At 43.3% G+C, this 1,051,740-nt stretch overlaps 5 protein-coding genes and 1 pseudogene across 42 annotated transcripts; 3 read left to right on the forward strand and 3 right to left on the reverse strand.

Annotated features, from left to right (window-relative positions):
* Nucleotides 1–82,744: 82,744 nt before the first annotated feature.
* On the reverse strand, nucleotides 82,745–102,082 carry Dapl1 (death associated protein like 1). The gene is made up of 4 exons (XM_075984411.1): nucleotides 101,954–102,082; nucleotides 92,623–92,710; nucleotides 89,597–89,657; nucleotides 82,745–83,030 (listed from the first exon to the last, which is right to left on the reverse strand). Exons 1-4 carry the CDS (start codon nucleotides 102,009–102,011, stop codon nucleotides 82,917–82,919), a joined length of 321 nt encoding a protein of 106 aa, XP_075840526.1. The 5' UTR covers nucleotides 102,012–102,082; the 3' UTR covers nucleotides 82,745–82,916.
* Nucleotides 102,083–215,566: 113,484 nt separating this feature from the next.
* On the reverse strand, nucleotides 215,567–425,206 carry Pkp4 (plakophilin 4). 34 transcript variants are annotated; one of them, XM_075985156.1, is made up of 23 exons: nucleotides 425,067–425,206; nucleotides 360,453–360,589; nucleotides 360,238–360,334; nucleotides 307,099–307,211; nucleotides 284,346–284,380; nucleotides 267,545–267,676; nucleotides 267,251–267,438; nucleotides 264,191–264,740; nucleotides 260,667–260,855; nucleotides 258,997–259,216; nucleotides 250,645–250,777; nucleotides 249,264–249,477; nucleotides 234,800–234,983; nucleotides 232,769–232,886; nucleotides 231,550–231,741; nucleotides 231,213–231,386; nucleotides 228,561–228,711; nucleotides 225,752–225,947; nucleotides 222,444–222,528; nucleotides 222,205–222,322; nucleotides 219,784–219,912; nucleotides 218,066–218,139; nucleotides 215,567–216,556 (listed from the first exon to the last, which is right to left on the reverse strand). In XM_075985156.1, exons 7-23 carry the CDS (start codon nucleotides 267,404–267,406, stop codon nucleotides 216,311–216,313), a joined length of 3,129 nt encoding a protein of 1,042 aa, XP_075841271.1. In that variant the 5' UTR covers nucleotides 267,407–267,438; nucleotides 267,545–267,676; nucleotides 284,346–284,380; nucleotides 307,099–307,211; nucleotides 360,238–360,334; nucleotides 360,453–360,589; nucleotides 425,067–425,206; the 3' UTR covers nucleotides 215,567–216,310. The 34 variants fall into 34 exon arrangements, with proteins under 34 accessions (XP_075841271.1, XP_075841242.1, XP_075841241.1 ...); XM_075985127.1 differs by lacking the exon at nucleotides 360,238–360,334 and adding an exon at nucleotides 256,791–256,838 and having other exon boundaries at nucleotides 215,567–216,559; nucleotides 267,551–267,676; nucleotides 425,067–425,196; XM_075985126.1 differs by lacking the exon at nucleotides 360,238–360,334 and adding an exon at nucleotides 256,791–256,838 and having other exon boundaries at nucleotides 215,567–216,559; nucleotides 258,997–259,213; nucleotides 425,067–425,196.
* Nucleotides 425,207–425,511: 305 nt separating this feature from the next.
* On the forward strand, nucleotides 425,512–675,733 carry Ccdc148 (coiled-coil domain containing 148). Of its 5 annotated transcripts, XM_075985162.1 has the most exons (15): nucleotides 425,705–425,841; nucleotides 506,803–506,924; nucleotides 513,220–513,323; nucleotides 519,461–519,543; nucleotides 519,780–519,928; nucleotides 520,935–521,030; nucleotides 521,109–521,290; nucleotides 538,332–538,470; nucleotides 540,407–540,613; nucleotides 586,621–586,761; nucleotides 613,871–613,989; nucleotides 657,727–657,844; nucleotides 659,916–660,056; nucleotides 664,014–664,163; nucleotides 674,947–675,733. In XM_075985162.1, exons 2-14 carry the CDS (start codon nucleotides 506,820–506,822, stop codon nucleotides 664,158–664,160), a joined length of 1,731 nt encoding a protein of 576 aa, XP_075841277.1. In that variant the 5' UTR covers nucleotides 425,705–425,841; nucleotides 506,803–506,819; the 3' UTR covers nucleotides 664,161–664,163; nucleotides 674,947–675,733. The 5 variants fall into 5 exon arrangements, with proteins under 5 accessions (XP_075841280.1, XP_075841275.1, XP_075841277.1 ...); XM_075985160.1 differs by lacking the exon at nucleotides 674,947–675,733 and having other exon boundaries at nucleotides 425,540–425,841; nucleotides 664,014–666,232; XM_075985164.1 differs by lacking the exons at nucleotides 513,220–513,323; nucleotides 674,947–675,733 and having other exon boundaries at nucleotides 664,014–666,232.
* Nucleotides 425,516–491,405, forward strand: LOC142857248 (gem-associated protein 8 pseudogene; annotated as a pseudogene).
* An 8,817-nt stretch (nucleotides 675,734–684,550) lies between the features above and the next one.
* Upp2 (uridine phosphorylase 2) lies at nucleotides 684,551–720,980 on the reverse strand. Its single transcript, XM_075985167.1, has 7 exons — nucleotides 720,729–720,980; nucleotides 713,384–713,501; nucleotides 705,046–705,204; nucleotides 701,985–702,099; nucleotides 697,681–697,890; nucleotides 695,512–695,658; nucleotides 684,551–685,913 (listed from the first exon to the last, which is right to left on the reverse strand). The coding sequence occupies exons 1-7, from the start codon at nucleotides 720,788–720,790 to the stop codon at nucleotides 685,762–685,764; spliced, it is 963 nt and encodes a 320-aa protein (XP_075841282.1). The 5' UTR covers nucleotides 720,791–720,980; the 3' UTR covers nucleotides 684,551–685,761.
* A 144,912-nt stretch (nucleotides 720,981–865,892) lies between these two features.
* Acvr1 (activin A receptor type 1) lies at nucleotides 865,893–984,569 on the forward strand. The gene is made up of 10 exons (XM_075985168.1): nucleotides 865,893–866,029; nucleotides 935,279–935,352; nucleotides 955,127–955,390; nucleotides 957,255–957,466; nucleotides 960,836–960,935; nucleotides 966,096–966,242; nucleotides 970,565–970,840; nucleotides 975,037–975,234; nucleotides 982,485–982,615; nucleotides 983,327–984,569. Exons 2-10 carry the CDS (start codon nucleotides 935,286–935,288, stop codon nucleotides 983,459–983,461), a joined length of 1,530 nt encoding a protein of 509 aa, XP_075841283.1. The 5' UTR covers nucleotides 865,893–866,029; nucleotides 935,279–935,285; the 3' UTR covers nucleotides 983,462–984,569.
* The last annotated feature ends 67,171 nt before the right edge of the window (nucleotides 984,570–1,051,740 follow it).

A 1,051,740-nucleotide genomic window follows, 5' to 3' on the forward strand; every position in this document is an offset into this window, starting at 1 on the left:
GCTCTCTCTTTCCTACCCGAAATCTTTGGCAAGGTGACTTTTTCCCCCTGCATCCTGAGGTGAATTATGATATTCTGGAAGGTAAGTGTCTTTACTGAAGAAGCATTTATCAGGGTAGGGCATGAATATGAGCTAAGTGACAAAGTATTAGAGACAAACACCAAACTCTCCAAGTCTTTGGAGAGAGGTGTAGCAGGCTTTCTTTTGGACCACACTACCCAGCTCCCAAATCATGATACAACACGGAGACTTATAATTAGTTATGAATGCTCGACCTTATCTTATGCTTGCCCCATTAGCTCTTACGGCTTAATTTAACCTGTTTCTTTTTTTCTATGTTTTGCCTCAGGGCTTTTTATCTTTCTTTCATTCTGTATGTCCTACTCCTTGGCTGGCTGGCAGCTGCCTGGCTGGCTCCATGCACCTCCCTCTCTTTCTCATTCTCTTCTCTTTCCAGCCTAGAATCCTTCTCCTACTTAGTCTCACAGCCTGTCAGCCCCACCTATCCCTCCTCTACCTAGCTATTGGCCATTAAGCTTTTTATTAGACCTATCAGGAGCTTTAGGCAGGCAAAGCAACACATTTTTTTTAAACAAGTTGTTGAACAAATGCAGCCTAAACAAATGTAGCCCACCTTTGCATAGAAAGTAAATCTGCAACATAAACAAATGTAGCACACCTTTACATAGTCTGTAGCATAAACAAATGTAACACACCTCTACATAGTTAAAGTAATAGTCTGCATCATAAACAAATATAACACACCTCTACATAGTTAGTCTGCATCATAAACAAATGTAACACACCTCTACATAGTTAAATAGTCTGCAGATAAACAAATGTAGCACACCTCTACATAGTTAAATAGTCTGCAGATAAACAAATGTAGCACACCTCTACATAGTTAAATAATCTGCAGATAAACAAATGTAGCACACCTCTACATAGTTAAATAGTCTGCAGATAAACAAATGTAACACACCTCTACATAGTTAAATAGTCTGCAGATAAACAAATGTAACACACCTCTACATAGTTAAATAGTCTGCAGATAAACAAATGTAGCACACCTCTACATAGTTAAATAGTCTGCAGATAAACAAATGTAACACACCTCTACATAGTTAAATAGTCTGCAGATAAACAAATGTAGCACACCTCTACATAGTTAAATAATCTGCAGATAAACAAATGTAGCACACCTCTACATAGTTAAATAATCTGCAGATAAACAAATGTAACACACCTCTACATAGTTAAATAATCTGCAGATAAACAAATGTAGCACACCTCTACATAGTTAAATAATCTGCAGATAAACAAATGTAACACACCTCTACATAGTTAAATAGTCTGCAGATAAACAAATGTAGCACACCTCTACATAGTTAAATAGTCTGCAGATAAACAAATGTAACACACCTCTACATAGTTAAAGTAATAGTCTGCATCATAAACAAATGTAGCACACCTTTACATAGTTAGTCTGTAGCATAAACAAATGTAACACACCTCTACATAGTTAAATAGTTTGCAGATAAACAAATGTAACACACCTCTACATAGTTAAATAGTTTGCAGATAAACAAATGTAACACACCTCTACATAGTTAAATAGTCTGCAGATAAACAAATGTAGCACACCTCTACATAGTTAAATAGTCTGCAGATAAACAAATGTAACACACCTCTACATAGTTAAAGTAATAGTCTGCATCATAAACAAATGTAGCACACCTTTACATAGTTAAATAGTCTGCAGATAAACAAATGTAACACACCTCTACATAGTTAAATAGTCTGCAGATAAACAAATGTAACACACCTCTACATAGTTAAATAATCTGCAGATAAACAAATGTAACACACCTCTACATAGTTAAATAGTCTGCAGATAAACAAATGTAGCACACCTCTACATAGTTAAATAGTCTGCATCATAAACAAATGTAGCACACCTCTACATAGTTAAATAGTCTGCAGATAAACAAATGTAACACACCTCTACATAGTTAAAGTAATAGTCTGCATCATAAACAAATGTAACACACCTCTACCTAGTTAGTCTGCAGATGAACAAATGTAACACACCTCTACCTAGTTAGTCTGCAGATGAACAAATGTAGCACACCTTTACATCGAAAGTAAGTCTGCAACATAAACAAACATAACACACCTTTACGTAATTAAAGTAATAGTCCCCAACAGATGGGTTTGTGTTTGCTTCTATGGAAAGGCTCTGTATGGTAGGAGGTTGTGACTAAAAAAGAAAGATCTTTCACTCCAAGGCTTTCCCTGCAATGATGGAACTAAAGGACATTTTATAAATGAAAGCACCTACTGCTTAGAGTAAGCTTGCTTCTAGTAACATGTTGCTTCAGTGCCGCCCATTACCGTTTTCCAACCTCTGCAATATTTTGAATGACAATTATTTTTAACTATTTTGAAATGTAGTAGATAATAAATGGTGACAAGTATTACAGTTATGAAGAAATGTTTAACTTTATGCACCTTAATAAAAATGACTGCTTATTGCTTGATATACCAGTCTCCCAAGACAACCTGAGAAAACTCAGTTCTACTGAGCTTAACTAGTAACAGAATAGTGCTAGTTCACTTAAGTGGCAATGCTATAAGTAGGGCAAGCTTAAAAAGATAATCCATGGAGCTGAAGAGATAACTCAGTGGTTGAGAGCTCCAACTACTCTTCCAGAGAACCCGGGTTCAACTCCCAGCACCAACATGGCAACTCACAACTGTAGCTCCAGTTCCTGGGGACTCATACAGATATACATGTGTGCAAAAAAAGAAGAAGAAGAAAAGAAAATAAAGGAAGGAAGAAAACACCCATGCACATAAAATAAAAATAAATCAATTTAAAAAGACAAACAAGATGATCCTGCAATTCAGCAAGGTCATCTAGATCCATCTGATAAAGGTCATCTTTTATCCTCTGTAACTATGTATTACATTAACTTTGTCCTTCATTCTGACACCGGTTTACTTGTGAATTTGACGGTACTGCCAGTATAACCAGAATAGGGAAACACCACATCTGTCCCCAAATCTAAGCTCTGAAATCACTTCACCCGGACAATCTGTCATCCCTGTCTAATTCTAAGGCAGTAACGGTGTAGGACAAAGTGGGGGTATGTGTGGAGCGTGTTGGTTGCCCTGGTTCAGTCCTAGCCTATTCCTGGTGTGTAGGGTTTAGTTAATTGGCAAGTTGGCTACAGCAGAAAAAGGAAAATTCTTCAAGAAATAGCTGATTAGATAGAGTAAACCAACAAACATCTATAGTTGGGAAAAGTGGGTTACAGATAGTAGTTTTTCAAACTATAGAGGAAATTAAGAAGCCTTAGACAGGTGGGGAATGGTAGCAAATGCCTTTAATCCCAGTACTTAGGAGGCAGAGGCAGGAGGATCTCTGTGAATCTGAGGCCAGCCTGGTCTACATAATGAGTTCCAGGACAGTCAGGGCTGTATGGACGGATCCTATCTAAAAACAGCCAACTAACCAAACATACAAGCAAAACTTTGACAGGCTTTTTAGAAGGGTTTTATTTATTTTCATGTTATGTATACAGTGTTTTGACTGCACATATGTCTGTGCACCATGGGCATGCTTTAGCAGAGAAGAATAGGGTGTTGGATCCTCGGGAACTGGAGTTACACATGATTGTGTGCCACCACCAGAGTGCCAGAAACTGAACCCCAGTCTTTGGGAAGAGCATCCAGTGCTCTCAGTCACTGAACAATCTCTCCAGTCCCAACAATTATTTTTTTAAACCACAATTCTCAAAAAAAAAAAAAACAGGTTGGTAATCACGTGTATAAGAGGAAATAAGAGAAAGGAAAAAAGAAAGGATAACAGGTAGATGTAAAATAAAAAGGGACCAAAGGGATCAACAAGGATAATTGTCAGGCTCTTGGCTCAATAAGAAGTCAATGGAATTCTGTTGTTTGTTTTTCTCTGAACATGAATGGCTCAGAGGTCAAACTAAAACATTTTTTGAGCCATCAGCAAACAGAACAGAGTAGAACAGAACAACTGATAATAAACTCCTTTATTATCAGAAGGTGAGCAGGAAGTCAGGCATGTGGTACATGCTTACAATCTCAGCACTCAAGAGGCAGAAGCCTGAGGATTGCGAGTTTGAGAATAGCCTTGCTTGTCTATGTAGTGAGTTCTAGGCCAGCCAGGGTGCCACGGTGAGAATCTCTTAAAACAAACAAACAAACAAAAACAGGAGATGAAGAAATAAAGGGATGAAGGAAGGAAGGAAAGAAAGAAGGACAGCGTATCAGGCTAAGATTTCCAAAGAGAAAGCATTCGATATGGAAAACCACATTGTTACATCAGCTGAAATCAGACGGTGAAAGGGAGCTGCCCTTGACATTAGTAACGGAAGAGAGCCAGGAAGCAGGTGGCCAGGAAGCAGGAGGCAGGCTGGGAAGGAGGAGGAAATACTACAGTAGCATAGAACAGCACTTCTCTCTTGTCTCTGGGCATGCCTAAAAGGACGCTGGGAATACCAGAGAGAGGGTATCCAGGAATGACGTCACTTCTGGAGACACTGCCAAAAGGAAGGGAAGTGTGGCATCCCTCCTTCCCTTTCTAATTTTCTGTTGGCACTTTCTACTGACGGCCCTCAATGCCGAGCCTGCCAGAAGTGAGTCCTGGGGGATATGGTTCGCAGGCCGCAAGCACCAGCATTATGAAGTAGCATACAGTCGGTAGGGAGCTAAGAGACGGATAAATAACCGGCACAGCTGTGTGAGGCGAGGCTGGGCCCCGACACATCCGGCCATCCTGAAAAGCGAGTCTATTTCTCCGGTGCTGTTGACACCACGTCCAAACAAACCAACGGTAAGAAGTCAGTAACTTTATAATATTGACACAGACGTAGCCCTTTCGAGAACATAATCCTTAAAAAAATAACCCGGAGGCAAAAGAGAAAGCATTTAAACAACAAAAATGCTGGAAGTGACATCGTTCATAACAACAAAGCCATGAAAGCAACCCACATGCCCCACAAACTAGAGACGGTGACGCAGACCATGGCAGATCAATGTAACAGAATCCAGCTGAAAGAAAAACCCCCAACACATGTTTCCAATAAGTCTGAAAATGTCCACATAAAATAAGGTTAAGTGAAGAGGGTGGGAGCCAAGACTGTTTGTCTGCGACACTAATTACACCTGTGTGAAATGTACCACTGTATATTAAGAGAGAGTTGGGGCGACGGAGTGATGTCACCAGCTGGGAGTGTCATGTTGCTTGGGTTTTTCTTCTGGAAAGTTGCTTAACTTCTTAATTAGAAGAGAAAAGTAAATGAGTTTTTAATTTTATTCTTGATGCCAAAACAACTGAAAATTGCGTGTTTCCTATTAAGCCGCTTTGAAGAGAGAAAGAAAACACGTGTGCGCAAGCACACACACACACACACACACACACACACACACACACACACACACACACACACACTGTCAACCTGGCTGCCCATTCCTGCATAGCACTTCTTACCACTCTGGCGTTAATCACTGCCATGGCCTCAGGCCAGTGTCCCATTGGTCTAGAGATTTTCCTTTACAACCTGAGAACCATGGCAGGCTCCCAGCGCCTCTGCTTCCCTGCCCTGAGCCAAGCCTTTCTTCTTGCCGCTCTACTTCATGTATTTTACTACAGGCCGGGGAGCTGTTAAAGTCAACCAGAACAGTGAATGAAGATAACAGGGTGACCACAGACTCCCCTGCCTGGTGATATTTGCTCACTGCTTCAGCACCTGTTGGCTCTCTTCAGGAGCCTCCAGTGCCTCCTACCCTATCTGCAACACACCCTGAGGAGGCCGGGAGGGACTTACCTGCTGCCCACCCCTGCCCCAGCTAAGACGATTCCCAGATCTTTGATGTGCCCAGCTTCCTGGACTCATGAACTCTGCCTCACTGGCAAGCTAATCCAGATGCATGTCACAGCTGCCTAAGAGCGACTGGAGTGTGTGGTTACAGCAGGGAAGGAATGACCGCATAACCGCCTCCCATGGGGGCCGGCTGGCAGATTGCCCAAGAGACCTTGGCCATACCTTGGGCTGGCTCTCTGTGGAATGGATTAGGCAGCCAGAGGCTTAAAGGAACACGGTCTCCAAACCTGACCCGCTTTCTGTCTTTGACTTTTGAGACTATTGTCCAAAGGGGGTCCAACTTCCAATTCCAATTTCACAACCTAGCACTTATGTGGCCTTGACCTAGGTAAGCCCTTGGCACCTCCGTTTTTAAAACACACAATGGGAAGATAGCAGTAAATACTTGCCAGTTTTATAGCCAAAAAAAAAAAAAAGAGAGAGAGAAAATAAATCCAAGAGTAGGTGCTTAAAATCCCCTGGAAGACATTGCTTGCTCTCTACCTGGCCTACCCTTCCTTATCAGTACAGAAATAGCATTTTGCTTTTGTTTGCAGTGGTCAAAGGACCAGCTCAAAACTACTGCCCCCTAATGCCTAACAACAGCAAAAAGCTTTGATCCCAGCACTCAGGAGGCAGAGGCTCGGAGGAGTTCTCTGAGTTCAGGGCCACAAGGGCTACAAAATAAAATCTTATCTCAAAACAAACAAACAAAAACCCAAAAGCAGCACCAGCAGTAGCAACAACAACAACAGTCCTCCTTCTTGTCCCCTTGGCTTCCTTTCCACAGCCAGGGGCTTACAGGGCAGCAGTAGACACTAGCAGAAGGGGACACTTAGCCAGCATGTATCTTGCCCCTTGTTCTCCTTCACAGTTAACTGACAACCTCCAGACATCTGTTAGCTTTTAAGGCCGGGTCTCTAACTGTAGCCCAAGGGTGGCCTAGAACTCTCCACTTTGCCTCACCCTCCTAGGTCCTGAGATGACAGGCGTGGCTACCACAGGCTCACAGGCTTCTTTCTTTGTCACCCTAAGCTCCGGTTCTGTCACTCACAACCAAATGCAGTCCTGATCCGAATACTTAGCATGTCCCTGCAGTAAGAACACCTGGAAAAGATGCCCTTTTATTTTTTCAGAAAGTCCCGTGACTTCATGATGTACTGACATCATACGTCGCTACAGCAAGCAAAGAAGAGGTTCCTAGTCACTGTTCTGAAATTTAGTTATGGTAAAGTCTGCAAAAAGTTCCTGAGAACTGGGACTGGTTAATTCTCTTTGTTCTCAGACATGGGTTGTAAACATTTATTGAAAAGGAACTGGGCAAAAGCCATGAGTGGTGGCACTTACTGTAACCCTATCACTTGGGAGTCGGAGATGGTAGGGTGAAGAGTTCAAGGCTACCCTCAGCTACGTAGTGAGTTCAAAACCAGCCTTGAGATTCCATCACAAGCCCCTACTTCTATCTGCCCCCCCCCACAAACACACACAAGGAAGAAAATAGAGCTGATATTACAAGGGGGAAGGGAATAAGACACTTAAACATTTTAGCTAACGTGATCTTTATTTCACAAATGAAACTTTATTTGCAGGAAAGCAATGATCATTTCCAAAAGATGCTTTCTTACTTTATCTACAAACATACTGAACTAGTTTCTCTGGTATTCAGGAACATTTTAATACATTAAAAAGTAAGCCTGGTTGTGGAAATGGGGAGGGGGAGAATATGTCCTCACTTTTCCCAAGAGAAAACCAAAATACAATCAACCAATACATACATACATACATACATACATACATACATACATACATACATACGTGCAAAAAATCGGAGGTTTCTCTCTGCTTTCCCGAGGGTTAGTCTATGACCCCAGAAGCAGTCCCTCACCAGAGAAGCATCGTCTAGCTTCAGTGGGGAAATGTGACTTCTCCATCAGACCCCAGTGAGGGCCTTACCAGACACCCTACAGCTGCTAATTGTTTCTCACTCTTTACACTTGGCTTTTCAGCAGGAAGACACAAAAAGGCGGTAGTCATGCGGACGGAGGAACAGCACCTGCGTCGCAGCGGTTGGAGATGACATTGTTTCCTGTTCATTCCATGGGTGCCTCGATGGGCAGGTGGCACACATGCCTCATGGTAACTACCAAACCCAAGCCAAGGGAGTCGTCTCCATCTGGAGTGTTGACTGTCCTCAGGACCAAGGGGAAACGGGGTCTTAAGGGCTTTGGCACTTTAAGTATATGTTGCTTCTGTTGTTTTCATATTTAGCGGTACCCAACTGCATGGTGCCAGCAACCACAACTGAGCCATGAAGTGAAATCCTCCCCCTTGGCCGAAGAGGGGCGCCAGAGAGAGTAGGTGAGTGACCCTAATGACGATCATGAGCCATAGTAGGCTCTAGTATCCATATTCCCTCACTCACTCATCCAATTCTAGCACCGTTTACTTTCATTTCCCAGGTGAGGAGACCAAACAATTTGAAAGGAATTCTCTCTAATATGAACATTGTTTTCAATTTCTTCAGATTTCCTAAATACTTACGTTTCCCCATGATTCCCCTGGTTGCCTAGTGTAATTTGTTCAATCTTCCACAGCCTCAAAACCTTGGGAGTCAAGGAATGGGAAGTGGAGACAGGGCTTATTAAATAAGAAATCCAAGCGCGCCGCGCGCGCGCGCGCGCGCGCGCACACACACACACACACACACACACACACACACACACACGTTTGTAATCCCTGCATATGGGAAGGAGAGGAGAGAGAGACAGGAGGGTCCTGAGGTCAAGGCAAGCCTCAAACTACAGAGTTCCAGGCCATCCTGGGTTATGCAAGACCCTGTATCACAAGAAAAATAAATAAATTCTTCTCTTCTTAGGGCCAAAGGGGCCCCTCTTTCGTGGCCTCATTAGTACAATGAAGCGATCAAATAAACTACCCTGGCCGAGCATCCAAAACTAATCACAAGAACAGAAGGAAAAAAAAATGACTAAGGCAGGATTTGGGAGAAAGGGCAACTAGAGGTGCCAAGTGGGTCAGGCAGACAGTGCCATGAGTTTGAGAGGCAACATTGTTCTATTTCTGTCCCTCAAAAGCCTTCGAGGGATCACTTTCGAAGTCTCCCATTATCCAGGAGGGCGGCCAGTTGCGTGAAAGAGCTCTCTTGGCTGCGATGCGATTTTCACCTTCCATCCCTAAGCAGGGTTGGCAGTTTTGAGGGGTTCAAGTGGGGTGTGTGTGTTTGTAACTATGGGCTCTGAGCATGGAGATTCTGAAGGAACTAGTGTTTTGAAGTGAAATGTGCACTGAAGCACCAGAGACTGGCTCGCTTTAGAAGACTCTGGCAGAGCATGGTTGAGAATCGCTGGCCTGCTCCTGTCAGGGATGCAGTTTAAGAACGACCCCTTAAGTTTATAAAATGGGCCTGGGGAATTGGGAGAGAGAGAGAGAGAGAGAGAGAGAGAGAGAGGGAGGGAGGGAGGGAGGGAGGGAGGGAGGGAGGGAGGGAGGGAGGGAGGGAGGGAGGGGGAGGGGGAGGGGGAGAGGGAGAGAGAGAGAGAGACAGAGAGAGAGAGAGAGAGCAGATGGCGCGTCTAGCTTTTTAAAAGCTGCCTAGCGCATGCGCACAGGGGGTTGGCGTGACTACGTCATACGCAGATGACACAGATGGCGGGCTCATGCATGCGTGCAAGGGTTTAGCTAAATCACAGTGGAAGTAACTACGCATGTGTGCAAGGGCTCAGCTGAGTCATAGTGGATGTAACCATGCATGTGCGCGTGTGGGTCACAGGGTTGGGGGCTTTAACATTCAGGCACTTCTGCCCAAAGGCTTGTCTACAAGTGCGTGGCTCTAGAACCCAGAAGTATCTATCAGCCTTATGAGGCTGAAATCATTACACCACATACACATGTCAGAGCATCTACATGCCAGTAACATTATATTTGACTGTATCAATCGATGCTCACCTCCAATTAAGTCTGATATAGCAATATCTGTGTGAGCTATAAACTATTATTTTTCCACTGCTTCTCAATTATTTCTTTTATAATACTTTGTGTGCGTGTGTGTGCAAACATGTGCATGAATTGAACCGAAAGCCTCAAGCATGCTAGACATGCATTCTTCCCCTGAACATGCATACTACCTTCAGAGTCTCTGAATACTGAAAAGAGCGTATTAAATGAGTTCAGGTATTTGTTTATATACGTTTGTATTCCTATAGATTTTTAAAAAAGATTTATTTATTATGTATACAGGATTCTGTCTGTATGTATGCCTATAGGCCAGAAGAAGGTACCAGGTCTCATAAACGGTTGTGAGCCACCATATGGTTGCTGGGAATTGAACTCAGGACCTCTGGAAGAACAGCTAGTGCTCTTAACCTCTGGGCCACCTCTCTAGCCCTTCCTATAGATTTTTAAAGACGAAAATCACTGTTGAAGATGATTACCAAAGACTCCGATAATGCACTTAAAAGAACCACTTGTACACAGAAGCCAAAACTCAGTTTTAAGAGGAATGTCCTAGAGTTGAGGGTCAGCCCCTTCTTTTAACAACTAAAATTTAAGTCACCTGAATAAATAGAAGAAGAAAGGGGCGATCTGAACCCTGCAACCTTGGGTACTGAACAGAAGAAACTGCCTGGCGGTGGTGGCGTACACCTTTAATCCCAGCACTCGGGAGGCAGAGGCAGGCGAATCTCTGTGAGTTCGAGACCAGCCTAGTCTACAAGAGCTAGTTCCAGGACAGGCTCCAAATCCACAGAGAAACCCTGTCTCGAGAAAACAAAAACAAAAACAAAAGAAGAAACTGAACAAGTAATTCCAGTTGACCCTTTTTGTTCTCTTGCTTTTGCGTCTCTGGGAAGGTTAAAGTGACTGTCCATTCTAAACACGCGTCCGTTTATTTACATTAGCAGCTTTTTCTATAGGAGACTTAAGTGCGTATTTGAAACATTCCAGCAGAGAAACAACAAGAAAGACATCAAAGGGCCAATCAATCCATGCAAGCACGGCGCTGTCCCAACCAGTTTATTCCAGATTTATCTCACCCCATTTGCCCCCTATAATCTAAATGGGACCATGAAGCAGACCACAGCTGAACGCCTGGTTTTCGCAGCCAAAACAGAGTAGGTCTTGGCTGGTTTTTGGGAAAACTCTAGTGCCTTTTTTATGATAGCAGAGGGGAGCGGGGAGAATGGTATTGGGAGAACTGTTGGACTAACAGGTTGTATAAGTATCAAATAGGCGTCGGGTTCCTGTCTGACTGCCATTAAGTCTGAATACTGCGAATGAGTTCACTACTTGGGTGGTTAGCTAGAATGCCCGTGACTGGAATGGCTTCCAGCACCCCAGCTTGGGCCGGTGATGTAATTCAAGGAGAACAATTACTTCAACTTTTCAGACAGCTGGTCTCTGTCTAGATTCCTTTGTCTTAGCCTAATATTCTGTCTTTAACGATTTCTCCCTGATCCCCACCCCCACCATGCTCCTTCCTCCCTTGATGGTATCATTACATACAGAAAATTGCAGATGTTTCATTTATATACCAGACAAGATTAATATTTACTTTAAACACAATCTGGCTGGTGCATAAAACCCATCTAACAGTGCACACAATACTCACAGAAGTCTGGGGGCTTTTAGCCTTAGTAAGAGCTAAAGAATGTTTTGAAGTGGGGGCGGGGAAAATGATGGGAATTTTTGTTTCAGGATGCAGACATCGGTCCCCTGGTACCATGAGTTCAGCAGGAATTAAATGTAACTGGGAGTAAGGGAAGTCATTAAGCTAATGGTATTTTTCTAGGAAATCTTTACGATACACCCTATTTGTTGGGTTTGCCCAAGGAGTACAGAGGAGAGAAAACAATTGGTTAAATAGAAGAAAGGATGCGAGGGAGGACAAATACCAAAGTCCCAAGGAAGGCTACGGAAGCCGTGAGGAAGACGTTTCAATTAGCCTTGTGACTAGTGCCATTACCGCCGAGCAGAAACACAAGTTGAATGACTGATTCTCTAAAGGGGAAAAACAGCCAAGAGGGGTTCTTCGTCCTTTGTGAATAAACACAAACGTTTGTGCAGCAGAGAGAAATGCCCTTCTGTGGTTTCCCCCTCTGGAGTCAGGGCTGACTGAGTAATATCCAGCAAGGAAAACATAATAGTGATTGATGACGGGCAATATATCACATTTTATTTCGGTAGAAACAGACATAGAATTTTGGCTTATTTCTCTACATAAGCAGTCTCCACACTAGTGGCTTTTTTTCTCCTCCCTCACTCCCTCCACTCCTCTTTCCCTTCCTCTCGCTCCGTTGTGCTTTATTTTATCCTTTTGAGACTGAATTTCACTGTGCAACCAAGGCTGGGCTTGTGGCCTCCGGCCTCTACCTCTGAATACTGGGGTTACAGGCATGCACTCCCACACCTGGCTCAAGAGGGCCTCACAAATTTTTAAGAACTGTATGTTGTTCCTCGGGGTTCAGCAAATGATCAACTGATACTTTTTCTTAAAGTTTGCCTATCTATCTTGCAAAGATTAATTATCAGCATGTGTATGTGTGTGTGGTGTGTGTGTGCACACGTTTGAATGTGTGTGAGTACATGTTTGGAGAGGCCAGAGGTTGATGGCCAGTATCTTCCTCTATTGTTTTCTCTTCCTAAACTCGAAGTGTGCAGACTTGGTTGGTATAGCTAGTCTAGATCGCTGGGATTCCTGTCTCAATGCCTCCAGAAGATAGGGACTCCAGACTGACCACCATGTCCAGGTTTTTATGGATGAAAATGACATAAACTTTGTGCTCTCATGCTTTCACTGGAAATATTCTACCCTCTGAGCCGTCTCCCCTGACCCTGTCTTTTAACCTAACTGCTTGTTTGTTTTTGTTTGTTTGTTTGTGTTTTACAAGACAGGGCTTCTCAGTGCAGCCCTGAATGTCCTGGAGAATGTCCTCTATAGAGCAGGCTGGCCTCCAATACAGAGAGATCTGCCTGTCTCTGCCTCTCAAGTGCTGGGATTAAAGGCATATGTCACCTTTTTTTTTTAATTTAAAAATTACAAATGCTGGGCTGGGAACATAGCTCAGTGGTAGAGTATTTGTTCAGCATATGTGAGGCCTTGGGTTTGATCCCCAGCATGCTCATGTTCCTGTACACACACACATAGACACACACACACACACACACACACACACACACACACACACACACACTTTAAAAATAAAATATTCTTTCGCTATCTTTCTCCCATTTATATTGATTTTAGATATCTATTATTTTTTTAATATTTATTTATTATGTATACAATATTCTGTCTGTGTGTATGCCTGCAGGCCAGCAGAGGGCACCAGATCTTATTATAGATGGTTGTGAGCCACCATGTGGTTGCTGGGAATTGAACTCAGGATCTTTGGAAGAGCAGGCAATGCTCTTAACCTCTGAGCCATCTCTCCAGCCCCCAAGATATCTATTATTGTATTTAAATATTAACCCCAAAATTTAGTGGCTGAAACCCATGCGTTTCCCATGGTTGCTATGGATTTCTTGGTGGTTCTTGATGGTATCTCACAGGTGGCAGTCACCTACAGTCACTACATCTTGAAAAGTGTGGTAGTTTAAACTTAATCGGATCCCATAACTTCACAGGGAGTGGCGCTGTTGGGAGGTATGGCTTTTTTGGCAGCCACTACTCTTCTCTAGCACCACATCTGCCTGCTCTTGCCATGCTCCCCTATCATGATGATAATGGACTGAACGACTGAAACTGAAAGTGAGCCTCCCCAGTTAAATGTTTTCTTTACAAGAGTTGCCATGGTCACTGTGTCTCTTCCTAGCAATAGTAACTCTAACTAAGACACCAGGGATGGGAGACCCACTGCTGAAATGACCTATATGTCTAGTAAGTGATTGCCATTGTTGACAAGGGGACATGGAAGCTGACTCCCCTAGAGGAAGTGACCCAAAGACAGAACCAGGAGGAAGCCAACAATCTAACCACCTTACCCTGGGAGTCATGCTCACACTCTCTGTACAGACCTCTCAAGTGAGAGGAACATTAGGCCACACCCAAAGGAGTCCTGAAGTCCTTGTGGACATATTTTTAAGTTATCACTGGCTGGGACTCAATGGGAGAGTAAGCATTTAACTTTGTTGGGGCCTTGCGTTTCAACCCAGTGCCCTAAACTCCAAGAACTCTATGGCAGAATTCTTGTCCACCACACACAAGGGCTTGTGACGGTTTTCACAAGCAGGGGCTGTTTCTTCTTCTTTTTCTTCTCCTCCTCCTCCTCCTCCTCCTCCTCATTCTCCTCCTCCTCCTCCTCCTCCTCCTCCTCCTCCTCCTCCTCCTCAACCTACGAGAGAAATGAAGGCAGACCTCTTCATGAGCCATCCGGGCCTGTGTGCATCAATCTTGTTCTACAGAATCAGAGCCATGTGACGGGCTCCAACGTGAAGGTTGCCAGCAAGGGAAGTAGCAGGGACCCTGCTGGTCTCCTGGCACTCTGTATGCAGCAAGGGGTAGGAGAGCGATGATGAAGCTGAGAAGGAACAGATGGGCTTTACAAAAAAATTTCAGATGTTCTCTAAAGTTAACATTTTTTATTCTGAAGATGATTTTTTCTTTTTAAAAAGTACATTTGATTATAAAATATTAGCACATAGACATTTAAAAATATGTAACTTAATGAGTTAGTTATAAAGCCACTATCTATGTAGTTAGTACTACAGTCAATAAGGAAAAAAATGGCTGTCTTTCTGGGGAATCTCTACCTGGGTCCCTTTTTGATCAGAAACATCATTCATTCCAATGGTAGCCACTGCTTGACCTTGTTATTTTAGCATTTCTCATCTGAAATATACATCCTAAACTACTATACTCCTGCTTGTTTTAAGACTCTCTACAAATGGGAGCACCCAATACAAATATACATTAGCTTATCTGAGAGGCTGCTGCTATTGCTGCTGCTGCTGCTGGACATTGGGTTTGTTTTCAGTTCAAGGCCATCATTAGCATTCTTGCACATGATTTTTACACATGGTGTGTGTGTGTACATTTTTAGGGTACAGGATTGGAGATGTTGGGTATCAGAATCTGAAAGTTGTCTAGAGAGTGTTTTCCAAGTGGATTCCACATATACATTGCCATGAGAAATCAAGGGGATTTCCTGCTTTATATCTAAGACAAGATATTTTGGCTGGGTATGGTAGTATGAATGTATAGTCCCAGCTACTGGGAAAGATAAGGCAGGAGGATTCCTTGGGTCAAGAATTTGAGGCCAGCCTGGGAAAACAGTGAGATTCCATCTCTTAAGAATAAATGAGACAGACAGTGGTGGCACATTAAACCTAGCCTGCAGGAGGCAGAAGCAGATGGAACTTGGAGCTCAAGACCAGCCTGGTCTGTAGATTGAGTTCCAGGACAGCCAGAACTACACAGAGAAAACCCTGACTCAATACATAAACAAATAAAAAGTGGAGTCTTCATTCTAAGATTAAAATGCTTTTATCTGAAAAAGGCACTTTAAAAACAAACTGGAAAAATCTGGGCATGACGGCACATATCTGTAATCCCAGGTGAGAGACAGAAGTAGCAGGATTTGCCCTAAGTTTATGGCCAGCCTGAGCTACATAGCAAGACTGTGTCTTAAATGATGGAAAGGAGAAGAGGGGAGGAGGCAGTGAGGGTGGGAGGGAGGGACAAACTGTTCTTTTTGTATGTTGTCATATGGCAAAATAATATCTGGTTGTTCCATTTAGAAACTTCTGATTTTCCCCTGAAGTGTCCCTGACCACAACATCTCAATGCTGAAAATTGCCATCCACAGAATATGCTGTGGATTGACCCTTCTCTTCTGTTTTTATGTAAAGACAAAATATAGTGTCTGGAAGAGCTGGTCTCTAATCCAGGCTAGCCCAGAAGGAATCAATCTCCCTCCTTCCCTCCCTCCCTTTCTCCTCTTTTCTCTTTTTCCTCTTCTTTCACCAGGGTCTGTTGGCCTCAGACTTCACCAGGCTGGCCTCAGACTTGCTATATAGCTGGATTCTTCCCCAACCCGATTCTTCCTCCCGGCATTAGAGGTATAGGAATGTAGGTAACAGAGTCCAGCAGCAGAATCCTGCTGGCCCATAGCATTACAGGAATGTGCTACCACATCTGGCTCTGAACCCCGTCCTGGCATTTGTGTATTTGTATAGAGTTTTCCTTTATTGGATAAAGCTGGGGTTGTGACTTACAGTAGTGTCAATATCTGAATTCTAACACTAGGTCATAAAGATACTCCTGAATCAGTATTGCTCTTTTGACCCAGTCCCTCTGAGGAAAGTAGGCTACTATGCTCACAGATCCTAACGAACATCCTACCCGGAAAAGAAAGTAGTAAGCAGGCCACATTGGGTACCAAATCTTTGTCTCAGTTAAATATTTGGAAGCCTTCAGTTCTCCAGTCTTTGAGATTTCCAGCTAAGAAACCCCGGAAATCACAGAGACAAGCTACCCCCCTTTCACCCCATTCCTGACTCATGGAAACCAGAGTGCATGTTTATATTGTTTTAAGTCACTGCGTTTGGGGGTGGCTTGTTATACAAGGGTTGACAATCAAAACAACACAATGCTCACCTAGAAAACCTTCCTCCCTGGATATCTGAATGGTGGAATAGCACTGTATAGTAAAGCCCGGGTAGATCCATTCTGGGGCTCATGTTTTCTGAACTGGAGTAGGACTCCAGACCTAACTACAGGCTAGGAAGACGTGGAAGCAATAGACGAACACAGATAAGTAGATACCATAGAATCGTAATCAACGAAACCTAGACTGGAGGAGGCGCTAAAGCTCAAACGGCCCAGTTTCTCCAACTGATTAACTGAAGGGGAAAAGCTAAGAGGGGGACCTATATAGAGACACTTATGAGGTACAATAGAGCCGCCTTTCCCCCAGGTATTGCGCACCCTCTCCTGTGGGCCAGTCCCTTCCCCGCCTCTGCTTCTGCCATGAGGTTTGCTTTGAGCTGTAAGATGAGAGCCGGTGTGAGGGTAGCTGCTTCCAAGCAGAAACTTTCCAAGTCTTTGTGTGCTTCAACCGCTCCTCGCGTCCATCTGCCAGGACTGGGTCCTCCGAAATAGGGAGCGATTCTTTAAGTGGTGGCCAAGCGTGAAGAGGATGCGGAGGTGACTCACCGTGGAAATTCACGTGAGCAGGAAGTCAACCCAGGCTGTTGGAGGCCTGGTTTCACTGTTTTCTGCCACCACAGCATAACACAATGTACCCTGAGGCACACAAGTGATGCTGCAAATTCGACACGTGACCCTGACTAGGCTCCCGGCTTAGGGGACAATTGGAGGAACTGGATATTAGGTCGTGTCCTAGCGTGCTTCTCTGCTGCTGTGGATAAAACGCTGACCAAGAGGAGGAAAGGGTTTATTTTAGCTTATAGGCTATAGTCCATCATCTAGGGAAGCCGGGGCCGAAACGTGAGGCAGGAACTGAAGCAGAGACCGTGGAAGGAAGGCTGCTCACTGGCTTGCTTCCCTTGGCTTGCTCAACTACCTTTCTTATACAGCCCAGGCCCACCTGCCTAGGGATGGCACCACCCACGGTAGGCTGGGCTCTCCTCATCAATTAGAAATTAAGAAAATACCTCACAGACATGCGACCAGGTCAATCTGATGGCAGCAAGTCTTGAGTTGAGGTTCCCATTCCTCAGGTGCGTCAAGCTGACAGATAAAGCCAACTCTAACTGACGGTGATTGAAATCGCTCTTGGTTTTTAGGCATGTTTTGTACATTTAATTTGACTTTTTTCATATGTGTGGTTCTAGGAACTGAACCTGGGGCCTTGGTGCATGCTAGGCAAGCACTCTGCTATTAACTCAAATTTCAAGTTTTGTTTGTTTGTTTTTAATATATTGATAATGTTGCAGGAACCATAACGTTTTTATAGTTTGAATACATGCTGCAGGGAGGAGGGGACTAGGTGGGAACACAGATGAAAGAAGACTGTCTACGAAGTGTCCGCTGTAGAGCTGGGTGGTGGGTATGCGCCTGTTTATCAATCTTCTGCCTTAGCTGATATGTGGATGCTTTCATAATAAGTTACAAAATGGTTGGCTTGGACTAAGACTTGCTCTTTGATTTTCAAAGGGAACAAAGAAAATACGAGAGTTTGGGGATGGAACTGTACCAGTTAGCGAGTGTGAGGAACCAAAAGAGGTTTCCGGCTCAAGGTTCAGAAAACTGATTACTTCCTGTGAGAAGGACGCTTCCACAGGAGCATCAGAGCAGGTCAGCTCAGTCACGGAGGTGGAGGGGACTGGGAGGTGCTGGCGCCACCCCAAGTGGCTATAGGACAAAAACAAGTTTCCTATTGATGCTTATTGGTTAAAGCCCCTACTGTACTCTCTATGTATAAGGCATTGCATTGATATTGAAATTGAGACCTTGCTGTAGCCCAGCATCGCATATCAGATATCCTGAATATTTATATTATAATTCGTAACAGTAGCAAAATTACAGTCATAATGTAGTAATGAGATAGTTTTATGGTGGGGGGTCACTGTGTTAAGAGGTTGCAGCGTTAGGACGATTGTGAACCACTTCTCTAGCCCCTCCGGCTTGAGCATGAGCTTGCGGTGATGCTGGGAACGTGAACAGTGCGTCCTCTTGAATGAATGACAGTAGATTGTTCTCCGCTGTTCCCCTCTGCCGCTGCAAAGTGCTCGGATCCGTTCCTAACGAAGCTCCTGCACATGCTAAGAACAGAGTTTCCCATAAGGGGAGCAGGCAACGTGGCAGAGCCCAAGTTATCCTGTTAGAACCAACTCCCAAAGGGCGACAGACAGCGGACTGAGCGAGTGCATCACAGCCTGGGCTAACAGGAGGAAGCAGCAGAGCCCAAGCAGACGCCACATCCAGGGTTTGCGCGCCAGGGTGTACTGGGAACCACATCGGCAGGCACTGACAGGAAGGAAGTTATTTGGTTATCAGCTCAGGTCAGAACCCTGCTCTCCTGGTCTAGAGGATTCCAGTAGAGAAACCATTTCTCCTAGTCCATCCTCCAAACTAGGGCGTCCCTCTGGGAAAAAGAAGAAAGATGGCATCCAAGAGTAGGTATGTGCCCCACACGCAGCGTAAGGGGAATGGAGGCGGCAGAGCGTGCTGACTCTTCTAACGTTGATATTTTGTTTTTATAATTGAAGTTTAAAACTGGCTGTAATAACCCAGGTTAGTGGCACAAACCCTTTTCTCCCCAGGAACAGGGAGGTAGAATCAGGAGGGTCTTCAGTTTCAGACCATTCTGAGCTAAATAGCAAGGTGTTCCCTCAAAATGAAATAAAGAACTAGCTAAAATAAAAACCAAGAGAACTCAGCAAGGTAGGACTTTCACAGGAAGAAGGGAACAGGAAATTTCATGGTTATACCATCCCAATACTTGCTATTCCTTAATAATCACAAGATGTCTTTTTTTTTTTCCCTTAATGGCACAAGAAAAAGTAAAGGCAAAATTCTCTGGTTCACACTTTCAACGACACATCGTGTAGTTCAAACTAGACACAGGCTCCCTTTAACAAATGCCCTCCTTCCTCTGTCCCCTCCCTCCTGCCCCCCTCCTCCTGCTGACTTAACTAGAGCCAAACCAATGCACCATCAAGGACACTAAAAATAAATATCTATATTTTCTTCTGATATTGTGCCTGCTGTGACCCACTTTTAGTTGATTTCAAAAGCAAAGGACTGAGGTGTGTCCTCAATAAACAGGCCTGTGATCTCAGTTTTCGTGTTGGCGACACGGGTTTGCTACCCCAAAACCAGAGATGTGTGTTCTAGAACCAGCAAAAAAGGAGACAGTGGCTCCTGTCACTGCCTTGATATTTCAATTCTGAAATTCCATTTGTTTCATCAAAAATCTACTCCTGGGAGGCCGACTTCCTGCAGATACCCCTGACATTCACGGGCTCTAGTCATGCCTGAGTCACACGTGGAATTACTTCCAACACACCCACACGTCGGGAAGCACATTTTTTTTTTCAGTGATTATAAAATTGAGAGCTGTGAAGGCTCCTTGCAAACAGCGTTTATCAGCTGATGTTTTAATTATTCATGCTTAATGAAGTCCCTATAAGTCTCTTTAAAAAAAACTAGCATCAAGGACTGGAGATGTAACTCAGTTGGGAAATGCTGTATGCGTGAGGCGTGGTGGTGTCTGTCTGTATTTCCCGCACTCGATACATCAAGGTCATCCTCTGTTTCTGAATTATTTTTAGCGTTCCATTTAGCTTAGCGCTTTGGAGGGTTAGAATCCATGATGGTGTGGCTAAGGCCTGGTGGCAGGAAAATTGAAAGCTCACCTCCGATTCCGCAAGGATGAGGCAGAGTCCACATTGGGAATGGCAGAGGTATCGCGAAACCTCAAGCCTGCCCCCAGTGGCACACCTCCTTTATCAAGACCTGGTCTCCTATTCCTTCCCAAACATCTTCACCTACTGGAGGCCAAGTGCTCAGACATATGAGCCTGTGGGGGCCGTTCTCATTCAAGCTACTACAGTTACACACAGGGTTTGTGGCTAACTTGGGCTAATGAGGTCCCCGTTTCAACAACGTCAACAGAAAAGCTACCATCTAAAAATATTTTTAAAAAAATATGAGGTTGTGACTGAAGAGTTTCACCAACATCAAGAAATCATTATCGCAATTTAAATATCTCATCTTGAGCAGTAAAATATATATGCATCTGCTTGGAAAGTCAGTTTTGATATTCACCCCAGGAATTCGTAATTAACATCTGAAGTGTTCTAACGGGAATATACACACTAGGGAGCGGTTAGCATTTCATCTCTCTAATGGGAACCTTGAACCCAGAATCTACGGCTGTTCCTGCTCCTTTAGCTATTCCTGTCTGAGTGTAATTGGAGAATTTACAATTTAGCAGAAGGGGCTTTGGCTGAGGCTGTTTACTGACATGCTTGGTGCTGAGGTCTGTTTACTGAATAGGCTTCTCCAGGAGCCGAGTCACTGGGGAGAGCCCAGGATCACACTCTAGGGTTCAGTGTTTGCTTGGTCCCTTACATGCCTCTCTGTGCAGGAGGCAGCTCCCTGATCTGCTGGGTCCTGTTTTAGGATACCATGGTGTCTAGGTTGAGTGAATATTTCATGTGCTGCTACCTGGGACCATGGTGACGTCCTGTCTGGGCTGCTGCCTAGGGCCATGTCTGGCTCTATGGCCTTGCAGCATCCAGGGTCTGAGCTGATGTCCATAGCCCCCGTTACCACCGAGGGTTGTACCAATGCCCAGGGTCTGACCAACCACCTGAGACCATGTCGCTGTCCAAGGGCTATGCTACTGCTGGGCAGTACTGATCTGGGTGGCCTGTGATGCTATTAGGGTCATGGTGATATCTGGGTCTGAACTGCTGCCAAGGGCCATGTTTGGGTCCATGGTCATGCTATAGCTGGGGTAGGTGTTAATGTCTATGACTTGTATAATCAAAGGGGGTCTTAGAAACCATGTATGTTGAAATCAGCCTGCTCTAAACTGGACTGGACATTGCAACAGGAGAGTTGCATGGCCCCGAAAGACTCAGGAACAATGGTCCCATCCCTCACCATGGGTGTAAGGGAGCTGGCCCTGATGGCATGGGCCTAGGACAAATGGTTCCACACCTTGTCTGAGGAGGGTGGTCCCAGAGGCCCAGACTGACCAGTTCAGCTACCATCCAGACTCATATCCTGGACTTTGAGTTGGCCCACCCTAACATCTGACCCATCTATGACCTGCTAGAGCGCATGAAGGGACAGCCGTGTGATCTCCATGACATGGGGCGACAGCAGGATATCAGAGAGTTGTTTAGGTGAGGGTCCAGTGATTATAGTGTGCCAGAGGCCTTGAACCGGACAGTGACTAATATAAAATGTCCTTCTTTGTCTCTTTTGATTGATTTTAGTTTGAAGTCTATTTTGTTAGATATTAGGATAGCTACACCTGCTTGTTACTTAGGTCCATTTGATTGGTATATTTTTTCTAACCCTTTACTCTGAGGCAATATCTGTCTTTGAGGTTGAGGTGTGTTTCTTGTATACAGTAGAAGGATGAATTCTGTTTTTGTATTCAATCTGTTAGCCCGTGTCTTTCTATAGGTAAGTTGAGTCCATTTACATTAAAGGATATTAATGACCAGTAATTGCTATCTCCTGTTAATTTAGTTTTCATTGTTGGTGATGTCAATTTGTGTGTTTTTCCTTTCTTTGGAATTTGCTGCTGTGAGATCATCAATTGCCTGTGTTTTTATTGATGTAGCCAATTCACATGCATTCGCATGCAGGCACTTTCCCACATGCATGTGTGAACATACACGTGAACACACACATACACACAGAGAAAAAAAGGATACCAGAAAGTATACTAAAATAACCTTGATTATGGCTGGGTGACAGTGGTGCATGCCTTTAATCTTAGTATTTGGTAGGCAGAGGCAGACCTCTGTGAGCTCGAGTCCAGCCTGATCTGCAGAATGAGTTTCAGGACAATCAGGGCTGTTACACAGGGAAACCCTGTCTCAAAAAACCAAACCAAACCAAACCAAACCAAACAAAACAAAACAAACTAACGAAAAAAAAAAAACCCAAGTCTTTGATTGCGTACATCATGTGGCATTGTGGGTGATGGTTGGTTTAAGCAAATACTTTGGAGTATAGATATCTTACTCTATAATTTAAAAGTAATTTTCAAAAGTTCTAAATAACTGGGATAATGTTGCAAAGACGTCAAGTTGCATAAGAACCAAGAAGGGATCATTGACTTTGGCAAGTGGAAAGCTATTGGAGAGGAATGGAGTAGAAGCCAAATTACCGTGGTTGGAGTCAGGGGATTAGAAGGAAGTAGAAAGAACAAGTACAGATCAAGTAGTTTGGCAGATAAGGCAAAATTTAAAACAATTGTTATTATTATTATTGATTAAGAAGTAATAGTCACTCATATAAAAACTGGGAATAGTAAAATAGAGGCTGGAGGAATAGCTCAGTGGTTAAGAGCATTTGCTGCTCTTGCAGAGGACCTGAGTTCAGTTCCCAGCACCCTCATCCATCTGTAATTCCATTTCTCAGGTATTCAACACCCTCTTCTGGTCTCTGTGGGTACCAGGCATACTCGTGGTGCCCATACATACATACAAGCTAAACACTCATGCACATAAAATAAAACAAATCCATCTAAAAATTTTTGAAAACAAAAATAGTAGAATAAGAAGCACTCATAATCGTACCAAAGGCAGGCTATGCTGTTTGGTGTGTTTATTGAGTGACTATTCCCCATGAATGCTTTGAGGGCACATGTTCAGGTCAGGATCATTCTCGTTCTTCTCAGCCATGGAAACTGAGGCTCGGAAAGACAAAGCGAGTCTCCTCGGCACCGAAACAGAGCACCATGGAGGGCTGATCTCCATAGCACGTTGCAGTTTCCTGAAATTTGACTCTCATTTCCTAGCTAGTCCTTCTACCCCATAGCAGAAGTGACCAACTAAGGACTTGTCTTGTGCCCTGTCATGTTCTGAACAGGTTTCAGCCATTCTACCTACATACTTTCAGTATTCCTTAGCCCTGGCTGTGCGAAAGCAGACCTGAGCCTCATCCATCTTGCCACTCCTGGATCCAAACAGAATTTGCCACATACTTGGAATGAAGAGCGTTATTACAAAAGAAAAGGTAACAGGCAAGGCTTAGTTAGGTACAGTGCTCATGCAATTTTCACCCCCTCCCCTGCCTTTTTGTGTTTCTAGAAAGGGGTAGGATGTTCTTTGCCCAGATTGTCACCATGTAAGAAGAACACAGGGAGACAGATGTCCCATTTAGGGCTAAGCATTCTGCAGCTTCTACTGCATAAAGAGGCTTCAGTGAGGGCTGAGGGATGTGCTAATCTAATGTGCCAATCTGTGTATCATGCCAAGGCATGAGGAATCAGTTTAATACTATGTCCACTTAGGGGGACGTCAGCAGTCGGTTCTCCCCTAGTGTGTGGGACCTGTCTAGCCAGTTTCTACATCACCCCCACCAATCAAAGCTCAGACATCATTATGGAAGAGATGCCAGAAAGACTGTAAGTGTCCAAGGCTTCAGATGACAATAAAGAAACTGTTTTCTGGACACAGCAAGGCAGTTGCTGTGACAACATGCACAAGCTAAAGCCAGCAAAAATCCCACCTGGAGAGGGTCATGGCTATGACATCCCACCCCTAGCTGAGGGCCTATTGGCAATTGAGAGCTACCGGGAGACAGAGAAACAGTTCTAAGGGGTAGCTCCTTGTAGGTCAGCCATACTCCAATGGATGTCCACACAGCCCAGAGCAAACAGAGAGCACAAACTTGTACTTAGTGGACTAATATATATTATATACATTATATTATATACACATATATAGAGTGGGTGGTAGGAAAGGGTAGTGGGTCTAGGAGGAATTGGGGAAGGGATGAATATGATCAAAATACATTGTACAAAATTCTCAAAGAACTTTAAAACAGGAAAGAATCCACAAGAGAGCTGACTTTGAAACATTGGCGGAGAGATGATGAACAGCTCATTTTAGGACTGGCTGAAGGCAGCAGCAACTGATCGTTACCAACTCCAGACTCGAGAGCAGAGTGAGGAAGGGAAAAGAGCCAGGCAAGCAGCGTGTGTTCCCAAGGATGAATCTATACCCCGACCCTGCCGAGCCGTTCAAAGTTTGTCGAATTGATAAATACCAGAAGTGCACCAACCTCACTGCAGGGACAAAATGGTGCACGGAAGACCTACACATTGTTTGTCAGAAATTTACCTGGGGTCATGCATACAATTTTCAATGTGGCCACATTAAAGAAAGGAAAAGAAGTGAAAGTAATTTGAATCACACATTCATCGTGTGTGTGTGTGCTCACATGTGTGCATGGCGTGGGTACGCATGTGCAGAGCAGGCACATGTATGTAGGAGTCAGAAGACCACTTCGGGCACCAGTCTTCGGGTGTCTCTCACCTGTTTTTGAGACACGATCTCTCGCTGACCTGGAATTTGTCATGTCGGCCAGACTGCTAGTGTGAGAGCTTCCAGGCATCTGCCCGCCTCTGTCCTGTCAGTGTGGATTTGCAGGCACGTGCGCCATATCCAGCTGTTTTGTTTTGGTTTCTGAGACAGGGTTTCTCTGTGCAGCCCCGGCTGTCCTGATCTCACTCTGTAGTCCAGGCTCTGGCCTCGAACCCAGAGATCCACCTGCCTCTGCTGCTCAAGCGCTGGGATTAATGGAGGGAGCCACCATTACCCGGCTTTGTATGAGGGTCTGGTGACCTGATTGGGGTCCTCATGCCTTTCAGGCCAGAGCTTTACTTCCTGAACTCTCTCCTTTCCTCATAATACATTCGATGTAATCAATAGATCCCACATACCACTGCAGCGTGTCATCAACAGAAATTACAGTTAGCATACTTTATTTCATTGTATTATTTATTTATCTTTTCATGTGGTTTACCTAAATACATGCCTGTCTGGGGGTGTCTGATCCCCTGGAACTGGAATTACAGACAGCTGCCATGTGGGTGCTGGGAATTGAACCCAGGTCCTCTGGAAGAGCAGTCAGTGCTCTTAACCACTGAGCCATCTCTTCCACCCCTCTTATTTTCTTTTTTGAGTCAGGGTCCTGTTAGGTATACCAGGCTGGCCTCTAACTTAAGGTCCCCTGCGTCTGCAGGCCAAAGTGCTGGGATTTGCCAGCAGGTGCCACTATGCCAGGCTAAACTTTACAGTCTTTTGCATCAGGTCGAAAAAGCTGAATGCATTTCATAGTCATGGAATATCTCAGTTTAGGCCAAGTCGTCATTCTGTGTGTGTGTGTGTGTGTGTGTGTGTGTGTGTGTGTGTGAGAGAGAGAGAGAGAGAGAGAGAGAGAGAGAGAGAGAGAGAGAGAGAGAGAGAGAAAGTATGTGTGTTAGGAGGTTGTATTAGACAGTGCAGGTCCTGATAGAATAGTCTCTGGAATTCTTAGCCCATAACTTAAACCTAATCACTGTATCTGTCTGCTGTCCTTCTCTTTGTCTGTCTATTTATCTATCTATCTAGCAGCACGTGGTACCACAACTGGTACATTTCCACACACTGTAAACCCCTAGGAATGTTGGCATCACCTTAAGGGATGACGAACTTGAAAACTTGATCTGATTACAATGAAGTAGCCACACTTAGTATAAAGCCGCTTGGGCTCAAAACAGAAGTTAGTTTCTCTGTAGGACGACGGAGGTGTGTGCATTTTGTGTGCTGAGGTTCAAGTGCACTGCAAAAATCACCACGGGCTATGTGATTATAAGCCCTGTAGCCCGGACTGCTTGGGGTTTTGTTCGTTGCCCTCCCCCGCCCCCATGACTGTCAGAAAGTGACTTAACGAAGAACTGTGGCTTTTCAAAAATTCAGTGTCAGGCTAGGGGTGTAGCTCAGTAGCAGATGGATGTCGAGTACATGAAAGGTCCTAGGTTCAAGTTGTAGCACAAAAGAAAAATACATAAATAAATACTTTTTAATGATTTTAAAAAAAAAAAGGAGTTAAAGGTGACTTTCTTCTACCCAAAGACACTCAGTGGGCAAGCAGCCAAGCACAGAATATTGACACACTGTATTGTTGGATCGTAAAGTTGTATTCTGATTGGTTCTTAGATGGCTGTTCATTTGTATGGTATTACGGACAAATAATCTCACCTCTTAGCAATGAAAATAAAAAAAAAATGTAAGGAGTAAAATACCATGCTATTTATAGGCGAATGTTCCTAACAGCATTCTTTATATAGTAGTCAATTATCGATCAACAGATGAGGGGATAAATAAAATATGGTCTATCCAAAGAATAAGTTACAGTCCAATCACGACAGGGAATGATGTAGTGATTTATGGCCCAGCCCGGCTAAGCCCAGAAAAAGTTACGCTGCACGAGCGAAGCTACTCAGATCATACTCTCCAAGAACAATGGGAGATTTTGTTTAGATCCGATGTCCCGAATAGTAAATCTAAGATACAGTCTGAAGATTAGTCGTTCTCTGGGAGAGGCGGCATGTGGGGGTGAAGAGCCGGAGGGTTTAAGTTTTCTTTTAAAGGCGGTGAGAACACGGTAAGATTCATGGTGCTGGTGCTGGCGCATATCCATGACAGCAAAACGCGGTATGGTTTTTCAGTTTACACGTCAGCTACACTATTCTAAAAAGTTAAAAAGAGGAAAGAGTTACAGTTTTGTGTAGAAAACCTAAGTAAACAACAAACAAACCCACAACAAAAAACGAGCCACAACAAAAACCTCAGGAATTTATATGGGAAACTTAACCATGGTTAGGCTTGAGTACTGGCTGTGTGCGGGTCCGCTATACTAATTCCTTCTTCGTAGATTTAAAATTTTTTAAAATAAAAATGCAGAACTATTTCCAGGACCTGGTACGATATTTAAGGAGCTTGGACGTTGCCCCTCTATTACAAAAGCCAGCCAGGCATGATAGCACACACCTTTAATCAGCACTTGCAAGGCAGAGGCAGGAGGATTTTTGTGAGTTGAAGGCCAGCCTGGTCTACATAGTGAGTTCCAGGACACTCAGAACTACACGTTGGCATCCTGTCAACAAAAGGGAGTGGGGAGAGGGGCAGGACCAGTTAAAGGCTAGACCGAAGAAGAAAACAAAAAGGAAAACAAACACACAAAAACATCTTATACAGATTTGGCCTCACATGCTTGCAATACTAGCGTTTGGGAGATAGAGGCAAGAAAGCAGAAGTCCATGGCCAGCCTGGGCTACATAAAACTGTCAAGAAAAAGAAAGCATGGATGGAGAGAAGGAAGGAAGAAATGAAGGAAGGAAGGAAGGAAGGAAGGAAGGAAGGAAGGAAGGAAGGAAGGGAGGAAGGAAGGGAGGAAATAAAGGGGAAAATGAAATACTTCACTTACAATGAGCATTTGCCTCTATTTTGATGAAAGAGGATGACTCTACACCTTGGTGGACATGTCATCACCACCATCTGTCTGTCACAGACTAATAAATAAGTTATTCTTGAAAATAGAAAAGATGTCATATTACAAGAAGTGAACTGCCTGTTTATCCCTGCTGCCTGGCTAGCTTAGCCTCCGAAATAACCACATAGAAACTGCATTCATTAAAACACTGCTTGGCCCATTAGCTCTAGTTTCTATTGTCTAATTCTTACGTCTTAATTTAACCCATTTCTATTCATCTGTGTATCATCACGTGACTGTGGCTTACCGGCAAGATTCTAACCGGCGTCCGTCTCAGGCGGGAGGATCCATGGCTTCTCCCACTCTGCCCTTCTTCCCAGCATTCCGTTCTGTCTTCTCTGCCTATCTAAGTTCTGCCTTATCAGGCCCAAAGCAGTTTCTTTATTCATTAGCCAATGAAAGCAACACACGAACAGAAGAACCTCCAACACCAGTGTTACCTTGTAAATCTTTTGGGGTGAACTGGGACTGTAAGAGCACAGGGACGTATTAAAATCATATCTGGGCGATGGTGGCACACGCCTTTAATCCCAGCACTCGGTAGGCAGAGGCAGGCGGATCTCTGTGAGTTCGAGACTAGCCTGGTCTACAGAGCTAGTTCCAGGACAGACTCCAAAGCCACAAAGAAACCCTATCTTGAAAAACCAAAATAAATAAATAAATAAAATCATATCCAGAAAACCAAGCCCAGCAACTCCTCAGACACACCAGACTGAGGAAAGGTCACACTCTCATCCAAGCCCTATAGAGAAGAAGACTAAGATGGTAATAGTAATGGTTCCACCACCCTGGCATTTGATCATGGACAGGTGGAGGTCTCCTATGCTCAGAATACTCCCAGTGTCAGAGACCATTTCCTGTTGCCTGCAAGATGTAGGACTCTCAGCCAGTTCTCCAGCATCATGTCTGCCTGCATGCTGCCATGATGATAATGGACTGAACCTCTGAAACTGTAAGCACCCCCCCCCAGCTACATCTTTTTCTTTATAAGAGTTGACCATGGTCATGGTGTCCATCACAGTAATAGAAACCCTAACTAAGACACAGGTGTAACACTGTGGTTATGTTGATAACTGGGAAGGGTGTGTGTGTCAGAGGGGTTGTGTGGAGACACTTCCTGCTTGATTTTGCTGTACCCTAAAGTCATTCTGGAAAATAGAGTATTAATCATTTTAAGGAGGGTGATTGTTACAACGTGACACCTTAAGTATTAATTTCAGAAAGCATATATCTTTGCTGTTACTACTTACAAATTAAATATAGGAATAAAAATGATTAATTTTCTGTCCTTGGAGAGGGCTAGGAGATAGTTCTATAGCTATTGATAGTCTTTCTGAATGGCATTCCCATGATAAATGCAGAGTGGACCTCTGGAAGCGTTTGATAGCAATGATCGTTCATCTTTCCAGGCCACCATATAGGTGAAGAGACCAGAATCACCAAGAAATACAGAGAGGGAGTGGGAGAAATGGCTCAGCAATTAAGAGGGCTTGTTTTTGCAGAAGATCTAGTTCGGTTCCCAGCACCCATAAGTTCACAACCATCTGTAACTTCAGTTCAGGGGATCTGTTATTGTCTTCTAACTTCCATAGCCAAGTGGTGTATATGTATACATGCAGGCAGAACATTCATCACATTAAAAGAAATCTTTTACAGAGAATAGAGGTTGGAATCCCAGATATATTCGCTGCTTTTCTGTTGCTGACAGAAACCCCATGCTCAAGGCAATTGATAGAAGAGGGAGTTAAATGGGCTTACAGTTCCAGAGGGTTGGTATCCAAAATGGCGGAGACAGCGTGGCCACAGGTAGCAGGCATGGCCGCTGGACCTAGAAGCTGAGAGAGTTCACATTTTGAGCATCAAGCAGAAAGGAGAGAGAGAGAATTAGAAATGGTGTGTGGCTTGCAGCCTCCAAGTCAACCCCCTAGTGACATATTTCCTCCAGTAAGGCCACGCCTCCTAAACCTACCTAAACAGCGCCATCAACTGGCGAGTATTTAAACATCTGAGCCTATATGGGACATTCCCATTTACATCCCCACATCAGAAAGAAGGGCTTTTACAAATATTTACCTCATAGAGGCTTTGTCAACACTTCAACCCTAAAGCACTGCAAAAAAAAGAGAAATATTTCCAATCCTTTATAAAAAATACATTTGAAAATATTTGCCAATATTAACACAATACATTAATTCAGCTCACACAGTTATAAAAAAATAGATGTACAGTGCTTACTATGCTAATGTTCTTTTCTATTAATTGACTCATCAAATCCTCATTATGATCTCCACTTTACAGCTGAGATCATTTAAATTTGGTGTGTGTGGGGTGCACCACTCTAGGGTGGAACCAAGGGTCTAGAGTCCTGCTCTCAATCAGACTGTAAGGAACCGCCCCTTCCCAGGGACCAGTACCTTCCAGAACACAGTATTTCCAGGAGATTTTCTTCTGTCAGCTCAGCCACTTTTCATTTTCTTCTGGTCAGTGTGGTGTGGTATTTCTTTCTGCCTTTGCTTCTAATATATATGTATCTTTATTTATATTTTATATAAATTATATAAATTTATATAGAGAGTAGGTTGGGGTTTTTTTTGTTTGTTTGTTTGAGACAACGTGGGTCTTGCTTTTGGATCAATCCTCACGATGTCTGCCCTTTAATTAGTATATACAGACAACTGATATTTAAGTTGGCAGTTGACTTACAAGCATTAATATCTATCATATTTGTTTACTGTTTGTTTCTCTTTTGAATTTGTTCCTGGCTTTGCTGTTCACTTTTATTTTTGTAGGTTGAAATAGCGTTTCCTACTCTTCCATCTCTGTTTTCTGCCAGCAGTTTTGAGAACTGCTATAGACGATTTTTCTTTTTCAGTCACGTGGCTCCTTCTGAGGCATAAACTGTGAAGTCCCCAGGCGCCTTGCAGAGAGGCACAGCCTGCTACATTGCCACCTGTAAGTCCACACAGCCACAAACAAGGGGCCTCTGATTTACTAGGCTTTCCCTGCTGGTCCTCAGAGCCGTTAATCTTCTGCCCCGGGGCAGAGCTTGACAGCTCCCAAAGGTCCTGTGAAGTACTCTTTTCAAAGGAAAATTCTCAATCAAGTAAATTTGAAACAGACTTGGTCCCAGTCCAGGTACAGACTCCTTGGCTTCCCCCCACTTCCAGGCAGCAGTTGGCTACACTTCACTTCCTGGGATTTTTTTTTTTTTGAGTCTTCTGGTACAGACATAGTTCGCCTTCAATAAAACAGTGGTTGACACGCCTCACTCTTCCTGCAGTATGCCTGGGCCAGGGCACAGTCATTCTGTCTCCAGGGGTGTGCAGATTTCAGCTCAGGCTATATGAAGTCCCCAGGATGGGTGACATATGAGATAGACCCATCTATCTGTTATTTGATGACTTTTATCTTTAACCACTTAGAAGTCTGTTTTCCATTCGCCTTTTATTTCTTCACTTGAAGATTTATTGTGACCCCTATATTTTAACTTAACATCTCCCTAGATATTCATATTGTTTCTTGGCTTAGTGTCTGTGTTCCTCACCTTTGCTGGTGCTCGGTGGTACCTAGTGGTGGTAAGGAACAGGAGAGGCTTCTCTTTTGTAATCCTGTGGAGTCGGGTGGGTACTGTCAGAGCTGAGGGGATGTGGTACATTTCTACCATCTCTGCCACATTTATCAACAGCTTCATTAGAATCTACTGCTGGCATACCCTCCCCCGAGGCTGCTGAGTCCGTTTTCCCAGTGAGTGCCCTGGTACGGAAATTGTTAATGCTGTTTCCTCCCGACACCATAGGGTTGTACTTCCTTGCTCTTTTACAAGTGTCACTGTGTGGTTTGCTGAGTCCTATGGAACATGTGAAGTGCCATATGCCCTTTCTAGGTGAAAGCTTCAAAGCCTGATGATCCCTCAGGCTCATGTCCCATCCCAGAGGTTGCTATGGTGATAATTGGAATGTAATTGTTCCTAATAATCCCATTATTATTAGGAGACGTGGCCTTTCTGGAGTATGTACCTGGCCTTGTTGGAAGAAGTGTGTCACTGTGGGGGCAGGCTTTGAGGTCTTCTATGCTCAAGATACCACCCAGTGCCATAGACTACTTCCTGTTGCCTGCATGGTGTAGGACTCTCAACTACTTCTCTCTTACCATGTCTGCCCTCATGCCAACATGTTCCACCATGATGATAATGGGTTGAACCTCTGAAATGTAGGTGGGCTACCTGGTTAAATGCTTTCCTTTATAAGAGTTGTTGTGGCCATGACTGCAGAAGGAAATACTGAGGCAGAATCTCCATGGCTGGGGGGCTGGGGTTGAGTGGCCATGACCAAGAGAGCTCCCTTGAGACCTGCAACGAATAGTGAAGGACTGATTTGTTGATTTGTTTGTTGGTTGGTTTTTTTTGAGACAAGGTCTCCCTGTGTAACAGCTTTGGCTGTCCTGGAACTCACTTTGTAGACCAGGCTGGCCTCAGACTCACAGGGATCCACCTGCCTCTGCCTCCTGAGTGCTGGGATTAAAGGTATGCGCCACCCCTGCCAGGCAAGAGCTGACTTTCTCTTGTGTATGTGCGAGTGTGTGCAAATGCACATGAGTGTGAACAGTGTGTGTATGTGGGGTGGCGGCGTGGAAGTCAGAGGACAACTTTGGGCAGTTCCTTCTCTCTTTTCTCTGAGATTGAACTCGGGTTGTCACACTTATGAGGCAAGTACCTTACTCACTGAGCCATCCTGTTGGTTCAAAAATTAAGTTTCTCTGTGTTCATCCCCGAGGTCTTTGTTCCTGTTCAGCCCTTCTTATCAGACAGAATTCAGAGCAGTTATAAATAATCCAGGCAGGCAGTGACTATTTGTCACCAGTACAAAAGCTGAAATCCATCTTTGATCCAATGGGGCGATCTCAGAGGCACCATCAGGTTACTTTTTTTATTATGTAGCAAATGTGTGGGGAGGACCCACTGCACATGAGGTACTGAAGTAAGGATTATGGGTAGTCTGCTATCCCAGCTGAGGCAGAAGGAGCGGCTGCTCTAGGCTAGCCTGAGCTACATTCAAGACCCTCAGAAAAACAAAACAAAACAAAACAAAAGGAAAACAACAACAACAACAGCAAAAGCCAAGCACCGAATAGCACTACTAGTATTTGATTATTAGGGCTATTTCTTAAAATTAGACACTAAAATTGCAGGTAATTGAAGACACCCCAAAGGACCGAAGATGCTGAGGGGAGCGGATAATTTCTTCCGTTACAAGCTCAAACTGCCTCTGAGCCTCTCCCAGCTATAAAGTGACTAAAGGATACTATTCCCCAAATAAGCGAACTCACGACTCTCCTGTGAATGTGAAACAAACAGATGTCAAAGACTTTCTGTCATTCAATATCGAGTGCGGAAGCTAGAAATACACTCTCCACTGGGTTCAGAGAACCCAAAAGAATCGCAGTTTGACGTGGAGTAAAAGAATGTTGAAACGAATTTGCAAACGGACACAAAACTGTTTTTGTTTTCATCCGCGGTACTAGGCTGCGGAGGGGTAGGGATGGTTAAAGGAAACGGACCCAACTGCAGCTCCACCCCCGAGTCGATGGGTGAACAACAGACGAGAGTCGTTTTGGAGTGCTCTCAGTACAGCAAATGGAAGACTTGGGATTTACAAATCACAGAATTATAAAACAGCCTACAATGAGTGAAAGACGAGATTCAGATATGGCAAATCCATGTTATAGACAATGCTGTCTTCCCCTGGAGATGTCCAGTAGGGATCTCTGTTACCTTGTCATGAGCATACCATGTCAGAAATGTAAATAATAGCCTGGTAGTGGCACACGCCTTTATCCCAGTACTCAGGGGGCAGAGGCAGGCAGATCTCTGAGCTTGAGGACAGCCTGTTCTATGGAGATCCAAGATAGGATTACACAGAGGAACACTGAGGTGGGGGTGGGGGCAGGGACCTAGACAAATAGGTTTGTTCTTTCTACAATATCAGAATTCAGTGACTAACAACAAGTTCACAAGATACAGCAGTTTACTTGATAGCAGTTTGCCAAGTAGGCCCAATTTCTTTGATAGTAAGGCAAGCAGAAATTGTTTCATCTTAATCTTAGCTACTAATATTAACTCAGATTACATATTACATACCACACAGTACATATATCTGTTTATCATCCATCCATCTCTCTCTCTCTCTCTCTCTCTCTCTCTCTCTCTCTCTCTCTCTCTCTCTCACACACACACACACACACACGTCTTTAAAGAGCTAAAATGCCTCAGTAGAGTTCCCAGAGTTTCCAGGAGGCCTGAGAGGCAGAAGCCGGAAGCTGATAGGAACTCAGCTCTTTTCAGTGTGCTCATATAACTAGCCCTGCTAGAGGTCTGTTGGAAGCTCTGGAGCCAGACCGCTGGGTCCAAGGTTCAAGCCTGCCCCAAAGCCAAACTGAACTGAAGACATGCAGGACCCTGGAGGCTGTAGAGGCAAAGGGCAAGACCAGGTTCTGATAGACAAATGAGAAGATGGATGGATGGCAATTCACATAGGTCATATGCTCCTCTTTATGGGGTCACGTGAAGACATTGGCCCCTTTCCTCAGTCTGGAATATTCAATAAGTTCTCCAGCCTGGTTTTCCTGATTTGATTTTAATTACATTTACATTTGTGTGTGTGTATGTGCACTTATGTGTGTGTATATATGTGTGTGTGTCTTTGTGTATATACATTTGTGAATATATGTGTGTCTGTGTATAAATGTATGTATGTGGTGTGTGTGTGTGTGTGTATGCGTGTGTGATGGTCAGAAGGTATTTTGCAGAAATCAATTCTTTTCTTCTACCAGATGGGTTTTGGAGATCAGTTCAGGCCATTAGTCTTGGCAGCAAGTGCTTTTCCTGTTGACCCATCTTGTCAGCCACTGATATGATTTTTAATATATCCATTCGCTTCTACAGTCCCAATTTATTTTGACAAGCTCACAGAGTGGCGCCCTTTCTATTTTTAGTAATATGTTATTTTTCACTTTGTGCCCTGCAAGCGGTCCCAGACAGATGGTGTTGTTTATATGTTCGCTAAGGTGCAAAGTCATTCTCCGACCCCGAGATGGAGTCACATGTTGCTTGTGAAATGGAATCTTGTAGTGCAAGGCATAGTCTTTAAAGCGGCTTTATACAATATGGAGTCCCTTAGAGCAGGGCACAGATGATTTCAACAACCTATTCTAGGGCGGGAGAGATGGCTCAGTGGGTAGAAGGTTTGCCGCATTAGCCTTTGGCTTGGGTTTGGATCCCCAGAGTCTATGTAGAAACCACAGGAGCAAAGGGAGCGCCGACACTCAAGGTTGTCTGTCCTCTGACCACCACACACATGCCATGGCATAAGTGCCCACACATGTGAACATGTGCATGTGCACAGAGATAAATATATATACTTAATAGAACAGTTTCTAAAACTCTCCTTATAGAATTGTCAATGAGATCTCACTCTTCTATATCCCTCCTCCTTGTGAGCTGTCTGGAGGATTCAGATGCAACACAAAGCATCAAGGAGACAGGTAGCGTTTATTTAGGGTAAAGTGTAGCACTCTCAGGGGCTGACAATGAGTCAGGGCCAAAGAGACCTTTCTGCTAACCTTCACGTTAGTCAGGGTTTATCCTACTTCCTCTCTGCCTCTCTGCAACCCCCCTCCCCCGTCTCTCTTTTGTTTTTTTTCAGATAGGGTCTCTCTGTGTACTCCTGTATGTTCTAGAACTCGCTCTGTAGATCAGGCTGGCCTCAAACTCAGGGACCCCCCCTCCCCCGTTGTTGCCTATCTTTGCTGGGATTAGAGGTGTAACTCATTCTCTCTCTCTCTCTCTCTCTCTCTCTCTCTCTCTCTCTCTCTCTCTCTCTCTCTCATATTAACAGGGTTTTGTGTAGCTTAGGCTGGCCCCAAACTTGCCGTGTAGCCAAAGCTGAAGCTGAAATCCTTCTGCCTTCGTCTCTGACATGCTGAGTCCATGGGCTCACACCATTACACCTGGTTCATGTCATACCAGGAATTGAACCCAGGGTTTTGTACAAGTCAAACATCTACTCTACTGGATAATTTTAGTTCCATGTCCAGGATTTATCCTATTTCTGAAGTCTCTTTAAGGATTTGAAATTTCTTCAAGGGGTGTGTTTCTGCCCAGGTGATCGACAGGCCCATTCAGACTAACTCTCACAGGACAGGAAATGGTCTGTCTGGTATATCTCTCTTCTTTACTGGGAAGCCTCAGGCTAGATAGCCATCTCGTGAGGTTCAGATAGTTATCTATTAATGACCTTTAGAGCTACTAGAATGTCCTGTCCTCACCAAGGATCTGAGCTAAAATCAAATCCCACTCTTTCAATTCTGGTTTTACAAGATGTTACTTATGAGGTAAGGGTCTATCAATGACCTTCAAACCTGCTAACACCTCACTAGCAAGCTGGCAAAAACAACCCCATAAATAAGCAGCCGTAGATGTAAATAAGTAGAGGTATTGTCTCGGTGCTGGGTGATGCGCAGTGAGGTCTTTGCTACTAGATCTGTCACCACTAGGTCAACTATGTTATTTCCAGTAAAAAGCAGACTTACCCAATGAGAGCGGACTGAGAAGCCAATGATAATGACACCGGATTTTGATTCTACTGCATGCACTGACTTTTTGGGAGCCTAGTCCGTTTGGATGCACACCTTCCTAGACCTGGATGGAGGGGGGGCCTTGGACTTCTCACAGAGCAGGGCACCCTGACTTCTCTTAGGACTGGAGAGCGAGGGGGAGGAGGGTGGGGAGAGGGGGAGGGAAATGGGAGGATGGGAGGAGGTGGAAATTTTTAATAAATAAATTTAAGAAAAGAAATAAAAAAAGAAAAAAAAAGCAGACTTACCTTCCAATATTCCAATACTAAATGAAAGTCTGACTTATTCAAAATCTTCCAATACTTTAAATAATATTTAATATAGCAAAATTTTATCAATATGAAAATGACAGTAGATTGACACTGTACTTACATGCAGCCCCATGAATTATAAGGCATGTATTGAACCATGGCACCACAACCACAATCTGGATACAGAACGGTTCTCTCACCCGAACTCCCTTCCAGAACTTCGGCTTTGCACTCACGGCCCGTTCCCACATTTACCAACCAAAGCATCTGACTTTCATGAATGATCGTGGAGCTGTTAAAAATGTTTTTAAGTAATAGATTCACAGAGAGACTTGGAAATGATACAGAGCTCTCCCAGCACTCACTCCACACCAGGCACCGCAGGGAAGCCAGGATGGCAACACTGGTACAAGCCATAGCCCTCACTTAGAGGTCACACGTTCAGCAGGCCCTCACTGCCCTGAGTGCGCAGTTCTGCCCGGCTCTGTCACGGTTAGATTCCGTCCCCCATCTTGATCTAGAGACAGAATGGTCTTGCTAACAGACTCCTTACTCTGTCCCTTTATGGTCACATCTTGCAGAGGTTGACATTTGAAAACCTTTCTCAGTGTGTTCTCAGTCTCTTTAAAACAGAAATTATGCTCAAGCCAGGCAGATGTGGTGCGTGCCTTTAGTCCCAGCACTTGGAAGGAAGAAGCAGGAGGACCTCTAGGAGTTCAAGGCCAGCCTTGTTTACAGAGCGAGTTCCAGGCCAGTCAAAGATATTACACAGAGAAATGCTATTTCAAAAAAATCAAAAAACTAACCAAACAAACAAACAATTAACCAACCAACCAAACAAACAATTGCTCTTATTTTTTATTTATGTGTGCATGTGCAGGCTTATCAGAGAACAGCCTTTGGGGGTTGGTTCTTCTTACCACGTAGGCCCAAGGGATCACACTGAGGTCATTAGGCTTGGCAGCAAGTACCTTTACCCACTGAGCTATCGCACCAGCCCCAAAGCTTTCTCTTTAAGTTTTTAAAAGGTGTGTGTGTGTGTGTGTGTGTGTGTGTGTGTGTGGTCTGTGTATATAGTCATGTGAGTACCACTGCACTTGTGTGGTGTCAGAGGTCAGGAGACAACTTTGTGGAGTCATTTCATGAGTTCTGGGACGAAGCGCAAGTTGTCATGCTTCTGTCGCAAGCACTTTGCCCACCGCACCATCTCAGCCGCCCAGGCTCCTCCGCTCCTCTTCTTCCTCTGTCTCCCCCCCTCTTCCTCCCTCTTCTTTTATTATTGTATGTGCACGGGTATTATATGGGTATTATGGCCTCATGTATGTCTGTGCACCACATTAATGCCTGGTGCTGAAGGAAGCCAGAAGAGGGCATCAGATCTCCTGGGACTGGAGTTATGGATGGTTACAAGTCACTCTGTGGGTTCTGGGAACAGAACTTAGGTCCTCTGAAAGAGCAGCCTCAGCTCTTAACTGATGAACTGCCTCTCCAGGCTCTAGCCTCTTTTTTTCTAATGAAAATATCTTAATATAATTGTGTGTGTGTACTCAACGAGTCTGTCTCTCTCTCTCTGTCTCTCTCTCTCTGTCTCTCGCTGTCTCTCTCTCTCTGTCTCTCTCTCTGTCTCTCTCTCTCTCTGTGTGTGTCTGTGTGTGTGTGTGTGCACGCTCATGCACATGCATTTGGATCCAGAAGGAAACACTGGGTATGATCCTCAATCGCTCTCTACTTTATTACTTTATTGACTTGAGTTAGGTCTGGCTGAACTGGAAGCTTACAATTTTTGCTAGGCTGGCTGGTCAAGCTCCCAGGATTCACTTGTCTCTACCACTCAATGCTGGGGTTCCAAACATGTGCACCAAAATCTGGCTTTTTATATGGGTGCTGGGGATTTGAACTCAGATCCTTATATTTGCAATGAAAGTGTTCTTAGCCAGTGAACAATTTCCCCAGCCCTCTAATTACATTTTTTGATATTACAATATTAATTAATTATGTTGCTAGGGATTGAACCTAAGGGCTCACACTTAGTTAATGCATGTTTTGCCACTGAGCTGTACCCAAGTCTCTCTCTCTCTCTCTCTCTCTCTCTCTTTCTCTCTCTCTCTCTCTCTCTCTCTCTCTCTCTCTCTCTCTCTCTCTTTCTCTCTCTCTCTCTCTCTCTCTCTCTCTATATATATATATATATATATATATATATATATATATATAGTTTTTTTGAGGCAGGCTTTCTCTGTGTCGCTCTGTCTGTCTTGGAACTCAGTTCTGTAGACCCAGCTGGCCTTAAACTCACCAAGATTCACCTGCCTCTGTCTCTCAAGTGCTGGGTTTAAAGGCATACTCCACCATTTGCCAGCTCATATTTTTACTGATATGATTATATATAAAAAATTCAACAAAAGAACATTTCATTATGTGCTGTTTTGTTATCATTATTTATTCCATTGTATGAAAATGACTCTACCACATGTGAGGGATTTATGAAAACTTCTGCATCACTGGTGTTAAATGTGCTACCTGGCTCAGGAGATATTTGGGCATCTCCAGACACCAGGAAGGAAATAGTAGCCTGGCTCTTAAAATGAGTTCAAACTCTCTTACAGCTGCCAAGCATTTAACCAATTATCTTTCTTATTCAGCGCTTTTTCAAAAATCATACTTCTTTCCTTTTTTTAAAAGAAATGATTTATTTGTTTAATGGGCACTGGTGTTTTATGTGTATATACTCTGTGTTAGGGTGTCAGAGTCCCTGGAGCTGGAGTTACAGACAGTTGTGAGCCGCCATGTGAATGCTGGGTAATTGAACCCGTGTTCTCTGGAAGAGCAGCCAGAGCTCTTAACTACTGAGGTAAGGATAGCTGTAGACATGTTGTCTCCAATTCGTGTCTACTTGTTTATAAATTGAAATAAATTTTATTCTTAAAGTAGATTGCTGCCTTGCACCTTCCAGGATGCTGTTTAGCTGCGTTGATTTGCGAGGACCACGTCTTACCACTATACCCACGTCTTCTTTGTACATTGTTTCTCTTCGGCTGATATTTATTATAAACATGGGGATGCTTCCCAGCCCATGCTTGAGTTATTCCTCCAGCATTCTTTGGTCAGTTTAGCTCCTGAGCATCATGGGACTTTTCCTCTAAATTCAGTTGCAGAGAGAGATTCCCCATCGGCTTCCGACCGGGTGCGTGCGGTGTGTGCAGAAGCTAAGTACTCATTGGTGGCAGCCAGGAGCCTTCTTCTCTTCTAACTTTTCTTTCTATCCCTTTCAATGTGCAGTCTCTTTTTCTACAGACTTAGAATTATAAGTCAAGGTAGGGACTTAACCAACTCATTACCGAGACTAAATACACCCATCATTGGTGGTTCTAGGTGGCTTGCCCTGAGGTCTATAGGCTTGGCTACAAATGACAAAGTCGGGCTCTGACATAAACTTCTACCAATGCCATATTTCCTGCAGGCAGGCGCTCTTACAGGTACTCAACCCTCAGTACCCAGTGACTATTTTCTACCTTACAGGTAATCTCAAGGCACATCACCATTCCTTGTCTTTTTTTCTTTTCTTTCTTTCTTTCTTCCTTCCTTCCTTCCTTCCTTCCTTCCTTCCTTCCTTCCTTCCTTTCTTTCTTTCTTTCTTTCTTTCTTTCTTTCTTTCTTTCTTTCTTTCTTTCTTTCTTTCCTGTTGTTATTGTTTTGGTTTTTTGAGACAGGTTTTCTCTGTGTAGCCTTGGCTGTTCTGGAACTCGCTCTGTAGACCAGCCTGGCCCGGAACTCAGAGAGATCCACCTGCTTCCCGAGTGCTGGAATTACAGGCGTGTGTACGTCTTTGAACCCTGCCCCACATTGGAAATGGTCCCATCATTAAATTCTCCTCAGTGTCTCATTTGGAAGTGCCATCTGTTGCTCTTCAGTTCTCTAACAGACACAGAGTGGGTCTGACTACTGGAGAGTAGTACAGCATGTTTTCTAAAAATATAAATTGTAAAGTGAACTATAGAGCTATCAAGTTATATAGTCTATAGCTGTGTGTTTATGCAACTTCAAGGATGCTTCAGTTTAGTTTGTAAATTAGATCACTCCTAATATCTCTGGCTGGGAGGCCTTAGTAATGGTTCCACTCACTCACTCACTAGTAGGCGTCACTTTACAATGAAGATCTCTCTAGCTTCCTTCCTTCCTTCCTTCCTTCCTTCCTTCCTTCCTTCCTTCCTTCCTTCCTTCCTTCCTTCCCCCCTCTCTTTCTTTCTTTCTTTCTTCCTTTCTTTCTTTCTTTCTTTCTTTCTTTCTTTCTTTCTTTCCTTTCTTCTTTTCTTTCAAACAGAGTCTTGCTATGTAGCTGTCTGGCCTGGAAATTGCTATGTTAACCAGGCTAGCCTTGCATTTATGACAACCTTCTAGACTCTGCCTCCCTACTGCTGAGATTAACATACCCAGTTTTTTCTTTTCTTTTTTATTTTACTTTTGTTCGCATTTCTATTTTGCCTGGAGGTATATGTGAGGATGTCAGAGATCGTGGATTTACAGATAGTTGTTAGCTGCCGTGTGAGTGCTGGGACTTGAACCTGAGTCCTCTGAGAGACCAGTTAGTGCTTTTAACTACTGATCCATCCTGCACCCAGTTTTTTGTTTGTTTGTTTGTTTTATTTGAGACAGGGTTTCTCTGTAGCTTTGGTGCCTGTCCTGGAAATAGCTCTTGTAGACCAGACTGGCCTCCAACTCCCAGAGATCTGCCTGCCTCTGCCTCACGAGTGCTGGAGTTAAAGACGTGTGCAGCCACTGCCCGACTACACCCAGTTTTACAATTAAGATTTCTATGCATTTAACATCCTCTTCTTATTCTCTTCTTTGAATATATGTAATTGCTTGATATTTGTGGCATCCTAGTCACTTAATTTATTGACCTTTCAAAATGATGTACAAGCCTATATATACACATGTATATTTATTTATTTATAAATTTTCTTTTCTTGCCCTGGGACCTTATATTAATATCACTAATATCACAATATAACTCAACCCAAATTTAAAAATCTCACAGTCTTTAAACATTTCAACACATTAAATGTCCAAGTTTTCTTTAAAAATCCCAAAACTATTGACTGTGGGCTGCTGTAAAATCCAAATTAAGTTACCTATGTTCTTATTATAAGAGCGAAGAACCAGGGCACCTTTATAATGAGGTCAAAGCAAAACCAAAATCCAAGAGTTGTACATAACTCAGTGTCCAACATTTGGGACTCAGTCATGATCTCCTGACTCCAAAAGGTTGTGCAGCTCCTACCTCTCTGGTTCTGACACCCCAAACACACATAGATTTTGTCATCGACTCAGTCAGTCCCAGCCTGCCCTTGCTACTATAGCTGGTGAACATCCCATTGTCCTGGAATCTCCGTTATGCTCTGAATCTCCACTGAAATTGAGGCTCTCTCAGTCTCTCTTCAGGGCGATGCTGATCTTGCTACAGAGTGCCAAGCCTCAGCTGCTCTCCATGACCCCTTCATGCCTTCCAAACAAGTACCATGTGGGAGACTCTCACACATTATTTGCCAAGTTCTGTTGCCAGTTTGGTGTGCAGTCTTGACATCCCCCCGCCCCCAACCACCAGATATAGTGTCTATGTGCTGACTTTGAGGAAAACCTTCCCAGAAGATTTTCCCTCAATGACGCTGGCTGGCCTCTTATTAATTGCAGCTGGTTTTTCAGCTCCAGCTAATGAGCTTCCATTATTCCAGTAAAGAAAGGCTTCCCAGAGCCTTAATTCAAATATATCGTGTGAATGACATTGATGGAGTTTTTAAGGAACTCTCAGACTTCCTTCTGAAACTTCACAAGCCAGGCCTCATTCTCTTGAGTTCTTTTCTTCCAGGCTCCCACAGACACAGCTTGTTAAACTCTGAGAACTCGGTATCACTTGCAGCTCAAGGTTCCAAAATCTTACCCCAAAACAACATAGTTAAGCCCCATCACACTCGGACTTTGGGAGGTTGTAAGTCTGATGCTGGATGCTAGAATTGCCAGATCTTAGTAAAGGCCACTTCCAGGGTGCTAACTGGAAGTGCCAATTCCCCTTCTTAGGAACAAGGAGAAGGGGCAAGCCAGCTCCTTGGAGCCTTTTCAAGAGAGCGCTAATTCCATTAGCCAGGCTCTACCCTCACGTCCTAATTATCTCTCAGGGCTCCACTTCTAGAATTTTGGGGCACATAGCTTCAGTACATGAATTTGTGGGAGATACGAACATCCATGCTATTGAAATGTCTGACAACCAGAGAAAAGCTGTGCCAAATGGCACACACTTGCTCTACAGAGAGTCAGCACTATTCAGGGAAAAGCAAGCAACCTTGTTAGAAGTCTCATCCCTCTCCAAAGAATCTGTCTCTGGGGCTTTTTATTGTTGTTGGCGTCATTTGTTTGCTATTATAAGCTTCATAACATTATTCGAGCATTCAAACCATGCCTGGGCAGCCTTTGATTGCTCCAGATATTTTTACAACTAAGAGGAATCATGTATGGGATGATTTAAAGTGCATTCCTGGGGAGGATTTTCTTAATTTCTCCTTAATAAGGTTGGGCCTAATGAAATGTCTGGAAAAAAATTTTACTTACTATTATTGTGTTGTGTGCACGATGTGTTTATATGTGCACATGTGATATAGCATGCATGTGGCTGTCAGAGGTTAGTTTTGCAGAGTTGGTTGTCTCTTTCCATCTTTACGTGAGTTCCAGGGATTGACCTTGGGCTGTCCGGTTTACTCGGCAAACACTTCACCCACTAGGCCACATCATCAGCCCTGATGCTAAGAAATCTAATCTAAAGAACTATCTTGATGCGAAACTACCTAATTGTTGTCATTATATCTTTATTCAATTCAAATCACTAGGAACAGTCAGGAAATATACTTTTTATATTCCTTAGAAATCATACCAATGAAAGCAAAATATTCTTATAAATATAATAGGTTCTTTTGAAATGATTGATAAGAAAGATTCTATAGAATCAGGTAATTCTGTAATTTTATTGTACTAATTTCCATGGATTTTCATCATATTCTCTTTTTTGATAACCATCAAAAGAAATGGCCATGTATTAATACTTTAACAATGAATGAATCATCAGACATATCCTTTGGAGATATTTAAATGTCATATCATTTCCTCTATCTAATCAGAGATGAAGTATTAATATCCAGTGATACACATATATTTCTTCAAATTATCTTTCTGTAATCAGTAGTCTTAAAATAAACGTGGTTATACATCAACAAACTGAAGGATTATAGCACAGTGGTTGTCTGGGAAATGGAATTGGGGATTTTTTTTCTAAAGCCTGTATGTATTTTTATTTGGTTTTGTTTGGATTTTTGAGACAAAGTCTTACTGTGTAGATCAGGTTGGCCTGAAGCTTGTGTCCTGCATAGGCTTCTAAGTGCTAGGATTACAGACATGTATGAAGTGAAGTATGCAAATGTTGGAAGGAGCCGCTTGTTCATCCCGGCCGCCCAGAACCGAAATAACCACACAGAAACTACATTAATTAAAACACCCCTTGGTCCATTAGCTCTAGCTTCTTATTAGCTAACTTTTACACCTTAATTTAATCTGTATATCACCAAGAGGTCCTGGCCTACCAGCAAAGTTTCAGCATGTCTGTCTCTGGCAGTGGATCCATGGCGTCCCTGACTGCACCCTTCTTTCTCCCAGTATTCAATCCAGTCCTCCCCGCCTACCTAAGTTCTGTCCTATCAACAGGCCAAGGTAGTTTCTTTATTCATTAATGGTAATCAAAGCACACAGAGGGGACTCCCATATCATGCAACTTGTTGACTATTGAAAAAATAAGTTGAATCCTTAGCCATCAGAGAAATATAAGTCAAAACAACTCTGAGCTTTGCTCTTACACCTGTAAGAATGACCAAGATCAAAGACACTGATGACAACTGGAGAGGTTGTGGGGGGAAAAGGAACACTCCTGCATTGTTGGTGGGAGTGTAAGCTGGTACAGTCCCTTTGGATATCAGTGTGGCAATTTCTCAGAAAATTAGGAAACAACCTTCCTCAAGAGCCAGCAATACCACTTTTGGGTGTATTTCCAAAGGATGCTCAATCGTGCCACAAGGACATGTGCTCAGGTGTGTTCATAGCAGCATCGTTTGTTGTAGCCAGAACCTGGAAACAACCTAAATGCCCCTTGATCAAAGAATGGATGAGGAAAATGTGATACATTTACACAATGGAGTACTACACAGTAGAAAAAAATAATGACATCTTGAAATTTGTAGGCAAATGGATGGAGCTAGAAAACATCATTTTGAGTGAGGTAACCCAGATCCAGAAAGACAGTTATCATATATACTCATTCATAAGTGGATTTTAAGCATAAAGCAATGAAAACCAGCCTACAAATCACAATTCCAGAGAACCTAGATTACAATGAGGACCCTAAGAGAGACATACATGGATCTAATCTACACGGGAAATAGAAAAAGACAAGATCTCCTGAGTAAATTGGGAGCATGGAGACCTCAGAAGAGGATTGAAGAGGAGGGGAGAGGCAAGGAGGGGAGCAGAGAAAAATGTAGAGCTCAATAAAATCAATAAAAAAAAAGAATGCTCAGAGAACAAACACACAAACAAAAGAAACAAAATACACCCTAGTTACTGATGAAATAGCAGTGCATCCAACACAAAGTCACAACCACACATAGGAATACCCAGTTATTTAGAAAACCATGGAAGAATATCTTCAAGTGTTGAGGAAAATAACTGTTATGCAGAATCTGTTACCTTTAGAGCTGCTCATGATAATGCATTGATAAAATGGTATATATTTAAATAAAGACAAAAGCTTACAAGTTCCCAGAAGCAACAAACTGAGGAAGAAAAGAACAGAGAAAGATGTGGGGATACAGGGCATTGACAAGCACGGTACAGACTGATGATCCCAGACTAGAACAAGTAGAAGAAGTACTGCCAGCTGTGAAGGGAAATGCAGCGGTAAGGAATTTGGATGTAAGAATTACTTGCATAATCAAGAATGCCCTTAAGAAATAGAAACATACTCATCGTGAAATTGTTAAATCAGCTAATAAACAAGTGGGTTAACTCTTGTAGCTCTCCATTTCAAAGTTTCCCAAAAAAGGAAAAAAGGAGTTGAGGGGCTGGAGAGATGGTGCATCGGTTAAGAGCACGTGGAGCTCTTGCAATGGACCTGGGTTCAGGTCACAGCACCCACATGATGCCTCACAACCATTGGCAAGTCCATTTCAAAGGGATCCAAAACCGTCTTCTGCCTTTTACAGGAACCAGGCATGTACTGGTTCACAGGCATTCATGCAGGCGAAACACTCATACACATAAAATAGAACAAATCTAAATTTAAAAATAAATACAGTGTTGTCTTGTTCTTGAGTTGTCCTACTATCTGAAATAGAAGTTCTAAATAAAATTTACATGAATGTAGTTGAACAGCTGAAGTGATTGAAAAGGCCATTTCCTCATGGGGGGAATATATATATATATATATATATATATATATATATATATATATATATATATATATTTGTATGTGTATTGAAGCCCTAGTGTGTTCTGAATGACATCCTTGAATTTTGTATTGTTTTCTCAGTTTCGTATGGCTCTAGTGAAGGGGTGAGCGGTAGTGTATTGAACTAGTCCTTTTTTCCCCTATAGTTTGGACTCAAATCCAATCATGTGTGCTTTTTTTTTTGATAAACTTATTTTTCTTTTATGTATGCTGGTGCCCTGATGAAGAGGACATCAACCCCCCCCTCCCCCGAAAACTAGAGTTTGGGATGGTTGTGAGCCACCAAGTGGGTGCTTGAAAATAAACCCAGGTCTTCTGCAAGAGTCGTTAGTGCTCTTAACCACTGAGCCGTCTCTCAGCCCGCAGATTTCTGTGTCTTCAGATATGGTCCTCTTGCATATGCAATCCTCCTCTGCTCATCTCAGTGCTACCAGAGGAGCCTAAGTCCCATTCGTGAAAGCAGAAACTCGGTGTTCAGGAAAGAGAATAGGGCTGGGATGGGAAACTCTAACCAGGTCTTCATAATTCAGGCCCTACTTGCCAAGGAAGACACACAAAGGAACTGGGACCTTCTGCTCCGCTCTCCGCAAGTCTCCGCTGATGGTGGCATTCTTTGAGGGGAGGATTGTTTTTATTTTGTTCTGTTTTTGAGACAGGGTCTCACTATGTAGCCCTGGCTGTCCTAAAACTCACTATGTAGACCAGGCTGGCCTCGAACTCATAGAGATCCACTTGTCTTTGCCTCCTGAGTGCTGGGATTAAAGGCATGCAACACCAGACCCTTCGATGGTGGCAGTCTCAGCCCCTCTCTCGGCCTTCCTATTCTCCCTCCATTTATTTTACAGCAGATGTCTCTTGCTTATATCCGTGCCTTTGCTTCTGATCTTTATCTACAGGGAGATTTTGTGATCTGCATCTCAGTCTCGCTAACAGTTTATGGAGTTCGCTCTTCCTAAATTCCTCTTTTGATCATCGCTCACCCTCCGCTAATTTGCTCAAGCAAAGAGCAAGCTCCCAGGAGGAGATTAGCAAGAAGGATACATTTGGCTCTATCAAATGAAGTGTTTCTGAACTTGATCGCTCACTTCTCACTCAAGGGGACGTTTAGGATGGAGCAGTAACTCCTTTGATATTTGATATTTAACAATCTCATTCTTTTTTTTTGGTTTCCTTAGTCTCAAAGAGCTAGGCTGACTTTAAACACTAATTTAAAAAAAAAATCAAAAAACTTTTCAAATGCTCAAGCATAGGAAGTTAAAACTGAAAGACAACCTACAGCTTGCCCACTGACCACTCCTTAATTTAGCCTCCATCTTACCTTTGGTGTTTTGAGACCTTTTCGTTTCAACTTTTTAACTCTGTCCACAGGCCTGGGGGGGTCTCGGTGGTGAGGCAGCTGCCTCCCAGGGGTAAGGACATGGCTTTGATCCCCAGGACCAGAATAAATAAAAATAAAAACCAACGTACTCGCTCCCTTTGGTAACTGGTGGGTTGGTTGTGTGTAGGGAAAGGTGCTTGCGAAAGCGAGCTCAGAGCTCTTCAGGGCACACGACCCTGGTTCACATCTGCTGGTTCCCGGCTCCAGCCTAGCTCATATTCCGCCTCCCTGTCAGCAGGGTCTGCTGTATTTTCCCCTCCACATTGTTTATTTAAGGAACCATCAGGAGGAATACCCATAAGCCCGAGATGTAAACTCCGCATGACTGCTTCGTTTGACTTAATGAAGACATGTCTTCGGAGTCACCTCTTCCCTCAGGCCTCACCTCTGCTCCCGAGAGAACGTCAGACCCTGAAATTTATGGGAATTCTGACCTGTAGGGCCAGGAAGTGCATGGGACTAGAGAAGGTGGATCCGAGGGGGCCTGGGCCCCAGTGCGGGTCGGGAGGGACATACCTGCAGCTCTGGTTTCCACAGTGCTGTTTTTGAACTGCAGAGATGGGTTAGTCTGGAAACGAACTTAGCACATGAATGTCCTTTATTCAAATGACTAATTTTCTTCCATAACATTTAACTGAATTAAAAAATAAAACCCAACACAATCAGACGAAAATTGTAGCTGCAAGCTGCATACATTCAGTCAGACAAATGTTACAGGAGATGATGTCTTTGGGGAGGAAATTTACTGCAACTTATTATTATTATTATTATTTCAAAAGATCAAGCTCACCATCCCGGCTAAGCCACAAGGCAGAAGGCTGAAAGGGGCCTTACAGTAAAGCTCTGAATTTAAAAATATTTTTAAATGGTCTCATTGAGCGAATTTTTCAGATGAGAGTCACCCTTGAATGAATGAGTGAATGCACGCTGTATCAAATTATTCAGAGACAAAGAAGAGAAGCCATTTTTATCAGAACAAAGGCCGTCTGCTTTGTTTGGGAGGCACAGCGTTCTTACAGCCTTTTTGGAAATGTCGCATTTTAAGTCAATGGGAGTTGTGTTCCGAGAAGAGGGGGATGTGAGACCCCATTAGACTCAGGAGGATGCTCGGTTTTTGCCTCTGAATACTTTCCACAGTGCACGAAAATTCCTGTTTTGGGGTGGGTAGGTGGGGAGGTCTCTTTAATGTCTAAACTGTTTTCAGGTTTTACAAAGTCCTTCAGTCTCCACGTTTAAAGGGCAGACACGACCACACTGGAACACCAGCCAGCCAGTTACAGAAGTTCTGACTTTTTAGACAAGCCTTTTGAACCCTTAACATGGTGAAAACAGAATCCTTGGCCTGCTTGGGTACTTGGCTTCTGGAAGTCACCCAGGGCTTACCATTTTCCCTGGATCCCGAATGGGGAAAATCAGTGTGTGTGTGTAGGTCAGATGGGACGGAACTCCATAGGGAACTCAAACCCTTGCCAAGAAGGGACCCGACTGAGCGGCAGCTAAAGCAGTATGGCCCCCCTTTGACTGCCTACATCCCTTAAAATATCAGTAAGCTCACAAGATCAATTTGCTTTGCTGAAAACAATATTGGCTGTTTTTATGCCTCAAAGAGACTACAGACTCAACAGTTCAACCCCATCCAACTCTTCCGACAGATCTGAGACATGAAACAATCGGGCATTTTCATATGAGCCAGTCATGACCTTTTAAAAGACAATTCCCCGCTAGAGAAACAGAGGAAGTAAGCCCGCATGGAACCACCCTTGCTTAAGGACAGAGGAGAGCCCTGCGGCAGAGAGCAGCCGAGGGAGGAGCAGTCCAGAAACCCACGAGGAATGGTGCAGCCCTCAGCCTCTCAGAGAAACTTGAACGGTTTGAAGGCTTCAACAGAAAGATCCACTTCCCCAAAGAGAACAAGTTTGTTAGGCGCACAAGTCATTGCTGGCAAAGATAAAACTCTCCGCACCCTTTCCATTTTGGTACTCAATCAAAGTGTAACTTCAGAGCATAGGAAGCCCCGGACTGTGGCCAGCCCAGAAGTCAGAAGTAGACAATATATTTCATGTTACTATTCTCAATCTGCCTTTAAGGTTAGCAACAGTGTAAATATACTTCCTCATTTTTATTTTTGGTCACAAACCTAATAATGATAATAATAATACGATTTGTTATTGTAAAAAGAATATTAAGAATAATGCACACAGATTAAATTACATTTCACTATGTGCCAGGCACTGTGCGAAGTGCATGAACATTCATGATTCAAGCAGTTGTTGCTCCAGAATTGATCAAGTTAGCTCTGTTTTAAAGATGGAAAAACTGAGTCCCAGGAGTTCCCCAAATTACCAAGCTGTTTATTTTGGAGAAGGCAGTATTTGGACCTGGCAGTGTAACCTCTAGTGTGTTCAGCTTTCCCTAGAGTGAACTCAGAGCATGCTCGCTGTCTTTATTAAGTAGTGGAAGAGAATGTACAGATACACAGAGGGGTCAGGACTGGAGAGATTGCTCGCTGGAGAGAGAGGAGAGAAAGAAGAGAGAGGAGAGAGAGAGAGATTGATTAAAGACTGCAGTGTGGTTACAGTGCTGTTAAGGGTAGATGAAGCTTAAGCCCAGGCAGACATACTGATCCTAGACTCATAGCGCTTAATGTCTAAGGCTGTCCATCATAAAGAACACATTTCTCAGTCTTGAGGAAAAATTTTTCATTTTCATTTTGAGCTTTAAAAACACGAGGCCTGAAATGTTTTGCTAAATTCTTCATTATACTCAAGCTGACTGCTTACCACCTTAAGACCCCCTCAGATTCACTGCTTCAGGGGGATCCTTGGGCTTTTGGTTGGTCTGTACTGCCCTCTAGTGGTAGGAAACTGCTCAAAGTGCTATTTAACGGCAGAAAAGCATCTTCTTGAGGAGATTGCTTTTAAACCTACAGGGTAATAGTGTGTGTGATTGCATTTGTGCTTTTAGTAACATTTGGCTAAGAAAAACACACAAGGATTAAAAGCTACTTGGATTTAGTATTTTTTATATGAATATATTTTATTCCCATTCATCTCCATAGTATGCACATATATAGAAACCAAGGTGTTGTTTGTCTATGCACACATGCATGTGTGTATTGTCTGCTTATCTGTAGAACAGTGTGTGTGGGTGCATTGCTGGATACTGAAGCTCATACTTGAGGTTTTCCCTTCAAAATTCCTTGACTAGGTCAACAAAAACCCATGTTAGACCAGTCATAGCCCAAACACTAAGCTTCAGCATTGTTGTCTGAAGAGTGCGTGATAGAATTGTGGAGGACATGATCCACCCTGCAAAACCAGAGCATCGGGAGATGACTCTCAAGAGGGATGCTGGTCCAGTGCTGCCAGAAGAAATAAATGGAGCCACATTTGAGTTCTTGGGTCATTTCCCCTCAGCCAGAGACTCGTTGTAAAGGAAAGAGCCATTTTATCTGATTTTTGCAAAAGACAATCTTGGGACTTTTTTTTTTTTTTTTTTTTTAAGACAGGGTTTCTCTGTGTAGCTTTGGAGCCTGTCTTGGAACTGTCTCTTGTAGATCAGGCTTGGCCTTGAACTCACAGAGATCCATCCCTCTGCCTCCCGAGTGCTGGGATTAAAGGTGTGAGCCACCACCGCCTGACAATCTTGGGACATTTTAAGGAAATGCAGAAAGAATTTATGGTGAACTTCCCTGAGCAGACTCTTGAGGTAGCAATGTGGTAGTGTTATGACCTCAGCCTCCTTGTGAAGTGAGACTCCGTGTATCTATCAATCTCATCTTGACGCTTAACTTTCCTTGACTATTTGAATGTATGTTGTTTCATTGCAAAGCTTTGCTTCAAACTGGCTTAAAATAGGCTTTTCTTGGTGTGAATAAAACAATGATGCTGCCTGCTTACCATCTGAACGTTGATTTTGGACAATTCTGTGTTTTTTTAAAGGAATGAGACATATATTTTATTTATTCTACATTTATCTACTATGAAGATGAATAATATATTTAGTATATATTATATTAAATAATATATTTAATGTATAACTAGTTACACACAGTAAAACCTTCTACATATCACTTGTAGTGCCTTTTTAATTGATTATTTTTAGCAATATGTTTTTTTTAATTAATTAATTTATTTATTATGTATACAGTGTTCTGCCTGCATGTATGCTTGCAGGCCAGAAGTGGGCGCCAAATCTCATTGTAGATGGTTGTGAGCCACCATGTGGTTGCTGGGAATTGAACTCAGGACCTTTGGAAGAGCAGGCAATGCTCCTAACCTCTGAGCCATCTCTCCAGCCCTAGCAATATGTTTTTAATTGACATAGAATTACATTTCCCCCTTTCCAGCTCCTCCTACATATTGTTCCTCCAACTCCTCTAGAGTTGATAGCCTTTTTTCTTTTATTATTACTGTTAGGTGTGTGTATACAGATATGAATAAATACAACCTGTTAGGTCTGTTTTTGTTGATGGTGGACATATGGTTTCAGGACTGACCGCTCTTCATTGGACAACCAATAAGGGGACACAACCCTGGGTGAGGATAATTCTCCTCCTAGTCGTCATTGGTTGCCTGTAGTTTTTTGTTTGTTTGTTTGTTTTTGTCTAGGAGGTGAGCCATGGTGAAATTTCCTCCCTTCTGTGTTAATATGCCCATTGGTTTTACCAGTTTTCCTGTCTTGATTATGCAGCCATAAAGACTGTGTCACTGCTGACTTCCTGGAGTCCTGGATCTTACAACCTCCTTTCCACTCTCTCTTCCATGGCGTTTCTCGTAGATGTAGGAAGAGTGATGGAGATGTGTCCACTGGGCGTGGGCTCCCTGCAATTTGGTGTCCAGTTGTGTGTTTCTGTGATGGTCTCCATTTGTTGTAAGGAAAGGCTTCTTTGATGATGGATGGTAGCTACCCTTGTGTCTGAGGATTTGGATCTCAGACAAGAGAGAACATAAGGCATTTGTCTTTTGGGTCTGGGTTAAATGTTTCTGGAACTTAAATGAAAATACAGGAGAACAAAACTTTTGGGGCTTGTTAAAAGCAGGCACAGGAAGTCATTCTCTGTATGTAAAACAAAACAAAACTCAACAAAGTAAACAGGAATTAGATAGCTGAAGTTGAGCTCTCTGTTGCCATGGAGAATGCTGCTTCCCCAGTGTCAGACCCGACGTGTATGTTCCTCAAAGGCACTTGTTAAAGCTCTACTATTTAACAGTGGTTGGATCGGAAGGAATTAGGTTCAGATGAGGTCATGTGGTTGGAGCCACCACCCTGTGGTTAGCGCCTTAAAAGAGTGCCCGACCTCAGGAAGGCCACTTGAGGTCACAGTGAGAATGCAGTCAGCTGCAGGGCAGGAAGAAATCCCTTAGCAGGGACGAGTCACGGGCACCTTGTATCGAACTTGCTCTTCTCTAGAGCACTGAGAGGAGTCTGTGATTCAAGCCGCCCAGTCCAAAGGATTTGGTCACAACGTCTCTAGCCGACAGAGACACACTGATGGAGATAAATTGAGTGCCTATTATTTGGATACATTTTTTTTTTTGATTTTTCAAGACAGGGTTTCTCCGTAGCTTTTTGGTTCCTGTCCTGGAACTAGCTCTTGTAGACCAGGCTGGCCTTGAACTCACAGAGATCCGCCCGCCTCTGCCTCCCGAGTGCTGGGATTAAAGGCGTGCACCACCAACGCCTGGCTTGGATACATTTTTTATATTCAACTTCACCTTCCTATTGAAGCATTTTTTGAAAAGGTAAAGTCATGTTAAGACAGATGACAGGAAGCTGCGTGACAATATCAGCTCCCAACACATCCAAAATCTGATGCAAAACAATCCCTGAGTTCCTCTTCACTTGTCATTGGTAGGTTTGAAAAATAATTTGAATTGCATGAATTCATTCTGGTTATTCTACAGAGGGCTTCTAGAAAATAAACAGAATATATCCTCCAAACGAACAAACAAAAACCGAGACCTGACAGGATGGCTCAGGAGGTAAAGGCTGCAAACCCGAGTTTGAGCCTTAGGACCCATTTGGTAAAAGGAGAGAAATGACTTTTGCAAATTGTCCTCTGACCTCCACACACACACCCATTTCCCTTCCCTACAACAAACAAACAAATACTTCTTTTTTTTTAAAGGATGAGAGCAGTGCGGCCATGTGACCCTGACCTCAAACCCACAAAAGCAAGTAAGATTCATGCTGTCTCTTCACAGCAATAGAAGCCCTAACTAAGGCATATCCATATGGTGTTATTCATAATATCTGAATGCGAGAAACATCCTAAGAATCCACTGGTATATAAACAAATAAGTGAATATATGAATAACTTCATTGCCGTCTGCCAAGTCTATAATGACCCTAGAGTGAAGGATGGCCGTGGAGTTGAGTGATGTGTTTCAGTCACGGTATCTCTGACTCCCCAACAGAGACCAACACAAAACTACAGGCCCCAGCCTCTAGCTCTGCTAGTAGTCTAGAAGGCAATGGCCCAGAAAAATATGACACAGAGAGTTTGGATTACACAGGTCTTAGCACCAGGGGAGGCATCAAAGCTAACACACACAGGCTCCACACACGGGCTTCCCACACGGGCTCCACACATGAGCTCCACACACGGGCTCCACACACGGGCTCCACACACGGGCTTCCCACACGGGCTTCCCACACGGGCTCCACACACAGGCTCCACACACGGGCTCCCCACACGGGCTCCACACACAGACTCCACACACGGTCTCCACACACGGTCTCCACACACGGTCTCCACACACGGTCTCCACACACGGTCTCCACACACAGACTCCACACACGGGCTCCACACACAGACTCCACACACGGTCTCCACACACGGGCTCCACACACGGGCTCCACACACGGGCTCCACACACGGGTTCCGCTGCACCCAGCTGGCAACTCCGAAGGGAGCTTTGAGTCCGAAGTGATGGGAGCCCTGTGTCAGGAAGGACAGGCGAACTGGCAGGCTGTGGCCACAGAGAAACAGGTTGTCACGTGGGCCTCTCCTCAGAAGTAAGTTTCCTATTGGTTGGGAACGCCCACGTTTCTAATTACTTCTAGAATCACTTAGAGACAACTAGAAGTACAGAGCATCTGGGTCGGCACTGGGTTCCAGCCCCTCAGGTGTCACATTAGACAACAGCAGGGAAAAGTTGCCGGAAGCCACACGCAGTCACGTGCTACTTGGTGCAAGTCTCTGATCTCCTGAGCTTGTGCGGACCGTCGGAGAGGGTCCTCAAAGAGGGAAAGGGCATCTGAACCGGAAGGCAGAGGATTCCAGAGGCAAGAGGGCCCGTATCCCAGTTAATGTCATTTCTCCTTTCCCACAAGCTCTGTGACTCAGGAAAGGCAGGGGGAGAAGCGCCAGAGTACCGAGATCTTATTAAAGTTTAATAAGAAACCAGAGCTATTGTAGAAGATTTGGCTTTTCACTCGTTAATCCACGAAACAGAATGTGCTTGAGGATCGTCTATCAGATGAGGAAAGAGACACAGAGCCTATGACTTTTATAGTGAAGCAGGCACTGTACTAGACTTACGAATGCAGTGCGGAGGGGACCTTGAGCAGGTGACAGTATCTTCCTACAAAGGACTTGGGGAAATCTTCCTAGAGGGAAGGTCGCTAGAGCAGGTCTTGAAGGGTGAATAAGAGCTTGGCAGGAAGGAAGAATGGGAGGAAAAGTCTGAAATTCTGGGTGCCCAAGGAAGAGAGAGGGGGTGATTTTAAGAGTGATGAGGACATGTGTCTGGTATTCTCTGGGAGGTGACCTAGGGCAGGCTAAAGAGCTGGCGTTGCATCCTGTGGTGAGTGCAGCCACCACGGGCTGTAAGCCTTCTGTGTTGAGGGGGATAAGCCTCACGGAGGGCAAGCAGCAGTTGGAGGGAGGGAGGTGGGGACACCAGGGAGGTAGGCGGCTGTTGCAATCCCCAGGCTGTGCCAGGACAAGCCGGCAGGGGGTGGGGATGCTCAGCCTCACCCCCTGCACCCCATCTGTTCCTTCCCTCACAGGGGTGCCTCCTCCTCCAAGCCTGTGGCAGAACTTGTGCTGTGATATTTACAGCCACGGCCAAGGCTCAGAAAGGCCTATGGTGTGTGTGTGTCACCAATGTCCCGCCTGACTGTGGGTCCGAGTGCGATGTGTGTATGACTCTCTGAAAGAGTTCTTCACTCTAGCAGGAAGGAGGCAGGCAAGGAAAGTCGCTTTACTGCTTCCAGGGAACCAGCTGCCTCTAATCCAGAGAAAAGCTGAACAGCTGATACAGGACAAAGAAAAGCAGGTAGGAAGGATAGGTAGGGGCTGGAGAGACGGCTCAGCAGTTAAGAGCAAGTACTGCTCTTCCTGAGTTTGGTTCCCAGGACCTATGTCATGTGACCCACAAGAGCCTATAACTCAAGCTTCAGGGGACCAGAAGCCTCTGGCATCCATGGGCACCTGCTCTTGTGTGTAGGTACACACACACACACACACACGCACACACACACACACACAATCTTAAAAAAGAGAGGGAATTAGTAGATACTTTTTGGGGCATGCTTTGTTCAGGGTCATGGAGCACATGGTCAAAGGTTAAAAGAGTAGGCAGAAATACTTCCAGGCATGCTCAGTTTGCATCCTGAAGTTCTAACTGGGCATAAATAAAAAGGATACTCTAAAGTTGCCTTAATATAGGAATTTGCCCCCCACCCAGGTGCCTACCTCTATAACAGCCCATGATGATAAGCATATCAGAGTGAGGCGCAGCCGAGTCTGACCCTTTCTAGGCCCAGCAAAGGACTTGCGGCTGGAGAACAGCCCTGGCTCCTGGCTCTTGGCTTTGGGCTAATGGACCAGTGACTTAAGCAGTGGAGGAATGAGGAGAGATCTTTCTTTTAGGCGCCCATCTAGGCATAATGCTGGGCTCCCTCAATGATCGCTAAATGGTATCAAACTCAAGTAGCCAACGCACTAGCCCCTGCACTCCTGTTTCTCATTACTTGTGGTATTTATTATTCCAAAAATATTATCCATTTGTTTACATATTTAGATGCCAATCAATTTTTTAAATATAAAGAGTTCTATAGGGCTTATATATTTTGTTTTCATCTTTTGAAGTCTCAGGGTATTATACAAATTTTATTGACTCTGTGTGTGTGTGTGTGTGTGTGTGTGTGTTGGGGCTTGTATGTGGACACCCTTTAGAAGTTGGCTCTTCCATTTGTCGAGGCCAGGTCTCCCATGGTTCTGCTGCACCGTGTTCTCCAGGCTAGCTGGCCTATGAGCTTCTGGCCAGTTCTGTCCTTCATGGTGGGGAAGTCGTGATGAGAAGAGCTTGAGGCGGCTGGTCACCTTGCATCTGCACACGCAGTGGATGATGCTGAAGCTTTACAGTCCCCTCCCTTTCAACCCTGCACCCCAGCCCACAGAATGGTGCCACCTGTATTTGGGGTCGGACTTCCCATGTCCGTTGACCAGTGGAGAAACTCCCTCGCACACTTGCCCAGAGATTTGTCCCCTAGGTGGTTCTGATTCTAGATCTTGTCAAGTTGACGATATTAGCCATCCCAATAGCTTTTGGTTTTCTAAGCTGAGCATTATTTGGTGCTTTTAAAAAAGTTTTCTCACATGCTCTATAACTTTTAGAAGTTGGCAAAGCAGATGGCTCCTAGGCAAAGGTGCCCAATGGCCAAGCCTGACAGCTGAGTGCTATCCTGGTCCCATATGACAGAAAGTGAGAGCCGACTTTAGCAGGTCATTCTCTGACCTCCAAGTGTGCACTGTGCCCCATGTACCCCTTTTCACATAAACACACACACCTGGTAAATGAAAAAACAACAACTAAAAATACCCGAAGTTAGGTATAATTTATAACTTATAATGTATAGCTTATGATGGGCAAAGGTTTATTTGGACTCATGGTTTTGAGGTTGGGAAATGCAAGATATTGTGACCATATCGGCCGCATGCCACCTCACCTCCTAGGAAAGAAATGGAAGAATTAATGGCTTTGTGCCCGCAGGGGGACTTGTACTGGAGAGCACGGGGAGGGGGGGGAGGATCAGGATCAGGCCTGCATTGTCACGCCCACTTTTCTGGCCACTACCCTGGATCCTAAGAGCAAGCACTCTTGTGAGGGCCCATCATGGTGACCTATGTCTGTGTTCCCAGCCCTGAAGGGATTGATAGAGGAGGGTCACAGTTTCAATGCCAGCCTTGGATACATAGTGAAGACACTGTCTCAGGAAACGAAAATAACCAGTCAACCAAATAGAGACTCTTATTAGATTGCATTCATCTGTTAGAAGGGTGGAGACCCTGTGGCCGAAGTCACCACTTAGAGGGCCCACTTCTTTTCAATGCCACTAAATCGAGAATCAAAGTTCCACATGAGGTTTTTTTTTCTTTTTAACTTTCTTCTTATTTATTTTTCTATGTCTTTTACATCATGCACATTGATTCTATCTACCTCCCTGTCCCTTTGAATCCATCCTCTGATCTTGCACACCCCCCCCCAAAAAAAAAAAAAAATTTAAGAGAAAAGTGAAAAGAAAAAAAAAAGAAGGAAAAATAAAAAAATCTCACCCTGGAAACTGTGGTATGACAGAGAGTCACACAATATATCCTTTGCCCATATAGCCTTCCTTGAAGTGTTCATTGCACAGTCTGGCTTGAGGCCTCTGGTTTCGGCTGCATCACTGATACTGGTCCTTCCATGGGGTTCCTCTTGGGCATCCTGTTGTTGCCCTGTGTCACGGATGTCTTTTTGCAGCCTTGGGTCTGCAGGACGTGCCCCCCCCCCGCCCCGTTACGTGCGCAGGCAGGTTATAGATGGGATTGATATTGGGCTGGGCCAACTCAAAGTCCTCGTTCTGCCCCTGAGTAGCTGCAGAGTGGCTCAGCCCTCCAGTTCTCCTTTGTCTCCACCACCAGGGGGAGCTCTCCGCCATTGCCCTGGCTAGTTCATCCTGCACAGCAAGGAGCAAGGGGTGGGACCGGTTCCCCTGCTTTCACCCGGACTTACACCTATACCTTCAAGGCCAGCTCTCACGTGCCCAAGTGAGGTGCAGGGGCCGCTCTCCCAAGTGCTGCTGCTAGTGAGGGGCAGGAACAGCTCTCTTGCTCTTATGACCTCAGTGCCAGCCCAACTGCCACAGGTGGAGAAGGGGCGGGGTGGGGGGAGGGCAGATATCTTCCATACCACCGTGTGGTAGATGAGGTGCTCAGCCAGATCTCCCATGTTCACGTTCTTGGACGGTTCACGGCCCCCCCACCAAAAAAAGAGGCATAATATGACACAGTAGATTACTGTAATGCTATGTCTAGATTAGAGGAATAATAATAATAATAAATTAAATATAATGTAATTTATATTATATAATAGTTATTATAATAAATATTCGATAATTATATAATGAAATATAATAATTATTATTCCAAGTTTCTTATGCTTATATAAGTCATTTAATCTTCATCTCAATTCTATGAGGAAGACTTATCCCTATTTTACAAGTGATTAAATTGAGAAGCTCATTGTGTCACAAAAGCAAGAAAATAAAAATTATATACGGCATCCCACTGTTTCTTGGGAATTACAAACAAAATGAAACAATTGCCAGTCTATTATAACCTGTGCAAGACCTTCCATAATGGCTTTGGGATTGACGAAGAGGTACGAGGATTCAAACAAAGTGTGTGAGATGCGACCTTAAGAGCTCACAAACTCGTTGCTGGGAGCTAAGAAGCAGAGTTTTTGGGCCCGGTGTGGGCTAATGTTGGGATAAAGCAGAAGTAAGTTCATTACTTACTGCAGAAAAATTCTTGCCCTTGGAAGAACGTGAGCCGACTGAGCATTTTGTCAATAACTACACCACCTTGTTTATCAAGCGTCCCTAGACCCCCAAGTCACTGAACCCACGAACACAGATCTCATTGCCTCCTCATTTCAACCAGCTCCTCGTCTTGCAAAGCCTACCTGAACTGTGGTGGAGCATGTTGAGACCATGCCTTCTTCTAGCTTTGCTTCATCAACGAAATTTTCTTTTGGTCTTCGGGGAGTTAACTGTGATGTTAAGTATATATTGAACTGTAGTCTTGACAGTCAAGTGCTGGGGAAGCACTGTATGTACACGGGATCCATTCCTGCTGTAGACAGGATTTACAGAGGGACAAGGGCCAGGCAAGAGTGCTGTTTCCCTGCGGCAGAGTCATGGATGACTACAATGACTTCAAGTACTCAGACACCCACACAGTCCCACAGGTTCCTGATTCTACCATGTTATCATGAAGTGTATCACGAACCCCCGTCATTCTGGTCAAACGAACAAAACAGAAAAATTTTACTGATGAAGACAACTCTTCACGTAAGAAAGTAGACCAGAGGCTTTTGACCTTGTTGGGTTTGGGAGAACAGAAATTTGGTACCTACAGAGACTATGCCTTTGGAAAGTGCTAGCTAACTCACATTCAACTTCATGTCCTCCAGGGATCAGAGAAGGAAGGAACATCGAGATGGCAACCAAGAGTAAAGATAGAAAGAGCAGGGGAAAGAGTTGGCAAGCGGAGAGGGAATCTGAGTCACGAGGGTGCAGTCATTAGACCAGGAGCAGCAGATGTTCAGTTCTCATGGGCACCATGAAATGCTGGAGTCGGAGAGCAACTGATGTGTTCTGCACTGCCAGGAAACCTGTTCCAGTTCTCCTTGAGGCCAGTGACTCACTGTGAGGTGAGGATGACGATGATGATAATGTAAAAATATAAAGCGTGTAATTTCATGTTGATGTGCATCGCGACATAAAACTCTGTCTACATGTTGTTCCTAAAGTGCTGGGCTCAAACCCAGAGCCTTGGGCATGCTAGGCAGTTACTGTTCCAATGAAGTATACTCTCTGTCCTGTATGATATGTTCTATGAATTTTGAAGAGCATGTCTAGCCATATAAGACATGAGAAGTCATTTTCAACACCCTGGAAAATTATGCTACATTCCTTGCCAAATTAATGTGCTTATTCTTACCTTTGTATACAATGTCCTTTTGAATCCGGCTGCTTTTGTTCAGTATGATGGTTATTTTTTTTTTTACTGTTGCTGTTCCATTGTAGGGATGATTTCGATTTGTCTTTCATCTACTGATGGCTATTTGGCTTATTTATTTAGAGCTTTTAAGATTAAGGCTATTAAAGTCCATTATCAGTAGTGTAGCAGAAACCAGAGGGCTTGAGCCAGTCACTCACGGCCATGAACACTTGCAAGAGAAGATGAACGGACTAAAGCGTAAACTGTGACTCAACGGGCCACACTACAGCTTCCATGACAAGATTCTTTTTTGTTTTTATTATTATTATTTTAAATTTGGTTTTGATCGGGTTGGGGGAGGTTGCAAGGGCAGAAGGCGGTTGCGAGGAGACGGGGAGATACGTGGGATAAGAATGCATGACGTGAAATCCTGAGCCACGAGGCGTCTGGAAGCTTCAGGCACAGCACAGGGTGGGTCAGATTTCCTTGTGGAAAGGTATTCAGACATGAAGCTTGACCCAGCCTTTTGTTTTTCTGTTTGAGTCAGAGTTTTACTAAATAGCTCTGACTGCCTTGGAACTCATTATGTTGACTAGGCTGGACTTGAACTCACAGAGAACCACCTGCCTCAGCTGGGATATCCAGCCTCCTATCATTTTCTTAAATCCACCCTCTTGCTTTCTCGTAGGAATCTCTGAGCTGTGCTCGCCGTCCTTTCCCACCCTGTTCCGGGGTCCGGGCATTATCCCTACTAAGAATTCACACTCCTTGTGCTTAAGAACGTCCCACGTCCAGAAAAACAGTGTCTGAACTTGCGCTCTATGGTCCTGTGCCGTACTCAGTGATCTGAAAAGCCCAATAGTGGTGTTTTAGGGTTTCTCTTGCTGAGAAGAGACACCAGGACCACGACAACTCTCATAAGGAAAACATTTAATTAAGGGGGCTTGCTTGCAGTTTCCGAGGTTCAGTCCGTTATCATCATGGCAGGGAGCAAGGCAGCGTGCAGGCAGACAGGGCGCTGTAGTGAGACTTCTCCATCTTGTAGGCAACGGGGAATGGACGGACACACTGGGCAGTATCCTGAGATTGTGAAACCTCAGAGCCTGCTCCCACAGAGACACACTTCCTCCAACAAGGCCATACTCACTCCGACAAAGCCACCCCTCCTAATAATGCCACTCCCTATGAGATTATGGGATTATGGGGGCCAATCACATTCCACTTCCACAAGTGGGAATACTTGAATGTGCAGAAGGGCAACAAAGAATGTTTCCATGGCTACCCTGGTACAAGAGCTATTGAAGTTGAGGATGCAAAGGGCATAGGGAAGCCTGAGTCTGTGGGGGTGGGGGTGGGGGGCGGGGCATAAATGCATGCAACAAAAGGAGGGAACTGAGTTTCCCTAAAACTCAAGGGAGAACTTATAGGTTAGAAGGCCCTGGGCAGCAGGATAGCTGCAAGAGCCCTGGGCTGAGGAACTTGTTTAATGTGTAACTGGCAAAGGGAAGGTTCTGGAAGTGTTGTGGGGACAGTGCCAGCATAGAACCTGACACTGCCAGCCTTTCTGTGGGGTTTCTGTGCTCTGGGCTCCTAAGGAGTGATGTATAGACGCTAGGAGACATGTTTGTCTCACTTGACATGACTTGATGTTTATCTTGGCTCAATCAGTCCCGAAGCACTAACTTTACAAATGCCTTGCGCTGTTTTTCCTTCAAATCCTTATTCCTTTCACTCATCCTTAAATCCCAATGTTGGGAACCATAAGCGTCTACTCTTTTTGGCCATCTGGCATTATAATTCAATAAAATAGACGGGTAAAAATACTCCTAAATCTTTTTTCCCCCACCCTGGCACAGAGTGAATCGTGAGGATTTTATGCTTAACTGATCAAACTCTAGTTCAGGAGAGAAAGCTAAATGGGTGCTACAGAAAAAAAAAAAGTGCATGCATCTGAGAGACACTTAGCTGCTGTGTGACTTTAGAAGGGCCACTGCCTCTTTCTGAGCCTGTTCAACTGGGATGCTAAGGCATCCACAGTAGTGATCAAACTTCCAACTGGACTCTGAAACTGTTGAAATCATAACATCAACCTATCAGCACCTATCAGCAAGAGATATGGAGAGCATCTCTATCTCTCTCTCTCTCTCTCTCTCTCTCTCTCTCTCTCTCTCTCTCTCTCTCTCTCTCTCGTATTCTGGAATTAGGTCTCATGTAGCCCAGACTGGTCTTGAACTCACTGGGTAGCTGGGATGACCTTGAATTTATCCTCTTGCCTCCAGCTTCCCAGTACTGTGAGGTACCGTTTGATTTCCCCTCCTCCTGCCCCCGTCCTCTCCAGTTTTCATCAGCTCAGACAATCAAGCTGGGAGTGAGGTCATGGAGAAATAGACAGTTCCCTTTCCCCCCACGAATCTCCTTGGGAGCAGCTCTAACTCTTAGAGTTTACGGTTTTACCTAGGACCTAGCATTTTAATACCTGAACAAGTGCTTGCTTATGACCTAAGAAACAATTTCTCCCCCAGGACCTGAGTACACAGATAAGCATAGTCCTGCCGGAGGTTTCCGGCAATGCCACCTCCCTAGGGGTCATTAGGAAATGTGTGGGAGTGTGTTTTCATTGTCACAATGGTTGGTGGGGAGGATGCGGCAAGCCGTTAGAGAGCGAAGCCCTGGGATGCTAAGCATCCTAGCATTCCCAGCATTGTCCTGCCTGAGATTTGAGCCGCCCCACCCCTACGAAGCTGCGCCCTCAGAGGCCTGGCCTTGGAAAGGATGATGGCGGACCAAAGTGAACGCATGTTTTGATTGTGTTCTATTTGTGCTTATCCACAGTGTCCACGACACAGGTTGGGATCCCTGGGCTGACCTATGAACTCATTCTGCTGCTCAGTTTTTCAGGCTGTGGGGACGAGACAGAGGCAGAGGCAGAAGCTGTGAAAGACAGTCAAGGGGCTCAGACGCCTGGAGTCCTGAAAGACCTGGCCAGGCTTAAGCCTGCTGGTAATGACTGAACTCTAGGACTGGCTTAGGGCCTAGGTATTGCTATGGTCGACTGAACTGCCTCTGTTTCTAGTCTTGGAGGTCTCTGAATGAGCTAGCTCCCATACCAAGGTAGCTATCTATGTGACTAATTTAAGATACTGGAATAGAGTGGTACCTGACGGTGCAGGTGGGCCAAGGACATCCACGGCGACCCTTATTACAGGGAGTGGAGAGCCTGGGGGCCAGAAAAGGACATTCAAGGGCAGAAGAAGAAATGGGAGAGGTGTGTTTTAAAGGTGTACATGACTTCTGGAAACTGGAAAATAACCAAGACCCCTCACCAAGGGAACTGGTCTGCCAACATTTTAGCTTTAGTTTCTGAGATCATTTGGGGGCTTCTGATCTCCAGCGGCTGTGTGTGTGTGTGTGTGTGCGCACACACACACACACACACACGCATCTGCGTGCGTATGTGTGTGTTTGTATGTGTGTGTGTTAACCCACTATGTTTGACATAATCTGCCATAGCAGCACTAGGAAAATACTAGAGGCACAGTCCTGGTTTGAAGTGTATCGGAAGTCTTCCTCCTCAGAAGCCCTAGAGGGTCTCAGTGTTACCTGAGGAATCTCCAAGGCCCTAGAGGGTCTCAGTGTTACCTGAGGAATCTCCAAGGCCCTAGAGGGTCTCAGTGTTACCTGAGGAATCTCCAAGGCCCTAGAGGGTCTCAGTGTGTTACCTGAGGAATCTCCAAGGCCCTAGAGGGTCTCAGTGTGTTACCTGAGGAATCTCCAAGGCCCTAGAGGGTCTCAATGTTACCTGAGGAATCTCCAAGGCCCTAGAGGGTCTCAGTGTTACCTGAGGAATCTCCAAGCCACAGCAGAGCAATTTTGAAGTTTCCAAGGAGACAGTGAAGTAGGCTTGGCAAAATTCCTTCCTCAGCTCTCACCAATCTGCAGCCATAGCCCAGGACTTCGTGACAGAAATGTATGTTGTGGAGGACAAGACTCCAAAGGAGCGGGAAAGGATTCCGGCACCATCCACGATTCTCACACACAATATGGCTTCTCTGAGCGCATGGAGAATTAAGTGCCTCTTCTGTTACATCAGCTGCAGGCTTTCAAGGGTTTCATTCACCTTAAAGTCCTAAATGATCCAATGCCACCTCAGATCTTGCAGAAACCGTGACTAGCAAAGTTAAAAACCAGAGACAATGAAACGGATGCCACTGAGGAACACCACCTCCTTCACTGAGGCAGACGGGGGCATCTACACGGCGGGAACTCCGATGGCCATTTTCAACACTGCCCAAGGCGCTCTGCCACAGGCAGCGCCGCCTTGCCTTCTTCCCTCAGAACGTACATAAATATTTAGCTGCAAAGCTAAGACTAGAATAAAGCCAGATCTTCAGTTCATTTGGAAGGAAAATTTCATAGCAGATGCTTAGCTCATTAAAGAGAAAAACCAGTGGAGCTGGTTGTAAAACTGAAGATTAGCTTGGAGTCAACATGAATTCTCTCTGAGCCTGGTCCTCCCCCCACCACGCCCGCCCCAGCCCCCGTAGGAAAAACAGCAATCACTCAGAATTAGATATATGGAGCAGTGAGAACAGCTCCCTGAAAAGGTCTGTTTTCCCTCAGGAATACTGAGTTTGGCACATGGAAAATGAAAGCAAGATTTAAAAACAACCATTCCTGGCTTCATGTGCTCTGGAAAGCTAAAAGAGACGTTTGAGTTGAAGAAAAGCCTTGTCTGCAGCCTCATTCGGGATGTCAGGGGAAAATGGCCAGTGTGGGCTCGCCAGCAGCTCGCGTCTACCTTCCGCTAGCTGAGAACACAACCTTCCATACATGACTCGCCTCCTTTTGTCAGATGAACGACGCGAAAGAAGTCTATAGCGTGTTCAACAGGAAAGGGCACCGTCCGTGCAGCCCCTGCTTTGGCTGCAGCACGCGTGGAGAGAAACAGCTAACGTGTGATTCCCAGCACACTTTGCAAAGCTTCCCTATATTAAAAAGCATAAACTTGGAGCTCAATATAACATGACTATCAGGCTACATTATGAAGTCTAGCCTTGAGTATGAGACAGTCAGTGGACTGAATAAGTAACAGGGCGTGCCTGGTGCTGAACGCTTGGTTCTGTGGCTTTCACATTCAGCTTCGGTGTCTGACCGACTAGTCCTCACTTCATCCCGCGACCCACTGTGTTCTGTGTGAACTCTGCAACAATCTTGTGTCCTTCTTTTTCCATCCAGCCGCCCATCTCTATAACACAAGGCCACGGCACAGAGCCCATCTCTAGGAATCTCCGGCTCTGTGACAGATCTCTGGTCCCAGAGGGTGCCCGTCCCAGCCCTGATGCCTCCATTCCTTTACATATTGCAGTAGTCTCTGTTTCTTGGGTTATTCTCCGCACTGAAGTTCTGTGCCCCTGTCTCTAGGGGAAAAGGAGTAAGGCCACTCTCTGTGGTTTGTGGTGTCTGCTGAGTGTTTTTAAAAGAGAGGGCAGGGAGCTAGAAGAGGGAGAATGTGATATGCTTTAATTTATTTTATTTTTGAGTGCCCAACATATTCTATACCCCACGTATGGCTTTGGATTGTCCTTTGGGTATCTGGAATCTTCCCAGTTTCCCCTCTCATTTCAGACAGGGTCTCACGTATTCTAGGCTGGCGTGAACTTGCGTTGTGACCAAGGATAACGTGCACTTCTGAATCTCCTGCTTCCACTTCTTACGTGTTAGGATTATAGGCATGTGCCATCACATTCGGTTCCCACGGGGCTGGGGACTGAACCCCAGCCTTGGCCTTGTTCCCGAGGGACAAGCACTCCCTGAAGCTCTGTCACCAGCCCTGGAACTGTTCTTTCACAGGATGCTCATTGTCCCTGCACTCTTCGCCCGCCCCCACCCCCACCCCTACCCTGCCCCTCCAGCCCCTGCAAAGCCCAGCGCTGCTTTAGCTGTGCTCTAGATTTATTGGTCTCAGAATCGCCTGAAGTACTTGTGCGCCTGAAGTACTTGTGCTCACTGTTTGGTCCAGTGCAGTGGGGCCCAAGCCTTTCTCAGACCCCTTCAGCCCCACAGGCTTATCTGAGGCCTTTGGTGAGATCACAGAAGCCTTGGTCACATGGTCACTGCTCCTCCCCCCCACCCCCCACCCCATTTTGGCTCTTGGAATTTTAGGCCTGTTTTCTCCGCTCATTTCTTTTTCTTCTATGCCTGTGGGAAATTCTGGAACCCTCAAGGTCTCTCTCAGACTCTGAGAAGCCCCTGAGGGAAGAGGCTGGCCCAGGCCTGCTCTCTGTAGAGACTGACCCATTGGGGTTGGTATTTGAATACACCTTCTGGCGGGGCCAACGAGGAGCTTTGGTCTGGTTTTCGCTATTCTCTGATTGGCCACCCTTTCTCTCCCAGCTTTCCCCTTCCGAGGCACAGTTCAGACTTTCCTCCGGGGAACACTGCTGTGCCTCACAGAATCCCTGTTCCCGCAGCCTCCGATTGAGCTAGGTACTGTACTAGACATTGTGAGAACTCCACAGACCTTTACCTCTTAAGAACCTAAATGCTTACTGTTGGAAGCCTGGGTTTCCAAACCTCGCTTCTGCCTGGTGCTTTTTTAGAACCCCATTTTATACATCACATCTGGTCAGGGACTTTCTTCCTGGTTTTGAACTGTATCTCTTGTTTTCCCATGGAACAAGCTGCAGTGAGTTAAAAGATGCTGGGAAGGGGGAGGAAGAGCTGGAGGTGGTGACACTCCTTACTCTAGCGCTCAGGAGGTGAGGAAGGAGGGCCGCAAGTTCTAGGACAGCCTGAGCTACACGGGAGACCCTGTCAACAACAACAGCAACGAAAGAACAACAAAACAAAGCCCTGTGGTTACAGAGTAGTTCTAGAAAAATAAGCGTGTGCCACCTCTCACGTCCCTCATCAGCCGCCTCTGCCACAGGCTGACAGGGGTCATTTGGTTTGGCTGTAAGCGAAACAGCATTCAACTGGTTACCAATGCTTTTAACGAGAAGGTTTATTTAAAAACCTTCTTAAAGCTTGGCACTGGGCCATGACAATCACCAGGATCATAACGAGTAATTCTCTACCCGGTTTGCTGGTGCCCCCTGCTGGTCGTTCTACACATAGCCGCTTGGCTCTGTGATGCCTCCGGAAGAATTGTGTCCTTCCGTTTACAAGGTACCCTAGACTTTTGCACCTTCTTGATGTCCCTACCCTCGATGACACCAGTTCGTTTCTCTCTCAGCAGATAATCAGTCTCACTGAGAAACGTGTGGCCCTGGTTCCTGAATGTTCCATTGACTCTCCAGACTTCACACTTGTATCTATATGTACAATTCTTGCCTTCTCAGGGAATGGGATGACCTCCAGCTTTTAGTCAAAGGAACCTCTTCAGCTGCATTATTTAAAAACCCTTTATAAAATATAATTGCAGAAATGACATCACTTCAAACCATTTAACAAAAGCTAAAAATAAGTCCCTTCCTCTGCAAACCCACAACGATACCACTGTCCCAAAGCTAACACGATTAAATTACTGATAAATATTTCATAGATAAATTCCTTGTCTGTTTCCACAAGGGGGACCTACTAAACAGATTTTTGTGCACAAAATTTTATTGTGTTTTTCTAAAATTAAGATTGTACCGGGTGGTGGTGGTGGTGCATGCCTCTAACCCAGCACTCTGGAGGCAGAGGCAGGCAGATCTCCGTGAGTTCAAGGCCAGCCTGGTGTACAGAGTGAGTTCCAGGACAGCCAGGGCTGTTACACAGAGAAAGCCTGTCTTGAAAAATCACAAGAAAGAGGAGATTGCATGCTACATGCTATTGTATGTGACAAGTCTTTCTTTGTCCCACCAGCCAGCTCCCAAATCATGACATTGAGACTTATTATTAATTATGAATGCTCAGCTGATAGCTTAGGCTTTTTAAAACGAGCTCTTATATCTTAAATTGACCAATTTCCATTAATTTACATGCTGCCACTTGGCACATGGCTTGTCACCTCATGTCCTGCACATCCTGCTTCCTCTGTGCCTGGCTGGCGACTCTGCCCTTCTTCTTCCTAGTGTTCACTCTGCCCTGAAAATCCTGCCTAGCTATTGACCATTCAGATTTCTATTAAACCCGATCATAGTAACACGTATTCACAGCATTTAAAGGATTATTTCATAACATTTCCCCTCTTTTGTCTCAATAAAAAGAAAAGGTTTTAAGCCTAACATTGTAAAACTATATGCAATAAGAACAATTATCAGATATTATCTAAATAGAAAGGAAAAATATCAACTTTAACAAATGAAACTATATACAATATGAATAACTGTCAAATAAGAATTACATTTACAATGTCCAGTCCATTTGTATTTGGCAAATTTAGAAAAAATACTCCATTATCTATCCTCTCTTGATGAATATAAATTTGTATCAACATACAAAAACTTCTTATATAAGAGTAGAAACATATATGCAGTATAATAAATATAACTTTATTTGTATCAATATACAAAAATCTATACCAACATAAAATATTTGAGATTACTGGTTGTTTAAAAGTAGACTCAACAATTGTGTAATTTTTCTTTTTCTACTGAATGGTGGCTGGGTGCTTTTTGTATTAGTACATTCTTTTTACTGTAATTCAAGTTTAATTTGTTTATTAAAACCTTTAAAATATCACTAAGTAGCATATTCTTACTAGAAGTAACTTATTAAGTCACGCAGAAGAGAAACGTGGAAATTCTTGCTGTTTCCCAGGTGCCCTCCTCACACCCTTTCCAACTTTCGAGATCAACTCTCATGGCCTTGCAGCCCAGGCCTGAATTCTCAACAATCCAGCCTCAGTGTCCCACACAGCCAGGATTGCAACTGAGTGTCACCATACCTGACTGTGAACTTTTTAAAAAATAAGGTCTATAGAAGTAAAATTCTTATTAGTTGCACTCACCCTTGGTAGCGTACAGTTTGTGAATTTGTAAAATTCATGTAGCTTCATGACCACCCTCACAATTCAGAGATGGGCTGTTTCCGTCACTCCCCCAAACTTTCTTTTTTGTGACTCCTTCTGGTTCTCCCTACCTGGATGGTGGCCCTGGCAACCATTTATCTGCTTGCTGTCGTATAGATTTTTTTTTGTTATTGTTGTTCTTTCCTCTCTAGTGAGTCCCTGACTATCCTGGTCTAGATTTTATAGGTCACTGGAGGTGTGCCCTTGAAGTGGCCATTGAGACCCCCGCCCTTCCTCTTTTGCTGTTTGCTTTTCTGTGGGTCAGGAGATGAGTAGTTTCCTAGATCACATACACCCTGTCATATGAATTGTTCCGCCACAGGCCCTAAGGCAACAGATCTCAGTGATCACGGGCCAAGCCCTCTGAAACCATGAGCCAAAGTGCACCTGGCCTCTTCACAACTTCATTTGCTCAGATATTTTGTCTCAGTGAAGGAAAGGACACATTAGTAGAATTTTGCAGTGTGGAACCTTTGGAGTGTGGCTTCTCTTAACACAGTGCACCTGAGATCTGTTCACGCTGGTGACTTACCAAATTCTTGTCTTACCTAGCACACAGACAGTTTTTATTCCCCTGAGACTGGCTGCTTAGCTATTTCATTTGCAAACTTAAATATCATAAACTTACTTTCACGTAGATTCTTCCATCTAGATCTAATTCTTTTTCATAAACAATGACCCGATTTTTCATGACGCTTTTCTCTCCGTGGCTCTTCAGTCCGTGACCAGCTTCCTACCATTCTAGGGGAGTAGAAATGAATGGACAAGTGAGACAGGGGCCTCTGATGCATCATGAGTGTGATGAGATAGATTCTTAGAAGAACTTCTGGATCAGATGGTACACCAGACACTGTGACAGGTACTTCCAAACTGCTCTCGGAGAGGGCACATGTTTACCCTCCACCAACCTGTGCCTTTTTCTGCATAGCCTTACCCCATCCGATGCCAATCTTCCTAATTCCCATCGGTCTTGCCACCAGAATGATATGCTCTCCTAAAATTATGCATTAGCCACCTGCCTTTTGTCTTCTGTGACTGTCAGTTTTAGCTTTTGCCCATTAAGCTCTTCCTTACGAACAGGGATTGGAAGGAGTTCATGCATTAGGTAGCCAGAAACACTTTTCCCTTCCTCTCTTGTGTGCAGACTCTTAGAGGCTTCATGTTTTCTTTATGTGTTATGTTTGGAGACCTTTTTACTTCAAACTCCTCCTTTCATTTTTTTTCAAAGACAGGGTTTTTCTGGATAGTTCTGGCTTTCCTGGAACTTACTATGTAGACCAGACTGGATTTGAACTCAGAGATCCACCTGCCTCTGTCTCCCACGTGCTGGGATTAAAGGTGTGCAGTGCCTTGTCCTGATATTTTTATTTTTGGATGCAGGGTTTCAGAATATAGTCCTGGCAGACCTGGAATTTGTGTATATACTAGACTGGCCTCAAACTCACAGTGACCTTCCTGCCTAGGCTCTACTAGACCCAAGGTTGTGATGTTGCCTTCTGTGATAGACGGGAACTTTCAGATGTGACTACATTAAGGACTTTGGATTAGAATAAGCCCAGGATTATCAGCATGGACTCAAAATATTTATAAGGCAGAGGGACACTTGACTACAAAGGAAGAAAGCAACGTGAAGTTGGGATAAGAAACTACACGGCTGGCTGGCTTTGAAGATGGAAGAGGAGCCAGGGGAGGTGGGATGCAGGTGACCTCTAGAAGGAGTAAAACAAAAAGAGAATTCTCCCCAGTGGCCTCCAGAAGGGGCTAGTCCTGCTGATTCCCCAACTGTAGCTCAGTGAGACTGATTTTAGACATCTGATCCGGAGCTATAAGAGAATAAATCTGAGCACGCTAAGCTTGGAGTCATTTGTCCTTGCGGCAGCAGGACGTGACCACCGTGCTCACATGTCCATCCTCCAGACAAGACCTGTCCTCTGCTCGTTCTTGGGTCCAGTGAGACCGGAACAGAGCTCAGGACCATCTCCCTCATCCTTGCTCACTTCTGTGCTTTATGGAACCACCATCTCATGCGTCTCAAGTGAGAACCAGGCTGTTCCTGACCTCCACTGGTCCACAGCCAATAGTCATGAGGTCCTGGGTGCTGACTGCCCAATGCCTCCTCCAACAGGCCTCACTGTCCCTGTCACCCCTACGGCTCTCCTCTTACCGATTTATCCTTTCATCAAGTTCGCCACATCCAAGCCTATACGAACCTCCTAGAAGGCAGGGCAGACCAAGATCCTTCCTGCAGCCACTGTTCAGAGGAAATCCAAGCTCCAAGGCAGGTTATACAATGCAATCCACATTGAAAGATGTATTTGTCTGAGCATCTGGAGGCCAGAATCAATGCCTGCGAAAGCTCAGGCATTGCACAAGGCCTTCCGAGAGTCTGCGGATGGAACTAGATTGTATTACAGACAGCATAGACGTGTTTCCTTTGGCCATAATATTTTTGACATTTAGAAACCTTTCTTTTGTAAATGTAATCTCCTCTGGCAGTCCTAGGCTGTCGCCAAGAATAAGGATGAACAGAAACCCCAGTCAAATATTGTATAGAATTTTAAGAAAAAAAATTAATGGAAATGTTCATAAAAACCACGTTCAACTCATCTTCTCCATGTGTTTTTGTGAAAAGCATTTGAAGTTTAATGCTTCCTTGATGTTCAAAACGAATCAGAATATTTTTTAAAGCTGTTTGGACATTTCGAACTTGATCTTTGGCAATCTTAGAAGGTGACTTTTCTAATCGTTAGTGTAAGGACAATGTGTAGTTTATTTAATTCACAGCTAAGTCACAAAAGAAGCCACCTGTGTGCTCATCTCTGTAGGCGACAGTCAGGGACAGCATCCTAGAGTAGCCTCAGAACAATGAACGTCACGGCTGCAACATGGTTCTTTTGTACGACCAAGCCATGCGGAGCTCTGTGTACAGCATGCTTGGTTTCTGAAGGAAAGGAAGAGCGACATAGACTCACACTTGTAGAACGGTTCCTGGGAAAATAAATCAGAAATGAGTGAATACGGATGCTGGTGGCATGCGAGAATGACCAGAGGAGATGGGATGGAGAGGGAGGGGCAGTTCCTTGTCACTTGTAATAGCTGGGATTTTGAATCATGTAGCATCAGTTTGAGGTGACAATGGAAATCAGTCCTGGTGAGGTGGCTCAGCTGGAAAAGGCGCTTGCTGCCAAGCCTGGCAACCTGACCTTGATTCCCTAACACTCACATTTGGAGGAGAAAACCAAGCCTCAAAGTTGTTCTCTGCCAGGCGGCAGAGACAGGCAGATCTCTGAGTTTGAGGCCAGCCTGGTCTATAGTGAGAATTCCAGAACATTCCAGGGCTTTGTCACACAGAGAAAACCTGTCTCAGAAAAGAAAAATGACCTCTGACATCCACACATATCCACACACATGCACATGAGCATGCACACACACACACGCACACACACACACACACAATTAATGAAATGTTGGTCATTTGAAAAATAAGATAATAGAAGGTGTGGCCAGTGACAATCCTCATGTGTTACATTACTGTTAAAGAAGCACCAGTGGATTCTGGGTTTCTGGCCTAGGGAGCCTTCTAAACAACTGATTTAGATTTCAACTTAAAAAAAAACATAAAAATAAAATCGCAAAGAACTGTGTGCCCTTCGCAGACTCACCTGCTGGCATTTGTCTTGTCTGAGGTTACCCTATCTCTGCCTCCCTTTCTGTCTAGAACCAGTTGCGTCTCTGGCCCATCTGAGATCTTGCTCGCCTAAGTCTAAATGTTGATCACCTTTTGTATCGGTTGTTGGGACAAAAGACCTAATAAAAAGTCACTTTGAGGGTGAGGGGTTTTATCTTGGCATACAGTTGTGTGTGTGTGTGTGTGTGTGTGTGTGTGTGTGGGGTGGATGGATAGAGCTCCTCACGGCTGGGAGTCATTTGACTGGACCTCAGGCAACTGATCAAGAATCGGAGAAAGAGTGTAGAGGTTTGGTTCACTGTCTCTTCTTTATTCAGTCTGGGAACCCGGGCCATGGAACGATGTGGCTCAGGCAGGGTGACGTCTAGACAGTCCCTTAGATACACTTCGTGGCTTGTCTCTTCTAGAGGCTGTCAGCACAGTAACTCCTAAAGATGTAGCTATTGGACAGTTATCAACTTCAAAAGTTTATGGCTACCCAGTGAGGGCAAGGAAGCAAATGTTTGTTTGTTTGTTTCTTTTCTTTTCTTTCTTCCTTTCTTTCCCTCCCTCCCTCCCTCCCTCCCTCCCTCCCTCCCTCCCTCCCTTCCTTCCTCTTCTCCTCCTCCTCCTCCTCTTCCTCCTCCTCCTTCCTCTTCTTCTTTCGAGACAGGATTTCTCTTTCTAACAGTCCTAGCTGTTTTGGAATTCACTTTGTAGACCCGGCTGGACTTGAACTCACAGAGATCCACCTGCTCTTCTTCCCAAGTGCTGGGATTAAAGGTGTGCGCCACCACCACCCAGCAGAAATGAACATTTCTAAACCAAAGACCCTTCGAAACATCTATAATTACAAAATGGGTGCGGAGCATCTCCTGTCACAGGTGAGGGGATCAATGAGGTGTCACCATGGCACTTACTAAAGTCGTCAAATGGGTCCGTTCATTTCTAGTAGGTGGTTTTCTTTTTCTCGCCTTTGCTCCAAAGCAAGCCATTCATCTCCAAAGTTCTACATGGAAAAGTCACCCATTCATTCATATCATAGTTCTGCAGCGGAACTGAGAGAAGATTCTTCAATTACACTTTGTTTAAAAGTAATTAAAAAAAATAAACGGTGCATTATTCCAAGGGCGTTTGTTTCCTTCCACTGGCTGCCGTGGTCACTGGGGTCAGGGTCAGGACCCTGGTTTTTCCCACTGTAGCTGAGCTTGAGAAAGAGGAGACATGCGCAGCTGGATAGTGGCGGAAGCTGTTAAGTTGGAGGAGCGGGGGACCTTTCCTTCTGCGGCTGCATCAAAGACCCCGAGCTCAGACACAGTTGCTCTGACTCCTGGAGACAGGGCTGTGTTGTCTAGTGTTTACAACACAATTTCAGAAGCATTCCACAGATGCTTCAGTGCCAGATGCCATTTGGCTAAATGAAAGGAAAAAACGGCTCTGCCATTAACGGATTCTGTTCCACAGTCCCGTGGAGACTTGGGTGGTGGGCGGGGTGACGTAAATCAGCCAGACTGGACTTGTGGCCTGGTTTGGGCTTTCCCCTCTGATTCTGTTTCTGCCCGCTCCCTGTCCTCGTCTGCTGTTCTCCTCAGAACACACCTGACCTTGGCCGCACTGGTGGGGGATGTGCTTTGTCCTCAATCGTCAGTTAGTTGTGAATAGGGATTACAATTTTGAACTAATTTGATACTTGGGTGAAAATCATGATGTTTACTTGTTCAACTTTCTTTTGATTTTTTTTAAAAGACACTGAAGATTAAACTCTGGGCCTTAAAGTATCTGAGGCAAGAACTCTGAAACCAAGCCATATCCCTAACTTTTAAGAACATTAATTTTGAGGCAGAATCTCACTAAGTACCCAGGTTACACTTGACCTTTAGGTCTCCCAAGTAACTGGAATTATAGGCAAACCCTGTTTGGCAACAAACCCAGGGTGTTACATCTGCACTGCGGCCCCTCTCTAATTAAACAAAACATTTATTTGTATATGAGTACTAATAGTTTGCCTGAATGCAAGCAAACACACGACATCATGCAGTGCCTGTAGCGGCCAGAAGAGGGAGCCACATCCCTGGAAGTGGAGTTAGAGACGGTTGTGAGGCACCAGGTGGGTGCTGGGAGTTGACCTCGGCATCTTCCTCTCAAAACAAACAAAACCAAAACCAAAACCAAATAATTTTAGGGCTGAGGAGACGATTGAGTGGGTGAAAAAGCCTGTTGCCAAGCCCGAAAGCGTGAGCATGATCCTTGAAACCAAAGGAAGGAGAGCACCTGCTCCTGAAAGTGGTCCTCTGACTTCCGTGTGTGCTGGAACATGTTCACCCTCCTCCCCCCTACACAAGTAAATGAATAAATAAATGTAACTTTTTTTTTTAAAAAGAATATAATATAATTTTAGTGTTTCCACAGACTTGTATATCTGCACATCCTATCAATTTGAGAGTATCCTGGCCTTCCCCAAAGACATCCCTTGCTGTTTGGGTTAAAAAATAGTACCGACGACCTCCGCTCAGGACTACTCGCTTGCTTCCAGCTTCTGTGGATCTGCTTGTTGGGGACGTTTGGTTTGGATGCGATGCATGGCTCCTTGTGACTGGCATCCTTTGGGCAACAGGGTCATTAGTGTACAGCACACGTCAGTTCTTCCGTTTTGTTTTTTGTTTGTTCATTTGGCGCTGGAATCCTACGTGGGCTCTGTGTTTACTAAACAGGTATATCCTATATCTCAAACTCTTCATTTGCTTTCGTTGTCAAATAACATTCCCCTGTACGGAGAGACTACGGTTTGTTTACATACTTATTTCTTGATGGACACATGAGCTGTTTCCAATTTGGGGTTATTAGGAATAGCACTTGTCATTTGTTGTTGTTTTTTTTAAATATTATATGTAATGTTACCATGACTGTCTTGGTGAAAACGTAATTTAGAAAAGTAATGGAAAGATTTCCAGTTACAGAACATAAATAAAAGCCCACCGGTGTGGGTGTATTAAGCCTTAGGTCCTTCGAATAATCCTTCAGCATTTGTAAAATGGGGGCTGGGAGATGTTAGCGAGAGATCAGACAGAGTGGGCAGTCTCTGACTCACAGCAATTTTCCAACACGCCTTAGCTGTCTGTCATTGTGTATCCTCCAAATGACAGAGAGAGAGAGAGAGAGAGAGAGAGAGAGAGAGAGAGAGAGAGAGAGAGAGAGAGAGAGATAAAGGGGGTGGGTGGGAAAAGTTTTTTGGTGTAGTGGGCAACAGTTAAAGTGGAGATTGGTTGGAGTGTGAGAATAAGTGACGGTTGGCAGCTCAGCCCTAAATGGGGCACCTCCATCAAGTCCTCCAGGGCTCAGGGCAAGAAGGCGTGGAAAGAAGAGCCAGGTGGGGAGGAATGCCGTGAAGTACTGTTTGCAGACGTGCCATGGTCATTGCACTCACAAGCTCACAGCCGCTGTGGTTATCTGCACAAGGCAGGGCCCATCACCATTAGATGGGGCGTAGGAGGGGCTCCTGAGGCCACGCCTCCTTTGGCAGTTAATGTTCGCTAGGAGAGGGAGGTGTGGATGCTGTAGGTCTCCTGCACATGCAGCCAGCATGAATCTGATTCAGTAGGTTAAAAATAAGATATGAAGGCAGGAAGGGGGAAGTTTCGGGGGAGCCTGGGGAGTGGGACAGGTGAGTAGGGGAAGATATGGATATGTCTACATGTTTGAAATTATCAATCGATCAATAAATAATACTCTTTGAAAAGGGCAGTGTGGGGCTCTCTTCACTTCACCAGGTCCACACGTCTCTCCAGGACACCGTGCCTTCCTTTTAGTGCCTGCATTCAGCCACACACTCCACCTGCAGACCCGGGAGAACCTCCCTGCTTTGAAAGTCAGCTGGATCAGAACTGCCTGACCAGTCCACAGCCGAGCTCAGCACTCGGCTCCCTGGTTCTCGATGCATTCAGCTAAACCCTCCATTATCTCTATGGACGCCTTCTTATTCTGCCTGCTGGGTCCGTGCAGCCATCTCCTGGGCCTCAGCTGCCGGAGGCGATGGTTTTGGTCTTGAGTGACCTTTCTCTGCTCTCATCTCCCCCATCCGGTTTGAATCCGTTCTTTGATTTTGCAATTTCTGCCCCCGGGTCCTCACCTCTGTCTTCTTTCTCCTCACTTTCGCTTGGATGCATTTGCAGCAATATCTGTTTCATTCTTGAAAGCCTCTGGGTCTGTTCCTTTGGAAAGCTCCCTCTTTATGACACTGAAAATGTTTCATTATTCTGCCGTCTTTAAAGGGGAGAAGGACTCCCTTTCTCCACTTCTTTTCTCAGTTTTCTATGCTTTAAGGAATTCATTTCAACCCCTGCTCTTGCGTGAATTGAAGGGACACAATCTTTTCTTTTACATCTCCTCTCTTAAATGCTTCCTTTTGTTGTTATTTTGTCTTTGACTTTTTGAGCAAGTCTTGCCCTGTAGCACAGGCTGGCTTTGAATTTGCTCCTCCTCCAGCCTCCTGAGACGGGTGCCTGACTACACCTGTCTTTTCTGGCTATTCTATCCTTGAGACTAACTGACAGACCCTTCTGAAAGAAGAAAAGCACAGGAATTAAGTGCTAAGAGCTAAGAATTGCTGAAGAAATTCTATTGATAATAAATAACATAGATAAGGTGCAGGCTAATGTGGGTCGTTTCCTGACTCGCACAAGGTTATGATGTCTCATGTCTCATGTCTCACTTCCCAAGTCTTGAGAAATTTGCTCACGGGGAAGATGCGTTGAGTCTTTTCTCTTCAGTGTCTGATAATTTCAGCAATGGCATATCGTACCCAGTGGGCTTGATAGCTCCAGGGCCAATTTGTACCTGAGGTCCAGTGTCATGCTGGCTTACTGGATGGGTGTCCAGGTCACCCCAAATTATGCTGCGATAATGTCTGATTGTTTGTCAAGCCCTCGTGGATAACACTGCCGTCTGCCGCTATACCTGGCCGTCTGATGCTACACACTTTACTGCAGAGGCCGCCTTTTGCCCGCCACCTCCAGTCTTCTCCCCAGCCCATGCCTTTGGCTGTACACAGGCAAGGAATTCTGTTCAGATCTCTCCTTTATCTTTCCAGTGTCCCTTTGAGGGCTCACCTCAATGCATTCATCTCTTTTCCCTCTCCTGGTCCCTTTCATAATCTTTCAACTCCCACCCTGCTCTTTTTAAACAAAAGCCTGAACTTACATGGCTCTTGCCCTGGGGGGGGGGGCGGATTTGGTTACCCCCATCCCATCCGTCTTTTTGCTCAAAGATTTCTCTCTTCAAATTCAGCTCTGTTTCTTGTCAAAATTACACCAGAGCCTGTCTATTCAGAGATTCTCAGCTTCCTCTTTAGACTTTGTTCTTATGGGGTGGAAGAGGCTGCTATAGACGTAGGACTAAGGCATTCCCAGAGAAACGGCCCCCACCTAACCTCAGAGACACGCTTGGCCTTCCAGGGACTTTGTTTCCTTTCAGGCCTTTGATATTTCTTTGAGTGTTCTCTGCCTTTTCTCTGACTGCTTAGGTCCTCTCACTTCACTTATTATAAAGAAGTTTTCACCCTTCAGCCAGTCTATCCTATTTGAATGCAGCGCTGGCAGTCGATGTCAAACTTGTTGGGGTTGGGAAGCTGTTTTGGGGTATTCAAGAAAAAGCTGAATGACCGGTTTGACTGAAGTCAGCAAGAGGAGAAGGAAAAGGAAAGGAAGGTGGGTGGGGGGGGAATGGGACACAGCCAGCATGAAAAGGTGGGGGTTCAGATCAAGATGGCGGACGGGGACAGGAAGCAACGAATGAATTTATCAGAAATCAGAGGCTACTATGATAGTGGAACTACCAGGAATTCCCAGCCATCTTGAGGATATTTTGAGCTTCCACTGCAGATGGGATGGGGGGGGACATGGGGTGGATTTAAGGTAATCTAATCTAGGCAGAGGGGAATGGTGACCCCAGCTGACACTATATGCACCTTATGCACCAATTGCAAGGCCGGTTTGCGGGTCCTTCTGAAGAATGCCGCTCATACAGAAAGCCTTGCAGCTGTCTGTGGAGTAAAGACAGTTTTGTCTGTCATTCATCTATTTACTTTGGGTTTTGCTCCAGCCTAGGTTTTTGAGCAGCCCCGGAGATGGTTCTTTATACATTGTCCTCAGCAAGGATCCATGTTCTCCGGTGCTTTCTTTCCATCCCTCTAGCTAACCCACTGCAGCCTTTTGTTTAATTCTCTCGCTCCTTCTGTTTGAGAGCCATCTTCTAATGTGTGCTTTCCCCTTTGCAGCTCTGGTTCCATGGGCTCAGCTCCGTGTCTTTTGTTTGTTTTGGCTCTTGTAACTAGTGTGGTAATGACAATCTCCATTTTACGGTAAAAGATTCCTGGTGGCTTAGCAAAAATGCTGTCTTTTGTTCCACAGTATTGGTGAAGAGTCTGTTTAAGCAAAGGGGAAGAGACAAAGAAATGGGGAGAGAGTGAGAGAGGAAGAAAGAAAGGAGGAGGCATCCATCTTTTAGGAAGAATGCACTGAAACATTTCTAGAGGAAATTATGTATTTGAACCATGCTCCAAAATAACCCAGGAAAAGAGGGAGAGGCAGGGAAGGACCTAGGTGTCATGGCTAAACAGTATTGGTCACATTGCAAAGTTCTGTAACAAACACATGAAGGTTCAATAGCTATATTGACCCCAAGTTTTGAGGATGTTTGACATTTTGTTACCAAAGGTGTAACTTTGTGTGTGTGTGTGTGTGTGTGTGTGTGTAACATTTCAGGACAAGGGTCATTGGTTCCCACAGTCACCTCAGGTTTCTTGACTGTATGTGACCCTCAGATGATTTCTCAGTTCTTGCTTCCTATTGACTGACTGTCATGCCTTTGTCACTGCTGCCAGGGACAGTCTTCCTCATCTTTGGAGCACAGTACCTAGCATTTTTATCGACTTGAAATGAGCTGAAGGAAATTTTCAGCCCAGGGATGCGCCTTCCCCATTGGCACAACTCTTTCTGGAACTGTGACAGCAGGAGCTCCTGAGTGGCGTCCCGGCACATCTGTGCAGGGTTTTCCTCCCTGAGTGTGAGAGAAGTCCCCGTGGCTTTCTGCACACATGGCCATATCACTATGGAATTTTCTCATCGATCTGGTTCTTTTCTTCTGACAATTCCAGTTTCCTTTCAGATCTAAAGGTAACACTGGACTTGCTGCTTCGAGTGACTTGTAGTTAATAACTCAGGTATGGATGTAAATTAGGACCTTCATTGTATAGTGTGCCTTTGAGCATCTTCTATCTCAGTACATCCTTCATCCCTTCTTCTCACATCCGTTGGGACACTAGACTCATCTCATCCCACCTTTGTCATTTCTCCCTTCAAACCCAAATCCTTGACATCCCCTGAACCCTTAATGTTGGGAGCCATCCCTTGTTTGAGTTGGGGTCCCTGCAGGTAGCATACAGGGAAGTGAACTGCATGAAGGGATAAGAATGAAAACCTGGCACTGATTGACTTGGTCAACCTGGATGAGACTGTGGGGAGTCTAATAAGCAATTTATTCCCAATGTATTGAAGTCCAGGATAAATTGGAAAAAAGTTTCCTACTGTAATATAATCCTTATTGCACAAGGAAGCATGATTACATTGAACCTCAACTCAGGGTGCATGCCATTTTTTCCAAGAAGATGGGTTCTAGAGATACCAACCTGTACTACCATAAAGGCCAAAGATAGCCATACAGATAGCATAGAGGTCATTTGGACTATTAGCCACCTTCGGTCCTGGTTGCTGGAGCTTGTGGGAGCCTCTGGCTATAAGGGTCATTTGAATTACTAACTACCTCTAGTCTTGGTTGTAAGAACTTGATATGACCTAGACCAACAGGCTGTTAATCTCTCCTAATTCTCAACTTTTTGGGTGGAAGAACAGGTTTTTCATCTTTTCCTTTGGAAAGACAATTCTGTGAGCTTAACATTTCTGGTTTTCCTGGAGATCTGTGGGCTCAAGGCCTTCCATGGTTTGCACACAACAGTTATTTGTCTCTTACTATTTTCATTCTGGCAGCTTCTACCTTCCTCTCACTACCTTAATATAGCTTTTATGAATCTTAGGGGTCACTTTGACTTCGAGGTTTCAACTGGGGAGACATGTATAATTGCATCCGTTTGACAAGGGTCACAGAGGGTAAGTGGTTTATTTAAGGTTTCAGAATCAGTGAGAGACAGAAGTAGAACCCTGCCTCCAAAATCTTAGAATTTTCTGACAATAGCTCAGAGTACTGGGACCTGGGTTAAGCCTAGGTGGAGTGGTTAGGATTATTTTTTGGACTCATGCTGATATTGACTGAAACCTTGATATTCTCTTCAACAAATTTTCTTATTTCTGAAAAAAATCCTAACAATCCGGAGGAGGAAGTAGCTGATCTGTCCCATCACCCCACCAGAGTTTACCAGGTGCGTTAGGCTTCCCAGATAAGACTCAATAGTAGGGCACATAGTAGCAGGGCATTATGGGTTGGATTGGGACCCTGGGAGGGGGTGTCAAATGTCCCTTTCACAGGAGTCACATCTGAGATATTCTGCATATTAGATATTTCTATTACAATTCATAGTAATATCAAAACTACAGTTATGACATAACAACAAAAGTAATTTTATGGTTGGAGGTCACCACAACATGAGGAACGGTATTAAATGTTCATAGCATTAGGAAGGTTGAGAATCACTGCCCTCGGGGAGGCTAACTGGAAAGATGATAGGTGATGGTGGGCAAAGTGTGGATCTCCTTCCCTGAGTAGAGAGAAGAGTTGATTGTTGGAGAGTAAGATCAACAAAAGGTGCAGAATGTGGGACAGTGAGTGATAGCCACTGCTGTGAAGCAGGAATGTGACTGTCCCCTACTGTCACCAAAGAATAAGAAGGAGCTAGCCGTGTGGTGGAGTGGTGGGGAAGCTGGAGCAGGCTTAGTTATGACAGCCCTTACTTTGCGCCATGCCTCTAAAGGGGCCCAGACCATGTCTCACAATCTCCTCAGGTTAGAGCATCCACCTTCTGGGAGTTTATCAACGACTTTCTACCAAAATAATCTTTGAGGGAAAATATGCTTGCAATCAATTTACCTTCCATCTTTGATTCCTCGGCAAAAGGAACTGTGTAATCAATTTAATAATTTTTGTCTCTCCTCACCAAACCTCCAAAACAAACTGTGTATTTGTGTAAGAAACTGAGACGAACATTTCAGCATAAGTGAAAATGTCACCATCCTAAGACAAACAAACTGAAAGATGTATTCCTTTGTCTGCATAGAATTTTAGTTTCTGCAAAGCTCAGTGTGCTCTCCCCCCACCCCCACCTTTGTCTGCAGGGAGAACTGAGCCTGTGTGTAATAACTCTGAGTCAGTATTCAGGAGGAGCCCAGGAATGTATTGGATTTATAATTTTGGGAACTTTATTATCCAAAGTAAAAAGGGAAGATACAAAAGTTGTTTTATTTACCAAGCAAGGGCAGCAGGCCTACAGGAAGTGTTGGTCATTTCTGTTGAGCTGTCAGATAATGGGAAGGTTGACCAGATGGCTGAATTTTTACATCCTGGCCTGTCATTTTCGAGGCTGCTGGATAATGTAGGCCCGCTTCAGCAGAGTGGCCTTCTCCAGGGCAGGTGTGGGCTTTTGATGCGCTGTGTGAACTGCTGCTGGAAATTTATGGTTGAGCTAAGGATGAGAAGGGAAGAAGAAATAGCACATTGGATCCATTGGGTTATACAATATTATAGTAAAAAAAGTCAATACAGTTGGTCAAGTCACAGTTTTCTTTGCTTTGTCAAGACCTTCCTTCCTTGGCACTTCCAGTCCTCAGCCCACAGGAGTATACATGCTATACTGTTGTCTCCTTCATTAGCATGTCTTTAACTTTTATCACAGGACATATGACATGTATAAGTCAAAGTCTTGAACTCATGGCCCTCTGGCCTCAGCCTTTGAAGGGCTGGGATCAGAAGCGTGCACCATCATACCAGGCTGTATATCTGTTTTTGTGGTCCCATCTTGAAAAGCAGAAGTGGCGACCCCCCATCTGTGGCAGCAGGTGATTCGAGCACTAGTTTATGTAATACAGAGCGTTACATTCTAAGAAGGATGTGGCGACCTTAAGGAGAAGTTCTGAGGATGGAACAATTATTTATTTAGTTATCAAACTATGAGGAGAAAGACCCTCTGAAAGAAGTTAGAAAACATTTTTCAGTAAAGAGTGGCCCTTCCACCTGGTTCAAATTACACAGCCTGGTGAAGGAACACTGAGGAGCATCTTACTAGTTTTTAGGTGAAAACGATTCTCATTCGTCAGCTGTGAGGAAGTGCATTCAGACGAACACAGACTGTGTGACTTTCTGACAGTCAGAGAAATTTCCCATCGACCAAAGATCCCCTGGGATTTATACTCAGCGCAGATTAAGACGGGGAGGGTTTCAGAGCTGCTGAGTGATTTGCACATTATTCCTAGGAAGAGTTTGGACTCAGTGACCTTTGTGTCTCTTCAGTTTTGGGTTTCCAAGCTCATCAATATTGTCCCAAAGTACCTCAAGCAAGACACGGCTGTTAGCCAGCCAGGAAGTGGGGCCTTGGCTTGCTAGGCACTTAATATATCACTATTGAATTTGTCCTTGTTTTGACACTCAAGCTAAATAAAGGGGGAGATAGACTGTTAGGACTCTAAGTAGCACATTGTTTGATGGGAGTCTTCAAAACTAGGGAGAGCGTGTACCTCCCATATCTTCTCAAGTACTCCTAGCCGAGCTATTGCAAAGGGCATTGACTTTCATGTGAAATTTGACTCTGAGAAGTCTTTTTTTGATCATTAAACGCACACGTGAACACACATGCATGCACACGCACACACATACACACACAAAATAAGATTGTGAACACAAGCGTGCATGTGTACGCACACACACACAGAGAATAGGATCATGGGAAATTCTTAGTGCTTTACTTACAAGTATTTTTCTACTTTGTCTTTTACAATGAGCAGATACAGTATATACTAATTAACCCCAAGGATGGACCCCTGCTGACTTTCCAGCAGAAGGGATCAAAATAATTTAATATCAGCTATAAATGTTGCTTTAAAGTTTGAAAACGAATGGGGGACTTATTTATTTTTTAAGTCAGAGCAATTATCATTAGTGTATATGTGTTTTGCAGTATGGTAAGGGAGAGTATTGTGTTTTCTTTTTCTTTTGACATTAGAGCCTAAAAGAAATTTGGGGGGGTCACTAACTTCAGTGGTTTGTTTCCAGAGTGGGGGTTTTTAGCTTCATTTAAAACAGATGGGTTATTTCAGGTTGACTTTAAATCACAGTAAAAAAAAAAAGTCACAGGCAGGAAGGACAACCTGGCAAGTTAGCGAAGGTCAAATGTGAGGTAAAGGGAGGAGGAAAACAAAGGGAGCCTCTACTAGAACTGCGGTCTGGGTGATCAGTCGGGATGAGAAGGGTCAAGACAGGAAGTTGGGACAGGAAGGAGAATGCCACAGTTGCCATTGTCCTTTAGGTAGGAGAGGCAATGGGCGGGGCTAGGAAACCAGAAGAGGGGGACAGCGCCAGAGCCCCTTGTCTCTCTGCTAAGCATGGATTTGTTAGCGGACCTGTCCTGGATCACCTTCAATAACTCAAGGGCTTCATTTCTGGGGGTTGTTTTAAAAATCATGGTAACATAGGATATAAAATTGATCATTTTACCTATTTCTAAAAGTATTTTGCAGTTCAGTAACATTAAATATGTTCATATTGCTGTATCATCCCTACTGCTACTCAACTAAATCTTGATCTCCCAACCGACACATGGTACCCCTGAAACAACACTCTTTGTCTTAGTTCACCAAAAGCGGCTTAGGGAGGAAAGGGTTTATTTCATCATCTGCCTCTAGCTTAGTCAGTCACTGAAGGAAGTCAAAACAGGAACCCAAGCAGGGCAGGAACCGGGAAGCAGGAGCTGATGCAGAGGCGTCAGAGGGGATGTTTTTACTGGCTTATTCCCTATGAATTGCTCAACCTGCTATATTATAGCACCCAGGACAACCAGGCCAGACATGGCTCTGTCCACAGTGAGCTGGGCCCTCCTGCATTAATCATCAATCAAGAAAACACATCACAGACCTATCTGGAAGGCGAGTCGGTTTTCTTTAGGGATGTCATATCTGGTAGGTCAGCCATGCTCTAAGGGATGGTTCTACACTCAAGAGCATCTGGGCAGCACAAATTAGACTTGATGGGTTTAAAAACAAAGACAGAAAATTGGGTAGGTTCTGAGAGGGGCTGGGGAAGATGGGTGGACACAATTCAAATGCACTGTATGAAATCCTCAAAGAATGAACATAATAGTTTAAAAAAGTGTTAAACTAAAAGTGTGTACATGTGTGTGGAGGTCAGCATCAGAGTTTCATGGCAACTTTTAATACTACAATGGCAGTATAGTTAAGTTCTCTTTGACATATCCCTGTCCCAGTCAGCAGGAACATTCTGATGGAGAAGTGTCGTGGTTGCGACAGAGAGTCTTAAACTCTCTTCCAGCCTGATGTGCTGGGGCACACCTGTAATCCCAGCATTTGGGGCGGTGGTGTCAGGAGGACCAGGAGTCTGAGGCTAGCCAGGGCTACAGGAAACCAGGGTCTTTGCTGTGGATTATTTGTCTTTGAAGGTACAGAGATTAGATTATCAAAACAGAACTGGAAACAAATAGAAGTCAGTTTCTAGAATATGGTCTACAACCATCTATATTTTTGTTTAGCATCTTATCTTGGGAAAGTTCTAGAGTTTTAATCAATGGTTATTATTGTAAAGAGATAGTGTTAGTAGAATAAAACTTGCTTCTTGTCTGAGCCACTAAGGTAACAGCACCTAACAGAACACAAGAGGAAGAATTCAAGGTTGAGGTGTGTGTGTGTGTGTGTGTGCGTGTGTGTGCGTGCGTGTGTGTGTGTGTGTGTGTGCGTGCGTGTATTCTGCCTCCTGGCTTCATTACAGGGGTGACACTGAGCATGAAAACAGGAGAGAGATTCCTCTGTTGAGAATTTTCCTTCCTTGTAGGCACCTGTGAGTTCAAAACCCCTATTTTTAGTTTCAGGGAAGACAGCCAGCATAAGAGGTCTGCTCAAAGCGTGTCTGCCTGGAAGTCTGAAGTAAACCCGAGAGGGAAGGAGACCCATGGCAGGTTCTGCTTCTGAGGCTGAAGTGTGGTGGTCTGAGCCGATGCCAGCTCGTCCATCCATCTTCCCCGGCTGTTAATTTTCGACTCCAGGGTTGGCGCTTACATTTCCACAGCCTATTAAGCAAAGCACTCAAAGCGATACACACACTCCACATCAGTGACATTCAAGGGCACTCCGAGGGAGATGTTAATCTGTGGAAGGAGAGGATCCCTTCTAATTTCACAGATGCCTTTGATAGCTTTCCTTCCTAAGACCCCATTTCACAGGCAGCTGGGCAACTTTGGCCAGTGGATGACCCAATGCCTGGTGATTTGGAAAATGTCACTGAAGTTTAATCAGACACCAATGTCACACACCTCTACAAAACATAAACATTGTTAATGTTTAATCAGATACCTTTGTGTGCTGAGAACACAACTCAAAAATGTGTCTCCCCGTCTCCCCCCCCCCCCGTCTTAAAAAGAAAAGTTAAGAAACCATAAATCTTTGAGGAACGTTATGACATCTTGAAAGTCAACTTGCCTTTGAAAGTGACTGGTAGAAGTTAGCCACGGCCAGGTCTCCCAGATGCTAGCACAGAAAGCATCTGGGTCACACAACGCCTTTTCTACAGTGACATCAGGCAATGTGTGCGGCCACTGCACAGTGGGAATATTCTGTGTTGGGGTGGCGAGGTGGGTGGGGAGAGCTGATGGGAGAGGCAGAGAAGCAGCAACAGCAGGGTGGGTGAGAGAAACCAGTCTACGTGGAAAATCAGTGGGAGGAGAATGTTCAGGCTGCTCTTCACCTAGATTAATCCAGTTCCATCTCTCTGGGGGTGTTTCCAATCTCCCAAGTCTTAGCCGGGCGATGGTGGCGCACTCCTTTAATCCCAGCACTCGGGAGGCAGAGGCAGGCGGATCTGGTCTACAGAGCTAGTTCCAGGACAGGCTCCAAAGCCACAGAGAAACCCTGTCTCAAAAAACCAAAAAAAAAAAAAATCTCCCAAGTCTTAAACAGTATCATTGGTAGTCAAATGACTGAATGGTTGGTGAAGCCTTATAGGAAGTAGTCGTGTTAGACTATTACAAAATCAAGGTCAGGAACATCGTGGGCTCTTGGGACTCAACTTAACTAGCCGAAAGTGAGAAAGAATGTTAGTTAGCAAATACAAAAACTATGCTCCTTAATTATACTACCGCATTTCTTCTGACCAATAGTTAGGTCTTCATGATAATGTATAGTATGGGGAAGGAACCACTTTAACACAAGAGGAAAACATCAAAAATATATAAATCTCTTTTTTATTTTTGGATTGGGACAGGGTCTATCTATGTAGTCCTAACTGTCCTGGAACTGGCTATGTAGACCAGACTGGCCTTGAACTCATGGAGATCCATCTGCCTCTGCCTCCCAAGTGTTAGGAATAAAAGTTTTGTGACACCATATCCTACAGATGAATTTTTATTCTTATGAGCCCTGTGTATATACAAGTGCAATGGAAGACAAAAAAGGTAGTTGCCTCAAAAAGGGATGGGTGGATTCCAATAGAGAATACCTGGTACCCTCTTTTGGTCTCTGTGTGCACACATAAGACCACATAGACACACAGACACAGTCACACAGACAGACAGATACACATCACAGAGAAGGGGGGGCATGACTCTTTCTAGAGCTGAGTTGCTGCTCCTCAGATCCCGATTTTGGCAACACAATACTTCAAAGTATGGTCCCTTGGCACACTGAAACCACACACTGAGAAAGCCTAGTAGGCGGCAGGTGCAGGAGGGGCTCCCACTGAAGCCCTCTTTCTACCCAAAGACCAGACCCTCCAGGACATTCTCTCTCTACTGCTGTGAATCTCTGTCCCAGATATCTGAGAGCCAAGAAACAGATGCAGACCTCAGGAAGGGAGGCAAGAGCTGACCCACACACAGAGCGCAGAGCAGACTTGGTAGCAGGCTATCGGCTATTCTTCTAGCCATTCAGTCCCCTAAAAGTGATTCATATTCTGTATCACTCACGTTTTCCATGTCCTTTCCCTTTATGCTGCAAGGGTGTATGCTCCTACTCTGTGCTGGGCTCTTGGACATTCACTTTTCTGTTTAGCTCCTGGGCATGCAATAAACTTCTAGGCCGTTCCCTGCTGATCTGTCTACTGGTTTATTTCAGAATAATTGCTGATTCTCAGTAGTGTGGGAGAGAAGTTGGAAATACCCTTACAACTTCAAGTCCTTGCTAAACAGAGGCAACACCATCCTGTTTGTTCAGTCAGTGGGTGAGCAGAAGAAAGAGGGTGGCCCTCTTTATCACCCTTAGGATCCATGCACTTGCTTTGTGAAAATAGAACAAGGGAGCATAAAGTTTACCTACAGAGTTTGGTAGGGATAGGGATGGGGAGTAAAGATGGGGGGGGGACAAGCATGGATGGACAGACAGATGGATGAAGGATGGGTGAATGGGGTTGGGGATGCGACCAACTGCAGAATCCCAAACCCCAAATTGCTGTTTGCTCAATATGACTTTTTTGCACTATTTGAGCTACTTGGGATAAATTCAAGCTCTAGAAGGAAAAATAGTAGTGGTTTTACCCTCTTTAAACGTGTTTTACTAGACAAACCCAGCTGGTGTCTGGCTGCCTTCAGCCCTTAAACTCTCAGCCCTCCACTACCCACCATGGCCACAAATCAAATATTTCCTATGGAGATGCTGAGGTACAGAAGAAGGGTCCCGGCATACCACGCTGCCTTTTGTAAAAAACAAGCCGGTCCCTGAGAAATATCTGGGAGGACAAATGAAAAGTTCTACAGACTCAGCATCATGACGCTCACTTCATCATTCCCTACCTTGTTTTGAAGTGATTTATTAATAGACACTTCAGGGATTGGGGAGAATCTCTAAATGAAACAGTTCTTCTCATTTAAACTATTTTATGTGTCTCTAACTGAGAACAGATCGATTTCTTCCACAAGGACATCAAACTCAGGGGCTGGAAAAATCTCAGTTGGTCGTCTGCCGGCTCACAGGAGCCACCTGATCCACTGGGCAAACACAGAGTCAGAGTTTTATGTGAGTCGCTGCACGGATGGCTCACCTTGTCCAGTGTGTCGTTCAGAGCATCCAGCATCTGGATTTTGGCAGCGTTTGGGACGGCACTGTGAAGATGAAAAGGGTCTTTAAATAAGAGCCAAAGCTTGGGGCTGGGGATGTAGCTCAGTGGTTGGTTGAGTGTGGACCTGGTTTATACAGACCCTAGATTCAATCCCCAGCACCACTCCCACAAAGTGACTTATTTGGGGTGGGGAGATGTTACAGTCAGTAAAGTGCTTGATAGACCTGCGTTTGATCTATAAAACCCACAGGGAAGAAACAAGAAAAGCCAGGTATGGAGGTGTCATGCCAGCACTGGGGAGGTAAAGAAAGGGGCTTGCTGGCCAGCCAGCCCTGATTATTTGGTGGCCCAGGCCAGTGAGACAGCCTGTTATTAAAAAAGGCAAATTGTTTCTGAGGAACAATACTGGAACTGTCATCTGCTCTCTGTGTATGCATACACACACACACACAAATTATAAACACACACACACACACACACATACATAAACACACACACAAATTATAAACACACACACACACAAATTATAAACATGCATACACAAACACACACACACAAACACACACAAATTATACACACACATACACAGACACACACATACACAAACACATACCCAAGTTTTGTGTTTTTTCAAAATACCGCTGCTGAAGAGGTTAAATGATTCCTGCAGGTTTATACTGTGCTCAGCAACACCTAGAGAACAACATTCTGTCTCCATGTCCATCTGTGCCCCACCACGCTTTGTAAACCAAGTTCTTATTATACCTGATTTTTAGCTTTGCACTGGCATATCCTATGCACACATAAAATGCACATACTATAAGCCTATAGTTCATGGATTCATGAACTAAAACACTTGTCAAATCAGTGACCTTTGGGAATAACCAGTTCCCTGCAAAGACCACCAGTTCTGTCTTTGGATTTCGTACAATAAGCCATGATAGCATGTGTTCTCTTGTGTCTACCTTCTTTCTCTCTGGTCAAGCTATGTTATAGGAAGGTTTCATTCAGGCCCAAGTCCACAGTGCAGTGTCTTACACAAATTCTGTGCTTGGTGAATTTATTTTCTGGATTGTTTGTGTTGGTTGCTAGAAGCTATTAGGGATCTAGACCAATGATTATGAGAGAAGTCTCTCCTGTGTTTAAAAAACTGTTCTGTAGCTGGGTGGTGGTGGCACCTGCCTTTATTCCCAGTGCTCAGGAGGCACAGGCAGGCATATCTCTGCTCTATAGAGAGAGTTTCAGGAAAGCCAGAGCTACACAGAGAAACCCTGCCTCAAAACATAAAAAGCATACAAACAAAAATAAGTAAAAACTGTTCTGTAAGAAGTGGTTGTCAGGAAAGTAGACCTGGAGGATTCTATGCTCAGTGGGGGTTGGGGGGGGGAGTCACAATGAAGGGGAATCTATGGACCTGTCATGGGTTCTCAGACATGGTATAAGACTTGTTACTAGTGGAAATCTACCAGTAGTTCATTCTTTCTTTCGTGTGTGAAATCCTTTATAAAAATCCCTGCCGCATACTGGGAAAAAAACTTTGAAGAGTAATTTAAAAATAACTTTACTTGGGGGCTGGGAAGATGGTTCAGTGGAGAACGATTGAGACGGACACCTGATGGAAACTTTGGGTCTCCACATGTGTGAGTATGCCATGCACATAAACACTACACACACGCACATACACACACACACACACACAAACACAAACACACACACAGAAACACGACCAATAATTTGATATGAAAAGGACAAAGAAATTACGTCTGTTTCTCTCCACATTTTCTCTGTGAGACTTAAGCAGGTTTTTTGAGCATCCCTTAAACAATTCCTTTTGAATCCCTCATAGAGCTCCATGGAAACCAAACTCCAAAAGCATCATTCCTCATTGGGCTACTTGGAGGAATCGGGTCAGTGTGTTCATTTCTTTTTGCAATACACTCATAGTCCTTAAGCAAGTCTTCAGTCCACGTGTGTATAGGATACACCAGCTCTGACCTCTAACTTTATAATGTCAAGGTCATGGTAGAAGAAGGAGGGAGAAAAACAACCCCAGTGTTGGTATGCTTTCAAGCTTGGCCATGGTTACAATTTCAGTCATTGTGACAAACACCATGGCCATAAGCAACGTGGGGAGGAAAGGGTTAGTTTCCTCTTACATTTCCAGGTAACAGTCCATCACTGAGGGAACTCTGGACTGCCTCAGTGGTTAAGAGCACTGACTGCTTTTCCGGAGGTCCTGAGTTCAATTCCCAGCCACCATACGGTGGCTCACAACCATCTATAATGGGATCTGATGCCCTGATGCCCTCTTCTGGTGTGCAGGGATACATGCAGATGGAGAAACTTATACCAAAAACAAATAAACATAAATAAATAAAATAATTAAAAAAAAAAGAAACTCAAGCAGGGCAGGAACCTGGAGACAGGTACTGAAGCAGAGGCCATGGAGGGATGCTGCGAACTGGCTAGCTTCTCTTAGGGAGCTGGGCCATCCCGTATCAGTCACGAAGGAAGAGAATGTCCCACAGGCTCGCTTACAGGCCTATCTGGTGGGGGCATCTTCTCTACTGCGCTTTCCTCTTCCCAAGTGACTGTGTCATTTGTGTTGTGCCTGTGTCAAGTTGACATAAAACTAGCCAGCGCGCAGTGACTGTTTTCTTAAATAAGCGAACGGAAATTTCAAAATTTTAAGAGGGAGTTATTCTTTATTCATATCATAGAGCATGCTATGAGAAAGGCCAGAGGAGGTGCAGTATTTTAAAGAAAATAAGATGAATGGATGATCTTTGGGGTCGGATGGGTTTAGGACCACTTTAGGAGGCAGCTGGGTGGCTGCAGAGAGGAGAATGGGTAGGGTGTAATGGGGAAACGCTCCAGTTGGTATCCCAGAACCAATACTCATCGTGATTCTCGCCTCTACCCATGCCTGGCTGCCTCCCCTGAAATTCTTAGGGGCCTTGGTTTGTCCCCGAATAACTTCTGGGAGCAGAACTATAAGCGATCCCTACCTTGTTTTCTCCAGTCCTGTTTTTCTGGTGTGTCTTTCCAAAACGCCCATCTCTTGTTTCTTGGAAATCCGCATCCCTCCAGCTTTCACTGGAACAATAAGCAGGCGTGCACGTGAGAACAGCTTTGTTTTTCAGACAGGACTCCCATCTAACATGAGTTTCCAGATTGACATAGAAAAAACACTTTTATCTAAACAACAGAATTAAAGAAAAAGAAAATCTAAGGAAACCAGGGCAGGGAGCAGGGAAGGCCTGGGGTTAGCTTTATTCTGCTCAGAGAGGTGGAAACGAGGTTGAAAAGGCAGAAGGTCACGCCTTAGGAAGAATAACAACACACTCCCTTAGGCATTTAGCTGAAAAACAGGGTTTTTTTTTTTTTGTTCCTTGTTATCAAACCAATTACATTCTTCAAGATAGCAACCCATAATTACAATGTGACCCCTCTGTTTTCCCACAAGATTAAAGCTTTTTGCATGGCTTGCACTTTTGTTTTTTCAACGGAAGCTTTCAAATGTCAGATTCGGAGAGATGAGCCAAATTTCAGGGTGTTCACAGACATTTAACTCAAACGAAGGGCTCTGAATTCCAGGGGATAGCCACCTTCATCTCAGACCCCAAACCTCCATGTTGGCTAAGCTCTGAGGTTCTAATGAGTAATTAAATTGTATTAATAGTCACGCCATTCAAGAGTTCAATTAGTGTTAATTAGGCTACAGACGACCTAAAAGCAATTCAAGTGTTTAACAGTGTCAGCTGAAATCAGCGTTGGAGAAGGAACAGCCCGCTTCAGATTGCAAGTCACAACAAATACTTCCCTCCTTTCTCAGAAACATCACACATCTAAAATCTGACATGCTCAAATGAAAAGTGGCTAACGGGGACGTTGATTTGTTTGAACCTGATAAATTCTCTTCATGGAAACTCCACTTGGGCAATTCTCTAAAACTAATTCCAGTGTGGAAAATAAAGAAGACCTGTGTCTCAAGCTGACTTTATCACTCTTCTTATGCATATTAATATTGAAGTGCAGAAGGTGCACAGATCAGGACACATGAAAAGATTTGTGACTCCCTGCCACCATCTCTTTCCAGCCTGCAGACCATCTCCCTGGACACTGCTAAATTCCAAGTTCCGAGTTCCTAGTTTTCACCAACAGATGTTATTAGACACATTCTTTGTTTTAAATGGTAGAATAAGATACTAACTGTTCTATTATCTGATTTACCCCCTCCCTTCCCCCTGCCTTAACCACACATTTTATAGGATGTTCCGCATTTCTCTGTCTTTAGTCTACATATCTCCATCCTTCTTCTTCTCCTCCTCTTCTCCTTTCCCTTCTTCTCCCCGCCCCCAAGACAGGGTTTCTCTGTGTAGCTCTGGCGGTCCCTGGAACTCGCTCTGTAGACCAGGCTGGCCCCGAACTCACAGAGATCCTCCTGCCTCTGCCTTCAGAGTGCTGGATTAAAGGCGTGCACCACCACCGCTCAGTGTGTCTTTCTTCTTAATATCTGTTTTGCAATTCTATATGAAAACCTTCTGTGTTGACTTGGCCACTTTGCCAATGCTAAGTGTCTCGCTCGTTTCATAGACAGAGCTGCGGTGAGTATCCTTTTTATACATAGTGTCGTACAAGCACACGGCTATCTGTGCGTTGTATTTCTAGAAGTGACTTTGCTTCGTGTATTTGGAATTCTCTCAAATCTGGCTGAACTGGCCCTCACAGAGGTTACACTAGTTGACAGTTTCACCAGCTGCCATGGTAGCAATTGTTTCTCCAGGCAATGAGCTAGACAAGGTTGTGTCTTGTCTAATAACTAATAAGCTAAATATTAGAACTGTAACGGGCACAGAGAAGCTGTCTTGGGTCCTGTAAGTAAGTAACTGGAAGCAGGATGGAAGCCCAGCATCCCAGCTTTCATTTTGTGCTGTTGCCTTCATTTGGGTCACCTGCTTTATGCCTAGGTCTTAGAAAGTGGGAGGAGTCAGATGGCTTGGTTGGGGAAAGAAAATGGCTTCACATGATCCTTCCTGACTCTCCTTGTATTTAAACCTTACGCTTGGACCGGGACTAGAGACACGGATCCGCACTAAGAGTGCTTGTGATCTTGGGGAGAACTGGTTGGGTCCCAGCAGCCACACTAGCTCAGTCACCTGGGTCGCTCATAGCCTTTTCTGGACTCACACATACATACATTAATATAAAAAATAATAAAAAATAATAAATACTAAGCCTCAGGCTCATGCCAGGGCCTAGAAGATGAAGTTGGGGTCCCTGGATCTTTGTCTGTTCCTTTTCCCGAAGCACATGGATCAAACCTCTTCTCTGCTTTTGATCACTGCTCATGTCTTTAACTGGCATTTTGGGGACAATGGCCAAACTTAGCTACTTGGGGCTGCCAGGCTTTTGTCCCCAAACTCCAGGTTACAGTATCTCGTTGCTTTAATTTGCATTTCCTTTTTGTTATTACAGCTTAAGCCTGTTTTAGAAGGGTGTTTGTGTTTTCTTTTCTGTGACTTTTGTCCAGCCCCTCCCCCCCACTAGATTACTAGTCTCTCATCTCTTTCTTACTGAATTTTAGGAGCAGTTTGTGAAATGCAAAGTGATTAATTGTACCAGTTACTGCTTTTTTCCACATTGATAATGTCTGCCCATTGCAAACCTTTATTGTTCTTATGATGTAAGCTTGTCAGTCTCATGTGGTTTCATAAGGAAATGGGATTTTTGCTGACCATTCTCTGCTGTCTTCTAGACATTCAGTGGCTTCATCTTGTGAGGCCAGGCTCCAGCTACACCCATATATCCTTGGTCTTTTAATGATACAGTTGATGCAAGTCATAAGGAAGAGGCAATTTTGTCTTGCTTTGTTTTGAGGCTGTTGAGACTGGATTTTGCTATGAACCCAGGACTCCCTGTGTAGCCCAAGCTGCCCTCAGACTCCAAGTTCTCATGCCTCTACCACCCATGGGCAGTAGTTACGGGCACACAACAACACGTGGTTTGATGTAAGATTGTTTTAGTTGATCCAAATATTGAAAATTAATCTTTTCCTTGTCACTTTGAAATTCACCTTTACTGTACACTGAGACATATATGTATACACACACACACACACATATATATATATATATATATATATATATATATATATATATAAACATTATTATCTCTGGTAGGTTTCTATTGCTGTGAAGGGACACCATGACCATGGCAACTCTTATAAATAAAACATTTTATTGGGATGGCTCTCTGTAGCAAGCCTTTTCGTTGGGACCTCCAATAACATGGAGACTTGTTATTAATTACAAAAGCTCACCCTTAGCTTAGGCTTATCCTGCTAGCTCTTATAACTTAAGTTAACCCATTTATATTAATCTATATTCTTCCACGTGGCGTTACCTTTCTTCCATCTTGTACCTCCTGTTTCTTCTCCATATCTTGCTGGCTAATCTTCCTTTCTTCTTCCCAGAGTTCTCTCTCTTCCCAGAAGTCCTACCTCTACTCTCTTGCCTAACTATTAGCCGTTCAGGATTTTCTTATCCCAATCACAGCAATACCTCTTTATATCATACAGTGTACAAATATCCCACAATAGCTTGCTTACAGTTTCAGAGGTTCCGTCCATTATCATCATGACAGGGAGCATGGCGGTGTGCATGCAGGCAAGGTGTTGAAGCTGGGAGTCCTACATCTTGCAGGCAACAGGAAGTGAACTGACTGTCACACTGAGGGAAGCTTGAGCAAGAGACCTCAAAGCTGCCCCAATGGTGATATACTTTCTACAACAAGGCCATACCTCCTAAAAGTGTCATTCTCTTTGGGGACCATTTTTTTTCAAACCACCACATATACATATATATGGGAGTATATAAGAGTGTGTCAAAACATGTACATCTATGTGTATTTCTGAACTTTCTGTTCAATTAATTTGTACAGATACCCCGATATTTGTAGTTAAAGTATAGTATACTATAATACTTGACAGTTCATCTTGTGACATTTTATTTAAAGAATTTTACTATCCATTGTTACTTTAAAAATTTGTCAATTCCCTACACATTCTTTTTTTTTTTTGTATTTCTACAAATTTTTTGAGACAGGGTTTCTCTGTGACTTTGGAGCCTATCCTGGAGCTAGCTCTTGTAGACCAGGCTGACCTTGAACTCACAGAGATCCACCTGCCTCTGCCTCCCAAGTGCTGGAATTAAAGACATGCACCACCACTGCTCAGCTAATTTCCTATAAATTCTTGTTGATATATTTTGATTATTTATAATTGATAAGATTTTTCTTTTGAGATACAGTATTACTGTGTTTTCCAGGGTTGCTTTGAACTTGTGGCTTTCCTACATTAACCTCCTGAGAACTGAGATTATACCACCTCACTTGGGTAAATTTATGGATATTGTTAAAGAGGAAAATTCACATCATTATACTCCTGGTGGCTCTGTATTTGAGAATACGTGTGGTTTTCTGTTGTTTACCTCTTCTGAGCCCCTTGGAAATTTGTGCAGATTAATTTTGTAGGCTTATGCTTAGGTTCCCCTTTAGTAAGCATTTTATCTTTGTTGATATTGCTATTGTAAATCAGGTCTACTCTTCATGCCCAAACTACAAACTTGAACCTAAAAGTTTAGCTGAATATCAGTAAGTTTATTGTAATTAATTTTATACTTAAGTTGTAGCAAATTCTATTATTGCTTATTATAACTTTCTATAGGTTTTCTAGGTGAAAAATATAATTTACAAAGAATAATATGTCTCCTTTAGGAAAAATGTGGTTATTGTGGACTTTTTTTTTTTTTTTTTGGATTTTCGAGACAGGGTTTCTCCGTAGCTCTTTGGTTCCTGTCCTGGAACTAGCTCTTGTAGTCCAGGCTGGCCTCGAATGATTGTGGACATTTTTGTCTTTCTGATTTTTAAAGCTTGTGTTTCCTTATTAAATGTAATACATTCTTTGTGTGGCCTTCTATTCCTACATATCTATTCCTATAATACACACATTATGAATTTTCATCACATTTAGGGACTATCCTTCTATTTTAATTCCATATTATTCTATTATTTGAAGAGATATTAGATTTCAACAATTTTTTAAAACATTTATGGATATGATCATATGAGTTTTTTTCCTTAATGTGGTTAATTAGATCTTTGTTTTCGGCAATGTTTAGTTCATTTAGAAGGACTCTGAGAGTCTCCTAAGGAGAGCAATAAGAGAGAGAGAGAGAAAAGGGGGGTCACAGGGAGGGAGCTGTGCAATCCAGTAAGACCACTAGATGCAGGTCAGGGTCACCAAAGTTCTGCAGGGCCAGGTGTCCTAATCTGTTGCTAAAAGAATGTCCATCACTTGCCTCACCTTGGAAAGGGCGTACACACTTAACAGGGAACCAAACACCAAGGGATACTTTAGAAACCCACACTGCAGGAGTTCTTCATTCTTAAGACTAAAGCAAAGACATTTAGGGAGGACGATTTCATTTGGCAAGACAGAAGATATCCCAGTTCTGTGGGTGGATGCCCTGGTTTATAGAATAAGGCTCTCACAAACTTGGGGTGAGTGAACTAGTTGGAACCAGTTTATGGGAGGGTCATCTTCAAAGCTCTGCTGGGAACACTGGTCTCACAGGATCTAGATAAACTGCCACTATAGCCTACGACAATCACCCTGGCCTGTTTTCTTGACCCCGCGTATGATTGGAAGGTCTTTCTAAGGAGCCACTGTGTATAAATCAGCCCTTTCAATCTTAATGCGCCCGCCTTCAGCTTCATATGTGGACTGTATTTTCTCTAGAATATTTGTGTAAAACCCAACTGCAATTAGACACAGTAAAATGCGAATAGGTTTACTATCTTAATGGACCATAAATACAAATTTGAATATAAATACATAAGATTGTCAGTACTTTGGGCGAGTAAAATGAACTAGAATCTACAGAAGTATAAAGTAATGTTTTTTTGGGGTTGTTTTGCTAGAAAACCTTTGTTGGTGCAGGACTGAAACTTTCCCTTCTTGTCTTGGGTTAGAGCTGACTTCTTGTGGTAGAGTTTGTGGTTTGTAGTTTTTCAAAGGTCGATCTTATAGTCTCAAATTATGCAGTTTCTAGTTAAGGTTTTTTCCCAGTGTTTGGCAGTGAATAGACAAGCCCCAAACCAGCCTGTAAGAGAAACTGGCCCCTTTCCTTCCCTAGACCGTGCGGAATGTGTTAAAGGAGGCAAGAAAATGTAAAGTTTGCCCACACTCTGCTTTAAGGCTGAAAACTTACTTGAAGATCTCAGGAAGAGGCCAATGCTTATAGGCTTCTCAGTGGATAGTCAGGGTTGACTTGTCAGCGAATTTTGGTGGCCAATCAAGACCCCTGACAAATTCTCAAGAGAAGGGGCTTTTTTGGAGCAAGAAAATTTCATCACAAAGCCAGTTCCCTTCCAGTCTCAGGGATGTGTGGTGTTAGCAGGGTCTCTTGGCCTCTCTGACTTTCAGTGTGCTCCTTTGTGTGGCTTCTCTGCAGAGCGGCATTTATCTGGAGCGCGGCTGCCATGTCTAGGAGTTTCTATGTTATGCAGGTGGAAGATTGACTTTGAGCGACTGGCGGCTGCCCTTGCAGTCACCAGCCCCCCTCTCCGCGATGTTTTGGGCAGTGGATCTCATGCACTTCTCTTTCAAACCCCCAGATCTGTTCAACCCTATTCTTCACGACTTTACCAGCTGGACTGAGAAAAACCAAGCCTTCATTTTGTTTAGTTTTCATGTCTTTTTAAAATTAATTTTTTTGGGGGAGGGAATAGAATCTCACTATGTAGATTCCCAGCTGACCAGGAATTTTCTTTGTAGTCCAGGCTGTCATGGAATACACAAAGATCTGCCTGCCTCTGCCTCCTGAGTGCTGGAACTAAAGGCATGAACCTGGCCTAATTTTATTGTTTTAATAGAATATCTTTCATGTATTCTTTGATGCACGCACGCACACTGACCTATGCCACCCCCCCACCCCGCCCTCCGTTTTGCTTGTTTTAAAAGACACTGGTCCTTAGGCACTTACGGTAACCTCTGGGATTCTTCATGATAACCTTTCCTCACAACCTTTCCTGTTTTCTTCACAAGCCAGAAAATGCTTCTGGCAGTTCACAGCTGAACCACAGAACACTTCTGATTTTTTTTGACTTAAGTCAATTTAAAACGTGCAGGACTGGAGATGAACTGAGGAGCGACCGTTTGTCTTCCTATTCATCACGCATTTGGCATCCCTGGACCGTCTTCTGCTCACAACACTTTGGTTATTGCCTTTCACGCAATGGGGTTATTATAAAACTGAGATAAAGGTAAACCAAAACAGCGGGAAATTCAGTTATGCTTCCTAGAGCCCAGGCCACTTCATGACGGACATTGTCTTGTTCCAGGGCATAAATGCGAAACCAAGGCTAACCGTAGTGTGATATGTTACATTAACACACGTAAAGAAGTGCCCAGCACACGTGCATGGGGTTGGAGAGTGTTGGCTAGCTGATTTCCGAGTGGCCCCATTCATAGCTATGCTGGCAATCGCTAGTGTCTTTCCCCAGTGCAATTGTTTTCTGTCCGGAGTCCCGCAGCAGCCGCCAGCGAGGATCCCACCTCTGAAAGCCTTGGAGTCCAGAAGCATCATTCTGCATTTTCCTGACCACAGTGGGTCTTGCAAGGCCTGCGTTTTAAAGGGGTCAACATTCAAGTGTCACATCCCTTACTTATGCTCACTGTCCCTTCTCATCACACATTAGCTTTACCAGATTGCTGTTATTTATCCTCCCTTTCCCTAGGTAAAAAATCCGAGACTCCGAGATGCAAATTACAAGTGAAGCTCAAACCCTACTCTGTCCGATTCTGACTGCCATGCCTTCCTTACCTTCCCACCTCATGACATTAGCTTGCTGCTGTCAGACATCTGTATTTTGCTTCCAAATATCGGGTGAAAATTTAATAGAATTCTTGGCATCTTACGAGTTTTGCTCCATAAATAACAACTTGCAATACTGCAGACTGGCTCAGACTTAAAAAAAAAATATATGGGGAACCAGCTGAAGGGTGACGCTCCTTTGTTCTCTTGAGCTCAGTGGGGATGCAGGTCGGCCTGCCTCTCCGTTCCAATTATCCAGAACCTCTTATCTGCAGTGTCACAGTTGATAATAATTCATTGTCATGCCGGAGGCATTGTGACATGCTTGATGGAGTCATGGTGCGCTATGTACACAGAGTAATTAGCAACCATTAGTGACGGGGACAGGCAGTTCCTGGTGGTGGTGTTCAAACTTGCACTTTTGAAATTGACTTAAGCCAAAGGAACCACGTGTTTAAGTTTAACTTTGTGCATAAATGTACTGTAGCAAATCAGATTTTTTTTTTAGTTGGATCATTATCTGAAGGCCTGGGTTGGAGGCGGCATGAAGGGAGTGGCGTATTTTCTTTGCCTTGTTGCAATATACGAGTCCCCCTAACGACTGGATACACAGCCCCCCCCCCATTCGTTCGCATCAATACCTTCACATTTTTAATGTTAAAAATTGCTAAGCACAAGTACAAGGGTAGCATGTCAGTAGACTGAAAAGGAGATTGGACATGGTGCCTAGGAGACGTCAGAAAAGTCTAGTCTACTGGGCTGCCTTCCAGAATGCGCTGGGTCTCCATCAGATCCCCCAGCCTCTGCACAGCCTGTGCCTGTCATGCTGGCCTGAGGCTCAGAGGCCTCAGCCTCCTCTGAGAGGTACCAAAGCATTATAAAAACAACAGGATCTGTAGATGGAGACAGGCCAGCACAAAGCAGCCAAGTTTTTGAGATGTCAGGAGACAAGGACAGCAGTTGGAAGAACGTAAAGCTGACTAAAAATAGGCCCGTGCATGCTAGCCAAACTATGTAAACATATACGTAGTTACAGGAGAACCAGGGTCCACAGAGTCGATGCGAAGAGCATGCATTGAACAACGGGAGATACTCTAGATGTCAGAGCCCCTCCAGTCCCTGCGTGCTTATTAAAAGGTGCTGATAGCTTTGCCCAACCCCAAAGACTCCAGAAGCAGGAAAGGGGCACTGTTCTCTGCACGGGGTTAGTATGACATCCTAACCACGGGTATCTTACAAAAGCGGCGTGAGCGGTGGAATACTGAGTAGGGTATTATCCCCACGAGGGTGACTCTCGCAAGTGAGGGTATGTCCCAGCTCATCTACAGCCAGAGAGGAGCTCAGGCTGCTGAGACAGTTGTGGACTGCCAACCTTGGCTCCGCTGAGCTGCTTCTGGGAGGATGAAAGGGGGTGAAGATAGCCCCTGCAGCTGCCGGAGCCACGTGGGTGCGGGGGACCTACCTGCAGGAGCGTGCCGCCCTTTCAGCGGGGACAGCGGGACTTGCACGTCGTTTGCCATAGCGCCTGTGTGCCAGTGCCTTGTTGGTGCTCTGGAGGCTGAGTACCAGTTGTGGTTGCTTCACCTCACCTCACTAGGGCTTTATAACTGCAGGGGGTGGGGCCCCTTGAGGGTAATGTTGAGCAACAACTGGGCTTGTCACTCAGCTGCCCTGGACTGAATCTCCTTGGCAGGTCTTCTCCTCTTTGATCTGCAGGACAGAGGAAGTAACGAGGAGAAAGTAGAGAAGATGCGGTAACATCAACAGTTCTCTCCAGTAAGTGTGAGGCTCTTTGTCACACATACAGGCGTGACACAGCAGACAAGACAAGAGTCTTTGCTTCAAGACACTGGTTGTCTTTCCAAGAGACAATCGAGACAATCGCAAGTGAGCACTATGTCTTTTGGAGGCCTTCCTAGTGGTGAGAGTTCATACTAAGAAAATAACTGCACAGAAGAGGCTTCTGTGCAAGTATATTGGTCATGCATTTCTTTTCTTTCTTATTTTGTTTTGCTTTGAAGGGAATTAATATAAATATCCCCCAAACAGAGGCTTACCTAAACTAAGATGTGGCTAAGAGAATGCTATGTAGTGCATATTCCAAATCCTGCTTCAAGTAATATTTAGCGATGGAAAAAAGATTAGTGATTATACAATAAAATAGTAGTCTATAAACGGATAGATGCAATGTATATATTAATACTTATTGATGTATCTCCAGGGTCAACATTTGCAGATGACGCTCAGATAAACTGTTCTTCAACCCCAAACTGCTTTTCGGTCAGGTGCGATGGCACAAGCCTTTAATCACAGCACTTGGTAAGCAGAGGCAGATGGATCTCTGTGAGTTCAAGGTCAGCCTGCTCTACAGAGTGAGTTCTACATCCAGGACTACACAGAGACTCTCAAAAACAAAAATGAAACAGGCAAGCAAGAACTCAGAAGAAATTGAAGAAAACCATGAAAAGGGAGAAAATATTTATAGAATACAATTTGTATGAAGTATCACTATCTAGACTATATAAGACTATGTAAGCCACTATGTAAAGAATCTTTACAACACAATCCACAGTGTAGAGGTTCACAACAAGCCCCTGAGAAGATGGTCAATATCTTTAATAGTTAGGGAAATGCAAACTGGAGTTCTGTTGAAATATCTCTGCCTATGTACTAGAATGCCACAACGGCAGAAAAAAAATAAATTATTGGTGAAAATGCTGGAGCAAAAGGAGCTCCTTCCATGATGTTATGAGAATATAAGAGAAGCAAAAGTGTTTTAAGCCAATTCGACATACTTAGCATATATCGTGGGGACAATAATCCAATTGCTGGGAATTCTCCTAAGAGAAATAAAAACTTTTGTATACATAGAAACCTGTGTATAGATGTCTATAACAGTTCTACCCAGAATTGACAAAAGTTAAAAACAACCCCAAAGCCCATTAGCTAATTAACTGTGGAGTGGACAAACAAGTTGTGCTACATGCTCATAGCAGAATACAACTCAGTCACAGAAAAAGCACAGCACAGAGGGACACAAAATCATTATTCTAAATGAAATACGCCAGACTTAAAAAAAAAATCAAAGTATAAAACAAGTGGCTTGCCGTATAATTTCACATATAACACAAGCTAGAGGTGATGACGCATACCTAGAATCCTAACACTGAGGAGGTCGAGACAAGAAGATTGTATGGGGCCAGCCAGAGAAATGTAATAGGACCCTGTCTCAAATAAGTATCAAAAGGGCTGGGACGATAGCTCAGTCGTTAAGAAGGCTGCCTTATAGAGGATTGGAGTTCTGTTCCCAGAACAGCTCCAAGCGATCTCATGTCTTATTCTGGTCTCTTTGGAAACCCACATGCCTGTACACTCTCTCACACACTTAAATTAAAAAAAAAATAACAGAAGGGCTCAGTGTAAGAACACTCACATAGCATGTAGGTAGACCTACTGAATCCCCAGCATGAGGGAGAGGAAAGGGAGCAGGTGAAAAGGACAGCAACAGTAATCTAACCAGTGGCGACTGTAGAGGAGAGGAGAGAGGTCCAACTATGAAGGAATGGGAAGGGACTTTTGGAGGCGGTGGATCTATTCCGTTTCTTGCTATAGGGTGGTTACATGAATAACAGGCATACCATCTATAAAAGTGGTGAATATTACTGTATGTGAAAATACATCTCAATGAATAATATGAATATCTGCTTACTAAACAAATTGATGGATGCGTACTGTAAAATGTTGAGGGGTTGTTTATAAGTAGTATATCACCTGTTGGTTTTTTTTTTTTAAAAAAAAACCTTCTTGAGTTTATTTTTATTAACTGTGTGTTCAGGTGCTTACACACAGGTGTGTGTGTGTGTGTTGTGGGCATAAAATTATTGAAACACCATGTGCAGACTTGATCCTGCCCTCAAGTGCTTGTGATACACAATGAACTTCATGTTTAGACTTGGGCCTCATCTTGAAGAGATCTCATGTGTGGATTCCAAGACTTAAAAAAGCCCGAGCTGGACACTTTGGTTCCGAGCATCTCTGATAAAGGCTGCTCAGCCTGTAATGGGCAATACGACCATTTGCTTTGCTCTTTACCCCTAAAGAGAAAATAAACTACGAGTTTATAGCAGGACTATAAAAGTGACCTATAAAAGGGTGTCACCCGGGAAGAGACACACCACCTGCTTAACCGTAGGAGGGAAGGAGGATGCGGTCACTGGGCTTTGCCTTCCAGGTGGTCTTTTCCTACTCCCTTACCTGCTGGAGCAGTAGGAGTCGAGAGTCCATTCTGATCACCTTGGTGTGTAGTTAGCCCAGAGGTGGAGAGCTCGCAACGCCTGTTTTAAGTTGGTCATCAGAAGCCTAGGTCTGTTTTGCGGACCATGAATTAACTGGAGTCAGCGTTATTGGCTTTTGAAAATGCTACTAGGACCTCTATAAGGATGAAAGTCTTTCCAAAGAAGAGCAACATGTTATTACCTCTGGAGTGGGCTTATAAACCTCTCTTTAAAGGAGGCATCGGTGTGAGCGACTCCAGTGGGGGAGTGGTCCTGCCAGGACTCAAGCCTTTGGAATTGTGCTTAGTAATGTTAAAAGCCTAGTAAAGTAGATTCTCACGACCCGGAGGACAGACAGCCTCTGACCCCCAAATGAAAGGCCTATATAACATTAATGACATTAATCAGCCTCCACTTTCATGAGGCACTCTCTTCTCTTCATCTGTGTGCGTGGTGGTGTGATTACATGCCTCATCCGCTTTTACTTTTTGGCAGCGTGCCTCTCATTTTCGTATTTTGCTCTCTCCTCCCTAATGTTCGTTACATGGTGTAATCGAACGCCAAGTTCTGAATGTATGAACAATCTATGTCAGAGACCGTAGGCAAGCAGTACTACACCCGACAGGGTGGTGACTCACTGCCGGGGTAAAGGGAAGCCTTCTGCAGATCCTCCCTCCCGTGAGTAAAGTTCCAGGGCTCCCAGCCTGAACCTATCTGTGTTTAGATGTCTCTCCTTCTCCTAACACTAGGATTTCCCTTCCTCCCAGACATATTTTTTCTTAAAAAAAAATAATGAATTGGAAATGTAGGTTGACTGTGGTTATTATTTATTTGTGTGTGTGCAAGGAGTAGTACACGCGAGTGTGCACGGCACAGTGTGTGTGTGTGCAGAGATCACAGGACTGCCTATGGGAGTCAGTTCCTTCCTTCCTGTGGAAGGACGCTTAAAAGAAATCGCACACTAGCTCAGAATTGAGAAATGGATGGTTATTTATTTAGGGGTAGACTCACTAATCAGAAGCCTCCGCTTGAACGGAGAACAGAAACCAAATCCAGCAACCGGAAAGAATGCAGATGCATGTTCTACATCGGCTTACATAGTATAAGAGGCCACGCCCCAGTGTGCGGGGAACCACTGGCTGTGCAGAAGGAGAGGTAAAAGCCACAGTCACATGGCAACACGTAGATGAAAAGGAATGGTTAATTTAAGTTATAAGAGCTAGTGAGACAAGGCTAAACTGTAGGCCTTAGCTATAGGACAAGCTTTCATAATTAATAAGTCTCCATGTCATTTTTGTGAGCTGGTGGCCCAAAGAGAAAGCCTGCTACGAGTCAGCCAACCTTTTAAGGAAACAGTGAAGAGTATATATGTTTTTTTGCCTTGAAGCCTTGGGTCCAACAGACATCTTTAGTTAGAAGATAATGATTATTTGTAGAAATTCATCATAGAGTTGAGTGGTGGTGGTACACAACATTTATTTATTTATTTATTTTGGTTTTTTGAGACAGGGTTTCTCTGTGGCTTTGGAGCCTGTCCTGGAACTAGCTCTGTAGCCCAGGCTGGTCTCGAACTCACAGAGATCCGCCTGCCTCTGCCTCCCGAGTGCTGGGATTAAAGGCGTGCGCCACCATCGCCCGGCCCGGCACACAACATTTAATCCCAGGACTCAGGAGGCAGAGGCAGGTGAGTTTGCTGCCAATGTGTTCCACAGAGCAAGCTCCAGGTCAGCCAGGGCTACATAGAGAAACCCTGTCTTGGAAAAAACAAAACAACAAAATTGTCATAGAAAATATATGAAAACATTACTATCTTCAGTCGCCTCATGTTTTCCATGTCCCTGAAGACAAAATATCCTTATTCCACTTCGTAGTCAAGGAAAAACAAAGCCGGGTGGCAGAGACACAGTTGAAAGCTTGGGATTTGTTTTTTACTGGCCCAGTCTTCATCATTGCGCAAGCATTTGAGACATCCATCAAGAGTCTGAGAAGTATTACTGGGAACTCTGTGTAGTGCACCCAAACAAGACAGCCAAGGAAGGGCACACACAGAGTAGTGGATGGTAAGATTGACATGTCCAAGGGACACATGCCTCTCCCGTGATCTGGAAAGGCTAAGCCAGGAGGTGGCGGCTCATGACTTTAATTCCAGCACTCAGGAGGCAGAGGCAGGCGGATCTCTGTGAGTTCAGGGCTAGCCTGGTCTACAAGAGCTAGTTCCAGGACAGGCTCCAAAGCTACAGAGAAACCTTGTCTCGAGAAACTGAAAAGAAAGAAAGAAAAAAGAAAGAATAAAAGAAAGGTTCAGATAGTAAAGACTGTGAAAGGAGTTGAATGGCACAGATTGGGAGGAGGGAAGAGGGACAAGAGAGGAGTCAGGAGATGGAGGAGTTGGGGGAGAGGGTGAGGGGAGGGAGAGCTTGAAAGGTCAATGTTGGATTTTGTTGTGGCCTCCTTATCTGCTCCACTGGTGGCTTCCCCCGAATTCTTGGAGAGGCAGCCTGCCCTCTCTGTTAAAGGAAACTCTCCAGCTGGAAGTGAGTAAGTCTGTGTAGAAATTTGGGCTTTGTTTCTAGACTTTCTCTACTGTTTCTTCTTTGTGCATGCTTTGGGTGGTGGGCTGCAGGGAGCGATTTTATGGGGAAATCATCCTCCTGGTCCTTGGTTAAGGAGACTGTGACGGTTTTCTTGATTACAGAAAGTCCAGTGTGGACTGCTGAGCCTGGATCCTCGCTTACGATTGGATCACTTTCTCCCGTTGGGCAAGCAAACATAGGAACACTCTCTCACTGTTTTCTATACTTCTGTCTATTTCTTTATTAGCAAATCTCCAATTAAGCCTCCAGCAAATTAGTCATCCAACTGAGCATCTCCAAGATTTTTACATCCTTACTTATTGAACAGTGTCTTAACTATTGTTCTGTTGTTGTGACAAGACACCATATCCCAAGGCAACTCTTACAAAAGAAAGCATTTAAATGGGGATTTGCTTACTGTTGTAGAGGGTTGGTCCATGATCATCATGGCAGGAAGAAGAAGGCATGGTGCTGGGTCAGTAACGGAGAGGTTTGCATCCTGATCTACAGGCAGTAGGCAGAGAGGGGGTACAGGTTTGCATCCTGATCTACAGGCAGTAGGCAGAGAGGGGGTACAGGTTTGCATCCTGATCTACAGGCAGTAGGCAGAGAGGGGGTACAGGTTTGCATCCTGATCTACAGGCAGTAGGCAGAGAGGGGGTACAGGTTTGCATCCTGATCTACAGGCAGTAGGCAGAGAGGGGGTACAGGTTTGCATCCTGATCTACAGGCAGTAGGCAGAGAGGGGGTACAGGTTTGCATCCTGATCTACAGGCAGTAGGCAGAGAGGGGGTACAGGTTTGCATCCTGATCTACAGGCAGTAGGCAGAGAGGGGGTACAGGTTTGCATCCTGATCTACAGGCAGTAGGCAGAGAGGGGGTACAGGTTTGCATCCTGATCTACAGGCAGTAGGCAGAGAGGGGGTACAGGTTTGCATCCTGATCTACAGGCAGTAGGCAGAGAGGGGGTACAGGTTTGCATCCTGATCTACAGGCAGTAGGCAGAGAGGGGGTACAGGTTTGCATCCTGATCTACAGGCAGTAGGCAGAGAGGGGATACAGGTTTGCATCCTGATCTACAGGCAGTAGGCAGAGAGGGGGTACAGGTTTGCATCCTGATCTACAGGCAGTAGGCAGAGAGGGGGTACAGGTTTGCATCCTGATCTACAGGCAGTAGGCAGAGAGGGGGTACAGGTTTGCATCCTGATCTACAGGCAGTAGGCAGAGAGGGGGTACAGGTTTGCATCCTGATCTACAGGCAGTAGGCAGAGAGGGGGTACAGGTTTGCATCCTGATCTACAGGCAGTAGGCAGAGAGGAGGCACAGGGCGTGGGCTTTTGAAGCCTCAAAGCCCACCACCAGTAACACGCCTCCTCTATTGAGGCTTCACTTCCTCCAACAAGGCCACACATCCTAATCGCTCTCAAAGACTTCCACTAACTGGCAATTAAGCATTGAAATCCATAAGAAGCCTTTGGAGGGCATTCTCATTCAAACCACTACAAGCAGGTAAGGCATTTGTATAATTTAAAACTCAGAGCATAAAATGGGGTTCACAGTGAATACCCCAGGCGTCCTTACATTTATTTTTGTGTGTCTAACTTCTTTCTGTTGTCAGAGTATCCTGAAGATAGCTCTCAGCAGACAACAGCTTCTCTGCCTGGGTAACTCCCCAGCCTTCTGTTTCATGGATAGAAGAAAATTCCCCAGTGTCTTTTTGTTGAAGATTTGTCTGTAGCATTTTATATTCCAAAAACTGTTGCCGTGAAGAATTCCTTATAAGCACAAATTAGACATTGCATATCATCTACAAGAAAAATTCCTAGGAGTAGATTTTTGGATCTAGACATGTGTGTGATCCCATCAACATTGCTGAGTTGCCCTCTATAGCACAGAAACCAGTGAGTATCTTTTCCCTCAGTGCTTTGTCTGCGTGCCGCCTTTGTTCTCGGTAAAGCTAAATGAAAAATAAACAATTTAAATTTATTTCCAAGTTGGATTTCTCTTTGTATGAGTGAGCTTTTATATCTTTAAATTTTTTCTTTTTATTGTTTGAGAGTTTCATATATGCATATAATGTGGGTTTTCATTTGTTTTATTTATTTATTTTATAGCCCCTTCTGGTCTAAAATTCACTATGGAAACCAGGTTGGCCTCAAGCTCACAGAAACTCACCTTCTTTTGCTTCCTGAGTGCTGGATGAAAGGCCACCATGCTTGGTCCATATAGTGGGTTTTGATCAAATCCACCCTTCCATCCCTCCCTTCCAGTTCCTTTCCTACCCTCTTCCCTCCTCCTGCCACTTTCCCCTCCCAACTTCATGGATTTTGTTTTTAAACCCGCTGAGCCCACTTAGCGCTGTCTGTAGAGATGTGTGTAGGGCCATCTACTGGAGTAGGGGGAGCCTCTCTGAAATCACATGGCTAAAGCAAACCCATTTTCTGCCGGCAGCTGTCAGTTGCCAGGACCTTCTCGGCTAGGGGTGGGTTTCTCTTTTTCTTTTCTTTTTTCTTTTTTTTTTTGTCTTCCCTCTTTCCAAAACATCCTAATATCCACAACTGTCATCCTGCCTGGCTCTCAAACTCCTCATATTTTTTTCTTCTGTCCTTGGTTGCAAAGATCCATGCATTTATATACTTTCAATAATGATAATTGCCATTATTTTTAAAGTCTTACTACATCGTTATAAAAAAATGAGCCATCCTTAAATAATGTTTTTGAAATTTATTTTTAGATGTTTGTGTGTGTGTGGCTATGGCATGTAAGTGCAGTGCCTATGTAGGCCAGAGGCATCAGCTCCCCAGGCAGCCAGAGCCAAAGGGGTCTGTGAGATCCTTGACCTGGATGTTCAGAACCAAACTTGCTCTTAACAACTGAGCTATCCCCTGCGTCCCTAGAAGCCCTTGTTTAACATCACTGAATATTCAGCCAGTATTTGGATTTGTCTGATTGTTCATAAATTTTTGGTTATAAATGGCTTGTTCACACCAGAAACCAAACAGTTGTATACAATACATTTCTTTGATGAATCCGTTTATTCTTATTGCTGTTGATTTATTTGTTTGTTTTGAGACAGAGTTTCTCTGTATAGCCCTGGCTGTCATTCTGGAACTCGGTCTGTAGACCAGGTTGGTCTTGTACTTAGAGATCCCCCGGCCCCCCATCTCTGCCTCCCGAGTGCTGGGATTAAAGGCATGTGCAACCACTGTTGGCTTATTTATTCTTGTTTTGGGGGTGCTCCAGATTGCACTCTGGGGCTCCTAAATGCAACAGTTGCTCAGTTAATAACCTCAGCCGCTGCTGTTAAGTCACAGTGAACTATGTTTGGCCCTTCACTTTATTTTTTAGAAAATATTTTTGCTGTTACTCATTGAAGGTCCCGGATATTTAGTCCAGTAACTGCCACATTCAGATCTTGGTGAGTTAGTGGCATTTGTTTGAGTATATTTTCCTGTTCTATTTCATGCAAACTGGTAGTTAGATCTAGAGGCTGGATAGGTTTCATGTTTGTTTTTTTTCTCTCTCTCTTTGTTCTTTTGTTCACTTTCTGTTGAATCTCATTAAGAGGCCCATGACGCCTGGTTGTCTTCGTGTGCTGATCTGTCTTTGCAGTTGACATACTGTTTTGAAGGAACGATACTAGCTATGGAAAATGATATTTGTCTCAGAAAACAAAGCGCCAAAGAGGAAAACCATAGCTTTGCTTTGGGGAGGAGAGCCCAAGCACCGGAAGAGCCGACTTTTGTGTTTAACCCAGTGGAAGATTCACAGGACGAAGACGCTCTTCTCCTTTGAGTTCCTTTGTCTCCTGAATCTTGCTGTTAGGTGTCTTGAGTAGTTTGCTGGCTCACGATGACAAAACATGTTCAGGTTTCAGGCATTTCCCTCCCCACCTGGCTTTTCCTTCCCCTTGGAATAAGTAAAGGTTTTTCGCATCTTATGTATCACGTTTTAAAGTGTTCCTGCTGCCGCTTTGAGTCAGTGAGAGTTTCGGGGTGTGGACAGCAGCCCCTAGGAGGCTGTGGCTGTGCTCTTGGTGGATTTGCGGTTTCCTAAAGACTGCGGCTCTCTGTGCTTTCGCGTCTTTGTTTCTCTCCCGTCCATTCTCTCTCTAGCCGCTGATCAAGTCCCCGGTTCCCACGTGCCATCAGTCCGTGGGGTGGCCCCACACAGCCAGGTGTGACGCTTTGAGAGCTGGATGAGCTCACGGGTCTCGGGGTCAGAATCAGCCCGTACACCTTCCAGAAGCGCTCGCTTGAAGGGAATCAGGTTTGTTTCGTGTAACTTTACAGAGATGTTTCTTCTCAGACAAGTTGGCCAAGTGGCTTCTCAATGGAAAATTGCCTTCCCTACGCCGCCGTAGAGTTTCTGCAATTGCTTGACCATTTCAGCGAAACGAATACAACTGAGCAGATGTCTTGGGTAAGAGATCATTTCCTACTTTTCAAATAAAGGAGAGGCACAGCTATGAATAACTTTATCTGGTAAATGGTGTTTAAAATTCCATCAATCCTGAGTTAATCCCATCCCCGTCTCTGTCCTCCTGGTGATCTCTAAAGATAATATGGCAAAATCACAGAATTCCTTTCTTGGAAAGTTTCCACAAAGGGCCCTCTCTGGGCCTCCCTCCCTTTCCTGTGGGTATAAAAGAAACTGCAACGGTTTGTTATGGACTGTGAGCCCATTCTCGCGTGGGCTGGGAAGTGGTCGGGCTTAGAGAGGAAGCGACATGCCCTGTTCTCTCTTGTAGATTGTTCTGTGGGTGCGTGTGGTTCTGGCTACACGAATGAACGATATGTCTTCATTGTTCGGAAAAGAACTGAATGTGTAAAGATTCAGACTGCTTTGATTTCAGTAGCGCTGTGTGGAGAACTTAGAAGAAAATATTCACTTCCTCAAACTGTGTGTCAGCAGCATTGGTTGGAGGCTTTAAACAATGCTATAAAACATATTTTAAAAAATTATTTTGCGACAGGGTTTTACAATATACACTAAATATCCGTGGTTGGCCTAAAACTTGAGATCTTCCTGAGCGCTGGAATTGCAGACATGTCGCTAAGAATTAAGTATTAGTAAGCAATTAATTAATATTAAGTGTGTGTATGTGTATTTGCTTGCATGCATGTCTATGCACTCGTGCATGCCTGGTGCCCGTGGAGGTCAGAAAAGGAAACCGGAGTTACAGACGTGTGCTATCAGGTGCATGATGGGGAGTCGAAGCTGGGTCTTCTGGGAAAACAGCCCAGTGGTCTTAACCATGGAGCCATCTCTGCCACCTCCCAGCTTTAAGTTTTTATAACCCATTATTAATAGAACTACTGAAGTCTACCACCCAAGAATCTGATTTCCGGGAGAAAAAAAAAGCGCTTTCAAACATAGATAATGATCAAAGATTGCCTTCTTTCTTGTACGGTCACAACTGCCAGCTGAACAGAGATGAGTAAACAGTCTTTTTACTCAGCGCTCTATGTTTTGCAACGAAAGCTACCTCAGGGTTACCATGTGGAAGAATCCAGGTGGCAGAGAGAGACTGGCAACCTTTCCCCATCTGGGCTTCATAGGACAAACGCAGCTTGCACGGGCTAGTTTGCAAAGGAAGACTGGAAGCCTTGAGCATCTAACAAATGCAACACGCATAAGGAAAGTGGGAGCTATCCAAGCTTGGGAGCGCAGGGTGCTCTATACATGCCCTACCAGGTCCAGCTGCTGGGAGCTTAGTGCATTCAGGGTTCTTCCTTAGCTCACTCGTTCTTGGGAGTGTTTGCCTGGCTTTATAGGATGTCCTTATTTCTAACCATCTTTCCCTGGCACAATCCTTTGTCCTGAGACCACTCATTCTTTGGAGTGTTTGTCTGGTTTTATAAGATGTCCTTATATGTTTCCCTGGTGCAATCCTTTGTCCTGAGACACAGGAGCCTGGATGTGGGTGCCTTGTGAACTCAGATTCCACAGCTTGAAGAAACTCATTAATTTGTTCCTGTTTTTCCTTTTGCCTGATACCAGAAGTTTAAGTTATCCCTGACACTCTGGGCTATTTTCTCTGCTCTTCAGACTTTGGGAGGCAGGCTTACCTAAGTTATGTTAAAGACATAGGTGGGAATAATTATACTTTTAATGAGATACTATTTTCTACCCAGAATTCCTGCCTCTTTGCGAGGTCCCAACAATTGCTGTGAGGTTTGGTTGGGTTGGTCACCTTGCCTTCCTGACTCACAAAGGTGTGTATTCTCTTCTGTTCTTTCATCTTCTGGATGCTGCTGGAGCCTCAGTGTGCCTTTTCCTGGTCTTTAGGTTTCCTCAGGGCTCCCCTCCCTTCCTCATGGCTGCTTGTCCACCACGTGGCTGACCACTGTGCTGGCTTCCCGTCTTCCTCCTCCGGGCAGCTGCTGAGATTCACAGCTTGTCAGACCTGGGATTCTTTTTCTTTTAAACGCTAATAAAATTGTCCTCTCGTTTCCATTTGAGTTCATTCTTAAATTCTTCTATTAATGAGACTAAGAACCCCAAGAAGGGACTTTGATTTCCCTGGTATCATGGGCAGAAATCAGAAGCCACGGGTTTTCAGATGTATGACAATCATGAAGAGTTTCAGCTCTGCTCTGTCAGCCCCTCAATGGACTTAGCGCCAGCTAGCCTGCCACGTCAGCATGTCTGTTTCTGTCTTCCAGGACTGGGACTCATGGGAGCAGGATGTTTTCTATTCAGAGCACATGGCACGTGGTTGGCCCAAAATCAATGTATGTCATTGACAGCGCCGAGAATTCCAGGATAGACAGTCATGGGAAGCATCCCAGTCTTAGCTGTGTGGGAGAGGCAGCAGTCAGCAGGACAGCCAGCTGCACCCACTTCTGAAATCCCCTTGAGCAAGGGAGGGTGACCCATGCTGGCCACTGACCAATGGTGACCGGTTGTGGCTGACAATCATTTTAAGGGTTCATTGCCATCAGAATGTATTCCAAGGAAATAGAAATGCTGAGAAAATGAATATTGGGCTTGCAAGCCATGGAAAAGGTTGGCTATATGGTAGTAAGCAAAGAAGGAAAATGTCAGAAACTGGGCAGGAGAAAAGGGAGTCGGAAGAAGCATCAGCAACTAAGAACGCTTTATAGGATGTGGAGATTGGGAGGAGCACAGAATGGGGAGGAGAGGCGAGCCGCTTTCAAGGGCAAACTGCCCAGAACGGTGGGCCCTCTGGAAATCACGGCTTCCTGCACTTCGGAGCCAGTGGGAAATTTTCAAAAGGCGGCCATGGCCTGTGTGGTGCAATGCCTGTACCCTTTCAGTTTAAACTGGAAATGTCAATAACCCTTGTGTATCTGTGCTTCCAAGGCAGGGGAACGTCATGCTTTGAGTCAGGCAGTAGAAAACAGAGCCTCCAAGCCTCAAAAGAACATTTCTTCTAAAAGAAAATAGCCTGCTGAAAACCAGGTTTTATTAAATTCTCTTGTGTGATCCAAATGCCTTCTGGTTTTTCTCCTCGCATGCCAGGTTCTGACTCATTTGGAGAGAAAAACAGCGCCACGCTAAGCATCTTTCCCGCTGTTTGCTATTCCACAGAGTCCCCGTTTTGAAAGATTTTGTCAGATCAACTCCACTGGAGACCAAGCCTTTTATTTCCACGTTTCTTGATCAAATATGTAAAGCCAAGCTTGCATGGGATGTCCTGACTTCTGATAGAATTCCATCCAGCAGCTTGCATGGGGATGTCCTGACTTCTGATAGAATTCCATCCAGCAGCTTGCATGGGAGTGTCCTGACTTCTGATAGAATTCCATCCAGCAGCTTGCATGGGATGCCCTGACTTCTGATAGAATTCCATCCAGCACCTTGCATGGGGGATGTCCTGACTTCTGATAGAATTCCATCCAGCACCTTGCATGGGGGATGTCCTGACTTCTGATAGAATTCCATCCAGCAGCTTGCATGGGGGTGTCCTGACTTCTGATAGAATTCCGTCCAGCAGCTTGCATGGGGGTGTCCTGACTTCTGATAGAATTCCGTCCAGCAGCTTGCATGGGGGTGTCCTGACTTCTGATAGAATTCCATCCAGCAGCTTGCATGGGGGTGTCCTGACTTCTGATAGAATTCCGTCCAGCAGCTTGCATGGGGGTGTCCTGACTTCTGATAGAATTCCGTCCAGCAGCTTGCATGGGGGTGTCCTGACTTCTGATAGAATTCCATCCAGCAGCTTGCATGGGTATGGGGATGCCCTGACTTCTGATAGAATTCCATCAGCAGCTTGCATGAGGATGTCCTGACTTCTGATAGAATTCCATCCAGCAGCTTGCATGAGGATGTCCTGACTTCTGATAGAATTCCATCCAGCAGCTTGCATGAGGATGTCCTGACTTCTGATAGAATTCCATCAGCAGCGTGCATGGGGTGTCCTGACTTCTGATAGAATTCCATCAGCAGCTTGCATGGGGGTGTCCTGACTTCTGATAGAATTCCATCCAGCAGCTTGGAGTCTGAGGTAATCTGGGGGCCACCCCAGGTCGCAATCTTTTGCTAAAACTGAGTTTGATCATGTTTAGGTAGGACATTTGTGCTGTTGCTTGTCAAAGGCCACTGTCTCCTGTGGAGTTCTTTCTACTTCCTGCACTGAGATGAAGGGCTCCTAAGGGCATCCACTGGAGGAGAGAGTTTGTATTTCCACTAGTCTTCTGAAAAGGCCCCTGGGTCGCTTCTCACATCAGTCTGGTAGCTTCAGGATGGGAGGCGGGGTCACAAGAGCATCTCCGTGTGGCTTCTGTCAGAGTGTTCAGGTCCAAAGGGCATCTCACCCACCAAACATCTCTCAAAGGGTCAACTGTGACGATCATGTTTTCATACTTTGTTCTGACTCCTAAACAGTTATTTGGGCCATGATGTTCTTAAAGGCAACTTTCACTCAGTCCGTATAGAATCTCATATACACACACCTTCTGTCTCCAAGTTGCTCTTTTCTTTCTTCAGTTCATCATCCTTTTGGTCTTTAGAGAGCAACAGATAAAAAGAACTAGTTCCACCCAAAAGGAAATGAAAAATTTTAAAAACATGCTGTAATATCCGCCCCTGCTGGCACCTTGTGTTAAACAGAAAAAAGGAAAACGAAATTTGATCTGAATACTACAGGGGGGAAAAAAAGACTTTAAAAATCTGCCTAAAATAATCATACCCATTTGATTCTGTGGTCAACAACTGTGCAAAATTTGTGAAAAATAGGGTTTCTATGCAACAATCTTAGCTACTTTCTTTTTAAATGATGGAGCATGTTTTTTTTAAAAAATAAACATAGTATTAAAATTCATACCCTAGGTTTGCTTTTGGAATTTTGCCTGGATTAAAAAATGAGGCAGAAGGGCCAGGACTCTCATTCAGGGTTAAAGTACTTGCTTAGCATGTACAGAGCTCCAGTTTCAAGCCACACACCACACACACATGCATGCACACACACATACACACATACCACATATACAACACACATATCACACACACACAAACACACACACCACACACACACATACACACACCCACACACACACCACACATTACCATTTTGCTGTACCTTCAACTCAAATAGAAATCAAATCCCAGGTAGTAACAAGGCTAAAGGAGAATGATAGGACATTTAGGAGTCAATTAGCCCAACCCATTCTTTATTTTATAGTACTATCCTGCTAAACTTGCAAACTTTTATTTCATAATGACAGATGATACGGACAGTATTCTACATTAAACCTATGACTAAAAGTTCAAAGTTCGAATGAAAAGAAAAAGACCTTCCTCAAAAAATAACCAACAAAAATGGAAGCCTTCTTTATCCGACTCAGATGTCATAAATCCCATGCATAATTTAAAAGGTGGGTAGTAAGTGTGATTACGAAGCTGAATAATTTTGAATTGCACACTGTCTTCATCACTGACTAACTGGCGGAAATGTTGGGAGTAAACTCTCCATGAGGCCCCCCCATTCTGTCCTTGTCACAACTGTGTCTGTTCAAGTGTGCTTGCAGAGTAGACAGTCTTAGGTAGGGCATCTTGTTTCATAGCAGCGGGAAGATTTCTTTGTGAGTCAAGACATTACAGATAATATCTCCCGCGCCTGTGAGATGGCTCACTAAGTAAGAGAACTTTCCACCAAGACTGATGACTTGAGTCCAGTTCCTGGAACTTAAGCCGGAAGGAGAGAACCAACTCCAAAAGTTGTCATCTGACATCCAAGTACACACACACATACACACACACTCACACAAACAACAACAACAGGGACAAGAACAAGTACTGCAGTAAATGAATGAATGGATAGATTAACAAATAAATTTTTAGGGTCCTCTTTGGGGCAAAAACTGGTTGTGCTTACTTGCAAGACTTTATAAAGTTGGGGTCCCCTAATGTCAGATGTCTAAACTGTGAGCCAGGCCTGCTGTGTGAGCATCATCCTCTAGAGTTGCTCCCTGGTCCCTTTGTGAGATGCACACAAGGGATTAACTGCTGTAGGATGCTGTAGGATGCTGAGGCCTTTCAGGGTTCCAACTGAAATGGTCCTGAGCGCACTGGTTGGCTGGGCACCCTAACTAGGAAACTGACTTGTGGGTGGCGTTCACATTGGCTGCTGTGCATCTTCATCTCGGAGTCAACCTCATGTCTTTTGCAGGCGTGTATGAAGCCACAGGTGGTTACTCTCAGCATGCTATGGTAAGACCTCGGACCCCTCACAGTTCTGTCGGAGAGCAGTGTGGGAGACATTTTCATTCCTTGAACCATAAAGCACAAAGAATATCCACCCTTCAGAGTCTGGGAACAGAAAGAAATGGTGACTGTGAACCCAAATGCCTGATCCTGCTCTCTACATCTCTCTGGAAGCTGCTACCCTGTCCCTGTATTTTTTATTAGACAGAGTTGTTCTGATCCCATTGTCTCACTGGTTCAGTTAGGTTGTGTGTGTGTGTGTGTGTGTGTGTGTGTGGTTTGTGCAATCCCTTTCATGTCTACATGGCAGAGAATTAACAGATAAAAAAATGTTCAATTAAGCATTTCTATTATTTTCATTACCAAGGTCAGACTTGTCCCCTAGCTGATTTTGGTTAGTATTTAAAATATTCCCCAGCTGAATGATTTGGTGATCCAACACAGTCCTGGTGTGATTTGTAAAGCACTTTTTATCTACTAAAACAATACTACAAGGTATTTACCATCCTCCATAGGTTTTATTGACCTTGGTTTTCTCCTTAAGATTCCTGAGAAATAATAAAAGTCCCAGGTAAAACCCTTCAGAGACTCTTGGCATGTAGCGATGAGACCTATTTCCTATGTACCGCAGAGGAGAAGATAAATGTTGCATGCCCATCAGATCTCTACTGTGGTCAAAAGCGATGCTGAAAAATAGCATTTCTCGTCTTTCTCTGCATTGCCGGTGATTTTGTAGGTGGTGTTGTTAGAGGGTGTGGTGTATTTATAATCCTCCCTTCGAATAGTAAGAGTCGATTTTCTCTAAAAGACAAAGAAGACCATGTTGGCTTGACGTGGAGGATTTGGAATGATAAACAGCTGGGCAGTGCTGAGCATGCAGAGGCCTGGGTAATATTCACCTTCTGTGTGACAGAGGAATGTGACATCTTTCATGGGTTTTAGGAAAAGCCCATTTCAACTGAATGTGGTTATGAGAAGATTTGAAGCTGTCTAGGAAAATGGACCCACTTGGGACTCTGTGGTTATAGCTCAGTTAGCCAGTTATTTATGCATGGGGAGTCAAGAATGACAAGCAGAAATATGCCCAGAGCCTCTGCTTCTCCGCAAATGTGATAGGGGTGGGCAGAGCCCCTGCATGATTCTCTTTCTGTTCTGAAACCTATTTCCATTTCATTTGTGGGCTCAGTTCATTTCTTCTTCCACAAACATAAGACTCAATGTATTCACTCTTAGGCCATCTGACGATTCTTTCTTGGCCAGCAATGGCCTGGGTAGTTCACGTCAAGCATGGGGTTTATGGTTTGGTTTATCCAGGGGAACTAGAAAACATTCAGTAATGTTGCCCAAAGGGGCCAATTAAACATTTGTGTTACACAATATGTAGCAATACCATGTCCCTGTATCCCTCTGCCTTGCGTTGGAGATCCTCCAGTGGCCTCCAACATTCTGTTGGTTTCTGTACATAGTAAAGAAACTATCCCCATCAATGGAATGGCCAGTAACACTTCTGCAGTTTTTTCTGATTAATGTATATGAAAGTTTTGCCTGTGTGTATGTCTATGAATCACATGTCTGTCCAGATCCTATGGAAGTCGGAAGAAGGAATCAGATGCCCTGGAACTGGAGTTAAAGACAGTTGTGAGCTGCCATGTGGGTGCTAGACACTGAACCTGAGTCTTCTGACGGAGTAGCCAGTTCTCTTCACCCTGGAACTCTCTCTCTAGCCTGCAGCTTTTTAGTTTTCTGCCTATTGCTTATTTTTGCACAGTAAAGTTAATATAGCATTAATATATCTTAATGTTTGAAGAACTATGTTTCTGCTTTCCTTTAGTGCCATTGCCATCTTTTTCATCTCTTACTGGCTCACTCCCATTGGCTCTAAACATGGTTTTCTTAACTCTGATCCTTATCTTTAGACCCTGTCCTTTTCATTCTGCAAAGGTTTTATGGTGTTACTGTTGTGTCTTCTTAATGCTCTCTTCAAAGGCTTCAAGCCTGCAGACCCCAACTCCCATCAATTCTTTCCATCAGTTCTTTTTGTATCTTCCCTTTTTCTATTTTTAAAGATTTATTTAGACAGTGTTCTGCCTGTATATATCCCTACAGGCTAGAATAGAGTACCAGATCTCATTACGGATGGTTGTGAGCCACCCTGTGGTTGATGGGAATTGAACTCAGGACTTCTGAAAGATCATCCTGTGCTCTTAACCACTGAGCCATCTCTCCAGCCCCATCCATCAGTTCTTTTTGTATCCTTCACCTTCCTCCAATGTGGACTTCACAACTCTGAGGGCCTAAGCCCTTCCCTACGCCACCTTTTGCCTCAGCTCACAGTTTCTACAGCCACAGCAGACTACTCTGGACCAATGGCGACCTTTGTTGAATCCTGACCCTCTGGCCAAGGTAGTGCCTGGAGGTATTGCCTTCCGCTGGACCCTAGTGTTACTTGCCATATTATTTTTTCTGAAGCTTCCCTAAGAAAGTGTCACACACTGGATGGCTTATACAATAGAAATCTGTTGTCTCCTGAGGCTAGAAGTGTGAACCCAGCCTGCCAGTAGAGCTGAGATGGGGAGAGAGAATGGTTTGCTCCAAGTGCTCTCCTAGCTTCTGGGGACATCAAGAGTTCTTGGCTAAGCTGGGCGGTGGTGGCGCATACCTTTAATCCCAGCACTCGGGAGGCAGAGGCCGGTGGATCTCCGTGAGTTCGAGGCCAGCCTGGTCTACAAGAGCTAGTTCCAGGACAGGAACCAAAAGCTATGGAGAAACCCTGTTTCGAAAAAAAAAAAAAAAGAGAGAGTTCTTGGCTTGCAGTTGGCCATCTCCTGCATGCCCTTGTATCATCCACTTTCTCTGTGCATCTCCCTCTGTGTCCAAATTCTCCATTGTTTGAGGATACAGGCAGAGAGGGTTGGAGTTCATCTTAATTTTCTCATCATTCATGTTCCCATTTTCAAATTAGGTCACATCCGTAGGTGCTGGCAACACAATGCAAATCCATAATAGTCCTGTGGCCTTCAATCTTCACACTCATCTGCCAGAGAAGAACCAGAAAATCTCATCAGGAGACTGATCTTGGCCTGGAGAGATGGCTCAGTCGTTAAGAGCACTGACTGATCTTTGCAGAGGACCCAGGTTCTGTTTCCTGCAACCACAGGGTGACCCATAACTGTTTATAATTGTTTCCAGGGTCTCCAATAGTCTCATCTGGCCTCTATGGGTACCAATGATACATGTGGTTGTTGCAGGTATACCCAGATAGGGGCAAACTGTCATGGTCTGGTGGCACCCCCACCTTAAATTATTTCTCTGGACAGGTGTAGAGGCGCGGGAATAAAGACACAACTCACATGGCTTTATCGGGAGGGAGATTCTCCGTGATCCCTCATGAAGTCCTGAGTTCACATCCTGAGAAATTTCTCTCGTTTATTCTCCAAACAGCCTTTATACCAAAACATAAACCGAGGGGGAAATACATTAGCATTCTGTTTCCTAGGTAACCAGGTGAATGGCTCTAGTCACACCCACATCTACCTATGTCTGCTCTGTCGCGTCTTTCTGGTCTGTATGCTGGCTTAGTCACGTAGGCTTGAATTAGCGTCTCTATTCAGGCATCCTCCAAATTACAGAGGAGGAGCAGAACAATGTCCTGACCCTTTGTTAGGTTAGCGACAGCCTGTCTGGAAGGATATGTGACCACTTCAGGTACGAGCTATGGCCTGAGAGCCTGGCTGTCACAGCATGCAGAAATATGGGCCTACAGCAAACACTCGTATACATAAAATAAAAATGACTCTTAGGAAGAAAGAAAGGAAGGTGGGAAGGAAAAAGGAAAGAAGAGAGAGAGGGAGAAAGAGAGAAAGAGAAATCTGATTGGAGGTTCATCATGGGATGAGCCTGTGGTTGGCTGAGGATGGAAGAGGCACCATAGCAAGCCATATGCCTTGGATTGCCTTTTTCCCAATAAGGAAATGTTTTTCCTGAGACCTTGGCAAAATAATGCCCCCACCGTCACTCTCTCCTTTCCCTCTTTCTGAGTTACACCGAAGTGCTTGCCATGCCAACTGTGTCCTGTGAGGTCAACGTCTGATTTATTCAAGGGCATTAGGTGTATTGGACAGAGATCTTTTTTCCCAGTGCAGGCGTTTTTGTATTTGTGTTCATGAATAAGCTGCAGCTTGTTTGGTTTGTAAAATGTGTTCAGCTTCTGTTGTATTAGACATATTTCTATGATCAGTTCAAAGGTCATTTTCTGTAAAATTTCAAGGCTAAGAGGAAATAAATATAGCAAACGAATACCATGTATCAAATGCACAGCTGCCTTGAGAAGTAATTCTGGCTTCCCGCCTCCGGACCCCAGGAGCACTTCAAAGACACAAATGTGACAATCTGGGAGGACCAGTTATCACTATTCTCACCTGCATCCCATTGTAGGATGAAAATTAAGATCTGAATTTGTTAATCATTTGCAAGAGGGTAAATACATTTCACCTACGGCTTGTAATGAAAATGGAAAATCCCATCTATGCCAGTGAGAGCCTGTTCTCCCCATGGCATTCTTGAGTGCTGAGGCATTTGAATCATTACATTCACTGGACAGCCGGAGCCCGGGCCGAGCTTTCTAATTCTGGGATCTGGCAAACATGAACAGCATCTCAGTTTTTTAGTCAGGATGGGGATGCCAGCCTCAGCAAGACCAGCCCTACCAGCATCTGCCACTCCATTTAGTGCTGACTCTGCTCGGTCTATCCGTGGGTTTATTTGCCAAACCAATAGGGCAAATCTGAATGGAGCTGGAAACCATGCCCGTAGCCTCGCCAGAGGGCTCAGCACTGAGATAACGACCCCCTGATTTATCAAGGTTCGTGGCCAATGTGCAAATAGAAGGTTGTGACTATTCTTCAAACTTGCCCAGTGCAGATCATAAAGAAATGACAGTATATCAGTGTCTCCTGTGGGAACAGATTTAGGAGTAGATTAACGACTTTTGTCAGTGTGTCCTGCTTTTCTAATCAAGTCTGAGCACGTCTCTTTAGTATTTTTAAGCTTGGAGGCCTTTCACATTCCATTTTCCTTATTTATCTGTAGTGATGGCTTATGAGCACAGTGTAGAGATCTGTGCTCATTAGCTGAAATGTTCACTCAAATATGGTATTTCCAGATGGTTAACCCGGGGACCCAGACGTCCCAGTGTGGTCAGAGGTTTAGACAAACGGAGGAGAAGTCAATGTCCAGGACATGTGATGAATGACCCAGGGAAGAGGTAACCCATGAACCTCGCTTTGTAGCTGACCTGTAACAAGAAGCAGGGGATGTGGTGAGTGCTCCCCCACCCCCAGGACAGCAGAAGTCCCTGAGAAAGGCTGTGGTGTAGGGCCTGAAGTGTTGGCAGATGGGAGAGGGAGACAACATAAGACTCAAGGACACAGCTAAGCTTCTGTCTCCAGACCATGTCTGCACCATGATTTTGGCACCGTCATAGACTTCTCGTCTCTGAACAGGCTTTTCAGACTGCCTGACAATTTTGGATGTACACCTCCTAAGCTTTAAGTAAATTTCCCCCTCTCTAAAAGTTGCTCATGGGGCTGCAGAGATGGCTCAGAGGTTAAGAGCACTGGCTGCTCTTCCAGAGGTCCTGAGTTCAAATCCCAATCAATTAATCAGTCATGAGATCTGGTGTCCTCTTCTGGCCTGCAGGGATACATGCAGGCAGAACACTGTATATGTAATAAATCTTTTTTTAAAGAGTTGGTCAGGGTTGTTTTCTATTCCTCCCAGGTAAATACCAGACTGATTTGGACATTCTGATACCAAAACAAAAACTTGAACCCAGCCAGCTGGTGCAGAACCCACGCTCTTAAGCCCTGTAGGTGCTACCTGTCCTGGGAGCCATCATTATGCTGGCCAACAGACTGTAGGTACCCAGCTGAAGTGTCATAGAGATTATTGCACCAGACACAACATTTTTTTGAGAAATAGAAAGTTTTTTTCCCTTATAATTAAGTTACCTTTGTGGGTAAAGCAAAATAAATAAATAAATAAAACCTTTTTCCCTACTGACGAAATTGTACCTTTTTCCTTATGTTGTCAAAGTTAATGGGATCATCTGAAAATTTGTGTTTTGAGTCATAGATCTGATAGACTCACTTCATTTATATCAATTTCTTTTATACAATGTTAATTTTTTTTAAGTTCACTTGGTTGGGCTTAGGATTGTCTAGATACCTCACACTCTATATTTATCAAGGTGTCTCTGCACTAGATTAAGCATTTATATCAGTAGCCTCAGTGAAGAGCTACCCTTTCTAACTAACATCATTGCCCAATCATTTGGGAAATAGAATAGACCAGAAGGGTAGAAAAAAAGGGCAAATAGGCTTTCTCTTCTTGAGTTGACACACCCCTTTTCCTGCCTGGGACACTGGAACTCCTGGGTCTTCAGTCTTCAGACTTACACTGATGTGGCCCCTCCTCAAAGCCCGTGTAGGTTCTCAGGTCTGCCTTCTTATACTGAATTTCACCAGCAGCTTTCCTGGTTCTCCAGTCTGCAGATGGAGGACTGTGGGGTAATGATGTAAGCCAATGGCCAAAATGCATCTCTTAAATACATACAGGACTGTCGGTGCTGCTTCTCTGAGAATCCTCAGTAGTATATCAAGATAATCAAGATAAGTTGGCATTGTTTATTCTTTTAAATGGCTCTTTAATTTTTTTTTTTGCTAGCAAATATTATTGCCCCATTTAAGAAGCAGACTTCCCTAGAAGGATGCTGCCTGCCTGTCTTCAAATGCAAATCCAGAACTGTGTTATGTTCTTCTCACCAGGAACAATAAGCTGAAGAAAACCATAAAGCTATCAGGAAAATAGTAAATAAAAGGAAATTTTCTCTTGTGAAAAAGTTGGTCATGGGGCTGGAGAGATGACTCAGAGGTTAAGAGCACTGGGTGCTCTTCCATAGGTCCTGAGTTCAATTCCCAGCAACTACTTGGTGGTTCTTTTTAAGAACTCATTTCTTGTCCATTTTATGAGTCCATTTGATGGACTCATTCTTTCCGATGAGTTTATGAGTTGGCAAATTGAAATGAATTGGTAATTGAGGAGATGCCCAAGATTGGTGGGGTTGAGGGAATCCATACCTCAGAACTAAAGGGACACTTATTCTCTTCACTTCTGGTAGAGCTTCCCTTGAGAAGTGCATTGCATTTGCTGAAACAAATGCATAGAGCAAGCTTAAGCAACCTCAGGGTGAAGCCATGAGGGACAATGCTAGGCCACAAGATAGCTCAGATGCTCTCTTGGAATGGGGAGTATGGAGGGAGAATGAAGAGGAAGTACACAGAAAATCCATCATATGATAACACCATTGGAGCCAAAGCTAGACTAGGCCTTTAGAAAAAGAGAAAACCAGAAGACCTCTCCTTGAAAGCCATGAACACTTTGTAAAGACCAGACAATTACCTAGAGGGGAGTGAAGGGTCTCTGCTCTGTCTTTAGGTTGACAAGGGTAAAAGTGTAGCTTATACATACAGGTGAAGGACTGATTGACTAGTGTATGTCTTCTGTGCTAAAAAAAAAAATCTGCTTGTTTTAAATCTGAGCAGAGAATCAGGAGAGGTAGGTATAAGAGAAGGGCTGCTTGTTGGTTCCTGGCTGCCCTGCTAGCTTAGACCCAAAATAATCACACAGAAACTGTATTAATTAAAATCACTGCTTAGCCCATTAATTTTAGCTTCTTATTGGCTAACTCTTATATTAATTTAACCCATTTCTATTAATCTGTATATCACCATGTGGCTGTGGCTTACCGGGTAAAGTTTCCAGTGTCTGTCCCCATGGGTTCTCTGTCGACTCTGCCCTTCTTTCTCCCAGCATTCAGTTTAGTTTTCCCCGCCTAGCTAAGTTCTGCCCTGTTATAGGTCAAAGCAGTTTCTTTATTCATTAACCAATAAAAGCAACACATAGACAGAAGGACCACCCACACCAGGTAGGGAGGAATGTCAGTGGGAGACTCCAACTCTAAGAGAGTTGACATGAATGAAAAGATGTCTTTAACTGTCAACTTGACCCAACATATGAATTATTTGAGAGGAGAGGCTCAGATGAGTCTCCTATCAAACTGACTTGTAGGCACATGTATAGGGGATTATCTTTATTGTGAAAATGTATAGATGGGTCCTAATCCCGCTGTGGGTGGTGTGATTCTCTGGTCCAGCAGTCCTATAAGGAAGCCAGCTGAGCATGAGCCTGTGCAAGCCAGCAAGCACTATTCAATGGTTTCTGCTGACCTTCTTTGGCTGTGAATGAGTTCCCTGGATAGAGGAAATGCTGCTTGGAATAGCAAGCAGGCCTACCTTCGAGCTCCTGCTTGAGTTCCTGGCCTGACTTCCCTCAGTGATGGTCTTTGGCCTAGAAGTGTAGGCCAGATGAGCAACCCTTTTATCCCCTAAGTAGCGTTTGGCTAGAGTGTTTTATTGCAACAGCAGAAAGGAAGCTAGGGCAGGGGGGAACATGGAGGAAGAGGGAAGGTTAGAGTTCCTGTTAGATCTGAGCATGGAACCATGTCATCAAAAGTCTAGCTCAGTACAGACACAAAGTGACAAAGTATGGCCAGGAAAGGGACATGTCCGGGTGGCTGTCCTCATCAGCCAGACTTTTGTGTTGCTGCTCAGTCACTTAAAGGGGAAGGATTTATTTTGGTTCCCTGCAGCTGGAGGTTTTTCTCCTACCTGCCAGTTCCTGAATAACCACTTGGAGGCTTAATATTAATTATAAAAGTTTGGCTGATGGATCAGGCTTATTACTAGCTGGCTCTTTAACCCATTTCTATTAATCTGTGTATCTCCACTGGGGCCCATGCCTTACCGGTAATGCTCTGGCAGCTGTTAGCATCTCCCTGACTCCACCTTCTTTCTCCCCGTATCTCTGCTTGGATTTCCTGCCTAGCTATATTCTGCCCTAACATAGACCAAAGCAGCTTCTTTATTAGCCAATGATAATAAAACATTTATACCATACAGAGGGGAATCCCACATTAGTTCCCAGTTTTTGAGTGTTCATTCTACCACGGCTGGCTCTGTTATTTCTGGGTCTGTAGTATGGTGACTGTCATAAGCTGTAGTGTCATGTGACAGAAGCTACTTATGTCTGGTAGACAAGAAGCAGAAGGTGAGTCAGGAAGGACCCAGGAACAAGATAGTTCCAAGGATCCACATCCAACCACCTACTTACTTACTCAAGCATCTCTCTCTCTGACTTCCTGTTTGGCACATCTTTACAATGACAGGGGCTGCAGGAGGTTCTTACCAGAGCTGAGTGGATTTAGGCACCTCACCTACATCCTTGCACTTCTGAAATGGAACTAAGTAGACTCTTCATAGTAAAAACTTCAGCTTCCTCAGGTATTTCATTAAAGTAACACAAACCTGGTCAGTACAGGGAAGCTCTTTGGCCATTGGCAAATGAGACCACTGCCAGTTTTTGTTGGTAACGAACGGTTGTGTACGGAGGCAAGGCTAGTGCACATGAGGTGTGCAGCTTTTCACGGAGCTACATTTTCCTTCTAGCTTTGGTTCATAACTGCTGAAGTGTGGCTTTTATTGTTATCGTCCAAGATCGAATTCTGTCTTACATTGCCACATCTCAAGAAGCTTGGTGAAAGGTAGGAAAAAAAATGAAGGGCACACTTATCAGTTCTCTCTCAGAGAACCATTTGGAAACTTCCATGCAATCAATCGTTCTTCTTATACACCAATGGCCAGAACTTAGTTACCTGTTTATGTCTAGCTGCAAGGGATACTGGGAATTGTAGTCATTACTCATGGCTGTCTCCGCCTGAGATAAGCTGATGGCACTCTCAAAGGGCAAACGCTTATTCGAAGCAACTGAACTTTTTGCCTCCACAAATGTATGTGGTTTGCTCACTTTCACATATCAAATGAGGACAGCCAGGATTAGAGAGAACTCAGTTTCCCTGGGTTCCTGGTTGCCAGCTGGTAGTTTTATTACAGCTTTTCATCTTGTCCACTGCATAGTGCATGCACCTCTATGACAAGCGGAAGCCTCCCGGGTGAGTTAATGGGTTTTCTTAAAGCGTCATTTTCCTTTCTCTGTGTGAGCCATTCCGATGATCTATACGGTACTGTGTGTGTGGCCTCTCGCCATACTTAATACCGCATAGCAGAACATTCTCAAATCACAAGAGATGAGATATTTGGAGCTCAGGCTGTCCCCTGGGTGACTAAGAAAGCACAGAGAAAGTGAGGAAGCAAACAGGAGGATGTCACAAGACAACAGGAGATGTGAGACCTGACAGACACTGAGATGGGACCCGTGGGGATGCTATGGAACCAGGGGAGATATGTCGGTGATAAAGGGAGTTTTTCTGTTCCTGGGGATTTCTCATGTAATCTATTTTCCAAAGGTGAAAAAATATTTATGATTAGTATGCGGTTGTTATAGATAGCTTGAGAATAAAGATGGGAGTTTATCATTTAAATGGGGCTTAATAACCATGGATTCTGTCCCCAAGTGCATTCTTGTGAACCAGTAAGCAAAACTGAGACATCAATATTTGTAGAAAAACAATGCCCACCCTGCTTGACGCTGCCTTTGAAATCTAAAAAGGAACGTTTTCTTTTTTCATTTTCACTTTTTGTTTGTTTTTGTGGAGGACAGAGTTTCAATGTGTAGCCAGACTAACCTTGAACTTGGGGTCAGTTCTTCTGCCTCGGCTTCCTGAGTGGTAGAATTATAGATGTGTACCATATACTGAGGTTTAAAAAGGACAATAGAAAACTAAGAATCTCTCAGTCCTTTTATAGAGCCGGGACCTCTCATTCCCCATCACCATGGAGGACATGTGGAGAATCTTTCCCTACAGGGCTGTCTCTGTGCTGAGAATTGCTACCTCTCCGTATGCCTTTCATCACATAGAGGCACAGAGTCAGCTCCTGACTGGAAAGAATTCTCTCTGGCTGAATAAAAGCTCCCGGACTCACCCCGCCCCCCATAAGGGTGTCAACCTTAATCAGGCATGGGGAATTACTAGGAGTATCATGGAGGACAACTGTGCGAGAAGCTAGGGAATTAAGAGTGTGAAAGGAGGAACTGGGGAATTGGAGGAATGTTGTCAGCCTGACTCCATGGTGGGCTGTTTGGACATCATAGTGGGTCTGAGAAGGTAGACAGATCCCACCAGAGTAGGACTGCATAGGGATGCTGTCGGGAGACATTGTTCTCTACGATTGTTGCTCCTGAAGGTTGGTGGCCAAGCTTCCCAGTGTGGGCCATAGGACGCTATTGGTTAGTGGTTTTGGCAGCTGCGCAACAATGCAGGAAGCAGGAAGCATAAGCTGGGCAGACGCCATTCTCTCTCTCTGTCACTTTCGAGAACAATGACTGCTCCTTTGCTTCCACCTTCCAACTTCTGCATGAATTCCTCTTTTGGCCAAATCTATTTCAGAACCATAAGTGGGTTCTGGCAAATGCTTTTCCAACTGAGGTAGTTTGACACAGTACACCTTCCCAGAGTGAAATAGCAAAGGGGGTGGGGATCAAAGCTTGTACACTTAAAAAAATGTGGGGAGCCAAGGAAACCCTGAGTAAATGTGTGTCTTTGACATGAGCATGACCATGTCAAGAACCCCAAGGCCTAACACCCATGGGAGTGGCAGAAACTTCTGATCTCAGTGTAAATGTTGACAGTGTATGTAGAAACTATCAACTTGGAGGAGCTTTCTCCTCCAAGATGTTTCTGCCTAAGACTGCTCCCCTACCAACTTCCTATTTAGAATAGCTAAGCCTGCCTCCATATTCAGCTGTATATAGTAAACCTGCCTCTTTATTCAGAATTATATAATAAGCCTACCTCCTTGTTCAGATGTATAAAGTGCAAATGCCTAGTTCCTGGGTTGCTGCTGCAGTTGGTGCCTTCTGTCAGAGGGAACATAGACCTCCAGATCCTAGCTTTTCTGTACCTGTACCTGTGTGCCTATCTTTCTTCAGCCCCCCTCCCCCATCTTTCTCTCTCTCTCTCTCTCTCTAGTTTTGTCAGTCCCTGAAGCCATGCAGAGTGGCTTCAGAAATGCCTAATGGCAACTGGCCCCCGGTTCACCTAGTTCCCATATTCGCAAGAACAAAATCAAGAAATCCATTGAAAAATTGCCGTGTGTGAAACATCAGATGATTGGGGTTGAGGATTTATCTCACTGGTAGAGCACTTGCCTAGCAAGCACTAAGCCCTTGGTTCTGCCCTCAGCTCTGAAAAACAAACAAACAAACAAAACAAAAGACATCAGATGGTAGTTTTCACTTTACAAGCGTGGAGTAGCTGTATACATTTGCCTTCCCATTCCCATTAAAGGACGAAGAGGGCTGGCCAGGCCAAAAGCATTTGTCTGGCATGTACAAATCCCTGGGTTCAATTCCAACATCATGAAAATAAAACAAAGTAAATCCCATTACAGGTACCATTTTGATTTTTAGTTGCTACAGGGGAGCCATGCAGGAAGGTTAGTTGAAGTGCTGAATGCTTCCCTGGATTTGACAGAGTATCCAACAGTGGCTACAATCTGGGGATTGTGCAACATCCTACACCATTGGCCATTTACAAAGATGATTTATCCCAGGACTACTCGCACTGATGGTTTTACACTTGGTACTTATTAATGCTCCTTACAGATTATTTCCCTTAGCTTCATTAAACTTTAATCTCAGCATCTTCCCGGAACAATAAAATGGGACTAATTTTATGCTAAAAAAGGTCAGTGAATTAGATGGATTTGAAGACTGGAGTACTGTCCTGGTCTATTTAGAACATTCTAGAGGGACTGTAGATCTCAATTGTGAATGTCTTTAAAATAAAAACGAAATGAAAACAGGGATTCATGTACCCCAGCCTGGCATGACTTTAAGCGTCTGATACTCCTGCCTCCTCCTTCTGATACTTACTTTAAGCTTTCGATACTCCTGCCTCCACCTCCTAAATAGTACTATTACAGGTGTGAAATAATGCCTGCTCTATGCAGCCCTGGGGAATGGACTTAGAACTTCAGGCATTTTAGGCATTCTATCAAGGAGCCATATCATTAGCCCTGTTGACAATTTTGAAACAGTAGGTTGAGAGCCACCAAGATGCCTCTTTGATCTTTACTTTAGGGGCATTCAGATAACTCTGGAGAGCACAGGAAAGACTTAGCCATGGCACTGTGCACCCTCCCAGGTTTTGACTAAGCTGGGAGCCACTGGGAGACAGGTTCTTGTCCACAGGGTCCCACCAACTATTCCTGGGGCTGGCTCAGGGCTGAAACAAGAGGTTAAGGACTCCCATTGTCTGCTCCCTGTCTTTCCACTCTCTTTAGACACTCCTTCCCTCGGTGTTAGGTGTTCTCATTAATCTTTGGTTACCCAAGGTCACTTACTGATGTTTGTTCCTTGATCATCCAATGCTTTGTGCCTCAGACTTTCCATAGCCATTTTCTCTGCTCTTTTCCATTGTCCCTTCAAGGTCCTTTCTTCAGCTAATGGAGCAGCATTGCTAATAGGCTCAAAAACACCCAGTCAGCAAGAGTCTCTGTAATAATGATGGCAATGGGGTGTGTCTGCTTTCCCAGATTGGTCTGCTGGCTCCAAAGTGGGCCTTCTGAGAGAAAGATAATTTAGGCAGTCCTTTGGCTGTTTCCACTGGCCACCTACTCTGCCTGCATGTGGGCTAAACCACAAACACAAATGTCTGGCTAATTATTAATGTGATTGATGGTTACCTATTGCTCAAACTCAAAGGTCACAAGTGTTTCCCATTTACGACTCCTTAATAAATGCCTGTTCGCTGAAGCAATCTTTACAGTGCCTTTGCTCTGTGATTTTTAACATGTCACTTGCAGAGACAGGTGGGCATCAGTATTTCAGCAAGCACAGTTTCAGTAGAGAAGAAGCAGAGCTGTGGAGGAAGAGTTATAATCATGGAGAACAAGACCAGGTCCAGAACAGACGAGCAGAATGCACAGAAAAGGCATCTGAGGCTGTAGGCCAGGAACATCAGCATGCCTGAGTTTAAGGCAAGGTTTGGAAAACGTGGGGAATAGTTACTTGGGTCTGTCACAGGAAAAGATAGAGAAGACCTAATGGTAGGCAATGTCAAAACAAATCAAACGATGGAAACCAACCCAGCCAGTGCCTGGAGGGGTTCGAGGCATCTTGGGAGCACACCTTTCTGGAGTGTCTGGGATTGCTCATGTTTCCTTCACAGGTCCCCTAGCATTTCAGGGCTACAGGGTTCAGGTCTTATCTCTAGGAAACACAAGACATAATGGGCCTCTTCGTATTGAACAGATACATGGTACATTCTTTACTAAAATATCCAGGCAAGACAAGGACTGATTTTGGTGACTGAGTCAGCCCAGGGTTCCATGTATAGTGGGAACTGATAAATAGCACCTGGGTTTTTGGTTACTTGATTTGACCATATAGTACAACAGAGCAAGAAGCAGACTTAGAGAGGGTCATAGTTTAGTTGACTAGTCTGTTTGAACAGCATCTGCTGTTCTCTTTTGACCTCCAGGAGCACCCCAAACACACAAACACACACACAAACACACACACACACACACAAATAAACCTTATAGATTTTAAAATGTGGTTGGTGAACTCTAAACCACCAAAGGTATAGTGCACATGTCATCTGTATAACTAGGTAGATACTCTATTTTTTAATTTACTAATTATCCCTATCTTGTCTCTCCTACCCCTACATCTCTGCTTTTGTAAACTTGACCCATCTATGTACCTCGTGTAGAATCTTGGAGGTTTTATCTTCTGGTGACTAACTTTATGTCACTAAATAATGTTTCTAAGGTTCATGCATTGCTATAGCATGTACCAGAATTTCCTTCCCTTTCAAATATGAGGAATATTCCTATTGTATGCATGCATGTGCACCCTCCCCCCATGCACATGCATTTCATCTACCCATTTGTTCTGAAAACTTGAGCCAAAGGACCCTTGTGTGTACTGCTGTTTGGCCACGGTGCGTGACACCTCTGTGACCTCTGCGTGGGAACGGCCTGTTCCTTGTTTTTCCTTCTCTGACGTACACATCTGGAATGGTATTGCTGTGTCGTTTCCATATCATCTCTCCCGCTGCAGCGGCATTCTACATTCTGACTGGAAATGCACAAAAATGCCTGATTCTCCTCAATAATAGTTCCTTATGATGAGTCTTCACATGTGGCTCAAGTACGCATTGCTCTTGACTTACCTGGCAATGATCAATGAGCTCGCTTTTAGAAAACTTTTTTCTTTGTTGTTTTGGGATGTGTGTGTGTGTGTGTGTGTGTGTGTGTGTGTGTGGAGGTCAAAGGGCAACATCCTGGGGTCAGTTCTTTCCTTCTACCATGAGGAATCCAGGGATTGAGCTCAAGCTGTCAACCTTGGTAGCAATGCCTTTACTGGCTGAGCCATCTTGCTTGCCACTGCCCTCTAAAGAAAAGTTGCTTGTGTGTTTGTTTTTATCAGCTTGACCCAAAATTAGACACATCTGGTTTAAGAGAGAATCTCCATTGAGGAATTGCCTACATCAGATTGGTCCGAAGGCAAGTATGTGGGGGCATTTTCTTGTTTGACAAATTGATGTGGGAGGACTCAGCTTGTTGTGGGCAGTGCCATCACTGGGTAAATGTTTCTGAACTTTATCAGAAAAAAAAAATGCAGGCTGAGAGAGCCATGAGAGCAAGTCAATAAGCATCACTCTTCCTGCCTCCAGGTTCCTGCTCAAGTTCCTGCCCTGCCTTCCCTTCATGCTTGACTGCAAACTCTTAAGAGGAAACAAACGCTTCTTCCCAAACAGCTTTCTGTCCTGGTCTTTCTCACAGCTATAGAAAGCCAATGAAGACAGGTGGGATCTCACTCTGTGACTCAGGCTGGTCTGGAACTCACTATATAGCCCAGGCACATTGCCCCAAAGTCATAGCAATTCCCCTGCTTCAGCTTCCCAAATGCTGGGACACGAGCTACCCTGTCTGGTTAGTAGTCCCACTTTAGACAGCATAGACACCTTATAAAGACTTTTGTAGCTTTGCCTTTGATTGCAGATGATTTGGATTGTGACATCTGAGGGTAGCTTGGTTGGTCCTGATTTTGGTTGTCTGTGCCTTGTTTTGTTGGAGGGTCTTATGGATCAGCCTAATCCTTATCAGTCTCTCTTGCCGGAAGGAGGTGATTGTAGGCAGAGCTGCTGGCCATGTGATATCGCTGGATATGTAAGAACCAACTACTTTTCAAGCTTCCTCTCACTGACTGCTGAAAAAATAGTATCAGACAAGTAGGGTAGAATGCATCGTTTCCAAACTGGTTTTTATATCTTTTAAAATTTTTCTAAATGTTTTTGATTAAATTTACTAAATGAGAATCCATTACTCTCACTTTTATGGACTCTTGTTGAGTCTGGTTATTTCGATTCTTCAGGGGTCCTTCTACCCTTCCTGAGGAAACACTCAGGAAGTAACTTTTACTGATGATGGTCCTGCTCAGGCTGGAGGGAGGCCTCCTCCTCCACTGAGAATCCATCTCACTGGGAGAAAGAAACCAGTCAGAACATGCCTCCACCTCCCTTCAAAGCTTTAGACTTGATCACTGGCCTGCTTATTAATTTGACGGGAGCTTAGATTGGGTGATAAACTCGGGTTAGACTAGGCAAACAGTGCCAAATCCCTCATGTACCCTTGATGAGTAACTCAGGGCTGGCCTTGTTTCACAAGTGTCTTTGGAACTAGTGACGCTCCTATTTACCATGGCCATGACTCCTTTCTCCTACACACATTCTCCGGACAGGTTCCTACCTGATGGTGTGGCCAGAAAGAGATGTCAGGGAGGGACTTCGGAGCAGGTGCTGCCTTCTTGTTCAGTCACTCCTAGGGAACATGTCCTGACTTGGTGCATAGTCATCTACTTACAACCACAGTGCTTGACAGTGAGGTGCCCAGACCTTGGAATTCTGTTAAGTGAGCCTTTTTTCTCCAATTGATGAAAATGTTTGATGCTCCATTGAAAATTATTGCTCCCTGTTTTGGAAAGAAAAAGAAAAATCCATCCTTGTCTCAATGCCCAGCATGATATACACATACATACACATATATGTACTTTAAGGAAAAATAAAAACCCAGATAGGTGATATGATGCATACAGACATTGTATGTGCTTTTATCACTTATAATGTCATAGAAAATATCTATATAAATTCTATTCTTTTTTTGAGATAGGAACAAAAGGACTAAAAACCATGAAGGCAATCCAAACTAGGTTTGTTCTCAAGAAGGCTGAGACGGAGAACTGGTCTGGGAGAGGCCATATGACTAAGGAAGGGCGGGGTAAAGGTTGAGTAGGAGAACATTGGCTGGCCTAGAACTCACTGCGTAGGTCAGTTTCACTTCAACCTCACGACACTTCTGCTGCCTTAGCCTCTCGAGTGCAAGGACAACAGGCAGGAACCCTGTTGACGGGTGTGTGCTCAGATGAAGTTCTGTACCTCAGCTGAACCCCAGCACCCAGTCGAGAATCTAGTGTTCACTGACCGTGGGCCATGACTCCCTAGCCATGCTCTTTGTTCCTATGTATGCCCACTGCAGAGTCTCTGGCACCTCACCTGGTGCCTGTAGAGGTACAGGCCCGGCTTCAGGCAAGGGATTGCAGGAAAATGAAAAGTCCCGAAGGTCCCTGGCTCAGTGAGCAGTATGGTTTTAGCAGAAGTGCTATGACTGTCAACTGCTTGGGCAACTGTGGGCGCTGTTTCTCTTGAGGATGGTCCAACATCAGCTTCCTGACAGAATACCCAACAGCTTCCCATTGTTTGTGGCCCAGATCTACTGGGGACCACATTGCTGGAAGCTTTCTTCTTCTATTCTCACCTGTAAGATGCAGGTATTTTGTCTCTTTTATTTTGGGATCTTTGTTATCCTAAGTAACAGCTCTAAAGGACCTCTGTGCTCTCTCTCTCCCTCTCTCTGACACATTCCTCTGTAGAATGGTCTTTGAATAATTTCTGGCATTTGCAGAGGTTAATTCTCCTGACTCATTCCCTCTCTTCTGAACAACATCCTGTGATAGTGACTTCTAGACCTTTCCATGGCTCACCCTGACCTCTCCTGAGCTTCTGTCTGGTTAAGCCATTTTCCTTCTCCAAAGTCCATCCCAGATCTCCTGACTCCTCACAGGGCAAATGTGAGGCTATTGTCTTTACCTGACAATATAGATCTATTCTTTCACTATTTGATTGAATGAATAATAGTGGGAAGAGTGGTGAGGTACCAAGGACAGCCAGGAGTGGGCTATGTGTCCACTCCTGATAGAGCTCCATGATTGACAAGCCCATGTATCAGTTGTCCACTTAAAGTGCATGTTCCTGTGTTAGGATAATGGCTCCTTACATGTGTCATGGGATCATCTTTTTATTCAGCTTCCTAATTTCTTATCTCTCACCATCATCTCCACCATGAAGTTCATAGGTATCCATCTTATTGGATCAAGAGCAGAACAGAGTTATAAAACAACTGATATCCTAAGACCGTACTTCCTAAATGGTAGTGGGAAGGGTGGTTTTGCTTTTCGTTTTGGACTATGAAAGGGACACATTCTGTCCACACCCTCCAGCGCATCAGCACTGAAGAAGTGAGCTACAGTACAATGGAATCTCAGGAGTTAGGAGTGCAAGAACGATTGTGCTGGGAACACAAAGGATTAGCCCAGGAGAAATGAGGCACACCAGGAGACAGGCATTTCACCCTGTCAGTAACTGGCCCACAGCTTCATCTCCATATGCATATTTTCTGTGATGTCAGGGCCAGGTGGAGACAGATGGAGATTTTTTTCTCTCCCTTGTTTTGGCCAAATGACAAACTGCTTTTTTCAGTTCTTGTGTATTTTATGTTGTTTTCTCTTCACATAAGCAAGTGGTTGGACCCACAGCTAACTTTTATGGTAGAGATTCCTGTAATACTAGTGTATGAACTATCAAATATGAGGCTTTTCTATCAAATAGTATAAAACTTGTGTTCAGCACAACAAATTAAGTTTACACAAAGGCCCACTGCTCTAGTCTAGGAATCTGATGGCTTGGTGTGGTGATTCCTGTCTCTCTCTGTAATGGTCTGTCCTGTCCCTTTAAGAGACAAGCCTCACCCACTTCCTTCCATTTTCAGCTCTTTCTTTTCTGTCTCTCAAAGAGGTAGTTTCTCCTCTCCTCTCCCCCTTTCTGATTCTCTTTTTCTCTCTCTCTCTCTGCCTCTCTCTCCCCGTCTCCCTTCTCCCTCCCTCTCCTCTTTCCCTTTCCCTTCCATAACTCACTAAATAAATGTCCAACCTTACTCTGCATGGCATGCCTATATGTCTGTCTCTGTCTCTCACCTGCCTCAGCTCCTCATGGGACCTGGCTATTCCATTAAGGTCTCTCACCCCTCACGTGGCTCCCTACCTGGGACCCGCTGCCCCTCATGGCCTACTGTCCGCTGCCATTCAGGGACAGGCACTGTTTTATTTTTACCATTATACTCTCCTCCTTCGTTTGCTGGGTGTCAATTCTTACTAGCCAATTGAATAAGATTGTGAGGTAAGACCCTAGCAAATGTGGAGAAGACACAGCCATCACTTGAGTTAGAATAAAAACAAATGCACTTCCTATCTCAGTGTATGTGTTAGCTCTCCCTGAGCACACCTTCTTGGTCATGAGTAAAGTTAGCCACATCCCGACACTTCACTTGAAATGCTATCCTCTTTCTTTTGAATCCCTAACTTCTTTCTAACACTAGGAGGACCCAGAGCAGCCAAGCAGGACACAGCTGGACCCCGAACCCAGCTCTCTGCCCAGAAGGACCGACGATGCACTCTGGTGGATTCTGCTGTGATTTCACTCTCTGGTGAACATTAAGGACATTTAGTGTCTCTATTTTGGCGATTAGTAGCTGTTTGGCCATTTCTATTTAGCTTCAGGGTTATATTTTAAATAGCTTTCCTTCTATTTTGAGAAGAAAACTTTTTGTAAAGGGTTCTCTACGCTCACCCTACAGCCTCAGCTCTGCTCTGGGGAAGCCAACACCAGCAAAGGACTGGTGCCAATGTAGCCTCTCTGTCTTATGTTTTATACCTAGGGAGCAGTATAGGCTGCAGGGGCAGAAGGGACATCGAAAAACATTGCAGCATACAAGATCCCATTTAGACTGACTATGGGATGAATTGTGTTTCTTCAAATTCACACCTTAGAGCCTGGTGCTTACCACATGCTGTATTTGGAGATAAGGTGGTGAGGGTGGAGCCCCACCCAATATGACTGGTGCCTTTAGAAGAAAAGGGAGAGATGACATGAATATACTCAAGGCCATGTGAGAACAGTAAGAAGGCAGAGTTTGCAAGCCAGGGAGAGAGGCCTCAGGAGAAACCATACGCATTGACGCAACTTGGATCCTGTCCTTCCAGCCTCCAATACCATGAAAAAATAAATTTCTCTTGTATTCAGTCTTCCTCATCTGCAACAGCAACCCAGCAGAAAATAAAAGCCCTAAATAGCTAGATTCCATTGCCTTTTGTGTGAGTCTGCTCTCAAATGTTAATTCACTCAATCAACGTGTGCTGGCCTGAAATGACTCCCATACAAAGAAAGCATAGTCCTTGGCGTAGACTGGCAGTGGAGACAGACCAGTAAAAGACCAGGGCAATGGGGCTGGGGCTGAGAGAGGAGAGAGCCTGGAGTGCCTGTTAAATGTTGAGCCCTGGAGCTCTGTCCTGCTGGGAGGTCAAGTGCAATAACGGAATGAGTAATGATGAGACTGGAAGGTCACTGGAGCCAGATGGCAGGATTCGGAGGCCAAGTCAAAAGTTATGGGTTTTAGATGGTGTGGTGAAACTTGCATCATACAAAGGGTTTATTAGTTGAAAGTGGCAAAGGATTAAAGCAGAGACAGGGGCTCCAGATGGTGTATAGACAGAGAATAGAGATCCAGATGGGGGTATAGACATAAGGATCAAGGAGGGGCTATAGACAAAGAATAAGGGTCCAGAGGGGGTAGGGGTGGAGAGTAAGGTTCCAGAGGAGCCATAGATAGAGATTTAGGATCCAGGGGGGCTATAGATGAAATGTATGGATCTAGAGGGGCTATGCATGGAAAGTAAGGATCTGGGGGATACAGATGGAGCATAAGGATCCAGGACGGGTATAGACAGAGATTTAAGGATCCAGGCGGGGTATAGCTATAGAGTAAGATATTAGGATAGCTACACCAGCTTGCTTCTAAGATTCATTTGATTGGAAAATCTTTTCCTAACCCTTTACTCTGAGGTAATGTCTGTCTTTGAAGTTGAGGTTTGTTTCTTGTGTGCAGCTGAGTGATGGATCCTATTTTCACATGCATTCTGCTTGCCTGTGTCTTTTTATTGGTGAATTGAGTCCATTGATATTGAGGGATATTAGTGACCAATGATTGTTAATTCCTGTTATTTTGTTGTTGTTTGTAGTGTGTGTGTGTGTGTGTGTGTGTGTGTGTGTTCCCTTCTTTGACTTTTTCTAATGTTTGATTTTTGCCTTTTTTGTGGATGTAGTTAACTTTCTTAGATTGGAGTTTTCCTTCTAGTACCTTCTGTAGGGCTGCATTTGTGAATAGATATTAAATTTGACTTTGTCATGAAATATCTTGCTTTCTCCATCTACGGTGATTGACAGTTTTACAGGGTATAGATGTCTGTGTAGTTTTTTTTGTTGTTGTTTGTTTTGTTTTTTACTCCTTGGGGGCCTACCACCCAGCTCCCAAATAAATACATAGAGATGTATCCTTACTTATGAATGTCCGGCCTTAGCTTGGCTTGTTTCTATCCAGCTTTTCTAACTTAAATTATCCTGTTTCCCTTCTATGTTTTGTCTCTGGGCTTTTTACCTTTCTTTATTCTATATATCGTTCTTTTCTTCTTACTCCGTGGCTGAATGTGTGGCTGGGTGGCTTGCTCCCTGGCATCCTCCTCCCTTCCTCTTCTTTTTCCTTGCTCTTCTTTTGAGCCTAGATTTCTCCTCCTACTTATTCTCTCTGCCTGGCAAACCCCTCCTATCTCTCTCCTGCCTAGCTATTGATCATTCATCTCTTTATTAGACCAATCAGGTGTTCTAGACAGGCAAAGTAACACAGCTTTAAAGAGTTAAACAAATGTAACATAACAGAATGTAACACATTTTTGCATCATTAAACAAATATTCCACAGCATAAATGAATGTAACACATCTTAAACTAATATTCCACAAGTCTACGCTGGCATCCTTGGTCTCTTAGAGTCTGTAAGACATTGGTTGAGGTCCTTCTTAGAGTCTTCACTGAAAAGTCGGGTGTGATTCTAATGGGTCTGCCTTTATATGTTACTTGTCTTTTCCCCCTTGCTGCTTTTTAATATTCTTTCTTTGTTCTGTATGTTTAGTGTGCTGATTATTATGTGGCATGGGATTATAGTTTCTGACTGAATCTACTTGGTGTTCTATAACCTTCTTGTACCTTTATAGGCAGGTCGTTTTTTAGGGAAAATTTTCTTCTATGATTTTGTTAAATATGTTCTCTGGGTTTTGGGGATGAGCTTCTTCTATTATTTTTAGGTTTGGTCTTTTCATAGTGTCCTAGATATCTTGGATTATTTGTGTGAGGAATTTTTTAGAGTTAGCATTTTCTTTGACTGATGAACCTATTTCCTCTACTGTGTCTTTGATGAAGATTTTCTCTTCCCTCTCTTAAATTCTGTTGACAATGCATCTGTAGTTCTTGTTCACTTGTCCAGATATTCCATTTCCAGGATTGCCTCTGTGTTTGTTTTCTTTATTGCTTCTATTTCCATTTCCAAGTCTCGAACAGTTTCTTTCACCTGGTTGTTTTTTCTTGGCTTTCTTGTCATACTTCTAGGGATTTATTGATTTCATCTAATTTTTGATTTGTCTTTTCTTCAATTTCTTTAAGGGATTTCTTCATTTCCTCTTTATGGACCTCCATTATCTTTTCAAGTCTTTTTCAAGATTGTTTTCTTGTATTCCATCTACTTTGGACTGTTCAGGTCTTACTGTCATTGGATAGCTGGGCTCTGGTGATGACATATTGCCCTTTCTGTTAGTGATTGTCTTCTTACACTGGTGTTTAGGCATCTGGATTTGAGGTGATTATAAGTCAAGGCATATATTCCTGTGTTTGTCTTTGTTAGATGGGCATTTTGTTTCTTGGTTTCTCTTTCCTCTCTGGTCTTCTGGCCTAATTGGCCAAGGGTTCTGTGACTAGCCAGTCTTCAGGTCTGGTAGGGTGTCTCCTCTGGGGTTTTGGGGACTTGGGGTTCCTAGATCCAGTTTGGCCTCTGGTAAAGCTGAAATTTTCTTCTGAAGTTGTAGACCAGGATATGGGGCCCAGGGGAGGAAGATGAAGTCTGATGTTGTTGAGTAGTTTTCAAGGAATGTTAGCAGGTGGTGGGTGGTGTCTTAACTGGGGTCCCTTGGAGCACCCTGGCCTCAGGTAAATCTGCCCGGAGCTGTGGGCCCTAGTGTGGAGCGCAGGGGCAGGGGTGCAGTGCAGAGACTCCTATTTTATTCAGTGTAAATGCTTGGAATTGCCTTTCACAGAATATACACTTAGTGAAAATAAATCCACCATTTATTTGCCAATTTTGGCAAAAAAACAAAACAAAAAACAAACAAACAAAACCATTTGCTGTTTTTGTTAGCAAGGCAGACAAGTATGACAAATAACAGCAACCTTGGACTCCACTTGTTTTGGGTTGCACACACATCCTTCTGAGAATGCTCTTGGCAGTCCCAGACACTTGTAAGTACAGCACACACATACTTCTCCCTGAACAACTCGTCTAACAACATGTTAGCACCTGGGACCCCCATTTGCAGCCAAGGGTCACATGCGTCAAACGTCTGAAATACACCACTCCCCATAGAAGCCTCTCATAATGCCCTATTTCTATTCAAACATGTCCTAGAACATGTCCTGAAACTGAGAGGGGTGGCCCGAGTGCCTGTGCAGCAAGGCAAACTGTCTGCCAAGTGAACCTCTAGGTTGAATATCCTGTTTACCGCCCTGTGCCTCTGCACAATTGAACATGCACAGGATTGCAATCGCGCTTGTTACGGGAAAGGACGGGCACAGGAAGCAGAGCCTTGTATAACTCAGTCCTGTCGATCAAAACAGAACCGCCCAAGTTATGCCACTTAGAAACCTAGCTCCGCCTTCTTTCAAGCCACATTAAAAGATCCCCAAACAATCATCAGGGCCCTCGAGTCCCCTCACTCAGGCTTTTAATCCCAGCACTCAGGAGGCAGAGGCTGGCGGATCTATGAATTCAAGGCCAATATGGGCTACAGAGTGAGTCCTAGAACACCAAGGTTACACAGTGAAACCCTGTCTTGAAAATTCAATAATAATAATAATTCATATAACGCAAGTTCACCATTGTAAGGTGAAGAATTCCGTGCCCTTCCACACACACAGTGCTACAAGGCTGTCACCTCTCCCTAGTTCCCAAGCGCTTCCTCGTCCCCAAATAAAACTCATGCTCACTAAGCAGCCAGTTCCTGTCCAACACTGCTTGCCTCTGGAAGTCACCAGTCTATATGGTATCTGTATAATTTGCATATTCTATTTGATATATATATATATATATATATATATATATATATATATATATATGAGATGATACGATGATGCCTTTGCCTCCATCATCTTTCACTTAGCATGATATTTTCTAGGTTCGCCCAAGCACTATCTATAGATCAGAACTATAGTTCTTTTCCAGGCTGAGTAATATTCCATGGAATGCATATCTTATAATTTGTTTATCTCGTCCTCTGGTGCTGAGCGTTTGCGCTGTTTTTACCTCATGGCTCGTGCAAACAGTTCTGTGAACCTACGTCATCTAGGGCATGTTTTTCTGAGCACCCGTTTTCCCTCCTTTTGGGTTCTCTGTCCACTTCCTGCTCTAACCGTTGGCCACTCCAAGCTGGGTTGTTTCCAGAGCAGGTGTAGAACCAGCCCTGACTAGCATAGGTGGCTGTTGTGAGAATTAACTAGGAGGGTGCAATGGCTCCCCCTTGTGGTGAGCAGCAGCAAACCTGCACGTTTCTATCTTCCCTGGTAGTGCTGCCAACGTGACAATTTGTTGACTTTATAGAAATGAGCCAAAGACAAATAAGATACCAGGCGGGTAGGCATACAAGATCATTGGACAAAAGAAGTGGTTTAAACCTACATCTTTCTTTTATTGAAGAAACAAAGCAAATGACGCCAAATTTTCTTCTCTGTTTTATGCTGGGAGAAAAAAAACTATGGATGATGAAAACAGCATTTGGTATTAATGGAATGGTTCACCATATAAAAAAATACAGGACTTCCGCGTAAATGGCGTCTTTGGTGTGCCATATCCTAGAGTGTGGCCACGTGTGTCCCGCAAAACTGTGTCCCTTCTCTTCTGTTGTCTCTTTCTGTAAAGAGCACACGGCTCTTTCCTCCTATCTGCCAATGTCCCACAATAGATGCCAGGAAGTTTCCTGGTCCAGCATAGTGACGATAAATAAACCTTCACCTTGCTCTCAGTGTGCGCGTGTCTCAGACTGCGCATGCTCTGAAGCTGTAGCTCTGCAATACTCCAGAAGAAAGGAACCTACCTCGTTGGCAGGAACCACAACGCTTGTTCCCGGGCACGAAGGAAGAGAGTAGGGAGGATCTGCACTGCGCTCGTTATTTGGGCTTTGTTTGGTCAGATGGGTCCCATCCTCAGACAAAGAGCTAAGTGGCTCTCAGAAGTGTCGGCAGTTTTAGGGTTCTCCTTCTGGCACTAGCTGAAAGGTTGGAGAAGAGCGTTTGACAACAGTTTCTCTCAAGTTATTTCACCACAGAGGAGAGAGGAGAGTCAGATGCTGTCTGCGGTGAAGGACCAGGGTTCGAGGCCCCGGTAGGCTTCAGGATGTTCCTCTGGGCTCTGTCCACCAAACCCCCAAGAAACGTTAGGAGCGCATTCCCTTAAGAATTAGACCAGTCTCTGAACCCCAAATGCCTCACTTTAGAGTTGGCATGGACCATCACCACGGTTTCCTGCTGTTTTGTGTTGTGTGAATGTCAGCATTCGGGCTGGGGTTACTATGAAGTCTGACTGTGGGTTCAGTCAGGCGCCAGAGAGGGAACTAGGCCTTGTATGCACTGTACGAGCAATCCTTCTCCTCTAAGCTGTGCCCGGAGCCCCTAAGCATTGATTTTAACCTCACTTATGTCCATAGCTCCGGCAGAAATCTGGTTAAAGTTGGTCTGACTCAGTTAATGGCCAGGCCCCCTTCTACCACTTCTATGAGTCCCCAGGCTTCTCTCTTTGCCCGCCTACATCACCCCTAGGAAGTATTTCAGTTCAGGCCTGCCTCCTTGTATGATCTAGACTGTCTTCAGTCCCGCATCAATCCTGGAGCCCATCTCCTCACTAGTCCTGAATCATCCCATCAGCTGCCGCCGCCGCCCCAGAATTCACAGTGTAGACTAACCCGGTGGTGGCTTGCAAGTGGAGGACAGGACGCGCAGCCCTCCTCCATTTGCCTTTCGTGCATTTTCCTTCATCCTCGTCCATTTAGCAGGAAGCAACAAAAGACAAAGCTTCGTTCAGTTTCAAACCTTTCCCGCCTTCCCTTCCACGGAGGAGTTTTCCCCGCTCAGTACCCTGGCTTTGGAACGCCGTTCTAGTGCTGGGAGGCTCAGTTCAGGACGACCTCAAGAGGACCCGCTAGGGTTTGTGAAAATCTCAGAAGTCTATTTTTACACTCACGGCCTATATTCGGGTTTCAACCAACAGTGGCTTCCCACCGTAACGATTTATTAAGCGCCCTCTTTTGGTCACACATTCTGTCTGCAGGTTCCTGTTTTCTGGTTGGAACTTCCTGCGAATGACCACTAGAGGGCACATGATTTCCAGTTTACAAGGTACTTTCCACAGCCAGTTTCTGGGGCTTTGCTAATACAAGGACCAGTTTTTCGTTTGTTTGTTTGTTTGTTTCCCTCCTCAGAAGCAGAGCGAAATTCCCTAGGGGCAGCTAAGACATTTTCTACACTCAGATATTCTCAGCAGTCTGTGAAGTGCTAGCCGCGAGCAGCAGACATTCTGGCCCATAGAGAAAGAATCGTGCTCTCTCTGTGTTCCTACCCAGGGCAAGAGAAAAGAACTGAAGAAAGCTACACCCTCGAGTCGTGTTCTTTCTAGGTTTACTAAAGCGCATATGCGCGTAGCTTGCGTCTATCTATTCAGCCCTCACAGTAAGACGGTAATGCTTCCCGGTGTCTGCCACTATGCGCAGGCTTCCAGCCAACATAGGAAGCTAAAATGGGCAGCTGGCAATATCTTTAAGTCAGCGTGGACGGGAGCCAAGGCAAACTTGGTGAGAAATGAGCGGGACAGGAAGACCAAGTGGCATGGAAATATCTCTTGGGTTAAAGTTCCTTAGAGCGCTGTGGGGCTCCGAGATTAGAGCTTGGGTAGTGCGGGTGTTGTATCCCGGTCAGAAAACACGGACAGCTACAGCATTGAGGAATTAAACTGACTAGATAAAAGTAAACACGGATCCAGAGTGAAGATTGGTCAGCACAGGTACGGATTAGGATGCTGAATAATAGAAATGGGTTGATTTAAGTTGTAAGAGCTAGATAATAATAAACCTGAGCTAATAGGTCAAACAGTTTGGAATTAATCTTAAGCCTCAGAGTGGTTATTCAGGGACTGGTGGGTAGAAGAGAAACCTTCAACAGCAAACTCCTTTTCACAGATTCCTTACGACATTTTTTTCTCACACCCTACTTATGACTACAGTTTCACATCTGCCCCTCCTCCTCATGATCTACCAGTGGAAAAGGACACATCCCTCCAACACGAGCTGAATGTTCTTAGCAATCCTGGCCCAGCTGTAGGGGTGTGTGTGACACTCACGGACGCCCGAGTACTGCTCTATAGAATGGATGACAGTGTGCACCGAGCGAGCCTCATCTGCTGAGATCACGGTTCTGCCTCATGGTAGCTGATGGAAGTAAACATGGTCTAGCTAATAGGAAGTCTCAAGGGGGTTGATCACCCAATACAAAAAAAAAAGGAAAAGTTTCCTTCATACGCAGACCATTCCCAGGTTAACGTCAATTTTCCTCCTTAGGTGTCAGGATAGACTTAGGCTTTTAAATTAGGAAGTTGGTTGAATCCTCAGCCCTAGCCAGCCTGAGAGCCCCCAGGCCTTGCCCTTTCTCAGGGTGCAATCTGATGGCTGTGGACTCCTCACAAGGTAACCGGGCTGCTGGTAGTTATCTAGGGGACAGCCAAGCTCGCTGTCTGGCATGGTCAAAGAACTGGACATCCAGGAAAAACAGAGGACCAAGCAGCAGAGAAAGGGAAAGTAACAATTTCATCCCTTAAGGAAGGGTGCAGCCTAAGGCCGGAAGTCCACTCAGTGGATGCTGGCTTATGTAGTATTTTATCAGCCTGGGGATCTTACCGTAACCCCTCTTGGTCTTGTTTAGATATCTACCCTATAGCGTTCTGCTGTTTCTCCTTCTGATGCCTTCTGGGTACAAGAAGCTGCCCTCTCTGGGAGTCCATTTTTTAAAATTTCATTGTCCACGTCTGTCTCTAACTCCCCTTCAGCAGATTCACCACAGCGACACAGCTGTCATCTACATTTGGTTCTGGGGGACATGGGCCCTGCATCTGGGGGAGGTAAGAGGGGCCCAGCTAGGATGATCAACTATTTCAGTTTGCCTGGTTTCTGTGTGGAAAGCTTCTTGTCTGAGGAGATCCCAAAGTCCTCTAGGAAAGTCAGCCTAGCCTGTCCCCTCCATCCTTGGGCAAATGGACTCTATGTAAAATTCAGGCTGCCCTGTGCCCTGGGCACTTGCTAATGGAAAGTTCCATCACACGCATGTTCCTTGCTTTCCTCGTCTGTAAAATGAGGGTAATGAGAGGAACTGTCTCACGTAATCACTTTAATGATTCATATGCTCTCACACTTTCCAAACTCTAACTAGCTGCAGTAATCTAACTTCTGGAGCCAGCATTGCTTGCTAGGTGATAGGTGTGATGATAGAAGCCCCCTGCTACACAGAAGAACACCACTAGCAGACATTTTCAGTGGGGAGGTGGGACCTATACTTCATGTTAAATACAACACAGATACAGATAATTGCATGAAACGAACATGAAGTCTTAAGAATTACTAATTAAAGGGGCCTGGAAAGATGGTTCTGCAGTTAAGAGCACCAACTGCTTTGTCTTCCCGAGGACCTGGAATCAATTCCAAGCACTCACATGGCTGCTCACCACCATCTGTAACTCCAACCCCAGAGGATCTGATGCCCTCTTCTGGCCTCCTTGGGTACTGCACACACATGGTTCACAGACACACAGACAAAGCACCCACATACATAAAAAATGTACGCGTTGCTAAAGTTGTAGCAAATACCTGTAGTAGCTGAGAGAACTCTGTCTGCCACCAGAGAACTCCTTCATTGCCCAACTCCACCCTTCTTCTTCCCAACAGGTATTCTAGTGTTTGAGTTTAGAGATGATCTATTTTATTGCTTTCTTCATACTGTGAGAAGTATTGTGGCAATGGCCCATCACCACGCTCTGAACCTCGTCTCGAAAACAGAGGGTTCCACATCTCCTGTCATTTCCTGCAACGCAGGGGGAAAGAGAACACGGAGAAACAAAATTTCGTAAGGAGAGGGCACATGTAGGGGATTTCCAGACAGTGCTGTCCCTGCCGTGACTATGCACCCCGTAGCTGGAAGGGGTGCCCTGAGCTCCACATACATTGCTTCGAGAAATCGACAATAGCCACAGGCCATTAGGATCCCATCTGCTTCTCATGAAACAGGAAATGCATTACTGCTGAGGCAGGGGTCTAATGTCCCCTGCGGCTCTCCAGCTCACACCTTGTAGCTTGAAGATGGGACTCAACGCACCTTTTCTTTTCCTAGCCGAGCGATGCTTTTTACACCAAACCATGGCTCTGCCCAAATACCTGTTGTGAGAGACATTCCTTAATACCTTGGGAATGCTGCCACAAAGAACACCAAGTCCTGGGCTGTGGTTGTGGTGGCTTGAGATCCAGAAAGGGAGGGGCCAAGGGAGTGTAGAAAAGGTCACTGGGGCTTTGGACTTGAGTCAGGCAGGCAGAGAGAACATGCATCCCCAGGGAATGGGCTGTGGAAAGGAATTGGGCTTCCAGGAGGAAATTATACACGGATAAGACAGGAGTTTGCAAGTCAAATCCAAGGAACACAATTTAAAATAAGCATGGTGTGTGTTAGCACTGACTTCATCTGCAGAGAACAGGAAGCCACAAGTGGCTTAGATGTCATGAAGGGTAAAGTTACTTCTGGAGTAATGGTCTAAGGGATGATGTAATGGTTTGAGGGATGGCATGCTCATTCATAGGCCTGAGGAGCCTGGACTTCTACCTTTCTGCCTTGATAATTCTTATCAGTGAAGTAGCATTTTCAAGGACTCTTCATGGTCTAAGATGGCACCTGACGCTCGGGGCACTGTCTCCAAGCTTCAGGCAGGCCATAAGAAGGCCAATGGGGGTATGTCTTGGGCCAAGTACTCTTTTAACTAGCCTTCCCAGAAGACACAGTTTACAGCTTCTACCTCACCGAATGGGTCTAGCTGAAAGCCAGCCAGAGAAATACTGTCTTCGCTTGCTGGAATAAAACTGGTTCCTTGAGAGGAGTATTCAGAGAGCATGAACAGGAAGTAGGGTCAGGCAACGGGCATTCCTTTCCATCTGAGTTGAGGCAGTGATGCCTCATGAAGACCGAGTGTGTAGAGTGTCCACAACAGCATTTAGGAGCAGCCATCTGCTTGCCATGATTTCCATGACAGAGCAGGAAGCCTTTCTAAGCAGCTGCGCCTTCATCTGTGAAATGAGGAAAGCGCTAGAAGCTGCTGGGGTCTCAGGAGAGTCCCCCCGCAGTATTGTGTACAGGGAAAGCAGCCCAACACCGCAGCTTTGGCTGTAACTCTAACTCAAGGGCCCAGGAAAGCAAATTTTGATGTATAATAAAAATTAAGGCCCACTTAATATGTCCGCCACCCAAACAATGCGATGGAGTGGTTTCCAAACCTGTATTGATGGCGTCTTATATGTGTGAGGTCTCCAGAAAGATGGCCTGAAGGGTCCCTGCACTTTCTTTCTTTTTGTTTTGTCTGCTCTTAGTTTTGTTTTTGAGACAGGGTCTCTCTGTGTAGTCCTGACTGTCCTGGAACTTGCATTGTATTCCAGGTTGGCCTTGAATTCCAAGATTTGCCTGTCTCTGCCTCCTGAGTGTTAGGATTAATGGCAGTGTGTGCCACCAGCTCCCAGGGGGTCCCTGCATGTTCATGTGAAGGTTCTGACTAGTTTGGGAGATTCCTGGGAAGTGGGAGGAGTGCATTGTGAGCTCTCCCCAGACTCCTTGCTGCCGACTTGGGGAGGGTGGAAGGACAGAAGTTGCGTGTCCCTGTAGAGTACACCACCCAGGAAGTGCTGCTTTCAGACCTTTCCTAAATACTCCAGACACACACCCCACTCTGCTGGGGGTCTGGGGGCGGTCCAGTAGGAAGGTCCCTGTGACCAGAGCAACCAGCAGAGTAAAGGTCTGGGAGGGGCAAGAAGGGAGTTAACGTCTACAAGACTAAGTAACCAGTGCTAGTTCAAACATCAAGATTCTGACTTAGAGTAATTTATTTGGGTCATACTTAAGCACAGCACAATTTGGAGAAAAATTTCTGGTGCTATTGCACAATAAAGCTACTACATTGGAGCTCTTTATAAAGTACACGCGATGCCTCCCATAAAGATCGGTTCTGTAGGTTGACAGGCTTATGATAAGGGTCTGGGGGAGGATCTAGTGTGGTCTCAGCCACACAGATGACTTGCAGGTCACCAGGCTGTTAACCACATTCGCTCCCCGCCTTATGGGTAGAAAACAGCTTGTACAGCTCTCTCTCGGAAGAGACTACCCCGTGTGTTTAAGATTCCTGGTTCCCCGGTGCTTATCCGTGAGCACAAGAACCTCTGTGTCTCCCACATCTCACCCCTTCTTTTTTTTTTTTTAAGAGAAAATGTGGCTGTAATAGAGACTAAGGTTGCATGCAAGGCCTGCATGGCTAGTCTAACTAATACAGGCAAGCGTAATGGAATTATAAGATTAGCTAACAGCAGACTAACAAAAGGGAAAAGCCATCTTAACCATGATTGATGGCCATTCAAAGGGTTCCTTAAGATATTCTATCTCTTTATGCAGATCACTAATTTTAAAAAATGGTTTATTTTATTTTTATTTTATGCGCATATTTTACCTGTGGATATGGAGTCCAGTCCCGGGAACTGGAGTTACAGATGGTTGTAAGCCACTATGTGGGTGCTGAGGATTGAACTGGAACCTTTGGAAGAGCATTCAGGGCTTTGAACCACTGAGTTATTTCTCCAGCCCTGTAGATGAATTGACCATTGATAGCATGAGAGTTTTAGGAACAGACAGCCCCTTAGAGAACCTTCCTCCAGCTCACACCCGGGGCTGGGACCACATGTTAATGAGCCCTGGCCCTCAGAGCCTCCGAGGCCTCCAGCCTCAACCCTCCATGGTCAGATCCCTTTCTTACCAACCTCTGTCATCTCTCACGGGGTCTTAGTTACCTTTTTATTGGGATGACCTAAGAAAAGCAGCTTAAAGGAGCAGAGCTTTATTGGGGTTTAGGATTTTGGATGGTTCAGTCTGTTGTGGGAGGAGGGGAAGAAATTCAGCTACGTGGAGTCAGGTCAGGGGCAGAGAGTGAGACAGGAAGTCTCCAGTGATAATGTACCAGCTAGGGCCTGTCCCCAGCTAGGCCTCAGCTCCACAATCTCCCACCAGATGGAGACCAAACACTGGAAATAGGAGCTTTGGGAACATCTCATAGTGTATAACCACAGTGACAGCCTTCTTTAATCTCTTTAAAGCTGGACCAGGAAATGCCAGCTAAGGTCCAAACAATGGACTCTTCTGCCTGGAACCTTCTTTCCAGGACACTGAAGAATCCATCTCCAGAATCACACCCAGCCAGAGAGTGTGGCCGGAGAGGGGCACCGGCATGGTGAAGTCGGTTATGTTTCTTCTTTCCCGTTGTTTACAGAGAGTGTGGAAAGGGCCGCCAGGCCTATAATGCTGAGGTAAATTGGCCACAACTAAACTTACTTGGCTAAGGCAGACACCAAAGGACAACAAATTTAATTTCATTTGTGTGCGATATCTGGAATAGGCAAATTCAGAGAGACAGAAAGTTGAATAGGGGTCCCCAGCCACTGACAAGGGTGAAGCAAGGAACATGGAGCTGGTGTTTTATGGGTAGAGTTTTTTGTTTGGATTGAGTGAAATATCTGGGAATAGGTAGCCACGATGGTGACAGAGCATTGAGACACACTGAATTCCTTGAAACTGCACATCAAAAGATGGCCAAAATGTCACATTTTATATTGCATTTACTTTACCCCTGCAAAGCAGACTTCGGAACATGTTCACCACTGGGTTTAGTGTTGACTTTCCTGAAACAGTGCCAACTGCTGGAGTTGTGTAGGAAAGGCATGGTCTTGGAAGGGTGGCTCATATCAAGTCCTGGGCGCTTAAGACCCATATAGGAAAATCACAGCTGGAAGAGCTGCTCAACTGTGGATGGACTCCTCCTGCCTGGACAGCTCCAGGTGTGTGGGGGAGGGAAAGGATAGGGGGAGGGGGGCACTGGCACTGGGAAGTCCCACGTCACCATCTCATCAGTCTTGAGAAGCTTCCTCACTGAGAAAGCATTACAAAATGTGGACTGGGGAGATGGCTCAGAGGTTGAGAGCACTGGCTGTTCTTCCAGAGGTCCTGAGTTCAATTCTCAGCAACCACATGGTGGCTCACAACCACCTGTAATGAAATCTGTTACCTTCTTCTGGCCTGCAGGGATACATGCAGGCAGTACACCATATACATAATAAATAAATGAATCTTAAAAGAAGAAAAGAAAATGCCTTTTTCTTTGGTTCAGCTGGGACACACTGAGAAGGCCTGGGGGTGTAGGCTCCCCCACATCCAGAGTGCTTAAAGGAGCATGTGGGATCTCAACATCCCAAATTTGGAAAGACAGAAACAAAACCAAACCAAGCTTACTGGAGTTCAGTCTTCTGCTGGAGAACAGCCGGGTTGACCATAGAAGGAGTTACAGACTCAGGCCTCTAGGGGGTGCACAGACTGTGATAAATACTCATCTGGAAAGGGAGCCTCAAGGCTCCGTTCAGATGCAAGAACTTTATAAAATGCTGTTCCCCCCCTTCCCCGCCCTGCTCCCGCCGAGTGACACCCCTAAGCCTTTTCTGGATCTCTTCAAAGATGGCAGCTTTGATCATCTTGAAGACAGTGTCGGAGGAAGAAAGTCAAGCTAGCCGAGGATGCCACGGAGCCATGGGCTGTGGCCTTCTACCAGGAGAGAGGCCAGGGCTGCCCAAAAGCTCCCAGAAAGGACATCACCCAAGCTATAGTAACTCAAAGATAAAGGCCTCTGAACACTAGCTGAGCATCATGGGAGAAAGTACATTTGAGTCTTGAGTTCTGGAAGCAGCTGGTTTCGGTCAGAGCCCACAGAAGTGGATCTGGTCCACCTTGACTAAAGGTCAGAGAGTTCAGGCCTATTCTCGCCCTTCAAAGTAATTGACAAAAGGTTTGACTTAAAGTGTGGCTACGGACAGGATGTCTTAACTCAGGATATAGTTACTTGATGTTTCAGGAACTGAAGAGGTAATTACTGTTACCTGTTATCTGTTCTTTGTATCACGGTAAAGCGGTCTTCTGCCTTCTTCCCTCCTTTAGGACTGAGGTCTAGAAAGCATATGGAAAATAAATGCAGGCGGATTCAGTATTCACAGGGTTGCGCTCCTGACTTTGTTCTGTGTCTCTGTGTATTTCTTTTCTCTGCCTAACATTTCTGATCTACATTCCCCTACCCTGGAACATTTGAACCCATCATGGCTGGACCCCAACAGGTTTCCTTTCCTGTTTCAGACATGTACGGCCTCAGTGAGAGCCACAAGAAAGCAGAGGACAGGAAAGAGCTATGGCTCACAAGGCAGGATCATTGTCACACATACAGTGACACCCACACCTGCAGACCCAGGCAGGGGCAGCCTCCATGGTGGTGGTCTAGATGGTGCTGTAAGCCGCTGCTCCGAGAATAGAGACAGTCGGACCCATGCTCGGTCTGTATTCGTGTTGAGCCCACGTTTCTCCACGACAGCACGCTGATGCCTGGGCGCTCAGTTCTCCTTTGCACAAGGGTGCTGTTCAGCAATCTGTGCAAACAGGACGAGCTGGTTGGGTTGGTCAGACACAAGGTCCTCCAAGGACGCGTGTTTGATGCAAGGCCTGGTGAGGTAAAAGCAGTGGAAACTACTGCCTCAGGGTTCGAGAAGATAAACTGTACAGGAGGAAGAGTCCAGGAGAGTCATCCCTAACTTTTTGGTGCTATTTAAATTAAAATTAAAATAATTAAAATCAACAATTTTACTTCTAAATCTTATTTGTCACATTTCAAGAACTTAATAGTGCCCTCCCTGGGGGTGGCTACCATGTGGGCAGTACAATAGTCACTATCAATACAGCACATTCTGTTGGACAGCATCATGGCATTGTGGTCGCTATGGATGAGATGGAGGTCCACTTAGGAAGCTGATAACTGACTAATAATGAATTAATAGGAGATAAGACTTCCCCGAGAGTTATTGGTGCTCATCTAATTCCTACCCTAGAGTTCAAAGGCCTTGTGAGGATGTTCATACCTGAACTATTCTGGGGTGGTGGGGGGTATGGGGGCAGAATTTACAGAAACTTAGAAGTGCCCTCTCTAAACTGTGGCCCTCAAATGTGTGGGGGTTCATTTCTGTATTCCTTGCTCCTCATGTGTGGTAGTGTCCCCTGTCTTCTGCCTCTGAGGGCCTCTCTATTACTGGGATTTACTGCGTGGCTGTGGCCGAGGCAGGGCTAAGGGTTTCCCATACTTTGTTTGCTTCTTCTGTGAGGCGAGGGCTCGAGACTTGCTGCCTACCTAAGCAGCAGAATCATTTTCTCTCCCCACACTATTCCTGCTTCTTTCCAGCCCTGGGCATTCCAGGAGAAGATTCTCCTCCTACCTCTGGGGGTGGGCCTAAGTAGTCCAGAATGAATCCTTTGCCATGGTAGGCTGAGCTCAGGGCCAATTATCGTGTGATGTGTTTCATGTCACAGCAAGTTACTGAAGGGACCACATAAACCAGGTCTGTAGCACAGGCCTTAAATTCTAACAGAATAGAGGCTGAGGCTGTAGCTCAGTGGTACAAGACTTGTAGAGCTTGTGCGAGGCCTTGGGTTAATACCTAATACAGAAAAGAAAAGAAAAACATTTGGGCCACAGGAAACAAAAGGAAGGTACCAAGTATTAGACTTCTAAGGCAACATAAAGAGAGAGAAGGCAGAAGGAGACAGGATCAGGAAGACTGGTCTTCAACAGATAGGGCTGTGTTTATTAGCATACACACTGAGGAGCATTAAGATACGGTCTTCCAGAGGGGAGCAAAAACCAGTGTGACCCTTTACAGGGGCAGGGTGAGCGGCTTGGGAATGAGGAAATTGTTGAGTCATAGATCTACCAACAGTCTATCCTGCAGTCTTGCCTTCCTGGACAGGACAGACTTATCCTTTCTGGAATGGTCAGTACAGCTGAGCAAGGTCATCTGCAGTCTGGTGGGATCCTCTTTTGTAAGAGAGGCACTGTTTCACCAAGGGCCTTGAGGGGGAAAGTCCACCTCCTCTTGACAGACTGCCTGCAGGGGGCCTTCTTCCTCCTGACCTTCTTAGGTGTGGATCCAAGTCTTGGAGTGCGCAGCCACCCAGCCCATGATGAGGCCTAGAGCCAAGATTCTTCCCGAGAAGGGAGCAGGAAGGTCAGGCTGGGCTGCCTGTCTTCTGCGCCCGGTGCCCCAGGCTAGTTAACCCCTGATTGCTTCAGCATTGAGCCTGCTAGGCTTTTGTGACCCTCACATAATTTTCTCCTGCAGATAGCAAACTTGGGCTGAGAGAACACTGGGAACTTGCTCACAGGCAGCCACCAAGCCAGGAAGAGGCAGAGCCAGACCCTCACATAGGTGCTTTCGGTTCCAAACACATACAGGCTTTGCTTGCCATGAGGCTTGCAAGAACTCTGCCTGCATTCCAAAGGATCTGGGGATGTTGTTCTCAAACATGAGAACAAAACCCAAGAGAAATACCTCTGCAGCAGTGAAAACAGTATTTTACCTTGGATATTCCTTGAGAATGTCTGGACAGAATGGCTTTCAGAGGCCTTTGCAAACCACTGGCAGAGTTTAATATATATATATCTTTGGCAGCTACCTTCAGTGGGCCTCTCTCTTTCTTGATTTTTCTTAGGGCTGTTAGGAAAGTCTTCTGGGATTTTTGTCTTTCTTTCTTCTTCTTTTTTTTTTTTTTAAGAGAATGGGTCTGAAAATTCTAGAAAGAACTGATGCATCCACCAAGAGGGTTAAATTAAATAGTTTGGCTCCACCCAAGAATTCAGCAAACTGACCCCTGCAGCTAAACCTCACCTTTGTTTATTCCTTGCAAGGAGCTTGCTGGTGAATGAACTTGTCATTGATGGCAGGAAGCTGTGGACATTGCCCAAGAGAAGAAGGATCTCAGTTGTTCTGGATTCAGTTCACACTCCCGGGAAGGGGTAGCTGTAATCCTGTTCTCTTTGTTTCATGGCTCCAACCCCCAACAGTACACTTGACCTTACCAGTTAATGAAGGTCACCTTTCCAGCAAATATCACGTTATATATTCGAGGCTCTGATCAACTAAGAGCTTTCCTAGCAGAAAGGTCACAGCAGAGAAGCGTCATCCTTCCTGATCCCCGGGCTGTTGCACTAGAGGAGAAATCCTGGGAGGAAGGGCTCACAAGGAAAAGCCCTTTGGAGTCTATGGGATTGTCATCCTGTAACTTGAGGTTTCTTGACCGCCTGCAAGTTACCGAATAAACACTCAGAGGCTTATATTAATTGTAAAAGTTTGGCATGCCCATATCATTTCTCCTTTTCTGTCTAATCAAAAAGGAAGGTTTTAACTTTAACATAGTAAAAGTACATATAATAAAATGGTTATCAAACAAGGATTACAGTTACAATATTTAGTCTATTTGTATTTGGCTAAAATTAAAGAAAATAGTCTATCATCTATCCTATCTTTGTGAGTCTAAAGTTTTATATCTAATTTATCTCTTATCATAACTAAGGAAAACTTTAATTATAACTATCTAGTCTTCAACTCCATCAAAGAAGGATCTATTACCTAAGAAAACAGGAAGTGTATTGTAAGCAACTTCCAAAATTCTAGAAATGGCAGAGATCTTTAGCTGCCTGGACAGTCACCCAAAGTTCTTCTGTAATGTTGGGACATCCATCTTCAACCTATAGGCCTAGAATGTCTGGCAGATTTCTCAGTAAAGCAGGAAATCTGAAGGACTATCCTGACTATTTTGGCAAAATTTGTCAGTCACTTTCTTCTGTGTCCTTCATAATGTCTGGCAGACTCTTCCATGAAACAGAAACTCTGTAGGACTGTCCCACCTTGTTTTGGCAAGTTCAACGGTCATTTTCCTATATGTCCTGTGTGTTCAGTTTATACAGTACACAGTCAAGTAGTACAGCCAAGAACAGTTCCTCATCCAAATGGCTAGCCTTGCCACATTGAAAGCAAACTCTATGAGGAGCTTCTTTGATGTCTATTATCCTCTTGAAGTAACTGGTACTGCTAGGAGCAGATGCCTTTCACAGTCTAGAAAAGTCTAAGTTCTTAAAATGTTATAAATGCCATATTCTGTAGGTTTTTGAAGTGTTTGAAGATTACCTACCTATCTGAAATATATCTCTGCACATCTAGAAAACATAACCAACATGTTTGACTATTATAATTATATAAGTTTGACTATTATAGATGACTATTAATTTGTATTTTTAGCTATACATTACATTTTTAAATGAGTTTCATTAAACATAATACCTTAAACAAGAGTAGAAGTATATATATTATATATAATAACAAAATTGACCTTAAATTTATATCAATAAAGCAAATCCATATCAATGTAAAGTATTTTGCAATTAACAGCTGTTTATTGGATTAAAGTAGATTCAATAATCTGCTTATTTATCATTTCTATACCATATCACCTTTTTTTCTTTGGAAAGAGATTGACTATGACCATTAACATATAAACAATCTATAAATTAAAACTAACATTTATAAACAATATTTTGGGAATTTGGGCATAGTTTTTTTGTACTACTTCCTGCTGATTGGAGGTGCTAGTAATCTTATGGGGATCCTGAGAAAATTTAGAATTATGGTTACACCTTGACTATAGTAGTCTGTGAGGCTGAATCGTCTCAGTCAGTTGACTTGAAGCTGTTTTGGATGTTGAATCACCTGGGCCATTGTTCCCATGAGACCTCTCAGGGGGGTCTTGCTTGATCAAATCACATATTAGCCTGGAAGGAATTCATAGCTTTCATCTTCTGTGGAAAGAAAAGCAGAACCTCTTCTCCAAAACAACATATCCCTAGACCCCAATTTTGAAGTCAACATATCTTCACGCCCTTTTCTTGCTGTTACTCTTTTGATGTAGCTGTTAAGATTTTGGTGTAGCTGTTGCACTTTTAGCATCAACTTGGCCACTCCACCTCCTATGTGCGCTATTCGGCCCACAGGCTGCTATGAACAGACACACGGGGAGAGAGAGTTGAGGCCCTTCTTGTACAGTGAGAGTCTGCTTAGGATTACACACAGATGGTGTCGGTTCTGGTCCTATCAGGCAGCTCTTCTCCTCTTCTTTGGCCTAAATACAAGGCTTTGGAGGTCAACTGCTACTCAACTACTCAGTCCCTTGGCTGAGGGAGAGGTAAGGAAAGCCAAGAAGCTTAGCCCTAAGGACCACTCCAGGGGGCATGGGTAAGAGCAGAAGCTGGCTGGCCCATGTGCTCCTTGGAGCTGGGACTGTTTTTTTTACCTGCTTCCAGGAGGGTGCTTTTGGGAAGCAGAAGCTAAAGTTCTCCCAGCTTTCAGGCTTGTAAGACTAGCATTGCCCTCCTTCTTTGTTTTATTGGTCGTATTTCCTACCTGGCAAATTCTTGTGGTTCTTGTAGGTCACTCAATCACATAGTCACGATATTAATTCCCAGTTCCCGGACCACTTCTACTGTGACCCTCTTACTTAGCAGATGGACCCTCATTACCACTTGCCTCCCACTGGAAATTGTCCAGTGGCGCTGGGCACTGACCTTTCAGAATCACAAGCTCACCTGGTGCCCTGTCTTCATGGTCAAGCTATGGAATATTCTGGAAGCTGACCACAGAACTTACATCTCAGCTCCTCTTACCACGTGATCTCAGACAAGTCCCTCCACTTCTCTGTACTGCAGTTATATATAAGGCAGACAAATTTTAATATCCCTCCGATAGCCATAATTAGTACTAATAAACTAATAGCCTGCCACATTCTATAAAGTGTTAGCTATGGACGGTAGGCAGCATTGTGTGTACTATGCGTTTCCTGTACCACAAACAACTTCCCAGAGAGTGATTGTTCCTGTGTTCTTTGCTAGCTGACTCAAGGGAAAATGATTGGGAAGCTTGTATCCTATGACAACAAGACTAATTCCCGAGGACCTACCCTGCCCCTGACATCACCAGCATGGGCAGTGGCATTCCTATAGTAGGGCAGAGTTTCTTGGTCTCAAGGTGGTTGCCATTTACCCATTAGCATGGAGGCCTGCGCAGGAGCAGATACAGAGAACTGCATATGTGTTGAATGCCACTGCAGCCTGGCCCACTTCCTGGGCCATGAGTTGCCTTGTTTCCCTTCTCATGAGAACTTGGCTGTCCTGGAAATAAGCACTAATAGATTTCTTGGTTTCAGTGAAGGAGAGAACACATATTGAGGATTGTTGTAAGAGAGAGGCCTGCTTGTTTGTCCCGGCCGCCTGGCTAGCTAAGCCCTGAAATAACCACACAGAAATTGTATTAATTAAAACATGGCTTGGCCCATTGGCTTTAGCCTCTTATTGGCTAACTCTCACATCTTGATTTAACCCACTTTTATTAATCTGTATATTGCCACGTGGCAGTGGCTTACCAGGAAAGATTCAGCGTGTGTGACTCTGGTGGCTCCATGGCAGCTCTCTCTCTCTCTCTCTGACTCTGCTTTCTTCCTCACAGAATTCAGTTTTGTCTTCTCCACCTACCTAAGTTCTGCCCTATCAGGCCAAAGCAGTTTTCTTTATTCATTAACCAATACAAACAACACAGAGAGGGGATTCCCACATCAGAGGATGAGTGCTAGCCACTCACTCTAGTAGGTTCTACAGCATAGGTCATCTGACCTTTAGTCGAGACCAGCTGGTGAACTGTTGTCTACCTTGTGAACCAAAATCATCTCCCATATCTGTAGAGCTTCTCATATCTGTAGAGCTCTCCTCTGTTTAAAGGCTTCAGGGCCTGGGATAGGGGGCCTGTTGTGACAGGAAGTCCAGTTCCCTTCCTTGAGGATGCCCCACCCCTTGCTTGAAGATCATTACTTAGAGGAATTATCTGAGTCTTCCAGGTCTGGAGCCAGAGGATTGGTTAGTATAAATCTAATGGGGACATCCAACGTTTTCCTCTGGCATGTTCTACCCAGAGTATTGTCTGAGAACGTCCTGGAAAAGTCAATGCTTGGATCAGATGAAAACTCTCATCTTTTTTTTTTCTCCAAAGAATACGTGTTCAGTAAACTTACAAAAAAATGCCCAATGTCATTAATCATCAGAGAACTGAAAATTAAAACCACAGGATGACACAGTGACTTGTACCTGCAATCTCAGCTCTTGGGAGGTTGAGGCAGGAGGATAGTGGGTTTAAGATCCCACCTCAAAATGAAAAGTCAAACCCAGGAAAACCCAAACACCTACAAACCAAATTTTACAATGAGATACTATACTTCACATAAAGTAGGGTTGCTATAGTCCATAAGCCAGACAGTAAACACAGGCTGGTAAAAAGTGGAAAAATTGGAATCATTGTGCTGTATTGGCATAAATGTAAACTGTGCATTCATTTTGGAAAATAGTTGTGAGTTTTGCAAACACAATTTTGTGGAAGAGAACCACTATGTGAGCTATCAGCTCCATTCCTGGAATTATATGCATGTGAAAATGTTCCTAGACAGAAGCTTCTTGCAAATGCAAATACTAGGAAGGAGTATTATTGACAATAGACACATAGAAACTATCCAAATGCCTATCAGCTGAAAGATGGGTAAGGTAAATCTTATGGCTGTCCCATACACTGGCATGTTTCTTCGGCTATAAAAAGGAGTAAAGTCCTAACACAGGCCACTTACGTGGATCATCTTGAAGCCTGGACTAAATGAGACACTCACAAAACAACACAAAACAAATAAGAATCAAAAACCACTGTGAAGATGCATTTGGCAGAATCCAGGATTTTTTGAATTCAGGAGGACAATTGACTTGGAGAACTCTGATCTTGTTCTTCCTGGCTGAATTCATACTCCATGCTAGGTAGTTACTCTGACTCCATTCTGCAGGGCCATCTAGGGGATCATCATGTGTCCAGGTTGAGGAGGCACACAGGTCGTCAGCCCAGATCAGGAAAGGTCCCAATGGACTGTTGAACCCAGCTGCATGAGTGAGCAGATTTGGCTTGTAGAGTTCCCAGCACCCTCTAAGGCTTAGAGCTCGGTGGGGCAGCCTGGACTCTGTTCAGCCTCCCCTGCAACCCCAAAACACAGTTCTCTGGACACAGTTTGACACCTCTGAACGTAAGTGAGAAAACGTAACAGACTCGTTCTTGAGAGTGGTCATGGGGGCAGCTGTTGGGAGCTGTGAACCCCCAGATCCTGAATTTCTTGTAAACAACTTGTTTTCCTCTGCTCTGAGACAGCTTGCAGCTGCTCTGAGCACGAGACCCTCAGGAGTTCCTGATGGCATGGGAGTGGTTTCTGGTGCGTTTGGCTGGGGCGTGCCCATCAGTTAAGGATCCCTATATGAGCGGCTCTTTTACACAATGAAGAAGGCAGTCCTGTTTCAAGGATGACCCGGGTCTCTGTATGTCTTTGTGTGTTGAAAAATCTCTAGCCCCTTGCCCAGTTCACTATATGGTAGCGCATAGAGCACAGAAGGGCGTGGTGCACTACAGGCAGCCAGCAGAGAGATCTCAGAAAGATGCAAAAAAGACCTGGAAACAGACTACCACTCCCATACGGTGAGTATAGCCCTAAGAAAGAGTTCAAGCCAGGCATAGTAGCTGCGGCAGACACCTTTAATCCTGGCACAGGCAGAGGCAGGTGAATCTCTTTGAGTTCAAGGCCAGCTTGGTCTACAGAGTGAGTTCTAGAACAGCCAAGGCTACATAGTGAGTCCTGTCTTGAAAAACCAAACAAAAGGAAAAAGAAAGGAACCGCAAAGTGAAACAAAGAGATAAACAAACAAAACTGAAAGAGTTGGTTCATCATGCCAGGGAGGCAGTGAGGCCTGAAACTGAAAACTAACCCTGCACAGTCCTGTTCAGTGGACCTCATGACCTCACAGGTGGAGGAGCCTGGGGGACAGGGCTAGATCTTTGCCACTCTTCCCATCACAGGGAGCTCCATCACCTCAGACCCTGCCAATGGCTGGGGAGAACCATACATCTGCTGAGCACTGCATTGCTTCTGCAGACAGACTGCAGAAGGCTGTGTTGTGATTCATGGGCTCTGACAGTCACGTCAGCTGAGGAAGCTGGGCTCCTGTCAGGTCCTCAGGCTGAGGAACATCTGCTGCTGCCTTGGTGAGCTTGTCTCGTCTCGACTTGCTCTGAAAAGGCTTGTAATAGTTATTTGCAAAAACAGGAGCGCTTTGGAAAAAGTGGTGTACACGCAGAACCGACACAAACAGCAGGTGCCCTGCCTTCAAGCTAATCCAGCCCCTTCCCGCCCAGGTACTACAGCGAGGCTGTGGCCTGGCCCCGAGGCCATTTGAGGCAGTCGGCAGGGAAGTACGAGTGCAGCCTTAGACTCACTCACACGACCTTAAGAGGGCCTCTGCTATGACCCTCTGTGCCATCTGTGCTGTCCCCCAGCCTTGCGTTGTCCTCTGGGGAGCAGAGCAGAGCAAGGCCACTTTTGTGCTGTGTCAGGATTGACTAGCTAACGGTTATTGCCAGAGGTAGCGGTGATGGATGCTGTTGGACCAAGGAAGTTTCCACCACTTCTACCATTTGTAGATTCCTGCATTTTGTCTTTTGGGGGCAATATGTTCAGCGTCATTAGTTTTTGGGGGGTTGAGGTTGTGTCTCCAATTTATTTCCCTTCCTCCAAGGCCAAGAGTTACTGTAAAGATACAGATGATGTGGTCCAACTCTGACTTATTTACAGATAAGAATCCTGAAGCTTAAACTATGGTACAGGTTTGTATAAAGTCCCCCAGCTAGCTAGAGCTGGAGCCAGGGGGTGTCTGCGCTAATTCACGTGCTGGTTTTATCCGTAGGAGGAAGGCTCGCTACCAGGCCTGCAAGCACAGGCAGAAAAAATGTGAGCGAGTCTAATTCATGGGCACTGCCTCCGTATAACCACTACCCAGTGAGCAGTGGCTCTCCCCGACACAGAGAAACCCATCAGCTGTCCCTGGGTGCCTCCACCAGCATGTCTTCAGCAACACGGATGAGAGGCAAGCGTTCAGACCATGGAAGGCAGCCCCTTGGGGGAATCACCATGGAGAGCTTTCGTGCTGGTATTTTTAATGAACTGTTTAAAGCAGAGACTTGTGGCTCCTGGTGGGACAGTTCCCTGCTCCTCGTCCAGAGGGGCCAGTGTGCATCACTGAGGCCAAGATATGCCTGTGAGGTAAGTAGGACAGTGGGGCCCAATGCAGTGTAGCAGTATACAAAGCAAGCTGGCTGTGGGGCTGAGCCGCTGATCTGTAATCTATAATGCAAGCTGACCGCAGTGTTGAACTGCAATCGTCTGCAGTCTACACGGCAAGTTGGGCAGTGGGGGCCAAGCTGCAGTTCTGCCATCTATAAAGCAAGCTGGTAGCTTGGCAGGGGCACAACCAGTCAGGGTGGAACAACATGGAGGAGACTTTCTGAAGCCTTCCTCTAGCTGTTTAGTGCATGCTATGTGACCTGTCTCTGTGTGACTGAGGGAGCCCAGGGCTGCTTGCTCCTTGACCCGGAGGTCAGCATGGTTCCCGATACCAAAGAATGACAGGGCCAGTGTGTCTGTGCCTGTGTCCCAGGGTCGTCTCCTGGGTGACTCTGGGTACCTGGTATCATGACAGGAAGGGCTGAACATTCTATGGGTCCCATCAAGAACACCGCAGTGGATGGCTCTTTTCTATCTCTGTGTTTGGTTTTAATTACTGTTTAACAAAAATAACCCAGCCTGTCTGGAATCAGTAACCGGTGAGGTCAGGCGTAGCCCTCACAGAGACCTGTGGGAATGGAGAGTGGATTTAATCAGGAAAATGGCCTGGCTGGTCTCTCCAAGGAGGGCCCAAATGATGCCTTGGATGGCTTTCATTCCTTGCTAAGACACCCATCTTCATTTCTGTGGTGAGCTGGCATTCGGTGCGGGGCTGCTGTTTCTCAGTGTCTGCGGTGCCAGGGGACAGTGGCAGAGGCATAAATATGCAGTAACAAGCTCTATAAGCACACAGGGGAACTCGAGAGAACTTGGGAGATGCTACAGGTGAATGGAGCTGTGCCTTCCTGCAAGGACTGAGAACAGAGGAAGCTGAGGAGGGAGGGAAAGGGACCACACGCCCCACATCTTTCTGGAATGAGCCAAGACTCCCTTCCGTTTAGGCGAGCAGAGGCTGCGCGTCCAAAGCAGAGGCGCGGCCTGCCGGCTAGAGGAGTGTGATAAGAAGGGGGCGTGGGTGGGCAAAGGAAGCTGAACTTTGACTGGAGGGGAGATGCTGAGTAATGGTGCTGGGTCCTGACTGGGTGCCCGGTTCCAGCTACGATAGAGGAAAGATCGGGTCCAGCTCAAGTGTCCACACACTGTCCCTTCAGCAGGACCCAGAGTCGCCCTGCTGATCCACACAGGCGGTGGACTTCCCAATAATGGCGTCCATGGCAGCTGGCAGCAAGGAGCATGTTCGACAATGAGCAGGAAAGCAGTGTGGGGAAGTCCCCTGGAGTTTTGGGGAAGGTTCCACCCCTGCCCTGAGTCTTCCCTTTTGTCTTTCCACCCACCCCAGACAGTGCAGCTAACTGCTTCACCTGTCCAGCCAGAGGCCACTTGACTCCTGGGTCTCCTCCCATCCTCCGTGCCTCGACCCCCAGCACCATGAGGACTCTGTAGCCACTAAAGGCAGCTTCAACTCGTTCCTTTCTGTGTGTTCCTGTGTCTGCAGCTTTCCGTTGTCTTTCCTTCTTGGCTAGGTGAAGAACACATTCAGGCGAAGGGCTGGCTTTTCTCTGTCTCTGTTCCCATCTGTGTTCTCTTCCTAGTGAGTACTGTTTGAAGCAACACAGCTCCTGCTCCTGATCCCTTGCATCATGGGGGAGGCTGGCCACCTTCCTCCTTGTGCAGACTGCACACACCTGCAAAGGTCAGAGGGAATGTGCTAGCCACGCCATACCCAACATCTCCCCCGAAGTCTCCATCTTCCAGGACATGTGTATCCACACGTATACATGTGTTGGCCAAGTTTTGCCCACCTTCAAAAACAAATCACCTCTAACGTGTGCTTCCATCTCCGAGGGACCCGTGGTCACCACAGTGAGGTCTCAACCCAGAAGGTGTGTAGCCTTGTCTAGAGGACAGAGCTGCCATGTCTAACTGCATCCCAGGAACAAGCACACAGGTGTCTCTCTGCAAGGACAGCCATTGCTATCGTTGTGGGCCCATGTGTGGGCCACATGTGCGACACAAAGATGCCAATTGTCTTTCTCCGCTAATCGTTCATATTAGAGAGATACCTTGGGGCCCTCCCCCTCACAGATCAATTTAATTACAGGCCCGAATGCCCGCTTGGGTTGGGGCACCCACTGGGAGCCTCGGATTTCAATAAAGTCCAAACCGCTTTGAAATCTAAACGCTGCCAGCCTTCAATTATCCACGCCGAGGAAAGGGAGCATGGATAATCCCAAGCAGAGGATGATTAAAAATCATCTCTCCTGGCTTTTGGAAAAAACTATATGCTATTTGCAACAGAGCAGCAAAATTTCCTCTCCAGTGGTGTTTTGCTGCGATTAATAATGCAGTGAGCTTGCGTTCCTCCTCATGCGCCCGCTGATGGCAGAGCGACTTGGGTAGAAGGGGCTCTTCAGAAGCACGTTGAATGGAGGGAGGTGACAGGGCGGGACCTGAAGCACTCATGGGAAACCAAGTTCTTGTGTCTCTCCCTCTTCTGAATGCAGGGACTGAAGATCCCCTGGGGCAGCACCCAGCACCTCTGTCTGGTTAACTGCTCTAGCTGAAGCCTGATCCGTTTGCCTCAGACATTGGTTCCCACACCAGGACTACTGTGCCTGTGGCACACAGCGGCTATAGGAATGTCTCCATCCCTTGGCTCGTGTGTCCCACCTGCCTAAAACACACTTTACCCTCGCGTCCTGTGTGAGCGTCATCTGTTCTTTAAATGACCTGTTTCCTGCTTTCTTTACTAACCACGCCCGTGGGAGCAGTTGTCTTCTTCCCTCTGACTGCCCAGGGTACTCTCTGACTTAGATGGAGTATGAGCTTCACAGCTGGGTGGGGAGGAGGAGACATATCAGACCTTTTACCACGTCTGCTCCATGGCAGATGCCCTTCTACATGCAGATCTACACTCAGGAAGATGTAAAGATGCTGAGAAACACACCAGGGTTGTGACTATCTCTGCTATAACTCCCAAGGCTTATTTTAACCTTGGCTTGCTTCTTTGTGTGTGAGACAGGGTTTCAAAAAGAGAGGGTTTGTGCAGTCCTGCCTTGTTCTAGAATTCACTCTGTAGACCATGTGCAGGTACGCAAGCAGAGATCAGAGAACAGCCTTGGCAGGCCTCTGCTTCTCCCTTGAGACAGGGTCTCTCATTCCCTGCATCATCTGCTGGGTTCGCTAGCCCACAGATCTCGGAAGATTGTCCCGTCGCAGCGACACATCTTGTTACAGGAGCGTTGGGAGCACAGATGCGCATCATGACTGCAGAGTAAGCCAATAGATTATGTGCCTTGCTGGTGGGGCCTGGCTTGAGTTTCACTGCCACTTAAGTGATTTCAAAAGATGACATCATGATTTGGCATTGCAATGAAAATTGCTTTAAAAATAGGCAAGCCTGGAAACAGCGGAAATTTGATATCAGCAAAACAAACACCTATTAAGGAATAGCCACCCCAAGATTTTCTTGCACAGAAGCGAGCAGTTGGATCAACTGTGCTATAGCTTTATGGCCTAGGTTGGGTCCTGAGCTCAGTGGAGTTGACCTCACCTGGGAGCTTGTGGGTTTCAGCCCCCCCAGGTGGATGATCTCTACAAACATGAACTCTGAAAATCTTCGTCTTGTAGGACTTAAGGAGCAGTAATATCCCGGGTGGCGGTGGCTGGGTTAGGTTTTGTTAGCAAGAGTATTGTCTGTGCCGAACTAGGACAGAAGCTTACAAGACGAAATATCAGCATCGGAAGAAAATAGGGGTGCTAATAAGAAAGGATGACACCGTCTTCCTTGAGAACCCAGGGGGCCCCATAGTGTGAGAAACGCGAGTGGTGAGGCTGAAGAGAAGCAGGAACGAAAGCCTGAAGATGCTCGACAGGACACCTTCACCGTCCATCCCACTTGCTTTCCTTCTCAAAACCAGGTAAGAAGGATGCGTAGTAACAGGCATGCTTAAATAAATCTAAAAGGAAAAATGTCCGAGACATCACAGTTTAATTAAAAACATGGCCCACCCTTGTCCTCAATGAGGTGACTGTATCTTATAAAGCATTTTAGAGCTCACAAAACATGAGATCCTGACGCTTCTCTAAATTATCCTTTGCCCAAGAGCTTACATTCTAGTGACTGATGTCTGCATTCTGATGACTGTTTGCTTCATCCAGATATTCTACATGAAAGTCAGTTTTGAAGCCAGGCGGTGGTGGCACACGTCTTTAATCTGAGGTAGGTGGATCTCTGTGAGTTCCAGGCCAGCCTAGTCTACAGAGTTAAGTTCCAGGATTGCCAGGGCCACATGGAGAAACCCTGTCTCCGAAACAAAACAAAACAAAAATAAAGATAAAAATGCAACGAAATAACAACAAAATAAATTTAAAGCTTTTGAGTCTACTTTTGAAAGATTTTTGTTAGGCCTGCCTATTCTATGTCGTTCACCTACCAAGAGAAGAACAGCTTGTTCCAGGTACCTTAGAGTTTGTTACCAACCGATACCCTGAACCATTGTCTGTCACAGATACCCTGAACCATTGTCTGTCACAAGTTATACACAAACTAGCACCTTGGGAGAAAATATGGGGAGGTTAAATAAGAAGACAAATATCAGATCAAAGGTGGGAGTGAGAGGCCTGGAGAGATGGCTCAGCAATTAAAAGCACTGGCTGCTCTTCCAGAGGTCTTGGGTTCAATTGCCAGCATCCACATGGCAGCTCACAATTGTCTGTAACTCCAGTTCCAGGGGATCTGATCCACTGTTGGTCCCTGCATCGATGCACATAAAATAAAGTTAAGTAAAAAAGGAAAGATGGGAGCGAGACTGGGAGATTTTGGTGTGGTTTTTGGTTTTTATTTTGTTCTGTTTTTGAGACAGGGTCTCTCTGTGTATACCTGGCTGGCATGGAGCTCACTGTTTAGCCCGAGCTGGCCTTTGAATTCACACAGAGCTGCCTGCCTCTGCCTCTGGTGTATCTAGATTAAAGGAATGAGCCACTGGGTCCATCTTAGACTGACATTTTGCTGTAGTTCGTGTTGTACTGGGGAGCAAACCCAGGATTTAATTCATGCTAGTCAAGCGCACTGCACTGACCCATATCCCTCGTCTCCAGACTGTCTTTAATAGCTGTGCACCCCTTTTGCTATGGCAACCAGAAAACAAGTCAAAGCCCTTAGTAGCTGTTGCCCTGTTTGTTGTTTTGGTTTTTTCTTTCTTTCTTTCTTTTTTTTTTTTTTTTGGTTCTTCCTCAATTGGCCACAATTGACTTATCTGAGAAGAGGAACCTCAGTGGAGAAAACGCCTCCATCAGATTGCTTGTAGGAAAGTCTGTAGGGCATTTTCTTGATTAATAATTGGTGTGGGAGGGTCTGGCTCATTGGAGGTGATGCCACCCCTGGGCAGGTGGTCGTGGACTGTATAAACTGAGTGAGCCAGGAGGAGCAAGCCAGTGAGCAGCCTTCTTCCAGGACCTCTCGTTCAGTCTTTCTAACAAAATTTCCTCCGTGTCCCTGTCCTGACTTTTTCCCCTGATGTCCTTGCATGAAGGTCTCTAATCTGTGAGGTGAGGCAAACCCTTTCCTCCCCAAGTTGCTTTTTGGTCATGGTGGTTAACACAGCAACAGGAAGCAAACGGAGACGAAGAAAGTAACAAAGACAGCTATTATCAAACAAGGAGTCTAGTCTCATTTTCACAGATGAAAGAGGTGAAGCAGGGTAGAGGAGACCCCCTCCCCCCAGAGAAACAAGGAGAATTGGGGTACAGAGTCACAGGAACATTGCCCACGTCCCTGTAAGGGCTTCCCTGCTGCAGTGGAATCTGCAGGCTGGGGTGGAAAAGCATGGGCATCTCCACTTTGAAAACCATTGTCGTCAGCCAAGGGTAACCTGTCTCTACACCAGTCCTCAGGTGAGTTAGCCATGGTGCTGCCTGTTGCCCAATAATGCCCAAGGATGGGCGCCACTGGCCTTTACTACCTGTTTGCTACCTGCTCTTTGCTATGGAGAAGCTTCCAGCACCCCAGGCTTTCTTTCTATGCAAATTCCCATGTCTTGCTGTTTTCTTAGAATGCGTAATTTCCTTTTGAGTTCAGCTTTCTTCACACTTTTGCTGTGTGACTGCCCCCATGCCCAGCCCTGGGGATGTCATCTCACTCCTGACCCTTGGCCATACTTCCTGATCCTGCTGAGAGAACCCCAAGACTCTCACTCTTCCCTATGTGAACTCAGAATGCTGGCCCCAGAGGTCAGCCCTCTTCCATCTCATCTTACTAAATGGTTTTCTATCTTTGTTCTTTGTTCATAAGGGAATCTCACCTGGGGCAATGCATGAAAAGCCCTCCGGGACTCCGGCTACATATACATTCTGCCAATTGAATCAGAAAGTCTGAAATGGGTTTCAAAGCCAGTAGATCTCCAACTTTCCAAGTGAGTCTAATATTCAAATCAATGTGTAGGGCAGTAAATCCTGTTACTTGCCTCCTTTGACTTCTTTAGCGAGGTTCTTCACCTTAAAAGCTTTTCGGTCACTCTTACATATATATACACAGCCACTTTCCAAAAGCAGCTTATCCTTTTTTTTTTTTTTTTTTGAGACAGAGTTTTTCAGTGTAGTCTTGGCTGTCCCAGAGCTCGCTTTGTAGACCAGGCTGGCCTCAAATTCACAGAGATCTGCCTGCCTCTGCCTCCCGTGTGCTGGGATTAAAGGAGTGTGCCACCACCACCTGGCAACAGCTTCTGCTTTATGGAAAAAGAAAGAAAGCCAATACTTAGCATCCAGTCTCTAGTCTTCCAATACAGACGAGCAAAGAGATGCTGCAGCCCACTGGTGATCTTCCCAGGAGGTGTGGACCAGCACTGATGAGGTGCCCAGCATCTCCCCCTCCTGTGTCTCTGGTGCCCGAGTGTGTACCTTCTTGTACATTCCTTTTTAAAAGCCTCTTTTCACAGCTGAGCATCTCAACTGAACTTCAACCCCTCGCCATTCCTTCTCCACCCAGACGTCTGTATTTCTGCTAAGTCGATCTTTCTTGAGCCTTTCAGCCTGACATTCTGCTGTCAATTGTGAAGCCTCCTCTTATCCTATGGCCAATTCCATTCTGAAGCATTGGACATGACCCTTGTGGAGTCCCCAATGGCTCTACCATCTGGCTGCCCAACTGTTCAAATCAGATGTAGCTGAGGTCACCGTAGGTTCCTTGAACACTCATACCTCATGTCTATCAGGGTATGTCCATTGTGTTTCACACCTTTTTAAAATTCGCATTTCACTTTGCATCCACAGTGTTGCTTCTCTCTGGGCTACAATTGTTGGCTTCAATTGCTACGGTCTCTTGGTGCCCATCTCAGTGAGGCCAGAGAGTCATTCTCGCTGTCTGCAAAGTCCACAATCCTTACCACGGGATCCAAACCTTACCTGATTAGTGCCTACTCTGTACCCATCCTCCCCCCTCACACACACACACACACCGCTGCCCTCCATCCTAATCCACAGCCTTTGAAAATACAGGTGTAAAACACACATCGTTTCTTCTTCTGGTAGGTGCCTACTCGCGGTGTGTCTCTCACACAGCTCCCCAGAGAAGTCTTCCCTGATGCCCGAGAGCTGGATTAGAGGCCTTTTGTGTTCCCCCAAAATCCTCTTCTACAAAGTACTTCTTAAAATGTGTCACACTGCTCCCTCTGGCTGCCTTGGATTCAGATGTGGACCTGGGGGCGGGGCACGTCTGTCCCACTCATTGTCATGCCCTGGCAGCCAGCAAAAAATACTGAAAACCTGAGTGGCCGAGTCCTGCCATCTTTTCAGTGTGCTCTGGACTGTGCCATACACGGCTGGGTGTCTGGGACCCAGAGATGAGGATTTTCTTTTCTACCAGTCTTGACTTCTCAGCCCTTTCTATTTCTTGTCTCCCCTCTTCCTGGCTTTGCAGCCGTCAATTAGCTAAGTTGAATTTTGAATGAGCTTTGTTTTCTTTTTCTCGGTGGAAACTTCTTATCTCTTCATTAATAATGGATACTATTGTAACCCAAGGCATTGTAGCTTTTTCAAGTAGAATCATGTTAATAAGTATCTGATGTTAGCTTGCTAGGCACTAGCAAGGTCTCCAACACTTCAGTATTAACTTAAAGAATAAGGGTTGGTAAAAACAACAAGGATGCATGCCTTGCGGTCTTTATTTCTAGGCGTTTGTTTCTTTCATCAAAATGTGACCCTTTGTTCCCTCCAATTTAGCTGAAGGTAACCATTTGGGAATGAACCAAGTTTTACAGTCTTAAGTACACACAATTTGGGGGCCTTTAGGAAAAATAATAAGCATTGCTACTTACAGGCTTGGAAAATAACTTTTGCAAGCTTCCTGCCTGAAAAATCAAACTGCATCAGAGAAATCAGCTGTCCATCTTCTACCTTAACCTTTGTAATTAGGGAAACTGAGGGTCAGAGTATGGATCTCCTTGAGGACTGTCAACTGGCCTCTCCTCCTCCTGTGGCTCGCTGTGGAGCTCGATGGATGAAGACACCAGTGACAGTCACCTAGGCCATACAGCAGAGGTAAGAATAGAGGCTCAGAGAAAGCAATGGGGTACAGAGATGATTCAATGGCTAAGAGCACTTACTGCTCTTGCAGAAGATTCAGGTTCTAGTCCTGGCACCCACATGGAGACCCCCAGAACACCTAACTCTAACTGCAGATGATCTTATCCCCTCTTCTGGCTCCTGGGGCCTCCTGCATGTAGCTGATGAACTTAAACTCAAGCAGGCACACATGCATACATAAAATTTAAAAATCTTTAAAATGAAATAAAGAAATGTGTTTGATTTCACAAAAATCTTTAAAAAAGATTGTTTTAAAAAATAAAACCTGCCTCTGTTTGACTGTACGAAGAGCCCTGAATGAAAATGGGAGAAGCAGATCTTACACCACCTAACAACTGTAAAAACAGACCTGTTTAGGACTCTGAAGCCGGCTAGTCTTCAGTCAGACAACACATCTCCGCTTTGTTAACCGAGCAAAGACTCCAGAATGGTCTAGTGATGTTGACAATGCAGATAACTATCCAGGCCTTTGGCTAGTTTTTTTTTTTTTTGAAACAGGGTCTCACTATTATGTAGCTCTGGCTGTTTTGAAACTCATTGTGTAGACCAGGCTGGCCTTGAACTCACAGAGATCCACCTGCCTCTGCTTTCTGAGTGCCGGGATAAAGGTGTCTCCACCACCATGCCTGGCTCTCCAGTTTCATAAAGTGGAAAATAGAGAGAGGGAGGGGAGAAAGGGCAGTGCAGGGGTAAATACAGTCAGTGTATTATATGACCGTATGTCGTCGTGAAGCTCATTCTATAGATAGTGTATTATATGACCATATGTCATCGTGAAGCTCATTCTATAGTGTATTATATGACCGTACATTATTATGAAGCTCATTCTATAGATAGTGTATTATATGACCATTGTCATCGTAAAGCTCATTCTATAGATAGTGTGTTATATGACCATACGTCGTCGTGAAGCTCATTCTATAGATAGTGTATTATATGACCATTGTCATCATGAAGCTCATTCTATAGATAGTGTATTATATGACCATTGTCATCCTGAAGCTCATTCTATAGATATTGTATTATATGACCATTGTCATCGTAAAGCTCATTCTATAGTGTATTATATGACCATACGTCATCGTGAAGCTCATTCTATAGATAGTGTATTATATGACCATTGTCATCATGAAGCTCATGCTATAGATAGTGTATTATATGACCATTGTCATCGTGAAGCTCATTCTATAGTGTATTATATGACCGTATGTCATCGTAAAGCTCATTCTATAGATAGTGTATTATATGACCATACGTCATCGTGAAGCTCATTCTATAGATAGTGTATTATATGACCATTGTCATCGTAAAGCTCATTCTATAGATAGTGTGTTATATGACCATACGTCGTCGTGAAACTCATTCTATAGATAGTGTATTATATGACCATTGTCATCATGAAGCTCATTCTATAGATAGTGTATTATATGACCGTATGTCGTCGTGAAGCTCATTCTATAGACAGTGTATTATATGACCGTATGTCGTCGTGAAGCTCATTCTATAGACAGTATATTATATGACCGTACGTCATCGCGAAGCTCATCCTTTTGGGCAGTTAAGATGCCCTAGGCAAAATGGGAGGAAAGCAGGCTGGCAAACACATGGCAGCACATCATTTAACAATGGCGAGGGACCCAGTCCCCTGGAATGCTGGGACAGAGGGCTGCTTCTGAGCCCCTCCCTGCCTGAAAGGCAGATTCAGTGGCAACCCAGGCCTTAAGCCCAGGTGCCCTCTCTACCACACCTCTTTGGGGATATATCTTGGCTCATCTATACCTACTGCTGACTTTCTCAGACAACTTTGAGTTGTCTCCTGACTCTCTCCCCTAGACCATGTCTCCCCTGATCAGCTCTGAGAAATCCCCTTATCCAGGGCAGAGGGGAGCTCGTCCCTCAAGCAGAGTCCTGCTAAGACTTTGAGGTTTGCACCTTGCATGGAGCTTGTCATCCATAAACTCCAGTTTCCGCTGCGTGCCTTGGGGAACAGAGGTGTTAGTGCCACGGCTTCCTGGAATAAAAAGCCAAGGTTTGACCTTATAGTCTTGCAGGGTCTTTGCATCTCCACCCTCTGCAGATACTATGGAATGTTTTAATCAAAATAAAGGAAGGTGGGCGGGTTCTCCAGCAGCTAAGGCAGGGGAATAGTAAGCCAGCCTAGGCTATAGAGCAAGACTCAGTCACAAAATAAAACCCAAAGAAACAGAAATCAAATAGAACTACTACCCCAGCGCCACATAAAAAAAAATAGTCAAAGACAGCAACAAAAAAAAATGTAGAAAGATCATCTGCTTGGTAGGAATGCCTAGTCGTTCTGTTGCTGATGTCAAGATAAGCAGGTCTAGGCTGAGCAGGGCGTGCTGCTATGCCCCCAGCACTCGCCGTTCTAAAGGATGAACCCTGAGCTATGTCAAGTTATGATAGAGAGGGTGCGGTATTACGAGCTGGAAGTGATACTGGGTCCATGTTCACTGAATGCTAAAACTGGGCCGGGCTTGTGGGCACAAGAAAGCTCTTGGGAAGGAAGCAGCAGGGAGCCTGGATCTGCACCACCTTCTCTGAGGACCAGGGGGAGAAGCAGAAGCAGGGCTGGACTGTGAGGGCAGGTGAGGGCTGGTAGGCTGGCCCCTAGAGGAGCAGGGTTCTAAGGCATGCTGCTGATAGCCTTGGGCAAACTTATAGGGTTTTGTGGGTTTCGTTTTTTTCTTAAGTTCTAGCTCCTCCCATATGCTGTGAGGGTAGGGGTGGCACACAGCGCCCTCTATCGAGAGGGTCCACTGTAGCCAGGCGATGCCTCCTCTTCCACTGCTCCCTTCCCTCATTGACCCACTGCCAGGCCTTGGGCGCCGGAGCTCACAATGGTCTCCCTGTGGATACGGCAAGCTTGTGACCTCCAGAGTCAATGTTAGTCAGGCGATTGTCACACCAGTCCCGTTTTATAAAGCTCTTTAAACAACTTGTACAATGGCAGGCCTGTCCCTCAGTTGGCTTCACGGCTTTGAAAGGCACTCTTGTTCAAGAGGAGCCCCCAAGAAGGCCCGGGGCACAGAGAGGGTCACCCCTGCTTTATGCAGTCTGGCTGCTAGCCCGCACTGACAGCCCACACTAATGTGAGGCCGACTTCCAACAGCGCAGTCCTCCAATCCTATCCAGAATCAAGTTGAGAGTGAGGCAGTGGTGTCACGGGGAGGAGGGCAATTAGACCGGGTCTCCCTGACTTCTCATTTGCTGGAGGCCGAGAGTGAGTCTCTGGGGACGAAAAAGGCAAGGATTAAAAGGGTCCCAGTTGTTACCCCTTCAAGATTTCCTTGGCAGAGAAACCTTGTCCTAACCAGGCCAGCTCAGCAGGCAGCAGACCTCAGCAGAGATGCATCCCTTGTCCCGCTTGCCCCCTCCCTACAGAGCAGGGGAGGAGGATCCTGGTAGGGTAGGCCCAGCCCAGGTACTGGGCAGGGCTGGAAAGTTTGACATTTGTTATCAACTGCAGGCAGCACTACATTGATCTCCACATTTAAGCCCACACAGCGGACACCACTGACAGTTGTACTTCAGAGTGTGGGCAGGAGGTACAGGGAGGTGATGTCCGAGGCCACATGGCCAGCAAGGGACAGGTGGTGGCTAGGTCTGCCCAGATTCACTTGGAGTTTTTCACTTTCACAGGGCTCTAGGACCTTCTTAGAATAAAGTGAGTACTCATCCTGGCTCTCTGTCATTCAGACCTGGGTCCTGTTGCGGGCAAAGTGGTCAGAGTAGGAATATAGACCTCTTCCTCCTCCTTCTTTTCCTTCTCCCTCTCCCCTCTCTCTTCTCCCCTCTCCCTCTCCTCTTCCTGTCAGAGTAGGAATATAGACTCTTCTTCTTCTTCTTCTTCTTCTTCTTCTTCTTCTTCTTCTTCTTCTTCTTCTTCTTCTTCTTCTTCTTCTCCTCCTCCTCCTCCTCTTCTTCCTCCTCCTCCTCTTCTTTCTCTTTTTCCTCTTCCTCGTCCTTCTCCTCCTCTTCCTCCTCCTTCTCCTTCTCTTCCTCCACTTCCTTCTCCTCTTCCTCCATTTCATCCTCCTCCTCCTTCTCCTTCTTCCTCAGAGCATGGCATGGGACCCTGGTGTGCCTGCATTCCTGTCTGTTCAGTTGTGATCTGGGAGATTGAGAAAATGACCTCAGTATCCTGGCTGCATGTCAGCCACCCTGACAAACGGTTCAATCTTAAGCCTAACGCTTCTGTGGGTTGGCAGTGTCTTGACACCAGGAAGCTGAAGAGAGGAACACTCACCCAGGCATGATGGCAGTCATCCCCCTGTGTTGCCCACCCCACCCTCAAATCCTAGTGTGTGATTTTTCTCTAGTTCTCTTCTCATTTCCCATAATGGCTTCACTCTCTGAGAATATCCTAACAGATGGTGTGTATTATGGTCCCAGAGCATAGACACTGGAGCCTGTAGCTACTACCTTGTAAGATGAAAAGGTTTCTGCAGGTACGATTAGATTCAGGGTCTTAAGATGGAGACGCTGTCCTGGATTGTCTGGTGGGGCACACGTGTCCTGATGCGAGGAGAAGCTGCACACGGAGTGGAGCAGATGGGCTGAGAATGAGGCATGGGCTGGACAGCAGCGGACACAAGCCAAGAATACTAGCAGCCACCAGAACTTGAAGAGTCGAGAACAGACACTTCCCAGAGCCTATAGACAGAGCAGAGGCTGTGACCCCTTGATTGCAGCAGCAGTCCTGGTGGTCAACATCTAACTCACAACTGGGAGAGAAGAAATTTCTGGGGTTGGTATAAAGACAGCGTGTAAGAGCAGGCATGCCTTAGTGAAGGTTTCTTCTGCTGTGATAAAACACCATGACCCAAAGTGACCTGGGGAGGAAAGGTCTTATTTTTTCTTACAATTCTCAGGTCATAGGACATCACAAGGGAAGTCAGGGCAGGACCTCAAAGCAGAAACCTAGAGGTAGGATTTGAAAGAGAGGCCATGGGGGAATGCTGCTTACTGGCTTGCTCTTCATGGCTTGTTCAGCATGCTTTCTTAAAACACTCAGGACTAGCTGCCCAGCACCTCAACAATACAAGTAAATAAACAAATCCAATAGGCTTGCCCTCAGGTCATTCTGGTAGGTTCATTTTCTCAATTAAAGTTCCTTCTTCCCAAAGGATTCTTAGCTTCTGTCAAGTTGACATAAAACTAGCTAACACAATGTACACAGACTTCGTGATATTAATAATTTTTGTGGAGTTTGGTGGCACTGAGTGCAAGCTGTTGCTGCTATTCATCTCTAGACTTTTCTCAGCATCCCTAAACTAAGCTCTGTCTACACTAAAGAAGAATTCCACCTTTTCCTCCTCTAGCTCTGTCAAACTCTGTGCTACTTTCTGTTTTAACTCTGGCTACTCCAGGTACCTTATAGAACTGGAATAATTCAGTCTCTGTTCTTCTGTGTCTAAGTTATTTAATTTATTATGATGATGATGTCCACAAGTTTTGCTCATGCCATAACATACATCAAAATTCCCTTCCTTTTAAAGGTTTAATTGTCTAGAAATATCACATTTTATTTATCTGCTCATCTCTTGATGGATATCTGGCTTGCATGCACCTTTTTGGCCAACGTAAACAATGCAGCAAATTTGTGGGAATTTGTTCCAGAAACTGTAGAAACTAATAGTAGTAACCTGACTCGAGGCCTTCCTGAACTCATCACCAGAGGTCATGTAGGAGAGTGGCTTTGGCAGGGCGTGGGCGGCTGACCCTACCTGGGCAGTGGGAGGGGGTGGGGAGTAGCAGTCTATAAAAACATAGAATTCCGAAATTTTACATAGGTTTTAAGAATCAGGTTGTGTCTGGCAGTGGTAGCACATACCTTTAATCCCAGCACTTGGGAGGTAGAGGCAGGCGGATCTCTGTGAGTTCAAAGCCAGCCTGGTCTACAAACAAAGTAAGGTCCAGGACAGCTAGCTAGGGCTGTTACACAGAGAAATCCAGTCTCGGAAAAACAAACAAAAAAACAAAAACAAAAAAGAAAGAAAGAAAAAAAGAAAAGAAAAGAAAGTAATCAGATTGTTTCGTGAGAGGGCAGAGAAGCTGTGTTTTTTGAGAGGTGTAGTTTTCTAATACATTAGAGCATACAGAAAGAGCGAGCATTCCCATGTGGATTGTCTTTGGTGATTTGGATGTGGTACCTAACCTGAAAGAATGAAGATAAGCAATTGCCAGAACTTTCTTTTGTATTTTTTTTCCTTTTCTTTTTGGTTTTCCAAGACATGGTTTCTCTATAGCTTTGGAGCCTGTCCTGGAACTAGCTCTTGTAGACCAGGGCCTGGCCTGGCCTCAAACTCACAGATATCGGCCTGCCTCTGCCTCCCTAGTGCTGGGATTAAAGGTGTGCGCCACTACCGCCAGGCTCCAGCAGAGTGGACAGATGACTGGGGTTGAATAGATTGTTTTCTGTTGGTCCAGAAGGAAGAATAGCACTTCTGCTGGGGAAACAAAATGACACCCCAGCCCACCCCCCCCCAATGGTAAGGTCCCCAGGCTTGAGATGGATTCATGATAAGCAATAATGAAAAGACAGTTAAATTGCTTGGGGAGGTGAGGTTTTGTTGGATCAAGCAGAGGGAAGAGCTGAGGAGTCAGAAGACGGGAACAAGAGTCGATGTGGTCTCTTGAGCGAAGCTCCGTGGCTTTGCTGTGAGGCACAGGGTGCGGTACGTGGAAGATGGGGAAGGAGAAAGCCCCCCACCCCCACCCCGGGGGAAGCAGAGGCGCCCACAGGCATACGTCTGCTCCTTACGCTGCACTTGGTCCTTTCTCTGCAAGCCCTGCAGCCAGATCTCTCACTTTTGGCTCCTGAACAAAGGACTATGAAGGAACGTTCCATAGGACATCTTGAGAGAAGGGAGTGGAAGGCATTGTGGGAGTTAGGGCTGTGAGGAGCAGGAAACGAGGGAACCCCCTGAACCCAGAACCCCAGCAGCCACTGGAATGGGATTTTGCTCAGGGCCAAGGCTGTTTTATTTGGTACTGAGGGAAAGGAAGGATACAGACTCCGTGGAAGAATATTATACATGGAGTGGGCTTGTATATCCGGAAGAATGTGTCCGTGAAGGACACCAAGCATGCAGCCACGTGACTTTGGAGCTCTTTTTCTAGACTCGCTAGTCCCACCCATATATGTCCCTGAACTGGGTTGTCTGAGATTACTGCAGGAACATCCTTGATGACAGTCTACCTGATAGAAGGTGTGTGTGTGTGTGTGTGTGTGTGTGCACGCACGTGCGCGCACACACACACACACACACACACACACAAGCACATGCACATGTGTAGAAGAGAAGGTTCTCAAATTATTGAGAGATTGATAAAATGTATTCTGGAGGTGACAATAAAAAACAGACTTTTCGATATTTTTCCTACTTTCTCCTTGGCCCAATGCTCAAGAATATGGAACTTAAATAATTGTTTTAAGTCAAATCAATTTGAGGAGGGAGAGTCGGAGGTTTATAGACTCCCCTGGTTGGCACCGGGTTGCTGATTAATGGTCCCGAAGTCTGTAATTATCCTGCCGTCGGGAGGCCGAGCATCCTCAATAAATCCAGGCTCCTCTGCCTTCCCCAGGCTCCAGAGGGGAGTTTCTTGATTTATTCCCCAATTGGCACATAGTCTCTTTACTGTACCTTAGGGAATGCTCAACTACTTAATGGCTTGAGAGGTCAATGTTCATATTGCTTCTGTTGAGCAACCTAGAATGTCAATACCCTCGCCTATGACTGCAAGAACAGGGGCTGGGCTTTTTTTTCTTCTTGCCTTTGCTCTTCCTTTCTCTTTCCCTAACTAACTAGTTCCATTAGAAACCTGGCTGTGGTAGATCAAAGCCAGCCTACCAGCCCTCCTTTCCCGGGTCTTTGCCCTGGTCTTAGCACATGGTCTTCCCTGGGAATATGGGGTCTGCATGCGTCTCTCTATGGCTGGAATTTGAGCCAGCCTTGCTATTGCTTCTGAGAGGATAGCGATGGTGTGCTAGTTTCAAGGCTGGTCTCCAAGAGGCTTTTTTATTCTTCCACTCTGTACAGGGGCCCTGCCAGGCTTGGGTTCCAATGAATCAGACCAGACTTGGCTAATGAGAGGCATGTGGCCTCTCCCTCTTTAACCGTCCCTCATGTCTAGAAGCAGAGCCTATAAGCCCTGAGCTCAGCATAGCCCAGAAGAACCACCCAGCAGAGCTTGGCTTAAACAATTGAATTGCTGATTGAATCGTGTATTAAATAAATTACTGTCTCCAGTTTGGTTTTCAGTGCAGTATTATTAGGGAAATAGAGAAACGGACAAACTGTGCTGGGTAAGGCATAGTTCTGGTCCATAAGGAACTCGCTGTCTGTCAAGGTGAACAGCCTGGCTAACCCATCCTTCTAATGGGAAGTAACGAGGAGACCGTCTCATTGACCATCACCTGCGTCCCTGTTATGCTGATGGGCGTTTCTATATCCCCTCACTCAAACTTCGCTGCAAGTCCATAAAGCTGGCACTAGTATCACCCACGTTATAGATGAGGGTGCTAACGATGCTGCCTCCAACTAGACCCTGGCTTCTGCCAGTCCTGCTGCCCCTCTATAACTCATAACATAATTGAAGAATTAGAGGGAGGGGCACCCATCCTTCAGGGGTAGCAGGGAAAGCCTTCCTAGGGCGTGGCCAATGGGAGAGACCAGGAGCCGGAGTTCACAGGACACTGAGTCACTACAGAACAGTTCTTGTGCTCAGGAACTGGAAGATACACGGTAGTGATGGACTAGACTAACCAGGGCTCACTTTGGGATGCAGGCCAAAGGAGGCAGAGCATAACTGGGGGTGGACAGGGGTGCATGGGACAGAGCAGATTTTATTTACTTTGTACAGCCAGAAACATTCCTCTGACGCAGAGTGTTTAATGCCAGACCGATGGAGAATTTCTGAATGCAATAGATTAAAAAGTAAAACACACTCTCTTAATGGGAAATCGCTTTCTTTTTCCTGTTGCTTTTTTGTAATGTTCTTCTAATGTGTTTGGTTGTTTAACTTTTATATTGCATTGATACGTTGGCCTGTGTATACTCACATGTCTCTGTGCCCCTGTGTGTGTGTGCGCGTGCGCGCGCACGCACGTGTGTGCAGAGGACCTCTTACAGAGTCTGTTGTCTTTTTCCACCGTGAGGGTGTAAAAGGTCAAACTGAGTCACCCGGCTTGTCTAGCTTTCTTCTGAGGACTCAGCTGGGTGAAGGGGGACCACACTGTGATACCTTCAATCTCAGGTGGCTCTTTCCCCATCTCCACCAGCCAGAATCCCCTCTCTCTGAAAATGTCCTACATCTGCAGGACTCGGTTTAATCCCTGAGGGAGCAGCCAGGGCTGCTATGTTTTTGTTCCTCACTGTAAGGGAGGTTAGAAGCAATAAAATCAGTGGGTGGGGGGCACAGAAGCGTGTCTGGGCACTGCGGTGTCTCTTCGAGTTAATTCACAGGCGCACAGACACCACTGCTGTCCCAGTTCTGTGCATGAGCAAGCAGACGGGAGGGGGCAGCTGCAGTCAAGGCCTCCCTCACAGCTGGGAAAGAGTGGAGTGTGGGTTTGAATTGGATCATGACCTTAAACTCTGCTCTAATAATCTGGGACTTAAACCAGGGGTCTCAGTGACCTAGGGGCAGGGGAAAGGGAGGAAGAATAGCTGGTATGTTGTTCAGGGTCCTTCACCCTGTACTGTTGACACTTCCGTAATTGTTTGGAGAGAACACAGAGCAGAGACGGTACTGCCAGCTGTGACATTCCAGTTCCTTCCTCTTGGCTCCACCCAAGGACAGGCCTGTTGCTTGGCTGTGCTCTGCCTGAAGTTTCTCAAGTCGGTCACCCCTCTTTTGGCTCTCCCAGGCTGTTTCAGGTGCCGGGGGGCTCTTACGCTGGTCCTGGACGACTACAGAGACTGACGTTTCCTGGGCCTGCAGGTCTGGACATGTTATGTGTTTTCCTGAGGTTCTTCCCAATCAAATCTGCACTGTGTCCACATCTGATCCCTCAAGCCCCTCCGGTCAAAGTGTAAAAATGAACCCAAGCTGGAGAGTGAACAACTGGCCCTGGTTTGCTCTTTCAGGTTGTGGCTGGCTGTTTCAGCTATCGTAGCAGGCAGGCCTGGAGACCGGGCCTGTGTTTCAGACCGTGAAGCCTCAGTGCCCTTGCTGTCAAGCGTTGTGAAAGCAGAACAGCTTGTTGCAGGGCCACATCGATTTCATTTCCCTGCAAAGCCGAGCAGGCAGACCAGGGTTGGCAACCACACATTCCGCCGCTGTTGCTCACCCCCTCTCTCTAGGAAGAACAGTTCACTCCTCTGACCATCTAGGGAAAAGGGGGGCAGATCAATAGCATCCTTCAGACAATCTCTCTGGGACAAATGCTTCATTTTTACACTGTCATCCTGAGCCTCATTTCTGTGGTGACCTTTTGCCCCCATGCTGAACTGTCCTCCAAACAAGAATGAGTGGCCATTTCCTCCTCCGACGGCTGAAGTGCGCAGCAGACACAGCTCTATTGTGTAGTTCTGGGGGTGGGGGCATGTTGCTCTTTTCTCCCCAGTAAATCCACTTGCAGTAGTCCCCGCTATTTCCTCTCTTGACTTGCACAGTGGCTGAAGAGGAAACGAGGACCAGGGAGTCATTTTGATCCTCATCCTGTATTTAGGGCTCTAGCTTCCTTTCACCTCCCTGGAGGTCTTGTTCTGGAAAACAGCAGTTGTTTTCCAAGGGACAAAGGCTTCTGGGAAGCAGGAAGACTACCCCAGCAGAGCCCTGTGTGGAGAAGTGGGCAGTGAGTGATCTGCTAGAAGTTGGCCCTAAAGGTCAGGCTACTCACACTCCTGGCAAGACCACCTGGCGCAGGAAGTGGCTCAGGCAATGTTCCAAGCCTGTTGGGACAGTCTGGTTCTTCTAAGAATGCTACTTTTGTTGGACCATGTCATTTGCAAAATGGAGACAGTAGTACTTTCCCCTTTTATCTTGTAGGGTCATATTATAGATGTGTGTGTGTGTGTGTGTGTGTGTGTGTGTGTGTGTGTGTGTGTGTGTGTATTTAAAATAAAGGTTCAGAAATTACTAGAATGCAAAGAATTCTGTTTCTCTCAGCCATCAAGACAAAATGTCCACCCACCACTTCCCAAGATGCAGCGAGATACCAGTCCCCTCCCTTACAGAGGCTGAGTCCTGAACTAGCTCTCTGAATTATGGAATATCATATTTCTAAAGTGGCTACCATGATAGGTCATCATTAGAAGGCCTGGAGAAGAAGCTTCTGTTTGGTTTAATTTGGGAAACACTGGATGAAGAAGCTGGGCACATTCTTGACTCGAAGCATCTGCTATGAGGATTTCGTGGAGTATGTCAGGGTGAGGATTGAAGTCAGCCTTTCTGGGCACTGGAGAGATGACTCTTCTCTGAGCCTCTGCGGCTCTTGCAGACACCTGAGTTTGGGTCCCAGCACCCATATCAGATGGTTCCGAACTGACTGTAACTCCAGCTCCAGGGGATCCAATGCCTTCTGGGTTTTGTGGGTACCTACACTTATGCGTGCACACAGACACATATCTACACATTATTTAAAAATAAAGATAAATGAATAAATTTTAGCAAGGTGTGGTGGCGCATACCTTTAATCCTTGAACTAGGGAGGCAGAAGCAGGCGAATCTTTATGAGTTCCAGGCCTGCATAGTGAGTTTCAGGCCAGCCAGGGCAACACAGTGAGATCCTATCTTTTTTTTTTCTTTCAAATGTAGCTTTTCTGAAATATTTTTGGTCACAGAGGGATATCTTTTAATGGCGTAACTACTAAGATATTTCAGAACAGTGGAAAATGCTGATGTTTATTTTTGTGCTTCTGGCTATACAAAATATCTATAGTCTTTATTGATTTTGACTTAACAAGATTATACTATTTTTTATCAGCCTCATTGTACCCTGTCTCGAAGGGGAAAAAAAGAATTTCTCAGTTGAAAACCATTGTCTTAGATTTCTACTTCAGGGAAGATGAAATATATGATGTTTTCTCCTGTTTATCCCCGTAAATGCAATTTAAACCCATGGACATTTGATCTGTTATGTAGCTACTTTCTCTGAATTGAAACATCCCCTCCTAGAAGGAGGAAGATGTTCAGGGAAGCACTGAACTTAGGATGCTCAGGAAGCTCAGAAAGTTACAAGATTCATGAGACCCTATGGTGCGGTTGTGCAAGCAATCGGTGGAGAGAGGAGACTCTTCAGAGGAGCTGCCTGCAAGCTGAACTGGAAGTTCCAGAGATGCCATGGTTAGGAGTCACAAAACGTGATAGGATGGGTTTTTCAGTGAAGGAGCTGCCCAGGAGTTTGTCTCCTATAAGTGACACCTCTCCCATGCTTTATCATTTAACCCCAATAATCTTACTGGTTTACCAAATAGACCCGGATGGAATACTTTCCTTGGCCCACTGAACCCCATTTGGGATGAATAGACATCTTTCTTTCCACATCTCCTTAGGGAAAGCCACACAGTTATCAAATGTATATGTAAGAGGGTTTGGACAGTAGAGAGAAGAGAAACTGAGTAAGGACCAGACTTGAGGAGTGACAGAGGGGTGGGCTCTCTGGATTGTGCCTGCGCCTCACATGTTCTAGACTGACGGACACAGTAAAGAGCACAAGCCAAATAGTCTCCGTAGAGGCTTCCTCACTGCAACCACAGGCCTGAGAAAGGGAATCCTCACAGACCAGGGCTTTTGTACCCTTGTCAGCAAAGGTCAGTCCAAGAGTCCAGACCTGCGATCTCCCAATTCCTGAAAGGAACCGAGTGTCTCCACAGAGTAGAGCCAGAGAGGGCCACACGGGGAGGGAGAGTGTTTGCTCTTGATGTCTGGCAAAGGGGATGCCTTCGCTCCACAGTGTGACTGGAAATTGCACAGGAAGTCTGGACTCTGACCCAACCCAAGAGGGATAATGTGTCCTCTGACCCTTTGCCTGGTGGACAGTCAGGACTTTTGTTCTCTTCCAGTGCTAATGAGAAGAATAAAGGGAAAATTAAAGATACTCTGGGAGAAAGGGGAATTGACAGTTGATTGAAGGCAGATGCCGTCCAAAAACATGGCTAGAGAAATCTTTGCACACAGATAGGATCTCATCTTTTAAAAAAAGAAATTCTGGGATATTAAAGAAGAAAGAATATGGTTGAGAAAAGGTAGCTAATTGCAACAGGCTTTGTCTTTCTTTATAGTTTTCTAAACTATGGTGTTTGAAGTATAAACCACAACTGTTTAATATGATTCTAAATGTATATGGAAGGAACAGCTGAGGCAATAATATCTTATAAGAGGTAGTTGTTAAGAAACGTTAAGGGGTATGATAGTTTTAAACTTTATGCACACTGTTAAAATGACACCAATAGCCACAATAAATCGTGCATATGTAATGCAATGCCTACAATAACTGTTACAATGCTATACCAAGAGATAGATTTACTGAAAGTGACATAAAAATCCCAGTGGAATTCTACAACATGTTCAAAGAATCTACAAGGAGGTGGGGGAAAACTGAGGGCCAATGAGATGGCTCAGCAGGTAGAGGCACTTGCCACCAGGCCTGATGATCCATGTTTGTCCCTGAAGCCCACACAGAAGGAGAGAATCCATCCCTGCAAATTGTCCTCTGATCCCCACACATGTGTGATGGAATGGGCACCCCCCCCAATGAATGAATAAATAAAGTGAAGGAACTTTTAAATAAAAACATTGAAATGATGAGAGCAAAAAGAAAAGAAGAAATAAAATGGCAGACTGAATTCTAGCACAGTAGTACCCGTAAGTGATATAAAATATCGATTTAAAGGACAGAGGTTGGGTGAGTGCATGAGTAACCTTTCTGCTGCTGCGGTGAAACACATGACAAAAGACGGTTTATCTTGGCATATGGTTGCAGAGGTCTAGAGTCCACCAAGGCAGCCATGGTGGCAGGAGCGGAAAGCCCAAAAGTGCACATAGTTAAAAGCATGCAGCAAACAGAGAGAACAATCTAGAAGCAGGAAGAGAATATATAGTCTCAAGCCCCACCCAGTGATTTACTTCCTCCAGCAAGGCTGCATCCCCTAAACCTTGCCAAAAAGCTCTACCAGTTGAAACCAAACGTCCAAATATCTCTCCCTAGAGGGGCATTTCATACTCAAATCATTGCAGTCGGTGAATAAAAGATATCAACTATATCCTGCCTTTAAAACTTCTTTAAATATCAGGATAAAGGCAATTTAAATAAATTTTGCCTTTATTTATTAAATCAAAATGATGGAAATTGGAAATTGTTAAAACACACACCAGGAAATAGATTTGGCAAAGATGTAGATAAGAAGTTGGAACTCTGCACGCTGATGGTGTTGATGTAAATGGTAACAGTAATGTAGGAGGCCTGCAGATTAGCATCCAGTTACCACAAACAGGCACTTTTCCTCTGGGGATACACACAAAGAAACAAGAGCAGGAACTTGAAGAGATCCTTATGCCCCCATGGTCCTAGAAGCTTTATTCCGGATACAAAAAGATAGGTGCAACCTATCTTCAGTCCCCATGTGTTCATCAGTGGATGGAGGGGTAAACAGAATCTGTCTCTCTCTCTGTCTCTCTCTCTCTCTCTCTCTCTCTCTCTCTCTCTCTCACACACACACACACACACACACACACACACACACACACACACACACACACAGGGTGGGGTGGTCAACTGTAGGAAGAAATTCTGCCCTGCTACTTACATACAGATGGGACTTAAGGTTCGAATGCTAAGTGAAACTTGCCAGTTACTGAAGGGCAGGTTCTATAAGCTTTTACTTACCCGAGGTGCCTATGATAGCGAGACTCCTAGAAACAGAAAGTAAAGCTGTGGTTGCTAGGGGCTGTGGAGAGAAGCAAAGGGCAGCTGTTCTTTAATGGGGTCAGAGTTTCATTTGGAAATGTGAAGGTTCTCTCAGAGGCAGTTCGTGGTGATGGTTAGACAGCAGTGTGATCCAAGTGGCCAACAAGGGAGCAAAGAGAAAGTGTGTATTACCTGAACACGAGCAAAGGGAAACTAGAGTGGGTCTATTGATAGGAAACAATGCAGATGCCAGAGAAAATAAAATACCAGAGAAACATAAGGACACTATCATGCGGCCAGTTTCCCAATACAACGTAATCCTAATTGTGCATGTACCAAACAACAGAGGCACACAGGCGATGAAACCATCGCTGATTGAATAGAAGTAGAAAAGTCCACAGTTACAGGTGGAGACAACAACACCCTTCTCTCCATAATTTGTTTAAATATTTAGAGAGCAGGCATGAGGGAGAGGGAGGAGGGAAAGGGAGAGGGAGAGGGAGAGAGGAGCTAACAATGGTGTGGGCTTTTGAGACCCCATAACCCCCTTCCAGTGACACACCTCCTTCAACCGGTCACACCTCCTCGTTCTTACCAAACAGTTCCACCAACTGGAGACAAGAATGGGGCCGCTCTTATGTAAACCACCACGAATAGATAAAAAGCAATGCTGACAGGGGGGTTAGAACACTAAACACACAGATCAGAAACAGAGAGAAGTGAGCTGGTGAGATGGCTCAGTGGGCCACTGCACCTAACGAGCCTAGCAACTCCAGTTCAGTCCCTCAAACCCATAGAAAGGCTGAAGGAAAGAACAGACTTCATGTGTGTGGCATAGGACGTGTCCCTCCACAATCATTTATTTTAAAAATAAATAAGTCTTCAATTAATGGTCTCAGCTGTTGTGGAGACACCTCAAGAAACTAGATAAGGAAGACAAACCAACCAACAGAGACCCAAGGAAAACAGAAAGAAGGAAATAATCAAGTAATATCTGAAACTCATGAAATTGAAACACAAAAAATGATCCAGAAAAATTGTTGAAACAAAGAACTGGGTTTTTTTTAAGAGCAATAAAATTGACATTTTAAAAGCAAAGTGTAGAACAGCAGTTGAGATGATGCAGTGGTTAATAGCACTGACTGTTCTTCCACAGCCATCTTGTTTGGGTCTCAGCACCCACACAGGGGCACACCAACACCAGTTCCACAAGATCCAGTGTCCTCTTCTGCTTTCCGTGTGCCTCAGCATGAACACGGTACACATACACACACACACAGGTAAACACTCATACACATAAAGTTAAAAATATATCTTTAAAAATTAAAACAAGGAAAAACACAAGCTCAGTAATTTTGAAAAAGGCAATTACTTGGACCCCAAAAGTGTCAGAAAGTTAATAAAGGGTTACATGACCAACTCTATGTGTTTGACAGCATAGGCAAAACAAACCACTTCTTTAAAAAAAAATCAAATCCACCATCATCCACTTATCAGGGTGTTTATAGTCTAAATAGCTCCGTATTATTGAGGGCTTCGAATTTATAGTCAGAGCCCTCCACAAAAGACATCTCCAGGCCCAGATGGTTTTGCTGGAAAAGTCTATCAAACATTTAAGGACTTATTAACACCAATTCTATACACTGTCTCTGCTAGAAAGCAAAGGGGACGAGAAGTCTGAGCAACTCATTTTCTGAAGTGGGCATTACTTTGGTACCGTGCTGTAAGGAGACACACACCAGCTAATAGAAAAAGACCCTGGAGATGCTGTAGAGACGTGAGGTGTCTCCTGGACTGCTGATGTGTGTCTCCTTACAGCATGGTACCAAAGTAGTTTCATAGCTTAAAGATATGCAAACACAGAGCTGGAGAGATGACTCAGAGGTTGGGAGCGTTGGCAGCTCTTCCAGAGGACCCGGGTTTAATTCCCAGCACACCCGTAACAGCTCACAACTGTCTGTAATTCAAGTTTCAGTGGTTCCAACTCCTTCACACAGACACACATAGAAATAAAAATGAATTACGGTAAAGATATGTTAACATATAACTACCATCCAAGCCAGCAATTACACCTGTGTTTAACCCAAGGGGATGACAGTGTACATCCATCCCAACAATGGTGACACATACATTCATAGCTCACCCTCCAAATTATGGTCTCAATGCACAATGCACAGATAATTAAAATGTGGTATGTCTAGATCATTCGGCAACAAAAAGAATGATTGATAAAAATAGCAACCTAGATTATCTCCAGACAATTAGGATGAGTGGGGAAAAGCAAGCCCCAGAAGCTGTATACTCAGGGACCCATTTATAAGAAATGATACGATTATAGAAATAAATGATATGCTAATGGATGGTTAGAATTAAAGGGTGTGAGGTTGATACAGAATGGACATCTTCAAAGAGCAGGTTGAGGGCACCCCCTGTTCAAGATACAAATTGTATCAATGTCCTGGAGATGAGACTGTAGTACAGTTTCATTGTATTTTGTCATTGGGGAAGCTGGGTAAAGGATACATGAGGTTTCTGTATCATTTTCTGTAGCTACATTTAGGTCAACAATTATTTCAATATAAAAAAATCTATCAAAGAAATCTATTCTGAGTTGGCCATTATATCATTTCTACATGTATGAAAAACACCACCCCATAAATATGTACAACCATATGTATCTATTGAAAATAAAACAAAACTAAAAATTATCCCACGTGGTTATTCAAAGAGCAGATTAAATTAAAATTCTCCATCTGCTTGCCATGATTGGCACTCACTTGGGGCTAGTGATTGTCGCCAAGGCAACCAGCAGTGAGACGCTGGGCCTCCTAGATGGCTCAGTAGAAGGGGCAGAGCATAGAGCAATGGTCTTGAAGTTGAGAACCTGGGTGTGAGTCTCAGTTCCTTAGTTACTATTAATAGTTTGCAGTCATGCTGTTGACACTGGTCAAGAGGAGATAACCACATCCTCCAAGATACTGGGAATCGCAGGGGACAGTTCCAACACAAATATCACTGGTCATTAGTCTGGGAGGTACATATTCAGGCAGATTCCAGACTCTGGCATTGCTTGGACAGTGTGTCTTCAGGAACCTCTGCAGCATAAAGTTGAAACAGAAATTTAATGCAATGACTAAGTTCTATCCTGCCATGGATAAGAAGTGTGTTTCTCTAAATGACCCAGGGAGCTTTTTGGCTAGGAGATCTCAGGAAACAGTGAAAATTTGGGTGTCTCAGAAACCAGATTTCCTTCAGAAGAGGCAAATAAAGGGCAGTGTGTTTGTGTGTGTGTATATATATATATATATATATGTGTGTGTGTGTGTGTGTGTGTGTGTGTGTGTTGCTTTTTTGAGATGGGGTCTTGCTATGTACGCCAGGGTAGCCTTGAACTCACTATATAATCCAAGTAAGCCTCACGTTCACAGAAATCCTTCTGCTTCAGCCTTCCAAGAGCTGGGATAGAGGCATGCATTGCATACCAAGCTCTATTTTTATTTTCAGTGTTCAGAACTGAACTTAGGGGCTCTCACGTTTGGTAATTGCTCTACCACTGACACATATCCCTGTCCTTTGAATCGTTTTTGAAAGCCAACTTTACCTGATTGACTGAGAAAATTAAGACACACCAATTTAATGAAATATGAAAGGTGTTCCAGAAGACTTAATGTTTATAAAAGTGCCATTAATTTAATGAGTGAGAACTGCAGATTTTCAAAGAGTAAATTAATAAGCTTCATATTTTTGGAGCAGTCTTAGTTTTATAGGGCATTGAACAGATGTACAAAGCATTGGTGTGCCCTCCTCCTCTGCTGCCACTGTTATGACATCCTTCATTACTGTCCACTGATGAATGCCAACAATATGTCTCTATCAACTCAACTAAAGCCCATGGCTCATATCAGGGCTGCTTCATGCTATTCCATGGGTTACTACCACTGTATCCTGTCCCACAGACACAACTGCAGCAGTGTGCAGAATACCTTTGCTCTCCAAATCCCTGCAAGTTTTCAACTCATTTGGATAAGTTTCTGGGTGTGTGATCGCTGGATTTCTGGGGAAGGATATTTACGTTTTGTAAGAAACTGCCAAACCCTCTTCCAGTCAGCCAGTATCTGGATAGAAGAAACCTGTGCTGAGGAACAAGAGGGTGAGGCGTGAGGCAGTCCAAATCCTAAAGTTAGTCTTGACCTTCGGCTGAGCCAGTGGCTCTGGCGTGACCTTCCTGAGTACTTCTCAGTAACCTGCTTCCCCGCACTCTTCGGTGGGACAGAACATGAGGAAAGGCCACCTGCAGTAGACATCTCCTTTCTCCCCGTGGAGCTGGAACAGCCTATTTTCCTTTCTCCCACCAGGCTAGCCTCTAGGAAAGTCTGTTTTCTTGAAGGTGTGTCTTGCTAAAGGCACGCTCCTGGGTGTTTCAGAAACAGCTCCGTGCAGGGAACATGAGGGAATTTTGTCAGACCTTCATCTTAAGATCCTGTCTACACTCCTAGAGACAAGCCCCCCAAAGCAAGGAGGTCTAGGAGTCTAGGGCCCCCTGGGGTTTGTAATTTCAGCTTTGTCTACCTTTGGGCTACAACAATCTGAGACCACAGCTAACATTTTTACTATAGAGAGGCTCCCTGTTCAACTTCTCTCGAGTTTTACTGTCAATTGTGATACCCGGATCTGCTGCTCACCCCTTCCGGATGAGAAACTGCTCATTGGTCCTCTCATTTCTGGGGCAGATATGAGAAGGGCTGTTCCTTCTGTGTCTTTGACTTCTCATTAGTTAGGATGGGGTAGCCGAGTCAGGGCTTGTCAAGTGGCAAAGCCATCGGAGGTCCAAAGCGCTGTTGTGATGGCTGTTGACCTGCTGTTTCTTCAGTTTTCTGTTTCACAGGCCACATGACAAACAAGCTACTTGACTTTTCTTCTGGACAGGAGATCTGAACAGAAAACCTCATGGGGGGGGTCTCTTGGAGGGAGGTGGGCGGATTGCCGAAGCCAGCAGCCACTAGGCTTCTCTTACTTTGCCCAGGAAACCTGCTGCCAGCCTGCTTTTCAGGGGGGACAGACTTGGGGACAGGCCCCTGTCCCTTGCAAACTCTTTCACTGTCAAGGAAGATATTTGCCATGAGCCTCAAAACAAAACAATCGTGAAAGGGAAGCAAATGAGCAGCCTGTGCCTTCTTGGGGAAAACATGCCTAGGGATGTTTTGACATGCTTAATCCTCCAGAGTTGCCGTGGCTCTTGGAAAGTACTTTCATTTCGTTTCCTTAAGAACACAGACTTGGAGAAAATTTAATTTAGACAAAGACTATCTAGGTGGTAACTCTGGATACACTGTGCTCAGGAACAACACAGACGGAGGCTGGGGATGGGGGCTGGGCTGCATACCCGGCTGACTCCCTGGCCGGTGCTGTCAAACCTTTTAAGTCAAGATTTCATGTTCTGTAAATGAGGGAGAATAACAGCCACCTCCTTGGGCAACAATGTATAAATTGACAAGAATCAAGAAACCCAGGGCATGGAAGAGGATTAATTAATGCTGCTAGCATCTGGTGTCTTTGCTTTCTCTGGGGCTGTTTTCTAACATGGAGATCCAAGAGAGACGAGGGAAAGAGGAAGAAGGAGCTACCAAGTGTAGCTTCCTTTCTCCTTCACAGGCTCAGTTTTCTACTGCTCTCTGACGCCCCGCCCCCTCCCCACGCTGAGCTGCAAAACCATCCTATGATGCCCACCAATCAAGAATGAGAGTAGTTACAGTAGGTATGCCTGGTCCCTGCTCTGTGGTGTTTGGCCACCAGCTAGAAGGCTTGAGGGTCAAAGGTGAAATTTACTGAAGGTTTCTTCACGGACACATCTTGGTCTTTGGGCTGACATGGCTTGAATGAAGGGTGAGAGGTTTGTGGTCATTTCCGCCACTCCACTCTCTCAGTGGTCCTTCCCTGGTCTCTCTCTATTATGATGAACTCAAGATGGTTGGGCTCCTCGTACCATGTTCCTGTGAGCACTGCAGAAGACTGTTTCTTTTATTCTTCTGACAGCTGTCATCCCAACTCACCGAGGTCCAAGGGAAGGAAACATTGGGTCTACTTTTCAATTGGAGGTGTCTATGAGCCATGCTTGCAATGAAAACTACCACTGAAGTCATCAGGGAGGCAGGAGGATGGCAACCATGAAGAAAACAAAACACCACCACCAAAAATCCTGCCTCAGGCACCAGGGACTCCTGGCAGCCCCTGGTGTTCCTCTTAGCTTTGTTTGTCTTTGCTCTGTATGAGGAGAAAGGTTCTGTATAGGAGGACCATGGGAGGGGAAGCTTCCGGAACCTAAACTCTGCAACAGAGAGCTGGAAGGGACAGCTTTTCCTTTGTTGCTTTTGCCTCTCTGCAGAGCTGCTTGGGTATTTCAGAGTTAAGAGTAGATGGACGCTATGTTTGGTATTCCAAAACATCTACAGCCACCACTCCCAGCCAAAAGACCATTCCTTCCTAGGGTGTGGTGGGCCGAAAGTTCACACTCAACTTCAGAGGAGACCTTTTCCTTTCCTTTCCTTTCTTTTTCTTTTCTTTTCTTTTCCTTTTTCCACTTTCCTTTCTTTCCCTTCCCTTCCCTTCCATTCCCTTCCCTTCCCTCTTTCTGTATATAAAGTTTTTATCAATGAAATTAGTGAGAGAAATTAAATTATCCCTGATTTGTAATTGTTCGAAATCTGGAAATGGATTTTCACAGGACCAGGTGAAAACACAGAAGGCTGTGTGAAATCAGCAGGGTAGGGGTAGGGGCACTTGCCTAACCTGTGGCAGACCCTAAGGTCCGTCCCGCACACTGTGAAAAGGACAGAGGCAGATACTGATTTTTAGTGTCATAAGCCAAGGAAAGGCTAGAGGCACTAAAAGCTGTGAGAGGCAGGAAAGGGACCTCTCCTACATCCTGAGCAGGACAGTGGCCCAGTGGCACTGCTGGGCTCTGTGGCTATGAGAAATAGATTCCTGCCTCAAATTACCAGACAGTTATGACAACCCTAGGGCTGGGCATGCTGAAAAACTTTCTGACCAAACCTTCAGGTCCACAGAAGCTTTACAGGGAAGATGGTCCCCTTGGCCAGGTCCCCATTGCTATTTGAGGCCGGCTAATTTTTTGTTCCTGCTGGCCTGGCAGGTGGGATGCTCAGCAATACCCCTGGCCTCTTCTCTCTAGATGCCAGTGCCCTGCCACCCCAGGTGTCACCCTAAGACACTGTCTAGCTTTGTCAGATGTCCCCTAGGGAGGCAAAACAGCTCCCTGGCAGAGAGAGAGAGAGAGAGTCGCTGCAGAAGACAGGCAAGCTGTGACCATGGAGACAACATGAAGAACCGAAAACAGAAAAACAATTACGTGTTTGTCTTCTGGGTTGCTGGCAGGCTGGCGGATACAGTAATCATTGACATGACAGTTTGTTGGTTGGCCGGTCTTCTGCAGATTGATCCCTCCCCTGTCCTGGACACATTCTGTAGCTGTGTCCAGAAGGACTGCAGGGCTGGTTCAGAGGAAGAGTGGGCAATCAGGAGAGAATAGCAAGCAGGTTGCAGAAGCCAGAGACCTTTGGTTGTGGCACCTACTGGGGTTGGGCTGGGGAGGGGTGAACTTTACTCTGCAGGGACCATTAGCCTAGTGCAAGCACAGGTTTGGAAGGCACTGGTGCAGTGAGCGTCTCTCATGAGCAGAACTTGTGACTTGGTTGTCCATCCACATTTCATGAGAGGAGAGACGGATACCTCACTTGTCTTACTTTGGGTCTCTGCCTACTCACTCAGAAATCCCATGCGCATCTTCCATCTTCCTGCTTCCTCTGGGCAGCATCCTGGATAGTTTCTTCAGGAAATCTACTCACTTGAGTAACTTTTCCTTCAATTGGCTTAGATACCACAACAACATCAACCTTTATATCTAAGAAATCTATTTGGATATTTTACAAGCATGCCTGCTCATTTTTCAAGGGGCTTACTCTGTAACATGTTAAATATTTCTTCGGCGCTTTACTTGACAGTGACGTTGGACGACGTTTGTGTGTTGTTTCCCCGGGCAGTCTTGCTGACTCTGCTCTCAGCAGCTAATTTCCTGTGTCTTAGGTAACTTGATCATGGGAGTCATCTCTTTGAGAATACTTTAAATCTTGAATTAGAGGTGAGTTTTCCTGAACTTATGTTTGCGCTTGCCCTTTGATCCAGATGGCCAACTCCCTGGTGTCATCTCAGTTTTATCTAGAATTTATTTAGTTAATGAGCTTTTTTTGAATGAAGTCATATTCCTTATATAAATATCAACTAGTGTTATCTAAGAAAAAATTACTTATCCAGACCTTAGTTTTTATATAAATTCATCAAATTGTAAATGAGGTCATATATTTAGAAATTATTGCTACTTAATTGATTACTGAAAGCAATAGAGTGTGAAAACTCTTCCATCTACATCATATATAATCAGTAGTTATTCATTCATTGTTCATAATATCACTTCAAAATTGTATTTTAAATTAATGCACACAACATAAAAATCATATGCATGTTAATGGGGTACCATGTGCTATTTTGATGTATGTATAAATAATGTTTAAATTAGGTTAAACATGTTTATCCCTCAAACATTTATCATTCCTTTATGGTGAGAGTTTTCAAGATCCTTCTAGTGGGTTTTTTTTTATTTTGAAAAATTTCATTAGAGTTTAAAAAATAACCACAGACCATGCAACTATAAATCCAGGCAGCTGCCCAGAGGAGGAATGTACAAGAAGAGAGAAGGCCAGGCTTTTTAAAGAGACCTGGGGCAGAATGGGGGGCAGGGAAGAGCGAGAAAGCCCAGAATATCTAGAAAGCAAGGTTTGGTTAGGAAAACTTGCACTGTATGTATTACTCCAGCCACATGATTGTAGCTCCTTAAGCAACCGTCACTCTAGTGTGCTTTAATGCACAGCGTATTGTTGCTATCCATACTCACCGACTTCCAGCGCACACGGGAACTTCTTATTCCCATCTACCTGTAATGTGGGACTCACTAGTCAACCTCTTCCGGCCCATCCACTCCCTATACCACCAGCCTTTAATAGCCACCATGGTACCTTCAACATCTATGAGATGGAACCATTTTTTCTCTTTTTAGATTCCACCTGAGTGAGATCGTATGGTTCTTGTCTTTCCATGCCTTGCGTGTTTCACTTAACGTAATGATCTGGAGTTCCCTCTATGTTCTAGTGAATGATGGGACTTTATTCTTTTAAATATTCCATTGTACAATCACCCATCTTCATCCACCCATCAGTTGATGGACACTTGTTTCTGCTCCTTGGCTATTGTGACTGGCACTGCAATGAACATTGGACTATAAGTGTCTATAACATACCAATTTCATTCCCTTCAGATACGCAGATTGTTAAATCATACAGTAGTTCAATTTTTAGTTTCCCGAGGAGCTTTCATATTTTTTTCTATAACAGTTGCATTAATTTACACTTGCTCCAACAACGTGCAAGAGTTCCCCTTTCTCCACACCTTCCAGTGCTTATCATCTTTGTACATAGGCATCCTCACTGGGGCAATAGCCTATTGTGGTTTTGATCAGTATTTCCCCAATGGTTCCATAAATGTAGTAAATGTGGTACATCTTCTCTTACAGAATGTCTGTCTAGATTTACTGGCCATTCAAAAAGCTGGATTATTTATTTTTATGCTATGAGATTTTGGAGTTCCTTATATGGTCCAGAAATATGCATCACACATATTTTCTTCCATCGGTAGACTGCCACCTACTCTGATAATTGCTTCTTTTATTATACAAAAGCATTTTAGTGTGATGTGTTCATGTTTTCATTTCTTGTGCTTTGGAAGTCTTGTTCAAAGAATCCTCGACCATTCCAGTTTCTCAAAGCATCCCCATGTTTTTCTCCTACTAACTTAATAGTTCTTTTTTTTAAAGATATAATTGCAATCAACTTTATTTAAAATAGTGAAACTGAAATTATGTCCCCTAAATCAGGAATGAGACAATGGTACACACCCTTTCTATTACTCTGTAATAGTTCTTAAATGTAAGTCTTTAAGTTCAACTTTGAGTTGAATTTTTGTAACTCTCTAGAGTTCAGTTTTATTCCTCTTCCTACGGACAGTTAGCTTTCCCAGCGGTATTTATCTGTTGGAAAGATTGTCTTTTGTCAATGAATGTTCTTAGTGCCCTTGTTGGCCATGGATATGTGGATTTACTTGTAGATTTTTTATTCCATTTAATTGGTTGAATCTATTTTTATGTTGATATTAGTCAGTCTTGTTACAATTTGTAGGTATGTTCTGAAGTCAGCTACTATAATGCTTCTTGCAATGATCTTTTTTATTCAAGATTTATTTGTTTATTTTCTATTTATTTGTGTATGAGTGGTCCCATATAAATTTTAGAGTTGTTTTTCTCTAATTCTGTGAAAAATTCCATTGGTATTTTAGTATGAATTGCTTTAAATATGTACATCTCTTTGGATAGTGTGGTCATCTGGACAATCTTGACAAAAACATCCATGAACACAGGTCATCTTTCTTCTGTTTTATGTTCAACTTCTTTCATAAATGTTTTATAATTTTCATGATAGAGAGCTTTTACCATATCTGTTAAATTTAGTCCTAAGTTTTTTTCTTTGCAGCTGTGGTAAGGGAGATTGCTTTCTTGGTTTGTGTTTCTGATAGTTTATTGACACAGAAATGTTACTGATTTTGTATGTTGATTTAGGTCCTGAAACTTTGCTGGATTCCAGGAAGAGGCAAGCCGTGGAACATATGCAGGGGTCAGCAGACTTCTTGTGGAAGTCAGTTCTCGCCTTCTACCACATGGTGTCAGGGATGCAACTCAAGCTGTCAAGCTCGGTGGCAAGTGTCCTTGTCCCCGAGTCACCTCAGCAGCCCCTAAACTAACCTGAAAACCTGCATTCTGCATCGACACCAGCAGAGAACAGGTGTTCCTCTACACCCTCATCAGCATTTGATGTCATCAGTGTGGTCTGGGCCACTCTAACCACTGTGTGGTTGTATCTCTCTGTTGTTTTAATTTGAAATTCCCAAGCATATAATATCTTCTTTTCATACATTTACCACTATCTCTGTATTTTTTTTCTGGTGAGGTATATGGAGATTTTGCCCATTTTAAAAGCATTTAAATTATTGTCGAGTTTTAAGAATTCTTTTTGGATAACTCTTCTTAATCAACTGCATTCTTGAAAGATATTTCACCAAGTCTGTGACCGGGCCTCTGTTCTCTTGATACTATATTTTGAAGAATACAAATTTTTAAGTTCAGGTTCACTCAGGGAATGCATTAGCTTTGCAAATTCTCCAGTCACTCATTGTACAGGGGATGAAAGTGAGACTCAGGTGGGCCATATCCTGTGCCCAGGCCACCCTGTTAGACATTGCCTGAGTCAAGTTCTATCTTCTATCCACTTAATTCCAAAAATCAAACCATGTCTTCTCCATGGGAGAGTGATCCTCCCTGTTCCAGAAGATATGGTAATTATCTCTCCAGCCTTCTTTGCTCCATCCTTTAGCTTCATCACACTAAAAGCAACTCCACACACTTCAGCCTCACAAACACAGGGTCTTGCAGAGGGACCGGAGATCTGGCTTGAACTATGGTATGAAGCAGGGTCCTTGGGGTTCTTTTTCTCTTATTTTGGCCCAAGGGAAGACATTTTCTTGCCCTGTCTGTGTTTCACCTTAGGTCTCTCCACCTATGCTCCGTTCTCCTCAGTGGGTCTCTGGGAACTGGCCCAGGGCAAGGGTCTCTGCATGGGGGAGCTGGTAGCATATGGCTTTTACGCTCAGGTCTGTTGTGTTTCTTTCCCTGTGTTCAGATTCCCCTTTGTGTCTAGGTTTCAAATCTCCATGGGGCAAAGATGAAAGACTGCTTCATCTTCTCCTATGCGTGAAGAGGAACAAAAGATGAATCTTCTTGACTCTCTCAGATCATGGAGCCATGGGAACCCTGCAGGAGAACAGAGCATGGATTATAGATAAAGCTTAAATCCATTTTTGCAGGAATTAGGTGGCTTACAAATGAAAGCAATATCTGTGTTTGGACAATGACTATCTTGGGGCCCTATGGCTTTAATGAAATTCTATAGATCAAAAATCTTTAAAAATTCTCCGAGGCCAGAATGTACCAGCTAACCTCTGCCCTGCTGGATCCCAGGAACCACAGCTGGGGGCTGATGGGTAGGCTGAGCTCACAAGAGGGGCAGCCCCATCTTGGGGGAGTTTATTAGTCTCAGGAATGGGGGGACATCGTTGCCTCGACTTCTCTCATGTATGTACAAAGAAGGAAGGAAGTGGACCAGTTATCCAAAGCACCAGTTCTTGAAGGGTAAGCACAGATCCCCGACGCGCAGACACCCTTTCAGAGAGTTCCCAAAGTCAAAACTATTACCGTCTTGCCATTTTTCTTTTGGACTTCATTCTCTCGTGAGCACATCCTGGTGTTGTGTGGCATCTCCATGACCTGCAATGCCACAGTAGACAGCAGAAATTGGAGAGAGAACCTAGTCAGACATGAATGAGATATATACAACGAAAGCAAATAAAACCTTCTTACTAAATTTCAAATCACACTTTTTTTTTTTTTCGTAAAATGGGTAATTTCCACTGGTGATTTATGTTCTGGCTTTAGTTTTGTAGATGAATTTTTTAAGTTTTAGAGTTTTAACTTGTCTTTCTTTCTCTCATACTTGCTTTGTTGAGACTCAAACCCGGTGCCTTGCATATGCTAGGCAGCCAGTCTCCTAGCGAGCCAAGCTGCCAGTCCCAGAGTCTTTATGTCTAATATCACAAATATAAATACAGAACGCACTCATCTGCAAACGTTCTCTGGGGTACCATGGGAGCTACCTCGTGTATGGCACACTCATGTCGTTAGTGTCCCTGGGCTACGTTAGGAATCCACACTTGACTGCTACAGAATAAATAAATGCGTCCAGATTTCTAGTGAGACTATTTAAAATTTCAAATCTAGTCTAAGAAGGTATATTTTAATTAAATGCACACACTCATAAGCGAAAAAGCTCTCACTTATGAGTCGGGGGAAATCACTTTTATGTGTTCATATTTCAGAAATACTGTATTTCTGGATCTGTTATTTCCTGGATGTCTTCTTAAAGCCTTTAGTGTGAACTTTAAGGCATTGTGAATCTCTGTAGGAAACACACCACATGGCACTTTCTGGACTTATTTACTCATTACCTTCTCTTGGGGGTGTTGGCTAGACTCAAGGGTGTAAGGAGCTCCCTTCAGGAAAATGCTGAGCTCGGCAGAAGAATGAGCTGGCCTCCTGAGGCACTGGCTACCGATTAGGATACAGAACTATATAGAGAAGTCTTGGTAGTTACTTTTCTAATGTTGCGACAAAATGTGACCAAAGCAATTGATAGAAGAAAGCGTTTAGTTTGGAGTTCATGGCTCTAGAGGGTTAGAGCATCCATGACCAGCATGGTATCAGGCAGGGCAGACAGACATGATGCTGGAGCAGTAGCTGAGAGCTTATATATGATCCAAAAGCATGAGGCACACAGACACAGAGAGAGAGAGAGAGAGAGAGAGAGAGAGAGAGAGAGAGAGAGAGAGGGAGGGAGGGAGGGAGGGAGGGAGGGAGGGAGAGAGAGAGAGAGAGAGAGAGAGAGAGAGAGAGAGAGAGAGAACGAGAGAGCTAACTGGGAATATCATAGGCTTTTGAAACCCTAAAGCCCACCCCCAGTCAATCACCTCCTCCAACAAGGCCACACCTCCTCCTAATCCTTTCTAAATAGTTCAACCAACTATGGACAAAGTATTAAGATATATGAACCTATGGAAGTCATTCTCCTTTAAACCATCACAGCAAGGGGCCAATAGGGCTGGCTGTTCCATGTTCTACCACAATGATAAACTAAACCTCTGAAAACTGAAAGCCACCCAAGCTAAATGTTTTCCTTTATAAGAGTTGTTATGGTCATGGTGTCTCTTCACAGCAACGGAACCCCTAACTAAGACAGACTGGACAAGTGTTCAAAGCTTAGCCAGCTGCTGTGAGAACTTGGCAGATTAGAGGGTAGTGCTGAGGGCGGTAGAGATGGTGGCGGCCTTGCTTGTGAAACTTCAGAGGGAAGCGAAGACGCTAGAGGGGCCACTGGGTATTTCTAACTAAGAATCCGTGGTTCTGGTCAGCTGGGGCTGGAGAATCAGCTATAATTGACAAGATACCAGAACCACTGATGGAAAAGTGGTCCTTCCTGGGACAACGGATGCTGGCCAGCTGGAGCTGAGAAATTAGCAACAATTAAGGAGAGACCAGCATCCACGAGGTGACACCTGGTAAGGGTTTCTTCAGGGTCGGCCCACAGAGGCTGTGTGCCAGCAGCTGCCAAGGTTATACCTCATGCTGGCAGCTGAACTTAGTGTTCTAAGTCAGCCAGGTGGTACTGTTTTGAAGGCACGAGGGCCAGAGAGCAGTTGGGTCTTGGCGCTGTGTGGCAGGGATGAAGTCCCTGAAGAGTTCCCAGGAAAGGTTGTTCGTGAAGCGTAACCCAGTTGCTGCAGAAGACCCCAGATTTTGGAGACGCCTGTACCAAGGGGGCGACCAGCAGGGACACGGCAGCAGAGGAGTAGACCCAGCCTGAGCCTAGAAGGTAGTCTGTGTGGGTTGCAGAGGGTGGAGCCAAAGAATCAACCTAGGACCTTTGGAGGAGCGCATAAACGTGAGTGAAATTGTTCTTTGCACCATTGCAGTTCTGTGTCCTGTGATTCCATTGGGACTGGGCCCTGGTTCTTCTGTCTGGGAATAAGAAAACGTTGAACCTATTCTGGTTTCACAGGAGCCCACAGATGAGAGACATAGAGCTTTTAAAGAGATTTTGAGTATTTTAAAGAAACTTTGAACTTTTAAGAGTCTGAATTTTTAAAGTGTGTGGGATGTTTAAAGAGTTGAACTGTTTGACCCTGTGATGTTGATAAGAAGGTGTGATTTTTGGGATGAACAAGAAAGGAAAGGTTACAGCTTAACAGCGGTGTATTTGTGTGTTCAATTGAGGAGGGCGCAGTTGTGCTGGGTAGTTTTATGTCAAATTGACCCAAGCTAGAATCATCTGGGAGGAAGGACTCTCAATTAAGAAAATGTCGCCAGCAGGGTGGTGGTGGCAAACGCCTTTAATCCCAGCACTAGGGAGGCAGAGGCAGGCGGATCTCTGTGAGATTGAGGCCAGTCTGGTCTACAAGAACTAGTTCTAGGACAGGCTCCAAAAACTACCCAGAAACCCTGTCTCGAAAATCAAAAAAAAAAAAAAAAAAAAAAAAAGCCGCCGTAAGATCAGCAAACCTGTAGGGTATTTTCTTAATTAGTCAGTAATGGGAGGACCCAGGCTATTGTGGGTGGCTTCATCCCTGGAAGGGTGTTCTGGGTTCTATAAAAAAGCAAGCCAAGCAAGTCATGAGAGCAAGCCAGTAAGCAGACCCCTCCATGGCCTCTGCATCAGCTTCTGCCTCCGGATTCCTGCCCAGTTTGACTTCCTGCCTTGGCTTTTCTTAGTGGCCTGGGATTCAGGGCATGTAAGTCAAACCCTTCTCTTTCCAAGTTGCTTTTGGTCATGGTGTTTCATCTTGGCACTAATAACCTACTTCTAATAATAATAACCTAGATGATGGGGTCAGCTCAGACTCGTGCTGTGGGCTTGATTGTCTCAGAGTCCATTTGGGGTTGGGGAGATAAAAGTGGGAAATTCACTTGCAGTCTCAGGCTCCAGGGTGAGCTCTCTGGAAGCTTTGGCCTGTGTGTCTCTTGGGTCTAGAGTGTTGTAGGAGACAGGGTTGAAGTGACTCTTTCTCACTTGGGTTTTTGAGGACTGCGACTCTCTCGTTGGTCAGGATGGACACACCCACAGGCTTTAAATTCTTCAATTCTTTGACCCAGGTTAGCAAGGTGGGCTTTTTCCTTAGTGTGTGCTAGCTCCAAGGCACTGGAGACGAACCTCCCCTTCTTTCCCACTCCAGGGGAGGAGAAGCCTGCTTTCCCTCTAGACATCCAGTTTGGTCTGTGTACACTAAAGAGGCAGGTTACAGGTTTGAGTGTGCTGACCTTTCTGAAGAGTTGGGTACAGCTCTATTCTCATCATAAGGGGGTGGGAGTGCAGAGGGGTCACGTGTTGGAAGATACGATGGCTTTCTCCGTTGTGAGGTGGCTTGTGGCTGATAGCTTAAATCAGAGCCAAAAACAGGCTTCTGCAGAAACCAGGGTGAGCTGAGCTCACACGACCAAGATGCCCAGTCTTCTGGAAGTTCTGAAGGACTTGAAGAACCCCCTTTGAGAGATGGGTGTCAAGTGCTCTGAGCTTCACCGGGCTGACTGAGCCCTCGAACTTTCCTTACCTTGTCAGCTCGCCTTTTCTATACTGGAAAGTCCCCACAGTTTCGTGCTGAGGGATGCTCCATTGTTGCTGTGGTTTTTTTTTTTTTTTTTTTTTTTTTTTTTTGCGGGGGTGGGTTGTGGCCAACCTGGAGGAAGTATATTCCTGAGTGTGGCTTTAACTGTTATACCTGTCCCTGGTCCCCTGTCTCACCTTCACCTTCTGGAAGTATTCAAGACTGTGAACTAATGTTGTAATATTGGGGGAAAACAAATGGGAAAAGGGGGGAGGGGAGAGGGGAGAATGGCCTCTGGGGACAAAAGTAGCAAGAGAGAACACACACACACACACACACACACACACACAGAGGGACAAATGGGAGGTGGGCAGGGCCCCTTTAAAAGGAAATATAGCGAATGTGCGCAGGTGGTGCTCTTAGTGGCTACAGCTGAGGACGTAACCTGTCAGGACCCCATGGTCAGGCCGGTGCAGATGCCTGAACGCTAACACCCTCTGCTTTCTGGCCACAATGAGGTGAAAGACTTCCTCTGCCACGTGCATCTCACTCCCACAGCGTTTTTCCCAAGTGTATGGGGGCCAAGGACCATGGGCTGGGCCATGTGAAACCACGAGATGAAAGAAACCCTCCCTCCTTAGGCTGTTGTTGAAGACATTGTTTACACAACCAGACGCCTGTCTAGTTAGTACTCCCCCATTGCCTTGGAAAAGCGGCGAGGAGTAAAAAATGTCTATGAGGAAGATAAGAGAAAGTTTCTGCGTTTTCCAGAATGTCTGTAATGTCTGAATTCCTATTTGGTAAAGGATTTGTTGCTAGGGATGATCTTTTCCCGTAACAGCTAGGCAGGGTCGCCACTCTTCTCCCAGGTGAGGCTGATAGCCCCATTCCTGAGCTGATCTCTCTAGCCGCCTGCCTGGGTCAGCTGTCCCAGTGAGCTGCTTCTGGAGGCTGAAGAGGGGACAGTGAAATTGGACAGGGTAGAGGAAGGTCTCTCTTTTAGAAGTCTTATGCTGCAGTTCTGGCTCACCCAGGTCGCTTGCTGATTTTCTTTTTACTTAACTGTTGACCTGAGACAACAGTGTTTTTCTAGTTAGCTTTACTAAGGCAATGTTCAAACCAGTTTGCATTCTTGAAGCCTCATTGGGTTGGGAAGCTATAGGAGACACCTGTCTGATAGGAAGGATACCAAAGGTTTAGGTTGGCATTAACTTGGTGACACTCCTTGGCTTTCCCAGGGAAAAGCTAACCAGGCAGCACGTCCAGGCTTCAGAGCTCAGGTAGTGTGACCCTGAACCACCGATTACACTTCTGAGGTTAACTTTCTCTTCTCTGTAAGCATGCTGGGATTTCTGTGAGTGGGGTAATGTGGTTTGAGCCTGTGATGCAGACCTTGACACCCAAGAGCCTAGGAAATGCCCAGCGAGTGGGTGTTACTATTTTTACCGGGCAAGATTGGATGTCTGCCATTTCTTTCATCTTCACCCTCAAGTAATAGCAGGAGCCCAGTGTAGCTCCTCCCTGCCTCTCACTCTGTCCTCTCCTTGAACCCAGTTCCCCGGGTTCCTCCTTAGTGCAGACCCTGCCAGGGTCACAGATTTCCTCGTGCCTTTGCTCTAAATAGAGCCAAAGTTTAGTTCAAGTTCCCCTGTGTTCTCTGGGTCTGTCTTTGACAGCTCACCCCAGACTTGGCAGTAGATCAAGGTTTGCACAGTCTTGGGGCAAACCCCAGCTCTCCACAATGTCTAGACTATTGTAGGAAGATGTGTCAGAAGCAGAGTTGAAGTGGCTTTCCTGGGTGGCTGAGGACACAGGAGCACACGGCCAAAGTCCTTAGGGAGTTACTCGTGAGGTTAGGCACTGGCCACACATGATACGCCAGTATGTTTTATTTTGAGACAAGATCTATGTAGCCCTGGTTGTACATGGAACTCTACATGTAGATCAAGCTGGCCTCAAACGCACAGAAATCCATCTGTCTTTGCCTCCTAAGTGCTGGGTGTGCCACCACGCCCAGCTCCACCATCATTTTGTTTGGTTTAAGCTGTAGAATCCTTGCTAGCATGACCTTTTCTGGGCACAGGATATGGGAGATTCTGCATGATGCAATAGATGAGGATCCAGGACCTTAACACTTGTAAGATTCCCCATGGTCAGAGGCTGTATGCCGCCATGAAGTGAGGTTCCAAGTATGGATCTCTGATGGTCACTCATTTCCCCCCATTAACCTTTAAGCTATGAATTGCCTGAGGGTCTTGCCTAAACTTGAGATTTTTACAATCCAGTTTGTTGTCTTTCATGTGTAGGAGAGATGGGTACAAGGCCTTCTGCTTACCCAGGGAATTAATACAGCATAGGCTGTTGACGTCCCATTCGTAGGAATAGAATAATGACAGTATAGAAGCCACCTCATTGCACCATCAGTAATCTTGGGCAGAGACTAAGAATACGTCTTCCATCCATCTCTATTTCTCTCACTAACAGAACCCTTACTTGAGCAGAACTGGCAAGGAACCCAGGCAAAACACTTTCCTGTTTCCCTTGTAGGTGAGGTGTCCAGGGAGATACATGGGTAGGGACTCCAGGGAAGTTACTGACTCGCCTAGCAAACTTTTCTTTCTCAATATTTTCTACTTGACACAGAATGTTTGTGTGTTGGAGTTCCAGAAGCCAGAAGGGAAGTCAATGAGGGTGAGGGTATGCTGGGATAGCAGGCAGAACTCTGGTCTATGCATACTTTGTTGGGACCACCATATTAACTTTAGAAGGCCTGGCTTTGGTCACCTCTGAATACAGTGAAGAAGAGATACAAACAAAACACTTTACAACTTGTTTTAGAACCAATCACGATTGCTGGGACTTTGTTCTTACCAGTCAAACATAGTTCTTCGGTTGTGTGATTTTTCTACTACTGTGGCAGACCTGTGATGAATCAAGTTGAAAGGAAGAAAGAGGGCCTGGATGGCTCCAGAGGACTCATGTTTGGGTCTTAGCACTCAAGTCTGTCAGCTCAAAACTGCCCATGACTTTAGCTGCAGGGTATCTCTAATGCCCTCTTGTGGCCTCTTCTGGCACATGCACACACAGAGATACACACAAATACAAAATAAACATTCCTTTCTTGGAAAAGATTTATTTTGGTTTATAATTTCAAAAATTTCTGTCCATGGTCAGTTGGCTTTGTTGTGTAGTTTCTTTTGGGCAGGTGGCAGCACAGAGCATCTTGGGTGAGGGTGTGGTATTGCTAACTGTTGACCTCATAGTGAATGAGGAGCAGAGAGACAGGGGCTCTGGGCTCTCAACGTCCCCAGGCCCTCTACAAAACTTTTACCACTTCATGGGACCACAGGCTGGTGATCAGCCCCTCTTCCTTATAGGACTTTTGGGGAGTGTTGAAGGGTTAAAACAGAGAATTCTATCTCTGACCTCCAAAAATGCATGCCTGTCTTACAATGTAACAGACATTTATTCCACCTTTGAAAGTCCCCAAAGTCTTAACTGTTTCAGTATTCTTGAAAAGCCCAAGAATGAATTCTCTCCTGAGACTCAAGGCTAATGAGCCACGAGGACCTGCAAGACATATGAGTACCACACTCAGTATACAAAGGCGCAGGGTGGATCTCGATTTCCAAGCAGAAGGACTAGGGCAATAGAAGGAAAGAGTAGACCAATGCAGGACCAAAACCCAGCAGGTCAAACATTAGATCCTGAAACTGTCTAGTGTCTGGGGCACAGAAAGCCATGATGTGAGCACCAAATGGTTCTCACAGGCCTGTCCACACAGCCCTCCTAGCCAAAGCCTTTATGGCCTGTTTCTTGGGCCCCTTTTCCTGGCCGAGGCTTCCTTGGTCAGATGGTCCACATTTCTGGTATCTTGGACTTCCGGAGGACTCCCAACACAGCTGCTTTCACTTCAGGTTCAGACATTTTGCTTTTTGGGGGCAGGCGGCAGCTCTGAGCCTGGGACACGTTGCTCAGCCTCCAGGTCCTTTCTTTGAAATCTGGCAAGTCTCTTTTACCCATAGCTCTTGTATTCTGTGAGCCTGTGAGATCAACATGGCTCGCACACCGCCCAAGTCTGCTGCTGAGTGAGCTCCAGTGGCTCCACAGAGATTTGATGACTGAACAGGGGGAAAATAACCCCAGGGAAACTGTATCCAGGTAGTTCCGTGCTGCAGGATGCTGCAGGGTTTTCTTTCAAGCTAATTCCTGCGATACCCTTAGGCTTCTGCCCTGTTCTCTAAATGCAAAGTGTCTTAACCTCTTTCTCTTTTCACATCACATTCCTCCCTGCTTCCATTTCCTCCTAGGTTGCTCACCCCCAAATTCCTGGTCTTTTATCTTTAATTATTAATGATTATTCATATAAGCAAATAAGTATGTCACTAAGTTGCCGTGTTGGGGTAGCGCTGCTTGTATGTATATGTCTTTGTGGCTGGCTAATTCATATTCGACAAGCGCAGGCTCATCCCCGAGGAAGACTCATTCTCCCTCTCTCAACAGTCTTTAATGAAGAGCCTGTAGCTCTCCGTCTAGGGGCAGAGCCCCGTGAGATCCCCCCCCCACCTCGCATTGGCTGGATCTTTTCCCATTATCTCAGACTTTAGGCCCATCAGGATCCAATGCTCCCCCTTAGCCCGCAGAAACCTGAGCACACCTGAGCACCATCTTTCTCAATCCTGGAAAGGGAGTGACAGCTCACTGGGATTGGACTGGGACAGCCTCAGCCGCCGAAGACTCCTAAAAAGAGACCCTTGAGAACCTGCTGCCTCCCTGAAGTCTTTCTTATTAGATTAGCGCTGAGTGGATGCGGCAGCCTAGCAAGGCACTGGGAGCCAAACACATTTCCGTTTCACTGCCAGCAAGCAAAGGCACATTTCGGGGGTGTTGCCTTCTGGGGAGTAAAGAGTTACAAGAGATTTGCGAAGAGACAATTGGCTATTTCCCGTCTGGTTTCAGAATTATCCCTTTGACCCTGCGTAAGCTGTGATTAATTTTCTTTTCTGAGCGGGTGCCTTGGTCAGCCCTGGAATGGGCTTTCCCTCTCTGAACAGAGAGCAAAGTAGCGCCTCATGTCATTAAGTCTTTATCAGAATTCCCCCAACTGTTAGATGGGTTGGGTGGGAGTTTAATAATGAAAAAGCTAGTTATGGCTCATGCAAATGATTATGACAGTAGAGAATGTCTTCCAGTGATTTCAAGTTAGAATTAGGCAGCGGCAATCGGCACAGTCACTTAGGGGATGCGCCAGCTGCTTCTGGAGAAGCTGCTGACAGAAAAACAAGGGAAAGACTCTAAAGCAGACACAATTCAAGTCATCATTTGCTTGCTAAAAATGTCCTTTCTGTGTCTGCAGCCTTTGAGGAGGGTCCCGAAGTGGGGGCATTCACAGTGACAGCCAATCAGATCAAGCTATCGCGGGAATGAACAGTATACTGTGGTCACGGGGTAAACCAAGATGGAGGTAAAACCAAGAGCTAGAGGGAGATGAAGTGGACCAGACTCTGTTGAGCTGTGTTCTCCGGGCTGAGGTCCAGTTCAGCTCTGGGCATGGATTAGCAAAGAGCCACTCAAAAGCTCTGTCCGTTGGAGCTGCTCGGAAACCCCCAAGCTCCTCCACCCTCCACGTTCTCTCAATTCCCTTCCAGGTTGGCACACCCATTAGCAGTTAGTTTGCTTCCTCCTCAGCAAGGGTCTCCTTGACCTGAAGCGAGGCTCTGGCTTGGTTTCCAAGTCTGCCCTGAGGGCCCATGACGTCACTGATCTGTTTGATACCTCTCTGGAACTTGGCTGAAAGGGCTCTGCTTCCACACTCCTTCCCTGTAGTTGGGGGGAACTCTGAGGCAGCCAGGGTGTTTGTTTATCCATCTCTTTGGATGATTAGGTAAAAGGGCTACATGCTTCTCTCTCTTGGCAATGCTTTAAGCACAAGTAAGTCTGAGCCGTCTTAAATTATTTTCTTGTCAACACACATATAAATCTGCACAACCGCAGCTCGTCCTAAAGCTGCGCACACGGCGCTTAACACGTTCACATTTCTCAGAATTCTTTTTAAGTGTTCCTTAGAAAGTGGCTTAAAACAAAACAAAACAAACAAACAAACAAAAAAACAGGCTAGTGTATATAACTACAAAGGGATTTTTTTTCTAGAACCTTCCGCATGAGAAACTAAGTGGCAATTTTGTAAAGGTTTGTAATCAATTGCATTTTTTTGAAGCAGTTTTTTTAAAAAATAATTTTTATTGAGCTCTACATTTTTTCTGCTCTCCTCCCTGCCTCTCCCCTCCCCTCCCCTCCTACCCTCTCCCAAGGTACCCAAGCTCCCAATTTACTCAGGAGATCTTGTCTTTTTCGACTTCCCATGTAGAATAGATCCATGTATGTCTCTCTTAGGGTCCTCCTTGTTGTCTCGATTCTCTGGGATTGTAATTTGTAGGCTGGTTTTCTTTGCTTTTAAAAACCACTTATGCCGGGCGGTGGTGGCACACGCCTTTAATCCCTAAATATAGCCCCAGTAGAACAGACACTGAGAGAAGCAATTAATAAATGGGACCTCCTGAAACTGATACTCTTCTGTAAAGCAAAGGACATGGTCAACAAGACAAAATGGCAGCCTACAAAGTGGGAAAAGGTCTTCACTAACCCCACATCAGAAACAGGGCTGATCTCCAAAATATACAAAGAATTCAAGAAATTGGACATCAAAAGAACAAATAATTCAATAAAGAAAATGGGTTACAGACCTAAACAGAACTATCAACAGAGGAATCAAAAATAGCTGAAAGATACTTAAGGAAATGCTCAACATCCTTAGCCATCAAAGAAATGCAAATCAAAACAAGTCAGATTCTATCTTACACCTTTAAGAATGGCCAAGATCAAAAACACTGATGACAACTTATGCTGGAGAGGTTGTGGGGAAAAGGGAGCACTCCTGCATTGCTGGTGGGAGTGCAAGTTGGTACAGCCCCTTTGGATATCAATGTGGCGATTTTTCAAAAAATTAGGAAACAACCTTTTTCAAGACCCAGCAATACCACTTTTAGGTATATATCCAAAGGATGCTCAACTGTGCCACAAAGACATGTGATCAATTGCATTTCTCTTAACTCAGAAGAGACAAATAATTATAACTTTAGTGCTAGGTCATTAAACTATGTCTCGGGCTATGCTATTTCTTTATGGACTATTGTTAATGTGTTGAGGTAGCTTTGTTAGCATATACTAATTATACATAACAGGTTTCACAATATTTTATACATGTACACACTTTTGATCATATTCACCCAACTCTTCTCTCCTGTCCCTTCCACTTCTGCAGATCCTTTTCCCAACTCCTCTCTCTTTTCCTTTGAAGGTTTTGGAGGTAATTATTGATATAATTTGACACAGTGAAATGCGGATCTGATGTGTCTAGTTTGAAGTCTTGCTGCATGTATGCACTTGTGCAATTGCCATTCCAATCAAGACAGAGGACATTTCCACCCATCCCAAATAGCTTTTGCCCATACCTACCTCTGTGGTCCCTGTTACCTTCAGGGAGTTTTTCCCTGTTCTTACATGGGAATCCTTCAGCATGTATCCTCTGCCAGTCTCCTCTCTTGAACAACATGGTTTTTTTGGTATTTGTCCAGGTAATATTTGTGGCTCATTGTTTATTGTTGACTAATATTTTATGACACAAATATATGTCACAGTTTTTCCTATTCTTGGATAACATTTTTGTTGTTTACCCATTCTGCTGGTGTATAGTTGTGTTGCCTCCAGTTTTTGGCTATTAGGAATGTTACTATAAACAGTGCTACTCAGAATCCTTGAATAAATGAGTAGTAATGGCCAAGTTTTCAAATGTTTTTTTCTCTGTGATCCAGCTTGATCATGGAAACAAAGCCCCAATCTGAAGGCCTGGCAGGAGTGTTGATTTAAGGGTGTTACCGAGGCCTCATGATGCTAGAGTCACATGGCGACAGATGTTGTTTTAATGGGGCCTTTGTTAATAGACACAGCTCACAGAGTGAGTTCCCAGTCTAGCAGGAGCCAGCATTCATAGTGGAGTGATCAGGATTGAAACCTCTCACAGAGAGGCTCATGTGACGTCATGGTGGACAAGATAGAGTTGGGTACATTTTTATTTTTTTTTTAAATTTTAAAAAATTGTTTTTATCGGGCCACACATTTCTTTGCTTCCCTCCCTTCTTTCCCCTCCCGTGACCCCCACACTCCCAATTTACTCAGAACTTGTCTTTTTCTACTTCCTATGTAGATCCATGTGTGTCTCTCTTAGGATCCTCTTTGTTGTCTAGGTTCTCTGGGATTGTGGATTGCAGGTTGGTTTTTATTTGCTTTATGTCTAAAAGTCACTTAATGAGTGAGTATATTTGTCTTTCTGGGTCTGGGCTACCCCACTCAATAGATCTATCCATTTACCTGCAAATTTCAAAATGTCATTATTTTTTTTTATCACTGTAGTACTCCATTGTGTAAATGTATGACATTTTCTTTATCCATTCTTCGGTCAAGGGGTTAGGTTGTTTCCAGGTTCTGGCTATGATAAATAATGCTGCTATGAACATAGTTGCACACATGTCCTTGTGGTATGACTGAGCATTTTGGGGATCACCAACAGCAGTATTACTGGTAGATTGCTTCCTAATTTTCTGAGAAATCGCTATACTGATTTCCAAAGTAGTTGTACCAGTTTGCATCCCCACCAGCAATGCAGGAGTGTTCCCTTTACCCCACATCCTCTCCAGCATAAGTTGTCATCAGTGTTTTTGATCTTGGCCATTCTTACAGGGGTAAGATGGAATCTCAGAGTTGTTTTGATTTGCATTTCCCTGATAGCTAAGGATGCTGAGCATTTATTTCCTTAAGTGTCTTTTAGCCCTTTCAGATTTGTCTGTTGAGAGTTCTGTTTAGGTCTGTACCCCATTTTTTTTTATTGAATTATTCTTTTGATGGCAAGTTTGACTTCTTTGTATATTTTGGAGATCAGTCGTTTGTCTGATATGGGGTTGGTGAGGATCTTTTCTCAATCTGTAGATAGCCATTTTGTCTTGTTGACAATGTCCTTTGCTTTATAGAAGCTTCTCAGTTTCAGGAGGTTCCATTTATTAATTGTTTCAGTGTCTGTGCTACTGGGGTCCAGTGTGGTTGGTTTTATGTGAGGTCTTTGATCCATTTGCTCTTGAGTTTTGTGCATGGCAACAGATATGGATCTATTGCATTCTCCTACATATTGATATCCAGTTATGCCAGCACCATTTGTTGAAGATGCGTTCTAGCTAGAACAACAGGACAACAAAAGGTCAAGGGGATACAAATTGGAAAAGAAGTCAAACTCTATTTGCTGATGATGTGATAGTTTACATATGTGACTCTAAATTCTTCTAGGGAATTCCTACATCTATCTCATAAACACCTTCATAGTATAGCAGGATATAAGACTAACTTAAAAAATCAGTACCACTCCTTTATACAGATGATAAACAATAGCCACAAATAACATAAAATATCTCAGAGTAACTCTAACCAAACAAGTGGTAGACTTGTTTGAGGAGATCTTTAAAACTTTGAAGAAAGAAATTGAAGAAGACACCAGAAAATGGAAAGATCTTCCATGCTCTTAGGTAGGCAAAATTAACATAGTAAAAATGGCAATCTACAGATGGGCATTTTGATGCAATGCCCATCAAAAACCCGGAAAAATTCTTCACAGACCTTGAAAGAACGGTACTCAACTTCATATGGAAAAGCAAAAAGTGCAGGATAGCCAAAATAAAAGAACAATAAAAGAACTTCTGGAGGCGTCACAATCCCTGACTTCAAACTCTACTATAGGTAATGACTTCATATTCTTCTATCATAATGAAAACAGCCTGGCATTGGCATAAAAACAGACAGGAGGACCAATGGAATCAAATCAAAGACCCAGATATCAATTCACACACCTACAAACACCTAATTTTTGACAAAGAAGCTAAAAATATAAAATAGGAAAAAGAATTTTAATAGCTGTTCATTTAAAATATTTAAATGTTTATGTTTGTGTCTGTGTGTAACCATGTGTGCCCTGGCATGCACGTGGCAGACAGAAATCCTGCTCTTCTACTTCCACGTGGGACTGAACTCAGGCTGTCAACTTGCCCAGGAAGCACTTTATGTGCTCAACTATCTTGCATGCCTAACATTCTCAATTTATGATTACTTTTATCTTACAGATAATTGTAGACTTGAGACTGCTCGTTCATTTCCCAGCTGCCCAGACCCAAAAAACCACACAGAAACTATTAATTATAACACTGCTTGGTCAATAGCTTAGGCATATTCCTGGCTCTTCCATCTTAAATGAACCCATTTCTATTAATCTGTGTATTGTCATGAGGCTGTGGCTTACTGGGAAGGTTCCGGGTCTTCCTTTTGCAGTTACATGGCATCTCCCTGACTCTGTCTACTCTCTCTCTGTTTGGATTTCCTGCCTGGCTTTATCTACTAAGCCACTGGCCGAAATAGCTTCTTTAATAAACAATGGTAATAAAACATATTTATAGCATATAGAGGCGAACCCCACATCAGATAGTAAGTTTCCTTTGATAAATTTAAGGTAGTGATGAACAATGTCTAATAGATAGTATGTAGTTGAAATTCAAATGCCTGAATTTGCCACCAGCATTTAGTTTAGGCCAGAGGGCTACCTCTGCCTTGATCACTTACTGGCTGTGACCTGTAGTAATTTACTCGTTTGTTTCAGAGCTTAGAAGGTGGAGTATACATTGACTGTGAGGGTGAACTGATCATGTTTCTGTAACCATCAGCACTTAGTACTCAAAAACTTAGTATTTCAGCATAAGAATCAGCAATCAAGTGGACAAATGCTGACCGGGGTTAATGATGGGGGTGCTATGTGGTCATGACTTCTAATACTTAGGAAATCACGGTCTTCAAAGGATGTATCTTAAACAGACATAGGCTCTTTGCTCTAGGGAGCTAGAGATGGCTCAGCAGTAAAATGTACTTGTTCTTGCAAAGGACCTGGATTCTGTTCCAGCATCCACATACTGTTTCCCAGCCACCCGTAACTAGTTCCAAGGTATTTAATGCCTTTGCCTCACCACTGTGGGTATTAGGCACATATGTGGCACACATGCATGCACGCAGGACACACACACACACACACACGCTCCAACAGAAAGAAAAGTCTCATGGCTTTTCAAGGTTAAGTGTTCTGTGACAATACTCCACTCTCCTACGCAAACTCCATATTCTGCCACCAAAGTCTAAATGCTTTGGCTGTAGAACTGGATGATATCCAGGAAACGAGTGGTCTGCACCGCACACTAACCCAGGGAGCTCTTTAGTAGGAAGGACTGAGGCTTGGTCCATATCATGTGTCCTGTTGGTCACCATCAGCTGGAACCTCACCTAGAAGCTGCTCAGATGCCTGGAAGGTGGAGTCAGGTGCATAAGCCTTGGCTGAGCTTTCTGACCTTGGCTCTGTTCGGAGCTTATTCTCAGCTGACCCAGGCTCTTCAGAACCACACACCGCTTGCTGTGGGGTGATGCTATTTGGTCCTGTCAGGATCGCAGCAACAACTCAACAGTTCTAGCAGGTCATGTTTCTTTTCGCCACTGGGTGGGGCGAGCCTATCTTTATGATCCATGATGCGAGTCTCTGCCTGCAATTTCTTTTCTCCAGTCACAATGACTTGTTCAAAGGCCTCAGACCTTTTGCCCAGTCCTCACCATGGCCCTTTTCTGGCTACACTGGGTGGCACTGGAGGGAGGCCCAAATGAGTTCCCAACTATGATTTGCATTAGCTGCAGTAAGGCAGTAAGTGCCAAAACAGTCACTATAAGAAATGGTTCCTGGAGCTCTGGAGGCTCCAGGTTTCCTGACTCTTAGCAATCAGCCTTCACCTAAACCTAGGGATCAAGGAAGCAGGTTCTGGAATGTGAGATCAAATAGGTGTGAAGTCCAGTGGTCTGTGTCAGTCCCTCAGGAGCATCCAGTGACCTCTGTCATATGGAAGGCTGCTTCCTCTGTCCAAACAGGGCACACGTGACAGAGAGCATGACCCGGTCAGATATCTTAGGTGTCCTCTGGAAAGCTGAAAGCTCAGAAAGGCTTGAGGTTTGAAGACGTCACCTATTTTCTTGCCTCTACTTGGATCTGTTTTACTTTGAATCCTAACCCCAGGCTGCTTTTTCATCCAGGAAAGCACTGTTTCTTGGGTCTCTTTCTATAGTCACAATGCTGCATGGTAGCACTGGGACATGCCTACTGTGTCTGTGGGGACTCCCCAAGGCCATATGTAATCCAGCAAGTACTCAGCACAATATTTAGGATCAGTGCCGGCTTCTAACACACTGATGCCAAGCAAGCAAATGCCCGCTTGTCCGTAGGTGATGACTTAGTTCCAAAAAGTCATGCTGTGGGTGGAAGTGGTCCTCACCACGGCAGTATGGCCAGGATGCCAGATGTAATTTCCCTTAGGCGGAAAGAGATGCTAAATACATCTAGTAGGCTGAAAGAAAGCAAAACCTGCTTAAAACTAGAGGCTATCAAATGAAAACAAAACAAAAAACTCTGAGAAGTACATATACTCAGGCAAGTAAGGGAGTAGCCACATCCTCAATGCCCAGTGTGGCCAGCCCATCTCGCAAAGGATTTGCTCAATCTGCGTTTTCCCTATCACACCCAGAAAAAGGGGACCAGCGCACACCTTCCAGGATGAAGTTTCCACATTTATTATTCTTCCATGTGCATAGAAAATGGCAGTGACCTGTCTGTGAAAGAGGCGGGATGAGCATGGCGCTGCTGTCACACTCAACTAGGGGCTTCCAGGGCTCACTACCCACTGAACACAGGATGGCAGAGTTGGCTGTCAACCGCTAATCGTTCCTTGGGTTTCCCGTTTGTGTTTTAGGCTGTCAGTTCTTCAACTCTCTTTTCAAACGACACACTGCGTTACAAATGATGGCACTTAACCAATGTGGCATTTCCATATTTACACCAACAGAAGAAATTTTTACAAGACATAATAGCATACAATCTTGACATTTAGTTATAGCAATAAAACATGAAGAGCATCCATTTTATTATTTTTTTTTCTGTACAAACTATCTGAACATAACTTTATTCACATTAAAAAAATCATCTGTAATTTGATTTGACCTACACATACCCCATCTTACTTCACCCGTGTCTCAAACCGCTCACCACATCACCCACACCGTCACCACGAGGATCTACCGGGAATTAGACCTAACACCTACACAGAGCTTAGAAAGTCCCCTCCCAAGGGTTTCCTCACTTCCCTGAAAATTCCTCAAAAAAGAAAATCAACACTCCTCACTCTTTCCTTACATTCCACTTCCGCATTTCATCACCAGATCAGCAAGGCAGACTCTTCACCTCAGTCCAAGCAAAGTTACAAAGAAAGAGTTCCCCGACGGGCGTCTTCAATGCTACACCCAGGAGTCGGGGGACCCTGGGTACTGTTCGGCTCTGTAAGAAGGTCGTTTAGTGGAATAAAAGTCTACGTAATTTGTGGTTGATTTCAGTCCATACTGTGTTGAGTAATCAGTAGAAGCTGGAAAGTGAACTCGGTCATCAAAATAAGGGTCTTCATAGCTACGCGGAGACTGCAGGTACAATCTGTATGCATCCAAGGGCTTCCTGGTGGCGTCATCTTGATAGTACAGCTGCTGGTGCTGCTGGCAGAATGGAAAGGCAAGTAAGAAAAACACACGCTTAAAGAACACTGACGAGGGCTTCCCGCTTCGCATTTTCAAGTATTTTGTGGGTTAAGGGGAGATGCTGTTTCAGGTGCACACCGTGTTTGCTCACAGGAGGGAGGATTTTTAAATCATGTTTATACACAAGCTGGCTTTGTTTGCTCAAGCCCGGTCTGAGGCCCCAGAAGAGGTTAGGCCCTCAGTGGGAGGAGGCATGGGATGTGGAGGAGCCTGTCAGATGCGGACCCAAAGAGGAGGCAGGCGGCTTTTGCACAGAAAAGTTAAGCATATCATGGGCACACTTGAGGGGTGGGATTTGGTTTGAGATACTCAGATAACTGTAGTTAAAGGATTGTATTTTGAAACATTTACTCCATTGATTAAGATTTGAACCCACCACTCAGTTTTAAAAGACATAAGGTAGTTTGATGAACTCATTAGTGGATGAACAGTCGCAAGGCAGGAAGATAACAATCTGCAGAGACATGGTGGCAAATACGATTCTGGAGGCAAGCGGTGCCACCGAGGTCCTCTGAAGAGCACGTGTGGACAGGGCACCTGGTCCCCATTTCCTTCTGTGCTCACCATGCCCACAAATTGTCATAGCTCTTACGTCTGTCTGTCTTCATATTGCCCAAATCCCCCCAATTTAGTACAATTTAAGAATTTACCATATAGGTATTGGCATCTGTCTTATAACCTCATGGTATTTCAGAGTTAAAAAAATATACTTAGCTAAGTATCTCCTCTTTTGAAGGCAGAACTAGATTTCTCTAAAAGAAACAGCAGAGGCTGGGTGTGGTCTTGCATGCCTGTCACCCTGACTGCTCAGGAGACTGAAAAGGGAGGGTTGATTTAGCTCAAAGATTTGAGCTCAGCCGAAACAGCATCAAGACAATCACAAAACAAAACCACCAAAAACTAGCGCATAAGCTACTCATATTTTTTCCTATTTACTTAAAAAAGATCATGGTGTAGATAGAGGTCTTAGAGGTCTTATTTGGAAGAACACAATGCAGGTCTGGCTGGGAAACCCTGGTTTTGGGGTTGAAAGGAGTGCATGTGGCAGGAACAGTCCTTGCGGGTGGCTCGAGAAGGCCCCACCCCGGAAGCAGAGTCTGGGGGCTCTAAACACAACCCTCTCAGGAATGGGCTGCAGACTCAATTTTTAAACCACAAAGCTCAGAGGGTGAGGTGTCCAGAGTGAACAAAGAGGGCGTGAGGTGTGCTCACCAACTTTGCCTCCTCCAAGGATGGAAGAGGCTTTATAGGTCAATGGAGGGGGGAGGGGTAAAGAGAGGGAAATTGCTGGACCAAGAGCAGGCATTGGAGGTTCCCCATCAGAGGCCTGCAGTCTCAGAAGCTCTGATGGAAACAATTTATCTAAACCCTGCTCAGATCTGAGGAGCAAAGTTCCTCAGGTGGCCCCCTTACTGTGGTGTGACTGCTAAGCAGCCTTCTGTACAAATGACATTGTGGATTCACCTGTAGCCGTCGATTTTGTTCTCTTGCTGGTGACGAATAGGAACTGATGTAAATTGGTGAAGGTTTGCTGGAGCCTGTGAGAAAAGAGTTTATTAAATTAAAACTATTGCTTAGTATACCAGTCCACCAGGTTGGACTCCTGCCTTCCCAAGTGCCAGCCTAGGCAGAAGGGCAGCAGCCCAGGCTCCCTGGATATGGACAGCATATCCCGAGCCTGGGAGGCTAGCAACAAAAACAGGCCATGTGTGTTTGTGTGGAAGCAAGAAGCATGAGAATGCAGGGCCCATCCAGAGAGGGGCTGTTTCAAGCCCTGCTCAGTCTTGGGGGCTTCTGTGATAGGCTTGGAGCAGTAGCGTGGCTCCGTGTGCTGAACAACATCACTCTGCCAGGGCCTTGAGCCACAGTGTGAATCAGAGAATGCAACATCAGAATGCACCTCGTGCCTTCAGAGCAGCTGCGAGTCAGACCCTGGCTTCTGGAAAGGGCAGACACAGGTGTGCTCAAAGCAGGGAGCTACAGAGAGGCACAGTCCCGGGTCTGCCATGGTTAAGTATGTAGTAAACGGAGAAGCACTCGGGGATTCGGCAGGTGTCTCCAAGAGCCCAGCGCTGACTCCTGATGACATCACTAGCTGCCTTTCTACTACTGCTAAACCTAGCAAAGGTTTTAATTTTTTAATAGGGAAAATAAAGCATATTCCAAGCAAATTAAGTTTATTGAAGCAAGCAAGGATAAAGGGAGCACGCTCAGGAGGCAGACTTTGCGATGAAGCAGGCTGCTGCAGACCCGCGCTGCCTGCGCTTCAGCTCCTATGTGTGCTCCCTTCCACGCAGAGCCTGGTATTTGAGATGCAGCATCTGCAATTTTCTGAGCTATTAATTGCCATGGTAACTATACTTGATTAGTAAATAGTTCTGTGGAATCACAATTTCAAAGACAACAGCAAACGCAGACTCCTCCCCCAGCAGTAGTTAAGCTGCCGTCAGCTTTCATTTCTTTGTTTTTAATAAATAGGTATTTTTCCCTCCCTTCCTCTTTGTTTTTTATTTTGAGGAAAAAGTACTTTTTGTTTTGCAGTAGCTCATGACTTGTTCTGGAGTAGTTTTAACTTGCTAAATTTTTGAGAATGGACCAATTACCTTTGGGTTGGCAACTTTAAAATATTTTTATATACATTTTTTCTGAACCGGACATAAAACTATTAATACTATAATATTATTTCATTCTTAAAAAATAACCATACTTGAGAAAAAATAACCACACTTGAGGAAAATCATAAGTTAGTCTGTAATTCACTCAAACTCTATCCCATGGAGATGTAAACGGGCTCAACTGCTGTTAATCAGTGTGAGTTTAGGAACTGGCCAGTCTGGAGGGTCTACACTGGGCCCGTGATTCTGATGCGTACATAAGGGACTCGTGCTGGAGCAGGAGGGGACAGGAGCACGGGAATGGCACCTGGGGCAGCCAGAGTGACCACTGGATTCAGCCCTCTCTTATTGGTGGTCATCATATCACTGTATCAGTTTGACTAGTTTAAAATAAGCAGAAAAAGCAACAACCCCGAAAGCAGCAGGGAAGGGACAGACGGGGACATGGTTTGCTGCTGGGGGACCGTGTCATATGAGCACGGGCTAGTTAGTTCCCAGGACACGGGCTGAGCGCCCAGAAATGCGGTCCCTCCAGGTATTGCATCACACACCCAACTAGCATCTTACCAGGGTACAGGCCTTTATGAGTGGCATCCCCTTGGCTATTGTAATACTGCATAGGTGGCTGGGTCCTATCGTATTCAGAGCGAGGCTCTCTGATCCCTAACAGTGCTGGTGAGGAGGAGGTGCTGCCAACTGAAGGGAGAGGCAAAGGAAGGAGAGGGGGAAAAGAGAGAGAGAAGTCAGATTGTCAGCTCCAGAAAACAAAGTGCTTATTAGCAATGCTACAGTCAAATCAGCTCTTAGAGGGTGGAGAGCAGCCAGACCCCAGGACCATGAACATACCCTATGTCCCCATACCCCCAAGGGTGACATCTGGGCCCACCCCCCCCCCCAGCTGCAGCAAGAGGGTGGCAGGCAGAGGTGACTCAGAGACTTGACCCAACCTTGGGGACTGAGTGTAGTAACGTAAGAGCCAATCACAGCTCAGCTGCTTACAAACCCCTCTCAGCACTTCTGTATAGATATTTGGTATCATATATGTATTTTATACGGCATGCTGTGATTTTTGATCATTTAAACAATATCTGTATGTGTCTAAAAGAGCCTAGTGCACAACATTTATAGTTCTCTTTATGGTAGTCTAATGTGAGGAGATCACGTGACTCCTAGGCCACATATCTGATAATGACTAGCCATTTACCAAAAGGGTCCCCTTTGGGATGTTTTCTTTCTTTTTTTGGGGGGGGGGAGAGGAGAGCCAGGAAGAAAGAAAGAAACAGGTCAACAGGTCACATGAGTTCCCCCTCCCCCTCTTCCTCTCAATAATGGTGTGGTTTGTAAGAAAGCTAATTACGAATAAGTGGCCACATCTTTATCTGGTTCACTGGAAAGTGACGGTCCTTCAGTCTTGGCCCCAGTGTCTTGGTGGAGCCAAGCCTGCCGAGGGCCCTGCAGGACAGGTCGTTTGTGTGCTGTCACCTCACTGACTCTGAGCTGCCTGCCTCGACAGGGTGAGCACAGGTAGCCAGGGCTCTGTGCTATGTCACTTTCGGGAAGAAGGCAGGGCAGGAGAGACCAGCTCCCCTGTGGGGTGACACTACCAAAGCAGGGGATGTGCTCATAAGCGGATCCCTCACCAGGGCTGGAGGAGGATCAGCCCTTAGACAGCTGAGAGACAGTCCCACCTAGGGACTGGGGTGGGGCCACCAACACGTCTGCTTGTATGTTTGAGAGGTTCATGTAGCAAATCCATTGCAAAGTAGCTGTGTGTTAATCTGTTTGAGATGACTCTGTGCCTGCTCGTAAGCCCCTTGTCTGGTAGCCACCCCTACTAGCTTCCCTGACAATCCCTATTCCCAAGTCCTCGGACACACTGAATATTTTTAATGAAAGAACAGTATAAAGGCTTCTCTATCAGGGGTATCCAAAACAAGCAAAGTTCTTGTTGAATAAAACAGCTTATAATTTTAAAGCAAGACATATCCACCACACAGAGTAGGTGTAGATAACGTTTAAAACAAAAAACCCAAACACCAAACTAAACAAGAAACTCCCAGCACAACCGTAGCCATTCAATCATGTGGCTGGAGCCCCTGGCGAGATATCAGTCTTTTTGTCCACATTCGTTCCCATGAGCAATAGGACCGTCAGAGGCGGCGCAGCGGACAACAGACAGTATGTGTGGTTTAAAGCCGAATCAAAGTAAGAAGCATCTCTTTTCCTGTTTCGTCCAGGCAAGAATTAAATTCATGGGGCCTGGTTTGACTTTGCAATCACAAGGTTTCTTTACATGTAACTTAGTAACATTCTTTCCACTAAGCCAACGGGTGGGAGGCACAGTTGCTAAGACCTCAGCTTAAAGTCCAGGAACTTTCTAGAAAGCCACAGTGTGAGGAGGGGTGGTGGTGGTACGTGAGTCTGCAAAGGAGGGGACTGGGAAGTGCCACAGCAAAGCTAAAAAGGCCTAGGTTCAAGGAGCCTGTTCCTGAGAGGTTTCACCAAGAAAACAGAGAACCCCCCCCCCAAAACTCCGTGCACAGTAACAGCAGCAGCAGCAGCAGCAACAACAAGGAGACTTCAAATTATGCAGAGTTGGCAGATCACAATGACATTCCTGGTCAGCCAGTGCTCTTAAATTACCCTCCACCTCCCAGGGCGCTACATCAGGTTATGGGTCCAGATGGTCAAATGCAGATACCAGGGTCCTGCCCCTGCCCCAAACCAGTGACATCTGTTTTGTGAAGCAGCACCCAGGCATCCGGGTGTGGAGACAGGCCCTGTTTTTTTTTTTTTTTTTTTTTTTTTTAATGCACTGCAGCGGATGTAAGCTGTATTATCTTTTAGATGGAAGAAAGCGGGCTCTCAGCAGTGCAACTGTCAAAGCAGGCTCTTAGGTTGATGGGCAGTGCTGAAGGGGACAGGCTGCATCAGCTCCCGCTCGGCTCCCGCCCCCAACAATGTTCTGCCACACAAATGCCCACTGACCTGACTGAATGATGGGCGACATCTGTTGGTTGGTGGTGGACAGAGACGGGTGTGATTTGAATCGGTCTCGCTCTAGCGTGGACACAGGTGTAATAAAATGGTTCTGATTCCACCCATCCTGGAGTTAAAAGGGAGAAAGCAACGTCTCAGAAGGAATACAGCACTTCATCACAGTAAGTGATGGAGCACGTGCGCTGTGAGGAATGCTGATGGAGGCACAACTCCCCTTGGATGTTTACCTTTTTGTAAATGCTCCGGAGGTCCCGATACTGCCACAATGTATTTAAGACCTGGGCTGCCGCCTTCACCACTTTCAGAGAGGATCTAGGGAGAGATGGAGATTTAATGAACACGGCTACTCCCTGAGAAGCTCAGGCGGCAAAACAGCGGGGCAGGATGGATATGTGCAGGAAGCGGAATCCCGAGAAAGGCAACGGTGCCTTCTCACCTTTGCAGCACAGGGGGATCCCCTGAAAGCTGTTACCCACACCTCCAATTTCTCCCCTCCCATCTCCTCTTAAACTTGTGGCTTCCACATTATTGTTGTATCCAATGATCAGGCCTCAACCTCATCCTGAGTAAGAAGGGGCCTCTGACTCTTGCCTACTTTCCATAATCTCCTTCCACTTGGCTGCGAGTGACCACATGCTTGTTTCTGGAGACTTATGTTCTGGTTACTCCTTTCCCTGACACTGTCAATCTTTACTTCTAAACAAGTCATTTAGATGCTGCAGACTCCCAAGTGTACTCTTCCAGCTGGAGCGTAGGTCCGGCCCCCAGCCTGCATCTCTCCCGCTGACCACGCCCACACTGGATGTCTAGTAGTTATCCCCAATCACCTGAAGACAAGAGCAAATTCGTGGTGGTTTCTGGCAGACTTCCCTGCCTTGCTATGACCTCTGTGGATAAAACCTTGGGAGTCATTCACAATACTCCCCTCTTTTTCCCATTCACATATCCACCAGTAAATCCTATCGAGCTCTTTCAACCCCATCAGAAATGCTGCTGCTCCCTCGTCTTTAGTCCCCCCCCCCCCCCCCCCCCGCGTGTGTGAATGAGGTCATGCTGATCTTTCTACAAGGGGAACAGACCATATCCTGCCTCTGCTTGCTGCTCTCCAACAGCTTTGGTTTCACTCAGAGATGGAGACGGCTGACCTACAAGGTCCTGTTGCTCTTTGACTCTCCCCTTTCCTCCTCTGTCATACCAGCTCTGTCTCAGCCACACTGGGTTCTGCTGCTCTTCCCCAGCCCCAGCACTGTTCTCTTGCCAAACCCTCTGCTTCCATGCTTCTGCCCCAGAGAGCTGCACTGCCAGACCCTCCTTCTCCAGGTCTGCTCCCTACTGTTTCCACGAGGCCTTCCCAGGTCACCGTTTCCTGACATGCTGTCACCTTCCCTGACTCTGTCGTTTGTCCCTGTAGGCAGCATTACTGAGCTCTGATGCTGTTATTCATGGGGCACCTCATCTGCCTTGGCCCTGGAATGCTGCTTGTGATCTGCTCACTGCTGTGAGCCTGGCACTGAGAACAGCGCCTGGATATGCAAGAAGGCAATAAACATGGGGGAAGAACCGCGAGAGAAGAGAGATGCAGGGAACCAACCACAACTTGATCTGGTTCAAGACTTTCTTCTTCCTTTTCCTTTTTTTAAAAAAAGTACTTATTTTTATTAATGTGTATGAGTACCTTGTATGTATGCATGTGTACCATGTACACGCTTGGTGTCCTCAGAGCACAGAAGAGGGTACTGGACACCAAACCCAGGACCTCTGCAAGAGCAGTGAGTGTTCTTAACCAGGCCATATTTCCAGCTTTGCCTGGTTCAAGATGTTCTGAATCTTTGGCTTTGAATAAGAGATTAGATTACACACATATTTATGTGTATATTGTACACATGCACAAATACAATTCATGCACGCCTTGTCACTGGCTCAGCATTTCTACAAGGCAAACTTTTAAGAATATGTAATGTGATCATATGACCGTGTGTGTGTGTGTGTGTGTGTGTGTGTGTGTGTGTGTGTGTGTGTGTGTGTGTGTGTGTGGAGACGGCAGCGGGAGCCAGTGGAATGGGATCTTAACTGCCTGAAATGCTTCATTTTCTTAAAAGGAAAGGCAGGGTGTGGTGGCTTACTTTTGTAATCCTTAAACTCAGAAGACTAAGAGGAGGATTGCTATGAATTTGAGGCCAGCCTAGACTACATAGAGAGTTTAAGGTCAGCCTGGGCTACAGAGTAGAGCTTTATTTGAAAAGAAAAAAATAATTAAAACAGATCCTATGCATTTGTTAGTAATGAAATGCAAAAAGTGCGAGAAATAAGGAGGCTGAAAGGCAATACTGTTTATGCGGAGAGATGTGGCTTCTAGCAGGGAAGCTATGGTTTCCTCTATTTTAAGAAGAATTCCTTCAGCGGTATCAGCTGTAATGTAAACCCCAGCACTGCCTTCCATCTAGCTAATTAACAAAGCGTCCCCACGCACCACCGCACCGTGCGTTACCAGGGCCAAGCTTTGTTCTTGTTGTTAAGGATACAACAGTAGATAAAAGGACAAAGTCTCAGCCTCTGCGGGAGTGAGGATGCAAGAGGAAGATTCAAATAACACACGAGAGGAGTCAGTGCCAGAGAGAGAACGCGGAGGGGAACGGGGTGGAAAGGGAGGGGCGCAGAGAGGTTGCTGACCTACTGTTTGGAGAAGGTACTGGAATTCCCACTTCCATTTGCTGATCTGACACTAAGACAGATTTAGTCACAGCTACAGCCTGTGACAAGAAGCCTCTATTTTGCTACTGATTCGTTCTGCCCACTTGTGCGGCTTCATCTGTTACTGTCATCCAAAAGCAGAGGGAGAGATGTGACTGAGCCCAGAGCACACTCATGCAGAGTGGCAGTTTTCATGCTTCCTGGGCACTCGGCAGCAGCATCGATCTCCAAAGCGAGGATTTAAAAAGACATTCTTGCAGAATGGGACTCAGGCTTGGCAGAGCACAAGGTGAAAACGGAACAGTGCCCCTGACTGTCCCCTTCTCCTGGGAGTTGACATAAGTGTCAGCACCCTGGTGGACTGGCTTTAGAGATGGCCACAGCCCGGGGTCTGCAACTCCCCGAAGTTCCTATGTACGAGTTCTAGCTCTCAATATAACAGGGTTGGAGAGGCAGCCTTGGGAAGGACCACTCGGAAGAAGGCCTTGCACGTGAGAATAAATAGGTCACTCTCTGTAAACTAGAAAGGGGCTTGCACCAGATATTAAATATTAGTGCCTTGATCCTTGATTTCACAGTTGCCAGAATTATGGGAAATAAAATTCTATTGGTCATAAGCTGCCTAGCCACAGCACTCTGTTACAGCAATGTGAGCGGACTAAGAGAGGGAGTGAGGTATACCACAATAGAGGGAACTCCCTCCACCGAGACAGGCCGCTGCTGAGCTAGTCAGCACGTGAGAAACACAGAAAGAAATCCTCATGTTAGACACGCATGCCTCACAAAGGCCCTCACCCCAAGACAGTCCAAGGACTGAGGTACCACAGAGGCACCACACACTTGCCTGTCTCCTCTGCCTTTGGTTATGTTCACGAGCTTCTCTATCCCTCCCGAGTCAGCCAGCGCTTTGGCGTTCTCCATGTTTTTGCTGGTGACCTCGTGGAGAGCACAGCAGATCGCTGCCACGGTCTCATCGGACAGTATGCTGGGGCCGTTGCCGCCGGGAAGCCGGTTGACCAGGTCTCGCATGGCGTATTTCCCTGCAGGGTGCAAAAGACCAGGGTCAACTTTTCACAGGCGCCAGCTTTCTGTTACTGTGGCTGAAAATCCCCATAATGGGAAGGTTTTAAGAAACAAACTTCAAAAGAGACGTGAACAGGGAAAAAAGTTGGAAGCCCACAGTGAAGAAGAGATGCACAGATGTGACATGACGTGACTCTGAGGGGGCATTTACTGTCACGTCACTTGAGCAAATGACCGCTTTAGGAAACATTACTGTCACTTGCTGGGAAGAACATAAATCAGTGCTCAGGAGTCCACTGGATGCTGGGCCACATTCTACAGTAATGACTGTAATGAAATATTAGGACATTTTATTCTTGGTTCCAGTGTATCAAAATACTTCAATTACTGCTCAATGCTTTTAGAAAAAAACTTTGAATCTGGGCCAACTAAGGTTGCCAAAAATACTTTGCATTAAATCTTTCTGGGTGAGTCTAGCAAGTTAGCTGAGGGCAGCCACCCACTTTTTAACAAAGCCGAGGTTACATCGGCTGACCTGGCACCGGCAGTTAACCATAGACCAGTGTCTTTAAAAGACGCATTATCTCCTCCAGGTACCAAGCAATAATAATGAAGCACGTGACAAGATGGGGCTGAGGGAGTGCGTCTCAGCCAGGGAAGCAATTTATAAACACCCAAACAGATTATCTCCAGCTTTTTCAATTTCAATTACTAACTGACAAAGTGGGATAAATGCACTACAAACAAAAGTAATTAACTAAGGCGAAAGTAAATATTTTCTTAGGTCCTCGCCATGAAAACGGGCTTTCATCAAGGGGCTGATTCTCTGCAGTGTGGAGGCAGCAGGCGGGTCCTGACTGCATGCGTGTCATGTCCTGCACATCACAGGCAACGCTCGGAACAGCAGAAGTGGTTATGAGTGGGGAGACAGCAGCGACTCTGGAAGACCGGAAGACAAACGCGGGTCTGGAGGATGGTGATGGTGACTTCTGGATACTCACAAATGGCCGGATGTGTGATGACATGTGACTAGCCACGTTGTCTTAGCAGTGGAAACACAGAGTACATGTCTTCTCATAAGAAATTCAGAGAGTATAGATGTAACTTCTAAGTCTAGTTCGGGAGGCTCTGAAGGAAGCATGGGAATTGGGCAGGGCTGGGCCATCGAGAGGCTCAGTGAGACTTCCTCCCTGCAGGGCTGATCTGCCTCAAAGAAAGGAAACATTGGCCTGGACATTAATAATTTAAAACGGCATTTCGGCCAGGCCAGGCAAGAAGGGCTTCACCTGCAGGTCACTGTGTTCCATTCAGTTTTTGGTTGCACTTTTTTTTGTAGGACTAGGCTCGAACCTAGGGCCTTGTGCACGCTGTGCAGTAGTCTACCAGGAAGCTGTACTGCAGCCCTCTTGTTACGTTGAGATGGGTCTCACCACTGCAGATTGACCTGAACCTACTCTGTAGGCCATGCTGGCTTTGAACTCATCACCTTTCTGCTCCAGCTGCCCAAGTAGTTGTGATTACTAGCTGTGATCATGGCCTGGTGGAGCAAGCCAGTATCTTTTTTTTCCAAGACAGGGTTTCTCTGTGTTGTCCTGGCTGTCCTAGGACTTGATAGGGAGACCCAGGCTGGCCTTGAATTTGGAGATCTGCCTGCCTCTGCCTCAAAATGCTGGGATTAAATAAAGGCCTACACCACCACTGCCTGGTAATCACAGATATAATATTATTCTCATTCTCTCTGTTTCTCCAACCCTGCCTCCCTCTATCATAGCATGTGTATTTTAAAATAAATTGGGTCTAAGTTCACAAAATCCATAAAAAAAAAATCCATCCTCCCCATGTTTGAGTGGATGGAGGGTACTGTCCTTACTTCCTCTAACAGTGACAATCCAGACATCACCAATTTCCGTCCAGACACCAACAGACAGAGGTAACTCCTAGTACCCCCCAGAAGCAGGAACTGAGTAGCAAGTGGCAGGGTTCACAGGATATTCTGGGCTATGAGGTCAATGAGATGAAGGTTCAGGCCCATGGAGCTGCCTTTTCTGTCACCCCTCAAACTGTTTGGGATAGGGCAGTGCTTAGAGATCAGCAAGCTGCCTGGTGTGCAAAGCTGATGGAATCTCAACTTGGCTCTCTAGATGTGCGGCTGTGCTCTCAGACCCAAGAGCAAAAGCCTCCTAAAATATCGTGTCCTGGTGGCCTAGTCCTTCTGTCCCTTCCATCCTGACGCTGCTGTGGGATGGCATGACAGTGGCTTGTCTCTGGGTGAGCATTCAGAGTGGGGAGGGAAAGCTACACAGTATTCACACGGCTTCTTATTAGAAGATGACAGTGTTGGGGAATCCGCAGATATCAGCACAAATACTGGGAAAGGAAATTAAAATTTTTCTTGTTCTTGCTGCTCGGGATATAACTTCTCTTAGGGAATAATGACACCAAATTCATCAAGCAGTGCTGTTATGTCACCTTCTCAGATCGATGTTTAATGACTGAGCCTCTCGTTGAAAAGGGGTAGCGGAAGAGCAGGGGCTCCAGACACGCCAGGGACAGAGCAGCAGGCTCAGGTGGAGTTTTGTAACTGCCCCCCGTTCCTTCCTTTGCAGTGTCCCCTGTCACCAGTCACGTACCTATGAGCTCCTTGTTTCGAACATCCAGTGCCATGTTCCTCAAGGCGGTGGCCACAGAAGACACAACTCTGTCATTATCCATCCTCAGAAGCTCGACAAGGATGGGGAGCCCTTTCTCTTTCCGGACAGCTGCCCGGATGTATGCTGCAAACTGGTGGGCAGAAAAAGGCATTAGTGACGCAAACGTGGCGATCCAGTCTCATGCGCTACTTTAATCTGCAAAGATAAATGAATATATGTTTTCTCTCCACTAGAGATTAAAACAGTGGGTGAGAGACGGGCTGGGATGGCTGATTTAAAGAAAGCCCTCAAACCTAAAGATCTCAAACCACCATCTGTCAGACTTCTGTGCAAGACAGAGAACGCAGGATTATTTTCACACTCAGATATAGAAACACGATTAAGGAAGGAGCCCATTTTCTTTGAGTTGGCCCCACGCCAGGTCCAGAGGCTAGAAGTAGGCTGGCAGAGCCAGCCCCTCAGCATCCGTTAGAAGGGAGCCTGGCTCCATTGAGATGATTTTTTTAGTACATGCTGCAACAATATTGGGAGTTTGGTAACCAGTCGAAAAGATTGCTAGAAAAATTCCTGTACTCGGAAGAAAGGGAATTCTCCACAGACACCAGGCACTGTAATTCATACCCACAGCCAAGGCAGATTTGGGTGCAAAGGCATTCTCCCTCAACATTAACAGCTACCTCTGTGCACACTGTGAACTGGAAAGCAGTACTAAGCTACTAAAGAAACAACAGCAAAGTAACGTTACAAAATAGGCCAGGACAATCCCAAGAAGTTGCTCAAGTAATAGCTAATATTTTCCTACTGAGGACAGAGCACGAAGACAGATCCATTGGCTCTTTGCGATTACTGTCAAGGTTAGAATACATGATTGACCGCCCAGTTTCTTGAATTCTAACAGAGCAGATTATCTTAATAATATGTGTAGCAGGAAAAGATGCCTTTCAAAGATTCAATTAGCAGTCATTGTTTAAATGATAGCTTTATTTTCCAAGTCAAATGAAATCTACAGGGAGGAGATAGGTTCGAGGTTTGAACTGCAGACAGCACTGGGGCAGTGTGATCAGCATCCTGAGACTGCAGGCACCAGAGCCTCCCGTTTCCATTGGAGACTGCCCAGCCCAGTACAGCCCAGAGAGCCTTTTCCCAGAGAGTGGTACATATTGTATATGTAGCCATGGCTACCTTGTGGGTCATATATATATGACATATATAAGAAATATAGTTCTTAAATTTTAATTATGTGCATGTGAGTGTGAGCGCCCAAAGAGGCTGGAAGAGGGCAGCAGCCTCCCTGGAGTTGCAGGCAGCTAGCTGTGAGCCGCCTGATATGGTGCCGGGAATCAGGCTCCTGTCCTCAACAAGCCTTCTTAACTGCGCGGCCCTCTCTAGCCAAAGGTCTGAGATTTTGAGTGACTACTTTTGATATTAAAAACCACTTAAATACAAAGTTTGTATCTTAAATTGGCTTGTCATGTGACTTTTACTTACTCAATAATCCCAGAAATTCTACAAAACTCAATCACATGTGTTTTAATTATAATTTTAGTCATGAAGTGATTCTTTGGCTATGCAGCAAAAACCTCTTCGCCAGGAGCCGCCCTTAGTCTTTGTGCTTTGTCCTTTTGCTCAGTGCTCCCCACCACAGTGCTCTCCTCCCACAGACAAAGATGCTGAGGTGCGGGCTTCTCCACCTCAGCTCTTGGGAACCGGGGTTCTGAGAATTCAGTCAGCCCCTAGCACTAAGTTATTAGCACCTCAGCAAACAAACAACCACACAGGCATCGCTAACACCAGACCACACGAAAGAGCAACATATCCAGTCCCGTACTAACAGTTCGGTCATGGAGAACAGGGTCCCAAAAAGCCTCATTTTAGGTGGGGTGGAACAAGGAGTCAGAACAAGCATTATAATCACCCTGTCACCATGCACACAAGGACAGCCTGGGAAGACGAGAGGTGATATCAAAAGTTCTCAGACATGGTGGTAACAACAGGAAACGGTTTCCACGTCCACAAGGAACCCCAGCTCTACTCTTCCCTGTCCCCCCGCCCCCCGTAAAGCCACAAAAGCGACCCAACAGTGTCTGGTTCATCTTGTTTTTGTCACTTTGTCTGCTTAAAAGTTCAGTGCTCCCTCCCCTGAAGCGCAGCTTCCAGGTCTGGATGTGACAGCCAGCTCCGAGGCCACCACTCCTTGTCCTGTCTGCTTTGCCTTAGAGCAGCTTGCAATCTGAACCCACAATGTCCTTCCCTCAAAGAAGACCTTTCTCCTGCTATCCCTCTAATCTCTCGGTTACCTCCTCCCCACCCCATCCTCAGACCCTGTGGGCTGTCTGCTCACCCTGCAGGAAGCCTTCAGCTCCACTCTCCCCTGCTCCTCCCTTGCTCCCCGCCAGGCCACACAGCATGGATCCTGGGGACACTACTCTGTTGCTCAGGGTGTCAGATTCTCAGGGAAGGGGCTCTATCATATTCCTCTTAGGATGCCTGGAGGGACTCCTCGTCTCCTCCCCACACCCTCTTAACCCCCTTTTATGGACACACCCTATAATCAAGTGTGTCCCTTCCACCACCATGGCCAGTCTGACCACAGGGACAGAAAGAAATGTGGACAAGGAGGAAACATCCCACCTTCCAGTTGCCAGCAGAGAGGTTCTGGAGAGATCCGGCAGAGCCTTCCAAGGTGGCCGGGTTGGAACTTTCTGCCAACAGAGTCAGGTAGGGTTTCACCACCGACGGGTGCCACAGCATCTCCACCCCTTTGGGGGACTTGGACAGTCCAGGGATAGGCCCGACTCCATCCCACTGAAAGACAAGCGGCACACACTAAGTGAAAAGGGAGCGAACGACATCTGACTGCGGACAATATTCATCTTGCTGGACTCAGTTAGGCAGCAACAATCTTTGCTGCCAATGATGTACTCCTCATTCTCCAAAAGATAAAACTGTACAGAAATAAAATGCTAACTTGATCCTCCTGTGGAGTTCTCTTTTTCTTCTTTTTCTTCTTCCCCCAGCAGCTTGGTTCCGAGTCTTTGCTGGGAGACTCTTTTCCTAGTAAGTCATCCAGTTCGTTCAGTCCAAGCAGCCGGGCCTGCGGGACTTCCAGCTCCAGCCGATATGACAGGTTCCTCAGGGTACACACACAGTTCTCCACTGTCTGAAAGCCAACACAGTGTGTAATTAAAAACATCACCCCAGACACTCTGGCACTCCACACACCAACGGGGAATAAGTGCAGAATAAAGGGAAGTCCTGCTATATGTACGCGGACGTGACACAATCTAAGACAGGCAAGCACTTTTGTGGGCCCAGGTGCAGCTGTAAACCGAAGCTCGGGCTGTGCTGACTTAGATGCATCGTGCCTGTTCAGTGCCACACGGCCCTCCTGATGCTGCGGCCACACCCTGGCCCTGAGCAGATCCTCAGCAGGACAGCAGTGCCCCCCCTTCCCTGTCTGGGAACCGGTCCTGTCACCAGGCCTGATTTCTGCTACCCCCTCAGCTTCTTATCTCCCATCTCTGAGGAATGTACTAATTTCTTTCTGTGGACATTTTGCCATCTGCATCTGGGTTTTTGTACTTTAGGTATTAATAAGGGGCCACTCAGGTGTCTAAAGTCAAGGTTAAAGTTGGCCCGCCTGGGAAGTTCTCCTTCCCAACTTGCTGTTTCTCTCAATTTCACCTGCAGGTCTTCTGGTTCAAAGAGGCTCAAATAAAAACTGGGGTGTTACCCTGCCCCACCCACACCCATTCTCCCCGAGGCGATGGCTCATTCTCCTCTTGTCTCTCAGACCCAATCAAGCACACCTCAGAACTCCTGCCATTCTAGCTTTGTCTGCCTGTCTTCCACAGGCCCTGGGGCAGAACTTACTAGGGTGTCACAGAGGAAACAGGAGGGCACAGAAGATCTGGGGTGGGCTGAGTTGTGTCTGTGTCTAGGAACAGGAAATGTGGCATGGAAGAGAGTGCAGGGCTGGCACCTGGAAACCAGAGAAATCCTGGACCCGTGGGAGGTCCTTTACCAAGGTCACCATGTTTCCATGGTTCCAGGCCTGCTAAGTGGCCACTCGTCCTGTGATCCGGAGAGTGGTTCCATGCTCTAATATTTCAGAGGCTGGATTGACTGCAAGCAACTGAATTCAACCGTCACCCGCCACTTGGGCGTGTAGGCGGCTCAGAACTGACCTTGCTGTCGTAATCCGAGGTGTTGACACACGTGTGGATCACATACAACAGCGAGTCCACCAGCCCTTCACAGGACCGCATGTGCTTGCGCGCTTCTTCCCCGGCAGAGCTGAGGTTCCTGCATGCGTGGAGACACGTGGGAACTGCTGAGATCAACGACTCACCCAAGCCTAACCTGAAGAACCCTACCCGAAAATGGCGGCCAGAGAGCAGCCACTGCACAGTGACTAGAGATACTTCGGAGCCTGAACTTGGATATCCGAAGCATTTCGACATTGGCCAGAATGTCATACCCACAGACGGAGAACCCCAATATTCGCCGAAGTCGTTATTTAGTGGCTAGCTTCATCAGCCTCATCACAGGAAGTGGAAGAAATAGAAACAACTGTCTCAGGATTGTGATGAGGAAGAAATGAACTGTACATTAAAGCAAATGGAAAAGTGGCTACCGCATAGAAGGCAGGATAGCGGCCATAATGGTTTGGGGTCTGTTTTTCCTTTTATGTTAGCTATTAGTTATATATTCACATCTGATTATGTTAATGAGCCACATGAGATAAAACCTTAAACCATCAACAAACAAACTCAAACAGCCCCAACTTTTAATCCCTTCAATTCCTTTTGGAATTGAACCCAAACAAACAAAAAGCCTCAAAATTATTTTGGGTCTCATTTATTTGAGGTCTTGTTTTTGTTTTCTTTGCCTTCACTCAAAAATGGATAGCAGATTATAAGTCTCTCTTTCTGTTCCGTTTACAAGGGTTCTAAGATCATTAATACTGATGTCAGGTATACTGGTTTACACAAGTGGCATTTACCGAGGACTACAGCAGGCCAGATACAAGTCAAGGTGGTACCCTGATCTGGGTACTCACTGCCTAATGATCTGGGTACTCACAGCTGGAGAGGCTGTGGGGGTGGTGGTGCCACACTTCCCTGAATCTAGGGATGCTGTTTCCGGCTGACCACAGGCTACATGACCCACCCAGGAACAACCACAAGAGTTCCTCCTGTCACAGTGCAGAAGGCTTGGAAACAGAAGCACAGGCCCTTCTCCCTATGGCTCAAACTGCCCCAGAGGTGTTCAGATGTCTTAGTTTATCTTTTCAGGGCTGGGACTTGAACTCAGGGCCCTGTGCACAACAGTACCATCTTCTCTCTTCTGCAGCTGAACACTACAGCTCACAGTGAAACTGGGAAGCTGGGCTCTGCAGGTCCCCTTGCCATTCTACCAAGGCTTCTGTTTCATGTGCCTAAGTAACACAAGGCTGGGGACCAGCATCAAACGTGAGCGGGTAAGCAAACAAGGAACTGATCCGCAAACGGAAAAAGAAACACAGATTTTTATGTTATAGGTAAGGATTAATGGGACAGCATTGGGCCAACTTATTTATAAACTAAAAAGTGATAGTTGTTTAAGTCACACAACTCTTTTTTTTAAAAAAAATATTTATTTATTTATTATGGATACAATATTCTGTTTGCAGATATGCCTGCGAGAAGAGGACACCAGACCTCATTACAGATGGTTGTGAGCCACCATGTGGTTACTGGGAATCGAACTCGGGTCCTTTGGAAGAGCATGCGATGCTCTTAACCGCTGAGCCATCTCTCCAGCCCCCTCTCTTCACTTCTCTTTAAAGAAGTGAAGTTACTTTTAAAAGTAACAAAACAAACCAGAACTTCAGCGACCATAATTGAACTGAAACAAAAACCAGGCTGCAGGTCCGCAATAAGTCTGTGATAGTCAGAGAAGAGGCTACTACAGTAGAAAATGCTAGAATTGCCACTGTGCTGTCAGGCTAAATGGGCCTTTCTAAATAATTCACGGAAGAGTCATACGCGAGACTGTTGCCTTGGGGCCACCAGCCTGTGCTCACAATGTTTCCTCATGCCGTGACAAAGTCCACACTTCGCTATGAAGAAGAACCATCACCTTGGGGAATGTTAGCCAGATAGCGCCTTCTACAGTCAACTGACGCAAGCCACACATTCGTTAACCGCGTAATTAATTGGGAAGAAAGTACTTACCTCAGGCAACCTGTCGTGTTCCGCAGAACCAGCGAGGTCTGAAACTTGATTTTATGATCATCATCAAAGGAAGAGTTATTCCACCCAGAGTGTGGAACGATCACAGTGTTCGTTAAGGTTGAGAGAGCATCTCGAATGATTGTCATCTTTACAGCATCGCATGACGATAAATTCCAAAGAACTCCTACAGGGAGAAACTGCAAGTGAGACTCGCCCGAGATTCTGAGTTTCAGAACAGAAGCGATCACGCGAGCTCTAACCGATACAAACCTCTCCAACTGGCCTGGGCTGGACCTGTGGTAAGTGCGGCACACACACATACCGGCTTCAATGATGTATATCAGCCTCAAGGCTCACTTTCAAGGTTTAGAGCCCCAATCATCTATTGGGGAGACAACTGTGGGGCGGGGCAAGGGCATAACCCAAGTATAGGGGTCCTAAACACAACATGGTCCTGATTTTCAGAAAGCTTGCTTTTCTTGCATTGTCCCTTAGACTCAATGGATAATATGACAAGCCTCTAGAATTTATGACTTAGACAAAATTTCTTTCTTTCAAAAGATTGGCATGGTTCTCTTCATGAAGCCTCCTTTCCAGTACTTTTTAAAAATTTTCATTTCATCGGCAAGAAGGCCAGCTTCAACAGAGTCCCTGGAGTACAGTGTAGTAGAGCACCGTACAGCAGCCAGCAGCGTGGACGGCCACTGGATTTACTTTGTTCTCCTTCTCTTTATGGGGCTTTATTGCCGTGCATTTGAGAAGTCTAAGTTACTGCCATTCCTCTTCTGACATAGGAGAAAGCAATAACTGAAGAGCGTTAACTTACTGCCGTAACTCCTGATTCATACAGAAACGGGAAGGAACCTGAGCAGTCTGTCATCTACTCTGATAGCATCTGCACATCAACACGCTTTCTTAAGTGAGGAGGAAGGAGGTAGAGAGGTGGCTTTTCTGCCCAAAAGTCTCTCAGGGCCCCACACTCCTGATGAGCTTGTGACAAGCTTCTCCAATGGCTTCACCCAAAGATCAGCACTGGGCACTTGTGGGCCAGTGGAGGGAAGGGCTGACAATGTCTGCCTCTGTCTATGGGTCTGAACAGAACGGGTCGAGCCAGAACTGGGCCAGACAAGACTGAAGGCTGAGCCGGACTGAGCAGCCTTCTCTGGATATAAAGTACAGGGGGAGGATAGAGAGCACAGAGTAGGTTTGTCTCTGTGGGAGGAGGGGAGAAAGCCAAGGACGGGGGACGAGAGACTCAAGGGCTGCCTTCGCCACCACCCTGTGCTGTAGAGACACGGTCAGTAATGGAGACTCATGCTGTGCGTACTGGGCTCTGCCACGGTGCCTGTTCCTCGCCTCTCCTCTTGCACTTGGCTTTGATTTCTAGACCTCATTAATTTGGTTTCTCAGTCCCCTTCCCCAAGGACTTCTACCCTTGGTCTTTCCCATCTCATTCTGAGCACAGCCTCTCAAGAGGGTTTTTGGTATAAAAGGGAGATTTTGACAGCTAAGAATCTAGAAGATAAAGACCTTGTTTTGTTTCTGAAAGCTGATTCTTCTCACTTTATGTGACCTTTGTTTACATAACTGTATGAAGGCGTAGAGACTAAAGTCCCACTGAGAAGTCTGCCCGATGTTCACGGGTGCTCAGGAATAGAACTTCACCTCCACTGTTCAGGGTTACTTCTCTATGGAACGTTTTGGGGTAGTGGTTGGGTTCTCGGAGTTTGGCCAGATTGTTTATTTGGGAAAGAACTGACTCCAAACATGGCCATACTTATCTTTGCTCCACAGTGGCCTTGACTGTCAATCTCTTTTTCCCATGTAAAAGACAGTAGCTGAACATTTTCTTAGAGAGAAACATTGGAAGACAATGATAGACAAGACCTGGAAGCGAATTCTTGGTTGGTCTGTGTTGACCAAAGTACAAGAGAAAAGGAGGGAGACGAAGAGCGGCTTGAGGCAGAGCAGGGTGGGGCAAGGCTTCAACAGTCCCCGCTAATGCAGCGATCACACTGCTGCTGGTGGCGACTACCCAGGAGCCAGCTACGGTGGCAGGCAGCACACAGCTCCCTGGCCATGGATGGGGAAAATGGCATTACCCAGAAACCACCCCCGCTGACAACTCTGGAGCACGTGATTCCTAACATGACTGCTGCAATTTGCTTTCTGTCAAAGCCTTTCAGGTTCCTTACTTCACAAAATACAACTCCTGGGTCAGCTTTGTTTCCCAATAAGCTGCTCCCGTCTTCCCAGAATAAATGCAGTCTAGTCACGTTAACCACAGGGCAAGGTTTATACAAAGCAACACCCATCATATCAGAGGCTGTAGGTATAAAATCAGAAGACAGTGTGCCCCTCACTGTCCATGGGGTGGAGGTGGTGATTCTAGGTCCCCTCTGTAGTTACCAAAGGCGGACAGAAGCCCAGGTTCCTTGCCAGAAAGTGGCATTTGTAGTGCTGTATAGCATCTATGCTCACTGTCATGTAAATGCTGCATCTCTCAGCCACACGCCCAAGGCAATGTAAACTCTATGTAAATATTTGATATACTACAATGTTTATTTGAATTTTTGCTCTTGTATTATTGTTTCGTCGGTATTGCTCTGCTGCTGGTTGGCCCTGTGGATGCGCCTTACAGACAGGAGGCTATCTCTTTACTTCTGCATGAAACTAAACAGCTGCTCCAGAACCGTCAGGTGAAATCACAGCCGAAAGAAGGGGGGTTCGGGATGAGAAATTACCTCATGCTGGTTCCAAATTCCCTTGTTTTTGTTCCGTCTGCCTTCATTCCTAGCTACTCCTAAGCTTTACTTCTGGCAAGAGGGTATTTTCTATATTTGAAGAGTCTCCTGATTTTTTTTTTTTTTATTGTATTGAACTAGAATTTTCCTTCTTCTCCCCAAGGATACAGACTTGTTACTCGACAGTTTGTCAGCCATCAGCTTGGGACCGACATCAGAGAACTGTCTTCAAATGAATAAGTACAAACCATCATCACCTGGTTTATGGTGGCTTACTTCTCCATGTGCTTAGAGCTAAGATGCCCCCAACAAATTAACTTTCCCACCTGACCACTTTATAGACGTGCAACTCTAAATGTGGCTTTTCTGAAAGATGAACACTTATGTAATGAGGCACGTGTGGGCAGCTATCTAACTACGAGTTTCCTTTCATGTTTGGTTACACATGTGCAGGCTAGTCGGAACCTGCACACACTTGCTGATGGATTCATCGTAGGTCTTGCACTTGTGTATAAATTCCCCTTTTATTTTTTGCCTATCAGGCTTAGAGATGGGTTGTGACATTTCCTGGAACAACATCAAGAGCGCCTTTAAGGTCCATCACTGCAGAGACAGAGTCCGGACAGCGGCCAGACCTTCGGCAGCATCTGCTGGTGGACAGAAGCTGTTTGTCCCATGGACACCACCCTGTGCCACCACCCCGCGTCAGAAGAGTTGTACCACTGCACCGGAATTCCCTTCCCTTAGACTGTGCAGCAGAAAGGAACAGGACTGCCAAAATAGCGAAGGTCAAGTTGTTTAAAGACATGCACCCTCTGGGAGATGAGCCTTTTTTTTTCTCCTCCCCCAGATAGGGTTTCTCTGTGTAGCAGCCCTTAGCTGTCCTGGAACTAGCTCTGTGTAGACCAGGCTGGCCTCGAACTCACAGAGATCCGCCTGCCTCTGCCTCCTGAGTGCCCTAAAGGCAGGCGACATCACTGCCTGGGTGATCATGTTATCTTTTGATCAACTGGAGTGACTTACTGGTTATAAAATCGATCTACCAGTGAAATTCATTCAGGCTTTCATTTCTGTAACCAAAAAAATTGGTTCCATTTATTCATAGCTTGAAAAAGGAGATTCTGGTTTTGCCAAGAATGAAGTACTGAAACGACCCACACGGCGGCAGCTTTTTGTCCCATGCTACACATCATGACTTATATCACCCTCTAACTCTGTCCTTTACAACTCACACTGAGCCCACTTGCTGGACCAAACTAACCACTTCCAAGGCTGACGTATATCTTAAGGCAAAGTACCATTCAAAACAACTAGTTCTGGTCAACAAAACTTGACAATACTATTCAACGAGACACAACGCCTCAGATATGGCCTTTATGAATTTGGTTCTTCTACTCAAAGTAAAAAGCACCATTTTTCAAATTGGCTAATAATCCCGGGGTACACTCCGCTTTGATAGAGTAGTAATAAAACCATGTTCTCTGCAGTTTCTCTAGGGATCCAGGACAACTGGGAGAGTCTTCCAACGGCTCTAAGTGAAGAGGGGAAAACAGCAGCTCCCGGAGGCAGAGAGACCGGTGAGAGACAGAGAGCTGTGAACCCGGTACTCTCTATCAGCACGGGAGCGGGCCTCCAGCTCTGACGTCCCAGGACAAAATTCCCTCCAAAATTACAGAGTGGCACATTCCATCACCTCCTTGTTCCCAAAGAAAAAGTGAAAAGTAAGCTGTAGCTTGGTTTAGGAAGCTGGAAGTTTTATATATTTGAAGGCAATTAGCTTCATTCTGAGGGCTGAGAATATACTCACATAAATGAATCTAGAAAGTATTAGGAATTTCCGCAGAAAAAGTAGAGATAATCACGAGTAACCAATAAGCAAAATGAAACGCTGCCGTGGGAGATGAAAGTTTGTTTTCCTCTCAAAGAGCGAATGAAGTAATTAAAACACCATTTCACATCAATCCCACGCTGCAGAACTTTGAAGGCGCTTGTGTTTAAAGCTGGCTGTATAACTAATGCCCAACTGATAGTTTTATTATTCACATTAGAAGCTGATTTTGCTGATTAATTAAAATAATAACAACTACTTGAAAGTACAATTTTCAAAGAACATTAAAAGCCAAGTAACATTTGAAAGAGCGCTTTCACAGGCAGCCTATATACAACAGCCACAAACTCAATTCTCTCTCTGATGGAAGGGATCATTTTAAGCCATTTATGTCTATACTGCATTCAGCTTATGCTCCTTCCAAATTATCAAAAATCAAGCACCTGCAGACACTGCCAAAGGAAAAGGCCTAAGAATGCCAGGGCTCTTTACGGACCACTTGCTGGATCTTGTTCCTTCTCCCAAGTCTGTTAAATCTCTGCCTCTGTCTGTTTTGTTTGTTTCTACAGTGCTGGAAATTGAACTTACAGGGTCATACATGCTAGGTGAGTGTTCTACCTCTGAGCCACAGTCCCAGCCCTGACAGTTCTTGGCATCCTTTGCTTCAGCGCCTTTCTCAAGAAGCCCACAAGGTAAAGTGAACTACCCCAGCCTCCCAGATGAGGGTGAAGATGACTGACCTTTCTATCTTGGGGCAGAGACAATATCTTGCCAAGTCAGCCAATGTGCCTATGGTGGTTGAATAGGAATGGCCACCATAGGCTCATAGATTTGAATGCTTGGTTACCACGAATAGGAAGTGTGGCCTGGTTGGAGCAAGTGTGTAATTGCAGGTGGGCTTTAAGGTTTCAAATGCTCAAGCTAGGTCCAATGTCTCTCTCCTTTCCTGCTGTGTGCCAATCTGGATGTAGAACTTTCAGCTACCTCTCCAGCACCAAGTCTGCCTGCATGCTACCATGCTTCCCACCATGACAATAATGGACTAAATCCTTGAACTGTAAGTCAGTCCCAGTTAAATGTTTTTTTTTTCCTAAGAACTGCCATGGTCATGGTGTCTCTTCACAGCAATAGAAACCCTAATGATGACAGTGACTTTGCTCCTGCTGCCTGGGGCAGCAACAATGCCAAGTATACATCATGCCCTCATTTCGACAAGTGGCATCCATGAGCTTATGGGAACATGATGCTGCATGTACACCCATTCTGCTGGCGGAAACAGTACAAATACAGTAAGTAGTCCAGGGGCTTCCGCCTGTGTGCAGGGTGTGCTGCATTGTGTACAGTTGTAGAATATTTTAAGACGTATTATCATGGAACACTGATTCAATGATGCAAAGATGTGTTGTATTCTTTTATGTTGCATTTGTTTAACTTTGTGAAACTGTGTTACTAGGCAGAAGAAAGGATCGGTAAAACTAGCAGGCAGAGAGAATAAACAGAAGGAGAAATCTGGGAAGAGAGATGAAAAAGCAAGAAAAGAAGGGGTCAGACACAGAATAAGATAAAAAGAAAGAGCATACAGAAACAGAGAAAGGTGAAAACCCAGAGGCAAAAGGTAGACAGGATAGTTAAGCTGAAAAGAAACAAGCCAAGTTAAGGCAGGGCATTCATAAGAGTAAGACTCTTGAGATTTATTTGGGAGCTGGGTGGCGGGCCCCCTAAAGAGGAAACTAGACCGTAAAAGGCTAATCAATCCAATTATAAAATGGGGCACTGAGCTGAACAGAGAATTCTCAACAGAAGAACTTCAAATGGCCAAAAGACACTTAAGGTCATGCTCAACTTCCCTAGCGATCAGGGAAATGCAAATCAAGACAACTTTAAGATACCATCTTACACCTGTCAGAATGGCTAAAATAAAAAACACCAATGATAGCCTTTGCTGGAGAGGTTGTGGAGAAAGGGGGACACTCACCCATTGCTGGTGGGAATGCAAACTTGTGCAACCACTCTGGAAAGCAGTGTTTCGGTTTCTCAGGAAATTCGGAATCAACCTACCCCTGGATCCAGCAATACCACTCTTGGGAATATACCCAAGAGAGGCCCTATCATACAACAAAAGTATATGTTCAACTATGTTCATGGCAGCATTGTTTGTAATAGCCAGAACCTGGAAACAACCTAGATGCCCTTCAACGGAAGAATGGATGAAGAAAGTATGGAATATATACATATTAGAGTATTACTCAGCAGTAAAAAACAAGGACTTCTTGAATTTTGCATACAAATGGATGGAAATAGAAAACACTATCCTGAGTGAGGTAAGCCAGACCCAAAAAGAGGAACATGGGATGTACTCACTCATATTTGGTTTCTAGCCATAAAAAAAGGACAATGAGTTTATAATGTATGATCCTAGAGAAGCTAAGTAAGAAGGTGAACCCAAAGACAAACACATAGTCATCCTCATGAATATTAACCTTCATCAGGTGATGAAAGGAGACAGAGACAGAGGAGCACGAGACAGAAATCTCAAGGTTCAAATCAGGAGCAGAAGGAGACAGAGCACGAGCAAGGACCTCAGGACCGCGAGGGGTGCACCCACACACTGAGACAATGGGGATGTTCTATCGGGAACTCACCAAGGCCAGCTGGCCTGGGTCTGAAAAAGCATGGGATAAATCCGGACTAGCTGAACATAGAGGACAATGAGGAATACTGAGAACTCAGGAACAATAGCAGTGGGTTTTTGATCCTACTGCACGTACTGGCTTTGTGGGAGCCTAGGCAGTTTGGATGCTCACCTTATGAGACCTGGATAGAGGTGGGCGGTCCTTGGGCTTCCCATAGGTCAGGGAACCCTGATTGCTCTTCGAGCAGATGAGGGAGGGTGACTTGATCGGGGGAGGGGGAGGGAAATGGGAGGTGGTTGAGGGGAGGAGGCAGAAATCCTTAATAAATAAATAAAAAAATAAATAAAAATAAAAAAAAGAAAAAAAAAGAAAAGTGAAAAAAAAAGAGTAAGAGTGAGAAAATACCAACTACAGTGTATGCTCACATGTTGATGGTAACTGGGAAGGAAGGGGTCTCTAATCTAAGACCACAGCCTGCTCCCAGAGTGCACTCTCTACTGGCTGACGTACTCAGACCTGGGAAAGCCTCACCTCCTCTTCCCTGTGACTGCGCTCCTTAAGGTCTCTCCCCACTTACTCCAATGGGGCTCTTAATGAACCTCTGTGGCTTTTGGTTGGGAAAAATAGTAGTAACAAGATGCTCCCGGGAGCACACTCAGCCATAATCTGCTCACCTGCCACTGCCTGCCAGTCTTAAATCTACAATCATAAATCCCTTCCACCTTTTACATTTAACCATCTTCATCCACTCAACCACCATACAGACTGAGTAACTAATATAAAAATCCAAAATCTAAAATGCTTTAAAATCTGATTTCAGCTTTAGGACGCTAAGGTAAAGTTCATGTACATATTTTAAAATTCTAGGAAATTCTTTAATTTGAAGCCCTTCTGACCTCTAGAAATTCCAAGGACGGGATATTCAGCTTCTATAGACCTGTGCTGTCTAGTAGGGTAGATACAAGAGGCTAAGTAAGCACTTGAATTGTGGTTAGTCCAGAATGATTTATATAAAACGCCAGAAGATGATGAAGACTTGGTATAGAATCAATGCAAAATAGCTCAGAATTGATACTGACTTTCATACTCATTAAATCAAAATTGATATATTCTGACTACTGGATCAAATGAAATACATTATTAAAATTAACTCCACTGTCTGGTTTTGTCCTTAAGATGGCCACTGTTGGGTGCTGGTTGGTCCCTGGTTGAGCTGTATGCTCTCAGGAGACCTATGACCGTGTTGGAAGAGCAATGAGCACAGCTTGGACATGTCATCAACCACACACTCCACGTGTCTCCTCACAAACCCACAAAGCACTGGCACCATTTGTCACCAGGGAAGCGAGTATTTCATGAAGGTGATACGCCTGGAGCCCCGGGGCCATGACGAAAGCTGTCCACCTGGTTCCAGATCCCAATCTCACACAATACCGAGTTGTCTTAACCCTGGATGGTTTTAAGTTATGGGAGCCCCTGTCTGGCAGGACTGGAGGTCACAGCACTGAGCTGCAGTATGAAAGGTAGGAGTCAGAAAAAAAAAGGGGGGAGCCCTTGCGAGACCGCAACAATCACGAGCACGAGTTGGAGGTTTGAGGCCAGGAATAGCCCAGAAGGTGGGCTGAGTGAACTGGGACTGACAGGTGGGAGGTCTGAATTGTTGACCCTGGGGTTACTCCAGTGCCAGGTGCGCAGGCCCCATGTCATGTGACAGTAGCTTCTGGGTGAGAGAGTGAGGACCCAAAGACTGAGGAAGGGGATGAGATAAAGACCAGCAAGAACCACCCGTGAGAACTGGGGGCTTGCTGGAAACTGTTGGAGGTACCAAAGATGAGCCGGCAGCTTGCGTATGTGTAAAAATACAGTGCTGTTGACAGAATAAGGAGGTCAAAGGGGTCGTGAGGAGAGCATACTGCTATTGAAATGTCTGCCACTTACAGCTTCAGACTAATCGCTCAAGCTTTCTACCAGGACCACTGTGCCATCAGCGAATTATAAAAATGAAATGAAACTGGAATAATGGGAAAACAATTATTATGAGAGGGACAAAAGTACTGTCTTCAATTATAGAAAAATGCCTTTCTGCGGAAAAATTCTGAGTTAAAAAGATCATGGTGGCATACAGTCATTTCTAGGGTTCTGAAGGTGCGACACCTATGGGGAGGGCCCAGTGGCCCTGGAGCAGGCTGCACAGGGCTGCTCTTGGCCTAAGGGCATGGACTATGACGTCTTTCTCCTGATAGGCCTTCTGGGTGGGTGCCTTTCTTTTGGCTTCACTGGCTTTGTCATGGCTCTGCCTGGCTTACCTCAGAGCTCCCTGGAATCTCCCTTACATTTAGATGCATTGTCTGTCAGGTTTGGGAGAGGGCTTCTTGGGGTGTGGTTTTCATGGTGCAAGGGTTCTTGAGTCTGAGGGAAGAAAGCTTCCCAGAAGACAGCTGTGGAGGATGGAACACAGGACTAGTTGCAGCAGCTGCCCAGGGAGGGCCCCGCCTCTGTGCTCAATCTGAAGGGACTTGTTTCCCACGGTCATGAGCAGGCTAGCTCTTCGCTGTCTAGAAAACCTAGGTGCTGCCATGTGATGTGCTTCTATGATTTTCTGATCGTAAGGGCTGGTCTACCAACACCTAGGGATCCCCTCACAGGATTGCACTTGTGTCTCAGCATGTTCTCCACTGAGGTAATTTTTCCACTTTGTGCGTGTTTTGAAAGGATTAATGACACCACATGGTTATGTAGTTCAGTGTTCCCGGGAATGGCATTTCTTCAGGAAATAAGCTTACAATCCAGGAATTCTGAGAATTGCCCACGAGGGACATAAAGCCGGCTCCTTCTGTTGGAAGCTGGTACAAGGGAACAGGCTGCATAAGGGAAACGAGGGAGGTTCTGAGAGGCAGAGCTGGCAGAGCATGCAGAGGCCCCCACCTCCCACCCTTGTTCTGCTGGCGACAGCTTCAGATTCTGACACAGAACTTGGTCATTTACACGAGCAAGGAGATTTATCCTTAGAGCCACTTCAGGCCTATATTCTACACCTGACCTGTGTGAGCAGGGACGTGGTCTCATCTCTACATGCACTAATTCCTCCATCTAGCAGTCTGGGGCCAGCAGGAGCTTTGAGACAAGTGACTGAAGCTGCCAGCTACAGGGAGGGCATCAGACCAAGCCAGAGCTTTTGGAAGACTGAGGGGTGTGATATGGAGTCTCCTCAGGTGTGGTCAACCTTCTTCGTATTTATAAGCTGTCTAGGCTATTGAGGGAGCGCACCATCACAGGCCTGTCTTTTGCTGGGCAATTCTACTCAGATCAATGTTGGCCAACCAAGTTCTCCAAGTGAGTTTAGTTTTCCGCTTGACTGCCTCATTTTGCCCAGCACTCAGGAGTCTACATTCACATATGAGGACCGTGCACAAGAGTGCATCGGACTCAGAATGTCACTCTTGACAGAACACTAAAGTGACACTGCAGCAAGTTGAAATGTGAGGATGATGTTGGGTCAACAGCTTGACATGACTGCATTGGTGGGGTTCACGTAGAGCTCCCTATAATGCTCCGTGAAAGTCAAGTAGTTGGGATAGTGAGAGCTTCTTTTGTTGATACCCAGAAAGAAGAAAAGAACTTGGAAAACAGGCATCTGCATGCCCAGAGTTGCTTCTGTTGAGCATTTCTCAGTGGCCTGCACTGGGGGAGAGAGAACTTTAGCCTGTGCTAGGAACTCGACCTCCCTGTGCCCGAGTTTCTCATCTGTGATGCAGGGTGGGTAGGTGCGCCTCTGTGGAACAGAGATCTCTCCAGGGCATTTTTCTATTCTAAGTTCTTCATGAACTATGAGCTGGCCCATCTACAATGAACTATTTTGGGAACTATTGCCAAGTAAACTCCCCCCCTTTTTAAAGTTTCTCATTACAATTTTTTTTTATGGCTTGAAATGAGACAGAGGGAGGGCGGTCAGAGACTGGTGATGAATGATTTTGTTATTATTATTTTAAGTAGACCAGGTGGTAAGGATTCTTACTAATTTGGGCTGGGAAGTGGGAAGGGCTGTTGCTAGATTTCTGAAAATAACACACAGCTCCTAATAGCACAAGTGGTCCAGAAAAGCAAGGCAGAAAGTAACGGACTGCCTCCTGTCTAGATCATATAACAAATGGCTGTATGAAAGGCATATTAGTGAGGTCAGGGAAACAAGAATAGAACTCTTCATCCTGCAACAGTGTGGTTCTTTATACTATGAAGGACTACCTCTTGCCAGAACCTACTGTTTGCTAAATCTTTGTTCACCTGGTTTTCCTTAATACAAAATATTCTTTAAAACAATTAACTTATCAGTTACTACATTTAAAACAAATGCAAGACATCTTTTTCAGAATAGTTAAAATGTCTTCACTCGCACTGTAAAAATTGCCAAACTGAAACAAGGAGGATGAAGGAAGGGGGAGGGGAGACTTTAGACTTAATAAATAAGGATCCAATGATAAGGGAGGACGATGTGGATCACGTTCTGCACGGAGTCTGCAATGCATAGCTCGGATTTCAACTCTCAAAACCATCCATGTGCAACTAGGCATATGAGTGAATAATCACTTGCTAAATTAGAGAGAGGGCACGGAGAAGCTATATGAATTCAATCTATAACACTGAAGGACAAAGGCTACCTTTTGGTACTTAGTAGGGAGGAATAACAATGCGCCAGCACCGGGACATCTAGTTCATTACAAAGCAGGCCTCCAGATTCTTCAGCTTCTACAGTGTAAGACAGGATGCTTTCAGAATGCCCAACCAGCATAAACGCGTATTTCCTAGCTCAGAAATACAATTCAGTAACCCTGAACAGAAGGACTGATCGTGTTACAGTTGTGGCCCAGAAGACACTGATGTGGACTCTGCATGGTTTTTGTGCTGAAGCACAGCAACAGGGAAGGGAGTCCACTCAACACACCCTGCACACAGCAGGAAGTACCTATAAAGCCCAGTATATTCCATGATAGAAAATGTTCAACACGGTGAAGAAAACACAAGAGTCATGGTACATGTTAGAGAACCATTTTCATTAGCCAAGACAGTCACACTGTCTTGGGAAAATAATCTTGGCAAAAAGGTTTGGGTTGTTTTCCCTTAAAATGCAAATGTGGCAAAAAAATACATGCCCTGGGAAGTTACTACACTTAAAGCAAATGCAAGACATCTTCTTCAGAACAGTTAAAATTTCTTCATTTGGATAGTAAAAATTGCCAAAATGAAACAAAGAGGATGGGGGAGGGGCAACACTTTAGACTTAATAACTAGGTTGAGTTCCTGAATATTGTGAATAACAGAAGACCTATTTTCAAGTGAATAATTTCTTCAAACTATTAGCAGTTTGAATTCAACCGTTTATTGGTCTTCAACATTTTATGATTCTAAGCTGATTTAATTCTCACTGATGAACTCCGAGTCCACACCTGCACAAGCCACACATGAAGCCTGGAGAGTCACTGTCTTTGTGGATGGCACTGGCTGGATACTAGAAATCAGACAGCTAATGCTGTCTTCAGGGAGGGTTTGAGAACACTGGGGCTGTGTTTTTCGGAGTCAGGGTAGTTCAGACAAAAGACTCCTGATCAGGCGTCCAGGAGGCTGGGTGCAGGGCAGAACTGGTCGTTAGGGCTATTCTTACGAGCTCCCAGGTTTGTGTCCCTTGCCTTCTCAATGTGCTGTTGCTTTGGGGGCAAGCTTGATGCTCAAGCTTGTGTCCGGAAGTTATATAAGTTTACTGTCCTGGCCAATGCAAACATACAGTGGGGTTGAGTGTAGAAAAGGTACAGAGATGTCTTGCTTGGGTGACCAATCAGGCAAGAGGAATCTGAGACCCCTTTCAACACCCCCCTCCCCCGTGATTCTGCACTTTAAAGAACTGGTAAATATTTGACTTGGAGAAGTGTTAATGAAAGAAGGATTTAAGGATCTCCTGAGGCTTCCTGCTAGAAGACACACCACAGTTCACTCTCCTTCATTTCTTCTGTATGACATCAGGTAAGTCTGGTACTACCAAATGTTATGACCAAGAAATGAACAACTAACTTTACTTTCTCCCTAGGTCTTGGCCTTGTACACATATTGTACACATATCAACCCCTCGTTCCCCCCCACTCATGCGCGAGCGCGCGCGCGCACACACACACACATACACACGTGCACAAGCAAGCAAATCTTTTGGATCCATAGTAGGAGTTGGTAGTTTCATATTAACCAGACAGTGTTTGCACAGAAATCAAGCTGAGAGAAATAGCCTTTGGGAACGGGAAATAAGTTTCCAGGTCCTCTCCATATGAGAGCTGAATGATATGTTTTCATATCGATCATTCCCTTTCCAATATTTTGAACGATCCATTTCAAAAGCAACCATTCCATTACAATTATTACTGGCTAAGGTATATGGCTATAAAGTGAATCTTGATTTCCTCTACCACCTACATATGGCTGTAAAAAATGTTTCTTAAAAGTCAAAAAAGTTTCTGGCAGAGGGTTCTAGGAGAAATATCAGAAGGCGTTTATAGTTTTATATTGGAAGGTTCCATGAGGATACAGCTGACTGAAACACACACTCACATTCCTCTCTCAAGGCCAGGGCCTTTTAAACAAACAGAAAAGTCCAATGTTCACAGGAGTGACGAAAGGGGGCAGGTATCCAAGTGTGCACTTGGGTCAATGTGCCCCAGGCAAAAGGCATGGTTCCTTCTGAAGGGCAGACTGTCTCTACTGCAAATCAACTTGACTTACTTTTAAATAATAAAAAACAGAAAAAGGAGATCCCTGAACTTTCATGTACTTCTCTTCCTGGTTAGCCCTAAGTTTTATAAATTTGAGGTCTGCTCAGGAAAGACAATATAACAATTTAATACAAGGAAAAGCTTAGCAATGAAAGTCCAGCAAGGCCTTATTTCTTCTATGAGAAATTCTGAGAGAAGAACAGAAAAGAAGCCACACATTAGGGATGTCAGGTCCATGCCATGAAACATCCAGTTAGCTAAACAAGGGAACCAGGCGCGAATGTCTACGTACTGATACGCACATTACTGCTACCGAGAGAACACCGCCAAGTCTTCTGGGTGCGAGGCCTCCCTCATTCACAGCTGTGAGCAGCAGCTAGCCCCACCCCGCTGCCCAGGGCATCATCTATCACAACACTGTTCCCATTGGCTTCTCAGTGCCACTAGGCAAGGGCACTGTCTGGAATGTTTCCAGCATTCCCTCTAGACAAGGTCACATTCTCTACCCACCTGTAACAAGCTCCCTTACTTCTGCATCAATAGATTTTCTCAACAGCCGCAGCAAGGCAGGGATCCCACCCACATTCTTCATTGCTATTTTATTTTCATCTGTAGACTTGCCAAACACAAGGTTTCGGAGGGCACCACAAGCGTTCTTTTGAACTTCCAAAACTCTGTGGTCCAACAGGTCGACCAGATGCTTGATTCCCCCTAGCTTGTACACCTGGAATGAAAAAAAAAATCAGGGACGAGGACTGAGAGGGAACACAATAAACGGACAGCAGCGAAAGTCTGTTATGCTGAGGCCATGGGAAACACCGGCTGCAAACTCGAAGACTACTAAGATGGCACTCCTTTCCTGTGCACAGGGCTTAACGAGAAGGGAGATCTGGGGGGCTGGCATTGTCTGCACACAACACACACAAATGCAGCAGACTCTCAGAGGCAGCACGGGAAGGGATTTCTAGACCTGGTTCTCCAGGCTGCTCTCCTTAGATTCTTTCCCACTTGGGAGTCCTTTAGTATTTGACTTGCATGCTGCTAGGCTTTATTCATGTCCACCTTTAGATCTGTAACCGTTGTGTTGTTTTACATATTGAGCAGAAAATAAATGTCACTGCAGGAAGATAAGGCCCCAAATCTTAAAAAAAATCTACATGCTACAAAACACTAACCAATAACCAGCAATACAATGTTTCCATAGACACCAAAATACCTGTATTGACCAGAACCTCGTGAGATATATTATCTCTCTAGTTCAGTGAATGCAGTGATTTTTCTCAATCTATTTTTTGAATATATTTCTGGAGCTTAGATGACAGTGATTTTTTGCTTCATGTTTTATAACTACGTTCACCGAATGGATGAACTTGGACAAGGCTGATAGCACCCTAGGCAGGATACTCATCCCAGGTTTTCCTGAGAGGCAGTGAAATGCAGTCAAGAAGTGAAAGAGTATTGGGTACTTTTTTAGCAGTTTTCGTGATGCTAAGGATTGAACTTAGGGCCTTGCTAGCACATCCTGTGTCACCACCAACACCCTCATGCCCTGGTCATTTTGGAATTAGTTTTACTTTTTAAAAACGTTGTTATTACTTTACATGTATGGGTATTTTGCCTGCATGCTGGTATGTGCATCATGTGTGTGCAGTACCCATAAAAGCCAGAAGAGGGCATTGGGTCCTCACTAACGGGTAGTACAGATGGCTGCGAGCTGCCATGTGGGTGTTTAGAAACAAACCTGGGTCCTGTGGATGAGCAGCCAGTGCTCTTACCTGCTGAGTCATCTTTCCAGGCCCCCAAGTCCCCAGTGATTTTTAAATAGAAAGTAAGCAGCTGCTAAGCAGAAGTCACAGTGTGCCCACATCTGGGCGGGCTCTGGGTCCAGTACCTCCATCTTCACTTTGTTGTCACCGAAGCACAGGTGCTGCAGGTAGGCTGCGGCGTTTGCCTGCACAGACGGGAACTGGTGTTGCAGCATGTGAATGACCTCTGGCAGCTCAGGGTCACGCCAGGCAAACTCCCTACATGGAAGAGATACGGCTTCAGAAAGGAAGCTCCAAGAGGAACCATACATTTCTGATAGAAGGGAAAAGTCAGGCAGAGGCAGAAATCAGAAGTTATAAAAATCCTAACTTATTTACTTGGAAATGATTTCTCCCGATCATGTATACAGAGACCCAAATGCTTAAGATCCCCCCCAAAATCATGGCACGCAGACACAGAGAGTCAGGGAACAAAGGGAATTCTCAGTATGGACAGCATTTCCATCCCAGTGTTTCTCCTCCGGATTTTAATTTTATGCCTTTCTCCCCATCTAAGAACGCAGCAGATGGAACACACAGGTAAACAAATGCAATCTAGCTAAGTGAGATGCCACGCCCATGGAAAGGAAGGCCTGATGCCTGATGGGAAAGGACAGAGCTGTTACGAGCTGCTAATCACAGATAAAGTGGAGAAATCACAGTGATTGTTGAGAAACTTAAATATGCATAGCTGCTCTTGATTGTGAGACAGAAACACAGAGGAGTTCAAAAAAGAAAAAAGGAACTTGTCAGGAATGGTCTGTCTACGGGAAAGCATTCCGGACACCCTTTGGCTTATATATTTTCCAGAAACTGCACTATTGTTACGTAGTCCTTAGTATGTCAAGAGTCAGCAACAGAAGTTCTGTGTCTCTGTGTCGTACTCTATCCCAGGTGCGACCTGTCTCTTCCCCCCAGTGCCACATGATGTGTCCATATGAGGCCAGGTTGCTGCTCACACAGTGATCAGCAGAGCAATACCTGCGTATCTCCACAGTGAAATACAGGTTTGTTTTTGTTATTGTTCTATAATAGTACAATGACCATACACTTACACTTACTACAGATTCCTTTATACTTTGTTTTCAGGTAGCATCTCACTATCAAAATTTTCTGATATCACCGGATGGCCTATTGTTTAGAATCTTTGCAACATGTCTATTTTATAAGGAAGGCAGCTTTTTTTTTTTTTTTTTGGTAGAAAATGGTTCACAGAACAAGAGCTATGTAGACTCGCACTAAAGGGTACCAAAAACTTCGATGAAAATAATGAACTCGGGCTGGAGAGATGGCTCAGTGGTTAAGAGCACCAGCTGCTCTTGCGGAGACCTGGGTTCAATTCTCAGCACCCACATGGCAGCTCACAACTGCCTGTAACTCCAGTTCCAGGGGATCTGATGCCCTTACATAGACATACATGCAGGTATAACATGATACACATAAATTTAAAAAGTTCTCATAAACAAGAAAATAATAAATTCACACCAAATAAGTTAATAAAAATTACGTTTCACACTAATAACCAATTGAGACTTCTACTGGTGAGTTGGTTTGTTTGTACACAGATGCTGATACATATCATTTGCGGTAGCCAATCTGGAGGTATCCCAGCTGTCCACCAAAGGAGCCTAAACTGTGATGCAGTTGTGTAATAGAATAATACTTGCCAGTGAAAGGGAGGTCGCTGGCATATTCAGTGTGTGTCGGCTACCCCCATACATGATACAAGATGCCACTGAAATGAACAAGCAAAGCGAATTGGTGCCAACAGGGACCTGAGTAGTAACTGTCCACAGAGCAGGGGCAGGCTGGCAATTAACGGGGAATTATTAGAAGAAACTTTCTAGAACAGTGGGAATATTTTAAACCATTTTCTTCCTTTTTGAGACAGGGTCTTAATATCTAGCTCAGGCTGGCTTTAAACTCAAGGTAAGTCCTTCTGGCTCAGCTTCCCTACTGCTAGTTTATGATCCCAGAGTATCACTTGGATTGGGAAGCCTCCAGATAGTAATTTTTCAGTATTCTTCAAACAGCCATTATATACCCCCCCCACACACATGCGCACACACCACCCATGCAAATGAACTTTTGGTGCATTCCTGTTAAATTATAGGAATCACCATGACTGCTCACTAATGCAGGGCCCCGTGTGCCAGCACACGGCTGCCCTTTACAGCAAAGGCACCAGATAGCATTTGCCCAGTTTACCTGCATCTAGCCACATTGTTTTGCCTTTATTGCTCCCAAGGCAAGTACTACTAAATAGCCCGGGATACAGACAAGGAATTGGGGTTAGTTGGTAGAGGTTAGTGAAACCAAGTCTGTGTGTTCTTCCCTACAGGGAAGTGCAGCGTGGCCACATTTACATGGGAGACAACAACAGTGTAAGAATGTGCTAGAATCAGAAAGGACTGGTGTTAAGTCCAGCTACACAGTCACTCAAAACAGATGCCCGTAACTTAGGTCTCTCCCTCATCACCCACCCGATCTGCCAGTGGGCTCAGCTATCCATCCTTTCTCTCTTTCCTAAACCATCTCAAGACTCTAGACTTTCTCTCTGCTTCAAATATGGCCTTTTCCAGATTCAGCCTTTGTCTGGCAGCCAGGAGAGATGAAAATTCTCCAGAACTCACACAGTGCTGGGTAGCTATGCCTGTCTGCTTGCATTCTAGCCTCAAAAGGTGGAGATGGGATTTCCACAGCATACATACCAGACTTGCATACACATGGGTACGCATACATGTGGGTATGCACACCACATACATACAGACATGCATACAAGTGAGTACACACACCACATAGTACAGATATGCATACACATGGATACACACATCCCATACATAGACATGCATACACATGGGTACACACACCATATGCAGACATGCATACACATGGGTTCACACACTACATAATACAGACATGCATACACATGGATACACACATCCCATAACAGACATGCATACACATGGGTACACACACATTCATAGACATGCATACACATGGGTCCACACACCACATTCATAGACATGCATACACATGGGTTTGCACACTACATACATACAGACATGCATACACATGGGTACGCACACCACATTCATAGACATGCATACACATGGGTACACACACCATATATAGACATGCATACACATGGGTTTGCACACTACATACATACAGACATGCATACACATGGGTACACACACCACATTCATAGACATGCATACACATGGGTACACACACCACATTCATAGACATGCATACACATGGGTTTGCACACTACATACATACAGACATGCATACACATGGGTACACACACCACATTCATAGACATGCATACACATGGGTCCACACACCACATTCATAGACATGCATACACATGGGTCCACACACCATATATAGACATGCATACACATGGGTACACACACCACATTCATAGACATGCATACACATGGGTTTGCACACTACATACATACAGACATGCATACACATGGGTTTGCACACTACATACATACAGACATGCATACACATGGGTACACACACCATATACAGACATGCATACACATGGGTTTGCACACCACATACATATATGCATACACATGGGTACACACACCATATACAGACATGCATACACATGGGTACACACACCATATACAGACATGCATACACATGGGTCCACACACCATATATAGACATGCATACACATGGGTACACACACCATATATAGACATGCATACACATGGGTCCACACACCACATTCATAGACATGCATACACATGGGTACACACACCACATACATACAGACATGCATACACATGGGTACACACACCACATTCATAGACATGCATACACATGGGTACACACACCACTTTCATAGACATGCATACACATGGGTACACACACCATATATAGACATGCATACACATGGGTCCACACACCATATATAGACATGCATACACATGGGTCCACACACCATATATAGACATGCATACACATGGGTACACACACCATATATAGACATGCATACACATGGGTACACACACCATATACAGACATGCATACACATGGGTACACACACCATATACAGACATGCATACACATGGGTACACACACCACATTCATAGACATGCATACACATGGGTTTGCACACCACATACATACAGACACGTGTGCACGTGGGTATGCACATTACATACATACAGAAAAAAAATCAAAAGATTTGGAGTTATCTTGCTTTGACCAAACCCTTAGGGTCTCCAATCACTGCTCTTTTGGAAATCAGCTGATTATCTGGAGTGCAGTTCCCTCATCTGTAAAGTAAGAAGAATAAAACTGTTCTCTGCCTGCTTATGAGAATGGCTCTAATGGCTAAGCCTGGTGGTGTATAGTCATTAACATTCACCTATGAAAAACGAGGTTTCCCAAGGAGGGACATTTTCTGTAATAAGTCTCTTAACTGTGTTAACTAATGCCGATTAACCATGTAAAGTCTACTGTGTAAGGCTGTGTTGTAGCTGGTAGAGTGGCAGGAATGTGGTCTAACCCTTTCTGATAACTCATATTTATTGCAAACATATTTTTTTCCTCTACAATGACGGTTAAGATTTCCTGACATACCTGGGTGCTAGGAGGACCAGCCCGCAGAAGAGTAGCTAGCAATAGTTGGCATCAACATCACCCTTGGTCTAAGCTCAGCAGAATTTACCCTGGGAAAACCGCTACCAGTTTCCACGCTAACTGGATGCCGTCACTGCAAGGATTTGCTTAATTACAGCCTATGCTAGACTTTTCTTCATAGCTATGGATCTGCATTTTGATGCTCCAAAAGCTACTACAAAACCGAGGTAAATGTGTGAGGGAAATGTTTACAGGCCCTGGATAGGTAACATAAGAATGAAATCTTTGAGAGGAGGCAGCTACCCAAGGACTCCACATCTACCTGGCTTTCTCTTTAGGGGCATTTTCTGTACCATAATGCAAAAGACGGAAACTAAGAGAGTATAGGATAGATTTCCCACACTGGGTTAGGAGTAGGGGTGAGGACTGGAGGCAGAGGTGGACTGGATTTGGTTGGTTCTAAATAAGTTAGAAGGTACAGACAAGGTACTAGTGAGCTGAGGGCTGTACAAGTGAGGGGACTCAGGCAGGACTGGTCGATGCGGCGACTATTGTATAGCAGAGTTGAACACACAGTGGGTAATACTGGAGTCCAGACTTGTTGGGAGTACAAATATGAGCACCCCAGAATTTAAGTCATAAGACCACAGAGGCCATGTCTGAGCATCTAGGACCATGTCACAGAATAAGGTTGACATTCTAGTGCTAAAACACATCTAAAATCGACTTTTTAAACGGCAAAATCAGGGCTGGCAGTGTCAAAAGCTCCCGCCGGTAACTTAGTTATCTGCAGCAGGAGATCATCTAATCCAGGGTTCCTTGTTCACAAAGGCCCGCAGAGAATCAAAAAACCAGCGCAGACGATGGGACAAGAGCAGCAGTGGAAACGGAGGCAGAGGCAGCCCTAATCCTGGACTTTTCAGAGAAGGAGAAACAATTCCAGTTGTGTTCATAGACAGGAAGGGAGGGAGGGAGGGAGGAAGGGAGGGAGGGAGGGAGGGAGGAAGGAAGGAAAGAAAAGCTGGGCGTGGTGGTGGAGCCCTGTAACCCCAGTGGGCACAGGACTCTGCCGAGACCCTGTCACAAAAGCCAGACAGCACCAAACGCACACACAGACAATAATACAATGAGTGAGTGGATAGGGACTCTTACCAGAGACATGGAAACTACAGAAAAAGAACTGGGTTGATTTAAAAAAAAAAGTAATTTCAAGCATTTGAAATTTAAAATTAAAACAACGATCAATGCCTAGGCCAAACAGATATGAAACCATGTAAAAAGCAGACTGTGTTTGATGGCAGTCCCCTTAGAAGCTATGTGACTGACGGACTGTACCACTTCTCATGATCACGTGACTTTAATACATCTACCTAGAATCCCAGAAGAAGAAGAGGGATATCAGTGCAGAAAATTTAAAGAAATAAAAGCAGATTTTTTTTCTAATTTTGGCAAAACCAATTTACATTCAAAGAATTTCAGTGAACCCCAATCACGTCAAATGCAGAGACCCACGCTTCGGCTCATCACAGTGAAATGCTGAAAGCGGAAGAGCTCAACAAAGGAAGCTGAGAGGAAGCACATTACATAATGAGAAAAATACAAATCATTTCTTATTTCTCACCAAAAAATAACAGATGTCTGAAGACAATGAATAACACCTTTTAAAGTACTGAAAGAAAAAAAAAACACACTTGTAAAACTTGAATTTTATATGTAGCAAAAATACCCTGAAAGTGAGACAAAACCACTGAAGATAAACTGAGGCTAAAGAACTCAAGCCAAACTCTTCAGCTGATGAAAGAGAGACAAACGGAGGCCGGGGTCTACGGGAAGATTGTTAGCGCTGAGGGTGATTATTTTAAAATAATTTGCTTTTATTTCTCTTCATTTCTTTCAAAGCAACCATTTTCCAAAACTATAGCACTGTATACTATGGGTGTTCAAATGCATATGACAGTGACATCAAGGTCAGGGGGTAGAGAAAGGGCCAGATGCCAAGCAGAGGCCTGCCTGAAGAAGCGTGCCTTTGCCACCTTCCACGAGAGATGTTCTCACGCTGGTCTGTGTAGGAAAAAAACATTGGTACAACTAATAACTTTCATTTCCAAGCTAAGATCCTTTATATTTTAAAGTCATGGTTGGGCCTGGTGGTGTGTACCTGTAATCCTGGACAAGACTGTTCTTCTGAGGTAGGCTTTTGCTATGTAGGTCAAGAGCAAAAAAAACCCCACCAAAATCATACAAAACAAAACCTAAAAACCCAAATCCTTACAGATTTCCTTTTGACAGTAACTTGCAGCCTCACAGAGTTCATCAGGCTAATTGCGTAGTAAGAGCAGGAGAGTTGGAGGTGAAGTTTTACAACCGAGGAACAGCGGTTGCTGTCAGCCTCTGGTTCTCACTGAATGTTCATCCTCCGTTCATCTGGATTCCAGGGCCAGCTACAGTAAACGTACCTGCTGCTGTAGGATGGCCGCCTGCTCATAGTGAGCGGCACGGCACTACCAGCGAAGTCGCACATAATCAAAGCTCGCTGCCATAGTTTATGCATTAGACTGTGAGATTACCATAGCATGAATAGCGAGAGTGCATTACCACATAGGAAATTCTTGTTCACAGTCAATCAATTCATATTAGAGGTCAAGGCTGGAGTCTCGAGGGCTGCATCTTCAACTTGGAACTCTAACCACACTTCGCTGCTCTTATAGGCTGCTACTATTATCTTGCAGGTCCAATTAGGATATCAAATTCCCTTGAATTTAGAATACCTTTGGGAAATTTTGTATGTGTTGGGGACCAGAGAATTTTATCATTCTGAAAATTTTAGAAAACGAAATAATATAAGAAAATTTCTGACAGTTCTATCGTTCTTTTTGGAAAAGTGGCAAACTAGAACTATAGAACAAAATGTATACCTAAGCCCAAAAGAATTTTAGGCATAAAAGCAAACTCATGAAGTGGCTTCAATAGATCAGTGGCTTCTCATCCATCTAAAGCACCTTTACTTATTCTATTTAGTGACCAGACCCTCACTAATTTTAGTTCATCATCATCAGAATAAGCTGGTAGTTGTTAAATTCAAATAGATAATTATAACAACTTCCCAGCGAAACAATTGTGGGCGAAGAGTGAATGAAATCTTGCTAATAATATCCAGCTTAAAATAATACCAAAGTTGCTTAAAACTCCGTAATGATTCCAAAATTCCTTCAGAAATGAAAATTCTTTCGTTTTGAAACATACTTTCTGAATGTTTTGAATGGCTTTCACTAAAGAAGAAGCCAATGTTTCAGACTCAATCAAGTGCCAAGGGGCTCATATTTACCTTGGAAAGTATCATGTATGTGGCCAAACACAATACATGCTGTTATCTGTCAAATGTATTTTGCTTGTGAGATGAGAATTTCTATGCTACCGTCTCCCAAATGTCACAGAGCTTTGTAAAGGACCTGTAAAAACCTCCACCTAGCACTGACTAATACAACTGGAAATGTATACGTCTTTTCTAATTTAGAATATATGAATCTTCTAAATCAGGCAGGCAAAGTGGGGGGGGTGATCTGACAGCCGTTTGTCAGGCCTGAGGAAAGGACATATACGACGAATGCCGCACCGAATCCCATAGACCCGAGTCTTCTCTAAACTATAACCAAAGTATGGACAGAAGCGACCCAGCTTTAAAACATGAGGTCAGCATCAATGACCACACAGGTGACGTCACAGAGATAAGGAGTTTCTGATATTCCCGGATCCAATAGGTTAAACAGACAGAACAGCGGGAGCAGTTATCGAGCTATGGAGTGGCCTGAGAGCCCTCCGGTACTTGCCTGGGGTCCTTCTGGATGCTGTCTATGGACGGGGATCTTGTGGCACCATCGTCGGCTGGCCCTGCATGCTGCAGCCTGTTGTAAGTGCACTCTTGGGCTCGGTACTGTATTGGCCTGTAGGGGTCCGCGTAGGTAGCTGCTGTGTTCAGGGCGTAATTGTTTCTTTGGTATGTAAGGGTGCTTCGTTGGCTGGATGTCCTTTGGAGATTTCCAACACCTACTACGAAGTCGGCATTTTGAAGGATTAGCATGTTCTCACACAGGGCTGCACTTTTCAAACATACGATGGTTTTTACTTTTAAAACGATTAAACACTTGGCAATTACATCAACTATTTATTTTTAGGCTTCATAAACCTAGCTTACTGCTACTAAAAGAAGTACCTAGAAAAGAAGCAGTGAAGCTATGAGATTGCTTATAGGCGTGGCTATATTAAGATTTAAGAACTTAAAACTCCAGTAAAAGTACATGAAATTCATCTCAGAAATGAATGATATCGTGTCATAATTTTAATTTACTGATTAAGAACAAGGTTTTTACTGAAATTTATAAATAAGCTATCAAGTTTTTAAACAACCTACTTTACTTCTTTACCTATGGATCTTGGTAATACTAGAAAAAAATCTATGTCACAAAAAAGGTCGATTTTAATTCCACGGCTACTCCCAGCAACTCTTATTCGATGTTAGGGGCACTGCGACTGTCTGCTGCACTGAACACTTCTACCCCAATGATCAAAGTTGCTGTCTCTCCCATTGCAGCACTTGACAGTCTTTCTGCAATTGGAAAGGTTGTTCATCTTTTCTCAGTCTGCTTAAAGAAATCCGTGCTTATAGAACGCAAGAACAAATGACCATTTCTTCATTAACATCTATCATAAGGAAAATTCTTCGGTCGGCCAAACGTTACATTTCTAGGGAAGAAGAATCTTTTTTTGCTAGTGATCTGGGAGACATCTCCCTCAGGTGCACCTGTGAATTATGTCTCTGTAGGATTTGGGGTTTTTGGATACGAGAAACTGCTGCCTTTGAGACTTCTCCAAAGCATCCCTATGGCACCTTCTGGGAATATATACCATAAAGGCTATAGTTTCCTGTTTAGCAAAACCTGGGGTGTAAGAAACGGTAAGAACTGAGGTGCAAGGATGTGAGGCTCAATGCCCTGTTTTATACACATCTCTCACAGTGGGCATCGATCTGTCACCACATAGATAGGAGTGAGTATTCAGAGGAAACCCCACACTAAAAAAAGGAGTGGAGCAAAATCAACTTCACCCCCAGGCCCGCTAGATCAGCCATCTCGCTACTATCTGGATCATTTTAACACCTGGCTCAGGCAACAAAAATCACAACAAAGGAAGTCAGCAAACGGTTGCCTTTCTCTACCTGCTATGCGTCTATCACGGGGAGTCATATTTACAGCTTTCCACACAGATCCCTAATTAACAGTGCAATCACTACCTTCATTGATTAGATTACACCATGGTAAGAACACATCACCCCTAACTGCGCTGATGAACTTCTGGCTTACTGTTCATCGATGGCTGTCACAGCCGCTCATCTGACGACTAAATGGACAACATGATTTTCCTTCTAATGGAGAACCCAACCTCAGCAAAACCCCCTCCTACTGGGCCAGGGAAACCCGGAAGGCAGCGGAACGGGGCCTACCTGAGCCTGTGCGGTACAGTGCTGTCTGCGATCCTTGGAGTTCCACAGTTCCGTGGTTTGGGCTGCGGTACACGGGGCTGTAGTAGGTCCGCCCTTCATAGATGGGAGTGATGTGCAAGTCAGGAGACACAGCTGAACGGAGCTCTTGCCCGAGCTGACTGTGCTGGCTGGCATAGGAACTCCGCAAGCCTAGAGGAAGGAACACGGCACCATAGAAACGGAGAAAATCACGGTGAGATTGGAATCAAGTGCCAACCAACAGAACAAGTGCTAGGTCTGCAGGTGGTTCTCAACCTTCCTAACGCTGTGACCTTTAACACAGTTCCTCCGGTGTGCTGATCCCGCACCAGAAACTTACTTTGTTACTATTCACAGCTGTAACTTGGTTGTGATTTGTACTGTAAATATCTGATATGTGATCCCTAAAAGACCCTCAGGTTGAGAGCTTCTGTTCTACATGGAGGAGGCCTGGTGTGAAAGGCTCTCTGGGCACTGTGTGTTCTTATTTTTTTTTTTAAATCTTTCTTAGTAGCAAGAGAAAAATTAATGTCCTAATCAAAATTCATGAAGTTTGATTTGCTAGAATCACTCTCCAACTATGGGTTACTTTATGACAGTGACCAAATAGAGAATGTCCCCTTCTGCCATGATTACCATTTAAAGATCATAGCATCAGGCGCCGCATAAATGACGTTTTAGTCAGTGATGGACTGTCCATCAGTGACACATGGTGACATCAGGAGCTTGGTTTGTGTACGTATACTCTATGTTTGTACAGAACAACACAGACTGCCACATCTCCTGTGGGGTCCTGCATGAAGGGAGCCAGAGCTGTACTCACAGCGGTGGGGCCTCTCTTCTGCTGCCCGCAGACACGCTCCGTCTCACTAGCAGGCAGCCTACTGTGCCTCACACCTCTGCCTCCCAACACCCGAGACACTATTTACACCATATGCTTACAGGTAAAGGCTGATGCGTAATAGACCTATTAGTTCATATGTGGTTTTTATGGGAGAATACTGGAAAGTTAACGGCTTTGAAAAGTGAAATATGGTTTCACTATTTGTGGTTACTATGCTTTCCTTTCTTAAAAAGCAAGACAAAATAAAACCCAAACTTTTTCTAACAGGAACTCAGATGGCACTCTCATTTACCATCTTTCTAAAGGAAAACGCACAAGTACTATTTAACATTAGATGATTTAAAATATTTTGATCTAGATTGCAATGATGGGGCTCATGATAGAAGGGGGTTTCAAACATATATATTTTTTTTTTACACTGGTCACAAGTTTGTGACTTCAATATTAGTAAGTAAAACTTGTTACTTCATCAGGAATATTAACTAAGATTACCTTCCAATTAGAAGCAGAAGAAAGCATATATTTGCTTTGAAAATGACCAAAGATAACACAGTAATTCATCCTAAAAAGGATCATTCCCACCTCATTAGGTCAGGTAGTCAAATCACAACTGAGAGCAAGCGGAGTGGGCCGTTGAGATGGCTCAGTGGGTAAAGGCAATGCAGGTTGTGGGACTCAAGCCCTGCTAGGTGCACGGTGTAAGGAGAGAACTGGCACCGACCACTGTTCTCTGGCCTCTACACACGTCACAGTGAACACACACACACACACACACACACACACACACACACACACACACAAACACACCCCACTTTCCTTCAGCTGGGAATTCTTCATGGCTCTTTTACACAAACACAGAGGAGCACAAGTCCTCAGAGCCGCTTATCTGCTGGGGCTTTGGGAGTGCTGGGGTCTTAGGGAGGGGGTGCTTCCTAACTGCTTCCGACAGGACATGGCTGCAAGCTTGTCAGCAATCTTCAGAAAACACTTAAGTCAACCGTACCCCTCTGGTGGCAGGATGATCAAACGGGTCATTTCACAATTAGAAATTTCTGAGATCAAATTCAGCTTCACCAGAAATGTTTCATAGCATTTGCTACATTAGAAAAAACCTTACTAAGGCTGAACATTTTCTAGAGGCCACAAGATAAACTACATTAATTTTATCCACAAAAAACATTAAAAATTTTAATAAAAAGTCCCAAAAGCAAAGTAGCAAGGAATACAATGGAGAAACGATGTAACTTATCTCGTGTAAAAACTTCTCATACATTATAAAAGTTACAGAAGGCCCGAGCCTGAGTTTTTATGATAAAATTGATCATAAACATAAACTCTTAACCTTAGTCATAATGCAGTAATGGTGCCAGTTGTAGCGTCTTAGCCACCAGCTTGGTCCATCTGAGGTGACAGTATAGTAGCCTGGCAAACTCTAATTACAGGTCAGAAAGTACAAACGCATGAAGCTTTCCTGGAGGCCAACGTGACAGTCTCTCTCTCAGGGAAAAAGTACGCATATACTTTGATAGAGGAATTCAGCTTTGACAACTAGATCCTACAGGTAACACTGTACCTGTTTATATGAAACCATGTGTCTCTGGCAGCTAAAAATGACAGACAAGTGTGGGTTACCATGGAGGAAGTAAATAAACCATATCACATACATAAAAGGAGTGCTGTGCACCTCGCAGCCACCGAGATGAAGGCACAGAAGACACACATGATGGACTGTCTTCTGTGCAGCACACGCTTCTCTAGGCCACACACATGCAGACTGAGCCGGCACACATGACTTAGTGTGGGCAGGGGAGGACCTAGAGACTTCTGCTCTTTATCTCAACTTTTCCTGCATGGCTCTGCATTCTACCATTCTGTATATATCTTGTTTTTAAAGACTCTCCCTGGCCAGTGCAGAGGATCAGCCCCGGCAGTGACCCGGCTAAGCAAGCACTCTGCCACCGCCCGACATCCTCAGTCCTACACATATAGAAAGGATAAAATCATGACAGAATATAGAACATCTTTAAAGAAAACCCCCTAAAGGAGACAGATATAATGCCAGGAACCTGGTGTCTTTCTAATTTAATCCAAATGGCATTTGACAGAAATTCATAAGGGCTTTGTACGTTTCCCATCAGGGTGCCCAAATCGGAACAGTAGGGTATGAAGTTCATATTCTAGTGCATACAACTATAACATTCCTCATGAAAAATTCAGACAGGTATTCTGATCCCACATTTTAACGTATCACTATAACATGAGGGTGCATGCAGGTAAGCCTAGATGTTCAACCAGCCCTTCTTTAGAATATAATATTAACAAAGAGCTTAGGGAATCTAACCAATTCTTTTAAAATTCAGTGAGTGAACACACACACACACACACACACACACACACACACACACACACACACTCACTCACTCACTCACTCACTCTATATACCATAATATTTTGAGGAGAAAAATTAGATGCCTTACAAAAGAGTCCTGCATATATATTATATAATTTCACATATAAAAGAACTAAAGCTTGAAAAATAGATTAACCTTAGGTTTATAATAACTTTTCAGATAAAACTATCAGTCTTTCCCCAGTGATCCTCACGTCTGTGTGAGCAGAGGGCTCACCCTGGGCTGTGAACAGCGCTGCCGCACATCCTCACCTGTCAGGCTGTCTGGCCGCGGTGGAACCATCCTCTCATAAATGTCATACTGCTGCTGTCCGAATTGGTCCATGTCATGAACAGTCCTTTGCAATGAAGGTCCCAGATGCTGTGGTACGGCGGTCATCCCCGAGCGTTTGGGGGACGATGATCCCACTTGGCCTTGGGATGGGGAAGCTACTCGAGTCTGGGCATCCGTCAGGGTCAGTGGGGACCCCACCCTGGTGGTGGTCTGGTATTGAGGGGCTGGTCCGTTAGGATTGGAGGTCTGTCGGGAGGTGACAGACCCAACCCGGCGCACAGCTGTTGGGGAGGCGGGTCTCTGTGAGTACGGAGAGGCGGCCCGCTGAGCAGGGAGCGTGGTGGAGGAGTAAGCACTGGGGTTCAGAGGTCGGGAGTCGGTCACTGACGGAGAGCCAAATCCACTACCCAGAGAAGTTCTCAGTGACCCCCTTGAAGGAGACACGCCTGTGCTGGTGACATAAGAAGGAGACTGTGCTCTAGATGGAACTGAACTAACTCTTCGCATGGCCCGATTGGCTACTGATGGCTGATGAGAGGGGGAGAAAAGAGAACGGGTTTATCCAGGGGTTTGCGCCCATTATTATTACAGAAATAAAAACGCACACAGCTCACATAGAAAGTGACCCACGATCTCAGGCATCTGAGCTTCTCTGCTTCGAGCTTTAGAGCAAGATCTTAGCTTTTGCTTCTGCTTTTTTTTGGTGATGCAATTTGAATACTAAAACCAGTCAGGAGAAGAAACCTGAAGACATTTAATAGCTCATTTTTGGTCTTTACATTTTTCACTTGTTGCCTCTGTGCTTTCCAACACATGACATGCTTTAACTCCAAGGGCTACAAGTGATTTGTGAACAAGAAGGGTCCTGGGGCCATGTGCTTGTATCATTCCCTGCAAGTCGGACTGTGGCCAAGGCAATGCATTTTGTAGAAAACAAAAAATATGTTTATTTCATCTGTCAGCCTAAATGTAGCTGCGGAGTATTTATGGACAGCTGGTCTTTATGGGTTAGCGCTGTTAACTTGTGGGACATATTTTATGCAGGGTCTACTACATGAATGTTTGGATAGCACCTGGGTCCAGCTCTCTCCTGATAATTTAGTTCAAGGAAGAGCCTGGCCAGACAGGCGTCCTAGCCAAATCCTAAGATCTGCTTTCTTTTGGCCTTGTCTGATATATGAGCCCTTAGCTTTAGTTTAGCTGGTGGATTTAAAGAAATGCCAGTGAGATACCCGAGAACCTGTCCCAGTAGAAGGAATGTTCTACGCCTTTGTTGGCTTTCTTGGTCTTAGCCAGCTGGAAAAGACCAGAAAGGAAAATGAACATTTCTGCCACGGAACAGTCTGCTAGGAATCTGTAGACGTCTGTGTATGATGGGTATCAGGTGCCACTCTCGATGCAGTACAGCAATGAAGAAATGGCACTGGAGGGGTGGCTGAGGGGTACAGCCATGGGGCAAAGGCAGGCAGGTGGAGGGAAGGAAACAGGCCTTAGGGCTCTGGGTGAAAGGCCCTCCTCGGGTACTCTTGGAAGGCAGCTACCATCCACCTCACCCACTTGTAGTTGTGATGGTAAGGAAAGAACCTGGGATGTTATGAGGGTTTTCTGCAGTCTCCCCGGTCACAAGGGAGCTGGCTGCTCAAACACCTCAGGCAGGTTCAACGTCAACCCTTAAGGGACAGTGGTGGTGGTGCTAAGGGGATGGGGGGGAGGGAAGAATATGGTAACTAAACAAGGCAATAATGGAACAGGGCTTAAAAAGTTAGTGTAGAGTTGGAGAGGTCGCGTGCTCGCCTGGGGACTGACAGTATCAGCAACAGGCTGACAAAGGGAATCACACTCACTTAGATGGCTAGATAAGCTGTCCTGACCACATGCAAATTAGGTCCCCGTGCCTACTGGTAATACAATATAGCATTAGGGACAACATCAACTTAACACGAGCTTTTACTTTTTAAAAACAATATGATCATGACTAAGAATAAAGCTGTAACTAAGGTAATTAGACAAAAGATTAGAGAGAAGCTGGTGTGGAGATCCACCAAACGCAGGTGAACACCCAGAGGTGTCCATGTAGTGTGCCTCAAACCTCACCACACACCTCCACCAGCCAAGTGCATGCACGGGTAATATGCAGGCTGGGAACACAGCCTCAAGTAGGGGCTACAAGGGTAAGTGCTTCCTTTAAGCCTAAAAGCCGCAGACTTGACTTTTCCTAAACTGTTGAGCAAAACTGTGCACAACTGCATCCCCACGCTTTGCTGTAGCACTGGGAAGCTGGCCCTCTGTGGTGTGTTCTATGGTGTTCCCTGAGGAACAGTAGCCACCCAACTTTTCTGACAGCGACTAAAGGATTTCTACGGTACTTGGACAGAGGGCTAGCCTCACTGGCTACTAGGGCTATCAGTCCTTACATAGTCGGGTGGGATGATGTGAATTAAGTAGCAACAAGGAAGCAAGGGAGTGTTCAGAACCATGAATGCAATATTGTATTTCTGCCTATCAAATGAGTCCCAACTTGAGCAGATATGCCTCTACACAATGTCTCTCTAAGCATGGGGATCCAGAAGAGGAAATACCCTTCCAGTGAGCAATTTTAGTGAAGATGAACACAGTTGCTTATTATAGACTCCATCCCATCTCGTGGAGGTGGAGAATGGTTTTCTGTCCTCTGAGACTTCCTACAGCACATTTTAGCGCTAGTACTGCTAGGGATTAGGAGCCCTCAGGAACTATGCCAGTCCATGCCATCCTGACTTTCCCTCTGGACTGCTCACATCTGGACTTCTCCTTGTTTTGAGAAGAATTACTCTACTGCATCTAGGAACTTATAAAGATTGATTAGTAAGAGTAAATTAAGTCAGACAAATAGAGTTTCAGACTTCATGCTTAAAATATTTTCAATACCACAACTCAAACGGTGTGCAGTGATCTGAGTGCAGCGTTCATTCTTTCAATCACACACACACACTGGCTTTGCTCTTCGTAGGCAACGCCTGTAACAGAACTCAGAGGGGATTGCTAGACGTCTGACTTACTTGAACCAGAGCTTGCCCTTCAGCTCGCGAATTCCTCACCACATGGTTGCTTGTTGGTCCCGTGAATGAATGCTGTCTACTGTCTGCCTTGTTCACGGTTTGGTTGTTGTGGAAACTCCCTGCTTCCTGGTAGCCACTGTCAGAATAAGAATTCATTTGTGTTGAACTTCTTGAGTTTCCCAACGATCCTGCAAGAATGAAAGTGAGAGTATCTTTAGTATCCACGTCTGAGGCTCACTTTCAAACTGAAATTAATGAAAGAAAATCTAGTGTTTAAAGTAGAACACAACAGACCCTCACTTTCATGGAGAGACGTCTGTTCTGGTGAGTACAGTGTCCCTTGCTCCTGCTCTGTCCTGATGAGATAGTTGTTGGGATGGACAGTGTCAGAAACTCTAGTTTTGCTTACACCAGTATTTGGCACATCTGTAAGAAAATAAGTTTACAGCTGAATTTAATGACATTGCAGAAGAACTTGTTAAAAGGCATAGATATTTGTCAATAGCATCCTATAAGCCAGAGGTTACTAGAAGGCTCTGCTCACCTTAATAAGCACAGTTATTTTAACTTCACCGGTGTGAATGTGCTCTCCACACTCAGTCTATTATTGTACATTGTTCAGTTTCATAAATGTTCTTTATTCTGGTTACAAGACCCGAGTTAACCTATGTATTTCATTACTTCAAAATCTGAAAAGTACGTCTTTGGAAAACCCATCTCTCATAACTTCCTCCAAATACATTCAGAGGAAAACTAAGAATGATGGCCAAATATTTCAGGGGTCAGGGGGAAGGGTATAGATTAACAACTGGTTAAAACAAAACCCAAGAGTGCTCATGATGGACTAGTGACGAAACTCAGGAGGTAAGATGGGCTGGCTTACGTTACAGTTCGTGCTGCTTACTAAGAAGTCTACAAAGAATGGAGTCACACCAACAGAGGCACTAACACCTAACCAATATGTTTCGTTTTCCCTCCAGTTTTCCCCAGAGGAACACACAGAAGTCTAACCTGATGGCTGTCTCTTCTAGCCAGTCTGTCGCTCCCATAGTTTGTTTTGTTTTCTATAGTGCCATTTGCTACCTTGAACTTAAATGACAATTACCATCGCCTAAACCAAGTCATCGGCTTCTCTATTCCCGCCAGCTTTTTATGCTGTACTTAGGGACTAGGTCATGCTGACCTTTGCACACCACTCAGATGCCCTCTTTTCTCTCAGACATAAAACACACATTGCTTCATGTTTGGGTTATCACCATTTGATCTCCCATTTTTCAGATTTAACCTTCATGGCACTAACACACATGCTCAGAAATGCTGCTCACTTTCAAACATTTTGGCTAATTCTGAGTCACATTCTGAGCTCAAAATACAACTCTAAGGAATTCAATGTCTTCACTAGGATTTCTCCCTTCTTTCCTAGGGATCTATTATAGTCTATACTGTAGGAATACTCCTACCGTCTCTGTCTATTAAAATATGTAAGTTCAAGGAGCAGATTTTTGTCTCATTTGTGCTCTTGTCTCCCCAGTGCCTCGGGTTGTCCCTTGTACTCAGTGGTTGCTCAGTGAACAAACCTGCGTAGCGATAGCAGCTTCGCTTTACTGGATAATTTATGTTCTCAATAAGGTTGATCTACGCAGAGCAAAGCAAATTTTAGGTAACACTAGTTGAGCTGGTCTAGATTGCATACGAGGTGCAAGAGCGAACTGCAGACCCTAGTACATTCTGAGCTTTTAACTTGACATCAGAGTCTGTGTCCTGGCCTATGGGAAGAGATGGTGACATTCCTCACAGGGGCTCCTAACAGCCTGAACTCTGATCCATCATTTGACAGTACATTTCTAGGTGCCAGAACTCTGTGACAGCTCTCAATTCTCTGGAGCTGGGATTTTAATGGAAGATGTCAGTAGTGTGTGGCTTCTCTGATAGATGGTAGAGTACCATCTGAGTCACTGCCGGGTAGTTAACATTGAAGCAACCTGCTCCATTTGTAAATCTACTCGGAGTTTCTAGAGTTCTGCGTATGTTATATAGCATCCTGAAGGAGCCTGTTAAGACTTCGTTAGCACACAGACAGTATGCTACGCTCCAAGAGTCACAGGGAACCATAACAACCACAGGAGCCACAAGGGGCGTCCACTCAGGCAGAGAGCACTGGGCAGGCAAAGGGAGGAAGCAACAAAGCTGCCAGAGAGACCATCACAGTCCCAGGCCTCACACTACACCACACACACACACACACACACACCCTAGAAACACGTGCCAATCTTTAAATGAGACTTTAAGCACCTACCCCCTCTAGTGTGTGTATGCATGTGTATATTAGTGTGTTACAAAGACTGAACCCAGGGCCCCACAGATGCTAGTCAAGTGCTTTACCACTGGGCTGTATCCTCAGCACTGGCTTTAGTTAAAGCCTAGAATGCCAGGACACCAAGAATTTGGGTTTGAAATACCAAGTGGTATGCAATGTCTTAGCAAAATATAAACATTTTTACAGAAACCCAAAACACTCAAGGTCTGTACATGGATATAGAGATCCAAACCTACAACTACACAGAGCAATTACCTAGAAATGAGAGAGGCACACCTTAATTTTTTGTACTTGGGCTACTCTGTCTTTTTAATGAAGTATTATCTCAGAAACCATGAAACAAGTAGTTAAATCTTTCTTCAAGAGAAACATACAGGGCTGAGACAGAGTTCAGTGGGCAAGCAAATTGCCCAGCACGCACAGAGTCATAGGTTCAGTTCCCAGTACTGAGGAGAGAAAAAAAAATTGGAATCAATCGTGGACTGGGGAAAACAGTCAGTTGGTAAAGTGTTTGCTTTGCAAGCTTTAGAGCCAGCTGAATCCCCTAAGTCACATAAAATGCCAGAACAGCGACATGGACTTGTAATTGCAGCACTGGGGAGGTAGAGACAGGAAGGTCCCTGCGGCTCCCCAGCCTGACAGTTTATTCATTGGTGAGTATCAGGCCAATGAAAGACTGCCTCGAAGGAGGCGTAGTTCCTGAGGATGATATCCAAGGCTGTGTCCTGACTTACACACACACACACACACACACACACACACACACACACACACACACACACACACACACATCTGCACATGTACTGGCCCACACAAATACTCATATATACCCATACACATATTAAAACTAAAACCTAACCAAATAAAGAAAAAGTACAAATGAATATAGTGATTCTACACTGGTCATACTAAACACACACACACACACACACACACACACACACACACACACACACACACACACACACACACACAAAACCTAACAGAATTAGTATCTTTAAAAGTAGAAAAGCAAAACAAACAATATTGCCCTGAAAGCATCATTAGCTATGTGTCCTTGAAGTCTCATCACCTGACTGCTTCTTCTACCCGCGGCTCCTAGGGCAGTGCACTGAAGGACAGAAGAGCGCAGTGCCCTAGCCGAGCACGGACAGTGAAGGGTACCAGCAAGATAACTGGAGTACTCCAGTGCCCACTGCCATGTCAGCACCGTCGGAACAGGAGAGCTAACTGACAGTGTAGATAGGAAAGGGGTTTCGTACTCCATCTCTAAGCAAATATGCCAGGTGGAGTTGTGACAACTTGATAAAAAGATCTATTTAATGTGAACTATCAATCAACCAACCTTTATACTACATATAAGCTCCTCAGTCACTTCCCTCTTCCTGTGCCGCCCATCAGTGAGTAGCCGTTAAGACAAAAAGGTGCTGAAATGCCTTCTGATTCATTACAACAAAGTCAAATGGTGTTCAAAAATAGTTTTGCCATTATTCGCTGTGTTTCTTTGAACATTTATTAATTTACAAATGCATGTACCGGCAGCCACAATGCACCAGATAATCAGAACACCAATTTTCTAACTAATTGGCACAGTTGTCCTGATTACAGAATGGTGAAGGCTGTATCTATCAATTATGTATCACTTATGCAATCTTACTTATGTGGAATGGAAGAAGGTACTCTACTGATTCGGAGGACCCAGAGGCATACAGTGCAGGGTGAACCATCTCATGATTAGTCCTGTAATCTAGAATGACGTAGCTGGAGTGCTGTGACTTGATCAGGACAAGATATCAAAACATTTCAAAGAGGAACAACATGTGAACGCTACTTTTAACTGCATCCTGAACAGCAAATCACTCAAACAACAGCACAAACATGTCTTCATGGGTATTTCCAAACATCGGCTAACATCTTCCAAGAAAGTGTGTAATCTAAAAATAGAGCCCAAACATTCTTTAAGGTACAATGAAATCTCCTTCTGCGCCTAAGAATGGGAGATTACTAGAATCATGGTCCTTGCTGCCTGTTACATTTTATCTGAATGCTCTATTTTTTATAAAGATGGTTAATTAAAAAAAATAAAGTTTCATGTATGAAAAATACTAGAAGGTTAAGGATAATAAGAAAAAACTGACCTGGTATTTACCTCAGAAAGATCCTATTCAAAGATGGGCTACAACATGGATTATTTTATCTTTTCTGCAATATACACCCCCAAATATATACCACTCACTGAACATCTGCTTAGACAAAGTCTTCACTCGAGAGTCTGGAGTCATTAAAATGGCGCTGCTTTGTTAAGCCCCAGGTCATGCTGTTAGACTGTATGAGGCAAGGGAGGTCTGTGCTGTGCAAATCACCATGGAAACAGGAACCTAGAGCTCAGGGGAGATGGTTGGCATATACAACACTGTAACTGGTCTTTCATAGTCCAGCATGCTGGAACTTTGCACTGGGTTCTCCTTGCTGTTCTCCCCATCTTCCAAGTTGCTATGGGGCTTTGGAGATGGCGTTTTCTAACATCTCCTTCCAACTCGGGCCTGTGAACTGAGGGTCACAGCTTGAGCCTTCCTGATGGCTCTCACTCCTGAACTGACCTCAGGGTCTACCTTCTCCAAGTGCAGAAATGTCTCTGAGGCCTCCAGTGCTCAGAAATAAAGTTCCAGGACAAGTTCTGAAAGAGGACCTAGGCCTGGTACCAAAATGATGTCTCCTAGTTGGTAGTTTGTGGTATGGAAGATGCATCCCTAGGGCAGACAACCAGGCACAGAGGGAAGGGGATCACCAGGAAATGTGTTTGGACTCAATGTTCAAGACAGGGTGATAGAAACACGGACAACAGACATGTTCCTGGTGCATGGCAAGGAGGCAGGCTGGTATTTTAAGAATATTAATGACACATATGAGTTTGCTGACTTAACTGGAAGTTACTGTGTACGTATAATACCCTTTCAAGGCTGGATTTTTAATGGAAGTACAGAATTAAGAGAAAGACTTGAAGCCCACGTTTCTTGAAATTATTTCTAGTCTGGTTTTCTTGACTATGTCTAAGTGCTAATGAATATTTATATCATCTTTTAAATATTCATGATAACTCTGAAATTTTGCTCATCCAGAAAATGCTACATGAAAAGTTCTGAGGACGAGAAAACCATTGATGAAGTAGCTTTTAATTCACTGCAAACTGCTTGACCTGAAGTCCACTCTAAAAGCTTGCCTGTCTGTATCTCACTCCGTGGCTGCAGCAAACTTTTGGTATGCCCACTGATACAATGATGATCGATGCTTTGATATCTAAATGACAAACCTGAAAAGCACTTCTACGCAAGACCAAGAAGATGCCTCGCCATAGATACTTCAAACTCCCGAGTTTTAGCCTGGAACATGAAACCATTCAAGCAATTTTGGGAGGGGAAGGAATAGGGGTTTCCATACATAACCATGGCAAAACGAGTGCTTATTAGCTATTTTTAGTCTGTGCAGAAATTAAAACACAGGTGTTTTACCTGACAGAACACATGGTTTGTAACTATACAAGGAAAGCCAGCTAAAGCAAGAAGAAATATGAAGTGGGCAATGGATGGACCAGATAAGTTTAACAGCTAGGTACTGAAATGGTCATGGGCCTTGGATCTGTTTTGGGAAAGTTGAAGAAAAAAAAATCAAGAAGCTAGGTATGGCAGTGCAGGAGGATCACAAGTTTGAGTCCAGGTGGCTACAAAACCAGATCATTTCCACACAAAGCTTAAGGGTGTTGTGGTGATGTAAAAAGATATTAACCTATGGGGAGATACAGCCAAGCACTTGAAGTCACTCTCAAATAATTTCTCATGGACAGATTTTATTTCTTTCGGGAAAAAATGCTATCAAATATAGAAAGGAGGCTGGTGAGAAGTCTCAGTCATGATGACGGCTGGCTGCTCTTGCTGACGACCCTAGCTTGGTTGCTGGTACCCATGTCTGGAGGCTATTATCTGCAAATCCAGCTGCCGGGGATCTGATTCCCCTTTCTGTTTTCTGTGGGTAACTGCATTCATGTACGTACACACATGGTTAAACAAAAAGTCTTAAAATAAAGAAATGGGAACATTCCAAATCAGAAAATACAAAGATGCTACAGATTTCTTTTGAAAACAGTAAAACCAGGCAGGCAGGCAAGACAGTGTACTTAGGATGGAGGCAAGGTCAATGCTGGGTCATCCTAGCTACACAGGGAACTCCATGCCAGCTTAGGCTAGCTGCAGCCTTCTGTCTACAAATCGTTCATCTCTAAATACTTTCATGTCCCTTTATAAAACCAGAATATTATCCAACCGTAGTTACTTTAATGTCACATAGTGACTCCACACGCAGATTTTCCCAGTGTCTTGAAAGTGTTTCTGTTTAGCTGTCTTATACTAGTCAGTTTGAGAGAAGCCTCTGTTTTATTACGACAACCGCTATGTAAGCCCTTTACTATAGAAAGGGGTGACCCCTGCTAATTTTCATGTCTTCTCCTTCAAGGGAACCACAGCAACAGATTTGCTCCATAGCATGAAGATTATGGGCGCCTTGTTCCAAACCCAAATTTTGAATTTAATTGTGTGTGCTGAAGCCTGTGCACCAGCTTAGAAGCTCTGCAGGTGATGTGATCCACAGAGAAGTTCGGAATATCAGGGGTGAGGGCTGGAACCCTAACTATTCCAATGATGGTAAAGAAGGTGGCTTTCTGTTTGGATAGTGGCTATGTCTGATCCTTTTGAGCCATATATGAATCCAGAAGGAAGCAGAACTGGCTGGATGCACTACAATAATTCAGTCCAAGGTCACGATGCTTTGCAGTGTCTCTAAGAACCCATCAAATAACAATGTCAGCGTATGCTGCATTCTCTCTGGAATGCTACAACTTACCACTGTTTAATAATGAGTTTTTAAAATGATTTTATTCTGTTTAGTGTGGCTATAAACTTAATGATAATATATCTATAACAAATGACTTTTTGAAATCTTATTTAAAAACTTAATGAAAATTTAAATGTGCATCAAGATTTCCATTCTTGGACTCTGGTAATACTGAGCACACGGAACTCTAATTTGGCTTCCACAGTGGTCGAGATCATTGAGCATTTTAATAGGCAAACTGCAATGTCCAAGTGCAGATAGGTGCTCCTGCCCTGCCAGCCCCAGTTCTAGAAGTCTCTGACAGAAATGCCCAGATATGCTAAGGAGATCCTCACCTGTTTGTCCACGTGAGAAACTGAGGAGAAATGAAGACATCACTCTAAAAAGACAAAAGCACCTTTATAGCCTTACACAGAAGCACAAGACTTTTACCAGGCTGAGGAGGAGGAGGGAAAGGAGGAGGAGGAGGAAGAGGAGGAGGAGGAGGAGGAGGATGAAGTCACAGGACAACAGAGTGTGTGGTAATTTGTGTGAGGCAAACTAAACTCGCGTCCACGCTTATGTTCAGACACAGCGCAGAGGGAGTATCTGGCGTAAAACACCAGTGCAGTCCTCCCCGTGTGGGGTGACAGAGGACGTGTGGCCGCAGGACGGCAATGTGTAGGAGTGAAGCAAAGCTTTTCTTTACGACAGGGGTTTCCAGAATTTTAAGTTCTACCAAATGGAAAGCATATTTTAGCTTTGCAACAGCTCCTTCTGTGTCTGTGGCTAGGTCAGGCCCACATACAGAAAGGAGGCTTGAAACTTGGACTCTCGGTTTTACAAGGAACTCATGCTCCTGGCATTTAGAAGAGAAATAGGAAGGCAAATGAATGTTAAATGTTGTCATTTGTATGTTGATAGCCATGATAAATCATGACACCCGAGATCTTCAATAATACAGTAGTCATTTTCCACACGAGTGCTGATCTAATAGTCTATCTGTCACTGCGTACGATATAACGCCTCTTCCTACAGTATCCCTTCATGGCTTCGCCACATTCCTATCGAGGCATAACCTGCTCCCATTTAAGCTCGGGTCTTATCTCATGATGAACGGAAGAATTTTTGTGTTGCAAATTACTTGTTCCAGATGGAGAAAAGACAGAAAGAAAAATCGTCTCAGTCTATTCTCTCATTTGTCTTCAGGATTCATGTCTTGGGGGTTACACCCACGCTGGTGGCAGAACTTGTACCTGGACATTTTAGAAACAAAAGATCTCTCTATATACAAATAAAATGTAGAGCCTACCTTTATAGTATTAAACTTGGCAGAATACATTAACTTCTAATGTCACATGAGGCTGAAATTGGTGGACAACATTACGAACCATGACATTTTAATACACAATAAATATAGTAAATAAATACAGAATTGTGAAAGTAAATAAGTGCTTTAAAATTTCTATTTTATTGCAATCCTTTCCTGTCCCTTCTACATTTATTATCAAATATCAAAAGTCCTTACTACATAGCACTATGGTTTTCTCTCTACTCATCTGAATCACCTGGGCAGGTGTAATGTCCCGTGGGTCAACTACAAGTTTCCCCTATTTCCTTATCTTGTGGCCCTCACTGATTTTTTTTTTTTTTTGAGAAACCCTAATCTTTTTGGTCTCTTAAATTTCTTACTTCTGAGCTGGGTGGTCGTGGCGCATGCCTTTAATCCCAGTACTCGGGAGGCAGAGATAAGTGGATCTCTGAGTTCGAGGCCAGCCTGGTCTACAAGAGCTAGTTCCATGACAGGCTCCAAAGCTACAGAGAAAGCCCATCTCGAAAAGCAAAAAACAAAACAAAACAAAACAAAATCTTACTTCTGAGTGCCAATGACCTATCACTTACTTAATATTATTTAAGTCTTTAAATACTTCTTCTTAGGAACCATGGCAGTGTTAAAAACAATGGGCTTGGCTAGGCCTGGTGGTTCAAGGCCTCTTGAGGCTACACAGTGAGTTTTCTGAGCCCTTATCTCACAAGAGAAGTAAAGGGGGCTGAGAATGTAGGCCATGGCATGTGGTAGAGGGCTCGTCTAGCACGCAGAAGATCCTACCTTCAGTGCCCAGTATCAAAGGAAAAAAAGGAAATCCCTTTGCCCCCAAACAAGGACAGTAAAACAATGGATTTTATGGACTGTGTGGCAGGTGCAAAGGGCCAATGACTTTCAGCTCTGCAAGGTGGGTGCTTTGGGTCTAATCCAGTTTTCTGAGCTGACACTCTCCATCCCCTAACTTCTCACACAGAACTTCTCAAACTGGCAACTTCCCAGATTATAGCAAGTTTTTTCCCCCCACCTTGGAACAGAAAAGCTGTGAAATTGTGATTTGTAGCAATTTACATGTCACAAGCTATGGCCAGAGCACGTAAGCAACAAGCGGTCAGCAGTGACACCAGGACTAAGCTTGTCGTCTTGGCTTCTAAGTTCCCTTCTGACGGCCAGATGCCGTTAACAGTTGTACATAGAATTGATGTGTATTTCCCCCTATTAAAAAAAAAAAAGCCGGCTGGAGAGATGGCTCAGCGGTTAAGAGCATTGTCTGCTCTTCCAAAGGTCCTGAGTTCAATTCCCGGCAACCACATGGTGGCTCACAATCATCTGTAATAAGGTCTGGTGCCCTCTTCTGGCCTGCAGGAATACATGTAGACAAAATATTGTATGCATAATAAATGAATAAATAAATAAATAGAAAGAAAGAAAGAACAGTCATGTTTCTTAATTGCTAGTAATCTTAAAAAAAACCCAGCTACACTGAAATATTTTTTTTTTCAAGAAAGATTCCACACTGTGCAGCCACTGTGAGAGTCTATGTGTCTGAGCTGACATTCCCCCTCCCTTTGGTCCTTTATTATTTTAGTATCTGTTTTTGAGTATTCTAATATTATTTTCTATTCCATGACATATTATCTTAAATGTTACCTCAAGGTTTCAAGGATTATAAACTACTGCACAAATACATAAAGTGTGAAGAGACACAAGGATAAACGATGGAAAATGACACACCCATCAAACAGAGACAGAGCGGAAGGCAGCATGGGCTGAGTTCCTCTGACTTCTTAGAGCAGAGCACGGGTTACTAAGAAAAATACAAAGCAGAGACAAAACTGCAAACTCTTCTCACGAAAGACAAAAAGTGCACTGATGTTTCGTAAAGTGGAAATATGACCTTGGTGGTGTGGAAAATGCAGGGTAACGAAGAGGGCACGGGCCAGGAGCTGAGGAAGCCCAGTGCTTCTGAGCATCATCACCACTTTGTAGAAAGTGGTACAGACCCACAGGATGCAAGGATTTGATAAATGCCATCTCACCCTCATACTTTGGGAAGTGTTTCTTTCTAAAAAGCCTTCCACTCTTAGTGCGGGGTAAATAACACCCACCATCTACCAACCATCAAGGAAAACCAGGGTTTCCTGAGCTGAATTATAAAGAAACGGAAGTCTTTCTTCTTAGTGCATCCCAAGCTCTTCCTCAGATGCTACAGTACGTTGTTTCAGCTTTGGCATTTCAGCAGAAGGTAGCATCCTCAAGAGCTGCTCCAGACATCAACGCTGTGCAGTGCTAACAATTCACCTTCTTCCTGGAAGGCTTTTAAGGGAATGAACTTTTCAAATCAAATCTGCAAAACTATAAAGCGGGAGAAAAAGGCAGAAAAACTGTCTGCAAGTAAATGCAAAATATAAAGAAGACGAGAACAGAAAAGGACCTTCAGCGACATTCCTTCTGTGTACTCCTTTCTCACACAGGGAGCCGAGGAAAAGAATGGGTGCCTTTGTCGAGAGCAAGCCCTGCTCATTCTGGGCAAGATTTTCACAGTCCATTCTGTCTGTGCTTCTACATATACAGAATTAATACAATAAGGCTTACAACAGGAAAGAGAATATCAAAACTGTCATTTTATTCCAATTATTAATCTATACTTGAACTTGTAAAGGGCATCTAATTATCTACTAGAAAAAGAAGCACAAAAGGAATCAGAGTTTACTTTTATTCATAAAATCAATTTCCAATTTTCCTGCTCTTGTAGCTATAGCTTACTGTCATGGCCACAGCTCAGATGCTGTCAGCACGGCTAAAGCAGGCACATATCAGAAAACCATGATTATTGCAGTGAGGCCAGGAGGACACACACACACACGGACGGACACACACACACACACACACACACACACACACACACACACACACACACAGCCATTTATGGCTGTTAAATTTGAAAGGGAAACCCACCCTGAAAAAACAATAAATAAATGAAAAGAAGGCCTGGGCTAGAGTAAAATTTGGGCTGTGGTCCTCTAAGAAAAATAAGGGACCAGCTCATCTGGGGTGTGCAGAGGGACCCAGCTGTGATGGGGGCAGCGGAACTGTTGCTGCTGGATCTTCACGCTGCTGCTGTACTGACGGCTGGGCGGGGGTGGGAGCATGTGGGCAGCAGGCAATTGTTATGTATTTACTTTAAATATATTTATTGCTTATGCATGCACATATTTCACATTCTTATATATTTCACATATAAGATATATAAGATGACTGGACAGCCTACTGGGGTGATGAACAGTTATAAAGGAAAACATACACATGCACACACACACACACACACACACACACACACACACACCTGTGAAAACTTCTTGAAAAACTTGAAGAAAAATGTCAAGCACATTAGTAGATATTTACTTGCCTATGACACAAATCCTGAAGATGGTGATCTAAATGTGGGGATGAGGGAAGAAGGGTCCAGGAGGCCCTAGACAGTGCATCTCCACCGTGTGTCTTCATCTGTCTGGGCTGTGCACCACACACATAGGAACACCCAACACCTGTGTGGTGTTGGTAGCTAACACTCTAGCTGCCTGCTCTCGCTAGCTCAGGAAGCTAGGCAGCAGCAGCTGGCTGAGAGAGAATAGCAGAGGGGACAGGTGCCACCCCATCTCAACTTCACACAGCGTTTCTGCCACAGAGTGCATCTTCCTGGTTCCAACAAATACTGAACAACTCCCACCCAACCCCTGTGCCAACTCCAAGACTCTGACAAAGCCCAGCACCCACTACCTCACCCTGGGAATGGTGGCAGACTTTCAGCAGCATCGGTCTCTAGGGTGCTCCATTATTCAGCGGAATCTCTCAGCTCTTCCAACCTTACTTTCATAACTACAGGTTCTCTACAGCAAATTCTCTATATGAACTAGCTGGCATGGGTTCTGTTTTCCCAGCTAAAGTCTAATGCAGAGATATAGCTCTTACTGCAGGTCCATAAAGAATTCTTACCCATCAAATATTAACCCTCTAACAGGAAAGAAGGGTACTGATTCTTAGGAAAATTTATGTTTTCCAGATACAAAAGACAATAGGAAGAAAACGTAAGAGGCTCAACTTCATAGACCTGGAGGGAGGAAAACTGGATACAATCTTATGGGAAGGCAACTTGGTTATATACACTAAAGATGTCAATAGTATACATCTTACATACTTTTCTTCCTAAAACCTCGGAGATACATTTTTATAAACAGTTATATTATCACACTTACTTATAGTAAACATCAGAGCACATTGTAACGCCCAATCACACAGACATATACAGCTATGGAACATATTTATAGCTCTCCTTTCTAGCATCCCCCCGCCAGTTATGGCAGTCATAGTCCCTGCTGTAATTCTCTAGTAAACCCGAAGCCTTCTGCTTTGAGTGCTGGCAATTGTGTGCTACACCTGTTCAAGGCTCTCAAGAAATTCTCATTGTGCAATACTAAATTGAATTCATAGAAGAATTTCAGATTCAATAATAGATAATTAGCATTGGGGGAGGCGGAGACCAGCCTGCTGTACATAGAGAATTCCAGGCTAACCAGGGATATACAGTGAGACCCTGTCTTAAAAAACAAACAAACTACATATCAATATCCTCAAATTTGCTTAAAAAGGCAACTATGTACAACATATAGAGATTAATTATAAGTAATTACTTTATATTTTCCTATATATAAAAACATCTTCCCATGGGTATGTGTACAGCACATTTAGAATTGAGAAGGAATTTTTTTTTTTAATAATAAAAAGACAGGAAGGGAGCTACTTGATGTGGGATGTCCTTCTGTATATGTGTTGCTTTTATTGGTTAGTGAATAAAGAAGCTGCTTGGACCAATGATAGAGCAGAATAGAGTTAGGCAGGAAAACTAAACTGCATGCTGGGAGGAAGACGACAGAGTCATTGAGACACCATGTAGCTGCTGCAGGAGACAGATGTGCTGGAACTTTGCTGGTAAGCCACAAGCTTCATGGTAAAATATAAAATAATGGAAACGGGTTAATTTAAGATGTAAGAGGTAGTCAATAAGAAGCGAGAGCTAATAGGCCAAGCAGTGATTTAATTAATACAGTTTCTGTGCAGTTATTTCAAGTCTCGGTGGCTGGGACCGAGTGAGCAGCCTCCGATAACAGCTACTAAGACTGAAGTACAAGCTTTGCCATTCAACACGGCTTGAAGAACAAAAAAAACCAGAAACTAACCCAAGGCAAAATGATGATGGCCATCACTGAAGTGCAAATAAAAACAAATCAGGAGATGCTCTGCCATACCCATTAAGATAACTGTGGTAAAAGAAGATGTGGGAGGGTGTGTGGATAGCCCTATATGCTATTGGTAGGAATGTTACAAAGGTCCAGGCACACTGGAAACCATTCTGTTAATTGTTTAAAAGATTCAACCCTGAGTTACCAGCTGACTGAGCAATGTTGTTCTTCATTACCCACTTAGGTAAAAACACACATCTAGAACCTTTCATAAGTATTCATAGTAATAGCCAAAAGGAGAAACAAATGCCTATTGATTCATGACTGGATAAGCAAAATGCTCTCCAATAACACAGTAGAGGGTTATTTATCAATGTAAAGGAATTGAGTATCAACACAGATGGTAAACTTTGAAAATATGATGCTAAGTGAAAAAAGTCCGTAATTACGGACCATGTTGCATTAACCCATTAACTGAAATGTCTGGAATAGGCAGATTCATAAGGAAAGGGAATGGTCGCAGCTTAAGATGAGTAGTTTGGGGTAGAAAATGAAGCTGATGAATAAAAAGTATGTGGCATCTTTACAGGTGATGAAAACGCTCTGAAATTAACTGTGGTGATGGGTGCTTAACCCCGAATAAACCAAAAACACTGAAACGTGCGGTCTAAATGTGTACACTGTAGGACATGTGAATTGTATCTCAAGGAAGGTATTATATTCAGAATACAGAAAGAGCTGTGAAGGAAACAATCTGATCACAGTCACATCATATATGTTAAATTTGCAATAAAGAAAATCCCATAAATACTGGGCATATTGAATCTGAACAGGAAGGGCTGGGCTATGACTCAGTGAGTTCTAGGACAGCCTGGCATGCACAGAAAGTCTCTGCCTTAAAAATAAAAAAAGAAGAGGAGGAGAGACAGAGGGCAGCAGCAGCGGTGGCTGGCAAGGACAAGACTGGCAATGTCTTGTTAGGTTATCAGGAGTGTCTAACCTTTAACCTTTGACATTGGCATATGACATCGTCATCTACCACATTCATGATCAAGAGCATGTAACTGAGTTTAGAGAGAGAGAAACAAATGAGCGCACAATTTCAAAAAATTTTAAGTAAATTTCCAATTTTCATGACCATTCTGGAGTGCATGGGATCACAGCCTGCCTGTTGGACGTGGCTCACATGTCCTACATGTAAGGATTCAAGAGCACTGAGGAACGTAGTTAAGAGAAAAAAATGGGCTCTTCAGAGTTTTAAAAAATTACAACATTTTGTACTCTTTTTGTAAGTATGCATTTTTGTTTCTGAATTAATACAGTTGCTCTTCTTACACAGAGGGGTATCTTTGCTAAGGACTGGGCATTTTCTAGGTCCTGGTTCTGAGACAAAAAAACTTTCCAAGGGCCCCAAGTTTAGTTGTGAAGCTAATGTATATGCCCTCAAACCTAGCTGACATTTATTATCCATTCATGCATGCATGTATTCATTTGCTCAGGTGAGCAGGACAGTCAGGCTCCTGCCCTTTGTGCAGGAGCCTGACATACTGTGACAAGGTCTGGAAAGAACACAGGTTCCAGCTCATGTCCTGGGGCTCCCCAGGCTTCAGATCATCTCTTGATTACCTCCCAGGAACAGGGAGCAGGGCTGTTCTCTGGGCTCCAGCTTTGTGGCCACTCAGATGGTTCCGTCCATTGAGTCCACAGCACTCTGGCTACGTGTCTAAACCGTCTGATGGCATCTGTGTGTACAGGAGCTATCTGCTCAATAGGAGTGCCTCCACTCTGGACTGGGGTTTATGTTCACAATTATTCCATTCCAAATTACTCACTGTTCTCCTTTACCCTTTTAGTCATCAAATCCAGCGCGCCCAATACCATAGTCCAAAGTGTCCCAAAGACTGGCTCTCCACCCTGACTTGCCCAGTGTTTCAGTGAAGCCCACCCTCCTACCCCATACAAGACTTCAAAGCTATCACTGTCTTTTGTCTGCACAAAGTCAGTCTCCAAATCCTTAGCAGTTCATGTATCCCACACCAAATTAGGCAGTAACTTTCCAGCTGGTCTTTTGTTGCTACATTTTCTTCCCTCCAGTCCATAACTACGTAGTTTCTTCCATGGATATTTAAATGTGATTCTTCTTTAGGGATATTCAGGGTCTCTTCCTAACTAGTGAGAGACTCCCTTCTGGTCCAGTTCATCCTCTCCCTTTCCAAACTAGTTTCAAATATTCCCACACAACACTGTACTGCATGTTCTGTCTGCTGCGAAGGCCTCCTCTGCTGTCTGGTGGAGGTGAAGACCAGGTGGGCTTTGGGTTCATCTTCACATAGCTCCTGGAGAAGTGGCCTATCTATGTCATAAAGCACCCCACCCCCTTATTCTAAGCTAGCCACATGTTTCCTTGTGGAGTATCTTTCCCTTTAGTAACATGCTATATTGAGATCTTGCAGATTAGTTTTCCCATTATCTTTGATGTATCAACAGTTTGACAAACACTGTAGATTAGCAGTGTGAAGAATGACATTGGGATTCTGAGACAGCGTGCACATAAACTCAGATACTGGGCATCTGGTGCTCTGAGTTTTCTTCAAGACCAGCTCTTGCTCACCCCATATGCCCTGGCTGTGTGTGTGTGGGGGGGGGCAGGTGTGCTGCGCTCCTACTGTCTGCTAAGCAGGGAGCACAGCATCCAGCACTTGGCATAGGTACTTGAGTACCACATACTTACTGAGTGAAGACCGAGTACCACCCTTGTGACAGTGGCAGGTACTCTTTGTAATGTGATTGATTCATCCTTCGTGTGGCGAGTTTAGGGAAGAGATACACAAACTATATTAAAGCCTACTGGACTACCTTAGGAGTAGCAGATATTTTAAGCTGAGTAGATAAAATGAACATTTCAAGTAACTCTAAGCATGAACAAAGAAAAATTCAATGGAGATGAGTATTTATCCCTTTTACAATAACCTTCCTGCTGTCCCCTTGGTTTCCTTGTGATGAAAAGCTCTAGACACACAGTTGACAGTAGGCAATTGCTGTGCAATGCTGTAACTTTCACTTATGCTCACGGACGAAAGAGAGCAGGACCACTACAGCCGAGCCAAACTCAGCCTCAGTACCGCCAAAAGCTCTGCTTGGCTTACTCCACCAAGAGCTAGGAAGTTAAAGAACAAGCGAGGCAGGAGTGGGGGATTTAGCTCAGTGGTAGAGCATTTGCCTGGCATGCACAAGGCCCTGGGTTTAGTTCTAGTACAGGGTTTACGGGGTGGGTGCGAGCTAAGTAACTTTTTTGTGTGTATCTAAAAACACAAAAACACTTTTTATATAATAACAATGGAGAAAACATACCTGTTGATCTCCAAGGAAATGACTTCTCAGTTGAGCTAGGGAAAAAGAAAAAAATTGTCAATAAAATTTAACTTCGGGCTTATTTTGCACACCAACACTCTATTTGTTATATCTAATTATGTAAACATATAAGAAAATCTCAAGTAAAATTCAAAATTACATTTCTAATTTTTTTTAACTGTAGCTAACTATATCAATTTGGGACATACTTTGTTTCTCCTTAAAACCCGAGGTTCAGAACAACTGACATATGACAGAGCTGGCATTTGTGACGCTCTGAAGCCACGTGTGCAGCACATCCATTAAAAAGCCCCGAAGGTCACTAATATGCTGTAAGGAAGCTGTGAGACTCCAGCAGAGATGCAAGCTAACAGGGGCATACTTAGAACGAAGACATTCTTAAGACCAGTACATTAACAAAAGGAAGACTTACAAGCCAGGACAGTATTTGAGCTATATAATTTCCTTAGCTTATGGCTGTGGTTCTCAACCTGTGGGTCACAACCCCTTTGGGGATTTTCCAAGAGATCACCTAAGGCCATCGGTGAACACAGATATTTACCTTACTAATCATAACAGCAGCAAAATTACAATTATGAAGTCGAATAAAAATAATTTTTGGTTGGGGGTCACCACTACACGAGGAACTGTATTAAAAAGTTACAGCATTAGGGAAGTTGAGAACCACTGGCTTATACTATATGTATTAAAAAAACTATATTCATGTGAAAACCTATTTGATTTGCGTGCCTCCTTGTCCTTCTCTGCCATGCATCAATCAGCACAGCACATTATGGCATTAGAGGGCAGTGGTGGAACACAGACTAGGTGACCAAGCATTTGTCAATGTAAATTAAAGCACTTAAGATATGCATCTTCATCTTGAATACATAATCTATCTTACGCAAGCACAATACTTTGTCACGGGGACATCAGGACTTTTATATTACAGATAAAACACATTGGCTACTAGAAATACTAAGATCAAACTTAAGATGTTCTGATCCCAAAGCCAGTGCTCCTAAACAGTGACACAGACAGACAGAACACACATAGAGACACACACACACACACACACACGGGGGGGGGGGGGAGGGTGGGGGTCGGGAGAGAGAGAGAAAAGTCTTGAAAAGATAAAAAGTGAAGTAATTCCTTTGGGGTAAGAACATAGATTTTTTTTCTTTATTTCTTTCAGTATTTGTGCTTTTCCTTGTTTTGAAAGTGGGAAAGAAACCCCAAACACTTTTCAGGAGTATTTAATAATTTATAAAAAAGATTTGTAACTCTAGGCATAAAAAAACAAACCCTTCATAGAAGGATGCGGACTCACGAAAGGCCCAGGGCTGCCTGCTGCAGTTCCGCTTTCCTGTCTAACTCCCTGACATCTTCCCCAGGAATCTTTGCTGGATGAAAGTGTGTGTGATTTGCCTTTGTCCAGCATAGGCACAGCAGTTCACACCGCGGACCTGGGCGCGGTTTCAAGCAGGGTAACCGCTCCCGTGAATGGAGGCAATCAAGGGGTCGAAGCTCCAGGAGCCTTGCTCCAGCTAATGTGCCCTTATCCCATTTCAAAAGGGACATTTGAGGAAGGAGGTGGGGAAAGAGGAAGCAAATCTTAGTAAGGGCATTTGTCTTGATCCTGGTAGGTCACCACACTGTCCTTGAGCTCAGAAAGTGGTTGCCTTCTGACAACAGAGAGCAGTTTCTTTGTATTTTTGTTATTTAACTTTATTACCAAAATTAGTTTTCCAGACACTGGACTGGTAATGCCTCACTTGTGTAACTGCCCAAACCATCACCTTTTATACCAGCATGCATTGGACACATGCTGCCAAACAAACTGCCATGCAGGACGGCTTAAGAGAGCTCGTGTATCCTGGGACCACCACAAAAGGTTATCTAGCTCTGAGATTTAAGTTGCATAACTTTAATGAGATGCTTTATAATGTTTCCCATCTTTACAATTATTAACCTTATCATGTCCCTCTGGGCTCCTGTTCAGAGCAGCAGAGGCCGTGGCTGTCTGAACCCTCTCTGTGCCATGGCTGGCACACAGAGGACATTACACAGTGCCTCTTCATGAAAGGTGAAAAGGCCCAAGCAGCCCGCTGCCCTGGGTGCTGAGGTAAATACCGACAGAGAGCTCTAACTTCGCTCAAGCAGTCTAACGTATTCCAACCTTTGTCCTGAGGAGGCACCAGCAACTTTTTGGTGGGGCTGGATGGACACAAAAGTCAGGCAAAGAGCATTTGGCTGCTGAAAAGGCCTTAGGTCCCCTAAATACAGCGTGGTATCCCCCAAGCCAATGGCAAGCTGCAGCTAAAATTACCTTCCTATTTCAGTTTAAAGTAATAAAACAACTCATTAGGAAAATAAGCTAATAATGAACATTAAAAATAAGCCAAACTGCCAGAGTGTATCTGGAAGACCACATATTACCCGATTACCTTGACAATGCTGTGTAGGAACTGTGTATATGGTCCTCATAACCTGAAAATGTTCAGTTTAACTGAGTCTCAAAGTGTTCGCTCTCTGTAACTCAAGGAATGAAGAATGAATCCATGGACTCTGAAAAGCTGTTTAATTCGACTCACTCTGTTTTAGAGCCGGTGGAGGCAGATCCATGTTAGAGACACCAGAGGCAGCTTCAGCCAAGAAGGAAAGGCCTGCTTCCTTCTTCTTCTCCTCTCTCCCCACCATCTATTCCTAGAAACACTTCCCAACCAATGCTGGCTGTCTACCATGTGTCTGCAGGCACTGTGCCCATAAGACTCCGCCCTGGCTCCCTTTCACGTCCCTTCTGAAGATGCCAGGCAGCTTGTGTTCCAGGAGCTTCCACTGGAATGTGAAAGACATTTAAAACACAAGGACTGAGTCATCAACAAGAGTTTTATGTCAATAGGATGATATCGTCACAATTTTGAATAACGTGATCATCAACCATTTACGGTGGGCTATTCACATGTTTAGAACTGTCCAGGTCAAGAGATGAACAACGAATAAGAAACTTAATGCCTATTGAACGGCCGAAGCTTTTTATTTTAAATAAAATACTAGTCTTTTTTTTTTTAAATCTTAGGCAGACACAATGTATTTTTGTGCTACATAGAATATGTAGCAAATCACTATAAAATTCTATACATATGGAATTAGTTTTTATTCACTGATAAAAATGGCCAGTTAGAGCTGAGTATTATGTTTGAAAATCCTCCCGAATTTGGTCTTTTGTCAGCAGTTAGGAAACTTGACTGCTCGTCCTTTGCCCATGCCCGAGGACAGTCTAGTGAGTGGGCTGTAGGAAGTCATGTGAGAAGAGAGTGGTGGTGACCCGAGCGCTTGCCATGAACACAGCGCCATTGCAGTGAGCACTGTTCCTGGCCACGGTTCAAGGTCTGGTTCATGTGCCTTCCTAGAGAGACTAAGAGTGATGTCTAATCACCTCTTTCTGCTTATGCCAACCAGGGAGGAGGGTTGCTGGCTATGTTAAGACTAACAAACACTGGCAGTCCTGTGAGTTACAGTATTTCCAAACACACTTTGTGATAAACATGTTACAATTCTTTCCTCGAAGAGAGTCTGCTCTAGCTGGGACCATGGGGCACTCAACCTGGAAAGCAGGGGTTATTTCACTGCCTAGGGGCACGTGAGTCCTCTTCATTCATACGAATGTCAGAGAAGCAGACTTGTGGCCTCACCTTCCTGCCAGGGTCAAAGGTTGGGTCTCTATCCTTTCATCCCAGTTTGGCTGGAACATTCTCTCCACCTTCAAATCAGCCTTCACGGTTTGGATTTCTTACCCTTTCAGGCTCTTTCCTGCTGTTGCTACTTAGGTTTACTGAGTGACAATAAATGGGTGTCATTCTCCCACTGCTAACGCACAAACAGACCACAGAAGACAAAATGCAAACTTCTGAGGGTGGTACAGAAGGTCCTAGCAACCTGGCTCCCTTCGTTTGCCCTTTCCCACACAAACCTACATTCCAGGAACTTGGAAGTACTTGAACTCGCCTCATATGCCAAGCTGTTTCACACTTTGAATGCTATTTTGGGGGAAGAATGTGCAGAACAGTCTAAAAATTCTTTCAAGAGTTGTTCAAATGCCAGAGCTGCCATGCAGGTACCGCAGAACTATGTATGTATGCACTATACACCGGAAACTGAACATGCTGATGAATTTTAACTTTACTTTGTGTCTCTTGCTATAAAAGCAAGAACATTCTTAGAAAATGCTCCACCTCTCTGACCCAATGTGAGCTTGCCTACTTGAACACTACTGCGTAAGCACTGGGGAGGCCACAGGGAGAAGAGTGGAGCCACGTAGAACCTCCGCCATGACACTTCCCTCATCCCTTCTCAGGTTGGCATCTGCCACTCAGATGCAAAGAACTTCAACAATGGCTAACAAAACTACCCACAGTTGCCAGCAAATTAAATTTCACTCAGTGAACTACTCCAGACAGTGTCTTATCTGTCCCACTGTCTAGACTGCCACTCCCTATGGTCTCTTCCCTGATGGTTTCCATCACCACACAGCAGTGCTTCTCGGGGGGAGCAACTGTGCCTCGCCTCTAACCAGCATGGAGGACACTGAAATGCTTGCCAATCTGAAGACTTTTGGTTGTTTGGTGTTAAAGGTAAATTTTAATGGTTTTCCCTTTTTTTTTTTACAAAGGAGGCAGATTACTCACTATGATGCAGTAGATTTCTTGAATGTTCTTGACTTTTTGCTGAGAATACCACTTTTAAAATATGACACCCGTAGAAAAGGAAAACCTCCGACTTCAAAGCATTTGTCCCACTGTCAGGTGAAATTTCCCTGTCTCTGGACTCCCATCAGCCATGTCACAGGCTCACTATACTAATCCTTGGCATGTAAGAAGTAGGGAGGGCCTCCCTAAGGCTACAAACCTCTGATGTTCCAAAAGCCTAGTACCATCTACAAATAAGTAAACAAACGTCCAGGTCAGCTAGTTTTGTCTTTCCTGTGCTTGCGAAACAGGGGCCTCATCTGTTGCTTTTAGGTGGACTGGCTAGGAAATGCGGTCTCCACATTAGATTCATTCTCCGTCTGAGGGTCAGACAAAATCAAACAATAAATCTTGACTGTTCTCCAAACAAGCAGATAGCTCCCCATCCTTAAATCAGGCTATTTAAGTTTTTTTTTAAAAATCCAATAAATAAAATAGATGATGAAGGACTGTGCCATGCCCACTTGTAGAACAAGGAAGCTCTTGTAAGACAAACTGACACCATCACTCCCCAGGGAGCGCTGACGACCCTGCTTTAAAAACTTCATTAGCCAAGGCAGAAGGAATTTTTAGCAACAGTCTGAAAGCAATTCTTGGCATTTGACTAAACTTTTGGGAACATCTTCCAAAGTTGCTTGTTGTGCATCATCAGCCTCAACAGACAGAGACTTCCTCCTCTTCTCATGCCTCATTGCGAGTGTAGGCTTCTATCTGGAGCCATGCAGCCTGCCTTCAATTCCCTGTTAGCTAAGACACCAAGAACCATGCTTCCTGGGCTTTCATGCAATTAGTCAGTCCCCCTCTTCTAGAGGCAATTCCCAACATCTCAGTAAGGAGAGAAAGCAAAAACATGACAACAGGCCATAATTCAAGATTAGTCATCTTGTATGTTGTAAATTTGTCCTGGAGAATGGTACATATTCATAATCTATGAGACAAAACAAATGAGACAGGGCAAAGGGTGTCTTCATAATTATTTATGTGATCCGAGTGTGATGTTGTGTTCAGTAGAGACCGCACTACAGATTAAGAATAATGCCCTTCACATAGCAACTCCTGACCGGACTCTTGAGCTATCTGCACTCGCCAACAGGCATTTGCTTTGGTCCCCCTCCACTCGAAACCCAGTCACAAGTGTGAACCACAGCGGGGCAATAATGTTGCAGGAGAGGGGTAGACCAGACAGACACTTAGGAAAGCAGCAAGGCCTGCAGTCTGACTCGGGTATTTCCCTTTCAGCTGCACTTGACCTGAGACACCTACCTGTTCACGCTCTCAGACTGTGCTCACACACTTTCAATATTTAAAGCATCACAAAGGCAGGGGCAGCAAAGCGCTAGGAAAGTACAGTCCTGGTTTGTTTCTCTGGCCAGTGGCTTCGTAAATGCTGCGATCGTCCACTGTTCCATTTTTATCCATGTGTTTTCCTACTTCCCAGTCTTCCATTCTGCATGCTACAAATTCTAAGGTAGTTTTAGATCCCTTTATAATGGCTGTCTAAAATACGTTCCAGAAAAAGGTTAAGATATTAATAAATAATATTGTGACCAGTCTCTCAAAGAGAAAATGACTTTTTGATGCTGAGTGCAAACATTCGAGGTGGAGAAAACACACGGAGCAACAGAGGCGGAGACATTTTAGACGATGTTAAGTATTCTTTGACAGAAGCATTTTGTGTGAGTGCTTTGAATCTATGAATAAAAGATTTAGACGACCATATGGGAAGCGAAGATCAAAGAGGATGTGTTACTAGACAAAAATGAGACAAACAGTTCCCTGTGGCATCCCCATGAATTACACAGGAAGTAAGACTTCTGTTGAGGCCCACCCCACAACAGGTGTTCTGATTAGTTAAATCCAGAGAAGGGTTTTCTAACGTCCCGGCCAGCATTTGAAAACCTGAAGCAAATGGCAGGAAAACAGTAAGATGGCTAAGACAAGGCCAGACTTTCCTGCAATGGCTTCAGTCAGGGAGCAAGATCCTATTCAAAGGTGCAGGAATCGAGGCAAAGATTCAGCATAGGAACTGACAGGTGGACAGGAATTATCTGTGTTTATAGCCTGATAAATGCTGTTAATCCCCACTTCTTATCGACTCAAACTCTCTAAAGATGCAGACACAGAAAGGGGAAATCTAAGCTCAAAATAAAAATGATAAGTGTTCACATAAGAATGTCCTCTTTTTTTAGTGTCAAGACAATCTCAGCCTTGCCAGTTTAAATGAGGGTGGCAATGGTAAGAAGCAGGGAAAGGTTTTTGTTTTGTTTCAAAAAAAAAAAAGAAAAAGAAAAAAGGAAAACTTTCCTACACCTCTAACTCCAGTGTGTGGACACATCTAACTCTAGAGCGTGGTGGTGGTGCACACCTCTAACTCTAGAGCGTGGTGGTGGTGCACACCTCTAACTCTAGAGCGTGGTGGTGCACACCTCTAACTCTAGAGCGTGGTGGTGCACACCTCTAACTCTAGAGCGTGGTGGTGCACACCTCTAACTCTAGAGCGTGGTGGTGCACACCTCTAACTCTAGAGCGTGGTGGTGCACACCTCTAACTCTAGAGCGTGGTGGTGCACACCTCTAACTCTAGAGCGTGGTGGTGCACACCTCTAACTCTAGAGCGTGGTGGTGCACACCTCTAACTCTAGAGCGTGGCGGTGCACACCTCTAACTCTAGAGCGTGGCGGTGCACACCTCTAACTCTAGAGCGTGGCGGTGCACACCTCTAACTCTAGAGCGTGGCGGTGCACACCTCTAACTCTAGAGCGTGGCGGTGCACACCTCTAACTCTAGAGCGTGGCGGTGCACACCTCTAACTCTAGAGCGTGGCGGTGCACACCTCTAACTCTAGAGCGTGGCGGTGCACACCTCTAACTCTAGAGCATGGCGGTGCACACCTCTCACAGTGTGGTGGTGGTGCACACCTCTAACTCCAGCGTGTGGTGGTGCACACCTCTAACTCCAGTGCTTGGAAGGCTGCAGTGTATCTGCCATGCAATATGCATCTAAAACACAATTTTTGCCTGATTAGCCAGACCAATAATTTATTTTTAGATTTTGTGAAGAGCGAAGGTTCTTTAACTTGAAGAGAAATTTTGCTCCAGTTACAAAAATAAAGAAGAGCATAGCACACTTCTTAAATTTTTGCTGTGCTCCCATTTCTCGCTGTAATCACGTTCTCAGCTCTTGATTTATAGACCAGGGCCGTAAGAAGCTATTTTTGTGCTGAGGGAGAAATGAATTCACATGTGGGAGGAGGACAGATCTGGCATCATCAATAACTGTCTGGGGGAGAGAACAGAGCCTGGAGACAGTCAATATCCAGTCACTGCTGCTCTAGATAGCAACATCTAAAACCCAGATGAGCAGCTTTGAAATGTTAAAGCCCCTGCTACATCCCACGGTCTCAAATCCACCCGGCCGCTTTCTCCTCTTTACTCACCACTGCTTCCCATATAAATGCATAGGATTTCCAGCTACCAAATGGGGTGGGGGCAAGGGTGGGAGACAAGAGAACAGATCAGAAGGTTCTCTCAAGAGACAATCTGCAGACACCCCTTCAGGTGAGCAGGCCCTTCCAAAGCATGGGATGCTTTACACCTCTAGCGTGACTCCATAAAGCAAGAGCAGTTCACAGTGTGACAGAGAAGAGAACTGACTGGCTTAATCTTTCCTTAATCATGGCCACCATATGCCAACATGATCCATAGGGAAGGCTTAGAGCAGATATGGAATAAACTATGAATTGTAATTTATAAAATTTAAAATCAGGGCAGGTAAGATCGTCAGGTAAAGGCACTTGCTGTCGAGTCTGATGACCTGAGTTTGATCCCTAGGACCTGTGTCGTGGAGAGAACTGCCTTCCATAAGTTGTCCTCTGACGTCTACGTCTATGCGATGGAATGTGCACATGCCCTCAAACAAATGCATGTGGTAAAAACTGAATTTAAGTCAGGTGGTGGTGGCGGTGCATGCCTTTAATCCCAGCATTCAGGAGGCAGATGCTGGCAGATCTCTGAGTAAGGGCAGGCTGATCTATAGAGGGAGTTCTAGGACATTCAGGGCTACACAGTAAAACACTGTCTTGAACATCATCCCCTCCACACACACAAAAAAAAAAGGAGGAGGAGGAGGAGGGAGAGGAGGAGGAGGAAGAAGAAGAAGAAGAAGAAGAAGAAGAAGAAGAAGAAGAAGAAGAAGAAGAAGAAGAAGAAGAAGAAGGAGAAGAAGGAGAAGAAGGAGGAGAAGGAGGAGAAGGAGGAGAAGGAGGAGAAGGAGGAGAAGGAGGAGAAGGAGGAGAAGGAGGAGAAGGAGGAGAAGGAGGAGAAGGAGGAGAAGGAGGAGAAGGAGGAGAAGGAGGAGAAGGAGGAGAAGGAGGAGAGGAAGGAGAGGAAGGAGAGGAAGGAGAGGAAGGAGAGGAAGGAGAGGAAGGAGAGGAAGGAGAGGAAGGAGAGGAAGGAGAGAAAGGAGAGGAAGGAGAGGAAGGAGAGGAAGGAGAGGAAGGAGAGGAAGGAGAGGGAGAGGAAGAAGAGGAAGAAGAGGAAGAAGAGGAAGAGGAATTATTTTAAAATCAGGGCTAATAAGCAGTCTCTCTTTAAATTTTCAGAAGAATTTAAATTCCAACTCTGAAATTTTAAGAGTTATAGGAAATTGAAATTTCTAGTAAATATAACTATGCTAATTTTATAAAAATGCAGTAAATTAGAACATGGGCGATATGAAAAGAAGAATAGGGAAGGATATTTGAGGAAAACAAGAAGGATAAGAGGCTAATGTGGAGAAAGGGGTGGAAGAATGATTAACAATACAGAGGTTTGAAAAAGCTGTATGAAACCTACTACTTTATAAACTACACACATGTGCACATGGGTAAAAGACATTAATTGGAGTTACCCTACATGGGGGATAATGTTTCAGAAGACAGGGGCTACCACATAAAAAGTCAGTTCCAGGGCTATCTTTGTTCGAGATTAGTGTGCGCTAGAGAGCCCACAACAATACGGGCTATGCTGCTGCTCAGGTTTCCCAGCAGAACTTGACTGAAAGGTCCTGTTGCTAAGAACACAAGTTTGGTCACAAGGCATGGAGAAATCAAGCTGGTAATGATCTGGAAGCTTCTTCTATGTTGACTAGCTTTCATAGCACCAGAGGGTGCCATTCAGGTTGCTGGAGGGGACTGGCTGTGGGATGTCATTAACAGCCATAGCCAGCTGTGAACCTATAATAATGACACATGGCAAGATACACCCACGGGTACAATAGGGACAGGAATGCTACAGGGCAGCCAACAACTTTCTGATAGAATTTAGGGCCAGTTCCACAGGAGGAAACAAATGTCTTGCACTGTAAATCTGGGCAAGACTGGGGAGCTCACAGGCCCCAGGTGTGAAGGTACTATTATTATTTTGTTAAATGGTCCTGTACCAAACTGTCTTCTAAACTCGTATCTCTATACCCACGGGTTAGGGTAGCCCTCAGACCTCAGCAGAAAAGTTTCTCTGTGCAATGAATGGTGGCTAATGAAGAAACACAACTGGTCAACCTGCAGAGAGAAGACATCCGTGGGGTGCTTAGCCGCAAATGAGATTTCCGTATCACAACCTCCCCTCAAGTCCCAGGGACCAGCAGAGGGGACAGAAACACTGTGAGAGTCAGAGGCCAAGGAGGACCACGGCAAAAATGGTACCTTTTGTCCATGACAGGCCTGGTACACTTGTGAACTCTCAGCAGCTGTGGTTGCCCGCAAAGAAGCAAGCCTGTCAACACTGCGGCATGGATGGCAGTGAGACTTGTGAGTCCCCAGCCCTGGCTGAGGAGCTATGGACGGCGGGTGCTCTCTGGGCAGGGGAGAGTCAATTTTCTTTAAGGTGTGGCTCCTGGTAAGCAACTGGTTGCTTGTTTCTAAAGTTCTTGTCCTGTTTAAAATTATTTCTCTCGATTTGTAGAATTCCCAACGGCCTGCATCCAATCAGCTCATCAGCTCAGCACCATTTACCATGCGCTCCTGTCTCTGGTATTTTCCAGACTGGTACTTACATGTAGATGCTGGAGCAATTTTTGGCAAGCAGACACCATGATGGCTGTTCTGTACTTTAAAATACCATCAACTCCAGACTTTTAGCAGTCTCCCCTCGACATCAGTATATGATTGAGATGTGACCCTAGTAATCTCACACTGATGTCACCAACAAACGTGCCACCTCTCAGCTGAGAGCTTCAGCAGACAACGATGAGCAGTAAGTCCTTATTATTCAAGGCTGAGAAGAATCACAAACAGTTTTAACAAGTAGACTTGTTCTGAATGTACCCTCTTTTCAATAATAATAATAATAATAATATGCACTTGCATTTACATTTAGAAGACATACAGTGTGAGACCGTTTCATATCCTCTTCAAAAAAACCCCTCTGATTCAGAAGTATTATATTCAGAAAGCAAATGCCCTCTACATTCTGTACCTCTTGGATACCAGTTCTGGTATCATGGTGGGAAAATTAACTTGAATTTGCTGCAGTACCAACAGCATCATTACTGATAAAACAACTAAAGTTGGGATCAACAAATAATTGATCTAAGCTATAGTAACGATCATAGAATCCTAAATTACTAGACATTGCTTGCTTTTTGATTTAAAAAAAAATGGCTGGAAGGTATACACACATACACCACCCTGAAAAAGAGATAGTTTTGATGGAATTACAAGCCACCTACCCATGCAAACTAAATGTTGTACCAAGGCTTTTGGTAGATGTTAAAATGTGCAACTGTTCAATATAAGATTTTTTTTAGCTATGAAAATCTGCAGCCTAGGGCTTTTCTCCCTTCAATTTTAGAGCATTTTTCTCCCTGTTTAATTGTAGAAGAATACAAGCCCAGGATAGAAAAATCTATGCAGAACCAGATTAGATTGATTTCTTAGTAAGTGGATTGTGAAGCCCTGCGGAGGGCAGCTATAGGAACAGTCCAGACATTCCAGAGCTGGCAGATGAATCAGGTTTTTCGTTTCCCCGGGCAGACATGCCATGTTCATCTTTACAGCAGGCTGGCAACTGCTGAAGATGTGCTAATGGATGGCGCTCACTTTCCGGGAGATAATCACACTTTTAATTTTCCTTTCCAAATATCACTGCATTAGAGCAATGCTGAGCAGTTCTCTGAAGGGCTGAGGAAACGTCTTGACACACACATCACTCTGCTCTGATTGCTAAGTTTAACAGCAACCATCTTTTAGCTCATGAAGAGCGAAGTGATTCAATGAAGGTATGCTAACATTTTCTCCCTAAAAACAATCGGCGGCACAGGCCATGTTAGTTAAAGTGCTGTTTTCCAAGGTTGTCTTCCCGAATGTCTGAGCTGGTACTGACACAGCTTCCTGTACCACGGCTGTGATTAACTAGCGGAAGCAACAGTGGCCACTGCAGGTTCAGAACAGCAAGCACAGTGATGAAGGCCAGGGGTTCAATGGCTTTCCTCCTCCATCAAGCGCAGTTACATAATACTCAAGTAGGAAGAGAAGGTGGGGAGGCCTAAGTCTTCCCTAACTACTTATTGGTACCTCTGTGGAAAACACTACTGCTATGGGGAAATGACATCTTAATGTTAGTCAGGTGTACAATAATAATTAAAACCAGATCAAACTCTACTGGGCAATAATAAGATGAGTCCAAATATCTCTTAATGCAACTGTCAATGCCCTAAGAACAGCTCTATGGCTAATCTCTTCTCTACCATACTACTATAAACAAACACCTTATACACCCAGGGATGTAACAAGTAAGGATAGAGCCCGGGTAGCCAGTGTAATCTGTTGAATACAGAACTTCATAAAGTACATAGAGGCTGCAGCCATGGTAAGCATGCAGTATTTGCATACTGTTATACAGTGATTGCCCCACTACAGTAGAAATTTCCACTAATTTCTATGTCAAAAGTAAAAACAAGCTTTTTCCAAGAAGTACCTGATGTCCTATAGTCTCTATTTTGTAGTCTGCTTGAACATACTTTAAATATACATATGTGTATGTATGTATATATGTATGTATACATATATTTAAAAACCTAATGATTATGAGGAAATGCTAATAATGTAATTCTCAGTTTGGTTCAATAACTCATTAATGTTAAATAATTTAGGATTAGTAATTACAGAATATAAATTATGAAAATTGCAGAAAATGAAATAATGTTATCTTAATTAAAACAGTTCTTAAATCAGATAATAGCATGGTACATATATTTTACATGCATGGGTTTCTGAATTTTTAACAGGTATTTTCCTCTTCATTAATTAGAAAAATTAATACAGTTGGGCTGCTTCCATATTTAATCAAACATACCAGATCAGTATTAGAATAATTTGAAAATTTGATGCTAACTATAAACAATCTGTGTTTGTGGTTCCTCCCAGCTATATCACCCAGTTAACATTTTTAAATGCTCAGTGTCAGAGACGGTGAATTCATTTTAGAATAGCTATGCACTCTGATTAAAATGCTTTGCTGCATAATGTTCTAGATTCATAACAGACTCTATTTCACATGAAAAATATTTGGCTAACAATTCCAATAGTACTTGGTTGTGTTTCTAGTTAAAAGGGTGTCTAGGAATATTGTCTGCAGACTCTTGGGCTTGTGCCCTACGAGTCTCCATGATCTAAGCTGAAATCAAATGTGAGCAACAGCCATCACTTAGATACCTATGTCCTAGATAAAATTTGCTTGTGGCTTGAGTGGCAATGAGAAGCACCAATTAAAAATGCCTCAGTGGTGCTGAGCCAACTGCCCCAGAAAACCGGTTCTGAAGAGCTGAGAGCAGCCGGAACAGCCAGAGTCATCCTCCACCCTTCCGACGGGGAACTCTCCACTGCTTATAACGGGTTCTGCCATAAAAATTCAGCGTTACTAAACTTTCTCTTAAGTGGGTCTACATGATAAATATTCACTGTGGAAATCCCAAAGAGTGCTTCTGAATTACATTCAAATATTAAAGAGTTTGTTCTTCATTTAGTCTGAATTATAAATGAAGTCTGGGAGCTTTGACCTTTGACTGCTAAGGTAGGCGGCAGACAGCAGATCTAACAGGACATAAGGAAATGTGATCTAGTAAGTCTAACCAGCACCGAAACTGCCAGACCTACTACGCACAGAGGAGGACTGCAGTGATAGAAAACAGAAGTCCAACAACCCCAGAAAGCAGGAGGATGGACAGAGAGGCCCAAAGGAATCTCGCTTGGACTCGCCAGTGCCCTAACCCGAGAAGAGCTGAAGCAAACACCCTGGGTGTTCCCCTAAAAGTCAAAGGCAGCACTCTTCACAGTGGCCAATAATGAATGGCAAGGAAGATATGGCTTGTCTATATAAATGCAATATTATTTGGAAATAAAAAGGTAAGCAATATACAAGATCGATGAACATGAAGTGCAAGATATCAGATATAAAGGACCGAATGTAATGCAGGACACGGACACACACACACAGACACACACACACAGAGACACACACACACACAGACACACACACACAGACACACACACACAGAGACACACACACACACAGACACACACAGACACACACACACACAGACACACACACACACACACACACACACACACACACACACACACACACATCCAGAATGGAGCCACAGCGACAGGAACTAGCTCCCAGCATTGAGAGAGGGGACGAGTGGGGCAGTGGCACTAATAGGTGAACATCTTTATGAATGTACTAAACCCCACTGATCTCTGTACTTTGAAAGTACGAATCTGAAGGTTATATGGAATTATCTCATTAAAACAATCATCTAAAAACAATAATAAAAATCCCCCAAGTTTCGAAGGCACTAAATGTCAAATATCATCCCGAAGTGGTAAATGTCAAGGAACAGACAATCTTTTCAAAGACTCTTCATTTCAAAGAAGGCATTATTTGAGGCAGTTTATTTTACAATGATTTAAAAAATATTCATGGAAAAAGATCTGAACCATGAAGAAACCTTTACTGCTACTGTCAGCCCCAAACACTTTCAGAATCTTTAGTGGTATCCACAGAAGCCTGATGGGCACCCAGATGACCCTATAAAATGCAAAGCCGTGACACTTTTCCAGGGTCTTCAGTGGCAGCGGGGAATCAACTCTTTTCATTAAAAGCTAACAGTTCTCTTACTTAGTGGCAATAAGACTGTCAAGGCCGCACAGCCTTTTTGAAACCATCAAGAGTTCTACTTGACTGGGGTTTTAAAATAAGATGAGAGCGGGGCGGTGGTGGCACACGCCTTTAATCCCAGCAGGCAGAGGCAGGAGGATCTCTGTGAGTTCGAGGCCAGCCTGGTCTACAAGAGCTAGTTCCAGGACAGGAACCAAAAGCTACGGAGAAACCCTGTCTCGAAAATCCAAAAAAAAAAAAAAAAAAAAAAAAAAAAAAAGATGAGAGCGAGAATCTTGGGGCGAATGTGATGGTAGCAATGTCAGCGGGGCCACCCACACCCCCTTTTCCTTTATGCAGCTATAAGGACGGGTTTTTGCAATCGGCAAGCTTTAAGGTAGCAGCAGCTGCCGGTAGACAACATTGTGCTTCCCTTTAAGGTAAGTGCATTTGAACATCACATGGGTAAATAAAAATACAGTCTGCAACTTTAGCCTCTTTTTTTTTACTTCAATGCAGATGGAAATTGAGTACTTTTATCTTCATAAATATTGTGATTCATAAGATAAAGTTTGGGAAATAGATCTATAGCTTGCAAAGAAACACATTTTACCAATTACAACTCATCTAGAAGTAACTGAGAAACAAAGACCAGCAGTTAAGGAGAGTTTCTGGGCAACAGAGAATAAATCTCATGTCTGTCACCAGGAACAGCTTTCAAATCCTGCACTAAAACTTAGTCTCAAGGATTGTAAGGCATTTTCAATTACTGACTTCTATCCTAACTCTGTTTCCTATTCCTGCGGTGACCCAACGAGATGAGCAACTAGTGTAATTTCCTTGTTGAATGAGATGTGGATCCAGGCATTCCTTGTACACCTGAAGGCTGCTTCCTTCAGCTGGTAGGGAGGATTTCCCCTGGCCGCCCTTCGCTCACTGCGCCCCTGCCTTTGGAAGGCTGCTTCCTTCAGCTGGTAGGGAGGATTTCCCCTGGCCTCCCTTCGCTCACTGTGCCCCTGCCTTTGGAAGGCTGCAGGAATCTCGACCCACTGCCAAATGAGCACCCTCGGGCTCCAAGCTATTGCTTCCCTGGGGTTTCTTGGACAATTAGGGGCTGTTAAAAGTTGTTCAACTAATAAGCCTGGCATATCAGAGTGCAAGATGAAGAATAAGAAGAAAAGTTACTCTTGGGAAATACTTTCATTTAAGAAAAAGTTGAAGAGAGAAATGCAGCAAGGTTTTAAAAGCAGCTGGAACATTTTGGGGAGGCTGATGAAAATACTCTCGGTGGATTGAGGAGGTGGCCATACAATTCTATGCCAATTGTGTCAGCTAGAAATCATAAAACTGTACTACAAAGGGGTGGATTGGCTGCAATTTATACTTCAATACATCTGACTTTAAAATACGGTAGTTATCTCGGAGTGGCAAGATTATAGATTTTTCTCTTTTTTGTCCTTTGCATTTTATAAATTGTCTAAGGTGATCATTATTTAACTCCAGTCAATAAAATCCAGACTGAGAATATGGTCTTGGTTACCAAATTCCTTCTACCCCCTTTCCACGCTCTCGGGAACAAAAGAGGGCAGGTTCCAGGGTGAAGAATTGGGCAGAGTCCAGATGGCAGCGTCCTGTGGTGGCTACCAAGTATTTCTACTGTTTCATTTCCCCGTCAAACCTAAACGTAACTACCGTGAGCAGAATCCTCCACTGATGCTGTTGTAGGGAGAAATGGACCAAATCCCATCTTCATCAAAACCTGCACGTTTTACAGGATGCATTGCTCTGTGGGGCTCCTGTGCGCTGTGAGGCTCTCTCATGGCATGCAGTGCTGTGCCTACTGCAGCGCTGCCTGGGAGCTGTTTCTGTCACGAATGTACATATAACACACCTGTGCAGTGAACTGCAACACAGGACACCGCACATCTCAGCATCTCTCACCAGCCATGACTCTCAAAAACTATGCTGACAGAAGCAGTCATGGCAGGCTGCCTGCTTAGCGGACCGGAGAGCAATTCATCTATCTACACGTGCTAAATATCACCCTGAGCCAAGCTAGATGTCAGAATTGGCCCCCAGGGGAATTACTTTTAGCAAAGGTGCCATTTCATCCATCTAGATTCCATTTAGCAATGAGAAATGGCCCTATATGAACTTGTTTGTGCAGTCTGTTGGCGGAGACCACTGAGGGTCAAACAGTGCTCTCCTGGTGTGACTACACAGGAGAAACCACCGAAGTCTTGGTACCCAGGATGGGAGGATCCTCCTGAGCAGCCTGGTTCATTTCCCTCTTATACACTGACACTGTGACATTCATTAGCGAGGTTTGCTTCCATCTAGCGCACACTTACATCAGGACTGCTTCTGTCTCCAGCATGGCTGCTAGGATGCTCGGGGCAAAACTGGCTCTCAACCTCAGCAAGGCAATGCTTGCTACATATACATTTTTTGTTATTGTTCTATTTTAGTCTTGGCTCCATCCTATCTCTCTAAATTTTACCTCCACTTTCCCCTAATCCTCACACTTTATTTTTAGTTTTTATATGTTCAAAGATGTTTCAAGTGCATTTAGATGAGATGAAATATTAACTAGACCAGCTACGGTGTTCTCAGAATGAGCACCTTCACCCACTTTAAGGGCCTTTCAAGACTGAAGTGAGATGTTTAGTATCATCCATCCCCTTTGCATACTGACACCACTGAGTCCACAGCAGGAGCCTTATAAGTCTATCAGTACCATAGTTTATATATGCTGGAATGCCAGAACATAAGACAAATGGAAAATCATATAAAATCATCTTTTCGCTGCTTTGCTTGGAACACTTCTTCTGGGGTGATTAACAGAAAATCTAAGCAATCTCACTGAGATTGTCTTAAAGTTCTGAATGGGGCACACAGCAGATGAGGCTCAAGTGCAGGGGAACTGAACTGTTCCCTGCTGAAACAGTGTCCCTTGGAAGGACCTCATCGCGCTACCTCCCTTTTATTCAGAGTGAGGACAGAAATGGCAAAAACTATGTGCGACTGAAAAGCCAATAAAATATGCTTTTATTTTCTTTTGCTGCATATTTAGAAGACAAAACGTTACACAGTCTCACAGAGTTCCTTATCTTCACTAACAAATCAAAACCTTAAGGAAGAAAACTGGTTATAAAATGCCTGTTTTTCTTATTAAACTCATTTCACACATAAAAAAAATGGAGGAAAAAAAAAATCCCAAAGGAAGCTTCCTGGTTCTGAGCAGGGGTTCTACTAGTGTCCTCTGAGTCAATCAGGAGGCTGACTGCAGAGGGGTCTGAGTCTCAGAGCCAACTTCTAGTTTTATCTTTATACGCTGATTCCAAAGTGGACAGCAAGGGGCCAGAAGGCTCGCAGGGGTAGAGCGTCTCTCACACGAGACAACAGAACACCACTATTCCCTGTCCTAACATCCTCTGAATGGCTCCCGACTGACGTGCAGCGATGCTGCCCTCAGAGCTGAGTAGTCGTGTCTACCGCATTTGTGGATCTTCTGGAAAATACCCTCAAGTTCTGCCAAGGATACCAAGTGAGGAACATGCAGAGCATCGTCTGGTGAACCCCAAAGCTGCTGTTCCTCAGGAAGGTCCACTATTCATTTAATGAGCACTGGGGTGGGAGACGGGCAGCTAAGCCACTGGCACACAATGGTTGGGCCTCAGCACCACAATGAGCTAACAGAGGCACACACAAACAGCTATGAGTCCATTGGAGGGAAATGACTTGCCCCCAGGAACGTGGGAAAGACTGTGGAAAGGAGAGCATTTAGCTGGGGCATCAGGAACACAAGGAGATCGGACCTGAGATGAGACTTGAGTGGGGGCGTGGAATGAATGAAGAACCTCGACCTAGGTGTAACGCTAAAGACTGCAAAGCACATCTGCTTGGCTGCCTGGTTCCTTCTCATGTGTCTTGCATCTACCACCTACAGATGGCCAAACGATGTTCCCCACAACTGAGGGGCGACATTGCCTGCGTGAACAGATGAAGCCCCAGCAATGTGGTGGCTTTTGACATGAGACAGTAAGAAGCAAACATGAAACACACACAAAATAGAAAATAATTGACAGTAATTATACTGTTACCACAGTATTTATGTTAGATTTTAAAGCAAATCTATTTAATCATATCATTCAACTATATAGCCTTAATTAATATCTTAAAAATTAAAGTTTATAAGCCATGCATATAGCAAATACACCCTCACTCAACAGATGTTAATATTTGGTCACGTTTGATCCAGATGGCTCTGTTAAATACAATTTTACAGATTTGGCCAAAGCTTAGTAATTGGTAACTTCTTCCTTCCTTTGAAAAGGTATCGCTATCTTAGATTGGGGTTGTTCCAAAATATTGTTTATGATCTTTTATCACGGGTTCACTTATGAACAATTTCAAGTGTGAATAACTGGCATGGGAAAAGACTCCATGAACAGAACACTGATAAAATAGGCACGAAGATCAACAGTTAATAAATGGGACTCCATGAAACGGAAAAGCTTCTGCACAGCCAAGGACAGGTCATTTGGACAAAGTGGCGGCCTACAGAATGGGAGGATTTTTACCAGCTACACGTCCAACAGAGGACTAATAGCCAAAAGAAATAAATAAGTAAAAAAAAAAAAACCTACATATAAAGGAAACATATAAGCCAATTTAAAATGGGGTACAGTTCTAAACAGAGAATTCTTAAAAGAGGAAACTCAAAGTGCAGAGAAAACACTTTTAAAATGTTCAACATCTTTAATCATCAGGGAAATGCAAATCCCAATTACTTTGAGATTTTATCCACATCAGAAGGGTTAAAATCATTAAAACAAATGACAACTCAGGCACACGAGGTTGTGGAGCAAGGGGAACACTCCTCCCCCATTACTGGAGGGAGTGCAAACTTCGTACAGCCACTATGGAAATCAGTGTGGCGGTTTCTCAGAAAGATGGGAACTGATCTACCTCAAGATCCAGCTATACCACTCTTGAGCATATACCCAAAGGACTCTACATCATGCTATAGAGACACTTGCTCAAACATGGTCATTCCTGCTCTATTCATAACAGCCAGAAATTAGAAACAGCCTAGATGTTCATCAACAGATAAACGGATAAATAAAAGGTGGTACATTTTGCACAATGGACTATTACCCCACCACTAAAAACTAATGCAGGTAAATAGATGGAACCAGAAAAAAATCATCTTGACTGAGATAACTCAGATCCAGAAAGACAAATATGGTATGTATTCCCTTAAATGTGAACATTAGCAGTTAAGTCATTGATAAGCAAGCTACAATAGAGATAGGTAAAGAGAAAGGAACTGGGGGTGGTGGCAGGGGACAGAAGGGAGATGGCTCTCTCTAGGAAGGGGAAATAAAATAGATATCTAAGAATAGACAAGGAGGGGAGACTGGAATAAGAGAATCAAACAGGGAGCAGGGGTCGGGGTGGGGAAGGACACCTGAAACTAAGGTCCATTTGTGGGATTGTATGGATACCTAATACATTGGCTTCTGGTTTGAGGAGCTGGGAACTGGACCCTGTTTTTCTGCCTACTGATTTCTTATTCATTGTCAAGTTTTCTTCCCCCAACGAAAAATTTTAATGCAAACTTTTACTGAATCAGAATGCAGTGTAGCATGTAAAACTGCCCCTCACCCCCGTCAACGTCCCCATTGTTGAGTCTGTGCTATTTTTGTGTGCTGGACTCATTATGGCTCCTCCGCTCTGGTGAAGGAGATAGTACACGTGGATATGTCTGTGAAAGGGTACACACTGGAAAATCCCATTCTTTTGCGGGGGGGGGGGTGGTGGTGGTGGTGGTGGTGGTGTTATGCTTTACAAAATCTGACTGTGAGCTCATTTTTAGAGGTGAGGGTTCCAAAGACGGGAATTCCTGAATAATGGGGACAGTTTCACTGGACTTCAAATCCACAAATAGCAAGAGTATGGTACGTGTTTTGTGTGTAGCCCTTTAAGACACAACTTAATGAGATAATCAAATTCAAATGCACCAACTTGTACATAGCTAAGTCTTCATTCCTTAGCCCCTGCATGGACATTAAACACGACCCCAGGGCTTATCTGGGGGTCTGGTGACGCTCCAGCTTCTGCAAAGGCAGCTCAAAGCTTGGTGGCTTTTCCCCTCATTTTCTCTAGATATAAACTTTTATTATTAATATGGATTTTTTTTTTAAGTTTAGCAGGATAAATCTGACTTTTTCTGAGTCAGCTATTGCGAGTGCCAGACATCCTGCCCAACCCATACTGGATTATTTTCTTACTACTATAAAGATTTTTCTATTCATCTTGCCCATCCTTTTTGAAAACACTCATAGCATCATATTCCTGAATCTGTAGATTTCTCTTTTTAATGCTAAAACTATTGATAGCTTTAAGAAAAAACTATTGATTAGAATTAAAGATAATTTTTGCTTTTATAATGTCCCCTCCTTTGGTAAATTATTTCATTGGTTACCATAAGGCATAATTTAGAATATATAATATTGTAATATATGGTAGCATATGTTATATATTATATTTATAATAGTACACCTTGCTTATGTGTAAGTTTTCTTAGTATAAAAGACTACATAGGTAACAAGATGGCTCAGTGGGTAAAGGCACCTGTCACCAAGCCTAATGACCTCACTTTGACTCCTGGCTGGGACAAACACGGAAGAGGGAGAGAACCAATGCCTGCAGTCTGTTCTGACCTCCACATGTACACCACAGCATGAGCACTCACACATACACACACTCACATACACCAAATAAATAAACATGTTTTTAAATGGAAAAAAGGAAAAGACTTCCCAGATATAAAAAAATAGGTTCATCTGTGTTTACACCCTTCAATAGTCCTACCGACTTTATTTGTATGCTTGATGGCTTAAACACCCCAGCGCACACCGGTCAAGGCTGAGGCTGAAGCATTCAAGTAAACCAAGTCTGAGAGATTAAAAACCATACCAACTACCAACTAGAAAAGAGAGGCTACAGGCAGCATCTTAGTCAGGAAGATGATGTCTCCAATGAGTAACAGCAGAAACCGGGAGAATAATTCAAAATTAATAACCAAAATTAGTTAGATATGACTGATGGGATTTGGGGCTGTAGGGTTACAGGTCACATACGCTTAAAATTGTGACTGTTAACAAATAATGATCCTTCTAGTGATCCTTAACTTTTAAGAAACAGATCTACAGATAAGCAGGGATTAATGCATTGAATATATGGTAGTAATTTACCCAATAGCGATCTTTTTAAAGAGTAGAAGAGGCTATTTAAATAGAAAAAAATTGTGATTAAATATTATTTTCAGTTAAATGCTGTTTGTAATTACTGTATTCGACCTTAAAAATGTGATCATTTTGTACTTACCACATCGAACACTTTGGATTATTTGAGTGTAATTGTTCTATAAAGCGGTTTCACAGATTTTAGAAAAACTGAAAGCCTTTCTAAAGGCCAACTAGTCCATTCCACTTAGAGATATGTATTAGCTTTAAGAGTCCGTGCCATGTTGCTGAAGCACCGGCCAACTCTACCAAACAGCTAGCCACTAACTGTGACCTGTCCATCAATGGCACGCATGCAAGATGTCACGTTTCTCAAGGCAGCAGCCCTCCTTTGCTGCAAGAGCTTACCAGAGCTGTATCAGACACTTCAGCACAGGACGGAAGGACAATCAATACTGTCCGCGGCTTCGTACAAGGAAAATGAACAGGCATTTCTGGTGTCTGATTCGGAATGGAGGTGAACAGGAACAGCATTCTACAGGATGGGCCGCTGCAGCCCTGCTAACCGACCGAGACATGTAATTTGGGGCATAAAGATAGAGCCATTGGCCCTGTACCTGGTGCTGGCGATGCTTGGCGATTCTGCTCCAAGCCTACATCTTTCTAGCTGACTGGCAACAATCTGCCTTTCCACTTCCAGTTCTCGGGTGAGTCGCTGGAACTGAAGCTCCTGTGAGTCAAGGAGATAAAAGGTAGATAAGGCGACCAAGTTTGCTGCTCAGGAAGACAAGGATTCATGTTTGTCACAGGAAACACAGGAACATACTCATCACATAAAGCTACAGCGAGGCGTGTGCCACTCGGGTCCTGAAGGCTACGAGCAATTACTGTACACACGTGGGTCTCTTGCTTGCTTAGGAGCCCTCTGTTTTCAATTCTAGTAAGGTTTTAAACAGTACTCTTCAGAGTGTAACATTAAACAGAGGGTGTGCAGACCCTTATCTGATGTTTACATGTGAACACAGCAAACATCTGGAGCTTCTCCTCAGTGGCTAATTTTTATATCTCCCCTGCTATATGGCATATCAGGACCACACTAAAACCACACAGAGATCTCCATGATGGGAATCACGGTACCATGCTTGATACAGTCACTGCACTATGGAGATACACGGACGCCACAGTGAGTGTCTGGCTGTATATTCTATAGTATATTCTAGAATATAGACAAAAGAGTTTGCTCTATTCACAATTTATCTATGTTGCTACCCTGCAGGACACAAATAAAAAGAACATGCTGGACTGTGGACTCTGAACTTGTCCTGAGAAATGGGAAAGATGTCTAGAGAAATATTCTTTATGCTGTATCAGAAAAGCAAACCAATTTTATGATTAGGTGGTTATACTTAATTTATGCTTCTCTTTGTTAGCTTGACTGGACTTGATAAACAGAGAGCACATCATGCTATCAAGCACCAAAAGATCAAAGCAGACACATTACTTACTAAAACTTCAAGTTAGAACTGACATCTGCAAAAATACACCAAGGTCTCGTGCACCATGGTATCTTCCCACACATCTATCTAAATGCAAGTACTTTAATTTGACAATGACTTAGAGCTCGACATAGCAGGCGCGTGAACACTAAAGAAATAGTTATGACTGTGTTAATATTTGTTTGTCAGAACATTTACTTCTCTGCAGCGACTACTTGACAGCATTGGTTTTGTAAATTCCATGGACTATTCTTAAAATAGTTACATGTGTTTTTATTTTTTAGCTTTTATTATAAAATCTTGAATATAAAAAAAAACACAAACCAAAATTAGCCATATCTGAAGTCTATATACAACTCATGAGCTTCCTTCCACACAGTTGGAAGAGGAATTTAGAACGGAAGCTGGAGTTTCTCATTCACATTTTTTACTCAGTACTGAATATATTTATGCACCTATCCACCACAAAAAATTACAGAATTAGAGCTAGAAAAACAACTGCATTTAATATTCTTTCATGAATTGTATCTATTACCTGCTTTCAGTTCTTCCACATCCATCCCCATGGTTAACTTTTTCTATTTTCTCTATTCATGTGTATATCTGTACCCACATGTACATGCATTTATATATACACAGATTCTTGTCTAGATTCTGCACGAGAGAGAACATGACAGATTTTTCTTTCTCCAATTGTGTGACCTTTCTTAATTTTATACATTCTAAGTTCATTCATTTTCCTGCAAAATTTTAATTTAATTTTTCTTTATAGTAGTCATAGATGTGTATATATATATATATATAATCTAAGTTGTCCAATTCTTTGTTATCGTGAATAAAACATCAGTGAACAGGGCACAAATATCTCTATGGTGGAGTAGGGAATTTTCTGGGTAGATGCTCAGCTGGGACACATCGTATTTCTATTTTTAGATTTTGTGTGTGTGTGTGAAATCTCCAAATTGATTTCCACAATGGCTGTATTAATTTGCAACGTTGGATAAGGGTTCCTTCTCTCCACATCCTTTCCAAGATTTGCTGTCAGATTTATTAATGATAGTCATTTTGATGGGAGTGTGGTGGAAACTTAAAACAGTCTTAATCTGTATTTCCCCAGTGGCTGGGGATATTTAATACTGTGGCTATTTGTGGTTTTTTTTTTTTTTTGCCATTTGTGTTTTTAAAAACTGTCTATTCAGTTTATTTGTCCAACTGTTGATTGGTCATTTCATTTACTTATTTTTTACCATTTAGTTTTTATAATTCTTTATAGATTCTGAATATCAGTCTCTTGTCTGCAGTGTAGCTGGTGAAGGCTTTCCCCCACTCTGTGGGCTGCCTGTTAGCTATGCTCACTGAACTACCTTCAAAATTAAGGTATGTGTGTGTGTGTGTGTGTGTGTGTGTGTGTGTGTGTGTGTGTGTGCGTGTATGTGTGCATATGCACAAGAGCACATATGGGATGGAGGAGGAGACAGTCTCACTATCTCTTTAGGTAGCCTGGCCTGGCCTGGCTTGGCCTATCACTCTGAGATTCTACTCCTGTCTCAGCTTCCCAAGTGCTGGGATTAAATGCAATTGCCATTATAACCAGTTAAAATTAAGCACTAAAAAAACATATCTAACCAAAGATGTGAAAGACCTCCTCAAATGACAGAAGATACTAAACAATATATATATATTCCATGTTTCTAGGTAGGGAAAATTAATATTATGAAAATGTCTATGCTATAAAAATTAATTTATAGAATTAACACAATACCATTTAAAATTTCCATGTCATATTTCAAAGGTTCAGGAAAAATAATAAAAGAATTTATATAGAACCACAAACGATCACAAACAGCCAAAGCAATCCTAAGGAATGAGAATAATACTGGCGATATCACAATATACTCCCTCAAATTATACTATAGAGAGCTACAATGATGAAAACAGCCTGGTATTGGCATAAAGTAAATGGATAGGGCAATGGAATAGAACAGAAGAACAGGAAATAAAACAGCAAAACTATGTACATATAATTTTTGACAACGGAGTAAAAAATATACTTTGGGAAGGAGGGGGATGGCCTATCTAACAAACGGTGCTAGCAAAACTGGCTTTCTCCCTACAGAAGAATGAAGTTAGATTCTTATCTTTGTCACCTGTACAACAATCAGTCCAAAAGGGATTAAAGATCCAAATTTAAACCTGAAACAAAGAAACTTGCCAAGAACGTTTTAAACAGAACACCCACAGCTCAGGAACCAAGCCCAAGTATCAACAGATGGGCCTGAGGAAAATAATAGTTTCTGCGCAGAAAAGGAACCAGTCTTAGAATAGTTTTAGAGAAGCGATCCTCAACTGCTCATCACTTTCTGGTCCTGAGATCCTTTCCCAGTGAACTCGGAGGCGCAGGCTCGCTGGATAAGGCTTGGATGAACAGCAGCTGGCAAACAGTGCTGCAATAATGACTGCGATGGGGGGGGGGGGCAGAGAAGACCAGACAGGACATGCCAGGCTGCTCTGTATCAACTTAAGGTAAGTTAAGGAGAGCATCATGCTCACCTTGCAATGTTTTAGAGTGAGTGAGTGTGTGTGTGTGTGTGTGTGATCTATTCTTTTATCCATTTTGCTCAGCTGTTTATTAGATATGTCTCTCTCCACAACACTGGCCATTTGTATCAAGTTAGTCCAGGAAGGCACTCCCAGGTCCCCAAGTTTCTGTTGACATTGCTCATACCCTGCTCTCAGTGACAAATAGGGACTGGGGCTGCCATGCTTTTCCACTTAGGGCCATCCAAGTTACTCCATTGGAGCAAGACTTCAAGTAAGAACACAGCCATGAAAAAATAAGTTCCTTTTATAGAAAAAAAAAACCTATCATGGTAGATCTTTAAATTGTGTTTGTGGCATCTCCTCTGACCTCTGAAACCACCTTTCAAAAGACTGTAGAGCAAATCTCTCATTGGAGTTAGGGACAAGACACAGTTTCTCATATTTCTTACTCATAGCCAGAGCAAGTAACTTTGCCCTGGCCTAAGACACACTCCAGCCAGCCAGCGACTCACGTGTTCACCTCACACTGGCTCCAGGAAAAGGGAGTCTCCTCTCTTCCCTCACCTCGGCCTACTGGCATCACTTCCTAAATCAGGCCTCAAGGTCAAGTTCCCCACACAGACACCGCCCCCCCCAATGCACATTCTGTGTGTCACCAGGAGCACTGAGGCACCTCAGAAACAGCCATAGGCGTGGAGTGGTTGGGAGGCCTAGGAATCCGTGCCGGAACTCCCTGGAGTCAATATAACACCCTAAAGGGTAGAACAAAGTCTGTATTGTACCTCTATCAGGCAGGCCCAGAGTCCACACAATTGAACATTACCCACTTATTTTTCAAAATCACTCTGCTTATGGGTCCACACTTCTCACTAGCAGGACATCATCACAGTGCCAAAGGCAGAGGACCAGAAAGCTGGAAAGCAAGACTAGGCAACTGTTATCTCGTGGACATTTTCAGATAAAATATATGTTCGTTTTGTTTAAGATAAATATTTCTACAGAATACAAGCCAATCACCTTATGTAACTGGGACCCAGAAGAACAAGCGGGTTTTAAGAATTTGATAATTCTGTCCCTATTGCGTACTTTGACTGATGAGGAAGGTAGCATTATGTAGTCATACAAAAACACATCCAATGATTTCTAAAATAAAACTCATTAAGATAATTAAGCAGAGATATCATTTGTATATGTTATCCTCTAAACATAAAAATGTGACTGGTCCTTAATCAGTATTCAGGACTGGGCATCTAAATTAAGGGGAAGGAGTAGTAAGGAGATAAAAATGTAAAGAATCTGCAGAGATAACATGTGACTATCTTAAAAGTCCAGCCAATAAAGCCGCAGCCTTACCAAGAAAATGAAGGTACCAATAATATGCTCTAAGAGATAATCTGTACATGCATTACAAGGCTCTTCATCTTAACTTCATTGCAGTCATAAATGCATCAATAAAGACCGAGGGAACATCAGGGCAACAGAAATCACGCTGCATTTCATGATGACAGTGGACAGGTCTGCCCAGTCCAGGGAGAAGGGTTCACGGCCCTAGCTCGCTTACTACCAAGACCCCAAGAACCCCTTGTCATGGGCACACTCTTTGGCCACGCCTCCTAAAGAGTCCTGGAAAGGCTGGGTCCAGAGATGCTTCTTCCTTCTGGGCATGGCTAAGGCTCTGTCTTCTGCACTGAGGTTTCTACCCTTCCTGCCTGTTCCTGCTGCTCCTTCCTTCTGTACAGGCACTCAGCTGTGATGAATCTCTGCACACAAAACACCCCATGGGCCCCACCTTGGCCTGCCTCATGTTGGCTCCTTTTTCAGTGACAGAAGTTCCTTTCACCCAGTTTCTGAATATTGTGAGATACTTCGGTTACATAGGAAAAGTGCAGATAAGAAAGCAATCAACTTCTGTGAAAGTGAGGAACAGGGCAGGTAAAGCAAGCCCCACTGCTTTGCTAGGACCTGCTTTTGCTGCCTTAAGAGCCTGTAGATTGGTATCTTATGTTAAAGTACAATCATAGCCCTAGGTTTTCTTCTCCTGGCTTCCACTCTTCTCTCTTCTGGATCTGATGTAAGTTATTCTCATGAATATTTATGTTACCGAGTCTACATATTTATATTTATGTAAATAGCATGCTGTACACATCCTTTGCAGGTTAATTTTAATATAGTAAGATTCTGAGCTATCAGTATCAGTATGGGCAGTTCTTGCTCATTAATTTTCAGTGATCAATAATACCCCACTTTATGATAACACCACATGTATTTATGTTCTCATCATGATGGACCTAGTTGTTCCTAATCGCTTATGCAATTATAAGCATTCTGTAAAACAAACATTCTTGATTAAACCTTGTGCATACGAGCCAGGCTTCTTCAGAGCGGATACTGAAGGGTTATTTCTACTTAAAGGGATATACATCGTCAATTTTATTTTCTTTCTTAAAAAAAAACAATCTTATCACAGAAGATTCTTTTTATTCTTTATTTTTATGTTATGTGCATTGCTATTTTGTTTGCATGCATGTCTGTGTCAGGGTGTTGGATCCCCTGGAACTGGAGTTAGCGACAGCTGTGAGATGCCACGTGGGTGCTGGGAATTGAACCTGGGTCCTTTGGAAGAGCAGACAGTGCTCTTCACTGCTGAGCTTCTCTCCAGCCCCCAATTTTATCTCCTAATGGCTGTTGGATTATTTTTCAAAGCAGCTGAACTTCCACCTCAGCTGGCAATCGGTGAGGTCCCCCCACCCCCCGGCACTCACTGCATTGGATCTGGTCTCCCTCCCTCCTTTTTGGGAGTCTACCTGGCTTATACTTTGGTTTGTTAGTTCCTCAATCACCAACATTTACTTTTTGGGTGTACTGGCTATTTAAGGTTTTAGAATTTCACAAACATCAAACTCTCAGGGGGAAAAGAACTCTCCTTTGCTAGCACAGTCCCACTTGTCTTCTATGGGAAACACCGCCCTGTGGTAAAGCTGGAATTCTATGGGGCTTTCTCACTGGACCAGGATTCTTCGCTCTGAGCAGCCCTCATATGCAGGCCACAGGCAGCAACAAACTCATGGCTTCAGGTGTCCGTCCATCATGGTGGGGAGGAGTAAGGCCCAATGGCAGGCAGAAAGCAGAGGAAAGGGACAGAGAGGAGTCAGGGCAGAGACACCAGCAAGGACACCAGTGACCTTATTTCCTGCTGTTAGGTTCCACCTGGAGCTTCCAGAACCTCTCAAAACAGCAGCACCAGCAGGGGCACCAAGCCCTCAGTGTAGGAACATGGGGACATCTTATATTCAGGCCACAGCACCCAGCCCTCTGCAGGGAGAACGTCAGTCTGACTGTGGGGCTCAGCGTCTGTGACCCACCTTCTTGTCTAGTTCAGCTCAACAGTGCAGTGTAAAGGCTTCATTCCGCCTATTTGTTCTGTTCAGGTGGAATACTGATCCACATATTCAGTCTATAGTTAAGGTTTTCTCTTTTATTTTTCTGAGCCATAGCCATGAAGAATTCCTTAGTATTAAATCATCAGTGCCTTGTTTAGGCTTTAGTTCATACACTGGGTTTGTCCCAAAGAAAATATTTTCTATTTTTGAGATTTCTAGTCTCCTTTCGCCCTTAAACGTATCCATCTGTTGTGCAAGTTCATGTAGCTTAAAATCTCTCTCCTCCTGTCTCCCTTCCTCCTTAGGTTTTCCTCTTTGCTTCAACTCCCAGGCTTTAGTTCTCTTCCTCCTGAAAATGATTTCCGTGTTTCTTTGAAACAGCAGCACCAGGAATTCTGTGCATTTGTGTCTGAGGCTACCATGCCTTGCTCTGGCTTCCAGAAGCATCCAGGATTAGATGCCTCCACTCCTACCTCCTTTGATAAGCAGAAATAGCTGCACTCGGCTCTTAGCTTCAAAGGCTGGTGTTGGTCCTAAAATTGGGCCACACTTCACCTCCTGGGGTGCCCACTCTCTCACCCTCATTAAATCCTCTCTGATGGCCATAGTGCCACATGCCCTGACCCTTTCCAACTGTGCCCCGTGGAGGTCCCACTCTGCTTTACAAACCTCCTTTACACGCCGTTCCTTTCTTACCCAGAATATTCGCCACCTCTGGGTTACTAAGAATACCCACCAGCTTTAACGGCAATGTAGTTCTTCCCTAAAAATACTTCTTTTCCTACAACTCTCTCTGGTACAGACTACGCACTCCTCCACACCCGACACTGAGGTGCCTTCCAGAAGGGAGGGTGTTCTCTTGGCTCTCACGGGCTCTACTTATTAGCATAGAGTGTTCATAGTATTCCTCACCACCAGCATGTTATATAATCGTCCAGTCATCAGACCTGGAAACCATACAGTGTCTTACACTCTCTTCTTTTCCCTTCTGGTGCAGGCCAGGAATTTGCCACGTGTGTGTCAAGGTTCATTGTGCTTCGAGGCAAAAGCCGTGCGGCCTCACCTGCTCATCGGCATCGCCGGTGTGTGCTCGCTTCCTGGCTGCCTGCTTCATCACCGCAGGAGAAGCTATCGCGGTTTCTATGGCAGTGGTGCTGCCAGTGAAGAAAGAGCAGCAGGCCCTTCTGTGCAACCCGTGAAGCCTTCACGACGTCGGTTTCTATCTGCAGTCACTGCCGTGCTCTTCCAGGCTTAGTGGAGAGAGTGGCCCCCGCTGTCCAATGCTTCCCTCTCCTGCCCCCCCTCTAAGATCTTGCTCCTCTGTGTTAATATTTCCTCTCATTTAATACTGAGGTTGTTCTCATCTGAAGACACTGCACCGTGACCCCAGGCTTGTCAATCTATTTCCTTCTCCTGTGACCTATACTAGCCTTTCACTAATGATGCTTTACACTGTCTCCTTTTAACAATACAATACCATCCAGGGCACTAAAGTCATTAACACCCTGGGTCCTAATTAGGTTTCTTAGATTCAAGGCACCAAGGCAAGATAGATACGCACCATTCTGATGGTATATTACATGAAGACACCCTATCTTTCATATATTCAAAAGATGTGTGAATTGAAGTCATTATTGTTTTAGATGTTGAGGTAGGCATAGTTTTTTTTTGTTTTTTTCTTTTTTTTTTTAATTTATTTATTTATTAAAGATTTCTGTCTCTTCCCCGCCACCGCCTCCATTTCCCTCCCCCTCCCCCAATTAAGTCTCCCCCCAGCCCGAAAAGCAATCAGGGTTCCCTGTCCTGTGGGAAGTCCAAGGAACCCCCACCTCCATCCAGGTCTAGTAAGTTGAGCATCCAAACTGCCTAGGCTCCCACAAAGCCAGTGCGTGCAGTAGGATCAGAAACCCATTGCCATTGTTCTTGAGTTCTCAGTAGTCCTCATTGTCAGCTATGTTCAGAGAGTCCGGTTTTATCCCAGGCTTTTCCAGACCCAGGCCAGCTGGCCTTGGTGAGTTCCCGATAGAACATCCCCATTGTCTCAGTGTGTGGGTGCACCCCTCGCGGTCCTGAGTTCCTTGCTCGTGCTCTCTCTCCTTCTGCTCCTGATTTGGACCTTGAGATTTCAGTCCTGTGCTCCAATTTGGGTCTCTGTCTCTGTCTCCTTTCATCGCTTGCTGAAGGTTAATATTCAGGAGGATGCCTATATGTTTTTCTTTGGGTTCTCCTTATTTAGCTTCTCTAGGATCACTAATTATAAGCTCAATGTCCTGATCCTGTGATACTTCTCACCAGCAGGCAGACAAGCCCTGGGTGGACCTCAGGTACTGCCCCACCAAAAACCACTAAGAAATTCTGCAAAATCTAAATATTATTTTCTAATCTAAGTGGCACTAAACCAAAACAACCATATTTACAAAGGGTCCTTGGATTTCTCAGCCTCAAGATCTCAGCTAGTACCACAGAGGTGTTCAGTGTCCGGATGATCTATCACAATTTAATGTCTCTGTAGCAGTCTCCCAATCAATGCAGAATTACAGAAACATAATTACAGTAGGAACATAAGACCCATCTCCCTTGTACTAACTAGTTCCCTCTGAATACCAACAACAATAGTAATAGAAAGACATGAAAAACTAAAACTGTCTTACTCAAACGAAAAGCATCAGTTTTCCCAAGGATATTATTAATAGATATTCCCCTGGGAGTGAGGTGTGGGCACCTACATGAAGCAATTCATGGTTTCCAATACTTGTAACTCAAGGCTCCTCCTTATTTGTTCCACACTCCTGTGAACGCCTACCCTTCTTTTCTTATCCCACTGTACAGTCCTGGCCATGACGTCTGTCCAATTCACCAGTTCAAGAGTGAATTGAACATTTCATTCATCATTTTATGTTGTATGTAAAATAGATTGCAAAGTTTCTGAAATTTATTTATTTATAAATATTTTATATAAAAGCTACAATGACATCTTATAGACAATCCTTTTTAAAGTCCTTAAAGCATTTGAAACACATCTCTTAAAAAGGCAGCAAAGACAACTGGACAAGACAATTTGTATAAAACTATGTTCTGCTTTTATCTGAAGTCACAGAGAAACACGAACAGAGGTGGGCTGGACCTTAGTTACGCAACACTTCATCGACTCTTGACAAATCAGCTGTTAGGGCTCTCACCGAGATAAGGTTTTGTGAACTTAATATTGAACACATAGTTTCAGAGGTATTATACATTGTCTCCAATTTCAGAGGCCCTGTTCATTGTCCCGTCTTCTGCCTACTGCAATTATCTTTCTTTAACCATCCAGTTCCCTCATCTCTCAAGCCAGCTCTGTATCCTTTGTAAATAAGCTTTGAAAAGTGGTTTAGCAGCCTAGGGGGCTTGTCAAGTGCTGAAGTAGCAATGCCTTCTCATCTTCATTTGGTTTTCCTCCCAAAAAGGCACATATGTCTTTTATAGGAAGTGTGTATATGCAAAACAATCAGTGATTCTTCTTAAGTCTTTCACTATTTGAGGTTTTCCCAGCATGGTTAAAATTCTTTACATCTGTAGAGTTCTGCTGTCAAACACCGAGGCGACATGACATGAGGACAGTGAGAACCTGGGGTCGGTGCTACCCAACAAACGGTAATGCTATCTTCCGACAATACGGCAGTGATTTGGTAGACCAGACATTTAAAGCATGATTTCTTTACAATGTAGTACCTTTGCTATTGAGCTATTTCTTTGAATTTCATATTAAGTAATTATGAACAACAGCAAATATCAACAGTAACTTCGACTGACATTCCCCTACGTACGTATTTTAAAACTACTAAGACGCATGGTGCACCAGGCGTGGCGCACACCTTTAATTCTGGCACCTGGGATGCAGAGGCAGGAGGATCACTGTGAATCTGAGGTCAGCCAGAGTTACATGGTGAGACCCTGTCTCCAAAAGCAAATGCACACACAAAGACAAAAGATACGTGCATGATGCATGTCTGCTAATGTAAGACGGTTATCTGGGAGTGAACTGACTGGATGGTCGAGGGTCATCATTTGTTGAAATGGAAAACTACATAGAAAAAATGCCCGATCTCTCATTTTCTCTACAGAGAGTATTTACTGTATACACAGCCAAAAATATAAAAATAGTACAAGAGTCTAAATTTCACCTTCCTTTATGAAATCCAAAAAATAGTATCACAAAATACGAGGCTAGATTTAAAAAATTTGGTTAGCGATGAAAACTTAGTAGGAAAGAAGAATACGATCTGTCTTAGGTGTGTTTCCTTATAGCCACGCTAGAGCTGCTTTTGTGGGTGTTCCTCCTGCTCCAGTAAAATGTGCAGGTCAGTTCTGCTCTAGCCTTAAAGACCTTTGTAGAGGCTCGTTATCTGGTTCAAGCGATTAAAGAGGTGTTCCGTTTTGTTTTGGCTCAATCTCGTAAATGTTTCATTTTATGCATGTAACTTCATTAAGAGTATTATTCACTTCTAAACTTTTACAAGTTACCTTGGCTTCTTCAGGACTGTGATTAAGAAAGACCAATGATCTGCCCAGAGCTATAATGACATAGTTAACCTTCAAGGACCATTGGACCGACAGGAGAGCCAGGCCATATCTGGTGACGTCTTTAGTCCAGGTGCCCATTTCAGCCTTTTTCCTAAACACGCGTTCTCCTCTGACACTCACTCCTCACTGCTGGTTAGCTACATAAAAAAAGCCATTTTAACTTAACCTTTCACGGCCCTTAGAGAACATCTGTTTGTTCCTTATTTATCTAATAAAGTAGTTTGGGCAGCGGCTAAGGATTATACTCATGGCAGAACATTCCCTAACCCTGAGTTTGACTCACTGTAATCCTCGCCCACAAATAAACATTTCTTTTTTAAATTTGTGTTAAGGTCTACATGGCTAGCAATGTGGAGGGGGGTGGGGGAAGGACAGAAAAACTTCCTAGAAGTGGCAAATTTGACAAGATGCTGTCTATGTTAATTTTTCAGATAAAACTACTTGTCTGAATCTCTAAATTAGCATACTGGATACTTTTTTCATCTTGTATATAATATATGATCACTTGTGAAGACATTTATTTGCTTATGTTTGGCACAGCTATAATCTGCAGTCATGAGTACATTTCCTGTTACCACAACATTAAAAATAATGCTGGATGCTACGGAATGAGTGCTGACTGTAGGCCAGGCATTCTGCACATATAATTCTTAATTCTATAATTCTTACTCATGTGTGCAGGCCACATCACAGGTCAAGGTCAGAGGACACGGAGGGTTGGTTCTCTACCTTTACCTTGCTGAGGTCTTTCTTGCTATTTCTGGCACGCTGCATACTTCAGACCAGTTGGCTTTACAAGCTTCTGGCAGAGGCCCTGTCTCCATGTCCCATCTCAGCCCAGGAATACTGGGATTATGAACACATGTACCTCATGTGGATTGGTATGCTTCAGTTCCGAGGACCGAACTTATGGCATCAGCTGAGCCATCTCTCTGGCCCTCATGCCTTTTTTTTTTTTTTGAAGTTCTTAAAAAACACAAGCTAGCTTTGATAGCTTTGAGAGCTTTGAGTGGAGCAGCTGTGGGGCAGCAGCGGCATGCTAAACAACCTGCTGAAGGTGACTGGATTATGTTGTGAGGAGGTGGAGCGGGAGCTCTACAGCCTTGCTCTTTCCGTTACAGAAAGCTGAATATTTGAGCTTCTTTTTCTGCTCTATATGGTTATATTTAGAACTGTAATTAACTTTATTACTTCAAAACCTTCTGCACAAATCAAATAAAGTCCTAGAACTTAATAAGAAGTAAAGTGCCAGATGCCAAGTATACACGGGAACTTCCTGACGCCAAGGCAGCTGCACAGTGGGAAAAGACTGGGAGCAGAGCTGCCTCAGTGCCTCGGTCTACACACACATGCATGAGCATGGCAAGTGGTGGGAAACATCCACAAAAAGATGATCTGGAACATTTTTATAAACTTCTTAAAATAAGAAACCTCAAGACTGCAAGAAAAACAGCTCCCCTACATCTAGTAGAAAATACAAAGAGCCAAAGAAAGACTAGAGATGCAGGGAGCACTCTAGTTAGTGGGGAGCACTCAGTCAGCACAGCAGGTGTGACATGGGCTCCACATTCAGTACCACAAAAGAAGCTCAAGGAAGAGAGACAGGGGCAGAGAGGGAGATAAGGGCAGTGAGCAAGAGTAGACCGGGGAGCAGGTACAGCAGGCAGGTAATCTAAAATAAAATGTTAATATTAATTAAAATACTGGGGAAACTGATTGAATTCATTAGCAAGAAAAAATAAAATAACAACTTGATAGCATTTTTCACGTCACTGGCAAACATTTTAACATGTGGTGCCATCCAGGGAGCTAGGGACCAGCACAAGCAGATAGTGAGGTTTGCTATAAATCTTTGGGAAATCAATCTGATGGTAACTATTAATAGTAACAAAAGATACACATTTCTCGTGACTCTACAACTGCACTTTTCAATATCTGGTCTGTGCAGAAACAATACATACAACACCATCTCCAGCATCGCTGGCAATAATGTCCACACCAACCCACAAAGCACCATTTGAACTACAGCATCTCAGCTGGTGGCACACTATATAATCATTAGCAGAGTGAATTTAATAGCTATTTCTGACCTCAGAAGGACCATGACATGTGATTTTTAAGAGCCAAATGAAAAGCTAAAACACAACAAATAAAAGAGCCTGAAACTGGAGCTCCCACTGGTTTGTTGGAGCATGGAGGCCATGTTAGAGGGGCTGCGCAGATCAGCATGGTTCCTAGCTCAGGAGGGCGGGACTGAGAATGGGGGAAGGCAACATTCAGATTTTCATACTGCTGCATTGACTTCACACATTATGGAGAGCATTCGGCTCCTTTAAATTAAAATCTTATTCATAAAAATAAAAGTAACAAAGTGAACAAGCTAAAGAAATGAAGTCATGATATTTGCATTCACTAGAACAGACCAGGAAACAGTATTCTAAAACAACTACCTTCGATTTTTCAGAGCCCAATGGGGATTCCCACAACACTCTAATGGCGTGTTTTCACAACTAACAACATTTGATACCAGAACATGTTAAAATGGTAAGGTCATGGAGAGAGGTACTGCAGACAGATGTGACAAGATGGGAACATCAATGAGTCAACTCAACATCTAAAAATACACCTCACCATCAGCTCATCAGTTCTGCTGAAGCTCTTACATACTTCAAAAAGTACACAAAACCACAGTCACATAAAACTGGAAATAACCTAATAGCCACCAACAGAGATTGGTAAAATGCACTGATTAAATTAAAACAATGGAACTTCTAAAAAGTTTACATATGCTTAATCATAAAAACATTTTTCTTCATGTACATGTAAGAAACTTAAGTTTGGGGGAATTTTTTAGTATTTAAAAAGACGAACTGGCTTTCGGTTACGGTGATTTTACATCATAGTTCTTTGTTCAAAAGATCGGATCCAAAATGGTGGATAACAAGCAGGCGCAGTCTGTTAGAATCTCCAGGAAATAAACCAGGGAAAAGCCAGATAATAGTGATCAGGACAGGTAACTGGCATCTGAAAAACTAGTCTAACAGAGTAATAGTTAATTTTTAAAAACAGAACAAGAAAAAAGCAGAGTCCGTCCTACAGGGATTGGCAAAGTTGGGGATGCCCTGTTCCCAGTAAGGGAATGACTGGAGCCAAGGGTAAGATGGAGAGCCTCAAAAACTGAACTTCAGAGTACCAGACAGGCTTAGAGAGGGAGGGAGGAAGGAGGAGAGGTAGGGAGGGCGAGCAGGCAGGAGAGAGCTCTAAGTTGTCACTCTGAGGAAAAGACCTTTGACATTGGAGGGGAACATTTTAAGAGAAAAACTCCTGGCTGAGCGATTTGATGGTACCAGATCTTCCACGATCCACATCTGGTTCACTTTACAAAGGACCACCCAAAGCACTTGAAATCCCAACCCCCAGAGAGACTGCTTGAACACGTGGCAGTCTCTACAACAGACCAGACTCCTGATGGGAGTGGCATCTGTGACTTGAACTTGTACAGTCCTGCCGAGGGGTGCAGTGGTTGTAAGTGAGACAGAGGAGGGACAGGCAGAAATCCAAGGTACAACCAGCAGGAAGAGACCACATTCCCACACTGTCTCCATTCAGCCCACACTGACAGGCAGCAGGCCAGCTCGGTCCTATTCTATATAGGATTATACTCCCAGTCTGTCTCCCCCACACCCACTCTTCTCCTCCACTGTTTGTGGATTTCTGGGTCTCAGCCTCCCTCTTTCCCTCACTTCTCTCATCCCACCGTCAGCTAACGACGCCTCATCTTGTCCCGTGTCTCTTTTGTTTCCACTGTTGATTTACTTTTTCTTTCTGACCTTTTCTATATTTTTCTACCTTCTCTAATCCTAATCAGTCCCCTCCACTGTTCTTTCTACTCATACAGAAGCTAATCTCTTAGTAAATACTACACTATCGTGCCCCCACACTTCCAAACATGATCAGAGTTTAAGGGGAGACTGACTCTTACTATACATTTATATGGGCCTAATCTCTATAGTTACTGCATTGGAGGCACAATCCTAAATTCAGAGGACTAACAGGAAGTGAGTCCAGTGCCCAGAACATTAGTCTAAGAGAGAAGAACCAATTCAATTCCACTATAACCTACTTCTTATTGAATACTACAAACATTCTCAATGAAAGAATGAAAGTGATTAAAAAACAACAAACCTAGGCTGTGTGGTGGTTGACACACACCTTTAATCCCAGCACTCTGGAGGCAGAGACAGCCTGATCTACAGAGCGAGTTCCAGGACAGTCAGGACTACATAGAGATACTCTGTCTCAAACAAAACAAAACAAAAAATACAATGAATTAGATGAAATCCCAGACAATTTGAAAGAACAAGCACATTCACAGAAACAAAGAAGGACACAAATAAACTCATGAATGTGCTCCCAAGAGAACAGCTCGATGAAATAGTGACTACACCACAGGAATGTGGAAGTCAAAAAGGAAACAGAACACTTGAAATAATGGAAATCAAAATTTCAATAAACCAAACACAGAGTTCCATGGAAACACTCATCGATAAACTGGATCACAAGGAGGACAGAATATTGCGGCTTGAACATACAGACAGTAGAGAAATTTGAACACCCAGACATGATAAAGATAAAAGTTAACAAGTAGAAAAGGACACTTGGGTCCTTGGAATACAAGAAAACACGAAATTCATGAATCATGGGTGAAGGAGAACTTCACACCAAAACATAGAAAACAGTTTCAATAGACCCAGAACAGAAAATATTTAAGATTAGGGAAGCAAGACACCCATTTAACTCCAGGAGACATTTAGAACACCTACCAAACATGCCCAGAAGAACTTTCCCAAGTAATACTGTGGTCAAAACACTGGATACACAGAGCAAAGAAAGTATAATGAAATCCGTAAGACAGAAATGCCAAATAAGACATAGGGCCAGGCCTGTAAGAAAAACTGCATATTTCTCAATGACTGGTTTAAATTTATCCATGCATGTGTTGAGCAAATATATGGAAATGTGAATGCAGGGGGCACAGATCAGAAGATGGTGTCAGATACCCTGGAGGTAGAGTCACAGGCATTCATGTCCTCAGGTAACTGGAATATTACAACACACCCAATGAAGAAAACAAGGGCAATTAAAAAAAAATTACACCTAAACGTTCATGAACATATCCCAACAAAAACACAAGAAACATAAAACATCAAATTTAAGTCTCTGGTTAAGAACACAAGTACTCTTAACCACTGAGCTACCTCTCCAGCTACTTAACAGCTACTTTAAACGGATTTCAGGCTCTGAAAGACAAATGCCACATAGAACTACTTATCCAGCAAAACTAAGCCATAAGTATAAAAGGAAAAACATTCCATGATAAAAACAAGTTAAAAAAAATTCACAACAACTAAACCAGCTTCACTGAGGAGACCAAAGGAAGCCTCTGGATGGAAGGGATAGAGAAATATAACTGTGAGCCTATGGAACCGAACCACACCCAGAAGCCAGTTAAGAATAGGAAAATATTGAACATGATTTCCCTCCCCCAACAAAACCCCAAACCAAACTAAACCAACCAACCCACCAAACAAACAAACAAATCAACAATGATAGGAAGCAATAGCACGTTCAATAACTCTGAGTATTAGTCAAAAGACACCAGCTAGCAGACTGGCTAAGGGGACGGGATCTGTTTGCCGTTCACTGTCAATGATAGACTCTGTCTTACAGTGGAAGGGTGGGAAAAGATCTTCCGAACAAATGGATATAAGAAAGAAAGAGGCATCACTGTTCTGTGTCTGTCAAAACAGGCTCTAATCCAAAATTAGAAGTGGCAAAGGTGTAGTTCATGCTATCTAACCACAGTGCAATTAAACAAGCTACCAACAGCAAGAGAAACTATGGAAAAACACACAAACTCATGGGGATTGACCAATATGACTGAACGATAAAAAGAAGAGCAAAGAGATCAAGATGGAAAAAAAATAAATTCTAGCATCAAATGAAAAAGAAAGCATGACATATCAAAACCTGTGTTATACAATGAAGTCAATCCTAAGAGGGAAATGTATAGTTTGTAAATGTGCATATTAGAAAATTAGAAAAATCTCAAATATGTAAGACTTGAAGGTCTTGGAAAAAACAAAGCCTACACAAACATCAATTCCAAATGGATCAAAGATTTTAATGCAAGTCCTGAAACTGAATCTGCTTTAAGTAAAAAGTAGGGAAAATATTTAAAGACACAGGAAAAGATTTAAGATTGAATTTCTTTTTAATAATGCCTATCTATTAACAATGGCAATGGGTTTTTGATCCTACTGCACGTACTGGCTTTGTGGGAGCCTAGGCAGTTTGGATGTTCACCTTACTAGACCTGGATGGAGGTGGGTGGTCCTTGGACTTCCCACAGGGCAGGGAACCCTGATTGCTTTTCGGGCTGATGAGGGACGGGGACTTGATTGGGGGAGGAGGAGGGATGTGGGAGGCGGTGGCAGGGAGGAGGCAGAAATCTTTAATAAATAAATAAAAAAGAAACTTCAAAAAAAATAATGCCTATCTAGCCTATCTATCTCTATGTATGTATGTTTCTATCTATCTATCTATCTATCTATCTATCTATCTATCTATCTATCTATCTATCTATCTAGTTTCCAGTTATGGTATGGGTATGTGCCCACAAGTACAGGTACTCATAAAGACTAGAGTCTTCAGACCCTCTGGAGGTTGAACTATAGTTGTGAGACACGTGATGAGATGCTTGGAACTGAACTTGGGTCTTCTTCAAGAAGACTATGTATTCTTAACCACTGTGTCATCTCTTCAACCCCCAAAAACTTAAGGACTCCAATTGCTCAGAGAATAATGCCAACAATTGCCAAGAGGATCTTATGAAACAATTTGTTTCTTTTTAGCAAAGGAAAACAATCAAAGGAAGAGATAATCTACAAGACAGGAGGAACTCTGCCAGCTATAAACCTGATGGAAGAGTAACGCCTAGACTGCTTAAGAATTTAAAAATCTGAATGAGAACCCAACCATTAAGATTTCAGAAAGTGGAATGGAAATGGCCAGTAAGTATATGAAAAGATGTTCAACCTTAGCAGACCTCAGAGACATGCAAACTAACAATGCATCCAAGATTCCATCCCACCCAGAATTAGTTACTGAGAAAACAAATATCAAATGTCAATGTTCGTGAGAACCCAAGAAAAGAAAACAGTGTATACTCTGTTGGGGATATGGATGAGTTCAGCCACTATGGAAATCAGTATGGGGGTTCACAAACAAGCAACAAACACCATATGACCCCAGCTCTGCAGATCGGAGTTTACTGCAGCATGATTCATGATAGCTAAGTGATGGAACCAAGTCCTGAATCCAAGAACAGAAGAAATGAGTGAAAGTAATCAAAGTGCAGTATGGAAGTCCTATAGGATATCTTCTCATCCATCAAGATCAGAGTCCTGTCATTTGCAGGAAAATGGGCACAACTAGAAATATCAAATTGAGCTAATTAAGTCAGCCTCAAGGAGACAAATATCATGTTTTCTCTCATATCAGTCCTAGATTTTATACAGGTACATTAAATCATGCACTCATAAAGACATGAAACTGTCAAGGGGGAGCAAAGAGGACTAATAGTGAGAAAAAGGAGAGTGGAGGAGAAAGGGGTGCATTTGTTCAGTGTGCAATATATATGAGAATGTCTTACCATGTCAGCATCATGTATCACGAATAATATATACAACAAAAATTAGATTTATAAATAAATAGACCAACAGTTATTTGCACCATAAAAACAAAAGTGGCCCCACTTTTTACTTCCTTAATTTTTTTCACTTTGTTTTTTATGTATTAAGTTTTGACTGCTTAAAGAGTGTCTAAAGAATCAAGTTTCATAAAGGGCACTAAATATATAATAGTAATAAACACCTTATCTTGGATCTAATTTAATAACAGATTCCACTTTATAGGTTTCTCCGTTAGATAATTTAATAAAGACAATTTTTATAAAGATGCTGGTTGGCTCACTGTCCAGGTAACACTAACAGTCCAATAGTGGCATTTGGACTTTGGTAGTAACCAACGGTTCCCTAATTAAACTTAAGATATGCTCAACAAAGAGGAATCATGACTGATGTCAGAAAGCCAGCCAATTACTCAGGCTGCAGAAGTCATGGGTTTTGTAGGAGTACCTACGACCACCACTTCATTAAACCAATATAATTCCAATTACATTCTAAACATTTATACATGGATAAGTGTGGTCCTCACCCCTTTCTTTGCAATAGACAGAGATCATTAAAGAAAATCACAATCAAAATACAGAGTTGTGGAGCCAACTGATAACATCTACAACAGTCACACCTAAAGCTGGGAGACCACCGTGGAAGAGGAGACAGAGTGTAAGAGTCGCAGGAACAGGGAGTTTGCTGTGAGCGTACATCTAGTAGCTAAATAAAATCTCAGCAACATGGCTGCCTAAACATACCTGGAGAAGGGCAACAACAGGAGACATGCCAAGGTGGAAAAGTTCAGAAGGCCACCACCCTACAGAAGAGCTACAGGCAGCTAGGGAAGACTGAGAACGGGAGAGTCTTCTCTAGAGAAGGGAGCACCAACTAGTTACCTAGTACCAAATGATCAGCCCTGAAGACATATGTACAAATAACATCACACAGACTGACCAGGATGTAGTCATGTATTTGGTAACATTATCTATACCTGTGTGTGTGTGTGTGTGTGTGTGTAAAAATAAAGAAAAAACAGATCATGAACTTGAAACAGAGCAAGAGGTAGAAAGTACAGCAGAGACCTTAGAGGGAGGAAAGGGAATAGGGAAATTGTACAATTATAATCTCAAAAATCAAAGTTATTTTATCAATGGGTACATGGATTGCTTCTACATATTTTTAAAAACCTAAGCTCAATACAAAATTTAAATCAAAACAGCAAATGTATTCTCAGATTCCATTTCTGCTTCTTTCTCTCCCAGACTGCTATTTAAATCAAACCACTATTAACTTTCATAAAATCTAGTAATGAAAAGTCTCACCCACCAGGATTAAGCCCATGATATTGATATGGCTTTCATCTAGCCATCTCTTGTTTACAGTTAAGTGCCTTTTATGAGCCGGCAGTACAGTGAGCAGAGGAGGAGATGCAGAAAAAGCCATGGGAGCGCACAGGTGTTCTGACCTTCATTGCGAGAGCACAGTGCAGCAATGCACCCCAAGAAGCCCAGCTGGTGCCCCCAGAAGCAAAGTGGTCTAGGTTGGCAGGGGTCTTAAATTGAGAAAATGATTTAAGACTGTCAAACGAGAAAGCGGAAAGGTTAAAATATAGTGCAATTTTCAGGTGCCAAGTAAAATCAGTTTCCTGGGAAGTCAGATTAAAAAAGATGCAGGTGACGACGAGATTCCAGGGCTTGGCATCAATTTCCTGGCTGGTACAGGGCAAAGGGCAAATGCCTCACTGGGGTGGAACATTTAAAGACACACTGGACTTCCAATCACAGAGCCTAGCCCTAATATCCCAGGGTAAAAAGTGGCACACATTTTGTACAAAAGATAGACAGTCCATAGCTTATTCATTCTGCACCATAGGATAGGTCTCTGTTAGGCAGTCATCATTGTCCTGAGAGTGAGAAAGCAGAGGGTCACACGACTGTGATCCTGCTACAAATGTTCTTTTGATTATTTTCAACCCTAGGAAAAATGAATAGAACATCCTAGCTTGTGGACTGTAAAATAAGGAATGAAGTCAAATTTGGTCTGTGGTCACAGTTTGCCAGTTCCAGGTTTTGAGTTTGAGCCTATTTATTATGTGGACCCATACAAATAGAGGTGAATTAGAATTAAGAATAGAAGGGAACAACGTGGTTGGGATTGTCAGTTACTAATGGTGCAATAGTGGGCAAGTCACTTTAACATTTACCAACCTGGGTTGGGTCATCTTTAAAATGGGCACAGAACACACAGAGTAGCTGGTGTAAAGCCTACTGCAGAGTCAATACTGAAGATACTCTTAAAGAGTTAAGTCAAAAACATTTTTTTTTCTTTTGTGGTATTACATATAGAACCTGGACTCTTAATTTTTCTCATTGCATTTCCTTGTTTATTAGAGAGTTATGTGAACGCATGAATGCAGCTGGAGAGTGGGAGAGTAACTGGCAAGAATTGCTTGTCTCTCTCTATCATATGGTCCTAGGGATTGAACTCGGGTCAGCTGAACTTGGAAATAAGCACCCTTTATCAGATGAACCACCTCGCCAATCCAGAATCCAGGCAAACACTCCATCATGGTGCTACATCCCCAGTCTATCAATTAATTGTTTAAGTGTCTCCATTAAGAGGAATTTAGGGATAGATGCCAAGTCCTAAGCAGAGAAGACAATGAGGTGACTTGTACTATAGACAGATGTCTTGCTTCCACCTTCACTTGGCTCGGCACTGCACAGTTATTAGACCGCTCACTTAATAACTTACTTTTCACCTTCTGATTATTTTCTGCTTCCCATGGCCCTACTTGGTCATTTTTTTTGTTCTTTCCTCTTAGTACTCATCTAAGGAGGATCCAATTTATTCACGAAATCACAAGAAGAAAGCAATGTCTGAAGCACCACTCAAGACAAGTGACTGAGACACGAGTGGCTGCTGCTCGCCTCCCTAACAACACTCTACTGCCTAGTGATTAAACTACAAAACAAGCCATCTACGTGAAACTAGGTGTCCTCGTGACTCCCTCCCCCCCCCACGTTCAAACTACAGCGTCTCTATCTAGTTGGTCTGCATCTATCACATCATAGGCCAGGGACAGAGATTAAATTTTGAAGTTTTTTTTTTTATTGTCCAGGAAACCCAGAGTCTTTATTTACTTTTTTCCACTATTTTATTCTACTAAGAAATTCTTTGACTACTTTATAAAATGTTGGAACAACTTTGTTTCCTTTTGCTTTGTGAAATTACTCTAGGCAACAGTTTCCATGCGGGCAAGTTCTATCACCTATGAATGAATAGGAAAAAGGCTGTTGACTTTCTTAACTCTCCTCCTTCCCAGAAGCAGGAGAGACCCAAAAGTAGAAGTCAGCCTTGAACCACGAGCTCACTGTGACCCTCACAGAGTGGTTCTTGAAGGTCTGAACAGAGGCCACCAGCAAGCTGGTTGGGGCCTTCCTCAGTAGTACAGATAAGACCTAATTAAGAGCCATTTCAAGAAGTGAGTCTGAAAACCCAGTCCTCTGACTATCAAGGTCTTATCCACTCCCCATTTCTGCCATGTATGTGCCCTACAGCTTCACTAAATGCACTGTCCAGTTTCCAAAACTCCGCATGTTAGTGCTGTTAACCAGTGGGCAGTATGTACCTTACCGCCCTGCATCTCTCAGTGTGAATCTCTCCTTGACATTCTCTTTCCTATGGGGTCATGGGAGCACGTCCCTCCTCCCTGGCATTTTTCTCTAGATATGCTGTTTCTCCTTTGGGATCATGTCTCTTCTCCACTCCTTACAGACAGTGGTGTTTCTAGCAGTCAGTTCGTGCTACGATTTCTCCACAGGGGATTGTGTCAAGAGTAACAGCACCAGCTGCCATTTCCAGAGCATATACTGCATGTCACCTTATTCCAAACCTTTAACTTTCACCTAGGAAGGCAGTGGCTTCTCGGTAACTGCATGTGAAGAATGGTTGTATTTATCTTTAAGAGACAGCGGCTCTGGGATTAAGTCACTTATCTCTGGCATACACCATTCAGGGGACTGTGCTTCCTAAGATTCATCTCTGCACCTAGGTTCTTCATGCTTCTGCTGCTCTGTGGCTTCGGGCAATCACTGCAAGGGTGGAAGCCTCTCAGGGACGACTTAGGTCAAGCTCTTCCAGTGCACATTTGCACGTTCAGCTATCTAGCAGGATTCTAGGACAGCCTACACCGGTGGTTCTCAACCTGTGGGTCGAGAACCTTTCGGGGTCACATACCAGATATCCTACATATCAGATGTTTACATTGTGATTGTGTAACATCCTACATCAGATGTTATTGTGATTCATAACAGTAGCAAAGAAATTAATTTTTTGGTTGGGGTCACCACAACATAAGGAACTGTATTAAAGGGTCGCAGCATTAGGAAGATGAGAACCACTGGCCTACACAATCTCAAGCAAATGCCTCTAGAATTTAACTTATGTAATCAGCTACCTCCACCACACCTCAGAAACTCATCACTCCCCACACAGGCTAAAGACCAACTAACTCTTAGCGCACACTGTTTTCGCATATAAGCCCAAATTCACACTTGCATACACATCGGTGATTTATCTTCTAAAATAAGCAAATATAATAAAATTGAAACAAAGCAATTTTACAACAATGTTATTTAAGACATTAACTATCAAATGATAAATAAAAATATGTAATTAGGCAACTCGGGGCATTTTCTCAGACAAGGGCACAAACTTGGTCTAAACAAATATATAGCTCGGTACATGTTTACTAGATTTAAGAAGAGCAACATTATCTCTAGGCAGACAATTCCCGTTGTAGAAACCTGGCAGGCACACGCCTGTGGACGGTACACAGAACAACCTGGACGGTTTCAGGTTCATTACGCCGCTCTTTCATGGAACTAAAACCATGTCTTCACTACATCTCAGATAGTTTCACTTACAGAACTGAGCTAACACAATCCCAGGCTGCTACTTACTAGGAGCTACATTTTGTACCAATGCTCTCTCCTCTGCTTGTCATGTGTGGTGACAGCCAATGCCCGATGAGTGACTTCTATGTGATAAATCCTTATTAGGTTCCTACAACTCCCCCAGGAGGATGCATTAGTACTCCCATCCTAGAGATACAGACCATGTGTTTCTAAGGTTGTACATCCAAGAGAAGGCAGAACAGGAAAATAGAGCCAACGACGTATAATTTCAGGTTTCGTCTACATTTTTTTTACATCGTGTGTTTGTGTGTAAGCATGTGTGTGAGGGTCAGAAAACAACTTGTGGGAGTTGGTTCTCACCTTCTATCTATGTGGGGTCCAGGGAGCAAACCCACGTCATCAGGCTTGGTGGTAGCTGCCCTTCCCCACTAAGCCATCTTGCCAGCCCCTCCAGAGCTCCTTACGGCTGTCAGTCTTGCACCACAACAGGCAGAGCATAATAATAAAGCTGATTAAGTTGGAGAGGAAGATAACAATTCCTCAGAACAGCAGTTCTCAACCTGTGGGTCACAACCCCTTTGGGACTGAATGACCCTTTTACAGGGGTCACCTAAGACCATCAGAAAACACAGATATTTACATTATGAATCTTAACAGCAGCAAAATTACAGTTATGACATAGCAAAGAAAGTAATTTTATGGTTGGGAGTCACCACACCATGAGGAACTGTATTAAAGTGTCTTCACATCAGGGAAGTTGAGAACCACTGGCTTAGAAAATAATACAAGCCAAAGCCATCCACTCAAAGTCTCACCTTTGGCCCATTTTGCTCTGTTGTGATTGTCCTCTTTAATTTCATAACTGTGGTTCATATCAAAATACAACGGTGCTGAAAAAACACCACCCAGGTTCCTACTCTCCGGGGATGCAGGTGTGGACAAAGAGAATCCAGCTAGCCAACGTGAGGAAACTGTCGCCTCTGGAGTTCCCATTAGGTTAACAGTGCCTTTTAAGACACCTAGCTCAGTCTATGGTGAGGCAGTAATGCTGGCGCTGGCTCTGTAGACGCCTGGGATCACAAGCAAGACTTCATCAGAGCAAGCAAAATAGGAAGAGACTCATAGCTTTATTTATCTGGATTTCTCCATTCTAAAAATTCTCTGTGTTCTGTTTTTAAGCTCATTATTGTCAATGGATGTGATTGAGAAAGAAGCCAAACAAGTCTCAGGTGAGACTGCACCATAGCAACAGGCCTGCCCCGAGTTCTTTGGGGAGCAGGATTTCACAGAAGTATGTGATTGCCTATTCACACTCTTGATTACAACACACCGAGCCATTAAACTAAATTGCGAGCCATTAGTATATTACAGGAACTTTGAAAAATAAACTACCCTGTGCGAAGGTATTTTTCACACATACGTTCACACTGAGACGTGTTTAATTGTTTGTGGGCCTATTTCTCTTTTATTCCGAAAGCAAGGGAACCATCTAAGCTCTTTCAGAACTTGACAGTGTCACAGTGCACTAATGTGATAAGTCTGGCAATGCCCTTTGTCGCTGGTAAATAGCAAATCTTCCTCCAGCTCCCACTTGGGGACAAAAAATAAATGGAATTCTTCTTAGAATTTGATCAGTGGTTGAAATGTATATTGATTTAGGCCAACAGTGTCAGCACAACAGAAACTCGATTTCGTTTCATTGTTCGTGGGCCATGTCTACTGACTTGGTGAAGCCGGAACCGAGAACAAGCACTAGCCAGGAAAAGGGGCTCTCGCAGCGGGTGGACAACACTGTCAGCTTCCGCACAAGCTAATCACGGTCAGAGGCGGGGGCTGGGTAGGTAGGGATACAGATAGCAAAGATTGACCTCATCATAACAGTCATAAGCCAAGCCAAGGCAGAGGTAAGTTAGTGTGAACTCTTGTTACTACCCTTCTTCGCTTGCTCAGTGTTTTCCACATTTGTGAGGTAGACAGAGTAAAACATTTTGGAAACATTTAGATCAAAAGACAAAAACTCATTTATGTGACATACTGTTTATGCAACCAATTTTCAGTTAATTATACTAATAAACACAACCAATGGTGTGCGTCTAATCCAAATGACTTACATTTGGATTTGTAACGCAGGCTGTGGCATTTCGGCGGCGCTCTGCCTTCCTAATTACACTCTTCTTTGATCGTGAAGTCCGTTTACATTTCTTTACTAATCTATAAACAGCGCATGAAAGGTGGGGTTTCTCAAACCTCCTGGGCAGGAGGACAGTTTGTTCAGTTAAAAATCTGGCTCCTGAGAAAAAAAGAACAGAAGCAGCAGTAGGCGGACAATCACAAATTCTAATCACTTTACGGGCACTTCATGTTTACACAAGATTGGCACGGCTTACTTGTATGGGGTAATTTTAGCTGATACAGGAGTTGGCCTTAGAAACTTAGGAAGCCCAGTATCACTTCACTGAATAAAAGTGTGCTTGTGTTTAATTAACTGAATATGGCTTTTAAAAAGGGACAGTCTCAGAATCTACTTATCCCATTACAATATCCTGAACTGTACAGTGTACACTAGAGAAGAGCAAATTGCCATGATTAGGGAAGCACGCAGAGCTGCAGGGACAATGTGACACACTGGTGTGGGTTCTGCAGTCAACCAATGTTTTAATATTCTGTGGGTGCTCTGATTTTTTCTCTGGGGATACCTGCAAACCAGGTGAGCTTAGTGTACTGAGAATATCATTGGATGTATCTTGGATATATCCAAGGTATAGAGAAAGTGGAGATACTGGCGGGAAAGATTCTTTTAGTGAAGATGAAAACTTAGTTTTGGATAGGCACTAAGAGATCAAATATACTAACAAGATTATGATCTGAAAATACAAATACAATGTTAAAGAAGTTGCTGGCATAGAAAGCCGAGGTGAGCTACATAGGCATAGCTGGCGGAGAAAGTCTAGGGAGACTGTTCAGTGACACGGAGGTGAAATGGCCAAGGCAGACATGAGCTTAGTCTTCAGTACCGGAAGTCTGGAGAGCGGCAGGCAGAGCTGAGGAGGAGAGTGACATTCTGGAGAAGCCAGGACTCGGGCTGGGTAAGCTGGTGTCAAAACTGGGAAGTAAAAAACGCTGACTCTATATCCTGAACCTGAGAGACCCACAGGTTACAAGAATCACCATGTGTTTCCCTGAAAAGAGCCAAAGGGAAGATGAGGGGTCATCCTGAGGGACAGCGGCAGATTGCTATCAAAGGCCAGGAATGGGGATGGGGAAAGAACAACTGACCAAGGACAGAGAGTTCCAGAGGACATAGGGCTGGAGAGGGTGATGTAGACGGTGGTCAGACTACACAAAGGAACTGCCTGAGGGATGAGGGTGGTGACTAACGTGCTAACTGGACAGGTGTGGAAGTCTTGTGGCTGGAATCCACTCCCTGGGAGATGGGAGAAATTTACATCTTACAGCCTCTAAAAGCTTGTAGCTTGTCAAGAAGCAGCAAGTGTGCACAGCCAAGCACAGCTGTCCAGTAGGCTTCAAGGGAAGGACACGCCCAGCTTCAGCGTCACCTGTTCCAGCTGTGTCTGACCTGTTATTAGGGGGATTTTACTCAGCATGTGACAGCTGGAGGTGAGCAGGTTTTGGAGCCAGGGTCCAGAGTTACTGCGCCCAATGACATTCTCCAGAGATCACCAAATAAATGACAACCAGCAGGAAGTGAAAAATCAAAGCAGGTAGAAATAGGGGTGCACATCCAAAGACAAGACAGAGAAAGGGCACAAGCCATGCCTGGCCCGAGTTCAATCAGAGGATGAGAGCCCGGTTTCCTTTATGGGGCAGAGAGGTAGACTGTTCTACCCACCACAATCTACTCTGTATGCTCCAAGGATTCATATATCCATCCTAAGTGCAAAACAGTGTGGCCAAACCCAACATCCAGAGAAGTTTCAAGACAATACAGCATTAGCTGTATAATCCAAATCTCATCTTCGCAAAGAACAAGTAAGACCCGTCTCTTCTGATAACATGAGGTCTCTGTCAACTGTTAACATTATTCTGTGAGCAAGTAATATTCTATTGAGAAAGTCCCCGCCTGTGACTATCTCTTTAAGAGTTTTCCTTTTCCTCTATTAGGGTATGAATTTCTGATCTTACATGAAAGTCTTTGATACATTAAAAATTGATTTCTGTTTAGGGTGCGACCTAAACAGATCATTCTCCTCCATGTGGGAAGCCAGTAAATCTGCTGTGTCTCTGTCAGGAAAGGAGAAGAGAAACTCTAAAGATGATGATCAAGAGAGGCTAAGAAAATGGAGGGAGGGAGGACTTAGTGGAAAACAGTCAGCACCACATATGCACAAAAGCTTGAAAAAAAAAACCAAAAAATTCTAAAATACAAGACAAAACAAAAATCTCCAGTGTAAATTAAATATGGACAATGACCCCTGGTTAAGACCTAGGCTTAGGTAAATTCCTCTCCATCTGGTGAGCTATAAATTCAAAGCAAATTATCTTCTTCCAAAAGATAATGCTGGGACAGGCACGGGGCAGCAGTGATGGGGCTCTCATTCTGCAGGTAGACCACAGAAAAAGGAAAGGTCTCACTCGTCCCAGGTACAGAACTCTGACCTCCGGGTTTTACCCTAGAGTCACCATCTCCGTCCTCACACTCGCACAGGGTACTCTTTTGTGAGCTCATCCTCTGCTGGTGGACTGTGGATGCGCCATGGCATCTTACACTTCATCTTCTCTGCTCTTCTCCATTCATGGTGGGAGTGTCGGTGATGATAAACCATTCTCAGCAACCCTGTGCGGTGCCAGCAATTGCTGCTGTTGAAGGAGCCAGTCCTTCGCAGAGCTTTCCTGGATCACGTGACCTCTGGTTGCTGCTGAGATGGCTGAAGAATTTGTTTGCAGTTTGCCTCCAGCCATCCTAAAGAAATCAGGCTTTCTCCCTGAAGCATGCTTTCCCCACATGGGATAAAATTTTAGTGCCATTTGCAAACTGATAGGCTGAGGATTCCCCAAATCAACTTATAGTGTATTTTGCTTTAATTTTCCCCATAAATGTTTTTGTTTTGTTTTGTTGTTACTTAAGAGAACCATGAAGAAGCCAGGCCACACTTTGCTTGGAATTCAGTAAATACTGGTCCATCTATTATATGCTTTCCATAGAACTGTGGAAAACATTCAGCTAATTTGATACTATGACATACAAAAAGATGGGCTTTTATTGCTTCAGTTTTCAGTTACATATTCTCAAAAGTGAGCCTTAACAGAGCCATTTTTAATCTCCACATCTTCATAAATACTAGTTTAAAGCAATCTCAGCTTTTGTTAGCATGGCTCTTAAACTTCTTTGTGCCTATACCCATTATCCAGTTCCAAAGTGAATTACACCTCTTTAGACGTCTGTTACAGGAACATGACATCTCCTAGGCCCGACGACTAGAAATTAGTCCCATTGGGCCAGAACCAAAATTTCAGCTCTGCTTACATTTACACAGAGACTTCAGGGGAAAACATTTCTTCATCCCTGATAGGTTCTTGGGGTACTAATCTCTTGTAGCTTCTGACCATATCACCCCAATCTCCATCTCCATCTTCACAATTGCCTTCTCCCACTGTGTGACAGATGCCCCTAATCTAGGCCATTATATGGATACTTGTGGTGGCATTTAGTACTCACTGGGCCAATCCAAAATAATCTCCCTATATCAAGGTCCTTAAGTTAATTACAACCAAAAAGATATCTCTGATAATATTTACTGGCCCCAGGCATTGAGATGCCTATATAGTTGAATAAGATCCTTATTTACCTTACCAAAACCATACTGCAGAGGTATAGTATAATAATTACTAACAGTTTATCATGCCTATAAACAAATATTGACACAGCTTTCTCAAAGTGACCATTTGATATTTAATATCGCAATAAAATGCTGCAAAATTACTTTGTTTTCGTGTTAATGTGACACATTCACTCCTGAGTTTTCCATTTGCAAATAATTATAACTGCACACATGATTTTGAAATGAGGCCGATAGTACATGAAGTACAGTAAGCGCTAGTGAGTTAGAAAATGCAAGTAAGTGCCGATATTGCAATCGACTTCTGCAACAAGTAAATACATAGGAAGTTACACTAAGTCTTATAAAGCTATTCTTACCTTTCTTCCTTGGGGTAAGGAAGAGCAGGGTGACCCAGTTTCTCAAGGAGAGCACTGGCAGAGATGGTTTCAGTAGAGTAGGGGCAGCTAAGATCCTGGAAGTAAGTTCAGCTTCCCTAAGAAGGGATGTGCCTTGAATAGTTTTTGCTAAGCTGACCCAGGGACCACAACCCTAATAAGGCAAGTTCTTTTCTATTTTCTCCAAGAGAGCAAAACAGCACTGCATTGCATAAACCAGTATGCTAAACTCGTACTTAATAGTGAAAATGAAAACAAAGTAACTATTTGCAAAATCATAGCCTAAGAATGATAATTCACACTTCCTCGTTTGAATATAGCAAGGCTACCTAGTCTGGCTTGTTTAGCACACAGGTAAAAAAGAACAGGTGTAGGCTGTCGGAGATGGCCCTGGGAAACACTCTATTTCCTTCGAGTTCATGCTTTTCCCAGAAGGGCTCATTTTGCAAGTCTGAACCACCAAACAAGCATCAAATACTTAAAAGTGTCCAGTCTTGCATGAACTCAGCCAGCTAGCGGATGCCTAAGTGACGAAGTTGGCTTTGAATAGTTTCTTATGGCACATGTTTACAGCAGCTTCTCTGCTGGGTCTAAAGAGAGGATTAACTGCAAGAGACTGCCAGGTTGGAAAGAGTCCTATAAATACAAGACTCCAAATGGCCGCCCTGTGTTTACTGCGGTCCATTAGGGCCAGAGGCTATTCCACCAGCGTACCTGCTTGCCTTGGAGGGCAAGTCCTAGTGCATACTATGTTTGCCTAAGGACTCACAGTCAATACTAAAAAATGTCTGTGCAGAACCTCCTCTCAAATGCTAGAAATTTCTATATCTTTTGGGGAGTGGAGGAACATTGTTGGCAATAGAACCCAGTACTGTACCCACCAGTCAAGTGTTCTATCAACGAGTTACATTCCCAGCTCAAGACAGTCATATCTGTATCTGACAGCAAGTGGTCACATGGCTGGGTTCATGTATATCAAAGCTTGTAGAACTACACACTTTAATGTATGTCAATCAAAGAACATGTACCCCGAATTCTCCATGCTTTCTTTCCATTAAGACATACCATTTCCTCCTGCTGGTACTGCTCTAACTGTAACAGTGTGATTGCATACTCAAACTGTCCACTGTATTTGCAGTAACATTTTTCTATATTAATATACTAAAAGTTGTCATTGACAGAATAGACTTATTTCCTTATATACATGCTTCAGCAGGAGTGCTTGTCTGCCTAGTACTTTCTGCCAGGTTAAGCAGTATCTTTTGCAACAGTGATACCATTATGAAGTAATATGTTACTGTCACGAGGTTGTACATTTTAATATCATTGTGTATGAACTTAAAGTTTGCATAGTCTAGTGGTTCTGTTCTGTAAGTTAACAAACTGTAGTGTAAATAAATGAAACTTTATTACAATAAATTTCTAAATATCTTATCTTTGTGAGTGTGTATGCCTCTCTATAAAAAAACAAAAATCCAAACAAACAAAACAAAATAAAACTAATCAAGACATTAGTTTCATTTTCCTTTAAAAAAAATTCTATGTGCCTTTTATTTTGTTTTCCTACCTTATTGCACTGGCTACGATATCAAAAAGGATCCCTTCAGCATTAAGTATAATGTCTGTTGTAGGCTTCTCCTAACAGACTTCATCCTAATTTGCTAATACATGAGGATGAATGGGTCTTGAATTTATAAAACACAAGTTTCTTCATCTCCTGAAGTAATCACATATATTTTCTCCTATTGATATGGTGAGTTTACACTGCTTTTTTTTCAACTGTTAATCCAACTGTCTATTCTTGTGAGTGCCACACTTGACCTTGAAGACTCAAACTTGGTCATAAGTCATCAACCCCTTTTTAAAAGTATTGAATGTGAGAAGTTTTGTCTTGTTAGGTCTCACTGATTTTGATTTAAAGTAATGTTACAGAGTTAGAGAAACGGCTCTGGGCTTAAGAGCACTTGTTGCTTTCTCTTCTAGAGGACCAGAGTTTGGCTCCCAGCTCCCACACCAGGCAGTTCACAACTACTTAACTCCTGCTCCAGGAGACCCAGCATCCTTTCCTGGCTTCCCTGGGTACCTGCACATATATACACATAAATAACAATAAATCTCTTAAAAAAATATGTCATGTTACAGTTACTTTGCATGTTAAGATAGAGTTCAGTTTCTCCTTTCCTTTGTTAGGCAGGTTCTTCTTGTCCAAATACTGCCTCCCCCCCAAAAAAATCAGTCTCATTTTAAAAGTGGTTCTTTGGCAACATTACTGAAACACATTATGTTTTGTTACAATTCTTACTTAATACTTATCATTTAAGAATGAGCTCAAAGGTCAAACCAGAAAGGTAACTTCAAAGGCCATTTATTGAATATCATATAAGCGCTGTGGACCTTGTGAGTGAGGGCCGCTGTCTGCTGAGAACCAAATGTATCTTTTAAAATCAGTGTTGGGCAATACAGGGACAATTAAAGAATCAAGCTACCTGGCTCATGCTTGCTTGAGGCTTTGTCAATCTAGTTTATGCCAGACATTTTTCCTCCCGAGCACCAATCCTCAGCCATTCTGTGAAACTGCAGGTGAAATCTTTCTCTGTCTCTGTGGGTCTAAAGCACACCCCTGGTTTCACCGATAACCTGCGCCCTCCTGGGTGCTGCCCAGCTCACTCTGCTATATTTACCACCTCTCCTCCCCTGCACTGCACCACTTCAAAGGTAATTTTTAGCTCACGAATCTAACACCTCACTTGGGCTGCCTACTGTGGTGATGCTATGTCATTTCTTGGCTCCTGCCCTAAACTGATACTTTCCCCAACCCAGACTGAGAAGGACTGCCAATCAAATTGCCTGTGACGACTTTGTGAAGAAAGATCATACAAAGCATGCAGTTTGGGGTTGATTGGTAGAGCCTACCCCTTTGCTATGGAGACATCATCATGTGAGCATGCTCTCTTACACACATCCCAGAGGAGTTACACAAGACAGTGTTCACATCTTGCAAAAAGAATGCTGCACAATCTGAAGATATGGTATATCTGATCCAAAGAAGAGCGTGACAAAATAAATGGGGAAAGCGGCTCATATGGCTGGGGAATCTAAAAATTATTACTATTTGGCATTTATCTTATTCTTATTTATGCCGTTCAAATATATTATAAGTCAGGTATGGTGGTAGCTACTCAAGAAACTGAGGCAGGAGGGTCACTGACACCTAGTTAAAGGTCATCTTCAATGGGTACTGCAGCTACTCTCTGTCTCACAGAGCAAAATATTTAAAAAAGGAAAAGTACATTATATTGAACCCTCTACTTAAAATTCAACTCAAAACACAGAAGAGTGGCACAATTTAGAATAATCTGACAGTCTACTACACAGAGTTTGATAGTTGGTATCCAAATGCTGACATCTACTTCCAGATATAAACTACCGAAGAAACGCAATTTAAACTGAATTTAATTTTTTTCTAGATTCAAATCAGCAAAATCAAGCCAATGTCAGTATCTACCTCTGCTAAAAATATGATTCAAATTTTGCAGCCCTGTCAAAAATACTGCATATAAAGTTTCTTTGACTGATTATGATAAATTGAACACATAGAGTAAAAAATGAGCTGTGGGAATTAAATGAAGAAAGAAATCATAATTTTTGGCATTTATGTAGGGATTTTGCCTTCATAGACTTTTCATAAACATTAAACTAATTAAATTATGCAATGCACTTGTGGAATCTCATCATGAGCTCATAACTAGGAAGAAGTATGGCATCAGGCTTGAGTAGAACACAGTCCTACGGGGTATATTTGCATATATATGTATTTATGTGAATGATTATAATTATTATATGACTAGAAAATGTGAGTTTAAATAAGTATACAGATTATGAACCAAATGCAGGAATGATGAGGAAAATCTGAGCTTCTGCACTTGCTTAGACCCCATAATTGTACACTCTGTTATACAAAACAGCATTAGGCTAGGGAGGTTTTATTAGAACTCGGGAATACTTGGCAAAGGTGCATGCCTTCCAGCAGTTCATAACATAACACAACATATTAAAATTAAATATTCACATATTAAAATTAAAAAGCTCTTCTCTTTCTCCACTCTCAGATACAGCAACAGAAGACAGCTCTGTTGATGGAAGTGTATGAGGAGCATGGGGACACAGAGAAAACAGCTCTTGGGACTTAGGGAACAGGGAGACCTAGCTGTCTGGCAAGGAAGATGCATTCCCAACAGGGGGTGGAGTGAGTCGGGGGTAGGCGGGTGGTGGTTGCAATTTCTCAAGCTTTAAAGTTGACTGAAGTAATGCTCAACTGGCTAGTGTTGGTATGGTGTAGGAGGTCCTTCCGTATTTGTGTTTCTTTCATTGGTTAATCAATAAAGAAACTGCTTGGCCTGATAGGGCAGAAACTTAGATAAGTGGAGAAGACAGAACTGTATTCTGGGAGGAAGAAAGCAGCAGTTAGAGCCAAGACGCCATGGTTCTCCTGCCCAAGATGGATACTGGTTAGACTCATGCCAGTAAGCCACAGTCAAGTGGCAATACACATTAATGGAGATGGATTAAACTAATATGTGAGACTAGAAATAATGATGGGCCAGGCAGTAATTTAATACGGTTAATACAGTAATAATACAGTTTCTGTGTGATTATTTCGGGAGTAAGCTAGGGGGCAGCCGGGACCAAAAGCAGGCCCTCTTTCCTGTAACATTGGTACCTCCAAAGTTAACGTGGAAGACATGGGTCAGACCTGCCCACTTTCATACTCTGGGCTTAAGGTGAGGGATGACTCTGGGTGCTCAGTGGTAATGTGCACTCATGAGTAAAGGACAGAACCAGATCCCAGTCCCATGCCTGAGTGGCCTTTGAGAGTAAAGGCTCCTGGTGGGACACTGGAGTTTCATTTACTCAACTCCAGTTCCCATCGAGGCGACCTCACTGCTGTGGCCCCCCATTTTCACCCACAGGTCAAGAGGGCTGGATACATGCAGCTTTTGACCCCCTAAAGTTTCTGCAGGCGATGAACGCAAATCCACAAACAGACAGTTCTGCAGGTGGCAGAAGAGTTGAAGCAGAGGCAGGGAACCTTCTGCGTGTGCCTCCTTGGCCACAAGATCTGGCTTCTAACAGTGTGTTGGATTCGTACACCTTCACCACACAGTGCCCAAAGAGATTATTCTCATCATTTCTTCTTGTTGCTTGCCTAACAGCAGGACGAAGAAATGTATCATGACATTTGAAGGTAGCTTGCAGGGGTGAAAAGGAGATACTTAAGTGAAAGTAACAGAGATGTCTAATTTGAAAGGTTGAGGTCTAAATTACTCTGATCCTTATTTATTATACGTCAAATGAAAATAACCATATTCTCATTTTCGCGGGTTATAATAACGTAGCAATGCTTTGGGTAACAATTTTTACAAAATTATTTCTTGATTTCTAAGTGCTTTACTTCTCAAGAGCCTCCACATGCCCCCTACTATTTAATCTTCCTTTTTCTTGCTCTGCCCCCCCCACCTCCCATAGTCTTGGCTCCACTGGACTTTGCTCTGTAGACCAGGTAAATAAATACTCTTACCTGCCTTGTTGGACTGGCTTACAGACTCTATATAGCCAGGAGTGGTCTGCTCTGATGAAGCAGTGACCACAGCCAAGAAGACAACTCTATGACTGGTGAGTTGGAGGACAGTACCAGATCCTAATTCTTTATGAGTCCCGTAGTCCCCTACAGCTACTTAACCCATTTAAATCTCAGTTCTCTCATATTCACAAGTGCAACAGCCATAATACCTAAGTTGCAGGATGATGAGGAATTACCAATATACAACTTCAACATTAGGGCGGTAATGCCTGTTAGCATTGACCCGTTAACTTCTCGGGACTGTTAAAAATAATGCTTTAAAAACATGGCTGCCTTGAGTCTGCTCAGGCAAAGCAAGGTGCTTGCTTTGCTTGCTGCTGAACCTGACAACCTGAGGTGGATCCCCCAACCTATATGGCAGAAGAAGACAGCAGACTCCCAAGTAAGTCATGGTAAGACCTCTACATGGCAAATGAACTTGTATGCACTAACACACACACACACACACACACACACACACACACACACACACACACACAATCCTGCAAACCACAGGCATTTTCAGCTGTGGTAGTAAGGTAAAGTGAGGCTCTGAAGAGCGCAGGCGGCATTTGCTTTAACATGCTTCAAAGAGCTGGAGCTACCAACAGTGCTGCACGCGTGTGTACGTGTGTACACACGATGACTACAGTGGATGCATAAGTGTGACGTGCGACTGCTGGACTATTTGGAGGGAGCTAACTGAATCAATTCTTCAAGTTAGTTATAGTTTTGCTCATACAGAGTAAAACCGGGCGATTTTTAAATTCAAAAACTCATATAGGATTTAGTCAACAAGTATTTCAAACTCTTTAAATGTACCAGGTGCTCTGCGGGGTACTAAGAAAATGCTGGAGAAGATAGGTGAGTTTTTGGCGAGAAGATCAAAATGTTCCAGGTTCAGAAACCTTTTGTCTACCTGGAAGAGGAAAGTTTCAGTTTTAATTTTACTTTGAAATTTGCTCACTTCCAGTTACAAACTGCAGAGGAAATACTTTTCAGGCAATGGGGAAAATTGTGCTCAGCAGGCTTACAAATGCAACTTGAGATTCTGAGTCGTTTAGAGTGAAAACTAATAGCTGTAACAAAAATAAATTGAAATTGAAAACCCCGGATTAGAATAATAATTTCCCCAAACACAGGAAGAAGAAAAAAAAACAAAACATTTAGGATCTCACCGCAACATGAATGACTTGGTATATTTAATAATTTCCACTACTATTTTACAAGGTTGTGAGAAAATACAAAGACTCAGTTTATGACATTTAATCAGTATTTATAAGATGCAGGAAATCAGTATTTTAGATCTTAAAGATAAACTTGTATATAAAAAATACTTTAGAAATGTATTGGAAACACGGGGAACAGATTACGTTGTATCCTCTGCGGTACTTTCTTACTATATATGTATGAAATAAGCAAAACTGTTCCAAGAAAATAAGAACGAGAGTAATACTTCTGATTTTGGTTCTTTATGGTCCGGTAATGCAACACCAGCCCAGTCTAAATCAGAAGGTAGAGATGGCAGCCCCAACAGGATCAGGTATCACGGCTTTCTCAACTTTCTGTGGCCAAAGCTACTGGCTGGCGTTGGCTATTTCTGCTGGGCCCACTGCTGCTCACTGGAGTCGCAATTCCCAGTTTAGGAGCAGCCAGGACCACGTTTCACTCACGTGAAAAAGAAGCCTCTTCTAGCCATGCTCTTCCAGAGAATGATGTGTGTTGCCCACCAGGTGAACTGCAGGTGAACCAGGAACTGGAAGCAGCCTGGCCCTCCAGGATGGCAATGACAGCAAAGCCCTCCAAACTCGCTGCTCCCGGGACTGTTTTCATGACTGATGAATTTCCATACCAGCATGTCTCTCTGTTAATGGATGCAAAGCCTGACAGTTTTCTGACAGGAAGCACTGTTAGCGCCTGGCTGGCTCACTCCTATTCCAAACTCAGAACCACCTAAGTGAAACTCTGGTCGATACAGCAGACTTGACAGGCCTTCCGGACCAGGTCCTCCTGCACCACGTTTTTGCTCTGAGGTTGTCTACTACAGGCTGCTTGTGGGGCTGAAGGAGACAGGTTTGGGGCTCATGTAGCCATCCTGGAACTGAGCACTTGGCCATGACTGGGGTCTAATCAGAACTGGAAGTTTAGGAATCAACAAACACCAGCTGAGTATATTTTATGACGCAGATCCTATTTCAGGAAGAAATGCCTGTGTTGTGTACAGGATAGTTAGTTTTGTCAACATGACACAGGCTCAAGTCAGAGGAGGGAATCTCGATGAAGAAAATGCCTCCATATGATCAGGTTGTGGGCAAACCTACTGGGCATTTTCTTAATTAGTGATTGGTGGGGAAGGGCCTAGCCCATGTGGGTGGTGCCATTCCTGGGTTGGTAGTGCTGGGCTTGATAAGAAAGCAGGATGAGCAAGCAAGCCAGCTGGTAAGCAGTTCCCCTTCATGAACCTGCTATCAGTTCCTTCCTCCAGTTTCCTGCCCTGCTTGAGTTCCTGTAGTGATTTGGAAGAGCCAAACTTCCTTCCCCACTTGCTCAGGGCATGGTGCTTCAATACAGTAATAACAACCCTATCTAGGACATGCTGGGTTTGTGATTTATGTGGTGGGGATGCAACTTAGTAAGACTCAAAAACCAAATTAAAAAAAAAATGTAAAGTCGAGCAGTGGTGACACACACCTTTAATCCCAGCACTCAAGAGGCAGAGACAGAAGGATCTCTGTGAGTTCAGGGCCAGCCTGATCTACAAGAGCTAATTCCAGGACAGGCTCCAAAACTACAAAGAAACCCTGTCTCGAGAAACAAAAAAAAAAAAAGTAAAAAGCTATAATGTCAACACTCAGAAAAAATAGGCCAGAGATTACTGTGATGATCAGTTTGCTATTGATTTTATTTCTAATGTCTTTCCTTCTTCTAAGACAAGGTCTTGCCATGTAACTTAGGATGGCCTAGAACTTGTGACCCTCCTGCTTTAGCCTTGCAAGTGCTGGCATTATAAGTCTACTCCTACCACTAGCTATAAAGACTTTTCCTTTTTCCACTGGCATTTAAGAGATGCCACACAATTAGGAGCTTTCTGGACACATGTTGTGAGCACTTCTGGGCTTATATTAAAATTGAAAAATGTTCAAACCTCAAGAAATCATTCCTCTTTGTCAACTTACGTAAGCAAGTGAACACATTGTTTTTAGCAAAGTGTGCCAAGATGTTTAACAGCTCGAGGTAGATTATTAACTATTTGAGTGGGTTTAGTTAATGGGCCATCCAAGCCGCCCAACCTGTGATCCGAACCTGCCCCATGCCTGGCATGGCTCACAGTCATTAAACAATTAATGGCTTCTCAAAAGAACCTGCAGAATGCTAGATGCATTTCAGGTGAGGGGTTCCAGGCTGGACAAAGGAAGCAGAGGCCATCTTAACTCGGAGACAAAATTGGGAGACTGGGAGGAAAGATCATTCACAGATGGAGATGGAGACAAATGTAATGTCTAATAAGAAATAACCATCAGCAAAGTAAACACTCCATACCGGGGCGGAGGTGGCTTCATTCGGTTCTAGCGGTTTCAGAGACCTGAGCTCCAGCTTTATCACAACACTTCAGTGCGACAGCCCTGTCCTGAACGATGACCTGACGCCCTAGCAAATAGGCAGGAGCACTTGCCTAGCATTTCAAGAACGGGCTGTGAGTGAGGAGCCCACAAACTGGGTAACACTACTGCTGGTTTCACAGAAAGGATTCAGGCTAGGAGAGGCAGGGGGGCTTACACACTAGCAGGAAGAGGCCTGCAGGAGTCCACATTAGGCTTTAGGTCTATTTGAAACCAACGTCTGCATTCTCTCCACTTTATCAAGATGCCCTTAAATTTGCTCCTAAATTCTCTAGGAAAGGACAGTGAAAGCTGTACTATGGTACAGAGGTGCTCATGGCTTCCTCAAGCCTCTGGGGTGGTGGGCAATGGGAAAATTTTGGCTCCCCAAAAACACGAGAATTTTCAGCTCAAGCAGAAGCTGTTTTCTTGGCTCAGGTCTTGGTAGCCTCTCTCTGAATGAGTCTTAGGTAGTCACCTGACATTAATTATTCTAGGCTGTCAGGGTGCTTGCCTTTCCAACATGCCAATTCTAAGCTGGAAGGTGCATCAAGACTAAGCGTGGCGGCAGACAAAGCTTTCTCGGGATGCGGAGAAGCTTTATAGGAAGCTCATTTGGGCACGCAGGGCACTAGCTGACAGTAACAGAACAGTAAACAAGACTTTGCATCTTGCAGTGTTTATGCCCAACATATTCCGTTATTGTGCACTTCAACTCTTCCTGGCTTAAAAGAATCCATAGCTAGACCTTTTGCAGATAGAGCTGCATGAAAAGTAGCTCCATATATTTTGCATAATGCTAGCAATAAAATAAGATAATCCTAATTACGACATTTGCCTTCTTCTGGGTAGAAATATATCAAAAGGGAAGATTTTGAATCTACCAATATGAGCTCTGCCAGTACTAATAAACCAGCCTGAGTGATCTCACTTGGCCTGGAGTACATCCAGGTTACAGAAGGCAAGAACAGATTAAGGGCATGCGTGATCACAGCCCTGACAAACTCTCGCCTGCTTTGTAAAAGCACTAGTATTTCTTCAGGCGTAGATGTGACTCATGCCATATTTTCAATGAATTATGGCTAGAAGCTGGAAAATATAATTCTGTCAGTACCAATACCTCCTCCCTCCAAAAGAAAGTTGTGACATCATTTCAAAATATATTATAGAGTATGAAGAGGTTGCTGTGTAGAATGGGCCAAGGCCTGTACAAGCTGGAGCCCATGTAGTGTGGTCCTAGCCAAGCTCAGGAGACTGCCATTTTACTTAGAAGGGATCCATGAATTTTATTTTGGCCTTTTTGAGACAGGGTCTCTGTAACCTACAAAGAACTCAAATTTGTGGCAGTCTTTCTGCTTCAGTTCCCCTAGTATCAGAATTACAGGCAAGAGCAACCAGAGACAGCAAAAGATTCTTATTTGAATAAGTCTCTTCTGATGCTAACCTCATATAAATTGGTGTCTTCGATAACAAGGGAAAATAAAGTATCAAGAATAAGGGATCAGAAGAGATGTGTTGAAGTAATTTGTTTTCTTAACGTTGGTTATCTCCCTTCGTCCTTATTTTCTAGGGGTAAAAAACATCTTCCTTGCTTCCTTGCCTCTTCTAGGTGGCAAAAAATGTAATAAGTATTTTTAATGTTCATGTTTGGATTTTGTTTTAACCTACTTTCCACGCAAGCACTCAATAAATACTAAAGTTCAGCCACTATGCCAATCTGTAAAATATGGTAGAATTTATAGCTTGAAGTAAAGCATTATCAAAAGTGAGGTTTTATACACTGTACTGTACCTTCCTTCCATAACGATACCTGTGTGCCTCCCTCCAAGACAAGGAGAGGATAAATCCGAGGGTGCTGTTAATGGAACTGAATATTTCCTATAAAAATTTTGAAAGAGTTGAATCTGAAGAACTAGTTTACAGTTCATACCCCACAGGTCTTGAGCCACCTTGAGGACACTTGGTCCACCTAGCATGTGACTGAACCTCTGCACGTCCATGTCTGAATCCCTTCCTGTTGGCCAGGTCAGCAGGCCTTGTCAGAGTCTCTCTCAATCTGGATCCAGACCTTTCTTAAACTGCCCAGGACAACAGCATGAACATGTTATTTCGACTACCTTAATACACCTGGCCATGCTCCCTTTAAAGACAGGGTCTGGTGTAGCCAGGTCGACACCAAACACCATATATAGGCAAGGGTGACCTAAACTTCTGATCCTTCTGCATCTATTCCCAGGGTGTTGGGATTATAAGCATGAACCCCACCTGGTTTATGTACACACCGTGCTCGCCTGCCATCACAGCTACACATGCTCTGCTTTATAGGCAAGACAATCCACCGTCATAACCACAATTCATCCAACAAGATTCCAGGGCTTGTGATCTTACAAATTCATCTTTCTTTCTCTGTCAACCTGAGCCTATGGCATCTTGCAATTGTAATTTTAATGATGTACTTTATTCCTTATGAGTCATCTTAATTTGTACCTTTAGAATTTATTAAAAGCAAATGCTTTTTGTAGTAAGTGTAGAAAGCACAGGGAGAAAGCATCTTATGTGTGTTCTTGTGCTTTATTATACGTTCACGTAGAAGCTATATACATATGAATATGAATATGTACTTCAGTAGTAAAACTGATCATTAATTAAATGTTTCATTTATATTTTCTTTTTATTGATTGTTTTTATTGATTTAATTGAGCTATATATTTTTCTCTGCTCCCCTTCACTTCTTCTCCCCTCCCCTCTTACCCTCTCACATGGTCCCCATGCTCCCAATTCACTTAGGAGATCTGGTCTATTTCCACTTCCCATGTAGGTCTCACTTAGGGTCCTCATTGTTGTCTAGGTTCTCTGGGATTGTGAACTGTAGGGTTTTTTTTATGTTTTGTTTTTGCTTTATGTCTAGAAGACACTTATGAGTGAGTACATGTGATAATTGTCTTTCTGGCTCTAGGTTACCTCACTAAATATGATGTTTTCTAGATCCATCCATTTGCCTGCAAATTTCAAGATGCCATTATTTTTCTGCTGTGTAGTACTCCTTTGTGTAAATGTACCACATTTTCCTTATCCATTCTTCAATCGAAGTGCATTTAGGTTGTTTCTAGGTTCTGGCTATGGCAATCAATGCTGCTATGAACATAGCTGAGCACATGTCCTTGTGGTATGATTGGGTATCCTTTAAATATATACCCAAAAGTGGTATTGCTGGGTCTTGAGGAAGGTTGTTTCCTAATATTCTGAGAAATCACCATACTGATATCCAAAGGAGCTGTACCAGTTTGTACTCCCACCAGCAATGCAGGAGTGTTTCCTTTATCCCACCTACTCTCCAGCATGAGTTGTCATCAGTGTTTTTGATCTTGGCCATTCTTACAGGTATCAGATGGAATCTCAGAGTTGTTTTGATTTGCATTTCTCTGATGGCTAGGATGTTGAGCATTTCCTTAAGTGTCTTTCAACTATTTTTGACTCCTCTCTTGAGAGTTCTCTGTTTAGGTCTGCATTCCATTTTGTTTACTGGATTATTTGTTCTTTTGATAATCAATTTCTTGAATTCTTTGTATATTTTAGAATCAGCCCTGTTTCTGATGTGGGGTTAGTTAAGATCTTTTCCCATTCTGTAGGCTGCCATTTTTTCTTGTTGACTGTGTGTGTCCTTTGCTTTATAGAAGTGTCTCAGCTTCAGGAGGTCCCATTTATTAATTGTTTCTCTCAGTGTTTGTGCTGCTGGGGTTATATTTAGGAAGTGGTCTCCTGTGCCAATCCATTCAAGTGTACTTCCCACTTTCTCTTCTATGAGGTTCAGTGTGGTTGGCTTTATGTTGAGGCCTTTGATCCATCTGACATTTTTTCATATGTTGAATCATTCCTGCATCTCTGGGATGAAGCCGACTTCGTCATGGTGGATGATTTTTCTTATGTGTTCTTGGTTTGCCAGTATTTTATGAGCATTTTGCATGGATGTTCATGAGTGAGATTGGTTTGTAATTCTCATTCTTAGTAATGTCTTCCTGTGGTTTGGGTATCAGGGTAATTGTAGCCTCATAAAAAAAAGAGTTTGGTAATGTTCCTTCTGTTTCTATTGTGTGGAACAATTTGAGGAGAATTTTTCTCCCAGAGCATTTAAAATTCATTATAATGTATTGCCAGGCACATGTATGTAATACAATGAAATTAATACAATTCCACCTGTACTAAACAATCATATCATTAATTTTTAGGCATCATAAATGCCATTGTAACTAACATCTTTATGCTAATATTCAATACTTTCCATGAACTATGAGATAACAGACATAACCATTTTTAAGGCCTTGACTGCGGATCACTAGTGTTCTCCAATGTTGGTGTGCTGACTCATACCCATGGAATTGCCCTCACTGCCCTGCTCTTTGCCTGCACTGTTACCAGCACGATGGGAAGATACAGTCTCAGAACTGACCAGTATCCCTGTGGTGACTATATTATTTCATGTGCAAGTTCTCACGAAGCTCTGTTTCCATTCATTCCCTTTCTGTGACGTCCTCGCTGTCTATCACATGCTTTCTGTTCCCACATTTCCGGAATATGTCCTCAGACACATCATTGCCAATGAGTCAATGTCCCTCCCCACCCATCCTTCTGTCTCACCAAATCCTCTGTGAAACTCTGTTGATTCTTTCGCTGCATCTGTGGAGCATGACTTCCTGAAAACCCATCACAGGTTCCCTACTAACGCTGTGGGTTTCTCTGAGTTACTGAGCTTTCCTGAGCATCACTTTCTTTCTTTGTGTTGAAATAGTGGTATAATAACAGTTATCTGTCTAATTAGGTGTTTTTAGCAACATGCAACAGAAAACAGCCTGGCTAATTTAAGGATAAATATAAAAGGACACTGGATAGCTTAGGACTATGTGATTACCAACTAAATTTAGAAACATGGGCAATGCACGGAAAAATGTAATTCAGTGACTCTGAAAACACAGATTTTTCACTATATTAACTCAACAGGGAAGTTGAACGAGGTGGCACACACCTCTAATCCCAACACTCAGGTAGCAGAGGCAGGCAGATCTCTGTGTGTTCAAAGTCAGCCTGGTCTACATAACGAGTTCCAGGGCAAGCAAGGATTACAATCCTCCTGTACATAGCACATCCTTAGATTGAACCGTGACTCCAGAGGCCATTTATTCTTATATTATACTGACGTTATTTAAAACTTTTATTTTTTTTTTTTCATTTGGCACTGGCAGTAGTAACCGTAGTTCTAATAATAGCACTGGCGGCAGCAGGCAGAGAAGAAACAGCCAAGTGTTTAGAAAGCAGGAGGCCAGTGAAGCCATGCAGGGCTCTGTTCTCGCCACAGCAGAGCTGCCCCGGATGATCTACTGAACCTGGTTTTCCATTCTGTTCTAGCAGTCACCTTGCAGTAGAAATCACCTCGTGCTCTTCTGACAGGAAATGCATTTGTGGAGTTTACCCTTCTTTGTTCTCCCCTTACCCAACAAGTGTCCAGAGGCTTTTATAAGGGGAAAGTAAAAGGTTTATCAAGTATTAAGAACTTGTTTTCATAAGAAATATTCAAAATGATAAATAGTGTCACACCACACAATGCATTTTAGGTATAAGCCCTGGTGGCCCAGTCTGTACTCTGTAGATCACTGCTTGTATACTTCCCCCCAGCGCCACGGTGGCCCAGTCTGTACCCCGCAGATCACTGCTTGTATACTTCCCCCCAGCCTTCAAGGAGTCTGTCAGTCAGCTTAGAATGGAGACATTGGTGATTGGCGGAAACACTTTTCCACAGTAAGAATTGACGTCCCTGTTATTCTTTACAAACTGAAATATGAGACAGAAATCAAGATCCCGCAGTTAAAGAGCTTATGCTATATATATTTTAGAGAACAGTGTTCTTCTTATTAAAAAGCACGTAAACAAAAATGGTACAGGGCACTGGGAAACAGCTCCAACTCTAAAGCAGGAGCCATGAGGTAGCCACAGTCCGGAATGAAAAATGAAGGCAAGTCTGATTTAATTCAGACCTTGTGGGGTGGGGGAAAAGGACTTAATTTTTATTTTAAAAGAAGGCAACAAAAAAAAAAAAAAGAATTGAAAAAAAAAAAAAAAAACCCTGTCTCGAAAAACCAAAAAAAAAAAAAAAAAAAAGAAGGCAATATATGGTATATTTAAGAAGATGAAAACTCGTCAGAGAGACTCATGAAGGAAGTGGATTCCAGAGAGAAGACAGTCCGGACGAGTGCCTCCTGAGGGGCTTGCTCACCAGAAGGCTAGAGGCAGAGGCCAGGAGCCCTGGTCGTGAAGGAATGGCTTTAGGGAGATCAGCAGATGAGGCACAGCGCTGCTCCAGTAGATGGTCACTTACAGCGAACCCTTTGCTGATGGCACGCTGCTTATGGAAAACTCAACAAATGAGACCAGGCCTTAAGTTGGTTACTGGGAGCAGGACGGGGACAGGAATGTGTCAGGGGGTAGAATGATTGAAATACATTTTTTTTATACATATATGAAAATAATATAATGAAACACATTATTATAATAATTAATATTCTAATAAAACATTTTAAAATTACTAGCTTAATAGTCTAAATATTGAAATGACTTGCACTATATTATTAAAGGAAAACTTATCTTTCAAGAGCCGAAATATTTCAGCACCAATACACTATCCTACTTATAAATGCTATTGTACATCTCAAGTATGACTACTGAAGTCTGATCATTAGAAAAAAAACTGTGTAATGTGCATTTGTCTTCAAGTTTCAATGAGTCATTTCAATTTGTTTACAAGCTCTTTCTGTTCTATGTAACTCCTAAGCCCTGACAGTTTGATGAATAAATTAAAAGATTCTACAAGTTAAGATAGATTTATTTTTAAACTGTTTGAAAAGCCTTTATGTTTTAAATGTTTTTTTCCCTAGGAATGCCTGAAACAAAATAATTACAACCTAAATTACTTTGCTAAGGTACAAACAGATCTAATCACTCTGGAAAACAATATACCCACAAAACACACACAAATGAAGTAAGGCCATATGGACTCATCTCTGCAAAGCAGCAAAGATGGCAATCTAGAAAGCAGAGCCAGGAGCATGCTGACAGGCACCTAGAGGAAACTCACACTCTGCCACAGCTAGGAGGCAGCTTTGGGGCCCTCCCTGAAGGAAAAGTGTGTTTCTGGGATATTTTCTCAGGAGTGATGGGGGAGACAACACACCCGCCACACAGAATGGAACTCAGCGCAGAAGGAGGCAGCCGTCCATCCAGTTCACGGCTGCAGCCGTCAATCTCTTCACATTCAGTGGCATAAAGTGTTCCCGTGCAGGGGGAAAACCATCCCACGGATTAATTGACTCTGAGAGGGACTTGTAAACTGGGATCAAGCTGAAAAGGAAACTATAATTTGAAGCAGGAAAATTCAGGGTTGGCTTTAAATGTTAAAAATGGAAAAGTATTCTATGACTTTCGAATGTAAATGAAAAGTGCTGCTGGAAAATTTAAAGTTAAAATACGTAAAGCAGTAAATATACAAATAACTGGCATGGTGTGTGTGTGTGTGTGTGTGTGTGTGTGGTATGTTGGACACAAGAGGAACCTAAGTGGAAATGATCAGATCTATCGTCCAGTTAATTCCTGTGTCAATATCTCCCCAATAAAGTATATACTACTATTTGTGCCTGCACATTCCTCTGAAAGGAACGTATGGAACAGGCCACCTTACAGGCCTCCTTCCCAGCATCCCTGTTTCCTCGATGAAGAGCTTGCTCCCGGTAGGCTCGTGATAAATATTTTTAATTAGTCAGAACCAAAGCTTAGCTAAGAGGGTGCATGCGTATTTTTTTTTAGTTCACCTACAAGGATGCATATTTCGACATCTCTGCATGTTGTCTATGTGACCCTGCTCCATGTGAACAGCTGGATGGAGTTTGTCTACACAAACCTCTACGGGTAAAGGGCACTGTCCCCAGACCCTAGCGTCAGCATACCTAAAAGATGCTTTCAGCTCAAACAGAACGAACACTCAGTTATTCTGAAGTATAAAACTCAGATCAGGTAGACCTGAGAATGTCACTAGGGTCCAGCTGATCACTCATTCACAGGACACCAGAAAATGGATGTGCATGCTTGTTACGAGTTAACTCACAGACACTGTTCTCTCCTGTGAGTTATGGTTCATCTCACCCACGCAAGTCTCATCCATGGCGCACACAAAATGCCAAGCTTCCATTGTTGACATGCAACTTCAGACGGATCTCTACAGAATCAAGTGTGAGTGCTCAGAATTCTTGAAGATAAGCCAAATAATGTCACAAGAGCTCTATTATTTAACCTCATTTTTAACCTTATTTCTATAATAAGAAAGAAAAGCTGTGCAATTTGATCTCACTCATAACACACGTGCCACACTAAGAGAAGATCAGCCTTATCTTGTGCTTCATGACACAGCTCAGACATGGGAAAGGGTAAGTTACAATCAGTACAACTGGTTGGATGATTTAGTGATCATCAGAAGAAATAAGCACGTTTCTAATAGGGAAAGTAAAGAAGCTGGGATTGCACTTACAGCACCGAGCTTTCAGCTAAACCGTAAAAGATGCTTGTTTACAGCTCAATGAGAAAGTTTTCTGCATGAGGCTTCAATGTGTCAAAGAAGGCTATTCCGTGTAAATCAACCAGGCTGCATAAAAGGGGGCTGCAGAGACAGGTGCAGAGCAGTGCAGTTGTTTCAGTTGCAGAGGAATAAAGTAAATAATTGCACTGGAGTATGTTGAGTTCTGGGCTCTCTGCCATACAGGAAGGGCGCGCTATTACTAAAGCTAGGATCACCATGTAAAAATGAAGTAATATCAATAGGACACGGTTGGGCTCCAAATTCCCTAGTTTTATCTTTAATTTTTAAGACTCCCTGGCTCTCGTTTCACTCTTTGATATTTGACTACCACTTAAATAAATATGGGCATAATGAAGGTCTACTTATAATTTCCACAAAAAGCCAGAAGACGTTATCTTGAAAGACAGCATCTTCCTTGAGAGTCCCAAAAATGTGCAACACAGTAATCCACACTCATTGAAAATAACCCAAGTAGTGCACAGGGCACCTCATCTATGAGCACGCCAGAGCAAAGCTGCACACAGCACTCGGGCGTGCTTCACCACAACTACCCTTTGTAGCCTACTTTATGCCATCTGGATTCATCTCAGTCTTAAATCTCGAGTCTAAGTTTCTTAAATCACTATCAAAAAAACTAAAGACGGTGGTTTATGGGAAGGCAAAAGAAAAAAGCGTCCCTGAGGTAAGTTCAAATAGACTTCATTCTTCATACCATTTACAACAGAAGATAAATGCATCTACTGAGAACACACACACACACACAGAGAAAGAGAGAGAGAGAGAGAGAGAGAGAGAGAGAGAGAGAGAGAGAGAGAGAGAGAGAGAGAGAAATCTTGCATCCATATAGAACTGTGAAATTTGCTAATCCAACTTATAACTGGTCCTAACAGTTTTTATTTTAAGAATATTTCTAAAACCAAGAAATAGTAGCTTATCTGTTATAAAAATACAGTGTATTCTGCCAATCAATTGATAACACTCCGCACATAACCTGTTGCTCACTGCCTCCCTATACTTCTGAAGAAGGTGATATCAGTGCTGCAGGGAGAGGACCAATGAGCAAACACTGCCTAAACAAACTCTACAGTCAAAGCATGATGTGTACTTCAAGGCGGACTCCATCATTTTGGTCTTTGGTGTTCACAGGATGCAGGCCCATTGAGGGCACCACGTTTGGACATATTTCTTCCTCTAATGACTAGACAGGGTAGTAAGTTAGCTACTCAGCAGTACCAAGTTTGCCAGAGACCTAAACACCATCAGGATATAAACATCGCTATCAAGATACAGGACAGTCCTTGCCTGTGAAGTCATCTTGGACTTTTGGGTTCTTATTGAGAGACGAGTTAAACAGCAGAACTTGCCAAAGGATGATCCAGATTATAGCCAACTGGCGCTTGTGGCTGAATTGGCATTTTTAGTAACTTCAAATTCAAGTACAAGGAGCTTACTCCTCTTATTTCTAGGAACTAACTTATTTTTCATAGAGCAGAATCCCCAAATAAATATCACAACCCATCCATTTACGATCCATACATAATTGTCTACAAATTTGGGTATGTAGGAAATGAAAACTGTAATATCTGTGTCAATGTCAGCAGATAGTAAACAAAACTTTATAGTCAACTATGCAGATGGATTTGATACCTAGATCAGCATGGGTGCGGGACAATTAAAGGGTCTTACGAACAGGAATGGACAGCTGGGAGAGATGTGGGACTCTTGCTTACCATGTTTCTCTGAATTTGACTACAGGCTCATGGCTTTCACAAAACAGCAAGTTGGTAATGAGGCTATCCAACAGTACTCAACTCCTCTTTGGACAATCATTTATTGCAAGACTGATATAGTAGGGGGTACTGGGAAGAGGAACTTGTAACACACATATAAAACACCACTCTGTCCTTAGGGAGCCAATTATGGAAGCCCAGAGCAGCACAGAATAGTCACGGCCGTGCTGTAAAGCATAGGGATCAGGAGAGATGTGATTTCAGGCCTGCAGAACACGTCTCCATAAAGGAGCTAGCCTTTGATCCGAAGCGGGTTCTTCCCATCTGCCAGAGGGAGGACTTTTCCTGGACCTTGCTGACATCTATGTTGAAAAGCTATCATTTCATAAAAGGAGAATATAAATTCCAACCTGTGCTCGGGAGCAGCCACATGGCACCTGTTGCCAGAGGACCCTAGAAAGCACAGCCACGAGAGAGAGTTGTTTTTATGACACCTGGAAGCCAACTCCAGACCTGGAACAGACCGGTGGCTGTGGAGGCCACTATGGGCTGTTTGCCCATTTCCTGCCCTGCCATGTCCTATGAATCGCCCAAGAGGAGGAGGACATTTTTAGAGGCTTATGATTTACTTCACTGAAGAAGAATCCAGCCGTTTCCCCTCAAAATTTAGGTGAGTGGGAAAGGTTCTCATTTTACAACTCCTTCATCAACTGCCTCGACAGCATCAAGTGCTTGAGGTTGTAATAAGTCAGCAAGTTAATATTTTATTTTTACATGACCATCTCTCATAATTTATACAGAAAACTGTTTCCAATTGTGAGGCTGCCATGGAGAGAACGTGAACGCTCGAGGCCATCTGTCAAATGAGACACTAGCAGAGCATCAGTACCGTCCAGTGCTGAGACAGGGCTTTACTCTGCTGGTAGCAATGTCCAAAAGAAGGCTCACAGACTCCCCGAATAAACCAAAAGCAAACCCAGCAGCCCTCCTTGAAGCACTTTATATGTAGAGGGTGTAGGAGTGGGGGTATCTGCCCTTCCTAGGTGCCAAGTACTGCACTATACATTTTACATGTGTGAATTCTGTCACTCACTGTCAATATACCCATTCTATAAATGAGAACACCGAGGTGTAGAGAGACAGAACAAAAACAAAAACAAAACCACAATCTTAAGATGATACAGCAAGCAGAGAAGCCGAGAGAGAAGGTGGAGCCATCTATCCAACTGCACTGAAAGTGTACTTCCTGTGCCCCAGCATGAGGGCCTTACAGAGATGGAGCCGCCATCCATCCAGGCCCATCCCCGGGGAACAGCAGAACTGACCTGATCATCCACAGCTAGGATCAGGGGAAGGCAACAAGGCTTTCTAAGTAATTATACAACCCATCTAAGAATACTGGTCTTTGACATATGACATTATCAGCAGCGATCATTTCACCGGTCTATAACATGTAGGCTTACAGAGAACTCTGACTAGCAGTTCAACACTTAACTTAGAATCAGAAGGCAATCAGCATTATCTATTCCTGTGCTCGATCGCATTGGGTAGACGACAGGAAATGGCATGTTTTATGGTAGTACCAAGAAGCTTTTACTCAAGTATATGTTGCCTACTTCTAGAAAATCTTATGGAAGATATAGTTAGCTATTTAAAACCAGACATGTTTCTTATACATGAGACAGATGGGGTTCTCGGAGGGAAATGATTGAACTCCTAAGTGCTGAGTGCTGACAGTTTTGAAAAGAAACTATGTATGGAAACACAAATGTGTATTAATGAACTCAAACTCCTCAGGACATGAAAAGAAACAAAGATAGTAGAGAGTGTCTTTCAAATAACTAAGTTATCTGGATGACAGATGATGGTTCTTCCAATACACAGCACTCTTTGCTACCTGGAGAAATTGGAATCCAACTTGCAATATCACACAAAACAATTCATTCCGATACAATGTATCACCAAAAGATACCATTTTAAAGTCATCTGAGGCCAGCACAGAATTCCCTAGATGAGAAAGATCACAGCAGCTTCCCCTATGATCTTCAACACACAGCTCTCTAGTTTCCAGGCAAAAGTCAGTGTCCCTGTCGCCACGTTTTGTGCACGTGGTTTCCAGTTTGCAGTGAGTTCTGGGCATTTTGATCAATTTCCCATGGGTTTCCTCAGAAGAGTGCACATGCCCCTCACCTTGCTGCTCTTGAGGTCAGACCGACAGCCACTGAGGGCTACAGCAAAAGCCACTTCTCCTCACTGAAGTCCAGAGTAAATAAAAACATTCTGATGATACTATTCTCTTATCTTTAATTTTTTGACAGCAATGGGGATTAAATCTAGGGTATCATGCATGGAAAACAAGCACCTGGGCTGGAGAGATGGTTTAGAGGTTAAGAGCAGCTCATCCAGAGGACTGGGGTTCAATTCCCAGCACCCAGATGCAGCTCACAACTGTCTATAACTCCAAGATCTGACATCCTCACACAGAAATATATGTAGGCATAATACCAATGTACATAAAATAAAAATAAATTATAAAATCCCAGATGAAACAAAACAACCGAACTCTGGTGCTGGTCCTTTAAACTCCGACTCTGTTGTGTTCTAAACTCATTCTGACGGTCTTACTGGGATGATTTCTAAAACTTTCTTTAAAACAAAGCTCTAATGCCAGGTATGGAACAATCCCACGCAGAGTTCCTACTTCGGGCAATGGTGAAGTAAGGGAGGCTAATGTCCCCTCATCCTTTGCCATCGTCAGTCTTGTGTGCTACAAACCTGAGTTTGGAAAACATTAGAACATTCAGTGCTTCTCTTGATATAAAAACACCCAGTATTTTAATTGTTAGATTTAAAAAGAAAAAAGAACCAATATATTATTTGAGCAGAATAACCTTCACGGAGGGCACACGAATTCTTTTGTAGGCAGGTAGGAACTATTCCTAGAGGACGGATACATCTGCATGTACCTTATTAAGCCTTTAAATCTTAAAAATTAAATCTGAGAGCCCCAGTTTCTCTAAGTAGTACAGACAAAGGCCTAACTTAGAAGGTCACTTGGGTTGAAAGGACAAAGTATTAGTGCCTTAAAAACCAACATAAACACGAGATGGGAGCAACTACGCACATGTGACAAACTTTAGAACATGAGCTCACAAGATGAACTACTGGGGTTCAGACAAACAAACAAACACAACTTGTAACCCCCACCCCCAACCACAGAGACGATCCTAGCTCCTAGGTTAAAATGCTCAGAGAATCTAGACAGCACAGGCCAGGGTCCTGATGGACAGTCAGCATTGTGAGAGACGCTGCACACAGCTCTGCGCGCATGCACACACTCTGCAATGGGGGACACAGACACCGATCACCATCAAAGTTGTCCTTACTTGCAGACGCACAAGTATCCTGCATGTTCCGATGCTGACTGGCAGCTGGAGCAGCTCTACATGCCAATCATCCCAATGTACTCAGGGATGTAAACACCTTATAATTAGAAAACGTGAAGGCATCAAGGACGTTAGACAAATTGAAAACACATCCAAAGATTAATTTTTAAAGGCATTGAAGAAATGTCATTGCAAATTTCAACGAAAGGGTGTACCTGCTCCTTCACGGAAGCTAGAATAGTGGTGGCTGTGGTCTCGGGTTCCATGCCTGGGCCAGTGGAGACAGCTTCCTGGTGGGTCTGTGGGTGCCCCTCCTCCACCAGTGAGGCCTGTTCAGGGGCGGGCATTCCTCCTGCAATCAAGCAGGCAAAGGGTTAACACTGCTTCCTGAGTGCCTCAGGGGACTGGGATTTGCTGATGAGCCCCACTGTAGTTGGTTCCTAGGAATCACAGTGGACTTCCACAGAATGATGACAACTCTAATAACAAAAGAATAAACACCTGATAATATTTAAACATCATCATATAAAGTGACATTAAAAGGGCTGGAGGAGGGCTCATTTAAATGACTCAGTCTTCTAGGAAGTATGTACACAAAAGACATCTACAAACATGAATTGACAGAAAACTACTTTATCGATTGCAGAAACTTAGACAACAGACTCAAAAAGAATTTGAAACTCAAGAAAAGCTTGAAAGCTAACAAAGAAAATTCTATGGTATTGAAAACAAACTCTGTGCCTTAACAACTTATGAGGAGGACACCCCAGGGCAGCTCTCATGACCTGGTTTTCTTTAAGGAATCTTACCCCTCAAAGAGGGCAAGGCCTTGGGAGTTGTCAGAGCCCAAGGCCCCTGACAGGAACTGCAATGCCTCTCCTAAGACAAGTCTCCCGTGTTTACCAGAAGACTTAACTTATATAGACATTCTACAAATTAAAAAAAAAAAAAGCAGGAAAGGATGCCATTTAGATTTACAAATGCGTTAGTAACTTATTTATATGTCTCCTTGAAAAACCACACACGTTATCATGTGGTAACAAGACTAATGCTTCATAGAATTAACCCCTGTTGGATAAATGAATACACAAATGTCACCTTTTTGATGTCTCCCACTTCTTATCATTAGGCAAATCCCACCAAATCCTAGACTCCCAAAAGACCATCTTCAATAGATATGCTACTCCACTTAATACAGAGGTAGCTAACATCATAAATATTTCTGTCAACGCTCTTCATAGTTCATTCTAAATATCGCTCTGCATTTTTATTTCAAATTAACCTCTATGGTGTTCGTATCTATCCTTTGAATCTATCCTTTGATCTGGGAATTTCCCCCATTCCCTTAGCTTCCAATACCAGCTGTTCTTTTCCAAATAATACTCTAAGGAAAAGGGAAGACTCAATGACCTGGGCACTCAACTGACTCCACTCCATCCTGGCCTCTGAGTTTCTGCTGATGGGTGTCTCATTCTCGACATCCTTTAGACACAGGTAAGTGAACAGGGGGTCCGATGGGTGCATGTGTGCATACTGCCAGTGAAACCACACTCCTGAGGCTTTCTTGTGCCTGCCCTAGCAGGTGAGCCCTTGGTTTCATGGTACATGAGCATCATGTTGACCCTGACCTACAAGATGATCCTCTCCCCTGGGACTGGTAGGAGGGGCTTCCTCCTTGGATTAAAGGAGTCTCAGATCAAAACCCAGGAGCACTGAGGCAAAGCACAGTTCCTCAAGCCCTGCATGCTTCAGTAATAAAAAGTGAACGTGCTAATTTCTATACAACACAAGTAAATGATTTTTTATGGCACTCTTTATTTTTTATAATAATGTGTTCATTAAGATGCAAAGCACATTCAAAATACTAGCTGGACAGAATTCTATTTTTACCAAGTCCTTATCAAAAATAACATCACCAACTCTATTGAGGAAAAAATTACCACACAGTCAGTCTAGGGTAGCAGTCAAGGCCGTTGAGTGGGGGGAAAATCACACACCTTAAAATTAACAGATGGTTGTGAAACATAAGAATGTTACTATGCAACAATGAAACAAACAATGTCCAAACCCAAGAAATTTAAATGTCAAGAGTATAATATGAAACAGCCAACATGTCGGGATGAAAAGTTCAAAAAAAAAAATCGGCAAGTAAAGAGTAGAAAAAAAAACAAAGTATTTATTCTGTTATAGCCAGGACACACTGAGTTTAAAGAAAGATACCGAATTGTGTTACTGTGTCTCTGGGATTGTACTGTACTCTGTTTTATGGTGTTTATAAGGGCCCAGCTTACTGAAATGCGATGAGCAGCATCTTCAGAGCACAGCTAAGCTCACTCCCATGCTATGCAGGGGGAAGGGATCGGAGGTGGGAGGCAGCATGGCTCATCATCTCACTGATGCAGCGATGAATCAGAGAAGGCAAAGTCTAACAAGAGACAAACGATGACACAACACTGAAGGCGACAGAGGTTCAAAGAGCATGCTCATGAGGGAACACTACAGCGCTGGAAGGGCTTTCCTGGCGAGGCTGCTTTCTTCTGAGCCTTCAATAACCAGGATGCAGGTAAATGATCATGAACAGCTACCGAGTGGACAATGGAGACACTGGCCTCTCTGTAACAATCCTCAAGTATCATAATCCACAAGGAACCTCACAGTTAGGACGACTTCTTGTTTTTCTTATCATTCTTATAATCACAGAGCCATTAATGAGTTGGAAATAAAGCTCAGTGAAACTCAAGATAAAAGCTGACTCCTGCTTTGGCCAAATCCAGAGATGAATATTTATGACAAGTAGGGTCAAAGAATGGTAACAATTCTTTCCACTGGTAAGGGAAAAAACAAAAGAAACAAAGCAGGGCCAGGTGGTGGTGTCGGTGCACGCCTGTAATCTCAGTACTCAGAGAGGCAGAGGCAGGTAGATCTCTGAATTTGAGGCCAGCCTGGTCTACAGAGGAAGTTCAGGAACAGGCTCCTAAACTACACGGAGAAACCCTGTCTCACAAAAAACAAAAACAGTGACCATTCATAGCCAAGAGTCAGTGAGACCGTAAGCTGTGTGTCTCAGCGCTGCAACCTGCCAAGTCTGAGTGACCTAAGACTGCAGACCCGAGAACACTCACTCATTTTCGGGGCTGTCCAAAGAACCATGGAAGCTGTTTCAGGAAAATGGAAGAAAAAAATGCCATGCGACATTTTTAGAAAAGAGAAGGTAGATTTCTCACGTTACAGATGAGAGGGGTGGCGGGGAGGCTGAGTGTTCTCCAAGAGTGATTTGTGAGAACTAAGAGGTGTGTCAAGGAAGTCACATTAAGCTTGTCTAACTTCCTTCCTTGGCAGTGTAACCATGGCAATGCAGTGTGCTAAATTCTAGTGAGGCATGCACAATGCTGTGCCATCATGGTCCCCTATGATACAATAATTAACAGAAATGGGGCTGAAATAAGGGTAACTGATGATTTGAACTATAAATACCTGAATGAAACACATCAGTCTATAGAAGACTCTAACGCAAAGTCAAAGTTGTGAACTTGACCCAATCCTAACCAAAACCTTCACCAATGACATACATAATATGCAGAGCATGTTTAAAATCTCCAGTAACTAAGATGAATACTGAGTTTACCAAATAACAAAACTAAAACAAGCAAGAAAAGTACAATTCTGTTGCACTGATGAGTTCCTGCTAATTAGATAAAAACAGCAGGATAAATAAGGTCCTGTACGAAAGTCAGCTCAGCAACACACTGCACAGAAGGGTAGACACTAAGTTCAAGAGGGCTGTGAGAACCAAAAAGCTAAGGTCAGCTACATTGATGAGGAATTTAGGAAGATTGGAGGGGGATCTAGTGGGTAATATGACCACCCCCCAACCCCTGGCTTCAGGCTTCTTGGGACATATCCACTTCCAGTTATAGATAATGGCACATTCACAGGCATGAAGGGTGAATCCATGCAGTAAATGGGGAGTGGAGCACAAAAGATTCTGCCGCTACTTCCAAGCATCGGAAGTGATGGGATGAACGGTACTGGTCTTAGTCCTTATGAACTCAAGACTTCACAGAAGAGACACAACAGACTCTCAATGGAACGAGGGGGAAAAGAAGGCTGACCCAAAGCTGAGGCCTGTGCGGACAAGCAGATCTCTGACCCTGTGAAGGACTGCTATGGACAAACACGCTCTTTATGTGAACAATCCTGAGAGACAGGCTAAAACCAGCTCTGTAACAAAAGTGTGTTATCCTATATTCTATTTTTACACATGGAATCAAGTTCCAATAATGGCTCTATTGCTGTCCATTAATGTTTGAAGACACGGGGGAAACTCAGGAAGCTCTTTCCTTTTAGAACTGTGGTTCAATAACTGTCCCTGAAGGTGGGCACTTCCCCATCCTGAGAGGCCTGCAGCCTAAATATGAGTAACTGAGCAGGGTTGCTAGTTGGAGATGTTGTGGTAAAGCAGGAAACGGAAGCTGACACTAGAAAGGCTTCCACATTCCCTGTAGTTAGGAAGCCGCCCATGAGTCTTTAGACACTGTCAGCTACGCCACACTGTCCCTTCTGAGAGAGGCTGGAGATCAGGAAGCTCGCTTGTGCGGAGGGAATAACACCGTGCACCCAGTGCTCTCTCTGCCTCTGCCCTCAAGTTCGGGATTACAGGTGTGCACTTCCATGTGGGGCTTGCAGGTTACACTGTTGGACTCCACTCTTGGGCGACCTACTACATTCTCCGTTTTTTGGAATCAGCTGAGTAATTATGGGTTTTCAGGGTAGGATTTAGCAAAGGCATAGAAGCTTTACGTGGCAATTACTGGGTCAGTATTACGTGTGTTCAGGGCTGTTTGCCCACACTGTCCAACTGGCTAGTGGGCATTTCTTTGTGCTTGAACTGGCGAGTCTTATAAACTCTAGTGTGATGGGGCAAAGCTTTCTTTTTAGTTTATAAATAAAATATAAGGCAATTTATGACCCGGTACACATAATTCATCACAGATGATACTATTACACATAATCATCTCTGCTAAATTTATAAGATGGGACATCAACTCAATACTAGATGTTTCATCTTTATTCTCTTCTAATTGCCTTCCTGATAACTCTTAGGCAAAATATCCTACTATACTTTTTTCTACCAAACTAGTAAAAAGTTGAACTCTGTTTTTTTCAACTTTGAGATGATAGTGTGGAATATAAAATATATTTTCTGACTTCATTTAGAACACTCAGGAAAACATGTTGACAAGAACCACAATACATTTATGTGAAAGTTCTTAAGATAAAATAGTGATATTTAAGACTAAATTAAAAGAATTTAAGTAAAAAATATCCATGTAAACATTAAAATCTGATTCAAATATATAAAGATACTAATGACACAGGACAATGAAAATGTTTAAGCACAAGAATGAAAAATGTTTATACTAAAAATAGGAAAAATTATTAATACTATGTGTAAGATCAGTTTCTCTTTGTTTATGATGATGCTGGGATAATATTGCAGAAGCAAGCACAGCCCTAGGACACTGAGGTGAGCATCTGCAGGACCATATGAACTCTATGCTAGAATATAAAGTAATACTTAACTACCCAGTTCCAGTTTTTAAATATTCTATTCTGGAAATAGAAGAAGTACCAAAACCTCCAGTGTTTTAGAAGGATTAATTAGAGGTAGATAAATGCTAACTCACAAACACACAGTTCATCCAAAAATATGTACTTATTGGCAATAAACTATACAGCACCGAGCTATATGCCAAGTCATACAGTAATCCTAGAGAATAATCTATACACGCTCAAGTGTTTTGATTTAGGGATTTAATAAGGAGATTGCTGCAAGGCATTTAAGCAAAAGATTTCAATAAGGTCTTACAAAGAAATATTAGGTGACTTGATAATGAAATATTCAATTCTATTAGTAACTAGAAAATGCAACTTAAGCTGGGTGGTGGTGGTGGCACACGCCTTTAATCCCAGCACTCAGGAGGCAGAGGCAGGTGGATCTCTGTGAGTTCGAGGCCAGCCTGGTCTACAAGAGCTAGTTCCAGGACAGGCTCCAAAGCTATAGAGAAACTGCGTCTTAAAAAATAAAAAAAGAAAAAGAAAAGAAAAGAAAAAAAAGGAAAGAAAAGAAAATACAACTTAATAAATAATGCAACATGCTATTAACACACAACTATTGCAAGAACAAAACACTTGACTTCCAAGTTTAGCAAAAATGGCAGAAGGCAACTACCATGAGCTGTTGGTTGTTAAGCATGTAAGTGGGCTTAGCATTCTGAAATACATGTAAGCATTATCTAATAGAGCCGCCTATACAGACACCTATACTTCAGTAATCCCATTCTCAATTAGGTAGAGACTCTCTTGTCCCTGAGAACTTGGACAGATATTCTAGTAATTTTAAAAAGCCATAAATTGCCAATAGCCGTAGTGACCAGTGTCAGTAGAATAAATACATCATAGTATACTAATGTGATATATTTCATTGCATCCCATAAATAAACTATGTCTCTATAAAACAAAAATTTCCTCCCAATTATAATGCTCAAAGAAAGCAAACTTGCGAAAGAATACAGAGTGGAAATCCAGTTCGGCAAAGTTTAAAACAAGTAAAATAAAATCAATTATTAGAGAACATAGTTACATGCATTCATAAGTAGCAAAAAAAAAAGACCATTAATAATATGAGAGCAGCAGCGGTCTCTCTGTGCAGGGAGGGAGTGAAATCTCATGTGGGTCTGTGCTCTGCACTGGTGGCCTCACCGGAGAACTAATTATACAGGACACACTGGATTCTAGCTATTCTTTTAATTGTATGTTTTTTTTTTCAATTCACTCTTCTGCGGCCTTTAAAAAATTAAATGAAAAAGGTTAAAGACTAAGGGATTAGGGCTGGGGAGAAGACTCAGCAGTTAAAAGTACTTGCTGTGTAAATAAGAAGACTAGAGTTCAGATACCCAAAAGCCATGTAAATGCCAGGAGAGCATGAGTGTCCACTGGAAACTCAGACCTGGGCAGGTACAGACGTGGAAGGCAGACAGAGGTGTTCTGGAATAACAAAGCTGGCCAGTTAGCCAGACTAGCTGAACTGGCAGCGAGCTCTGGATTTACTGAGAGATCTTGCCTCAAAGTATAAGGTAGAAGAATGGCCAGCGAAGATTTCTGATACCAACTTCAGGCTTCAAACATGCACGTGTAAACACGTTTTTACCCACATACATGCAAACACACACACACACAAACACACACACACACACACACACACACACACACACACACACAAAGTAAAAAGACTAACAGGACAGAGTTTATGATGCTAGACAGGACCCAGAAATAGAAACACTGAATAGTTGCAAATTTATGAGCAACATAGTGACACTTCCCTGATTAATAGCTACGTTATCTATTTTTAACTATTTTAATTAATAAAAAAGAGGCCTAAGTCTCAAACGTCTTGCCCCCACATCCCCCGCAATATTCAATAATGGGTACTTTCTGAAAGTGAAGACAGTTAAAGTGGCCATTGACACTGTGCGGTGTGTGGGTTGCCTGGTGCCGAGCAGTGCCGGCCAGGCCTGCGGCACAGGACAATACTGCACAACTGCTCATAACAAGCAGGAATGTAACCTCGATAAACACGGATTACACAGCTATTTTCCACTCTTCTCCAAAACACCTTACCTCTCATGAAGAACAAAGAAGAGAAGAAAGGACATTCCCTTTTGGAAGGTACTCCAGGGCCCAGGGGTTTTGTTATAAGGACTTGAGGTATTTGTGATCTACAGATGTCATTCTGAGGGGAAAAGTGAGGAAAGGGAGCTGTAACAATTAAGAATGGCAGCTAGAATTTAACGTATACAAGGACAGGATGAGGTAATCACAGATCAAGAGTGCAGTTGGAACTCTAAAGGTGGCCGGAGCACACAAAACCCTCTTCTCTAGCTCACGGCTCCATCAGATACCAAAGAGGCATTTTCTCTTTTTTAAGATTAAAAAAAATGTAGTCAGTCTAGAAATTTCAAAAATGTCCTCAGTGTGCCAAAATGTCAGAAAGACAACAGGTTCAGACCCATGTTAAAGCAACCAGAGGAAATCCTGCCATAACAGAGGCAGGCTGGGCCTCTGGGGGAGCTGTGAGGACTTAGAGCGTGGCAAACAGTGTCTCTAGCAGTAGAGCTTGGAGGACCAGGACGAGGGTGGACAGCTACTGCAGGAGGTGCCCAGGCAGCTTCCGTACACAAATACAGACAGGAAGCCTAGACCGCTGCCCAGGAAGCGCGATGTCCCTAAACAAAGACAGTAAAGGGCAGGTGGCACCAACACGCACAGCGGTCACACTGAGAAGTGTGTGCAGGGAGAGAGAAGCCAGAGGTGTTGAAGGAAATAAAGTTAGAGGTTAAAAGGAAGTAAATCTGGCTGGCGGGAAGAAGGGCAAAGTAATATCTGAGAGGCTTTCAGGATGAGATCACAAAGTTCCTGGATTCTGTAGATAAAGACCCAAAATGTTATTTCAGGGGCAAGAAAAAGGAAGAAAAAAAAAAAGGAATGAGAATCAGTTTGGTAATGAACTTGTTCTCAATTACAGAAAATACAGCAAAGGCTTAAATATTACCAGGTATCACGAAGGCAACAAGGGCTTTCTTTTGGTTGATTTTTGTGTTTATGTAGGGTCTCATGATATAATGTAGGCTGGCCTCAAACTCATCAAGTTTGTTCAAAGGTGACGATGAACTTGAAATCCTCCTCCCTTGGCTTCCTCAGGACTGAGATTACAGATGTGCACCACCACACTCGGCTAAGCAAAGGCACTTTAGCAAACACCAAAACGCAGAAAGTTAGAATAATCTTAAAGGAAGTTCTGCCAACAAATCGCAAATATGATGGAGGAAAATTTAAAACAAAAGAAAACTAAATCTCAGGAGACGCGACTTCTCTGTGGTACCAGCATGAGAGGTGTGATAAGGTGACAAAAGTAAAGTGTGCCAATGCCCTTTCTTAACTTGGGGAAAGACGGAGACTTGGACGAGCCTCTAAGGAGAGGCAGCCCTGGACCCACCCTTTGCATCAGGAACTTGTTAGATGAACTGTTGGGATAATCTTTCTACATACTGTGTGAAGATGTGTCTCTGTTTAACCTCACCAGCCTAAGGCACCTTCTGATTGGCTTCATAGAGCGCTGAACAGCCAATAGCTAGGCAGGAAGAGTATAAACAGGATTTCGGGCAGAGAAAGGAGCTCTGGGAAAGATTCTAGGTTCACCAGCCAGTTGAGGAGGAAGTCGTATGGTACTGTGGAGAGGGGATGAGCCACATGGCACAACACAGATGAACACAAACAGGTAATTTAGGTTTTAAAAGCTTGTTGGGCACAAACCTAAGCTAAGGCCAAGATTTCATAATTTATAAGAAGTCTCTGTCATTATGGCAGTCCAGGAGCCTCTAGGAGAGACGGCCCTGACCCACCCTTTACATCAGGTGCTCGTCCATGACGTGCTTGGACCACAAGCACAAATGTGACCTTACCGAAATATCAGAGACTACCACTGAGGTCTACCAGTTGCTTCTTTAGGAACCATTTGGTCATGTTTCTGTGGGGAGCTCAGAAGTGTGGAGAGAGCCATCCCAGTCATCCCAGCCAAGAAGGCAAACATCCCTTCTCAGGCCATCATGGCCTGACCAATTCTATGCCTGACTGCAGTGACCCGCTGAGCCCAGCTAGGCGAGACCTGCAGAGCAACCTCCTCAACAACTTGGAAAGCTGAGAAAGAAAGAGTTGCTGATTAAGCCACTGTCACATACTGAGTAAGGGTGACAAGCTGATACACCCACCAGGACCACAGAGAAGTAAAATACAATTTACATATTTTAAATATCGTAAGATTAAAAAATAGCATGTTATGTGATTTTTTTCTGAAAAGATCTCATTTCTGATCTACTTTACATATGACGCTTTAGCATAGGTATTATTTAAAATATAAAGATTCTGACCATCAATCTATTTGGAATTTAAAAGGCAACACAAGACAAGTTAGTAAATCACTACATTAAATGCAGCTCCCAGAACAGAGGAACTTGGTGCACGCAAGGGCCTGCAGGTACCAATGCGGCCCAGGTGAGAAACGGCCCACCTATGTTTTTAAATTTTAAGCTTTATCACTTAAAAATTTGCCTTAGGTCTAGATTTCCTCATCTCCGTAGACCGTGGCTTCATGTGACTCACAATTAGAGGCATCGTAAGTCACAACAAACTCCATCTGCTCAAAGGTTTGTGCTCTTCAGCCATTTTTCATTTCTAATGACAGTGTTGAAGACTGAGGTGTAATGACATCACTAGCAGGACACATATGGAGACTCAGAAATATGGTGACTGATACCTGAATTACTAAAGGCAATTAAAAAGAAAGACTGTTTAATTGAGGGCTTGAGCACTTAATAATATTTATACAGGCGTATGGAATGTAAAAGTGTGTGCGATGCGGTGGCAGCTTCCATCTTCCTTAGTGGCTGTCTTCCTAACAGATGACCTTGGCTCTTCTTCCCTCATGGACTACCTGAGTGTCTTTGCAGTGTGCTGCCTGAGACTCCAGATAGCCTGCCCTGGACTTCAATTTGTTACAGATTAATTCATTTGTAATTTAAAATTCTCCAAGCATGAATGGTTTCTTGCTTCTCAGAATTAAGCTGCTACGGTCAGCAAACCTGGGCAGTACTGTGGGCATCTCCACACTCTGCTATCCCTGTGATGACGGGAAAGCCCCTGCACTGGCAGTCCTTGGAGCATGGGAGAAGCGCACAATTGCTCGGACTGTTGCAGAAGCTTCGTGTGTGTAAGAGACCTGGTGTTTGGTGTCCGGAAAGTCTCAGAGTCACTAGTGTGTGGGACAATGAAGACCCTGAAAAATCGCATGCACACACACACATACACACTTGGGGCTAAGCTAGGAACTTGCACATTCAAGGCACATGATCTACTACCAAAACCAACCCCAAGCCCTCCACCTGGATTTGCCATAGACCCCCACTTTCTCTTGAGGATCGTTCTGTTACCATTCCGAGCCAGAGGAACACATGCTGGGAAATCCTTCCACATGACCAGCAGAAGCAGCAATGAGTTCCTGTCATTAGGAAGAAACAATGCTCTATCCTTCACAACTGACATCTGACGCCAACGCATCAGCGTGGGCAGCATACTAAAATAAAAACAGGAATTAAGTACTGTGCTTGTTAGTTCTTATGTCGGCTTGACACACACTAGGGTCATCTGGGAAGAAGAAACCTTAATTGAGGAAATGCTTCATCCAATTGACTGTACCGAGTCTGTGGAGGTGTTTTCTTGATTGAAGATGATTTGGGAGGGCTTAGGTTACTGTGGGTGGTGCTACCCCTGGTTACAGGTCCTAGAGTGTGAAGAAAGCAGGCTGAGCAAACCATGAGGAGCAAGCCAGTGAGCAGCTTTTCTCCAAGGCCTCTGCTTCAGTTCCTGCCTCCACATTCCTGCTTGGAGTTCCTGCCCTGACTTCCTTTGATGATGGGTTGTGACCTGAGAGCTCAAAGCTGAAATAAACCTTTCCTCACCAAGTTGCTTTTGGTCATGGTCTTTATCTCAGCAATAGGAAGCAAACTAAGATGGTGTTTGACAACGCTGTGTTTAACAATATAAGGATGTGTTGCATCTGTTTCACCTTGCCTGCCTAAGACACCTGATTGGTCTAATAAAAAACTGAATAACCAATAGCTAGGCAGGAAAAGGAAAAGCAGAGCTGCCAGGCAGAGAATAAAGCTATACTTTTTAAATGAATAAATTTAAATGATAAAGGTCCCTGCCGACAGAATTAAGTGTACATTTATGTTTTGTCTATAAGATGGGTCCTAAGCTTTTGAAAGCTTGACTAGTAACCATAGGAACGAATGATTTTCTAGAAAAAGAACCCGGTCTGAACCAGGCTGTTTCACATTTTTAATTATTTTTTTCACACACATTTATGTGGAATTAGGCTAGGTAGTATACAACAGACATTATTAGTATGTGGTTGAGCAGATCAATTCCTCATCTGGAACACACTGCAGCCTGCTTAACCCCATCCAGTGTAAGGCACCTCAGTAAATGCACAGGTCAAGAGGAAAGCTGACAGCTGTGAGCTGGAAAATCATCAAACATTAATTACACATATGTTTAATGTCTCTTTTAATACTGATTTAAGCAATATGCTTTTAATAATTTACAGCCTTTAAAGTAGCTCTTGGGAGTAAAAGAGAAAACTATTAAAAAAGAAACAAAGAAAAATGTACTATACTCTAAGAGCAACAATGCCTTTGCTCTCGGCCCTGCCATCAGCTGAATTAGGGGACAGTCTCTGCCGCTGCATGCTTAATGCCAGTTTTCAAAGAGCCTAGCACATCCTCACATTTAACATCACCAAGCAGCTTTCTGAAGAAAGTTCAAGAAAATAGCGGTCTTTTAGACAGAACTTCCATGACTTTGATGTTTACAGGCAGAGCAAGCAAAAGATTCAATAGCTATTACTTCCCAGGGACTCGCTGGGTTCCTGAGGGCAGGGGCTGCTGTTCTGGGAGCTGTCATTGCATTCTCAGAGAGAAGATGGGGAGAAGGAACCTGACAATATCGTGGTCTTTCCTTCTGAGGCCTGTAGGTGTGGTTTTGAGTATGGGGGGGGGCAGGGAGCTGCTGTTTTGCAGGCTTTCTGAGACTGGGCAGGGTTTCGGGGGGACTGTGAGGTGGAGCTCCACCTGAACACATGTCACTCCTAGGTCTTAGAACTGTGACTGACGACAGCTTCGGCACTGTGGTTTCAGGGAGGCCCTGTTGCTCCTTCGAGTTGTTCTAGGGAGAGCGTCAGGTTGAGCATGGTCCACTCCAGCTCAGACACTGACAGCACCGCCATAAAACCATGAGGACAAGAAGGTTGGCTCCGCGCCCAACATCCTATTCGTCACACTAGAGCTCAGCAGTGTTAGAAACAGCTACATACATCCTCAGAATGAACAGTCACAGTGGGCAGATAAAGTGCTTAGGCACACCGCTTGACAGGAGCTATCTGTGCATCCAGACAGCAGAGGCCTGAGAACATTCTACAGGCCAACACCTGTCTGATGATGGCTGCGATCATGTATTACAGTGTTACCACAATTGCACTAAAGAAACTCCATCCTTTCTCAATTCACTGGCTTGAATCATCTTTTTGCAGAATGTTATTATCTTAATTTCAGAATATCACTCAAGTCTATTTTTTAACTTTTGCTTTAAAAAAATAACACACTTAAGTTTTATTAAAAAGTACAATTTCAAAACTAAGAACCAGAATAACAGGTTTCTGTTTGTTTGGTTTTCCAGACAGGGTTTCTCTGTGTAGCCCTGACTGTCCTGAAACTCACTCTGTAGACCAGGTTGGCACTGAACTCAGAGAGATACCCCTGCCTCTGCCTCCAGAGTCCTGGGATGAAAGGCATGCCCCACTAGGCCTGGCTAGATTCCCATATGTTTTATATGATGAAAAGAGACTACCTCGTACATTTTCCCTAGTTTGTACATTTTAATTGATTGCTTGTCCTCGTCAAAATACAGTTATTTTTAGGTCTCATCTGTAAAATGTGCATGTAATAGGATAGAGGCACATTGTCTAAAAACCTGTACCGAGAACCAGAAACACCTCCACACAATGTGCAGTGCAACATTCTTCAAAAACTAAAGTTATAACTTGGACCATTCTCCCCCCCCCCTTTTTTGTTGTTGTTTTGTTTTGTATTTGTTTTTTGAGACGGGCTTTTCTCTGTAGCTTTGGAGCCTGTCCTGGAACTAGCTCTTGTAGGACAGGCTGACCTCGAACTCCCAGAGATCCACCTGCCTCTGCCTCCCGAGTGCTGGGATTAAATGCCTGCGCCACTCCCGCCCAGCTTTATTCCTGGTTTTCATACAACTGATATTTTAGCTACTGTATGACTATACATGATTTCATGGAGTTGTTTTTCTTAAACTTTCAAGTGAGATGGATATATTTGTGGAAATGCTTCTGAGAAAACAAGACTGAAAACAACGTTTTGATTTAGAAGTATTTTCCCAACTTGCTCTCTTCTGCCCCTCCCTCCTCTCTCATATACACCCTATTCCCACTGGCCAGAAGGAGTTCAATCAGGTGACTGCATGAATGTACATTTCTTCTAAAGGGCTTAATGCTGTTTCGAAGTTCTAGTAAATTATAGCATTCAAATAAAATTGTGAATGCTAAGTTAATGAAAAACGCTCTTCCGATCAACAAGATACAGTATGCAGTGAAAACAAGGGTCCTGGGAGGAAAGCACCAGGCCTCCTGCTCACAGGGGCTCAGCGGACGGCCACAGGGCCTGCCTACCTTAGCATGCGAACCCTGCCAATCTCTAGGATACCTGCACCTGGCTCTGGCCCACAGAGGCCCTTCTCCACCACTCTGTGATCTTTTCTATAACAGCAATCGAGCTGAAGTTTGAAGAACGAAGAAACGGTGTGGGAAGGCTGGACATGAAGCTCTTTGGGAGCTTACATACAAGCTTACCAAGTCCAAGGTCCTGGATTGGATCTTGGCATGTTGAAAAGACCCAGGACAAGAGGAGGGAAAAAAGGTGGAGACAGAGCAAGGAAGCATGGGTGTTTAGTAAAGAAATCACCAGAATAATCAAAGACATAAATGAGGTAATAATTCGGAAAGAATCTCTCTGCATCTTCTGGTCTCCGAGGCAGAGTGCTCATGCTCAGATCCCTCTCAGCATGGCCGCTTTGTGCAGGTCTGGTCTGTCCTCGTAGCCTTCCACACTCCAGCTCCCACCCACGCTCTGGCTGTCATTTTAAAGTCCATACACAGGAGTAAATCCAAACTGACTGTACCTGCACTGCTAAGCCATTTCTGTTTTTCTCTACACATCTTTATAAGCCAATCCTACTGAAGAAGTCATCTTCCATGGCCTTTGGTTTTGTGTTGGATGCCTTGGCTCTTGGCCAACCAGCACGGCTCGCCTTTAAGCACCACACGATTCATCGTCACCCATTTGCTTCATCTCCTCAGACTTGGGCTTGAGAGCAGGACCCCTGTCTTGTGCCTGTGTCTGACACTTGTGCCGAGCCATGGAATGGGATGGCTGCTGACAGAGCAGGCTTCCTATCTGAAGGACTAAAACAGACACTGGCGCTACACTGTCAGTCAGGAGAAAATGTTTAATACACTGGGCTGCTCAGAGTCAGACACGCGGAACCACCTTGAAGAAGTCTTTTGTTCATTACCTGGCACTGAGAATATCAGAAAGAATCACATTTCACCTTTGATTATTCTAGTTGAGCAACCCGTCTCCTTTTAGTTTCTTACAGGAAGAATTCAGAGAAATAACCACAAGTCAAGGAAGCTGCATTCCATTACAAGGACATAATGCAGCCCATGGCGCAATAGGACCACACCAGTCTTGCTTCATTCTTGCCTGTGCCGTCAAATGCTTGACTAGGACTCTCATCAATCCAAGCTGTCCTTCTAGCAATGATGCAAAATGAGCTCTAATCAGAGTCTCAAGTGTACCTCAGTGTCCTCAGACATCCCTGACCAGGATGAGTAGGAAAATCAAAGGCCTGCTTTACGTCATATTTTAAAGACTTCATTTGCTACCACCAATAAAGATACACAGGTACCCTGATATAGTGACGAGAGGAAAAGCAGCAGTTGGTTATCCTGAGAACATGGTAAAGTACTCCAAAGACTTAATTATATTTACATCTCATAATTTTGCTACTTTTAAATTTTTGCTTAATACTTGACTTACTGTATGCAAAGAAACTTTTAGTCTAGTACAATTAACTTATTACAAACTCACAATTTGTCATTGCAAATTCTAAATTAATGTGATATAACCAGAACTCAAAAAACACGTTTTAGATGACTGTCCAAGCTACCTCAGAATCTCTCCACAATTAAGGTAATACAAGTGTGTGTGTTTGTGTACACACAAGTGTGATGCTCAACCAGCCTCGTAGGTTTACAGACTGTCTAAAGTTCCTTCTATCTTCAGACATGTGTGTGCGCTCACAACTCAGAAGAATTACAGCAACATACAGAACTTGATCATCAGATACCATAATAAATACAATCGGTGAAAACAGAGCAATCCGGCACCTTGATGGGGCAGAAAAAGAAACCGAAAGGCAATCTGGTCACTTTATAGCCCAACAATTTTCTCTCCTGTCTGAGTCACTCCACTACTGGGAGCAGCTGGATCTCTCAGCATCAGTTTCCTACCTTCCTGTTCCTTAAAGCTGTTGCAATTCCACGCTAGAAATGTCCTCAGGAACTAGGAATTGCTTCCAACTTTCCCTCACTGGCATCTTCATCTCCATTTTTAATATTTACAGAAATGGTTTCAGGTTTCAGGGCTAAAATGCTCTTTGGGTGGGGAAAACTGGACATACCCCTTAGGAAAGACAATGGCCACCCTGGGGCAGAGTCATACAAAGGTCAGGTAGAGCAAGCCCACAGCAGGGGTGGGGCTAAGGATCCTTCAGTCAAGACAGGAGCTTACCCAGGGAAAAGCAGGCTCACACACATTGTATACACCCAGTAACCAAAGTTTGGAGAGCTTTTATTCATACTGCATACTACATTCAAGAAAGTTCTATAGACCCCAACACCCCAAACACTACTACCTTACTACAGAGTACCTTTCTGCTTTTCCCATGGTGGTGACAGAAACACTTCATGCCAATCACAAATGAACTGGGAAACATGCCTCACCACAGGGAACCAAATCTGTGCCTCTGTGACGGTTACTCCAGCAATAATCTTTCAAAATGAGGAAGTGGGGGTGGCTGGGAAAGTGTCAAATCAAACACCTCAGAGTTAGGTGGAGTGCGCTCATGTGGCCATGATGGACTCCTGGTTTTGCGGTACCCAGGTGATCTTCACCACGGTTTTAACTATGGCTAGCAGCTACCATGTGCAGCTACTGAAACTGCATCTTAAAAGAGCTACCCCACTCCCATTTCAGATCTCAACACTGGTCAAGTCCCATAGAGAAACACTGAGAAACAGTTACATCTAGTTGTGGAACTTGAATTTTTATTTCTTGATTTCGTGTGTGAAACCAATCATTCATGGGTCAATACACTGCCCCACTGAAGAATATGCAGAGAAGATAATTTAACAAAATGCAAAATGCGAAAGTGATGGCATCTGACTTTGGTTTTCAAAGTAAAAGAAACAGCAAAGGGGTTTCAGAAGCGGACAGGTTTGATGCCAACCAAGGAAATTACCTCCCTCTCCCCAGGCTTTGGATAGCCCCTCACTGCTATTCTGCAGTAGAGGTGCAAATCAGCAAGGGTGTGCCCTCCAATGAAATTTAACTGTAAAGGTTAACTGTACAACAGAGCTTTCAGGGAACACCTACAAAGTTCTGTTTTGACCACTTCTGATGCCCCTTACCTAGGGAAAACAAACAAACAAACAAACATTTTAACCAGCAGTCACCTGGTTTATCTACCCTAAGAACAGCAAAGTGAAACTTCTTGGCCAAATTTTATGGAAACACATTAGCTAGAGGGAAAAGTTCTACCCTGAAGTCCTTCCATACTCCCTCAGGATGCCAGACGACTCCAAATATACAGAGTATTATTATTGAGTTAAAGAACAGGCATATGGATAAAACTTGAAAAATTATTCAAATCTAAAAACAAATAAAAGACAAAACAAAAACTCAGGCAGTAAACACTCCATCACCAAGGAAGGCCAGGTACTAAACACGAGAGGAATTAAGAAGCCTGGGTGTCAGGCATTCATGGAAAACGGCTGTGGCTAGATAACATAATAACAGAGTAACCGCTGCAAAGAACTGTAGAAATGGGAAATTCCAGAAGAATATCCAAGAGGGTAACGTCCCCTAGTCCTTATTTTCTGAATACCTGCTGAGACAAAAACTGACATAAATGTACAATGGAGTCAAACCAGAATAAGCCTTGTCAGGGCAGCTGCCCAAAGCAGTCAAGGACATTCAGGATCAAGGTTACACTGTAGAGGAAGGCAGCAGAGACTCAGAGTTGGGGGCTGATCAAGACTCCGCAGTTGCTCTACCTGCACCCAAGACAGAGTTCTTCAACTGCAATGGGCAACCAAAATAATAGGATTCAAAAGGAAATTCAAGTCTGCCCCCATCTAACTTACAGCTCTTTATTCTTCTAAGCAGTCTTTTCAAGATCCACACTTCATAGTGTAGCTCAGAGGGAAAAAAGTTCGGGCTGAAGCTGGAGCTCCTGCACATTTTCTTTCAGGATGAGGAGCCGATCTCTGGAGAGGCAGCAACAGAGACCAAGTCAGGCCTCCTCCACACTCCCACTTCCTCTGACTGCTTCTGCTCTTTTTGCTCCACGCCCTGCTGGGCCCCACCCCAGCTGTGTCCCTGACTTTAGAAGAGAGGCGCACCACCTGAGGGACCTCCTTAAGCCCCCTCCCTCCCCCACTCAACCGGCCACACAGGTCACCTGTCCTTCCTCTAGTATTAACTGTTTAGAGAGGAGGCTGTTCGTGGGTTTATCAAAAACAACAGCAATTTCAGGCAACATGGTATGGGACAAAACCTGGCTCAGGACTCAGGTTCAGGGTCCTGATTGCTCTTGTCTCAAAGTTAGGTATTTTTTTTTAAGGGCTGTCTCATTTTCCTAGGAAGTCTGCATTGGGAGCTTAGTGGACCAGGACACTTTGATGATCGCTTCTCATTAGACTAAGAATCTGACTCTAGAGCCCCAAGAGTTCATTTCATGAAAGTCATGAAAGAACATGAAAGACATGAACAGAGTGTCCTCCAATAGACTCAGACTCAGGGTGCCCACAGCTGCACCCAATTCCCATAACCTGCCTGTTTAGAACACCTTTCTTACAGGGCATTGGGCAAGACAGAAAGTTACCTAATCCAGTCTTGCAATGTCTGGGTCAAGCAAGCAGGAGCAACCTAAAACCACGTAGTAAACTAAACCCATGACATGCTGGTCGGTACCAAGAAAGGAACAGAGCTTCCCTCTTCTTAAAAATACAAACTCTTGTCTCCATTTTCTCTGTGAAGGCATCTTTGTGAAGACCGACATAAAGTAGTAATGTGGTGATCTACAGTAACTCTTGTCTGCTATAATCAGTAGACCAACTGTTAAGCAAAGAGATCACTGAAATGATGAGGTGAGAAATGGAGTGTTCCCAGTGATTTATTCAATGAACCCTTCTTTTCCTCCCTCCCTCCTTCTCTCTTTCAAGACAGGGTCTCACTGGGCAGCTCTGCCAAACTGGCCCCAGGCTCACAGAGATCCTCCTGCCTCTGCCCCCAGAGTGATAGGACTTAAGATATACACACTACCATACCCAGCAACTTTTGATATTATAAATGTTTTCCACTGAGCTGAAATAGCTGGGAAAGTAAGATTTCAAAGCTATGTGAGTGTGCTGGCTAGTTTTATATCAATTTGTCACAATTTGTCACCAGCTAGAGACATACGTGGGAAGAGGGAATCTTAATTGAGAAAATGCCTCCATATGATCGGCATGTAGGCAAGTCTGTGGTGCATTTTCTTGGTCAGCAGGTGATGTGGAAGGGCCCACTCACTAGGGTGGTGGTGTCCCAGGGCAGGTGGTCCTGGGTGTTTTAGGAACACAGACTGAGCAACCCCAGAGAAGTAAGCCAGCTAGCAGTGATCCTCTTCAGTTTACGCCCTCAGGTTCCTGCCCTGAGTTCTCCCAGGGCAGGGCGGTGAGGTGTAACTGTGAGCTGAGAGAAATTCCTTCTTTCCCTTGAACTTTTGTTCAAGGTGTTTTCATACAACAATAGAACTCCAAATAAGACTTACTGCGGGAAATTTGTCTGCATTGATACTCGAGACTGCCAATAAAGTTAAACCTTGAATCAAAGGACAGAGTCAATGTTCATAGCTGGCCAGAATTTGCCATAGAGATGTTGAAGGATCAGAGTGTCAAATAGAGATTCACAGGAAGTAGCAGGGAAGGATTTCGAGATCTGAGGGCTTTTCAGTCTGAGAAACATGGAGAATAGGATTAGCTGATAGTTTCTCAGCTACTTTTTTAATTTATCAGGTTTTTATCCCAATTTCTGACTCCAGGTTTTATTAATAATAGAATAACTTAAGATAAAATACATTGGCTATTTTGGAATTGTAAAAGATAGTTGGAAATTCTTGTGAATGTGTAAACAGAGAGTGGAAACAATACCTATTCCTGATAACCCAGTAAAGGTTCGCACATCTATGACCCCAGTATCCAGGGCAGGGATGGAGGCAACAACCAGGAAGATTCCCAGGACTGGTCAGCTACCTAGTCAATCTGCCAGGCTCCGTGAGAAACCACAGCAGAAAGCACGGGAGGAAGGGAGACAAAGAGGGACAAGGATAGAGTCTGACTGAGAAGTGTTTGCAAGGCCAGCTTGAGTAAATGCACCCTCGTCATCTCAAAAGGGACTTTAAGTTACTACTCCTGGGTCTAATAAGTAATTAAGTGCTACTAGCAAGTAAGTCTGGCAAAAGCTTAATTCGGTTTTAATTTCTCTCCAGTTCTTGCTGGGAGAAGGGTTAAACCATCTAAGATGGTAAGAACATAGAAATGGCGACAATCGTTAGGGAGCCACATTTAACTCACTGAACAACAACTGATTATCAGGCACTGAGCTATATATACCTTTTAGGAGCCTGTTTATAATTGCTTCCTAATTCTGATGCCAAATCCAATGACAAGAGTGACTGGGGATGTTCATTCGCTCTGTCAAGTTATCAAAGTAGTCAATGTGTGTCTGGGTATTTACCAGGATACCAGTCATTTTGTGAACGCCATAGATTTTAAACAGAGGGAAAACGACACTTAGGAAACAGCAAGAAAGAATGTGGGCTTAAAAGGCAACTTATAACAGGGTGAATATCAGAATCTATGGAAAGCCTTCCCTGTGGTCTTGTAGATCTCAAACTCTCCATTTCTGAAAAGCACACGAATTCAAAGTAAGTGACTCTCATAGCATGTCCTGCAGTATCAGGAACAGCCCAGGTCCGCTGCAGCAGAAACTCCAAGTCCAGGGCCAACTATTTAAAACCCATACAGATGAATCTAACAGACACTAATGGCTCTTCTGACATACAAGTCATAAGGTAATATACTAAAGCCCCATCATAACTGTAAATATGAAAATACAGTGTGGATTTAGATTTACAAAAGTTTTAACAAAAACATCAAAGTTCATTTCTCCTTAACTACAGAAATAATTCTGCACTTCGACATCCCCAAACTGGGACATAACAGTTTATTTATCTTGTGGTAATAATAGTTCTAGGAAAATAAGAAAGATAACCTAAATATTCTAATTAAAATTGAAATGTCCAAAAATTTGGTATAAAATTTCAATGTAATTGGAGTGGTCTTAAATTTTTAAAGTCCCATTTGGAAATTATAAGTAGATGCCAAATTAATAAAAATAAGACTTGGGGCTAGGGAGATGGCTCAGTCAGTAAAGCCCTTGCCTTGAAAGTGTGAGCACCTACAATCAGATCCCCAAGACACATGTAAAAAGCCAGGAGTCTGAGACAGCCGTGTGGACAGCAGGGACAGATAGACCCCTGGAAGACATGACAGCTATGATGGCCTATGTTGTAAAGTTCCAGAACAATGAGAGGACAGATTGTCTCAAACAAAAAGGTAGAAGGTCCCTAGGAATTGACACCCCTGGTTGTTCTTGGGTCTCTACACTCACATGAACCACGCACAAGTGTATATACCCATGCATGCAAACACACACAGGAAATACGACTCAACAAAATACAAACTTAAGTATATTTAATTATAATTTCAGTTTTTACCAAATGTATTCTTTGCCTTATGGGATTATGCGTTGATTCACCCATCACCCAAAGTTCTTCCAGGGGAATTAAAGCATTTCTTAAGTCCTTTGAGCTTTGAATCCCCAGAGAGGGAAAAAATTCAAGGTAAAAGAAGAAACAAGGGAATCTTCCCAGCTGAGGAGTTACCACCCAGACTCCAACATCGAACAACATGAAGACAAAGCATTTCACAATTCCTTCTTCTGTGTCTTTTACACGAGGTGACATGCATTTAGAAAATACCAGAAGCAGAGAGAGTGCAGTTAACTTGATACTGCTTACATCATCTGACACATGTCACTTCCAGGAGCGCTTCCAAGTCTGCACATGTGCTGTGGCTCAAACTTTTAATTAGGCTGAAGAATTCCTGCAGGCAGAGGCTCTAGTTAGATTTATGTAAAGCAGATGTGGCTAGCAAAGCTAAGCAAGTTATAGGATAGGCCCACAGATTGCGGCACTCCCCAGCAAGAGTTCCCACAGCATTCTTAAGTATATAAATAGCAGATCACAGAGCAGAAAGTCTCGAGGATTGGTGCCAAAAGTTTATTTTAAAACAGGGTGCTTACTCGTCTATGCTTTTGGGAATGCCTACTTTTATTCCTTCAAAACACACCTCTAGTACGCTGTGGAGTTTGAACTAAATATAAGCAGGCATTTACTTCTCTGTGTTGCGTGGAATATTAGTTTAACTATGTAAAGATGTGTTGCATTTGTTTACCTTGCTTGCCTAAGGTACCTGATTGGTCTAATAAAAAGCTAAAAGGTCAACAGCTCGTCAGGTGGTATAGGCAGGACTTGCAGGCAGGGGGAGTAAGTGGAGGAGGAATCTAGGTTCAAGAGAGACAGAGGGAAAGAAAAAGGAAGAAATTAAAAGAGATCCAGGGAGACAACAGGGCCAGTCAGACATGGAGGAAGCAGGAAAGTAGTGCATACAGAATCAAAGAAAGGTTAATTTAAAAAAAAAAAAAAAAAAAAAAAAAACCTCGAGGCAAAAGTTAGATGAAAAGGAACAGGTTAAATTGAGCTAGAGGGACAAGCCTAAGCTAAGGCCAATCACTCATAATTAATAATAAGTATCCGTGTCTTTATTTAGGAGCCGGTTGGCAGCCCAAAGAAAACCCCAACTACACCACTATTAACATATGAGCTGGCACAACTCTGAGAAACACCTTGTACATCCATCTGGGTATCTTCCTGAAGGATGGAGCTGTGTGTTTTACAGGAGACTACTTGGGCTGTATGACTGGAATGGACCGGGAGGTAGAGGGGATCCCATAAAGAGTGGGACCCGGGGAGGAAGAGGGGTCATCAGAAGGAGGGGCTTGAAGGAGAATCTGTAACTGAATCTGAACAGTCAAGGGATTTAACAGACTATTCAAATGACGGTTTCTAGACCAGGCACTACTGTGGGAACGAGGGCTCTACCTTATATCCGGGAGCGTACTGAGATGTTCTCCCCTCTAGTAATAGGAAGATAGACTCTAAAAGTCCAAGACTTAGAGCTAGCTGTTAATGAAACTGGCTTACCCACTGGATCCAGTACCTTATTTCTAGAACACTAGCAAGGTCCTTGCTTCGTTGTAACATCAGCCAAGCCCAGGTAAAACAGTGTCTAAAAGACGGTTGCTAATTTGTACTCATTCAGTGCTTCAAGTGTCATAATCTTAGCATTTTAAATCCAAGTGGATGACCTGCTAAATGCAGCAAGCCAAATTTTACTTTATTATATGTAGTTAAGTGCTTCCACCCCTCAAAAAACCTTCAAATAAGAATGTAATGGAGGAGATTTGATGATGCAGACACTGCCCAATGCCAGCACATAAGACCCCCTAAAGAAAGACACACTGAAGAAAGTCCCTGGGCTATTGCAAATGACCCTGCATCTTTAACAATACCAGGTAGTGAAAAGTAATATGTCTTGGACAAGAAAGCCTTCCCTAGGCAAACGTCAGCATGATGTCACTGTCTGCTGAGAGAATATAAAAGCCAATAAGGTTCCAGCGAGGCGGCTCAGCAGCTAAAAGCACTTCCTCCACGAGCCAGACCTGAGTTCAAGTTCCAGAGCCTACAGTAGGAGAGAACCAACTTGTGAACATTGTCCTCCGACCCCTACAGGTACACTGACATCATGTCTATGTGACACAATAGCAAATGGAACCAAGTTTAGAAACTGTTTCAGAATAGGCACGAGTTACATTAAAGTAACAGCCATGCATTTCTAGAACATAAAGCTATACAATTTTGTCCTGCTCATGGAAGTGTTTAAATTTCCCTCTTCAACAAAACAACATCAGATGGCAACAAAGGAGTATGGAAGCCCTGGGGCACAGCCAGCTCGCAGGCCCTGCAGCAATGCTTGGGGCTCAGGCTCCATGGGCTGCACTTGTGCCAGAGACGGTTGTCAGCAGGGGGATGAGCAGCTGCTTCAGGAGAACAAGCAGGAGGCTGCGGAGATGCTAAAGCACCACTCTGAGTAATGCGGCATCTGGGGAATGCTGAGAAACAGAAGCACACAAACCAACTTGGCATGGGGCTATTAGAAATGAAATGGTTCATTTAAGTGACGTCAGTGGGTGCCCAGAGGAGGACAGGAAGGCAGCGCTACAGGGCAACAACCAGTGTTGGGCTTTTTTATTGTTTTATTATGTGAAGGTTCTTGCTGGTAATATTGGTCTTTGGTAATATATATCAGAAATCCAACAGGCCACTGGGACTACAGCCCAGGGAGTAGCCCCGCGAGCCCAGCAAACAGGGAAGGCTGCCGAAAAGATAGCAGTGTTCGTGGAGAGCTGCTGAGCTGGAGTTCTCCTTAGGGTGTTTCCAAGGGGTCTGTTGTCCTAGCCCAGCCTCGAATCCATCTGTGTTCAGGTTTAGAAGCCATTAGAAATATTCCCAGGTTGCTGAGGTCTCAAATAAAGCAACTGCCCTGCAAAATGACTCCCAGCATCATCAGCAGAAACCAAGCAAGATGGTTGGGCATGAAGACTTGGGTCTGTCATAACTCCCTGGACCCGGGGACTAGACGTTCCTAACAGTCCAGCTGCCATGGAGGCTCCTTCTCCCTTGCCCACCTGCCCTCCCAGAATCCGTTCCCATGTTCAAGACCCACAGTTCTGGGTCAAACATGTAGGAGAGCTGTCACCGACTTGTTTAATGTCATAGATCTGACTTGGACAAACGGAGGCCATTACCAATCCTTACTTAGCAGGCTTCCATTTTCCTGGGCACTGGCGTTAAGTTAAATAAGCACTGCATTTTCTGTTGCCCAGGGAAACCAAATATCTGTAAACACAGACAGCTTCTGTGCCTTTTCTTTACAGAACTTGGGTTTTTAACGAGGATGGGTTTTCTTTATTTGTTGCTATTATGCATGTTTACCAAAGAACAAAAACATATTTTAAGGCCACAATAAAAATTCTGCATGCTTAATAATAATCCTGACTGGTATAATTCAACAAGGCTGTCATTGCTGCAGTTCTCTGGATAATTGTTCTCTACAGAAACAAGCACACTGACGAAGGCCTTCATATTCGCTACTGTCAGGAGGGTGTGCTGCACTGCGGTTAGGACGTCCCCGCTTCCGCAGCACAAGAGAAACGATGCCAGTGCTGGAAACAGGCAATTAGAAAACAAACACGCGAGATTAGCCAGCCCTGATCATTTGCGAATGCAAATGCACTATATTACCTTACGTACTGTCCGTGAGAGTGCCATCAACTTACTTACTGCACAAGATGACTCTTGCCCGCTTTCCGTTCAGTTAACACACTACCTACAACACCTCAGAATTTCTGGGAGATTACCATCTTACCTTCTGATCTACGCCGCTGCCCATGGTTAACGCGGTGAGAGATTGGGAAATCGCGTCTAGAGGATGGGATGTCTCACTCTTTCGCCCCTCTTCCTAAACCCACTGTAGTTAGCAACGCTCCCACATCCTTTTATACAAGGAGTCTGAAGCTAATTTATGAGCAAGGGCTGCTTTTGCTTGATCCAAGTATTGCCAGTATCTTTTTCTTTCTAGAAATAATTGACCTCACTTTGACTGAGTAGCCGCAGAGTAAATACAACACTATGATTTAGTACACACTGTCACAAAGTCAAGCGGTTCAAACCATAGAAAGGGTCAGTGGTGCTGTTCTCGGCCAACCACACCAACACGAATGTCTGTCCACACCAGGAGACTCAGGCCCAACTATCCTTCAGGGCTGGCAGAACGCTGACCTCAGTTATTCTAACTCACGAAGGTACACACATTACATGTTTTCTCCCCAAACTCGGCAGTTTCTCTCTAGTCAGAGACAGAACTGGGCCGGTAAGGAACTACCCTCTACTAATGAGCAGGGAGACCTGGCAAGGTGGGTCCCAGGTACTGGGCAACACAGCGGGCTGAGCTGCAGGCCTTATTCTGGGTTGAGTGGGGGAGTCCTCTGGGACACTCGGCATTGGGATTGACAGATGAGTACTTGGGCAATGGTGTTCCTATACTTGAAGGGTCATTGCAAAATGGGCCAGTTTTTCTCTCTAAAAATGCCAGTACTCTGGGGGCTAATATGAGAGGATTGAGAATTCAAGGCCACTATGGGCAATGCTACAAGTTCAAGGCCAGCCTGGGCTAGTACTGAGATATTCTCCCCTAACACAAAACCAAACCAACAAGAAGGCCAAATGGATTGAGTAGTTGTCAGCATTTAAAATTGAGTTTCATCAATTCCCAGTCGATAACCACTTGCAGTGAAAACTTCTGTCCAAAGGAGTCCCGCTGGGGAAAGAAACTACTTTTAAGAATAGGCTGCTTGCCCAGCAGTAGATGGCGGACAGAAAACCAAGTCATGAGCATCTCTGGAGGGTCCTTGTCTCACGCATCAAATTAGTGCTTTTCCTTTTTCTATATTCTTAAATTTTCTTACTATTTTTCATTTTTATTCTTCTCTTCTTGTTATTATAATTTTTTATTTTTTTCTTTAGGTCCTTCTCATATTCCTTATGGCTTCCACTTTAGTGTTTCCACAGGACTCCTGAGTATGCAATGAGTGGGTTCCTGTTTCTTGTGCCTTCTCTTGGGTTCTTTTCCTTCTGTTTGTTTTGTCCAGTTTCAATCTGTTAGTTTTGTTTTATCTTATCATATCATATCATTTTATTTTATTGTTATCTTTTAGAAGCCTGTTCTGTTTTCTAAGGAGAGACAGGAATGGATTCGGATGGGAGTTGAGGGATGGAGGAACTGGGACGATTAGAGGGATGTAAAACCATAATCAGAAAATACTATGTGAGGAGAAACACTATTTTCAATAAAAGTGGAAGAATGGACTTTCATGAGCTGGACATGGTGCCCTAAGTCTTTAACCCCATCACTGTAGAGGTGATATGAGACCCTATCCCAAACTAAACTAACAAAGCTCTGCAAGCTTTCCCCTTAACCACCAAGATGTGGAATCCCCTTCTGTACATGAGCTGCTTTTATTGGTTCATGAATAAAGCTGCTTTGGCCTATGGCAGTGCAGAATATAGCCAGACTGGAAGAGATATATATATAGAGAGAGTAGGTGGGGTTAAGAAGATGCCATGTAGCTACCAAAGGAGGATACCAGAGCCTTACCAAAAGCCACAGCATCATAGCGACACACAGATTAATGGAAATGGGTTATTATAAGATGTAAGAGTTAGCTAAGAGTACACCTAAGCTAGTGGTCGAGCTGTGTAATTAATATAGCTTCTGTGTGATTATTCGGGTCTGGGTGGCAGGTAATGAACAAAGCAGTCTCCGCTAACAAAATGGCATCCAACAGCGGTAAGGTTCTGGCATCCTTCTCCTTCAGTAGTTACATGGCATCTCCTTGACTCTACCTATTCTCTCTCTATACATTTCTTCAAGCCTGGAATATTCTGCCCTGCCACAGGCCAAAGCAGCTTTATGCATTAATCGATAAAAGCAACACATATCCAGAAGGGCTTCCCACATCACCACCACAGCAAACTACTCAATGGCAGGGAACCTGGAGGGGTGCTGAGGCCCCTCCTAGAGGCGCCACAATAAGGCTCCTTGACTGGACTGCCCTGTACCACATGCTTCGGACCTGCTGGGGTTACAGAGCACTGGGAGGCTACTCCAGTACCACAGGCTATGTTAGGGCGCTCCCTTCTCTGTGCTCACACCACCACAGTGTGCCATGCAGCACACAGCTGCGCCTGGCACTAACTACTTCAGCAACACAAGCATTTCTCCCTCTAGTCCCAGCAGAATCCACTGTTTCAGATGACGGCATGGAGCAGGAGTGTGTACTGGGAATGTGTACCAGGAGTATGTACTAGCAAAGCACAGAGTCAAGGGGCCTGAGCAGCAAAGCTTCTCTGCCTCCTAACCTGCCTCAGTTTAACAGTGCAGCATCCCCAGAAGCATCCTCTTGATGGCTACCAAGCCACCATCAGCACGGTAAAACTAGATTTCTACTAAGGTAACGCTAAAAAGAAAAATGGTAACCAACCAACCAACCAACAAACAAAATCATATTTAACAATGGTTACCCTTTTCAGATGACCATGTAAACCAACAACATCATAAAATGTTAAGTGTTACTAGACAAACTCATGTGACTTTTATACTTAGATATAGTTGTGCTTATTTTAAGTCACTGTAAAATCCTAATTTAAATTCATATTCATCTAAAAACATATGAAAGGCCACTCAAGCTAAAGTCCCTGGCCCCGTCCTCACTAAAAGCCATCCCCCATTCATCTTTTATGCCTTATGCTCATATTCTTTCCTCATACTTTCTACCATATTCCAAATTAAATATATAATATCGAGCTCTCCCCTCCCTTATGTTTCATTGGCTTGTCTTTTTTGGTTGAGCGTTCAGTGAATAAGCACTGCTGACCTGGTATTTTGTCACATGGTAACCATATTCTGTGTGAGATGCTGGCTTCCACCTTTATCCCTGGAAGATTAATGCTCCAACGGCAACATCAGCAACTGTTGATTGAATGTTTCCTACGAATCCACAGCACTAAGCACTGTGCCGCTTTTATTACTTAATACTCAAGGCAAACTCAGTTACACATTATCTTTACTGCACAGTTGAGAACACAGAGTCAGAAAGGTAAATAACCAGCTTAAGGTCACACAGGTAGGAAGTGACTAAGCCAGGGCTGACGCCTGGTGCCCAAAGCCCTAACAAACCGTCCCCATCACATCACCCCACCCCAGTCAGCTTCCAGAAAGAAAAAGAGACCTTAAAACAAACAGAGGGAAAAGGGTTTTAAGAGAGCTTAACTCCTCAAATCAGTATTTATTTTCTCTGTGGGACTTAGGATTTCTCTGCACTGGGCAAGAAAAAGCAAAGAAACTAAAGAGGAAAGGGAAAGGGGAGTTGTACGTGTAAACTAGGCAAAAGAACAAGGGCAGAGCAAGGCCCTTCAGAAACACAGGGATACAAATGAGGCCTCCAGGACAGAGACACACTGTGGTCATCTAAAAAGTCACTGACTGAGCCAAGGTTTGGGGTGCTTGTGACCCCAGTGGACACTGCCATAGGAGCAAGTTTGCAGCCAGGCTTCTCCACAGTGAGTAACAAGCAGTCAGAGCTATACAGCAAGAAAAGAATAGCTAAAACTGTAATTTAAAATTGTATAGTGTTTTAGAGTCGAAGATGTAGCTAAGTGATAGAACACAGACTTAGCACACACCAGGTTTGGTCCCTAAGGTCCTCTGGCCAACATAAAGAAAATAAAAAATTGTAACTGTACTTAGGCTAACACCACTGACTTGGTGAAGCAGAGATGCCTACACACACACACACACACCCTCTCTTTCAAGTGCAGGATGGGACATGCCTAGAAGCCTGTTGGAACTGTACAGACTAGCAGAGACAATCTTGTCTGCTTGTATTTCCTTATAGTACACTGGAAGGGAGGAGCCAAAGGAGAGTGTGTCTTCCTCCAGGTTTTTGGTGCTTTCTGTCAACTTTCTCTAGGAGTTAAGTAACCTTCCAAGTTATCACCATACTCACCCGAGAGTCCCTGACTCTTTGTACTCTCTATCAGTCTGTGACAAATGGCACTTCGCTTCAGCTTTTTTCTTTGACTACTACTAAGGCAGAACATTTAAAGTGGCCATTTATTTTACCCCACTGGACATTTTCAAAACCCCACAGCTAAATAATGCCCGTTCTTTATGGATCTGAAAAGAAAACTAGGCTCAAAATATTTAATATATCTGTCCAAACTTATTTAGCAAACAAACAGCAAAACGATTTATCTCTTTGTTTTCCACGGTATTGTTTATTTACAAATCAAAATAGCTAGTAAGTTAATTTTACTTATAATGAAAATATTTAATACCTTGAAATATCTTTGTAGTTGGTTTAGAAAAAGTGCTATTAAAAATCTAGATAAGAAATTAAATAATGAAAGTGATTTATTACCATATTAAAGTGTTTTTAATACCTTTCATTGCCTAGTTCATACATTCTGCCCCAAAACAAACCATCCTACTGTTATTAATCATTGCTTCAGACACATGGACTCTATATTTTGCTCATCTATTTTTACATAATTGAGACATTTTAAATTACTTTTTCATACTATTACAAACAACTATCGTTTATGGAACATTTGGGCCCAGTTCACGCGTCCACTAGATGTCAGGTAAGACTGTACAAGGGTCACGTCTGTTAGCGTAAGTCAGTCTTTCCAGTTCTATGCAGTTGCCCCGAGGTGAACTGGCTTTCATAATGCACGTAACGAAGTGAATGCCCTCTCGTCCTCAAGTGCTGAGGACAGGAAAATCTCGAGTGGTGTGACAGATGAACATCTCAACTGAAGGAAGCACAGTGAGGAACACGCTGAGTGCAAACAGCCTTTCCCTCTTCATCAGTGAATCACTTAAAATCCCGAACTTTTAAAAAGAAAATGATTCAACTTCTATAATAGCAAGAGTTTGCCTATGTCCTGCTAAGTCTGAAAATGTCAGCTGTTTAAGTGAGTTTGTACCCTAGATTCTGTGCCTTTCTTCCCCAACGACCAAGAACCTAGAAAACAGTCAATAATCCCATTGGAGAATGAAGGATTTTCTTGGCCAGAGTTTTCACTGTTTTGATAAACTCCATGACCAAAAGCAAACTGAGGGTTTATTTCATCTTACACGTCCATGGAACAGTCCATCACTAAAGGAAGTCGGCACAGGAACTCAAGCAGAGCAGAAACCTGAAGGCCGGAGCTTACACAGAGTCCATGAAAGAGTGCGGCTTACTGGCTTGTTCAGCCTGCTTTCCTTAAACATCCCAGGCCCACCAGCCCAGGACCGTGCAGTGGGCGGGAATCAAATCAAGGAAATGCCCTACAGATTTGCCTACAAACAACCTGATAGAGAGTTCTTTTCTCAATAAGGTTCAGGCCTTTTCTCAATTGAGGTTCCTCTTCCCGGATAACTCTAGTTTGTGTCAACAAACAAACAACAACCACAACAAACAGGGCAAAGACGGAGGGAAGGGATCTGTCTGGAGTAGGGCATTCAGACAAGAGAAAATAAAAGCAACAGACCTTGCTGAGGAGCCAGCACTCCTGAAATGTCAAAGGAACAGTTTGCAGATGATAATCAAAAGGCTGGCCAAGGTTCACCACGGCAACCTCCAGCAACCTCCCAGCACTGGCTAGACATCTGGAGGGACCAGATGTCCAGAGACCTTCTCAACCCAAATCTACTCACAGCTTTGTATCCTAACATGCAGGAAAATGTCAGAGACCATTAATTGTCGACCAAAAGTTACATCAGAACAATGGTTCTGTGCAGCAGGCCCAGAGAGTCACTGTGACAGGCTAGAGGGAAAGCAGAGGGCCACCCTTAAGGCACACGTCAAAAGAAAGCATAGTAGACCTTACTGAATGGCTGGAAACAGGTTCTATTGGCTAAAGGAGGGTACAGGAAGAGTTGGCCATGGAACACAGAAAAATGAAGAAAATGTGAAAAATATTTCCATTAGGGGGAAAAGCACTTGCACTAAAAATCAATTAATTAATCAATTAAAAATTAAAAGACTGTCTGGCTTATTGTTCTATGTAATATTGTCAAAACAATATAGAAAGAAAGCAATGCTTAAGAATTATGATGTATCATTATTAGGGAACCAGCAGGAAATGCGGTATAAGGCAGAAATTTCCACCTTGTACCACAAAGGGATTAAATGATTTAAATTTGATGCTTCAGCAAATGGCATAGCCATGTGATTAGGGAATAAAGAGAAGAGTAATGGAAAATTCAATTGTATAACACTTGATCAAAAAAGAATGAAGCGAGGCCTTAAAAGAACAGTTAAACTTTAGTATTGTATGCCTTTCAGTAGTATTTTAATTACACCTATTCATTAAAATTTAAGCTTAGTAATAGAAGTAATAGCCAATATAAAAGAGGAACAGTTCTGAAAATGTGTATTATGCATAGGGAGGAAATCAAAGCCATGTGTAAAGGCCATACCTATGCAGCGGATCCCATTTTCATCAAGAAACAAAACAAATGCTATTTTTAAGTAGTGAAATTGCAGGGACTCCATCTTTCTCATTATTCCACATTTTCTACTGTCAGCACATGCAACATTTTTATAAGCAGAAAAAACTGTACCCTATGAAAGTCAGCAGAAGAAAGGGCTCAGCTAGAAACACAGTTAAGAGGAGTAGGAAAAATGAAAGGAAACGGGAACCTAGTGTCCTGGCGGGCAAAGGACAAACTCACCAGGGAGGGGGTGTCTGAGGCCTTGCTCAGAGAAGAACTAAGGGGTCTTCAGAAGCTCTTGGGCAGGTGGGAGGTGCAGGGCTGAGCCCGGAGAAGGACACTTCCCAGGGGAGGGACCAGGGGCCAGGACAATTCTAGGAAGGTGACGGTAGACTACTGATGTTAAAATCTGTGGGAGAGAAGATGTCTAAGAAACCAACAGAGAAAAAATAATTAAGGATAAAGATGAGTTTCCAGTTGTGTTTTTATTGTGGTTAATTTTTAAGGATAGCTTGAAGTGAGCTATTGTTTGGAAGAAAATGTGAAAGCTTTGTAATTCAGAATTCTCCATTTAATACTCATGCGGTTCTGGTTTGTAGGACTTCTGAAACAATGGCTATGTGCTTCCGGTATAATTCCAATAGAAGCACTTACATTACTAAAAGGAAGATCCCTTTGAAGGATGGCAAAAGGTTTCGAAATTATGTCACAATGTTTGTTTTTCTGTTCAAGGATGCTTTTTGGAAAATAACTATTCAGTATACAAAAGACGCATAAAAGTAAGTATGGATTGGAACAGGCTCCTGAGTAACAGAACAGCCAGCACAAGACGGAAATCGGCGGGCTTGCTGGCCTCATTCTGGACAACGGAGCCACAGCAGACACTGCAGTAATATGATACGGACTCTAAGTGGCAGAGAGCTAAATTGTTAAGAGGAAAAACTACGAAGTAAAGTGGGGATGAGAGGTGGAGTGTGTCTAACATGTACAAGGCCGGGGGATGTAGCCTCCAGCACTGCAAAATCAAAAGAAAGAAAAGGAAAAGAAAATCCAGAAAAGCACCTTAGAGACCCAGGGGGAGAGAAGAATATGATTAAAACCTATTTGTTTGGTGAGAAGTGTCACCCCAGCCCCCTGGTACCCCTATACCCAGAGAGTCTGGAATGTTTGGGTTAAGGCTTCACCCCAGCCCTGGCATCCATATATCCAAGGAGTCTGGAATCTTTGAGTGGAAAGTTCCACCTCAAGGCCCCTCCCCTGGGAGTTGCCGCAGTCCAGACCCCACCTCTGAGAAAGCCTGCCAAATGGTAAACCCTCCCCAGAGAGGGTCAAGACCACTCCCACAGGCTATTTAAACTGCCCTCCAGAGAATGAACATGTGGTCTTTCCAGTCTTCCTTTCCCTTCTCCATGGTTTTCCTGGTCTTCCTTCTCATCTGCATCCCTGGGGGGCGGCCACCCAGGAGTGCTGGCATCCATTAAACCTGGGTGTTTTTTTTTTTAATTCAGTTTGATTTGGATTATTGCGTTGGTGGAGAGTTTGTTGGGCTGTAAAAACTTTTCACTATTAGCCACCTCCAAGGGAAAGAGTGGAAAGAAAAAAGAAAAATTTTTGAAAGCACATATGAATAAGTTTTCTGTAGATAAAGAAGTAAAACGCCTTACATTAGGACAAATACTCAGAACACACAGACTTCTCTAAAGTCAACATAAGACCTATGGAATCTATCAGAAAAGTAAAGAAAAACCATGAACAAAAATATACAGAAGAGGATAATGATAACAAGCAGATGAAGAGAAGTGGGACTACATTAACAATCAAGGCAACATAAAAAGAAAATGAAACCATTATACTTGGCAGATTGGTCAAAACATCCCAAGTGTTGTTGGAAGGGTACAGGAGCACACAGACACACTACCACTCCAGGGAGCCCAGGAAGTGCTCACGTGAATTAAAGTATGCAAACTCTTTGATCCAGCACTGTTCCAATGAAACTGTCACACGGGTACCAAGAGTTCAAGCAGCCTTCTTAGCAGTGACTGGATGTGGGAGCAAACTCAACATCCATGACAGAAGTGGTAGAAAGAAAAAATTGTATGCACACCTATCTGAGAAACTGAACTGTGGTCACAAACAGCAAGTTAATTAGACACAAAAGCCGGGGTGAATTTCGGAAATAAACTGGTGAGTGGAGAACATTTACTGAACGAGAACATCTATGTGATAATTTACATGCCATGAAATACCTAGCATGCAAGAGTACACACGACTTCAGAAACGAAGAGATTACTAGTTATTCTAAAAGTGCCCTTAATGCATACCGTCTGAGAGTAGACACTACAAAGAACACAGTAGCCATCAGAGCAAGCACCCACAAAGCTACAGCTGATGCAGAGAGCGAGGATAAAAGGCAGTAGAGGCGACACCTGAAGAGGACAGAGCTGTGAAGTCGCACTTCCTAAAGGAGCAGGGAGAACCAGACACGGAGACAGACTGAAGCTCGCGGCCCCTCAGGAAGGATCCAGATGCTGGAAACCATTCTCCACATGTCACTTCTTTACCCCAACTTGCTATCCCCCATTCCTAAACGTCCATTATCTGAAAAGTCAGCAGTTTTCACCGCTTAAAGTCCAAAACGCTTTTTAAAAATAGCGTTTAAAGTAGAAACTGCTAGAGACTTCCAGAAAGTATGAGCGAGACATACCACCTTCACTTACGTATCCTTTAACTCACAAAAGTCCAGAAGTGCGATTTTTCTTACGGCTATTACAGTTGCTTCCCCCGCAAATCTCAGTTTTGTGTCCCTCCTGTCACGGCCTCATGGGAAACACAGAGGGACACCTAAAACACCCACGCTTCGGTGTGATCACATTTGTGCCCACTGATCTGCTGGCACAGGAACTATTTATAAGATAAATTTACACGTTTTGGCTACAAACACCCCAATTTCACCCTTCAGAAAACCCTAGGTAGATGCCATCTGTTATCCAAAGATCTGTACACCTTAAAATTGGATGACAATTTTCAGTAATTGCCACTGTTTGATCTAGCATTTCTAATTCCTTTTAAAAGGACATTGCGAGAATAAGGCTTACCGACGACTGAGGGTTGAATACGACTGTCCACACTGGTAAGAGTGGAGACGGGAGAGGAGTGAGCAGCAGGGCTGTGCCCAGGGTTACTATGGAGCCTATTAGAAAGTCACATAAGAGTCCAAGCTCCCTCTACCCTATGATCTTCCTACTATCTTACTTAAGTTTCAGAGGCTATCTTTGTGTTTTAAACATGCACATCTTTATTGTGTTTGACAAACACAGCTTCTAAATTTATTTACACAGATCCCCAATGGCAGGGAAAAGCGGGAAACCACACCACCAATCAAATGGGGCCTGCGTTCAGCAAATGAGTACCATTCAGCATGTGATATTCTGACCGTGAAAAGACAAGTAATCTTTGGACAGTATGCGAAGGCATCGGCAAAATCCGACCCGTCTGCATGGAGCTAGGCAGCTGCAGGGGGCAGAAGAGTTTCGGGAACACCTCCTATCAGCAGCCTGTGTGCGCTATCACACTGCAAGAGCCGCACAGCAGAGGCTTTCCGGTATCATGTCAACCCCGCAGGACGCACAAGATCCATGCAGCACACTTGCTTGCCTCCAGCAGGAGATTTGAAAGGAGTTATTGACAGGTTCTAGTTTCAGAAATCTCTTAATTGGTAGGGACATACATTCAAAATGGTGAAGAAGAAAAACCCAAAACTTCTTAAGCAGAAAAAAACAAAACTCTAGGAGGTTATCAGTAACAGTATCTTTTAAAAGGCAGCCCAGGTGTGCTGACACCTAGAGAAATAGTATCAGAATGCTTTAAATATTACATGAATCATATTATATCGACAACAAGTGGTTTCTGGGAAAGGGGATATGTCTAGTATGTGGATGGTTTTAGTTTCTGTTTTTAAATAAAACTTTCTTATCAAAATGCAAAGTAGTAGGTGTTCGTTCGTTTCCCAGATGCCCAGACCTGAATAATCACATAGAAACTATATTAATTACCACACTATTTGGCCAATGAATCAGGCATATTGCTAGCTAGCTCATACATCTTAAATTAACCCATGTCTATTAATCTTCTTAATGCTACTAGGCTGTGGCCTATCACAGCTGGCATGTTACTCCTTCAACAACTACATGGCACCTCCCTAACTCTACCTACTCTCGATAGATAGATAGATAGATAGATAGATAGATAGATAGATAGATAGATAGATAGATAGGTAGGTAGGTAGATAGATCGATCAATCTTCCAATCTGGTTATATGCTACCCTGCCATAGGCCAAAGCGGCTTCATTCATTAGCCAATAAAAGCAACACTTATACAGAAGAACATCCCACATCAAACAGGTGCCTTCAAGTAGTGAATAGAAAAAGTTATGTCAAAATCTTCAACATCAACTCCATTCATGGTAGACATAAGAAAACAATGTCTTAAAAGGACGGAAGTCCTTTCACAGGTCAGAAATGAAGACAAGCCTTTCTCCAAAGCCTCACTGCCTGGCTCAACCATTCACATTTGTTTCCATGAGTGCCCTGGACAGCTCCTTTTTGAGCCAGAGTGACCTTCATCCTTTCCTTGGCTGACTGCAGGGAGGGAGTCTAAGATCCTGCATTAGAAAACCATCAATAGCCATTGCTGGCATTGATTAGCACTGATATATCTCAAAGGCTGGAAATACTGTGACTTCAAGTGGTACAGAATCCCACTAAGGACATTCTAACCATCACAACTGAACATTGGGGGATAGGCGTAGCTCATGGAAGAAGGCCAGAGGCCCTGGATTCTGATCCTTGCTAACAAGCATCCCCAACTCCCACCAGAGTGAATAATAAATGCATCAAGTAATGATCAAGGAAAGGGACTTCAAAAGCATCCCAGGAGGTGGGACCCCTGTGAGTGTCTTAGAAGCTGCCTATGGTACTCTGGGCAAAAGGACACTGGAATATGACCAAGACAATATGTGATGGTAAAGTAGGGGGATATTTATGATATAATAAAATGGGAAGGGCACATGAGATACACACAAACATGCACATGAATGCACACACGCAGTTAATATAGGGAGACAGCATTCCTAGAAAAGCTGAAGTAAATAGATAAGAACAAATAAAGAACAGTATGTGGAAAGAATGATGGTGTGGTGGTTTGAACATGAATGGCCCACGTAGGGTCATATATTTTAAATGCTTGGTTCCCCGTTGGCATAATTATTTGGGAAGGATTAGGAGGTGTGGCCTTCTTGGAGGAGATATGTCACTGGGGATGGGTTTGAGATTTTAAAAGCCCATGCCAGGCCCAGTGTTTGCCTGTCTGTCTCTCTCAGATAATCTAAACCAGCTGGTGGTGGCCCATGCCTTTAATCCCAGCACTCAGGAAGCAGAGGCAGGCAGATCTCTGAGTTTGAGGCCAGCCTGGTCTACAGAGCAACTCCCAGGACAGCCAGAGCTACAGAGAAACCTTTTTTGGGGGGAGGGGGGAGAAAATTCTAATAGAAAGATGTCTTAGAGGGATGAAGGAGAGGGTGTTAGGAGCACAACAGGCTCAACAAATCTTTGTTCAACTGTCATATCCTAAAACCCATCCCCCATCACTTTTATAGTTTCTCATGAAAACTATAAACTTAATTTTAGCAAATGGATCACACAATGCTTAGAAATAAGCAATCAAGTAACAATAACAAATTCCTAGGTACAGAGAACCCAAATTTACATGTAATAATTTCATCACCGTATTTATTCCACAAAGAATTTCTCTTACAAGACAAAGAAACCTAGCAAGTCACCAATTTCCAGTCTTCAGTTCATTGGATACCAAGTGAGTCGTGATTCCTCTGTGCACCAGGAGAACAAAACAACCTCATGCAGAACTTGGAGTGGCCTGCAGAAAGCAGGAACAGCGTTTGCAGAGACGTTCTGGATGTTTGCTTTTCAATACAAGTCTACCTCAGCTTCACTTCAACGACTATGTAAACATTATGTCTAACAAACGCAAACTTTAAATTCACAGGCACTCTGTACACAGGGCGCCTCCCTAGCTTAGAGCAATGGCGATGGAGCAGGCTTTCTCACAGAAGAAAATTAACATTTGGGTTCTGAATCAGTTTTCGTGCTAGCTGCAAGTCACCATCTTTCATGTATAAAACACTATGATTATAATTTTAACTTCTTCCAAAAGCTACAGTGAAGGCAACCCGTGGATGAAGAAATACACAGGTCAAACAGCTGTGCTTTCAAAAATAAAGCCTTGTGTTCACTCAAAACACTGAATTCAGGGTCTTACGAATCTGCTAGGTCACATGTAATTGTTTCTGTCCTGCAGCCTACAAGGCTGGTGTGAAAATCACTATTGCAGGTAGAATCCTAATATGACAAACCCTACATTCTGGCCACTTACTCCTACCCTCTCTCACATTCGTGTATCGTGGCTTCACATATTTCGTAAGGATTACCTGGCTAAGATTGGGCAGGAGAGTCTGAAGCTATATGGGAAATACTTTGTGTTGAAAATGTTTCTGGAAGACAGAAAGAACAGAAAGAAAGGGCTCCCCACCGCACAGCTATTTATTCAGCCCAAGACGACTAACAATGGAGTCACGTGGTTTTCTATTTGCAAGCCAACTAGGTGGACCTCATGCTCATACTGATCAATATCCCAAGCACAGTGGAATTATATTATTCTATGCTTCACAACAATGGCCTACTGCCAGTGGCACACATTAGCCGAGCTTTCAAGTAGCTTTCTAGACCGCTTTCCATATTCGGTTGCCATGGCACCGTCTCTAGTTTATCATGCTGTATTTATCCACTCTCTGCCTCACAGTTTAGTCAGGGAGAGCTGGATCCGAAACACGGGTCAATCTGTTCCGAACACCTCCTCTCCTTTCTGTCAGTCACTTGACCTTCCTCAGCTTAACGAACCTAAAGTCTGCTCCGAAATCTGGCTGATAACTGCAGAGTTTAAGGGTTTCACGAGCCTTCAATGCTCCGTTCATTAGTCTTTAGCATCCACTGAACCTCAGAATCCCTCTGTCATTAATTAGCCTTCAAAAAAAAATCACATTTGATTTGATACAGTGGGAAACAGTCAGCCTGGTGAAGTTTCTGTACTTTACTGTAATTTATTACTGTAATAATAATTTCACAGGAAAAGTTCTACTTTGCATAACAAAATTAATATTGTCTTGGTACTTTATATAATTTAATAAAATGTTCTCATTATCTACATACATTCAAATACAAAAAACTTTTTAATTATAATCATAAAAGCAGGAAGTTAAAAATTGGATTATAAAGGTGGCTTCAAAATAATTTTACTGTGACTGCAAATTATATGTTAGATAATTCCATTCTTATCAGATTTAATTTCTGCAATTCTTTCATTTGAACTCTATTATCCCACTATTATGGGCTAAAAAGACTTAAATAATAATAATAATAAAATATTCATCCTGGTCAAAACCAGGGTATATATTTCTTCTTATAAAAAATACTTTGCTACTAAAAGAGCATTGGATCAATTAAAACAACTCATAATATAATTTTAATTAAGTTACATATGCCAATGTACCTTATATTACTGACATTAAGAATGAATGTCACTAAACCTAAGTAACAGCTACTCTTAATTTTGTTTCTGATTAAAATAAATCTCTAGTTATGAAAGTTTTTCTGATAGCAAAACCCAAAATATACATGTAAATTTCAGTACTGTTTCACCTTTTTAAGTTAACAATAAGGGAAATGTTTAAGTAGATTGCCTACAAAACATGTCTTGAGCCAATTGTGGTGGTACAGGCCTGTAACCCTGGCACTGGGTCCAAGAAGGTGGGAGATGGCACAAACACAGGAAAATCACAGTCTGGTACACATGAAAAATTCTAAGCCAACCAGAGCTACATAGCAAAGACATCTCAAAGATGGACTAACATGGGGCTGGAGAGATGGTTCAGCAGTTAAGAGTACTGGCTGTCTTCCAGGGGACACAGGTTCAATGCCCAGCACCCACATGGCAGCTCCTAACTGTCTGTACCTCCAGTTCCAGGTCATCCAGCAGCCTCACAGACACACACGCAGGCAAAACAAAGCTCTAAGATAAAATAAAAATAAATTATTCTAAAATGCGAACCTAGGAATGGACTATACCCACTCATTTTCATGAACTGATTTAAAAGACAGACACTGGCCACCTAGACATGTCAGATGCTTGTCACTAAGCTCTAAAAAATGCAACAGCAGTTTCTCCATGCAACTTAATTTTATAAGGAGACAGGCTTTAAATAATTCTATAAACAATTGAAATTATGAACACTGGTATTATGTACTACAGGGGAAGCCTGTCTGGTGTAGGCAGTGGAGGGCGGAGAGCACGCGCACTATAGGGTAAGCAGATGGGACTGAAATCCAGGGCTGTCACTTCCTTGCTATGCATCCCTGGGTGACTTACTTCTGCAGGTCTATGCTGGGATCTGTAAAACAAGAGTAATAACAACTGGGTCACAGGACTGCTGTAGTGAACTAACTCAACATAAAACATGTAGGGCAGTGCCTACTACCAAGGAAGCATTCACTAAACAGTGGCTACATTTTAAGAGAAACTGGAATTCAAGCCAGGCTGCCATTTTGGAGCCTCTGCTTATAGAGAAAAGTATCTCACATGGGTGGTAAAAGGCATGGTCAGCAGCCAGGAGTCACTTAAACTTTTTTTTTTCTTTTCTTTTCTTTTTAAAGATCTAGCATTTCGAGAGCGGTGAGGTGCACGAAAGCCCGGCAGAGAATGCTGGACTTGTCTTACATTCGCGAGGGCCACCAGGAGATATTCATTGATACAAGCTCGTTCTTCTGACAAGCACTTGTGTAGGTCAGCTGGTACCCTGCCGACTGACAATTTCAGTATTTCCAGAACCAGGCTTCTCCTGTTTACCACATGAACACACGTCTAAAAGGCAGGTTCACGACTACATAAAGCTCTCTTTTTTAAAATTTACTTTTGAGAGATTTGATTTATTTATGTGTGGTTTGTGTTGTGTCTATGAATGTGGGTGCCCAGCAAGGCCAGGAATGGGCCTCAGGAAGCAGAACTGTTCACATGCAACTGAGTCACCCAGCATGGGCGCTGAGAACTGAATTTGGTGCTCTGAATGATCCGAATATGCTTGTCACAGCTGAGCCCATAGCGTCAGTCCCAAGCTCTCTATTTCAATTTAAATATTTGAATGTGACTGCTGGATATCCTAAATTGTACAGATAAATTAAGTGACAGGCCACAGTTAACAACTCCATACACTTTACTAATGTTACTCTAAGTAGGATATAGTAAAAACTAATATTAACATTTTCAAATCTGACACCAGAGTGATCAGCTAATCTGGCACTATCACAATACTATATATGGGGGAACAAAGGTCATTTGCATAACCAGTTTGTTGTCTTATATGTGCTATATGGAAGTTAATTCTCTACCTATATCATACTCATATAGTGTTCTTCAGTCCTAAAAAAGTCTTTCTCCAAAAGTAATCCTGGTGACAATATTTGAAATAAGCTAGCTAAAATTAAGCAAAGAATTTGAATAGACCTCTTCTAAAGAAGATAAACAAGTGTCCAAAGAGCACACGAGAAGATATTCAAGTCTCTAGTCACTAGGGAAACAAGAATGGAAGCAGCATAGAGCTATCACTTAGCGCCCATTAGCAAAGCTATAATTAAAGACAGCTAATTAAGTGTTGTGAGAAGCGAGAGGACCCCAACTCTGTTGCTGTTAAAGGAAAACTGTGCAATGGCTTGGAAACAATTTGGGAGTTCCTCCAAGTTCAAGGTGCCATATGAGTCAACTATTCCTCTGGCTCTATGTCCCAAAAAACTGAATACATTTTTCACGGAAAAACATAAACAAATGTTCATGATGCCATTCCCCATGACAGTCCCAAACCAGAAACACACAAACACACAAGCTGATGAGTGTGAGGCACAGCTATGCGATGGTGAAAGGAAAGGAAATGTGGATTTGCTACAATACACGTGAATCTTGAAAAAGCTGCTGAAACAGCCAGGCATAACCAGCCAAGGCAGGGCACACCTTTAGTGCCAGCACCCAGAAGGCAGAGGCAGCCTGGGCTATGGTGAATTCCAGGACAGCCTTGGCTACACAGGAAAACTGTCTCAACAAGAAACAAAATAAATAATTTTAAAAAACAAAAAGAAGCCAGATTCAAAAGGTGATATTCTCTGTGACCGTGCATACAAAATGTCTAAAACAAGCAAACCCACACAGCAAGTACGTGGGCAGGAGCCAGGGGCCTGAGAGGAAAATGGAAGTCCGCTGAGTGAGTGCATTCTGGAATTACATAGGGATGGTGGTCGGACAGCTTTGTGACCACACTGAAACCACTCAACTACACTTCAAAAGGGCAAATTTGGGGGTAAATGAGTGTATCTTGACTGTACGCAGCAATTTCTCACGAAATTTATTGTTCTGAAATGTTTATCAACTTCCTGTTTATATAATTTATTGCTAAATATCTTGAAGTCGGGATTATCCCTCAAAAGAAACTGGCCATTTCAGAAAAACTGGTTTCTCTGTGAATGGATTATATATATAAACAACAGTCCTGAGTTAATTATTACTAGAAACAGCATGCAAGAGCCATGTGACACATGCGCTGGCTCCTGCCCAGACAGAGGCAGGCATGCGCAGAGCAGACTACGCTGTCCTCTGTGAAGCAGCATCGGTGATGTAAGCTTACATTTCTCATGGGGAAGTGACAAGAAGGAGTGGGGAAAGGAATAAGGGAAGAAAGGACACTGAGGTATAAAACTTAAATACAGCCCAAAGAGGAATCATGAGTACTTTAGGAAAACACTCCCATATCAAGATTGCAAAAAAATCTGTTTGTCTGGGTTGTATAGAAATTTAGAGACTTTGTTTGTTTTTCACCATGTGATGTCTCTCTGCACAGCCCTGGCTGTCCTGGAGCTCTCACTGCAGACCTGTCTGGCCTCGAATTCAGAGATCCACCTGCCACTGCCTCCCTAGTGCTGGGATTAAAGGCGTGCGCCAGCACCACCAAGAAACATTCAGAGACTTTTTAAAACACATCACCAAAGACAACGTGGAATAGGCCTGGGGAGGTGGATCAGAGGGCAAGCATGAATAAGAACCTGATATTGGATTCTCAGCACCAACAAAAAGGCTAAGCTAGTGTCTGCAATCCCAAGGCAAGGAAGAGGAGGGCAGAGCCAAGCAGATCCCTGAGGATCACAACCAGACAGTCTAGCTAATTGGCGAGCTGCAGGCTAAGAAGAGCCTGTCCCAGAAAGCAAGGCAAAAAGGTTTGCTCAACCATGGGAGTTCAGATCCTGAGGCCTAAAATGGACAGCTCACAAACCCTGCAACTCCAGCTCTCAGAAACTGATGTCCTTTTCTGGCCTTTAGAGAGGTACACAGATGTTTGCACGCGCACACACACAAATTCACAAGTGCATGCGTACACTCAGACACACACAATCTTCTTTTTAAAAAAAGAGTAATAACTGATAGAGACACTGACATGTAGCCCTGACCACACACATGAACATGCATACACATATATACCACACACAAGTTCTGCAGAATACAGTGCCGTGTGGGAGGTACGCTAATGAAAGTTTTTTTCACATAATACAATTGTTTCAGATACACTCTTTTACAAATTGATAAAGACATGCATCTCACTTGAGGTAAGGAAATGACAATCTGGTTATACAAGCTTAATAGGAATATATCAAGGGAAAAAATGAAAATTTAAAAGCATGCTCCACTATGAAAGCTAATATTTAATATTTAAATTGAAAGACAGTTAAAAAAAAGACAGAGAATGTGTTGCTTAAGTAATTCCTACTAATGGAACAATAAAAATAGTGGAAACTTCCTGGAGAATGAGGGCTGGGCAGCCCAACCTTGGAAAGGAATGGGAGCAAGTCCCTGCTGTGGACTGTGGGGGGGCTGATGAGTGGGCCGTGACCACAGCAAGTGTCTTCTGGATCTAAATCTAAAAGTGTTTCTACAAAAGCCCATGTGCAGCGCAGCCAGAACAGAACGAACACGATAAGCCCAACTTCAGAAATCCTAGGCAACTATGCAAAAATCTTAAAATATGACAAATATTGTCACGGGCATTCACTTATTGCTGTACTTTCCCAAATTTGAAATAAAAATCTCAAACATTAATGTCTAACAATTTTACAAACCCTCAAATTCAAACATGGTTTTGGCATCCCAACAAAATGTCTATGCAATCTACATTTGGGCATACTGGTGTAGGTGAACTTGGTGAAAACTAGGCGACCCTAAAAAGATTATTTAGAAAACTATTGAAGAGAAAAAAAAAGAGCAAGCCACTGTCAAAGCTGGATGCTGGGCAGCAAGAGGTGGGCGGCAGTGGGTGGCCTGCTGATGGCCCATTTGTCTTGAGTTAGTACAGCGCCAAGGCCAGCACTGCTTTGGCATGCTAATGGCTTCTAGCACAGGGAATTTCAAGACCTGGCACACTGCTGGCAGAGGCCAGTGTCCATTAAGTTCTGAGAGTCAAAGCCACAGCATGCCACCTGCTTCTGAATGTTTCACAACACTGTAACTCGCCAGAGGGAAGAGGCCAGACACCAGCTTAAAGTGATTACTTTTAAGATTCGGAAATTGATTTTTCTCAGTGATTGCCTAATTTAAAAAAACAAGATGGTATCGTCTAGAAGAAATAATTTCTACTGTACAACTTCTCATCTTGTAACTAACATGAAGTTAGTTTTATGCTTCATACCACGCCCTTAAAAATAAAAAAAAATAAATCTGAAAAGTATGTTCTCCAAAGTTCCCAGTCTATTTTAGGAGAAGACCGTTTCCAGCTTGAACTGGGAATTTCTCTTTAAAACACAGGAGCTGAGTAGAACAGACTTAGTCTCTCTTAGTTACATGTATGGGTAACAGTCCACTCACTCCCCAGCTTACCCCACTGGAGTCAGTGTCCACAGCTGAGCAGGTGTGTGGCTTTCCTTTAGGGACTCCTGACATTTTTATTTGTTTGTTTAGGGTGTGTCATGGCACCTGTGTGGACAACAGGGGATAACCTACAAGAGTTGTTTTTCTCCTTCTACCGCTGGGTCCTGGGGATCAAACTCAGGTAGTCAGACTTAGTGGCAGGCACCTTTACCGACTCAACCATCTTGCCAGGCCCCTAACTTAGCAATTTTAAAATGTTAACTGTTCCTAGGAAATTGTGTAGCATGAATTCTAATTGATCTTAATAAATAAAACCCAGAGTCAGATATTAGGGGGTAAAAGCTGAGAGATCAGAGAAACAGTGCAGCCAGGCATCACAGAGACCTTTTACCTCTAGCAAATCCTCAGACCAAAGGCGCGATCCTGCCCTTTGACTGTCTCCTTCCACCTCCTGTTCCTCTCTCCACCCAGACTTATCACCCTTGTCTTCGCCTCCCTAGTGCTGGGATTAAGGAAAGGCCTGGGACCCAAGTGCTAGGATGACCTCTGTGTGAGCTCTGTTTCTCTTTTAGACAGATTCAATCTCATGTAGCCCAGGGTGGCCTTAAATTAGCAGAGATCCCTGTCTCTGTCTCCCCAGTGCTGGGATTAAAGGTGTGTGCCACCACTTCTGGCCTCTAGTGGCTTAGCTCTGCACCCTGATTTTTAGGCAAGTTGTATTTGTTAAAACACAAACAAAACATCACTATAAAATTGGAACTCTGTCTAATCCTAGCTAGATAACAAAATTTCAGGGACTCTACCTAAGCCTGTGATCCCATTCTTGTGCTCTGCGGCTGACCACCTGAGAATCAGGCCGTAATTCAGTTTGGAGCTGGAGGAGCTGGTATTTCTGCTACAACGAAATATTTATTCTCCTCTTTTGGATGAACTTTTTCCTTATTTGCAAAAGTCACCCCTCTAATTGGGCTAGCCTAGGTAGTCTCCAGTGTTTGGGAGAGGAACACGAGGGTAAGATGAATTCCTACACAGATTAGCTGACGGACAACATCTGTTGCCTGGGAAGCACTGCTAAACATTCATTCTGGACCCAGTTTGAGGATGCTTCCATTGGCCTTGAAACAACAGGGACTACGCTATTTATCACTGTCAGAAAACTTTCCTCCTTGACCCAGGCATTGAAGAACACATATCATAAATTCATTCTATATATTTGAGTGCATAGAATGCATTAGCTCCCATGTGTCTTACTCATCTGGCAAAGGGATATGGTTCAGACTTAAGAGCTAGGGAAAGGTGGCCATCATCAGTACTACTTCAGAGGTACCTAACCAACTAGAGCACTTTCGGGGTTTTTTGGCAGTGCAATTACTGATCACAGATCTTACTTTACTTGGATATAATGATGAGCAGACAACACCAAGTACTTTCTTGTCTGAATTTGTTCCTACTCATTAACAAGTTCAGGATAGGGAATCTAGAAAGGGAAGACTTTGCAGTGAACAAATTAGAGCAAAACAGTGATACAGTGCTTGACAACTATACAGTTCTGGACAGTGTGAATTCATATATAAAATATGTATATATTGTAGCGGCGTAAAATGAATGCAGACAGATTGTAAAAACTATATACAGCTTTAATGTAGAAATAGACTTACAGTACCACAGTTCCCGCGGAGAACAGGAAGCAGAAGGGGCAGCTGGGCGCATGCCCGGCAGATTTATAGGTAAGCATTAGCCTGAGGCAAACATGCCCCCAATGGGCTGGACTTGGACTTATCCCTACAATATATAGTATATATAATATAAGCAATCCGATACGCACACTCTAGGAAGGTGTGGCTGGCCGGCTAGAGGGAGCTCATTGTCCTCGCAAGGTAAACAGCTCTGCATTCCACAGGACCACTGTGTCTCGAACTGTGGCGGCAGAGCTGGACTGCATTTTCACATTCAAATAGGCAGGGCGGCACAGCCAAACCCTTTTCCTTCTCCAAGTGCAACTTTTGGATTTAAGACACCACCCTTGAAGCAGCAAACTGCTTGGACCTCATTGAGAGAAGACAAAGTCTCCACAGCTGCCTTCCACTTATCCGTCCGTCCCACCCCCTCAGCAATTTCTCCTATGCAACTCCTAGGTCCTCTGATAGTCTCCCCAGTTTAGCTCCACATGTTTGCTTGCTGACCTATCAATGCACACTAGACAGATGCTGTATTCAGGCTAGCTCCTTAAATGAACCCAGGTTAGGGTATTTCGTAAATATACAAGGCCACAACAAGACTCAGTCTCAAACAAACAACAATAACAACAAAAGAGAAAAAAATTAAGTTCAAAACAGAGAGTCTTTGGGTGACATAGGAAGAACTTCTGAGTCTAGGACAAATCACTTGATTCCTATTACAATGAACATTTCAGTTACCAGGCTACTACTGTCTACTGTTCGGATAACAGTACATTTTAAATATGAAAATACTTTGTGTTGGCTGTGGTGGTACACACATCTAATACCCACACTCAGGAGACATAGGCAGCTGGATTTCTGTGAGCTAGAAGTCAGCCAGACTATGAAAAGACCCTATCGTGAAGGAAGGAAGAAAGGAGGGATGAAAGGAAGAAGAGGGAGGGAGGGAGAAAGGAAGGAATTGCTACTCCATTTTAATAATGGTTGTAATGTCAATTATTGGTTATATCTGGATTCCATCAAATTCGTGGATTGAGTTTATGGGGATTTTGTTTTTCAGTAATTAAAAAATTTAAAAATTCAAAAGGAATTCACATAGCTAAACCTTAAAATTAAGCATAAAAATTAATCAATAAAATGAGAGATGCAGTTCTAGAAAGACGACTCCGTTGCTAAGAATACTTTTTGCTTTTTTAGAAGACTCAAGTTTCATTCACAGAACCCACATCAGGCAGATCACAACCACCGATAACTCCTACACCCTCTGCTGGGCTCTATGGGCACCCTCACACTTGTGACACATCACACACACAAATAAAAATAAACTTTACATACATAAATTCAATAAAGTAAAATGGCAGTTGGGCTGTGGAGACACACACCTTTAATCCCAGCACCTGGGAGCCAGAGGCAGGTGGATCTCTGTGAGTTCCAGGCCAGCCTGGTCTACAGAGCGAGTTCCAGGACAACTAGGGCTATAAAGAGAAACCCTGTCTCGGAAAACAATAAATGAGTAAATAATAAAATTAATGAGTGAGTGAGTGAGTGAGTGAGTGAGTGAGTGAGTGAGTGAGTGAGTGAATGAAATGGCGGAAAGCACTGTCGAGAAGATCAATACATCCTTTATAACCTGAATTTCTGGTCTATTAACACGGTAACTGGCTAGGGATGCAGGTCACAGCTTAAGAACCACTATTTTTCAACTTGAAGACTCAAAGCTGCTTGAAGAAGTAGATGGCACAATGGTGTGAGTAGCCCAGACTACAAAGGTGAACAACGTGACTGCCATTGTTTCTTGCACTCAGCCTGAAGTTAAGTCTACCATGTGGCTCCTCCATGGTAGGACCTCAGGCAAGGTCATCACCAGAGGCCTCGGCCAAAAAAGCACTCAGTTCCTGCCAAGGATGCCCATGTGCACAGACACACAGACCAGGCCGCCTGAGAAAGGGATGCTGAGGCATCAGAGCTGTATTTGTGCCAAGCATTTGGATGAGTACTACTGACAGAAACATAAATAAGTCAGTTTGTAACTTTTTAAGGCTAGATTTAGTGAGAAGACAGCACATACACAGTATCCAAACAAACAAACTCCAATAGGAGGCCGGGGATTCAAATGCAAAGACAAGCTTCTTCAAAGAGCTATTAAAAGGTACGTAATGTAAAGGGAGCTGGGGAAATGGGCAAAAACCAGTACTGTTGTAGCAGAGTTTGATTTCTAATGCCCAAGCTAGGCAGCTGACAGGGGCCTCCAGCTCCTGCAGGACCCAATACGCCGGCCCCCCAGGGGCAGCTCGGATGCACACTGCCCATCCTCACCCCCAACTAAAAACAAACCTTTTTTAAAGAGGTCTGCATCAGTTCTTCTAGCAGAAAGAAAGATGGGTGCAGCAGGGTAGTACTCATTTGTAACCCTGTTCTTCAGAGGCTAAGAGAGGAGAACCTCAAATTTGAGAAGGGGCTAGACTGCACAGCAAGACTCTCCCCCAAAACAACAAAAACAGTTGGTGGAGGGGAAGAGAGGAGTTGGTGGAGAGGGAAGAGAGGAGTTGGTGGAGGGGGAAGAGAGGAGTTGGTGGAGGGGAAGAGAGAAGTTGGTGGAGGGGAAGAGAGGAGTTGGTGGAGAGGGAAGAGAGGAGTTGGTGGAGGGGAAGAGAGGAGTTGGTGGAGGGGGAAGAGAGGAGTTGGTGGAGGGGAAGAGAGGAGTTGGTGGAGAGGGAAGAGAGGAGTTGGTGGAGGGGAAGAGAGGAGTTGGTGGAGGGGGAAGAGAGGAGTTGGTGGAACGCCCCACATTTTCTATCTGCGTTTCTAAGCCATCCATTTTAAGAGCAATTTATCTAAGCAGTTACAAAAACAACCTCAAGACTCTGCTCCACCCTCCCGCTAGGTCCTCCAAGAACACTCACTACCAGGCCTGAAAAAAAAAATCTCACAGAACCTTGAAGGTCAAGGAGAACTAGGGCCAAGACAAGGCTTTGGTGGAGAGAGTGTTAAAAGAGAGAAGTCCTGCTTCTGGAGAGGGTAGAGGGGTCAGGGAAGAGGCTGGGTCACGAGTCACGTGCACTTCTTTCTGAATGTTACATCAGTGTGGATGCTTAGGCATGCAAATTTACTTCTTGCTTAAAATCAGGGGAAAACCCTACATGAATAGATCCCTGGATTAAAGTTAATATCAGACTTGATTTTTATAGTCAAGAACAATTAAATTGTCTGCTCGTGTTTTCTGGATCGTGAGAGCTATTCACATTGAAATGTCTAACATTTTGTTCATTGTTTAAAAAAAAGCCTTCAAGTGCTGACATGAAGTTATGTGCTTTATTTCAACGTGTGCACAGCACTGCAGCCACACACTGGTGCATACGAAGGAGACGTGCTGTAAACGAGGCTGCTCTCCTCTTCTGCTCCATCTGACAGAGCAGCAGCATCCGCCCGAAATATCAATGAATGCCTGTGTGTGTGTTCTTATTCACAGCTACAGGCTGGGACAATGACTTCCCTCCATTAACTGTCACTTACTGAACTAAGTATTATTTCAAAGAGAAAAACTAGTCACTGCAAAGTAATCCCTGTTTTAGAGACTCCATTAAACTTAACAAAGGCATGAAACACTTTCTGATTACTGAAAAATTAAACACGCCTAAATTATTCCGTCTCATTCTACAGGTAGCCAACATCTTAAAGATCGCTAAGGAAATGCTCCCGAGGAGGTGAGCTGCAAACACACTCTTCCTCAGCTCTTTCCCTGCTTCAGTACGAGACCGGAAGTTAAAATGAACCAAAACAGGTAGAGTAGGCCATTTTCTTTAGGCTGATCCTCTCAGTCCTGATCACTTTATAACCCAACTGAGACAGAGGGTCCTGCACACTCTCACCCCACACCTCCGGTGGGAAAGGACACCATCTCACCTTTTGCAACCATACAAAATAAGACACGGGCAACAGAGGAAAACTACTGTCACATTTTCCATGTTAGAAGCTTAAATTTTAAAATCCAAGTATTTGAGGCAACTCATACTGTATTTTACCCTTTGCCATGAACCTAGTTTATGGAAATTTTCAAACCAGATTAGAGAGAAAAACCAAGAGGAGGCGAAGTTCTGCCTTCCCTGTGGCTGTGATGCAGGGTGGCCCTCTGCATACTAAATGAACGTTGTGGGGCACCTTGCTCTTGTATAATGGTTTCCATGTGTGCTGACGAGTGTTTCAGCTTGATTTCAAAAGCAAAGCTGCAAATTAGAGGCAGGACAATAATTTCCTCCTCCTTTTGTCCCCAGAATCTTGTGTAATCTTTAACCAAAGCTCTTTGAAGTTAAGGTCTCTGCCATTTCTGTTCCTGCAGGTCTCAGCAGACCTGTGCTGGGGTGGGAAGCAAAAAATTGGAAACCTCAAGGTCTGATGCATATAAATGGCTGGACAGAGTCCTCGGGGTCAGTAAGAGCATCTGCTCTTACAGAGGACCCAGGTTCTAGTCCCAGTGCCCGCATGGCAGCTCTCAACTATCTATGACTTCAGCTCCAGAAGATCTGACACCGTCACAGGGACATAAAAGTAGGTAAAACACTAATGCACAAAATAATACATAAACTATATCAAAAAGCTTGATAGCAATGAAAACAAGTGTAACATCTCACATCCTTGTATATGCATAATCCATTCCTCAATTTGCTACTTGATTTAGGGTAAGAATATGTGTATTTGGCCTCTGCACACAAGTTCAGGAACAGAAACTTCTAGAATTCTTTTTGATTTTTCTGCTGTCTCCCATCCTGGTCCCTCAGTTACAGCAGAAGGCTTCTAAGTCCCTTAGGACCTCCAGAATAAGTGTCTGTGATAGCGTGTCCTGGAACTGCAAGGCTCTGTCACCTTGCTTAGTCTACAAAGCAGCTACACTTTTATTTACTTGTAAATGACCCCAGTTCCTCTCTATGCCACTTCCACTAGAACATTCTGCAATGTGGCTTCCAATCTGGCTAGTATGAGTTCAGGACCACATTTTCAATTTAAATAGCTCATAAGGCCAGAGGCACCATATGGAACAGCACAAGCTGGGAGCTTCAAACACACACACTTTTTCCTCTGTTAAAATTAAAATTTATTTCAATAAGTAAATGTGTTTGTTCTACGGTTTATAGCTTTAACTCTTTGATATGAGAAAGTACAGTATAAAAATAAAAGGTAACTTGGAGAAGCAAACCCTGCTCATGTTTGTACTGTCTGTTGTGGGGTCTTCAAAACACCTCAGCATACACCAGAGACTCATTTCTAATTGTCTGTTGTGGGGTCTTCAAAACACCTCAGCATACACCAGAGACTCATTTCTAATTGTCTGTTGTGGGGTCTTCAAAACACCTCAGCATACACCAGAGAATGGCACCTCATGAGCCCTCAGCAAATGCCAGGGATGAAGATGAGTCCATGCTTTTGAGTCCATCTCAATTAGGTGCTAACCTTGCCCTCCAAACAACACTATTTCTCCAGCCACTTCAACGCGAAATGAATCACTTAGGATAACGTGAAAGACAAGAACTACGTCTCCGCCAAAAACACATTCTATTTGAAGCAAACAGCCAAAGAAGGGCTAACCAATAGAAACCAAAGTCCAATATAACAACAAAACTTATCATGGGAGAATTATAATTAAAAGCCTGGGAAGAAGTAAAAAAAAAAAAATTGCTAGACCAGAGTGATGGTTCTGTGGGTAGAGGTGTTTGCGCAAGCCTGATGACCCGAGTTCCATCCTTAGGCCAAACAGAAGGGGTGGGATTGGAATGAGGAAATGGTGGTGGATTGAGGCGTTCTGCACACGTGGGGGAAGATGGGAAACAGTAAGTAGAAAGGAAGGATCATGAACGGTGGCTCACAACTTTAATCTCAGCACTAGCGAAGCAGAGGCAGGTGGATCGCTGTGAGTTCCAGATCAGCCTAGTCTACATAGTGAGTTCCAGGTCAATCAGGGCTACTGACCCTGTCTCAAAAAAACAAGATTAGATTTTGACAATGAAGGGCCTTAAATGGTGTTCTAAAAATCTGAATATGATCATTTAGGATAATCAATGAAGAGATACTGGAGCCAGAGGAAAGAGCAGTCTCTTAGGGTGTAAACAAAGTATTTAATTATTCCCTCACTCGCAGCAAGCATCTGGTGCTTACTATCTGTCAGGAACACTGCTAGGTGAGAGAATTACAATGATGCCTGTGACATAGCCCCAACCCGGCCGGGCTAACAGAGTAGCCAGGAAACAGTAAAGAAAATAAGGACAACACATCGTGACAAATGCGCATAGCAGAGCCGGGCACGCGGTGTTGACAAGGACAGAAGAGAGGCTTACATCTGGAGCAGGGTAGAAGGAAAGGCCAGGGAAGGTTTCATGTCCGCAGGATCGTTGATGGGGGAGGGAAGAAAGGTTACACTGAACAAATGTAGGAAAAGGAACTTTTTTTTAAAGCAGAGCATCAAAGAAACATCTCATATAGCTATAATTTAGGATTCCTTAAGGAGTCAATGTATACATTCTCACATCTTATTTCAGAAGGTTGAAATATTAATAATGAACATGTTTAAATGAACAGAAGCAATATGGAACAAAGAATGAAACCAGCTAAGTAATATGTATGGTGTTACTTTAAATTATGAAATCAACATGCTTGACATCAAGGTAGAAAAGATATTTTTAAAAACTAATTAGATTAACGTAATGACCATGAAAACTTTATTTAGGCCAGAAATGCTTTCAGCATTTTCCTCTAACAGAAAATGTACATAATAACCCGTAAAACAATGGGGGGGGGGGCAATAGAAACAATGCTTTAGAAAATGTTTCAGGAAAAGGGAAAGAGCCCCACCCAGCTTTAAAAGCTTGACAAGGGAGGTCATTACAAACACACAGGAGGGAGGATACCATCTTCATTTTACATCATACTGGTCAGGCCTATTAGCCTGGTGCATGAAAATGTTTTCATTTTATTTGTGTGTGTGTGCTTGTGTGTGTGTGTGTGTACACGTTTCTGTGTGTACGTGGGTCTGTACATTTGTGCGAGTGTGCGGTTCCAGTGTCATTCTCCAGTCACTTTCCCCATTGTTTCTGAGTCAGGGTCTCTGAGTGGCCTGGAGCTCAGAGAAGGCCGAGAGCTCCCTTGTAGGCAGATTCCCAGGATCTAATCCAGGTTTTCAGGATGATGGGGCCACCAACTTACCCATGGGGTCCTCCCTGCCCTCTCTTTTTTGTAAGACTATTATGCATCATCATATATAACCCGATTGTGAAAGGTGATAGGCATTAAGGGGGCTGCCCAGATGTGGGTATTCCTACAGGAGGTAACGGGAGGAGCTGTGTGTGGTGGAAACGTTCGGGGTCTTGGCTGGGTCTATGTCACACCGGACTACAGTTACCTATGCTAGACACAGAGGGAACCTGGGTAAAAGCTTTATCAGATTTTTCTGTATTATTTTTCATAAATACGTGTAAATTCATAATCATCTCACAACTGAAATTTCAATTAAGAGTTGAGAAGATGGTTCAGTGAGTTTGAATGCCCGGAACCCAACGGAGAAACAAAACGAAAAACATGCTGCAGCAGGAGCCTCTGTAATCGCAGTGTGCCTCCGGGAAGACAGGAAGCGGGCACAGCAGTTCCCAGAAGCTCACAGGTCTGGCATGCTCAGCGAAAAAAATAACTAAGGGACCTCCTCTCAAACAAGGTGGAAGATGAGGACCAGCCAAAACCTGGGGGTGCCATCTGACCTACACACACACACGAAAAAAAAATTGCACTTAATTAAGTATACTTAAGCTGGGTGGTGACGCATGACTGTTACCAGCACTGCAGAGGGGAAGGCAGGAGAATAGCAAGTTCAAGATTGCCCCAGGCTATGCATCAAGACCTTGTACTAACAGTAACATGAGGAAGACATGTTGGACAGTAGTGATCCATGCCTTTAATCCCAGCACTCAGGAGTGAGGGGCAGGCAGATCTCTGAGTTCTAGGCCAGTCTGGTCTACAGAGTGAGTTCCAGGACAGCCAGGGCTACACAGAGAAGCCCTGTCTCTGGAGGGTTTCTCCAGAAGAAAAGTATTCAAACTTTATTACATTAAATATCCGAGGAAAAGACCATAGATGCAAAAGAATGTTTCTAATGACACTATTAAAGGTTTGGTTTGGCTTACTTTACAGGGCCAAAACAAGATACGTAGATTCTCATTTGGTTTGCATAATTTTAGTGCCAATGATATACTTAGGATTTAATAACATTTTCCTTCTAAAAACTCTAGACTTTATATGTCCTTTTGTCTTTAATCCTAAACATACAAAAAGTACTACAGGTTGAGAATTCCTTATCCAAAGATTTGAAATTAAATTCTCCAAACTGAATCCTTTCAGTATGATGTTGGTACCCAAAGTTCTAAGTTTAGAAAGCTGGGGAGAAGGTACAACCATTAAGAGAACATGCTGCTCATGTAGAGTCTTGGCTTTGTTTCCCAGCACCCACACTGGGTGGGTCACAGCCACTGGTACCTCCCATCCAGGGGATCCAACTCCCACTTCTGGACTCAAAAAGCACCTGCACACACTCAATACACATACACACACCCAGGCACACATATACAAACAAATGCATAAATCTTCTTCTTAAGTTCTAAGTTTCAAGATACATTGCACATACGTGTGAGACTGTCAAAGAATAAATTTCTAAATATTCCTAATAATTTTGTAGATTTTGGAACAATTTTTAGTTTGTATTTTCAGGTGGGGTGTTTAACTAGTAAAGTCTATTCAAACATTACAAATGAAAAGAACAGCTCCAAAATCTAAACGTTTCTGGTCCCAAGCATTCAGTTAAGGCATATAACCTATACTAAGTCACATGAGACAAGCTATCAAGTTTGCTCAGTATCAAATTTCTAAAACCTGACCAAGCTGGTCCTGGCACCTGACAGCTGCCTACTGATAGTTTCAGAAAAAACTTTATATCTCCATAGTTATAATCCAAACAATTAGGGTTACATGAAGATGAATCAATCTGTTTTAAATTTTCTAATTAATTCTGTTACCAGGGAAATTGACAAATGAATTCCTTATCTAGTAAATGGCTAAAAAAGAAATTTTTTAAAATAGAAAAAAAAAATGAAAGTCTTCACTGAAGCATCATACACTATAAACACCGATCTCAGTTTACCAAAGCAACCTAAAAGAAGGAATTGTTGAAAAGCATAGGCAAATGTTTCATAACTCATTCCTTCATTCTTTATCCTATGGGGTTCAAGATTAGTCACAGGAAGACCTGAATCCCTGCTGCTGAATTGGTTAGGGGGGAAGAACCATTTGCCCATGAACTGACATATAGTCACTGGATGCCACAATAGGTGATTTACAGATTTAATTAATCTGTTGAAAACTGTTTTTTAAATTCTGAAGACCATTTTGAAAAGCTGATACTTGACAATGGGTGATAGATTACAGACTGACATATTTTTATCTGCAAAGAACTAAGGTGGACATTTAACAGCAAAGTTATTTTTCATCAACCTCAAATTAACAGCTGTCCAGGCAACGTTTCTGATTCCTTATTGTTGTATTAAAATTGTCCCTTGCTGCTTATTCAATAGATGACAATAACTAGAAATTTTCCCTCCGTGCTTGAGTCTAAGAGTCAAGGTAGGGTTCAATGGGACTGTTCATTCTAACAGACGGCTTGTGAGATTCTAAATCATTCTTTTGTTTATTTGTAGCAATGGAAGAGACTATTATTAATAGTAAGTTCAGACTTAGAAAGATTTATAAATTGCACGCAAGATGAAAGAAGCCACAAAACACACTACTGGGGTATTCTTTTCAGAAAATAAGAACCTACTAAATGGCAAGTCTCAAGTCATCAGTCACTCTGCCACAGTTACGGCATTTTCACTACGGTTAATTATTTACAGTAGCAATGAGTAAATTGTTCCCAGAGATGTAATCAGATTCATGACGGCAACTTGTTCTGATGTCACTACCTTACTGCTGGAAGCCTTTTACAAATAAAGCCAATGACAGTAGACAGCACATCTAACTCCTTAGATTTGAATAATCTATCAACTAATAAACATGCAATTGAGAAGAAATAAAAGCTAAATTGTAGTCACTTTACAGCTCATCCTAACACCGATCAAACAATTTCACAGGTCTATTTGGAAACCAGACGGGTGGGTTGTTGTTAGTCTTTGGTCCACATGTCTTACCTTCCCTAACCAGGTTATGAAACTTGAGAAGGATTCCTAAAAGACAGATGCCACATAGCCCACGCCAACACATGTCTGAACCATGACTTGTCTGCATGCTCCTTGCTAAGACCCCTGGTTGCATGCAGGGTTAAAAGTTACTGCTAACTCACCTTTGTCTCCTGTATGGCCAAGGGAATCCGAAAACAAAGTTCTCTTCATTGCAAAGTTTAATTATTCTTAACTGTCATTTTGTATTTATGTTTTCTGTAAAGGTACACACACCAAATGGCCTGTCCAAGTGTTAACTTTGGTATGACACTAAGAAGTCTAACATAGTAGTGCATCTGTGTTAGTCATTTGCCCTTTGAAAACAAGACATTAAGGAAAATGGCCAACTTCGGAGCTCTTAAGCTAATATTTGAAAAATGTATACACATCAGTTCTTTAGCCACCACCTCCAGCCCACCACACCCTTATGAAAGAGAGCAGGACATGGGACGCGTTCTCTCCATTAAATTCATTGTCTTCTCTTCTTACTGAAGAACACAAAACTAAGTTGGGTCGTCCAGTTGAAATCCACCTTAATTTCTGAATGATGATAAGCAGACTATATGGTAAGGATTAAGAGTTGGGTTTAAAGAGTCTACATTGTATGAAATATGGACCAGGAAGTCCCTATGAACATGAAGGAGTCACAGAAAATATCTTTTCAGAGGAACAATTGTATGCCCTATCTGTTGAATTTCCTTGAGGCTAATCAAATCATCCAAGCAAATAGTAAGAGGCACTTCCTCATGCCAGCAAGATTAGTTCACTTGAGCTACTATCCTTTGTTCCCCTACGCTTCTATTTCATGTCTGGAAAATTCAGTTGAAGCTCCAATGCGCAATGGGGCCTGGTGGTTAACAAATGGGCCCTAAGGGTAGAGCTGTGGCAAACGGTGTGCAGTGCTGTGCAGTGCACAGCATCCCTAGAGCTGGCTGCTCAGCTCCTGCTGGCTGCCGCCTTGCTGAGCCTCCATGTCCCCCTTCATTCCACACCTCAGGGCTGCCACCCCACACCCGCAATCCTCTGCACACCTGCGTCTCCGGGCGCTGAGCATTTCAGGCCTACAACTTAAATGTTGTCCCTTTATGCCAACGGGTAAATTGTAATAAGGTAAATTCTTAAGAAGACAGCACATTCTTGCTGAGGAAAGAAATCTAACAGAAAGAAAATGCTCAATGCTCTAAGATCTGTGAACGTAAGTAGTAGAAGTACTCAGAGACCATAGTGCAATTCCTACGTTTCATGAGTAAGAAAACTAATGCCCAGGGGAGTTAGTGGTTAGTTCAAGAGACATACTTGCCCCGTGGCAGAGACACAGCTAGAACTAGGGCCTCTTGATATCTTTACAAACCACCGTCTGTTGGCTTGCTTAAACTATCTTTCAAATGTTTAGAGCAGTTTATTTCTCCCTCAATCTACTCTATGTCCATAGTCATTTGGCAGTAGTAGCTCTGAAGGCCAGTCAGTCACTTGGCCTACATACAGTAGATGCTACAGAGGGTCTTAGAAAGCAACACCATAAGAAGAAAGGTAATGATGTATTTAAGTGTTGAGTCAGGTCTTGTACAGACTTGGCATGTGCTAACATATTTAATCCTCAGAGTCACCATAAGGTGGGTACTCAGAGCACTCCATTTTACAGATGACCATAATTAGACCAAAAGATGAACCACGGTGCCAGAACCGAATGACCGCTGGCTGTTGATGATGACACATCCCTTGGGGGTACTCCTAGGAGCCTCACTCACTAGCAAGTCCTACAGTTAATCTTTAACTGAGCTGTGAGTTCTGGGTGAGAACTTGCAAACATTTATGATCTAACTTCTCTCCTCAATCCTCTAAATACTATTGAAAAACAAAAATCAAAAGCAAGCAAACAAACAAATGTGGGAAAGAAAAAAAAAAACAACTCCACTAAAGCTAGGGCCAGCAATCAGGGAGAGGAGATGGCCTAGCAGGTAAAGCCACCTGCTAGCTGACCACATGCAATGCCCAAACTTACATAGTAGAACATGAAAAGCAAGATGTCCCTTGACCTCCACACAGGTGCCCTGGCACAATTATGTACCCTAATATCCCTACATACACACACAATTTGTCATTAACATGAAGGAAATTCTAATATTTTGCTGGCAGGCATAGTGGTCACGCCTTTAATCTCAGCACTGGGGGGGTGGGGGTGGGGCAGAGGCAGGCAGATGTCTATGAGTTTGACGCCATTCTTGTCTGCAGAGTGAGTCTAGAGAGAACATTCTGGTCTACAGAGTACAACAGCCAGAACTGCATAGTAAGACTGTAAGAGGGTGGAGCCAGGCAGAGCAGGTGGGTGGCTCATGCCTATAATCTCATTAACCTGATGACAGGAGGATTGCCCTGAGCTTGAGACCAGCCTAAGCTATACAGTGAGTTCCAGGCTAGCCTAGGCTTCAGGATAAGATCCCAACTCAGAAAAACAAAAACAAATCCCATAATGGAACCTCAACTTTTCTGTTGTTATGACTTGGGACATGAAGGAGAACGAGATGATCTATAGGCATACTTAGGAAACTTGAAGTTTGGATCATTGGTATCCAAGGAGGCTATCCCAATGAGTTTGTCAAAGTGGTAAAGTTTAGTACCAGATCATCTCATTCTGCCTCCCAATTTACATCTCTTGAGTTTGGAATATAAAAGAGGATTGAATATGTTAGCACCTGTGAAGTCTGTACAACAACTGGTCAGATGTCCAGGTCCCATCCATCTAGGATTTCAAAGTTTGTTACGTGTACTGTTGAATTTCTATGAAAAATTGCATTCCAAGTTCCAAGAGCAGGATCCAAAGGCCTCCACTGTACTCGGATGGCCCCCGTTCAACTACAAGCACACTTTTACACAGTGGCATTTTATGACACAATATGCGCAACTCTATCCAGACGCTAAGCACCACATCTACACTCTAGGTAAATGGCCTTGGTCCCCTTAACAGGGCTTCCTCTCCTCCAACCAGACAAATGTGATGGTGCTGATAGCGAAGGATCACAATCACCGAATTCATGTGTCATACAGAGACTAACTGTGCTGGCTAGTCTTACGTCAGCTCGACACACAAACTAGAGTGCTCTGCAGGGAGGAAACCTCAGCTGAGAAAATGCCTCCATACTATGTGCCTGAAAGATAGTTTCTTAATTGGTGACTGGTGGTCGGGCAGGGCTGCCCACTGTGGGTGGTGTGATCTCTGGGTTGGTGGTCCAGGGTTCTGTAAGAAAGGAGGCTGAGCAAGCACCCGTCCATGGCCTCTGCATCAGCTCCTACCTCCAGGTTCCTGCCCTATTTGACTTCCTTCAGTCATGACCAGCATTGTGGAACCTTTCCTTCCCGACTTGCTTGTTGGTCATGGTGTTTTGTCGCAGCAATAGAAACCATACTAAGACACTAGCAGGAGAAATCGCTCACACTGTGGCTGTCATGGAAAGACTTACTGGCTTCTCTGCTCTCCCTCTATGTACTCTATTGGCAGCTCTAAGCTGGGGGGGGGGCTATCTACAACATCTATCATCTATCCAACCAGGCACTATTCGGCACCCTAAAAATGCCTAGGAGTTCTGAGACTTCCACATTTTACATATTTTATACCATTAAAACTTTCTAATTCAACCCCTATTGACAATTTACCATTGGCCGTGAATCATTATGAGTCATATTATAACTATGTTATCAAGGCTATGAATAATAAAATGACAAGCAATGTGACCAACATTTATGAGCAAATCAGGTAACAGGAAATCTAAGCCATGACAGGAAAAAAGGCAATTTAGCCAACAAATACGTGAAGCAGTTCTATATATAACTGAGGCGTACCTTCTTGTCACACACCCCCTATTTAGTCACTGTAACATACCCCCCAAAGACTGAGAGAATTCCACTGAATTATTAAGTGGCAATGTGAGAAGAACTTCGGTGCTGTGAGCCCATCACAATCATAGCTGTAGGTCTTGGCATCCTCAGGCCTGATCCCCTTACTGGGATTCTCACTCCTAGCATGAAGATGGCTGGCTAGCTGATGGCTGCCACATCATTCTTTGCACCCACGTGAAGCTTGATATCCACGGCCCTTACAGTTTTACCTTTCTCTGGCACGACCATCTGTGGTTAAGGTTTGGCCATGAAACAGTTACTTAATTCTCCAAATGCATCTTATCCACTGGTGTTCCGTTTCAGAGCCATCTTCCCCTTCAACGCGGAAAGGTACTAGAGCTAATTTGCCATATGGAAGAAGGAGTCATCCCAGAAAGCTGAGGGCAACTCTCCAAAGGGGCGTACAACTCCATGGATGTTTATGTTCTAGAACAACCCTACGACAAACTCTACTTTTCATCAATTGAAAGAGAAAGCTGTTTTCCACTTAAGCAAGGAGCTATTTCTCAAAGTAAATTAAAAACATCAGAATATAGGCCATTCTCAAAATAATCTTGATTTTGAAAGGAGTCAGGTAAGGGTCACAATTTGCCAGGCGGCTGGCATCATGCCGGATATGAAAATCTATTTAAACAGATCTCTGGATAACACCGCGGGGGGGGGGGGGCACCTTTCTGTTTAAAAGATGACAAAAACTAGATTTTTAAAAATCAACGTAAGTAGTTTAAATTTCTTAAATTTATTTTGCCAATTTCTACAGAGAAGAAATAAAATTGCAGTTATGATTTAATGCAGACTTAATCTGAAATCTCAAGGTTATACAATTGCTCGGGTTTTTATTAGATTGAAATGGGTAGCGGATTCTTTAAACTTATATTATGTCAGATCCATTCACGGGATTATCTTGCTTTATGCAGCCTGTAAATGCAGCAACAATGCGTGTGACTTTCTCTCTGGCTCAGCAGCAGCTGCTCCTTCTTTCAGGCTTGCCAACATTTCCCTGCTACTCTACCTCCTTCCAAAAACATTAGCGGTAAGAATCAGCACTATACTTAATCCCTCTCATTCCAGAGTCTTCCATGCAGCATTCACATGCCAAATGCAGCACCTTCTTATATAATAGAAGGTAAAGGCTTTGGCCAGAACAGTTTGATATTCCCAAGGATTATAGATTATGAGCCTCTTCTTAAGCCTTCCTAACAAACAGGATACATTTCCAATTGAAAGCCTGCTTTTACCTGAAGCAGGTGAAACTTAACTGCCCAATCAATCATGCTCATATACACTCTGCATACTTGAACAAAATTTTTCATTTCTGATGCATCAGAGAAACTAAATTCTCTTTTACGTTTTGGGGAGCAGGGGCCTCACACACGCCAGGTAAATGGCAACCACTGAGCTGCAGAACCTACTTCCTCCTCCTCCTGCTTTAACTTTCCAATCTTGAAGTCCAATTAAACGAGCAAGAGTTAAGCTGTTATAATGTATTGTTACATAATAAAAGTTTCCTGTAGGCATTTACAAACACTTCCCAAAATCCTCCCTATTGTTACTGTAGGCGAATTAACCCTCGAAATTAGAAGGTTCACTGATTACAGGCATACCTGAAAAACAATGTAACAACTAGAAGACACAACCTTTCATTTCATCTCCCTTGGGTCTTAACTAAAATGACCGCAGACTTTTCAATGCCCTTGATGCATGCAAAGTAGGGGTCGGAAGACTGGAGACTAGCTGAAAAACTGACTTCTTCTTTTACTGAATGCCGAGGGTTTTATAGTACCTGCAACCTTCAAAGCAAACAGCCTGGAATGAAAAGTACACAAGGCAAGCTTAGAAGCAGTTCCTCCAGGCATTGTTCTTGCTTTCACGTTGCCATTTTCCAAAACCGTTTCTCAGGTATCAGAAAAGATACTTCCACGCAATACACTCCATCTAAAAAGAGGCGAATTCTACTTTCTCAAAAGCAAAAACTGAATCCCGGTTCTGGGAGAGCATATGTCACATTTGTGCCTTTCTGTATTAACTGACCAAAACATGGATAGTAGCCATTATTAATTTTATACATATTTACCAATCTTTAAAAGTTGAAGGACTGTGCTTTTTATTCAGTGAAACTCGGTGACAGAGAGAGAAATGGCCCTTTCCACTAATAAATTACATCTTGAAATATACATGGCTGTGATGTCTCCGGGTTACTTGCAGTGGTAACTTACACGCCCCGAATTCACTGTACCAGACAGTTCTATCTGTCCCATCACTGGCCAAACACTGCTGCTCTGTTTCTATTCATTATGTATTATACGAGGCCTAAACACAGCCCAGTATGACGAGGGGAAATATTCCAACCCTTATGACAGCAGTGATGCATTCAAGATTTCTCGCAGTACAGCCCGGACCTGGAGCACCAAAAGGCGTTTTCTGATACACCTAAAATATGTTAGCTGCAAGCTTGTCACTCAAGAACGTTCGGCCCTCTGTCTCTGCAGGTACTCAGAAAACCCTAGTTTTAAAAAAAAAAAAATGTTCTATCCAAACCTTGCAAAACCAAACTTGTCAAGAGCCTTGTGCAACGATCAATAACCTTGGCTACACTGACACCCAAATTCATGGTCCTGGGGACCAATGCAGCAAAATCCCAGAACCATAGGCTAGAGCCCCAAGAAACTACCAGGCTTCCCTCTCTGCCACCCTCTGCCGCAGGGAGAGAAGCGGAGGCAGGAGAGTGAACGAAGCTCACCAGCTCTGAAGATGCTCCGTGACCTCTGGCTGCGCGGGGAAAGCAGGGCCGGCAAGGCGCTAGTGCGACCGTGGCCCGTGCGGACTCTGTCCCTGGCGCATTCCTTGCATTCCAGCACAATCTGTCGCCAGCCTACGAGCTGGCAGCGCGCGTCGCCGTTGGACACACACACAGACACACACACACACACACCTGCCTATCGCGGCGCCCGGAGCAACCGCGGCGCCTCTGCTGCCTGCGCTCGCGGGGTGTCGCACTCAGCCACCACACCGACAGATTCCGGCCCCGCCGCTGGTCCCCTCGTTTCCCAAGGAGCAGGAGGGGACAGGGACCCCCGATCCTCCGATGGGTGCAGCGCCCGCTCCAACTCCTGGCACCGCGAAGAGGCAGGGCGGTGCGGGAGGGCGGCCCGTAGCCTTGGAGCTGGGGCGCCCGCGAGGGAGGAGCGTGCGGTTTGCTGCCGCGAGCTGGGAACCCTGGACCCGCCGGGCGGTCTCCACAAGCACCAGTGCGGCTTCAAGGGCCGGGGCGACACGCGGGGCGGGCGTGGGAGGCAGCGATAAGCGGTTGCTTCTGGGGAACGAAGGACAGACCGACAGACTACCGGCCCCCGGCGCGAGCGATGGCGCGCGGGAGCCGCGGGGCTCAAGTTCGGGAAGCGGTGGCACGGTGCCGGAGGAGAAGCGGCCGTGTAGACCGTGCGGGGCAAAGTTGTGAGCCGCCGGGGGGGAGGGGAGAGGCGGGCGGGATGCTGGAGCACGCGGCGGGGACGGAGCGACCGCGGAGCCGCGGGGGGCGCCCGGCCATCGCCAGGTCCCGGCTCGGCGCGCTCAGGGCAGCTCGCGCCCCGGAGCCCCGCGCCCGCCCGCCAGCGCCGCACACTTACTTTCCAGCTCAGACGGAGGTCATCGTCGCTCCGGGAAGCAGGGACGTCCGCACCGAAGGGTCGCCGCTGCAGCACCGGAGCAAACTGGTCGAAGTGCGGCAACAGCGCCGCTGCCCGCCCCTCCCTCCCCACCCGCCCCCTCCCCCGGAGAGGCTCTCCCACCACCCCGGTGGCGGCGGCAGCTCGCCTCTACCCCGTGCCCATAGTGCCGCCGCCGCGGCCAGCGTCCACGCGCACTCAGCCCCGGAGCCACTCAGACTGCTCGGAGGCCGCCGCCCCGCCGCCAGCCCGCCCGCCCGGCCAGTCCCGGCACCCGGGAACGTCAGCACGCCGCCGTCCCCAGGCAGGCTGCGCGCCCGCCCCATTGGGCGGAAGGAGAGGGCCGGCCCTCCCCATTGGCCCGGCCCTCATATTGAACAAGCCAATGGGAGCTGCGGTTTCAGGTAGCCATGGATACCGATGCTGTTAAGAGCGAGAGGGCCAGGAGAAGGTGGGGAGTGAAGATGAAGGTGTCTGTGGCCTCCGGCGCGGGAGGGGGTGGGGGGAAGGAGTATTAGGGGATTCCCGAGCTAGGGCTCTGAAATCGGGCGGGTCTTGCTTTTGACTATTGCCAAGACTGTGCATGGTAGGGCTTGTCCCTGGCGTCAGAGGCAGAAACAACTGAGCCCCTGGACTTCTGCTTTACATTGAGAGCTCAGGAGGGGCGTTTCATTTTTCCTGCATCTGGGGAGCCTGCAAGGCTATGCCCTTTGACCTTTGACATCTGTGCGGCCCGGTGAGTTCCACTCCATTCCTTAAACCTCGGCTTCTTCCTGACGTCACAGGGTCACTTGAATTCTTCCAACCACTCCCCTTCCCCTGAGCCGGCTATTTCCTTAGATATTTGGTTCTTTAAGCTTATAACCCCTCCCGGGGAAACAGGATTTCTTGTGGGTGGTATTTTGGTAAGGACACTGGATGGGATTGTGCCAAAGGATCAACCCACAATAGAATGAGTTCTATGCTTCCCAAAGCAGCAAGTCACTACTAACTCTCCTCTCTCCTCCCTCTTGTCCTGTATGCTTTCTGCACTGAGCTTGGCAGGTGCACACTCTGTCCAGCATTTCACGGGCTGGAGCAGTGCCTGAATCAGTCCTGATGATTTTGCAAAAGAAATGAAGAAATAGATTACAAATGATGGATTTTTGCTTTCTGACGGTTTTCCAGATTGTTTCTAAATCTAATAAATGATGAATTGGGACATGGACTCGGTACTCACCCAAAATCTTGACCTTTAGTAACGAGTGCTCTACTTTCACTTAAATCGTTTTGTGCTAGTTTTCTTTGTGCTAATTATTTTTGATGAGTGATGTTCATAATTAGATACTGCCCATTAATCTGGAGCTTTTAGACATACTACTTTAAAATATATTTTTAAAAGCTCACTCTAGCATACAGCCACTGATATATTCATCTTCCATTTTTTGGTGACTTTTTATTTTCATAATATCGTCTTTAGATTAAAAAAATCATATTTATGCTACTTTTCCTCAAAATAAGGGACCCTACTAATTTTTTCATTATATTGTGTGGGAAAAGCTGATAAGAATTTTGTGCAAGCTGTATGTATTAAACTTGCATTCTGAATTTTAATTAGATGGTATGTTTTGCTGTTGGTTTTTGTCTTATAAAATATATCCTAAGGAAAGTTAACATGGCACCTTGCTTAGGGAAAAATCCCCTTGGCACTTATTGTAAACTGGAATCTAGTTGACTGGGGAGCAAAATGGGGAAACATGTGACTATATCACTTAAATATTTTAGAATTAGAGTTTAGGCTGCAAGCCATAAAGTTGGAGATATCTCATGACTTGTCATTAGAAAACTTAGCTGCTTTTGAGTTTTTCTTGGTTTTGTTATTGTTTGTTTGTATGTGTGCTTGTTCGTAGGAGAACAGAAAAAGGCAAAATTTGAAGGTTGATAAATAGGACATTTGAAATGTATAGTCAAGATCTCAATAATTTATTTTTAAAATTTAATTAATTTAGAATGAATGGAAGATTTTCCTAATCAAGGATGAAAATGAGTGTCTCACTTTTTCCTTTGTAGAAAAAAAAATGAAAAAGGACCAATTTTATTTCAGCTCTAAAAATCATTTTCTTTTATATTCTTCTCAAAACAAATATCTAATAAGTACTTTCATATTGTTTTATGTGTGTGATTTATATTTCATTTCCATTGTCAGTAATTAAAATGTTGCTGAAACCCAGCAGGAATAATGGATGTCCCTAAATCAGCTGTCATTCAACATTATTTTTGTTCTTGTTATATTTAGTGGAAAAAAACTTTTGTGAACTTTTATTGCTAAGCATTGCTGGTTAAAGCTAAGAAAACACTTTGTTCCACCAAAAGTTGATGCTACTTAGAACCTGCTTGGCTCCTACATTCCTTTCAGCATCGGAACTGTGATAACCTAGGACCCTCTCATACTCCATACTCAGCACAGCACAGCACAGCACAGCAATCTTACCAACAAGGATTTTCTCTGTCTGTTAACTACTAAACACACAGCACTCTTTTACCAACAAGATGTTTCTCTGTCGGTTACACTTTCTCAGACTGTTTTTTTTTTTTTTTTTTTTTACCCTCTCCTCCCAAGTTTCTCCCTTAGCCTCCCAAATATCTGGCCTTTTATGGAACCATTCTTGCTCATCCTCCCTCTTTATCTGCTGGCCTTTCCTTTCACCAAGAAGCAGTACCAACGGGACAGCTCCACTTTTTCATCCCAGATGCTTTGACCCTTGAAGATGGGTCTTTCTCTCCACAAAATTGCAGCTGGTTTTGCTGACTAAGTTCTCACATGTACCAGTGTCTTTTGGACTGGGAGGGGCATTCATGCCTGTAAGGGCAGCACGTGGGTGCTAGAGATGGGAGGATCAGAAGTTCATCCTCATCCTTGGGTACGTAGCAAGTTTCAGGCCAGCCTTGACTATGTGAGACCCTGTCTCAAAACAAACAAACAAAAGCACAACTTTGCCTAAAACTTGGCAGCATTTGTAATCACTTGTGTGTGGGGGGGTCTTTCTTATATAAACAGGTTTTTTAAAGTTTATATTTTTATGTGAATACATTTATTCACTAGAAGACTGTCATATTCAGAGTCTTACATTTAAAATATATTTAAATTGAGGCAATAAGAGCTGACATAAACACGAGGCCATGAGAGCTAATGACAACTGACCAATGTTACCTCATCAATAAGCAAGAAATCGCCGGGCAGTGGTGGTGCACTCCTTTAATCCCAGCACTCGGGAGGCAGAGGCAGGCGGATCTCTGTGAGTTCGAGGCCAGCCTGATCTACAGAGCTAGTTCCAGGACAGGCTCCAAAGCCACAGAGAAACCCTGTCTCAAAAAAATCAAAAATAAATAAATAAATAAATAAATAAATAAATAAATAAATAAATAAATAAGCAATAAATCATGGCTATCCCCGACATGCTGCTTAAGGGCTTAATTCTTTTTTAAAATATTTTTCTGTTTAAAACAATTTTTAAATTTAAATAGTCTCGATTATATTCTCCCCTTCCCCCAAGTCATTCCAGATCCACTCTCCCTCCCTACCCACCCCAACGTTAATTTCTTTCTTGAAAAATCAATACTACAAACCCTCCCTCCCAAACCAAAATGAAAATACCCCCCAAAACAAAACAAATAAGCAAAAGCCCCCACCAAATTGTAACCAAATAAAAGCATACAAAAATACTGTAGACTCTATTATATGTTGATCAACAACTCCTGGGCATGAGCTCTGCCCTGGAGTGGTTGATATACCCAGTGCCACTTCATTGAGAAAAACTGATTTTCCTGCTCCCAGCAGATATAAATGACAGTTCAGCTGTTATTTTTACTCTAGTGGCTAGATATTCATTCATTCATTCATTCTTTAAAATACAACAAAATAAAATATAAGATAAAAACTTTCACATTGAAGCTGGGCAAGACAAACCAACAGAGAAGGAAAAGAGTCCAAGAGAACCAGAGACCCCCTCGTTTGAACACTCAGGAATCCCATAGTTGGAGCTTCCTGTAAGGATGTGTGAGGACCTACCCTACCTTGCATGTAATCTGTACCATTTCTGGCACTGGGCCCTGCGTCAGATGAAAAGGGGAGACAAGCATCCGTGTATTCTCTGTGCCTTGACTGCAGTCATGCCAGCTGTCCAGAGCAGCTGCTGGAACTTCCCTGGATTGGGGGCTGTAACCTGAAACTGTGAGCCAGAATAACCCCCTTTCTTCTCAGTTGCTTTGTCAGGTAGGAAAGAAGCTGAGACACTCCAATTCCAGGCTCTCCGAGAGGAGGGAACCTTTGTCAGGCAGCCTGAGGAGCCATAGAAATGCAAATGGCCCACCTGAGCCCAGAGAACTGTCCCCAAGTCTGGCTGCTTGGTAGTCATGATAGAAAAGGAGGGGCAAGAGGCTCTACTTAGGCTGATGTGGACAAGGTTTAAAATGAATGTAGAACTTGGGTGACTTTACCCCAGAAGTAAACAGCAGAACCCCAAGGAACTCTCCAGCACCAGGGCAGAGAGTGGACCAGAACCTCATAAAGGCCAGGACACTGCAGTGCTCTACAGTGTTTACTGTATTCATATTTGCTCATGATAGTTAGGGGGACAATTTCCTTTTGAAATATACCATAGAAAGGAAGAAATAGAAGATGCCTCTGTCTGATATCTCTACAGAAGGGAGAAGTGGTGAAAACAGAGGCTCTGAGAATGCACCAGCTCTGGTAGATCTTCTTATTGAAGAAGAATGTTTAAACAAGCAGGCAGGCGGTGAGCAGAAAAGAACAGCAGCACTGAGCCCGGGGACCATGGCCAGGGCTCAAAACTAACTCAGGTGGTTTCAGGATTAGGTCGTGCCACACCTTCAGCCACATTTCCTGAAATACGTAAATCCTTCACCACCCGAAAGACCCAACTGAGTTTCCTGACCTTGTCCCGATCCATCAACCTCAGGCTGCCTGCTGCCTGTGCACGTCACTGTGGCACTTGACATTTGACCCCCTGGTGTACCTGCTTCCCTGTGAACATTCTCCCCTAGAGGATACGTTCCCTAGTGCGGCCAAGACTATCTATCCCTCCCCTGGAGCCCCTGAAGTATGCCCCGCAGTAGGAGTGCATTAATCATTATAGTCCTTCCAGGAAGCTGATTTCCAACTATGACAAACAGGAATCAGTAATGTTGAGAGGTAATTAGAACAAGATGAAATTAAATATTCAATGTGGAAAATGAGAATCTGTGCAGGGTAGAGATTTCTCCTCTGTAGCCTTGACAGACAGCAAGGCTGTGGAACCATGAAAACATGGTTGGAAGCATGCACGAAAAGAAGTGGATTCGTGTGACTTCTTCACAACTCAGGCTGTGTATTGGGGAAAGCGGTTGGAACTCAACTTTGCCGAGATGTTTAAATAAGAATGACTTAATTTTTGCCTTCATGTGAAGCTCCAAAGTTGTGCTGTCTCTCAAAACAAGATAAGATCGTTAGAATTTAATAATTTCACAAAATCAGAAAGCCATCAAACATTTGGTACATGTACCAGACATCTGTTATGTGTGACTTCCTAGACCTAACTCCGCAGACTTTTGGAGGAGTCTGTGTGACTCATGATCCTTTGTTCCCTCCCAGAAACAACCTTATGGGGACCTAATTTAATGTAGCCCAGTCACTGGCTGTTCATCCGTGACTAAAATGACATCAGCCAGAGTCTTCCAGTGGTGCAGAACTTAGAGAGCAAGCAAGCTCCCTTGGTCCTGATGTTGCCTCAGCTGCTGCTGAAGACCCCAGTTTGTTGTCTCAAAATACCACTTAGGGGTGGGAGAGCTAGCTTGGTGATTAAGAGCACCCGCTGCTCTCTCGCAGAGGACCTGGATTCAATTCCCAGCACCCATGTCTAACAGTGAACAACAAACAGTAACTCTAGCTCCAAGGGATCAGACCCCTCTAGTATCTGCAAGCACCAGGACCCACATGCACATTCTAACCCTGCCCATGATACACACACACACTCACACACACACACACACACACACACACACACACACACACACACACACACACACTCACACACACACACACACACACACAAATAAAAATAAAATACATTTTTGTGTTTTGTTTTTTGAGACAGTTTTTCTGGATAACAGCCCTGGTTCTCCTGAAACTTGATTTGTAGACCAGGCTAGTCTTGAACTCACAGAGATCGGCCTGCTTCTGCCTCTGTAGTGCTAGGATTAAAGACATGTGCCACCATGCCCAACTTCAATTCTTTTTTTTTTTTTAATAAGCATCTTGAACATGAGCCTTCTGGTTCTGTGTGCAATGATGAGGAAACAGCTAAGCAGAGGCACCTGCAGACTAAGATGCTCTTTTCCCCTTAGAGATCTTCATGTAGGCAGCTAAACAGAAATGAGCACGCCAGGCTTCTGAGATGGCTCGCTCGCCAGTCAGGGTACCTCCTGCCAAGTCTGATGGCCTGAGCTCAATCCCTGGAACTTACAGTGGAAGGAGAGACCCAGCTCCTGGACGGTATCTTCTGACCTCTGCACGTGTGCCATGACACACAATGATAATAAGTGGGATACATACTTTTAAATACTCAAAGAAAAACATGGGAAACAAGGATCTATATCTAGCAAAACTGTCCTTTAAAACTGACTCTCACAGTCTTCATAGATGGACCTATGCTGAGATTGCACTAAACAACCAGAGAGCAACAAACTTTGTGTGACACTCAGAGCAAGAAAGGACAATCAGACAAGGGCCGGGTGCTGAAGTTTGGATCTGGTTGAGGTCTTTTCCCTAGAGGGACGCTGTTGCCAGGTGGTTGTAGAGTTGTGGGATTCCAGTCTGCTAACTCTCTTAGATTGCCGGCCTCCTTCTGTGCTGCCTACCATGACATTGACACGGGACCCAAGGCAATGGATTCAGACCTTTGTGGGCTAAAAACATGGGACAAAAAAACCTTCTCTTTAGAAGCGATGGTGTTAAATATTCATTGCAGCAACTGAAAGCTGGTTAACATATAGCTCTTCACCTGGTGCCATCCTGGGACATCAGATGATCGTCTACCAGGAAGTGATTACAGATGATTACTAAATATGAATTTGCTGCTACAAAAGGGTCTTTGGAGTTTTTCCTAAAGTAAATCATCAGAAAATAAGACCCATTATATCCTTAAGCTTAGGGCTCTCGCTCTCCCTGTTTCATCCTGATCGGAGGCTGAGAAGGGAAGAATCAGTCACTTGTAAGAGTTCCCTCCACGCTACCCTCTAACATGAGACCTTGCTCTTACATCCTCTCCCTGGGCCCCCATCCCCTCCTCACACTTACTCTTGTGACTCCACCCTCACAGGGCCACTGTGGGGCTTGTTACAACTCTGCACACCCGTGGATGGGGAGAGTGTGTGACAGCCCATGCTAGAACACTATTCCACCATAAACCAGGAGCCAGGCACTGCCTGCTTTTCTATCGTTGGGTAAATTTTTTAAATAAAGTGTGTATGTTAATGTGTGTGTGGGGGGAAACAAATGCAGAAAAGTCAGTGATAAGAATAAAACATTGATTGACAATAAAATGCTCAGTAAATTAACAGTAGAAGGGAGCTCCCTTCATCCATATCATAAGGAACTCACCGCCAATGCTGTGTTTATGATGAAAGACTAGCTTCAGTCCCCTAAAACTGAGAAGAGAGTCTATGGCCATGCACAGAATGTGCACCTCATCTTGAAAACAAAGAGAAAAAGACTTAGTAACCGAATTGGGGAAGGAACAAGGACATACACAGGCACCCATACTGCTCAGCACCCTGCTGCATAATCTAGTCAATGTGATGCCGAGGGAATAACAAAATCTGGAGGCATACAGATTGGAGAGGGAAAGGAACTAAAGCTACCTGCCTTTGTCCACATCTGCATGATCCCACCTACAGAAGATCTGAAATAATACACATGTGTGCCCTAGGACTAACTGATGAACTTAATAAAGTCACAGAGTATAGTCATTCTATAAAACCACATGCTTGGGACTAGCAATCTGAAAGGCAACAAAAAGTCCACTCACGGCCTCATTATTCACAACAATAAAAGTGCAATTTTTATGCACACATTGTTAAGTAAAGCATAATTCCTTTGATCTATAGATTCAATATGATCCCTGTCAACATTCCAGCAGGCACCGTTGTAGCAATTGATCATCTTCAAATGGAAACGCAGAGAAGCAGGACTACCAAAACCAATTTCTGTGGAAAGAACAAAGAGTAATTACAATATTAAATTGTAAATCTTACTTATAAAGCTGCAACAATAAATGCAACATTGGCATGCTAGCCCTGTAGATCAATGAGAAAGCAGGTCCAGAGATTAGCCCATACACTGTGGTCAGTTCCTTTCAATAAAGATGCCGAAGCAGATCAATGGGGGAGCGTCTCTTCAAGAAATGCTTTTGGGATGATGATATTGAACGTCCACGCGCTCAGCAATGCACTCGAGTGCTTAGCTCACACTGTACAGAGAAGAGCTTCTGCAGTATCCACCGCACACCTCCGTGTGAGAGCTGGAGCTTGGAAGACTCCTGACAGGAGGTCACAAAAATCTTTGTGACCTCGCTTTTGGCAACGCTTTCCTAGTTATGTCTCCAAAATCACCAGCTATGAGAAAAGAAATTAGTAAGTTAGCTTTTATCAAAATGACATCACTTTCCCTTCAGAAGACAGCAACAGACCAGTAAGCACATGCAAAGGCAAATGCAGGATTGCGGGAGGGGTGAATGCATCAAACACAAGCCAAGCAACTCAACTGAAAACTGGGGAGGAAGGGGCTGGAAAGAGGGCTTAGTGGTGACGTGCACTGACTGCACCTGTGGAGGACTGGTTTGCCTTCCAGCACCAGTATCAGGTAGGTATCTGTGACTCCGGCCCCGGGGGAAATGACATATTTGGCTCTGAGGGCACAGGTACCAGGACACACTGCAGAGACAAACATGCATGCGCACACACACACAAAATAATCATTTTGAGTAGGATATTCTAAACATATCGCTAGTCCAGTATTCAGGTGGTCAGTAAGCACCAGTCATCAGGAAACTCATAATTAAAACGACAATGGAATACTAGAAATAGTTATAAACTTCTGATTGGAAAATGAAATGGCATAATTATTTTGAAAAACAATGTGATGATTTCTTAGAAGCATAAACATAAGTGTATCATATGGCCTTTCAATCCTCCTTCAGGAAAATGCATGTTCTATAGACTTGTACATGAAAAATAATAGTAGAAGCCGGGCAATGGTGGCGCACGCCTTTAATCCCAGCACTCAGGAGGCAGAGGCAGGCAGATCTCTGTGAGTTCGAGACCAGCCTGGTCTACAGAGCTAGTTCCAGGACAGGGTCCAGAGCCAGAGAAACCCTGTCTCGGAAAAAAAAATAATAATAGTAGAAATTACTGTTGTGAAAACCTGGACATTACCCAGGATCCCTCAACTGCTTACTGGCATAGTAGAATAATTCTGCTGTAAAAAGTATGAGCTAGATACATGGTAGGTGGGTAAACCCCTAAAACATGTTAAGAGAAAACAAAGCCATGTACCAAGGACATGTGTGGTATGATGTCAGTTATATAAAACTTCCACAAAGTTTAAAATATATCATCAGTGGTTCCCCTTGGCCTGGTCTGGAGGGACCGAGCAGGAGTGTTGTGAGTAAAGGTTTTCTAGGGAGAGAAAGATCCTTCACCTGGAGAGCAGTGATGTCTTAGAAAATATTTTCTTAAAAATAACTATATAGTAATAATGGATACATTTTTGTTGAATAAAATTATGCCTCAATGAAGCTATTTTAGATAAAACCTTTTTAATAATGACAAACACATCTTTTAAACTCTCATATATGAACACAGTAAATCGGGAAATAATTTTGTCATTATTGAAAAGCCTCCAAATGACATTTCATGGGATTTAGGCCTCATTTATTAAACATTAAAAAATACCAAAAAAAAACTGATTCACATCAAGAAATCCAGGAATTTACTAGAGAAAAATATTAAACTACAACTATTGCATAATTGGTGACTAGAATTCAAATTTGGGCAACTTAATTGGGACTCTGAAGCCGATATTGTAACTTTCTCATATCTGTTTCTGTTTTAGCTGTTTATATGCATGAAAGCAAGTATGGGGAGAAAAGCTGACATTGGCTTGAGAACCCTGCTATTACCTGATGTCTTACCAAGATTTACAAGACAATGAGCAGTCTCCCTAAGTTTACGTGAATTATCAACATTATTATACTTATCAATATGTTTTCCTACGTGTATATTTTTCTATATTTGTATTTTACAGTTTACATAATATTACGATGACATTAGATTTCAAGAATTTAGAGTAAGTACATTATTGTGTTTAATAATGGACTGTGTGCTGGGGCATGCTTGGTGTTCTAGCTTGCTTCTTGTTGCTGTGATAGAGCACTGACCAGAATCACCTTGGTGAGGCAGGAGTTTATTTTGCCCTAAAAGTTACAGTTTATTATCAGGAGAAGCCAAGGTAAGAACTCAAGGTACTGGGCTTGAAACAGAAACCACGAAAGAGAGCTGCTCACTGGCTTGCCCCTTCTGGCTTGCTCAACTCCCTTTCTCATAAGCCCGGGCCCACCTGCCTAGGGATGCCACTGCCCACAGCAACCTGTGCCCTCCCTACATTCATTACCAATTAAAGAAAGTGCCTCACGGACACAGACTCAAGTCGATCCATTTTTCCTTTTGAGGTTCCCTCTTCCTAGGTGACTGTGGGTTGTATCACGTTGACAGCTGAGGTTATCTAGGACATTTAAACACCTCAGCGTTACTGGAATATCTGTAGATAAACTTGCATTTTTCTGGTTTTTTTTTTCCTTTTTTTGATTTTTCTCTTTTGTCAGTCCCAGGAACTTGAAATAAGTTTCTGGTAAACTATACTCTGATTTTATTCTTTTGCTTTCTGTCTGTCTTGATAAATGCTCAGGTCTCATGACACACACCCCCACAGAGTCTCAGGTAAATCTCCAACACAACCAACACTCACCATTACAGTGAGTGTTCCCATCTGAGGACAGGCAAGGTGTCTGCGCTGATACTGGGGAAAGTGATCAGCTTTGGGCACATCTTCATGTTGTAAATGTGAGACAGAAACAGAAACACACACACACACACACTGTAAAGCAAGCCGGAATATGTCTGCACAGAAGAGAGATGACAAAGGGAAATGCTGACCCCACACAAAATTAATTCATTTATGGCCAAATAGAAATCCTGACTTTAGGAATTCTCCTGGTAGCCCTGGCATTTCCCCTTCCTGTAAGTGGCCTGATGTGACCTGTGAAGATGGTTGCTACTTTCTTGACCCAGAAAATCCTACAAAGTCATGAAAATCAAGAGTTTCAAATCTTCATGTTTACCTTGAGAACGCACAAGACCCTGCCCGGGCTATCAAGGGTACCATATCAGAAGAGCCAAAAGTATCTAAAAGATATCTAAAAGTATCTAAAAGGAGAAATGTTTGAGGTTGTGGCGGTACAATGGTGGATCTGGTAGGTGCACCCAGGCCTGCAGTGAGACTAGACATAGGGCTGGTGGCCAGAAAGAGTGCTGAATTTTCGCTGCATGTGCTTCAAAATGTAGAGAATAATGCGGAGCTTGAGGGTTTAGACATAGATTCTCTAGTCATTGAACATATCTGGGTAAACAAAAAACCTAAGATAAGTCAACGAATTTATAGAGCACAGGACAGAATTAACCTATACCCGAGGTCCCCATATAGACCATACTGTGCTACATTGAGATGATCCCCACTGGACGGGAACAAATTGTTCAGAAGCTGGAAGAGGAGGATGCACAGAAGGAAATGATATCCCAGAAAAAACCGGAAGAAGCAAAACTTATGGCATGGGAATAGATTCAGCATAAAATAAGTGCAGATAAAAATAAATAAATAAATTCCTGGTTTTGAGATCCTGTTTTCAGTGACTTAGTGTGTGGCTTTGGAAAAGTCACCTACCATTTCCCCGCTGTTACCTGTCCATGGAATGAGCCTCTCTAAACCTCCCCGCTTCTCCTAAGCATTAGCCACTGACTTTACAACGGTGTATAGCTTCCAAACTTTAACACGAGGACGCTACTGTATTTGAGGGGTAAGGCTCCCGTCCCTGCTCGACACCAGTCGTTCCCTCTTCCTTCCATTGGTTTGCAGTATGCCTGATCGTAGCTCAGCTTTCCTGCGGAATATCACAATGGCCTAGTCAGCTTGCTCAGCGTCTCCTGAATTTCACTCTGAATTAAGGAGGATCGGCCTGGTCACAGTCTTATTGTTGGAATGTACCATGATTGTCTTGGTCACATATGCTTCCATTGGCTACTCTAATATTATTTAATTGCTTGGTTTTTAAAATTACACAACTTCAGGACTAGGAGGAACATTAAAGATTATAAATGAATATTAGAACTACCCAAATAGCATGTATTAGAACTGTCCAAGTAACATGTCTCTTTGCCCAATATTTTCAAACTCCCTGATGGAAGAAATAAATATTAGTGATGTTCCTATTTGCTGCATGTTTATAGATATTCAATTAAGCTTTCTGAGACTAGAATAATATAAAATCTGAACTTTCTTTAAGAATTAAATTACTAGAGATAGCCCATCCCTGTTACCCCAGCACTGTGGGGCAGTGGAGCAAGTGGCAGGTTTGAGGCCAGCCTAGGCTACATAGATAGATTCTATCTCAAAAAAAAAGAAGAAGAAGAAGAAGAAAAGATGAATAACTTCATTGTAAGACAAATATGCAAAGATTCTAAAACTCTCCTTTGTGTATATCTAAATGACTGTGCCTGCTTCTACACAGTACTAGTTGGCTCTGGAGAAGAGGCTAAATTGTTACCTTTTATATTTGGTCTTCAGTGTGGGTACACCATGAGTATTTTTGTGTTCTAGAAATTGAGTCGTAACTTAGAGAGTACTTGTGTACTTAAAGATGCTAAAATGTGTTTTCCGTAGCTGGTGAAGAGCGCAGAACTCCAAGCTTGGCAGTCTGGCTAGGTCCTGCCAGGCTCTCCTCTCTTTTGGGATTTTAGACAGAGCATTTAATCTTTCTGACCCTGTATTTACTGATCTTTAAATGGATTGGTCTAAAACCATTTCTGGGCCCAGGTTAATTAGTGTGTAAAGTGGAATACTGTGTGACCTTCCTCTAAATGTGCGGTTTCTGCTTTAGCAAGCACACTGATCATGTTACCGTAGTCCTTGAGTCTATTTTCACCGTCTCTGTTTTCCATTTTCTGCATAAGCTATCTTTGTTTAGGCTCCTTCCTTTACTCTCTTTCTTTGTTCAAGATATGCCTTATACTTTTGCCTGCGTCTTGCTTTCTTTTCTGTAACTCTGTGACCTTCCCCTAACAGGAGTGTGTTCACTTAAACAAATCAGGGGCTGCACAGATGGCTTGATGTTAAGAGGTCCTCGGCTCTTTCAGAGGACCCTAATTTTCTTCCAGGCACCCATGTCAGGCGACCCACAACTGTCTAGAGCTCCAGCTCCAAGGGATTTGATACCCTCTCCTGGCCACTGTGTGCAGGTGCACACATGTGATACACACACACACACACACACACACACACAAACAATAAAAATAAAATTTTGTGTGGTCCCCTGTTGCGGGAGGTCCTTCCGCTCCTCCAGCCTATAGCAGCTGAGATACCAGCCCATTGGGGCGTGGTCTCTCTCCTTTTAAAAAAGCGGCTACTTCCCTTCTCGCCCCTTTTCGCTTCCTGCTCCGTTTCCAGCGACTAGATTCCTGATTGCGCAGAGGGCTGTTGTCTGGGACGGTTATCTGTAAGTTTTTTCCCCTTTAAATAAATATAACCCTATTAATCATAATTCTAAACTGGTGTGGCATTGTTTGCGACTTACACCTTCAGTCCCCCCCTAGACAAAGCACTGCAGGCCACTAATGACTGCCAAGAGAGGGAGAAATAGCCTTCTCCAGGGATGAGTCCCTAACTGGTTATCCAAGACAAGGTAGTGAGCACTAAAACCATATAAACACAAACAGCAGCAACAACACATACTCAGCAGGTTGTATTTGTATATTTGTACATGTATATATGTGTATATATAATGTATATAACAACAATAAACAATTATCAATTTGAGAGTGGATGGGGGCAAGGTAGGAATTGGAGGAAGGGGACCTGAGAGAGGAAGGGAGAAAGCATTGAAACTCAATTTTAATTAAAAATGTACAAAATTTTTAAAAGGCTAGATAATAACAAATCTTTAGAAAAACAAAACTATACTAAAATTGGTGAGCAAAGTTCCCAGCGCTGTGGAAGCTGAGGCAAGAGACACCTAGATTTAAGTTTGGGGCCAATCCGTACATAGTCACTGTGTCATGGTGAGTTTGGGGACAGCCTTTGCTACACAGAGAGACCTGTTCTCAAAAAACAGACAAAAATAACAGCAACAACAACAAAAAACAGCTAGAAGTTGATGGAGGGAAAGTGCCCTGCCAGTGCCCTGTTGAGGAGCCACCAACTGAGAAGCCCGTTCCTCCCAGGTGGGCAGAGGCTGACTGTGTGGACTGTGGAGCCGGCAGCCTGGGTTGGCCTCTGCCGTGGTCCTTTCAGACGTTGTGTCCACTCGGATCTGCTTCCTCGCCTGCAAAGTGGAAGCAAGAGCATCATCCAGTGAGGCTTCTGCAGACCCTCACAGGACAGGGGTGGTTTTGGTGCCGGTGAAGGTGGAGCTGGAGCGAGGGAGTGGCTTCGGGCAGAGGGTGGTGTGCTAGTTCTGGGTCCTCTGAAACAGCACCCTGAGCCCCACCATCTGCTGTTTCTCATCGTGTTCTTACCCTGGGCTGTACATATTGCGACAAACTCTGAAGAAGGACATTAGCATATTTGTGGGTGATGCTCTTTTCATTTAATTTGAAGCTACCTAGTGCAAACTTTTTTCCCGAATCACTTTTTGTTTTGTTTTGTTTTCTACCCTGCTTCTCAACCGGCATGCCATAATTATTATGCTCTAAGATATTAAAGGTGGAAAAGGGGCCCCGGAACAGTCCTTTTATCTATCATTTTATCTATCATTCCATTTGAAAAGCAGCACACACAAAACTTGTTCTTAGCAAATGTTAATTGATGAAAACATTTCCGTACTAACATCCGAGGAACGCAATATGTTCTCGGCTCTTTCAAAGCACAGAAAAATCTAGCCACTCACAAGAAAGCTAGTTATTTATTGCTGCACGACGTCTGAAAATCTTTGTTTTTACACCAAGGCTCTTTCATTCTCTATCAAAGCAAGTTTTGAAAGATGCTGCCCCTACCCCCAACACACACTGCTTTTTTTTTTCATAAGGGAAAGCCAGCTGAATTATTTAGTAAGGTTCTAGATGAGCACAAAGATTACTTTCCACTTCAATATTTAAATCCATGAAGGTTTTAAGGGCAGTATTTGCACAGTTCTGAAGAATGAGTAAAACAAGTCACACCCAAAAGTGAAGCACAGAAAAAGATTGTCACTGGTATACTAAGTTCTTTAGGGTTTATGGAATTATAATGTTGCGCAGACCTGCAACATGGAAGATAATTCTGGGTGAATCAATGAATAGTTTGTTTTTGTCAGACTCTCTCAGATGGAAAAGAAATTAACCCCTACTGCTAAAGGGTCAGTTAGTACAGAGACTTTATCAGATTTTAAATATTCTCTTAGAACTGTAAAAATAAACCCCACATTTCAATAAATGTAGAAATTAAAATTACCAGACTCTAAGATGTCACACTGCAAAGAATTGTCTTTTAAAAAAACTAGATCTTCATGTTTTTATTCAAATATAAATGTAAGGGGGAGATATAATGCATAATAATAGTAAAAACAAGACTTAGCAGAGGCAACCTTCTGTAATGTATTGCTCAACCAATTAATTAGAGAAATGTCTCTATATTTTATTTATGTATTTACTTTTGCTATTTATCCCTGGCTGCCCTTGAGTTCTCTCTGTAGACCAGGTTGGCGTGCAAGTCAGTGATCCTCCTGCCTCTGCCTCCAGAGTGCTGGGATTACAGGCGTGTGCCATTATGCTCTGGCAAGTATCATTTAGATGCCTGAGAAGTATCATTTATTTTAAAAGTTTTGACGTGCTGCTCAGTTAAGAAATGCTATTGCAGCCTGTCCTGAGACTAAGAGGTTCCTTTCACAATGACTGCCATTTAGAGTTTTCATCTTCACATTGGTGCGCTGGCAGCTCTAGAAATCAAAACCCCGTTCCCAAAGCCCCAGAGGAGCCCTGCGGTCTCCCTGACTGTGATCTGCTCCCTGCTCCCTGGGGCTATACGAGAACCTCAAGATTTTGTTTTGGAGGAAAGGAGGGTAGAAAATTAAAGAGTCATAGAAATAGACATTAGACATGTTTGGAAATTCCAGTATTTTGTTAATTAATAAAACCCAGTATTTGTGCAATTAACATACACAAATGTAAAATTATTTTGCTTGGGTTCTCTATGATGTCAGTGAACTCTATTCACACAGTCTAGATGGGCAGTTCTCGTCAGACGTGTTGTACTTCTGAGATTCTTTATTCCTCTAAAGGGTGATAGAACTGACTAACGTAATTATCTGGGCCTGACCTGAAATGTCCTCTTTGAACTTCTAAATAATTGAGTAATACAGAAAGGATATTAGGCTAGTCAAATTTTCTATTCTTCCAGAGTCCCTTTCTGTAATTTGGTTTTTTGTTTTTTTTTTGAATTTTTGAGACAGGGTTTCTCCGTAGCTTTTTGGTGCCTGTCCTGGAACTAGCTCTTGTAGACCAGGCTGGCCTCGAACTCACAGAGATCCGCCTGCCTCTGCCTCCCGAGTGCTGGGATTAAAGGCGTGCGCCACCACCGCCCGGCCCCTTTCTGTAATTTGTTGTCTAGGCATTTATACATTCCATTCATATTGCCGAATTTCTTGACATGGGTTGTTTATATTAGGTATATATATATTATATATAGTTTACCTTGAGTTATTTTGCATTTTCAGATAATATTTGTGTTTACACTTAAAGTGATGTTTTTAGATAGTTCATGGTTTGCCTTGCTTATGCTTGGTCTGACAGTTGCTACCTTTTGTTTTGTTAATGTAGTTTAACCTTAATGCATAGATGTCAATATTGTTGCAGTTAACCCTATATCTTATTTTTTTAAAGCTTACAACACCTATTTATTCTTTGTCTTTGCCTTTGATTTCTTTTGAATTGAACACCTCTATTCTGCTTTAGCTCTACTTTAAGAGATTCATAATTATACTCTTGGTGGCTCCTCTATAATTTGTAGTTTAATTCATCTCTGTCTACAACAATATTTGCCATACCTAATCTTTTTCTACATATGATGTATCAATATATAATTTTCTTTGTAATATTTTTTTCCTCTTGAATAACCTTTGAAAACCATTTTCTATGGTACAGGTCTTTTGTAACAAATCATGTTTGTCTTCTTAACATTTTATTATTTTTTCATTACTTGTGTGTTCCTATGGATATGTGTGTGTGAGTTCTGATGCTCAAGGAAGCTAGAGGCTGCCTGTGCTCCTGGAGGTGGAACTGCAGGTGGCTATAAAGCTGTCTGACTGGGCACTGGGAAGAGAATTTGGATCTTTTGCAAGAGTGGCACACTCCTAACTCCTGAGCCTCTCCAGTTCTTTGGTAGTAGTTCTTTTGGTACAGTTTACATATTTTTTGCTTTCACTACTTTTTTTTTAAATCTTCCATCTAATGAAATTCCCATTTATCAGACTGTGGTTTTCTTTATCTCTTAAAAACTTCAATGATTCTTTATCCTTCTTTCCTTATTGTGTTTATATTTTTAAACCTTGAAAAATGCAGCCCTCATTACATCTGTTTTCAAGTCCTCTAGTACTAATCTTAATGCTTTTTCTATTTTCTGATTTTTTTATCCAGTATATTGGTCAATATTTTTTGAGTCTTGGTGTTTTGAATACTTTTTAATTCATTAAAGACATCCAGAATGTTGCATTTCTTGAATGTCTAAATATTTGTTGTTGATGATTTTTTTGTTTGTTTGTTTTTGAGACAGGGTTTTGTTTTGTGTGTGTATCTCTGGCTGTCCTGGAACTCACTCTGTAGACCAGGCTGGCCACAAACTCACAGAGATCCACCTGCTTCTGCCTTCCAAGTGCTGGAATTAAAGGCATGTACCACAACCACCGAGCAAGAAAATTCTGCCTAATTTGATAGCTGAAGTTTTTCTTTTTATGAAGATTTTATTTAATTTTATTTTATGTGCAATAGTGTTTTGTCTGCATTCATGCCTGTATGATGGTGTTGGATCCCCTGGAACTGTAATTACAGACGGTTGTGAGCTGCCATGTGGGTGCTGGGAATTGAACGTAGGTCCTCTGGAAGAGCAGCCAGTGCTCTTAACCACTGAACCATCTCTCCAGCCTCTTATTTTTTTAAATTTTTTCCATGTATGTCTATATACTATGTATATGCCTGTTTTCCATGGTGATCAGAGGAGGGTGTTGGAGCCCCTGTTACAGATGATTGTGGGCAGCTTTGTGGGAGCTGGGAACTGAATCCTGGTCCTCTGGAAGACTAGTCAGCCCTATTAATTGCTGAGCCATCTCTCCAGTCTCTTCCACATTCTTTCTAACTAATGTTGGGCCTGGCTTTCATCAGTGTTAAAACTTACGGGTAAAATTGTGGTTTGCTTTTAAGATTTAATAGGATTTGCTGCCTGAGTAGTCTTTATTTCACTGAACTTTAGCGTTTGGGGTGATGCATAAACTTATAGGGTCCTCTGCTGATTGGGTGTAGTAAATAACAAAAACTTGTCATGCTGACCAGTAAGAAATCAAATATTTCCCATCCTCGTATAAGCTTAAATAACTCAAATAACATCCTTGTAAAACTCAAATAACTGCTCACCCCAGGGGAACATGTCTTTATGCACACAACTCCAGTATCCATCCACAAGGGCTCAAAAAGAACCATATGTAGTGGATACGATTGAAGTATATGTGCTTATGCCAATGCCATAATGAAGGAAAGGCAGAAGAAAAAAGTAGGAGTAGGAGAAAGTAGTAGACGGGACAGAAGGGAGAGGAGGAAGGAAGTCTACAGGGCCGAGTCCTAGAGCTGATAGTCTCTCTGCCTTGCTCCCCACCATTTAAAAGTTTGCTTCACGGCTTCTGTCCTTAATTCTCTCCACTGCTCATCTCGGCCGTCTTGAGTCTACGAGGACTTGAAAACTTGCTCCGTGTTGCAGGGTCTAGACCATCTCTCTGCGGAAATCAGCGCTATGGTCGCATGAGCCGCATGGCAGCGTGAGTCTCACCCAGCTTGTTTCTTCCTCTTCCGTGATCAGACACGTTCTCTCAGGTCACCAGCGTGTGAGAACAGGGTGAGAGTGTCTGTGCTTGTGTGTGAACTCCCCCATACACGCACACACACAGAACTCTCGCCATTCACAGTAAAAGACTTAGGTTGGTCCTTAATAATCCATTGTGTCTGAAATCAGAACCCTGGCTTAAATTCTCCATAGTGTCTGCATTGCCTTTATCTGTCAGAAAGTTGCTTGAGCAGTTCACAGTTTTGTGTGAACACATGTGTGTGTAAGACACTCTTGCTTCCTTCCTTCCTTTTGAAAAGATTCTCCTATTCTACTGTGATATTTCTTTTTTTTCTTTTTTGGTTTTTTGAGACAGGGTTTCTCTGTAGTTTTGTAGCCTATCCTGGCACTAGCTCTTGTAGACCAGGCTGGCCTCGAACTCACAGAGATCCCTCTGCCTCTGCCTCCCCAGTGCTGGGATTAAAGGCGTGTGCCACCACCGCCCGGCCCTACTGTGATATTTCTAGATATCATACTAGTACAATCTCTTTTGCCATTTCTTTCGCAAATCCTGTTTAGCTCATTTTTTTTAACCTGGGAATTATATCTTTGAATTTTTCAAGGCTTAGCTGTAAGCTGTAAGTCCAATTTCTTTTTATTTCATCGTCCCTCCTGAGAAACGCTACCTATAACGTTAATAGCAGCAAGGGTCAGCAAACCTCTGTCCTCTTCTGTCTCAGCACACGTCTCTAAGGAGACTCAAAAGCAAGGTAATGAAATAACGGAGGAACCTTCTCTGCTTCCCTGACACCTGCTTCCAAAATCTGTCCTCCTCTAGGGCTTTGTTTCAAGACAATTAGCTGTTGGTGTCTTGTCCTTACATGATTTGTTCCTGGGACCCTGACTTGAGCTGACAGAATGAAGAAATGATAAACACACAGAAAAGCCAGAGTCTAGGCTCTCAGACGGAGAAGCTGCAGCACTCAGAAGCTCAGCGTGTTTATCAAATACCACTGTATAGGAAGGCAGGGTTATTGTACACAGCTGGACAAGGAGGTGGGGTTATTACACGCACCTAAACAAGGAGGCGGGGTTATTACATACAGATAAGCAGGGAGGTGGAGTTATTACATACAGATAAAGAAGGAGGTGGGGTTATTACACATAGATAAGCAAGGAGGTGGGGTTATTACATACACATAAACAAGGAGGCAGGTTATTACATACACACAAACAATGAGGCAGTGTTATTACATACACATAAACAAGGAAGCAGAGTTATTGTAAAGAGCTGAACCAGGACCCCAGTTTAGCTAATGTAAATTGGAGCAATCTCTCTAGGGAGTGGACTTTAGGCTGTCCACATCTGAAGGGAGAAAGCGGTAGATATTTTCTGTAGATACTGTCAACATCCCAAGGAAGGCTTTGCCAACCCTCTGAGCCTTATCCAAAGCAGCTTTGTCAATCCCATAGCTCTTGACAATATGCTGCCCCCATCAGCAATGCAGATTCATTCAGGACTTCACTGGCTCCTTCCACTCCCCCTCCCCTTTATGTTGTTCATGATAGACCCTCACATTTAGTCTAGGGGAGTTCATTGCAACGCTGGATACCGGTGAATACCAGAATGTAAGGATGACAAGAAGATCCCAGCAACTCTTGTACCCAACAGAAACCCAGGAGAATGGGTAGCAAGTTCAAGAGATTAATGTCTCAAGAAGGTTGTTTATGCAGCATTAACAAGAGAAAGGAGTCTGAACATAAGCCTTCTTCTTTTCTAGGATTGGCCTCACCCATGTGATTGTTATTGTGGTCCAAATATCCAGAGGGTGGGTCCCAACTCATTTCCCCAATTGTCCCATCCAAATCCCAGGGCTGTAACCCACCCAGAATAATTAAACAGAGCCCACTGGGGACTCCAGGAAGTTAGAGAAATGCATCTCACTCCCAAATCAACAAAATAAAACAACACAAAAATAAAAGTGGAGAGACTTTATAGACAAGTTTGGAAGGACGTGACCAAACAGCCTGGTGAAAATCTTAGGCCAGGAGGCATCTCCTCCAGCTAGTCCTACCAGTATGGATACAATTACCAAACACATCAGAAAAACAGCTATTGGATTGTTTGCATTGGGGTCTTAAAAACCAAACCAAAACAACCAAACAAACACAGGTAACATTTAAGGTCGCCAAGATTTTTCTCCCCTTTGGCTGTGTGCCTCCTCCACCCAAACGATAGCTCGTGGCCATTTTCTTGCCCTAGTGCACCAAAGCCGCTGTGGTACCCCTATCTTCATTGCTTCTGGGTTCACAGGCCCGGGCTTTGGTCATACAGGCTAGCAGCGCAGGCTGCTGGATAGGGTCACCTGGTCCAGTCTGGCACACACAGCCAGCCAAGCAGGCAGGCCGGCAGCCTACCCCGTGCTTCACTGCTACGCAGCCCCCAGCTGTGTGCTGCTTGTTTTCTGCCAAATGCAACACAAAAGCAGGTAAACGGAAGCAAAAATGACAGCACGCTTAGGGTCCATCGCCATGTATTTCCCCTTGATGCTTTCTTCCTTCCTTCCTTCTTTTTTTTTTTTTAAAGTAGTCAAATTCATTGTTCCACTCCCTGGAAAGCAAGGGCATCCCTCCCTAACATAAGCCAAGAACTGCCCTAGTGGTGATGTCTCCGCTCATTTTTGTGGTTTTCCATGATCTCCCCAAAGCGCCTCTGTTTGTCCCACATTTTACAGCCGGCACTTAGAACTTCACCCCTCCTTTGTGCCTTCACTTTTATCCGTATAGTCGTTTGTTTGTTTCTCTCAGGAGCTTCTCTCACCTGAGAACTGGGAGTCCCCCCCGTAGTCAGGTACTCTGCGTTGGCTCCTTTTTGAGTGCCACATCCTGCATGTCTTTAGGTACTGACGTATTGGAACTTCGAGGGAATGAGAAAGGACAGACTCATGGACATACATACCGACAAGCTGAGATCCGGTGGTCTGGGCTCTCTCGGGGAGCCACAGCACCCCAGAAACTCAGTATGTTTATTATAGACAGCTGAGGTGGGCACCAGGACTATTACATGGAGGCAGGGTTATTTCATACAGCTGAACAAGGAGACAGGTTTGGCTAATCCAGGTAGGTGCAGCATCTTCAGGCTGTCCAGATATGGGGAAGAGAGTGATGGTGATATTTTTTGCACATACTGTCCACATATTTGCACTTGGAACCAAGGAAGGCTTTGGCATTCCTCTGAGCCTTACCTGGGGAGAACTTTGTCTCACCTAAGGGGCTGAGGCATTGGTCCTCGATATGGCCACACCTCTGTCAACAGCACACAATCACTCAGGACTCCACCGACTCCCTACATGTTAGCTGTCTGCTTGTACTGCTTGGGGATATCTGGGATAGTTTATTCCTCCTGCTCTGTGCTGTCTTGAGGTAGTACGTCCTGTAGTTTTTCCTCTTTAAAGTCTGTGACTCTCTCCATTTCTCTTCATGTCACTAAAATGTAACCTCACACTATCCCTTCTGATAGTACCCAGATATGTTCTTTGCAAAGTGAAGGTCTGAACATGCTACTTTCTTCCTTATATCTACATGACGGAGTCTCTAGATTTTAGGATAGACGCTAATCCTAAGGCCCAAATGACTCTGTGAGTTTGACCCCTCTTGCTCTTCTGTGGCCAGAGTATCCCCGGCCCTTCTGTTAGCCCTGCTAAAGCTTTTCAGTTCAGTTTCAAATGCCTGTTTCTGCTTGCACGTGAATCTCTGAAAATGTGATTTTGCTAGCATGAAATGTCATTTTTATCTTCAAATCATGCACACCATTTCCAAAATTTTAACTTATTTCACTTCAAGAAACCTCTTTCTCTTTTTAAATACATCATTGTATGTGACTGTGTAAAATTGTTAATGTTACTTTGTGTAGGTGGAATTTCTCTGTGTCCTGGCAGCTGCTCCCATATAACCACACTGAGATTTATTATTAATTATAAATGTTCAGCCAATAGCTCAGACTTGTTACTAACAAGCACCTACATTTTAAGTTAACCTTTAGATCCAAATTGTGAAGTCAAGATACCAATATATATGTTGCTTTAGCTTAGCAACCCATACAATGAAATGTCTCTCTGTACTTACCCTCCTTCTGAAGTCTTTGATGGAGATGGAAGAATAGATATTTATAATTATAGTTTTCCTTAGTTATGATAAAAGATAAAGTAGATAGAAATATTGTAACTGTAATTCTTGTTTGATACTTGTTTTGTTATATGTAATTTTACTATGTTAAAGTTAAAAACCTTCCTTTTTTATTTGAACAGAAAAGAGGAAATGGTGTGGAAAGTTGTAGTAATAGGAACGGCGGCGGGGCTGCATTCCCAAAACCCCAGCCGTCTGCCCGGCTAGCCTATGCCCCAAATAATTACACGGACACTGTATTCTTTTAAACACTGCTCTGGCCCATTTCTAATCATCTGTGTAGCGCCCCTAGGTGCGCTTACCGGGAAGATTCTAGCCTAAGTCCATCCTGGGTCGGAGCTGGGGCATGGTGTGCGTCTTCCCTGGAGCAGGTAGCATGGCGTCTCTCCTGAGGCGTCTGCTCCGGAGAGCAGAGCTGTGGAGTCTGACCTCACTTCCTCTTCCTCCCGGCATTCTGTTCTGTTTACTCCACCCACCTAAGGGTGGGCCTATCCAATGGGCCTAGCAGTTTCTTTATTGCTTAGAGCCAATGAAATCAACAGATTGATATATGACACTCCCCCATCAGAAAGTCCTTCTGTATATGTGTTGCTTTTATTGGTTAATAAAGAAGCTTCTTTCAGCCAATGGCTTAACAAAATATAGCCAGGCTGGGCGAGATATATATAGAAAGAGAGTAGGCAGAGTCAGTGAGATGCCATGGAGTCGTCAGAGGGGAAAGACACAAGTTGCCAGCTGGAACCTTGCTGATAGGCCACGAATCTGGCCTATAAAATACAGGTAAAATATAAAATAATATGGTTTAAGTCTAGATGTAAGAGATAGCTAGCAGTATGCATAAGCTATTGGCCAAACAGTATTGCAAAAAATATAGTTTCTGTGTGATTATTTCGGGAGTCGGGGCGGCCCGGAAATGAACAAGTGGCCTCCACCTGCACTCCTCCTCCTTCCTCCCAACATTTTCTTAGTCTGGTTCTTCTGCCTAAACCTATCCTTCCTAGCTATAGTCTAGGTCAGCTTCTTTATTAAACCAACCACAGTGACATAGATTCATACTGTAAAGGAGTATTCCACAACTTTGTTCCAAGTAAAACTCTGGTGGTGGTGCACGCCTTTAATCCCAGCACTAGGGTGGCACAGGCAGGCGGATCTCTGTGAGTTCGAGGCCAGCCTGGTCTACAAGAGCTAGTGCCAGGACAGGAACCAAAAAGCTACGGAGAAACCCTGTCTCGAAAAATCAAAAAAAAAAAATTAGACTTTTAGCATGAGGTATTATTAATATACTGGCAATATTTTTGAATGCACAAATAAATAAAATATTCAATGATTACCCCTAAAAACATAATCATGAGTGTAATAGATTCAAATGAAAATATTTGACGACTTTATTAACGACCTAATGTGCATAATCATTTCATATGTTCTGAATGACAGCTTTTATGCTTTCATTGTGAGAGAAAATTACTGTTTATTTTGAAAAACATGAGTAAAATATTAACCTTATGGTTTCTGTTTATAATTTGTGTCTTATGTGAAAAAAGACTACTTTTAAAATATTTCAGCTTTAAACCATATACATCTGCATTTTCACAAGGATAAAAATAGAAACCAGTGTCTAATAAGGAAAAGAGTTTGTATAGGTAGCTGTAACAGCCATCCCCCTTTATGGGCACACTCCTGATCTATCTTGATGTAATTTTATTGGCTAGCTCTTCTGTGTCACGTGTCCCCAGTGCTGTGCTCGGTGCTTAAAGTGTCACCAAGATGCCAGACGATATCCAGGCATCACCAGCTCCATTCTGCAAATGTGGAAGTCTGAGACTATAATTCTCTGAAAATATTAAAATAACTGAAATCAAGTCAATTATAATTTCTTATTATATTGTGATAAAAAGTAGATATTAATAATAAGAAAACTTTGTAAACTATATAACTTCATGAAAACTGAACAATATGCTCTGAGTAAATAGTATAAAAGTGAAAAGATTATGAAAAAAATTTAAATTTTCTCAAAATCGATGAAAATGTCTGGGCAAGGGTGGTGTATGCCTTTAGATCCAGCACTTAAGAGGCAGCCTGGTTCTCTGAAACAGGCAGATCTCTCAGTTTAAGGCCAGCCTGATCTAAAGAGTGAGTTCCAGGACATCAGGGCTACAACGCTGTCTCAAAAAACATTAAAAAATATAATAATGAGCCAAGTGGTGGTGGTGCATGCCTTTAATCCCAGCACTTGTGAGGAGGTACAGGCAGGCAGACCTCTGGGAATTCAAGGCCAACCTGGTCTACAGAGTGAAGTAGTGACTTCAGAGTTACTAGGAAACCCTGTCTTAAAAAAAAAATCACAAAAGTATATGCATATAGATATAGATATTAGTGAAAATGAAAATATACCCAAACCTCTGTGGCAAGCCAAAAAAAGCATCAGGAGAGATGCATACAGCAACTAACATGAACACCACTAGAGCAGAATATCAAATATGAACTGTCATCTACCTCAGGCAACTGGAAAAGCAATAGAAACAAAACCCAGAATAATAGGAGAGAAAATAAAGATTAGAGCACAAATAGAGACTTTAAAAAGCATAAACAAGTAATTAAAGTGAAGAGCCTGATTTTTCTAAAAATATACAATTGACAAATCTTTAGCTAAACTAGCAACAAAAATAAGTGACTTCAAAAAAATGAGAGACAGAAATGGAGTCAGTACAGCTGGCACTATAGAAATTCAAAAGATTATAAAGGATTATTATAAACTGTATACCCGAAATTTGAGAACATAAAATAAACAAAAATTTGACACATTACCCTTTAGCAAGATTGAATTCTTGAAGATACAGACTCTGACCAATAGTGAAGAGTGAGACAGAAGCAGCAATCAAGAGGCCCTCACTAAACAAAAGCCTACTCACAATACATTGTATACATGTACAAAAGTTCTAAATAAACAAGTCAGTGCCTAAGATGGCTCTATTACTGAGTTATACCGGAGATTCCCAAACAGTTTAGACTGATTCACAGGAGGGAATTTTTTTTTGGAATTTATTCTAAAAAGCCAGTATTAGGCTGACACAAAAATGCATTACACACACACACACACACACACACACACACACACACGGAAACTACAGATGAATGATGTGACAGATGAACCTAGATGCAAAAATGCTAGCAAATGGAGCCGGAGAGATGGCTTGGTGGTAAGGAATGCTTGCTAATCTTGCAAAGGACTCAAGATTGGTTCCTGCAATGCACTCGGCAACTGTAACTCCTGTTCCACGGATTCAACACCATCTTCTGGCTCCTGCAGGCACCATGCTTTCATGTGGCATGCATTCATACATGTAGGCAAAACACCCAAATACATAAAGCTACATAAAATCTTTTTTAAAAAAAATACTAGCAACTTGAATCTAACAGCACCTTGGAAAGAGCAGTATAGCAGTTTCAGGTGAGAGTCAAGCCAGCAATGCAAGGATGGTTCAATGTGTAGCGTCAATAACCATGACACGTTGCTCCTAAAGAATGTTTCTAAGGCAGGGAGTAAAGCAAAGATGCCAGGTGCCCACTCACCCCTACAGTCAGTGTAGCCCTCAAAGCCCAAGCTGGAGCCATCAGGAAAAAGGAAGATAGCAACCAAAGTTTCTCAACTTGTAAAGGAGGCATTCAACTCACTAGTTTGCTGATGACATGATCGTATGTAGAGAAAATCCAAAAGCTGCTCCCCAGACCTCTTGGAATGATAGTGAACTTAGTAAAGTGACAAAAAAGAAGGTGATAGAAAAATCTGCAGCTTTCATATTTACTATCCAGTAACAAATTTTCCAGAAGAAAATCACCAACGTAATCCTATTTACAATAACTACCAAACTATAAAAAATATTACCTCGGAATGAATTGAATCAGTTTTAGAAGTCTCTGCAGTGAAAACACAGGGCATTTGTCCTAAGAGCACAAATGATATGTCCCATGTTCGTGGGTTAGAATAAATATCATTAAAATAGCCAGATCACTCAAGGTGATATATCTCCATCAAAATACTGAAGGAAAAAATAAGCTTGGCTGGGTGGTGGTGGCACATACCTTTAATCAGGATGCCGAAGCAGGAAAATCTCTGAGTTTGAGGTCAGCCTGGTCTACACAGAGAGAGTTTCAGAACAGCCAGGGCTACATATAAAATCCCTATCTCAAAAAACAAAACAAACAAGAAAAAACAAAACCAAAAGAACAACAAAAACAAGCCTAGAATTTGTTCTAATACTAAGTAGTCAAAGCAGTCGTGAAACAGCACAACAAACAAGGCAGGAGCATCGCGCTACCGACTTTAAAGAGTGATTCATGCTGTGGTCATGTAAATTGTGTGCCACTGGCAGAAAACCAGCCTCATAGACTAGAGAAATGGCGCCCCAGAGCCCAGAAGTGACTCCACCTGACTGGTCTTTTGCAAAGGTGCCCAGAACACACACTGCCGGGGGGATGGCAGCTGAGGAATGTGCTGGGGAAACTGGGTATCTGCATGTAGACGGCTGAAAGCACAAACCCATTCTGCTCATGTGAAAATATCAAAATGGACAACATCTTTAATATAAAACCCAAAACTGGGCCGGGTGATGGTGGCGCACGCCTTTAATCCCAGCACTTGGGAGGCAGAGGCAGGCGGATCTCTGTGAGTTCGAGACCAGCCTGGTCTACAAGAGCAGTTCCAGGACAGGCTCCAAAGCCACAGAGAAACCCTGTCTCAAAAAGCCAAAAGAAAAGAAAAAAAAAAACCCAAGACTGGAGCCCCTGGAGGAAGCGATGAGGATTTTGTAGGCAAGGCAGAAGAAGCACAGCCAACAAAGGCGAAGCAGACAACTGAGACACCGTCATCTAAAAGCTTGCACCCCAAAGGAAAGAACACCTTGGACAGGCACCTGCCAAGGAGGCAGGGCATTTGCAGGCTGCACTGTGGCTGAAGAACCGATTGATGATGTGGTGACTATACACGGTAGACTCTGCAAGAGCTCAGATAACTAGGAAAAATCAACAGCAGTAACAGCAGCAAAAACCAACCAAATAACCACTTGAAAAACAGGCAGTAGACCTAAACAGACAAATCTTCAAAGCAGACACAGTAGGTCTGCGGTAATGTTCAACATTACTAATCATGGAAGCCCAAGTCAAAACCACAATGAGACATCACCTCATGCAGTTCAAATGACTGTTCTCCAGACCAAAGATAAGTGCTGCTGCAAATGCAAGGAACAGGCAACTATTAACACTTCGGGCAGAAATATAAAATTAGTGTAGCCATTATGGAAAATGGCTTGGAGGAGCTTGGAGAAGTCTCTCACAAAATTAAAAATACATGTACTACATCATCCAGCAGGCTCACTAGTGCATATGTGGCCAAACAGAAATGAAATCAGCAAGGTCAAAGAGGCTCCTATAACTGACACATTGACTCCGGCATTATTCACTATTGCCAAGGGCACACAAGCAAGTGTCCATCAACTGATGAACGGCCGGAAAATGTGTTATATGTGCACGGCAGAATACTATGCAGCTAGGAAAAGGATAAAGTGCTATCATTTATGACAATAAGGATGGAAGTAGGAGTTGTTCAATAAGTACAGAAAGAAACCAGCACATGACCTCCATATGTGAATGTTAGACATGATGTTTTCACAGATGTCACAAGTGGAATAGCAGTTACCAGGTGAAGAGTTGGAGGGAGAAAGAAATAGTGCAAGGCTTGTTAGTGGGCATGATGTTACAGAAAGGAAAAATAATGGTTTTGTGTTATATAAGATGTTATGAAAATGTTTATTTTTAAAGGAGAATTATGTGTGCATGTTTTCATTAGAAAAAATAAGTGCTTGAGAATAAAATATACACAGAGGTATTTGAACATTAAATGATGTATACATGTACCAGATTTAACATGGTTCTCTATAAATATATGAAATGTTCTTCTGTCAAGTAATAAAGAAAGGGAGCCAGGGAGATGGCTCAAATGTCCTGTAGACATGAGAACCAGAATTTAGTTTTCACAACACGTGTTTAAAAAAAGACAAATTCAAGAAAGGGGCCTACTTGTAATCCCCATAGTGCGGAGGCAGAGGCAGGCAGAACGTTGAGGTCTGTTTGCCAGTCTAGCCAAATGGGCGAGTTTTATGCCACTGAGATACTTGTCTCACTGAATCAAGGTGGGGGCTGCTGAGGAATCGCATGGTTGGCCCCTGACCTTCACGCACATGCGCACACATACACACAAATTAGAAAGTGGGATGCAGGCACGCCATGGAACTATTAAGAGAGGTGCCATCTTGACGCTTGGCAGGGACACTGATAGAACTGGAGATCATTGGGTAAGATGAAGTAGGGTCATTTCAGAGAGACAGAACCCCATTTCACACTCAGAACATCAAGTTTAAATTCTAAGTATCTTGGATCATGGAACTAGAAAGGGGACAATGAGAAGTAAGGAGATCTTGATGGAGGTGGGAAGAAGAGGGTGATGGATTTGATGCAAAAGGACAATAGAAAGGGGCAGAAATGGGGGAAGAAAGGGGACCAGCTGCAGGGGGTGCAGTGGGCAGAAGAGAGCTGTAGGGCAGGAACTCAGCAGGGACAGGAAGCTAAGGCAGGAACTGACGAGGAAATGATGAAGAAATGTTGCCTGCCTACTGGTTTGCCCTCTCACTCAGCCTTCCTTCACAGAGGACCCAGGACCAGCAGCCCAAGGGTGGCTCCCACTACAGTGAGCTGTACTCTCTCCTGTATCAGCCAGAAAATCACAAAAATGCCCCTGTGGGGGCATTTTCTTAATTAAGTGCCCTTCTTCACAGATGACCCTAGCTTGGATCAAGTTGACACAAATCTAGCCAGCACAGTATGCTAACCTAAAATACACAATCAAAAGGAAATGTTGAGAGCTATAGCAATCAAGTAACTTGTCAGGATCTAGAAGATCTCAAAGGCTGTTTGCTTTCTGTTCCTCTCCACGAGCAAATTCCTCGTTTGATCCTCGAAAAGTGAACGTTGCCTGTACATTTGTCCTTCCTTTGCACTGTGTGACATCACACGCACTTCAGTGTTTTAGAACATCTGCAGCTGTAGCCAGCATGCAGCATCAAATTCAAGCATTGTAAGAAGCAGTCTCTTCAACGTCTATGACCCATGCTTAATATAGCCTTCCATAGTAATTAAATTTTCATAAAGCTGCCTGATGACTTTATTATTAGTTCTTTGGAAATCAATAGAATTATTTTGATTCTTGCTTATTTCCAAATATTAAAACCTAAGCAGTTTAGCCTGTTAGCTCAATTAGAACATGGTCTTGGTATCGACCACCATGCGATTCCAAGGACTGCTTGAAGAAAATCCCTGACAAAAGCCCTATCTGATACTTCCCCTCACATTTGAGTAGCTTCTCCAGTTGTATAAATTAACAAAAAAGAAGAGTTTTTGTGGTGCATCTATAATCCCTCCAGAATGAAGGAAAAATGTATTGTGTCTGTAAGCTCAGGCACTCACATAGAGGTCAGAGGATGACCTCGGGGTGGTTAGAGTTTGAGAACAAGGCCTGTTATATTTTGGCTGTTTAAACCAGGCTTGCTGACCCACCAGCTTCTGCTGCCCTTGCCACCTTCCATATCCTTATAGGAACACTGGCATTTCAGACACACAGTACCTCGCTCAGCTCTATGTGGATCCTAAAAGCCAAACTCAGGTCCTTTTGCTTCTGTGGCAACTGTTTTACTCACTGACCCCTTCCTCCATGGGTTCCCCTGCTCTGGGACAATGGTTTTACCCTGTAAAGATTTGTTTATTTGTACTTGTTTAATAAAATACTGATTGGGGGGCTGGAGAGATGGCTCAGAGGTTAAGAGCATTGTCTGCTCTTCTAAAGGTCCTGAGTTCAATTCCCAGCAACCACATGGTGGCTCACAACCATCTGTAATGAGATCTGGTGCCCTCTTCTGGCCTGCAAACATACACACAGACAGAACATTGTATACATAATAAATACATTTAAAAAAAAAAAAATACTGATTGGCCAGTAGCCAGGCAGGAAGTATATGTGGTGTGACCAGACAGGAAGTAGAGGTAGGGCAATGAGAACAGGAGAATTCTGGGAAGAGGAAAGCTCAGTTTACAGTCATTGCCCAGACATAGAGGAAGCAAGATGAGAAGGCCTCGCTAATAAATGGTACCAAGCCACACAACTAACACAGACAAGAATTACGGGCTGATATAAGTTATAGGAGTTAATAAGAAAAGCCTGAGCTACTAGGCCAACCAGTTCATAATTAACATAGACCTCTGTATGTTTCTTTGGGATTGTATGGCTGTGGGACAGGGTGGGACAGAAACCTCATGTCAACAGTACGCTTTGATTTTCTAATAATTAACAATGTTGTTTCCTCACACCCCCCCCCCTTTAGCGTGCTTGTTTACATTCGTTCAGTTGTTTGTTAGCAAGCGTTAAATACTTCCTACATGCAAGTCTTTATCGAAGATATAATGACGAAACAAGACAGGATATCATATAACTTCTTTATTGTAGTGGGGAAAAAAACAAAACAAAATTCCCAAACCAATAGAATACTGAGAAACGCAGTAAAAGTGTAAGATTTTTTGACCAATAAGCAGTTTGGAGACAGATAATACTATTATTTCTTTAGACAGTGTTGTCACATAAGGTCTTTAGGTGAAAGTGACATTGGACCAAGACTTTGTGAGAGTCCCCAGCCTTTTGAAAACTGCTCTCCGGGCACCTGCACCAGTCATAGGGACAGAAATGAATGCAGGAGCTTCCTGGGAAGAATGAAGACATAGAATAAGTGGGGCAAGGGGCAGAAGCCAGACACTGAAAATTTCAGATAAATTGAATGTCACCATCACTTTTTTTGAAATGCCATTGCTGACATTACAGTTGTCTTAGAGTTAATTGTAGCTCCCTGATGCTATTTGGTCTCAGAGAAAAACCATGTGTTATAAAATTGTAGAACCAAGAGATTCCTTGGAAATTACTCAGCCCAACCCTTTCATTTGAGAGACAAAATGAGAATTTGAGCCAAGAATGATGGTTAGGTGGCCTATAGGAGGTTTCTCAGGAGGGCAGGACAGCTAGGGTTTGAGCTTGGCCTTTAATATTACAGCATCCAGTACTCTTCCTTAGAAAACTAGTTGTTTGTTTGCTTGTTTGTTTTTTTGTTTTCTTTTTTGTTTTGTTTTGTTTTTTTTTTTTTTTTGAGGCAGAGTTTCTCTGAGTAACAATGCTGGCTGCTCTGGAGCTTGCTTTGTAGACCAGGCTGGCCTCAAACTCACAGAGATCCACCTGCCTCTGCCTCTGGGATTAAAGGCGTACAACCACGACCACCCAGCTAGAAAACCAGTTCTTAAGAAACCATTTCCATTTTTTTTAAAAGTCACGGTATTTGTATGGCATGCCTGATTCCCATTTGATTGTAAAAAAAACTAAATAACTGTAATTTACCCAATATTTAAGTAGAACTAACTGTTTCTGATTTGGAGTACATGTGGCCTTTCATTTTGTTTTAATTTTTATCTACTTGTCTTTTTCCCCCTGTGGTGCTGGGAATCAAACACAAGATAGTGCAAATGATGAATATAAACAAGTTAAGAATAAATTGTGGATTGTGGAGGGCAGGAAGGCTGAAGCCTGGGTCATCCACACTGTAGAATCCATCAAAGGCCGAGCTCTTCTAACATGCTTGAAAAATAGTGGACAAGTTCTATCAGCATGGCTCAGATTTGAGAAGATATTATAAGTTCTTTTTCTCCTTGTTCATGTTTCCATGATGAAATATTTTAGATGTTATTTCTAATTCATTGGCATTTCTTTTTCCAAAACAAGTTGGGGCTTTAACTGTGAAGAGAAGGAATGGTTTGTTTCACATCGTGATATTATTGTTGCTGCTCTTATTACACAACACTCTGGAAGTTTCCAAGCTTCTACAGAACCTGACCTGTATCACCGCATCACTTCAGTGCGGGTCATACTGCCTCTGCCCCTTAACAGTCTTGTTTTCCTCAGCCTGCTTTTCCACAATTCTTTTGATATTTCCTACCTGTTTGTTTTACCTTTTTTTCTTTTACTAAGAATATTGTGAGCATTTTGAACGAAACATCTACTGTAGCTGTTTCAAAGAACAGTGCTACAGTGATGAGTCTCAACCTAACCCAAATCTGGACAGCAGTCTGTTCACGTAAATCTAGTGTTTCTGGAACCTTGCTCTTTGGACCACATATCATCTGCAGTTGCTTTGTTTTGAGACATGGTCTCATGGTGTTAGTACTGACTGGCCTGAAGCTTGCTATGTAGGTCCGGCTGGCCTAGAACTCACAGAAATACACTTGCCTCTGTCTCCCTAGTCTTGGGATTAAAGACAGGTGCCCTACCTGTAGCTACTTTCATGCTATACAACAGAGTCAAGTAACAACAAAGACTGAATGATCAGGAAAGAATAAGATATTTATTATCAATCCCTTTCCAGGAAAAGTTTGCAAATACCTGACTTTATTTACACACACACACACACACACACACACACTCGCGCGTATTTACATGCATACACAAGAGGAAAGAAATATCTGGAGCAGGATAGCAACTTGAGGGAGACCTGTCTCAACTGTCCCCCCATGCTCACCCCAAACCTAGAGCCAAACTTATAGTATATACTGGACAAATATTTGTAGAATTAAGCTGATTGTGGTTTTATCTTTCATTAATTTAAAGAATAAAAATAACAAATATTAAGAAGAGATTTCTTCCCAGTACATTTTCACTCAAGGAGACTGTCTGGGCTGGTCACGTTAATGGGTTGTCCAACTATCTCAATCTCCTTGGGGTGATTCGTATCACATTAGAAGAGCATCCTTCTTATGCAAAAGCAATTAGCTTAATAGGACAATATGTTGGACCCCCTTAGCTGCCTGTTTAATGCTTTTGCTTTTTATGGGAAGGTCCCTTTAACAATTTCTTGACACTTTAGGCAAGATATCTCATTAAATTCCCCGTCTCAAATCCATTTTCCACAAAAATGTTCAGTAAATGTATTCTAGTACTTGGCTTGGAAAGATTATTTGTGCAATATAATCTTGGAATCTGACGTCTGAAATACCATAGTTCTTTTATTGCTATAAAAGTGAAGCTGATTTAGGAATCATAGTTCATCAGTTATTTTTATTGCTCAAAATTTTGTAAAGAATTTAGGCACATTGACAGTCCTGTTAAAATTAAGGCAGGTATTTCTCTTTTCTGAGGAATTATTTTTGTTATTATTTTATTGCGTGTTTGTCTGTGGCTGTGCACATATGTTTGCAGTTTTCTGTGAAGGCCGGAGGCATTGGATCACCCTAGACCTGGAGTTACACGCAGCTGTGAACCACTTAGTGTAGGTCCTGGAGATAGAACCCAGGTTCTCAGCCAAAGCCGTATGTGCCCTTACCTGCTGAGATTTCTCCAGCCGCAGGTATTTCTAATCCTTTCTTTTCCTTTTTCCTTTCCTTTCCTTTCCTTTCCTTTCCTTTCCTTTCCTTTCCTTTCCTTTCCTTTCCTTTCCTTTCCTTTCCTTTCCTTTCCTGTCCTTCCTCTTTACCATCTTTCTTTCTTTCTTTCTCTTTCTCTTTCTTTCTTTCTTTTTTTTTTTTTTTCGTTTAATTCCCTGTGCAGCATAGGCTGATCTCAAATGTACTGTGTAGTCCAGGCTGGCCTTGGATTCACAATCTTCTTACCATTGCCACTCAAGTACTAAGAATATAGGTGTGCACCACCATGCCCAGTCCCATGTTTTCCAAAAACCAAAACCAAAACCAACAAACAAACAAACAAAAAACTTTTATCGCATTTTTAAATTTAGTTTGTGTCGGGGTGGGGTGGGGTGGGATGGGGGAGGGCTTGTGGAGGTCACGTGACACCCTGCAGGAGTCAGTGCTTCTCTCTGGGGCAGGAATTGAACTTGTTGCCAGATTCGGTACCTGGTCATTTTACCTGCTGAGGCATTTCTCTGTTCTTCCCTTTCTTTCTCATGTTTGTGTGTTCATCAAGGGCATGAACGAATAAAGCTTTGAAAATCACAAGAAGTAACTTCTGTTAGTAAGAATACTCTGAGACACTTCTTTAAAAAAAATTTCTAAACTTTTCAGTTCGAAATCCTGATTGTGTAACTTTGGGGTGCCGCACTGGAATCTTTCTATTTAAAAATAACATCTCTAAGTGCTCACTACTCTCACTGGATCATCCTGTAGGCAAGCACACATCAAATTGCCACACAGTAACATGTAAGTATTTAAGGTAATGATGACCGGTAAATAAAAAACAAAATGCCAACATGTCAAGTGGTTTATAGCATAAGAAAAACGTTTCAGCTCTGGGGAGACAAAGGCTTTGTTGGCTAGCTAGACTATAGTGAGCTCCAGGCTCAATGAGAGACCCCATCTCAGAAAAAAATAAAGCGAAAAGTGACTAAGGAGGGAATCTGATATCAGTCTCTGGCTTCAACATGCATGCGCATCACATGTACACATCCATATGCCACATGCAAGACATCAGAATGGTGTGAAATAATTGCTTTCAAGAAGCTTAAAAACTTTTAAGGGAACACAGACAACCCCCAAAAGTCATAAAAACAATAAAGGAACAAAGAGAACTTGCCAAGAGATAGAAGTCATAAAGAATCAACTTACTGAGCTAAAGAATGCAATGAGTGAAAAAATAAATGTCGATGGAGATTCAGCAGGGCAGAAGGGGAAATCAAGGACATAAAGACAGGTCAATAAAAATCATCTGGTCAGATGAAAATAAAAAAAAGAATCAAAGGTTTGAGGATTTATCAAGTACTTTGAAATGAATCAGTGTGATGTGTTGTCAACTTGACAGACTTTAGGATCCCTTGGTAGATGGGCCTCTGGACATGCCGGTTGGAGATTGCCTTGACTGAGCCCGTGTATGGCACTGTTCCCTGCAGGGATCTTGGACTGAGTGGAGAAAGGGAGCTGAGCAGTACTTCCTGATTGGAGATGTCATGTGACCAGATGCTTCAGGCTCCCGTTGGAACCTCCCAACCAGCAAGGACTTTCTCCTTGAATTCTAAGCCAGAATAAAGCTGTTTGAGTTGCTTTCGTCAGGGAATTTCATGACAATGGCATAAAAAGGAACTGATATACAGAACAGTAAGTGAGTTGTGAGCCTCACACCAGGGGAAGAGAGACAGAGCACGTCCAAAACAAACAAACGAAACAAAACCTATTTAAGCCAGTGCTTGAAAGCTCCCCCAGTCCAGGAGAAATAAAAAGGCTGGTCATAAAGAGGTTGCACAGAGACTTACTATACTTTACTTAAAATTCAGGCAATTGTTGTTTTTTTTTTTTTTTTGAGGGAAAAAAGCAAAGTAAGTCACACTTTTAGGAAAGTTTATGAGACCACCGATGGATTGTCTCAGCAGAAGCCTTGCAATTAGTATTCGTATGGTAAATGGATAAAATCCTAAAGATGCAAGAATAACATCAACAAAAGCATGTTAGAACTGACAGAAAGTCAGTGGCAGTACAGAGAACTCACTCAGTGATGGGGCTATCCACAAGCAATGCATGAGTGAGAAGAAAACGAAGAAAGCCACCCCACTTACAATAGCAACAAAATGATAAAATGCTTAGGAACAGGCAGCTGAAGATACAGAAGACTCGTGCCCATCCCTACAAAACACTGAAGATGCTAAAGGTCCCTGGAAAATGAGAAAGACAGTGTGGATTTTGGGGCTAGAAGAACAATGTCTGCTATCCACACTTCTAACAGGAATTCGTATATTCAGTACAATATATATCAAAGTCTCTGACCTCTTAACTAACAGAATTAGAAAATTTCTAAACTCCATGCAAAAAGTATAGAATTTCCCACAGAGTCAAAGAAATTGAACAGGAACAAAGAAAATTAGAGATATTATAGTTTTTGATTTCAAAATATTTTCCCAATCTATAGTACCCATAGCAATATAGTGCTAAAGCTTAAACAGAGAGAGACTGGTAAAACTGGGTAGAAAGCCCAGACATAAATTCATGTATCAGTGGTTGGACCTGAGGAGGAAAGAATACACTGAATAGAGGAAATTATAATCTTTTCAGGAAACCATCCTGGGTAAACTGGATACTCATTCATACAGGAATAACTCTGGATCCTTATCCCACACTTCATACAGAACTCAGCATGGGCTAGAGTAAAGTCTTGAATGTAAGGCCTGAAATCGACTCCTGGAAGAACAGAAGTTTCTTGATGTCGTTCCGGGGAATGAATTGTTGGATATGTCACCAAACAGCAGAGGAAACCATTAGCACAATTTATAAAAGTCAAGCATTCTTTATGTCTGATAACAAGACATATGTGTGGAAGGGTATGGCCCAAGAGCCAACAAGGAACTCAGTTTGGCAGTGTGCAAAGGGCCCGATACCATTTCTGTGGAGAAGACGCACCAATAGCTGCCAGGTATTGGCAAAGTGCTCAACATGACTTATCAACAGAAAACTGAGAACCAAAGACACAAGGAAAATCATCTGTGATAGATTGGCTAAAAGAGTGTCTGACTATCTAAAAAGCCAAGAGAGTAGTGTTGGTCGTGATGTGAAAAACAGAAACCCATGCACTGCTGCCACAAATGTAAATTCTAAAACTGTTAGAGAAAATTAAAAACGAAACTGCCCTATGACCCAGCAATCATGTGGCCTTGTTTACAATAGCGACCTAATCTAATGCATGTGAGCAATTGTGTTTCAATAAGTGGACGAAACAAAGGAAATGTGCTATTTCCTATATGGCAATATTCCCATCCTTAAGGAAGAAAGAAGTTCTGTCATTTGTTGACACACAGAGGAGCCTGAGGACCACACAGTAACCAAGGCAGTAGCCAGGCACAGAAAGATTCTAGAGAGCATGCTTCTGTGTGGATCTGAAATAGAAGAAGTCATGGACTCAGAGTCTGGCGGTTCGGATAGAGGACAAAACAGAGAGATGTTGGTCGAAGGGTACCAAGCTTCAGTTATTTGTGATAGGTAACTCTGGAGGGCTAATGTACAGTGTGACGAGACTTAGCAATGCTGCATAGCATGTTTGAAGCCTGCATATATACATACATATATATAAAGATATATACATATATATTTTTATTTTGATCATCATAAAAATGGAAACAAAAATGCCTCAGCTCACATCATAGTATGTGAGGCATGCACATATTAATTAATTTGGTTGTGGTTATTTTGTGTTCTATACAAATTAAACATTCCATTGTGCATTTTTAATATTTGCAGAATTTGTCAGTTGTACTTCGGCAAGCTCTAAAAATACTCGCATATCTTCTGAGCAGCGTAGCAAGTGGTCTGAATGGGGCCTGAGTCTTTTCTTGAGCCTGTAATGTATGTGCTCTTACCAACAAGCCAGTTACTTGATGTGACGGTTTTTGTTTTTTGATATTTTAGGCGACATTTCCTTTTCTGTGTCTTAGGTTTATTTGGGTCAGAGATTCCCTCTGAGAAGTTGATGAAATCTGTGTAATCTCTCCCCAGGAAAAGTAACTCAAAAAATCGTTGCATATAATTACGAGGCCCTGCAAACCTCGACATATGACGATGGACTCCAGCCATGGACTAGTTTAAGATCTATTCTTCAGCTATGGCCTACTTAATTTTTAATATTGTTCTATATGTAGGCATCTTAACTTACTCTAACTTTTTCTATCAGATACTCTGCTGCCCAGAACTTAGTGACTTGCTCACTGTCCTGACTCTGTATCTCTTTCCAATGAACTGGGTCATATATTGCCAGTTTATTTAATATGTTCATTAAAAAAAATCTCATGTATTTTGACTCAACTCTTGTTTTAAGGGATGATGTTGATAGATTTTTTTTAAAAGACAATTTGTTTGTGGAACATCTGAGGGGCAGAGATTCCTTGGGCAGGTTGTCCCCCCACCAGACACATATTGTAAGAAAGAAGTCCCCTGGGGGACGACGGCCAAGTGATTAGAAACCAGCAGCGACAAACTGAGGACAGACTGGAGTCAAGTGGGCGAGTTCAGAGAAAGCTGGTGGCATTGCTGCCATCCGTCCTTCCTTCCCTTGTTTTAGAAATGAAAATTCGAGGAGGGATGTGAACAGCTTGGGTGGCAGATGGTGGCAGAGAGAGCCAGTCCAACCCGAATTTGAGGACTGTATCAAAATCCTGGGCAGAGAGAATCTTGTTTTCTTCAAGGTCTTAGATGAGGTCAGAGGAGGAGAAAGAGATAGAAATATTAAGAGGCCTGGAGAGGGAGGAAAAAGTTATAGAGAGAAAGGGAGAAGGGGAGGGAAGGGGAAAGGGAGGGAGGGAAGCGGGCGGCTCAGGAGATGCTTTTACTAATCAGGCAAATAGACACTTGATTACCGCCGGCGATGTGGTCTGTCTACCTGGGCCTTCTCTCAACAGTGTGAACCTGTGTTTTCGTTTGTTTGTTTTGCTTTGTTCTGGGTTTTGTTGTTATTGTTTTTTGTTTGTTTATGGTTCTTAGAGAGGTTATCACTGGAATTTGGGCTAGCCCATAACTCACTACGTACACCAGGCTGGCCTCAGTTTTACTACCATCCTCCTGCCTCTGTCTCCTAAGTGCTGGGTTTACTGGCGTGTGCCATCATGTCTGCCTAGAGTGACTTCCTAATTGTCCAGTTACCAGTTAACTTTTTATGGATTAGTGTGCAGGGGTGGGGCTGTGTGTCTTATCCTGCCTCAATCTCATTCTCCCCAACACGGTACCTTTGTTGGCATTCGAATCAGATAGGACATGCCCATGCCACAGCATGTGGCCAAGTAAGGTGGCACAGTTGGCCTTTGAGCACATACTTCTGTCTCCCACCATCCCTGTGTTAGTCCCGGCTGTAGCTGGACAATTTTCCCACAGAGGCCGCTGTGTTAAAGGTTTGTCTCCTAGCGATGTGGTTTTGGAGGTACTTTTAATAGGCAGGGTGTAGGGATAAGTCCCGCCCCTTAGGGGGCGTGTTCACCTCGGGCTAATGTTTGCTTATAAATTTGGCGAGCGTGCTCGCAGCAGCACTTACTTCTGCTTTCCTGATCTCCGCGGGAACGGTGGTTCTGTAAGTCTATTTCTCCATTAAAATATATTATATATTTTTACAATCTGCATTTGTTTACGCCGTTACAGCAGGGCCTCATGGAGGTCTTTAGGGTGTTTTCAGTATGACCTTAAAGGGGATTGTGGGAAAGTGGTCTTGCTTTGTCTTCCTCCTGGCTCTTCTGTGAATCGCTTGTTCTACCATGAGGCCCCCAGCAATCTTGGGTTTTTGTCTAGGATTCAGTTAGCCAAGGAAATGTGAGTCTGGATAGGGAGCTTCTGGAGCAGGTACTTTTGGGAAATACACAGGTGGAGCGCTCAAGGATGCTGGTCCATGAGGCCACATCACATTGGATCACCCTGCCAGTCATTCAGGAAGTTTATATTTGGGCACACTGCTTGCACAGTCAATGCTAGTTTCTCTTTCTTTACCCCCAAAGTTGTAAAAATAGCTGCCAAAATCACATTATGCACATAATTCACAGTTTTATTTCATAGCTGAAAATTCATTTATGAATCCTAGCCTTAAAGTAGCCCAAATCTACATTAAACACTATATATAACCAATATACTTATCCATTAATGCGATTAATGTAAACAATTAATTTTGATGGTTTCTACTATAACCAAATATCAAATACATAAATGAAGTAAATCATTAGCTTTGGAGGAATTTACAAGCCATGATTCAGATTTTAAGTTTTTTAAGACTTACAAAACTAAATAATCAACCCTTTAATATGTTTTATTCACTTAGTTAAGCAGAAAGTATTTCACAAATATTTTTGATATTTCCACCTTTTGCTCTATTTGCTTTGGGAAGTTCAGTGAGAATGTGGGCAAGTGGGCCTTGCGGACTTGATATGAGCTGTGGAGTGTTTCCCCTTAAATGGCAGTAGACTGTCTTCAGGTCTGACCCGCTCCTCCGTTGACACAGACGGGACATTTGCTATTGTAATGAATGAATTTCACAGCTGTGAAAAGTATGGAAGTACGCACTTTCCTCTCTGTTTGAATTCTATTGTTTATAGGTTCAGAGCAGTGTGGAGGATTCTTCATTTTTCTAAAAAATAGACAGTTTAAAAATTCTTTAATTTTTTAAAAGATTTGTTTATGTTATTTTATGTGTATGGGTGCTTTGCCTGCCTGCGTGCGCAGCACAGGGTGCCTGAACCCCTGAAAGGCCAGAAGGGGTGTCGTTTCCCTGGAAACTGGAGTTACAGCTGCTTATGAGCCACCATGAGGGTGCTGGGAACTGAACTGGGGGTCCTCTGAAAGGGCAACAGGTGCTCTTAACCACTGAGCCATCTCTTCCGCTCCAAAATTCTTTAATTTTAAACTATATACTATGATGTGATACAAACAAACTTCATGCTCACACTGTCCTTGTTCCTTTCAGACCCAGGAATCGTGTTTAGCCGGGCCCTCTTTATCCTTTCATTATCTGTTAATGACAATAAAACAAATATGTATTTTTTATTTCTCTTCCTTCCTTTACAGGACAGGCAAAGTTTAAAGATTTCCCCCCAGAGTCCTCTTCTTATTTTGACTTATTTTTCAGTTGGTAATTCTTTGCACAGAGAATTTATTAAATTATCTACACAGATACAAGACCTTCTTAAAGTTGTTGAAATTAATAATATGGTTTTTCATTTAAATTTATGTTTAACTGATACATAAAAGCAGCAACATCACTTATTAATGGGTGCCATCTGCTGCTTCAGTGTATCTAAATATTGTATGATGTTTACGCATCAAGATAAACATATCTATCTCCTCAAGCATTTATTACTTCTATGTGGTGAAACCCTTTCTTCTGGCTTTTGAAATACACATCTTGCTTGCAGCAGTACCGTAGAATTTATTTTCTGGAAACAGAGTCACAGTATGTGTCCCAGGCTGGCCTGCAACTCACCATCCTTCTCCCTTAGCCTCTGAGTGCTGGGGTTGCATGTGCCACCATGGCTACACACCAGAGCTTCTGAGTCCAACCCAACCCAACTCTTCTCCCTTCCCCACTTCTCCACCTGAGTGTAATGAGTGTTCTACTCCCAACTTCTATGAATTTAAAAAAAATATTTATTTATTTATTTATTTATTATGTATACAATATTCTGTCTGTGTGTATGCCTGAAAGCCAGAAGAGGGCACCAGACCTCATTACAGATGGTTGTGAGCCACCATGTGGTTGCTAGGAATTGAACTCAGGACCTTTGGAAGAGCAGGGAATGCTCTTAACCACTGAGCCGTCTCTCCAGCCCCCTATGAAATTTTTTTGAGGCAGAATCCCACTATGTAGTCCTGATTGGCTTGGCATTCCCTATGCTGGACTGGGACCCCGAGATCTGCCTGCCTCTGCTTCCCAACTGCTGAGGTTAAAGGTGTGTGCCACACCCGGCCCTTGAATTAGTTTTTATTTTTTTATTTTTCGAGACAGGGTTTCTCCGTAGCTTTTTGGTTCCTATCCTGGAACTAGCTCTTGTAGACCAGGCTGGCCTCGAACTCACAGAGATCCACCTGCTTCTGCCTCCCAAGTGCTGGGATTAAAGGCGTGCACCACCACCGTCCGGGGAATTAGCTTTTTATATTCCATGTGTGAGTGAACTCATGTGCTACTTATTTTCTTCCTGTGCCTGGCTTATTTCACTTGACACGATGAATTCCAGTTCTGTCTATTGTTGAGAATGGCATTCATTACATTTCATGGCTGAAAAGGATTTTAATTTGTGTATATAGCACAGCAACTTGTTTTAAAGTTACCATCTCCAGATAACAATCTTACAAGATCTCAGAATGACTGACTTGTTTTCTGAAACACAATGCTTGGTACAGGACATCTCTTGAGGTGACCAGAATATTCTGGAGTGTTATTCGCATTGCTGTATCTACCTGGTTTGATATGGTTCCTCCCTGTGCCGTGTTCCCAATTTTCAAATTAATTTCTCACATAAAATCACACTAGGAAGCTGTGAACTGACCTAAGAAATAGTTAAAAATGACTTATTAATACAGATTTGAAAACTTGTCTTTCCAAAGTCTTACGGGGTGTTGCAAAAGCCTGAGCTGTTTGAATTTACTGTGCTAAATCAAGGCTGATGCTAATGCCTGCCTCTAGTATGGTCATATGATTAGCTGGCTATGAAGCTGTGAGTTTTTGAGCTCCTTGAGCCCTTTCTGCCCCTCACTGCTCATATTTATCTCTGGTGATTATGAGGCTCTCTCCTATCCCTGCCACTAATTGCTTTGAGATCCACCTCAAAAGCACCCAAGATTATATGGTAGAAATGCAGTTAGTCTTGAATGGGGGTTTGCAGTGATGATAATGATAGTCTTACCAGGCTGGGCTTGTGGTCTGCACCATGCACTGTGCTGCGCTCCATGTAGATGTGGTTTATCTATTGTTTATGTCTAGCATAACTTCTTCAGAGGCAGTCAGCGTTCTGATACCACATTGTAAAAGGCAACAGAAACTCAGAGAAGGTGTTCTTCCAAAGCCACGCAACTACTAACTAGGGAGCTTGAATTTAAGCTTTTAGGACCCACCCAATGACTACTCTACATTTTCTGTGTCATGGGGAGCAATATGCAGCATTGATGCCCAAGCTTTGTTGACAACATCCTGGGGAATCTGGACCACTGAGTTTCTTTGGATTAATTTTTTTTTCAGTTTATTCATCTACTAAATACATTATTTTGTTTCTTAAACACTAAGATAAAACAATGGTGTGTGTTGACATGAGACTATGTTGAATAATTTTGGCAGTGTTACTTTACAATGGCTTTTTAAAAGTTAGCGTTAAATGTCCATTTTAATTGTTGATCTTGGTGGGTGCATTAGAGACACTGGTTTACTGCTTCACTCTGGAAAAGCTGCTTTCTGTCAGGTTTGTGAACAGCTTTGCTGTTTAGTTCACACAGAGGTCAGTAGTTCTAAAAATACACTTTTAATAGGTCATGCAATAGATGTTTTGTATGTGTTGTAGGGACTTGCCCTCAGTGGTTAAGATGAGCGGTTTTGTGCCCTCTTTGTGAGTGTGTGTGTGTGTGTGTGTGTGTGTGTGTGAGAGAGAGAGAGAGAGAGAGAGAGAGAGAGAGAGAGAGAGAGAGAGAGAGAGAGAGAGTCTGCATTGTCTGTGTGGGGAGGCGTATCTTGTTTGAAAGCCTGAGGCTTATAATCTTACAAATTAAACTCTTACATCCCTGTTTCGTAAAATGTCTATTATATATCATTGAATTTGACAGATGTTTTGGCTGTGCAACTTCAAAACATGGGCTTTGGGACAGAATTAAAAGAAAAAAAGGAGATCTGTGGCCATTTTGTTTGATTAAAAAAACACTGAGGCCATTGATTCCATTCAGGCTGGCGGCCTTTCCAGGTGACTTCAGCTCCTGTGTCAGCAAACCTAGTGCAGCGTCTCGCCTGCCCTGGGAGACTGCGTCTCTGCTCTGGGTCCCCTCTTAGCATGATGAAGTGTTAAGATCTGTTCATTTCAAAACAGACCATTTAAAAATGAAAAAGCCACATCGTTCAGCTCCCTGGACCGGGAGCCTTGGCGACCGGGTCTCTTCTCAGCTGTAGAAAATCTCCTAAAGCAAAATCACATGACCCACAAGAAAAGCTATTACTTCAGTTTGAGGTGGTTTATTCTGCTCCTTAGTACTGAAAACAGGGCATTAACTGGAAGAAGCTTGGCAGAGCTGTTTAGTCAAAAGTCCAAGTTCTAAATCCTGGCAGAGAACGTTCTTCTATAACTTTTTAAAGCCTGCTTTTGACTATAAACCTTCATTTTTACCAACAGAATTGAGATTAATACATCCACCGAGAGAAAGAAGGTATTTTAGATGAAGTTGTTAAAAATCCTTATGGTCATGTTACCTCATCATTACCCTCAATTGCAGCCACATGGAATTCGGGGTAAAAGTGGAACTGGGGGTGCCCTGACTATAGTTGGGACTTGGTGGCCTCATGACTAACATGGGAAACTGACCTGTTTCAGCTATGCTGGTCTGGGTATTCAAAAATTATTTTTCTAAATTGTGTGAGTCTGTGTAGGGGTATGCAGATGAGGCAAATGCCCATGGAAGCCAGAGGCATCAGATCTCGAGAGCTGGAGTTACAGGCAGCTATGCTCTGCCCAGTATGGACACAAGGAAACAAACTTGGGTCCTCTTCAAGAGCAGTATGTGCTCTTAAATACCGAGCCATCCCTCCAGTCCCAGGGCCACGGTTTGACGTACCCGTTCCGCGACTTTTTTTGTTAGGTTCAACCAAGGCACCAAAATCAAACAATGACAAAAGAGAACCTTCCTTAACTGAACAAGGAGAATTATACAACAAATCCCCAGCAAGGCTGCAAACTCCACCACGAGCAGAATGCAGTTTCTGGATGAGTTACAGTGACCAGTGACCCAGCCTCTATTTATAAAGAATTAAGCTCTAGCAATTTTGATCACTTAATAAGTTTTATACCTTTTCGCAACTGACATAATCTTCTCAATTGTCTTTTTATATGACACTAGCCTTGGATCAAGTGATAACTAAGAGGTTCTTTGTAAAAGACAGATGTTAGTTGCATCCGGGGCACTAGGTACACTGGGTAGGGCCACAAATGGTCGCATCTCGCTCACTCCTGGCTCATCCCTTGCTTTCAGCCTTTGCCTTGGTTCTCTAGCTGGACCTGGGCTGCCCTGTGCTGGCTATAGCTCACACTCCTTGTCTGTACCTCTTTCCTTGCCTTTCCTACCTACCCTCCCAGAGAAAATAGTCCCGCTTTTGCTTGGTCAGTTCCCCCTTGTAGTTACGTCTCTTCCACTCTGAAGTGTTCTCATTTCAAGCCTCTAGATGCTAGCCTCCCTGTCCCATTTCTTCTGCTGCTCGCTTGATCACAACAATTTCTTGCCGGGATGTGGAGACCTGTTTTTGCCCTTTTCACCTGGCCTCGGGTGTGGATCTGCTTTGGTCCTGGTCTTGTTGTCACTGACAATGGGAGCCTTCTTGCTCCATTCTGGAGAGCACTTCCTCTGCACCCGTTGCCAGCGGGAGGTGGAACCTTGCCCATTTTTGAAAGGCTCCGTGCTACAAGTGAACTTCAAGTTCCAGTTAGAGAAAGCAGAAACAAGACAGTCATGTTTTTACCCTTCTAAGCTAGTGATGATGATGATAATAATAATAATAAGCATTAATAGTGGAAGTAACTTCAGTACTGGCAATATCAGCAACAATACCCATAGAACTGTTCATTGCCCTGGTAGTTAAAAATTATTGCCACTTTTTGCAACCATGCAAGGTGATTTTTTTAAATACACACTGTATTATTTAAACCTTCAGACATCTCTATGAGATTACCAAGTTGTTATTTCTTAAGGTGACTTGATAAAACTGAGGCTGAAGCCATGAAGACACCCAACCACGAGAGACTCCACACTGGATGCCAGGAGTGCAGGGTTTCCCACTCTGCCGCTGCACATTATACAATACACTGATTAGCTTGTAGGGATGAGGCCTCTGACTTGAATGCCCCCAGCAGCCAGGGGAGAAGTGGAAGCCAGTGGGCAGGCAGTGCTGGCAAGACACCAGCCTGTGATGCTGGGAGCCTTCTTCTCAGGATGCCAACGGGGGGGGGTGGTATTGCAGAAAGAACACCTGTCCTGTCTAAAAAGGACCACTGCTGGCCAGCATCCAATCTTGTCAGGAAATAAAGTGTTTTGTTGTTGTTTGTTTTTTCGAACATAGATTTAAAAAGATGGAGCTTCAGATTTTATAGTTCTTTATTTCCTAATTATTAAACATTGACATTTAATGCAAATCCTTTAGAAGCCTAAACAAAACACTGTAATTATGTCTGGGGACTGAGTTTGGTTTGGCTCGTTAGCTGCTTGAAGTTAGGTCTTGCGGTGTTTTACTGTTTCAGTGAGTAGTAACATAGGTTGAGAGATGCCTTCTTTCCTACTCACCAGCAGTTGGACCATTCTGAGCCGCTCCATGACTTATTGCTTAGGCAAAGACTCTGGGCAAAGCCCATTTGATTATATATTGCTTAGAAACTAAAAGAAGTAACAGCAAAAACATTGCCTCTAAGTACCTCCTGTGTACCGTGCACCTTACAGGTACCTCTTTAGCTTAATCCCCTTAGCATCTGGTTAAACATGGAAGGGAAAGTGTTCTGAGTGGAGAACGGCAGCAAAGACTTGCCCAAGACACCTCCTCTGGTGTTGGGCAGCTCAGGCTTCATGTCCAGAGGTACATGGCTCTGAAGACTTCATCCGGGCATGGGGTAGGCTCCCTGTGCTCAGGGTGAGTTTTCGGTTTCAGTGGAGACGATTCCTCTAATCAAAATGATGTCTGTACACTACCAGAAATGCTTCTCTTTTACACGATCACCCTGCCTGAAATTCTAGCCTTGAGGGATTCCTTTGTGCTAGCAGTAAGGCTCCCGGGGAGGCTCCACTGCAAGCAGTCTTCATTCAGGAGTGGACGTGGTTGTTCAATCACCTCCTTCCAGAATCCATCTGAAAGCATGAGGACTTTTCTGGACAGTGGGAGACAGATCCTTCTGGGAATCGTGAATCATGGCTCAGCCATGGTGGCTGATAGGTGGAACACAGGCGTGCCCAAGCAGGTCTCTGTCTGCTGTTGGAGCAGGGAGCAGGCATGGAGCCTCTTAAAATGCTTTGCTTTTGAAGTTTTTATCCTATGGTAACTAATTTTGAAGGGAAGAACAAATGGCAGAGTTTTGTTGTTACAGTAGGAAAAGGGAGCGAGTTCTAGTCATCAGAATGTGACAGAAACAAGGTGGCCATGTTTACAGAGTGGAAATCCGTATGAGATGAGACACTTGCGAGAGAGCGGGATGGCTGCCTGACTCTCCAAGACACCCTGTGGGAACCTCAGGTCTTTCACATCTTTCTAAAATGATGAGGAATACGGGGTTTCTTGTGTTGTTGTCTTCTGCCAAGGAGAGGGAGAGGCTAGAAGGACTAGGTGATTCTTGGCAATGATTGTCGGACCTGGATGAAGCCTCGGTACTTGACTGCATTTTATTACACAGTTTTGGCCCCAAACATCCCCTGAATGTTTACTGTGCCAAGTCTGATAAAAATTTTCTCCTGCCTGTGTACAAAATGACTTTTGGCTCCCATACTTTTGGAGATTCCAGGGAGCTCAATTTTCCTCTCCTTTTATTTCACTTTGGAAATGCAGGATGAACAAGTTTGTTCTTTTGTTGCGGTTCAGATGCAACTTGGCATCATTAACTCAACCTTCCATTACTGAGGCCGTACCATTATCCACACAAGACCCTCATCAGATGTTACCTAGCTGCTGGAGCCACATGCTTAGATTTCCCAGCCACTAGAACCTGAGTTCAGTAAACCTCGATTCTTGATGAAGGACTCTGTCTGTGATATTCAGTTACGGCGGCAGAAAGACAAACCAAGTTATTGTACAGTTACTCCGTTCGTCTAAGCCACAGCCAGGCACTGGGGAAGGTTTGGACAGGTGAATTGCTCGATTCTTTGTGATGTACTTGGAGATAAGAACCATTTATTTAGTTACCAAGCAAGCGGGTAGAGAGCAGTGTCTTTTAACGTGACCTGTCCCTCAGTGACGCCTCTTTAAAACCCTGTCCACTTCTGTGATCTGCTTTCTCATCATTTCATTCGTTTATCGTTGGCTGTGCCTTTCATGAATTGAAGCCATCTGTGTTCTTGGTATCAACACATTTCTGTCAAGCCTCTTTTTATCCATTTTCTTCTGTTTTTATCTAAGGCTGCCCACTTGACCCCCCTGGCCTGCAGTCACGTGGGATTGCTGCGCTATTCTAAACACCATCACGTGGTTGTGCTTCCTGGATCTGAGTGTTCTTTTCCCCAGATCTTCCCTCCCCAGACTGGGCAATTCAAGACTCACCTTACAAGGCACCTGCCTCTTCCGTTTCCAGCTTGGCCTTCGACCAAATGCAAAATTAGGCTGTTGACCCGGGGACACCAATGGCACATTGTGTATCTCTTGAGAGTCATGACCCCTGGCTCATGTTCTTCCTTGTGGAACAATCCAGGCACTGTTAGCTCTTCTGTTTATCTCAGATCCGCAGCGGTCTAAATCCGTTTCTCTACTCTTTAGTGAGTGAGTCATCCTGGCGCTCTCCTCATAGTTTCCCTATCCTTCAGACTTCCTTCGGCACAATTGCTCACACGCAGCAGTTTACGAAACATTGTAGCTACCTTTATCTGCTTTTAAGAGGATTTACAGGTGGTGTTAACTTATTTAGAAACTGAAACTACCTCCACCAGGTGGAGAGGTGCCCGGAGTGCATCTGAACAAAGACTCCCTGGATCTTAACTAAGGCCTGTGATGTGCCAGGAGAGCTAAGGAAAGGTGGGGACAAGTTCCTGTTCTTGCCCGCGGCTTCATTACCACCTTGCGGTGTGTGGCTGTGTGTAACCACACGCAGGGAACTGCCATAAGACCCCTCTGAAGACAAACTACAGTAACAACTACAGTGATGTTGTATGAGAGATTTAAAATTACCAAATGCATTGGAAATGTAGATTATACTGACTGCTGCTCCCTCAGAACAGTGTTTTAAGAGTTAAAACGCTCTGAGATAGCAGTGAAAATAATACAGAAGTAGTTTGTGGACATTGTGATGTAATACGCCAACGCTTGTCTTGTTGAGGCTATGTAATATGATGCTGGGTAGCCCTGGCAGGAAGCGAGAGATCCCGAGTCGGCTGCAGGGGACATGGGGCCTGTGCTTCATTCAGCACCAGCACAAGGACTGGGCCAGGTCATCCTCGGATTGGATGAGTGAGGAAACCAGTGGACAGCCACAGGAGGAAGGGGGATGCAGACCCCTGCTGGAGTGACCTCACACTATGGGTGAGAAACCAGTACCAGAGCCAGTGAGTCAGCCGCAGGAAGTGGAGTTTTGGCTGCAATGGCAGACAAATGATGGCCCTGCTTCGTCAATGTGTGTGATGTAATCACTTGAGTCTTGTGGGGAAAGAATGCGAAACCATCCTTCGTTTCTTTTCCCCCCGAAACTGCATCCTGATCTTCTAATCCTCATCCAGGTCTCATGGGCTTCATACCTCTAGTTTTGTCTCTGTTGCCTGGAAACCTTACCTGGGCCCTATAGTACCTGACAACAGCTTTATTGACATGCATGCCCTGTAAGGCCATATTGAATGTAGTTAACATAGCATCTTTTGAGTTCATGCCATGACAACTGCATCAAGAAATTTCACTATTAACCCATTGTTGTGGCGCACGCCTTTAATCCCAGCACTGGGGAGGCAGAGGCAGGTGGAGCTCTGTGAGTTCGAGGACAGCCCTGTTTACATAGTGAGTTTCAGGATAGCTGGGGCTTTAAACCTCACAAAAAAATTCATGCTCAATCTTAGTTATCTTATTTAATGATCTTTGGAAGTTCTAGGTTCCTAGTAGAGGGAATCTTGGCTCATTAAGTGCTGAAATGAGCAATGTGGGGTAACAATGAACTTTCATAAATAAACAATAAATAAACAAAGAACTCACTCTGTTTTTCCAGAGCGAACCCATTTAGGTAAATAGTGCTGTAGAATAAAGCCTCATTACTTCAGTGGTGAATGTTTAATTCATCTATGTCATTGTGATTAAATGTTCTCTAGGATTTTATAGTAGTTAAAACTGACCTAATATATTTTAAGACTAAGAATATAGACATTTTACAAATAATATTGATCTTTTAATTAAAGTTCATGATAAACAGACTATTCTTTTTAAACACAAACATTTTTATTATATTTGTTAGCGAAGAGCAGAACAGTCATCAGTAACAAGGGAGAAGCTGCCATTCATGCCCCCTGAAGGCAGGGGATGTGACCCTTGTGTCCCCTTCAGCAGCTCACGGAGCACCAGCAGGTAATAAGAAGCCAATAAATCGTCGGCAAGTGACACCAGTCACATTTTACACTGCTGCTTGCCCAGAAAAGAAGTCTTGAATAATGGCCATTACCTGAGCAATAGCTTTCAGTTTGTGATGTGGGAAACCTCAGTGCTATACGGAGATGCTGAAGGGTTCTGCAAACAGTAAATTGCTTTCTGCCACATCTTTCCCATTGCCTGGGTGTGTTTGTAAGGACTCCTAGTTACAGCGCAGTCTAGGTTGGGCAAAATAAAAATGCATTGATTGAAGACTACCAAGTAGGTAGGGAAGATGAGAAGGAGAAAAGGAAGGGCAAGGAGGAAGGGGGAGGAAGAGGAAGAGGAGAAACAGCAGCAGCCACTGCTGCCACTGTCACCAAAGAAAGGGCAGGATCCTAGGTCTCAGCATATGGTACCTCCCCCTAAGGTCCCCAACCCCATCTGGGAGAGCGACTGTATGTTCACAGGAGGTCAGTGTTGGGGGGATGCGTGCTTATGAAGCTGTGAAGGGTTAGCTCTTAGAATAGATCCCTGTGGACTAGCTTCAAGTTTTCTTGGTTCTTGACTATAAAATCTTTTATTTATGGTAGTTTCACTGTTAAAGGGATCTGAAACCTGTTTTACTTCATGACTTTGCAGCCCACCGCTCTCCTGACCCCACAGAGTTTTCCCCATCTGGCCCTCCTCAGCGCCATTGCCTCTATTCCGAACTTGGGCTCCCTGCCCAGCTTTCCCCTATTAACTCTCCCCCGAGGCTCAGTTGGCTCTGAGATTTCCTGGTCAGTGTGTTTGACAGACCTTTGGGGCCTCTATGTGAGTTTCAATGAATACTCCCTGCTGATAGAATCCCCTTTCAACTTTGTGTCTGGGAGAAACTGCTTTATACAAGTAAGTTTCAAGGCCATTAAGTCAGAGACATTTTAAAATCTACTTTTAAAAGGCTTTCATTTAAGGACAAGCAGCAGTTGCTTGATGTCTCTTGTCCTCCAAGCAGTATGTGACTATGGTAGATGTTCTTAAATTAACTTCTTTCATAGAGCAAACACCTTCAATCATCAGATACCTTGGATGTTCTCGGATACAAGAGCTAAAAAGTGATGTTGAGCAGCAAGAGCACTCAGGAGTGTTGAAGCATGGAATGTTGGGTATGGTTCTTCCTTCCTTTCTTCCCTTCTCTTTGTGCAGTCAGTTAAGGCTTCTAGACCCCCAGCTGCAAAAGTGACCCCAGTCAGGCCAGACAGTAACATTGTGTTTCTGTGACCACAAGAGGTGCTATCTCAATGCTCCTGATTCCAGCTTCAGTACTAAATAAGAACACAAGAGAAATGTTCCAGAGATAGTATTTGTATTATGCACCCAACACACACATTGAGATAGTCTTTTTCTTTTCTTTCTTTTCTTTTTTATTTTTAGTTATAAACTGATCGGCTTATTAGCTCAGGCTTCTTATTAACTAATTCTTATAACTTATATTAGCCCATAATTCTTGTCTATGTTTGCTTTGTGGCTTGGTACCTTTTTCAGCATGGCAATCACATCTTACTTGTTCTGTGTCTGGACCACGACTCCAGAATACAGAATCCTCTTCCCAGGATTCTTCTGTTCTCATTGCCCCACCTCTACTTCCTACCTGGTCACCCTGCCTATACTTCCTGCCTGGTTACTGGCCAATCAGCATTTTATTAAAACAAGTACAGGAAACAAATGTTTACAGGGTAAAACCATTGTCTCACAGCACTTTCACCCCCTCCTTTTCTTAAAGATCAAGAACTCTGAATCTAATCTCCTTTGTTTAGCTTTTCTCCTGACCATTATCCATAAAAATTTGTAACCAACATTGTAAACAAAGGAAAATATTTATAGTCCAGTTTTTGGGAATGTGGTTGTAAATTTTCAGGCTACTTCCTGCTGAATAGGGGACCTAAAGAAAATTTAGAATTATGATCAACTCATGACTGGAGTATCCTGTGAGGCTTGATCATCTCAGCCAGCAGTCTTGAATCTGTTCTGAATGTAGCACTCAGACATCTGAGCCAACTGCTCCTATCAGAGATTTCTCAGGGGGTCTTCCTTGATCAAACCTTATTTTTCTTAGCCCAGAATAAATCTATAGCCTCTCATTTTCTGTGGAAACAAAAGCAAAACCTCTTCTCCAAAGTAACATATCTTTTGACTTCAATTTTAAAGTCAAGGCATTTACAAAATGTTTGTGTTTTATTAATCCAGCAGCATTTATATTCAAATGTCTTTTAGCAGCTTTTGCTCCTTCCTCAGCTGTCAAGCAATTCAAAGACAATATAATACTATACAGTATCCAGACTCTCTGTGTATTTCCCATTTTACATAGCTTTATTTTAAACTCTATTTCTTTTATTTATTTATTTTTTTGGTTTTTTGAGACAGTTTCTCTGTGTGTCTTTGTCCTGGAATTCACTCTGTAGACCAGGTTGTTTTTGAACTCACAGAGATCAGCCTGCCTCTGCCTCTCAAGTGTTGGGATTAAAGGTGTGTGCCACTACACCTTGAATTCACAGAGGTCTGCCTGACTCTGTCAAGACAGTCTTTGTTTTATTTTAGGCTTCCCTAAACTCCTGTGCTCAGATAATTCCTCTGCTGTAAATAGCATCCTGAGGCATCTTGAACAATCAGGACTATAAGGACAATCACTTGCAACAAGGTTGAGAGTATAATTTGAATCTTGAGAAAATTATTACAAATAAAGCCAGAGGTCAGGACAAATTCTAGTCAGACATCAGTGGAAATATGGGGACAGGCTGTGGCCTTTGTTGTTGTTCTTCAAGACAGGTTTTCTGTATAGCCCTGGCTATCCTGGAACTTGCTCTATAGACCAAGCTGGTCCAGAATTCATAAAGAACTTTTTGCCTCTGTCTCCCAAGTGCTGGAATTAAAGGAATGGGCCATTACTGCCTGGCCAGGCCTATGTGTGGTCTTAATGAGAGTTCTTCACATAGATCTATGGTAAGATTATTTTAAAATGAAGAAAAATTAAGTTTAGTTTTTTAAAGACATGGATAAGTGCTTTTGAAAGAGTTATGGTTTGACTTTGTTTATATGGAAAGGGCATAGGTTGGAGATTAAAGTTTATTTGAGATCAGATAAATTAACTTTACTAAAGTCTTCTTATGCCCTACAGTATATTAGTAGGATTTTCTATTATCATGTCTTTTAAAATATTCTAGGTCTCTCTTCTTTTAAATATTGAAAGTTTTGGCAGAAATAAAACTCATTAAAGAGCTATTTATTCTTTATGTTTCTTCAGGTTGTAGAGGGGATAAAAAACACAATGCATTTTTTTTTTCACATAGTAGAGACCAATATATCCTAGGAGACTTTCATGTTTACCCTATGAGAATTTAAATATATATTTAGTTTGAAGACATGTGAGAAATATCATAGAAATAATCTTATAAAGTTTTGTTTGCATTTTTAATTACCTGGATTATGTACATCTGAGTGTGAGCACACAAATAAATCTGGCCGTCTCTTTAGACCCTTGAAATACTTGACTCCACATCTAGAATTTTCATGCCAATTTTTATACCTATGAATTGTGGTATCATTAGCAACCAGTGATTCCCTAAGTGGTATGTCTACATTTTACCAATCAGTGGACTGTAGTTCAGGATGTAATTCTAATGCAATCTTTCACTGAAAGTTACTTTTGGTCATGGTGTTTTATGATAGCAATTGAAACCAAATTAATATACTAACTTTGTTTCCTGCTTGGGCTGAATAATGGCAGAATTGGAGAAGCAATATTGTTTATGATAACAGTAACTCTGAGTGTACATGGTACCCAGATCTCATTTTCTAAATCTATTCCCTAAAGAACCCAAACATCTGGGAAAATTATTCAGTTCAAGACCATGACCAGAAAAGCCCAAGATGAGTCTGGAAAGTTACATTGTTCCAAGAAGCAAGGAAGCAATCAAGGAAGATATCAAGTAATCATGAGTGCCCAGAACCATCTATATATTTTCATATTGCTGATATAGTTGTGATTCAAATTAACTATCCAACTTTGATTATGACTAGCAAGAACTACAACAAGAATGTAGAAGATTGTTGAGATAGAGATGGGTGAAAAGTAAAGGTGCTTGAAGGTAGAGACCAACTGAATTTTACTGTGACAATGGGGTCAACTATGTGGAAGGAGGAGGAGCATGTGTGTGGCAATCCAGAGAAAGAAATGGACAATTTAGTATCTTGAGGGATTGTGTTACTTTTCTGTTGCTATGGTAGAACATCATGATTAAAGGTCACTTAAGGGAGAAAAAGTTGATTTTGGCTTATTGTTCCAGAGGGGGAAGGGTCCATGGTGGTGGGAAGCCTGCAAGCAGGTAGCATGGCAGCACAAGTAGGAAGCTGAGAAAGCACATCTATAACATTTAGCATGAAGCAGAAAGAGAAGTGAGGCTGTGAAATCTCAAAGCCTGTCCCTCGTGATCTACGCTTCCTTCAGCGAGGACAAACCTCCTAAACATCTCTAAACAGCACCACCACCTGGAGATCACGTCTTCAAACGTATGACCCTGTGGAGGACATTCTCAGCTAAACCACATTTCACTCCCTGCCTCCCAGAGATCCATGGCCATCTCTCAATGCAAAATGGATTTAGTCCAATTTCAAATGTTCTCATAACCTTTCTCAATCTCAACACTGTTTAAAGTCCTAAGTCTTCCGAGACTCAAGACAATCTCTTAAAGTGAGCCCTGTAAAATCAAAAACAAAGTACATATTCCCAACATACAATGGCACAGAATATATCTTTCCATTCCCCAGATGGGAATAAGGGCATAGCGAGGACCTATTGGGTCAAAGTAAGACTGAAATCCGCTAGGGCAAATCTCAAATCCTGTAGTTCCTTGTCTGATGTTGAAGGGCTTCCATGGCTCCATCCCTCCCTCCCTCCCCACTTTGCTGCCTGCCACATATTTCTCTATCTCTTTTAGGGCTGCCTTCAATCCCTTTATGCAGCGCTTCTTGGCAGATGTCTCACAGCTCTGGCATCTCCAACATCTTGGGGTCTCCTGTGCAACTCTGCTTTTACTTTGATAGTGTCGTACAATTGCCTCCAGGGCTTCCTGCCTTCATTCACAAACTCCTGTGACACACATGGCCTGGTGCCAGTGACTTCCTGAAAGAGCCAAGGAAGAGTCCATGACCCTTCACTCTTGCATCCTTTGTGTCTCTAAAATTCAGCCCCTTTAATTGCATTTATAACAGTCTTTTTATTTGGTGCTTTCTAGGACCAGAAACCTCCTGAGGTGTTCTTTCCCAAGGTGGAAGTTTAGCTGCGTGAGGTCTTGTCCTGAAGGCACTCTTTTCATTGTTTAATTACATAGCAAGAGGTGTCTCCTTAACTACATCAATTTCTGAGACAATTACAGCCTTACTTTCTACATGAGCCTTGGCTACAACCTTAAGCTTTCTAGTGTTCTTTTCCTATCCAAATGATACGTTTTGTGTTTCTTTCTGTGCCCCTTGCTCTTTCATTTTCATTGTTGACCTGTATAAAGGAAATCAGTTATGATCACGCTACAGACTTAATGCTATACTATCTTGAAATTTTGTCTTCCAGAGAAATTAGTCTATTTGTTTTCTTTTAGCTTCAGGCAAGTTCTAAAGGACAAGGACTGAAGGTAGCCAGATTCTTTAATACGGTCGCATAGGAATGACTTCTAGCCCATCACTCTCAGCACTACTGTTTTCTAGATTCCTATTTTAAAAGGCAATGCTCAAAAGCCCTGTTTATGGCATTCAACTGTCTTTAGCCCAAAGCTACAGAGTTTTCCCACATTGTCGGTGGACCATGTTGGGTGCCATCTGTTGGACACCATGGTCTACAAATCAACATGCTCAGGTTCTTCATTGCCTGCTCCCAGGCACCAACTTCTCTCTTACTTTTATGTTGCTGGAATAAAACACCATGACCAAGACAACTTAAGGAGAAGAGGGTTTATTTTAACCCACAGTTCTGGAGGGTGAGAGTCCATCACGGTGTGATAGGTGGGCATGGTAGCAAGCAGCGGGCATGAGAAAGAAGCTGTAAGATCACATCTTCAATCACGAGCCCAAAGCAGAGAGAACAAACAGGACGTGGAGCGAGACTGAAATCTACAAGCCCACCTCCGTTTATGAGCTTCCTCCAGCAAGGCCGCACTCCTAAATCGTGCTAAACAATGCTACTATCTGGGGAGCAGGTGATCAGATAAAGGAGCCCAGGAGGGGCATGTTTCAATCACACAACCACAGGAACAGGGCATTAGCATTTGTTAAGAATTGTGGCAGAAGTAGCCTGAGATAGAAGAAAACAAGCTTGGGTACCAGGATCTATGAAGAAATAGAGTTTCAAGCATCTCTTTGTGGGTTGTAGGGGTCGTGAGAAAATTCCTAAACCTGATCTTCTGCATGGTTAATTTGCCTTCATGATATAAGTGGTGACAAACCTGAAGATGATCAAGAAGCATTTGTGTTTCTCATGGATTTCTCTCTTTCATCCTTTTTTCGTTCTTTCTTCAATAAAACAAATATACTAGGTACAAAAAAAATCACCGATGTGATGACAAAAGTGAAGGTAGTAAAAACCTATTTTTGGCTGGTGAGTTGGCTCAGTGAGTAAAGCATTTGCCAGCAAGCCTGATGACCCAAGTTCAAGGCCTGGAACCCAGAGGGTAAAAGGAGAGAACCAGCTCTCACAGGTTATCCTCTCAGTATTATATGTGTTCTGTGACATACATGCTCCACCCCATGTACATACAAATTAAATAAATGAAACAAAACCCCAAACTGATGGAGGAAGGTCATTGGCTAATAAAGGAACTGCCTTGGCCCATGTTATTGGTTAGGACATAGGTAGGTGGAGTAAACAGAACAGAATGCCGGGAGGAAGAGGAAGTGAGCTCAGACTCGACAGCTCTCCTCTCGGGAGCAGACGCCTCAGCAGAGACGCCATGCCCCGATCCCGGGCAGATACATGCAATGAAGCTCTGACCTAGAATCTTCCCGGTAAGACTGGTGCTCACAGATTATTAGAGATGGGTTGATTGGGATATCAGAATTAGCCAGTAAGGGCTAGAGCTAAGGGCCAAGCAGTGATTAAAAGAATACAGTGTCTGTGTAATTATTTCGGGGCATAAGCTAGCCGAGCAGGCGGCTGGGGTGTTGGGGACGCAGCCCCGCCGCCCATATTACTACACCAAACATTAAGTTTAACCATTTCTAAGTGTGAATATATAAATGAGTTGTTTAAGGCCCCCCCCCCCCCCGCCCAAGTGTTAGTTTTCTCACCTAATAAGTGGGTCTAATTGTAGCTGTCATATGGTGTGATATGCACTCTTAATGGACCCTTGAGGTTCTCTTCTGCTTCTGCCTACTCCACCACAGTGTATATATTTTATGCCACATGAACACTTCTATTGTAGTTAAAGACAGACAAAAGCAACCCTCTGAGATCTTGGCTGAGCATACTTTCACCAGTTTTGTGTAAATGGGACAATAGATTTAGAGTGCAGAGCCAGCCGTTAGTCCCTCAGGGTCTTTGGAAGATGCTGCAGTCAGGAGGGAAGGAGACAATGCAAGGCCTTCCTTTCCACGATGCCCTTGTTTGGCAGATGGGCAGTGCCAGGCAGGTGGTGATGGGTCATGCTCCTTTTCTCTTCAAGTGACCCGATCTTGCCAAAGGACACTTGGCACTCCAGGAAGGATGCGGTACTCTCTAAAGAAATGCCAGAAGGCTTGTTTGACCTGTAGAAGCGTGAAGAGGTAAAAATTCTCTTCAGGTACCATAGATGCTTGACTAAGGTGTTGCCCCAAAAGAGATAAAGAAGGTTATTATTCAGTGAGCATTTGGCCAGACTGACAGGACAGACAGACAGACAGACCGATTCAGAAACCCCTCACCTCACTTGCAGCACGAGTCTGTCTCTCTCATTAGATGTTTTCAGGCTTTGTACTTTTATGAATTTTTTTCAGGTTTCTGGATAGTCTATTGAATACTTATGCCATACTATTGAATCAATCCCTAAAAGGAAGTTATTAGTTTAAAAGGTGTTTATTAGCCAGATGTAGTGGCTCACTACTGCCGTCCCAACACTTGGGAGGCTAAGACAGGAGGATAGCTGAGAGTTTCGGGCCAACTCAAACTAAAAATGAGAAAAAGGGTATTTATTATACTTTGCACTAGAGTTAATATCCTGGTTCTTTTGTGTGTACCTCTGATCATAACATTAGTATGATTTCCTAGAAATGGAAGCATTGGACTTTCATTATACAACACCCAGCTAACTTCCAGAGGGTTCCACCAATGTGTATTTTTCTGTCTGGTGTTACCTGAGTGTCATTTCACCTATTTTTGTCATTACCATGATATAGCTATTTAAAACATTTGAGTTTTCATATAATAAACAATAATATTAACTAATGTATTTATGTTTACAATGCCAGACACTGTTCTAGCTAGCACTTTCTGTATATGAAAGAGGCAGAATTTTAAGAGGACCTCCCACAGAAAACCTACCCCCAGTACACACCCCATGTAACTCTCGGGAGTGTGACTATGTCACACTTTGTCCTGTGGTACTGCTATCTTATGTTACCAAAGAGACCTTGGAGATGCAATTAAGGTTTTTGATAGTTGGCAATTAAGATAAAATGGTTCTGACTTATCACAAGAACAGTTTCCTTGTTCCTGAGTTGGTCCTGGCTTATAATAAGCAAGTACATGAGAGTGTCCATCTTAACACCTCAGGTAATTGCAGCTGATGTGGGCGTGGATAGTTTTGCACGTAGGTCTTTGCTCAAGAGCAGTCTGGTTGCAACTTTGGTTTCAGCCGAACCATGTTCCAAGTGAAGAGCTCAGCTGAGCAATGCCAGGCTTTAGAACTGCAACACCATGAGCTAAGACAGGGACACTGATTTTTACAAACCCTGGGGGACAGAAACCAGGTACAAGGAGATTCAGTGACCAAATCGGAGGTAATTTGAGCATCAAAATAAATATAGTAGTGCATCAGGCCCCCAGACCTTAGTAGGCCTCCAGATCTTAGCACAGTTGACACCATGATAGAAGTATCAACTCACCACGGACAGTACCACCTGCCAAACAAACAAAGAAAAGATTTAATCTATCTAAGTCCATAGTTCTGGAAAAGTCTCTAAATACTAACCTTGATTTTTGACTATGTAGTTCTGCTTCTAGCTAACTGTGCTTGCTTTGAAGTACGTCAACCCAGGGTATGGTTTCTGCAATTAAAAGCTCACCCTCAGAAAGGTTTGGGTGTACACTTGGATCCCAAACATCCAATGTAGTTAGCCGCTGGCTAGTTAGTAAAGACTTTCTATTGGCTTAACCCCATATCCAAGTAGGCCGTTCTGGTGGAACCCCAGTAGCTGATGATAACCTATCGGATAGAGTAAATCTGGGTAAACAAATACATAAATTATGTATCCAGTGGGTAAACCTTATTCATTTCAAACTTAGCTCTCACAAAGCACTAATTGCGGGCGAAAAGAGCAACTGTGCGGTGGGATCTTTGACAGAGACTGCTTTAATTAAATGTTGGAAGTGACACTAGGGGCAAGTGTGGACCAGACTGCAGGATGAAGAGCACAGCCTCTTGTCCTGACCTACTGTGCATCTAATCACCAGGAAACACCAGACGAACCCAGCCTAAAGGACAACCCACTGGGAAAACTGGCATGTAGTCTACAATGTGTCGCAATCACCAGTGTCAAAGGCAGGCGGCACAGCAAGACTGACTGGAGGAAGTTAAAGGGACACAGCAACTACACGCAGGGCTTGCTCCTGAGCGGGGGCTCTTGCTGTGAAGGGCATTGCTGGAACAATTGGCAAAACTCAAGTGCCCGTGGACGATGAGTTGATAGCAATGTTATCAATGTTAGATCTTGCCAAGGGCCGTCTAGTGGCTGCATGGGAGATGGTTTTGTTTGTAGGATGATTCTCTCAAGAGTGTAGGAGTGGTGGGTAATAAGGGCAGCAACTTCCATGAGATCGAAGTCTCCCTCAGAAAATAGACTTCGCTGATGGTTTCAAAATATAGAAGTTAGTTTAAAATAAAACCTTTTTAAAAGAATGTGTTATAGAGCAAAAATCTATTGTATTTGCATTGATTTTTTTGGTGGCATTTTCATGTGTAGCTTTGTAGTCATTTACATAGTATGTATATATATATTTACACATGCATAGTAATATGCATGTGGTATTTGGGTTCTCTAGAGGAACAGAACTTACAGAATGAATGTTTATTAGATTGCCTTTACAGGCTGTTTTTCAGCTATTCCAAGAATTGCTGTCTACCAATGGAAGGTTCAAGAATCCAGTAATTGTTCAGTCCATCAGGCTGATTTTCTCAGCTGATTTTTAGTGTACACTGGAATCCCAGAGAAGCAGGCTCTTATGCCAGTGAAAGAATGGATATGTGATTGAGAGCAAGCAGCCAAAAAACAAAACAAAACAAAAAAAACCCCAAAAAACCCAGCTTCCTTGTAGACCGGGTTGGCCTTGAACCGATAGAGAGCTGCCTGCCTTTGACTCCCAAGTGCTGGGATTAAAGGCATATGCCACCACCAGGTGGCCCTAGGATGATTTAATTGAGAAAAAATTCCTCACAGGTATATCCAGACCCTTGAGTTTTAGTTAATTCCAGATGTAGTCAACTTAGTCAAGAATAGCCAACACAAGTCTACCGTTTGTCAACTTGACACACAATCATATCTCCTTATGTCATGCTTAATTTTTAAATGGAAACAATATCCAGGTCATAATTACACCTAACATGATGTATTTATCTCATGTACAATCACAAACATATTATATATTTAATGAGGTCACAGTTATGCTAAACATGATATAACTATCCCTCATACAACCACAAATGCACGATAAATTTTAGAATAGGTAGCAATGTCCCTGGATGGTTATTCTTTTAGTATCTCAAACTTAAATATGATAGTCAATGATATTCTCTTAATTGATGTTATATTACATGATAAAGAAATCAAGGAAAGACAACACAAATGTCTGTACGAAAACATTCTTAATTTATGGTTGGCTCTATTGAATCACATGACTAAAATTAAATCAACCATGAATCATGATGTTAGAGCCAACATGAACTCTATAGTTGACTAGGCCTGGTGTTAGTTATTTCTGTTCTGTGGTGGCATCAGGGCTTGTTGTAATCAGATGAAGGGGGAAAGAAGACCTGCCAGGAACACAGAAAATACCGAGGAAGTCACTATAGGTGTTCTGATTTTTCACCTAGGCAGCATTTGGGTAGTGATTTTTGCTCATTAAAATCTTTAACAATTGTCCCTTGAAAACTTCCTAAAAGTAGAATTATTAGCCATGGTGATAACTTACTGAAAACTATGTTACAGGGTTGTTATTTTGAAGCATGTGTGCGTTCAATAATTTCTCTCTCTCTTCCCCGTCACTCTCTTATAAGCGACAGAGACAGCCAAGAAGCGGCAGATCCAAGGACATACTGCAGTCACAAAATGCATCTTGGTGGTGGGAGGGTTTTGATGAGTATCCCCTCTGGCCAGTTAAGGAAGGGAACCTGGCGGCTCTCTTTCACTGGGAGCAGCTGGGCCAGTTTTCTGACATAGGCTGGCAGCCCCTGTCTCTGAGCCCAGTGGAGCTTGGTAAGGCTTGTGCTTCTGCTTGGCCTTCACCCTCCCAGTGGGTGCTTTCAGTTTGAAACTCCCCCAAGAGGCTGTACAGATGCCTCAGTGTGAGCAGCAGGTGCTGGCCTGGGATCTGCATCTCACTCTTTCCAAGGCTCTTAGGAGGGCAGAATGAATCAGAAGACATGTTTTCAAGTATGACGTGGATAACACCACTATATCCTTTAATAGGCCAATAGCAGAAGGTGTGACCCTGATGTGGGTTTCCCCTCTCTATGCTGTGAATATTATTGGTTAATAAAGGAACTGCTTTGGGTCTATAGCAGAGCTGTAGGGGAACAGAGCTAGCTGGGGAGGGGGGGAACTGAACACAGTGCTGGGAGAGAGAAGTTAGAGAGAAGCCATGTAGCCCTGCCAGAGTCTGACAGAATTTTACCCAGTAAGTTACTGCCACGTGGCAATACACAGATTAATGGAGATGGGTTAAATTAATATGTAAGAGTTAGCCAAAAAGAAGCTAGAGCTAATAGACCAAGGAGTGATTTAAATAATATGGTTTCTGGGTGCTTATTTTGGGGCTGAGTGGCTGGGAACCAACAAGTTGCTCTCTGTTTACTACATGACCCAGATTAAAAGAAGATCTTTCCGACCTCCCTACACCCGCTCCACCGAAAATTGGGCCCGTGGTTGTCCACCGCCTGACATCTGCAAGCTGCATGCCCATGAGTGCTCACTTGGAATTTGCAATCAGCGATAGCAGCAATGACTTCAAAATGGAGAACTAATGAATCTTGGTATTCTCACCCAGTATATGCAAGATATTGGCAACATTATCATCATGCAATGGTTTGGATGCGAACCCACCAGAATGTCTACAGGAAGTCCAGGAATTCCTGTCTCGCTTCCCCGTGGTTCTACCCTCAAGGAGTTCTTCCCCGGAACTCTGTTGATTACGAGGCTGGGCATCCTTGGAACTATCAAGGTCAACACGTGGTCTGGCAGGAGCCTCCTTACAGTGTTTCCCATCTCCAAAGCTCTGGGCAGCCTCTATATGATAGCAGTAGAATCCAGGCAACCACAAGAGAAGATGAAGCCCCATATGAAGAGGAAGCAATGGAGTCGGATTCAGATAATGAAATAGAATGTGACCTGAGCAATATGGAAATCACGGAGGAGCTCCGCCAGTACTTTGCAGAGACTGAGAGGCACAGAGAAGAGCGGCGGCGACAGCAGCAACTAGAAGCCGAGCGCCTGGACGACTATGTAAATGCCGACCATGGGCTGTACTACAACCACCAAAGGTCCACAGAGCCTCCCTTAGAGAAGCCTGGGGAGCGGCGTCAAGCCGAGATGAAGCGCTTGTATGGGGACAGTGCTCCCAAGATCCTGGCCATGGAGGCTGCTGTGCAGATGAGCTTTGACAAGTGCTGTGACAAAAAGCAGCCAAAATACTGGCCTGTCATTCCTCTGAAGTTCTGAGTCGTGGGCACAGGGACCTTGGGGAAAGCATCCTGAACACAGTTCCCCGCCTCCCTCCTCTGGATGTCTTCTCTTCATTTCTCCTGGACATTTTTCAGAGAAAGAGGCCTGTATACCAACACAGTGGATACGATCTGTCAGCCACTTAGAATTCTGTCAGCAGGAGGTACACTGTTGCCAACACAAGAAATGTTCCCTTTACATAAAGTGATAATCGTATATATTATACTTATTATACTGGCTCTTGATTAACTCCCTAATAGAGTTCAGTTCATGGACATTTTTGCCTAGAGATACAATGGTTTGCATTTGTAATTTCCTTCTTTAAGCCTTCCTGGTTGTCACAAAAGCCTTAAGCCACATGTCATTCTTTTTTTTTTTTTGAGATTAGTTCTCATATAACCCAAGTTAGCCTCAAACTCTTAAATCCTCCTCCTTCTGCATCCCAACTGCTAGCTTACAGAGGTGCACCCCATTGTGGGCTCTAATCCACATGTTCTCACTGACTGTAACCCCTTGGATCCCTCTGAAAATGATACAAGAGTACAGTAAGGAAAATGCCACTTGTTATTCAGCGAGGTGTCAGCCTACATGCTCTCTAAAAGGCCTGAGAGCAATGCTCTGGGCTTGGCAGGCCATGTCCTCTGTCTCCTAACTGCCTAACCCTGACTTTACAGCGTCAAAACAGCCATGGATACTGAGTAAACAAATGGACTTGACTGTGTTCCAATAAAACTTTATTTGTAAAATACAAAAAAAAAAGATCTTTCCACCTCAAAAGATCTGGATTAAAGGTATACCTTCCTACTTTAAAAGTGGGTTGCTGGAGCACACCTTTAATTCTAGTTCTTGGGAGTCAGGGACAGGTGGGTCCATAAAATCAAGGCCAGTCTGGTCTACAGAGCAAGTTAAGGACAGTCAGTGCTACACAGAGAAACTCTGCCTCAAAACATGGATGTGTGTTTGTGTCCCACTTTGAATGAGTTATGTAAGAAAAGTGTGTGTGTGTGTGTGTGTGTGTGTGTGTGTACGTACATCTGTGCTGGTGCCTGTGTTTGTATGCATTCACCTGTGTGTGCACATCTGGAGACCAGAGATCTACATGAGGTGTCCTGCATCTCTCCACCATCATTTTTTGGGACAGGGTATTTCAGTGAAATGTTTATCACTGTTTGGGCTAGGATGTCTAGCCAGAAAAGCTCCCAGGGGATCCACCTGTCTGATTCCTCCAGCCCTGTGGTTACAAGCATACACTGCCATGGCCGGCTTCTACATAGACCCAGGGCCCTCATACCCTTGTCCTTGCTTGTTAAGCACTTTATGTCTCCCCCCGCCTAGATATTTTTATACACTTTTATTAAGCAAGAATATTCTTATTTTGTACTTTGCTTTAGAATGTTGTATTTATGCATAAGCTATATGTCATCCTTTAAACTTGCTATAATATTAACATGTTATGGTGTCTTTTTGAGTATGAAACATGCTGTGCCATTAGAGTGTGAAGATTTGGTTTTAAAAGTCACTGAGCACCTTTCAGCAAGTTTGTTGATTCTGTCATGTTATTATATCAAATAAACCTCAGATGGCAGCTGTGAGTGAGATCTGGTGGCAGTTAATTTAATCCTGTTCTTGGAAGAAGAGTTGTGTGTGCCGTTTACACACCTTGTGTCTTCTCACATTTCCCTTTGGACAGGACCAGGAGTATCATTTTCTAAATCCAAATAGTATTTGGGATGCTAAGATTGATTGATTTTTATTCCTCGCTCTTCCTCAAATCCCCAGTCACTAACGATTCAAGTGAACCTGTGACTGCCTCACCTTGTTCCACCGCTGCCGATAATGAGTCCATCGCACACCCTCACTGCTTTTGGTTTGGGGTGGTGAGCCTGCAGAGCTGATGGCCGGTGAGGGTGTGTTCTTCACTTTGAGAGGCATCCCATAGTGATGCTAACAGAAATCACATCTCTTTGGTCTCCCCTCTTGGGAGGCTAATTTCAATGAAGAGAAAGGAGTCTTTGCCACTTCCTATAAGGTCCCTCCAACTAACGTAATCCCTTTTGAGCTGATGTCAGCATTCAGACCATGGCATCGAGGTCATCTTTAAGGGACTATTGAGTTTGCTTGCTTGTGTTTTATGATGATGATGTGTACACATTTCCACTGAATATATGTAGGACTAGAATGGCAAGGCAAAAATAGCTGAACAATTTTCCTGGAGAAAATACACGGATTTACGCCCCTACTAGCCACGTAAGTGTTCTGTTCTTCTGCTCTTCCTCTGTCACCCAGCATTTTGTGTTCTGTTTTAGCTTCCATAGCATGCTGATGGTGCTATCATATTGTAACTTAAATTGGATTTCCTTAACGAGTGAAGAAAATGTCTTTTAGTATGAGAAGGTGTCTTTTTGTTGTGAACTGTCTGTTCAGGTTTTCTGCTCCGTTTTTTTTTTTAATGGCTTGTCAGCTTTTATCTTATTAATTTATATGTGCTTTTGAAATATGTTTCTGGACCCACACATTTATGAGGAAAATGCTTGGACAGCAAATGCATTTCCATAATGTTTATGTTGCCAGTTGCCTTTTCATCTCCTTACAGAAGTTCTTACTTTAATATTGCCCAGCTTCTTACCTTTCCACTTTGGATTAGCATTTGGTAAAGAAATCTCTTGAACTCCAGTGTCCTGGAATTTCTTTTTTGGGCGGGGGGGGGGGGGGAGAAACTTCATCTCATGTTTCTCAGGCTGGCCTCAAATTCACTGAAGATGGCCTTGAATTTTGAATTTCTGGTCCTCCTGCCTCCCCCAGTGCTGGAATAATTAATACCATACCTAATTTTATGTGTGCCAAGGATTGAATGTAGGGCTTTATACATGCTAGGCAAATGCTCAACCAACTGAGTTAGATCCCTGGCCTTTTGCAAGCCTGGGTGTTCCCTTCCCACACACACCTTTCTCTGTGTACACAGTCCTGACCTTGAATTCCCCATCCCTCTCTCCCAAGTTCAGAGTAATGCACTACATGCTGATCTTTGATATTTTGATTGGGCATGTTGTAGTTAATCATTCTAATTTATCTTTTATTGATTACTACTAACAAGTGGTAGTTAGTATTTCTTATTATTGACTATTATAGTTTTATTTATTTATTTTTTATTTAAGGTAGGGTCTCACTATATAGGCAGCCATTTCTGGCCTCAAACTCAGAGACCCAGCTGCATTTGCCTCCTGAGTGCTGAGATTAAAGGTGTGTGTCAACCATTCCTGGCTTGAATCCAAGTATTTTGATAGCACATTCATTTCTCTTTTGGATTTATTTTTATCTTACATGTATGAATGTTTTGGCTGCATGTATGTCCAAACTCCACATAAATGACTGGTACCCTTGAAGACAGTAAAAAGTGCATCAGATCACCCGACTGGAGCTACAGATCACTGTAAGCTGACTTGTGTGTACTGTGTACCGAACTCAGGACCCTCTGCAAGAGCAGCAAGTGCACTTACTCACTGAGAAGTTTCTCCAGCTCTTGACGGTACATTTAAATCCAAGAAGGAACTCCTATGTAGCCAACTCCTCACTATCCTTGACATGTATGATCACTAACCCGCGTTACCCTCATTCCTAATCCACAGGCAAAATCTAGAAGATAGAAACCTATTATTTCTTTCCTATTTCTTTTTTTTTTTTTTTTTTTGGTTTTTCGAGACAGGGTTTCTCTGTGGCTTTGGAGCCTGTCCTGGAACTAGCTCTGTAGACCAGGCTGGTCTCGAACTCACAGAGATCCGCCTGACTCTGCCTCCTGAGTGCTGGGATTAAAGGCGTGCACCACCACCGCCCGGCTTAAAAACTAATTTTTTTTCACAAAAAAATTTAAAAATCATTGTTTGGGTGACACAATGTGATTCCCTCACAAAAGGTTGTGAAGTCAGAGAGAGTTGAAGCGTTGCCACTTCCATTAGGACTAGGTTGAAACTACCAGGGGAAAGGGGTGGAGCCAGGCCTTCCCTAACTTCCTAACGTCTCTCAGTACACCTCTTACCGCCACAGTCTCTCCCAGGTACAGTGCTACACTGCCCACATCAACCAGTAAGTAACGATCCGACTGGGTACATGGAGTGTGTCTGTGTGTCTTCCTGAAGATGAGTAGCTCAGGAGACTATTATAGCTTCGGAGTTACCCCACTCTGCCTCCTCTCAGCAGCAAATTTGCATTTAGAGGAGACAGGAGACTTTTTTTTTAATGACTTAAACTTGAGGTGTCTAGAAAAAGGAAACAGGAAATAAATGATTTTCTTTTTGTTCTTTCTTTGCTTTCCTGTCACCTTTTCTCTATTTCCTTCTAAATGTCATCTTAACACCTCTAATTGTGAAAATTTTACTTTTCTTTTTGCCTTTACTTATTAGCACAGAAATCTTTTCAAATCTCACCTGGCAATAGCACCGCGAATAAACATTGCCTCCCTATTATAACTATTCCATTCCCTCAAGATACGTTAGCCCCTACATCTCACGGCGCTGTCACGGAGCAGTTTCGTAGTCTTTGTTGCTTAATAGACCGCTATTTTTTATTGAAATTAAAAAACTTTCATATAATATTTACAAGAAAATTGCTTCCTGTATAATTGATCCTTTGTGGAAAAGCTATTCATTCCAGGGCATTACAAACCCACAGACACATTCTCTTGCCTCACATCTTTTTTGTATTGCTTTTTTAGCAGTTTAATTAAATCGTGGAGTACTTTTCCTTTCTTCTCCCAGTACCACCCACACACCCTTCTACGCACTTCCCTCCACCTATGTTGGAGCTGAGCGTTCTACTCTAATAGAGCTTTTCAATGGAGGATTTTGCTAGACGGAAATCTCCTGTGATACTTTTGGGGAAACAATGACAGTGATGTTTTCTAAGACATCCGTCTATATGGTCGTGTAATTCTCTAGAACAGTTTCTAGACTGTTTTTTTTTTAGATTTTATTTATTTATTATGTATACAACATTCTGCCTCTGCCCACATGCCAGAGGAGGGCGCCAGATGTCAGTACAGATGGTTGTGAGCCACCATGTGGTTGCTGGGAATTGAACTCAGGACCTCTGGAAAAGCAGCCCGTGCTCTTAACCTCTGAGCCATCTCTCCAGCCCTCTAGACTGTTTTAAATGAGGGGCCCCTCTTTTCTGTGAGCGTGCTTTGTATTATTCCAGCATTTTTGCAGTTGAGAATTTTGTGTGGTTGGAAATTACAGAACCTGACCGCAGTAACGTGGGGATTTATTTTCCTCATAATACCATGTCCAGAGGGAACGGTGCAGAGTAAGAACAGCAGAAAGAATCTTGATGCCAACCGTCCGGCTTCCTCTCGGCTTCCTTCTCTGTGATGCTTGTGTGTATCTTTCATGCAAGCAGACCCTCTATGACTGTTTCTCCATATCTGGCTTTACCCTTCCATTTCTGGCAGGAAGAATGGAAGGTCAGGGAAGTGTGTGTGTCAGGGTGGGAATGGGCTGCAAGAGAAACCAAATCTGGCCCATGATTTCTTACATCTCATTGCTTAAATCTCATTGGCTGGAACCAATTGCATGAACACCGACAGCCTCTAAAGCACACTATTCCAGCCTTGCCCGGAAACGGGGTCTATTAGGAAGGAAGATGCAAATGGAGAGTGGATGTTAGCACACTACCGTCTCTGCCAGTTTCAAGCTTCAGATGGTAAATTTTCTCAGCAGTAATAGGGAAAAGCACATCAAAATGCCATTAATTATCGAACTTCATAACCTTGCTGGTGGCCTTGGCATGTGCACTTTTCTTTTAATGAACAAGCTTGTAATCAAGAGAAAGAGCAACGCATTTGTGACAACTCATCACAGGAAAAAGGACAGGGCTTTTAATCATTTGGTTAAAGAAGGTGCCTGAAACCATTCCTCTTCAAGTCACATCAAATCTGTATAAAATTGTATAAAATTCAAAGTAAAGTTAACTAGAAATCACAGGCTGACTGTCACATCATTATTGCAACTTAATAGGGCCATGATGCCCTAGGAAAGGGCTGGGAAAATGGTTCAGTGTTTATGAACACTGGTTGTTCTTCCAGAGGACCCAGGTTCAATTCCCATCACCCACATGGTGGTTTATAACAATCTGCAATTACAGTTCCAGGTGATCTGATGCTCTCTTCTGGCTTCCACAGGCATTACAAATAAACTCATGATACAGAGACATACACAGGCAAAACACCCATGCACATCAAATACATGATGCTCCAGGAAGTGATCTGGGGGTTTGGGGGCTCTGACAAGTAGGATCCTCATGGAGTGATTAGGAGTGGACAGGCCTGGTTTAAATGAAATATTTAAGGAAGGAGTCTCAACAGGTACCTGGATGCAATCTTTCCTCCTTAATCTAGTATATTGTAGATGTTCCGTGAACATTGGAGTAAATGCATCAATAAGAGAAGCCATGGCGACATATTGACAAGGTGTCACCATAGAACAGGGAGGGGAAAATCATCTGTCTGAACTTAGAAAGTCCCTAGTGGTGTGCTTGAGATGAAGCTAAGAAGTACAGACTAGAGAAGTAGCTTAGGATCGGGCATTCCAAAGACCAGTGATAGTGTGTGTGCAAAGCTAAGGGGGGGGGGGGGCACAAAAGAATTCTCAGCTTCCTCTTGTGGAGAATAAAATTCCTAAAGAGATAGTGGCTTCAATAACACTATTGCCATTGCACTCTGCCGGTCAGACCTCAAAAATGGGTTTCAGTGACCAACATCAGGTTACCAGCAAGCATCTGAAATCTCCAGAGGAGAGGGACTCTGTTTCCTACCCCATTTGCAGCTTCTAGTTTACCTGCATTGGTCTCATCCGTCCGTCCTCAAGACACTACGTGTGCCATCACTCTTGTTTCTGACCTATGCTTCTATCACTGTGTCTCCTTCTCTGACCATGGCGCACTGCCTCCCTCTTGTGAAGACCCTGTGATTACACCAGGCACCTGGACAGTCCCGCATCCTCACTGCTCTCTGCTCCCCCTCATTTCCCTTTGCCATGTGAGGGCTAGGTCCTATGTGGGCATCTCTTGGGGTACCATCATCCTTCCATAGCATTGTGTGCTTGGGGATCTTCAAAGGTTTAGGATAAAGGATAACCAAGGGTCTAGATTCTTGTCACGTATGGTGAATTTGCACTCCATCCTGGAAAGCAATAAGAACCCACTTGGTGTGATGGATTTCTGGTCTGTTCGGATTTTTGAGACATTACTCATTCTCAAAGCAGTTGTGCGATGGGACCTGCTGCTGAGAGATGAAAGGCTATTGCAGAGATCTGTCATGGAGGCTAGAGCAGGAGGTCACGTGACACCCATACTGCCAGAGACACGTGGTGAAAGGACTCAAGAAGGAACAGGTGAAATTCTCAGAGCAGGTCCTGGTGCTTTGGAAAGTCAGTGTCCAAACGGCACCAGACAGTTGACAGAGTGTCAAACGTGAAGATACCCAACTGTCACATCGAGGAAGGAGGAGAGGCGAGAAGTCTCCATCAGCAGCAGGATCACAGGCAGCTCCTTTTCCCACCAGCCCCATGTTCAAGGGCAAAACGGGGAAGAATTTTTTTTTTGTTGTTTTTTTTGTTTTTGTTTTTCGAGACAGGGTTTCCGCCTGCCTCTGCCTCCCAAGTGCTGGGATTAAAGGTGTGTGCCACCACCGCCCGGCGGGGAAGAAATTTTTATTTTTGTTTTAGCTTGAAATGGTCTTATATAGCTCAGGCTGGCCTTGAATGTATCATCCTCACGCCTCAGCTTCAGGAGTGCTGGGATGACACTCACCACCATTGTCACATGAAACTGTATTTCTCAGAAACAGTGACTTACTTTCCTCAAGCTGATTTACGAGCACTGAGTCCTATTAGTGGTTTCTCATCAGAATATCTAAGGCTATCAGGGCAAGCTGTGTAAATTGGTCCATTCTGCTCTCCCATCTTATAACGTAGAACATAGTACCTAAGATAGGTGTATACTCCTAGGCTATAAGAATTATTGCAGTAACTGTGGGAGTTATAAAGGGAGGAAAGGGCCCAAGGGATGCTGTTTGGGTGGCTCTCACTTTTTTCCCTGTGGAATTCTAGAGATTTGCAGAGACTGGCCCCTCTTGGCTCTTTCCCTGGGTTAACTGCCCTCTCTACCCAACTCTGTTCTCCAACCTGGAAAAGCACAGGGATAGGTAGGCTTGCGTTTGAATCATTTTTAAAGCAAGGTTGATTTAGTCTCTCTGAACTATTGCCGACATAAAAGTAGAGACCTTTCCAAAAGGTTGAGTATGTGTGGAATTTGCTTCCTAAGCCAATGTTTATGAATTATGAGAGGGGCAGAGATTTTATAGCTTTCCTGTCTGATTATTGATTTTGTTTTGCAGTGAAAGGGCAGAATTACTTTTTTCTAGAAAAATTTCTTTCTTGGACCAACAGGATGGCACTCATTCACCTGTGAGCTGATGACCTGAGTTCAGTTTCTGGTACCCACCTGGTAGAAGAACACTGTGGCTCTTGTACATTGTTCTCTGACCTCCACGTGTGTCAGCTAACAGCATGCACAACTCATGCCCACCTACCCCACATACCAAATAAGCAAATTAGTGCTTATGAATGAAATTATTCCCTCAGATGCTCATTTTCAGCATATTAATGAATATGCATATTCTATGGCCATTAAGGTCCATGTAGATTTATGTACAGGAGTAAAGTAACAAAATGACAAGGAAAGATGACCAAGTTATATTATTAAATAAAAACAAATTTATTCAACAGTGCATATGCCACTATTTATTACATTTGTATACAGATTACATGAGTACTTGTATGTGTACACAAACAGTTTGAAAATAATCTCTAAGGCTAAATGAAACCAGCCTTCTGTGTACCAGGGCCAAATAGAGCCAGACAATTTTTTTGTAGTTGTTTTTCAAGACAGGGTTTCTCTGTGTAGCTCTGACTGCCCTGGAACTCACTCTGTAGACCAGGCTGACCTCAAATTCACAGCGATCTGCCTGTGTCTGCCTCTTGAACGCTGGGATTAAAGGCCTGTGCTACCACTGCCTGGCTGCCAGAAAATTTTTAAAAATAAATTTTCTATGCAATTTTACGTTATTGTAAGTAGTACCTTTAAAGTTAAAAATTTTAAGATGTTTATTTGTTGTTACAGAACATTAAAACTGACCTTGAGAATTTTTGTTTTGTTTTTTGAGACAGGGTTTTTCTGTATAGCTTTGGTGCCTGTCCTGAAACTAGCTCTTGTAGACCAGGCTTGTCTTGAATTCACAGAGGTCTGCCTGCTTCTGCCTCCTGAGTGCTGGGATTTAAAAGGTGAGCACCACCAACATCTGACGGAGAAGTTTTTAATTGTAAGATTTGCAAACTGTGTTTTTAGTATGTCCTGTCTTCTAGTAGAAAAGATTGTAATAAATAGCTCAATTTTCTTTCAGTGTGGCTAGTTATACTCTTATGTATTTATTTCATGTCTAAAAGATCCTTGATATCAGGAAATTTGGCTTCTTTTATAACTGCTAAAATACTAGAAACTTGTGATAGAATTTTCCCTATGATTAACTACTAGCAGTTGTTGTGGAACAATCTTTTTGTACACTGTGAAGATGTGTCTCTCATTGGTTTAATAAAGAGCTAAATGGCCAATAGCCAAACATTAAGAGGTTAGGTGGGACTTGTGGACCAGCTTGATAAAACAAAGGCAGAGTAGCCAGATGTGGGGAGAAGCAAGTTGAAAAAAAGGTATCAAGCCACATGGTAATACACAAGTTAAAAATATAGGTTAATTTAAGTTGTAAGAGCTAGTTAGTAACAAGCATAAGCTATGGGCCAAACATTTATAATGAATAATAAGTCTGTGTTGTTATTTGGGAGTTGGCTGGCAGGACAGAATATTCTGCCTTTGAGCAGCTTAGCTTTTTCATTTGTGTGTATGTGATGTATTTATTTTGTGATAAAAATTTAGAAGTTGTGCTTAAGCAATAACAAAGTCAAAATTAACTGCTACAGTCCAGTCCAGATATTGTCACTCTTATGTATCTAGCTTGCAGAGTCCTTTCTGTTCAAGTTTCCTGTTATTTACTACAGTGTATTTTGTGATCTTTTAAAAGGACAAATCCTAGAGCTAGCAGTGGTGGCGCACACCTTTGATCCCAGCTCTCAGGAGGCAGAGGCAGGTGGATCTCTGAGTTCGAGGCCAGCCTGGTCTACAAGAGCTAGTTCTAGAACCGGCTTCAAAGAAACAGAGAAACCTTGTCTCGAAAAACCAAAATAAAATAAAATAAAATAAAAATAAAAGAACAAATCCCATAATTTCCTTAAGCAGTTTATTTTGTTTTTTCTTTTGAGTGATCGAGTGAGTACTTCCCCATTGTGCTTGGTATTTGTTATGTAAGGGAGCAGTCTGATCGTGATCAGTTCTAATCATTTCTCATTTTGGCTCCATTAGTTTTTCCAGGGCAAAAACTTTATCTTATGCAAACTAGAATGCACAGTGTTTCATAATGAAGCAAACACACACCCATTCTGCTGAGATTTTAAAAGGGGATTTTGGATATTAGAAAAAAAACCTACCACTCAAGGTAGATTCTAGCAATAATATTTGAACTGACATTTAAAACATTGTGAGAGCTGTCATATGAAACATTATAATTTGATATTACATCAAAGCTATTGCATGTTGAGATCCACACAATAGTTGTATGGATATGTAGATTAATCAGTTGTCCATGAGGATAAGTTTCCTAAGATAGCAAGGATTTTACCAAATACCCTAAGATTACCAATTTTTAATATAGCTGTAGATTCTCTAATTTTGAAGTCTAAATATAACTTTCTTCTGCAGTATAGTAAAAGTTTTTCCATCCAGAAAACAGGTCAAATCAACTTTTAATGTTGTGTGTGTGTGGGGGGGGGTAACCTACTTCATTTTATAAATTGTAACCTGCTACTTATTTTTCTCATCTTTAGGGAAGGCCCGACTTTTCACCTACCCAGTAGAGACCCAGTTAAGCCCGTGTGCATTTGTTAATTTCCCTTTTTTTTAGCTTGCTTTCTTTTTTTTATTCTTTGTGTCTTTCACATCATGCATCTCGCTTCCATTTATTTCCCATTCTTTCGTATCCACCCTCTGCCCTTGCAACCTTCCCCCCATAAAATATAATAATAAGCCGGGCGGTGGTGGAGCACGCCTTTAATACTAGCACTCGGGAGGCAGAGGCAGGTGGATCTCTGTGAGTTCGAGACCAGCCTGGTCTACAGAGCTAGTTCCAGGACAGGCTCCAAAGCCACAGAGAAACCCTGTCTCGAAAAACCAAAAAAAAAGTAAATAAATAAATAAATAAAATAAAATAATAAAATTTAAGGGAAAGAAAAAAACAGGAAAAAATCTCATCATGGAAGCTGCAGTGTGCCACAGTGAGTCATGCAGTAAACCCTTTGATCCATATAGCTTTATGTGCAAGTGTTCATTGCAAAGAGTGGTTGGTCTGGTTTGAGACCTCTGGTTTCTGCTACACTATTGATACTGGGCCCTTACTGGAACTCCTCTTAGGTATCCTGTTGTTGCCCTGTGTAATGGAAATCCTGCAGCTTTGGGGTCTGCAGGACCAGCCCCTTCATGTGCTCTGCCAGATCACAGATGGGGTGGATGTTGGGGTGGGCCAACTCATAACCTTGGGCCTGAGTAGTTACAGGGTTAGTCAGCCAGCCAGCCAGCTCTCCCCAGTCCTCACCACCAGGGTGAGCTCTCCAGCATTGCCCCTGCTAGTTCACCCTAGGCAGTAAGCAGCAAGGGCCAGGGCCAGTTCTGCTTTCAATGCTTTGTTTCCTCCACCTATACCATCAGGGTCAGCTCTATTGTGCTGCCCAGGCAAGGTGCAGGGACCTTTCTCCTGAGTGCTGCAGCTGGTGATGGACAGAGACAGCCCCCCCCCACTCTATGATCTCAGGGCCAGCTCTCCTACCTGCCCTGGGCAGCAAGGGGTGGGGATGGAGGCGAGCGCAGTAGGGGGGAGGGCATCTGAAGGTCCTGAGTTAATTTGTCTCTTCAGATTCTCTGCCAGATCTGTAAAACAGAACATATTAAAATGTTCTTTTCAAACCTCTTGCCACTGAAAAATTATCATAATATTGTGTATAAAAGTATTCATCCTATACTCTAAGAAGTTTTTCCTAAATGCATTAATTTTAAATGTTTTCAGTTATTAAGTCTGTCTTGAAAGCTTCTCGTCTTGACAGCATTCAAGCCCTTTCTTAGCTGTCATGTAGTGTAAGCATGGAGTACTTTCTAAAACCAAGCATTCCCAAATGATTTAATGTGGGAGACCCTGCTCAGGCAGCAGTTACTCACTGAAGCATTTAGCTACAGGCAACCGCTTTGGGTATCAAGTGGCCTGGGTGCCACGCCCTTGTTTGGGAGTCTGAAAGTGTTGCTTTAAGTGTCGCTTGACAATCCTTTATCTGAAGGGCATGGGGACTGCGCATTTTGCTCTTCTGAGATCAAGGTCCAAATCAGGAGCAGAAGGAGAGAGAGCACGAGCAAGGAACTCAGGACCACGAGGGGTGCACCCACACACTGAGACAATGGGGATGTTCTATAAGGAACTCACCAAGGCCAGCTAACCTGGGTCTGAAAAAGCATGGGATAAAACTGGACTTGCTGAACATAGTGGACAATGAGGACTGCTGAGAAGTCAAGAACAATGGCACTGGGTTTTGATCCTACTGCACGTACTGGCTTTGTGGGAGCCTAGGCTGTTTGGATGTTCACCTTACTAGACCTGGAAGGAGGTGGGAGGTCCTTGGACTTCCCACAGGGCAGGGAACCCTGACTGCTCTTAGGGCTGATGAGAGAGGGGGAGTTGGTTGGGGGAGGGGAAGGGAAATGGGAGGAGGTGGTGGGGAGGAGACAGAAATCTTAAATAAACAAACAAACAAACAAACAAATAAATAAATAAATAGAACTGCATTATAGTAAATAGTTCCGTATTATAGAAAACCATGATGGAGTCAGGGCAGCCCGTTACAGTGAAATATGCCGCAAGCCTTGCACAATGGATGGATGTTCACAGTGAGTAGAGCAAATTCGTTTAATTTAGGCTTGCCACCTAGCAGTTTCATCTCAGGCTGGGTTGGCTCACCATACTGATAATGAATTAAGCATTATTTCCAGAAAATTTTATTACGTGAAGAAGCTGTGCTAGTCACTGGCTCTTAGATCTTTCTTGTTCTCCTGTATCACAGGTATCCCAAATGCTAAAAGGAGAAACTGGACCAAATTAATTGTTTATAAAATTTTCAAATTCTAAATCTGAATGTTTGCTCAGTTCTTTGAAATAAACGCTACAAGTGAATTCATTTTTTGTAATGCCCAAATATAAGCATTCCTCAGAAGTGTACAATAGTATTGAAGAACAAGTAGTAATTATGTCAAAAGATTCAAGTATGTATGAGTTCTGTATGGGTTGGGCCAAGCCAGATATCAAGATCATGAAGACAAATTGTTTTTTACTTGCAACATTAATTTCTAGAGGTCATTCTAGGGTGAGATTTTTATATTAAAAATACAGAGTGGGTAAGATAAGGACACTTGCTGTCAAGCTTGATGACCCAAGTTTGATTCTTGGAACCTGTTGGAGGAAGGAAAGAAGAAATTCTACAAGCTATTCTCTGATTTCCACATGTTTATAAAGGCACACACATGCTCACTAATACACACACACAAACATACACATAGATGCGAAGAAGATAAATAAATATAAAATTAATAAAACCATGTGTAGGTGGTAAGGAATGCTGTGTAGTTTGCATTTTTTCCTGTGGCAAACCAGGGGACCAGATTATACAAAACCAGGTACTCATAAATAAAGGTGGCTGAAAGGGAAATTTTTATCACAAAAACAAATACATCACATACACACACATGAAAAAGCTAAGCTGCTCATAGGCAGAATATTCTGTCCCGCCAGACAACTCCCAAATAACAGAGACTTATTCATTATAAATGCTTGGCCCATAGCTTATGCATATTCCTAAACTAGCTCTTACAACTTAATCTATAAATCTATAAATTGTGCTTAAGATTCTGAAGCTTTGAATCTAAGAAAAAGAAATTCCAAATTTAAAGGGGCCGAGCTGTCTATTGAGGAAAAATTAATCTATGAACCAAAGGAATACTGGAAGATCCTAGATAAAGACTTAAGACAGGGAAGTTAGTTGGAAGAATGTGGTGGGAAGAAAAACAGAGGGAGAGGTGTCACTCAAGCAGGAGGTGACTTGATTCTCACCATGACGGTGGAAATGAGTGGATAGGATGCGGATTTTGGAAGAAGCTTATTGGATAAGATGCGAGTGTGAGCAGAGAGCAGCCTTAGGGCGGAGTGCCAGTGTCATTAAACCTTAGAACACAATGTTTGTGACCCAGACCCAGGGGAAATTACACACTAGAGTTTCTAACCTTATTCACAAAGCTAGTGGGCGATTTACGCATGATACGCCGGCAGGGTTTTCAGAGTCACGGACCTTTGCTACTTTCTCTCTCCTTTAAGATTCATGTTATTGCAAATGCCATTAGAGGTGACCACTTTCCCCTACTGTGTATGGAACAACTTATGAAATGAGGGCGCTATAACTCAACCCCATTTAATTAGCCTGTCTGCCGTGGAGGTGCGTTTTCTCGGAGTGATGCCTGCTCACTTCAGTGCTACTGCAGATGGGGGCTCAGGAAACAGGTTCTGAGGCAGGTTTGGGGGTGCCATGTGTTTATCAGGACCCACACCTGTGAAAGCAAGGCGGAGGAGCCAGGATGGCCCAAGAGAAAGCTAAGGCAACAGGAAGCTATGAAGTACATTTTCCACATGAGAGCATCATGCGTCGGGCCAAGCCGGCTCAATAACCTCTGTTGCTTAGTCAGTGGTCAGGGGCTATCTGTCCCCAGGAGGCTCTGCTTTTGGATGAAGCTGATTTCTGCAGCCAAGTCCAACCCTGAGGGAGGTGACAGTGGAGGCTGCCTGTTGACCGAGTTTCGTCAGCAGCAAAGTCACTCCACAGTGAGAGCGAAGAGTTCATTCTTCAACTGATGTGTCTGTTTCTTTCCAAAAATTCAAGACATCCAGCCCCCCACTAATCAAGTATTCATCAGTAGACGCAATGGCATCAAGGAAGATTAGGAGAGAGAACAAGATTAGGAGGTGACCAAGAACAAGAATGGCACAGAAGAAGACCTAGGAAGCAGGGTTAGCCGGGAAAGCGTTTGCCACACAAGTAAGGGGACCCAGTTAGGTCATTAGTTCTACATAAAACCTTGGTCTGGCGGTGTGTGCTTGATCTCAGCCCTGCGAGGGCAGAGAAATGGATCAGTGGGTGCCAGCGTCCCATGGGAGAGAGGCTGGCTCTTGGGAAATGACATCAGATTTGACCTCTCGCCACTGCTGTGCACATACATATGTGTGCATCTCTCGTGTGCACATACATATGTGTGCATCTCTCGTGTGCACCCTCACCAGGTGCACACAATATGGATGAGCAGCACAGAAAAACATACCCTTGAATAGAGTTATGACAGCCACTCCCAGTTATCACTTTTGAAAATAATTAAGACAACACATCTTTAAAAATATTAGAAAATCAGTCTGTGAAATTTAAGCGGTCTCTTGTTGCTTGGCAGATACAGAAAGCACGGATAAAAAAGACTGGTTGTCCGTGATGATTCAGAGAAATGACAGCTCAGGTGTTTTTCCCCTCCTTCCATCTGTCCTTTTTGATTTATAGCATATTATGCAGTTTTAAAATGATACAAACTTAGAATGCTGATTCTAAAATTTTAATAAGGAAAACTGGTTTTGCTTACGCCTAATGACCGGCCAGTTCTCTTGCATGGGGTCTGTTTTAGCCACACCTGTGGCCAGGACACCGTTGCCTTCTTCTGAGATGTTTTTCCTGACAGCATTTGGGATTCTCTTATAGCAGATACTAGTTATTCGTATCGATGCAAATGTGCATTTTTATTAGAATTTTTTGGGTTATTGTGATTTATGACTTGGCCTTCATGGACCTCTTCTTGTAATTTATCAAGAAGGTTAATCTGCTCAATTAGGATATTATATGCCTTCAGATGGAGAGTACACAAATATTTTACATAGTTAGAATTTTATTTGAACTATTATATTTAGTGTTAATTGTAGAGATATTTAATTTGTATTTTAATAAATAAAGCTTGCCTGAAGGTCAGAAAAGCAAAACAGCCCCACTGGTCAGCCTTACAGACCAGGCAGTGACACACACCTTTAATCCCATTAGACACACTAGTTTGCCACAGAAACCGGACAATAGTGGTGCCCTCTTTTAATCCCTGCCTTAGAGAGGAATATAAAATGGGAGGAGACAGCTCTCAGATACATTCAGTCTCATTCTGAGATTCTTGGAGGCAGGCTCACCATTTCAGACTGACGTAGAGGTAAGAGCCAGTGGCTGGCTGTTTTGCTTTTCTGATCTTTGCCTCAGGCAAGATTTATTAAAATAAATACAGATGAAATATCACTACAATGAATTGAAAAGTTTCTCAAATTTAACTTTGAATTAGAAATTCATTGGTGCTTCAATATCTACTTATGTAGTTTGATGAATAGAGATACAACGCTTAAAATATTTACTGTTGATGACGAACATATTTTTAAAAGTGTCTGGAATTCAAGTACATTGAGTAGAATCATAATTTCTAGCACTGGCAAGGTTCTATCTAGCTCACAGAATTGTCTTACGCCCCATTGGAAGCGACGTCCTACAATGACCGCAGCTGCCGTGTTCTAAGAGGTTGTATACAACAGACAACTAAGTACATCGTGGCTGCTGTAACCATCTTTTATTTGCTTTTGAAATTGAAAATACCATTTAACCTCAATATTTTTCCCCTAACTAAATTTTGAGCTTGAATAATGTGACACCATTTCTCTGTCATTCTCTGTGTTTTACATAAACCAGATAACCTGGCATTCCATATGAAGAACGGGATGAGAAACTTCAGGTATAAGCCAGCAGACTACCAACAGTTACACGCCTTAACCCAAGCCACCAAGTTAGCGTCTGCTTCTGCAGAGAAGAAGGTTAGAGGCTTTTTTTTTAAAGTTTGATAAACTGAATTTCTAGGAGGGATGATAATATTTATGGTGGAAATAGAAAACAGGCGACTCTCCAAGTCATTTTTAGAACCCCAACTATTAATAGTGTCTCCCCAGTTCTGCCTAGTTTATGTTTAACTGACCTTGAGACCTCAAATCCAATGTTGTTTCCTTTAAAAAAAAAACCTTTTTAGAATCAGGTCTAGTTACTATAGAATGGAGGCATGTGTTATTGTAGTTAGTATTTAATATAATTTTATTCCCAAGCTTATCTGACAGACTACCTCTTTATCCCAAACAGTGCCTTCTAAAAGGTAAGAGATTACACTCTGTTAGTCACGTGTCTGCAAGTTAAGTAGGAGACACAGCCTGAACTTTGTGGTCTGCAGTGATTAAATAGAGGAAATACTACAATCAATTGAGAATTAGTGAAGTGTGAATTGTGTCTTTAATTGTGCTATGTCGGAATCCATGTGTCAGAATCCTCTACCCCATAGGGTGAATTCCTATGATTGTGCCAAAATTAATGAATATTTTTACTGTGTTGAGATCTACACCAAGTTTCTTTCTGAAGTAAAATTACTACAACATATCCTCTACATCTTTGTCAACGTTAGAATATATAAATATTTATTAATAATTTTATCCATCCACTCACCTACTCATACACTTGAGATGCATCACAAGAGACATTTGGGTTGTATGTTGATTAGCTGAGTGTTAGCTTCGGTATTTGGCCAAGGCTAATTTCCCTTTAATCATCGCTCCCAATCAGAAGCCACACTTAAGCCTTTAGTTATTAAAAGCTTTACATTTTTATCACTAAGTACAAGACGAGACGCTGTTCTTCAGGGTCAGCTTTTAGACATCATCTCAGGCCCTGGATGTGCCTCTCAGCTGCCCTACTAAACAGCATCACTGATGTTTTCGTTCATAGTAGACTGTAAATCCCCAAAGAAGTGTTTTGGTTACATGTTTTTCTAGAAATAATGGAACCTAGGATTTGTACTCTGGTAGATTTCTTTAATTACTGAAAATGGCCCAGTCTGTAGTGGTCGTTATATTAAGGTTTTGATTCCATTTTTAATCCCCACAGATCCATGCGAGGAAGTGTCTTTTGAGAGCAACTGTGTCTAGTCTGTTGTTTTGCATTTCGGTCAGTGAGAATGAATGTGTTTTGAGAACTGTTAAGTAACTTTCTGATAGTTTGATTTTTCTTCATATAATTTACATTTTTATTACATCTGGATCAAGGAAGATGTGTTAGGAATGTATTGTACATGAATTTTGGAGCTGTTTTCTTCTCATTCAACTTAGAGAATTTACATTGACATTTTAGTTTACTTTTTAAGATGCAAATAATTACTAAATAGTGTTTCCTTAGAAGACTCAGGGCTTAAATAGGATTAAAGAGCTGGGAATTATATAAGGCTCTTAAAATCTATTTTAGCATTATTGATGTTTATCTGCCAAACAGTCTGTACTAACTAGAATTACCAATGTGATCTCTGTTAGTCACGCTCTTATTATTACTTACATTTTAATAAAATATGTACAGGCTTAAGGAGTAATGTCAGAGATAGCAGTTCACTCTGAATATTAGTATTAATCATGTCCAATTTCCTGTTCATTTCACTACTGTATTGTTCACTGTTTACAGATGAGATTAACAGTCTGAACAGCCATTGTTAATGGTCACAGCACTTTAGCAATATCAAGTACACCCAGAATGGTAGGATGTTGGCGTGGAGACCCATAAGGAAAAGTAGCACTTCAAGCTAGATCTGGACCCCTCAACCACTCGCTAGGATGTCGTTACTGACCTAGGGGTGTGGGGTAATGTGATGCTGTTGCTGTTCTATATAATCCCTGTGCCACTGACCATGGTCAGCTTCTAATGCCCGGTGAGACCCCGAGGTAAATAATCGAGCTGCCCAAGGACCGACCGGTCTCTAATCTGAAGCTGCATAGTGGACCCGGGCTGGAAACTGAGGCCAGTTTGTGGTACACCATGTCTCCATTTGTAACTTATTAAGTTTAAAAGCAATCTTCATAATTATTTTGATTTGACTTTGCTTTGGATGGGTATGTCTTCTTGTTTAATTCAAATATCCATCCATTAAGTCTTTCTAACCTTATAGAGAACTGCACACATGACCACAATTAGTCTGAATCGTGTGCTGAGTCACTGTGTGACATCACCCAGCTTCAGACGGGAGGAGCTTTGGCCCCAGTTTTCTTTATGAGGCTACCACACCTTCCCCCATGCTAAGCTGCTCTGAAGCAAATCATTGATATCATAATATTTCATGTAGAAACATGGAGTATGTTACTCGGAAACATTAGAACTTAGAAGCCCTGTCATGCCACTACCATGCATGAAAGTGTTAGCTTCTCAATAATTTTATCTAGTTAGTATTATTAAATTTCCTTGGGGGCCTCAGAAGATTATTTCAAAATTTTCCTCAAATGGGCATCTGAATACAACCCAGATATGGTGATTCATTCTTGTTATTTCGCTTCACTTGGTTTCCTCCATTCCCTTGTAGGTTTATAACTTGTAAGTCCTAAAGAAGCTGCATGATATTGGTCTTATAGTTCCTCATAGTTAGAGTTATGCCGACTGCATCATAGTGTGTCACGAAACACGTTTTTCTCTTTGCATTTCCTGCGCTTTGTTATAGTTATAGTTGTATATAGTTATATATAGTTCTACCTAGAGAGCTGCTCAGATTCAGGCTCAGCTCACATAGGAAAGCACATTCACTGATAGGATATTTTGTCCCCCAGTCTTCACTGTAAACACACACACACAGTGAATAATCGAGGACCCTTTTGCCAAGATGGTTTCCAGAGCTATTTCTATAAATGATGCTGCTAGGTCAAAGTTAATCAGTTATGAAAACATCTTATATATAGCCACATGCCCTTCTGCGGGGCTTGTCTCATTTTCTATGCCCATGAGAATTTAAAAGGCTCATGGACTGCTTTGTTCAATACCCGCATCACCGCCAGCCTGACTGATGAGGAACTGCATCCTAGGGCGGTTTTTCCCTTGGTGTGGCATGGACACTTTTTCATTGCTAGAGCTCACATCACATCCTAGTCAATTTTGTCAAATGTCTCCACACATTCCCTGCAGCTTCAGCTCTACACTGCTTGAGGTTGTTTAGTTCTCAACTGGGACTCTCTGACCTATAGTCTTGTAGTATTTCAGAAGGCTTAGTTGGCGGTCTCGTGTCTTAGATAATCATAATAAATCAGACACAGTGGGGTTTTATGATCTTTTACTAAATTCATTACTCTTGATTTTTTTTCCCCTCAAAGTATTTTAAATGCATTCTGCATTAGTTATCACCCACCTTAAAGATGATTTTACCTGGCTTATTGCCCGGTAAAATGAATTAGAATCATGGAACAATCTCAGCTGATGAAGATACAACTCTAAATCTTTGGGTTCTTTTAAAGCCTTTGTTTTTCTTCATTTGTGGCCTGAGGATAAAAGTGGAGTCAATGTTTGAATTTCCAAAAGAACAAAACAAAAATCCAAAAATTAAGATGTTGTACAAAAGTACTGGAAGTATCTAGTGAAAACCGGTAACCTGATTTTTGACTTTTATAATCTATTTAATTGGTCTTTCCCTGGGCCCAAAGGCAACAACATTGATTTTTTTTCCTTAAGCTGTAAAAAATATGTTCACATCTTCCACCAATATGTTTTAATTTTTTGTACAGCATGGACCAAATATGTCAAAAGAATCTAATTTTAAAGTTCTGTCTGTTACAAGAAATTTTAGAGGCTGTAGATGCTTAAAAATTTGAAATAAGATTTAGACATTCTTAACTCAAGTGCTAGCATATCAGAACATAGAAATACCCCATTCTTGCAGTTTTTCCAATAGGTAGAAATTGAATTTTTTTTAACCAGTATCTCCTACCAAATTTAAAAAAAACTTTATAGTGATAACATTCTTAAGAACTTCTATGGGAAAGGTTTGACTTCATCCTCTGGATTAATTTGTTTGCTCATGTCCCTAATTTTGAATCAGAAACCGGAACAGCGCAAAGATAAACTCAAGGTTAAAGTAATCAGTGAACAGCAGCTGGAAATAGCATGCATTATGACGATCCCTTTTTGGAACTTGTCTCCTCAAGTTTTTATATCTTCATTCTTGCTATTTTACAGCTATTAAAGTACTGAAATAGTGTAGTAGCAGTAAAATTATGAACTACGTATATTTGTCAAGTTTTGGATTTGTACTTTCTGTTTTAAAGGTTTATTTGTTTCATTTTGTAATTGTGTGCATGTGTGTATCTGTGTGGGTTTATGTCCATGAGGGCAGAAGGGGTTGTCAGATCCTCTGGAGCTGGAGTTAGAGGAGGTTGTGAGGCACCTTGTGGGTGCCGAGACTCGAACCTGAGTCCTCTGCAAGAGCAGCACCAATGCTCTCAACCCCTCAGCCATCTCTCCAGGTTTGATTTGTATATACATACGTATCTAAAAGTGTTAACACGAAACACAAAGTTCAGAGTCCACATGGCTATTAACAGAGTCTAACCAAGTATCAGACACTGCTAGGGGGATTGGAGTCAAGCAACATTCAGTGTTGGACCATGGTCACACAGATGGTAGAGCTATAGCGCTAAGAAGCAGGGGACTGTGAGGCAACATAGGGTTGAACTATGTCACTACCACCCTCAGGTCAGAGGAATGAAACAAAGGCGTGGGGTGGAACCACATTCCCCGGGAGGAAACCTCTGAGCTATTTGGAACCATGTCCAGGGAAAACTGGGTGCACTGGAGAACCTTCTGAAAAAGAGAGGGGTGGGCAATGCTTTAGGAGGGGGATTATGATGTGTCGGCCTTGTCTTGTCTCCTTCCCTCCAAACTTCTGTAGCAGACATTTTCCGTCATTTAAACCCATCTAGAAGCCAGCCAAGAAAGAGGCTGCTTTATGCCTGGGCACAGATCAGGGAGATGGCAACAGACCCAAACCTGACAGAAGTTGGCTGCAAAGTCCCTGAAGCACTCGTGTGTGGCATGCTAAAAGGCTTGGGGAATACTACATTTCGTTAAAAATTTAAGTTTCCCTCTTCCGTAAGTTTTCAGTATTTGTTAAGTACCTTTCAATAACTATTTGCCTAAGTCTGAAAAGTTTATTTATAAAGCCAAGAAGTTGAATGATTGCAGCTCCGTTTTCCAGTCCCTGTTCTTGATTACTGACGCTGGGACTAAAGCCAGGTCCCCTAACAATGGATTTAATGAACTTTTCCCATCTTGTGATGAGGGCTCAGATTAAATCCAACCCAACACCAAGGGCCTATGGACTGGTATTTTCAAACTTTACTATTTCTTTGAACCTAATCCTCTGACCTTTGGCATCCTTGTGTATAAAAATGAGAATGATGCTCTCTAAATATCTTGTAGGAAACATGTGTCCAAAATGGGGACAAATTTGTGGACTCTTCTGAAGTCTTCCTTGGGAATGAAGTGGGGGTGTTGCTTATTTAGTGAAAACCAGAATGCCACTGCTGGGGAGAAGGCTTGGCAGTTAAGACCACTCGCTGCTATTCCAAGGGACCCGGGTTTGGTTTCCAGGATCCAAACGGTGGCTAACAATTATGAGTAACTCCAGTTCTCAGGGATCTGACACCCGCTTCTGGCCTTCGTGCATGCATGTGATGCATAGACATGGATGCAGGCAAAACATCCATACACATAAAGTAACAGTAAATAAAGATTATTTTTTTAAAAACAAGCAAACAAGTAAATAAAACAAATGAAAAAGCCAACAACTTCACCTTTTTGCATGCCTGAAACAGGGTTCTCAAACTGGCCAATATCCCAGGCCATGTCGTCTTTCTTTGCATTGATTCTTTGTTTCTTGAGACAGCTTCAGACTGTTTCATTAAGGCTGGCCTTGAATTCATGATTCTCCTGCCTCTATGGCCCAAGTGCTGGGATTATTGGCATGTATCACTGGTGTACAACTCTCTTCTCCCTGATATTTATTCAGTACTTATTTTAGGGGGATTGCATGTTAGAAGATGTACCAGTGATGTTGGAAAAACAGGAGCCTTTCTTCTGTGGAAATACATTTCAAACATACAGACTTTTTCGAAATTCTCTGAGAAGTTCATGCATATATTTTGAGTATCTTCTTCACCACTTTGCTCCTCCCCTGCATTCTCCCCCAGGTCTGGGGGAAATTTTGTTTTGTTTTGTTTTTTGTTTTCAAGTTTGAACATTGCTACTCTTTGGTTCGTCCTCTAAATGTAGATCAGAAAAGCCATGGAGACTTCAAAGGCGGCTAAAGAGCAGATGTTGGTCAAACAACACAAGCAGGTGTGGTGGCAGGAACAGGAGCGGCTGCAGGGAACCAGGTGAGCCTGCCCCCCCCCCCCAGGTCAGTGGGGATGTGTGGGAACTCCTGAGTGTCCCTGATGGAGGAAGGTCATTGGCTAATAAAGGAACTGCCCTGGCCCATTTTATTGGTTAGGACATAGGTAGGTGGAGTAAACAGAACAGAACGCTGGGAGGAAGAGGAAGTGAGGTCAGACTCGACAGCTCTCCTCTCCGGAGCAGACGCCTCAGAGAGAGACGCCATGCCCTGCTCCTGGGCAGACACAGGCGATGAAGCTCCGACCTAGAATCTTCCCGGTAAGACCGGTGTTCACAGATTATTAGAGATGGGTTGATCGGTATATCAGAATTAGCCAGTAAGGGCTAAAGCTAAATGGACAAGCAGTGATTAAATGAATACAGTGTCCCTGTAATTATTTCGGGTAAAGCTAGCCGTGCGGGCAGTGGGGTGCTGGGGACGCAGCCCCGCCGCCCATATTACTACATGTCCCCTTGACTGATTTACATCTGTAATGGTCCATGTTAGCTAAACCACACAATCAAAATTTTGAGTCGTTGGAATTAAAGCCACGTTTTCTTAGCTTATTCTGGAAGGCAGGGAATGTGTTGATAGGCTGTTGCTCTCTGATGGGGTAAAGGACATTCATCTGTAATGGCCACTCTCTCCCTCTTCTGCACTCCCCCATTGTTGTATTACGAGCGGCGGGGCTGTGTCCCTGGCACCCGGCCGCCCACATGGCTAGCTCTAGCTTATGCCCCGAAATAATTACACAGAAACTGTATTCTTTTAAACACTGCTTGGCCCATTTCTATCTAGCCTCTTCTAGGCTAACTCTCGCACCTGGACTAGCCCATTTCTTATAATCTGTGTAGCCCATGAGCTGGCTTACCAGGAATGATCTTAACCTGCTTCTGCCTGGAGTGGGAGAATCATGGCGACTCTCTGACTCAGCTTCTTTCTCCCAGTCTTCTGTTCTGTTTACTCCTCCCACCTATGTTTTAACCTATGAGGGCCAAGCAGTTTCTTTATTGCTTAACCAATGAAATCAACAGATTGATATATGGCACTCCCACATCACCCCATCTCAGGCTTGGCTGTGTGTAGACACACATCAGATGCTCACGTTTGGTTACACACTCTTCCCTCTAAAGCAGAGGCACCTTGGGGGCAAACGTCACAGCCATCCTTTCATGGTGGGCACACAGAAGAGGATTAATAAATGCTCTCAATACAAAGGAGCTGAAGAGTTGGCAATACAAATGGAGGCTGCTCCGTGACTCACTCAGTTTTAATTTGAGCCCTGTTACTATTTATAGCGGTCAAAGATGAATTAAGACAAAATAATAATTTGATATTTGACCTTAATTATAAGCTCTGCAAATTTTTTCCAAAAGCAATGATCAAAAGATATCTCCATTTCAGGCTTACCCATTTGCTCTGACATTGTAGTATTTATAAACCATGCTTTAAAAAACATCATTACACATACTCATTCTTAGGAAGATTTCACTGTGATCTTAGTCTATGTCAGGTTTCTGAGTTTCATTTCCTTTTCTTTCTTTGGGCTTGTGTACTTTCATGACAATGTGAACATTGTACTCTGTGCAGTGATCCCTATACAAGAGGTGCAAGGGTCACAACTGACAAGGGGTTTAGATTATGATTCAACTTAACCCAGGAAAATAAAATGCTATGAACTGCACAATATACTTCAGCTATAAAAACCAAATCAGATACACCGAAACCCTTCAAATGTCACCTCTAATAGAGAAAAAAAATATTCAAGGCCACTACAAAACCATTTTGAAAACTTGCATCATTGAAATACAATAAAGAAAGCCATGCATTAACTTGAATCGTGGTGGTCACCTATGTAAGCACACACAATGGAGGGACCGGGAAGGGTTTCCTTTTCTTCCCATTTGGTAAATCTTGGCCATTCTGGATCCTGCCTAATGTGTGGACCGAGTTGATCCTGAGCCAGATAGATGGATCATGTGCATTGCATCATGGAAACTCGTTCTGTTGGCTGAGCTAGAAGGACAGATGTTGGAGGCAAGGAGCTCTCTCCAGTGAGGATGACCCCACTGTCTGCAAACTTAGAAGGACTAAACCCTGAACACAAATAAGTATGCTAATGTAATTTTCTGTGTTCTTCTAGAATGTAAGGTAATTCTCATACGCATTCAATGAAATGAAAAACTAAAAGCAATAGGAAATGTCTCTAATGGTAGGGACATGTCTAGATGTATGGGCAATGTAAGGACCTTGAACAAATTAGGAGTTTAAATGCTGCACTGTCTAACCTCAGAATATCTGCCTGACATGATGGATTGCACCTGTAATCTCAGCACTCAGGATGCCGAGGCAGGAGGATTGCCACAACTTCAAGGCCAGTCTTGGCTAAATAGCAAGTTCCAGGCTAATCTGGGCTGTAAAATGAGAGCCTGTCTCAATTTTTTTAAAAAATAAACACACACACACACACACAAATCTGTACTTTCTTAATAAGGAAAAGATTCTTATGTTTTACCCAAAGACCCCATTTGAAGACCTTAGACCTGCAGAAGATAAGGGGTACAATGGTAGTTAACCTTTCCTTGATAACTGCGTAGGTACCAGACAAGAAGTTAATAGCTGCTGTGCTTAACCTCCGTCTGGAAAACAGCCATACCAAGTAGGTCTCATTGCTGCTCCCCTGCTGCCGCTGCTCAACCTTCTGACCGGGTTTAGAGGGCTAATGTGTCTGTAAAAGGTAAACAAAGTAGCGTGTGGGAAGAGGGGACTGAAACATTGGGGTTTGCTTCCCGTGTTCCATCATCTGAGAGCTGCCAAGCTTCTCTTTTCCCCAGAAGGTTCCATTTGCATCAAATGAGAGTTCTCCAGCCTTGCTAGGAACACCAAGGGAAGCTGGCTGGGAGATAGCTGGTAAAGAGCTTGGGAGGGAGGCACAAGGACCCGAGTTCCATCTCTGGTACCCACATGATAAAAAGCCTGGCATGTGTTCCAATGAGGTGGGGCCAGGGGATCTGTAGAGCCAGCTGGACAGCAAGCAAGTTCAGCTGAGCTGGCCAGCTCCGGGTTGAATGAGATACCCTATCTCAGAAAGTAAGGTGGAGGTTGGAGAGTTGGCTCGTCTGTTCAGAGCACTGTTGCACTTGTTGGGGACCCAGGTGAGAATCCCAGCACCCACAGAGAATCTGGCAACTGTCTAACTCCAGGCCCGGGAGATCTGAAGCCCTCTTCTTATCTTCAACGGCACCAGACATGAAATGTGGTGCACATCATACATTCGAACAAGGTGCATGTACATATGTGTAAGCAGAACACACAAACACATAAAATAATAAAATAAATACATCTTTAAAAATGAAAAACTCTAGAGCGGAGAGTGATTGAAGATGCCAAATGTCAACCTCTGAGTTTTGACCTCTACTGTGCACATGTATGCACACACAGAGGCATAAGTTAGGACCTTAAAAATCTGCTTGGAGGACTAGATAACACTTCCAAATATCAAATTTTGTAATATTTAAAGTTGTAAATTTCTATTTGAAATTTAGCAGGCTTACTCCAGTCCTCTTCCCTGTGGACTGTGTTACACGTTCTCAGAAGCACACGTTGCTGTTTCCATCCGTGACACAGTGAGCTTTGGCACGACCATTGGTGGATAGTGTATTGCTGTCTGCAAAGCCACCGTCTGTAGAGGTCAGCCTGATGAAGGCTACATCCAAGTCTCGTACGGACCTCATTCTTGCCTGAGAGTTCAACGTTCTGGGTGGAGACTTGGCTTTCTCAGATCACCAAAGTGGCAGTACAGGGGCTCCCGTTGCTTTCTCAGTCCCACGCCCCAATAGAAGACGTGGTTGTGTGAGCACTTCCTTTGTGCATAAACAACTCTGCTCTAAAGGGAATTCTGGTTTGTCTTTGTGATAATGCACCCACCCTACCCCACCTCCAACCTCAAAAGAAAAATGGTGGTGGCACACACCTTTAATCCCAGCATGCAGGAGTCAGAGGGAGATGGATCTCTGAGTTTGAGGCCAGCCTGGTCTAGAGCGTGAGTTCCAGGACAGCCATAGTTACACAGAGAAACCCTGTCTTTGATAAACAAGAGAGAAAGAGAGAGAGAGAGAGAGAGAGAGAGAGAGAGAGAGAGAGAGAGAGAGAATTTTCATCCTATGATTTTAATTCTCATCCTGTGATGGGAGATGAAGTCTACTGTGTAAAAAGCTTTCACTTCTGACAACAACCAGAAGCTATGTTAATCTGTAACCATCCCAGCACTAAGAAATTCAGTAGATAGATTAAATTTTTTCTCCAATTACACAATACAATAAAAATCATGTTTGAAGCCAGGTGGTGGTGGTGCCTTTAATTTCAGTACTCGAGGCAGAGGCAGAGGCAGTTGGGTCTCTGAGTTCAAGGCCAGCCTGGCCTACAGAGTGGATTCCAGGCCAACCAAGATACTAAGTGAGACCCTGTTACAATAATAAAGAGAAAAGAGAGCAAACGCAGCCACCGTGCGTGTAAGGGTTGCAGGTATGTAAAGGCTGGAGAACAGCTCCATTGGAGAGTGCCTGGCTAACACGCACAAGCAGCTGAGTTTGATCCCCAGAAACCAGGTTTAAAGAGAAAGTTGTGACCCCAGCATGGCAGAGGTGAGGGTGGATAGGTCCCCGGTCACGGGCCAGCCGGTCTAAGTCACTGAGTGACCTCCAAGCCAGTGAGAGGCAGTCTCCAAATAGTAGACAATGACTAAGATACCAAGGTTGACCTCTGACCTCTCTGCACGTACACTCTTAACATGTGAACATAAGTACACCTCTTCTCTCCACCATTTCTGGAGAAAACTGCCTGCTAGGAAACAGAAGTATCATTTATAGTAGCCTCTCACCTCTATTCACAGATAGGAATTAGCTTAACAATGATGGTCTAGCCGGAATTCTAATTGGTCTTAGTAATAAAAACCTGGAGTCAAAGAATTAAGGTAAATGCTGAAAGAGCAGAGAAGTAAAGGAGCCAGTCAATAGAGAGACTTCTTACCTCTACCGAATCCCCAAACCAAGGATCCTGTCTCTATGAATTCTCAGGCTAATAAGCCTGAGATCCTGTCTCTATCCGCCTTATATTCTTGTTTCCACCTCTATAGTGCTGGGATTAAAGGTGTGTGCCTCCCAAGTACTGGGATCAAAGGTACGAGATCCCAAGTGCTGGGATTAAAGGTATGTGCCATCCCTGTCTGGCTTCTCTGGTTAACTAGTGGCTAAGTTCTCCATGATGATCTCCAGGCCAGCTTTATTAGTTAGATCACAAACAAAACACCACCACATGATGGCACATATACACGTGCATACTATCCAATATTACAACATGAATTAACCATTTGGGAATAGTGTAAACTATCAGTGATAAGCAAAAAAACCTCACAGAACTATAACATGAATTGTTAAATATGCCGTTATTCCAATTATATAAAATACAGGTAGTTAAAGAATAGAAGCCTGTTTGTGAAAATAAAAATAATAATCATATTAAAGTATTAAAATTGCTACTATTTTCTCATGCCATTTTAATATTAAAGTATCCATTAACAACAGATCTGATTTAGTTACATAAATAAGGGGTACAGAAGTGTGTTGAATGCCCACCTGGAGGTGCATATAGTTTTACTCTAGAAATGACTGTATCTTTAAATAAGTAGTAAAAGATTATCAAGATTTATTGATCATTACTGGATAAAAACAAAATATTCTCTTGTTCCTATTTGCCTGCCTCAGACTCCCATCAGCTCTGACCTTTAGGGAGCCTCCTCGCAGGTCCAGGCTGGCCACTCTCCCTCTCTCCAGCCGCTGTTGCTACTTCTCACCCCCTCCATCTGTAACCGCTCCCTTGGGAGTCTCTCTGTGCTGAATCCTGAGCAGGTGGGGTGGCTTCCCGGTGTCCTCAGATGCTTAGTGTAACATGCTGCCAAGACCTGCAGGGGCCACTGCCGGTGCTCACCCTGTTGTTTCTGCCCATGTTAGGAACATGGCTTGAGCGTATGAGAAGATGACCAGAACCCAATTCGGTGGACTTTTCCTACCCTGCTTGCATTTAAGCCTATATGTGTGATTAGGACTGTAAAGAAATTGATTGAGATCATATCTGTTTCAGGTGTAAATTGGAGTCTGAAATTAAATCTTGTCTCAATGAAGAGAGCATTGGAAATGAATGCTTTTGTGAGCTTATGAATTTTGGTGAGTTTTTTTTTTCTTTGAACCTACTTATAAAGGGGAATCTTGTTTGGAACTATGGGAGTTGGTCACTCAACTTCATGTTCTTTTAGTAGCAACACCTGTTTGATTTTCTAAACAAATATGAAAAGTCAATAAACTAACAATCTGTTAAGAAAGTAGTAATGCTACTACTATGTTAAGATAGTAGTAATGTTAAGATAGTAGTAATCTTCTTGATTCAATTTCTCTTCACACAGAGAAAGAGCTGGAAGAACAATGGTGCACATATCTTAAAGCAGTGATCCACCCTATTCATCAGCTGAGAACACACCTGAAGAGACAGCGCCAAACTTCCCAGCATGCACCCTGCCATACTGGGTCTAATTCAGCAATGGTTCTGGAAGAGGTCAGTATGTTGCCTTTTAAAAACACACAATGTAATATTTCATTTTTTGTCCCAAATAGAACAGTTGAAGCAGACACCAGCCTTGTGTGTTCAAGTAGAGGGCTCCTCAACTTCTTAAACATGTGCTTGGATATGGCCAGGCACCCATATTTTAACTCATCCTCCTGCCTTCATCCTTGCCCCTCCTCCCAGGGCGCTTTGAGACTCTGCCCCGGTACAGAGAGATCAACTTGTCTGACTACTGAAATTTCCCATGGGCTCTTCCCAGTCCTTACAGCCACATACAACCCCCTCCACTGAATCTCCTTCCTTCTTCAATCACATCTCCTGCCCCACACTGTCCCATTCCACATGAGCTGGGTAGCGCAGAGGCTGCCTTTGTTCTGTGCCTTTCATATAGCAAGCCTACTCCTGTCTCAGAGCCCGTAGGTGAGCTGTTTCCTCTGTCAAGCTGTGGCACCTTCTGCCCTTTAGTACTCCACAGTCCCTAACCAGCCATAGCTGGGTTCTCACTGCTTTCCTCCTCTGCAGGCCTTTTTGTGTGCCTTTGTTTACAAGTGCATTGTGCCAAAAGTAGGGTCTGAACCTTGATCTCTCTACTTGTCAGCTCCGCTATAATGTTATCCTGCTTTTACAGGTAATCAAAAGCTTTAACTACACCTAGACTAGTAGCTCTGCCTGGTACTGTGGACTAGTAGCAAGGAAGCTGGAGAGTGAAGGTGTGGTTGAAGCCTCACCATCAGTGAACTCAAATGTAGAACAGGGTGACTGTCAGTACTAGGTGGCGAGCCCAGTTTTGGTGATGGGTGTGGGATCCTCACCGAGCCTTGCTTGTTTGAAGAGCCTTGGCTGCCTGGCAGCTCTTTTCTTCACCGATCTTCAAAAGGGTTTTCCCTCCCTCATTTTCACCCCCTCCTGGCTTCTGAAACTGTGTCTTTCTATGAAACTAACCTTGAGTGCATTGCAGTAATTCACACACTTCCTGTCCACATGCCACATCCTCTAGGTTGACTTTGTCAGGAAACAATCCAAGGCTGTCTTTGAAAACCTTAACCAGGAGCAACAGAAACTAGAAAAAGACCTTTCGGCCTGGAGTGTGAAGGTAAGTGCGACGCAATGCGTGATTGACTCTTTCAACCCACCTTTTATTTTTGTTAAATACAATAATAATCCCTTGCAGTTACTAGATTACCCTTCGGAAGAAAAGGCTAACCTGCTCAGCGAACACCCTACGGAGCTAGAAACTTTGGAGTGCCCGTACCCCGATCTGAAATCGTCAGTCCTTAATGAGTTCTGGAACTTGACAGAGAAATATCAAAAGAAACTTGAAGTCTTTGATCTGCAATTAGAAGACATACACAGGTGATCAAACATGGCTCCTTGACTCCTGAATACTGAATTTGAATTTGTGTTCAGGGTCACTATGCTTCTGATTTACTGTCTTCTAGTTATATGTGATTGCAATATAACCAATATAATTTTGACCTAGTTTGTTGAATAAAAAAACCCTGGGTGTTGCAAGGTTAGTTTAGTTTGTTCCTGGACGCTTAGGCTAGCTTAGCCCTGAAATAATCACACAGAAACTGTATTAATTAAAGTCACTGCTTGGCCCATTCGCTCTAGCTTCTTATTGGTTAACTCAATGCTTTTACTATAAATGATATTGTGTGTTTTATTTGATGAATATCTATTAAAAAATCTTTAACCGACAGGGCTCTCTGTTGAGTTCCTTGGAAAGGGTTCATGAAGGAGCTTCTAGTCTAGAAGGTAGCCCTTGCCTCTTAGAAGACTGGCAGTATCAGGGAAGAAATGAGCACCCTTGTCCTAATCAAATAGGACTGCCCTGCAGCTGCTAATTGCAGGAAAGAGGAATAGTGAAGTCAGGTGAGTTTTCAGAGAGGTTTCTTGGAGGATTATAGAGAACTGGAATCTAGAGGTGGTTTGTAGCAGCCGTCCGCTGCTCTGCACACAAGGACACATGAATATGTGCTAAGAAGTATGGCAGATGACATATTACTAACTGAACTTCTGATTTATCAGGATCTCATGTTATTTTAACATGACTGCTTTCCTATTTGCTTCTAGTTGTTGGGTCTTGGGAGAATGCTCATGGTCTGTGTTTGTGCACATCTGTGGGGGTGTGCGCATACTTTATTATTTATGGTTCAATTTAGTTTTTGGTTTTTTTTTTGAGTCAGAGTTTCATTGTGTAGCTCTGGCTGTCCTAGAACTCACAGAGATCTGCCTGCCTCTGTCTCCTGAGTACTGGGATGAAAAGCTTCTGCTCCCATGCCTGGGTGAGCATGCGCATACTTCGTAAGGACTATTTGTTCATATCATCACCTTCAGCGAGTTGACCTGGGTTTCTTGTTGTTTGCAACTAAAAACTTTCCTAATTTGATACAATTATTACCCAAATTATACACTTTATATTAGGGCCACAATTCTTCCCATCCCTCCTTAATTCTTTGCTTTCAAAATTTTATTTAATTTTTATTTGGTAATTTATCTCTATCCAGATGCTTGTAGTAAATTATTCAGTCACAAAATGAATCTCCTTCATCACAATATTTCTGTATCTCGAGAACACGTCACACATATATACTTATATATGCACACACTTTTAGTAGTTATTTGTTGCAGCAATGAAAAACAGAAAAAAAACTTAAAAGGACTGGCTAATTTTGTAGAAAAGCTAGTTTTGTAGGAAAATGTACATTTACAAAATTGGGCAATATCCAAGCGTTATAGTGACTGTAGAGATGAGGAAAGCAATACGTAGTCCATCTTGAGCGAGGCAGGGGAGGGGCTTCAACACGGGTACTCAGTTTTGCCTTTGCACGTCTGAAGCAACGCACAGACCTCGAGAGCATTCGTTGGTTCTGGAGAGGGAGACTGCAGGTGAGAGCGATTACAGGTAAACACTCGGCTAAAACAAGTAATTTTTTAAGACGAAAGGTTAAAAATAGGCAACAAAAAGAAAAAAATATTGGCAACATGTGAGATGAAAGATTAAAATACCTACTATATAAAGAAACTTTGCTGGTTATTATTCAATTAATTTGCAAAGTAGAACAAAGTAGTGCAAAGAGATGAAGAAGAAAATCATTCCTTTTTCCTGCAAACGCTTATTTAGTGTCTACAAGCATAAGTCAGACAAAACTCTCAATACTTTTCTTAGTGTTCCATTGAAGAGACACCATGACCACAACAACTCTTATGAAGGGAAACATTTAACTGGGGCAGGTTACAGTTTCAGAGGTTTTAATCTATTATGGTCAAGGGCGAGAAGCGTGGCAGCAGGCAGGCAGACATGGTTGCTGGGGTAGTAGCTGATGTGGAGAAACTAATTAGTCTGTTACTTTATCTGGATCTGCGTGCAGCAGGAAGAGAGAGAACCCAAAGTTTCCCTTTCAGTGATACACTTCCTCCCCCAATGCCACACCCACTCCAACAAAGCCACACCTCCTAATCCCTGTCAAGTGGCAGTACTCCCCAATGACTAAGCCTATGGGAGCCATTCCCATTCAGACACCCACTTGTGATCAAGTCAGCAGCATAGAGGTGTGGACATGGTTGATGAGGCAGTCATGTCCCACAGTATTAGAAGCTGTGAGGGCTACAGAGTCATAGGTTAGAGTCAGAATGTGCTGGGATTTCAGAAGGTAGACTGCAGTTCTGGAATAAGAAAAACCTGGTGCTGTGTCTTGGTTGGACGGTGACATTGGTGTGAAATCATGAAGTGAGTTGAAAGAGCTGGTCATGTAGACATTGGCATAAGAATATGGTAGCCCATGTTCAATGAGTATGTCCTACAAAGGTTCAGTGTCCAGGACAGAATCAGCAGAATCGTTGGATGAGGTTCAAGAGGTAAGAGTGAATGGGAAACTATTATTTGGGTCAAGTGTGTATGTGTGTGTGTTTATGTGTGTGTGTATATGTGTGCGTTTGTTTATGTGTGTTGCTGGGAGTTGAACCCAAGGCCTCATGCATGTTCAGCCAGTAATATAGCACTGAGCTCTATCCTCACTCAAGAAGGATATATTTAGAAATGTTTTACAACCTCATCTTTTATTGTGAATGACCTTGAAGCTCCTAGAGCAGTGGTTCTCAATCTTCCTAATGCTGCAACCCTTTAATAGAGTTCCTTATGTTGTGGTGACCGCCCCAGCCATAAAATTATTTTTTGTTGTTACTTCATAACTGCAATTTTGCTACTGTTATGGAAATAATATAAATATCTGAAATGCAGGATATATAATGTGTGACCCCGTGAAAGGGTCATTCAACCTACAAAGGGATTGCAACCAGCAAGCTGAGAACCACTGTCTTAGATGCTGTGAAGCAGAAGAGAGCAGTGAGAAGACCTGGTTCTTGTTGCAGCAAAATCACTTCGGCAGTTGCTGTACTTAAGGAGCCCAGGAAATGCAGCTGGAGCAGCTGGAGTTCCCTGCTGCACATGGCTTCTTTGAATTGGGCAGTTAAGAGGATGAGGATGGGCCGACTGTAAGTGGGTGGTTTTGTCTGGGAGGGGTGGGGCTTGAGCATTCTGAGTTTGGGGTATCCGTATTAATATTTTGGGCTTTGTGAGTTAAGAGTCCAGGAAGAAGATCTGGGCTGGAGTTTTATACATTGTAAATCAGCAACTTGAGGTTGGATATGATCACCAAAGCAACAAAAAGAAGCTCCCCCTTCTTCTGATACATGTGAGCAGGACAGTGTCAGAGAAAACAGAAGAGGGAGAAGTAACAAAAGACAGATATATAGATGGATGGGTGGAAGGATGGAGGAATGGATGGATAGATAGATGGATGGAGACAGAGAGCGCGGGAAGGCAGATGAAGAGAAAGCAGCCTGTACTATCTGCGGGGAGGTGATGACCCACTGAATACATGCTGTATGCGTCAATCAACGACTGATAGCTGTTTGGCTCTAAAAGAATTGTTGGTACCATTTACATTGAAGAAGAGGAAGTAACTGGCTGGTTGGAGTGAGTTTGAGTGAGTAGGAGGGGATGGATAGAAAAAAATGAATATGAACAACTTGAAATTTTTTTTCTGCCAAGGAGAACAGAGTCTTTCTTTGCTGTGCTTTCCACTCGCTCATGTTTTAATTTCATTTAAAGTGGGAGCGATAGCAAGGGATAAAGTTTAGGGGAGGCAGAAGGTAGGAGAGAGGAGACACAGAGGAGAGGGAGAGGGAGAGGGAGAGGGAGAGGGAGAGGGAGAGGGAGAGGGAGAGGGAGAGGGAGAGGGAGAGGGAGAGGGAGAGGGAGAGGGAGAGGGAGAGGGAGAGAGAGAGAGAGAGAGAGAGAGAGAGAGAGAGAGAGAGAGAAGCAGCTCTGCACAGGGGATTCATGTACCATAGTAACATAGTGTGGGCAGGAATGGCAGGGCATGTGGTTAGATGCCAGGTGCTGAGATGTCACAGTGATCATTCTAAACACAAATGAGTCAGAAACTCACGAGCCTCTCTACTTATCTAAGAAATGGAAAACAAACTCAAATATTTACCTTGTAAGAATGGTCAGGCATAGCACAATTTTACCCAGGGTTAAAAATAGGATAAGGGAAATGGCTATTTATATATGATTCGTGTATAAGATTTTTCAAAGCCACAACAGCACAGAAATCTTTATATGGGTCCAGGAACATGATTCAGGCAGCAAAGTGACCTCCACACAAGCATGAGGACCTGAGTTCAGATCCCAGAACCGCATAAGAAGGCAAATGTGGCGTCACATCTGAAATCCTAGCACTGAGGAGATAGAGACTGGAGGAGCCCAGAGCCCCCTGGCCGGCTAGTCTACAACAACTGGTGGGTCCCATGTTCAGTAAGAGACCTGTCTCACAGTATAAGGCAAAGAGTGGTAGATATCCAACATCAACTCTGGCCTCCATGTGTATACACTCACACACACACATACATACATACACACACGCATGCATGCACACACACACACAAATGCACACACACTCAATATAAAGAGAATAATATTTGTCTCATAAATATTGAAAGATAAAATCATTAAAGTAAAATAAATATTTGACTTCAAGTATGTTCAATATTAATTTTTCTCTTCCTACTGGTAGCAGGGTCTTTAAGACTACCCTAGTTGGTTAGTGTTTTTTTCAACTTGACACAAACGAACGTCATCTGGGGAAAGGAACCTTAAATTGAGGGATTTCTACCATCGCGTTGGCCTATGGGCATGTCTTTGAGACATTTTCTTGATTAATGATGGATGTGTGGGTGGGGGGCCACTGTGGGTAGTGCTCCCCTCAGCAGGCGATTCTGTGTGATTTGAGAAAGCAGGCTGAGCAAGCTCTAGAGAGCAGCACTCCTCCATGGCCCCCGCATCTGCTCCTGCCTCCAGGTTCTTTGTCTTCCCTTTATGATAGACTATAAATTTGAAATAAATGTTTTCTTCCCCAAGTTGCTTTTGGCATAGTGTTTCCCATGGCAATAGAAAGCAAACCAAGACACTACCTAAACAGCTAACCATTAGGCAGCAGTAACATCTGGTCCGCTGAGTCCATACAGCACAGTACCACGCTGGTTCTAAGCCATAGGGATTTTTAATGACACAAATAGCTGTAATATGTGTTATGTAAGAAAAAGCAGGTCACAAAGTAGGTTATATAACATAAATTCTCCGGGTATTTCTTAAAGTATGACATTTACATCTATACAACCACAGGAAAAAGACCAGAAGCCCAGTCATTCAAATAAACAATAACTACAGTCACCCCGGGTAGTGAAATTATAAACATTTTGACATAATTGGTTCTTACTTTTAAAAGACAAATTACGGTCTTAAAATTTTAAGTTTAAGGTTCACTAGATAGTTGATATTTAACGAGTACCTATTGCATGATATGACAAGCACCCATGACATGCATTCTGAGTTTATCTCATTTTAATAGCTGTGTTTTGTCAGGTGAGGCGCCCGTTTGCAAGCCCGGCACTCAGGAGGCAGAAACAGGACTGAGTGTGTGAGACTTGCCTGGACTACACAGCCAGGCCCCGTCTCGAGCCCTGGAGGAATCAAAGGAACAAACAAGAGAGCTGTTTTACACATTAAGTAACTGCAATTCAGAGGAAGGATGGCTGTTTCCCTAGTCTCGAGCCCTTCGTAATTCAGTGGATGAGGTCCTTTCTATCCATCTAAATAAGAAAGCTATTCACACATGCCAGGAAGCTGGTCAACCAGCTTGTGTCCTAGATCAGTGCTGTTTAATGGGAATACGTGAGCCACATAGGTAATTAAAAATTTTTAACCAGTTGTATTAAAAAGTTAAAAAGGGTGACCCTTTCAAATATTGTAACTAATATTTCCAAAATATTATAATTACAATATACAATACTTTAGTATTAATAATGAGCATTAGACACATTCTTTTTTCATAAAGTTTTTGAAACATGCTTATACTACAGAGCATGTTAGCATGCTAACACATGTCCAGCCTCACACGTGCCTGGTGGCTAGCATCTTAAATAGCACGGCTTTAAAGAATGGCCTCATTTACTGCAGCACACTGTAAAAGCAATCTGAGTACAACAGAGCCTCGCCCTTCGTTTGTCATGCAGGCAAAGCACTTCGGAGTCTGCTTAGGCTGTGTGCCATTAAGAACTCGAAGTCGAGTTTAATTGCTTGTTTTAGATTCTAAAGAGATTGTGGCTTTAATTTCCTCACGTTTAGATGAATTAATCATATGGATGAGACATAATTGTGCGATGGTCCATTTAGCTGTGTCAGATCCAAAGTCAATATGTAGACTACTATAGCAAGATAACAAGTAATTTATAATTTATTATTGATAGGTATATTAAATTTTATACTGTTGGCTCATAATTAATATTCTGAGATCTGAATCCGAGTGCTGTTTAACAGCGGGGCCTCACAAACATGGCCAATGCTCTAGTATCATGTTTTTCAACTTAATTATTTCCATTTATCGTTTTTGTTGGTTCCATTCAAGACAGTGCTTTAGCACTCCAAGAAAATTTCAGTTTGTGTATTTGTCTCTGAATTCAGAAATAATTACATTACAGAAAATTTTAATGGTGTGGGAGGACCTTTTGTCTATGCGTTGCTTTTATTGGTTAATGAATAAACTGCTTTGAGACTATGGCAAAGACAGAACTGAACTAGGTGGGAAAACCTAGGCTGTATGCTGGGAGAGAGAAGAGGGGACTTAGGGAGAAGCCATGGAGCCACCGGAGATGCTAGAAATTTTATCCAGTAAGCCACAGCCACATGGCATTATACAGACTAATAAAAATGGGTTAAATTAATATCAGAGTTAGCCAATAAGAAGCCAGAGCGAACGGGCAAAGCAGTGATTTAAATAATACAGTTTCTGTGTGATTATTTCTGGTCTAAGCTAGCTGGGCAGTGGGGAACCAAAAAGTGGCCTTCTCCAACATTTTAAAGTAGAGACAAAAGTGAAGAAGACAAATGACATTAATCTAAACTCCAGAGAGATCTTAGAGTAAAATTTTTGTGTATTGTTCATGAAAAGGAAAGTTATGCACATAGCTATTGCTTCCCTATTTAATCCCCCTCTTGCTGTTCTTTTGTTCGATGTTGTTAGACTTTCTCCTGCATTTTAAGTCATCTACTAGATATCCTTTTATGAGCAGTTTTTCCTTAGATGCACACTAGTATGTGATTATATTATACAACTTCAGCCAATTTCCCATTTTGGAGTAGTAGTTACTCTACATTTCAATGTTTGTTTAGAAACTTTCGAAAGGAATTGGTTTGTCACCGTGTTTTTAATAGTTCTGTGATTATTCTGCTTAGATGGCTTCTGGAAGCAGACATTCTGAGTCAAAGGGTGTTAAGAATATTGTTATACTTCCTTCCCCCAAATCAGCCTATGTTAGGTTCTCCTTTTCTTTAGTTTTTGTTTATTTCTGTTCTTCAGGTTTTGAGACAGAGTCTCATGTAGTCCAGGCTGGCCTCAAGCTCCTGAACCATCCCTCCAAAGCCCTGGAATTCAGCCTTGTGCCACCACACCCAGCACAAACTGTAGCAAATTTTACAATTTGGTTCATCTGTAAAAAGTCTCACTATTCGGTTCATCTTCTAGACTTAGTGATGAGGCCTTGGATATTGTTATCCTGAGAGAATATCACCAGGGTCCTGCTCATGGGTTTTCTTTGTGTCCCTATGTTTACCATTGGTGTATCTCTGTCGGTGTCCTTACCTTTCCCCTTGCATCAATGCAAATCGTATACTCTAGGATGAACTAGGAAAGGCCAGCATCAGAAGACAACATGGCCTAAGATGCTTGTGCGTGTGTCTGTTGCCTGATGAAGACAAGAGAGCTTCATGGACTCACTGATGAATAAGGCCACAAAGCTTCCACACGCATGCAGAGTGCCTAGGTCAGTCCCATGCAGGCTCCCTGGTTGTCAGTTCAGCTGGGTCTGTCTCTAACTCTTTTGCCGACTTTTGGGTCCCTTATTCCTCATACTTGGTTGCCTAAAACTAGTCCAGCCTTAAAACAAGGTGGGGGAGGGTACTTAGTCTTACTACAATTTGGTGTGCCATGTTTTGTTACTATCCATGGGAGGCCTGCTGTTTTCTGAATTGAAATGGGGTAGGGAGGAGTGGATGGGGGGGGGGAACTCAGGAGAGGTGGGGTGAGATCAGAGGAAAGGAGGAATGGGAAACTTTGATTAAGATGTAAAATAAATAATTATTATAAGAAAAACCTTCTAACTATATAAAAAGCAAAACAAACAGAAAATTGCAGCGTGACCACCGGTGGGTATTTTATCCTGAAAATGTGCTCTCAGAGCTGTGGGGAAGGTCCAGTGCCTGAGCATGGTCAGCGTCAAGTTCTGCATGTGGACCTGTGCTGGCTGCATGCCAAGAGTAAGAAAGGGAGCTCTGAGAGAGCCCTGGGATGCTTTGCTCTCTCCAGGGGTTCGAGTAGTCCCATTGGTTAGCTGACCCAGGCAGCCAGCGTTGGCCATTGCACTCCCACTCCCCTTGGGCCTTCCCAGGGGAAATTCCTTTCCACTGTAGCCGATATTTGTGGCTGGTGAGGGATGGGTAGGCACTGCAGACAATTTTCTTTTTGTCACATCGCTTTAGTAGCATTTTTACAAAAGAAAATTTTCGTCCAAATTCTAGTTTATAGCTCAGTGTTATTTCATTCCAGGAACCACGTTTGGCAGTTATTCAACCTGCTTTGTGTTTGTCATAAGAATAAAATACATTTCAAATTACTTTGCCTATGGCAGAATGCATCCAATCAAGACAAATCATGAATCTCATTTTAAAAGCTTAAACGTTAACATTTTTTATTTATATGCACACATGTGATATGTGTGTGTGTTGTATGTGAATTCACTCATGCATGTGATGCCTGTGGAGGCCTGAATACGGCCTCAGATCCCCCAGAGCTGGAGATATAGGCAGTTGTGAACCACTTGAGAGGAGCGCTGAAAACTGAGTCCTTCGGAGAGCTGCAAAATCTCCTAACTGCGGAGCTGTCTCTCTAGCCCCAGGGCCGTCCAATAGGCCACAAAGTTCTCCTGGAGTCTGCTTTGTTTAATTTTATTTATTTGCACGTTAGAAATTGTAAAATGTCAAAGCATCATTCGTTATGTGCCGGTGGCCATGTCAGAGGAGCAGCAGGTGGCAGTTGAAGTTCAGGTGACAGCCCACCGGGAGGAAAAATCACTGGCGGGTGAATCTTGGCTAGACAAGGCCCGGAGACCAGACTCTAGAATGTCCTTTGCTTCTGCTGTGCTGCCATCTTTCTCTTGTATCTGACATGGTGTGAATGGGTACAGGGAGATTCCCCACTGCCTGTAATGCAGTGTGTTTATTTCATGAAAACATCCCCTTGTATTGGGTGTATTTTTACCTGTGGATTATCATGAAGATGATTTCTTAAACTGTACTGTCTAATCAATAATAATGTTAGATTAAATAGAGTTTTGATGGTAAAAAATAAAACAAGGACGTATCACACAGCTAGAACGCGTGAGTTTCTATTGAGGAGCCATATACACTGTGGCTTAGGTTCATGATTAAGAAAAACAATTGAGTCCCAGTAGCCCAGCTATCTTAAATTCTATTAATCTCAATGCCGGGAGATGCGTTCACAGTTTTCAGAATGCATCATACTTGAAACAAAGCTTCGAAAATCACTTTAAGGTAGACTAAGGTGTTTTGTCAAATAGCTTTGAGGTGAAAACCCCAAGAAGGCAATGTAAAGTCTTAGGAAGGCACATAGCTGTATGAGGAGCTCATCAAGGTCAGGGAGCAAGAACAAAGCCCGATCATCATTAGCAGGCGTGCCTTGCTAGGATTGGTTGATGACAAAAAGCGATGATTAATTCTGCACACCTGTTTCTGCCCTCAGTCTCCTGCCGTAAGAGACTACTGATGAGTGGGTGTGTCTGCATCCTAAGGATTTAAAAAGTAGAGTTGACTGTTGCTTTTTTAAATATATATATAAAAGTTTAGATTTGTGATTCTCTGAAGATTTCTTATAAGATTACCTTTTGAGACAAGTAATAAAGTGATTGGTCCTTTCTTTGTAACAGCAAAATGCAGCCTGGCCGTAAAAGACTACCTTGTTTGCTTACACTCTGTTAATCTGTAACAAGTCGCCTGGGTATGAATGTACATGGGTTTTGGGGGACAATTTGATTTTTGCCTGTAATATGTAAAATATTTAATCATGTGAGGGAAACTGTGCTGTTTGATCAGGGCTTGAACACTCACGCAGCTTTCTCTTGGCTTTTAAAGTTTCTGTGGAGAGCATGCCCTGAGCTTTTATGAAGTTCTCTCATGACTTTTCATGCTTTTCTTGCTGCTTTTAGGATCCTCTCTTGGTATGTACTTAAAAATGCATGGGTGTCTGTTTGTATGCGAATGCACATGTGTGTGCACATTTGTGTGTGCTCTTGATGATGACCTCAGTGTCATCCTTAGGAACGCTGTCCACTTCTTTGGAGATAGACTCTTTCAATGGTGTTGAGTTTCCGGTTAAACTAGACTGGTTGGCCATTGAACTCCTGGAATTCTCTGTCGCCGCCTGCCTCCATCTCTTGCTGGGATCATAGGTGAGCGTTACCATGTCTGGCTTTTCATGTGGTGCTGGAGTCAAGTTCAGATTGTCATGTTTGTGCGGCAGCCACTTCTCTGAGCCAGCCATCTCTCCAGCCTGGCCTTGTACTTCTGACAGTCTGTCCAGAATATATTCGTAGAGTGCGACTCAGTCAAATCAAGTAGGGACCTTCTGAGCTTCCTGGATCTGTATGTTTACCTGTTGTAAGTTTCAGAAATCTTTGGCAGTATTTTGGTGAGTAGATTCTCTGCTTTTCCCTGTATTCTTCTGGAATACCCATAATGCAAAGGTTTGCTCACTTAATGGTGTCAGATACATCTCAAAGGCCCCTTTCATTCTTTGTAATTTGTATTGCTTTTCTCTTAAAGACGTGTCTGGATTATTTCAAAATATCTGTTTTTAATCTCAAAAACATTTTGTTCTGCTTGATGAATTCTGCGACTGAGGATCAACTATATTTTAATTATATTTATTGAATCCTTAGCTCTAAGATTTCTAATTGATTCTATTTTGTATTTATTTGAATTAAAAATAAATATTGAATTTATATTGTGTATTGCACATTGTTTTGAAGTACATATACATTGTGGAGTCATTTAATAGGTTCCTTAACAAACATTACCTCATACAGTCACTCATTCCTTTATTTTTGTAACTAGTGTATTGAAGTGTGGATTTCATTGTGGTATTTTATTTCCTGACGGGTTCTTTCTTAGGCTAAGTCTTTGCTGAATGTCATATTCACATGACACATTACTTTTGTAGTTTGTTGAATTGTCTATATTTTGAGTTCGTTTTTAGGCAATTCTTTCATGTCTGTATCTAGGGGAGTCATTGTGTTCCTTTGAGATATCCCATGTGTCACTTTGCTGTGTCATATTTTTGTGACCCTACATTAACCTTTGTGCATCTGACCAGTTGCTTCTATCATTTGAACAAGACAACTTTTTGGGGCAAGACTATCTCCTGATGATGTTTCCCTGGGGGTGTTGATTGGACAGTCTGTATTGGCTTTGGTTTGAGAATTGGGCACTTTAGTATAGGGTCTGTGTAACTTCTTCAGCTCTTGCCAATATTGGTGATATCTGCAGGTCTCTCAGTGTCTAAGGTTGCGGGATTTGGGATTATTATCAGCAGCTGGAATATTCCAGTCTCTTTGTTAGTATGGGTTTATTGCCTACATCAAATGCCGTGAGTTTGAAGTGACTATTAGTTTCTTCAGGTTGCTGGGATGTTGTTTTCTTAGAGGGCCCATGTGTGTTGCTTCATGCCTGGTACTGATTCAAGATGTTGTCCAGTAGCTGAAGCCTTCACTATGATTAGCAGAAGCAGCTTAGTGAATAGCAAGTCAACATAGGCTTTTTGGAATGACTCAAATGCATGAAATTTAGTAGAATTCATCTTAGTTTGCTTTTATACACAGTAATAATGCTCTTATACACTGTAAATATTTGTCACTCATATTGGTTTAATAAATTTAATAAATATGGGTTGATTGGTCAGCAGTGAGGCAGGAAGTATAAGTGGGACAACCAGACTATGACAAATCTGGGAAGAGGAAAAACAGAAGCAGTCACCAGCCAGACAGAGGAAGCAAGATGAGAATTGCCTTACTGTAAAAAAGTACCAAGCCACATGGCTAGACACAGACCAGAATTATGGCTGAATTTAAGTCCTAAAAGCTAGTTAATAATAAGCCCGAGTGATAGTCCGAACAGTTTGTGATTAATCTAAGCCTCTGTGTGTCTATTTGGGACTGAATAGCTGCGGGCCTGGGCGGGCCTGGGTGGGGCAGAGACATGCAGCTATATTAGTTCTTTGTTTTATGAATGACTTGATTTGCTTCACCTTTTAGAAAATCTTAATGAAGTGGTATGCATGGACCTCAGTGTTTGGGGGAGGAGGCGAGTGAGTGGGACTGAGTGCCACATGTCTCGGTCTCTGCACACTGAAATCCTGTCATGTTAGAAGTGCTTGGTAAACAAGCAAACTGAGAAGTCTGGATGAGCTCTAAGGAGAACAAAAGTTACAAAACACCTTTAATTATAAAATTTGGATAAACCAATAAAGTAGCTAGCAAACTTTTCTTTTCGGTCTGAGGTATGTTTTAATTAATTTATGTGTTTTTACATGTGTGGGTGTTTGCCTGCATTTATACCTATGCACCATATTCTTGCCTGATGCTCACAGAGGCTGGAAGAGCACATCCTATCCCCTGGGATTGGGGATACAAATGGCTGTGAGCTGCCATGTGGTTCCGGGAATTGAACCTGGGTCTTAATGCTCTTAACTCCTGAGTCAGTCTCTTGAGCACCTGTCTGAGATATTTCTAGTTGCAAAGACTTAGGATACTTTTAGTGTTTTCTTTAGGAAACTTTAAAACTTAAAGCAATTTTCTATTTCAGAAAGTAGATAAGGGATTTTTAAAAAATTTACCATGTAGCTTAGTGTGTTTTGTTGCCTTAATCCCCAGGGAACTGGTTAACTTGAACTAGAACTTTGTAAGTTAAAAACTAACTGTCTTGGTTATTTTCTGCACTTGATTTGTAGTAAGAAAAAAAAATCAAGGTTTGATTATGAGAGATAAATGTTCAAGTTTTCGTTTAGAAGCACCCGTATGTCAAATATAATTTTAGAGTCTAAAAGGCATGTTTCTAAGAAATGGCTGCTCTGTTGCTCTGAGGAAACTGCTTTGATAACACTCACTCTTCTGGATTTTACTGTGCCAGGGCTCTCTCTGTCTCTGTCTCTTATCTCTCTGCACATGCATGTAGGTCTGTATGCAGTGGTGATTCTCCTTACCTCACAAACAGCAATCTAATGGATATGTGTAGTTGTTCTGTTATTATTGCCCATGTGAATATTTGCCTTAAGATTTAGGCCTGATCCTCTAGAAACCACTATAACTATTCTAGAAATGATAATATTATGATATTTTACATGCCATTTCCTTTCAGCATGTTTTTTTAATTTTACTTTTTATGCACTAGAAAAATGACTTGCAACTTGTGTAATTTTAGTAAATAGAACAAGACAGCTGAGACGTGGAGCTTCTCAAATCAAAGGGAAGGTCAAAATGGATGTCATTGCTGTACAGTGCTTACTTAGCTTGAAACATCTGGCTTAAATGTTTTATAGTCATCTCAAACACTTAAATGTTTTTAAATGTCATTAAAATAGCAACTAATTAATATACTCACACAATTTACAAAAGTAAACCAAATGCCACAGATTCTTCTGTTGCCTTTGTATTTATTTATGGCAGTGTGCACTGCTGAATGTGTGCTTGCATTTGAACGTCTGCTGTTCACACATTGTGGACAGCTACAATCTTGCGCCACTATTTGGTAGGCAAAACCATCAAAGTAATTAGTTTAAATCTACTTGTATATTTATCAAGCCATTCAAGCCGTTTTTGAAAATTATGGGTAAGGTTGCTTGTGGATTATGTTAGGCTGAGTTCTGCAGAAACAAAACCAAGACAGGCTCCTAAGAACACCAGAGTTATTCGAGGATGCGCTAAGATATAGATTGTGAGGAAGAGGGAAGAATGCCTAGGTGGGTGGGCATCTCGGTGGAGGCTGACGCTGATGACAATTGGGCTAGACTGGCATTGGCCCCTTTAGAGGGAATTTACCTGGCTAACCTGGTTGACCTATGTCTATAGTCAGCTGCTATTAGTGGTTGACCTTGGAAACGGCATGGGAGGGGAGTCTCAGAATGTGGTGTTTCTGCTCTGGCCCAGGAAGTTTTCCCACAGAAGAGAAAGGTCTCTAGATGTCACCAGCCAAGACTCACAGTATCTTGGTGATGGAGACCCCTCCCCCTAAGAAACAGCCACTGTTGTATGGCTGGATAGTAGTTTAAAAGGACAGACTCTTACTGGATGAGGGTTCTGTCCCTTTCCCCTCTGGAGAAAACCCACGTACACACAAATCAGATAAGGATGGAAATTCAGCTGTGCTCAAGGCCCTTTGATTTTAGAAATAATTTAAAACATTAACAAGGACGTGGACTTTAGTTCCAGTCTTCTATCATTTGTGGGATGGTACTGAAGAGTTTCTCCTGCTAACCACTGTTAAAATGATGCACATTCCTGTGAGAATGGTCCTTGAGAGGGGGACCGGAGGCATTGTCCTTGACAACCCGAGGGCACTTTAAATGCCAAGTGCACTCAGGGAAGCTTTGCTCCTGGGTTAATTTTCCTACTTGAGATGTTTTATTTGCAGAAGCCTTTGGCTGTCTGCACATGCAGAACCAATCCAGTTGGAACCAAAACACTCATGTATTCATGAATGAATACATTTGATACCTTTCCCGAATTAGATCATTATGACACACTGAACAGTTTCCTTTGGATGGACCATCTCCCACCCTCTCTTTTCTTCCCTGGATGTAGTAGGTATGGAGAATTTTCTCTTTTAAAATAGTTTTTCTCTTGCTCCTTATCAGTGGACTGAAGAAACTAGACCTTGAGTGAGGATGGTGGAATTCCCATTAGTTACTCTCACCTAAAGATGTCTTATTTGCTTACAATGTCAAATGTTTCTAAGAGGCAGAAAGATATCAGGAAAAAAATTGAATTGCATAATTTAAGTTGTAAGATCATTGATAACAGTAGAAATAAACAATGGTAATCTGTCTTGGATCAAAGAAATATTCATTACTATTAATAGTTCCTCTGATTGCATCTGTATTTGATTATTCTAATTTACTTAACAGGAGTAATAATATGCAAATAAAATCAGAATATAAAGAGGCATTAATTCAGTTTAGAGTTCAAACTGACAGTGCAACTTTTTCACTTTGCACCAGACTTTGTCAATGCTTCATGTAGATCATGAATCATCCCAGCGCCTAAAAGGAGTGGGAAGTTGGGGGGTTGCTGGGGAGATGGCTCAGTGTTTAAAAGCACTTCTGGAGGACCCAGGTTCAATCCCCAGCACCCACATGGTATCTTGCAATTGTCTGTAACTCCAGTTCTGCGGGAGTTATACCTTCCTACTAATACACATAAAATAATGTTAAATAAATTATATATGTAAAAAGTGGTGGGAAAGGACTAGGCATGTTGGAATGGAGTGGACTCATGACTAGGGCATGTGCAGGGTCTTGTTTACAAGTGATTTCTTGGTAAAGGTCTGTCCACCAAGCTGCATGATTTTGATTTCAACCCCTGAAAGCCAAATGATAAGAGAGTCACAAAATAATCCCACACCAGTTCAGAATTATGAATAATAAAGGGTTATTTATTTAAGGGAAACTTACAGATCCCAGTCCTAGATAACCATCCTCTGTGCAAACAGGAACAGAGTCTAGCAGCTGGAAGTAGGAGCCAGAAGCAAGAGAGTCAGCACACACTTTACAGCTGCATTTACAGTATAAGCGACCATGCCCAAGTGGGCTGGTGTCTTAAACGCTATTGGCTGAAGGAGAGGAATGTGCTCCCACAGCAGAGAACCGACTCCGGTTAGAGGTTCTACAACTTCTTGGGCACCCGTGTACACACACACACACAATGCATGCAATGAAATCAACAAAAATCAAGTTATTATTTAGTCACCAGAAACGCAGCACCACTGTTCTTCCCACCACCAGTCTGTGGCGTTATCCACACAGCAGGAGGTAAAGAGAATAAAGTAAAAGATTATTTGACTTGCGTCAGAGTGCAGACCTCAAATAAATGCCAATCTGTCTTTATTTCCCTTTATGTAAAATGTTCATCTACTTACATTTGTGCTTTTCTCCAGTGGAGAAATGGGGACTTTGTTGAATAAGAAAAATGTCTTTTTAGTCTTTATTCCCTAATAACTATTTTCCAGTGTTTATCTACTTTGTTCACTGGTGACGGTTTCTAAAATATTGCTAAAGGCAGAAAAGATTGCTTTGAAAAATAAATTAAAATAAAGAAGTAGAATACTGCTAAAGGCAAACTAGAACAAATATTAAGAGAATATTGTGTCTCACCAACATCTTCAAGTTGTGCTTGGAACACTGGCAAGATCAAACCAACAACTGAATAAATCCACTGTAGGTGGGCTTAGTACTTCTCTGGAAAGTGATCAGTGGTTAGCACTGAGGAAAAATGCCTCAGTTGGGCATGTCGGTGCATTCCCATGGTCCTTCTTTCCGGGCTTAGATGGGTAGGGGTGGGGTGACATTGGGGTTCTCTTGAGACCAGCCTGAACAACATAGTAAGATACTATCTTCAAAGAAAGCCTCTTCCTCTGTGATTATTATTAGAAGTCCCTTAAACTCCATGATTGCTCATGTCTGTGTTGTGACGTTTTTATTGCTTCCAGAAACTTCCAGCTAAGTGAAGAAGAGCAGTGGATTTACCAGGCTGTCTTAGATCAGTACCCTGGAAATCTCCTTGGCAGAAGGACTCTGTACTTGGACATGTTACAAAGATACTTTCCTCACAAACCTAGGCATCTTTTGGTGAGTGCATATCCCGATGATGAATATGTATATCCTACATGCATGTGAATTGCGGAGTTCAGTGGTCCCTAGTTAGTAAGACAAATTTATGTTTTGGTGGTTTGAAAGAAAACCTCCAAAGGGAGTGTCACTATTAGGAGGTGTGGCCTTGCTGGAAGAAGTGTGTCATTGAGGGGGCAGGCTTTGAGGTCTCCATCTCAAGCTTCCTTAGTGTGTCAGTCAGTCAACTTCCTGTTCCCTGCAAGACACAGCATCCTCAGCTCTAGCACTGTGTCTGCCGGTACACACACTGCCATGCTCCCCCCCCCCCCCCCCACTTCCTGATCATAATGGATTGAACCTCTGGAACTGTAAGTGAGCCACCCTCATGAAATGCTTTCTTTATGCATTGCCATGGTCATGGTGTCTCTTTACAGCAGAGAAAACACTAAATGAGACGCTAGTGCTCTGAGAAGTCTTTATTCCCTCACTATAGAAGATACTGTTACAGCTTGCAAAGCCAGACTGGGGCTGCAGCAGGGCCACACACCCGGACATGGGCCTTGGCAGCAGCCTAGGCCTGGGCATCTCCATGGCCTCCAGTGGCAAGCAGGCCAGGCCATCCACCTTAGTCCGTTCCTCATGTCCTTTACCTCTTCAGATCTGCCTCTCCCCACAGGAAATGAACGATTCTCTCTCTCTCTCTCTCTCTCTCTCTCTCTCTCTCTCTCTCTCTCTCTCTCTCTCTCCCTCACCCCACCATACATTTGCTCACTACAATAGTGCTGTTCTGTGGTGGAGCAGGCACAGGCATTTTCTCCTCACCACCCTGGGCAGACCGCCCCAGGCCAGGCTTGTGGGCCTCCTTCCCTTGATGGTGCTGGGTCAGGTCCCCATGTAGTAAATATTTAATTTTGGTCTTTAAGTAACTCATTAAAAAGTTCTTAATTGATCAAATTAGCGGTTTCTTTTTATTCCCTGAGTTCTGTTTGCCTCTGCAGCTAGCCATCAAGCGTAACTCTAGATTTTCATATTACTATTGACGCGATAAAGATTTTTACATTTACTTTCTACGTTGGATTGATCACCATATATTTCTGCACGGCATGTGCTTCCTTTCCTTAATGCTTGACAGATGTTGAGTGTATTTTTAGCTTTATAGAACGAAGCTAAGAAGTGTGCAGACTGTGTGCTGTATCTGGTTAAAGTCAGACCATGGCCTGCTCCATCCTGATCCTAATTCTGCCCGAAGCATCACTTTATGTGGGGCATATCTTATTTTTGCTTTTCTTCCTAAACCCTCGCCACTCAGGGATCAAATAACTGATTCGACTCAGAGGTGTGGGACACACTAGGAAAGTGAAAGGTCCCTTCCAGCAGCGACTCTTGTTTTCCGAATCCCCTGCAGCGATTTCAGACCCGCGGGACTCCCCCGTCTCTGCGCCTCCCCGGGAAGAAGTGCCCGCAGCCCCCATGAGAAGCCGTGTCCCTCATGGGGGTGAGGGGAGGCCGGAAGGTGTCCTCACCAGAACTACTTTTAAGCATCCTCACAGCTGATCACTTTAGTGACGAAAGGCAAAACTGTGACTTTCTACGATTATCGTGGCACTAAAAAGTGTTTTATCAAAGTATGCTGTTTAAGGGAAACATAATGTAATCATTTAAAATACCAAAATTGATTTAAAGTGGAATATTTAAAATTGCATACGGGAGACAGATTGCTCTCTGTTGAAACATTGCCATTTAGAATTAAGAGTCAGTGGTATCATTAGTTGCCAGTTAGGCACAGTCTCTGAAGACTGGAGCTCGTGTCTTGTTCCTGGTTATGGTGAGGATGTTTGTCCTTACTTGTTCAAACCCCTTGATTATAATGAAGTTTATCCATTTCCTAATGGTGACATAAAATCCAGGCTTGTTTCAGAATGCTAAGAGTCACCGCCGTCTGTTACCTTTGTAGGTAGAACATGAGAAATATTGTGACCAGTATCACTTTGCTGGAGAGCAGAGAAGAATCCTGATAGACAGTTGGACCAAAAGCAGGAAAGACTTCATACAGAAAGCTCTGCTGACCCTCCTCGAGGCCTGTGCAGCCCATGAGATGGAGAGCACGCTGGCCAAAGACAGGAAACGGCAGCAGGAGCTGTGTGCTGATCTGAAGGCCAAGGTAAGGAATCGCAGTGGGTGCTTTGATGCCAGGGTGGACACTAAGAATCTACCAATGCCAGGTGGTGGTGGTGCACGTCGTTAATCCCAGCAGTCAGGAGGCAGAGGCAGACAGAGTTCAAGGCCAGCCTGGTCTACTGAGTTCGAGGACAGCCAGAGCTACACAGAAACCCTGTCTCCATAACCAAAACAACAAACAAAGAAGTCTATATCTGTTCAAATACTTGAAGCTCACTCTCTGGAAAGCCCATCTTGATGAAAACTGTTGGTTTGAACTGTAAGATATTGCAATTCATTCAGGTAAAAAATGGCCGGCGTTCAGCACTTCTATAAAGCTCAACCTAAAGTTCCCGTAACAGGATGTCAATATTGGAATGTTGATGGTGACATCTAACATTCGCCAGAGGTGCTGCCAGGTGTGGCTAGATGGACCTGCCCGACACTGAGCCAGACCCCGTTCACATGGAAGAGCTGAAATGGCCAAGAAGATTCACATGGAACATGCAGTGGCCGTGTGTAGCCCTCAGCAAAGTGTAAGGGTGTAGCTGGGGCTTTGTTCCTCCTCTGAGCCAGTGAGGGGGCTTCAGTGTGCTCTGCGAACTTTGGTGGGAGGGATGGAGTGTGTCTGCTGCACACAGGCAGATGCAGAGATGCTGTCTCCGCGTGAGAACTAAAGGCAGGGGTTGCCACTCTGCTGGAGTAGTGCACGTTCCTCCGCAGTCACAGGGGCCACTGAACAAGTTGTGTTCACATGCAACAAGATACAGGCATCTTAGTTTACACTGCTAAGTAATATAGGGGGACACAGCAAGAAGTTTTATTCTCTTAATGGAAAAGCCTGGCAAGTATTATGGTATAGTTCTAATATCTAAAAACAAATGCCTGTTTGAAAAAAAAATGAGAGGAAACATGCTGGCTTGACATGTCTTAAGAAGTAGGGAGATTTCCTTTTCATGAGTTTGGAACTTAGAAAAGTAGAAGTTGCCTCTTCTAGGTTGATCTCCCTCAGGCTACAGAGCTGGCACGTGTTTCTCACTCTTGGAGACAAATAGGGAAAACACAGGGTCAGGGGCTGGACAAGTCCTTGCGCTGCTCGACTGCCTCTGTCCACACTGTGAGCATTGCCATTCACCCTTGATCTGTGCCGTGAGCCATGCTATGCCACTCTGGGGTAACTATGTGCAGCCAAGCTCTAAAGTGAGCTATGGAGTGAAGTTCACGTATTCTACTCCATGGAAACGTCGAGCATGATAGAGTGCATATAAAATGAATTTTTGTGCCTCGGAGGCTTGCTCATGGCTTACCCCCTTTCTCTGGCTTTATCTTTATGGATGTGTTGTCTACTCCAGGGGTTTGATACACAGCAAACCGTTGAGGACACAGCCTTTATGCTCCTTATGCTCATCGTATTTTGTTTGAACCTTGTTTCATGCTGGACTCATTTGTTCTTTTTAGTGTTGTGTAGTATTCTATTTTATACATACAGTTTATATGGCTTTCTGATTTTTTTGCTATTCTGAACACAATCAGACATGCCTTCCTGAACAGACATGCTTATTTCTGTTGCGTCTGGGGAAGCAGAGTGGGTAAATCACAAGGTTTGAGTGGCGGTAGCTTGAGTGAACAATGCTTAGATAGTTCCCCAAAAAGGCTATACAGATTTTCAGCCGACATCCTTCGCGTCCCATTTTCACTACCCTTGCCTCAGCCAGAGTTCAGGCTGGTCACTGAGGGCCTACAGCTTCCACATGCATTTAAAGTAAAGACCAAGAACCTTGATGCTCGCTGTCCAACCGCTGAACCTTCCAGTCAAATCTTAGCTGCTCCTTTCTTAGGTCCCCTGAATTTCTGTTCCTCGTTGTGTGTTTTATACGTATTCTCCATGTGCGTTCTGTTTTTTATTTTCTCCCAGTCCACTGCTTGTCTCTTTACCCTTTTGGCAATGTCCTTGGGATGAGCAAAACTGTTAATGGTGTTTTGTCTCTGCAATTCGTTCCTTTTTATCCCCGTTGCAGGTGCCTCTGTCCAGTCGTGTTAGTACCTTCATGATGGCTGTGACTTTGTTTATTGTGTGATAGGGAGCTTTAGACTTTCCTGTGACTCTCTGGCCTCTCACTCTGCCCCTTCCCCTGCACTAAGGTTGTCACTGGACACTGTGCCTCAAGGGAAGAGGTGCTCTCCCTTCCTCTTCATCCACAGTCCCTGAGGACATTTTCCCTCATGACAAACTGCTTGGTGCCTTTAAGTGGTTCTCTTGGAATACTTTCCTGCCATGCTCAGAAGAGGATCTTTTCCTTCTTTCCAACTCCAGGGGGTCTGTTTGTCTGCTCTGTGTGCTTGCTGCCCTTCCGCACGTATCTGTAATATGCTCCTCCCATTTTCAGTTCCTCCCACATTTACCTGCACTGCCATTAGAGACTCCCTTTCCTTGGAGACCCTGACCACTATATCTCTTTTTTCCAAGCACTCTGAGATCGGCGCAGCAGAGTCAGAGAGGGCACAAATTCCCCAGTGTCTGTTGCTTCTGCCAGCGCTAGCCTTTCATGCTCTACTAAATCATCAAAATGTGAAAATTATTAAAATTTATCAGTCCATTACAGAGGCCTAGCTGCTGTCTTCCTGCACACCTATGCACAGTGGCCTCATCGGCAGGTGCTGCGCTGTAGGTGAGCCACCTCGCGGATCACCCGTGCCCTTAGAGGCCTCCGTCCTAACTCAATTATGGCCCTGTGGTCTCTGCTGATGGGTTTGTGAAAAATTCTGATGAAGGTGAATCAGCTTTTGAATTTTTTTGCTGTGCAAGTAGGAGTGACATTCGTTTCAACTTTTTATACCCAAATGGAAGCTGGAAGATCTTAATAAAATCCCGCTCATCACTGTTTTAGGTGCCCTAGTTAGAGGGTTGGCCAGTTGTAAGAGGTCATTATCAAGGGTATCCTACCCAGGCAGGAGTTTTGTGCCTACCTGGATCCTCAACAAAGGTGTATATGCAACCCCCAAACGAAGGTAGCATGACAAGAAGTGGCAATCTGATAGGTTAGTCAGATGAAAATGTGCAGGACCTAGTAGGGGCACTTTTCTAGGGACGGTCCAGCTAGCAATCAAGGCGATGGTCTTGCTAGGGCAGCAAGAGTCAGCATTAGCCACCAGCAGGGTTTAGTTATACCCTGTCAGTGACATCAGAGGACCGTGCTTGACTCCCCTTGTCAGGCCTTCCCTCTTCCTTTGCTTTTCTGTGGGACCTGGAGGGCAAAGGTTCCAGGAAACAGAGAAGTCATTTTAGGATCACAGAGGAAAGGACTCTGATCTACTGGACCTGGATTCTGATGTCTGAGAGTGTGTTTTATAATTTATAGCCCCTATTCTGCTGAATTCAGATCTGGGGGCTCTATATGACTTATAGACCCCAGTTTGTGACAAAGTGCTGCTTTATTTCCCATACATCATACTGTCTGGTGTGTCCTCAGCACACTGAGGTCCCCCTGATCTCCATAGAGTCTTTCTGACAATCTGCTCAGTCCCAAACTTCAGCTGACATGTGAGGTGAGCTGCAGTGCCTGGCTGAATGGGAGACAGCCCAAGCATAGTCTCTCAGGAGAGATGTGATCACAAAAGGGCTACCAGGGTTTGGATTTGAGTGTGTCACCCAAGGTTTGTGTGCTGGGAGGTGGGCATGGTGGAAGGTAGTTAGGTCATGGGAACACTACCTGGGCAGACAGATCACGGGAACACTACCTGGGTAGGCAGTTATGCGGCGAGCCCTGACCAGCAGGGAATAACACCACGACTCGAGGATCCTTCTTCAATCACAGTTTATTGAAGCGCTGCTTGGTTGAGGGAGAGCTGAAGGTGAGGGGCCCCAACCACGGCAGGAGGTGTGCTTATATGCAGGGTGTAGGCGTGTCTAGCTGGCCTACTACACAAGGCTATACAGGATTGGACGGCTGGTGTTGCTAGGCAGATTAGCAGGCAAAAGAATGCAAAACAGCACAGAAGCGCTGATGTGAAAAACAACTTAGGGCATCGCCCTGAGTGGAAGCCGGCGCCATCTTGTAATGGCGGACGGTTGTCACAGTTCCCCCTTTTTGTTTTTATAAAAAGAAACAAAAAGGACTTACTCCCGTTCTGGTCTCCGCCTCATGATGCGTGGACTGATCAAAGGAGGCCTTAGCCAGCCAACACTCCTTCTCCAGTGCAATGGGTGCAAACCCCTGAAGGTGCAAAGGCAGTGTAAGACTGACAGAGCAATAGCATGGTCCCTCTGGGTGCAATGGCGTTAACGCCCCCAGGTGCAAGGGCACCACACTATGCATCCTTAAGTACCGCTATCCAAGCTTGAGGGGAACTGCCTGCATCCAGCGCTGCTAGTGCCTTAGCAATTGCCATCTTTTCCACCTGTCGCCTTCGAGAGATCCGGCACAGCAAAAACAACGCCAGAACAACGCCTGCAGCAAGCAGAACACCAAACATGCCAATTCCCACCCACTCTTTGAAGTAGGAAATAGTCTGTAGCAACCAATCAGTGTATCCTTCCAGGGTAATCATCTCGGCTCGAGTTTGATTAAGGTCAAGGATGTTTAGGATAAGATTTCTCTGCAAACTTTTAGGCTGTCTAGACCAATTTTTTGTAAGCAATTGTCCTAATGCTTTTGACTCATTAGCTTTAGCTAAATATGGTGTAACACATACTGTGGGAGTCTTATCCACGCAACTCATACTGATAACATTAAACAAAGTATACAGATTATTTTTTAGCAAATCTACTCGCTTATTCAAAAGCAAAACGCCAGAGGCCAGATGTTTGTTAATTGTTACCTGTACCGTTAAAGCAGAGGACGTTCGTTGAACCACCTCGTTAATAGTTAGAACAGTTTGAACTTGGTTGGCCATAGCAATACCAGCTGTAACAGCAGCTGCTGCAGAAGCTACAATTGCAGTCACTATTGCTGCAGTAATACCAAAATCACGCTTCTCTCTTAGCAAGGTTACGAGAGGAAACTTATTAGGATCAGCAACTACTGGCACAGGCACAAAAATAGGAATTCTCATTATTAAGGCCTTCTGGGATCCTCCATCCCAACATCAGAATGCTGTATGTCATTAGAACATTTATCATTCTCGCCGTGAGTCTTTGGCGCGTCTTTTATCTTTCTTGTGAGTCTTTCTGACACCCAGATGGGATCCGGACGTTCCTGCGGGAAAACACAAATAGCTCCCCTGGATCTCATTATAACTGGATCCGGTCCATACCATTTGTTATCAAGCACATCACGCCACATCACTTGTTGCTGTTCAATAGAGGCCACAAAAGAATGACGGTCAGTGGCCGTCCTATTGTCTGCATCTCTAATTAAAAAATTTAAAGTAAATAAGGCATACATCCATTTGCCAGAGGGCAAGAGGTTTAAGACCTCTGGGATTAACCCCCACATGGGGGGGGTGCAGAAACTGAACACATCCAGTGCATTGCGCAACAATTGCATGCGCTTGTTCACGTGAAATTGAAAATTTTAAGCGCAGGGTGTTAGCAGGAACATGATAAAGACGATGAAACTCTGATGCCTGAGAAACAGAATCATTTAAACATAGAAATGTAAGGCGTGTCGCCTTATCAACTAAGTCATTCATTACAGCCATAGGTCCAGGCAACAAGGAATGTGCTCTTATGTGGCCAATATAGAAGGAATAATTACGTTGCAAAATAACATTTCTAATCTGATTTAATATAGGAGCTGCCAAGCTATGCATTTGAACAATCGCAGCTGTTTCCAAATAAGCTACGGCATTAACTACATAATGCGAATCAGAAAAAATATTTATAGCACAGTTCGAAAAATCCTTGAAAACTTGTAGAACCACTAAACATTCCACCACTTGAGGTGTATCAGGTGCAAATTGGAATACTTGTGAATATTCATTAGCCAATTTTAATTGTATCTGTTGTTGAATATCTCTGTCCCATAGATTAATAGGAATCTGAACTACAAATGGTTAAAAGGTACCCTTCTGTTCTGGAGTCTGCCAATGTAGTGTTTTTGCACTAATTTCAGGCGTCTCTTGGTAACCCAGGCCCTGTAAAGATTGAGATGCCTCCTGGAGAGGCCAATACTTTGGCCATTCCTCCCGGCGCATAACACTCCTATCCGCACCTGTGTCAACAAGGCCTGAGAACTCTTTTCCTTCAATCTTCAAGGTTAGCATTGGCCTATTGCCCAGGTCCAAGGACAAACAGGCCAAGTCAACACCCGTTGAGCCAAAGCCTTGAAGTCCTCGTTGTTTAGACTTAGCTGAAAAGTTCCCATGCATGGAAGGGACCATCAACAATTGTGCAATGCGATCTCCAGGGGCAATCGATATGATTCCAAAAGGAGAGTGACACATGACCTTGATTACCCCTTGATAGTCTGGATCTATCACTCCCGGCAAGATTATCAAACCTCTCATAGTATTAGAAGATCTCCCTAAAACTATTCCTACGGTGTTATTTTGAAGGGGTCCTGTGTCCCGTAGAAAGACATGCTTTAGCTATTTCCATCCATTCTGATGGAGTCATGGCCTGAGCAGTTAATCTCTTCAGCAACGTTAATGTATAATTTGCTGAATGGCCATATGTTTGGGCTGCTTGCACCAAATCTTTAAGCTGTTTATAGGAGATTGGTTCATGCCATCTATTATTTGTCTGAGGGTCTTCGAATACAGGGAAAGCAGAGGCCAGTCTTGACCAAGTAGATCCCCGAATGAAATGACATCCGGATCTCGATTCCTCATATGATGGCGGTTTCCGCCGTCATATTAGATATCATATTAGATATCATATTAGATATCACATTAGATATATATGATATTATATTAATATGATACACATCATGATATATATGATACTATATCAATACAATAATATATATCAATATAATAATATGATACATATTATGATATATATGATACTATATTAATATGATATATACTATGATATATCTATCATATTAGACATCATATTAGAGCAAACTCATCTAATAGTGGGTAGAGCGGTGCACTCGGTTCTACCCTGGGTGTGTCGACATCTCTTTTCTCTTTGGACATGTCCTTTTGTGTTTGTTTTCCTCCTTTTTTCTTTTTCCTTTGTTCCCCTTTTTCCTCATCATCCTTGCTGTCCGTCCCTGAGAGACTGTCCTGATATGCCGTTAATGCCCTTCGGCCTGCCTTGAGTGCTTCCACATTCTGATCATCCTTCAAACAAGACCGCATCAGCTTCCAAAATGGAAAAGTTCCTGCTTTGAGTGTACCTTCTTCTCTAGCTCTCACAAGGTCTTTCCCTAGCTTGTCCCAACTGGGGACGTTTAAGTCTCCTGAGACCAGAAACCACGGAGCCGTGCGATCAATGTCCTGTAGGACTTTTTTAAGAGTACCTTCATTGATCTTTAAGTCTCTCTGGCGTAAAATGGCTTGAGCTGAGTGTACAAAAGCCTCACAATGTGAACTGTGCTTGTTACCCATGACACTTAATTATCTACACAAGATTTATTCACAAGCACGCGCTGCCGTTTTATCTACAGCGGACTTATCTTCGCTTTAAGCACAGCAACAAAGGCACTCCCGCCCAGGCATATGGCAACGAAGCTAAAAACAACACATCATAACAAAAATCACCATCAGAAGAAACAGCACAGCAAAGATAATAGGGTTGATTCCTGCAATCAACATACCTGGGGACTTACCGATATCGTCCGCTTCCCGTGTGAAGTTCTGAATCCTCTTTGACCCCTCACCGTGATGCCGCCACAGAGGGTCCCGGGGTTCGGCACCAGCTGCGGCGAGCCCTGACCAGCAGGGAATAACACCACGACTCGAGGATCCTTCTTCAATCACAGTTTATTGAAGCGCTGCTTGGTTGAGGGAGAGCTGAAGGTGAGGGGCCCCAACCACGGCAGGAGGTGTGCTTATATGCAGGGTGTAGGCGTGTCTAGCTGGCCTACTACACAAGGCTATACAGGATTGGACGGCTGGTGTTGCTAGGCAGATTAGCAGGCAAAAGAATGCAAAACAGCACAGAAGCGCTGATGTGAAAAACAACTTAGGGCATCGCCCTGAGTGGAAGCCGGCGCCATCTTGTAATGGCGGACGGTTGTCACACAGTTAAATCACAGGAACACTACCTGGGCAGGTAGTGGCTGGTGCTCTTCCCAGTGCCCATTGGCTCTCGTGAGAATGCGCTATTTTAAAGCAAGGTATGCGCCCTCTTGCATGCAGTCAGCTCTTTCTGCTTCCCCATCATGATGTGAAGCCACTGGATATCCTTAGGATACCAGCACCATACTATGTGGACCCTCTAGGCATCAGCCTTGCGAGACAAACGAAATTCTTTAGGAGTTATTCAACTTCAAATGTTCTGTTATAGCAACAGAAAACAGACAAGGGTGAACGAATGCACCCTCCAGTGGGTAAGTGGAATCGAAAAGGGGAGACATATGAACCCAAAGTTGTGGTGAAGTAGATTTTATTGTCCTGCAGATAGAGTGTTGCCATCAGAATTTGCATTCCTAATGGGGGGCCAGGACTCAGTAAATAGCTGGGATGAAGATATATTATAAAAGGAAAGAGATAAATCTGTACACTGTGCAGTAATTTACAATGTTCAATTATCCTTACAATTTTTGACATGGAAGAAGCCGTGAGATTTATTTCTTCGGCATCCGTTTATAGCTGAAAGCAGAGTCCTGAGAGATGAAGGCACTGCCTAGGGTTCATACTCGTTCATTCAGCTAGAAATCCAACACTATCTATCTCGGCCCCACACAGGTTTGCATATAAAGAACACCACAGAATAATGGAAGGTATTTATTATCCCCATGGCCCCAGGTGTGCTATGTATTAGACCCACAGAACGCGGGAAAAATATTTCTTCACTGTATCATAAATTTGACCTTTCAAAAACTAATACACTAGCTATAATAAACATTAATTAAACATTTAGCCATAATTTTGTTCTCAGGCTTAGAATTTAAAAGGTCTTTGGGGGAGTGAGTTAGATGATTTATGTCTTAAGAAAAGCACTAGAGAAAATTTTGGAATGCTGAATGCCTGTTCTTCGTCTTTTCGGTGGTCTGTCAGTAATGGCTGCTATTGCGAAGTAGAGCTGGTTAGGCCTCTCAGGATGAGACAAAGAGAAATGTGTGCTCATCTCTCTCGTAATCCCACAAACCCTGCAGTCTTTGCCCTGTGTCCAGCTCAGACCATCCTGTTGGTTCTACAGGCAATTCTTCCTATCTTCACAGTTCAACCGAGGAGGCTTTCCCTAAGATGTCTAGGTCTAGCCAGTGACTTTCTTTGCTTCCATGCCTAGTGACCATGTATGGCTGCGGAGAAGACAACCTCTAGATTCTCATGACCCCTGGGAAATGTGCCCTTTTTCTGCCCATTCCTTTTGTGACTATTATAATGTCCACCTGCTCACAATAATGGGCAAACTTTTTGGTAGGTTTCCAGGCCTTCAGTCAACCGGATGAGACTCCCTTCCTCGCTTCCTTTCTCATCACCCTCCACTCTGCACTTTGCACGTGAGAAAGACCAAGTCACTGGACTTCACTCTCTTGCCTCGTGCTCCTGCCTTCAACACTGTTTTCTCTCCCAGCCCTGCACTGTTGCCTGCTGCTGTTGGATTTGCTGGCGTGTTTCTCCGGTCTCCCTTTACCTGGACTTCGAGACTTAGCTCAAATGTTCACTGCAGGAAGACTTCAATTGAGTCAGTAATTAGACTTAATACATTCTTTGTTTTCTCTGGGCCCTGGTACCCTACCTCTCTGGCTTGTCAGTAGTCGTGATGACAGCACACTGAAAACTCCATGTTAGCAACACACTGGCAAGCAGCATCCCGTTTTCTTCCTCTTGGTACCTCCTTTCCCAATACATTTTCCAATTTTTGGCCTATGATAGATCTTCAGTAAATTCTGCTGAAGGGAAGTATATAAGCTGCAGTCATTTTTCTCCCTTCTCTATACCTCCTGGCATAGTGATGTTTCTATTACCTTCTTTCTGCTTTATTTATGAGGAAGCTTGCTGTAGAGGCGAGTATATCATGCGCAAAGTCATTAGGAAGCAAAGTATAGGACTTAATTATCAACACTGTATATGTTAAGATGTTAGATGTAGTTTCAAAAATAAAACGCGGCTGCCTATAAAGCTAGGGTGAATGTCAGGCAGGAATAAAATTACCCGGGTCGTGGTTCTCTTCCTCCCGTCTCATTTTTGTGTCCCTGTTCCCATTTCTAGTTGGTTGTATGACTTGGATATGAAATCCTAATAGTGATGGAGATGAGATAGTGTGAGTTAGACAATGGAGTTTTAAATAAGCAGCATCTGAGCTCACTCCCCATGATAGGGGCCCCTCATTGCATCAGTTCTATCAACTTCCTCTTGCTTCAATTTCCTCTTTATTTTTTTTTTAAACTTTTTTTCATTATACATATGAATCCAAGTTCCCACTCCCTTCTCCTCCTCCCATTTTCTCCACTTACCCCCCCCCCCCCCATTCCACAGAGAGGGTAAGCCACATTGCTTTGGGGAAGATCCAAGGCCCTCCCTACTATATCTAGGTGCTTCAGCCTCCTCTTCTTGGAGAATATCCTTGGAATTGGGTTCCACCAATCTGATATGAAATACTAAAATCCAGATAGAGTCTTTTCGGAGAGTAATTTCAGGGTAATGAATAACTTGGATGGGCTTGACTCTCATTGAAACTATATAGTTAAATTTGTATTTTTTTTGTATGTATTTGACAACCAATGCTTAGTTGTAAAATGATATTCACTCTTAGTTTCTTCATGAAACTATTTTCAATATGGAATGCAGAGGGATATCACATAAGTGGAGAAGACAGCGTTGATAGGAGAATGTGGGCTGCAAAGGGAGGTGGATTTAAGGTGGAGAGGATTTTAGGGGTAAAGACCCTCCAAAATGTGTATAGAGACAATCCTTAGGCCTGTTTCCGTTCTGTAATCTCTGAATGTATGGGGGAATGCCAAAAGACCAACAAAGAATAGATACCAAATAACTGGGAACCAAATGGGAATCCAAGAGGTCAGAGAAAGGCTCGGAACTGAAATTCTAGCTCAGCACAAGTAGGAGACCAGGAAGCAGAGACCTTTAGCCAGAACCAGGGCTAGGCTGCCATTTTCAAAGCCACCTTCCTTCATGACTTACTTTTTCCAGAAAGAACCCACCTTCTAACAGTGTTATAACCTCCTAAACAGGATCATTGATTGGGGACCAAGCATTCGAACATATGAGCTTGCAGAGACATTCACATTCAAACTGTAGCACAGCACATGCAGGAACAGATTCTGCAGACAAAAAGACCCTACCTTCAGGTTACCTTGGAGTCAGAAGTGGTCTCCCAGGCTTAACTGCCAGCCACTTGCCTACTTGACCATATACAAAGGATGTGTCCATCACACAGTAGCCTTAGTGCCCATGTATTTTATTTACTTTTATTTAAATTTCTTCTGTTGTCCCAGGAAATACTTGCTGAGTAGTAGAAGATATAGAAGTTACATCTTATATGTTAGTTATTCATACGTAATATACCTCCTTGGTTAGAGCAGTGGGAAAAGATGATAACTGGAGAAGTTAAATGTTCAGTGTACCACATGAATTAAAGATCCAACTTCAGACGTTTACTTATTGATGCCTTGGCACAGCTGACTGTGCCATGCACCATCAGCATAATCGGGGTTGGCATGGCGTTCTTCCTCATAGGCCCTACAGTGGGGAGGCATTTGTAGAAAAGTTCCTGTGGGGAATATGTAGGTGTAACATTGAGCGAGGCAAGGGAGCCCCTAGGAACCGTAGGATCAATGCCAGAAGGTCTTTCTTCGGTCACAGCAGCAGATAGCTTTTTTTACATGCAGCTAGTTTGTACTGTTGGTGAGTCTTGGCAGGTAGCTAATTAAAATTCTACAGGGTTTGAATACTTGCTGAACCTACATACTGTTTCCAAGTAAAATATTACAAAGTAGTCCAACTCTTAAAATGCCTTGGTTCTAAAGGCTGATTTGTCTGCCTTGGGTCTAGTTTATAAAGTTTAAAAGAGGCTGTACCTTTTAATGTTCTTTATGATGAGAGCCTTATATCTCAATGGCAAGTCATAACAATATCTCACAAGATGTTTTGCAAATGAAGGTACTTAGTCTGGGATATAGATGTTTGTATCTTACTGTGACTGTGTGCAATAAAAAAATAAGCCAGCTGTAATGTCGAGTTCTGGAGAATTAAAGAGGGGAAGTCCCAACTGGGAGATGCAAAGTAAGGGTTTTAAAAATACCTGTGAAAAACAGAGACATGGCAACTTAAAGAGAATCATAAATGTGTCTGATGGAACAGCATAGGAAATCCAGAAATCCATACATTATAGCCCAGTTGGTTTTCAACCAAGATATAGTCAATTAATCCAAAGTGGACAATTGTCGTAGACCACTGACTGTCCACCTTACGCACAAATACCCTCAAGTCAGGCCTCATGCCCTTTACAAAACATGATCCAAGGATCACAGACCTACATGTAAAGATAGCATAAGGGAAAGTTTTACAATCTTGAGTTGGAAAAAGATGCCTTAGACATGACACCAGATGTATTATCTCTAAAAGAAAAACAATGATTAGATATCTTCAAAATGATCAAAAGACACAAGCAAGGCAATAAAAGACAGGTTAATCAACAAAATATATTTGTATATTTAATTTCTAATGAAAGAATCAGATACATTTATAAAGAAGTCTCAAATAATAAGAAAAAATTTATTTTGAATGTATCTGTGTGAGTTCTGTTTGTGCAGTGTGAATGCATGTTTGCGTGCATAGTGGTATACAAGTGTGCATGCACAGGTGTTTGTAGGCATGTAGAGGTCTGAGGCTGATTCAGGGAATCTTCCTTAATTGGTCTCCATAAGATTTGCTGAGGCAGGTTCTCATTGAACCCAAGGCTCACTTAAAAGATGAGTCTGGCTAGCCAGCTTGCTTTGGCTGTTCCCCATCCTGATCCATAGGGTACTCAGTAAATACTGCCACTAACTTGTACCAGGGAGGGATTTTGTTATACCATGTATGTTCACATCTCCTACATCTTTGATGTTCACAACTAAGCAAATTTCATCATGAAATGGGTTGATAGCATTAACTTAGCTGAACAGTTGTGCATGAGACGGTTCCCACCGTTTTCATAATGCCAGGGCTCTGTGTTATAACGCACACACGCACACACATGTTTTCTGCCATTAGGAACTCAGAAGACAGATCTGCCTTTCACTCTGGCGTCGTCCTACTGGCGAGTCATCAGGTGCTGAGTGAAGGGATAATTGTGCAGAAAGAGTCAAGTCCTGACTCCTTGTTTTTACCCTGGAGAGCATGGAAGAGCTTTCATCAAAAGCATCGTGAAATAGTATTGATGGTTTGCAAATGTGCAGGCTAGGATTATCTTTTAATGTACTGTTTATTTTCATAGAATTCCCTGGGCAACAGAAAAGAAAATAAGTCCATCATTTATTAGAAAAAAATCTGTTTCTATTTCAGTGACGTTCAAATATATTCCACCTAGTAGAGCTTCCGGCACTCTGAGCAGTGTCCTCTCTTGGTGTTGGCTATCAGACTGGTTGTAGCCCAAATGATTCCAGTTAGATTAGTTTCCTATGGACTCCAAGAAAAAGCCCATTTTGAAAACATCTAAAAATAATCATTCGAGTCTTTCCTGTATGTATGGTCTTGTAACCGTTTGGCTGTAGTGGCCTGATGCAAATTCTCCTTCTGTGAGAAAGGCAGACAGAATAGGAAAGGAGTAAAGTTAAACGACCACAGCAACACAACCCTGAGAAAATGATCTGTCAGTGCCTGAGGCGTTTGTAATAAAGAGAATCAACTTTCCGGGCATGAAAGAACCACACGAGACAGTTAAAATGATTCTTCTGGGCTCTTTGCCTAGTTCGTTACTTTGACAAGAATGGGATTTGTAAAATGTATGTATTGAATGCCTGAGTATTTGAAAGCGGCTAAGTTGCTTATGACTAATAATATACTTTCTGATTTTTACAAAATCATGTTTCTTTGACACTATGTAAGTCATTCATTTCCTCATTCAAAAACAGGCCTTTGTACACCACCCCGCCCCATGTGTCAGGCACTGTTATAGGGTCAAGGCATTAAGAGATGAGTAGAACATCCTTAGGGAGCTCAGCTTCCTGTAGAAGAGACAAGAGACGTAGAAACAGTCATCTTGGAGGGGGATAAATCCTGTGAGAGATTCTAGGAGAAAGGAAGGAGTCTATAGGAGGAGTGGGTTGTAGTGGTCAACATGGAGGAGGCCACTAATTAAACAACAGCCAAAGAATGACATCCGCTCCCATGTAGGCATGGGATGACATCCTAGACACTGAGAACTAATAGTCATTTTTTTCATAAACGGTGTGCCGGAGTACAAAACCAGTTCGATATTCCTTCTTAATTTATCGGTCAGCGAGTAAGGCAAGACAAGCTAATGAGGTACTAGATCTTGCAGAGTCTTGTGAACATCATCAAAGAGAGCATTCTATTGTAGATACGTGATGGAAGCCATTAGGTTCTGGCCGAGGAGGGACATGCTTTAAGATCACTGATAACTGGGGTTGGTGAGAAAAAGGATGAGTTTGATGAAAAGGGGTCTAAGGATAGCTGAGCCTCCATTGCTACAGTCTAAGAGGGATGGTGGACATTTGAACTACAGTGATAACAGAAGAAGGGGCAGAGGGTATTTAGGAAGTGAAATGTACAGGACTGTGTGAGGAAGGAGAAAGACAGGGGGCCATGCTTTTGTTGTTGTTATTGCGTGGATGGAAAGGGAAGGAGGATGGGTAAACTTGTTCATTCAGGGGATGCACTTAGTGAGTGCTGGTCTCATGCTAACACTCGATGAAGTACATGGGAAAGAATCACAAATTCCAAACTTCGTGGGTCTTACCTTCTGGAAGTCTGGGTGACATACAATATCTGTGCCTAAGAGAGGTGCGTGCTAAGCGCAAGAGGGAGAAATGCTAAGCAAAGAAGAGCACACTAGAGCTGGAAGGGGAAGATCTTAGTAATTCACAGACTGGGAAACCTCTTTGAGGAGGTGACAGCTGGGCAATCTTGGAGAAAGGTAAGAAGAAAACACTTAGGGGAAATGCTGCCCACGCAGAAGGAACTGCGAGAGGAAAGGTCTCGCCTGTTGTGTTTAGGAAGTATGTAGGTATCCTTCTTCTGTATGGCTGGTGCTTTTATATTTTGTGCGAGAAATCCTTTCTTGCCTTTCAGTCTGAGTGCCCATGTTCCTTTTGATCTTCCAGAAGTTTTGCTGCTTTCCCTTTGATACTCAGGCCTATGATCTACTTGGGATGCTTTCTTAGTGCACGAAAGAGAGGCCCAATTCTACTGTTTCTCGCAAGGATGGCCAGTTGTCCTAGCAGCTTATTCAGTACTTTCCCACTGCCCTGCAGTTCCATCTGCACCGAACGGGAACCGACTATAAATGTGCGGATCTATTTCCAGCCCCTCCATTCTGTTTCATTTGTCTGTCTGCGACCATGGGCCAGTGCTATCTCCTGTCTTAATTCACATAGCTTTATAATTAGCCTTGAATTATTGTAGAGCAAATCATCCTGCCTGGTTAGTCTCACACTAATTCCTACATCTTTGCATGATAGCCTATCAGTTCTTTTTTAACTTTATTTTTATTCTGAAGGGTTTTATTATTGGAATTTCAAGCATGTATTTTGATTACATCACTTCTCTCCACTCCTTTTTGATCTACTCTCATCCCCCCACACCCAGTGTTGTGTCTTCATCTTTGTTGCAAACCCCCGTCAAGTCCAATTTGTGCTGATCATTCCCTCTTGGACATGTGGTTCTTTACTGGAACAGGGTTGACTTGTCAGGGGCCACACGTTACAGAAAACTGACTCTCTCCCTCACAGCAGCTATTAATCATCAGTACAGCCTCAGCTAGGGATGGAGTTTCAGGCTCACCTCCACCCTCCATGTTGGGGTTTTGTCTGGCTTGAGTGTGAGCAAGTCTTGTGTACGCTGTCATAGCTGCAGAGTTCATATGTGTAACTTTGCTCTGCTGTGTCTAGAAGATAGTCTCCTGGTGGCCACCCACTACCTCTGACTCTTAAAGTCTTTCCATTTCCTCTTCCATGATGGATCCCTGACCCTTGGCAGAAGGGTGCAATGTTAACTCATTTGGGGCTGAACATTCCCCAATCTCCTATGTCCTGTACCTTGACTAGCTGCAGGCCTGTTAATCACCATCTACAGAAAAAGGAAGCTTCTCTGATGAGGGTTGAGAGAGAACCAATCTATGGATATAATAAGTCATTTATAATATAGCATTTATTTATCAGAATAGCAGTGTGTTCTCATCTATGGCCCATGACATGTGTAGACACAGGTTGTTGGTCCCAATATGATGCCAGGTATGGGTTTCATTGTACAGAGCAGGACTTAAATTCCATCAGAAAGTGGTTGATAACTCCTTTAACATTTGTACGAGCTATCAGTTCTGTTTTGTTTTTTGGCTTTTATGTTTTTTGAGTCCCTGCAGTAACTGCCACTCTGATCAAAACTGACACTTATACTAACCGATTGCTATAAACATAAGCATTTAGAAGGCAGTTTAATGGGCATATTATGTCCATTTCACTAAAGCATAGTAATTGCTTGCCCTCCGGAGTCTGGGACTTTTCCTGCCATGGCTTTTGACCAGGTTTATAGTACTAAGTATGAGTCACCTCCTGTGGAACAGGTCTCAAATTAGAAACTGGTTATCTCTTGTGTTGGTTTGAATGAGAGTACCTCCCCTAGGCTCATATATTTCAATGTTTGGTTGCCAGTTGGTGGACTGTATAGGGAAAATTAGGAAGTGTGGTCTTGTTGGAGGAAGTGTGCCTCTGGAGGTAGGCTTTGAGGTTCCAAAAGTCTATGCCAAGCCCAGGCTTGCTGTCTCTTTCTCTGCCTCTGGCTTGTGGATCAGAATGTAAGCACTCAGCTATTGCTCTCCAGTGCTATGCCTGCCTGTCTGCCATGATGATCATAAACTAACCCTAGGAAACTAAACAAGTCCCCCATTAGATGCTTTCTTTTATAAGTTGTCTTGGTTATTGTGGTGGTTTGAATAGGTATGGCCCCCATAGACTTATCTGTTTTTGAATGCTTGGCCTATAGGGAGTGGTGCTGTCAGAAGGTGTGACCTAGTTGGAAAAGCTATGGCCTTGATGATGGAAGTGTGTCACTGTGGGGGCAGGCTTGGAAGTCTCATATGCTCAAAGCCATGCCCAGTGTGGGACACAGTTCCCTTCTTGTTGCCTGTGGATCAAGACGTAGAACTCTCAGCTCCTTCTCCAACACTGTGTTGTCTGCCTGCATATGTTGCCATGCTTCTTGCCATGATGATAATTGACTAACCCTCTGAAGGTATAAGCCAGTCCCAATGAAATGTTTTCCTTTATTAGAGTTGCCATTGGTCATGGTGCCTCTTTAGAACAATGGAAATCCTAACTAAGACAGAAGTTACTACCAGGGACTAGGTTATTGTGGTAATAGTCCTGGACAATGTTTTTGGAGGAATACAGACTTTGAGACTAAGTATTAGAAAAACAGTTGAATGCTTTAAGTGCAGATTAATGAACCATCCTAATAGGAACATGGGAGACAGTGGTGCTGAGGGTGATTTGAACTTTGGGGGCCAGGGTCAAGAGGTTTCAGAGAAAAATGTTAGTATGTGGCCTAGAGATGGGTCTTGTGATATTTTGTTGAAGAATGAGGCTGCTTTTTGCCCTTTTCAGAAGAGCCTTCCAGAGGCCATAGAAAAGAGGTTTGGATTAATTCTGTTGGCAGAGGAAATCTCAAAACAGCCTGGTACTGACTCTGTCATGTGGTTATTAGTGTTAACTCTAATGAAGATTTATAAGGAAAAGGAGCAAGCTGAGAAAGGAAAAACAAAATGTACAATTTGAGGAGAAAGTATCAGGAAGAGAATTGAAACTAAGTCCTGTGTTCAAGGAGATAAACAGATTAAGAAATAGAATAAAGGGAGTGGTGACATCAGGGCAAGATCCCACCCAGTTAAGTTTCTACTTTGTTAAAAGGAACCCAAGAGAAGCTTAGAGAACCAGGTGTGGTCGTGTATGCCTTTAATCCCAGTACTCCAGAGGCAGAGGCTGGGGGGTCTGAGTTTGAGGCCAGCCTGCTCTACAGATCCAGTTGCAATACATCCAAGCTTAGACAGTGAAGTAAACACCATTGAAAACATCAAGTTGGTGAAGACATAATTGAGTCAGGGGAGTATTTTCCAGCACCAGTAAGCAACAGAATTTGGCAGTTTTGGCCATGTGGTTCTGGCTTTAGTGTCGAGGATAGAAGAGAGGGCTTATCGAATCTTCCTCTGTGACTAAGGAAAGCTGCAGAGGCCAGGCATGTGTCAGGGGTGTCCTTGAATGGAGGCCTAGAGAGGCCATTGTGTGAAGCCGTGAAGTTGAAGCCTGAATTGCCTTGAAGAAAAAAGATGTTACAGATGCCAGAGCTGTGGGATACCTGCCAAGTAAAGTTGCTAACAGGGAGTGGAACCAGTTCAAGAAAAAGAAGTGTGTTGCAGACAACAAAGCTAGACGGAGTTGGAGATCTGAAGAACATTTTTACATCAGACATGGAGATACAGAGTTTGGAATTTCCTTGGCTGCTATTCTGTCTTGCTTTGGTCCAGTGAGTTTCCTCACTATGCTCTCTTCCCTACCTTTTGGAATGGTTACCTTTTGGAATGGTTATGTACATCCTGTGTTCCAAGTATGTGATCTGCTTTTTGATTTTGTTTTTATAGGGGATTACAGTTAAGAGATTGCATGAATCTCAGAAGAGACTTTGAGCTTTGGACTTTTCAACATTGTTGAAACTGTTTGACTATGGGGACTTTTGAAATTGAACTAAATACATTTTGCATTATGTTGTGGTTACAAGCCTATGGGGGCCAGGAAGTGAAACACAGTGGTTTGAATATGTATGGTCCCCATAGACTCATATGTTTGAATGCTTGCCCATAGGAAGTGGCACTGTTAGAAGGTGTGTCTTTGTTGGAGAAGCTATAATCTTGTTGGAGGAGGTGTGCCACTGTGGGGCAATCTTTGAGGTCTCATATGCTCAAACTATATCTAGTGTGGAACACAGTTCACTTCCTGTGGATCAAGATGTAGAGCTTTTAGCTCCTTCTCCAGCACCATGTCTGCCTGCAAGTTGTCATGCTTCTCATGAGGATAATGGGGTAAACCTCTAAAACTAAGCTGTCCCCAATTAAATGCTTTTTCTTTGTAAGAGGTGCCATTGGTCCTGTTTTTTTCACAGCAATAGAAATCCTAATTTAGACAGTCATGGTGCCTCTTCACAGCAATACAAAAGCACATAAGACAGCTTTTAACAACCTTGCTACTATTGCACCAGTGGCTACAGCTTCCACGCTAGGTCAGTGGTGTCCACAGTGCAGTAAGCCCGTTGATGACCTTTCTCCCCAGCAGTCACAGAGCAGCACCTTCTGGTACTATGAAAGCTAGCCCCAGGGAAGGAGTTTCCAAGTTAATAAATTAATTTATCTATGTCCTCCCACCAAAATATGACATATTCAACAATAAGGCCTTATCTTCTAGTTTTGATGGACCACCAAGAGCAGTGGCAATATCCTGTATTGTTTTGCTGACTTAAGAGACCTTCCCTTGGCTAATAAACTCATAGGAATTAGCTCACCGCTGGCAATGAGATTTTCATTTAATAACTCGTGTCTGCTGAGAGCAGCTTTATCTATTCACACAGAGTACCGTGGTTAAAGCTCTTGAACCTTGTTATTAACGTGTATTCATTGAGCAAAGTGATGAGTTTCATAATGGCATTTTCATACTCCTTGTGTGCCTTTTCTCTCACAAGTTTGAATTGTTTCCTTAAAATTTCAAGTTCAATTTGTATCTCTATGATCATAGTGTATATTTTTGCTTTATAGACTGTTTCTGGTAATTTTCACAGATAACTTTTCGTCCTTACTGATTCTGTCTTTTAGTGTGTATTTCTATGCAGCCCAATGCTCTGGGTATTTTATAGTTACTGAATTAAATGCTCCTGGAAATAATCTGATACCAGATGATGGCATCCTCTTCCCGGGAACATGCTCCTTCTTTCATATGCATGAAAGCATTAAGAGCCCAGGCCCAAAGCTTTAGAATAACTTTTTTCCTCTCAAGGCGGGTATCATGGTGTTGCCCAGACTCAGCTTTCAGTGGCTAAGATTTCTGAATCACTGAAATTATTCAAAGTCCCAGCCCAGAGGTCATTTTTCTCAGATGTCTACCCTTTTTTTGAACCTGGGCTCTGCACCTTGATCTAAGCTTGCTGAGCTGTAGCTGCTTTTAACAAAAGTCCTTCTGTGGTAAAAACCAGGTTCTACTGGAAGAGCTATTCAAAACTTGATCCTACCCAGTCTTCCTGAGGGATGCTCCTCCTGCCCCTGTCAGAGGGTGGCTCTACCTGTGCTCTCTGCTCAGCTTATGACAAAAAAAAAAGCCAGAGCTTTGAGAAGCCGTCAAACCCCAATTCCATTTGTCACATATAACTAATACCTTGTTAGTGGCTAGTATTGCTAATTAAAAAAAAATCTGACTTTTTTTTAGCCATTCAGAAGAACGTTCATCAGTCATTATTGATTCCATTTTCAAATAAATTGAGTTATATTTTAAGAAAGAAAATCACTGCTACCTGCAGACTGTCTATGGATTGAGTCAGAAAGGGATGGATATCTTAGTGATTGAGGCTGGAGCTATTTGAGCGGTGGATAGCCCGTTGATTCTGGTTAAGATTGACTTAGCTCCAGTTACCTGTAAGTTTGTTCACATGGAACAAGTTACCCAACCCCCTAAGCCTCGGTTGCTTTGGAATAAAATAGAGAAGCCTTATTCTACTGTGCTGTATTAAATGAGGCCATGTGTGTTAACCACATGGTAGGTAGCATCCTTGGCATTTAGCAAACACCTTGTAGCATTTAGTGATTATTTTCTCTATTTGAAAACCACTGGGGAAAATGTCAGTAGTAGGCAGTGGGTGACGATTTGGCAGGTTACCATGACCAAAATGAAGTTCAATACCTTTGTGTCTTTTGACCAAAGCAAGAACTGCAAATGACATTTCTTCTCCTCCTCCTCTCCCTCCTTTTTAAAGTTTATTATTTTTATATGCTTTGGCATTTTGCCTGAATGCATGTCTGTGTGAGGGAGTTGGGTCCCCTGGAACAGAGTTACAGACAATTGTGAGCCACCATTGTGGGTGCTGGGAATTGAACCCGGATCCTCTGGAAGAGTAGTCAGTGCTCTTAACTGAGCCATCTCTCCAGCTCCCCCCCTTTTTTGTTTTTGTTTTGAGACAGTTTCTTTGTGTAGCCTTGGTGTCCTCAAACTTGCTCTGTTGACCAGGCTGTTTTCGAACTCCCAGAGATCCACCTGCCTCTGCTTCCTGAATGCTGGGATTAAAGGTATGCACCACCACTGCCCAGCTGTAAATAGCATTTCAATACACCTTCTTAACATTAGGAGGAAGATCATGTTTTCTCCTCTTTCCAAAGAGCCAAGACAGAAGTATAATGTTTGGTTAAATAACCAGTTAGAAGTGTAATGTTACATCCATTTGAAAGGATGATCGTATTTAGGGTGGTCAAGGACACTATAAAGGCAAAAAGATTTGAAAAGTAGTTCTGGAGTACAGGAAGACATATAGCCTTCTCCATTGAATGGGTGCAGGAAGGAAAGTCCATGTGGACATCCACCCCAGCAAGATGGACCTCAAAAAAAAAGTCCTGGAGAAGACAGTCCAGTCTTGGTAAGCAGGAAAGAAGGGAAATATGAGAAAGAAACCATTGAGAAGAAGCTGGAGTAGAGAGATCTCAATCTGTCATGTACATCTCTCATTGAAGGCCACTTAACATTACTTTAAAAATCAGTAGTGTATTTAGTGCAACTACTATTCTCCCCGACTATGGTAAAACATTAGCCTAACTTGTGGGGACTTTTATGAAATGGCCAAGGCTGCTGTGAACAGTCACCCAGCTTGTGCTCAGCCCAACTCCCACATGCCTATGGACTCACCTGAGCTGTGCTGTGTGTTCATCCGTCTTGAGGAACTATGTGCAGCGACCCTGGAAATATTCTTCAATGGTGGCATAGTTAATACATTTTCAATATTGATTTGCAAGTCCTAATTGGTTTTAAAGCTATAACTAGTCTTAATTTTGTTTCATAAGAGAATCTCTTGAATAATGGTTTCTGCCATGGTATTAACCGTGTTGATGTGAATAGATCGCAACATCCCAAGGCCTCTACTTCTTCATTTGTCAAAGAAGAGAGTTGGACTAAATTATCTCCGTCTCATAAGTTCTGTGATTTGCTTGTAAAATGCAATTTTAGTATCTCTCTAGTAGATTTGCATGTGTGACTGAGTTTCTGGTGTTAGCCGGGCAGTTTCAATTTTATTTATAGACTAGTAGTTAGCATGAAGCATTATACTTTTTTCCATCTGCCATATTAACAAGGCATACATACTCTCTAACAAATATGACCTTTAAATAATGGTGCTCAGTATGACCTTACTGACGCTGTCCCTGCCTGTCTCAGAGCTGTGGTTATCTGTGTATAAATGACCACATTAGATGCCTTCTTAGTTCCCAGCATTTCAGATGCCTGAAAAGAAAGCCATTATCAGTGATAGTGGAAATGTCTCTGTGGATATCTGAATGGAGTCTCAGCTCACATAACATAACCTGCGTGCCCAATGCTAAAGTTACCCACCAGCGAAATGAAGCAGCTTCGAATGCAAACCCAGTAAGCTCGTGCTCCCTCCTCCTGACCTGGTCAGCTTCTTAAGAAGCTTCAAGGCAAATAATCACTTTGCAAATACATACTAGTGTTTTAAGACAATTGTTTAAATAAATTAGTTTTAATTTGGGGAGAGGAGAAGTGAGGGAACAAGGGAAGAAGAAAGAGCAAATGGCAAACAAGGGAAGCTCGTGACAGTTCTTGTCTTTTCGAGTGAGCAGAGGCTCAGACCATGGACTCCTTGACTACCAACAGGTGCTGCTGCAGGTGCACACAGGGATGCTGTCCAGAGCTTCCACTGCGAGGAAGCCCTCATTACAATGCATTAGTATTTGAGAGTCACCACGACGGCTTATACTTTACTGAGGCAATAAAAGTTTCTCTGGGGATTTTCCTTCCAATTTAAAATTTCCCTATCAAGAACCTCTTTACAAATATATTGAATAAATATAACCGACTGCGACCCTGACTTCCAGCTGTCAGAGATCTCCAAAGAATATACTTTGATTATAAAATGAGATTGACAGGGACTGGAGAATAAAGAGAACGCCAACAAGCCACCGAACTGTTAAGTCCCTTTGTTCTCCCAAATGTCCTACTGTGTAGCCACAGAAAAGCGTTACTAACAAAGCCTTCCTTTTACTATTTTTGAGAAAGGAAAAACCTAATTGCTCCCTAGAAGCAAATGGCATAGTAGCCACTTGTGCGCACAGGTATTCTGGATGCAAACCTATTGTAGATCCATATCTCAACAATGCAGCAATCAGTTGTGTTAACGTCCTTGACTTTGAAAAAAATACAGTAACATTGTATTTCTCTGTCATTGATGCTGTTGTATGAGAGGGGACCAATTATTATCGGTGAGGAACAGAAAGGTCATTGAGTCACAGAAAACTGGCCAGTCAAATGCTGGCGCTCACTGGCATTTTCCTTAGGACTGGCAGTCATTTTGCAGATTCTAGACAGTGACATCTCGTGTGTACAGGGTTGTTTGTGGGGAGGTGGGAATAAAAGAAACTACTGCCTAGAGAAAAATGAGCAAAGAAGTGTTTATTTCCTTTCCTCTTTTTCCCCCTTTAGCACCTGCCATGGTAAAATGAGCTGGCCTTGCTCATTCTCAGCTGCACTCAGATTTGTGGCTAGCCTTTCTGCTAACTTTTGTAGTATATGTAAATCTATCCGGCTCTGACCTAGTCCTCTTGGACCCCTCTCTCATCATGGCTTTTCGGATTTTCCACAACCCACTCCTTTTCTAGTCTACATTCACTTGTGTAACTCCCTTGCACTCCAGTCACCTTCTCCCATGGTGGTTCCCAACACCAGGATATTGTGATCCAATATCCATAATTCAAAACAGCTACCAGAATAAGCAACCTGAGACCCCTCCTCTGACCCTTTTGCTTCCCTGCCCAAGAGTTTGCTAAATGACTTCACATAACCTTGGCAATTCTTGGTGTCAATTCTTTCAGAATCCGTGTCCTTGGATTTGTAACAAATACTCCATAAAACTTTATCTACAGCCTCGAAATGAAAACTACAGAAAACATATGCAATTTCAATATTAATGTCACGTAAAAAACTAACGCCAAGGATAAAATTATGTATTTGATTGTGCAAGGTGTTTGGATGTGACACCATCAGAAAATATGCTCGCACCTACGTGTGGAGTGACAGTGGCTGTGATGGCTACGGGTATAGAAGGACTTAGGTGTCTGTTCACAATTCAAACCATCGAGTAGTATCACTGTTAGTGACATACTTTTGTAAAATGGAAAATACTAGGGACGTGATCTGTAACACTCTTTCTAAACTTTAATGTAAACATGAATCACTTGGAAATGTCTTTAAAGTGCAGATTCTAGGGTGGAACTTGAAAGTATGCATTTCCTTCAAGCTCAAAGGTGATGCGTAGGTCCATAGGAACTTGAAAGTATGCATTTCCTTCAAGCTCAAAGGTGATGCGTGTGTCAAATTATCAGACCCCTAAACTAGAGAGGCATTATATTGCATCCAGAGACAATGGGATCTCTACTGACAAACAGTAAAATCTTGAAGTTCATGAAATACTTATGACCTGGAGTTACCTGTAAGTGAAGTAACTTCCCTCCTGGAACATTGCCGTGGATGTGGCAGCCTTAGTAGCCTGGGAGCCCAGAACAGGGGCCAGGAAACTGCCAGCTAGCATCTTCTCTGAGGAGATAGTGTCTGAGGGTTTGACTCCTCTTCACGGGACTGATAAGGGAGTACAATGTTCTCCAGAAGATGCAAGCTAGCAGGGACCATCCTGCTAAGCCTAAAACAGAGCCTACAACCCCGTGCTGCTCACCTCTCAAGGCATCCCGGTGCCTCAGATGGTAGAGGTAACGCTAGAGGAACAACGCCATGACTGTCTTTCAGTCAAGAAGTTGAGTGTGTATGACTTGTGTTTGTAAGGACCCCAGACCCGGAGTGGCTCAGAAACCAGAAGGGAAGTCAGTTCAGGGCTGTCTAGCTGTTCTAGGTGTGATGGCTTCATGAGGGAAGGACACGGCGTTCAGAGAGTTCAATGGAGAGCTGCTGCAGGTGTAGCTGATGAGAACAGCGATGACAGATACTCCCAGGTCTGCAGGGGGTGGGGTAAAGACCTGTTATACACGTATTTGTTACTATATCCTCCATGAAGCCCCAGAAAGACTTTGACATCCCTCTATGGTGAAAGTGAGTGACTGTGGAAGAGGATGCATTGGTACACGATGCTGATGTGACTTCATGTGTAGTCACAGGTTGAAGAAGCCCGAGACATTGGGTGTGAACTGGCGCCTACCGTAAAACACTCCCCCCCCACTGCTGTCCCCTAGCTATGGCACCTGCCATCACCATAGAGAACACATATCACTCTTCTTCACCTTTATCCTGACAGCATTTACAACTCTTATGAACAATTTCCTTCTGATCCTTGCCGGGCGCACACCTACAACCATACTTCGTGGTACAGAAAACAATTCTTCCTTGACCTGTTTTTATAGTGGGTTATTTGCTTCTTACATTTTTCACCCCCTTCTGAGGTCATAATTTCACATTAGAAGAGAAAAGCGAATTCACCTTTTAGGCCACTAAGGCTTTGAATCTTTAATTGACAATTACTGCGTACATTTATGGGATATTATGAGCTGGTGTGGTGTATATGGACATTGTAGGGCGATTAAATTAATTTGAAGAAACAACTGTTTTCAGATACTTACTACAAGCCTTTAGTTTTAAAGATGCCTTTTAAGGCTAAAGAGATAGATACATTATGAATTTCATGCCGTCCTATAGAGTGGGAGAGGCATGAGTTCGGACACAGTGGAGTCTAGCCCAGTTCTCCTTCAACGTCCACTGAATGTTCCAGAAACGAGGTAACTCCCACATCAGGCTTTCTCTCAGCTGCTGTGGCCTCTGCACTAAGCCTCTATATATCAACCCTGTGTCTGCAGCAGTGGGATCTGCAACTTTGGAGTCCTGGTCTACCCCGCCTTTGCAGAAAGACTGGCCCCTGTGATGGACAGCTAAGCTCATAGAGTTCCCTAGCAATGGCAAAGATAAGAATCAGCAAGGCATTGGCAGTCGCTGTGTACGCTTTCTTACTTGCTTCCATTCAGATCCTTTTTCTGTTTCTCCAAGAACCATCCTTCACCTTCCATGAACCAGCGACGCAGAGAGGGAAGTCTGTCCCTCTGTCAAGGAGACCAGCTTGCACACAGCGCCTGGTTTTCAGTCCCCGTCCCCGTCCCCAGGACTTTCTCTGCCTGTCGCTGAGATTGACTCAAGATGATTATCCTATCTGAAATTAACTTAGAGCCTTTTGACTTTTCTCCAGAAATTCCTGCTATCAGTAGGAAACCATCTTTGCATCCTGTCTTTAAACCTGCCCAGCTCCTTTCATCTCATCTCAGGGATGACATGTAATTGGCCCCGATGTTAGCCAGCCAAGCATCAGGCCTGTGCTTTCACTGGAGGAGGAAGAGGAGGACAAAGAAAGAGCAGTAAGGATAACTCTAGGTTCTGGAAAGAGGCCCAGGGGAGGCAAGATGCCTAAGATTTCCATGCTGAAGTGGCAAGGGAAATGAAGAGACCAGGAGAGGGATTTACTTCTGTGACAAAAGCAGCACATTTGGTTTTAAAAGTTATTATTTAAATGATAGATCGACCCCTAAATAAAAATATGAAACATTTTCCTCTCATTGGATTTCGGTATAATAAAAATGGATATATTTCCAGCTACTCAGATAATGGTGAATTATTATCTGAGAGACTCAGAGACTACAAATAAAACTCTCAGTGTAGCTAAAAATTGGCTTCATTAATCCCATTAGGTAGTGAAAGTGAAGGTGATATTGATTAAATTGAAACAATGAGTGGGCCTATTTCATGCAGGCAGTGGTGCTTAATCATTTTAAACATTAAGGATATTTGTATAATTTTCTCTTCTGTATTTTCTTGACCTCACATTCAGCCCAGATTGTTCCTTTCGCTCAGGAGTGTTTTGCCAGCTCTTACCTGTGATGCCTCTTAGCTGTCCCTATGATAGGGTACACATAGGTAGCTTCTGTCTGCTCATCAGTTTCCAGAATAGGACAAATGCCCCCTCCCAAAGTGCCTGTGCAGATAATCAATCCATATGTAGCAGAAGATAATATGTGCCCAAGAGTTGAATTGGAAACTTGGAAAACGCATCATCTCCAGTAGGCCCGCTGTTTTTTTGTTTTGTTTTGTTTTGTCAGGGTTCTCTAGAGAAGCAGCACTTATAGAATAAATCTCTATCATGTAGATATATGCATATATATGCATGTATATGGGATTTATTAGAATGACTTACAGGATGTGGTCCAGCTAATCCACTAATGGCTGTCTACCAAGGAAAAGTCCAAGAATCCATGGTGTGGGAGGGTCCTTCTGTTTATGTGTTGCTTTTATTGGTTAATGAATAAAGAAACTGCCTTGGCCTGTTGATAGGGCAGAACTTAGGTAGGCAGGGAAAACTGGACTGAATGCTGAGAGAAAGAATGTGGAGAGGGAGATGCCATGGAGCTGCCACCAGAGACAGAAGCTGGGAATTTTACCCAGTAAGCCACAGTCATGTGGTGATATACAAATTAATAGAAATGGGTTAAATTAAGGTGTAAGAGTTAGCCAATAAGAAACTAGAGCTAATAGACAAAGCAGTGATTTAATTAATACAGTTTCTGTGATTATTTCGGGTCTAAGCTAGCCAGATGGCTGAGAACAAGTGGCCTCCTCCAACAAATCCAGCAGTCATTCAGTCTATAAGGCTACACACTCAGCCGATCTTCAGTATGAGCCAGTGTTGAAGTGGGCTCTACAGCCAGTGAAGGAATGCCTTGCCAGCAAGACTGAGAGCATATAAAGAGAAAGAGCTTCTTCCATCATTTATATGTCTTTTATAGAGTCTGCCAGAAGAAGGTGTGGCTCAGATGAAAGGCAGATCTTTCCCATCTCAGAAGATCTGGATTAAAGGTGTATCTTCCACCTCACAGATCTGAATTACAAGAGGGGATTCCCACTTCAAATGATTTAATTAAGAAAAAAAAAATCCCTCAGAGGTATTCCTGGTCACTTGGATTGTAGTTATTTCCAGATGTAATCAAGTCAGCACCCAAGAACAGCCAACACACCCACTTTCTTGTGCTTCCTAAGAAAAGCGACACCATGTGGCACACCAGAAATGGGCTCCGCTTTTAAAGTGGCAACAACCCAAACTACTGCAGATCACTCTGAGTGGCTTTGGGGTAGATTCTCATCTGCACCATCTGGTCACAGCTTTAGTGACTGGCGTGACCAGGATTCTTGGGAACAGGCTTGCTGTTTTCCAATCCCCTCCCCACAGAGTGACAAGGTCACTGTTGTTCAGATCCTCTCACCAGGCTTGCTGTGAATCCTTGAGAACACAGCACTTCCTCCCGTTAGAGCTGACTCCCAGGCAAATTCACCTCAGTCTTGTACAAATTCAACAAGGCTGCGTTATAAAGTGTCAAAGCGAAATAAGGCAGTGGCAGACACACAAATCGCTTTCATCCTGACCTTTAAGTTGATCTTACTGCTTTTGCCAAATCCAAAATATTTTAGTCGCATGTCTTCTTGTGGCTCCAACAAAAGAGACAATGCTACCATATTTTTTAATCCCACAATTTAGCTTTACTCAAGATATGGCTAAAAATAATAATCACCCAAAGAGGGGGCAATGGGTCCTTTTGTCCCTTAGAGAATTAGCATAGGCTCTATGCTCTGGTAGTCACTTTCCCTTAAAACTAAAGTGCTTCCAAAGGCAACTTCTGAGTATTTCCTAAAACATAGTCCAGTGAAGGGCTCGCATGCAGGTAATTGAATTTGGCAAATGGTCTCAAGGAAGGAAAACAGGGTTTTGAAAGTCAGGAGAAAAGGCCATGTCCTGGATGTGTTATCCTGCTGGTCTTTTTTGGGGAACAACACTGAGCCTGCTGTGAGGAGCCCCAGAGAGCATGCTCCAAAGTTGTTCTTCCAAAGGACGAGTGAGAAGTGGCGTACACACCAGCTCCCATCCAACATTAGTCATGGGCTGTACCCCTCCCTGCTATTGCTAAAGGTATGCATCTTTTAGAATGCACAGGCCCCTGGGGGCCAGGGGCCAGGAAACCCAAAAGCAGATGGTGAGAGGTATAGGTGTCAGGTGAGATTGAGCTGTGGCTGGGGCATGCCTGTGAGCAGTTGGTTACCACAACACCTGCAGCCAGAAGTTTGGTCAAGGCCAAAAGGTGAACGAAAAGGTGTTCAAGGTGAGCAAAAGTCAAAGTCACCATTCGATGCCAACTTTTTTACCAAAATGTAATGAGATGGTCTAGCTCCTATACAATCTCAGGTCTGAGCTGCTGGACCAGTCTTCTCCAACAGGCAGTGCTAGAATCTTTCAGCAATGGCTCATCTTGCATAGCTGAAACTCAGTACCACAGAACAGCAATCTTCCACAATGCTTAGTAGCTATCATATCTTTCAATCTCTCATGAGAATTTTCCGGAAGCACACTATACCTTGAGGGGTTGACATTAACGCCTTGACTAATCATGAGGACTGAAAGGCAACTTTTGGATTGGCTGTATGTGTTTCACATGAAGGCTTCATTTTCCTGGATATGAAGGAACTTTCCTGAACAAGAAAGCTTAGTCTGAATCCGGAGCATCAAGCAGGAAGTGCAGCAATGCAGTTAACACACTTCGTTACGTACGCAGTGGACTGCAGGTCCAAGACTCCCGGCTTAGGCATACACTGAGCTGACTCAGTGCCTTAGACATCTGCACAGTTAACAGCCCCCGAGTGATGTGCTGTTGAAGAGTCTCATTTGATTATCGCTCAGCCAGCGGATCTAGTCAGCAGTTCTGAGATTTTTTTCCCCCCTTCGGTTTTTGTTGTAAACTTGAAATTTTTTTCTGTTTCTTGAATTCCTAAGAAATGTATTATAATACTACTCCATAAATCATAAGTCCAATTAGAAGGTGCTTTAGAAAATCTTTAACGTAATTGGAAAATGTATTATTTAGGAAAATGTATTACTCTGGCAGTTGCCAATGAAAACTCATTAATTAAAAAAAAAAAAGACGACATGAGGGAAGTGCTGGTGAGGACGCAGAGGGGAGGGGGCCCTGTGAGCTGCTGGGGCTGTGAACGGCCCTGATGACGATAATACCAATAATACGGAGGTTCCTTAGAGAATTAAAACTAGAGCTACCATCCCATCCAGGAACCCCTCGACTTGTTTTCCCAAGGAAATGAAATCAGCACTATGCAAGATATCAGCATTCCCATGTTCATTTTGGCATTTGTAAAAGAGCCCCGATAGAGTGATAATGCCAGTGTCACCGAGAGGCGAGTGTGTGTGTGTGTGTACGCGTGCACGCGTGAAATGTACTCCAAACACAATAAAACATTCAGCCAAGAAAAGAAAGCAATCGTGCCATCTATGACAACGGGGGTGAACCTTGTGGGCATTGTACTTAGTAAATTAAGTCAGATTAAGTCAGAGGATTTCCAACGCTATGCTGACATGGCTTGGAAGTAGGACCGAGTGCAGACGAGGAAGCAGAAGGTAGCAATGTGGTTAGGAGATGGAGGAGGGATGGTTTGGCTCAAGGTAAACCTTTCAGCTGCAGCATGAAGAAATTCAGACTTTACAGCATGGTGACCATAGTTAGTAAAATGGAGTTGTGTGCTTGGAATTGGCTTAAATGTTCTCTCCACAAAACCAGACCAAACCAGGGAACCACAGTGTAACTAACTTAATTGTTAATGACCTTTCACGCAACCTTTGGCTGTCAAGTAATCACAGTGTGGGGTTGAAGAGATGGCTCGGAGGGGAAGAGCATTCTTGTAGGAGACCCAGGTTCGGGTCTCAGCACCACATGACTGCTCACAGTCAACTGGACTTTGCTTTCAGGGAGTCCAGTGCCTTTTTTGGACCTCTTTAGACAGCAGGAACCCATATGGTGCACATACATACAGGCAAAACACTCATATGCATAAAATACACAAATTTAAAATTTAAAAAAACAAGCACAATGCATACCTTAATTTACTAATTAGTATGTAATTAGTATAATTATGCTAATTATAAATGCATAACTTATTTACTAATTATATGCCAATAAAACTAGAAAAAGAAAGGTATCTAACACCATGTGAGGGGAACATAAAAATATCTGACATGGTTCACACACGGTAGAAAAGAAAATTTAATCTTTTATTTAATATATTTGAGATATGGTTTCTCTCTATAGCCTTGGAACTCACTGTGTAGAACAGGCTGGCTTGGAACTCCCGGCTCCACCTGCTTCTGCCTCCCTAATTCTGTGATTAAAGGCGTGTGCTATCATGCCCGACTTTTAAAAAGCCGAGGAAACTAAAGCCTCAGTAAGATGTCACTGTACTTGCTAAGGGTGAGTTAATAATTTTGACTAATTTTCGGGAATGGCACTAAGGGCAAAATGGATGGTATACAGGGAAAGATATGCTCGAGTTGAGCCTGGTGAAATAAATAATAACTATGTGAATTTTACAAGGGACGGGCAGGTGTGGCAGGTCCTTACCAACCCAGGAGAGCTGCTAACAGTGGCGTGTCATGTGTGAAGAGCTGCATGCAGTTTGGCACGAGGAAAATCCAGGCTGCATGCAGTGGAAAGAAAAATGCTCACTGATGGATAACGAAGGATCTGGTATTTCTTGCAGAGTCTGGGCTCCATCTAATAAAGGACAGGTTGAAACTTGATAGCCTGAACACCAGAGTGGGTTTTTTTTTTTTAAATATTTGGCTATTAAGAATGCGAAGAGTTAAAATTTGGCAAGTTCTACATAGAAATTAAACTGCTAAAATACTAGAATATCTGATTTCGATCACTTGATGTCTATCTTTGCTCTCACATGGCAACATCTGGCCAGGGTCAAAGGCACCCAGGTGCTTTTAGGTGGGGCATGGTTGATGTGCATCCCATCCTAGCCACTACTTACTATGTAGTGCCTAGTTTCCTTCCTTTCCATCGCTGCACATGAACCTGTGCAAAGGCTGGGGACAGGACAATAATCTCATAGTGATCTTATTTTTCCACTATGGAAGGATACAACATAAAATTGAAGAGGGGCAGGCCTGTTGGGAAGCAATCAGATGATGAACGTTTTCTTGAATGCTCTGCTTCTAGGTACAGGATTGGGGGCTGGATGTAAAAGGTACTAGGAGGGGGACCATCTAGGGTTGCTCTTGACTTGGCCAACTGGGTGACTTAGGTGATCAGGTTCTGAGGGAGGTACTGTGGTTCTTTTCTGAGTTTGTGGTTTTTAGATCTCCGCTAGAGACTCTCAGTTAGTTGGATACATGAAATTAAACCGAGGACTGGGAACTTTGAGCTCATTTGTGGTACTGGAGAGCCTGTGTGCTGAGTGATAAGGAATGGAGAAAAAGAGGGTGCCCTGGAGATGCCAGAGGGTGCAGGGTGCAGGGAGAATGTGGGCCTAGCTATCTAGTGGAGTTGCACAGTTGGTGTAAGCGCTGACATGTTTGATTATTAGTTAGAATCATTTTCATGCGACTTTGGCAGACTACCCTCTACTTTATAAACAAATGGCAATACTATCCAGAATTGACACGCCTGACTATGCGACCTGTGAGATTGGAATAGAGAATCACATGCATGGAAAAGCTAGAGGACCACACGTCACTAAACTCTTTGGAAAATACGAAGTTATTGTCAATGTTTCTCTAGCTGAGAATAATCATGAGTAAGCAGACGCCTGCAGTCAGGGCAGCCTTGAAAGACAAAATTCAAATTTCTAAATCTCAACCTAAGTGGCAATTAGAGTCCCACCATCATGCTTTATGTGTTCAGTTTAATACGGTTTTATGGATTAGGACAAAGTAGTCTCCTTGGCTGAACAGTATGGAATTTTCTGTGTGGGCTCATATCTATTCCTCTGAGAAGCATAAGCAGAGTACTGGGGAAGTTGGAAGAGTGCTTAAATGAGCTTCAGCGGAGTTGTCATTAACAAGGAAAATTGTCTAAATCGCGCACATAAAATGAATGGATTCCACATTGTTTAGTGTTTATCTCCTCGGAACATTCATTTTAGAGGTTTGCTATGACTTTATGGGGAAGAATAAGATTCCCCATTTCTATGGATGTATTGTAATACCACCGTAGGCTCCTGCTCCTTCTTAATGTCTTCTCGGACGGAATTCAATCCAGGGGGAGTTTCACTTCTCACGCATGCTCAGGTAATAGATGTGTTACACCCCCCCCCCCTTAGCATTTTTGGTGATAATCTGAGGGAGGCTTCTATGCACAATTATTGGCCCTGAATTTTGTGTTTTATTCTTCATCTTCCTCTCTTTTCTACCCTTCCTCCCTATACTCCCCCCCCCCCCTTTTTGGAAGATACTGCCTTTTCCCCCATTGTACTCCGGCTGTGCTTTCTAGAAAAAGGCATTCAGACAGTACACATATATCTAGTTTGAAATGTTTTTTACTGAGTAAGACAAGTTAAAGGGGCCCTGCTGATGATAATGGAAGTTACTTTCATGATTTTCCCTAGCTAATCTTCCTGTGCTCTGTTTGACTTCTCCGCTTGGCCTCCTGCACAGGTGAGCTGTAATGAGCTTGTCAAGCAAAGCGTTTGCAAGTCCTGCTTTGATCCTGAGATCATCTTTTGTTGATTCTGTGCTCTGGCTAGGAAGACGTGGGCTGAAAGAAAAAGAATATTCCTGCCGAAGGTGTTCTGTTAGGGTCTTTATAAGGGAGGGCGTCCATAAACTGTAATCATTCTCCCGCACTCTGTAATTGCTTTAATTTCCGTTCTCGCCTGTGTTCTCCATTTCACAGCTCCAAGATGGTCTTGCTCCCTAAAAATTAGTCCTTCTGTGTTTAACTGACCTATGAGAACTTCTCTTAGGTCCTGCTTATTCTCATAATAACTGTAGTGGAAACCCAGACTGTTGAGGTGTATGTTTATGTCAACATAGACCTGTGAACTAAAAATCGTTTACTAATGCTGAATCACTCGGTATGCTATGGATCGCCCCCCACCCCCACCCCAGGCATTCCAGTCCTCTAGTTACAAGAAAGGATTTTTAGACAGCATCTCTTCAACAGCTCATTTCTCTTGTATTCGTTAACTGAATGCCTTGGTTAGGGCAATGTCCTAGGTATTTAATTTGTACTTCATTTGTAACTATAACCAAAGTAGAAACCTCAGGGCCAAAGAGTCAAAGGGAGGTTATGTTTTCTAGGGTTGGGTTGCTCTGTCTTGTAGCCATAATGCCGGAATTAAATTTAGGGCTGGGCAGAAGATGGATCTTACTTTTCTTAAAGGATATCTTTAAGATGACATGGGTGTTTAAGAGTAAGTTTTACTGAGGTTCATTTTTCAGATTTAGCATGATGGTTGTGGTGGTTTGGATTTGTCATCCTTGAAACAAGCCAGGGGCTCCAGGGAAGAGGGGGATCGTCGTTTGAAAATGCCGCCATCAGATTGCGCATAGGCAAACATGTGAGGGCATTTTCATGATCAGCGGTTAATGTAGGAGGGGCTGAAGTCCCCTGCGACCAGAGCCGCACTTGGAAAGGTGGTTTTAGAGGGTTAGAAGAAAGCAACTGAACACGACGAGGCGAGCAAGGTCGGCAGCAGCGCTCCTCTGTGGTTTTGCCATCCCTTTCCACCTTGGCCATCCACAGTGATGGACTACTACCTGGAAGTGTAGGCCGATATCTTTCCTCTCCAAGTTGCTTTTGGTCATGGTCTTTGCCACAGCAATAGAAAACTACATAAATACTGTCTCCAGAATACAGGGAATGTATAATACGATGGTGACGTATGCATATGACGTCACTCATGAACAAACTTTTTATAAGAGATAATGAATTAACTCCTTATGTTTAAAGTCCTAACATTTGTTTGTTAGGAATTGTGATAATTTCTCAGGGAAATAGAAGAGGGAACAAATGGGTGTCTCCTGTCCACCAAGGATATGACTTTAACATGTATATAAGCATGAATGCAGATATGATACCAAGCGCAGATGGAAGGTGTAGAACCCTTAAAGAAGGCCTATTTGAAGATTTCAGGTCATTGGTCATACTCTAGGTAGAATGTGGTGTTCTTATTCCATTTGCATTCTGGTGGCCCCAAGATGAGCTGCTTGCTTGAACCATGTACTCCCCCCCCTCCATGACCTATGGCTTAACACATAGGAGCAAGGGGATCCAGTGAACATGGACTGAGACCTCTGAGACTGAGCAAAACAGTGTTTCTTCTTTCTAGGCTCATATGAATGACTTTGTTATAGTAACAGAGCTGATAAATAGGATCTTCAGTCAGAGTTTATAGAACATAAAGCAGAGTTAATGTGGGAACTATTGAACCAGGGAAGAGAGGGCGTGGAAAGGAATAAGATATGACCAAGTGTGTATAGTTTGAAGATATTTTCTCTGGCCTCAGTAAGGAGGGAGCAGGAAGAATGGATTCAGGGACGTTCTCAAACGGTGAGGCTGGTGACTGCTGAGATGATCAGGGAGCTCGGTCGGTGAGGCCAACAGATTGGTGTATTTTTAACTCCTGCATTTTGGTCTCATGCAAACGGATGGTACTGGTAAGTGTGCATTGCTATTACTCCACTTTAGATTGGCTAAACACTGAGCTCCAGGGGGACCCTTGAGTAAGTCAAAGGCACAAGTCAAACTCTACTTTCTGACTTCAAATCCATTTCTCCAATCAGCGCTGTGCTTCAGAACTGACGTCAGAAGGGCTGTGCTCAATGCTGTCGGCATGATAGCTTTTTCTTTAGACCGTGAAGCTATGGCACCTTAGCCTTGGGAAGCATTAGAGTTCCTAGGGTTTCCATCCAAGCTCAAATTTTGACCATGACCCATGGTGAGAAGAATATTGCACCACAAAATGAACACATACAACAGAAACAATTTTCTTAGAAATACTACCACTGCATTACTTGAGGCGTGCTGTTTTCTTCCGTTCCCACTTACACAAAAAGTGCCTTTTCACAACATTGATTTTATAATACAAATTATAAGTTGTTTGAAAAAACTGAACTAGTGCTTTTAAACTTTAGAAGACCTGGAAAGTGATTTTTTTAAAACTATGTTTTCTCTTTTTCTAAGTTGAAAATAAAATTCATACCATATATTCTGATCATCTCCTCCCAGATCCTTCTCATCCCCTACCCATACAACTCCACATCTTGTTCTCTTTAGAAAGCAAACAGGCAAATAAAATGAGAAAATAAACCAGAATAAAAGAAAAACAGACAGAACAGACATGAGAAATACACACAACCCATAAAAACACAATACACAATCAGTATAGACCAGAAAGGTTAAAAAAATGCCCAAAGCATTATGAGATACCAAAATACCCATCCCAAAATACCATTCAGTTTGTTTTGTGTCGGCCACTGATGTCTGGGCATTGGGCCTGTATATATCCAGTGAGACTCCATTAGAGAATACTAATTTTTCCTTTGTGAAACACTTGACATTTGGAAATAGCTCCTGGGCTAGGGATGGAGGTTCATGTCCAGTTCTTCTCACAGAGTTGTGACTCCCCTGCCTTGGCTCTGTACTGGCCTTGTGCATGCTGCCACAGTCTGAGTTAATATGTGCATCAGTCCTGTTGGGTCCAGAAGACACTGCTTCCTTGGTATCCTCCATCTTCTCTGGCCTTTTACGATCTTTCTGCCTCCTCTTCTGAATAGTTGCCTGAGCTGTGACAGGAGGGGTTTGATGATGACATCCCATTTAAGACTGGGTGTTCCATGGTCTCTCACTCTCTGCATTGTCCATTTGTGGGTCTGTTAGTTCTCACATCCTGCAGGAGAAAGCTTCTCTGATGATGGCCGAGCAAGACTATGATCTGTGAGTGCAGAAGAATGTGGTCAGGAATCATGTTATTGCTATGTGATGTTAGGAGTCATGTTGTTGCTATGTTAGGAGTCATGTTGTTGCTATGTTAGGAGTTATGTTGTTGCTATGTTCCTACAGCAGAACAGTTTATATTTGTTTTTCCCCTAGGTCTCAGGTTCATATCTGCCTTAGCAGTGCCATGCATGGATTCCATCTCACTGAGTAGACCTTAATTCCAAGCAAAGAGATTGGTTACTCCCACGACTTTTGTACCAGTATTGCGCCAGTGTATCAGGCAACCAAGTCACCATTATAGATCGAAGGGGTTGTAGCTGGGTTGATATTTCTCTTCTGGGGGCAAAGTACCTTCCGGTACCAAGAACACTAGTCAATAGGGATGAAGGCTCTAATTAGGCACCAATATGAGTTGTCCCTGTTCAATGAGATAAGCAGGCGTTGTCTTCTGCAACAGGGACTTAACAGTTTGTGGAGAGCACCAAATTGCCTTGATAATCACCTGAGTTGTTTAGAAGTTTCCATGAGCCTCCTTGGCCAACAACTCAGATACAACTCATTTCTGGAGGTCTCACTTGGTGGCAAAACATGTCGTTAGGGCTTTGTCTCTTTCGTTATTTGGTGATTCTATTTGTTTTTACCCCCCCCCCCCCCACACACACACGTTTCGTGTGTGTGAAGAAGCTTCTTTTGTAGAAAGTTTTCACCTGATGTCTCAAATGGCTCTTGGTGTTATCTGTACTCCCTGTATTCTCTTTCTTATTCTCCTCTTTCCTCCCCCCCCTCCATTCAACACTTCCATCCCAGTGCACCTCCTCCTGGTACCGTCTGTACCTGTGGATTCTGTTTCTCCTTGCTTGGGAGATTTTTCACTCATCCCTAGTCCCTTCCTCTATGCCTAGCCTCTGGCTATACAGATTGTAGAATGCCTATCAAAGCTTAAAAGCTAGTGTTCATATCGGAAAGTGATTTTCTAAGACTTAGTGATCCATAGGCAATTGAGTTCCTGGTTCTAAATCACTGCATTAGACAGCTTGGCTTTTCAGTTCCATATATAAAATTGCCTGGTAGGTTTGTAAATTTTGTCCTTTACAAACAGACAAGGAGTCCAGCTGTTGATTATTTTCTGCTTATTGAAATTTAGTTTGTTTCTCTTTATAAAAGCCTTGTTTTATACTAAGGTAAGGCCATCCAGGGTACAATTACATTTTGTTTGGAAAGTAATGGATATAGAACAGTCCCGATAATAAAGAGCACACAATCTCAGAGTCTGAAAAAGACTAATAAAAGCCCAGGAAAATGGAAAGCACTTATCAAAGAGGGGTGATAAAAATGCACTTATGAAGTTACCCAAGAACCCAAAGGATAATTGTGAAGCAAAGAGGAAAAGGCAAGTGGAGAATAGAAAGCCTTAATAACATCCGCACAATCATAGGGGCTATTTCTTGAGTGACGCTGAACAGAAATGGGGCACATAAGATAGAAAAGCCTAGGTCTGTAGTCCTGAAAAACGATGGAACATTCGGCAGAAATTTAAATGGAGCTCCCAAACTGTTAAAAAAGTTTTAATAAAATGAAAATTCGAAATCTATTCAGCCAAACTGAATTTGGAAACTTCCAGGACTATGGAGGGAGAAGAGAAAGGATTTCCTTGTTTTTACACATGGACCCTAACCTTTGAAGGAATATGAAATGGCTGTTGGAAGTCTTGACAAAGTTTCTGGGTATTCTTTCAATCAAGTAAGCACTGGTGAACTCCAGGAAGCATAGACATAGACAGGGCTTGGAAAACCCTAGGGTCCCGCCACAGAGCATCAGAGAACGGAAGCATGAGGTATGGAAGGTTCTCCTCCTGTAGCCAATCCTGGGGCAGATACATGCAGCATGTCATCATCTGAGCAGATCAAGAACATGGTCAACAGGGCAACACTAAGTTTACTGAACACTTGCCAACTCCCCCCATGCCATGTTAAATTCAGGGCAACTTAACACAAATTTACACCAGCTCTTTAGAAATTGGGAGCCCATTCGAAGATTTGATCTATGTTGTATAGAAAGGTGACAAGATGCCAAGGACATAGAAAAATCATCTGCTCTAGAGATGTTGACTTAGAGCCGCCTTCCAGGAGAAAATGAGTCCAAACTTTGACTTAAGTGGGGCAAGGAAGAAGTAGGCAGATGAAGGGTGAAGGGCAGGCTTGAGAATTTTAGGATTATATTACATCATAGAATGCCCTAAAAAGCATAGTATAGGCCAAGCATAATATAAGCCCTGGTCAATGTAGTTTTTAAATGTTATATTATTGTCAGTTATTGTCCTGGTCAGACAGGACTTTTATTTCTTTTTATTTTCAGAGTTATTCTCTCTGAAAATAACTACAGCTTTCTTATGCTTCCATAAGTGGGGCTGAGGTAACATGAATGTTTAATTATCTGTAGTTGTTTAAAAGGCCTATAAAATACTGATGTTTCTCATTGCTATTCATTGTGCTTGCAAATTAAACTGCAGAGTCTGTTCATATGTTGTGAACTTTCTATATAAGTGAACGGTGAAATCGAATCAGAAGAGCAGAAACTATTGAAGTCTTTCCTTTAATATAGGAGAATGTTGAGAAGCATTTGTTCAGAATAGGAATATTGCTGGTTAGTTGCAGAGGAGACAGAAATGTCTGTGTTCAGTATTTGTTTTCTTTATCCAGTGTTGACAGAGCAGATGTGTTTTCTGAAGCCCAGAGCTTTGATGTAAAAAGGTGTTAACACTGTTACCTTGACGCTAATTCCAGTGATTGCCTTTGAAGTACTCAGGGCTTGATTTTTTTAAAAATTTGTCATTGCATTTTCCCTCTGAGAATGTGTGTACATATTAACTTCACTTTAACCATCCCTTTTACTTTATGGCAAGAGCAAGGAGTACACGCTCAGCATGCTTGTTAAGTCCTAAAGTTATTTGTAGCAGATGAACACACTCTTGGTGTTATTTGTCCTCTCTTGGGCTAATGCCTCATTCAGAGATGGCACACTTGGCAGGAATATTAAAGCATTAACTACAGACCTGGAAAAAGGTCCTATGGTTAATAATGCGAATAGTACTTTTCTTAAAACGTGCACCTGGCTACCAGGAGGCAGTGCTCTTTCATGGTTATTACTGCCACACAGTTATGCTTGCTTGCTCTGTTTAGAGCCATGTAATTAGCAGAGCCTTTAAAGTGAAATTGCCAAAATGTTCTTCCGAGCTTTTCTTCCTCTCACGCAGCATCATTCAGAAGGCTTCTGTGCTCTTAGCCTATTGTGCGGCTATTGATTCCCTTGCCCACCTGCCAGCTTTCTTATTATTAGCCCGCTCAGAAAAATCTAGCAACGGGTTGTGTTTCTCTCCACGTCCAAATCTCTTTCTGAGGATCCACTGGGTAAGATCCCTGCCCCCCACCACAAAGGTACCCTTTCCCACTGCTCTCTCTCCCATTGTGTGATTTGATAAGACCCGTTTGACGGAACCCACTGTTAGGGAGCCTGATTCTCATTATCAAGATCACACAAGTTTGGCCTTCTATAATCATGTCTTTGGGTACAATTATAATCACCAACAATGTCATGAATTACTGGCTTCGGGTAACCACCAGAGGCCCCTGACTGTTGCAGCGATTCCAGTGGAGGGAAAGCAGCTTGGGTTCTGAAGGCTCATGTCTTACTCTGGGTTCCCTGGCCCCGTTTTTTCTTCTTTCTCTTGCTTATGTTACCTGACATATAATGTGATTATTGAACTTGCCTGTAGTTTCACAATTTTGTGGTACAGTCTCTATCTGCAGCTTTCAAAAAAAAAAACATCCTTTATCTTTTCTCAAGAGTGGAAGAGGGATTCTTTGCCTAAGTTGCCATTTCAGGCATTTTAAGTACAAATTGTTGGGCAAACTGTTTAATTACATAGAAGGTTATTATTAGGCACCTATCATGCACAAGTGCTCTGCTTGACAGTATAAGGAGGAGGCAAATGTATGAAATATGTTCTAAGTGGAAACAAGATGCTCAGCCTATTAGTGAGTAGTGATGGCATGGTGTATGAAGTAAGAGACAGCGGTGCATGTGCTGGAGAGTGTTTGAAAGCTGTGAGCCATGCTTTGGGCCCCAGATGAGTGATAAACCATCTTAACAGAGGGAAATCAAGGACATTCCAAGTAGGAGTGTTTGTACCTTTCACTCCTTGAACTTAAAGATAAGAATGAGTTGGGGACTTTAGAGATGGCTCAGTGGTTAAGAGCAACGGCTACTCTTCTTCTAAAGGACCTGCGTTCAATTCCCAGGACTTACATGGCTTCTTATAATTGTAGCTCCAGCTTCAGGAGATCTAATACTGTTCTGGCTGCTGTAGGCACCAGGCATGTGCATGGTACACAGACATACAGGCAAGAGACTCATACAGATTAAATAAAATAATTCTTGAAATTATTTGAAGAATTGGTGTTAACATACCATTGGCAAGAGTACCAGTAAGGATGGCTGTTAAAGGCAGAGCCAAGAAAGAAGCTCTCTTAGGGAGTACATACAAGCAAGAGTAATGTGGGGTTGTGAGCGAGAAAGTCAACTTAATCAATTGACATTACCCTTGTGAACTTTCCAGTCTTGTTCAACACACTTAGCCAAATGATTGAGTTAGACAATTACAACCAATCTCAATGGTTCTGAAATTGATTTCTCATAAAGGAAATCTCATCTAAGCAGTAAGTAAATACATGTATAAATCATCAAACTATATATGTAAATATAAAGTCATCGTGTTATATATATCGATTGTTGTGAAATGCAAAGAAACATTTTATTGTTGGGCTTACACAATGAAAATAACCCATACTCCGGAGAGACTTGTGGCCCCACTGACAGAAGCAGGTGTTTGATAGACATGTACCCTGGGCTTGGTATGAAGCTTTGACAGCACCACAGGTCCCAACTTTAACTTTGGAAGTCTGGATGCTAGAAGCACTAGCAAATAGGAGTCTAAGAATTTAGAGATGGATTGCAGGCAGAAAAAGCTGCTAATGAAGATTTTGCAGTCAGTCTCCCCAAGGCAAGACTTCACAGAACAGGATTAAATCATAGAGTAAGACTGGAGGAGAAAGAGGGTATGGGGTTGAACCGGTAAGGGGCAGGGAGAGAGAACCATTGAGTGTTGAAGGTGGGGGAGAGCTATGCCATGACAAGCAAAGGGAAAGAATCCTTTCTTTGCTGGATTGCCAACAGGTGGAGGAGAGGCCAGACTCCTTCCTTTGAGTGTTCAGGGAGACTGTTGGCAACAGTTGTCAGGACATTTGATTTGGACTGTAGAAGTTGCAGATAAAAGATAAAGGCAAGGTTCACAGGAGGATCCGGTCATAGACAATATATTTTAGGTCTCAGGTCCAAATAACTAAGCCTCGCTGGTTAGTGGTTGATGGGGTAGAGACTGTAGCTGCAAGCCAGGAGGTGGAGTTTTTATTTTCATAGACATGGCAAAACATACTCTTTGAAAACTAAAATTTAATATAAAAATATTTAAGGAGCCAAATGATTTAGAGGCACTTTACTCATATTTGGGTGACATTTTTCCATTTTTAATTTTGTGTGTTATTAATGAATGATGCTTGAATCACTTACTAACGATAGTACATTAATTTTGCAAGTAAGAGAAGTTTTGCACATTTGTGTATTTTTCTTTACTATGTTGTCAGGCAGATGTGTAGAAGGGCCAGAAAAAGTTGATAATTTCTTTAATCTCGCTTGTTTATAAAACATGTTTATTAAAAAATGTACCCAGCTTAGAAAGGATATATTAATTTAGATATAGAAAGGTTAGGATAACTTAAAAATATTTCAAAATAAGGTTGAGAGGCTCTATTATCGTGTGAGCAAAACTCCTTCCACAAGTTTCTCTTTGCATAGATACAGACACTTTATGCTGATGAGATCATACTATAAATATGGTTTTACATTGTGTCTTGCATATAAAATATTATAGACATCAACAAATGCAGAAATTTAGCATCTTTTCTCAACCATGGGTATTTATGAATTTACCAAAATTGATTTAAGCCAACGTCTATTGCTGGGCCTTTAGACTTTTCTCAAATTGTCTGTTTTAAACTACACTGCAGAGAGCATTGCTGCGGTACATTTCTGTGCACTTGTCTAGTTGATGGTTGTTTGATTTGTTCCTGGGATAAAACACCATGATCAAAAGCACAGGGAGGAAAGTGTTTATTTCAGCTTACAGCTTATAGCTTATAGTTCACCCTGAAGGGAAGTCAGGTCAGAACCTCAAGCAGGAATGTAGAGGCAAGAACTGAAGCAGAGGCCATAGAGGCACGCTGTTTATTACTGTGCTTTCTATGGCTTTGCTCAGCCAGCTTTCTTAGAGAACCCATGACTACCTGCTGCTCAGAGGTGGTGCTAATAGTGAGCTGGCCCCTCCCACATCAATGTCCCGTGGGTTTAGGCATTGTCTCAATTATGGTTCCCTCTGCCCAGCTGACTCCAGTTTGTGTCAATTGATCGAACAGCAACAACAACAAAAAAAAACCCAAAAAACAAAAAAACTAACCAGCACAATGGTTTTCCTGGAGGCAGGGATATGAATAAAAGGCTATATGCACTTTATATTGCAATATATATTTACATATTGGCAAAAGCTGTGTACTTGTCTACCAATAGCACATACCCATACCCAGGAAGTTTCTTCTATGTTTTCATATTGATTTATGCTCACTTTCCATACTTAATGAAATAATGAGACTGAAATCTGTCAACACTTCTTAAACCTTTTAAGGTCCTAGGACCAATCTCCCAGAGTTTGGGTGGTGGTTGTGTATGTGTTGGTGAATGCATCCATGTGTGCATGTGTGTATGTGGATGTATGTCCATATGTGTAGAGGCCTGTCATAGATATCGAGTATCCCTCCCTTGATTGCTCTACCTTACTTTTTAAATTACATTTTCATGACTGCATGTCAGGAAGTCTAAAGATTAGATTGTAAGAAAAATTGAAGCCATGTTTTGAAGACCTTACAAAACTGATGAACGACCTGTAACAAAGACGAGTCTGATGCAGCCAGCAGTCTGGTTCTTGAATGATCTGACTCGTGTTCAGCTACGTGGGAGAGTAGGTCAGGACCCTGTCGTGAGACAGGTGGAGGAAAAACCCCCAGTCACGATATTTTCTCTGGCAACAACTGAAATGTGGTGATCAGGGGACAGAAGTATTCCAAACGGGTGACGTCAGTCAACAGACAACAAGGCACAGAATATCAGTGTTCCGACCAGGCCCCAGAGATGTGGCCTATGACTGTGTGAAGGGGGGGGGCTCACCTATCTGTGGGAGGGAGAGTGGACTGTGGCGAATACATGAATAAATACCGTGAGGTGGCGAGCGGCAGCCATCATAGCTGATGACACTCAGATATTTGAGTGACCAGACAAGAAAAGGCATAGAACAAATGGTTCCTTCCTTGATCGTTGTTTGGAACAATCTGTAGTTTAAGGATAACAATTAAAGTTTTAATCTAAAAAAATTGCATTTTTATTTCTTTTGTGTATGTGAATGGGTACACTTGTGCCGCAGCATTTATATGGGGGTCAGAGGGAAACCTACAGGAACGGAACAGAGTTTCTAACCCATGTGGGGACTGAACTCAGTTCATCAAGCTTGGCAGCACATGTCTTCATCTGCTGAGTTGTCTCGATAGCTCTGTCTACTGTATATATGTGTGTGTGTTTGTATATGTATATATATGCATATGTGTGTGTGTGTGTGTAACATTCTCACTGCACCTTCCCCTCCTCTCCTGCCAGTCCTGACCTCCGACCCTTCAATGTCTCCCACCCCTAAAACTGCTTTCTCCTCTGTTTCTGTTCAGAAAAGTACAGCCCCCGCCCCCATGGATATTAACAAAACATGGCATATCAAGTTATAGTAAGACTAAACACGTCCCCCATGTATTAAGGCTGAGCAAGGCAACCCAGTGTGACGAATAGGGTTCCTAAAGCCAAAGATTCAGAGACAGCCCCTGCTCCCACTGTTAGGGGTCCCACAAGATCAAGCTCCGCAACTGTCACATCTATGCAGCAGGCTACGTCAGTCCCATGCAGGCTCCCTGGTTTTTGATTCAATCACTGTGAGCCTCTCTGAGCCCGGGCTAGTTATTTCTGTGGGTTTTCTTGTGATGTACTGACTCCTCTGGCTCCTACAATTCCTTCCTCCACATCTTCCACAGGATTCCCCGAACTCCACCCTTATGTTTGGCTGTGGATCTCTGCATCTGTTTCCGCCAGTTGCTGGATGAAGCCTCTCTGATGACAATTGGGCTAGGAACCAATCTGAGTGTAGCAGAAAATCATTAGGCATCATTGGGTCTTCCAGCCTGTGGGTCCCGGTGCTTCCAGGCGGTTGTCAGGAGCGGGCCCTACTTCTTCTCCTGGCCTACAATTTTATGGAAGTCATGGATTCTTTGCAGGAAAATCAAAATTTATGACTTCCTGAGTTCAGCTAAAGAGTGAATGAGCTATTTTAAGCTTGCCGTTTCTATACTAACTTGTACACTTATATTCACAAATGCACATAAAATTTGTATTTACCTTTGGCAAAACCTGAGTCCTCTCCTCTACGCAGAAACTTGTCCCATGAGGAATCATGTGATAGCACATAGTTATTGAAAGGAAGGGTTCTCTATGTGTTCCAGGTTTCTCAATGGCGAGCCCACCAGGAAGAGCTAGCAAGACTGGAAATGGAAATTTCCATCAGAAGAAGAGAAAGGGAGGAGGAGAAAGAGAAACTTTGGAAAGAGAAGGAGTTGCTGCAGAGGGAGGAGACGAAGACAAAGGTAAAACTCTTCTGTTTGCCTGAATGTGTGAACGGGTCTGCCGTTGCTTGATTGAGCTTTGATATCCCCTGGGCTGTCCTGAGAACATCTGTGAGAATCAAAGTCTTGCTTTATTGTACATGAGTGTCACAGATTTGTGACATGTTGCCGTGCACAAACAAAGGTATCTGTGACTAAGTTCATTCTATATGGCGGGGGTAGTGGCGATGAAGAGGCAAAATTTGTGGCTATTAAGTCTTGCACTAAGAAGGAATGTGGTAAAGCTTTTGATGCACTGGGAGAGCATTTTGGTTTATGGTGATGTGGCAAATGACACTTTGAAATGTACTTGCTGGCAGAATACAATGTACCTGGGCCATGCACAATTCATGGAATGCCCAAAGGCTCTTACAGTCTTCCCTTCTTGATTTACTATTTATTAGTTTTCAGTTATGCAAAATTGCCATTCTTTTGGAGCAATGCTTATTTCTAAATCTTAAAAATACCAAAATCTTGTCCACAGCCCTAAAGGGTTCTGCTGGTCTACAGAAGATAGAAGTGCTGGAAGGCTGGTTTCATTATCTTGTTATTTAGACGTTGTCTTTTGCTACAATAAAAAGTTCAGAATTCACAGTACAGACGCTCTAGGTGAAAATGCTATCAGACTTATCAAGCAACATTTTATGGAGCAAGCAACATTTTATGGAGCTTCTGACTCTGGAAATCATTCACAAACAGTGGCCACTTCATGACCAGTGAAAGGAAGTCAGTTTGCTGGCAGAGCTCCACCTGTCTTGCACACGAGGGCCCAGAAGTGCAGCTGGATTGACTTGATTGACACGATGGGAAAAATGATTTTTGGAAAAAGATGCTCAGTGCTGAGAATGACCGATTCACTCATGGTCATTGGTGGACTACCCGTGGCTCTTGTGACCATGGTTCACATTTTGGGCTGTGGGATCCATAAAGTCTGAAGCCCTTGCTTATGTGTTTTTTTCTTCAAAGTTCAGTACTGGGGATAAAGGAACTATGGACTCAGTCTATAAACCAGTTTTGCTTGATTCCTGACTCTTGTCCTTGATCTTGACTCGTACCGTGCCCTTTCGGCAGCACACTGGGTGAAGGGGGAGCAGCATGGGTACAAAGCAACACACCGAAGGGCCCGTGACCACTTGACAAAGTCAGTTGCTCCGACATTTAATTCAAATTGAATTCTATTTATTCACCTAAAGAAGTGAATTGGGTGATTTTATAAGGCTCACATGAAGAAAGATTTTTAAAAGAAATAACTGCACAAACAAATAATTACTAAATATTGATCATGTTTCAGATAATGCAAGTGGGGTAACATACCAACTTTTTACTATCATGAAAGTACAATGTCTGAAGTATATGTGCCAAGTGTTGTCTCCTTTTGCTTTTATAGCATTTCATTTTTCCAAGTGCGACCACAGAAAATGCTACATATAAGCATTAGTTACATTATCATGTAAAGAGCCTTAAATACAGTTCTATTTCCTGAATGCTTACAAAGTCAAAGACAAATGAAATGAGTCAGTTATTGATAATGGGAGGGAGCACATTTAATTGAAAGCAGATTCAAGTTGGGTAGTTGGCATGGTTGCTACCATAGCAGGGCATTGCTTACTGTCTTCTTTGCTGCCACTGCATTACATTTGTAGAAGGGAAAGAAAGGATTAAGAAAGACTGAGTTTTCAGAAAGAGATGACATGACTTCAGAAACACCAAGCAAAAGTGAGCAAACAAATACAGAAAGAGTAATGGATGGAATGATTGACAATTGGCCAAACTGATGGCAGGACTAGTAAAGCCTAAAGCAAGAAGGCACCATGGAGATAAAGGAGAACACTTCAGAATAAATGTGAAAAGCACCTCATTAGTGTTTTAATATTTCCATGGTTGCTTCCAAGACTAAATCTTATGTTTACTGAGAAGTTCTCTTTCATAGATTAATAAACAAATATAGAATAAGTACAAATAAATCTATAGCTGGGCTTATAATTAGTTCACATCTCTTCCACATTTTAGAATGGTAGCTTTAACCTAGGAGCATTAAGGAAGGAGATGCTGAAAAGATGTCAAGATGTCCACATGCCTAGAGCATTTGGGGCTCTAGCTGCATTCCGCTAAGCTGCCTGCAGGGTTTTACTTCATTGCCTTGCATGATGAGGGGCATGTAAGAAATGCAAGACCAAGTATCTTGTGTATGCAGAGTTGTGGTCACCTTGTGTTTCTGATGTTCTGAGATTTGATTGCAACTCAGAGATTGTATAGGACACCAAGGTATCTGGTTTCTCTTATTTTCCTCATATAGCGTTTTTCCATTTAAGGAATGTTTTTTAAATATAAAGATTAATATCTTAGTATCCATCACATAGCAGTGAGAATTTTAATATGCTTTACATTGTTCCACATTTTCAAAAAAAGCAAGTGGAGCGTTACGAAGTTGAAATCATTGCCTGAGGCCTTAGTCAGCATCTTCCTCACTTGTTTCTGTCATCCCAGAACAATATATAGCTGCTGAAGCATTTCACAAGTAGGCTATGATTTAATTTTTTCCACTAGCACTATCGTACCGCACCATTCTGCAACACTTCTTCCCATCCTGGCTTGTGTTTTAAAGCAGCCCTGTATTAACAGTATAGAGTAGAACTGGTTTTTTAAAGTTGGTGTTTAATATCCCGTAGTAGACACGGCTGCCAATTCCTCCATTTCTCTTAGTAGGGACCAGTTCATCCTGCAAAGGTTTGCTGTCTTGCCTGGCATGCAGCTGTAGCCGCCACGCAGACAGCTGGGGCCTAACCAGAGCTTTTTCTAGGTGCTTCTAGGAGGAAAATGATTGTTTTAGGATCAACATGTTTTATATGATTTCTAACTTTGTATGGTTATTATAGTTTTTTGAATTCTGCCAATCTGATAAATGTGAAATGTACCTCATTAGTGTTTTAATTTGTATTTTCATGGTTGCTTCCAAGACTAAATATCTTATGTTTACTGGGCAGTTCTCTTTCATAGATTTGTACTTCTTATTTTTCTATTTATTATTCTATAGCTAGGGCTTATTACAGGATGGTACAATCTTAACCAGCTATTAAACTTGCAGGTACTTTGTTCATCTGGTCATTTGCCTTTTAAATATTGCCTAAAGTGTCTACAGTTTCACAGACATTTTAATGATTAAAGAATAAAGGTGTTTGCGTTTCCTTTAAGAACTGTGCATTCCTTTCTGAATATAGACCTGGTAATGACACCACTTCTGAAGACAGCTCTTGTTTTTGCCTCTGCTGAGGGTCATATACATTTTACTAGCTCAGAATCAGCTTGTGTTACTTCTGGACCTGGGCCACCATGCTGTGAGCCAGTGTGAATGTCAGAATTCTCGTGCATGACACTAGCTTAGCTTTCTGCAGTGACCCTGTTGATCCTCTGGGGCCAGGCATAAGGGAGTCCTTGAGCCACTTCCCAGAGAGCGATCGCCGTGAGATTCCTGCTCTGTGTCTGACCAAGTCCTGTGCTATCTGTTGCCCTCTGCTCCAGCTCCTAGGAAGGTGAAAGGTCAGTTGGAAGCTACTCAGACCCTTCTTAGGGTCTGGTCTTCCTCCGACTTTAGCTGCATCTCCTTGGTCTGACTTATGAGTCGACCCTGGGACAGTGAGTGTCTGTGTGCATATGATTTTGCTCAGCAATTCTACATATCTAAGGTTGGAGAGTTCCATCATCAACAGACACACTGATCAGAATTTTCGGCTACCTTTACTAGTTGAGAAATTATATTCTTCTTTGTCCTATTTTATATGCTAAAAGCAAACTGTTTTCCCCAGAGCATTACAGCAGTTTGGCAGATAATCTTCCCCAGGTGATCATCCTACATGAAGTGTCCCCGATGGAGATGCGCTGCCCTTAGCCTGAGCCGTTTCTCCTCTATTCCCGCCCCCCAATCTACAGTTTCACTCCTACACTCTTTCCTCATAAAAAGGCAGCAGAGGAGACAGAAAAGCTCTGCCATGCCTAAGACCTCACTGGAGGACGTCTTGACAAGATACCCTCTTCTTCCTAGCATTTCTTCCCTGTGATTTATCTTTCAGGGCTCCTTTGCTGAGATAGTTTTAGATTATGTCTAGAGCTAAAGTTTACTCTACAGGTAGCCCAGCACCCTGGATTATGTTTTCTCCATGGTTTAAAACTCCAATTGGATAGAGTATTTCTACTTTTCGTGGTTTCATTTCAAGATTCACGGAAGATACTGATTAACCACAATCAGCTAAGTTGTTATCTGGTAGGTAATTTTCACAATTCTATGAATGTGCATAGGACTATTGTAAGAAACAAAATTGTTGTGCTAGATGGGGCCCTTAGCTGACTGATCTGTTAATACTGGGCTCTCCACCGTCCTTTCACCGTATGTGACTCTTAGGATGGTGCGAAAATACCATAGAAATTGCTCTGTATTATAGGATTTTAGGAGGTTCACTGTTATGGGATGTCAACTGTAGGGTTCCATGATTCCAAGGCAAGAGTAGTTTCAGCTTTCCTCCCAGGATGAAATTGTAATCAAGGCTCATATACTAGAGGACTTAATGTTAATCCCAAAGATGGGAGGAGAGTGACCACTGACCTAAATCATCACGGCCAAATTAAAGGAAATAGTTAATTAAAGCAAGCTTTTTCATCCATGCACACAGGTTGCCTCCACCCCTACTGTGGGGGTTTGAGCTGTCAGCATTGGATACAAGGAAGTCAAGATTTTTATAGCTCAGGGGTACGGGGTTTCCACATGGGGGATTGGATGGGCAAAATACTCGGGGTTACAGGAGCAGATCATAAGCATAACATGTTAGTCCTACACGGGGTCCAGAAACAGACATGGTTGCAAGGTGGGCATGACAAGGTAGTCATAACAGCAGGCAGTCACAGGAAGGTCTTCTTACAACCATTTGAAACAAAGGTAGGATTAACAAGATGCTTACTAACATTTTTATGCAAACATAATTGCCATTCCTGAAACAGACAGTACAAAATAATTTGTAGTTTAGGTTACAAGCTGGGCACAGCCTAATCCTTGAGAAAGTTTTAATCATAAGCAGAAATGAACCTAGTTCGTATTTACTATAAGATGACTTTTTAAGCCTAAGATGGAGGCAGGCTGGTTCTCTTCAATATGACTTCCCTGGTGTAGTGTTTTGCAGTTCTGAAAACTTTTAGCCAACTCTTAACACAGCACTGCAAGCATTACTAGAGAAATCAGGATGCCACCAGTGGGTATACAGCCTTTAGTTTTACCTCAAAGATATTTTAGGAAAGAAGCTACCATTTTGTGAATTCTCAGGTCCATGTGGCACCTATTCAGGAAATCCCCAAAGTCACGGCTTCAGTGGGACGCTGGCACTCAAATGTTCTGTCTCATACCCAGATTGCATGCCCCCTGCAGATAGCTGTGGGGAGGAGATCATGTAAAACCAAAGGGCACAGGCTATCAAACAATGGCAGTGAAAAGGGAGTGCAGGTTAGATGGCCTGGGATGCTCAGAAGATTCCAGAAGCTGTGTTCTCCCAAGAGAATTTATAGTTCATGTCAAAGCTGGTCTCCCAGTGTGGGAACTTGTGGATCCATATGAAAGAAGAAATCTTATAAAAACTTTGAAGTCTCCTTTGAGGTACTATATAACTTGATGATGTTCTATCAAGTTTTTAGATACTGACCTAAAAAAGCTGGGGGTGGAGAAGGAAAGGTGGACACAGAATGTTGATAAAACTTAAGATCTTTGGATGTAAACCTAAATTCTTTTGAACCATTAGGATTGAGGAGCCAGCAAGTATATCTGACCAAGCTGACTTGAAATATGTCCCCTGAGATTCCCTCCCTAACCTGCTATATGTGCCCTTCCTCCCCAGAAGTGGAAATAACAGTTTCTGCCCATGCTTAGCTTAGATCAGACACCACAGATGACTGTAAAGCAGCGACATTATCAGAATGACCCAATCACAGGAGCCCTTTAGAGAAGGGGCCTGGCTGCTTGCCCAGGATGGCTAGAGAGTTGAAGGACAAGAAGGGCACAACCTGCCATTGATGGCCCAAAGACTGAGGGAGTCATCAGGCAGAGAGCATGGGTAGCCTTGCAGAACTGGCCCAGTGAAGCAATGCAAAGCTCTAAGTCACAGTCCTGTGACCATAAGGAACATAATTCTGTCAAAATCAAGAATGAGATTGGAAGCAAAGTTTTCTCCAGATAATAATTCAGTTTTGCCCAAACCTTGGATTTCAGAATTATAACTTCAAAAGCAGAGAGCTCAGCTACACTGTGCAGAACTTCTGAGCGAATAAAAATCTTGTTTTATACTGCCAAATCTGTGGTAATTTTTATACAGTAATTAAAGAGACAAAACCCTAAAGTGGGTGCTGGAATCTAGAACACCAAACATGGAGAAGGAATTTGGAACTCAAAGTGAGGAAAAGCCAGAAGGATTTCGAGGCTATCATTTGGAGGTTGATTAATATAAAAAAGGACTAGATTACCTTCAACAAACAATTAGTATAAATAGCAGATGTTAAAGACGTGGCTAATGAGGACCCTAGCAAATGTGAGCAGTATTGGAAACAGGAGAAAGGCCCGTTACCATCAGGAGGTGCGAGAGTTTGGGGACACTATGGAGTACAGAGAAGGAATTCCTGAGTAATGAGCTTCATAGAGCTGAGAATTTCCCAAGACACTAAAGGTGATGGCCTGGGATTCTTTTTGCGGCTTATAGCTAAATGGAGGAGATAGATTTTGAAGAGCTGTTTAATATAAAGGCAGCAGACTTGATGGCTAGGAAAATTCTCAACCAGTTAAGAGACTCCTCTTGATGGACAATGTAGATAGTGGACTAGATCTACGATTATATAATCCTCTATTGAAGCCTTCAAGGAACAAAAGATCTTTATTTTAGAAGTCCTACCCTTGGATCTTTTGAAACTAAAAGACTTGGGAAGCGGGGTGATGTTTCTTAGTCACCTCCAAAGACCAAAGCAATGAGAAGATTATCTAAGAAGACTGTGTGTGGCTTTTGTCTAATACAGGAGAATCCTATGAAACACATAGGGTTTCAATGTCTGGCATACGGCAGCATGGAAGGAGGCTACCATATGCCCAGAATTCTACCAGGAAGAAGCAGAATGACAATGTCCCAGCTGTCACCCTGTGCTACCATTCATAAGGGGTGGGGAATCCTGAGCACGGAGGGCTGAATTAGCGTAGGTACTGGAGGCTAAGGTTGGCACCTACAGGCACGCGGCATTCCAGATACTTCCTTTCTGGCTCAGACTTCAATCCAGGCTCATGAGGAGCTAAGATTCCTTATATCTTCCCTGTATGAGGGCAGGCTTGAAAGGGGACTGCAGATAGGGAAGGAGAAGGTGCTTCCTGAAGACAAGTGGCATTTGGAGACTAAGCTTTACCCACATCTCATTTGACCTTGAACCCTTGTGCAGGGTGGGGAATGGGTTTCAGATACCTGAAGACTACAAGATGAGCATTCCCTAAGACTTTGTTTGCTATCCCAAGGTAGGCCCATGGCTCTGAAAGAGAATTTAAGGAGGCAGAGTAGTCCAAAGACGCCTTTGTTTTCACCATGTATTGGCTATAACTATGGCACATTGGCAATCTCATTGACAAAGGAACCCAAACGGATGCAGATTCAAAGATACTGAAGTGGATCTAAAGAGATTCAGTTCCAAAGAAAGCTAGAGATAAGCCACTGTGGAAAGAGAAAGCAATGAACTGCAAACTGGGTAGCAAGTGTGAAAGGTCCCAGACTCAGTGAGCCCATTAGAAGTGGGGCGTGGCTCCAAGCACATTGAATGCATAGGTTTTTTTTTCCTCACTCAGATCAAAGTTCAGGTGTCACTTGCCAATTGTGTGACCACGGGGAAAATTGTCTTTATCTCGAGTTTCAGTGTTTCTATCTACTTACATAATATATTGGAAAAATTGAGACAAAACATGGAAAACAGCTAGCACATGACTGGAACCCAGAAAGAGCTCTATGAATATGGTTATTACTGATATTAATACTGTTGTAGCAGGCTGGTAGAACCAAAGGTAGCTAGAAACATACCATGGAATCGAATCGGACATTTCAAATAGCAATCACGGCTAACCATAACTAGAGGAAATAGTATTAAGCCAGATTCAAAAACCAGAGTCATGGGGGCACAGCACATTTTTTTTCCTGGTTGTTCTTAGCTGGTGAAAGTAAGGTCCCCTTCAAAGGGCAGTACTTGATCAGCACTGGTGGATACATAACTGGCTTTTAGTGCCAGCAAAGATGAAACTTTCTAATCAGAACATAAAGCTTGCAGCTCACTGCAGTGATTCACCCTGAACTGCAGGACCATTGATTCACTAGCGCATCCCCTGGGTCTAGGTGGCAATAAACTGCAGAATACAGACTCATTAGCACACAGTTCAAAAAGATAAAATGTACACCGTTTCTCATAAGCTTTATGACTTGCTGACTTTATTGTAAATTACACACATATGCCTTCTGCTGTGGGTTCTGCTTTGAAATCAAGGTCTCCTTTACGGAAGCAGTGTGCCTCAAAGTAGTGCCTTTACTTTTTCTTTCAGCACTGACTCTGCTGCCCTACCCACAGGTAGTAATGTGTTGGGCTGTGTTTGCTTTCTCTCCACCCAGCCGCTTAATATGCAGGGTAGTGATATGGGCTCCTAGAGTAAGGTATATCCGACAGTATGAGGATATAATCCCAGTGGTCCAGATGGGCCAATTCTCCATCCGCATACCTATTGTGTTCCAAAGTGCCTTCCAATGCGGTACATCTTATGCCCCGGTTCTTCAGTGTGCAAATCTCATGCCATTGTACGAGGACACGCCAACATAAATTGTCCCTCTTCTAGTAGTTTTTAAAAGGCTGTGTTTACCTGCCCTGCCACAAAGATAGCATACAATTCTTGCTATGTCAACTAGAAAGCTTAGTAATACAGGAATATTTGAGTTTGAGTTTCAAAATTTATCAGGATAATAAAAGTATTGAGAAAAACAAAAATGACAAAATGAGGTGAATTATGTTGAGCTTGATATTAGTTAACTTGAATGTGTCTACACACAATAGTAATATATACGAATTTATATGCTCATATTAACAAAAATATCTATACACATATATTTCTAATGTAATCTTAAGAGTAACTCATGACCCCTTCAAGGAGTACTGATGATTACCTTAGCTCAGGGCAGTTAGATACCTTTGATCTCATCACCTCGGCTCCCCTTTCCATTTCTTGGCCTTGTATCATCAAAGTCATAGGCTTCTGTCCCTACTCTGGCCTCGATCTGATTGCTTCCTAGGGCTAGTGCTCCTATCTTGGTAGCATTCTTAGCTTAGCCGTAGTTGATCAAAGTTCAGGTCCTGAAATAAACTTTTTGCCCCGAGTGACTGCACTAGGGCTCAGCAACTCTTCCTATTAATCTTCCTGTTTCAGTTTCGGCCCTTAATTGCCATTGCATGCATGTGTGCACCACAGGAACTGCGGGACATGGAACTGTCCTCCGCAATTTCCTTCCAATGCCTGTGACTGATTGCCTCTCATCCCCATGAAGTGCTCTGATGCTGAGGAAGGAGGGTGATGACGATTACAATACTTTAAAAAAGGAGTGGGAAAAAGCCTTTGGAAATCATGGTGGTTGCTTGGAAAACAAACCTTCAGAGATGGGACCTGTCCGCCCTGGCCAGGGTTCTCTGCTTCCTCTGGATCCTTTCCCATTCTGACTCTCTCCCCCAACCCGTGTTACAGAGACCAAGGCTGCTTGAGGGAGGGAAAGACAGCTAACTGGATTGCAGTTAGAACAGAATTATATAAAATGAATATGCTGTCAATTTATGCAATATTTCACTTGCGCTAGCTGACGCATCAACACAGAAGCACTGTGGTGACACTTAGCAATATGGCGACTGTCATGATTGAAACTGGCTTTCAGCACTTTTCATGTTCTCAGAAAACAGACATGACGGTGTGAGCATAGCCATGGCCTTTGGGGACCTCGGAAACGTCTTTGAGTCCCTCCAAACAAAACTTGACCTCACTCTCATGAGACTTTGCAAATGAACCATCTGCACTAAAGCTAAGTCCCAGTGGAGCGGAGGAGCCAGGGAGCCAAGGAGCCTAAGAACTGAGGCCCAGCCTCTAGAACTGCTCTCATTGGCTTGTTCTCCGTCCTCTCAGCTGATAACTCCTGAGTTTTGCACAGTTTGAGGGGGTGTTTTAATTATTTTTGCATTTCGAGACATGGTTTCTCTTTAGCTTTGGAGCCTGTCCTGGAACTAGTTCTTGTAGACCGAGCTGGCCTTGAACTCAGATCTGCCTGCCTCTGTCTCCCAAGTGCTTGGATTAAAAGGCATGCACCACCACCACTACCACCACGCCTTTTTTTTTTTTTAAAAAAAAATTAGTTTTGTTTGTGTATGTGTGCATGGGGGGGGAGGGAGAGACGTAGGTGTGGGTGCCCATGAAGATCTGAAGCACACATCAGACCTCAGAGCTAGAGATACAAGCAGTTGAGCTGCCTAGCATGGGTGCTGGGAACCCCCCCCCCCACGAGACCTTCTGCAAGAGCAATATGTACGCTTAACCACTGAGCAACCTCCTCAGCCCCCCCCCTTCCTTATTTTTCTTTTTAATTTTAGAATCTGATGAAGCAGCCTGAATGAATCAAGGAAATGTAATGGATAAATGTCATTTAACAATGGCTAGATAGGAGAAGACAGTAGATGTTTTATGCAGAAAGAACTCAAAATTAAACTGGGATTTCCAATTTTCTCTTTTGAAAATTTAATATCAGTCCTCTAGGTAGTATTTTATGGGCTAAGGAACTAATGTTGAGCAGGACATTTAATTAACTGAAATAAATCAAGAATCACCTAGTGTAAAAAATGCTCCCAGTGTTCTTTGGTATGTCATTAAAATTTAGACGTGAGCCTAGTAACCTTATTAAGTGAACTGATTCGGCCCTGTTTACATGAGGCTGAAGTTGAAATCAGTTCTCCACATAAAGTCCACAAGTGACAGGAATTGTAGAATGACCATCCAGAGATGGCCAACGCTAAGCTTACTTGCTTGTTTTGAACTGTCTTTAAAATGAAAATGTCAGTTTCAGAGACGGACCTGAGGAGTTCGAGTCTCTGACAAACATAAAAAGCTGAGCCCTGTGTACCTGTACCCTCAGCAGAAGTTTGCAGCTGATGCTCTTAGAGCTAGTTGCCAGCAGTTGTGAGCCAACAGGTGTGGGTGCTGAAAACCAAACTTAAGCATGAAAGTCATCCTAACCACTGAACCATCGGCTACAGCCCCTACAGATTCTTCCTAAGAAGAGTTAAAACATGATGGGGCCTTCATATATAGTTTTTCCTTTTCTTTTTCTGAGACAGTTTTCTCTATGTAATTTTGGCTGTCCTGGAAATCTCTCCGTAGGCCAGACTGGCCTCAAACTCAGATCTGCTTGCCTCTGCCCCTCCCCCCAAGTGCTGGGATTAAAAGCGTGTAGTCCCATGCCCAGCAAGGAACCTTACTATCTGTTGTGATACAATTTTAAGGAAAGGTCATATGAAAAAACTGCTAGGATAACCAAGGGCCAGATGTATTTGGTTCTTTTGTACAGTATTTCCCAGTTAGCAGCTTTATAGAGAGAAATTTATGGATTAACTCCAGGTGCCATGTTTGGCTATATTCCCTACTAAGTCTTGATTTTATTCATAATGATCAGATATAGTGAACATTTATACAGTGTTTGCGATGTTCAAATACTGTTCCTGTGTTCATTTAACCTTAACAACTCTGATGGATGGATAACCATGTGAATGTCATTTTGTAACTGAATAGAGGAGTTCCATAATTTCCCCAGAGTCACAGAGCCCTGAAGTGGGTGACAAGGGTTAGGCCTTAGATGCGTTGGGTCCTGGTTTATCATCGAAATGCTGCTGTACTGTTTGATGCCCTCGTTGTGATTGCTATTTGTTATTTTGAGAAACCTCAGTTTCAAGAAGCCTCAATACCAAAGTATTGGAGCTGGGGTTATTTTCTCCCCAGCCCTACCCTTGCTCACAGTTCTGTCTAGCAGATAGGGAATGGGTAATATTAAAACTCTGCAGTAGTACACACCTATTTGCTGTAGTGGAGTTGCCCTTATGTTTTAAAGGTGCCCCAACCTGACAGTCTGTTTCCACATGTTCTTCATCGTTATGACTTCTGTAGGTTAACAAAGCATTGTAATTAAACATTCCATGAGAAATCAGATAATCACGATATTATGTTACAAGCTTCTTTTAACAACTCCCCATTCTTATTATCCTCTTTGGTATCATTTTTTGAGCAGGGTTAAGGAAGATGAAGAAAGTTGCCATGACTGCATTTTTCTTTTTAACATATTGACATTTTCACCAGAGTTTCCATAGGTTTCTACGATCCAATCTACCAACCCTTTGGAGTTCATACCTATGAACCTGACAGCCCTCTCTCTTCATAACCAGGTCCACTGAGCATTGAGTCTCATCGCCTTTCCTACTCAAGATCGTCCCAATCTTTGTCCCACCACTGTCATCTTCCAGATCTTTTCCAAATGTATGCCATAATGTCTTCTATCAAATCCTTTCATGGTCCCACCCTTCTTCAGACAATACCATCATTCCATAGCCTGAACTCCGTGTCCAGCTCCAATTCACTTAAATTTTATTTTAATTTCCTTTAACACATGAAAAACAGTTTTAATGCATCATGTGATATTTTGGTACATGTGTATGGTGCTTCAATCAGTGTAAGTATCTATGCCTGGACCAGTTATTTTTATGGTGAAGCATTTAAAATTCCTTCCTCAAGCATTCTAAAAATGCACGGTAAATCAATAGGGCTACTATGGTACAGTACGTGAGAATTTCTTATGCCTCTCCGGCTATGGTTTAGTGCTCTCTGATCACTTTTCCCTGTCCTGCACACCCCCCACACCCCACCACCCCCACCTACAGTAACCACACTGCCCTCTCAATGTCTGAGATCAGCGTTTTCACTTCCACCTGGGTGAAATCATGCACCGCTTGACTTCCTGCCCTGGCTTGTTTTCTTAGCAATGACCTGGAGTCCACGCCTGACAAGAGGTCAACTCTTACAACTCATTTGTGTTCTTACTTCCTAAACTGTTCCTGTGTGGACGGGCACGTGGGTTGTTCTCATCTCTCCATGGATGCAAATAGTGCTTCCGTGAGCGAGCCAACGTGAATACCTCTGTACACACCAGTTTTCTCCCAGCTGCAGCAGGGCCACGTGCAGGGGGCACTGTGGTTCACATTTTCCTGGTGATTGGTAATGAGGAACACTTTCGTCTTTAACTCTTGAGTCCCCGCAGCCTACTTCAGCAACACAGCACTTGCCAGAATTGCGCTTGACCTCCCCATGCTCCGCTAGCTAACCCCAGTGGTCAACTCTTAGTCCTCATCTTTCTGAAACTACCACGACAGAAGTGATCATAGCCCTGTGTCTATGGAAAACAATTTCATTTACTTCTAAGCAAGCCATTCTACCACAATGGTACTTTCTCAGTTAACTTGGACAGGTTTTCCTCATTCTTCTGTTAAACTTGGGATTGTGTTGGGGGCTTAGTCTTGTGGATCTCAACTGTCTTAAAATAACTTTACATGATTTATATGCTGGATAGTATCGATTAATAGTCCTTTTGAAGTCTGCACTGACATACCCGACTATCTCAAATCTAAATGCTGGTGCTGTGGTTCTGTCTTTCCCTCCAGACCTATCTCATACTTTTCTTCCTGTTCTCCCCACCAATGGACTCTGTTCTCCCAGGGCTCAGCCCAACAGTCTTGGAGTCTTTGCTGATTTCTGTTTCCCCTTCATACATTTATCTTCTGACATGGATAGAAGCGGTCTTTAAATTCAATTCGAAGCATTGCTACAGCCTCTTGGTCTCCTAGTTAGCTACTCTACCCCCCCCCACACACACACTCTTCCTGTCTCAATGTTCTACCCTCCACGATCTTTTATACAAAGCAGCCATGCTGATCTTCGTAAAAACTTCCTCTGGATTGTATTCCGCCAGCCAGAAATGGACCAATAGAGTTCCCATCCATTTGAAATAAAATCTAAAATCCAGTCTCAAAAGCCCTGCGCCTCATTTTCCTCCCTGTGCGTTCCAGTGTGTGCTGGATCTCAAATCCCACCCCCCCTTCCCACCTGCTTCTGCTCCAGCTGCAACCCTCTTATTCCTCCTCCATGACATCTACACAGCCTTCTTCTCAGTTCAGCGAAAGACCCAAACAGACAACCACACTAGTGAGCACATCCTCGATGACCCTCTTCTCCCATTGTGACCTGTCATCCTGGCCTAGTTTTGCCTCAGCATTTTTCACCCCTGGCATACATACTTTGTAATACTACCGTCACTTATTTTTCTAGAATGCACGCTTATAAGAAATGAGAATTTGTGGTTTTCTTCATTTCTTTACTCCCAGTGCATGGTGCGGGAACTTAGAATATTGGTTGGGTGTGTTTGCTGCACACGCCACCTATAACCACTTAGCTGTAACGCAGCACGTGCCTCGATGCTGAGGCTGAGAGGAAGCCACGACAGTCCCAGGGGCCCTAAGATGTTGAATGACATTGGGCACGTTATGCAGGCTGTGGGGGGCTTTGTTCTCTCAGTTGTAAAATGAAGTGTTTGGATTAAATGCTCACAAGAATCACCTGAGCTCTAGGACGTCATGATTGAACGACTCTGAGGCCTGATTACTTTTTACTCTCCCTTACACTTCATGTCTCAAAATACAACATCCTTCATATATAAACTCCCTTTCTAATGAACAGTGAAAAGAGAAATTAAACAAGATTGAGCAAATTCATTTTAGCAGTGTCAACAGACAACACGATCATTATGTAATATTGCCCATCCTGAAAATAGACGTTTTCTCCTAAAGAAGCCATGACAGTTATTTTTAACTCCACCTGGCATTTCAATTAAGAATGAGATAACTAATGTGTTTACCCAAGAATACTTTCTTGGCTCATCCTATTATATGGACATAGGATACATTACAACAGAAAGCAGCTTATTGCCAGTTTGCTTGGGAAGCTCTGCTATGAAGGATTGCTCACCCAAGGGGCCAAAGCGAGCATCTAAAATGTTACTTCGGTAAGTATGTAGGGATTAACTACTTCTAAATACTTATAGTCAAAGAAATTAATATCTCTTCCCTTCATTCAGTGACTCCTGGTTTGTCTGGTGTCTTTGACCTTGGTTTCTGGCTGCATTTAGCAAAGATGGGAGACTGGAAAGGAGAGTAGCGATAACCCTCTAGTTTCTTGCCCTGTTGGCTTGTGTTTGAGCGTCATTCTTTCTACTAAAGGTCCCTGCCCCTGTCTGCTGCACCCCGCCCCCCCCCCCCATGCTGTCTCTTGTCTACAGGTAGCGAAGCAGCTCAGTGTAGTTTTGCTCTTTACTGCTTTGGCTCTTTGTGGGGAGGCCCTGCCACCCAGCTCCTAAATAAAATCACACGGAAGCGTCTTCTTTCTCATGAATGCCTGGATATTTTTCTAGCCAGCTTTTAATTTATCCCATATACTTTTTGCCTCTAGGCTTTAATCCCTTTCTCTTTCCGAATATTTTTTCTTTCATTCTTATTCCACATCTGGCTTTGTGGCCGGCCCCTGCTTTGCTTCCTTCCTTTTCTCTTGCTCCTCTACTAGGCCCAGATTTCTGCTCCTATTTATTCTCTCTGCCTGCCAGTCCCGTCCACCCTTTCTCCTGCCTGGCTATTGGCCATTCAGCTCTTTATTAGACCAATCAGCTTTTTTTGACAGGCAAACACAGCTTCACATAGTTAAACAAACGCAACAGAAAGGAATGCAACACATCTTCGCATCATTAAGAGAACGTTCCACACTGTAAACAAAGGTGACACACCTGTACTAACATTCTACAACAGCCCCGTGCGGCTCAACTCCTCGCTGCCTGCATTACCACCCTCCCTGTCCCTTCAACTCTCCTTTGGCACATCTTTTAGTTTATCCTATTTTTTTGCCATATGTTAATTAGTAAGAATCACCGATAAGAGAAATCAGCAAGAAATTGAAGGGATAGGAATGCTGACGTAACCGTCAGAAAACTAAAAAAGAAGAGATTTTTGTAATTGGACTCGGTTAATAAAAAAGAGGATTTAGTTCCCATTTGTGACTGATGGACATCATTCCAGTAAATCAGAAGCTGGAACATATATTGAAGGAAGAGTGATCTCTCCTACTGGCAACATTTTTTTTAAATTTATTTATTTATTAAAGATTTCTGTCTCTTCCCCGGGATACTGGCAACATTTTTAATAGAAGCTTTGTACGAGGCCTTTATAAAGCCTATGTCATAGAATTAAATCATGATTCCATGAAATGTTTTTCTTTTCTTTTTTTTGTTTTTGTTTTTTTGAGACGGGGTTTCTCTGTAACAGCCCTGGCTATCCTGGAACTCACTTTGTAGGTTACACAAGGTGGCAGAAAGCATTATACAACTATAGACAAGATAAATACTTTATACAGTATCTTGCCATTGGACTTGATACGAGAAGATAGTTTGAAAACTTCAGGAATGAATAGTAACAGTGCTCCTTGATGTACTTCCTAAAAGTGTGCTTTCCTTGCCTAAATTTTTAAAAAGCAAACCTCTGTAATTACAAAGTGTTTTATATCTATTGCAGAAATACAAACATACAAAATACTATGAAAAGCACTCCAGACCTGCGTCACTCCCCGAAGTTTTTTCTAACAGCAATGATCTTAAACGTTTCTAGAAACATAAATGTATTATTTTAAGCTTTATTTTCCCCTTCTTGTCAATATTCATATATTCCCCCCTTTCCTATGTAGTATTCTGTTGGAGCTGTGAACCCCCAGATTCTGAATTTCTTGTAAACAACTTGTTTTTCTCTGCTCTGAGACAGCTTGCAGCTGCTCTGAGCACGAGACCCTCAGGCGTTCCTGATGGCAGGAGAGGTGGTTTCTGGTGGGTTTGGCTGGGGCAGGCTATCATAAGGATCCCTATAGCTGCCCTTGGACACAATAGAAGGGGGCATTTTTGTTTCAAGGATGACCCGTGTCTCTGTGTGTCTTTGTGTGTTTCAATCTCCAGCTCCTTGCCCGGTTAATGAACTGTATGGCAATGCATAGAGCCCAAACAGGCGTGGTGCGCCACAGTATTCTTATCGCTTGTGTAGTGTTTCATCAAAGAATTCATTTGATAATCTCACAATTTGGGATATTTCCCTTTTCATTCTTTTAAGACTATATTGAACAAACCTATATGTTGACCTTTGATTACGTTCTCTGGGAGTCTTGTTGGTAAAAAGTTGTGATTATTTATATGTGTGTAAACATATTCATGCCTGTATTCCATAGCACACATGTATAGGTCGCATGCAGTCTGTGGCACACATGTAAGGTCAGATGACAGCTTACGGGAATTGGTTTTTTCCTTCCACCATGCAAAGCTCAGGCCACCAGAATAGGGGGCAGTTGCCCTTATCCACTGAGCTTTCTTGATGGTCCTGTTTCCGTATTCATAGTCTTATACAATTATTCAGGAGAAAATGTATGGTAGTTTATTCTCTTACTAGCCGGGGATGAACTTGTTTATCAGTTTGTAGTTCAGTGTCTGAAATAGTCAAATTTGGGGCAAGGGAATGTGTCAGAAACATGAGCATTTGAATTCTGTCCAGAAAGAGACCCATGAAGTTCAAATAACCAGGTAGTTAGTTGTAAAATTGACTTCTTCTTTTGGATACCAAAGATCTAGCTTTGGTTTCCTGCTCATGTAGAGAGCTTTGATACGATAAATTCCCTGCAAATTCACCACCAAAACACCTTTACAATTTAAATTTCATTTTAATAAGATGTACATGTATGTGTTTGTGTGAGGGCGTGTACATAGGTGCACACAGCTACCTAGGGAGTGCAGAATAGGATTTCAGATGTCTCAGCACCAGAGTTAAAAGTGGTGATTCACTTGGCTTTAACACTGGTCAGTAAACTGGGACCCTCTGTGTAGAGCAGCAAGTGCTCTTAACTGCTGGGCCATCCTTCTCTTCAACCCGATGCTAGGGTTTTTGTTTGTTTTTTGAGACATGGTTTCATTGTTTAGCTCTGACTGTCCTGGAGCTTGCTTTGTAGACCAGGCTGGCCTCGAACTCAAAGATCTACCTGCCTCTGCCTCCCGAGTGTTGGGATTAAAGGCATGTGCCATCACCACCCGGCCTGATGCTACTTTTTTAAATTCAGAAATTTGAGTCAGTCTTAGGTCGAATCACCGAGATGTTGTTATAGTACAACGTTCAGGAGAGATAACATTGACTGAAAGATTTTGAGAGTAAGAGTGGCTAAGTGTTCATCTTTAGCATCAAATAGCTTGATTTGGCTTTCCCAAGCAACTCGACTCAGAGGGACCAGGTATGCATGGTTTGGAGATTAATTATCATGTCCCCATGACATTATAAATTAGTTCAGTCATTGGTAAGGACTTGTATCAAGCTCAATGACAGACTACTGTATAAAGTATTAATCTTGTCTATAGTTGTATAACACTATCCCTTTCAGCTATACTGGGATTTATATGAGCTAAACCCCAACAGTATTTACTTCAATGCTTCTCTCCTATCTGTATTATATTTCATTGCATCAGTTTAGCAGATGAGTTGTGAAATATTACTTTAACTATGTAGAGGTGTGCTACATTTATCTGCAGTCTATTACTTTAACTATGTAGAGGTGTGTTACATTTGTTTATGATGCAGACTAACTATGTAGAGGTGTGTTACATTTGTTTATCTGCAGACTATGTAGAGGTGTGTTACATTTGTTTATCTGCAGACTATGTAGAGGTGTGTTACATTTGTTTATGATGCAGACTAACTATGTAGAGGTGTGTTACATTTGTTTATCTGCAGACTATGTAGAGGTGTGTTACATTTGTTTATCTGCAGACTATGTAGAGGTGTGTTACATTTGTTTATCTGCAGACTATGTAGAGGTGTGTTACATTTGTTTATGATGCAGACTAACTATGTAGAGGTGTGCTACATTTGTTTATCTGCAGACTATTACTTTAACTATGTAGAGGTGTGCTACATTTGTTTATGATGCAGACTAACTATGTGGAGGTGTGTTACATTTGTTTATCTGCAGACTATTACTTTAACTATGTAGAGGTGTGTTACATTTGTTTATCTGCAGACTATTTAACTATGTAGAGGTGTGTTACATTTGTTTATCTGCAGACTATTTAACTATGTAGAGGTGTGTTACATTTGTTTATCTGCAGACTATTTAACTATGTAGAGGTGTGTTACATTTGTTTATCTGCAGACTATTTAACTATGTAGAGGTGTGTTACATTTGTTTATCTGCAGACTATTTAACTATGTAGAGGTGTGTTACATTTGTTTATCTGCAGACTATTACTTTAACTATGTAGAGGTGTGTTACATTTGTTTATCTGCAGACTATTTAACTATGTAAAGGTGTGTTACATTTGTTTATCTGCAGACTATTACTTTAACTATGTAGAGGTGTGTTACATTTGTTTATGATGCAGATTATTTAACTATGTAGAGGTGTGTTACATTTGTTTATCTGCAGACTATTTAACTATGTAGAGGTGTGTTACATTTGTTTATCTGCAGACTATTTAACTATGTAGAGGTGTGTTACATTTGTTTATCTGCAGACTATTTAACTATGTAGAGGTGTGTTACATTTGTTTATCTGCAGACTATTTAACTATGTAGAGGTGTGTTGCATTTGTTTATCTGCAGACTATTTAACTATGTAGAGGTGTGTTACATTTGTTTATCTGCAGACTATTTAACTATGTAGAGGTGTGTTACATTTGTTTATCTGCAGACTATTTAACTATGTAGAGGTGTGTTACATTTGTTTATGATGCAGATTATTTAACTATGTAGAGGTGTGTTACATTTGTTTATCTGCAGACTATTACTTTAACTATGTAGAGGTGTGTTACATTTGTTTATGATGCAGACTATTTAACTATGTAGAGGTGTGTTACATTTGTTTATCTGCAGACTATTTAACTATGTAGAGGTGTGTTACATTTGTTTATGATGCAGATTATTTAACTATGTAGAGGTGTGTTACATTTGTTTATCTGCAGACTATTACTTTAACTATGTAGAGGTGTGTTACATTTGTTTATCTGCAGACTATTTAACTATGTAGAGGTGTGTTACATTTGTTTATCTGCAGACTATTTAACTATGTAGAGGTGTGTTACATTTGTTTATGATGCAGATTATTTAACTATGTAGAGGTGTGTTACATTTGTTTATCTGCAGACTATTACTTTAACTATGTAGAGGTGTGTTACATTTGTTTATGATGCAGACTATTTAACTATGTAGAGGTGTGTTACATTTGTTTATCTGCAGACTATTTAACTATGTAGAGGTGTGTTACATTTGTTTATGATGCAGACTATTTAACTATGTAGAGGTGTGTTACATTTGTTTATCTGCAGACTATTTAACTATGTAGAGGTGTGTTGCATTTGTTTATCTGCAGACTATTACTTTAACTATGTAGAGGTGTGTTACATTTCTTTGCATTTGTTTAATTACATAGAATTATTTCTTGTTTGTTTCTCCTTGCCTGTCTGAGGCACCTGAATGGTCAAGTAAAAAGCCAAATGTCCAATATCTAGGCAAGAGAGAGGGATAGGTGGGGCTGTCAGGCAGAAAGAAGCAGAAATCTAGGCTTGAGAGAGGAGGAGAGATGAAGGAAAAAGAGAGGGTGATGCCTGGGGCCAGAAGTCAGGAAGCCACCGCCCAGCCAAAACATGAGAAGCAGTGGAGAAAGCAGGACACACAGAAAGAAAGAGAAAAAGCCCCGAGACAAAATATAGGTGAAGAGAAACAGGTTATGTTAACAGAGCTGGGGGAGAGGGGAGGCAAGCAAAAGATAAGGCAGAGTAAGGCCGAGTATTTCATAACTAGTAGGAAGTCTCTGTGTAATGATTTGGGAGCTGGTTGGTGGCCCAGAAGTAAAATAAAATCTGGTACAGTGAGTCTTTCATTTCCCTCTTAAAAGATGATACTAGATACAAGATGCCATTGTATAAGAAATGTCAGGGGCTGGAGAGATGGCTCAGTGGATAAGAGTACTGACTGCTCTTCCAGAGGACCCAGGTTCAATTCCCAGCACCCACATGGCAGCTCACAACTGTCTGAAGATCCAGTTGCAAGGGATCTGACACCTAAAATAAAGTTAAATAAACCATGAAAGATATTTTTAAAAAATGTCCCTTGTCTTCTAAGAGGTCATAAATTATGTGCCAATGCAGAGGTGGTTGTACTATTATGTATTACGTGTGTTAAATTAACAGGAAAAAGTATAAAATGAATGTTTATTATAATGCCCCATCATGCTTTTATATATGATAATGCTACATTGTTGTATGGGGTGGCATTTTACAGGTCAAAAGGAGAAAGGAGGGCTGTAAGTTGAAAGGGAGCTATCTAAATAAATTAGAAACCAGAAGACGAAATCACAGTTTGCTTTGTCTTACTGCTTTGTTGGAAAAGAGACTGAATCTTTTAACCTTTGTGTCCCATGTTGTCTGCGTGGCTGGTTAAGTGTTATGACCGCCTGCTGCAAAGTGATTAAAGTCCCAGAGGGTAATAACTCCAGGAACACGGTACAGAAGTCTGTTTGTTCAAATATTCGATATCACACAGCTAGCCTGAAATTAGAGGCCACTCCTTTTCCTGTGATAATGCGTTCATTCTAAGCTTCTGCTTTCTATCTATAAGCAAGAAACTCTTATTTCATGGTGAATTTAATGGCTGTTTGACACTCTTCTAAGTTTTTTAAGGGTAAACTCTGATGTATGCTTACAGCATAAACACCATGCTTTCTAGTAGGATTGTTAATAAGAAACAAATTGTTTTTGAAGATTGCTAAAGGAAGATAGGATATAGAAACAATTTAAATGCTCTGGAAAAGCTAGCATTGCATTTTGATACATAACTCTGTGCAGAGACTATTTTCCTTGCTTTGTCCACACATTCACTGGTGTAAGTCTACTAAAATGACCATGATGGGGAACTCTGGAAAAGGGACAGCTTGCATCCAGGACAAATCAGCATCCCCCGGAGGAAAGCAGGGGGATGAGAGCTTGTTTTGTTTTGTTAGAAACTTCATGTCCAAGTTAAGAACTTGACATTCGATTTATCACATACATTAACTGTCTGAACAGCCTTCACTTGAATGTTTTAAAGATTACACAAGAAATCTAAAACCCAGTGCATCTAGGCTCTGTGTCTCAACAAGTATCTCAAAGGTCTAGTTGAACGTGCTGAGCCAGGATTTTAATTTGAAGCTTGCAGAGCCAATAATTCTTGATCCACGCTTTCTGCTCCTATTAATTGATGAGAAGTGAATGGAACACTCCTTGGGGAAGTACTTAGTCCAGACTTCACCCTCTTACAAATAAAACCGCTGGACCAGTTCCAATCCACAACTCTTATTCTTGGGCCAGGGACTAGGAGAAGTGTCTGCTCATCTAACAGTGACCATCTAAACTCCAGTGTATGCCAGACACTGTATAAAGCACAAGGAATACGGCGCTAAATAATAAAATCCGAATGGGAAATGCTGTGCCAAGGAAACAAACGATGCTCTAGCAGGCACACCTCGCCGTATCTGGGAGAGGAGAAAGGAAGAACGGCTAAGAAGGCAGTGCTGAAGGATAAGTCTTAAGAGGGCCAAGAGGGGTTTCCCAATCAAAAAGGCAGGGTAGCACAACCCCAGGCAAATAGCTAAGGCTCCCTAGGCCAGGAACAATCCCAGGAAAGAGCCATGTGAAAGAATCAAGGCGAGGAGCATAATGAATAATAAGCCAAGGGTCCTTGCTGCAGGGGAGCTTGCTGCTTGTTCCAGTCTTGACAACATAATGAGATGTCACCTCGGAGGTGAGAAGGTAAGCCATTCTCCTAGGAAAAGCTGTGAAAATGAAGATGTAAATAAGGCTGGCACCTTTTCTCCCTAGTCTTGGACAGCAGATATTTTCCTGTAAATAGATGCTTCATTTGAGCCCCCAGGACTGAGTTCTCCTTGCGGCAGTTCACACCTCCAGATGTCCATGTGTCTGTTTAGAGGTATTGTAGGCATATCAGGATCTATTCACCAAAAAGTGACCTTCGGCTTCTTTTCCAAGCCTGCTAGGAACCCAGTCTTTCATCTCAGTTACTAATGCTTCAGTCTCACAGTTGCTAAAGCAAAATACTAGGACTCGCTGCTCGCTCTTTAGTCCAGGCCTTGAATATACAAAGCTTCTTAACAAGCATGCTGATCCCACACTCAAGCGCGCCTCTCCCCATTACACTCCGCTCCAGTTCTTAGCCCAAGTGACCACCTTTGCCCTACATTTCTAGGTGATCTCCAAACCCCTTGGCACCTCACTCCATCTAACAGGCAGAACCTTTTCCATGCAGAGTCACACCTCGTCGCTGCAGGATTGAAATTCCTTGTGTCAGAGTCATGGACCCCCAGCTCTCCAGTGTGGACCCTAGCATGACTTACCAACCAATTCTAGTCTCCTAGATTTAGCCGCCGATTTTAGTTCAGTCTCATCTTGATTTCCAGAACATGAGAGCTCTTTCCTCACCAATGCTATTGAATCCACAGCTTCCATGTCCCCATTGATCTCTTACTCCGCAAAGGCTGTCTTGCCATCCTCTTTCAACCTTTCCTCCAAAAGTCCCGTTGAAAGCATCTGAACACGACATCTAATAAAGCCACCCGAACTCTTCAGAAACATCACCCTACTTATTTCCTTCTTGGGAATTAGCAGGATATGTAAGGACTTGTTCACTCATCTATTTCTTTACTGTGTCTTTCCTCTACTAAGTCCCAGTTTGATGAAAAATGCTATAAATACCACATCCCAAGTAAGTAGTGTATGGTATGTGGCTCCAGGCGTGTCCTTAATAAATATTTACTGAACAAATGAGGGCCAAAGCCAATGATGTTTTAACAGTAGACTTGAAGGTTAATGGAAACATACAGAAATACCAATTATTGATAAAATAAAAGTTGAAATGATTGTTTGATTTGATCCTCTGGTGAGTCACCAGAGAAGGCAGCATGTTTGCCTGGATCATTACTAATATGTTTGGATTGATTACTTGCGTAGAATTGCTCTTTGTTTCCCTGCTGCTTGGTAAACCCTTCTTCTGAAGAAGTCAGAGGTAAGAATGCTGTGAGCGGGGAATAATATAGACGGAAAAGTGGAAAACAGTAAATCGTCTTAGATGCTTTAATAAGAACTTTGAATGTCATGTTGCTACCATCTTTGTGGTTTCCAAATAGTCTTCTTCCTTGAAGATTTGAGCTGGAGAGGTCTGTGTTTAATTGTATCGCAGAGGAGGAAGCAGCACAAAGACAGCTGAGGTAGGATAAAGAGAGGGACAGGTGGTAGAGCAGGGAGATTTAAGAGTTGAGACCACACGGGGTAAGGGTTTTTCTGAGTCTTTAGAACGTGTACTTATGACCACTGAAGAAAGGATAGCCCTTCCTCTCCTTGGTGCAGAGTATGAAGGAAAGTTAGAACTTCCTTGTGGCCTGTGAAAAGTGGGAAAGAGGAGGTGGGGACAGAGCGCAGAACATAGGGAATGTGTCTTGGAATGTTGTTGAGGAATTGGGAACTATTGACGAAGAATTCATTAAAAAAAAAATCGTCACTGAAGATCCACCAAAGCCATGAATTCTGTACCTATTCATACAATTGTATCATTAATCAAATGGTTATTCAGTGTTCTAGCAGACACTCAAAGTGCCAAGATTAGTAAATCACGTTTTGCAATCAAGCAGGAGAGAGGTTGTACTAGCTAGCAAAGCCTCATGTTGAGGGTCAAACCAAACTCTACTGAGCTAGAAACCCGAGGATGAAGGTGGAGAGGAGCCAGCTCTTGTCAGCGTCTGTTGCTATATAATTGAAGATTTTAGGAGTAAAAAAACCAATGATGGTCAAATGCCGAAGGAGAACACATAGAAGTGTGTTCCATAGAAGACCTATAAATATGGCAGCTTGAAAGGAAATTCGAACGTCGCCCAGACAGGCAGGGTAGGTTTGAGGTTATGACTCAGGTGCTGCAAGGCTTGACAAGGACCTGGGGGTGCCCTGGAAGGCCACACAGAGCACTGACAAGAACAGGCAGAGGGTGTCATATTCAGACAATACAAAAATGGAGACTAGATGGAATTATGTGTGAGAAAGATGTGATCGTGTTCTTAAAGTCAGAGTTGATAGCAAACAAAAAGCACTCCCCGGGATGCTTCGTCAGAGAGCAAAGAGCTCTCTACCACAGGATTGCAGTCGCAGCAGGAAGAGGTGCTCTGACCTGCAGAGCTGTGAGAAAGCTTTCAGACCAGGTTTCCCAGGGTGCAGCTCAGGATTGAGCTCTGCGAATGATGAATGACAATGACTGCAGAAGGAGAAGGAGGAAGAAAGGAGAGGTGGGAAGAGAGGGCAAGGGGAAGAAGGAAGAACTGAGGTATGGAGGGAAGAAAGGAGGGATTAAGGGAGGGAAGGGGGATAGTGCATACTCTCTGGTCTGCAAAAAGCAACACACCCATTCCTGTCAGAGACCACAAGGCTTTAGCAGCCTGTCTGCAGGAGGAGTGCTGCTCTTTCTCCCAGGCCAGTGCCAAGAGTAAGCGCATGTCATTGTGTTGGTGTGACCAGGAGAAAGCTCTCTTCTGTCTCTTTTTCAAACTTGCTTTTGAAGTAGCAGCAGCACTTTGAGAATGAAAGACACTGTTTTGCAAAAACAAAATAAAACAGAAAAGTATAAAGATCACTTATACTTGCAACGGAGATGCTATAATTATTATCCTGCCTGACACTTGGGGATTCCTGGCATTAATCACAAGGACTGTACTGCTTCCCCCCCCTCCCCCCGCCCCCCCCCATCTTTGTTGCTGGCATCTTTCTGGTTTCTCTCTTTAAACTCTGTCTTGAGTCATGTTGAATGGGTACCACTTTGTGCCACCTTCCCCTGCTGCTGCGGCATTGCTCTGACTGTGACCTTCAACTGCCTCTCTAGGCTGCCTCTTGAGAGGCTCTCAGGGTAAAGACCATGCTGCTAGGGCCAGCTGGGAAACCAATTAGCTTTTCATATCCAAACTCTCAGAAGACAAAGTGCCACACTGGAGGTGAGGCTAGCCAGGCACCCTGCAGACCACTGCCTGCCACCACGGAGGTGCCACTCTGTCGTTCATTAGTAAGATCCAGCGTCTTGAGCCAGCAATATGGCAGCCTAGAGTAATAGAAGGGGCTTTTGTTAGCTTGAGTTGCCTAAGCATACTGTGGAACCCCGAAATGATTTCTCTTCCCTACAAAGAGTGCCTATTGCTTGCTTCCATTGAGAGAGGCAAAGCGGTCTCAGGAAGAACAATGCTTTCCACATTTGTGAACCCGAGAAGCACGACCTTTGTTTTACCACATAGGTCGAGACTACTCTTTACCACAACCTTGTTAATTCGTTCTTTCCCTCCTTCCTCCCACCCATTTCCTGCCATTTCCCCGGGAGCATAAAGCTTTTAGCATCCGGCTGTCCATTAGCATAAATAAACCTACGCTTTTAAGGTAAAAATAGTTTCAAATGTTATATTTGCTAAAGACTGCATTACCATAAGAGAATAAAAATACTCCTGGTAACAGGTAGGTCATATGCTTTAGAGGCAGAAACACACTGTGTGTGTGCATGTGTGTTTCCCTGAAAGGCGATGATTTCAGCCATAGATTAAAACCTAGGTCTAAGTACACACTACATTTCCACTACAGAAACCATTAAGTGAGGAGAGTTCCAGAGACTTGTGCCTTTATGTTTTCATTTATTTTTTTCCCATTGCCAATATTTTATAGGCAGTTCTAAAGCACAACATAAACAAAAGCCCATCCTTCAGTCTGATCTTTGTTGTGTGAGCGACTGGATGATGTTGCCCCTCCTCCATTTTGTCTAGTGTTAATTCAAATTTGATGTAACATTTATATGGCAGATAAGGAAATACTGGGCTGAGAAGCAGCAGAAGTGGCAAGACATGGAAATGAGAGATCTCCAGCGACTAGAGGAACTGAAAGCATTCATGGCTGAGCAGTCAGTGAAAGACAGAGAAAGGTAAGGGAGTGACTTGAGACCGTGATCGTGAGCCGGGGGAGCGCCTACTGCAAGATGTTAGGATAAGCAGTAATCAGAGCGAGGGTCTTTCACACCAGATATCGCCATTTGATATTTATATCTACAAATAGATAAAGCGATATATAGATAATATAGTTTAAACTCTCTCTTTCATACTTAAGTCTCCAGTTTTCTATTCTGGTCCTTTGATGGCTTCCTAGTTAAACATCTCACTGAGGGCTTTCTGGCAACTGGTCACCCACTGCGTGAGTGAGATGATGCTGGTGGCTGCTGTGACTTAATATCTTGACCCAGGAGGAGGAAACCATTATTTTAATAAGAAAGGGGTCCACGCACTGTGACTGAGGCTGAGAAAGACAATCCACAATTACCCAGAGCTGGGTTGATGTCCAGTGAACTCTGTGCACCAGATATGAAAATGTGCCCTAGAGTTTCCTACAATTCTGTAACTGCAGAGCTGGGCGGGACATTTGAGATAATGAGCTCCGTCTTTTTATTTTATGAGTTACACCAAGAAATTAAAACAATGTTTTTTAAAGATTACCTTATTGGGGCCTAAAAGAGAACAGTAAAAATCCTAATAATTTGGAAAGGAAAATCCAAAAATAAAGAGCTAGATTCCCTATCAGGAAACCCCTGATACATAAAGAGATCAAGGGGACACAAAGGAAGTCTCTAGGGCTGAGAGAGAGTTCCTATGGAAGAAGTTAGAATTAGAACCTGTCTCTGGAGTTCTAGGTGCTCCTTGTCCCAACTATCTCCTAGATCGTCATCATACTGTTTTCCCGGTGTCTCAGTCCTTAAGATTTGAATATGGAACCAAGAGGATAGCAAAGCCCGAGCTTCAAAGTCAGGTCAAACAACCAAAAGGGCAAACAGCAAGTGAAGGCCAAGATACAAGTGGCTATCCTCTGACGGCTGTGATGTGACTCAGAAAGAAGTGAATGGGAGCCCCCGCATAGCCGTGCACCAAAGGGCAATGCAAAGGCAACAGTCAGGAGGCTGGTGGGGCTGTTTAAGCTCCCCCAGGAAGAGAAAGAGAGCCACGGGAACTTAAGGGAGACAGAAAGCAGCGCAGATGTGGAGTTCCAGCATTTGGGGCGAGCTCCTAATAGAAGGGCTCTCATGGCGGGGAGCTTCTCCGATTGCAGAGCCATTTTCGGTCTTCGGCTTCCTGTCCTAGTAATTAGCAAGATTAGCTGATTCAGAGCTTCGGTTGAAAAGAAGAAAACGAAAATCAGATTAGTGTGTATTACATAACAGGAAAAAATAGCCATACTGCAGCATAGCGAAAAGGGCTGAGGACCAAGCGCTGTAGCTCAGGATTTTATTCTTAACTCGGCTTTGAACAGTGTACGACCTTGGGAACATCCATTGTTTACCTTCCTCCAGGCTCCGACTTGTCCGCTGGAAAACAGTTGAAAGCTGAGAAGCTCATCGCCTTAAATATATATTTTATTTATATTTTAAAATATTTTAAAATATGTAGTAATAAAGCCATTCTTATAGAAATGAAACCATTTAAAATATTAATGCAAGCTGCTTCTTGATGCCTGTCCTTATGCACTGTCTTATCTGGAATTCATTGCTATTACCAGCTGTTTAAAGAAGTACATATATATTATCTATACATACCCAGACAAAAATACAAATGTAAGAAAAACCAAACATCCTTCAGTATACTGCCAAATATAGAACCATTGTATTATTCAGCTAGAGCTGTCATAACCACTGTGTTCCCTGGGAGGTTTTGAAATCTGAGATTTATTTTCTTAGTTCTGGAGGCTACGAACCCAACATGGGCCAGGGTTCTGATGAGGAATTCTTCCCTGGCATTTAGAAAGCCGCCTCTGATGGAGGCTCACTGCATTGACTAGGAGGGACAAGTGCCCTGATGTCTGCTCCTGTAAGGACACTCATGCCCTGCTAAAAGGCTTCACCCTTTCCCAAAGCCACTGGAAATAAAAGCGTGCACATGTGAATTTGGGGCAGACGTGTTCAATGCAACCATCTGGAAGGAAGCAAAACGTGTTTGTCAAACTGAAGATTGTTAACTTAGCTATGTTTGGTTGCTGCTGGAGCAATTAGAAAAGGCGCCTAGTCTGGCAGTGACGTTAGCTATGTTTGGTTGCTGCTGGAGCAATTAGAAAAGGCGCCTAGTCTGGCAGTGACGTGTAGTCAGGCCCTGGGCAAACTAGAAAAGGTTCTGCTCCTGAACCATGGCACACAGAAGCAAGATCCGGAGCAACCTTCAAATGATCCATGGTAATGCCCAAAACAAAATTCTGCCTGTGCTTTAAGACAGAGAATGTGCGGTTCATGTCTCTTCTGAAAACTAGCCATGGAGCCCTCCGGGATTTATATTCGCGAATGATGACTGTCTCAGAACAGTTGATAATGATTCATCATTACCCTTTGATTGGCTACGCCACTTTATTATATATCACATTTCTAATTATGCTTTTATATCCTTATGGACTCTAAATTAGATTAAATAAAAGCTGATCTCTGTTTATGCTTCCGCATGGGCACCATGCGGCTCAACCACTCTCTTGGGCTGTCTAGCAGGACAAGTATTCTCAAAAATAGCTACTCTTATGTCAGTTTTCTTTTACAGAATCTGTAGACTTTTTTGCACTAAAATAATGTCAAGGAAAGCTGTTTGATATATACACAAAATCTAATCTCCACTCTAAAAATATGCGGCCAAAATAGCTTTCTGGTTTGGTTTTTTTTTTCCTCTCAGGTTCTCATAGATGTTGGTTTTTTTCCAGTGAAAGTTTAGAAATTCTCTTCATTGAGGTAGACACTTGTGACCAAGAAGGTAATTTCAAGTTCCTGTTAGGTGAGAGGAAATGTCTGCCTTCAGAGAGCAGCCACAGGGGTATAAAGGCTGGGATGTTTACTAAGTGTTGAAATTAATTAACTTAGGAAACTCACGTCATTGAAGATGAAGTCGGGGAAAGAAACCTCACCCTGAGTATAGCTGCTGTTGTTTTGCTGCTGTTTTAATATCTGTTATTCATCTTCATACATCTGCATAATCTGTCTTAATCATGCCCACCCCATCTCTTTCCTCTCAGTCCCCATTTTCCAATATGTCCTCCTCCTCCTCTCTCTCTCTCTCTCTCTCTCTCTTTTTCTCTCTCTCCCCCCCCCCGTGTGTGTGTGTGTGTGTATACCCCAATAACTATTTTCTGCACCCACTAGACTGTTGACTGGTCTTGTTGGCTTGATCTTCTGCAGGGGGCTAAGAGGTTTTGTCTATTTGGTTTTTGTTGTTTGGGTTTTATGTTTGCTTATTTGTTTTATTTTGTTTTGCTTTTGCCCCTTGGTTATTTTGTTTTGAATTTCTTATTTTACAGCCCACATTTTTTTGCCTGTAATCTTCCATCTGTATCTTTGGCCAACATTCTGAAATGACCTTTTTCACTATCTTATTTCTAAGTGGCTTTTGTTTTATTTTTTTACTGCCCTAACAATAAATCAGTGGCTGTTAGGATAGTTTTGTACTTTCCATGTCCTTTCATAAAAAGGTGCAAAATTCTGGCACTTTCTTGGAAGCTACTAAACCCAGCTATATTTTTAAAAACATTTAACTGAAGAAAAGTTTATGTATCACAAAAGGCCCCTGTTCCAAGTATTTGCCTCGTCGGTCTTTCAGTAAGTTTATAGAGTTGTGCCACCATGGTGACAGCTAGCTTGACAGTGATTTCTGTCACATTGTAGAGATCTCTCCTGCTCACTTGCCTTGGTGTCCGTCCCACTTCCAGCCACGAGCAACCAACCACTAATCTATTTATGCCACAATGAATTTGCCTGTCCTGGACATGTTAGACAAATGGGATGCATCTGTGTTCTCTTCTGGCATAATGTTTTTGAGGTTCATCTGTGTATCATCGATTTCTTTTTATTGTTGAAGATTATTTTACTTTGATTCTACCTTCTGTTTTTCAGAGCCATATATTTTCCTGTTGAGAATAGATAAATATTAACTTAAGTGTTATTTTTAAAATCATTGCTCAAAATTTATATGTAAAATGATATTCAGCTCCTATCAGAGCAATTGCTCACTCACTCACTCACTGTATCCTCCCCATTTGAAGAGTAGAGGGTCCTCGATTTCTCAACAAGTGATCCCAGTTTCTTCATTAGGCCCCCGGATATAAAGTAGCAAAGAGAAAAGGAAACTTTTCCATTAAAGCTACCTCCAGGGCTGGGAGGCTCGGTGAGTAGACTGTCAGCTGCATGAGTGTGGACAGCCGAGGTGTGAGATCGCTGGAACCCTCTTTAAAGCCAGACACTTTATATACAAAACCAGTGGCCAAGATAGAGACTGGACACTAGAGCTGACCCTGTCGTCAGGGTCGCTGATGAGCCAGCCCTGTGGGAATGAGAGCTGGAGAACTGACACCCCACCTTTCCAGCATGCCCCCTACAGCAATCCAGAGAGAGGACCCTGTGCCTCATTGGTTCAAAGAGTAGAGCTGACCCTGACATTATAAGCAAGGAGGACCTGGATCTGAGGTCTCGAGAGCAGGAAATCTGGCCCTGCTCCTTGCTGCCTTCCACAGTGAGTGAGCTGGCCGAGGCAGCGCCAGAGGGGTCATCCCAGCAGTGACCGTGAGGGAACGCTAGCAATCTGACCAGCCAGCCCAACACCATGCCCAGAAACTGGGATGAGTTGCTTTAAGCTATCATCTACCAAATCGATGAACTGTTGGAGCATTTGCAGGGGATGAACCCACAGATCCAAAACAGCAGGATCTCTAACAGAACAACAACAGGATATCCAAGAGGAGCCCCAGTGAAAGCCCATGATCGGGGGTATAGCAGAAACCAGAGGTCTCGAGCCAGACCAGTAACTTGTGGCAATGGACACTTGCAAATAAAGATGCATAGACTAAAGGGCAAACTGTGTGCACAGTACAGTGTCCATGATAAGATTCTTCTTTCTTCCTCTTCCTCCTCCTCCTCCTCCTCCTCCTCCTCCTCCTCCTCCTCCTCCTCCTCCTTTTTCCTCTTCCTCTCCTCCTCCTTTGTTTTGTTTCTTTATTTTGCTTGAATTTTGTTTTTTCTTTTAAATTTGTTTTTGTTTAGGAGGGAGGTTTTAAGGGCAGAGAGAGGGTAGATGCGAGGGAAGGGAGATAAGTGAGAACATGATGTGAAATCCACAAAGAATCAATGACAGTGCAAAAAAGAAAAAGCTAGAGGCAGGAGACTGTGAAACTCACAGCCCAGTCTGCCTGGAATAAACAGTGAGCAAAGACCCTGTCTAAACAAGGGCAGAGGAGAGGACCGATATTCAAGGCTTCCCTCTGGTGTCCACAGGCGCACCGTGGTATGTACACATCTGCATCTGTGCGCAGGCGCGCACACACTCATATATGAAAGTATCTCAAATTCTCATTGCAGAACAATGCCATTTCTGATGCTATCTTTTGGAAGAATACAAACTACAGTATCGGTTGGTGATGAAGCGAAGTGGCCTCCTCCAAACGGAGCTTTGGATAGGATGGCCGACTCTCTTAATTACCTCAGTGTCCAGTCTCTTTCCAGGGTGCAAAAATAGCGCTGGAACCATAACCAAAATATGAAAAGAAACATGTGGAATTGGTTTTAATAATATATTCTGCTTAATTCAATAACTACCCCCAAACATTATAGTTTCAACATATCACCGATATAAAAAATCATTAATGAGGTATTTTACAGCCCTTTCCTCATCTGAAGTACTTAACATCTGGAGTACATTTTATACTTCGAGTGTCCTTAAATTCAAGCCAGTCGCCCTCAGCTGCAGAATAGCCTCTGTCATCAGTGATGGCCACCGGACCAGAAAATGACGTGTGTAGTCAAACTCGGCAGTCTCCTGGCAGAGGAGAGCTGGGTAGCAGCTGCTGACAGACTGCCCACCTTAGAGAACTGGTATTCTACTTGGTACATACTTCGAAGCTTGCTTTTGTTTGCCCATCCTCCTGCATCTTCGTGGGTCTTCACTGCCCTTGCTCTGATGCCCTCTGTGTCTATTATTTTTGGTATGGACCTTGGTCCCCAAGGAATCTGCTGGTGACATAACCGGTCTCATCCTTGACATACAAACTCGCACCTATTACCACGGTCCATACACGGACATCACCCGTGTTCCTGATAGTCCCCTCTTGGTTCTTTCTCCTTCCAGAATGCACCAGCTCCTAGTATTTGCAGAAACTGGCTTGTACTCCTATTAAGACCTTATTCAAACTATGAGAAATACATGCTTTTCCATGCTCTCTGGACAACTCGCCTGCTTCTGTGTCATGTAGGGCATGGCGCATGCTAAATGCAGGGCTTCTCTGGACTCTGCTTATTCTAGAGCGTTGAGGAATGAGTCTGTACTTTTGGGTTTTCCATTCCTGCACTTTTTTTCCCCCAGCCCACCATTCCAGCCAGGTTCACTAAGGAGCAGAACCTGGAAACTGTTAGACATTGCTCTTAGGAAAGTGGAATGGCTGATAGGGAATGTTTCCAGGAAAAAAAAAATCAATGTGTGAAGTTAATATTTTCTAAGTGTTTAATTTATATATAAAGTACCTCAGGTACTTCTTGGACACCTTTGTCTTTCCGAGACTTTCCCAGATGCCCATCCATGCATCTGGCAAGATCCCTGCTCCTCTTGGCTCTTTACCTTCAGATACCCCAAACCTGGGACTCCCCACCACCCAGTAGCTAGGAAGAGCACAGAGTGGTCACAGCCTGAGTTTCACACATCTCCTAGCTGATCCAGAAAGCAACCAAATCAAAAAAAGGTGACAGCAGACACAAATCAAAAACAGGTGAACTAGAAACACTTGTCAAAAGTCACAGCCAACAGCTTAACTCTAGATACCCAAGTTATCACAAAAAGACAAGCAATGCAAAAACAAAGAAACAAAAACCAAGACCCTACTTTCTCCCTGATCACCAGATCTATAATGGCTGTGAGAACAACTTAGACAAAACATAGGACACAGAATTCTAAAGAACAATTATGAACATAATCAAAAAGATTGAGCATGGATAAATGAACTTAAAGAGGGCAGGAAGAATATCCTGATTGAAGCCCAAGGAAACAAAACACAAAGAGCAGCTGAATGAAATAAGGAGGGCAATTCAGGATATGAAAATATAATTCAAAAGAGAGACAGAAATGCTAAAAGAAACCCAAAGTGAAATGCAGCTGGAAATGAAAACTTCAACAAGTATAATAAAAAAAATGAGTGAAAATATCAGGGGAAATCCTTATCAACAGAATGCATCACATGCAAAGTAGGAATGTGAGGAGATAGGACCTGAAGACAAGGTAAAGAATTGGACCATTCAATGAAAGAAGAGGATACATTTTAAAAAATTTTTATACAGACTATGGAGTGAAAATATCAATGCTATGAATTTATAGGCATAAAAGAGAAGAAACCCAGGTGAACGGCCTACAAAATAATGTTTTCAAAAAACTCATAGAAGAAAATTCCCCAAATCTAGGGAAAGAGATGCTCATTCAGGTACAAGAGGCATGGAGAATGTTAAGTAGACAGAACAGAAAGCAACTCTTCATGCAATGTTGTAGGTAAAACCCTAAATACTCAAGGCAGCGAAAGGGTATTGGGAGCTCTACGAGAGAGGGCTAAGTCATATGTAAAGTTAGGCCCAACCGGATAACAGTTTCTTTCTAAACACATGTATGTACACATGAGCACAGCTGCTGGGGGAGACCCGAAGAGAACATCAGATCCCTTGAAGTTGGAGTTGCAAGAAGTCATGAGCCACTGCAGTGCATGCTGGGAACTGACCTTTCATCCTCTCTGAGATTGGCAAGTGCTCTTAACCACTGAGCTATTTCTTCAGAGCTGCTATTGCAGAGGTTCTCAACCTGTGGGTGGCAACAAAAGTAAGAAAAGGAAAAAGAAATCTATCGGTGTGTTCTAAAACCCAGCACACTCACCATTGAGAGATGTGCGCATGCCTAGGATGGATGAACATAAACTGGAGAGAAATAGAGGGAAATGAAACATGAAAACCAAGACATTAATGAACAAAAGCAAGTATAGCCATTCTAATGGGGAAATCAAGCAAGCTAGGGCCAGCATGCAGACGGAGCACCAGCTGGGAAAGATGGCACAGCTGAAGGTCATTCTAAAGGTCGGAGGCCAGGATTTATTTTGTAAAATATGCAAGTCCAGCTGCTTAGCCATGGTCCCTTTTGGACACTGAGAGTGTCTTTTGTTTAGCCATTCAGGCTGTTTTTACTTTATTGTTTACAACTTTGACCCAGGACTTTAGGAATCATATCCACTGAAAAGACAACTGGGTTTCTATTGCATGACAAGCTGATCTAACTTTACAGTAACTTGTTCAGGCCATAAAGTGGAATATTACTCAGTGTGTGTTTGGTAGAGGATAGATAACATTCAGAAATGTTTTATAATGTGTCTTAATATAAAATGAACACCACTACATTTCCTTAACAGCCATTGTTTTTGCTTCATCTGGACACACTCATGATATTTCCACAGATAGTCTCATTTCAGGTAGGACGTCTATGTGCTGTTGTCTTTTGGAGAGTCATTTATCCTAAGTTCTTTTGCCTAGAAGCAACAACAACGACAAAATTTGAGACATAGTTGTGTTGTATAATTTGTGCTGGCCTCAAACTTTCTGTCCCCCTGCCTCAGCCTCTGATGTGCTAGGTACATAACCATGCACCAGCACGTCTAGCTCAAAACACTTTCAGTAATGTAGCAGAATACAAGATTAACTCAAAAAAAAATCAGTAACCCTCTTTTACACAAATGATAAATGGACTGAGAAAGAAATCAGAGAAACATCACCCTCACAATAGCCACAAACACCATAAAATATCTTGGAGTAACTCTAACCAAACAAATGGAAGACTTGTATGACAAGAACTTGAAATCTTTGAAGAAAGAATTTGAAGAAGACACCAGAAAGTGGAAAGATCTTCCATGTTCTTGGGTAGGCAGAATTAACATAGTAAAAATGGCAATACAGATTGAATGTAGTGACCATCAAAATCCCAGCAAAATTCTTCAAAGACCACGAAAGGACAGTTCTCAGCTTCATATGTAAAAGCAAAAAGCCCAAGATAGCCAAAACAATCCTGTGCAATAAAGGAACTTCTGGAGGCATCACAATCCCTGATTTTAAATTCTACTACAGAGCTACAGTTCTGAAAACAGCCTGGAATTAGCATAAAAACAGACAAGAGGACCAATGGAACTGAATTGAAGACCTGAATATTAATCCACATGCCTTTGAACACCTGATTTTTGACACAGAAGCAAAAAGTATCAAATGAAAAAAAGAAAGCATATTTAACAAATGGTTCTGGCATAACTGCATATCAACATGTAGAAGAATGAAAATAGATCCATATCTATCACCATGCACAAAATTCAAGTCCAAATGGATCAAAGACCTCAACACAAAGTCGGCCACACTGAACCTCATAGAAGAGAAAGTGGAAAGTACACTTGAATGCATTGGCACAGGAGACCACTTCCTAAATAGAACCCCAGTAGCACAGACACTGAGATAAACAGTTAATAAATGGGACCTCCTGAAACTGAAAAACTTCTGTAAAGCAAAGGACATGGTCAACAAGACAAAATGACAGTCTACAGAATGGGAAAAGGTCTTCACCAACTCCAATCAGAGTTTTGATCTCCAAAATATACAAAGAACTCAAGAAATTGGTCATCAAAAGAACAAATAATCCAATAAAAAATGGAGTACAGACCTAAACAGAGATCTCTCAGCAGAGGAATCTAAAATGGCTGAAAGACACTAAAGGAAATGTTCAACATCCTTAGTCATCAGAGAAATGCAAATCAAAACAACTCTGAGATTCCATCTTACACCTGTAAGAATGGCCAAGGTCAAAAACACTGATGACAACTTATGCTGGAGAGGTTGCGGGGTAAAGGGAACACTCCTGCATTGCTGGTGGGAATGTGAACTGGTACAATCCCTTTGGATATCAGTGTGGCAGTTTCTCAGAAAATTAGGAAACAACCTTCCTCAAGACCCAGCAATACCACTTTTGTATATTTGTATATATATATATACACAATATATATATATATATATATATATATATATATATATATATATATATATATTCAAAGGATGCTCAACCGTGCCATAAGGACATGTGCTCAACCGTGTTCATAGCAGCCATCGTTTGTCATAGCCAGAATCTGGAAACAACCTAAATGGCCCTCGACCGAAGAACGAATAAGGAAAATGTGGTACATTTACACAATGGCGTACTACACAGCAAAAAGAAATAACATCTTGAAATTTGTAAGCAAATGGATGGAGCTAGAAAACATCATTTTGAGTGAGGTAACTCAGACCCAGAAAGACAAATATCATATGTACTTACTCATAAGTGGTTTTTAAACACAAAGCAAAGAAAACCAGCCTACAAATCACAATCCCAGAGAACCTAGACAACACGGAGGACCCTAAGAGAGACATACATGGATCTAATCTATATGGGAAGTAGAAGAAGACAAGATCTCCCGAGTAAATTGGGAGCATTGGGACCATGGGATAGGGTTGAAGGGGAGGGGAGAGGAAGGGAGTGGAGCAGAGAAAAATGTAGAGCTCAATAAAAAGCAATAAAAAATTACATCACCATATGACTCCCTAGCAAAAACAATAATGATGTTCTATGCTCACAGGTTCAGCGGGTCATACATTTAGACTAGGCATGGCCAGGATGCCTGTCTGTTCTATATTGTTTGACATTTCACCTTGGGAAGATGTGAATGGCTGGGAGAAACTTCAGTGACGGGGCTGAGTAAATGATCCACTGGCTTCTTTTAATTGGGTTGTTAGTGTAAAGAATGGAGTGTAACTGGTGTTAGAGTTTGCCTCTGAGTTTTTCCCAAAAGCCCATGTGTTGAAGGCTTGGTTCCCAGCTCATACACTGTTGGGGGATGATGGAACTTATCAGATGGGGGCTAACAGAAGGAGGTCAGGTAACTGGGTCATTCCATTGAGGAAGACATCAACTTGTCTAATTTCAGTCTTCCTACCCTTGTGTGTGTGTGTGTGTGTGTGTGTCTGTTTCTTATCTACCACATTGTCCCTGTCATGATGTTCTGCTTCACCCCAGACTTAAAGCAACTGGGTCAGACTTAAGCAAACCAGAATAAATCTGTACTTCCTTTAAAGTCGACTATCTCAGGTATTTTCTCATGGTGGACAGCAGATCACTGACTGACACTGCCAGGAATTGTCACCTTGAGTAATGTATATCCCCTCCCATGATGTATGGTTTCTTCAAAGCAAGTTAACCTCAGGGAAGCTGGACTTTCTTCATGATGCCTCAGGGTTCCATGGCTCATTTTCCATGAGGAAAGGTAGAACCTGTGGCTTTCATGACACAGCCTTAGAAACCTCATAGTGAGACTTCTATTTATACACTGGCAACGTAGTTAAAAAGCCCATTCAAAGATAAGGGAAAGGGATTTTGAACCAAACTTTCAAAAGGTGGAAGACCAAAGAATTTGTGATCATCTTTAAACATAACCACCATGTCCTTGACCTGTGCACTCTTAACACACTTTTTTAAATTACTTGTTAAACTTTTAAGTCCAGTAAATTCTGTGAGAGAGGATTTGCATCCGTCTTTGTCCCCATGCTTTTCTATCTGGCATGGCATAGGGAGCCCATTCTCAATAGACAGTTGTTCCGGAAGAACCTATAATGAGCTTATGCCACTTGAGCTAAGCGCTGAGCCTGACTTGTGGCTGTTGAATGAAGCACACTGGTCTGCACTCTGGTTGAACAGGAGGAATAAGAAATTGCCTTTCTTCTTGGTCATTTGTGTTTGCCATTTACTCTTGACAAAGAATGCCATGTCCAAATACTTGGGTTTGAAGCATGAGAGGTTCTAGCTCTCAAAAGTCAATGGTTTCCATCTTTCACTTCCCTCTACTCCCTCTCCAGTTTATGTTCATCCTTCCTAGGCGTGCGCACATCTCCCATGGTGAGCGTGCTGGGTTTTAGAGCACGTGGATAGATTTCCTTCTCCTTTGTGGTAACAAGCCCAAGTCTGTCTCCAGTAGTTTAATACATTAATCCTCCTTCTATTGCTTGATAACAAATAAAACAAATTTGAGCCTTCTTTTCATGGAAATCATTTAAATGTGGAGGGTGCTTACCCCCCCACCCCAGTATCCATCCCCATCTCTTTAAGGCCCTTCTTCTATGAGAATTGCTTACTTGAAGCATATATTAGCTCATTTGCTGTTTATCATGGAGAAAGTTCAGGAAGAAAGCCATCCCTGACCGAAGCAGGCCATCACGATGCTTCAGATACGTTATGGCTCAGGAGCGTGGAGAAGCATTATTACAGGAAGTGGATTATTGCAAGTAAAATGTGTTAGGCAATTTCTATCAGCATGCAATTTACATTTATTTATATAAGACAAATTTATATGTAAAAACAAGTCAGTTTTCTTATACAGAAGCTTAAGTATTAGCTTGCCCTGTTCAAGTAAAGGTGCCAAGTACAGACAGTGGGTACGGTGACTTCTTTGGCACTCTTAGTGGTTGTTGGGCTCACAGACCAATGCTCTGGTTGTTGTCTATGTCACACATCCTGTCAACCACACTAGTGGCAGACTGGGAACCGGCCTCTCTATATAGAACAGTTCACGAGCTTCCTCAAGCTTAGGGATTCAGGGTGCAATTCCTGCTGTCTCTTCAGTGGTTTAAGAGCATAGGGCTGCTCAGATCCATCACCCCATCCAAAGGAGCCTCAGTCCTTCACTACAGTCAGCTGTGTTTCCCTTGCTCTCTGGTTGGGCTGTATCCTGCCCTTTGCCAAACTTTTGCATCGCTTGCAGGCTGAGTGGTTTTAAGATTTTTGAATGACTGAAAATTTTTTAATATGAAATTGAGATTTCTGTGTTATAACTCAAGTTCTATTGGAGCAGATCCAAGCTTAATCATTTGTCTCTAGCTCCTTTTATGTGTTATAATGATTGATTTTTAACTAACATCCCAGAGATTTTTATAGCCCACAGGCCCAAAGTGTTTATTATTTGGCCCTTTACAGCACAAGTTTATGGATCCCACGGCCTAGCAGAATGACGGAAAAGGTAGGGGTTCTATACTGCTCGTCCCTCTTGGCCTGTGATCTGAATTTTATTTTGTTTTTGTTTTGTTCTGTTTCCCTTTCATTGGTGTATCTTCTTGTACATGGCACTGGGTTACGTAGGGATGTTTTCACAGAAGTACACAATCTATGACATGAAAGCAGAAGTGAGCATTAGCTCAGGGAGAAAGGGGGATTATGGGACTCCTTTGGCCAACAACTCAGTTAGATGTAACCTATTCCTGTACTGGAAGCTCCATTTGGTGACAAGATGTCCAGTTGGGGCACTGTCTCCCCCATTATTTGGCAATTTCATTTGGATCACCTGCACACACACACACACACACACACAGAGGGATGCACATGAATGTATGTACATACACATACACACACACATCGAATGACCCTTTCACAGGGGTAACTAACACCATTGCAAAATACAGATATTTGTATTATGATTCATAACAGTAACAAAATTACAGTCATGAAGTAGCAATTTTTTTTTACAGTTGTGTGGTCACCACAACATGAGGAATTGTATTAAAGGGTCGTAATATTAAGAAGGTTGAGAACCACTCTTTTCAATTCATTTGGAGTTCAGTTTTGTGCAGGGTCCTAAGTTTAGATCTGTTTGCATTCTTCCATGTGCTGCTATCCAGTGTGATCAGCACCATTTGTTGAAGATGTTGGCTTTTTTCCAGTCTGCATTTCTGGCTCTTTTAAAAAGCAACAGGGCAGGGAACCCTGACTGCTCTTTGGACTGGAGAGGGAGAGGAAGGAGGATGGGGGGAGTGGGAGGGAAATGGGAGGAGGGGGGAGGCAGAAATTTTTAATTAAATAATATAAAAATAAATAAAATCAAAACTGAGGTGTCCATAGGTGTGGATTTATGTCTGGGCTTTCAGTTTTATTCTGTTGATCAACATATCTGTTTCTACACCAATACCATCCTGTTTTTTTAATACTATGGCTTTCTGGTACAGCTTGAGCTCTGGGATGGCAATACCTCCCGGAGTTCTTTTATTATTCACGATTGTTTTAGCTATCATCATTTTTTGTTCGTGTGTTTCCCTGCAAAGCTGAAAATTTTTTTTTAAAAATCTGTGAATTGTATAGGAATTTTGATGGAAATCGCATTGAATCTACAGATTTCTTTTAGTTGGAAGGTCATCATTTTTACTACATTAACCCTACTGTTTCATTAGCATGGGAGAGCTTTTCATCTTTGATATCATTTTCAATTTCTTTCTTCAGTATCTTAAAGTTTTTTTTATCATGTAAGTCTTTAATTTGCTTGTTAAGCTACCTCAAGATAAAGTATACTAAAGGCTTATGTGAAAGGTGTTGCGTCCCTGGTTTCTTTCTCAGACATTTGTATATAGGAAGGCTACTGTTTTGTGAGTTAAATTTTTATCTAGTTACTTTGCTAAAAGTGTTTAGCTGTTGGAGTTTCCTGATGGAATTTTTAGGGTCTCTTATGTATCAATCATCATATCATTTTAAAATAAAGATACTTTGACTTCTTCCTTTCCAATCTGTATGCTTTGATCTTCAGTTGTCGTATTGCTTTAGCTAAGACTTCAAGCACTGCGTTGAATAGCTATGGAAAGAGTGGAAAATCTTGTCTTATTCCTGACTTTAGTGGAATTGCTTTAAATTTCTCTCCATGTAATCTGATATTGGCTATGGGCTTGGGGTAAACAGCCTTAATTATGTTGCAGAATGTCGCTCCTATCCTTAATCTCTCTAGGACTTTTATCATGGAAGGGCTTTGGTTCTTGTCAAAGTACTTTTCTGCATCAAAGGGGATGATTGTGTGTGTGTGTGTGTGTGTGCGCGTGTGTGCGTGTTTGTGTGTTTTCCTCTCACTTTGTTTATATGATGAATTATACTTATTGATTTACATAGGTTAAACCATCCCTGCATTTCTAGGATGAAACCTACTTGGTCATGGTGGATGATCTTTTTAATGGGTTGTTTGTTAGATTTGGTTAGCAACTATTTTACTGAGGATTTTTGCCATTATGTGTATATGGAAATTGGTCTCTAATCCTCATTCTTTGTTGGGCCTTTACGTAGTTTGGGTTTCAAGGTAGCTGTGTTCTCATAAAATGAACTGGGCAACGTTCCTTCTGTTCTATTTTGTGGAATACTTTGAAAGTGTTGGTGTAAACTCTTTTTGGAAAGTCTGGTAGAATTCTGTGCTAAAACCAATTGGCCCTGGGCATTTTTTTGGTTGGTAGACTTATAACTGCTGCTTCTATTTCATTAGGGTTTATAGAGTTCTAGAGTTCATTAGGTCTGTTTAAATTGCTTATCTGATTTAACTTTAGTGAGCGGTATAGGTTAAGAAAATTATCCATTTCTTTTAGATTTTCAGTTACGTGAAATAGAGCTTTTTAAATTATCTCCTTATGATAATTTTTTTGAAGAATCAACTCTTTGTTTTATTGATTCCTTGTATTGTTTGTTTGTTTTTATTATTTTCAGCCCTAAGTTTGATTATTTCTCATCTACTACTTCTGGCTATGATTTCTTTATTTTGTTCCTAGAGTTTTCAGATGTACTGTTAAGTTACTAAAGTGAAAGCTCTTCAATATTTTAATGTAGATACTTAGTGCTATAGACTTACTTGCGTCTTAGATCTGCCTTCATCGTCTCCTATAAGTTTGAGGAATGTTGGGTATTTATTTTCATTCAATTCTAGAAAGTCTTTGATTTTTTTTCTCAATTTCTGTCTTGACCCATTTTTTTGTTCAGTTGAGAGTTGTGCAGTTTCCATGAATTTGTTATCTTTGTTTCTGTTGTTATTGATCCCCAACTTTAACTCATGGGGGTCTGACTAGATGCAGGAAGTTATTTCAATTTTTTTTTTATCTGTTGAGACTTGCTTTTGTCTGAACATGTGATCCGTTTTGGAGTAGGTTTCATGAGGTTCAGAGAAGAAGGTATATTCTTTCGTATTTGGGTGAAATGTTCTATAAATATCTGTTAGATCCCTTTGGTTTATAACGTCAGTTAGCTCCAGCATTTCTCTATTTAGTTTTCGTCTTGATGATCTGTCTGCAGGCAAGAGTTGGGTATTGAAGTTTACCACTATCAATGTGTGAGGATCAGTATGTGCTTTAAGCTGTGGTAGTGTTTCTTTTAGGAACTTGGGTGACATGCTATATAGATGTTAATTGCAATGTCCTCGGGGTGGATTTTTCCTTTGATGAGTGTATGGTTTCCTTCCCTAGTTCTTCTGATTAATTTTGATTTGAAGTCTATTTTGTCAGCTTTCTTTTTAGGTACTTTTGCTTGGAATATCTTTTCCAACTTTTTACCCTAAGGTGATGTGTATCCTTGATATTCAGGTATGTTTCTTGGATGCAGCAGAAGGATGAATCCACCCATTTTAGTCTGTCTTATTGGAGAACTGAGACCCTGATATTGAGAGATATCAATGAGCAGTATTTGTTGATTCCTGTTATTTTTCTGTTGTGGTGGTGGTGATGGTGTGTGTATGTGTGTGTTACCCCAGTTTTGATTTGCTTGTCTGGGATTATTTATTCTATGTGGTTTTTTTGAGGTGTAATTAACCTCTTTGGGTTGGAGTTTACCTTCTAGAACCTTCTGTAGGGTTGGATATATAGATAGCTAGATATTACGCTTAAATCTGGGTTTGTAACAGAATGTCTTGGGTTTTTTGATCTATGGTATTTGAAAGTTTTGGTGGGTATAGTAGATAGTCTCTTATAGTGTGTAGAACATCTGCCCAGACCCTCCTGGCCTTTAGTGTCTCCACTGAGAAGTTGGGTGTTATTCTAATAGGTCTGTCTCTGTATGTTACTTGGTCTTTTCATCTTGCAACTTTTAATATTCTTTCTTTTTCTTCTTTTTTTTTTTTGGTATGCTTACTGTTTGATTTTTATGTGCTGAGGGAACTTTCTGGTTCACTCTATTTGGTGGTCTGTATGCTTTTACCTTGATAATCATCTCCTTCTTTAGAGTAGAGAAATTTTCTTCTATGATTTTGTGGAAAATACTTTCTATGCCTTTGGTCCATGTTTCTCCTCCTGCTCTTCCTATTATTCTTAGATTTTTTTCATTATATTTCTTTTTCCTGGATGTATTGTACTGGTTTTTTTAATCTAACTTTTTTTTTGACCAAGGTCACAGAAATTTTGCCATCAGCCTACATGTTTTCCTAGCTGGCACAGCTCACGGGTTTCAATGGAATGCTAATCATTTTTACATTCTTAGGCTCAACCAGCCAGTAGATAACTTGAAAGAAAGGGAAACTGAAAATTCTTGGCATCCCATTAAAGCTAGTTCATATCCCTTTCCTCTGCATCCCTTGCCTGTTTCTTCCACAGGGAAGCATACAACACAGGATCTGGGTATGACCCGACTCTTCTGCCAAGCAGGGCAGAACTAGAGGCTCCCAAATGCTTGTGTTACCCAGTAAAAGTAAAGCTTCATGTGGGCATGGACTACTTTTAGACATTCAGGTGGAATTAGTGACCATATTTTTGTTTTTCTTTTCATCTTTCCATTCACATTGTATTTTGATAAAGTTTTGAGAGAAGTCCTAAGCACAGTACAAGAATTTCAGCCCAAATTCACCATTTGCTAATATGGTTGCCCTGTACCACTATTTTATTGGGAGTTGGCTACAAAAAGGACAACTACTTATCCAAGGCTATTATGAGGATGTAGAGAGTGCTATCTTTATTTGTGTGTGTTAGTAAGTATATATGTGTGGGTACAGTGTACATAAACATGCCTGTTGGGATGTGCAGAGGCTAGAGGAGGGTGTTGACTGCCTTGTTCTACCAGTTTCTGTCTTCCTTTGAGACAGGGTCTCTCACGGAACCTGTAGTAGCCCCTGTACCATCGCTAGCGCTGGAGTTACAGGCACATGTATAAGCCTGCCTGATTTTTTATGTGGGCAATTAGAGCTGAGCCCAGGTTGTCATGCCTGGTAAGCATTCTTACCCATGGGGCCAGCTCATGTTATTAGTTAGAGATGACTAGGTAATTAGTTAGGTGAGTTGAGAATGGTAGGCTTCAAACCTGAAACAAATGGCCAGGTGCCCACTTAACATATCAAAGCAGACACTGACAGCCAGGTTCTCCCTGTCTCCCTAGGACCCTAACTATTTTAGGGTCCTTCTGCCTGGCATGCCCCATCACCTAACCTCAACAGTGGAGAAACCTGACGGTCATTGCCTTGGTCAGACAAATGAACAGCAACTTGCTGTTATAGGGCAAAGGCAGATGTGATAGCATTTAAATAAATGGGTGTGGCTTCGCTCTAACAAAATTGTGTTTACAGCCAGGTGGTGGTGGCACGTGCCTTTAATCCCAGCACTCCAGAGTCAGAGGCAGGTGGATCTCTGTGAGTTCAAGGCCAGCCTGGGCTACAGAGGGAGTTCCAGAACAGCTAGGACAGTTGCACAGAGAAACCCTGTATCGAAAAACAAAACAAAACAAAACCATGTTTACAAAAGTAATCATTAGATCATCTCTAGTCCCCAGGTCAGATTTATTTCTTAATTCATCAGCCCTGATTTGGATCTCAAATTCCTGTCTACAGGTAGTTAAGGGGAATGAGGGATCTAAAGGAATTTAACTAAGGAAGTGCTACATATACTTAAAAAACAAAAAAAAAACCCCAGTGTTTTGGGAGACACGTGGTCCTGTTCAGATTCAAACTACATTGTGCAGGAACCTAGTTTCTTAGAGTCGAGACTAGCCACCGCCACCCCAGCCATGTCCTAGTCCCCGTCTCCGACAGTGATTGCCATCATTGCCGGAGTCACCAGCTGCACCTCCCAATCCCCTTGAGCTGCTCTTCAAAGTCTCCTGACATAAAGTCAATCCTGTATTCCTCCAAACTTTCCATGAAAATCAGATAGAAAATAGCTTTATGACAGAAGGATGAGGAAAGACGCCTGTGCTTAATCACGACTTTTCAATGAAGAGGGGAGTTATGCCTTTTGACCCTTTTCCTCTCAAAGGAAAAGAAGAGATTTCTTGGTCCTCCTAACAGTCTATGCTAACTATATTTCTACTGATAGCTGTCATAAGACAATCTCTGTTATGTTCCTACAATTTTCCCGTGATGCAAGACTCAGAGTTAAAAATCTCAGTTAATTTCAGAAAGCGTCATGAAGAAATACCTACGGTCTGTTAGAGGGAAACAGTTTAAGGGATTGGGTTACGGCTTGGTGATATAGCACGTACCTAGAAAGAAATAATTTAAAAGAACTTAGAATGCAGCAATCAGTTTTAAATTAATATCAACATGTCTTTAAAAGTTACAAGACAGTTCCTTTCCATGCTTAAAGTTCCCTCATATATCTTAGAGGAAACTAATCAAAGCATAAGAGTTCTTCACGGACTGGACATTTTTCTGAATCTGAACCTCACTGCCACATCCCTGTGCTGCTCTCTGAACGTCTCTATACAGCCGTGGAATAGCCCTCTGTAACCCAGCCAACCTACTGGCTTCTGTTCTTGATCTGGCCTCCTCTCTTAAGAAGTCATTTTTGTGAGGATAAAGCTCTTTCCAAACCAGGGTTTCTTTGATTGTTTTTTCTTATTGCAAGGAAAGTTTTCACCTGCCCTTACTCCTTGGTGAGGTGATGGCCTTGAACTTGAACAGGCTCTTCTGTTCTTTTCAACAAAGAACATAAAGTTTGCATTGCTGGCAACTTGCAGATGGAACCTAGGGCAAGTTTTAACCAAGTTCCTGGTTAAGTTTCCTTCCTGTCCCTCAGACCATACTTACAGGATAGTAGTTTTAAATGATCGTCTGTAAATGGAAATAAAAGCTCAAAATCATAAGAAATATTACTTCCTGAAGCTACCTTCCAAAAAATCAGTGATACTCTTTTCTCTTGTAAAAATCTTAGTCTTTTACCAAAACCCTGATGAACCCATAGGCACCACTAGGAGAGAAAGCAAAGGCGTGGACCAGCACCCACTAAAATCATCACTCTTGTACATCTGGGAGACCGATTCCTAGCATGACTCAGAAAACAGTGACTATAATGCCCATAGAGTTGGGTCATTTCTCGTAGAGGAACAGAATTGACAGATTGCCTCTAATAAGAGAGCAGAGTGGTGGTTAATTGCTAGATCCACCAACCCATTTCATTTATAAACTTGATAATTATTATTAGGCTACTGCCATGAACAAAGACACAATATCCCTGTCCTCCAGATCCCCTTGGCCTGGTGGGAGGTTGATGTATCCTTGGTAAGGACAAGCATCAGATGCTGTGGGGATATCACTTCACCAGGCAGGGTATGGCAGAGATGAGTCAGAAGACTAAAGGAATGGTAAATGTCCTTCTTACTAGATGTGCTGGTTTAGAGAAAGGCTTGTTGAGAGAGAAGAGACTGGTAAGTAAAGGTCAAGTTATAGAAGTCCCTTGGAAGCCTTACATTTGGAAAATTCTAATAGGGTAAATTCTGAGGACTTTGACTAGTTTGTTTAAGCAATTAGTGAATAAATACAGTAGCTAATACTTAGGTTTTTAAAGGTAATCAATTATTTATGATGCACTATAGAGATTGCACTGATCCTATGATACTAGAAAAACCTTGTGTAGAGACTGTATTGACCATTGGAGTGGTAGTAAGAAAAGGAGGGTGTTGTGGAACATTAGTCAAAGAGGTGATGCATTTGTTCAAGCTGTGGAACATTTGTTTAAGGATGCAAAGATGTGTTGTATTCTTTTATGTTGCATTTGTTTAACTCTGTGAAGCTGTTTTACTTTGCCTGTCTAAAACACCTGATTGATCTAATAAAGATCTGAACAGCCAATAACGAGGCAGGAGAAAAGATAGGTGGGATTGGCAGGCAGAAAGAATAAATAAGAGGATAAACCTAGAAAGAGAGAACTATGGGGGAACAAGAAAAAGAGAAGGTAAGGAAGGAGGACATCGGGGGCCAGTCATGGAATAGGAAGTAAAGAAAGGTAACAGAATAGAGAAAGATAAAAGCTCAGAGGCAAAAGAGACGGGATAATTTAAGAAAAGCTGGTTAGAAATAGGACAAGCTAATGCTGGGCATTCAAAAGTAGGAATAAGACTCGTGTATTTATTTGGGGTGTGGGCCCCCGCAAAGAGTAAAGAGTAATAAAGAACCAACAACAGGAGTGCAATTGTTATAGGAAGATTTACATCTTAATACTGAAATAGATTCAAATGGGGTTAGACACACTGATGGATGGGTTAGTTTTCAGGGGAAGCAGTTTATGTGAGGCCCTGGGGTGTTCTACAGTCTAAGGGACTCAGGAACATCACTTAGAACAGAATTTTAAGTATCATGATTCTTGAGTATTTTATTCTTGTCCTGTGGTTATATAAACTCACTGCTTTGGGTAGCCTTAGTAAAGACGATCTTCAGTTGAATTGAAAACTTTGATTCCAGGGATGTGGAGTTTGCTCGGTTGTTGAAGTGCTTGTCACACAAGTGCATGGACCTATGAGTTAAGAGACTTAGCTCCCCCACAAAAAGCCAGGCACAGTGGCACGCACAATCCCAGAGCTGGGAAGACAGAGACGGTCAGATCCCTAGAACTGACTGGCCAGGCAGCATAGCTAAACTGGTGAGTTCTGAGTTCAGTGAGAGACCCTGACTCAGAAAATAAAGGAGAGAATGAGGGAGATGCCCAGTGTTGACCTGTGATCTACAAATGCAAAAGCACACATATGCATGCGCATCCACACACTTAAAATAATGTGCACGCATGCACACCAACAAAGAAAGAAAGAAGCACAGTCTTTAGCCTATATCTCTTTGTAGAGAAAATTCAGCTACCCAACATTCTACTGACTATCTAGGGCGTCATTGTTAGTAATAAGACTCTCTACCTTCTAGGCGCACCACTGATTAAAATAGTTGATTAAAAACATAAGAGAAAAAAATCTGACGACAATTTTCTTTTACTAAATTCCTCTGAAGTTCTTTTGATCAAATGCTGTAAGTTGAATCCATTTTGGCTTACTCATGCTGGAAACAGAGAACAATGATTCCTCTGTAAAAAGTTCCCAATCACTCTCCAGGATCTTGCAGTGTGCCATTAGCCTTATCGTTGCTGTGTAAGGGGTCCTACTTTCCTTAGATATCCTGAGTCAGTTTTCTGCTCCTGTAATAATGTCGGCTGACCTCCTCTGGAATTCCTTCTTCAGCACTCAAGTATTGCTTCCAAGACATACAACGATCTTCCTCTCTCAAATTTTAGTGGTTACTAAGCTGGACTTAAAGTTATTTTAAGTTAAAGTTTGTCAGTCGAAAGTGACAATGCAGCTACTGTTTAGAACACAGAGGTGCACACAGATGTAAAGCTTTGCATGCAGAGACACGGAGGCAAACACACGTGCACAGGCACACAGAGTTGACACAGATGCAAACACACGTGCAGAGGCACACATATCTAAAATACAGAATTTCTGTAAGAAAACTAAAAAGTATTTTCCTTTATTTCTACTTTATGTGTGTTTTGGCCTGAGTGTATGTCTGTGTACCACAGGCATACAATGCCCATGGAATCCATGAGAAGATGTTGAATCCCCTGGTACACATGGTACAGGCAGTTGTGAGCTTCCATATGGGTGCTGAGAATCCAACCCTGGTCCTCTGGAAGAATGGCCAGTGTTCTTAAGTACTGAGCAGATGTCAAATAAAAAAAGATGTAAAAGCCCCTGTAGAAGAAGATTTTTTAAACATCAGCTTCAAGAGGAAGTCCAATAAGTAAGTCAGTGTGGACTTTATTTAGGTCAGTTTCTTGGATATAGGCCACATTTCCACGGGTCTTGGCTTGAAACTGGCCTACATAGAAGGATTAGCAGGTTGCGAGAAGTGAAAAAGGTTGAAGCAAGAATGAGACATTTAACCCAAACCATAGTATGCTTTTGTGGTTTTCTGCTTAGTGCTAAATTGGTTCATAGGCAATAATGTGGTGGTAAATATTTGCCAACTCGTCAGGCAGGCCACGAAGTAATGAGCTAAGTTCTAATTTGTGGTTTGCACCAATTTCAGCAGTGTAGATACCTCTGCCATTGCCTGTTTTAAATGACTATAACTGGATGTCACTGAACACAGAGTTTGTAAGAGGTGTGCAATTATATACTAAGATATTTTATTTTTACAGTGCTGATTTAATAATAGGCATCATTAACCTCAGGCGTGGATAATGTGAAAATTAGTAGAATAATCAGAAGTGATGAGTTTTTAATACTTTTTTTGAAAATATAGCCTATTTCATTATAAATTTATATAATTTAATGCATAATAATGGGTGTGTTTAAGAACTGGCTTGCATTTAACATTTAAGAATTGATTCTCCTTAGAAATACCTAAATTCCCCTCGACCAAAGAATGGATAAAGAACATGTGGTAGATTTACACAAAGGAGTACTACACAGCAGAAAAAAAAATGACATCTTGAAATTTGCAGGCTAATGGATGGTTCTAGAAAACATCATATTGAATGAGATAACCCAGACCCAGAAAGACAATTATCATATGGACTCACTCATAAGTGGCTTTTATACATAAAGCAAAGAAAGCCAGCCTCTAATTCACAATCCCAGAGAACCTAGACATCAATGAGGACTCTAAGAGTAGACGTACATGGATCTAATCAACATGGGAAGTAGAAAAAGACAAGATCTCCTGAGTAAATTGGGAGCATGGGGACCATAGGAGAGGGTCGAAAGTGAGGGGAGAGGAAGGGAGGGGAGCAGAGAAAAATGTAGAGCTCAATAAAATCAATAAAATTAAAAAAGAATATATGTATATAAATGAAGGCGTAAGTCACAAACAATCCCACACCAGTTTGGAATTATGATTATTAGAGAGGTTATTTATTTTAAGAGGGAAAAACTTACAGATCACCGTCCCAGACAACAGCCGTCTGCACAATCAGGAATGGAGCCTACTTGCCGGAAGCAGAGCCGGAACCCAGAGAGCGAGCAGAGGGAAGTGGCTGCTTTTTTAAAGGAGAGAGACCACGCCCCAATGGGCTGGTATCTCAGCAGCTATTGGCTGAAGGAGCGAAAGGAGCTCCCGCAACATATAAACACACACATATATACATATACATATAACAACAACAACAAAAAGAGTTGGTTCTCTCTAGCTGATATGAGGTTCGTACAAATGTATGAGGCCCTAGGTTCCGTAGCAGAAGGAAGAAGGTATGTAACTAGGTCCCCGAGGAGAGCCTGCTGGGCTCTGTGCGTTGCCATGGAAGGGCTAGTGTCAAGACCCAAGGTGCTGTTATCAGCTGTGCCGTCTCCCCAGTGCCCTTTCCCAGAATGCCACAGTTGTATTGTGCTCCGCAGGTAATTGCGCTGGTCCTGGAGTGTGGGGTCAATCTGAAGTCAAATGGGCTACAGCTGGAGAGCTTTCAGGCCTCGAGTAGGAAACCAATGGGGCTGGGAACGGAGGGCATGTTTCTACCATAGCTGCTTCCTAACGCAGGCAACTTTGGAAGCCAAGTAAATCTCGAGATGTGCTGAACATGACCTTTAAAAAGTGATTTACTAGGTAATCTACGACCAAAAAGAGAGCCTCGGAGCTGGGTACGAGAGGCACGTCTCAAGGGTGCAGCACAGATTTTTTGACAAGAGTTTTACAATCTCCAGGAAAAGCCTGGCAATAGACACTGGCCTCAGTTTTAAGAGACAGACAGAAGCTCTCAGGAAGTAATGAGTAGGAAGGACAAAACTACTTGATGTTTATATCAGTTGTTTTTCTTATCACTGCCCCCAAATGCTTTACAAGAAGCAACCTAAGGAAGGGAAGATGTAGTTTATTTATGCTTTGAGAGAGTATAAGTCCATCATGGTGAGGAGGGCGCGGTCGGATTAGTTCTCTGTGGTCATAGGGTGCGAGGTTGCTTGCTTATCTTTCAGCAGACATGGAACAGAGAAAGAAGGCCAGCTTTCTCTTCTTCCCCTAATTATTTCAGTTAGGGACCCCTGCCTAAACACTGGTGCCACCCACATTCAGGTCAGATCTTCACCAATCAGTTAATCCTCTTCAGAAACACCCAATGAAATACGTCCCTTAATGCTGTAGGCAGTTCTTAATCCAGTCAGGTTGACAATCAGCTTTACCCATCACAATGGTAAATGAATGTTAAATGATGGTGAATCTCCAGAGTTATACCAGAAGGCTGATATAGCGTGGGAATTAGGGCTGTAGTTTCATACGAAATGATCAAATGCGGGAAGTACCGTGGAAGACAATTAGTCAATAAATATCTTAGAAAGTAGAAAATTACAAGGGTTACAGTAGAAAATATCTTAGAACATTTGGAGACTATGGCATTCATAAAACTATAGACCTCAAATGCAGAGAATAAGCCAATAAGTGTCAATCAATTGTAAATATCAACAAAGGGGTAAAGAACAAATCACTCCTCCTAGTGGGTCCATATAAAACATGGTGGAAGGAGGGTTTCATGCATGCCTAGGAGTATTAATAGGATGGATCCCTATCAAAATAAATTGACACCTTAGCCTACACAGACCTATCAGTGTGAGCCTGGGAGGATCCAGCAGCCTTGGGGACTCGAGTGTATTACAGGAACAAAAACACAGTGGATGACCCGGGAGTGTATTCGTGATTTTTCTACTTCTGCGATACCACACCATGACCAAGGTGTTTGGGCTTACAGTTCCAGAAGGTTAGCTTCCATCGTCGTCAAGGCAGGGAGTGTGGCAGCAGACGGGCATGGGACCTGGAGCAGAAGCTGAGCATTTGCATCTCCATCTCGAACTAGAAGCAGGAAGCAGAGAAAGCTAACTAGAATATTAGGAGTCTGTAAACTCTTAATTCCTGCCTTCAGTGGCACACTTTCTCCAACAAAGCCACACCTCCTAAGCGGTCCCAGACAGTGCCACCAACTGGGGACCAAGCGCTCAAATGCTGTAGACTATCAGCTCGTTGTGTTAAAACTCCCTCAGGATATTAGAGAAAGAGCATCTTTCCCTCAGAAGAGGTCAAACGCTGGGGGCCGCTATCAAATGGGCTCTCTGGACCAGGCGGCCTAAAGCATTACTGGCACAGGGAAACACAGCAGGGCTAGCGCAGTATCCAAGGCACTGGTCATTAGAATAACGTCTACCTCTGGTGCCTAGTTCCCCTGCATTGCTCTTCCAAGAGACTGCAATCCCTGCAAAGCAGAAGATTCCACACTCCAGTGCACGGCAAGGCCCTCCCTGCAGAGAGCCCAAAGTAGACGCAAGGGACTGCATTTTACAAACAGATTTTAGTGACGTTGACTTACCGCCCACTCTCTGAAAAATACAATATAATTAAGCCCAGTCCCCTGCTGCTGAGAACAGGTCTGGAAACACTGTGTTGAACAGGCACAGTTTTGACAGTCCCACCTGGACAGCAAGCGCCCTGTGAGAGGCAAGCTCCGGGTCTAGCTGTGACAATTAACCTGTGGCAGTTGCCTGGAAACATCTCTTCCTCTTACTTGGCTCTGGTAACTTTGATTTTTAATTCTGACGTATTCCCTTATGCTTAATACTATATATATCGTTCCAAATATTTCTTGGAAATAAATGAAAAATAACCCAATCTTCTTCACACCGAGTCTAAAGAGAGGGCAAATGGCACTGCCGAAATATTAGTTGAGTGGCAAATTATTTTTTTTGCAAATGTAATGAGAATATCTTTAAAGTTAAGTTTTTAATACAAGTAGGCAATTTTAAGCACATGATATTTTTATATACTTAAAAAGCATGTGCATTTATAACATTTCTATCAACACTCAACTGTTTTCAATTAATAAAGCACATTAAAAATGCAGAGGAAGCAGTCTTACATTCTCATCAACTGCACAGAGAATTCTTCCCTTTGTTAAGCGTTTGTCGCTCTTTAATCTTACGGCATTTTCAAATCCCACAAACAGAAAAGGGCTCTCATCACCAGGCAAACGTGCGTGGGCTTGAAAGCTGCAAACGTTTTAAAAGACCTGGGCTTTTCGAGGCTTGTTTTCCCCTCACACCCAGAGGTTCTGGTTAATCAAAGCATCCTCCACAAAGCCTCCCTTCCGAGGACATCCATAAGTGACCTCATGTCGGAGCAGGCTCAGACAGGGCTTCCTCCAGTCATGGCGGGTGAGTGGTCTATTTTCGGAAAGACTTGTTTCTGTCCACTTGGATGTCAATTTGGCATGTGATCACTCTAAAGCACAGAGCTGGAGCTGTCTACACAGGATGTTTCTGTTTAAAGAACGCACACAAGGAGGAAATATTGTCTGTGTCTGGCTAAAGTGATAAAATTATTTTCTCAACCCAGGATCTCAGCAGAGGACAGATTTGTTGATGACAATCTTTCGGAAAGCAGGGACAGGGTATCAGAAAGGCATATTCGGAAAGTCTTCAGGAATATTCTTGTTTGAAATAACGGGGTACATTATTTATTTTCTTGAGATGGCTGGCCACATTGTATTCACTGTCAGGAAGCAAGCAGATAGTAGAGAGAAAAGGAGGCTAGACTATCAAACCTCAAGAACCCCGTCCCAGACTCGCTTCAGCCAAGCGCTCCATCTAAAGACTCCAAAGTCCTCCCAAACAGCACCTTTAGCTGGGGACAAAATGTTCAAACGTATGAGCCGATAGGAAGACATGTCACATTCAGACCACAGAAATAGAGTTTGACAGATGTGAACTGTGACATCTGAAAGAGGACAATTAATATTATAATGTGGGGCCAGCAGGATGGCTCAGTGGGTAATGATGCTTGCTGTGTGAGCCTGGCAACCTGAGTTCAGTCCATGGAAGCCATATCAAGGCAGAGGGAGAAAGCCAGCTTCCCAGGCTTGTCCTTTGGTCTCCACATGTGAACAGTGGCATGTGCATCCATACACAAACAATAAAACACCAGTATTTCCTGAAAGAAAAGGTATACTGCCGGATCTGCGGGGAGCCTGTGATCACCTTTCACGCCTGTGACAAGGCTGGCTATGCCTCTAAGAATTAGAATCATTCACTTGGCTCAGTCTTAGGCAATGGAACTGACTGGGCAGCACCTTAGGTTAGAGCAAATGCCCCCCACCATAAGAAGCAGCACTGATACCCCTTTTCAGCTTTACATGGAACCAGTGGACCTCACTGTTTCCTGGGGTCATGTTTAAGCTCTGTAGGGGGCAGGGGACACAGGCCTGTGTTCTGTGGTCCTGCTCACTGTGGTCTTTGGAAAGGGAGATGGCTTTCTTCTTTAAGGAGCCTTTCAAATTCTAACTCTGCTCTGGGAAGAATGTGGACAAGGAGGCACAGCCTATTTCTTATTGCCTTTTGCCAACTATATCAAAATAGACCAATGTTTGACAATTCATTAAAATAGAATTTTGTTAGCATTAACTGTCTTGTTTCTACCAGCCACGTGCCTGAGACCACCTCCTCTGTGTGTTTTCCAGGTTTCCCTTTTTCTATTTACTCCCCCATTTAGGGGTTTGATTAAAATTCTGACATTGTATGAAATTTTACAAATTGTATGTTATTGTAAGCCAGTTTCATTGTATTCCCCTGGTCTGGTCTAGCATGCTCCTCCATTTTTTTTTTGCAGAGGCATCCCAAGGGATGCCCTTTGGAAGGCTGGTGAGGACTTATCTACCCCACTTCATATGGAAAAGGAAAGGAAACCACGAGGTTTCTGCAGCCTCCTTTCTGCTCAGGCCCAAACACGCTCAATGCTAGGGTTACCTTGGCGGGAAGCCAGGGCCACTGCTGTTGTCTTTTGCTAAAGAAAATCTAGTCATTTATCCCAGGGCTTGGTCTGGAAGGCTGGGTCTTCAGGCAGAGAAAAGACTGTTCAGGGAGGCACCGTGGGGGCCGAGCCACCAAAGAAGCTGGCTGACACTCTAGCAGTAGCAAGAGTAAGTCAGCTCTGAAGGCAATAAGCGCAAAGGACCCGAGGAAAGGAACGACCACTGTTAGTATATTTCATTGTTTGTTTTCTTAAAGTGTATTTTAAATGGCTAAACAAAAAGCTTTATGTGTGTGTGTGTGTGTGTGTGTGTGTCTATGTGCACATTTGTGTGTTCAAGTACACATGTGTAGGGGGTGTGCTTGTGTGTGTGTGCTTTTGGAAACCCGAGGGCAACCTCAGATGTTAATTCCCTAAGTGTCAACCACAAGTGTGTGTGTAGGTGATTTATATGTATATGTTCACGTGCGTGTGCCTGTTTGCGTGCTGTTGTTAGCTTTCTTCCATTCCCTTCTTTGTTTTTGGAAACAATGTCTCTCACTATACCCAGAGGTCACCAATGAAGCTAGACTGGCTGGCAGTGGTCACAAATGACCCTCCAGTGCCTCCCACACATACCCTAGTGCTAGGACTCTAGGTTGTAAGTGCGTGCCACCATGCCCAGCTTTTTTTCTTTGCATGGGTCCATGGAAATCTAAACCTAGGCTCTCATGTTTGCAAGACAGGCACTTTTCCAAATGAGCTCTCTTTCCAGCCCTCACCAAAGAGTTCTGATGACGTAAACACTTTATAATATTCTTGCAGTGGAAATAAGAAAGGTTACTTAAAAAAGAAAAAAAACAAAGACAAAAAAAGAGGAAAAGGTAGCAATCTTCCCCAAAGGTATTTATGAAAGTCAATTTTTATGCTTTTGTTGTTGTTGTTTTGGTTTGGTTTGTGGTTTTTTTTGCCTCAAATGTTAAAGCCGTTTGATGATCATTTCCTAGACTGAAAGGAAAACAAGGTTGACTGCCTTGCCGTGGGCAGCTGAATCACTATTTTAAAAAAAATTCTCGGGTCCTTTTGATGTTTGCTGTCTGTAAAAGTTCTGAGAGGCGTGGGAAGGAAGAAAGAGAAGGGGAAGAGGGTTTTAAAGCAGCATTGAGAAGTCAGATTTTACAACTCTTGTTTACTTAGATCATTCGCCGGAGGGTAAGGGTTGGGCTGCTTGTGATGTCTGGGGGCTGCGTCTTCCAACAGGCCTGTAAAGTCTGGCCGCCAGCTCTAGCCTCATGGTGCAGTATCTGTCTTAGAAGCACAGGGGCCCTCTACAGCCTCTTATCACATGGAGTTAAAGGAGATGAGACCCAGCTAGGAACCAGAATTCGATAGCATGGAAGCATATTTTATTAGCATGGTTTGTGTAAGTTCTATAAAACACATCTTTAACATTTTTAATCATCAAAAATCTTATGCATCTTTCGGGTATTCTTCTAAAGCAATGCTTCTCAACCTTCCTAATGCTATGAATCTTTAATACAGTTCCTCATGTTGTGGTGACCCCCAACCATAAAATTATTTCATTGCTACTTCACACAACTGTAAGTTTGCTACTATATGAATCGTAATGTAAATATCTGATATCCAGGATATTGGATATGGTTGTGACCCACAGGTTGAGAACCACTGTTTTAAAGCATCGTTCAACAAAACTAGCTACTCATGTTTATATTTTTATTTTCTTGCCTTTAAAAACATTCTGGTTTTTTTTTCTGTACAAATGAAAGTAGAAGAAGAAATTATGGAAAGCTTCCAGTTTGCAAAGCAAACCTGCATCATGAATTCCCTTATAGAGCCATTAAAATGGCCATTTACTAGCTTAAAGATTTTTAAAAACTCAAATGCATATTAATCATGAAGCTAAATGAAGTCTGCCATCGACCCATTTATGAGCTTGAGATCCACTTTGCAAATTTCCTCATGGTGTCAGGGATCACGTCGCAAGCGCTAGCTCCTGTGCGTACTTTCTAAAGTCCAGTGTTGTCCACCCAGTGGGTATTCCCCATCGCTCTGTTGCAGGAGCGTGCTTGCTCATGACTGACCACATACCTGGCAAGAGGAAACCTAAGAAGGATTTACTTGGATTATTGTACCAGGCTTTTTCTTTTCAGCCATCAGCCAGCTCCCAAATCATGACACAAAGACTTATTACTAGTTTTGAATGCTCAGCTTAGCTTAGGCACGTTTTCTGGCTAACTCTTCTAACTTAAATTAACATGCTTATCTTCTTCTGCATTTTGTCTCGGCTTATTACCTTTCTTCTGTATATCTTAGGGTCACTGCTTCTTTAGGTCTGGCTGTCTGTCTGGCAGCTGGCTGGCTTTTTGCCCTGGATGTGCCCCCTGTTTGTCTCCTCCTCCTTCTCTTGTTCTTCCTTTTCTTCATTCTGAGCCTAGATTTCTCCTGTTTATTGTCTCTGCCTGCTAGCCCTGCCCATGCCTTCTCTGCCTACTTATGGGCCATCCAGTTCCTTATTAGACCAATCATGCAGGCAAGGTAAAACAGATGTAACATAACTTTACATAATTAAACAAATGCAGCATACACAAAAGTGGCACACCTTTATACAGTGAAAGTAACTTTCTACTGCATAAACAAACATAACACATCTTTGTCTAGTTAAAATAATATCCCACAAGAGGTTATAGCCCTAAAAGCTTCAGTTCTTCAGGGCAGGAAAGGTGGTATTGGCAGTATTGGCTCTTGACTGTGGCAGCAGGAGCGTGAAGCTGCTTGTTCACATCTGAGTGTATTGGGAGGAAGAGAGAAGGAAATGTCAGTCCTTAATTCATTTTCCCTTTTGTCCCTTTTTATTCAGTTAGCAACTTCAGCCCCTGGGATTATGTCACCCCTATTTGAAAGAATTTTGACTCTTCAGCTAAGCCTCTCTGAAAACACACTTACTGACACCCCCCAAAGGGATGCCTCACTAGCGCCATGGGCATTTCATAATTCAGTTGAGTTGGTGATAAAATAACCACCACTTCAGGATTTTTTATTTGCTTTGCAGAAATATGATTGTTGCCCAATTGTGCACATAGCGCTTTCATATGCAAGTATTTACTAAGCGAATTTGTATTGGGAATAAGGCTAGCAGTGATCTGCCTGGGTAATCTTTTGGCTTTCAGTTCATAATAAAGGAAGAACAGTGGGGCATTGATGCTCACAATGCTCCTACCTAGTCCCAGTCTTAATAAATCTGTCCGGTTTGGCTTTTAACGTTCCTGATCAAAGACATCAGATATGAGCTTTGTTCTCCTTCACTCTCTCTTCTCTTCCAACTCCTCAAGTGACTAAACATCCTACAAAGCAATACTTATTTATAGGTATAATGAGAGGTATATGGTTACTGCATTGATCATTTCTTTGTCACCCCTGCTTCCTGGGGCAGCTGGTGGGATGTTTTGCATTGCGATTTCATTTCATTCACCATTCACCGTGTCTCTCATTCAGTGTGCTTATCTTTGTTTCCTGTACATTGCTGGCCATTGGAGGCACCAAGGAAATGAAGCCACAGCCCCTGTGCGAAGGAAACATAATATAGCAATGAAGAAAGACATAAAACTATAGTGCATGCCTGTGAGTGTGTGTGCGAAAGCTTCTGCTGGCTCATAACAAGCAAGTAGCATTTCCCAAACTGGATTCTGGTGACAAATTTTGACAATAAGCACATTAAGCCTCCCTCTTGAAGGTCCCTAATATATGCCACCAAAGGATTGCAGATAATTAGAGCCACTCTTCTGTGAAGACACCTTTTTACCGCACTTCAGGTTTTCCAATACTCACTTGAACACATGTATCGCCATCCACATGTTAATGTGCTGTGGGATTTACATCCCATGAGTCATCAGTCTGGGAAATGAGCCAGTAGGTGCCACATCTGTGCACGGCTTGGTTCTGGAAACCCTGAGGGCCAATGAGGAGATGAAGAACGACACACGTATAGACACGGAAAGGGAGTCTGGACTTCCTGATGGAGAAGCCACAGCATCCTGGAAACTCAGCATGTTTGTTATATACAGCTAAGTACGGAGGCAGAGTTGTTGTTTACGACTCAACAAGGAGATGGCATCACTCACAGAAATAAACAAGGAAGCGGGGTTATTCTGTGTGACTGAACTAGGAAGCAGCTTTAGCTGATCTTGGTAGAGGCAGTCTCCACAGGGGAAGAGTTTCCAGGCCATAAACATCCGGGGAGAAAGCTAGGGCAGAAGTTTTCTATACACACTCAACATGAGCACACAGGCCAGAGAAAAGCTTGGCCATCATCCTTCTCTGCTCCACTGGGGGAAGCCTTTGCCACACCCATGGAACTGAGACATTGGAGTCCTTGACATGTCCATACTCATGTAAAACAATACACGTTCACTTAGGACTTAACTTACTCATTGAAAGTTACTAACTAGCTCAGCTGGTAGAGAGATTATAAGATACATATTCTCTTTCTTCATAAATGAAACGTTTATTAATCAGGACTTCCACACTGCCCCAGACAACTGACAGAGCCTCACATAAACTAGCTTAGACAGAAAAGCATGGAAGCCCAGCATTGGGTCCTATTTCAGAGAGTCAACAGCTGTCTTATGTCCCTCCAATCCTCCTCTTCCTTTTCCAGCAGCTGGCTATGTATGGATACAGATTTTCTCCATGTGGATGGGAAGGACATTAGGAAGAAGAGGAGGACTGGTTACAATTAGCTCCAGGTTCAGATCTTCCTAGCATAGTGTCCTCAAAGAGGAAAGATTTCCTTTTTGGGGGTATCCACAATATAAATTGTAAAGATTCTAATTAGCTCAACCAAAGTCATATGCTCACCCAGAACCAACCACAGTGGTCATCTCTATAATATATTGTTATTATTATTACTATTATTATTATTATGCATATCTGACCACAGGTGCATCCTTATTCTCAGGAAGGGGAGCAATTCTCTGAATTAATCCCTCAACAGACATACAAGAGATAAGGAGATGCAGTTCACCAGGAGAGGATTGATAGTAGTTGGTGAAGCATTAATTACTTTTCTGTTGCTGTGATAAGACACTGTAATCAAGAGAACTTAAAAAAGAGAGAATTTATTATTTGGGGCTTACAGTTGCAGAGAGTTAGAATCTGGTAAAGTAGAAGTAGCAGGTGTCAGGCAAGTGGCTAGCATCCGAGAGCTCACATCTGGAACCACATCCAGAAGGTAGAAAACACACCAGAATGGCACATGTTTGCCGACTCCCAGTAACATACTCCCTCTGACAAGGCCACACCTCCTAATCCTTCCCAAATAGTTCTACCAACTGGGGACCATGTATTTAAACATAGGAGCCTATGTGGGACGTTCTCATTTAAACCATCACAACGACCAACACAACTTAATGAACAGTTTATTTTGCCTATTGGTTCCAGAGGGAGAAGAGTCCTTCTTCGTGGGAAAGCGTGGCAGCAAGCAGCAGACATGGCAGCTGGAACCCAGGAAGCTAGCTTGGGGCTCACATCCTCAACCACGGAGCACAAAACAAAGAAAAGGAATTGGAAATCGAGCCAGGCTTCAAGCTCTCAAAGATTCCCCTCCCCCCATCAGTGGCAATTTTCCTCCAGCAAGACTGTTCCTTCTAAACCTCTCCAAATAGCCCCACCAACTGGGGACTACATAGTCAAATATTCGAGCCTCCGGGAGGCAATTCTCCACCACCACAGTAAATGCTAGAGAGATTCAAAACAACAGATGTCTACCGCGGTACGGTTTAATTATTAACTTCTAGATTTGGCCATAATAGGCAGTTGGCTCTGGTTTTCAATTTCTGTTAGAAGGAGAAGACTAAAAAGTCAACTATTTTAATATTTAAGTTGTTATTTTTAGAAGACATTTCTAACTTGCAAGACAGTTTCTAGCTAATAAATCCAAAGAGAAAGTCACCTCAGTCATTTCCCTGAGCATATTCAAGACTTTCTTGGCCCCAAGATGTCACATTGCTCAAAGTAATACACTCTGTGACTGATTTTCTTAGGTTTTTAAGTGGCTAAAATCAATCTACTATGAATATTTTAGGTTGAAAGTTTTCACATTTGTGTTATAAGGTATATTATTAGCAGTACAAACTTAACTGTCTGTTCTGTCCTTAGCTATAGTGATCTCCAAATAACTGATTGTACAGAATCTTGGCTCTACTCAAGACACATGTGACTTACCCCTAAGGGGCTGTAAATAGGCCTTTTGGGTTTCTGTTTAGACTTGCCGTGAGTTTGTTCCATTGGTTATATGAACTCTGCTCACTGCGTAAGTCAGTATCTCTTCATTGAGCCCTCAGTGTAACACAGCTGTTCTTGAAGGATTTGTCTGAGAATAACCCTGAACTTACAGAAGAAAGATAAAAAAAAAATCAAAGGATTTATTTACAACTTCGAAGGAGAGGTAAGTTCAATGTTTTCAGTGAGCTGCCTACATTTGGAGTTCAGATTCTGAGTCTTTTTTAATTGAGAAAATAAAGAAGATTCATGCTGGGGCCTTGGGTGGACAGACGCAAAAGAGTTATTGATAGAGTTTGTGGGGAACAGCCAGAAAGAGGGGACACATTCCAAGAGAGAGGTGGCCATCAGTTTGGGCATTGCCAACAGGTCTCATAGGAAGAGACTCTGAAAGAGACCCCGGAGTGTACAATTTGGAGACTATGATAACACTGAAGAGAGTCATTTCCACAGACCCCAAACTTCTGCCAGCATGAACCAAACTAGAAAGCATCTCACACAGAGAATAGAGCTCCTTCAATTACAAAATGGTTCCGTAGAAAAAAATAAGGAAAGAAAAAGGAAAAAATAGCATCAGAAAAGCGAGTCAGAGCCAAGAGACACATTTCTGGCCCCACTTGAAGAAGCGGCGTGTACAGGAGAAGGAGAAGACCATGAATGGTGTGGCTGGAGATGGAGACTGAAGCAGAAGCAAGGAAGAGGTCCGTTTTCGGAGCGTGATACTAGCAACAACCACTAAGCTTATGGGAATGAGATCCTGGGCTCATGGAGAGGATGAGAGAAGATGAACCTTGGCAAGGTCATCAGGACAAGGCAAGAGAAAGGAAGGCCAAAGGCCTTTTTTCCAGTGAAGCAGGGCCTGAGGTCCTCTCTGCTCAGGAGGAGAATTACTTACGTACGAACTAAGGGTGAATGCCAAAACAAATGGAATACAGAAAATGGTCATGGGATGCATTGAACATGCTGTAAAGCTTTCGGTCAATGTATAATACATTCAACAAAGAATTAGGGCTGGGAATTGGCAGGGTGGCTGTCCAAAGAAAAGAAAGAAAGATAATCAGTGGATTTTGGTGGCTGTGGGGCTTTGATTCAAAAGACAGGAAGAAAATGTAATAAAACCTGATCAGGTCTGGAAGGAAAGCTAGAGGAAGAATTAAATATTGTAAACTTTAGGACAAAGAGGCTTAGCCCGCATGTCTGGTACACAGTACCCAATGAACAATGTTGAGAAATGCCAATTTTGCTGAGCTAGAGCTGCAGGTAGGGTAAGATTAACTAGGAGCCAGCAGGAAGCTGCTAGGAAGTCCATAAGAATGAGTCCCCAGAGCCCTGCAGTCTGCAGTCTTTCTTAGCAGATACAGGGAGCTAAGAGATTGGCATCATCAACAGCATCTCCCATGGCAACAGTCACAACTGATGCTAATAAGCTCCAAGGTGGTCTAAGGAAGCAGGTTGTAGAAGAGGGATGACCACTGGGAAAGAAAGGGCTGTTGGTTCCACATCCAGTGGAGGATATGACCCAGACAGCCAGTTTGGAAGCCCGAGAACCATGGTAGAGAGAGAGAGCCATGTAATTGTAAAGTCAGTGGGGAAATCTCTGTGTCACTGGGGATCAAAGCAATCATCTCCCCTAGGTACCCTCCCTAGGGGCCGCCACAGAAGTATTGTCCCCAAGAAACACTGGTTTTCAGCTGAAGACAACTGTAGACAGGAGCAATTATAAGTGGGATCATGTGGTCTGCTCCAGGGAGGGGTATTTTATTGTCAACTGTGTTAACACTTCTGGTACATAACTAGGTGAAAAATCGTCTTTTTGTCAGTTTTATTATTATTTTAAAATCTCTGCAGATACCACAGTTTATATTCCCTACTCCCACTTATTGTATTATTGGCATGAGTTGTGTAGGAAAAACATTGAGGATATGTAAAGATACAGGAAGTCACGTAGAAGCAGTTAGGGATGGGTCTAGAGATCGGTAATGAACAGTGGCAGAAGTAGCTTGTCGGATCAACATGGGGAAAAGACCAATGTGCCGTCTGCAACACCCTTCCTGTGCCTGCCTACTCTCACCTTAGCCTACTTGCTCTCAGTTCTGCATTCCCAGGTTAAGTCTGTATTCCATCTCAAGGTGGTGATTTGGGTATCTGGCTTAGACCCGAGTATAACCAACAGGAAATGGACCTCACTTTCATTTGTGGGTTTCGCTGCTGGAGATAAAATACCCATCTGTTTGCGGCTCAAAGGTCTATTCCCAGGGCGAACAGCCCGTGCCTCCTCTTTCAGGTGGATAAGCTTTGACTTACTTCCTTCTGCTTCGAGTTCGCTGCAGACTCTAAATATGAGCCTGAGGTTTTCAGCTGTCATCAAGATATGTTTTGTTCATCTGAGGGAAAAAACAAGCTTTGTACCAACCGCTGTTAAGACTGCCCATCAATGATACCGCTCCAAGCCTGAGAAGGCTGTGGTCACCCCGGGAGTCTGCCATCCATATGTTTTGGAGACGCAGGCAGGTAGGAGAGGGCAGGTTGGATGCCAACAGCACCATCAGAAATTTCTAGTCTGGATTAGATCCAAAGTGTGTAACTGTGATGTATAAGCACGTAGACAGAAATAAGCCCTGCCTAGGTAGTAATTTGTACCTGCGTTTGCCTTGATAACAATAGTCAGGTAAAGTCCCTTTAATGTATATATTTATCTATGTTGCAGTTCTCAGAATGTGGTCCCCAGGCCAGCAGCATTCGTATCATTCAGAAATATACTGAAAATGCTGACTGCAGGTTTCTATTCAGTATCTTTAAAGCAGAGGCCCAGGGGTAGAGGCAGCCAGCTTCCCAGCCTCTAGGTAGCTAGGCTCAGGCTGAGCTGCCTGGCATTGTCCCCAACCTGGGCTGGGAGAATGTCTAACCAAGTATTAGTGCGTCGACCCCACCAGTAGGATTCGATGGAATTTGTAGTGTCCTGGCATCTGTTTTTGGTAAGTTCCAGTGGTTCTAATTATGGTTACAGCTAAAAACCATTGTCCCATAGTGATCCAAGAAATGGCTCTCCAACCCATTTGGATGTGAGCATCCAAAACTAACTTATTGAGAACCATTTGACCATGACCAGAGTGATGTGGGATTCCCCTCTGTATGCTATGAATGTTTTATTGCCATTGGTTAATAAAGAAGCTGATTTCGGCCAGGCTGGAAGAGATATATATATATATAGAGAGAGAGAAAGAGTAGGCGGAGTCAGGGAGACACCAGGTAGCTGCCAGAGAAGATAGACATGCTGGAACTTTGCCAGTAGACCACAACTTCTTGGTGATGCACAGATTAATAGAAATTGGTTTAATTTAAGATGTAAGAGTTAGCCAGAAATACTCTTAAGCTATTGGTCAAACAGTGTTGCAAATAATATAGTTTCTGGGAAATTATTTCAGGTTTTAACAGCTGAGGAGCAAACAAGCAGCCTCCTTCAACACCAGAGTGTGGACTTAGTCATCTGTATACAAAGCAAACCACAAGTCATGTAAAACATCATAGTGTGGGAACGTTTCTTTTTCGTTTTCTCTACTGCTGTACCCCAAGCACCTGAAGTAGTGTTTGGCACCGAGAAGGTGGGGAGATAGCAATGTTGATGAATTGCATTGATATTGAGGCAGAAACTGCGTTCTAGGAGTCCCACAAATGAACAAGCTGGAAGTATGGGCTCTGTTTGGGGCTAGCCTGGTTCATCTATTCCTGTTGATTCTGCAGAGACGCTCTGAGTCCTCTTTGTTCTTGCCTCATGCACATCTGTACCATCTGTCACCGCCTCAAGTCAGGACTCACAGAACTATTTGCGGGGATCTGTCTCTGCGGATGCTCTTCCCGGAGCTGAGTGGAGCCAATTTCCCCTTCCGTGGGGCTGGAGGAACGAAGCATGGTGGTGTGATCCGGGGTTCCAGTGTTTGCTCTGTTCAGACTCCAATCCGGAAGGTGATGATGGCTCCTGGCTCACCTCCTCTGTAACAGCTAATGGGAGGCTCTCCTCCATTTGGTGGGCAGAATTATCTTCTGAGCGAGGTTCAAATCCAGAATGGATTTCCCAACAGGCAAAACCCTGTTCCCCATGACACTGCTGCTGCGGTCCCTCTGGCAGGGAGACCTCAGCAGGTACCTGTTTAACACTGTCCTGTTGAGTGTTCAGGTTCATGGTTTCACCTCTGTGAAGGAAGTCTGTTTACAGAGTTGACTTCAGCAGAGCAAATCATGTCCCCAGTACACGGGAGTGGGAAGTTCAGTGTTGGCTACTGTACCCTAACTAACAGAGTTGACTTCAGCAGAGTAAATCATGTCCCCAGTACACGGGAGTGGGAAGTTCAGTGTTGGCTACTGTGCCCTAACTGAAACTCCATCTCTTTGCTCTATTTGACCTACTGCTTATGTTGTCCTATGAGAATATTCTTGTTTCTTAGTTGAAGTGCTTGCTCCCATGTGCCCTTCTTGGCAAAATCTTCCCCCACTTGTTTGCCATAACCGTTTAGACTGCAGTTAGCTCATGATTCCAGATAGGAGGAAGACCTAGATTTTCCTAGATAAGTCTGCCTAGATCTTCCTGGGGGCTCACTGGCACCAGGTGTTGCTACACCTTGAGGTCCATTCACTCCTTAGAGTGCAGTAGATATTTAAGTCTCCTCAATGACACGCAGATTCTCTATTTCTACATGAAAGCTTACCATCCCTCAAGCCTCCCGAAGGCCAGGAAGCTTAGAGTCCTTCTCCGATTATTGTTAATGCCGGGCCTGACTTGGCAGCAGCTGTTGCCTGTGAACGGACAATATGAGGCTCTCCTCCCCAAAGAGAAGCTGCAAATGCCTCTTAGGCAGCGCGTTCCACCTTTGTGGACGCAGGGAGCGTAAAATAGAGTGAGGAATGAACGCGAGGCTCCTGTTTGGGGATTCAGTGCACAGCTTAGAAAGTATTGAGTTTAGCCATTTCCTGACGTTGCCTTTCATAGCAACAGTTTAATTTGGAGAAAATCTGCTACCTCAAATGACTGAAAGTATTTATGTGGAAAATTTTCCAAATGATTGGCTTTGCTGTGTTGCCATTTTCTTTCCCCATGAATATGTGAGTATTTGGCCTTCTCCCAAGAGTTCCTTTCTGCATCACTTCTCTTCAGGAAAAGGCATTTTGCTATCCAGAGCGCAAGCAGCGTCAGGGGTCTTCCTCTTGCAGGCAAAGCATTGTTCGCGTTTCAGCCACAGCAGCTGTAAAAACTGAGAATCACTGCGTTGCCCGTGCCCTTGGATTTTCTCAAAGGTTAAGGTTGTCTGGATAACCTTGAGAACATTCCCTGTGGAGCTGGGCCTCGCCACCAGCTTGTGCCTTCTGCAGCCCCTCCCTGTGCCCGCCTCCCACCTGAATCTGTCTTACTAAAAGGTTTCGCCCCTCTGTCCCTCCGTCTTCCTTTCCCTCTAAGTCCTCAGCCACCTCACCGCTGTCTGCTCTGGCCTGCATCACCAACGACTCCCCATAATTCAATGCAGTAATAGCTTTGGATTATAATAAATCTTTCTGTAGCATTTGACATTTTAGATCTCATTTTTCTTCCCTTTTATTCTCCTTATTTCCTTAATTTCTGCTTTCTTTGTTCCTTTCTTAGGTGTTGTTTTCTTGGAAATCAGTCCTAGCCTATTTCTATTTTCTTTTTTAACTTTAACTTTGTTTATTTACATCTTTTTAACGTATGAGCACTCTTCATGTTTATCTGCATGCCAGAGAGGGCATCAGATCCTATTATAGATAACTCTGAGCTACCATGTGGTAGCTGGGAATTGTCCTCAGGACCTCTGAAAGAGCAGCCAGTGCTTTCTCTTCCTCACAAAGCCCCATAGTGTGGCTGTCTCACCCCTTCAGCCTGAGTCCTTGTCACCCTGCATCTTGCCATATTTGTATTGGGTCTTACTGGATCTCTTTTCAGTTCCTCAGGCCTGCCATGACTTTTCATTCTGGGCTTTCTTCTTCCTAATCCATTCTTTCCATTTTCTCCCTCTTGGCTGGAAGCAATTCCTCTTTTGAGTCTCAGGTTCAGAATACTTCTAAGACCGGTTCCCAAGTCTGGCAAAGGTCCCTCCCCCATGACTTCTGCCTCATTGTCCCATCAAAAGCACCCCCAGCCCCCATCTCTCAGCTGCTTCATCTTGAAACTTCTATTGTAGTGTCTGTTGTGCAGACTCATGTGTCTCAGCCATGTTGACTGGTCACTGCATATGCCTGATGCAATATTTGATTCATGGCTGGCACTGGTCTCAATAAATAGCTATTAAGTGAAAAATGAGCCTCAAAATGAACTAAAAGTCAGCCTTCTTCATGATACGGGAATAATAAATGCCAAAGTCTCATTGGCAGTTTCTCCCTCGCTAGTCAAGCTCCCCTGGCAGGACCGACTATTACTCTCCCACAAAGCAGACAAAAACTTTGTTGCAAACAAAGCAACCTATACGTCCCACAGGAAGAGAAACTTTCCAAGGTTCTGAGAATTAGCATATGGTAATTGGCAAGTCCCAGGGTATCTTTTAATTGAACCTTCACAGAAGTTCACTTAGCTTGTACTCAGTGCAACTGAGGAGAACCTCATTAAGGAGGCTGTGTTGTGTCATGCCTTAGTGAAAACGGAGAGAATGGGTAACAGTTTCCTACACGGAGGCAGGGGAGATGGGGAGCCTGCTGAGCTGTGGCTCTCGAGTTCACAGGTTCCCTTGGTACTGACTCCTGACACGGAAGAGAGCAATAGTATGGCCATGGCCTTCAGAGCAGGCTAGGATTGCCCTGCTCAGAGTCCGCTGTCACTTTTCTGTTTCACACGCTTTCCTTCTGTCCCCGCCCTGCACTTCTCCGTTGTTGCCGGTGCCTGAGCAAGCAGGCTGTCAGGAGCACCCCTCCCCGGGCACACCTGAGGAAACGGTATGACTGCCAGGCTCAGTCCACCACAGCTTGCCTGTCCCTCTCCGCTACCATTTACTTACTCTGTCCCATGCTCTCTGGGACTAGGATAAGACAAAAAGGGTGCCCATTCTTGTGCGCCAGTCCCATGCTTGCTGTCCCATCCTCTCTGCTCTTACACTCCTTGCCTCTCCAAATCCCCATTCTCAAGACCCAGCTCAAATGTTCCTCCTCCACGAAGCTTTTGTTACAACCTGAACAATACCTCCAACAAGTGGCCATCTCTCTTTTCTCCACCTCCAGGGGACCTTGTTCGGTTCTGAGGCGTGCCTTGTGTCTATGTTAAGATATCAGCATCCAAGCAAGACTTTTTCTCAGCATGCCCGCACCGTCGAGCACAGTGGATGTTTAGGGGCAGTTGGTGTAGGAGGAGAGCTCTAGGGAGGAGGACTTCGCAGAGGTTAATTGCAGGGGGTGGGAGGCTGGAGGCCAGGCTTGGGTGCTGAGAACAGTCATTCTGGGTTGTGTCTCTGCTCGGCTGCCTCATCAGCATGAGACTTTGGACAAATTGCAGCATTTGTCTGAGCCTCCATTTCTGTGTCTCTAAAAGACAAAATTATACGTACAAAATTATACCCCTACCTATGATTGTTGTGGATCCTATAAAAAGAAATCATAAAGCACTTTGTGCAAGACCTTTGCCTCACGCGCACTCAGCGAATATCAGAACCTACAGATTCAAGGTGTAGTGAAAATGCTGCTGTAGAAAATACCGGCAGGTGTACTAGGGGCAAAGGGCCTTTGTGCCTAAGTGACAAAGCAAGCTAAAGCTAAGCTGTCACCGAGAGAAGGACCGGCATAGCCTAATCCTCCTGAGAGCTGAGGTGCTGCTTGGTGAAATGGCAAATCTCGTCTCTGTAAGTCAATAGAATCCTCCTGACACGAAGACAGCAATAATCGAGGCTACAGGCTGCAGAGGAGGCTAGGCGAGCTCATGGACCAGAGCTGTGTTTTAAGGCGCCATGTTTTAATGTCTGATGATGTGGAAGGAGATGGAAAATGAATGGTAAAGGGAAACAGTCATGTTTTTGCTGCCATCTACAGATGTCAGAGTGCAATGTTTAAGGTTTTTTTTTAACATGCCCACAAGCCCACTTCACTGAACCACACTACATATAAAGTGTAGTTTAAGTAATAGTAACCTAAATAATTGAAGCACATTATTACAGTAATTTATTTGCCCTGCTTCCGAAAAGTATGCGCATTTAGTCAGGAATACAGTCTTTCTAACCCTTAAGTTGTGTTCGAGCTTGTCATCAGAAGGCTGTGCCGTAACTCAGGGTTGGGTGGCCGTTGCTCAGGCCGCTGTAACTATATAGCTTTAGCGGCTCACTGTCGGGATCAGAGTTTAAAATGGTGGCAGCAAACACTGAGTCCAGCTGGATTTCACTCCAAGCTTTCCCGTATCTCTCTGGTTACTAGAATCACGGTCAATTGCCTCTCACTGTTTGGATCTGAGAAATCAAAACAAGTGAAATCAACCCGTGGGGGGTGATGTCCCCCTGAGGTGTCTCCTGTCGCACTCCTGTCTGTGTACTGTGTGAGTTATTTATGGCACACCTACCTGTCCTGTGTCTCTTTCCCAAAGGGTTAAATATAGACAAGAATTACTGGAGAGGCGTTTGATGGAGAGGAAAAAAGTGGCCCTTCAAGAAGTTCAGGAAGAGGAAGAGCGAGAGAGGCGGCTGGAAGCCCTTCGAAAACAGGTGTTTTCGATTTGGAAATCTTTTCCTCTGTTAATGTTTCTAAGTGTGCTAATGATATTATTACTGGGACTCAGCTCATGACATCTGCTATATAAAAATGTAACTTTTCCAAATTAGGACATGGTTTTCATTCCCAGGAGCCAGTTAGGTTTATGTTGAACCAGGTCCAGCTTCTTAATATATTTAAAGAAGTTTATCGGCAGCGTTTCAAAAGCTCTCCCAAGCTCTAAATGCGACCCTATCTCCTCTAGTTCATCAGCCACACAGTATCTGGTTGCAGCAATGAAGCTGTTTCCAGTCAAAGGACTGTCCTCAAAAATGTGGTGGAACAAGATAATCCACTCCGGAAAGGGAACCTGGTCTCGGAAAAATCCCACAGCCAACAAGCCTGTTAAGTACCACGTTACAAATAGCCCTTTTGTAGAGAAACAAAAGCCTCCCATGGCCCTGCCTAATAGAACTAGGCGAAAGTAGATGAAAGTAGACAGCACATGGAAAACGCCAGGATTTAAGAGATTGGGACATGTGAGGGAGTTCCTCTCGTAATTTATCTAAACTTGAACTCACAGGTGATTTCTTGAACTGACGACTGCACAGCCTAGCCCACACAGGCAGTGGCTGTGTAGTTTCCTTTCTAAGTGAGAAGTCTTACAAGACCCATGGATGACGCTTGACCTTGGGTGTCCTTCAGCCCTGCAACCGCAGACTAAGTACTCAATGGCAGGAAAAACTTGAGTCGCTGACCTAATCTGCCTTGGCTTCATTTCCTCATCTGGAAAATGGAGACAATAACGGCAATACCTGCCCCATTGGTTGCGGTAGTCGGAGATCAAATTTGTGAGCACTTACCAACTGCAAAGCCCTGTTCCAATGCTCTCTGGTGAAGCTGGGCTTAACCTCCTCAGCATCCCTATGAGGAAAGTGTTTTTAAGGCCCCCATGTTGTAAAGGGGGAAAGCAAGAGGTCAGGTGCTTTCTCCAAAGTCACATAACTAGTAAGTGTCAACTGGAACTCCTATGAGATGGCTCTTACGTCATCCTCCTCTTCAATAAAAGGGGCTGCAGAGACTAATTCAAAGTATAAGAACATAAATTCTTTGTGATAAATCTGAAAAGCACCAATCATTCAATTATTAGCAAATAATTATACATTATGGCTTCCTGGAGACAGACTTACTGTCACAATTACTGAAAATTCTTATTACAAACATAATTTTGATAACTACAGGGTCCATGTGACTAGAATTCTTCCTATCCAGTGGTCCTTTCAAGGAAGACATTTTCTGTTTCCATCACCTGTAGTCAGTGTTTGGAACTGTAGTTTAAGGCATTGGAGCTTGCAAGCCTATAATAATTAAACTACATTTGACCACAGTCATTTTACTACAGCTGTTTTGAAATGGCATTAACATACCTTTTACTCTATGTGAATTCTTGACTTGCAGAATTAACAAGCCGGTGTTAATAATGGTGCATATGATTGACAAAATTAGTGGCTTCTTTTCATTAAGATTTGGGTCAGAGCAGTTATTTTGACGTAGGACAACGACTTTGTGTCAAAATGACTCTGCAATTGAATTTTAGAGCAGAAAGGTAACTCATTGTCTCAAATGGACCTGGGGAGTCTACTCGCAGAGTAGGAAGGAAGTTCACCCAGCTTTTCCGATAATGAGGGCACAATCGACCTCACCTGAGAGCCTCATGGTGTTGGTAGTTATAACCATAGATCGATTGCTGCTGAAATGAATTTTTGTCGCTTTTTGTCATTTTCAAGTGATACAGGTTTTCCTTGTAAGATTCCATTTGCCTTTTACCGGACAAATAAATTTGTATCTGAAATCAATCATAATCATTAGCAAATGACCATGATAGTTAAGTAGCTCACTTGACATGTGTTTTAACTCCTTTGCAAGTCTCTGGGACTGGCCTGGATTTAGCATACCTTTGCTCTTTCTTCTGCCATTTTATATCGTCTAACACTTCCGAAACGGTCATGAAACAGACCTGTAATCTTACCCAGAGGCTTCTAGCTTGTGCCCTCTTCTGAGTGCTGACGCGTTCTCTTCTCTCAGGTTGCTGTTGTTGTTCAGTCTGATCCCGTTAGGATGATGTCAGACACAATGGCATGGAAAGCTAGGACGGGCCCTGAACGTGAAGATGAATTCATCCTTCAGAAGCCTCTCTTCACACTGACTACGTACAACGAGCAGCAGGTAATTAGGGGAATTAGCAGGATTGGTGCACAATCCACGCCGAGAGTCGGAAGACCTGCTGAAGTGGGTGCTTTGAGGTACAAATTATTTTCAAGATTTACATTTCAACACCCTCATATTAGCATATTTTTACTTCCAAATGATAATGCATAATTACTGTGTGAATCTAAATATTAAAGAATTGTGACAGAAACCAAAACAGTTTAAAAAATCATGTCTGTCACTGAAAAATGACAATGTATTATTCAAGAGTCATTGATATAAAAAGGTGATTGATATTGTTTTACAGTTCATGGATTTCTCTATTGTTGTATTAAGAATTTATATTTAAATTCACGACATAAATCCCATTAAATAAGCAATTGATGAGACTTACAGGCAGTACTGAAGACCGCTGTCCTGGGTTATGCATGTTCTTAGAGCTAAGGGTAAAACATCTCCGTGGAGACGCCCTTGAAGGATCACAAAGTTGTTGGTGAGAGCTTAGACTCCGTGTTAGTTGTGGCTGGAACTGAAAAGGAAGATTGGAAAGAACTTTTAGGAGGAGGAAGTTGGGAAAGAGGACATATGAATGAATGGATATAACCAAAATTAAGGAAGAAAGCAGTCTTGGATTTTATAGACCTAGAGAGAAGAAAAGCCCAACTCTGAAGAAACCAAATGAATCCAGAGTGCTTCTCCTGTCTGCTGCATCCTTCGTAGTGAACAGTAAGATGAAAACTCTATTCATTAATAATCAAACAGGTACCTAAGAAATAGGTAACTGTATTCTGGTTCCGTGTGAGCGTGTAGCTCTTGGCTCTATCCCATAAGAGCCAGATTGGTCTTTCCTGGAGGAAGGGAATCTCTAGAGGGTCCAGGCCAAGAAGGCGAGTATGGTATACAGAAGTGACGTACCAGGACAAGGCCACTTCTATGCTGCCTGTGGGGAGAGAATGGTTAACTCTGTCCGGCCGGTTAGAGAGATGGAGATCTGAGCTTGAGGACTTGGGGCAGTAGCTCCTAAATTCATCCAAGATGATTTACAGTTTAAGGGGAAAAAAATGTTAGTGTGCATAGGGAGAATTCCTTCTAAGAACGTGTGGGTGTTTCTCCAGAACCAGCTGCCAGTGTGGGGAGGCAGCCGCACCCTAAAGGGGCTAAACTCAGAGGAAGGCAAAGTCCTAGGGAGCTGGACCAAACCTCCAGGGCTTTCCCAGGCAGAGGGAAAGGATGCGCTTCCTTGGGTGTCTTCACTGTGAGACAGGGGCAGGGGCACAGGCCGAGTGCTGGAACATGAGAATAGAAACAGGCGAGGGCCCAACTGCGATACACAAAATCCTTTCTACTCAGACGACTGGCCTGGATTCTGTGTGTAGACAGGGTATTTGAAAGCAGGTTAAGTTAAATAACGGCATTTGTAATGTATCCTTGTATCCTGAATAGAAAGTGGATGGGTGTTGGGATGGGGGCGTGGAAGTGCTGGTGAGAGAGTCATGAGCAGCGGAGGACGATTCCAGGCTAGACAAGGACCACTGCGAAGAGCCTGCATTGGGCATGCAAAGCCACACCCTCGATTTATTGGTTATGTGCGCTTGCCTAAGCTGTTAGCATCTTTATGTTTGTTTTCTTCATCTTTAAAATAATTACTTGCAAAGTTCTTGTGAGGATTAGAAATAATGACTATCAGCTGCCTAGAATATTGCCTGCATTCAGCAGTAAGTCAACGGATTATTGCCATTTTGCAGATCTGCCATTAACCATGCAAGAATCCAGAAGGGGAAACAAAGCCTGGGGAGAATTAGTTTTGTTCATGTCACGTTTAGGGTGAAGAGGTGTAAAGTATGCTTTTGAGAAACCAATTACTGGCCTTTGGGGAGGAGAAACCTCCCCTCTTCATTTAGCTTTTACTAAAAAAAAAAAAATGAATAATAAAAAATGTCAAAGATTCACAGCCCTGGCCGGGGTGAATCCTGGGCAGAATTTGGGAATTAACGACATACAAATCACAGAGGGAGTGTGACTCCTTAAAAATGTGTGAGGATAAATGGGGACAGAAGAGGAAAAGCCTGGGTCCTAGGCTCAACGGGTTGTCTCTCTGACAAGGACCTTTGGGTTATTCCTGGCCTCACTCACATCACTACCCCAGCCCTACTTCTAATGCATCACTAGCCCAGCCCTGTTTCCAATGCATCACCAGCTCAGCCCTGTTTCCAATGCATCACCAGCCCAGCCCTGTTTCCAATGCATCACTAGCACAGCCCTGTTTCCAATGCATCACTAGCCCAGCCCTGTTTCCAATGCATCACTAGCCCAGCCCTGTTTCCAATGCATCACTACCCAGCCCTGTTTCCAATGCATCACTACCCAGCCCTGCTTCTGATTGGTTGCTGTTTCATCTTCCTTTCAGGGTATTTCTAACAGTTGTTTCTTATCTACTTCTGGACATGCTTAGTTATTTATTACTTCATGACTAGACATTCAAAGGACTCCTGACCCCACCTCCTTCTCTTAGTTTATTCTGACTTTATGATCAGATCCACACTTTCATGCTAAACTCAAAAGTAACCAACACGACTTTGAAATCCACACCCCAGTCTGAGTGTCCTTTCTTGACAAAGTTCCTCAGTGCAGAGTGTTCTGCCTCAACTCCCCTGATCCCCAATCGACTTGCTTCCTCTCAGCATTTGTACGTGAGGCCTCCCTGTCTGATTTGATCTCTCTTCCTCCCTCTGATTTAAAGATTAAGTCAGATTTCACTGTTGCCCATTTCTGAGGTCATCCTCCTGGAAGCAGTACCCCACACACCTCCATGTTTTAGCACATGAAGCATCGTCCACGCAGTGCGTATGTCATCTGCGCATGTCTTTTTACTTCCACTCTCTCAGGAACTCACGGAGGAAACTATCTTCAAAAGTTTATGACTTTATCTCTTTGTGGGGTAGGACTTCAGATTCAGGTAAAATACCTCATTGGGTGTAAATCCGTATGTGGCCACCTCTTATTGTGATAGAGAGTGTGATAATATTTAAGATTCATAGGAATGGGACTAAGGTCCAATCAAGTATAAATGTGAACAGAAGTTGAGCTATTTGTGTGTCTCCTCCCACTTAGCATGGGATGGTGGGCCTTTCCAGTTCTGTTTGAAATAAAGGGCCAACCTCAGATTCTCTTTTTCAGGGAGTGGCCATGTGTTTATGTATATGTTGCACATTACTAAATGATGGAGGGGTGGTTTAGACGTTTGGAGCCTTTGGGACTCTGGCAAAGGGCCTGAGTTTGGTTCCCAGAGTCCACCTAGCAACTCAGCTCTGAGCAGCTCTAGTTCATCAAGATCATAAGATGTTTGTTACCCGTGCTATCATTTGGGGAGCTGTATCTGTGAGGTTGTTTTCCCATTTGCAAGAAATTTAAATTCCAAAGCTACATTCTTTCTGCTTGTATTTTAGAATTAGGCCAACCGTCCTTAACTAAATTACCACTCCTTCTTCTAGCCTCTATAAGCACTACACACCCAGATACCTGCATGCAGACACACACTTGTATGCTTAATATGTTTTTCTTAATGATAGCTACTTAAAAATATATTCTGAAGATTAATTTTATTTATTAAAGTAGATTTATTTTATAATGCTTTATTTATATGATTCTAACCAGCAATAAATAATAATAGTACTGGAAGTAAGGTTCTTTTATTTCATCATTTGATAATTTTAATATATTCGATTTGATTAATATATAATACTGAATGTAGCTTATGTTGGAAATAAACAATGCACTGGGAAGTGATGATCTCAAAAACGGTTTGAACATTTCTACATTTCTAGTAAAACTCTGCAGTCACAGACCTAGCAAGATTTATTGGCATCTAACCATCTATACCTTAAAAATATGTGACTTGGGAAAATATAAAAATTAGTGATAAAATTTACTTCAACTAAATGAGTTGTTTATTTAAATTGTATTTTATATCTGCAGATAACTTCTGATCCTAGACTTAGATTTGAGCTAGCGCTTCGTGAAGCTGGACTCCATAAGACACAATACGCCAAAGAGATGCTACCAAAAATCGGTCCTCTGAAGCCTCCAAGGAAGGACACAGAGTCGACTGTATTCAAAACCTAGAGGGTACATGTAAACAGTATATGGATACGGATAATGTTGATCACCACTTCTGGATGCTTAATAACCACCAGACATAGAAATCATAGCATTTATTAAACAGCTTTGCCTTTTTTAACTTTCAAAGTTTTACGCACTATTCCATTTTTCTTTAGGTAACCAAATTCACCAAATTTATGGGACTTTGGTATATATGGTGTCGTTTGGTAGGGCGCTATTTTGGAGGATTTCTTCCAGAAGTTTAAAATAACCATTTGTAGGAAGCGCATCTTCCACAGAGCTACTTTTCTTTCTGTGTGTTCTTCCACAATTTGACTTTTAATTATGGAAGCTCTACTATCAGTTACGCTTCTATTGTTTTTGGTTGGTGTGTGTGTGTATGTGTGTATGTGTGTGCGCCCATGTGTGTGTATTTGAAGGAGGAGATTTAGCCTTTCGCTGTATTTAGAAACCAGTTTGATACATCATGCTTACTGCAAATCAGTCATCTGAACAATCTATTTGCAAATTTGCCTTTAGAGGACAATAGAAGTGGTGTCTCCATCATGGGAATATTGATTTTGTCTGGGAAGACATGGCTGTGTGGTTGTTTAGAAGGAAAACTGAAATTTTATGATACTTCAAATATCAAAAGTTGCAAATTACCCAAGAAATACCTAAATGATTTTCTTGAAGAGAAGTATTTCATATAAAACTCGCCCATAAATTCTCGGCTACTTCTAAAAAGCAGTGATTCCAGCAAGAAAATGTGTTGTTAAAACTTCCTGATGTAATAGTAGGAAGACTAGCTATTTTTCCCCTCTTTATTGCTATTCCCCTGTATTTCCCATCTTCCTCTAGCATGGGGTTGTTGTCTCTAGGTACTTATGAGAATGCCCTACAAACCATAAAATCCAAGGCTGAGGATGAGGGTCAGTTAGGAGAGGGTGTGCCTAGTATGCCCAAAGCTCTGACTTCGATCTCCAGCACCCTATAAACTCAGTGTGATAGCACACACCTGTAATTCCAGCACTCAGGAGATGGGGAGCAGGAGAATCAGAGGTTCAAGGTCATCCTTGGCTGTACAGTAAGTTTACAGCCAGCCTGTACTACAGGAGACCCCACTGAAAAAAAGAGAAAAAGTGCAGGGGAGACGAAGGAATGGGAGATAAAATGCAGGAAGAGACAAACGAGCAGCATGAAAAACAGTCTGATTGGGACTCTTCATGATCACCCCCGGCATCATGAGTTTAAGGAAAACCAACCCAGCCTGTTGGTACACAGTTCCTTATTTATAAGAGGTCCCACAGGGGAAAAAAATCTTACCCATACTCCACAATTCATCCCAATGCCTTCCTACTTCAGCTCTGTGCATCATTTATAATATTTCATCAAAAAGTGGAGAGATCTTTAGGAAAAGGTGGAGAGTGTTGGGCATGGATCTGACTTGGGTATTTTTCAAGGGGTTAGAAATGTTATTTTTATGGGGCCCTGACTATAAACCCATGAAAACCTGCTGTAACAGAAAACACCCTGTGCGGACAGCAAGACACGGATGATGTTGAGTCTGTGGATCCCCATAGACATGGAAATCCATACCAGAGTCCTGGAATCACATTCAAACACTAGTAAAATATTAATTCTTTTTTACACTCTCTTAATAGCTAAAGTGTCCTAGCTGGTGCCACCTTCTTAGCATGTAGCACTGCCATTCTGAGAGAAAGGAAGATGTCATGTGTGCTGTGATGAGAACCGAATTGTAATCTGGGCAGCAGTCTAGCCCTTGGCTGTGCGCAGACTCCGATGCTAATAGTTTTTTATTGTTTTTTTAATTGTACTAATAGTAGCTATTTATTATTGAGTGTAAGCTGAAAACTTAGCATCCGTATGTGCTTTCCATATGTCTGATCATCCTCACAGTCTTATGATATGGTTCTTGTCATTTTAAAGATCTAGAAACAAGTTCAGGAGGATGAGATAATATACATTTGTCAGTTGTCTTTAAGCAGAGACATTACACTAATGTAGTGAGTCCTGACCGTTTTTAAGTAAAATGAAAGAAAACGATCTGAAATCTAAATGATGAATAAACACACAAGAAGATTGAAAAAAAAATGCTTACTCAGCCCCCCAGTGAATGACCAGTATCCAGCCACCAGACAGTCAGCATTGTCAATGGAGGTAGCAGCCACAGGGAAATGGGAAGACTGTGTTTGGTGGCACAGGCTGTCATCCCAGCGTTTGGAAAGGGGACATAGCAGGGTCAGGAATTCCAGGTCGCCCTCAGCTATATATGGGTGGAGCCAGCCTAGGCTGCATGGTACAAAGCCAAAGGGGCAGAACCACCTGTGTGGTGGACACATCTGTAATAGGAGCACTTGGGAAGTGAAAGCGGAAGGATTAGGGGTTCAAGGGCAGTCTCATGTGTACAGAAGTGTATCAGACACGGTCGGAGAAAGGAAAGAAGAGGAAATAGGAAGCACGTGTTAGTGTGCTAACACTAAAATAATAAGCATTTTTATCATCTAGATTTCAGACTATCTTCTTTCACTTTACTTTAAAATGGTCAGTACTCACTTGTAGCTGGAGACTTCTCTCTTTCCCTCCCGGTCCAGCTGGACCAGTTTCTCTCCCGCACACCGGCACCCCAGCTGCTTATAAAATAATCATTTGGAAACTTAATATTAGTATTAATTATAATTGTGTGGCTGATGGCTCAGGATTCTTACTGCCTAGCTCTACATATGAATTCATCCATTTCCACTAATCCATGTATCACCATGCTTACCGGTAATACTGCGGCATCTTACTCCTCCAGTAACTACTGGGATCTCCCCGACTCCACCTTCTTTCTCTCTGTATCTCTGCTTGGATTTCTCACCTAGCCATATTCTGCCCTGCCATAGGCCAAAGCAGCTTCTTTATTAACCAATGGTAATAAAACATATTCACAGCAAACAGAGGGGAATTCCACAGCACTCATTGCACTAATTTGATATCTCTATTTGAAGGCAACTGATAAATGTATATTATTTCATCTTTCTGAACTTATTTCTGTATCTTTAAGATGACAAAGGGCACCCTTGCCTGCTGAGGTAGTGGTTTTTCTAACCTTTGACTCAGCAACTCTCTCCCTAGATATATGCAATTGAGAAGCCCCTACATCAGTGTGGGGTGGCAGATACTGGGGTTCAGAAAAGAAAACAAACAAAATTTCATCAGTTCCAAACTGGACAGATATGAAAATTATGGTATATTTGTTTATGAAATTAGATATCACAAAGGAAATGGGGGAATTTTATCGATATGTGTATTATATTTACCAAAAGGAATGAAGTGTCATATTTCATTTATCTAAAAGAACAAAAACCTGCCAAGATAATCTGCAATGCTTATGGATACACGGGAGGCAAAGCAATAAAGAAAAGCAAGAAAATAAAAATCAAGGTGAGGATTGTCTTGGGTGATTAGGGAGACAGGAAGGATTGAAGCCCCGCAAGTTCCTGAGGTGTCATATTGCTTAACCAAATGTGACTGCAGAATGTTTCTGAGCTTCTCAGGACCATATATGTAATTTGTATACTGTTATGTGACAAATTCCAGGAAAATAAAAAGGAACATAAAAAGCAAATAATTAAAAGCATACTTTGTTAATGTACATGTACATCAAGAATAGTCTTTTCAGTTGAGATCTGGTATAATAGACCCAGTCTGCGTACATTTCTGAGGTAAGAAGACCTGTCCCTTGTTGGGAGTCTTGCCTCTCTTGACATGTTCTTGCTTCCCACTCCAGTGCCCTGTGACATTCTGATTCTTGTGCTTTGGGTTTTGTCCTAAATGGCTTGAAAAAGAAAAAAAGATATATGTACCCCCAAACACCAAGCATTATATTCATGGGCACTTGTACGTGTGTGTGTTATGTGTTGGGTTTTAACTTAACAAAAATGTATTTGTTGGTAGTGTTTCAAATTTAATTGAAACTGCTGAAGAGATGGCTCAGCAGCTAATAGTATGCACTGCTCTTGTAGAGGACCCTAGTTTGGTTCCCAGCACCCATGCCGGGCAGCTCACAACCATCTGTAACTCCAGCTCCAGGAGAGCTGTTGACCTCTATAGGCATCTATACTCAAATTTGTGCATGAATGCATGCATGTACCCACGTATAGCTGCACTTGTGTGTGTGTGTGTGTGTGTGTGTGCGCGCACACACACACACACACACACAAAATTTAAAATAAATAAATCTTGAAAGAAAAAAGAAAAGGAAAGGAAGGAATCCATTGCTACTAAATTGCCCCATCTGATTCATCTCCATCTTTGAGGGCAGTGGGCTGTCGCCACCTGGAGGAAGACTGTGTCTTCTGTCTTGTAGGAAGGCCCTCCCCCCCATGAACCCACAGTCTAGGCTCCCCTTTTCCTTTTGTGGAGGGAGTTGCTCTCATGTGAGTTTTGGTTTTCCTTCCTTCTCAACGCTACAAGAATTGTGTTGTGGCAGCTCATTTCCTTTCTTTTATCTTTAAGCCTTTCTTGAATCTCCAAATATGGTGGAATAAAGTCCCGTGTTGGAGCAAATGTCTGTCAGCCCCATGTTGTCTTCTAATTACCCAGCTATTTCTTGCTTCTCCTCCAGGAGCATCTTTAGAGAGTTGCCTGTAAACATTCAATGCTTCTCCTGTCTTCCCACTGCTGGTTCGCTCACTCAGGTCCAGCCTTGTCCTCTTCTGGCACTGTTCTTAGCAAGATCAACAATGAGCTCCGTGCTGGCAGCTGACGGGCTTTAATCTCTTTCTCCCTGATACGGTAGCAGCTCCTGGTCCAGGGCACAGCAGCCCCGCCTTGAAACAGGTTCTTCTGGTTTCTGTTACTCCTCCTGTTTTACATCCTGCCACTTTGGCTACATCTCACCTTCTTTTGCCAGCTCCCTCATCTCTATCCAGCTCTACATATGGGGATATTCTATGATTGCACCCTGGGAAGAAGGAACTTCAGACTGAGAAACAGCCTCCATCAGATTGACATGTATGTCTGTGGAGCATTTTATGGATTGCTAGTAGATGTAGAAGGGCTCTTGCCCGCTGTAGACAAGGTGTGGGCCTGGTCTGTGTGAGAAAGGTAACAGAGAAGAGGGAGCAAGCCAGTAAGCAGCATTCCTCTGGGGTTTCTGCTCCAGGCTCCTACCTTGAGTTCCTGGATGATGGACTATCACCTGTAAGATGAAATACACCCTCTCCTTCCCATGTTGTTTTTGGCCACTGCAGCATAAAGCTCAGTGGGACACACCATCCAATATAAGCAGGCCTTCTTCCTTTATTGCTCAGACCCTTAAAGTAACCCTTTTTCTTCTCCTGGTATTTAGTAGTATAAGAGAAGAAGCCAAATTGTTTGTTTGCCTCCTAACATTTTTCTTTTAAATAATGAATTTGTTTTCTGATAGCCTCCAAAGGTGATTGATTTTATTGTATCTTTCTGGTCATAGATTTTAATGTCTGGTCTTATAATCTATTGAAGAGTCATTCTCATATTCCATTTATCCCCTTCTTGAGCAGTGGTTCAGTAAGCCTGACTAAACAATCTGGTAGATTCGGTGTCCTGTGCTGTTCCAGTTTCTAGTGCTCTGAACAGAAACCCGTGCTCAAAACTAGTTGGTTTTCATCTTTCATCACCCCATCGGTTTAATCTGTTACAGACTCCAGAGTCTGCATTAATCCCTTATCACATCTGTAGCAGATTACCATGAAGTTAAAGGCTCCGGAAGTCCAGTCTTATCATAGTTTTGGATATCTGAAATCAGAATTGGATCTGTAATCTAAAATCAAACTGTGAGCAGAGTAATGCTACTCTCTGGGGCTCGAGCACAGAGTCTGTCTACTAGAGCTTCTAGAACCTGTCCGTCATTCTTGGCTTGAGGTCCCCTTCATTTTTCTTCACACCACAGGTGACAGGTATAGCTTTTCCCACGTTCTATATTTTATCCTCCTCTTCTACCTTTTTCTTTTCCACTAGTAAAGAGTCCTGCAATGATTATGAACTCATGCTAGTGAGGACAATCTCCCTTTTTGAGGCCAAATCATTGGTAATATTGATGTTATTTACTGTGTAATCCAGTCCCAGATTCTGGGCTTAGGAGACGGGATCTCTGGAGTCGTTTTACTTGCCACAATGTGCTTGATCCTTTGCAGTCAATTGCTAGTTGAGACCATAGTGATCTCAAGGCTCGGGTTGGTTAGATGATCACTTACTGGTTTAACTGGCAGAGGATGCTGTCTGTTGGCTAGGAGCTCACCTGTGCCCGACACTGAACTAGATATACACACTTTCCATGAGCTGGGTTCTGGGAAGAAACAGAGAAGCAAGCATGTTAAAGCTTCAGGGCCTGTGAAGTGCCGCTAGACCTGGCCTAATGGCTGAGTCTGCACTCCCCAAAGCAGTCACAGTGCTCTCCCAGATGTAAGGGGCTAAGAAATGAACACTCCTGATATGATGTGTGGCAACGGCTGGCTTCCTGTGTAGAAGGGTTGTGTGAATTAGAAGATACTATCTTACAAAACCTGTCACATTTGTTATCTGGCATAACAGACTGAGCCAGGCTTCTTTACACTTACTGTTTGGACCTTAGAATTTTCTCCAACAAGCTCAGCATCCCAGTGTCCCAGGGATGGATGCCTAGGTTCAATATTGCTACTGGATTTGCCTTCTGCTCTAGGCCCTTTCTATGAGCATTGCTAGAATAAACATTTCTGTGCATACATGTACATCCAAACATGTATTTATATAAATACAAAATAAGCTGATATGTAAAGATCCCAAATATTAGTCCATTCTGTTATTCCTCATTCAGGCGCAATGGGGTTTTTACTTCATGCCTTCCACTTTCATTTGTATTTTCTTTTTCTCCTTACTGAGAATTCTGTTGCTCCTTGACAGGAAGTCAAAATATGACATCATTACTCATTGTATTATCCCATACTTTATGCACATAACAGTCAAGATAAAATGGCAATATGACATAAACAGCAATAATAGCTTTGTACATCGTACTCTTTCTTCTTTTGTTATAAATCCACTGTATCTTTGTTGTCAGGAATCATGTAAATATTACATCATTTTCCCTAGCCCCTCATGTCATCCTCTTCCTACTTTCCCAGCCTCACATAATTTTTCCATCTTGATGTTCTCTCTTTTTACTAAATAACCTGCTAAGGGGCTAGAGAACTGGTTCAGAATTGGCTGCACCATAGGACCCAGGTTTGTTTCCCATTCCCATAGGGCATCTTAGAACTGTCTATAACTTCAGTTCCAGGTGTTCTTCCCTTTTCTGGCTTTTGAGGGCACCAAGACACACAAGTGGTACACAGATATACATGCAGGCAAAACATCCACACACATAAAATAACATTTTTTAAAATTATAAAAAAAATAGTTCAGTCCAATTAGTGTTAGTGAGTGTGGGTCCATTCACTGGAGCAATCTTTTGGTTCTCCACTGACTACCCATACCTCTTCTGTTAGGCTAGAAAATCACAAGGTTCTCTTCCATGCATACTATAGTTTTAGCTGACTTGATCTTACACCAGTCACCATAGCAACTGTGCACCCGAGAGTGCAATGGCCATATCATGATGACAGCATTCCACAGCAGCCCTCTGTATCCTCCAGCTCTCACAATCTTTCCACCTCCTTCAGCGTTCCATGAGCTTTGGCACAGAGGTTGACCAGATGTCCCATTTAGACTGACCGTTCATAGTCACTTATTTCTCAGTGCTATGATCAGTTCTGTATGTCAGTACTGACTATTGCCCTCTGCAAAAAGAAGCTTCTCTGATGAAGGCTGAGAGCAGCTCAGGTCTATAGGTACAAACATGAATATTCAGGAGGTAATTTGACAACAGGGCCTTTCAACAAAACAGTGATAGTAAACCTTCCTAGGACTCAGGCTGTACTTTAATCTCACTTTGTAAGTCAGCGTGTTTTGCTGATGTCCATGGGCTCTGTATTAGCTTCCCACTTGTCATCTTGGTGGCCTGAATCCTGTCCTAGGGAAAATTCCTTCGGAGTTACTTGTGGAAACTGTATTTTGACTGTGTTAATAAGACCGTTGGAGGCCTTTATAGTTGCAAATCGGTTTTTGGGGAATAAAATGCCATATTTACATTTTCTTCCCTTAGCATAAATGTCAGGAGGCCAGTTGTAAATGGGTTTCTTTTCCTGACAATTTACTTCATTTTTTTGCCTGACTGCACAAAGCATTTCCCTGCCTTCCTTATGATGTAATAGTCACTGAAATTCTGCTGATTCCAGTCGCTCTGGCTGGCCATAGTCAGCAAAACCAGTTCCCTCTTATGACACAGATTCAAATTTATTCCAGGGATTGTTTATAAATTCTACTTCTTCAGTATTTGTTATATTATTGAAGTTTTCCGTTTTCCGGAGGGCCTCTTACTATGCTATTCTGATCCATTTTCTCTCAGTCCTTTCAGCTCTTTGATCTCAGTTCTTGATGTTTGTTGGGGCTGCAGACATCTGGCCCCTTGACTTTCTTTGCCTGCCTCAGATCCTTTGCCTACTGGAGTGAAACAACTTGTTTATCTATGCCTGCATCTGCTCTGAGCATGAGACCCTCATGAGTTCCTAATGGCAGGGGAGTGGTTCCTGGTGGGGTTTACAGCTGAAAATTCTAAGAGCTGGGGCATGGCTATCACTTAAGGATCCCTATATAAGCTTCTCTGGAACACAATAAAGTTGGCATTCTTGTTTCAAGGATGACCCATGTCCATGTGTCTCCGTCTGTGTGCAGGTGTTTTTAAATCTCCAAGCTGGTTTTTGATTCTTTATACCATATTATAGAGCTTAGAGCAGACACTGTGCTTTACAGATGTTTTCTCCATTTTTGGAAACTTTTTGATGGACATAGTTTCAACTCTACAAAAAGGCTAAACACTAAGAAGTAATAACTTTCTTTAATAAGAGTCATGCACGGTTTCACATTCAAGGTGCTTTATCATTTCTGTGTTCTTACTGCACACATATGTGTGGGCACACATACACATATGCACACATGCACACACATGCATACATACACACATATGCATATGCATACATGCACACATATGCATACATACACACATATGCATATGCACACATATTCATGCACACACATTCTCTCTCTCTCTCACACACACACACACACGCACGCACGCACGCACGCGCACACACACACACACACACACACACACGCACACACACACTTTTCCCCCTGACCATTTAAGAGTAAGTTTTCTGTTCTATGAGTCTATGTCTGCTTACTAAAGGTCAGAATGCTAGCTTCTCTACGCGGAGAAAAACCAAGCACAGTGAAAGGTATCACTGTTATAATACTTCCCAATCTAGTTTCTTGTTTCAGCTTTGTCCTCTGAGCCATTTCCGGCCCCTGTAGCCTCTCCTTTCTCATCGGGGTTCCAGGCAGAAGTTGACTATTGATTTTTATGGTTGGCTCTTTATGCTCCTTTAATCTGGTCCATCTCTGTAGCTTTGTCTTTTACGGCATTTGTTTTTATTTGTGGTACATATGTGTAACTGTAACATAAAGGGTGCTGTGTTAGCCAATTGTAGCTGTGCACTTGAGGGCATTGGGCTTATTCATATTATTACTCAAACACCACTGCCATCCCTCTTCAGAACTGTGTCATTTCATCCTGAAACTCTGTACCCACTAACCAAGTCTACCCTCCATCTTCCTTCAGTCGCTGACAGCCAGTACTCTAGTTTTTAGCCCTGTGAATGTATGCACTGTCAGTACATCATGTCAGTGAACGATGCAGAATTTATTTGTGTGAGGAGGGTATTTGATGGGCTTATTTTACTCACCATTATATCTTCATAGTTTATCTGTATCTTGCATGAATCAGAATTTTATTCTTAAAGGCTAAATAATATTCTACTGTGTGTATATTACATTTTGTACAGAGCTATTATAAATATTGATATATAGTTAGTTATCCATTTGAATCCCTGCTTTCAATTCTTTTGAGATTATACCCATGAGTGGTGTTGGTAGATTATATACTACTTCTACATTTAATGTTGGGGAAATTTATATGTTTCTTTCCCATGGTGCCCTCAGCATTTTACAGTCCCAGTAACCATGCTCTAATTTCTTCACATCACATGTTATTCCACCCTACTCTCCCCCTCACATTTTTTTCTTTTTAAATAGTTAGCCATTCTGTGGGCATTCATTGATAGATTAATAATTCCTTGTGATTTCAACTTGTATCTCCCTGGTTAATAACACCAAGAATCCTTTCAAGTACTTCTTGTCCATTTGTAAACCTTCATTGAAGAAACACATATTCAAGTCATTTACGCATTTAAAAATTAGATCATTTGTTTGTCATTATTGTCCTCAGGTAGTAGGAGATGTTTCCATTTTCTGGACATGAATCCTTGATCAGATAAAGGGTCTACAAATATTTGCTCCGGTTCCTCGAGTCTTAGATTTTTACCCCTTGGCATTATCTTAGGAGTGTATATGACAACTTTTTGATGATGTTCAAGTTTGTTTCACTTTTTCTCCCTCCCTCCCTCCTACCCTCCTACCCTCCTGCCCTCCCTCTCTCCTTCTTTCCTTCTTCTTTCATTGCCTGTGTTTTCTGTGACACACACAAGAAGTCATTACCAAATTCAGTGTCGCAATGATGTCTCCCTATTTCTTTTCCTAAGGATTTTATAGTTTAAGCATGTTTAGATCTTAGTCCATTTAGGGTTGGTTTTTGTATATGCAGTAAGATGAGAATGCATTCATTGTTTTACAGGTGGCTGCCCAGTTCTTCCAGAATTGTTTGTGGAGGATGTTGTCCTTATTCCATTGATTCATCTTAGCTCCCTTGTCAAAAATCATTTGAGCGTACATGTGAGGATGTTTTTTTTTCCCTAGGCTAATGCGTATTGTTTTTCACTTGTTCAGTGATACGGCTTCTCTTTGGCATGTATTTGTATAGTGCTCCCTCACAGGCTTGGTATTTCCTCGGGGTTTACGTCAGTCCCCAAGCTCCATCGTCTCTTTGACTCTCAGGCAAAGTAGAAAACCAATGAAATTAAGAAAAATTCAAGGAAATTTGAGAAAAAAAACTGGAAGCGTTTTCCCAAATAGGTGATGGAAGAAAATTTAAGAAAGAGACATTTGAAAAGACCTCAGTCAAAGCCCAGAAATAATAACATTTGATCAACCGGGAGAGAAGGAAGTACAATTCTGCTGTTTCCGACATCTGGTATGTTTGTGTGGAAGCTGACTGCAAGGCTGTGGATGCATCTCAGGATGAACCCTGATTGGATGACTGCCAAACACTGCCGAGGCCCCAGGGAGCCATTCACAGAACTAAGACAGTAGCTGCTGAGTGACTAGTCCGCTTTGAACTTCACACAGGACGAGGGAGTCTCCACATGCCGCAGGCCTCTGTAGAATCAAGGATCTCTTTGGGTCCTTGGGGGAAACAGAACATAAACTCTAATGCGGCTATTATGCTTTTTAATCTCCGGGAAGATGATTTGAAACTTCCACATCAATCCTTCATGAACTAATAAATATCTGCATTTACCTTCAACAGTATCTATGTCCAAGATGATTCTATTTAAATGTTTCCATTTTAGCTATTTTGTTTATAGTTTATTGGAGTTAGGCATTATTTTTTTCTGTTTGCATTTTAATGTATTTTTCCAGATATTTGTCACTGCTTGGTTTTGTCCATTATAAGGCCAATTTTATGTTGTTTTGTGACCATTATTTCTTCTAGAACCCTTGAAACTTGGAGGCTGTCGGATCTACGCATATGGCAAAGGCATGCTGGAGAAGCTTGTAGGCTCTTGTACCTCCCACGGTTCTGCTGCTGTTGAGCCTGCCAAGGGTTCAGTGTCCACCAGAGCTATCTATACTTCATATTTCTCCTCTCTGAATGCCTGAGCCTTCTGGCCACGCTTAGCCTTGCAGCCTGTGGGCTTGGCAATTTTCCTTACCCTCGCGTGCTCCCCAGATGTGTCCTCCGGACTGTCCAGGTCGTAGCTGTTCATCCTCCCAATTGTGTTGTGACTGTGGGAAGCAACCAGATCACTGACATCTTTCTGCACAGGCAGAGGGCTGGTCCACATCCTTAGTCAGCCTGCTAGAGGGACTCAGCCCAGAATGTCATGTGACCGCTGCTCCTTGTTTCAGGCTTTACAACCCTTTTCTATGGGCATGGATTCAGAAGTTGATCTGTTCCCTCACATGGGGCTAGGACCACCAAACTCGGTTTATCTCAGTATTTGATACCTGTCCCAGGTGCGCACCAATGGGGTAACTCTTAACAGCACTCTTTAATGCCTGGGACAAACCACCAGCCACAGACACTTTTTTGGCTTGCCAGCAGCTGCGGGCCCGCTCTTCACAGCTGTTTCCCAGGACTGCCTCTTGCAGCCTGGAGCCGCGGAAGATTAAATCCAGGCTTCCAGTCTTGTGCCCATGCCCTGTTCTTAGGACCCCAGGATAGCTCAGTTTCGAACATGAGCTTGTCTTTCAAGGTGGCGCCCAGGCTCTGCCTATCAAGACAGGATGGTATTGCCCTTCACCGCTGGCTTACCCAGCTGCGGAAGAAGTGCTGTTTTGGCAAAACCTGCTGACTTTAAGACTTGTGGAGGCTGGTGGCTTGTCCCGTGGGTAGGACTGCAGGTCTCTTTCCACCAGGGTCTCCCAGCTTACATTCAGGAGTATTCTTTGTTCCCTTCCCCATTGGGGTGCTACACAGCGGTTCCTTGTAGTTTCCCGAGCATGCTCTTCCTGCCTATTTCTTCCCACTTGTCTGTTAGCATCATCATCGTCAATTTCTGAAATCCTTCCTCTCATCTTAATTTTGGAAGAGTCTGTTTTGTCTGGTTCTGACTCTTCAGCTCTACCACAGCGCACAGAGACTGCCTCGGGGCTGGCAGCTTCCCAGAAAGTCGTCTGTGTCTCTTGTCCCCCCCCCCCCCAATGTTTCTTGAAGATTCTATTTCTCTGAGAATTTTTCTCATTTGTCATTTTTGCCCTACCTGCTGTGCGTCTGCGAGTCTCTTTGTGTCCTGTGTATACATGTTCATGTGGGCTTGTGTATGTGTGTGTGTAGCTATGCATGGGCAAATGTGCATCGTATGTGGAGGGCAGAGGTCAATGATAGGTGTCTTCTGTAATCACTCTTTACCTCAGTTTTTGAGACAGGAACTCTCCCTGAATCTGGAGCTCAGGGATTTGACCAGCCAGCCTGGCTACTGAGCTCCAAACATCTCCCTGTCCCTGACTCCCAAAAACTGGGATTAAGTGCATGTCACCATGGTTGAATCTTCATGGGTGCTGGGGACCCGAACTCAGTTGCTCAGGCTTACACAATGAACACTTTAAACGCTGAGCCATAGCCCAGCCCCCTGTCATTTTTCAAATGACTGGTATTGTTGCTCTCTATGGCCACCATTGGTATTTCAATGCATATCGACATTGTGCAATGTTGAAATTAGGATGAGAGTTGTTATATCCTCAGACATGATCAACTTGGTCATGAAAACATTAACAGTATTTTTTTCCTTTCTTGCTTCTTTGAAAATACATTCCCACAGTGATGGCCTAAAGTCACCCCACTGTGACAAATGCATGTTTCTAATGATGCCGTAGTTCTCACTAATTTTATAAAATATCTTTTATCCTCAGAGAATTTATGATTTTATATGCAGGAAAGATTAGTTGTCTTCTTTCCCTTCTATTTTACACATTTTCCCTGATATGCCAATATTGCTTAGCACCACATATGCTTAAAATTCTTAATATTTATAAAAATTGCAAAAACAATTTGCATTCACTTCTTCGGCATTTATTAAACACTGCACTAATCTGAATCGCTTACCTTCACAGTATACTTAGAGCCACGCATTGCCAAGACCGCCTTAGTATTAAACTGTTCCAAACCTAGTTTGGAAAGACTATTTTAAATTTGGTCTCCTCAGAGTCCCACATTGGAGCATCAAGGTCCAAATCAGGAGCAAAAGGAGAGAGAGCACGAGCAAGGAACTCAGGGCCATGAGGGGTGCACCCACACACTGAGACAATGGGGATGTTCTACTGGGAACTCACCAAGGCCAGCTGGACTGGGTCTGAAAAAGCCTGGGATAAAACCGGACTCACTGAGCGTAGCAGACAATGAGGACTGCTGAGAAGTCAAGAACAATGGCACTGGGTTTTGATCCTACTGCACGTACTGGCTTTGTGGGAGCCTAGGCTGTTTGGATGCTCACCTTACTAGACCTGGAAGGAGGTGGGAGGTCCTTGGACTCCCCACAGGGCAGGGAACCTGGTCTGCTCTTCGGGCTGATGAGAGAGGGGGACTTGATTGGGGGTGGGGGAGGGATATGGGAGGTGGTGGCGTGGAAGAGACACAAATCTTTAATAAATAAATAAATAATAAAAAAATAAAAAAATCTTTAAAAGAAAGAAAATAAAATCGGTCTCCTTTTGAGGCTTATTAAAATGAAATAATACTTTACTTGGGAGTGAAGGTGAACGGCTGTGGGAGGGACACCCAGCAGGATGCGACCCTCGTCTCTGTGGCCACTCAGAAGTTCCTGGCCCTTGTCCTTCTAGTCTGCTTCCTGCTACTTGCTTTTGCCATTTTCACTTCTCTCTGCCCCTCAGATTTTTCCAGCTATCATGACCTTTACCAATTCTTGTTTTGGTTGTGCCTAAACTGATTTTTAACTTACTTGCCAATTAGTCTTTATGATTACAATTTTTTAAATAATTTTATTTCACTTAGAAATAAAGTTTGGATCTTGGATTGATGCGTTACTTAAGACCCTCCATGACGGGTAAAAAAATATACCCTTGTGTCAATACTAATTTTGTGATGGAGTAAGTTCCTTGACTCCTCTGATCCCATTTCTTCATCCACACAAGGAATCAGGTAGTTGTGAGGCTTAAATGTGCTAATCTGTTCAGTGTGTGTAGAAGGCTCTTCAGCACGCAGCTGGTGCTGGGCTTCTGGAACCACCAACGTCATTTCTGGGCCTTTTGCTTATTCACCTCCCGTTCTGTTTCAGTTGTTTTAGCCACTTGAAAGCTTTCCTCTGGCAGTCACTTGCTGGGTCCCATTTTCGAAGCCCAAGTCTGTCTCTCCTTCAGTGAGGTGTCTTGTCTTGTGGGGAATCCCCTTCCACTTCGGTATGTCTGCCCCCAACAACGCTTTTGCGTTTATCGTACCAGGAAAGTCACATTTTCCTATCTACGTTTTACAGCGGGAGCTCCAGAAGTGTAAATTCAAACCGCAAGCCTGACTTCAGCCACGGAGCTGGGCTTTCTCAGGGAATGCCAATTTCACTCTGGAATTCCCCCATTTATGGGCCTTGCATGCTTCAACTCACTTCCACAAATGTTTCACGTGGCTGGTGTAGATGTCCTTAGTCTCCACCTTGCAGGAGCCCTGTAAACCTTGTCCTTCTTGGGATGCCATTTCATGACCATCTTCTCTTTTCTTCTAAATACCACCCCCAACCCCGCTTCCTGTTCTTCACACCAGTTTCTTTCTTCCTCTGGCAGGGCATTTAGTCCCACCGAGTCTCAAAGGAAATGACAACCAGAAAAGAGAAATAGTATTATTATAAATAGTATTATTAGGCTCTCTGCCGTCACTGAGGCCAAAAGCGTTTATACCAAGGGCAAGGCATATTGGGCTGGTGTGGGGAAATTTCATTTTAAACCTGAAGTCTTTGATCCTGGAGAAATAGTCTCCGATGCTTTTCTTCTTCTGTTTTCTCCAGTGAGCCATTTAGATTTAATCATCCCCTCTGATAGCTACTGATGTGTTAGTCATATCGTCTCACAGAACTCCCGACGCTGATGAATTGCGTCTTGAAAAATGACTTTGGGCAGCTACATTAGATTAAGCCAGGACGCTGGGGCTGGCTGATGCTAGGCTGAAGGTTCTTTGCAGCGATCTTGCTGGGTTAGAAGTAGAAATTAGTCCACTCCCCCTGCTTAGGAACCGGACTGTTTGTTCTGATTCCCCCCACCCCAAGCAACCTTCTCAGAGTCATTTGTCAACCCCGAGGTGTGAAAATCAGGACACTAACATGAAATTTCTCCCTAATATGGGTTCAGTTAGTGGTTAGTGTGATTGAATCTTTTACTCAGAGCAATATATATTTCCATTGTGTGTATTTGTATAAAGCATTTACCATCCAAACCGTTTGGCATGGACATTCATGTTCATCTCCAACCATCAGCACCCCCTCTAGAACACATTTATCATTTCAAATTGAAAAATATATATTTGTTCAACTAGAATTCCCTCTTTCTCTTTCCCTCAGGCCCTGACACCACCATTCTACCTCCCTTTCCTCTGGATTTGATTGCTCTAGGAATTCCATGTATCAACGGACTCAGAACATGTTTTCATCTTTTGGTGACTGGCTTATTTCCCTTAACGCAATGCCCTAGAGGTCCAGCCGTGTTACAGCATGCACCAGATTTTCCCTTTTTAATGGGCTGCGTGTTACACACACATCTTTTGGCAATCTAGTTTTGTATTAGCCAAACCGCCACCAGACATTTCATCCCATCCCTGCTGACGTCATCCCTGGCATCTCTCACTCTGAAGCCCTTTACGCGTCGGCCAGTCCAGCTCCATCACCTATGAGCAAAAGGAGACTTTGGGAATGAATCATCTTCACATGAAAAAGAAATTTTTATCTGGTATATAGAAACTGACTTATTTTTTTAAACATTTTTAAAAAATTATTTATTGTGAATACAGCGTTCTGCCTGTATATATCCCTACGAGGCAGAGAAGGGCATCAGATCTTATTATAGATGGTTGTAGGCCACCATGTGGTTGTCGGGAATTGAACTCAGGACTTCTGGAAGAACTGCCTCTTCCAGAATCATCTGAGTCATCTCTCCAACCCCAAAAACTGACTTATAAACTGAAAATCTGAAGGCATTTGCCTTGTCGTATGTGTGTATGTGTGTGTGTGTACACGTACTAACGCAATTACAGCAACAATAATGAATTTGGAGGTCTCACCATTATGTGACGCACGTGGCCCAGTCTTAATCCCCTGAACTCAGGCATTTTTTCTTTGCTGCAGGTCCTATCTCGCTCTCATTCTTCTTCTCTTGACAGACCTCTGACAGCTCCTACTACACAACTGTCAGTGACCTTTGTCTACACAGCAAACACAATCTCCTTGTCTTAGTTTATGGAGCACATAACGCAAATCACCTGTCCAGATCCATCCAGGAAGGCTTCATTATATGAGCCCCGGTCTTTTTCCTGTTTCCTGCTTGCCATCTGCTGAAAGCATCCTACACAGAGTTCTCACCAAAATTCCACCTGAAGTAAAGTTTGCCTCAGACGCCCATCTTGTCCAGGAAGCGCTCTCACATCTCCCTACTGTACATGGTGACCCCTTTCGTTGACTCCTCACAACATGTGTGTTTCTATTTCTCCTTTGGAGTCTGTGTTATTTTTCTCTGAATGGCAGTGACCCGCAGGTCATTTTGGTCCTTCATGTATACAAGGCGGCTGTGAATTGCTAAGGAAGCGACCGTCTTACTGTCTCACGATACCTAACCTCATGACCTACGTGAAATGGGTTCCTTATAAATGTGTTTGCTTGTTCTGCCCATGGCTTGCTTGGAGTCCAAGCGCTTGGACCCCTAGGACAATCATAGAAACTGTCCTATTTGGCACGAGCCTTCTGGGATCTCAGTGGAAAGAAGGCAGCTGGATAGCCCTGGCAGCAGACCCACCCGCGAGGTGCAGGGGGCAGGCCTGGGTAGGTGGACGCTGCTCACTGCTGACCATTTACCCAAAGCGAGCCCTGACTAACAGTTCTTTTGCTTTGATTTTATCAGTCTTTCTGTGGGCTGTAATGTCGGTGGCGGGGCGTGAGACGGGCGTAGAATGTAACTCCAAAGAGGCTTTTCTTTTAGGTGAAAAATGTGATTTTTGAAATACAAAGCATAACCTATATTTTTAAAGATCTGTTCTTTCTGGTCTAATGGGAGATGGGGCAAAATTGGAGGACTTGGATAATTTTTATAACTTTGGATAATTTTGATAACTTCAAAATGTTGACACTTAGGTTCTCATAGAAGACAACATACTTCCTTAGAAAATTTAAATTCTGAAAGAATTAAAAAACGAGAACAACCCTAAATTACTACCTTGGCAGGGTAATTCTAGACCAATCTTCCACAAAATATGTGATACTTGTTTCAAGGTTGTTCATCTAATGAATTTTAAAACTACTTTATGCTCATAAGATATCATTAATATCACATTTAATGTTTCAGAAGTCAAAGCGTTTAAATGGTGGAGTTTGTTCTCAAGGGAAAATTGCTATGCTCAGTTTGTAGAAAAATAAATGTTAAATTGATTCTCCCTTGAATGACACCAGTTGGGAGGAGTAGAGCAGAAGCGGGGACATCACTAGGGAGTGAGTAATGAAGCAGATTGCAAATCATAAATTTTCCAGATACTCATTTTAGGAGACGTTCTGATGAGGACCCTATTATTATTTTAAGATTCTTAAAAGATGGAGAAAGTCCTAAAGAACCGAAGGATATCTGTGTGTGTATACACGTATGTGTGTATATGCATACAAACATAAATATCATCTTTAAAGGGAACCTAATCAGCAAGATTAGTTTGTTTAGCTCTAAATCAGATATCAGGATTGCAGGCCAGATCTTCAGACTCCTTATTGTGTGTCCAGAGGCATGCTGGATCCTGCGGAGGAACAGTGTGGCTTTATGAAACTCGGTATGTGTTGAACAAATTTAATCTCCTTCCATGACAAAAGACAGGACCTGATGGCTTGAAGACAAGCAATGGGGTCCATGTATCTTTCACTCGTTTTTATTTCTACCCCACATGGGATGCCTGTTAGCAAAATGAGCCGAACACAATGTTTCTAAAGCTGCCGTCCTTGTAGAGATTATGAGACTTATTAAATATATTCCTAGAGGAAGGGTTATCTCTTAAGGTTTAGAACCATTGACTTAAACATATATTTGATTATTAGATTGTTCGTATATTATGAACAGACAATAGTACACATGTATGCTTAATCCATCCAGCCTTCCTGGGTACAGTCAGTGTTTATAATAGAAAATGATTAAGATACTATTCCTGGCATTGAGGAGTTGCTCTTCTAGGCAATGACTCCTGTGGAGAATGGGCCAAAGGTATTTAATAATAGTTCAGCTGGAGGGGCACCTGCAGGATACATTCTTCTAAATCAGTGGCTGGGCTGTCTTCCCCCGCTATCCTTTACCACAGACCTGCCTAGGCCTACTCTCAATGAGGCCTATTGAGTGTGTGTGAAGTGAGGCCTCAGGCAGTGTTCTTGAAGGGCTTTCTTGGCAACACGAATATGCCCCAGTGTTGAGAACCACAAGACAGTGTCCTGGAGAAAATCAACTGATGCCCACAACCTGCTCAGTACAGCGAGAGTTTTTAAAGCTAGGGCTCTGCTAGAAATACAGTCCTCATTTGACAAACATTCATTTGTAAACCCAGTACTGACAAGCATTGCTTTAGGTGCTCGGAGACAGCGCAGTCATTAAAGCAGACATAGTCTTTGCCCTCAGGAGTCTTACTGTCTAGGCCTTGAGGATTCATTAAACAGTGACCCAAATCACGGCAAAATCTCAAGCTATGATGCATGTTTTAAAGTAGTAGAGGGTGCTGTGGGAAGCAAGGCTGCGTGGGCTCAGGAGGAAGGGAACATTGAGTTCGAATAGGAGTTAAGTAGGGCCTATGTGCTGTGAGCACTGAACTGAACTTTCAGAACAGAGGTGTGGCTACTGAGAGAGAGACCCTGGCAGAGGTCTACAAGACAGAAAGTGGGGGAGTGGGGAGTTGGAAAGCTGGCCAGATCGAGGAATGATGTGGGAGAGTTAGTCCATTCATCCGACTCCTTAATTATTGGAACAACCGACGAAGGGAGGCCGACTTCTCAAAGTAGTAGTGGCCAGATACTATTTGCTGACACAGGAGCTACTGACAAGGAGAACATTAGCACACTCTTGGTCAGGAAGTGACAGGAAGATTAGGTGGGAACTCTCTCATTCATCTCTTTCTCTGAATCTCCCCTTCTCACAGCAAGGCAGGAAGCAAACAAGATTTTCAAGGGCAGCCAGATAAAAGTTCAACCCAAAAGCTTATTGAACTGCTTTGAAGTGGTTTTCACTTAACGAAATAGGAAGGAAAGGAAAACTCCGGCAAGCGAGGAGACACCCTCCTGCCTCGCCCTTCCCTTTTGTAGTTCAGATGTTTGTGTTTGATGGTCAATTACTGGGAGACCTGGAAAGTTGCACTCCAAGCATTTCTGCTTCCAAAAAGAAGTTCACAACCAAAACACCTTGTGGGGGTTCCTTTATTGCTGCTGCTTAAAAGAGAAATCCATTCCTGTCACAGGCACAGGCTGGTTCAGACTCAGCGAGCCAGGAGCCTGCCGATTTCAGCCGGGAATCTTGCTGTGTGTGGTCCTGGATCCAAACACTCTGCAGCATGGTAGGAGCCAAGCTTTATTTGTTCCACAACCATATAAATATAAATACACAACATTACGTATTATACAAATTCGCAAGGCATCCTTCACTGTTATTCCATCCAGTCTCTCCAGTTCCTAATGTTCATAAGGACCTTCCAGGTGAGCTCCGTCTGTAACGTCCTGCTGCTTGTTGCCTCTGGGGGTCAACCAGGGGAGGTGTATGCGCAGGCTCAGAACAAAACCTGCCTCAAAGTTACGCGGAGGGATTTGTTTGCCATCTTGATTTCAGGTTTAAATTTAGTTAACTCTTTCTTCAGTTCTTAGTGAAACAACATCAATAAAGACAGCTTTCTCATGACATATTTCCTTACAGGAAAAAAAAAATAAAGTTTGCTCAAAGGCAATTTAGTCACTTCTGATTTCTGAAGCAAAAAGGTCTTTACATTACTGAGGGTTTCATTTTAAAAAAAAAAGTGTGATCTCAAGCCATTACAATCTGTGAAAATCACAAATAGAGACATTGAAAAATGTCTAATTCCATTCTGTGTGCACTGAAATCGTGCACGGATAGAAAAAATAAAGGCATGGCCATATTTCCCTGAGGATAATTCTTCCATGCAGACCAATATTACTATGACACATTTTTGTAAATATTTTGAATGTGCACAATTGATTTTTGTCACTTGTCCAACACCTCGAAGTGCTGACAACATCCTAACACACACTTCTGGATCTGCTTCAGCGAGCAACTGGCAACCATCTACAAATGGCTGCTCTGTTTTGATGTACGCTTAATTAATGCTGCATATGAAGCTCCAAATGGCACAATTCATGAGTTTAAAATATTAATTCTTAGACTGCTTTGGTTAACTGGTTCTAAAATGGAAATTGAACTTTATTTTACATGGTTATTAAATTATCGTACAATAAGTCCAACTTTAAGATAAAGGGATTCATAAAAATCTTTTCTGATTTTAGTCCAAGGATGGGAATTACATAAGGATGTTATAGACAATACATGGCTTCAGCATTGCAACTGTATCTATCAACTCACAGGGAATGGGTGGGATTCTGAGTTATGACATCTGACCACAAAGTCCAAGCTGTTTTTTGATGAAATTCGAGATTAGCCGCTGTGGCCGCTGCTGGTACTCCACCAGGACATCATGGGACAAATTGATTTGGTCACTCTCGAGTCTGTCAAGAAGTGTCACACAGACCACGGCAGCTAGGAAAGCAAATCACATGGTTAGTGATGCAAACGGGCTCATCTGTTCTATAGGATATTAGCCTAAAATGCTGGCGTTCACAACGTGAACGTTTTAAATTGGGATCAGTGCTGAGTCCTTAGGATTGACAATGGTGGCAGTAACCTTAGTCAGCATCTAAAAGTCCATTTCTGCAAAGGGGGTCAACTCTGTGGACATGGGCAACCTGTGCCAGCACAAAAATAGAGCTGGGTAATATCCATTTCTTGACTCGCTGCTTCGGGAGTCACTGGGGTGTATGAATTTAGGAAGAAGTATACTATAATCGCAAGAGCTCATGCTATCTTTTAAATTTTTACTTTTCACTGATAAATGATATGATATCCCTATATATTTAGAGATACAGTGAAATATTTCAATAGAGATATGCATTATAGAAAGACTTAATCAATCTAACTAACATATGCATCCTTTCACATTCTTATTTTTCATAATAACAACTAAAATTTACTCCTTTAGATATTTAGACATATGCATAATTAGCAACAATACTCAGTTACAATGCTCATTAAAACATTAACATTTATTCCTCCATCCAGCTGCAACCTTGTGCCCTTTGGCCAACACGTCCATACTTCCCACCCTACCCCCTTCCACTCCCCTGCCTCATGTAGCCACGATTCTAATCTCTACTCCCAGGGGTGTTTTTGATTGCACACATGAATGAGACTGTGCAGGTTCACTTTCCATCCCGGACTTATTTCACTTAGCGCGGTGTTCATCTGTGCTGCCCCAAACCCCCAAATCTCCTTCCTTATAAGGCAGGCGTGTTCTGTTTTATGTACATTCATGTGTATTTTTCCATCCAGTTATCCCTGGTGACCCCTTGGGTGGTTTTTGTTATGGTGGCTGTTGCGGATGACACAGCAGGGAACACTGGCAGTGGCATCTCTCCCACATACTGGTTTCAGTTCTTTAACTTAGACATTCAGTGCTAAGATTTTCAGATATCGTGGTGGGTCTGTTTTTAGTCTGCAAGACCTTGATGCAGTTTCCCACGATGGAGGTGCTCCTTCATATCTCCATCGCCAGCATACTAGGGTCCCTCTATTTTAACCTCCTCACTAGCGCTTGTAATTGTTTCCCTTCCCATAGTCATTGGGGCGGGTGATCAATGATCATTGGGCTACTTGCTTCCCTGCTATTAAATTGTATGAATTTTTTGGGTATTTGTGTTATGAACATCTTATTATTCACGCTGCAAATATTTTCCAATACGTGTGTCCTTTCGTTTGGTTTATTTCTTGTTGCATTCAGTCATTATGACCCCATAATTCAGGTAGCCATGTCATGAATGAGGTAACAGTTTGTTCCCTTAGACGATTAAATGAAGGCTTAGTAAAGGTAAACAAATGGCCCGTTATGATGCAACTGCTAAGGAAGTAGCCAGTAAATCCCCCAAATTGCTAAACACAGCTGCATCCATTCCTCTCCAGTACATGGTGAACTGTTCCGATTTGCCCCGGCCCACCCATCAAAATGATGCTCACAATCGAGTAAAGAGCAACGAAAATAGTCAACTGGAGAAGAGCTGAATATTTCACCGCCTAGGGCCATGTTTACTCGAAACTCACTCGCTTGGTTGTAAAGCAACTTGGTTAAACAGGTGACCAAAGTGGGAGAGTTAATGACCCCCCCTCCCCGGCTTTTCAAGTTAATGAGAAGCAGGTCCGTGAAGGGCAGTGTGGCTGGCAGATGCAGGGACCGTTGAGAGTCCGGCTCCAATCCCTCACATGGCAGAAGGATAAAAGGAATCTGGTGTTCTGTGCTCTCCACAGAGTGAGCTCTGAGTTCACAGAGTGGACCGTTTCCCTTGGATTCCGAGGGTCAGGTCAGATCCGGAGAGAACAAGTAACAGCGATTTTTGGCTTTGCTTTCTTCATCCTGGAGAGCCCTAACAAGCTTCATATAATGATCTTGTCACCCAGCTATTTCCATGAACAAATAAAAGGGACTAATTACTCAGGACAACCTGTCAAAAATGAAGCCTGGAACTTTGCTGCCATAATCCTTAGATTAGGAATGGAGGGAGCTCCTGAGGGCTGGAAGGGCATTTAGTGACCTGTCACCAAGAACATTGCCAGCTATCTGACCCAGGCAGGGTGTAATGGGAACACACAGGTCTAAGGCAGAGCATACTGTGTGCTGGGTCTTGTCATAATGCCTAGCAATTCCAGCCCTCTGGCATCATCTATGGCTGTACAGAGAAGCTGATGAAGTTGCCACTGTGTCTCTGTCACATTACAAAAAAAAGACATCTATTTCTATGCACACAAAATATCTGCAGATAATTTTATGGAGCTAGGGCCTCTAAAGCTCATACATTAAATCCTTTAGATTCCATACCACTCTCTGCTCTGCCGTGTTCACAGCCTCTCTCTGATACAAATCAAACCTCCAGCAAGGTTTTTGCATTAATGGGGGACAAAGCTAAAAGGGCTGGGAGCCAACACCCATGCACACAGCAGAAACCAAATGAGCTGGCTGCTGGAAAACTGGGAACCCAGCAAAGGTTTGTGTTGTAGCTCCTGGCCTAGCTTATCGGTCAGCTCCTCTTAGCTCCGCCTCCTTTCTGCCGTTCCATCTTCTGTTGTTCCTCAATGGTTGAGTGTATAAAGCCAACACTCTTTTGTCCTGGTTTGCCTGCTATGGAAGGTTCTAGAATCTCATCATCATCAACCTAAGCCTGTGTCTCCTTTGAGACCTTGAGCTCAGGCTGTTGGGGACCTATCACAAAGCAAGTGGAGCCCTTCCCTTTCAGAGGGGCCAGCAAGTCTGGGGACATACAAATAACCTATTTCTGTTTCTCAAAACTTGGTCTCCTGGCCACCTGTATCTAGAGACTACAGATAATGCAGATTCTCATGCTACATCCTAGACACCTGGAACCAGAGGGGGCCGGGCAGTAAATACTTGTAGAAAACAGGTCTTTTTCATTGACTTCTCTGAAAACTACTTTAAAGAGTTTCAACTCCTTTCCCAAATCAAACCAAGGTACCACAAAGGTACATACCTGGACTCTAACTCTTTAGGAACACAAAGTCATGCTGAATTACCTGGAAGTGAGCTTTCAGAGTGCATCCTCTGATTGCCCTGCATCTCTTACAGACGTGTTATTAAAGATGCTTCCTGCTACGGCATAGCTGACGATTTCACTTGTTTAATACTTCTGGACAAAGTTTAACATTGGAAGAAAGTTTTGCCAAGACAAACCAAGAAAGGAAACACCTCCGATGCTTCCTTTCATTGTAATGAGAGTGGAACAGCACAACTTACTTTCATTTTCACCCAAGAAGCCCAGAGCACAGTCCAGGTGTTTACAATTAGCGCTAGATTCCTGGGTAGTGTTTTTGAAATCGAGGCCCCTACGAATATGCCACTCACTTACATACCCACCTCTGATTCTTTTCTCCTAGTTTTAAATGCTATTTAAACATCCCCGAGCCATTGAAAGCTGTTGCTAGTGTTCTCTGCAGTGCCGGTATGCACAGATCATTTCTAGTAGTAACTGCAGTTCGTAACACTGTTTAAAGAAGCAACAGCCAAGAGGCAGTGATGCTGGATCTGTTCCATCCTTGTTCTTGCTCAGCCGTGTTTACTTAAGCTGCTCAATATTCCCTCTAGACCTGGCTTCATCCATACAGAAAAAGGATGACTTTCTGGATCTTTCAGGCCTCTCAGTTTCCACCTCGGGCCTCACATCATCTTGTCAGTAGGAAGACCATATTGTCACCCCTGAGGAGGCCTAGCGATGATGCTAGGACTTTGATCTGTTGAATTATGGGTCATGAAACAAAGATGACTTGGGAAGACAGGCCATGGAACCCTGAGATGCTAGTCCTGGTCCCTGGTCTTGGGGTCATAGCAGAGAGAGGCCAGCATAGGCTGTGCCAGCTTCACAGAGGCTGTGTTGGCAGTGGTGAGAGAAGGCTAGGATTAGAATTAAAGCCAGTCAACCAAAAATATACCGGCTTTAATTCAAAATATGTTAGAGTATCTCAGAGTAAGTTATATTTTCTTAATCCTGTCTTTGTCAAATTTACAAGACAAACAATAGCTAAATGTTAGAATTTTAAATGTCTCATCTCAAAAGAAGAAGCGTTTAAGATGATGAATATACTAGTTAGCCCATTTTGATCATTATACAGGCTGTACACATATTAAAACTTGCAGTTATTATTCAACAGAAAAGTAATGCAAGGTGTGGTGTGGTGACCCCATCTGTAACTCCTGAATCCTGGAGGTGGAGGCAAGCAATCAAGACCAGCTGGAGCCATATGGTAACTCCTCACCATTACCCCAGGCAAATAAAATAGTAAGTTAGCTACACATTTACACCTCATTTTTCAGATTTGAAAGTTGAACAATCATGGCAGGATCATGGCTACGCAACGCTCTTCTGTGTCTGCTTAACTTTTTATTAGATTCCAGCACCAACTCTTGGGACCACCCTGTCCTTATGGTTTGTTGGCTGAAGCAAGATAATTATCTGTTCACAGTCTGTACAGCACAACACTGGCCTCTGATTTTGAATGGTGGACATTTGGGTTCTTTGGTCCAGGAACCACCCCTGCCTCCACCCCGCTCCACAGCCCTGTGTTTCCATGGGAAGGCTCCTGCCAGAAGCAGCAGTCTTTCTGGAGCGAATGGCGCAAGTCACACAGAGCTGAGGTTAAATTCCAGAGATGGTGGTGGGAACGTTAACGAACCCCAAGCCGCTATTTCTCTCATGAAGGTGTGGAGAGCTACAAATGGCTGCCAAATATCCTTGTGGAACAATTTTTCAAAAACCTGATTTTTCTTCCCTTTTGGGATTAAGAAATATGACAGCTACAAACCTAAAATAGGCATTAAAATTTTGTGGTAACATCTTTTGGGCTTTATCGATAGTCACCATGCAGGTCCCCGACACAAAGATCCTTCATTGCTGGGAACATCCACAGAAGAATTGAAAAAATTGAATTGGAGTCAGGGCTTCTGTTTCCTTTTATTGAACAGTTTCAAAGAAATTCTCTAAAGAATGAATGCCTCCCTAAGTTACAAGTAGCTGTCAAAAGAAATAACATGGAATTATTCCTTTACTCTAAAGAAAAAGCCACCGTGAGTTGCAGACAACTAAAGGCATTGAGACAAACTTGAGCAGAACCTAATCTTAGACAAATATTAGGTTTCATTTATTACTGTGCAAGCTTGTGTCAAAAGGCAGCTCTGACTTTAAAAACTAGATACAGGTTAAATATATTTATCTCAAGTTCACAGCCCAAGAGGGTTATCCTCTTTAATCAGGAGTAAATTTTACTTTAAGAGAGGGACAGATTGTCACAGATGTGCTTATTCAACATTATGTTGCTTTTCTGTTGTCCAATGGTTTTGCATTATTCTGAAGGGGCGGGCAGCTCGCTGATGCTGGGTGATTTTGAAGTCAACTACCTCCTTACCCGGATGTCTGTTAAGGTGGCACCGGGTCCCTATTACATTTGTCTGGGGCAGTGAGTAAGAGAACAGCCATGACAGATGGGTGTTGATGGCCTTATTCCAGGTGGTTTGTCCACCTCCAAATAACAACAGACCCTGGGAATGAGGTTTGCAGAAATCTCACGGCAAAGGGAAATCTTGGCTCCCGTCCTCCAAACAATTCTGCACCACTAATGTGACCTGGGAAAGGAGACGCTGGTTTTCAATGGTCATTTTCCAAGGTCAAGTAGAGACTCATTGCCGTTCTTTATACTCATTCACTCAGCAAATATGGATTGAGTTCCCATATGGCAGACATTAGTCTAGGCGTTGGGCATGGAGCAGTGACAAACTTCTTGTTATTCTGGCGCTCCATCACAGTGGAGAGAGAATGAATATCACCTTTATGCACTGGGCTGATTTGTTTTCTGTCAACTCGAAACAAATTAGAGTCAGCTTGGAAGAGGGACCCTCTGTTAAAGAGCCGTCCCTATCACACTGGCCTACGGTATGCCTATGGGGCATTTTCTTGATTAATTATCGATGTGGGAGGACCCAGCTCACTGTGGACAGTACCAAGCAGGTGGTCCTGGATCGTATAAGAAAGCAGGCAGAGCAAGCCATGGGGAGCCACCCAGTAGCATCATAGGGCCTGACTTCCCTCAATGATGAACTGTGATGTGGAAGTGTAAACCACATAAACCTTCTCCTCCCCACATCAGAGTGTATATCACAGCAACAGGCAGCAAACTAGATCAGGCATGACGCTAAAGCAATGCATAGATGAATGTATAAGCAAACCAGAAATTGAGCTAATGGTGTTGAATATGCAACAGAGAAGCAAAATAAATGATCTAAATATTAATGATTGGGCTTGGGTATTCATACAATGGTCCCCTGAAAGGCCAAGTCTCCTATTAATTGTGAAGGTAAGTGGTGAGGTGCATGGACAGAAGCCCTCCATGGACCAAAGAGATGCAAAAATGATCCATTTCTGCCTGGGTTGGGTTCCAACTCTGCGACTGAGTCCTGTGAGTTAGAACTCGGGTTCCTGAAAGAGCTGTGTTAATGTACGGTGATATTCAAAGGCAGAAACAATCAGTTCTCACATGGTTGTGAACTCCTGTTGGCTGTTCAGCTGTCTAATAGTATAAAAAGACAGAGAAGGCAGCCAGGAGAGTAGGGTGGGCTGGGCTGGTAATAACTGTGGAGGAGGGGAGTCAGCGTCTCGAGAGCTGGAAGCCCACGGATTCTAGGCTCTGGGTTCGGGTGGAACTTCTTCATGCCGCTTGCCATTCATGTCCTTCCAGGTTTTCTGCTAGAGCAGCAGCGTGAATGCACCCTCAGCCCTTCCCCCAAAGCTTTGCCAGCTCACAGAGCAGGCGGTAAATGGGCTAAAACGGAAAAGGGCTGTGTGGCAGTGCCCAAGCTTTACCTCTGGAAAGGGGTGCGGGAGAAGATGCTACGCGGGGGCAGTGAAACATGGGGACATGATAGCAACCCGTGCATGGGCCTTGTGCCTTGACAGTGGATCTTCCCCAGCCAACAGAGCACAGATGCACTTTTTAAAACAATGATGTCTTGGGGGATAAAAGCAGCCACCGTGACTGTGAAGAAATCTGGACAGTAATACTTGGGTGAACTAGAACTGAGGAGCTGCAGAGCTGCGGATGGAGCCTGTCGGCAGCCGAAAGAGGTCTGCAGGATGTGAAGGAGGCTGCAGCCGTGGCTGGGAAGACGGAGACCTGCAGGGAGGCTGAAAGCAGAAAGCAAAGCTCCAGCAGCAGCAGCAGCGAGAGTGGAGTGATGCAGGAAGACAGAGGAAGGCAAGACGTGAAGGAGACACGCCTGCAGGTGGAGGTCAGAGCAAGGTCATGAGATCTGCCCTCCAGGACGAAGAGGCTCTCTTAAGAGAGGAGTTTCCCTTGGGTCTCTGCAGGAGTCTCAAAAGACAAAGGCAGATAGATACCCAGGATTCACAAGGCTCCAGTGGTCCCTGGGGGCCAGTAGATGCCTTTTGCAAAAGAACCCATGGCCATCAGCACACCTACACCTGCAGCCTGCTGGCTCAGCAGTTTACATTCGACCATATTGGATATCAGATTCTGCTCATTTTCATATTTGCAGAGGTCTGAACTAAGCGGTCACTTGTTTCCATAATAGAGAAAGCCCAGAAGGCCTTTCCCGGAGCAGGAATCTGCACTGCTGCCTAAGCGAGGTCAAGCGGCCCCGTGCTTGCTAATTTGTTTAGGGGAAAGCGGGGCCTATGGTTTCTCTGAAAATGAGGATTCTAGACAGGCTTGCAAATGCGGGCGGGGTGGGGTCTGGGAACACGGCTCGCGGTTAAACTGCTTGCTGTGCGAACCTAACTAAACGCCTGGTAAGTGTGGAGACCTGCATGTAATCCCAGCCGCTGAAGGCAGAGGAAGTGTCCCCCCCCCCATCTCAGCAATCTTCTCAGCAGAACCAGCCATGTCAGTGAGCTCAGGGTCCGACATACGTAGAGGGGCAGCGGAGGTTGATTACTGATCCCCTGCTTCCACACGACATGCCCACGCATGCACATGTGCCCACACACATGCTAACATGCATATGTACATGCACGTCACACATATACCTACACATGAAAAGGAAACTATCAAACGGCACGAGGAACAGTTTGTGGGTCTTCACCCATAGAGTACAGGGATTGGCATGGACGTGTGTATGTGTATTCTGAAGTAGGTGTGGTTAAAAACAGTGGCTCTTAATAAATCTCCTTATTGAATCTTTCTCATTCCAAAGTCCATTCTCAGAAATGTTACCACAAGTGCAGTGTTTATAGCACACGCATGAAAATGTATTGGCTCTAAGACCAAAGGTTAGAACTCAGGGTTCTTTTGTGACGTTTTTATCCTCTGGGCAGCAGGGAACACTCTGCTGGTATTATGTGACATTACTGATCCTCTTCGGGTTCTGTGACATCACTGATCTCCTTCGGAGTCTTCCTTGAGTCCCTAACTTTAACTTTGGTCTCCAATCTATGCCTATGCTCGCCGCATCTCATCTACCATATTTTCTTCAAATGCCATCTTTACACCATCAACATATACGTTTGTTTACTCCTCCAGTCCAAACCCTACATCCAAACCCGAGTTAGAAGTCCCCCTGCTTGCCTGACCTTCATTTGCATGTCACTGTCACCGAATCCTCACCTAAACATGTTCTGTTCCCACTGTGACAAGCTCACTCCTCTGGGAAGCTGTAGAGTCAGCCTCGCACCTGGAACTCACACCGGAAACCTCAGCGGTTCCTGCTGGGGTTCTCTTCTGAAACCCGTGCAGAGTCTGATGTCATCGCATTACCCTCCGCTAATCACCTTGGCGCTTCGTACTTTGCTAGAAGTTGCCCTGGCCTTTTTAGTCCCCTTTCCGCTTCTTCTCTGGCCCCAGAGAACCAGAGAACTCAGAACCCAGAGAAAGTCTATCGAAACTTCTCTCCGGCGCCTCCCTGTTTCCAGACAGAAAGCCCACGTTTTAACAGGGAGGCACACCACCTGCCCGTCTCCCCGGCACCTCCCATTTCTCACCGTTCCACCCTGCGCTTGCCTCCACCTGCTCCCACAGCACACCTGTGTGCTCCTGATATATTTAGCTTTCCATTTACACTTTCCAGAACGTGCTTCCCAGGTTCCCATGTGGCCTTTCCCAAATGGCACCTTCCCCTCCTACCTTTTCCTGACCCATGCTAATTAAAATTATGACTGATAGACTATTTTAGGAATCTCTCATTTGCATCCTGTCTCAACAAATGCAATTATGAGAAGAAACGGCAGCCACCACCGAGATGGAGAACAAGGAGCTTGCGGTTGGGTCCTAGCTACACCATCAGCCAGCGTGTGCCCTTGGCTTTTTGATCCCTGAGCTTTGCTTCCTCATCACCGTGATGGGAGCAGCGTCCTACCTGCTCACCCAACACTACGAGGTAATGTATATTCTGAGTAATTTTAAAGCGTGCATTCGACACAAAACAAAAATTATCTGGGCCCCCTTCCCTCCTCCCGAAGAATGAACCTAAGATGGCCTTAAAGAGGGGCGGCGTCCTTGGCATTCGCGAGAAGTTTACCTCTCAGACCGCACAGGCCACACATGGCCGCGAACACCGTCGACTCCATCTCGATGTTCCTGACCCCGGCTTTGTATGCTCGCTTCAAGTAGTCCAGCTTCTTCTCTCTCGAAAAGGAACACAAGGCTCCGTCTAGGCGGGCCTGGCCTGAAAAAGGACGGAGTGATTTAGCGGCTCATGTCTCACTCCAGTGGCAGTGTTGTCAGCGAAAGACTGCCCAGTGGTGCAGGGCTCTGCTTCTGTCCCCACCTCTGGAGTGATCCTCCTCTGGGGAATCAACCTGGCTGCTGAATCTTTCTTCCACAGAGAACATGGCTGTGCCTGGCTCAAATCTCATAAAAGAGGGTAGAACATCCACACAGGAAGGAGTGCCCCAGTTCTAAAGGACAGCGGGGACATCCGGAGCCGGGTGAGGGGGTCACAGGGAAAGTTTTCCTTTGAGGAGAAACTCAGATTGTCCCAGTGGCAGGGACCCCAGGCCAGGTGGAGACCTGGGGCAGGCAGGGTGGTGGGGGAGAAGGGCTTCTTACCCTCCGTGCCTCAGTGATGCTCCTGAGGCAAACGGTTTGGACACTGCCACGCTCCGTATGACCACCATGGCCAAACAGGCAAATGGTGTGTCCCTTGTCTCTCACAGACCTCTCAGGCTTCATGCTAACTCTTCGCTTGAGTTTTCCCTTCCATATTGTCCCATTATTTCGGGCTTACTTCACTTCGGTTGACCAGTGGGGACAGAAGGAGGTGGAGCCCAGTCTGATGTTACCTAACCCCGTGCCTGCTGCCATGTGTGCATCCTAAATTTTCCAACCCAGCGGTATCCGGATGGAAGCCAATTGCCATCGATTATTTGCACCGTCCCTTCCGGAAGCCTTTCCTGTCTTTCGCTCCTGTTCTCCGTGGCTTCTGTCCTGACAGTGAGCCTTTCCCTGTTCCTTCTCTCTTCTCCGGTTGCTGCCTGCCAACACCTCTAACGGTGTTATTTATGCTGAGGCAAACCCACATGGTGCAGAAGCCATGGGTAATGCGAGTGGAAGGGTCTGCCTAGGCAGATCGGTGTGGCCTCACTTCACCGACCATAAGCAGCCCCAGATGTGGGCCAAGGTTTTCCAGGGCCGTCATGCGTGGAGCATTTTCTACCTTTTAACGCTACTTTATGTCATTCGGAGAAGCCAAAAATCTGAATTTCTCATATGAACAGCTCTAGAAATTACAAATGTTGGCAAAATAATTTGCATTTGGAACAGTATCTCACGGGCCAATGGTAACATTGACGCCACCAGGCTTCGGTTTATGAGCTGTGACGCAAACGCACGGGTGGGTGACCCTCTAAATGAAGGGCTTAAGAGTCAACATCCTAGAACAGTCTCAGTCTGTCCATTAGTCCCTCAAACACCTTCGCTAACCTGAACAATGCAAAAGAATATGATCTATTTCCATGTATGGCTTTTAGATTCTTAAAGTACTACATAAACTTTGATAGAGAGAAAAGTAAAAGATGATGAAATCTTAAGATTAGCTGTGATTATTCTATGAACACAACTACAGCACAAGATTTGCTGGAAGCCCAATGTACTATGACATCAAGGTAGGGTAGATTCTTCTCTAATGAATACAGTCTGTCCTTGGGGCTTGTTGTGTCTTGTTTTGGTTTTGCCTTGTCCCTCATCCCTTGGAACAAGAGCTGCTATTTGGCAATGACCTTCAAGATAACTCTATGGAGACCCTATGTTCTTGGCTGTGGGATAAAAGATCCACCCATAGGATCTATTTAATTGAACTCTTCTCCCCATTTCCTGGTCTTATTTCTCGCCCAGAGTTCAGGTGAATGGCAGAAGCGTAGGACCAGCGTATTCCTCTGTCTTGGAGTTAGCAACCTAAGTAAAAGTCATGAACAGAGAGAGGATGCTTTCAGCATCACTAATTGCATTTTAGTATTCAAACTGATAGAGGATCAAACCCATTCTCAATATCAACTCATTCTGCATGTTTCTCAGCTGCTTATTAAGCCCTCATGGCGCTACGCTTTAGTAAGTAAAAAAGCTATTTGCTGCCCCCTTGAAAATCTACATGATTAACTTGCTAGTCTGCAGATTTAAGATCAACTGTGGGTTTGTATAACCAGCTGCCAGTATTTTCCTTCTGCTTTTGCAGCGTGTACGGGATTCTCACCTTCGTAAAAGTCATAGGTACACATCGTGTGTCCGATGAGGGTTGGGAAGCTGGAGATTTCTCTGCTACAGTTGAGCAAGTCAGTAGCCAGTTTTTTGTCAAGTTCAGTGTTTCTGGTGACCACGTTGTCCAGGATTACCTGCTCAAACCGAGGCTTGAAGAAGGAGTCTACAGCTGTATCTGTTATCACAACAGACCCGGGGGCAATCCCTGCAATACAGAATAAATAAGCGATCCCAGAAGATTGCGCAGAGTGACTTCTGTGACATGTAGTATGGAACGTACTCTGTCAACACGAATTAATGCTGTTTATTAATGATTGCCCTGCTTAAAATCTTTAAAAATATTTTTTTCCCTGAAAGCCATCGAATAACCTTTAGAACAGGCATTTTCATTGGCTGTCTACCCAGATTTGCATTTACAATGTGGTGGGGTTTAGATTTCAAGACAAACATGACTCTTGGATGTGCAAATTCGTGCCAGCCTTCAGGCTCAAATTTGAATAAATTAGGTCAGGAAGAAAGTAAATGAACCTGCCAGCAAGTAGCTTTCATAAAGTGATGTGACTACTTGATATTTAATCTCCCTGCAGACCCCTCGATTACTATAATTTCTTGGCAGCTCTCTCCAATCTTCCTTCAGATGCTCATCACATAGGCTCCTTTTCCTCCTGGGCTCCATGCAAATTAGGCCTCTTGGCTGACCTTCCCTTGCTGCAAAGTCTGCCTTGCTCAAGGGGCCTGGACCCACTGAGATGCCATTTTCTGTCAACTCCTTTTCTCCCTGCCTGGGTGTGTTCTTACTCTCCCGACTCCTTTTCTTTACACTGATGCCAGCGTTCCTCAGCTGCCATCCGGAGTCACTCCCTTCCAAAAGTCCTAGCCATGGGAGGGCTAACCAATGAAATAAGCATAACTAAGTAAAAGGCAGCAAATATAGGTTACAGTGAGCGTCCACCTTTTGATTTGCCCTGATCTCTACTGAAAACTGGGGAAGAAGGTGTATCTCGATGGTGCCCTGGGCAGCCTCTCTCTGAACACTCATCACACTGTTTACAGTCATTTGTTTGTCTAGCTCTCTAGTGGAAGAATACAAGGTGTATCAAGTTTAAAACAGTGCCAGTTCGTAGCCCTCTCCCCAGGTCTGGTGCTGTGCCTATCACATCTTGAGTATTTGGTAGAAATATGGTCAGCGAGCACATGCTTCTGTAAAATTGCTACACAACACAGGTCCGCAAACTCTGGTCCACAGGCCACATGTCACTTTCCTAGTAAATGAGGCTTTGCTGCGGCATGACCACACATTCATTCACATACTGTCCTTGCTGTATCTGAGCTATGGCGTGGCATTGAGAACTAGCAACAGAAAGAGCATAGTTTGCAAAGCCCAGAACTTTTACTGTCTGGCACTTTACAGAAAATGTTTTAGCGACCCTGGATATGGACTACAGACTCATCTTGGTTTAGGATAAATTCCAATATGCCAAACTAGGGTTAATTACAGAACACTTTAAATTTCCACCTAGACACCCAAGACGACTGTCCTGTTTAATTTCTGTTGTTGAAATACAGCATCGTGACAGGGAGACCAGGTTTATGTTGTTTACAGTTGCAGGTTATTATCCATCATTACGGGGAACTTAAGGCAGGAAGTAGAAGCAGCCGGTCTCATCCACAGTCAAGAGCAAAGAAAACATTGAATGCATGTGTACTTGCTTGCTTGTGCTCAATTCCATTTCCCTCCTCTTACACAATTCGCAACCCCCTGCCTATGGTCACATCCACATCACTGAATTTAGTCAAGACATTCTCCAGATCCACCCACAGGCCCATCCAAGGTAAATAATGTCTCTGAGACTCTCGCCAAAGGATGCTAGGTTGTGTCAAGTTGACAGAGGAAGCTAAACATCACAGTAGCCTCTGAAGCTATAGCTCCATTTGGTAAGATGCATTTTAAGTCAGCCAAAAATAAGGGACTGCTTACATTGTTCAGAATGTCCTGAGATGCTGAAAATGTGTTTTCTTTACACTGCCGTGACACATAGATTCATCAAAGAAGCATTGATAGCATTTTTTATCTAAAGAGAATGCACTTTAATTGCTTATATTTCCCTTATCAAAGTATTTTCTCAGTTAAGGAACTGATGTCAGCAAAAGAATAAGTAATATCTGCGTTTTCCATCTTCAAATACAGTTTCGCTTCAAACAAAACGGATGAGCTTGTCTTAGTTATAGCATTAGTAATGAAGATGCAACTCTGAAATGAAGCCATTTCCATCAGTATAACAGTTTAATTTGCTTCTGTTGACAGGCCTCTGTCACGCTGTTGGTACTATCTTGTTGTCTGTACCATGTTATCATGAAACACAGACCAAGACCATGATCATGATTTAGATGGTCACTAGAGTGACTCATCATATCACTGGAGACTCGTTCATATCAAGTGACAATTGCAGCATTCAGGAGAACAGAATGTGGAGCTGTGACCTCAGAAGGCAAATCAGTGTATCCCACAAACCAAGAATTATGGTAACCATGTCTTTCCCAGGCATGCCTTTTCCCTGAAACTGATTATCTGGGATGCTGTTGGGTAAACCAGCATCTAGAAGGATGTCTGATCAACACTGGTTGCTTATATTCTCCATTTCCATTTAAAAGAGGACCCACAAATGTTTGGGTTTTTTTTGTTTGTTTGTTTGCCCACATATGGGGGCTTTGCCTGTCTTTCTCAGATTATAGCACTGGAAAGGCTGTGGTTTTTTTTTTTTTTAACTTGCTTGATCTTAGCGAGCGCCATCTGTGACACATGCCACTTGTCTGGTCCTTTGAAGATTTTTGAGAGCTCCTCTCGCTCCAAAATGCTTACTTGAGCAACGCGAAGGGATTTGTCTTTTAAAAGCTCACTCCCTAGTATGTAACCATGTAGTCCTGCCACTCTGTCAGCCAAACCTTCCCATTTGATTCTACTGCACGTACTGGCTTTGTAGGAGCCTAGGCAGTTTGGATGCTCACCTTACTAGACCTGGATGGAGGTGGGTGGTCCTTGGACTTCCCACAGGTCAGGGAACCCTGATTGCTCTTCGAGCTGATGAGGGAGGGGGACTTGATCGGGGGAGGGGGAGGGAAATGGGAGGCGGTGGCGGGGAGGAGGCAGAAATCCTTAATAAATAAATAAATTAAATTAAAAAAATAAAAGGAAAAGAAACAGAAAAAAAACATGCTCACAAAAAAAGAGAGAGAGAGAGAGAATGGCGTGTCTGCATTTGCGTGTAGTGACATAGTCAAAGGACACCATGAAAAATCTATGCCCTGAGAAACGATAGAAGCGAGGCAGGGAGTCTCTTGGAAAAACTTATGTAGCCGCAGACTTTCCCTACCAGCCCACTGCTGGTATGCAGTCAAGTAAGAGACACAACCAAGAAAAGAGCAGCAGTGATCAACAAGAAGAGCCAAAAGCAGCATGTTGCTAGTCGGTGGTTGCTATAAGGTCTGATACTTAGATAAAACAGGCAAAAATCCATGCAGTTTTCTTGATCTGAACACCCTCATTCCTGTTAGGCAAAAATTTCTCAGGCTCAAAACCACCTCTTTCCACGTGCTGATAAGTTTTTGTCAACTGGACTCAAACTAAAGTCACCTGGGAAGAGGGAGCCTCAACCGAAGCCTCTGTCTTCTGTCCTCCTCATGTTGATTTTGATCAAAGTCTTTTATCACAGCAACAAAGGAACAAACTAAAACATGCTATAAACCATACTTTCTAATAATTCCACTTATCGGGTTTTTGATCCTACTGCACGTACTGGCTTTGGGGGAGCCTAGGCAGTTTGGATGCTCACCTTAGGAGACCTGGATAGAGGTGGGCGGTCCTTGGGCTTCCCACAGGTCAGGGAACCCTGATTGCTCTTCGAGCAGATGAGGGAGGGTGACTTGATCGGGGGAGGGGGAGGGAAATGGGAGGCGGTTGCGGGGAGGAGGCAGAAATCCTTAATAAATAAATAAATTAAAAAAAAATAAAAAAAATAATAATTCCACTTATCTTTATGTGAACAGAAGTGGAATTACACATACACACACGAGAGAGAGAGAGAGAGAGAGAGAGAGAGAGAGAGAGAGAGAGAGAGAGAGAGAGAGAGAAATGAAAAATAAGGGGGAGAAGAGGAGTTAAATCCTTAAGTCCAGCCTCCCAGTACTTTGCAGTCCATGTGGATTTCTGTTGGGCTCCATGTATGTTGGTGTGCTGTGGATTAACACAGAGACGTATGAAAAAAAATCTCAGTTTTAACGGTAGAAAACAGTCTGTCTCACCAATTCCCCCTGACGTTCCGATTCGGATGATGGTGACATCACAGCAGCGTGCATGGTGGAGTAATTTGATGAGTTCGTGGAGCATAATAGAAATGGAGGGGATGCCCATCCCATGCTGTTGAGAGAGGGGAGAATCATTACACATCTCACACATACAGAAGTGAGCAGGACGTATTTTTTCTTCCTTACACGTTAACAGCCCTTGTATAAATTTACATAATCTTTAAGACTGTGCCTGTGCTCGGGAAAACATAAGTCATCTCTAAGTGATGCCTGCGTGGTACACTGATGGATGAGTCCATCTGCGAGGACTTGAGAGAGACATCCTACTGCCAGTTAAACTGGCAAGAACAGAGGTGGGAAGACCAAGTACAGGTGTGCCAGGGCAGGGTCAGCTTTCATCTCCCTATGAGGGTCTTGTCAACGAACTCCCTCTTCATACACAGTTGACATGGAACGGAAAAGACATAATTTTGGCTGCCATTTCACAGTCTTACTTCACCCTAACCAGTGGAAAGAAACAAACCCCGTTGTTCAAATGTAGCCTCAACTGTTTGCTGCTAATTCCGTGTGAGCTCAGAAGGACTCTAAGGGAGAAACTTGGCTTCAGTTCCCAACCTGCTGTGGGATAATCCTTCTGTACGCTGAGTCCATATACATATATGCTGTACACTGTTTATGTTGCTCTCATTGGCTGATAATGAAAGCTACTTTGGCCTATAGCAAGGCAGAATATAAGCTAGGTAAGTTAGCCAAACTGAAGATAGAGAGAAAGAAGCAGACTGGTAAAAGCCACAGCTATGTGGTAATATATAGGTGAATAGAAATGGGTTAGTTTAAATGTAAGAGCTAGTTAGTAATAAGCCTGAGCTATAGGCCAAACATTCTGTAATTTATATTAAGCCCCTGAGTGATCATTTAGAAGCAGTTGCGGGATGGGGAGAGACAGAGAAACCTCTGTTTATACCACTCAAGAGTTTGAAGCTAATGCCGAACCCGTGAATCAGTTTAAATTGCCATTGATCATGACCACAGCCTGGTTTAACTTAGCATTTATCTCAAAACAATCACAGTCACCAGACTAGGGGGTCACTTGACACAGGCTAGAGGATTTAGCCATTTCCGGTGGTTCTGTTACATCTAACAAATCTTCAGAAAGACCTTCCGTGCTGTAAGTTGTAGAAACTGGGGTTGAGTTTCAGTAGTGGCTATTGCACTTTAACATGATGGCAGATATGTTAATATGTCCATGGCCGTAGAGACTTTGGAAAACCACTAGAGCTTTGGTCGTGATGTCCTCAACCTGAGCTCCCTCTCCTTCCCTTTATCAAGAATATTAAACTGTGGAAACCAGGGGCCTCTGGGGTCACCATTCCTGCCCCCCATTCAATATGCCCTGATTTCTGAAAGCTTAGTAAGCCTCCTGGATCCAGGAATCAAATGTGTATTGATCTATGTATTCAAGATTGACAAGTTTGGGGCTTTGGCACTCGCTCTGCAACAGATTAATAAACTACCATTTGCTGCAACTGTAAACTAGAGGATGAGCTATTGTTTTATCTCTTAGGTTCTTCTAAACCAGCCATTTGTTAACCTAGGCTCAGAACTTACGTTTCAGTGTGATGATAAAATTATAAATAGATTCTTGTGTTTCTCTTGCAAAGAGGTCTATACTGGAAACCCCATGCCTGCCTAGTATTCCTTTTTATTTTATTTTTTCTTTATTTTACATTCCAACCATGGTTCTCCCTCCCCTCCCTCCTCCTCCCTTCCTCCTCCCCTCCTCCTCCTTTTCAGCCCACTCCCCATCCATTCCTCCCAATGGGTAAAGGCTCCTATAGAGAGTCAACAGAATCTGGTCTGCCTAGTCTTCTAAGCAGCTAGCCTTGACCATCTGGGCCATGTTCCCTGATAGAACACAAGGTTACCTCTGGCTTTGTCTTATGATAAAGCTCTTCTGATCATTTAGAGTAGTTTCACTTTTGGGATAAATTTTAGTTTTTCTTTCTCCATTTACCATACAAGATAGGACAAATAATTATAGTTCAAAGGATTGTAACTGAAAAGTTAATAGGACAGCATCAGGGAATATTTAGCTTCTTCTAAGGCAGATAATACATAATTTTTTATTGAATGAACAAATTAATAAAAGAATGGATTCTGCCGTTAGAAGCCAAAGCAGGGTTTGGGCGCTCTTGTCCTAGAGGGAAGACCAACTTCTCTACCACTGTGGTATTTTATATGTTTTCTTTTGTTACCCAGTGTTCCCAGCTCTCATTACATTTCATCACTGAGTAATCTGAGCAATCTGAGAGCTCAATGAATCATGACTGTCCCTCATATAGAGGGCATTTCCAGCTGAGGTCTTCAGAACTGTCACATCTATGCAGGCCTTACTGTCCGCAGCTTATGGCCTTTGAGAGGACCACCATATCCAAATACACGGCAGACTCAGCGTTTTGCTTCTGCATCTAGCCGTGCGCGGAGGGCTGAGGCAGGCGGAGAGGGTGGATGTGCACAGACACCGTTCTAAACGCTTGCACTGGTGGGAACTGCTCAGAGAGTCATTCTGCCTTCATTTCGTCTTTAGCAAACAGTGTCCAGAACAGCTCTCAGGTTCTAGAGAGGAGAGCATGCCACACGAGGTCTGTGGAAATGCGCTTGCAGCTTCTTAGCAAGCTTAGTCATGGTGTAGTCTAACGGTACCGAGAATTGGCCTCTATGAAAAATTCAGTGTTCCTAAAGCTGGATAAAGGACAGAGAAAGGAAAATGGCTGGAGAGGAAAGCATGTTGATCAATTAAGAACAGAAAGATGTGTGAGCCTTGAAGTTCATTGTCCTTGCCTCAGACAGTTAAGTAGTAAGTGAAGTGTAAAGGTAGTGGTGACCCTGCAAGCTCTGCCCTGCCCTGGAAACCTTTTTCACTGTGTCAACCTCTTCACTTGCATTCCTTGCACCGGTGAAGGCAAGGCAGAGTTGGGGGAAAGCCGTGTTCGGAAGGTATCCCAGCTTGGGTTTCAGCCTGCAAAGGCTGGCTGGCCTGCAGCTTTCCCGTACTTACACTGATGGAAAGCACAGGGCCGGTCTTGAACATGCAATATCTGTCCGTTCCTGCACAGATGTCTTCAATGTCGTCTCCATCTCCCTCCAGCTGGAGTTCCTTGTGCATAAACTGTGCAAACGCTTTCATTCTGTTGGGGCTCCCGCCGACACAGACGAACTGTCAAGAAGAAGGAAAAGGAATCTGCCATGGTCACTCTGATAAGAGCAAGGGTCAACATTCAGTTCTGGTGCTTTTATTTTGTTGTACAGTGAATTTATTTCTGAGCATGGGCAAAGGTCCTGGATTGGGTTCAAAATTTGGCTCATTTACATCATTAGCCTGAAAGAAGGCAACTACGTGCAATGAATTATGTACTAACCTAGTGAAGAAAAGTGCTGGCATTGTTCAAGGACGTATTTCCTGGTGGTTTTGTTTATAGTAGCATCAGCTCGGCATTGTCATCAATATAATCACCCTAGTGGCGGGCACTCACACGACAGATGTTTAGTGTCAAGTCCTGAGGACGTGGACTATAAGCGAGGAAAAAGTAAAGGGAAAGCTGCCAGTTTTACTGTGTTTTCTGATTATCTGTCCTAACCTTATACTTTTATTTTAAATGTACTGTGATAACTTCAGGCTTGACAGGACTCATCTCAAGGCCTTTCTGCTCTTTACTGAGAAAAACTCGTCATGGAGCAGGGCTTGTTGTTAAGGTCAGAAGTCGACTGCAGGATTTCATCTGTACCACTAATTTGTTTTTCGTATTGTCTGACTTTGGAGCAGATGTTGCATCAAAGGTTATCATATCTATTAGAATATGGTGATCATTGGCATGCCTACACCCAGCATTCTAAGGTTAGAGATTTGCGAGTTTGAGCACAGCCTTGGCTGCACAGTGCATTTGACCAGACTAGAACACATTATAAGACCCTATACCAAAAGTAAATTGTAATTGCTCATGCCACAACTTGTTAGGGATACACCAACCCCAAAAACAGAAGAATACGCCAGAGAGAGGGAGCGGAGTGGCCTGACACAGGCCTGTGTGAGAAGGCAACCGGGTGAGCTCTAGGCAGGGGTCAGAAACAGAGGACGCACAGAGCATTTGAAGGTCGGGAGGAAGCAGAGCATACAGACGCTGATGGGCAGAAAACCGCTTAGCAACAAAAGCCACACGGTGTGGTGCTAGTGTGGTGTGATGTAGCGTAGGAGATGTGGTGTGTGTGGTGTGGTGTGAGAGGTGTGTGTATGTGGTGTGAGGTGTGTGTATGTGGTGTGAGGTGTGTATGTATATGTAATGGATGAGGTGTGTATATGTGGTGTGAGAGGGGTGTGTATGTGGTGTGATGTGAGAGGAGTGTATATGTGGTGTGGTGTGAGAGGTGTGTATATGTGGTGTGGTGTATGAGGCATGGTGTCTGAGGTGGGTATGAGAGATGTGGTGTATATGTGGGGTGGCATACACAGTGTGGTGTATGGAGTGAAGCCCAGAGAGCAGATGCCGTGAAATGCTGGAAAGCCACCATTTGAACGTAGTAGGCGAAACTGGTTTATCCCTGATTAAGTAACTTGCTCAGTGACACATGAAAACTTAGAGTCCTCAGACCACCATCGTCAGAGCTCTCAGGTTTAATCAGGCTGCAGTGGGCTTGAATATGGAAAGGAGCGTGAGTAGATCCTGGCACCTTCTCAGTGATCACAAAAGCGGACTTCTCCTTTGAAGATCAGGCAACACTGCCCAGGGATGCCCTTTGAGCTCACACCTCTCTACGGCAGGATTCAGGAAAAATGAAGCTGACTCGAGCTTTCTGGAGTGGAGAAAGATGTTTAGTGGGACCTGGCTGATGTGGGTTGCTTTGGGCAGAGGAGCCAAGGAAGGCTAGCAAGGACCTTCACAGGGAGGTCTGAGGAATTCCTGAGGTTGTAGAGTGGGCACCGCTCATGCAAAAGATCAACAGAAGTATTGGGTGGTCTGTTTGCATGATGTGTCCTTGTCTCCACTTAACAGTAATTACAAGACATAACTATTCCTTTTGTCCGGGCACTCTGCTTGTCATCTACCCTCACTGATGTCCTTTCTGGAATGTCCTAGGAGTTTTTCTGGCAGGACCTTAAGGTAGTAATGAACAATGGGAGTCAGTCACCAAGACTAGGGACAATGGAGCAAGGTAGGCCATCACTTAAGGTGAGCTGCAGCTACTTACTCTTGATTGTTTGTGGACTTTGCCCCTTTCATGCTGTAAGTAGTTACAGCACCTTCTTACTATGAGAAAGTCAAATTCTAAGTACAAGGAGGCCCCCTTTTCTATACAAAATACAGTAGTTTGAAAATAACTCCACTGTGTGGGGCCAGTACATCTAAATTACAACGGTTCAGATTGACGATAAAACCAAAACAGATGTTAGAATAGTTTGCGGTTTGGGTTCTGCTTTGAACTGTAGCTATTTCAGGAATCAACAGGAACGTCCGCATATTTCTCGAGACATAAAGATGACAGGCGTGGACAGGAGCAATCTAGTTCCTGACGTTGACTCCTAAATCAGACTCACTAAGCATCACCTGCAGACACAATTGCCAGTCTGGCTGCTTTAATGAGGAGTGACATCGCGCTGAAGATCACTGGCCAACGTTGGTCACTCAAACCAAATGAGCTTTGTCCAAAAGATTTGATTTCTCAAAGTAGGAAGAAACACGCTGGGTGGGAATAAGAAGCATTATAAAAGTATGTTCAGGACTTTGCCTGGTGATTTCCAGAACGGACTCACCTTCCAATATTCCCAGGCACTTAAATGATTTTGCCAGGTTGCATTAATTTAGAGCATAAATACAGCTTATGTATTCTGTGTATTAAGAAGGACTATAAAGATTTTGAATGCATATTGTGAAGTATTATGAAGCAATAATTTTCCTTGTTACTTAAAATTCTGAAGACACCATGCATTTCAGAAGCATGACTCAGAGCCTCCTGACTGCTCTGAACAGCCCCTACCTGAAGATGAGTTTTCCTGGGACCAGAAGGCATTATACAAACTTGTAAAGGGGGGGGGCAGCAAGAAATCGTACCTAGCTATGATACCTAGGAGGCACATCAATGACCAGGGTGGCATGGTGACTTTAAGAGTGAAGTAGTGTCACACCTGCCTTGCCAGTGACCAACAGCTCTTTAATTGGACTTAGGATGCACTAGACAAGAGGGAAGGTCCTGGAAACCTAGAAAACTAGTCAGAGCTAAAAAAGTCATGGTCACTGGAGGAGAATCTACAACCACTAATTTGCTAAACCAGCATGATCCCTAACAACTATCTACAAACATTTGTCCTTATAGCCATAGGTAAGTGTAGTCTTTACCCTTCATCAAGAAAACTTCTTTTTGCATCAGATGGGGAACACTACAGAGAACCACAGCCAATCAAAACACAGAGTTGTGGAGCCCAGTCCCAGTGGATACATCTACAAAGCATTCCTGTACCTAAGGCTCCAGGAACAGTGAGGAATAGGTGATGTGAAAATTGTTAGAGCCAGAAGACCAGGGAGTTCACTGGGAGACTGTATCCCCTAGTTAAACCATAAGCTGCTCTCATGAAGTCTCACCTACATAACTACCCAAGTGTGAGGAGAGCAAGGACGACACTAATGGGCATGCAAAGGTGGGTGGAGAAAAACCTCAATCCAGCACAGAGAACGGTAGGCAGCTGAGGAAAGCTGGGAGCAGGAGAGGTCTTTTTCCCCCGGGGAAGAGTACCAAATGGTTTGCTAGTGCCAAATAATCAGCCCTGAAAATACATGCAAGCAACATGATATGAACGGAACCAGACAATATTTAAGAATACATACATATATATGCGTGTGTGTGTGCATGCAATATCAATTAATGAAAAAAGAGGTCATGAAATTGAAGGAGAGTGGGGAGTGGGAAGAGTATATGGGAGAGTTTGGAGAGGAAAAGAAAGGGAGAAATGTAATTATGGTATAATCTAGAAATTAAAGATAAATTTAAAATTTTTGGATGAATTATGGGGTGATGAAGGAGGGAGGGTCATCTGTCTATGTGTTACTCTCATTGGTTAATAAAGAAACTGCCTTGGCTTTTTGATAGAGCAGGATCTAGATAGGTGGAGTAGACAGAACAGAATGCTAGGAGAAAGAAAGCATAGTAGGTCAGACACGATGAAGCTCTGGCCCAAGATGGACATAGGTTAGAATCTTCCCGGTAAACCACCACCTCGTGGTGCTACACACATTAATAGAAATGGGTTAATCAAGATGTGAGAATTAGCCAATAAGAGGATGGAACTAATGGGCCAGGCAGTGTTTAAATGAACACAATTTGTGTGTTGTTATTTCGGGTGTAAAGCTAACTATGCGGGAGCCTGGTGGAACGAAAAGCAGGACCACTGCTTCCCTCATCACTACAATGGGACGCTACAGTGATTTTATAAAAGATACCTGTAAAGACATGATAAAATATGGATTTAGATACTGAATCTGAGAAGCATCTTTCTAGCACCTCTACCACAGTCACCATCTCTGGTGACTATGGCAGGGACTGACGAGCTAAATGCCAAGACTCTTCCCTTTTCTTCCTGGGTTCACAGTTAATGTTGACTTCCCAGGTGGGCTAGGACATATGCCCAAGTTTCAGCCCCTAGAATATGAGCAGAATTGAAGCGCTCTATTTCCAGTCTAGTGCACAGATGCACCCTACCCCCATCCCACAAGGAGGACATGTACATAACTTCTGTCATCTGCAGGATGGAGGTCAACAGCCAGGGACTAGGTCTTGGCACCTCCACTCGACCTGATCAGCCACCAACCAGGTGCACCTGCTTTATGCTTGTTCTGAGTAAGGATCAACTTACATTGAGACCACTGAGACCATGTAGTACCATGTAGAAAAATCCTTCAAAATATGGGGAAGATATGAAGGAATAAGGGTGACTGTCAAAATCACTGAGATTTGTTTCTTCCTGTCCATTTGTTTGTTTAAGACAGGACCCCATGTAATACCAGTTGGTTTTGAACTCACTATGTAGGCAAGGCCAGGCTTGAACTCCCGACCCTCATGCCTAAATCTCCCATGTGTTTTGATTGAAGGCATGCACCACCATACCTAGTCCTTTCAGATTCAATGTACCTCCATTCAGATTTAAATGGTTTACCCTACCATCTTCTCTCCCTTTGAAGTTAGTGTTGATAATAATTATTACCAATTTTTGAAGAATAAGGTTGAATTTTCAGTTTTGGCAGGTTACGCCCTTGCTTTGTAGTCAGAATTGCTGACCTGTGACTTAAGGGAGTCAATGTTCTCAACCTAACATAAGAGAGTGCTGGATGAAGGTACATTTCTGAGGGCAGAATCTGTAAAGACAGCCAACTTTATCTTCCGCTCCCAACATCCTGGTTTTGTTCTGATTATAATTCTGTTCTGATCCTACGTCTAAACACACTTTTGCCTCCTATCCATCCAAATGGGGTTATGATTAGGGTTGCTCTTTAAAGAAACAAACCTATTTGAAATGGAGCATGTCTGCTATTTATCTGACTGTATTGGTGTGGGAGTAGCTGAGTGGTTCTGAGAAACAGAGTGTGGCAAAAGGGCTGATGGAAATCCAGCCAGGTGGAAAAGTGGGAACTAGAAGCTCCAGTTTCCGGCGATGAGACCAACAGAGATGAGACCACACACACTCATGTGTTTGAGGACATAACATATGTGATTCTCATCTCTAAAACAAAGCCATTGGGGCTGCAGAGACGGCTCAGTGGTTAAGAGCATTGCCTGCTCTTACAGAGGTCCTGAGTTCAATTCCCAGCAACCACGAGGTGGCTCACAACCATCTGTAATGAGGTCTGGTGCCCTCTTCTGGCCTACAGGCATACACACAGACAGAACATTGTATACATAATAAATAAATAAATATTTTTAAAAAATAAAACAAAGCCCTTGATCCTATGTTTTACCAACAACTAAGAGAGTAACAAATGCAGGTGTTTTTTTTTAAAAAAAGTATATATAGGAAGAATCAGAAACTGTTTATTAGGGAAACCTGGGTTTAACCTCAGCTTGTTCTCGTATTGGCTGTATTGTGCCTCCCATATAGAGATAAATATAACAAGTGGGCTTTGTTATTGTTTTTTTTTTGTTTTATTGTTTGTTTGTTTGTTTTTTCCCTGAAACAGGGTTTCTCTGTGTGACAGCTCTGGCTGTCCTGGAACTCACTCTCTAGACCAGGCTGGCCTTGAACTCACAGGAATGACAAGTGTGTTTTAACACTACATATACATTGATCTCTAGTGTCCTCGTCTGTATAGGAAAGGTAATATCCAGTGTCTAATGTAATCAAAACCAGACTTTAACTCCTGACCCTCCTGCCTACACATCCCATGTGTTTTGATTACAGGCACAGAAGTAGAAGAAAGGAAGAGGGGACTGGGTAGGATACACACACACACACACACACACACACACACACACACACACACACATATATATATATGGTCACTCTGTATCAAAACATCTCTTAGTTAATGTATTAAATACAGTGTGTCTTCATTTGTTAATTATGCCAGTCCTTCTATTCCAAACAGGCATCCTCATATAAAGGTCTTGGGGAAATCATGGTGAGGCATGACCCTCATACCTAACATTTGAATTCGGGTACAATCTAGTTAATGAGCACCAAAGTTGACTTGATCAAAGATTCCTGGAGCCTCAATTTTAGACTGGACAGGTGTGACAGAGGTTATATTAAAAAAGATGAAGCGGAGGAAGGAGGTAGGCTGCACAAGGGCAGGGTGCTGCATCCTAGAGAGGAGTGGGGACACAGGCTGCGCTGATGCCCGGAGACTCAGCCACACTAACTGCTCCTTTAGAGATGGAAGGAGGAGGCATTGAGCACTGGCAATGGACAACCTAGATGTACTTGCTTCTTCCACCCTCATTTTTTCTTCTACCTGAACTCACCCTCTTTATCCTCTCTTTCCACATCCATCCCTTTTTAAATTTGGGGATTTCTGATTTCCCATAACTCAGAATCCACCTGGTACAATGAATAAAATCCCAGGGAACTGGGCTTAGGAGAACATGGTCTAAGAACCAGTGCTGCCCACTCGGGAGTAACTTTAACCTCCTCTGACTTCCCTGAGTTCATTCCCTTTGACCATATCTGTGAATCAGCCGAAACTAATATACCTACATTGTGAAAAACCATTAGAAGAAATAATATCTACTCGAGTTCTGTTTCTAATTGAAATAATTACTAAAAGTTAGTAATAGTTTATATAACTTATGACACATCTCTTGACCCCATGAGCAATGATTTCAAACAAAATGAAACAACATGGGAAAAATAGTAATAACATAACATTAAACAAAAGTATATAGGATGACAAAAATAGAGTCTCGCTTATCCCAGGCTGGCCCTGAACTGCTATGACCTTGAGTATGAACCTCTGATCCTCCTGCTTCAGCCTCCCAAATTCTGGGCATACAGGCTTTCACCACTACACCAATCTAAGCCCTCAGTCTCATTAAAAACATTTTAATATTTTTTCATTAAAACTAGATGCTAAGTAGATATGCTCGAGCATGTTGCACATTATATGCTTGTAAGAAAGTGTCCTTAGGTAACCTAGTGCCGTGGAAAATAAAAATATGCTAATAGAAAAATGTAAAGGAATGAATAAATGAAATGGAAGAAAAGAAAGTGGGCAGATGGTGTCCTGGTCTAGAAAGTAGGATTATAAGGTATATTTTTAAAAGCAGAATGTTCTTTTCTATGTTTTTCTAATTTAGGAGGAAGAATTGCTTTTACAATTTATGTATAAGATAAAATAAGTAACATAGTAATACCATTCTCTCACTACTATTCCATAAACAATTTCCTCATGAATATTTCTTACAAAGTAGTAAAAACCTTAATGATACAAAATATGGACAATGGTCATTCTTGGGAAGAGAATAATAGAGCTTTGTTAGTCTTGAATTCTTTTATTATTTAATAAGATGAAAGTTAGTGATGTTCAGCAATAAATGTAGATGTTAAGCTTTGAACCGAATCTGTTAAGACATAATGAATTCTGAACACCCAACAGCATTGTCAATAAAATTATATTTATCTCTAGGGAACAGAGTGGCCAAGTAATCATGTTTGCATTGGACTTAGTTTGGAAGCTTTATGTCTTGTTGGAGTGAAAATGATTGTTCATGATGTTCACGTTCTAAATTAGTTTGGCTTCATGTGCTCTTGGGACCTCTGACATGTCTCTAGGCAAGGCTGTGGAATTTGTTTTGTTTAAAATAATTTTAAAAAATTGCAAAGGAAATAGTCATTTTACTAACATTCAAAATACTTTTACCTTTACATCCCCAAACATTGCTGGAAGGTTGTGTGTTTTGGTTCCTAAATCCAAGTGGTAGAGGATGTCTTCATCCATAGCATCCAGGTAAGGATTCTTAACATATACAGATCTTTTTCTAGGGAAAAAACAGACATACACAGAGAAGATGTCAAGACATTTGGAGAGAAAGCACACCCGAGACAGGATAACTGACTCCACCTGTGATCACCACTAACATAGCTACTACACATAAACCTCTCAGTTAAATCTGGTATACAGTGAATAATGTTTATTTTACAATTATTGTGTACCACACTTAGAACTAAGCATACAAACTATACCATACCAGGATACATTAGCTCAATACCATAACCAATCCATTAATGTGTTGTGGAATAATCTTTCCGTACACTGTGAAGATTTGTCAGTCTGATTGGTTTAATAAAAGCTGAATGGCCAATGGGGAGGCAGGAATTTCAGGCACACAGGGCATTGGGAAGAAGGAGGAGGAGGTGGGGCAGAGGAGGAGGAGGAAGAGGAGGAGGAAGAGGAGGAGGAGAGTGGCCAGCCAAATGGAGAGGGAGCAAGACATGCCAGAGGATAGGAAATGGCGCAAGTCACATGGCAACATGTAGATCATAGAAATAAGCTAATTTAAGTTATAAGAGCTAATTAGGAACAAGCCTTAGCTATCGGCCGAGCTTTCATAGTTAATAATAAGTCTCGGTTTCGTAACTTGGGAGCTGACTGATGGGACAGAAAAATCCGCCTACGGGATGAATAATATTAATAACCCAACTTACAAATGAAGACCTGGAGGCTCTTAGAAGCTGAGCACTCCCATACAACCAGAAAATCTACAGGTGTCTCTATTCAGTTCATTATTCCCTAGCTGTCATCCTCTCAGTATGAGGCTGCAGAACTTAGGGGCCTGGCTCTCAGACAACCTTTGTTCTAATGCCAAATCAACTGGACATGCACTTATTGTGCAGGCAGGCTAACCAAGAAGAGAAACACTTAAGATGAAAGCTGAGGAAAAAATGGCTAAGGGACTTGGAGAAGGTGAGGTAACAGGAGAGAAGAGCTAATCTTAATAAACACATAAAACAGCCGGGCAGTGGTGGCGCACGACTTTAATCTCAGCACTTGGGAGGCAGAGGCAGGTGGATCTCTGTGAGTTCGAGACCAGCCTGGTCTACAAGAGCTAGTTCCAGGACAGGCTCCAAAACCACAGAGAAACCCTGTCTCGAAACCCCCCCCAAAAAAAAAATAAAATAAAATAAATAAACACATAAAACAAAAAGTTTAAATCTATTATTGTAAGAAATGTAAAAAAAGAAGGTGAGATCAGATGAACCCTTCAGTCAATTACGGTGACACAAACATTTAATCTCATCATTCAGAAAGCAGAGGCCGACTGTTATCTGTGCATTTGAGGACAGCCTAATTTATATCCTGAGCCCCAGGCTAGCCAAGGCTACATAGCAAAACCATGTCTCAAAAAAAAAAAAAAGAGCAAACAAGCAAAATGATTTTCTGTTTTATTTTAAAGAAAGGCCCTTTAATGTGGAAATATCCAGTAGCACCCTTCCAGCAGCAGAAGAGTGGGAAAGGGGTACGCAATGGAAAGACAGATTTGCCCTGGAGAGGGAAGAATAGTGGGGGGCCTAGAAACCCATAGGTCCATTACCCAGGATGTTCCAGTGGCTCCCCGTTTACCCTCACATCCTGGAGCCAACATCCTGCTCAAGGCCTGAACACAGCACCCATCCTGCTAATGCATGGCTGCCAGACCCCTGCCCTTCCCCACTGCGTCCTGCAAGGCAGCACTGTGTGCTCCCATAACAGTGGACCACATGCTCCAGCAAGGACACCTCTCTGAATCTCCGTTTCTGCACACTTCTTGACTTCCTCCATTCCCTGGTGTGAACGTTTGTGTCTGGGTGTACTTAGGGAAACAATTTATGAATCCCGTGGTCTCATTCATTTGCCAGCATTTCTTACAAGTAACCATAAAGAATTGCCTGGGTGGATCTTCTTTCAAAAACTCAGATTTAGATCTCTCTGTGTGTGTGTGTCTCTCCTCCTCCCTCCTGCCCCCCATCCCTCCCTGTGTATACACATCATTATGACATCTATGAGAACATGATGAGTATCTTTGCCTTTGAGAACCCCACCAGCCGTGCTGAACATAGGACTTCCTTTCCACCTAAGGCCCCTCACCCAGCCCCCATCCTTCCTTTTTCATTTGGCTAATGGATGTAAGACAAGGCAGTGAGCTGCCCCTGCAGGTGGGAGATTAATTCAATCTAACTTAGACTTACAAAGCACACCCCTTACAGCCTTGGGTGACTTTATCATAATATACTTCTTTGGTTGTCAGTGGTAACAAAGTATCTGTCCCGTGCAAGACATCTTGCAAGGAATCATCTGGAAATTCTTTGGAGCCCTGCTTGAAAATCCACTAGTGACCCAGCTGAAATTAATTGGATGCTCAGAAAGTATTTTTTTTGTTAAATTTTGGTTACTCATGTTCGGCTGAAGGCGAGAGCTCCCGCTCTAAGCCTTTGCTCATAAACTGCTCTTTCCCGTTTCCTTTCATGACTCACTTATCAAAATCCTCCTCATTCCTTCAGGCCAGCTCGACCACATCTTCCAGGAGCGTTTTCTAAGCAGCCGTTATCCCTAATCAATATCTTTCCCTCGCTGTGTTCCTACCGCATCTGTTCTGTGCTAATGCTGTCAAAACGCAGTTAATTTTCTGCCTCCTCAGAAAGATTGTGGATTCCTTGATGCAAACTGTCTAGTGCATCTCTCTTTAATCTCTAAGACGTTACAAATCCGATATGTGAACCTAAATTTAACCGTTTGGAAAGTGGAACAAAACACTATTAGCGTTTTTTTTTGTCCTCTCCTTAAAAACATTAGAAGTAACAGGTTCTTAATTAGTTTGTGAATCATACCTCATTGGGGCGGGGGGGGGGGGGAGTAGAGGACTCCATGGTGTTGTGTACTGTCCCTGTAGGACAAGTTCCTGCATCAGAAGCCGGACAGTACCTCCTTGCTGCAGTTAGGAAAAGCAACTGGGGCCTCCGATCCCCACCCTATGCAGAGTATACTGAGTGGAAGCTTTGGTGGGGAGGTGAGGGCACGTGCACCACAGTCTGGCTCAGGAACCTGGTTAAAAAGGCAAACCACATTTCCACCGCAGAACCATTGGCTCCAAACCTGCATCTTAGTAGCCACTAGTAATTCGTATGCACTCGTGCACACGAGAGCTCGAGAAACACTGCCCCTCCCTTTCTCTTCCAAATTCAATTCTACTCTTTATTTCATTCCACCAAAGCTGATTTCATGACCACAAGAGCTTTCTTTGGATTTCCTACTGCGTCTTCAAACCGTAACACTATGAAACACACTCATTCATCTCCAGCCACTCCTTAACTGCTTCTCGGAATCACTGGGGGAGATTTAAAGCCTCCTGGGGTCTGATATTGACAGAGATTTTTGTCTCCTCGGCCATGAAAAAGCACTTCTAAGGCGACCGTTCTGTCAGCCACCAAGGAAGTTTTTTTGGCCATTTGAATCTTTTCAGGTTCCATACAAATTTTAGGGTTGTTCTATTTCTGTGAAGAAGAGCATTCGAATCTTGATTGGAACTATATCTGTAGGCCACTTTGTGTAGCGTGGACATGTCAACAGGACCAAGTTTCCCTGCGTAGGAATGTGACCTTCCATTCATCTGTTTATGTCTTCTATATTATCCTGAGTTTCTTTCATCGATATTTTATGATTTCCCATATACAGATCTATTCAGTTTATATACTGTACTCTGCTTTGTTGGGATTGTTTTACTAAGTTCATTTCCAGGGAGTTTCTTGTTAGTATATAGAAACAATGTTAATCTTTAATGGCTGAGTTTATAAACTATGGCTTCACCACATTTATTAGTTCTAATAGGTGTTTGGGTTGCTATTGTTGTTGTGTGTGTGTGTGTTATCTTAGTGTCTTTAAAATAGCAAAGCTTGAGACACCACAGCCCTTGAGTAGAAATATAAAGCAATTGTTGGGAGTGAAACGTAAGGCACCTATAACATGGAACTAAACTCTAACCACGTATTGGAATCGCTAGACAGACTTTAAAGAATGCTGATACCTCAGTCCCTTCTCGGGTTTTGTGATTCATTTGGTCAAGGACACCCGGCCTTAGCGCTTTTAAATCTACTGATCTCCACCTTTTCTGTGTTTAAGAAGAAAATCCCAAGAAACATAGCCATAAATTGCATTCTCTTGTATGAGGCTTGTTATAATAGTCCCTTAATGAGTGGTTCTCAACTTGTGGGTCATGAACCCCCACGGGTTGCATATCAGATATTTACATTATGATTCATAACAGGAGCAAAATTGTAGTTATGAAGCAACAATAAATGAGTTTATGGTTAGGGGTCACCACAACGTAAAAAACTGTATTAAAAGGTTGCAGCATTAGGAAGATGGGACCACTACCCTTAATACACTTTGAAGATATCCTTTGGATTTCCTTGATGTCCAATTGCTCATTAGGGAAGCTGAGACAGAATGATCCTAAGTTCAGGGCCAGTTTAGCCTATACAGAAGGTTTCAAGTCAGCCCGTGCCATATAGGGAGACACTGTCTAAAAGCAAAAAAGCAAACACCCACCCACAAGTGACTGCAATCAGAACAGGGTGACCCTGGCACATCTGTGCCAGAAATAAGACGGTAGATCTGGAAATAGACCCGGTTACTAATGGAGAGTTGGTGTTTGACAAAGCTGCCAAGAACACACAATGAAGAAAGGAAAAGCTTCTCAATAAATGGTGTTGAGAAAGTTTGATCTCCACCAGCAAAAGAATGCAACTGAACCTAATCTTGCACCATGTCCTAATGTCAACTCAGAGTAGACAGTAACTAACATGTTAAGACCTGGCCCTGTGTCACCAGAAAGCCACAGAGAAAAACTGTACCACATTGGTTTGGACTCAAACCGCTCAGGTAGGGCTCCGCAGGAAAGCCCAAGTAAGCAAATAAACAAGTAAATGGAAGTGTACCCAACTAAAAACCTCCTGCATACCAAAGAAACCATCCTTAGACGAAGAGATGCCCCACGTGCTGGGAGAAAAGTTTTGTAAACTACACAATCAACGGCAGCCTATCATCCAAATTTCATAGCCCAATAGCAAAGAAGTAAAATATGGTTAAGCGAAGCCCAAAGATTTGGACAGACATTCACTATTGTGGGACATTATTTTATGGTGTGTTACATTGGTTTACACTGTGGAATATTTGTTTAATAATGCAAAGATATTTTGCATTCTTTAAGGCTGCATTTGTTTAACCTGTGAAACTGTTACTTTGCCTGTCTTAAACACCTGATGGTCTAATAAAGAGCTGAACGGCCAACAACAAGGCAGGAGAAGGAACAGGCAGGGTTGGCAGGCAGGGAGAATAAATAAAAGGAGAAAACCGAGAGGAAGATCAAGGAGCCAGAAAAGAAGGGGCTAGCCACACAGCTAGACACGGAATAAGGATAGAAAAGGAATACAGAAATAGAAAAAGATAACATCCCGGAGGCAGAAGGGAGACAGGATAACTTATGTTAAGAAAAGCTGGCTAGAAACAAGTCAGGCTAAGGCTGGGTGGGCATTTATAAGTAAGAATAAGTCTATTATTTGGGAGCTGGGTGGCGGGCACCCCCAAAAGAGCACCACCAGTAATATACAAAGTTTCTCTTGTCTCTAGACTTTGTCAACATCTGTAATCAGTGGGCTTTGATAATGATTCTAATGGGTGTGAAGAGATAGTACATTGCTTTTAATTTTCATTCCTTTAGTGACTAGCAATATTGAAAAGTTTAAAATATAGTTGTCGGTCATTTGAATCTTTTGAGAATTGCTGTTGGTTGTCTTTTACTCTTTACTCTCTTGGTCCTTTTGCAGGGCTGAGGATATAGGTCAGTAACAGAACACTTATCTGGTATGCATGAGGCCTTGGGGTTCAACCCCTAACACTGCAAGCCAACCTAACAAACAAACACACAAAAACCGACCAAGACTTTGTGCCCATAAGTATATGTCAATTATCACTTTCAACTAAAAGCAAATAAATGAATGTCTTTTTAAAAATAGAGTGAAGTCTTGCCCGAGACTTTGCCACCAAATTCAAACCCATATGAAACTGATTTTTCCAATGCTTAGCTCTTTCTAAAATCTCTAGCTACTGCTAAATAGGCTCACACATACTGTTTCCTCCTCAAAACTTTTTTTCAAGCCTATTTCCACTTTTTCCAAACTCATGCTCTAAATATTGATCACAAAGACAAGTGCTAGCTGAGCTGGGAGGTTTTCCATTTTCCTTTGCTCTCTCTCTCTCTCTCTCTCTCTCTCTCTCTCTCTCTCTCTCTCTCTCTCTCTCTCTCTCTCTCTGGCTTCCCTGAAGGAATAAAGGTGGCAGGAGGGGTCTTTTTTAAGCCTGGGAATGGAGCACTCTCTGTATGCTGACATCACAAGACATTTCCCACAGTTCTCGGCAAATCAGAGGGAACTTACAAAAGTTCCTTAAGCCTCATGAAGACTAATGCTCTATTATGTTCTGTTAACCTGAGGCAGAAATTAGAGTTCAATTTGCAGGCAGCTTGGGTAGATTTATGCCCACTTTTGAGATGAATAACATCCATGATATTTCAGAAGTTGATTCTCTGTCGAGTCTGTCCATCACAAAGCGTATGAAATTACCCCCTGACACACTCAACACCGTCAAAATGCCGTCGGCACTGTGGGGCCCTTTCATTATGTCTCAGGTACAGCTTATGGTCCTGGAATTAAATGCTAAATTCACTGCACAGTGACTCCCAGGCTGTACTTTGAGTTTGTCTGCTCCTGTGGGTGGGTTAAACTTCTCCAGGTTTTTGTATGTTTTGACCTACTTTCTTTTTTATGTATTATCGCTATGTGTATTATTTATTATTTTTTATAAAGCTGTGTGGGGGTAGACAGGCCAGGAGGCACATGTGGAGGTCAGAGGACAACTTTTTGGAGTCATTTCCCTTCTTCCACCTTCATGTGGGTTCCAGGGAGTGAACTCAGGTGACCAGGCTAGCTCAGCAAGCACCTTTATCCACGAAGCCATCCCCACCAGCCTCTGCTCTACATTCTTACAGGAACCAATGGGCCAACTCATCCAAGAAGAAAAATGTGCAGAGCTCTCATGTGGCTTGCTATTATATAGGACACTATTCCAATTTTTTAATGCCCAACATGGAAAGATGTACGTCCTCTCTGCATTTAAAATCAAATCCCCAGGGACACTCATCTGATGGAAACAAGAAAGGATCAAAATTACTCACCCCTCATATGTATTCTTGTCAGGTCTCGTGGATCTATCAGAAGCAGGTAAAATGGAAGCCATACTCTGCGGTGCACAGATATCAGGAAAAAGCAATATGAGGGCCTGCTGTTAAATTGCAGATCTAATCACAGCGACGCAGCTCCAAGTTAGACCACCACTTTCCCTGCAAACTTAGGTTTCCTCTGAAGTTTCCTTCTGAAATCTTCCCTTAGCATTTCAAACTTCTCTGTCAGTTTCAAAACACCATCCCTAGAGGGCCTTTTATATGACACCCTAGCTCTCAGAGCATCGTTCCCCGAGAAGATAGGTTCCTCTGGAAGGTGTGGCATCCTTCTCTTTCACCAGGTTGGTTAATTCGTTAACTTTGGTCACTACACCTTTCCCTGGCTTCTGACCTCGGTCCCCGCATAGGCCTGGCCTGACACACCAACTTATTTGCTTTGAAACACCTGTATATGAGCGCAAGCCAGCTTTCGGCTTCCGTGCCAACCTCATCAAAACCATGTCCAGTAAGTGTGAGGACTTTCAGTTCTCAAATATTTCGTCTTCCCATCCTTTTCCACTACTTGCCAATTTGTTTTTGTTCCGTGTAATTATTCGTTAGGAAAACATCCAAAGTCAGGACCTCAGAGAGCCTCTTGGTCGGAACTTTGCCTTCTGAGTCCATACAAAGGTCTGATGATTAAACACAGCTGCTTTCCTGGGGCCTTTTCATTTATCTCTAATGTCCACTAAACCATATCTCTGGATATCAATGCAGCCAGAATAAAGAATTATAGCTTAACATTTCCAGAAAAAATAGTTTTAAAGAAGTCTATTAATTGGTAGCCTGCTATGTTTGTGAAAAACAGTAATTCCAGCTCTTAGGAGTCTATACAGGAGAACTGCCAGGAGCTGGAGGGCAACCTGGTCTAGAGAGTTCCACAATATATGTGCATATAAAGCAATCCCTGCTTGATAAAGAAAGAAGGAATGAGAACAATGAAGGAAAGAGGGGAGGGAGGGAAGGAGAACGGGAGGGAGGAAGAGAAGGAAGGCAGGCAGGCGGGAAGTGGGGGAGACAGGGAGGAAGGAAGGGAAGAAGGGAGGGAGGAAGGAAGGAAGGAAGGAAAGAAGGAAGGAAGGAAGGAGAAATAGAGAAGAGAAACTATGAATCCTCTATGTTTGCTGGTGCATCTCATTCAGGACTATGGAAATCTGCTTCCTCATAACCCTTTCTTTCACGGTTCCCATGGGAATCTGCTGACATTCTGTTTAGAGCAGAGCGTCAGGAACATTAGTATCATGGGTTTTAAACAAATCAGAACAAAACATTCACAAGTGCCAAATAGAAGCTATGTGGCATTTCCCGGTGCGTGTAATTCTCTTTTTTTTTTTTAAATTTATTTATTTATTAAGGATTTCTGCCTCCTCCCCGCACCGCCTCCCATTTCCCTCCCCCTCCCCCGATCAAGTCACCCTCCCTCATCTGCTCGAAGAGCAATCAGGGTTCCCTGACCTGTGGGAAGCCCAAGGACCACCCACCTCTATCCAGGTCTAGTAAGGTGAGCATCCAAACTGCCTAGGCTCCCCCAAAGCCAGTATGTGCAGTAGGATCAAAAACCCGCTGCGATTGTTCTTGAGTTCCCATTCTTCCTCATTGTCCGCTAGCATCCTCCTGAATATTAACCTTCATCAGGCGATGAAAGAAGACAGAGACAGAGACCCACATTGGAGCACCGGACAGAAATCTCAAGGTCCAAATCAGGAGCAGAAGGAGACGAAGCATGAGCAAGGAACTCAGGACCGCGAGGGGTGCACCCACACACTGAGACAATGGGGATGTTCTATCGGGAACTCACCAAGGCCAGCTGGCCTGGGTCTGAAAAAGCATGGGATAAATTTGGACTAGCTGAACATAGCGTGTAATTTCTCTTTAAGAATGTACATTTACAGCCAAGAAGCCGATACCCTGGAACTTAACTTGAGGTGTAAGCTACCCTACTTTCTGCTGAAAACCATTTTATTTAAATCCTCAAATCCTTTTTTTTTTTTTTTTTGTGGAAGGTGGGTGGGGAGGTTCTTGTAGACACCCAACAAAGTTTTCAGAATGGGAAGGCAAACGCATATTGGGGAATAACCAAGGAAACCTAAGCCCTAGTTTGGCCACTGCCCACCAGGCATTTATAATTTTACCCAAATTATCCAAGAACCACTATGAAAGTTATCTCAGCAAAGGCATGCTAGCTATGAAACAAAATAACCCTGGACAGGGGTGTTGCCTTGGGACTTGGGACCTTGGCTCCTTCCTGGGGCTTATAATTATTTGTACATCTCAAACCTCTTGGCACTGCCAGCGAGTCTACCAGCTGCTCTTTCCCAACACTCACTGCCAGTATTGAGACGCCAATGCCCACAGACTCTCACTCTGCCCGGCCTTTCATTTTAGATAAGCCCTATCTCTCCATTTATCTTTAGGCGATAGGAAGACCACCAAAGTGCAGGTGGCATTTACCACCGTTTCTGACAGGTGAACTTGTTAGCTAATTAGGCCTTAGGCCATTCGTTACCTCTGTGAGCAAATTAGGCAAATTAACGTGTCCGTCTCCGGCGCAGATCCTGTCAGCCAGTGACCCTGGTCACTAATAATGTCAGCTAGAACGAGCTAAAATTTATGTCGTCCATTATAACAACTCTCTCCTGCCCCTGGTCATTGAGACCAGGGATCTTTGAGAAACCGGAAGTTATTCTCTTCTGCTTTCATATTCTGGTAGCGGGGCTGTTAACCTGAAGGCCTGTCCGTCTAACATGAATGGGGAGGGGGTTGTTTATGGAAAACATGCAAAAGGTCAACTCGGACTCAGCCTCTTGGGTTTTGCAAACAGAGGCTGTGTTCCAGCAAAGCCCTATGACCCCACACAGCATGGCTCAGGAAGGTCCTGCATCAGCTCCACCAAAGTCCCACTCTGTGGTGTCTGAGCTGCAATGAACACCTCTTCCGACCTTCCTCCACAGCGCTATCCCTCCACTGGATAGCCTCCTAGACTGTCTTCTCCCAGGCTCAGTTCTGCCTCTGAACCCCCCCGACGTTCAGTCGGCTGACTTGAGGTGTCTCCTCAGTGACTGCAGCTTCCACTGAGTCCAGGAGACTTCACATGTGGAGTTAAAGTCCCACCTAACCACTCCTAAGGCAGTGTCCTGTCACCCGGAAGAGGAGTCTGATTTTCAAACTCTGGTAACAATGTTAGTGCTATAAGGTTTTTATGTCTTAGTATTTGAAACAAAACAGCTTTAGTGGCCTTTCTCTTTCTTTCTTTCTTTCTTTCTTTCTTTCTTTCTTTCTTTCTTTCTTTTTTTTTTTTTTTTTGAGCTCTAGTATTTTAAAACTCAAACACCAAAGCAAGGTTTCACTATGATAGACTTCAGTATCCACACCTAATTTTATGGCCATCTTAACCCCTTTAGTAAAGTGCTATGAGTCACTACTGGCAGGCTGCTTCTCCTCAAGCTGTCCAGCCTGGTTGTAAACGCAGGTGGATAACAGAAAGTCGCTGCATCCTCGAAACAGCATCCCTGACGGGCATGCAGAAGCTTGTATGCTTGCCCTCATAATGGCGATGTGCAGGGCTCCAATCCGGCTTTCCTCCTTCGGGACAGGTGGCTAAGGGCAGGCATGGGGCAGCAATGGGAACATCCCCTTTTAAACCGCATTCCCCTACTGGCCTGTGAATGGGGGAGGAGCTCTAAAGTGTCTTCATCTATCCACTCTGGGCGACACAGTTTGTTTACATTTTCCCCTCCCATTCAGGAGTAATGCTTTATCTGTAGCATTTCCTGGGCATCTTGGGCACGGTATGTCCTCAGTTAGTATTACTGAATGCAATATATGAACAGAGAAGACAGGCGCTCCCACCCTCCTTGAGCTGCTCTTCCTTCCGTCAAAGCACACGTGGTAACTGCATCTGCCGCAGCTCCTTGTGTCAAGCAGTATTGCTTTCGAGAACTTTTGATCTTCCTTTCCGACTCCTTCCACGGTTCTCCTGTGCATTGTAGATGCAGCGCAGCCGAATGGTATGGCATTATGTTGCTTTAACAACACCAGAAATCCCATCAGCATGGCTACATGGTTTTCGTGCCCCAGTATTTGCAACAGAACTGCACTGGTGACCTTTTTTAAAAAATCAAACTTCAAAACTTAAATGCCAAAACAAGGTTTCAGTGATTATAATACACTTGCAATAGTCACACTTAGTGAAAGGCATCCTAACTCCTTTAATAATGTTTTTTATCTGTGCTGTTTGCAGAAACTCGAAAGATCTCTTATCTTCTATTACTCTTTAGTCTTCCTTACTATTTCCCATGCCCCTGGGAGTCAGAGCAATGGCTTTCAACTTCCTGCTCAGTTTCTTTAAGAGAAATGCTAGTATATCTGGCTTCCTTCTGACACTACTCCACTATTAATGTCACTTCAGGTGACAACAGGTGAGTGGTGTGCGTAGGAAAGAGTTTCCTTGATTTCTTGGCAATGACGAAGAGGGCTCTTTTACCATTGTTCCGTCAGGTAGCAAGTCTAGGGCTGCTAGTGGTTCTTGTGGTTCTTCGTGAGGAGCCTGGGACTACTTGGATGTTGTCTGTGGGTTCTGAGAGACAGCTAGGCTGTCTAGCCTTAGCACAGTGGTTCTCAACCTTCCTAATACTGCAACACTTGACCCCCCAACCATAAATTTCTTTGTAGCACTTCATAATTATAATTTTGCTACTGCTATGAATTGTAATATAAATATCTGATATGCAGGATATCTGATATGTGACCCCTGTAAAAGGGTCATTCAACCTCCCAAAGGGGATCTCTACCCATGCGTTGAAAACCACTACCTTAGTGGCCCGTGGTACTTTTCCTGAAATTGCTGGCTACGGTTTGAGCACAGGAGAGAGCTTCCCCTTGCCTTGAAGCCCCTCCAGAGCCAGGGGGAAGAATCAGGCCCCTCCTCCAGGATTCCCAGGCTGAGGTATGCCTACTTGGATGTAAAGCTATTCTCTCTCCCTTGACCTTCATCCCCTAGAGTGAAGAGTAACTCCTGTGCTTCTCCTATTTGCTCTTTCTCAAACTAGAAAGTCAGCTCCCCCTTGACTTTTTTGTCCGCTGCTGTGAGTCTCCCCTCTCATACGCTGAATTCCAGTTTCAAATCCACCAAACCTAGGTTTGGATGTGTTGATAGGAGCACAACAATGTTTAAAATCTTTAAAATCCTTATCTTTTCGCATACTGCCCCACTAGAGGCTCAAAAGTCCCACTCAAAAAACCCCAATTCTCTCCTGTAATTCTTGGAGATAGAAAGAATTATGGGCAGGCAAAGGAATTTTGCTGTGGTTTGAGCTGAAAATGTCTTCAACAGACTTATGTTTTGAATGTACATTTTTAGCAGGATCTGGTAACAGGGAGAGGGGCTTCACTGGAGAGGGGCTTCACTGGAGAGGGGCTTTACTGGAGAGGGGCTTCACTGGAGAGGGGTTCACTGGAGAGGAGCTTCACTGGAGAGGGGCTTCACTAGAGAGGGGCTTCACTGGAGAGGGGTTCACTAGAGAGGGGTTCACTGGAGAGGGGCTTCACTGGAGAGGGGCTTCACTGGAGAGGGGTTCACTAGAGAGGGGTTCACTGGAGAGGGCTTCACTAGAGAGGGGTTCACTGGAGAGAGGCTTCACTGGAGAGGACTTCACTGGAGGGGGGCTTCATTGGAGAGGGGCTTTATTGGTGGAACTAAACCCAACTCAAACTCTAATATCTGCCACAATCTCTGGTTTGTTGTGATATAAACTGACCTCTGATACAAATTATGAATGCTAAGCTGTGGGCTGTGCTGCTCCACAATGACTTCCAAAGACATAGACTCAAACTCTCTGAAACTGCAAGCCAAAGTGAATCACTCTCCTCTACAGTGTGTGTGCACTATTATAGTCACAGCCACACAAGGGCATTAATCCAGCCATGCACACAGAAAGAAAGAAAAATTCTCAGTGATGTTCAAATTGAATCACATCCATTATAGTTACTATCAGGTGATGAATTATACATCTGGTTATTGATGTACTTTCTCTATCTATCAGTCAACTCCCAAAAACCACATAGAGACTTATTAATTATAAATGCTTGGCCAATAGCTTAGACTTATTACTAACTAGCTTTTACAACTTAAATTAACCCATATTTCTTATCTACGCTCTACCACATGGCATATTCATCTCCTGCTTCCTCTGCATCTGGCTAGTGACTCCCCCTTTCTTCTTCCAAGTTTGTCTCTCTGGCCTAACCACTTATTGCATAGCTATTGGCCAATCATCTCTTATTAAACCAATAAGAGTAATACATATTTACAGTGTGTCAAGAGAGTACAGATACAAGAGAGACAAATATAGGAATTGGGGACCAAAGAAGTGGTTTTTATTGTTGTGAGTAAGCCTGACCATGTGACTCTTATCTCATAAGTTAGAACTAACTTATGAGAACTTGAAGTCTGGAGATGCAAACTAGAGAACCCTTAGAATGCTATAAACAAAGATTAACGGGCAGTGACTGGAGCTCGGAATATCAGAACGCCAGCCAAGAGATGTGTGCAGCGAGGACCAGCTTCAAGAGACTTCAGATGCAAACAATTCTACTGGGAAGTTTACTAGTGGACATTTGCATTCCATTCTGGGAACTATTTATCTATACCTTGTCCATGATCTAATATTGTGAGAAGACTGAACTCAAAAATCAATACTTTGGTGAAGGTGATCTCAAGGCAGCCCAGAGTTCAGTCTATGACCTGGGTATTTGTGGCTGCTTTTAAGTAAACTTATAGTGAAACTTTGAAACTTTTGAAATTTGAAATTTGTATTATTTAAATCACTGCTTGGCCCATTAGCTCTAGTTTCTTATTGGCTAACTCTTACATCTTAATTTAACCCAATTCTATTTATCTGTGTATCACCATGAGGTCATGGCCTACCAGCAAAGTTTCAGCACATCCATCTTCCACAGTGGATCCATGATGTCCTCTGACTCAGCCCTTCTTCCTCCCAGAATTCCGTTTAGTTCCTCCCCAGCTCTGTTCCCCTATAGCTCTGGAGTTCCTTCATTAACCAATCAAAGCAACACATAGACAGAAGGACCTTCCACACCAAACATGCATTAAGCACATTTAAGGAAGCGGCAAGACTACTCTTCAGGGACTGCATGACAGCATAAAACTGTTGGTCATTTCAAAGATTTTTTCCTTTAACGAGAACATGCCCCAGAAGACCCTTGGCAAAACTTGTGCATGGCCAAGTATCCCTAGATTCAGTCACCTAGGCACTCAGTGACCCAATACAGCCATGGTTCAAAGAGGTTCTGCTGTTGTTCCAGCTAACAGCGACGTGGTGTGGGCCATATGGGATGGGTTTTCTTTTAGACATTTGGTATTGAGAACTGCTTGGCTGTGCAGGCTTGCACCAAGATCTTTAATGGTAGTCTAATCCGGACAAAGACCACAGGCTGGATTCCCAGCAGGAAGAGCCCAGGAGGGAGCTGCTGCATTGAGATGTGAGGGTGAAGCCTCGTTGCCCTGGAGATTCCAGGAAGTTGGAGGTGCCAGGAGGGTAGAACATCTGCTAAGGAGCACTCCGGAAACTGAGTGGAGCCGGTCCATCAGACAGGCCGTGTGGACTGCAAGCAGCTAGGCCACAGGGCCATTCAAGCCTACTGGAGTTCACAGCACATCATCACACTCCCACGATCATAGTCAGGAAAGCTCCGGGATTTAATGATCCCCTTTAAGGTTTTGGTCTTGTGTTGGTCCAACCTTTCCTTGCTGTTCTCCTGTTCCTTTATTTTAGAACAGGAATGTTTCCTCCACATCATTGTGTATTGGAAAAATACATTTTACCTCTTTTTATTTGACACAAGCTCACAGATACAGAGTTTGCCTTGAGACTCAGAAGAGAATTTAAATTGGACATTTAAACAGTGTCGAGACTGTTAAAATTGTGGAGACTCTTAAACCTGTGCTTAAGTGATTTTTAAAATTATTATTATTATTACTAAATGTATTCATTTAGTTTACAGCGCGACTGCAGTTTCCCTCCCTCCTCTCCTCCACTCCCTCCCCCCCAACATCCTCCTTTCCCTCCCCCATCCACTCCTCCTCTGCCTCCATTCAGAAAGGGGCAGGCCGTCCATGGGTGTCAACAAAGCATAGCAAATCAAGTGGAAATAGGACAAAGCTCCTCCCACTGTACTAAGGACTGGACAAAGCAGCCCAGTATGAGGAATAGGTTCCTGGAAGCCAGCCAAAGCGTTAGGGACAAGCCCTGCTTCCATCACTAGGTGTCCCACAAGTAGATAGAGCTACATAACTATCACACATGTGTAGAGGGCCGAGGTTGGTGCCATGCAGGCTCCCTAGCTGTCAATCAAGAGTCTGTGAGTTCCCATGACGCCAAGTTAGTTGTTTCTGAGGGTTCCCTTGGGATGACCTTGACCCCCCCCACACACACTCGTACAATCCTTACTCCCTGTCTTCCACAGGATTCCCTGAGTTCTGCTCAGTGCTTAGCTGTGGATCTCTGCATCTGTTTCCATCAGTCCCTGGTTGAAGGCTCTCTGAGGACAGTGGGTAGTTACCATCTGATTACAGGAGATGGCCAGTTCAGGCTTCTTACCCACTATTGCTAGGAGTCTTAGCTGGGGTCACCCTTTATATTATAGGATCACTATGAATGAGTCTTTGAAGACTAGAAAAGGTATATTTTGCTTTAAATCTAAAATTTTCTTCGCAGGCTCATTTTCTTAAATTATTTAACTTTTTTTTTTTTAATGCACGAATGCTCTGTCTACATGTACTCCTGCATGCCAGAAGAGGATATTAGGTATTATTATAGATGGTTGTGAGTCACCATGTGGTTGCTGGGAATTAAACTCAGGACCTCTGGAAGAGCAGTCAGTGCTCTTAACCCTGATGTGGGATGGCCTTCTGTGTATGTGTTTCTTTTATCAGTTGATGACTAAAGCTGTTTCAGACAATGGCTTAGCAGAGCAAAACCAGGTGGGAAATTTGAACAGAGATATAGAGAGAGAGTAGGCAGAGTCAAGGAGACACCATGTAGTTGCTGAAAGAGACAGACGCTGGACCTTACCAGTAATCCACAGCCTTGTGCCGATACACAGATTAATAGATGTAAGAGTTAATTTAAGATATAAGAGTTAGTTAATAAGAAGCCTGAGCTAATAGGCTAATCAGTGTTGTGACTGATAATAGTTTCTATGTGATTATTCAGGTCTGGACAGCTGGATCCAGACAAACATACAGACTCCAGCTGTACCACCCCACCTCCCACACAAGCTCACGTTTTAAGTGCTTGGTCTCTAACTGGTGCTGCTTTGTCTTGGTGGGGTGGGGGGAATATGGAATTTGCAGGTGGGGAGGCCTAGCTGGCAGAAGCAAATCACCCAGGATGGACCTTTAAAGGTAACGTTGCCTGGCCACAGTTCCTGCTTTGCTTTCTACTTCCCTGACCATCTTGAGCTACCTGGGCAACGTGCTCTCCCATCACAGAGCTGATGCCTTTGCTTTTCCTACCGTGATTTATGGAAACTGTGAGCAGAAATAGCACTTTCTTTCTTAGGTTGTTTATATCAGACATTATGGCCAGAGTAGTGAAAAATACAATCGATTATGCTTAGAGCCAAGAAGGGAGAGGGAAAGCTTCTTCTTCTAGCAGTACCCTGATGAACATAGTGTAATTTACAACTGCCCTGCTCCTTTGGTGGCTTTCCCTACTAGGAATATGAGTACAGAGTGTGGCCAAACTTGAAACACTCTGTGCTCAGGGCTGGAGAGATAGCTTAGCAGTTAAGAGTACTTGTGTTCGAAGAAGACCCAGATTCAGTTCCTAGCACCCACACGGTCGCTCACAACCTTTTGCAATTCCAGTTCCAGAGGATCCGACGCCCCCTGGTGGCCTCTGTGAGCACTGCCCTCCATTCAGGCAAACGCTCATGCATAAAATATTAAAAATAAGGTTTTTTTTTTAATTATTATGCTCTGATGGATCACATTAAGGCAAACACAGTAGCACTGAAAACCAGCAGGCGACTGAAAATGCTGGCCTTCGGAATATGCTGAGGTTTTTGCATTTAGAATTGTTCTCTTCTCATGTTCCGAGAAAGGAAGCACGAGGGACAGGGCATGAAAGATTAACAGTAAAGTTAATCTTCCTGAAACAAGCAGGGTATTTGAAATCAATAGCAGTAGGAAATCAGATTTTGAAGCTTTTTACTAAGCTCAAAATAACCACTTTCAAAATTAATAAGCACATTCCATCTAGAATGGAAATCTGAAGGCCGAGGGAGGGTATCTGAGTCAGATTCCCCGGGGCTGGGCTGGGGCATGGGCTGGATTGGGGCGTGGGCTGGATTGGAGCGTGGGCTGGACTGGGGCGTGGGCTGGGGTGTGGGCCGGGGCGTGGGCAGTTACCCCACCACATCTCCCTTAATCCAGGTAATGGCCCTGCAGAATGACTGTTATCATTTCTATAGCTTTCAGATAGGAAGTTGAAGCTCAGAGGTGTTGAATGAGGAGATGGACTAGTACGCACTCACAAGAAACCCCGCCCCCTTAACCAGTGACACCATACAGTACAATCTGTTGAGAACAGGAAGCCAAAGACACTGCAAAAACAGGAATTGATTTACTCAGAGTCTTCAAGGTGATGTAGGATCTGAATTTTGGGTTAATCTTTGTAACATTTTTTTTCCTGGAAGTCACAAGAATTTATTCAACTCATATATAGAAAAAGAAGCCGTGGCTAGGCATGATGGATATATGTTCTTCACGCACTGCCAAAGCAAACGGTCCCGTTAAAAGGAAGGCCCGGGGAGGAAAGCTGACGTCAAAATCAACTTATTGCCAGAAATCGACCTTCGATTTCAAATTCAGGCACCTGGTGTTTTAGCTCGTGTCAGGAGCACACTTCCCTAAGATTTTATGTCAAAAACCAGGCCTGGTTCAATACACCACCTGCCGCATGCATGTTCTGTTCTCTGTGGGACGCTGAAAGGTGAGTGGAAGACACACAACCCAAGGCTGTTTCTGTGACCTCACCAGCTGGCTGGCTGTCCTCACCTTCCCAGTGACCTGAGCCCGTGTTTGTTTTCAGCAACGCACGCAGGAACATCACTGTCCTGGGCAGTGAGCCTTGGACTGGAGAGGAACCCGTGAGCCCATAAGGCTGGTAACTGAACTCAGTAAGGAGAGGGGAAGTATTTTATAAGGATGAAAGTCAGTTATAACCACAAACACATCGGGGGCTGCTGCCCAGTGCAGCTAACACTGTGGGGTTATGACGTTCAGAAGGTGGTCAATTTTAATTTGGGTTTGAGAACAGCGTGTTTTATGGAATTCCCTCATCACTACTGAGTGCAACACATTGGTTAAACATTAATTTTTTTTCCTATGGGGAGAGCACTTCGTTACACAATTACACAACCGTGGCTGACCTCCCTCTGCCTTAGCTACGTCACGACCTTTCACAGCTGACTCATTAGCCCTTCACCTTGGCTTGCATTTTATTGTGTGTTCCCACACTGAAAACGTTTAGCTATAAAAGATTTAAAACACAAAGAAATATATATTTAATATCGTTGCCTGGGTAGTTAACACACAAATTATATCTCATTAACATGCTGCCATAGGTGATGAAAGGTTCACTTTTAAAAGGAAAGATTTTATCGCAGCCCTCACCGCATTCCCTACTCAAGATGAACTTTACGTATTTCCTGAAAAGACCCCTGTGTCCTGGGGGGAAGTGGGTAGACATCCTTATGAGAGGAGACGGAAAATTACTTGTCAGTATTTACTTATGAGCTTATGAGACGGCTGAAGATATTATGTACACATTATATATTAGCTGTAACATTTCAGACAACATTACAGAGACTTCTATAATATACATGCTATATATACATGCTATACAGTGTTTATATCATACTACAGATTGAGGACCTTTGATCCCAAAGACTAGAGAGCAGAAATATTTCAGAATTTGAGCTTCTTTTCATATTTTTAAGTCTTTATATATGAATAATGAGGTTCTTGGGTATAGGACCCAAGGACAAGCACAAATTTGACTGGTGTTTCATATACACCTAGTCTGAATGCCCCTTTAGGCAACATTTTTAGTAATTTATGCATGAAACAAAACATACTTACGCTGAACCACCAGAGGTCAGATACGCAACTCAGTATCTGTGGATGAACATGTCAACGGTCACAAGGTTATGACTTTGGAATGTTTCAGACTTAGTATATTTGAGTTAGAGATGCATGTATGTGTGTGCATATGCGAATGTACGTGGGTATGAATGTGCTTACATGTGTTCTATTATTTGCTCATTCTGCTGCATTGACGTTTTCCTCCAAACATCCATACTTATACATGAATATACGCACATATGTATGTGTGTGCACATGAGTTTCTCTATTACATATGATCATATATTGATATTCAATCGATTTGAATTAGATATTATGACACTACCCTACACAATAATTTACCAAGTTACATTTGTACCAATCATGCATGCTTTTCTATTTTCCCAAATGCTTGCCACTAAGTCTGGTATTATTAGCCCCATAGCTGTCTTGCCAATGTGGTTGTTGTAAATGGCATATTCTATATTTCCTTGACTATTACTGATATTAAACATTCTTATGAATGGCTGGCATATAGTTGAGTGAAGTCATCCAACTCCAGTTTATGAGAGTTATTCCCAGGAACCAAGAACAGGGATAGCTCTCCATAGGCACTTCCCAGCCTGATGTACCAGCTCCTGAATAATGACACAGAGACTTTTGGGGCTTTTTGTTGTTGTTATTGGTTGGTGTCAAGACAGGGTTTATTTGTGTAACCACCTGGCTGTCCTGGAACTTACTCGACACAAAAACTTTTTATTAATTAGGAAAGCTTGGCTTTAGTTTAGACTTATTCTTTTTTGTTTGTTTCTTTGTTTGTTTGTTTGTTTGTTTGTTTTTCGGGACAGGGTTTCTCTGTAGCTTTGGAGCCTGTCCTGGAACTAGCTCTTGTAGACCAGGCTGACCCCAAGCTCACAGAGATCCACCTGCCTCTGCCCACCAAGTGCTGGGATTAAAGGCGTGCGCCACCACCGCCCAGCTTATTCTTAACTAGCTCTTAAAACTTAAATTAGCCCATTTATATTAATCTACATTCTGTCACATGGCTCATTACCTCTCTTCAGTCCTGTGCATCTGACTTCTTCCGCATCTAGCCAGGTGAATCTCCTCTGGCTCTGATTCTTTCCCAGAGTTTCTATTTCTCCCCCAGAAGTCCCGCCTATCCTCTCCTGCCCAGCTATTGGGCATTCAGTGCTTTAGCAAACCAATCAGAAGGTGCCTTACGCAGATGGAAGAAGGACAAAGACATCTTCACACAGTGTATGAAAAGGTTATCTGAACAACGGCACCCTTGAACTTATTGCTATCCACCCCTCCTGGCTGCCTGTTTCACCTTTCCAGGCCTTCTCTCAGAGCAGGGCACACCGAGGCTCTCAGACTTATGGATGGTCCCTGATACCCAGTCTCTGAAGTTCTTTGATTTTTACCATAAATTCTCACTTCCTATGGTGCCCAGCAAGGGCTCACCATGGTATCTACTGTGACCAAATGAGTTTCTCTCTGCAGTCAACCTGTCTGCCTGGAGTTTGGCTCTACCACCCAAACCCACAACTAGATTTGAGGCCAAAGAGGTCTGTGGCCTTATCCAGAGGGCAGGGCTGCCTGGCTTTCATCTGCCTTCCCTTCTGAAATCAGCTTCTGAATCCTCTTCTCTATCAAAGAACTGAGAGACTGGGACTGTGCTTGGCTTGTTGTTCTGTGCCCTGTGCCTTGTTTTTGCTGCTAGCCAGTGTTGCCTAGCTTCCTTTGTGGGTTTTCAAAGATTCCCCTCTATTTTTGTCTTTGGGATAAAGTCTGTATTTTCTCATCTTCCCTCTCTTTTTTCAGGTCACACAGCAGCAGCCTCGAGCCTACGCTCTCTCTGGAGGTCTTCTGGCATTTGTAGTAGATGTCAGGAGGTCACTCCAGTCTGCCCTGTTATTGTTATATGTCGTGTATTCCATTTGCCTCTTTGCTACCAGCTGAGTCAATCTCCCGGGTCCTTCCTCTTCACTCGTTTGCTAGCTGTGATTAGCCATGTCTGTAACCTGTGATTAGCCATGTCTGTAACCTGTGATTAACCATGTCTGTGCCCAATTGCAGCTGTGTTCTCCGTGTTCCACTCTCCTGTTTATCCATACTTTATTCCAGTGAATCATGCAATGTCCTACAAAGTCCTCTTACACATGGATGTCCTGCCTTGCCCCTTTTGATTATGTCACCAATTTTATCAAGAAAATGGGGGGAAACGAAACAACACCAGGTGTTCATGCCCTTGCACTTTTGAATTGGGCAGTGCTCCACCACAGTGGCAAAACACCCCTGGTAAACAGTTAGAAAGACAATATTTATTTTGGCTCTCCGCTTTGGAGGTTTTAATCCATAGTCACATGGCCATGTTCATTTGGACCTGTAGGAGGAAGAAATAGTGGGGATCCCATCGAACAAAACCATTTACCTTGGGGTGGCTGGGAAGGAGGGAGAGTAGAGGGGGCTGAGTCCCATGCATTCTTGGAGAGTTGTGGGATAGAGTATTTATTTAACAATGTAAAAATGTGCTGCATTTATTTATGCTGCATTTGTTTAACTATGTAAAGATGTGTTACTGTTTCACCTTGCCTGACCAAGGCACCTGATTGGTCTAATTAAAAAAAAAACTGAATGGCCAAGAGCTAGGCAGTAGAGGGATAGGCAGGGCTGGCAGGTGAAAAGAAGGGGGGGGGCAGCCAGTCAGACACAGAGGAAGCAGGAAAGCGGGATGAACAGAACATAGATAAAGTGAGTGAGTCTTGGGGCAGCACAACGATGAATAGAAAAGGGTGGATTTAAGTTTAAAAAAAAAGTTAGCTAGAAACAAGCCTAGGGTAAGGCCAAGCATTCATGATTAATAACAAGGCTCTGTGTCACGATTTGGGGGCTGGTGGTCCGAGAAAGCCGGCAATAGCCCACTCTAGTCCACCTGTTGCTGCCACTGTCTCCCAATAGAGCCACAGGATAGTGACAAAGCCTTTAATCCCTGAGAATGTAGGAGCTATTCCAAAACAAAACCCTCACACCGTGAGTTCAACTTCAGTTTGTCTCGGTTTGGTTTTGAAACCTTGTAATGGACCCCAGCTGGAATTGATTATGTTGGCTTGGCTCTTGCGGCTTTGCCTTTCACTGATGGTGACCCTGGTAGCCCTGGGAACCCCTTCGATGATATCTCTACTGCCCCAATGTTGTAGGTTTCCTAGCGGGAGTCTGTTACCCCAATGTGGCTGGTGGGGGTGGGAATAGGACCCCACTGTGGAAGAGGCAGCTACTTACTGGTGGTGTTTCTAATTGCAACAGCAGGTCCAGTCTGATGGTGGAGGAAGTCAGTGGGTCTGGTGGGAGACAAGGTTTTATGGTGGTAAAAGTCGATGAGTTTGAGGGGAGAAGAGGTTTATTGGGCTGTTTTCTGAGTCCATTTGTGGATTTGAGAAGTAGCAGATGGAGGAACAAAACATGCCTGGTCCCTTTAGTTTTTTGCCTGTCACCAGCCTCACGTTGACAGTGCTTCGAGCCCACCATTTTACTGAAAGTGCCTGGTTTATAATATAAAAATTGATATTTCCTAACTTTTCTGTTTTCCCTAATTCTTGGATGTGGTTGTTCCTGGGGGGGGAGGGGATTGTTTCAGGTTTTGGCTGTGATTTTTGTGTGAGTCTCATCTGTTTCCTTCATGGGAGTCCAGTACCCATTGACCTGTGGAGTGTTCCTAGACATTAGCTATGCATTTGCTTTCGCCAGAGGCTGAGTACCTCTCCCTTGTTGGACCTGTTTTGCACTAATGTAATCATCTGAAAACTGTAGCACAATGCAATGCCATCAACTGTCCTTCTATAACCACGCAGGGCAATGCAGGGCAATGCACCCATGCAGGGACACACTGCAACCATTTTCTCCCAATATCTGCTGGCAAACTTCCTTTGCCTCTCAAGACTGGTTATGGAGATGGTTAAGTCACACTAGCCAAAATGTCCAAAATGTTTAAGAACCTAGCTTAGGATGGCTTTCATGACTACTTCCTGCCAGGCAAAAACAAGTGTGCACTTCCTGCAAGTCCCAGAAACCTGGCATGAAGACTTGACTCAATTCTACTCAACTCTCCTGGGTGATAGTAACCATCAACTCATATGATTAATTTGTCTTCATGTCAGATAATGCTAGGTGAGGTTTTTCATTCCCAAAAGCAAACTCCCACGAACCTCTCCTAGGCACACCTTGTAGGTGTTAAGACGCTTGCCTTGCCCACTTGTCTATGCTGCTGCACCTCATGTTTGGTTTGATGAGCAAAAATATCACCGCGAGAGGATAGTTAGTAAACGTTTAAACTGATTTGGCACTCAGGGAAAAGAACGCCATCCAGTATAAAGAACGTGATTCAGGATACAAGAGTTTCTTTAAAACAGCCTTGACTCTTGTCAAGCATTAAGAACCTGTTCTATCCTTGTCGGCCACTGAAGAACTGATGTGAGGAGATTTTGGCATGAATGAGCATCTTATTCCCAAGCCAAGCACCCCACATGCCTCTGCTGTATTGTGGTATTATAGGATACAGAATTTAATTTAATGTAGAGAGTATAACCATTTCTAATGGTCCTGGTCAATCTTGAACCTTGTCTGGAACTCATGTGGAGGGTGACAGCTATGTAAACAACCTTCAGAACAGGACACAGGCACAGAACTTTATATTTTTAATTTAATTTAGAGAGTGTAACCATTTCCAATGGACCTGGTCACTCTTGAACCTTGAACCTTGTCTGGAACTCATGTGGAGGGTGACAGCTATGTAAACAACCTTCAGAACAGGACACAGGCACAGAACTTTATATTTTTTCTTACAAATTTTACTTGAAAATATTTTAAAAGAAATGTCTTTAAGACATTATCTTGAAATGCTATAAAATATGTTTATAACAAATTGAAGCAAACAATTTTAATTTTTAACAACTCTTCTCCCTTTCCCTTCCTTCCCTCCCCTCCCCTTCCCCTCTCCTCTCTACTCCTCTCTTCTCCTCAGAGCCTTCTGACTTCTGAGGAGAAGATGGCCAAGGGCACACAGACCAGAGAGGCTTCTTCTCACCATCTACTCATTTGCCTCAATCCCTTCTTCATTCCCCCCAAGTCTTATGGATAAAGCACAAAATAGCTAGCATTATGGTAAAAGTTATAATTCTGTTTTAAGTCAGAAAAATTATTTCCAAGCTTTAGTCTGTTATGATTTGAGCTGAGCTATAAAAAAAAAGAAATGGAAAGAAAAACTATACATTCAATAAACTCAAAGAGAGTAGAGCATCAAGACATAAAATTGGGCCGACAATGTAGCAAATGATGTATTGTTCTTGAATATAATCTGCATATGAATAAATGGAAAGCAATTGTATGCAAAGAAAGACCATGCTCCTGCCTCCATACCCAGTGGGGAACAGCAAACACAACCCTAACACAAGTCTGAGTGTTGTGCTGTTTCACAATGATAAACAAATCACAGCTAAAGAAGCAGTGTGGTCAACTGAAAAGATAATTCTTTTTAAGCCAAACGGACCCATGTGTTATTAGGCAATCTCATCATGGTTCCATACTTAATTTTTTTTCCTGTAGAGTGTAAATAATGACAATTATTGCAAGGAGAAAAATACATCTGAAGTATCTCGGGTTTTTATTATTTTTTAAGTTGTTTTTATTGAGCTATATATTTTTTCCCATTCTCCTTCCTTCCTCCTTTCTCCCTTCCATCCTCCTCCCTGGTCCTCTCAATTCTTTGGAGCTATGGATTGTAGTCTGGTTATTTTCTGCTTTGCTTTATATCTTCTATCTATTTATGAGTGAGTATACACCGTGTTTGTCTTTCTGAGTCTAGGTTACCACACTCAGCATGTTTTTTCTAGTTCCATCCATTTACTTGCAAATTCCATGATGTCATTGTTTTTTATAGCTGAGTAATACTTATTTTCTTCATCTATTCTTCAGTTGAGGGGCATCTAGGTTTTTTCCAGGCTCTGGCTATTATGAATAATGCTGCTATGAATATTGTTCAGCAAGTGTCCTTGTGGTAGGATTGAGCATCCTTTGGGCATATGCCCAAGAGTGATATCACTGGATCTTTTTTTTTTTTTTTTGATTTTTCGAGACAGGGTTTCTCTGTAGCTTTTGGTTCCTGTCCTGGAACTAGCTCTTGTAGACCAGGCTGGCCTCGAACTCACAGAGATCCGCCTGCCTCTGCCTCCCGAGTGCTGGGATTAAAGGCGTGCGCCACCACCGCCCGGCAATATCACTGGATCTTGAGGCAGATCGATTCCCAATTTTCTGAGAAATCACCATACCAATTTCCAGAATGGCTGTACAAGATTGACTCCCACCAGCAATGGAGGAATGTTCGCCTGACTCCACATTTTCTCCAGCATAAGCTATCCTCAGTAATTTTTATCTTGGCCATTCTGATAAGTGTAAGATAATATCTCAGAGTCATTTTAATTTGCATTTTCCTGATGATTAATGAGTTGAGCAATTTCTTAATTGTCTTTCAGCCATTTGAGTTTCTTCTGTTGCGAATTCTCTGTTTAGCTCTCCACCCCCCTTTTTAAATTGGATTATTTGGTATTTTGTTGTCTAGTTTATTGAGTTCTTTATATATTTTGGAGATCAGCCCTCTGTCAGATATGGAGTTGGTGAAGCTTTTTTCCTATTCTGTAGGCTGTCACTTGTCTTGTTGACCGTGTCCTTTGTCTTACAGAAGCTTCACAGTTTCAGGAGGTCCCATTTATTGATTGTTGCTCTTATTGTCTGTGCTACTGGGGTTCTATTTAGGAGGTGGTCTCCTGTGCCAGTGCTCTCAAGGCTACTTCCCACTTTCTCTTCTATCAGGGTCAATGTAACTGGCTTTATATTGAGGTCTTTGATCCATTTGGACTTGAGTTTTGTACAAGGTGATAGATATGGATCTATTTACAATCTTCTACATTTTTACATTCAGTTCTGCCATCACCATTTATTAAAGATGTTTTCCTTTTTCCATTGTGTGGTTTTGACTTCTTTGTTAAAAATCAGGTGTTCGTATGTGCATGGATTAATATCAGGATCTTCAATTCAATTCCATCGATCCACATGTCTGTAGTGGTTTTTATTACTATAGCTCTATAGTAGAGCTTGAGATTAGGATGGTGAGGCCTCTGTAAGTTCCTTTATTGTATAGGATTATTTTTAGCTATTCTGGGTTTTTTGTTTTTCTATATGAAGTTGAGTAATGTTCTTTCTAGGTCTATGAAGAATTGTGTTGGGATTTTTGGTGGGGATTACATTGAATCTGTAGATTGCTTTTGGTAAGAGTTCCATTTTTATTATGTTAATCCTACCTATCCAAGAGCATGAGAGATCTTTCCATTTTCTGATGTCTTCTTCAAATTTTCTTTAGAGAATTAAAGTTCTTGTCATACAGGTCTTTCATTTATTTTGTTAGAGTTAAAGGGTGATGTTTCTCTGACTTCTTTCTTGGCCTGTTTATCATTTGTGTATAGGAGGGCTACTGATTTTTTTTTTAGTTAATCTTGTATCCTATCACATTACTGAAGGTGTTTATTATCAGTTGTAGGAGTTTCCAGGTAGAGTTTGGGAGTCACTTATGTATACTATCATATCATCTGTGAAAAGTGATAGTTTGACTTCTTCTTTTCTGATTTGTATCCCCTATAGCTCCTTTTGCTGCCTTATTGCTCTAGCTAGAATTTCAAGCACAAGATTGAATAGATACGAAGAGAGTGGACAGGCTTGTCTTGTTCCTGATTTTAGAGGAATCGCTTTGAACTTCTCTTGATTTAATTTGATATTGACTGTTGGTTTGCTGTAAATTGTTTTTATTGTGCTTAGATATGCCCCTTGTATCCCTGATCTCTCCAAGACCTTTATCATGAAATTTTGTCGAAGGGTTTTTCAGCATTTAATGAGATGTTCATGTGGTTTCTTTCTTTCAGTTTGTTTATATAGTATATTAGATTGACAGATTTCTATGTGTTAAACCAACCCTGCATCTCTGGGATGAAGCCATCTTGGTCATAGTGGATGATTTTTTTGAGTGTTCTTACATTCGGTTTCCCAGTATTTTATTGAGTATTTTTGCATCAATATTCATGAGGGATATTGGTCTGTAGTTCTCTTTGTTGTTTCTTTGTGTGGTTGGTGTATCAGGATAATTGTAGTCTCGTAAAAGGAGTTTGGCAATGTTCCTTCTGTTTCTATTGTGTGGAATACTTGAGGAGTGTTGGTATTAGTTCACCTTTGAAGTTCTGTTAGATTTCTACACTGAAGCCAGCTGGTCCTAGGTTGTTTGGTCTTGTTTTGTTTAGTTGTTGTTGTTTGTTTGGTTTGGTTTTTGTTGATGTTGTTTGTTTATTTGTTTTAGTTGGTAGACTTTTAATGACTGTTTCTATTTCCTTAGGGCTTATAGGTCTATTTAAATTGTTTATCTGGTCTTGATTTAATTTTGGTACTGTTCCCTATCTAGAAAACTGTCATCTCTTTTAAATTTTCCCCTTTTGTGGAATATAGGTTTTTGACGTATAACCTGATGATTCTCCAGATTTCTTCAGTGTTTGTTGTTATGTTCTCTTTTTTCTTTCTGATATTGCTAATTTGGATATTCTCTCTCTGCCTTTTGGTTATTTTGGAAAAGGGTTTGTCTTTCTTGATGATTTTCTCTTTGTTTCATTGATTCTTTGTATTTTTTCCCCGTTTCTATTTTATTGATTTTAGCCCTCAATTTCCTGTCTTCTACTCCTCCTGGGTGAGTCTGTTTCTTTCTGTTTTAGAACTTTCAGATGTGCTGATAAGTCACTTTCTCCACTTTTTTTTATGTTGGTACTTAGTGCTATGAACTTTCCTCTTAGCACTGATTTCATAGTGTCCCTTCAGTTTTGATATGTTGTACATTCTATTCTATATGATATGTTGAATTCTAGAAAGTCTTTAATTAATTTATTTATTTTAAACATTTATTTAATTTCTTTATTTCTTCCTTGACCCAGGGGTGATTGGGCAATATTCAGTTTTCATGAGTTTGTATCTTTCTGGAATTTGTATTGTTGTTGAACTTTAAGCAATGGTGATCTGATAAGATTTAGGGGCTTATTCTAGTTTTTTTTTGTGTGTGTATCTGTTGAGGTTGCAGATCCAGTGGAATACCTCATACAGAGAATGGCACTGGATGCTGGCTGGAGCACAGGTACTCTTTCACAGAGGGACTTCTTGATATAGTTTCTGGAAGTCGCTGCTGTTGATGCTTCCAGGCCACAGCAACTACCACCACCACACTCCCTTTCTGTCGCTTCTAGGCAGGAGCTGGGGCCACCTCTACCATGCTCTCTTTCTCTCTGTATCTGTTTTATAAGACCAAAATAAAGTCTATAACCTTTTTTTTAACCTCAATGTCATTTGCTATCTTTTATTAAGATTTATTTTTAATTGTGTGTGTGCGTGCACGCACACACATGCACACGTATGAGTGCAGATGCCCATGGAGTCTAGAAGATGGAGTAGGAGTTGGAGTTCCATGTGATTGTGGGCTTTCTGTTGTGGGTGCTGGTGTTGTGAACTTAGTCCTCTGGAAGAGCTCTTAGCCACTAAGCCACCACTTTTTCTCTATCATTTAGCATATTATTTAGGCTTTTGTTTAAAATTATAGAGCATGCAAAAGAAAAAATGCGAGCCTCTCTGTGGTTCAATGAACCCATGACTCTTTGAGGCTGAAGGCCAGGATTGCCCAACCTCTGCTCCTCCTAGCCAAGAAGCATACCTAGGACCTAACATGATATCTAATGGACCCATATGCAAATAACTACTAAAGTAATGGGTTTTTTTTTTCTGAATAAATTCAGTGTAGCAGCAAGGAGAGAACATTAGACTGGAGTCAGAATACCAGGATTCTGTCCCAAACTGCATAGTCAACTCACCCATACTTAACTTGATGTTCAGTTATGAGGAAACCATATACTTCTTTCATGTCCCCAAATGTCTCTTCTATAAAATGAAGGTGAATGATTAATACTCCTTTTAAGCCAGGAGACCTGAACATGTATTTTACATCCTGTCTGGTTTCCTTGTGGCCACAGACAGAGGCGGCTTGTTCGGCTGGGCCTGGAGACTCTGGACAGATGATAGCAATGGAAGTGCAGAACTGCTAGCCGCTCTGGATGTTTCACTCTGAGTCCCTCACGAGCCAGTCTTTTCAACAAGGAGTTTACTGCCCAGACTTGGCTATAAGGAGACATCGGAGTAATGAGAACTTGACTACAAAGACGTAGGGAACACCCTAAACATGGAAGTTGTAGACTTCTCAGCACTAACCCAGGCTGAGATTGTACCTCTGAGACACTGCTTTTTTCCCCCTAACCCTGAGATCCAGACTACAGGGGCCTGGGTCATGAGGGTGGAGTCTTCATGATCAAGATTAATGCCCTTGTTAAGGAAGCCCAGAGAGTTTTCTTAACCTGCCAGTCATTTGAGGGTACAAGAAGTAAGTAGTGTGCCTCCCTGGCATTGTGGGAGCCCACCGGAACGCAGTCACGCTGGCAGACTGACCTCAGATCCAGACCTAAGAGCCGTGGGAAATAAATCTTTGTTGCTTACAACCTGCCCATTCTGTGACATTTTGTCACAGCACCCTGAACTGATGGAGCCACTGCTGAAGACTGGACTTGTGGTTAGCGCGGGGACAATGAAGTCACGAGGTCATCAGTGACTCACCAGTATGGCTTGCTGGAGTTCCAGCTTGTCAGGGAAGCCACCCAAAGGGAGCTATCTCAGTAGAGAGATTTTTTTTTCCTTTGCTGTAATTGTTTTCCAGGGGTTCCTGGGAAAGTCGGCAGTGTTGATGCCCTGCTGGAGCTGGGCACAGTCGAGCTGAATACACGGCAGGAGGGTGGTTTCCTGAAAAGTGACAAATGGTAAGGGGGCATGAGGAAGAGAAGCCCTGGGCCTATAGGAGCTTGTACTGCAAAAGGACCTCGTGATGCAGGCGCAATGGGTGTAATCCTTTAATCCCCAGCCGAAAGAGAAAAGAAGTGGGTGAGGGCAGAAAAAAACAGCAAGCTAGCCCTTCTTTTATAACATCTCTCTAGTACCCTCTACTGGCAAACTCAAACAACGTGCAAAGAAAAACCAAAAGGGTTTTATCCCAGGCTCTTTCAGACCCAGGCCAGCTGGCCTTGGTGAGTTTCCGATAGATCATCCCCATTGTCTCAGTGTGTGGGTGCACCCCTCGCGGTCCTGAGTTCCTTGCTCGTGCTCTCTCTCCTGCTCCTGATTTGGACCTTGAGATTTCTGTCCGGGTGCTCCAATGTGGGTCTCTGTCTCTGTCTCCTTTTATCGCCTGATGAAGGTTAATATTCAGGAGGATGCCTATATGTTTTTCTTTGGGTTCTCCTTCTTATTTAGCTTCTCTAGGATCACGAATTATAGGCTCAATGTCCTTTATTTATGGCTAGAAACTAAATATGAGTGAGTACATCCCATGTTCCTCTTTTTGGTTCTGGTTACCTCACTCAGGATAGTGTTTTCTATTTCCAACCATTTGCATGCAAAATTCAAGAAGTCAAAACCGGACTCGCTGAACATAGCGGACAATGAGGACTACTGAGAACTCAAGAACAATGGCAGTGGGTTTTTGATCCTACTGCACGTACTGGCTTTGTGGGAGCCTAGGCAGTTTGGATGCTCACTTTACTAGACCTGGATGGAGGTGGGTGGTCCTTGGACTTCCCATAGGGCAGGGAACGCTGATTGCTCTTTGGGCTGATGAGGGAAGGGGACTTGATTGGGGGAGGGGAGGAAATGGGAGGCGGCGGCAGGGAAGAGACAGAAATCTTTAATAAATAAATAAATAAAATAAAAATAATAAAAGAAAAACCAAAAGGGCCCAGCTGCACTTTGCAGAGAGCACCAAAAAGGGTCAATTTGGAATTGAGAGGCAGTGAATCATTAACATAAACAGAAGGCCCTCAAGAGCTGTCCCCTAAAAGAAAAGATCTAAATTCATAGACTGTATCATTCTATCACTCATCCCAAAGGCAACCATCCCAAAGACTGCTGATTGCACCCGGCCCGGTGAATAGCTGTGTGACCTTGAATAGGATTGGGTTCACCAGAGTGAAGAGTAGGCAAGCTTCTCCCACAAAGACGTCAGGTCCTCGTAATGTAAGCTTCTGAGTCTGTGGTCCCTCAATTACTCATCCATAATCTCAGAGAAATTTAACAATATGCTTATTGTTAAAATTCGGCCAATTCTGTCCCTACACCACCTCTGTCGGTCAAACAAAACACAGGTTGGAGGTCATGGTCCTTTCTGCTGATTTCTCCCCGGGTTTGCTTTGGATGTGGATTGCTTGTACAGCAGAGGCTCTGCTCATTTGCATAAGATTGGGAGTTTATTGAAATACCAGGTAATCCCCCATGGCTAGAAAATAACTCAGAGCTTATCAAGTCTCGCTTGTCCTCGGGTTAACTACCCTGATATTTAGTGTGCCTTAAATTAAAATCCCATTCAAAATCCCTTCAACACAGCCAGCAACTCACCATCTGTAATTAGTACTGCAAAACCATTTACATGATTCTGCTTCCCTCTCTCTCTCTCTCTCTCTCTCTCTCTCTCTCTCCATCTTCAGGGCCAATACTTTCCACGCGATGAGGTGGTAGAGATTTCTATCACTTCCCCAGAATAGGAAATCCATGCTACTGCCATTAAAGAACTAAATAAGAACTAAATGTTAGCCCATTTCCAATTCTTAAATAATTTTTTAAGGAAGAAAATTTGATCTCAAAGTCTTTTGCAGCATTGCCGATAGTGTTGATAGTAGCAATCAATGCTTTGGCAAGGTCAATGATGTGTATTTACATGGAGTGGTTCTTTTAAAATAAATAACCGGGCATTTTACTCACTATCTCCTCTTTATTTCTAAGAAATAAGTCTGATTTAAGACACACTACAATTTAAAGAGGCCATAGTAAAACGTATTTTGGTTTTTCGAGACAGGATTTCAGTAAAACGTATTTTGAAAACATTACAATTAATGACAAACATAACTTGATCCCAAGTATTTATTTCCAAAAGGCAAAATAAAAGAAAGTTTGGTAAGTTTTTTTGTTTGTTTAAGTGGACAATGCAAACTGATGACAATGGCATATAGCCCCAGCCAGCTGCTCAGGAGACTGAAGCAGGAAGGTGGTTTGGTCCTGGAGTTCAAGAACTTTGGGGGGAGGGGGGCTGGAGAGATGGCTCAGTGGTTAAGAGCACTAGCTGCTCTTCCAGAGGTTGTGAGTTCAATTCCCAGTAACCACATGGTGGTTCACAACCATCTGTAATGAGGTCTGGTGCCCTCTTCTGGTGTGTGGGCATACATGGAGGCAGAATGTTGTATACACAATAAATAAATAAATCTTTTTTTTTTTAAGAGTGATTTGTGTGGTGTGGTGATGCAGTTCTAAAAAAAAAAAAAAACTTCTGGGGAAAACAGGAAGACTCTTTTGGGAGCAGAGAAGGCCCTGGATGAGTGAAACACAGTTGAGTGTGTATTGCTGGCGTGGGCTCCAAGGCCTCAGCACACAGTGGTAGCAAGCCTTCCCTGGGTGAGGGATGATGGTAGAGTTTTCCTTAGGAACCTATATAAGTCTGTATGAACAATTGTTCAGTGTGTGAAAACACTAGCAGCTGCGGTGTCTTCCTCTTCCAGGATGTTTACAGCCCCAGATCACTAACCCACAGAAACTAGCTAAACCACCTCAACACCTAACCTCCCAAAACCCCCTACCAGGCTGTACCTAGAAAACACACTGGGTTTCCAGGTGGCCCCTGTAGTTGCACTTAGAGAAGCCCACTCACGACAGTTTTATTTTATGTATTTCTGTGTGTTTGTTCTTTCTTCATTCCCTCCGTGTTCACAGTCTGGGTTCCAGAAGCCAAGTCACACAGTGATGTGGAATTCCCCTCGGTATGCTGTGAATATGCTTTATTACCATTGGTTAATAAAGAAGCTGCTTTGGCCTATGGCAGGGCAGGATATAGAAAGGTGCGAAATCCAAGCAGAGGTAGAGGGTCTATCTCTATATCACTGTAGAGATAGTGACTTCTAGTCGAGTCAGGCAGGTGTCGTGTAGCTGCTGAAAGAGAAAGATGCCAGAACCTTACCGGCTATCCACAGCCTCATGGCGATACATGGATTAATAGAAATGGGTTAATTTAAGATATGAGAGCTAGCTAGGAATACACCTAAGCCATTGGCCAAACAGTGTTGTAATTAATATAGTTTCTGTGTGATTATTCAGATCTGGGTGGCCAGGAAACCAAAGCACAGTCTCTGCTTACAACACAAACGCAGCAATAATCTGTCTTTAAAGTATAACCTAGAATTTAGAGATGTCAGCACATTGGGTCTGCCATCCACTTCTTCCAGTTTGGGTTTTCAATCCATGTCCTTGGAAGGAGGTTATGTTGTTAAATTGTCCATAGGGGAAATGAGGAGAAATTCTCTACCTCCTTCCATCTCCATCCCTCTCCCTCTCTCCCTCTGTCCCCTCTAAGGTCATTCTGTAGATAAAGCTGGCCTTGAGTTCTCAATCCTCCTGCTTCAGTTTCCTGGGTGCCCTGTTAATGAAGAAGACTGGTTGGTTTTTAAACACTGGTGTTACACCACAAGGTATAACCTGATTCTCTCATCCATTCCAAAGCAGCCGAGGGCCTGATTTCTGTCTCGTGTGCCATGCAGAAAGCAGTGACAAGAGCAGGGAGTCAAATAGGGAGATGGGACACTTAGGAAGCCGCCATCAAGTATAGAGATAGAGGCAGCAGCGAAGAGTATAGGATCCAGATGCAGGAGGGTGAGTGGTGCTCATCTATATGAGGTCATCAGGAAACATGCTCCACAAGAGAAAATGGTGCAGACAAGATGCAAGTGATGCAAGAGAACGCTGCGTTTCATTTTGCAAGATCCAGAACTGCATCAAGGCTGGTCAGCTTGTGGGTGGAAGAGGAGAAACAGAAGATGGGGGTGGGAGGCCTTCTTACAATGGACTGAGCGCTTGAAACATGCCTGACTCCCAACAAACAAATGTGTATTGAATCAGAGCATAGTCAAGCTTTTAACCACATATAAATCGAGTTAATGCAGCAATTCTATCAAGGATAGTCTTTGAGAGTGCCAGTATGATGGACCTCCCTTATAGTTAAGCTGCTCCCTGTCTCTGTGCTTCATCCATCTGAGAGTCCTCAGAGGGGAGACAGATCGATGCTGCCCAGGGAAGCGGGAGATGCAGCTGTATCTGTGTGTACACAGCAGCTTGGGAGGGGAGTCCAGGCTGCATGAGAGAGGAGGAGATATCTGCCCACTCACACCCAATGGCCTGTGAAAAAAGAAGGTTACAGAGTTTGCTTCTTTTTTTTTTTCAAGACAGAGTTTCTCTGTAGCTTTGGAGCCTGTCCTGGAACTAGCTCTTGTAGACCAGGCTGACTTCTAACTCACAGAGATCCGCCTGCCTCTGCCTCCAGAGTGCTGGGTTTAGAGGCATGCACCACCACAGCCCGGCTCAGAGTTTGCTTCATGTATACTACACCTGGGTCATGTATTGGGTCTGTAAACTCCTAACAGAGACTCGAGACGGAAAAATCTGGATCCTCTGACATAATCATGTGTTTCCCTCGTCTGTCGCAGGGAAGCTATGCACTCGTAGGCCAGAATTGGTGCACTGGAATAACACAAACACACTGCACATAGGGAAACCATTTCCAGAGAGCTGAGAAAGAAAGGAAAGGAACTCAGAAAATTAACCCCAAAGCTGATGGAAGTGATGCATGCTTATGATCCCAATACTCAGGACACTTGAGGCAAGTGGATAGCTAGGGTTCCAGTCCAGACTGGGCCCTAGTGGAAGACCTTGTATCATAACAAATCAAAAAACCAATCCCAAACAAACCACTTCCGAAACAGACTGTTTAAACAGAAGAGACAACGAAAGCTTTGGGAACTGTAGGTGACCCCAGGGCCTTTATGCACTATGGATGTTTCCACTACCTCAGCCGAGGGAGTAAACCCAGAAGTTCAAACCCTTTGTTTAAAAAACCATCATAATTCCTTTGTGCCCCCTTAGCAAAAGTGGAAATGAAGTACCATGCTTTCTCATGAAGGCCGGGGAAAAGAATGTTTGTGCCTTTCCAGGAGTTCAGCTGTGGCCAATTCACGCCTACTGCCCCACCAGCCCTGTGATTGAAGCTGTGCATCGAGCCGTTGCAGGCAGAAAACTCAGAGGGAAAACCCAGGCTCCAGGTGAGCCCGATTCCTTGCCTTTTTTACTTGGTGTTTTTTTCTTTGTTTCTGGAGACACGGTCTCTGACTATAACCAACCTCTTTTAATCACATGGTCAGAATACCCAGCATGAGCAAAAGTTCCCAGCAAACAAAGATGCCACTATCAGAAACAGCCTTCAAAAGATCCAGAAAGTACTTCCAAGAAGTAGCACACAGCCAGATCTTTAATTTAGCCAAGACTGAATTCTGTTCCATTCACTGGTATCTAGTAGATTCTCAAAATGTCAGTAAAACAGAGCGAAGGAATAAGAGGTTGACTGGAATACCAAAATGGTGGGCCCCGTGTAACACCAATCTAAACTACAAACACCCAGAGACTTGCCTCTGTCTCCTCCACCTGAGGTCCAGCATGATAGCACATGAAATTCATTATCCAGACCCATTGCCTACAACTTCAAGTTTCACCAGGGCCAAAAAAGCCAGCAGTAAGCTGTGTCCCTTGACTGACAAAAGAATGAATAAAATGTAACTTGTGTCACATCAGAACCCTAATTAAACTTAAAAGGGAAAGCTATTCCACCACACACTGCAACATGGATTGGTGGATGGATGTCTTCAAGGAATATTCTTTGAAGGCATTATATAAGTGAAACAAACCAGCCATAAAAGGAAAAATATTTAAGATTCCATTTACTTAGAAGGCCTCATGGATTAGGAAAAAGGTCACTGGATTTATCATAAAAGAATGTGGGCCAGGCCATCTATATAGTGTACTCCATTTTATAACTCATATTTTACCTCCATGGAATAGATAGAATAGGTTCTCCATCTTGACATGGGGAGTGGGATGGGTTGCTCATTCAATGAAATGTATGGGAATAGTCTTGGAGTTAGTATAGTGTAATAGTTTTTGTTTAGTTTTTCTTTAAGAAAAATTAAACAATTTTGTTCATTTTTTTAAATATTCCCTCTAATCATTTAGACTCAAAGATGTGTTATTCAATATGTCTTCAGCATAGCACAGCACTGCCAGGTGCCGCTGGCCATGCCAGAGAAGCAGTGAGTGGCAAGTTCCAGGTGTCAAATCTGATGGGCCAATCTCATTTTGGCAAAGCCCAAGTACTGCAGATCCTGGAGAGTCTTTTGCTTCAGCTGTGTCTCTTTCTCTGTTATCTAGCATGGTGTGAGCAGTTGTGGGGAGAGCTCCCCTGCCTTTAATGTAGTGTGTTTACCTCTTGGAAACATCCCATTCCACTGGGCATTTTTACCTATGTATTGTAAGGAAGATGACCCCTCCCTAAGCTGTACGATCTAATTGGATAATAATGATAGCCTACACAGAGTTTTGATGAATAAAAATTAATACAAGGATATGTTTCACAGCCAAGGTCTGTGAGTCTCACCTAAGGAGCTACATGGATTGTAGCTCAAGTTAATGACTAACAGTTGAGTCCCAGTAGCCCAGCTAGATTAAATTTTTTAAACCTTAACATTTGAAGATGTTCACAGGTGTCGGAGTGCACCACAGCTGAAGCAAAGCTTTGATAATAGCAAAGTTAGACTAAGATGTTTTTGTTAAAAAGTTTTGAGGTGAAAAATCCAAGAAGACAACCTCAAGTTTTAGAAAGGCACAGAGTTGAATGCAGAACTCATTAAAGCCAGGGAACAAGAACAAAGCAGCCCAGTTAGTACTGGCTGATGCACCTTTCTTGCTAGGACTGGTTGATGAGCAAAGGTGATGAGTAATTACTTATATTCACTTCTGCCCTCAATCTTCTGATATAAAAAATCTATTAATGAGTAGATATGTACCCTAAAGATTTAAAGTAGAGCTGTTTCTTTTTCATGTATAAAAGTTTAGGTTTGTGATTCCTTTAAGACTTATAAGATTACCTTTGAGATAATCAAAATTTGTGCACAGAAAACCTCAGTCCAGGGGCCTGGAGATTTGGCTCAGTGGTTAAGAGCATTGCTTGCTCTTCCAAAGGTTCTGAGTTCAATTCCCAGGAATCACATGGTGGCTTACAACCATCTGTAGTGAGATCTAGCGCCCTCTTCTGGCCTGTAGACATACACACAGACAGCATATTGTATACATGATAGATAGATAGATAGATAGATAGATAGATAGATAGATAGATAGATAAAAAAGAAAACCTCAGTCCAAAAGGGATCTCTTCATTTCTTATGAATATCTTTAACCAAACCATACACTAAAGGTCTGCATCTAGAATGCAGCATATAACCTTCCACAACCTACTGCAGGGTGTTTCTCTTTGCATTTTAGGGAGAGGATTGAAAGGAAAAGAAAACTGAGAAAATCGGAGGGGCTGACTATTGGAAATCAAACAACGAATCACTGGGGTGGGCAGAAGAAGCTGAGAACCAAGAGGCCTTTCCTTTCAAACTGCAATAGGCCGTGTTAGTTTCAATAAGTAAAATCACATCAAGTCATTTGGTTCAAGCCTTTTCCAAAGGAAAACTGTCAGCGGGATTTAGGCTTTAAACAAATATTGAATTTGAATCCTAATGTGTGATCTTAAGAAACCAATGTGGGACATTTACAAAAGTCCTCTCCCTAGGTAATGCTCCCCGTTCCTCTTAGAATCCAAAATGCAAGCTGACTAACTCTTTTACTAAGGACTAAGGTCTTTTAAGTGGGCTTTGAGCCCAAACCCGTGATGTCATTAAACCACTTACACGTCTGCCGCCCATGGAGACTATTTGCCTGATTGCTACAGCCTGTTCTCCTCTGGCGTGATTTCCATACACCTGTCGTTCACGAAAAGGAAGCGGGATAATGCATTAGTCCCCAAAGGAAAGGAGGCTGCAAGCTCGTTGTCAGCTGCTAATCGATGATGATCCCCAGCAGGCGATGTGATCTACGCAAGCAAATCAGGAAACAGCTTGTCATAAGACCCCGTGTCCTCGGGTTGGCCATGTACCTGAAAACAGCTTAGATTAAAAGAGAGACTGTGGCAAGAACAGGGAAGCTCTTGTTTACTGCTGAGTGCTTGGCCTTTGAGAAGGCCACCCCTAGATATTCGCATCCCTAGTCTTTTTATTTCTGTCCCAAAGCCCATCAGAGAGGTGGGTATTGAATCAGTAGCTTATGCTTTGCTTTTATATTCTATGTCTCTCTCCCTCATTCATTCTCTCTCTCTCTCTCTCTCTCTCTCTCTCTCTCTCTCTCTCTCTCTCTCTCTCTCTCCATGGACCTTGAGTCAATCATTATTTTCAACTGTAGTTCTTTTGTAAGAGTCATCTGGTGGGGATTAAACAGTTGAGAAGCAGTGCTGGCGTAGGTGAGCATGATGTCTTGAGCTGCCCCAGAGACCCTTTAACTACCAGAGTTCTTGGCATTCGTTGTTCCTAAGACCTGCCCAATGGTGGCCTGCCCCAGCTAACTCCTCAAGCCTGCGTATTCCCTCCAACCAGAGTGCAGCCCGAGAGCAGATCATGCCAGCCTGGACTCTTCCTTATTCCATGTCCACTATTGCTTTGGATCCTATATGGACTAGGCAGTGAGGAGCTGCCAAGCGACCTGACCTAAGCCCTCTCTGGCTGAGCATCAAAGGATGGCTCTCAGAGGCCCTAGCCTTTCATTTGCCCCTAACTCAACTCTCTACTTGGTTTCCCCCATGTCCCTCCTCTCCATTTAGCTCTTAAGTTGCTCTGGGAGTATAGGCCCTACAAAGAAACAAAAGCCCTGACAAATTAGGGCTGAAGTAGGAGAGGCCTTTGCTAGGGTTTGGGAAGGGGGAAGGTACTAAGGAAGGCTGATACTTGAGGAGAGCAGGCTGGGCCTGCACTGGGTCCCGCATTCCCCCTACTGCGGTTGCCAGCTGTGTCTGGCCTGTAGTTACGCCATCGTACATAGCAACAAGGGCTTTTGCCTTCCCACATCCCTACCAAGTGGTCCTATTCCTCCCCACACGTAGTACCCATCCTGTTTTTGTGATGTATGTATGTGTGTGCATCATATGTGGAATGTATGTGTATATGTATATGACAGAAAACACGCAGTGTTTTGTCTCCTTTTCTCACCCCATCACTCCTCTTGTTCCTTCCACTGCACCTTTAGACCTCTTCCTTTTTTCTCATAATCTCTTTTCCACCTTAATATTATGATAACGATATTACACATGCATTTGTGTATGTGTGTGTGTGTATATATATGTATATATATACATATATATATATATGTATATATATTCTGCATGAGAGAGTAAACGTGATTGCTTAACATGATAGTTTTCCGTTCCATCAGCTCTTGTAAAACACATCTTTTCATTCTTCATTATGCCTGGAGGCAACTTTGTGTATATGGATCACACTGCGTTTCTTCATTCATCTGGTGGTGGCCAGCTAGGCTAGAACAATGGCTTGCAATTGTGAATTGCATAATAATAAATATGGCTGTGAGATATCATCCCTTTTGTGTGTTCATTTAGAACCCTTCAATTATATACGCAGAAATGACCCGGCTGGATCACAGGGTAGATCTGTTTTTAATCGCTGAGGCTCCGTGTTCTGATTTTCACAGGTGCGGTACCACTTTCCATCCCCCCACACAGTAGAAAGGTTCCTTTTCCCCCCCACATCCTCGTCAACATTTGTTATCATCCATTGTTCTTGATGATAATCGTTCTGACTGGGTTAAGGTGGGATCTCTGATGTGGTTTGAATTTGCATTTCTCTGATAGCTAAGGGTGTTGGCGATCTCTTCAAATAATTGTTGACATTTTTATTTCTTCTGTTGAGAACTGTCTGTTCAATTAATCATCACACTTATTGATTAGATACGTTGTGGGTTTGGTGTTTAATTTCTTTTGCGTTCTTTATAGAATTCAGATAGCAATCAGATGTCTGCTTCACAGAGTTTCTCCCATCTGGAAGGCTTTCTTGTCTCACAGTTGTTTCCTTCGTCATGCAGAAGCCTTTTAATTTTGTGTAATTCCATTTTTCAAGTCCCTTGGAGCTACCAAGGCCCTTCTCAAAAAGCCCTTGCCCGTGCCTACAACTTAAAGTGTTTTGCCTACTTTTCCTCTGGGAAATTCAGAGTTTCCTTTCTTACATAAAGGTCTTTGACCCGCTGGGTTTTGTACAGAATTAGTTCCCTTAGTTTCATTTTTCTTCCTGCAGAATCCCTGTTTTTCTCAGCACCAATTTTGAAGGTCTTTTCTCCAATGGCTGTGTTTGACAGCTTTGTCAAAGATGAAGGTGACTGGAGCTGTGTGCGTTTCTTTCTGGGTCCTCTATTCTATTTCATCGGTGCACGAGTCTGCCTTTAAAGTCAATACCATGCTGATTTGGGTACTATGGCTCTGTAGTGTAACTTGAGATTGGTGATTGTAAGACAGTATTGCTCTATTTGGGCATGCTTTGGTTATTCAAGGTCTTTTGTGTTTCCATACAAATTTTAGGATTTTTGTTTTCCTACTTTGGGGAACTTGGTGATTCAAATTTTTGATAGCAAGCACATTGGATTTGTAGATTGCTTTTTGGTAACACAATCATTCTTACAATATTAGTTCTACTGATTTATGAGCATGGGAAAACTTTATATCCTCCAGTGTCTTCTTTATTTCTTTCTTTAATAGTTAGAAGTTACACTATGAGCCTGAGCTCTCAGAGGCACACGAGAACAATGGCAACTGACTTACATGCTTGTCACCCAAACAGACCCCAAAATGCCGAACTATCTTCTGAGTCTTCAGAGGAGAACAAGACTTTTCATCTGTGTATTTTAAATATATTTGAATTCCTTGGGAAAACAAATTTTACTCATTCATAATACATAATGGCCAAGATTTTATTGGCTGTGATGTCTTAGTGGCTTTATAAATGAAATTATGATTAAGAAAAAGCGGCTCATGCCCAATTCCTCATATTTCTTGTTTCAGATTTCACGATTTCAGGGTCTCTTGGAGTGGGTCTAGGCAAGGACTATGTCAAAATAGAATATTTGAAGATTTTTACAAGGAATTTTCTTAGTTCTCATTCGGCTGCGGCTTCAAACATAAACCAGTGAAGAACTGAGTGGCCTCAGACACTCCCCTAAAACCTCCCTTGTATAGAGTGTTATTCCACCACCATGTCAGATTCCAACCCTAGCCAGACAGGGGGAACAGAACAAAAGCAATTGGGGTAGTGGGACTCTGTGGTGTCGCAGATGGGGAGGGGGTGATGGGGGGAACACTGGAGCAAACCAACCAAAAGCAAGTCTGATGTTTGGCATAAGACATGGAGTTCTGGTGGAGTTTAAAGAGCAGCCGGAAAGTTGGCTGGGAGGTCGTGCTGGAACCTACCTCGTGCAGTTATTAGAGAGGGGAAAATCTGAGCAAGTCCACCCTGTGACGGTGGGATGGCGAACGTACTTAGAAAGCAATTCCAGCACTCAGAGAAACAGACTCTTCATTTGACTGGCAGTTCCTTTCATCTTCATCCTGTCCACCGAAATCAAAAGAAACAACACAAAAACAACACACAGGCCCGTTCTTCATTTGAAGCAATAATTTCGGCAATCTTTGGGATATGATTACTAGTGTTTTAGACTTTTTATTTTTCTTTCTCCATTACAAAATAGCATCCGAGACTTTGGGGGCAAATGGAACTGATGTGTCCTTGTGTTTTGAGAGGAAAGAGTCTCAAAATGAAAGAGTAGCCTTTGTCTCCTCCACTCTCCGCAGCCATCTGTCCTTGAAATCCAGGTCACAGCTGGCCCCATGGACACAGCTGCTGCTGGCAGCTGGTATCACTCGATCTGGCCCCTTGCAGCTTGGACAGGGGCTGGTGGTGGCTCTCCTTGGCTCGTGCAGCCCCGTGCCATTTGGCTGATTGAATAGATCTCTCCTAAGGGTCTGTGACATTTATTATCCTCAGCATCATAATCCCCATGTCCCCAAGACTTTGAGGAGCCTTCACTCTGAATTCTCAGCCCCGGAGGACCAGAAGCAGAGTGGAAGAACCAGGAAGGCAGTCTTCTCTCCGCATGGCACCAGACTACTCATTCTGGTCTAAGAAAGCATGGTTCCTGGAAATTCAGATATAAAGTCAGATTAAATCAGGATTAGGTAGGCTTTTTCATCGTTCTTGAGAAAAATCAAAGGATGTCTTAAAATAGGATCACCTCTCCAAGGGCAGGTGAAAGGTGGCCGGATTCATAAGAATTCCATTCCCAGTCAGTTTCTTGGGAATCATATCATAGCCAGCTTCAACAGAAATGGCGGCGAAGGCCCTTTTATATGTCTATGCTGTACCAAGGTGATCCACTGGGTGTGCAGTAATTCTCAGGACAGAAATCGACTCACCGAGTGCCTGACCATTCGTATAATTCCTTCCCACTCACTTACAACTTATTAAATATTGGCAGCAAGATCTTCGCTGGATTCTCCCATTAGGTGACTAGTGCAACGCAAATCCCACGCAGATCAGCGGGAGCCGAGTGAACTGCCTACCCTGCAATAGGTACAGGCTTTCATCTGAACAGGACAGGGATGCAATCTGAGCTTCATAAAAGATGCTCTAAGTATCAGAGAACTAAGAGATCAGTGGAGAAATGAGCAACTGTATTTTTATAACTTTTCCCCCAAGAGTGACCCTCTCAGTATCTCCGGGTCAAAGATAAAAGGGTCTTTGTTTAAGGTCATCTTGTGCCTGGCTCTAAGATACTCCATAATGTGCAAGATGGTGGCTCTCTAGGCAGCGCCTTGCCATGAGACACTGCACACTGTACGAGCATCTCTGACTCCATTTTGAGTGCAGATTCAAAGGCAGGCAGTCTGTGCACCTTGGCGGGAACATCAACAACGGCACCACCCACAAGGACTGGCCTGGCATAGCAACTATTTCTAAAATAAAATAAAAAGGGTACTGCCATGTAGGGAATGGATGAAATCCTGGGCAACTGTGTATGATTGGCAGGAGGTGGCTAGGTCAAGGACCCTGATGCCTCCGACTCATGGGAATAGCAAGACCCGCCCCAGTCTCTGAGGAATACAAAAGCCTTTCTCTGGATGAACTGATGGCCCTTAACTAAAACAAGTGTGTGCTGAAAACACCAACGGCAGCTTTCTCCTGCAAGATGATGGCCGCCTAGAGACTGCTACCTCGATTAACTCCTCCGCCTCCTCCCATCCTCACTTGCGTTATATACTGTTGGGACCATTTGGAGTCCTGGCCTCCAGCTGCTCTTCCCTGCTAGAGATCTTTACTTTCCCTCTGATCTGAGTTACTGAAAGCTGTGTCAAAGTTGTTTACCGGCTCTGCTTCACGAGCACGTGTTGCCTTGGCCTTGAGGATCAGAGGATAAGGTTTTCACCTGTTGGCCCACCTGACTGTGGGGTATATAAGCCTCCATGGGGCTATTGAATAGGGGGCTTCTTACCAGTGACTAGAGGTCCGTGTCTCTGTCTGTGTGTTTGTGTGTTTCAACCTCCAGCCCCTTGCCCGAAGCTCGGGAACTGTACGGTAACACAGCATAGAGCGCAGACAGTGGTTGTGCGCTGCAATATACAATAAACGTGCCGCCTTTCTAGACTGCGGACAATGTAACCGGATCAGAGTGCATGGCCCACCCAGTCCTAGCTTTTTCTGTATGGCCATCTGACATTTCATATTCTCATTCCCCGTTGGCCCAGTTAGGTCAGTTCTAAGCCATGCAGGTCACAGCACTGCCCTCTAAATTTAGCAAGATGAACTAGAACTATCGGAACATAGGGCATATTGAAATCATAGACTAGTCCTGAGAAATTACTGATTGCATCAGCTTAAAGGAAGAAGGTAGTGCTCTCACCTGGACCCCACTGTGACAGTGGTGGCTCCTCTCACCTGCCATCTGACCGTTTGGGTCAGGGAGCACAGGCAGAGCGCCTCTAACCACCCAAGGATTCAGTGCAGCCCACTCAGATTGCACCCCTTCATCCCTGTTCTTCCGACCAGACTCATCTCTGCCGTGCACAGCTATAGCCTTCCCAGCCCAGCTATAGCCTTCCCAGCCCCAGGCCTGACTTCCACAGCTCAGCTGGACCCCAGACTTGACTTTCAGTGCCCCTGGCGGGCTTCCTTATCTTATTCCCACACAGGCTCTTTATCCCTCCCAGCCTTCCTTCCTGCCTCTCAGGCCTCTGTGGAACTTCTTGAACTCTGCCCCGCTAACCCTCTGTAACCATTCTGTGGCCTACATAGATACACACAGACAGAGGCATTTACTTTGTGATGTGTAGCGTAAGGCCCGAGAGTTAATATTTTAGTCATTAAACTAGGAATAACAAAACCTGTATTTGCCTTAGCCAACTCTCGGGACAAATTGCTGCCAATGAAACTCGTTTTATGAATAAGAAATTACGTTGCTAAGTAATTTAGCGACTAACCCTTGGCCATATATCTAACTAAGTGTATTAATTATACTTTAATACAGATTTTGTGACCCCTCCAAACACACACACAGACACACATACACTAAGGTTTATGCTACTGCATGGGCTAAGTTTCTTCGCAGACAGAAATAGTAAAACACGATATAGCCAGTGTTCCCAGCACTAAAAATGTCTAAGGGAGTTTTAGGAGTCAGGTTCTGTGGTAACTTCCTTGAGAGGAGAGAGGGCTAGTCCCTGATAGATTAAAGAAGATGTTTTATTCATTCTAGACTTAGTACCATTGCCCCTTCACCTGTGGGTACAACAGGGCACGCGTTTGTCTTCGGTGTCCCATTTAGCAAAAGTTTCACAGCGATTTAGCATGAAGCAAATCCAGACACGGGTAAGGCAGACATAGCTCTCAGATGTGGGAAGCCTAGACATACCCAGTACAGGGAAGCCACGCAGAGCACCCGGCCGTGTGTGCTGTCTATTTTTATCAGCCTATGTCTATTTCTGGCTTCTTTTTTTCCCTCCTTGCCTTGGCAATGCTAGATGTATGCACAAAAATGTAGATATTTATCCAGAAATTGGTACTTTACTACTGATGAGTTGATACAAACAATATAACTAGGACCATTATAATGTTAAGTGAGTTTTGAACAAATAGAGTTAGAAATCCAATTATCTTTCCATAGAAAGCTTTTGTGCGCAGCCATTGTTAAATAAAGAACCGAAGCCAGAGGGAGAGTTGGAACGGCAATTTCTCCTGCCCGTAAAAGGACATCAGAGAATTTCGCCCTGCACATACATTAATCCACTCATAATGGCCAACCCCCCCCCCTGCTGTCAGCCAACAAAGATCATTTTTAACTCCTGCTTTGCTTTGGTTACTGGAGGCTTCCTTTGGGGAGAGGAGCTGAAAGCCAGAAGCAGGTGACATGATTGAAATATGAAAGATCAAACCCAGAGCCCTGTATAACAAAACTGACTTCCAGAACCAAGCTCCAACAGCCCTCCCTTGGGACCACGGGTTAGGACTATCAGGGTGAGGCGATGAGAAAAACCCAGAAATTATTGCATTGGTCCCAGTCTGACTGACCTTTAATTGGCCTTAAACCCGTGTCTCTCAAAGTCTTACAGGGGTCTGAATTACACTGGGATCCAGTTTACAACTTCACATTCTCGCGGATAGATTTGTAGTGGGGTCTGAGGGTCTACCTTTCCTAAAACACAGCAGGAGATGCCCTTGCTGTGCGTCTATGGTCTCTGAGTGCAAGAGTCTCAACCTGAGCATCGGTTGGTTGACTGTCTTCTACTTGGTTTTCAAGGTCACTCATTAAAATTCCAGTCAGGAGGAAGTTTAAAAATCCCCTGCCCTTTGAGTGGCAAGCCCTAGCTATGTGCCCTTGCGGGCAGAAGGAACTGGTTTTCCTTTAAAAGCTGGTTATGAAGACAAAATGAAACGGTGTTTACTTTGGTGCTGTTTAGCCATCATTTGCTCCATTGGCATCAACTAAACTGGTCTGGCTTCCTGCTTTCATTCTCCAAATATGAAGTCACTATGAGGTGAAGAATTCAACTCAGTGTGGAACAGCTTGGCCACAGTCCATGCTGAACCAGAAACATGATCTCCTGAGAACCTGTAGGCCACTTCCTTTGTTACATCATAGCCCATTACTAACCGGGAAGCTGACCCCAGCATCCACCCAGCCCCATTCCCTGCCGAGCTCTACAACCCACAGAGCGCCAGTGGCTCCAACCATACACCCAAATATTTTTGCTACTGCTGGTCCTGACAGGTCAGGCCTTCTCCATTAATCTTGAAGATTACCCAGATAATTGATATAATTGGGAACACTGAGTATCTGAGTGAAACCAGCAAGAACGGATTAGATCAACCTGGTATAGCCTGAGATTCCTGCTGTTCTCAGGGGGAAAAATTCCCTCCCCTGGGGAAAATTATGGATGGCCCAATGGAACCTTTGATGTGGTCTACGAATAACGCCAGTTGGGATGACCTTGTCCCCAAGGACAAAACTAAATCTTGTCAAAAGGTTGGGCACACACAGCTGTCTCTTTATTTTTTTTCTGTCATAGTTTATAGAAACCCTCAATAAAGGTTTTAATGTCCACAGTTGACGGTAATGTCTTTTGGGAGGTCAGAAAGCAGAGCAAATAAAAAACGCCCTCCCGAGGTGCTTCGCAAATGGGCATTCGTTGCAGGCTGTTCCCGCTCAAGGGTGAAGAGCAGCACACACTCCTTCCTTTCTCTGCCGTCAAAAGGATGAAATAACTACTTCCTACAGCAGGCCGAGATATGAATAACCGAACTGGAAAAAAATATTAGCTGTCTGTCTGCCGCTGCTGCATAATACAAAACATATATCATTCCAGTACCTGCCCAACAAAAACGTACAGAACACCAGCAGCTGCCGGTCAAGAGTCCCCACGGTGGTGGGGTGGTCCTCGCTGGCGCAATCAGAACGGGGCTGTCCATGCAGCTCATTAAGATTGCCAGTGCTGGTAGCTACTCATTCACAAGACACAAACAAGAAAGCCCGCATCCTTTTAACACATGCGGGACATTGTTTATGTTTCTGCACCTACTGGAGGCATTCGGACAAGCTGGTGGGTAAAAGGCCTAGGAAGAGGAGCTGCCTGAGTTAAGCACAGCAAGCGGGCAGTGCAGACACCAATGTGAAATGACATGGTTTGGACAGCTTCAGAATGAGGAATCCTGAGGCTGGTGTTGGAACAGAAAGCCTTTTTTTTTTTAAGTGGCTATTGGCATTCTGATTGGAGCTGAGATAGAAAAGGAACAAAGCAAAAGCATGTTTATCCATTGGGGGTATATTCTTGGATGCCTCAGTTTCCTGTGAACTTCAGGCCAGGGGAACTTGCAATCCCAAGTCAGAGCCACACAAGATGTCCCTAGATCATGCTTGGGGTGCACTTGCTGTGTGTTGAGATGAGACAATGTCTCATCCTTTGTTATAGATTCAATTATTTCCTCAACTCCTCACCAAAATTGACAGTGTTGCAGTCCCAGCCCCCACCCAGCACCCCAGAAAGTGGCTGCATTTGGAAACAGAGCCATCAGTGATAGTTACCCGTCTCATGGGTAACCGTCATACTGAAGTATGGGGTGCTCTGCTTCTCATACAATGGGAATCCTTATGAAAAGATGATCATATGAAGAATAACACACACACGGAGGCCACGATTGAAAATGATGGGACTATAAGCCAAGGAATTGCCGGCGATCACAGAAATTAGGAGAGAGACAAGGAGAGAGCGGCAAGAGCACACACTTCTGTTTCTGCTGCTATCCTGTGTGAGGGACTTTATTGCCATAGCCCTAGTGATGCTATGTCCCTCTTATAAGGGCCACCACGTTCCTACTCTTTATGTCCCTTCAGAGCCCTCGGAGACGGGAATAAATATGGGATGCAAGGCAATAAATGAGCTCGGAGATGGAAAGCATTTCCAGCTCCACGTAGACTTTAGACAGAGCCAATGTTCTGCTGGAGATGTGTCACATTTTTTCTGTAAGAACATTCAGGAGACCTTGGGGTCTCCTTGACTGCCTGTCTGCTGCCTGTCAAGCATGATACAAAGCACATTTGGAAACGGGAAATTTTGACTGCACCTCCTTCATCCGCACACCAATCTTGGATTCATCATTCAATGAATACTTATCTCGTGCCCAGGGACAGGACACTGGCATGTTGAGAACTTAAAAATAACTGCCCTTATCTCCCTTTGCCTTCCCACAGGCATTTATAGTCACAGTATCAGTGTCGAGAATCTGTAGTTGATTGATTCTGAAGTTGGTTCTCTAAGCCTTCCTCATACCTGCTTATGAACAGAGAGGCTGGCAGCGCTTCTGCTCAGAATCTTACATATAACCGCACCTTGGCAAGAGTTTATGGCAGAATGTAGCTTTCTCCTGGCACGGCGCATTTGAACAATTGTTCTTAATGCTGAGTAAGAACACCTCGGGACCCACCCATCTCATTCCTAAATGTCTGACATGTCACACATCAGTAGGCAGATCAGCTACACTCCTCTGGTTATAAGACATCCATAGTACCCCTAGTATTGTTCAGGTAGACGGTAAATGGACCACCCAGACCATAGCCTGTGCCTATGTGCCGTCAATGGAATGACCTATCATGAGCCTGTGAACAGGGGAAGAGTTCTCTGATAGGAACCAACATAACCTTTCCTGAAAGGGTGGCATGCTGACCAGCAACTAAAAATCAGAGCTGCTTGAAGGTCCTGAGCTCCCTAAACCCAGGCCTTCACATCAATCCAATTTCTGAGTGTCTTCTAGAGTTTTTTGTATGGCCTCTGGAAATATGGGTGTTCTGATAAATGCTGAACAAAGAGACATCACAGCCCTTCTCCTTATCTCTCTGTATCACCTTCCTGATCGCCATCGATGAAAGGCCAGAAGAGGGTCCCCTGGGAAAGCGCAGGTGACTCCAGGCTCCAGTGTGCACAATGCTAACTGATGGACAGCTGCCTCTGTGCAGAACAGAGGTTCCCAGGAGGGTCCAAACCATGCAGGGCTCTCTACAGTAACCTCAGTTTGAGTTGTCCTTCAGGTGGAGGGAAAATCTTAAACCTGGTTTGAACAAGATTCTCCTTGCAGGAGGGCAGAAGCGGACAATGTGCTGTGGCAAGGAGACAGACCGAGCCGCTGTCAGCTGCCCCCACTCTTCTGCATCACTGCCCTCTTCAACCCGGGTTTAAATAATTAGGCTCATGATAAGTCTTAGTTTTCTTTAGGAAAAAGACTTTCTTTCAAATCTCAGTTTTCTTTAGGAAGAAGACCTCAGCTTCCAAATCTCTTCTCTGGGAGCCTCACCACTCAAGGCCCTTCTGACTGCTACACAGGCCCTTAGCTTGTTTACGCTAAACTGGTTTGGGAAGCACACACAGGATGATCATCTAGCCAGGCTTCATGGAAAGCACTGACCCCTGTTAGACACCTTCCTTCTCTCCCTGAAGCAGCTGAGCTGAATCCCGCTCTCCTTTGAGGTAGATGAAGGCAGGCCTTGACTTCTGAGCTTGGATGGCCTGCGTTCATGCCAAGTTCAAATACAAAGGCCCTCAAGAGGCAGGCAAGAGTGCCAGGCAGAGCAGCTCTGCCCTGCAGGCTGGAACCGGAGACTTGGTCAAGCTTTTGCATTGCTATGCTGTATTTTTCTTTTCCTTTTCCTTCGTAAAGGCAAAACATAAATCTGGACTTGAAAAGCATCTTCTTTAGAGCCTGAAGCTTCTCTGGGTCTCTGGTTCCCAGGACTGGAAGCTGCTACATGACAGGATCTCCACTGACTTGGTGCAAATCCTGCAGGAAGGAAAGGCAGACCTTGAATTCATTCTCTGCTTTGTCTACTTAAACATTGGTTGCCCTTGGCTGTCTTCTGCAGCTCCTTCTGCTATTAATAAGTTGAGATGAAGCAATAGAAGGAATTGATTGCATCCTGGAGAAACTGCATTTGAAAGAGAACTTCGGGGTGAGATTTATGCCAAAATTCAGTGAATTCCCCCTCGTAAGGCCATTTTTAATCCCGAGAGAAGGCTCATGCAGACGCTACTTCAGAAAGGGGGCTTCTAAGCCCTCTTAGACAATAATGTATAGAGAAGCTGTCTGCAGGCAGCTTTTGTATGGAGCAAGTTGGTTATTGCTGCCATTTTACCCATGAATTTGCTCTTCATGAGAAACATCCACCAGAAAACCCACATCCTGCTTCCCCTCTCCACATCTAGGAAAGAGGTACTGTGTGGCCACCTGGCTTTCTGAAGGTCTGGCTGCTCTGAGCCTTGTTGCAAATCCATGTGCCCCATCTTCTATTCAGACCCCATGTCTATACCACCCATCCCACTGGGAGTCACATCAAAGACTTGCATCCCATCCCAACTTCCCTCCCAGGAACCCTGCTACAGTCAGGGGACCCTGCTCAGGGGGAAGCAGCTGCCAGAGGTCAGCCAGCATTCTGAAGAAAGAAGGTCTGGCTGAGAAGGATGAGCTGTCCTCTTCCAGACAGGCCAGGCCACAGCCTGCCCAGGCCACCCTTTGATGGAGATCACCTTCATCTCAGTCAAGAACGACCAACCTTACAGATCCCACCACCACCGTCCCAGGGCCTCCTTCCCTTCTCCATGCTGCTTTAGACCAGAATTTAGGGAGAGCTTAAATTAGAAATTTAAGTTCTAACAGCCAGACGTTGCCTCCAGCTTGCTGTTCTAAACGACCTCTGGCCTGCTGGAGGAAATTACACACTAGGCTTTGTGGGCTTAGGGATGGGGAGGTTGATAGTGGAGGTGAATGGAGGGCATTTGAGAGACGGCTCAAGGCTTGATCCCCAGCACCAGGAAACTTCGGCACTAAAAACAGAGCCAGAGAGATGGCTTGGTGGGGACAGGCACCTGCCCTCACACCTGACCACCCAAAGTTCATTCCCAAAGCCTACATGGTGGAAGGAGGGAACCTACTCCAGCAAGTTGTCCTCGGACTTCCCCATGCAAGGCATCACACTTGTGTGCACATGCGCGTGAGCACACACACACACACACACACACACACACACACACAAAGAAAAAAAACAAAGAGTTCTAATCTTCCGTCTCTTTTCTTCTGTGGGTAGGTAGGACCCTCCAAGGTCAGCATTTTGTCACGTGCCTGTTAGTCTCAAAGCCACAGCTGTGTAAACCGACATCTGGTGGAGACTCCCAGGTGACCTTCCTCATGTCCCTCACTCAGACCATCCATGAACACTCCTATCACTTTGCCCTTGCCCCAGCCAACGCCAATACTGAATGACTCTCTATTCTGTTTGCTCTTTTTTCCCCCTCTGCTAAGCCAAATAAGCAGCTTCTAGCTCTTAAGTTTTCAATCAGCATTGTCTTTTCCCAGTCAGCGATTCTTTCCCCGTATTCTGCATCATTGCAGTTCCCATGTTGGCCCCTTGCCAGCAGGGCTTCTCCTGGGCACTGCATGGTTTCTGGTGTCATTCTTAAGTAGTGCTGGTAGAGTCAAGTGTGGCGGTGCACACCTGTGATCCCACCACTTGGGAGGCAGAGGAAGGTGGATCTCTGTGAGCTCAGCCTGGTCTACAGAGTGAGTTCTGGAACTACCCACGAAATGCAACTGCACGCCAGTTTGCCTAGGAAGTGGCACCTTTGACTGGTATAGCTGGGACCAGAGCAAGTTCTGCAGGAAAGAGTCCATGTAAATAAGTGATTGCTCAAGTTAAAATGGTATCCGTCAGAAAGACCACAAGGCCAAACAGAAGAACTCAAGTGTGCCAAAGCCACAGCCTTGAGCCAGCACCGCACATTCCTGTAGGACCCTGCTAGGAAAGAGCTGATTCGGCCAAGGCGCTCCGGTCACCCTGGCTGCCTCCCACATCCCTAGCCTGCTCCTAGGGCCTCGGCATCTCTGCCTTGTTGTTGTTGTTGTTTTTAATAGACAAACTAAGTTAAAGAGGTCAATTCGGGGTTCAGGATATTTCACCAAAGCAGACAAGTTCCAGGAGGGAGCTGCTGCTGGAACTGTTGGTAGAGATGCTGGAGTCAGGTTTGAGAGCTAAGCTGCAAAATTTGGCTACAAGTTGAAATCCCAAATCCAGTCTAGAACTGTGTCGGGGCAAATGTATTGGGTATTTCTTTGGACGGTCAGCTCCTGAATGACACTGAGACTTGTTATTAATTATTAAAGATTGATCTTAGCTTAAGCTTGGTCCCAACTAGCTCTTAAAACTTAACTTAGCCCATTTATATTAATCTGTGTTCTGTCACGTGGCTCATTACCTCTCCGCAGTACCATATGTCTGACTTCCTCCGTGTTTGGCTGGTGAATATCCTGCCCCAGATTTTTTTCTCCAGCATTCCTATCTTTCCCTTGAAGCCCCGCCTATTCTTTCCTGACTAGATATTGGCCCTCAGTTCTTTATAAAACCAATCAGAAGGTGTTTTAGGCAGGTGAAGAAGGACAGAAACACATTTTCACATCGTGTACAAAAAGATTATCCCAACGTCTCCCCCTTCTAGTTCAATAAGAGGCTCTTTCTCTAACATCAATAAGCTATATACAGTAAGAACAATTATCAGGTAAGAATTGCATTCACAATGTACAGTTCATTTGTATTTGGTAACTTCAGAGAAAAGTACTCTTATTGATCCTTTCTTGGATCAATTAGTTTTGAACCTAAATCACGTTTTATCATAACTTGTATTACTAATCTAGAAATACCTTTTTATATCTTTGCTGTGTAATAATCCATTTGTACACTGTGAAGATTTGTCTGTGCATTGGTTTAATAAAAAAAAAAACCTGATTGGCTGGCAGCCAGCCAAGAATTATGGGTGGGACAACCAAACTAGGAGGATGATGGGAAGAAGGGTGGAGTCAGGGGAGAGTCAGCCAGCCACTGAGGAAGCAGGATGTGTAGAAAATGGGGAACAAGCATGGACCACATGGCAAAGCAAGGACAAGAAATATGGGTTAATTTAAATGTAAGAGTTTGCTAGTAACAAGCCTGAGCATTTCAAAGTAATATTAAGTCTCAGTGTTGGTTATTTGTAAGCTGGAAGATGGGACAGAAACTTCCACCTACAAACCTTAAAACACTTTCTTAGATAAACAACTTAAGCTTTTATGTCTCTCAACCTTTATAAACTTTTTATCTCTTTTGTGAGTTTCTGTTCTAAATTTGGGAATAGAAAAGCTATAAAAATGTAATTATCGGGGGCTGGAGAGATGGCTCAGAGGTTAAGAGCATTGCCTGCTCTTCCAAAGATCCTGAGTTCAATTCCCAGCAACCACATGGTGGCTCACAACCATCTGTAATAAGGTCTGGTGCCTGCAGGCATACGCGTAGAAAGAATATTGTATACATAATAAATAAATAAAATGTAATTATCTAGTCTTAAACCCCATCAGAGACCCGAGGAGGATATAATATTACCTGAGTAAACAAGAAGTGCAGATGAAGCAACTTCCAAAACTGTAGAAATGACAGAAGCAGCTGGCTGCCTGGACAGTCACCCAAGTTTCCTCTGCAGCATTGGAGCATCCATCTTCAGCCTCCAGACCCCGAATAGCTGACAGACTTTTCTGTGAAGCAGGAATTTTGAAGGACTGTCATTTTGAAGTCTTTCTTGGTTTCTTTCTTCATGTCTGCAGCCAAGATTTTCAGAAGGTCTCCCCCAGTCCAATCTGATCTTTATTAATTTTGAAGGAATTCATAGCTTTTTGTTTCCCATGGAAACAAAGGTATAACCTCTCCCCCAATGTTAAATTTGTGGGCCTATTTTTCTGATACAATTGTAAATGCCCATGTGCCCCCACAGTTTCAACTCTTCCCAATAGACTTAGAATCTGCCTGCCTTTCTATTCACAAGACGAAGTCATTTATCAGTCTGTGTTGGATGTGTGGTACCCAAGGGATGCTGCAGTTTTTGGGTCCAGCCAGGGGCTGAAGTCATTCTTTTCCCTAAAAATGAAGCCTTTTTTTTTTTAAAAAAAATGGAGTTGCCAAGGGCAACACACAGCCTAAAAACCCATTATTTGATACAAAACAGAGAAACTTACAGTAGGCACAACCTGATCTCAACAGGCCACCTGTTAACACTACCAAGTTGCCCAACCACATCTTCCCTCTCCAGTGGCTTGACAGACAGCACTGTTGACCTCACATACAATAAGGTTTGAAGTTTTAATTCTAACTGGTATGCTTCCAAAGCAGTACAAATGCCCACTGCTATCCTATAGGTAGGAAAAGTGACCACTTAACTTCTTCTTTGTTCTCTAGCCCAGGTTTATCAATTTGAGGAACCATTCTCAGGAATAATTACTAAATCTGTACCAAATTTCTATACCCCTTCGAAAACTCGAATCTGGGCTGGAGAGTTGGCTCAGTGATTAAAAGCACTGGCTGCTCTTCCAGCAGCCCCACATCCTGGCTCACAACCATCTGCAATTCCAGTACCAATGGATCTGTTGCCATCTTCTGACTTCTATGGGAACTGCACACAGCACACAGGCAAAACACCCATTAAAATCTGAATCAAAGTTTCATGTGTGATAGTGCCCTTGGCCTGACTGTCAACAAATACCTAGAGAAACAGTTTACAGCTGGGAAAGGTTATTTCAGCTCACTGTTTCAAAGGCGTCTACTCACTGTGGTGGGGAGGACAAGGTGGAAGGAGGGGCTCAGCTCTTGAACGTCAAGAAGCAGAGGACAAAGGTTAGGGCTGACAGGCTAAGGCTTGTGCAGTGGGTTAAGGCCTGTGAGTGAGAGGGAAGGCCTGTGAGGGTGGGCTGAGGCCTGTGAGGGTGGAGTAAACCCTGTGAGGGTGGGCTGAGGCCTGTGAGGGTGGAGTAAACCCTGTGAGGGTGGGCTAAGGCCTGTGAGGGTAGGCCTTAGCCCACCTCTGTAAGGGAGAACTAAGGCCTGGGAGAGACAGCTAAGGTCTGTGAAGATGTGTTGAGCCCTGTGAGTGTGAGCTAAGACCTGTGAGGATGGATTAAGGCCTTTGGGGATGGGCTTTCTCCTTGTTCAATCCATCTAAGGCCCAGCCTATGGGCTGCTGTTGCCCATGTTCAGGACTAGCGCTCTCTCCTTAAGGTCCCTGGAAGCACCTCACAGACACCTCAGAGGTGGCTCAGGTTAAGACCTGACTGATTTCTCAGCCTCCCAAAGACCCAAAGCTGTGCTCCTGCTGTGAGGTCACCCTATGACATCTGAAGACCCACCCCCCCCCCACACACACACCCTGTTCTCAGCCTGCTTGGCCTCTCTCACCTGTCACTGCTCTTCCAGCACAGCAGGGAGTATGGGGACCTGCACAGCCTTGCAGTCCTCATGGTCCACAGACAGCCTGGTGTTATTGTGGTCATTCAAGGCTTCAACCCCTTTTTCTTCTTCATCGTCTGGTCCTGACTACACACCAAAAGAAAAGGAAACTAACTTTACCAGATGCTACTTATTTGTATTTTAATAGCCAGATTACACCTGTTGGTTCTTCAGAAAGTCTTGAGCGCTTTTAAGGTACTTCTTTTGATGGACGTTTTTCATTTTACAAAGACCTGTTCTCAAATTATCTTCTCTCTGAATCTACTGTGAATATCTTGCTAAATTCCTCCATCTAGACTATGACATTTGATGGAAATTTAAGTTTGAAGTCTCTCCTATTAAGCAGTTTCCTTTCCCATCCTCTTAAAATGAATACATACTTTTAAAACTGCGGGCATCTGTATCGAGTAGCTGAGCTGATGGGATCTACACAGTGCTTTAATTTTATGCAGAAGGGCGCCACCCAGTGGCCGCTGTGGAAACTGTCATTAAGACCTTTGCTTTTTCTTTCACCGGCAGTTTTTGGGGACTCCTGCTTATTAAGTTAAATGAATTCCAGTATCATCTTACAGTACTAACTTACAGAATGGCTTCCTCGGCTCCACAGAGAGAGAAGGCAGGATGTATGAGAATGTGAGTATAGTCATGGGCAACATGGCTTACAGACCGAGGTCCCGTGCAAATAACCATTCCTGAGCTGGAAATCTCCGTGGAGGGTATTTTCCTGTTCTGAGTAGAACGAAAGCAGATAAGACCCAATAATTACCATTTCAAATTACTAGATGATATACTGATCCCAAGAAACAGCCACAGAGTCCGCTCACAAACGGTCGCTCTCCACCTTCCTATGAATGGAAGTCATCCCGTGACCATAGTTGCTATTGTTTTGAATGGAATCAATAAAGTGTCCAGGGATGACATTTCTTAGGTAAGTGTCTTCGAAATGGCTTGCCTCCCAAGTGCAGTCAAGAATTGTGTGTGTGTGTGTGAGGTATGTTTTGTATTACAGTTTTACATACAGAAGTTTCTTGAGATAGTTCTTGCCTTTTCTAGAGGGATCAAGCTAATGTAGCCACTCAATGTTTTCATTGCCAATGTCATTCACTCAAGGAACCACGCAGTGAATATTCGTTAGGTGGCAGACACGGGTGTTATATCTAAGGCCATGAAGACAAAGCAAGACAATTCTAAAGTCGCTTGTTAAGAAGTGAGCATAGGGCTGGAGAGATGGCTCAGCTGTTAAAGGCTAGGCTCACAACCCAAAATATAAGAAGTGAGCATAGTGTACACAGGGAACCATGGAATCAGAGGGATCACACTTTGGGGCAGTGACCTTAGGGGAGCAAGAAGAGGGTTTTGGATAAAGACTCAGTCTAGACAGGCCCTCACGACCACCTCAGCACTCTCCAGAATGGGTCCTTGAATAGGAAAAGGAGAGGGGTGGACACAGGGGTCTGTGATGACAGCTGAGCTGGTGTCTTTGGAGAACGGAGTAGGATGGGGTGGTAGGTGAGGGTGTGGTACTGTGGAAGGGGACTGGAGGTCTCTCAGCCTAGCTGGGGGTTATTCTGCCCAAATATGACACAAGGGATCTCATTCCTCATTGTGACATTTAAGAGTTAATAACAAACCGCAAAGTTTAGGATGCAGGATTCACAAGGGCGCATCCTCTCCTCCCGCTGCAGCTCAGGTTGAAATCACAGAGCCTTAGACTTGGGGAGAAGCGAAGTATGGACCACTTCACTTCCCTGACACTGAACACGTTCACATGGCTGCTCAGCAGGAAGCCAAGCTAGATGCTGGCCTCCTGCCCCCCTGCAGAGGCCTGGGCACTAGCCCATGACTACAGGATTTCAGCTTCTAAGGCAGGCCAGTGGATGATGGTGGGAGGTGACGGGGCGGATGGGGTGCCTGCTCTTCTGGTTCTGATTGTCCCCCTTTGTGCTTTCTGTGTGGGACAGAAGTGTCTCTCACTGGTGGTCGTCCTCTTAGGAGAGGATGACTTATTGTGTAGAGGGTTTAGCCAAAGGCAGCGGGTCGCCGTGACCTGTTTGATGTCCCCCTTGTTGAAGCAGCAAATGTTTGGGTTTTCAGTGGTCTTTGAAAATGGCTTCTTCGGTTCGGACGGCCCAGGATCCCGAGGATCCTGAGGGAAACTGCTCAGGGTCCAACCCAATTAAAACGTTAGGACTCTAGTTTTTCCCACTGGCAGATGGGAACTCAGAACCACTAGAGAGCTACGGTGAGTAATAAATCACCTTGGAAGTTGTTTAAAATGCCAACCTCGGGGCCTCTCAGACACTCCATTTCTTAAGCCTTGGAGGGAACTCCCGAAAGCTACCACTTTCAAAACATGACAAAAGCAAGTTGAGCCTCTGCGGTTTCTAAAGGAAAAGGTTAATAATTGTACTGAAATAGCTCTATAAATAAGTGTATAGATCCCAGGGTGAGTGGGAGGATAATCCTTAAACACCAAGGAAAGAAAACGACAGTATGACTCCAAGCACATGGGTCGCATGAGCACACCTGTCTCCTCTCTCCTTTGTTTTTCTCCTTTATCCTCTTCTGCTCTAACAAGAGTGAGGTGTTGGATGCCTGGTTTGGCCATGACGGTGGCCCCAGTCTGTCTGTTGACAGCATCTGAGACTGTGTCACCTCCTGCTAGGCAAGGGTCCCCTGCAGTCTGTATTATTGGATTTCAATGTTAGACCAGCCAATCCCTGCTCTGAATGGCTCAGTGTTTACCTAAACTTGATATTGTTGCTTAAGAAAAATAAGAAACTTTTTTTTCTGAAATTCGAATGGCTGCCTTTTCCTCAGAAAATCAAAATATTCAGCAGTGCAAACCCCATGGATACACAAAGACTACTGTTCTCAGCCTAGACCTATGGGTGCCTGTATTCTTGTGTAAGTCGTCTCTTCCTTCATACATAGACTTAGTCACTTAAAACATCCTACAGAGAAGGGTTTCAAAGGTTTGACTAGACTGCTAAAGATATCCACGGCCCTTCCTCGTTAAGAATGTTTTGTCTTATTTCTCATATCTTTTATGGTTGACACTTGTGGTGGTTTGAAAGAAAATAACCCCGCAAAGGGTGTGACCTTGTCAGAGGAAGTGTGTCACTGGGGGGAGGGGGGGCTTTGGGGTCTCTTTTGCGCAGTTTTCCCTCTGTGTGATTGCCATTCGGCTTCCTGTTGCCTACAGGATGTAGGACTATCAGCTACCGGCCACATCGACCTGAACGCCATCACCATGCTCTCTGTCCTGCTAATAATGGCCTGAGCCTCTGAAACGGTAAGCCACCACCTCAGTTAAAGATCTTCTTTATAGCAATTGTAATAGTCAAGGTATCTCTTCACAGCAACAAAAGCTCAAACTAAGGCAACATTCATAACTTTTTTTTTCTCATGTAGCCCAGACTATCTTTGAACTTGCTGTGTCACTGAGACTAGCCTTGAGCTCTGAATTTCCTGCCTCCACTTTCAGCATGCAGGAATTACAGGTGCATGCCACCATGCCAACTCCGCTTTTTTTTTTTTTTTTTGAAGCTATATGCATGCACTCCCATTTTCTTCTCCTGACTTCCCCAGAATTAAGAACCATTTTCCTGTCGGGCGGTGGTAGAGCACTCCTTTAATCCCAGCACTCGGTAGGCAAAGGCAGGTGGATCTCTGTGAGCTGGAGGCCAGCCTGGTCTACGGAGTGAGTTCAGGAACAGCCGGGGCTATACAGAGAAACTCTGCCTCAAAAACAAACAGAGAACCGTTTTGTCCTATAATCACATCATCTATCAAAAATGAGTGAAAGATGAACAGGGTAATAACTTAGCCATGGAGTTTTCCTCTAGTAGGTTCAGGGCCCCAGACTCAACACAGATGGCCTAGGGAAAACCTGTGTGGAAAAGGAAAAACCGAAGCCAAAGAGCGCTGGCATCCCTCAAGGGCTAATACACGTATCCACACCATATCTCTGTTCCCTGGCCCCCAAGGGGCTGTGTCCAATTTACTGCCCATGGAACATGCTCAAGTGATTGCCTACCATTGCTATTCCTGGGCCTGTGCGTGTCTGCACCTGGAACCTGCTGTCCCGGCTCCAGTAGACGTCTCCAGCTAGCCAAAGCCATTCCCCCTCAGAGAGAGCAGAGGTAACAGACAACTTTTGAGACTCTTGGCTCTTAAACTATCCTGCGGAAGCCAGGCTTGGTATCGTGCACACTTTAATCCCTGCAGTTGGGAGGCAGACCTCTGTGAGGTCAAGGCCAGTCTGGTCTCTACTGAGTGAGTCCCAAGCCAGATAAGAGCTACGTTAGGTAGTGAGAGTTGTCTCAAGAATCCATCCCGAGGAAGATCCGTATCTCTCCTTCTGATCCTCCTCTTCGGCAAGGAAGCCAGGGTACAGGCGTCGTGCTGCTGGCCAGGCTGTGAATTCGAGGGCACACCGACAGAGTTGGTCATGACAGTGCCCCATCCGCGCAGCGCGTGGTACTCTTGGCTGAGCCGCGCCCCCCAGGCCCGCCCAGAGGTCCTCATAGCAGCCCTTCTGAGAAAGGAGCAAGGATGATCTCGATTCCACAAAGGAAGCAGATGGAGACCCAATGAGAGCTCACCCATACACTCGGAACTGCCTCGCTCTCCAGCAGAGGGGAATTCTGGGACTTCTCCAGCAAGTACTTAACAAATCTGAGCTTCCAAGTGTTGGTTAATGCATCGGTGTTTTAATAGAGCAAGTCCAGGCCCCTGGCACTAAGTACCATTTCTAATCAACAGTCTCCCCAGCCTTCATTTTAATACGCGGGAGCACATTCATGCATGCGCTTGGATATTATAAGGAAGCTGGAGGTTTTGTGGCAGCATATGCTTTATTTTAAGTCATTTTTAAAAAAAAAAATGATAATACTGAAAATATAACTTCTTTCTTTTGGTACCTAGTTCTATGAATTTTAACACATGTATGATTTGTATAATCGCCTTTAGGGATCGGATCCGTCAGGCCAAAAGCTCCTCCATGCCCTTTGAAACGGTCTCAGAAATAATTAGAGTGGTGTACACATAAATTGAAAGCCAAGGGGATATTTACAAAATGAATTATGCATCTTATTCCCAGGGCATTTGGCTGGAATTTCTCTGTGCGTGTTACAGGATTGCTCCGTTCCACTTTGGAGGACAAAAATTGTCACGAAGCAACATTCAAGTTCAGCCCCACACACTATGTGTTAAACGACAGGCTAATCTTGCTGGGCTTATTTTTACTTATTTAAAACATGCATATTTAATTCAAATGTTTCCAGAGTATGTAAGTTCAGGAAGAAGAAACAGAAAGGCAGACAGCGACTTGTTTGTGCTTCGTTGAGAGCTGTCCAAGAACTTGGCAGAATCAGAGAACTGCAGGTCTTGGATGGAATTTGGTAAGAAATGACAAACACCTCCCTGTCTTGATTAGTTTCTTCTCATGCGCATTGGTTCTCCGTCTATGGGAATGGCTCAACCCACAGGCCTAGGTGCACAGTCCTGTGGATGGATATACGAAGGGGGGGCTATGTTCTCTGTGCAAGTGATGGCATTCGCCTTCGAATCCTTGTTCTGGTCTACGTGTGCTTACCTGAAGTTTGACTTGGTTACTTCTTGATCCAGAAATTGTCGCCTTACAGGGAAACATCCAGTGCAGAGCCTTCTCTGTCCCCACTTCCACCAAGGAGAGATGTAGGCATCAGGAAGGCTTAGGTATGATCCACAGAGGTGAATTTAATAGCTTAAATATGTTTTCCTATTATTCACAAGGTAGTTCCGAGTCACCTTTGCCATAAAAATGGAGTATATTTTTACAGTAAAGTTAGGGCACACTCCATAAAAGTTTTATGACTCACTTATCAGGAAAGAGCCATCTATTACAAGATGAAGAAGTAAGTTCTGGTTATTTAGCATGAGAGGCAGGAATCCCTGTATCGACCGACGTTGTGTTCCATATTTCATTACTGTCTTTATTTTTTTTAAATACCGAGAGAATAAAGTTTATTTAAAATGTCACACTTTGAAAGTCGCATGTTACCCACACAGAGCGTTCCCAGAGCCCAGCCATCAGTCTCCTTTATTGCTAGAGATTAGCTATGGACCCTCTGTCACACCATCTTAACTCGTTAACATCCTGGAGAGCATAAGAGAAAGCCACTCACTACGCGGTTCCAGAGTCTGGCCATTCGCTCCTCCTAGACTCTTCTCTGAGAGCAGATGGAACCACTTGGGAAGTGGGCCGCCTCGGTTTAATTAGTAGGAACCCCCCACGGCCCGGAGGAATTCTGAGTTCAGTGCTAACAAGAAGAGAGGAAAAAGCAGCCTAACCAAGACTTGGGCCCCAACATTTGCTTTTGGTACTCAGGTTTTTAAAACAAAATGGCAGAAGCACACCAACTATTTAAAGTTTGCAGGCATGCTCTTGCCAATGTGAATCACCAGTAAACCTTTGCGCACCGTGAAATGGTTAAAAGACCATTTATTCCCTGAAGAATATCCTATAAAAGCTATCGATGTTATTGGAGGGCTTTAGCCGAAAGATTGGCTAAAAACGATTGTTCTCAATTGAAATCAAGAAAAACAAGGATTTGTTGTTTTTTAATTAAGAAAAACCCCACAAGGCTGGGTGTTAGTGGCATACACCTTTAATCCCAGAACTGGTAGGCAGAGGCAGGAGGATCTCCGTGAGTTCGAGGCCAGCCTGGTCTACAAAGTGAGTTCTAGCACAGCCAGAGCTAAACAGTGAAGCCCTGTCTCGAAACAAACAAACAAACAAAAAGCCCACACGAGAGTTAGTGAAGATGTGAGAAAAAACTAGAGTCCTTGCACACTGATAGTAGGATAGAAAAATGGTCCAACTACTACAGGTAGTCAGAGTATAGGAAAGAGAATTGCCACAGGATCCAGAGACGACTGAAAGTAACCTCTCTCTTGTACATAGCAAGGTTGGTTGCTGGAGAAAAAGAGAGGAGAGCAACACAGTAGCCGCGAGGTGATGTGTGTGTGTGTGTGTGTGTGTGTGTGTGTGTGTATGTATGTGTGTGTGTAGGTATTGTATGTGTCTATATATGTGTGTGTGTATATAGTGTGTGTGAATAGTATTCAGTCTTGAAAAAGGAGCAAATCCTATCCCATACTGCAGCATGAGTCTTGAAGATATTGTGCTACGTGAAATAAGCCCACCATGAAAAGATGAATGTCGTATGATTAGTTAGATACATAATACCTAACGGGTTGAATTCTTAGAAATGCAAAGTAGAATGAGTTCCGCCAAGAGCTGGCACTGCTGGGAAGGGGCTAATGGAGAATTGGTTAATAGGTATAGAATTGTAGTTGCAAAACATAAAAATGTTATGGAGAACTTCGCCCACAACATGACTACACTTAACAAAAGTCCCCTTTAATATGGTAGCTTAGGTTTCGATTGCTGAGAAGAGACACCGTGACCATGGCAACTCTTATAAAGGAAAACATTTAATTGAGGTGGCAGCTCACAGTTCAGATGTTCAGTCCATTATCATCATGGCAGGGAGCATGGTGGCATGCAGGTAGACCCGGAGCTGGCTACATCTTGATCAGAAGGCAATGGGAAGTGGACTGTGGCACCAGGCATGGGTTAGGCATATATGAGACCTCAAAGCCTACCCCCACAGTAACACACTTCCTCCAACAAGGCCACACCCACTCCAACAAAGGAGGTACAAAAAAGTACCTCCTGGTAGTACCACTCCCTATGAGCTTGTGGAAGTCAAACACATTCAAACTACCATGGATGGGAATTTTTTTTTTTAGATTTTTAAAAAAGTGTATGAGTGCTTTGACTGTATGGATGCATGTCCCATGTCCTTAGAGGTCAGAAGAGGGTGTAGAGTCCCCTGGAACTAGTTTTGGATAGCTGGGAGCCACCATGTGGGCACTGAGAACAGAACCCAGGCCCTCTGCAAGAGCAGGAAGTGTTCTCAACTGCTGAGACGTCTCTCCAGCCCCAAGATGGTAAAATTTATATTGTGTTTTCTTTAATCAAGTTTTTAAAAGTTTTCAATGACTATAGTGAAAATTGATTAAGCCACGCTCAGAAGATTCCTAAAGGGTACAAATGCAGGTCATTTTGTTATTGAGAGTGTTGTTGGGCCATGCTCTCTACCCCTGCAAGTCAACAGGGTTGAGTGTTCAAAGACAAGGCATTACCAGAGAACCCAAAAATTCCTTCGGAATATAAACATCATATCTAAAAGTAATTGATAACCAAAGGATCAGCGGAGCCAGTTCTTCCTAAAAAAACATAATGGTTTGGATGTGTGGGGTTGGAGTGTGGTATGCCAGAAGTTGGTGATAGCTTCATGGGCGGGGGAGGGGGGGGGTCTGGGTTTGCAACGATGGAGAACTCTGGCATTACTCAATGGCAAATTACTGAGGATTTATGTCTTCTGTCTCATCTCCTGGTTTTGTGCTGCACAGCAGCAATTTGCTCACCATTGTCGTGATGAGACATAACCGTGGAGCGAAAAGGAACATTATTATCAAAAACACGTTTCTCGACTACCGCGGGAAGGTTCGGATTTAACTGTAGTTTCTAATAAGCGAGGGAGCTGTTGAAAGAGTGTTAGGGAAACTGTGGCTTTAGCTTGAATTCCAGCAAAGCCCTGACAAATGTACCGCCTTCCAGCCTGCTCCCTCAGCAAGGCCCCTTCTGCAGACTCAGGACTTAGGTGGCTCTGTGGGGCTGTGGTAGATGCCACCGCGGTCCGGAAGCTGCCATGGCCTCTCAGTAGGCTCCACTGCTTAACTTCCCCCATGGATTCTGCCAGTCCTACCTTGACTTGCTCTCGTGGGGCTCGAATGGAAGCAAAAGTCTTTGGAGAGCACTTGGCAGTCTGGAACGGGGCCTTGGAGCCGCAGCATGGGCCTGCAAGACAGATGTGTGGTAAATACCACTGTCCCCCCAGCCAAGCGAGCGCTTGGCACATTTTCCAGTGGAAATACCATGCTGGAGACAGAACATGACTTAGCAGCGGGTGGGCAACTCATTCCTAACAGCTCAGTTCTTCTCAGTCAGGGACCCCTTGGAAACCGGCTTCTGCCGCAGCTGTGGGAGGAAGCGGCTTCCCGGTGGCTGCCGGGAGAAGACAGTGGGGGGAGGCGAAGGCAGTCTCTTGGGAAGCCACTGTTTGTGATCCTCACAGTGTAAACAGCGGAACACAAAACTCCCGGGTCCGTGTGCACAGACATGCTGTAGACGGATTTCTCATCTGCATGGGCTAGCTCGTTCATCTTTCAGGCTTCCCTCCATGCTTAAAGGTGGCCTTGTCTGTATATGTAATGACTCCAAGATTTCTCCCTCTCAGGGAAAGCTAGTAATGTTTGTCAAGTAAGTATCTTTCACCCTCGGGAGTCTCTCTCTTCCTACTGGGCTGTGCAAATGACACCAATCTGGAGGTGTGTTTTTTTTCCAAAGTATGTGTGTGTGAGGGGGGGGGAGGGGGGAGAGGGAGAGAGAGAGAGAGAGACAGACAGACGGACAGACAGACAGCCCCAACGATTTGCCCTCTTCTTGCCTCACAGTTCCCTTTCAACCTGGCCTGACTCTTCACACCTGCCACAAAATATAGCATCTGTATTTCCTCAGCCGGACAGGCCTCAAACATCAGGGACCCAGGAAAAAAAGCTTGACTTCACGTCACACATCATATGCCAATCTATGTAAAGATCATATTATCCCCCTGTGTCCATGTCAGATTCCTGAGCCAAGGTTTTTGCAGAGGAATTCATTAAAATCATGTTGGCATGTCTGTGGTTGTGGATGTGCTTTAAGAGAGTCTTCATTTCTAGCTACCGTGGCTCAAATGAGAAATACCTACCATGGGCTCTATCGAGATTCTGAACACTTGATCCCCAGTTGGCGGAGCTGTTCCGGTTATGAAACTTTAGGAGTCTTTCTAGAAGTAGCAGGCTTTGAGAATTTATTGCTTTGCCCTACTCCCAAGCTCACCCCTCCATGGCCTTTCGTGGAAAGTTGGGAGCCTATTCTTCAATCCTGCGTGATTCTGTTCAGCCTACGGGAAAAATTAATAGAGGGAGTCCCGTTTGTGCCTCTAACCGTGAAAATGCAGCGAATGGAATACGGAAACGGCGAACAACCACAAGATGGCGCTGTGACGCAGGAGAAGTCCAAGTTCATGTGGGCTGGGAGAAGATGCTGTGTTCCAACATCCAGGGCAGAAACTGACATCTCCCTCAAAGATAAAGAAAATATTTTAGGAATATGTATGCTCTAAACTTTTCGTAAAGTCAAAGTGGTGTTCATAACAGATTCCAAAATTACTCTTTAACAATCTAGCAATTCCCTTCTGGGAAAATAACACAAAACTATGACATGAGAAATTTCCCTCTCAGAGACTCTGCCCACACTGAAGTATCGTCCTTGCCTTTTACTTTAGCTTTAAAATGTTCATTCTTCCATATTTTCGGTGAAATGCCATGATAGAAAAGAGATGTGCATTTATTATTTACTTACAGACTTCTATGTCCTCAGTGTTCCATTTCAAAAACAAATGAATGGCATTTGGTATTTTCCATCAGAGTGCCTTTGTTGTCTGGTGACTTCCCTCTCCATCTAAACTAAATCACTTTCGCTGCCCGGCTGGACCCCTGAGGTCAGAGCTGGAAGATCCTGGCAATGCATGACTAATAGATAACCTGAGGGGGTCGAGCTCTTAGGAAATCCAGACGAGGTACCTGGAAGACGAGTCTTTATCTTCCCGGAGCCCACAGCGTAGGCTAGGGCCAGGTGACCACGGTTCCCGTGAGAGGTGGTTAGCGCCAACCTCCTGGGGATGCACGGAACAGTCCGTCTGCTCCTTCCTGCACGCTATGCCGCCTGCGCGTCACTAGCTCAAAGCCTAGAGCCTCCTGTTGAGAAATGAGAACCTAAAAATAGACCTGCAAGGAGTACAGTACCGTGCCCTTGGCTTGGAAATCAGCCCGGCGCTGTGACAAGAAAGGCCTTTCCTCTGAAGACTGTGTTCATAAAAGCCATATTTCATCTTCATACTGACTCCAAGGAAAAGCATGCTCAGAAACTCTGCATCTTGGCCGTCCTTCAACTGGGAGATCACTGTGTTTGGCTCTGGTCGTTCTGGACCTTAGATATCTGTGTAAAGTTTCTTCCCGAAATCCCTCGAACAAAATCTTAAAGGATAAAGATTAGATTAATAGCCACGTTTAAGCTACTCTGTTATTACAGCGTGCATCTGATGTTTGGTGATATTTGGTAAGAATTCAAGGACAAGGTAGGAATACGCCGTGTTCAATATTTTCTACAATAAATGATGACATTTCTAAGGAAATCTGCACCAGGGGGCCAACTATATATATGTATATATATACATATATGTATATATATAATTTTAGCAATTAAATCCAAATTTAGTTGTCCATAATTTCATGACTATATTACATTTAGTGTTTGTAATAGCAAAGAATGTCAGAGGAATTTCATATTATGCATTTTGTACATATTGCAAGGCCGAATATTATACCTTAAAAAGCTACTTTAAAGGCCTGATAAAGGTGGGTAACTTTTTCAGAACAGCTGCCTCCAATTAAATAACAAATACTTTCCCGAAACTTTTTCAAGTTCAATGTCCCTTCGGAAGACTGCAATGCCTGGAAAAGCAGACGTCATTAGGAAGCCCAGAGTCCCGGAAAGGTCACTGGACATGGTATTTAATACCTGGGAAGAGAGGAACAATCACTGGTTTAAACTCTCACCATAAATATCGCGAATAACACTGATTACAGGTCTCATTCCAACGGGAAATAATGAGCATGCAATGAAGGGAGAATAATGATCCAAATTGCTCTTAATCTCGCAGAGTTGTGCCTATTGATCAGCCTGGAAGTAGCAGCACTAATCATAGGTAAGAAATCCAAAGGCTTCAGAAAGTCATTAGCACTGTGAGTTCAGGATACCCACTGCTTTGTACTTGTACTGTATTTGATTGAGGGAAACCTTCAAACAACTGTGCATTTAAGATAAATTCCAGGGCTGACCCAAGTCAAATGAGATTCCCTCTCCACTGTTCTTGGCAACTCATAAAAAGCCAATTAGGTACGCCTTCTAACGCAGCGAACGTGCTCCGAACACAAGAGAAACAAACAGAACTCGGCCTTTTCAGAGGCCATTGTTGACTTCACGTTGGCTCTTTTCTAATAAGCTCAAAAGCAATGACTTTGGCAAAATGGTAAATTTTTACACTTTGGACTGACTTTTCCAGAACATTCTTGCCAAGTTTCAAGAGCAAAGTCGTAAGTAAGAAATACATTAAAAGCACACAAAGTCACTTGAGAAGCCACAAGGAAAACTTAGGACAGGTTCTGAAGGGAGAGTATTTTCACTTCCATTACCTTCTGTTGGGACCCACGTAGAGCTTGCGTTCTTTTCAACTCATTTTGAGGCTGCAAGCATATTCTGAGCAGCTGATCACTCCTCTTTTAGCTCCCACAACCACACATAGACATCTTACTGAGGAAAATAAAAAGGGTGGGAAACTCACTCTCATCAACGTGTTGGCCAAGAAGTGAGTCCGTGCTATAATTTGCCAGAAGGGGGCAGCAGAGAGCGCTTGCCATGACAGCTCAGGACCTCAAGACCAGGTGGTTGCCAGGAAACCTCCAGGGCACCTGAGAACTGAGGACGCTCCATCTGTCTAGGGAGAGTTAGTTGAATGGAACGGCTGGCAGGAGGAAACGCAAGCCAGAAGAAACAAGCAGAGGAGACCAGAAAAATGAACACATTGAGAAAAGAAGTCACCAACCCAGACTGTAAATGGGTCACCTCAAAGAAAGGACGTAATTGCTCACACTTTGTGCTTGTCAAGTGTAAAGCGAATATAGCGCGGTTAGCGCCTCCAGACTCCTCACGAGGCTGTGACGTGGCGCGTGGAGAGTGCTCAGTGCGTGGCTCATCCATTCAGAGAAAGGATGGGACAAACACAGCGAGCTGTTGTTGCTTCCTGCGACTGCTGCTGCTGCTGAGCAGTTGATAAAGGGGTTGAGGGCTAGCCTCAGAGAGGAAAGCACACAAGAACTCATGACGGCCACAGACCCCCTGTAGTGGAGATGGAGACAGCGAAGAGAGGGCATTTGCTGGGGAGCAATCTGAGGGCTCTCAGTAGCTCAGATCTGTCTCCCAGGAATATCGATCTACTGTCCTCTGTCTAAAAGATAAGCTGCCGAATCCCGTCGCTCGGGTGGAAAGCAACCCTTGTGTTCCTTCAAAATAAGACCCAGTTGTCTAACGGACCTGGTTTCAGAACCAGAGTGGTAATTCCAGGAGGGTCTCCTCAGATGCAGAGCAGGGCACTCCCTCAAGGTTGTTAGCATCTTGTTGGCCAAACTCACCAGTTCTTGAGAGGTTTTTGTTGGTGTGGGTTTTGTGTGTTTGTGTTTGCCTGTTTGGTTGGTTGGGGTTTTGTGTAGTAATATGAGCGGCGGGGCTGCGTCCCCAAACACCCCAGCCGCCTGCCCTGCCCGGCTAGCTTTACCCGAAATAATTACACGGACACTGTATTCTTTTAAACACTGCTTGACCCATCTCTATCTAGCCTCTTCTAGGCTAACTCTCGCTCCTGGACTAGCCCATTTCTTACATATTAATTTAGCCCGTTTCTAATCATCTGTGTAGCACCCCTAGGTGCGCTTACCAGGAAGATTCTAGCCTAAGTCCATCCTGGGTCGGAGCTTCATAGCGTGCGTCTTCCCTGGAGCAGGTAGCATGGCGTCTCTTTTGCGTCTGCTCCGGAGAGGAGAGCTGTGGAGTCTGACCTCACTTCCTCTTCCTCCCAGCGTTCTGTTCTGTTTACTCCACCCACCTAAGGGTGGGCCTATCCAATGGGCCTAGCAGTTTCTTTATTGCTTAGCCAATGAAATCAACAGATTGATATATGACACTCCCACATCACTTCCCCTTTTTCTGTTTAAACAAAAAAAGGAAGGCTTTAACCTTAACATAGCAAAATTACATATAACAAAACAGTTATCAAGTAAAAATTACAATAATCTTTATCATAACTAAGGAAAACTATAACTATAACTAACTATTCTTAACTCCATCAAAGACTCCAGAAAGATACAATACTACATAAACAAACAAGAAAAAAGCAACTTTTAAAACTCTAGAAATGACAGAGACATCTCGCTGCTTGGACAGTCACCCAAAGTTCCTCTGTACCGTTGGGGCATCCATCTTCAGCCTTCAGGCCCATGGTATCCAGCAGACATTTCCATAAAGCAGGAAAATTCAAAGTCAGTTCAGTCACTATCTGTTGTGTCCTGCAGAATGTCTCGCAGACTCTTTCATGAATCAGGAACCTTGTTTGCTTTGTACCCTTTTGTTTGAAAAATGTTTTGGAGGAGTAAATATCTCCTGTTCTTGGAGAAGGTGGTGATGTTCCCACGGGTCTAAATACAGTGCAGTTTCCACTGTATGGGAGACAGTTGGACCCGCCATCCAGACTTGGTCCTGATACCCACTCCTTACAGAGAGGCCTGAGAATCCTTCTTACAATCTCAGCTAAGCCTGCTGGTTCCCCTGTCTACAACCTTTCAGAGTCCTCAGGATAAGGACTGAAGTGGAAATATTAGCCAGGCACTGTGGCTCATAACTATAATCCAGGCCTCGGGGAGGCTGAGGCTGGAAGACTGACAGCCTGGTCTACATAGTAGGATATTTTCTCAAAGTATAGGGTTAGCAGGTAAAAGTGCTTGCTAACAAGGACTTGGGTTGGTTCTCTGGAGCCACATGATGGGAGGAGAGAAGCAATTCCACACATATACCATGGTGCCCCTCTCAGCTCCAGTTAATAAATAAATGTAATAAAAAGTCTTACTGAAATATTCAAGAACCTACACAGCCAAGTCTGTACTTAGTGGGCCGGAGAGAACTCAGCGAGAGCCTGACCCCTGGAAAAAAGCTATCCAGAAAACCCTGTGAGAGGGCTGAGTGCCCACGCAAGTCATAAGCTTCTTTGTAGAAGAAAAACAACCAACACTGTAAGTCAGGCATAGGATACACACCTATAACCCCATCCTTCAGGATGCTGAGGCAGGAAGACCACAAGTTAGAGGCTAGTCTGGGCCTTATAGCAAGATACTAGAAACAGGGAGAAGAGAGAGAAAGAGGACAGGTTAAGAGAGAATGGGACAGGTTTGGGGGCAAAGTCTTTCTGAAGAAATCTAGTAGAAGGGTGGACTTCCTGCTGTAACAGTTAAGACGACAGTAAGGGGCACATAACAGGAGTGTTGGAGCCTGGTGATAAGGGATCAGAATGTACCAGCGGCATTGCCAACCTAGCAAATGAAGCAGCTTCAGACCAAACCAAAGCAACCCCACTTATACTACATTTAAAAGTGATAAGAACTGAGAATCACGTAGGCCAGCGGCTTCTCTTTCTCAAGCGCCTGCTAAGGGGCTAGCTTTACCCTAGCCATCTTACAGGCTTCCTTACAATCACCTTATAATTAGACTTATAATTAGGATCTCTAGTTTTGATGTCTGAAAACCACGGCTCAAAGGGTTACTGAAAATCAAATGACTAATAAGGGCATCAGCTGAAAGAGCAAAACACATCAAACATTTCTGTTCTTTGTATAGAAAGGGGATAGATACGGCCCGTGGTTGATCATCAGGTCAGGCAGCGTAGAAAGCAAGGTACTTGTTTATTGTCTGTCCTACCCCGTGGAGAGGACAGGGACAAGGAGGGGCTGTTTTGTTCACGACCCACTCAGCAGCATATCAAGCATTATATGGCCATGGCAGACTTTAGGCAGGGATTTTTTTTTATTTTTACATAAATGGGAGAAATAAAGGCTGGCAGGTGTTCTATTACTCAGTATTTTGATTCAGAGAGTATCAAAGTTGGAAAGATCAGCGCGGATACCCGTATGTCCATAGATTCGGTGTTGGATGGATTTTTCTTATTCTATCCACTTCCAAGAGCTGCTTCTAAATTACAACGATGCCTTATTCAACCAGAGGTTTCCATTAGCAACAAGAATTAATTAAATTATGAGTCATCAGCAGATGACACTAATGCAGATTATCCCCCTACGATTCTTCTTTTTTTCTAATTATAAAAGTGATATAGTAAAAGACACGCACTGGATTTAATAATTTTAAAAAGCGAAGCGCACACTGTTGTGAAAAGACTTGTTTTGGGCGAAAACAACAAGATGTAGGCTAGAACGTGGTACGTTTTCTCCCAAGGGACAGCGATGCTGTGCAGAGTTTATGTGTACCTTAGACCTGCCGTGTGTACTGTCTCAGATAATGATTTTAACAATGCCATATGGTTATATTATACCCTCAATTAAATAGTATTATTTCTCCCATATTCCCATATTCTTTCTGGAGACAATCTGGAACTTAGGGAAATGTTACAGCAAGCAAATGTGCACACACACACCCACACACATGTGTGTGTATGGTCTACGTTTACCTCTGTATCTGCTTATGTTGACAGCCTTGAGTTGCACCAATACCTACAAGGCCATTCCTATACCACTGAGTTTCAGCTGTTTCTTTTTATACGGATAATTTCCTCATCACTTCCTGGCTCCAACCAGCTGTCAGTATTTTTGCTTATGGGATTGGCCGTTGTAGTAACAAATTTCCAGTTGCCTCCACAGTCCCTTTTCCAGTAGGGATATCCTTTCTCCTTCCTCTAGTCCCAACAGTTCCCATCAGTTACTTCTGTCTCCCTGCCAAGCTCTGATATCCGATGCCAGGACAAAGCCCCTCCTGCCATTGCACCAAGACTTCCCTGAACCCCTTGGGATGAGACCCTCCACCAACACATACCAACACTTTCACGGGACACTCTCCTGCCATTCAGTAATGGTCACTGGAAGCAGCTCCTAGGTGGACCTGGTGGCACAGGCATGTATGTGACTCCAGCTAAGTTCAATGTCCACCTGGGCTAGAGACTGATTCCTAATCCACCTTGAGCATATCTCAAAATAAAAAGTCAAAAGAACACTAGGGGTGTCACTGATTGGGAGGGTGCCTGTCTAACATGCAAAAAGCCCTAAGTTGAACGCAGTACAGAAATTGAGGAAGGAAGAGGATGCAGGGTTTAAACCCACATCAAGGTCAGCAGGGTAGCATCTTTGGATCACCATGAAAAGGACCAGCCAGTTAGATCAAAGGCACTGATAACCTTGGAGTCTATCATTTGCCTGAGGAGGAAGAATAAAAGATGAAAGAAAGAAAAAAATGGAGCAGGCTGTTTGTTCAGTGGGGGTGAGGGTGAGGGGGTGGCAGGGAGATGTGGGGGCGACAAACTTTAACCTGAGGATTTGAGTTCTATCTATCCCCACGACTCCCATTTTCGGGAGAGAATCAGCTCCTGAAAGTTGTCTTCTGACCTACACACACACGAATAAATAAATAAATGAAAATTTTGTAAAAACAAAAAAGAGATGGCACAGGGAGGAAGCTGTTTCTGAACTGAACCCCAAACAACAAAGTCACCATGGATGTCGCAACAGCGCTGCCGGCTAATAACCGGCTGCCCCGGAATCGTCGAGAAGTGCAAACAGCTCAGCGTTCAAATGCTTCTATTTTTTTCCAGCGTCTCAAAGCAGCAGGGCAGAGAGCTGCTCTCCAAAGACAAAAGCATTGGAGAGGCACACTCTCTGCAGCCCAGGCGGGGGACGCGGCACACACTTGAGCAATGATTTTCCGTTTGTGCTGTCAGCGAAGAGATCCAAAATGCTCCAACCTCTGCGCCCATTCCTCCCGGTGCCTGTGCGAAATCCCACACCAATCTCAGGCTCAGCTAATCTCAAGCTCACCCTTTTCCTCATTTACCTTGGCTACCTGCTTCCAAAAGAAAACAAAAAGCTGATTTAAGAAGAACAGACACCTGTTTTCCTCCAAACATGTTGTTAATCAGCCGCTTGGCCTGAGTTCATTCACCTTGCCAAAGGCAGACCAAGGCCGAGCTCTCTCTCCCCTGCAAGGCTTGCTTAAGGCTCCCAAGTTCAAAGTTTATCTAGCCCTCATTACACTCCATTTTCTAATTACCTCACTCTTCCTTTGTCCTCACCTTTTATAGGTCTAATTTTCCTTAATCCAACAGTTCTCAACCTGTATGTCAAACCCCTTTGGAGGGTGGGGTGGGGTTGAATGACCTTTTCACAGGGGTCACAGATCAGATCCTGCATATCTGATATTTACAACACAGTTCATAACAGAAGCAAAATTGCAGTTATGAAGTAGCAACAAAAATAATTTCATGGTTGGGGTACTCAAAACATGAGGAACTGTATTAAAGGGACACAGCAATAGGTCAAGAACCACTGCCTTATTTTGACTTCATCATCTTCCTCATCCTCAGCTTTCCTCCTAAGCCCTTTGCCAAAGGAGGTGCGGTTTTGTATCTATGGGTTGTGATGAACAGAGAGTCACTTCAGGCCCCAGATGCCTCCTCTCCTTCCTACAGGAGAGAAAAGCTCCCATTCTTACCACAGCCAATTAGCCAATAGTCACGCTGTCCCCTTCAGAATCCGGCCAGATTTAGGACCCACTCAGGAGGCACAATGAAAATCCAAATCCCCTTTAACAAGGCTGTGAATGTCCAGACACAGCCAGAACTTCTTAAAATACAACGCTGGAGCAGCCATCTTTTCTCCCCTACAAGCGTGGGGAGCCCTGGGAGACTGGAAAGATGACTCAGTGGTTTGGAGTACTGGCTGCTCTTCCAGAGGACCTGGATTCAGTTCCCAGAACCCACATGAAAGTTCCAAATGTCTGTAACTCCAGTTTTAGATGTTTTGGTATCCTCACACAGATATCCATATAGGCAAAACACCAGAGCACATAAAATTAAAAAATAATAATAATTTAAAAAAAACAGAGTGGGTAGTGGTGAACAGACACAGGGTGTTTCAGACCAGGGATCAGTTCTCTCGCTCTAGGAACAGCATCTAAAGGAGGTGTGAGGGGACAGGGCATTCGACACTGAAGGTGTTTAGGAGTTGTAGGGGTTCCTTGGTAGAATTTTTGGGATCAGTTATGTAAATTATCTTATCATCTGCAAATAGTGAGAGTTTGACTTCTTTTCTTTTCCAATTTGTATCCCCTTGATCTCCTTTTGTTGTCTTAGTGCTCTAGCGAGGACCTCAAGTACTATACTGAATAGATATGAAGAGTGTGGACAACCTTGTCTTGTGCCTTATTTCAGTGAGATGCTTTGAGTTTCTCACCATTTAGTTTGATGTTGGCTGTTGGCTTGCTGTATATCGCCTTTACTGTGTTGAGATATGTTCTTTGTATCCCTACTCTCTCCAACAGCATCTAATGAAATGATCATGTGGGATTTTTTTCCTTGTTTACATGGTGGATTATATTGACAGATTTTCGTATGTTGAACCATCCCTGCATCTTTAGGATGAAGCCTACTTGGTCATGGTGGATGATTTTTCTGATGTGTTTTTGGATTCTGTTTGGCAGTATTTTATTGAGTATTTTTGCATCAATATTCATGAGTGAGGTTGATCTGTAATTCTCTTTCTTAATAATGTTTTTGTGTGGTTTGGGTATCAGGGTAATTGTAGCCTCATAGAAAGTGTTTGGCAATGTTTCTTATGTTTCTATTGTGTGGAACAATTTGAGGAGTATTGGTATGAATTCTTCTTTGAAAGTCTTGTAGAATTACACACTGAAACCATCTGGTCCTGGGCTTTCTTTGGTTGGGAAACTTTTGATGACTGTTTCTGTTTCTTTAGCAGTTATTATAGGTCTATTTAATGTGTTTACCATGTCTTGATTTACTTTTGCTAAGTGATATTTATCCAGAAAATTATTCATTTCGTTTAAATTTTCCAATTTTGTGGAGTACAAGATTTCGAAGTATGACCTCATGATTCTCTGGGTTTTTTCTATGTCTGTTGTTATGTTCCCCTTTTCAGTTCTGATTTCATTAATTTGTATATTCTCTCTGCCTTTTGGTTATTTGAATAAAGCTTTGTCTATTTCATCAATTTTCTGGAAGAACCAACTTTTCGTCTCATTGATTCTTTGTATTGTTTTCTTTGTTTCTATTTCATTGATTTCAGTTCTCAATTTGATTATTTCCTGCCATCTAGTCCTACGGGGTGAGTTTGCTTCATTTTGTTCTAGAGTTTTCAAATGTTCTGTTAACTCACTCGTGTAGGATTTTTTCCGCTTCTTTATGTAGGCATTTAGTGCTATGGACTTTCCTTTTAACACTGCTTTCATTGTGTCCTATAAATTTTGGTATGTTGTATAGTCACTTTCATTGAATTTTAGGAAGTCTTTTATTTCTTCCTTTATTTCTTCCTTGATCCATTGATTATTCAGGTGAATATTTAATTTCCATGTGTTTGTGGACTTTCTGAGATTACTGTTGCTGTTGAATTCTAATTTTAAGCCATAGTAGTCCGATAAGATACATGGAGTAATTTCTTTTCTTTTTTTTTTTTTGTATCTGTGGAGGCTTGCTTTGTTAGCTAGTATGTGGTCAATTTTTAAAAAGATTCTACGAGGTACTGAGAAGAAGCTATATTTTTTTATGTTTGAATAGAATGTTTTATTATAGATGTCTATTAACATAACATCTGTTAGTTCCCTTATTTCTCTGTTAAGTTTCTGTCTGATAGACCTGTCCAGTGGTGGGAGTGGGGTGTTGAAGTCTCCCACTATTATTATGTGGGGTTTAATGTGTGATTTAAGCTTTAGAAATGTTTCTTTTACATATGAGGGTGCCCTTGTATTTGGGGCATAGAAATATTGAGATTTCCTCTTGATGGATTTTTCCTATGACTAATATGAAATGTCCTTCTTTGTCTTTTTTGATTGATTTTAGTTTGAAGTCTATTTTGTTAGATATTAGGATAGCTACACCCGCTTGTTTCTTAGGTCCATTTTATTGGAAAATTTTTTTCCAACCCTTTGCTCTGAGAGAATGTCTGTCTTTGAGGTTGAGTTGTGTTTCTTGTATGCAGCAGAAGGATGGATTCTGTTTTTGTATCCAATCTGTTGGCATGTGCCTTTTTATAGGGGAGTTGAGTCCATTTATATTAAGGGATATTAATGACCAGAGATTGCTAGTTCCTATTACTTTAGTTTTTGTTGTTGGTGATGTTATTTTGTATGTTTTCTCCTTCTTTGGGATTTGCAGCTTTGAGATCATCTATTGTCTGTGTTTCTATGAATATAGCCAACTTCCTTGGGTTGAAGTTTTCCTTCTAGTACTTTGTGTAGGGCTGGGTTTGTGACTAGGTATTGTTTAAATCTGATTCTGTTGTAGAATATCTTGTTTTCTCCATCTATAGTGATTGAAAGTTTTGCTGGGTATAGTAGCCTGGACTGTCATCTGTGGTTTCTTAATGTCTGCATGCTTGACCAGGACCTTATGGCTTTCATTGTTTCCACTGAGAAATCAGGTGTAATTCTGATAGGTCTGCCTTTATATGTTACTTGGCTTTTTTCTTTTGCAGCTCTTAATATTCTTTTTTCATTCTGTAAAGAAATATTTTACTTAAATTATTTATTTATTTTGAAAACCTTATTTTGTTTAGTGTTTTGATTATTATGTGGCAAGGGGACTTTTCTTGGTTCAATTTATTTGGTGTTCTGTAAGCTTCTTGTATGTTCATTTGCATCTCTTTCTTTAGGATGGGAAAGTTTTCTTCTATGATTTTGTTGAATATCTTTCCCGGGTTTTTGAGTTAGACTTCTTCTCCTATCCTACTATTCTTAGGTTTGGTTTTTTCCATGGTGTCCCATATTTCCTGGATATTTTATGTTAGGTTTTCATTAGATTTAACATTTTCTTTGAGTCTGTTTCCTCTATCGTATCTTCAATGCTTGAGATTCTCACTTCCATTTTTTGTATTCTGCTGTTTATGCTTGCATTTGTGGTTCTTGAACATTTTCACATGTTTTTCGTTTCCAGAATTCCCTCGGTTTGTGTTTTCTTTATTGTCTCTATTTCAGTGTTCAAGTCCTGAATTGTTTCTTTCAGCTGTTTGATTGCTTTTTCTTGGTTTTCTTTAAGAGATTTCTTTCAATATTTTGTTTTTCTTTTCCTTCATTTCTTTGAGGGAATTTTTCATTTCCTCTTTAAGGACATTAAACATTCTCCCAAAGTTGGTTTTTAGGTTATTTTTTCCCGCTTCATCTGTATTGGGGTGTTCACGCCTTGCTGTTGTAGAGCCACTAGCTTTTGATTGTGCTGTGTTGCTCTCTGTAGTGTTGGGTATGCTCTTACCTTATTGTCTACCCATATTTTCCTCTGATGGGTGTAGTTGGGTCCATGTCTCTGGTGATCACTCTGCCAGGTGCCAGTGGATCCAAGGCTCAGATGATTTCTCCTCATGGTGGAGTTGGGATATGGCTCCAGACACCCCGGAGGTCACTCGACATTCCCAGAAGTAGCTCAGTGCTCTGGGGGTTGCTCTGTAATCCCGGAGTTCAATCAGGTTTGCTCTCACGGAGGTCACTCACTTGGGTCTACTCCCGAGGAGGTGGCTGGCTTGAGCCTCAACATGTATGTTACGTCATACTAAGTCATAGTGTGTATTTATTAATTGGGACGATCTGAAGCTTTGACTCAATCCAAGGGGCAAGGGGCAAAAGGGGGGGGGAACGCGTTGATTGTGGTAAACTTACGACCAAAGATATGACTCTTGAGGTATTTTCCCCAGGTGAGGATTTTGCTAACAAGGAATAAGGTGGCTATAAAGGACATGTCATATCACATCGCTCAGAAATGGCTGAGCTAAAGACTCAGTGTCAAGTGGGAAACAACAGCCTGAATGTGTGGAGAACAAAGCTGCAGGGAACCCTGTCTCGAAAAACAAAAAAACAAACAAACAAAAAACTGAGTATTACGGATTGCTGGATAAGTAAGGTAAATGGCAGGTCCCTTTTGGAGCTGCTTACATGACGTGCTCTACATTGCTGTCCTCAATAGCCTAGAACAGCTGCTGGCCTGCCAGTGGATATGTGGCTGCAGAAAAGTTGGGAAATTGAAGCAATATGTGTTCCGTTATCCCTTCCTTATTTGCGCCAATTGGTGGGAGTTGAAATATGGAAAACATCAGCAAGATAATACCAGATTAATCTATGCTTGGCTTGGAACGTACTCAGACACATGCGCTTAGATATGGATGTGCCCACTACTCATAAGCCTCCAGGCTTCCTCCTCACCACTTCTTGGCTTGGATCGTCTGTGCAGCCCGGGACCATCATGGCAGCACTGGAGAAGTCCCTAGAAGCCAAGGACCATATGAGGCAAGAGTTTTCAGTGGCAGAGACTTGGCTCTGAATCATGGATATATATACATACAAATAGAGAACCAGACATAAATAATTAACCACATACTAGTATTCCACCCAGAGAAGCCAATTTTCTGTGGTTGTTTGGCTAAAGGAGGGTTTTTTATTTGTGTGGAACCCTTCAGATTTGGTGAAAACAATGACTGAGGTCATGGGAAGTAAACATGTCTTGCTCAACGGGGCTACATGGTTTAAAGGACACGGAGCAAAGTGAGACTGTTGGCCTTTGATTTCAAATTATATCTGGTATGGTAACACATGTCTGGAATCCTAGCACTTGGGAGGAAGAGGCCAGGAGTGCAGGTCATTCTTTGCTACGTTACAAGTTCAGGGTCAGCCTGGGTTAGACGAGAGCCTGCCTCATCAAAGCAAAATGAAACAACAACAAAGAACTTATATCAGGATGATGACAACAGGACACTGTGTCATAAGCTCAGGGCTCTGCAAATGCCAGGCCAACTGCACATGAAGCCTGGTTGGGTCGGGGTCAGGCACACACACAGTACCAAATCCTGATTTTCATTTACAATCTAGATTTCTTAGAAAAGCTACCTAAACTCCAAGTTTCATTTTTCCTCTCCATAGAACTGTAGCGGCTTTGCGCGACAGCACACGTCCTGAATCCTAGCACTTAAAAGCTGAGGCAGAAGCATTGCTGCAAGTTCAATGCTGGTCTGTGCTACAAAGTAAAATTTTAAGGCTGGCACGGGACACACAGTACAACCCTGTGAGTACACAACTGAGTAAACACCTTTAGAATATGGTAGGAATATGCTCTTAGTAAACCCTTCCTAAACATCTCAGAGATTAGGACACACTATGAGGCGTGTACTCAGTGCCTGGCGCTTGAGATATTCGGTCTCCTCTCTGCTATAGATGGCTGTTAGAATTCATAACCAAACACTAACTTAACTTAAACCATTTTTCTCCAAGAAGCCAAGTTAAAAATGCCTATCTGACATATGAGGACTTTTGGTGTCAAGGTTTTTAGCTGCCTGTTGAGGCTTGCCACTCTCCCTCTTCCTTGTCAAAATCCAAAAGACAGTTTTATGATTGTTTTCTCTTTTCCTTAAGGATTGGCGATTCTATTAGGCACAGGTGACACTTAATAAATGCCTTTCTGTGCTGGGCACTGTGCTAAATGGCCTGTTGGGACCTTCCTGTCAGAAGAGGACACTTTGGATGTTTTATACCCTGAGGGGTGTGTTAGACTACTGGGTATTTTCTGACACCTCAACCTCCTCATCTTTCCTCCTTGGGGAGGAGAGATGGCTCTCATTGGCAAGTTTGGAAGCAACAGTATTTGCAGTGCTGGCTCTTTACAAAACAAGCCGGTAAGAACTACTACTACTATGTAACTAGAAACTGCTTTGTAGCAAGGGCTTTGGCCGTGAGGGAACAGATTGCCCGCGACTATCTGTGCTGTGGGTATTCAGTTTCAGGAGGCTGAAGACATCTGACGTCCACCTCACGAATGCCAACAGCCTCCAGTAGGCCTTGTCTGTTTCTCGATTGGTTCAGAATTTGGATGCGGAGAGCGTGTGTTAATACTGAGGCTATCCTAGCATCCCCATACGGTCTGTAGAGTCCCCTCCTGTACAGCACGTTACCACGATGTGGCCTAAACATTTTTATCACCCTGCTTGTACAGACAGGAAGTCTAGATCCAAATGGGTTTCCACGCTGCCAAGGATGAGGCCCTGAAAGGCTCCCATTTTGCTTCTCCATGAAAGTCTAATAGTAAATGGATAAGAACATTCAGAATTTGGGTTGATGTTGAAAAGAAAGTGAGCACAGTATTATATCCACTATACTTACATTCTGCTTGGCAGAGAAGTAAGCCAGGCTAAACTTAAATTCAACACATGCTGAATTTTATTTTAGGGAGAACAGCCTGCAACCACAATAAAGAACTGTATCCACAGCTGACAGCAGTGCCCACGTGACGCCATAGATCTCACACTACAATCCAAAGAGGACATTTTGTGATCCGCAAGATCTGAGGGTGTTTCTAGAGGTTTCAGATCAACCTCCACAGACGCAGCAGGTTTTATTGTTCTCACAATGGGGTGTTGCTCTGAAGCCTCGACTGACCCGGAAATCATTCTGACCTGAAACTCATTGTGTGGCACGGGCTGACCTCCCAAAACTCATTGTGTGGCACGGGTTGACCTCGAGCTTGAGGCAACTGTTTCAACCTCCTGAGGGCCCCGGGATTACAGGCATGTGAGCTACCACACATAGCTGAAACTCCTAATCTTTTAAGATTGCTTGTCTTCTCTCTGCATGTGTGAGAGATCTCATTCAAAGTAAGTTTGTTCTGCTCGGAGCACCTGAATGTTTTCAACCTTTTGTGACTTCCTCTGTACTGTGTTTTGGGAAGGTTTGACTTATCCATCCCCTCGTTGGAAAAGAATGTAAGCATCTAAGGAGTTTGACTGCTTCTTCATGGCCATGTCAAGGATGAATTCTACTTACCATTGTGCCTCAGTGTGAGTATTTGAATGAGACATCAAAAATTTAAAAAAAAAATAGCCACCTAGCATGTGTAATCTTAGCATTCAGGAGACTGAGGAAGGAGGATCAGGAATTTGACGCCAGCCCTGGCCATGCAGTAAGACAGCCTTTTTTTTTTTTTTAAGATTGTTGAGACTAAAGAAATTGCTCCGTGGTTAAGAGCACTGGCTGCTTTTGCAGAGGAGTCAGATTTGATTCCCAGCATCCACACAGCTTCTCACAACCATCTGCGACTCCAGTTCTAGGGTATTTAATGTCCTCTTTCAGCCTCCGTGGGCACCAGGCACACAAGTGGTGCATAGACATTCTTACAGGCAGAACACCGATCCATTCGTAAGAGGAATTCCTTTAAACTGCTAAATCTTGCATCCACGACTCAGATACTTCCGCCTATAACTCCAGTATTTTCGTTCTTACCTCCCATAAAGACCCCTCCCACAACCTGATCCAAGTGCACCCACTCTCCGGGTCACAAGAATGTCAGCGTCGCATTTTGTCCTTACTGTCACACCCAGATCACTCTATACTCTGTCTGCAATGCGTCTGTCATGTTTGTCTAACCCGATTCAATACACCGTGTCTCCGCCCAGGAAGATACACACAAAATCATCCCAAGCGTATAGCTACTGTTTATAACAGATCTACCATCTCTCCCAGCCATATTGCCTGGCTTGTTTCAATGCGATGCTAAACATTCCTGATTAATTTACTTTTGAACATCCTATCCAAAACTGCATTTGGAAGCCCAGGGAAACCGGATGATACATTTGACTTGTGCTTCCTGTCACTGCTTCTCAAATATACGTTCTTCAAACCAGCTTTGTAGAACGGCGAGACATGCCTCATAGCAACCGTTAGCTCCTTTGTAGACTGTGGAAGGATGGGAAGCATGAGCCATCTTGGTGTGGGGAAAAACAATTGATACGGTTTTGACATCACTGTCTATCAGAGGGATTGTGTTTTCTTTACTGGTGGTAACCCAGAAGAAGTTCTAGAAATGGTTATAAATTCTAACCACGGAGTTTAGTCAATGGGATGGTTAATCTTGGTTGCCAGTTTAGCTGCATCTGGAATTAACTCAAAGCATAAGCTGCTAGGCCTTCCTGTGAAGCGTTCTCAAGAGCAGGTTGTTTGAAGTGGGAAGCTCCACCCTCTATGTGGGTGGCACCTTCTGGTGGCTTTCTGTCTGTTCGCCTTCTTCCTCACTGTCTATGGTGTTGCTGAGACAGTCCTTCATCGATGTTAGAACAGACTTCTCCTGGATTCCATTCAGGACTGACGACCAGCAGCGCTGCACGGATCCTCCAGGCATTCAGCATCAGATGGAGAATGAAAAAGCCCCAGTCTGGTGGACTGAACAACCACCAGATTCTTGCTCTCCCTAGTGTGAGACAGCCATTGTTGGACTCCTTAGTCTACAACATCCTGCCAGCCAATCTAATAAATCCCCCTTCAATATATATCCATTCTACCAGTTCTGTTCCTTTGGAGAGGTCTGGCTAATGACATCGGTGTGGGTGCAGGAAAAAAAAAACAGTTTCTATACACCCTGGCGACAGAGAGTATTTTGCCCATTTTCTAAAATTATAGAAGATCAAGTTGAGGCTCAGAAAGATCAATGATTTCTTCAACCTCGTGTCAAAAGTAATGGAGTCAGCTCCGAGATATAATTTTGAACCCAAATTCCTCTTGGCAATTTGATAGTAAAAAATGTTTAATTTCTAAATTTCCTGGAGCATGTGATTTAGAGAATATGGAAGGACGACACCAAATGCTTGCCTTGGGTCAGGGACTCCCATCTGGCTCCAGGCTGACTCCCATAACGCATTCCAGGCTGGTTACTCGGTCCAGAGGACTCTCTACCTTCACCCCACCCCCACCCCAACACACACCAATGGCACCCTTCACCTGTTGTTTAGAGAGCTAGAAGCAGACAATGACGGTTATGCTGGTGACAGACACTTCTAATTCAGCTTCGAAGGCCCTTTTAAGGAACACAATCTCAAGCATACGCGTGATTAAAAGAAAAAAATCAGATAACAGATTTAACTATGAGGCCCTTTTGTTTTCGAAACATGCTTTTTTAAAAATTGTGAAAGGAATGAGCAGCCAGTGCAATTGGGGAAGTGAGGCCAGATTTGAAGGGGCCACTTAGAAGGGGAGACGGGGCCTGATTGCACCACAGAAAATGAATCAGAACCAATACAAACCAGAGCTTTGAGATTCCAACAGCTCTGAAGAGCTCCTGAGGACTTAGACTCCTGGGGAGGAGGGAGAGATCTGGGAAGCTGTGTCAAAGAGCTTGTGGCTCCTAGCTTACCTCTGAGGTGGTTAAGTGCCCACAGGGATTTGTCTTTTATTTCTCCATTTCTGAAATCAACAAACACTGCCACTTAGCTAGAACACGAGGGACTAAAGGGAGGGATTTGTCACAACTGGACTTCATGGCAGCTGCGGTTATCAGCATTTCCCAAGGACGCACAACCTTGATGTCCCATTTGGGATTTTGGACTCTGTTAATGCTCTCTCTTACTTGGGTCATCCATTAAAAAATTTCACTGACGGATAAGTGGAATTAAATACATGGCTAAACTATTACATGGAAATCAACACCTCATAGTTATCTAAAAGGAGACGCGTCAACCCTCCTTGCTAAGTCTTAGTATAACCACAGGATAGCTCCAGTTTATAGTCAGTTGAAGGCAAGAACATACAGCTGAGGGCTTGCATGTGCCCCGTAGGTGTCTTGCCAGGCTTCTCGGGGGCCCTACAGGAACTTCTCACTGGTGCTCACGGAAAGCACCAGGGAACAGATGCATTCCAGTTTGTGACAGGAGAACAGCCTGCGGATTCCGCCTACTCCCTCCAGTCCATCTGGGAGGTGGGTGAGACCCAGAGCCCACAGAGAGGGGCTCTCCTGGGAATCCCTCGGGGTACCATGGCTATTGGTGCTCTATTTTCAGTAGATGGCACTGTGTCTGTGGGGATAAGCCTGGGGGAGCCGAGATAGGAAATCTAATTGTTTCTAGAGAAAGCGCATTCCGTGTGAGCACTCATGGCATTTTTTTTTCTGCCTCGGTAACATGATAACACAAATCCTATTCAGTATTCACGTTAGCACTCCGCTTTGCAGCGCAGGGAACTCTGTGATTTATTATGCTGGCTCAGATGCTGGGCTGTGGTGGCGCCCAGGGCCATCCTATGAGGGATGGAGTTGGGATAAGAATAAATCACTCTGGAAGCTCACCCACTTTATCAGCAGCACATACATCAGCACCTGTACTCCATCTGTGCCCCGCATCCCCACCCGGAGCAACATCGCTCCCTCTGGATGCCAGGCAGGAAGGCTCTGCACCCAGGAGGCCAGACACCAGTCACGTGGCAGACAGAACAGCCCTTGTATAGTGTCGGTTCTGTGGAGCCGATATTGTTAGCTGCCTGCCCTCCTGTTTCATCGACTAGAGATACCTTACTGTTTCCTCCCTTCTCTGAGTATTTGCAGAAAAACAACTCCAGTTACAGAACAAGTCTATTTTACTTTCGACCACTGGCAAGCTTTTAATTGGGATGAGGAAGTTCAGTCTTGCTATTCAGAAAATGACCTATATCCACAGAGTAGGTGTGAACCAAGCACGAAGCTGCAAAACATCACATATTCATTTCTGTGCCCTCAAGATGGAGATGAGGCTCCCACTCCAGTTTTAGGCTTCACCCACTCTGAACTATGCCTTCTGGCTGGGCAGTGGTAGCGCACGCCTTTAATCCCAGCACTTGGGAGGCAGAGGCAGGCCGATCTCTGTGAGTTCGAGACCAGCCTGGTCTACGGTGTGAGTTCCAAGACAAGCTCCAAAGGTACACAGAGAAACCCTGTCTCAGGGGGAAAATAAGCCTTGTGTTACCTGTAGCCCAGAAAGCACAATCTACATATCCCCTAGCAGTGGATGACTAGAAACAGGACGAGAGCATGGTGACCACCATAACATCCATCAACACCACTGCCACCACCCTATGACACCTATATTATTATTCTCAACCCAGACTGTGCTGTACCAGAATTGGTGCCAGGCATGGGGCTTCCTGTGCTGGGGGGAACCTAGAGGTGATGGGTTGTCTTTGACTTTCAAGGTACATCCTGGCACATTGTGACTTCTGAATTCTCAAAACAGCAAGGGAATGTTGGAACTTAACGTGTTTAGTCCTTGAAAGTTTTGTGTCACCTCATCTGGTCCGGATGTGTCTTAGGAAGGTCTTTAGAGTACTAGTCACTTTTTATTCCTTAGCCCAATTACAGAATGTCATTGATGTAATTGATGATTGTGAAGTCCTGTGAGATATGCAGATGGTTCAGCACTCTTAGGATTATATCATCACGGGGCAATGAGGGGAGGAGAGTTAGTGTAGCTTTGGGACAAAAGTTTGTATCATCTCATGTGCAGGCAAACTCTTCCTCTTCAAATTTTCTGGTGAGAGCATGGGCGCTTTTATGAAACTAGACTACTGTGCACTTGAGATCATATTAATTTGCTTTAGTGAAAACGTTAATCATATCTAGCACTGTGGCTGCAGGTCAGGTCCTTGTCTACCTCTCATCCTCTGTTATCCATTGGGACCATACCATTCTAGGCCACTACCTAGCTGATGTTGAGTCCCAGCATCTCTATTGAGACTATGTCCGTAATGGTCTTGCCTATGCTTAGCCTTGTCTTAGACAGGAAATCTACCCTTCAGATTTCAAGTACACCTTTCTCCCAAGTATTACCTATAAGCTTAGTAACAACACATCTATGGGTCCTTCCTGTGTCCGGCACACAATCATCCGGCGACTCTCCCAGGAATACACTTCAGAAGTCATACTTCCCAGAGCCTTTGAAGACTCTCTTCCACCAAAACTATGGCATCTCAGCTTTGTTTGGTTTGGGACATCATTTATTTCTGAGCCTCTCAGATCTACACTAGCTGTGCATTCACACAGCCTCTTTGGATCCTTGAAAGGATGTGAAATTTGTATGTTGAGAGAGTATATGAATCCAGCGTATGCATATATATACACCAATTGTTTTATATATATATATATATATATATATATATATATATATATATATTCAGAGAGTATACCAATCCGACCCAATACTTTTCTAGGCTGTTTAATGGGACACTCACAAATGCCAGTCTTAAACACTGCTTCATAGCTCTTGTTAATGCATTTGAGTTAAGCTTGACAACTTCTTTGGGTCTATCATTTCTTTCTTATCAGAGGTTCAACATGTCCCCTGCTATGTTACATTAGAAATAACTCCTAGCTATAAGTCTAGTAGCTAAGAAAAGGAATGAAAGTAAATATTGCCTTGTGGAGCAAAGCCTCTCCCAGGCCTTCAGATAAACACGGTGTAGGTGTATTATTGATTTTGAGAAAGGATTTTACATATTCAGGCTGGGCTCAAACTTGCTAAGTGGATAAAGATGAGCTGGAACTACTGGTGCTTCTACCTCTATATCCCAAGGTGCTTGGATTATAGGTGTGTGAATTGGTTTATGAGGTGGTAGGGATTGATCCCATAGCCTTGTGCATGATAAACAACCACTTTGTCCACTGAGCTCAATCTCCAGCACACAGACTAGGTCTTGATGGGAATAGATTGGCTACATCTACAGAATGGGACAATTCTGAGAAACCTGAGTAGCATCCAAATATTAAAACACACTCACCCCAACATTCCAAGGTCATGGGGTCTAGGTCCTGCCTCTCCTAATTTCAGCCATCATCTTTATAGGAAAGAGTTAAAGAACCTGTCCCCATCATTGTCATTAATGTATTTTAAAATCTAAGCCTGAGGGGCTGGAGAGATGGCTCAGTGGTTAAGAGCATTGCCTGTTCTTCCAAAGGTCCTGAGTTCAATTCCCAGCAACCACATGGTGGCTCACAACCATCTGTAATGAGGTCTGGTGCCCTCTTCTGGCCTGCAGACATACACACAGAATATTGTATACATAATAAATAAATAAATATTTAAAAAAAAAATCTAAGCCTGAAAAGTGGTTCAAAAGATAGAGGCACTTGATGCCAAGCCTGAGAACCTGGGCATGATACTTGGAATTCACATGGTGAAAAGAGAGCACTTACTTTCACAGGTTGTCCCCTGATCTATGAATTCTTTCATACACAATAAGTGCAGCATTTTTTTAAAAACATGCATTAAAAATCCCTCTGTACCTGTATTATACAAATGCAAACATGTATGAACCCTGTGAGCTATCATGATGACTGACCTGGCAAGACATGCCCATTGGTGCAATAGTGGCATGAATGTCACGGAGTAACCAGTCACTTTTCGGTTGGAGTTAAGTCTCATTCTACAAGATGGAGCTCATACCTGGCACCATTATCAGCCAAGAACCTGTGGTTAGACAGACAACATAGACTCTAGGGGAGGCCCTACTGCTAGTGCTGCTAACCTAGGAGGGTATTAACCTGACTCCTAATGATTATCATTATACAGAATAATATATACATATTTCTCTCTTTATATTAACTTACACATAGATTAATATATACCTTAGTCCTTATCTGATAAGCTTCTTTATGTAGCAGATGGTGATTAACACAGATTCCCTCAACTGGCCAAGGTGCAAAGAATAAAAGTCCATAATGCATCAGTTCTAAATAGAACAATTGTATCCTATGCTTCCCTCCAAAGCTGGAGAATCATTGCCGATAAGGCAGGGGAGCAGAACGATTGTAAGAGCCAGAGGTGATGGGTGACTTAAAAGAAAGCAGTGTTTTCTTGATAAAACATGACAGCTGTGCATATAAATTCACATCCATAGTGTCAGCAAGGCAAGATACATGTGTCCAAGCTCTAGCTAGACAAAATCTCCCACGAAGAGGGGAGATGGGTATGAATTCCCCCCCTAGCTAAGCAGCTATTGGAAAATACTAGCTTCTGAGAATGTGAGAGTCGGGTGCAACTAAAGAAGTTCCTAGAAGAAAATGTCAGTCTTTTAACACTGACAAAGTATAGGAAAAGAAGAGAAATAAGGCAGTGTCCCAGCAGTAACTGCTCCCAACATGGGGTGAGGAACCTGACTGAACTGGATTTGCCAGTACTTTCCTAGCATTTAAAAATACTAGAAAAAGGAGGAGGATTGTTGGGTTATCAAGATAGAATTGGAAGGAGGAAAAAGATATCAGCAGTATTCTTGACTGTCTCCTGTGAGTCTGACCTCACCCAGCCCATCGCAAGGAGAGAGAACAAAGCCATGAAGACACTGAGTGCTTCTTCCTCAAGACCCTCAGTCACCGTGAAAAGGTGAGGGGGAGGGGAGGATGCTTTACTGTCGGCAGCATCAACCTCACTTGCTCCTCTACAGCGTTGGGAATGACAGCTCCTGAAGAGCTGTGAATCTGGGAACTTGTCCTGAAAGGGTCACACGTGCTGAGGGGATATGTGAACGACACCAGGAGAGGTGACAATACACAGTAACAGCTCTTCTCAGCTTTGGAAAAAGGTTAGCAGAACAGGAAAGAGCTTACTAGCCTACACAAATCAAATTAAGTGTCTTCTGTGCTAGCAGCTGGTTGTGTGGGTTTTCAATACACTCGACATTCAGTTATTCAGAATAATATGTGTACCCATTTCCTCTGGCTCTTATAACAAGTCACCGTGAACTCCATGGCTTCAAATGGTGAAAAGCTATTCACTCAGAGTTCTGAAGATTAGAGGTCCAAGAACCTACTTGTGCGTAGGTTACAACCTCTGTGGGTATTTTAAAGGATGTTTCTTGACTCTGTTGACTGAATTTTCTGTCCTGCCCAGTTCCTGCAGTGGTTAAGTCCCAAAGAAATCACACAGAGGTCTACATTAGTTATAAACTGATTGGCCCATTAGCTCAGGCTTCTTATTAACTCTTGTGACTTATATTAGCCCATTATTCTTGTCTATGTTAGCCATGTGGCTTGGTATCTTTTTAGGCAAGGTAGTCACATCTTGCTTGTTCTGCGGCTGGATCGGGATTGCTGACTGGAACTTCCTTCTTTCCAGAATTCTCCTGTTCTCATTGACTTGCCTCTACTTCCTGTCTGGTTGTCCTGCCTATACTTCCTGCCTGGATACTGGCCAATCAGCATTTATTTAAAATATAATTGACAGAATACAGACCATTGTCCCATATCATGACTCTACCATTTTCTAGTGGCTGTCAATGTCCTTGAATTGTGGCCACATCACACTAACTGTGCTTTTGCCTTCACAATGTCTCCTCTCCGTGGGAATAATGTCTTCCTTTGCCTCACTTTTTAAAAAATTTTTACATTTTATGTAGGATCTCAGTATGTATTCCCAGGCCATTCTGCAGTGTGCCATATTCCTTGTTTGCTTTCTATAAAGATACTTCTCAACTGGGCATGGTGTTAGACTCTGCAAACCCAGCAGTGCAGAATCTAAGACAGTAAGATTCCAAGTTCTAGTACAGCTGGGGTTAATGATCAAGACATTATTTTAAGACAGACAGACAGACAGACAGACAGACGTCATCACCGTCTGGGTCTTACCCTCTCTGAAGATAGGAGTAAGCAATGGGACGCTCCATTGACTTCTCAGCAATAAACGGGAATTTGCTTAGCTGTTTGGGACTCAAGTAAACAGTGAAATCGCAGTAATGAAAACAGGTACCACTGACTGATAGGTTATTAGTTTTACTGGAACGTGCTCGTTACTTCACAGGTACTGTCTTGTCCAATTCTCAGGGCAAGCACTGGAGGTGGATTTAGGCACTCGGGCTCCTTGGTTGCATCCCACACAAACAAACAGAAGCGTCTGGAAGGTGTCTGGGCTGACTCACCAATCAGAAGAGCTGTGCAGATAGGGCAAAGGAGGGCAAGAAAGGTTGGCTCTGCGGAGGGCAGTCACAGCTCTGGGTCCCTTTCTAGGTCTGGGGTTCCATCTTTTTGATAACTGGAAACTAGCCTTCCACAGTTGTGTGGCCTCTTTCATTATTTCAATCACTGGGTTTGTTCCAGGTGAACACCTACCCTGTACTAGGGAGGGGGGGAAACAGGAGCAAATTATTTTTTTAAAATCGAGGAAGATAAATAATGTGGCAATTATTTCATAAATGATGCCATCCTCGTTTTATATCTAGGAGATTTGGATTTCAAAGAAATTTACAACTTAGCAAGCTATTGACTTTTTACTTAAGCCCAAACTTGCCCACTCCAGAGCCTGCATTCTTTTTTAAAGAACCTTTTCATCGATTCTTTGTGGATTTCACATCATGCATCTCGCTCTCACCCATTTCCCCTATCCCTTCGAATCCACCCTCTGCCTTTGCAGCCTCTCTTACCCCAAGATAAAACAAAATAAAATTGTAAAGAAAAAAAACAAGAAATAGCTCATCATGGAAGCTGTAGTGTGACATACAGTGAGTCATACAGTGTACCGTCTGATCCATACATCGTTACTTGTCCGTGTTCATTGCAATGAGTCGTTGGTCTGGTTTGAGGCCTTTTGTTTCTGCTACACTCTTGACACTACCCTCACTGGGATTCCTCTTAGATATCCTGTTGTTGTCCTGTGTAATGGGGTTCCTTCCCCTGCTTCAGCAGGTCATAGATGGGAGTAGATATTGGGACAGGTCAACTTACAGCCCTGGGGCTGAGCCTGGGTGGATGCTGGGTTGGTCAGTCCACTGGCTCTTCCCTCATCCTTAATACCAGGGTGAGTTCTTGAGCATCTCCCAGGCTAGTTTACCCTATGCAGTAAGCAACTAGGGTTAGGGCCAGCTCACCTACACCTACCCTAACCAGTGCCAGCTCCACGATGTTGCCCAGGAGAGGCAGAGAGCCCCTCTCCCGAGTGCTGCAGCTGGTGAGGGGCAGGGACAGCTCTCTCCAGAGCCTGTATTTTTTCAAAAATAAACTTATTTATTTTATTCCTAACCCATGCTGTCTGCTTCAACCACAAAAGAGGTTACAAAGCAGTTCTAGCAGGAAGTTATAGAAAGGCTGGGATAGGTGAGGAGTTGCCAGGCTGGCATATTTACTTCAACAGTGGAGTCGAAAGATAAACATTGGGCTTGCAGAGTTCCACAAAAACTGTAACCTTCGTGGCCCCCGTGATACTCCAAGAAGCAAACTGAAAACAAGTTCATACCCATCTTTATCGTGTCAAGGGAATAAACCGAGATGTAGGTTTCCCCAAACCTAGATCCAACCGCATCAAGACTTCAGTCTTTGTCTTGATCTCTATATTCTGGGTCCCTCTGGACTTTTGCGTTCTGGGGTACACAACTTCCGCCCACAGCACAACAACATCCAGCTATTCTACACTAACTCAAAGATCTCACCTCTTTTCCTGTCATCCACGGTGATCCTTTCAAAGGAATCTGTCTTGTTCTTCACTAGCTGAATCACAAACCTAGTCAGTCGCTGTGGCGGGGGAAAGTGTTCTCTCATTCTGCCTCTGTTTTCTGGTTTTTGTGTTCAGTGAAGCCATGTGATTGACAGACACACCAGGATCCCACAGTGGACTAAGACTATCTCCCCAAAATAAAAATGCTCTTCCAGACAAAGGTGGGGGAAGCCTGGCAGGCAGGAAATTGCTCAGATGACACGGAGCACATTGTATGACCTAGAGAATCGATCCTCATCCAAGCCGTGCCATTCTCTGCCAGCCAGAAGTGCAAGGCAAGCCTCTGCCTAGAGGAGAAAACAACGGCAGAGGAAAACACTTTCTACAAGTCAGTCTACAAAACCAGTCTGAGATACTCATCATCTCCCTAGCTGCCTGCAACACATTCCCCCGAAGCTTGTTTGCTATAAAATTTTGAACCTCGGTGAATAAAAAGCTTTCCGCCTGACTCTTAAATGTGTTAAAAATGTGGTCAATACTAGAGTCTATAGAATGAAAGCAATTTCGAAACACTAATGCAAGTAGATTTTGAAGTGGCAGAAATAAGCTAGTCCTGTGGTCTATAAATTGGTCATAAGATACCACCTCCACCATATTTTTTTGCAGCGTAAGAGGGACCGTAGCAGTGAAGTCCGTAGCAAGTCATTATCTGTCACGTTTGATGCCTTGCTTTTCTTTAACTCTGTCTGTGGAATTAGGATAAAGATCTGGAATTTAGGGAGAGACAGCTTTGAACTTCTGTGAATACCTGCCCCAACAATTTTAAGACCCTCTACCATTCCACGAGTCCTAGCTGCCATGACTGAACACTTCCGTTGTCCCCTGGATGATAGAGATGGGAACTTAGGGATGTAAGGGGAGGCTCTGAGAACTAGTTCTTAAAGATAGAGACAGCAGTGGGTTTGCTCTCTCAGTAGGAGGACACAGGAGAGGCAGCCAGCTGCCATGAAGCCGGCTCACTAGCAACTTACCCGTGGGAACCCTGCCCTTAAACTCAGACTCCAAAAGATCAAGAGAAAACGTTTCTGTCGTTGATGCTCCCCAGGCCATGCTATTAGGTCACGGTGGCTGCAGCAGAATGAACTCTTCCCCCTCACAGTAGCCATTAAAGCAAGCTGACAGCCATCTCTCTTCTCACAGACTTTCTTTTAGGAGGAGAAAGAAAACCAGCCCTCAACCAGGACCTCCCAAACTTCAAATCACCTGAAGTATTCACACGTACTGATGTCAAAACAGAACAACAAACCTATGCCTAAACTCCCTCGGATCAATTGATTTGGTTCTCTGCGTGTGTTCTCTTTAAAAGTTGAGGTAAAGTTGAGACCCACTTCCTTGGAAGATCTGAGGCCCCTATGGCTCTGTTACTAAGAATTTATGGGACGTTGTGCCCAGTGACATAAGGAGTATGCCTAGTTAATCTTGGTTGTTGACTAGATTGAGAGACACCTACAGATAAGGTGAAGAAAACCTCTGGGCATGTCTGTGAGATGTTTCTAGAAGCAATTAGCAAATGGGTGAGTGAAGAATCTGAGGGGAAAGACCTGCCCTGGGTGTCTGGCGGCCAGGATGGGACACAAAACAGAAAAGGGGGCAAGGCCACCAATAAGCTTGGCTCTGTCTCAGCTGTGGTTTTTGCGGCCATCTCCCGAGAACATCAAAGTCTAGATTCTCCAGCCTTTGACTGTGGGCTCATAGCAGCGGCTCTCTGGGGAGCTCCCAGGCGGTCAGCCATAAACTGGCTTGTGTAATTAGCCCCCTGGTTCTGGGGCTTCCAGCTTCTTGGACTGAGTAGCTACTGGTTTTCCCAGATCTACTGCCTACAGATGACCACTGAGGGACTCTTCAGCCTCTGGTTGTAAGAGACAACCCAATAAATCCTCTCTTATAATTATATGTGTTTTATTGTTTGTGTTCCTCTGGAGAACCCTGACTAAGACAGGGAGTGTGTGTCATGAGCCCACTCTTGAAAGTATCAAAGAGGGGAGTTGCACAGTGTGGAGTCGAGTTCCCACGATTAGATAAGCGAGCTAGTCATTTAGCTCTAATATGTCTTTTGAGTGTGACCTTTGGAAATGGAGAATAATCTGCAAACCACATTTAGCTGTGTTTCGGACATGTGTTATATTTGCCGATCCACTGCTATGGGTTGAAACCCTAACCCTCGAGGAGATGGTATTTATAAACAGGGCCTTAGGGAGATAATTAGATTTAGAGGATGTTATCAAGGTGGGGAACTTCTTGATGCAACTCTGTCCTTATAAAAATTAGAAGAGACCCCAGAGCTCTCTTAGCCTTGAGGACACAACATCCTGGTGACTGTCTATAACCCAACCGGAAGATAACCATCAGCAAAACTCAGCTGAGCTGGTATCTTTTGAATCTTGAGGTTGCACAACCATGGGGAAAATCTTTGTTTAAACCATTCTGCCTATAATATATTGTTGTGGCAGCTTAAGTCAATGAAGTCAGCCAGCAAATTTGCTCCCGTATTTTAGAAGTCATTTTTCTGGGAGACATACCCTTTAGATTTCAGGTAGTCCTAATAGAACGGCCAATCCCATTCCCCTGCTCCATATCACCTGAACTAAGCTGACAAAACCAGTCTCTCTAGAGAGAATGGCACTCCGAGTTGGAATGGGTGGTTCCATGACTTGACCAAAGAAAGAGATGTACGTTTTTAAGGTCCCCTGGCCTCCCCTTCTTTTGCCCAAGGCTTGGCTTTTTTGTTCCATTTAATTCTGTGAGCTCTATGGTTTCCTTCCAATAAAGCCCCCTTTCTGCCCAGCTGAGTCAGAGCTTCCTTGAGTTGCTTGCAAAACTCACTCAGAAATTGGTACCTGGACGTGGGCACTCCAAGCTGAGAACATGAAATTAGGCCCGGGCAAGGCAGCTAGAAGTAGACTGTTCAGCCCAGAAGCCTGAAGCCAACTGAAGCCAGCTGCTTTTCTAGAATGCCTGGGTGGGTTGGTTGGTTTCTTTACTACATTTCCCCTTTTTGCTCAACCTAGATCTGATTAATAAACTACTTATGCAAATGCAGGACAGTACACAGGTAAGGCTTTCTTTTCCTAAGAGTTGTTTATTGGGTTGTTGGGCTGGGCTTCTTATTGGGTCTTTGCCTTGGAGCATTTTTTTTAACCCATTAGAGTAGCCTCAGTGAGCATCAATACCTGGCTGCAAACCAAGCCTTTTGTTTTTACAGCCTTCCTGCCAATAAATGAGAATTGGAAATTTAGGATAGAGAAAAGTACCCAACCAAACCCCTCCTTTGCACAACCATTGTGCTAGAGTCTATAGTACTTGAAAAGAGAGAGTGCAGAAGGCGGGCATAATAATAGTAATGATTACCGTTTATTAAGCCTTTACTATGTGCCAGACATTGGGCTATTATGTCATTTAATCCCAGAAAAGCGATAGTATTATGCTTGGTTTTGCTTTATTTTGTTCCTAAGGTTGAGCTGCAGGCACAGGACTGAATTGATTCAATCAGTCATTCTTTTCTGTTACTGGCATGATATAATCATCTGTCTAGACATGACCCCTATTTTGTTTTAACCCTTTGTCCATTATTCCCAGTGTAGCTACTGTGTCCTTCCGATCTATTTTCCATAGACATACAGATCCATAACAGTATGTAGTGCAGGGTCTGCTTTGAAAGCCTGTGTGAATGAATCAGACTGTACTTCTCATTGTGCGATTTCCTTTCCCTTTTCTTTCATCAGGAGTGCCTTCTGAGGTTCATCCATGCTGACTTACAGCGAGCCAGTTCTTCAGTTAAGCCGCCCCTCTGCACACTGCATGTCAATTACTATGCTCCCTTGCATATTTTTTTCTGATGGATGTCTACCCTGTTTCTAATTTTCTCTTATTGAGAAAGCGTTTTGGTGAATGATTGGGTACAGTCTCTCAGTGCATTGCTCAAGAGCCTTTCTGAGATTTACCTAGGATTGTCGAGTCTTAGACAATATGCATTTTTGATTTTAATAAATTCTGCCAAATCGCTCTTCAACGTTGCTTTCTTAATTTACCAACTTCCATCCACAGTCTCCAAGAGTTCCTAAAATAGACACTATTATCTCCGTTTTGCAAATAAACCGACTCAGGAAATACATAAACGCTTGACGTTAAACACCACTGCCATCTTAACTATGTGTAAGTAACTTCAGAGCTACCGTCTACAGCTCATTAGCAGTTGCAAACACGTTAGCAGAACCAGCTGCCAAAAGCGCCTGTGATATAGGCTTCCCCATCTCACTAGCCCACAGGGGAGGAGGAGGCTTCCCAGGGCAGGCCAGCAGCTTGGGGCTGTGCCATCAGCAACAGCTGGACACCTCTGTTTCCACCCACTCACCCAAGCCTGAGACCTGTGAAGCATCTTGATGTTTGCATGTTCTTCCTGGAGACTAGCTAGCACTCAAGTGAGCCTGCTTCTCCCCATCTCCATTACCACCCGGATCAAAAACTGTTAGCAAGTGTTGGCCCGTGCCTTTCCTTATGGGCACCTGGGACTCTGTTCAAAATACAGACTCTGGGGCTCTATCCAAGGTTCTGGTAGGACAGAGTCTGCATTTTAACAAAGTCCCCAGCAAGTCATAGAATTTGAGACCGTCTCACTTTGCCTTTTGATAGAGCTTATTAACTGTTTTCCCTATAGCCACCCTTTCACCTCTGTCTACAGCTGACTCTCTTTCCTTCTTTGTGTGTATGAGAACGGGTATGAATGTGTGGCTGTGTATGTGTGGAGGCCAGAGGACAACTTCCTGGCACTGCTCAGATTCAGGGATCAAGCTGAGGTCATCAGACCTGTTGTTCGAGTGAAGGAGTGAAGGCCCAGTAGTCCATAAGCCTTTTTCTTCTAAATAAAAGGGCGTGTGTGTGTGTGTGTGTGTGTGTGTGTGTATCCCATTTACGGACATTGCTACTCTCCTTCTGTCATGAGTGTCTTGGGGACTGAATTCAGATCTTTAGGCTGAGAGGCAGAACTTTTACCCCTAGAGTCATCTCTCTGACCCCCAAACTCTTGAGGTTACAAACCTCTGAAGTGATTTCCTGATGTGGGGTTCCCCTCTGTAGGCTGTGAATACCATTGGTTAATACAGGAACTGCTTTGAGCCTATAGCAGAGCTATAGGGGAACAGACCTAGGTGAAGAAAACTAAGCTGAATGCTGGGAGAAAGAGGCAGAGTCAGAGAGAAGCCACATAGCCTCTGATGCAGAACTTTAGTCGGTAAACCACAGCCATGTGGCAATGCAGATTAATAGAAATAGGTTAAATTAATATGTAAGAGTTAGCCAATATAAAGCTAGAGCTAATGGGCCAAGCAAAGACTTAACTAATACAGTTTCTGTGTGATTATTTTGGGGATAAGCGGCCAGAAATGAAACAAGCAGCCTCCTTGCAACAACTCCCCTCATTGAAGGCCCCAGAAGCAGAGACTTACAGAAAGCAATAAAGTTCCCCAGCTGCCTGGCTCAGGCCCATTCTGTCCTTCCTAGCCTCGGTTCGCCCCTTCAAATTCCTAGGCCAGGGCAGGCTTTTCCCCAAGGACCTTTTGCTTGCTTCTTTCTTCTTCACAAGTAGAAATTACGGAACAAAATGAACCACTCTCCTGTTAAGCATTTGTCAAACACGGAGCACTGTGTTCTTCCTAACATTTCTCACAGCTGTCTTTAAATAATAATGCGCATCTCCTTACTCAATAGGATTCTTCCCAATCGATCCAAACGGTCTAGATTCAACATCTGAGTTGTGCAGTTGCCTCCTTCCAACACCTACCACAGTGTAGGATGCACAGGATCCATCAATCCGCGTCTTTTGATTTGATGAATACGAATATTGTCCTGGCTCAGAGTGGCCCTCTTTCCTAGTTAAGCTGGAGCCAAGACTCTGAAAATACTGCAGAGCTGCGAGGAAGTATAACGTGGCCACCAGCAAGCAAATCAGGACGGAAATGTCCGGTTCTGACAGCTGTAACCCTCGTACAGGCAGGAAGGAAAACAGAAGCAGCCCGCTCCCTGGGTGCCGCTAAACATTCTGTCCAGAGGCCAGTGCCCTCCTCCTCAATCCACTCCGAAAAGGGACCTCTGGAAGGCCTCTTGTTTAGTGGGAGGTCTCTGCTAATCCCGACTGAATAAGGATGTGAACGGTTTTGCTCTGTGCTCTTTGTTTTCCGGGTCAAGAAAAGTCTGGAGGCGGCAGAGTGAGGCTCAGTGATACAATTGCCTTTCCTTTCAGATGCTAAAAAGGGCTTTGCTCTTGGGTTAGCAGAATCTGAGATGTGGCGGCCTGGAAATGATGCTTTTCTTTTTGCCTCCCTTCTCCTACAGGCTAAGGGTAACTTGGCTAGGACTAGAAAGCTGGGGCTGCGCTAGTGTCCTCAGCAAGTCAACATTGTTCTCCGCTGAGCATCTTCACGAGGTGAGCCAATGTAGCTGAAGAGGTGGCAGAGATCTTCAAGTGAAACACTGTATTATAGACAATTTCATAGGCTTAAAGGGGGCCAGAGACCAGATTGGGGAGACAGATGAGTCCTGGAGTTTGCGTTGCTGGAGAAGGCAAGCTATGCAACCAAAGACTCTGCAGGTGTTGATCTCAGTTGGCAAAGGAGTGAGTTATTTATTTATTTACTATTTAATGCATTTATTCATTTTTTTTCAGTTAGTTAGTTAGGAGAGCTCTCTAAATTAAAGAAAAAAAATAAGAATATGAATGAAGTCAAGTATTGAATTTTTGGGAAGCTCTAGTCAAATTAAGGGTATACCTTGGCTGTGTGATGTGTCCATATCTATCCTCTCTGAACTAAAGGCAATGGAAAAGCAGAGGCTTCAGAATCCTTGGACACGTGACTTGGATCTTATGCTTTAATTGGGGAATTTATAAAATGAGATCTTTAATCTCTTTCCCCACTGTTATTCTTTTTAAAGATATGGTTGTACACCATGCAGAGAGAGAGAGAGAGAGTTTGGGTATGGAGTTTATTTAGTGGATTATGGAGAGAAAAAGGAAAGGGAAAGGGAGAAAAGGAAAGAAGAGAGAGAGGCAGAGAGAGTGGCGGGGGGTGGGGGTGAAGTTACCTCTTCAAAAGAGAGATGTGGAGAGAGAGAGTGTGAGCAGGCTGGAAAAGGCAGGAGATCCACCTGCCTTAGCAAAAGAGGGGGTTGGGGAGTGGGCGGGGCTTGTCTCTTAAAGGACAGGGTACCCAGGTGACAGGCCAGGCCAGCAGATCTTAGCACCCACACAGATAGTTTAAAGTCAAACCCATAAGGCAATGGAGGAGACAGTCACACTGTATGAGAGGAGTTCAGGGGAAATGCTGTGCTCATCCGTCCTGGGAGTTGACAGACCCACTCTGGGCTCGCTTCTCTTTAGTGGCTGTTGTAGAATATTTATTTTAAGATATGTTACATTTGTTTCTGCTGTGAAACATTTATTTAATGATGCAAAGATGTGGTGCATTCTTTCATGCTGCATTTGCTGAACTCTATGAAGCTACGTTACTTTGCCTGCCTAAAACACCTGGTTGATCTAATAAAAGAGCTGAACGGCCAAGAGCAAGACAGGAGAAAAAGGGTAGGTGGAGCAGGCGGGCAGAAAGAATAACTAGAAGGGAAAACCTAGAAGTGAGAGGAAGAGGAGGACTTCATGGGCCAGCCATTTAGCCAGAAGGGAAGAAAAGATGTATAGAAATAAAGATAAAAGCCCAGAGGCAAAAGGTAGATGGGATAAGTTAAGAAAAGCTGGTAAGAAACAAGCCAAGCTAAGGCAGGGCATTTATAAGTAAGAATTAAGTCTCTGTGTGTGATTGTATGGGTGGTGGATCCACAAAAAGAGCCAGGAGCCAGAGGGTAAGAAACTACCAACAATGGCTTACTTTGCTGTTCTGGACTTCCTATGGATATGTCTGCAATCCTTCTGGCATGTTTATTATTACTCGGAAACTTGAAGAAGAGTTCCTCACGGGTACTGGAGCCTGCAAGTATAGCCCTGCCTACTCCATCTGGAGGCCTAGGTAAAGATCTGTTACATTCATGAGTTCAAGGTCAGCCTGGGCAATAAAGAAACACCTATTGCAAAAGAAAAGGAGGGAAGGAAGGATGGAAGGAAGAGAGGGAAGGAGGGAAGAAGAGAGGGAGGGAAAGAAGGAAGAAAGGAAAAAAGGAAAGAAAAGAACTGTGATAGCTAACATCAGTATTTTAAGACAAGCTTAATACATTTAAGGTTTTTTAAAATTTGTTTTCCTGGATTTTTTTCCCCCTTGATTTACACCCCAGTGCATTCCCCTCTTTTATTAAAACATAGATTTTTTTTCACACATAATACAATCTGAAAGCAACTTCCTCTCCCTCTACTCCTCCTAGTTCCTACTCACCTCCTCTCCTATCTGGATCTACTTCCTTTCTATTTCATTAGAAAAGAACAGTCTTGGGGCTGGAGAGATGGCTCAGAGGTTAAGAGCACTGGCTGCTCTTCCAGAGGTCATGAGTTCAATTCCCAGCAACCACATGGTAGCTCACAACCATCTATGATAAGATCTGGCACCCTCCTCCGGCATGTGGGCATACATGGAGGCAGAATGTTGTATGCATAAATAAATAAATAAATCTTAAAAAAAAAGAACAGTCTTGTGCAAAATAGCAACAAAATTTGCTAAAATAATACAACAAAAACCATCACATCAAAGTTGAACAAGGCAAGCCAACAGAAAAATAAAAGAGCGCCGAGAGAAGGCCAGCAATCAGAGACCCACTAGTCCACACATTCAGAAGTCCCATAAAGCACTAAGCTAAAAACTCTAATATATACACAGAGGACCTGGTGCAGACCTGTGTAGGCCCTGTGCATGCTGCTTCAGTCTCTGTGAGTTCATATGAGCTTTGCTCAGTTGTTTTAAAGGCCCTTGTTCTCCTGGAGTCCTCCTTCCCCTCTGTCTCCATTGCTCCTTCTGTTCCTTTTTGGGATTCCCTGAGCTCTGAGGGGTGGGCTTTAATGGAGACATCTCATTTAAGGCTGTGTGTTCCAAGGTCTCCCTCTCTACAGAATGTCTGGCTGTGGGTCTCTGTATCTGTTCCCATTTGCTGCAGGAGGAAGTCTCTTTGATGATGACTGAATAACGCACTGATCTATGGGTACAGCAAAATATTGTTAGAGGTCATCTTATTGTTTGGTCCCCCTTTTTTTTTTTGAAGCAGTAGTATTTCATTTTGCTCTAGGTCTCTGGGCTCTCTTGACTCTGGCCCTTAGTCACCCAAGCAGTGTCAGGAATGAGTTCCATGTCATAGAGTATAAGTCAAATGAGATTTCAGTTGGTTACTCCCACAAGGTTTGTGCCACCATTACCCTAGCATATTTTCCAGACAGAGTAGACTGTAGAACAAAGGTTTTGTGATGAAGTTGGTGTTTACTGTTTTATTTTGGTGGCCTGTAGAGTACCATTCCATGTCTTAGTCACTAGAACATAGGGGTGAAGGTTCCATGTACGCAACACACCAGCTGAACCTCTTCATAATGAAGAGGTGTGAGTTGTATGGGTGTTAACTTCAGCAATGAGATCTTGCTGTCAGTTTGTGAAGTGCAACTTACTGCCTTAGAAACAGCCTGGGTTGTTTGGCGATTTGTTAATTTCACAGAAGCTAGAAGAAAGACCACCAACCCAAATCATGGCTACATTAATTAAAGCAAGCTTTTTTATTCATGCACATGGGCTGTCTCTCCCTAAGGTGGGGTTCAAAAGATTAGCTTTGGACATGGGAGAGATAAGGTTTTTGTGGCTCAGGAGTGGGGGGTTTCTCAAATGGGGGATTCGGCAGACAAAGAGGGAGAGTTACAGAAGCAGAACATAAGCAAAACAAGTTGGATGCAACAATCTCCTGAAACAGAGACATGGTTGCAAGGTAGTCATAACAAGGTAGTCATAAGAACTCTTTGAAACAAAGGTGTGGCTGTCATCTGGAACTGAGAGAAGTTAAGGTTACAGGTGGGGCATAGCCCAATCCTCGAAATAGATTTATTTATAAGCAGCAATGACTCTAGTTTGTTTTTACAATAAGATGGATTTCAAACCCAAAATGGAGGTAGGCTAAATTATCAGTTTTCATAGGACCCCTTTGGCCAGCAACTCAATTGGATGAAGCACAGTCCCAGTACTGACAGCTTCATTTGGTGACAAGAGATGGCCCATAGAGATTTCATCTCCCTCATTAATTGGAGACTTCATTAGAATTGCCTTTGTATGTTATAGAAGTTTCCACTGCACTAAGTTTCCATACCACCCCTCAAATGCTCCTAAAATGCTCTTCAGTTCTGTCTCTCCCCTCACTCCCTTCCTCAATCTCATCCCCCACCCCTTCCCACTCGATCCTCCTGTTTTTGTTCTGTCATCCCTTTCAGTCCACCCATAAAATATATTCTATTTCCCTCCATTTCTTTATGCCTAAGCTCTCTGGGTCTATGGATTGTAGCTTGGTTATCTTATTTTAATGGCTAATATCCAGATATAAGTGAATGAATACATACCATTTATTTTTCTGGGTCTAGATTACCTCTCTGAAGATGTTTTTTTTTCTAGTTCCATTCATTTGCATTCAAATTTTATGATGCCATTTTCTTTTTAAAGAGCAGAATAATACTCCATTGTGTAAATGTACAACATTGTTTTTATCCATGTTTTCTGTTGAGGACTCTCGAGGTTGTTTCCAATTTCTGGCATCTATGAATAGAGCAGCAACAAACATGGTTGATCAAGTGTCCCTGTGATAGGGATAAAGAATCCTTTGTGTCTTTGCCCAAGTATGGTTTAGCTGGATCTTGAAGCAGATAGATTCCCATTTTTCTGAGGAACTAATGAGGTGGGAAGGCCTTCTGTATTTGTGTTGCTTTTATTGGTCAATGAATAAAGAAACTGCTTTGGCCTGTGATAGGGCACAGTAGAGCTACATGGGAAAACTAAATTGAATGCTGGGAGAGAGAAGGTGGAGTCGATTAGAAGCCAAGGAGCTACTAGCTGGACCTTGCTGTTAGGCTACAAGCCTCATGGTAAAATATGAAATAATAGAAATGGGTTAATTTAAGATATAAGACCTAGCTAGCGATATGCTTATGTGATTGGCTAAACAGTGATTTAGATAATATAGTTTCTCTGTGATTATTTTGAGTCAGGAGGCCAGAAAATGAATGAGTATCCTTTATCAACAGATCCTACAGCAATTATACTTCCAATAACAAACTGCCAAATTGATTTCCATAGTGGCTTTACAACTTTGCATTCTTACCAGCAACGGAGGAGTGTTCCCCTTACTCCACATCCTTGCCAGCATGAACTATTACTTGTATTATTGATGTTAGCCATTCTGAAAGGTGTAAGATGGAATCTCCAAGTAGTTTTGATTTGTATTTCCCTGATGACTGAGATTGTTGAATATTTCTTTAAGTGTTTCTCAGCCATCTGAGTTTCCTCTATTGAGAATTATCTCTTTAGATCTGTACTCCATTGTTTATGGGTTATTTGGTTTTTTTAAATTCAGTATCTGAGTTCTTTATATATTTTGGATATTAGCACTCTATCAGATGTTGAGTTGGTGAAGATATTTTCCCATTCTATAGGCTGCCACTTTGTCCTAATGACAGTGTCCTTAGCCTTCTGTTTCATGGGGTCCTATTCATAAATTACTGATCTTAGTGCCTGTGTGCTGTGGGTGTTCTGTTCAGGAAGTTGTCTCCTTTGCCAATGAGTTCAAGGCTATTACCCACTTTTGCTTCTATCAGGTCCAGTGTACCTGGGCTTATGTTGAGGTCTTTGATGCATTTGGAGTTGAGTTTTATGCAGGGTGATAGGTATGGCTCTATTTGTATTCTTCTAGATGCAGACATCCAGTTGATTTTCTTTTTAAACCAGTCCAAGACTGTCTTTTATTCTCTTCATTTGATTCATTTAGTTTAATTTGATGTTTTCTTTTCTACAACTGTGCAAAAGGCAGTGCAAAGATTAGTATGTGAGGTATAGAGTGAGTCCTGAGCTTACAGTAAGTCAAAATCCCACCAGTAAAATCCCCAGGATGAGTGGGAAAGGAAGGAAGCATGGAGTGCCAGCGTGTAGCTCTAAGCTCAGGGGTGCTGGGCTTCATTGGAGACATCTGACCTTGGAATGTGGAGCTCTCCTTTTAGTTTGGTCAGCAGTGATGTTTAACCCACAGCGATATTCACTTGCACCTCCTAAATCTCCACTTGGCTCATCTACAAACTGGGATATTTATAGAACTTTCCCAAGTTTCACTGTGAGCATTAAATGAGAAACACCTCTCAAAGTGCTAAGAGGAGTCATGCAGCCTTGTGAGCCCTCGGTCAATGTTCTTTATTACCAAGAGCTCCCTGCTGGGAAGTCCATAGTGGGTTTTATATGTGGCATCGCATGTTCATGGGGCTTCAAATGGCCTGCCTAAGATGGCGAAGCGAGGGCAGACAAGAAGCTGGCTTTATTGAATCTCCATGTACTGCTTTTACCAAGGATTTGGATGATAAGTGCCTATGTCCAGGTAATAAATCATGAGGGAGAAAAAGTGTCTCCGACTCTTACCAGTGTTTTTATCAATATAATGGCGCTTGCATATGCCTCCAGTTTTTATTAGTGTGTTATCCAGTCGTGGATGTGCCCACGTTAGCTCTGCTTGTTTATAGCGATAAGGACTGAGCCCAGCCGCGTACCTGTTAGGCAGGTGCTCTACCACTGAGCTTCCCCACCCCCAGCCCACTAGCGCTGCAGGATTAGCTGGACTGTATAGCGACCTCATCTATGAAGCTGTTGTTATAGTTTCTGTTGTCACCACTCAGGATGTCCTCTGGATATTTAACACATCAAGCTGAGAAGGCCACCATTTCCCACCAAAGAAAACCCCTTAGCCACTGCATATTGAATTGTTTCTAATCCAAGCTTTGAGAGGACATACTTTGTAGAACACCTTACAGAGAGGGTAGGGGGACCTGCTTTTGGGGAATCCCCTGGTCTGAAATACAGTGAAAGTGGGTTTTTTGTTTGGTGTGAAGGACCTCAGTGAAGATGCATCTTCAGCATGGCAGCTATAGGACCCCGCTATAAAGTGATACCGATGTGAACACTGCCATTATTAATGCTGCTAATTGATGTTGCTTGGATTTTTAAGGTTTATTGCATTTGTAATTATGTGTTTATGGGGGAGGTGAAGTATACGCACATGAGTCCAGGTGCCTGCGGAGGCCAGGTGCGTCAGATTGTCCTGGAGCTGGAGTTACAGGTAATTGTGAGTCACACAACCAGGGTGCTGGGAACTGAACTCCTCTGCAAACTAGTATCTCTCCAGACCCCGGTTATTCTGATGGAGAGTAGAAAATAGGATAGTATGGGTTGGGCAAATCACAAAAAAGTTACATGTACGTGTGTGTTTGTGTGTGTGTGTGTGCGCGCGCGTGCATGTGTATTCTGAAAGTCTAGAAGGTGATTGGTGTAGGTTTACAAACAGTGTCTCATAACAGGGCTTTTGTATTTACTCCCACATCTATGAATTTTAAAAATTATTTCCAACTAAATGCATTTATTTGTTTGTATGTGGCGAGAGGGGTACACGTGAATCAGAGGACAACTCCTTCTACCATGTGGGGCCCAAAGATTGAACAAGCTGTCAGGCTTGGCATCAAATGCCTTTATCCACTGAGGCATCTTTCTGGCCCTTTGCATTATTTTTATAATAAACATATGTATTAAATAATGTTATTTGGATAAGTTTCTGTAAAAAGATCAAGGAATTCTCATGCTAGAGAGGTTTTTTTTTTTAGACTTTTTCTTTTAAAAAGTTGTGACTCTGTCAAGTTGAATGCATTTTAAACACATCCTATTCTCAGATATCCCAGAACTAATCTCTAATATGCTGCAGGATCATTTGGAAGCCCAGCAGACTCATTCCTTTAAAAAAAAATATCTATGGGTTGAGTCAGGTAGGATGGCTGATGCCGTAATCTTGGCATTGGTGGGAGCTGAATGAGTCGATCCAGGCATTGATGGCCCATGCCGTAATCTTAGCACTTGTGGGAGCTGAGCTAGAAAGATTGCTCTGACCATGGAATCATCTTGGACTGAAGAGTGAGACCCTGTCTCAAAAACAAAACAACAGCAACAGAGTCTATGGCCTGGACTGGAGGTAGTCAGTGGTGGAGGCTATGCTATTACGTTATTCCCCAGCACTAACTTCTTTTTTTCTAACTTAAAGAAAATAGGAACTAATTCTCAGGTTTTGTTGGTTTGATTTCGAGAGATCTTTACTCTCATATAAGAAAGAAATGCCCTATTTGATGGAAAAGCAACTGGTTTCACACCATTAATTATTGAGATGAACAATCAAAAAACACCCAATGTGAATAGAATGAATAGGTTCCTCAAATCAAAAGTTTTAACTCCCAGAAATTAGCTATTCCTAATGAAAGGTTAAGAGCCAAGGAGTTACTTTAAAAAAGCAACCATCTGTCATTTCACCTGGATCTCTGCCCTGCTCCGTTGGTACCCTGCTTGTCCTCTCATCTCGGAGACATGACATACAGCTCCATCCCTAGACCAAGTCTTCTCCAGCAGACTCCTCTTTGGAGCGCTCTGCTCCTCCGGTTCCTTCACTCTGTCATTGCCTCTGCATATAGTTTCTAATGCTTTCCCTTGACCCAGCCCTGTTCATTGATGGAAGGCTCTTCGGTGACCAGTTAGTTCAGTCTTGGTCATTGTTAGTATTTCAACTCCCAACGCCCAAAGCCTAATGTAGACCAGGCTGGTCTCGAACTCACAGAGATCCATCTGCCTCTGCCTCCCAAGTGCTGGGATTAAAGGCGTGTACCACCACCGCCCGGCCAACCCGTCATTTCTTAAACTTCTCCCTTCTCAGCCCTACAGTCATGCTCCTAGATTTCTGTTGCCTCCTTTCCTTATTTTCTTTTATTTTAGACAGAGTATCCTGGATCACAGCTGGGATGCAAACTTACTATGTAGACAAGGATAACCTTGAACTTCTGATCATCCTGCCTCTACCTCTGGAATGCTGGGATTACAGGTTGATGCTGCTAGAGGCAGTTAAGGGCTGTTGAAAGAGGGAGAATCCAAGGCTGAGTCCCCGGATAGGTTATCTGATCCCAAGTGGTCAGCCTAAGCCAAAAGACATATAAGCAACACTAAATGGACTAAGCAGATTGCATTTGTATTTACATATGAATACATAACAGAATAAAAATATTAGAAGAGAAAGGTCATGGGTTTAGTAAGACCAGGAGGATCTTAGATAAGTTAGAAGGGGGAGAAAATGGGAAAGGAGTTATGTAAATTCAATACTTAAGTATTACATGGAATTTTCAAAATCACAATTTTAAAACAAAAAATAAAAGTGACTGGAGAGTAATAAAAGATAATTTTGCAGAAATTTCTTCTAATGAAAGAGATGAGGCACTGGGTATTCTGACACAGTCCTAGATGGGCGGGACTTCACAGTACACCCACCTTGCCTTTCAAGTAGGATCTGAGCACAGAGCCAAAGACTCCATAGGTGAAATTTAAAACAGAACTGAAGAAAGTGGGACGGAAAGGAAAGCAAACTAAAATGAGCCTTGTAGAACTATCCACAAATATTATAACTTCAGGGACCCAGCCTTTATAAATGTGCAAGGAATTGTCTCTGAGCTCAGGGCGCAAACCTTGCCCTGGTTCTCTTTGTTTCCCAGTACCCAATGCTGCCACATCAACAGCGCTCAGAGAACGATTCCTAAATGAATCGCTGGCAATCTGCTTTGTTTTCTTCTAACAGAGTCTCACACTGCAGCTCAGGCTGGCCTGAACTCACTGTGTGTCACTATGTGGTCGGTCCAGGCTGGCCACAGAGTCGTGGCAGTTTTCCTGCCTTAGCTTCCCAAGTGTTGGGATTATGAGGGTGAGAGCCACCCTGCCCGTCTTGGACTCCCTTTCTCAGATCAAGGAAGGACATCAAATCAAACCTTGCAGCCACAAAGGCTTCCGCTGTCCCTGTGCCTTTTCCTAAGGCGTTGAGAACACTGAAGGACACACACCCATACACATAGTGTTTTAAGAATATAGTACATAACGGGGAAAATTGAGTGTATTCAATGTAGCCCTATCTGTTAGTATTTCCAGAATTCTACTTGACTCTCTGCTTCCTTTCCAGTAACGAACTACTCCTACCCTGGGCTCTATAGCCAGAATCATTCACGGGCGGCCATGGCCGTTACCATACCAGGGAGATCATTTATTGGCCCTCTCTAGAAGCTATTACTCTGTGTTAGTTGCTAATGAAGTTCATTCTCTCTGCCTCCACCTCTTCTCCATCTTGCCAGACCATTTGGAATTCTAATCCTGTCCTGGATGCTCGCCTTCCGAGCTGACGATGGGTGTCATCTGCTAGCAGCTTGCTATCATCTGTCAGCCCTAGCAGCTTATTTTCTCTTCTCCCCATGGAAATCATTGATGAAATATCAAAGAATCTGCCCCCAGAACTGCATCCAGAGGGCAGTTTCTAACAGCCCCCACGTCGACATGGCTGTCGTTGATAATAAACTCGTTAAACCCACAACCCCAAAGCTACCAATGCCCAGTCCAATGCTAACGTCGTGTGAGGGATGAATGCAACCAGAAGTCTCTGTGGGGCCAAATGGCACCAGAAAAGTTGAAGAGAAAACTAATTTTCCAATTGCCCATTTTTCTGCCAGGCATTTTGCATATGTGAAGTAGTAGACTCTCCCACACCTCCGGGAGGCAGTGTGGTAGGAAGAGAAGTTGGTCACAGGTCCTGAGGTTTTAAACCCACTTATGGGGACCTTCCAGGCCTTCACTTTCTAACTATGAACTTGGCAAGAGACTAAGTGTCTGTGCCTGGCGTTTTAGAACAAAATTCATCTCAGAGGACTGTCTGGAAGATTCTACTGCATGGAAAGACCTTACCTCAGGCCTGATACACACTGAAGCCTCGCCAGACCTGGCTGTTAGAAGTGCAGATTTCAGAAAAGGCAGTTGGGGCTAGAGAGACCTTGAAGAGTGAAGACCAGAGTTCTGTTCCTACCACGCACATCCAATTCTAGAGGGCTCAATGCTCTCTTCAGATCTCCAAGAACACACACACACACACACACACACACACACACAGTATCTTTAAACATTTTAGTCATTATTTTTGTGGGTTTGGGTGTTTTGCCTGCATGTATAGCTATGCACAATGTGCATACAGTGCCCACAGAGGTCAGAAGGGGGTGTTGAATCCCCTGGGACTAGAGTCACAGATATGAGTCCTCAGACAGAGCAGCCAAGTGCTCTGAACTGCTGAGCCATTTCTCCAGTCCCCAAATAAATAAAACTAAACTGGAGGAAGGTGGGGCTATGTGGTAGAATCCAGAGACCCAGTGATACCTGACTTTGACTGTTGAGCTCTTCTCTATGTACTAAGCAGTCTTGGTGTGCACACATGTTCATGGAGGACACCCACGAACACACACAACATGCAAAGGCACAAGTCTGGAAAATTAAACCAGGGACCTCAGCATACTAACCATGCACTTGGTCAACAACTGAGTCATGTGCCCAGCACCTACTCCACAGATTACAAATGTTATATTCCACACATTTTCAGAGACTTCAGATGAAAATGAGCCTCGGAATTGGAAATTCATCCCATTGTAAATAGACATAATCGAAGGCGATGCTTCTTTGTTGATGATATTTTTATTTTTCAGGAGAAAAAATGTCAGCCTGTGTTTCAAATAAAAATCACAGGCCTGGAGTAGCAGGCAGAGTGGAGGCAGAGATGGCTGATCTCTCTGAATTCAAGGCCAGCCTGGTCTGCAGAGTGAGTTCCAAGACAGCCAAATCCACACAGAGAAACCCTGTCTCAAAAAAAAACAAAACAAACAAACAAACAAACAAAAACAACAACAACAAATCATAAAATATTGGGTTTTAAAGCTCTCTGGGACTGACTCATAATGAAGGACTTTGAAAATTTTGTTTCCAGTTTGTGGAATTCTTTTAGTTTGTTTGTGGAGAGTTTTGTTTTGTTTTTTGGTATTTTGAGATAGGCCTAGAAGGACTTGCCGTGTAGAGGAGGCTGAACTCAAAGTGGCAGGGATCTGACTACCTCTGCCCCTCAGGAACAAGATCAAGGGCTTGTGCCACCGTGCCTGGGTGCTTCTGCCTTTTTCAACTTTATTTATCTTAACGAAGTAAGTCTTAAGTGCCCAAAGTAGAGAACTTAGACAACCTTGTAAAATGTGGAGAAGTGAAGTCAGCTGCCACCAAGCACCAAGCGCCTGGGATTGTCACTGTTCACCAGTCCTACTGTTCTCTTATTGGTGCCTTTCTAGGTCACGTGTCTCCGTATGGGCCTCGCCTGCAGCCTGCTCTTCTCAGTAACAGCAGATCATCAGCTTCTCCCGCATCACTGTTTCATCAGCTTTTAATATCTGTCAAACCTGCAAGGAAGCTAGAACACCAAAAAAGTACCGTAAATAACAAATCCCCTATTGTTGGACATTTAGGTTGATTCTATCTTTTCTGTGACTCTTATAAATAAAACTGTCAGGAAGAGCCTCGGATCGCGCGCTGTTGCATAATTCTCCCGCGCTGTACATATCCTTCCTCTCCCTGACAGATGGCCGGCCAGCCTCTGTTTGATCACTTCCAGTAACAGGGGGCTCACTTCTTTGCCAGACAGCTCATTCCATTTATGGACAACTCTAATTGTTAGAAAGTTCTTTATTTTTAACCCAAATCTGTTCCTCTTAACTTACACTCATTGATTCTAGCTCCGCGATCTGGAATTACCCACAGCAATCTTTTCCTTTTTGCACTTGGCATCCCATCAAATACTTGAAGAAAACCATAATGAAACTCCCTAAATAGTCTCTTCCTTGAAGATAAATACCTATGCTTATGAGCCTCAAGATTAAAAAAAAAGATGAAGAATTAGTAATGGGAGGTGATTCCTAAGCAAGTTGTACATTTTTATTATTTTTCCTTTTTCTTTGGTCTCCTGGAAACTCGCTCTAATGGGTTATCCTGTTATTATAGCATTAGAACCCTTCCCTTACACATGCATATTCTTTCCTCTCATATAGATCTACTTATCTAATTTCACCTATATTTTCCCAGGCTATCATTGTTTTCCTTTAAAGCTTAGTTATTTACTGAGTTTTGTCTCTCTAAGCTCCTGCAATAAATTCTCCATTTCTTTCAACTACTCTGTGTGAAATTTGTTGAGCCGGTTTGTCGGCCTCTCTCTCCTATTAGTATGTGTGCTTGGTTCTTGCTGTCTAGAGCCTGCTGTCAGTCCCTGCCCCTCTTCCCGGGTAGAGAAGCCAAAGAAGGGGTGGTACTGGAAAATGACTTAGCCACCTGTCAGGCAGCTGAGGCAGGAGGGTGGAGAGTTGGAGGCCAGCGTGGGCTCATAGCAAACTCCGTCTGAACAAAACTAATCAAAATGCAACTTAGTTCTTTGGAATCACTTAGAGCTTCTATCAAACGTTCCGTGTCTTCTCTGTCACCCCGAGGCCTGGTCTTCTGTCCTTTGAAGACATTAGCGTTCACATCTTTATGATGGTACCAAACCTCCCCCTCTGTCTGTAAGAAGTGGGTAATCCCCACACAACACCTCTGGTTGACCTAGATCAATGGCTCCCTCCCCCAAGACAGGAGGTCAAAAGAGGAGATACTCAAACCCGGCACCACGATTGTAGGATGGAGGTGCCAAAGAAGGAGCCGGACAAGAGCCAGGTGCCAAAGCTGCTTGTTCCTGAAATAGAGGCCTGCGAAAGCTTCTGAGCTGCTCACCACCCCAGGCACCCACGGGATGCTTGGGAAACACCAGTCCTTCAGGACAGCCAGAAGTTGAGATCACAACTTAATTCATGGATGAAGGGGCAAACGGCACTGAAGAAGGCTTAATCTCTGCCTTTCATGGCTGCCAGCCTTGTACGGCCTGCTCAGAAGGCCGTCTCACAACCAGCTTTGCTCGAGTCACTCAGACCATCTGGGCCCTTTCCTCACAGGGTTCTGCCTCATCTGGGCTGTGGCACCCCTTTTATTTTTCCTGCACTGGGTCTGGAAGGGGTTGGAGGTGCACACCTGAGGCTCTCTTTAAGGGTTAGATCTCAAAATGGTAGTGTGACTTCAGCCAGAGTTAGTGATTCAGGATCAGTTTTACCACTCCATGTGGAAGGTATTGACAGGGAGCAAATGTAGCAGGAGGAAAAAAGAGCCAATGATAACGTTTATCAATCTTTGTCAAAGTACGGCTCTTAAGACCACATTTTTTTTTTCTCTTCTCGTTGTTGACCAAACATAGTCAACAAAAGCCTAGCTAGAGTTCTTTGTATCCAGAGAGAACCATGACCTCTGAGGTCTTGCTCATCCTGGAGAAAGGCTTGGCTGGCTCATCAAACTCTTCTCTCAGGTGAGAATTAAGTTCCCTTCTTTCTTTCTTTTAGGTTCTCAGACTAAGTTTGATAACAAGCTCTTCTTTTCGCAGAAGATAAGCCAGGTTATCTCAAACGACTTCGGGCTCAGTTAAACAAATATTGGAGAAATAGTTTGTCTTAGGGCTGCTTTTGCTGTAATGAAGCACAATGACCAGAAATAAGTTGGGGAAGTAAGGGTTTCTTTGGTTTACACTTCCACATCACCATTCATCATCAAGGGACTGAGGACAGGAACTCAAGCAGGTCAGGAACCCAGAGGCAGGAGCTGATGCAGAGGCCATGGAGGGGTCTGCTTACTGGCTTGCTCCTTGCAGCTAGCTCAGCCTGCTCTCTTACAGAACCCAGGACCACCAGCCCAGGAGAGACCCCACCCACAATGGGCTGGACCCTCCCACATCAATCACTAATTAAGAAAATGCCCCACAGGTCTGAAAATACCCAATCTTATGGAGACATTTTCTCAATTAAGGTTTCCTCTCTCCAATGACTCTATTATGTGTCAAATTGACATAAAATAACCAGCATACAACTAATATATATAATAAAAAAGGTTTACTAATACATACACAGACACACACACACACACACACATATACATGAAGCCTACAGTACAGATCTTTTAAGTCATGTTGCCCGAGTGTGAGATTTTCCTGGTAATCATAAGCATTTGGCTCCAGATTGGCACAAATTAAAAGATTTGAGAATGACCTGACATTATTTTAGGATTTTAAAAGTGCCTTTAAACTCCACATCCTGCTCTGCTTCCTGTGTCTGCGATTACAGGTGTGTGGCCGCCATGCTCAGCTTTTTCAAAATCCTTTCTATTTTCGTTGTATTAGGAGATAACCTCTTCCGCATCGTTTTCATCATGAGATAAACCATCTTCACTCCGATGAGATCACTGGGAAGTACACAAACGCACATCTGAGATGGGGTTGTTTGGCTGCTGGGCTGGGCTGAGTCACACTTCTTGAAGGAACCGTGGTTCAGAGTCACATACCTTAGGAGAACGGTGAATTCCTTCCTACCACATGTCTCCGAATCTCTCCCAGATAGTTGAATACTTAAGCCATCAATGCCATGATTTGTTTCAGTTGCCCGGTAATGAGCAGATTTAATAAGCATTCATTTGGTGGTTTTATGAGTTAATCAAGTCTTAGGACCTTGAGAATCATATGACATGAAGCTGAAGGAAAGTCAAGTTCCATTTTTACCACTATAGGAAGGAATCGAGTGTTCTGGTTAGTTAGACAGCCATCACTGAGGTGAAATCCTCTGAGAAGAGTTTCCTTAGGGTCAGCACACGGAAGACGTGGTACAGAGAGGGCTGAGGCTGGATCTCGAGTTATAAGCTAAACCTGATGATATGTTAGAGTCTCCCATGTAGGACTGGTTTGGCAGCTTGAAAGCTATAGAATTGAATGGGTCATGGAGAGCAGCTGAAGCCTCTGGCGAAGGTGCAATCTCAGTTGTTAGAAGAAACTCCAGCATCTTGGAGATGCCAGGATGGTGAGCTGAGCACCAAGAACAGCATCAGTTGTAGGGTGGAGCTGACCTGAGACTGCCAGACAAGCTGTAGGGAGCGCTGGGGCTCACAGAGTCAGGGCAGTGGAGCTGCTTAGGAGCTCTGGAGCCCAGAAGGTCATGAGCCCAGATAATAGACATTGAGCTACAGGATTTGTTTTTACCTCTGTAGATACTGGGCTTTGATTTTTTTCGTCACCATGCCCTGGTTCTTCCCTCTTGGAATAAAAAAGTATGTAATGGCTTTATTTTCCAGAGGCCACAGTTAAAAGACTTTAGACTTTTTTTCAAAAAAAATTATTTATTTATTATGTATACAATATTCTGTGTGTATGTCTGTAGGCCAGAAGAAGGCACCAGACCTCATTACAGATGGTTGTGAGCCACCATGTGGTTGCTGGGGATTGAACTCAGGACCTTTGGAAGAGCAGGCAATGCTCTTAACTTCTGAGCTATCTCTCCAGCCCAAGACTTTAGACTTTTAAAGAGAGATGGAACTTACAGGTGTTGTGAAATTTTAGACTGTGATACTTCCAAAGTTATAGTATATTTGATATTGTGATTCTAGCATGAGGTCTTGGGGGATAAACAAGAAAAGAAGATGGTGATCTAATAGCGATTTTGTTTGTTTGATTGTTTTTGTTTTTCTGTGTAGTCCTCGCTGTACTGGAACTTTCTCTGTAGACCTGGCTGGCCTCAAACTCAGAGCTCTGCCCTCCTCGGCCTCCTGGGTACTGCGATTAAAGGTGTGCACTACCACCACCTGGTCTAATAGTGATATTTTTGTGTGTCAAATTGACAAGGAGTTCATTGTATTGGTTGTTTTTTGTCAGTTTGACAAACTAGAGTCATCAAAGAGAGAGCCGCATTTGAGGGGCTGTTTCTAGCGGTTGTCCTATAAGCATGCCTGTGGGGCATCTTATCATTAATGATTGATGGGAAAAGTCCACTGTGGGTAGTACCACCCCAGGGCAGGTAGTTCTAGATTGCATAAGAAAACACACTGAGCGACCCAGGGATAGCAATCCAGTAAATAGCATTCCTCCTTGGTCTCTACGTGAGTTCCAGCCTTGGCGTCCCTTTGTGATAGACTGTAGACTGTGAGCCCCATAAATCCTTTCTTCTCCATGTTGATCCTTAGTAGTGGTGCTCATCCCAGCAACAGAGAGCAGAGTAGGAGCTCAGGAGTGTCTTCAAAGGAGGGAAGGAGGGCCCTGACGACCCCAGCCTGCATAAAAGCCAGAAGTGGTGGCTTGGGTCTATAAACACAGACCCAGCACTCCTACGGGAAAAGGGGAATCGGAGATGGGAGAATGGACCGGAACGATGCAGCGATGCGAACACAGAGCAGATGCAGAAATACTGGAGAGATCTTGGTTCAGAAACGAAGTGGGAAAGAATCACCTCCCAAAACGTTGTCTCTTGACCTTCACACACCAGCTGTGGTTCAAGTACACACACACACATACACACACACACACACTGAATCTTTTCTTTTAATGGAACAGAATCAGATTTGCGGAAAAGATGGAAAATAATTGGGAATAATGGAAACTACAAACGTGTAACTCAGATGTCAATTCTTTTCAGAACTCATCTAGATTTGTCTAATCAACAGATAATTTATGACTTTCTGAAAAGAACATAATAACCATTTCACAGAGTGAAGAATTTGTTCAAAATAAGTCCTACTTTGGAGCCAAATGAGTCAAGCTCATTTTCTTTCTTCCTTTCTTTGGACTACTAAACTGGCATATGAGAGGACTGTCATAGACCTGCTTTATCTGGAATACACTGAAGTTCTCAGTAATAACATATTTTGATAGTGTTGGAGCTGTTGGACAATCAAACTTAGCATGTTGATTAAGTTGGTGCTTTGGGAAGCCTCAATTAATGATAAATTGCTCTTCGCTGCCTAACTTCTGATGTAATGGATAAATAAATACGCATGTTAGCCGAATAGAGAAAAATCCCTCCTCTTTGTTTTGGCGAAACTGATAGGACATTTCACCTTGTTCTGTGTCCATAGCCTGGCTCCTAATATTTGCCAGTATTCTACCCCTCACAGGCTCTGTCTCTAGTCTCAGGCACAATGGGCCACCAATGACCTCAGGATCAGGGGTAGCCGAGTGCCTGGCAGAGGGGAATATCTCACACAGAAGATTGTGGAGAAGAGTGTTGTGAGAATGTGCCGGGGCATTTTTAGTCCCTTCTCCAAAATTCATGAGCCACCCCACACAGATTCCAGGGGAATGGGTGTATTAGAAGTGGCAGAAGTTACGAATCTACTAGTTTTGGAAAGTTAGAAGTTATTCTGGGTCAAATTTGATATACACGGAGGTGGATACAGAGATTGCTTCTAGCAGGGATGTATCCGGGGCTCTTCTATTCTTGGCGCTCTATAGCCAAATTTTGTCATTTGATGCATAGAAAATATGGAAGAAATACGTGTGTGTGTGTGTGTATATGTATGTGTGTGTGTGTATGTGTATGTGTGTGTGTGTATGTATGTGTGTGTGTATGTATGTGTGTTTGTGTGTGTGTGTGTGTGAATGTGTATATATTCCTTTAAGGTTGATACAAAAATGAGGATGACAACCAACACTATAAATGATGGGACAAATTTTAGCAGATCCTAACTAAAGTAGGTGGAGGGCCACGGGCCTATACTCCTAGCACTTGAGTTACAGAGGAAGGAGGATTAGGAGTTCAAAGTCATCCTCAGCTACATAAAAAACTAGAGGCCCACATGGGCTACATGACACCTTCTCTTAAAAATTCAAAGCAAGTCCTGGGATATAGATTAGTGAGAGTGCCAGCCTGGCTTGTGCAAAGCCCCAAGTGCGACCTCTAGCACCACAAAGAGGAAAATAAGCAAACAAATCAAAACATTTAAAGTCGGTGTGACCCAAGGCTGGTATCTCCTAAATATGATTGAAGAACATTCAATATCACCCTATTATGTTACAAAATTAAAAAGAGCAGCTCTATAGGTATATAGAGCTTATATTTAAAAACAGCTTTGGGTGTATTCCAGGGATTTCAATTACCGGAACTTGGTAGAGGTTAGCTGCTGTGAATCATCTGTGAGAAATATCAATGCAGTGTCTGGCCGCATGTGCTCAGCTACTGACTAGCATGTGCAGGCAGGTCCTGTGCTGGGCCCTGTAGTTAATGGTGGACGACGGCTGGCGTAATCTGCCTAGTCAAGGGCACATATTTTAGGCGGAACATTGGCTGGGCATGGGGGAGCATACCTGTAATGGCAGCCCTCAGTGGGCTGGGGCAGAAAGACCGATATGATGAGATCAAGGCCAGCAAGAGCTACATAGCAATCTCATCTCAAAAACTATATTCAAAATTAAAATAAGAGCAATCTTCTTAAACTAGAGAATTGGCAACTGGGGACTGAGCTCAGTTTTCCTGGGGTTCATAAGACAGTTTATCCTAACCAGGAGGAACAGTATTTAAGTGTTTTATTGGTAAAGATTATTTTATCTGGATTTGCAAGATGCATGTATAACTAACAACAATGGGACAATTAGAATCTTATGTGGCAATAAGGAAAAAATACTTCTAGGCTAAGGCAATTGGGGCCAGGAGGCCATCTCTCTGCTCTTCTTTGCAGTCTTCTTCCCTCTAGGACCTAGAGTCTGGGTAGACTTTTCCTTTAGTGTGGTTCCTTTGTGCCTATGAGGTGATTGTAGAACACTCAACACTAAAGACATCAACCTTCCCTATTAGGAAATCTTTCCTCCGTGGCACATGATTGTAATCCCAACACTTGGGAGGCTCAGGAAAAAGGATTGGGGCTTATGGGACAGCCCAGGCTCCACAGCAAGAGCATCTTCCCTTTGACCTATGAACAGCAGGGTTGACACTAAGAACTGGTTAGTTCTTAGCTGTAAAGCAATGCAGGGTGCAGACTGGCTGAAGCCTAATCGGTGCAACCAGTTGCTTGCAAGGGGATTGCCATTAGCATGATTGCCTTGATTGAGGATTGGTTGGCCTCCTGAGGGGTTTGGGCAGCATGGAAGAGTAGAGGATGGCTGTTTGTAGCATTTGGGTTCTGTGTGAGGGTAAGAAGACAGCTGGGACGGATGCTGAATAGACAGCGCTGAGAGAAGGAAGGCCCTCTTGTTGGTGGCTGTAAGGGAAGAGACACTGGGCACATTCCCTTTCGCTCTCTCAGTGGGGATGCCTTCCTTTTCTGAGTAACAGATAAAATCCATACCGTTAAACCTTGCACCGTGGTCAAGAGGCATTTGTCTTGTTTCTCCATTTGTGACTGTGCCACATATGTTCTGTTAGGCTGGGGGCAATAAGAAAACACAAGAGGAAATCAAGGCTCACCCTGTACTCTTCAGCCTCTGTTTACTGGAAATGGATCTGACCTTAGCTTTTCATCTGCTGAGCTCTTGTGTCTAATTGATCTGTGATTGATCTTGAACAAGGCCACCACCAATAAAAACCTCAACAAGAATGCCCTGCCTTTGGAAGTCTTCATGACCAGACTAGCCCGAAAGTATGAATTCTGGCTGAGCCTGCTGGCCCAAGCCTGTGGTCTTAGGTACTGAGGAGGCTGAAGCATATGATTCCCTGATTCTAGGAGCTTGAATCCTACCTCAGCAAGATAGTGAAAGGGGCTAGGTTGGGATTCTGGGTCTCCTGGGTGCTCTCCAACCACACATCTAAGGATCAGACCTCAAGAGCAAGAGACGGAATCCATGCTGTCCAATAGGCGTCCCGTGATCATGGAAGCTTTTTTCTGTCTCACCACCCAATAAACACATTTGTAGCCACATGTAGCTATTAGACATGTAGCTATTTGAAACATGGCTTGCCTGACCAAAGAGGGATTTGAATATTTTTTATTCGCTATAAAGTACTTTTAAAGCAGAAATGAAATAGCCATGTGTATTGCACGGTGTGGGTTATGCTTCCTGCATTCTGGTCTCAACACTGTGCTTTGAAAAGCTTGTGGGGCTTTCAACTTTTGTTTATCTGAATACTCAATAATTTGAGTTGCCAAGCCTGGTGGAGTACCCTGTGCAAGACTGTGTGTTCTCATAGCACATTAGGAACTTCTGGGGAACATAAAATAAATAGATTGCAGGGTCTTTGCCCTTAAGGAACTTCCTGTGTAGTAACCAGCTTTTGCTGCGTGTCTTCCAGTTTCTGCCAAGCCTGAAAGTGTTAGTTCCATGTTAAAGGGGGGAAATTAAGCAATAATTAGGAGAGATGATGCTTGGCAGGGGCTTTTTTATCTCAAGGCTACCAGATTTTGTTCATGGAATTTGAGAACATGAGTGATTTGCATATGTTGCATAAATTTGCATCTTGTATTCAAGAGACCTGACTCCAAGTCTATGAAGTACAATTTAATTAATTAGTGGAACCTACTATAGTTGTATTCAAAGCAGGATTCAGGGCTTCACACACAGGAACTAGCTAGCTACTGACACCAATTCAGAAAACTCCAGGCCAAGGCAGGACCAACATACACACACAGACAAACAAACACACACACACACACACACACACACACACACACACACACAGCCAGAGGGGCAGGGAAAAGGATCATAGCTGATGGGGAAGGATATGTACCAAGATCTTAGGTCAACCCTAATCCCTATTTTCTATACATTTTTGTGCATTGGATGTGTGATTTCCAATAGCCAACAGTGGGGAAACTCAATAGTATTCATTTGTGCTTTTTGCTGCTGTCTTTAGCATCTTCCACCCTACTTCTTACCTTGTTCCTTTGTAGATAGCTGGAATCTGCATGGGTACTCACAGATAATTTGAAAGAGGAAAGATGAGTAAAAGAGAGGGTGCCTCATAAGAAAAGAGTGGCCCACTTCCACCTCCCCACACCCGCGGACTCGCCTCTCTTTCCTCTACTAAACATCCTCTTAAGATCCATGCTGGTCTCTTTTCACGCCTCTGACACAACGTTTAATAACAGATCCTTGTTCTGAAGGAGCAGAACACTGGCGCTGGAGAATTGAGCACACTGAATATAAAGGAAATGAAGGCTCACCTGAGAAGATAGATACGCTATGCTCCTGCGGAGGGGTGGAAGATTTCATAGGGGATGGGGGAGTGTAGCAGCAGACGAGAACAGGGCAGGCAGGAAGAGCTCACTTGGACAGCATACTCCAAGCACTAACCCAATTGTTGGAGTGCGGCTAGGAGTGGGGGACAGGTAGAGTCACAAAATGAGACCAGCCCATAAGTGCCTAAGTTGCCTGAAGAGAAAAAGTTACTTGAATGTAACTGTGTATTCTCTGTCACTTAACAATGAATGAAAACACGACAGAAACCCCAGCAGAAGGGCAGGTTGACTTTTTTGCTAGAACAAAGGCATCTGCTCTGAGCATCTGCTGACCTGGTTAGCTTCGGGTCTGTTCCCAGCACTTCCTACTTTCTAGAACACGGGTTCTGTTTGTTTTGTTTTTCAAGACAGGGTTTCTCTGTGCAGCCTTGGCTGTCCTGGAGCTCACTCTGTAGACCAAGTTGACCTCAGACTCAAAGAGAACCACCTGCCTCTGGCTCCCGAGTGCTTGATTAGAGGTGTGCGCCACCATACCTAGTTTAGAATACAGCCATGTGGCTGCCTCTAACCCAAGAGCAGTGCCCACCTGAAGGACAGCCCACAGTGCTGAGACCGAGTTGGAGAATTGCCCCAAATGCCAGAGCCAGCCTTGGTAAAGTTTCCTTGCAGATACTCTTGAGTCTGTTTACTCATTGGAACGCCACAAAAGCGAATGTCGAGCCTACTTGCAGAGTTGCTGGACATTCATCCGCAAGCCCCAACATGGCTTACATCCAAGTCTAGCTACTCTGGAGGTGAGTCAGGAGGATCACAAGTTTGACACTGCAGAATGCTTCAATGCCATCCTGGGGGATTTAGTGAGACCTAATACAAAAATAAAAAGTATAAAAGGGCTAGGCCTATAAATAGTGGTAGAGCACTTACCCAGCATGCACAAGGTTCAAGCTTCAATTCCTCATACCACAAACAACAACCCATAATTATCTGATATGAATTCTATGGTATATTACAGCTTTAAAATATTTTCATGTTCATCAAAATGTTATCAAGTGACACCCTAGTAATCAGTTAACAATTAATTTCTCGGGGGAAGGAAAAGGACTTGATTTAGATCATCTGCCAATTTCCAAGGTGTAATTACTATCACTGTGGTCACTTCTGGCTACCATACAATTCCAACGCTCAGGAGTTAAAAAAAATGAGAACAGTACATTTGAGCAAGCTGGGGAGCACGGTCATTGTCATAATCTATGTGCCTCTCATTCATTTGATTCCCCTCCCCCCAGCATTATGACCTTTGAGATTCCCTCATGTTGATATACATATTTCTAGTTTTTTCTTTCTTTACTCCTTTTTTTTTTTTACTTCCATGACTGCCTAGTTTATATGAAGGAACTAAAATTTAACCAAAATTAACACAGAGGTTTTGGAGGATTCTAGACAGAAAGGATGGGAAGTAGTCAGGCAGGGTGGAGAGGGATCTTAGCCCTTTTGGAAGAAAAAATAGAGCAGGAAGGAGGGGACTGATGCCTTCTTTGCTTCTCTGGTCCTTCAGATTCTTACCCTGATACCTGGTTCCTGAAATTTCATTGATAAAGAATATTTAGATTAACACTTCATGATTTTGTGTATAATGTTGAGATTAAATAGGTGTGGTTTTCTTCTACTTTTGGAGACATTATTTCCTTCTAACCAAGCCTTGACTCTTAACTACATCTGAGTAACTCCCATACTGGCCTCTTGCTCAGTTATCCTCCTAATTTAGCTTAGTTCCATCTTCTTTCTTGCACAGTTGCTCTCTTCCGGCTACTTTCTCGGTTTCCCCCAAACTCGCAAAACTCCTCAAGACTTCCATGGAGGTCTTCATGGAGGAGTTCTACTTGCTCAGAGTAATCTGCCTTCTTCCTTGGGGATGACAAAATCCTACCTATTAAAAGAGATACAACTCAAATTCTAGTCTGTAAGACTTAAGACTCCTAGTTCAAATCCAAAGACACCCAAACCAAACTTCTGAAGACACAGGAAAAGCACCTACCTCGACAGTGTCACAGACCCAAGCAATGCCATTAGGGCACCTTCTCATGACCAGCGTCACTTCCCTGGCACTGCATTTTTGGACCTTCCTACAGACATCCTAAAAGTCCTGCCATTAGGCCACAGAAAACTCTGTCCTTAAGAAGATCCTCTGGTGTCATTCTTTCTCCTGCCCCTCAATTTCAGCATCTCAGAGAAGAACGTCAGTTGGACTGATTTGAATAAGTGCCTCCCGTTGGGCAATGATTCCAACAGAAAGCACTGGGTACTGGCAAAGCCAGGTTTAGAGAACCTGTAGACAGCAGAGGAAGGAAGGCTGAGCCTTAGGACTAGCTAACCCATTAAAATACATGGAGCATGGAAGTAAAATTCCCTTTACTTTGGGCTGGAGGTTGGCATTTCCTCACGTTTTATACATTGAATCCTAACATTATAGTGTGGAGATGTGGGTACTTTGAGAGATGATTTGGTCATGAATTCTTTACCCTCATAAATGGAATTAGTTCTTGTCACTAAGAAGACAGAGGGTGCTCCCCTGCCACCTATACCATGTGAGGACATAACTAGAGGACACTGGTTTATGAAGCAGACAGCAAGCTCCGTCCAAGCCTCATATTTACTGGACTCTTGTCCCTAGGATTCCCAGCTGCTAAAACTGTAAGGCATTGCTATATGCTGCTTACATGTTGCTCAGTCTGAAGTATTTTGCTAAGGCACCCCCAAACAAGCTAAAACACCCCAAAAGAATACTAGATAGACAACAGAATGTCCCATGTACACTATGTATGCTTGAAGTTGCCCTTTCTCTTGTCTTCATGGCTCCTCTCTACAAGTGAACTGTTTCTAGAATCTCTCACTCCATTTCCAAGGACCTTGTGTTTGGTGCAATTCTCCTTAAAGCTGGCAATCCTGTCTTCATTTGCCGTATGTCTTTCACAGTTACAAGAGCCTGCATCAATGATCTAACAAAGGCTTCTTAATTCTTCCGTCTGTGCCCTTATGTTTTCAATGGAGTAGATCGTTTAAATACATTTCTATTGACTTGATTTTTCTTGTTGTGTTGTTTTTTAGTAGTGGTCTATATTGGTTATCATATCCATTGCTGTGGTGAAATACCAAGACCATAGAAAGTTATAGGAAGAATAGTTTATTTGGGCTCAGAGCCTCAGAGGGGTAAGAGTCCACCATAGCAGGGAAGCATAGCAGTGAGTGGCAGATGTGGCGACCAGCACAGGAAACTGAGAGTGTGCATCTTCAACTCAACTGCAGAGTGAAATAGGGAGAACAAACCAGAAGGGAGTCAGCTATGAAGTCCCAAAGTCTGCCCCTAGTAAGGCATTTCCTATGACAAGGCTGCACCTTTTCATACAGCACCACCAAGTGGGGACCAAGTATTCAAATGCCTGAGCCTGTAACGGGAGTATCTTTTTTTAAACCACCAGAGGGTCTCACTGTGTTAGCCCAGGCTGGCCTGAAACTCAAAGAGTTTTGTCTGCCTCTGCCTCCACGGTCCTGGGATCAAAAGATGCATCACCATGCCCAGCCTGGATGTGGTCTTAACTCAAGTGAGAACTTTTACGTTCTGGTGATATCTTGAACGTGAAGCCATGGTTTCACATGCTCATACCATGTTCGCACTACATTGCAATTTGCAACATGCTTTCACATAGTGTGATTTTTATATGTGGAGAAGAAAAAGGTACTATTTCAATTGCATAGGTGTGGAGGCCCCAAAAATGCGAGCCTATTTTCACCTTGTCTGAAGGTGAGAGAGTTTTAGCTTGTTCAAAGCTGTTGACAACGAGTGTGGCTACACCCCCCCCCCACCTAGGGTGTGGTTACTTGGTCTTTGTGACGCTAAGATGGCCCATATAGGTAGATCTTTTCCACCATGACCAATGGTCAGGATAGTCAAGCATACTTCTGCTTCTTCTTTTGAAATAGGAGGTTTGACCTAGAGAGTGGCTGCCTTCAGGATTCTTGGTCTAGGGTGGCTTCCCTGCTTAAACAGCAGAATGCTTTTCTCATGAATTAATGGCTTGATGACTCAAAGTATTGTAGCAAGTAACTGTTCTAGTTGTCCTTTGTATCACGTTAAAGCAGTCTTTTGTATTCTTCCCCCTATTTTATTGGGGTATGGAAAATTAAACACAGGTGGATTTCAATATTCACTGGAACTCCCTCCTGGTACTAGCCTATATTTTCTGTTTTATTATTTTTACTCACTCACATCTTCATTCTCTTTACTATTTTTCTAATCCCTATGGTAAGTGGTATTTTGGTTGAAGCTGGTCTCCAGCACATAGGTAAGGAAAATAAAGATCAGGTGTGGTTCCTTGGCTTAACCCAGTCTGGCTGCCAAGTAGCATAGATTGGCCCCAACCTTTAGGGTTTTGCTTTTCCATCACAGCCCAAGGACAGGGACTAAGCGCTAAGGAACGAATGGTGGGACACTTTTCTGGAAACGGTACCCTGGGGAGCTGCCTTCATGAAACTCTGGTGTCTCTCCACCACGGAAGAGAATCCCATGAATGGGGCTGCCCTGTAGAATCTCTACCTCCATGCCTGGAACACATGTTTGCAGCTTGGAACCAAAGCATCTTTGTGGCCCTGAATGTTACTAAGGAGAGATTCAGCCTACATTTAAATGCCAGATGACAGAAGCAAGTGGCCAAGCAGTGCAGGCATCTTTGCCAAGTTGGAAGGGGAGCAAGTGTGACTAAGCCAATGGGACTAGAGGTGGCAAACAATTCATGTCTGGCTGGAACCAAGCACTGTGTTGGCAATAACACTTCCAGAACAAGCAAGGGTGACCATAAGCCCCTGTTCCAAGGAGCCCTGTGAAGGAATGAGCTGCCTGCTTAGCTGGTACTTCATGGGAATCCATCAGCGGAGTCTCCCTCCAACAATCCCAGCAATGATGGCGGAGTCACGGCCTGGCCTCCCCTGCCTGCTGCTAGCCCAGCAGAAGCTTGTAAAGGCAGAACTACAGGGCCCAGACGTCTTGTTTCTGTTGCTTTTGCCAGAGCGTTGCTCCAGAGGAGGTTTGCATTGTGTTATAATCACACGGTTTGCAAAGTGATAGTTACGAGAGTCTGTTAGCATTTCCACCCCAAACCTCGCATTTTCAGCTGCTCACAGTGACTCAAATATAAGAATTCTCTTTAGGCTGGAATTTGGCACACAGGGTCTCAGGCCCAGCTGGGGAGCAATTTCAACCTTTTTTTGGGACCGGATTTCAATAACATCCATTTGGCTGTTTTTGAATAACAGCAAAAGTACAACAGAAGAGAAGTTAGCGGGTTTTTTTAGTGCAAAATGTCACCATTATGTGCCTGCAGAAATGGTACGGGGTGGGGACCCACCCTATCAACTCCCAGCAACCTAGCAGGTGATTCGCCTCTGAGTGGCCTGAGTATATACACTATTTTCTTAAATATATATATATATATATATATATATATATATATATATATATATATACCCCTCTAGTCTGTTATTCGGAACAGAGGAGAGATTTTGTTTAATAACATATTGTGTTTTTGAAAAGCAAAGTTGACTTGGGAACAATGACATACACTAGTGGATATTGAATGTCTCCTACACCCACGGCACAGTGCCACCCAGGCGATGGCAAATTGCAGGATGCAACCGAGTTCCCACATGGAAAGGAAAGACTGGCAAACAAGCAGTGGAACGGGGGCTGGGGAAAGACATTCTCATGACTGCACAAATGACAAGAGCCCAGGGACCCAAGATCTTGTGCTTTCTTCCACAGGGAGAAGATGCCAGAACTCTGATCCTTTCTCCACATCCCCAGTCACTTATAACAATGAAACAAGTCGTACATTCCTGAAAGGCAAAATGATAAAATACAACAACAACAACAACAACAAAAACTTGGTCTGGTTTCTTTTAAATGAAATATTTGTGGGGGAGCATAGAAAACTCGGTGGGTATATATAATCCCAGCACTCAGGAGGCTGATGCAGGAAGATCACGAGTTTGAGATCCTGCCTCAAAAAAAACAAAATAATAATAAGTCGTCGAAAATAATACCACACTTGTGCATTCACCATGCAGAATATGAAACAAAACGTTCCAAACACAACTGAAGTCCTTTTGTGTATCCACTTCGCTGATAATTTCTTGTCTTTTCATGTCAAGATTTATTACTGTTTTCTCAATGTAGGATACTATTCTAATTTTATTTCAAGGAACTTATGATTCCTCCTCTTCCTCCTGTATCATTAAGGTTTTTATCTACATCCTGTTTGTGTTTATGCTTTTTCTTGACAGGAAACCCCAGGTTCCACTCAGAAATAATCACCTACGCCATAGCTGCAGCCCAAGACTGAACAGCATATTTCCTGTCTGAAGGCAAATTAAAATTTTCCTCAACCACTGTCAAAAGGACCGCTTCTAACTAGACTGTAAATATGTGGTTTGCAGACTTGGGGAGAGCTCTCTCTAGGACTAAAATTCAGATCCCCTGAACCCATGAAGGCCCACCTGTGATTCCAGTGTCCCAATGCTCAGAAAAAGAGCCAGACCATCTTTGGAACAAGCTGGCTAGTTAGACTAATCTGCATTTGCGAGTTCTATTTCAACTGAGAGACCCTGCCTCAAAGAATAAAGCAGAGTGTGATCAAGGAAGACTCCTAACCCTCACCCCAGGGCCAGACATGCGAATGTACGCCTACACACGTGCAAACACACATGTTCATGCATGCACACCACACATAAATACACAGGAAAGAAAGGGGGTTGAGGGTTTTGTCACTGCTTTTTGTTTGTTGTTTGTTTCACTAACAACCCCATCGATTCCGGTATTCGGAGTTATGTCTAACTGAAACACAAACCATCCTCACCTCTCTCTGGATCATAGGCCTTTGTTTTGTTTTGTTTAAGCCCACATGCTTTAGGAAATTAGGGTCTTTTTCTAAGCTCCAGGGCTATAAGCAGTACTTCATTGTAATTAGAAACTATAAGCAATTACTTCATAGTAATTGGTTCAAAAGCCAAGGTGCACACCTGTAGTCTCGGCCCTTGAGAAGTTGAAGCAAGAGTCTTGTGAGTTCAAGGCCAGCCTGAGCTACTCAGTGATTCAAGATTGCTTTATTCGAGCCAGTGTGGTAGTACATGGCTGTAATCATAGCACCTATGAGGTAGAAGCAGGATCACCATCAGGTCACGGTTATCCTCAGCTATTTAGGTATTTAGTAATTTTGAGATCATCCTACACATGACCCAGTCTTTAAAACATTCCCTCCCCCCAAAAAAATTCCCTCAAGGGCTGGAGTGACAGCTCAGGGAAGAGCCAAGTGCACATACTGTTCCTACAGAGGTCCCTAGTTCAGTTCCCAACATACACACATCAGGGGGCTCACAACTACCTGTATCTCTCTGGTTCCAGGGAATCCAACATCCTCTCTGGCCTCTGCAGGCACCTGAATCTACATGATGCACACAAACTCACTACACACTTGTACACATAAGTTTAAAAAATATTTTAAACTGGGCAGTGGCAGCACGGGAGGCAGAGGCAAGTGAATCTCTGTGAGATTGAGACCATCCAGGTCTACAGAGTGAGTTCCAGGACAGGCTCCAAAGCTACATAGAGAAACCCTGACTAGAAAAATAATGTGTGTGTGTGTGTGTATAATAACCTTTTTAAAAGTTTCCTTTGTTTAGTGCTTGTACAACCTGAGATAAATCATTAAAACAATCTTCATTCATGTCATAGTTATAGCTAAATAATATGTAAGATGCCCCGGAGCTGGAGTTATAGGCAGTTGTGAGCCACTCAGCATGGGTGCGGGAACTGAACTCAGGACCAGTGGAAGAAATGAGTGCTCATAGTGGCGTCAAGACACCCTTCCAGCTCCATAGGATTATTGTAATGTTTCTGAGTCACTGAATTCACCAGTACAGAAAAAAAGCCTCCTGAAAGCCAGGAGTGTCATGCATTCCAGTCACACAAACATCCCTAGTATGGTACAGGGCCTTTGGCATGGCACATGCCCATGTGGTCAATATATTTTTAACTAAATTGTCTGAATTTTAAGACTCATGAAATTTCAGGCATCTCTCTCTCTCTCTCTCTCTCTCTCTCTCTCTCTCTCTCTCTCTCTCTCCCTCTCTCCCTCTCTCCCTCTCACCGTGTGTGTGTGTGTGTGTGTGTGTGTGAGAGAGAGAGAGAGAGAGAGAGAGAGAGAGGGAGAGGGAGAGAGAGAGAGAGAGAGAGAGAGTGAGAGAGAGACCCTGTTACTTGTCACCAAAATCACTTTGGCAGACAAAACTTCTTAAACTGTCCCTGCCTACACACTCAAACAGGCCTTGTTGTGTCAGGGGTTAGCACAATGGAATCCATAGCTCCAGCTAAACCATTCAGAGGTGGGCTCCTGGCACAAACCAAGCCAATCTTAGTATTTTGAGGAATCGGGACTGGGTTTAAGACTGGTTAAATGTGACCTGGCGGCTACGTGGCAGCTATGCTAGGTGCCCTTGTGAGTTTCACATGCAGCAAGTGAATGGGGGGGGGGGACCAAAGCCAAATGACTGTAGAAACAGACCAAGGACAAGCCCCAGAGGCAGCAGAGCGCAAGAGGAGCTCCTACTTTCCAGTTCTTGACAGTTGGAGAAGTCAGGTTTTCTTGTAATAAAGCCTCTTTCTTCCTTACATCATTCTGAGCGAGGAGGAAAGTTTGTTAGAGACTTTTTGTTTGTGTGTTGGTTTTAATTATAGCCATGTATTCTAGGCAAACCACAACTTACTTGCTATAAGCATAACATGTATTCATAAAAATATTCACTTTCAATAGAGTAAAAAACAAAACAAAAACCCACCAAGGAACAAATGCAACCAAACACACAACTGTGAAAGCTTTGGACCCTTCCGCGAGTAACAGACTGGATGACCCTAGGGGTCTCCGGTCTACCTTTCTCTGCTCTTGGCAGCCATTCTGATCCTCTCCTCTTCTGGCTTCTCTTCCAAATCAGCTTTGAACGACCTCACAGTTGGCTTTTTGTTTCTCTTTGAGGTTCGCATGCTCAACTCTAAGAATTGGCTATCCCTGTCAACCTAAAGCTGGCTGGACTCCTCATCTAAAAGGTTGCAGTAGCACACAGAGACCAGCTGGTGGAAGGCCGTGTCTGATGGCCATTGTACAACTGCTTGCACATCTGCAGGTCCTGGCGTGCCCTTCTATTACCGTCTGCTTCCTATTGCATGCTGTCAGAGGTCTGGTGACTGCATCTGTTTGAAGTGCGTCTGTAGGACTCTGAACGTGTGTCCGTATGTGGCTTGGAGCAAGGAAATAGGTTCAGCAAAAGGTGCTCACGAAGTGCTGATGGGTGGAAATGTTGGAAGAAGTGTGTAGTCATGTAAAGGGACTGCTTCCATATTTACCTCTGAGCTAAGGATCATCTTAAACGTTCCCACACCCAGCTGCCTTCTCCGTGCTCTGAGCAGAGACCTGCTCATAATGGTAAATCCCTTGTACCTGTCACTCAGTTGAGTTAGCTGTTTCCATATTAATAGGATTTGGTGTTAGCGATTAAGAATTGTTCATTTTGTATTTCTCCTCTAACATGTCTTCCTCTACTTTCCTGGTATCTGTCACTGTACACACACATGCACATACACACACGCACACACACAAGCACAAGTACACACACGCAAGCACACACTTGCACATACACACATGTGCGCACACACAAACACCTGCACACACATGCGCACAGACATGCGCACACACACTTTCATTTGAAACAATGAACCTGGAGGCTTCCGTAGAGTTGGCCAGTATCTTCAAGGTCACTAATGTTACTTCTCGTCTCTGCTGTGTGGGAGCCAGAGAGTGAGTCACCAGGGTGAATACTGCCTCTGTAATACTACCAGATTGTGTTTGTCTCCACTTCAAAGCTCCTCACTTTAACAGAATAGTATTTCTCCATCCCGCCCACCCAAACAGCAGTCTGGATGTTGAAAAGCTGCAGTTACATGAACAGCACTCTTCTTTCCTTGGGCCTTCCCTTCCCCCACCTCAGAGCACTAGCAAGACCTTCAGGGAAGCCACGAGGCCTCAAACTAGACAGGTTTGGCCAACTAGAGAGCACAGCTGGTCATCTTGTTTAACCCTCCCTTTCGCCCCCTCGTCCTTCCTCCCTCTCCTCCTCCTCTCCTCCTTTCTCCTATCCTCTTTCAGTTTTATCATATGATACTATGCCTTTCTTGACCTCTCTTAATCATTCCTTGTCTCTATAGGTCTTAATTGTCTTTTCTTTTCCATTCATGAAAGAGTTTATGATTCTGAGTTTTCTGAGACATGAAAGACAGACTGGGGGAGTGCTTTAGACTCAGAATCTAAAGAGAAAGAGGGAGGGGGAAGAACAAGAGACAGAGAGAGAGAGAGAGACAGACAGACAGACAGACAAACAGACAGACAGACAGACAGAGAATCTTTCCCACTTCCACGATGTCATCATAAGCTCACCTGTAGTAAACACATGACCTTGACATATTGGTGTATCTGCTGCACAGCGGCTACCATGGAAGGGAGAGTCAGTCAGGGACACAGCCACAGCGATAATTACTTTATATTCATATTTCAACTCCCATGACTAAAAGAAGCCGCACTAACTTGGTTTTGAGACAAGGTTTTGCTATGAGATGGTATATAACTCAGGTTGGCCCTGAACCTATGATCTTCTTGCCTCAGTCTCTTAGTCACAGAGATTACAACTGTGAACTACCAAGTCATCTTACTCACCTGTGAGTACGATGAGATTCAAAGATTTGAAATAGCTTGCCCAAGACAACAGGCAGTAGCAGAAATGAGGAAAATGATCATGTAACATGTAAATACCAGGATTGTGCCTTTTAGTCTTGTTAGTGTTGAGTGAGAGGTCGGTCATTAACCCATTTTTATTTCCCAGGGTTTCTATGGGCATGGAATTCTTATTTCAATTTATGGAATACACAAAACCAGTGTACTTTTCTCTCTGACCTTTCTTATGTTACTTGAGCCTAGGGTGACCTCTGGTTGTTGCCAGCAGTGTTTGGACTTACCTTCCTTGCACTAACACAGCACATCTTAGATTTCCTACATATCCTCATTCACGCCTGTGTGTGCTAATCAAGTGTCCACTAGGCCAAAAAAGATGACGCAGTTTACCATCCATGCTGAGGCATTTGTGGGGAGAAAGGAATATTAGTAATAGCCATGCTGGACATACCAGGATGCATGGCTATCTTCTTCGGACAAAGTATGATGAAGCTGATGTCTCCTGTGGACCAGGAGACTGCTTGCAGTCCTGTCCTAACAAAACAAGAGAACAGAGGATGTAGGGGATGGGAGAGCCACCTGCCACCTTTACATGGCTCTGGGGTTGGACTCTGGTCGCCATGAGTGTAAAGTAAGCACCTTTGCCTGCTAAGCCATTTAGTCATCCCTCAACAGCCATTTTAATCACTTAAAATTACACTTATTTATTTATTTTGGGGTGGGGCATGTGTGCACACGTGTAGAAAGCAACTCCCAGAAGCCAATTCTCTCTATCCACCCAGGGGACTCTGGGGATTGAACTCAGGTCTTTAGGCTTGGCGGCAGGCACTTTTACTGGCTTAGCCATCTTGCTGGCCAAATCAATTTTATCTTAACTGTGGATCCAAGCTCTACTCTAGATATGCTGAAAATATACTCTGTGGCAGTCTTGGGTAACTAACTGCATTTTAAACGCGCCTTAAAAAAAAAAAGAAAGAAAGAAATCATCTCTTTATCAAAGTGATACCAAATATTTGCACACTCATTCTACCCCGAGAGGTGCGAAGGAGGTTCCTGCTGGAGTCAATTGCTCGACTGTTTGCAACATTATAATTTCTTCAGCGATGCCATCTCTGTGGCCTTATCAGTCACTATTTGAATCAAATAATTTAAACCATATGAGCCTTTTCTCTTTTTTTGGGGGGGGGGGGGGTTTAAGGTTGCTGTGGGTTGAGCCAGAGATCATACATGTTAAATGTGTGCTTCCCCATAGAGAGACACTCTAGTACCTTAAACTATGCTAACCTTGTAATTACTCCTAGCATAAATTCTTAGGGATTCTGAGCCATGAATATATACATCTATGCATATACATATATGTATATGTACACATATGGCCAAGAATATATTCTTAGCATCTTACATTGGATTAAGAAAAGGGAACATTTCAATGCTTCCCGAACATCACAGTAATAACAGTTGCCATAAAATGAACAACATACATGTCAGTTATTCACATACAATACCCCGAATATCTAAAGCCTGTAAGAAGGCAAGCAACCTCTGCTTTATATTTGGGGAATCCCCAGCTCAGAGAAGTTGGGTGACCGGCCTGAGGCCATTCAGCTTGTGCCTGGCAGAGCTTGAAATATTTGGGGAACTCGTAAGCGCTCCGTGAATACAGAAAAATGGTTATTGGAAGGCCACGTCATGCATATGAGCCAGCATGCCCTTTGGAGAACAAGCCCTAGACACAGAGAGACCTGAGCGGTGGCGGGAGACACACAGAGTTGTGTCTGTGTTATAGACAGCGCCAATTACCGGTTCGCATTTGGGATAGCTTGGGGCGCTGCTAAGTGTTTTCCAGGCTAGCCTGGGGATTTACTTCTCTTTTGTTGGCTGAGCTGCTGCACCGCTCTTGATTCCTATTTTCAAGGCAGCACAAGCGCAGCGAATGTTCTCTAATTGCGCTCCCTTCCTGCAGTACGCCTGCTCCTTCTGAGCTCCGCGGGCTGGTTCCATACGCAGCTCGGGTGGGGAAGGGCTGGTGGCAGCTGTAAGTTGGTGCGTGACACATTGAGTAGTCATATTTCTCTTCTCTGTGGCCCTCCAAAGCCCTTTCCAACATAACTTTTCCCCATCTGTTCTCGTTTGCACTGCATAATAGGGGACAGGTTTTGGAACTTGGGATTCAAAAAAAAAAATTAAGAGAAAATAAAAATGAGATGGAATTTGAGTAGAAAGAAACTCACTGGCTTCCCCCCACCCATCAATTGCTGGGATCATTACCAGAGTATTAAATCGATCAAGTTTTTGTCTACTTAATTCCTTTTACATGGTAGAGAGAAGAGAGAGAGAGAGAGAGAGAGAGAGAGAGAGAGAGAGAGAGAGAGAGAGAGTTCTCAAATTGCTTTCAATTGTCTGCATAGCAATAAGACAGGCAAGCATGGCCGAGCCGGGACATATCCAGCCTTGCCCATAACCTGGCTTAACTTTCCTCATGTTTGTTCAGCTCCTTTAATAAGTGCATTAATTGTTTCATGCTCCGGGTTCCTCCTCTGAACAATGGAGGCCAGATGGGGAGCTTAGAATATCTACAGCCATATTCAGAAGCATCACAAGACCACCTCTGTGTTCTCCACGATCTGGGAAACAATACAAACACCACATTTCTACATTTTGCCACAATCCATTTTTCTTCTGTAAACCTGGGGGGAGGGGAGGCAGAGAGGCAGAGAGGCAGAGGGAGGTGACTGCCAGGATACTCCCGATTTCACAGATATCTCGCTGAAGCTGAAGCTAACATAGGCGTTTAAGTTTGAAGAGTGAACACATTTAAGGAAGAATATTCAGTAAACAATAAACATGAATCTGACAAAACAAAAAGGATACAAGAAAGCCTGCTGAGGAAGCAATGAAGGGCTGGGGGGTGTGGTTGGTGGAGTGCTTGTCTCTCATGCAGGAAATGCATCCCCCTGTCCTACAAAAGCAAAATGAAATAAAATAACTACGCGTGCTAGTGATGCCTGTAATCCCAGCTTGGGAGGTAGAGGTAGGGGGATCAGAAATAAAAGGTCATCCTGGAGGCCTAGCAAGTTGGAAGCTAACCTGGGCTGCCCAAGTGGAGTGGTGTTTCTTTCATCCTTTTCTTAGGGTCTCTGAGAAAGTTTTATTACAGTGTCAGCTGTAAGTTCCCAGTGTGACATTACTCATAGACCTGAGGTCACTGGCTCAGCAGGAGTTTATAGTCCTTTGAGGGGGCGTGCAGCCCTCCTCGACACGCCCATGAAAGGTCATGGTTTCCTTGGGAAAAGATATATTCTCATGCTCCCACACACCTGCATAGAATTTCTGGGTCCCCAAGATAGTTTAGCACCCACCGGCAGACTCCTGGGGAAGCAGAGAGCATGCATTCATGGTTGTGTCTGCTTGCTTCGCTATTTTCTTGGGTTCCTGGGTCAGTGGTTGAGTCTTTAGACCTTGTTTTCTATATATCTGTAAGGAACACCATCTTCCCTTCCTCTTTGCAGAGGCAGGGGAAAACAACCCAGCCTGCTGTCTGTGCTGATGAGACAGTACACACAGCGTTTACTTCCCAGCCTCCCCAATGCCCGCTTTCTCAAAACCCAGATATACTACAAAAATATCTGTAGCCGAGGAGACCTCTTCTTAGGTTTTTCCAAGTCAACTCCTTTTCGCTTGGGAGGTGCAGCTCCCTACTTTATTAATGTAGAAACTCTGAGCGCCGCCATTTCTTGGGTGCCTGTTACTGATTCATCCAGAGACTGGAACCTGTCACAGATAAACCAATTGGCATCCTGGTTTTGCGTACCAGAACCTCTGAAAAAAAAGTACAAGGTGTGAGCCAGGCTAGGCTTCTTGTTTGTTAATTCTGTACAGAAGAGCCAGGCCCACACGGGTTCAATAATACAGCTCCCCCCAGCAGCTTCTTGGGAGGTAAATATTATTTTTATAATCCTTTATGCATCCTCTCTCCATATTTCCCATAATTCTCAACCTCTTTTCCCCAAGTTCTCTTACTCATGAGAGAAGGGTGATGATAGTCAGAAAAACTATTCTTTAATCTAAGGCACATAATTTCTATGTAAAGGAAACTTTTTTGTTAGTGGTGGTCATTGAAATAGGAGCTCAAACTCACTGTGTAGCTGAGAATGCTCTTGGACCCCAGATCCTCCTGTTCTCCCAAGCGCCGGGCTTACAGCACCATGCCCAGCCCAAAAGAAGAATGATAAACAGATGCATTTACTGAAAGTACCCAGGCGCTGGGTTGTATTGCTGGAGGTTAGATGCATGCTCTCATTTCATAGCTCCACCTTCCTCTTGATGCAGGTAGAATGATCCACTTCCCTGTGCAGATAAGGAAACTGTTGCATAGACAGAAAATTCTGGAACCAGCTGCAGCTTCAATACCTATTCTGTTTTTTTTTTTAACTCTCTAAAATAATTCGGTTTACTTCACTTATTTTTGGTTGTTAATTCCAGGGCAGGAATTTGCTACATAGTCCACGTGGCATCAAGCTTGCCACCATCCTGCCTGGGTCTCAGCCTCCCCAATGCAGGGATTCTAAGAGATCAAATGTGGCCTCTTCAAATTTGAATAACTAGCTTATCACATAGTTTGTAGCTCTGATCAAAACATTAAAATCGAGGGTCTGGAGAGATAGCTTAGAGGTTAAGAGTGCTTGCAGCTCTTTCAGAGGACCTAGGTTTGGTTCCCAGCACCCACATTGCAGCTCACAAACACCTGCAACTCCAGTTTCAGGGAATCCAGCTCTGCAGGTACCTGAATCCATAAGGTGCACACCAATTCACTTGCACACACTCCAGTTCCAGGGGAGATGCTGCCCTCTTCTGACCTCTGCTGGCACCAGACACACATGTGATGCATTTACATGCAGGCAGGCAGAAAACTCACATATAAAAAATATATTAAATAAATATTTTTGAAAGCATTTAACCATATTGCTTCCTCTCTTTTCCCTTGTTTCCATGCTCCTACCCCATGGCTGGGGATGTATGTGCAGTAACAGCCAACAAAGAATGTGCATAGTTGCTTTTACTATCTTCTCTTTTGACTGAAATTATGCGGCATAGTATCCCTGACAGGGATCTTTTTGTTTCATTTGCCAAAATATCGAGACGTTCACCTTGTATTATCCATTACAAACTTCCTTATTGCAGTTTTCAAATGTTCTGGCAGTCAGTGTAGGGATGGATCGTCACTTAGTGACAAAGTTATGCTACGCTGCTGAACACTTAGGTCATCTTCACCTTTTGCTTTTCTGTTTAGCCCTGCTACAAGAACTTGGCACGCACCATCTTACAATTAAACATCTGTAGACATTGAAATACATTTAACAGATACCAAGTATCTACAGCATAGAGCTACAAGGTAAAGTGTGTGTGCGTTTATACTTTTGCAGGGACATTTCAAGCTGCCCTCTACAGACTTTGGACCCCCCCTCACCACCACACTGACCATAACACGAGAGCAATGCAGTATTCTTTGTGACTTCAGGCTCTCCTATTCACTTCTGAAATATTTATCTTCTCAAGAGTATCTCAGAGATGATTCATGAAAAAAATACAGAAGCCGGGATGTAGTTCATAGGTAGGGCCTTTACCTAGCAAAACCCAGTGCTCTTGGTTCTGTTGCAACCAACACACACACACAAAGATGTGCTCTCTCTCTCTCTCTCTCTCTCTCTCTCTCTCTCTCTCTCTCTCTCACACACACACACACACACACACACACACACACACTCACACACTCACACATTTTTGCTCTTTTCCTCCCTCCCTGCCTTCCTCCCTGCATGATTAGTTTTATTATCCCCTGTTGTGTACTTTCCCCCCTCCTTTGCTTAGAGCTCCCCCTACCTTCCAAAGCAAGCTGAAGTTTATGAGCTTAGAACCTTGATCAAATCTGATCTGCTTAAGGTGGTTGACCTCCAAGCCTTGTACATTAAGTCTTTCTATGGGGCTTTTAATAACACCTCCCTAGTCCCCATGACAGCAGCCCCAGACTGGAAAGACCCACCACAAAGTTCCCTGCCTCTGATCTTCTTAACAGCATCCACACCCACACATAGCCCAACCCTTGCAGCATCCTTTTCTTTTTTTCTTCTTCTTCTTCTCCTCCTCCTCCTCCTCCTTCTCCTCTTCTTCTTCTTCTTCTTCTTCTTCTTCTTCTTCTTCTTCTTCTTCTTCTTCTTCTTCTTCTTCTTCTTCTTCTTCTTCTTCTTCTTCTTCCCCTTCCCCTTCCTTCCCCTTCCCCTTCCCCTTCCCCTTCCTTCCCCTTCCCCTTCCCCTTCCCCTTCCCCTTCCCCTTCCCCTTCCCCTTCCCCTTCCCCTTCCCCTTCCCCTTCCCCTTCCCCTTCCCCTTCCCCTTCTTCTTCTTCTTCTTCTTCTTCTTCTTCTTCTTCTTCTTCTTCTTCTTCTTCTCTCTCTTACATCCTTCCTTCCTTTTCTGTCTCTATTTTTTTTTTTTTTTGGACAAAGGGTCTCACCATGTAGTCTGTTGTCTGTCCTAGAATTCACTAGGTAGACCAGGTTGGCCTGGGACTCAGAAATCCTCCTGCCTCTACCTCTCCAATTTTGGGATTAAAGGCGTGTGCCACCACACCTCCCTTTTTCTTTTCTTTTTAAGGACAGGGTCACTCTATGTAGCACTGGCTTTCATGGAACTTCCTATGTAGACCAGACTGGCCTTGAAATCAAAGTGATGTGCACGTGAGTCACTGACCTGGCTTTCTAGATTCTTTGGGAGGCTAATGACTGGGGAGTCTAAAACAGCCCCTCCTCCACTCGTGGTAGAAGTGTCTAGGATCAGCAGAAACAAGTTTTGGAGAACTTTTGTGTTCATGTGCAGTTCAGATTTACAAAACACCCAAAGGAGCAACAATCTTCCTTAAAAAATCAACATGGCCCGGCATGGTGGTGGCAGAAGCCTTTAATCTCAGCCCTCAGGAGGCAGCAGCAGGAGGATGTCTGTGAGTTGCAGACTGGTGGAGAAGGGGAGGGGTCTGCATAATGAAACCTTGTCTCCAAAGAGGGGGCAGACAAGATGATGTAATTAGCAGTGACCGAAATTTGATAACTCTGTCTAAAAACTGCCCTCTATGATCAACTCAATAAAACATCTAAAGGACGAACAGAGACAGCCCTCACTCCCTCATACTTCTTTCCTCTTGGTGGTTTCCATGCCAATCGTTCAGGCAGGAAGAACCAGGATAAAGCTTTGTCTTCCAGGCAACTTTAAGTTCAGTTCTGAAACTTTCAAATGTGGTTTTGCAGGCTTCTGTGAGTCAACTGCTACTGAATCACACAAAGGGGGCCTTTATTAATAAGCATATTCTGCTCATTGCAGAGAAAATGAATGCCTCAGAATAATTCGCCAAATATTTAACGAGAAAACAGAAAAAAAAAAACCCAAAGCGGTAAACAGACAAGGACGTGATGAGCTGTCTAGGTAATTGGTTGTTTCTGTGCACCTGGTTCCAAAGACAATATTTAATGTGTAATCTGTTTCATCTGCTCAGGGAAGTGAGTGTAACTCTACCCTCTGGATCACATCTGCATTAAAATGAGGGGAGGCAGAGTCTCATTGCCGTGCGTGGAAATTTATGCACACGCGTTGCCTTTTTACATGGAGACAGCAATTATACCCTAGAAATGCGGTCTGCGGGAGAAAATGACATATTCAAGGCTGGGGAACAAAAGCCTAAAGCTAAGGGGACATTAACGAGGTTGGGAACCCCCTCTCAACAATTAACATGATCATTTACAAAATCTGCAGTCTATAAAATTATTTTTAAAACATGTTTTTCAAAACAATGTGGCTTTCTTTTTTTCACTTCCCTAAAAAAATTCATTAGCAGTCATAGAGAATCTGTTTAACTACTCCACACCAACAAATATTTTAAACTCTCATCAGAGATCTCTAGTGATTAAAAAACACCACATTGGTAGATGACCATTGGTTTAACAGTCCTGAATGAATGGGGTGGGGAGGGAGGGGTGGTGGTGGTGAGGGGGAAGATGTGGGGTGGGAGTGTGCCTAAGACTGTTCACGCTCATATCAGAAAGTTGTGTTTGGAAACAACAATCCTTAGGCAGGTTTATACAGAAAGGAGGGAGGGAAGAAGGGTGGAAGGAAACAAGAAGGAAAGAAAGAAATGAAAACCATTAACTCATTTAAAAGAAATCATTTATTGGGTGATTCTATTAAAGGGAAAAAAAAGCCACTGAGGTGGGTTCAAGTTTTTGCTTCTCCCATCCTCTCTGGAGGCTTTACAGAATAGCAAGGAGGGTTGTGTTGCCTGCCCTCGCTGCCTAGCTCCCTGCAGCAGCAGGGTAGGGATGTGGAGTGAGACAAGAGAAGTAATATATGAAAGAAGCAGTCAACAAAAACAGACTTGGCATTCCTCTCCATCTGTGCTACCAATAACAAACACCATGTATGACAAAGGGCAGAGATAAACAGATGGGAATGGCGAATGCTGTGCAAATGGCCTTTGACAGGGTCATGTGACTCCTGGTCCAGCTCTTTTAGTGGGGACAGGGTTTCTCTGGTGTAGCCTTGGCTGCCCTGGAACTTGCTCTGGGGACCAGGCTGGACTTGAACACACAGAGATTTGTGTCTGCTTCTGCTCCTGGAGTGCTGGGATTAAAGGTGTGCACCACCACCACTTAGTTGGTCCCCCACTTCTGAGCTATACCAGCCTACTTTCATTCTCTGGGGTATCTCCTTTTGTCTTTTTATAAGTATTGGTGTTTGATCTACATGTGTTTGTGAGGGACCCGGATCCACTGGAACTTGAGTTACAGACAGTTGTGAGCTGCCATGCGGGTGCTGGGAATTGACCGTGGGTCCTCTGGAAGCACAGCCAATGCTCTTATCCACTAAGCCATCTCTCCAGCCCTTCTTCTTCTTTCTTAATAAACCTTTTCTAATAAGGTTTCTAATAAATCTCATCATGTGCTCCTGCTATGGTTTTTCCTTGGGACACAAGAACCTGGACATCTCAGCAAGTGCCCCTCCCTACTGTGACTGGACCTTAAACATCCCTAATATCCTCCTTTCTGGGCACACAGAAAAACTACATTTCACATACCACCTGTTTTCAGGTATGGCTTATATCACCACCAAACCATATCCCTACTAGACTAAGATAGAAGAGCACCATGAGTCAACACAGTTGACCAATTGTTTTACAAGTTCTCAGGTTTTTAATGCTTGACCTTAATATTTAGTGTATTTGTATGTACTGGTAATATGTAGTAATTTGTATGTACATAATTTTTATTCATTTTTTTCAAAATATGAGTGTACACTCTACTTTTATTATTTTCATAGGAAGCTTATCATTTCAACGTAGGAAAGCTTGATTTAAAACCATTTACATTATTTAGAATGTATGCGTGTATTTGAAACTTTTTATTAAAAAGGAACATAAGCATTACCAATTTTTCTTCTGTTTTCTTTCCTTCCGTCTTCTAAGACAGTCTGACCGTGCAACCCTGGCTGGATCAAGTTGGCCTAGAACTCAAAGAGCTCTACCCACCTCTGCTGGGATTACACTTGGACCACTATGCCTAGCTTCTTCTTTTCTAACTACCGATCTCTTGAAAAGAAAAAAAAAGTAGAGGCTATATTAAATTAGTTCTAAATTGTTGTCATTATTTTGTTCCAAAGGTCTCATAGTGATGATAATGTTACAATTTTTGCTTTATTCTGAAAAAAAAAATCAAGTATCTAAGGAAGACTGTTGTGAGTATTGTTACCAATGCCCAACTCCTAAGTGGATGAGAGTCACTTGGGAGCAAACGATTCTTTGTGGAAATGTTGAATGGTTTCTGAGACAGAGTTTCATACCACCCAGCAAACCTCCAACCAGCTATGCGGCTTAGAAAGGGGGCCTTGAGTTCCTCAGCCACTTGCTGCCACCTCCCAGGTGCCGGGATCTCAGGCAAGTGTCAGTCCTCTAGGTTCTGAACACTTGTCACCAAATCTGTGCCTAATTTGCCAACAGGAATCACAAACCCTTCTTAACAGCGAGGTCACTTCTCCCATGGAACGCACGTGAGAGGTACTGGGGAACAGTTTTTGGATGGCCATTTTCTTCAATAAATTGCTTTTTCTTTGCCCTTTTCACCAACTATGCAGAGCTAATCACTGCTTCCTCTTTGCTGTGAGGCCATTCCTTTCCCATCCCAGCCTCTTCTCCAAGACAAAGAGAACTAGGTGCTTTCAGAGTTCACGTCTTGAAACTCTGGCTTCTTACAGGTCAATAACACAATAACAATAACAATAACAGCTGGAGGGCTGTTAGAGTGGGATGCTTGCTTCCTCCATTCCAGACTGGGTTGGACCCTAGAGGACCTGTGCTGTCTGTGGTGCCCTAGGAGGAACTGAGTCAACACACTCATCAGTTTGAAAACTCAGATTTGTCAACAAGAAATTGGAATTAAGATTGGAGAATTTCCTATTTTGGCAACATTTGTCTCAAGACTGGGGTTATATAGAGATGAATTTAAATGAAAAATTTATCTAGCTACTTAAGAAAACCAAAGATTATTTAATACTTTTTCCCCCTATTATTGGTAGGAGATAGTATTTCAGGAAGTTGCAATGGAGTAAGTACATAGTTGCTTTATCCAAGGAACTTCACAACTGGTCTTCCTTATTCCTTGAAGTTTCTTCGACAATAGAAAATACTCCTCCAGAGCAGCCCTGCTCTGAGGATGGAGTGCTAATATTCAAGAGTTACTGATAGATTAGAATCTCTATCTTGTTCTTACTTAGCAAGCAAGAACCCCCATAATATTCTTAGTAAAAGTAACACCAATACCACAACAGAATAAGCAAAGGGCATTAATTGAATGAAAACCAGAAAACTACACAATGATGTGTGGACAAAGTCTGGTGTCATTAATAATGATCAGATGAGTTCAAACTAAAAGAAATTTTGGGGGGATGTTTGTGGTGCTGGAGACTGAACCTCAGGCTTCACATGAGGCGGGCAGGTGCTCCACTATGTTACCCAAACAGATCAAAACCGTTAACTTTAAAAATTCCCTGTTGGACTGGATGGGGTGGCCCATTTCTTTAATCCCATCACTCAGGAGGTAGACAGCAGAATCTTTGTGAATTTGACAGAATGGCTTCCAGGACAGGCTCCAAAGCTACAGAAAAACCCTGCCTTGAAAAATCAAACAACAACAACAACAACGGCAACGACAAAAGACCCCCCCCATTCCCAACTGATGAGGAAAGGGTTGGAGACAGTGTAACAAAACATGGTGGAAGACCCCTGTAATTTTAGCTTCTGGGAGTCAGAGATAGGAAGATCACTGTAAGTTTGAGTCCAGCTTGTTTTACATAGTGAGTAACAAGCCAGCCAGGGCTATAAAGTGAGACCCTGTCTAAAATAAAATAAAATAAAAATTAAGAAAAGAGAAAGGAAAACTTAGACACATTAATGGAAAGGACTCAGAAACTTAGCAATCAGAAATATGATCAGGGTTGTACTCTTGGGATTCTATCCTAAAGAAGATGAGACGTGCCCAAAAGTTGTACATAGCCACAGATCTTAGTCACACTCTCAGAGAATATCTAAGGACTTGAACAAATACTCAGAATATAGCCAAAAAAGGAAAAGAATCTATGTGTTCTTATACATAATATGTGAATATTAATACAAAAGACCCAAGTAAAATTATCCCAATTATTTACTTACACTGTATATAGCAAAAATCATCTTACCTTCTTTGAAATACTCCTCTTTGGAGCAGGAGAGATAGCTCAGGAGTTTAGAACTCTAGCTGCTTTTCCAAAGAACCCAGGTTTGATCCCCAGCCCCCACATGCTGGCTTACAACCAACTATAATGCCAGTTCCAGGGGAGTCTGACACCCTCTTTTGACCTCTGCAGGCATTATAGACATGAGGTATACATGAGGTTTATAGACATACATGCATCAAAACACCCATATACAAAATAAGATAATTTAAAAATGCTTTTCTTTACGTTTATCTTTAAAGTCCATGTGACATTATTTTTACTTTTAATTTCCAACAAGTTTGTTTATTCTTATTAATAACTATTGTAAAAAATAAAGATATAAACCAATAATAAAGAGTATTCAGTGTGATATCACTGGTATATACAGGGTTCCACTTGGAGGCAATGAAGATGATTTGAAACTGATCTGCAGTGATGATTGGATTGAACACTTGAAATGAGTGATGTGTACAATACAAAAATGATTGCTCAAGGAGTCTATAAAGATGGCTCTGTGGTCAAGAGCATGCATGGCTCTTCCAGAGGACCCAAGTGAGCTTTCCAGCACCCATGTCAGGCAGCTCAGAATGCCTGTAACTCCAGGGAATCCACTGTGTTTGGCTTCTGTGGGCATTTGCACACATGAACATATGACTGTGGACAAACACACATATACATGGCTTAAAATCAAATTAAGTCTTCAAAGGGAATTACAGCTCAATATCATTTCTATTAAAAAGGTGGCTGATGGAGGAAGGTCATTGGTTAAATAAAAAGAAACTGCTTGGCTCTCATTGGTTGGGAGATAGGTGGGAGGAGTAAACAGAACAAAACGCTGGGAGGAAGAGGAAGTGAGGTCAGAATTGACAGCTCTCCGCTGGGGAGCAGACGCTTCAGAGAGAGACGCCATGCTACCTGCTCCAGGGAAGACGCACGCTATGAAGCTCCGACCCAGGATGGACTTAGGCTAGAATCTTCCCGGTAAGACCGGTGCTATACAGATGATAAGAAATGGGCTAGTCCAGGTGGGAGAGTTAGCCTAGAAGATGCTAGGTAGAAATGAGCCAAGCAGTGTTTAAAAGAATACAGTGTCTGTGTAATTATTTTGGGGCATAAGCTAGCCGAGCAGGCGGCTGGGGTGTTGGGGACGCAGCCCCGCCGCCCTTATTACTACAGGTGGCGTTTGGGGCTGGGTGTGCAGGCACATGTCTTTATTCCCAGCCCTTGCGAGGCTGCGAATTTGAGGCCAGCCTGGTCTGTAATGAATTGTAGGCCAGCCCAGGCTACATAGTGAGTCCTTGTCATAAACAAACAAACAAACAAGAAGTAGGGGCTAGGGTGCATGTGGTTCTGTAGTTGTAGTTGAGTGCTTGCCCAGTCTGCCCAAGGCCCTGGGTTCAACCTATAGTGCATGCACTTGTGTGAATATGCATCCCTCTGCACACACACACAAGGTACAAAGATGACTTGCACTGACAGAATCTCAAGATTGTCACTGTTGGCATCTTTGTGCATAGCCCTCTACACTCATTTCTGCACAGCATACACAGTAGTCTAAAAAACCTCAAGAATTGGGTCACAGAATGCATACCACTTAAGAAAGCATTTTTAATTACAACATGTATAATTTCATAATCAGAAAGTAAAATTGGACCAAATGGTGGTTAGGAGTACCAAATTCTAGCCCCAGCCTTGCCTTAAGTAGTTGTGAAACCTTGAAAAGCTGTGTGTTTCGGGGACTTAACTTTTCCAAGGCTAATAGGCAGGGATGGGATCAGAGGAAGATCTCGGGAAGCTCCCAAGGCCCCTAAGAGGATAACACAGTAAAAATAGTCTTGGGAGTAACAATTTTATTGTAACAGAAAAGACTGTTTATCAAAGGATGACTAGTGAACATCCAGATACATTGTGACATTAATTAAAAACAAAAAGCATAGAAGAACGTATACTATGTTACCAGTTGTGACAAAGCAAAAGAAAACACATGTAATTGTTCCTATTTCTAGAACGTTTCTGAAAGGATACATGGCAGCTGGCAAGGAGAGAAAACTGGTTCTTTGTGCTTGCTTCACTACAGTCTGTCCTTTTGTCCTTGTGTATGCTCTGTCATTCATTTGCCCATGGGTTTGGGTGTTGTGATTGAACCCAAAGCTTTGAACAAGAGCAAGACGAGCACTGTGGTACATCCCAGCCCCTTGAATGATCTTTGCAAACGCTACCAACAAAACCACATGAAGACAAAAAACCTTGGCAACAAGGCCTATGGATGTCTTGTGTAGTGAGACCTAAAGAATTCACTTCCTGGTGTTAGGTGAATTGATCACTTCCCTTTCCATGACTGGTGAGACCCACATGGTTTGGACTCGGTCCGCTGACCTCAGACTCGTCCTGTGGCCATTTCCATCAGCCTTCATCCCACTGGGTCCAAAAGGCTTTCTGGGAGTTCCTGGAAATCTTGAGCTCTTTACTCTCAGAAAGGTCAAATGCAGGAATTCAGCGAAAGTCTGGGATTTCAGAACTGAGAGGTCTCCAAGATGCAGCTGAGCCCTGGCTTCAGAGGAGAAGAGTGGAGGCTCTGAAATCTGAAGTTACTTGTATAAGGTCACATGGCTAGTTCTCCACTATATGTAATTAACCTTAGTAGCTGCTCTCTGGAGTTTCATTCAAAAAAAGTAGGTTAATAAAAAGGAAGTGCCTGCATTTTAGATATGGTTAGAATTGGGGCCACATTAGGCCTTAGAAAATTAATTTGATTTCTTATCTATGACAATGTCTTCGCAGTGCAAACGCTCAGAGAAAAATCAGGAAAAGGAACAGTCTCTAAAAATGAAAAGCCACCTTGATTCAGAGTTCTACCACGCTGAAATTTGAAATGTATTTGCTTAATTTGATGAAGAAATTGATTTGATCTTCCTAACCGCATTTATCCGAGGGAATCATGGGACTGGCTTTTGAAGCCCACATCTAGACAATGAAGCTACATTAACCATAGTTAAGTAAGTTAAAAAAACTCTAGGAACTTCAGCGTTAGGACCTCAGGAAAGACTGAGTAAATCCAGCTGTCAAGGATGCTGGGAAGTCAATCAGGGGGAGTCTGAAATGCCAGCCAAGGTGGCAGAGCCTTGGGAAACAATTTCCTTCTCAAAGAAAGAAAGAGACCTACAAATAGAGCATGTACGTACACACACACACACACACACACACACACACACACACACACAGAGGCACACAGACTCATACACACATGCGCGCATGCGCATGTACACACACACACACACACACACACACACACACACACACACACACACACACACACCAAAGCTGAAACCCCATTGCCACACCTCCCACTTCAGAAATATGAATCCATATGCGTTCTTCACCAGCGGGATTCTGTCCCATGACTGTCAGATCCTTTGAAAATATGTGCATTTCTATTTTCATAATGTTTATTATTTCTGCTTATTAAAATCTTGCTATAGAATAATTGGAACAGAGAGATCTGGGGGAAAAAAGGATCAGAAAGCACATTTCTGGTGTATGCAAGGCGTCTCCAGATTGTCAGACAGGGTCTCTGTAGCCCAGGCTTGCCTGTCACTTATCAGGTAGCCCTAGACTGATCTCAAACTTGCAGCGATTCTCCTGCCTCAGAGAGAAAGAGTCACCCAGAAAGACTCAGAGAGAGTCAGAGACAGAGAGAGACAGAGAGAAGAGGGAGGAGGAGGAGGAGGGAGAGAGAGAGAGGAAGGAGGGAGCAGAGAAAAGGAAGAGAGGAGGGGAGGCACTCACTCAATTTTCTGAAATATTTTTTTGTAGAGTTTAGTGTGTATGTGTGTGTGTGTGTGTGTGTGTGTATGTGTGTGCTGACAGTGTCTTCCCCTGTTGCCCTCCACTGTAATCATTATTATTACTGAGACAGGGCCTCTCTATCTAATACTGACTGACCTGAAGCTCACTATATAGACCAGGCTGGCCTCAAACTCAGAGAACAGCCTGTCACGGCCTCCCTAGTGCTTGGTTTAAAGGTGTGTGCCACAACCCACCACACACATACTTTTTGAACAGGGATCTCTCTGAATCCAAAATTCACCTATTGGCTAGACTGGCTGGCCAATGAGCTCCAAGGATCTTTCTGTCTCTGCTGAGCCAGCGCTGGGGTTTCAGGGGCAGCCTCCTGATGTAATGCTGTGATCTAAGCATATGTCCTGATGCTTGCTCAGCAAACCACCTGTTGGGTCATCTCCTTCTTGCTCTTTTGTCCTTTGCATCTCTGTGAGAGGGAGAGACAGTTATGGCCTAATGGAGTCAAAATGTATATTTTCAATTTAGAACTCATTGTTGACATCTCCAAAGTTTTAAGATGACGGATATCGTTTTAATGAAAACCCTTTTTGGTTTGATGCTTATTATTTTCTTAGCATAAATTCTTGAGGTACAACTATAATGTCAAAGGGTATAATTAGTCTTAAGATGTTGATAAGTATCACCTAATTATCTCTTATAAATTATTTTTCAGTTTGCAATTTCCTCAGAAACTATTAAATCAATTTTACCAACAGAAACATGCTTAGTTATTGACAAAGGTTATGCAATATTTGCATGGACTATTTTATTTGTTTTGTATTGCCTTTCCTTCAGTATTTATCACTTTATTTATTTGTTTATTTTATAAGGCATGGTCTGTCCATGTAGGTCTGGGAACTCCTTATATAGACAAGGCTGGCCTCGAACTCACAGAGATCGTATCTCTATCTCCCAAAAGGAATACTATTGCTATGCCTTGTGGATCTTTTTTCAGTTTCTCCAGTTTTTAAAGGATAAACATTCCTAATTCTCACACATAATCACTTTGATTTTCATCAGATTTGACTTTTAATTAGAGGGTCCATTTTGTTGATTTTAAGTTTTTTGTACATCAAAAAATTTTAACACTTTTGGATATGCGTTGTGAATAATTTCATTGTTTCCCCCTTATTTGATTATTCTTTGAACAATTTTGGGGATGAGTTTACATAGTCAATTCAAATCAATTACCATTTATTCTATGTTTTCTATTTAGAAAGCTATTTTCTTTCTAAAAATAAGAATTTATTTACTCTTGCTTTCAATTAATTCAAGATTTAAAATAATTTAACTCTTATCTTGGTGGTACTATACATCTATAGTCTAAGTGACTCGGAAAAAGGGGGCCCCTGAGCTCAGAAGTTGTAGAGCAGAGTGACCCCCCACATTCTATTTATTCCTTGTGTAAATATTTCAGAACTGATGTTAGCAGACACTAACAGAATTTTTCCAAAGTGCCTCAACAGGGTTTAATAAACAATCTTTCCCCCAAGACTTTGTAATATTTTTTTTTAAACCACAGTTGGCCCCAAGTTATACACTGGTATGTCAGGCAAAATTGCCACAATGCCCGGCATGGAAAACGGACAGCTTCAGGAAGTCCTGTGTGGTACCCACACTTCACTGAGTACAGTAGCTGACCAATAAACTCATATAAAACCCACAACTAATGAGTCACAGAAACAGTTGGAAAATTTAAACAAGCAACAATGTTCTTGATGATTCTCATTGTTTCCATTTGGGAAGGAAGGTGCTAAGTCAGGGTTTTTAGTGGTCACTTTAGCTTGAGGTCCTTTTCTATCTCCCACTGTCAGGATCAAGTCATTTCCATCTTTAGATCACGGCATTAGTTTTGTGATTAGTTTTGTCACAACATTAGGACTAAATTTCATATCTTAACACCTTTCAGTTCATGATTCTCCAAAAACAATTACGATGAAATGGGTCAGTTTTCTTCCTCACACTTGAGTCTCGTGCTGTACAGACACCTTTAAACGGCAAAAAAAAAAAAATCCTATGGATTGCCAATTATACTATTTTTATTAAACTGTCCCTGCCATTAGAGATACATAACAAAAAGGCTGCGGTCCAGAATATGCATGATACTAATTAATTTCTTTAATATGACTTTCTTTTCACACATTGTAATTACAGCAAAGGCACAAATCTGGATTAGGAGATCTTGGTTGGGGTGGGGGCAGAAGAGCAAATGCCCTCATTCATGTCTGACAAGAGAATCTGGAGACTCACTGAACCTCGAACCCCACAGAACCCTCAAAGCCCTTTCTCCAGGCCGTGCGAATGCTCACCCGGACTCCAGGGCTCAACTTAAATGGGAATAGTCACTAGCCCAGATATCAGCTAATTTGCATACGCTTGTGACCATCAAAACCAAACGAGACAGGGACAAATAATAAACCCAATGCTTAAAATCACTTTCTTAATGATAGCATCCTGTTGAGTAGAGAACTGTCTATCCTCATCACAAACAGGATGCTATTGCTAGGAAGGAGGAAGTGGTTTTTGGCTGTTTGTTTTTCTTTTTAGCTGTCTACAAGGATTTTATATGCTCACCACTGACTCAACAGACTATCAGAATCTGTTCCTTGCTTCAACCAATAGCCTTGATTTTTCTTCTAGAACCCTTTAGAAGCTGAGCTGCCACACACTGTCAGGATCTTTCCCAACGCTTCCTGTCCAGGAGCATCTCGCCAGCATTATTTGAGAGAATTTATTTTGGGAAGTTGGTAAGCCTAACAAAACTGATGTCTGCTCGATGCATTTAAATAAAACATGTTCTTCTATCCCAACACAAAATGTAAACTCTGGAACCAACAGGAAATGGCTTCGAGATACAAATGACTCAATTCAGCTATCTAAATATTTTAAATGAAAAGAATTAAAAACATTACAATTTCTGGCAAGTATCCTTTACAACCTCGAGTATGGAAAGATGTGGTTATTACTTGTAGGATTGAAAAGCTTAACTATAAAAGTGAAGCCGTCTGCAAAAATCTTATGGGATACATTCCCCACATTTTATAGAAAAATAGCATACAGGACTCTTAGGTTGCTCAAGACCCTATTTCCTAATAGTTTTTGAAATCTGTTGACTTTTAGAAATGAACATGTTGATCTGGGCGTAAAGGAGGAGGATATGCAGAAAACAGAGAAGGTGCCAATTCACAATGCAGCCGGCGGTTAATTAAGAGGAGTCGGGCTCCCTGAAACATATGACTGAGATTGGAGAAGCTTAGACTGACAGAAGATTTATTTCCTCCAAGTTGCTCTAAGGGTGTGATTTCTCTCTCTCTCTCTCTCTCTCTCTCTCTCTCTCTCTCTTTCTTTATTTCTTTATTTCTCTCTCTCTGCACTAGGGTTAAATCAGTGGGTTGGCTCTTGGGGTGGAGGAGGCAGTGATTTCCCACAGAGCCCTTTTGTACTCCAGAGACATCTGCTTGTCGCTATTGGGATGGGAGAGGTGTCCTATGGAATCTGAGGAGTACTAGTCAAGGATGCTGCTAAATATATTTCAACATGTAGAATGGCAAACCAGTTATCCAGCTCAAAGTACCAACAGTCCCAACGTTGAGAACTCCTGGAACAAGGTCCCTATGCCAGAGGGCTTCGCCCTATGTGCACAGGGCTTGTGAGAAGTTGTATCTCTGTCTGCTCTCTTATCTTACCTATACGTACGTACACACCAGGTACAGACAGTACAAGGCCACAAGTACTACACAGAGTCCTCCCATACAACCTCATAGAACACCGGGTAGTCACAGGAGAGCTGTTAGAAGGTCTTGAGCTAGCCACAGGAAGAACACAAAGCAGGCCAAGCTCCCTCGAATCAACTATCAGCAAGCCCTTATTAAACTAAATTCACACACACAACCAGGCATGATGATATACGACAACCAATCAAACGCCCTCGCTGCCTGACCTCCTGGAGGGACTGTAAACATTTGGAGGACTAAAAGCATATACCAGCTTGAAGAGGTAGCTGCATTGGAGCCTCACAACCACTGCCTGTCATTTTCCCCTCTTCGGTTAAAAGTGTGTTCAAGGTCAAAAACAGTGAGGACTGACCCTTCAGCTAAATGTCACCGATGGCTCTGTTGCATTGTTTCATTGAGCGGGGATACAGATTGGTCGTCTTGCCTTGATCTGACCTGGAGTTCCCTCTTCTGATCTCCACCAAATACAACTACATGGCCTTTCTAAATGAACCATCCAAACACAAAAGAACCAACAAGCTCCTTGTCTTTTTGCTTACACAACACCTGAAGGCTATTCTCTAGCTGTTCCTTGCACACACATGCCTGTGTTACTAGCACGGCTGCAAAGTCCTGCAAAGGCCAGACCTTCCATTTCCTTTGCAACCGTCTGCAGTGCTGCAGCCAGCGACCCAATAAATGCCCTCTGCATGAAGGGACCTGTAGAGATAAAAAATACTTCATGGTTTTCCCATTTATTGGTGTCACGATTTTACTTTGCTTTGTGAGAGGATTGTACATTATAAGCTTCTAGAGGGCAAAGAAAATGGTTTGGTGCTTCCACACACTAAGCGGGCACCATGTAAAATTTGATCCTTGCATGCCTTTTTTTTTTTTTGATGCTCCAGATAATATTAGCACACTGGGGTGTTTTTGTGTATCTAAGGACCGAGGTTGTCAGTCTCTCTGCGGCGGGGAATGTTCCTTCCTTCCCACTGTAAGCTCCCATGGCGCCTAGGACAGGGCGGGATTATTGCAGAAGCCCCCTTCCCCCGTGACTTGCTTATTATTATTACCAAGGAAGCAGACTGCGAAAATGGCAAACGCTTGCATAACCCCAGACCCTGCGAGGAAATGAGCAGAGTGGAAGGGGATCAGCAGGCAGGGCAGCGATGGCCTGGTCAAGGCGGAGCATTGAACACCCACCCCTCCGCCTGACAGGCAGGGTTGGAGATGAGTGCACGAGCCCCCGCAGTCCCCGGCAGGCTGCCTGCCGCTCGCCCGCCCCGCGCCCCGGGAGCTGTCCAGACGGCCCCGCCCGCGCCTACCTGGCCGCTCCCCGCGCCGCACTCCTCCCCCCGCTGCGTCCCGCCAGCCCTGCTGGTAGCAGCCCGCAGCCGGGGCGGCCCGAGGGGTCGGGGGTCGGGGCGACAGGCGAGCGCGGCTAGGCTGGCGGGCTCCCCGGGGCCGGGCGCCTGCAGGGGGCGCGAGGAGCGCCCCGCCCCGCCGCCGGCCCTCTCCCTCCCGGCTCCCTGGATCCGCGCCGGGAGGAAATGATGTGTTGCTGCCTGGTTAATCACAGCTCCAGACACTCATTGGCCGAGCGCTCCGCAGCCACTTCCTCCTCCTCCTCCTCCCGCTCCTCCCGCTCCAGCTCCCGGTCGCCGCCGCCGCCGCCGCCGCCCCCAAGCGCTGGGGGAACTTTGCTGCCGCCGGCTCCCCGCCGCCCCCGGCCGAGCCCCACGACGCCGCAAGTTTCCTCCGCCCTCCTCCCCGCCCTCCGCCTCCCGCCCCGCGCCAGTCGTCTTCCCGGCTCCAGCCCTATCCCTGCCGCCAGCCTGCGTGCGCCCCGGCCCCGTGGCTGCCAGCCTCCCGCCCCGTGCCGCGCCGCGCTCCGCCGCCGCCGCCGCCGTCGCCGCCGCCGGGGCCACCCGCCCGCGGCCCGCGGAGTTCCGGGCTCCTCGCCGGCTGCAGCGCCCCGCCCCGCCCCGCGCCTCCCGCGCCGCCCTGCAGCGCCCCTCCGCCTCGCGCTCTCCGCCTCCCCGGGTTCAGCACCCGGCCGCCGCTGGACCAGAGGTGAGGACAGGTCGCTGGCCGCGCTGCCGGAACGGGGAGGATCGAAGGAGGAGGAGGAGGGAACCTAGCTGGAGGCGAAGCCGGGATCGGGGGTGGAGGGTGGGCGTCTCGGTGCCTCCCCCTCGCTTTCATTCTTTCTCCGGCAAGCTGCGTGCCCTCTCGACAGGGGGAAGCCGCGGCGGAACGAAACTGTCTTGCTATGGGCCTCGGCTGCGGGTGGGATCCGGGGAGGGCAGAGGCTTGGAGCTGGGGGCTCGAGTGTGCTCGGGTGTGCGAAGGGTGAACTCCTGCAGGGTGTGCGCCTCGGACTTAAAAATCGATCTGGCCTCCCGGCCCCGGGCTCACCTTCCAAGCTGAGCTTAGCAGACTAAAGAGATTGGCGAGTCACCCCCACCCTCAAAATATCCATCCCTTCCAAGAGGAATTTTCTGCTGGAGAAACAGCCAATAAACTCTGTTCAACTCCCTCCCTCCCTCCCTCTGTCCTTCCTAGCTGCAGTTTCAAAAAGCTTCAAAGCCAGGAATGTGGGATTCATCTTGCGATCCCCAGAAGGCAGATGTGGTTACAGATGTTTCACGGTACTTTGCCAAGTTTAAAACCCTTCCTTCAACACGAACCAAAACAAGGCTAGAACCTTTAGGCGCCCTGGGGAGAATTGTGGGCCTCTGGGTCACTGCGTGCATGGACTTCTGTCTGGTTCAGAGACTGGCTTGGCTCTGTCCAGTTTGTGCCAGATACGTCTCCCACCCTTCCCTACCTCCCTTTAACCCTGGATCCAGTTCTGAACAACCACCCCCTTGCACGGCAGAGGAGCGGTGGAGGAAGCTACTTGAAAAAGAAAAGAAAAAAAAAAACCCATCCATTTTGTAGCAGAAGAAAAGTGTTGGTTAAAAAGTTGTCATTCATTTGGTGTTTGGAGAGAGGCAGACTGTAATGCGGTGGATTTGTTCCCTTTATTGGCTTTTTCTGCTTTGCGGCTTGGGTGAATGGTATGAGATGATGGGAACTATCTCTGATCCCACACATGTTTAATGTAATTGTATGTATATGTATTTACGTTTGCTTAGCTATATCATTTTTGAAAAAAAAAGATAAATCCCCAAATTGAGACCTAACCCAGTGAGTTTAAAGAATCCTGTTCCTGAGAGGCAGACTGCTCTGACAGCCCAAGGGAAGGCGGTGGCAAAAAATAGACACCACCTCCCTTTTCCCCAAAAAATTCTTCCTGGAAAGGTGGTGTTAAGAAACTTCAGAGATGGGCTGATCCAAGTGGCGGGCCTTAAATGGAAACACTATAGTATGTCCTGGCACTAGTCTCTGGAGGTGGGTTGCTGGCCAGGGGCCCAGGCTTGGGCAGGCGGCAGACACTAGACTTGTGCTGACCTCAGACACTGCCTTGCCATGCTGCTCTACAGTTGGCACACTGCTTAAGTATGAAACCCAGGCCTCACCCATGGCACTCCTGGAGACAGTGCGGTCACGAGGTTATTTTAAGTCTGGATAGGCTCTGGATTACCATGCGAAGATCCAGTCCCTTGTTCTGTGATTCGGTTACTTTTGTTTTCTGTCCTGGGGCTGATGAATGGAAGGAAGCATTCTGTGGCCGAGCTGCGGGCTCGCTTTGTAATGGGCCATAGCATCTCTGCTGCCATTGTATATGTGAATCCTCCGAGGTGACGAGTGACAAGGAGATAAACCCTGGCTAGACGGCAGAGATCAAGGACCGGCATGGGCATGCGCTGGCTTTGTGCTCTCTCTTTCCACTGTGTCCCTGAGTTTTGCTGGAAACAGAGCGTGGATTTTTAGATCAAACTTGATTGAGATAATAGTCTTACAACTTTTGCGCGTTGGACTAAAAGTGATCACTTGAATCTGAATAAATTTCTTGTAATTGCTAAGTAATTACAGAGAATATTAAGGATGCGGAGTTAAAATGCCATATTCAGGAATGTAATGCGTTTCAGGAGTGAGGAACTTAATTTGATTAATAGCATTGTAATGAGTGCCCTCCCCTCCAGACTGGTAATTTACTAAGTTTTCTTCCTGCACTCAGGCAACGGGTGACAGTGGCTGAGTTGGTAAATAGAGGGTATCTTGCCCACGCTTCTGCTCTTCCTAAGGCTGTACTGCGATTTGGTCATGACAGGCTTCTAGGTATTCCTTTAGGTTGGATGGAGTAGTCAGTGCGTCGAGGGAGAGACAGGACAGAGATGGATTTGAAAAATGATCTTGCTCTCCAAGGTCACAAAGTAAAGAATCAATGCTGGGACCTGATCGCTCCTCTGTGGCTTCCTTGACCCGTTGGGTTCTTCTATCACGATTCATTTTCGTGTGATCGAATCTCATGTCCAGCTCACCAGGGATTATGGAGAAGCAAAGTATGAGTGGGGGGCCAAACCCTTTGATATGTTCATGTAGAGTTAATGATAGGATGGAGGGATGTGCCGAGTATGAGCCATGCAGCATGCCCACCTCCTTATGAACACTTTGCACGCTTTCCCTTGTGCGCTTCTCCTGTAGGAACCTGAGGCTTGGCAGATTTAGGCTGGGGAGTTCCTATTTGACTCCATAACTCCTGGGACTCCAGAACACATGTCCCAGGCTCTTGTCACCAGTGGTTGTCAAACTTTTTTTTTGTAGCAGCAGCTCAGTGTCACTTAACTTTAATTATTTCATATCGTGCTTCTTCGGTTTTAGATTTATTTATTTTTTTTATTTTATGTTTATGGGTGTTATGCCTGCGTGTATGTCTGTATACCTCATGCAGTGTCTTTGCAGGCCAGAAGAGGGTTTTGGATCCTCTGAAACTGGAGTTATGAACCCTTGCTAGCTGCCGTGTAGATGCTGGGAATCGAACCTGGGTACTTTGGAAGAGCGGCCAGTGCTCTTAGCTTCTAAGGCAATCTCTCCAGCCCCCTTTAATATTTTTCTTTCCCAATAATTTAAAAACACCATCTTTTAAGAAGCAGCCAGCTCTTGGATGAGGGAACAAAACAATCATGAAGATAGAATCGACTTATACTGAGCCCTCAAATGCAAGGCGGTGGTTACGCGGATCTGTGCTGCAGGGACCTGGGGTAAGGGCAAAGAAGGTCACACTATTGGTGACATTCAGGTTTTTTGATTGAGAATCGAGTTCATGGGTGCTGATTTTAGTTTTACACCTCATAAGCTACATACATGCTACATTTTTTTTCTCTGTGAAATGATAAAGAAAATTAAACATAGTAATTAGCATAATGATTACTTGGGGGACTACTTCACTGCACTTTGCTGACTGTAGCCCCTAGCTTGCTTCCTTGCATGAAGGAGACACCTTTACTATTGGCTGGTTGACAAAACCATGGGTAATCATTTAAAGCTGATGAGTAAAGTTGAGGTATTGCTCCTTGTCTGTTTTCCGCTCCTTCTGCCCCGGGGCTTTGCAGGGGTTTCTCCTGAGAGGCCTGGGCTGCCCTGCAGCTGGCCCTTTTCAGCGTCACCTTGGGTTGTATATCTCCTCTCTCTCCCTCTCCGGGATGGGGCCCAGAATGGAGTCACAAAGCGTTTACGTGCTTGTGTGTCTAGCAGTGAAGCGAAATGACTGCTCGGGACCAGAGTGCCTGGGGAAAGTGTTAGCAGTGTTAAGTTGGGGAGGCTGGGCAGTGAAGGAGTTTAATTGGAATCCACAGCCTCCTGTGTTATTTTCCCAAGCAAGTTTTGGGCACTGTGGCTTTATTCCTGGAAATGAGGATTTGGAATTAGGTTTCCTGGTACCGAATGCCTTCTTTGATATTTTGGAATGAAAACTTGGTGTTTTTTTTTTCCCCCTCCCTGTGGCCAGTTCTAGCTTAGAAGATCCGAAGGAAAGATTGACCTCTTTTTTTTTTTTTTTTTTAAAAAAAGCCATTTTTGATAGTCCTGCTAGTTTAAGAATCAGAAGCACAGGGGCCTGGAGAGATGGTTCAATGTTGAGAGCACTGACCACTCTTCCAGAGGACCTGAGTTCAATTTCCAGCACCCACCTGGCAGCTCACAACTGTCTGTAACTCCAGTTCCAGGGGACCCAGCATTCATGACAAAACACCAGTGCGCATTAAAAAAACAACCAGAAACCCCACACTAGGTTTGGTCTGTTGCAAAGTACAGTCTAATAAAAACCTCTGTCGGAAAAAGCTTCATGGAATTGGTTTGGCTGGTGCATCCTGGCTTTTAGTTGAGATGGAAGGTGGTTTTACGCTCCCTCCTCCCCCAACTAACTAATAAGAGACCCATCAGGATCAAAAGAAAAAAGGGGGGCTGCGGTGGTAGCCTAGTGGTTCAAGTCCCTGCATCACCATTGGGGGCCAGGGAAGACAAGGAGACGAAAACTCAGCTTCCTTGATAAAAATGAACACACACGTCCACCCTCCCCACTCTCCACATCTGCCCTCCCAGGCAGGGTTGGGAATCTGAGCCTGTTTGTGAGGATCTTTTCAGGTCCTGAGGGCTCTGCTTGCCAGTTTCCACTGCTTCATTGTTTGACTTCGGGGTTTTCGGTCCCAGACCAACATTCCACTTTGCCCATTAGGGTTGCTTCACTGTTTACTCTGGGTGCTTGGCCTTTATTTCAGTGACTGGGAAAGCCATTTCAGATTCCGCTCTTTCTAAGTTCTGTGCAGATACGTGTAGTGGCTGAAGGTTGTTTGGGGGCAGAGGGCGAAGTAAGCAGCCATAGCAGTAAGCAGACAGATGTCCTGTCGGGGTCTCTGAGGCCAACTCTCCACCCACACCGTAAGGCCTGACCTTGACTCATCTGACCCTCTCTCACCTTGCCCTTTCTTTGGGGAAAGTCAGAGAAATCTCACTAAAAGGGAGACTGAGTTCTCATTTTCTCAGCCCTGCTATATTCTAACCATTGTATCAGCCCCCTCTCCTCCTCTTGGGCCTCGATTCATCTCTTCGAGGTATTGACCTGAGAGTTAGTCATTCTTTATTTTATTCTTTCCCTGTGGTTTATTGCCTTTCACTGACTCCAGACCTTTTCAGTTGTCTCACTGACTTCTCTCAAGGCAAGGACTATGTCTTTCTTGTCCTTTGTGTATCTTGTACATCTAACCCAGTACTGGATCAGAAAACCAATACTTTCCTTTAGATAAATTTTAAAGAAGATTCATTTCAGTTTTAACTCTCTGTGTGTGTGTGTGTGTGTGTGTATGTGCACATGAGTGCAGTGCCTGCGAAGTCCAGTAGAGGGCATTAGATCCTCTGGAGCTGGGTTACAGGTGGTTGTGGGCTGTCTAAAGTAGATGCTAGAAACCAAACTTGTAAGAGTACTATATGCTCTTAACTGCTGAGCCAGCTTTCCAACAATATGGAATGTTTTCTTAATCCTGAGAGGATGAAGGGATGACTGGATGTTATGGGTGTAAAGGGACCCTGTATTTTAGTAAAGGGGACAGCACAGAGAAGATAACAATCTTGATACCTGGTCCCTATGCATGGATGGGAAGCAAGTGGAAGACATACTAGGTGAGGAAAGTGTATTTGGGGCCCCTGCCCTGTTTTTATCTCTGTGATGATGATAAAAACCCAGGGCCTCACTTCTCATAATGTGCTTTATGACTGAGTCCCCTCTTTTACTCTTGGCTGTAGCGTGAACGTAGTAAATTCAGCAAATATTTATTTATTTATTTTTAATGTTTTATTTTAAACAATTTATGTGTGTTGGTGTTTTGCCTGTATATATGTCTGTAGGAGGGTGTCTGGTACCCTGGAACTGGAGTTACAGGCAGTTGTGAGTGACCATGTGAGTGCTGGGAATTGAACCCAGGTCCTCTGGAAGAGCAGCCAGTGCTCTTAAGTATTGGACCCCTTCAGTAAATATTTATTGCGTTCTTTTCAGTGCACATTTTCTTCTCCTCTGTGAATAGGTAAGGGAGACACTTCTATTCTGGGGAAGAACATTTTAACTCATCACCGCAAGGAATCCTGCATTCATGTGGGACTCAAACACTGGTTAATCAAGCCCTTTATTCTGATTTTCCTGTGACAAGTGTGTGTTCCCAAAGACTTGGCAGCGAAAACCGAACACTAGACAGTGATTATGTCAGAGGGAAAGAAAGAATGTGAACATGCCAGGCGGTGGTGGCGCATGCCTTTTATCCCAGCACTCTGCGGCAGAGGCAGGCGGATCTCTGTGAGTTCGAGGCCAGCCTGGTCTACAGAGGGAGTTCCAGGACAGCCAGGGTTACACTGAGAAACCCTGGTTCAAAAAAAAAAAAATTGTCAAGGAAAAGAATGTCTCCAAGCTTTTTGGAAAATGTATTGAGTCCAAAGTAAACTCCTCTTTTACTACATTTTAGGGGCTGACTTTGAGTGGATGTAACCACAAGGAACTGTTCAACCTGAACACTTGTTGCCTGGGCAGTTTGGTGACCTGTGAAAGCCAGTATTGGCCGTTCGCGGTTACACTGCAGCATAGCTGCCATTGAAAAACAAGATTGCCCTAGGTTTTGCTTCTGCTTTAGCTGATGGAAGAATTATTGATCGAACCACTAAAAACATAACCTTGCGTTTTATAAGAAATAGACGGATGGAATAAAGGGAGGTGTCGGGGTTGGTGCTGCTCAGACTGAGATGGGAGAGGTGACGCTGTTTGGAGTATGCAGCCTGTGGGTGAGGTCTGGAGAGGGTCTCGAGGGGAAGCGGTTTGGAGCAGAGGGGCGGTTAGGATGACGCTGAAACCCAGGTTCTGAATGTTATTCACCTATGGGTCTTTTTCTAGTGGAAATATCATGCAGTTAGCTACTGTCCTGAGGTAATGCTGGATGTCACCAAGAATGCCAGAGCACTTGAATTGCGTCTCTTTTCTTGGCTCCAGGGACGTAGACCAGACAGTTAGACCTAGAAATAGTGCGTAGGGGAAAAGAGGCCAGGTAGTGGCTGTTTAGAGTGACTGTTTTTTTTTTTGGTAGGAAAAATGGTGAGGGACAAATGAACTCAATGTTACTTTTTTATGTGGTTTTTCAACGGGAAGGATCTGAGCCGTTGTGGGCAATAGGGGCTGGAACAAGTATCTTCCCAGTGCGGTCTAGAGAGAGACGGAGCGGCTCGTTCTGGAGATAGAACATTAGGTAAACGGAAACGTTCGGTGTCAGGGTTTTCAAAAGACTCTTGACTCACAGGGAGACGTTTTCCATTATGGTCTGGTACACACACACTTCTGCACGTGCATATTAGAAACGAAGCCGAGTTACGGCGTTCACTAGACTATATTGTAATCCTTTCTAATTTCTATTCAGTTCTTATTTAAAAATTCTGATCTCTATCTACTAAATTGATTTCAAAACTTGCTAATGGTTCCTAATCAGCAGTTAGGAAAAAAAAGTGTTCTGTTCCAGGTATTGTGGAAATTAGCCTTAATTTGTTTATTGAATAGTTGCTAATCTGAATGAGTATTTTGTCAGGTTTTTTTTTTTTTGGCATGAATTTTAGTTATTCCACAGAAAGCCTCCACCTCTCTCCTTCTCCCACCATTTTCTTTTCTTAGTGCAAGAATTTTTGCCTTTTTTTCCCCCAAATCATTTGAAAAGAGCTCACGTGGGACTTGCTGAGCCCCACCAGTAGCAAAGATGGGGGCTGATTCATTTGAGCTGGGCAGGAGCCCTCGGCTCTCTGTTTATGGAGATTATTATTTAAATAAGGTGGTTTCTTTCAGTTGAAGAGGCAAACCGGGGTACCTACCTGCTCACACCAGAAAGATGGGAATGAAATTTGGATGATGACGCCATCATGTATTACTCAAAAAACGAAAACGAAAGGTTAACTGTTGTCGTAAACAGTTCGTCCGTTGTCATTGTCTTTATTAGTAAAATTTGCTGCATTCTTGCGCCTTCTTCTTCTTTTGCCTCTTTGGTCTTCATTTACTGAATGTTCATCACATCTTCCTGTACTTGGGCTGAGCATGAAACCCAATAAATCCAATTAGACGTGCAGGAATTTTGGAGGGGAGTTATGCAGACTAACTATCTCGGTCAGAAGGTCTAGAGAAAGAGGATCGGCCCAGCACCATTGAGGAGGTGGCAGCTGTTTGGCCAGGCTCAGAAAGAGGTGTCATTTACGTTATCATCATGACAGGTTTGTGTATAGCTGTGAGATGGGCAGCATTCTGGAGATAGGTTCTGGTTCTAGTGAAGAGGAGGTAGTAGGTTTGCTGTGGGAGCCAGGGGGAAGACAGTGTTGACCGGACATGTTTTCAGTCACTGGATTGGATTTTACATCTTGGCATTCCTCAGGAGAACATCCCAAACCTGGGAAAACAGGAAGGTACAGTCTCTTTAGTGTACTTTGACTGTGTGGAGTATGCAAGGTGAAAGAAAGAAGTAAGAAAGGGTAATGTACCTTGTGGTTTCTTGGAATACTGGGAAAGCAGGCCAGGCGCTGTGGATATGGGAGAGTTGATAGTGCTGTCTAGCATGTACAAAACCCTGGCTTTGATCTCTAGCACTGCCTAAGCCAGATGTACTGGTCGGCACTTGTAATTCCAGCACTTGAGAGGTGGAGGAGGACCAGAAGTTGTAGTTGTCCTCAACTACAGAGGGAGTTTGAGGCCAGCCTGTCTTAAGAAGCTAAAAGGAATCTGGTCCTGAGCAAGGCATCCTGTGTTAGCTCATTTAATACGCTTATCCACTTGAACTAGCTTCTTCCGCTAGACCCACTCTGCAGAGGAGAGACCGAAACCCGCGTGACACGACCCCCCACCCCCACCCCGTTGTTGCAGGTAAGACTAGAAGTAGAAACTCCTAGTCCCCAGGCTAGTGTGCCTTAGAGTTACGTTATGGTTGGTACTGCATTTAAAACATTTCTTAAAAGGTTGCCATTATTGAAGATGAGGACATTTCCCACTAAAATAGCCCAACTTCCATTCGTTCTTGTGACTCGCGATACTGGTAACACCTTGACCCTGTGACCCTGTTCCTGGAGGAAGCCGTGAGAGCCGCTTGTGGTTGTCTGAAGGGTCGTGGGTTTGCCTCTGTCTCAGCTCACCCTGTTTTCTCCTAGACGCTGATGTCTGCTAATAGTTGCTTCTTATCCCCCGTTCTTGCGCTGGGGTTTTAAGACCTCCCTAACCTGCCTTGTTTCTCCTACATACTAATTGCACTGTCCTTGTGGCTGTGTGTGCTTGAGACCCTCACGCTGTTGGCCTCTAGGGGATTTGTTTGGTAGTAAGGATTTATTTCTCAGAAGCCAGGAAGAAGCAATAATACTAGATGGAACAGGTTTTTGGTTTGGAGCTGGAGACAGAGTTTGTTGGATAACTCATCTGTGATGAGAAGCAGGGTGGGGTTGGAGTAAATGTATCTGACTTGTGGAAATTGCATGGCTGGGGTGATGGTGTTGATCTTAAAGTATGAAGCTGGCAAGAGGAGCTTGTTTGGAACGGGATGAGGTTGCTGGGGGAGAGCAAGGGCACCGTAGAGTAGTTTTCTTTCGGTCCTGTCAGAAGTTGGGGATATAGCATTAGAATCCTGGAGGTGAAGATTTGGGGCTTTGGCTTTTAATTTGATTGGATCTGTGTTCCTGCTTGGTGAGAGGATGAATGGGCGGGCGGCCCCTTTTGGGAATGGGGAGAGGTGGCTCAGAGCGTCCATGACAAAATGGACCCCGGGGCAAACAGTTCAGAGTTTCTTATTGACTTTTTGGGGTTAAGCGTCATCCTCCCAGATGAATTAAATGTTTATCCTAAGGAAGGAATAAACTCAGCCGTTCCACTTCTCCACATGGGAACTGATAAGCGTCTTTTCATAGACTCAGAAGCAGGTGGCCGCTGTCTTTGATAGATGACGACATCTGTAAGTTAGACGCATGCTTTCCTTAGGTGAAACTGAGTCTGTGACTTGAAGTTTTTATTTAAAAATATTTATTTATATTTGTATCGTAGGTCATAGAAGAAGAGCCTATTGAGTCCCAAGATGGGGGAAATTGCCAGAGGGTAATAATGACTCTCTGCTGAGGTTTTATTCTGGCTAAGAATGGAGTGTTCCTTGACCAATTCAGATGAATCCATACCTCCACCTCCACTCCGTTTGCTTCGGATTCCATCCAGGTTACTGTTTCTTGACTAGCTGGGCCCACCTCCGCTGCGTGGTCTTCTCCACCTGGTTGCCTTTTGATCTCCCAAAGGTCTGGACATTCTGTCTACAGGTGGGGTGATTCTTGCTCAGACGTGGGTGCTGCTCATGGAAATCTTCCAGGAATTCACTCCTTTTCTTCTCATAGACTTGCAACTCCTTTCGGGGACATGCAGCTCTGGCTTTTAAAAATTCAAGTTAACTTTTTTTTTTTTTAACTTACATGCATCTTTCTCACATGTACACATTCCTGAACACGTGTCTCCTTGGGTTTGGTTAATACTTGTGCTTTTGGCCGTGTACACTGTGCTCGGGATGCACGTACGTGTTACAAAACAAGAAGGAAAAGAGAACCCAGGAAAAGTGTTTTGTACTTCCATCTTCTGTTTTCCTTTATTAAAGGAGAGGCATCAGTAAGAGGAATTGTTGCAGCTCAGTTCAAGAGTGCTTGTTTAGCATAGGGAAGACCCCCGCTTTAATCCCCAGCATCAAAAAGAAGAAAAAAATCCAAGTTCGCCATTTTCTCAGTGGTAACATTTAATTATTTAATTATATTTGCAGTCTTATACTAATGGGGGCTTGTTTATTAGATACAGAATTTTACCATGGTTCCCAGGATGGCTCAGGGTTCCGGAGTCAAGCAGTCATTTTGCCTTAACCTCCCAGGCAGCAGGAACTCCAGGTGTCTGCCACAGTTCTGACAGTCAATGTTTTCGTTTCTATGTGTGCTGTTCTTTGTACAAATTTCAGTTCTGTACCTGTTTTTTGTTGTTGTTGTTGTTTTTGCTTTTGTTTTAACTAGTCTTGGAAAACTTCTCTGTTAATATGAACAAAGTTGCCTTCTTATTTACTTGCAGTACTGAGGGCCTCACTTACCCTGCGTGTGCTAGGTGAGCACATCTCTGCATCGCCTCTTTTCCTGCTTTGGATCGCCTTGTATTATGTACTATAACTTATGTGATAGTTCTTTCAGCGTTTGCTTAAGACAGCTTTGTGCACTGTAGCATTGCAGTGACTGAGTTTATAGATGCAGAACTGTGCATTGACTGTGTCTCTGTATGCAGTCTTGCATTGACTGTGTCTCTGTATGCAGTCTTGCATTGACTGTGTCTATGTATGCAGTCTTGCATTGACTGTGTCTATGTATGCAGTCTTGCATTGACTGTGTCGATGTATGCAGTCTTGCATTGACTGTTTATGTTTGCAACAGTCCCCCCATTATCCATGGCTTTGCTTCCTGCTCTCAGTTGTCAGTGCTCAACTGTGGTCCGAAAATATTTCACGGAGAGTTCTAGAAATAGTTCGTAAGTTTAAAATAACTTTCATTATGCGATATCATTTTAATTATTTTGTTTTATTATGACCGTTAATCTTTTCTTCTACGTGGTTTGTAAATTGTGCTTTTGCATAGGCACGTCCATACTAGGGAGAACTGGGGTTCACATACATTTCAGTGCTCTCCATTGAAAGCGCCCACTGGGTGTCTTGGGGCGCCTCCCTTGAGGGTAGGGAGCATCACTGGGGCGTCTCTCTTGAGGGGGGAGCATCACTGCATACTGAACATCTGTGTCTGGAGAGCTTGATTTACTAGTTCCTGCACATCTGAGAATAAATACCGATGATTGCTCTTTGCTTTGTAAATTTATCGAGGTAGCAGCGCGCACCAGTCTTTTCGTATGTGTTTGGGGAACACAATGCATGGTGAGGATGCAGGGGCCAAGGACCCAGCCCTGTCTGCTTTTGCTGAAAGCCAGTTATGTGGTCAAAGAAAGTAATTTTATTTTCAATGTTTTCCTGTCTGTCAAGAAAGGCAGGAATTATTTAGCGCTGGTTCTTCCTAATGTTAAATAATTCTCTAGTCTCTCTCTCTCTCTCTCTCTTTTTTTTTTTGTTTGGTTTTTCCAGTAAGTGGAGTCTGGTGATTTTTTTTTTCCTATGTAAGTTTAAGTCTGTGAGTAACTGTGGGCATTGGAAGCCTTGCAAACCACAGCTTTACTTTGATTGTTTTAAAGCACCATGTCTGCCTATGTATGTCAAAAGCGGAGCTTATGTGGCTGTTGGCTGAATTTTTTTTTAAAAAAAATATTGCGAGTGATAAGTAAGCATTTAGTGACAAAGGAACTCATATAGTCAGCTTTCTATTATTGATCACGGATAGAGACAGTGGGTTTTTATACTTAGGGAAAAAGTTTTATTTTTTAATAGCTTTAAAAAAACTAATAGGCTAGTAATGGACAGTCTATAAGAAAGAGCAAAATTTTATTTATGATTTTGGAGCAGATCAGAGGAGACTGCTTTTGATCATGTTGTAAGATTTAGAAAATACAATATGGTTTATTTCTGAAGCATTTAGTCAGCATTTTTTCCTTGGTGGTGCTGGGACTAGAACCCAGGGCCTGTGTAAGCCAGGGAGAGCTGCAAGGCTGAAGTACATCTTGTAGGGCTTAACCACTAGGACAATCGCTGTGTTTAATAATGCCACTGACACCTTTGCACTAACCAAGCTAGATATATCTAAAATTTTAAACACATAGCATGATATAAGATTCATGTTTGTTCTCTGTCCTGGATTTTTCCTTTAGAATTGATTCCCATAGCCAAGCACTGCATTTGACTCTTTCATTTGATCCCCTTGGAATTTTTGGATCGCTAATATAATAAACTTTTTTCTAGAATATTTTTGAGCCCTTGGTTCACCCCCTTTTTTTGGTATTTATTAAACCTCTTTCCATATACAGATTTATTTACATAGCTGTAGCGAAGACAAAACCAAAACAGAGCAGCTTAGATATTCTCTCGCAGAGAAGTTTTATTTGTTTGTAAAACTGAATCCTACGTAGTCCCCTAAAACTATGACTTCAGATGACTGTTTTTGGGTGCATCATACATTTTTGGGGAGACAGGTTCTCTTTATGCAGTCTTAGCAGGCCCGGAACTTGCAGTGAGTGATCCTCCTGCCTCTGCATCCAGTGCCGGGATTATAGGTGTCTGCCATCACAGCCAGCTCCGGATCATAGCTTGAATTTTCCTTAGTGCCATTTAGATTGATGGTTATGAAGCTGTGCCATAAAGGGGGAGACAAGCTCCTAGGGGGATTCATTGCGACAGTGGCAGCTGCCATCATCTCCTGTGACATCGTGCTGTGGGTCATGACGATTAGGAAGAGACAGTCAGTAAGCACAAAGGAGTGGAGTAAATATCAAGACCTGGTGTCACCTCTACAAGGTAACATTAAAAGTGGCCTCCTTCCTTACAATGGCGATTCACAATATTGCGACTTTTGCTCCTCTTGAGTAAAATCTACCCTGTCTCTATAGGGTTTTATGCCTACGTGAGGATTTAAACTCTGATCTGGTAGCTACACTTTGGAGAGGCTGGCTTTACTTTCACATAGCGCAGGCGTATTTGGTTGGTGCGAGTGTCTAATTATGATTATTGACACAGTTCTAATACTGTTTTTAGTGTGTTACATCCATGATTTTGATAGCTCTGACCGCCTTGGGCCCGCCATGGCAGTCCTCATAGAAGGTTGTTTAAGCTTCACGTTGTGGGAGGGGTTCAGTGAAGTGGATGCTGGGGGACTTGGAGGAGAATGTGCTTTGTGCCCACTGCGGCTGTCAATTTTCAGTCTGTTACAGGTCAACCTGACGGTTATCTAAGTTTACTTTTCAAGAAAACGGGAAGTCTCATCTTAATTTTTGTGTAGTGGGGGAAAAGCAAGCAATGGTGTGATGCTACTCTGTTTTGATTTGACTCCTCAAAGGTGACTCTACTTCCGCTGGCCGCCCTAATCATCTGTCTCTAGATCAGCAGACTGTGTGTGTGTGTGTGTGTGTGTGTGTGTGTGTATGTGTGTGTGATGGTCTTTCCTCCCCTTTTGTTTTCCATTTGTTACTGTTGTTAGAGACGGTGTCTCCCATGGTCTAGAGTAGTCTCCTATTCTTTTGTAGTCTAGGACCTTGAATGCCCAATCCTCCCAATTTTTCCTGGGCCCAGTCAACTTACCCTCCTGCTTCAGCCTCTGGAAGGTCGGGACCCACCATAGCGGCTTGCCCTCTATTTTTATGTTCTTCTTTTTGTTTTCTTCACCCACTCTGTCCCTTTCCTTTCTCTTTTTTTCTCTTCCTCCTTTCCATCCTCTGCTTCTCCCTTTGTCTTGGAGGTAGAACCCAGGATTTTGTTCACCGGAAGTAGGTGCCCTGTGGCTGAGAAACAAACCCAGCATTGTTTTCTGAATTTCCCTGGGGGGTGCTCTTTTTCAAGTGTTGCCACTGAACATGGTGACAAAAGCCTGGTCGAGGCAGACAGACAGACGACAGACAGACAGACAGAGAACTAGCAAGGATACAGCAGAGAAATCTGGCACATGGCTATAAATGGAAAGTATTGCTGGGTGCGGACTTCTGTTTAAGAGGGCTTCAGGGGTCATCTTCCAGGGTAGTGAAGTTTGTGAGCTGCTTGTGGAAGTTCAAAGCAAGTTCTCAGGTAGCCTAGGGCCATCCAGGCAGAGGCTTGGGGCGGTGGGGGGTGGGGGAGACACAGCATCAGCATCCTTTAAAAGTAAACGTCAGCAGTGATGTCTCAGTGAATGCTAATGGGACCAGAGATGAGAGGATGGTGTCTTTAGACCACAGACCTAGGGGAATCCTGCTGGGCTGGACCCAGCTTCTCACTGCTCTCAGCCGGTCTCATTTGTTTGTTTTTCGAAACAGGGTTTCAGTGTAGCTTTGGAGTCTGTCCTGGAACTAGCTCTTGTAAACCAGGCTGGCCTTGAACTCAGAGAGATCCACCTGCCTCTGCCTCCCAAGTGCTGGGATTAAAGGCCTGCACCACCACCTCCCTAATTTGAATGCCTTTAGAAGTCTGAGATCCAATGAGCCAACAGCAAGCTGTAAGATGCAAGAGAGCTGGGAAGGGACCAACCACGTGCTAAGGAGTATTGATTTTGATTTTTTAAAGTACGGTTGATAATGCAGAAATAATAGAGGACTCACATTTTCTAAATATTGGTGTATGTGTGTGTGTGTGTCTGTGTGTATGTAAGTGCCAGGTCAATGTAGACTTTTTCCATTGCTCTCCACCTTTATTTTTTGAGACAGGGTCTCTCACTGAAACTAAAGCGCCTTAGGCCTGGCTGTCCAATGAGCTTTAGGGTTTTTTCTCTTCCTGGGCCCTGAAGCTGGGTTTGAAGGCCTGTGTTACCATGCCTTGTTTTTACATGGGCTCTTGGGATCCGTACCCAGGTCCTTGTGCTTGTATGTAGCACACTTTTCTGACTGAACCATCTCTCCAACCCCCACAAATGCTTCTTGAAACCTAAATAAGGAGGCAAGCTAGTTTACCAGGTAAACGCAAACTTAGCTCCATCCCTGGACCCCATGGGGACCCCATGGGGAGAGGGGAAACTGACACAACATAGTTGTCCCCTGACTCCCACATGTGTGCTGTGGTATGCCCCACCCCCCATCCCTGTGCACACAACAGGAGTAATAAATTTTTAAAAAATTAAAGAAGAATCAGGAACTCAAATCACACCGTGGGAGTTCCACTAAAAAGGTCCCCAAATAAGTGCGAGAGGCACATTGTCTCAGACAGTGTAGAAGGTGAACCGAGAGTTCCGAAGCGTCTGTGATGAGGAAAATCATTAACTTAATCACTTCTACTGGGACATCCCTGGGGTCTTCCAAATTTATTCCGCAGAGGAACCCAGTGCAGCTGTTAACACCCCAGGCTTAGCAGACTGCCTTCTGCCGAGTGCTTTTTGGGAAAGCCAGCGCTGCTTCTCAGGCTCACAACACTGCTTATCTGTGTTGGGAGGCCAGCTGTCTGGGCTTGCCTGGGAACCGGGGATGTCCTGGGATATCGGACTTGTAGTATCGAGGTCCCGAGCCAAAGCTGGGATTCTAGTTGCTTATCATACGTAGGAATTTTCTTTCTTTCTTTTTTTTTTTTTCTTAAATACCAGCAGCAACCACTTGCTGATGGAGTGGTTCCCAGTCTTGTTTACATCCCTGTGTCCCATCCCAGTTGCTAAGCTTGTGACTAAATTGGTCTGGGATACTATGGAATGTTTCAAAGGTCCCCCAAGTTATCCTACCATCTATAAAAGTGGTTCAAAGCAATTAAATGTGTGGGAATGTAGTCTTGATGTGCCGCTTACGGATTGATTTTAATATGCAATAGAAAAGAACATTATCCATGAAAAAGAAAAGAGCCGAAATGCCACTTAACAGCGTGCCAGGGGACCGGCAGTCCTCCGCGCTCTACACTGTGGGAACACTCAAGGAGGTGTGGTAGGCTGGAAGGGCAGTGAGGAACACAGGCCTCTATTTAACAAAGGGTGTGGCTTTAGAGGTTTTAAGACTGTTTGGAATGCTGAACTGCCGGGACGTGGCATCAAACAGGGGAGGTGGACAGGGTCTGGAATAATTAGCTGTAGGTGAATACTGGAAGGTGACTTGGATTGATTGGTCTGGGGGCACTTGGTGGAACTGTCTAGAACGGACAGTTTAGGAGAGAGCACGGGGCAGGGACAGATAAGCATTTATACCTGGTGCAGGCAGTGGGGAACCACATTCTGCAGGGAGAAAGGTCAGAAGGTAAAACAGGCCTGGGGTCTGCCATGGGTGTCTGGAAAAGAGCAGTGTGGGTACAGCTGGTGGGTGGCTAGCACCCTAGGGAGGGTGCCTACAGAGCTAGTTTGTGTTGGTCATTTACGACCTCTTAAGTCTTGTTGCTATGGATTCAAGATGAAGTCACGTTGTAATGGGTCAAGAAGGAGGAGGTAGCTAGCTGGAACTAAGGACTTTTCTAGAAGTTTTTCCTAAAGAAAGGGCTTGAGGTGATACTGGACCTTAGGAGATAGGCCCTGGCCTGATGATTAGACACCTCTTATTCATGGAGACTATTCCATGAGGTAACACAGAAGGGCTGGTCAGATACTCAAAGGAGGCGGCAGACTCTACCAGGGCTCCATGAAGTTGTTTTGCAATATAGCCAGCTCACGTTCTGTTTTGTTTGTTTTTTTTCCCCCCACTTTCTCTGAAGCTTCTCTTGTCGTTTCCGGACACAGCAGCTGAAAGGTCAGAACTGACGCGTTTATAAGTGCCTTTAAGGGTTCTTTTTATGGTGGCGGTAAGATTGTATGTGATGATGAGTCAACCTTTGTTCCCTCCCTTCTGAGGTTACACAGAGCAGGACATTGGTGGCCCTCTCAGGTCCCTCCTGCAGGAAACAAGGCTGACAAGAGGATTATTCCACTTTTCAGGGAAGTTTGTATAGAGTAAGGACTTGATGATGATTAATGATTTTCGGGATGGGTCCTGGATGGAAGCATGATTTTTGGTGTGGTGGTTTTTCCATTATATTGATGGGGAGTATGCTTAAAATTTTTTTCTTTTTGTTTTGTTTTCTGTTTCTAGTGTCATAGTTGAGTTTTTTTTTTTTTTTTAACTAAATTCTTCATTTACTGCTGCCCTGGGACCTTGGGTGGTGGTAGTGATGGTGGGCAGAGGGGTTCTTCCCGTTCATAAGATGTTTCCCGTTACCTTTGAGTGAGAGCCACAGGAGTACAGCAACAGGGTTGACAAAGACATCCTGCATGGATCATGTTAGCTTGAACTTGTGTCATGAATGGGTCATGCAATTATCTTGAGGTCAGTGCTATTGTTTTGCATGTTTTGTAAACATTTAAAATGTACCTGGCCTTTCTCACCCTGAGAACATTCCTTCTTCAGATGCCTTTTTGATTTATGAAGAAATTGTGTCCCAATAAATAAAGCATAAGTCGAAAATATCCAGAGTCAAAACACGTTTTAACCTGGTGACAGCTTAGCTTATTGGTGATGTTATTCTATAGAACATAGGTGTGCGCCCTTATGCCTGAGGCTGAGCTGAGAAGGGGAAGGAGTATCTTATCTATTATTAGTCTGGGGGAAAGATCACAATTCACATTAAAAATAAAACCAGTAAAACCATTTGTGGTTTTGTGTGTGTGTGTGTGTGTGTGTGTGTGTGTGTGTACACGCGCATGTGCGTGCACTTGCTTCCAATGTACATTTATAGAGTTCGGAGGATAATTTGGGGGAGTTGGATTTTTCCTTCAACTGTGAGTTTTAGGGACTGTACTCAGATCTTCAGACTTTGGTGCTAGTGTCCTGGCCATTTTACTAACCACCCAGTTTCATATCTTTTTCACTTCTCTTCTTCTTCTTCATCCTCTTTCCTTCCCTCCCTCCTCCCTCTTCCTTCCTTCCTTCCTTCCTTCCTTCCTTCCTTCCTTCCTTCCTTCCTTCCTTCCTTCCTTCCCTTCTTCTCCCCTCTTCCCCCCCCTTTCTTTGAGGTGGAGTCTCTTCCTCTCTTTATATAGTCCTGGATGTTTTGGAGCTTGCTATGTAGACCAAGCTGATGTCAAACTCACAGAGACCCGCCTGCCTCTGCCTCTTGAGTGCTAGGATTAAGGGCCTGTGCCACCACACCTGGCTTTCCTTTCTTTCCTTTTTTAAGTTTAAATTTTTGTACGTTGCTTTTTTTTAAGACAGGGTGTCTTTGTGGACAGTCTGGCCTTGAACAGACAGAAATCAGGCTGCCCCTGCCTCTCAAGTGCGGGATTAAAGTTGTGTACCATTGTGTACCACCATGCCTGGCCTCACATTGAAGGAAACATTTATTATTCTGTGTGCATGATGTATGGGTAGATGTGTACATGCCGTGGCAGGCATGGGAAGTCAGAGGATAACTATGTGGAGTCAACTGTCCCTTTTCACCTGTAATGTGGATTCCAGGGATGGAACCCACCCAGATTACCAGGCACATCGGCAAGTGCCTTTACCCACTGGCTCCCGGATCCCTATTTCTAAGTAGGGGTTATAGGATAGAGTAAATGTCCATGAGTCGAGCCATCATAAACCAGATTGAGTGTGTTCTAATACACTTTACGTTGAGGCTGCCTCCTTATGAGAGCCTCTCATGCACTGTGGAGCAGGGACCAGCACAGAGATGACTCGAACTTCCTCAAGGTGCTGACAGTCTAGAAATACTACCTTATTCAGTAACTCTCATGGACACTCTGGATTACATGTTGAGAACAGAGGAGTTGTTATTGCATTATACTTTCTTCTTTTTAATCACAGCCAACCACTGGCAAGTTTTTAATCCACCAATCTATCTATGTATCAATTATCTATCTATCTATCTATCTATCTATCTATCTATCTATCTATCAATCATCTATCAGTCTGCCTGTCTGTCTGTCCTATCATATATCCATCCATCCATCCATCCATCCATCCATCCATCCATCCATCCATCCATCTATTTTCTGATGAGTCATTAAATCTATAATATTAGGATTTGGAGAAAGGGAATGATTAGAGAATAAAGTGATGGAATCAGTGAATCAGAATAAGAGGCAGTAGTTTGGTTAGTGAGGGGTTCTGCCTGAGCTGTAAACAGTTGGAAGTAGGTGAGAGTCATTCGGGAAGATGGGAAGATGCAGAGGAACACACCAGTGGGGCCAGAGGATGGGATAGGAGGATTCAGTCCAGTGTCTTAGAGGGGAACGCGGTAGACGTCTTTCCAGCCTTACTTACAGCCACAGGATGACAAAAGCATATAAGATTTTTTTTTCTGTCTCTACTAAGGGCTGGTAGAGTGTAGTCTCTTTTGTGCAATTCAGTTCGCATGGCAGTTTTTTTTTTTTTAAAAAAAGCATATTTCTTAGGGTATGGTAGGCTGAAGAAAAGTCGTAAAAATTGGACTCCCTCTTGTGTTGATATTAAAATTTTAGGCTGTTTCATTATGGAGGAAGGAATGTTTTAGTCATCAAAGAGACCGAGGAGGATGAGTTAATGTTTGGTCATCGGAAGATGTAGCATTAAGAGCTTATTTCTTCTGGGAGGAGCAAAGGGCAAACGATGAGTCAGGCAGACTCTTAAGTCATTCCCCTACACTTGGTTCTGCTACCCTCCTGCTAAAGGACCACAGACAGACACAGCAAGAACAGCCCAGACGGTGATACATGCTGCCGTTTTTTTTTTTTTTTTTTTTTACCGAATGGGAAGACCTCCTGAGAGGACACGTGGCGGTCCACCACAGCTATGATTCTTAAGAAGCCGGCATTTATTTATTCATTCATTCATTTATTTACTCTCTGGCTCCAAGTGACCTAGAACTCACAACGTACCCCAACATTGGCTTTGAACCTGAGGCATACTCCTGTGTTAGCCTCCGCACTGCTGGCATCCCAAGCACGAGCCTCTGTGCCTTAGAGCTGGCACGTCGGACGATGGGGGTACACGTGAGTTGTTCACCTAGGGAATGTGCTCTAGTTTAGTTGGTTTGAAACCTCAAAGTGCTGTTTACGATTCTGACTGGGCAGTGTTCTCCCTTGCGCTGAGCCATTAGAAGGGGCCGCGCTGGCTCATAATCCCGGGAGAGTGGGAGCATACTTTGTGGATAAGGACACTTTTTGGGGCGCTTGATGTTTTTTAGTTCTGTGGCAGAATCATCGGTCTCTCTATACCTGATGTTGGTGGATTCTGTTATTTTATTTTTAATTCTTGGTAGCTCAATCTGGCCTGGAACGTACTATGTACATCAGGAGGCTGGCTTTGGAATGACAGAGATCCACCTGCCTCTAGCTACCTACTTGGTGTTGGGATTGCCACACCTGGCAGTAATCTTCCATTTTGGTGGAGATAGAAGCGATTGCCAAATATTTGTGTAAATCAGGGGAAGGCAATTAGAAATATGTCTTTCAAAGAGGAAAACGAAATGTTAAGAATAAAAAACTGCCTTAGTCTTTATTTTCAAGTCTGTTTGATTCAGGTTTGTGCTTTTTAGCTTTCTTTTGTCTTTGAATACTAACTATGCTTCAGGTTCTCTGCCAGTGACACAGCCCCAGAGGTGCTATTCTGGGCTTCCAGAGAATTCACAGCTTAGCGAGGGAGCCGCACGAATAGGTGGCTGGGTTCAGTTTCGGAAGTTGGGAAGGTGCAGTGTACAGCGGAGATGGGGGGGCACACCTACTTGCTTTCGGGAAAGCATGTAGACAGGTCTTGACAAGGGTGGTTACTAAGGTCGTAAGACTTTGAGTGGCAAGTTTGCTTTGTGATGTAAGGAAGGGTACTCCAGCTTGGAGAACATTCCACACAGAGGTGGAGGGCATAGCCGGAAAACGTCGGAAATTGGCGCCTGCCGGGAACTTCAGGTAGTTAAAGTAAACAATAGCATACAGTGAGTGTGCCCTAATGGTGTTGCTGGGATGTAGGGCTGGCGAGGTGGGGAGGGGATTCCCTCACTGAGTGAGACTGCCTACCTTTTGCTAGATAGTTCAGACATCCTTCTCCAACTTTGTTCCTATTGGGGAACTGCAGGCAGGAAAGAGAGTTGATTAGATTTGAATTTTGGAATCATCAGTAGCAACAGTTTTGAGGTTGGCCTTTTAGACGTTTATCTATAGCAGGCACATGGGACACACCTGTAATCCCAGCACACAGGAGGTTGAGGCAGGAGCATAGAAGGAGCAGTGGGCTGCGTTCCTGCCGCCCTGGCTCCCGGCTGCCTGGCTAACTTATGCCCCAAAATAATTACACGGAAACTGTATTCTTTTTTTTTTTTTTTGGTTTTTCGAGACAAGGTTTCTCTGTGGTTTTGGAGCCTATCCTGGAACTAGCTCTTGTAGACCAGGCTGGTCTCGAACCCACAGAGATCCACCTGCCTCTGCCTTCCAAGTGCTGAACTGTATTTTTTTAAACACTGCTTGGCCCATTAGTTCTAGCCTCTTCTTGGCTAACTCTCATATCTTGATTAACCCATTTCTATTAATGTGTGTAGCACCACGAGGTGGTGGCTTACCAGGAAGGCTCTTAACCTGCGTCCATCTTGAAGAGGAGAGCTATAGCGTCTGTCTGAATCTGCTTCTTCCTCGCAGCATTCTGTTCTGTCTACTCTGCCCACCTATGTTCTGACCTATAAATCCAAGCAGTTTTCTTTATTAATTAACCAATGAAACAACAGATAGACAGATGACCCTCCTCCATCACAGGAGGATTGATATCTGTGAGCCAGGTCTACATAAAGAGATCCTGCTTCTTTTGACTTCAAGGAAGCTCTTCCTGGCTTCTCTGGCCACCCAAATTGGCTGCCTCTGTCCCTGAGGTTTGAGGCCGTTAATAGGTAACACAGCAGGGCCACCTGAACAGGACCCCACGACAGTTGCTGCGGAGCTGTTCAGATAGCAGAAATGGCAGGGCAGCCGAAGACGCCGTCGAGATGCTCTGAGCCGCATGGAATTGGGAGCTTATGAACTATTTCTGTGTTGTCCGTTTTCACATCTGCATTTGTCTTGTGTTGCCCGACTGCTGTATTAGGGAGGGTCGCACTGTCCTACTCACTGAGTCTGGCTGCCAACACAAATCTGAAATGTGTTGTATGGGTTCTGCGGCTTGTTCCATGTTCCCTTGCCCTCTGCTTACCACTTGTCTTTCATTCCTACCAGTATAGGACCTTATTTACCTTATTTTTGCTTATTTCTTAGTTTATCTGTTTATCTTGTTCTGTCCATATCAATAGGCTTTGTGTGTGTGTGTGTGTGTGTGTGTGTGTGTATCATGATTATCACTTAGGAAAGATTTGAGTTCTTATCATTTCCCTTGTGGTAATTTGAAGGTAACTGGCCCCCATAAGCCCAAAGGGAGTGGCACTGTTAGGAGGTGTGGTTTTGTTGGAGTAGGTGTGGCCTTGTTGGTGGAAATGGGTCACTGTGGGAATGGGTTGTAGTCTCCTATAGTCAAGCTACTCCCAGTGAGATAGACTGTCTTCTTGTTCCCTGCAAGATGTAGCCAGTGCCGTGTCTGCCTGCACACCGCCATGCTCCCGGCCATGATGATAATGGACTGAACCTCGGAGACTGTAAGCCACCACCTCAGTTAAATGTTTTCCTTTATAAGAGCTGCCGAGGTCATGGTGTCTCTTTGCAACAATAGAAACCCTAAGACTGCTCTTGATGTAGGAACTGAGCAGGTGCGTTTCTTCAACGTTCTGTCCATATTAAATTGCAAATACTTCATAAGCGGTCTTGTTAAGCTTTGCTGAAGCCAGATATGTACATTCCCTTCAGCTGCAAATAGGGGATCTTACTGGGGAGGGAAACTGCACCGCTCCTGTTTATTAAAGCGAGTTTAAGATCTGCTCCCAAAGCTTGTGGGGGACTTCAGTTTGCCGTCCAGAGTCCTGTGGAACGGTCATTATAGGTGTTCTGTCGCACCTAGTGTTAGATCCGTTCAGGTGTTCCTTTGTTGACATACATTGCTCCAAAGTTTGCAGTTTTCCGAAATTGCTTTCCTCTTCTTTTTGGATTTCCATTTTCAAAGTTCTCTGAGTGTTCGTTGTTCCACAAGGTAGCTGCCAACCCTAGTCTACGTAGAGATGCTGCTGTCTCTAATGAATCTACTGACCTCAAGTTGAAAGTCTGTGCAGGAAAGGCCGACCCATGGAGCAGAAGGTTAAGGCCGACTATTCCTGGAATTAAGATCAGAGCATGAAGGAGCAAAATGGCCACAATTCAAGCAGTTAGGCTTGCTCGTTATCCCTGCTGGTTTATACATGTGTATTTATGGCCTGTGTCTTCTGCTAATACTGAGTCATTTTTGAAAACAAAGTAAATGTGAATAAATGCGTGTGTAGAATACTTTGTATAATCGTGAGTAGTGTGCCAAGAGTTACTGAGCTTCGAAAAAAAATATATAAAAGAAAGCCCCCTAAGTCGTCAGCTTTGGTATATGATTCTAATGTCGCCAACCAAGGTAGGTTATCCAAATGCCTCACGATGTTTGCCAGCTCTTCCTGGTGGCTGCGTGTTCTGAACAAAGACCACAAATATATGTGTATAAACCAGCAAGAATAGCCAGCAAGCCTGGGTGGTGGTGGCACACGCCTTTATTTTTTTTTTTATTTTTTTTTTTTTGGTTTTTCGAGACAGGGTTTCTCTGTGGCTTTGGAGCCTGTCCTGGAACTAGCTCTGTAGACCAGGCTGGTCTCCAACTCACAGAGATCCGCCTACCTCTGCCTCCCGAGTACTGGGATTAAAGGCGTGCGCCACCATCGCCCGGCTGGCACATGCCTTTAATCCCAGCACTCGGGAGGCAGAGCAAGGAGGATCTCTGTGAGTTTGAGGCCAGCCTGGTCTACAGAGTGAGTTCTAAGACAGCCGGGGCTGCATAGAGAAACACAAAAACAAAACAAAACAAAAGAAAAGAAAAACAACAAAACCAAGCAAGCCTAACTAAAGCCGTGAAGCCGTGAGTAAAGAGTATAGAAATATTTTCAAAGTAAGTTTTGATTTCCGTGAGTTCCAATATTTTGTTTTTGTTCTAGAAGATGACTATCTGGAATCTAGAAGCGGTGTTCTCAGTGCTTCTATGGTGGGTGGGAAGTTTAGTTGGACAAGCTCTGGTCTAGGCAGAAGTGAGTGATTGCTCTGGTCTAACTAACTAGGAGTGATCAATTGTTTTGGTCTAGGTGGGAGCGAACTATTATTGCTCAGACTGGGCTTGCGCCTTGAGAAGAGGCTCCAATTGGAGTCTGGATAAACTTGGATGGTAGAGCGGCGAGAAACTGCTACAGGAATAGATGTCAGATTATTCTAGATTATCTTTTCCCCTCCCGTAATCCCTAATTTGTTTGTGAAGCAGTTAAGGTTAAAAAATCATAGCTGATATTATTTTCGCCAGATCTTTCTTCAGCTTGCTAGAAACGCTTTTTCTGCCCGACTGTTCATAATCTTTTCAATCAACTCACACTAATTTTTGGCCAGCCTATGAGCTAACCATTTCTGTATCTAGAAAAAAACTTTGAGACTGCTCAGGTCGATTTTTAAGGCCAGGGGGCATTTCCTTTCTGCCTCCCTACATCCTCTTACACCGCAGATCCTGTCTCGCCTAGACTGCTCCAATCCTGGCCAGCTCACATTTGTGCGACCTGCTCTGCAAATCTACCTACCGTCCATTGTGTTGCACACAACAAGGGCATCTTTTCTCCGGCTCTGTCTGGGGCAGCAGCTGGGAGCATGTGGGGACTGCATCGCTCTGACAGTTCCCTCTTTCCATCCTCTCATGTCTAGGTGACGACACTGTCGGCTGAAAGCTCTGTTGGAATTGCTGACTGAAGCACCTACCTGCTGTGCCTCCACACAGGCTGTTTGAGGTTCCCTAGAACAGGAGATGGATCTACAAGTTTCTTAAGACCCTGTCCTAGCTCGGAACTGTTACTGTCACCTCCACCACATTGTGTTTGCTGAGCTGCCATAGATTCCAGGGGAGAGGGGCTAAACCCACCTTGATGGGAGGAGAGCAGAAAATGCTGGCCCTTAAATGGTGGCAACCAAGCTCTCTGTACTCATCTATACCTACATCAGTTGCTCCCTCCCTCTGCCCGTCTTCTTCCTATCTCAATGCCGTCTCATGAAGCTCCTTCCTTTCCTTCCTTCCTTCCTTCCTTCCTTCCTTCCTTCCTTCCTTCCTTCCTTCCTTCCTTCCTTCCTTCCTTAAGTGTTTCTCTGTAGCTTTGTAACCTGTCCTGGAACTTGCTCTGTAGGCCTTGAACACACAGAGATCCACCTGCCTCTACCTCCAGAGTACTGGGATTAAAGGCATGCACCGCCACTGCCTGGTCCAGTTTATCCTTCACAATGTATCATACATTATTTGTCTGGTTCCTTTGCAGCAGTTTTTAGTAGACGCCTGAGTCTTTGAACATAAGAACCAGGTCTCATTTATTTTTGCATACCTCATAGCAGGTATGTTCCTTGAATGGAGCTTTCAATGTCAAAGCAAGCAGGTCTCAGAGTGAGAGCCAGATGGGTTGGGACTTAACAGTGGCTAAGTAGGGAATTGTAAGAAACAAATCAAAAGCTTCCCATTGGAATAGAGATTGTTTCTGATGTTGAATTTTAAAGCTTTAAGAAAATTGTCTCTCCATTATAAAGCAGTTCTAAAGTGAAAGTTCTAAGCCCCCCCCCCCCCCTTGCCATAAAATTAAAGGAACTCTCTTTTAGCTCAGAAGAGGAGGATGGATTTTTTGCTATTAACCATCTTTTGCCCAGGTCAGTCTTTGACCTTGACATTCAGGTCTTAATGTTTTTTATTTTTTGGAAACGATTGTTTCAGTCCGTTACTGGGTCAGTTTAGTGAGTAACACCCAAGGCTATAGATAAAGGGAGACAGAAGGTATGGATAAAAATTCATGTCTTGCAAGAATAAGAATTATTTCATGAAATTTTCAGTTTTAGTTTTATACATGCCATGTTGGTAATGAGCTGAAATGTAAAATGTATTTTTCTGTTTTAATTAGAGATAAGGTTTATCAGAGGATTTATGTATAAATGCCTTGTAAACTCTGACCTTGTGGCTTATTTCTTTTTCTTTCATTTTTTTCAAAGTTCTTTCTTAGGGCTTTACTTACCATCTTCCAATGAGCCCACATGCATTTTTTCTTTCTGTTTGAGCCATCCTTCCCCCAGTTTCTTCCTAGGTGCGGCAAGCCCATGCCTACAATCCCAGTGTTTGTAGAGAGAGAGGGATCCGGAGTTCGAGGCCAGTTTAGATTACATGAGACCGAAAATGACCTAATCTCTCAGTTTGGTATATGCTGCTGTGTTTCTCCCCTTCCGGAGACTCCAGACAGCCCCTGTTCTCAAGATAAACAGGAGGATTTAGCTTATTCTCTTTTCTGCTGGCTCTTGTGTGTTTGTGTGTATGCGGGTGCTTGTTTGTGTGCGGTTCAAAGGACCGCCCCGGCTGTTGTTCCTCAGGTTAGGACACTCCTCTTCGGAGACAGCCTCTCTCTTGCCTCACATGGCCTGTTAGCCAGTGAGAATCTCCTTCACTTCCTCACACCTGGTCTTTACCAAACCAAACCAACCAACAAAAAGAATGAGTTCTACGATCACATTCAATTTCTTACGCTTGCAAGGCAAGCGCTTCACCGACTGAGGTCTCTCTCCAGGCCCTCTGGTATTTCTTACTGAAGCGTAGGGCCTGCAGGGTAAAGTGTGCAACCTCTCAGCACACAACTCAGTGAGTTTCTGTGCCTGCGTTTGTCTGTGTGAGCATCGTAGAGGGAAACCGACTATTCTTAGGTCCTTGGCGAGCCGGATGGGTGACTAAAAGAGTGGATTTTCTGTTTGTTTACTTTGCCATGTTTAGAGTATTTCCACCCCCTATCTGTAGTTTTTCTGTAATTTCAGTTATTGCATGTCATCCTAAGCCGCCAAATAATACAATGAAAAGTCCTGGAGATAGATAATTCTTGAATGTTAAATTGCTTGTTATTCCTAACAGAATGCTAAGAGCATGTGTTATACCAGTCCATCCTTTTGGGCATTAACCTTGCTCCTTTGTGACGGTTCGGTGCAGTTTATGCCACTTGCCTGTTAAGCCGGTTAGTAACCGTCATAGCCATCAGCTCGATCCTCTGTGGTGGTGTCTTAGACACTCTTACTATTTAATAATGGCCCTGAAGAACAGCTAGTCACGCTGACACTTTTGCTATCTTATTGTTACATGATTAGTTATTGATGGTAATCCACTACTGTGTAAACAAGTGTAAGTAGGTGTGCACCCTGTTCAGAGTTTGAAGTATCCTCTGTGGATCTGGAATGTGTCTGTGTTGGAGAGGGAAGACCACTGTAATGACGTTTAGTTGTGTGTGTGTGTGTTCTGTGGAGCCCGTGGCAGTCAGAGGACATCGAATGTTGGTTCTTACCCTACAACTTATTGGAAACTGTCTGTTGATGGGTGCTGTGCATGCCAAGCTAGCTGACTGGAGGGCTTTCTCCTCTCTCTGGCTTCCCTTTTGCAGTGGGAGTACTAGGATTATGGGCCACAATGTCTCTGCGATCCCCGCTGAGGTCCTGACACTTGATTTACACAGTGGGCCATTCTCAGCAGTTGAATCGGATAGAGCCTAGTTTTACAAGGCAAAGAGGTCTCAGACAACTGAGTTGGGAAAGTGTTAGTCAGCGAGGTAGGAGATGCCTGTGAACTGGTGCAGAATTAATTGGGACCAGAAGAGCTTAAGGAGATGGAGAATCAGGAAGAATTGAGGGGAGGAAGGATGGAAATGGGGAATCATTTCAGGAAGAATTCAGAGAAGCCAAACTTACCTAAATTTCAGAACAGAAACATAAAAATTAACTTGCTATTGCTACCCTGCCAAGTTATGACTTTTTTAAATCTCAAAAGCATAAGGGTTCATTCCTTTACAGTTTTGTAGCCTCTCGGGGAGAATCTGCTTCCTGGGGCTTGTGGCCGCTTCTGTCTGTGAAGGACATTTCTTTCAGTCTCTGTTCTGGTCTCCTCACTTTCTCTCTAGAGTTACAATCCTCCCCATCTCCTTCTTAAGGGAAGCTTGTGTTATATTTAGGGCCCACCAGGATAATCTAGGATAATCAGCTCACCTCCAAATCCTCATTTAATTGCATCTGCAGAGTCCCCTGTCCTGTATGGCAGCACTCACAGGTTCTAGAGATAAGGATGTAGACACTCAGGTTTTGTTTTTCAAAGATTTTTCTTGACAAAAAGGGAAGGGCTATCAGGTATTCCAAACTAGCCTGCTCTCCTTTTTAATATCATATTGATATTCCGACCACAGCACATTGTGGATTTATTTTCTTGCAGGAACATGTCTACTGAGTCCCTGTTAGCTAATAAAACTAGTAGAGGCCAGATTGACATTCAGGCTGCTGGTTAGCCCAAGAACACATTGAGCTTTGGTGTCTTCTTTTCATGTCAAGCAGCTGGCTTTCTCCATTGTTTCTTTCCTGGCCAGCTTGGCTTTTCCTTTGCTCTTTCTTCCTCTGGCTTATAGGGTCCCCAACCCCTTCTTTCCCCAGTGGTCCTTGCTATCTCTTACTGGTTTCCTTGGGCACACTTGATGACTTCTGGTGGTGACAGGATTGAATTCTATCACAGTTGTGGAAGTTCTAAAATGTGAAGTCAAGATTCCAGCAGGGCCCTGTGCTCCTGGTGCTTGGAGGGGAGATTCCTTTCTTGTCCTTTCCAGTTCCATCCTGATCTGTGCCTGGATAACTCCAGTCTGTGCCTCTACCTGTCTAGGATCTTTCCTCCTCTCCCTGTATGCTCTGTAAGGACATTGTCATTGGATGTCAGGCCCACACAGATAATCCAGGATGATCTCAGCCTGAGATCCTTAACCTAATTAGTGTAATTAATTTGTAAAGACCCTCTTCCAAATAAGCTCTGTGTCAGTCAGGCCTGCTGTGACTGTGGCAGCTATTTGAGAGAAGCAAGTTCAAGGAAGCACCGTTTCCTTTGGCTCATGTTTCCAGATGTTGATGACCAGTTAGTTTCTCCCACTGCAGGATGATGGTCTCCAACTGTGGATGCCTCAGTGGATCTGCCCATTGAGAAAATCAGAGTACTCCTGTTCAGTCACATCTCAAAAGTGATGAACCACCATCTGGGGACCAAGCCTTGCACACATGAAATATTAGCCGGGGGTTCTTCCACAAATCTGAATGAAGACATGTCACGTTCTCTTGGAATAGGATATACACATGACTGCGAGGTGACACTAATAACCCCACGCATGCCACCTGTGCCAGCAGTCCTAGATTGCTTCTTTGATTGACATCCCTACCCAACCTTTTCTGTTATTGTGTTTTGCTAACGTCATGCCGTGTTCCTTTTTTGGTAGCAGCGAAGGAGCTGCCCTTTGTATCTCTGGGCCCTTCCTTGAGTGCTTGAGTGTCTGGAAAGGGAACCGAGGTGAAACACCAGTGGTTGAACCCAGAAACACTTGGTAATCTGGTTGGGGTAGTGGCTTTGAGACCCGTTGGCAGATTGGGCCTTGTCATTGTCTCTTGAGAATTTGTCATACCTTTCTCTCGGGAGTCGTTATTTTCACTGGAATTATCCTTTCTACTTGGAGTTATCCTCCTCAGTGCTGGAATCTGCCATCCTGCCCACCATCCCCAGAAGATGCTTGCAGGCCCCTGCACATGGTCTCCTGCAATGCACCAGAGGCTGGCGTCAAGGAGGGCAGCCTGGCACTCCTAGGAGATGGTTGCTTAGTGCCATCTACTTTGCCTTGCTCTCTGCACAGCTGCTGTGGATCGCTTGCCTGTGAGCATGGGTCTCTGGCTGTTTTCCTGATTATGCTCAGTTTTGTTTGGTTTGATTTTAAGGTTATCAGATAGCGTTTTGTCGCAGTCTTAACTCTTAGTGGATGCTGCCACCCTAATCCTCTTAAAGTGAGGCTGTGACTTTTCTGAACAAAGCCTTGGAGGGTGATTCATTTTAGCCTTATTTGTATTTTAAAGCTGGTATTCGGTGACCAACTTCATTCATGAATCCAGTGACTGCTGAAGTCCTTGTAATGCAACTATTTCTTAGTGTTCCACGCCCATCAGGTATACGTTAATCCTGTGCCTTGGCGTCCCAATGGAGAAGGAACACAGAGGCTGCGGTGCAGTGGAGAAAATGGCCTGTAGTGTTGGGCGGCGTGGAGCTGGGTTGGGTGTGCTGGTCTACCACACTTTGGAGTTGTGATATCAGAGAAGTTACATAACGTCTGTGAATCTGAGGTGGCTTTCATCTGGAAAAGGGGAATAACTCATGTATCATGGTGCATATTGGAAGAATTAAGTATAATGATTTGCAGATAAATCCCTAGCTCAACAGTATTTGGTACCTGAAAGTATTTAGAATAGTGTTTATATACAGGGGAAACTGAGGCAGGAGTGATGACGAAATGTTCCAGACTGCCTCCAGGAAGACTCTCAAGTTGGATGTGCCAGTCATGAGAGCAATGGCTGTAGGTATATATTTTGTTACCTTGTGGAAAGGGAACAGTAACCAGCTCCCTCCCAGAGCGCTTTTAAACTCTGCTTGCCCTTACTGCAGCGCACCTCCAAACTTAAGGGAACTATCCAGTTTAGAAGTGCTTTGGTTAGCATTAGATTCCTCCCCATCCCTCTCCTCTCCTCCTCTCTTTTTCCCACAGTGCTGGAGCTCAGACTCAGGACATTGTGCACGCTAGGCAAGTACACTGCCGCTGAACTGCATCCTCAACCCCAAATACATATTTTTAAGGAATGACTGTTGAAGCCGAGGTTTATTCTGCATGGCAGGGCTTCTATAACAGCAATGGGATTAAATACAGCATCTTTTGAACTAGGCAATCTGGAGTTCACACAGCGGGTCTCAAGTACCAGATGAAAGTTACAACAGGCCCTTGTTCACAATGAACATTTTAACTAAAATGTTTCTGTGTATCATTTCTGCTGAGTGGGAGGAGAGTATGGGCGAAGCTTATCTGTTGTGGAGTATTATTTTAAAATGTGTTACATTTGTTTATGCTGTGGAACATTTTGTTTAATGATGCAAAGATGTGTTGCATTCCTTTATGTTGCATTTGTTTAACTCTGTGAAGCTGTGTTACTTTGTCTAAAACATCTGATGGGTTTAATAAAGAGCTGAAGAGCTAATAGCCAGGCAGGAGAGAGGATATGCAGTGCTGGCAAGCAGATGGAATAAATAGGAGAAAATCTGGAAAGACGATCTAGGAGGGAAAGAAAGAGGAGGAGAGGAGGACATCAGTGGCCAGCCAACCAGCTGCAGAGGAAGCCACAGAATAAGAAAGAAAGATATACAGAAATAGAAAAAAGTAAAAGCCCAGGGGCAAAGAATGGATGGAATAATTTTAAGATAAGAAAAGCTGGCTAGGAAGAAGCAAAGCTAAGGCCAGGCATTCATTTGGAAGACTAAGACTCCATGTGTGATTTATTTGAGAGCTGGGTGTCATGCCTCTTAAAAGAGAAAAGAGTTAAAGAAAGCAATAGCACTTACCATTGTCTGACCTTGACCATTGATGTCATTGGCTGTTGATGACATTGCCTGGCTTGTAAGTTGAGTTTTTAAGTAGTCTTGTATGTTTTTATATGGAAAGGGTGTTCTCAGATTTGGGGTCTTTCACAGGAGTGATGTGGTTAGATGGATGAGTTAACTTCTGTGTGGAATTCCATGCTCTGTGCATTGGCTGCTATGACTCTAATGTCTGCCTACTGCAGACACTCAGTATCCTGTAGGGGAAATGTATGGATGTGGGTAGGAGGGACAGTGAGCTCAGCGGGCCCAGAACTCTGTTAAGTTTATTTCTAGTATGACCTTCGCTAGGGTCAGGAGGTCGATTGGAGAGACCTGTCCATACTTTGGAGCACCAGCCGTATTAAACACTTTGGCAAGTCCTTATAAGTAGTATTGCCTTTGGGTCTCTATACTGTGGGTTCTTTTTTTTTTTCCCGCCATGTTCATGATAAGGAATGTTTCTGTAGAATGTTTCCTCCTCAAGCCAAATCAACTCCGGGGCTCTGTGGTTGTCTTAAAGGAGTAGGGCAAGGTTGGTCTTCCTCCCCTTCTGGTGGCACTGCACATCTTTATATTGGGTAGTTTATTCTCAGCCCCATACTGAGATTTTAAAAAATTACTTTTAGCTCTAGCCCATCTTTGTTTTTGATTTTTGGGGATCAGAAGTCAAAAATATACAAGACGGGGGGTGCGACTTGAGACCTACCAAACACTGAGTAAGCTGTGCAAACGTCTCCTGTTTTTGCCATGCCTGGTTGCTTGTTCTGACTTTTCCTGGGGGAAAGTCCTAGCTACAATTTCTGCCACCAACAGGAGAGAGCATCGTGGCTCTGCCAGGTCTGTAGCTAGGAAGATATTTATAGTTCGCTGTCAGTGGCTGGGAGTCCATCCTGGCTCGGCATATGCCTTCTGTCTGAAAGTTCTGGATGTTCTTGACCTGGACCCTGCCCTTGTTGGCCAGACAGCAGTTAATGATAAAGTGGAAGGCTGCAGGATGCAGCGAGTGATGGCCTTGGCAGCTCCTGGCTTGCAGGTGCTTGTGCTGTGACCAGCCTGGGTGTTCAGCCAAGAGAGTGGCCCTGTCTACTGCTTACTCTGCTCCTGGCTTCCATAGCCATGGCTTCCTAGCCTTCCTTGTAGCTCTGCTCACTGACCTGGGGTTGTGTGATCTGAGATTTTTTTTTTTGTTTTTTTTTAGACAAGATTTCCTTTTATAGCCCAGGCTGGCACTAAGCTCCTGACATCTCTTCTGCCTTAGCCTCTTAAGTGCTGGGATCGCAGACCCAAGCCACTACACTAGTTTCTAGTCCATTTTCTTTCTGCCACTTGTGCCATGCTAAGATGTATAACAGCCCCAAAGGAAAATGCACGTCGTGAGCCTACCTCGCTCATCTCTCTCCATGAATTCAGGTCAGACGTCTAGACCTGCTCTACAGAATGGCCTGAATTAGGCCACACCCCCCATTTCCAGTTTATAGCAGGCCTGAGGGCTACAAGGAAACATCTTATTTATTCCTGGGTTTCACGGTAAGGTATGAAGGTGTATTTGGATGCTGTCAGAGGCCATGGGGATGTGCATGTGTTTCTTTTGCATTTGTAAGCCCCAGAAAGCCCAGGTGACATTGAATGGCTGCTTCAGACCTGGGCTGACTAGTGCTCCAGCAGAGTCTGTGGGAACTTGTCCCTGTCCTCCGTCAGCCCCGCCCCCCTACCCAGGTGCCCAAACTCTTCCCGTATCAGCTCCATTCTCAGGCAAGATTTCCCTGCATGACATCAGGATCGCTATGGCATATTCTCCCACATTCACGCAGACTGAGAAAACCGAGCGTTCTTTGCTAGTTGTTCCAATAAAGATCTCAGAGTCACTGTGGCTGGGTCAGTCTAGGTCACAGCTCACTCCAAATCTAATCCAATGTGCCACTTGGTGCAGTCTGTCCATCCTCAGCATGGATTCAGGAAAAGGAGCGCTTGGGATCTCAGTTCAGATTTAGGGGTGGTTTTGGCAAAAGCTGGGGTGCAGGTTGGAGAGCTGGGGAGGAATGATTCCATAAAGCTCATGTTGAGGACTTTGTCTCTTATGAATGAACACTAGTTTTGGGTCATTCCATTTTGTTGGCATTTTAAGAAGTAGTAACCCTGTTACGGTCTTCTGAGTAAGTCTAGCACTCCCCAGAAGCAGAGAGTTGGGGCCTGTGCTGCTGTGCTGGGGTGATCTCTTCAGGGTATTGAAGGATGCTGTGCTTGGTGACTCTGTGTTATGACATAGCGCGGTAAGCCCTCACACCCTATCGGCCCATCACGGATTGTTGTGAGATGACCGGTCCTAACAGGTTTCGTTTGTCTTTGCAAACACATGTTCCATTTCTCTCTGGCCATTCAGATTCATTTTTGGTGACTGTCTTGTCAGCTTGGGGCTGGGGATCATGGAGGACAGGCTGTGTTTTGGCAGCACTTCAAGCCTGGAGCAGCATCCTGCAGCCAGCACCATAAGCTGTATAATTTGTCCGCGGAGGCCTATGCATTATAGAGATGAAAATTCCTTCCCTGGCAGCATTCATTGCTTAGCATGCAGCAATTTGGCTGTCAGAAACAGCTGGCCCTGCAGGGTGGGACAATAGAAAGGCGAGACCAGAGAGAGGCCAGTGCTTACTCAAGTCTCCCACTGTGAGAGGATCAAGTTACCTTATGGAGACTGTCGTTAGGCACAGCTTCTGGAAGCACCAGCCTGTAGCTCAGACACTTAGTGACTTCCCCCTTTTTTTTTTTCCTTCTCCTGAATGGAACAATAACAAAAATTTAAAATTGAATGACTAACTTTTGCTGACACTCAGATGTTCAGTTTTGGGGTAATGAGCATTCCTGAGGAAGTAAACACTTCTAACCTTACACTGCCGTTAGTAGTGTATCAAAGAAACCGTGGAATGGGGGAAGGGCAGGATCGCTTGGCACCTGTGTAGTGGGCATCTTACAATTTTATGTTGTTTACTTAGCGTCTGTGTTGAAGGGGCCTACAGTAGGGTTCCTATGAGCCTTGTCCAGCAGAGACATTCAGTAGAGAATAGGGTGTGCGTGCTTCCCAGAGAGCAAGGTCGAGGAAAGGAGCCAGTGTCCGAGTGGCTGTACTCTCCTCTCCCAACCTGTGTGGGTGGTTTTGTGAGCTTGCCCCGTATGGACTTAATGTCTCAGAGTGTGATCTAACTAAACAGCGCACTTGAGAGCATGGTCTAACCAAAAAGCTCACTTCAGCCGCAGAAGAGACAGCAGCCTTTGACAAGAGGGTGTGTTGTCAGGCTTTAAATGGTGCGGGGTTTCCTCTGCATTCCCACATTAGTGGTGGATTTATTGCAATGTCTTACATAGGGTCTTTGCTTTGAAAGAAAAAAATAAATTTAAAAAATAATCTTCTAAGTATTATTATTTAAAATTAGACAATCCTAGCAAGGAAATTTCATAATATATAATTTTTCTTTCCATTTCTTTCTTCTGTTCTTGTTGGTTTTCGGAAAAGCTACATGTCAAAATGGCAATAATCATGCTACAGTTTAAAGTCACACTGTGGCCAGTCCCTTCCCTTTTTGAGACCAACAGCATTTTAGAGGTTCAGGGTGGCTCAAGAAAAGTTTGCATGTTGGAATTTGTTGGTTTTTCCGTGTGGCGAGAGCTGTACTTTTTCCACCTTTCCCTCAATGTCCGTTTACTTTTTTTACATGGCAGAGGCAGGAGTTTCCCAGATGTTGCTGGATTAAAGAGCGTGTGGAGGAGGGGAGAAAGCTTTCTTAATGATAAACAGAGTCAGACTGGCTGGTTCTGCACTGACAGGAAGAAGGAGAGATAAAAACTCCATTAATGGTGTGTGCACCGCCTAAGTAGCCAATAAAACAATGCTGTCCTCCCTGGAAGCCAGGCCCAGATTGGCAGTGCTTCCTGCCAACTGCAGGAGAGGGCAGCTGCACAGAGGGTGGAAGTATTCCCAGCTAGCAGCCGCTGTCACTGATTGGCTGGGGGGCGGTTCTTTTGTTCTCCTCCTCCTCCTCCTCCTCCTCCTCCTCCTCCTCCTCCTCCTCCTCCTTTCCCTATCCTCCTTTCTTTCCTCTCCATCCTCCCCAGTCCTCCCCCTCCATCCTTCCCCTTCCTTTTGTACAATTTCCCCTCTTAGTGTACACTGTTCTAGAAATTGAACCACATCTGATTAAAACTTCATGGTTACCCATGTAATAAAGTTGGCTGGCAGATTCCAAACTACTTGTCCCGGTTAGTTCGAACTTGTGACCATAGAAATAAGTGCTATTGAAAAGTTACACTCCCTAAAGTTCTCTAGGGGAGTCACCACAACAATGACTACCTTGTGCCCCTTCCCCAGTGTATTTGAATTTTCCCGTTCAAAGCAAATAGTATGAAACTCATTGTCTCGATGATGAGACGGTTAATAGGTAGAGGACCCCCAAGCCTGATTACTTGAGTTAGATTCTGGGCTCCCACATGATGGAACGAGCTTACCAACCCCTAAAAGATGTCCTCTGACCTCTGTATGTGTGTTGTGGTATCATATAGGCGTGTGTACCCTTGATGTGTGCACACACACACGTAATAATTAAAAACCAAAACATCTATTGTTTCATTCTAGAAGGTAGCAGAATGATCTCAAAGGCTGGTCTTGTCAGCACTCAGTCTGTGTTCTCCCTTAGCTTCTCCTTGAATGTAGCTCTTCTTAGCTGCCTTGCCATGCTTTTCTCTGTACAGAGGGGACATTCTTTCCCCAAAGCCCTTAGGTTTCCAAAGGAGGAAAGAAAAATTGTACTGAGTGGAGCGGACAGTCATATCTCTTCCATCTCTTCAAAAAGATGACTGACTACCAGTCACCTGTAGGTTTCAAATCGAGGTGAATCTGTCCCTTTGCTTTTTTTGAAGGAAGGGAAGTTGGCACCCTTAGCCTCAGTTTGTGGATGAAAGAAACAAAGTTTGAGGAACAAACTCTCTATCCCAGAGTCTCCTCTTCCTGTTCATGGCAACATCTGGAAGGAAACATGTTGTTGCCCACAGTTGAATATTTATGATATACACTTGCAGTACACATACAGATGGGTAGATATCCCCTGGGTTCTGCCTGGGGCTGGCGACCTAGGACCCAATAGTTTAAGCCTTTCTGTCGTCAAAGGATGGCAGAGCCAGGAGTGAGGAGAACAGAGTGTGGACCCCAAAGCATTCTTGGGGAGATGAATCTGTTCTTGTATATCTGTTTATTTATTATGTGTGTGTGCGTGCGTGTGCATGTGTGTGTGTGGTACATGTATGCATGAGTGTGTGCACACATTGCAATCAGAGCACACTTGTGGAGGGCAGAGGACAATTTGTAGGAGGTGGTTTTCTCCACCATGTGAGTCCCAGGTACTGCAGACTGGTTGTCAGGCTTGGTGACACCCTCCCTTTCCCAGATGAGCCCTCTGATTGCTAGCTCTGGGGGAGGAGGAAGTGAATCTTGAGGAAAATCCCTACTGATATGCTCACCTGGTAATGCGGCTTATTCATTTATCCCCCTGGAATGTCAGTCAGAAGGAGACAGACGAGGGGGGAGGGACAGTTCAGGAATGCTTTCGGGTATAGCCTGCCTTTCCTTCTTGGAAACAGCTTTCTGACCCTGAGCTAGCCCAAGGTTCCTTACAGTAAACCTCACACAAAGGCCACTCACAGGCTACACGAGGAGGCCTAGCATTGCCAAGCATGGTTTTAATTTTTTGACTACAGATGGCAAAATAAGAGCTCTTTTAGACAGGGCCTTTATGTGAGGCATCCTTGGAAACATGTGCAACTTCTTCCTGCTGTAGTTTTTATTTAGATGGCAAACAGAAGAGGCCGCTAAAGGAAATGCGACCCTTGGTGATTAATATTAGATAGATGGATTTGGACAGGTCTCAGTAGCTCGTCAGTGCGAATTAATTGTCTTTTTCTACACATCAGGACATCACTGTTTTGTGTTGTTTAAAGGGCTCGGGTGAATTCCAGTTGTAACACTTTGTCTTTCCTTTTTATACTTCGTAGAAGTTTGGAGGCCCAAAAATGTGAGCCTGTTTCCACCTTGACTGATGGTCATGAGAGTGTGGAGGTTGCTCAAAAATTGTTGACAACAAGTGTAGCCACACTTCCTGACTCAGGATGTGATTACCGAGTTCTTTTGACATTAACATGGCTCATACAGGTAGATCCATTCCATCCTGGGAGATGGTCAGGATGTGCAAACATACTTCTGCTCCTTCTTTTGTAATATGAAGTCACCTGGGGGAATGGCTGCCTTCAGGATACTTGGTTTAGGGTGGCTTCACTGCCTAAACAACAGAATGCTAATGACTTGATGTCTTAAAGTGTTGAAACAATTAACTGTTTGAGTTGTCCTTTGTTTCAAGTTAAGAAGTCTTTGTTGCCTTCTTTCCCCTTTTGTATTGGAGTATAAAAGTGTAGGGAAAATTAAACACGAACAATTTCAATATTCACTGGAATGCCCTCCCGGTACTATTTTATGGTTTCTGTTTTATTATTTTATTCATGTTTTTCATACTCTTTACTTATATTTCTAATCTCCATGCCCCTACCCTGGCAAGTGATATTTTTGTTAAGGCTGGTCCCCGACATAGAAGTTTACATGGGTCCAGAGTATTGTTGGTGGATGGGTGTGTCCGTATTGATGAAGAATGGTGATGTGTGTTGAAGACCTGGTTGGTTGGCTGGCTGGTGGGGATATGGTTTCAATTTTCTGTTTGCTAGCTGATGCCAGGAGATGTGAATAGGAACACACATGCAGTGGCTATTAATCTGAAGGTTTGCCTTTATTCGTCCAGTAAACACCCCTGGTTGAGGGATCATTGCTTTTACCATTGTTTTCAGCCCGCCTGTGGGGCAGAGCTAGGTTGCAAGTCCATTGTGAGAATTGCCAGGTGATTTATTATTCATTGTGGAAGTAAAGATGATACAGGATGGGGCTGACTCAGCTCCAGCCTCCCCATGCCTTCTGCCACGTCTTTCAGAGTGGGGGAAGGCAGCAGATAACAAGTTGGAGGAACTGCTTTTTTTTCTCTTTTTTTTAAAAAAGTTGGTGAAACTAAAATCTATTAAGGAAAGGAAGGAAATGCGTGTTATAAAAGTCAGGGTTATGGTCACAAGAGTGTCAGTAATAGTGATCCCTCGCCTTGACATGGTGCCTCCTCCTACCAGGCTCTGTTCTGCGTGCCTTATGTGTATTAGCTCATGCAATTCTTATAATAACTCTGCCAGGCAGGCACGAGTTTTAATTTAATTTTGTAGATGAAGGAAATGAGGGACGTGTAGTTAGTGGCTATGGCCTTGAAGGTAGTAAATGACAAGGCAGCAATGTCTGGTTCAGGCTGGGTTTTTAGCCAGTGTCCGCGAGGAGACAGATTGTGACTGAGGAGCGCACAGTGTGCTGGACACTTCCTCGGAAAACAAAACAACACCCGAGGATCTTACTGTGATCTCACATGATGGGAGTTGAAAGGCAGCTCCAGGGAGCCTCATTATCCCGGCTAGGCATTGATCCTGTGAGATCCCACACTCTGGGCTTACTTGCTTCTCCCTGCCCTGCCTCCTGATATCACCAGGTTGGTGATTAAATTTTAGCATGTACATTTTCTGGAAGCCACAAACATTCAGATCATACCAGTGACTGAAAAAAAACATTCATAATTCAGTATGTGTATGTGTGTGTGTGTGTGGTTATATCTGTACCATGAATTCATGTTTTATTTATTTACTTATTTTTATTGTGATTGGGTGTATAAGATCCTAGATTCCTTCACCATTCTTGGTGTTTGGTGAATGATGAACTCCGCTGCCGGGAACCATTTACTCTCTTCTAGAGCATCTACTCATGTATTTTCAGTGCAGACTGGACCCTACTTCTGTGGAATACTCACATTTATTTACCTCTTTCTTTAGACAAAAACAGAGAGAGAGAGACCCATTAAAGATTGGATTTGCCTTGGCTCAAAGTGTTAGGCGTTGACTCTAACTCAGAAGTAGAACATAGGGTATATTTTTTGGGGGTGTGCGTGATTAGAAAGCCCATCCAAAATTATATTTAAAATCAAAGTTTCCAGACATGCCTGGGGTCTACTCTTCACGTGCCCAGAGTGCATGACAACGGGAGGACGCTTCAGGGTAAGTTAAGCCAGGTTAGGGCTGGTGATACGTTCAGAGAGTCTCAGTGGAATGTGTGGTCTGTGTTGTCTTCGAGTAAGCCTGACTGCAGGTCGGTGTTGGCACAGGCACCGACTGGGAAACTCTAGTGACCATGACGAGTGCCTGCCTTCTCACTTAATGCCTTCCCAGTTCAAACTCAGAAGCTGCCAGTGTTAGAAACTGAGCCATTCTAAAACTTCCCGAAGATTAACACTTCCCTTTGAGACTTAAAAAGTGGAAAAGCAAAGTCAGAGAGACAAATGCTTGCGGGACGGACTAGGGCTTAGTCATCTCAAACAGCGAATCTTTCTAAGAAGTGTTGACGTGTCGGGTAAACATGGTGACTGATAACATTATTTCCTTTCCGTATCCATTGTACTTTTCATGTCCTTTCTTCTTTCAAGGTTTGGTTATGTGTATGTGTGTTTGCTCGGGTACGTGTTGGGGTGTGCGTGTGTTCTTCTGGAGTGAGTGAGGTTAATTACAGGAAGTTGTGAGCTGCCTAGCATGGGTGCTGGGAACCAGCCTCGGGTCCTCTGCCTGAGGAGTACAAGCTCTGAACCACTGAGCATCTTGCCAGCCTCTCGCGTTCTCTCTCTCAATGGAAACAGTCCTGAGGGTGTTAGTTTGCTGAGGTTACCCACCATATTCCCATATAGCCACTGGGAGAACCCGCAAGCTCCATATTTCCCTTGACCCTGGTGTTTTGGATAATCTTTGCCTGAGGCCTCCTTTCCCACCTAGTAAACTCAGATACTCTCTGGCATCTGGGATTGGAGGATCTGGGAAGCCAAAGCATGATGCTAGTTTGTTGATATGATTTCTGCTAGAACTTCACTGAGGGCATTAGCACCTGGGGATGCATTGGGATGATGGGTTATTTCTAGCTTTTCTTGAATTAAAATATTGTGTTTTGTCTTATGGTTTTGGATGTTGAGCCTAGGCCCTTGCATGTTCTGGGCAAGTGCTCAGTCTTTGAGCTACATACCTATCCCTTGCATTTCTTTTAAACTTATGTGTAGCATAAAGTTTACACATGCATAAATACATGCGTGTGTACCCATGTATGTTTGTGTCTTAAGGTTACTATTGCTGTAATGAAACACCATAGCCAAAGCAACTTAGGGAATAAAGAAATTCTTTAGCTTATGTATCCTGAATCGCACTCGAGAGAAGCCAAGGCTGGAACTCAAACTGGGCAGGAAGCTAGAGGCAGGAGCTGATGCAGAGGCCATAGTGGGGTGTTGCTTACAGGCTTGTCCTTCCTGGCTTGCTCAGCCTGATTCTTTATAGAATTCAGCATAACCAACCCAAGGGTGGCCCCAGCCACAATGGAATGGATCCTCCAGTAACAATCATGAATTATGAAAATGCTTTATTGGTTTGCCTTCAGCCAGATCTTAGGAAAGCGTTTTCTCATTTGAGGTTTCTTCCTCTCAGATGATACTAACTTGTGCCAAGTTGACATAAAAACAAGTCAGTATATGCTAACATAGATAGGGTTTTTGTTGTTGTTGTTTGTTTTTTGAAATCATTGGACAAAGAGAGCACATTTTAATTAAGCATGAGAGTAGAACCATTGAGGTGATGTGTACTGCGTGTTCAAGGTCAACCTAAGATACTGGCTGAAACACTGTCTCAAGCAACCAAGCAATCAATCAAACCAAAGCACCCTGTGAACTAGTTTCTGAACCGGGTCGGCCGCACTTGCCTGCTATGCCTAAGGCCCTGGGTAAATTTTCTAATTTACATTAGCGATTCTGTCACCTTTGGGAATTGGGTTATTGATGGTAAATATAGATCGTTCCTATTAATTGTCAGGTAAGATGCGCCGGCAGAGATGCGCTGTCGCAGATGACTGGAGAGCCAACGTTTCAGCTGGTGCTGATGTAAATGAACCCCGGGTGTGGAAGCTGACACCTCACGATGGAGAGTGTGAATGGGACCAATGGCAGGCATGTTTCGTTTCGGAGAATGAATCTATCAAAATGATTCTGGGTGCAAAACTGTTCTAATTAATAATAACCCTCCAATCAAGAGCCTTGAAATTCTGTTAGTGGACTGAATGCTTAATGATAGGAGATTAAAGTGTGTGTGTGGGGGATATCTGTGCTTTTTTCCTGATAGAAAACTGCTTGAGTTATGGAAGCTGAGTATTCATGCAGAAGAGATCATGTAGTCTTGACAGTAGCGTGTATCCTGGACATGATAGCCCCATCCCGAGCCTCCCGCTTGTGTCACTTCCTCTCGGAAGTATCATGGGAACATAAGGAGAAGTCCTGAGGAGTTTCTCCCCATTCTGGTAGTTGAGACGCAGGCCTGACTCTTCACCACTCCACCGTATTAGTTGTCTCCCCAATACCTCCTGAGCCCTTCCTTAGCTGCTGCTCCGTGTTCACTACACCAGGCCACAGCCCTCCTCTGATGCATGGGTGCCCACACCAGGGCAGACACTCAAGGCTGGGAAAAGCTGTGATGAGCGTGCCCTCATGATGTTGTGCTTAGTCAGCATTCCTTTGCTGTGATAAAATGCCCCAGATGATTGTCTTCACAAGAGGAAAGGTTTATTTGGTTCCGAGTTTCATTCTGTGCCTGTGCAGACTTGTTGTGGCACGGTGCGTTGTGATGGGAACATGGCGAGTGGGAGGCACTGTTTTGCCCCTCTGGTGCTGGGATGAGGGAGAAAGAAAGGTCACAGTCTTCCCTTCAAGGATATACCCCATCACCCAATTTCTTTCCACTTGGCCTCCCCTACTGAGGAAGCCAACCCTCAGTAGGGCCACAGACTGAGAACCAAGTTTTTAATCCATGGGGTGTTGAAGAGCGCATTTACAACCCATAATATAATCGGAGGAAGAACGCAGCCTTTCTCACTGCACTGCCTTCTCGTTGACTGCGAATGTCTGGAAAGAGGCCAAGGAGAGGCAGCCCGGATGCAGGAACTATATGGGGCATGGCTCCAAGTGACCGTCTCAAGAATAATTTTCTGGGAAAAAAATTAGCATTTTTCTTGTAAGATGAGGCATCTTCCTCCATAATTTTACTGACAGTATCTTAGTTTCCAGTAATACTGCATTGTTAACATGATGTTTGAGCGTGGCTCGCCTGTCCTGCCTTCTTCGGCGATTTGGAAAACAGATTGTGTTCTGCTGGAATGGACAATAGCTCTTTGTTCTCCAGTGTGAGTAGGAAGCTATGTGGGAGTGTATATGTTTAGTGTTCACACCTTTTCGTATAAAGTGAGAACCATTTGTGGCTCACTCTTAGTAACTTGGCTCTGGGACTGGGTATCTATTTATCTATTTATATACTTACTTATGTATGTATTATGTATGTGTGTATAGATGTATGTATTGCTTTGGCTTAAAAGTAGAGATAACACTACAAGTGAACTCCAAAAGACCTACCTCCTTCTTGCTATTAGCAGTATTATTTTTTTGTTGTTTATATTTTGGGAGGTTTCCTCAAGCTTCGAATTTAGTATCAGGATAGACCCGTTCATTCATCCTTTATGAAGGAACTGTCATTTACAAGATGGCTTCTGATGTTTCATTGGTGAAACACTACTTTTCACCGAGGAGTCCACAAATCTACTGGGGAAATAGATGACAAAATTGAAAGGTTGAGAAACTTTACGGGTGCCATGGTAGTTGAATTTGAGAGTACCCAGTGCAAAGCACGGAGCTCAGATAGTATATGTGTTTGGACTTCAGGAGATGATGCTCAAGCTGACCGTTAACCAGAGGAATTGGCTAGATTTCCAGGAAAAAGTCATTGCAGGCAGACAATCGCCAATGCGGCTGAGAGACTGAGACATCTTGGGTGCTGCACGTATTATGCCCGTAGGGGACCGTATCTGATGGCATCCGGTTTGTCTACATTTCTTTGGATTTTGTTGTTCACTTACCCCTCAGTTGGAAAACAAATTAAATTCCAAGCAAATCTTTGAGTTAAGAACTGCTAAGTTACATGAGAAATGTATTTACCTTTTTTTTTTTTTTTTTTTTGTGAGTGAGCTAGGTGTCATCCTCAGTACAGGAGAAGATAGCAAAACCATCTTTAATTAAAGAGTATCCCTTTTAAGTGTAATGCATAAAGAATCCTGTTAGCAATAGTAAAAGAAATACCTAGCCGGGTGGTGGCGGCACACACCTTTAATCCCAGCACTCGGGAGGCAGAGACAGGGGAATCTCAGTGAGTTCAAGGCCAGCCTGGTCTACAGAGTAAGTTCCAGGACAGTCAGAGAAGCCCGAAACTAAAACAAAAAGAGAAAGAAAGAAATGAAGGAAGAGAGGAAGGAAGAAAGGAAGAAAGAAATATCTAGATAGACAAGTTTTGAGTTTTTGAGTTAGTGGGGAACTTACTAATTTTGGGCTACCTCAGTTTATATTCAGGGCAGCGGGTATCCGAGAGAGTAAGTGACTTTCCTGTATCACACAGCATGGGCTTGGAGGAACACAGTTTCGTTAGTTAAGTGCTTTCTTCCCGACCTTGGTTAGACCTCTGTGATCCAGTAGAGGGAGAAGGCCTTCCTATGGAGACCTCTGGTGTGTACCAGCACCACCAGTGGTAGATGCCGAGTTGACCCTCCACTTTTGTTCTGTGTCAGCTCACTGTCTAGAGGGCTCACAAGGGCTCGAGGATGGTTGGGGCTGGAAAGGATGTGGCCCAGTCGTAGACACCTATGGTCAGTGTGTGAGCCAGCACACCAGCAGTCTTAACCCTTGGGAATCTGGAGGAGCCAGGGATGGCGGCCAGCCTGGACGATGTCATAGGACCCCGTCTCAAAGCAACAAACCAAACAAAGTGATATGTAAGAGCTCATCCTTCTCCTTATTTTGTTTATGGTTGAAAGAGTGTTCCATTTCATAGATCAAGTTAGCCCAGGATGGAAGGTAACCTTTCTGCTTTATCACCCTAAGTTGGGGGATCGTGGGTGTCTGACACCCCACTTGGCTGTCGTCATCAAGAGGCTCGCCGCGTGGTTGTTCGGCTGTTCCTGGCAGGACCGGCAACGGCTTACAAAGTATACGGCTTGTCTGACACAGTTACAAAGTAGTGAACACACCCCCGAAAGCAAGGTTGCATAAATCATTGTTCATATTTTATTTTTAACTTGATTGGACTTCCTCCCTCCCCGCTCAGTCTCGTGTTCTTGGCATAGGGTCAGCTGCCTTAGCAGCCTTGGGAATGTCTATATGCCTGTGGGCAGATAATCGTTCCAACAAAACAAATGGGCTAGTGTGTTGAACGGTTCCTCAGTTTGTTATTGTTGAAGCTTAGTTAGGGAAGTGACCTGATGATCGTTTTATTTAGGTTAGAAAGCGACTTACTCTCTATGGAATAAAAAGGTTTAGGAATCCTTGGCTTCTTACGTTCCTGTTTTGCTCAGGGTAGAAGCATGCCACACAGTGGTTTTAAGTATGGGCTTGCCATTGTCAGTGCATTTGATTTTTTTTCTGTAATTTAAACTTCGTCTGTTCCGTATAGTTTTCAACCTAGCGTGATGTTGGACTAGGCATTGGAGACACAAGACGTTGACTGCTGAGTCTCTGGTTTCTGGAGTGTCTCCCAGGGAAGCTTTGCTAGCAGGTCTGTGTGGTGAGGTATGTAGACCTTAGCAGCACCAGAATAAAGCTGAGGAGATACAAAACGCCAGACACCTCATTATGAAACCAGAAAAGCTGGTCCTGGCCCAGTGGGTGGCATCACTTGGAACTCTTTGTGAAGGTGTTTTGAGATCAGGAACTGATGAAAGTCTGGATGGTGTTATGTGCAAAGGTAATCATCAAGGATTACCATGTTCCGGTGAGTCAACAGTTAAAACACGGGCCCCTGATGGTGAGGGAGTGGGGTGTTGGGGTGGGAGGCACACGTGACTATGAACCCGACAGTCTGAAGAGGGCTCAGCTTACTATTGAATCTGGTTCCATTAGGGGTGGCGGGTTGGGAGAATGCACATGTGCACGCCGACACATGTATTCAAAAAAATAGACGCCATTGGGCACAGATAAGAGGAAAGGCCAGGGACAGGGAAGACGCGAAAAGAGGAAGCAGAGTGGGCTGCTTGTGTGGGGTGTCTTCTTTCTGTTCTGGTGGAATCTGCTCTTCTCTGAAGCCTCTTCGCTAGTGAGGCGGTGACAGTGGAGTTGTGGTTGAGATTTACTTATTTAATTTATAATTTTTTTTGTGTGTGTGTGAGTGTTTTGCCTTCATACATGTATGTGAACCATGCGTATGTATGGTGCCCATGGAGGCCAGAAGTGGATGCTGGATCCCCTGGAACTGGAGTTATGGATGGTTGTGGGCTGCCATGGAGGTGCTGGGAACTGAACCAGGGTCTTTTGGAAGATTAGATAGTGCTCTTAGCCACTGAGTCATCTCTTCAGTCCTCGCCTGTAGCCCCTTTTTTATTTCAAGTCTTAAGAATTCATTTGCGCTTCTGCCAGTGGACATGGGGACTCTTAGTCTTTTCTGACCTTCTTTTCTGTTTTTTTTTTTTTAATGTGGAATCCTTTGCAATAACTACTTAAAAAAATAGCAACCATGGATCAAAGCGGTCAGTCAGATCTTAGCCTTTTCGTGATCCACTGCGGTCATCCCCGTTGTTGCCTGTTTTCACTCCTTAAATATTGAGCTTATCTATGACGACAGTAGTGAACCCCTGAATGCCATGGCCTTCGAATGTGGCCACTCTGCCGGGAAGTCACGATGCTGGTTTTGCCTGTAGGAGATTGCTGCCTGAACTGTTGGGTCAGGTCACGTGACGTGGTTGCTACTAGGCCTGGGCTTCCATCCAGGGCTCTGGTGTAAGCCTGGAACTCTCCTATGGCCTGTTGCCTTTGTTCTCTCAAGTTTCATCCCTGAACCTTTATGTTTCTGGCACAAATAAATGGGTCTTTGGTTGGACAAATAAAAAGGATTTTGATGGACCGCCAAACCACTTCAGTGGAGAGTTCTGAGGTTACAAAATATAAGCAGGTTATCTTCAGAAGTGTAGTCTGGTACTTAATTATGTTCAGTAATTAAGTAATCCACCGTGAGTCCCTCTCCTCAGCCAAATTATACATTAAATTCTAGAGAAGAGTCTCTCTGGTAGTTGGGCCTTAAATTGGGTTCCTGGGAGTGTACAATCTTCCTTGCATTTTCACTTTGACTGATCCTGAGGCTGGGGACAGACACGTGTTTTACCTTAAAACACCCTGGAGATTTTATTTTATTTTTTATATCGTGCCATCTCTCCCCTGCACGTTCATCTTCTTGTCTTACATATCTAATGTTTGCTTCCTACTCATATGTCAGGAGGGAGGGTAGTGCTTCCGTGACCGAATTCTTTACGGAGACTTCTTGGATAGTATACTATATCTGTTTTTTAAAAATTTAAGAAAAATCAGTTATCAAGGGAGTGGAAAATACGTTATAATTCTTCTACGAGAGTTAAAAGAGTCAAGGGCATTCGTAGATAGAAGGAATCTGCCGATGTCAGTGGGAAAGCTCTGTGAGTTGAAGGATGGCATAGATTGACATTTCTCGGAGTCAAAGCAGGAGAGACATGTGGGAGAGAACTGGTCACGATTGCTTGTAGCTGTTGCTATGTTATAAATGTGTGTTTGTGGCCCAGTCTGCTACTCTTGGTGAGTCATCCTTGCAAATAAAGTCAGTTTATATGCACAGCACACTGTATACAAATCCTAAGTGTGGCATTCCAAGAAATAAGTTTCAGAAGCAAAATACATCTTAAACTTGGCAGTTCCAACCTACAGTTGTGCGTACTACTGTTAACGCAGCTCGTGGATTTGAATGTAGGTTATTGTATGGGTCAACAAACTTCTTCTCTGCAGGGCTAAATAGTAAATATTTTAGGGCTTGCAAGCATACGGACTCTGTCACAATGATCAACTCTGCCATTTCAGTGTGAAGGCAGCCAACACAGTATATGTAAAACGAACACATGTGTCTGTTCCAGTGAAACTCTTATTTGGAAAAGCAGACTGTGGGCTGCAGTTGGCTTGCTGCTGGAATACTACGCAGTAATGTTTGCAGGTGTCCTCCGGGCTTTAATATTTGTTATAGACCATAATTTTTTGCAAGTATCACCAAGGACATTATCTTATTTAACAGTGTCTTCACCTGTCCATGAGAAAAGAAAGTTTGGGCTTTTCTTCTACTTCTCCTTTTTCCCCTCCTCCTTCTTTGTGTCATTATTACCGCTATTGGTCCATATTGTGTTTTTCAAGCTGGGCTTTAATCCCTGGGCTTAAGCTTCCTTCCTTTCTTAGCCTCTGAAGTAGCCGAGATATGACACAGGACTATCCAACCATGAATGGTTTGTTTGAAAATATTTTAAGAATTATTTATTTTTGACTCCTAGAGACATTTTTGTAAATAACCACATTTCATCCCCAAATCCAAAGATTAAAATTTGTTAGGATGTTGAAAGCTCTCAGAGTCAGGAAGCCATTGTCCTGTTCTATACTTTGCTTCTCGATTGGTCGAGCAGTGGCGTGCCCAGGGTTTGTAACTCTTCCAACTCCTCTGAGTCCTCTAGGATGGTTGGCGCTCAGAACATGTGACCTCTTTTTTCTGTAAAAAATAGTTCGTTTATTTCATTCCTATAATACAATCAAGAGACAGTTTAACTTAGAACTTAAGGGCATAAACTTTTGGAGTCAGAAAAATACGGGTTCTGGTTTTTACCACTTATTAAAATATGACCAACTTACTAGAGTTGTCTGAACATAATTTTTTTTTTATGTATAAAAGAGGACTTGTGCTTTTGTCCGTATCTGTTGTAGTTGATAGGACTAAGTTGGATAACATAAATAATGTGGCTAACGGGTATCAGAGACGAGGGACTCCTAGCAGCCTTCCATGGCGAAAGCTATTTATATTTCTTGTTTCATGGAAAAAAAAACTGAGAGACATTAAATGATGTTTGAAGGTCACATGTAGCAGGTTGAGAAACTCGCTTGCCTACTTCCAAGTCTGTGTTCTTATATGATACCCTGCTTCTTCAGGAAGTTTTTATATGAAGGCTGTCCTTTATTTGTGTAATGTCGCTGGGTGGGTCGAACGCCCAGGTATGACTGTTTTGGGAAAGACAGAAACCCTCAATGTTTGCAAGCCACAGTTACTAGAATCCAAGGATATAGTTTTAACTTCAAAGTTGAGTCTTGTCTTGATTTTGTTTTCCTGTTGTTTCATTTCCGTACTGACTCCCAGGAACTTGCTTCGTTGTAAGTACTTCTTATGTTAGCCTGTCCTCAGGTCTGTTGCCCTTCACTGACTTTTAAGAACCGGTCGTACTCTTTCAACTTCAATACAACAAACCCATGACTGTTTTAAGTACCTAACACTGGAATTAGAAAGCTGGGTTGGATCTCTCTCTCTTCTCCCTCATAGTTACCCTCTCCTCCTTCACAGGAGCATGGTTTAGAATTTATGAACTAGGGTTTCTTATGGCTCGGTTAGCTGCCAGTGGTTAAAACTCCATAGCCAAACAAACATGTTGGCCAGACTTGTAAGAGCAATACTTAGGCCTCAATAAAAGTCTAGTTCATGTTGTTGCAGTTTGTTATATAATTATCTTATAGTGCTCATTTTAATTAGTACATAAGTCTTCAGTTTGCATTCTATTTTCGATGACTCAGGGTTTTGAATATAGCTGTTTTCCATCCCTGTCGTTTCTGCCCTGGTGGCTTTCTGACATGATGCTGATTTGTGGGAAGATAGGCTCTAAATGGGACATTTGAAGGCTTAGATATTCAGAATTTATCCAACCCTGGAACTCTTTATTTTACCACCTTTTCAACCCTTTTTTTAAAAAATTTTCATCTATTTAGTTTTTTAGACATAATTCTTTTATTTCATGTGTATAAATGTTTTGACCTGCATGTGTGTGTGTGTGTGTGTGTGTGTGTGTTTGTGTGTGTGTGTATACTGCCTGTGTGCCTGATGTGTGTGGATGTCAGAAGAAGGCATCGGAGCCCCTGGAACAGGAGTTAGACGTTGTTATAAACCACGTTGTTACAAGAGTTGTTATAAACCACGTTGTTACAAGAGTGACAAGTGCTTTTTAACAACTGAGCCATCTCTCCAACCCCCTTACCAAATATTTTTCATATAGTACATCACACTTTTGGCTACAATCTGCAGGTCTTTAGATAGCCCAGTACATTTGGCAATAGGTGTTAAATTATACTTAAATTTTAATTTGTTTTTTTTATCCTGCAACTTTTCGAGCACCAACAGTATCCTACATATTGTGAAGGAAGAATGGAACAGAAGAATAATATGTAATGTGCACCTGGTTTTAAATTGAATTTGGGAGAAATCCACTTTACAGTATAGAACTGGGCATTAGCTTGAGACTTATAGAATATAAATGCCAAGGTTTTAGAATGAGCAAGACCTGGAGTCCAGAGAAGGCCGATCAGAAGCAGGGATGTTAACACTGTTGAAGGACGGTAAAGAATCCCATGCAGTAAAGATAACAGGTCCTAGAGGTTGTAGTTTAAAAGGAGACCAGGACAAGGAGCTCAGGGTGAGCACTCAGTAGCACGGAGAATTACAAGGATAATTAAATAAATAAGTAACTATAAGGTTATGCTTACTCTCTTGTTGATTTAAACCTCCCCCTGATCCAGCAGCACTCATGACCTTAGTCTTCTGACCGGCCAGAGTTTGGACGGTTTCGGCTACCATACTCCGTAAACATGAGTGCATGGAGTGACTTTCCCATGAACCCTTTGCATTTTCCCGGCCCCAGAAGCCCAGGGAAGTACCCGCATTTTAGCAGTTCATGGAAACTCGAGGGTCTATGGAGCATTTTTCAGGTGCCCACTTGAGGAGGAGCGACCATCACCCTGACGTGGGCACATGATTGCTGGTAATGGCCGATCTCCAGACAGATCCTTTTTACTGCGTCTTATTTTAGGTGCGCCATTTATGTGTCTAGATTTTCTTTTCAAGTTGATTGGGATCCTCGGTTTAAGCCCAAGTGAGGCATGGTGTCATTAGCGTCTGTGAAACTTCTCTCTTGAATCCCAGGGTAGGTGGAAGGTTTTCTTTTCCACATGGTTATTTAGGAATGCTGTATTGTGGGGTTTGGTTTCTACTGAGATTTATTTACACAAGCGCTTTATTGGCAAAGTATTCCTGGAGGTTAAAAATGGGGAATTTTTTTTTCAGAGAGGAGCGTGGGGTCTGGTACTTTGACTAACGATTTGAATGGGAAAGTTTGATTCTAATAAAAATTTCCTCTTCCTTGAGCAAATGTTGATGTTTTTCATTTTCCAGGTCTTCCTAAAGGAAAAGGGAGTTTGGGTGGTTTTTGTTTTTTTGTGAGTTATCTGGAGCCCCTTCCCTTCCGCTTTGTGCTTGGTCCCCACCATTGTTTTAGGAGTCTTTGAACTGTATTATCTAGTACTACAACTGTTGCTTGACTATGGACCAAACCCAACAGTTTCTCGGTGGTTCTCTAAGGTTTAGTTAGCCTGGTGTACTGCTGTCTTTAGGTGGGGAGGGAGACTTCATTTATCCTTATAATGTGCAGACGTTTTTTTAAGTGCATAAAATCATATTCATAGCCATTTTTTTTTGTTTGAAATTTTCTCATGATGGTTTAGAGTGTGTGGCATATGAGCTTCAAAGCAACCTGACTTTGAGTTACTAACCTCTTGCTGGGTTTGTGTCACTTACAAAAATATTTAAAGAGCAGTGCAGCTCTCTGACCTCAACACATGTGCGTTAGTGTTTCAGATTTTCCATCCTTGCTCCCCTTGCTAATGGGCTGTCGCTTCATGGTTCCAGTGGAGAAGCTTGTCAAGCCTACTTCCTGCAGCCAACATAGTCAGAAATGCAGAAATGTCTTCTTTTTCCCCTCTGCACCCCTAAATGTTGTGGACTAGTCTGGCCATAGGGAGCCTGCTGCGGGGGAGTGGGGGCCAGGACATACCGCTTTAGAAGATTTCAGGAGCGCCTCTCCTACTGCCCTCTCCCTCTCTGAAGGAGGACCTGGACAGGGTGTGCCCAGGAGAAAGCTTTAACTCTTGCCTTGTTGGGCCTTCTCTGAACCTCACCGGGCAGCATTTTCAGCCGTACAGCCTTTCCAACAAATCGCCTCTTTGATCAAATCCACATGGTAAGTTCTCTCTGACACAGTGTTGGTTTGTTGTTTTCCATGAATCTAGTACAAGAACGTTTGGGGGCAGCTGGTTATTCTTTGGTCTGGCATGGCCTGAATGGCAAGGTATCTACTGGGTCATAGCCTCACACTCCTTAACTTTGGGCAAGCTGTTCACGTGCTGCCAGCATGTCCCTACCTAGAAAATGCTTCCACTCCTCTCTTCCCACCAGGACCACGCTGTTTCCGTTTTCCTGTCTTACCTTTTCCACACATGAACCTATTTATTCAGAGACACGTTTTATGTACAAAGCACACATATCCGCTGTTCTAAATCCGATGGAACATAATTTGATGTTGCGGCTAGCAACTTGCTTCTCTCTGCACTTGATATATTGTGGGGTTTGAGTTCTGCGTAAGTCATTCTCCCTTAGTGTCTCTCCTATGGCAGTAACATGGTATTTAAGCAGCCCTCCTCCATTGAAGAGTTAGCCTATAATTTAAAGGGGCGGGGAGGAGGCAGACCTCTCACCTTACAGAACCAAAAGACCCTTGGTTGTTGATACTAGGCTCCTAAGGTTGTGACTTGGATTTCAGGCCAGGTGGAGCTCGCTCTGGGCTGCTATGGAGGTATGAATTGTATCTTTTTTTTTTTTTCATTTCCTGATGGTTGGTAGTTGGTTGTAAATCCTGGCCTTCACCTTTAAGGGGTCTCGAGTTTATTCTTCTACCTGGGTGCAGTGGTGTGAGGTTGAGTTAGTTTTCAAAGGAAGTAATGAATAACAGGGGTGGCACGGAGACGCTGCTTTGTTTATTTATTTATTTGCAGGGTGGAGGAGACGGAGTCGGTGGCTAGAGTTAATCACTGACTCTGTCAGTCTCAATTATGAAACCGTGTGAAAATGATTGGGCTCAGTTGTTTCTCCGTGTGGCCAAGGGTGGGAATCTCTAGAGAAGCCTTTCTGATACTTTTCTTTGGGAATGCATATTTGTATTTTTAAAAATTATTTTGTAAAGTATCTTTTTAGAAAGGTAGTATAATTGATGCATACAGGTTTTTTAAACTTCTTGTAATAATTTATTGATTTTTATTTTGTTTGCATTGGTTCTTTGCCTGTATGTCTATGTGAGGGTGTAGGATCCCCCGGAACTAGAACTACAGACAATTGTGAGCTGCTATGTGGGCGAGAGGAATTGAACCCAGGTCCTCCGGAAGAGCATCCAGTTCTCATAACCACTGCACCATCTCTTCTGCCCCTCGATGCACACAGGTTTTAAAAGACACAAAAGAAGTGTGGGTTGAGAAAGAAGTCTCTTCTTCTGGTTTGCAAAGAACCTACCCGACCATCTGACTCGCCACTGTTGCCATATTCTGAAGTTTTCTTTCAGCGTGTATATAACACACGTATATGCAGACTGTAGGCTTTTTCTCACAATGGCAATGATGTGTGAGGTTTGCATTGAAGTGACGACTCTTAAATTTCTTCCACATATATTAGTGCTGCGTTCCTTTTCAGTGGGTGTGTGGTAGCCTGTTGGGGAGGATGTCGTGTGCTTAGCCCGTGGCTTATGGAGGCACACATAGGTTATGTCCAGCTTTTCCGCTCATGAATAAGGCTGAAGGGAAGGGCTTCATGCGTGCGTGGTCTCAGACATGAGTAAATGCAGCAGAAGGGGCCGCTTCTAGCAGAACCACCGGATCAAAGAGCATGCGCGTTTTCATTTTGGTAGCCATTTGTTGCTAGTTGTTCTGTTCACCTAAGGAAGTTTTAGATTTCTCCACAGAGGTGTGCACACCTATGCCAGTCACGGCGTAACTGACAAACCGATTGGTGCAAATGTCAGGATTACCATTCTGTTGTTTCCGTTTTCTCGATTCACCTTCAGCATCGTTCCCTAGGTTTAAAAGCCCTTTATGTTTCTGGCGCTGTTCCCTTTAAGTTTGCGTCTTTAGTCCATTACCCCTGATATGCTCTTGATTTTTATTACCAAAATCCTGGTTTCTTACAAAAACACCAATTTCCGTGGTCAGTTCCCAGCTTCCCTTTCTCCCCTTCTCGCGATTTGTGCTGTCTGCATACTTCTTTGGTCATTTGCATAAACGTTAAATTGTTTTGTTTTGCCGATTATTAAACATTCTGTGTAGTTAGATGTATTCATTCCACAAATATTTATGGAATTCCTTTCACATATTAAGAGCATGTTTTAAGTACCCAGCTGTACAGTGGAAGAGAAAACAGGCTCCAGTTTTGCTCTCTCATATGTGGATTCTAGTGGAGGAGCTTGTAGCTAAAACATGAAGAGATTTGTAGACAAACCTCCACCGTAAGTCGTTTTGTGGCTCCAGACATTTGTGTCGGTGATGCTAGTTTTCTGAGTGACAGATGACAAGACCCCTGCTCTGGCTCCGGCTGGGGTAATGTGCTTCTCTTAAAGGAGCTGGAATGCTAGGTATAATCCAGCATAATTTCCCTCTAGGTGCTCCATCAATTAGTGTAAGGCTGACCTGCTCTAACCAAGGGACTGAAATACGTTGTGGTTCAAAGAACATAGACATTGACTTCTTTTCGTCACTTAGCAGTCCCAGCTGGGCGGAAAAGCCCCTTTCCACCTGAGGTTGTGTAACCAGGGTTCTTTCTGTCCCATTGGCCGGGAGCCGGGAGTGTCGCTGAGGTTATTATCTGTGTGGTCTTATCAAGTCTGGTCAGTGGCAAGAACAAAGGGGAAAGTTCAGGGCAAGTGTTAGAGCTTGTAGGCATCCTGCAGCTTATGTGGTCTGTGAGAACTTAGACCTGTGGGCACATCTAGCTGCAGGGGAGACCTGGGCAGCATTGTCTCTGCAGGTCACCTGCTACCCAAGGAGAAGGGAAGGAGGGATTTTAGAGGAAAATCAGCAACTGTCTCATTGGCTTCATATTTCCAGTGCCCCTCTGCTGTCACTACTTGGGCTTCTTCTTGCACAGTGGCTCTGTAGTCAACTTACGAAACAGTTCCAATCAGTTTTTCATTGTTTATTTTCTCTGAAACTTTACTCCCCCCTTTCTTTCACACGGTCTAACAGTAGTGGTTCCAGGCTGCCGTTGAACTTGAGGCCCTGAGTCTCAGCCTCCTTACTGCTAGGAGTCTAGGCCCATATCACCAGTTCTGGCTTTCCTTTGCGGTGTGAGTTTCCCTATAGCTTCTGGCCTCTTTCTGAGATTCCATGCGGCTTCACTAATTAATTCATTAATTCTAGGCAAATATGAGAACTCGAAACCATAATGTACTTTCTTGGGTGTGGAGTCTCCCTGTCTTGTTCCATTTTACAGGATTTCCATAGTTAGTCTTTCGTGTGGTTTATGCGTTTTCAAAATACAAAAACTCAGGAGAGTCACAGCTAGCCACTATGTCCCCATGTGAGAGAGAAAGCTGCTGGTCTCGCTGGGGTTTGCTCTGTACTTTGTTGGCAAGGGCTTGTAGGTTTATGGTGTTAATTCTGATAATTGTGTTGCATAGCCACTCTGGGAAACACTGATCAGGAAGCTGGTCTTTCTGTGCCCTCTGACATCAGAAATGGACTTCACTGAAGCAGGTGGGAGGAGTTAAGGACCAATTTATATGACACGGTGTTGATTTTATTTTAGTAAGTGGTTTCTCCTTATAACAAGGAAACTGGTACTTATTTTTCTATTGAAAATAAACTCAGATCTTGGGACACATAAGCCTGGACAGAGTTTGGCATACCGAATATGATGCACCTTGCTTGTTGTTATGTGTGTATGAGTATGGGGTGTGTGTGTGTCAAACAACACATATTCAACTTTGATCTTGATCTTGACTGTGTTTTTTTTAACTATAACACTGTTTTACTCTTGAAGCATTGTTGTGTGACAAAACCTGCCCTGGCGACAGGAACACACACAGGTCTACCCACAACAGACCAAATACAGATACCACCAAAGTCCAGCTTGGTGAACCAATGAGTTTTATTGGGGTTACTTTTTCCAGGCAGCTTGGCTGGTTTCTGTTTTGCAGGCAGCATGTCTGGTCTCAGGGCCATCTGCGGGGGTTCGGCTTGTCTGAGAGGTGTCTTTGCAGAACCACTTCCTTCTGTCTGAGAGGCACTCTTGGCTTTTATGGCTTATTCTGTTAGGGAGGGGCCTGGTGACTCTGCTCAGTTTCAGGGACTTCCTGAAACTGTTTGACCTCTGTTACCCTCCTGCTTAAAGAATGTCCCCTCAGTATGAAATGTTTCAATCTCAAAAGAAACTGTTACACAGCAAGCATCTAGTTTAGTTAATTCTGGTAAAGTGAGAATTTTGTGACCTCCATACAGGTCAAGCACATTAGGTAGTTAACGGAGCAATAATTGCAGTGTTATCAAGGAATGGGTCTGTGCCTAACAGTATGGTTTAGTTTGGCCCCTACTTCTCCTGTCTGGTAAGGCTCTTAAACTTCAGGTTTTTCACACATGCCAGTTCTTTCTCCATATATCTGATAAAGAACTCAGCCATTGGACTTCTAGTTCCTTTCAGGATAGAATTTGGTGACTGTATCTTTCTGCTTTAATTTTCTCTCAGTGGGAAATGACATCTTAATACCACAGTCTGGGCATCAGTGATGCCCATTGCTAATGGGTAGCCATGTTTTGAAGCTTTTTTTTTTTTTTTTGTGGGCAGGACCTGGGATCATGAATAAAATATTTCTCGCAAATATTTCCAATTTAAATTCAGTTTTAGAGGTTTTCCTGTTTACTCATTTGCTCAGTACTAGGCAAACGACATTGCCACCAAGCCTCAGTGCTACCACTGTACCACGACTTACCATCATAAAAACCAGCCCCCCCCTTATGTGTGCTGTTCTGTTTTTTTGTTGTTGTTGTTTTTTCGAGACAGGGTTTCTCTGTGGTTTTGGAGCCTGTCCTGGAACTAGCTCTGTAGACCAGGCTGGTCTCGAACTCACAGAGATCCACCCGCCTCTGCCTCCCGAGTGCTGGGATTAAAGGCGTGTGCCACCACCACCCGGCCTTGTGTGCTGTTCTGGGTCTTCCTCCTTTCCTCGGGGAGAGATTGTTTATCGTTGACAATTTCCCAGAATTAAACACTGATTTGATTTTAGATTATATTGGAATAATTGCAACTTTGTTAGATGCGATGCTGGACTTGTAGATAAATTTAGAAGCAGCCGTAACTATTAGGGAGCTAGTGGGAGAGATGATACAATGCTTGGGGTTCTCAGTTGAACACCCCAAGAAGAAAATGAAAGAACAGAAGATGTCAATTTACATATCTTTAGAACTGGAGAGTAGGCTGTTGGCTTGTTTGTTTTTAAATTTTATTATTTATTTGTGTGTGTGTGGGGGGTCGAGAGGTAGCCATTTTTTTCATAACAAATAGAATAAATTGTTTTCTACCCTGCAGGCTTTCTATCTCTATGTGTTTGGGTCATCATCTATTTTTAAAAATCCTCCCCATTGAATACAGTGCACTTAATTTTATTTTGAACATTGTTCTGTTTAGGTCAGTCAGTGGTTTCGATTGGGTGGCTCATCCTTTGGTTCTATCTATTTTCTGGTCTCTTTCCCATGCAGTATGCATCCAGAACTCCCCATCCTGCCCGCACTCCCCCTCCTCCCACTTCCCAGCGCCTCCTTGTTTTCTGTTGTGGTTACTTGGATGCTAACCGGTTCAACTTGTGCTCTGACCCTGGTACATGGCTCCTTTGCTTGCTCATGACCGTATTTAGACTTTTGACGGATATATTTAAATGAACAGCTGCGCGTCTGTTGAGTCATTCCACAGTTCTCTGATTCTGCCGTAGCCGCTTGACTGGCAAAAGCCTATTTCAAGCTAAATTGTGAGAGAATTCCATTAATCACCGTCTCTTTGGGTGTGGGGAGGGGGAGGGGAATGGAGCAAGACCACTGTGAAAAAGTCCTTTTAAAGATTAATTAGTGATTCCTGTTATTTAGAGGACGTTGATCGAGTTGCAACTCAATGCGTCACTTGCAGAAACTGCACAAAGGTGTAAATAGCTATCAAAGGCTTAGGGATACCAGCCTGGTAGGCAGAGCGCTCTGAAATAATTGTTGTGCAGGCCGCTCCTTACCACTGCTGATCTCTCCAAATAAGGAGTCCTGGAGGGGCTCCTTTCCCATGGTGATCTGGGCTCTCAACTCAGGGCTCGAATTCATTGGCTAAGTGTTTTGTCTTGAGCTTCCTGAATAGATTACACTGGGTACAGACAATGCTGTGTCTTTCTTTTCTCTCTTCTCAAGTCGACTAATTGGAACTGTAACCTCCGGATCGAGTCTTTGGCTTCCACGAGCCGGATCCATTTTCATCTTGACACCTCCCCTCGGTTCTTTCTGAGGTTATTAATAGGCATGGAAGCGTGGCTTTCTGAATAGCGTCAATAACTGTTAGAAGACCTGGGGTGGGGGGAGATGGTAGGTCAATTTCTGACTTGTAGGAGCTGTGTTTTCAAGCTACCAAAGTTGTCCTAGAGTCACTAGGGATGGCTCTGGGGCGTATCAGCTGGTGTCTGCAACGAGAGATCCAAGCAGGCCTTTCCAAATGGGCTATTGTCCGCCAGGAGCTGTCTGGTGCACCCAGAGTCTGCCAGCGCCTTTCTGTCTGGCTGCTTCTCTTGGATGGGACTCTGGAAAGCTGAAATCCAAGTTAGAAGTGATCTCTTTTAATTGATCCCAAATACTCAGTTGCTTCTCAATTAAATTGAGGTCGCAGAGCCCCTCCCGCTCCCAGGTCACTTCTTTGCCATGCCAAGCAGTATCAGACTGACACTTCACCTTCCTCTCTCCACCCAGTCCAAATGCCACGTAGACTAATGATTCAAAGTAATGGTTTAGTTGCTCTTGAGTGCCTGGTTGCTGCAGGGGGATGTCACCATGCAGGCTTGGAGTCAGATGACTTGCTTGGTGTTTGCATGTGTTGGGGGAGGTGGGCACACAGTGAAAATACAATAATAAGCTCACGGTGAATTTTGCTCCGGAGTCAATGGTTTGGGACGGGTATAGATAGCTAGGGCGTGGAACACATAGGGCCGAGTAGGAAGCGGCAACGCAGGAGTGGGCTTGGAGTGTGAGGGACCCAAGTGTGAGAGGGAAGGCGAAAAGAATAGGGAAGGTGTTTCTTCTCACCTCCACAGAAATATACTGTAGCGAGAGAGGAGAGAGAGGAAAGAAGCAGGAGAGAGAGAGAGAGAGAGAGAGAGAGAGAGAGAGAGAGAGAGAGAGAGAGAGAGAATATGACTATGGTTTTGAATTGTGTCCCCTCCCACACCTAATACCCATTTCACCACCAGTATTGTCAGTTGATCCCGCTAGCCTCGACATTTCTCTAGGTACGTGCTTTATGTCTACTGCAAACACTTAGGAAACTGAGCAGGATGTTTACAAGTTCAAGGACAGCCTCAGCTGCAGCTACATAATAAGTATCAGGCCTGCTTGGATTATTAGATCTATCCTCACAAGACCAAGTAAGAAAGCAAGCCATAGAAACAGCACCATCGTGTGTGACGGTAGGTGTCTGTTGTCCAGATGTTGGCGAGATAGAAAGGTCTGTACAACCAGAAATAAGAAAGACAGAGACCGTGTCTCACTGAGGACTAGGGGTGGAAGTGGGATTTTAAATAGACCCCGAGATCCAAATGTAAGCGTTTCCTCGGAGGAAATAAGGAAGTTCTTCTTACCCTTCGATAACAGAAGAAAAGTTCCAGTACACCTTTCAGACTAAAGGGAGAGGGAGCGGGACCCCGGGAAGAGTCGAGGATGACATAGAACCAGTAGGAGGTGAAGGCGTCCCGCTTGCTGCAACAAAGCGGCAGAGCTGAGGCTGTGTGATCCCGAAGGAAGGAAAAGGAGGATAGGAAACATTCTCCACGGCCAAAGAAAACCTGGTGTGGAGGGACCGGAGGGAAGGCTCAGTGCCTGCTTTGGAAGCCTAAGACCTTGGCTTGAAATTCCCGTACCATGTAGAAAGCAGGAGCAGTGAGTGGTCTCTGAGTGGTCTCTGAGCCAGCCCTGAGGTGCGGCCTAGGCAGGCAGATCCCTTGGGCTTGCTGGTCAGCCAGCCCATGCTGAGTTTCAGGTTCAAAGAACCTGTCTCAGGAAAAAAAGTGGGGAGTTGTCGAAGAAGATAAACGATGCTGGCATCTGGCTTCCATGTGCATGCGCACATACATGTTCCTGTGCCCCCACAAGCATGTCTTCACACAAGCGCATGACCAACCCATAGGTCTCATGCATGAATACAATTGGAAGGGAAGTAGTAGTACTTTCTGAGCTGTCAGAAAGGCATGCGGCAGGAAGCCAAAATGCTCAGGGATAGCTGAGTTCTCATTAGTATCAGGGAGAGCAGTCTTTTGTGTACAAGTAAAGTAAATTTAAAAGTAAAGAAGTAAAAGCTAGTTCCTTGTTCCATGGCACCCTATGCTAAACCCTTCATTTACATTTCCTTCAGTTGCCCCCCCCCCCAATTTACAGATTATATTTTGTCCCCCTTTTTCCTTTCTCATCGCTGTTATCTGGAGTGTATCTGCCACAGCTGGAACGTTCATAGGGGAACCCCTTCAAAACCCTCTCTTTCCTGAAATGGTCTCTGATTATTTCCTCTTACCACAGCAGGAACAGATCCAGGGTCTGGTTTTCAGTTCTACAGGACTTGTCCAAGGGGCCATTTGTATTCATCTGTGGCAAAAGATCAAGTTACATGCTAATATTCCGAAGGAAACACCCTATCAGAAAGCCTGGCAGTGGAGTCTATATAAAACCCGAGTCCTGGCAACGTGCAGACTGCCAGTTCAGAGAGCGGTGTTAAAAATATTTAACAGGTCGCTTGTGAACTGAAGAGAAGACCCTGCCTTAGCTTATATGGTATGATGTCTTCAGTTTGGCTTCTCTTCGTGGCTCCCACTGACAGCCTACATCTCTCTCACCCCTCCCAAAGGCCCAGTGTTTTAGATGAAGCTGCCCTTGGGTAGCTCCTTTTCTCCTGGGCCGTGGTGCCTATTTTTATATTATCCAATTGGCCAGACTGGCTGGGTTTTGTCCTAGATGGGAGTTGTTATAAGTATGCCTTTCTTTCAATGTTTCATTTAAAAGATATGTATTACTGGATTTACTTTGTCCTCAAGTAAACCTTATACTAATTTCCACATTTATTTTGAGGTGTGAATTATGAGAGAATTGATGAATGAATTAAAGGGTGGACGGGAACATGAACACACTTGTAAGAAAGTCTTGTTTTTTTTTTTTTTTCCAAAATAGCTTCTTTGGCATTGAGATTTTTCTTCTGGGAGACAGGGGACATGAGGGGAGACTATTGGAGGTTACAGAGTATGTAAAACTAATTTTTGCTATAGAGAAATGGAGAGAGGGTATAATTGACAGGTGACTCAAATCACCTTGAGTCAAAGATTGTTCTCCTAGGAAAAGTTGAAGGTAGATGAAGCTCAGATTGGTTAGTTTGGATCAAATATTTATGGGAAAACTGGATTGATGATTAGTTGCCTGATAGGGTGGCCATTTCAGGATAGCACAGTGATTGGCCAAATGGTCTTAGGTTGAGCTCGTGAGCTTGGATAGTCACCTGTACCCATCCAGTTTCTTATTTGTGAAAGATCACGATGAATATCATAAATGCTTTAGGAAGAAATTCTGTATCTTTATCCCTAGACAGAGAGCTAGACATATTGCCTGGGTGCAGTGCTCCTGTAGTGAGGATGGCTTGATGTTGGCTTAGCAGCATCTTTCTTTGTTCTGCCCCTGGCTTTTGGGTTAAGCAAAATTTTTTTTCACTGAATTCGTTCTTACATTGTGGAAGACACAATATAAAACACTGCACAGTTCATGGTGGAAAAAGTCATCATTGAATAGTGGTGGGAGAACCCTCAAGAGTGGCGAACAGGATTAAAGTTGACTTCTCCTGGATGGCATCAAAGTCATTCAAAACAGGGATGAGTGTTTATTGACTTCCAAGGCTACATTTTAACTCAAAGATTATTAAAAATAAAACAGTGTCAAGAAATTCCCTTTTGCCGGGCGTTGGTGGCGCACACCTTTAATCCCAGCACTCGGGAGGCAGAGGCAGGCAGATCTCTGGGAGTTCGAGGCCAGCCTGGTCTACAAGAGCTAGTTCCGGGACAGGCACCAAAGCTACAGAGAAACCCTGTCTCGAAAAACAAAAAAAAAAATCCAAAAAACCAAAAATTCCCTTTTCAGTAAGACTCAGTGAGTCGTAAATGGGCCAACTAAATGAATTTGGGCAGGCAGGCCAGATTAAAGAAACTTCCATTGAATGTTATGATTGTTTTCCTTATGTAGAAAGCAAATCGCATACTTTGCAGAACCCAGTTTTTAGGAGCATCCTTATTGCCTACCCTAGTTTTATGTTACGTTATCTCTTGGAGTCCTGAAAGTTGAATACAGAGGGCCGTTATGCATTGATTATTCTGTGACCAGTATCAAAATAATATTTTTAGTAGTAGACTTCGGAGAATTTGTGGTTTTTCTTTCCCCAATCCCAAATATAACATTGTGATGAGCAAAAAGGACTACTGAACTTGACCTGGACCCACTCATGTTAAAAGTTGAGGCAAACACTAACTCTTTAGCTGGTGTCTCCTAGATCTAGAAATAGGTGTGCAAAGTACCATAGTATAAAAAAAAGTGGTTCTTTTCTGCCCTGTGATGTCTCTTTTTATCTTTTTAAAGGAGAGAACGTGGCAATCAATGTTCTCCCTCCTCGAGGATAGGCATCGTAAGAGATGGCGCTGATCCAAAGAGGGTTCTCTCTCTTTGTGTCTGAAGCATTAGGAGTAGTTACTAGCAATGGAAGAATGAGCCAAGAGTAGGAAGGGGAAATATACATATAGCAGAAGCAAAAATTTTATACTCTGAACCCTGTGTGTTGTGTTTACAATCCCCAGAAGCCTGTCATCTTTTGCTTAGGGATTTTGGCAGTTGAATCAAAAGGAGATGAGCTGTGTGAACATCTTCTTAGCCGCCAACACTGAGCATGCTCTTACAAACCTGTAGTTGTCTATATATTGTTCATATATTAAAAGATGTCTAATGCATCCCTCCTAGACGGTTAGAGTTCTCGAATGCGGGAAGGGCTCCCAGGAGTTTTGACACTTCACAGCATCTCTGTCAGGTGTGGGGTGGGTGCTCAGTCCAGAATATCCGGAGCCAGTGCTGATGCAGTAGCAAAGGATAGAGCTTTCCCAGAGAGAGAGGTGGGGACCGTTGAGGTGCTGCTGCAGAGTCTGTGGGGACTCTGAGACATTTGTCAGGGTTCTAAGGTTCTCTAGATCCAGTGTTGGGTTCCTGCTGTGTTTTCTGTGTGTATGTTAGTCAGCAACATGCTCTAACAGATGGGCTGTAGAATCATGGTAGGATCACGCCAAACGTAGAGACTTCTTCAATGTAAAACAATGCCACTTCCCTTCTGTATACATGTTCTCTAAAAATAATACTTTTTTTTTCAAATTTGCTTTTTTAAAAAATCTGGTAAGATTTTTTTTTAAAAAAAACGTAAATACAATGTTTTATAAATTAGTTTTACTTTCTTCTTCTTTGTTGTTGTTTTACTTTGTGTTTTTTTGAGACAGGATTTCTCTGTGTAGTCCTGGCTGTCCTAGAACTTGCTCTGTAGACCAGGCTGGCCCCGAACTCACAAAGATCTGCCTGCCTCTGTGCTGGGATTAAAGGTGTGCGCCACAACTGCCCAGTGTGTTTTACTTTCTAACATAGTAAATATCAGTGGCTAAAGCCTACATACCAGTTATTCGCAGTTTTCAGGGAGTCTAAAGAGGCCTGCAATCAGTAAACTCACAAAGCACTTGAGGAATCCCTGAGTCATATTTATTAAGTTATTGCCACTTCCGTTCTCTGGGACAAAGAACAAAAGAAATGAAAGTTTACTTTAAAAAAAAAAGCACCTTTTTTTTCCTTTCATGTTATAAAAGTAAAAATACATACTTTGTGCTTTAGGTCAATACTTTAGTAAATTGATTTTTTTGTTTGTTTGTTTGTTTTGAGGTAAGCCCAGGCTGACCTGTAATTTGCTGGGTAGCCCAGGCTGGTCCCTCTATCTCAGCCTACCACATGCTGTTGGTACCAGGATTCTATATGTGTACCATTCCAGGCTTGATGTTTTTTATAGTTAAGACTCGATCAGAGAATCCCTACTCATTTCTCTTTCTTTATACTTCCTCCCTTCTTTATAGTATAATTTTTAATAGACAACTAGTGGGCAGGCAAAGCAAATGACAGCCAACAAGTGCTGCTCACTCTTTTCTTCTCTAGGTTTTTCTTTTCTTTTTTCTTCTTTTAATGTGATACATGTTGCTCTTGGTTTATAGATTAGCTTGAGGAAATAAATTTATAATTTTTTTTTTGTCTTATGAGCTTACATCAAGTCTGTAAATAGGTGTCCTGGGGCACATAGGGTTTTGTTGGTTTTTGACATGGAAAACATGGCAGAGATGGTTTGTCGTGAGTTTTTTAAATTATTAAAGCATTGTTTATGTTGAAGTGTGTCGACTGTTGACATTTACCTGAACTCGACTCTTACAGAGATGATGTATTTTTTAATCTTCTCTGTCCTTTGTAGGTGTGTATGATGGGGGTGGTGCTAATTCTTTCTAATTCCAAGTTAAATTGAGTGTGTTAGATCCCGGAGAGTTCTAAGTATTTTGCTGCTTGGCCCAACTGTAGTGAACAAGAGACATACCTTCTGCTACTGGAGTTTGGTGAGGGAGATGTGGTTGAGACAGTACACTAGGTAAGAATATATCATCATTAATTGTGTTTCATGCGGATGAAAATCAACAGTAGTAGAAAAAAGTGTTAGACGATTTAGGTCAGGGAGTGACTTTCCCGTGGAGATCGAAGGGTGAGCAGGAGTTAAGCCAGGTTGGGCCTTGAAAGAAGAGCTCTGCCCCAGGGAGTGTGATGACGAACCAAGCTCAAGAGACAGGCAGTAGACCTTGGAGGAAGAGGGTGGGAGTGTGCAGGGGACCAAGGAAAGGGTGATGGCGGATGCAAAGGGTTGGCGGCCATGTGGGTGAAGAGGGACTAAGGAGACGGTGTCTTAGCTTGGGTCTCATCGTTTCCTTGCTCGTCAGCCTTCCCAGGGGTTCTCAAACTATGTTCTGGTGTGTAGCTTAAGTCCTCAATATATACCGTAACTGGTGTACCCACAATGTGTATTAATATTAACTGTAAAATATGTGAATAGAATATGTACATCAATCAATTCTATCATGGGGACAGCCTACCTGAGATAAGAGACAAGGGTTTTGCTTGTCAGATGAAGAGGTTTGTTGTGTGGCAGGCTTATATATTGCTTTTCTGCTGCTAAGGGGGTTGCTGGATGGCAGTGGCAGAAATCTGGTAGAGGAAACAGTTTCTCTTCATGGCTAAAAAGCAAAGGAGGAAAGGAAAGCATTGGGGCCATACAACCCCCTTTGAGGTCATGCCGGCAGTAATCTTAAGACACCTCCTAGGCCCTACCTCTTAAAGGGACCACTGTCTGCCAGTTAGTGCCAGTCTGAGGACCAAGCCTACACTAGCAGCACATAAAACAGAAACTTACAGACATTAGAGGTTTGCCCATAGTGGAATCATATTAACGAAACTCTCAAGATACTAAATCTAATGTTTATTACACAAGATGGAACAATATTCATTTTTTAATATCTTAAAAAAATGTGTATTTGAAGAGACTACTTCATGTCAGGTTGACCTGAATTCTGTTGCTGTTCTCCAGTGAAGTGGCAAAGGAGGAACCTCTAGGAATATGCGATGTTGGGGCCTGTGTTTTGATATTCTTCTCTGGTACTTGTATCACTAATGTAATTAATCTCTAGTTTCTTCACTGATGCTAGAGTACTTGCCGTTTGGGGAGAGTTCATCTCACTACAAGCAAGCTCCTGGGAGCTTCGTAGGCTAGCCATGACTACCCTTTCGCTAACAGTCTCTCTGAAAGGTACCCCGTTTGCTCCCTGGAGCAGAGAAGGATGCCAAGTAAAGCGGTCAATTATTTACTCCTTTGGTTTATGGGAACAGTGCTATGAGAGCAAGCTCGGAGTGTTTTCGTTCTCCAGCTCAAGGGGTTGCTTTGTGTGGCTCTTAGATGCGTGTAACCACACTGGAGTCGAGTGTGTTGCTGCTGGGGGCTGCCAGAAACACAATTCTAGATATTAGACCAGCGGTGGGGAGTTGAAGTCATTTCAGGTAGAGAGGACTTTTGCAAGAATTGATCTCTTTCCTGTTATATAGTACAGTATCTTAGGTCACCTAATCTGCAACAAAAATCATATCGATTGATTGTATATACGTATGCATATATACGTTTTAGTTTGACCTTGTTATATAACCCAGACTAACTCTGCACTTGTGGTTCTCCTGCCTCTGCCTCCCAATTAATTCCTCCTGTGTATCTCATGCCTAAGAAATTCACTTGGTCATGCTGGTGCTTGCCTCTAAGTTCAGTTTCGGGAGGCAGGAGCATCCCCGCTCCCTCCCAGTCTGGAGAGCCCAGTGGCATGTTAGAGCAGCTCAGCTCCTGAAGGTCTTCATGCCGCCGCACACAGTAGCAGAGAACATTCCAGTGCGAGTAAGAGTGTTCACTTAGTTTCTTTTCCTCTTCTGAGACAAGCCAATGATGCCATCTTTGGAACTCCATCATTACCCCACTCATTTCGTCTTATTTTGTCTGCTTGTTTTGTGGTGTGTGTGTGTGTGTGTGTGTGTGTGTGTGTGTGTGTGTGTGTAGCCCTGTCTTGGAAATTGCTTTGTAGACCAAGCTGGCCTTGAACTCAGACATTTCTCTGCCTCCCAGGTGCTGGGACTAAAGGTGTGCATCACCATGCCTGGCCCTTCATTTAATCGTAACTGCCCCCTTCCCCCCAAGTCTCTCTCTAAACACAGTTAACAGGGAATGGTGAATTAACAGACCGCCGAAAAAAAACGATAATTTAGGATGAGCTGGGGAATCAGGTGTAAAGTGTTTACTGTACCTGCATGTGAACCTGAGTTTGATCCTTGATACCCACATATGAAACCGAGCATGGTGGGTTTTGGTAGCACGAATTCTAATTGTTCTTAATAATAAAATCCTGGAGTCTGTTATCAGGGGGTGAAAGCAGAAGGATCAGAGAAGCAGAGTGGCCAGCCACTAAAGTTCCTCCCTCTACCAATGCTCAGACCAAAGGGGCGGTCCGGTCCTCACACTGTCTCCTCAGACTGATTGCCTAGATGGCTGCCTCAGACTGCACTGAGCTCCTGTCTCCTCCCTGCCTTATATTCATCTCTCCACCCAGCCATATCACTCCTGTCTCCACCTTCCTAGTACTGGGGTTAAAGGTGTGTGGTCCCAAGTGCTAGAATCACCTTTGTGTGAACTCTGTTTCTCTTTTAGACTGGCTCAATTTCAGGTAGCCTAGGGTGACCTTGATTTAACAGAGATCTGTCTGCCTCTGTCTCCTGGGATTGTGTGTGCCGCCACTGCCTGACCTGAGGTGACTTAGGTCTGCACTCTGATCTTCATTATTTTGTTTAAAACACAAATAAAATATCACATTATTATTATTATTATTATTATTATTATTATTATTATTATTATTATTATTATTATTATTATTATTATTATTATTAGAGACTGTTTCTCTGAGTATCCCTGGCTGTCCTGGAACTCACTCTGTAGACCAGTCTGCAACAGTCTGCCTCTGCCTTTGGAGTGCCAGGATTAAAAATATATGCTACCACCGCCCATTGAGCATGGTTGGTTTAAGTTTATAATCCCAGTGCTGGAGAGGCAGAGAAGGTTGTGTCTGTGTACTCATTGGTCAGCTAGTCTAAATTCTTCATTGAGTCCCGTGTCTCACTTGGCGACTCTGTCTCATAGAACATGGTGGATAGCTCCCGGAGAGAGTGACACTCCAGGTTGACCTCCAGTCACTGAAATACCTGCACAGGTGTGCACACACACCTGAATACAAATGTGAACCCACCCCACCCACTTACGCACATGTGTGCACTCTGAACAGACACGCGGGAGATAATCTACTGGCTTCTGTCACTTGTTGTGAAGCGTGACAGTGCACTGACCTGTTCATGGAACAGTTCTCCCAGGTTCTTAACTTCACTATCCAGGAAACTGCACCAAATCAGACTCTCATTAGATTCCTGATACTTGCAGGACTTAATTCCAACGGGAACGTTCTTAACTCAGGGAAGTGAGCTTCTGCAATGTAGTTCTAGGCCGGCACCAACTTGAACTTTCTTTCAACTGTCTTATTTTTTCTCCATGGACATTTCCTATCCTGTAAATTTACATAATTTCTTATTTTGAAAGTATTCCTGTCTTGTGTCTAGCCTCTCAACAGACTAGCCTTTTAAAACTCGAGGTTGATGTAGAAATGCGGTGTTTGCAGGAGATGGGGTGGAGGAGACATTCTTTGTTTCCCTCTTGGGTTTTCATGGTGGTCTAGTTCAGCCTCCAAACCTTCAGAGGAGAAGTGAGGCTCAGCCACAGTGACCTGCCTTGAATTATCCAGTCTCATATCTTTAACATCATGTTAGAATCGTGATCTTGGCCTGCCAGTCTTTTGTACTATAATGCCAATGTCATGGTAGAGTAAAATTCAAACCTAGAGTCTTTCAGAATGTTTTATCTTCAACATTTTTCCATTTATTTTTTAATTGAGTTCTTCATAGGGAGGTAGGCTTGGAGACATAGCCTTGGTGAGGTCATTGGCCAGAGGGAAATCTTAAATCCTTTGAAGATTTGTTCAGATCCATTGGCAGAGAATATTCAGATGTACTAAGCACCAAGGCATTCTGTGTTGGGTGCAGTTGAAGGCCCCCGTGGCCTTTGGAGATGGTAGGTCTGATTTGCTGTCATCCTGTGGTTAACTTTTGGTCTGACTTACATGTCTTCTTTTCCTTCCCCAGGTATACCATGGTAGATGGAGTCATGATCCTTCCTGTGCTGATAGTCATCGCTTTTCCTTCCCCGAGTCTGGAAGGTACGTGACACACGGCTGCTTGGTTACCATATCGTGCTGTGTGTTCTTTGGCTTACCATAAAGCATTTGGTCCTTAATCCTGTCTGATTTAACACACCCTTCGTATGATAAATATCCACACTGCCCCTTGACTGCTTTCATGTGCGCTTCTGATGCACATCGTATCTTGATTTATGTGCGTGCAGTTTTTAAAGGTTCCGTGGGATACCCTACCAAAAATAAATATGAAGGTGAAGTAGAGTCGATTGTGTAATTAACGATAAAGTATCTGTGTAAACAAAGGTACTCTGTGCTGTCTGCGCCCAAGCACATTAGATATTATGAAGTGTGGTACTTTCTATTTATTATCTGTGCATCAGTGTCCACTGTTTTGAATGCCCACGGTAAATATGACCAACATGCTACCTGGAAGATGCAGAATAAGCAATTCCTAAGTTTTAAGTAGCTGTCAATATACTTATTATAGTATAATATTATTATACTTCTGTTTTTATCACCTACTGCGCCTCATTTTAAAATCTGTTTGTTTATTTTGCGTGTGTGCACGTGTGTGTAAGTGTGCCTGCAATGGCACGTGTGGAGGTCAGAGGACAGCTTCCAGGAGTCAGTTCCCTTTTTCCACCCAGCGGTTCTGGGGCTTGAACTCAAGTGGTTTGGCTTTACCTTTACCTACAGAGCCACTTCCAGTCTTTCCTGGGACTAACTCACACACAGAAACATCGCAGAAGGAAGCCAGCGGGGCGGGGGGTGGGGAGTAATATGTTTAGAATTTGATGGTTTCCACACTTATAAGTGTGGTGTAAGGATAAAGGGGGTATTCTGATGTTACACACATGTGTATTCAGCCATCTACCTCAAAAACTAGATGACTGCTGTTACATTGTGTGGGCACTGGTATCGGAATTACATGCGCTCTACCTTCAATGGTTGCATTTTCTGAATAATGAAAAATTTTGGTAGAATGTCAAGAAAACAGAGACCTGCGGCCCCTTTGATAGTTTTATCTATCTGCAGTGAACCACGGTGTGTTAAAGGTTCGCTGCTGCGGCAGGAGGGGAGGGTCTAGCAAGAGGCCTTTTGGTTATTGGGAGGTTGCCCTCCTAGAAGTTTGTGGAAAGCCCTGCCATTTCTCTTTCTTTCACGCCTGATTGTGAGATATTAGTCTTCCTCTGCGCCCCCTGCCCCGTTCTCAAGACACTGCTATATGTTGGTTCATGGTTTGCAAACCTCCAGTGGCAATCAGTCATGGACTGTAATCTCCACAGCTGCCCACCCCAGTAACCCTTTTCTGTTATTAATTTGATTACCTCAGGGATTGGTTGCAGTTATGGAAAGCTGACCAGAACACCTGCAGTTTGTATGGTAGTTTTACTTGGTGGAAATGTAATATACATCAAGACAAGATTTTGTGTATAACAGGTAGATATTAGGTTCAGTTAATTATGCAAATTGTTTAGGTAAACGAATGTGTTTAGGCGTAATCTGAACTTGTCCTGATAAAACACACATGGAGGCGTTTGCATATGATCCCAGCTACTAGTAGGTGAAGGCAAGAGGATTAGAAGCTGAAGGTTACCGTTGACCACATAGTGAACTCGAGACCAGCCTAGGCTACAGAAAACTCACACTCAAAGCAACAAGCTTGCTATGACTTAGGCTATGTCTTTGTCTGTTTGTGCGTCTGTAACAAAACACCACAGACTGGTTATCTTATAAGCAGCAGACATTTATTGTTTATAGTTCTCCATCTGGGAAGGCCAAGTTCAAAGTGCTGGGCGGGAGATTTGCTGTCGACTGAGAACTCATTGCCCAGAGGTGGCGCTTTTTCACTGTGTCCTATGGTGGAAAGGCTAGCTATCTCTTTTATGAGGGCGCTGCCCCAGTTTCCTTGCTGTTGCTGTGATTAAAATGCCTTGACAAAAGCAGCTTTAAAGGAAGGAAAGGCTTATGCGCAGGTGTGACTCCAGGTTAGAGTCCACCGCAGTAGGGAAGTGAAGACAGCAGGAACTTCAGACAGCTGGTTACATCACCTGCACAGTCGAGAGCAGAGAGAAACGAATGCATGGGTGCTCCCTCGCTTGCTCTGTTCTGTTCTGCTCTTTCTACTTTTACATCATTCAGATTTCCCTGTCCAGGGAATGGCGCTGCCCGCAGTAGCCTTAAGGCGGTTCCCCCACAGACATGCTCAGAGGCTAATCCAGTGGCTCCTTCACTGAGACTCTACCTGGGTGACATCGAACCATCACAGGCGCACGCCGAGGGTCTTTGCTCATGCTCTCTCACTTGTCCTAACTTCTACTACTACTGTCACCATGGATTTCAGGGGGACACAAGCATGCATACACCACAGGGATAATTGTAGCTCATGATGTAATCAGGCATTTCAAAGCCTTGGGCTTCTCTGTTTTTTTCTTACTGTTATTGATTCCTTCTTTTCCCTACCTTCTTTCTGGAAAGTTACTTAAGGGGTGGAACTTCTCTTTTTGAACACAGCAAAACAGCTGACTAAGAAAGAAAGGAAAAGTTAATCCTAACTCTGAGCAATAATAAATCCCGCCTTCCCGTGTTGCTATGTCAGTGTATTCCAGTTGCAAATCTGAAAGTCTATCAAGGTGTGCCCTGGAACATGTCTGTTTTGTACACGTTCCTGCAGGAAGAGCAGTGCTTAGAGTGATTCTCAGTCCTGTTCTGATCAGATGAGACATAAGTCTCATGTCCCTGTTGTGAGTTCTTTGGGATGCAGGGGTCCACTTTGCATAATTGATGAGCTTCCAAGGAGGCAAATAATTAATCTGGTTAGTGAAGCCAACTCTGCAGAAAAGTCAGAACTCGGTGTCCTAGGAGCTATTTTGTTGAACTTTAGACTTACCTTGTTGGATCTGTTTCTACTTTATCTATCTATATATCTGTATCTATCTATGTATCCATCATCTGTCTGTCTGTTTGTCTGCTTGTCTATCTATCTATCTATCTATCTATCTATCTATCTATCTATCTATCTATCTATCTACCTATCTTCTATCATCTTTCCATCCAACTCCTCTCTCTGTCTCTCTGTCTCTCTCTCTCTGTATCCCTCACTCCTTCCCTTTCTCTCTCCATTGTCCTCTTTGGGAGTCCCAAATCCACTACATGTAGCATTGGAATGTAGGTAATAGTCAAGGAGGTCTCCAAGTGTAAGATACAAGTGGGTTTTGAAGACAACAAAAACGAAGGTTTTGTGTGCATCTTTTTACTGTGAGAACATTTAGATTAGTTCTAGTAAGGTGGCTTCTATTTTGTTTCTGTTGAGCAGCGCTGCTGTAGCCTAGTCTGGATATCTAGAGTCTGTCTAGACAGCTCTCAGCAATGAATGTTGTTAAAGACATCGCAATGCTCTCGTAGGCGTGGCAGGTGGTGCCCCAGACGATCCTGTCCTGCAAGTGCTGAAGGCATTCGGCATTCGTAGGAGGAAGCTGGAAGTATTGGCTGAGTTACCGGTGCTTTTCAGTAGGACATTTTGGAGGACCCATTTCTTGGTCCTTTTACTCAGTGCTTTAATGCTCATTGCTAAAAAAAAAGTCTCAAGAATCTTGGAAACTAAGTTCTCTCCAAATTCTACCTCTCCATATGCTAATTAAGTCATGCCTTTTGATTTCAGTTAATATCACGTTGGACCTGTGATGAAAGCAAGACAGGAGAGAAAAGGAGACCAGAACAGAGATCGAGTTGGAAAGAACCAGAAGAGAGGGGAAGGAAAACAGCAAAGAGGGAGGGAGGAGAGGGACATTTGTGCAGTCGCGTTAAGGACCTTGTTCTGGATTTGTTTTTTTGTTTTTTTCCTCCCTCTGTGTTTCTAGCACTTAAGCTTTGTAGGATCCAGCAAATGACCTCTTTATTTTCAATATTTAGTGACATTTATATAAAATGGATCATACTATTTAGGATTTTCTCTACATTGTATTTTCACTTTTAGTTTGTGAACTCTGTACACATTTATTTATATTTCTATAAATGACCCATCTCACCATATTTCTTTCTTTCTTTACTGGCATTTATACACAGTGATGGTGTCACGAAGACATCTCAATGCAAGTATACCATGTGGTTTGACCTTATTCACTTCCCTGATTCCTCTTTCTTTCCCATCCCATTCATTCCCCCAGACAGGCAAATGACTGCGTACTGGAAATAGATAATAAAACCCATTGTTCTGAGCTGATAGGGAAATGGATTGCCACTAAGATTTTACTAGTTAGTAGACCACCACTACTGTAATTCAGCTAGTGACCTGAATGTGGACAACTGACCCTCCCCTGTAACATTCTATGAGTACCCTAAGTTGGAGTGTGCTTGTCACGTTCATGACTGGCTTGGGTGCTGGTCACCTTCTTTCCTTTTTATGATTTAGCTTTGTTAGTTGTCAGTAGTATATTCTATAAAAGGAACTTTTGGTTTTTATATATACACTGAGGATTAAAAAAATTGCTTGCAATACACTCAGTTATAAAGTAAAATTTAGGTACAAAATGCTTAATTGAAAGAGAGAAATACTAAGGAAAGATAATAAAAGTCTGGTGCCGAGCTTTGTAGATTACGAGTTGAAAAGAAAATAGACTCCCATTAAATGTATGCTGGGCAGTAGAAGCCATCTAGTAGCTATGTCTTGCTGAGGCCACCCGATGTTCTTGGGGCACACGCAAAAAGTCACAGATATTTTGTTGTGATAGATGTTGATGTACAAACTTAGTCCCTGAAACAAACAAAGGGCACTTGGTGGCATGCACCTGCACTCTTGTCCAGGATGCTGAGGTAAGAGGATAGCTTGAGCCTAAGAGTTCAAGACCCGCCAGGGCAGTACAGGGAGACTCTGCAAAAAGCAAGCAAAGATGGGAGAGCATTGGTCAGTGGCCCCTATGTTACGTTAGATGGGAGAAGTGAATTCTGGTGTGCTGTTGAAAAGTAGGAGGGTAGTTGATAATGAAAATATAGTGTACATTACAAGAATTTTGAATGTTGAATTTTTTTAAATCACAAAGAAAGAAATATGTGAGGCATTAGATATAGTCAATCTGATTTGAATATTATGGAGTGTTCTTAAACATTGATTAGAAATGTGTAAACAGTTCAGTAATAGATCAGAAGAAGTAATTGAGATAGCATAGCATTTGAATGGACTTCAGAATAGTCCCCAGGTTCTGTGGAACTAATCAGCATGAAAAAAAGTAAGAAAATATTTTCTCATCCAAATATGGAAACTTAGAAAATGCTGTTTATTGTAGAAAATGTTAATCTCAATGCCGAGAATAAGACCACTACCATAATTTAAAGCCAAATTTGAAGCAAACTTTAATTAAATACTGACCAGGTGGATGGGCTCTGGCCAGGTCCATCCACAGGTTCCTGGGAAATGACCCCAAATCAAGTTTTTCAAGGGCTTAAGGTGGTGGTGGCACACTCCTTTAATCCCAGCATTAGGGAGGAAGAGGCAGATGGATCTCTGTGAGTTCGAGGCCAACCTTGTCTACAAGAGCGAGTTCCAGGACAGGCTCCAAAAGCTTCAGAGAAAAAAAAAAGAAGGAAAACCCCCAGAATTCATTGCTTGCATTTCCCATCAGGGTCAAACACACATCCTGCTGCGTTCAGCCTCATCCAATCAGGGGGCAAGTGTATAACCTGTTGTATTTCTTGCCTGTGAATCTCCCACTCACAGTGATCAAGTACATCCTTTCAGAGGAGTCAAACAAGCTTCTTTAGAGGCTGGAAAACTTGGGGCTGTTATCTCTGATAAACAATAGCCTCCAGCATTTCAAGAACTATCTGTCCCTGAGCAAGGGGCTCTCAGGTCAGAGCCCTTTTTGTTTCAGAGAAGTCTTATGCAAAGAATTTATACTTAAAGTGTGACTTTGGCTCTCACGCTACCTTTTTTTTTTTTTTTTTTTTGGTTTTTCGAGACAGGGTTTCTCCGTAGCTTTGGAGCCTGTCCTGGCACTAGCTCTTGTAGACCAGGCTGGCCTCGAACTCACAGAGATCCGCCTGCCTCTGCCTCCCGAGTGCTGGGATTAAAGGCGTGCGCCACCACCGCCCGGCTCACACTACCTTTTTGACGGTTGTAGGTAACAGTGGATATTTAATATGTTCCAGTTATTGGGTTTACAGCTCTATATTATTTCTCGTATTAATTATTTTTTCATAACCCTACTCTAATAAGACAGTAGCATTTTTTTTTTGGCTGTACCTTCAGATTGGTGAAAGCTCCTGAGGGTGCACGGCCAACAAAGGCCTACTGTGAGATATGATATACACAAGCTTCAGCCATCAATCCTCTTCAAACTTTTACATCCATCCACCTTCATCCCCTGTGTGGTACATGCTGGGCTCCAGCTCAGTGCAGTTTGCTGGAGGGGGTGAGAAGAGAGCGTGGGCCAAGGATGAGGCCCCCTTCACCTGGGTTTGTGTTTTCCAGGTCTCTTGTCTGTCCTCCGGGTAATCATCCCTCGTTTTCATTATCTGTACAGCCCTAGCTGCAGGAAGAGTTTTGTTTGCTCTCAGAGAGAAGAGCACTCGAGTCCTAATTACCTGTATATTCTTGCCTTTCCTTCCCAGTAATAAGACTAATCATGCTCAAACACTGCTATTATGCCACCAGGGAGAAGCTGGAGTCTCCGAGCTTGCCTCTCTCTTTGTCTCCATGTGCGTTTGCAGGTGGAAACCATGACATGGAGATTAAAACGGTGACTGCTTTTTTGGAAGTCTGTCAAAGCTCCGACAACCCCCAGTTTATTGAATTGACAAACCGCAGTTAGATTTGAAGACAGCAAGGAAGTCTGGACTTAGGCACTGTTTTGTTGCAGATTTTGGCCTTAAATGATTTTCTGTGTTGACTGGATTGTAGACTTCCCAGGGCCATCAGCCCTCAGACTTTCCAGCCCAATTACCCAATGAAGGAGGGAAGTGGGTAAGTTCAATAGACTTTTGTTAGGGTCCACAAAGGTGCCCCTCTTTGCCAGTGGGGGGAAGAATAGAATGAACCTTTCTTTGAGTTTCTTGTTATTGAGGCCTCAGGAAGTTCTTGAAGGGGCGAATGAATGTAAAAGAAACGTCTCAGTATTGAATTTGTTGTTCTCATTTCTTGTTACTGTCATTTGTCCCCTTTGTTCAGAATAAAGTCTTCTGCTTCACTGTATCATGAAATTAGTTTCTTAAAGGAAAGATGTGCGATCCACTGGGCCTTTTGCCATTAGGAGGGCCTAAAATGCAATTCTCTGATGAAGCCGCATGTTCTCCCAAAATTGCTTCTGTTTTTATCGAGTTTTCTCTTGTAACCAAGCGATTGTCTATGAAGTGCTACAAGGTGAGCGGCTTAACAAAGGTTTCTTTCAGCCGCTCCTTCCTGGGAACTGTTTGCTTCTGCCATAAACTCGGGCCACGTCTGTTTATCTAAGTGAACCGTTGAAGAGCAGAGGGGGTAGCACTCACCAAAACGAAAGATCAGACAAAATGAAGAATTGAACAAATGGGCAACCAAGTTCACTCTGTAGGCAAATGAGGCGATTCTGCTTGGGGTCAACTGTGGTATGTAGGGCAAATGCATCCAAGCCTTCTCTTTTGTGAAGATGACCTCTGGAGGGAGAGGAGAGATACCATTTTCTTTACAGCAAAACTAATGACACGGGATGCCTATCAGGGGTCAGGTCTACAACTTTCACTTTTTGGGGGGGGTGGGATAGGACTGAAAAGAAAACCCCATTTAGAAGTGAGTTTCAACTCTTAAGGCACTGTTAACTGGACTGTCTCCCTGCAGCCTGGGCTGACCCCAGACAAGCTTCCATAGATAATGGTTATTCCTAATAGTCCTAATTACCCAGAACTCAAGTCATTCCAAGATCCTGCGAGACACAAGGCCATGTTTTTGAAATTCTCTCTGTGACTCATGGCAAGAAACCTTTGGAGTGGGACCCAAGGGCAAGCGTCAAAACCCGTCCATCTAAAAAGATGGCATCAGGAAACAGTGATTACTTTTATTCTTCTCCTTCCTTAATTCAATCCATCATTTTTCACAGAAAAAAAACAAAGAGTCTAGTTTGTCTTTGCTGTCCAGTAATAGGTCAAAGCCATAGCTTTAAAGGGAAAATGCCCAGGGAACTCCCCCAAAGTTTCCTGCCCAGTCCTGTTGAACCTTAGCTGGAAGCCTTGACTCCCAACCTTAGCCACCGAAGCTGTTCTAGAATCTTCTATTTATTATTTATTTATTTATGGTTACAGCGTCCTTCTCTTTCTCCAAGCCACTGACTTGACAGGCAAAGGGAAGCTTACATTTACACCTTTTCATCCTGGGCCACAGCCCTGGGAAGAAGTGACCTGGTTCAAATCAGCCGAACCTGAGTCCAGGAGCAGAGTGTCTCCCGCAAAGCTGGCTGACGCTGTAGCTAGCGCTCTTGTGGGTTAGTGCGGACCGTGGACTTGTCAGGATATGTGGAGTGTCGCGTGGAGGAGGGAGAGAAGGAAGAAGCTGGGGAGATGTCTCTCTTTGGAACATGATGGTGGAATTCACCTTAAACAGGCACAGTTCTCCTGGAACTTTTGGTGGCAGGGGGAATGGAGACGGCCTCTTCCCTCCTCCCTCCCTTGTTTTGTTTGTCTTCGGAATTCTGGTACCCACTCTAGGATTGATGGAAAATCATTGCGGTTTCAAAACCACGGAGACCCACAGATTTATTCAGAGCAGTTATGAAGGATAGAAAGTGACAGCAAGCCGCACAGTTCGGTTTTGAGTTTGACTCTGGTAGCATGGAAGGCACTGTCGGATGCCCTGTAGCTTCCTAGAAATGCCGCCCTTTCCTCTTGACTTCATGGCCTAGTTAATTACATGCACGTTTTCTGTTTTTCAGGTTAGGATAATGTTTGATGGCATCAGTTAAAATCAATCTGAGGATCTATTTTAAATAAACTTATTTTAAATCTTGGCTGGGTCTAAGAATTTGGTATAGGAATCAGGAAGGAGACATAGCTGATCACCATCGTTAAGCCGTCTTCCTTTTTATTGCACATCTGTGTGAGTCTTTTACCTTTCCATACCTTTCCACACCTTTCCGTGTTCTTTATCCTACTGTACAATGATGGCGGTTCCAGCATCACCTTGTTGCAAGGAACCATGGGGAAATGCATGCCACAGGTTGTTCATAGAGTAAGCCTTAGGTGGAGGGTTGGTCATGTTCACTGTGTCATCTCTAGTGCTTGTAAGAATGACCCCCCCCCCACCTCATAGGCTCATATATTTGAATGCTTAGTCACCAGGGAGTGGCAGAATTTGAGAAGGATTATGAGGTGTGGCCTTGTGGAAGGAAGTGTGTTTCTGGGGGTGGGCTTTGAGATTTCAGAAGCCCGTGACCAGCTCATTTTCTTCTGTACATCTCTGCATCAGGAAGTAACTTTCAGCTATGGCTCCAGAGCAGTGAGTGTCGCCATTGCTCCACACGCCCTCGACGCAATGATCATGGACTGTGTAAGCAAGCCCCCAGTTAAATGCTTTCTTGGTTATGTATGGTGTCTCTTCACAGCACTAGGTCAGCAACTAAGACATCTATCATTAGTGCTCAGTAAATATTTGACAAATGAATAAATAATATTGGCTGCAGTAATGACTTCTGTAATATGAAAATGGTAGCGTAAGAGCCAGAGGGACTTGGTCTGAGCTGTGAAGATGGTAGAGGTCACTCACACCCTTTCAAGGCCTTTATTTTGAGTTTAGCACAAGAGTTGCTTAAGATCCGTCAGTCCGTGAGTTCCTGCAGGCGTCAGCTGCAAACAAAGCCACGGCTGTGATGCAGATGTAGCTAAGAAGTGGGTTCTGATGTCCAGGAGTCACACTCCAGTTGTGTGAACCCAGAGCTACAACACAGCCCTCGTATTCTCCTGCCAGGGGTTTTTGACCTCACAGATGTTGGGCTTGGCAGTGGAGGGAGGAAGTGCCGTGAGGATGAACAGGCATTGAACCAGCAAAAAAGGGATTGAGGAGGGCATTTTAGGCAGGGAATGGGTGGGGCCCAGAGAAGTGGGGCCCAGAGAAGAAGGGAGGGGAAAGGAAAGGGTGGGGGAGACACCGAAAGTCAGGAGAGGGGATTACTCAGTCAGTACCAAGAATGCAGTCTAAGGTGCTTGCCATCCACTCTGAAGGCCTTGGCGAGTTACGGTACAGGTCTACGGGTGGGGGGGGGGGTTGGTCATGGGCTACGGCAAGGTGCGGAGAAGAAGGAATGAGTAATACAAGTCCTCCCACCATTAATAAAATTATTCATTTATTTATTGTTTTGCGCATGTGCTTGCATGCCGTGCTGTGCACATGGAGATCAGAGGACAACTTTGTGCAGGAAATTCTCTCCTTCCACCTTTATGTTTGTTCTGGGGGTTTGAACTTGGGTTGTTAGGCCCGCCCTTCCCTCCTGCAGCCTCCGTGTCTTCTTCTGCCCACCCCTGCAGTTTTGAAGCAAGCTGGTCCACATGCTGTACTTTCAAAGGCGTCCCAACTAACACTACCAAGTAGGGGCAACTGAAAAAGACTTACATTCAAAAAGTAAAGCTTCATTCCAGGTAGCTCATAAATAATAATAAAACGACATTGGCTCAACAATAATCATCGAATCATTCCACAGTCTTTTTTTTTTTTTTAAATGAAGTCAAGTCTGGGCTGCTGACTTTTCTAGCAACTTTCGCAGGACATTTAAACCCTGCTTAGCTGGCCCTTTGTTCCCAGGTTGCTATGGAGCGTCAATAAGCATCTCAGAATAACCCAGACAGTGAACTGAGAGGTACGGCTTGCTCAATGGCATGCCGGCTGGCCAGGTTACGCTGTTTTCCTTGCTCTCATCTTGGGAGGAGCGCTGGGCAGCTGGCTGGCTTGGCAGCTGGGCAAGGTGCATGTCTGTCGGCCGCCCAGAGTTTGAACCGCAACCAAGACTCGCCTCCCTCCTGAGCATGTGCAGGGCCCGGCAGCTGATAGCATCTGAAAATAGTTCCCTGAGCACCTGTCCCTTGTACACCAGCACCTGGCCGGCTGCCATTTAGGACAATGTGGACTCGGTTGGGAGGCAGGTGAGGTGCTGGCAGATTTTAATGGTTCGTAGGAAGATCTGGGGACTTTGGCTCTCCTTAAAGAATGAACAGAACAAAATAAAACACAAAAGCAAGCCAGCAATGCATTTTGAGCAGGTTCGTGCTGTACTTGTGGCTGTCGGGGTTTCTGGGGGCACCTATGTCAAGTATGTGTCTGAAGGAAAAACAGGCATAATTTCTGCTTTAGAAAGCAAAACATTGAGTTAAGCTGTTATATTTCATTCCACACCCGCTCTTCAATCCCCAGTGCTTGCCAGTGGATGGCTCCTAGGAGGTGTTTCCCTTGTTAAGCCATAGTGGGATTGTGGGCACATGCATTTACAGAATGGAACCACAGTACGCTGAGTGCTGTTTACCTCTCAAAGTTTTTTGCCAGTTCCTTCTGGGCTTTCATTTCTTCAGTGGCCTTGGCACCCGGGTGAGGATGTAGGCAGGCTCCACAAGGAAATACTTCTGAAATGACCGGTGGTGTTTGAGCTTCTATTTAAAAGTGGCCCTTCATAGATACCTGGGTTATCTTTAGGCCGTCAGTGATCCAAGGCTGCAGGAGCCAAAGGGAGTCTGCGGAAACTCTTGCCTGTTGTGTTTAGATATTCTTGCTCCTCAGCCAGAGGCCTTGTGACACATCTCAGATTTAGCCGGGGTTCTTCTGCCGAGGTCCAAGAGGACTGGAGAAGCTAGGAATGGCTCAGCAAACTGCAGGGATTGAGATGGTAGGATTGGAAGAGCAGTCCTCTGTGCAGCCACGAGAAAGCCTCGCTCTTTCCACCTTGAGTGTAGGCACCTGGGACCTTTCTGTGGGCTAGCGCTAAAATGAGGCTCAAAATGGCTCAAACTCCACCTTCTCGTGGTGACTGTAGTGTTTTTAGTTGGTGGCTAATAAGGCAGTTTTCTCCAATGTGTTGAATTCCTTTGATCATTTGAAGTTGACTACTAGGGAAGGAGTTCCTGAGGCTGCAAAGGTCTACACACTGCATCCAAAGACACACGTATGCATCCAAAGGCATGGGATCGTGTCTCTGTTAGCCGGCAGTGGAACACTAAACAGGCCTTAAGGATGACTTGGGAAATGGGGTGGGATGCGGCAGTAACAGTATCAGAAGTTTGAACCGTGCACCAGTTCTTTCCCTCTTTCTTAACTGTTAATCAGAGGAAGTCTTAATTCATTGTTTCTTTGTTTCTTTGGGAAAGGACAGAGCAGGGAACAAGGGAGGATGATTGACTAATTCGAGACGTTTTACTTTGTTACCTTTGGTGCATCAGCAGGGCCTCCTTTGAGACTGTTCTTAAGCAAACTGGAGCCCCATGCTCCAGTCGGGAGGGTTTATCTCTGGTTGAAACATCCCTGAAAGATGGAAAGGTAGGCTTGAAGTTTCCTGTGGTTTCCAGATCCCAGATTGATAATTCTGGAGGAGCTCTGCCTCCTGAGTCCTTAGAGAAGGTTAGCACAGGACACAGAGAGGAGAGAGCAAAGGCAGGTCCTGGGGCTTCAGTCACTCCTCTATTGGCTAGTCCATGTGGCATTCCTTGTTTAGGGTTTTCTGTCACACTTTAAATTTCAGTTTAGAACCTGCGTGGGAAACCTCAGAAGCAAGTCCCCACAAGTAGGAGAAGCAACAGAAGAGGCCAGGACCTCTCTCTGCACCCCCGCAGCCTCCTGGGCTGAGATGGAAGCATCGCCAGCCCCCTGCTCCTACTTCCTTCCAAATGCAAAGAGAACAACTTCTCTGAACCATTCATAATTCACTGGGACTGTCGCCCTCTTCCTCCAGGCTCTGCCATGCCCTCTAAACTGGAGCTTTGTTCCAACACGGGCATTGGCTTGTGTAGAGCAACAGTGATATATTTGGGCTCCGAAAATATTCCTCCAAACGTGATTCCCTTCAGGCCCGCAACCCTTTGTTCTGTGAAGTGTTGCTTCAAGAGGCTTGCAGACAAAGTGGAGAGGTCATTATTCTGTTATTTTCTCCCAGGTTGAGGAGTTGCCTTCTAGACTGGGTGCCTGTGTTAAAGCCAAGACTGCTGTTTTCAGAGGGTCATAAGAAACACGGAAAAGCCCGGCCAATGCTGTCTGTGGTTGCTGCCCAAACTATTCCTTCATCTCTTCGTAACCGGAACACAGGCCGAGCTTTTGGCTTTGAAGCAGAAGGTGTAGCTGCTGCAATAGGCTTAATTTGTGGGGATTATTTCAGAGTCAGCCCAGGCATAAAATAAACAGATGGCACCCCCACCTCCGCGCCCCCCCCCCCAGCTTCAGAAGTTCAAATATAGAATGACTTAGGGTTCCTCATTACCTTCAGTAGAGCGCTAAGGGGAAGGTGAGAACTCACTCTTCCTTCCCCATTCCCTACTGAATTTACCAGCGGCAACAAAGACCGGGACAGATTTGCCCTGCTGGGCAGCCAGGGGCTCTATGGATCATTCCAAACTGATTGGCCTTGAAGGCACAGACTGTGTATTAATGACCTTGATCATGGGAGTATCCTAGCAGCCCAGAGTCCATGGAGCAGCTAGCCAAAGGAAGACCACCCACAAAGCCCAGCTGTTTTATGAGTGTGTTTAAGAGTTCTTTATTTAAGGAATGCTTACATTTTACTTCTGGCCTCTGATAAACAAACAAGCTTTCTCTCTCTCTCTCTCTCTCTCTCTCTCTCTCTCTCTCTCTCTCTCACACACACACACACACACACACACACACAAGCCTACATTCTCATAGAAGATACTGATTTTTCCACCCACTGGGAGCCCAAGTAGTGAACAGCCGTGATGGTGGGATGGCCCCCCTCTAGGAAGAAATGATTTGCACGGACACACTGGCAAGTGACTAAGCCTTGCCTGAAGATCTGTGCTGACATTTGAAGAGTTTATGGCTTGCAAACCAGCATCAGGTCTCTTCCCACCCCTGAACGTTTTCTGTGAATGGAAAATTCATGCTGAAGCAAATACCCGTCAGGTTGGTACTGCCAAGTATGGAGGCTACTGCCGGTAGGTGTAGGTCCCATCCTCATGGTTGCTGGTCATCAGAACAAAGGGCTGGAGAGCCGTCTGTTCTGAAAGATTCAAGTGCTGGGCTCTAGCAGGCAAGGGGAGATCCACTAAGTAGAGTTAGTCCTGTCAGGGAATAAATGCCATGTGGAGGGGTTCCATGAAGAACCTGTAAGATCCTGTAGCAGGAAGAGGCTTCCTGAGGACTCCCAAGTTCTGGTAAGGGCAGGGTGAAGAGCTGCATGAGTCAGACTATAGTCTGTGTTGCAGATGCCTGAAGCCAGCGACCATCAGCCTGTGTGGTTGCATGAATGGGCATGCCACTCACTGAGTTAGAGAGCACTCAGGAGAAACGCATTTGGAGTAGCTACATCCTGAGCTCAGAAGTCTTGGACTTCCTTGTTGTCATTCTATTTTAGAGCCTTTGACTCCCTCTGTTCTCCCGTTGCTCTTGAGATGGATTTGTTTCTTGCCTTTACAACTTTCCTACGTATCAGTATTTCTGACTTAAAAAATAAAAAGAGTAAGATGTTGATTCCCTATAGGAGTGTGTAGACAGCATTTGCACCCCTGGTGAGTTTCAGCCTCAAACATATACAGCCCGCCTTCTTGCCAGAGGATCAAGGGCCGCTCAGTAGACATTCCGGATAGACCTTTGTGTTTCTGTCTGAGGAGCAGGCTTGCTGGCAATGAAACCTGGCATTGCAAAATCCTTCTTTAAGCCTTTGTTTAATGCCAGAGATCTCAAATGCTTGCAAATTCTGGAGAGGCGCCAAACAGGGCTCCCAGATTAGGAGCCCGGTGGAAGGACTCCCATAATCTATAAACCTAATATAAACTGCCTTTTCAGATGAATGAGTCGTTTGGACTGCTGGAAGGAGGCCAAGGATGTTTGGAGTTCCCTTTTTTAGCTTATACAAGTTCTGCACTATGGGGCTTTTATAATCACCTTCTAATTACTACATTATTATTGATCCTGCTCTAAGGTGCGCCTGTTAAAAACTCAGCCTGTCCCCTTTTGATGACCCCTAGCCTGGCTCCTGGGTGCAGGGCAGGGTAGTCTGCAGCATTTTCTCATCTGTCTCGCGTTAAAGATCTTAGTGGGAAATGTGGGCTTTTGTGCACCATGTAGAACGAAAATCTGTTTGAATGCTGTAAGCATTATGCAGTACACCACTGTTCAGGTGGGGACAGGGGAGTCTGCAGTATTTTGTCTCAATTGCTGAAGTCCTAGTTCAACATAAATGTGAATAATGTTATGACGAATCCCAAGATTGTCCCAAGCTATCAACCATCTGAAAAAGTCTGAGCTGCTCTTTGCTTTGCGTCTTCCGTTGCCAGTCTGGAATCATCTCCCAGTGACTGTGTGTGTCCAGATGGTGAGTTGAGCCTTGCCCAGAACAAGAAAAAAAAATCTTTCATGGGGGGGGCAGTTTTGAGACAAGGTTTCTCTATGTAAAATTCCTGGCTGTCCTGGAACCCGAAATCCCCCTGCCTCTGCCTCCCAAGTGCTGGGATTGAAGGGAAGTGCTACCACTGCAGGCCTGGAAAAATCTTTTTAAAGATGTGGCTGCTTGAACTCTTGGGGACTCCCAGCTTGTGCCTCTGGCTTGCAGAACAGCCCTGATCTCCCACTTTGCTGGCTTCTCCCTTGATAGGAAGCAGCCATCCGCTGTGGTCCGAATTCTCCAGTCTGTTCCCAGCCAGCTCCAGCTGAGCGCATTTTCACAGGGCCCTGGTTCTGATGATAGAAGGAGCAAAGACCAAGCAGACCCAGCCATAACACTGAGTAATGCCGGGACGTGCCTTCTAGAACAAACAATGTGGGTGAGCTTGCAGAGAGGGAATACCTCTGGCTTGACATTTAAATTACTGAATTATTTAAATGAATGTCAATTAGGCGGAGTAGGCTTGCTGCCTTCTGCCAGGGCACTTCCTGGTTATTCGTACAGGCAGGTGTAAAGACTATACTCACTTTAGATATATCACACTTCCTGTTGAGCCACGGAGAAGCAGCACATGACACAATGATAGTGTATTGATCTCATGGTCTGAGAGATCAGGAACCCACACGTTCTTATATGTAGCCCTTAAAGGCATCCCCTAGCCCAACCCCTAGCCCAACACCCAGCCCAAATAAAATAAAACAGGCCCACACATGTTATGGTGAATGTTAAATTTTACCAGACTGAAAAAGTGAGTCATGGGCGTTTTGAGACTTGTTGTATTCCTAAGAATTGTGGATATTAGCAGCTAAGTGTGTTCTGCCTTCCTCTTAGCCTTTGTTGAATTAGTAACCCTAACTCAGAAAATTGCTTTGACGTCTCTTCAAACTAACCCAGACTGCCATCTTGTATTATGAACTCAAGGTTCTCATTTATAGTGTGTGTGTTTGTGTGTGTGTGTGTGTGTGTAAAGTAAGTGCATAAAAGATTTACTCATTAGTTTTATGGGAATGTACCAATTAAATAAATGAAATGTTGGGAGGAAAGCATGGGAGAACCAGATTTGATGGAGGTTTTGGATTCATGCTTGGCTCTTGGTTCCATATCAAAGATGGAGTTAATTATTCTATACCTATACCAGCTCTTCTCCTGTTGCCTCTTTTCTTTGTCCTGAGTCTGGAGAGCAAGGCTAGGTAAACCAGGCATTTTGACATTTGATTGAAAAGAATCGCTGGCAGGAAAGCAGGCAGGAACTCTTATTTCTTTCTATAAAACTGTAAGAAGTGAGTAGAAGGTTGAAGGATACTTGTTTGAGGCAGCAGGGGTGAGAGCTGATGAAGGTTAATGTTGCTTCATGCCTTTGTGCAGGACAGAAGTGGCCCCACTAAATGTTAAAATGACTTGAGGCTTCTTGTGTCTGGTAAAACGCTCTGGTTATAGTCCAAACACCTGTCAGACTATGTATCTTGTCAAAAGCTAGAGGCCTTGGGAAAGTGGCGTTTCTTCCAATGTCAATGGCTGTAGAGTTTAATTTAGGCTACAGCTTTGCAAACAGCTCACACTAGAAACATACTATTACAACCACAAAGTGTGAATTTTTGTTGTCTTAGACTGTGCATTTATCTGCGTGTGTTTGTTTACTTCTTTGTATATTACGATGCTATAACTCAGTGGTTCTCCAACCAGGGGGTTGCGGCCCCCTGGGGTCCAATGACCCCTGGGGGGTGATTTGGGGGTCGAATGACCCTTTCACAAGACCATCAGAAAACAGATATTTACGTTACAATTCATAACAGTAGCAAAATTACGTTTGTGAAGTAGCCACAAAAATAATTTTATGTCTGGGTGTTACCACAACATGAGGATCTGTATTAAAGGTCGCAGTCTTAGGAAGGTTGAGAACCACTGCTGTAGATAAACCTGGGCAGTTCACCCATGCGTCCTGTGCTTCTCCGTGAGCTGTAGCCCCGTTCTCTGACCATCCATCCATTCTATAGGCTCAGTGATGAATACGATCTTTACAGTTTGTTGGTATTTCTGGTGCAGTGCGTTGACTAAATGATCTTTGGTTATCCATCCATCAGTCTGTGATAACTCCTTTATTTTGTTTTCATATTATCTCTTCATCACAACTAACTAGCTCTTCATCTTCAACCTAGTATCGGCTGATGTCCTTTTCAGTGTCTTAACTATGCTCTTGGATAAATATGATTACAAATCCTCTACAATTAAAGTGTGCGTTTTAAATTTGTACCCGTTGCCTTATTTCAGTTTTTAAAATACAGTCATTTAATGTTCATTTCAGGTCACACACCCATCACTATGACATCATTAACTTCCCAATAACTCCCCTTCCCGGTTCGGTTCCTTCTCAAGAGCCATCACCTGTCGGGCAGCGGAGCTGGCAGGTCTCAGCCCAGTTTCATGCCAGTCAAGAGTGGCAAGCGTGTCTAGACTCCCTAGAAATATTATCTTTCAACTCTCTTTTGGCAAGAGTAAGCTTTTTTGCTGGATTGTGTGTGTGTGCATGTATTTATATGTGTATATATACACATATATATGATTTTTATTCTTGTAGACGTAGATAGGGGCAGGGATATTTCTTGGATCTCTCTAGGCAGAGAAAATAAAGACTACCTCTACCATCTGTTTGCTGCTTAAAGCTTTTATTCATTAGAAAAGTCTGAGGGCTCTTGATCCTCAGGGGTTGGTCTGGTGGCATACATAGCACCGGCAGAGGCTATTTTGGCTTCTCTGCCCTCAGGCATGTCTTTGCTTTCGGATGAGCCCCTTGTGGCTTTCAAAAGAGCTAGCAAGTCACTTATAAACAGAAGACCGTGTCTGTGTGTCTGCATGTACTTACTCTGTGGGATGCAGCACCCACCCGACAGTGGGCCGTGAACTATATTTCCACTTCTTTGAAGAGGGAAGAAGAAAGATTAAAAACGCATTTTTCTTTTTGAGATAACCCACATCTCTATACACACCCACACAAATCTGTGTAAATGAACTTGACATTTTCAAAGACCTGACTTTAAGGTCTTGTCTTAAAAGCACAGGCACCCGACCTCTTTTTCTTTTCCTTTCTTGCTTTTTTTCTTTTTCTTTAACTTAAAAGAAAAAAGCAGTTATCTCACAGACGTGCTATTGAGAGTTCAAGGATCAGAGGGGAGCCTCCCTGTGCCAGAGACCTTGGGGGAGACTTGCTCCAGAGGTCGGATTTCCTTGAATAGGGCTTTGGTGACAGTGCCCTTGGCTAGCTAAGGAATAGCCTTTAGGACTGGACTGGCAAATTCTGTCTTCACTTTGCTCCCTGGCTGGCGGAAAGTGTTGGAGGCAGCAAGTCTGAACTAATCATCCTGATGAGGGAGGTGGAAAGAACGATGTGAAAATGGAACTCCAAATAAGTGTTTGCAGAAAGACAGCTGGGAGGTCGGAGGAAGTGTGCCTCCCTGGGATACGGTTCTGTCTCACTTTGCTTTGCTTCTCGGTGGCGTCACCGGGAACTGCCTGGTCCCTGGTCATACCTGTTACCTAATGGTTTAAATATAGTTTCCCTCCCTTTGTTTGTGCCTTCCGCCTGAGTATTTGATGCCAGTTTCCCCCCCTTCTTCCCTACCAGTAGATAGTTCTTAAGAGCTACTAATTGTAATTTTAACCAATATACAGACTCCAGTATCATCATCATCATCATCATCATCATCGTCATCGTCATCATCATTATCACATGTAGTCTAGCATCTGGCTAAGAAGGTTGAGAACTTGGGTTTGTAGCTATTGACTCTTTTACAAGTGTGTTCAGAAGCACTCAAGTCCCGAATCATTGCTTGCTTCCAGGGGCAGAGCTGGCAGGAAATGGTGCTAATGGTTGCCATATATTTATTTAGGAGCCATTGGGGGGGGGTATAAAATAAAGGTGATGAAGTGTATGTTCCTAACAAATATTGCTTTTTAGATGCAGGAACTGGGGATATGAGAGAGGGGTTCCCCACGAGTCTGGACAGCCCCTTGCTAGGTCTCTGTGCTAGCAAGTTCTTAAGGAGGCTACACAGCACGGACGGATGGACCCACGGACTAGGATGGTGTTATTATTTGGTTGTGTGATAGTCTTGTGGAGTGTAGACACTGGTTAGTGGTGATGTCTCTGTGATCGGGTTTGGGGTGATCACAGGGAAACCTGATTTTTTTTTCCCTCTGAGAGTGATAAAGCTCATATGAGTGAATCCTTTTCCCCTCTTACCTCTCCTTTGCAGATGAGAAGCCCAAAGTCAACTCGAAGCTTTACATGTGTGTGTGTGAGGGCCTCTCCTGCGGGAACGAGGACCACTGCGAAGGCCAGCAGTGTTTCTCCTCTCTGAGCATCAACGATGGCTTCCACGTCTACCAGAAGGGCTGCTTTCAGGTTTACGAGCAGGGGAAGATGACGTGTAAGACCCCTCCGTCTCCTGGCCAAGCGGTGGAATGCTGCCAGGGGGACTGGTGTAACAGAAACATCACTGCCCAGCTGCCCACTAAAGGTTCCCATGGCTTTTTCTATTTCTAGATCAAGGGGGTTTATTAGTGTTGCTCCAAGTTCGTGTGGGTTAAGGATCTGTGTGGCCAGAAGCTTTCCTCTTACACCCTGAACCAGAGCTGGTGGGCCATGGCAGGTCAGGCTGGGTGAGGAAGAGAAAGGCTTTTGGAATCTAAAAGGAGAAGGAGCATTCTGGGGCAAGGGAGTGATGCGACATTCATCGAGGAAAGATTTGGGGGCAGGGTTTGCTGAGCAGAGGTCACCACGCACAGGTGTGTGGCTCCCGCTCGCACCTTCTGTTAAGAGGTGGTAGTGACACTCATAATTCCTTTAGTAATTCAGCCTAGTAAACTTTCAGCTCTAGGCCATGTGGTACCTGGTGCTTGCATGGAATGCCTTTCCATTGTTAAGAAGACAAAGGAACGTTCTCCAGCATCTTTCAAATATAATTCCTGGCCATGTGAACGGAAGTCATATGTGATTGTGCATGAACCATATACTTATGGAATTCCCCCTCATGCATTTCCTATGGATTCCATGTCCTTTGGAAATTGGTCTCCCTCCGAAACTGTTTTCTCATACAGTGAACTCTAAGTGGCTATCCAAAGTTGCTGTCAAGATTAACATGGGTCCACTCCAAGCCAAATTTATTCCTTAATATAGAGTACCTCTTAATAGGATTAATTATATGATTTTGAGCTTGTGGAAGAAGGTTATGACAAATGGCACAAGAGAGGCCACTCGGAGCCTTCACTGCCAGGACTGTCCCAAGGTGTGAAGGAGGCCAGCTGATGGTTCATGTGGCAATTTTTAAGTTACCATGACCTGCTTAGGGCAGGTAGAAGAGACTCCATTCTAATATTAAAAATAGGTTTGAATAACAAGGGCTTGAAAAACAGGGATCCAATATTGAAGTAGTTGAACTCAAAGGTTATTTCCCGTATGCTCAGTGTGTTAATTTTTTACTAACAGAAGGGATGGACAAGAAGAAATCTCTGCATTCACACAAAAGCTATGTCAACAGGGTAAAGATCCTGATAAGCTCACACTGCCACACATTAAGTTTTACACATTAATTTATATACTTATTTGTGTGTTTGTGTGTGTGTGCACACATGTGTTGGACAGATAAGAGGACAACTTATAGGAGTTGGGGTTCAGGGATCAAACTCAGGCTGGCAGGCTTTGTAGTGGGCACTCTTGCCCTGAAAGCCATTTCCCTCTCTCTCAACACCCTGTGTTTTAACAGAAGGCATTTCCTGTAAGGAATTTCTTATTTGAGAGACCACAGTATCTGTCATTTCATGACATGTCCTCCATTGCTATACAGATGACATGTATAAAAGCATGCATTGCCATACATTGTCACGCAGAGTATTAAGTGTGCCAACCTGATTCTCAGGACTTGAGTTAAAAGAAACTTAAAGGGTCTTTGAGTAGAGAGTTGGGTTGCTGAAAGGAGCCCTGAAAGAGGGAAAGCTTAGGGGAGATTTCTCCGTGGGGTATTACAGTGGAATGGCTGTCCTTCAGGGTTTGATGATAAATCATCTTTCCATATGAAATTCAAGTTAATAAGAGCAACAACGAGGCTTATATGGCTCTTGTATTTTAGAAACTCTTCGACAGCTGTGCACTAATACAGTTGATTCTCGGCGGGATCCTTTCTAAACTCCAGTTCTGCTGAACCAAATGAGCCCTTGAATAAATGGCTGTACCATTGGCTGGATGTTAAGAAGTGTTTTAGTTGTAAATTGTTTTGATTTGTGAGATTGTTTGGCCAGGATCGGGAGCCACTTCTTAGGATATTGGTAAAGAAGAAGGAAATGGTGGTCCCGACTCCCACTTACCATTTTCTTCCCATTCTCCAGGAAAATCCTTCCCTGGATCACAGAATCTCCACCTGGAAGTCGGCCTTATTGTCCTCTCGGTGGTGTTTGCGGTATGTCTTTTAGCCTGCATCCTGGGAGTTGCTCTCAGGAAGTTTAAAAGACGCAACCAAGAACGCCTGAACCCCAGAGATGTGGAATATGGTACCATCGAAGGGCTCATCACCACCAATGTCGGAGACAGCACTCTAGCGGTGAGTCTGTGACCCCAGAAATGGAGATGGACACTTTCTTATTTCGAGTGTGGAAAGCTAGTAGTGAACGGACAATTCAGATGTGCACTGTGGCTAACTAGTCACTGGACCAATGTCCAGTTGCATGTGAGCACCAGGTTAGCTCCTGTACATAAGAACATCCATCTAAGCAGACACTTGAAGAATGGGCTTGGAGGTTTTACTTTAGTAGATTCTTGGTGCTGACTTTTCTTTGGGGAATGTGAGGAAAAGGGATAAAGAATATTTGGTGGGCTGGAGTTTTGGAGGCTTGGAATGGCGCTGTTCAATTGCTCTATTTGTAACAACAAAAAAGTTTTTTTTTTTTCAAGAAAGCATCTTTTCATTAATATTAAAAACCCCTTTTTCCTTTTAGATGATTTGAATACCCCATACTTTAGAAATTTGAATTCTCCTGAAGTAGCCATTAAGCTTTTGATGCTCCAGTACTGCCCCCTTGTGGAGTGTAATTAGCTGATTGAACCGGCATCCTCCAGTCGGAATGTGTAGCACATCCGGAATTTCAAATGTTTTAGTAGCTTCCTTTACAAGTAGAGAGGGGGGGAAAAGCAAAGCATTTGTGATTTTTTATTGTTTCAATATACAATAAGATTATTGCTATTTTACGTAAAATTCCAAAGTTATTTGCAGGGTGCCTCATTCCAGACCCTTCAGAATTTACTTCTTCAGCATAGAAGGCCCTATGTTTACACATTTGAAAATTACTCCCTAGCCATTGAGGTGGCCCAGAGGGTAAAGATGTTCACTGCTGAGCCCAATGACCTAAATTCAATCCCCAGGAGAAAACTGACTCCTACAAGCTGTCCTCTGACTTCCAAACACGTGCCGTGGCAAGGCTACCCCCCTCCCCCCCGGCGCAAATAAATAAATAAGTAAATAAATAAATGCAGTCAAAATATAAAGTTACTCATATGTTTTAAAGCTATAGTGTCCCCTTCCAAGTGAATGTCTTCTTCCTTTAGTTACTCTGCTAAACTTTCAGTTAAGTCGGGGAAGTGGGTCACTTACCATAAACAGCCTACTATAGAGTGCAAAAGAATAAAGTAACAGCGTTCTCCATGGATACTAACGACATGACTTCTCTGAAAAAGACATGGCTTCGTGGGCGTTAGGTGCAAATGACACAACCGAATCCGCTCCCTCCTTGTCATAATCCAGGGAGTTGCAAGTCAATCAAGTCATCTCCGTAATGTGATTCCGAGCTGTTTAATGCTACCCTCCCGTCTCACAGCAGATCGTCACGCATGAAGGATGGCTCCGCTACGCGACAAGTCTCTAAGTGCCCCGGAGTTCTCTAATTAGGCTTGCTCTGCAATTTCCTTCTTTCGTGTTCTAGAGAAGATATACCCTAGGCAGTGGCCACCCTTAGCTCATGTGCTACATGCACCTGGGCAGGCGTAGGACCTACCTGTGGCCAGGTGCCAGGGCATTGCTGATGATACAGCCTGAGTACCACCATGCCCTTCTGCCTGTACCATCAGTGCTCTGCATAAAACAGGAACAAGTTATCCTTGCATACCCCCCTTTTACTCAGCTATCTGAGTTAGGGTGCAGTGAGACTGGAAGAGGATACCCCTCCATTAAATATTGGCTTTGAAGTGTGTTCTGAGGTTTAGGGTAAAGCGGATGGGTTTATGGAGTTTGTAGCAGGAAGACGTGAGGATGATTCCCGACCAAGCTTCGGCAGAGCACGATTCTAACGTAGATCAGTCAGAACTTTGTTCCTCTGAGCTGCTAACCTGTCTAATTACCAAGGGCAGTAATTGGAACGTCTAGTGTAAATTACTGTTTAAATAGCTTTTAGGGTTTCGAAGTAGGAATGAAAACCTATGCCAAAACAGTTTTGTCAACACAGCCCAGCCACGTCAGCTGACAGAATGTCACGATATAATGACATAGCAAGAAACAACCAGTTGTCCTTATTTCCTTATGTGAACGGTGTGTTCTTTGCAGCGATCTGACAAAGTGTGGCCTTGCTAAAGCTTACTCATGGCTGGTGCTTCAGGGGTTGAGGGAGGTATATATTTGTCTTTGGTTGACCTCCTCCCACCCTTTCTTAAATCTGTGTACTTGATTAGAACCCAAACTGGGCATCACGGGAAAGCAACAGCTTAATATCCAGAGGTGTTTTTCTTACAAATAATTGAATAAATGAAGACAAACATGGCAAGAGAGGCAAGAGAGACTTGCTGGAGAGGCGTGAACCCTGCTTCACCAACATCCATTTTCTTCCTGATTATCCTTTTGTGGCTTTTAAGGGTTCTGGATTTCTTCTGTTGACTCTTCAGCTTTTGGTAATTTTACCAGTCAACTGTAGTTTGGTAACTTTATCGATCAATAGTGTTGTGCAGCAGTGTTGTGTGGGAGGGAGAGAGGATGAAAGTCGCGGAAGTCTGTGCGTTGCTCGCCTACGCTGCTCGTGTCCTGGGAAGGGACTAACTTTGGGCAGGGTTAGTTGGCTGATACTGCAGCTGTCCCACCACCACCACGGCGGTCAGTCTGTGCATTAGACCTGACCCAGGCCTTTGCTGAGAGTAGGAATGAAAACTTCATAAGTGAACTAACTGGCAATCTCTTGCCAGCATGCTCCCTGGGAGAAATCAATTTTCAATTCCGGTTTTATGTTTTAAATGAAATATTGTTTTACTTCTGTCCATTCTAATTTGCAATTCGTGTTCAGAAATGGCTAGTAAGTGTTAATTTAGTGGCTCCTTTGTTCATCTATTACCTGAAAAAAAAAAGGAGCCTCCATCCAGAGAAACACCTACCTGTAAGAAACATGCACCTATAAGTACCAATTTAATGGTCTACATACTATTAGAATCTTTCCATTACAGACATTGCACTTGGATGTTCATACTCCTAATTTGTCTGCTTCTAATTAGACATCTTTAATTTCTTTGGCAACTAAAGTAGATCGTTGGATAGATAGTTAGTGAGCATTGCAGAATATACCAGATAATACACAGCTCTAATGCTGAAACATCCCCCACCCCCATTCTTCCCACTGCTTCCTCGTGTCAGTCCTTTGAACTTTCTAATGTGCTTATTAACTTTGATCAGCTTCCCTTCTTATGTATTTGGTTAAAAAAAAACCTCCAGGGCTCAAGAAAGAATGACTTATGCACCAGGAAACCCTGCCTTTGCTTTACCTCTTAATTTTTCTGAGACACACAGTTTCTGGTCCTTTCAGGGGCAGTTTTCAGGCATTAGCAGGATCACACGACCAGAGTTGCTGGAGCTCATGTTGGTTACCATGGCATGCATCATAGGGCCCCGAAGCAGGAGCCGTAGCTCAGTAATTTCTTTTTCTCCTTGTTTTCATTACAGGAATTACTGGATCATTCATGTACCTCAGGAAGCGGCTCTGGTCTTCCGTTTCTGGTTCAGAGGACTGTGGCTCGCCAGATTACCCTGTTGGAGTGTGTTGGTAATTCCTGGTTTCCCTTCCTTTTGGAAACGGACAGCATCAGCTGTGATTCTAGGAGTAGAATGGGGCTTGGAAAAACCGGCTTCTCTTTGCTTATTGTATTTCCTCACTAAGCGCAGGAGGTGCCGAGCACCGGGTGATTATTCAGCGTGGGGGGGAGAGATAGCCGTGGGGGGGTCTCTGTTCTCTGTGACTCACGGTTGAGAACTTGTTGAAGTGCTGGTAAGGGGGTCATCACCAAGCAGTACAAACAGTGCCTAGTCTGAGTGAATCGAAGAGACTGTGTTGCCCAAGGACTGAATGATCTAAGGTAATAGACTTCTGTTGGTAAGGTTTTCCCATTTTTTCTACTGTCTCTTCCCTCTAAAGAGAATGATGAGTTTATCTGCTTATTGTGTGTCAATTATAAACAAGGAAACTTATTAAAATATACTTCAAAAAACTAGAGTGAAGTTTACTAAGTGTTCTCATATTAAGTCCTTATTCCCAAGAGCTATATTTTTTTATAGCCTTTCATTTTCTCCCTACACCATATTTTAAGTTGGCGAATTGTTTCTGAAAACTTTCTGTTCCTTTATTCACCAAAAAATTTTCGATCTGTTATTATTGCATGTGTGTATATGATGTATGTGTGTAGATGTGTGCATGCTATGGAATATATTAAATGTATGTATGGGTCTGTGCATGTCATGGCACGTGTGTGTATATGATGTATACGGGGGGATGTGCATTCTACGGCACATGTGTGTCTATGATGTATGTGTGGATGTGTGTGCATGCTACAGCACATGTGTGTATATGTTGTATGTGCTGGGGTGTGTGCATTCTACGGCACATGTGTGTCTATGAGTATGTGTGTGGGTGTGTCCATGCCGTAGCACATATGTGTATATGATGTATGTATGTGGGGGTGTGTCTGCTCCAGCACATGTGTCTGTGATGTGTGTGTGTGTGCATGCCACAGCACATAGGTATATATGTTGTATGTTGGGGTGTGCGCATGCCACAGCACATCTGAAGTTAGCGGACAGTGTTGTGGAGTTGGCTGTCACCCTCTACCTTCATATGGGTGCTGGGGATTGAACTCAGATCATCAGGGTTGTGTGCAAGCACTTTACCCATTGAACCATATCACTGGCCCACCTTCCTTCAGTTTATGAGGGCACACACCTTTTCTAGTATTCGGACTTATCAGAAATCCTTTAAAAGGCTCAGGAATAAGTCAATTTGGCTGGTGGATTAGCAAAAATGTTCATAAAGGATTTAGCACACATTCTTTTGCTTCTGAATTGGCAGAATGAATTCCCAGGAATTGGGAATTTCTGAGTCAAGCATGATATAGTAGTAGCAGTAGTGATTGCCTCACGGATTTTGTGAAGATGGGGCAGAATGCTTCGGTTTTTTTTTTCAGACAGGGTTTCTTTTGGCCCAGGAAGACCTAGAACTCAGTACACAGCCAAGGATGACCTTCTCCTCTTGACCTCCTCCCTCGCCTCTGTCTCTTGAGTGCTGGGATTATTATAGACATACATCCTATGGCCAAATGCATTTTTAAGGTCCTGATTTTCAGGACTGAGGGGATGGCTCCATCAATAAGTGCTTGTTGTACAAGCAGGAGAACTTGATTTTAATCGCCAGCGCCTATATAAAAATCTGGCACAGTAGTATGTGTGTATAGTTCCAGCGCTGGCTATGCAGAAACAAGAAGATGTGCAGAGTTTGCTGACCAGCCGTCTAGCTGCATCTGTGGGCTTTAGGTTTAGTGAAAGACTCTGTCTCAGAAAAGGAAGTGATGGAAGAGAACCCGGTGTTAACCTAATGCACACACATGTAGCTGTTCCCTCCTCCGTCTTTGCCACACACAAGCCTGACACACTTTATGAAGTGGTGTGAAGGAATAGTTTGGCATTGTCTCTACACTCAGGCTTTTGGGGCCAGTGCTGCAGCTCCTGCCCTCTGACAGTTCGTTGCAGGGAAGTGGCTGACCGCTACGAGCTGCCCCCAACACTTGCTGCTATATGAAGGAATGCTCTCGAATTCTGTAGTAAGATGGGTGGCACTGCTTGCGCACGACACATAGGCGACAGCATGGAGCTGTGCTGCCTTTTCCCTGGGTCTGCGTGCACCTACTGTGCCTATTTCCACCGTAAGTGGTGCCACCCATGCTGACTGAGACTAAAAAAAGATGGGAGACTAGAAAAAGATGGGAAATGGTCTTCTTGTACTAATTAGCACCCGTTTGTTTATGAGCAAAGATGCCCGGGCAGTGCTGGGAGGCAGCAAAGGGACCATGCACTTGCCTCTCCTGCCTTTTTCCCTTGCCCCATCACTCACAGATAGTCCCATGCACCAAGCTTAATCCTCAGAGTCCAATTGCTCCTCTGACCTGGGTACAGTTTCTGACTCTCTTAATGTGCTTCAGCATTTTGGAGCCAGCGTAGATTTCAATGATGGCACTTCGTTGGGTCGACATTGAAGACTGATGTCTCTCCAGAAGCTTGAAGTTTGTGTTTGCATGGTGTCGTTTTGAGCAGAAAGGCAAATAGATGATCACATTAGTTCGAGAACATGGGGAGTTGACTGTATTAGCCCCTTCCATATCATACTATCTAAATTTGAAGGCCCCAGGCATCCTTTTTGTGGGGCTTCCTGGTCAGGAACTTTCGGGTAATCGTGCCATGATTTTAAGGACTTTTGCATAAGATTGCATTAGCAAAAAGCATATGACAGCCATCAAAATAAATTTCTGTACTGACTTTATCCACCTACCATGCCATATATTTTATTTTCTTCATTAAAAAGAAAAAGATTAACAACAACAATCAACTTTGTGTCCCCAACTCTTTGGGATACTTTTCTTCCCAGTGAAACAGTGGCTACAAAGAGGAAAGAAAGCTGCCACAGGGAGCAAAGGCAGTGTGTGTGAGCTTAGCACTCAGCTTCTTTTGTAGCTTCTGGCTTTGTAGCATCCCAACGCTAGTCCTCATCAAAGGCTAACCATGCCTATGGCTTGACCAAAATGACTGGTAAACTGTATAGACTCTGTGTGATTCTCGACAGTAGCCCGCACTATACTCTAGCCAATCTTAGCCTCCCTTTAGATTAGTCACTGCTATTGGATAGAGCTATTAGTTCTTGTCGGGGAACCGGCCGGAGCTGGATGGTACCCCGTGGGTCACACCTGTGAAGCAGGCACTCTGTTGCCAAGGCACATCCCCAGCCGTCGGTGGTTTGGGGGCTGTTTCAGGTGTGACTTGCACACACCTGCTTTCTTTCTATCTTTAGGTTCTTATTGGTGTAGGTTTCCAACAGAGCACGGGGCGTGTGTGCGTGCAGGTGGCTCCGCAGCTGCCTACCGCAGCCCTGTGATGGAGCAGTCGCCGCACGCCTGGACTGACGGGCTCATTGCATTGCCTTGTAGTTTCATCTCCCGCTGCACTGCCTGCCACCCCGGCTATTACAGCCCATGTGACCCCCATCGTTTTGAGATAATGACCTCCTCTTTCCTGCCTCTTTGATCATCCTTACCTATAATTAAAGAGATTATTGGAAGGGGGAATCTGTCCTCAATAAAAAGTAGGGGGCATGCATCACCCCATTTTCTAAAATATGCTCTTCAAGTGACTTGAGAAAATATTCGACTGCTTTATGTGCATAGGTGCTTTGCTTGCATGCATGTCTGTGTATCACAGATTTGCCTGGTGTCTGAGGAGGTAAGAAGAGGGCATTGGAATCCCTGGAACTGAAGTGATAGATGGTTGTTTGCCATCCAGTGGGTTCTGAGAATCAAAGCTGGGTCCTCGGAAGAACATAGAGTGCTCTTGAACACAGAGCCATTTCTCTAGCCCCCAGGTGACTTTTAAAAAAATTATTTATTAGTATTGTATATATAAATTTATGGAACACATATATGAATGTATGGCAGAGACTACTTTGTGGAGTTAGTTTTCTTTTATATAGATTCTAGGGGTCAAACTCAGGCTTGAACTCAGCAAGCACATTTACCTGCTGAGCCATCTCTTAACTTCCAAACACTCTTTCAAGTGTAGTCCATGTGCGCCATCACCAGGGACCTTCTAAACAGACACCCGTGACCGGTGCCAGAAGTCAGAGCTCTTCTGGGATTTGCGTGCTTGTGATTTTGGAAATCTGCTTTCGAAAACTATCTTTCTCCAAGAAACCCTTTAGAGGTGGTGGTGATCGTGCAGAATGGCCGCCTGCCTATGCCACAGGCTGTTGCTAATCTCCAGGACCTCAAACTGTCCTTCTGTGTGGGAAAAGCACAGGAACACATGTGATACTTGTGACTAGAGTTGCCTGGGAGCGTCCAGCATAAAGGAAGGGAGCCAGAGAAGCCACTCAGTGATCTAGCTTCATACCCTTATCCTTTGGCTTTTGATACCATATTGAAATCTAAGAATCAGTACTGTTTTCTGAATCGTGTCACCTTTCCTGTGTTTTCCAAAATGATGTGACAAAGGTTTCTATCCTTCTGACATTGTGACTTTACAGTGTCATCTACCGATCTGCTGACCTGCCTGCAGGACTAGGGATGCACGTTAGGTACCCATCAGGAAAGCAATTTAAATATAAATGCGCAGCTAATTAGTATCAGCTAATTGTGCGGCACTGATCGGAAGGCAGTTTCCTGTCACAGTGAGGTGGACAGAGAAAGGAGAGTTCTACCTTATCTTTGTATATCTTTGTAGGTAAAGTATTTGTGCTCCCAAATTGAGTTTGCCCAGCAAATAATGGGAGGGGTTAAAAGTTTCCGGCCTTAGGCTCCGTGTTTTGTACAAGAGTTGTTTGGTCTGCCTGTGTGTCCTGTATTTACCCTACTGTATATGAGAAACAAAGAATAATCTCAGCGTCACATAAAGAAACACAAAGCAAAAGTTATTGGCAAGGCATTCATTTTGCAAAAAAGGGTCTACCAGAACCCAAACCGAACTAGTGAAGGCATGTGCCAAAATGGCCTCTGTGATGTGGGTGGTGACTTTGTTTCATGCCATTGGTGGGGGCTCAACTTCACAATCCTACATGACTGGTTCGTCTGCAGAGAGGAAGGGGGAGGTTTCGAGGACACTGTCAGGTTGACTATGTTTGCTAGGAAAACCAAAAAACGTTTCTCACGTGCTTCATCTGTTTGACCATCCACAGGGAAGGGCCGGTATGGAGAAGTGTGGAGGGGCAGCTGGCAAGGCGAAAATGTGGCCGTAAAGATCTTCTCCTCCCGCGATGAGAAGTCATGGTTCAGGGAAACAGAACTATACAACACTGTGATGTTGAGGCATGAAAACATTTTAGGTGAGTACGGATAAGCTTTCACTAGCTGGTCTTGGTAGAGATAAGTTGCTCGTCCTGGCTCTCTCCCGCTTGTCACATTTGCAGTTTAGAGTCTCTTCCAGAAAACGACATAGTGACTCTCTGCATTAATAGACTATTTAATTTTTTTAACAGGTATTTCTAATTTAAATATGCACATAGGTTGTAATACCCTGCATGATGAAAAAGAAATCTGTTGCAGGGCCTTCTAACTCCTGGACCTGCAGATGTGTTTAAACAGACGTCGCAGGACTTCTTACTCCTGGACCTGCGGATGTGTTTAAACAGAAGTCGCAGGACTTCTTACTCCTGGACCTGCGGATGTGTTTAAACCACACCAACTTGCTCTACATTGTTCACTTCAAGGCTTCTTGGGTGGTTCCACTTGCCCCGCCCTTCCTGAATATTTATTACTGGAATCAAACTAAGAAAGGTCTTTGGATTTTTTCCTAGAGATTCACAGCTCCCAGGGACGCCGTAATGAGATGCACATGCCTTCAAACTAGGCATCACTTTCAAAGACCAGATTTACAGAGGGATTCAGCATACATTTTCATTTGAAAACTCCTCGCATACTTCTGGGACTCACAAAATATAGATGAATTTTCATCATCTTATCACGAAAGCTTAGCAACACTTTTGAAATATGCGGAGTGCCCACTACCATCCTGCTATAGCAATGGCTTCTATAGTTTCAGAAGGCTTGAAGTGCGTTTCCATTAATACACACATATGGTGAAAGCTGCCTAGAGTGAGTCTTCAAAAATAGAAGAGAAATCTGTGTTGAATTTAACTGTAGGCTCTAGTGTTGGCCACTGTATGGCTATTGGATTATGTCTGGGTATTGTACCTTGTACTCCTCTCCCTTTCTCTTAATTTAGTGTTTAAATGCGACCCAGGATCTTGGTGACTGATGGGGTGGCCATCCAAAGCTTCGCTTCAACAGTGCAATGGTGACAGTCAATCTCAGAGACATTTAAAAGTGTCTTTCAGGGGCTGGAGAGATAGCTCAACATCTAAGAGCGCTGGCTGCCTTTGCAGAGGTTCTGGGTTCTATTCCCCACACCCACGTGGCAACCTTTTGTAACTCTTGTTCCAGGGATCTGATGACCTCTTCTGGCCTCTCTGGGCATTGCATGCATCTGGGGCGTACACAAGCAAAACAGCCATGCACACAAACACGAATTAAACAATTAAAATGTGTCTTTGAGTGCTCCCCACTTGGCCTATGGTGTTGGTGACTCCTAGGCCTGACATTCCTCATTCCCTAGTTGTCAGTTGCAAGGGCTTCAGTTACAAATCTGTCTATGTCTGGCTACCTCTAGTATTTTCCTTTCTGTGGGACTGTGACACAAAGGTGCCTTTGGCCTTGTCTGCATTGTTCTTGACTCTCTACTATCTCCTTTCCATCCTTTAACCTTTAACAGAGTCTGGCTGCATTGCCCAGGATGGTCTTGAACACCTGGGTTCATGCAGTCCTCAGTCCTCAGCCTCCCTGAATCAGTGGGAGAAGAGGTTTGTGCCACACCGTGCCTGCCTTGCATATTATGTCTCCGGGATCTGATTATGATCCTCCTCCCCAGAGTGTTGCAAAGTCTAGGTCTCCAAAGCACATAGTTCAATTTAACTTATTCTTTGTATGTAGGCACAGTTGCATGTAAAACTGTGGGGCCCTTGTTCGTCCCCTTCGTTAAACCTGTGGGCTAGCTGGAATTTCAAGCCTTCATCCTGCTACATCTGGCGAGGAAGAGATCAGGTGAAACTAATGCAGCTTGCTCTGTGGTGCTGGGAAACTGATCTTTACTCTGGGGAGTAAAAGTCTTCCCTAATCTAAGGACCATTCGAGGCCCACTGCCCCTGCCAAAGTTGCGTCTGTCTGCGCGTTCACTGCCCTATCTCTGTCACTAAGGAGGTTGATTGTATGGAGGTCTACTCCACGTCTTACATCACGCTCCTTTAAAAACAAATATGATATTGATCACTTTCTGCCTTGTTTTGGCTACAGGGGTCTAATGTCTTCCAGACTAGTCTCAAACTCACTATGTAACCCAGGAGGATCTTGAATTTTGACACCCCCCCCCCCCCCCCCCGCGCTTCTACCTCTCAAGTGTTAGAATTACAGCTAGAAGTGCCACCATACCTGGTTGATTTTTATGGAGATGAAGACCAAACCCAAGGTTTCTTATAGGCTAGGCAAGCCCTGTACCAACCACATCTCCTGTCCTGTGTTTTTAAGCATAAAATTGAATAGCATTCAAGTTGGCATGGCTGTGCAGTGATCACCATCGTCCTTCATCATAACTCTCTTGTGTTCTTGTGTCTTGTGTAGTGGGTTGGTAAGATGGTTCAGTGCTTGCTGTTAGACCTGAGTTTGCCCCAAGTTCAATCCCCGAGATCCCCATGGTAGGAGAGAACAGACCTCCACATGTTCTTTGATTCCATGCTCCATGGTACTAGTGTACACGTGCATGCTCCCACAAAATAAATAATAATAAATATAATAAAAATAAATGTCATTTAAAATTTAAAGCACTACGAAAAGGCTGGAGAGATGACTCAGTAGGTCAAGTGGTTACTTTGAAGGACTGCCAGCTTGTTTGGTTTCCCAGAACCCATGTAAAAGCTATGCTGTAGTGCAGAAATTTTATAATCCCGCACACCCCTACTTGGTGACTGGAGATAGGAGAATTGCTAGGAGCCACACACCAGCTAATGTATACCCATCAGAGAACAGCAAGAGAAACGAGATCTCAAAGAACGGGAAAAGCAAAGACTGACACCTGAAATTGTTCTGTGACCTGCACACATGAATCCTCACATACACATGCGAACACATACATACATACACGCGGATGCACAAACACCCACACAAGAGTGCTGTTGACTGTTTAACATCGCTATCTCTGGAGACTACTGGGGAGGGAGGCAGACAGCTCCTGAAAGTGTACAGTTAAACTGTTCTCTGTACACACTGTGTGCTCAGCATCACACTGAGCATTTTGAATGCACTCTCTTTCGTTGGCATGGCCCTTTAGGATAAACGTTGTTACCCTCATCTTATAAACAAGGAGAGCAAGTGGAGATCTTAACGTGACTTGATCATGATCAAGGCTGGTAGAGCCAGTGTGTGAAGCAGTGGTCTATCTGTAGGGCCCAGCCATCTCCACACCATCCGTTCGGCACCTCTGCTGGTTCCTTAAGAGCATGGCCCCTGCAAACTTCAAAGAGGATCGATCACTTTTTGATCACGTCTAGTTCTTGAAGAGCCAGGGTGACGGTTCTGACAGAAGTATTGGGTCTAACCATTCTCTCCCTGTATTACAAACACATCCAGTGGGTGTACCAAAGTCCCCACCTCTAGGCACCTGCTCAGCTTTCATTAGTGGACGTCTCTGGACTCCAAACCCAGTCATCCTACAACGACGTTCCAGCACTGAGAATCAAATGTACTTACATAAACTTGGGAGGTAAACAGTTGCAAAGGTCCTGTTCATTTCAAAGTGCTTTTTCCTGGTTTAAGACATAATGAATGGGACAAACAAAATCCTTCTTTAAGGTCTAGGGTTCATAGGGAAGGGGAGAGGAGGAGAGCTTGCTTTTTTCCCTCCTCCAGGGAAGAAATGAGTATGGGCTTACTACACAAGTATATGTTAGCAGTTTGGGGTTTTTTGGAATTGTACCTTTTAGCTTGGGATCTTTATTTTGGGGAAGAATTCCTTGACTGTACTTAGGATGTGCACAAAAGCAGCTTCATGTCTCTCTCTGTCTACTAGTATCTCATTTCTCTCAAAGACCTCTGTCACCTCTGGATACAAGCCTATTCCAGTGTCTGCTCTGAATTGTTTAAATTATTTATTTTAGAAAAAAATTATTTAGATGCTGCAAAGGCTGCAGTAGGCATGGCTACTGCCATGCCTACCTGCTCTGAGCTATTAGGATTCTGGGTGCTGGGCTCATGGTGCCAGGTCAGGACTAGAAGGCAAACATCCAGTTCCCAGGTTTGTAGGGTTAGGACACTATCTGGCAAGAGTTCTAGAATTTTATTATGGGTGAGCACCAAAGTATAAACATCATGTGATTCTTTATCCTGTATATTAGTGTTTACAAGGATTACTTATGGTGGAAATTGGCAGGACATTTTGCCGTTCATTAGCGCTGTTCCTTTCAGGACTAGATGCTGTTCCCTGGTGCTTTTGTAATTAATTATTTTTTGTTCTAGATTAGATGCGCTCGGTGACCGTTTTGGGTTCTCAAGAGTCACAAGGTGGAGTTCTCACTGTGAAAATCCTGTCCTTCCTTCCCAGGTTTCATTGCTTCGGACATGACATCCAGACACTCCAGCACCCAGCTGTGGCTAATCACACATTACCACGAAATGGGATCCCTGTACGACTACCTTCAGCTCACGACGTTGGACACCGTTAGCTGCCTTCGGATAGTTCTGTCCATAGCCAGTGGTCTTGCGCATTTGCACATAGAGATATTTGGGACCCAAGGGAAGTCAGCTATTGCCCACCGAGATCTAAAGAGCAAAAACATCCTGGTGAAGAAGAACGGACAGTGCTGCATAGCAGATCTGGGTAAAACTTAGAAACCGTTTTTAGTTACCTCATTTACTAACGTTGTACTCCACTGTTAGCCATGTTGTGCCCGTGTCTCCTCCTAACATGTTGTACTGAAAATTTCAAGCGTTAAGGAGAACTGAATGTCTTTCTAAGCTGCGCAGGGACCACTTGCATCTCCCTGTTAACCAGCAGCTGTGTGTGGACCACTCGCATCTCCCTGTTAACCAGCAGCTGTGTGTGGACCACTCACATCTCCCCATTACCATTTCACAGTTCTCTCATCCTTACTGTGCGTTCATCTGTCCATCTATCAGTTCATATTAATCAGTTCATCTTGGAGCGTTCTAAAGCAAGTTGCATACAAAAGAATCCTTTGCTCTGACAACTTCGCCATTCAAACTAATATGCCATTCAGAAAAGCGCCTTATTTGTTCATTCATTTTTTTTCCCCTTCCAGGTACACTTTACATATCCTGAAACACCCAAACCTTATATTCTCAGAGTTTTGACAGAAGCTGCAAACCCCAAGTCTCTGCCGAGACTTTCTTATTATTTTCTAGAGTAGGGTCCATCCTTAGCCCACCATCTGCGACAACTATAGGAGCATTCTGATTTCACCAACTTTTGTGTGAAAGTAGGTGTACAACTAAATATTTTATGGATCGGTTTGTCTTAAAAATGGTACCTGAAGTCATTCTTCAGTCACCAAAGCAAAGTTACCAAGTGGAAAAAGTGGGCCATGAGGTAACTTGTCCTTCGTGGAGTCGGAGCCCCCCACCCTCCAGGGTTTCGGGTCTGCCAACGGAGTTTCAGTTGTCCTACAGAGGAAACTATCTTCCCGGATAGTGGCAACTCTGCAAACTAATCTCTTCCCTAAACCCCTAGGATTTTGGCTGTATGGTTGTCCTAATAATAACCGAATTGTGTCGTTATGATGCCTCATTCCAAAAAAGGTTTAGACAGAATTAGCTTTAGTTGTGTGATAAGATTAATATACTTTTGTTCGGTTTTAAAAGCAGAGAACTTGACAGGTTAGGGAAATCCATTTCCTTCGAGTCACCTCATGTCAGTGTTTTTGTGAGGGTGCGGGTGTGGCCCCAAAGCCACGTGCAGCCATTGAGTTGTGAAGAAAACTTGCACAGCTGTCCTGGCTCCTGGAGCCACGGTGATTTGTGTGCAAATTCTGTCACTCACTCTGCATTTTTGCATGTTTATTTACTTGTGGGCTCACCTGGCTGAAATGCCGACACTCCTTAGGCTCTGCCCAAGGGCCAAAAGGGGGGCCCTAGTGCTTCATGCCAAGCTCTGAATTCTACAACCTTGGTGCCCTCACAAGAACTGTTCATGTACCTCAACACCAGTTGTGCCTACCTCACAGGATTATGGTTGGGTTCGGGCATTGCTGGAAATGTCTCAGAAGAAAGGATTCCCGTGAGGGTTGCGGTTATAATAGAGAAGCTCTAGGCTTTGGTTTATGGGACTTGGTCAGGAAGGAGATGGGGGGATTTCGTCCAGCTAATTAATGGTTCAGCCACATTTTTTTGGTACGAAGCCTTCCAATTAGATGCATTAGCTGTGGCAAAAACCCATGCTACTGAGTCACTGCCCGAGACCAGTAATGTTGTGTAGGAAACAGCCCCTTGAAGGCTGGAAGTTGCATGTAATTATTCATGGTTTACCCTGAAATTAAGGACCACTCATCAGGAACGGTGTTATCAACGCCGCTGAAAGGACTATATCCAATTGATTTTTCTAACTTTTTGGTTATTAAAAACAGTTAAGCGTATAAGATTTTAATTAATTTGTTCTTTAAAAATAAATTTTATTATGAAAAATACTTGCAAATAAGTGAAAACATCACATAAATGGTTTGAAAGAATATTAGTTTTTGTTTTGGCTTTTTTAAAATTTGTTTGTTTAGTTTCTTTCTCTATGTAGCAGCCCTAGCTGTACTGGAGACCAGACTGGCCTCGAACTCAGAGACCCACCTGTCTTTGCCTCCCACATGCAGGGATTAAAGGTGCACACCACTACCACCTGGCCTTGTTTGTTTTGTGAGACAGGGTTTCTTTGTGTGGTCCTGGTTGCCCTGAAACTCTCTCTGTAGACCAGGCTGGCCTTGAACTCAGAGTCTGCCTCCCTCTGCCTTCTTGTGCTGGGATTAAAGGTGTTTGCCACTGCCACCCGGCTTGAAGGGATATTATGATAACTCTTAGATTCAAAATTGAACTTTTTATTATATTTTCCTTCTGTGGTTGTGTATTTTTACTCATTTGGGTGTGTGTGACAGATATTATAACATTTTACTACTAAATATCTCAAAATTTATCCCCCCATATCAAAATATATCTCTTCCAAAACCACAGTTTAATCTCATCGAAAAACCACTAGAGTCTGACTATGTCACCTAGACTGGCCTGGACCCTCCTTTAGCCTAGTTTGGATCCTCCTGCCTCAACCCCTGAATGCTAGAGTATTACAGGTGTGTGCCACCATACTTGGCTTTGGTTATTTCTTGGCTTTCCCAAGTAACAATTCAATCAAGGTTTACAGATTGCATATTTTTCTTTATAGTCATAATTGACTGCTAGTAGGTAAGGGATTCTCTGTAAAACTGGGCACCCAGCATCTTCTGGAGGCTTCTGTTGTTGTTTCCCTCCCCTCCCTCCTTCCCTTCCTCCCTCCCTCCCTCCTTCCTCCTCTCCCTCTCTCTCTTTCTTTCTTTGCAGTATCTTATTAGCTGACCTAGAACTCACTGGTCTTGAACCTTGTAGAAATTCTCCTGCCTCCCCAGAGCTGGGAGTGTAGGTGCACACTGATAAGCTGTTGGTCAGGGCTCTGGTCATTGGAAGCCTTCGCTGTGGTGGAATGAGCCAGTTCCAATACGATGCAGTCACGTGGCTTGGGGCAGCAAACTTCAGTGCCCTGCCCATAGGCCTCTCCACAGGGCTGTTTACTGGCCTTTAGCATAATAAATGGGCCAAAGCAAACAAGCAGGAAAACTTTTATTCTGTCTCTCGGGCCCTTGTTTCAAAGAAACACGCGTTCACTTTTGTTGTTATTAATGTGGCTAAAGCCAGCCCAGCTGCCGTGGCCTGTCGGTCTCACCTGCTCCTGCCCAGCAGGCTGACGTTTTGACGGTGGCTCTAGGAAGGCAGAGGGGCATATGTGGTTTGGCGAATGTTCACAACAGCTCAGACGGAGAAAGAGGACCCACTCTGTTTTAGATGAAGGCAGTTGCTAAAATCTTTGCCGATTGTGAAGAGTAAAATGGTGCTCTCTTTGGCCTTGTGTGGAGTCACGCCTTCAAGACTATGGCCTGAAGCATTCGTTCACCGCAGAGAGCTGGAGGGATTTCCAAGGCACCTCAGGATCGCAAAGTTTCCCGGGCATCTTGATCCTATTTGGCATTTCTCATTATATTGAGTGTTATAGCAATCATTTTTTAAGATGGTCTATTTGTGCATCAATAAATAATTCCATCCTCGAATAAGCCAGGCACAAATCTGCCTTTCCCCAGTGGCTAGCGGGGAATGGCAGGTCTCTCTAATTGACGGAGGAATTCAGAAACGAGCCATGGTTTAAGTGCTTTGGAACCATTTAACGAGAGAGATGCACTCTGAGTCAAGGTTCAGCTTATTGCCGTTTGTTCCCATGATTCCAGGGGGAAGGTCCATGGGTTCAGCCAGCCTGATTGCTCTGATAAGCGGCTGCCCCTATGGGGATACACCAGAACCAGTCGTAGCTTGCCCCTTATGGAACAATAAATTACCTCAGGCTTTTGGTCTTGCACTGTCAAAAATTTGTGTTTGGAGATAAGTGGGAGAAGTGGTGGTGTTTGAGCATTTAATTTGCTGATTTTTAAGCCACCTTGAAATTCACATAGAACATGTATGAACCTGTTTTTCCATCGGCTTCCAACATGGCCTCATATTGCTTTCATGTTTTGGTCTGCATTTACAAAAAACCCTATCTTCTGGATCTTTATATATTAACTTGATAGTCTCATAATCTTCCTGAAATGAGTACTTTTTCCTGCTCTGGTGCCCAAAGTTACACCCAATCTGGGGCTAGTCAAGACATTCTAGGTCTAACGCCAGTGACACACTCACCACCAGAGGGCGCTTATGATTGGGGTTGTTATAAATTCCTTCAGCTGCCCTGTAGGAAGAACGCAATAGCTAATCACGTTGTTGTCTTTTTCCCTTTAGGCCTAGCAGTCATGCATTCCCAGAGCACCAATCAGCTTGACGTGGGAAACAACCCCCGTGTGGGGACCAAGCGCTACATGGCTCCCGAAGTTCTAGATGAAACTATCCAAGTGGATTGTTTTGATTCGTATAAGAGGGTCGATATTTGGGCCTTTGGCCTTGTTCTGTGGGAAGTGGCCAGGCGGATGGTGAGCAATGGTAAGTGTGTAGCATTGTCTTTGTCCGTAGTCTCTTGTTGCCACGTGGTCAAAAACACAGGGGACTATGGCAGCCACGTTGAGTCAAATCATGCTTGCCTGACTTCTGGTGGGTGAAGTGTGTAATGGCATTGTGTTTGGAATTTCAGAGAGGAAACAGCTGAAGGACTATTTTTCGACCAGCATTAATTTTTCTTGTTTTTTTCCTTGGGTGTCTTGCTTCTTTCCTTTTGTCCTCTGGCTTTCTGTTTGACTTTCTTCTCACTGTTCTTCTCTCTTTGTTCCCCCACGAGCAATGTCTAGCTCTTATATAAGCATCTTGCTATTGCAGAGTTCTTTTCTTTTTATCATTGGATTATTGAGGAAAGTCTGTTCCCACATTTAGAAGGCATTTCTTTATAAGAAACATTCAATCACAGTTAAATTCAAGGACTGTGGATGGGTGGCTTGTATTGATCTGTTTAATTTTATAAAATGGTGGTTCTCTTAGCTTATAGGAAAGCCTTCCTTCCCTCCCTCCCTCCCTCCCTCCCTCCCTCCCTCCCTCCCTCCCTCCCTCCCTCCCTCCCTTCCTCCCTCCCTCCCTCCCTCCTTCCTTCCTTCCTTCATTATGTAGCCCAGACTAGTCTAGAACTCACAGAGATCTGACTGCCTCTCCTCCCAGGTGCAGGGATTAAAGGTGTGTGCCACCATGCTTGGCTTATTTGTCAGTGTTTTGGTCTGTGCCTCCCACAACTGGTTCTCCCTCATGTCCACTAGTGAACCTTCACGTAATGAAACTTTGTATTGAATTAGGAAGCGTTAATTTCTGTTCTGTCACTTTAGGAATGCCCCAACAACATGGAGTGATTTTCATAGCACAATCCCTTGAGTCAACTTGATGAGCTTCTTTTTTTTTAATATTTATTTATTTATTATGTATACAATTTTCTGTCTGTGTGTATGCCTGAAGGCCAGAAGAGGGCGCCAGACCTCTTTACAGATGGTTGTGAGCCACCATGTGGTTGCTGGGAATTGAACTGAGGACCTTTGGAAGAGCAGGCAATGCTCTTAACCACTGAGCCATCTCTCCAGCCCTTGATGAGCTTCTTATACCTAGAAAATATGTCTCTGAAATTATCCCATAAAATGAGAAGAAGATGAGGGCTGGAGAGATGGCTTAGTTGTTAAGAGCACTGGTTGTTCTTCCAGAGAACCTGAGTTCAGTTCCCAGTACTCACATGGTAGCAACTCCTAATTGTCTGTAATTTCAGTTCCAGGGGATCTGATACCTTCACACCAATGCATATAAAATAAAGTTAAATAAATTATTTTTAAAAAGAGGGGCTGGAGAGATGGCTCAGAGGTTAAGAGCATTGCCTGCTCTTCCAAAGGTCCTGAGTTCAATTCCCAGCAACCACATGGTGGCTCACAACCATCTGTAATGAGGTCTGGTGCCCTCTTCTGGCCTGCAGGTATACACACAGACAGAATATTGTTTACATAATAAATAAATAAATATTAAAAAAAAAAAAAAAAAAAAAAAAAAAAGAGAGAAGAAAATGATGTTTAAGGTTTTATTCAACTTTCAAAAGTCATTTTATCTTCCTGTAAACCACTGGGATCCCAGTTCTGAAGTCTTCTAGAAATAAAAAAAGAGAAATCTAGATCTTTGCTACATCTGCCATCCACTGATAGTTGTGGACCGAGATTGTGTGGTAGTTAAAAATTTTGTGAGTAACGGCCAGAGATTAAGACGTCCTGTGGCAAAAATGGGGTTGAGTAATTTGATATAGTTTCAGTGGGCAGTAGCTGAAGTTAGCATGTCTTCATGATAGGGTTTTCTGTGACTTCGGTGTGTCCATTTTTAAGATACCCACAAAGGACGTTATGGCAAGTGTTTCAGATTAAACATCTGTGAAACAGTAACTTGACAGTTCTTTCTTAACAGAGCCATGGACATTTTCTGGTAATTATTTCTCAATGCACTGCCTTTTAGTTAGTGCCATGGAAGCGCTTGACACCAGTTTGCGACAGAAAGATTGCCTAGCTGGTTTATAACGTTCTGAACTTTGCCTGAGATTGCACATGGACTTCATTTCCTCACCTTTCCCCAGTCATTTGTGGCTGCTTTAGAGCTGAGGGGAAAGCCAGATTCTGCTTAAGCCGTTTTTTCATTTGTTTGCTTGTTTTCATCTGTTTGGTTTCGAGACAGGGTTTCTCTGTGTAGCCCTGGCTTTCCTAGAACTCACTCTGTAGACCAGGCTGGCCTCAAACTCACAGAGATCTGCCTGCCTCTGCCTCCCAAGTGCTGGGATTAAAGGCGTGTACCATTGCCACCTGCTAGTTTAGTTTGTCTTAACAGGCGCATTTAGAGGATTGGTACTAGAATAAACAGTGTCTTGGGGAACTTCCCTGCAGGGAGGAGGAAGCTGGTGTCCATGGGTCAGCAGAGTAGCAGGTTCCCAGCTTCGGGTGCACAGCCCAGAGCCAATCAGGTTGCTAGGCAGGAATGCATGGTGTGGGCTTTGTAAGAATGTGTCACAAATGTGCCCTGTGGCAGTGCCACAGGCGTCAACCCGAGTGGTTTGAAAGATCAGCTGCGATTAATAGTAGTCAGCTTGAAGTTAGAGTCATCTGCTTGAAATTCAGCCAAACAAATGTTAGGTTGTTTGCTAGATCCTGTGATTAAGGTTATTTTGGGGAAGAAGAAAAAAAAAAAGCAAAAAAAAAAAAAAAAAACTGGCTGGGAGGGGAAGGGAGAATGTTTTGGTTGTTTTTGTGATTTATTGGTCTCTCCTTTGCATCGTGGGTTAGGCGTCTAGCTATTTCCCAAGATGCCGTGGGCTGAGCTTCTGTTCTGTGATGTGTGTGTGTGTTTAAGGGGAGATAAGGGTATCTTGTCTCTCATTTTAAAGCAAGTTCTAACTTTCTAGAAATGGCTCACTTGATCTTTTCTTTTTTCTCTAGTCCCTCTTTTCCCATGAGCTTTCACACGCACATACAACACACGCATATATGCACACACATGCACATATACATACATACACATACGCAATACAACACAAGCATATATGCACACACATGCACATACACATACATGCACACACGCACACATATGCACATACTTGGGCGTGTGTACATGCACACACATACTCAAATTAGTGTGCCTAAACTCAGACTTGAGACTAGTCAATGCTTCTTGAACCCTTGTTTTATTTTAGCCACTGCTAGCCCCCCCAGAGGAAAGGTGAGAGGAACGGAAAGCAGGAGACATGCTGCTCTCTTCTCCTTGCTCCTGCACCCATGGTTTCCATTCCCTTCTCCACTTTGTTTATATGTGCTTACGATCGTCTTTCTCTTGTATGCGACTCTTAAGCTAGTCTCCGCTCTTATTTTAAATGGTCATGTGGTGTTTTATTAATGTGGCCCTTCCCAGATTGCTAGACATCCTGTGTCTCCCATTTGAGGCCTATGGTAGACATTTTTGTGCACATAACTTTTCATTTGGGGAATTTAAGTCCTCATCTTAAAAGCGGTGGTTTTAATAAGTCAGAATATGGATGTTTTTGTGGCTTGGCACACATTGCCAAATTACTTTCCATAAGGGTTGTCCTAATTTACAATATTTCCTTCACCCCAGGGTACAATGTACCTATTTCACTTTCTTACCACCTTTAGGAACTGTCATTAAAATAATATATATATATTTTAAATTATTGTGTATAAAATGTACCTCATTTAAATATATGAACACCTCATATTAAGAAGGGTTATTATAATTATATGTCCTTTGAATATCAGAGTATTACAAAAATTCATGACCAGATAGTTCTGTTGGAGCACTGATCCTCAAGTGAACCATGAGCATAAAAATATGTCATATTTTGCACTTTTATTGGAATTTCACATTTATTTCCTACTAGTAATAAACCTCATGCTGTTTCTGTATAGGAAATGAGACTTCAGTCCATTTGCACGATCAAGAATTTCTCAGTAGGATCTTTTGGATTTTATTGGTGCTAGTACTTTGACAGTGAGTTTGGAATCGTTAGGGAAGAATGGGGGTTTTCCCACCTTTCCTGTGTGGATTTCCATACGAACTAAAGGCGGTGGTTTGCTTGGGGAAGTAGTGAAAGCTGGAGCAGGCATCAGAATCAGTGCCAGCTCATGCCGAGATGCTGCTGGGCTTCAGCCCTGGACCCCAAAGTAGGGGTTCTGAGTTAGAGAATGTGAGGTCCAGGCTTTGAATGTGCACATTGGACTAGAGGCGTCCTAAGAAGGCAGAGGCGACAATGCCCACAAGCATCTGTAGTCTAGAGGGTAAAGCCATGTGCCCCTATGGCATTTGGTGGCTTCTTGCTTCCTGTTGTGTGTTTCTGTTTTCCAATGCCTGGAACCAGGGCTCTCAGGCGTGACACACAGAGGCTTGTGTGGGTGGAGCCCCTGGAGCTCTATCTCTGGTTCTGAGCCCACTGGGATGGGAGAATCAATAATATCCCAGGCTCTTATACTATGACACTACTATTTAGATTTGTTTCACCATTGGAAAAATATTGATAGTACCACCAACTACCACCATGAAGAGGTCATGGCGGTTAAATGCGATCATGTCAGCGAAGCAACTGTTATTTGCCTGCTGCATAGGGAGGGCATTGACTACCATTTCCTGGCTCCGTTCTACTGGAAAAAGGTTTCCAGGAGCTTCTGGATATTCCCCACCTCCTACTGTCTACCTCTCCCCCTCCCCTGTGTTCCACGTGTTCCCCCATTTCCCTGCCTATAGGAACACTCTGGGGGAGCACTCCTATTTTCCTGACTTTAATTATTATGGGATAAAAATCCATATTCAGATGTGCCAAAAACTATTGTATCACACAAAAAAAAAATACCCTGGCTGGCCAAGTTGCATCGCATGGGCTGGGGACTAGGAAATACTTAGAGTAAACGTATGTTTGGCACATGCAGTTTGGGAAACCTATTCTAATGAGCCCTTGCATTTGCCAGAGAGCCCCATGTGCTTCTGTTCGTGAGTGGCTTGTGTGGGAGCCATGACAACGCTGGATGTCCAGCATGCGTCATGATGTGACTTCACTCCCTTAGTGCGCACTAAGGTTTGAGCCGATGAATCAGCCCAGGGAAAATATTCATATTTATCCTTTTTTTTGTTTTTGAAATTTGAAAGCTTTTATTTAGTTGTTCATTTTAACCTTTAGGGAAGTGACTGGGGACAGGAATGTGGAGGCGAGGCTGGAGGAAGGATTATTTTTTTCCTGCGATTTCCTGGAATTTTGTGTCCCCATTTGGAGTTGCTAAAGAGAGGAGGACCATCCGTTGGCCTCATGCTGAAATTGTGTGGAGGCATCAGAAGTTTGCGAGAAGCTGTTTGTTTGGTTTTTTTCTTACTTCCTCTAAGACAAATATTTGTGTCTTTTGTACGTTCCTGGCCTTTAGTGCATGGCCTCTCTTCTCAAGAGGCATCCAGTTCCAGCTCTGTGGTGCGTTTTGTCTGTCTAGGTTTGAGTGATATGCAGTATTTAGTGTCATGAGAAGGAGTTGTGGAGCTGGGGAGACAGTGTAGCTCTTGCACGAGGATGTGAGTTCGATCCCAGGAAGCTATGTAGAGAAGCTAGGCATGATGGAGCATGCCTTAATTCCAGTGCTGGGGAAGGCAGAGGCAGGGGCATCTCCGAATCCTGCTATCCAGCCAGCCTAGTCCACTGGTCAAGCTTGCAGCCAGTGAGACTCAAATAAAACAAGATAAGACCGAATAAAACAAAACCCAAAACATGCAATACACATACATGCACACATGCACACACATACATGCACGCACACAACAGTTTGGAAATGCTTTTGTGCAAGATATTATGTTTCCCAAGTACTGAAGGGTGAAGACGTTTTTGTTTAAACGTGGTCAGGGATCCTTACAAGAGAAGTAAGTAAGATTTGGAGATGGTGTAACTGCTTCCCGTGAGGTTTATGCCCGTTAGGAGTAATTGCTATTTGCCTGGAAAGGTTTTCATTTGGATCCACATCACAGATTCAGTTACACAACGTGGCTACATTATTTAGGATTAACAAAGTGTCAACTAGAATTTTGAAGATACAATTTAGACTACTTGCCATTTTAAAAATAAACTCTGGAGTCTGTGAGGTTTAGAAACCCTGTAGTATTTCTACAGCAGATGCTCCTCATCTCTGAGCTTCTGCATAAGTGACTTGTATTTCTGTGAAATTGGTGTGAGTGGATTCTCACTAACCCCTGCGACAAAGCAAAAGGGAGTTGAAGCTTTTTTAGGGGGCTTGCAAGAACGGGGAAAGCTTAATTATACCTTTTACTCACAGCCTCCTTCTGTCCTCTACAACAGCACCCCCACCCCGTGTGTCTAGGAATAGAAGTTCCATGCAGGAAGAAAAGGGGCCAGCAGCCGAGTTAGTCACTGACCACATGGTTGATAAAAGGAAACCAAGTGGTAATTTCCCTGGTTCCCTGGCTGTAAGAGGACAGTCACTTTGCTAATTCCATATGGTGAAGTCTTAAATTGACTGGTGGAATTTGTCTTCTAAGTGATAAGACAGGTACTGATAATAACTGTACTAGCCATCGAACAGAGGCTTCTGTCTGATAGTTTGAGGACATGCCTGTGTGGAGGGAGAGTGAGTGACTAGGAAATGACAATCTCAGATCACGCTATTTGTGTACCCCTAATGGGAGAGATTATTTGAAAGCCATGAATTTTCTGACAAAATAAGTTCATAACAAAAATGTGGTTTGGGTGATGGTCTTGATTTGTTATTTTGCCTCCGGCTGTTTCCAGATACTTTTAAAAAGAATTTTTTTAGTTTAATTTTATGTGTATGAGTATATTGCCTACATGTGTATCTGTGCAACGTTTATGTGTGTGTATGTGTGTGTGTGTATGTGTATGTGTGATGCCCGTGGAGGTCAGAAGAGGGGTGGGTTCCCTGGGAACTGAAATTACAGACGGTTGTGAGTTCTTTGTAGACAGTGTCGGAACGGTTTGTGGTACTTGCGATTTCATGGGAGGATTTTCAGTCTTCATCTCATTCTGATTTCCTGCAGGGTATATATTTATTGCCTTTGTCTCAACTTATTTTAGGACCTGCCTGTGGCTTCCAAAGGTGCTTTGACATAGGAGAGTGGTGGCTGGGGCTTTATCCTGTCACATTATAACTCACGACAGGGACACCCTGTGGGGAGGTGTACTCTCCTGCTAACCCACACAGTTCTCGTCTTGTCGTATACAGGAATAGTGGAAGATTACAAGCCGCCATTCTATGATGTCGTTCCCAATGACCCAAGTTTTGAAGATATGAGGAAAGTTGTCTGTGTGGATCAACAGAGGCCAAACATACCCAACAGATGGTTCTCAGACCCGGTAAGCATGCTATGTCATTAGTTTTAGATCATCCCAGCAACTGTTAGCTTCCTGACTCTTAGCATCGATTTCATGGGCACCGTGAATCTACTCTTCTCCTACACAGGGTTACGTAGGATCCTGGAGCCTAATTGCATAGGTTTGGGTGGCATTGCAATTCTTGAAGAAGCCCAATCTGGCAGATGTTGCTAATGGGTGACACTCCCATGGGTGTCCATGTGTGACCAGTGTTGAAAACAAGATCACTCATTCCTGTCGCCCTAAAGCTGCGGTTGCATGTGTCAATCAGAGGCAGCAATGGTGATTAACTCTTGACCATCTCTGCTTACCTGAGATTCTAAAAGCAGGCTGTACGATGCCGAGGAGCTTGATTGAATTCCTCGTTAGTAGCACATCCCAGATGATCCCTAAGATTTTACTCTCGTCACTGGGTTAGTAATATTACTTTTAGCAGCCATAAAATGCAAGGGCTCTGACTTGGCCCATGGCATTTGCTGATAAAGTATGCTGGTGGTCCTAGGAGTCCAAAAGAAGCTCATAAATGCTTCCTCGTTGGTGGCTAAGGCCTTGAGGACTTCCTTAAAGAAGATGCCTATAGCATGGCCAGCTTCTCAAGACTTACAGGTTCTTCAAAGAAATTGACACAACATTCGCCTAGTCTCTAAGCCCACCAGAGAGTGAGTCTGTGTGATGTTTCTTTCCTCTCCTCAGACATTAACTTCTCTGGCGAAGCTGATGAAAGAGTGTTGGTATCAGAACCCGTCGGCGAGGCTCACAGCTCTTCGCATCAAAAAGACTTTGACCAAAATCGATAATTCCCTAGACAAATTAAAAACTGACTGTTGACATTTTCACGGTGTCAAGAAGGAAGAGTCAACACTGTCATTGTCCAGCTGGGACCTAACGCTGGCCTGACCAGTTGTCAGAACAGAACCCATCGGTCTCCCTCCCGAAGTGGCTGCTTTGACAAAAGCAGATGTCTCTCCTAAGCCATGTTCCGGGGAGACACTAAAACCACCCTAACCTCGCTCAAAAAAAACTGTGAACTGGGCACTTGGCGAACTGTTCCCACCACAGAGACTAATGGTGGGCGGATACGGTTGCAAAGGGAGGGGACTGGAGGAACAAGGAGAGATCCTACAAGAGGTCTGGGCATTAAGACAGTGGCTTTGCATATCTTTCACGGGTCTCCTAGACACTCCCCACGGGAAACTCAAGGAGGTGGTGAATTCTTAATCAGCAATATTGGCTGCACTACTCTTCTTTGTTGCACTAGGAATTCTGTGCATTCCTTCCTTGCACTGTTACCCTTAATTTTCAAGACCCAACTTGCCAAAAACATCGGCTGTGTACTCCACTGGTCTGTCTTTGGATAATAGGAATTCAATTTGGCAAAACAAAACAAAAAATTATAATGTTAGACTCTGCTGCATTTTACACACGTGCTGATGTTTACAACGATGCGAACATTAGGAATTGTTTATACACAACTTTGCAAATTATTTATTACTTGTGCACCTAGCAGTTTTTACAAAACTGCTTCATGCATACGTTAAAGCTTATTTTTATGTGGTCTTATGATTTTATTACCGAAATGTTTTTAACACTAGACTCTGAAATGGACATTTTTTTTCTTTTATTATCAGTTAAATTCACATTTTAAGTGCTTCACGTTTTTTTTATGTGTGTAGACTGTAACTTTCTTTTCAGTTCGTATGCAGAATATATTTAGTCATTACCCATGCGACACCACCCAATATATTACTGATTTAGAAAGCAAAGATTTCAGTAGAATTTTAGTCCCAAACGCTGTGGGGGAAAATGCATCTTCTTCGGAATTATCCATTATGTGCATTTAAACTCTGCCAGAAAAAAAAATAACTATTTTGTTTTAATCTACTTTTTGTATTTAGTAGTTATTTGTATAAATTAAATAAACTGTTTTCAAGTCAAATGGTGAATTTCTTTTTAAATGTATAACGAAAGATCTGTGAAATCTAATGTGTTTTAACGTGAAAATTGAATTTTTGTTTTTCAAGGGGATTAAGGAGTCTGGGGACATAAGGGGTTAGCTCACAGTTTGAATTTGAGGTCCCCACAATTCTTTTACAACTGGATTCTTTTCCTCAGTCTCCCTGATTTAAAGTGTATGAACAGACCTCTCTGCATGTCCCTCCACCCTGGGCTGTGATTCTGAACTGGAGGATGGCTATTGTGTAGTGCAGGGTCCCAGTGGATCCAGAGCCTTCTACACCACAGTGCCTGCGAGTCTGTCTACAACAGAATCGAAGGTAGGATTTACAGAAACCCCCAAAGAGGGTGTGGACTCCCGAAGGTCCTCTGTAAGTGGTTCGTGCCTTTGATAGCATACATAGAGTAGAATCACGTTCGACTTGCTTTGGGCGAAAATGGACATTTTATTTCAGGTTACACACTGCATAGAATTTACGATCTTAATAAACTTAGCACACGCAGGTCGGAGGCATGAAGCACATCCATGGTTATGCCATCATTTCCCCTGTATCCATTTCCTCTGTATCTATCGGATGCTAGGCTTCCTCATTCTCCTCCTCATCGACCCCAACAGCATCATGCGGCTTTCCCTCCCCATGCGTTTGACCACGCCCATCATGTTCTTCTTGTCAGTGGGATCTTGCAGTCTTTGTTCTTAAGTGAAAATTGACTTACTTTACACAGAGATGTCAAGTTTTATTCATGGTGTAGCATATGTCTGAGCTTCCTTTTTTCTCACTGAATAATATTCCATGCATGCACATACAGCATCTTGATTGCTTGCACATCTATTGATGAACCTCCCGATATTGAGCTGCTGAGCGGCTGAAGGAATGCTACCGTGAATACCAGTAGACCTGCGTGTCTTTGAGTTCCTGCTTCCAATTCTTTTGCCCGTATACTCAGAAGTTAAATAGAATCACTTCATTTTTTTAAAAATTTTTGACTACTTAAAAAAAGGATACAGTTTAAAGAATTTAAATAAATGGTGATGAGCTGTTGGCATCCACGGACGCAGAGCCCCACTGAGCAGCAGAAGGCTGTCAGTTCCAGGAAGGCACATTCCTGCTCGCGTCTTGTTCCTCAGCCACGAAGCTGCTCTCCTGACCATCAGCATCATATGCTACCTTCAGTTGTTTTGAACATATTACCAGTAGAAACATACCGCATGCGTGTGGGAAGGAGCGGGGTCACCGGGAGTGGTATCTGGTGAATAGAGGCTACTGATCTATAACAGGGCTGTTCGGGGTGTATTCCCATCAGGGTTCTGATTGTTGTATGTCTTCACCAGTTCCTTGGAATTTTCTTTTCCACCTCAGTCTTTCTGGTGGGTGTTGTACACGCATTTCAGGAAAATGAAGAAGCAAAGGGGGAGAGAATGATTAAATGGTGGTTTAAATGGCTCTTGTCATCCTCCTGGAGCAGAAAAGGTCTCAGTTCACACCGGCTAAGCGTGAATTGTGGACGTACATCACCGACATTGCAGCCTGGACTTGGATGATGATCAATAGTGATGTCATTTGGTACCCACCCACTAAGCCTGACTGCTTCTGATCTAGTTTTGTAGACCAGTATGTTATATTCCAGTTTCAGAATGGCCTTTTTGGGGGAGTAATTTTGACCCCATCTGATTTCCCTCTTAGTGATTTTTGAATTTTCTTTTAAAAACCATGTTTTTAAAATGACATCTATGTGTCTCTCTTTGCATCTATATATGCATCTATCTTCTGTTTGTCTGCCTGTCATATTTGCTTTAGGGGTATGCATGTGCCACAGTGCGTACATGTAGCTCAGAGGACAATCTAGGTATCATTTCTCTCCTGCTGTGTGGTACTCAGAGATGAAACTCCCGTTGCCAGTCTTGGTGGCAGGCACCTTTGCTTTCTGAGCCAATCCACTGACCCTGAATTTGAATTTTAACTTTAAGATTAAAATAATAATAATTTTTTTTTAAATTTTACGTGTAAGGGTGTTTTGTCTGCTTGTATGTCTGTACCACATGCGTGCGGTGATGGTGGAGACCAGGAGAGGATGTCGAATCCCCTGGAAGTGGGGTTTCAAAGAGTTGAGAGTCACCATGTGGGTGCTGAGATTTAAACCCAGGTCATCTGGAAGAGTAGCCAGTGCCCTTAGCCATCTGATCAGCCTGTGATTTGTATTTGGGTGCTGACCCATCGATGCATGAGGTGAGAAGAAGCCTAGCCACCCTCTGAGAAAGCAGGTCAGTGTGGATTCTCCTCCATGTCCTCCACGGAGGTTCTAAGAGGTCTGATGTTGAACCCAGGACTGAATATTTAATTCCAAGATCAGAGCTGACCCTCTAGCTACACGCCAGTCCTCCAAGGTGACTTCTGTCTTCACTGGCATTGGGCTAGCTGCAAAGCTCTGGGGGTGAGAACACATTTGTTTTCCTCGGTCTTTCAAAACAGGCCCCTTGATTGTTATATCAAGGAGACTTTTTTTTTAATTGTGTGTGTATGGGTGTACTGTATGGATGGCCATGAGCTTGTGGAGGTCTGAGGACAACCTATGGGAGTCAGTTCTCTCTTACCATGTGACTCGTAGGCATCAACTCGAACTCGGGTGTTAGACTTGGTGGGCAAGCCCCTCTGAGTGCTTGCTTTATTTCACAAGATCGGTAAGAAAACACAGGTGGATTGTTGCCATATTGTCTTCCATGGGCATTGGGCCTGATTAGAAGATACTGTTGTTTACCCCTTTTATATGCCAGTGTGTGAAGTTTGGATGTATTTAAGTCCACCTACTTAGCTTTGACATGAGAGGTAACTAGAGGAAGCGTGCCGGGCAGGAGAAAGCCTGGATGGCTAATAGTCTGCATTCCGTGTAGTCAGTGGCCCCCAGCCCCACTTCATAGTGGCAATCATTTCCAAAATGCCACTGTTTCTTGATCCACTCTGCAGCTGTCTTATTATTTGCAGAAGTAGCCTTCTGTGTTCCTCACTATATACACTGCCAAGAAGCCAGGGCAGGAAGGTCTGGCTTCCTGCAAGGACCTCAGATGTCAGCTCCCCCTCTGGTGTTCTCCTTCAAACTTTGGCACACTGGAGCAACCCTACCCTCCTCCCTCTGTTCCTCTGCCTCCTCTGGGTGCTTCCTACATGTGAACTTTGCTGTATCTTTGGCCTTTCCCCAATACTAGCAGCCAGACCCAGCTAGCCGTTTTCCAAATGTGTTGAAATAGAATGAAGGACGGTGCCTCTGTGACTCTTCCTTGGACAAATACCACCACTGTCCTGTGACCTCTTTCTGGCCACTTTATGAGGCAACAGCATAGGTTTTATAGTCCCAATTGATAGGTTGGGAAACTGAGGCTAGCTGGGCGGTGGTGGTATACACCTTTAATCCCAGCACTTGGGAGTCAGAGGCAGGCAGATCTCTGTGAGTTCGAGGCTCCAAAGCAACAGAGAAACCCTGTCTCGAAAAACCAAACCAAACAACAACAATAAAACCCGAAGACTGTAACCTGATTATTCAACTAGTTAGTACTAGAATCAAGATTAGATTCTTAAAGCCAGAGCAATCTCAGTTACCTGTGACTCCCCTCAGCTCCATCCTCACCTCCCAGTTTCCATCCCTCCTTCCCTTGTGGTAGGACTGAGAAAGAATCACTTGTGTGGTCTTATTTCTGTATGTGTTTATATTCCATAGGAAAAGCAAATGAACCTGTTGGATGTACTGTTCATTTTATTTGTAGATTGTTAGTATCTCCACTATGGGTCTGGTTTTCTTTCCTCTCACCTCTATCAGTAATAATTTTCATACATAAACTGGAGATCCCCTGAAGGACTTCTAGTTCCTATGTCTGTACACTGTTGAGTGCTTTGGCCTCAAAAATCCACCCCCAAGGGTTCTCATGTCATAGCCTGCCCTTGTCAAGGGTCCCGGACACAGTATTTTAAAACCTAAGTAATCTACATGACCGACCATCCTGCTCTATGTAGAGTTCATCTTGAAGTGCCCACTGTGTGACTCTCCTGAGTCCTTGCTACACTCCAGCAGAGTTAAGGTCTCCTGAGCAGTCACTGGGTGTGTGGTCCTTTGTGCTCAGCTGAGCCAATATGCCTCACAGACACACACACACTAGCAGGGAGTTGCGCTATATTTTTATCTGCTATTTGGAGATCCTCGGGCTAATGGAGGTTACGACTCTGCTTACCATTGTTTACTTTCAACACTTTAAGAAATAAATTAAAATCTACTTGCCAGTTGTAAAAAAGAAATTCCTGGAGAAAAATCTCTCTCCAGCTATACTAAAATATTCCACATGATTATCTTTGAGGAGTGGCGTTCTGACTTCTTTTTTCCTGTTTCTTTTTTAGTATACATGTGCATATCTGTGCATGTGGGTCTGTGTGGGGGTGACCACAGTTAATGTCAGGTGCCTTTCTCGGTCTCTCTCCACTTTAGTTTTTGAGGCAGTGTCTCTCACAGCCTAGTGCTCATCAATTAGGGGGACTGGCCAGTAAGCGCCAGGCATTCGCCTGTTCCAACACCAGGCTTATCAACACAAACCAGCTTTCATGAGGGTGCTGGGGATCAAACTCAGTTCCTCATGCTTGCATGGTGAGTCCTTTACCCTCTAATCCATCTCCCTAGGTATCTTTATGTAATGAGAAACTTCTTTGGAATGTAAAAGACAAAGCAATTTTGTTCTGGTTTGGGAGGTCAGGCCAGTCTGGTAATTACCAACTGACTTGGCGGGCAACTGATAATTACTTTTGTCAGTTTACAATTTTAATACTTTCTAAGTTATTGTCTAAAAAGGCAGCTAGCTCTGCAGTTACAATAGCAAGCGGCAGTCCCTGATCTTTCTCAGTCTCACCCCCTCTCCTGTGGCCACCCCCTTTTGCTTTGTAAAGTCTTTGCCTGTGCTTTGAAATAGCACAATTATCTTTCTATTTCTTGTTTTTGTGTTTGGTTCCAGACAATATTTATTCGCTTCTATTCGAGAAGAGAATGTACCTTGTACCAGCTTTTTCTCGCCCTCATTTTGCATGTGTTTATACCTCTTTCCTCTTTGTATTCATTCATTGACTTAATACATATTTATCGAGTGTCCAGTATGTGCCTAGTTGATTGCCATGAAAGTAAGTGTGTGTGTGTGTGTGTGTGTGTGTGTGTGTGTGTGTAATCAGTGAACTAGCAGACAGAAACCTCTTTTCATTCAGACAGTATTTTAGAGTATAATTTTGGGTGAATTCAGTGCCCATTACTTGATTTTGTTACTAATCATGTTATCCACCAATAATTCTATTTCTCTCCCTGTACAGAGTTTGCTTTCCCTAAAGTAAATGGTGCATGTGTGTGTGTGTGTGTGTGTATGTGTGTGTGTGTGTATGTGCATGTGTGCACTTGAACCCTGAGGTTCGAACCTAGAACCCCATACATGTTAGTCAAGCACTCTATTGTGAAGCAACAGCCCCAGATCTGGACTGATTTCTTCTCTCTTCTCATTAATGAATTTTTGGTATACAGTCATTCACTCCTCTCTACCCATCCATGCAAGTCAACCTTTTGCTTCTCTGGAAGTTTGGGATTCTCTTTCAGCATGCTCCAGGCTACACAGGTTGCTATGCACATCCATTACTGCTCTCATCCCGGGTCTCCCTTTTTAACCACTTGTTAAATTCCCTGGCCCTCTCTTGTATTGGAACCTTAGATACCAATACCTTCTTTATTATTTATTTATTTTGCTAAAATGTGTCATCCAGTGATTTCCTAGAAAGAATATGTGGGGAGTGAAGTATTTTAGAACTTTTAGAACTGGGAATCTCTCTGTTCTACATGCATACCTGATTAAGAGTTCAGGACTATAGCATTCCAGGTTAGACCTTCAGACTTCGGGGGTAAGAATATACTTTATCATCCTACCTTGTCTGTTGATGCTGAGAAGTTTTGTGTCATCTGAGTATAAATTCTTTACATTGTTTTTCTCAGTGGAGTTTGTAAAGATTTTTTTTTTGTCTCTATGGTATTTCTATCATAAGTTCTTATTATTTAGATTTTGGGCCTTCTTAGCTGGTCTTCTGACTTAAAAATATTCTTTTGTGCTCCTTTCCAGATCTGTGCCTGCAATATGACATTAAGAACATTGAGTCCAAGAACAGATGCCCTGGTGAGGAGCCAGTTTAGGACAAGTCACTTCCTCTTGCTCTAGTTTCTCCTGCTAAGCGGGCATGTTTCATTATGATGATTAAAGAAACCCGTACTTACTGTTTCCTCGGTCACACTTTCCAACTTTTGTGTCGCATTTCCCATTTCTCAGCAGTATACTGTACATTCAGAACGTGGGAAGCGCCTTAAAAGTCAATCCAAGCATAAAAATATGTAGTATGCCTCATCAAGTAGGGCCCTTGTTGGGTTAGTCAGAACTAGTCTAAGTGTGGTTAAACTTGTGCTATCCTTGAGTCTTTCCAAGGTCCCTGTGTTCTGTCTGTTCTGATGTGATGCACTGAGAAAAGGGGCTCATCTGGATAAGTCCCTGTTGTCCAGAGGAAACTGGGGAAATCTTTCAGGCTCTCAGTAGTAATTTTATACTTGAACAGAGGCTTTCTTTGCATTGTATCAGTCAATATTTTCACCTGGCATCCTCTCCTTTTAGCCTTTCCCGTTTGTTATAGTGTGGATTTTTGGTAATAAATTTCTTCAGCTTTTGCATATCTGGACAAGTCTCTGCTTCTCAGCGCTCCAAGGTCTCAGTTGGCAATTTTTAGGACTTTTAAGATGCCATTCTACAATTTTCCTATTTGTATTATTCCCATGTGTGAGAGAGAGGTCACTGTCATTTTCTCCTCCTTGATCTGTGGGTAATGTGCCTTTCATTCCCCCGGAAACCCCCGTTGTAATACATTATTTAGGCTGCTGAAGTCCCACAGATCGTTGGTGGATACCATGTTTCTTTTCTTCTGTGTTTTATTTTGGATGGTTTCTATTCTGGGGTCTTCAGAGTCGCTAATCTTTTCTATAAGACTTAGTATATTATTAAACCCTTAAATTCATTTCTTCATCTCGCATGTTGAAAATTTTTAATTTGTATAGCTCAATGTAAACATTTTGAAAAATATCTTTGTCTTTAGTTACAGTGATTGGCAATAGTGAACATAGTTAGGATAACTGCTTTAATGTTCTTCCATTCTGATCATTACATACGTGTCAGTTATGGATCAATTTCAGTCCATTTTTCTTCTCATTAGAGGTCATAGTTCCTTGATTCTCCATAAATCTGGTAGTTTTTGGTTTTTTATTAAATTTCAGACATTGCGAAATTTACCTTACGGGCTTTCAGATATTTTTGTGTTCCTGTAAATATCCTTTTATGTTGTTCTAGGATACAGTCACTTGGAAACAGTTTATTCCTTATGGTTCTTGATTTTCATAGTTTTAGGTGGGGCTGGCACAGGCACAGCCTAGGCCTTGTTAATCTTCACTACTAAGTAAGGGTTCTCCTATGCACTTTACAAACAATCATTATTTATGCGTTTTCCCAACTTGTTTGACAAAAACAGGCACTGCACTGATCTTGGCCCAGTGTAAAGACCAAAAATAGTGGCCTTTCATTTTTTCAAAATTTTGCTCTATTCTTTCTCCATCTTCAGATGGTTTCTTCACAGGCTTTTGTTTTCTGAAGCTACTGTTCAAAACGCTTCTACTATTTTATGTGGCTTGAAGAATTTCCCCCTTTTTATTGCTAGGTGATTTTCAGATCCCAAGTTGATACATTAAGGCAGTGGTTCTCAAATTGTGGTATTTATATCAGTGACAAAGACACAAACTGGAAATTTGTTATGCATAGAGTTTACCAGTATAGACTTCAGACCTATAGAATTAGACATTCTGGGAGGGGGGAAAATACAATAAAGAACCAGTTATCTCTGCTTTTAATAAGCCCCCAAAGTAAATCCAAAAAAATGCTAATTTTTGAAAACTTAATCCCTTAGAACCCACAGATTGAGAATATAGAAGGAGTGATGATGTGGGATTCTCTTCTGGATACTGTGAATATGTTTTATTACCATTGGTTAATAAAGAAGGTGCTTTGCAGAGCAAAATATAGCTAGGTGGGAAAACTAAACTGAATGCTGGGAGAAAGAAGGTGGAGCCTCGTGGTAAAATATAAAATAATAGAAATGGTTTTAAGATGTAAAAGTTAGTTAATGAGAAGCCTGAGCTAAAAGCGTATGTAATTAATATTAAGTTTCAGAGTGGTTCTTTCATAAGTGGCTCTGGGAACAGGCGGGAGGAATAAAACTGGTCCAGAGAGACCACCAGGATGGAGAATTCTTCTAGCTACAGATGAATCTAAGAAAACATTGCAGGTGTCTTTGAATCTTGCTAAGCAGGCATCTACTAATCTCACTTGATGTAGGTTAACCTAATCCAATGAAGATGAGCTACTCAAGATGAAGGCCATATTGGGAATCATTTCTGCTTTTCCTCTGGAACCCATCATAGTTGGGAAAATTCACTACATATCCATTCTTCCCTTAGAGTGGTGAGAGTTTGGAAGTTGAGACTAAGCTGGGAGCTGGCAGTAACTAATCTTAATGTGTATGAGATCATGTCCCCAGCTTTTGGGATCTCTTGGTCCCTGGTGCATGTCTGGTAAACAAGCTATTGGTTCCAGAGGGGGCACTTGGCAATATCAAAAAAAGGAAAAGGAGTTCCATGCCGTAGGGCAGATGCATCAGAGGAGAGTTGCAACAGCATTGGGCAAATGCATTTCTTTTGAGAAAAATACCCTTTCAACAGCAGTGGGTCAGGCTCTCCAAAGGGCGGATTTGTCCAAAAGGAGTCAATCTGGCTCTCTGCTTTGTTTCCCTTGACAACACAATGGCCAACCTCTTCTGTCTGCTCCTCAGCTATAGGACACAAAAAAGGAGACTGAAATTGTTGCTTGCCATGTTTCTTTAAGTAGATTTTCTTACCACAGTCCAAATTCAGGCAAATTTAAGTAATTGGTCTCTTCCTGAATACGTTGCAATTTCAAAAAGCATATAGATCAGTAGTCTGAGAAATCCATTCAGTAGTACAAAACTGTAATGCAGTTTGTTGATGATCTGAGTCAAGCAGGTGCTATCAAAACACATGTAACTGAATTTGTTTTAAAAGATGATTTTGTATTGGCAAGACAGTAGATAGACTTAGTATCTGGTGGAACATTATTAATACAGCTGAATACTGGCACATTCTTACAATTTTTCCAAGGTTGTGAGTACTCAGGATAGTTTTTTTTTAAATTTATTTATTTATTAAAGATTTCTGTCTCTTCCCCGCCACCGCCTCCCATTCCCCTCCCCTCCAATTAAGTCCCCCCCCAGCCCAAAAAACAGAGTTCCCTGTCCTGTGGGAAGTCCAAGGAACCCCCACCTCCATCCAGGTCTAGTAAGTTGAGCATCCAAACTGCCTAGGCTTCAGGATAGTTTAAGTAGGTACCATGTCTTGGTCTATATATCTCTTCATTGGCCCAGCTGAAAGTGGGCCACAAAGCTCTTCTTTTAGTACCATTTGCTGCTAATTTACTCCAAAGTCAAGCCTGTAGTAAGTGCTAAGAAATACCAGACAAGAAGTTTTTCAAAGACAAACACGCCAAGATGTAGTGTGCCCTCTGCATTTTAGGAGTCTTGGGACAGGACCCTCACCTACCCACATCTAGGGGCACAGAGTCTCTTGCATCTCAGCATAGTCAGTGCGCTCATGATGGTCCCTGTAACCGAACCTGCCTTGGACGTCTTTCTCCACTTTCCCTCATCTTACCACCACCAATACCAAGTTCCTCAGAGTGCGAAAAAGTCATTCTGGTCCATTTCAAAAGTCGTTTGCTCTACGCTAACACTTTTAAGAGCTTAACACTAACTCATTTAGTTCTTTGATAGAGTCATTTCTGATCCCACTTGCAGATAAGAGGGTTGAGATGCTGAGACCAGGAGTCCCTGTATCTATGGCAGTCTCTGGCTTCGAAGCTTTGTACTGCGTTTGTATTCCCATGACACGGCTGGGTTTATAGTTCCCACGCTGCTTGCCCAGCAGAAAGTTGTTCCTACCTGTTGTGAGCCTTTTTGCCCTTGGGCTGTTTTTTCCCTCTGCTGCTTTTTTCTTCTAGAATGTGAGTTTCTTCATAGCAGGCATCATTTCACACATTCTTGATAGTTAATAAATAGTGGTTGTTTCCCCCACCCCTGCCTTCATGGTACTAGCAGAATGGTAATGTCATAAAGGTGGTCTACAGCGGACCTCCTTCCTAGGGTTTCTTCCGTTCAGCCATGTTTTTTTTTTTTTTTTTTTTTTTTTTTTTTTTGTCATTGTTGGGGTTATTTTTGGAGCTGGGAATCAAACCCAGAGTCTTGCACAGAGTTGGCAAGTGTCTTACTATTCTCACCCCAAACCACCAGGCTTTTCCAACTAGAGAGGCAGAGAGTATCTGAAGGCCTTGGTCTGGACACACACAAATACATTCTAGGTTATTGAAGATTGTTGACCCAGATTTGGAAAATGTTCCTGTTTTTCAAGCCATGTGAGGATTCCGGGTTGCTGTGTAAAACGGACCAAACCTTAAAACACTGTGCATACTCCAGATAACCTGAAGTTGAGAATTCCTATATAAATTTTGCATGGTTTGCTTTAGAGGGAACTGAGTAAATTTTTAGTTAGGCATGGTGTGTTGAACATCCAGAAACACACAGATTACATATGAATACTCAGGAGATAGTAGTTGGGGTGGCATCCAGAAAGAGGCCCAATCAAGTGAAGTTTAAGCAAAGGTTTCAAAAGGAGGTGACAGGTGAGAAGAGATGGCGACATTGAAAACAAACAGCTCCAAAGGGAAGATGTTAACCAAAATTCTTGGCACTATCCAAAGATGCCTCTTGTTAAAGTTGCTCTCCCATGAAAATGGCAGTTCCTAAGATAGATCTAAGGGGTTGGGTGGCTTTGTCATCACGGCATCAAAATGACAGGTGGTAACATCATCAGTTCGGAGTGTGATAAATGCCTTGAGAGCTTTTTGGAGAATCTGCTGAGTCATGGAAGTGTTTTCTAGAGACTCCTTCTGCCGGCAGTCACACCCATAATCTCTATTAATGTTTGCTGTGAGCCATAATATCACACACAGTCTGAAAGAAAAGGACGACTTTGGAAATCACACACACACACACACACACGCACACACACAAGAGGCTGGCACTATTTCAGGAACACGGGTAGCAATTATTGACTTGCTGACCATCTCTTCAAGTCATAACTAAAGCAGTCGCAGGCAATTTTTGCCGAGAAATTATTAGTGGAGGAAAAACTGAGAGGTCTGCCTTTCCAGAAATGTTTGACTGACTTGAGAAGAAAACAGCCAGCTCCAAGGGAACACCCTGAAGAAGTTGCAAAATGAGAAGGGGAGAGAAAGTAGAGAAGTGAGCAAGCAGGCTGACATTTGCCGGAGAGTCGTTGCCAATGTCTCCCCACACAGGAAGACTTACTGTTCACTTCACATTGTTCACACTGCAAAATGTAAAGAAGGACTTCTCCCCTCGCATTTTAATATTCGACAGGATAGGAGCTGTGCTCACTTCTACTAGCTGTAAAGCCTTGAGGGGACTATGGAGCGTTAGTCTCAGGCTGTACCCCCAACTTTGATCATAACCCGTAAGGGCGGGACATTTGATGTGGACAAACACAAAAAGGGAAAATTACAACCACATAAAAAACAGAGTGACTCCAAATGTTGGAAAAAGGGGTGTACATTCAAATAGGCAATAGCTTCAGAATTGAAGCTTCATTTACCATATATGAGATAAACTGTAGCAATCCTATCTGTGTCTATTGCTATTTATATAGTTAATATAAATTGTGACTGCATAGAAGACATAAAAACACGTGTGAATTTTTAATTTTTTCCTCCCTTCTTATATTCTAGCTCACAGAAATATAAGTGGAAGCAGATTTTTATGTTTTGACAGTCTTTTGCCAATGTTATCCTTACGACTTTATACAGCGGGGATTTAAAATTGCCTGAGAAATTATTTTGAACTTAGATTTAAAGCTAAGTCCACTATGAAAATATAAGGACGTGGTGGTGAATTGTTTATGTGCCCCATGTGGCTGGTGAACAGCCCCACAAATTCCTAATGAATTAGGAAATCCACAGAACCGTGAACAGCCTTGGTGGCATGGCCAAGGGACCTTACTGATGCAGGGGGGGATACAGTAGCTCATTAGCTGAATTTAGAACTGGGAGCTGGTCATGCCTTGCATCATCAGCGGGTGCTTCACAAAGTTGAGGAGAGGTGAAGAAGAGCAGAGGTAGATGTGCTGATGGGAGAAGATGGAGGAAGGGGTTCACTGTGACTAGCTTTGGAGGTGGGAGATGGGGGCTGCTGGAGGTTGTTACAGGCAGAGAAATAGCCTCGCTTATAGCAGAGCCTTCAGGGTAGAATGCAAGATGGCTAACACTTGGTTAACTGGATTTGGGCTTCTGAACTCTTGTTTGGGGTATCCAAGCACGTGTACACACGTGTGTGTGTGTATATGTATGTATGTGAGTGTGTGTATTTGTGCTTGTATTTGTGAGTGTGTGTGTGTCGTTTAGGTGCCCTTAGTAACCAGAAGAGTGTCAGATCCCCTATAGCTGGAGTTAGAGACAGTTGTCAGCTTCCGACAAACGGTGCTGGAAGCTGAACTTGGGTTCTCTAGCAAAGCGGCATACACTCTTAACCCCGATCACCTCTCCAGCCTCCTCTACCCCAATTTTTGTTACATTTTTATTTATTTGTGGGGAAGCACTGAGCCACAGCTCACATGTGGAGAGGAGTCAGTTCTCTCCTGTCATGTGAGTACCAGTGATTAAGCCCAAGATGTTGGGCGTGGTACACTGAGCCATCTTACTGGCCCCGATCTTTGGAACTCCTAGCATATTTATGTATGCTGCTTAAGCCCATAAGGCTGTTGGAACTTATTATGACAATAAATCGGAAACCAGTTCACCTTGAAATTAGTTGATGATGTCTAATTAATCTTGCTTCCATGTGCTAATAAAATTCATTGAAGAATTTTAAGCCTTCTGCTTTTGACTATGAGAGTTTCCCTGTCTTAAAACAAGGGCAATGTTTAAGGTCAATATATATATATATATATATATATATATATATATATATATATATATTTTTACCATCACACACTGAGCAGCCTAGGGAAGAGCACTTAGGGGAAAGAAAGCGGTCCACCCTCTAGGCACAGCAGTTTTCTGGGAGAGTGCAAGTCAAGTGAGTAAGACTCCAAGTGAGGCAAGCCATGTACGCTAGACCTGTGTGATGCACAGATGGAGACCCTACCTGCCCCCAGTTCTCCATCTGTGCATCACAGATACTCGTCATCTGTTGCTTAGTTGGGGAAACTAGAGATCCAGACAGTGAGGATTTATAGAGCCACGTAACAGAGGGAAGGAAGCTAGATAAAGGGCACGGACAATATATTTGTACACAGTGACGTGCTTGAGTCTTTGGGCTAAATAATGATTTGCAAATGAATAGAAGAAGATTCTGTGAGGCCGGCCAGTATGAACATCTCAGGAATAAGCAATCTTAAAGGATGCCATGGCTGAGGTCTTGGCTGGAGGCTTGGGTGGTGTTGGAACCTTGAGACAAGGCTTAATGAGAAGTGTTGAGATCATTACAAGGGTGACCCCAGGTGGCTCTTAGTTGTTATTTGTTTTCCTGTCTTGTGATATGATTGTGACGCCATCCTCAATGAGGCCCTTCCTAAGCTGAACTGATGCTGGTGTCATGCTTTTGAGTCCCCAAAGGTGTGAACAAGATAGACACCTTTTCATGGTGAAGTTATCTAGCCTCAGATATTTGCTATAATACAATAAAATGGGTCAAACCAAATAATTTTTTAAGCTTATGCAGGGGTGAAAGTTGTTACAAGAGTCTGAGTGAGGGAACCTCAGTGAATACACGGAACATGTCAGAGCAACTTGAGACAAGGCTATACCATAGTACTGAGGCGCTCATAGTGGAACAATGGCTCTCATGGGTCTACTCTAAACAATAAAAACAAATTCCCTAAATAGCAAAGTGATTCACCAAAAAATTTTAAAATGTAGATTAAGATCAAAGATGATTAAAACTAATGTAATGAAATCACATACTCAGCAATGTAACATCTACAATGTCCAGTGTGTAATAAAAATAGTAATTTCTGCACACCCGGTGAAGAGAGGATAAATAGAAATACATGTAAATGGAGACTGTGCTCCTCTTTCCTGCCCATCCAGACCTGAATAATCACAGAAAAACTTTATTAATCATACCACTGTTTCATCAAAAGCTCAGAAATATTCCTAGCTAGCTCTTACATCTTAAATTAACCCACTTCTATTATTTTATATTTTACCACAAGGCTCGTGGTTTGTTACCTCACTTCTTGCTTCTTGGGAAGCTACATGGTGTCTGCCTGACTCCACCTTCTTTCTCCCTTCATTCAATTTAGTTTTCCCACCTAGCTATATTCTGCCCTGTCATAGGCCAAAGCAGCGTTTTTATTAACCAATGGTAATAAAACAAATTCATGGCTTATGGAGGGGAATGCCACATTATCTACCCTTCTCTGTCTAAATAAAAAGGAAGGTTTTAACTTTAACATAGTAAAATTACATGATTACATGTAACAAAGCAGGTATCAAGCAAGAATTACAGATACAACATTTAGTCTATTTGTATATGATAAAATTAAAGAAAAATATTCTATTATCTGTTTTATCTTTGTGAGTCTAAAGTTTCATATTTAATTCATCTTTTATCATAACTAAGAAAAACTATAACTATGTCTTCAAGTCCATCCAAGACTACAGAAGTATATATTATTACCTAAGTAAACATGAAGTGCATTGTAGCAACTTCCAAAACTTTAGAATTGACAGAGACGTCTTGCTGCCTGGACAGTCACCAAAAGTTCTTCTTTAACATTGCAGGCACTCATTTTTAGCCAACTGGCCAATAGTATCTGGCAGACTTTTCCAGGAAGCAGGAAATTTGAAAGACTGTTTCACCTATGTTGGCAGTCTGTCAGTCACTTCCTTTTGTGTTCTGAAGAATGTCTAGCAGACTCTTTCATGAAGCAGGAACCCTAAAGGACTATCTCACCTTCTTTTGGCAAGTTCAGCAGTCATTTTTCTGTGAATCCTGCATGTCCAGTTTATACAGTATACCATTAAGAAGTCAAGGCTGGAGCAGTTTTTTGCCCAAACGGCTAGCCTTGTCACATTGAAGGCAAATTTCATAACGAGTTTCTTTAATGCCCATCAACCTCTGTGAAGTAATTGGTGCTGTCAGAAGCAGACATGTCGTGAGATGTCAAGAAAAGTCGAAGTTCTTAAAACCTTTAAAATGCCATATTCTGTAGGTCTTTGAAGTGTTGAAGATTATCTATCTAACTGAAATATATCTCTGTATATCTAGAAAACCTAACTAACATGACTTCAGGTTTGACTTATAAATGACTATCCATTTTCTGTAATATATAATTTTTAAATTATATATTACATTTTAAATGAGCTATATAAACATAATACCTTAAACAAGAGCAGAAATATACATGTTACAAAATTGACTTTAAATTTATATCAATAAACCAAAGCCCCTATCAATGTAAAGTATTCATTTCTATATCTATTTCTACTTCTAACCCCTTTTTTTCAGAAAGAGATTGATTATGACCATTAATCACTTATAGTCAACCCCCTTTAAATGAAAACTAATCTTTATAAACAAGCATTTTGGGAATTTGGGCATTGTTTTCTTCAAATTTCTTCCTGCTGTTTGTTGGGTGAAGTATTTTTAGGGTTCATGTAGACCTTTTTGAGGGGTCTTGTTCCATCAAGCCACATTAGCCTGGAAAGGATCCACAGGCTCTCATCTTCTGTGGAAACAAAAGTAGAACCTCTTTTCCAAAGTAACATATTCTTAGACTCAAATTCTGAAGTCAAGATCTTTTAAATATATATGTTGGTTTAGCTTAGCAGCTCCCAGAATCAATGTTTTTTAGCAGTAAACTCATTAACAATAAAAAGAATCCAAAGAAAACATAATAATACACATAATTCATACTCTCTGTATATATTCCACCTTTTTGTGGCTCATTTTTTCCTCTCTTTCTTTTTTATATTTGTTTTATCTTTATTCCTTTAATCTATGGTTGTCTGTACTCTTTTTTTCTCTCTCTCCTAAGCCCATGTACATTTATCCAACACGTTGACCCATTCAGAGATCTTTTTTGTCTGAATCTGTCTTATTGTATATCTGTAATCATTTTCTGACAAGGGGAGGGTTTTGTTTTCTTTTTTAATACTAAGCAGGCATGACTAAGACTAGCACTGCAAATTTGCCTGTTTCCTCTGTCCCACCCAGCATGGCAGAGGTATGTTCACTGCCTCTGTGAGCCATGCTCACTACCCCAGCCCCAGAGATGCAGTGGGCTGTCTATGTTACCATTAAGCATCTCGTAGCACTCGGCTCACTAACCCCATTTAAATGCTCTGAGGCAGGACCTCCCGAAAGAGCCAGAGCCATTTCTGCAATCAGTACAAACCAGGAAGCCATCTCCTAAAGAAGACACACCTCTGCTTGTGGACAGCAAAGAATTCAACTACCAAGAAACTCCAAATGACTCCCATTTTTGTGGGTCTAGAAGCCCCACCCCGCTTTTTTTTTAAGCTTTCTTAGGCTTTATGTGGATGTAATTGCCGAACATTGGGCATCATTATATAAGTAGAGACTGTGCTTTCATTTCCTGGCCACCTAGACCTGAGTAATCACACAAAACTATTTTAATTACACCACTGTTTGGTCAATGACTCAGGTGTATTTCTAGCTAGTTTTTGCATCTTAAATTAATACATTTCTACTATTTTATATTTAAACATGAGGACTGTGATTTGTTACCTCACATCTTGCTTCTTGGGCAGTAACCTGGCATCTGCCTGACTCAGCCTTCTTTCTCCCTGAATTCAGTTTAATTTTCCCTAATATATATATTTGCCCTGCCGTAGGACAAAGCAGCTTCTTTATTAATTAATGGTAATAAAACATATTCACAGCATACGGAGGAGAAGCCCACATCAAATACAGCCTTGAAAGGGACCAGAAGGAGACAGTGAGTCAAAGATACTCATAGATCTGCTTTCAATATGATTAGTATGTTCATGGATTTAAAAGAAAATATACATTTAATGTAAATATGGAGGTGAGATGTGATAGGAACTCAATTAAAATTCTTAGAATTGGAAGTTGTTATTTGTAATGAGAATTCTCACTGCCTAAAATGTCAGCAGATTAAAGACTGCAGTTCAAAAAAGGTCAATGATCTTGAAGGCCTGGCACTAAAAATTACTCAAAATGAATTCCGGAAGGGTAAAAAGTAGAATCAGTGAGAAAATTGGAGTAATTTAGGGACAGTATTCACAGATATTACACAGGAAAAACTGGAGTCTCCCTGAAAGAGGAGTGACAGAAATGTGCCTGAAGGACTAATGTGTACAGGCTTTCCAAAACAAGGAATATCATTTTCACATGTATTTAAGGATCCCACCCCACAAAGTCCCAGAAACTAAGCACAAACAAAACCCCATAAGCATTAACATGACACCCAGATTTTTTTTTTATTAACAGTTACCAAGATTTGGTAATAAGGACAATATATCCAAAGTGGTCAGGAGAAAAAGACACATGTATTGAGAAATGAAGATAGGAACACAGACTTCTCATTAAAGATGATGAGAGTCAGAGTCATCGGAATGGCATTTCTCAGTATGGAAAGTAAAACTGTCAACCTAAAATTTTATGCACTGTGAAAGTATCCTACAAAAAAAATGAGGTTAAAATAAAGCTTTTTCAAATAAACCAAAGCTGAAAGAATTCACCCTAAACAATTCCCATTGGGGGAAAAAAAATTTCAGACCAAAGGAAAGCACACTTGACCAAAAAAAAATTTCAGACCAAAGGAAAGCACATTGATGCAAACTTGGACAGACATAGGGATGAAAACTGAAAAAGTAAGGCTGTTCATGAATGTAAATGACTTCTTTCTCATTCCACATTATAGCTTCACGACTATTAGAAAAGGTGAGCTTCGGGATGAGGAATTTACCCAGAGCGAAGAAGATATTCCTTATAGAGTCAATGCATCAGGAAGACAAAAATCTATCTGCAAACACTTATGAATGGACCTAATAACTGAGGCTGAAGAGACTGAAAAGAGACATAAGATCACCTACAGTTATAGTTGGCAATTTCAATATATCTACCCCCACCTTATTTGGTGGTGGGGTTAGAAGCTGGTATCTCACACATGTTAAGCAGGTTACCAATTGAATTCCTTGTGTTAATAATGTATACACATATGTACTCACACACAAACACACGCTCACTCACATGCACAGGTGGTCACAAAGCAAAACAAAGCAAAACCCTGATTAGAAGATCCCGGTATGGTCAATGAATGCATCTAGCTACATCATTCATTAAAATTCACTTTAAAATTATGGGGTTGGAAAGATGGCTCATCAGTTAAGAATACTTACTAGTCTTCCAGAGGACCTGAGTTACGTTCTTAATATCTAGATCAGGTCATTCACCATTGCCTGTAACTCTAGCTCCAGGGAATCTAACACCTTTCTTGGGCACTGGCACACATGGCATCCATTCAAACGCACATACACATACATGCACAAGCACACACCCAAATAATTCTGTAAGCACTATTTTAAAATCTGATAATGCACAAGCAAGTAAATAAATTCTTCTCTTTACTGTTCAACTTTAAGGAAGCTTTCCTCTTTAGTTACAGGATGTGAGGGGCTAAGCTTCAGCTCCTTTATAACTTCAACTTCAAAATCAGATAGGAGAACACTATTATTTGCAGAAGTTCCTCAAATATTTAGAAATATCTGTGGGCCTATTTTATCAAAGAGTGAAATTAATCCAGGGGGAACCACTAGGAGCTTCCATTTATCCTTTTATTTCCTCATGCGGTGTGTTCTTTTTATGTACCCATTTCCATTATAGTGGACTTTTTTGTTTAGAACTTAATTTTTTAAAAATCAGATTTATTTTTCGATATGTAATCATGTTAAGATGTAAAGCTGAATCCAAAGTATGATTTCTAGAAGAACAAGATTTTTAGCTGGATGGAAAAGATAAAAACAAAATACAAATGGTGTTGACATTAGGAAGCCATGACTCAGCTAGTGGTCATTGTCTATCTTCCTTCTAAGTATGTAAGACCTTTGTGGGGCATGTTAAAAGAAATATTTCCTTCTTGCCTGATGAAGATGAGAAAGTCCCTTAAAATACAGGTGAAGATACTTCATTGTTTTTATTTTTTTTGTTATATGGTTTAAACCCTTTGGACCAATAGTCATATTTGTTATATTATGGAATACTTGATGATACAAAGACCAGAGAAGTGAACAGAAAGCAGTAACTCTTTGGCATCCATCGTGTCTTCCTCTCTTGCTCTGACAGGCATAAGTTGAGGAGCTATCACGTGTAGACAAGGCAAAGCATCTTTAACAATGACAGGAACCAGCAGCCACTCAAACTTAGTGGGGTTTGACCTGGGAAGTTTGAGTTCTTCGGAAGAATGGGATGGTGGCTTTTTCTGGCCTGGCATTATATAATTAAGTTAGAATTGGTGCCCCCTTATTAGTTCTTCCTCACAGTGTCCAAGGGCTCACCTGTCAGGTTCTGTACCATTTAACCAGCCTACAGCTTAGCAAATGGGGTGTGAATTGATGTTGATTGTGGCATTTGCTCATTTTTATGACATGAATACTCCTACCAAAGCAGGTTTCAAAATACCGGTGAAAGAACAAACAGCAAGCTTGGGAAGAAAAGTTTACAAAGGATGCTAGGCCAGTGCTGGCTCTAGGTAACAGCCATGGGTGGAAATACTGGTGCAAAGGCCTTATGATGGAATGGGTCATTCAACAGCTCTCACCAGAAAATACGTCCAGTGTCAGATGGGAACAGTAGTTGCAATGCAGAAAACTCAACTGGGTCTAGAGACAATGCTAGAACCAGCCCTGGGTGCCACAAAGCCCAGCTATTCTTCAATTTGTATTTCTAATTTGTAAAGAATTATGAATTAGATCTTCTAAATTCATGCAAACACTTTTTTATACTTGTAATGAATACTTTTGATTTAACATATGCTTTTCATTCCATAATTACTATATCTCACGCCCTGAAATAGTGGCTGAAATACACAGTAGACAAGGTCTCTCTGCTCTCACACAGCTCAGAATACAGTAAAGGGAAGCCTTTTATATTAATGATTGGAAATAGTACTATAAAAGAGAGGGGCACCATTTACCAAGCAGGGGACTGGCTCTTCAGATAAAGAAGTCTTTCTTCTAACCAAGCTTGCTTTTTCTACACTGTGGCTTTTGCTTTGTTAATAGAATTCTACACACATTTAGAAGTAGCTTCACACAGCACTCTCTAGGCTCAGATTTCTCCTGGTTTGCAAGAGTCTAGTTGCTGTTAGAGACTATAAGTGAGTTTCTTGAAAGTAATCTAATAAACTCTAAAAGGAATGGCACACTCCACTTGAACCTTTAGGCTTCTCTAGTGAGATGGCCCAAGGGCGTGTTTGGATAAGCCATTTGTCTGCAAATGACTCCTCTTAGATAGAAAATTGGGTCAGCGATGATATTCATTCTGCCATTAGTGGGCTAATGTGAAGAAGGACTTTGGAGAGGTAGCTTGCAAGTCTACTAGGGGAATGAATGAAATCAGAGGACTTAGGCTACAGCAAGATCCAGTAAGAATAGAATCCCAGGGATGCAGAATTTCTCTGTGCTGTGCTGTGCTGTGCTATGCTGTGTGTTGATAAGCAGGCATGCGTACATATATCAAGGGGGTTTCCAGAGCAGGAATAAGCCAGAAGATATTTGAGTGGAGGAATAGAGGGAAGGAAAACAATGATGATGGTTTGGCAGGCGGCCAGTATTTATTGTTGAAGCATCAACTTTTGGTGTTAATCATTAAACAATCCCATGTCACTTGGCAATTTACAAAGCACTGTTCAATAAGTTACCTAATTTCATCCTAGGTATGGCCTCGGCGTCCTTGTAAGTTAGTTAATGTGGGGGCTATAAACTCTTATTTCCCGAGGAAGTGAGTGAGGTTCAGAGTCTTTAAATGTCTTCTTTCAGAATCACAGAGTTGCTCGGATACCAAGGTTAGACAAGGAGTAGACACGCAACAGATTGTGGACCTACTGTGGCTCACTGTCTCACTTTGTAAATGAAGTTTTATCAGGACACAAGCACTGCAAATTTTAAACTATTGTCTCTGATTATTTTTGGTGTATAAAAGCTGAATTGATTGGTCAATTCGGTAGTCTCAACAGAATACGTAGTCTCCAAATATAACCAAACCAAACCACTCCATCTGGACCGCCACGGAAACAAAAGGAGCTGACGCAAATCACGGATACCACTGTGGCACCCTAGTCACTCTGATGACAGGTCTCTGACACCAAACTCACCAGAACGTTAGCAGTGTTGTGTGCCTTTAGTGTGAAACCAGTATCTGAATAGAACACATCTCCTATTATTTATCAGGGATGCCAAAAGTTTTGTTGATTTATTGCTCTTAACAGGGAGGAGAGTGATGCTGTCCCACCTGAACCTTCGCCTTCTCAGTTCTTTCTCAGAGCCACATAGACAGTGGATGTTGGTTTGGTGGATGTTTGGTGAGTATTCCTGCTGAATTCATCAAGCTAAATTTGCCCCTAGGACACCATGATTCTCCCGATACACAAGTATCTCTGCAAAAGGACCATGGAATTCTCCTCAGGTGCTACAGACTTTTCCAGGTGTATTTTCTTTAGCAGTTCAGGGAAGAACACAGGCTAGCGGCACACAGGTATGCCATTCGGTAGCCATAGTGCTAACATGAATGTGTAGCTCACTTTAAAAACTAGAAATACTTTCCATAAAACTCAAATACCTACCTTTGCTTGAAGAATTGGGAAAATCTGAATCATTGAAATAGCACATGGTTATGTATCTTTGAGAAAGCAGCAACTGTTCTGATTTAAGATATATTTATATTCTCCAGTTCCTGGAGGAGCCAGGCAGGTATAGGAATGATTTCAGTGCCTGAAAGTGGACTGAAGGGGGAGTTTCTATCCCAATCCTATCTGGCTATATTCACATGCAGCCAATAAATGCTCTTTGAGATTATAGGTCTGGAGCTTTCTTATGTAGTTTTCTTTGAGAAGTTTCAAATCCATATTTTATAAATGAATTTTCACATTTAAAATATATGGCTTTTGAGGAAAATAATCAAAAATAAACATAGGGTATTAACTTTTTAAATAAAAATGAGATTCATCAATTAGACAGTATGCTTCCCCCACATTTGATATCTGCTTGTTATCATCATAATTTTCCCCCACTTTAATCTACTGACTATCCCACTGAATATATTTTACATGGAATTAAGGAGCCATGCTAGTCTATATCTTAAGCAATTTCCCAAAGTCACAGGTTTAATGAGTTTTATTTTTTATAATTATCTGTTTGCCTTCCTGCCTGTCTGTCTATTATCTATCTATCATCTATCTATCTATCATCTATCTATCTATCATCTATCTATCTATCATCTATCTATCTATCTATCTATCTATCTATCTATCTATCATCTATCTATCCATCCATCTATCATCTATCTATCTATCTATCTATCTATCTATCTATCTATCATCTATCTATCCATCCATCTATCATCTATCTATCTATCTATCTATCTATCTATCTATCATCTATCTACCACTAAATTAAACTGTGTAAATGAGAGGAAGTTTATAAATGACCCATAATGAACATATTCCTGTATAACCTGCACAGCCTTTGATTAAAACCTCGCCTTACCCCATCCACCTGTAGCCCTTTCCTTATGTTGCCACCACAGTTATTGTTTAGACACACAAATGTGATCATATCATCTTCCCCAGATTAAACTATTTTTGTGAACTTTCTGGGCATGGCATATACATCCATCAGGATTGAGGCAAGACCTTGGAGCTATCCTGGCCTCTTTTTCTTCCTTCACCTGACTCACTTATTTCTACCTTTGAAACACACTAAACACCTGGGTACTCACTACTGCTGTCACCCTGTTCAAGTCACCGTCATTTTGCCTGACTTATTATAACAGCTTCCTTCCCATTCTCCCTCTTTCCCTACAACGCTACAGTCTGCACTCACAGTATGATGATGGAGATCATCTGGAAGCAAGAGTCAGGTTGTTTTATCCATTCTATTCTAACAGTCGGATGACTTCCTGCCTCTCCAGAGTGGGCATCTTCAAGCTGCCAAGTCCCTCTATGCTACTCCATTTAAGATCCTTTGCTGATTTTCTTTTTGAAAAATGCATGAGCACAGGTCCGTGTCTTAGTAATAGACCTTCAGCCCTTTCCCTTCCCATCTCTCGTATTTTTCTCTGTGTGTTTTGCAAACCGTGAGATGGGTCGTGCAATGTCCATTTCAGATTTCCCTTTGAGTTCGCTCATTTTTGTATGAGGAAAATTGTAGCCATTCGCAATGCTTGCTTTCTGGTTTAAGTGAATGAAATCCAGGGAACTCAAAATGCATCCTACACACTCGGTAAACTAAACCCTTTGCTTTGTTCTTGAGCTTGGGTGATTTTATCAGCAATGTTTACTCTTTGGTCTTTTTTTCTCCTCTCTTCTTGTTCTCTGAGTGCTTCTGTGGAAACGGCAGTTGCTTTGACTCTGGTTCGTCAAGGAAGAAGGTAGGATGACTTCTGGCAGCGCCGTGCTCAGTTCTTGCCTACCCCCTCTCTTCCCATGAGACTGTACCGCCTCCTGACCACGGGTTGATCCCTCCCTGACTTGTTCATTTCCTCATCCATTTCAACAGAGGCATGTTGAGGACACTGCCTTAAGAGGCTCATGGGACTGAAGAAGGAACCACGCTGCCATGTTAGCAGCACAGGCTCCAGAAAAACATTTTAGAGAAGACTGTTCCAATCAACTCTTGTAGTGACTGTATGGAAGTCTTTGTGTCTGCTTCATTTCTAAGCAGTGCAGGATTAGCTGAAAGTGAATTTACCCATCCCAAGTCTCAAAGCCTGTGTTGAAAGAGACTAAATCCTTGAGTTACTGTTTTAAGATCACCCAAATGCGACAGAGAGCTGGGAGTGAAATCCTGGTCTGAGTCCTCACCTGCTGTGCTCACAGGAGCACGTAGGTTCCTAGGAGACTCTAGGGACCTAACATCAGTTATCTAAGTTGACGAGGTGGGCATGACTAAGTTAATGCAAATTAGCCCTCCCACCACTGAATTCAGTACTGAGTTTCAAGGCCCCACATCACAGCGTGGGGTGTTCAATTATCTCTATTTTTAAGCACTCGAGAGTCAGATTGTGTTATAGACCAATCTAGGATAGTGGAGGCAGGGGATCAGCACCCTAAACCTGATCTGATCTCACATAGAACCTAAACTCACATTATTATCCTTCCTGGTCACTCTTTAAGATTTTTTACCCCCTTATAGTTTAAAGCCACTGAACAGTATTCCCATAGGCAAGGCAATTGGTTCGAGTCCAAGTGGGTCAAAACAGATTGCCTGAGGGAGAATATGTGTTTAGTCAGAAGGTTCTTGTTTCAAATAGAAGAGTAACCTGAGGACTTTGGTGGGTGTTTTTAGGTTGAGAAGAAGCTGTGGTACTCTATGTGGCATTTGATCAAGCGTATTTATAGCGTGTCACTGAAACCTCCTCAGTGTCTTTTTGATGTGGAGAGAGTCACAGTGTGTGGGGGTTAAGAAACCGGGTCCTTCTGAAAGTACAACCTATGTGTTCTTAGGCTGGAAGCTAAATCACTCTGTCTTCCCTGCTATGATGTCAGATGAAGATGTAAAAATGGCATCCACCTCAATGGCCATTGTGAGTTTTGAGTGAATCATAACATGCCTTGCCTTGAACCTTTGACCATACCCGTATGTAAGATGCTAACAAGAGCTTTGTCATTTTGCTCCTGATACGGTGTCTACTCCTTCTCTTAGGACAAACTCTTTCAGGGAAAGGTGGGTGATCTCAGGAACTGGAACCCTCTTACCAAGACAGACAAGACAGCAGGTGCCACAGGATACAGAGGAGGGGAATTCTGTGCCTCCACAATCCATTCCTTTTTATGTAGGGAAAAATGAATATTTTCCCATTCAAATAGTTTTCTGTAGGTTTAGTGTCACACTAGGCACAATGGTAGTCCACCTAGATCCCTCTTCAAGGAAATATATGCTATCCAACTACAAGAAATGTTTGTCTTTCTGGGCCTGGGTTACCTCACTCAGGATGTTTTTTTCTAGTTCCATCCATTTGTATGTAAATTTCAAAATGTCATTGTTTTTTTATCACTGAGTAGTACTCCATTGTGCAATTGTACATTTTTTTTATCCATTCTTTAATTGAGGGGCATCTAGGTTGTTTCCAGGTTCTGGCTGTTTCAAATAATGCTGCTATGAACATAGTTGAGTAAATGTCTTTGTAGTATGATTGAGCATCCTTTGGGGGTATGTGCCCAAGAGTGGAATTTCTGGGTCTTGAAGTAGGTTGATTCCCAATTTTCTGAGAAACCACCATGCTGATTTCTAAAGTGACTGTCCAAGTTTGCATTCCCACCAGTAATGGAGGAGTGTTCCCTTTCTCTGCATCCTCTCCAGCATAAACTTATTGGTATTTTTTGATAATAGCCATTCTAACTGGTGTAAAATGGTATCTCAGTGTCCTTTTTATTTGTATTTCACTGATGGCTAAGTCTGTTGAACATTTTCTCAGGTGTCTTTTGCCTATTGGAGATTTTTCTGTTAAGAATTCTTGGTTTAGAACTGTATCCCATTTTAAAAATTGGATTATTTGGTATTTTGATGTCTGGTTTCTTTAGTTCTTTATATATTTTGGAAATCAGTCTTCTGCCTGAAGGGGGATTGGTGAAGATCTTATCCCATTAGTAGGCTGTTCATTGACTGTATCCTTTGCCTTGAAGAAGTTTCTCAGTTTCAGAAGGTCCCATTTATTAATTGTTGCTGTCAGTGTCTGGGCCACTCATGCTATATTTGGGAAGTGGTCTCCTGTGCCCATGTGTTAAAGGCCATTTCCCACTTTCTCTTCTATGAAGGTCAGTGTGTCTGAATTTATATAGAGGTCTTTGATTAATTGGGACTTGAGTTTTGTGCATGGGGTTAGGTATAGGTCTATTTGCATTCTTCTACAAGTTGACATCCAGATATACCAGCACTATATGTTGAAGATGCTCTCTTTTTTCCATTGTATAGCTCTTGCTTCTTTGTCAAAATCAGGAGTTCATAGGTGTGTGGCTTAATATCAGTGTCTTCAATTTAATTCCATTGGCCCACCTGTCTGTTTTTAGGACAACACCAATCTGTTTTATTACTGTAGCTCTATAATAGAGTTTGATGTCAGGGATGGTGATGCCTCTAGAAGTTCCTTTATTGTATAGGATTGTTTTGACTATCCTGTGGTTTTTCCTTTTTTTTTCTTTTTATATGAAGTTGAGTACTATTCTTTCAAGGTCTGTGAAAAATTGTATTGGGATTTTGATAGGGATTGCATTGAATGAGTAGATTGCTTTTGGTAGGATTTCCATTTTTATTACATAGATTCTACCTATCCAAGAACTTGGGAGATCTTTCCATTTTTCTGATATTTTCTTCAATTTCTTTCTTCAAAGACTTAAAGTTCTTGTTGTACAGGTCTTTCACTTCTTTGGTTAGTGTTACCTCAAGATATTTTATGCTATTTGTGGCTATTGTAAATGGTGATGTTTCTCTGACTTCTTTCTCAGTCCCTTTATCATTTGTATGTAGGAGGGCTACTGATTTTTTTTTTTTTAGTTAGTCTTGTATCCTGTCACATTACTGGAGGTGTTCATCAGCTGTATGAGTTCCCTTGCAGAAATTTTGGGATCACTTACGTATACTATCATATCATCTGCAAAACTTTGACTTCTTCCTTTCCAATTTGTATCCCCTTGATCTCCATTTGTTGTCTTATTACTCTAACTAGAATTTCGAGTACTATGTTGAATAGATAGGGAGAGAATGGACAGCCTTGTTTTGGTCCTGATTTTGGTGGAATCGCTTGAGTTTCACTCCATTTAATTTGATTTTTACTGTCAGCTTGCTGTATATTGTTTTTATTATGTTTAAATACATTCCTTGTACCCTGATCTCTCCAAGACCTTTATCTTGGTGGAGTGTTGGATTTTGTTGAAGGATTTTTCAGCGTCTAATGAGATGATCATTTTTTCTTTCAGTTTATTTATACGGTGGATTACATTAATAAATTTTTATATGTTGAACCATTCCTGCATCTCTTAGATAAAGCCAACTTGATCACAGTGGATGATTTTTTTTAATGTGTTCTTGGATTTGGTTTGCCAGTATTTGATTGAGTATTTTTACATCAGTGTTCATGAGGGGATGTTGGTCTATAATTCTCTTTCTTAGCTGAGTCTTTGTGTTGTTTTTGTATCTGGGAAACTATAGCCTCATAAAAAGTGTTTGGCAATGTTTCTTCTGTTTTTATTGTGTGGAACAATTTAAGAAGTATAGGTATTAGCTCTTCTTTGAAATTCTGGTAGAATTCTGTGCTTGAAACCATTGGACCCTTGGCTTTTTTTGGTTGGGAGACTTTTGATGACTGTTTCTATTTCCTTAGGGGTTATAGGTCTATTTAAATTGTTCATCTGGTCTTGATTTAATTTTGGTATGTGATATCTATCCAAAAAATTGTCTATTTCTTTTAGATTTTCCGGTGTTGTGGAGTACAGGTTTTTGAAGTATGAATTAATTCTTCTCTGCATTTCCTCAGTGTCTGTTGTTATGTCCCGCCTTTCATTTCTGATTTTGTTAGTTTGGATGTTCTCTCTCTGCCTTTTGGTTAGTTTGGATAAGGGTTTGTCCATCTTGCTGATTTTCTCAAAGAACCAGCTCATTATTTCATTGATTCTTTGTCTTATTTTCGTTGTTTCTATTTTATTGATTTCAGCCCTCAATTTGATTATTCCCTGTCATCTACTTCTCCTGGGTGAGTCTGCTTCTTTTTGCTCTAGAGCTTTCAGGTGTGTTGTTAAGTCTCTAGTGTGAGATTTCTCTGCTTTCTTTATATAGCTACTTAGTACTATGAGCTTTCCTGTAAGCACCACTTTCATAAATTCCATCGTTTGGCTATGTTGTGTATTCATTTTCACTGAATTCTAAGAAGTCTTCAATTTCTTTCTTTATTTCTTCCTTGACCCAGAGATGATTCACTTGAGTACTATTCAATTTTCATGAATTTGTAGGCTTTTTGCAATTAGTGTTGTTGTTAAATTTTGGCTTTGAGTAATGGTGATCCGATAAGACACAGAGGGTTATTCCAATATATTTGTATCTGTTGAGGTTCACATGTTACCGAGTATGACAGTTTTATGAGGTGCTGAGAAGAAGGTATATTCTTTTGTATTTGGGTGAAATGTTCTATAGATGTCTAAGTCCATTTGAATCATGGCATCTGTTAGTTCTCTTATTTCTCTTTTAGGTTTCTGTCTGGTTGATCTGTCCATTGGGGACAGTGGGGTGTTGAAGTCTCCTACTATTAGAGTGTGGGGTTTGATGTGTGATTTAAGCTTGAGTAATGTTTCTCTTACATATGTGGATGCCTTGCATTTGAGACATAGATGTTCAAAATTGAGACTTCATCTAGATGGATCTTTCCATTTAGATGGAAGTGTTCTTCTCCATCTCTTTTTATTGATTTTAGTTTAAAGTTTATTTTGTTAGATATTAGGATACATATGCCCACTTGTTTCCTAGGCCCATTTGATTGGTAAATCATATCCTAACCCTTTATTCTGAGGTAATGTTTGTCTTTGAGGTTGAGATGTATTTCTAGTATGTAATAGAAGATTGGGTCTTCTTTTCGTATCCACTCTGTTAGCCTTTGTCTTTTTGTAGGTGGCTTGAGTCCATTCATATTAAGAGCTATTAGCCGGGCAGTGGTGGCGCACGCCTTTAATCCCAGCACTCGGGAGGCAGAGGCAGGTGGATCTCTGTGAGTTCGAGGCCAGCCTGGTCTACAAGAGCTAGTTCCAGGACAGGAACCAAAAGCTACGGAGAAGCCCTGTCTCGAAAAATAAAAAAAAAAGAGCTATTACTGACCAGTGATTGCTAATTCCTGATATATTTTGGTGGTAATGTTTGCGTGTTTCCATTCTTTGGGGGTTGCTACCTTTATGCATCTTAATGCATATGCGTGGCTGCATAACTTGTTTTTGGTGGAGGTGTGTGTGGGGGACTAAATGTGTAGCTGTGTAGTGACTGAGTCATACGTTAAACACATGTTTAACTTTGTAAGAAAATGCCAGTATGTGTTACATTGCACCACAAAGTAGCCATGTTCTGGTTTCTCCAGACCATCTCCAGCATTCCCCATTGCCAGTCTTTCTTATCTTAACCAACCTAGTAGGGACTAAAGTGGAAGCATCCCATTGTGCTTATAATTCACAATTACCTCAAGAAAAGTAACGCCACACATATTTTACTCCTCTCTCTCTCTCTCTCTCTCTCTCTCTCTCTCTCTCTCTCTCTTTCTCTCTCTCTCTCAGACAGGGTCTCCGAATGTAGTCTAGGGTGACTCCAAACTCTCCGTCCTGCTGCCTCAATCTGCCAAGTTCTGGGATCGTAGGCATTCAGCACTACATCTGGCCCATGGTTTCAGCCCTTGATGGATCAAGCCACTTCGTGGAAGTTTTAAAATAACTTGCCCATTTTTAAACTGTGTGACTTTCTTCATCTTGGGTGGTACAAGCTCGATACATATTTTAGGGACTATTCTCAAGTGTACATATTGTGAATATTTATTTCCTCCTGATTTGCATCTCGCCTTATTTTCTTCCTCTGAAAGAAGTCAAATGTTGTTAAGGATGAGTTCTTTGCATTTGCTCTCTTCCCCCGTCTTGGTACCCTATTTCAGAAACCATTGTCTAAAACTGCACAGAGGCCCTCATAGATTTTTTTTTCTAGGAATGTGTTTTAGTTTGAAATTTTGCATTTATGTATTTAATTCGCTTAAATTAATCTAACAAAGACTGTAATGTGAGTCCCATTTTCCTAGAATCAATGTCCTCTCTTATTATAGTAACGTTTCCCCCTACCCCGAGAATCACTTTGGTACCTTTGTCAAAGTCAAATTTGACTAATTTTGTGCTTTTATATGAAGAGTCTATCCTTACATCCACAAAAGGTATTTTATTGCTGTAAATTTGTAATAAGTCTCAAATCTCATTTTTCTTTTTTAGCATAGGGCTTTCCCTTCTAAGAATCCATTACATTTTCATGTGCATTTTCAATTCTGCTTGCTAATTTCTGCAAAAAATTCCTGTTGTGATTTTGATTTAGTTCCCACCCAATCTATCCGAGGAGAGTTGACACCTTAAAAATAATTGTGTCTTGCTATCCATGACTATGATTGCCAACTTGATTGGATTGACAAGGGTCTTGAAGATTAGTAGAACACACCTCTGGGACCAGACAAAACCAAAATGAAGAAAAGATAAAACTGGTGAGTGCAGGTCTTTTCGCTCTGCTTCCTGGATGCCATGATATGAGGGTCTGCATTCCAGCAGGAGCTGCCCACATGGACTGAAACTACATGGTGGAATGACCCTTCTAGACTAACATCACCTCATTTCCTAGTTCTATCACAGCCATGGATACACTTACAAATATAATCCATCTCTTAGTTAAACCTTAGCTTTTTCTCTTTTTAATTATTTTTTCATTTATTTTATATACCAACTCAGTTTTCCCTCTCTCCTCTCTTCCTGTTCTCTTCCCCCACCTTCTGTCTTCATCTGCATGCCCATCTACTCCTCCTCTGTTCAGAAAAGGGCAAGCCTCCCATGGACATCAAAAAAGCATGGCATATCAAACTGAGGCATGGCCAAGGTCCTCCCCCTGCATCAAGGCTGGGCAAGGCATCCCAGGATGGGGAGTAGATTCCAAGAAACCAGCTCACGTGACAGGGACAGGTTCTGATACCACTGCTAGCGGCTCCACAAATAGACCAAGCTACACAACTGTCACCCACGTGTGGAGGGCCTACGTCGGTCCCATGCAGGCTCCCTAGCTGTGGTTAAACCTTAATTTTTAAGTATAATTTAATCTTTAGCATAAACACTATATGTATTTCTTGATAAAGTTATTCTTAAATGTTTTATTTCCTATTTTAAAATATTTTTTTTCCAAAATTCATGGTCCAATGATTTATTTATAAGTACATACAAATGCAATTGATTTTTGTATACTTTCCTAAGATCTTGCCTCAATTTACTTACTTACAAGATATTTTTAATGTAAACTGTTACTACATATATGACAGTTATGTTATGTGCAAAAAGGACATGTTTGTATTTTTCTAATTTACATGTTTTAGTTTTTTTTATCCTTTTTTCCTATGAACTCGTTTAAAGACCTTTAGTATGATTGAAGAGAACGGGCAGAAGTGAGTAGCCTTCCTTATTGCTGATCCTCACGAAAGACCTCTTATTCTCTCTCTTTTAAATTAACTGTTCTTGTTTCTAAGTGTCTTTTATTAGACTGAGGGAATCCTTTTTTTGTTTCTAATTTGCTGAAGTTTTATCAAGAATTTGTGTTAAGATTTGTAAATATTTCCCACATATTGCTCTGATCATACAATTTTCTCATTATTAATATGTTATATCAATTGATTTTTAAAAACTATTTTACAATCTATTTTTATGTGTATGTTGCTTGCCCTTTATGTTTATCTGTGCATCACGTGCACGCGGTGCTCCTGATGGCCAGAAGAGGGCGTGTAGATCCCCAGGGACTGGAGTCACACAAGGTTATGAGGCCCCACCCCCAGGGCACAGGAAATCGCGTCCAAGTCCTCTGAACAAAGGACTCTTACCTACTGAGGCAGTACTGAGGTACTCTTATCTACTGAGGCACTTCCCAGCTTTCCTCTGTTCATATTTGAAATGCTGAAATAATTTTGCAGTTTTGCCGGGATGCCTTTTGCCTATGGTACACCATTTAAATATTGTTGGTTACATGTTTTATAATATTTTGGTAGGCATTACTTGTTTGTTTATTTATGCTGCGTTCAGCTCCACATGTTTGGCACGTTTTCTACAACTGAATTGAATGCCCAGCACCATCTCTATAATTTCTAGATTTATTATTACACACTAACTCCCCTCCTGTTTTACATATTTCTTTTTCTGTATTTGTGTAGTAATCTATTATTGACTCTGAATCTTGTAACACTGGTTTTATTTTAATGCTAGATTTTTCTATATTTATTTGAAGATTATCTGTTGGGCTTTAGTCCGGCAGTCATTTAAGTTATTAGTAGACTAGTTTGATTTACCTTTTAAGGCTATTTCTTAAAAACAACATTTGTTATTTCAGTTGCACTAGGGCACAGCCAGGTTAAAGGGTGGAAAACATTACACTGAATGAAGTAACCCTGACTCAGGAAACCCCAGAGGATCTAACCTGGATCTGACTTGAAAACCTCCTCAGTGAGAATTAATATCATAGTTCTCAGGTGCTATTCAAGCTTCCAAAGGAGGGCAGTGTATGCCGGTCCCGTCTGTGTTACATCTGTGTCTGCAAGTTTCTCTTTCTTTTCCTCCCTTTGACCCTCTGTGAACCCTGTCCCCTGCTCCCTCTTGAAGCTATGGCTTCTCTTTCTTTAAGCATTATTGTCCATCTAGATGCATAAATATATAAATACTACCAGCTGAGTCTGTTTAGTGTTACTTGTATATACTTGTAAATGATTTCAACTTCAGAGTATATATACACACACATATATGTAAACACCCCATATATATATCACTCAAACTTCCAAATTAGGGAAGCAACCAATAGTCCTACCCGAATGTAATGCCAATTAACCACAATAATCACCAGCACGGCACAATAAGTTTAAGGGTTCAGTAGTGAGACCCATATATTGGCAGCAACCTAGAGCTCTCTAACTGGACTTAGGGCTGCTCCACAGGTGAAAATTATGCCTGGGGCTGGGAGCCTAGCCTACTAGCCAGGGCTACTGTGGTCATTGGTCTTGGAGGAGAGCCTACAACCATCACTGGACCTAATCAGCACAGTTCTAACTGCATTCTTTGTACGTTCTAACTCTTTCAGATCCTTGAACTCTGAACCTGTACTGTCATTTCCTCTCAGGGAGAATGCTGAGATCTCCCACACCCCTCATTTCTGCATGGAGTTTTAGAAAGAACCTCGCTTGCCCAGTGCTTGCTGAGTCCGTTTCCCATATCTCAGGCCTGGTAGCTCTCTGCTGCCTGTTCAGTCTGGAAACTGTTGTTTTGTCTCTTTTGTTCACTATTGGAGTTGACTGTGGTCTGCTAGTGAGTTCAAACTTTCTTCCCAGTAATCAGAAACAGGAGTCCCTTCCTATTTTCCATAAGTAATACTATTAATCCCACTGGTAGAGAGTACGGCCACTACCATAGTTTAAAGTCAAATTTGAAGCAAGCTTTAATTAAATATTGGCCAGGTGGATAGACTCTCTGGCCAGGTCCATCTCTGGTGTCCCAGAAAATAGTCCCAAGTCACATTTTGCAGGGACTTAAAAAGGCAAAAGTCATAACTCACTGCACTTCCCACGAAGTCCAATCAGGAGCAAGCATACATCCTGATGTACTTCTTCCGGGCACACTTCCAGCCTACATCCAATCAGGGGCAAGAGTACATCGTGACATATTTCCTGCCCAGGTACCTCCTACCCTCATGTGATTAAGCCCATACAATGCAGAGGAGTCTTCAAAAAGAATTGTTTAGAAGAGTGAAAACACCATCTTGTTATCTCTGATAAACAATAGCCTCCAGCAGCTCAGGCACTGTCTGTCCTTGGGCAAGTGGCTAGCTGATTGGAGGCTTTTTGTTTCATGGTTTTCTTAGACATAATAATTAAAACTTAAAATGTAACTTTGGCTCTCCCAATACATATACATAATTTAGGGAGCCATATAGTATCATTAAAAGGTCACAAAACCAAAGCCAGACCATACAATACAATGACCTTATTAACCATATTGCTCACATCTAAAGACAGCCACTTTGAATTTTTTGAGTTTCATACATGTGTATTGTATTTGCACCATTTCTATTACCTCTCTCCCACTCTACTCCTGCTGGCCTCCTGATTCCTCTCAAATTCCAAACCTCTAGTCCACACACACACACACACACACACACACACACACACACACACACACAACTTTCTGAGCCCATTTAGTGTTGCTTGTATGCATAATATTTTTAGATCTGAACACGTGGGATTAGAAACTTATCATCAGTTGACTATCCCTGGAGGAGATTTCTTAGCCACTATTAACTGCCAGTTACTCTTCACTTAGGACTGGTGCTTTGTGGGATTTCCCCATTTACAATGGTCTACCAACTGCTGATGCCACTGCGCAGGTCTTGTCTAGGTGACCACATGGCTGAGATTTTATAAGAGCAGCTTGTCTGCACACATTGAAATCACTATCTTGCCGAAGATGCTCTAGTCCTCTGACTCTTAAAATCTTTCTAACCCCCACCCCCTGTGATGTTCCTGAGCCTTAGGTGTAGGGTGTATTGTAAATATATCAGTTGGGGTTGAGCAGCCCCAAAGTCAGTTATTCTCTGTGTTTTGACCAGTGGTGGATTTTTTTAATTGATTTTTATTGAGCTCTACATTTTTTCTCTGCTCTGCTCCCTGCCTCTCCCCTTCTCTTCAACCCTCTCTCAAGGTCCCCATGCTCCCAATTTACTCAGGAGATCTTGTCTTTTTCTACTTCACATGTAGATTAGATCTTATGTATGTCTAGAAAACATCATTTTGAGTGAGGTAACCTAGACTCAGAAAGAAAATTATCACATGTACTCACTCATAAGTGGTTTTTAAACATAAAGCAAAAAAAAAAAACCGGCCCACAAATCACAATCCCAGAGAACCTAAACAACAATGAGGACCCTAAGAGAGACATACATAGACCAGTGGTGGATTTCTATAATGGTCGCTGTTTGCTGGAAAGAGAAGGTCCTTTGATGATGGGTGACCTACACTTATCTGTAGATAAATGGATAAACATTTAGAATGCAGTGAGGAAGTACACTGTTTAGGAAGGTGTCAGTAGTAGGTTCTCCTCTAGAGTTCATGACCTCACTGGTCACCAGTAGTTGGCTTCTTTTACAATACCAGACATGGGTCTCCTCCCAGCGAGGGAGGGAGCCTTTAGTCCAATTAGACAACTGTTGGTCACCCCCAAGATACAAGGAGTAAAACAAACCACCTTCAACATAAATATTATACTTGCATTATTGTGGCATATGAATGACCATGCTTTGTTCCTAACATATACTGTTATTTTCATTTAATGCATGTGTTTCCAAGCTTTTATGGCTTTGTCTGTTTTTATAGACAAGTTCTCACAATGTTGTACAGACTGGCATGGGTTCTATTGTAGCTTTCACATTGATAGGATTATAGGCAGGTAATTTAGTCATTTTCTAGCTCTGGAATAGACAGTCTCTGAAACTTCCTCTGGCTACTTAATATCTTCTTGATCATATTCATGTGCTGAAAGTATTCTATCTGTATGAACTTACACGAAGAAGCTTCTAGAGCCTGAAACTCAAGCTGTTCTGACATGGCCTTGTTCCCTGTGGTCATCTCTCTTTCTCAGGGAGACCGTTACTCTCGCATCCCTCAGTTAGACTTCCTGTACCGTATATTTCATTCTTGACAGGCCATGGTATTTTTGCTGCTTGCAATTCTCTAGTAACTAGCCTGAGAAAGAATATGAGCACCCAGTTTGCCTTTTTCTGTTATTTACTTTTGGTGAAGCTGCATGCTTTTTATTTTTTTATTTTTTACTTTGATTCATAGTTTATTACACATCTGAGGAAGATATCAGGGGTAAGGGAGGGATGGTATTAAAGCTCTTCAAAGTTTGACCTAAACCTCAGGGCACACAGCAGTGCTGGTGTGAGGTTGGATGCATGCGAATTAAAGGAAAGTCAAAGTGAGTTACCACTACTGTGGCTGAAATAGCAGAAGGGCTGCGGGGCAGGGAGCTGGGAGGCAGAAGATCTGATGTGATGGCAGAGGCATCTGATACTTGCTTCCATCCAGCTAAGCTTCTGATAAGCCCTTTCATCCCAGGAAATGATGCTGTTTGTTTCATAAGACTTCTCTCTCTTTGTTTCTGTTTTGTCTTTTAGGGACACCTGTTAATCAGATTTTCAGGTCACTTAGACTCTGAAGTGTTCTTAAGATTTTCTTCTGTTTTCATTTGATGTTATTTTGCTTTCCTTTGAGGAAGATATTTTTCTCAACTTTATCTTCTGATTCTTTTGACTTTTTAATTTTGACTACGATATAATTTTCCAAAGGATTAGTGTACATATATGTATATAAGTATGTACTTACACACATCCTGTTTTTGCCTAGCCATTGCAATATTGTCTTTAAATTATCTTGATATTAATGATAAGTCCTGTGCCATTTTGTTGTATTTTTTCTATGAAAATGCATTTTTAGTTGTTTCTATATTTTCTCTCTGTCTTTTTATCTTTGAGCTCTGTCTTCACCTTACAATTGTCCTCCAGATAGTTGCTGATTATTTGTTAGAATGGAATTAAAAGGAGAATTGAAAGTTCTCTGTGTTTGGGTGAGCCATGTAATTAAAAAGCTTCCAGAGTCATTAGATTGAAGGATTTCTTCTTGGCTTGTCCAATTCCTGGGAGAAAACTCTTACAGTCTTTGACCTAAAGGGTACAAACCAGCTTGCCAATACTAAGTACTCCATTTAGAGCAAAGGTGAGGTATATATTTAAAACACAAATTTTACAGCCTTCCTGGGTAGTCAGTAAGACGTCCTTTGTCAACGATGTCTGATGTCTCTTAGCCAGAGAGCACATATTTCATAATCTCCAGAGAATGAACTCTAATCTCACAAAAGACAGAAGAAATCATGAATGTGAAGTATTTCCTATAAACAAACTGAAAACCATGCTTTCTGATTTAACCCTATCTCCATGCCTCCCTTAGTGGTGCTCCTTGCTGACAATTCATGAGGTTCAGGGGTTTCTACCACGTAAAATGAGTCATTGCTTAGCACCTACCTCTGCCAGTTTAGACTCTAGCTTCATTGGTTTGCTAAGTTACCCATCTGTTTTCCAGCTTCCAAAAACTTGTGCCTGGAATTGCTTCTGTTTTCTCCGTGGTGTATTTCTACAAATCTCTTTTGCATGGAATATAAACAGATACTTGAAGATCTGCTTTTTCTTCCAGCCTACCAAATATAGATATTGACCAAATTAAGGCTCCTGGCATCCCACTGTTCTCTGTGCTCTGAAAAATTCAGATCCCTTCAATGTGTGCATAGCATAATAACATTTGTGCCTCTTAATGTGTCAACTTTGGCTTACTGTGGGGTTATGAAACACTCCACAGTTAGTACAGTGTATAAGAGACAATCTCATTCATAATTTTTACTTTATTCCACTACAGTATAATAGAACTGCAAACTCTGGAGCTGATTCAGCTTTTCATTCCCACTGAGCTCACCATGTAAGCAAGAGAAACCAGAAAACGCTATCAGAATCTTATTTATTTTGAGGCTGAAAAAACAGTGGTATTGGCTTGTGTACTTCTCAAATATAGGTGGCAAGGAGAAGTTATATTCCAAGTGATTATCTTAAGATACCATGGTAGTTTGAATGAGAATGGATCCCATAAACTCTTAGGTTTGAATGCTTGTTGCCAAGTGGATGGAATTACTTGGGAAGGATTAGGAAGTGTGGTCTTGGTGGAGGAGGTATGTCATTAGGTGTGGACTTCAACTTTTTAAAAACCCATGTCGTTCTTAGTTAGTCCTCACTGCCTCATGCTTGTGGATCAATATGTAAGCCCTTATATGCTACTGTAGTGACATTCCTGTATCCCTGCTCTAATGCGTCCTGCCATGATGGTCAAGGGCTCTAACCCTCTAAATTCTAAGTCCCAAATAAATTCTTTCTTCTATAAGTTGCCTTGGTAATGGTGTTTTATCACAGCAATAAAGGGACAATCAAGACTGATGTGGGATTCCCCTCTGTATGCTGTGAATACCATTGGTTAATAAAGAGACTAGATTGGCCTGATAGGGTAGAACAGAGCTAGGCAGGGAAAACTAAACTGAATGCTTGGAGAAAGAAGGGTGGAGTCAGAGAGAAACCATGTAGCCCCACTGGAGACAGATGCCAGAACTTAATCTGGCAATACACAGATTAATGGAGATGGGTTTATTTAAGATATGAGTTAGCCAGAAATATGCTTAAATTATTGGCCAAACAGTATGTAAATAATATGGTTTATGAAACTCTCTCTCTCTCTCTCTCTCTCTCTCTCTCTCTCTCTCTCTCTCTCTCTCTCACACACACACACACACACACACACACACACCATTAGGTTAGGTTGACTTAGGTTGAGCCAGAGACATTTCTGGAAGGACTTAGCATTTAGAATGATATGAGGTGGCCTATCAGATTAGGCATTATTCACCAGAATACCTGCACCCCTAAAGCTATTCCAGCTTTGTGGCACAGAAGTAAAAGTGTGAGCAATTGCTTAGAGTGGTTAAGAAGGATGTGTGCTGAGTCGGAAGAGCTGAGTCTACAGAATTTTAGGCTGGAGCCCAATGTTCCAACAGCAACAAACTGTTTTCCACCCAGAATCTGTTATAGTAATCACTCTGCAGTTGCTGCTTCTAATGAAACTCCAGAATCACAATGAATTGCCAAAGCAATCTACTGTGGAAAAAAATCAATAGTTTACCCAACAACTCAGAAATTCCTGAGAAAAGATTTGTGAGACAGGCAGGTGTTCTGTTCTGAACTTTGGGAGGCCCAAATAGGTGTGATCCAGAATCCGTTTTGTATAGAACTTGGCCAGAGAGAAAAGGCATTATCTGCCACTTTTTAGTTTGGAGGAGGAGGATACATGCTGTGTCACTGGTAGGGATATTAATGGCTTTAAAAGTAACACAGAGGAGGTGAAGAGAGTTTATTTAAGGGGAAAATGGTGTCACTAAAGAGGAGGAGGAACCAAGAAAAGTGGTTCTTGCACTTGTTTCTAGGTTCATCTCGGGTCATAGGAACTTAAGAGAGTAATTCAGAGGGACTGAGTTGAAAACAGGGGCAGTTATAGGGCTACAAATAACTGTAGGCAGTTTAGGCATACATTGCCCAGTAACATATTTTATTTATAATAGTCATTTATGGTAAGTTCATATTATCCAGGTATCTTTTGGTGAAGGAAACTCATCTTAAGATACTTTATGCAAGCATCTATTGACCTCTGTGTCTGACAACAACCATTGGTGAGTCAAATATGGATGTATCTAGAAGCCGAGATGATCAGCAGAAACTTTTGTCTATCCTTTGGTTCTGTTGGTTCTGTTGGTATTGCTTTGGCAGGCTCTCTTCATGTGGTGGTTACTGGCATCAGTTTAAATTTTGTGTGAGACATAGTTTTTCATTTCAAAGAACCTCTGACTTAGTGCCCATGAGAAGTAGCTGAGAGAGTTTGATTACCTGTTTTGTGGGCAAGATATGATGGTCACAGGATCACGGATTTTAATTACATAGGATAATGGAAGAGTAATTGTTCATAGCAAAGTACATTGGTATGGGAGAAACAAGAAGTGTACTTACAGTTTGCAAAGAATTCATTTTAGCCCCAAACAAATACATTTGTTCTTTTAGTATCAGGTGTATGGTAAGGGCACTGACATGGGTAAAAATGGAGGCATTGCTTGTGATATAAAAATTACCTTATCTGCGTTTCCCATCAACCACCCTACTCATGAGATACATTACCATAGTTGGAATTTTCTTTAGGCTACCAAGCATCTCCCAAATGAAGACACAGAGACTTATTATTAGTTATGAAGGCTAGGTCTTAGTTTACGCTTATTTCTTGCTAGCTCTTTTTTAACTTAAGTTAATACATTTCTATTAATCTATATGATGTCCCGAAGCTCCTTTACCTTACCTATGTATATCCTGCTTTATTGCTTCCTCTGAGTCTGGCTGACTGGCCCCCAGATTGCTTGCCTGCTCCCCTTTTCTGTCTGCCAGCCCTGCCTGTCTCTTCTCTGCCTAGCTTTTGGCCATTCAGCTTTTCATTAGATCAATCAGGTGTCTTAGGCAGGCAAGGTGAAATAGCAACACATCTCTACATAGTTAAACAAATGCAGCATACACAAAAGCAACACACCTTTACATAACTAAACAAATCCAGAATAAGCAAATGCAACACAAGTTTACATAGTTAAACAATTATTCTGCAACCAGAACAAATGGTTGGCATCGTTACCTAGTTAAACAAATTGTATTCTACAACACATTACCCTTTGGAGACTCAGTTCCAACTAGGAGAGCGAAGAACACATAGATCAATAGGATTTCAGAATTCTTCATGGTTAGTTCTTCTACTGTTCATTTTTTTTCCTGAAAAAATCAGTTACGTTGGAATGTATAAAATTTACAGATTAATTTGAGGAGATTTAAAAATGTTTCATGCATGCTCGTGCGTGTGTGGGTGAGTGTGTGGGTGTGTGTGTGTGTGCATGCTTGTGTGTGAGCATGGTTGAATAAAAATGATACATTTGAATGGTTACTAATTCAGGAGTGACACTACTGGAGAGGGACTAATAGTTAGAAAATGGAATTATCATGGATGCCCATCAGATGATACTCGAATCATAGAATTTTATATGCTGTGAAGAAAAGTGGAATTATGGAATGTGAAGGTAAATGAATGGAATTAGAATGAGGTAACCTGAGCACAGAGAACCAGATGTGATATTTTCTCTTTTATAGTTAGATTCTAGCCTTAGATCTCTAATTTTTATTGAAAATATACCTTTTCCACACAATATATTCTGATTAGAGTTTCCCTTTCTCAACTTCTAGATTTTCCCCATCCCACCCAAATCAACACTCTTTCTCTCTCTCTCTGTTTAGAAAACAGGCATCTAAAAATAATAAAATAAGGTAAATAAAAACAAATACATCAGAATCAGACAAAACAAAGAAAAAGCAAAATGAGAAGCACATAAAGCTCATATAGACGCAGACACACACACACATTTGCACACACAGAAATTCCATAATGGCCCCAAACTGGAAACCATAATATATATGCGAAAGACTTGTAAGGGAAAAAAAGAATTTCCAAAAATGCCATCAAGTTTGTTTTATTAAGAGTGGTTTTCATACACAGTGAGATTAAGTTGGAGGAAACTTAGTTTTCTTTTGTGAGGGGTTAACAATTGCACATAGCTTCTGGGCTGGAGATGGGGTCTTGGGTCTACTCTTCCTACCAGGCATCACTTGTCTTAGATCCCTGTAGACCCTGTACATGCTGCCACCGTCTCTGAGTTCATATGTGCATTGGTCATGCTTTGGTGTCCTCCATCTGCTCTGCCACACAGAGACCATAACTGGATAATGGTTCCAAGAGACCTTGGAACACTGACTCTTAAATGCAATGTCTTCATTAAATACCTCCCCTCAGGGCTCAGGTCTCTAATTTTGGATGTTCAGCTTGGAGTATCTGCAGAAGCCACGAAACTAGGAAGATACCATTGGGAAGAGAGTTTTGGGGACTGGGCGACAGCAGAACATAGGTAATATGAGCAGGGAGGGAGAATACTGGGGTTTAAGGAGGGAGAGGGCAAGAGGTAAAAAGATGAGGGAGTAGGGGAGGGTTGACCAAATGAAGGGGTAAAAAAAGCTATATGGAAAACTACTGTCTTATTACCAAATTAGAAAAAGCAATTCATGGCAATAGAAGAAGTCTTCGAAGGGAGAGTCCATGCATGACTGGAAAAAAGCTGTTCCCCAAAGTTGTGAAAGAGGAAAGACGATGTCTAGTGTCTAGGCAGAGGACCAAGGGTAGGGAAAACCTTAAGGTCCGTGGACAAGGATGACCCCGTAACCCAAGCAACTTTCTAGACTCAGTTTTGAAGCTTTGGGTTATGAGACTGAATGTGGGGGTGGCAAAGAATAAATGTGGTTAGGAAAATATGAATTCGTTGGGTGGGTTGGGGGTACTGCCAGAGAAACTTTGCACATCCAAAAATACTGCTGCGGTGCCTGGTTACTTAGTCTGGTGCAAAGTGGTGAGAAGGGTCCAGAAGCTGCAGAGGTGGCTAAGGCAATGATTCAGTCGATAAACTGCTAGCCCTGTTAGTGTGAAGACTGACTTTTGACCTTCAGCACTGGCTCCAGGCAGGCATGGTGGCCCTCTGGTAATCCCAGGACTATTAGTGGAATTACTGGATCAATCTGGCTGACTAGATAGACTAGTTGACCAAGAGAGAGCTCCTTCACCAAGAGACCCCAGTAATAAAAGTGGGAAGTAGTGGGAGGAAGATACCGAATGTCAGCCTCTTGTCTACAAATGCACATGCATACATGTACGTGCACACCTGTACACACGTGCACAACAAACATGCAAAACACACCACATATACAGGTATGTGTGTGTGTGAGAGAGACAGAGAGACAGACAGACAGACCGACAGAGACAGACAGAGAGAGACACAGAGAGACAGACGACAGGGGAGGGGGGAGTTGATAAAGAAAAGACAGCTGCTTTAGGCTCCATGCAGTGTTGGGGGAAGGGTTGCTTGTTTGTCCTGACTGTCCAGTACAGAAATAATCACACAGAAACCATATTCATTAAAACACTGCTTGGCCCATTAGCTCTAGCTTCTTATTGGCTAACTCTTATATTAATTTAACCCATTTTTATTAATTTGTATTTCGCCACGTGGCAGTGGCTTACCGGCAAAAATTTGGCATGTCTGACTCTGGCAGCTCCACGGTGTCTCTCTCTGGCTCCACCTTTCTTCCTCCCAGCATGCAGTTCTGTCTTCCCCACCTAAGTTCTGCCCTATCAACAGGCCAAGGTAGTTTCTTTATTCACTAACCAAGAAAAGCAACACAGACAGAAGGACCTCCCACACCAATGCAGGATAATACTAGACAGTGCCAAATGAACTCAACACTTCCCCCAAGAGCATTTAGAGGAACAGTCTGAGGAAGCATCCAGACTGGATGTTTGGATTGCCGTGTGAGGCAGGAAGTAAGAATTATGAAATGTTTTACTCTGTCAAATATCGTGGGAATTAAAATAAGATGTGCATTATAAATTGCTTAAGATAATTGTTTCGGGGATGAGAGTAGAGCTTAGGGAGATGGATAGAAAAATACACTTAACAGGATGATGTTTGTGACCTAAGAAATTAATTACCTGGGAGGTTTTTGTTCTGGAAAGAATTTGCATTCAGCAACCAAATAAATGCAAGGATCATGAAAGCAGACTGCTACTTAGCAATCAGCCTTCCTGATCTCAATGTGCGTTCTGTGAGTTTGAGCTGCCACTCAATCAGTTTAAGGATGCTCCTTCATGTATGAGATAACACAAAGTTTCCAAGCACCTCCAGCAGTGTTTTCCCCTTTCCGTAATCAAATCTTTATTGGGAATTTACTATGCACCAGGTGCGCCAGGCTACAGGCTACTGGGCTGGTCCTAACCTATTTCCTCTGCATGTGGAAGCAGATGAAGCAACTGCTCTTACAAAAAGTCAATGTAACAAACTGTCCTATGAACTCAGGCACTGAGAGACAGGAGACAGTCAGCTTGCCTCACGATTATCCACAGAGAAGTGAACTTACAGGGTTAATGAAATGTTGTTGATACCATCATTACCTGTGCCTCATTTAGGATGTTTGTTTGCCATGTATTTACTGTATTTACAAAGTGCCAAGTCTACAGTCTTGATGTAAAGAGAAACAAAAGATAGGATCTCTCTTGTTTTCATGAAGATGAAAGGGGCCTGATTGGGAGATATACAGATCAAGGGGGAAGCGTGGAGCAGAGCATGAGGTTGGATATGAAGAAACTTGTAGGACCTTCTTCCGCAGCCTTGAGACAATGGCGATATGCTACTCATGTCTGTTCTGTAAACTTGGATTCCAAAGTAAATCTGTTTTTGTTGAGATGTGGTATTGCACAATGGTAGAGTTCCAAATGGAGTTTTGGAACAAGTCTGCCTAGGTTCAATATAAGCTTGAACAGTGACTTAATCTTTTTTTGTCTATGTTATGGCAAGAGGTAACTATTTCCCAGGTAACTATAGGCTGGGCTGTGTTTATCTGTGTTGGATTCTACTTTCCCTATCATACAGCAAGCACACCTCTTCTTCTTTCTCTCCTCCTCCATCCTCCCTTTTTTCCTCTTTGCAGGGAGGGGGGAGATGGAACCCAGAGCTTCACCCATGCAAAGTAGCTCCTTTCCTATTACATTCCCAGGCCACTGCTATTTTTTGAAAGACTGTGAAATAAATCCTATTACTAACCTTATTTAGGTTCCGTAGATAGCAGGTTTCTAATGAAAGGAAGTTATGTTATTAGGGGAATGCCATTGAAGGGGGTAGGGACAACCTGGTCGATTTTACCTTCATCTCCCCTCTCCTGTACCTCCCATGTCCCTTGTGTGAGTGTTTGCCTGCAAATATGACTATTGTATCACATGAGTGTCTTGTTCCTATGGAGGTCAGAAGAGGGCCCAAGTTCTCCTGGATCTAAAACAAAGGTTTTGAGATACCACGTGGATGCTGAGAACTGAACCAGGGTTCTCTGTAAGAGCAACAAGTGCTCTTAAACACTGAGTCATTGTCGCAGCAATGGAAACTGAGTGATAAAATTAGTGCTGAGAACTGGGTTAATTGCTTTCTATCCCTGATGATGTGGCTCAAAAGCCTTCAAAATTTGCTGGACATATAGGTAGAAACTAGAATACTCACCAAGAGCTATTCTGACCAGTCCACTTCCATTCTTTTTAAAAATAATACTGAGATAATTAACAAAGAAAGATACATTGCTCTTACGTGTACAGATTGAATTTTTTAATTAATTTATTTTTCAAATTGTTTTTATTGATCTGTATTTTTTTCTCTAATCCCCTCCCATCCTCTACCCTCTCCCATGATTGCCATGTTACCAATTTACTCAGGAGATCTTGTCTTTTCTACTTTCTATGTAGATTAGATCCATGTATGTCTCTTTTAGGGTCCTCTTTGTTGTCTAGGTTCTCTTGGATTGTGAATTATAAGCTGGTTTTTCTTTGTTTTCTGTCTAAAAGTCACTTGTGAGTGGGTACATATGATATTTGTCTTTCTGGGTCTGGGTTACCTTTTCTCTACAACTTCTCTAGTATATGTTGTCATCAGTGTTTTTGACCTTGGCCATTCTTTCAGGTGTAAGGTGGGATCTCAGAGTTGTTTTGATTTGCATTTCTCTGATGGCTAAGAATGTTGAACACTTCCTTAAGTGTCTATCAGCCATTTTAGATTCCTCTGTTGAGAGTTCTCTGTTTAGGTCTGTTCTCCATTTTTTTTTAATTGGATTATCTGTTCTTTTGATGACCAGTTTCTTGAGTTCTTTGTCAATTTTGGCAACCTGTGCCAGAGAAGATTGAATTTGTTAATATATTTAGAAGAAAGACTCAAATCAGAGCATTTGTTCTACCCTAGGAAGTTTTAAGGCCATCCTTAATGTTCTATATCACTAACTGGATCCCAATAAATCCACAATTGTTTCCTCTTGGCTTTCAGCTGAGTGCTCCTCATGAATACCTGCCTTTCAATGCATGAATTTTACAAAGTAAGAACTCTCTCAGATAGGACAGATTCTTCAGTCACAGCACATTTTCCTGATGCATGACTATTAAACCAATCCAACTCACTCCACACCCTGGCTCCACCCCTGCAGAGTGGCACCAACACACACTTTACATTTGAACTGTAGTGTACAGTAAGAGAACACACGCCTCAGTTCTCTGAGGAGATAGCCCCAGAGCAACTCAATTTATCTAATGCTATGTATTCCATGTTGAGTTTCTCTTGTGCATTAGTGTACCAAAAGTACCAAGAAGTTCTGTGGAACCAAAACCTATCAACCAAATGTTGCTAAAGAAGCTGAATCCCAGAATGTTGTCTTCCTTATACAGCAACAAAACAAACAAACAAAACAAAGCTTTTGTCTCCAGTTTAACATTTGGAAAGTTGTACTTATGATTTTGTTCCCAAACTCTCTCAACTTTCCCAGCTTAGAAAAAATAATTTCCTAATTGTCTAAGTTCAACATCTAGAAACTTCCGTTTCCTTCTCCTTGTACTTCAGAGCTTGACTCTTTCCTACAGGCCCAGGTGTTTAAAGTTTTGGTTTCCAGATAGGCTTCATTGGGAAGTGAGGCCTAGTGGGATGTCTTTATATCAATGGGAATGTGGGACCCCTGTCTCTTCTCTCTCTTTCACTTCTTGTCCTGTATGGTGAGCTGTTTTCTTCTGCCGTCCATCCCTACCATGATCTGCCACTGCGTCAGAAGTCCAAACACAGGAGGCTAACTGATCACATGCTGGAAGCTTTACAACTATGAACAAAAATAAACTTTCTTTCCTTATAAATTGATTATTTCAGGCATTGGTCATAGCGACAAAATGGTAGCTGACTTGAACCATTTTTCTAGATAGAAATCTCTCACAAAATGCTATTGGTTCATCGTAACTCCTCAAAATGTTTCATGTCATCAAGTATTCTATTTACAACCAAAACGTTTTACAAACCAGTTTTGAATCTCTCTTGAACTCTAGAAAGAGGCTGACTTGGGAAGGTCAAGATGGATATCAATGTTCTTCATTGTGTTCATGTTGTTTACATCTGCTTATTGTATCAGTCATACATTCTTGGGAGATGGGGGCTCAAAGAGATCCCTAGAATGCAGTGGATCAAGAAAAGTTGCTAATTTATTCTTCTTTCCTGTAATCTGATAACTTGATTGATCTCTGAGATCTCAGGGATCCATGTTTCTTTCCATTGTTTCTCTGCCAGTTGCTGGGAGATGGTCCTCATTGGCATGGCTGTAACAGAGCCATTGTTGCATCAGCCTTGGATAACAGAAAAATGAGAAAAGCAGGAAAGCAATTTCCCAAACATCTACCCAAACTTTGTCAGTCACATGGTTCCATCTGGCTGTGATTAAGGCAATTAGGCACTGTCTTGGCCAGCTTCTTGGCCAAGCGCACAGGAAGAAGAGTCAACGGATCTCAGCATGGCTAGTATTTGCTTTGCCATCATCTTTTCATTCTGGCCACAGAACATTTTCTCATTCACACATTCATCCCATCAGTATTTATTTACTATAATTGTTTATTCAATCAGCACATATTTTAGCACCTATTCTGTCTTATTCGTAATGGGCATGACACCACAAAACTGAACAAATGGTGACTATTTTAAGACCCTAACAAGTTTGGGAGATATATTTGTGGAAGAGAGACTATTTAACATTATCACCAGTGACGTTATTTCCGTGGGAAACTCTTCCTTTTAGCACACTGGAAGAGACAGCTCTACTGGCTTTCAAAACTCTTTAGGACGAGCTGGTTGGGTATATGGAGGTGGAGCCATCTCTATGGGGGACTGGTGCCAGGACCTTCAGTAATACCAAATCCTTGGTGAGCAAGTCTCTTCTGAAAAATGAAGCTGTATTTACATAGTGTCTTCTATATATGAAATTGTTTCTAGATCACTTCTAGTAACTAATAAAAGTATATAGTCACTATGCTGCATTGTTCAGGGAAGAGAGATGAGAAAACATATTCAATAAGACACATTTTCTTTTCAAATAGTTTCCATCTGTGGTTGGTCGAATCTAATCTAACACATGGATACAGAGGGCTGAATATACTGAGGCTATGTCTCCTATGTTATGAACTATGAGTAATTAGCAAAAAAAAAAAGGCAGGACAACGTTTTGAACAACAGCATCACAGCTGTTGCTTAAGTGTTCCTACCTAGAAAATTACTAATTTAGTTGCTTACAGAACCTGTTGTCTGCTACCTAGTCAATGGGAAGTTTGTCAATGCTTGGATGGATTTGATATGAATGGTTTGTCAAGGCAAACAGCAAGATGATTCTTAGTGGCAGGCTTAACAGGCTTGAAATAGAACTAGCTAGCACACATGGCTAGTACTGAGGTTTGCACGCTAAGACCTGCAGATAAAATGTGACCTATTGTTGACTCTGTAAATAAGTTTATTTGAACACAGCTGTGTCCATTCATTGACATGCTGACTATGGATACCTTCTTGCATTTTTGAGTAGTTGTAACAAAGACTCTCTGGCTCCCCAAACCTAAACTATTTACAATCTGCCCTTCACAGTAAACTTTACTTACCATTTGCTCTTCAGTACCAATGCACAAGACATTGGAAAGAATTAAGAAGCTTGCAGCTCCAAATGTGGTCAGTGGAGCAGCAGCATCAGCAGTAAGGCACTTAGTATGGATACAAGAATCTTTTTTTTTAATGTATTGATTTTTATTGAGCTCTACATTTTTCTCTGCTCCCCTCTCTGCCTCTCCCCTCCCCTTCAACCCTACCCCAAGGATACATGGATACAAGAATCTTGAGCCTAACCTAGAGCCTCTGATTTAGAATACACATTCTGATAAGATCCCTAGGTTACTCATGTATGTTAAAGTTGAAGAAACCCTCATCTAGATAGCTCTAGACCAGTGGTTCTTAACCTGTGAGTCACAGCCCCCTTAGAGGTTGCGTATTAGATTTCCCGCATATCAGATATTTACATTGTAATTCACAACTAGCAAAATTACAGTTGTGAAGTAGCAATGCAATAATTTTATGATTGGGGGTCACCAAACCATGAGCAACTTTAGTAAAGGATTGCATCATTAGGAAGGCTGAGAACCACTGTTGTAGAGCTTGAGGAAGACCCCCCCCCCCATCAGATTCCCTATGATTAGACAAGAACTTTAGACACGTGAGTTTCAGGAGTATTGGTTGTGCTAACAACCATATGTCTACATTCTGGTGAATACAATCTTAGTAATGGTATACGTTTACTCCAGAGAACACAGTCTAAATGAAGATCCATAGAGCCATGGGAATTGATGGGATGGATATTTGGGGCACAGACTCTAAGTACTGCTCAAATCACAATGTTTGACAGTCACACTTGGTGAATGCAGCCGACCTGGAGCTCTGTTTCCCTTTTTCCTTTTGTGAGCTTGAGAATGGACACAGGAGATTAAACAAGGCGACACAGAAGCAGCTGCCGTTTTCTGACGTGTTATAGTGGCCCATTTTATCGCAGGGGCAAAACTGTCTTTCTTTCTTTGTCTACCTCCTTGCTTCTGAATTCTTATCTCCAAAAGCTACAGTTGGAGCCAACAGCTTGGAGGAGGAGGGGAGATGAGATCAATTTTTCAAAAACAGTCACTTGCCACTTCTTGTTTTGTTTGGGGTGCTCTGAAATAAATAAAAGTCACCCCCAACAAGGCTTCTCCTCCTTTGAAACATTATGCTGGGGATAATTCTTGGAACCCTGTAAGAATCATCCTAAGTGGTAGATATTCTGAGAGTGTTGAACATGAGAAATAAGTTGATTGGTGTCGTAGCTTACATGGACATACAACTATGGTCTGTAGAATTCTCTGTAAATTATTTAGACCCCCTCAAAGTGGAGAAAGTCTCCAATAACACAGGATGTTTCTCTTCAGAATAGCAGACGTATTTATCCTTCCAAAACAATCTACAATAAAGCCTGGAGTCAAGGCTATAGACTGCTTTCTTGTTGAGGCAAATACGCAAACACAGTGTGTCAAGCTGGAAAATTTAATAAATCTTGCTGCTGGCCTCTTCACCGTAACCTGTCACAGCAGAGAAGACACAGGAAGCTGGTTTGCTTGTCTCTTGTGTTGCTGTTGCCTCGCTCAGGATATTTATCCACTGACCTTGGTCTCAGAACTATTTCTATAGCGAACGAATCGTATCTTTGATTGATAGAATTTATCTCGTTTTTCCATTTCCATGATACAAGCTCAAATGAATCAGTTACAATAACAATTATAAAAAGAAAGAGGGAGGGAGGAGAGGAGGGAGGGGGGCAATCTCTCAGCTGGGCAGGATTCAAGATGCTGGCCCAGTGCAGTTTGTAGTCCTGCGTTTCTCTCCCTCCGGAGTAACCTCCAAATGATCGCGCATCTCCTAACTCAGGAGCACAGGATGGAAGGGACAGTCAGACCGACTTAGGATCCTAGGTTCTGGAAGACATCCTCATCCAATTCTCTGGCGTTAGTGATGCATTCGACATGTGTAGAGAATGGAGCCTGTGAGTAAATGTTTTCCAGATGGAGAAGAGTTCCCCTTCCCCTTCTGCAGTGGGCTGTGCTGATCTAAATAAGCACCGTGAATAGAGAAAGGCATGCTCTCGGCTTGCCAGCTTGCTTGCTCAGTCTAAAGCACGAAGGATTCTTGGCCAGCAAGAGTTCCAGCACACCTTCCGGGGGGCTGTGGGCCACGTTGCCAATTGTTTCTGTTTCTGCTTATCACCTACGGGGTTGGTGTAATTGTACTGCACACGCAGATGAGGAAACTTGACAAGCGACAGGCCGGGGTTCTGTCTCGTCTCTGTGCCCTGCTGCATTGTTTTATGAGTGAGCCACGAAGATCTCATTTATCTATCCATTGTCACCAGGCAGCCATTAAGATAATGAATACGTAATAAACCACACACCGCATTCAATGTTGAGGATACAGAGGTAAATGAGTCACTGTTTCTGTTCTCGTGGGACTCTGCCAAAGAAGAAGAAACAGATTTTGCTTTTGTTATGAATTTGAATTGTTTTTCCCCCCCCACCCAATGCTTTCTCTTGGCCTTAAGAGTGTACTCGTTATGCGGCCGGTGCCAAGGAGGCCCTCCATGAAGCTCGCTCAGGCAGAGCGTGTGCTCTTCACATGTTTACACTTCTTGACAGACATAATAGACCTACGGAGGTGACTAAATAACCAGATGGGCGATGACAAATGTACTCATTAACTCCAACAACCCACTAATTCAAGAATTTCACAATCTGAAAAATAACATCCACCCAGTAAGGAAAAATGAGCCTCTGAAGACTGAAAATGTGACCGAATAGAACGACCGGGGCTCATGTTGAGGAAGCCACCTCAGCCCCGTGTCTGAGCCAACGGACTCCTAGCTTACACAGCATTCTAACGCTGCTGGATATCTGCAATGCATTTTAAAAGGGACCTGTTTCCTCTTTGGGCACTGTTCAAAGCAAGAGATTCGGCTTCCCATAACGCCATATTAGTAGAAAAGCATCTGAACTGGGAAGCAGGATGGGAAACATTTAGAGGCAAAATGAAATTTTTTTTTAAAAGTGCTTGACTTGATTTGTTCTTGAAGAGCGTGATTGAGCTTAATAGTCTTTTCTCAAAATCTCTATTCCTTTTTACCGAATGCAGCCATGTCCCTCACCCTTTGTTCCCTTCCCTTTCACGCCCATTAGTTTCAGCTCTGACAATCTATAGTGCACTGATAATGGGTGAGTCCCATTAGCTACCAACTATAGAGTTCCTATCATCAGGAGAACGGCTTTTAATATTGTGTTCTCTGTTTCATGAAGATGTGGACTGGAGGTAGCAAGCCCTGAGTGGAAGTCTCTCTATTGTTCAGCCCCTTCTTCCTTGAGTCTATTGGCTGGGAATGTTTGGAAGCAGCTGCACTCACAGGAAGGCAGGCCCTGTGAGCTGGAAGGAAACCTGTATCTACACTGATCCCAGGAATGGAGCTGCTGGCCACTTGGGGCTGATCTTACCTTGGAGAGCTGCTTCCAGCTGACAGATGTCCGGAGGTTCACAGACAGGAGAATGGCCTTTTATTACAGAAAGATGTGACGAGGGGGTTCTTCAGAGAGGATTTGTGGGACAGTATCTGATCGAAGCTCCATTCTTCAGCAGGAAGGGGTGGAGGTTAGGGGTACCTAAAGGACTTCGTTTTGACACTTGGACATTGAAAATAGTTATAATATGTTCATTATTTTAAAAAGTGAGCAAGGTGGTGGTGGCACACACCTTTAACCCCAGCAATTGGGATACAGGACAAGTGGATCTCTGTGTTCCAGTCCAGCCTGATCTACAAGAGCTAGTTCCAGGACAGGCTCCAAGGCCACAGGGAAACCTTGTCTCTAAAAACAAAAACAAAACAAAAAAAAGTGGATTTTTAAAATTGTTTTTATTGAGCTACACATTTTTCTTTGCTTCCTTTTCTTTCTTCCTTCTCCCCTTCTCTCCTTCTCCCCTCTTCCATGACCCCCCCCCCATACTCCCAATTTGCTCAAGAGATCTTGTCTTTTTCTCCTTCCTGTGTAAATCCATGTAAGCCTCTCTTAGGGTCTTCTTTGTTGTCTAGGTTCTCTGGAGTTGTGGACTGGATGTAGGCTGTTTTTCCTTTGTTTTGTTTCTAAAAGCCACTTGTTATATTTGTCTTTCTGGGTCTAGTTTACATCACTAAATATGTTTTTTTCTAGATCCATCCATTTGCTTGCAAATTTCAAGATGTCATTCTTTTTTTATCACTGAGTAGTACTCCATTGTTTTTTAAATCTAGAGGTGAGATGTCAATTTGCTTTTCTTTGAATTACTTAGGAAAGCGGTATGTAGTGTTTTAGTCTCTTTTCTTACATACTCCTGGAGAGTATTGTCTTAGGTCTGGTGAAATCTCAGGGCGGCTTTCATTTTGAAAAAGGAAGGAACTGGTTTTTGCTTGATACTCAACCACTTCCTGAAAGAGCTTTGGTAGGAGTTCACATTTGTGATGTCCAGTCCAGACATCTTTCTAATAGATTATTCCTTCCTTTCTCAGCATCACAGTCTTTTCCAGAATGTCTACCTCCAAAGGAAAAGAAACATAGGAATGGAAGGTTTTCACTCTTAAAAATAAAATATTGTTTAAAGATAGAGACACATTTCTTGATTAAAAGTCAAATGTAAAAATTGTAATATTTTATATTCATTGTAAATATATACTCTGTTGGTTGAGATATTATGAGTGGCATGTGGCAGTTGCCACCATCTTCTAAGTCCTTAGGTTATTCTTATGCCTATTATCCTATCATCATTTTGAAACTAGTCTTGCTGAGCTACATTGCAAACAGTATGGGCTCATACTATTTACCACCAGTGTTGGGCTTTACTTCATTAACTTTGCATAAGATTTGATTTGTGTTCATCCCTCCTTGGGGGATTCCATTGTCATTCTTGACTAGTTTCTTAGACATATATATGATAAGTAAGCGGCTCTTTTTGAATATCTGACATGCTTTGTTAGTGAACATCTGCTAAATACAACTTTTATTTGTGTACATTTGAGAACACATGGATACGCGTATTTAATGGGTGCATAATAGTTAACATTCCAGTAAAAAAGGAAGTGAAGTATTCTAACTTTTCAGACTTCCCAATGACATTCATTTGTGAAACTGGAGAACGTGGTCCTTCCTATAAGCTCTCTTAATTACCAAACAGCATTTAGTTAGAATGAATTAATTTTACTCTTTCTCTGTGGTAAGGAATTTAGATTATAAAGTACCCAAAGGAATTCATTATGAGGCAGTTTTGCATGTAAGCGGGGCATCAATCTACCTTTCGCTTTTGAGCAAGATTCAAACTTATGGGTAAAACATTCCCTCGGGTTAAGGCAGATGTCTTAAGAAGTTTCGTTAATAACTATTTAGAGTAACTGTTTATGATTCATGAGCTACACACGCTTATTTTCCTGTGGTTCACTAGACCAGCTGTAAACTGGCCTGACACATGGCTTCAAAAGAATAAATGCATAGAAAAAAGTCCCAAGTTATAATTAATTTTTTTTAAAGTTGAAATCTGTGCCGGTTTTAGAGTCAATCAAGTGCCTTTTATTTTAAGGTTCTGACCTTTTATTTTAAGGTTTCTTTTCAGTGGAGGTCTAGACATTGATTGTACATTAATTTCAACATATTTATTTGAACATATGGTAGACAAGTAAATAATTCTGCTATTTTGTATGTGTTTTGGAATATTTGGCTATATTATTTAAGTAGAAAGCATGCATCCCTGGGAAGCTGAGACAAAAATAGCAAAACAATATTATGTGACCTGAAGATCCTGAATTCTCAGTTATGGTCTCGATGACTTAAAATATGAACACTGTATATCTTTAATCATGAGTGTGGCATATAATCTTGTAAAATTGAATCAGCATAGAAGTGAATTTATGAGTGATTCCATGCTTCACCCTTTATGTCTCATCCATAATACCTTCCAGCACCTTACTCACCAATCTACCCACCTGTGTATTCATATACACACATGTGTCTTTTATTTTTGAAGCATTGAGATCAGATTATGGATACTACATAGTAGCCAGTTTTCGTAATCTTACATGTGTATATCCATAGAGAAAGACTAAACAATATTTAGTAGCCATTAATTATCCCAGGTGTCCCTTAACTAATTTCTTTGCTGATTTATGTTGAAGTTGTCCATTTCATAGGAAAATGTGCTTCATGACTCCTACAGCTAATGATATCAGAAAATGGAAAGATCATGAATAGGTAGGATTAACATAGTAACAATGGCAATATTTCAAAAAAAGGAATACACAGATTCAATACAATCCCCATCAAAAATCTCAATACAATTCTTCACAGACCTCAAAAGAGCAATACTCAGCTTCATATGATAGCTAGAACAATCCTGTACAATAAAGGAACTTCTTCTGTAGGTATTATTATCCCTGACTTCAAACTCTACTATGGAGCTATAGTAATAAAAACAGCTTGGTATTGGCATTAAAAACAGACATGTGAATCAATGGACTCAAACTGAAGACCCTGATGTAAATCCACACACATATGAACCTGATTTTTGCAAAAGAACCAAAATTATATAATGTAAAAGAAGAGATTACTTTCAAGAAATGATGCTGACTGGAGGTTGAGATGTTGAAGAATGCAGAAAGATCCATATCTACCACTCTGTACAAAACTGGAGTTCAAGTGGACCAAAGACTTGAGCCACATCCAGTTACACTGAACCCGATAAAAGAAAAAATGGGGAATAGCCTTGAATACATTGTCATATGATACTACTTTCTAAATATAACACCAGTAGCAAAGACACTGAGATCTACAATTAATAAATGGAATCCCCTGAAACTGAAACGTTTCTGTAAAGCTAAGGACACTGTCAATAAGAAAAAAATGACAGCCTACAGAATGGGAAGAGATCTGCACCAGTCCTACATCCAACAGAGGCCAGGTATTCAAAACATATAAAGAACCCAAATAAACTAGACATCAAAACACCAAATAATGCACTTAAAAATGGGATACTGATCTAAACAGAGAATTCTCAACAGAAGAATACCAAATGGCAGAAATACACCTAAAGAATTGTTCAACATCTTTAGTCATCAGGGAATTGCAAATAAAAATGACTCTGATAGATCATCTTACACCTACCAGAATGGCTAATATCAAAAACATTGATGACAGCTTATGTTGGAGAGGATGTGGAGTAAGGGGCACATTCCTCCACCTTTGGAGGGAGTGCAAACTTGTGCCATCAAAAACTTTAATGGTCCTGCCTCTAATGATTTCTCACAGGGTTCAAAAGAAAGATGCCACAATAAGCAAAAGGGAACTAAAAGGAAAAAGTACACACGCAACACATTCTTTCTATCCATGTCTCTTTATTGTTCTCTCTTAACTTGTTCCCTATTCTAATTCTTCTGTACTAATGGTTTATTATTTCTTAGTTCTAATTTTCTGTCTCGATTTTAATTCCATTCTCCTCCTCCTCCTCCTCCTCCTCCTCCTCCTCCTCCTCCTCCTCCTCCTCCTCCTCCTCCTCTCCTTCATCTTTGTCTTCGTCTTCATCTCTTCTTCATATTTCTGATAATTTCTGGGTTGCTTCTGCTCCAGATTCTGTTAACTATCTTTGTTCTTACCCAGCTACATATCTAAAACAAAAAAAAAAATGAAAGCAAGGCTCCAGGTGAGGGGGAGCAAGCTGTGTTTGTCTTTCTGCACCCGGGTTACTTTGCTTACTGCAGTGCTTTCCAGCTCTGTCTATTGTCATACAGTTTTTAGGTTTCATTCCAGCAGAATCGAATTCCACCTTGGCCATGCACCACACATTTTCATTATCCACTCCCGAGTTGATGGACAGGTAGGCCGATTGCATTCCTTAGCTATTGTGAAGCATCGTCTTTAACTTTGGAATTTCTAGATTTAAAAGAATGTGTGCGATTTTATTCTGGAAAACTTCAAATTTCAGCGCTTTTGTATATGGTGCTTGTAAAAACTATATTTTATTAGCTGTTTGTGAATGGGTACTTTCCTTCCATTGCTGTGATACACTCAGTGTCGCATGTTCTCTCTCTCTCTCTCTCTCTCTCTCTCTCTCTCTCTCATTAAGATCAAGCAGGTAGATGAAAATAACACTTCATTATGATCTTGTTTTCTGTATTTTAAGGTTCTCAGTGAGACTGAACAATGATTCATATGTTTAATAATTATTTATATTATCGTTCCTATTAATAGGCATCTTCCATTTCTCCCAATTTGATTCTTGGATTTTTCTTTCTGAGTAGAGTGAATTCTACATTTAAAGCTATTGATTTTTCATTAGTTGTATCAATTACAAATCTATTCCCTGACAATGCTTGTCATTTATCATTTGGATTTTGGGTCATTTTGCAGTGAGCTCATTTTTTTTTTTTTGTAGCAGAGTTTATCGTGAATTTTGGGTGGTCATTGCACAAACTTTATCTTCTCTTCTACATTGCTTTTAAAAACAACTGTATCTCATTAATATTTCTGTCCCTTATTTTTCATATTTGGATTATATACATCTGAAAATTATTTCCTTTTTGTATCAATGTTCAAAGCTACTCGAGAGATTTGAAAATACTGGCCACTCCATTAGTCCTCCTCAATTCCTTTTTGCATGTTCTCAGCATTATTTCATGACCCAATTGAGTGTGTTAAGTCATGTCTTGATTATAATTGTAGCTTCTGGGGTCAGACAGACACGCTATTTAGGTCCAGGCTCTGCCATTTACCAACTGCAATACCCCCAGAAAGTATTGGTGGGTTCTAATGGCCATAGCTGTGGTAGAGCCTTCTTATAGGCTGGATATAAGAATTCAGTGAGGAGACACATGTCAGGGGCCTGGCACAGTAAGGACTGGGCCATGTTGGGTTTTATCATTATTGTTACCATTCTCAATGTTATTATTTTTGTCATTTAATTGATAAAGTTTATGGAGATGGCTCCTTCTGCTGCTCTGGTGAGGGTCCCAGTGACGTTTATGAAGTATCAGATTTTAAGGTAGCCTACACTTCCAAATCTAGAGACTTTACTGCTGCATAAAATAAAATAGGGTTAGGGCTGATTTCCCCCAATGGCATCCCTTTACCCTGTTTATGCAATAACCATAAAGCTCTTTGGGGAACACAAAAATTTCTGTTTATCTAATTCTGGGGTTTAAACCTGGACCAGCATGTCTGGTGGATAACTGAAGTATAAATTAAGAAAAAGAAGGAAAACCTTCCTGGTAATTCATAACATTTACAGGTAATAAGGGAAAATGCCAATAGATATTTCACAATTTAGAGTTTCTGTCCCATATACATCACAAAGCAGAGTGAAAAAACTAATCACCTGCTCATATAAAAAATTAATTTAATGACTGTACACTTGCTAAGGAGTGTATAAAAATTAAGAGGAAAAGATAATGCATAGCTAGCAAACTATGAGAAAGCTTCAAAAGCAAGTTAAAACATTAAAAATACTTACAATAGCCAAGATCACACTTTGTAGGCAGAATTCAGTCAGTGTGACAGTACCTAAAAGTTTAGACTCTACATACACTTTGGGTAAGGCAACGCCACATAGAGATGTTTCCGCTACGTAATAATGTGTGCGCTAAGCTATACGATAAGGAAATTAACAATGACATTGAAAATAATCTGGCTCTCCACAGGCACACCACTGCTTGATAAGGAGTGTTATGTAATGATTTAAAAAATATCACACGGTTAATTCTGACATGGGGATTTTTTAGGGACACTGGTATAGGAGAAAGCAGCCTCCGTAAGTGAAGAGGAAGCCTCCGGACAAAAGCGCGCATGCGTGTATAGCCGTGTAGCAAGAGGTCTAGAAAAATGCACACCTGAGTGTGGTCTTACAGGGAAGGGGAATGGCAGCGGATGGTAAAGACACTCTGGAGGTTTGTTTCCTTTTATTCCCTGAACCTCTTTGTTGTTCAAAATGTTTATAACTAGAATGTACTCTTGTGCACTTCTGTAACAAAAACTTTAAAAAGAGCCCGCAATAACACGGCCATTAGTGCCCAGTCCTACTTGCTGTGAAGGGTAATGGAAGTATCACTTCTAAAATCTTGGCCAGGATAATTCCCTTTTACGGAATACAATTGGAGAGTCTATGTTGAGATCACAGTTATTCAGAGTGTAGTGTCGAATTCTTCACAACCGCAACCCACAGGACCGGCCTGCAGCGGCGCATGTTTGAAGGCGAAGCCTAAATCCTCATTAGAGCGGGAACTGGGGGATAATGAGGTGATTTTGCTGACAAACTGCACCTTGCTCCATCACTGCATTCTTCTGCAGCAAGTACTGTCACGTTCTGGGATAGACGGCCTTTCTCCCCTGCGCCCCTCCTGAACTTTTGCTCTTTAACATATAAGAAAAACCGTGGCCGAATGAAGCCTCCTGCGATCATTAATTGTGAAACTGACTTACAGTTGTTTGGCAAGGCTGTTGCACAAGGACGTCATTAATCTTCCCTCTTGAAATTTCACGAGAAATAGATTGATGCCCTAATATCATTGAATTTTCTGCCTCCGAGAGTGGCCTTTTGGGGCCGTAATTTGTTTTCTGCTTTTGACAGAGATCTGTATACGCATAGCAACATCAAGCATGCAAAGGCTGGTATCAGCGAGCTGCCGCAGAGACAGCTCCAAGCGAGGAAGGTGGGGACACACACCAGGCTAACCACTCACCACCTGAAGAAGGCAGATACAGTTGGTTTTCTTCATGTTGAAAAGGATTGTAAATCTTATAATTTGTAAAGAGAAGCAAGAGGTCCCGATTTTATTGGCTTTCACTGTTAGCCTCCAAATATCTGGAAATACAAATATAAAATAAAAGTAATACAAAATCCTATTACATATATGTGTAATATATATGTATATATTATATATACATATATATGTAATATATGTGTATATGTAATATATAATCAACCTTACAAAAGTTAACAAGCAAGTTTAGCATTTGAATATGTACCACTTTGCTACACTACATTTATGACATTTTCGGGGTGTGTGTGTCAGATTCCCCAACCTCTGCTGTGTAAGGACTCTGCAGAAGTTCTCAATAATGCAGGCTAGCAGGTCCTACTCACATGCATTGGAAGCTATAGTTTTTACACGTTCCCCCATTGACTGCATATAGTTAGTTCAACAAGAGCTCCTGGCTAGCTGCCAATCAGCTATAATTGGAATGGCAGATGGGATCTATCTTAAATGCAAATTCTAATCCATTAATGGCGGTTGTCTGGAACACTGACTGAGGAGAACTGCCAGACTGTGCCCAGGTCTGTAGGGAAAGGCTACTGATCTTTTAATGATGTATACCTTGGGCACAGGCCAGTGGGGATAGACGGTACCTGTGCCATTCTTTATCTCACCGGGACTCACAGAGTAGGATTTTTCCCTTAAAAATATTTTAAACCTCTTCATTATGATATGGCCCTATCTTCTTCCCTAAGTTTGTGTATTGGGAAAGAGAAGGAGAGATGGCAGCTTTGGGTGGAGCATGAAAGGGAAAAAAAAAGAGAGGAGGGGGAGAGTGAGAAGAAAGAAAGGGAGAGAGAAAGGGAGGGAGGGAGGGAGGGCAGGAGGGAGGGAGGGAGGGAGGGAGGGAGAGACCAAGCTACTGATTCTGAGTCAAGACACAGAGCTATTACTTCCAGGTTCCTGAACTTGGATTTCCAAAAAAAGTTTCAAAATTGATGAACGTCAACCTTTATTTACTAGACATCAGTCTAATTAAGTCTGATAAGCATAGCACAGCTCTCCTGGGTAGCGGTTCTATTTTTAAGACGTCCCATTTCTCCTGACCCATCCACGAATGATCTGAATACTGTCTTTTGGCTTTCTTCTTAGTCATAATTTTGAGGAGAATCGAGATATCTCTGTGTATACTTGAAAATAGCTTATTATTATTTTAGCCAGTTTAGATGGTCTATGCCGAAAGCAGGTGATTAAAACTACACGACCATGTATTCCTAGCATCAGTAAACTTCAAGTGAGCAGTCTCCAGGAACCAAGGGTTTTCTCTTCTTTTTGTTCTACCTCAGTCCCTGAGTAACATTGTTTGTCTTCATAGCACAAGACTGCCTGCTGTGTTCAAACACCCCTTCCACAAGAGGACAAGACGCAGTAGCGAAGGGCACCTTTCTCCATGAGCACTGCTCTCATGTTGGGAAGAAGATTCTTTCTGAAGACCCCGTTATCCTCTTCCCTTTTTATCACCAGTCAAAAGGGTGTCTTAAATTCCCTCGCTAGACCAGTCATTGGCAAAGGAACCAAACCAATGGCGATTCATTCCCTGGGCTGGACAAGTTGCAAACAGATCAGTCAACAGCGGGTGATGAGTGGCAGGGGATAGTGAATAGCGTCCTTAGTTCTTACCTAGACAACAGTGCCAAGAGTTCATCCTAGAGCTGGGATAGTCAGAACCATCTCCTAGCATGGAGAAGGTTCTGAGGATCTGAGATTTATGTTCACTAGCTACTCAGAGGCTAGAAAGTGTGCCCAAATGATGACTTTAGTTTAGTTGCAGAGATAAGATATATTTGCTGCGAACACTATTATTCTGTGCACAAATGAAACATTGTTTTGGAAAACTTTCATTATTCCAATGCAGTAATGGACAATCGCTGATAAAGACATTTTACTTATTATGCCAACATATCCAGTGAGTTCTAGCTTGTCTCAAACTGACCCTGAATCTGAATCACAGGGCTTTAGAAATTCTAAGAGGCTTTGGGAAAGATGAATAGCATCAATGTGAAGAGCGGAATGACCCATGGCATTTGTAAAAAGCTCAGAGGCATTTTACAACCTATAGAGCTTAGATTTACAACACGCAAAACCAACATGCCTGCTCCAAGCACGGCGATGCTCTTAAAACGGAGAGAGAGAAGTAGTCAGATGTAGGAAGCAGCCTTGAGTTTTTACAAAATATGACTAACTTTTGTTTGCTTCTATCCAGTGATTCTTAACCTTCTGGGTTTAAGGGCCTCATTGAGAATCTGAACAAAGTTGTGGAATACTTCCCAGAGAGGCACATTTGCATAGCTGCGCGGTGTTTTGAATATTAATAACCTCCACTCTACCGTTCTTGGCCCTATTGGAAGAACTAAAGCTGCATAACTAATAACTAACGATAGACACCATTAACTGAGTCCTTTCCAGTCTCCCAGGCACCACTGAGACGTACTCGACGTGAGCAGCAGGGGCTCAAAACTGCAGTGTTCTAAGGGCCCTTCATTGTTTCAGATGAGATTTATTAGATCCCTCCTGACTGGTGAGAGAAACAAAGGGTTAGGGAAAGATGAACAGGAGTCAAAAAAATCAAAATTTCATACTCATTGAACATAAGCAAACTGCTTCAACCCTCAAAGTCTTAGTTTATGTCCCCTGTCCCCTGAGGAGAGTAACTGTTCCCACAAGAGCAGAGTAAAAGCAATGGAAACTGTACGTAACTGCACCAGAGCTTGTCCCTGCATACAGCCTGCACTATGAATATTTCACTTCATTGTAGGCATGCAGAAGAGGCTGATTTATCTGTGGCGAGAGTCCTGTTCAAATAGGAAATGATTACTTGGACTAAGGAGTTCATGGCAATCATATTTATGCTGCTTGTTAAACACAGGAATTTTGACGCCAAAACAAAGGGGAAACAGCAATGGTATGAGTTGGAGACAGGTTTGTTTGAGCCACACAGGACTCAAACACCTTAGCAAAACAGAGCTCTTGAAGCCCCTTGCTTCATCTTCACTATGACCCTGAATGTTTTAAGGCTATTGGAGGTTGCCAACTCCTAAAGCTTTCAGATTTTCCAGCCAATACCGGAAGTTCATGGTCCTGTGGAAAGGGATTCTTTCAAGCGGTCCGATTGTTCTGCAGAGGGAAAAGAACAGAACACAGCAGCATGAACAACTAGTGCCTCTGAAGCAAGAGCGAAACCCCATCATCTGAAGAGAATGGAATATACAATCCGGAGAAGAGTAAAAATCTGAAGATTGACTCGTTTGTTTGGCTCACAAATGATATCATAATTTGCAGCTTTCACTTTTAGTGTTTATTGGTGCCAGCTGTTTGCCTATACCCTTCCCCCTACTGGTTGCTCTTAGGACATGTCCTTATCCACCTCCCCACAGCTCTATGAGGTGGGCTTTCCCTCCTAGAGTCTAGCTCGAGGCCCCCATGTCCTGTTACTAGCTCACCCTGTTAGTGAGGGGTGGAATGAGGAGGTAAGCTCTGACCTCTTCTACTCCAACTACAACTCAACACTTGCTGCTGATTCCAGCTTTTCAAGGACAATGTCAACTATAACAGATAGACAAAAGAAAGATAGCAAGTGACTGGGTAAACCAACTCAGAAACTAGAGAAGAAATATGGATGGAGCAGGGTAAACAGGCACACTGGTGAGATTTTTCGTCATTTCTAATGGCAGCATGCCTCTGATTCAGCCAATGACCCAGTGACCCAATGGCCTCCAGTGTGAGTCAGAAGTATTAATGTCTGGAATGCAGGTCCAGATAAAGCATTAGGCCAATAAAAGCTCAGTGACATTTAACCATTTTTTGAGGCCATAATTGTTTCTTACAGGAGCAACACACAAAATAAATGTTCAGTGCTAAGCCCGTGAAAGTTCTGTCAAAATCAAAGAGTGGTGATTGCTGCCTGTGAGTTAATCTGTGCATCCCTGACTTTCATTTGTCTCTATCTAGTGATCCATACCTTTTTAAAAGATCATGGAAATGATCATCGTTTGTTTATAAGCACAGTGTTTTGTGGATTCACTTTTACATGGCAGTATAGGGAAACAGACAGTATAGCACAGATGATGAGAACAGATTAAAAACCACTCAGGCAATTGAGGACGGGGATCTTGAAAGCGGCAATTCCATTTTTGTCCTTGGCCAGTAGTCAGAAATGTCCTTAATCCTATCCTAGACAGGTCAGAAATACAAGAGTTATCCGAGGACTCTAGTTTCTGGTCTGGTTTCTTGCTGTCTTTCTTTCTTTACTCAGCCTGGAACCTATAAGTGAAGGTGTGATCCAAACTCCAGATAAGACACATCCATCCTCTTTTGGGAACAGCTTTGCAACAGGAGCTCTACATTTTCATGGTGGAAATGGGTTATGCTTACCATAATCTTGGGAGTGATGCTAATCATTGGGCCTTGTGTACTCACTTCTGTCTTTAACTGTCCTCTCGTTTATGATTGATCTATACCCCCAAAATGGTCCTCCTATGATCCAGATTCATCTCTCTCAGTGTCCTTGATTGTTTTCCAAAGCCTGAGCATCAGTAAAAATGCTGACCCTAAACCCTATTATGCCCTGATTATAGTCCACTTGTAAATTATCTTATGGTCTTAGCTCTTGAGGGAGGAGTCTTGTGCGAATTAGTGGACTCTGAGGCCACCGAGGATGGATCCCTCCTTCATGATTCACTTTTTGTTCCTTGGTGATACTATAAGAGAAACATCACAGTTGTCTTTCCTAAGGATTTAAAATACATATGAAAAAGTAGAGATAGTTTTCCTTTTGTTGAGGCCAGCTAAGGGAAAGCTACTTTCTCCTCATCAAAATAATCAAATCTTAGTCTATCTCTAGGACTGGGTGCAGGAATGATAATATTATCTACTATTAGTGTCCCTTCCCTTAAGAGTTAATCCAGCTGGGCCTGTCAATCATCTGTCAAGAAGACTCCATAGGAAAGCTGATTCACCTGAGCATGTGCTAAGAAAATGGGAGGACTAATCATCCCCTCAATGAGATAATGTACTTATATTTCTGGAAGCCCCGTAGCTGCTTACAGATACATGGGCTGTCAAGCTTGTCCACTCCTCTGAGTTTCAACACAAACAGTGTAACTTTTCCTTTCCTTTTTCTTTCTGTCTCTTCGTCAGAGATTGGCCAAAACCTAAGCTAAGCATGCCTTCCCTGATAACTCTGGACTCTCACTCCCCCCTTCTGCTTTGCAGCTATTTGCCAACTTCCACTAATGAGCGTGCCAGCTTTCTTGGACCCTGACTAAAGAAGGCATGCCTTTCTCTCTTCCTCTCTCCATCAACCTCCTGCTTGGAGCTGCCAACATTTACAGCTTGCCCGTCCTGTTGTTTTTCTCTCAAACTCTAATTAAATTGTCTTTGAGTTCTTCTCTGAGTCTGTTTTCAAATTCTTTTGTTAACAAGATTGAGAATCCAAAAGGGAATCCCAATTTTCCTGGTAGTAGGAATGCTTTCAATTAATTATGAATTAATTAAGCTAATAACCATTGGCTACTACTACTGATTAAGTCCTTACTAGGTTACAGACATGTCCTTTATTTGAATTATAATATTTAGTTATCATCTCTACCCGAAGAGGTAAACAATGTTACTGGTCTCATTTTCAAAGATGTAAAGATTGGGGTTTAGGGAAACTAGATAGCTTATTTCACAGTCCTGGAGTTAGCCAATAAGAAGCGTCAGAAAACAAATGTTGACAGAGGTATCCCGTTACATCATCTTCCTTGTAGACACTCAAGATCTTCTATTCCAACCTGGGCTCAAAAGGATTTGTGAACCATAAACATTTATTTCTGTAGTGTTCGTGTATGTATATGCATGTGTGACTTTCTTTTTTTTTCTTTTCTTTTTGTTCTGGCTTTTTCAGATTCCCATCTTAATAACTCCCATCGGAGCCAGACTGACACTAATCAGTCCTCTATTTCATGCCTTAGCTCTGGATTAAGTTCTGCTGTTGCAGAGCCAAATCCTGGGTCACAGTGACCATTTCCTTCTACTTTTCCTACATCGGAGACTTGCTGTTATTAGATTGTTCTTAGCATTACATTTAAATCTTCAGTTAAGGAAAAGTACTAGAAAGACAACAAAAATCTATGATAGTATTTACTTTAGGAATGTTTTTTAGTAATTGTCAAGTCTTCTAAACAAGATTTCAAGTAACCTATTACTTTTGGACAAAAGAAAATATTTTTCTGTGTAGATAAAAAAATATAGTGATGTTTCCTTTTACTTAAAAGTCAGAATTTCAGTGGGGCAGTGGTAGTATATACCTTTAAACCTAGCACTTGGGAAGCAGAGGCAGGTGGATATTTAATTTGAATAAGCTGGTCTAGGTTACCCCAAATTCCATGTCCCAGTGTGGAAAAAGTTTTACAAAGCTCTTATAGTAAAAGAAAAAAAAAGTCATAAATCAAGGCACTTTCAAATAAACTAAGTAGGAGTTTCAACACAGTGGGGAAATCTCAGTTTCCTGATACTATTCTCAGCCCTTTGAGTATGGAGAATAGTCAGTACTTTCCAAAGTATTTATCAGGATGTTTAGTTTAGCTTTGCCTGGTAGTTATAGAAAGTTAGGTCCAACACAAAGGTGAACAAGGAAAGGGTCTTTATGGGACTAAAAATAGATACCCAAAGATAAATTAGGCTCTGGACTTGCAACACTTCAACTGCTCCATATCATTGGAATTCTAATCAATCAGCCATTGCAGACCCAGCTTCTTTCCAGGGATTTTCCTTCACAAATATTACCCTTGATTTTAGCTTTGTTTTGCTCATCCAAATCTGCCTGAGAACTTCAAATATTTGCTACCATCCAACACTAATTATGGAAGGCTAGGCTTGCACCTGGCTATGCTGACTTCTCAGCATCTCAAAGTCAAGGGCTAGCATGGAACTCACACACACCCAACCGGACTCTTCTCAGTGCTGCCCTTGTGAACGATGTCTTTGTTCACCCAGTGCAGACATCAGAAACTCTGGGAATTCCTTGAACTAACCCATCTCTTGCCTTGCTCCATCTCTATCAAGACAACCAACCTCTTCCAGCCCATATCCCTCACTCTAATTGGTACCGGTTAACATTATTTTATCCCCAAGGACTGTGGACTTTTCCCAGCTACCAGCACAGTTTCCACTCCTGTCTAGACTTTCGCCATCCTTCAATCTAGAGAGTCTATATAATTCTATCATCTTTTTGCTTAAAGTTCAATGGAGTCTCATTACATTAACAAATAGTACCCATAAAACCCAAATCCTTGACTAATGTGGCAAAAGACATCTATTTATTAATTAACATTTATGTACATGCGTGTGCATAATGTGTGAGCACTGTAAACGGAGGCTGCTCTTTCATACCTGGCCACCCAGACCTGAATAATCACACATAAACTATATTAATTATAACACTGCTTGGCCAATAGTTCAGGTGTTTTCCTAGCTAGCTCTTATATCTTAAAGTAACCCATTTCTAATAATCTGTGTATCATCATGAGGCTGTGGCTTACCAGAAAGTTTCCAGTGGTAGCTTCTTTCTCCTTTGGCAGCTACATGGCACATCTCTGACTCAGCCTACTCTCTCTCTTTCTCTCTCTCGTTCTTGTTCTCCCTCTCTCTGTTCTGATTTTCCATCTGGCTTTACTCTACTAATCCACTGGCCCAAACAGCTTTGTTTGTTAACCAACAAAAGCAACACATATACCGAAGGACATTCCACACTATTTCTCCTTTTGTGTATAATTAAAAAGGAAGATTTTAACTTCAACATAGCAAAACAGTTAGTTATCAAGCAAAAATTACAGTTACAATACTTCTTTTTTGAGTCTGAAGTTTCATATTTTATCTTTTATCACAACTGTGGAAAACTATAGCTATCTAATCTTCAATCCATCCA

The sequence above is a fragment of the Microtus pennsylvanicus genome, chromosome 9 (assembly GCF_037038515.1).
Source record: "Microtus pennsylvanicus isolate mMicPen1 chromosome 9, mMicPen1.hap1, whole genome shotgun sequence".
Lineage (NCBI taxonomy): Eukaryota > Metazoa > Chordata > Mammalia > Rodentia > Cricetidae > Microtus > Microtus pennsylvanicus.

What these genes read in the sequence shown, in the direction of transcription:
- Dapl1 (XM_075984411.1), bottom strand. Translation starts at nt 102,011, where the DNA reads ATGGCAAACGACGTGCAAGTCCCGCTGTCCCCGCTGAAAGGGCGGCAC. An exon ending in AGGGCGGCACGCTCCTGCAG is followed by an intron (nt 92,711 to 101,953) that starts GTAGGTCCCCCG and finishes TTATTGTTCCAG; the next exon opens with TGAAAGCTGGAGGGATGCGG. An exon ending in ACAGGACTGGAGAAAACAAG is followed by an intron (nt 89,658 to 92,622) that starts GTAGGGATCGCT and finishes TCATCTTCACAG; the next exon opens with TGCCGTCCCAAACGCTGCCA.
- Pkp4 (XM_075985124.1), bottom strand. Translation starts at nt 360,584, where the DNA reads ATGCCCGCCCCTGAACAGGCCTCACTGGTGGAGGAGGGGCACCCACAG. An exon ending in TCGAAACAAGGAGCTCATAG is followed by an intron (nt 225,948 to 228,560) that starts GTACGTGACTGG and finishes TGCACCCTGCAG; the next exon opens with GGAAATACGCCATGCGAGAC. An exon ending in AACAAAATCGACGGCTACAG is followed by an intron (nt 216,560 to 218,065) that starts GTGAATCCACAA and finishes CCATTCTGCCAG; the next exon opens with CAGCACCAGCAGCTGTACTA.
- Ccdc148 (XM_075985160.1), top strand. Translation starts at nt 506,820, where the DNA reads ATGAAGAACGGGATGAGAAACTTCAGGTATAAGCCAGCAGACTACCAA. An exon ending in CTGCTTCTGCAGAGAAGAAG is followed by an intron (nt 506,925 to 513,219) that starts GTTAGAGGCTTT and finishes CTCTAAATGTAG; the next exon opens with ATCAGAAAAGCCATGGAGAC. An exon ending in GAGCGGCTGCAGGGAACCAG is followed by an intron (nt 513,324 to 519,460) that starts GTGAGCCTGCCC and finishes TATCTGTTTCAG; the next exon opens with GTGTAAATTGGAGTCTGAAA.
- Upp2 (XM_075985167.1), bottom strand. Translation starts at nt 720,790, where the DNA reads ATGGCTTCCATTTTACCTGCTTCTGATAGATCCACGAGACCTGACAAG. An exon ending in GACAAGAATACATATGAGGG is followed by an intron (nt 713,502 to 720,728) that starts GTGAGTAATTTT and finishes TTTTTTCCCTAG; the next exon opens with AAAAAGATCTGTATATGTTA. An exon ending in CAATGTTTGGGGATGTAAAG is followed by an intron (nt 705,205 to 713,383) that starts GTAAAAGTATTT and finishes TCTTCTTGACAG; the next exon opens with TTCGTCTGTGTCGGCGGGAG.
- Acvr1 (XM_075985168.1), top strand. Translation starts at nt 935,286, where the DNA reads ATGGTAGATGGAGTCATGATCCTTCCTGTGCTGATAGTCATCGCTTTT. An exon ending in TGCCCAGCTGCCCACTAAAG is followed by an intron (nt 955,391 to 957,254) that starts GTTCCCATGGCT and finishes CCCATTCTCCAG; the next exon opens with GAAAATCCTTCCCTGGATCA. An exon ending in GTGCTGCATAGCAGATCTGG is followed by an intron (nt 970,841 to 975,036) that starts GTAAAACTTAGA and finishes TTTTCCCTTTAG; the next exon opens with GCCTAGCAGTCATGCATTCC.